This window comes from Dendrobates tinctorius, unplaced genomic scaffold (assembly GCF_039654945.1).
Source record: "Dendrobates tinctorius isolate UK_male_01 unplaced genomic scaffold, ASM3965494v1 ptg000245l, whole genome shotgun sequence".
Lineage (NCBI taxonomy): Eukaryota > Metazoa > Chordata > Amphibia > Anura > Dendrobatidae > Dendrobates > Dendrobates tinctorius.
The window spans coordinates 12,008,002-13,161,434 of NW_027361912.1; the positions used below are offsets into that span (position 1 = coordinate 12,008,002).

The 1,153,433-nt window shown below is 44.7% G+C and overlaps 1 protein-coding gene and 1 long non-coding RNA gene across 3 annotated transcripts; one reads left to right on the forward strand and one right to left on the reverse strand.

Annotated features, from left to right (window-relative positions):
* Nucleotides 1-286,217: 286,217 nt before the first annotated feature.
* OLFM2 (olfactomedin 2) lies at nt 286,218-818,563 on the reverse strand. Of its 2 annotated transcripts, none has more exons than XM_073557197.1 (6): nt 818,311-818,563; nt 495,831-495,980; nt 417,381-417,533; nt 341,414-341,633; nt 323,437-323,543; nt 286,218-287,084 (listed from the first exon to the last, which is right to left on the reverse strand). In XM_073557197.1, exons 1-6 carry the CDS (start codon nt 818,452-818,454, stop codon nt 286,410-286,412), a joined length of 1,449 nt encoding a protein of 482 aa, XP_073413298.1. In that variant the 5' UTR covers nt 818,455-818,563; the 3' UTR covers nt 286,218-286,409. The 2 variants fall into 2 exon arrangements, with proteins under 2 accessions (XP_073413298.1, XP_073413299.1); XM_073557198.1 differs by lacking the exon at nt 818,311-818,563 and adding an exon at nt 557,120-557,438.
* Nucleotides 353,099-424,994, forward strand: LOC141060819 (uncharacterized). Its single transcript, XR_012222769.1, has 3 exons — nt 353,099-353,397; nt 424,670-424,743; nt 424,823-424,994. It is a non-coding gene; the product is annotated as an uncharacterized lncRNA (long non-coding RNA).
* Nucleotides 818,564-1,153,433: the final 334,870 nt, after the last annotated feature.

Consider the following 1,153,433-nt stretch of genomic DNA (forward strand, 5'->3'; position numbering starts at 1 on the left):
CATATTCTGAAGCTCATACGTGGCCTCTTGAAGAAGTAGGGAGAGCACGCTCTAACAATTTTCCCAGGAGACCTGTATGCCAAGCACAGGACAGGGAAGAAAGAGATGCCAGGGGAGCACGGGCGAGTAAGTGAACAGGCCGACGTCCCTGGAATGGGGATGAAGGGGACTCGTGAGGCCGGGGTGTTAGCACTGTTGTAACAGTCACCCTTTAGTTACAGTATGGCTCACCTCTCACTCCAAGCCCTATCTAAGTAACTAGCAGGAAGATGTCGCTTTCCCAAACACTTCCCATGCCCATATGCAGATTAGTTTGATACGTAACCAAGGGCTTGAAATAGAGTGTTCAGTGCACATATGTGACACCCCCGAGTCCGGTTGTCACAGTGACATTGCCTCCCTCTAAGGGGTAAAGTCATGCCTGGAAGCAGTTTGGGGGACCCCCTTGTCAGGTAACATAGATTACATGACAATTCCTGCTGCAGGTCAGAAAGGGGAGCTGCCTTAATAATTCTGGCCAGCAGATGGGGATAGTGAGTGAGCTGAGAGCGTAAACATGGAGTTGTCATGTAAACGAGGGCAGCCTGAGCTCATGACAAGACAGTCAGTTGGTGACAGGGGCTTGATCTGTGAAGAGGGAAAGGACAGGAGTGGAGACAAGAGGCTCTGGGGAAGCTGAAATTGCGTATAGCTGACCCCAGAGCGAAGCGCTGATATAAAAAAGAGGATGCCAGAGTCCTAGGCTGCAACAAATATAAACCTAGCACTCAACTTAAAGGTATTTGCAAGGCGGTTTATTGTAGTACACGAAAAAAGACGTTTCGGTCAATGTGACTTTCTTCAGTTACGTGTGGTATATAGATTGTGAAGAGCTTTTAGGCATCTATCAGAAAGGACGATAGTACTTTAAGCATTGAGGAGAATAATCTCTCTAAGGTAATAAGCTTGTCAGTATATAGGAGAGGGGCAAACGTGCCTCCAGATGCGGTGTCCACCGGCCATCCTAGGCTGAAAAGGAGCTGTATGCCCTGGCCACCGAATCTGGAAGTACAGGGGGCTGCAAGTTCCTGGGGGACATTGAACACCTGAAGGCACGGCAGCAGATCAAGAGCCCGGGGCTAACAGTGAAAAGGACAGTACCCGTGATTCAGGCTCACGCTCTCAGCCATACAGGTTAGAAACCATCACTAGTGTTGAGCTTTCCGATACCTCAAGTATCGGGTATCGGCCGATATTAGCTGTATTGGAATTCCGATACTGACTTCCGATACTTTTTTCGTATCGGATACCGGAATCGGAAGTTCCCATAAAGCTATCAGCCTGCTCGATTTGATTCAGCCAATGGGAATCCTCAGAAGTGTGGGCACATCCTGTTAGGCATGTTAACTATTGGCATGGCTGTGATTGGCTGCTGAAATGATGTCATCATGATGCGCGGTCTGTGCGCATCATGATGTGTGGTCTGTGCCGACTGCGGGGGGTCTGTGCCGACTGCCGGTGGTCTGTACGGGCCTCTCGGGGGTCTGTGCCGACTGCCGGGTGCCCGTGCCAGCTGCCGATGGTCTGTGCGGGCCTGCCGGGGGTCTGTACGGGCCTGCCGGGGGTCTTGTGTGTGTGCAGGCATTGTCCGATGGGACTACAAGTCCCATCGGGTGATGCCTGCTACACTGACAGTGATTGACACATTAGCCAATGATGGGACAGTAGTAGTCCCATCATCCGGCTAATGTGTTGAATGTAAAAAAAAAAAAAAACATGCTACATACATACTACATACATACAACATACATACATACTACATACATACAGCATACATACACTCACTGGCCACTTTATTAGGTACACCATGCTAGTAAGGGGTTGGACCCCCTTTTGCCTTCAGAACTGCCTCAATTCTTCGTGGCAGAGATTCAACAAGGTGCTGGAAGCATTCCTCAGAGATTTTGGACCATATTGACATGATGGCATCACACAGTTGGCGCAGATTTGTCGGCTGCACATCCCTGATGCGAATCTCCCGTTCCACCACATCCCAAAGATCCTCTATTGGATTGAGATCTGGTGACTGAGGAGGCCATTTGAGTACAGTAAACTCATTGTCATGTTCAAGAAACCAATCTGAGATGATTCGAGCTTTATGACATGGCGCATTATCCTGCTGAAAGTAGCCATCAGATGTTGGGTACATTGTGGTCATAAAGGGATGGACATGGTCAGCAACAATACTCAGGTAGGCTGTGGCGTTGCAACGATGCTCAATTGGTACCAAGGGGCCCAAAGAGTGCCCAGAAAAAATTCCCCACACCATGACACCACCACCACCAGCCTGAACCGTTGATACAAGGCAGGATGGATCCATGCTTTCATGTTGTTTACGCCAAATTCTGACCCTACCATCCGAATGTCGCAGCAGAAATCGAGACTCATCAGACCAGGCAACGTTTTTCCAATCTTCTACTGTCCAATTTCGATGAGCTTGTGCAAATTGTAGCCTCAGTTTCCTGTTCTTAGCTGAGAGGAGTGGTACCCAGTGTGGTCTTCTGCTGCTGTAGCCCATCTGCCTCAAAGTTCGACGCACTGTGCGTTCAGAGATGCTCTTCTGCCTACCTTGGTTGTAACGGGTGGCAATTTGAGTCACTGTTGCCTTTCTATCAGCTCGAACCAGTCTGCCCATTCTCCTCTGACCTCTGGCATCAACAAGGCATTTCCGGCCACAGAACTGCCGCTCACTGGATTTTTTTTCTTTTTCGGACCATTCTCTGTAAACCCTAGAGATGGTTGTGCGTGAAAATCCCAGTAGATCAGCAGTTTCTGAAATACTCAGACCAGCCCTTCTGGCACCAACAATCATGCCACGTTCAAAGGCACTCAAATCACCTTTCTTCCCCATACTGATGCTCGGTTTGAACTGCAGGAGATTGTCTTGACCATGTCTACATGCCTAAATGCACTGAGTTGCCGCCATGTGATTGGCTGATTAGAAATTAAGTCTTAACACACAGTTGGACAGGTGTACCTAATAAAGTGGCCAGTGAGTGTATATACTACATACATGCTACATACATGCTACATACATACTGCATACATACATACTACATACATCATACATATATACTACATACATACTACATACATGCTATATACATACTACATACATACTACACACACATACTACATACATACTACATACATGTTCCATACTACATATATACAAACTACATACATACTATATACATACTACATACATACTACATACATACTACATACATATATACTACATACATACAACATACATGCAACATATATACATACTACATACATACTATATACTACATTCATACAACATACATATATACTACATACATACTAAATACATACTACATATATACATACTACATACATACTATATACATACTGTATACATACTACATACATACTACATACATACATACATACAACATACATATATACTACATACATGCTACATACATACATCATACATATATACTACATACATACTACATACATGCTACATACATACTACATATATATACTACATACATACTACATACATACTACATACATGCTACATATATACATACTACATACATACTACATACATACTACATACAGTCATATGTTAAAGTTTGGGCACCCCTATTAATGTTAACCTTTTTTCTTTATAACAATTTTGGTTTTTGCAACAGCTATTTCAGTTTCCTATATCTAATAACTGATGGACTCAGTTATATTTCTGGATTCAAATGAGGTTTATTGTACTAACAGAAAATGTGAAATCTGCATGTAAACAAAATTTGACCGATGCAAAAGTATGGGCACCCTTATCATTTTCTTGATTTGAACACTCCTAACTACTTTTTACTGACTTCCTGAAGCACTAAATTGGTTTTGTAACCTCATTGAGCTTTGAACTTCATAGCCAGGTATATCAAATCATGAGAAAAGGTATTTAAGGTGGCCACTTGCAAGTAGTTCTCCTATTTGATTCTCCTATGAAGAGTGGCATCATGGGCTCCTCAAAACAACTCTCAAATGATCTGAAAACAAAGATTATTCAACATAGATTTTCAGGGGAAGGATACAAAAAGTTGTCTCAGAGATTTAACCAGTCAGTTTCCACTGTGAGGAACATAGTAAGGAAATGGAAGAACACAGGTACAGTTCTTGTTAAGCCCAGAAGTGGCAGGCCAAGAAAAATATCAGAAAGGCAGAGAAGAAGAATGGTGAGAACAGTCAAGGACAATCCACAGACCACCTCCAAAGACCTGCAGCATCATCTTGCTGCAGATGGTGTCACTGTGCATCGGTCAACAATACAGCACACTTTGCACAAGGAGAAGCTGTATGGGAGAGTGATGCGAAAAAAGCCGTTTCTGCAAGCACGCCACAAACAGAGTCGCCTGAGGTATGCAAAAGCACATTTGGACAAGCCAGTTACATTTTGGAAGAAGGTCCTGTGGACTGATGAAACAAAGATTGAGTTGTTTGGTCATACAAAAAGGCGTTATGCATGGAGGCTAAAAAACAGCATTCCAAGAAAAACACTTGCTACCCACAGTAAAATTTGGTGGAGGTTCCATCATGCTTTGGGGCTGTGTGGCCAATGCCGGCACCGGGAATCTTGTTAAAGTTGAGGGTCGCATGGATTCAACTCAGTATCAGCAGATTCTTGACAATAATGTGCAAGAATCAGTGATGAAGTTGAAGTTACGCAGGGGATAGATATTTCAGCAAGACAATGATCCAAAACACCGCTCCAAATCTACTCAGGCATTCATGCAGAGGAACAATTACAATGTTCTGGAATGGCCATCCCAGTCCCCAGACCTGAATATCATTGAACATCTGTGGGATGATTTGAAGCGGGCTGTCCATGCTCGGCGACCATCAAACTTAACTGAACTGGAATTGTTTTGTAAACAGGAATGGTCACAAATACCTTCATCCAGGATCCAGGAACTCATTAATAGCTACAGGAAGCGACTAGAGGCTGTTATTTTTGCAAAAGGAGGATCTACGAAATATTAATGTCACTTTTATGTTGAGGTGCCCATACTTTTGCACCGGTCAAATTTTGTTTAAATGCAGATTGCACATTTTCTGTTAGTACAATAAACCTCATTTGAATCCAGAAATATAACTGAGTCCATCAGTTATTAGATATATGAAACTGAAATAGCTGTTGCAAAAACCCAAATTGTTATACAGAAAAAAGGTTAACATTAATAGGGGTGCCCAAACGTTAACATATGACTGTACATACTACATACATACTACATACATACAACATACATATATACTACATACATACTACATACATGCTACATATATACATACTACATACATACTATATACATACTACATTTATAAAACATACATATATACTACATACATACTACATATATACATACTACATACATACTACATACATGCTACATACATGCTACATACACACTACATATATACAACATACATACATGCTACATATATACAACATACTTATATACTACATACTACATACATGCTAGATATATACTACATTCATACAACATACATATATACTACATACTACATATATACTACATACAACATACATACATACTACATACTACATACATGCTTCTTATATACTACATTCATACAACATACATATATACTACATACATGCTACATATATACTACATTCATACAACATACATACATACTACATACATGCTTCATATATACTACATTCATACAACATACATACTGCATACAACATACATACATGCATAGTACATACATACTACATACATACTACACACATGCTACATATATAGTACATACATATATACTACATACTTACTACATACATGCTACATACTACATATATACATACTACATACATACTACATACATACATTCAACATACATATATACTACATACCTACTACAAACATGCTACATATATACATACTACATATATACATACTACATACATACTATATACATACTACATACATACTACATTCATACAACATACATATATACTACATACATACTGCATACATACTACATACATGCTACATACATACTACATATATACAACATTCATACAACATACACACATACATTCTACATATATACAACATACATATATACTACATACTACATACATGCTACATATATACTACATTCATACAACATACATATATACTACATACTACATATATACTACATACAACATACATACATACTACATACATGCTTCATATATACTGCATTCATACAACATACTGCATACAACATACATACATGCATACTACATACATACTACACACATGCTACATATATACTACATTCATACAACATACATACATACTACATACATGCTACATATATACTATATTCATGCAACATACATACATAATACATACATGCTACATATATACTACATTCATGCAACATACATACTACATACATGTCACATATATACTACATTCATGCAACATACATACTACATGCATGCTACATATATACTACATTCATGCAACATACGTATATACTACATACATGCTACATACATACTACAAACATACAACATGCTACAGACATACAACATATATACATACTACATACTGCATACATACAACATACATACATTCATACATTACATACATACTACATACATACTACATACAATACATTCATGCATTCATACAAAACATACATAGACATACAGTACATATAACACAGAGTACATACTCACCAATACTTGTCACATTGTTCCCCGAAGCCAGTGTAATCTAAGGAAAAATATGAAAATAATAAACAAGCCATATACTCCCTGATCCGCAGAAATCCACGCGTGTCCCATGCCGATCTCCCGTGGAGAGCAGCAGCATCAGCTGATGCGATCGCTCTCTAGGGGCTCAAGGAATCCAGTGTCGGGAGGTAGGTATCCTTCCGATCTGTATTCCTCCACCACTGTAAAAAATTAGTCCCTAGTCTCACTTTTGGCATTGCTGTGTGAAAAAGTTCCCACGCAGCATTTGCCATAAAGTGAGACCAGGGACTATTTTTTTACAGTGGCGGAGGAATACAGTGCAGAAGGATATCTACCTCCCGACACTGGATTCCTGAGCCCCATAGAGAGCGGTCGCATCAGCTGATGCTGCTGCTCTCCACGAAGATCGGCGTGGGACACTCACTCGTGGATTTCTGTGGATCAGGGAGTAAATACCAAATGGTGGTTTGTTATTTTCATATTTTTCCTTAGATGACACTGGCTTCGGGGATCAAAGTGACAAGTAATGGTGAGTATATACTCTGTGTTATATGTACTGTATGTCTTTGTATGTATTGTATGAATGTATTGTATGCAGTATGTATGTTGTATGTCTGTAGCATGTTGTATGTATGTATGTATGTAGTATATATGTATGTTGTATGAATGTAGCATATATGTAGTATGTATGTAGTATGTATTTACTATGTATGCATGTTGTATGTAGTATATATGTTGTATGAATGTAGTATATATGAAGCATGTATGTAGTATGTATGTATGTTGTATGAATGTAGTATATATGTAGCATGTATGTAGTATATATGTATGTTGTATATATGTAGCATGTTTGTATGTATGTTGTATGAATGTTGTATATATGTAGTATGTATGTAGCATGTATGTAGTATGTATATATGTAGTATGTATGTTGTATGTATGTAGTATATATGTATGTTGTATGAATGTAGTATATATGTAGTATGTATGTATGTAGTATGTATGTATGTAGTATGTATGTAGTATGTATATATGTAGTATGTATGTAGTATGTATATATGTAGTATGTATGCAGTATGTATGTAGTATGTATGTATGTATGTAGTATGTATGTAGTATATATGTAGTATGTATGTATGTAGTATGTATGTATGTAGTATGTATGTAGTATGTTTTTTTTTTTTTTTACATTCAACACATTAGCCGGATGATGGGACTACTACTGTACCATCATTGGCTAATGTGTCAATCACTGTCAGTGTAGCAGGCATCGCCCGATGGGACTTGCAGTCCCATCGGACGATGCCTGCACACACACAAGATCCCCATCAGGCCCGTACAGACCACCGACAGCCGGCACAGGCCCCCGAGAGGCCCATACAGACCACCGACAGCCGGCACAGGCCCCCGAGAGGCCCATACAGACCACCGGCAGCCGGCACAGGCCCCCGGCAGGCTGGCACAGGCCCCCGAGAGGCCCATACAGACCACCGACAGCAGCACAGGCCCCCGACAGGCCGGCACAGGCCCCCGTGAGGCCCGTACAGACCACCGAGAGGCCCATACAGACCCCGCCTGCACACACAGACACGCACAGTGTCCACCCACGCACCGCCCACCCTCTTCCCCCCTCTCGAACAGGCTGTACAAGGCAAGAGAGGGTTTTTTTCAATTCCGATATTTCTGTCCCATTGACTTGAATGGAACTTCCGGGATTGGAATCGGCGTTACCCGATACTTTTTTTAGATCGGCCGATCCATTCCGATATGATATTTTTCAGTATCGGCTGGTAGCGCTCAACACTAACCATCACACAAGATAGGGTCGCAGCTTAGTTACAAAAGCAGGGACCCGAAAATAAAGTAAACAGTAAAGATACACTAAGGGGGGGTAGAAAATGCCCAACTCGGGTGAAGATTCAGTGGCGGTCGCAGCCACAACCTCCATAATGCCGCTATCAATGCCATATATACCAGGAGCGGCCTGGTTACCACAGTACTCAGGTGAGTCGCACACCCTGAGCGATTTTAAGGAAAGACTATGTAGTTTGTTCAAAGTGTACCCCCTGTCTGAGAGTCAAAAAGTCAGTATCCTCATTGGCCAGTTAACCGGTGCAGCCCAGAGGGAAGTAAAGTCCTGGCCGGACACTGATAAAGGAACTGTCAAACAAATCTTGGCCAGACTGAACGACGCTTTTGACACCGGCACTAGAGCAGAGATAAAAATGAGACTCTTTGGGTGCAAACAAAGGGTGCAGGACAGTATACAGGACTATGCCCTTAACCTTCAGGATGCGCTACGGGCAGTAAAGCAGGTTGACCCTGAGAGCGTGCAAGATGAAGATAGACTACTAACGGAGCAGTTTATAGAGGGTCTCCAGTCTAACAATCAAAGGACTCAGCTGCGCATAATGGCCCTACAAAATCCTGAATTGGACTTTGCACACTTTAAGGATAGAGCCATCCAGGTGCTGCGTGAACCAAATCCCAGTGGCACAGAGCCCTCTAGGCATCCAGCAATTACATACCAGCAGGAGGCAGCATCCTTTCCCCAGACCCCTTTTCAGACTGACACGCCATCCCAAGATGATGACTCTGCTGCAGACTTACGTCTCCAAGTCAAGGAACTAACCAAAAGTGTGGCTGCACTCACAAAAACTGTGCAGTCCCTACAAGTGGCTCTAAAGAAAAAGATCCAGCTGGCCTCCAGTTCAGATGATGTCCCGTGGCGACAGCAGAGGAGAATCCCACCGACCAGAGGGAGAGGTAGCGATCGTTACGACGAGGACGGACAGCCCATCTGTCGCCGCTGCAACCAGGCGGGACACATAGCAAGATTCTGTTATTTAAGCAAGCAACCCCCGTGACAAAGGGCTAACCCTCTGGAGTAAGATGACCAGGCCCACCAAATTGGCGAGACAAGTATGTAGGAGGACGGCCAGTCCTGCCCATCGTGACTGACGGCTTTCCGATGAACGCTTTACTGGACACCAGCTCCCTGGTGACAACGATGCCATATGCTCTTTTTAAGCAGTACTGGGCTGATTCAGACATTACTCACCGCCCAGATTAAAACCTTGCCATCTTTGCCAGCAATGTTCAGCCCTTGTCTCAAATGGGATATAAAGAGGTGACCATCCAGATTGGCCAAGTAGAATTGCAATCGCAAGGTTTGATTATAGTTGATATTGACAAACAAGAATGCCATCCTATGATGACTTTAGGCACTAATGTAATTGAAAATTGTCTTGCAGAGATTATTGTTTTATTACAACAGGTAGCCAAGACCGCCAGCTCCAGTCAGCAGCGGGTCCTGCAAAAGGAGATCAAAGCCCTGATGCAGAAACAACAGGTAAAGCTGTCTGGTGGAGAAGTCAGCAGTGTCAGAGTAAGTGATCCTTTCCCCATTGCAGTACCTCACAGAAGTGAAATGTTGTTTTGGTGTTGGGCAGCAACAGGCCTCAGGAGTCAAGATTACCCAGCCCTGGTAGAACCCATGTACTCAGATAGTAGGCCCACTATCCTGACAGCCAGAGGGGTAGTTGATGTCGGCAAGGGGAGAGTATCAATACGTATCTTAAATTGTGGGGAGAGAGAGGTCCAGTTACCCCGGTATGCCACCCTTGCTAAGCTGTTCACTGTCATTAACAATGCAATAAAGGCACTGGAACCCTTGCTTCCGTCTGACAAGGTGGAAGAGAATGGCTCTGAAGGGCAGCAGGAGGATTGGTGTTAGCAGCTACACGTAGGCACTGACTCCACCGCTTCACACCAAAAGCATGGGGCTTACCGGGTGGCTCGAGAATTTGAACGGGTCTTCAGCAAACATCCTCTAGACTTTGGGCAGGCAAAAGGGGTCAAACACCATATCCCCACCAGAGATCATCCACCCATTAAAGAGAGGTACCGGCCTGTATCCCCAGCACACTATCTGTGAGGGATGGCGGAACGCACTAAATATTGAATAATAGAAAGTGCGTTCACCGCCCAGGGTCCACCGTGCAGTAGGTGTTAAAACCGCTGCTAGACAATGGCAGACGCGCTATATGTTGGTATAATGCGCATGGGTTCAACGTCACCCGATGTGCGCAGAGCGAACTCTGTTAACTCACAGAGGCGCTGTAACATAAACATAAACACTGAGCCTTTTAGACTCACAGGTCTCAGCGAAATTACACGCACTGTATCAGGTCACAGGACAGAGTCCAAGACAGGGGACAGTATCCGTCTAGACCTACCATGCGTGCGGCGTTGCTACTGCAGACGCCGGTAAGTGCTGCTGAATGCAGCGCGGCGGCAGACACAGCCGCTATGCGATACTGCCGTGAGAGACGTGACAACACCGGTCGCTAGTGTAGAGGTGCCGTGTGCATAGTGGCCTAAGGTTTGCCACTGACTGGCGCTTACTCTATGGTTCCCTATCCACATGCGTAATATCAGAGGGAGGGGAATCTTAATAAGTCAGTCACCAGAATCATACATCCATCACCATTCACACATCTAGCAAGAAGAGTCTATACTAGCGCATGGCCGAGCGGTCATGCGGGTCTTTTATAGCCATGCGCTGCCGGGACCTTCCAGATCTCTGAGATGGACCAATCAGATCTGGAGAAGGATCTGAGCACATGACTCCCGACCTCCAATGGGAGATCATCTCGTGAGCATGCTCAATGGAGCAGCAGAGGAACTTAGCCTCAGGAATGACTTGCTGCAGAGCAGCATGTGAGGCTCTGGATTCCTGTTGTGTAGCTGCAGGAATCCGACGCCTAACATACCCCCCTCCTAGGGCCCCCTCCCTCCTGAGCCTTCCAACCCACCAAGCAAAGTTTTTTGCCACGTACCACCTTGTGTCCCACAGAGGCGTAGGCCTCAGTCTCATCCGAAGACCAGCCTGATGTCCCGGCAGATGACTTGAAAAACAGGGACATGTGAATCGGTTTGAGAAGGGACACATGGAAGGCGTCAGGGATGGCTAAGTCGCCAGGAGCCGAAGTTGGAGCGGGGCGCCGAAGCGTGTCATCGGGCGTCTTCATTCCCATTTTAGAGATTTGAGTGACATGCGGGGTGCAACCCAGACTGTCGCAGACTCCCATTGCCTGGTCTGCAAAAGAGTAACCCAGCCAGCTTCTGTTTAGAGGAGCTACTCCGAGCACAAGAGGAGCATGACTGAATATATGTTTTAGTGTCCCGAGCCCTGTGCGGCCACCAATAAGTGCTAGCCAGGAGTTTTGTGGTCCGCTTGTAACCAAAGTGACCACCCACCCTGGAGACGTGTGCCCACGCGAGAACCTTGGACCACAGGTGAGACGGGACAAAGGTCTTGCTCTGCGGCATTGGCTCAGGGACGACTGGAACCATGGACTCCAGATTCCCAGTGAGGGGTGCGGAATGATCCATGGGCACCTCCACAGAGGCTACTTGGACACTGCCCCCCCCACACAGTCCTTGCTCCAGCCCAGTATACTCCCCGAGGACCACTCTATATGAGGGGAATGGCAATGGAGCCAGGGGAGTCCGAGAAGCACCTGGTCGATGCCCTTAGGCATAATGAGCAGGGACAACATCTCGTGATGAGACGCGGAGATTGAGAACCCCAGGGGTGCTGTCTGGTGGGTAACCTGAGACGGTAAGGTAGATCCGTTGACCACTCTTATGGTCACGGGGTGAGGAAGTGGCACCAGTGGAATGGCATGTTTTTGGGCGAAGGCTGAAGACATAAAGTTTCCTTCTGCCCCAGAGTCCACTGTGACCTCTACCTCCCAGGTGGAAGCACCGCTATCTATCGTCCCTCGGAGTACCGGTTAGGAGGAGAAAGTTTCCATATTAGGTAGATCTCCACCAACTGCCACTGGAGGTGAAGGTTTTTTCGACCGCTGTGGACACCTGCTAGCCAGGTGGCCTGACTGTCGACACAGGTAGCAGCAAGTGAAGCCCTGTGCCGGTCGCGGTTTCGGACCGGTACGAGACACGTCCATGAGCTCAGGAGGTAAAACTTACAGATCATGAGGTTCCAGAAATTCAGAGAAGTCGGGAGCCGATCTAAGCTTCTGTCTGGATTGAGTACGCTCCAGCCCGCGCTCCGTAAAACGGAGGTCAACGCGGGTGGAGATCGCTATCAACTCTTCCAGGCTTGTGGGGACCTCCCTGGTAGATAAAGCATCTTTGACATGCTCAGCCAACCCTCTCCAGAACACAGAGATGAGTGCTTTATCAGGCCACTCGAGCTCGGAAGCCAGTGTCCGGAAACGGACGGAGAACTAACTGACTGACAGGGATCCCTGCGTTAACGCAAGTAACTGGAGAGAGGTATTCTGAGTGACCTGGGGCCCCAAAAAGACCTGCTTTAGAGATTTTAGAAACTGAGCAGCGCTCAGTACCACAGAGTCATCATGCTCCCATAGTGGCGTATCCCACTCCAACTCCCTGCCCAACAGGAGGGAGATGATAAACCCCACCTTAGCCCGCTCTGTAGGGAATCGCATGGCCAGTAACTCGAGCTGGATAGTACACTGGCTCACGAAACCCTTACAGGTGGCGCTGTCACCAGAAAATTTATCGGGCAATGGGATGTGGGAAATTGTCGGCGCAGGCATGGATGTGGACAAACGGGAGACAACCTCTGCAACTGCCTGCGCAGCAGTCTCAGTAACCTTCGCAGCTGAGGTGGAACTCTCGAGAGCCACCAACCTGCCCTCCAGCTGGCGAATGTACTGCAAAGGCTGTTGCTGCTGGTCCGCCATTATTAGCCAGACCCTGGCGCTAGTATAATGTTAGGGACGGCGGAACGCACTAAATATTAAATAATAGAAAGTGCGTTCGCTGCCCAGGATCCACCATGCAGTAGGTGTTAAAACCGCTGCTAGACAATGGCAGACGCGCTATATCGTGGTATAATGCGCACGGGTTCAACGTCACCCAATGTGCGCAGAGCGGACTATGTTAACTCACAGAGGTGCTGTAGCATAAACATAAACACTGAGCCTGTTAGACTCACAGGTCTCAGCGAAATTACACGCACTGTATCAGGTCACAGGACAGGGTCCAAGACAGGGGACGGTGTTATGAATGGGTCACCGAGGAGGAATAAACAAAACAAGCTAAGTCACAGAAAACCAGAGAGGTTGGTAACTATGCAGCTTGCAGATCCCTGATCCTAACCACACAACTAGCAGCAGCCGTGGAGCGTTCCTACGATGAACCTAGACGCTTCGTCACAGCCAGAGGACTAAATAAGCCTAATGCAAGAAAAGGGGAAAACTAACTGCCCCAGAGCAGACCCCAAAGGAAAGACAGCCCCCACACATGTATTGACGGTGAAATAAGATGAAAACACAAACACAGGCAGGAAAATAGGCTGAGCAAACGATGGGGCCGAAACTAACTAGAAAGGATAGGAAAGGAAAGACACTGTCTGCAATCTGCCAAAAACCCTACAAAAATAATGTCCAACACTTCTGATAACAAAATTAACCCTGAAGTCACTAGAATTCTCCCACTATATCAGCACTCTGAAATTTTCTGAGACAGAGCAAAATGAGGCCAATCTAATAAGGGACAAAAAAGCAAATTGGCAAATACAGATAAATAAGAGTGGAAATTCAGCACAGCCCCAGCCGGGGCTGGCTGACCACACAAAAAACTGAATAGACCAACAAAATCAAGTGTGAACATTAGCAGAAAAACTTAGCTTGAGCTGACTGGAACAGAGCTGAGAATCAAGACCTGACAAGCCAAAAGGAATCACCAGCACCAGAATAGGGCGTCGGCTGTCTTAAATCCAGTCTGAGATTCCTGAGGTCCAATCGTCATCCTCATTATAAGGTGGCAGATCTCTACTGATTAAATCAGCCTCACTACCTCCTGTTACCACCAGAGGGAGCCTGGAAGGAGAACTCACAACTGGTAGACCAGAAAATGAACTCACAACAGGACGGTGTCCATCTAGACCTACCGTGCGTGCGGCGTCGCTACTGCGGACGCCGGTAAGTGCTGCTGAATGCAGTGCGGCGACAGACACAGTCGCTATGCGATATTGCCGTGAGAGACGTGACACCACCGGACGGTAGTGTAGAGGTGCCGTGTGCACAGTGGCCTAAGGTTTGCCACTGACTGGCGCTGACTCTTTCTATGGTTCCCTATCCACATGCGTAATATCAGAGGGAGGGGAATCTTAATAAATCAGTCACTCACCAGAATCATCCATCCATCACCATTCACACATTTAGCAAGAAGAGTCTATACTAGCGCATGGCCAAGCGGCCATGCGGGCCTTTTATAGCTGTGCGCTGCCGGGACCTTCCAGATCTCTGAGATGGACCAATCAGATCTGGAGAAGGACCTGAGCACGTGACTCATGACCTCCAATGGGAGATCATCTTGTGAGCATGCTCAGTGGAGCTGCAGAGGAACTTAGCCTCAGTAATGACTTGCTGCAGAGCAGCATGTGAGGCTCTGGATTCCTGTTGTGTAGCAGCAGGAATCCGATGCCACTATCAATGTGTCAAGTGTATGTTATGGGAGATGAAGGAGGCTGAGGTAATCAGAGATAGTTGTAACCCCTGGGCAGCTCCATTAGTCCTCGTTTAAAAGAAAGATGGTACTATGAGAATGTGTGTAGACTACAGGCGGATTAACAGCATTATACATAAGGACGCTTACCCAATACCTAGAATTGAGAAATCACTAGCTGTACTGAGAACCGCTAACTATTTCTCTACCTTAGATCTCACCAGTGGGTATGGGCTGGTTCCTGTGGCCAGGGCCATATTTAGAGGTTATGCTCCCCTAGGCACTTTTAGTGCTGCCACCCCCATTGGTGAGTATGACTAATGCAGACACTTTGGCAAAAATCGCTGATGTGAAAGCAGCCTTTCTCCCCAGTGCAGCCATGTCCCCAGTGCAGCCATGTCCCCAGTGCAGCCATGTCCCCAGTGCAGCCGTCTCCCCAGTGCAGCCGTCTCCCCAGTGCAGCCGTCTCCCCAGTGCAGCCGTCTCCCCAGTGCAGCCGTCTCCCCAGTGCAGCCGTCTCCCCAGTGCAGCCGTCTCCCCAGTGCAGCCGTCTCCCCAGTGCAGCCGTCTCCCCAGTGCAGCCATCTCCCCAGTGCAGCCATCTCCCCAGTGCAGTCATCTCCCCAGTGCACCCATCTCCTCAGTGCACCCATTTCCTCAGTGCAGCCATCTCCCCAGTGGAGCCATCTCCTCAGTGCACTTATCTCCTCAGTGCACCCATTTCCTCAGCGCAGCCATCTCCCCAGTACAGTCATCTCCCCAGTGCATCCATCTCCTCAGTGCACCCATTTCCTCAGTGCAGCCATCTCCCCAGTGGAGCCATCTCCTCAGTGCACCCATTTTCTCAGCGCACCCGTCTCCCCAATGCACTCGTCTCCCCAGTGCAGCCGTCTCCCCAGTGCAGCCGTCTCCCCAGTGCAGCCGTCTCCCCAGTGCAGCCGTCTCCCCAGTGCAGCCGTCTCCCCAGTGCAGCCGTCTCCCCAGTGCAGCCGTCTCCCCAGTGCAGCCGTCTCCCTAGTCCAGCCATCTCCCAAGTGCACCCATTTCCTCAGTGCAGCCATCTTCCCAGTGGAGCCATCTCCTCAGTGCACCCATCTCCTCAGTGCAGCCATCTTCCCAGTGCAGCCGTCTCCCCAGTGCAGCCGTCTCCCCAGTGCAGCCGTCTCCCCAGTGCAGCCGTCTCCCCAGTGCAGCCGTCTCCCCAGTGCAGCCGTCTCCCCAGTGCAGCCGTCTCCCCAGTGCAGCCGTCTCCCCAGTGCAGCCGTCTCCCCAGTGCAGCCGTCTCCCCAGTGCAGCCGTCTCCCCAGTGCAGCCGTCTCCCCAGTGCAGCCGTCTCCTCAGTGCAGCCGTCTCCTCAGTGCAGCCGTCTCCCCAGTGCACCCGTCTCCTCAGTGCACCCGTCTCCTCAGTGCATCCGTCTCCCCACTGCACCCGTCTCCTTAGTGCAGCCGTCTCCGCAGTGCAGCGGTCTTCCCAGTGCACCAATCTCCCCAGTACACCCATCTCCCCAGTGCATCCGACTCCCCAGTGCACCTGTCTCCCTAGTGCAGCCATCTCCCCAATGCAGCCATCTCCCCAGTGCACCCATCTCCCCAGTGCACCAGTCTCCCCAGTGCACCCGTCTCTCTAGTGCAGCCTTCTCCTCAGTGCACCCCTCTCTTCAGTGCACCCGTCTCCCTAGTACAGCCATCTCCCCAGTGCACTGAGTGCAGCCTCCGCTCATTCTCCACCCGGTTCACTTTTCCCCCACACCACTCACTCTTCCCCCCAGCCGCTCACTCTCCCCCCCAGACGCTTACTCTCCCCCCCAGCCGCTTATTCTCCCCCCAGCCGCTCACTCTCCCCTCAACCGCTCACTCTCCCCCAGCCGCTCACTCTTCCCCCCCAGCCGCTCACTCTTTCCCTCTGCTGCTCACTCTTTCCCCCCTGCCGCTCACTCTTCCCCCCAGCCGCTCACTCTTTCCCCCACAGCCGCTCACTCTTCCCGCCAGCCGCTCACTCTCCCCCCCAGCCGCTCACTCTTCCCCCCAAGCCACTCACTCTTCCCCCCAGCCGCTCACTCTTCCCCCCAAGCCACTCACTCTTCCCCCCAGCCGCTCACTCTTCCCCCCAGCTGCTCACTCTTCCCCCAGCCGCTCACTCTCCCACCCAGCCGCTCACTCTTCCCCTCTCCAGCCGCTCACTCTTCCCCCCTCCAGCCGCTCACTCTTCCCTCCCAGCCGCTCACACTTCCCCCCAGCCGCTCACTCTTCCCCCCCAGCCGCTCACTCTTCCCACCCAGCCGCTCACTCTTCCCCCCTCCAGCCGCTCACTCTCCCCCCAGCCGCTCACTCTTCCCCCCTCCAGCCGCTCACTCTTCCCCCCCTCCAGCCGCTCACTCTTACCTCCCAGCCGCTCACTCTTCCCCCCCTCCAGCTGCTCACTCTTCCCACCCCCCCACCACTCACTCTACATCCGGCTCACCTGGCTGCTGCTGCATGTCTCCTCTAGCCAGGCGCCGGTATCTATTCTTCCTGTTTGTGTGAGTGCGCGGTCACGTGGTACCGCTCATTAAGCTCATGAATATGGGTGCCACGCCTATGAGAATGGAGTGGTGTCCATATTCATTACTGTAATGAGCGGTACCACGTGACCGCGCACACAGTCAGGAAGCATAGCGGCGCCGGAGATCATCGGAGCTGCAGGCACCGCTGGAGGAGCCAGGAGGTGAGTATGATGTCATCAAGGGAGGGGGGAGGAGGACGGGGGAGGAAGGATGGACTGACCAGAGGGAAAAAAACATTGCTGAGGTGCCGCCCCTCCGCAGAGTCCCGCCCCAGGCACAGGCCCACAAGTGCCTAATGGGAAATACAGCCCTGCCTGCGGCAGAGGCAGGCAAAGAGAAGACAGCGTTTACAACACCAATGGGCCTTTGCGAGTTTAACTACATGCCGTTAGGGCTCAGCAATGCGCCAGGAACATTTCAGCGGTTAATGGAATGCTGCCTTGGACATAAAAACTTTGAAACCATCCTGCAGTACCTGGATGACATCATCGTCTTCTCCAAAACCTACAAAGACCATTTGAAGCGCCTAGCCGAGGTATTCGAAGCCCTGTCCAATTTTGGCTTGAAAGTAAAGCCGTTCAAATATCACCTTTTGAAACCCAGGGTGCAGTACCTAGGCCATATGGTGAGCGCAGAAGGTGTGGCACCCGACCCTGACAAAGTCACCGTTATCCAGGACTGGAAAAGACCAAGCACTATTCATGAAGTAAGGCAGTTTCTTGGGTTAGTAGGCTACTACCTAAGATTTATCAAGGACTTCACCAAAATAGCTGCACCCCTGCAAGATCTTCTAGTGGGCCAATCCAAGAAAGCCAAGAACAAGCGTCTTCCGTTTGAGTGGAACAAAAGGATAGAAGAGTCCTTCATCAGGTTGAAACTGGCCCTCATGGGAGATGAGGTCCTGGCCTACCCTGACTATGACCAACCATTTGTACTTTAAACTGAATCCAGCAACGTGGGATTGGGAGCAGTGCTGTCACAAGTGCAGAAAGGCAGAGAGAGAGTGATTGCCTACGTCAGCAGGTAGCTTCCTCCCACTGAGAGGAACCCCGACAACTACAGTTCCTTTAAACTGGAGTTCCTCACCATAGTCTGGGTGGTAACAGAGCGCTTCAAGCACAGCTTGGCTTCAGCAAAGTTCACCATCTACATGGACAATAATCCGCTAACCCACCTTGAAACAGCAAAGCTAGGGGCACTTGAGCAGCGATGGATGGCCCGGCTGTCCAACTACGAGTTTATCATCAAGTACCGAGCAGGACAAAAGAACGCTAATGTGGATGCACTGTCCAGGGTGCTCAATTCACCAGACAGGGGAGCAGATCCAGAAGAAATCGAGTTAACAGCCTTCCACCATCCAGTTGCAGCCCAGCGCTCCCAAGGGGTGAGGAATAAGTGCTTTATCGCACGAGAGGCAACGTTGAACCCATTACCCCATCATGAGTGGGCAGAGACACAAGATAGTGACCCAGCTGTTCGCCTAGTAAAGGAGTGGCTGGCACAAGCTGATTCACGTCCTGGTCCAGATGACCCACAGGAAACACAGCAGTTATGGAAGGAGAGAGGCAAGATGTTCATCTACAAGGGTAAACTGTGTCAGAGGAACATCATCTCGCGCAAACACGAACTGGTCTGGCAGGTAGTAGTCCCGAAAAGGGATGCGCCAAAGGTCTTGGAGGCGTACCACAATGGAGCAGGACACTTCGGGAGGAAGAAGTTGAAGGTTCTACTTCATGAAAGATTCTATTGGGTTGGCATGAGGGCCATTGAGAAGTGGTGCTGAGAATGTGGCCCATGCAACCTGCCCAGGAAAGACAGTAACAGCCAGCGAGCCCCATTACAGCCGATCATCACAAAACAGCCGATAAAACTAGTAGCCATGGATCACGTGAAATTAACTCTGAGTAGGAATGGCTACACCTATGCTCTGACCATCTTTGACCCTTACTCAAGGTTTTTGGTAGTCGTGCCTGTTAAAGACCAAACAGCAAAGACAGCAGCCAAGGCATTTCAGCAACACTTTTGTCGACCGCACGGATACCCTGAACAATTGCTCACCGACCAAGGTCCAGCCTTTGAGGCAGAAGTGTGCCAGGAGTTCTGTAACATGTACGGTTGCAAGAAAATCAGGACGACGCCGTAAAATCCACAGACAAATGACATGTGTGATAAGATGAATCAGGTGGTCATTGACGGTTCCCTGAAAAATGCCCACAGGAAAAATGCCCACAGGAAAATTGCCCTCAGGAAAATTGCCCACACTGAAAATTGCCCACACTGAAAATTGTCCACATGGAAAATTTCCCACAGAGAAAATTGCCCACGTGAAAAATTGCCCACATGGAAAATTGCCCACACAGAAAATTGCCAGCTGCAGCATCACGAAGTTTAAGATCTCTGATTTTTGAGGTGCAAGGTGAGGATGTTCACATGATTTGTGATCAACTTGTGATTTACAGTTGATCTAGTACAAAACTGCAAAAATGAAGATCTGTGCTTGTAGCAGTCTGTCATTATCAGCAATAGATAGATATAGTCTGCTCTCATCTCTCACAGATTCTGCTTTACTCCTCGCACCAGCCCAAAACAGCAGCACATGCAGAACCAGAAGCAGTGTGATCCAGAGGAGACATCACTGATATCAGTACTCACAAAAGTATCACTGTATTATCTGTGGCGTTACATGTCACATCTAATACATTAACATCTCAGTGGGAGCCCACCAAAAGCAGGGTGCTGCTGGCAGAGATAGTCATTCCTGGAAGCCCAGAAGGCACAGCAGAAAGGTGAGATTCTGCCACTTGAACCACCTTGTGTTCTTGAGTCCAATGGGCCCCAGTGCGAAATTTGGACCTGCCCCCCCACACACACGTTGGTCAGATGTATGGGCCCCTGTATTGTTATAAATTCTATAAAGACTTATGAATTGCCCCCTTCTTTATGTAGTAAAATGTCCCCCATCCTGGTATATATGCCCAATGTCCACATCCTGGTATATATGTCCCAATGCTGGTATATATGGTCCCCATCCTGGTATGTATGGTCCACATGGTCTCCATCCTGGTATAAATGCCCCCTTCCTGGTATATATGTCCCCATCCTGGTTTACGTGTCCCCATTCTGCCACTAATGCATAATTAAAAACAGAAACATTCTACTCACCTTTCCTCTGCTCCCATGTCGCCCAGTGTCTTTTGTAGCCACTGCACAGCACGGCAGCTGACATCGAAGTGTGCGCCATTGTCATGCGCCGCTTCCTGTGGCTTCATCTCCGACGTCAGCAACACGATGCATGTTGTCTGGATCTGCATCTTCAGTGAGGACAGAGATCCAGCAGAAGCAGGCACCTGTTCCCCTGTGCTTGGTCGTAGCCTTGATCCCTGCGACCACAGTCGTTACACCTCTGTGTTTTTTTTCTGTTGGTTAACCAATAGTCTTACCAATGTGTGTTCCCCTCACCCTGTGTTGTCTCAGTGGTGTTCTATCCATGGGGATCGAGTGTGGGCATTAAGTGGGTTGAGCTCTAGTTCTTGCAGGCTCTCGAAAGACAGCCAGGCCAGCAGACAAGAGCCCCCACTGACCGGTGTGTCTCCATAGTGATGTCACTGACCAACAGAGGACCTGAACGTACCAGAGCAGCACCGCACTCCCATTGATTTCAGCGGCAGTGAATCTGGCGCCTGCACATCCTTCCCTGTCCACTTACGACTACCAAGAGAATAAGAGTGAACAGATCCTACATATAGTTATTAGAGTTGAGCGAAACGGGTCGAAAAATTTCGAAAGTCGCCGACTTTTGGCAAAGTCGGGTTTCATGAAACGAAACCCGACCCTAGGATGAGGTCGGCCACGAGGTCGGCGACTTACGCGCCAAAGTCGCGTTTCAAAAGTTTGTTTTGCGCTCTTTTTCAGCCAATCAGGATCCACGGACACTGTGGGCAACGTGATGACATAGGCAGGGGTCACCACCATCTTTCAGAAGGGCATGCAAGTGATTGGCTTGCTTTGGTGGGCGTCACAGGGGGTATAAAAGGGCGTGCACGCCGACCGCCATCTTACTTCTGCCGATCTCAGTATAGGGAGAGGTTGCTGCTGATTCTGTAGGGAGAGCGTTAGGCAGGGAAGAAGACAAAAAAACTGCTTCTGCTGCTAGCGATTTGGCCTGCACAACACACCAGTCACTGTGTGTGCAGTGCAAGGGGAGGCTATATAGTGGTGTATCAGTGGTGTTGGTTGTTGGGCTGCCTTCTAAGGCTTCCTGACATTCCTGCATTGCTGTTTACCCACTGCTCCGCAAACTGCTTTTTTAAAAGCAATCCCAATTTTTTTTTGTCCTGCTGAGAAGAAAAAAAAACTGCTTCTGCTGCTAGCGATTTGGCCTGTACAACACACCAGTCACTGTGTGTGCAGTGCAAGGGGAGGCTATATAGTGGTGTATCAGTGGTGTTGGTTGTTGGGCTGCCTTCTAAGGCTTCCTGACATTCCTGCATTGCTGTTTACCCACTGCTCCGCAAACTGCTTTTTTAAAAGCAATCCCAATTTTTTTTTTTTGTCCTGCTGAGAAGAAAAAAAAACTGCTTCTGCTGCTAGCGATTTGGCCTGTACAACACACCAGTCACTGTGTGTGCAGTGCAAGGGGAGGCTATATAGTGGTGTATCAGTGGTGTTGGTTGTTGGGCTGCCTTCTAAGGCTTCCTGACATTCCTGCATTGCTGTTTACCCACTGCTCCGCAAACTGCTTTTTTAAAAGCAATCCCAATTTTTTTTTTTTGTCCTGCTGAGAAGAAAAAAAAACTGCTTCTGCTGCTAGCGATTTGGCCTGCACAACACACCAGTCACTGTGTGTGCAGTGCAAGGGGAGGCTATATTGTGGTGTATCAGTGGTGTTGGTTGCTGGGCTGCCTTTTAAGGCTTCCTGACAGGCTGGCATTGCTGTTTACCCACTGCTCTGCAAACTGCTTTTTTAAAAGCAATCCAATCTCCCTTATCCTCTAGTCACTTTTGTCACAGCTGTGCCATCGAGCCTGTGACATAGCGCTCAGATATCAGTGGGCCTCACACAATCCAAAAGTGTCCAGTGTCCACAAGTGTCTGCAGAAATTCAAAATCTCCCTTATCCTCTCGTCACTTTGGTCACAGCTGTGCCATCGAGCCTGTCACATAGCGCTCAGATATCAGTGGGCCTCACACAATCCAAAAGTGTCCAGTGTCCACAAGTGTGTGCAGAAATTCAAAATCTCCCTTATCCTCTAGTCACTTTGGTCACAGCTGTGCCATCGAGCCTGTCACATAGCGCTCTGATATTCATTGGGTCTCACACAATCCAAAAGTGTCCAGTGTCCACAAGTGTGTGCAGAAATTCAAAATCTCCCTTATCCTCTTGTCACTTTTGTCACAGCTGTGCCATCGAGCCTGTGACATAGCGCTCAGATATCAGTGGCCCTCACACAATCCAAAAGTGTCCAGTGTCCACAAGTGTCTGCAGAAATTCAAAATCTCCCTTATCCTCTAGTCACTTTGGTCACAGCTGTGCCATCGAGCCTGTCACATAGCGCTCAGATATTCATTGGGCCTCACACAATCCAAAAGTGTCCAGTGTCCACAAGTGTGTGCAGAAATTCAAAATCTCCCTTATCCTCTAGTCACTTTGGTCACAGCTGTGCCATCGAGCCTGTCACATAGCGCTCAGATATTCATTGGGTCTCACACAATCCAAAAGTGTCCAGTGTCCACAAGTGTGTGCAGAAATTCAAAATCTCCCTTATCCTCTCGTCACTTTTGTCACAGCTGTGTCATCGAGCCTGTGACATAGCGCTCAGATATCAGTGGCCCTCACACAATCCAAAAGTGTCCAGTGTCCACAAGTGTCTGCAGAAATTCAAAATCTCCCTTATCCTCTCGTCACTTTTGTCACAGCTGTGCCATCGAGCCTGTGACATAGCGCTCAGATATCAGTGGGCCTCACACAATCCAAAAGTGTCCAGTGTCCACAAGTGTCTGCAGAAATTCAAAATCTCCCTTATCCTCTCGTCACTTTTGTCACAGCTGTGCCATCGAGCCTGTGACATAGCGCTCAGATATCAGTGGCCCTCACACAATCCAAAAGTGTCCAGTGTCCACAAGTGTCTGCAGAAATTCAAAATCTCCCTTATACTCTCGTCACTTTTGTCACAGCTGTGCCATCGAGCCTGTGACATAGCGCTCAGATATCAGTGGGCCTCACACAATCCAAAAGTGTCCAGTGTCCACAAGTGTCTGCAGAAATTCAAAATCTCCCTTATCCTCTCGTCACTTTTGTCACAGCTGTGCCATCGAGCCTGTGACATAGCGCTCAGATTTCATTGGCCCTCACACAATCCAAAAAATGTCCAGTGTCCACAAGTGTCTGCAGAAATTCAAAATCTCCCTTATCCTCTCGTCACTTTTGTCACAGCTGTGCCATCGAGCCTGTGACATAGCGCTCAGATATCAGTGGGCCTCACACAATCCAAAAGTGTCCAGTGTCCACAAGTGTCTGCAGAAATTCAAAATCTCCCCTGTCCTATAGACACCTAGTACCTTGTTTTACATTACTATATAGTTTGTTGGATTTTGTCTACATTTCTACCAAAAATGAGGAAGGCTGGTGGAAGAGGCCGTGGAATTGGGCGGGGGTTGGCAGCTGGTAATGATGGTGTTGGTGGTGGATCTGATGGTAGTGGCAAGAGCAAAATAGGACCGAATGCAGGAGGTGTTGAGCGTGCGTCATCGTCTGGCTACATAAGGCCTCGAACGCTTAGTTTTCTAGGAGTTGGCAAACCGCTTTTAAAGCCAGAGCATCAGGAAAAAGTTTTGTCTTACATTGCTGACTCAGCCTCCAGCTCTATCGCCTCCTCTTCTGAAGTTGTAAAAAGTAAAAGCACTGAGTCATCATTGGAGGCTCATGTTCATGAACCACACCTTTCCTTGTGTCCTTCACCCCAACCAAGATTGAAGGATGACGCAGGCCATACTACTGATTACTCCATGGAGCTGTTTTCACATACCATGCCTGGATTATCAAGTCAAATGGTGAATTACCCAGGCCAAGATGAATCTGACATGGAGTGCACTGATGCACAGCCGCTGATGGATGATTCTGCTGGTACATTCACTCAGAGCACTACATTGTCCTCGCAGTGTACAGAGACAGATTCTGACCCTGATGAGACTCAGGTGCCCCTTCCCGCACACTATACCACCATACACGGTGACACAGAGGAAGGTGCACATGACATAGAAGAGGAGGTGATGGATGACCCAGTTGTTGACCCAGATTGGCATCCATTGGGGGAAGAGGGTGCTGCTTCCAATAGCTCAGATGAGGAGCATCCACAGCAGACATCGACATCGCAACAGCTGTTATCTGGCAGGCCCGGAGCACTCCAAAGACAGGTTCCAAACATCAAAAGATTTGCTGGACAGCTTGTCCAGAGGGTCAAAAGATCACAGCGTGCTAGGTCGCAAAATGTCTGCCAAAATAGGAAGAGTGCAGTGTGGCACTTTTTTGACCAAAATCCTCATGATCAGGCCAAGGTTATCTGTAAGAAGTGCGCAAAGACCTTAAGCCGAGGGAAAAATCTGAAAAATTTGAATACCAGTTGCATGCTTAGACATTTAACCAGCATGCACTTGCAAGCGTGGACACAACACCAAACCTCAAGTGCCACATGTGCAACTGATCACAACGAAGGTAGTCAGCAACGCTACATTGTTTCCCCCACTGTAAGCCCACCGGTTAGCACAGCAGCAAATGTTGAGGTGTCGTTGCAAGGCCACAGCAGTCAGGGAATCCCACTGTTATATCAACGAAAGACTGATTCTAGGCCATCAGAAAGAACACCAACTCCATCACCATCATCAACCCTCTCTCAGTCAGCCCTGTCCACCGCTACTTCCACCATATGCAGCTCTCAAGTCCAGCTCACCCTCTCAGACACTATGAGTAGGTCAAGAAAGTACTCAGTCTCTCATCCGCGTACACTGGGTTTGAACGCCCACATTGCCAAACTAATCTCGTTTGAGATGATGCCCTTTCGGTTGGTGGAAAGCACAGCTTTCCGCGAACTCATGGCCTATGCAGTACCACGCTATGACCTACCCAGTCGCCACTTCTCTCGCAAAGCCATCCCAGCCCTCCACCATCATGTGAAAGACCGCATTGTCCATGCACTCAAGTAGTCAGTGAGCGGAAAGGTGCACCTCACAACTGATGCATGGTCCAGTCGGCATGGCCAGGGCCGTTACATGTCCATCACTGCGCACTGGGTTAATGTGGTGGATGCAGGGTCCACAGGGGACAGCGGTGGTGGGACAGTGCTGCCTAGCCCACGGTATGGGAAACAGTTGGCTGTAGGCGTTCGACCCTCCTCCTCCTCCTCCTCCAGAAGCGAAAGCTCGTCCACAGAGCGCAGTCGTACGAGCACTCCATCTGCAGCTGCCACTGTTGCACATGATGTGTCCCCCTATCGAGCAGCTAGTGGAAAGTGTCAGCAGGCTGTGTTGCAGATGATGTGTTTGGGCAACAGACACACCGCCGAGGTGCTGGCCGAGTACTTGAAGCGACAAACTGAGTCATGGCTGGGCAGTGTACATCTTGAGGCAGGCAAGGTAGTTAGTGATAACGGCCGTAATTTTGTGGCAGCCATAGCCCTTTCAAAACTCAGCCACATACCTTGCTTGGCTCACACCTTGAACCTGGTGGTGCAGTGCTTCCTCAAAAATTATCCGGAGTTAACAGCCCTGCTCCAGAAGGTGCGAAGACTGTGCGCGCACATCCGCCGGTCGCCTGTACACTCCGTTCGTATGCAGAAGCTGCAGCGATTGCTCCACCTTCCCAACCACCTCCTCATTATCGACATTGCAACAAGGTGGAACTCCACCCTGCACATGGTGGAGCGGCTGTGCGAGCAGAGGCAGGCCATAATGCATTTGTGGGAGGATACACGGCCAGGCACTTTGAGAGCAGACATGGAGTTGACAGGTGTGCAGTGGTCGAAGCTGAAAGACCTCTGTAAAGTCCTTCAGTGTTTTGAGGAATGCACACGGCTGGTAAGCGCAGACGACGCCATCCTAAGCATGAGCATCCCACTTATGCGTCTGCTCATGCAAACTTTGACGCACCTTAAGGAGCAGGCGTCTGCAGCCAATGTTGATGAGGAGGAAGAGGAGGAGGGAATCCTTGATGACATTCAGCCATTGTCTGCTCAGGGACCTCTCCTGGACGAGGTGGAGGAAGAAGAGGAGGAGGAGGAGGATGATGGTGATGATTACTTAGGGGAGGAGGATGCATCTCGTGGGGCAAGTGAAAATGTTGGCGTGGCAAGGTCTGGTACAGGGTTTGTGCGTGACTGGAGGGATGTGGATTTGCCAGAAAGTGCTCCTCCAACCAGCACTCGCAGTGCATCATTGACACCGGGAACATTGGCCCACATGTCAGATTATGCCTTGCAGATCCTAAAAAGGGACCCACGCATTGCCAAAATGATGAACGATGACGACTACTGGTTGGCCAGCATCCTGGATCCACGCTATAAAGGCAAATTACAAAACATCATGCCACAGGAAAACCTTGACGTAATATTGGCTAATAAACAAGCAACTCTGGTAAATCGGTTGCTTGAGGCATTCCCAGCACACAGCAGCGGTGATGGTTCTCACACGAGCCGTACGGGCCGGGGGCAGCTTGGCAGAGGTGTTCGTGGTGCACACAGCAGAAGTGGCGTTGGAGACAGGGGTTTCATGACAATGTTGTGGACTGATTTTTCAAGTACCGCTCACACAACTGGTAATACTGCATCGATGGAAAGTGACAGGAGACAGCAGTTGTCAACTATGGTTACAAACTACTTTTCCTCCCATATCGATGTTCTCCCACACAGGTCATTCCCCTTTGACTATTGGGCCGCTAAACTGGACACCTGGCCTGAATTGGCACAATATGCCTTACAGGAGCTCGCTTGCCCAGCTGCAAGTGTGCTATCGGAAAGAGTCTTCAGTGCAGCTGGATCAATCCTGACAGAAAAAAGGACCCGTCTGTCAACCCAAAATGTGGATGATCTAACCTTCATTAAAATGAACCACGCATGGGTTTCCAAGGATTTTGTCCCACCTTCCCCTGATGACACATAGGGTGACAGAAAAATGGCTTGCTTTGGTCCACCTCTTCCTGGTACTTCACCTATTTCACCTTTTGCATCAGCTGAATGTCCAACATCAACATATGCCACTTTCTAAAACTCCCTAACTGTGCTGCCTCCCCCCCCATGGCCGGGGTCACCACCTAGCGCACGACACCGTGCGAGTGCCGTTGCCCTGGACAGGTGGGTAGGCCGACTCTTGGGCGCGGGCACTGGCACAGGGTCCTTCATAGTGCAATCAAGTGTCTCTGACGGTGGTGGTGCACACCCGCCGACAGACACACCGCCGTACTATGAGGGGCCCAGCGCCAGTACCGACGCCCACGAGTGGGCCCCCCTTGCTTTGGCAGGGCCCCAGCATTTGCAATCTTTACCTCTCCCTGCTCCTCCGCTGTGTAGTCTGGGCAGTCAAATCCATACTGTGCCTGACACCGTCTGAGCCTGCCTCCTGATGTATAGACATATATTTTGAATGTATACGCTATCCATACATGTTATCTGGGGATACGGTACCCTTTCTAACCTTTGTGCAATCACGTGCAATCCATACTGGGCCTAACACCGTCTGAGCCAGCCTCCTGATGTATAGACATATATTTTGAATGTGTACACTATCCATACATGTTATCCGGGGAAACGGTACCCTTTCTAACCTTTGTGCAATCACGTGCAATCCATACTGGGCTTAACACCGTCTTCCTGCCTCCTGATGTATAGACATATATTTTGAATGTGTACGCTATCCATACATGTTATCTGGGGATACGGTACCCTTTCTAACCTTTGTGCAATCACGTGCAATCCATACTGGGCCTAACACCGTCTGAGCCTGCCTCCTGATGTATAGACATATCTTTTGAATGTGTACGCTATCCATACATGTTATCCGGGGAAACGGTACCCTTTCTAACCTTTGTGCAATCACGTGCAATCCATACTGGGCCTAACACCGTCTGAGCCTGCCTCCTGATGTATAGACATATCTTTTGAATGTGTACGCTATCCATACATGTTATCCGGGGATACGGTACCCTTTCTAACCTTTGTGCAATCACGTGCAATCCATACTGGGCCTAACACCATCTGAGCCTGCCTCCTGATGTATAGACATATATTTTGAATGTGTACGCTATCCATACATGTTATCTGGGGATACGGTACCCTTTCTCACCTTTGTGCAATCACGTGTAATCCATACTGGGCGTGAGAACGGCTGGCGAGCTGTTAAGCAAGCTACAGCACCTGTGGTTTGCACACGTAAGTTTTTCATTTTTTCAGGAATGACGGTTAGGCCTAATTCCGGAACTGCGGTTGACCTGCACTTACTGGGAAATCATTGTTCGCGGGTAATAATTGTAATCAGTGATCCCCATCACTAACGTTGTTCAGCGGGTTATCTGCACCTGTAAGCGACAAACGCTGGCCTTTTCAGTGTAGCGCACATGCAGCCACGGACATGTAAGGGCATGACACACCAGTTATTGGCCAATCTCATGTGCCAGAGCCTCACGTGTCCCTCTAGTAAGCCGGACTCGGACCGCGGGGCATGACGGAGTCTCATTCGTTAACGGAATTAAGCTTGCAATGTGTGCATCTGTTCTGTAGCTGGCATGGTTGAGTTTTCCCAGGTGGAGTCGAATTTAACCGTAGGCTCCACTCCTGGTGGTGACCTTCTGGACATTCCTTTAAGGTTCAGCTTTGCAACCATACTGCCCACGTAAAACAAACACTTTGCCTTCATGAACGCTGTTTGGAGGGTCATGACTCGTGGGAATAATGCCGCCCAATCAGTTAACCTGCTAGAGAGATCGTTCGTTGCTCCCAAGCATGACATCACACTCCCTAGGAAGAAGGTATGCCACTGTGGGGACCCTACTCCTGGGGGCAACACAAGTGCACTGATGCCCAGCCACTGCTCGATGAATCTGCTGGTACATTGACCCAGACCACTACATTCCCCTCGCACGCTACACGACCTGAATCTGACCCTGATGAAACTCAGGTTACCCTTCCCATATACAGTTCCATCTTACACGGTGACAAAGACGAAGCTGCAGATGAAAGTGCAGGTTCGGCCCACCCGCCATCAGACACACCACGGTACTATCAGGGGCCCTGTGCCAGTGCCATCGCCAATGAGTGGGCCCCCCTACTTGCTCAGGATCACAGCACTTGCAAAGTTGAAATACTGTGCAGTGAGATGGAAGATGGGGACGACGAGGAGTCCAGACAAGTACAGGGATTCCCTAGCGAGGAGACTTATTTGATTGTTTTCAATGTTGGGACAGCAATTTTTGGGGAGCACTATACTCTGGAGAATGATAGATGGGGCTCACCATACACTGGAACATTCCAAAGGTGGACATCAGACACTGGAGCAGCATTTACAGGACCCATTATACACTAGAGCATTAGAAATGGGGCCCATTATGTTTGGAGCATTATTTGGGCCCATAAGACAGTGGAGCTTCATCCATGGGGACCAACATATACTGTAGCATTATGTGGAGCTCATCATATACTGTTTCAAACATTATATGGGACCAATGATTTTGTATGGAGAAATAGATGGGCCTCGTCATGAGATGTAAAAAGTGAGGTATTTTTCATTGTACTATACCGCTATTTCTCTGCCGTATCGGAGCATGATGAGTTGTGGTATGTGTTAAAGGGGTGCTCTTTCGCCCAGGGCACATGAAAACCTGCAGCCAGCCCCCCCCCCACAACTTTAGCCAAATAACCCCCATTTTTCAGTGCGTAACTTGTATTATGAAGTTAATTAAGGTTGACAAGCTTAAGTAAGAAGAATTGATGCTTTTGGCATTCAAATGGGCACTGTAGGTGTGTTTCCTGTCCTCCTCTCACTGCCGACTTTTATTCCCCATTGACTTACATTGGGTTTCGTGTTTCGGGATGACCCCGACTTTTCCCTATAATCGGACGATCTTGCTCGACTCGACTTTTGGAAAAGTCGGGTTTCACGAATCGAAACGCGACCCTAAAAAAACAAAAGTCGCTCAACTCTAATAGTTATGTATCATACACATATACTGCAGGTGTAGACAGGCATAGGATGAAAGAAAATGCAGAATGGATTTGAATAAGGGTCTCTAGGCTCATACACACCACACTGAGAATGGAATGACAACTCGTAAGAACAGAATCTGTCTTCTGGGACTAGGTATGAGTGAACCGGACCTGTAGAGCCCGGAGCAGTAAGCTGGCCCAGAGACCTGTGGTGAAATCCATTCTGCATTTTCTTTGCTGCCTGTGTTGTGCTGTATTGTATTTCAATGGAGCCCATGGAAGTCACCAGGCTTTCCTTGTTGACATTATTTCACATGTTCCTTCCAGCGCTCCCGCACCCCCATTGTTTCAAATTGGCAATCCTGTCATTCCTTTTTGGTACAACCCCAGTGAACAATGGCTTTCCTGCTGTGCCAGCCAATTGTGTTTTGGTTAGTTAAAAGATGTACTTTAATAGATCTATTCCAAATTTTTTTTAATTTTTTTTCAATAAAAGTGTATTTTGAGTTTATCTAAAGTATTCTATTTCTTCATGCAGTGTTTACAATGGAGTTTTCAAGAAGCCAGAGGAACAACAAAGTTGTGATTTACTTGGGGTTTGAATATCTTGCATTTCATACTATCAATGCAGTGGTGACTTGGAAATGCAGACTGCATCGCTCTTCAAAGTGCCATTCAATTCTCAAAACAAAAGATGACAACGTAGTTCAAGAACCAACAGAACATTATCATGACTCATGCCCTCAAAAAGCAGAAGCAAATGTGCTTCTGTGCTGCAGAGCATCAAACTTATAATTCTATATTATTCTCCTGCCCTGCAGAGCATCTCATCTATACCTGTATACTATCCCCCTGTCCTGCAGAGCATCTCACCTATACCTGTATACTATCCCCCTGTCCTGCAGAGCATCTCACCTATACCTGTATACTATCCCCCTGTCCTGCAGAGCATCTCATCTATACCTGTATACTATCCCCCTGTCCTGCAGAGCATCTCATCTATACCTGTATACTATCCCCCTGTCCTGCAGAGCATTTAACCTATAATTGGATCACCCCCAGGGCTGTGGGATACTCGGTACCAGGCCGGTGTCTTAAAGGGATAGGTCGCGGAGGCGGTGATCCGGTCTGTGGCCCTGGGTGTCCATGTAAAATGGTTGAAATGTAGCTGAATAAAGTTTATAGGTAGATGATTCGTGATGCCACCTGTGGTGCTCGGCAAGGAAGGTGTTAAGCTGACGCTGTGGTGCAGATCCTCTGGGACAGATGGTGGGGCGCAGCAAAGATGTAGTAGCTCTCCACAGGTGGAGCTGTAGTCCCAGGGCAGTAGTAATAGGTATTGAGGTAGATGGTGTGGTGTTAGGCCTGTTTCATACATCAGTTTTAGTGTTCAGTCAAAATCCGCTAAAATGGCAGATAGCGGATCCGTTCCTGAACTGACCACAACGTTTGTCACCGGACCGTTATTTGAATGGATCCGTGAAAGGAAGAATTTTAAAGGAACCACTGCCTGGGGAAGGAGAGAGAGACAGATACAGACAGAGAGAGAGAGATTTTCAGCCACCAGAACAGAGTTTAGGGTTAAATTTCCGGCTGAGTGAAGTCTTTCAGCCATGCGCACTGAGAAGTGCGGATCCTGCCGCCCGAAAAAACGTTACATGCTCCGGTCGGGCATGTCGGCGGATGTCAAAATTTTGGCAGATCCGCAAAAAAAACGGTTCCCACGGTAATGCAACTCAATTGGAAAAGAAACGGATCCTCCAAAAAAAATGGCGGATCCATTTTTTTTTGCAAAACGGCGGATTTTGACTGATGGACAAAAACTGATGTGTGAAACAGGCCTTAGGCACAGAGATGTAGCAGTGCTGAGTGGGTTGCAGGAAGAATTCAAAGAACACAACAGAGTGTAGTTTCTTTTACCTTTACTGAAGGTACAGTCCAGGATTCAGATCACAGATGGTACAGGAATTGGTCAGCCTGGAAGCAACTTGAGAATCTCTCTATTCAGATGGGTTGTGTAGTCTCTTTTCTAGCACTAATCTGAAGTACTTGCAGTTCTGAATTACACTCAAGTTCCTCTTGCTTGCTGTTACTTGAACTCCACTTGTATGGCAGGCAGCTGTAGCCATCTCTTTCTGGCTCACACACATTGCTGCTGTGACTCTGAGTCTTAGGTGGGAACAGAGCAATTACAGCCTCTTGTTCGTCTGGTTTCTGCTGCAGGATCATTAGTATCCACACAGCCTCGGACACCGGGGTCCGGTCAATGCGCTTCAGCTGGGAGTGAGCTTAACTCAGCTCAATCCTTCCCAGCTTGTCTTTCCATGTCCACACTCTTCCCCCTCTCTGCACGATCTGACTAACTTCCCTTTCCTGGCCACAGAGAGCAGCTCCTCAGCAGTTTGGTTCAGAGCTCCCCCTGCTGGCCTGGAGTGGGAACTATGCTGTGTGCTGGAATTACCTGATAGAGAGATCCTTCATTGCTTCCAAGCATGACATCACACTCCCTAGGAGGAAGGTAATGCCACTGTGGTGACCGTACTCCTGAGGGCGCCACATAATTCTATACTATTCTTTGTCCTGCAGAGCATCTCACCTATAATTCTAGATTATTCTTCTGCCCTACAGAGCATCTCACTTATATCAGCATACTGTCCCCCTGTCCTGCAGAATATTTAACCTATAGATCTATGCTATTCTCTGTCCTGCAGAGCATCTCACCAATAACTCACTACTGTTTTCCTGTGGGTATTCATGTCTGTGGGCAATTTTCTGTGGGCATTTTTCACATATCATGTGAACATCGTCACCTTGCACCTTAAATATCATAGATCTGAAACTTTGTGATGCTGCAATTGGCAATTTTCTATGTGGGCAATTTTCCATGTGGGCAATTTTCTGTGTGGGCAATTTTCTGTGTGGGCAATTTTCCATTTGGGCAATTTTCCATGTGGGCAATTTTCCGTGTGGGCAATTTTCTTGTGGGCATTTTTCTTGTGGGCAATTTTCCTGTGGGCAATTTCCCTGTGGGCATTTTTCCTGTGGGCATTTTTCTTGTCACCAGTCTTTGACTTATTGAAGACCTTACCTCTGGAAGAACGAAACCAGTGGCCAGAGAAGTTACCAGATCGGGTAGATCTATATAATCATATACCGGTGAACGCCACCAATTGCACTCCAGCCTACCTGATGAGGGCAAGACCTTGCTAGTTACCCATTGATTTAGACATGGGAGTCTTAACACCTGAGATGACATCACCAGATGCAGACTGGGATACAGAGCGGCAGCAACAATACCGCAAAGTGCAAGAGTATGTGGAGAAAAGTTTGTCCCAGGCAAGACAGAGGCAGGAAAGGAATTACAATCAACACGCCCCTGCAGTTTCCTTGACACCAGGAGAACAAGTACTCAAAAGAAAGAGACGATTCACAAACTAGATTACCAGTGGGAGGCAGAGCCATACACCGCTATACCTTTAGACTTTAATAACACCAAGGTATGCCTCATAAGCAAGGATGGAGGAGAAACCTTAGAGGCAGTCTCAAGAGATCATCTAAAGGTGTGCCCTGATCAATTAAAAGACAAAGAGGAAGTCCAAGACACTCCACGGCCCACAGTAGAGGTGGAAGAGAAGATCCATTCTATCCTTGGAGAATTTCCTCGGACGTGGACACAAGTGAATCAGGCTATCGTAGTAGCAGTCCTAACCTTTCACCAGCCTACTGCATCGGATGAAGCAGAGACTCTTAATGAAATGGCTGCAGTAACAGAGGCCACATCTGCAGAGGAATGTGGAAATCTGTCCCTTGCTAGCAGTGAATCTGTCAATCTCATGGTGAGTCTAAGGGTACTGTCACACTTAGCGATGCACCAGCGATCCCAACCAGCGATATGACGCAGTCAGGATCGCTGGTGCATCGCTAAGTGGTCGCTAGTGAGCTGCCACACAGGCAGATCTCACCAGCGACATTGCTGGGATCGGGGGTCGCTACTTACCTGTCAGACGAGGCGATCCTGTCGTCCTCCCACCCGGCTCCACGCTCATCGCTCGTCTCTCCACAGGAAGCCCAGCAGGAAGCTGACGACAAGAAACAGTCCTGGACGTTCTCGCGCGATCAGCGATAATCAGCGGGGGAGCGGGTCGTAGGTAAGTATCAGACATAGCGATATGGCTAGCAATATCGCTATAACGTCACAAGTTATAGCGATATCGCTAAGTGTGACAGTACCTTAAGAGTGTGAAGAAGGCAGTCCAGAATACCAAGATTACACAAGTCTACTTATAGCGTAGTGACTAGTGCACCAGCAGTAGACACTAGAGAACAGGTCAGGTCATTAGAGATACCTATACTGCGTAGATCCACTCGTAGTACCAGAGGTCAGATCTCTGTCCGTTATAGAGAATACATAATGTAAATAAATTAATAAGATTGTACAGTTAGGTCCATATATATTTGGACAGAGACAACATTTTTCTAATTTTGGTTCTAGACATTACCACAATGAATTTTAAACAAAACAATTCAGATGCAGTTGAAGTTCAGACTTTCAGCTTTCATTTGAGGGTATCCACATTAAAATTGGATGAATGGTTTATGAGTTTCAGCTCCTTAACATGTGCCACCCTGTTTTTAAAGGGACCAAAAGTAATTGGACAGATTAAATAATTGTAAATAAAATGTTCATTTCTAGTACTTGGTTGAAAACCCTTTGTTGGCAACGACTGCCTGAAGTCTTGGACTCATGGACATCACCAGACGCTGTGTTTCCTCCCTTTTGATGCTGTGCCAGGCCTTCACTGCGATGGTTTTCAGTTGCTGTTTGTTTGTGGGCCTTTCTGTCTGAAGTTTAATCTTTAACAAGTGAAATGCATGCTCATTGGGTTGAGATCAGGTAGCTGACTTGGCCATTCAAGAATATTCCACTTCTTTGCTTTAATAAACTCCTGGGTTGCTTTGGCTTTATGTTTTCGGTCATTGTCCATCTGTAGTATGAAACGACGACCAATCAGTTTTGCTGCATTAGACTGGATCTGAGCACACAGTATGGTTCTGAATACCTCAGAATTCATTCGGCTGCTTCTGTTCTGTGTCACATCATCTATAGTGTTGAGCGATACCTTCCGATATCGGGAAATATCGGATTGGATTGGATCGGACCGATACCCCAAAAATATCGGGTATCGCCGATTCCGTTACCGGAAACCAATGCAAGTCAATGGGACACAAATATCGGAATGAAAATAAACCCTTTCTTTCCTTGCACATCCAGTTCGGGAGGGGAGAAGGGTGTGGGCGGTGCGTGGGCGGAGACTGTGCATGTATGTGTGTGCGGGCGGGGTCTGTACGGGCCTCTCGGGGGTCTGTGTGGGCCTGCCGGGGGTCTGTGCGGGCTGCCAGGGGTCTGCAGGCTGCCGGGGGTCTGTGCGAGCCTGCCGGGGCTCTGTGCGTGCCTCTCGGGGGTCTTTGTGTCTGTGTGCAGGCATCTTCCGATGGGACTGCAAGTCCCATCGGGCTATGCCTGCTACAATGACAGTGATTGACACATTAGCCAATGATGGGACAGTAGTAGTCCCATCATCCGGCTAATGTGTTTAATGTAAAAAAAAACCCACAAACATACATACTACATACATACTACATACATACTACATACAACATATTACATGCATGCTACATACATACATAATACATACTACATACATACTACATACAATACATTCATACGATACATACATATAGACATACAGTACATATAACATAGAGTATATACTCACCATCACTTGTCACTTTGATCCCCGAAGCCAGTGTCATCTGTAAAAAATATTAAAATAACAAACAAACAATATACTCCCTGATCTGCAGAAATCCACGAGTGTCCCACGACGATCTCCCGTGGAGAACAGCAGCAACTGATGCGACCGCTCTTTAGGGGCTCCAGGAATACAATGATGGGAGGAAGGTATCCTTCCACACTGTATTCCTCCGCCACTGTAAAAAAATAGTCCCTAGTCTCACTTTTGGCATTGCTGTGTGAGAAAGTTCCCATGCAGCTTTTGCCATAAAGTGAGACCAGTGAACTATCGTAACCTCTCAGTGATGCACTGCAGGAGCCATTGTCTCCTATCAGTGTGTCACTGAAGGTCCTATAGATGTCACTGTTCTATAGGGGAGATCGTCGTGGGACACTCATGGATTTCTGTGGATCAGGGAGTATATTGGTTATTATTTTAATATTTTTTACAGATGACACTGGCTTCGGGGATCAAAGTGACAAGTGATGGTGAGTATGTACTCTATGTTATATGTACTGTATGTCTATATGTATGTATTGTATGAATGTATGAATGTATTGGGTGTAGTATGTATGTTGTATGTAGTATGTATGCTTGTGGGTTTTTTTTACATTCAACACATTAGCCAAATGATGGGACTACTACTGTCCCATCATTAGCTAATGTGTCAATCACTGTCATTGTAGCAGACATAGCCCGATGGGACTTGGACCCCGGGTAGCCCGCACAGACCCCCGGCACGCCCGCACAAACCCCCGGCAACCAGCACAGACCCCCGGCAGGCCCGCACAGACCCGGGTAGCCCGTACAGACCCCCAGCAGGCCCGCACAGACCCCCAGCTGGAGGATTTTTTCTTTGATGGAAATTAAGCAATTGTCTGATCGTGTTGAGCAGCTCGCTGCTGAAGTGCAGGGAATTTCCGCCTGTCTCGCTCAATCATCTGCTGTTGAACCAAAAATCCCTACTCCTGATGTGTTTTCTGGGGATCGGTCTAAATTTTTGAATTTTAAGAATAATTGTATACTATTCCTTGCCTTGAAGCCTAACTCATCGGGGAGCTCTGTGCAGCAGGTTAAAATTGTCATCTCCTTGCTGCGCGGCGATCCCCAGGATTGGGCTTTTTCTCTGACACCTGGAGATCCTATTCTGACTAATGTGGATGCATTTTTTCAAGCCTTGGGGTTGTTGTATGATGAACCTAATGCTATTGATCAAGCTGAAAAAACCCTATTGGCATTGAACCAGGGTCAGGATTCTGCAGAGTTATACTGTCAAAAATTCCAAAAGTGGGCGGTCCTTACTACATGGAATGACGGTGCCTTAGCAGCGCTCTTTCGGAAGAGTTTGGCAGAAACTGTAAAAGATGTTATGGTGGGATTTCCTGTTCCCTCTGGTCTTGATGATTCTATGTCATTAGCCATTCAAGTTGATCGGCGTTTACGTGAACATAAAACTACACGTAACGTGATAGGGTTTTGTCTAGGGCGCAACGTCAGGAGTTTAGAAGGCGTAATAAGCTGTGTTTTTTCTGTGGAGACGCCTCTCATACTATTTCTGTCTGCCCTAAACGAGAAAAATGTTTTGCGCACACATTTGCAGTGGGCAGTGTCAACCTAAGTTCCTTTTGGCAAATACTCTGATCTGCTCCTTGTCTACATTTTCCGCTAAGGCTTTTGTAGATTCAGGAGCAGCTTTGAATCTGATGGATTTAGACTTTGCTAAACATTGTGGTTTTCCCATGATACCCCCTGCGGACTCCTATCCCTTTGAGGGGTATTGATGCTACTCCTTTGGCAGAGAATAAACCCCAGTTTTGGACCCTGGTGATAATGCGGGTCGCCCCGGACCACCAAGAAAATTGTACAATTTTGGTGTTGCACAATTTGCATGATACTACTGTTCTGGGTTTTCCCTGGTTGCAAACTCATAATCCTGTTTTGGATTGGAAATCTGTGTCTGTGGTGAGTTGGGGTTGTCAGTGTGTTCTTAGTGACACTCCTGTTTTCTCCACCTCTACCCTGTCTCATGATATTCCTGATTATTTGGCTGATTTTTCTGATGTATTTAGTGAGAGTAAGTCTGCGTCTTTGACTCCTCATAGGAGTTATGACTGTGCAACTGAGTTAATGCCCGGGTGTAAATTTCTCAAGGGTCGGCTTTTCAACTTATCGGTACCCGAACATGATGCTCTTCACTTTTAGGTGCTGGGGTTTTTTTGTGGCCAAGAAAGATGGTTCATTAATGCCTTGTATTGACTATCGTTCCCTTAACAAAATCACTGTTAAATATCAGTACCCATTACCCCTGATTTCTGATTTATTTTCCAGGGTTAAAAGTGCCTGCTGATTTACCAAGCTTGATCTCAGGGGGGCGTATAATCTTATTCGCATCAAGCACGGGGATGAATGGAAGACGGCGTTTAATACTCTGGAGGTACATTTTGAGTACCTGGTGATGCCTTTTGGGCTCACTAATGCCACTTCTGTCTTCCAATCTTTTATGAACGATATTTTCCGGGATGTTGTGGGTAAGTTTTTGATCATTTATCTGAATGATATTTTGATCTTTTACAGTGATGGGGATTCTCATGTGGAACATGTCTGGACTGTGTTCTGGATTTTGAGGGAAAATTCCCTGTATGTTAAGGGATGGAAGTGCCTCTTTGGTGTACAGAGGATTTCATTTTTGGGGTTCATTTTGTCCCCGTCGGCTATTGAAATGGACCCGGCCAAGATACAGGCCATTTATGATTGGGTTCAGCCCACTTCTTTGAAGGCTCTCCAGAAGTTTTTGGGTTTTGCTAATTTCTATCTTAAATTTATAAGTAATTTTTCTGGTATTGTCAAACCACTGACTAATCTGACCAAAAATGGCGCTGATGAGGTGAATTGGTCTCCAGAGGCAGTCTCGGCATTTCAGGAGCTTAAGCGGAGATTCACTTCTGCTCCGGTTCTACGGCAACCTGATGTCTCAATCCCATTTCAGGTGGAGGTAGATTGGTGCAGGAGCTATTTTGTCCCAAAAAGATCTGGTGACTTCTAAAATGAATCCCTGTGCTTTCTTTTCTTGAAAATTCTCCCCATCTGAACATAACTATGACGTGGGGAATCGGGAATTGTTGGCCATGAAATGGGCATTTGAAGAGTGGAGACATTGGTTGGATGGAGCTAGACATCAAGTTGTGGTCCTCACCGACCACAAGAATTTGATTTATCTTGAATTAGCCAAACGCTTGAATCCTAGTCAGACTAGGTGGGCCTTGTTTTTCACGCGTTTTAATTTTGTGGTCTCTTTTCTTCCGGGCACTAAGAATGTTAAGGCGGACGCCCTTTCTAGGAGTTTCTTTGCAGATTCTCTTATTGTGACCGAGCCTACTACCATTCTAAATGAGGGGGTAGTACTTTCCGCCATCTCACCTGATTTAAGAGGTGCCCTGGAGGAATTTCAGGAGGACAAACCTGAACGTTGGCCTAAGGCAAAATTGTATGTCCCTGACCAGTGGAGGAAGAGAGTAATGTCTGAAATTCATTGCTCCGCGTTGGCTGGTCATCCAGGTATTTTTGGTACCAGAGATTTGGTGAGTCGGTCTTTTTGTTGGCCTGCCTTATCTCGTGATGTCAGGAATTTTGTGCAGTCCTGTGGGACTTGTTCTCGGTCTAAACCCTGTTCTCATTCTAGTGGGTTGTTGATACCCCTGCCGGTGCCCAAGAGGCCATGGACCCATATCTCAATGGATTTTATTTCTGATCTTCCTGTCTCTCAGAGAATGACTGTTATCTGGGTGATTTGTGATAGATTTTCTAAGATGATCCATCTTGTACCACTCCCAAAGTTGCCATCTTCTTCAGAGTTGGTGCCCTTGTTTTTACAACAGGTGGTTCGGTTGCATGGGATTCCTGTGAACATTGTGTCGGACAGATGAGTCCAGTTTGTTTCCAGATTTTGGAGAGCTTTTTGTTCCAAACTAGGAATTCAGTTGTCTTTCTCCTCTGCATTTCATCCTCAGACCAAGAGAACAAACCAGACTTTGGAGTCCTATTTGAGATGTTTTATATCTGCTGATCAGGATGACTGGGTCTAATTTTTGCCCATGGCTAAATTTGCGCTAAACAATAGAGCTAGTTCTGCCACTCTGATGTCGCCCTTTTTTTGTAACTTTGGGTTTCATCCTCGATTTTCTTCAGGGCAAGTGGAATCTTCAACCTGCCCAAGTGTGGACACTGTGGTAGAGAGAATGCAGCAGATTTGGGACCAAGTGGTGGATAAATTGTCCCTCTCTCAGGAAAAAGCCCAACGGTTTTCCAACCGGCATAGAACCACTGGTCCCCGGTTTAAAGTGGGTGATATGGTTTGGTTGTCGTCAAAGAATATTCCTATGAAGGTTGCGTCTCCAAAGTTCAAGCCAAGATTCATTAGACCTTATAAGATTTTGGAGATTCTTAATCCTGTTTCTTTTCGATTGGCTCTTCCAGTTACGTTTAAGATCCATAACATGTTTCATAGAGTTGAGCGACTTTTGGTTTTTTAGGGTCGCGTTTCGTTTCGTGAAACCCGACTTTTCCAAAAGTCGGGTCGAGCAAGATCGTCCGATTATAGGGAAACGTCGGGTCGTCCCGAAACACGAAACCCAATGTAAGTCAATGGGGAATAAAAGTCGGCAGTGAGAGGAGGACAGGAAACACACCTACAGTGCCCATTTGAATGCCAAAAGCATCAATTCTTCTTACTTAAGCTTGTCAACCTTAATTAACTTCATAATACAAGTTACGCACTGAAAAATGGGGGTTATTTGGCTAAAGTTGCGGGGGGGGGGGGGCTGGCTGCAGGTTTTCATGTGCCCTGGGCGAAAGAGCGCCCCTTTAACACATACCACAACTCATCATGCTCCGATACGGCAGATAAATAGCGGTATAGTACAATGAAAAATACCTCAATTTTTACATCTCATGACGAGGCCCATCTATTTCTCCATACAGAATCATTGGTCCCATATAATGTTTGAAACAGTATATGATGAGCTCCACATAATGCTACAGTATATGTTGGTCCCCATGGATGAAGCTCCACTGTCTTATGGGCCCAAATAATGCTCCAAACATAATGGGCCCCATTTCTAATGCTCTAGTGTATCATGGGCCCTGTAAATGCTGCTCCAGTGTCTGATGTCCACCTTTAGAATGTTCCAGTGTATGGTGGGCCCCATCTATCATTCTCCAGAGTATAGTGCTCCCAAAAAATTGCTGTCCCAACATTGAAAACAATCAAATAAGTCTCCTCGCTAGGGAATCCCTGTACTTGTCTGGACAGGTGCTGTAGCTTGCTTAACAGCTCGCCAGCCGTTCTCACGCCCAGTATGGATTGCACGTGATTGCACAAAGGTTAGAAAGGGTACCGTATCCCTGGATAACATGTATGGATAGCGTACACATTCAAAATATATGTCTCAGGAGGCAGGCTCAGACGGTGTCAGGCCCAGTATGGATTGCACGTGATTGCACAAAGGTTAGAAAGGGTACCGTATCCCCGGATAACATGTATGGATAGCGTACACATTCAAAATATATGTCTCAGGAGGCAGGCTCAGACGGTGTTAGGCCCAGTATGGATTGCACGTGACTGCACAAAAGTTAGAAAGGGTACCGTATCCCTGGATAACATGTATGGATAGCGTACACATTCAAAATATATGTCTCAGGAGGCAGGCTCAGACGGTGTCAGGCCCAGTATGGATTGCACGTGATTGCACAAAGGTTAGAAAGGGTACCGTATCCCCGGATAACATGTATGGATAGCGTACACATTCAAAATATATGTCTCAGGAGGCAGGCTCAGACGGTGTTAGGCCCAGTATGGATTGCACGTGATTGCACAAAGGTTAGAAAGGGTACCGTATCCCTGGATAACATGTATGGATAGCGTACACATTCAAAATATATGTCTCAGGAGGCAGGCTCAGACGGTGTCAGGCACAGTATGGATTGCACGTGATTGCACAAAGGTTAGAAAGGGTACCGTATCCCCGGATAACATGTATGGATAGCGTACACATTCAAAATATATGTCTCAGGAGGCAGGCTCAGACGGTGTTAGGCCCAGTATGGATTGCACGTGATTGCACAAAGGTTAGAAAGGGTACCGTATCCCCGGATAACATGTATGGATAGCGTACACATTCCAAATATATGTCTCAGGAGGCAGGCTCAGACGGTGTTAGGCCCAGTATGGATTGCACGTGATTGCACAAAGGTTAGAAAGGGTACCGTATCCCTGGATAACATGTATGGATAGCGTACACATTCAAAATATATGTCTCAGGAGGCAGGCTCAGACGGTGTCAGGCACAGTATGGATTGCACGTGATTGCACAAAGGTTAGAAAGGGTACCGTATCCCCGGATAACATGTATGGATAGCGTACACATTCAAAATATATGTCTCAGGAGGCAGGCTCAGACGGTGTTAGGCCCAGTATGGATTGCACGTGATTGCACAAAGGTTAGAAAGGGTACCGTATCCCCGGATAACATGTATGGATAGCGTACACATTCAAAATATATGTCTCAGGAGGCAGGCTCAGACGGTGTTAGGCCCAGTATGGATTGCATGTGATTGCACAAAGGTTAGAAAGGGTACCGTATCCCCGGATAACATGTATGGATAGCGTACACATTCAAAATATATGTCTCAGGAGGCAGGCTCAGACGGTGTCAGGCACAGTATGGATTTGACGGCCCAGATTACACAGCGGAGGAGCAGGGAGAGGTAAAGATTGCAAATGCTGGGGCCCTGCCCAAGCAAAGGGGGCCCACTCGTGGGCGTCGGTACTGGCACTGGGCCCCTCATAGTACAGCGGTGTGTCTGACGGCGGGTGTGCACCACCACCGTCAGAGACACTTGATTGCACTATGAGGGACCCTGTGCCAGTGCCCGCGCCCAAGAGTCGGCCTACCCACCTGTCCAGGGCAACGGCACTCGCACGGTGTCGTGCGGTAGGTGGTGACCCCGGCCATGGGGGGGGAGGCAGCACAGTTAGGGAGTTTTAGAAAGTGGCATATGTTGATGTTGGACATTCAGCTGATGCAAAAGGCGAAATAGGTGAAGTACCAGGAAGAGGTGGACCAAAGCAAGCCATTTTTCTGTCACCCTATGTGTCATCAGGGGAAGGTGTGACAAAATCCTTGGAAACCCATGCGTGGTTCATTTTAATGAAGGTTAGATCATCCACATTTTGGGTTGACAGACGGGTCCTTTTTTCTGTCAGGATTGATCCAGCTGCACTGAAGACTCTTTCCGATAGCACACTTGCAGCTGGGCAAGCGAGCTCCTGTAAGGCATATTGTGCCAATTCAGGCCAGGTGTCCAGTTTAGCGGCCCAATAGTCAAAGGGGAATGACCTGTGTGGGAGAACATCGATATGGGAGGAAAAGTAGTTTGTAACCATAGTTGACAACTGCTGTCTCCTGTCACTTTCCATCGATGCAGTATTACCAGTTGTGTGAGCGGTATTTGAAAAATCAGTCCACAACATTGTCATGAAACCCCTGTCTCCAACGCCACTTCTCCTGTGTGCACCACGAACACCTCTGCCAAGCTGCCCCCGGCCCGTTCGGCTCGTGTGAGAACCATCACCGCTGCTGTGTGCTGGGAATGCCTCAAGCAACCGATTTACCAGAGTTGCTTGTTTATTAGCCAATATTAGGTCAAGGTTCTCCTGTGGCATGATGTTTTGTAATTTGCCTTTATAGCGTGGATCCAGGATGCTGGCCAACCAGTAGTCGTCATCGTTCATCATTTTGGCAATGCGGGGGTCCCTTTTTAGGATCCGCAAGGCATAATCTGACATGTGGGCCAATGTTCCCGGTGTCAATGATGCACTGCGAGTGCTGGGTGGAGGAGCACTTTCTGGCAAATCCACATCCCTTCAGTCACGCACAAACCCTGTACCAGACCTTGCCACGCCAACATTTTCACTTGCCCCACGAGATGCATCCTCCTCCCCTAAGTAATCATCCCCATCATCCTCCTCCTCCTCTTCTTCCTCCACCTCGTCCAGGAGAGGTCCCTGAGCAGACAATGGCTGAATGTCATCAAGGATTCCCTCCTCCTCTTCCTCCTCATCAACATTGGCTGCAGACGCCTGCTCCTTAAGGTGCGTCAAAGTTTGCATGAGCAGACGCATAAGTGGGATGCTCATGCTTAGGATGGCGTCGTCTGCGCTTACCAGCCGTGTGCATTCCTCAAAACACTGAAGGACTTTACAAAGGTCTTTCAGCTTCGACCACTGCACGCTTGTCAACTCCATGTCTGCTCTCAAAGTGCCTGGCCATGTATCCTCCCACAAATGCATTATGGCCTGCCTCTGCTCGCACAGCCGCTCCACCATGTGCAGGGTGGAGTTCCACCTTGTTGCAATGTCGATAATGAGGCGGTGGTTGGGAAGGTGGAGCAATCGCTGCAGCTTCTGCATACGAACGGAGTGTACAGGTGACCGGCGGATGTGCGCGCACAGTCTTCGCACCTTCTGGAGCAGGGCTGTTAACTCCAGATAATTTTTGAGGAAGCACTGCACCACCAGGTTCAAGGTGTGAGCCAAGCAAGGTATGTGGCTGAGTTTTGAAAGGGCTATGGCTGCCACAAAATTACGGCCGTTATCACTAACTACCTTGCCTGCCTCAAGATGTACACTGCCCAGCCATGACTCAGTTTGTCGCTTTAAGTACTCGGCCAGCACCTCGGCGGTGTGTCTGTCGCCCAAACACATCATCTGCAACACAGCCTGCTGACGCTTTCCACTAGCTGCTCGATAGGGGGACACATCGTGTGCAACAGTGGCAGCTGCAGATGGAGTGCTCGTACGACTGCGCTCTGTGGACGAGCTTTCGCTTCTGGAGGAGGAGGAGGAGGAGGGTCGAACGCCTACAGCCAACTGTTTCCTATACCGTGGGCTAGGCAGCACTGTCCCACCACCGCTGTCCCCTGTGGACCCTGCATCCACCACATTAACCCAGTGCGCAGTGATGGACACGTAACGGCCCTGGCCATGCCGACTGGACCATGCATCAGTTGTGAGGTGCACCTTTCCGCTCACTGACTGCTTGAGTGCATGGACAATGCGGTCTTTCACATGATGGTGGAGGGCTGGGATGGCTTTGCGAGAGAAGAAGTGGCGACTGGGTAGGTCATAGCGTGGTACTGCATAGGCCATGAGTTCGCGGAAAGCTGTGCTTTCCACCAACCGAAAGGACATCATCTCAAACGAGATTAGTTTGGCAATGTGGGCGTTCAAACCCAGTGTACGTGGATGAGAGACTGAATACTTTCTTGACCTACTCATAGTGTCTGGGAGGGTGAGCTGGACTTGAGAGCTGCATATGGTGGAAGTAGCGGTGGACAGGGCGGACTGAGAGAGGGTTGATGATGGTGATGGAGTTGGTGTTCTTTCTGATGGCCTAGAATCAGTCTTTCGTTGATATAACAGTGGGATTCCCTGACTGCTGTGGTCTTGCAACGACACCTCAACATTTGCTGCTGTGCTAACCGGTGGGCTTACAGTGGGGGAAACAATGTAGCGTTGCTGACTACCTTCGTTGTGATCAGTTGCACATGTGGCACTTGAGGTTTGGTGTTGTGTCCACGCTTGCAAGTGCATGCTGGTTAAATGTCTAAGCATGCAACTGGTATTCAAATTTTTCAGATTTTTCCCTCGGCTAAAGGTCTTTGCACACTTCTTACAGATAACCTTGGCCTGATCATGAGGATTTTGTTCAAAAAAGTGCCACACTGCACTCTTCCTACTTTGGCAGACATTTTGCGGCCTAGCACGCTGTGATCTTTTGACCCTCTGGACAAGCTGTCCAGCAACTCTTTTGATGTTTGGAACCTGTCTTTGGAGTGCTCTGGGCCTGCCAGATAACAGCTGTTGCGATGTCGATGTCTGCTGTGGATGCTCCTCATCTGAGCTATTGGAAGCAGCACCCTCTTCCCCCAATGGATGCCAATCTGGGTCAACAACTAGGTCATCCATCACCTCCTCTTCTATGTCATGTGCACCTTTCTCTGTGTCACCGTGTATGGTGGTATAGTGTGCGGGAAGGGGCACCTGAGTCTAATCAGGGTCAAAATCTGGCTCTGTACACTGCGAGGACAATGTAGTGCTCTGAGTGAATGTACCAGCAGAATCATCCATCAGCGGCTGTGCATCAGTGCACTCCATGTCAGATTCATCTTGGCCTGGGTAATTCACCATTTCACTTGATAATCCAGGCATGGTATGTGAAAACAGCTCCATGGAGTAATCAGTAGTATGGCCTGCGTCATCCTTCAATCTTGGTTGGGGTGAAGGACACAAGGAAAGGTGTGGTTCATGAACATGAGCCTCCAATGACGACTCAGTGCTTTTACTTTTTACAACTGAAGAAGAGGAGGCGATAGAGCTGGAGGCTGAGTCAGCAATGTAGGACAAAACTTTTTCCTGATGCTCTGCCTTTAAAAGCGGTTTGCCAACTCCTAGAAAACTAAGCGTTCGAGGCCTTATGTAGCCAGACGATGACGCAGGGTCAGCACCTCCTGCATTCGGTCCTATTTTGCTCTTGCCACTACCATCAGATCCACCACCAACACCATCATTACCAGCTGCCAACCCACGCCCAATTCCACGGCCTCTTCCACCAGCCTTCCTCATATTTGGTAGAAATGTAGACAAAATCCAACAAACTATATAGTAATGTAAAACAAGGTACAAGGTGTCTATAGGACAGGGGAGATTTAGAATTTCTGCACACACTTGTGGACAGTGGACACTTTTGGATTGTGTGAGGCCCACTTATATCTGAGCGCTATGTGACAGGCTCGATGGCACAGCTGCCTGTGACCAAAGTGATGAGAGGATAATGGAGATTTTGAATCTCTGCGCACACTTTTGGACACTGGACACTTGTGGATTGTGTGAGGCCCACTGATATCTGAGCGCTATGTGACACGCTCGATGGCACAGCTGCCTGTGACCAAAGTGACGAGAGGATAATGGAGATTTTGAATCTCTGCGCACACTTTTGGACACTGGACACTTGTGGATTGTGTGAGGCCCACTGATATCTGAGCGCTATGTGACAGGCTCGATGGCACAGCTGCCTGTGACCAAAGTGACGAGAGGATAATTGAGATTTTGAATCTCTGCGCACACTTTTGTACACTGGACACTTGTGGATTGTGTGAGGCCCACTGATATCTGAGCGCTATGTGACACGCTCGATGGCACAGCTGCCTGTGACCAAAGTGACGAGAGGATAATGGAGATTTTGAATCTCTGTGCACACTTTTGGACACTGGACACTTGTGGAGTGTGTGAGGCCCACTGATATCTGAGCGCTATGTGACAGGCTCGATGGCACAGCTGCCTGTGACCAAAGTGACGAGAGGATAATGGAGATTTTGAATCTCTGCGCACACTTTTGGACACTGGACACTTGTGGATTGTGTGAGGCCCACTGATATCTGAGCGCTATGTGACACGCTCGATGGCACAGCTGCCTGTGACCAAAGTGACGAGAGGATAATGGAGATTTTGAATCTCTGCGCACACTTTTGGACACTGGACACTTGTGGATTGTGTGAGGCCCACTGATATCTGAGCGCTATGTGACAGGCTCGATGGCACAGCTGTGACAAAAGTGACTAGAGGATAAGGGAGATTGGATTGCTTTTAAAAAAGCAGTTTGCGGAGCAGTGGGTAAACAGCAATGCCAGCGTGTCAGGAAGCCTTAAAAGGCAGCCCAACAACCAACACCACTGATACACCACAATATAGCCTCCCCTTGCACTGCACACACAGTGACTTGTGTGTTGTGCAGGCCAAATCGCTAGCAGCAGAAGCAGTTTTTTTGTCTTCTTCCCTGCCTAACGCTCCCCCTACAGAATCAGCAGCAACCTCTCCCTATACTAAGATTGGCAGAAGTAAGATGGCGGTTGGCGTGCACGCCCTTTTATACCCCCTGTGACGCCCACCAAAGCAAGCCAATCACTTGCATGCCCTTCTGAAAGATGGTGGTGACCCGTGCCTAGGTCATCACGTTGCCCACAGTGTCCGTGGATCCTGATTGGCTGAAAAAGAGCGCAAAACAAACTTTTGAAATGCGACTTTGGCGCGTAAGTCGCCGACCTCGTGGCCGACCTCATCCTAGGGTCAGGTTTCGTTTCATGAAACCCGACTTTGCCAAAAGTCGGCGACTTTTGAATTTTTTCGACCCGTTTCGCTCAACTCTAATGTTTCATAAATCTCTGTTGAAGAGGTTTGTGGAGTCAGTATTTCCTATGGCGGCACCTCCTGACCCTGTATTGGTTAAAGGCAATATGGAATATGAGTTAGAGAAAATACTGGATTCTTGTTTGGCTAGACGGAGACTCCAGTACTTGGTCAAAAGGAAGGGTTATGGCCAGGAGGATAATTCTTCGGTCTCTGCTTCTGACATTCATGCCGATAGATTGGTTCATGCTTTTCACCGGGCCCATCCTGATCAGCCTGGTGGCATGGATGAGGGTTCAGTGCCCCTCCTCAAGGGGGGGTACTGTCGTGAATTCACTTTCTGGCCTACCTCTGGTTACTAGTGAAGGTTGTGGAGCTGGTTATAATGACAGACGGGTCGCGAGTTCTCTTTCCGGGCTCCCTCTGGTGGTTACTGGAGGTACTGGAGCTGATCTAATTAACAGAGGCCTGCCACCTGATAATGAGGAGGACGATTGGAGATCTGGAGTTTCTGACTGGATTTAAGACAGCCAACTCCCTCTATCCCTGATGGTGATTTTTTCCTGCCTCCTGAGGTCTTGGTTTCCAGCTCAGTCCCTGCATGCTCAGCTAAGTGTTCTTTTGCTATTGTTCACATTTGATCTGGTTTTTTCTATTTCAGTTTTGTGTGGCCAGCCAGCTCTGGCTGGGGCTGTGCTGAATTTCCATCCTTAGGTTACTGCTTGTGCCAGTTTGTTTTTGTCCCTTATTAGATTGGCCTCTTTTTGCTCTGCTTTCAGAATATACCAGAGTGCTGATATAGTTGGCGAAGTCGTGTGACTTCAGTATTTTTCTATCAGAAGTGTTGGACATTTTTTGCAGGGTTTTTTGCGTGATTGCAGACAGTGTATTTCCTTTCCTGTCGTGTCTACTTAGTGTTAGCCCCATCGTTTGCTCAGTCTATTTTCCTACCTGCATTTGTGTTTTCATCTTGTCTCACCAACAATATATGTTTGGGGGCTATCTATTCCTTTGGGGTCTGCTCTGGGGAAGTTTAGATTTCCCCTTTCTTGCTTTAGGCTTATTTAGTTCTACGGCTGTGTCGAGGCGTCTAGGGTCATCGTAGGTACGCTCCACGACTACTGCTAGTTGTGTGGATAGGATCAGGGGTCTGCAATCCACTTAGTTACCAACCTCTCTGGTTTCTGGTGTTCCTGCCATCCTCCTCAGTGACCCATTCATAACAGCTCTCGTTTCCATGACAACTCCCTGTTTACTCTCTCAGATCACTCACTATCTCCATCTGCTGGCTAGAATTTATAAGGCAGCTCCCCTTTCTGACCTGCAGCAGGAATTGTCATGTAATCTATGTTACCTGTTTTGCTTGTATGCGGTGCTGTTCACACTAAGGCCATGCACAGCATCCAGGCCAGCCTAGTACCAACACCCTTCTATTAGTTCAGGCGGGCTGCCCAGCGCTAACAAAATGCATGCCGTGTGAACAGACACCGCAGTTTACAAGACCAAATGGGCCCAACTGCACCCCGAATAAAAAGTGCAAAAAACACATTTTAAAAAAATGTGGAGTATTAGCTGATATTTTGGCCAAAATACGTGCGCCCGAAACCTACGTCAAAGATCTCCACGCTTACGGGTACCTAACACTAAATAATAGTGTTGAGCATTCCGATACCGCAAGTATCGGGTATCGGCCGATATTAGCTGTATCGGAATTCCGATACTTAGTTCCGATACTTTTTTCATATCGAATACCGGAATCGGAAGTTCCCATAATGCTAGGAGCCCGCTCGATTTGATTCAGCCAATGGGGATCCTCAGAAGTGTGGGCACTTCCTGTTAGGCATGTAGGCATGTTAACTACTGGCATGGCTGTGATTGGCTGCTGAAATGATGTCATGATGCACTATAAAAAGCGCTGCAGCCGCCATTTCTGGTCACTCTGCTGTGAATTCAGTTAGGGACAGGCTGATGTTGAAGACTGTGAGGGACAGTTAGAAATAGCGATTCCACAAAACATATAGTGCTTAACCCAGGCTACATAAACCACCACTGTAGCTTGCTTTTCCCTAGCAGCGCTGTTTTCACAGCTGTCTGCAAGGGCTGTGTGAGTGCAGACCCACGCTGTGTAGTGTGTCCTGCAGGCATGTCTGCTTGTAGGCCGGCCAGCGTGTGTCTCTGCCTCATACACATTTTTCTTTTATTGCTGCTTTTTTTTTCTCCTGTATAGTGTGCTTCCATACGTATCCATATACGTTGGTTGCAAACACTAAAGGAGTGGACAGCGGAGCCTTTCAGCAGCCTTTCAGTGCTATAGCCCATTTCTCTGCACTGTTTTTGGCTGTCTGATAGGTCTCTCTGTGTGTGAGTGCAGCTTACGTTGCAGTGTGTTCTACAGCCACCGCTAGCTGTAGTCCGCTCAGCGTGCGTCACTGCCTCATACATAGTCCTTTTTTTGCAGTTAATTTAGCCAGATTTTTGCTCCTATATTAGTGTGCTTCCAACCGCATCCATTGTCATTGGTTGGTTGCAAACACTATATAGGATTAGATAGAAGAGCCTTTTTGCTGGCTTGTGCCCTTCAGGGCCAGCCAGGCTAGTATCACCCTATTTTTTGGAGCCTCATCAATTGCATTGTAGGTTAGCTTCCTGCATTGTAATCGCTCCAAAAAGTTTGTGATTCTATAGCTTTCAAACTTTGGTCACATCCTTTCCTTTCCCCCCACCCAAAAAAAAGGAAATAAAGTTCACCAAACACTCCACTTTACAGTTGTCTAGGCCACATTAGATCATATTAAAGTGTAGTACACACACTCTTAGCCAAATTAGTGTTTCTTATACTGGTTAGCAGGTGTTCAGGAATAAGAACACTAAGCCACCCCTTTTTTACTTTTCTGCCTATCTTTATCAGTCTACCAAGATGAAGAAGGCAGGGAGCAAGGCACATGGTCGTGGCCGTGGAGTTTCAGCAGGGAGAGGACGGGGGGATTCAGCAGGGAGAGGACATGGGGATTCGGTATCTGCTGCGGCCACCAGTGACCCGGCATCCCCCACTTTTACCAGGCAACAGTCCTTCATGCGCAGCTTTGTAGGACCTCGCCGTACCCCACTGCTGCATGACGAACAAATTGAAGCCATTGTCGGATGGATGGCAGCTAACGCATCCACTTCAATGACTTCCGCATCCTCCCAAGGCCAGAGCACTGAAGAGCAACCATCTGTCTCTTCACCACCTGCCAAATTGCCTGAGTCTGAGAGCCCTGGACAGGAGCCATCTCAATCTTTACTTCTGTTCTCAGAATCTGTTGGCTTGGAAAGAGGTGGCCAGCCAAGCAGCATTCTAGAGCGTGAAGAAGAGGGAGTATGCAGTGATGCGCAACTGCTTTGTCCCTCTGAATCTGAAGAGGCGGGTGGGCCAGTGCCTATGGTCAGCACACCTCAGTATGCATCAGATGATGATGAGACTCAGTTGCCAATTTCTGGTGCGTACGGTGCTGGCAAGACAACCCAGGACCAGCCGGTGCTTGAAGAGGGGAGTGGAGATGATGAGGTCCTTGACCCATCATGGCGTCAGCCACAGGAAGGTGGTGGGAGCAGCTCTGAGGAAGAGATTCCCCGAACGGCCAAAAGAGGAGGGAGAGGGCGGGGGCAGACTTGGTTGCCTGTAGCCTCCACTTTGGCACCCGTGAGCAGCAATCCTCTTCCAAAACACAAAACGGGCGCTCCCAGGACTTGCAGTGCGTGGTCTTTTTTTGACACAGTTGCAGATGACATTTGCTTTGTCAAATGCAAGCTGTGTCATCAGAAAGTGAAACGAGGGAAACATGTGACCAACCTCAATACCACAAATATGTGGAAACATGTGCGTACCAAGCACGAGGTGGAGTAACACAGACACACTGAAGATGTAGGCCAAGGGCGTGGCCTAGCACCTGATGTGAGCGGTCGGCTTCTGGAGCTCCTCCGCTGAGACCGGAATCTCTGGGCGGCTGAGAAGAGACTCAGGAGGTCGGCCCCGACGGGTGAAGTGGTGCGGAGCTGCAGCGATGGTCCGGAGAAGGCAGCAGGACGCCAAGGCAGGAGCGGGGATCCGCACCCAAGATGGCGCCGACAGCGTGGAGGCGGCTGAGAGAGCGGACGCGGCAAATGCCTCTTATGCAAAGAGGCTAGAAGTGGCGGCCAAGCTGGAGAAATATTCCTGGGTGGAGGGAGCACGGCAGGAGATGGCTGAAGAGAAGGAGGAACAGGCTGGAGAACGGAGGAATGAGCAAGGAGAAGGCTCTGAGGATGATACGGTACAGGGGGGGCCGGAGGGGGAAGAAGATGGAAGGGGGAATGATGGTGTGGAACAAGAGAATGTGGAGGAGCTGGTTATAGGGGAGCCCACTTTGCGGGACATTTATGAGCTGATCAGATCATGCAAAATTGCGATAACAACGTTAACTCACAGAGTGGATGGAACTATAGCAGAAGTTACTACAATAAAGGCAGACATGGGCAAAATGGATAAGAGAGTGGGAGAGGTGGAGGAGAGAGTGAGTGTGTTGGAAGACCATATCTCTAAAATGCAAAAGGCACACACTCAGTGTTTGCAAAAATGTGCTGCTCTGATTAATAAGACTGATGATCTGGAGAATCGTTCAAGGAGGAACAATGTAAGATTAGTGGGTATCCCTGAGAAGATTGAAGGAAATGACACTACAAAATTTATTGAAAAATGGCTCCAAGACAAGATAGGTGGTGATAACCTGTCTAAGATGTTTGTGGTGGAAAGGGCTCATCGAGTTCCTATGAAACCCCTTCCGATGGGATCCCCCCCTCGTACGGTCCTTGCCAGGATCCTGAACTATAGAGATAGAGATGCCATATTGAGGTGTGCTCGTACGGCTGAAGACATGTGTATTAATGGCCAGAAGATCTCTATTTACCCAGACTATTCGGCTGAGGTACAAAAACAGAGGATGAGCTATGGAGGGGTTAAAAGGAGACTGAGAGATTTGAAATTGGTGTATTCTACTCTCTACCCAGCGAAATTGAGAGTTGTAGCACTGGGGACGGTTCATTTTTTTCCAACACCAGAAGACGCCACTAAGTGGCTGGACTTAAATCAGCAGAAGCTCTCGGCTAATAAAGAAAGAGGGAAGTGAAGGGATGAGGCCGGAAGTGAAGAAGTTGCTGCCATATTGTTGCCTTTGGACTTTGAGTTCACAATTTATTGTGGTTTCCGGAGGACTTATTGTCAAAATGTTGTTTTATATGCGGAGGGGCTGGGGAGGTGTTTTAGTAACAGCGGATTAAGGTACTATGGAAGAGGTAGCTAGACGCTGGACTACCTACTCTCTGATAAGAGAGGTGAACGACAACAGCGGATTAGTTATGGGTTACTGTGTTAAAGAATATGGGGGGGGAGATGGGAGGGTAGGGTTGGGGATTGTTGTGGGGAAGTGAGACTTACAATTTGCTGGGAACAGTGTCCTATCTTAAGGGGTCAGGAATTGGTACTTGGGAGGTATCATGGTGAGAGACACAATTAAAGTTGTTAGCTGGAATATAAGAGGACTGTCGGAGGGGAACCGGAGAACGGCAATAATGGAGTATGTGAGAAAACGGGGCCCGGATGTCATCTGTCTCCAAGAGACACATTTGCTTGCAGAAAAAGTAGATGTGTGTGATAAAACACTCCGGGATCGGCTTTGCTGGGGTCAAAGGTCACGTGCGTTCAGCATGAAACTCAGACACAGAGCTGGGATTCGGGTGTAGCTGACCCTGGGTCAGGTTTATTAACGGTGAAAGCAATGCAAAAGGAAATAAAACATAAAACAAATCCTTGCCTGTCCGGCACTAACTAAACAAGGTACAACCTAACTGCCAACTGGCGGGCTTCTCCCGTCCAGCCAAACCACAGTTGCAGTGGGCACTGCTTCCACTCACATGTGTCTCTCACACAGACAGGCTCTCTGTGTTCCCAGGCTGAGACACTCACACAACCACCTGGCATCCTTTTATATCCGCCTCCCATATTCATTAGTAAGCAGGTGTGATACTGACCAGACTAGGCCACATAGGAAAGGAATCTGGGCGAGATATACCTGCCCTCATCCACTATTCCCACATGATTCTCACATATCCCCCCCCTCTGCTCAGACCACTCCGGTCGAGCAATGACACCCGCCAAACAGTGCACTCGGGACAGGGCATCTGCATTCCCCATCTGTACCCCTGGGCGGTGCTCCACCGTAAAAGTGTAGGCCTGCAGGGCAAGGAACCACCGGGTCACCCGGCTATTCCGTTCCTTGTTCAAGTGCATCCACTTGAGAGGGGCATGGTCAGTGATCAGCCTGAACTTTCGGCCCAGCAGGTAATATTTGAGGGCCTCTAGAGCCCACTTAATGGCGAGGCACTCTTTTTCTATGACTGCATACCTTTGCTCGTGTTTATTCAGCTTCCTGCTGAGATAGAGGACTGGGTGTTCCACTCCGTCCCTCACTTGTGAGAGTACGGCCCCGATCCCGGTATCAGAGGCATCTGTTTGTACCACAAACTCGCTGCAGAAGTCCGGAGTCACCAGTACGGGCTGAGAGCAAAGTGCCCGTTTTAGGCTATGGAAGGCTTCTTCAGCCGCTAAACTCCATTTAATCATGACGGAGTCTTTCTCTTTTGTAAGATCCGTCAGGGGGGTAGCGATGGCTGCAAAATTGGGTATGAACCGGCGATAATAGCCGGCGATCCCCAGGAAGGCTTGTACCTGCTTCTTGTTGACAGGTTGCGGCCAGTCCTGAACTGCCTGAATCTTATCAACCTGGGGTTTAACAACACCCCTCCCAATTACATACCCCAAATACCAGGCCTCTTCTAGCCCGATGTGACATTTCTTGGGGTTCGCGGTTAGACCTGCCTCCCACAGGTCGTCAATCACAGCTTGTACTTTCTGGAGATGAGTCTCCCAGTCCAAGCTGTAAATGACAATGTCGTCCAAATAGGCCGAAGCGTACCGCCTATGTGGCCTCAGGACTCGATCCATCAGTCTCTGGAAGGTCGCCGGTGCTCCGTGCAGTCCAAACGGCATATACACATACTGAAATAGACCTTTTGGGGTAGCACATGCCGTCTTTTCTCTGGCAGCCTCCGCCAGAGGGATCTGCCAATACCCCTTTGTTAGGTCTAGGGTCGTAATATACCGGGCTTTTCCTAACCGATCTATTAACTCGTCGACCCGGGGCATAGGGTAGGCATCAAATTTTGAGACGGCATTCAGTTTCCTGAAGTCATTGCAGAACCGGATGGTGCCGTCCGGTTTAGGAATTAGCACAATCGGGCTGGACCAAGCACTGTGCGATTCCTCAATGACACCTAACTCTAACATTGCCTTCACTTCTCGGGAAACGGCTTCACGGCGCGCTTCCGGGATTCGGTAGGGCTTTACGTGAACTGTGACATCAGGTTCCGTTACAATGTCATGTTTCATTAGCGTAGTCTGCCCGGGTTTTTCTGAGAAAAACTTTTGGTTGTGAAGTAGAAACTGCCTGACCTCAGTCTTTTGCCGCTCGGAGAGAGTCTCTGCAACCCGTACCTCCGGTACGGTATGTGAGCAGACGGGACGGGCCAGCTCCGCTGACAAGGCAGACCGATCTTTCCAGGGTTTTATCAGATTTACATGATAAATCTGTTCAGGTTTCCGTTTACCTGCCTGGTATACTTTGTAGTTTACTTCACCAACTCTTTCCTTAATCTCAAAGGGGCCCTGCCACTTTGCCAGGAACTTACTGTTCACCGTGGGGACCAGGATCAACACCCTATCTCCGGGTGCAAACGTACGGATCTTGGCGCCCCTATCATAGATTCTTTTTTGGGCTCCTTGAGCCTGTATCATGTGTTCTTTGACGATAGGCATAACAGCCGCAATACGGTCCTGCATTTGTGTGACGTGATCTATCACTGTTTTAAACGATGTGACCTGACCCTCCCAGGTTTCTTTTGCAACGTCTAACAGTCCGCGAGGACGTCGGGCGTACAATAACTCGAAAGGCGAGAATCCCGTGGAAGACTGGGGTACTTCCCTGATGGCAAAAAGCAAATACGGAAGTAAATAGTCCCAGTTCTTCCCATCCTTGTCTATCACCTTTCTCAGCATCTGCTTCAGAGTTTTATTGAACCGTTCGACCAACCCGTCTGTTTGAGGGTGATACACGGATGTGCGTAACAGTTCGATTTGTAACAATCGGCAGAGCTCCTTCATTACCCTGGACATAAAGGGGGTCCCCTGGTCGGTGAGTATCTGTTTTGGTATACCGACCCGACTAAACACATGCACCAGTTCCTTGGCAATCGTCTTGGTGGCCGTGTTACGCAAAGGGATGGCCTCCGGGTAACGAGTGGCATAATCCAAGATGACCAGGATATGTTGGTGTCCACGTGCAGACCGTGGAAGGGGCCCAACTAAATCCATCCCAATCCTCTCAAACGGGACTTCAATAATAGGTAGGGGTACCAAAGGGCTACAGAACCGGGGCTTAGGTGCAGAGGCTTGGCAGTCAGGACAAGACTCACAATATACACGAATATCGTGATGCATGCCTGGCCAAACAAAACAGTGTAATATCCTTTTGGTGGTTTTCTGGACTCCCAGGTGACCTCCCATCACATGTCCGTGGGCCAGGTCCAGCACCTGCCGCCGGTAGGGTTTTGGCACGACTAATAGTTGCACCGTATCTTCCCCCTTTTTCTCTATCTGATAGAGTAAATCATTCTCCAGAACCATGTAAGGATATGCCAGCCTAGAGCCAGGTTCCACGGGTACCCCATTTATCACTTTTACATTTGTCCTAGCCTGAGAAAGGGTAGGATCCTTTATTTGCTCGCTTTGGAAGTCATCTTTCTGAACTTCTAAATCCGGCAAACGGGGAGGTGGACGGCTGTCGGCCTCCTCCTCTTCCCCGGTCTCCTCCGTATCACCCGCCATGACTGAAAACGGGAACTGCAGGTCATTTCCCGCAGACTCTTCCCCCGAGTCTTCCGGGGAGACATCTTCCAGGGGTTCGAGACCCCCACGCGCCCTGGGAGAAGAATCATGTACACTATTACCCGAGGGCATCAACTGATTCTCCCACAATTGCCAGAAGTGGGGAAAATCCCGGCCCAGGATAATATCATGCAATAACGCCGGGACGAGTCCCACTTTATGTTGCACAGACCCATAGGAAGTAGTAATGCATATGACCGTGGTGAGGTAGGAACAGGTGTCTCCATGCACACATGTTACAGAAAATTTGTCTGATGGTCCAGTCGGGGCTGACACCAGACTAGCCTTCACCAGAGTCACCACACTTCCCGAGTCTAACAATGCCACCACATTTTTGCCATCAACAATTAAATCACACAAGTGTTTTTCCACAACCTTTTGACCGGCATTCACACTCACCACCCGTGCAACCATAGACATGCGGTTTTTAGAGTCTGTGACGTCGCACTGCATGGGTTCAGTAGTGACCGGACAGTTCGCCGCAATATGTCCCATCTCTTGGCAGCGGAAACACCTAACGGGCCCCTTGCTTAGACCATAGTTCGTTACTCTCGGCCTCGCAGTGCGGGCAGTCCCGTTTTCCTCCCCCATTGTCTTAGGGATTTTTCCATCTCCCCTACTCCCTGGAACAGTCTTACCGGTTCCACGTGGAGATGATGAAGAACGAGGTGGGGTAGCGTCGTCTCGGAGTCCTTCCGCCACGGAGTAACGTTCAACCAGATCCACCAGTTGATCTGCCGTCGTAGGATTTCCATGGCTTACCCACTTCCTCAGGGCTGGCGGTAGAGCTCTCAAGTACTTGTCCATGACGACTCTCTGGATTATCTCTGGCGCTGTCAATACCTCGGGTTGTAGCCACTTCTTCGTCACGTGGATCAGGTCGAACATCTGTGACCGCGGTGGTTTATCCGGCTGATAAGTCCATTGATGCACTCTCTGTGGTCGTCACTCCCAGCTGCGCCAAGATCTCGGCTTTCAGTTTGTCAAAGTCCTGCGCGGCTTCAGGCTCTAAGTCATAATAAGCCTTTTGGGCCTCACCGGAAAGAAACGGGGCAATCAGGCCGGCCCATCGTGCCTTCGGCCATTTTTCTCGCACCGCCGTCCGTTCAAACGTGGTCAGGTATGCCTCGACGTCATCTTCGGTCGTCATCTTCTGCCAGTACCGACTCACGTGAATCACTCTCGACTCGGCTTCCAGGTTAACCTCCTGTAGGCTTGCCAGGCGCTGCGCCACCTGCTGGAGAAGCAAACGATCGGTAACTGTCATGTCCACCAACTCCTACAGCTGGGCCATCATCACCCGATTAGCTTCTTGCTGGACGGCGGTGGACTGTACCAGCGCTTTCACCACATCCTCCATGCTCATGCTTGCAGCGTGTTGCCCGCGTTCTCCACCACAATGTGATAAAACACTCCAGGATCGGCTTTGCTGGTGTCAAAGGTCACGTGCGTTCAGCATGAAACTCAGACACAGAGCTGAGATTCGGGTGTAGCTGACCCTGGGTCAGGTTTATTAACGGTGAAAGCAATGCAAAAGGAAATAAAACATAAAACAAATTCTTGCCTGTCCGGCACTAACTAAACAAGGTACAACCTAACTGCCAACTGGCGGGCTTCTCCCGTCCAGCCAAACCACAGTTGCAGTGGGCACTGCTTCCACTCACGTGTGTCTCTCACACAGACAGGCTCTCTGTGTTCCCAGGCTGAGACACTCACACAACCACCTGGCATCCTTTTATATCCGCCTCCCATATTCATTAGTAAGCGGGTGTGATACTGACCAGACTAGGCCACATAGGAAAGGAATCTGGGCGAGATATACCTGCCCTCATCCACTATTCCCACATGATTCTCACATGTGCTAAAAAGAAGGTGGATAGGGAGGTCTTACCATTCTACGTATTCCTCATATGCTAGGGGGGTATCGGTGTTGATTGGGGCGTCCACGCCCTTTGAAGAAATTGAGTGCCATGTAGATAGGGATGGGCAATATGTTCTATTATTCTGTAAACTCTATGGGCAGTCACTATGTCTTGCGGCTGTTTACTTCCCACCCCCATACTCGGGGAAAAAGGTACAAGAAATATTTGAATTGTATAAAAGGGGTATGGGGTTTCCCATGTTAATCATTGGAGATGTCAATAATGTGATGGATGAAGGGTGGGATAGACATAAGAAAGATTCAAGCAAAGGTATTAAAAAACTGTCGAAGTTTGGGAATTATATGACGGAGATGGGGATGGTGGACCTCTGGAGGGTGAGGAATGAGAGCGTAGTTTGCTACTCCTGCTATTCGGCAACTTATGGCTCCCTCTCCAGGATTGACCTGGCACTGGGAAATGATTTAATGACGCGTATGGTCTGTGGAATTGAATATCTGCCGAGGGTGATTTCAGACCATAGGCCTATAGAGCTCTTGATTAGACGGGCAGGTGGGAGGCATGGACGGGGAGTGGGATGGAAATTGCACCCCTTGTGGCTTGAACATATTGATATGGATATCATTAAGAAGGAAATCACAGAGTACTGGCAGTTTAATGAGGAAAGTGTGGAGGGGCGGGTGGTGTGGGACGCAATGAAAGCTTTTCTGAGGGGTCTTTCTTTTTAGGGAAATTTCTAGATGTAAATCCAGGACTAGGTTGGAAGATAAGGAGATCATAGAGGATTTGGAAAGAGCAGAAAGGGATATGGTGTCGGACCCATCAGAGATAACTAAATGTAGTTTAAAAGAAGCTCAGGAAGCGGTTAATAAGCTATATATAAAAAAGGCGGAGCGAAGAAGAGCTTTTCAGAAAGTATAGTTTTTTGAGGATGGGGAACACTTACTTTCGGTGGTAGCTGCTGCACAGAGGGAATCGGGGTACGTATACAAACTAAGAACGGGAGAGGGGACTGTATTGATGGAAGTAGAGGATATTTTTGGGGAGTTTAAAAGTTTTTATGAGCAGCTGTATACGTCAGGGGTGGGAGATATAATGGGGAATATTGAAAGTTTCCTGGGTAAGGCGAAACTGCCTAGGATTGGGAACGATGATAGGGGAAGGTTGGAGGAACCTATAACGGAGGAGGAGATTAGATCTGCTATTATGTCAATGGCTAATAACAAGGCTCCTGGGGCTGATGGACTCCCGGTTGAGATATATAAGAATTTAATGGACATCTCAGTGGCTAAATTAAAAAAAGTCTTTGAGGAGGCGTTAAGGGTGGGAGAGCTGCCGGTGTCCATGAGAGAGGCGATAATAGTAGTCATTTTAAAGGAAGGAAAGGACCCGGAATTGGCGGAATCGTATAGGCCAGTATCATTGTTGTCGGCGGACGTTAAGATTTTGGCTAAAGTTTTGGCCGGCCGGCTGGCAAGTGTGGTTCAGGGTTTGGTACATTCGGATCAGTCTGGCTTTATGCCAAATAAGTCTACAGCGATAAATTTACGTAGATTATTCTTGAACTTGCAGGTGCCGTCGGATAATGAAGGGAATAGAATTGTAGTCTCCTTGGATGCGCGTAAGGCATTTGATAGTGTTGAATGGTGCTATCTTTGGGAAGTGCTGAGATCTTTTGGTTTTGGACCAATTTTTGTCTCGTGGGTGAGGTTATTGTATTTTTCTCCGACTGCTAGGGTGAGAGTTAATGGGGAGGTTTCTGGAAGTTTTGGTTTACATAGGGGGACTAGGCAGGGGTGTCCGCTGTCGCCGCTGCTTTTTGCGTTGGCAGTGGAGCCCCTGGCGCAGACAATCAGGAACTCGACTTTGGTTAAGGGGTTCCGGTATGGTATGATAGAGGAGAAAATAGCCTTATACGCAGATGACATACTATTATTTTTAGAAAATTCTGGAGGGGCCTTGGAGGGGGCGATGAACATTCTTGGGGCATTTGGGGAGGTTTCGGGTCTGGAGAACAATTGGGCAAAGTCAAATATTTTGCTGGTAGATGAGGGGGGTGGGGAGATTCCGACGGCACTGGAGGGTAGTAGGTTGCCGGTGGTTCAGCGGTTCAAATATCTGGGAGTTCAGGTGTCCCTTCCTCTTTCGAGTTATATTGATTTAAATCTGTCCCCATTACTGGACAAATTTAGGAAGAAAGTAGGGGTGTGGTGCAGGTTGTGCCTCTCTGTGGTGGGTAGGATAAACCTGGCTAAAATGATTCTTATGCCCCAATTGTTATATATATTGCATAACTCCCCTGTTTGGCTGCCCCGAAGGTGGTTTCGTACCATTAACTCTATATTTCGAGACCTAGTATGGGAGAAAAAACAGCCAAGAATCAGGCTGGAACTCATGCAGAGGCCTAAGGATGGGGGGGGATTGGCTCTTCCGAATCCCTGGATTTATTTTTTGGCGGCATAGGGTCAGCAGTTAAGATGATGGAGTGAGGAGAAAGGACTGGGTTCGGTTCAAAGGATTATGGTTTGGTTGGTGGGAAGGGACCCATTGGTTCAAGGTCTGGAGGCAGGGAATTTTGGGAAGCTGGGTGGGACCTATCCTACTTTGATGCTAATCCACAGAGTTTGGGAGGCAATTAAAAGGACAAGAGAAGTGGAAACATTAACAAATCTCTCCCCAATTTGGAACAATGAAGTACTGCCTGAATTTGTTAAAATAGGGGAATTTAAAAATTGAATATCACTAAGTATACTATATGTGGATCAGATACAGGACGAACGGGGGTTATTGTCCTTTGAGACACTGCGGGGGAGGTATGGGTTGCGGGATACCAGTAGGTTTCAATATGGACAGCTGAGACATGCCTATCAGGCGCAGAGTAAAATGGTTGATATGAAAATTTGTAGAGATATTCTGGTGGACTATGTATGTGCGGTGGGTGGAACGAAGGGGGTAGTTTCAAATATTTACAGGGATTTGTTACATACCTTTAATAGATTTCCCATTAAAGCAAAAGAGAAATGGGAGGAAGAGGTGGGAAGGATAGAGGAGGATATATGGGAAGATATCATGGCATATATTCCTCAGTTATCATTAAGTGAGCCGGGTAGACTTTCACAATATTATGTACTTCACAGAGTATATAGAACTCCAGATAGGCTTTATAGGGCAGGGTTGAGACAGACTTCTGAATGTCCTAGATGTCGGTCTGAGGGAGCGGGGATTCTGCATATGTTATGGCAATGTACGAGACTGAATGCATACTGGTTGGAGGTGGGAGAAGCAATTGGGAAATCGTATGGATGTACAATCACATGGGATCCTGTGGTATGCATTTTGGGTTATGTAGAGGAGATCCAAGTTCAAAATCATCATAAACTGGCCATAGCTAGATTATTGTATGTTGCACATAAATTGATTGCCAGACATTGGTTGAGTGGAGAGCCGCCGACTCTGCGGGAATTTTATAGACAGTCTGATGTGGTTGTTAAAATGGAAAAGGATATTTATAAGAAAAGGAAAAGTGTGAAATCTTTTGAATCACTTTGGAAACCATGGGTGGAGAGAAACTGATTCCGGAGGGATGCTGTTTACACGTGTAAGCAATGGATGCTAATGTCTCATTATTGGCTATTGAGGATTTAAGGGAGGGGGGGTGGAGGGAGGGAAATGGGGGATTGGTTTTATAATGTTTGTAAATATGTCTATGCTCCTTTTTTGGGCACAATTGTGTGCAATGTCATTTTGAATCTTGTTAATAAAAAAATTATCTGATTTAAAAAAAAAGAAGATGTAGGCCAACCTTCAGCAGCACCTACCACCTCTTCAGCTCGTGTTGGGGCCTCTTCCTCCAGCTCACACACAGCTGGTTCGGCTTCCTCACTGGAACGCCATGGAAGAACCACTGCCACTGTTGTCCAGAGACCCAGTGAAATTCCACCCACTGAACCACGTTCGCAGTCATCAGCACACTCCCAGGCCACTCACCAGCAATCGGTAGCACAGGCATGGGAGAAAAAGCGGCCATACTCGGCAAACCATCCCCGAGCACTGGCTCTGAATGCCGGCATTGCCAAACTACTGGCCCTTGAGATGCTGTCATTCAGGCTGGTGGAGACTGACATCTTCCGGAACTTTATGTCATTGGCAGTTCCACAATACAATGTGCCCAGCCGCTTTTATTTCAGCAGGCAAGCTGTCCCTGCCCTGCAAAAGCATGTGGAGGGAAAAATTAAAAATGCGCTACTAAATGCCATCAGTAGCAAGGTCCACCTGACCACCGATGCGTGGACCAGTAGCCATGGACAGGGACGATACCTTTCCCTCACTGCCCATTGGGTCAATGTTGTGGAGCCGGGTACAGATCTGGAGAGTGGCTCTGTACGTATTCTGCCAACTCCAAGGATTGCAGGAATGCAGTCTGTACATATTGAGTCCTCCTCCTACTCTAGTTCCTCGGAATCAGCACTGGGTGAGCCTGTTAGGCCAGATATGAGCACAGGTGTGGCCAAACGTCAACAGGCCGTCCTTAAATTAATTTCTTTGGGGAATCGGAGCCACACAGCACAGGAGCTCTGGAATGCCATGAAGCAGGAGAGTGATGTGTGGTTTGTGCCAGCGAATCTCCAGCCAGGTTTGGTAGTGAGTGACAATGGCCGAAATCTAGTGGCAGCTCTGGGCCTAGGCAACCTCACTCACATACCATGTCTGGCACACGTGCTCAATTTGGTCGTGCAGAGCTTTCTGAGGGACTATCCGGATCTTGATGCACTGCTGCACAAGGTTCGCCTAGAGTGTACTCACTTGCGGCGTTCCAGCATGGCAAGATCACGCATTGCATCTCTGCAACGCCGATTCCGCCTGCCAGAACATCGCATCATATGTGACCTCCCCACCAGGTGGAATTCAACGTTACATATGTTGGAGCGGTTGTGTGAGCAGCAGGCAGCAGTAATGGAGTACCAGCTGCATCAGGCGCAAACAAGTCGCACTGTGCGCCGGACACACTTCACCACCACTGAGTGGGCCACTATGAGGGACATCTGCCAAGTTTTGCGTGCCTTCGATGACTCCACGCGGATGGCCAGTGCAGATGATGCACTAATCAGCATGACTGTCCCCCTCATCTGTCTGCTTCAAAAAACCTTACAAGCACTAAGTGAGGAGGTTTTTGAAGAGGTCGAGGATGAGCAGTCAGAAATGCCATCTGCTTCTGGCAAGTCTGCGGAACGTGCTTCCACACAAAGGCCCAGGCAGGGGACACTTAGTGAGGAGGATGACGAGGAGTCGATGGAGGAGGAGGAACACATCTCTCCAGAGGAGGGAGGTACACAAGGCTCTAGTAGTCAGTGTGTACAGCGAGGGTGGGGTGATGCTGAGCAGGCAGAGATGCTGCCTCAAGCTGGGGACAGCGTTTCCGGTCCAGTTGGCAGTCTGCAGCACATGGTTGATTTCATGCTGCAGTGCTTGTTAAATGACCGCCGCATCGCCAACATAATCCACACGGCTGATTATTGGGTGTACACCCTCCTAGATCCTCGCTACCGGGACAACTTACAAAGCCTCATACCACAGTTGAACCGGGAGCGAAAAATGCGGGAGTACCAAGAAACACTTGTGCAGGCCATCATGTTCTCCATTCCCCCCACAAGTGTTGCTGGTAGTGCTTTTCAAAGCAGCCATGTGGGTAGAGGCAGTGGAGGAAGCTCTGCACAAAGAGGTAGCAGAGGCAGTGCCGCAGGACAAGGCAAGGCCAGTATGGCCCAAATGTGGAAAAGTTTTGTGGGACCGCCACAAACGGCTACACCATCACAGACGGCTCCAGTCAGCAGGAGGCAACGTTTCCGTCAGATGGTGACAGACTACTTGTCGTGCCCTGTTAGTGTTCTCCCAGACGGCTCTTCCCCGTTCAAGTATTGGGTCTCTAAGCTGGATACATGGCCAGAGCTTAGCCAGTATGCATTGGAGGTGCTGGCTTGCCCTGCTGCCAGTGTATTATCGGAACGTGTCTTTAGTGCTGCAGGTGGTGTGGTAACAGACCGTCGCACGCGACTATCCGCCGATAATGTTGACCGGCTTACTTTTGTGAAAATGAACAAGGCCTGGATCTCACCTGAATTTGCCAGTCCTCTTCCAGAATAAATAATTGGCTGGCAACAGGATCCAGGTCTCCTGTTGTGTTCATGTTTCTATGACCTGAACTTTATTTTCTGGGCTACAGCAACGCCCGTTGTTGCTCAGAAGTGCTGTCCGCACAGACAAAACACTCGCTCATGTGTAAGTGGGGTTCGGTAACGTCAGCTGATCCCCTGCTGTGTGTATGGCAAAGTGTCCTGCTCCCTCCACAGTCAAACAACCTCAGATTTACACCTGGCTCCAAGTAGGCCTCGGCCTACTACCTGATTTTCCCTGGGCTCCGACACCGCCAGTTGGTGCTCAGAAGTGCTGTCCGCACAGACAAAACACTCGCTCATGTGTAAGTGGGGTTCGGTAACGTCAGCTGATCCCCTGCTGTGTGTACGGCAAACTCTCCTGCTGCCTACAACTTCTGACTACCTCTGATTTAATATGTTCTCTGATTTGCCCTCTGTCTCCACTCTGTTTTGAGTATTTCCTCTGGCCTACAACACCGCCTGTTTCTGCTCTCAAGTGCCGTCTGCACAATCCACACTTGTTCCTGTGGTACCTGGGTCCTGTAACATCTGCTCATCTCCAGAGTTGAGCACAGCAATGTCTCCTGCTTTGTCTACATTCCCACTACTTGTAGTGGAAATGTGGACAGAGCAGGAGACATTGCCTGACTCACCTCTAGGGAGAAGCTGCTGTTACAGAACCCCAGTAACACAGGAACAAGTGTGGGTTGTGCAGACGGCATTTCAGAGCAGCAACTGGCGTGGTTGGAAGCCAGAGGAAATACTCGAAACAGAGTGAAGACAGAGGCCTAATTGGAGTACGTTGACAGTTAGTAGTAGTCTAGAAACAATCGCAAACTGCCACCAAGTAGGCCTAGGCCTACTACCTGATTTTCCCTGGGCTCCGACACCGCCAGTTGGTGCTCAGAAGTGCTGTCCGCACAGACAAAACACTCGCTCATGTGTAAGTGGGGTTCGGTAACGTCAGCTGATCCCTGCTGTGTGTATGGCAAAGTGTCCTGCTCCCTCCACAGTCAAACAACCTCAGATTTACACCTGGCTCCAAGTAGGCCTCGGCCTACTACCTCATTTTCCCTGGGCTTCGACAACGCCAGTTGGTGCTCGGAAGTGCTGTCTGCACAGACAAAACACTCGCTCATGTGTAAGTGGGGTTCGGTAACGTCAGCTGATCCCCTGCTGTGTGTACGGCAAACTCTCCTGCTGCCTACAACTTCTGACTACCTCTGATTTAATATGTTCTCTGATTTGCCCTCTGTCTCCACTCTGTTTTGAGTATTTCCTCCGGCCTACAACACCGCCTGTTTCTGCTGTCAAGTGCCATCTGCACAATCCACACTTGTTCCTGTGGTACCTGGGTCCTGTAACATCTGCTCATCTCCAGAGTTGAGCACGGCAATGTCTCCTGCTTTGTCTACATTCCCACTACTTGTAGTGGAAATGTGGACAGAGCAGGAGACATTGCCTGACTCACCTCTAGGGAGAAGCTGCTGTTACAGAACCCCAGTAACACAGGAACAAGTGTGGGTTGTGCAGACGGCATTTCAGAGCAGCAACTGGCGTGGTTGGAAGCCAGAGGAAATACTCGAAACAGAGTGAAGACAGAGGCCTAATTGGAGTACGTTGACAGTTAGTAGTAGTCTAGAAACAATCGCAAACTGCCACCAAGTAGGCCTAGGCCTACTACCTGATTTTCCCTGGGCTCCGACACCGCCAGTTGCTGCTCAGAAGTGCTGTCCGCACAGACAAAACACTCGCTCATGTGTAAGTGGGGTTCGGTAACGTCAGCTGATCCCCTGCTGTGTGTATGGCAAAGTGTCCTGCTCCCTCCACAGTCAAACAACCTCAGATTTACACCAGGCTCCAAGTAGGCCTCGGCCTACTACCTCATTTTCCCTGGGCTCCGACAACGCCAGTTGGTGCTCGGAAGTGCTGTCCACACAGAAAAACACACTCGTTCATGTGAAAGTGGGGTTTGGTAACGTCAGCTGATCCCCTGCTGTGTGGCGGGCAAACTGCTGCTGCCTCCAAATTTTAGCTACTTCAGATTTAAACATTCTCTGATTTGGCCTCTGTCTCCACTCTGTCTCTAGTATTTCCCCTGACCTCCAACACCGCCAGTTCCTGCTCACAGTTGCCGTCCACGCATTCCACACGTGTTCCTGTGTTACTGGGGTTCTGTTACGTCAGCAGATCCCCCAATGTGTGTCCGCCACTGTCTCCTGCGCTGTCCACCTTCCCACTGCAAGCGGTGGGAATGTGGACAGAGCAGGAGACAGTGGCAGACACACATCAGGGGATCTGCTGACATTACAGAATCCCAGGAACACGTGTGGATTGGGCAGACGGCTACTGTACACGTAAACTGGCGGTGTTGGTGGTCACGTGAAATCCTGGAAACAGAGTGGAGACAGATGCCTAATTGGAGCACGTTGACAGCCTGTTGTAGCCTACAAACAATCTAAAACTGCCACCAAGTAGGCCTCGGCCTGCACCCTGGTTCTCCCTGGGCTCCAACAACGCTAGTTGGTGCTCGGAAGTGCTGTCCACACAGAAAAACACACTTGTTCATGTGAAAGTGGGGGTCAGTAATGTCAGCTGATCCCCTGCTGTGTGGAGCGCAAATTGCTGCTGCCTCCAAATTCAAACAACGTCTTATCTTAAACTGCCTCCAAGTAGGCCTCAGCCTACAAAATGACTATCCCTGGGCTCCAACATCGTCAGTTGTTGCTCGGAAATGCCGTCCACACAGAAAAACACACTCGTTCATGTGAAAGTGGGGTTCGGTAACGTCGGCTGATCCCCTGCTGTGTGGAGGGCAAAGTGTCCTGCTCCCTCCAAAGTCAAAATACCTCAGCTTTACACCTGGCTCCTAGTAGGCCTTGTCCTGCACCATGATTGTCCCTGGGCTCCAACACCGCCAGTTGGTGCTCGGAAGTGCTGTCCACACAGAAAAACACACTCGTTCATGTGAAAGTGGGGTTCGGTAACGTCAGCTGAACCCCTGCTGTGTGGAGGGCAAACTGCTGCTGCCTCCAAATTGTAACTACTTCAGATTTAAACATTCTCTGATTTGGCCTCTGTCTCCACTCTGTCTCTAGTATTTCCCCTGACCTCCAACACCGCCAGTTCCTGCTCACAGTTGCCGTCCACGCATTCCACACTTGTTCCTGTGTTCCTGGTGTTCTGTTAGGTGAGCTGATCCCCCAATGTGTGTCCGGCACTGTCTCCTGCGCTGTCCACCTTCCCACTGCAAGTGGTGGGAATGTGGACAGAGCAGGAGACATTGGCAGACAAACATCAGGGGATCTGCTGACATTACAGAACACCAGTAACACAGGAACACGTGTGGATTGGGCAGACGGCTACTGTACGCATAAACTGGCGGTGTTGGTAGTCACGTGAAATCCTGGAAACAGAGTGGAGACAGATGCCTAATTGGAGCACGTTGACAGTCTGTTGTAGCCTACAAACAATCTAAAACTGCCACCAAGTAGGCCTTGGCCTGCACCCTGGTTCTCCCTGGGCTCCAACAACGCTAGTTGGTGCTCAGAAGTGCTGTCCACACAGAAAAACACACTCGTTCATGTGAAAGTGGGGGTCAGTAACGTCAGCTGATCCCCTGCTGTGTGGAGGGCAAAGTGTCCTGCTCCCTCCAAAGTCAAAATACCTCAGCTTTACACCTGGCTCCTAGTAGGCCTCGGCCTGCACCATGATTGTCCCTGGGTTCCAACAACGCTAGTTGGTGCTCGGAAGTGCTGTCCACACAGAAAAACACACTCGTTCATGTGAAAGTGGGGTTCGGTAACGTCAGCTGATCCCCTGCTGTGTGGAGAGCAAAGTGTCCTGCTCCCTCCAAAGTCAAAATACCTCAGCTTTACTCCTGGCTCCTAGTAGGCCTCGGCCTGCACCATGATTGTCCCTGGGCTCCAACACCGCCAGTTGGTGCTCGGAAGTGCTGTCCACACAGAAAAACACACTCGTTCATGTGAAAGTGGAGTTCAGTAACGTCAGCTGATCCCCTGCTGTGTGGAGGGCAAACTGCTGCTGCCTCCAAATTGTAACTACTTCAGATTTAAACATTCTCTGATTTGGCCTCTGTCTCCACTCTGTCTCTAGTATTTCCCCTGACCTCCAACACCGCCAGTTCCTGCTCACAGTTGCCGTCCACGCATTCCACACTTGTTCCTGTGTTCCTGGTGTTCTGTAACGTGAGCTGATCCCCCAATGTGTGTCCGGCACTGTCTCCTGCGCTGTCCACCTTCCCACTGCAAGTGGTGGGAATGTGGACAGAGCAGGAGACATTGGCAGACAAACATCAGGGGATCTGCTGACATTACAGAACACCAGTAACACAGGAACAAGTGTGGATTGGGCAGACGGCTACTGTACGCATAAACTGGCGGTGTTGGTAGTCACGTGAAATCCTGGAAACAGAATGGAGACAGATGCCTAATTGGAGCACGTTGACAGTCTGCTGTAGCCTACAAACAATCTAAAACTGCCACCAAGTAGGCCTCGGCCTTCACCATGATTGTCCCTGGGCTCCAACAACGCCAGTTGGTGCTCGGCAGTGTTTTGGCACGGGGACTCCTTGTTGCCCAGCCTGGTTCCAGCACGCCTGCTGTTTCCGGGTAGTGTCAAGGTCACTATGCCACCAATCCGTTGTCCTGTTGTCTTGCGGCCGGGTTAGCCGACTCTACGGTGCCTGCAGTTTAGGTGACTCCTATGTGGGCTGCGGGAACTGGCACTGAAGGCTGGATCCGTAGTGCCAATGGGACATGGACCCCCTGTAGGACTGTGGGTTTCGGTAACTGCGGCCGGCTTGCGGCCTGGCTACTTTGCTTTGAATGGGTACCTTCTGCTACCCACCCGGGTTCCAGCACTGTCTGCTGGTTCTTGCCAGAGCCTTTCGCCTAGGTGCCTCCATCTCGGTATCCGAGGTCCAGCACCGTCAGCTGGTCCTTGGTAGTGCTTTCTAGCACAGGTACCTCCTGCCTAGTAACCGTGGTCCAGCACCGTCAGCTGTTCCTCGGTAGTGCCATTGGCTCTTGTAGCTTTTGCTACCCATCTGGGTTCCAGCACCGTCAGCTGGTTCTCGGCAGTGTCTTTGGCACGGGGACTCCCTGTTGCCCAGCCTGGTTCCAGCACGCCTGCTGTTTCCGGGTAGTGTTAAGGTCACTATGCCACCAATCCGTTGTCCTGTCGTCTTGCGGCCGGGTTAGCCGACTCTACGGTGCCTGCAGTTTAGGTGACTCCTATGTGGGCTGCGGGAACTGGCACTGAAGGCTGGATCCGTAGTGCCAATGGGACATGGACCCCCTGTAGGACTGTGGGTTTCGGTAACTGCGGCCGGCTTGCGGCCTGGCTACTTTGCTTTGAATGGGTACCTTCTGCTACCCACCTGGGTTCCAGCACTGTCTGCTGGTTCTCGCCAGAGCCTTTGGCTTAGGTGCCTCCATCTCGGTATCCGAGGTCCAGCACCGTCAGCTGGTCCTTGGTAGTGCTTTTTAGCACAGGTACCTTCTGCTTAGTAACCGTGGTCCAGCACCGTCAGTTGGTCCTCGGTAGTGCCATTGGCTCTTGTTCCTTCTGCTACCCATCCGGGTGCCAGCACTGTCTGCTGGTTCTCGCCACAGCCTTTGGCCTAGGTGCCTCCATCTTGGTATCCGAGGTCCAGCACCGTCAGCTGGTCCTTGGTAGTGCTTTTTAGCACAGGTACCTTCTGCTTAGTAACCGTGGTCCAGCACCGTCAGTTGGTCCTAGGTAGTGCCATTGGCTCTTGTTCCTTCTGCTACCAATCCGGGTGCCAGCACTGTCTGCTGGTTCTCGCCACAGCCTTTGGCCTAGGTGCCTCCATCTCGGTATCCGAGGTCCAGCACCGTCAGCTGGTCCTTGGTAGTGCTTTTTAGCACAGGTACCTTCTGCTTAGTAACCGTGGTCCAGCACCGTCAGTTGGTCCTCGGTAGTGCCATTGGCTCTTGTTCCTTCTGCTACCCATCCGGGTGCCAGCACTGTCTGCTGGTTCTCGCCAGTTTCTCAGCCTTCTTGTACCTTCTGCTACATTTCCAAGATCAAGCTTTTTGAAATTGTCTTTGGTAATCCTTATTGATCTCCATGACGATGACCCTGATGATGACGACCCTGAAGACCACACCAAAGAAGACCAGAAATATGACCCTAAATAATAAGACCAAGAGGACAAAGAACATGAAGACAACCACCAAGATACAGAACAAAAGACAGAAGAACAAGAAGCAGAAGAAGCAAAAGCAGAAGAACAGAAAGCAGAAGAACATTAAGCAGAAGACAAAAATCAGCATAGAAGAAATCAAAATTATAAGCAGTAGAAGACTAAGCAGTAAATGGGGGTGAGTCCGTTCCTCCTCGTGGTGCCCCTGGAAAATGCCTGCTGCTGCAGGCCAAACTGAACGCGGACAAATCCTGTTGTAAATCTTTTGTGACAGGCAGAACGTAAGGTGTAATCTTATAACTTTTATAGATAAGTACTACAGGAATGCCTGTCACCATAAGAAAATGAAGAAAAAGAAGAATAGGAAGAAGATGAAGAAATAGCATATGAAAATTAATAATAGCTGAATAAGAAGAATATGAAGAATGGAAAAAAAAAATTAATGGGAAGAAGGTGAAGAAGAAGAAGATGAATAAGGTGAAGAAAAAGTTGATGAAAAAAATGCTACTGCTGCGGATCATGAAGGAGAAAGTGTAGGAGAAGTACAAAAGAAGGTGAAGGGCATGGAAGTTGCGAAACATACATATCTGACTAAATATAAAAAAGTTAACATAGTCAATATCTTTTTAACTCCGAACTTCTTGAAAAAAAAAATTGGAATTAATGCTATGCCATGTGATTTGAATAAACCACTATGCTTTTAATGTCTCCTCCACCTCCCACAATACATTCTACATGATTCTTATTTGTTTTCAATTATGTAGAATTAGCCAACAAGGAAATAAAGGCCTTTTTTAATTCCGATACCGGAAGTCCCATTGACTTGAATGGGACTTCCGGTATCGGAATCGGCGATACCCGATATTTTTTTCGTATCGGGCGATACCATCCGATACGATATTTTTGGGTATCGAACGGTATCGCTCAACACTACTAAATAATAATACAGCACAGTACAAAAAGAGGACTTGAAAATCCTCCAATAATGAGAACAGCAAAAGAACAACAAGGTTTACCCGTACAGGTCTCCAAACAAATGCACTATCAGGATGCAGTGGACCCATATAATAAAGATGGCAACACAGGTGCAAAAATACCAATCAAGCAACTGCTCCAGCCTACCAATACATGGAGGGGGCGATTGCCTGGTATGTTGATGCACAAAACAACTTGTATGCGGCGCTGTTCACACTAAGGCCATGCACAGCATCCAGGCCAGCCTAGTACCAACACCCTTCTATTAGTTCAGGCGGGCTGCCCAGCGCTAACAAAATGCATGCCGTGTGAACAGACACCGCAGTTTACAAGACCAAATGGGCCCAACTGCACCCCGAATAAAAAGTGCAAAAAACACATTTTAAAAAAATGTGGAGTATTAGCTGATATTTTGGCCAAAATACGTGAGCCCGTAACCTACGTCAAAGATCTCCACGCTTACGGGTACCTAACACTAAATAATAGGAGGCCTGTACGGGTAAACCTTGTTGTTCTTTTGCTGTTCTCATTATTGGAGGATTTTCAAGTCCTCTTTTTGTACTGTGCTGTATTATTATTTAGTGTTAGGTACCCGTAAGCGTGGAGATCTTTGACGTAGGTTACGGGCTCACGTATTTTGGCCAAAATATCAGCTAATACTCCACATTTTTTTAAAATGTGTTTTTTGCACTTTTTATTCGGGGTGCAGTTGGGCCCATTTGGTCTTGTAAACTGCGGTGTCTGTTCACACGGCATGCATTTTGTTAGCGCTGGGCAGCCCGCCTGAACTAATAGAAGGGTGTTGGTACTAGGCTGGCCTGGATGCTGTGCATGGCCTTAGTGTGAACAGCGCCGCATACAAGTTGTTTTGTGCATCAACATACCAGGCAATCGCCCCCTCCATGTATTGGTAGGCTGGAGCAGTTGCTTGATTGGTATTTTTGCACCTGTGTTGCCATCTTTATTATATGGGTCCACTGCATCCTGATAGTGCATTTGTTCATTTGTTTGGAGGCCTGTACGGGTAAACCTTGTTGTTGTTTTGCTGTTCTCATTATTGGAGGATTTTCAAGTCCTCTTTTTGTACTGTGCTGTATTATGACTTAAATACTCCAATCAGTAACCCCAAATCTCCAATCGTCATCATCATCAAGTGGCAGACCTCTGTCAATCTGGCCAGCTCCAACACCTCCAGTAACCACCAGATGCAGCCCTGAAAGAGAATTCACAACATAGAGCAGCCTGAGCTCATGACAAGACAGTTAGTCAGTTGGTGACGGGGGGTTGATCTGCGAAGAGGGAAAGGACAGGAGCAGAGACAAGAGGCTCTGGGGAAGCTGAAATTGCATATAGCTGACCCCAGAGCGAAGCACTGATATAAAAAGAGGATGCTAGAGTCCTAGGCTGAACAGTAGCTGTATGCCCTGACCACCGAATCTGGAAGTACAGGGGGCTGCAAGTTCCTTGGGGACATTGAACACCTGAAGGCACGGCAGCAGATCAAGAGCTTGGGGCTGACAGTGAAAAGGACAGTACCTGTGATACAGGCTCACACTGTCAGCCATACAGGTTAGAAACCATCACACAAGAGAGGGTTGCAGCTTAGTTAAAAACAGCAGGGACCCGAAAATGAAGTGCAGAAGGAGGGTCCCAAACCCCACCTGGCAGGGTGGATCCCCTGAATACCTCCAAGTGAGCCAGACTCAATCCATCACCTGTATGTGGTACCCTGGATTGTAACGACTTGCAAATAAAAGGTAAAGAAACCTGCACCTTTCTGTGTCCTTCTCATTTCTCTGCATCCCAATGTTCACCGCCATCTGAACCATTAATCAAATATATCTTTGCCCTGAGGCCCCGCTCTACCCTTGGGGAGCTGAACCATTCTTTGCTGTGTCACCATCAGCCCCAGCGGACCAAAACCGCAGCGTCGGCCACTCATTGCCGAACACCACGGGTGGCGTCACACTTAAACATCACACAACTTTCCTCAATTTTATTACTGGACGCCCAGTGCCACAGACTGGGTCACCGCCACCGTGACATCCCCCACTGAAGTTAACGGGCCCGGTAATGAGTAACCTAATGTCCTGCGGGGCGCTCCACATACCAATGGACTGTGCACTTTTAAGTACACATATAGTTTTATGCAGTTGTTTGCTTATTTTTTGTTTCTTCTCTTTTTATGTTTGTTAACTGAGCATACGTCTATTGTTCGGCTTTCGTATTCATTAAAGTTTTACTCTTTCACACAATTTTTGCAGTCTCCACGAGGACCTATCAGCGCAAGGATGCAAGGATATACACTATAAATATATATATTTTTTGGAGTGCTAACTTTTCACGCTCACACATGTCTGACAGGGTGTGCAACATACCTCTTTGCAGCTTTTTGCCTTTTCCCTGCCCTTTTTGCAAGTGTTTAGTGCAGGTTATTTTATTCTGTGTTCATTTCTACTGAGCTGCCATGTCATTGGTTACACAGGCGAGAAGTCAATCAATCAAACACTTAGTGGTTGCACTACCTCGGGATCGTCCCACCCTCTGCAGAGACTCAAAGTTTACTTTCTCAGTGATGAAATATTCATTTTCAGACGGAAAGATATGTTTGAATTTATCATTTACTACCCAGGAATACAATTAGTTCGGTGACCCTAAAGTTCCTGACTTTGCCTTTAAAACATAATAAGTGTAGCATAAGGCACTGTGTGGTAATGGTGAAGTAAAGGGATCCCAACTTGGAAATGCTAAAAAGTAAGATCTGCCCATTGCTCCAATGTCATATTGTTCGTACCCTTTTCAACTGGACCTTTACCAAGCATGTACTGCCACTGAGGAGAACATTTAGAGATTGCACTAGTTGTGGTATGGATATATGAATAATTTAGTGAGTTGGTATTGCACTTTAAAAAGGTTTTGTCTACAACATATCTGAGGATATGCTCAGTAAGACCAATGTCCAGAATTAACGACCAATCGGAATCTGGGAAGCCCCATTTTTAGACAATTTTTTTGTGTTCTCTTGATTGACAAATTAACAGATGGATCATTACAGACCCAAGAATAAATGCAGACCTCAGACCGGATCACACTAAAGTAATTAACATCTCTGCTCAGACCTTTAATAAACACGAACACCAAACCACACACCCTAAATGATAGACTTGAGCGATAGGGAGTGAGCCAGAGTAGGACCCGGTGGGAAGCAGTGGTGGTATGACAGTTGACAGTTGAGGTGAGTATTATATCATTTTTTTATGTGAATTTAATTTTTCAGACAAATTTGGGATATTCTGTTTAATTCAAATTTCAGCAGCTTCATTCTCTAGTCATCTGGTCCAGCAGGGACTAGAACCTGCTCTACTATGAATAAAACCTTATAAAATATAGATATGGGTCTAAGTAAGGATTTTTTTTCAGATGTTAGTGACTTTTCACTTACCCCCAAAATACATTCTGAGTTTTATCAGTGTTTTTGTTAGATTTTCATCAGTGTTGGGTCCGTGTATCAGAGTTTGCCACCAGATTTTAATCAGTATAAAAAAAAATAAATGCTGGGAGTGTCCCAAGCTTTTCTTATCAAACATTCTGTGAAAATCGGTTCCATAGCGGGGCACTGGCAAGTTTGATTGATGACTCGGATCAAAATAAGACATGACTGGGATTTTGTGTTGGTCACTCGCTCCGGACATGTGTACACAGACTTTTGAGCAGCCTCTTAGACTATAATAGGTATGAGTTCTTTCCATAGATAGGATATGTATGTCAAGAAATCGATCTCTGAATGAGCCATAAGGCTACTTTCACACTTAGGGCCCCGTCACACATAGCGACTCACCTGCGATCCCGACAACGATATGAATTTGTTAGGATCGCTGGTGTGTCACTACATGATCGCTGGTGAGCTGCCAGACAGACAGCTTCACCAGCGATCAGGACAGCGACGTGTGGGTAACAAGCAACGCACGTCGCTTAGTTACCCACTGTGTACCTTAGTTACCAGCACGCTGGTCCAGTGAGCTGGTAACCAAGGTATACATTGGCTTTCTAAGTGCCGCGCAGCGCTTAGAAACTCGATGTGTACCTTGGTTACCAGGTCAACGCACCAGCGCGCTGGTAACTAAGGTACACATTGGGTTTCTAAGCACCGCGCGGTGCTTAGAAACCGGATGTTTGCCTTGGTTACCAGCTCCAGCTCGCTGATCGCTGGTCTCCCGCAGCGATGCGTGGTGGCCAGTGGGAGACCAGTGATCAAAAAAATGTCCTGGCCATTCCAGGACGATCAGTGATACCCGGCGGGGGGGGCGGTCACTGATAAGTGTCACACACAGCGATCTTGCTGGTGAGATCGCAGTTGCGTCACAAAACTTGTGACTCAGCAGTGATCTCGGGGGCTTTACATCAAAGGCTCCTCTTGGAAACTTTACTGAAATATGAAATATTGAAATATCCATTGTCAGTAGAAGAAGTGGATGGCACAATGGAATCCAGCAGACTTAATTATAAGTCTATAGAGAAACTAGTGGTATCAAATGATGGCTTATGTTATAGATGGAGCCATAGTGGTAGAGTGAACATAGTCTAAGCAGCAATAAGAAATAGTCTAGAGCTTAAAGGGATGGAGGTAGTAGATCTCATCACTTATACAGTAAGTATCGTACAACCATGAGCCATAACAAACACTGTAGGATCCAGAACGGTACAATTAAAAGCAACAAAGCGAGCTACATATCCGGCTGAGAGAAGACCAGGTGCACCGAAGCTGAATTTATTATGCTGTCAATTCGTTAGCTGAATACATTTTCTCAAGAATGTCGCTTGTCATGCTTGTATCTTATTGATGCCACCAGTCCCCCGTAAATCTGAGATGCAGGTGTCTGTTATACACAGCTTTCAGTAGATATTGTCGTAAATACTTGTGCTTTTTAATAGGAATAGGATGTAGTGTTCTCCATTTGCAACCTTCGTTTTGCAAAACCCAATTGTCTTCCTGTGTGGACACAATTCACCAGATCAAAGGAAAATTGATGAGAGAAAACATAGAGACGTATAACAATAGAGCCTAAGGGCAACGCCATCCTCTTATGTGGAAATGGAAGGACAAAACTTACTTTACTTAAGTCAAAAGGTCGGAACAAAAGTGGTGTAAGGGTCAGCATTAATAAGGCTGGAAAGTAAGAGTTTTGACGAGAGCTAGATAAGAGCCCCAAAGTAGTCTTTATAGTTCATCACGTAAGGCAGGAAAAGTGTAGAGTGCGGGTGAAATTGTACAGATCTAAGTTAACAGATCAAGATAAGAGTTTCAGAGAAATATGGATCCAGCTGAGCTTGGTGTGTCATTTGCCATCCTTTCCTTATGTATTATCTTAAAGGGGTGCTCTGCTTTTAATATCCTCTTTTCATAAAGTCCATTGAAGCATCTGTGTGTAAAGGAGAAGTCTTTTACTTTGAGGATCCCCTCTAATTGCAAAAATGCAAGACCTGCTACAAAAAGTTAATGTTGATCTAAAGGACTTGGACCACCTGTGCATTACACGCCCCATTGTTCCAATACATATCATGTCACATTTTTCACTACCTGGGAATCAGTGGTATAAAAATATAGGTCACAGACCTTCCTCAAGACACTAGCAATGTGCTGAATCTAAGAGACTCAGCTATGTAGCTGTAAGCATGAGAGGCGACATTACCAAGAAATATACATTGCTTAAGGGCAGGAGGTGCAAAAGGATTGGCCAATCCAGCTTACTTATGTAGTACTGGCCTGCCCACTGTGCAATCAACCCAATCTGACCTCTTCATTCTAACTGATTCACTCCTGACCTGTGTAGATGGAGGAGAAAGAGTACAGGAAAGATAGTATTAGAGATGAGCGAACACTAAATTGCTCGGATGTTCGTTTCTCTAACCAAGCAATGCCTAAGGCTTGGATGCTTATTTCAAGTAATGAGTATAATGGCAGTCAATGGGAAATCTGAGCATTTTTCCGACAGACTCTACAAGGAGGAAAATTGGAGAAATTGGAGTTTACAGGAAAAAAATGTTTAGAAACATTCTTTCCTGTAATAATAACTTCTTGTATATAAGGCAACATTTAAAAAGGATTCAAAAAATAAATTGAAATTTTTATTAAAACATTGGAATTTTCAGTGTAATTTATGAAGGAATTATAAAATGCCAGAAATTAAATGGAAGAGGGACTCGGATACACCCTGTATTAGACATAAAGGAGGGCCTCATACATATTATGTTCAAATTGTCATGTAGTGGTACTCCTAGACTCATAAAGTCTATGCACTAATTGCATGGCCTGCCAAAAATGAAAAGCAGGGTCATCCATACACCATTGAAGACATAAACTGTAGTGCCTCATTCAAATGTTAAGGAAGTGTAGTTGTGATGCTCCAACACTCAAAGGTTCTGCACGCAGTGCAAAGCCAGAAAAAAAGGATAAGACGGGTCATCTAAGCACCCTTGAAGACACCAAATGCAGTGCCTCATAAAAAATTCTGAAAGTGTAGTTGTGGCACTTCTATAGTCATAAAGACTATGCACAGCCAGGAGAAAATGATACGGAGACTAATACAGTCATCCAGAGATGCTTAAAGACAGCAAATCATGGGCCTCATTCAATTATTGTAGATTAAAAACAGTTTATGTGCTGCTGTCATCTGGTGATGTGGAAAAGTCAACGCTAATCGAGGCTTTTTTCATTTTTATGAGTGAGCCTGTCAGCATTTTCTGTTGGCAGCCTAAAATGCCTGTGTGCTGTGACCCCCCAGAAACACTGTAGCACTGTAAACCCACTTAGATGCTATCGACAAGGCAGCACAACATCTACAAGGTATAGAGGATCAGCTCATGCCAGGTGTCCAGCTTTGAGACCCAATAGTTGAAGGTCACAAAGGAATTAGGGAGTGTGCTTGTTTTGTCAGCCTAGTATTGCTTTACCATCTTTTAAAACTTCTCCCTCCTTGTCAAAAATACCTGGTCATCAGGGCATGCACACTGGGAGGGTGTCATGAAATTGGCCTCTTAGGCTGTGTGCACACGCTGCGGATTATGTGCGGATTCATCCGCGCGGATTTTGTAAAATCCGCAGGTGAAACCGCAGGTCAAAAGACCTGCGGTTTTACCTGCGGATTGCTCTGCGGTTTTGCCCTGCGGTTTTTCATCTCCTCAATGGAGGAGATGGCAAACCACAGGAGAATCCGCAGAAAGAATTGACATGTCAATTCTTTCTGCGGATTGAAAACCGCAGATAATCCGCGCGGAAAATTCCGCACCGTCTGCACTGCGGTTTTTGATTCCCATAGGGAATCATGGTACTGTACACCGCAGCAAAAACTGCTGCGGGTCCGCAGCGGCCAAAACCGCTGCGGAACCGCAGCAAAATCCGCAGCGTGTGCACACAGCCTTACGGAGTTATATAGGGTCCATAGCCAGTTCACTAACCCACAGAATAAAGAGGACAGTCATTGTAATCTCATACCCATTGTCCAACATAACAGTATGCCCAATTGTCCATGGGCACATTCTATACGGTCCCTTATCGTTTTTTTAAAACAGAGGGGTAATTAACACAGTCCAAAGAAGGATACAGTCCATGGAGTTCTGATCTGCCCAGATAATCAAGTCATTTGTTTCCTCCTCACCCCAACATGTAGAAATGGACGACAGCCTCCTGTTTCATCTGTACCATCGCTGGCTCCTGCATAGGAGGTGGGAAACCCAAAGAACAGTCCAATCTCTCAGGGGTGGTAGCCCCCATTTCAAGCTACCTTGAGAAGCCTCTCCCAGGGCTGTTCATATTACTCCCTTCCTTCTCGGATCACACCCACCGCATACCAGCCATGAGGAACATGATCCCGGTTCCAGTCATCAGCTCTTGCAGCCTTCAAGGCAATTGTTCTATCTCTACTGCCCGCTGATGTGAAGACGGGTCCCAAACTTCTATGGAACCCCATCTCCCCTGTCAATCATATAACGACTTCCCCCGGGATGTTATCTCTGGGTACCTTGCAACTAGTGGGGAGGCTAGCATGTCTCCAGGCCTGTTCCTGGCTCACCTTCTTCTCTTTTCCAACCAGTCTAGACCCCTCAAACTGCTCACCAATTGCTGGATCCTGGCTCTTCTATCCACACTCCGCAAGAGACCCAGCAGTGAAGGCCACGGCCTAGAATCGGGCCTTGGTGATTCTGGGAAAGTAACCAGTTCAGGACCAAAGGCTCCTGCCACCTCTGTTGTTGTGCCAGCTTGGTCTGGCTCCAGTATTCCTCCTGTCATTCCCTCTAGAGTCTTGTGGGATTCTGCTATGTTTGTCACCTTGTTGCCCACTACGTATTTTACACTGTAAAGATTACTAATTCAATCCAGAAATATTTGTGAACGTTTTTTAAAGGTTAATACCACTGTAATGTAACACTAAGCATGTTACACCATATGAATTACTAATTCGATGCAGAAAAATAAATTTAATGGGTTTTTTTGTAGCGTAATACCACCATAATGTAACACTAACCACATTACAGTAAATAGATGACTAATTGAGTCCAGAAACAATGTTTGAACTCTTTTTTTCCACTATATATACCACTGTAATATAGTATTAACCATGATAAACTCAATGTATGACTAATAAAATCCAGAAAAAAAAATTAACATTTTTTGGGAGGTTTATGATACCATTGTAATGTAACACTAACAACGTTAGACTGTATAGATGACTATTTGAATCCTGAAAAAAATGTTTAACTTTCTTTGCAGTTTTATACACCACCATAATGTAACACTTACGATGTTACTCTGTATGTATGACTAATTGAATCCAGAAAAGAATGTTGAACTTTTTTGGATGATAATACCTCCATAATGTAACACTAATCACGTTATACTGTATGGATGACTAATTGAATCCAGAAAAAAAAATGTAATGTAATGCTAACCTTGTAAACATCTATGGATGTCTAAGTGAATACAGAAAAGAAATGTTAACAGTTTTTTGGAGGTTTATATACCACCCTAATGTAACACTAACCATGTTAAACCCTCTGAGGACTACAGTGGAAGTTGCTCAAATGAGGGATACATTTGCTGCCTACTTTGTTTCGGATATTGGACATGTCGCATGGCAAGACGACATGGTTTAAGCCGCTAAGTTAAATGGACCTGTAATGTTATGTACCTGTAATATTATGCACCTGTAATGTTATGTACCTATAATATTTGCTGACTTTAATAATAGCACCTTGACTGTAACTTTAATAATAAACACCTTTACTATATCACCAGTTAATGCTTCACTCAACAATACCCACATGATTAAATAAAGAGATAAAAAAAAACGGGTATTGTGAACAAAAATAATTTTTATTAACAAACAACAAGAAGAAATTTGACAAATAAATAACAAAATATAAAAAAGGGCTTTACTTTTTAGATCTGGGTGGTGTTGGGCTGTGATGGTAGGCTAGGAGTGGTTGGGGATGTTGTTACCTGGGAAGTGGCAATCAATTGGAGGATTGTTCAGTCTGAAGTACGCAGGCATATCGAACGTATACGTATGCATGTTCTTGTGTTCCAATGCGTTCCCATAGACAGTAATGCATTTTTTGTCGCACTCTTCCACATGCGCATGCCTGCACATATTTGACAGATTTTTGACGCCTCAAAAATGCAACATGTTGTGTTCGCTTCGCCCCGCCACACACTGCGAAACGATGCATGCAAACGCATGTCTCTGCATACACCTTGTTAAAGATATGCACGCATGACGCATGCCGATTTACGCGGATCAAACGCTGCGCACAGATATGCAAATGTGAAACCAGCTTAAGCAAGTTACACTGTATGGATGGCAATGTAGCCAATTTTTTCACCCCTCCTCCCCCAAAAAAAGGAATGTGCAGCAGCTATATCATAGAATGGTAGAGTTGGAAGGGACCTCTTGGGACATCTGGTCCAACCCCCTGCTCAAAGCAGGATTGACTAAATCATCCCAGACAGATGTCTGTCCAGCCTCTGTTATATATATGTAACAAGGAACTGCAAAGCACTAAGCCCTGCCAAGAGGCTATATTCTGCCACTCTCCCTGCTCCTGCAACTGTCCCTAGGCTAAATGCAGAATGTATCTGATACAAACAGCAAAGCACATGATTAACCCTTTGACGGCCTGTTAGTATGATGTTTCAGCATCAGCACCAGAATCAACACCAGAGGACTCTGATTAGTTAAACTGTGCACCCACCGGCCTGGACTGGATAACTGCTCTTTTTCTCTAATCACAACTGTTACTGAGATGTGCAATGGTGTTAATGAGCCATGCATGGTGATGCCTGTCCTGTTATAACCTCTGATGAGTTAATGCATCCGACCAATCATAGTAATCCCACTACCAAGATGGCTACAGCATTACAGTGACTGTCAGGCAATCCCTACATGCTTATTATGCACTGAACATGTGGGGCGGGATTCGAGCTTCAAATCTGAACACCACTTTGATTGTGAGCCCCATTGGGGACAGCGATGATAATGTATGTAAATCGCTGCTGAATAAGATAGCGCTATATAAGGCCGGTTTCACATTTGCGCTTTATGGCGCTGCGACGGCCTGCTCATGGCCGCCGCTAAGCCCCGCCCCCTGCCATCTCCCTGCCCGCCCCATCCGGTCATCACCGCCTACTAGCGCACATGGACGCTTGCGATCTGCGCACCCTATCTTTAGCATAGGGTGCGCAGATCGTGCGCTGGCCGTGCGCTAGCAAGATTTTGCCGTGCGCTGTGCACTTTTGAAGGTGCGCCGTGCGCGCCGAAATGCAACATGCTGCATTCGGCGCACACGGGCGCACCTTCAAAAGTGCGCAGCGCACGGCAAAATCCTGCTAGCGCGCGGACAGCGCACGATCTGCGCACCCTATGCTAAAGATAGGGTGCACAGATCGCAAGCGTCCATGTGCGCTAGTAGGCGGCGATGACTGGATGGGGCGGGCAGGGAGACGGCAGGGGGCGGGGCTTAGCTGCGACCGTGCACAGGCTGTCGCAGTGCCATAAAGCGCAAATGTGAAACCGGCCTTAGCAAAGCATAATAAGTAAATAAAATAATAAATGACAGCAGGAGAAGCAAACAGTAGTAGAGCTGAGTTTGTCACAGAATCGGACGCAGAGCTGACAGTGGTACTCAAAAATGCCAAGGCTAAGTTTGTCATAGCATCTAATGTAGAGCTGGCAGCTATAGGGCAGACTTGATTAGGCATAAGCAGAGCTGAGTTGGTCACAGTCTGATGCAGAGCTGGCAATTGAAAGTCAGAGTTGATTAAGCATTTGCAGAGCTCAGTTTGTCAAAGGGTTCAATGCAGAGCTGCCAGCAGTATGATAGAGCTGAGTTAGGCCTCTTTCACACATCAGGTTTTCGCCGTCAGGCGCGATCCGGCGCTTTTGACAGAAACCGGATCCGGCGAAATGCAATGCCGGATCCGGTTTCCCCCCCATTGACTTGCATTTGCGCCGGATCGCGCCGGATGGCCATGCGTTTCATCCGGTTTTCGCCGAATCCGGCAATGTGTCGCGATCCGGCGTCTGGAAAAAACGGCTACTGTAACGTTTTTTGTCTCCGGCGAAAAAGCCGGACACGCCGGATCCGGCGCGTCCGGCTTTTTCACACAATGAAAGCCTATGAGCGCCGCAATGCGCCGGATCCGGTTTTTTGGTCTGAGCATGCTCAGTAGCTCTGCCCACAGGAGATATATAAAAGCAAGACAATGGGACCCTCAGCCACACCCAACATGCCACCCAAGCCAAGAACCAGGAGCAGGAGAAGGCAGCAGACATCTGCAGCAGCAGCACCATCAGCACCACCCCAAATGGAGCAGCAAATGGAACATGCTGAGGAGGGGAGTCCAGCAGCAGATGAGAGACGGTAATTATCAAATCCCCCATTCCTCCAAACTAGGGCCATGGAATATCAAGATATTCATTGGCCCTTTGTTTCTCTTTATTCAACAGCCGCCAAAGAGATGCAGCAGCAGCAGAAATGGCATCACTGGCAGCAGCAACAGCAGCAGCAATACCCACAGCCATGGAGTCTGGCCATCAACAGGACAGCACATCTTCTTCTGGGAGCCCTCCCTCGCATCGTCAGCGTTTGACGGTAAGTTTTTATTTCCAAAATCCATCATCTCTGTAATATATGTCTATTCATTGCCTTTTATTTCAAAACAGGAATCACAAGATGAAGAGGAGCTCCCAGAAGAAAAAGGAAGGGGTGGACAGACACCTGGAGTGGGCTCACAATTGGTAAGTTTTTGCATCAAATGCAGAAACACAACATCACACTACACACAACACATAGAAAACAATGTTCTGCAGACCACACACAGCAAACAAATGCCTACATCCAAAGACATAACATTTTTTGTTTTCTTCTCTAGTCTTCCCAATCTGGTGCTCGGCCAAGAGGTCCTCGCAGTGCCTCCCAGGGTCGTCGGCGACAGCAACGCGGCGGTCACCAGCGTGTAAGTATAAATATTTTTGCTTTGTTTTTTTGCACTTTTTATTTCATTTCTTTTGTGGAGGCTAATGTTATTTTTGTCTTTTTCTTTAACAGCCTTCACAGCGTGCTCCCGACTCTGACGGTGAGGATGGAGGACTCGATGTGGACCACCTCATCGATCTCGTCAGACAAAGGGAGCCGCTCTGGAATATGGCTGACCGCCGCCACGCTGACCTTATCGGTACCCGACGACTCTGGGAGGAAATCTGTTCGCTCCTTGTGGGCCGCTGGGAGGACCTCGATGTTCGGGCCCAGATTAAAGAGCGTAAGTATATACAGTACCGGTTGCTTGATGTAAACCAGTGTTTCCAGAACTCCAGTCCTCGTGGTCCCCACGGATCATGTGTTCAGGATTTCTATTTACTATGGAAATCCTGAAAACATGACCCCTGGGGACCATGAGAACTGGAGTTTGTGAAACACTGATGTTGTATACTAACCACTCCTTTCTCTTTTCAGGGAACAGAATTGTGAATCGGTGGCGGTCTGTGAGGGATCGTTTCAAGAAGGAGTTCAATAAAGAGATGCGGGCCCCGAGTGGATCTGGAGGACGCAGGAGCAAGTACAAGTACGCACAAGCCCTGTCGTTCCTCCGGGAAACAATGCTCACCAGAAGGTAAATATTACACACCACATGTGAAAAAAAATGTTAGATGTAACTTTTTTTTTTCAGCCAGGGCCATACCATGTCAGTATTTTAATTGTTTTTTTTTCTCTTTATTCCACAGCACGGTGAGCAGCACTCGGGAGCCTGCACGATTGGACCCTTCTGAGGCGATCCCTGAGGAGACCGGCACCGAGGGACACTTCGACCGCCCCGGTACATCTGCACCTTCCCAGCCTTCCCACACATTCGACCCATCTGTCCCATCCACCAGCACAGGAGCATCGTGGCCGCCTACATTACATGAAGCTGCTGGTGAGGAGATCGCTTTCCCTTTACCCCACCCTTCTGCCCCTGCCACCTCTAGTACACCTGCGGGTACTGGGCGGCAGCGGCAGAGGGGTCAGGAAAAGAGTTATGCGCAAGAGTTCTTGCATCTGAATGCATCTTTCCAGAACTGTCTAAAAGTCTTGTCAGAGCAAATCTCCGCAGGCTTTCAGCAGATCAACTCCAGCATTCTGGAGGTGAAGACACTTCTGCAAACCATGTATTCAGAAGCAAGATCTTCGCCAAACCACACCTTTTTCAGGTCTGTTGTGGAGCGCATGGCAACACTATCTCCTACCCAGCAGATGCATGTAATGCATTCGTGCCACGGTGCTCTACAGCAGGTTACCTCCCAACCTCCACCTCCCACCACTGTAGTTCCTCCACCTGCACCCCCTCCAGCCACTTTCCATCCTCCCCCTCCTATTACATCTGCACCCCCTCCAGCCACTTTCCATCCTCCCCCTCCTATTACATCTGCACCCCCTCCAGCCACTTTCCATCCTCCCCCTCCTATTACATCTGCACCCCCTCCAGCCACTTTCCATCCTCCCCCTCCTATTACATACCAGCAACCTCACCAGTACCAGCAACCTCCCCAGTACCAGACATCTCCCCACTTCCAGCAACCTGCCCCGTACCAAACTCCTTCCCCATACAACTTTCCATCAACGTCATCTGCTCCTACAGTCCCTGCCCAACCCTCCACTCCACCGCCCACCACCTCTTCTGCCTCCAACATGTCCACCCATTCTGTAGCTTTTTCCACACCTTCACCTCTAGCTGTTCCTTCCCTACCATGATCCCAGTCCTCTCTCCACACACCCAGTGTCGAAGTGTCCCACAGCCCCTCCAGCAGTATTTCCACCCCACACTACACAGATTTGTAATGTGTGTTTTTTAATAAAAATGCCCATTGGGTTTAAAACCTTTATTAAAAAAGTTTTTTGCACTTTAAAAACATTTTACAAAAAAAAAAAAAATTTTAAATAAAAGTTAAATTACACTGGTCAACAGCATTTTTGGTGCCAAAGATATTTCATCGAATTTAGGGTATTTTTGGGGTGCTGATTCTGAATATGTCATCAGTTTTGCCAGATTGGCTCAAGTTTTTGAGATTTTTGGTATCTTATTTATAGCACTTGTTGGTAAATGCGACGCATCATCTCATTAATTTCTTTGGATTAGTACTTGAACTGAGCAGTTCTCAATATAGTTTTGTGTTAATTAGTGTTCTAAAAGTTTGTTCATAGCTTGATTTTTGCACTAACTTTATGTTGTTGTCTGTTTTCCAGTGAAAAGCATGAACTCATCATGAAGAAGTTGTCTTAACGATCCAGACTCATTCTGTTACATTTGTGGTGAATATACACTGCCAAAACATAGAAGAAACATAACAGACTTCGTAAAAAAAGTGTATTTTGCCTATTTTGGGGTTATGCTTGGGGACCAAGACAAGTTTTGGGCACCACACATAGTGTGCAAAGCATGTATCGAATTATTACGAAAATGGAGCAAAGGACAAAGAAAAAGCTTCAAATTTGGTGTTCCAATGGTGTGGAGAGAGCCAAAAAATCATCATGATGACTGTTATTTATGGTAAACACAGGTACAGGCACATCTTCACAATGAGGGACAGGCCTTCTTGCAGATTCCATGTTACTCCCATTTTCGTTTCTTATGCTTATTGAATCCTTGCACTTGCACTGCACAGAAATAACAGTCATCATGATGATTTTTTGGCTCTCTCCACACCATTGGAACACCAAATTTGAAGCTTTTTCTTTGTCCTTTGCTCCATTTTCGTAATAATTCGATACATGCTTTGCACACTATGTGTGGTGCCCAAAACTTGTCTTGGTCCCCAAGCATAACCCCAAAATAGGCAAAATACACTTTTTTTACGAAGTCTGTTATGTTTCTTCTATGTTTTGGCAGTGTATATTCACCACAAATGTAACAGAATGAGTCTGGATCGTTAAGACAACTTCTTCATGATGAGTTCATGCTTTTCACTGGAAAACAGACAACAACATAAAGTTAGTGCAAAAATCAAGCTATGAACAAACTTTTAGAACACTAATTAACACAAAACTATATTGAGAACTGCTCAGTTCAAGTACTAATCCAAAGAAATTAATGAGATGATGCGTCGCATTTACCAACAAGTGCTATAAATAAGATACCAAAAATCTCAAAAACTTGAGCCAATCTGGCAAAACTGATGACATATTCAGAATCAGCACCCCAAAAATACCCCAAATTCATTAAAATATTTTGGACACCAGAAAAAAAAATTTTTTTCGTTGACCTGTGTTATCGTTTCACAATGGTTGTCTGTCTTTTCTTTCTGCGGCGAACTATGTTTAAAAAAAAGGTTAAATACAGGGTATTTCAAAGGTAAAAAGGTATTCAAAACCAGGTATATAACTGTGGGTAAATTTTAGCTTTTTGCCACAGTTGTGTTCCTGGTTGTGTTTGAAGCAAAGTATTTCACCTAAAAAGTTGTGTTTATTGTTGGTGATTTCCTAACAATGTACACAACTTTTGTTAAAAGGTGAAATACTTTGCATAAAACACAACCAGGTACACACCTGTGGCCTAAAGCTAAAAATAGTAGACCATGACAAGATAGCCAACTTTGGTTGGCAAAGGTATATACTGTTGGTCCAGAAGGTACACAAGTTTGGTTGGGCACAAATCTTTCACACTCTGTCATCCTGCCAGTGTACTCTGCCTTGAGGGGCCACAAGGGTCAATTTTAAAAACCGGATCTGGCGTAATCCGTCGAAAAACGGATAGAAAAACGGATGAACCGGATGAGACGGATCCGGTATTGTCTGTCAAGAACAAGACGGATCCGGCAGAAAACCGGATCCGGCACATCAGGTTTTACAAAACATTTGCCGGATCCGGCATTCCGGCACGACGCCGGATCGCGCCTGACGCCGAAAACCTGATGTGTGAAAGTAGCCTTAGCTATAGTAGAGCTGAAATTGTCTTGAGGCAGTACTTTGCAGTAACAGTGAACCCTAACTACCTATATTTTCATGTGGCTTCACCTCACCAGAGCAAGGCTAAATGGCCCAGTGCAGTGGTGTAACAGGAGCATATTGGGCTGCCATGGCAATCAGGCACACACAGAGGGAGCCAGCAGCCACAGAAGAATAATGACTCAGTCGGCACCATATCCAAGCGAGAAGAGTAACAAAAGGGTTGTCCTGCTGTTGAAAAAAAAGAGAATACAGTTATGGCTCACAGACTGTTGCCATACACAAAATTGATTTTTGTTTTATGAAAAATGTTTTACAAAAATGTTGTGCAAATGTGGGAAAAAAAATTACATAAAAACAGAATTTGAAATCACTGTCTTAGTATTGACCTGCAGAATAAAGTTTTTATGCTATGGTAGAATAGCTTTTTTTCTGATTATCCTCCCTCAATAATAATTAAATTGGTTCATTGCTCTATATGATTCCATTAATAAAGTAGAGAAGCTCTGTAAGGCTATATTGATGAAGGGTGTACTCCCTTACCCCCTTCTTGACCGGAGGTACTTTCATTTTTGCATTTTTGTGTTTTGCTCCCCTTTTTCCCAGAGACATAACTTTTTTATTTTTTGGGCAATATGGCCATGTGAGGGCTTGTTTTTTGCAGGTAGAGTTTTACTTTTGAATGACCCCATTGGTTTTAACATATCATGTACTGGAAAATGGGAAAAAAAATTTAAAGTGCGGTGAAATCGCAAAAAAGTGCAATCCCACAGTTGTTTTTTCTTTTGCTTTTTTAATATCTTCACTAAATGCTAAAACTGACCTGCCATTATGAGTCTCCAGGTCATTTCGAGTTCATAGACACCAAACATGCCTAGGTTCTTTTTTATGTAAGTGGTGAAAAAAATTCTAAACTTTGTTAAAAAAATAAAAAAATTGCAACATTTTCTGATACCCATAGCATCTCCGTTTCTCAAGATCCCGGGTTGGCTGCGGGCTTATTTTTTGCGTGCTGAGCTGAAGTTTTCAATGATACCATTCTGGTACAGATACGATCTATTGCTCGCCCGATATTGCATTTTAGTGCAATGTTGTGGTGACCAAAAAAAGGTAATTCTGGCTTTTTTACTTTTTTCTCGCTGCGCCTTTTAGAGATCAGGTAAATCCTTTCTTTTTCTTGAAAGATCGGGCGATTCTGAATGTGGCAATACCAAATATGTGTATGTTTGATTTTATTTATTGAATCATTTTTCATGGGGTGAAAGGGGGGTGATTTGAACTTTTATATTTTATTATTCTTTTTATATTTTTAAACCATTGTTTTTGTTTTTTTTCTTACTTTTGGCATGCTTCAATAGTCTCCATGGGAGAGTAGAATCTGCCACAACCCAATCGGCTCTGCTACATAGAGGTGATGATCAGGTTGCCTGTATGTAGCAGAATTACTCACTTGTAGGGATGAGCTTTCCGATATTGAAATATTGGAAATCGGCCTGATATTTGCGATATCGGATTTCCGATTCCCGATTCCGATATTTTTTTCACATCGGAAATCGGAAATCCCATAATCCTTCAGCCTCTGAGCACTCTGTGGAGCCAATCAGGAGCTGAAGAATTGCTGACAACATTGTGTAACTCCCCTAAGCTTGGTAGGAGGCGCCCAAACATGCTAGCTAGGGGCTGCGCTGCGATTGGCTGGCTGGATGGTGTGATCAGGCAGTATAAAAGGCTGCGCCTGCCATTTTAGCCTCACTCTACTGTGAAAGCAGATAGGGATAGGTTGCTGTTGGAGATAGGGAGAGATCTCGGATCTAATAGCGATGATGAAACTCAGCTGCCAATTTCTGCTGACGAAAGTGTATTGGATGACGAGGTCCTTGACCCATCATGGCATGCTGAGGGGCAGCAAGCAAGTGGGGATAGCTCAGAGGAAGAGCTTGCAGGTGTGGCGCAGTGTGGCCATCCACGTGGGAGAGGAAGAGGGAAAAATTTGTTGTCGGCTCCCTCAACTTCAGCACCCATTAGGAGCAGGGCTCTTTTAAAGAGCACAAGGGGTGCTCCCAAGAGTTGTGGTGCATGGGCCTTTTTCGACCAAGTTGCAGATGATGGTACAGTAGTCAGATGCAAGCTTTGTCGACAAACTGCGGAGAGGGAAGAACGTCAACAACTTTAATAGCACCAATATGTTGATGCATGTCAGGATGAGGCACCCTGTGGAGTGGCAGCATCACACTCAAGATGATTCACCACCTGCAGCTGGTCCCCCACCTTCCACCTCTTCAGCCACAGCGGCCACCTCTTCCTCCAGCTCTTAAACAGCTGCTCCCGCTTCCTCGCCAGAATGCCAGGGTGCATCTGCAGGCAGTGTTGTCCGGTGGCACACTGTCTGTACTTCGTCAGCATCAGCATTCCAAATCGCAGGCATCCTCACACTCCCAATCCAGTGAGCAGCCATCTGTCACACAAGTGAGGGAGAAAAGGCGCCCACACTCGACAAGCCACCCACGAGCACAGGGCATGAATTCTCGCATTGCCAAACTGCTTGCAGTGGAAATGCTACCATTCTGGCTGGTGAGCAAGTCAGCCTTTATCGATATGTTGGGGTTTGCAATCCCACAAAACAGCATTCCCAGCCACTTCTACATCAGCAGGCAAGCCGTCCCCGCCCTACAACAGCATGTGGAGCGTAAAATTAAGCATGCGCTACAAAATGCAGTTAGTAGCAAGGTCCACCTGACCACCGACGCGTGGACCAGTCACCATGGCCAGGGGCACTACATTTCCATCACTGCCCATTGGGTAAATGTAGTTAAGCCTGGAACTGAAGCAGACAGTGCAAGTGCGCGGGTCCTGCCAACTCCACGGATTGCAGGCCTCTCCTCTGTACAAATTGACTCCTCCTCATACTCCTCGTCAGACTCGCCTGCACCCAGACATACCACAACAACCGATTTCAGCACTGCATCGGCCAAACATCAACAGGCCGTGTTGAATTTGTTTTATCTGGGTGATGTTAGCCACACCGCAACCGAGCTGTGGAACACGCTCAAGGAGCAGAGCGACATGTGGCTTGCGCCGCTCAACCTCCAGCCAGGTATGGTGGTGTGTGACAACGGCCGAAACCTGGTCGCAGCTCTGGGCCTAGGTGGTCTGACTCACATTCCATGCCTTGCCCATGTCCTAAACTTGGTGATGCAGAGTTTCCTTAGGAACTATCCTGACCTTGAGGAGCTGCTGCACAAAGTCAGATGCGAGAGCTCTCATTTGCGGCTTTCAAGCATGGCTGCATCGCGCCTATCAGCCATGCAGCGCAGATTGGGCCTGCCCGAGCACTGCATCATTGTTGAACTCCCCACCAGGTGGAATTCAACTTTGCATGTGCTGCGGAGGTTGTGTGAGCAGCAACCTGCAATTATGGAGTTGCAGCTGCATCAGGCGCAAAGTAGGCGACACACATCTCAGCCCTCCCACTTTACAACCACAGAGTGGGCATCCATGAAGGACATGTGCACCATTTTAAAGTGCTTCAAGGACTCCACTCTGATGGTGAGCGCGGATGCTGCCCTACTCAGCCTTACTATTCTCCTTATATGCCTTATAGAATCATCACTTAAAGGACTAAGGGATGAGGTTTCTCAGGAGGAGGAGGAGTATGATGAGACACTTGCACCAACCAGGCAATCTTCATCGGCCTGGTTGGTACAAAGCTCTGTGGGTGCCTCACAAAGGTCCAGGCAGGACACAGCAAGCGAGGAGGATGAGGAGGACTATAAGGATGAGCCAGAGGAGGAAAGTACACAGCGCTCTACTAGTAGTCACCAGATAGAGCATGGATGGGGTGATGCAGAGCAGCCAGAGCACATTCCTCCAGCTGGTGACAGCGATGCACGGCCAGTTGGCAGCCTTCAGCACGAGTGACTTCATGCTGCAGTGTCTGAGAAACGACCCATGCGTGGCTCGTATTCTCCACACAAATGACTACTGGGTGGCCACCCTCTTTGATCCACGTTACCGGGACAGCCTTCAAAGCCTAATTACACTGTTGAACCAGGCGCGTTAAATGCAGGAGTACCAAGGCGCACTGGTTAATTCACTCATGTACTCTTTTCCACCGCATAGCAGTGATGCGCGAGCACTAGCAGGCACCTCAGTGCGTCCTGGGCCCAGGGGAATCCATTCAGAAGCCGGTAACAGAAGCAGTACATCTGCTACTGACAGGTTCAGTATACCCAACCTGTTCCAACGGTTTCTGAACCCGCGAACAGTTCGGGCACCATCAGCACAGACAGTGCAAAGCTCTAGGAGGCTACGTTACCATGACATGGTGGCACAATACCTCTCCACCCCTGTCAGTGTGCTTCAGGATGGATCTGCCCCCTTCAAGTTTTAGGTCTCCAAGTTGGATACATGGCCCGAGCTTAGCCAGTATGCCTTGGAGGTGCTGGCTTGTCCTGGTGCCAGTGTGATTTCTGTCTTTAGTGCAGCTGCCAATGTACTAACAGACCAACGTACTAGACTATCTGCTGCAAATGTGGATCGGCTTACATTTGTAAAAATGAACCAGGCCTGGATTTCTGGTGACTTTTGCTGCCCTGGGCCAGAGTAGACAGGTTACATGCATGGTTGGTAGCAGTATGCATGCTCTGTTTTCCATGGGTTCTAGTACCGCCAGCTAGTGCCCATTTCTGTGACTGCCACTTTCACAGCATGCCGTGTTTCTGGGCTCTAGTACCGCCAGCTAGTGCCCATTTCCGTGACTGCCACTTTCACAGCATGCTGTGTTTCTGGGCAACAGTACCGCCAGCTGTACCTCGTTAGACCAAAGTGGAAAAAAAGGACGACAGATGCCAAACACCTATAGGCAGAAGCACAAGAGGCAGGATCCAGCCACGCCAGCTGTTTCCTGGCAGTGAAGTGCGGACACAGGTGCCTCCCCCAAGGGGTAAACCGAGTTCCAGCATCGCCAGCTGGTTCTCGGGAGCGCCCAAGGGCACGGGTACCTCCTACTCTAAACCGTGTTTCGACAACGCTCGCCGTTACACGGTTGTGTCCGCCGCACTGTTCCACTTCCCTGCCGTACATCATCCGGCTCAGTTTGCTGTTATCTATGGTGTCGGCAGTGTAGGAGCCCCCTATGTGGACTCCGGGACCTGGTGCTCAAGGCTGGTCTCGACAGTGCCAGTAGGCCCTGCTCCTCCCCTGCTGCGACTGAGGAGTAAAGAAAATTGTGTCCGGGTTGTGGGGGCAAATGTGGCTCTTGCAACTTCTGCTGAGAAGACATTACTCTGGTAGAAGACCCAAGACAGGAAGACAGATGCAGAAGACCCAAGACTAGTGTTGAGCGATACCATCCGATACCCTAAAATATCGGATCGGATGGTATCGGCCCGATACGAAAAAAGTATCGGGTATCGCCGATTCCGATACCGGAAGTCCCATTCAAGTCTATGGGACTTCCGGTATCGGGATAAGAAAAACCCTTTTCTGTCCTTGTACAGCCTCTCGGGGGGGTGTATGGACCTTCCGGGGGTCTGTACCGGCCTGCCAGGGGTCTGTACCGGCCTGCCGGGGGGCTGTACCGGCCTGCCGGGGGGCTGTGCCGGCCTGCCGGTGGTCTGTACCGACTGTCCGGGGGGGTCTGGGCAGGCTGCGGGGGGCTGTGCCGGCCTGCCGGTGGTCTGTACCGACTGTCCAGGGGTCTGTGCAGGCTGCGGGGGGCTGTACTGGCCTGCCGGGGGGCTGTGCCGGCCTGCCGGTGGTCTATACCGACTGTCCGGGGGTCTGTGCAGGCTGCGGGGGTCTGTGCAGGATCGTCCGATGGGACTACAAGTCCCATCGGGCGATGCCTGCTACCATGACGGTGATTGACACATTAACCAATGATGGGACAGTAGTAGTCCCATCATCCGGCTATTGTGTTGAATGTACAAAAAAAAACATACTACATACATGCTACATACATACTACATGCATGCAACATACATACTACATACATGCTACATACATACTACATATATACTACATACATACTACATATATGCTACATACATGCAACATACATACTACATACATGCTACATACTACATATATACTACATGCATGCAACATACATACTACATATATACCACATGCATGCAACATGCATACTACATATATACTACATGCAACATACATACTACATATATAATACATGCATGTAACATACATATATGCAACACATATACTACATGCAACATACATACTACATATATACACAACATATATATTACATGCATGCAACATGCATACTACATATATACCACATATATACTACATGCATGCAACATACATATATACTACATATATACTACATGCATGCAACATGCATACTACATATATACAACATATATACTACATGCATACTACATATATACCACATGAATACTACATATATACCACATATATACTACATGTATGCAACATACATATATACTACATATATACTACATGCATGCAACATGCATACTACATATATACAACATATATACTACATGCATACTACATATATACCACATGCATGCAACATGCATACATACTACATATATACCACATGCATGCAACATGCATACTACATATATACCACATATATACTACATGCATGCAACATACATATATACTACATATATACTACATGCACGCAACATGCATTGTTGTGAGTTCATTTTCCCCTTCGTCACTGAGGTCTGGTGAACTCCCTATTCTGGTAAAGGAAGGTAATGAGCCTGATTATCAGGCACCTGAGACTAATGATGTTGACTGGCTGAGTGGAGTCACGGACTGGATATAAGGCTGCCGACGCCCTTCTGCCCTGCGGGTGATTTCTCTGTGGACTTCTAGGAAACCAGTCTGATTCCTACTCCTCTAAAGCTAAGTTTTCTGCTTTGCCTTTTAGCTTTTGTGTTTTGTTTTTGTTTGCCTTGCTTTTCTGGATTCTGCCATTCCCTGCTGGCGTGAGCTGATTCTCCTTTTGCCTGTTGCTCTGTCTTCAGAATATTCCTGAGTACTGACATAGTCTTTTGAAGCTTAGCGTCTTCAGGGCCTTTTTCACTGTCAGTCTGTTGGCTCTTATTTTCATAGGGTTTTTCACGGATTGCAGACAGCAGCCTTCCTGTCCTTTCCTATCTAGTTAGCTGGGGCCCCGTCTTTGCTCAGTCTATCTTTCTGTCTGTGTTGTGTTCTTTCTTCTTGCTTCACCGTCATTATATGTGGGGGGCTGCCTTTTGCTTTGGGGTCTGCTCTGGGGCAGTTTAAATTTCCCTTTCTGTCTTTAGGATATCTAATTCTCTGGCTGTGATCGAGGGGTCTAGGGCATCGTAGGAACCCCCCACGGCTACTGCTAGTTGTGTTGATAGGTTCAGGGGTCTGCAATCCGATAGCTGCCAACCTCTCTGGTTATCTGGACTTAGCTAGAATTTCTGTTTTTGCCTCCTAGGGTGACTCAATCATAACAATGCATACTACATATATACAACATATATACTACATGCATGCAACATACATACTACATAAATACCACATATATACTACATATATACCACATGCATGCAACCTGCATACTACATATACACCACATGTATACTACATGCATGCAACATACATATATACTACATACAACATACATACTACATATATACTACATGCATGCATCATACATACATACTACATATATACCACATGCATGCAACATGCATAGTACATATATACCACATATAGACTACATGCATGCATCATACATATATACTACATATATACTACATGCATGCAACATGCATACTACATATATACAACATATATGCTACGTGCATGCAACATACATACTACATATATACCACATATATACTACATGCATACTACATATATACCACATGCATGCAACATGCATACTACATATATACCACATGTATACTACATGCATGCAACATATATACTACATATATACTACATGCAACATACATACTACATATATACTACATGCATGCAACATACATACATACTACATATATACCACATATATACTACATGCATGCAACATACATATATACTGCATGCAACAAATATGCTACATGCATGCAACATACATACTACATATATACCACATGCATGCAACATGCATACTACATATATACCACATATATACTACATACATACATACATACTACATATATTCCACATGCATGCAATATGCATACTACATATATACAACATATATACTTCATGCATGCAACATACATACTACATATATACCACATATGTACTACATGCATACTACATATATACCACATGTATGCAACATACATATATACTACATGCAACATGCATACTACATATATACTACATGCATGCAAAATACATACATACTACATATATACCACATGCATACTACATATATACCACATATTTACTTCATGCATGCAACATACATACGTACAACATATATACTACATGCATGCAACATGCATACTACATATATACAACATATATACTGTATGCATGCAACATACATATACTGTATACAGCATATATACTACATGCAACATACATACTACATATATACTACATGCATGCAACATACATATATACTACATATATATTACATGCAACATACATACTACTTATATACTACATGCATGCAACATACATACATGCTACATACATGCTACATATATACCACATGCATGCAACATACATATATACAACATATATACAACATGCATACTACATATATACCACATATATACTACATGCATGCAACATACATATATACTATATATACCACATGCAACATGCATACTACATGCATGCAACATGCATACTACATATATACTACATGCATGCAACATACTACATATAGACCACATTTATACTACATGCATACTACATATATACCACATGCATGCAACATACATATATACAACATATATACTACATGCATGCAACATACCTATATAATACATATATACTGCATGCAACATACATACTACATATATACCACAAGCATGCAACATGCATACTACATATATACTACATGCATGCAACATACATATATACTACATGCATGCAACATACATACATACTACATATATACCACATGCATGCAACATACATATATACTACATACAATACATTCATACAATACATACATATAGACATACAGTACATATAACAGAGTACATACTCACCATCACTTGTCACTTTGATCCCCAAAGCCATTGTCATCTATGGAATAAATATTAAAATAACAAACCACCAATATACTTACCCCTGACCCGCAGAAGTCCACGAGTGTCCCACGACGATCTTGCGTGGAGAACAGCAGCATCAGCTGATGCTACCGTTCTCTACGGGTTCCAGGAAACCAGTGTCGGGAGGTAGGTATCCTTTCGCCCTGTATTCCTCCGCCACTGTAAAAAAAAAGTCCCCAGTCTCATTTTATGGCATTGCTGTGTGAGAAATTTCCCACACAGCTTTTGCCATAAAGTGAGACTAGGGACTTTTTTTACAGACGTTGAGAAATCGCCAGACGTTGTTTATGAGTTAGATTATCCAACCTCCGTCGGGAGGACAATTTCTTAAAGTCCTCACTTACTAGCTGCATGCATGTGGTATATATGTAGTATGTATGTATGTTGCATGCATGTAGTATATATGTATGTTGCATGCATGCATGTGGTAAATATGTAGTATGCATGTAGTATGAATGTAGTATGTATGTTGCATGCAAGTAGTATATATGTAGTATGTATGTTGCATGTAGTATATATGTTGTATATATGTATATTGCATGCATGTGGTATATATGTAGTATGCATGTCGTATATGTGGTATATATGTAGTTTGCATGTTGCATGCATGTGGTATATATGTAGTATGTATGTTGCATGCATGTGGTATATATGTAGTATGTATGTTGCATGCATGTAGTATATATGTAGTATGCATGTTGCATGCATGTAGTATATATGTTGTATGTATGTTGCATGTAGTGTGCATGTTGCATGCATGTAGTATATCTGCTGTATGTATGTTGCATGCATGTAGTATATATGTGGTATATATGTACTATGCATGTTGCATGCATGTGGTATATATGCAGTATGTATGTATGTTGCATGCATGTAGTATATATGTGGTATATATGTAGTATGTATGTTGCATGCATGTAGTATATATGTGGTATATATGTATTATGCATGTTGCATGCATGTGGTATATATGTAGTATGTATGTTGCATGCATGTAGTATGCATGTTGCATGTAGTAGATATGTATGTTGCATGCATGTAGTATATATAGTATGCATGTTGCATGCATGTAGTATATATGTCGTATGTATGTATGTTGCATGCATGTAGTATATATGTAGTATGTATGTTGCATGTAGTATATATATTGTATATATGTATGTTGCATGCATGTGGTATATATGTTGTATATATGTGCTATATATGTAGTTTGCATGTTGCATGCATGTGGTATATATGTAGTATGTATGTATGTTGCATGCATGTAGTATATATGTGGTATATATGTAGTATGCATGTTGCATGCATGTGGTATATATGTAGTATGTATGTATGTTGCATGCATGTAGTATATATGTTGTATGTATGTATGTTGCATGTAGTATACATGTAGTGTGCATGTTGCATGCATGTAGTATATCTGTTGTATGTATGTTGCATGCATGTAGTATATATGTGGTATATATGTACTATGCATGTTGCATGCATGTGGTATACTGTATATGCAGTATGTATGTATGTTGCATGCATGTAGTATGTATGTAGTATATATGAAGTATATATGTATGTTGCATGCATGTAGTATATATGTTTTATATATGTAGTATGTATGTTGCATGCATGTAGTATATATGTGGTATATATGTATTATGCATGTTGCATGCATGTGATATGTATGTAGTATGTATGTTGCATGCATGTAGTATGCATGTTGCATGTAGTAGATATGTATGTTGCATGCATGTAGTATATATAGTATGCATGTTGCATGCATGTAGTATATATGTCGTATGTATGTTGCATGTAGTATATATATTGTATATATGTATGTTGCATGCATGTGGTATATATGTTGTATATATGTGGTATATATGTAGTTTGCATGTTGCATGCATGTGGTATATAGGTAGTATGTATGTATGTTGCATGCATGTAGTATATATGTGGTATATATGTAGTATACATGTTGCATGCATGTGGTATATATGTAGTATGTATGTATGTTGCATGCATGTAGTATGTATGTAGCATGTAATATGTATGTAGTATGTATTTTTTTTTTTTTTTACATTCAACACATAGGCCGGATGATGGGACGACTACTGTCCCATCATTGGCTAATATGTCAATCACCGTCATGGTAGCAGGCATCGCCCGATGGGACTTGTAGTCCCATCGGACGATGCCTGAACAGACCCCCGCAGCCTGCACAGACCCCCGGACAGTTGGCACAGACCACCGGCAGGCCGGCACAGCCCCCCGGCAGGCCGGTACAGACCCCGGCAGTCCGCTCAGACCCCCGGACAGTCGGTACAGACCACCGGCAGGCCGGCACAGCCCCCCGGCAGGCCGGTACAGACCCCCGCAGCCTGCACAGACCCCCAGACAGTCGGTACAGACCACCGGCAGGCCGGCACTGCCCCCCGGCAGGCCAGTACAGACCCCCGGCAGTCCGCACAGACCCCCGGGCAGTCGGCACAGACCCCCGGCAGGCCGGTACAAGACCCCCGGGCAGTCGGCACAGACCCCCCGGAAGGCCCGAACTGATGGCGCATCATGATGCTCACAGACCGCGCATCATGATGACGTCATTTCGGCAGCCAATCAGAGCCACAGTAGTGGCTCTTTGCATTATGGGAACTTCCGATTCCGATATCCGATATTGAAAAAATATCGGTACTCGGTATCGGAATTCTGATACAGCGAATATCGGCCGATACCCGATATTTGCAGTATCGGAATGCTCAACACTACCCAAGACAGGAAGACAGATGCAGAAGACCCAAGACAAGAAGACAGATGGAGATGGCCCCCGACTCCTGTCTTATTGCTCTTGAACTTGCGTCTTTGTGGGGTTTTTTTGGGCTTCTTGGCAGTGCTTTTGGCTTATGTCACTACTACATTGTGGTATCCGGGCTACAGTAATGTCAGCTGTTGCCCAGTACAGCCACTGGCACTTTTACCTTCTGCTGCTTATCTGGGTTCCAGTAACGTCAGCTGGTTCTCAGTAGAGTCAATGGCTTAGGTCCCTCCTTTGTGGTATCCGAGTTCCAGTAATGTCTGCTGGTACTTGGTAGTGCATTCTGGCACAGGTACCTCCTGCTTAATTAACAGACTCCGGTAATGTCAGCTGGTGCCCGTTAGTTCCATTGGCTCTTATGCTGATTTCTGCTGCCTATACGGGTTCCAGACTCACCAGCTGGTTCTCTCAAGTTCCTGTGCCTACTGTTACTTCTGCATATTTCCTCTGGGTTTGGGACATTCTGCGACCAGCCAATAGCAGAATAATCATAGATGGAGGTTTAGGAAGCAGTAGGAGCAGATGTACATGAACCAAAAGCAGAATATCAATATGCATAATTACTGAATAACAGTAATATAATCAGCAGAAGAAGACTAAGCATGGTTTAAAGGGAATGTATCCATTCTTCCACGTGGTGCTCCTGGAAGCTCCCTGCAAAGCAAGGTGAGCTGAACGCGGACACATGTCAGTCAAAGGGCATATTGACACCACCACCGGCAGTTTTAATTTAATAATGCAAAATCATTAACCCTAACTATCCCTAACCCTTAACCCTTAACACTAACCCTAACCACTAACCCCTAACCCTTACCCTAACCCTACTAACCCTAAACCTAAACCCAAACCCCTAACCATAACCCTACTAATTCTAACCCTAACCCTACTAACCCTAACCCCTAACCCTACTAACCATAACATAACCCCTAACCCTGGTAACCCTAACCCCTAACTCTAAAAACCATAAGCATAACCCTAACCCCTAACCCTTACCCTAACCCTACTAACCCTAACCATAACCCTAACTAACCCTACTAACCCTAACCCTTAACCTTTACCCTAACCCTTACCCTACTAACCATAAACCCTAACCCTACCCCAACTAATCCTAACCCTAAGAAAAAACGACGCTGTTAAGAAGATGGCGAGCAGTTTTCCTGCTACAGCTTTCGCTCTGTGCATTTTTCTAGCGATTTTATTGCTCCTCTGCCTCTGCAAACTCCTTCTCCATTATCCTGAGGTGTTTCCCCTCCATTTTATCCATTACATAGCACTATAGTGGTCATTTTGTAATTCCAATTTTTTTCTCCAATTGACTTGCATTGATATCGGAAATCAGAAATTCCGATATCAAATATTTTCCAATATCGAAAATCAGAATTCCGATATGATATTGGGCAATATCGCTCATCCCTACTCACGTGCTATGAGCGTTGACCACCAGCGCTCTCAGCAAGCCAGCAGTGACATCCATAGACATGTCCAGGAGACCTGTGGTTGTCATGTCAACCCATCGGTGACCCGTCATCACATGATGGGGGGGTCACCGAGGAGCAGATTTCAGCGTGCTTGATGGAAATGCGTGTTAAATGCCGCTGTCAGAGATTGACAGTGGCATTTAACAGATTAACAGCCATGGGAGGATCGTGATTCCTCCCGCAGCTGTTAGCGGTACATGTCAGCTGTTCAAAACAGCTGACATGTGCCAGAAAAGATGTGGGCTCACCGCCAGAGCCCACATCGAAGGGAGGGTGTCTGACATCGGCATATTATTACGCCCAATGCCGGAAAGGGGTTAAAGGAAATCCATCACCAAGTTTTTGCTATGTTATCTGAGAGCAGTAACCCTGATTCCAGTGATGTGTTACTTACCAAGCTGCTTGCTGTAGTTTTGATACAAACTTGGATTTCTCTGAGACAGATCTATCAGTGCTCTGAATTCTGAACTCCATATATCCCCACCCACAACACTGATTGGCAGCTTTCTGCGTACATTGTGCATAGGCAGAAAGCTGCTAGTCTGTGATGGGGACAGGGTTACACAAAGCAGGAGGACTAGATGGCACAAGACAACTAGTCCTCTAGTAATAATTTCCAGCTGATAAAACACTGATTTTGTTGAAGCTACAACAAGTGATACCTCACTGGAATCAGGTTTATGCCCCTACATTATGATGCGCTCAGATTAAATAGCAAAAACCTCCTGACAGATTATTTTTAAAGGGGTTAAGACATGGTTGTCTCAATTTCCCCAGAGTATGAGATGTTTTGATAATTTGAAAATCTTCTCTTTGAACACAAGCTGATATCAATTTTCATTAGCTTCACAAGATATCACCCAGTGACCTCAATGATAACAAAGTTTCATGTATCTACCTGTATTACTGACCTGTATAAGTTGGGATCGATGAAAAGCACTAACCGCTGTGTAATAAATAATTGAGTCTCAATATCCTTGGGGCTTGCATATTTCTTTGTGCTTTGTTATGACAGATGTTAGTTTTCATTTTGGATTTTCTGTCTATCGTCCTAACCGAGCAGAGTAAACAAAGAACTGAATTAGTGGCAGTACATCAAAGGACACTATAAATATGACTTAAATTGGTTGAAGCATGTGCTCAACCTTCACTTTATTTAGATGGGGGCTCTGCAGATCCCAATCCTTGGAAACAGTGGGGCTCTCAGAGGTCAAACCCCCAGAGATCAGTAATTTGTTGCCCATCCACTGGTTAGATGAAAACTTTGTACAAACCATTTAATTTAAATTGTTATACTGGATAGTATAAAATGGTTGAGCTGGCAGGGCATTTTCCCAGAATATTGGGCTCCAGAGAGGGAACCAAGTCACATCTGGTGTTGACGCTGTTCCAGTGGTGTCAGAGCTGTCTTTCCCGTCGATCACTAAACATTGTGACATCCTGAAAATCCCTAAACCAATCAGTGTCTGCTTCACTCTTCCCACCTTCTAATAAATCCCTTACATCTGGAGGAAGTGAGAGCTGCTGAATCTTGAAACGGGAAGATTGTGGTGGATGACTTAACGATCTAGGCCAGTTGTTTCCAAACTCCAGTCCTCGCGGACCCCAACAGGTCATGTTTTCAGGATTTCCATAGTGTTACACATGTGAGAGAATTCCTGATGCCTTGATGATACTTCCATCACCAGTGAAATACTAAGGAAATCCTGAAAACATGACATGTTGGAGGGGTGACCAGAAAAATGCCCCCAGGAAAAATGTCCCCTGTCCTGCAGAGCATTTAACCTATAGATTTATGCTACTCTCTGTCTTGCAGAGCATCACACCTATAACTCGCTACTGTTTTCCTGTGGGTATTCATGTCTCTGGGAAATTTTCTGTGGGCATTTTTCACATATCATGTGAACATCCTCACCTTGCACCTCAAATATCATAGATCTTAAACTTTGTGATGCTGTAATTGGAAATTTTCTGTGTGGGTTACTTTCCATGTGGGCAATTTTCCATTTGGGCAATTTTCCGTGTGGGCAATTTTCTATGAGGGCAATTTGCCATGTAGGCAATTTTCCGTGTGGGCAGTTTTCCATGTGGGCAATTTTCCATGTGGGCAATTTTCCGTGTGGGCAATTTTCCGTGTGGGCAATTTTCCGTGTGGGCAATTTTCCGTGTGGGCAATTTTCCGTGTGGGCAATTTTCCTGTGGGCATTTTTCATGGAACCGTTGGAGGCTGTGGGGACTGGAGTTTGGGAAACACTGATCTATACTATGGGGGCAACACTCCATATCAACCAGCACCTCCCCCTTTCTTTCACCAATTGCACAATTTTTTCTCCTCCAAACAGTTTAGATGCTGCGCTTTATCAACCACGGCATCTAAAGGTTTAAACTGCCGAGATCTGATCTAGCTCTGATCACAGCGGTTAAGGGCAGGCGTTGTCTGCACCATACTTTAGCACCCAAAATATGATGTGCACATGTGTCATATGATGAGAAAGAGGAAACATTTCATATTATGTCCAATCTCTTTAACAGATGTCAGGATTTCATCTTGCATCAATATAGCTTTGTGAAAGTAGGCTGTCACTTTACATTTGTTTAACTCTGTCCCCTCTGTCCATCCCCCTGCTCAAGACAGCATTCACTAAACCATCTCAAACCGATGTCTGTCCAGCCTCTGTATGAAGACTTCCATTGAATGAGAACTCACCACCTCTTGTGGCAGCCTGTTCCACTCATTGATCACCGTTACTGTCAAAAAGTTATTTCTAATATCTAATCTGTACCTTCTACCTTTTCAGTTTTCATTCTATTAGTCACTGCCCATTGTTCAAGCTTATTTAGATTGTTGTGAATCCTTTCTCTGTCTTCTCTTGTATTTGCTATCCCTCCTAGTTTTGCATCATCTGCAAATTTGATTAGTTTACTTTCAGTTCCCTTATCTAGATCATTTATAAAAATGTTGAATAACACTGGAGCCAGGACAGAGCCTAGTGGTACCCACTTGAAACATTTTTCCAATTGGATGTGCAACCATTGATTACCACAATTTGAGTACGATCACTGAGCCAGTTATGAATCCACATAACCATAGCCTTGTCAATCTCATACTTGGTCATTTTTTCTGTAAAGCTTGTTTGAAATGCTTTGCTGAAGTCATAGTAACATACATAGTAACTAAGGCTGAAAAAGACATTAGTCCATCCAGTTCAGCCTATAAAATTCTGTCAGAATAAATCCCCAGATCTACGTCCTTCTAAAGAACCTAACAATAACTGTAAGATACAATATTGTTATGCTCCAGGAAGACATCCAGGCCTCTCTTGAACCCTTAGACTGAGTTCGCCATCATCACCTCCTCAGGCAAGGAATTCCAGATTCTCACTGCCCTAACAGTAAAGAATCCTCTTCTATGTTGGTGGAAAAACCTTCCCTCCTCCAGACGCAGAGAATGCCCCCTTGTGACCGTCACCTTCCTTGGTATAAACAGATCCTCAGAGAGATATTTGTATTGTCCCCTTATATACTTATACATGGTTATTAGGTTGCCCTTCAGTCGTCTTTTTTCTAGACTAAATAATTCTAATTTTGCTAATCTCTCTGGGTATTGTAGTTCCCCCATCCCCTTTATTAGTTTTGTTGCCATCCTTTGTACCCGCTCTAGTTCCATTATATCCTTCCTGAGCACTGGTGCCCAAAACTGTACACAGTACTCCATGTGCGGTCTAGACAGAGATTTGTACAGAGGCAGTATAATGCTCTCATCATGTGTATCCAGACCTCTTTAATGCACCCCATGATCCTGTTTGCCTTGGCAGCCGCTGCCTGGCACTGGCTGCTCAGGTAAGTTTATCATTAACTAGGATCCCCAAGTCCTTCTCCATGTCAGATTTACCCAGTGGTTTACCGTTCAGTGTGTAATGGTGATATCGGTTCCTTCTTGCCATGTGTATAACCTTACATTTATCATTGTTAAACTGCATCTGCCACCTTTCGGCCCAAGTTCCTAACTTATCCAGATCAATCTGTAGCAGAATACTATCTTCTCTTGTATTGACTGCTTTACATAGTTTTGTATCATCTGCAAATATCGATATTTTACTATGCAAACCTACCAGATCGTTAATAAATATGTTGAAGAGAATAGGTCCCAACACCGACCCCTGCGGTACCCCACTGGTCACAGTGACCCAGTTAGAGAATATACCATTTATAACCACCCTCTGCTTTCTATCACTAAGCCAGTTACTTACCCATTTACACACATTTTCCCCCAGACCCAGCATTCTCATTTTGTGCACCAACCTCTTGTGTGGCACGGTATCAAACGCTTTGGAAAAATCAAGATATACCACATCCAATGACTCACCTTGGTCCAGTCTATAGCTTACCTCTTCATAAAAACTGATTAGATTGGTTTGACAGGAGCGATTCCTCATAAACCCATGCTGATATGGCGTTAAACAGTTATTCTCATTGAGATAATCCAGAATAACATCCCTCAGAAACCCTTCAAAAAGTCAAGTTATACTATATCTACCGCATTTCCCTGATCCACCCAGTCAGTGATTCTATCATAAAAGGAAATTAGGTTAGTCTGGCATGACTTGTTTGCGATCACATAAATAAAATATAACTTTTATTCTAATCACAAAAAACTTCAGATAAATTAGCACAGTGACAACCAACAAAAAAAGCATAACAAAGTGATAAAGTGCTAGTGCTTTAAATCAGTACTTACATACATGCTGTTTAATAATGTGTTCAAATATCTTTCTGGGTATAGATGTAAGGCTCACTGGCCTGTAATTTCCTGGCTCAGTGTGAACCGGTCAGATGAACTACGGTGACCTCAATGAGATCACCGTTCGGACCATGAGAAAAAGTCTCATGGTGCAGCGCTGAGCTCAGTGAGTTCACTGCATTTCTCTGTAAAAAATTTCTCAGGAGACCAGTGCATCAATGGAATGGGCATTGAGTGAGTATTTTTGTTTTTTATTATTTTCTGTTTTGTTTGCAGGGGACCAGGGCTTAAAAGTAAAGGGTGTAAGGTGTGAACTGCAGTAATCTTACTGCTGATCAGAGGCAATGTTTGCCTTGCTGCAGATGACAGCATGGCAAGCAACAGATGTTCAGGCCCCCCCATTAATCTAAATGGGATATGTATTCAGGTATTGCTTTGGTACCCGAACCAAACTTTTTTTTAACTGTTCAGCCAAACCTGAACATCCTGGAGTTCGCCTATCACTAGTCAGTAGTAGTAAAGAACCAATGACTAGGGATGAGAAGAGCAGTGGAAGTTCAGGTTCTAGTACCAAACTCGATCTTTATTCCATAGTTCAGTTCGGGTACCAGAACTGTACCAAACTTGATCCAGAAGCCAAGCCCCATTGAAAACAATAAAGCCCTGAACTTTTGAACTGGAAATATTCTCTCTCTTTCCTCCCATACTTCCAGTGGAACTCAGAACATTGCAACTGATTTCCAGGAAAAGTCTATGCTTGGCATTTAGCACTTGACAGTAACTGTCTTGTGCAAACCCCAAACTTTTAGGTTCAGGTTCGCTCATTTCTACCCATCACCCTTATTGACCTGGTAATCAAACAATTCTAAATTCTCTCTGGCTAGTGGGTGAAAATGTAGTGGAGGTCCCTTTGTTATCTATTTAAACCATGCTACCATATCCTACATGTTGAATTTGGGAGAGACTGAGCGATATAATAGCTGGAATGTATCTTGTGATGCATGCATTATTGACTTCATTTCTGAATCTTCAAACCTCAAGCCACTTTTGGGAATCGCATTTCGAGTCTTTAATTGCACGGCGTTTTTTTTCTTTTTAAGCTCTGACAAAAATTTGACTAGAAAATAATGATGACAGATTATATTTTGATTTTTTTTCTATTGTATTTATCTGCAGCAAAAAACAAACGTAGATAAGGGGAAGTCGACTTAATAGTGAATCTTAAGGAGGCCAAACAAATTATTTATATTGGTCTAGAGCTGCTAAAAATGAGAAAATAATGACTAAAAAATATGGAAAAGACATTTTTTTCCTCCAACTTAGTAAAAAGTAGGATAGTAAATTATGCTGCAGACAGAATTTTGATGCAAGCATTTTATCATTGTCTGCTTGGAAAAACATTAGAATTGGAAATTAAAAATGCATTCAGAAATGATAGAAGAGAATATGTTATTGCTGCATAGTAAATCCAGGCTTCAGTTAATCACTTCTTATATCCAAAAGATTAGCAAGGGCTGAAATAATGTGCTGCACTGCACGAATAAAGCTAAGAGTTAAGGTTGTGTCTGCCTTACAGCAATGTGAATAGATGTCTACAGTGATTTGTGATTGTGACCTCAACAAGCTACTCAACATCTAATAGGAGAATGGAAATAGCGTGGCCACGTTCACACGTTGAGTTTTTAATCAGTTTCTTTACCGCAGTATTTGTAAACCAAAAACCAGGAATGGAACAATCCACTTCTGGTTTTGGCTTTTTAATGCTGATCTAAAATATTGACCAAATACTGAACGTTACCTAAGTCCACGTTCCCACAATTAGTTTTTGCCGACTTTTTGCATCCATTACGTGAATTAGGTTACCTGCGTTTTATCGCATTTTTTGACTATTTTTGGAACAATGTGCCTGTCAAGCGCAGGCTAGAAAAATGCCTAGAATATCTAATTTTCTCAATTTCAGTGATCTAAAAGTGATCAGAGACCTTCATAGGGATGTAATAAAAGAGACTACACATTATCAGGTGCAAAACAAACCCATTTACTCAACATAAAAGTAATAACTTTGATATACACAAATTTCAAAACTCCTGAGAAGTACACTTTCATTTGTAAGAAAATCTGCCTTATTTATATGAAATATCCACAAACCTTTCTCTATCCATTCATAAAATAAGCTAAATAAACAATAGTAATGACTAAAAACATTACATACCAACCTATTAAAGTGTGATGTGTTCAGGACCAATGAGCCTGAGAAGCCAGCACAGCTATATCTTCCTTCCTGAAGCTCTGCAGACCAACTGTGGTATCAGGTTTCACACAGCAGCTAGAGCCAGGAGACTATCTAGAGGGAGGGGGTTTCCTGAAAATCTGGTGAGAAGGGAGAAATGAAAGTAGAAGAGCTGCGCCTGTCAGATCCATTGTTCCTGACGGAGGGTTAAATAAAGCTGCTTTATATTTGAAACTTCCTGGTATTTGGCTTTGACAAAACGTTATTGATATAGTTAGATGCGGATTACCTGCATTGTTTAGTCAAAACACACTAAAAACTCAAGTACGATTTTTATCCGCAGAATTTCTGCATCTCATGCAATTCTATGGGGAAAATCCGTGCATAAAACTCAGCGTACCCACAAGAGAAATTGACATGTTGCGAACTAAACCTAAAGCATTTAAACCAAGAGCATTTTGGAAATGTTCTAATATTTAGTGTATGCAGTTTCCATGAAGACCTATATATCTCTTTGGTAAAAGACTATGGAAAAAAAGCTCCATAAAGGTGATTCATTAAGATTTTTACGCCAATCTCAGCCTGCTGCACCAATTTGAGCGTTGCATGGGTGTGGCATGGATAGGACGGTGCGTGGTTATGTCCACCTCAGTAAATTCATTGTAAAATGACACCCACTAAAGTGGCTTAACATACCCCAGAAATGTACACCAGCCCACATCTGGCATATATATATATATATATATAGATATATTCTGGCGTCATTGCCCGCTGGATATTGGATGCCCCTGTTGCATTATGTGGCGCATGCAGAGTGCCAATCTTATTGAATCGCCTCCTATTTGCAGTCTATTCAGTATGATGTTTGGGCCAGTGAGGCGAAACATTTAGAATACAGATGAGGAATACATAATAGTATAATTATATAAATAATATTCCTGATAATTTACAATAATACAGTAATAAATTACAATATGATTTGTTTTGCACTCTTTCTCAGGTCTTCAACTCAGGAGAATTATTTTTTTCTCTACCAATTGCCATGGCTGTGTCTGTGCCGTCGGTTGAGTCATTGATGGGAGATATGAATCATCGCGGTTGGTAGCTTTAGTGATGTGAGCTCGGAAAGCATGCTCCAACACATATAGAGCTGAGAGAGTTATTAAGCCATTCCAGGGCTGGGTTTTATAAGCAGTAATGTTCTACATAGAATCATAGAATCGTAGAGTTGGAAGGGACCTCCTGGGCCATCTGGTCCAACCCCCTGCTCAAAGCAGGATTCGCTAAATCATCCCAGTCAGATGTCTGTCCAGCCTCTGTTTGAAGACTTCCATTGAAGGAGAACTCACCACTTCTCGTGGCAGCCTGTTCCACTCATTGATCACTCTGTCAAAAAGTTTTTTCTAATATCTAATCTGTGTCTCCTCCCATTCAGTTTCATCCCATTGCTTCTAGTCTTTCCTTGTGCAAATGAGAATAAAGTTGATCCTTCTACAATGTGACAGCCCTTTAGATATTTGTAGACAGCTATTAAGTCTCCTCTCAGTCTTCTCTTTTGCAAACTAAACATTCCCAAATCCTGCAACCTTTCCTCATAAGACAGTCAAAAGAGATGGGTGAGAATGACTGCTCACATATCCCATTCCCCACCCCATGGGCATGGTTTGGCAGATAAAATGGAAAGCAAGTGTTAAGATCTGGACACTATCCTGAGAGGGCGGACCCGCTATATTGTATGGAGTTTTTACTTTGTGTTTTCACTTTGTGCCAGAAAAGACTGTTCTTTTGTTTGGTTCCCTGAGCGGTTTCTGCAGTCATAATAAACCTGCCAGGACATTTTAACAAAACCGCTACCTCTACAAACATACAAACCTTTACAAGACATAAATACATTTTTATTATTCTTGTGGTGCTACAATTTCATAAAAAATTGTTATCCAGTGACTACATTTTACATGTGAAAATATGTAAATGTAGCATATGTAGCTATGCCAACAGAGGTATTTACTTCATCCTTGCCATAATTTGGTGACACTTGTCTGGAAGCACTTGTAGAATAGCATACAAAGTGCCCACATTTTCTCCAAACTTTGTTTTTTTAACTATATGTATGGATATATCCTGGCAATTTTGCACTTGCAGGAGCTATCTACACACAATCACCGCCTGGTGTTCAGTGAATCTGAAAGCTGGCACCTGGCTCTCACTGTCAGGAGCGGTGAGCATGCTGCTAAAGGCAGTTTAACCTGCTAAATGATGCAATCAATATAGATCACGGCACTTAGAAAGCAGGGAAAGGGAGTGGGCTCCCTCTCACCTGCACTCATTGCCCCCGCGACGTCATTGGGAAAGGTCGATCTTTGCCATGGTGACCTGACGTCATTCTGCCACTCAAAGATTGCAGTAAGGCTCGACGCACAATTATCCTGTGCCCTACGTTAGTTAAGAAAAGGATCCAGCTCCTTTAAGGTTTTTCAACACATTTTTCAGAAGTAAAAGCAGACAAGTTGGTGGATCTCCAGACTGTGCTGGTACAATAGACAGACTCCTAGTTTTGATGAATGACTCTGTCTAATGTATATCATCGATCACCATGACAAAAACAATATTAAAACAATACTTCATACATTTTCAAGGCTTGTATACAAATTTTAATGCTTTTGAAACTCCAGAGATTATGGCAGCTGTTGGTTGGAGACTCAGAACATTGTTATATTTTATGCACAATAAGGCTTCCACAACAAATTGAAATCAATAGAAAAGAAAGAATAGAATATCAATTAATAAATGTTAATTATTTAATGGATGTTATCAGTATAAGATAATGATGACCATAAGAACATTGATAAACAGTTTTGCTGTATTGTGTCACCACTGCTTTCCCAATGATGTTCGGACATGACTTTGAAGGGAGGACATCAGGATCCAACTGATCAATAATGATGGCCCTGGAGGTTACAACATTACAATAAGCTCATTCATGAACTCAAGTCATAAATATGATGACTCCACATTATTCTTTGCTCGAATCCAGAAAATAATCTGTAAAACTTGAGACATGTGGCGGTAGAATCAAAAGCACTGATGGCTTCAAGATTTATCAAACTTTTGGATCATTTTTTATATGTTGTAGGTCCTTTAATTTGGTGGAGATCTGAGGGAGTCTGGGTCTTGAGACCCCACCGATCAGTTAAGAGACCTCAAGAGTGAGGGGAATATAGCTCCTCTCTGAGCGGTCCTACAGAACGTAGTATGTATTTAACAGAAAGTCATAGGCTTTTTACTTGATCCGTACTTCTATCTATTTGCTTTTGCCTCCTGAACTGCATACTTCTAAGACTTCTTTTGATTTGTGGGGTCTCAGGACATGCACCTCCTTCAATCTGCACTGAAGGAAAGGGTCTACAGCAAATAAAGATATACCCCAAAATTTACTTACTCTTTAAAACATCAGGGAGCTGTTGAAGAGCAAATACCATCAGTGAAAATTGGAGAAGAACAAATCTGCAGAAACTCATATGTCATATAATCACTTGATCTTGGCCAGGAAATTCAGTACTTAAAAAACAAAAGAAAATATTACATTTTCTTCCTCTCACCTGTCCTACAGCATCATCTACCTTTCCAGTGCTATGCTGACAGCCTCCCTGAGGCTCTGGTCTTCACCTCTTCAGCCATATGTTTTTTACACTCAATGTTGTCAAGGATTCATGCAATGTCATGTCATGACATCACGTGCTGTAGAAGGTTATGTCGTCAAATAAAGCCTATTCAAATAAGAGTGAATACTGAAGATGATGACCATGAAAAGGAAGACCATGGCCAAAAAGAGTGAATCAGTGGAGAACCGAAAGAGAAGATGCTGCAATGGGACAGGTGAGAGGCGAGATGAATATATATTTTTTAAAGCTTTCCTATCCTTAAAAGCATCCAGCAAAATGGGGGTATGGCACAATATTGTAGAATTTCAGTAAACCTACTTGCAAAAAAAAAATTCAAATTATGGTAAATTTGACTTTTTGGTGAAAATTATAGAACATTCGATCTGATTTTGGAATCAATTTGCTCATCTCTACTAACCACTCAGAGCTGTGCTTGTGAAAGTGCCAAACGTCAGTGTATCTGAGTAGGTAAAGTTTTGTTTTTCCATTGAAGACCAGTGGCATTGTGAAGATCTGAAATTGTGAGTTCTAATAATCACCTAGTCAGGTTAACTATGTAACTATTTTTTATTCCATACATCCATAGGTTTAAAACAAATCCAAATACAATGTCCTCAGTCCACAAGATCCCCTCCCCAGGGCTATCAGTCCCACTGCCCCCATACCAAGTGATGCTCACTGTCTCCCAGCTTTTGGTTGGCCAACAGATTTCACATCTCCCATTAGTTTAGTCTGTAGTCACAGTCAAGGCTCCTCCAGACGACAAATAACACAACTTATGTCCATGTATTCAGGACCAGCAATCCTTAAGAAAGTTTGCAAAATCTAAATGACAAATTCTTCTACCGTAGTAGGGGGATCCAACCTAGTTGGCAACAGATCTCCAAAACTCCATAGACCATCCATCCATCTAAGCTTGGATCCTCTCCCTTCGAAGTCACTCCAACAACTGCCTGACTAAAACCATCATTTTTCCCTCCTCCTTAAACATTTTCTTTTAGCTCACCAAATTAAACCTATTCCATAAGGCCATCACCTGGGATTCAATGTGAGACACCATGTGGTGAAGGCTCCCCTGGATCTACAATCTCCATCCACACAATGGGCCTAGGGCTGTGAGTACAATGGATTGAGATGTTGAAATACAAATGACATTGATAGAAAGATTGTTTTCCATTTACCTTTGGCAATCTCCTGTCTGGCCTTAAGAGCCTTTTACACATAGCGATATCGCTAAAGCATCACCGATTTTGTGACGCAACAGCGATATTGGTAGCAATATCACTACATGTGACACTTACCTCCGACCGGCCCCCCCGCTGGCTATTGTTGATCACGCAAGATCGTCCTAGTCCATTTCTTGTCGTCGGCTTCCTGCTGTGTTATGAATGGGTCACCGAGGAGGATAGCAGGCCCAGGCTAAGCCACAGAAAACCAGAGAGGTTGATAACTAAGTGGATTGCAGACCTCTGATCCTGTCCACACAGCTAGCAGCAGCCGTGGAGCGTACCTACGATGATCCTAGATGCCTCGGCACAGTCGGAGAGCTAACTAAGCCTAAAGCAAGAAAGGGGAAATCTAAACTGCCCTGGAGCAGACCCCAAACGAATAGATAGCCCCCAAACATATATTGTCAGTGAGACAAGATGAAAACACAAACACAGGCAGAAAATAGACTGAGCAAATGATGGGGCCCACACTAACTAGACAGGACAGGAAAGGAAAGACACTGTCTGCAATCTCGTAAAAAACCTTGCAAAAGTCCAACACGTCTGATGCACAAAAACACTGAATTCGCACGACTTTGCCCCCACTATATCAGCACTCTGGTATATTCTGAAAGCAAAGCAAAAGGAGTCCAATATAACAAGGGAAAAAACAAACTGGCACAAGCAGTAACATATGGGCGGTGATTCAGCACAGCCCCAGCCAGAGCTGGCTGACCCACACAAAGCAGAGATAGACAAAACCAGATCAAATGCAAACAGAGTAGCAAATGAACCACTTAGCAGAACATGCAGGGACAGAGCAGGAGACATCAGACCTCAGGAGGCACAGGAAGAAAATCACCAGGAGGGATAGAGGGAGTGGGCTGTCTTAAATCCCAATCTGAAACCCCAGATCTCCAATCATCTTCCTCATTATCAGGTGGCAAGCCTCTGTCAATCAGATCAGCTCCACTACTTCCAGTAACCACCAGAGGGGGCCCAGAAAGAGAACTCGCAACCCCTCTGTCAATCTGACCAGCTCCACTACCTTCAGTAATCACCAGAGGGAAGCCAGAGAGAGAATTCACAACACTGCTGGCGCCGACAAACGACTCCATGGACGCGGGAGGAAGTGGTCACCAGAGCTGCCGTCTGACAGGTAAGTAACGACTGCTGACTGCTGCTGCATCGCTGGTGAGATCTGCCTGTTTGGCAGCTCACTAGCGGCCATTTAGTGATGCACCAGTGATCCTGACCGGGTTGTATCGTTGTCAGGATCGCTGGTGCATCGCTAAATGTAACGGGACCTTTAGGTATACATAAGATCCAACCTTCATGCCTTCCTCTGCTTGTTGTCACTGAATGGAAACTTTGATTCCTGAGGATGAACTGGCGAACAAGCAAATCACTAATAAAATACAGCCAGAAAATATCTAATAAAATGCAATAATATCGATGTAACCGGTGCTCCGGGCGGGAAAAAAGTCTGCATCCCTTAGAGCTGTGGACTCTGCGCTACGTCCATTCATCCTATAGTCTTTATTAACTGTCCAGCATTTATTTCATTACTGTGCCATACAGGGTATACCCCAAATGTCCCTTCTGCTTTTATCCATGTCCTCTACTAGGCAACTTTGCAAATGTATGCACTGTAATAGAAAATAAAGTAGGACTTTATAAATCATCAATGATATTTTGATTAATGTTGGATGTGCCAGTAAACTTTTTTTGGCTGAGTCTGCTAATTTTGATTGGTTTGGTTGATGGTCTAATATTTATGGAGGCACCAATGACTTCTGGTTGGGAAAGGTGTTGATCAGGCATGTCCAATTAGGAAATGCCAATCCCATTATTCTACCTGAGATAAGCCATTGAGATGTCAGTCAGTGGCTTTCCCATATAGAACACAAAAGCGTTCAGTCGAGTGAGCACTCTTGTATATGGGACTGTCGGCTGAGATGCATGTCAGTCAAGCCATATTTTGACCGATTGACATATCTAATGGTCATCTAGTGAGTATGGCCAGCTTTAGTATTGTTGTTTTTTTTTTATTATTTTTTTTTTAATCAATGTGATGGTGTAACTTTATTATTTGGAGGAGCTTTAGATACTTTGTGCCTAAAACTTTCTGGTTAGTCACCCAATACTGCACAAAGAATGATCAACTCGTTATTTGGATGGAAGAAGATTGAAGCAAATTAGCAATGGGACAATCAATATAACTCATTTTAAATAAATTAGGGATGAGCACCTCTATAGATCACACAATAAATGACAGTGCTAACCTCCTATCCAAACCTTTGTTTTTTTAGACCATTCTCTCTTTGCCTACCATACAAGGTTATAAGAAAAGAAGAAACTTTGTGCAGTGTATCTGATTTCCTGTAGAGAAGGAGTTAAAAATCTCCACAGACACAGACACATGCTGATTTTACTTCCCGATTGAAATTATTTATACACCAGACTCAAAGCACTAAAAATACAATAAATCAAACCCATTTTCCTACAGAGTGTATGATGTTTTAATGAACTGCCCCATCTGCTTCACACTTTGCAGGCGTACGTGGTGTAGCACAGGCTTCAGAAGGGGACATTAAGGATACAGAAATATTTCAACATACCGTATCTCAACTGAGACCTGCAGATGTCTAAATTAAAGCAAAAGAATGATATCCATGTGTCATAGAGTTTGTTTGGTCTATAAAAATTTCTGTAAGTCTCGTTGTCTTGGTACATTGGTTGACTCGCTCATATTCTGCCAATCTAGCTATTTTATGTTCAATTTACCAAATGACAATGTTCTGAAAGCTTGAGAAACATGTTCGGTAAAACACTACATAAATAGTATAGCGCTCCTTGGCACTAGACAAAAATAGACTAACACACAGCTTGCAATTGTGGCACTTATTACGTCTGTATGAAATGCTTTAGGGGGATCAGCTTATCATGAGAATAGTGTAGATGCTAAACTGAGAGGTGTCAAATTAGAGAATATGAGAGTGAAACTTATGGGGTAGAGCATTCCGGAGAACTTGGTGAAGCATAAGAGAGATCCTTGAGATTTCTTTGGGACATGTGGATTACGAGGCTGTTACTACTTGATCATTGGAGAAGCTTAGCTGTAGGGAACAGAACATAATAGGGTGATTTGGTATGGAGGGAGGGTGGGAAAGTGCTTGGTTAACACCCACCTAGTGGAGTTGATACAGGCACAACTCCTGTGTAGGCATGATGAAAAACAGCTACTGCTGCCCCATGGCTGAGGAATAGATCCTCTAGGAAATATTAGATCTAGTTGGATAAAGTACATTAGACGAGATGCTCTGCTGGAATAAACCGATTCTTCATCAACGATGATAAGGTTTTTTTTTTATTTGCAATGCAAATAATTGTCATATCAACTGAAAAAAAGTCAATTTCAGTATGGCATTGAAATGCGTTGAAAATAAAACAAAAATCTCCAATAGAGCAACTCATCTAATGTCTTTTATCCAACTGGATCCAATGTTTGATCATTGGTAGAGATGAGTAGGGTGGTAGACCAAGATGGTGGAAGCGAGGTTGATGTCTAGCTCCCTGAAGAACTTTGTGAATGAGAGCTATAATTTTGAATTGACAATGTAAGGGAATGGGCAAGCTATGAGTGGCACAGGGAGAGAAGAATTGGCAGGAGGATGCCAAGTTTGAGATAAATCGACATTTGGAAAGCAGAAGGATGAAAACTAACTTGTTGCAATATTTAAGATGTGAAAGAAAAACTACACACAGAGTTTTGGGTGCTTCCACTGTGAGTACAGGGAATATCTGAGATAGTTTTTTGAGATACAGGTGACATAAATGTATTAGTGAATTTACATAAGGAATATGGTAGAGTACTTTAAATAAACTTGTGGTGGGCATCTTTATCTATTTGGCTCACAAAATGTTATTAGAATTAACAGCCAAAATTTGCTAAATTACACCCATCGTTACATCAAACTTTTCATTTTAAACCTATTCTTTATTAAAAAAAAAAAATACCAAGAAATTCACCCAATGGCTCTAATAAATTCCACACTACACAAATAAAAACACTGAAGATGATAGACTATAAACCAGTAAGTGCCACGCAATGTACAGTATATAACAAAAGTGAGTACACCCCTCACATTTTTGTAAATATTCTATTGTATCTTTTCATGGGACAACACTGAAAAATATGACACTTTGTGCAATGTAAAGTAGTCAGTGTACAGCATATATAACAGTATAAACTTGGTGTGCCCTCTAAATAACTCAACACACAGCCATCAATGTCTAGACCACTAGTAACAAAAGTGAGTACACTCCCTAAGTGAAAATGGTCAAATTGTGAAAGTTAGCGCTTTCTACTATCTGTTGTCATGTAACTCATTAGTGTTACAAGGTCTCAGGTGAGAAAGGGGAGCAGGCGTGTTAAATTTGGTTTTATCACTCTCGCACAGTCTCTTACTTGTCATTGGAAGTTCAACAGGGCACTTCATGGCAAATAACTCTCTTAAGGGCCCGTTACTCATAGCAATATCGCTAGCAATATCGCTGTAACGTCACTGGTTTTGAAACGCACCAGCGATATGGCTAGCGATATCGCCACATGTGATACTTACCTCCGACCGGCTCCCCCGCTGGCTATCGCTGATAGCGCTAGAATGTCCTGGACCATTTCTCGTCGGCGGCTTCTTGCTGGGGTTCCTGTGATGCCGACGAGCGACGCATGGATGCGGGCGGGAGGATATCAGGATCGCCTCATCTGACAGGTAAGTAGCGACCACCGACTGCTGCTATGTTGCTGGTGAGATCTGCCTGTGTGGCAGCGCGACCACTTAGCGATGCACCAGCGATCCATATCGTTGTCGGGATAGCTGGTGCATCGCTTAGTGTAACAGTACCCTTAGGATCTGGAAAAAAGAATTATTTCTCTACATACAGTTGGCCAAGGCTATGATAAGATTGCCATATGATAAGAACCTGAGCTGAAGCACGGTGGCCAAGACCATTCACTGTTTTAACAAGATAAGTTCTACTCAGAACAGGTCTCGCTATGGTTGGCCAAAGAAGGTGAGTGCACATGATCAGTGTCATATCCAGAGGTCGTTGTTTCAAAATAGTCATAAGAGTGCTGCCAGCATTGCTTCAGAGATTAAAGGGTTGGGGGGTCAGTCTGTCAGCACACAGATCACACCACACACTGCATCAAATTGGTCTGCATGGCTTTAGAAGGAAGCCTCTTCTAAAGATGATGCAGAAGAAATACCACAAACAGTTTGCTAAAGACAAGCAGACTAAGAACATGGGTTGCTGGAACTATGTACTGTGGTCGGATAAGGCCAAGATAAACTAATTTGGTTCAGATGATGTCAAGCGTGTGTGGCGGCAAAAAGATGAAGAGAACCAAGACCAATATCAGTCATGGTGGTGGGAGTGTCAAGGTTTGGGGCTGCATGAGTGCTGCCAGCTGTGTGGAGCTACAGTTATTGAGGGAACCATGAATTCCATCATTTACTGTAACATAGAGCATGATACCCTCCCTTCACAAACTGGCCTGTGGGGTAGTATTCGAACCTGATAATGACCCCAAACACATCTCCAAGAGGACCATTGCCTTGCTAAAGAAACTTAGGGTTAAAGTGCTGGACTGGCCAAGCATGTCACCAGACCTAAACCCTTTTGAGCACCTGTTGGCATCCTCAAACGGAATGTGGAGGAGCGCAAGGTCTCCAACTTCCACCATCACTGTGATGTCATCAAGGAGAAGTGGAAGAGGATTCCAGTGGCAACATGTGCTGCTCTAGTGAACTGCATGCCAAAGAAAGTTAAGGCAATACATGAAAATAATGGTAGCCACACAAAATATTGACAATTTGGGCACAATTTGGCCATTTTCACTTAGGGGTAAACTCACTTTAGTTACCTGTTGTTAGGAACGGCGGAACGCACTAAATAAAAATAATAATAACGTGCATTCGCCGCTTGGGGTCCACCGTGCAGTAGGTGTTACAACCGCTGCTGAGTAATGGCAAACGAGCAAAATGGCGATATAATGCGCACGGGATCAACTTCACCCGAAGTGCACAGAGCGGGCTCTGTTCACACACAGAGGCGCCGCAACAAAAACATACAAAAGGCTGAGCCTGTTAGAGTCACAGGCCTCAGGTAAATGCACACATGGTATAAGCTCACAGGAGCAGGAACTAAGAAAGAGGGGCTGCGACCGTCTAGACCTACCGTGTGTGCGGCGTCGCTACTGCGAATGCCAAGAAGGGCTGCAACTGCAGCGGGGTGCAGGACACTGCTGCTGGACGACACAGCTACAAAGCAGGCGCTATGTCGGATGCTAGTGCAGAGTTGCGGTGTGCACAGTGGCCTAAGGCTTGCCACAGACTGGCGCAGACTACTGAACTAATTCCCTAACCACATGCGTAATATCAGAGGGAAGGGGTTTCATAATAAGTCAGTCACCAGAATTATACATCCATCACCATTCACACATGGCAGTATAGTCTATACTAGCGCATGGCGGAACTGCCATGCACGTTTTTTATAGAAGCCGGGACCTTCCGGAAGCTTCCAGATCTCCGAGATGGACCAGTGAGATCTGGAGCAGGACCTGAGCACATGACTCCCGATCTCCAATGGGAAACCATCTCATGAGCAAGCTCAGTAGGAGGACAGAGGGACTTAGCCCCTAGAGAGATTTGCTACAAGGCAATCTCCTCTGCGGTAGATAAAGAGCAAGAGACCGCAGAATGTAAGGCTCTGGATTCCTGCAGAGCAGACACACGAACCTGACTCCTAACACCTGTGATTTTGACATTAATGGCTGTGTGTTGAGTTTTTTCGAGGGCACACCAAACACACTGTTATACAAGCTGTACCATAACTACTTTACATTGAATCAAAGTGTCATATCTTTAGTGTTGTCCCATAAAAACATATAATAAAATTTTTACAAACCACACCCGTGCTTGCTGGTTGGAGGACTACAAGTGCCATATACTCTAAGCGAGGGCTGCAGAGCTGAGAGAGGGCTGCATTTTAAGTGAATGGCTGCAGATAAGTGGATAGTTAAACACAGTTGTACTCAAGATCATAGTTTGGTGTTTTTCTCTTTACGGTTTGTCCCCAGTAGTATGTGCTCCATGGACAATGCTACTAGGTGTGCATCTTGTGAGATGTATGCATACCTGTATTGCCAACTGTTTAGCAATAAGGTTCGGATACGGCTTTAAAGAAGGCACCACTTGGATATGACACAATTTTATTATACAATGATTAATTTAAATGATAAAACACCAAATTAATGGAATGGCAGATATAAAATTACCCTGTTTGTGTTAATTCATTTCATGTGAATCATACAATTATTATGAATTATAGTACATAGAGAAAATAAGCATCAATTCTATACATTACCAAGTATTGTAGCATCACTTCTCCACTGGAGGGATCACAGTGTCAGCGAGAAGGAAATACTCTGGTCTTGTCATCACAGAAACTGTGCACCCACGATACTTTCTGGAAATGTCCCTACCTCACTGACATAGGGTCCACCTTTTTATACACAACTCCCACATCCTCCCCTATTACATCTGTGCAGTATGTTTAGGCTGCATCAGAATCTTGAAATTGCACAGTTGGTTGTTGTCTTGATTACAGCACAAGACTTCAAGGTCTGTTTGTTATAGACTACTACAATCTTAAAGTTTGTTTGCACCAACCCAAGATCTATTTGCCATTGGCATGTCTCTTAACAATAGCACAATGCTTGAAGGCTGTTTGCTACTAATTTGCCTCTAACAATCAAGGTTGCCTGTCAAAGTTCAACATATGTTGCTTGTTACAATGTTAACTCTTTATGATCCTAGCATAACGCTCTAAGATGGTAGCATATGGGCAGCATGACTTCCATAATCACCTATTCTGAAAACTGGATACCAATCATAACCCAGGCACACATGTTGTGAGTTCATTTTCCCCTTCACCATTGAGGTCTGATGAACTCCCTCTTCTGGTGAAGGAAGGTAGTGAGGCTGATTACCAAGCACCTGGGCAGGATGATGGTGGCGGGAATTACTGACTGGATATAAGGCAGCCGACGCCCTTCTGCCTTGCTGGTGATCTCTCTGAGGGATTCTAGGAGACCAGTCTGATTCCTGCTCCTCAAAAGCTAAGTTTTCTGCTCTACTTTTTGCATTTGTGTTTTGGTTTTGTTTTGCATTGTTTTCCTTGATTTCTGCCATTCCCTGCTGGGGTGAGCTGAATTCCTTTTTGCTCTGTCTTCAGAAAATACCTGAGTACTGATATAGTCTTTTTGAAGCCTAGCGTCTTCAGGGCTTTTTTCCCTATCAGCTGTTGGCTCTTGTTTTGATAGGGTTTTGGCGGATTACAGACAGCAGCTTTTCTATCCTGTCCTATCTAGTTAGCTTGGGCCCCATCATTTGCTCAGCCTATCTTTCTATCTGTGTGAGTGTTTTTTCATCTTGCTTCACCGTCATTATATGTCGGGGGCTGCCTATTGCTTTGGGGTCTGCTCTGGGGCAGTTTAGATTTCCCTTTCTGTCTTTAGGCTATGTAGTTCTCCGGCTGTGATTGAGGGGTCTAGGGCACCGGAGGAACCCCCCATGGCTACTGCTAGTTGTTGTTGATAGGTTCAGGGGTCTGCAATCCGATAGCTGCCAACTTCTCTGGTTTTCTGGACTTAGCTAGTATTTCTGTTTTTGCCTCCTACGGGGACTCATTCATAACACACACACTCATACTTGTCTCATGTGTATCACAATCGGTCCTTGATTATTGATGTCATGCATGACCATCAAAACATTTTGGTCTCCCTTGTCTCCGAGCATCATACTATTATTGAACACAAGACTTCCTTGTTCAAGCAGCATAAACATTCATTTTCTGTACAGTTGTTATTTTTCCTATTGTCTTTGTAATTTTTCCCAGCACATGTGTAAGAATACACCACACAACTCTTAACCCTATATATATTAGAATGCCACACAGAATTAGTTGGAAAGCTCCTTGTAGAATTCCCATTGGCAGGGTATAGAAAAGAGAAAGTATTCAGGATCACTATTTGTCAAAGCAAATATCACAGTGGTCACTTGTGTGCAAATCAGGATAATGAATCTTTGAAACACAGAGCTTCAAAGACCACAGAACAATTATTCAGTATCACTGTATTAACACAGAGCAAACACTTTGTGGCTAAGTATCAAAGTTCAGCATCAATGATATTACACCGTAGTATATTGCAATATATAGTGTTTGGATTCAAACAACCATATTTCATATTTGCAATACTTTCCACCCTTGGTCTAGTGACCATACTATATCAAAGCATATAAACAATATTTTACAATATGTAGGCTTTAAGATATCCATATTTTTATTAGCACCACAATACCTTGAACAGCCTTTTGAAGGTGAATATATCTGCACCAGATGTCAGTGAGTTACATGTTTGGAAGCCCAGATAATGGATCTAAATGTGCAGCTGGCAACATTGAGGAGCATGCAGATTTGGAGAGGAGTTTAGAGCTCACTGAGCTTGCACTGGCTGGGACCATTCATAAAATCAAAGAATCGTAGAGTTGAAAAGGACCTCCTGGGCCATCTGGTCCAAGCCCCTGCTCAAAGCACGATTCGCTAAATCATCCCAGACTGATGTCTGTCCAGCCTCTGTTTGAAGACTTCTATTGAAGGAGAACTCACCACCTCTCGTGGCAGCCTGTTCCACTCATTGATCACCCTCACTGTCAAAAAGTTTTTTCTAATATCTACTCTGTGTCTCCTCCCATTCAGATTCATCCCATTGCTTCTAGTCTTTCCTTGTGCAAATGAGAATAAAGATGATCCTTCTACAATTTGACAGCCCTTGAGATATTTGTAGACAGCAATTAAGTCTCCTCTCAGTCTTCTCTTCTGTAAGCTAAACATTCCCAAATCCTGCATTGATATGGAGAAGGGTGGAAGTGGGGAAGATCAGGACTCCGAAGTACATAGCTGAGTGACAGTTACGAGAAGGGGAAGGGGGAAAAGTGCCAGGGAGCTCAGTCCTGATCTGGCACAACCTGGTAAATATGCCAGTTTGGCTGATATCAGGAACGCAAGCCCAGGACTGGGATCACTACAGCAGGAAGCTGCTCCTAGCAACCAGAAACAAATGACTGCTGTAGGAAGAAGTGAGATAGGAGTGAAGCAAAGGCTAGACAGATGCTGGTGGTATTGGACTCTAAAATTAGAAGGACAGACAGTTTCTTAATCCACCAAGACCATGAATGCCGAACAGTGTGTTGTCTGCTGGGTGTTCGGGTTTGGCATATTATGGATAGGATAGACAGATTGCTGGGAGGGGCTGGGAAAGTCCAGCGGTCATTGTAGATGGTACATATCCGTACTAATGACAGAGTTAGAGGGAGGTCTAAAGTCTGTAAAAACGATTACAGGGAACTAGGAGAGAAACTTAAGGCCAGGACCTCCAAAGTGGTGTTTTCAGAAATACTATCGGTACCACAAGTGTCACTAGAAAGACAGCGGGAGCTTAAGGTAATAAATAAGTGGCTTATAAATGGTGCAGGAGGGAAGGGTTTGGGTTCAAGGAGAACTGGGCCTACTTCTCTGTCAGCTACAGGCTCTGCGGTAGGCATGGGTTGTACATCAATGAGTAGGGTGTAGCTGTGCTTGGGGAAAAAAATGGTCAGATGGATGAAGGAGCTTATAAACTAGGATCTGGGGAGGGAGGGTAGATTTGCTAAAAATGAGATAGATTGAGTAGACAGATGACATGAAACACTAGGGGCCAATGAGGATTTGGGGGTGCTGGGACATGCAAGGAACATAGAAAGGTGAGAAAGAGTAATAAATGTGCTAATAGTATTAAATGTCTACTGGCAAATGAAAGAAGTCTTGAAAAAAAATGAATTAACTGTAGACTCTTTGGTCAGCCACAGAATATGATGTGGTGCGCCTCAAGGAAACCTGGCTCGATGAAAGCCATGACTGGATGACAAATGTGGAGGGCTACATTTAGAAAGAAAAGGGAAGACAGAAAAGATGGAGAGGTGTGTATTTTTATTAAATCTAACTTAAGACCAGTGCTCAATGATGACATGTGGTGGAGCTGCACCAACGTAGAATCAGTATGGGTAAACGTACATGGGGTTGGCAATAATGTAAAGCTGCTAATTGGAGTTTACTACAAGCCTCCTAATATAGCTGAACAGGTAGAGGACGAAATGCTGCAGCAAATTAAAAAGGCAGAAAATAGTAATAACTCCTTATTATGGGGGATTTAAACTATCCAGACATTCAATGGGACATAGAATCTTCTGGTTGTCCTAAATTCTGCAAGTTCTTATCCACAATTCAGGACAATTACCTCTCTCAGCTGGCAGATGAATCAACCAGGGGAGATAATCTGTTGGACCAACTTCTGTCAAACACACCAAATACAATTTCAGAACTACAGGTCAGGGAGCATTTGGGAAGCAGTGACCATAATATGATGTAATTTTCAATCAAACGTTCAAAAGGGGAACGGCAAAAATCTGGAACTTTAGGAAATCTCATTTAAACTAATTAAGAGAAGAGCTTAATTGTGTAGACTGGGACCATGTCATGATAACTGGGGATACCGATCCTAAATGGGGCATTTTTAAAGAGAATCTGTCAGCAGGATTGTGCTCAGTAACCTACAGACACTCTCAGGTTGGCGATGTTATACTGATTACAATGATACCTTGCTTGATGAAATCTGCCTTGTGGTTGTTGTTTAATCTTTATTTTCTGTTTTGAGTTAGTGATATGCTCGTGCTCCGGTGCAGCCTGTGGGGGGGTCTTCATGTGGTGCTCTGTTTATGAATTCATGTGTATTTCTTCTGATATATGCTACTGCGCAGGCACAGTCAGCGCCATTTTCAAAATGCCTTTTTTTTTAGGAATCTATGGATACCATTAAAAAAAGAATACTTATATGGACATTATGGATGCCATCATGGTGCAGCGTAGGCGCCGCCACTGACGCCTGCCTGCAGAACGGGATTTTTTTATTAAACATTTACAATATACTTATGTAAACTAGGGGGCAGGTCACTGAGGGTTCAGTGACTTGTCAGAAGCCATACTGATGAATACCTAATCAGAGCACCACAAGAAGACCCCCCACTGCCGCTGGCCGCTGCGAAGCACAAGCATTTCATTAACTCAAAACTGAAAATAAAGGTTAAACAACAACTACATCACCCAGGTATCATTGTAATCAGTATAATGGCCCCAACCTGACACTGTCTGTAGGTTACTGAGCACAATCCTGCTGACAGGTTCCCTTTAAGGATATTGTGGAGACACTGGGTGTCAGCGGGTGCCCCAGGTCCGATAGCCGGAACCACATGTGATGCGCCCCGGGGGCCGTGGGGAACTCGGCACCGGGCCCGTTGACTTCAATGGGGGAATGTCACAGTGGCTGTGACCCGGTCCGTGGTCCCAGGCGGTCAAATGAAAAATGTAGTTTTTGGAGTGTAATAAAATGAGAATAAAGTTTATATATGAATACATGACACCATCTGTGGTATTCTGGTCTTAGGCGACCAGCGCTGCTATGTTGTTTCCCTGAGACTGTTGGTGTGTCGCAGCTGAGGTGAAAATGGCTCTCCACAGGTAGAGCAATAGTCCCAGGGTCGTTGAGAGTTGTTTTTAAGGGTGATGTTGTCAGGTGGAGTGGAGCATGTAGCAGTGCTGGGTGCTAGGTGCAGAAAGGAGACAAAGGACTCAGTTGAATGCATTTCCAAGGAGCTTTACTCACAGTCTGGTGCACACAGACACCCACTTCGGTGCTGAGTCCTCCAGGCAAAGGGGTCCAGTAAACTCACAGGTAACTGAGTACACCCTCCAACACTCCCTGTCAGTATATACCTTCCTAGACCGTTTCCTCAATGCTGCTTTTACTCCTTCCTTCCTGTCAGCATCTCACAGTCAGTGTCCCAGGCTAGCTGCCACGGATCCTGTCAGTATTCGTAACTCAGGCGATTTCTTGATCCTATGTGGCAGCCTTTCTGGAGAAGGTAACTGTGGAAGTTCGCTGTGGCCCATACAGTAACCACAGCTGTCAACTTGCTAGTTAAGTTCGATGTTCACTTCATTGGCTAGGGGCTGAGACCCTCCTGCGACCTAATTTCTTCCCCCACCTGATGGCTATCAGTGTGGGACTCTAGAAAAATCACTCCTTCCTTCAGGGAGCCTTCCTTTCTAAGCCAATCAGTCCAGCAGCTCCTCCTGACAGGAGCTGCCTCCAACACGTCCTTCCACTTGCTCTCCCCCTGAGGGAACTCCTCCAACTCACTACATATCTCCCGTTCTTTTCTTAAGCTCCGCCCACTCGCTCTCACTGATAGGCTGTTCTAAATCACTCCACTTTCTAAGCTCCTCCCCTTCCCCGCTAACCCCCAACACCCTTTCCTAGCCAGTCTGGGATGAGGCCATCCTCCCGAAGGGTACACTCAGATGCCCTGACTAACTAGTGTGTGTTGGGTGTGAGTGTTAGGAGTGTGGTAAGGTGCCCCCATCTTACCCAGTCATGAGATACCACACCTTTGGATGAGATGTAGTACCTCTGTGGCTACTGGATCCGCAGGGGCACCACACACGGACCAGGGATCGTTCTGCCTTGCTACCCCTCTCTTTTTAACGTGGTCGTAACGCTACTTAGACAACACAGGGTGAAGGTAAAACAGTCTGGCAATGCTTTATTGAACCACAAAACAGATAACACATAGATCAGTCCCAGCACAGAACCCAAGATGGTGCAGATTACAGATTCTCACCCTTCCACTGAATTGTCGGGAGGATGGCAGATGCTCAAAATATACAAATAAAGTTTTGTGTTTTTTATTTAGATTGAGCACCTTATCTTAGAACATTTGTTCTCATTGGTCAAGTTGTTTTCATCTGCAGGATAAGTATTCAATTTTTTCAGCGGATTTTGGATTTCTACTGATTATGGAGGAAGATTTGCCTTGAGCATGCTTAGAATATTGTTAATTGGACTATTCATTTTAATAATCTATTTCATCCACTTTGTCACTTTATAATATTTATAAATGTGATATATGATTGTCTAGTTAAATATTTATGTTTATATTTATGGAAATATGTATTTATAATATGTAAGGTAGCACTTTATGCATTTTTTGCACTATTAATATATATTGGTACATATTGGTTAATTATATTAATACATCTATAATAAATATCTTTCACTGTTCACAATGCACCTTATTCATTCACTTTACCTTTTTCCCTTTTCCCTTATTATCTATATATCTTATGCAGTTTTTGGTCCACATTCATGTTCTGCAGATATTATTATTTTTTTGGGGGGTAATTTTTCCATTTATTGTGACAACGCTCTTGCATAGAGTCTGTAGCACCATTTAGTGTATTAATACGCACTTTTGTTTTCACTTTCATGTCATATAGATATTCTTTTGGGTGCTAAGTACATCCCCTGTGACAGTGCGCCTGTGCGGAGTCTGTAGCGCTGTTCATTTCCGGGAGCGTTCCATCATTGAGCCCCATGCGTTCCAGCATGCGGTTCAAGGAGCGCGTCACTCAGCTGCACAGAACAGCGCATGCGCCGTATATGTCTGTGGGATGATTCTGGGCAAACTGTTCTCTCATCTTGAGTCGTGACTTTTGATTGGTGCTCCGGGGGAATTTAACATCACAACAACCTCACCTTAGACACGCCCCCAGAAGAAGCTAGTGAGAAACACGCGTTGGGGTGGAGGAGGTCACGCCAATCAATGTCATAGATGCCCAATTACATGAGGTAAATAAGTACTGGGTTTATTTTTTCTGGCTACCTGGCTAACTCATTAGGATTGATATCCTTGTTGATAAGCACATAATTTATATGATGATATTGAGACTGCAGGCACAATGTTAGCTGAATCTCCTTTACCTTTATGCTAATAATATTTATATTGGGATTATGGTGATTGTGTCTATAGCTGCTACTTTGGGATTTAGCCTTGTATGACTTTGCTATTGGTTAATTAATTTACCTGAAGGACATCTTCATATTTATGGTTAACTTTAAATTTTGAATGGCATTTAAATAGCCTCCTGCTGGGCATTTTGTTATTTTAATCATATTTTAATATATATTAATAAAAATATGAATTTTAATGTAGTTTTTGCTGGGTCTCTTCTTTTTTTCTGCTACAATATGATATAAGACCGAAACCTTTTTTCCTTTCTTGATTTGTACCATGAAGTGCCAGTGTGTTTATTGCATGGACTAATTTTGATGTATTGATTAGGTTTACGTCAAGTACGCAGCCCTCCGCAAAGCCCCCAAATGCTAATGTGAACCCAGCCTTAGGCATCTTTCACACGTCTGTGTCTTCGGTACATGTAGTGACAGTTTTCTCACGTACCGGAGACACTGACACACGTAGACCCATTCAAATGAATGGGTCTATGCAGATGTCAGCGTGTTTTCACGTACCGTGTGTCCGTGTGCAAAACACGGAGACATGTCTGTTTTAACACGGACACACGGTCCGCAACACGTGCTGCACACGTGCACTCAGAGAACAGTTCACACTGTCCTCCATGCTTACGGACGGCCCCCCGGAAAGAAGCACTACTGTAAGCTGCTGTTCCCAGTGGCTGATGCTGAACGTGGCGGTCATTCTGCTCTTCTGCTCCACCAGCAATAGCAAGCAGGAGAGAATGAATGAAAACCTGACATAGGGTCCCCCTCTGTTTGTGAACCAACCAGACGAAACTTACAGCTGGGGGCTGCAGCCCTCAGCTGTCAGCTTCATCAAGGTTGGCTCTCAAGAATAGAGGGGTCTCCACGCTGATATTTTACTTATTTAAATAAAGAATTTTAAAAAACGGAGTGGGGTCTCCCTTATTTTTGACAACCAACTTGACTAAAGCCGACAGCTGAGGGCTGATATTCTCAGGCTGGTAAGTGGCCATTGATATTGGCCCCCCACAGCCTAAAAACAGCAGCCCACAGCTGCCCAGATAAGGCGCATCTATTAGATGCGCCCATTCTGGAGCTTTGCCTGGTTCTTCCCACTTGCCCTGTAAAGGTGGCAAGTGGGGTAATAAGGGGTTAATGCCACCTTTCTATTGTAAGGTGATATTATGCCTGGATTAGTAATGGAGAGGTGTCAATAAGACACCTATGCATTACTAATCCTATAGTAAATAGATAAGCTGAGCAGCAGTACTCAATGTCAAGCAGCAGCCGCAAAAGCACGCAATATTCTAGGGTGCATAAAGAGAGAGATAAAATCCTGCGATCCCAGCACATTATTACCCCTTTATAACTCACTGGTGAGGCCACATCTAGAATATAGGATCTAGTTTTGGGCCCCACATTTGAAAAAGGACCTTCAGAAATTAGAGTAATTTTAAAGGCGGCAGCTAGATTATTACAAGGGATGAAAGTCGCTCATATGAGGAGAGGTTGGGAAAGTTGGGCTTGTTTAGCTTAGAAAAAAGACGCCTCAGAGGGGATCTCATTTACATGTCTAAATATATGTGTGGTCAGTGCAGAGGACCGGCGCATGACTTATTCCTTCCAAGGACCATACTAAGGACCAGGGGGCACTCATTGCGGGTGGAAGAAAGGTGATTCCGACAGCTAAACAGGAACGGGTTCTTTACAGTTAGAGCAGTCAGACTGTGGAATCACAAGAGATAGTAATGGCAGACAACATAACAGATATTAAAAAAGCCTGGATGATTTCCTCCTTTATGTATGTTGCCTGAATTTGGCAGGACTCTAAGTGTACCAGGCCTACACCTGTCACTGATCAATGTTTCATCTAGAAATGCTGGCGCAAGACCTGTCCTATGCATCCATGCTGCACAAGTATACGATTTGTACTCTGGGTCAATTGATGCCACTTTTCCTGGTGTCTTCCTCTAATTTGAGCTGTTTTGGAGCTTTTTGGCTTCCCTTAAAGTATTGTCTATGCGTTTGGTTTTGCTTTTCATTTATTTCAATGGGATTCTGGCATGTTCGACGAACTGTTAGGCGAACATGTTCAGCAAACATCGGAACGTTCGCCGATCCGAACCTTGAAAGGTTCACTCATCTCTACTTATACCTACTGTTGGAAACGCTATTAATCATAAAAAAGGGCATTTAGAATATATAAATCTGACAGATAAGCTCCAACCTTTAAAAATGATAAAAAACTGAATGAATAGAATTTGTAAATAAGTAATCAAATTAGCAAAAGTAGAAAATGAATGTCAGGTAGGCAAGGAAAATAAGACAAATCTCATCAAAGTCTTTAAATATATAAATTCCTCAATAAAACAAAAGAATTGTAAAGGGAAGATGACTACTGAGGATTCAGAGAAGGCAGTATTACCAAATGTTTTTTTAGATCTATATATGCCCAAGAGAAGAGAGTGTCGGATGTAGTCGATCCCAGTGCTCTTAATTAGAGATGAGCGAACATCGTCGGCTTCCTCCTTATTCAGCAAACTATAGTGCTTACCGAAGAAGCTGCATCGGGAACCCGGATACCTGGAGCGCTCCCGATAATCAGGTGTCCGGCACCACAGCTGCATGTAATAAACTTCTTGAATGTGGTTTTGAGCACCTTGAGGTGTGCAGTTTTTAGGATGGTGTCACTTTTGGGTATTTTCTGTCATATTGACCCCCCCCAAAACTCACTTCAAATATGATGTGGTCCCTAAAAAAATGGTTTTGTAAATTTTGTTGGAAAAATGAGAAATCGCTGGTAAACTTTTAACCTTTGTAACTTCCTAACAAAAAAAAAAACTATGTTTCCAAAATTGTGCTGATGTAAAGTAGACATGTGAGAAACCTTAATTATCAACTATTTTGTGTGATATGACTCTCTGATTTAAGAGCATAACAATTAAAAGTTTGAAAATTGCTAAATTTCCAAATTTTTTGCCAAATTTCCATTTTTTTCATAAACGCAAGTCGTATTGAAGAAAGTTTACCACTAACATGAAGTACAATTTGTCGGGAAAAAAAATCTCAGAATTAGTGGGATCCGTTGAAGCGTTCCAGAACTAAAACCTCATAAAATGACAGTGGCCAGAATTGTAAAAATTGTCATTAAATACAAAATTGGCTTTATCACTAAGGGGTTAAGGAGCTCAAAATTAGTCCTGAGAGGCCTCAGATTGTTGCACACATAATTTATGGGTAAGTAAAGTCCTTGCAGTATTGAGATTTGGGCAAATAAATTGACTGTAAATCACATTTTTGGGGAAAGCTGGTGCGTTCGCATTTCTAAAAATCTGCTCATTTCTGTCCCTTTCGACATCTGCTTGTTGTTAGTTGACATGACTTATTTCTTAGCTATAATTTTCTTTGGGTGGGATATACTTTTTACCTGCAGTTCTAACATTTGACGTGACCCATTTGTTATTTGCTCTTTGCATATTTTGTTGACATTTTAGCAGAGCAGCACACAGCTCCTCACATGTAACGTCAAAATTGGCGAAAGACTGTCCAGATGTCCTCCTAATGTTCATGATTAATTGAAGGCCTAGGTGAAGATAAAAAGTTTTGTCATTTAAAGGAGCAACTCAAAAGTTTATTCTTGTCCTGGCATTTTTGCTATTGCAAACCCAGAAGACAAGCATTTTTTGCAGAAATCTAATTTACCCAAAGCCTGTCATGGTACCATATCATATCAGTAACTTTAACTTGTTGATAGGACAGGTATGGTGGGTGGAGCGAGATGGAAGAGGTGCCAGCAGAAGTGTCAGATTCAATGTGATTGGTCAGTGATATAGTGGAGCTGGCAGCTTTCCTGCTGCATTTGAATTACATTTACACTTTTTTTCTTCATTCTTAAAGCACTGGAATGCAGCAAACCTGCACAATATTTTTTATATAACAAATAAATCAGAAATGGGTGTCAGTCAGAGACTGCATGCTTACATGCAAAAACAAACTGTACTGAGTTTTTATTTTCTCATGTGGGTATATATATATAACCACTTAGTGATGGAGCCAATTTGCAGCTTAATTACCAGGCCAATGTTATGGGTCAAATTCCCACCACTGCACAGGGGGAATCTCAAGCCATGTTCTCTGCAGGCTCCCATTCCTCTTCAGCTGCAGAGGATCCTACTCAGCAGAGGCGTCGGTCCCAGTGTCTTGCTCAGGATAATGCTATGCATTTGTTTGCTGCTGCCACCCCAGGTTAAGCTATAGCATTCAGCAATAGTCAGCAGCGAGCAGACGCCCCTGGGACTAAGTCCTGCTTTTCTCCATCTGAGCATGCCCATGAGACAACCGCTCATTGGTGGTCAGAGCCCACATGCTCAGGTCCTCAAGCAGCTTGGATTAGGCAAGGTCCTGGAAGGCTGCGGTTATAAAAGGATTGTATGGCCGCACGGCTGTGCGCTAGTATAGACCATGTGGAGTGAGTGTTGTTTGCACGTATGAATGTCTCTGGTGAATAACTCATTATGAAACCTCTACCCTTGGTGCACATGTGTTTTTCAGCTTTGCCAGTTCGTGCCTAGGCTGATAGTGAAGGTAGGAGGCAGAGTCAAGGACTAGCATCAGCGCCAAGTAGTGGCTTTGCCCGTATGCCACTGTGCACTTGGTCTGCACTCCCCGGTAGCCAGCGTCTATTAGTGGTGTTGGCAGGTGTGACGGTGCGCACTTAGTGGGTCTAGAGGAACTCTAACCCTGTGTCTTTAGGGCAGAGATCTGTGACTGTACACTAGCGCTCACTTTGCCGAGCTCTGTGAGCTTTAACAGGCTACAGCATTTATATTCCGCGGTAGCGCGGTTCTGTGAAGCAACAGAGTCCGCCTCTGTACACACCGAGTGATGTTAACCCACGTGTGTTCTTCTATTATACCGCCATATAGCGTCCGCCATTACCGGGCAGCAGGTAACATCTCTGCACGGTGAACCCCAGGCTGCAAACGTACCTTATTACTACCTTTTTATTATTTGGTGCGTTCCACCAGCCCTAACAGCCAATTTTTACAATTCTGACTGCTGTCACTTTATAAGATTATAACTCTGGAATGCTTTTTTTCGTGACATATTTTACTTCATGTTAGTGGTAAAATTTCTTCAATATGACTTGCATTTACTCATGAAAAAAAGGAAATATATTGAAAATATTTTAAATTTTGCAATTTTCAAACTTTTAATTTTTATGCCCTTAAAACCCCTTCCTTACCGATGAAGTAATAGTACGTCATCGATAAGGTCCTCTGCTTTGAGGTGGGTTTCGGCGGTGAGCCCACCTCAAAGCCGCGACATGTCAGCTGTTATGAACAGCTGACATGTGCTCGCAATAGGCACAAGCGGAATCGCCATCCGCCCGCGCCTATTAACTAGTTAAAATCAGCTGTCAAAGCTGACAGCGAGCATTTAAATAGCCGGGCCGGAATTGAGCTCATCACCGACCCCGTCTCATGATCAGGGGTTGGTGTCACGTTGCCTGGACAACCACAGGTCTCATAAAGACCTCTATGGTTGTTCCAGGCAGATGGCTTTGAGAACCGCCGGGTGGTCAGCGCTCAAAGCACAGCAATAAATCTGCTACATATGGGCGATCTGCTCATTGCCCATATGTAGCAGAGCCGATCCGGTTGTGCACGCTTCAAGCCTCCTATGGAGGCTATTGAAGCATGCCAAAAGTTAAAAAAAAATGTTTAAAAATAAAAAAAAATAAAAGTTCAAATCACCCCCGTTTCGCCCCAATCAAAATAAAACAGTAAAAAAACCCACATACACATATTAGATATCACCATGTTCAGAATCGCCCGATCTATCAATAAAAAAAAGCATTAACCCGATCGCTAAATGTCGTAGCATTAAAAAAATTCAAAATGCCAGAATTACGTTTTCTTGGTCGCCATGACATTGCATTAAAATGCAATAACGGGCAATCAAAAGAATGTATCTGCACAAAAGTGGTATCATTAAAAACGTCAGCCCGGCACGCAAAAAATAAGCCCTCACCTAACCTCAGATCACGAAAAATGGAGACGCTACTGGTCTCGGAATATTGCAAAAAAAATATTTTTTAGCAAACTTTGGAATTTTTTTTCATCACTTAGATAAAAGAGGACATAGACATGTTTGGTGTCTATGAACTCATAATGACCTGGAGAATCATAATGGCAGGTTACCGTCTATACTCGAGTATAAATCGACCCGAGTATAAGCCGACCCCCCTAATTTGCCACAAAAAACTGGGAGAACTTATTGACTCGAGTATAAGCCTAGGGTGGGAAATGCTCCATAGATTATTACCCCATATGGAGTCCCCAGAAGAAGCTCCATAGATTATTCCCCCATATGCTGCCCCCATAAGAAGCTCCATAGATTGTTCCCCCATATGCTGCCCCCATAAGAAGCTCCATAGATTGTTCCCCCATATGCTGCCCCCATAAGAAGCTCCATAGATTGTTCCCCCATATGCTGCCCCCATAAGAAGCTCCATAGATTGTTCCCCCATATGCCGCGTCCTCTGCTGTCTGAAGTCACTGACCGATGACAGACAGCAGCAAGCAGCCATGGATGCAGGACAGGTGAGTATCGCTATACTTACCCGTCCTGACGCTGTGTCTTGAGCCCCCAGCTTCTCCGCGCTCTCTCTTCCTGCCTTCAGCGGTCATGTGGTGCCGCTCATTAAAACTCATGAATATGCGCATATTCATGAGTTTTAATGAGCGGCACCACGTGACCGCTGAAGGCAGGAAGAGAGAGCACGGGGAGAAGCTGGGGGCTCAAGACACAGCGTCAGGACAGGTAAGTATGACCTGACACCTCCGACCCCCTTTGTATATGACTCGAATATAAGACGAGAGGGGGACTTTCAGCCCAATTTTTTGGGCTGAAAATCTCGACTTATATTCGAGTATATACGGTAGATTTAGTATCTAGTGAACCATCGTGTCCTTGCCGGTAACTAGGCTTGCCTCCTGGCATGTACCATGCCATGGAACTTGGCGTGCCTTGCACGCACCTTGCTGTGTTTTCTTGTTATCATGTTTTGCACTGAATGTTTTCCCGAAGTTGTCTTAATGAAGATACCTTGAACTTACGTCTTGTCTTGTCTGGCTTCCTGCTCGTCCTTGTCGTCAGACACTCGTACCTAGTGTCTACCTGAGCCGGCTGTCTGATGCCAGCAGTCGTGGTGACTCACCCCCTTGGTCTTGCCCCTGACACTCCCTGTATAGGTGGTGGTTCCTCACAAGGTCAGCTCGCCCTGGGTGGGTGGGTGCCACGACCCAGAGGGTCCACTCTAAAGAAAAGTCAACTCAGCGTAAGCTGACCTCGTTACAGAGCTTATCTAGATGTGTGTGGAGCACTTTGAACCCCCAAGTGCTTCACAGAAGGTTATAACGCAGAGCCGTGAAAATAAAAAATAATTTTTTTCCTCAAAAATTATTTTTTTAGCCCGCTATTTATTAGTTTCACAAAGGTAGCAGGAGAAATTAGACCCCAAAAGTTGGTGTGCAATTTGTCCTGAGTATGCTGATACCCCTTATGTAAGGGAGAACCACTGTTTGGGCGCATGGGAGAGCTAGGAAGGGAAGGAGCACTGTTTTGGAATGCAGACTTTTAATGGAATGTTCTGTGGGCGTCATGTTGCGTTTGCAGAGCTCCTGATATGCCTAAACAGTAGAAACCCCCCACAAGTGACCCCATTTTGGAAACTAAACCCCCCAAGGAGCTTATCTAGATGTGTGGTGAGCGCTTTGAACCCCCAAGTGCTTCACAGAAGTTTATAACACAGAGTCGTGAAAATAAAAAATCATTTTTTTCCTCAAAAATGATATTAGCCCCCTATTTATTAATTTCACAAGGGTAGCAGAAGAAATTAGACACTAAAAGTTGGTGTGCAATTTGTCCTGAGTACGCTGATGCCCCATATGTTGGGGTAAACCACTGTTTCGGCACACGTCAGGACTCGGAAAGGAGGGAGCACTGTTTGACTTTTTGAATGCAAAATTGGCTGGAATCAATGGTGGCGCCATGTCACGTTTGGAGACCCCCTGAAGTGCCTAAATAGTGGAAACCTCTCAATTCTAACTCCAACCCTAACCCCAACACACCCCTAGCCCTAATCCCAACCCCAACCATAAGTCTATCTGCAAACCTAACCCCAACACACCCCTAACCCTAACCACAACCCTAACCACAACTGTGATGGTCATCGTGCGACTGGACACACCGCCTCCAGCAGGGCAAATTTCTCTGACACACGTGACCCTGGATACACCGCCTCCAGTAGGGCGAATTTGAATAATATAACGTGCAGCCGGATACACCACCTCCAGCAGGCGAATTTCAGTATTACACGTTAATCTGGACACGCGCCTCCAGCAGGGCGAATTAAAATAATAAAGGGAAACACCAGGGAAACCGATACAATGGAGGGCCCTGCGATAAGGAACGGGGACATGGAGACCTCCTGCACTCCCCTGAGTCAGTGTCTCTACACACCTGATAGTCCCTATGCAGGTTCCGCACCTGGCACCGAGCAGGATACCTAAAAACCTCCTGTGTTCCTTCAGCACCTGCCTGCATCTGCTCTCCTACCCGTTACATCCTTTCTTGCCATGTTTGCCTCCTGTTCCTTGGGGGTCAGCTTCCATCTAGCCAAGGTCAGTACTGGTGTAGCACCTGGTTCCATCTCCCTTGTCCATCTTTGGATCGTGGAATCGCCAACCGCTGTCAGTCAGAGGTCGGACTTGATGAGACACCAAGTCATGAACCTCCAGGCTCTCTTTGGCTCACAGCACAGTGGTTCCACCACCCAGTTCGCTACAGAGGCCATTGTAAAACCTTCAGCTTGTGCCTTTTGAGTTAGTCTATTGTGGATATTGATGTGTTTAGAATCATTATCTATTTGCAGATAACAGAGATAACATGTGATTATTTCCTGAGGACAAAGTTGGAGTACCTCAAAATGTGTAGATCTACACCACAGAATAATCAAATGTTTTTCTTTTATTGATTCTCCGTTATCTTTTGTGGGATATTGACACAAGTGCAGGAAATCCGTCCATCTCCTTTTATTGTCCTCATGGTCTACAGCAGCTATTCAAGTAAATTCATTGTTGCAATTGCAACCAAACAAGGCGAGCTAACACCCCCTGTTTATTCATCATTTGTATACTGTCCTCATATCCAAGAAGTATCATTTCTCCTTGTGGAGAATGACATGCTAAGCATGTCGAGGTGAGGAGACTTAAAGCCGCAATGCTCCTCTGGGAAATATGAAATGATACTTCTTGGATATCGGTCAGACGCCTCTCTCACAGCCAAACCAGATCTCCCACTTTGCACTGATGAGGGGCAGTACCCCGAAACACAGTGTCTGCAAATGGAGATTCTGGCTTGGCTTTTATCCTAAGTAGAGTTGAGCGATACCGTCCGATACTTCAAAGTATCGGATCGGAATGGATCGGCCGATCTTAAAAAAAAGTATCGGTATCGCCGATTCCGATACCGGAAGTCCCATTCAAGTCTATGGGACTTCCGGTATCAGAATAAGAAAAATCCTGTTTTTCCCTTGTACAGCCTCTCTGGGGTCTGTACGGGCCTTTCGGGGGGCTGTGCCGGCCTGCCAGGGGGTCTGTGCAGGCTCCGGTGGTCTGTGCCGGCCTGCCGGGGGGCTGTGCAGGCTCCGGTGGGCTGTGCCGGCCTGCCGGGGGGCTGTGCCGGCCTGCTGGGGGGCTGTGCCGGCCTGCCGGGGGGCTGTGCAGGCTCCGGGGGGCTGTGCCGGCCTGCCGGGGGGCTGTGCCGGCCTGCCGGGGGGCTGTGCAGGCTTCGGGGGTCTGTGCAGGCATCGTCCGATGGAACTACAAGTCCCATCGGGCGATGCCTGCTACCATGACAGTGATTGACACATTAGCCAATGATGGGACAGTAGTAGTCCCATCATCCGGCTAATGTGTTGAATGTAAAAAAAAAATAAAAAAAAAAATTACATGCTACATACATGCTACATACATACAACATGCATACTACATACATGCTACATTCATACTACATACTACATACATGCTACATTCATACTACATATATACTACATGCAACATACATACTACATATATACTACATGCATGCAACATGCATACTACATATATACTACATGCAACATGCATACTACATATATACTACATGCATGCAACATGCATACTACATATATACTACATGCATGCAACATGCATACTACATATATACTACATGCTACATACATACTACATATATACTACATACATACTGCATGCTACATACATACTACATGCTACATACATACCACATACATACTACATACATACTACATTAAAAAAAAAAAAGTCCCTAGTCCCACGCAGCAATGGCATAAAGTGAGACTAGGGACTTTTTTTTTTTTTAAGTGGCGGAGGAATACAGTGCGGAAGGATACCTACCTTCCGTCATTGGATTCCTGCAGCCCGTAGAGAACGGCAGCAACAGCTGATGCTGCAGTTCTCTACCCAAGATCGTCGTGGGACACACTCGTGGACTGCTTCGGATCGTGGGTGAGTATTTTTGTGGTTTGTTATGTTAATATTTATTCCGTAAAAGACAATGGCTTCGGGGAACAATGTGACAAGTATTGGTAAGTATGTTACTCTATGTTATATGTACTGTATGTCTATGTATGTATTGTATGAATGTATTGTATGTAGTATGTATGTAGTATATATGTGGTATGTATGTAGCATGTAGTATGTATGTAGTATGTATGTAGCATGCATGTAGCATGCAGTATGTATGTAGCATGCATGTAGTATATATGTAGTATGTATGTAGCATGTAGTATGTATGTAGTATGTATGTGGTATGTATGTAGCATGTAGTATGTATGTAGCATGCATGCAGTATGTATGTAGCATGCATGTAGTATGTATGTAGTATGTATGTAGTATATATGTAGCATGTAGTATGTATGTAGCATGCATGTAGTATATGTGTTATGTATGTAGTATGTATGTATATATGTGGTATGTATGTAGTATGTATGTAGTATGTATGTAGTATGTATGTGGTATGTATGTAGTATGTATGTAGCATGTAGTATGTATGTAGCATGCATGTAGTATGTATGTAGTATTTTTTTTTTTTTTTTTTAACATTTAACACATTAGCCGGATGATGGGACTACTACTGTCCCATCATTGGCTAATGTGTCAATCACTGTCATGGTAGCAGGCATCGCCAGATGGGACTTGTAGTCCCATCGGACGATGCTTGCACAGACCCCCGGACATCAGCACAGCCCCCCGGCAGGCCGGCACAGCCCCCCGTCAGGCCGGTACAGACCCCCACAGGGTGCACAGACCACCGGCAGGCCGGCACAGCCCCCTGGCAGGCCGGTACAGACCCCGGGCAGTCCACACAGCCCCCCGGCAGGCCGGCAGAGACCCCCGGAAGGCCCGAAATGACGGCGCATCATGATGCGCACACACCGCGCATCATGATGACGTCAGGCTGTCAATCAACTTTGAACTTCCGATTCCGATGCCGACTTCCGATATTGAAAAAATATCGGAAGTTGGTATCGGAATTCCGATACAGCAAGTATCGGCCGATACCCGATACTTGCGGTATCGGAATGCTCAACACTAATCCTAAGTCATGTAACTAGGCTCGTTAAAGGGTCAACATTGACTTTTAGGATTGCTACCTCCAATAGGTGGCACTAGAGTTCTAGTCCTCTTCCTCTCTGAAGAGACAATTTGCATAATTAGTATACTGTCCTCATACACGTTAGCAGGGTGTGCAATGAGACATGTAGCTAAACCACCTGTCTTCTTTAAGAAAAGAGGCTGTAAAATTGTAACCTTCTTTTATTGATTGCAGATGTGACAGGAAAGGGTGAAACTATAGGATGCAATAACAGGAGCATTTCAGAATATATAACTGCACAGAGCATAAAATACAGATAGTCTGCAATACACAGTAACATGAGGTAATACATAGGTACCATGAGGTAAAAAATATCTGATGATTACCTATTTAATACAACAACGTTATAAACACAGGATTATAACACCTAGATAGTGCTTACCAACTATGCTTAGAGCAGGCTGTTTAAGAAGCATGAAGAACATGAATAGTGTAGTTTCTCCTAAGACACATGGAGGAATAATGGCTGCTGTTCCCTTCACAGTGTCATAAATAAGACCATGATGCAACAGGAACAATCCCACAATGCCCTAGGAACTTCCCACAAGACATTGCAAATTAAACTGGAATCTATGCATTAAACGGCCAGCAGGTGGTGCTGTTACCTTACAATATGAAATATACAGTATGAAAGATTAATACACACAAAAATACAATGTCTGTAATAATCGGAGACATAAAAAAATTACTAGACTTTCTAGACAGCAATTATATGGCTGGACAGAACACTTTGTATTACGGGTATCACCCTATTTGCACTGTTGCTCCCTAGTTTCTTCACTGACATCATGTGCATGTCACACTGCAATGATGATGTCTCACCATCCCGGCTAATCAAAAGTAAATTCGCTACAGGGATCCCAAAAGGTAAGAAATTTGCAGAGCTTCCATTAAACTGTCTAAAACTACTGACCTCTCTGATGGGCAGGATTTCTGCCACTCAATCTGCCCATCTCTATTCTAGATTCACTCCAACATGGCTGCGGCATTTCCTACTTCAGCTTTTATACAGGCTATAATAGTTACTCCTTACTAGCTGGGCTATACCAAGTGATGTGATGGCTGCAAGACTTTAAGAAGTCTGCTGTTGTGAATTCGCTTTCTGGCCTACCTCTGGTTACTAGTGAAGGTAGTGGAGCTGGTTATAGTGACAGAGGGGTCGCGAGTTCTCTCTCTGGGCTCCCTCTGGTAGTTACTGGAGGTAATGGAGCTGATCTGATTAACAGAGGCTTACCACCTGATAATGAGGAGGACGATTGGAGATCTGGAGTTTCTGACTGGATTTAAGACAGTTGACTCCCTCTATCCCTACTGGTGATTTTTCCTGCCTCCTGAGGTCTTAGTTTCCAGCTCAGTCCCTGCATGCTCAGCTAAATGTTCTTTTGCTGTTGTTCACATTTGATCTGTTTTTTCTATTTCAGTTTTGTGTGGGTCAGCCAGCTCTGGCTGGGGCTGTGCTGAATCTCCATCCATATGTCACTGCTTGTGCCAGTTTGTTTTTGTCCCTTATTAGATTGGCCTCTTTTTGCTCTGCTTTCAGAATATACCAGAGTGCTGATATAGTGGGTGAAGTCGTGCGACTTCAGTATTTTTCTATCAGACGTGTTGGACATTTTTGCAGGGTATTTTGCATGATTGCAGACAGTCTTTCCAATCCTGTCCTGTCTAGTTAGTGTGGGCCCCATCGTTTGCTCAGTCAATTTTCCTACCTGTCTTGTCTCACCGACAATATAGGTTTGGGGGCTATCTGTTCCTTTGGGGTCTGCTCTGGGGCAGCTTAGATTTCCCCTTTCTTGCTTTAGGCTTAGTTAGCTCTCCGGCTGTGTCGAGGTGTCTAGGATCATCGTAGGTACGCTCCACGGCTACTGCTAGTTGTGTGGATAGGATCAGGGGTCTGCAATCCGCTTAGTTACCAACCTCTCTGGTTTTCTGTAGCTTAGCTTGGTCTTGCTCTCCTCCTCGGTGACCCAATCATAACAGTCTGCGCAAGGTCATGTGATCCTTCTCTGGCTGACATAATCTTTGGCCAATGTGTAAAATAATAGCTGCCATTTTAGGCACCGTGAACAAATCGTATTGCAAATTGTTTATTTTAGCTGAGATCAATGAATTCCTAAAGAAATTGACACAAATTTGATTTGCAGTGGTTCGTTTATGTCTGTTCACTGGCCATTGGACCACATTTCGAAATGTGCTATGACTGAGCCTTCTACACGCATGCCCCATACGCAAAGATCTTAGGAATGCTTCTAAAAACACTTTGATGTGCGTGTTGTGGATAAAAAGAAAGTGTGCAGAGCTTAAATCACGTTGCGTAATTTGGTATTCAACTAAAGAAACCGAAAAAAGTTTTGCGCTTTTGAAAAATTGGACATAATTTAAGATTTTCTAAAGAAAACTTCACAAGTTTCATGATGTTTCCGAAGATGTATCTGTTTGTAACATAATTAATGGAAGATACTTTTGTCGAATGCAAAACTCTGCTTTAATCCTCCAAGAAATAGCTGCGGACGGCACGCTGTGCCCAGGCGTCTTACCACCGTAAATCTTCACCATGAAGATCTTTGAGCCACAGTCGCTCCATCACAGAACTTTATAAATAAGCTAGTTTGTGCCTAAACTCTCTGCGTGGGCTGCGTTTCGAGAATATTTTTGTTGCGTGAGTAGAAATTTATTCTAATAGGAATCAGATCTGTGGGATTTGAGGTGATGTATAATGAGGTCCACTTGAGAAATTAAGGGCAATTAAAATACTTGAAAATAAAGTGTCAAGGAGCCACCATTTTCAATTTTTCATTTTTTTTTAATGGAAGAGTCTTTCGCGGTAATATCCAATTAAAGTGTTGACAGCTCGGCGGCTCAGATTGGTGAAAAACAAAATTAAACGGGATATCTTGCTTATTTGTTTTTACTGCCTTCCTTTCGTTTTGCGAGAACAGATGGGCTTGAATGGGCTCCGGGAGCCGGCGTTGCCTTGGTAACAAGGCCTAAGCATCATTACAGGCCAGAGGCTCTTTTGCCTTCTACCTCTGATATAGGAGATGAGAATTAGGGGTTATTCTGTGTACGTGATACGACAATGTGCAAAAGCCTTAGGTCACATGTAATAATGTCAATATGGCAGGTCGGGTTTCTGCTCACTTGTCAATCTCCAGTTGGCAAACTGATCAATTTAACCCTATTACCTTTCCTACATTTAACGCAGCAGAGAGGGTGAACTGAGGATCGGTTGTAAATATTTCATTTAGTCTGTAAAATGTGAAGTGAATATATATAAATTAGGTAGAAATCGCTTCATAAAAGTGGTTTTTGAAGTGCAAATAAGGAAGCGCAGTGATGTACCATGCAAAGAGGCAGAATACATTACTGCTGCCGGCCCTGGCAGGCGGAGGAGGAGTAAGGTGTAAGGGAATGGGCGACAATTAAACTGAATCGTGGCTGTAGTTATTATCTCCTTCTTCACTAAAGAGTACAGTAAAAGCAGCTGCCAACTTGATGTTTCTGTATAGTGAGGTCATTCTTTTTTACAAAGCAGCTAGTTATCATCATAGTGTACCACAGCGGCAAGTTATATTATCAGTGATAGTGTACCACAGCGGCAAGTTCTATTATCAGTGATATTGTACCACAGCGGCAAGTTATATTATCAGTGATAGTGTACCACAGCGGCAAGTTCTATTATCAGTGATAGTGTACCACAGCGGCAAGTTCTATTATCAGTGATAGTGCACCACAGCGGCAAGTTCTATTATCAGTGATAGTGTACCACAGCGGCAAGTTCTATTATCAGTGATAGTGTACCACAGCGGCAAGTTCTATTATCAGTGATAGTGCACCACAGCGACAAGTTCTATTATCAGTGATAGTGTACCACAGCGGCAAGTTCTATTATCAGTGATAGTGTACCACAGCGGCAAGTTCTATTATCAGTGATAGTGCACCACAGCGGCAAGTTCTATTATCAGTGATAGTGCACCACAGCGGCAAGTTATATTATCAGTGATATTGTACCACAGCGGCAAGTTATATTATCAGTGATAGTGTACCACAGCGGCAAGTTAAATTATCAGTGATAGTGTACCACAGCGGCAAGTTCTATTATCAGTGATATTGTACCACAGCGGCAAGTTCTATTATCAGTGATAGTGTACCACAGCGGCAAGTTCTATTATCAGTGATAGTGCACCACAGCGGCAAGTTATATTATCAGTGATATTGTACCACAGCGGCAAGTTATATTATCAGTGATAGTGTACCACAGCGGCAAGTTAAATTATCAGTGATAGTGTACCACAGCGGCAAGTTCTATTATCAGTGATATTGTACCACAGCGGCAAGTTCTATTATCAGTGATAGTGCACCACAGCGGCAAGTTATATTATCAGTGATAGTGTACCACAGCGGCAAGTTCTATTATCAGTGATATTGTACCACAGCGGCAAGTTATATTATCAGTGATAGTGTACCACAGCGGCAAGTTAAATTATCAGTGATAGTGTACCACAGCGGCAAGTTATGGTGTCAGTGATAGTGTACCACAGCGGCAAGTTATATTATCAGTGATAGTGCACCACAGCGGCAAGTTATATTATCAGTGATAGTGTACCACAGCGGCAAGTTATATTATCGGTGATATTGTACCACAGCAGCAAGTTATGGTGTCAGTGATACTGCACCACAGCGGCAAGTTATATTATCAGTGATAGTGTACCACAGCGGCAAGTTATATTATCAGTGATAGTGTACCACAGCGGCAAGTTATATTATCAGTGATAGTGTACCACAGCGGCAAGTTATATTATCAGTGATAGTGTACCACAGCGGCAAGTTATATTATCGGTGATCGTGTACCACAGCGGCAAGTTATATTATCAGTGATAGTGCACCACAGCGGCAAGTTATATTATCGGTGATCGTGTACCACAGCGGCAAGTTATATTATCAGTGGTAGTGCACCACAGCGGCAAGTTATAAAATCAGTGATAGTTCACCACAGCGGCAAGTTATATTATCAGTGATAATGTACCACAGCGGCAAGATATATCATCAGTGATAGTGTACCACAGCGGCAAGTTATATTATCAGTGGTAGTGCACCACAGCGGCAAGCTATATTATCAGTGATAGTGTACCACAGCGGCAAGTTATATTATCAGTGATAGTGTACCACAGCGGCAAGTTCTATTATCAGTGATAGTGTACCACAGCGGCAAGTTATATTATCAGTGATAGTGCACCACAGCGGCAAGTTATATTATCAGTGATAGTGTACCACAGCGGCAAGTTCTATTATCAGTGATAGTGTACCACAGCGGCAAGTTCTATTATCAGTGATAGTGCACCACAGCGGCAAGTTATATTATCAGTGATAGTGTACCACAGCGGCAAGTTATATTATCAGTGATAGTGTACCACAGTGGCAAGTTCTATTATCAGTGATAGTGTACCACAGCGGCAAGTTCTATTATCAGTGATAGTGTACCACAACGGCAAGTTATATTATCAGTGATAGTGTACCACAGCAGCAAGTTCTATTATCAGTGATAGTGTACCACAGCGGCAAGTTCTATTATCAGTGATACTGTACCACAGCGGCAAGTTATATTATCAGTGATAGTGTACCACAGCGGCAAGTTATGGTGTCAGTGATAGTGTACCACAGCGGCAAGTTATATTATCAGTGATAGTGTACCACAGCGGCAAGTTATATTATCGGTGATAGTGTACCACAGCGGCAAGTTATATTATCAGTGATAGTGTACCACAGCGGCAAGTTATGTTATCAGTGATAGTGTACCACAGCGGCAAGTTAAATTATCAGTGATAGTGTACCACAGCGGCAAGTTATGGTGTCAGTGATAGTGTACCACAGCGGCAAGTTATATTATCAGTGATAGTGCACCACAGCGGCAAGTTATATTATCAGTGATAGTGTACCACAGCGGCAAGTTGTATTATCAGTGATAGTGCACCACAGCGGCAAGTTCTATTATCAGTGATATTGTACCACAGCGGCAAGTTATATTATCAGTGATAGTGCACCACAGCGGCAAGTTATATTATCAGTGATATTGTACCACAGCGGCAAGTTATATTATCAGTGATAGTGCACCACAGCGGCAAGTTATATTATCAGTGATATTGTACCACAGCGGCAAGTTATATTATCAGTGATAGTGTACCACAGCGGCAAGTTCTATTATCAGTGATAGTGTACCACAGCGGCAAGTTATATTATCAGTGATAGTGTACCACAACGGCAAGTTATATTATCAGTGATAGTGTACCACAGCAGCAAGTTCTATTATCAGTGATAGTGTACCACAGCGGCAAGTTCTATTATCAGTGATACTGTACCACAGCGGCAAGTTATATTATCAGTGATAGTGTACCACAGCGGCAAGTTATGGTGTCAGGGATAGTGTACCACAGCGGCAAGTTATATTATCAGTGATAGTGTACCACAGCGGCAAGTTATATTATCGGTGATAGTGTACCACAGCGGCAAGTTATATTATCAGTGATAGTGCACCACAGCGGCAAGTTATATTATCAGTGACAGTGTACCACAGCGGCAAGTTATATTATCAGTGATAGTGTACCACAGCGGCAAGTTAAATTATCAGTGATAGTGTACCACAGCGGCAAGTTATATTATCAGTGATAGTGCACCACAGCGGCAAGTTATATTATCGGTGATAGTGTACCACAGCGGCAAGATATATTATCAGTGATAGTGTACCACAGCGGCAAGTTAAATTATCAGTGATAGTGTACCACAGCGGCAAGTTGTGGTGTCAGTGATAGTGTACCACAGCGGCAAGTTATATTATCAGTGATAGTGCACCACAGCGGCAAGTTATATTATCAGTGATAGTGTACCACAGCGGCAAGTTATATTATCGGTGATATTGTACCACAGCAGCAAGTTATGGTGTCAGTGATACTGCACCACAGCGGCAAGTTATATTATCAGTGATAGTGTACCACAGCGGCAAGTTATATTATCAGTGATAGTGTACCACAGCGGCAAGTTATATTATCAGTGATAGTGTACCACAGCGGCAAGTTATATTATCAGTGATAGTGTACCACAGCGGCAAGTTATATTATCGGTGATCGTGTACCACAGCGGCAAGTTATATTATCAGTGATAGTGCACTACAGTGGCAAGTTATATTATCAGTGATAGTGTACCACAGCGGCAAGTTATAAAATCAGTGATAGTTCACCACAGCGGCAAGTTATATTATCAGTGATAATGTACCACAGCGGCAAGTTATATCATCAGTGATAGTGCACTACAGCGGCAAGTTATATTATCAGTGGTAGTGCACCACAGCGGCAAGCTATATTATCAGTGATAGTGTACCACAGCGGCAAGTTATATTATCAGTGATAGTGTACCACAGCGGCAAGTTATATTATCAGTGATAGTGTACCACAGCGGCAAGTTCTATTATCAGTGATAGTGTACCACAGCGGCAAGTAATATTATCAGTGATAGTGCACCACAGCGGCAAGTTATATTATCAGTGATAGTGTACCACAGCGGCAAGTTCTATTATCAGTGATAGTGCACCACAGCGGCAAGTTATATTATCAATGATAGTGTACCACAGCGGCAAGTTATATTTTCAGTGATAGTGTACCACAGCGGCAAGTTATATTATCAGTGATAGTGTACCACAGCGGTAAGTTATATTATCAGTGATATTGTACCACAGCGGCAAGTTATATTATCAGTGATAGTGTACCACAGCGGCAAGTTCTATTATCAGTGATAGTGCACCACAGCGGCAAGTTCTATTATCAGTGATAGTGTACCACAGCGGCAAGTTCTATTATCAGTGATAGTGCACCACAGCGGCAAGTTGTATTATCAGTGATAGTGCACCACAGCGGCAAGTTCTATTATCAGTGATAGTGCACCACAGCGGCAAGTTATATTATCAGTGATAGTGTACCACAGCGGCAAGTTATATTATCAGTGATAGTGTACCACAGTGGCAAGTTCTATTATCAGTGATAGTGTACCACAGCGGCAAGTTCTATTATCAGTGATAGTGTACCACAACGGCAAGTTATATTATCAGTGATAGTGTACCACAGCAGCAAGTTCTATTATCAGTGATAGTGTACCACAGCGGCAAGTTCTATTATCAGTGATACTGTACCACAGCGGCAAGTTATATTATCAGTGATAGTGTACCACAGCGGCAAGTTATGGTGTCAGTGATAGTGTACCACAGCGGCAAGTTATATTATCAGTGATAGTGTACCACAGCGGCAAGTTATATTATCGGTGATAGTGTACCACAGCGGCAAGTTATATTATCAGTGATAGTGCACCACAGCGGCAAGTTATATTATCAGTGATAGTGTACCACAGCGGCAAGTTATATTATCAGTGATAGTGTACCACAGCGGCAAGTTAAATTATCAGTGATAGTGTACCACAGCGGCAAGTTATGGTGTCAGTGATAGTGTACCACAGCGGCAAGTTATATTATCAGTGATAGTGTACCACAGCGGCAAGTTAAATTATCAGTGATAGTGTACCACAGCGGCAAGTTATGGTGTCAGTGATAGTGTACCACAGCGGCAAGTTATATTATCAGTGATAGTGCACCACAGCGGCAAGTTATATTATCAGTGATAGTGTACCACAGCGGCAAGTTATATTATCGGTGATATTGTACCACAGCAGCAAGTTATGGTGTCAGTGATACTGCACCACAGCGGCAAGTTATATTATCAGTGATAGTGCACCACAGCGGCAAGTTATATTATCAGTGATAGTGTACCATAGCGGCAAGTTCTATTATCAGTGATAGTGCACCACAGCGGCAAGTTATATTATCAGTGATAGTGTACCACAGCGGCAAGTTATATTTTCAGTGATAGTGTACCACAGCGGCAAGTTATATTATCAGTGATAGTGTACCACAGCGGTAAGTTATATTATCAGTGATATTGTACCACAGCGGCAAGTTATATTATCAGTGATAGTGTACCACAGCGGCAAGTTCTATTATCAGTGATAGTGCACCACAGCGGCAAGTTCTATTATCAGTGATAGTGTACCACAGCGGCAAGTTCTATTATCAGTGATAGTGCACCACAGCGGCAAGTTCTATTATCAGTGATAGTGCACCACAGCGGCAAGTTATATTATCAGTGATAGTGTACCACAGCGGCAAGTTATATTATCAGTGATAGTGTACCACAGTGGCAAGTTCTATTATCAGTGATAGTGTACCACAACGGCAAGTTATATTATCAGTGATAGTGTACCACAGCAGCAAGTTCTATTATCAGTGATAGTGTACCACAGCGGCAAGTTCTATTATCAGTGATACTGTACCACAGCGGCAAGTTATATTATCAGTGATAGTGTACCACAGCGGCAAGTTATGGTGTCAGGGATAGTGTACCACAGCGGCAAGTTATATTATCAGTGATAGTGTACCACAGCGGCAAGTTATATTATCGGTGATAGTGTACCACAGCGGCAAGTTATATTATCAGTGATAGTGCACCACAGCGGCAAGTTATATTATCAGTGACAGTGTACCACAGCGGCAAGTTATATTATCAGTGATAGTGTACCACAGCGGCAAGTTAAATTATCAGTGATAGTGTACCACAGCGGCAAGTTATATTATCAGTGATAGTGCACCACAGCGGCAAGTTATATTATCGGTGATAGTGTACCACAGCGGCAAGATATATTATCAGTGATAGTGTACCACAGCGGCAAGTTAAATTATCAGTGATAGTGTACCACAGCGGCAAGTTGTGGTGTCAGTGATAGTGTACCACAGCGGCAAGTTATATTATCAGTGATAGTGCACCACAGCGGCAAGTTATATTATCAGTGATAGTGTACCACAGCGGCAAGTTATATTATCGGTGATATTGTACCACAGCAGCAAGTTATGGTGTCAGTGATACTGCACCACAGCGGCAAGTTATATTATCAGTGATAGTGTACCACAGCGGCAAGTTATATTATCAGTGATAGTGTACCACAGCGGCAAGTTATATTATCAGTGATAGTGTACCACAGCGGCAAGTTATATTATCAGTGATAGTGTACCACAGCGGCAAGTTATATTATCGGTGATCGTGTACCACAGCGGCAAGTTATATTATCAGTGATAGTGCACTACAGTGGCAAGTTATATTATCAGTGATAGTGTACCACAGCGGCAAGTTATAAAATCAGTGATAGTTCACCACAGCGGCAAGTTATATTATCAGTGATAATGTACCACAGCGGCAAGTTATATCATCAGTGATAGTGCACTACAGCGGCAAGTTATATTATCAGTGGTAGTGCACCACAGCGGCAAGCTATATTATCAGTGATAGTGTACCACAGCGGCAAGTTATATTATCAGTGATAGTGTACCACAGCGGCAAGTTATATTATCAGTGATAGTGTACCACAGCGGCAAGTTCTATTATCAGTGATAGTGTACCACAGCGGCAAGTTATATTATCAGTGATAGTGCACCACAGCGGCAAGTTATATTATCAGTGATAGTGTACCACAGCGGCAAGTTCTATTATCAGTGATAGTGCACCACAGCGGCAAGTTATATTATCAATGATAGTGTACCACAGCGGCAAGTTATATTTTCAGTGATAGTGTACCACAGCGGCAAGTTATATTATCAGTGATAGTGTACCACAGCGGTAAGTTATATTATCAGTGATATTGTACCACAGCGGCAAGTTATATTATCAGTGATAGTGTACCACAGCGGCAAGTTCTATTATCAGTGATAGTGCACCACAGCGGCAAGTTCTATTATCAGTGATAGTGTACCACAGCGGCAAGTTCTATTATCAGTGATAGTGCACCACAGCGGCAAGTTGTATTATCAGTGATAGTGCACCACAGCGGCAAGTTCTATTATCAGTGATAGTGCACCACAGCGGCAAGTTATATTATCAGTGATAGTGTACCACAGCGGCAAGTTATATTATCAGTGATAGTGTACCACAGTGGCAAGTTCTATTATCAGTGATAGTGTACCACAGCGGCAAGTTCTATTATCAGTGATAGTGTACCACAACGGCAAGTTATATTATCAGTGATAGTGTACCACAGCAGCAAGTTCTATTATCAGTGATAGTGTACCACAGCGGCAAGTTCTATTATCAGTGATACTGTACCACAGCGGCAAGTTATATTATCAGTGATAGTGTACCACAGCGGCAAGTTATGGTGTCAGTGATAGTGTACCACAGCGGCAAGTTATATTATCAGTGATAGTGTACCACAGCGGCAAGTTATATTATCGGTGATAGTGTACCACAGCGGCAAGTTATATTATCAGTGATAGTGCACCACAGCGGCAAGTTATATTATCAGTGATAGTGTACCACAGCGGCAAGTTATATTATCAGTGATAGTGTACCACAGCGGCAAGTTAAATTATCAGTGATAGTGTACCACAGCGGCAAGTTATGGTGTCAGTGATAGTGTACCACAGCGGCAAGTTATATTATCAGTGATAGTGTACCACAGCGGCAAGTTAAATTATCAGTGATAGTGTACCACAGCGGCAAGTTATGGTGTCAGTGATAGTGTACCACAGCGGCAAGTTATATTATCAGTGATAGTGCACCACAGCGGCAAGTTATATTATCAGTGATAGTGTACCACAGCGGCAAGTTATATTATCGGTGATATTGTACCACAGCAGCAAGTTATGGTGTCAGTGATACTGCACCACAGCGGCAAGTTATATTATCAGTGATAGTGCACCACAGCGGCAAGTTATATTATCAGTGATAGTGTACCATAGCGGCAAGTTCTATTATCAGTGATAGTGCACCACAGCGGCAAGTTATATTATCAGTGATAGTGTACCACAGCGGCAAGTTATATTTTCAGTGATAGTGTACCACAGCGGCAAGTTATATTATCAGTGATAGTGTACCACAGCGGTAAGTTATATTATCAGTGATATTGTACCACAGCGGCAAGTTATATTATCAGTGATAGTGTACCACAGCGGCAAGTTCTATTATCAGTGATAGTGCACCACAGCGGCAAGTTCTATTATCAGTGATAGTGTACCACAGCGGCAAGTTCTATTATCAGTGATAGTGCACCACAGCGGCAAGTTGTATTATCAGTGATAGTGCACCACAGCGGCAAGTTCTATTATCAGTGATAGTGCACCACAGCGGCAAGTTATATTATCAGTGATAGTGTACCACAGCGGCAAGTTATATTATCAGTGATAGTGTACCACAGTGGCAAGTTCTATTATCAGTGATAGTGTACCACAACGGCAAGTTATATTATCAGTGATAGTGTACCACAGCAGCAAGTTCTATTATCAGTGATAGTGTACCACAGCGGCAAGTTCTATTATCAGTGATACTGTACCACAGCGGCAAGTTATATTATCAGTGATAGTGTACCACAGCGGCAAGTTATGGTGTCAGGGATAGTGTACCACAGCGGCAAGTTATATTATCAGTGATAGTGTACCACAGCGGCAAGTTATGGTGTCAGTGATACTGCACCACAGCGGCAAGTTATATTATCAGTGATAGTGCACCACAGCGGCAAGTTATATTATCAGTGATAGTGTACCATAGCGGCAAGTTCTATTATCAGTGATAGTGTACCACAGCGGCAAGTTATATTATCAGTGATATTGTACCACAGCGGCAAGTTATATTATCAGTGATAGTGCACCACAGCGGCAAGTTATATTATCAGTGATATTGTACCACAGCGGCAAGTTATATTATCAGTGATAGTGTACCACAGCGGCAAGTTCTATTATCAGTGATAGTGTACCACAGCGGCAAGTTATATTATCAGTGATAGTGTACCACAACGGCAAGTTATATTATCAGTGATAGTGTACCACAGCAGCAAGTTCTATTATCAGTGATAGTGTACCACAGCGGCAAGTTCTATTATCAGTGATACTGTACCACAGCGGCAAGTTATATTATCAGTGATAGTGTACCACAGCGGCAAGTTATGGTGTCAGGGATAGTGTACCACAGCGGCAAGTTATATTATCAGTGATAGTGTACCACAGCGGCAAGTTATATTATCGGTGATAGTGTACCACAGCGGCAAGTTATATTATCAGTGATAGTGCACCACAGCGGCAAGTTATATTATCAGTGACAGTGTACCACAGCGGCAAGTTATATTATCAGTGATAGTGTACCACAGCGGCAAGTTAAATTATCAGTGATAGTGTACCACAGCGGCAAGTTATATTATCAGTGATAGTGCACCACAGCGGCAAGTTATATTATCGGTGATAGTGTACCACAGCGGCAAGTTATATTATCAGTGATAGTGTACCACAGCGGCAAGTTAAATTATCACTGATAGTGTACCACAGCGGCAAGTTGTGGTGTCAGTGATAGTGTACCACAGCGGCAAGTTATATTATCAGTGATAGTGCACCACAGCGGCAAGTTATATTATCAGTGATAGTGTACCACAGCGGCAAGTTATATTATCGGTGATATTGTACCACAGCAGCAAGTTATGGTGTCAGTGATACTGCACCACAGCGGCAAGTTATATTATCAGTGATAGTGTACCACAGCGGCAAGTTATATTATCAGTGATAGTGTACCACAGCGGCAAGTTATATTATCAGTGATAGTGTACCACAGCGGCAAGTTATATTATCAGTGATAGTGTACCACAGCGGCAAGTTATATTATCGGTGATCGTGTACCACAGCGGCAAGTTATATTATCAGTGATAGTGCACTACAGTGGCAAGTTATATTATCAGTGATAGTGTACCACAGCGGCAAGTTATAAAATCAGTGATAGTTCACCACAGCGGCAAGTTATATTATCAGTGATAATGTACCACAGCGGCAAGTTATATCATCAGTGATAGTGCACTACAGCGGCAAGTTATATTATCAGTGGTAGTGCACCACAGCGGCAAGCTATATTATCAGTGATAGTGTACCACAGCGGCAAGTTATATTATCAGTGATAGTGTACCACAGCGGCAAGTTATATTATCAGTGATAGTGTACCACAGCGGCAAGTTCTATTATCAGTGATAGTGTACCACAGCGGCAAGTTATATTATCAGTGATAGTGCACCACAGCGGCAAGTTATATTATCAGTGATAGTGTACCACAGCGGCAAGTTCTATTATCAGTGATAGTGCACCACAGCGGCAAGTTATATTATCAATGATAGTGTACCACAGCGGCAAGTTATATTTTCAGTGATAGTGTACCACAGCGGCAAGTTATATTATCAGTGATAGTGTACCACAGCGGTAAGTTATATTATCAGTGATATTGTACCACAGCGGCAAGTTATATTATCAGTGATAGTGTACCACAGCGGCAAGTTCTATTATCAGTGATAGTGCACCACAGCGGCAAGTTCTATTATCAGTGATAGTGTACCACAGCGGCAAGTTCTATTATCAGTGATAGTGCACCACAGCGGCAAGTTGTATTATCAGTGATAGTGCACCACAGCGGCAAGTTCTATTATCAGTGATAGTGCACCACAGCGGCAAGTTATATTATCAGTGATAGTGTACCACAGCGGCAAGTTATATTATCAGTGATAGTGTACCACAGTGGCAAGTTCTATTATCAGTGATAGTGTACCACAGCGGCAAGTTCTATTATCAGTGATAGTGTACCACAACGGCAAGTTATATTATCAGTGATAGTGTACCACAGCAGCAAGTTCTATTATCAGTGATAGTGTACCACAGCGGCAAGTTCTATTATCAGTGATACTGTACCACAGCGGCAAGTTATATTATCAGTGATAGTGTACCACAGCGGCAAGTTATGGTGTCAGTGATAGTGTACCACAGCGGCAAGTTATATTATCAGTGATAGTGTACCACAGCGGCAAGTTATATTATCGGTGATAGTGTACCACAGGGGCAAGTTATATTATCAGTGATAGTGCACCACAGCGGCAAGTTATATTATCAGTGATAGTGTACCACAGCGGCAAGTTATATTATCAGTGATAGTGTACCACAGCGGCAAGTTAAATTATCAGTGATAGTGTACCACAGCGGCAAGTTATGGTGTCAGTGATAGTGTACCACAGCGGCAAGTTATATTATCAGTGATAGTGTACCACAGCGGCAAGTTAAATTATCAGTGATAGTGTACCACAGCGGCAAGTTATGGTGTCAGTGATAGTGTACCACAGCGGCAAGTTATATTATCAGTGATAGTGCACCACAGCGGCAAGTTATATTATCACTGATAGTGTACCACAGCGGCAAGTTATATTATCGGTGATATTGTACCACAGCAGCAAGTTATGGTGTCAGTGATACTGCACCACAGCGGCAAGTTATATTATCAGTGATAGTGCACCACAGCGGCAAGTTATATTATCAGTGATAGTGTACCATAGCGGCAAGTTCTATTATCAGTGATAGTGCACCACAGCGGCAAGTTATATTATCAGTGATAGTGTACCACAGCGGCAAGTTATATTTTCAGTGATAGTGTACCACAGCGGCAAGTTATATTATCAGTGATAGTGTACCACAGCGGTAAGTTATATTATCAGTGATATTGTACCACAGCGGCAAGTTATATTATCAGTGATAGTGTACCACAGCGGCAAGTTCTATTATCAGTGATAGTGCACCACAGCGGCAAGTTCTATTATCAGTGATAGTGTACCACAGCGGCAAGTTCTATTATCAGTGATAGTGCACCACAGCGGCAAGTTGTATTATCAGTGATAGTGCACCACAGCGGCAAGTTCTATTATCAGTGATAGTGCACCACAGCGGCAAGTTATATTATCAGTGATAGTGTACCACAGCGGCAAGTTATATTATCAGTGATAGTGTACCACAGTGGCAAGTTCTATTATCAGTGATAGTGTACCACAGCGGCAAGTTCTATTATCAGTGATAGTGTACCACAACGGCAAGTTATATTATCAGTGATAGTGTACCACAGCAGCAAGTTCTATTATCAGTGATAGTGTACCACAGCGGCAAGTTCTATTATCAGTGATACTGTACCACAGCGGCAAGTTATATTATCAGTGATAGTGTACCACAGCGGCAAGTTATGGTGTCAGTGATAGTGTACCACAGCGGCAAGTTATATTATCAGTGATAGTGTACCACAGCGGCAAGTTATATTATCGGTGATAGTGTACCACAGCGGCAAGTTATATTATCAGTGATAGTGCACCACAGCGGCAAGTTATATTATCAGTGATAGTGTACCACAGCGGCAAGTTATATTATCAGTGATAGTGTACCACAGCGGCAAGTTAAATTATCAGTGATAGTGTACCACAGCGGCAAGTTATGGTGTCAGTGATAGTGTACCACAGCGGCAAGTTATATTATCAGTGATAGTGTACCACAGCGGCAAGTTAAATTATCAGTGATAGTGTACCACAGCGGCAAGTTATGGTGTCAGTGATAGTGTACCACAGCGGCAAGTTATATTATCAGTGATAGTGCACCACAGCGGCAAGTTATATTATCAGTGATAGTGTACCACAGCGGCAAGTTATATTATCGGTGATATTGTACCACAGCAGCAAGTTATGGTGTCAGTGATACTGCATCACAGCGGCAAGTTATATTATCAGTGATAGTGTACCACAGCGGCAAGTTATATTATCAGTGATAGTGTACCACAGCGGCAAGTTATATTATCAGTGATAGTGTACCACAGCGGCAAGTTATATTATCAGTGATAGTGTACCACAGCGGCAAGTTATATTATCGGTGATCGTGTACCACAGCGGCAAGTTATATTATCAGTGATAGTGTACCACAGCGGCAAGTTATAAAATCAGTGATAGTTCACCACAGCGGCAAGTTATATTATCAGTGATAATGTACCACAGCGGCAAGTTATATCATCAGTGATAGTGCACTACAGCGGCAAGTTATATTATCAGTGGTAGTGCACCACAGCGGCAAGCTATATTATCAGTGATAGTGTACCACAGCGGCAAGTTATATTATCAGTGATAGTGTACCACAGCGGCAAGTTATATTATCAGTGATAGTGCACCACAGCGGCAAGTTATATTATCAGTGATAGTGTACCACAGCGGCAAGTTCTATTATCAGTGATAGTGCACCACAGCGGCAAGTTATATTATCAGTGATAGTGTACCACAGCGGCAAGTTATATTTTCAGTGATAGTGTACCACAGCGGCAAGTTATATTATCAGTGATAGTGTACCACAGCGGTAAGTTATATTATCAGTGATATTGTACCACAGCGGCAAGTTATATTATCAGTGATAGTGTACCACAGCGGCAAGTTATGGTGTCAGTGATAGTGTACCACAGCGGCAAGTTATATTATCAGTGATAGTGTACCACAGCGGCAAGTTAAATTATCAGTGATAGTGTACCACAGCGGCAAGTTATGGTGTCAGTGATAGTGTACCACAGCGGCAAGTTATATTATCAGTGATAGTGCACCACAGCGGCAAGTTATATTATCAGTGATAGTGTACCACAGCGGCAAGTTATATTATCGGTGATATTGTACCACAGCAGCAAGTTATGGTGTCAGTGATACTGCACCACAGCGGCAAGTTATATTATCAGTGATAGTGTACCACAGCGGCAAGTTATATTATCAGTGATAGTGTACCACAGCGGCAAGTTATATTATCAGTGATAGTGTACCACAGCGGCAAGTTATATTATCAGTGATAGTGTACCACAGCGGCAAGTTATATTATCGGTGATCGTGTACCACAGCGGCAAGTTATATTATCAGTGATAGTGCACTACAGTGGCAAGTTATATTATCAGTGATAGTGTACCACAGCGGCAAGTTATAAAATCAGTGATAGTTCACCACAGCGGCAAGTTATATTATCAGTGATAATGTACCACAGCGGCAAGTTATATCATCAGTGATAGTGCACTACAGCGGCAAGTTATATTATCAGTGGTAGTGCACCACAGCGGCAAGCTATATTATCAGTGATAGTGTACCACAGCGGCAAGTTATATTATCAGTGATAGTGTACCACAGCGGCAAGTTATATTATCAGTGATAGTGCACCACAGCGGCAAGTTATATTATCAGTGATAGTGTACCACAGCGGCAAGTTCTATTATCAGTGATAGTGCACCACAGCGGCAAGTTATATTATCAGTGATAGTGTACCACAGCGGCAAGTTATATTTTCAGTGATAGTGTACCACAGCGGCAAGTTATATTATCAGTGATAGTGTACCACAGCGGTAAGTTATATTATCAGTGATATTGTACCACAGCGGCAAGTTATATTATCAGTGATAGTGTACCACAGCGGCAAGTTCTATTATCAGTGATAGTGCACCACAGCGGCAAGTTCTATTATCAGTGATAGTGTACCACAGCGGCAAGTTCTATTATCAGTGATAGTGCACCACAGTGGCAAGTTGTATTATCAGGGATAGTGCACCACAGCGGCAAGTTCTATTATCAGTGATAATATAACTTGCCGATGTGGTGCACTATCACTGATAATAGAACTTGCCGCTGTGGTGCACTATCACTGATAATACAACTTGCCGCTGTGGTGCACTATCACTGATAATAGAACTTGCCGCTGTGGTACACTATCACTGATAATAGAACTTGCCGCTGTGGTGCACTATCACTGATAATAGAACTTGCCGCTGTGGTACACTATCACTGATAATATAACTTGCCGCTGTGGTACACTATCACTGATAATATAACTTGCCGCTGTGGTGCACTATCACTGATAATAGAACTTGCCACTGTGGTACACTATCACTGATAATATAACTTGCCGCTGTGGTACACTATCACTGATAATATAACTTGCCGCTGTGGTGCACTATCAGTGATAGTGTACCACAGCGGCAAGTTATATTATCAGTGATAGTGTACCACAGTGGCAAGTTCTATTATCAGTGATAGTGCACCACAGCGGCAAGTTATATTATCAGTGATAGGGTACCACAGCGGCAAGTTATATTATCAGTGATATTGTACCACAGCGGCAAGTTATATTATCAGTGATATTGTACCACAGCGGCAAGTTCTATTATCAGTGATAGTGCACCACAGCGACAAGTTATATTATCAGTGATAGTGTACCACAGCGGCAAGTTATATTATCAGTGATAGTGTACCACAGCGGCAAGTTATATTATCAGTAATAGTGTACCACAGCGGCAAGTTATATTATCAGTGATAGTGTACCACAGCGGCAAGTTATATTATCAGTGATAGTGTACCACAGCGGCAAGTTCTATTATCAGTGATATTGTACCACAGCGGCAAGTTCTATTATCAGTGATAGTGTACCACAGCGGCAAGTTATATTATCAGTGATATTGTACCACAGCGGCAAGTTATATTATCAGTGATAGTGTACCACAGCGGCAAGTTATATTATCAGTGATAGTGTACCACAGCGGCAAGTTCTATTATCAGTGATAGTGTACCACAGCGGCAAGTTCTATTATCAGTGATAGTGTACCAAAGCGGCAAGTTATATTATCAGTGATATTGTACCACAGCGGCAAGTTATATTATCAGTGATAGTGTACCACAGCGGCAAGTTATATTATCAGTGATAGTGTACCACAGCAGCAAGTTATATTATCAGTGATATTGTACCACAGCGGCAAGTTATGGTGTCAGTGATAGTGTACCACAGTGGCAAGTTATATTATCAGTGATATTGTACCACAGCGGCAAGTTCTATTATCAGTGATAGTGTACCACAGCGGCAAGTTATATTATCAGTGATATTGTACCACAGCGGCAAGTTATATTATCAGTGATAGTGTACCACAGCGGCAAGTTATATTATCAGTGATATTGTACCACAGCGGCAAGTTATGGTGTCAGTGATAGTGTACCACAGCGGCAAGTTATATTATCAGTGATATTGTACCACAGCGGCAAGTTATATTATCAGTGATATTGTACCACAGCGGCAAGTTATGGTGTCAGTGATATTGTACCACAGCGGCAAGTTATATTATCAGTGATATTGTACCACAGCGGCAAGTTCTATTATCAGTGATAGTGCACCACATCGGCAAGTTATATTATCAGTGATATTGTACCACAGCGGCAAGTTATATTATCAGTGACAGTGTACCACAGCGGCAAGTTATATCATCAGTGATAGTGCAACACAGCGGCAAGTTATATCATCAGTAGAGTTGAGCGAAACGGGTCGAACAATTTCAAAAGTCGCCGACTTTTGGCAAAGTCGGGTTTCCTGAAACGAAACCCGACCCTAGGATGAGGTCGGCCACGAGGTCGGCGACTTACGCGCCAAAGTCGCGTTTCAAAAGTTTGTTTAGCGCTCTTTTTCAGCCAATCAGGATCCACGGACACTGTGGGCAACGTGATGACATAGGCAGGGGTCGCCACCATCTTTCAGAAGGGCATGCAAGTGATTGGCTTGCTTTGGTGGGCGTCACAGGGGTTATAAAAGGGCGTGCACGCCGATTGCCATCTTAATTCTGCCGATCTTAGCATAGGGATAGGTTGCTGATTCTGTAGGGAGAGCGTTAGGCACGGAAGAAGACAAAAAAACTGCTTCTGCTGCTAGCGATTTTGCCTGTGCAACACACCAGTCACTGTGTGTGCAGTGCAAGGGGAGGCTATATTGTGGTGGATCAGCGGTGTTGGTTGTTAGGCTGCCTTCTAAGGCTTCCTGACAGCTGCATTGCCGTTTCCCCACTGCTCTGCAAACTGCTTTTTTAAAAGCAATCCCAATTTTTTTTTTTGTCCTGCTAAGGTACTGAGCGTGCATTTATTCACACCATACAGCGGTGTACGCTCCTCACACAGTACCGTGTAACGGCTGTTATCACAGCCACAGTGAAGCTATCTGTGTGTCACTGTGGAAGGATAAGTGGAGGACTTGTTCCATTCTTACAGACCTACACTCTAGGGAGATTCCTATTCTGCCCAATTCTACAATTCACTTTTTTCACACCTGTGCCATCGAGCCTGTGACATAGCGCTCTGATATTCAGTGGGCCTCACACAATCCAAAAGTGTCCAGTGTCCACAAGTGTCTGCAGAAATTGAAAATCTCCCTTATCCTGTAGTCACTTTTTTCACACCTGTGCCATCGAGCCTGTGACATAGCGCTGTGATATTCAGTGGGCCTCACACAATCCAAAAGTGTCCAGTGTCCACAAGTGTCTGCAGAAATTCAAAATCTCCCTTATCCGGTAGTCACTATTTTCACACCTGTGCCATCGAGCCTGTGACATAGCGCTCTGATATTCAGTGGGCCTCACACAATCCAAGTGTCCAGTGTCCACAAGTGTCTGCAGAAATTCAAAATCTCCCTTATCCTGTAGTCACTTTTTTCACACCTGTGCCATCGAGCCTGTGACATAGCGCTCTGATATTCAGTGGGCCTCACACAATCCAAGTGTCCAGTGTCCACAAGTGTCTGCAGAAATTCAAAATCTCCCTTATCCTGTAGTCACTTTTTTCACACCTGCTGCATCGAGCCTGTGACATAGCGCTCTGATATTCAGTGGGCTTCACACAATCCAAGTGTCCAGTGTCCACAAGTGTCTGCAGAAAATCTAAATCTCCCCTGTCCTATAGACACCTTGTACCTTGTTTTACATTACTATATAGTTTGTAGGATTTTGTCTACATTTCTACCAAAAATGAGGAAGGCTGGTGGAAGAGGCCGTGGAATTGGGCGGGGGTTGGCAGCTGGTAATGATGGTGTTGGTGGTGGATCTGATGGTAGTGGCAAAAGCAAAATAGGACCGAATGCAGGAGGTGTTGAGCCTGCGTCATCGTCTGGCTCCAGAAGGCTTCGAAGGCTGTTTTCTAGGAGTTGGCAAACCGCTTTTAACGCCAGAGCATCAGGAAAAGGTTTTGTCTTACATTGCTGACTCAGCCTCCAGCTCTATCGCCTCCTCTTCTGAAGTTGTAAAAAGTAAAAGCACTGAGTCGTCATTGGAGGCTCATGTTCATGAACCACACCTTTCCTTGTGTCCTTCACCCCAACCAAGATTGAAGGATGACGCAGGCCATACTACTGATTACTCCATGGAGCTGTTTTCACATACCATGCCTGGATTATCAAGTGAAATGGTGAATTACCCAGGCCAAGGTGAATCTGACATGGAGTGCACTGATGCACAGCCGCTTATAGATGATTCTGCTGGTACATTCACTCAGAGCACTACATTGTCCTCGCAGTGTACAGAGCCAGATTCTGACCCTGATGAGACTCAGGTGCCCCTTCCCGCACACTATACCACCATACACGGTGACACAGAGGAAGGTGCACATGACATTGAAGAGGAGGTGATGGATGACCCAGTTGTTGACCCAGATTGGCATTCATTGGGGGAAGAGGGTGCTGCTTCCAATAGCTCAGATGAGGAGCATCCACAGCATACATCAACATCGCAACAGCTGTTATCTGGCAGGCCCGGAGCACTCCAAAGACAGGTTCCAAAAATCAAAAGAGTTGCTGGACAGCTTGTCCAGAGGGTCAAAAGATCACAGCGTGCTAGGCCGCAAAATGTCTGCCAAAGTAGGAAGAGTGCAGTGTGGCACTTTTTTGAACAAAATCCTCATGATCAGGCCAAGGTTATCTGTAAGAAGTGCGCAAAGACCTTTAGCCGAGGGAAAAATCTGAAAAATTTGAATACCAGTTGCATGCTTAGACATTTAACCACCATGCACTTGCAAGCGTGGACACAACACCAAACCTCAAGTGCCACATGTGCAACTGATCACAAAGAAGGTAGTCAGCAATGCTACATTGTTTCCCCCACTGTAAGCCCACCGGTTAGCACAGCAGCAAATGTTGAGGTGTCGTTGCAAGGCCACAGCAGTCAGGGAATCCCACTGTTATATCAATGAAATACTGAATCTAGGCCATCAGAAAGAACACCAACTCCATCACCATCATCAACCCTCTCTCAGTCCGCCCTGTCCACCGCTACTTCCACCATATGCAGCTCTCAAGTCCAGCTCACCCTCCCAGACACTATGAGTAGGTCAAGAAAGTACTCAGTCTCTCATCCGCGTACACTGGGTTTGAACGCCCACATTGCCAAACTAATCTCGTTTGAGATGATGCCCTATCGGTTGGTGGAAAGCGCAGCTTTCCGCGAACTCATGGCCTATGCAGTACCACGCTATGACCTACTCAGTCACCACTTCTTCTCTCGCAAAGCCATCCCAGCCCTCCACCATCATGTGAAAGACCACATTGTCCATGCACTCAAGCAGTCAGTGAGTGGAAAGGTGCACCTCACAACTGATGCATGGTCCAGTCGGCATGGCCAGGGCCGTTACGTGTCCATCACTGTGCACTGGGTTAATGTGGTGGATGCAGGGTCCACAGGGGACAGCGGTGGTGGGACAGTGCTGCCTAGCCCACGGTATAGGAAACAGTTGGCTGTAGGCGTTCCACCCTCCTCCTCCTCCTCCAGAAGCGAAAGCTCGTCCACAGAGCGCAGTCGTATGAGCACTCCATCTGCAGCTGCCACTGTTGCACACGAGGTGTCCCCCTATCGAGCAGCTAGTGGAAAGCGTCAGCAGGCTGTGTTGCAGATGATGTGTTTGGGCGACAGACACACCTCCGAGGTGCTGGCCGAGTACTTGAAGCGACAAACTGAGTCATGGCTGGGCAGTGTACATCTTGAGGCAGGCAAGGTAGTTAGTGATAACGGCCGTAATTTTGTGGCAGCCATAGCCCTTTCAAAACTCAGCCACATACCTTGCTTGGCTCACACCTTGAACCTGGTGGTGCAAGTGCTTCCTCAAAAATTATCCGGAGTTAACAGCCCTGTTCCATAAGGTGCGAAGACTGTGCGCGCACATCCGCCGGTCGCCTGTACACTCCGTTCGTATGCAGAAGCTGCAGCGATTGCTCCACCTTCCCAACCACCGCCTCATTATCGACATTGCAACAAGGTGGAACTCCACCCTGCACATGGTGGAGCGGCTGTGCGAGCAGAGGCAGGCCATAATGCATTTGTGGGAGGATACACGGCCAGGCACTTTGAGAGCAGACATGGAGTTGACAGGTGTGCAGTGGTCGAAGCTGAAAGACCTCTGTAAAGTCCTTCAGTGTTTTGAGGAATGCACACGGCTGGTAAGCGCAGACGACACCATCCTAAGCATGAGCATCCCACTTATGCGTCTGCTCATGCAAATTTTGACGCACCTTAAGGAGCAGGCGTCTGCAGCCAATGTTGACGAGGAGGAAGAAGGAATCCTTGATGACATTCAGCCATTGTCTGTCAGGGACCTCTCCTGGACGAGTTGGAGGAAGAAGAGGAGGAGGATGATGATGATGGGGATGATTACTTAGGGGAGGAGGATGCATCTCGTGGGGCAAGTGAAAATGTTGGCATGGCAAGGTCTGGTACAGGGTTTGTGCGTGACTGGAGGGATGTGGATTTGCCAGAAAGTGCTCCTCCAACCAGCACTCGCAGTGCATCATTGACACCGGGAACATTGGCCCACATGTCAGATTATGCCTTGCGGATCATAAAAAGGGATCCGCAAAATGATGAACGATGACGACTACTGGTTGGCCAGCATCCTGGATCCACGCTATAAAGTCAAATTACAAAACATCATGCCACAGGAGAACCTTGACCTAATATTGGCTAATAAACAAGCAACTCTGGTAAATCGGTTGCTTGAGGCATTCCCAGCACACAGCAGCGGTGATGGTTCTCACACGAGCCGTACGGGCCGGGGGCAGCTTGGCAGAGGTGTTCATGGTGCACACAGCAGAAATGTCATTGGAGACAGGGGTTTCATGACAATGTTGTGGACTGATTTTTCAAGTACCGCTCACACAACTGGTAATACAGCATCGATGGAAAGTGACAGGAGACAGCAGTTGTCAACTATGGTTACAAACTACTTTTCCTCCCATATCGATGTTCTCCCACACAGGTCATTCCCCTTTGACTATTGGGCTGCTAAACTGGACACCTGGCCTGAATTGGCACAATATGCCTTACAGGAGCTCACTTGCCCAGCTGCAAGTGTGCTATCGGAAAGAGTCTTCAGTGCAGCTGGATCAATCCTGACAGAAAAAAGGACCCGTCTGTCAACCCAAAATGTGGATGATCTAACCTTCATTAAAATTAACCATGCATGGGTTTCCAAGGATTTTGTCCCACCTTCCCCTGATGACACATAGGGTGACAGAAAAATGGCTTGCTTTGGTCCACCTCTTCCTGGGACTTGACCTATTTCGCCTTTTGCATCAGCTGAATGTCCAACATCAACATATGCCACTTTCTAAAACTCCCTAACTGTGCTGCCTCCCCCCCCCATGGCCGGGGTCACCACCTAGCGCACGACACCGTGCGAGTGCCGTTGCCCTGGACAGGTGGGTAGGCCGACTCTTGGGCGCGGGCACTGGCACAGGGTCCCTCATAGTGCAATCAAGTGTCTCTGACGGTGGTGGTGCACACCCGCCGTCAGACACACCGCCGTACTATGAGGGGCCCAGTGCCAGTACCGACGCCCGCTAGTGGGCCCCCCTTGCTTGGGCAGGGCCCCAGCATTTGCAATCTTTACCTCTCCCTGCTCCTCCGCTGTGTAGTCTGGGCCGTCAAATCCATACTGTGCCTGACACCGTCTGAGCCTGCCTCCTGATGTATAGACATATCTTTTGAATGTGTACGCTATCCATACATGTTATCCGGGGATACGGTACCCTTTCTCACCTTTGTGCAATCACTTGCAAGCCATACTGGGCCTAACACCGTCTGAGCCTGCCTCCTGATGTATAGACATATCTTTTGAATGTGTACGCTATCCATACATGTTATCCGGGGATACGGTACCCTTTCTCACCTTTGTGCAATCACGTGCAAGCCATACTGGGCCTAACACCGTCTGAGCCTGCCTCCTGATGTATAGACATATCTTTTGAATGTGTACGCTATCCATACATGTTATCCGGGGATACGGTACCCTTTCTCACCTTTGTGCAATCACTTGCAAGCCATACTGCGCCTAACACCGTCTGAGCCTGCCTCCTGATGTATAGACATATCTTTTGAATGTGTACGCTATCCATACATGTTATCCGGGGATACGGTACCCTTTCTCACCTTTGTGCAATCACGTGTAATCCATACTGGGCGTGAGAACGGCTGGCGAGCTGTTAAGCAAGCTACAGCACCTGTGGTTTGCACACGTAAGTTTTTCATTTTTTCAGGAATGACGGTTAGGCCTAATTCCGGAACTGCGGTTGACCTGCACTTACTGGGAAATCAACGTTCGCGAGTAATAATTGTAATCATTGATCCCCATCACTAACGTTGTTCAGCGGGTTATCTGCACCTGTAAGCGACAAACGCTGGCCTTTTCAGTGTAGCGCACATGCAGCTACGGACATGTAAGGGCATGACACACCAGTTATTGGCCAATCTCATGTGCCAGAGCCTCACGTGTCCCTCTAGTAAGCCGGAGTCAAATTACGCCGTAGGCTCCACTCCTGGTGGTGCCCTTCTGGACATTCCTTTAAGGTTCAGCTTTGCAACCATACTGCCCACGTAAAACAAACACTTTGCCTTCATGAATGCTGTTTGGAGGGTCATGAATCGTGGGAATAACGCCGCCCAATCGGTTAACCTGCTAGAGAGATCCTTCGTTGCTCCCAAGCATGACATCACACTCCCTAGGAGGAAGGTAATGCCATTGTGGCGACCGTACTCCTGGGGGCGACACAAGTGCACTGATGCCCAGCCACTGCTCGATGAATCTGCTGGTACATTGACCCAGACCACTACATTCCCCTCGCACGCTACCCGGCCTGAATCTGACCGTGATGAAACTCAGGTTACCCTTCCCATATACAGTTCCATCTTACACGGTGACAAAGAGGAAGCTGCAGATGAAAGTGCAGGTTCGGCCCACCCCCCATCAGACACACCACTGTACTATCAGGGGCCCTGTGCCACTGCCGTCGCCAACGAGTGGGCCCCACTGCTTGCTCAGGATCACAGCACTTGCAAGGTTGTAATACTGTGCAGTGAGATGGAAGATGGGGACGACGAGGAGTCCAGACTAGTACAGGGATTCCCTAGCGAGGAGACTTATTTGATTGTTTTCAATGTTGGGACAGCAATTTTTGTGGAGCACTATACTCTGGAGAATGATAGATGGGGCCCACCATACACTGGAACATTCCAAAGGTGGACATCAGACACTGGAGCAGCATTTACAGGGCCCATTATACACTAGAGCATTAGAAATGGGGCCCATTATGTTTGGAGCATTATTTGGGCCCATAAGATAGTGGAGCTTCATCCATGGGGACCAACATATACTGTAGCATTATGTGGAGCGCATCATATACTGTTTCAAACATTATATGGGACCAATAATTCTGTATGGAGAAATAGATGGGCCTCGTCATGAGATGTAAAAAGTGAAGTATTTTTCATTGTACTATACCGCTATTTCTCTGCCGTATCGGAGCATGATGAGTTGTGGTATGTGTTAAAGGGGCGCTCCTTCGCCCAGGGCACATGAAAACCTGGAGCCAGCCCTACCCCCCTACAACTTTAGCCAAATAACCCCCATTTTTCAGTGCATAACTTGTATTATGAAGTTAATTAAGGTTGACCAGCTTAAGTAAGAAGAATTGATGCTTTTGGCATTCAAATGAGCACTGTAGGTGTGTTTCCTGTCCTCCTCTCACTGCCGACTTTTATTCCCCATTGACTTACATTGGGTTTCGTGTTTCGGGACGACCCCGACTTTTCCCTATAATCGGCCGATCTTGCTCGACCCGACTTTTGGAAAAGTCGGGTTTCACGAAACGAAACTCAACAATAAAAAACCAAAAGTCGCTCAACTCTAATCATCAGTGATAGTGCACCACAGTGGCAAGTTATATTATCAGTGATAGTGTACCACAGCGTCAAGTTATATTTTCAGTGATAGTGTACCACAGTGGCAAGTTATATTATCAGTGATAGTGTACCACAGCGGCAAGTTATATTATCAGTGATAGTGCACCACAGTGGCAAGTTATATTATCAGTGATAGTGTACCACAGCGTCAAGTTATATTTTCAGTGATAGTGTACCACAGTGGCAAGTTATATTATCAGTGATAGTGTACCACAGCGGCATGTTATAGTATCAGTGATAGTGTACCACAGCGGCAAGTTATATTATCAGTGATAGTGCACCACAGCGGCAAGTTATAGTATCAGTGATAGTGTACCACAGTGGCAAGTTATATTATCAGTGATAGTGTACCACAGCGGCAAGTTATATTATCAGTGATAGTGTACCACAGCGGCAACTTATATTATCAGTGATAGTGTACCACAGCGGCAAGTTATGGTGTCAGTGATAGTGTACCACAGCGGCAAGCTATATTATCAGTGATACTGTACCACAGCGACAAGTTACATTATCAGTGATAGTGTACCACAGCGGCAAGTTATATTATCAGTGATACTGTACCACAGCGGTAAGTTATGGTGTCAGTGATAGTGTACCACAGCGGCAAGTCATAGTATCAGTGATAGTGTACCACAGGGGCAAGTTATATTATCGGTGATAGTGTACCACAACGGCAAGTTATATTATCAGTGATAGTGTAGCACAGCGGCAAGTTATATTATCAGTGATAGTGTACCACAGTGGCTAGCTATATTATCGGTGATAGTGTACCACAGCGGCAAGTTATATTATCAGTGATACTGTACCACAGCGGTAAGTTATGGTGTCAGTGATAGTGTACCACAGCGGCAAGCTATATTATCAGTGATAGTGTACCACAGCGGCAAGTTATATTATCAGTGATACTGTACCACAGCGACAAGCTATGGTGTCAGTGATAGTGTACCACAGCGGCAAGTTATGGTGTCAGTGATAGTGTACCACAGTGGCTAGCTATATTATCAGTGATAGTGTACCACAGCGGCAAGTTATATTATCAGTGATAGTGTGCCACAGCGGCAAGCTATAATATCAGTGATACTGTACCACAGTGGTAAGTTATGGTGTCAGTGATAGTGTACCACAGCGGCAAGTCATAGTATCAGTGATAGTGTACCACAGGGGCAAGTTATATTATCGGTGATAGTGTACCACAACGGCAAGTTATATTATCAGTGATAGTGTACCACAGCGGCAAGTTATATTATCAGTGATAGTGTACCACAGCGGCAAGTTCTATTATCAGTGATACTGTACCACAGCGGTAAGTTATGGTGTCAGTGATAGTGTACCACAGTGGCTAGCTATATTATCGGTGATAGTGTACCACAGCGGCAAGTTATATTATCAGTGATACTGTACCACAGCGGTAAGTTATGGTGTCAGTGATAGTGTACCACAGCGGCAAGCTATATTATCAGTGATACTGTACCACAGCGACAAGCTATGGTGTCAGTGATAGTGTACCACAGCGGCAAGTCATAGTATCAGTGATAGTGTACCACAGGGGCAAGTTATATTATCAGTGATAGTGTACCACAGCGGCAAGTTATATTATCAGTGATAGTGTACCACAGCGGCAAGTTATGGTGTCAGTGATAGTGTACCACAGCGGCAAGTTATATTATCAGTGATAGTGCACCACAGCGGCAAGTTATATTATCAGTGATAGTGCACCACAGCGGTAAGTCATAATATCAGTGATAGTGTACCACAGCGGCAAGTTATATTGTCAGTGATAGTGTACCATAGTGGCTAGCTATATTATCGGTGATAGTGTACCACAGCAGCAAGTTATATTATCAGTGATAGTATACCACAGCGGCAAGTTATATTATCAGTGATAGTGCACCACAGCGGCAAGTTATGGTGTCAGTGATAGTGTACCACAGCGGCAAGTTATATTATCAGTGATAGTGCACCACAGCGGCAAGTTATGGTGTCAGTGATAGTGTACCACAGGGGCAAGTCATAGTATCAGTGATAGTGCACCACAGCGGCAAGTTATATTATCAGTGATAGTGCACCACAGCGGCAAGTTATGGTGTCAGTGCTAGTGTACCACAGCGGCAAGTCATAGTATCAGTGATAGTGCACCACAGCGTTAAGTTATGGTGTCAGTGATAGTGCACCACAGCAGCAAGTAATGGTGTCAGTGATAGTGTACCACAGCGGCAAGTCATAGTGTCAGTGATAGTGCAAAACAGCGGCAAGTTATGGTGTCAGTGATAGTGTACCACAGCAGCAAGTTAAAGTATCAGCGATAGTGTACCACAGTGGCAAGCTATATTATCGGTGATACTGTACCACAGCGGCAAGTTATGGTGTCAGTGATAGTACACCACAGCGGCAAGTTATATCATCAGTGAGAGAGTACCACAGCGGCAAGCTATATTACCAGTGATAGTGCACCACAGCGGCAAGCTATATTATTGGTGATAGTGTACCACAGCTGCAAGTGATGGTGTCAGTGATAGTGCACCACAGCGGCAAGTTATATTATCAGTGATAGTGTACCACAGCGGCAAGTTAAATCTTCACTGATAATATAGCTTGCCGCTGTGGTACACTATCACTGATAATATAACTTGCCGCTGTGGTACACGATCACTGATAATATAGCTTGCCGCTGTGGTACACTATCAGTGAACGTGTACCACAGCGGCAAGTTATATTATCAGTGATAGTGTACCACAGCGGCAAGTTATATTATCAGTGATAGTGTACCACAGTGGCAAGCTATATTATCGGTGATAGTTTGCCACAGCGGCAAGCTATATTATCAGTGATAGTGTACCACAGCGGCAAGTCATAGTATCAGTGATACTGTACCACAGTGGCAAGTTATGGTGTCAGTGATAGTGTACCACAGCGGCAAGTTATATTATCAGTGATGGTGTACCACAGCGGCAAGCTATATTATTGGTGATAGAGTACCACAGCGGCAAGTTATGGTGTCAGTGATAGTGCACCACAGCGGCAAGTTATATTATCAGTGATAGTGTACCACGGCGGCAAGTTATATTATCAGTGATAGTGTACCACAGCGGCAAGGTATATTATCAGTGATACTGTACCACAGCGGCAAGTTATATCATCAGTGATAGTGTACCACAGCGGCAAGCAATATTATCGGTAATACTGTACCACAGCGGCAAGTTATATTATCAGTGATAGTGCACCACAGCGGCAAGTTATGTCATCAGTTATAGTGTACCACAGCGGCAAGCTATATTATAGGTGATAGTGTACCACAGCGGCAAGCTATATTATCGGTAAGCTATATTATCGGTAATACTGTACCACAGCGGCAAGTTATATTATCAGTGATAGTGTACCACAGCGGCAAGCTATATTATCAGTGATAGTGTACCACAGCGGCAAGCTATATTATCGGTAATACTGTACCACAGCGGCAAGTTATATTATCAGTGATAGTGCACCACAGCGGCAAGCTTTATTATCAGTGATACTGTACCACAGCGGCAAGTTATGGTGTCAGTGATAGTGCACCACAGCGGCAAGTTATATTATCAGTGATAGTGTACCACAGGGGCAAGCTATATTATTGGTGATAGTGTACCACAGCGGCAAGTTATGGTGATAGTGTACCACAGCCGCAAGTTATGGTGATAGTGTACCACAGAGGCATATTATAGTATCAGTGAGAGTGTACCACAGCGGCAAGTTATAGTTTCAGTGATAGTGTACCACAGCGGCAAGTTAAAGTATCAGTGATAGTGTACCACAGCGGCAAGCTATATTATCGGTGATACTGTACCACAGCGGCAAGTTATATCATCAGTGATCGTGTACCACAGCAGCAAGCTATATCATCGGTGATACTGTACCACAGCGGCAAGTTATGGTGTCAGTGATAGTGTACCACAGCAGCAAGTTAAAGTATCAGTGATAGTGTACCACAGTGGCAAGCTATATTATCGGTGATACTGTACCACAGCGGCAAGTTATGGTGATAGTGTACCACAGAGGCATATTATAGTATCAGTGAGAGTGTACCACAGCGGCAAGTTATGGTGTCAGTGATAGTGTACCACAGCAGCAAGTTAAAGTATCAGTGATAGTGTACCACAGCGGCAAGCTATATTATCGGTGATACTGTACCACAGCGGCAAGTTATGGTGTCAGTGATAGTGCACCACAGCGGCAAGTTATATCATCAGTGAGAGAGTACCACAGCGGCAAGCTATATTATCAGTGATAGTGCACCACAGCGCCAAGCTATATTATTGGTGATAGTGCACCACAGCGGCAAGTTATATTGTCAGTGATAGTGTACCACAGCGGCAAGTTATATTATCAGTGATAGTGTACCACAGTGGCAAGCTATATTATCGGTGATAGTGTACCACAGCGGCAAGTTATATTATCAGTGATAGTGCACCACAGCGGCAAGTTATGGTGTCAGTGATAGTGTACCACAGCGGCAAGTTATATTATCAGTGATAGTGTACCACAGTGGCAAGTTATATTATCAGTGATAGTGCACCACAGCGGCAAGTTATGGTGTCAGTGATAGTGTACCACAGCGGCAAGTTATATTATCAGTGATAGTGTACCACAGCGGCAAGTTATATTATCAGTGATAGTGCACCACAGCGGCAAGTTATGGTGTCAGTGATAGTGTACCACAGCGGCAAGCTATATTATCAGTGATATTGCACCACAGCGGCAAATTATATTATCGGTGATACTGTACCACAGCGGCAAGTTATGGTGTCAGTGATAGTGCACCACAGCGGCAAGTTATATTATCAGTTATAGTGTACCACAGCGGCAAGCTATATTATTGGTGATAGTGTACCACAGCGGCAAGCTATATTATCGGTAATACTGTACCACAGCGGCAAGTTATATTATCAGTGATAGTGTACCACAGTGGCAAGCTATATTATCGGTGATAGTGTACCACAGCGGCAAGTTATATTATCAGTGATAGTGCACCACAGCGGCAAGTTATGGTGTCAGTGATAGTGTACCACAGCGGCAAGTTATATTATCAGTGATAGTGCACCACAGCAGCTAGCTATATTATCGGTAATACTGTACCACAGCGGCAAGTTATATTATCAGTGATAGTGTACCAAAGCGGCAAGTTATGGTGTCAGTGATAGTGCACCACAGTGGCAAGTTATGGTGATAGGTTACCACAGAGGCATATTATAGTATCAGTGATAGTATACCACAGCGGCAAGTTATAGTATCAGTGATAGTATACCTGTTAGGGCTGGCGGAACGCACCAAATTATAAAATAATAGTAGGTGCGTTCGCAGCCCGGGGTCCACCGTGCATAGGTGGTACACTGCTGCTAAGTAATGGCGGAAGAATTAAGTGGTGTGAAACCAGTCACATGTGGGTTACGTCACCCAATGTGAACAGGGCGAACGCCGTTAATGCACAGAGCCGCACAACCGCTGAACGTAAATGCCGGAGCCTGTTAAGCTCACAGAGCTCAGCCAAAAGAGCGCACAGTGTACGGCCACAGAACTCTACCCCAAGAACACGGGGTTAGAGTCCTTCTAGGCCCACTGAACGCGCTGCATCGCTGCCGCAAATGCCGCTATAGACACTGGCTATGGAGCACGTGCACTGAGGCGTGCCGAGTCACTGGTGTGGACTGATGCCTTACTCAACCTCTGTCCTACCTACGCCTAAGAATGGGCACCAGCAGGCTAGGCTGCACAACACATGCGTACCAAGGGTAGGGGTTTCTTAATGAGTCATTCACCAGAGACATTCATACGTGCATACATCACTCACTCCACATAGTCTGTAAATACAGTCTTACCCTAGCGCATGGTCGAGCGGCCATGCAATCCTTTTATAGCCGCGAGCGTCCAGGACCTTCCTGGCTTCTCGGATGGGCCAATTCGAACAGGAGGAGGACCTGAGCACGTGACCTTCGATCTCCAATGGGAGATCACTCCACGGGCATGCTCAGTGGCCCGACATGGGGACTTAGTCCCTGGAGAATCTCGCTGCTGAGCAGCATGTATTGTCATAGCTGCGCCAGAGATAGCAGCAGCAAGCAAACCCACAGAGCTGGTCTGGGCAGAGCTCCTGGACTGACGAGTTTGCTGAGCAACCTCCTCTGCGGCTGGAGAGGAATGGGAGACAGCTGTAAGGCTCGGGATTCTTGGTGTTCAGCGACAGAAATCCGACGCCTAACAATACCACAGTGGCAAGTTATGGTGATAGTGTACCACAGAGGCATACTATAGTATCAGTGAGAGTGTACCACAGCAGCAAGTTATAGTATCAGTGATAGTGTACCACAGCAGCAAGTTATGGTGTCAGTGAGAGTGTAGCACAACGATAAGTTATATTATTGGTGATAGTGTACCACAGCAGCAAGTTATATTATCGGTGATAGTATACAACAGTGGCAAGTTATATTATCGGTGATAGTGTACCACAGCGGCAAGTCATATTATCGGTGATAGTATACAACAGTGGCAAGTTATGACATCAGTGATAGTGTAAAACACAGCAGCAAGTAATCTTGTCAGTGATAGTGTACCACAACAGCATGTTATATCATCAGTGATTTCTCTGCGGATTTTTCCGCACAGATTTGCAGGTAAAGTGACCTGCGGTTTGACATCTGGACAATGGAACAGGTGTCAAACCGCTGCGGAATCCGCAGAAAGAATTGACATGCTGTGGATTTAAAACCGCAGAAAATCCGCAGCGTGTGCACAGCGGTTTTTAAAATCCATAGATTTGCATTGTACTGTACAATGCCTGCGGATCTGCAGCAAAATCCACACCGTGTGCACATACAGATATATATATATTAGTGTGTGTATCCAATTGTAACTTTTGCTATGGGGCCCTTTGATGCCTAGGTATTAGGGATGAGCAAGTATTGAAGTATTCAGACTCGCTATACTCGTACCGAGTATACCCTAATACTCGGGTATTCGGTACGAGTAGCGAGTCCAATGATAGTCAATGGAAAATGCGAGTAATTGTCTGCTGGACCCTACCAAGAGGTCTGGGGGCTGAGGAAAAGGATAAAAAAATGTGTAAATGTTTAGAAAAATGTATGCTGTAAACAAATGTATATAACATGGGGGCACCTGGTCAGGGGCTGCACAATGGCTTTTACACCACTGCTTCACTAGAATGTACAAACATTATTTGAAGTCCGGTGTTTTTTTTCCGGCAGAGCAGGACTCGTACGCCACTTACGCAGTGCCAGTGATATATCAGAAGTGCCGTAAGAGCGACTGATGATGGAGGCGATCTTCTGACAGCTAAATGTGTAAGTGGTGTAAGGAGAGCAATCTGCCCTAGGGGCTGTGTTATGGTTAATGCAGGAAGAAGCCACCCATCATCATCTTCATCACAAGGGATTCATAATTATAAAGATTGGACTACTGTCCTTGTTGTGCCCTGGCCAATGTGTAGGCATAGACATAGTGTCTTCAAAACATTAGCCCTAGGGGCTGTATCATAGTTGATGAAGGAAGCAAGAAAGGTCTGAACTCTGAAGACTCAGAGCCAAGCAATTATGATGTAGCTAGGACTACTAGCATAGAGGTTGCAGTGCCCAGTGTCCAGGCATAGCCATAGCGTCTCCAAAAATTAGCCCAAGGGGCTGTATCATAGTTGATGAAGGAAGCAAGACAGGTCTGAAGGGCCAAGCAATTATGATGAAGCTAGGACTACTAGCATAGAGGTGGCCGTGCCCAGTGTCCAGGCATAGCCATAGTGTCTCCAAAAATTAGCCCAACGGGCATGATACCATGGTTGATGAAGGAAGAAGGGTCTCACTCTCATCACAAGTGCCTCCGATGGGAAATATTAATTAACGTAACATTGTTTTTAGCTTATTGACCATGAGGCACATGTGTCAGAAGCTGGATTTGAAAACATGTGTAAGAAGAAGAAAAGGGGCTTGTATGAGAAGGGATGGATGTGATCACCAATTTAAAAAAAAAAATAAAGTTTTGGGTGACTTTAAGTTGGGATACTGTCATTTGGAGGGCTTAAATACTGTTGTGAAATCCAGTCCTTGTTAAATTTGATCAGAGTAAGGCTTTACCTACTTTAAAAACATTTTCCTTCTTGTCAAAAGGGCCTGGACGCTGGGAGGGTGTCATGAAATTGACCAAGGCCTTTGACAGTGTCCCCCTGCCTCTGCTGTACCTGGTGTGTGTCTCCACACCTCCCCTACTTGGTGGAGCAAGGAAGCTTGCCCCCTGCCGCTAGCTTTGTCTGATATCAATTTTTTCAACATATTTGCCACAATGACCTTCTGGTATAGCACTATTTTAGTAAATCTCTCTGCCTCAGGAATGATCAAGGAAAGGCAGTGGTATATAAAGTCAGCCATATGTGCCAAGCTCCCTACAGCCAACACTTCCCTGTCTTAGCCATGATGATGACTCTCCATCTCCTCCTCCATCCCTTCCTCCTCATTCCATCCACATAGTAGGGATGTGACAACGCTTAAAGTATGTAGGTACTAACCTCTGTTATGCTAGCAACCAGCTCCTGTTCCTCCTCCTCAGCCTCTGCCTCCTCATTATTACCCAATCCATGTTGAGCAGATGAGATGCCTTCCTCCATCTCCACCTGGTCCACATGCAAAGCTTCATGTTTAATTTTGAGCAGCGACTGGTTAAGTAGGCACAGAAGCAGAATTATTGCGCTGCTTATGCCTCATCGCCGTTCACCATCTTAGTGGAATCCTTAAAGTCTTGGAGAATTGTATAAATGTTAGACATCCATGCCCACTCTTCATTTGTTATGTGCAGAGACTGACCAGAATACCAACGGGTGTGTTGGAGCTTTTACTCAACAATTGGCCTCTGATGCTCACAAAGCCTTGCCAGCATGCGCAGTGTGAAGTTCCAGCATGTGATCACATCAAACACCAGTCGAGGAGCTGGCACTTGCATGCGCTGCAGCAACACTGGCTGACCAGAGGCAGCTGTAGGTGACTTGCGGAAATGGGCGCTGAAATGGTGTACCTTGACCATGAGCTCTGGCACATCTGTGTAAGTTTTCAGAAACTACCAAGTTTAACACGTGGGCCAAGCATGCAATGTGTGTGAGCTTGCCAAACTTCACAGCCACCACCAGGTTACAGCCATTATCATACACAAGAGCCACAGATCTGTCTGGTCTGCTTCTCCCTTTAATAACTCTGCTGTTTGTCTCCTAGACAAATTAGATTCAGCAGAGGATGATGCCGCTTCACTGAGGCAGTACTGCACAGCTTCTGGCTCATGTGGACGACATGGTCTGAGATAACACATTGGAGATGGAGAATGAAAAGAGGAGGGGGTGCAGGAACTGGTGTAGGAACTGGTGTAGGAAGTGGAGGAAACCGACATAAAAGTAGGGCCAGCAATCCTTGGCATCAGTAGCACATGTGCCATGCCAGGGTGGGACTCGACCCCGGCCTCCACAATCTTCACACAGTGGGCCATCAAGGAAATGTAGCGTCCATGGTCACAAGAACTTGTCCATATGTCGCTCATTAAGTGAACTATCTCAGCAAAAGCGTTGGTAAAGGGCATGGGTGATATTCCTGGACACCTGCTGGCACAAGGCGGGGATGCCACACGGGAGAAAATGTGGCTTCTGGGGACCAAGTACCAAGGGACAGCTGCCACCATGAATCAGCGGAAATCCTTCATGTCTGCAAACCTAAATGGAAACATGTCCATGGCACGCAACCGGGAAATGTGCTCGTTTGGGCCTGTGGGTTGGTAGCTGGGAACATTCTTTTTCATTCCAAGGCCTGGAGTTGGGACAGTGGAACGTCATGCTGGGACATGTATTTGGAAGTGCCTGATGATGGTGCCTTAGAATGTGCAAGTACAGGTGAAGGCAAAGAGGCATCTGTGCCAGTGTCCTGGACATGGGATTGGTAAGCACCTGGCACAGGGGAAGAGGCAGTGGTGTCACCACTGGCACCATTTGTGGACCCAGGCATTCGGCCCACTGAGTCGAGTTCTTAGATGATATGTGCCTGATCATGCTAGTTGTTGTTAGGTTCTTATTGCTCTGCCCCTGCTGATTTTGGCATGTCACAGGTTGCAAATTACCATTTTTTTTCTCAGTACTTTCTAAAAAATTCCCTGACTGGGGAACACTAAAATCTAAAAGACTAAGAACTTCACGAGTATCAGTGCTCTAGGGAACAGTTACCCACCTTCTCCCTCTGGTCACCCCACTGTCTCTTCCTGCCTGTTTCGGTGCTGTTGATCCCTCCACCTCAGTGTTGTTGTCCTCACTATGCATGCCAGCTTCTATGATTGGGTTGGTGACTGTGTCATAAACCAGCTCGTCTTCCACCACAGCACCCTCATCCTCCTGACAACAACCCGACTTATTGGCAGCTGTGTGTTATCATCATCTACCTCCTTAGACAAAATTTGCTGCTCCCCATCATTATCTTCTTGTGACTTTGGCTGCTAAAAGTTTTTGTGCATCACTAAACAGCATGTCCTTCTGTCCCTCTTGAAACATGCAGGGTGAGAGGCCACAATCAAGAAATGATGTTGTAAAGAGTGCCTCCGAATGTCCCAGGGAGGGATAACTGGTCTCCTGGGACTCGACATGGTGGGAGGAAGGAGAATCAGGTTGAGAATTAAGTAATTCAGACCATAGAATGCTGAGACTGAACTGTGTGGAAGACTGGGTGGTGCTGGCAAGAATGCTGGAAGCATTATCTGCTATCCAACAGACCACCTGTTCACACTGTTGTAGCTTTGGAAGTGGTGTCCCATGCCTGTCTACAAAGTGGGACAGGAAGCTTTGTGCCGTAGATGGGCATGTTGCTTGTACTGCAGTAACAGGCGCAATTGCACCTGCCTCATGTCCTTGCCATCTGCGTGCACTATCATTAGCACTTCTCCATCCCTTGCCACACACCTTATGCATTTTCTAATTGCAAGGTCTCTGGAAACAAAGTTTGACTGATTAATTGAAACTACATTTTTTAATAAAAATAAAATTTTTGTCTAGTGTTGAGCGATACCATCTAATATTGAAAAATATCAGATCGGATTGGATCGGCCGATATCCAAAAAGTATCGGGTATTGCTGATACCGATCCCGGAAGTCCCATTCAAGTCAATGGGACTGAAATATCGGAATAAAAAAAAACCCCTTTCTTTCCTTGTAGGTTAATTCTACATGAAGAAAAACAACTAATAATAATGTAGAATGTATTTGGGGAGGGGGAGGAGACATTAAAGCCATAGAGGTTTAGCCCAATCAAATGGAATAGCAGGAATTAATTTTTTTTTAAAGATGTTCGGAGTTACAAAGATATTGACTATGTTAACCTCTTTTATATTTTGTCAGATATGTATGTTTCACTACTTCCATGCTCTTCACCTTCTTTTTTACTTCTCCCACACTTTCTCCTTCATCATCTTCAGCAGCAGCATCTTTTTCATCAACTTCTTCTTCACCTTATTCATCTTCTTCTTCTTCACCTTCTTCCTATTATTCTTTTGTTTCCACATTCTTCATATTCTTCTTATTCAACTATTATTCTTCTTCATATTCTACTTCTTCACTTTCTTCATCATATTCTTATTTGTGACAGTAATTCCTGTAGTTGTTATCTATAAAAGTTTGAAGATTACACCTTCCGTTCTGCCTGTCACAAAAGATTTACAACAGGATTTGTCCGCGTTCAGTTTGGCCTGCAGCAACAGGCATTTTCCAGGGGCACCATGTGGAGGAACGGACTCACCCCCATACACTGCTTTGTCTTCTTCTGCTTATAATTTAGATAATATAATTTGCTCTGATTTTTAGTCTTATGCTTAACGTTCTTCTGCTTTTGGCTTTTCTGCTTCTTGGACTTCTGTCTCTTGTTGTTCTGCATCTTGGTGGTTGCCTTCATGTTCCTTGTCTTCTTGGTCATCTTCTTCAGGGTCATCTTTTTGGTCTTCTTCGGTGAGGTCTTCAGGGTCGTCGTCTTCAGGGTCGTCGTCAGGGAGATCCAGAGTGAGAACCAAAAACAATTTAAACAAGCTCGAACTTGGAAACGTAGCAGAAGGTACAAGAAGGCTGAGGAACTGCTGAGAACCAGCTGACGGTGCTGGAACCCGGATGGGTAGCAGAAGCTGCAAGAGCCAATGGAACTAGCGAGGACCAGCTGACGGTGCTGGAACCCGGAGGGGCAGCAGAAGGAACAAGAGCCAATGGCACAACCGTGGACCAGCTGACAGTGCTGGAACACAGTTACTAAGCAGGAGGTACCTGTGCTACAAAGCACTACCAAGGACCAGCAGACGTTGCTGGAACTCGGATGGGTAGCAAAAGGTACCCATGAAAAAGACAAAGTTGCAAGGCTGCGAGCCGGCTGTAGTTACCAAAACCCACAGTCCTACAGGGGGTGCTTGTCCTATTGGCACTACGGAACCAGCCTTTATTACCAGAACCCGCAGCCCACATAGGAAGCACCAAAACTGCAGGCACCATAGACTTGGCTAACCCAACCGCAGCACGACAGGACAACGAGTCGGTGGCAAAGTGACGTTGACACTACCCGGAAAAAGCAGGCATGCTGGAACCAGGCTGGGCAGGAGGGAGTACCCGTGCCAAAGACACTGCCGAGAACCAGCTGACGGTGCTGGAACCCAGATGGGTAGCAGAAGCTACAAGAGTCAATGGAGCTACCGAGAACCAGCTGACAGTGCTGGAACCCAGAGTGGCAGCTGAAGGAACAAGAGCCAATGGCACAACCGTGGACCAGCTGACGGTGCTGGAACACGGTTACTAAGCAGGAGGTACCTGTGCTACAAAGCACTACTAAGGACCAGCAGACGTTGCTGGACCTCGGGTACTGAGAAGGAGGCACCTCGGCCAAAGGCACTGCCGAGAACCAGCTGACGGTGCTGGAACCCAGAGTGGAAGCTGAAGGAACAAGAGCCAATGGCACAACTGTGGACCAGCTGACGGTGCTGGAACACGGTTACTAAGCAGGAGGTACCTGTGCTACAAAGCACTACCAAGGACCAGCAGACGTTGCTGGAATTCAGATACCGAGAAAGAGGCACCTAGGCCAAAGGCACTGCCGAGAACCAGCTGACGGTACTGGAACCCGGATGGGTAGCAGAAGATACCCATGAAAAAGACAAAGTTGCAAGGCTGCGAGCCGGCCGTAGTTACCGAAACCCACAGTCCTACAGGGGGTGCTTGTCCTATTGGCACTACAGAACCAGCCTTTATTACCAGAAGCCGCAGCCCACATAGGAAGCACCTAAACTGCAGGCACCATAGGCTCGGCTAACCCGACCGCAGCACGACAGGACAACGAGTCGGTGGCAAAGTGACGTTGACACTACCCGGAAACAGCAGGCATGCTAGAACCAGGCTGGGCAGGAGGGAGTACCCGTGTCAAAGACACTGCCGAGAACCAGCTGACGGTGCTGGAACCCGGATGGGTAGCAGAAGCTAAGAGTCAATGAAACTACCGAGAACCAGCTGATGGTGCTGGAACCCAGAGTGGCAGCTGAAGGAACAAGAGCCAATGGCACAACCGTGGACCACCTGACGATACTGGAACACGGTTACTAAGCAGGAGGTACCTGTGCTACAAAGCACTACCAAGGACCAGCAGAAGTTGCTGAAACTCGGATACCGAGAAGGAGGCACCTCGGCCAAAGGCACTGCCGAGAACCAGCTGACGGTGCTGGAACCCAGAGTGGCAGCTGAAGGAACAAGAGCCAATGGCACAACTGTGGACGAGCTGACTGTGCTGGAACATGGTTACTAAGCAGGAGGTACCTGTGCTACAAAGTACTACCAAGGATCAGCAGACGTTGCTGGAACTCGGATACCGAGAAGGAGGCACCTCGGCCAAAGGCACTGCCGAGAACCAGCTGATGGTGCTGGAACCCGGATGGGTAGCAGAAGGTACCCATGATAAACAAAGTTGCAAGGCCGCAAGCAGGCCGCAGTTACCGAAACCCACAGTCCTACAGGGGGTGCTTGTCCTATTGGCACTATGGAACCAGCCTTTATTACCAGAACCCACAGCCCACATAGGAAGCACCTAAACTGCAGGCACCATAGGCTCGGCTAACCCGACCGCAACACGACAGGACAACGTATTGGTGGCAAAGTGACGTTGACACTCCCCGGAAACAGCAGGCGTGCTGGAACCAGGATGGGCAGGAGGGAGTACCCGTGCCAAAGACACTTCTGAGCAGCAACTGGCGATGTTGGAGCCCAGGGTCAATCAGGGTGTAGGCTGAGGCCTAATTTTATCAAGTTTAATATCTGTTGTAGACTACTACTGATTTCAAACGTGCTCCAACTAGGCCTCTGGCTCCACTCTGTCTCTAGTACTTCCCCTGGCCTCCAACCCTGCCAGTTGCTGCTCAGAAGTGTCGTCTGCACAATCCACACTTGTTCCTGTGTTACTGGGGCACAGTCACGTCAGTTGATCCCCTGATGTGTGTCCGGCAATGTCTCCTGCTCTGTCCACATTCCCACTAATACACAGGAACAAGTGTTGATTGTGCAGATGCCACTTCTGAGCAGCAACTGGCAGGGTTGGAGGCCAGGGGAAATACTAGAGACAGAGTGGAGCCAGAGGCCTAATTGGAGCAAGTTTGAAATCAGTAGTAGTGTGAATGTGGAGACAGCATGAGATATTGCCGTCCACACAGCAGGGCAGCAGCTGGCGTTACTGAACCCCACTAACACTGGAGCATGTGTTTCTCTCTGTGCAGACGGCACTTCCAAGCAACAACTGGCTGTGTTGAAGCCCAGGAACAGTCATGGAGCAGGCTGAGGCCTAATTGCAGCAAGTTTTATAGGTGATGTAGTTTGAATGTGGAGGCAGCAGGAGATATTGCCGTCCACACAGCAGGGGAGCAGCTGGCATTACTGAACCCCACTAACACTGGAGCATGTGTTTCTCTCTGTGCAGACGGCACTTCCAAGCAACAACTGGCTGTGTTGAAGCCCAGGAACAGTCATGGAGCAGGCTGAGGCCTAATTGCAGCAAGTTTTATAGGTGATGTAGTTTGAATGTGGAGGCAGCAGGAGATATTGCCGTCCACACAGCAGGGGAGCAGCTGGCTTTACTGAACCCCACTAACACTGGACCATGTGTTTCTCTGTTTCTCTCTGTGCAGACGGCACTTCCAAACAACAACTGGCTGTGTTGAAGCCCAGGATCAATCATGCAGCAGGCTGAGGCCTACTTGGAACAAGTAGAAAATCGGATGTTGTGTCAATGTGGAGGCAGCAGTAGACTTTGCCGTCCACACAGCAGGGGAGCAGCTGGCGTGACTGAACCCCACTAACATAGGAGCTAGTGTTTTTCTCTGTGCAGACAGCACTTCCGAGCGACAACTGGCTGTGTTGAAGCCCAGGATCAATCATGCAGCAGGCTGAGGCCTACTTGCAGCAAGTTTTATATAGGTTGTAGACTACTACTGATTGTAACCGTGCTTCACTTAGGCCTCTGGCTCCACTGTCTCTATTATTTGCCCTGGCCTCCAACCCTGCCAGCTGCTGCTCTGAAATGGCGTCTGCACAGTCCACACTTGTTCCTGTGTTACTAGGACTCAGTCACGTCAGTTGATCCCCTGATGTGTGTCCGGCAATGTCTCCTGCTCTGTCCACATTCCCACTACTAGTAATGGGAATGTGGACAGAGCAGGAGACATTGCCGGGCACACATCAGGGGATCAACTGATGTGACTGAGCCCCAGTAACACAGGAACAAGTGTGGATTGTGCAGATGCCACTTCAGAGCAGCAACTGGCGGGGTTGGAGGCCAGGGGAAATACTAGAGACAGTGGAGCCAGAGGCCTAAATGGAGCACGATTAAAAATCAGTAGTAGTTTGAATGTGGAGGCAGCAGGAGACTTTACCGTCCACACAGCAGGGGAGCAGCTGGCGTTACTGAACCCCACTAACACAGGAGCTAGTGTTTTTCTCTGTGCAGACGGCACTTCGGAGCAGCAACTGGCTGTGTTGAAGCCCAGGGATTACAGTTCAGGTGGTAGAAACATGAACACAACAGGAGACCTGGATACTGCTGCCAACCAGTTATTTATTCTGGAAGAGGACTGGCAAATTCTGGCGAGATCCAGGCCTTGTTCATTTTCAGAAAAGTAAGCCGGTCAACGTTATCGGAGGATAGTCGCGTGCGACAGTCTGTTAGTACACCACCTGCGGCACTAAAGACGCGTTCCGATAATGCACTGGCAGCAAGGCAAGCCAGAACCTCCAATGCATACTGGCTAAGCTCTGGCCATGTATCCAGCTTAGAGACCCAAAACTTGAAGGGCGAAGAGCCGTCTGGGAGTACACTGACAGGGCAAGACATGTAGTCTGTCACCATCTGACAGAAACGTTGCCTCCTGCTGACTGGAGCCGACTGTGATAGTGTAGACATTTGTGGCAGACACACAAAACTTTGCCACATTTGGGCCATACTGGTCTTGCCTTGTGCTGAGGTGCTGCCTCTGCTCCCTCTTTGTGCAGAGCTTCCTTTACTGCCTCGACGCACAGAGCTGCTTTGTAAAGCACTAGCAGCACTGCTCTCGGGTGGAATGGAGAACATGATGGACTGCACCAGTGAGTCTTGGTACTCCCGCATTTTACGCTCCCGGTTCAATGGTGTTATGAGGCTTTGTAAGTTGTCCCGGTAGCGAGGATCTAGGAGGGTGTACACCCAATAATCAGCCGTGTTGAGAATGTGGGCGATGTGGCGATCATTTATCAGGCACTGCAGCATGAAATCAATCATGTGCTGCAGACTCCCAACTGCCCAAGAAAAGCTGTCCCCTGCTTGAGGCGTCATCTCTGCCTGCTCTGCATCACCCCACCCTCGCTGTACATACTGACTAGAGCATTGTGTACCTCCCTCCTCTGGAGAGATGTCTTCCACCTCCATTGACGCCTCCTCATCCTCCTCATAAAGTGTCCCCTGCCTAGGCCTTTGTGAGGAACCACGTAGCGCAGACTGTCCAGAAGCAGATGGCATTTGTGACTCCTCATCCTCCACCTCTTCCAAAACCTCCTTCCTTAGTGATTGCAGTGTCTTTTGAAGCAGGCAGTTAAGGGGGACAGTCATGCTGACTAGTGCATCATCTGCACTCGTCATCCGCGTGGAATCATCGAAGGCACGCAAAACGAGGCAGATGTCCTTCATAGAGGCCCACTCAGTGGTGCTGAAGTGTGACCGGCGCACAGTGCGACTTGTTTGCGCCTGATGCAGCTGGTACTCCATTACTACTGCCTGCTGCTCACACAACCGCTCCAACATATGTAACGTTGAATTCCACCTGGCGGGTAGGTCACATATGATGCGATGTTCTGGAAGGCGTAATCGGCGCTGCAAGGCGCGATCTTGCTGTGCTGGAACGACGCAAGTGAGCGCACTCTATGCGGACCTTGTGCAGCAGTGCATCTAGATCCGGATAGTCCCTCAGAAAGCTCTGCATGACTAAGTTGAGCACATGTGCCAGACATGGGATGTGAATGAGGTTGCTTAGGCCCAGAGCTGCCACCAGATTTCGGCCATTGTCACACACTACCAAGCCTGGCTGGAGATTCGCTGGCAGAAACCACACGTCGCTCTCCTGCTTGATGGCATTCCAGAGCTCCTGCGTTGTGTGGCTTCGATTCCCCAAAGAAATTAATTTCAGTACGGCCTGTTGACGTTTGGCCACGGCTGTGCTCATATCGGTCGTAACAGGCTCCTGCAGCGCTGTTTCTGAGGAACTTGAGTAGGAGGAGGAGTCAATGTGTACAGACTGGATTCCTGCAATCCATGGAGTTGGCAGAACACATACAGCGCCACTCTCCAGATCTGTATCTGGCTCCACAACATTGACCCAATGGGCAGTGAGGGAAAGGTATAGTCCATGTTCATGGTTACTGATCCACGCATCGGTGGTCAGGTGGACCTTGCTACTGACGGCATTTAGTAGCGCATTTTTTATTTTTCCCTCCACATGCTTTTGCAGGGCAGGGACGGCTTGCCTACTGAAATAAAAGTGGCTGGGCCTGGTGTATTGTGGGACTGCCAATGCCATGAAGTTCCGGAAGGTGTCAGTCTCCACCAGCCTGAATGAGAGCATTTCAAGGGCCAGTAGTTTGGCAATGCCAGCATTCAGAGCCTGTGCTCGGGGATGGTTTGCCGAGTATGGCCGCCTTTTATCCCATGCCTGTGCAACTGATGGATGTAGAGTGGCCTGGGAGTGTGAGGATGACTGGGAACGTGGTGCTGTAGGTGGAATGTCACTGGGTCTCTGGACAACAGTGCCAGAGGTTCTTCCTTGGTGATCCTGTGAGGAAGCCGAACCAGCTGTGTGTGAGTTGGAGGAAGAGGCCTCAACACGAGCTGAAGAGGTGGTAGGTAGTGCTGTACGTTGGCCTACGTCTTCAGTGTGTCCAGCTCGTGCTTGGTCCGCACATGTTTCCACATATTTGTGGTATTGAGGTTGCTGACATTTTTCCCTCTTTTGACTTTCTGATGACACAGCTTGCATTTGACAAAGCAAATGTCATCTGCAACTGTGTCAAAAAAGGACCATGCACTGCAAGTCTTGGGAGTGCCCGTTTTGGCTTTTGGAAGAGGAATGCTCCTAACGGGTGCCGAAGTGGAGGTTACAGGCAACCAAGTCTGTCCCCTCCCTCTCCCTCCTGTTTTGGCCGTTCAGGGAATCTCTTCCTCAGAGCTGCTCCCACCACCTTCCTGTTCCTCACGCCATGATGGGTCAAGGACCTCATCATCTACACTCCCCTCTTCAAACACCTGCTTCTCCTGGGTAGTCTTGCCAGCACCATACGCACCAGAAAGTGGCACCTGAGTCTCGTCATCATCTGAGGTGTGCTGACCATAGGCACTGGCCCACCCGCCTCTTCAGATTCAGAGGGACAAAGCAGTTGTGCATCACTGCATACTCCCTCTTCTTCACATTCTTGAATGCTGCTTGGCTGGCCCCCTCTTTCCAAGCCAACAGATTCAGAGAACAGAAGTAGAGACTGTGATGGCTCCTGTCCAGGGCTCTCTGACTGCCTGGGCACTTTGGCAGGTGGTGAATAGACAGATGGTTGCTCTTCAGTGCTCTGGCCCTGAGAGGACGTGGAAGTCATTGAAGTCGAAGCGTTAGCTGCCATCCATCCGAAAACGGCTTCAATTTGTTCCTCCCACAGCAGTGGGGTACGGCGAGATCCTACAAAGCTGCGCATAAAGGACTGTTGCCTGGTAAAACTGGGGGATGCTGACTCACTGGTGCCCGCAGCAGGCACAGAATCCCCACGTCCTCTCCCTGCAGAATCCCCACATCCTCTCCCTGCTGAAACTCCACGCCCACGCCCACATGCCTTACTCAATGCCTTCTTCATATTGGTAGACTGATAAAGATAGGCAGAAAAGTACAAAGGGGGGGCTTAGTGTGTTTATTCATGAACAGCTGCTAAAAGGTATAAGAAACACTAATTTTATAAAGTGTGTGTGTGGACTACACTTTAATATGAGCTAATGTGGCCTACACAAATGTCAAATGGAGTGTTTGGTGAATTTTATTTTGTTTTTGTTTTTTCAAAAAAACAAAAAGGATGTGACCAAAGATTTGAAAGTGATAGTATCACAAACTTTTTGGAGCTATTACAATGCAGGAATGTAACCTACAATGCAAAAGATGAGGCTCCAAAAAATAGGGTAGTACTAATCTGGCTGCGGCTGAAGGACACAAGCCAGAAAAAAGGCTCCTCTATCTATTCCTATATAGTGTTTGCAACCAACCAATGTAGATGGATACGGATGGATGCACACTAATAAGAGAATGAAAAATGAGCTGCAATAAATAAAAGAAAAATATGTGTGAGGCAGTGACGCACTCTGAGCGGCCTACAACCAGACATAGCTCTAGGACACACTACAGCGTGAGCTGCACTCACACACAGAGACCTCTCAGACAGCCGTGAACAGTGCAGATAAGTGGGCACTAGCACTGAAAGGCTGCAGAAAGGCTCCGCTGTCTACTCCTATAGTGTTTGCAACCAACATATATGGATACGGATGGATGCACACTAATAGGAGAATGAAAAATGAGCTGCAATAAATAAAAGAAAAATATGGGTGAGGCATTGACGCACGCTGAGCGGCCTACAACCAGACGTAGCTGTAGGACACATTACAGCGTGAGCTGCACTCACACACAGAGACCTCTCAGACAGCCGTGAACAGTGCAGAAAACTGGGCACTAGCACTGAAAGGCTGCAGAGAGGCTCCGCTGTCTACTCCTATAGTGTTTGCAACAAACCAATGTAGATGGATACGGATGGATGCACACTAATGGGAGAATGAAAAATGAGCAGCAAAAAAAGAAAAATATGTATGAGGCAGTGACACACGCTGAGCGGCCTACAACCAGACATGGCTGCAGGACACACTACTCAGTGTGAGCTGCACTCACACAGACCTTGCAGACAGCTGTGAACACTGCTGCAAGGCAAAAGAAAGCTACAGTGGTGGATTATGTAGCCTGGGTAAAGCACAATATGATTTGGAAAATCTCTATCTCTAACTGTCCCTCAGAGTCTTGAACAGCAGCCTGTCCCTAACTGAATTCACAGCAGAGTGAACCCGAAATGGCAGCGGCGGGTTTTATAGTGCATCATGACATCATTTCAGCAGCCAATCACAGCCATGCCATTAGTTAACATGCCTACATGCCTAACAGGATGTGCCCACACTTCTGAGGATTGTCATTGGCTGAATCAAATCAAACTGGCTCATAGCATTATGGGAACTTCCGATTCCGGTATTCGATATGCTAAAAGTATCTGAACTCAGTATCGGAATTCCGATACAGTGAATATCGGCCAATACCCGATACTTGCGGTATCGGAATGCTCAACACTAATGTTGTCACTTGTAGCAGGCCAAGCGGTTTTAAAAAAATTCAAACCACCAAAATTTCACACAGAGCAGGTTAAACTGTGTGACTGACATAGTCAAGTTTGGGAACAAAAACATTTGTTCATCTGTAGCAGGCCAAGCAGTTTTAAACCTTTCAGACCACAGTAATTTCATACAAAGCAGGTTAAACTTTATAACCCTATGGATGACAACAGTTAATTTTTGGAACAAGAAAATTTGGTCACCTATAGTAGGCCAAGCGGTCTTTAAAAATTTCAAACCACCATAATTTCACATAAAACATGTTAAACTGTACGGATTACAATACAGTGAATTTTTTCACCCAAATGAAAATGTGGTCACTGGCAGAAGCTTTATGATTAGCAACGGACTGCAAAGTTTTAACCCTGCCTAGAGGCTGTATTCAGCCACTCTTCCTGCTCCAGCTTTGCCTCGGCTAAATGCAAAGTGTATCACATAGAAACAGCAAATCACAAGGTTAGTGCTAAGAAACACTTTTAGTATGATAATTCACCAAAGTATCAACACTAGAGGACTCTGATTGCTAAAACTGTCCACACAGTCCTGGACGACTACTCTGTCCCTCCAATAAAAACTATCCCTGAGCAGTGCAAAGGCATCAGTGTGCCAAGCGAGGAGGCACCAGTCCTTTTATATAACTTCTGATAAGGTAATGCCTCCAGCTAATCACAGCAATGCCACTACCAAGATGGCTACAGCATTACCATGACTGGCAGGCAATCCATGCATGCTTATTGGCTGTGTAACAGGTACCAAACATGTGGGGTGGGAATTTGAGCATTGAATCCAAGCACCAGCGAATGCTTGATGAGGGCCAAGCATATCCGAGCACCCAGATATTCCAGTGATATCTGAGTATCAGCAAACACGTTCGCTCATCACTGTTGGTCTCGTGTACAAACTCTTACGTAAACCCTGGGGTTATGTTTATCTGTATACATTTTTCCAGAGTTGACAACCAGCCTTATTTAAAAAAAATTAAAAGCATAATTATAGAAAATAGACGTAATCTAATTATAGGTCAGGATACTGATATAAAGAGGTTTACATCTAGGAGTTGGGTAAAAATAATTGTGCTTCCTTGGTTTTGTGGCCAGTCTGTTCCTCCATCACAAATGGGCCAGAGCACTCTTCACTACTGGCTAGCATCTTTGGCCCAGCATCTTATATGCCTTCTTGTACATACTAGGCTCCATGATGGTATGACATAGTTTGAGGCCTATTAACTAGGCCTCACATGATATCATGACATGATATACGTTGCAGCACATTGTCATGGAGCCTTGTAGTGTCAAGAGGAGCTATGGACAACAAGATGGGGATTCTAGCAGTAGAAACAAAGGCTACCCATTTCCACCTGTTAAAGAGGACCGGACTGAAGACAAATTTTTCTGCCAAACTGTGTTCATGACATTTACAGGGAACTTTAAAATTATTACAGTTAAAATAAACTGTGCAATCTCCTCTAACTTCCAAACCACATGGACACAATTTTTTTTCTTTTTATTACTTAAAATAGACTCTATTTATCAATCTTCCACGAGTTTACGGACAGTTGGCAACCTCAAGGACCAGGCAAGGGGCAAAGTGATAGCTACAGATCATGCTAGAGCATAAAAACATCCAAAAGGGGTTATCCACTTGAACATCTATATTTTTTTAACACAAGGATCCTCTAAAAATAAGTTGATCACAGACCTTTCCACATGGCGATCCATCAATGAGCTATATTCTGTGAGGAAACCTGCCATCAAGTGTTTAATTTCCCTCCAGCACGACCACAGAGAGGATTATTAATTATATATTTGACATAAAAATCAACAGAATGTCAATGTGATGCCATTAGCCACTGGGCAAAAGCTGAGGAGTCCAATCAAGATTTCCTCTATATAAACTCAAAATTTGTTTAGCTATCCAGATACCCTTTTAAATGCCATATGTGACTTTATGTGTGGCCTTTATGAAGGATGATGTCTTATGCGCTTTACATTCGGTGCTTATGGGTTCCTGAGATGTAAATCTATTAATGATAGCAGAAAAATATGGAGTAGTACATGAAAGCCCATGTTACAAACTTGGAACATTCCTATGTATGTCATATTCTAACATTGTAGATCTGTCATGAACTACTGTATTGTTAATCTTGCTCTGGAATCTTGAAGAACCTTGAAAACCAGGGGCGGACACTGACCATTTTGGGCCCCTGTGCAGGAAATCTGGCTGGGCCCCCCTCTCTGCTCGGCATGCTGCTTATGATGTGGGCAGTCTGGCCATGGGACCCCCAAAGCCTCGGGCTCCGAGAAAGAAGCCAGATTGCCCTCATTATCACCACCCTGCAAGCAGAGGCATACCTAGTAGGGATGAGCAAGCATATTCGTGGGTATTCGGTATTCGACGATGAATGCGGTACTCGCGGTACTCGGTACATAGCGAGTATTTTACTACTCGCCTCGCACTATTTGGTTCTCCCGCCCAGCAGTTGCCAATCACAGTAATGCCGCACCCTTCTTGGTTGTGGGCGGCATTACAATGATTGGCTGGCCACTCAGCATCATCATAGGTTGTGACTTATCATAGCCTGGCTCTAAGCCCTGCCACCGCCATTTTCTGCACATTGCATGCAGAACAAAGCTAGTGTAGGGAAAGTGTGAGCAGCTGCTAGGGAGAGTTGGTTTTTTTTGGTGCAAATCATCCAGAAATCCTCTGTAAAATCCAAAAGATCTTTTCAGAGCTGAAAGTATAAGGTCAGGGACTGAGTAGTGACCGTTTTCCCAGTTTTTTTGTAGGTCACATTTACCCCTGCAGGGCAGTTTTTTTGTGCTGTTGTGGTGCTGTGTTCACAGTGAATAGTACACACAGACGGTACTGCACAACTGACATGCAGCCAGCACCGCTGTCTTGTGTGGTGTCTGGGGTGCGTATTCTTGCCTTAAACCTCAGGGCAGTTTTTTTGTGCTGTTGCGGTGCTGTGTTCACAGTGAATAGTATGCACGCACGGTACTGCACAACTGACACGCAGCCAGCACCGCTGTCTTGTGTGGTTAATGGGGTGCGTAATCTCACCTTGAACCTCAGGGCAATTTTTTTCTGCTGCTGCGGTGCTGTTTGTAAAACACAAAGTAGTACTAGGCTGTAGTGCTACCTTCCACAAAGCACTAACTGCTCCTTGTTCCCCAATATCTGCATCTGAACATCTGCAACTATGGCAGAAAAATCCAAAATTCCTAAAAAGGCTGTTGTGAAGGGACAGGGACCTGGACGTGGGGTCGTTGGTGCCCAACAAGGCACAGAGTCCAGGAGATCGAAGAAGGTTGATGCTTCTAGGTTCCTGGCGAAACTTACCGATCTGGAACATAAACGGACCTGGAAGCCAGAAGAACAAGAGCAGATACTGTCTTGGATGGCTGATAAGGCCTCAACGAAATGTTCTAGCAGCACCCAGTCATCCCTGACAAAACAGTCTACTGTCCATACAGATAATGCTGGGTCATCCTATTCTCAACCTGTTCCTAGTTCATCACCCGGTCAGGAGTCACAGGAAACATTTGACCCCAGCCTTGGTCACTCCGAGGATCTGTTTGATCCATTTCCTTGCATTGCCTCTGGCCTCTTACCACACAACACTGAAGAGGAACGTGAGGGGGTATCGTCTGTTGATAGTGGCCAAATATTTGAAACCCCACCCCAGAAGAAAGCCACTTCCATCCATGTGATATACCGGGTGAAGAGGTGGCGTCTGATGACACACAGTTGCCATCTGGCCAGTCGAAAATATCAACACAGAAGGAGGATGACAAGGACGACGAGGTGGTCGATGGTGAGATCACCGATCTGACCTGGACCGTTGGCACGCATAGCCAGCACAGCAGAACAGAGGATGAAGGTGGATACGTAGCACCAACAAATGCACCAAGGGCTACTGGTTTGAGCAGATTGCTAAGTGTGTTAACTGTTGCCAAGAGCAATCCCTCTGTGCCCCAAGTCAAGACAAGGGTGCGTTTAGCTGCAGTCTGGAAATTTTTTTCCGATACTCCTTCTGAACCAAATGTCATCTTTAGCATCTGCCATAGGAAGCTGAGCAGAGGCCAGGGCAAAGGCAACCAAAGCACCACCAGTATGCGGAAACACATGGCAGCCAAGTACACTAGCCGGTGGGCTGAACAACAAAGTAGCAAATCAGTGTCTGCGACTGTGGGTCAAACCACTGCCATGTCACCTGTGATATGTCCTTTCCAATCTGTTGGGCAGGAAGCAGGTGATCATCATACCTCTTGCTCACAAGCTGTGGTTGCACAGACACAGGCCTCAACAAGCTATGCCAACCTGTTTCACGGTTACTGGGAGAGATCATTGTTCCATCAGGACGGGGTCTCTCACAGTGATCGGGTGCAGTGTTGGCATAGGTATACTGATGACATCATTTTTATATGGCAGGGCAGTGAATCTGATATCACTGAGTTTATGGGTCAGCTCCACTGCAATCCATATAACATTCATTTGACTCATAAGGCTAATCAACGAAAAATTGACTTTCTTGATATTTTGCTGGAAGTTGATGAAAGTGGGGTGGTGCATACTGATTTATTTAGGAAGGAGACGTCTGTAAATTCTTTATTGCATTCATCTTCTTCTCATAGTCCACATACTATCAAAGCCGTCCCAGTTGGTCAATTTCTCAGGATGAAGCAGATCTGCTCAACTCACCAGAAATTTGAGGCACAATCGATAGATTTGAAGGACAGGTTTAAGTCACGTGGATACAGTAATCGCTGTATAAAAAATGGGTATATAAGAGCCAAAAAAACTGAACAACATCAATTATTGTTCAATAAAAAAGAAAAAATTGATTCTGATTCTACTATCAGATATATTTCTACTTATAATTGCTATTGGAAGCGAATACAGGAAATTGTCGGTAAGCATTGGTCAGACCTTTTGACTGACCCTATTTTGGCTCGGAACATTCCAGATAAACCTTGTTTTACAGCAAGACGTGGCAAAAACATCAAAGACCATCTAGTCAAAAGCTACTATGTGGCTAAAATTACCAATCCTTTAAATCCAACTAACAGACATCCAACATGGGGATGTTATACATGTGGGGATTGTCTGGCGTGTATCCAAATAAATCTCATTATAGGTACACAGTTTGTGTCATCTACTGGAAGGAAGACATTTAAGATTCTACATCATTTAAGTTATAGAAGCACATATGTAATTTATGTGGCCACATTTCCTTGTTCCAAAATTTATGTAGAGTTGACGTCACGTCAGCTCCGCATTTGTGTAAGAGAACATATTAGGGATATTACTAATTCTCGGAAAGTTGATGATTTGAGTACCCTTAAAACCCTCCCAAAGCATTTTTTGAAAATGCATAATAGTGACCCCATAGGTTTGCAGGTTTTGGGGATTGATCAAGTTCATGGTGGTAGTAGAGGGTGCAATGTTAAACGTCTATTGGCGCAAGCTGAATATAAATGGATTGTGGACTTGGATTCTATGGCTCCCAATGGGCTCAACGAAAAGTTGAGTTTTGCTCCCTTCCTTTAATTCCCTTGTTTTATTTTGTTTTTCTTTTGGATTTTTCCTGTGTCGTCTTTTAACAATTATTTTATTATTATTTTTTATTATTTTTATTATTATTTTTTATTTTCATTGTATTTTATTTCAAAATAATTTGTTCATAATATTTTTTATTAATATATTTTTTTGTTTTATATTTATTTTTTTCTTTATTTTTTTTCTTTATTGTTCTTTCATCAATATTCTTTCAATGTATTTATGTCTGGTTTTCTTCTTTGTATTTAGAATTAAAAATTCCTGTATCCGGTATCTTGAGACACATAGCCCAATTATGGTGGTGATAAAATTGAAAAAAAGAGTAAAAGACCAAAGAAATAATAATAATAATAATAATAATAATAATAATAATAATAATAATAGTAATAATCTTTTGAAAAGACTGTGATGGCTGGTATATTACCTGAAGACTTCGAATTATCATCAAGTTATATAAACTGTGCTATTTTTTCACTGTGATATAATATGTATTAGACTTTTTTATATAATCACTTCTCACGATGTACTATTTTTGTATTCATTATATTTTTTAATATATGTGATAATGTATTACTGTCACTTTAAATATTGCTGTAGTTGCACTTTGGCACATTTCACTTTATTATCATATTGCTGGCATATATTATGCCAGATGGTTTATTGGAAAATGTTGTTTTTTCTATATATGTGATAGTTAATGTATATTTTGTCACTTTAGATTTTGCAGTAAATGCACATTGCACGCATCACTTTATTTTAGCATATTGTCTGGTTTAATGCCAACCTATCCTTTGTTCTATTTAAAAGGGCTGTTGCCTGATGTATTCATTTCTCTATATTAATTGGGCGTTGCGGGTGTTTTTTATGCCCCTTAATAGGTTATAATGCACATATGGGCGATTTTATGTCCAGCGCATGTGCTGGTGTGCTCCTGAAACTACATTGCTTCTTCGGCTTCATACTCCCAGTGCGCATGTCCAGTGACATCAGCTGGGGATTTCCCCGTGATGTGCTCACTCGGTGAATGCTGGGAGGTGATATAATTTCCTCCAGTGATGACTCCTGGTGCATGCGCAGTTTGGACACGCCACGTAATGGACTACACTATAAAAGTACAGGCTAGTGAATTGGTAGCTCACTCCCTTTTGATAAAGCAAATGCGAAACGCGCGTCAAGGGAGGTACGTGGCTCCGGGGCATTACAGCAGTACATTCTATGGGTAAGCACTGAAAGCACTTTTGCATGGCACTTAACCATTTCCTCTCAACAGCGCTCTGACTGTATATATACTAGATGTTCTCCAGACCTTATGAGTAAAGTACTCGTCTGTTTTGTGGGGTTTGTGTTTTTGATAGATATGATTTGAATTTGATATTGCGGTTTTTTTGAGTGCCTCATTTTTTTCATTACATTATTGTATTACCCTATTGTATGCCCTGGGTCCATGTACTCTTTATTAGGGTTTTTTCTATTAATTGTTTTTATACATGCATGTCACTTGATATAATAAAATTTATTGATTTTTTAATATAATTCTTTGTATGGAACTCCGTTTTTTGCTTTTATTTGCTGCTATTTGGAGTATACAGCTTTAGTCCAAAATTATTATATGGGGCAAAATTATTGAATTTTTCACTTTGATTTTATCAATACAATTAAGTGTTATACCCATAGCTATTGGAATTGTGTCAAATGTTGTAGGAAGCTGAGCAGAGGCCAGTGCAAAGGCAACCAAAGCTCTACCAGTATGCGGAAACACATGGCAGCCAAGTACCCTAGTCGGTGGGCTGAACAACAAGGTAGCAAATCAGTGTCTGCGACTGCGGGTCAAACCACTGCCATGTCGCCTGTGATACGTCGTTTCCAATCTGCTGGGCAGGAAGCAGGTGATTATCATACCTCTTGCTCACAAACTGCGGTTGCACAGACACAGGCCACAACAAGCTCATCCAATTGTTTATCCCAGGAAAGCGTCCAATTGTCCGTGCCCCAGATGTATGAAAGGAGATGTAGATACCAAGCCACGCACCCACAAGCACAAATACTGAACGCGCAGATTGCCAAGTTGCTAGCTGTGGAGATGTTGCCATTTAGACTTGTGGGGACACAGTCTTTCCGTGATCATTTGGCTGTGGCTGCCCCACGATACTCGGTTCCCAGCCGGCACTATTTTTCCCGGTGTGCCGTCCCCACGTTACACCAGCACGTCTTAAACAATCTAAAGCGTGCTCTCACCGACACCATAACAAAATCTCTGTCACGGCACACTGGTTCAACATGATGGAGGGTGGGACAAAGTCTCAAACTGGACCATCAACACATATCCTACCCACGCCACGAAAAGCTGGCCCAACCTCAATCAGGGTTTCTGCCTCATCATATACATCCAGTCTACCCTCTTCCTCCTCCTCTGCCTCGTCATCCTATGCTGAATTACCCTCCACATCACAACCAAGTTGGGAGCTGTGCAGCAGTGCATCGGAAAAGCGGCAAAACGCTCTGCTGAAGCTGATCTGCTTAGATGAAACACAACACACTGCAGCAGAGCTGTGGCAAGGAATAAAACAACCGACCGATCAGTGGCTCTCCCCACTGCAACTCCAACCTGGTCTGGTTGTCTGTGACAATGGGCGTAACCTGGTGGCGGCTTTAAAGCTCGAAAGCTGGTACACGTGCCATGCATGGCTCACGTGCTGAACCTAGTGGTGCAGAAATTTCTAAAGACATACCCTGACTTGCCGTACCTACTTGAGAAGGTGCGCCATATTTGCGCCAATTTCCGCCACTCCTCAACCACTGTTGCCGGTCTTGCAGCGCTTCAAAAGCAATTTAATTTGCCAAACCACAGACTCATTTGCAACCTGCCAACACGGTGGAACTCAACATATCATATGTTGGCAAGGGTAAGTGAGCAGCAGAGGGCACTATCTGAATACCAGCCTAAACATGCCCGTCACACTGAGACTCAGCCAAGACACATAACAACTGTCGAGTGGGTGTGGATCGCTGATATTTGTGAGGTGCTTGATAACTTTGAGTACTGCACCGAGCTTGTGAGGGGTGATCAGGCTATTATCAGCGTAACCATCCCTATGATAGTCTGCTGAAAAAATCGCTGCAGAAACAAAAAATGGAATCTTTGCGTGTCCAGCAGTTGGGTATGGAGCAAGATTTCACAATGGGTGATCCTACCCAGCCCAGCCAATATCATCAGGTAACATTGGGGGATGAAGATGATGATGAAAATGAGGAGGGAGAGGACTTCTTTTTCAGTGGTACCGAGGGGAGACCTCATGCTACAGAAGGGAATCCCAACCCCAGCTTCATGTCTGTCCAGCATGGGTGGGCTTAAGAGGAGGAGGTGGAGGAGGAGAGTCAGTGTGAGGAGAGGATGGGTATTGTTCCTCCTTCAGGGGTCACAGAACAATTGCCTCTTTGCAGCTTGGCACACATGGCATACTTCATATCTGACTGTCTGTGCCAAGACCCTCGTGAAATCCACATTTTCAATAGCAACCTATACTGGTTTTCCACCTTTCTAGGCCTCACGGTACAAGGACAAATTTCCTTCACTACTGTTGCAGTCACCAAGGGGTTTCACAACGGAATCCTTCAAGAAGGCCATTGTCGATCATTTGATGGCAACAGCACCCTCAGACACCACTGCTAGTAGAGATACCAGCTTTGTGCAATAGCATGTCGTAATGGGGAGAGATACGCCAAGCAGGTCCAAAAGAGGTGGTGGTAAAATGTCCACAAACTGGATCATCTTCAATAAACAGACTCATCACCAAGGACTAGCTGGAACAGTAGCAATGTCAAGGAGGGAGAAGTTGAACAAGATGGTCAATGACTATCTAAGTGACCATACCTGTGTCCTTCCTGACGCTTCTGTACTGATTAATTACTGGGTATCCAAGCTGCATAGTTGGCCTGACCTCTCCTTCTATGCCTTGGAGGTGCTGGCCTGCCCTGCTGCTAGTGTGAAGTCAGAGTGTGTTTTCAGTACCGCTGGGACAATCATCACAGATACACACGCACGGTTGACTACAGAGAATGCAGACAGGCTCACTCTGATAAAAATGAACACAGCCTGGATTAGCCCCAACTTCTCCAAACCATCAGATGGCAGAAGCACATAAAGTGTCTTTAATCTTCAATATTTGAATGAGGCTCTCCAGTGATTTCCTTCAAGGGTGTATGAATGAACCTCCTTATAATTTTTTTCTGGCTTTGCACTGTGTGCAGAACCTTTATAAGTGTAGAGGTACCACAACTACACTTTCCTAACTTTTTTGTGCCTTCAATGGTGTATGGATCACCCTCCTTATATACTTTTCTGGCTTTGCACTGTGTGCAGAGCCTTTATTTATTTAGAAGTACCGCAACTACACTTTCTTCATTTTTTATGAGGCACTCCAGTTGGTGCCTTCAAGGGTCTATGGGTGACCCTCTTTATAATTTTCTTCTTACTTTCCAATGTTTGCAGAGCCTTTATTAGTGTAGAAGTACCATAACTACCTTTTCTTAATATTCAAATGAGGCCCTCCAGTTGTTGCCATCAAGGGTCTATGGATGACCCTCCTTATAATTTTTTTCCATGCTTTGCACTGTGTGCAGAGCCTTTAAGCATGTAGAAGTACCACAACTATACTTTCTTAATATTTGAATGAGGCACTCCAGTTCATGCCTTCAAGGTTATATGAATCACCCTGCTTGTAATTTTTGCTAGGCTTTGCACTGCATGCAGAGCTTTTATGAGTGTAGTAGTACCACAACTACACTGTTCACAATATTTGAATACGTCACTCCAGTTGATGGCTTCAAGGTTGTATTGATTACCCTGCTTCTATTATTTGTCAAGCTTTGCACTTAATGCACAGCCGTTATGAGCCTATGATTACCACTACATGACAATTTGAATAGAATGTGTATGGATACACTCTTTTATGTCTTATATAAGGTGTATCAGACGCCTTCGTATATCAAATTTTTAGAAGTTCTTCCTTTCATCATAAATTACACTGAAATTTTAATTTTTTAATTGAAAATTTCAATTTTGGATTACTTAAGTTATTTTTTTTTTTTTAATTCTTTTTAGTTGTTGCCTTACATACAAGTCATACAGGAAATAATGTTTCTTCAAATTTTTTTCATGTAAACTCTAATTTCTCTTCGATTTTGAATTTTTTTTTGTCAATCCCTAAAGTGGAGTAAAAGTGTGACACAATTAAATCTCAGTAGTGATCTGGGAGTTAGAGATGCTTCCTGGGGTTTTCCATGTTCACCTTCCATTCAGCACTTTTTCCATCCGCTTCAACATTTTTACTGCCCCCCAGACCTCCTTGTAGGGTCTGCCAGAAAAATGCTCAGATTTCCCATTGACTCCCATTATATATGTTACTCGAATCAAGCCTGCGAGTATTAGGAATTACTTGGTTCTAGTCACAAGCATCCGAGCATTTTTGTGTTCGCTCATCACTAACGTCCAATTATATTAGATGAGTGCTAGCCATGGTTTTCACGGATTTCATTTTACCCATGATATTCTATGGGGCCATGCACATGTCTGATTTTTTTCCTCAGACTTAGTGGATTGAGGAAAAAAATTGGACACATGTCCAAATTTGGTCCAAGTGTTGGATCAAAATCGGCAATGTAAGTGTATAAATCTGTGTAAAACATCCGGCCGCTCTCGGATTATCACAAATTGACAGAATGGAGAATATGGAAAACCTTTTTCTTGTCTCCGCCTCAGAGAAAAACTGATGTCACTTTGATAAAACTCTGAACAGCGTCTTATCAGAATAATCGCACCAATTCCCTCGGATGGAGAGAAAAAAGGTCATGTGCACCTACCCTGACTGGCAGAATTGGACAATGTGTTGTAAAATGTACAGATAGACAATCATATAGGCTAAATATGAAAACTCCACATATTCTGTAACCTTTGCATTGCATCTGATGAATAGCAACATCTCGAAATGTTGACTTAACCACCTTATAATAGCAGCGATAACAAGATCTAAGGCAATTGGATGACTTTCTGTAAGATAAATAATGCCTGCAAATGGCAATAATAAAAATAGATGTTTTGGCATCTTAAAGGTCAATGTGCTCTTATAAAAAGTCTCACCAGAAAATTAGCAGGTAAGAATCGGCTCCGAGGAAATATAGACATCATGTGCATGGAAGATAAAATGACCAATGGGAGACGTTGCTGCTTATGAAGTTCTACAGAGCGTGTATGGAAATTTCTTCCCCTGATCATGATAGAATTCAAGACATTGAATTAAAATATTTCTCCGTTAGAAACATACCGTATATTTCTAAATCTATTGACCTTAGAGACCATTGGGGCTAATTCTAGAATCACTACACCATTAACTAAAGCTGACTTAAAGGGAATCTGTCACCCCATTTTAACCCTATAAGCTGCGGCCACCGCCATCAGGGGCTTATCTACAGCATTCTGATGTAACCTGAAAGATAAGAAAAATGAGTTAGTTTATACTCACCCCGGAGTCCTGTCCGGTCCGATGGGAATCGCGGTCCGGTCCGGCAGCTTCCATCTTCTACTGATGACATCCTCTTCCTTACTTCTGCCGTGGCTCCTGCACAGGCGTACTTTATCGGCCCTGTTGAGGGCAGAGCAGAGTACTGCAATGCGCAGGCGCCGGGAAAGGTCAGAGAGGTCCGGCGCCTCCGCATTGCAGTACTTTATTCTGCCCTCAACAGGGCAGAGTAAGTACGCCTGAGCAGGAGCTGAGGCAGAAGTAAGGAGGAGGACGTCATCACTAGAAGATGGGAGGCGCCGGACCAGACCGCGGTGGTGGCCGCACCTCATAGGGTAAAAATGAGGTGACAGATTCCCTTTAAAGTGAATCTCCACCTTTTGACACCTTGTCATTTTTAGGTCCAGCATTTCCCAATATATCTTTATAGGAGTTGTCTTGGGAATTCTAGTACAATACTCCAAGTTCTTTGCAATGGCAAATTTACTAAGACTGACATTTTATTTACCAGTCTTAAACAGCAGTGCAGTGGAGTAAGATAAAGCAAAGTTACCAAGCAATGCAGTTACGTTTAGGTGTAAACGAGATTTTAGAGATCTGTATCAGGTATATCGACCTTAGATCGGTGGCTTAGTGGTTAACACTGTAGTCTTGCATTGCTGAGATCTTGACTTCAAATGCTACCAAAGGCATCTTCTGCAAGGAGTTTACCTGGATTTCATCTGAGTATTTTTATGTTTTTTTTGGTCCTAACAGACATAGTGATAGGGAATATGGATTGTGAACCTCAATGGGGACAGTAATGATGCCTGTGAAGAACTGAGAAAATTAATGGCACTATACAAGCAAGTAAAATATATTAATATTGAGAAAAATCAGCAGAGAATTTTGGCCTAATGTGGACAATTCTTTAAAAGGGTTGTCTTGTCATATCAAATTGATGACTTAAGCCCCCATCACACATAGCGATCTCGCTAGCGAGATCGCTGCTGTGTCACAAGTTTTGTGACGCAACAGTGATCTCACTTAGTTACCAGAGCGCTGGTGCAGGGAGCTGGTAACCAAGGTACACATCGGGTTTCTAAAGGCCCTGTCACACTAAGCGATCTCGCTAGCGAGATCACTGATTTTGTGACACATCAGCGATCTCGCCAGTGAGATCGTTGTGTGTGACGGGGTCAGCGACCACCTCCCCCGCGGGTAATCGCTGATCGTGCTCGAACGGCCTTGGCTGTTTTTCGATCGCTGGTCTCCCGCTGCCCAGCGCGCATCGTTGCCCGCTGGTTGCTAATGTAAACGTCGGGTATCCAGGAGCCGCGGCTCCTGAATACCCGCTTTTTATCTTGGAAACCGGCGTACACGCTGGTTTCCAAGGAAAATGTCGGGTATCCAGGAGTCGCGCGGCTCCTAGATACCCGATGTTTACATTAGAAACCAGCGTCCAGCATCGCTGGTCCTGATCGCTGGGGCTGTCTATGTGACAGCTCACCAGTGATCAGCCTAATGATGTCCCAGCGATCCCATCATGTCGGATCGATGGTGGGATCGCTGGGACATCATTTAGTGTGATGGGGCCTTAAGTGCCGTGCGCCGCTTAGAAACCCGATGTGTACCTTGGTTACCAGCTCCCTTCATCAGCGCGCTGGTAACTAAGGTTGGAGAGGCTAACCTGAACTGTGATCTCTCAGATACTGGTATGTAAGGATGCTTTGCCTCTGCAGCATGAGATTAGCGTCTTGGGCATCAAGAGGAGCCAAACCACTGGATCTGGCCTTCCTCAGAGCAGTGCATACAAGCTCTATTGGAAAGAACTTGTAAGCACTGAGCTCCTTGACTAGCCAGTATATATACAGTATATATATATATATATATACACACAGCTGTGTGAAAAAGTGTTTACCCCCTTCCTGATTTACTATTCTTTCGCATGTTTGTCGCACTAAAATGTTTCAGATCACCAAACAAATTTAAATATTAGCAAAAGTAACACAAGTAAATGAAAAATGCAGTTCTTAAATGAAGGTCTTCACTGTATTATTAAGGAAAAAAGAAATCCAAACCTATAGGGTCCTGTGTGAAAAGTGATTGCCGCCCTCCTTAAAATAAAAAATTAACTTTGTTTTTATCACATCTTTGGTAAGCTGAGTTCAATTTCTCTTGCAACATCCAGGCCTGATTATTGTCCCACCAGTTCTCAATCAAGAAATCACTTAAATAGGACCTGTCTGACAAAGTGAAGTAGAACAAAAGATCCTCAAAAACTAGACATCATGCCACCATCCAAAGAAAATATGGAACAAATGAGAAACAAAGTGGTTGAGATACAGTGGGTGCGGAAAGTATTCAGAGCCCTTTAAATTTTTCACTCTTTGTTTCATTGCAGCCATTTGGTAAATTCAAAAAAGTTCATTTTTTTCTCATTAATCTACACTCTGCACCTCATCTTGACAGAAAAAAATATTTTTGCAAATTTAATAAAAAATAAAAACTTAAATATTACATATTTCATAAGTACTCAGAACCTTTGCTCAGTATTGAGTAGAAGCACCTTTTGAGCTAGTACAGCCTTGAGTCTTCTTGGGAATGATGTCAGAAGTTAATCACACCTGGGTTTGGGTATACTCTGCCATTCTTACTTGCAGATCCTCTCCAGTTCTGTCAGGTTGGATGGTGAACGTTGGTGGACAGCCATTTTCAGGTCTCTCCAGAGATGCTCAATTGAGTTTAGGTCAGGGCTCTGGCTGGGCCGGTCAGGAATGGTCACAGAGTTGTTCTGAAGCCACTCCTTTGTTATTTTAGGTGTTTGCTTAGGGTCATTGTCTTGTTGGAAGGTAAACCTTCAGCCAGTCTCAGGTCCAGAGCACTCTGGAAGAGGTTTTCATCCAGGATTTCTCTTCACTTGGCTGCATTCATGTTTCTTTCAATGGCAACCAGTCATCTTGTCCATGCAGCTGAAAAACACCCCCATGGCATGATGCTGCCATCACCATGTTTCACTGTTGGGATTGTATTGGGCAGGTGATGAGCAGCGCCTGGTTTTCTCCACACATACCACTTAGAATTATCACCAGAAAGGTCTATTTTCATCTCATCAGACCAGAGAATCTTATTTCTCATAGTCTGGGAGTCCTTCATGTGCTTTTTAGCAAACTCTATGCGGGCTTTCATATGTCTTGAACTGAGGAGAGGCTTCCGTTGGGCCACTGTGCCATAAATGCCTGACTGGTGGAAGGCTGCATTGATAGTTGACTTTGTGGAACTTTCTCCCATCTCCCTACTGCATCCCTGTAGCTGAGCCACAGTGATCTTGGGGTCCTTCTTTACCTCTCCCACCAAAGCTCTTCTCCCATGATTGCTCAGTTTGGCTGGATGGCCAGATCTAGGAAGACTTCTGGTGGTTACAAACGTCTTCCATTTAAGGATTATGGAGGCTACTGTGCTCTTAAGAACCTTGAGTACTCCAGAAATACTTTTGTAACCTTGACCAGGTCTGTGCCTTGCCACAATTTAGTCTCTGAGCTCCTTGGCCAGTATCTTTGACCTCATGATTCTCATTTGGTGTGACTTCCACTGTGAGTTGTGAGGTCTTATATAGACAGGTGTGTGCCTTTACAAATCAAGTCCTATCAATTTAATTAAACACAGCAGGACTCCAATGAAGGAGTAGAATAATCTCAAGGAGGATTGGGAGGAAATAGACAGCCTATGAGTGTCTGAGCAAAGGGTCTGAATACTTATGACCGTGTGATATTTCGTTTTTTCTTTTTTATTAAATTTGCAAAAATTTCTACATTTCTGTTTTTTCCATCAAGATGGGGTGCAGAGTGTACATTAATAAGAAAAAAATGAACTCTTTTGAATTTACCAAATGGCTGCAATGAAACAAAGAGTGAAAAATTTAAAGGGGTCTGAATACTTTCCATACCCATTGTATATCAGTGTAGAAAAAGCAATAAAGCCATTTTTAAGGCTTTGGGACTCCAGTGACCCACAGCGAGCACCATTATCCACAAATAGCGATAACATAGAACAGTTATGAACCTTCCAAGGAGTGTCCGGTCGACCAATATTACCACATGAGTGCAGCAACGACTTAACCAAGAGGTCACAAAAGACCTCACAACAAGATCCAAAGAACTACAGTGCTCACTTGCCTCAGTTAAGGCCATTATTCATGATTCCACCATAAGAAGGAGACTGTGAAAAAATGACCCGCTTGACAGAGTTCCAAGATGAAAACTACTGCTGAGCAATAAGAACATAAATGTTCATCTCAGTTTTGTCAGAAAACATCTTGATAATCACCAAGACTTTTGGGAGAATACTCTCTGAACTGACAAAAGGTGAACTTACTGGAAGATGAATGTCCCATTACATCTAGCATGGACATAACACAGCATTTCAGAAGAGAAACATCATACTATAAGTAAAATATGGTGGTGGTAGTGTGATGGTCTGGATTTGTCTTGCTGCTTCAGGACTTGGAAGACCTGCTGTGTTAAATGGAACCATGAATTCTGCTGTCTGCCAAAAAATTCTAAAGGAGAATGTACAGCCATCTGTTTGAGACCTCAAGCTGAAGAGCACTTGGGTTTTGCAGCAGGACAATGATCCAAAACACACCAGCAAGTCCACCCCTGAATGGCTTAAGAAGAACAAAATTAAGACTTTGGAGTGGACTAGTCAAAGTCCTGACATTAATCTGACAGAGATGCTGTATTGACCTTAAAAAGGCAGTTCATACTCAGAAACTGTCCAATATGGCTGAATTGCAACAATACTGCAAAGATGAGTTGGACAAAATTCCTCCAGAGCATTGTAAAAGACTCATTGCCAGTTATAACAAATGCTTGATTGCAGTTGTTGCTAAGAATCCTGGCCACTGCATTCACACACATCCACTGCCCTGGCATTAACTCTCTACACTCTATCCATATCGGCCCCTCGCTCCTTTCCTCTCCTATGTATAGCACTCACGCTCGTTTCACATTGTTAAATTGCACAGATCCAGTCAGTCCCACCATTCAACATAAGAGACACTCTCACAAATCACTCAACCATCTGCTCACTCTTTCTATCCTCCTTCTCCTAGTTGCAGGAGACATTGCTCCCAACCCTGGTCCCCCATGTTATAGAAAGTCAAACCCCCCAACTGCTACACTCAGAAACCCCTCTAATCTTATTAATATTCCCTGCATGCCATCTGTCTCTCTTAATTGTGCACTTTGGAAATCTCGCTCAGTGTGTAATAAACTCTCCTTCATTCATGACTTTTTCCATTCTAATTCACTTAACCTCCTGGCTCTTACTGAAACCTGGATCCAGCAGTCAGACACTACCGCTGCTGCTGCTCTTTAACACGGGGGACTACACTTCTCTCATACCCCAAGATCAGACAATAGAGCAGGTGGAGGCATTGGTCTGCTCCTATCACCAAAATGTTCCTTTCAGGTTATCCCTCAACGACCCTCACTAGTCTTCCCTTCTTTTGAGGTCCATGCCGTCAGACTATACACCCCTTTCTCCATGCGAGTGGCGGCAGTGTATAGTCCTCCCGGCCCTTGTCAACAGTTCCTGGATCATTTTGCCACTTGGCTTCCACATTTTCTCTCCTGTGACATCCCTACCCTCATCATGGGAGATTTCAACATCCCCATTGCTCTTCCTCTCTCCCCATCTGCTACTCACCTTTTATCTCTAACCTCCTCGTTTGGCCTTTCGCAGCATACAAATTCTCCAATGCATGCAGACGGAAACTCCCTCGACTTGGTCTTCTCTTTGTGCAGTGGATGATTTTGCAAACTCCCCTCTCCCGCTCTCTTACCACAATCATCTTTCATTCTCTATCAAGAACTGCCAGGCTGCTCAGGTCACCAGTGGGGGTCCATACTTATAGAAACATACAGGCCATTAACACCCAGAAACTTATGAAGAGCTTGCAGTCTTCATTTGCCCCTATCTCCTCCCTCTCCTGTCCTGATTCTGCATTGAAGCATTACAATGAAACACTTCAAAGTGCCCTGGATGGATTTGCACCCCCTATAAATAGAAGACCACAACACAGACGGCGACAACCCTGGCACACCCTGCAAACACGTTTCCTGCAGCGGTGCTCCTGGTGCGCTGAACGTCTGTGGAGAAAATCCAATCTACATGAAGATTTCATCCATTATAAGCTTCGAACATACAACACTGCCCTTTACCTCTCCAAACAAACCTATTTCAACACCCTCATCACTTCACTGTCCAATAACCCTAAATATCTCTTTGACACTTTTCATTCTCTACTCAACCCAAGAGTACAGGCCCCAACCACAGAGCTCCGAGCTGACGATCTGACCAATTACTTCAAAGAAAAAATTGACCAGATCCGACAGGAAATTATCTCCCAATCACCTCATACCATGCACTGTCCTCCCTCCCCCACTGCATCTAGCTCACTCTCTGATTTTGAACCAGTCACAGAAGATGAAGTATGCAGGCTCCTTGCATCTTCTCGCCCAACCACTTGCACCAGTGACCCATTTCCGTCACATCTCCTCCAGTCCCTTTCCCCTGCTGTCACCCCTCACCTAACTAAAATATTTAACCTCTCTCTCTCTTCTGGTATCTTTCCCTCCTCATTTAAGCATGCCATCATACATCCACTTCTTAAAAAGCCATCCCTCGACCAAAACTGGGCCGCTAACTATAGACCTGTCTCTAATCTTCCCTTCATCTCTAAACTCCTGGAGCGCCTGGTCCACTCCCGTCTTATCCGCTATCTCTCTGATAACTCTCTTCTCGACCCTCTCCAATCGGTTTCCGCTCTTTACACTCTACTGAAACTGCCCTCACTAAAGCCTCTAATGATCTACTAACAGCTAAATCAAATGGTCATTACTCCATGCTAATTCTCTTGGATCTCTCTGCAGCATTCGACACTGTGGATCTTCAGCTCCTCCTCACTATGCTCCGTTCCATTGAATTCAAGGACACCATTCTCTCCTGGTTCTCCTCCTATCTCTCTGACCGCTCCTTTACTGTATCTTTTGCCGGTTCCTCCTCCTCTCACCTTCCCCTTACTGTTGGGGTTCCTCAAGGATCAGTCCTAGGCCCCCTCCTCTTCTCTTTGTACACTGCCCCTATTGGTCAAACAATCAGTAGATTTGGTTTCCAGTACCATCTCTATGCTGACGACACCCAATTATACGCTTCTTCTCCTGACATCACGCCAGCCTTTCTAGAAAACACATGTGATTGTCTAAACGCTGTGTCTAACATCATGTCCTCACTATATCTGAAACTGAATCTGTCAAAGACTGAACTCCATGTGTTTCCTCCCGCTACTAATGTACCTATACCCGACATTGCCATTTCCGTGTGTGGTTCAACTATTACTCCCCAGCAACATGCCCGCTGTCTTGGGGTCATACTTGACTCCGAGATTTCCTTTGCCCCCCACATTTGATCACTGGCTCGCTCTTGTCATCTGCACCTCAAAAACATTTCTAGAATTCGACCTTTTCTTACTTTTGACTCCACAAAAACTCTTACTGTTTCTCTTATTCATTCTCGTCTCAACTATTGTAACTCTCTTCTAATCAGTCTCCCTCTTACCAAACTATTCCCTCTCCAATCTATCATGAATGCTACTGCCAGGATCATACTCCTCACCAATCGTTACACCGATGCCTCTACCAGTCATTACACTGGCTACCCATCCACTCCAGAATTCAGTATAAACTTATTACCCTCACCCTCAAAGCCCTCCATGGCTCAGCACCACCCTACATCTCCTCCCTTGTTTCAGTATACCACCCTACCCGCGCCCACCGTTCTGCTGATGACCTGAGGTTAGGATCCTCAATAATGAGAACCTCCCACTCCCGTCTCCAAGACTTTACACGTGCTGCGCCAATTCTTTGGAATGCACTTCCCAGGTCAATATGATTAGTCCCCAATCCCCACAATTTTAAGTGTGCCCTTAAAACGCATTTATTCAGACTGGCCTACCGTCTCAACACATTAACCTAATCTATCCCTGGGTGGCACGGTCAAAAGTTTTACCATAACCAGGTTCCCCGCATCATGTTCCCACATGCTTTATGCATCCATTAGCCTTCTGTGTCTGCACTGTTACACACTTAACATTATGGCTGGTCCATACAATCAGGGCAACTGTTACCACCCATCTTTCATGTCTCCCTTTTTTTCCTCATAGATTGTAAGCTTGCGAGCAGGGCCCTCATTCCTCTTGGTATTTGCTTTAATCTATGTGATTATTGTTATGCTGTAATGTCTATTGTCTGTACAAATCCCCAATGAAATGTAAAGTGCTGCGGAATATGTCGGCGCTATAGAAATAAAATGTATTAATAAGAGCAGCCCAACCAGTTATTAGGTTTAGGGGGCAATCACTTTTTTCATACAGGGCCCTGAAGGTTTGTATTTCTTTTTACCTTGATAATAAAGACCTTCAATTTAAAACTGCATTTTGTGATTACTTGTGTTATCTTCGTCTAATATTTAGATTTGTTTGGTGATCTGAAACATTTAAGTGTGACAAACATGCAAAAGAATAGGAAATCAGACAGGGAGCTAAAACTTTTTCACACAACTGTATATATATATTTATATGTATATATATTGTGAGGTAGGGCTGTCATGTAAGTAGGTGATCACTCGCTTGCAGCCACAAAACCCGATCCGGCACAGTGTTTTCCATTAAGCCATCATAATCCATGCGGTTTATTTAGCAGCATAAACCCACAGAAGCTACCTAAAGTTCATTTAGACAGCATAGCGTCCATTATAGCTTCACTCTGGTTATCCTTATATCACCCAGGTCAAGCTAATGTCCATTACACAGGCTCTTTAGCCTCAGTGTTATCTCACCCACATCAGGGTCACTCATGGTTCCTTCACCATCATGTGGCAGACGTCCATTCCCTCCAGAGAATTACCAGGCACGTGCAGCCATTCAACACAGCGTTCCCTGCTGTCAGAAGGCAGCCCCATCTCACTCAGATGGGACCTTCCACACTGGACCAACCAGGTCCCAGCATTCACCCCATGTGACTCACCCTGGCCACATTATATGGTTCATAGCCACGCCCACTGGGTCACATGACTCTGACCTCATCACAGGTCCTTCAAGCATTTACACACTCTTTACAACAGTGTTCTTTAAACACACCCCCTGGGTGGGTTTGTAGGTAACTAGTACCTGACACATTGAACCAGCTCCTCAGCAGTATCACTGCTGACTAACACACACATAAATCTCCATCTCAAGGCCACCCACCTTGAGATACATAACGGTCATTCTGTATTTCGCCATTCATCCACTCTCCTGGGATATCCAAACAGTGCCCCCTAGCGGACACAGTGGTCACTACACCACTATGTATATATATATATATATATATATATATATATATATGTACACATACCAGTATGTAGTTATGGCTCTTGGAAAATGAAAGAAAAAACAACAAAAAATAAATTAAATAATGAAATATGAGTGTTAATACCATATTTTCTGGCGTATAAGACGACAAGGCGTGTAATACAACCCCCAACTTCTCCAGCTAAAATACAAAATCTTCTCAAAAGTCGGGGGTCTTCTTATACGCCGGGTGTCGTCTTATAGGATGGGTGCGGAGCAATCTGCGGTCACCGCATATGGTGGGGGAGACTGGTTCCGATAACAAAGTGAGGGGTTATCTCACCAGGAAGATGTAAGTGAAGTATCTCTATTACTTCATTGCGGCAGTGGTGCTCTGTGTGGCTATCTGTGCTGGAGGGGCGGTGGCAGCAGTGGCTCTTTTTGCAGCGTGGGGGGCTCTGCCGGCATTTTGTCTAAATCCGGAGGCCCCCGCAGCTCCATTGCTGCAATGCGGTGGCCTCCGGGAAAATGGCGGCACCCTATAAGGCGACAACCGGCGTATAAGATGACCCCCGACTTTTAAGAAGATTTTCAGGGGTTAAAAAGTCATCTTATACGCCAGAAAATACAATACTTAAATATAATCAGGCTATTATTAACTGCTTCTAAGTTTATAAAATGTCTCAAGTTATTAATTATAAATCTTGTTACAATTTCATGTTATCCTAGAAGAGTTATATATTTCTATTGTCTTTCATTTGTTGAGTGGAACCATTTTCTCCAAACTCTCCAGCTCAGACAGAGTTAAGTCTTTCCCATTCTGGGATATGGCGATGCATTCCAAGTCATGTATAATTTCCCAGGGCGGTGTTGTAGATTACAATATAATTGAGGCTGCCATTTACAGAGCAAAAGCTGCATTTACGTGCTGAGAATATATATCTGCGGCCAGGCAGCAGGTGGGAGGATGACAGCTCGAAAATATTATTTCAGATATCGAGAAACCCAAACATCCCATTACAATATGAGGGTTGGCCTCCATGATGTGACTCTATGGGGGCACAGGGTTTTAACAGTCTTATATGTGGCGATAAACTAATGAGCTGAGGTCTGATGGAGGGGCCAAAATTATGAAAACGAAAAATGTGCCAAAATGTTCTGTCGGTCATCCAAGCAGGGCTATTAGGAAGCAGTTGGGTAATTATTATGTACAAGGCATAAATGACAGGATCCTTGGAGGAACGAGACTTAATTTCCAAAGAAGCTATCAAATTTGCAGATATAATTGTAGCATTTTTTTTTGGGGGGTGAAAAAAATGAATGCATTGTTACTTTTAATTGGTTGCTGTGTCTGGAAATTTTTTCGTTCAGTTCAGTCAATGGAAATGTTATAAAATCGGACAATTAGATGTCGCCTGGAGCGGTGGTGAGGAAAAAATCCCCTATGGGAATCCTGGGCAGAAATCTTCCATTTCCAGTTAATAAAAGCTGTTTACATGGTAAGTGCTGATCCCATAGGCATTCCTTGGGAGCTGTCACTCAGAATTAACCACTGACCTTGGCCGGGGAGGAACAGCTCTTACAATCTTCCTGATAGAAAGAGGTTGAAATGTAAATCGAATGTCAGGTATTCTGCACATGTTTCAATATATGACAGCGCGTATGACCATGCATTCACATGCCCTGATATTGAGGATCATTTCTAAAAAGCTGCTACATCTAGAATATGGTAGCCTAAGATGAACATATAGTAATGAGTGGCAATACTGTCATATTAAAAAATAGAGTTGCCAATGCAAAATATATTCCATTCCACTCTACTTGTATATATTTCTACTCAATTTCTTGTCTCAGCATATCCCACGATATCCCATGTGTTTTTTAAAGTAATATGATTTTGTGACACTTTATAGGGAAAAAATCATGTTATATGTACAGGTATAGGTGGCCTCATGCTGGGCTAAAAGGAATTGCAGCTTGTCAAAAGTCATCTGTATGGTGTGACCTTTTTTATACTGTTGCCTTTGTATTTGGAAAAAGAACTGTCTTGATCCTAGATTCAAAGTCTTAAGCCTGTGTTTTGCTTATCTGTCCACAGAGGCACAGCAGACACACCTTTTCCCTCAGTGCTTAGGTTCTGTTTTTCTGACTACAACCTGTTTAGCATAACATAAGTGTTTTCATTTGTCTGGCCTATCACCTTTCAGGTGCAGCTTTATATTCTGTTTCCCTGCTGGCATTTCCTGCTGGTGATCATTTCTTGTGGATGTTCAGCCATTCTGCTGTAGCCTAAAGTCAGTGAAATTCCAGCTAGGGTTTTATCTCCTTGCTGTTTCTGTTCTTTACTCTGCAGCTACCTTCTATTTCTTTTTAGGAAGTAGGCAGCATATAATCTAACAGTACTTACTTTACACTTTATACTTTGTTTTGTATTTCATGGTTTACTTTACTCACTCTGAGCTCTACCCTTTTCTCAGCACTTTGTCACTTTTGTAGGTAATTTATACTCTGCACTGCCCTTTGGTTCTATAAGAGGAACATGAAGTGTTTGATGGCCTTTTAAGCAGCATAGGTCCAAGCTGCCATCTTCTAGTCTGCAGTCAGGGTTATCTCTGCTCATGCAGGATCCATTAGGTACTGCGGGTCAGGATCTCTAGTTTGTACAGAAACTGGCAGAGACAGTTGTAGTTTTTTGTTTGTTACCTATTTACAGTCATATGTTAAAGTTTGGGCACCCCTATTAATTTTAACTTTTTTCTTTATAACAATTTGGGTTTTTGCAACAGCTATTTCAGTTTCATATATCTAATAACTGATGGACTCAGTTATATTTCTGGATTGAAATGAGGTTTATTGTACTAACAGAAAATGTGCAATCTGCATTTAAACAAAATTTGACTGGTGCAAAAGTATGGGTACCCTTATCATTTTCTTGATTTGAACACTCCTAACTACTTTTTACTGACTTCCTGAAGCACTAAATTGGTTTTGTAACCTCATTGAGCTTTGAACTTCATAGCCAGGTGTATCAAATCATGAGAAAAGGTATTTAAGGTGGTCACTTGCAAGTAGTTCTCCTATTTGATTCTCCTATGAAGAGTGGCATCATGGGCTCCTCAAAACAACTCTCAAATGATCTGAAAACAAAGATTATTCAACATAGCTTTTCAGGGGAAGGATACAAAAAGTTGTCTCAGAGATTTAACCTGTCAGTTTCCACTGTGAGGAACATAGTAAGGAAATGGAAAAACACAGGTACAGTTCTTGTTAAGCCCAGAAGTGGCAGGCCAAGAAAAATATCAGAAAGGCAGAGAAGAAGAATGGTGAGAACAGTCAAGGACAATCCGCAGACCACCTCCAAAGACCTGCAGCATCATCTTGCTGCAGATGGTGTCACTGTGCATCGGTCAACAATACAGCGCACTTTGTGCAAGGAGAAGCTGTATGGGAGAGTGATGCGAAAGAAGCCGTTTCTGCAAGCATGCCACAAACAGATTCGCCTGAGGTATGCAAAAGCACATTTGGACAAGCCAGTTACATTTTGGAAGAAGGTCCTGTGGACTGATGAAACAAAGATTGAGATGTTTGGTCATACAAAAAGGCGTTATGCATGGAGGCTAAAAAACACAGCATTCCAAGAAAAACTCTTGCTACCCACAGTAAAATTTGGTGGAGGTTCCATCATGCTTTGGGGCTGTGTGGCCAATGCCGGCACCGGGAATCTTGTTAAAGTTGAGGGTCGCATGGATTCAACTCAGTATCAGCAGATTCTTGACAATAATGTGCAAGAATCAGTGACGAAGTTGAAGTTACGCAAGGGATGGATATTTCAGCAAGACAATGATCCAAAACACTGCTCCAAATCTACTCAGGCATTCATGCAGAGGAACAATTACAATGTTCTGGAATGGCCATCCCAGTCCCCAGACCTGAATATCATTGAACATCTGTGGGATGATTTGAAGCGGGCTGTCCATGCTCGGTGACCATCAAACTTAACTGAACTGGAATTGTTTTGTAAACAGGAATGGTCACAAATACCTTCATCCAGGATCCAGAAACTCATTAATAGCTACAGGAAGCGATTAGAGGCTTTTATTTTTGCAAAAGAGGATCTACGAAATATTAATGTCACTTTTATGTTGAGGTGCCCATACTTTTGCACGGGTCAAATTTTGTTTAAATGCAGATTGCACATTTTCTGTTAGTACAATAAACCCCATTTGAATCCAGAAATATAACTGAGTCCATCAGTTATTAGATATATGAAACTGAAATAGCTGTTGCAAAAACCAAAATTGTTACAAAGAAAAAAGGTTAACATTAATAGGGGTGCCCAAACTTTAACATATGACTGTATTTTCCAGAGAAAGTTGATACTCTTTCATAACATTATCACAAGCCAACTTCATTTTTTGTGTGCTGAGAAGTCATCATGAATGCTGTGGATGCCCTGACCGTACAATTGTGATCCTTGTCGTTGGAGGCGGCAGATATCAAGCAGCAACAACTGCGTACGTTAACCGCCACTAAGCAGGTTCTAACACACCTATAACTGCCTTCTGATCCAAAGATAAATTTGCCACATTGTTTCAACGGACACTGGAGTGAGTTTTCCATTTTTCTTTCATCATGTAACTTGTTTTTTCTTCTCTGTCCAGCCTCATCCAGAGTAGAGTCAACGCATGGGTATTGTTCTGTCGTTGCTCTGTGGAGATCCTCTGGCTTGGGCCTTTTCTCTGCCTGAGGATTCTCCAGTGCTTTCTGCAGCTGACACTTTTTTCTCTGCTTTGGGGCTCATTTATGATAACCCCGATAACGTTGTTGTTGCTAAGTCCATGATCCATTGGTTGGATCAATGAAAAAGCAGTGTGGAGGACAATTAATATCAGTTCAGATGCTGGGCAGTGGAAACCTCCTGGAATGACCCAGGGCCTTTCTAACCGGATGTGAGATATGATGGTTTCTAATCACTTCCCATTGTCCCTGATGAGAACATGTCAAACGGAAATGCTTTTTGACAGACTTCTTAGGGATAAAAAACATTCCAGGGTGTTTTTACGACTTCTCACTCTCATCCTATTGAGACAGGAGAACTGATGCAAATCTTGGCCTGCCGAGAGGCCAAGGGGGGAATTAAACTTGAAACACCTGCGTTTTTCTGTCTATGCTTGTCACGGAGATACCACAACAGAGTGGGGTCATATGATCTTAGCATCTTGTGACACATACACCTGCTGTTGTTAAAACAGCTTCAATTTTCTATTAGCAGTTCTGGCTTTCTTAGTGGGACTCCTGAAGTTCTCTAACTTTTTTTTATCAGCTGTTCTGAGTTGATTACTCCCCACAGTTTAATACTCCTTCTCCTTCTTTCCTTGCTTATTACTTCCTGGTTTGGAGTAAAAGGACAGTTCAGAGTTAGGAGCAGGTGGCTGGAGTTGTTTTCAGGAGATTTTTGCATGGATTTGTTTTGTGTGTATTTCTCCTAATACTCTTCCCATTTGGATTGTCTCAGCTATCCTTCCCTTAATGCCCACTTGGTCATTTTACAAGAGTATTTGTATGATTGTAATTTACTTTTATCCCTGTCAGTTTTCCCCTGTCTGTCAGTTTTGTGTTATTCCGTACGCTTCAGTCCCATACCTCCCTGGGTAGGGTAGGAAGCAGATAAGCGTTCACATTGGAGCATAGCCAGGAATGAGACCCCGGTATTCCCACCATTATGGGTATTGTGGGGGATATGGATAGCATAGGGTTCCCCTAGCTTGAGGGACAGGGTAGTAGCCCTGTGTCTCTGGAAATCCTACTGTAATATTGTGACAATACTGCAGTTGAACGGATCATGTAATGATCCAGTGTTTCAGTCACATTAATGACTTTCTTAAAGCTAAAGAAAACGAGAAAAAGAATCATTAATATGTAAGGATACTGGTTCTAAAAGACTCATTCATACTACTGGTTGTTTTTTACAAGTGTCTGTGTTACCAAATCTTGAGTTATAACGTATTTTTTGGACTATTAGATGCACTTTTTCTCAAAAGAATTTAGGAGGAAAATGGGGGTGCATCTGGGTCGCCTGCCAGGGCAGTGGGGTACTCAGTACCGGGCCGGTATCTCAGAGGGAAGTGTCACAGTAGCGGTGACCCGGTCCATGGCCCTGGGCGCCCCATGTAAAAGGGGGTAGAGAGTGGCTGATGATTAAACTTTATGAGTGGATGATACGTGACACCATCTGTGGTGCTCGGCAATGAAGATATTAAGCCGACGCTGCAAACAAATCCTCTGGGACAGATGGTGTGGAGCAGCAATGATGTTGTAACCCTCCACAGGCAGGGCTGCAGTCCCAGGGCAGAATAGATGAAGAGGATAGGTGTTGAGGAAGAGGGTGTAGTGTTTGGAGAGTTTGAGTTTGGAGAGTTTGCAGGAAGAAGGCAAGGACACAATAGGGTGCAGTTTCTTTTACCTTTGCTTGCTAAATGCAGTCCAGAATTCCAGATTACAGATGGAACAGAGGCTGGCTGGCCTGGAAGCAACTTAGGAATCTCTCTATCAGATGGGTTGTGTAGTCTCCTTTCTAGCGCTTATTTTAGATACTTGCAGTGCTGTGTTACACTGATGTTCCGCTTGCTTGTTCTCATTTAGAACTCCCTCGTATGTCAGACAGCTGTAGCCTTCTTCTTCTGGCTCACCCGTTGCTGTTGTGCCTCCGAGTCTTATGTGGGAAAAGAGCATTTACAGCTTCGTATTCCTCCGGTGTCTGCTGCAGGAACATCAGTGTCCGTACAGCCTTGGAGACCGGGCTCCAGATCATGCGCTATAGCTAGAAGTGAGCTCTGAACTCTGCTCAATCTTCCAGCTCCTCTCCTCCACTTCCACACACGTTTCCCTCCTCACACGAACTCCTAATTTCCCCTTCCTGACCCCGAGAGAGCAGCTCTTCCCCCAGTTTTGGGTTCAGAGCTCCCTCTGCTGGCCTGGAGTGGGAGCTGTGTTGTGTGTTGTGTTTAACTGACAGAGAGACTCTTCATTGCTTCCAAGCATGACATCACACTCCTGAGGAAGGTAATACCACTGTGGCGACCATACTCCTGGGGGCGCCACACGTCTTATAGTCAGAACACAGGCTTACCCGGTGGTTGCGGAAGTGGTGTAGCAGCGTCCCTTCTGAACAGAATCGCCGGCAGCTGAAGTGTGGTGATGCTGAAGCTCGGTGTCAGCATTGAGCAGTGCAGAGTGCATCATTGATTTCCCTGCAGCCATCTTCCTGAAGTCGTGGGCCGCCAGATGCAGAGCATGTGCGGATTGAGATCTCGGTTGGGCGTCTTGGGCTCCATTTTCCTGAGGTTGTGGGCTTCAGGACAATGGCCGCTGGAGGCCATGTGTGCGCAGATTGAGATCTCGGCAGCCCTTGGCTTCAGAAAAATGGCCGCTGGGGGCCACACGTACACAGATTGAGATTTTGTCGGCCCTTGGCTTCAGGAAAATGGCTGCCGTGAAACCAATGATGCACTCGGCTCTGCTCACCGTGGACACCGGGCCACAGCATCGCCACATTTCTGCCTCCAGCATCCTGAGGAAGGAACCCTGCTCCATGCAAAGCACTCTGCTCTGTCTCACTGCTGACACCGGACCCACAGCATCACATCACTGGGATACCATGGGACTGCAGCATTGCCCCACTTCTGCTGCTGCCAGCTTCCTGAGAAAAGGATCATGCCTCCTGTTACCCCACTCTACCACCACCGGCCCTCAGGTAAGATACCTTAACTTCGGACGATAAGACGGACCCCCATCTTATAAAAATCTTTTTTTTGCTATATTCCACCACAAATTTGGGGTGCATCTTATGGTCCCGTGCATCTTATAGTCTGAAAAATGCTGTAGTTCCTTCGGCATTTATTAACTCAGGTTCCGTCTTAGCTCTCATTGACAGTGATTTTGTTATTGTGTGTGGGTACACAGTTTCAACTCTTGTTCATCCTATTCAAGTTATCACAATTGATTATTCTCCCCTTACCCAAAGTCCTGTTACTTCTAAGGTTGAGAATGTGTGTATGAGAGTGGGAGTGTTACACACAGAATCTTTTTCATTCATAGGTGTTCCTTCCATGCAAACTAAAGTTGTGTTGGTTAAGTAATAGTTGCTATAACATAATCCTGCCATCAATTGGGAGACTTGCAAGGTAAAGTTTTGGGGGTATTTTTGTTTTTCCAGTTATTTATCTATATCTCTGTCTTCTATGAGATCTCGTCTTCCAGATTTTATTCAAAATTCTGGGGATGGTTTTTCTGAGACTGAATGTGAATTTCTTCCCCCACATAGGTCTTATGATTGTGCTCACTTGGATCCTGTTAAGGTACAGGCTCTCCTTGATTGGGTACAAGCTACTAATCTTAAATTTTGCAGAGATTTTTATGTTTTGCTAATTATTATTGTAAGTTCATTAAGAACTTTTCTGTTAAAGTCAAACATTTTACTAATATGTGTAAGACGGGTGCTGACTTTTCCTCTTGGTCTCCTAAGGCTGTTGATGCTTTGCTGCTCTCAAGACAGCCTTTTCTAAAGCTCCTGATCTCAGTCAACTCTATGTCGATTTGCCTTTTTTAGTTGAAGTAGACCCTGGTTGCTGTTCTTTCATAAAGGAAGGACGTTTACTTTCATTCCTGTAGGGATTTTTTCTTGGAAATTCTCCAAGTATGATACAGATGACTGGGTACTCCAGGCTGTTAAGAGAGCTTTCCAGGAATGGAGGCATTGGTTGGAGGGAGCTAGGCATAAATTAACAGTCTTTACTGATCTTAAAAATGCACTGTATGTTGACGTCGCTGTTATGGTAAATATTCATACTTTGCTTTGATTATTATTTTGGACAATTAAAGCTACCTATATACTACATCTTTGCTAATTTTGTTTTTTAGTATTAGCTTTATAAGTGTTATTCATAAAAGCAATAACACAGGGTGTTCTCTCTGATATAGAGGAGTCTGTATGTCTGAAAGTATAGTAACCTGGGTAGAACTGGTTTGAAAATAATTTGCCAGAATCCATAATTTATGATTTTGTTTTTCCCAACTTAAATATCTTCTCTCTTATGTAATGCAATGTAAGAAGCCATTCTCACTTTCCTTATCTTTGTGTTTGTAATAAAGACTTGTAACTGGGTAGCTGAGGACCAGACAAGAATTGTACATGGACAGACACTGGCTGTGTGTATTTTCTTGCCTCCGATGCATCGTAATTATTTTATTTCATTTTAATTTGAACTGACAATGGCAGAACAGGAAATAGTTTATATCTCAACCAAAATTAGCTCTCTTTGGAAGGGGCTGCCACAACATCGCTAAGTGGTTGAATACTAGATAGGCCCAGTAGGCACTCTTTTTCACTCAGTTTGATTTTTCTGTGACATACTGTATCTCCCTGTTACTAAGAATGTTAAGGCTGATGCTTTGCAACATAGTTTTGTTCCTGAGTTGAGGGATGAAAATCCAGTCAAATTCTTAGCAAAGGGGTGGGGGTGGATACTCTTGGAATTGATATCAGAAAGCACATTGTGGAAGCTCAGATTGGTGCTCCAGAAGGCATACCACCCGGCAAACTTTTTGTGCCATCCTTGCTTCACACTGATATTCTTAACAAAGTGCATAACTTTGTGTTGGCCAGACATTCTGGATTTTCTGCCACCTGGAGAGCTGTTTCCAGGTCTTTTTGGTGGCAGAGTACGTTGATGAGTATGTCCCTAAGTGCAGCTTTTGCCTGGGTTGATCCAAAAGATTTGTAAGCGAGTCACCTAGTGAGGGAGTTCTGTCAGCGACATCAGCAGTTGGGCATCTCTGTGGGTCCTGTGGCCCCTCATAAAAGGGGGAATGCTTTCTTGCTCATGGTTTCGATCCCTTAATAATAATAATAATAAATTTTATTTTTATAGCGCCGACATATTCCGCAGCACTTTACATTTCAGAGGGGATTTGTGCAGACAATAGACATTACAGCGTAACAATAATCACATCGATCATAACAGATACCAAGAGGAATGAGGGCCCTGCTCGCAAGCTTACAATCTATGAGGAAAGAGGTAGACACGAAAGGTGGGTGGTAACAGTTGCCCTGATTGTATGGACCAGCCATAATGTTAAGTGTGTAACAGTACAGACACAGAGGGCTAATGGATGCATAAAGCATGTGGGAACATGATGCGGGAAATCTGGTTATGGTAAAACTTTTGGCTGTGCCACACAGGGATAGATTAGGTTAATGTGTTGAGGCGATAGGCCAGTCTGAATAAATACGCTTTTAGGGCACGCTTAAAATTGTGGGGATTGGGGACTAATCGTATTGACCTGGGAAGTGCATTCCAAAGAATTGGCGCGGCACGTGTCAAGTCTTGGAGACGGGAGTGGGAGGTTCTTATTATTGAGGATGCAAACCTCAGGTCATCAGCAGAACGGAGGGCACGGGTAGGGTGGTATACTGAAACAAGGGAGGAGATGTAAGGTGGTGCTGAGCCATGGAGGGCTTTGTGGGTGAGGGTAATGAGTTTATACTGAATTCTGGAGTGGATGGGTAGCCAGTGTAATGACTGGCACAATGTAGAAGCATCGGTGTAACGATTGGTGAGGAATATGATCCTGGCTGCAGCATTCAAGACAGATTGGAGAGGGGAGAGTTTGGTAAGAGGGAGACCGATTAGAAGAGAGTTACAATAGTCGAGACGAGAATGAATAAGAGAAACAGTAAGAGTTTTTGCAGAGTCAAAAGTAAGAAAAGGTCGAATTCTAGAAATGTTTTTGAGGTGCAGATGACAAGAGTGAGCCAGTGATTGAATGTGGGGGGCAAAGGAAAGCTCGGAATCAAGTATGACCCCAAGACAGCGGGCCTGTTGCTGGGGAGTAATAGTGGAACCACACACAGAAATGGCAATGTTGGGTATAGGTACATTAGTAGAGGGAGGAAACACCAGGAGTTCAGTCTTTGACAGGTTCAGTTTCAGATATAGTGAGGACATGATATTAGACACAGCGTTTAGACAATCGCCGGTGCTTTCTAGAAAGGCTGGCGTGATGTCAGGAGAAGAAGCGTATAATTGGGTGTCATCAGCATAGAGATGGTACTGGAAACCAAATCTACTGATTGTTTGACCAATAGGGGCAGTGTACAAAGAGAAGAGGAGGGGGCCTAGAACCGATCCTTGAGGGACCCCAACAGTAAGGGGAAGGTGAGAGGAGGAGGAACTAGCAAAAGATACAGTAAAGGAGCGGTCGGATACCGTAAAGGAGGAGAACCATGAGAGAATGGTGTCCTTGAGGCCAATGGAACAGAGCATAGTGAGGAGGAGCTGATGATCCACAGTGTCGAATGCTGCAGAGAGATCCAAGAGAATTAGCATGGAGTAATGACCATATGATTTAGCTGTTTGCAGATCATTAGAGACTTTAGTGAGGGCAGTTTCAGTGGAGTGTAAAGAGCGGAAACCGGATTGGAGAGGGTCGAGAACAGAGTTTTCTGAGAGATAGCGGATAAGACAGGAGTGGACCAGGCGTTTAGAGATGAAGGGAAGATTAGAGACAGGTCTATAGTTAGTGGCACAGTTTTGGTCGAGGGATGGTTTTTTAAGTAGTGGATGTATGATGGCATGCTTAAATGAGGAGGGAAAAATACCAGAAGAGAGAGAGGTTAAATATTTTAGTTAGGTGAGGAGTCACAGCAGGGGAAAGGGACTGGAGGAGATGTGACGGAAATGGGTCACTGGTGCAAGTGGTTGGGCGAGAAGATGCAAGGAGCCTGATTACTTCTTCTGTGACTGGTTCAAAATCAGAGAGTGAGCTAGATGCAGTGGGGGAGGGAGGACAGTGCATGGTATGAGGTGATTGGGAGATAATTTCCTGTCGAATCTGGTCAATTTTTTCTTTGAAGTAATTGGCCAGATCGTCAGCTCGGAGCTCCGTGGTTGGGGCATGTACTCTTGGATTGAGTAGAGAATGAAAAGTGTCAAAGAGATGTTTCGGGTTATTGGACAGTGAGGTGATGAGGGTGTTGAAATAGGCTTGTTTGGAGAGGTGAAGGGCAGTGTTGTATGTTCTAAGCATAAACTTAAAATGGATGAAATCTTCGTGTAGATTGGATTTTCTCCACAGACGTTCGGCGCACCTGGAGCACCGTTGCAGGGAACGTGTTTGCACCGTGTGCCAGGGTTGTCACCGTCTGCATTGTGGTGTTCTATTTATAGGGGGTGCAAATTCATCCAGGGCACTTTGAAGTGTTTCATTGTAATGCTTCAATGCAGAATCAGGACATGAGAGGGAGGAGATAGGGGCCAATGAAGACTGCAAGTTCTTCATAAGTTTCTGGGTGTTAATGGCCTGTATGTTTCTATAAGTCTGGACAGTGGGGGTGACCTGAGCAGCCTGGCAGTTCTTGATAGAGAATGAGAGAAGATTGTGGTCAGAGAGCGGGAGAGGGGAGTTTGCAAAATCATCCACTCTACAAAGCCGAGAGAAGACCATGTCGAGGGAGTTTCCGTCTTCATGCGTTGGAGAATTAGTAAGCTGCGAAAGGCCAAATGAGGAGGTTAGAGATAACAGATGAGTAGCAGATGGTGAGAGGGGAAGAGCAATGGGGATGTTGAAATCTCCCATGATGAGGGTAGGGAGCTTGTGCTTGTCCCTTGAGCTTGTGTTTGGTTTCTCTGTCAGTCGAACCACAGCAGACACACCTTTTCTTCTAAAGCCAGTCAGACATTCTAGCTAGGGTTTAGCGCTTTCCTGTTTCTGTTCTTTACTTTACACCTACAGTACCTTTTGTTTCTTTTTAGGAAGTAGGTGGCATATAATCTACCAGTCATTACTTTACACTTTATTTGGTATTTTATGGTTTAATTTATTCACTCTGGGATTTTTCCATTTCAGCACACTTTCCCTTTTGTAGGTAATTTACACTCTGCACTGCCCTACAGTTCAATAGGAGGAAAGTGAAGCGCTTGACAACCATTCAGTTAGCATAGGTCCAAGCTGTCATCTTTTAGTCTGTGGTCAGGGCTATCTTTCTTCACTCAGGAACCATTAAAGACTGCTGGTAAAGATCTCTAGTCTGCGCAGGAGATGGCAGGGTCAGATGCCGTTTTTAGTTTACCTTTTTTCCTGAGTGAATTGCTACTTAATCATAACAAAATTTTCACCCATGCCCTGTTGCTTGAGAGGACCCAAAGGCTTCGCTTTCACTATAAAAGAGATTATTTTTGTAATTGATACAAGGAAGGTGGAGGGATGCATACTATAAACCTACCATCTGTAAACCTACTGATTAACTGATTTTTGTAGGATCAATACAGTGGTGTAATATTGAGCTGTACATGCTGTAATAAGATAGAGGTAACAGTGGATGTATTACAGTACTGCCCTGTATACTATACACACTAAGTGAGAAGAGGGGCATTATCATGCACTATTGTAGATAGCCCTGAAACAGCTTTCACCTTTACCCACCCCCTCTCTGTAAATCCTTCCGGACTTGTGCATTAAAGGTACCATTATTACTATAACATTGTTAATATACTGTATATATATACAGTCATGCCCAAAAGTTTTGAGATTAGAAAAGTTTTACAAAGTTTCCTACTTTAGTTTTTATAGTGACAATTTGTGTTATCTCCAGATTTTTGTGAATAAAATTGCAAAGTAATCACTTTCCATGAAAATTAGTCACAAAAACCCAACTTCCACTGAATTTCGACCCTGCCACAAAATGACCTGTTTAAATAATTTCAGTGATCTTCTCACCATCTCAGGAGAAAGTGTTAACAAGGACAAGGCCGCTGATATCACTCTGTGATGCTGTTTGAATTATAAGAGCACACTGGCTGCTTTGAAAAAGGCTGCTGCTTGAAATTATTTTCTTCTCCTGTTAATCATTGCTACCTCCAATGAATCATATTTTCTTTGTTTCAAAATGATTTTCCAGGTGAAGACTTTGTTGCTTGTAAGATTGCCCCATAAATCAACCATTTATTGGATCAACAAGAACATGAAACAGATAGGTTTAATTGATGTGAAGAAGGATTTAGGGCACCCATTAATGTCTGGCATATGTTGGGACCATCTCCTAAAGAAAATTAAACTACGGGAAGGTTCAGCACCAATGCAGCGCTTCTTCAGGAATGGCAGCAGTCAGGTGTCAGTATATTTGTATACTATGGGGCAAAATCTTTTGGAGGTTAACCCAATATCTAGAAGGGTAGCAAAAAAGCTACCACCTGTGAACTTGACATAATAACGTCCCACCTCATTCCAAACTTTACCACAGTCTTCATCACAAGCCTTGCCCACCTATTCCACCTGTCACTAACAACTGGTGTCTAACATCCTGATTGAAACATACCTTAATCACCCCCATCCTCAAAAAGCCCACCATTGATCCATCCTCTGTGTCTACCTATCACCCCATATCATCTCTACCCTATGCCTCCAAACTATTGGAACAACACATCCATTTTGAACTGTCCTTCCACCTCTCCCTCTGCTCCCTACTAACTGTTAAATGAAAGCAACTTGAGTTTGTCCTCCTCCTCCTCCTGGACCTGACATCTGTCTTTGACACAGTGGACCATTCCCTCTTACTACAGACTTTCTGATCTGTTGACATTACAGACTTGGCCCTTTGTTGGATCTCCTCGTACCTAACAGACAGGACATTGAGTGTCACCAATTCACACACCACCTCCTCATCTTGCCCCCTATGTGTCGGGGTCCACAAAGGTTCAGTTGTAGGACCAGAAACTATGCTTAGAGGGTGCAAGCACATTCTTACTCCCTCTTAAACAGACTACCCACATAAACCTAAGGTATTCCGAGCCTATAGCTGGGTGACACCTTTTATTTAATGCTTTTCCTCCAATATGGAGGTGCCTGAGTTATGTTATTAGCCTGCCTTGCATGCTTGCTAGTTGTCAGGTTCACCAGGTCCACCTGTCTGCTTGTAAACCTTGTACCCATCTGCTCTTACCTGTCTGTGCCCATCTGCTCATACCTGTCTCTGCTCTTCTGTCATTCAGCCAGTCCAGATCGCACCTGCCAGTGCCCATCTGTCTAACACCTGGTCCAGCCCACACCTGCCAGTGCTTTTCTGTTCCTCCACGTGTCCTATCTGCATCTATGGTTCCAGTGTCACTACAGTACCTGCCTGCATTTTTCATCCCTCCTTCTGGCCATAGCAGCTTACCCGCAGTAGGTGGTCAGCTGCCCCCTTCTGTAAGTTAGCCATGGAGTAGCACCTGGTGCCATCTCTTTGTCCCTCCTTGGGTCACAGTTTTTGCCTGCTGCCTCTTGTTCAAGTAAGGATTTGGAAGGCTATCTAGTTTCACCTCTTCCAGGCTTTCAGAATGATAAGGAACAATGATTCCACCACCTTACCCATTATAGTCTCCATCTGTTGGATTGAGTGTAGTGGAAGAGCTGTCAATCCCCGCTATACTAGTTCTATTCTATTGTAATTGATGCCACTTTGTTGGTGTATGCCACTAATTTTTGTTAATGGGTAGACTCCTAGTTGGATCTCCTTCATATGTGTTGCCTGTAGTAGTAGGCCTCCAAGACCATCAGGCCTCCAATTCCTTGGAGTCAACTACCCGTGTTACTATCCTTAATTTTTTCTGACAATGGTAGTCTGCAAACCTGATATTTGTGCCACCTGAGTGTGGCTCAGCACGAAAGCAGGTAGAGGTGTTGCATATGGTATCAGGGGTCACAGCACAGGGGGCATACACCGATCCCTCACCCACCTCGTCTTACTGTGACGTTCAAACCTGTAAATGTTGTCCAATACCCCGATACCTCATGCCTGGCTGATTGCTGCAGTACCATGCTGCAATTTGTACTGTGGGTGAATTGAGGCCGCTTTCCTGGTGTCTGTCCCTCATTTGATGTGCTTTGGCAGCATTTGGGACCGTTAAAAGGTGTTTGTTTTTGCCTCAAATTTATTTGAATGGTGTTCGGCTATGTTCGGCGAAATGAACGTTGAAATATTCACTCATCTCAAATTCTAACCATATTAAAGATAACTGCAGAGGACAGTCACGGATAATAGGGATGAGCAAATCTACTCACCTGTGTCAAGTCCCAACAGAGTAAGAATCAATATATATACAGTCCTCCCGTCAGGATGTATTGGGTAAATTAACCTGACATGTTTGTTCTTTACTTTCCATGAATCCAAACAAAGAAGTGTTAAATCAATTTACCCTGTTTTTGAAAGAGGCAGACAGATCATCTCATTTCTAATGGTCAATATTAGCGATGAGGATGATTTTCGACCATGACCCTTGATAAATATAGATTCTCATTAAATAAACCAGGGTTTGCTAAAATGAATTTTAAAACAGTCTAAGGTTCTGCATTCGGGATACTAGGGGCTAGTTTCAATTGCTTATGCACCATTTACACCTTTTAATAAAGAGGTAATAAAGAGAGATAAATTTGTTATTCATTGTCTGGCTGTATGGCTTCTCTATCTAGCAGAAGAAAATCTATAAGTGAATGGTAGTTGATTATATGTTTTTGTTTTGTTTTTTGTTTTTTAGACCACACTGAATTATTTATACAGGCTGATTAAAAATTTCCACAACTTTAGCCAAATAACCCCCATTTTTCAGTGCGTAACTTGTATTATGAAGTTAATTAAGGTTGACAAGCTTAAGTAAGAAGAATTGATGCTTTTGGCATTCAAATGGGCACTGTAGGTGTGTTTCCTGTCCTCCTCTCACTGCCGACTTTTATTCCCCATTGACTTACATTGGGTTTCGTGTTTCGGGACGACCCCGACTTTTCCCTATAATCGGACGATCTTGCTCGACCCGACTTTTGGAAAAGTCGGGTTTCACGAAACGAAACTCGACCCTAAAAAAACAAAAGTCGCTCAACTCTAGTCTCTAACATTCTACTAACAGCTAAATCAAATGGTCATTACTCCATGCTAATTCTCTTGGATCTCTCTGCAGCATTCGACACTGTGGATCATCTGCTCCTCCTCACTATTCTCCGTTCCATTGACCTCAAGGACACCATTCTCTCCTGGTTCTCCTCCTATCTCTCTGACCACTCCTTTACTGTATGTTTTGCTGGTTCTGCCTCCTCTCATCTTCCCCTTACTGTTGGGGTTCCTCACGGATCAGTCCTAGGCCCCCTCCTCTTCCCTTTGTACACTGCCCCTACTGGTCAAACAATCAGTAGATTTGATTTCCAGTACCATCTCTCTGCTGATGACACCCAATTATACGCTTCTTCTCCTGACATCACTCCAGCCTTTCTAGAAAACACCAGTGATTGTCTAAACGCTGTGTCTAACATCATGTCCTCACTATATCTGAAACTGAACCTGTCAAAGACTGAACTCCTTGTGTTTCCTCCCGCTACTAATGTACCTATACCTGACATTGCCATTTCTGTTGTGATTCCACTATTACTCCCCAGCAACATGCCCTCTGTCTTGGGGTCATACTTGACTCCGAGCTTTCCTTTGCCCCCCACATCCGATCACTGGCTCGCTCTTGTTATCTGCACCTCAAAAACATTTCTAGAATTCGACCTTTTCTTACTTTTGACTACGCAAACACTCTTACTGTTTCTCTTATTCATTCTCGTCTGGACTATTGTAACGCTCTTCTAATCGGTCTCTCTCTTACCAAACTCTCCCCTTTCCAATCTGTCTTGAATGCTGCAGCCAGGATCTTATTCCTCGCCAATCATTATACCGATGCCTCTACCTTGTGCCAGTCATTACACTGGCTAACCATCCACTCCAGAATTCAGTATAAACTTATTACCCTCACCCACAAAGCCCTCCATGGCTCATCACCACCCTAAATCTCGTCCCTCGTTTCAGTATACCACCCTACCCGTGCCCTCCGTTCTGCGGATGACCTGAGGTTAGCATCCTCAATAATCAGAACCTCCTGCTCCCTTCTCCAAGACTTTACACGTGCTGCGCCAATTCTTTGGAATGCACTTCCCAGGTCAATACAATTAGTCCCCAATGCCCACAATTTTAAGCGTGCCCTGAAAACGCATTTATTCTGACTGGCCTATCGCCTTAACACATGTTAATCTAATCTATCCCTGTGTGGCACAGCCAAAAGTTTTACCATAACCAGGTTCCCCGCATCATGTTTCCACATGCTTTATGCATCCATTAGCCCTCTGTGTCAGTACTGTTACACACTTAACATTATGACTGGTCCATTCAATCAGGGCAATTGCTACCACCCACCTTTTGTGTCTACCTTTTTCCTCATAGATTGTAAGCTTGCAAGCAGGGCCCTCATTCCTCTTGGTATCTCTTATGATCTATGTGATTAATGTTATGCTGTAATGTCTATCATCTGTACAAATCCCCTCTGAAATGTAAAGTGCTGCGTAATATGTCGTCGCTATTGAAATAAAATTTATTATTATTATTATTATAACTATGGTTTGGTCACATGGCCTCTGTGTTGGAAGGTCCTGCAAGAGGACCAGTTTCCTGAATAGCACATGGTGAGGCCATGTACCTGCAGAGTCTGTGATGGTTAACTGCGTTTGGGGAAGCTACAGTTCTTCTGAGGGTCTAGAACTGTCGGGATTGAGCTGTTGAGCAAGTCATTGTCCGGGAAATTGTTCCCAGTAAGACAGCTTCCCTGGAAGCCAGGACTGACCAGAAGTCAGTGTGTGGAGCGGAGCCCATAGAAGGTAACCTCAGACAAGGAGGTTGCAAGAAGGCAAAGAAGTGTATCTGCTACATGAACAGGCTGGTATCTTATTATGTTTTGTAGCTGTAACGGAACGGACTGTACTCTATCCGGTTTATGCGGTGTTTAAATAAACCAGATGGTCTGTTTAAGTGAGAAACTGTTCCTGTGTGCCTTAATCCCATTGCCAAGCGAATGTCTCCCAACACATACAGTGAGCGCTATCTTACAGAGTGTACATCATTATTTGATCATGCTTGTTTTTTTTTTTCATTTTTTCTCTAAAGTTTATTGCATCTAGCACCACAAATTCTTTGTAAATTGAGTTCATATGCTGCTGCCTTTTCAGAAGTCTGGAAATAATATACCGTATATAAATTTTTTCATCCTGTATAGTTACAGCCTGGGCTGCAGCTACTGGATTCATTTAACACAATGAAACTGTGATGGCTGTGAGTTATTTGATCATTGCTGTATTATTTCTTCAAAAGGAAGAAGAATATTGCAAGTGCTTTAGTTTTCAGAGACTATTTTCTCTTAAGAGTAAAAAGACGACTGTTGCTGCCACTATTTGCTCCTTTACTGACTCCGCAGGAAGCACAGGCAGCTATTTGATGCCGTTTGACTCTTTTTTTGCAGCTATACTTCCTACTTTCTACTAGATATATGTGTTTTCAGTTCCTTTTATATACTATTTATTTTTTTCCTGGATCATACTGTTGGGATACCCAGCAATAAGCCCTAGGTTAATTTCTGAGAGTCTCAAAAGTAAGATCCAGGAAGTGATCAATTTCCATGCAGCGCCACAACAGGTGAAATAAAGCATTACACAATGCTTTCTATTGAAGCCAATTGGTTTCCGATATAATGTTCAAACATGCTGGGTCCATCAGTGAGCAGCTATGTTTCACTTTGGTTAATACTGTAGATGAGGGTCCTAGCTTTAACTAATGATAAATAAAGGTAATCTGTCATTTCTATCTTAGGCTACTTTCAGACTTCAGTTTTTAAGCATCAGGCGCGATGCGTCGAAAAATGTAAAAGCCGGATCTGGCGCCGGTTGCCACCGGATCTGGATTTTCCCCCATAGACTAGTATTATCGCCGCATTGCTCCTGATGGCCATGCGGCCTGTCCGGTTTTTGCCAGATACGGCAAAAAATGCCTGTCCGGAGTCTGCAAAAATCGTTCCCTGCAACGCTTTTTGACAGCGCCGGACCGCTTTTTTCCACTGCGCATGCCCGAAGACTCTCACGCCCTCTCCTGCACCATCTCCGGCTTCAACAGATGATTCGGCGGGCTGCGGCTTCTACCGGATCAGGTTTGACAACTTTTCGCCGCAGCCCGCCGGATTTAACAATCTGAAGTCTGAAAGTAGCCTTATGGAGATTTTGCTACCTCATCTGAAAGCACAATTCGTAAGCACACTACCCAAACCCATTTTCCTTAAGGGTGAGTGCACACAGTGCGGATTGAGATGCAGATTTTTCACCGCGGATGTGCAGGTAAAACCGTAGGTAAAGTGACCTGCGGTTTTCCCCTGCGGTTTGCGAAAATGAGGATGAGTGACCTCATTGAGATCAACATCCGACACTGTGGAGACACCATCACATGTTTCTCAGTGCAGTGATTCTAGAGCAATGCCCCCATCCCTTATGGGAAATATGCAAAAACATGTAAATCAACAGCCACGGAGATACCATCACATGTTTCTCAACGCAAGCAATGACTAGCCAGGTCTTTCACCGGGAAGGAACAACCACGGGAAGGGCAGTCTCCAATGAAGGAAACCACCTATGCCAAAACATGGTATCCATCCACAGACAGCTGTTTCGGGGTATTGCCCCTCATCAGTGTGGAGTAGGAAACTGGCTAGTAGGAGCAATGCCTAGTAAAAAGACTGCGAAAATGAGGATGAGTGACCTCATGGAGATCAACATCCGACACTGCGGAGACACCATCACATGTTTCTCAACGCAGTGATTCTAGAGCAATGCCCCCATCCCTTATGGGAAATAAGCAAAAACATGTAAATCAACAGCCGCGGAGACACCATCACATGTATCTCAAAGCAAGCAATGACTAGCCAGGTCTTTCACCGGGAAGGAACAACCACGGGAAGGGCAGTCTCCAATGAAGGAAACCACCTATGCCAAAACATGGTATCCATCCACAGACAGCTGTTTCGGGGTATTGCCCCTCATCAGTGTGGAGTAGGAAACTGGCTAGTAGGAGCAATGCCTAGTAAAAAGACTGAGAAAATGAGGATGAGTGACCTCATGGAGATCAACATCTGACACTGCGGAGACACCATCACATGTTTCTCAACGCAGTGATTCTAGAGAAATGCCCCCATCCCTTATGGGAAATATGCAAAAACATGTAAATCAACAGCCGCGGAGACACCATCACATGTTTCTCAACGCAAGCAATGACTAGCCAGGTCTTTCACCGGGAAGGAACAACCACGGGAAGGGCAGTCTCCAATGAAGGAAACCACCTATGCCAAAACATGGTATCCATCCACAGACAGCTGTTTTGGGGTATTGCCCCTCATCAGTGTGGAGTAGGAAACTGGCTAGTAGGAGCAATGCCTAGTAAAAAGACTGCGAAAATGAGGATGAGTGACCTCATGGAGATCAACATCCGACACTGCGGAGACACCATCACATGTTTCTCAACGCAGTGATTCTAGAGCAATGCACCCATCCCTTATGGGAAATATGCAAAAACATGTAAATCAACAGCCGCGGAGACACCATCACATGTTTCTCAACGCAAGCAATGACTAGCCAGGTCTTTCACTGGGAAGGAACAACCACAGGAAGGGCAGTCTCCAATGAAGGAAACCACCTATGCCAAAACATGGTATCCATCCACAGACAGCTGTTTCGGGGTATTGCCCCTCATCAGTGTGGAGTAGGAAACTGGCTAGTAGGAGCAATGCCTAGTAAAAAGACTGCAAAAATGAGGATGAGTGACCTCATGGAGATCAACATCCGACACTGCGGAGACACCATCACATGTTTCTCAACGCAGTGATTCTAGAGCAATGCCCCCTTCCCTTATGGGAAATATGCAAAAACATGTAAATCAACAGCCGCGGAGACACCATCACATGTTTCTCAACGCAAGCAATGACTAGCCAGGTCTTTCACCGGGAAGGAACAACCACGGGAAGGGCAGTCTCCAATGAAGGAAACCACCTATGCCAAAACATGGTATCCATCCACAGACAGCTGTTTCGGGGTATTGCCCCTCATCAGTGTGGAGTAGGAAACTGGCTAGTAGGACAATGGAACAGGTGTAAAACCGCTGCAGAATCCGCAGAAAGAATAAACATGCTGCGGATTTAAAACCGCAGCAAATCCACGTGGAAAAATCCGCGGTATGTGCACTGCAGTTTTGAAATCCCATAGATTTGCATTGTACTGTACATTGCTTGTGGATCTGCAGCGGATCCGCAGCAAAATCTGCACTGTGTGCAGTGCACATACCCTTAGAAAAGGAATGGGCCACACTCCAAATACCAATAAAACATACTGATCATTGTAGAAAATAAACTACGTATAGATCAAGAAGTGTGATATGAAATCAATTTATATTAAAACGTTACTTTATTGCAAAGTCATATATAAAGATTTTAAAAGAACAAGATGACGCAAACGATCAACAACAGCAACCAGAGGTTAGTATGTGCAACATGCAAAATGTATGCACAGGATCCTATATATGGCTCTATCATAAGGATGTGCAAGAATAATCTATTATGGAAACAATTTCCACAGATCATATACATGCCACACTCAGAATATTACATATAAAGTTATAGTCAAATGGCTTAAGAGTTCTATATAATCCGCAGATCATGACATGCTATGAATAAACCACAGGTTGATCACTTTACACATATACTTAGGAAAATAAAGCAACATATGTACTGTATATATACAATGATATAGTGCATCCTGCCATGTGGCCTCATAAAGTGCACCTGCATAAGATATCACCATAACCATGTGGGCATATGACCGACCAGAAGTATTATTAAGCTCAAATTAGTGTTATATATTAAATATCCAAGACCCTAGCACTTCCAATATATATCCCCAATAACCATATCAATAGGCGCCCCCAGGAAGAAGCATTAGCAAAACGCGCGTCGGGGTCAGGAGTGTTGGCAGGCCACTTGGCGTTTATGTGTGCAAGCTGCTTGGATACAGGTAATATGTGCTAAACATGAGATTTTTCATCTCTATCGATATGGTTACTGTGGATATATAAATATGGCGGTATAACAGATGAACACATACGGGTTAACGTCACCCGGTGTGTTTGCCTCACAGAGTCTTGCCAACGCGGAACATAAAAGCCATGGCCTGTTATGCTCACTGACCTCGGCAAGGTGAGTTCTGGTGTGCAGTCACAGGATTCTGCCTCAAGGACACATGGCTAGAGTCCCTCTAGACCCACTAACGCTCGGTGCCACAACTGAGGAGGCAGGAGAGGCTATGCTACTAGATTATCGCACAAAATGCATACAGCGCCGCTCTGGTGGACGCCACTAACCAGACTAAGCTTAGGCTCTGGAAAGCGCACTAATGACGCACGGCGCTGCTCTGACGGATGCTGCTGTACATGCGGCACAGTCGTGCTTTGTGCAGGATGGCACACTCTGGCGCTAACACATGTGGAGAGACCTGGGTGCACTGTGGTGCATAGGCGATGCCACTACGAGGCGCTGACTCTAACTCTGATAACCCTATTACATACACAACCAAGGTGGGGAATTATAATGAGTCAGTCACCAGAAACATGCATCCATCATCACACACACCAGTACATAATTCTATCCTAGCGCATGGCCGGTTGGCATGGCCATGCGAGGCCTTTATAGTTGCAGCCTTCCGGGACCTTCCTAGTGGTCCAATCAGAGCAGCAACAGGACCTGAGCATGTGACCTCTGACCTCCAATGAGACGTCATCCCACAGGCATGCTGAGTGGACCAAAAGAGGGACTTAGTCCCAGGAGCCGCTCGCTGTTGGCCAGTGTGGACCGCTATAGCTGGACCAGAGGTGGCAGCAGCAACCAAACTGACAGCACTGGCTTGGGCAAGACACCGGGATTGACGTCTCTGCTGAGCAGACTCCTCTGCAGTCGGGGAAGAATGGGACATCGCTGAAGGCAAGGCTCGGGATTCCCCCTGTGCAGAGGGAGAAACTCGATGCCTAACACACAGGGCGTTTTTGCAGCATTTTTTTGCTGCTTTTTATGCTAATTTTCAGCTGCTTTTTTCATTAGCAGCAAAGCCTTTGAGATTTCAGAAATCTCATACACATAGATTGTTTTTTTGTGATCAGGATTTTGTGCTTTGCAGCATTTTTAGACATAGAGCATGTCACTTCTTTCAGCGTTTTTTCAGCGTTTTTCACCCATTGACTTGAATGGATGGTGAAAAAACTCTGCAAATAAGCTGAAAGAAGTGACATGCTCTATGTTTAAAAAACACTGCAAATACGCTGGTTGACTTTTCTTGCAGCGTATTTGCTGCACAAAAGTCAAGGACAGCCAGATGTGACATCACTTGGCTCTGATACATCTAGATGGCAGGCTGAATGATGATTCTATTCAGCCTGTCATCCAGCAGAGCGGACCTGAACCCCATTCACTTGAATGAATGGGGTTCAGGTCAATAAAATACAGTGTTTGACACGCTGTCATATGCATGACAGAGCGGCAAAGACTGCTTCTGATCGGCGGGGAAATCATCCCCGCCGGTCAGAGAGCTGCAGTTCCCACGCTGCAAAAAGACAGCAGGGGCCTGCAGCTGTGATTGGAGCTATGAAGTTTACCTCCGGTCACTGGTGTCAGATGATGGGACTACCGCTCCCTTCATCTGACATCTACAGCCGCTAATAACAGTGAGCGCAGGAGCGGCGGATGGGAGTATTCATCTGCCGCTCCTGCACTGTATATATATATATAAAAAAAACAGCGTGGGGTCCCCCTTATTTTTTGACACATACGGCTGCACTCCGTACACCTCGTACACACACGACTATGCTCCGTACACCTCGTACACACACGGCTCTGTTCTGTACACCTCGCACACACACGGCTCTGCTCCGTACACCTCGTACACACACGGCTCTGCTCCATACACCTCTTACACACACGGTTCTGCTTCGTACACCTCTTACACACACGGCTCTGCTCCATACACCTCTTACACACACGGCTCTGCTCCGTACACCTCATACACACACAGCTCCGCACACCTCATACACACATGTGTGTTGTGAGTTCATTTTCCCCTTCACCATTGTTAGTTGTGTGAATAGGATCAGGGGTCTGCAATCCGATAGCTACCAACCTCTCCGGTTTTCTGGACTTAGCTTGTATTTTTGTTTTTTCCTCCTTCGGTGACTCATTCATAACACACGTGGCTCTGCTCCATACACCTCGTACACACACGGCTCTGCTCCGTACACCTCATACACACACGGCTCTGCTCCGTACACCTTGTACACACACAGCACTGCTCCATACACCTCTTACACACATGGCTCTGCTCCGTAGACCTCTTACACAGACGGCTCTGCTCCGTACACCTCATACACACACAGCTCCGCACACCTCATACACACACGTGGCTCTGCTCCATACACCTCGTACACACACGGCTCTGCTCCACACACCTCATACACACACGGCTCTGCTCCGTACACCTCTTACACACACGACTCTGCTCCGTACACCTCATACACACACAGCTCTGCACACCTCATACACATGCGTGGATCTGCTCCATACACCTCGCACACACACGGCTCTGCTCCGTACACCTCATACACACACGGCTCTGCTACATCCATACTGTAAACCCCTCCTGACCCCACACATAAACTTACCCTCTCCCAGCACCATGCCAACCAGCACAGCAGAGTCCTGCAGACAGGCCCCTGATCATGTGACCCCTGACTCTTCCCCTCCTGTTACCTCTTCACAGGTCTTGTGCGCACAGAACAGCCATTGTGCACGCCTTCCCCCTGCACTCTGTAGTCACGGGGCTCCATGCAGTGGCGTAGCGTGGGGGGGGCGGTCCGCCCCAGGCGGCACATATGTGGGGGCGGCGCAGCAGCAATTCCTCTCTGTGGGAGAAGCGTGGAGGCAGTGAGGCACAGTGCAGTGCAGCGGCGGGCAGGGAGCAATCACAGCAGCTCCGCTGCCTGCAAGCGGGAATAGCAGGAGCGGAGCTGCAAGGACCCGTCCTGCTTCCTGCCCGCCGCCCACGCTTCCTGTTTGACACAGAGAAGCGCCGCTGAATGACGTCATCATTCAGCGGCCGCTGCTGTGTGAGCGAGGAAGCGCGGGCGATGCTGCGGACAGGTGAGAGGATAGAGGTGGTGTCTGTGTGTGTATGTATATGTATGTCTGTGTGTGTGTGTCTGTGTGTATGTCTTTGTGTGTGTCTGTGTGTGTGTAGGTTAGCCTGGCCCTGGAGGAGATGGGGACATGAGAAGACCATGATGGGGAGAGAAGGCCATAATGCCTGGGGTGATGGGAGAAGGCCATGATGGGGGTGATGCAGAGAAGGCAATGATGGGAATGATGGAGTGATGGAGCAGGCAATGATGGGGTGATGGAGCAGGCAATGATGGGAGTGATGGAGCAGGCAGTGATGGGAGTGATGGAGCTGGTAATGATGGGAGTGATGGGGAGAAGGCAGTGATGGGGTGATGGAGAAGGCAATGATGGGAGTGATGGGGAGAAGAAAATGATGGGGTTATGGAGCAGGCAATGAAGGGAGTGATGGGGAGAAGGCAGTGATGGGGTGAAGGAGAAGGCAATGATGGGAGTGATGTGTGATGGAGCAGGCAATGATGGGGGTGATGGAGCAGGCAATTATGGGAGTCATGGGGAGAAGGCAGTGATGGGGTGATGGAGAAGGCAATGATGGGAGTGATGGGGAGAAGACAATGATGGGGTGATGGAGCAGGCAATGATGGGAGTGATGGGGAGAAGGCAGTGATGGGGTGAAGGAGAAGGCAATGATGGGAGTGATGGAGCAGACAATGATGGGAGTGATGGGGTGATGGAGCAGGCAATGATGGGAGTGATGGGGTGATGGAGAAGGCAATGATGGGAGTGATGGGGAGAAGACAATGATGGGGTGATGGAGCAGGCAATGATGGGAGTGATGGGGAGAAGACAATGATGGGGTGATGGAGCAGGCAATGATGGGAGTGATGGGGAGAAGACAATGATGGGGTGATGGAGCAGGCAATGATGGGAGTGATGGGGATAAGGCAGTAATGGGGTGAAGGAGAAGGCAATGATGGGGAGAAGGCAAGGGTGGGGGTGATGGAGAGGGCAATGATGCGGTGGTGGGGGAAAAATAAATGATGATGGGGTGGTGGGGGAGAATGCAGTGATAGTGGTGGTGGAAAGGGCAATAAATGGGGGTGGTGGAGGAGAAAGCAAAGATAGTGGTGGGGGAGATGAAAATGATGGAGGTGGTGAAGAAGGCAATGATGGGGTGGAGGAGAGGACAATAATGGGGTGCGAGGGGAGGAGGACAATGAGGGGTGTGGGGGATTGGGATGGGAGGAAGGGGGACTTATTATGGCCTTAGGAACAGGGGGAGGTGGAGGAAGACATTATTGTTTATTATGTCTAACACAGTCCCTTAGTATATAGTGTACTCACTAATTCTGTATAACACCATCCTTAGTTACATAGTTTCCTCTTTTATTATGTATAACACCATCCCTTATTACGTACCATCCTCTCTAGTTATATATGATGCCGTCCCTTATTATATAGCTTCCTCTGCTATTATGTATAGCGCTCTCTTACATAGTGTATTCTTGTTAACTTTGTTATTTACAGTGCCCTCTTTTATTACATAGTCCCCTCTCTTTTTAGATATAAAATGACTGCTGATCGAGGAGCCGGTGACCAAACTACCAGTCCATCAGCTCCTCCATAAGAAATCTTTCCCAGGTTCCATCAGCCATCATTGCATTATACAGCTAACAAGACAGGACGGTATGTAATAAAAAACAGGGCTCTATATAATCCAATATGTAAGGTCTGTCACATTATTAAAAATTATTATTAAAAAAGCCATTAGGTGTTCATCCAGCATCATCAAGCTAATACATACATATATATAGAGAACTGCAAGAAGATGAAAGTCTAGAAATAATAACAGCAGAGTTAGTAGCAGACTAAAAATTAGATCTTTGAGTGTAGTGTGGGCTCTTCGGATGCTTCCGGATTATCAACGACCGAAGGGGCAGCAAATTTTTCGACCGCCCCGGGCGCCACAAACAGTTGCTATGCCACTGGCTCCATGTGACTGGTCACTGAGGTGTTGGCTTTGAGTGATGGCAGCAGATCTCATCCTCCATCATGTGAGACACTGGGGGATGGAGTGCACATATTAGGGGGAGGAATAACCAAGTCCATGCAGGAGGAGGGGGTGCAGGACGTGATGAATGCCTAGGTCCCAGTAGTTACGCCCCTCATCCATCCCACCATCCATCCCCTGTCAGTGTGATTTTACCTTCCCCCTCCCTGTCGGTGTGATTTGCACTTGAATTGCTGGCTTTTCAAAGGAGGTAAGGTTCTACAGGAATTTTTTTTTCTCTGGGGGCACTCAACTTTATTAGCTTGCACAAAGAGACACAAAAAAGCATGAAAAAATGCACCAAAAACGCACCTAAACCTGAACCTGCGCTTTTGCTGCAGCTTCTTTCCTACCAAGAAATTAGGTTTTGCTGCAGAAAAAAAAGCATCAAAAACACACTGTGTGAACTTACCCTTAAAGTAGAGATGAGCGACTTTGCCTTTTTTCGGGTCGAGTTGGGTTTCGCGAAACCCGACTTTCGCAAAAGTCGGGTCGAACGAAATCGGCCGACTATATGGAAAAGTCGGGGGTCCGACTGAAACACGAAACCCAATGTAAGTCAATGGGGAAGAAAAGTCGGCAGTGAGAGGAGGACAGGAAGCACACCTACAGTGCCCATTTGAATGCCAAAAGCATAAATTCTTATCACTGAAGCTTGTCACCCTTTATTTACTTCATAATACTAGTTACGCACTGAAAAATGGGGGTTATTTGGCTAAAGTTGTGGGGGGTAGGGCTGGCTCCAGGTTTTCATGTGCCCTGGGTGAAAGAGCGCCCCTTTAACACATACCACAACTCATGCTGCTCCGATATGGCAGAGAAATAGTGGTATACTACAAAGAAAAATACTTCACTTTTTACATCTCATGACGAGGCCCATCTATTTCTCCATACAGAATCATTGGTCCCATATAATGTTTGAAACAGTATATGATGAGCTCCACATAATGCTACAGTATATGTTGGTCCCCATGGATGAAGCTCCACTGTCTTATGGGCCCAAATAATGCTCCAAACATAATGGGCCCCATTTCTAATGCTCTAGTGTATAATGGGCCCTTTAAATGCTGCTCCAGTGTCTGATGTCCACCTTTGGAATGTTCCAGTGTATGGTGGGCCCCATCTATCATTCTCCAGAGTATAGTGCTCCCCAAAAATTGCTGTCCCAACATTGAAAACAATTAAATAAGTCTCCTCGCTAGGGAATCCCTGTACTAGTCTGGACTCCTCGTCATCCACATCTTCCATCTCACTGCACAGTATTTCAACCTTGCAAGTGCTGTGATCCTGAGCAAGCAGGGGGGGCCCACTCATTGGCGACGGCACTTGCACAGGACCCCTGATAGTACGGTGGTGTGTCTGACGGCGGGTGGGCCGAACCTGCACTTTCATCTGCAGCTTCCTCTTTGTCACCGTGTAAGATGGAACAGTATATGGGAAGGGTAACCTGAGTTTCATCAGGGTCAGATTCAGGCCGTGTAGCGTGCGAGGGGAATGTAGTGGTCTGGGTCAATGTACCAGCAGATTCATCGAGCAGTGGCTGGGCAACAGTGCACTTGTGTCGCCCCCAGAAGTACGGTCACCACAGTGGCATTACCTTCCTCCTAGGGAGTGTGATGTCATGCTTGGGAGCAACGAAGGATCTCTCTAGCAGGTTAACTGATTGGGCGGCGTTATTCCCACGAGTCACGACCCTCCAAACAGCGTTCATGAAGGCAAAGTGTTTGTTTTACGTGGGCAGTATGGTTGCAATGCTGAACCTTAAAGGAATGTCCAGAAGGGCACCATCAGGAGTGGAGCCTGCGGCGTAATTTGACTCAACACGGGCAACCTCAACCATCCAGCAACAAAAAAAATGCACACATTGCAAGCTTAATTCCATTAACGAACGAGACTCCGTCATGCCCCGCGGTCCGAGTCTGGCTTACTAGAGGGACACGCGAGGCTCTGGCACGTGAGATTGGCCAATAACTGGTGAGTCATGCCCTTATATGTCCGTGGCTGCATGTGCGCTACACTGAAAGGGCCAGCGTTTGTCGCTTACAGGTGCAGATAACCCGCTGAACACCGTTAGTGATGGGGATCTAGGATTACAATTATTACCCGCGAACGATGATTTCCCTGTAAGTGCAGGTTATTATTATTATTATTATTATTATTATTATTTATTGTTATAGCGCCATTTATTCCATGGCGCTTTACATGTGAGTGGGGTATACATAAAAACAAGTACAATAATCTTAAACAATACAAGTCATAACTGGTACAGGAGGAGAGAGGACCCTGCCCGCGAGGGCTCACAATCTTCAAGGGATGGGTGATAATACAGTAGGCGAGGGTAGAGCTGGTCGTGCAGCGGTTTGGTCGATCGGTGGTTACTGCAGGTTATAGGCTTGTCGGAAGAGGTGGGTCTTCAGGCTCTTTTTGAAGGTTTCGATGGTAGGTGAGAGTCTGATATGTTGTGGTAGAGAGTTCCAGAGTAGGGGTGATGCGCGAGAGAAATCTTGTATGCGATTGTGGGAAGAGGAGATAAGAGGGGAGTAGAGAAGGAGATCTTGTGAGGATCGGAGGTTGCGTGCAGGAAAGTACCGGGAGACGAGGTCACAGATGTATGGAGGAGACAAGTTGTGGATGGCTTTGTATGTCATGGTTAGGGTCAACCGCAGTTCCGGAATTAGGCCTAACCGTCATTCCTGAAAAAATGAAAAACTTACGTGTGCAAACCACAGGTGCTGTAGCTTGCTTAACAGCTCGCCAGCCGTTCTCAGGCCCAGTATGGATTACACGTGATTGCACAAAGGTGAGAAAGGGTACCGTATCACCGGATAACATGTATGGATAGCATAGTGTACACATTCAAAATATATGTCTATAGATCAGGAGGCAGGCTCAGATGGTGTCAGGCCCAGTATGGATTACACGTGATTGTACAAAGGTGAGAAAGGGTACCATATCACCGGATAACATGAATGGATAGCATAGTGTGCACATTCAAAATATATGTCTATAGATCAGGAGGCAGGCTCAGACGGTGTCAGGCCCAGTATGGATTTGACGGCCCAGACTACACAGCGGAGGAGCAGGGAGAGGTAAAGATTGCAAATGCTGGGGCCCTGCCAAGCAAGGGGGGCCCACTCATGGGCGTCGGTACTGGCACTGGGCCCCTCATAGTACGGCGGTGTGTCTGACGGCGGGTGTGCACCACCACCGTCAGAGACACTTGATTGCACTATGAGGGACCCTGTGCCAGTGCCCACGCCCAAGAGTCGGCCTACCCACCTGTCCAGGGCAACGGCACTCGCACGGTTTCGTGCGCTAGGTGGTGACCCCGGCCATGGGGGGGGAGGCAGCACAGTTAGGGAGTTTTAGAAAGTGGCATATGTTGATGTTGGACATTCAGCTGATGCAAAAAGGCGAAATTGTTCAAGTCCCAGGAAGAGGAGGACCAAAGCAAGCCATTTTTCTGTCAACCTATGTGTCATCAGGGGAAGGTGGGACAAAATCCTTGGAAACCCATGCATGGTTCATTTTTATGAAGGTTAGATCATCCACATTTTGGGTTGACAGACGGGTCCTTTTTTCTGTCAGGATTGATCCAGCAGCACTGAAGACTCTTTCCGATAGCACACTTGCAGCTGGGCAAGCGAGCTCCTGTAGTGCATATTGTGCCAATTCAGGCCAGGTGTCCAGTTTAGCGGCCCAATAGTCAAAGGGGAATGACCTGTGAGGGAGAACATCGACTTGGGAGGAAAAGTAGTTTGTAACCATAGTTGACAAGTGCTGTCTCCTGTCACTTTGCATCGATGCAGTATTACCAGTCGTGTGAGCGGGACTTGAAAAATCAGTCCACAACATGGTAATAAAACGCCTGTCTCCAATCCCACTTCTGATGTGTGCACCACGAACACCTCTTCCAAGCTGCCCCTGGCCCCTACGGCTCGTGTGAGAACCATCACCACTGCTGTGTGCTGGGAATGCCTCAACCAACTGGTTTACCAGAGTAGCTTGTTTGTTAGCCAATATTAGGTCTAGGTTCTCCTGTGGCATGATGTTTTGGAATTTGCCTTTATAGCGTGGATCCAGGATGCAAGCCAACCAGTAGTCGTCATCGTTCATCATTTTGGCAATGCGGGGGTCCCTTTTGAGGATCTGCAAGGCATAATCTGATATAGAATCATAGAATCGTAGAGTTGGAAGGGACCTCCTGGGCCATCTGGTCCAACCCCCTGCTCAAAGCAGGATTCGCTAAATCATCCCAGTCAGATGTCTGTCCAGCCTCTGTTTGAAGACTTCCATTGAAGGAGAACTCACCACTTCTTGTGGCAGCTTGTTCCACTCATTGATCACTCTAACTGTCAAGAAGTTTTTTCTAATATCTAATCTGTGTCTCCTCGCATTCAGTTTCATCTCATTGCTTCTAGTCTTTCCTTGTGCAAATGAGAATAAAGTTGATCCCTCTACAATGTGACAGCCCTTTAGATATTTGTAGACAGCTATTAAGTCTCCTCTCAGTCTTCTCTTTTGCAAACTAAACAATCCCAAATCCTGCAACCTTTCCTCATAAGACAGGGTTTGCAGACCGGTCACCATTCTCGTTGCTCTTTTCTGAACTTGCTCCAGTTTGTTGATGTCTTTTTTAAAATGTGGTGCCCAAAACTGGACACAATATTCCAGATGAGGACTGACCAAAGAGGAGTAGAGGGAAATAATGACTTCACATGATCAAGACTGTATGCTTCTGTTAATACATCCTAGAATTGCATTTGCCTTTTTTGCTGCTGCATCACACTGTTGACTCAGATTCAGTCTGTGATCTATTAGTACACCCAAGTCTTTTTCACATGTGCTGTTGCTTAGGCCTATTCCTCCCATTCTGTATATGCTTTTTTCATTTTTATTGCCCAGATGTAGTACTTTGCATTTTTCCCTGTTAAAAACCATTCTGTTAGTTGCTGTCCATTCCTCTAGTTTATTTATATCTTTTTGAATTCTCTCTCTCTCTTCTCTAGTATTAGCTATCCCTCCTAGCTTTGTGTCATCAGCAAATTTAATCAGTTTACCCTCAATTCCTTCATCTAAATCGTTGATAAAGATGTTGAACAATACAGGGCCCAGGACAGAGCCCTGTGGCACCCCACTTGAGACATTCTTCCAACTGGATGTGCAGCCATTTACGACCACTCTTTGGGCCCGATCACTAAGCCAGTTATTAATCCACCTAGTAGTATATATGTATGTTGCATGCATGTGGTATAGATGTAGTATGCATGTAGTATATATGCTGTATATATGTAGTATGCATGTTGCATGCATGTAGTATATATGTGGTATATATGTAGCATGCATGTTGCATGCATGTTGTATATATGTAGTATGTATGTATGTTGCATGCATGTAGTATATATGTAGTATGCATGTAGTATATATGTATGTTGCCGTTATGTAGTATATATGTAGTATGCATGTTGCATGCATGTAGTATATATGTTGTATGTATGTTGCATGCATGTAGTATATATGTGGTATATATGTAGTATGCATGTTGTATATATGTAGTATGTATGTATGTTGCATGCATGTAGTATGTATGTAGCATGTATGTAGTATGTATGTAGCATGTAGTATGTATGTAGTATGTATTTTTTTTTTGTTTACATTCAACACATAGGCCGGATGATGGGACTACTACTGTCCCATCATTGGCTAATGTGTCAATCACCGTCATGCTCACAGACCGCGCATCATGATGACGTAATTTCAGCAGTGGCACTTTGCATTATGGGAACTTCGGATTCCGATATCCGATATTGAAAAAATATCGGTACTCGGTATCGGAATTCCGATACAGCGAATATCAGCCGATACCCGATATTTGCAGTATCAGAATGCTCAACACTAGTAGTATGTATGTATGTTGCATGCATGTGGTATATATGTAGTATGCATGTAGTATATATGTAGTATATATGTAGTATGCATGTTGCATGTAGTATATATGTAGTATATATGTATGTTGCATGCATGTAGTATATATGTGGTATATATGTAGTATGCATGTTGCATACATGTGGTATATATGTAGTATGTATGTTGCATGCATGTAGTATACTGTATATGTAGTATATATGTATGTTGCATGCATGTAGTATATACGTAGTTATATATGTATGTTACATGCATGTAGTATATATGTAGCATGTATGTTGCATGTAGTATATATGTTGTATATATGCATGTTGCATGCATGTAGTATATATGTGGTATATATGTAGTATGCATGTTGCATGCATGTGGTATATATGTAGTATGTATGTTGCATGCATGTAGTATATATGTATGTTGCATGCATGTAGTATATATGTGGTATATATGTAGTATGCATGTTGCATGCATGTGGTATATATGTAGTATGTATGTATGTTGCATGCATGTAGTATATATGTAGTATGCATGTTGCATGTAGTATATATGTATGTTGCATGCATGTAGTATATGTGTGGTATATATGTAGTATGCATGTTGCATGCATGTAGTATATATGTAGTATGTATGTTGCATGCATGTAGTATATATGTATGTTACATGCATGTAGTATATATGTAGTATGTATGTTGCATGTAGTATATATGTTGTATATATGCATGTTGCATGCATGTAGTATATATGTTGTATGTATGTATGTTGCATGCATGTAGTATATATGTGGTATATATGTAGTATGCATGTTACATGCATGTGGTATATATGTAGTATTTATGTATGTTGCATGCATGTAGTATATATGTAGTATGTATGTATTATGTATGTAGCATGTAGTATGTATGTAGTATGTATTTTTTTTTTTGTACATTCAACACATTAGCCGGATGATGGGACTACTACTGTCCAATCATTGGCTAATGTGTCAATCACCGTCATGGTAGCAGGCATCACCCGATGGGACTTGTAGTCCCATCGGACGATCCTGCACAGACCCTCGCAGCCTGCTCAGACCCCCGGACAGTCGGCACAGCCCCCCGGCAGGCCGTTACAGACCCCCGCAGCCTGCACAGACCCCCGGACAGTCGGTACAGACCACCGGCAGGCCGGCACAGCCCCCTGGCAGGCCGGTACAGACCCCCGCAGCCTGCACAGACCCCTGGACAGTTGGTACAGACCACCGGCAGGCCGGTACAGCCCCCCGCAGCCTGCACAGACCCCTGGACAGTCGGTACAGACCACCGGCAGGCCGGCACAGCCCCCCGGCAGGCCGGTACAGATCCCCGGCACTCCGCACAGACCCCCGGGCAGTCGGCACAGACCCCCGGAAGGTCCGTACACCCCCCCAGAGAGGCTGTACAAGGACAGAAAAGGGTTTTTCTTATTCCGATACCAGAAGTCCCATAGACTTGAATGGGACTTCCGGTGTCGGAATCGGCGATACCCGATACTTTTTTCGTATCGGGCCGATACCATCCGATCCGATATTTTAGGGTATCGGATGGTATCGCTCAACACTAGTAGTCATCTGTAGGTCTGAAGAGTCCTGATAGCTTGTCAGACACATCTTTAATTTTTGCACCTGGAAGACAGCACATTTCTCTTGAAGTTATATCTGGTCTGCAGATAGCGGCCTCTGCTCCTCTCAACAGGGAATCCCCCATGACCACCACTCTCCGTTTCTTCTTCACAACATTTTTCTTTCTCCATCCAGGAGGACTCTGAAGGCATACAAGGTTGCTGTTTGTGGGCAAAGTCTTATCCTGATGTATTTCTTCATCGTTTTCCTGCGTGAGAGCCTGGTACTGGTTCCTGAGCAGTATGGGTGCTGACTGCCTCCTGATCCTCCTGCTTCTCTGGGTCACATGTCTCCATTCCTCTGTTTCTTTAGGTGCACTTCGAATTTCTTCTCTTTCTGTAACATGAAGAGATAATTCTGCTCTGTCTAAGAACTCTTCACCTTCCTTAATGATCTTCAACGTAGCTAACCTCTCTTCGAGATTTTGCAACTTTTCCTCTAACAGGGACACAAGCTTGCATTTGTGGCATGTGAAGTTTGGCTTTTCCACTGGTAAGTCTGTGAACAAGTAGCAAGAAATGCAGCTCACCAAATGGCTCCTGGCCTCTTCCATATTGAGATTTCTTAAAAACGATGAAAGATGAGCCAAAATTCGCACGCCATGTGGGCCAATGTTGCCGGTGTCAATGATGCAGTGCGACTGCTTTGTGGAGGAGCACTTTCTGGCAAATCCACATCCCTCTAGTCACGCACAAACCCTGTAACAGACCTTGCCACGCCAACATTTTCTCTGGACACACAAGAAGCATCCTCCTCCCCTAAATAATCATCCCCATCATCACCCTCCTCCTCCTCTTCCTCTTCTTCCTCCACCTCGTCCAGGAGAGGTCCCGGAGCAGACAATGGCTGACTGTCATCAAGGATTTCCTCCTCCTCTTCCTCTTCGTCAACCTCGGCTGCAGACGCCTGCTCCTTAATGTGCGTCAAAGTTTGCAAGAGCAGACGCATAAGTGGGATGCTCATGCATATGATGGCGTCGTCTGCGTTTACCAGCCGTGTGCATTCCTCAAAACACTGAAGGACTTTACAGAGGTCTTTCAGCTTTGACCACTGCACACCTGTCAACTCCATGTCTGCCCTCAAAGTGCCTGTCCGGGTATCCTCCCACAAATGCATTACGGCCTGCCTCTGTTCGCACAGCCGCTCAACCATGTGCAGGGTGGAGTTCCACCTTGTTACAACGTCGATAATTAGCCGGTGCTTGGGAAGGTGTAGCAATCTGCAGCTTCTGCATACGACTGGAGTGTACGGGCGACCGGCGGATGTGCGAGCACAGTTTTTGAACCTTCTGGAGCAGGCCTGTTAACTCTGGATATTTATTGAGGAAGCACTGCACCACCAGGTTCAAGGTGTGAGCCAAGCAAGGTATGTGTCTGAGTTTTGAAAGGGCTATGGCAGCCACAAAATTACGACTGTTATCGCTGACTACCTTGCCTGCCTCAAGATGTAGACTGCCCAGCCATGACTCAGTTTGTTGCTGAAAGTAGTCGGCCAGTACCTCCGCGGTGTGTCTGTCGCCCAAACACATCATCTTCAACACAGCCTGCTGACGCTTTCCATTAGCTGATCGATAGGAGGACACCTCATGTGTAACACTGGCAACTGCGGATGGAGTGCTGTTGCAACTGCGCTCTGGGGACAAGCTTTCGCTTCTAGAGGAGTAGGAGGAGGAGGGTCGAACGCCTACAGCCAACTGTTTCCTATACCGTGGGCTAGGCAGCACAGTCCCTCCACCGCTGTCCCCTGTGGACCCTGCATCCACCACATTAACCCAGTGTGCAGTGATGGACACTAGAGTTGAGCGATACCAGCCGATACTTGAAAATATCGGATCGGAATGGATCGGCCGATCTTTAAAAAAAGTATCGGTATCGCCGATTCCGATACCGGGAACCAATGCAAGTCAATGGGGCCAAAATATCGGAATTAAAAAAAACCCTTTCTTTCCTTGTAGGTTAATTCTACATGAAGAAAAACAACTAAGAATAATGTAGAATGTATTGTGGGAGGTGGAGGAGACATTAAAGCCATAGAGGTTTAGCCCAATCAAATGGAATAGCAGGAATTAAACTTTTTTTTTTAAAGATGTTAGGAGTTACAAAGATATTGACTATGTTAGCCTCATTTATATTTTGCCAGACATGTATGTCTTCTTCTTCTACTTCCTTTTTTTACATTCTTCTTCTTCTTCTTCTTCTTCTACTTCCTTTTTTTACATTCTTCTTCTTCTTCTTCTACTTCCTTTTTTTACATTCTTCTTCTTCTTCTACTTCCTTTTTTTACATTCTTCTTCTTATTCCTTTTTTTACATTCTTCTTCTTCTTCTTCTACTTCCTTTTTTTACATTCTTCTTCTTCTTCTTCTACTTCCTTTTTTTACATTCTTCTTCTTCTTCTTCTACTTCCTTTTTTTACATTCTTCTTCTTCTACTTCCTTTTTTTACATTCTTCTTCTTCTTCTTCTACTTCCTTTTTTTACATTCTTCTTCTTCTTCTTCTTCTTCCTTTTCTTACATTCTTCATATTCTTCTTATTCAACAATTATTATTCTACATATTCAGCTTCTTCATCTTCTTCCTATTCTTCTTCATCATATTCTTGTTTGTGTCAGGCATTCCTGTAGTTGTTATCTAGAAAAGTTAGAAGTTTACACCTTCCGTTCTGCCTGTCACAAAAGATTTACAACAGGATTTGTCCGCGTTCAGTTTGGCCTGCAGAAGCAGGCCTTTTCCAGGGGCACCACGAGGAGGAACGGACTCACCCCCATACACTGCTTAGTCTTCTTCTGCTTATAAATAAGATAATATCATTTGCTCAGAGTATTAGTCTTATGCTTAATGTTCTTCTGCTTTGTTTTTTTTATGCTTCTTTGTCTTCTCTCTCTTGTTGTTCTGCATCTTGGTGGTTGTCTTCCTGTTCTTTGTCCTCTTGAACCAGCTGACGGTACTGGCACCCGGAGGGGCAGCAGAAGGAACAAGAGCCAATGGCACTACCGAGGACCAGCTGACGGTGCTGGAACCCGGTTACTAAGCAGGAGGTACCTGTGCTACAAAGCACTACCAAGGACCAGCAGACGTTGCCGGAACTCGGATACCGAGATGGAGGCACCTAGGCCAAAGGCTCTGACGAGAACCAGCTGACGGTGCTGGAACCCGGAGGGGTAGCATAAGCTGCAAGAGCAAATGGAAATAGCGAGGACCAGCTGACAGTGCTGGCACCCGGAGGGGCAGCAGAAGGAATAAGAGCCAATGGCACAACCGAGGACCAGCTGACGGTGCTGGAACCCGGTTACTAAGCAGGAGGTACCTGTGCTACAAAGCACTACCAAGGACCAGCAGACGTTGCCGGAACTCGGATACCGAGATGGAGGCACCTAGGCCAAAGGCTCTGATGAGAACCAGCTGACGGTGCTGGAACCCGGAGGGGTATCAGAAGTTACCCCTGAAAAGCAAAGTTGGCATGCCGCAAGCTGGCCGCAGTTACCGAATCACACAGTCCTACAGGGGGTGCTTGTCCTACTGGCACTATGGAACAAACCTTTCTTACCAGAACCCGCAGTCCACATAGGAAGCACCTAAACTGCTGGCACCCTAGCCTCGGCTAACCCAACCGCAACACGACATGGCAACTTGGGGTGGCAAACTGACATTGACACTTCCCGGAAACAGCAGGCAGGGCTGGAACCAAGCTGGGCAGGAGGGAGTACCCGTGCCAAAGTCAGTTATGAGCAGCAACTGGCGATGTTGGAGCCCAGGACAAGCACTTAGCAGGCTGAGGCCTGATGTGCTGTCAATTGGGAGGCAGCAGGACAGATTGCCATCAAAACAGCAAGGGAACAGCTGACGTTACTGAACCCCACAAACACAGGAGCTAGTGTTTTACTCTGTGAAGACGGCACTTCCGAGCAACAACTGGCTGTGTTGAAGCCCAGGGACAAGCACGGAGCAGGCTTAGGCTGCATTGAAGAAATTTTAAGATCGGTTGTAGACTACTAATTTGAACCAAGCTCCACTTAGGCCTGTGGCTTCACTGATTTTCGTATTTCCCCTGTCCTCCAACCCCGCCAGTTACAGCTCCGAAGTGGCGTCTGCACAATCCACACTTGTTCCTGTGTTACAGGTGTTCAGTCCGGTCAGTTAATCCCCTGATGTGTGTCCGGCAATGTCGCCTGCTCTGTCCACATTCCGATAATGGGAATGTGGACAGAGCAGGCGACATTGCCGGACACACATCAGGGGATTAACTGACCGGACTGAACACCTGTAACACAGGAACAAGTGTGGATTGTGCAGACGCCACTTCGGAGCTGTAACTGGCGGGGTTGGAGGACAGGGGAAATACGAGAGACAGTGTAGCCACAGGCCTAATTGGAGCACGGTTAAAAATCAGTAGTGGTACGACTGTGTAGGCAGCAGGAGACTTTGCCATCCACACAGCAGGGGATCAGCTGACATTACTGAACCCCACTGAGACACGGGAGCAAGTGTCTCTTTCCGTGTGGACGGCACTTCCGAACTACAACTGGCTGTGTTGAAGCCCAGGAAATAGGAGGGTGTAGGCAGAGGCCTACTGTATTTTGAATGAGTTTACAGCAGGAGAGACTGCCATCCACACAGCAGGGGATCAGCTGACGTTACTGAACCCCACTGAGACACGGGAGCAAGTGTCTCTTTCCGTGTGGACGGCACTTCCGAACTACAACTGGCTGTGTTGAAGCCCAGGAAATAGGAGGGTGTAGGCAGAGGCCTACTGTATTTTGAATGAGTTTACAGCAGGAGAGACTGCCATCCACACAGCAGGGGATCAGCTGACGTTACTGAACCCCACTGAGACACGGGAGCAAGTATCTCTTTCCGTGTGGACGGCACTTCCGAACTACAACTGGCTGTGTTGAAGCCCAGGAAATAGGAGGGTGTAGGCAGAGGCCTACTGTATTTTGAATGAGTTTACAGCAGGAGAGACTGCCATCCACACAGCAGGGGATCAGCTGACGTTACTGAACCCCACTGAGACACGGGAGCAAGTGTCTCTTTCCGTGTGGACGGCACTTCCGAACTACAACTGGCTGTGTTGAAGCCCAGGAAATAGGAGGGTGTAGGCAGAGGCCTACTGTATTTTGAATGAGGTGACAGCAGGAGAGACTGCCATCCACACAGCAGGGGATCAGCTGACGTTACTGAACCCCACTGAGACACGGGAGCAAGTGTCTCTTTCCGTGTGGACGGCACTTCCGAACTACAACTGGCTGTGTTGAAGCCCAGGAAATAGGAGGGTGTAGGCAGAGGCCTACTGTATTTTGAATGAGGTGACAGCAGGAGAGACTGCCATCCACACAGCAGGGGATCAGCTGACGTTACTGAACCCCACTGAGACACGGGAGCAAGTGTCTCTTTCCGTGTGGACGGCACTTCCGAACTACAACTGGCTGTGTTGAAGCCCAGGAAATAGGAGGGTGTAGGCAGAGGCCTACTGTATTTTGAATGAGTTTACAGCAGGAGAGACTGCCATCCACACAGCAGGGGATCAGCTGACGTTACTGAACCCCACTGAGACACGGGAGCAAGTATCTCTTTCCGTGTGGACGGCACTTCCGAACTACAACTGGCTGTGTTGAAGCCCAGGAAATAGGAGGGTGTAGGCAGAGGCCTACTGTCTTTGTAATGCGGAGACAGCAGGAGAGACTGCCATCTCCACAGCAGGGGAACAGCTGGCAGTGCTGAACCCCACTAACACTTGAACGAATGTGTTTGGCTCTGTGGAGACGACACTTCTGAACACCAACTGACGTTGTTGGAGCCCAGGATTAGGCGAGGAGCAGGCTGGGGCCTACTGGATTTTGGCAGGTGAATGCAGCAGGAGACTTGCCATCTCCACAGCAGGGGAACAGCTGGCAGTGCTGAACCCCACTAACACTTGAACGAATGTGTTTGGCTCTGTGGAGACGACACTTCTGAACACCAACTGACGTTGTTGGAGCCCAGGATTAGGCGAGGAGCAGGCTGGGGCCTACTGGATTTTGGCAGGTGAATGCAGCAGGAGACTTGCCATCTCCACAGCAGGGGAACAGCTGGCAGTGCTGAACCCCACTAACACTTGAACGAATGTGTTTGGCTCTGTGGAGACGACACTTCTGAACACCAACTGACGTTGTTGGAGCCCAGGATTAGGCGAGGAGCAGGCTGGGGCCTACTGGATTTTGGCAGGTGAATGCAGCAGGAGACTTGCCATCTCCACAGCAGGGGAACAGCTGGCAGTGCTGAACCCCACTAACACTTGAACGAATGTGTTTGGCTCTGTGGAGACGACACTTCTGAACACCAACTGACGCTGTTGGAGCCCAGGATTAGGCGAGGAGCAGGCTGGGGCCTACTGGATTTTGGCAGGTGAATGCAGCAGGAGACTTGCCATCTCCACAGCAGGGGAACAGCTGGCAGTGCTGAACCCCACTAACACTTGAACGAATGTGTTTGGCTCTGTGGAGACGACACTTCTGAACACCAACTGACGCTGTTGGAGCCCAGGATTAGGCGAGGAGCAGGCTGGGGCCTACTGGATTTTGGCAGGTGAATGCAGCAGGAGACTTGCCATCTCCACAGCAGGGGAACAGCTGGCAGTGCTGAACCCCACTAACACTTGAACGAATGTGTTTGGCTCTGTGGAGACGACACTTCTGAACACCAACTGACGCTGTTGGAGCCCAGGATTAGGCGAGGAGCAGGCTGGGGCCTACTGGATTTTGGCAGGTGAATGCAGCAGGAGACTTGCCATCTCCACAGCAGGGGAACAGCTGGCAGTGCTGAACCCCACTAACACTTGAACGAATGTGTTTGGCTCTGTGGAGACGACACTTCTGAACACCAACTGACGCTGTTGGAGCCCAGGATTAGGCGAGGAGCAGGCTGGGGCCTACTGGATTTTGGCAGGTGAATGCAGCAGGAGACTTGCCATCTCCACAGCAGGGGAACAGCTGGCAGTGCTGAACCCCACTAACACTTGAACGAATGTGTTTGGCTCTGTGGAGACGACACTTCTGAACACCAACTGACGCTGTTGGAGCCCAGGATTAGGCGAGGAGCAGGCTGGGGCCTACTGGATTTTGGCAGGTGAATGCAGCAGGAGACTTGCCATCTCCACAGCAGGGGAACAGCTGGCAGTGCTGAACCCCACTAACACTTGAACGAATGTGTTTGGCTCTGTGGAGACGACACTTCTGAACACCAACTGACGCTGTTGGAGCCCAGGATTACGCATGCCGCATGCAGAGGCCAATGGGCATCGGTTTTTATGGAGGTTGTGGACTACTACTGATTCTAACCATGCTCCACTTAGGCCTCTGGCTCCACTGTCTCTACTATTTACCCTGGCCTCCAACCCCGCCAGCTACATCTCTGAAGTGGCGTCAGCACAATCTACACTTGTTCCTGTGTTACTGGTGCTCAGTCCCATCAGTTGATCCCCTGATGTTTGTCCGGCAAGTTCGCCAGCTCTGTCCTCATTCCCACTACTGGTTATGGGAATGTGGACAGAGCAGGAGACCTTGCCGGACACACATCAGGGGATAAACTGATGGGACTGAGCCACAGGAACACAGGAACAAGTGTAGATTGTGCTGACGCCACTTCAGAGATGTAGATGGCGGGGTTGGAGGTCAGGGGAAATAGTAGAGACAGTGGAGCCAGAGACCTAAGTTGGGCACGTTTAAAAATCAGTAGTGGTTTGAATGTTGATGGAGCTGGTGACTCTGCCGTCCACACAGCAGGGGATCAGCTGGCATTACTGAACCCCAGTAACACAGGAGCTAGTGTGTTTCTCTGTGCAGACGACACATCTGAGCGACAACTGGCTGTGTTGAAGCACAGGGATTATAGTTCAGGTGGTAGAAAAATGAACACACCAGCAGACCTGGATACAGTTGCCAACCACTAATTTAGTCTGTAAGAGGAATGGCAAAGTCTTTGGAGATCCAGGCCTTGTTCATTTTCAGAAAAGTCAGCCGGTCAACATTATCGGAAGATAGTCGCGTGCGACGGTCTGTTAGTACACCACCTGCGGCACTAAAGACACGTTCCGATAATACACTGGCAGCAGGGCAAGCCAGCACCTCCAATGCATACTGGCTAAGCTCTGGCCATGTATCCAGCTTAGAGACCCAAAACTTGAAGGGGGAAGAGCCATCTGGGAGTACAGCGACAGGGCAAGACATGTAGTCTGACACCATCTGACGGAAGCGTTGCCTCCTGCTGACTCGAGGCGTCGCTGATGGTGTAGACAATTGTGGTTGACACACAAAACTTTGCCACATTTGGGCCATAGTGGTCTTGCCTTGTGCTGCGGCACTGCCTCTGCTCCCTCTTTGTGCAGAGTTTCCTCCACTGCCTCGACGCACAGAGCTGCTTTGTAAAGCACTAGCAACAATGCTGTCGGGTGGAATGGAAAACATTATGGACTGCACCAGTGACTCTTCGTACTCCCGCATTTTACGCTCCCGGTTCAACGTTGGTATGAGCCTTTGTACGCTGTCCCGGTAGCGAGGATCTAGGAGGGTGTACACCCAATAATCAGCCGAGACGAGAATGTGGGCGATGCGGCGGTCGTTTCTCAGGCACTGCAGCATGAAATCAACCATGTGCTGCAGACTCCCAACTGCCAAAGAACCGCTGTCCCCTGTTTGAGGCGTGACCTCGACCTGCTCTGCATCACCCCACCCTCGCTGTACATACTGAGTAGAGGTTTGTGTACCTCCCTCCTCTGGAGAGATGTCTTCCTCCTCCATCGACTCCTCCTCATCCTCCTCACAAAGTGTCCCCTGCCTAGGCCTTTGTGAGGAAACACGTAGCGCAGACTGTCCAGAAGCAGATGGCATTTGGGACTCCTCATCCTCCACCTCTTCTGAAACCTCATCCCTTAGTGCTTGCAGTGTTTGTTGAAGCAGGCAGATAAGGGGGACAGTCATGCTGACTAGTGCATCGTCTGCACTCGCCATCCGCGTGGATTCATCGAAGGCACGCAAAACGAGGCAGATGTCCTTCATAGAGGCCCACTCAATGGTGCTGAAGTGTGAACGGCGCACAGTGCGACTTGTTTGCGCCTGATGCAGCTGGTACTCCATGACTGCTGCCTGCTGCTCACACAACCGCTCCAACATATGTAACGTTGAATTCCACCGGGTGGGTAGGTCACATATGATGCGATGTTCCGGAAGGCCAAATCGTCGCTGCAGAGCAGCGAGGCGAGATCTTGCCGTGCTGGAACGTCGCAAGTGAGCGCACTCTATGCGGACCTTGTGCAACAGTGCAGCAAGATCCGGATAGTCCCTCAGAAAGCTCTGCACGACCAAGTTAAGAACATGTGCCAGACATGGGATGTGTGTGAGGTTGCCTAGGCCAAGAGCTGCCACCAGATTTCGGCCATTGTCACACACTACCAAGCCCGGCTGGAGATTCGCTGGCCCAAACCACACATCGCTCTCCAGCTTGATAGCATTCCAGAGCTCCTGCGCTGTGTGGCTTCGATTCCCCAAAGAAATTAATTTGAGTACAGCCTGTTGACGTTTGGCCACGGCTGTGCTCATATCGGTCGTAACAGGCTCCTGCTCTGCTGTTTCTGAGGAACTTGAGTAGGAGGAGGAGTCTATGTGTACAGACTGGAGTCCTGCAATCCGTGGCGTTGGAAGAACACGTACAGCGCCACTCTCCAGATCCGTACCCGGCTCCACAACATTGACCCAGTGGGCAGTGAGGGAAAGGTATCGTCCCTGTCCATGGTTACTGGTCCACGCATCGGTGGTCAGGTGGACCTTGCTACTAACGGCGTTTAGTAGCGCATGTTTTATTTTGCCCTCAACATGTTTCTGCAGGGCAGGGACGGCTCGCCTGCTGAAATAAAAGCGGCTGGGCACGTTGTATTGGGGGACTGCCAATGCCATTAAGTCCCGGAAGGTGTCAGTGTCCACCAGCCTGAATGACAGCATTTCAACTGCCAGAAGTTTGGCAATGCCAGCATTCAGAGACTGTGCTCGGGGATGGTTTGCCGAGTAAGGGCGCCTTTTATCCCATGCCTGTGCTACCGATGGCTGTGATGGATGGGAACGTGCTGTTATGGGTGGAATCTGACAGGGTCTCCGGACAACAGTGGCAGAGGTTCTTCCTTGGCGATCCTGTGAGGAAGCCGAACCAGCAGTGTGTGAGCTGGAGGAAGAGGGCCCAACACGAACTGAAGAGGTGGTAGGTGGTGCTGTACGTTGGCCTACGTCTTCAGGGTGTCTCTGCAACTCCAACTCGTGCTTGGTGCGCACATGTTTCCACATATTTGTGGTATTGAGGTTGCTGACATTTCTCCCTCTTTTGACTCTCTGATGACACAGCTTGCATTTGACAAAGCAAATGTCATCTGCAACTGTGTCAAAAAAGGACCACGCACTGCAACTCTTGTGAGCGCCCGGTTTGCCTTTGGAAGGAGGAATGCTCCTAACGGGTGCCGAAGTGGAGGGTACAGGCAACCAAGTCTTCCCCCTCCCTCTGCCTCCTGTTTTGGCCGGTAGGGGAATCTCTTCCTCCGAGCTGCTCCCACCACCTTCCTGTTGCTCACGCCATGATGGGTCAAGGACCTCATCATCTTCCCTCCCCTCTTCAAACAGCTGCTTCTCCGGGGTTGTCTCGCCAGCACCGTACGCACCAGAAAAGTGGCAACTGAGTCTCGTCATCATCTGATGCGTACTGAGGTGTGCTGACCATAGGCACTGGCCCACTCGCCTCTTCAGATTCAGAGGGACAAAGAAGTTGCGCATCACTGCATACTCCCTCTTCTTCACATTCAGGAATGCTGCTTGGCTGGCCCCCTCTTTCCAAGCCAACAGATTCCGAGAACAGAAGTAGAGACTGTGATGGCTCCTGTCCATGTCTCTCTGACTGCCTGGGCACTTTGGCAGGTGGTGAAGAGACAGATGGTTGCTCTTCGGTGCTCTGACCCTGAGAGGATGCGGAAGTAATTGAAGTCGATGCGTTAGCTGCCATCCATCCGACAACGGCTTCAATTTGTTCCTCCCGCAGCAGTGGGGTACGTTGAGGTCCTACAAAGCTGCGCATAAAGGACTGTTGCCTGCTAAAACTGGGGGATGCTGATCCACTGGTGCCCGCAGCAGGCCCAGAATCCCCACGTCCTCTACCTGTAGAATCCCCACGTCCTCTCCCTGCAGAATCCCCACGTCCTCTCCCTGCTGAAACTCCACGCCCACGCCCACGCCCCCGCGCCTTACTCCCTGCCTTCTTCATCTTGCAAGACTGCTTAAGATAGGCAAAAAAGTACAAAGGGGGGCCTTAGTGTGCTTATTCCTGAACAGCTGGTTACAGGTACAAGAAACACTAATTTTATGAAGTGTGTGTGTGGACTAGACTTTAATAGGAGCTGATGTGGCCTACACAAGTTCAAAATGTAGTGTTTGGTGAACTTTTTATGTGGTTTCTTTGTTTGAAACAAACTCAAAGTATGAGAACAAAGAATTGAAACTGATAGTATCACCAACTTTTTGGAGCTATTACAATGCAGGCAGGTAACCTACAATGCAAAAGATGAGGCTCCAAAAAAATTGGGTAATACTAATCTGGCTGCGCCGGCAGGGCACAAGCCAGAAAAAAAGGCTCCTCTATCTACTCCTATATAGTGTTTGCAACCAACCAATGTTGATGGATACGGATGGATGCACACTAATAGGAGAAGAAAAAATGAGCTGCACTCAGAGACAAATATGTGTGAGGCAGTGACGCACGTTGAGCGTCCTACAACCAGACGTAGCTGCAGGACACTCTACTCAGCGTGAGCTGCACTCACACACAGTCAGAGACCTCTCAGACAGCCGTCAACAGTGCAGCTAAGTGGGCACTGGCACTGACAGGCTGCAGAAAGGCTCCGCTGTGTACTCCTATATAGTGTTTGCAACCACCGTAGATGGAGACGGATGGATGCACACTAATAGAAGAAAAAATGAGCTGCACTCAAATAAAAATATGTGTGAGGCAGTGACGCACGCTGAGCGTCCTACAGCCAGACGTAGCTGCAGGACACACTACTCAGCGTGAGCTGCACTCACACACAGTCAGAGACCTCTCAGACAGCCGTGAACAGTGCAGCAAAGTGGACACTAGCACTGAAAGGCTGCAGAAAGGCTCCGCTGTCTACTACTAGTGTTTGCAACCAACGTATATGGATACGGATGGAAGCACACTAGATTGAAATTATTTAAAAAATGCAGCTCAAAAAATAAAAGATGTATGAGGCAGCAGTGATCACACTGGGTGGCCTACAGCCTGACGTGGCTGCAGGACCCACTCCACAGCGTGAGCTGCACTCACACAGCCCTTGCAGACAGCTGTGAACACTGCTGCTAGGGCAAAGAAGGCTACAGTGGTGGTTTATGTAGCCTGGGTAAAGCACTAGATGTTTGGTGGAATCGCTATTTCTAACTGTCCCTCACAGTCTTCTACAGCAGCCTGTCCCTAACTGAATTCACAGCAGAGTGACCAGAAATGGCGGCTGCGGTGGCTTTTATAGTGCATCATGACATCATTTCGGCAGCCAATCACAGCCATGCCAATAGTTAACATGCCTACATGCCTAACAGGATGTGCCCACACTTCGGAGGATTCCCATTGGCTTAATCAAAGCAAGTAGGCTCATAGCATGATGGGAACTTCCTATTCCGATTCCGATCCCGGAATCCGATATGAAAAAAGTATCGGAATTAAGTATCGGAATTCCGATACCGCTAATATCGGCCGATACCCGATACTTGCGGTATCGGAATGCTCAACACTAATGGACACGTAACGGCCCTGGCCATGCCTACTGGACCATGCATCAGTTGTCAGGTGCACCCTTCCACTCACTGATTGCTTGAGTGCATGGACAATGCGGTCCTTCACATGAAGGTGGAGGGCTGGGATGGCTTTGCGAGAAAAGAAGTGGCGACTGGGTAGTTCATAGCCTGGTACTGCGTAGGCCATGAGTTCGAGGAAAGCTGCGCTTTCCACCAACCGATAGGGCATCATCTCTAACGAGATTAGTTTGGCAATGTGGGCGTTCAAAACCAGTGTACGCGGATGAGAGAATGAGTACTTTCTTGTCCTACTCATAGTCTCTGGCAGGGTGAGCTGGACTTGAGAGATGCCTATGGTGGAACTAGCGGTGGACAGGGCGGACTGAGAGAGGGTTGATGATGGTGATGGAGTTGGTGTTCTTTCTGATGGCCTAGATTCAGTCTTTCGTTGATATAACATTGTGATTCCCTGACAGCTTTGGCCTTGCAACGACACCTCAACATTTGCTGCTGTGCTAACCGGTGGGCTTACAGTGGGGGAAACAATGTAGCGTTGCTGACTACCTTCTTTGGGAGCATTTGCACATGTGGTACTTGAGGTTTGGTGTTCCGTCCACGCTTGCAAGTGCATTGTGGTTAAATGTCTAAGCATGAAACTGGTATTCAAATTTTTCTGATTTTTCCCTCGGCTAAAGGTCTTTGCGCACTTCTTACAGATAACCTTGGCCTGATCATTAGGATTTTGTTCAAAAAAGTGCCACACTGCACTCTTCCTACTATGGAAGACATTTTGCATCCTTGCACGCTGTGCTATTTTGACCGTCTGGCCAAGCAGTCCAGCAACTTTTTGACTTTTTGTAACCCGTTTTTGGACTGCTCCGTGCCTGCCAGATAACAGCTGTTGCGATGTCGATGCCTGCTGCGGATGCTCCTCCTCCTCTTCAGAGCTATTGGCAGCGGCACCCTCTTCCCCCAATGGATGCCAATCTGGGTCAACAACTGGGTCATCCATCACCTCCTCTTCAATGTCATGTGCACCTTCCTCTGTGTCACCGTGTACAGTGGTATAGTATGTGGGAAGGGGCACCTGAGTTTCATCAGGGTCAGAATCTGGCTCAGTACACTGCGAGGACAATGTCGTGCTCTGAGTGAATGTACCAGCAGAATCATCTATCAGTGGCTGTGCATCAGTGCACTCCATGTCAGATTCATCTTGGCCTGGGTAATTCACCATTTCACTTGATAACCCAGGCATGGTATGTGAAAACAGCTCCATGGAGTAATCTGTTGTGTGGCCTGCCGCATCCTTCAATTTTGGTTGGGGTGAAGGACACAAAGAAAGGTGTGGTTCATGACCATGAGCTTCCAAAGACGACTCAGTGCTTTTATTTTTTACACGTTCAGAAGAGGAGGCGATAGAGCTGTAGGCCGAGTCAGCAATGTAGGCCAAAACTTGTTCCTGAAGCTCCGGCTTTAAAAGCGGTTTACCTACTCCCAGAAAAGGGAGCCTTCGAGGCCATGTGGAGCCAGACGATGACGCAGGCTTAACACCTCCTGCTTTAGGTGTTATTTTGCTTTTGCCACTACCAGCAGATCCAACACCAACACCATCATTAACAGCTGGCAACCCCCGCCCACTAACACGGCCTCTTACACCACACTTCCTCATTTTTTTAAAAAATGTACCCACAATTCCACCAACGATATGGAACTGTAAAACAAGGTACAAGGTGTATATAGGACAGGGGAGAATTTAATTCTCCTACCACTTCTGGACACTGATGTATTGTGTCAGGCCAGTGTATATCACACCGCTGTATGACAGGCTGAATTTAGCTGGTGTGTAAAATGTGATATATGACGGGAGAAATGGAATGTCCTTACACACTTCTGGACACTGATATTGTGTGAGGCCCAATGTATATCACACCGCTGTATGACACACTGAATTAGGCTGGTGTGAAAAATGTGACATAGGACAGCAGAAATGGATTGTCCTTACACACTTCTGGACACTGATGTATTGTGTCAGGCCAGTGTATATCACACCGCTGTATGACAGGCTGAATTTAGCTGGTGTGTAAAATGTGATATATGACGAGAGAAATGGAATGTCCTTACACACTTCTGGACACTGATGTATTGTGTGAGGCCCAATGTATATCACACCGCTGTATGACAGACTGAATTAGGCTGGTGTGAAAAATGTGACATAGGACAGCAGAAATGGATTGTCCTTGCACACTTCTGGACACTAATTTATTGTGTGAGGCCCAATGTATATCACACCGCTGTATGACAGGCTGAATTTGGCTGGTGTGTAAAATGTGATATATGACGGGAGAAATGGAATGTCCTTACACACTTCTGGACACTGATGTATTGTGTCAGGCCAGTGTATATCACACCGCTGTATGACAGACTGAATTAGGCTGGTGTGAAAAATGTGACATAGGACAGCAGAAATGGATTGTCCTTGCACACTTCTGGACACTAATTTATTGTGTGAGGCCCAATGTATATCACACCGCTGTATGACAGGCTGAATTTGGCTGGTGTGTAAAATGTGATATATGACGGGAGAAATGGAATGTCCTTACACACTTCTGGACACTGATGTATTGTGTCAGGCCAGTGTATATCACACCGCTGTATGACAGGCTGAATTTGGCTGGTGTGAAAAATGTGACATAGGACGGCAGAAATGGATTTTCCTTACACACTTCTGGACACTGATGTATTGTGTCAGGCCAGTGTATATCACACCGCTGTATGACAGGATGAATTTGGCAGGTGTGAAAAATATTATATAGGACGGGAGAAATGGAATGTCCTTACACACTTCTGGACACTGATGTATTGTGTCAGGCCCAGTGTATATCACACCGCTGTATGACAGGATGAATTTGGCAGGTGTGAAAAATGTTATATAGGATAGGGCAGGATTGGAATCTCCCTAGAGTGTAGGTCTGTAAGAACGGAACAACTCCTCGACTTATCCTTACATAGTCACACCCTTAGCTTCACTGTGGCCGTGATAACAGCCGTTACACGGTACTGAGAGAGCAGCGAGCACGTACACCACTGTCCGGTGTATGTTAAATTGTCAAGCTCCGTGTTTTTTTAGTATACGGACTGACACATGCTGTCTCTCTATAGTTTTGAATGTAATCAAACAGCAAATAGACTAGACTGTTTGAAAAAAAGACAAAACTATAAGGTGGAGGTCTGTAAGAAGGGAACAGCTCCTCGACTTATCCTTACAGAGTCACACCCTTAGCTTCACTGTGGCCGTGATAACAGCCGCTACATGGTACTGAGAGAGCAGCGTGCACGTACACCGCTGCCCGGTGTATGTTATATTGTCAAGCTCCATGTGTTTTTAGTATACGGACTGACACACGCTGTCTCTCTATAGTTTTGAATGTAATCAAACAGCAAATAGACTAGACTGTTTGAAAAACAGACAAAACTATAAGGTGGAGGTCAGAAAGAACGGAACAACTCCTCGACATCCTTACAGAGTCACACCCTTAGCTTCACTGTGGCCGTGATAACAGCCGTTACACGGTACTGAGAGAGCAGCGTACACCGCTGTACGGTGTGAAAAAATGCACGCTCAGTATCTCACCAGGACAAAAGAAAAAGGATTGCTTTTAAAAAAGCAGTTTGCAAAGCAGTGTGAAACCAGCAATGCAGCTATCAGGTAGCCTTATAAGGCAGCCTAACAACCAACAGAGCTGATCCACCAAAATATAGCCTCCCCTTGCACTGCACAGTGACTGGTGTGTTGTACAGGCAAATCGCTAGCAGCAGCAGCTGATTTTTTTTCTTCTTCCCTGCCTAACGCTCTCCCTACAGAATCTGCAGCAGCAGCATCTCTCCCTATACTGAGATCAGCAGAAGTAAAATGGCGGTCGGCGTGCACGCACTTTTATACCCCCTGTGACGCCCCCCAAAGCAAGCCAATCACTTGCATGCCCTTCTCAAAGATGGTGGGGACCGCTGCCTATGTCATCACGCTGCCCACAGTGTCCGTTCTTCCTCATTGGCTGAAAAAGGGCGCTGAAGCATGTTTTGAAACGCGACTTTGGCGCTAAAGTCGCTGACCTTGTGGCCGACCTCATGCTGAGGTCGGGTTTTGTTTCATGAAACCTGACTTTGGCGAAAGTCGGCGACTTTTGAATTTTTTCGACCCGTTTCGCTCAACTCTACCTTAAAGTGTTATTCCAATTATCAGCTATCCACTGCAGCCCCAGCAATCCCAAAAAGGAGGTGTAGAAATTTTCCATCCAGTTGTTGCTTGTAGGACTGCTGGACTTCAGTGTTTGGCTTTTTCAACAGCCCTAAATACAGCGAATGGTGCACTGGCTATTTCCAACAAGCCACTTCATAGCCCAGGTTATGGAATCCGAAATTGGTGTTTATACTCCCACCAATTGACATATTATCTTTCCTGAATTTAGGTGACAGTTTTAAATGTAGTGAATAGCTCTTTAAAGAGGGCTTATTACCTGTCTCTTTTTTTTTTACCCGATGTAAATGCCGCTGATCTCCTGAATCTGGTGCTGTTTTTCCTTTGTTCCTGCAGCTCTTCATTCTTGAATTGTGGCCCTTTCTTCCTTGTGTGTGAATTTTACCTTATTAGCCAAGGGGCGTGGTCCTCATGTAAATGCCCCACGTGGAAGAGATGTGGATCCCACGCCTTTAGTTAGCAAGACTTGACTTACATATATACAGTTTGTGGGGCCATATTTCAGAAATAGAGAGGATCAGGAACAAAAAAAACCAACAACCTCAGATTCAGGAGAACAGCGTTATTTAGACAGGGCATGTTAAAACTTATATTTATTGGTCATCATTAATGTCTCTAAAGTTTAATTGGGATTAACTTAAAATGTAGTTAAAAATACCTTGACACTTTGTGCCCTTTTTTCCATCACTGTCATAAAGCTCTTAATTGTGCATAAATTATTCACACTTTATTATTGAACTATGGAGGAGCCAGATGTCCAGTTCATCCACGTCTTATTCATTCCGCACAGCGAACAGTGAATTAAAATCATTCACCTGCTCCTGCCTAGAGTATGAAGGCTGTCTATCTGCCTAATATACCATAAATACAATATTTTGCTTTATGTAGTCACAATATGTGACTGTAACAACTCATTCCATTCCTTGGTGCAATCTAATTTCGAGTGAAAAGTCAATCGAGATTCATGTTAAGAAAGTTTCTTATGTTGCCATTGTTAGTTAGTGAATGTAATGGATCTTTTCACTATTGGACATTTTAGGGGAGATTTATCAAGACTTGTGTAAGGGAAAAGTATAGACATTGCCAAATGCATACAGTCAAATTCCCTTCGTCATTTATCCGAGGCCCTTTGGTTACTCCACTTTTCCCTTGTGTCAGATTTGATCAATCTCCCCGAATGTCTTAAGAGGTCTTTGTGCTTTGTATGTTGTTTTTATATGCACCGATCAGCCAAATCATTACACCCTCCGACAGGAGAAGTGAATAACATTGATTATCTCGAGACAATGCCGACTGTCAGGAGTGGGAAATATTAATCAGTAGGCGAGCAGATGGTTCTTTAAGTTGATTTATTGGAAGCAGGAACATTGGTCAAGCGAAAGGATCTGAGTGATTGGGTCCAAAGACCAAATTGTGACGGTAATGATTGTGAACGTGTTCTCGGTATCCATTTGTTGATACCTACCAAAAGGGGTTCAAGCAAGATCAGCCAATAAGCCAGTGAAAATGGGCAAGGGCAAAACCTTGGGACCAGAAATTCATGGAGATGTCACAAGCGACACCTAAATATTGTTACATACCAGGCACTCCTACCAGTTCATGGCAGCGCTATTCCTTATGGAAGTGCCCTCTTTCTGCAAGATAATGCTCCTGCTACTTTCGACAAATTCTTCAGCAATGGTTTGAGGAACATAAGAAAGAGACAAAGGTGATGACTTTACGATTTGTAACCACATACTTTAAAGGGACCTTTTGCCGGCAACCTTAATGGGAATTTTTACTCTCATTGATGATTAAAAACATAAAAAACAATCTCTATTCTTCAAATATTCAATGTGATTTTATGCCAGACTGGTTTTTCACAATTGGTAATTCCAACTTTTATACGCACCAAGCTTCTTCTGACACATCCCCAGAAGAAGCTTGGATGCGAAATGGCGTAGGATTTGGGGTGGTACGGCTCTCCCCCCCCCCTTTTTTTCCACTATGAGACCTCATTCTGATTGATCTATTCAGGTGATGCTTTTGCCCAGTGGTTTCACTTGAAATATGATGCTTTGATGCCTTTTTTCGTATTCCTATGAGATGGATTGACTATCATGGCTAGGTTGATTATATTGGAAGATTCAGTCTCCTGTAAAAGAATTCTGTCTGGGTTTACATTGCACTTGCACTTTAAATCTAGCATTTGGCAACTGTTTTGGCACCTTAAGCCTATCATTGGTCATGCATGGTGAATAATAGTTATCGTTTCTATATATTTATGTTGATAATATCTTTTTCCCTTAGTGGGCAGCTTATTTTTGTACCACTCCCCATAGGAGGTCCTCATCCTGACTGTGTCATTTTGTCTATTTATTGATTGGCGGTTTATGTTTCATTTGTTTTTTGATTACTAAAGAATATTCAAATTTTATTCATGCTAGAATCTTTTCGCTTTTTTTTTAGTAAATAAAGCTATGTAACTGCTTATAATTGTCTGGCACCCCACATTATTTTAAAAAATTGGGACAGATGTGAAATAATTATCACTCTTGATTTCAGCATTTAGGGGGTTAAACGGACAGGGGCGATGCTGGCACCATCCATGGTTGACACAGCAGGAGCTCAGAGATTGTTTACGTGCAGTGACAGTTTAAATGTATGACAGACATAGCACGTCATGATGCGAGAACTGACACCTGCTCATGACATCCGATGTCCGTCATTCTTCATTAAGGGGTTAAACTTTACAGCATTCACAGTACAGGTTAAAAGACAGAGCAGACTTTAATGGATAGAACAATACCAAGTATGTTTATTTTTTAATATATATTTTCTTCTCTTATTTAAACCTGGAAAATGTAGGTGATTCATAGCTTTATATTTTTAAAAACATGATTTCATTTTTACATTACTTTTTAGTCAAACTTGAACCTGTGATAGCTTGATTGCTTGTGCTGAATACTGCTATACTACCATAAGGCAGTATAAAGTTAAAAATATGATGCTAAATGAAGCCCAGACTGTGGCTGGGCTTCACAGGAAAAACAGGATAGCAGAGATTGGCACCTGTTGATTACGTCTCATGGAAACCATTGGGCACCCAAAATGGTATACCACCACGATCATGCACATTAAATGGCAGCTCTATATACTGGCATCAAAGTTGTGACACACATGTATATCACACTTTGGGAAGGGATTAACTACTCTACATTGCAATATGGGCGTTGGACCTCAATTGTGGAAGTCAAAGCTGATGCAGAAGCCAAGGGTTGTCCATCTCCAGCAGGTCTTAGTTTCCCAACAGCACATGAAATTAACTGACTAATAAAGTTTAAGTTTCTTAAAAGCACAAATGGTCTTATTTCATTATAACATAGTAACATAGTAACTAAGGTTGAAGGGAGACTTTAAGTCCATCTAGTTCAACCCATATCCTATCCTAACTTGCCCTAACATGTTGATCCAGAGGAAGGCAAAAAAAACCCATGTGGCAAACAGTAAGCTTCACATTGGGGAAAAAAATTCCTTCCCGACTCCACATACGGCAATCAGACTAGCTCCCTGGATCAATGCAACACTAAGGAAACTAGTGTATATACCCTGTAATATTATACTTTTCAAGAAAGGCATCCAGTCCCCTCTTAAATTTTACTAGGGAATCACTCATTACAACATCATATGGCAGAGAGTTCCATAGTCTCACTGCTCGTACAGTAAAGAATCCGCGTCTGTTATTATGCTTAAACCTTCTTTCCTCCAGACGTAGAGGATGCCCCCTTGTCCCCGTCACAGGTCTAAGAGTAAAAAGATCATTAGAAAGGTCTTGGTATTGTCCCCGCATATATTTATACATTGTAATAAGATCACCCCTAAGCCTTCGATTCTCCAAACTAAATAACCCCAAGTGTAATAACCTGTCTTGGTATTGCAGACCCCCCAGTTCCCTAATTACCTTGGTCGCTCTTCTCTGCACCCGCTCCAGTTCAGCTATGTCTTTCTTATACACCGGAGACCAGAACTGTACACAGTATTCTAAGTGTGGTCGCACCAGTGACTTATATAGAGGTAAAATTATGTTCTCCTCCTGAGCATCTATGCCTCTTTTAATGCATCCCATTATTTTATTTGCCTTTGCAGCAGCTGCCTGACACTGGCCACTAAATGTGAGTTTGTCGTCCACCCATATACCCAGGTCTTTTTCAGTGACAGTTTTTCCCAGTGTTTTACAATTAAGCACACAATTATACATCTTGTTCGTTCTACCCAAGTGCATGACCTTACATTTATCCCCATTAAAGCTCATTTGCCATTTATCAGCCCAAGCTTCTAGTTTACCTAAATCCTCCTGTAATATAAAATTGTCCTCCTCTGTATTGATTATCCTGCAGAGTTTAGTGTCATCTGCAAATATTGAAATTCCACTCTCTATGCCCCTTACAAGGTCATTAATAAATATGTTAAAAAGAAGCAGACCCAAAACTGACCCCTGTGGTACCCCACTGCTAACAGTGACCCAGTCCGAGTGTGCTCCATTAATAACCACCCTTTGTTTCCTATCCCTGAACCAGCTCTTAACCCACCTACACATATTTTCCCCTATCCCCATTGTTCTCATTTTATGTATCAACCTTTTGTGTGGCACCGTATCAAAAGCTTTTGAAAAGTCCATGTACACCACGTCCACTGCATTCCCTTGGTCCAGTCCGGAACTTACCTCTTCATAAAAGCTTATCAGATTAGTCTGACAGGAACGGTCCCTTGTAAACCCATGTTGACACTGGGTCATAAGTTTATTCTTCTCCAGATACTCCAGTATAGTATCTCTTAGAAAACCCTCCAGGATTTTACCCACAGTCTTTGTCCAAGGAGTCCTTGAAGTGTAGCTCCTTCTAGATGCTGTGATGTTCAAACAGAGACATAAGGCCCAGTCACACACAGAGAGATCACCGATTTTGTGAAGCCACAGCGATCTCGCCAGCAACATTGCTGTGTGTGACATGTATCAGCGACCCCCTGCCGGGTATCGCTGATCGCGCTCGAAAGTCCTGGGCCGATAATGATCGTTGGTCTCCCGCTGGCCAGCGCGCATCGCTGCGTGTGACAGTGAGAGACCAACAATCAGTGACGCTGGGAGCTGGTTTCCAATGTATACAGCGGGCATCTAAGAGCTGCGCGGCTCTTAGTTACCCGCTGTTTACCTTGGAAACCAGCGTGCACGCTGTTTACCTTATCACTGGTGGGTCTGTCTATGTCACAGCTCACCAGCGATCAGCTATATCCCAGCGATCCCATCCATGTCGGATTGTTGGTGGGATCACTGGGACATTGATGCGTGTAACGGGGCCTACAGAGCTTCCTTCCAACCATGTGTCGATGACACGTATGAGGGCTGCGGGCTGTCCAAGTTTGGTCATTGAAACCAGTCTCTTCTTCTGGCTCTCTGTTATTTGTAACAGGAGTTGATCTGATGAATGTCGAGTCGTAACCAAAATTAACACAGATGTGATCAGATGTAACAGATGTGATTTTATGCAGGGGAGCATTTATGTACATTTAATCGAAGTACAATTGATCAAAGTATGAGGCAGTTATAACATGGATGAATGTGACACACATCTCTATTCTCTTCATACAGGTAACCAGCTTGTTCAATCTCTGCTCTGAATCAACTCCTGTTTGTCTCCACTCCATTCAATATTAGCAAGCAGTTAATCCTGAATGCTACATATGTGTTTCATCTTAGCAAGTATGTATCTGGTAACCAGCTTTTTCAATCTCTGCACTGAATCAACTCCTGTGTGTCTCCACTCCATTCAATGTCAGCAAGCAGTTAATCCTGAATGCTACATTTGTCTTTTCAACTATGCAAGCTTATATCTGGTAACCAGCTTTTTCTATCTCTGCCCTGAATCAACTCCTGTGTGTCTCCACTCCATTCAATGTCAGTAAGCAGTTAATCCTGAATGCTACATTTGTTTTTTCAACTATGCAAGCTTATATCTGGTATATAGTTATTTCAACTTACTCTGCTTGTCCCCTTAAGTTGTGAGGTCAAGAAACTTTTCAAAGTAGTTTATGATGCATGTAGGCCAGGACACTGGTTTATCGGACCACTATTGGGCCCTACTGTTGTAGTTTAGTTTGATTGATTGTTAACGATCAAAAAAAACCAACCAAATCTAAGTATCAGACTCCTATATATTGAGACTTAGCTTGGGAAGGCATTTATGCAGGGGGCATTTATGTACATTTCATCGAAGTACATTTGATTGAAGCATGAGGCAGTTATAACATGGCAGTTAGACGGAGCTGGAGACAGGTAAGACATTTATATACATCTACTCCCTGTACATTTAGATTACAACAAATATATGCCATATGCATTTGTGTAATTTATACCCTGGCCACTACATTCACCCACATCCACCGCCCTGGCATTGACTCTCTACACTCTATCCATATCGGCCCCTCACTCCTTTCCTTTCCTATGTATAGCACTCATGCTCTTTTCACATTGCTACACAGCACAGATCCATTCCGTCCCACTACTCAACATCAGAGATGCTCTCACAAATCACTTAACCATCTGCTCACTCTATCCTCTTTCTCCTAGTAGCAGGAGACATTGCTCCCAACCCTGGTCCCCCATGTTATAGAAAGTCAAACCCCCCAACTGCTACACTCAGAAACCCCTCTAATCTTATTAATATTCCCTGCATGTCTTCTGTCTCTCTTAATTGTGCCCTTTGGAATTCTAGCTCAGTGTGTAACAAACTCTCCTTCATCCATAACTTTTTCCTTTCAAATTCTCTTAACCTTCTGACTCTTACTGAAACCTGGATCCAGCAGTCAGACACTACTGCTGCTGCTGCTCTTTCATATGGTGAACTACAGTTCTCTCATACCCCAAGATCTGACAATAGAGCAGGTGGAGGCGTTGGTCTGCTCCTATCACCAAAATGTACCTTTCAGGTTATCCCTCAACTACCCTCACTTGTCTTCCCTTCTTTTGAGGTCCATGCCGTCAAACTATACACCCCCTTCTCCATGCGAGTGGCAGTGGTGTATCGTCCTCCCGGCCCCTCCCATCAGTTCCTGGATCATTTTGCCACTTGACTTCCACATTTTCTCTCCTGTGACATCCCTACCCTCATCATGAGTGATTTCAACATCACCATTGCTCTTCCCCTCTCCCCATCTGCTACTCACCTTTTATCTCTAACCTCCTCATTTGGCCTTTCACAGGTTACTAATTCTCCAACGCATGAAGACAGAAACTCCCTTGACTTGGTCTTCTCTCGACTTTGTGCAGTGGATGATTTCGTAAACTCCCCTCTCCCACACTCTGACCACAAACTTCTTTCATTCTCTATTAAGAACTGCCAGGCTGCTCAGGTCACCCCCACTGTCCATATTTATAGAAATATACAGGCCCTTAACACCCAAAAACTTATGAAGAACTTGCAGTCTTCATTGGCCCCTCTCTCCTCCCTCTCATGTCCTGATTCTGCACTGAAGCATTACAATGAAACACTTCAAAGTGCGCTGGATGAATTTGCACCTCCTATACATAGAACAACACAACACAGATGGCAACAACCCTGGCACACCCTGCAAACACGTTTCCTGCAGCCGTGCTCCAGGTGCGCCGAGCGTCAGTGGAGAAAATCCGATCTACACGAACATTTCATCCATTATACGTTTATACATAGAACATACAACACTGCCCCTCACCTCTCCATCAAACCTATTTCAACATCCTCATCACCTCACTATCCAATAACCCTTTACATCTCTTTGACACTTTTCATTCCCTGCTCAACCCAAGAGTACAGGCCCCAACCACAGAGTATTGAGCTGACAATCTGACCAATTACTTCAAAGAAAAAATTGACCATATCAGACAGGAAATTATCTCCCAATCACCTCATACCATGCACTGTCCTCCCTCCCCCACTGCATCTAGCTCACTCTCTGATTTTTAACCTTTCACAGAAGAAGAAGTAAGCAGGCTCCTTGCATCTTCTCGCCCAACCACTTGCACCAGTGATCCATTTCCGTCACATCTCCTCCAGTCCCTATCCCCTGCTGTCACCCCTCACCTAACTAAAATATTTAACCTCTCTCTTCTGGTATCTTTCCCTCCTGATTTAAGCATGCCATCATACAGCCACTACTTAAAAAACCATCCCTCGACCAAAATCGTGCAGCTAACTAAAGACTTGTCTCTAATCTTCCCTTCATCTCTAAACTCCTGGAACGCCTGGTCCACTCCCGTCTGATCCGCTATCTCTCTGATAACACTCTTCTAGACCCTCTCCAATCCAGTTTCGGCTCTTTACACTCTACTGAAACTGCCCTCACTAAAGTCTCTAATGATCTAATGGTCACTACTCCATGCTAATTCTCTTGGATCTCTGGAGCATTCGACACTGTGAATCATCAGCTCCTCCTCACTATGCTCCTTTCCATTGGCCTCAAGGACACCGTTCTCTTCTGGTTTTTCTCCTATCTCTCTGACCGCTCCTTTACTGTATCTTTTGCTGTTTCCGCCTCCTCTCATCTTCCCCTTACTGTTGGGGTTCCTCAAGGATCAGTCCTAGGCCCCCTCCTCTTCTCTTTGTGCACTGCCCCTATTGGTCAAACAATCAGTAGATTTGGTTTCTAGTACCATCTCTATGCTGATGACACCCAATTATACTCTTCTTCTCCTGATATCACGCCTGCCTTTTTAGAAAACACCAGTGACTGTCTAAATGCTGTGTCTAACATCATGTCCTCACTATATCTGAAACTGAACCTGTCAAAGACTGAACTTCTTGTGTTTCCTTCCTCTACTAATGCACCTATGCCCGACATTGCCATTTCTGTGTGTGGTTCCACTATTACTCCCCAGCAACATGCCCGCTGTCTTGGGTCATACTTGACTCCGAACTTTCATTCGTCCCCCACATCCGATCACTGGCTCGCTCTTGTTATCTGCACCTCAAAAACATTTCTAGAATTCGACCTTTTCATACTTTTGATTCCACAAAAATTCTTACTGTTTCTCTTATTCATTCTCATCTAGACTATTGTAACTCTCTTCTAATCAGTCTCCTTCTTACCGAACTCTCCCCCCTTCAATCTGTCTTGAATGCTGCTGCCAGGATCATCTTCCTCGCCAATCATTACACTGATGCCTCTACCTTGTGCCAGTCATTTCACTGGCTACCCATCCACTCCAGAATCCAGTACAAAGTTATTACCCTCACCCACAAAGCTCTCCATGGCTCAGCACCACCCTACATCTCCTCCCTCGTTTCAGTCTACCACCCTACCCGTGCCCTCCGTTCTGCTGATGACCTGAGGTTAGCATCCTCAATAATCAGAACCTCCCACTCCCGTCTCCAAGATTTTTCCCTGTGCTGCACCAATTCTTTGGAATGCACTTCCCAGGTCCATACAATTAGTCCCCAATCCCTACAATTTTAAGCGTGCCCTGAAAATGCATTTATTCAGACTGGCCTACTGCCTCAACACATTAACCTAACCATCCCTGTGTGGCACAGTCAAAAGTTTTACCATAACCAGGTTCCCCGCATCATGTTCCCACATGCTTTATACATCTGTTAGCCCTCTGTGTCTGTACTGTTACACACTTAACATTATGGCTGGTCCAAACAATCAGGGCAACTGTTACCACCCACCTTTCGTGTCTACCTTTTTCCTCATAGACTGTAAGCTTGCGAGCAGGGCCCTCATTCCTCTTGGTATCTGTTATGATCTATGTGATTATTGTTATGCTGTAATGTCTATTGTCTGTACAAATCCCCTCTGAAATGTAAAGTGCTGCGGAATATGTCGGCGCTATAGAAATAAAATTTATTATTATTATTATTATTATATGATCTGCGATGTCTACAGCGCAAGGCTAGCAGCACAGGTGGATGTCATAAGCGAGGGTGCAGAGATGGATTTAACAGCTGTTCACTTACTTTGGCTACCATAATGTGTGAGACAGTTTAGTGGTGACTGAGTAGTCAATAAATGTATTACTGGTCAATTCAGAGATCTTTACAAGGATCTACTGTATTGTTTTCTGGGGCTGCATCAATAGTAATGGCCATCTTCTACACCTGTAGGAAAGATGTTTTCTACACTGATTAGAAGGGGATTCTTTCCTGTAAAAGAAGTGAGACTATGGAACTCTCATCCGGTGGAAGATTCCAAAGTGAATTTTCTAAGAATGTTTAAAGGGTCCTGGATGCCTCTCTTGAGTGTAATAACATTGCTTCTTATAATTATTGGATTCCTGGGGGTGGGTCATTGATCCATGGATTTTTTCCTATTGGTCTATTTGGAATTGGGAAGGAATTTGTACCTTGAAAGGGGTTGTCCCCTTTTTTCTTTTAAATATATTTTTATTGTTTTTAACATGAGAAAATCAACAGTTAACCTTCACAGTGTAAGAGATTTCGGTATATAACTTGCATGCATTTCACAGACTACATGTGAATAAAAAAATATGAGTCTTATGGATTAAAGGCGGAGTAAATACACCATAAAGCTAACTATGAGAATGTATCTGGGTAAACAATAGAGGCAAACAAACAGGAATGTGGTGGGTCTTAGGAATGGTAGCGCAATAGTGGTTGAATGGAAAAAGGTTGGCATGAATCTCTCAAGATCCTAAAAGGTAGAGGTTTGAAGAGAAGGAGGTGAGAACTATGCCCAAAATGAATTTGTGCGTGCATTTCTGACTGTAAATGAATATGGAATAAGGATGTGATCGACCCCATAGTCATCAGAAGATGAAGAGTTATTGTTTGTGCCACAACCATACTTAGATCACGTCATAAATCTTGCTTTAGAAGAAAGCCAAGGGCTCCATATTTTCAGATATTTGTCATGATGAGTTCTCTGGTCCCAGTGTTCCTTAAGTCTGGAAATTTGATTTGCATTATTAATCCACTGCTAAAGGGTTGGAATACATTTTGATTTCCATTATAGAGATATTAAGGAGCGAGCAGCAGCTAATAGTATTTTGATAATGATAGAGTGATGGTGCAAAAGCTGGGGGAAAACTGAAGATAGTAAGCCAATTTCAAAATATCAGGAAAGCGTGAGTTTGCATATGAAACTTATGGTGTGAACATCTGGTTTGAATCTACACTCACACCAAAGGGCTGAGATATATCTCTAGCAGAGGTTTTAGTGCTGACTTCTCTTGTGGAGAGTAACATGCCTGACATGCTTGTGTATGGAGACTTATAGGCCACGCAAGGAAGAGTCAATTTGCATATTTATTCTCCAGCACGTATCCTCAGATGAACTATACATATATTTTAGTTTGGATGGAGTAAGGTAACATCCAGACAGGATTTTTTTATAAATTTTTCTACAGGTGGTGTCTGTCAGAGCTCTTAGTATCATTTTAAGCTTTATCGGAGAAAAGAAGCTGCTGAAGTCCATTTCCCATTCTATAATAGAGAATGGGGGAGTCTGATTGAGTGTAGAAGTTAGGTATTCACTGATGACAGAGAGGAGCCCCTTAGGGAGATTTTGTTAGGTCCATAGGTTTTCAAACCAGGTAGGAGCCCGAGGTGGCTCAGCTGAGAGCAAATGTTGCAGAGTTATTTTGCATAGATATGAGAGTTGCATAATATTTAGATATTAAGGGCATTTTAATATTTGTTGTGTCATTAATAGCGAGAGGAAAGCACCATCCTCATCTAAAAAGTTCTAAGGTGAGGGTCGACAAAGTGTCTTATAAGTCTTCTTTTACAATTACCGGGTTTCTTGCGTCCTCTGTTTGCGGGCCATATTGCCGCATTGTTCACGGTCTGCCGCAATAATGGACCACGAAAAACTTGCGGATTGCCATTTTTCGGGTTTCCATTACTATGGAAAAAGTATTAGAAAAAAAATGGCGTTCCGCAAAACAGGAAGTCTAGGGGCACAACACAAACAAACTTTCGGGTTTTTTTGCAGCCCCATAGATTTTCAATGGGGGCCGTGTCCGTAAGCCATAAAAAAGATGAGGCATGCTCAATCTTTTTTCACGGCCGTAAATACGGCCCTCACAGCCATATGGCGCACGGCGCTCTGTGGAATTATAGTGGCCCATTTTTGCTGCCACATAGAGATCTATTGGGGACGCAAAAGCGGGACGCAAAAACACAGCAAGTGTAAAAATGTAAAAGTTGCGCAACTTATTTTTGGCTTGTTTTTGAGATTTTAAGCAGAATTTTTAAATATTAATAATCTGAGAGAAACTGGGTTGGCTGATTCTTCAATATTATTATAATTATTATTATTATTTTTTATTATTATAGCGCCATTTATTCCATGGCGCTTTACATGTGAGGCGGGGTATAAAAACAAGTACATTATTCTTTAACAGTACAAGTCATAACTGGTAAGGGAGGAGAGAGGATCCAGCCCGCGAGGGCTCACAGTCTACAAGGGATGAGTGAGGATACAGTAGGTGAGGGTAGAGCTGGTCATTCAGTGGCTTGGTCGATCGTTGGTTACTGCAGGGTGTAGGCTTGTCGGAAGAGGTAGGTCTTCAGGTTCTTTTTGAAGACTTCGATGGTCCAAAGTTTATGAAATAGGTCCAATCTCGAATCCTGTTTAGATGGACAGCTTTATAATAATTCAACAGTGAGGGGAAACCAATACCTCCTCTACCAGGTGGGAGTTGAAGAATGTATTCACTACAGATCTTATCAAACTTATTTGCACATGGAAACACGAGAAGCAATAGAATGAAACTGAAAGAGAGAAGATGCAGATTACATATTATAAAAAACTTTTTGACAGTTAGAGTGATCAATGAGTGGAACAAGCTACCACGAGAGGTGGTGAGTTCTCCTTCAATGGAAGTCTTCAAACAGAGGCTGGACAGACATCTATCTGAGATGGTTTAGAGACTCTTGAATTGAGCAGGGGGTTGGACACAATGACCCTGGAGGTCCCTTCCAACTCTAACTTGCTATGATTCTATGAACTGTTGGAATAATATCTTGAAAAGGTGAATAGGTAAGACTTGAAGGAGTTAAGTTAATTTGGGGACTATTAGTGAATTAAACTTATTTATTTCTACCCATCCAAGATAGGAAGAAAGGAGACTAGAAGTTTAGTAGATCAGGCTGGTTTCACATTTGCGTTTTTTTGCGCTGCGTTTTTGCGCATAAATGCGCATGCATTTTTTTTCCTATACTTAACATGGGTGCGCATAGTCATGCGTTTGTACGCGTTTGTATGCGCATGCATTTTTTTGTAGTGCGCACCCGGGTGCACAAAATGCATCCTGTTGCATTTTTGGTGTGCCAGACATGTCTCAAAAAAATGCACGCGTGTGCAATGTGCACGAAATTCACCCAAAAACACATTATAGTCTATGGGTGTGCTGACGTGCGCATGGTAAAAACCATGCGCAAAAAACAAGAAAACACATAAAAAACGCATGATGCGTTTTTTTATGCGCGTTTGTACTGCGCATGCAGCCCAAAAAAACGCAAGTGTGAAAGTAGCCTCAGATATGTATCGTGCTCATTCTGACACTATTGCTCATCTGCAGTTTATTAAAACAATAATACATCACATTGTTCTCCTGCTGCTCAGTTTCTGGCATTGGTTGCAGTACTGACATCACGTAGGTACTGTGGCAGCCAATCAGTGAGCTCAGTGGCTCTCCGCCATGTAGATGGAATGCCTCCTTCAGAGCTCACTGTGCAGCCGCCACGCTGTCAACACCATGTCAGCGCCTTAGTCAATGCAGGACAATGGAAGCAGTGGTGCAAACTCACTGGTGGACACAGAGAAGCTTGAGGGGTAAGATTCCAGCAAGCAACAAAGATGCCATCTCAGGTAAACTGGTTGTCAAAACTGGAAATGAAACATTGGCATTGTGAAAAGATCAACCATGTTATAGACCTCCCAGTATTATGGTAAGGTATAGCAGCTAAAGCAGAAGAATTAGCTAAGTGATTCTCCTCCATACTCTTTCCAATTTTCTTGGACTAGTTTTCCACCTCCTGTCTTGTCAACATACTCTGCCCTCTTTCGAGGGAAAATACAGGTGGAGATGAGAAAATCTTCTAAAAGATGTGTATGACACAAAGATTCTCCCATATCTATCAATTAAATCAGTATTATTCTATTTTCCTTCTTCTATGTCTGCACAGTTTCTTCCTTAGCTGTTTCTCCCTGCCTCTATGGCTAAGATGTCAGCTATCACATCCTTGCACTATCCAGATTCACCACAAAATGGCTGCTGTGATTCAAGCTTTGCTTTTATACAGGCTATTACAGTTTCTGCTGATTTGGTGGTGCTATTCTTTGGGATGTGATAGCTTCAATGAATTTTGGGAAGTCTTACATGACTGAATCTAAGGTCATGTAATCCTTCTCTGTCTGATAAAATCTTCTGCATTGTGCTAAACGCAAATCGGGTTAAGCGAATTCCTACAAATTCATGCAGAATTTGATTCGCAATCAATGTATCCACTCATATCTGACAACAGTAATTTGTCAGTCAGTAGCAATGACGCAGTGGCATATCTACATGGGCAGGCAAGGCTTTTGTGAAGTTGACAGAATCCATAGGGCCACCTAATGCGGTGGTCAGAGGTGTCTCGAATGCGGCGGAATTTGGCAGCTCCCTGGTATTAGGATTCGACTGCTCTCTGAGCCAGTTGTCAAACTGACGGCCAACACAGAGAAGAAGTAAAATGTCGGCTGCCTGATTTCAATTGTTCTCGTATCTTTCTTTTAGTAAATGCTAGAGGAGCCAAAGAAACCAGAGTTTTAAGTATAGAGTAAACTTTTTTTTAAGGAACTTTGCTTAGATGGAGCAAAATTACTTTGTAAAGGTTGCAAACTTGTGAGCTATGCTCTTCTGTGATGCCGCCAAATAATATTTTTTTTTGTTGAGAGGGCCCAATTAGAACTTCTGCTATAGTGCCCAATGATTTCTATGTACGCCACTGCTTATCCCAGAGTTCTAAAGTTATTAATTAGAGAACCCTGTAGGAAATGTGTCTAGAAGTATAGAGTATGGAATATACTGTACGTTCCTAGACATTTATGTTGTATGCACATTTATGGTATTTTTATCTGTATGACATTTGTGTACAGATTATCATCCAACTTTGATTTTGAATCTTCTGTTCTCAAACCAACCAACTTTTGAATCTCTTGAACTGATAATTAACAACTCTGGACCTATCCCAAGGAACACCGCGAAAATGCTAACTATTGGGTGTGGCTTTGCTCCTCTATGTCCCATTCACAATCCAGTACCCAGGATTACTCTAGCTTAATCAGGGCTGTCTCAAAATGTATAGCTCTGACTACCACACGACAGTTGGTGACATCATCCAACACCATGAATAACGCACTGTGAATATATGCTTTAAAGGTTTATTCCCATCTTTTCATATGGCTAAAACTACAAAATGTTTGTGAAAAGAAGGAACTTTGCAATTTACCGTACTTGTTAATTTTTTTTCTACCTCATTGCTTAGGGAACCGACGACCGCTGCAGTGGCTGAACGTATGACGTAACTACAAGCTTTATCTAACAGTTCTTATAAGCACTTTTCTGAAGTTGGCCAAGATCAGTCGAGCACGCTTAGCTTGCAGTTCTGGTCAGCTTCTGTGCATTTGCAGAAATGATGCTCCCTTATATTGCTGTATTAAGACCTTTCAGTTTCGGCCTTCAGAGCAACAATTCCACTGGCCTGAACTGTCAATCAAGGAGAAGACCCAACTTTGAAGGCTGTGAACTGCCTACTTCTGAAGAGACAATATGAAACAAGCCCTTCCAAGGGACTCTGTCAGCACAGAATGGCTGTTGAAACCATGTGCAAGCGCTCGGTGCTCCACGGCACGGCCAAACATTTAAATACACCTTCCAAGCTGCTTGGTTTCCATCTGTCCTCACCCTTCTCTTGCCCTTTAAAGCCAGAGCTGTCAATCAAAGAAGAAAGGGGTAGAGATAGAGGGAAGATAAGCAGGTGGGAAGGTTTATTTAAATGATTGGCTGTGCCGTGAATCATCGAGCAACAGGACTTAGTTGATCAGTGATTCTGTGCTGATAGAGTCCCATTAAGGCCACGTTCACACATTCAGTTTTGGGTATTTTATAGCAGTAATTTTAAGCCAAAACCAGGAATGGGTAAAAAAATGCAGAAGTGGTAACGTGTTTCACTTATACTTTTCCTCTGCTGATGTTTGTTCCACTGCTGATTATGACTTAAAAATACTGATGTAAAATGCTGACCAAATACTAGACAAAAACGTGCCCTTAGGAGAAGACTTTATTTGTATAGTGGTGTAGTTATGGACCAAAAAGCCATCAAGCCATCTTTATATATATAAAATTGAACGTGTGTGTGTCACCAACCAATCATGAAGCATCTTTCATTTCACCAGCTCTGTTTAAAAGAAGCTGAGCTGTGATTGGTAGCTATGAGCAACAGTTTTCTCAACTCGACAACACCTCAGCAGACACTGACATGGTGGGAGAAATCTAGCATCCTCGAGAACATAAGCTCCCAGCCATTGTCTGCCCCCCAGAAAGGAGCAGAGAGTACATGACAGAAATGAATCCCCCCCTTCCTGTGCCCATATACCCATCACACATCCTCCATCCCATAGGCACATCTTCCCTCTTAAAGGGATCTCCGGTTTGGAAGATATGGCAAATCTATCAGCGCTCTGACACTGACCCCAGGCGTCTATTAAAGGGATAATTGGTATGAAAGTCATGGCAAATCCATCCAGCGCTTTGGTTTTGACCCCAGCCCTCTCTTAAAGGGATCTCCAGTATGGAATTAGGACCGTTCTACTCGGCGCTTTGGTTCTGACCCCAAGGTCTCTTAAAGGGATCATTGGTATGGAAGTCAGGGCAAATCCACTCAGCGCTCTGATTCTGACGTCAGGTCTCTCTTAAAGGGATCCCTCGCATGGAAGTTAGGGCCATTGCACTCAGTGCTCTGGTTCTGACCCCAGGCTGATGGAATGATGTGGGATATTTGGGTAGTAATCTGGTGGCTCTGGCTGATGGGATGATGTGGGATATTAGGGGTAGTAGTCCGGTGGCTCTGGCTGACGGGATGATGTGGGATATTAGGGGTAGTAGTCCGGTGGCTCTGACGGGATGATGTGGGATATTAGTGGTAGTTGTCCGGTGGCTGTGGCTGACGGGATGATGTTGGATATTAGGGGTAGTAGTCTGGTGGCTCTGGCTGACCGGATGATGTGGGATATTAGGGGTAGTAGTCCAGTGGCTCTGACGGGATGATGTGGGATATTAGGGGTAGTAGTCCGGTGGCTCTGACGGGATGATGTGGGATACTAGTGGTAGTTGTCCAGTGGCTGTGGCTGACGGGATGATGTGGGATATTAGGGGTAGTGGTCTGGTGGCTGTGACGGGATGATGTGGGATATTAGTGGTAGTAGTCCAGTGGCTCGGGCTGATGGGATGATGTGCGATATTAGAGCTAGTAGTCCGGTGGCTCTGGCTGACGGGATGATGTGGGATATTAGGGGTAGTAGTCCGGCGGCTGTGACGGGTTGAAGTGGGATATTAGGGGTAGTAGTCCGGTGGCTTTAACTGGATGATGCAGGATATTAGTAGTCCGGTGGCTCTGGCTGATGTGGGATATTAGGGGTAGTAGTCTGGTAGTTCCGGCTGACGGGATGATGTGGGATATTAAGGGGAGTAGTCCGGTGACTCTGGCTGACGGGATGATGTGGGATATTAAGGGGAGTAGTCCGGTGACTCTGGCTGACGGGATGATGTGGCATATTAGGGGTAGTAGTCCGGTGGCTCTGGCTGATGGGATGATGTGGGATCTTAGGGGTAGTAGTCCGGTAGCTCTGGCTGATGGGATGATGAGGAATTTTAGGGGTAGTAATCCGGTGGCTCTGGCTGACGGGATGATGTGGGATATTAGGGGTAGTAATCCGGTGGCTCTGGCTGACGGGACGATGTGGGATATTAGGGGTAGTAGTCCGGTGGCTCTGGCTGACGGGATGATGTGGGATATTAGGGGTAGTAGTCCGGTGGCTCTGACGGGATGATGTGGGATATTAGTGGTAGTTGTCCGGTGGCTGTGGCTGACGGGATGATGTGGGATATTAGGGGTAGTAGTCTGATGGCTGTGACGGGATGATGTGGGATATTAGTGGTGGTAGTCCAGTGGCTCGGGCTGATGGGATGACGTGGGATATTAGAGCTAGTAGTCCAGTGGCTGTGGCTGATGGGATGATGTGGGATATTAGGGGTAGTAGTCCGCCGGCTGTGACGAGTTGATGTGGGATATTAGGGGTAGTAGTCCGGTGGCTTTAACGGGATGATGCAGGATATTAGTAGTCCGGTGGCTCTGGCTGATGGGACGATGTGGCATATTAGGGGTAGTAGTCCGGTGGCTCTGGCTGATGGGATGATGTGGGATATTAGGGGTTGTAGTCCGGTAGCTCTGGCTGATGGGATGATGAGGAATTTTAGGGGTAGTAATCCGGTGGCTCTGGCTGACAGGATGATGTGGGATATTAGGGGGAGTAGTCTGGTGGCTCTGGCTGACGGGACGATGTGGGATACTAGGGGTAGTAATCCGGTGGCTCTGGCTGACGGGATGATGTGGGATATTAGGGGTAGTAGTCCGGTGGCTCTGGCTGACGGGATGATGTGGGATATTAGTGGTAGTTGTCCGATGGCTGTGGCTGACGGGATGATGTGGGATATTAGGGGTAGTAGTCCGGCGGCTGTGGGATATTAGGGGTAGTAGTCCGGTGGCTTTAACGGGATGATGCAGGATATTAGTAGTCCGGTGGCTCTGGCTGATGGGACGATGTGGCATATTAGGGGTAGTAGTCTGGTAGTTCCGGCTGACGGGATGATGTGGGATATTAAGGGGAGTAGTCCGGTGACTCTGGCTGACGGAATGATGTGGGATATTAATGGGAGTAGTCCAGTGACTCTGGCTGACGGGATGATGTGGCATATTAGGGGTAGTAGTCCGGTAGCTCTGGCTGATGGGATGATGAGGAATTTTAGGGGTAGTAAGCCGGTGGCTCTTGCTGACGGGATGATGTGGGATATTAGTGGTAGTAGTCCGGTGGCTCTGGCTGACGGGATGATGTGTGATATTAGGGGTAGTAGTCCGGTGGCTCTGGCTGACGGGATGATGTGGGATATTAGTGGTAGTTGTCCGGTGGCTGTGGCTGACGGGATGATGTGGGATATTAGGGGTAGTAGTCCGGTGGCTCTGACGGGATGATGTGGGATATTAGTGGTAGTTGTCCGGTGGCTATGACTGACGGGATAATGAGGGATATTAGGGGTAGTAGTCCAGTGGCTCTGACGGGATGATGTGGGATATTATAGTGAATGTGGCTAATCGGAGTAGGCGGAGCTATACACTCAGCTTTATATAGATATAATCATTATAATTTGTTATAACTAACTGTAGTTAGGTAATATTCCCAGGCAATGTCGGGCTCTTCAGCTAGTTGTATATAAAAGAGAACAATCGCAGTCCAAGTTAGGTTAATCAGTTTGACTTGATAAGACGCAGCAGTGATGCCTAATGTTCTGGGTCATAATTATAAGGGGTCCGGAGGCTGCAGTTGCACACAGGCTCTGGAACAGGTGAGAGGGTCAAAAGGACCCTTTAGACATATTGGGAAAAACAATATAATCAAAGACATGATAATTGGGGGTCTTGTTGGTGATTTTGCATTGGGTCCAGGACAAACTGCCTAATAGTGTGTGAAAGGTTAATAGGATGTGAGTCCTATATAGGAGTCTAAGGTTAAGAAAGGGGAACAACGTCGGTGTTCAATAGGCTTCGTTCACATCTGCGTTGGAGGCTCCATCCACAGTCTTCTTCCTTCCTGTTTTGAGAAGGAAGGGAGTATCTTTGTTGCAGCTGTGGCAACTGATCGACTACAGTGGTCATATGCTTGTAATAGGGTTAATTCACACTGGGTGTTTTTGTTGCATTTTTTTCTGCTGCAAAATATGATTTCTTGGCAGGAAAGAAGCTGCAGCAAAAACACAGGTTTTGGTGCATTTTAGGGGTGTTTTTGGTGCGGTTTTTCAAGCTTTTTTTCCATTCAATTCAAAGGGTGAAAAATGCTTAAAAAACGCTGAAAGAAGTGACAAAAAAACATGCAAAGCACAAAATATTGATGACGAAAAAAGTGTGTGTGCATGAGATTTCGGAAATTTCGCATGCTTTGCTGGTATTGTAAAAAACAGCTGAAAATTAGCTTAAAGAAACGCAGCAAAAACGCCCAATGTGAACATAGCCTTAGAGTGTCGGAAATTTGTGTTGAAGATGAATGCTGTCTTGATTTTTCAGAAATTGATAAAAGTTTACATAGGAACCATTTCCCATAATCCTTTACAATGCTGTCTTCATGTGTAAGGCTATGGAAGAACACTGAATGGAAGACTAATCCTATGACCTTGTGGCACTAAGGATCATTTTTTATATATCATTCTGTGTTATTTTTTTACATTTATTTGTATTTCTTTTAAGAATTAATGTCTGGGTGATCAGGCCCAATTCATCAAGACTTTTTTTACCAGATTAAAAGGCTTTGAAAAGGTTGCTCTAAAATTTTGCAATTTTTGATGTACTCATGGCAAATTGGAGTGGGACCAGGGCGTGACTTCAATCGCTCATCAAATTCATGCCCAGTGGCAATGTTGGCTGCACCAAAAATCTTACTCCGGCAAGAACTGGAGTAGGATTTATGGTGAGGCTCACACAGAGGTGTACGCCACTATGTGCCTCACCTGATTCATGAAGAGGCGTGCAGCTCTTACTAGATCAGGAGCATCTGACTCAAACATGACTCCATATCCAGACTGGTGTGAACAATGGGGTCGTGGGGTCTTTGTCTTCCATTTTTCCATCATACAGACCTTATGAACCAATGATCAACTATAAAACAAACATTATTGTGTTTGTGATCTATGGACATTTTAAATAACATTTCAGGTAATATTGATGATCTGTTCTTTTTGTACAACATAACTGCAAAGTTGATGATCAACACGCTGACGGGAGGAATAGCTGTTGGCCAAATGAACGATTGTTCGGCAACAGTCCAGGTATTGTGACCTGTCTTGGGGACTTAATCTCAATATTGTGTCTACTCAATTTGTAAGTGTAGTTTGTACTGTAGATGAAAGAAAGAAATACTACTAAACAAACTGTACCAATGTCAAATACTGTCTTTATTTACCACCAGAGAGGAAAAAAAAGTTTACTTGATACCATGCTCACTCAACCACGTGAAAGTCTTTGTATTCTGTGCGTTTCATAGAAATAACTGGAATTATCAGACTGTAAAAAGAATTAAACCAAGAAAGAACAAAAATAAGTGAGATGAATGTCTGATACAGTCTACATCACTCTCCAGAAGTCTTTATAACATGGAACAGAGTGACGTTGTAGAGCACTTGATGACCATTGTTCCAGGTGTACAGGACTCTTTCTCGTGGGTTGTAGTCCAACATAGAGATATGTGAATACTGGTTATGGAATGGAATATCTGTGTACTCATAAGTAGACGAATTCGTATAATACGCAAAGTAGATCTTGGCTCCAGCTAGATGAGAATTTGTTACATAGAGGGTACCACATATCATGAAGGACTCTCCAGCACTTCGTTTTGGGTAGCCGGTGTCCCAGGTCTGTAGGATCTCCAGTGTCTGGGGATCCAACTTGCTGACAACAATATTTCCTGCATTCTGATTTGTTGTGTAGACAGCCCAAAGCCCATTTTCATCCACCATGAAATCTATGTCCGAGAAGCCTCCCCATGAGTAGGGAAAGGTGTTGTTGTACCCTGCATTGTTGAGGTTCCTCTGGACAGAGACACTGCGGGAACGGAAGTGATATTTTACTACTATGTTACTCTGATACTTGTTGTAATAGAGGGAGCCATTGTAAACCACATGTCCAGTGCCGGCCCATGGATGTGGAAGGAGGTGCTGAACAAAGTTCTGTCCCTTGATAAAGTCGTTGAGGCTTCGATATTCCAAGACTCTTCGACCTTTCAGGTAGCCATCCATGTACCAGACCTACAAAAAGAAAATCTGGTTAATAGAGAACTGAGAAAATATTTTCTTTGTGCTTCTTTATTGCTCTAATACCAGCAATTCCATTCAGAGTACTTATAGGAATAATAGCGGTAAGAACGCGATGTTTACAATGTCATCTGGATAGAAATTGTCAGAAAGAGCTGCATTTAATAGATAATTGTACAACAAACAAATGTACTTTTAAAAATAATTGAGATTAGATTAAAAAATGCATATATTGTAAGTGGATTAGATAACAAGGTTATAGGAATGTTGTCTCCTGTGGTACACAACATAAAATAGGAAGGCAAATTCACACAATCTTAAGTCAGTGAACCATGATGTTAGCCCAATTCTTTATAACCCACACCAGAACACAATCACTTTTTTACCCAAAGATTTTCATAGTCCTCTAATGATCCCTCATCAATAGATGAAAGGTCCATCACTGAAGCACATATATTTATATAAATAAAAAAGGAAAAAATAGTCATGACTAAGACCTTTATTGGTTGAAACGCGTTGGTTATACCTGGGATTCCATCCATAATGTGTACTGCCTAGTAATGGACTTACATATTTTTTAATGATGTTTTGAATTAGGTTGGAATTTTAACTTTTCTCAGTATACACGCTGGAGCTCTGTTCTTTTTTATTTTTTTCTTTCTTCATATTTATATATACTTACATTCTAAAACCATTGTGGTGAATTGGGTTCTTTACAGAAAGGAAACTTTTTAAGGGCAGAGACACACTGGCAAATTTTTCGACCGAGAATCGGATCGTAAAACTTGCCCTGGCTGGCACCTCTCCTGACCTGAACTTGACAGCTGCATAGTAATCCATCACGCTGTCATGCTCAGGTCAGGAGAGGTGCCGGCGAGGGCAAGTTTAACGATCCGATTCTCGGACGAAAAATTCGCCAGTGTGTCTCTGCCCTAAGGCCTCTTTCTCACGTCCGTATATTTCCGGTACATGGTATATCCATGTGTTTGTGTGTGTACTACGTGTGGCAACTGTGTGCCACCTGTGTGCCGCATCAGGACCACACGGACAGCCGCCAGGAAAGAAGCGCTACTGTAAGCGTTGCTCCCCGGCGACTGGTGTTGAAGCCGGCTGTCATCATTCTCTCCTGCTCTGCCGGCGAGCAGAGGAGAATGATGAGCGTTATATTAATATATGAACGACAGCAGGTGGTGGATTTTGGACTGTTACCTCAATCCTCCGCACCTACTGTCACTGTTATTAGTGAAAGTAGGTGTCGGATGATTGGGGGTAACAGTCCTAAAAGCCCCAACCTGCTGTCGTTTGGACTTTAATATAACACTCATCATTCTCCTCTGCTCGCCGTCAAAGCACAGGAGAATGATGACAGCCGGCTTCAACACCAGCCACCGGGAAACAGCACTTACAGTAGCGCTTCTTCCCTGGTGGCTGTCTGTGTCACACAGAGGACATCAAAGTGTGTTCTTCATGTGCACGTGTGCGGGACGTTTTGCCGTCCGTGATGATGGCAAAAAACGGACATGTCAGCGTGTTTTGCCCACGCACACACAGTCCGTGGAAACACACTGACATGTGCATAGACCCATTCATTTGAATGGGTCTACGTGTGTATGTGTCTCCGCTACGTGTGAAACCTGTAACCACACGTACCGGAGACACGGATGTGTGAAAGGGGCCTAACCAGAAGTTCCAAAAAAATGTATGCCCCTGTATCCACCATCTTTGTGAAAGAAACCCTTTTTTAAAATGGTGTTTCCATGTTCATAGATGGGTACTGTCAGATAGGGCTTGATAAAACAAGCACTTTTGCAATTTATTGTTTATTCAAATATGTAGCCATTTTTAAGATTTTAACACTTTTTTTCTCTTCTAGGAAACTGACCACCACTGCTGTCTAGTTTATAAACTCCGCGTTGAAGCTGGCCGGGATTAGGAGGTAACAGCACGCTCCTGCGATTCTGAACAGCTTCAAAGCAGTGCTGACAAGCTCTATAGAAAAGAGTTTTCAAGCACTGTCAATGCTCTGCTACCTAGTAGAAGTGGTCGGTCTTCAAGGCAATAAGCTTTAAATAAAGGAAAAGAAATAATATTTCCAGAATGGCTAAAAACTTTAATAAGAAATTAATTGCAAAATTGCCTCCATCTACAAGAACTTTCCGACAATGCCTATTTATGGAGATGGACATAACCCTTTAAGCTTCATGCGTGAAATACAGTTTTCTAATAGAAAATTTATTTTTCACCTTTTTTTCCCAAGCAATGGTCAAATTACAAAAACAACATTGTTAAACTCATCATGCTGAGAAAAATCTTTTATACCTATGGCTGTTTTATTTCCCTCATGAACAGCACTGCAATGGTTGATTAGATTTGCCATTGCCGGAGGAGTTATAATGGGAGGAGAAAAAGGGCATTTAGGTGGCTTTCCGAGATGAGTGGATAGGGGTAATACATTATTAAATTGTTTTGTTGTGTCTCGTATTTTTCTCTTTTGCAGATGTCGCAGCTCTGAGAATAGTGAAAACGTTGCCAATGAAAGAAATGTTGTCTGGCTAAAGGACACGGACAAGTTGGCAAGCATCTGAGATGAGCTAAGGTTGAGAATTACAAAAACAAACTCATTTTTAGGGCAAGGGTTTTTTGGTTCTAGGAATGCCTTGTTATAATAGAATTTCTTGCCAACATGATTGTATATTAGTTGGCATGATACACATGCCAGGTTCAAGCACAACTCTATCGACATGGGACCAAGAGCAACTGTTCTGTGTAATCTTCTAGTTCATGAATTGAATGCCACAGCTATGGACAAGATTGGCAATTAAATATGATGTTCAGAAGATCTCCTCTCCCATTTTTTTTTTTTATTAAAATAGTTTTGAGATCTTTGCAGTAGAGGAAATAATACCTAACTTGAAGCACCCTGAGCACAATGCAAAACAATTACAACAGTGACACCAACCCAACATATGGCATTTTATTTGAATGAAGGGTCTTTGGCCCTCCTTGGTCACCTGGGTACAGTAGTGAATGGTAAAGTTACACCTTCTATAGTTATGTCTCTGCCCTCCCTTGCCTTAGGACAGTGTTCCCCAATCTTTCTGACCTTGAGAGTCACATTCAGAGATGAAAACGGAAAGGAATCCTAGTGTAGATCAGACACTAGGTGGTTGCAGTCACCTTTCCTGTTGTGCAAGGCAAGCACAACACTGGAGATTGTGTGTAAGGTAACTTCAATAGCTGCAGATGCCTGGGCTTGCGAGCACCGGAACTATGATCGGGTGCTATAGAGTGAAAATACAGGCCAGAAGAGCACTGCAAGGAGGTGAAAATCCACAGAGGTAAGTATGAAAGGTTTTATTGAAAGTGTGCGTTTTGGGGTCCCATCAGCCCCTTCATCATGTATAATAACACAGGAAATAGCCCATGATTTTTATACAGGTCACAAAGTGACTAACAAGCTGAGTATACATAACAAAAAACAAAGCCTTTATTTTCACTCTATACTGCCACATTCAGCTCTTGAGCCTCATCCAGAGACCCAGAGTAGTGATATCCAGTGACTAGCCCTTTGAAGTCCACCACAGTAGAGAAAGAGTCCCCATTACTGGTATAACAATCAAACCTCATTTAGAAACCACACCAAGGCTTTATACCTATATCCAAACATTCCTTCCCTACCCCAAATCAGTATTCTCACATCAAACAGTCCCAGCATACTATTGCATCTTCTCCAAGTATCTCATCTGACTGGTAGTATCATCCTATCTCCAGCTTACCATACTTAATACATCTCTCCAACCCCAAGGCCAGTATTTGTGCATCCAGATCTGATATCCTGTGCATGACTACTCACTAAAGTCACCATCTGGAGTTCTGCTCTTCATAACTATTTGCTAGATCTGGCACTATTGCACCAAGGTGACAGACAGCTATGAGCCACACATTACGAGCCTGAGATCCATGGCTCCTAAGCCACAGGATTTAAACCCCTGAATTAGGGAATATAGCTGAGAAAAAATATTCATGCCCTGGACCAGAGGCCAGTCTGGTCAGCCGGGTCAGTCTTTACTTCTATGGCCAGTATCCTTCCTCATAACATCACTGGGCCCAGTAAATGCCAGAGATGTCTACGATGCTTGGCTAGTGATGCCAACATCAGAAGTGGAGATTGCCCTGATTTTGTTGGCACTGAGAACCAGATTGTATGCCAGATAAGAGCAGAGCTAATCTTCTTGCTCAACTTTTTTTTTAGGAAATATTTTTCCTCCTTTGTGCCATAAAGTTACATAGACTTTATAGACTTACATTGTAAAAGAGAAGTCTAGCTCACGCATAGAGTATACAGTGAGCTGGAGAGTCTGAAGAACAATGACGCCAGTGAGAAGAGGAGCAGAACATCATCGGACTTTGGAGATAGCAGCGGTAGGCGAATATATGAATACATACACACTACATTTCTTACACATATACACAGGTTTATTTTTTTTAAAAAGTCTTCATAGAAATGTTTCTTTACATCTTTAAGCTGTTTTCACACCAAAAGATAATTGTGAACGAGCAATTTTAAAAATGTTTGTTTCACTAATATCTTTCAATGTTAAACACTTCGTCAACAGGTGAAATGATCTTTTGAGCAGCGTAATAGGTCATCATTCTTGGTGGTGCACCGTTCTGTGTTAACAGGACTCACACTGCCGAGGTCCATAGCAGCAACCAGGTTATTAAACCACCTTTGATTGATAAAAGTTTACCATTTGGAGCAGTGGCGTAACTACTGGGGTAGCAGCCAAAGCGGTTGCTTTGGGACCCGGCCCATATAGGGGCCCGGGTCCCCGGCTCCAATCAGCGCTACCCGGGTAGTGCAATTAACTACAACTCCTCCCCTAGCATGTCTCTTGCACTTGCAGGCAGCCCCAGGCCCCGTGCTTATTCCATCTTCAGTTCTCAGCGCAGTTCTTCCTGCTTTCAGTGTCCGCTCATTACCTATGCGCATAAGTAATGAGCGGCTCATTACATATGCGCATATGTAATTAGCAGCATCACGCGGACGCTGAAAGCAGGAAGAAGTAGAACAGCACTGAGATGAGAATGGATTGATAAGATGGAACAAGCACCGGCCGGGGGCTGCAAGAGACAGAGACTGGAGAGAGGTGACTGAGTATAACGGAGGGGAGGGAGGCTCAGGGGCAGGATTGGTCTGGCCTGGCGGGGTACCTGGTAAATGTCCGGTGCCGGTGGGCCTCGAGGGTCGCGGGGAGCCCTTTAGATTTCTGAATCCTGCCCCTTTAAATTTAAGAGCGCGCGTGCACTTTTAGGTTGTGCGCGCGGTCGGGTGGCGGCTCCCTGGCAGGCTGTCTCCAGCGGCGGCGGCTCCTGACAGCCTCTGTTTGTGTCTGGTCAGTCACGTGACGGTGAGTCACTCTCCTGGGCCCTGACCGCCGTGTGACCTGGTCCTTCTGCTGTCTGCAGTGGTTCGCACACTTGGTGAGTCACCGCCCCGCGCTCTTTCCTCTCCTGTAGCTGGCTGCTGCCTGGCTAATAGCAGCTCCAGCACACAGAGCAAAGGACATCGTCGGCGCTCATCCTGTGCTGCTGCTCCCGTTCATGTCTGTCTGACTGTAGTGTTGCCGCAATCCCTGAGCCCTCCTGTCAGCGGGTCCGGTGAGTGAGTCACACTAGTGACTAGTCAGTCGATCAATGTATAAAATAGCAGGGAAAGGGTCCACCAGGGGACACTAGGGCCGGGACTCGGGAGACAGTCACACAGTGACACAGACTAGTCCAATGTCCTCAGCTGATGGCTGTGTCTGTGTGGTGGTGGATGGGAGACTCTCTCTGCTCCGCCGGCTGTGTGGTGGTGGTGGTGGTGGTGGACGGTGGTGGTGGACTCTCTGCCGGGCTCCCTGTCTGACTCCTGCAGGCAGCCCTGCATCCTACTCAGTGCATCCAGTGTCCTCCTCCTCGGTCATGCAGCTCTGCCGGCTCCCGACTACCGCTGTCCTGCAGTGCCGGAGAGTGCCGGCCCGGCTGTGTGGTGGTGGTGGTGTTGTGTGCTCTCTACCGGGCTCCCTGTCTGACTCCTGCAGCCCTGCGGCCTGCTCAATGCGTCCAGTGTCCTCCTCCTTGGTCATGCAGCTCTGCTGACTCCCGACTACCGCTGTCCTACAGTGCCGGCCCGGCTGTGTGGTGGTGGTGCTGTTGTGTGCTCTCTGCCAGGCTCCCTGTCTGACTCCTGCAGCCCTGCGGCCTGCTCAGTGTGTCCAGTGTCCCCCTCCTCGGTCATGCAGCTCTGCCGGCTCCCGACTACCGCTGTCCTGCAGTGCCGGCCTGGCTGTGTGGTGGTGGTGCTGTTGTGTGCTCTCTGCCAGGCTCTCTGTCTGACTCCTGCAGCCCTGCAGCCTGCTCAGTGTGTCCAGTGTCCTCCTCCTCCTCGGTCATACAGCTCTGCCTACTCCCGACTACCGCTGTCCTGCAGTGCCGGCCCAGCTGTGTGGTGATGGTGCTGTTGTGTGCTCTCTGCCAGGCTCCCTGTCTGACTCCTGCAGCCCTGCGGCCTGCTCAGTGTGTCCAGTGTCCTCCTCCTCCTCGGTCATACAGCTCTGCCGGATCCCGACTACCACTGTCCTGCAGTGCCGGCCCAGGCCCCGCTCTGTGGTGGTGTGTGATTGTGTGCTCTCCGCCGGGCTCCCTCTGTCTGACTCCTGCCATGTGGCCTGCCCTGTGTAGAGCTGGCTAGCCTGGTGTGGTGAGCTGCTCTGCTGTCTCTGCACCCTCCCTGGTGATGGGGCCCCAGTGAGAGGAAAAATAGGTTTCTGGGGCCCCACGCAACAGTGGTCGCCCCTATGCTTTGTTAATAGTACGTCAGCATCCTCCCTTGAAGTGCCGGCTACCTGATGGGGTCCCACTTAGAGGAAAAATAGCTTTCTGGTTGCCCATAGTTGTCGCCTATGCAGTTTAATAGCATATCATTCTCGTCACCATACTCGCTGGAAGCTGTGCCAGAGCAGAGGAGGCCATAGTATGCTACATGGAGGAGCACGGGGGGCCATAATGTGCTGCATGGAGGAGCAGGGGAGGCCATAATGTGCTGCATGGAGGAGCAGGGGAGCCATAATGTGCTGCATGGAGGAGCAGGGGAGCCATAATGTGCTGCATGGAGGAGCAGGGGGCCCATAATACTGTATGAAGGAGCAGGTGCCCCATAATACTGTATGGAGGAGCATTATATGGGGCACATAATACTGTATGGCGGACTATGTGGTTGCACATAATACTGTATGGCAGACTATGTGGGTGCTCATAATACTGTATGGAAGACTATGTGGTTTCCCATAATACTGCATGGTGGACTATGTGGTGCCCATAATACTGTATACTGGACTATGAGGTGCCCATAATACTGTATGGCGGACTATGTGGTGACCATAATACTGTATGGTGGACTATGTGGTTGCCCATAATATTGTATGGTTGACTATGTGATTGCCCATAATATTGTATGGCGGACTATGTGTACCCAGTCAGCAGAATGCGGATCTTTTATCCCCATTAGACTGGAGTGGCATGTCTGACTTGATTACTGATCCATTCATTCCCTCAGTGGCTGAAATTGTTTTTTTTATAAAAGACCCAAAGAGAATGAATGGAGCTTCGGTCAGATATCCCACCTGCCACTCCATTTTAAAATGGGGATAAGTGTCCTATCAGGGATAAAACTTCCTCACTCTTCCAATCGGTGCAGTGTCTAATGGTCGGACCTAAGCGATCACCTATCCTGTGGATAATGTGACTTAATGTGACTCTAGTATGCATTATCGGTAAGGTGGGGTGTCTTGAAGGGGGTGTGTCTTTGAGGGGGCCCCGTTTAAAAGTTTGCTATGGGGCCCAATCAGTTCTAGTTACGCCCTGATTTGGAGGTTGTATCATGCTGCTGGTTGATCAGGGTAAAAAAACCCTTAGCTATGTCCAACAGTCGAGAGCGAGAGGAGAATCTGGGTTCATCACTCAGACTTCCTCTCTTAGGGTGGCTGCCATTTAGCCATCCATCTACAGCCTTGAAATACTTAAAGATGGTAAATCCTAACCAGAGAGTATCAAGACTCTACTTTTTAGTTCTCATGTCACCTTTTTTCGCGATTTGTTTTTGTGGTCTATAATTTTGCTTGGGCTCTTGTAATTTTTAATTTCATTGTGAAGCATACAAGAGCTATTTGTTGTCTTCTGTAAAGGCAGTTAATATATGAGCTCGGAGTGGTGGGAGAGGTACATAAATAGCTTTTGGCATTAAACTACCGGGGCTGTTGACAACTGATACAAATGAGTTATTTGGAACAATAGTGGGAAAGACGTCGAAGGCTTTCTGCTTTAATATCAATTTAAACTCATATATTGTCAAATGCTAACAACGTCTGAGACAATGCCATAGATCAATGAGGATGAGTATCATTTCATAAGTACCCAGGTTAGCATCAGTATTAATACCACTTAAGAACTATTGCTTTGTCAGAATGAATGAGCAATAACCTGGATAATATTGCACAGGCTCTTTGCAGTAATGGAATTTTCCACCAATATTCAATACAACTATAACTTAGGATGCATGGCATGGCTGCCGGGGATCAATGTTGTTTCACTTCCACTCAGGACTGATGACATTACGGCTCAGAATGAATTGTATTACAAGTTGCAATCAATAGTGTTACTGAGCACAATTGATGGTGCCATCACGTAGAATGGATTGGGTTACTGCTGCCGATCGATAGTGTTACGCTGGTATTTAGCAATAAGAGTATTAGCACTTAAAAGAGATTAAAAAGGTGGTAGTTCCATTCGACCGGTACAACCATGGAAGGTCAACCGAGTCACCTTAACTTAAGGTCATGCCAAGATGATGGAGGATGGAACGGGTTAAAATAAAGCTTGACTTTTGGCCAACTTTTGTCCCAATTCCCAAAGATAGAAATAGACACCTCCTGATTTCAATATGTTCTAGAACTTATGGGGGTTGTTCTTCATTGTGCCATAACTGAGAAGGAAGATGATGAGTAATTACTGGCTGATGCTTAATCATGATGCAAGCATTTCTGGATCAAGCACATGACAAGAAATTCAACAGCAGAAAAAATCAAAGAAACGACCAGCGGATTGGGCATCAGGGGTAATATAACTATATTACTGGAAAGATATATATCTTTGCACCGTGTTAGCAAGTAGATAGAAGAATATTTAGAATTGAGAGTCCTCAGTGGTTGATACCTTTTAATGGTAACTGAAAAGATGGTAACACATTGCAAGCTTTCGAGACAACACAGCCTGATGAAGAGACCTGAGTAGTCTCGGAAGCTTGCAATGTGTTACCATCTTTTCAGTTACCATTAAAAGGTATCAACCACTGAGGACTCTCAATTCTAAATATTCTTATAACTATATTAATAAGTTCACTTACTGTGTCTTCTATTTCCGCTGGGACATAAGAACAGAGTAAGTGGGCAAAACTTGATGGGTGCCATGACTAACTGTTTTTGCCCTGGCTAGTTACAACTAGCAACTAAAAGCCACTACCACCTTCCAATTAAGAATATGGGTGGGAAGGGGGCTTCATGTGGTGCTCTGATTAGCTATTCATAAGGATATTTTTTTTCTATCTGAATAAGATCAACCACATTTATTACTAGGACATTAAACATGCGGTTATGCTGCAGCGCAGGTTCCAGGGCCGCCGCCTACAGAAGGGTTTTTTCTTCAGTATGTACAGGTACTGATTATGTAAACTAGGGGGCAAATCAGTGAGGGATCAGTGACCTGTCAGCAGTCTTCGTTATGAATGCCTAAACAGAGCACAAAGGATGAATTCTCATGGTCACACAATAAGAGAAAAAAGAATGGATCTACCTGTGGCAAAACATTTTTGTATGCCTGTTCACAGCACCATGGATATGAAATAACTAGTATTGAAAGGCAACTTCACATCTCAGAGAGACAGAAAAGTCTGAGAGTACAAGCTCATGATGACCTTTGACACTCTCAATGCTGGAATGAATGTGTCGTATGGATTTAAGTCTTTTTACATCAATTAAGGAATTTGCTCCTAAGACCTTGTGTGGTCATTACACAACACATTAGGAGACTCCAATCAGAGGACAATAAAAAATCCAGACTCATCTATGAACTGGTCCAATATTTATGTTTCTCCCTCTCCCATAATGATAGTTCTGCTTCACGCCACTTGTCTTATCTAATGAGTTATTTCTGTGCTGTGTTGTGCATAAATATGCGACTCTTCAGATTTTGTATTAGTCTATGCCTGATGAAGAAACCAGAGTAGTCTCGAAAGCTTGCAATTTGTTATCATCTTTTCAGTTAGCCATTAAAAGGTATCAACCACTGAGGACTCTCAATTCCGAATATCTTTCTATCTACTGGTTAACAAGGTACAAAGATATACATCTTTCCTAATCAGAGCACCACATGAAGACCCCCATAGGATGCCCCGGAGCATGACCTTATCATTAACTCAAAACTGAAAATAAAGATTCCACAACAGCCACAAGACGGATTTCATCGACCAAGGTAACATTGTAATCAGTATAACGGCGCCGACCTGACACTGTCTGTAGGTTACTGTGCACAATCCTTATGACAGGTTCCCTTTAAAGGGAATCTGTCTGCAATTTTTTCCTATGTAATCTGAGAGCAGAATGATGTAAGAGCCGAATCCCTGATTTAGCAATGTGTCACTTACTAGGATGTGTGTTGCGATTTCAATAAAATCAGCATTTTATCAGCAGGAGATCATCACTACAGGGATAGGTGTCTCCTGCCTCCTAGTCAACTTGTTCTGTATAAACCCGCCCCAATCACTGATTGGCAGCTTTCTGTCAATACACAGTGCACACAGAAATCTGCCAATCAGTAGCGTGGGTGGAGTTATACAGGATTCAGCATTCTGAGCGCTGGTAAATCTGCAGCAGATAAAACAACTATTGAATTAAAATGACAGCATGGAGACCAGCAAGTGACAAATTGCTGAAATCAGGGTCACTGTCCCTTCGTCAGATCACATAGCAAAAACCTGCTGACAGATTCCCTGTAGGTCTTCTGAAAGAAGTCACAGAGATCAGACTCTTTTTTTTTACTATTATGGGAGATGCTGTATGCTATAAAAGTAAATGACTGAAATATCCCTTAAGGTATGATCAAAAATAGTATAGACATTATATGGAAAAAAGTCTTGGGCCCCATGTTTTAATCATTGAATCCAGGCTTTTCATTTAGTCCCATTTCTGGCCATCATACCCCCAATGTATACCATCTAGCCTCTGGCCCCTAGTGTATAACATATGACCCTTTGCTATGCCCTCCACCTTTACTAACATGTAACAGAGAAAGTCTGGTTGTGAAGAGCTCACTGAAACCAGCGCAGTCCTGTAATAGAAGACACCGGAGCAACAAATCCATTCATGACATTAATTACCACTTTAATATTCATCCATTACCTGTGAGTGATATTATTGAGAAGTGGAAGGAACCGCAGCAAGTCGCTGAGGTGCATTGTGCAGAAAATTCACTAATGTTGGTGATCCAATAAGCGCAAAGCTCCAAACCACCCTCGGCATTAACAATGACGCGGAAACTGTGCACTAGGAGCTTTGTGGCCTGGGTTTCTGTGGTGGAGCAGTTGCATGCAGCTTTACATCACCAAGCACAATGACAAGTGTTGGATGCAGTAGTGTAAAGCCGCCACCACCAGACTTTTGAGCAGTGAAAGTGTCTCCTTTTGAGTGTTGAATTACACTTCTCTATCTGGCATCTGTTGAATGAGTCTAGGTTTGGTGAATACAGGGGAACATTACCCGCCTGACTGGATTATGCCAACTCTAAGGTAGATAAAGGGATAATGCTATAAATCTAAGCCCATTAATTCCAGTAAAGAGAAATATTATATTCTTAATGCTTTATCATACTAAAAAATGTTGTACAATTGTAATTTTCAAGTTTCTGAGAACAGTTTGAGGAAGGCCTTTTTCTGTTCCCCATCACTGTGCCCAAGGACACAAAGAAAGGTCTGTGAAAACATTGCTGGATGAGTTTAATTTGAAGGACCTTAACTGGTGACACAGAGCCTGGACCTCAATCCTTTTCCATGCCTATTGGAAGAGCAAGAATAGCGATTGTGCCTTTTTTTTCCAACATCAGTGTCTAACCTCTTAAAGGCAATTTAGGATGAATGGGCAAAAATTCCCACAGATAAAATCTTGTCAAAAGTCTTCCCAGAAAGAGTGGAAGCTGTGGGTCCATCTCCGCATCAATGCATTTGAATTTATAACAGGAGGTAATAAAAGCTTATGGATAGTGGCATGTAAAGGTCTGGGCACCCCGGGTCAAACCAGGCCACAGGCAGGGTTTCAAAGGAGCTCCGTAATGACAAGTACAGGGATCATCGGCTGACATGACGACTAACGATGGGCGAGCCCAAACAGTAAAGTTCAGCGTCCGTACTGAACACCTGTTCGGGCACGGACACCGAACACGGACTTCACCAGGAAGTCTTTGTTACCGTTCGGGTTCAGCTGCCCGAATATCGTGTGTTTGCTGTGCTGTAATGTGCATGACAGCGTAGCAAACCCCGCTTCTGATGATTTCTCTGCTGGCCAGAGAGCCGCGGTTCCCACCCTGTAAAAAGACAGGAGGAGTGATCAGCTGTGATCAGAGGTATAAACTTTACCTTCGGTCACTGGTGTCAGGTGATGGGACTACAGCTCCAATCATCTGATACCTGCTAACGCTAATTACGGCGGTTGGGAGTTTCATCATCCACTCCTGCGTTGTAAATAAATAATAAAAAAAAGGCGTGGGTTCCCGTTATTTTTGCTAACCAGCCAGGCAAAATTCACACCTGGGGGCTGCAACCCTCAGCTGTCAGCTTCAGCAAGGCTAGTTAGCAAGAATAGAAGGTTGCCGACACTGTTTTTCTAAATTATTTAAATAAATAATTTTAAAAAACGTTGTGGTGTCCCCACCATTTTTGACAACCAACCGTGCTAAAACAGACAGCTGGGAGCTGGTATTGTCAGGCTGTTAAGGGGCCATGGATATAGGCCCCCCTGCCTAAAAGCAGCAGCCTGCAGCCACCCCAGAAAAGGCACATATATTAGATACACCAATTCTGTCATTTTGCCCGGCTCTTCTCACTTGCCCTGAAGTGGTGGCATGTGGGGTAATATTTGTGGGGTTATCACCTTTCTATTGTCAGGTGACATCAAGCCCATGGCTTAGTAATGGAGAAGCATCTATAAGACACCTATCCATTACTAATCCTATAGTTATATGTTAAATAAATTCAATAAATAAATTAAAGTCCTTTATTTTAAAAAATGACTCCTTTATTAATCTCTATTAAATCATATTTACTGCATCGCCTAATCAAAACGAAGCCCTCGATCTCCTGTAAAAAAAAATAAAATATTAAAACAACAATATATCATGCCTGTTCGCTGTTGTGTCCCACGCCTTTAAACCATGTCTGGGGGCTAAATAGTTTTCAACCTGGAAGGTGCCAAGATGCGAACATTCTGGCTGAAAACCACTGGTGAATGAACTGCTGAGAGCGCAGCATCATTCACCAGCGGTGACTTCATCATTGGCATTTTCCTACGGTCCTGAGGTCACCGCAGTTCAACCCGGCCTCGATGATGTCACCACAGGTGTATCAGGGCAAGTGGGGAGAGCCGGGCACTACACTACAGGGCAAGAGGGAAGAGCTGGATAAAGTGTCAGAAAAGGCGCATCTAATAGATGCACCTTTTCTGGGCAGCTGCGGGCTGCTGTTTTTAGGCTGGTGGCCTATATCCATGGTCTCTTACTAGCCTGAGAATACCAGTCCCCAGCTGTCTGCTTTAGCAAGATTGGTTGTCAAAAATGAGGGGGACCCCATGCCTTTTTTTAATTATTTATTTACAGCGCAGGAGCAGCTGATGAAAACTCCCATCCACCGCTCCTGTTCTCACTGTAATTAGCGGCTGTAGGAGTCAGATGGGAGTTGTAGACCCATCAGCTGACACCAGTGACTGGAGGTAAAGTTTATACCTCCGATCATAGCTGAGTGCTCACGCTGTCTTTTGACAGCTTGGGAACTGTAGCTCTCTGGCCGTCGGGGATGATTTCCCTGCTGATCAAAAGCGGTGCTTGCTGCGCTGTCATGCACATAACAGCGCAGCAAACACTGGATGTTCGGGGCCCCCATTCAAGTGAATGGGGTCCGGGTATTGGTTCGGGTCCGGGTACTGTTCTGGTACCCGAACTTTTTGCAACTGTTCAGCTGAACTCGCCGGACCCAAACATCCAGGTGTCTGCCCATCTCTAATGACGACCCATCGATGACCCGCGATCATGTCAAGGGCACGCCAATGGACGGTGTCAATGGTGTGCGCACATCGGCACGTGTTAACTGTTGCTGTCAAAGACTGACAGTGGCATTTAACAAGTTAACAATCATGGACGGAGCACCGTTCCACCCTCAATTTTTAATGGCCGATCCTTGCTGCAATACACCGCCATCACCTATGTGAGTCCATTCCATACGCCAGCTTCCAACATGCGCCATATATGCATGGTGGATATCGTGAAGGGGTTAAGGTCTGAAACCTTGGTCAAAGTTATCTGAGCACACAAATCTCCAGTGGTGCGCAAACTTTTGCATCTGCCCATTTTCCTTTTTGTAATTTTTAAAATGTAAAAGGTTACAAAATATACATTTGTTTGCCTAAAATACAAATGTGTCATTTGTCACTTTAGGCCTTTTAGAGATAATTTCATCTTCAACTTACTTAACTGTTCACAATAACAGTAATGTTGACCAGGGGTGCACAAACTTTTATATGCCACTGTAAGTGTAATATGTAGGTGTCCCAATATGTTTGTCCATATAATGTATGTTCCATGACATTAACATGTCTACATGGCCTGCATGTCAGAGGAATTCTTGCTAAAACAGCACTTGGTACAATGGTGGATTTACTGTATATGGGTCCCAAAAGAACAAGAACTTTATTAGGTATAATCAGTCACTTCTTAGTAAATTATCACATATTTCCATGTAATAAGTCCAATTATGCGCAAAAAGAACATGATGTCGGTGGAATGTATACCATGGACACATATAATGCAGTCAGATACCGCTTCACAGTGTTAATAATCAGTTTGGAGTGGTTTCATGTAGTTCTGAGTGGGGCTGATTATATCAATTGTTGTATAATAATATTAAAGCGTTATTTTATCAGAATCACATTGAGTTTAGTAATTGCTAAATTGAAAGGATTATGTTATTACGAGAAGAGAAGGAAACGAAGCCAGAAAAATATTTGACGTATGAATTAACTACAATATCTGCACTTTTATGGAACTGTCCATGTCAGGTACGTGTAGTAACATGAAGGCCCCGAATCATCACAGCAATTTCTCCATAATTCTGGAGTAAATTGCTTTGAAAAGTCATAAAAGTTTTGCGCTACTCAGAGTTGTGCAAAAATGTGGCGACTTTTGGCGTTTTCACGCAAGTTTCTCCCAGCGCTGCCAAAATGGGTGACGCTGGGACGGGGACTCGTCTAATTCATGATGAGCTATGGCATTTCAAATGCTGGAAATCCTTCACTGAATTAACATTTTTGGGAAGGCGACGAGAGCGGCTGCCACTAGTCAGACGCTCCTGACTTATTAAGATTCCCATCAAGATCAGAAAGAGAATCGCCAAATGAATCAGGGCCAAAAAGGCTGTTGGCTACCTTATGTTTCTATGTGGGGGTGATTTTGACGTTATTAAAGAGGTTGTCTGGTCTAAATTGATAAGTTTGCAGTCACTCTGTGTGACTCGGAGTGACAGCAGACTTTTGAATCCCCACAGCACATGCACTGCGCACTCAGAGAGTTTGCTGCTTTCTGAGCCGGGAACGGAGGGTTTGTATGCATTATACATACTCCTGACCAGAGCTCATTTAGTAGACGCTGCCTCACTTGATACAATTGTCTTGTGAGAGGTCGAGCCCCGTCTAATGATGCGGCAGTTCAGTGGGCACAGCCTCTCTCAATACAAGTGTATGGAGTGATGCCGTGCCCACTAGAAAGGCTCTAGCCAGGAGTATATATAACAAATATTTATCCGACAGTCCGGCTCAGCAACCAAAGAATCCTTGCAGCAAACAGTGGATGCGCTGGGGGGGTTCAAAAGTCTGCAGTCACTAAGAGGACTGCAGACTAATCCATTTAGACTTGACAACCTCTTCAAGACTTTGCGCTAAAGAATTTAAAAGGAGCTGGTACTGGAAATCAAACTTTTGAGAAAAGTGTAACAAGCCTGTCGAATTCGAATTTCAAAAGATTCAATCATCTCTACATCAGAGATGTGTGAATGTAGCCTAAGACTGAAGACAAGGAGAATGAGTTATCGCATAGACACGGAGAAGGGAAATATTAGAAGCTCATCTTGGAATGGGAAAGCAGACTTTAGCGCTGACCTATTTACCTATTTACCTTTCCCAAGAACAGACAAAAGTAGCAATGCAAGAAGTTGAGCCAGGACAGAGTCAGCGGTTCTGTATGCACTGTGGGGCCGGAACTAGCGGGACTGTCATCACCCCTGTTACCAGGGGATGATTCATCTGGGTGGGGAAGACCTTTGCACTGGACAGCAGGGGGTATGGGGAGAGATAAAAGGGACTGAGCGTGGGAACAGGGGAGATTTGACGGGAAGTAGACACGAGAATTAGGAGAAGGTTGACTCCCTCCTCACTTCTCCGACTTCAAACGCCGCATACTCTAGTTCTCTGCAGATTGAATTACCATCGGAGTGAGTCCTGACTGAGCTGCCCCCGGACGTCCCTGTACTGGTTAGGTCCTTATCGCTCCGAGTGAAAGATAATTTTACTTGCTCTGTTCATAGCGAGCCCGTTAGAGGTTCACACGCTGCTGTGGCCTGAGAGCTTGCATGCTGCTTGTGTTCTGCAACATCCCAGAAGAATCAACAAAAGAGACAGTACTCAAGCCAAGCAAGTCTGGATTCATCGGCATGGTCAGGAGAGAGTGTATTTCATTCCTCCGTAACAGAGCCAGAGACATTGTCCACGATCTACGACGCCGGCGGGAGATATTTCAGCCTCTCCCCAAGAAGAACTTCAAGCGATAAGTTACCTCTTTCATACACCCCTTCCCCTAAATATTCTGTTTTTGTGTAAATTCTGTTGTTGCGCTCAGTGTTCCTGTGCCATTTTGTTGCTGATTTCATCTCCCTGTGCAGAGTATCCCTTGTAACTCAATAACCTGCTTAAAGTAAATTTTGTTATCCCCTACTCTGCCTCCTGCTCTTTACTGAATCCAAAGAACTTCACTTCCAGTACCTTTACATCTTGGCATAGTCAGCAGGATGCAGTCTAACAGCATGGAGGCTACAGAATAGGCAGCTGGGCCCAGAACCAGTATCTTCCTGGGGGCCATGTTAAATAACTAGCCTAAATTTATGGGGTTACGGGGTCCAACATTATGTGGTGGAGCTGGATGGTGCGCATGAGGGGCATGATGAGAATGCACACTATGACCCCCGTGCTAGAGGCCGAGGTGGCCATTATGGCTTTGGATGGAGAGGCTAGAGACTCAGTGATGCTGCGTGCCCCCTGAGACAATAATACTTTTACTAAAGTACTCCAAATCTTAGAGGCGACCCATGGGGACCTCTCTGACGTAGGGGAACTTAGGACTCGCCTGTTTAGCCGCATGCAAATGGAGGGGGAGATGGTTGTGCAGTATACAGTATGAACGCACTGCAGTTGCACACCGCCATTGCTAGAAAGGACAGAGTGGGCATAGGACTGGCAGATGTCGTGTTGTGTGACTTGTTGGTGACTGGCCTGCGGGATTCCCTGATCAAGCAGACCCTGAGAGAGCGGGTGCGGGAGGACCCTCACATCACTTTTGCTGACATAGGAAAAGAGGCCTGCTTACGTGAACAGGAGCAGAGGGTGACAGTCCCGGTAGGGAAAGTCCAGAGTGATGAAGCAGCAGTAAAGGCAGTTGCTGAACCCCAAAGGGTTGAAGAGATGAGAAAGGAGCTGGTGAATATTCAAGTGGAATTGGCTCAGATGAAGGAGAAAGTTAAAACCGGTCAGTACGCAACAGGGGGCCAAAGTGATGCACATGCCCGTAACGAGGCCAGAAGGTTTTGCTGACAGAGGCACTTCACTTGCTATAACTATGGGGAAATAGGGCATATGGCTAGGGAATTACCACAGCGGAATGGGCCCTGGCCGCGCCGTCCATTAAACTTGAGGGCTCCGAGCCTGGGAGACGTTGCCCGGAGTCAGAATGGAAAGGAAGGAGTAGGGATAGTCCTGCAAATCTGGTGTCTACGTGCCTGCTGGTCTGGGCTGAGTTCGATGGCCAGGCCATGCGTTGCCTGGTGGATACTGGGTCTCAAGTGACCATGATGTCCGAAGCTTATTTCCGTCGACACTTCCCAGGGACTCTATGGCCTGAGTGGGGCCTGGTAGTAAAGCTGATGGCAGCAAATCACTTGCCCATCCTGGTCGCAGGGGTGGTGTGGATGCAGGTCTCCCTGTGTGGGAAAGATCTTGGATGGAAGGGTGTAGTGCTGACCCTGGAGGAAGCCGGTCACGATCATACCGTCACCCTGGGGATGAACATCCTGAAAGAGTTTGAAAAATTGCTCATCGATGAACCTTCTCATCTGTCACTGAAACAGTGGAGTCCGCATACCCCTCAGTGACAAGTGTTTCAATGGCTAATTCATACAGCTCAAGCCCAGGAGGCCTCTAGCCATGGGGAAGCGTTGGGAAAAGTGGTTGTGCCGGCCTCCGCTAAACTCAACCTACCACCGGGACAGACCGTACTGACTCTGCCAGTGGAAGAACAAAGCAGAGGAGGGGGAAGTCATCAACACTGCTGGAACAGCACCACCACCTCAGAAGGCAGGGTTAGCATGGCCAAAATGTTGTAAAACATTCTCAGCACACTACAACATCTGGCACCATCATCTGATATGGACCATATTAGCAGGAGGCAGCGCTATAACAACATGGTGGAAGAGTATGTGTCCAGACATCTCCATGTACTAATTGATGGATCTTCCCAATTTAACTTCTGGGTCTCCAAATTTGACACATGGCCTGAGCTTGCGATTTATGCCTTGGAGGTGTTTTCCTGCCTTTTGGCAAGTGTACTGTCGCAACATGTGTTTAGAATGACAGGGTGTGTGATCACAGACAGGCACATCTCCCTGTCCACAGCCAATGTGAGGAAGATAACATTTATTAAAATTATGAATAATTAAAAAAAAACAGTGTGGGGACCACTGTATTCTTGATAACCAGCTTTTCTAACGCTGCCAGCTGAGGGTTGCAGCCCCCAGCTGTGACTTTTGCCTGGCTGGTTATAGAAAATACAAGCGAACCCACACCAGATTTTTTATTTTTTTATTTGTAGTGCAGGCGGCAGGTGATGAATACTCCCATCAGCATTTCCTTCTCTCTGTTATTAGCAGCAGCAGGTGTATGGTGATGGGAGGAGTAGCAATGCCTGCTCTCACTGTTATCACTTGAATATAACTCTCATTATTCTCTCCTGTTCACGCTAATCGCCGCAGAGCAGGGGAGAATGATGAGAGTGGTCTTAAACACCCAGTGCTTGGGTACAGCGCTTACTGTACCGCTGCTTCTAAGGTGCTGGGAAGTGTCAAATGGATGACATCCCAGTGTGTCATCCATGTGCACGTGTGCGGGAAAGTTTGCGGCCCTTGTTGACGGCAAAAAATGAACATGTCTACGTGTGGGTCCCACAGCCTGTTCCACTCATTGATCACCCTCACTGTCAATAAGTTTTTTCTAATATCTAATCTGTGTCTCCTCCCATTCAGTTTCATCCCATTGCTTCTAGTCTTTCCTTGTGCAAATGAGAATAAAGATGATCCTTCTACAATGTGAAGATATTTGTAGACAGGAATACTAATGGAACCCAAACAGATCCCATTGACTTAATGGTTCTGTCGCGTTTTGGTCATGGTGTTTTTATTTTACCAGTCAAATTCGCAAAATATGATATGTTGTATGGCATTTCTTGTGGAAATTCAGATGCAGGCCCCTAAAGGAGTTTCCAGCGAAAATGTGAAGACAAACTCAAAATTAAAAAGGTGCCTTTTTTGGACAATCTTTGGATACAGAATACCCTACTTATAGGCATTCCAATACTCAGCTACAATAAATGTGAAACCTACCGCTAAGTGTTAATTTCTTCTGCAGTGACACCACTGGTGAAATGAAGTATTACATATTACAGTTAAAATCAATGCGCTTTCTGTACAATGTACAGAAGTGCCGGGTCCTCCGGAGAAAGAGATACTCTTTGCAGTGCTCTCCACTACAGTAAAATGGACTTTACATACCAACCCCTTAAATAATGTAATCACTGAGCATTCAATTTCAGAAGTCTATTCATAGCCAGGATCTATAATGTTCCAGCGATACAGGAGATGCATACAGTATGTATGAGCAACTCAACCACAAAAATCTAGACCTACTGAAGTAATTTTCATAAGAAGTCAATTCATCTATCAGAAAGCAATAAAATAGATCAAAACCAATCCCCGAGGCTGTATGCTGAAATATTTTTGCCAAATATTACCCACAAATTCTATTTAAAACTCAGAGGTCAGCCAATCTAATTACAATTTCCACATCATAAAGCTTAGATTTTTTTTTTTTTTTTGCTGAAACGTATTTTCTTTTCCAGGTTTAAAAATCTGAAATAACTCAATATTTTTCTCACAGTTCTGTGTGAAATATGGTCCTCTTGATTTATGGTGAAATCTTCCTTTAATCACCTTCAATTTATGTTCCAAGTTGAGGCTCAGTGTATCTGAAATGCATTCTGGCCGCAGGCCACCTATGGGCTTTTTGTCAAGCTGGCCATTAAGATGTGAAGGTGAAAAACATACGCAGAGTAGATGGCGAAGAGTCGGCACGCCGAACCACATAAATCCACTATGACTAATAATTATAGAAAGATAAGGAGATTGATTTCCGAATGAGAGAAAAATAGAGGCAGGTGTTAGGGAAAAATAATGGTCTGAAGGTAGACGACATATGGACAATTGTCAACCCAAATCTAATACATTTATTACTGAAAATGATGAAAATTAGTTTTGCCAAAATACTGGGGAAAAAGCAAGGAATATAAATACATTTGAATTTAGAATATAGATCACAAAATTTGGATAAACTTGCTAAAAATGTTACAGTTGCGATTATATTTTTTCCCAAAAGTGTAATAATAAGCTTGTCATGCGTGGAATAAAAAACATTGCCTTCTAACAGACTCATTTGAAAAACGGCACCGATTTGCCAAATCTGATGTGTTCAAAATACATAGTTTTGTTTTCCAAGTAAAGAGGATGTTGTTTTTATTAAACCTATGTTTTAATAACTTATGAGTACATTCAGAGTTATACAACAACCTCTAAGGGCATATGAGCCCCCCGGAAGAAGCAAGGCAAAACACGCATCAAGGTGGAGCAACACATTGTTGGTCTTTACTGTGACTGCTGCAGACTCCATTAAGAAAGGTAGTACCTTCTATTAAAGTTTACTATGCTAGTCAGTGGCTAATCTACTACTACTTACAGATTACTACTTAGGAATGATCAACTATTGGTAAAAAGGGGTTATCTATTGTGAAGCTATCATCTCCTTGTTTATCTTTATACCCCTTTTTCTTTATGCTTTGTATTTCCATTCCCCAGGCTCTTTTCCATGTTCCCTCTTTGTGAAGCAATTTTTATCTATATACGTACGGTATGTACTATGATATTTTCCTAATAAAGATATAGACTTTTCATGGACCTTGGTATTACTTTCTCTTGTCCAGAGAGTTACCATGGTGCAGGTAGTGTTGTGGTATTCAGCTACCTCTAAGGGCATAAGAGCTTCATAAATGCAATTTCTACCATTCTGAACCCAACTTTTTGATCTAGAACACTGGCAAAATCTCCTGCTTGATGTGGGTCTGCAAGAGCTGGACCATGGTGATTTGCCTAGACAATCCCATTAATAAAAGTGAATCTCTTATTTGGGACTTTAAACCTTATACCAAAACCAGAGTTAAGATTGCCCTAATCCACAACAAGTTAAAACTGCTTTTGGTGCACATGCTAGTCTAATATCTTCAGGAACTGTCCAGATCCTCATGCTCTGTAATTCGCCATCAATTCTTCTTGAGTGGGTGATTTCTCTTTGATAACATTTTTCTGCACTACAAGAGCTGGAACTTCGTTTCTTGTGCTTCCCAACATACATTTGCTCTTGCTACTGTCCAATGGCACATTAGCAGGATCAGAAAGACAGAGACCCACCACCCTTTCCTGGCAAGAAACAAAGACCCACCACCACTACTTCATGTAATCCATCTCGAAATCTCTGCTAATAGTGATAGATTATTCTTAACAACAAGGAGTGGACTAGTTATGCAGAACATCTAATTTTGGAGTAATTTTATATGGCTGAAAACTAATTTTAAGTAAGTAAAATGCTTTGTAATTTTGTTAATCCTTGCAGTAGCTGGTGAGTCTAACTTTATTGATGAGACAGTGGCCCGTTAATGAATTAACTAGACAAGTTACCAAGAACTTAGACTTTACAGATCCAAAACTGAAGGGCCAGTTGATGGACACCATCCAATACTTCATACATTTTACAGCGTAGAGTTGACACTAGAAGCAGCAGATTTAAGATTAGAGGATTTATAGAATTTTATATTTCTCCTCATCATTATCTTGTTTTTTTAAAGGTTTGCCCTGGTTAAATAATTGAATACACCCACTTAAAAAAGAAAGATTTTAACAGTATTGTCTTGCTGGAAATGTACATGTCTACCAGGGACATGGAATGATGATAGCATCTTCTGTTTTAATATAGAGCAGTACATCTGTGAATTCATGATGGCATCAATGACATGTAGCTCCCCATGTATGCAACCCCATGAAGGACACAGCCACCACCATGTTTCACTGTAGGCACCAAGAATTTAGAGTCTAACTTTATTGATGAGACAGTGGCCAGTTAATGATGAATTAGCTAGACCAGTTACCAAGAAATTATACTTTAAAGTTTAAAAACTAAAGGGCCAGTTGATGGGCACCATCCAATGCTTCATACATTTTACAGCGTAGAGTTGCCACTAGACGCAGCAGATTTAAGATTAGATGATTTATAGAATTTTATATTTCTCCTCATCGCTACCTTATGGACCATTCTATCAGTTACAGACTGTCATAAAAAAAAGCCTGCATTTCATATAAAGGTCTCAAGGCAATTGAAGGATGTTAGAGATTCCATGCTGCCCTTCACTCTTGATCTGTTAGCATCCAAAATCCTTTGCTTGACAGCTCTACTATTTTTCTAAAGCCGCCATTATTTTGTCATATCCTTTATTTATAATATATTATTCTCTTGCCAATTCCCCCTTCAACATAAAGCAGCTATTTAGTGTTCTCATTAACTAAATATCCATCTGTAATCTCGCTCATTTAATAATACTTGCAATGTCCAATTTCATTATTCCGCTGAACGTCAGGATCATGGGCAGGATGATTAGATACCGTACCCAATAGCAATGTTGGTGCCTAGTGATATTGGCTTTAATGTGTGAGAATGCGTGAGTGTGGAATGGAAAATGCTCTCTATGGTTCAGTAGGCAGCCATCGACGTATAGGGCTGGAAAATCTCTTATAGCTATATAAATAAAAGATAAGTCACTTTCAATGGAAATAACTCCTTCCTTGGTCTATAAAGCTATATTACGTTTTTGTGGACAAGTTCACTTTTTTATTAATGGCGGGTTGAGATAAATATAGTTTTCTATCATTGGATATTAAATAGGAATAGTTTGAATCTGAATGTATATGGAGTTTAGAAAAAACTATAAATGCACTACAAAATTGTATCACTATGAGCTGGGACAAAGAGAAGATTGAAAAGGCAGTCAGCAAAGGCATAGTTGCCTCACGTATCTGAGGAATGGAGTACATTGTATGTGAGTGGGTTAGACCTGGTGCACAAAGGTGTAGCTATAATAGGTGCAGGGGTTGCATCTGCACCTGGGCACTGGAGCCTAATGGATCCAAACTGTACATTTAGCCCATATTATAAGTCCAGTACTGTTACAGACACATAATTGATGGAGGCACTTTTGGAAATTTTTCATTGGGTTTCACGAGCTTCAAGTTACGCCATTGGTGGTGCACCAACAAGTCACTTTATCTTGGCCAGTGAAATTAATAAAAGTATTAGGGCAGTAAAGGTTTGCCCTGGTTAAATAATTGAATACACCCACTTTGAAAAGAAAGATTTTAACAATATTGTCATGTAGTAAAAGTACATGTCTACCAGGGATATGGACTGATGATAGCATCTTCTCTTTCAATATAGAGCAGTACATCTGTGAATTCATGATGGCATCAATGACATGTAGCTCTCCATGTATTCAACCCCATGAAGGACACTGCCACCACCATGTTTCACTGTAGGTACCATGAATTTAGAAAACATTCACAACTACCAGGAGCACAGAGTAATGGTAGCATATTTGTCAATGTAGAGCCGTACACCTGTGAATTCATGATGTCATTGTCACGGGGCAGTTGGGAAAAACAGGAGATGAGGTACCTGGGCCCCTGCACTGCCCCTCAGGCTAAGGGGGGTGCCCTGACTCTCCTTAACTTGGGGGTACACTTGATGGTAGTGAGGCCCAAGTCCCCGACCTGTCCGTATCTCCTGTTCAGCCCTGAGCTAAACCCCCAACCTCCTCCCCAGGAGGTGAGACAGGGAATAAAGTGAATTGCACCAATAACACGAAAGGAAAGATAAAACAGACATCACGGGGATAAAGCAACTAAAAACCAAAACTTAGCTTTATCTGCTGTCAATGCTCCAAGCAGCAGAGTAAGGCACCCGATCAGCATCCAGCAGCAACACTACTGCTCCAGATAAGCTGAACCCCCTTTGCACAAGGTAGGTCCTGTCTTCACCAAGGTTGGTTAGCAAATGACCAGTATTACCAACAGTGATCTGCAGCACCAGGTGGGCTTATAAAGGGAAGAGGGAGTGGCACCCACCCGCATAGATAATTAATCACCATGCAGTAACACCAGCAGCCACCGGGGGGAAACCCATCAGCAAACCAACCACAGTTGTAGCAACACCAGCGGCCACCGGGGGCAAAACTGACATTAACCCCTGATGGCCTGAAAGAGAACAAGTTTATAAAAGAGAATCCAGAATCTGACAGATCCAAAAATGGATCGTGGCAGTCATCAATGAAATGTAGTTTCTTGACATCAGTAGCACACATACAGCCCCACAAAGAACTCTGGTGCCAAAATGTTACACTGTAGACTACATGCATTTAGAAAAAATACATCAACCAAAGGCACAGAGTAATGATAACATATTCTCTTTTGATATAAAACAGTACATCAGTGAGTTCAAAATATCAATAAAATGTTTCTCCCCAACAATAGCAGCAGTCATACAGTCCCACGTAAGGTCACTGCCACCACCATATTTCATTATAGGCACCATGCAGTTTCAAAATTAATTTTTTAAAATGTATGGTGCCTACAGTAAAACAAGGTGATGGTGTTGACCTTATGTGGGGCTGTATGAGTGGTGCTGGTGTCGGGGGCTAAATTTCATTAATTAAGTCATGAATTCACAGATATACTACTCTATATTGAAACACATGCTCCCATCTCTCCATACCCTTGGTAGATGTACACTTTTCTAATAAGAAAATGATCCAAAATACACATTTGTTGCATTTATGAAGAAAAACAGGGTGAGAGTTGATTCAATGGCCAAGTGTCTCCTGATCTAAACCCAACTGAACACCTATAGAGAATTGTGAAGAGACAAGTTATCATCACTTCTCATCGAGAATCCAAGCTCTCAAAAGGAGTCATTGTTCAAGAATTTAAAATGACGAATGTCAAAATATGTCATCAACTTGCTAATTCCATGGCTAGAAGACTTTTTGCTGTTCTTAAAAATCATGATGGTCATACAAAATTCTAGATGTAGTAGATGTAGTGTACAGATTTTTTCATCAACTAATTTGAGTAAAACTGAAGAATTTGTAATGGAAGTTATATTACCTTACTTTCATGTTATGAGTTAAAATAAAAAATTTATTAAATTCAGCCTTGTCACAATTTTGGAAATTCTTCTTGTATTCAGTCACATATTGATCAAAATCATGTTGTTCAAAGAGGGTGTACTCATTTATGTTGAGCACTGCATGGATCTGTAAAGGAATTCAATAGCATAGACCTGAAACATATGCCTGTAGGACCACATTAAGAGAAAATAAAAACTACCCATGATGAAGTCCTACTCATATGATTGATTAAAAAAAATTACATTTAGAAATGTCTCAATTTATTTTTAGTTTTTCCTTCAAAATGTTTATACTTTGTTCTCATGAGTTCCAAGATTCTTTTTTGTTGCTTTTTTAAACTTGAAGAAAATCTATAATAAAACAATTGAGATATCAAATAAAGACAATCTGTAAAGATTGCTGAAAACTGCATCCGTCACTCCAGGTCCACTTAAATACATTTTATAGAAATCACTTTAGAAAATCTCCGGATGAGAAATTTCAAAAATATGAACCTCTCGGTTTCCTTTCTGTACTTTCGTGCTCAGTCATCTTCAAAAGAACACATCTTCACAAATATAACCACTCACCTCTTCCTTCTACAAACTCAACCTCATAAGCTACCAAGTTCTTTTCTAGTCTCGCGGAACCTCGGTGCACTTCTACCCCCAGATACCGAGAAAAACCTTTAAAAGACGTGCTTGCCGATAGTTCCGATGCCGATGGGAAGCCCACCAGGACTTTTTTGGACTAAGTTCAGACACAATGTAAATTGTGTTTCCAAACAGTGCTTTATGACAAGGCCTCAACTGTTCCCTATTGAAAACTTTCAGCACATTCGAGAAGAACATAAAAGATAATGTTTTGTAGTTTTAACAATTTACAAACAGCAGGATTGGTTCACATAGAGCTTGACTCTTACAGCATTTGTCGACTTCCATTTGTCACATTGACCACTGAGTGGCAGCTTCTATGGTTTATCTTTCGTAACTCTTTATAGTTCTACCAACGGAAAGTTCACAAGCCTTTTTTTTTCAACTTTACCTCTTTGTAGACATGGACTTTGAAAACGAGGAAGCCTCTCGCCTACTGAATGTGATTATGACTTAGATCTCAGTTTTCAGGTATATAAAGAACTATCGAGCCCCTCGTAGGTTACTTTTTTGTAAATGTATTTCATCCATGCTACAGCAGTTGGTATATTCATGGAGACATTTCATCTGTCATGCTACTTAGGCTCCTTCTAAATCCTTTAATTTCATTAGCTGCGCTTGGCTTGTTCCATGGGGATAAAACAGATTAGGTAAAAGCAGCTTGGATGTTCTGCCTCTGCTGTATTTTCACTGCTAAATGAAGCATGGTTTAAATTGTGGTTGGAATAAAAACACATGGTTTCTGTGGTAATGGGGGATCATGATATCCAAAGTTGCATGCGATGGATTAATTGCATTTGCTACACAAATGCATGAATATATTTATATATCTTGCAACATATTTTCCTTTATGATAGTGTTGTTGGTGGTGTAGCTCTACCAAAATGTCTATAAAAACTCCACTATAAATGCCTCAGTAAAGGGATGTCCAGGCTAAGGATCTACTGCAGATAATCGATTCAAGGAAGTAATTCCGAAACGCGCATCGGGGAGTGCGCTGTGCCGGTACATTGATGGACCCTTAAAGGTATATCCACCTGGTATTAATATTACACAATTTTTGGAACCCTGCACTTTATGGTTTAGGCTATTTGCCATATATATATTTTATTTGCACTGTGGCACCTTGATTATTATCATCTTTGTATATTGATGAGTTCTTCTTTTTAAAAGTTGCGCTCTTATGGATATTTTTGTTTCACAAGGGTAGGCCATGTATATCATATGCTTGGTTTTGGTCCAAAACCCAACACACCCATCAATCACCAGTTTTCACCTCTGACAGTTGCCAGATGTCAACTGAACAATACAGCTTCATTTTCTGTGACTAGAGGCAGCTCCAGGGAATTGTAACTCAACTTTTATTCACTTCAATGGAAATTGAATTGAAGTGTCCAAAAACAGCCAATATACAGTGACCGGAAAATACAGCCAGTGCCAGAGATAAAAATAACTGATCGGTGGAGGTGCCGCATGCTAGACACCCACCATCTCAAATACATGACCTACCGTTAGATAGTTCATCTATATGCTAAGCCTGAAAAATGCCTTTAACACCTTTATGCTCCATGATGTATCATTACGTCAAGTAGAGTTTCAGAGACTATGTAGCAGGCTCAGAAAGAAAGCCTGATCCATACGGGGCGGATTATGTCTGTAATATATTGGCTGCATTCCCATGAATTGCTGCTTTTACTGACAGAGGTATTTAAGTGTCACAATTCAGCACATACATTACTATTGGTGCCCATTAGACACCCCCTGCAAGATGATCGCAGGAAGCCATTTTTTCTTGCAAAATTCAGAATTTTTTAAGCAAATAAAATATTTTAAAAATTATACATATTTGGTATTCCCATAATTGCACTGACCTACTAGAGAATCATTTCATAAAGTCAATTTTACCATACAATGAACACCATTAAAACAAAAAACTCAATGGCAGAGTTGCTATTTCTTTCTCCAATTCACCGCATTTGTTGTTTTTTTTGCCACTTTCCTTTACTTGATATGAAAAAATTAATGATGTAATTCAAAACTACAACTTGCCCTGCAAACAAAAGGCAAAAAAGAAAACTGACTGCGGACTGTTTTTATTTTTAATTCCAAAATGATAAGATATTTTCTCCTCCCCTTCATACAACCATGGAAGTAAATAATGAATGTAAAATAAATTTAAAAAGTCACTTAGCTTTCAAGATTTCTTTATTAATTCTTTCCAGGTCTTGAAACACTGTGCTAGGATTTGCGGAACGCACCAAATATAAATTATAATAAGGTGCATTCGTAACCCGGGGTCCAACTTGCGGTGATGACGAAACCGCAGCTAGAGGACAATGGTGGAGCGTAGCCTCAAGCAAGCACCGTAAACACACCAAGTTACACATCACTTGGTGTGAACAGCGCGTAAAGCGCCTGACTCTGTTACTCCACAGAGCAGTGCGAAAACTGAGAGTACTCTAAGCTATGCCCTGTCAGATGTTACAGGAGCATAGAGGGATTGACGCTAGTGGGGTCCCTAAATCTCACCCCCCCCCCACTATGCTGGTGATTGAACCTGCTCTGACACACAGTGGCTTTTGAGGACGCCCGGTGCAGCTGCTAAGTTCAAGACCAACACAATGGTTGCCCCTATAAGTGACTGCTGCAGCCAATAATGTTAGGTGTCTGATTCCTGCGGCTGCACAGCAGGAATCCCAAGCTTTGCCTTCGGCGATCTCCCATTCCTCTCCAGCCGCAGTGGAGCCTGCTCCGCAGACTCGTCGATCTCGGCACACTGCTCACACCAGCATTGTGGGTTTGGATGCTCCTGCCAACTCTGGTCCAGCTATAGCAACGCATGCTGGTCAGCAGTGTACAACTCCAGGGACTAAGTCCCCCTTTTGGTTCACTGAGCATGCCCGTGGGACGATCTCTCACTGGAGATCTGAGGTCACATGTTCAGGTCCTTCTCCAGCTCAGATTGGACCATCAGGAAGGTCCTGGAAGGACACTGCTATAAAAGGTTCGCATGGCTGCCCCACCATGCGCTATGATAGACATTAGTTCTTATGTTTATAGTGGTGTGTGTGATGATGGATGTATGAGACAGGTGAATGACTCATTAAAAAACCCTTTCCCTAGGATACACGTGGTAGTAGGGTTTAGAGGTTAGAGTCAGCACTTAGTGCTGGCAGTGCTTAGCGCCGCAGTGCATTCAGCTCTCTCATCCGTCAGCGTCAGTGGGCGCCATTCAGCACAGGCATCACAGTACACACTCAGAGCGGTAAACTAATGCTTGCTGCACCCTGTGACATTTAACAGGGCACAGCATTCCTGAGAGAACACATTCCCTGGCTCCGTAGTAGTGGATCCAGGCGCTAACAGGTCTAAAGGGGCACGCTTCTCGTGAGTCAGAAGCTGTGTCCTGTGAACCTCACGCTAGCGTTCCTCTAGCTGTAGCCTGTGAGGTTTAACAGGCTTCGGCATAGGTCTCTGCGGACTCTGTGCAGTAACAGAGCCCATTTCCCATCACGCCAGCTCAGTGGTTACCCGCCGGTGTCAAGCGAGCACTTTACTACTCACCATCCGTCATTGTATAGCAGCAGTATACCACCTCTGCATGGTGGACCCTGGGTTGTGATCACACCTTTTCATAATTTATATTTGGTGTGATCCACAAGCCCTAACAAATAATTTGATTCATTGGGCAATGATTGGCTACAATGGTGATATGTAAGAACATGATATTATTTATGCATTGTAAGGAAGTAAATTAAGACCAGTGAAGAGTATCAAAGCATCCATACTCGATTGATGATGAATGAATAGGTGAGTTAAGTTTATTTTTAATTCTCTAGCATTTTCTACTGTTAGTTACATTTTTTAAAACACTGAACTTTACGCAATAGTTTTTTTTTTTTTTTTTTTTTTACTAACTAGCTACCTTTTATCAATATACATACTTTAGCCATATCAGCAAAATAACAGGACTGGCTCAGCAAGACTAGTGTAATGTACCTGTATCCCAGGCTCTGCCTCCTTCACCTTAGTCCACTGCCCTCTGTTGTACTCCACATCGGGTTTTGCAGGTTGCACATTGTGGTTCAGTGACATCATCTCTCTAATCCTATTTAAGACCCATTAGGACACACACTTGTGTCTTAGGATTGAGTATCAAGTCTTTCGTTTGGCGGGCCCCACCTTCTGTGCAAAACATGATTTAACTTGCTTCCATTGCAGCTGGGTTCCACTGCCTGCACTTATTTGCTCCCAAGATTCATGAGTGTGCTAAATGTGTTTTCCTGCTTGCCACACCAATGGCCGGAGTCCATTAGACCACCTGAACCTGTGGTTTAGAGGATCCACCTTACCAGATCAGCTTAAGCAACTAGTCATGCTGCTCTTCTCTTTTTTAAGTCTTGAGAAATAGAGCGAAACCAAACAAAGCCAAGGCTATTTTGTTCCAAATGAGTCATCAATGTAAAAAAACAAAAACTGTGTAACATTTCTTGTCTTTCCTACCCAGTCTGTTGACTTTTTGGGGGGAGATTTCATTAAATAGGTTGGATTTGAAATAAAAGCATCATTTTGAGCAATGCTACAAAAAATAGAAATGGCAGTAGCTAATTAATGGAGGTAACAGCTGTACTGGACAAATGGCATTTACAAGTCAGATAACAATTAAAGTAAATTTGAAAATTTAGTCCAAAAAATCTTTAATTTGTAATTTTTGCAATATCTCAGAGAAACAAGCAATTTAACTGTAATAGTTGTTTGAAACTCTTAGCCTGCCAAATGGGCCAAGTAATAGAAAGTCACCACCGCGTGTTTACAATGTACTTATATGGTAATGAACCATTGTATGGAATTTCTTAAATATGTCAGTCTGACCAAACAAATATACAGAATAAATTCTAAACTAAAAAGCTCAAAAAGATAATTGAGCAAGAAGCAAGAATTGACCAAAAGCATTTACTTCATGTAAAAGCAAACAGAAAAAGAACATAAAATAGGGAAAATATGTATTTGATAAACTGCCGATTTTGACATTTTTACCACCTACAAAGAATGGAGAGGTCTGTACATTTTATCGTAGGCACACTATACCTGTGAGAGACAGATTCTTACAAAATAATCCAGAACATTCTATGACTTTTGCGTAATTAAATTGCATTTTATTGCATGAAATAAGTATTTGATACAATAGAAAACCAGAACTTAATATTTGGTACACAAACCTTTGTTTGCAATTACAAAGGTCAGAAATGTCCTGTAGTTCTTGAACTAGTTTGTTCACACTGCAGCAGCAGCAGAGATTTTGCCCCCCTCCTCCATACAGATCTTCTCCAGATCTTTCAGGTTTTGGGGCTGTCACTGGGCAACATTGAGTTTCAGCTCCCTCCAAAGATTTTCTATTTTGTTCAGGTCAGGAGACTGACTAGGCCACTCCAGGACCTTGAAATGCTTCTTACGGAGCCACCCCTTAGTTTGCTCTGACTGTGTGTTTCGTGTCATTGTCATGCTCGAAGACCCAGCCATGACCCATCTCTTAGGCTAGTTTCACACTTGCTTTTTTTTGCAGCGCGTTTTTCCCGCAAAAAAACGCATTGAAAAAACGCATACATAAGCATACAACTGCAGCGTTTTTTTCAAGCATTTTTATGAGCATGCATGAAAAAAACGCAGCGTTTTTATGCGTTTGTATGCGTTTTTAGTGCGTTTTTACCACGTTTGCGTTTTTTTCCAACATTTTTAGGTGGCCCCTCACACTACCCAAACCATGACTTTACTAACCCTGACCCTAACCCTAACCCTAACCCTGACCCTAACCCTAACCCTGACCCTAACCCTTAACCAAATCATACTTAACCCTAACCCAAACCCTAAACCCTAACTAACCCTAACCCTAACCCTGACCCTAACCCTAACCCTAACCCTGACCCTAACCCTAACCCTGACCCTAACCCTAACCCTAACCCTGACCCTAACCCTTAACAAAACCATACTTAACCCTAACCCTGACCCTAACCCTAACCCTAACCCTGACCCTAACCCTAACCCTGACCCTAACCCTTAACAAAACCATACTTAACCCTAATCCTGACCCTAACCCTGACCCTAATCCTTAACAAAACCATACTTAACCCTAACCCTGACCCTAACCCTAACCCTGACCCTAACCCTGACCCTAACCCTAACCCTAACCCTGACCCTAACCCTTAACAAAACCATACTTAACCCTAATCCTGACCCTAACCCTGACCCTAACCCTTAACAAAACCATACTTAACCCTAACCCTGACCCTAACCCTAACCCTGACCCCAACCCTAACCCTGACCCTAACCCTAACCCTAACCCTAACCCTGACCCTAACCCTTAACAAAACCATACTTAACCCTAATCCTGACCCTAACCCTGACCCTAACCCTTAACCAAACCATACTTAACCCTAACCCTGACCCAAACCCCAACCCTAACCCTGACCCTAACCCTAACCCTAAACCCCCTTAACTAACCCTAACTCTAACCCAAACCCCTAAATTCCATGGTTAAAAAAAAAAACGCATATGCAAAAAAACGCATACATGAGCATGCCAGTGCGCACATATGCGCATCCATAGGCTATAATGGCCATTTTTAGCGCAAAACGTGCGCATATGTGCGCATGCGCTTTTTTGCAGGGCCAAAAAATGCAACATGCTGCGTCTGGAAAATACCAACGCACACCCCAAAAAAACGCAGCGCATGAAAATCGCATACATGCGCTTACCAGTGCGCAGGTATGCGCACCCATGTTAAATATAGGGGAAAAAACGCATGCGCAGGTATGCGTTTTTTTCCAGCGCTAAAAAACGCAAATGTGAAACCAGCCTTACTGGGGGAAGGAGGTTGTGAGCCAAAATATTGCAGCACATGACCCCATCCATCCTTCCTTCAAGACAGTGCACTTGTCCTGTCCTCTTTGCAGAAAAGGACCCCCAAAGTTTGATGTTTCCCTCACCATGCTTCATGGTTGGGACTGTGTTCTTGGGTTTGTACTCATCCTTCTTCCTTCAAACATGGCGAGTGGAGTTGATACCAAAAAGTTCTGTTTTGGTCTCATCTGACCACATGACCTTCTCCCATGCCTCCTCAGGATCATCCAAGATAGTCACTGGTGAACTTCAAATGGGCCTAGACATGTACTGACATGAGCAGGGGGACGTTGCCTGCCCTGCAGGATTTTAATCCATGAAGGCGTAGTGTGTTACTAATGGTAATGTTTGAGACTGTCATTCCAGCTCTCTTCAGGTCATTTACCAGGTCCTTCCATGTAGTTCTGGGTAAATAGCTGACCTTTCTCAGAATCATCCTTGTAGGTGAGAAAACTTACAAAATCGACAGTCTATCAAATACTTATTTTGCACACTGTATGCTGTTGATACTGATACTGTAAATTGTCTAATGAAAGTAAAGTTACCAAATAGATTTACCTTTTTTTGGAAAACTTTATTAGATTTAAAGGATTGGATAGTTGACACAACTAAATAAAAATCTCTGCTAACTATTAGTGATGTTGGAACTGATGAAAAACAAACATAATCTTATCGAGTCTATTAGATGTTTTCTTCGGCACATAGTGAAAACTTATTGATGCTGCTTCAGTGACCCCATGTTCTGAAATAGATTGTTCATCAAGTATATTATTCATGCAAAGTGGATATACTGTATTTATTGAAAAAGAAAATGTGTAGTGTATGAGCCTTCATCAGGTCTTAATGAGTTTGGCCACTACTTTTTTTATTGATGAACTGTCCTTAGAATAGGCCATAAATATCTGAGGGGGTGGATCTGTTGTAACCTGTCATGATCATGATCTTTTTTCACAATGCTGATGTGTTCCAACAGCATCTGAGAACTTCCGTCCGTTACCTGTAGCAGCTGATTGGTGCCTGCTGGCACACCTCATTAATCAGATATTGATGGTGTGTCCAAGGAAAGGCTATCAACAAAATAGTAGTGGCCAATCTGTTTAATATATTGGCTGAAGGCTTAGACAATAGAGCCAAAACTAGTTGTATCCCTCATTAAACTCGACACTAAAATTATACATGGTGGGAACTTCTATTTCTAGACATAGGTCCATCTGAGCAGTGCCAATAAAAAGTTGTCACTACATATTGAAGAGTCGCAGACAGTTGTAAAGAGAACCCATTGGAAGCACATCTCATAAGACAATGTTGGCTTACAGATCTGCTATTTGTAGAGGTCTTCAGTGGAACTGTGACCATCAAATGATTTAGTGAATCGTGCTTTGAGCAGGGGGTTGGACCAGATGACCCAGGAGGTCCCTTCCAACTCTACCATTCTATGATTCTATGATATGTAAGGTGGGCTTGTTATCATTGATGTTCTTATTCACCAAAAATCAGTTTTTCACACTGCACCTATCTCACTTCTTTTCTCCCTCAGTCCTACTATTTCTTTAAGGAGGATTGAATGCTGTTTCTGTTTTTATTGTAATAATAAAAGGTAGACTATTCTTGGAGTTTTGTAGACTTCATACTTTGACATTCATGTATGATTATATCCCATTTAGCAAAGGGAGAAATTACAGTATGTTACAAATTTATAATTATTCAATACGACTTTGATCACATCTATCAAAACTTGAATCAAAATCTCTTCCACTTTAGTTTCTGTTCATATCACTTCCATCTAGCCTATATTATATCATATGGCATGTAAGACCACCTATTTATTAACAAGGGAAGTGGGAGCCACACCTTTAGACATTTAAGGCATTTCCTATGGACATGTAGAGATAGGAATACCGTTCCAAATTTGAGAGAACATATCATCTGTCCGGCTTTAGTCTGGATTCTATTCATTCAATACTACATGGTTCATGCCTCTTGTGTATAGTAGCTCTCCACTCTGGATTAGAAAGGAGCTTCAGACATGGACCAAGAAGTGAAAATTGATGTTTGTAAAGCTGGTAAAAACAATGAATTTTTGTAATCTATGTTTACGGCCCCTTCAACTATACTTTCGTAAAACTAATAAGTATCCAACACAGTTTTTCCTCAATATTCCCAATCCAAGTACATCTATCTAAAGAAATTTTCTCTAAAGGCCAAAGGCCAGTATAGCATAGTATCCAACAAATTATTACATGAAGAACTACTGCTGGTTTGATGCCAATAAAGGAGAAAAATAGCAGGATAAAAACCTATTACAACTTATTTCAACATTAAACATTGCACCAGTGAACATGAAAACATGCAATAAGTTATACGAGGGCTGCACTTTCACTCTGAGACAACATAATAGCCTAATGTTTTGTACTTAGTAGACTTCATTCTGTTCTTAGAAGACGACTTTCATCATGAACAACCATAACTCCTCGTTACTTGATCTTGATTTTGCTGTTCGTTTCGTAGCCCTTGGCTTTCTAAAGCCAAAAGATTAGAGAAATGCAGTTGAAGTAGCACATTCAGCTTTAAAGCATGTATTAATGACTCACCCTATTATCTGAACTGGGAGCCATAGTATCCGTCATCCACGACCCAAACCTAGACCCCGAGGCACGTATCGTGATTGGGTTACTGACGCCTGTGAGTTTGCCACAACCTGAAATTTGAAAAGGGATATAAAAGCAGTTGGAATGAGTAACCTTATAGAATGACCTTTTACAATTCTAGACAATAGGAAGGAAATGGTTCCTGGTCTATTCTTTTTAACACATTATAGTCTACTCTTTTCATTCCATAAAATATCTTTTGGTTGCATAATTCTTTCTCCCATAGCTCTTGTAGGGGTTCACACATCATGCTCCCCTATCCAACCATTACCAATTGGTGGCTACACCCATGCGAGTGGCCACTATTAGAGACATGTTAGTCCATTTGACCAATAGGTTATCATGTATATCAAAATATCAGTTTAGAAACACAATAACTTTACTAGTAAGATACTGTGATATTCCCACTGAGATTATGAATTGGACTCTTCAGAATCAGAAGGATGGTCCCATTCTTCTGTAACATAACAATACTGTCTCGGCAAAGTGATCGATGATTGTTGAAACTAGAAGAATATTCCTCTGTTAAAAATATTCCAGGAACAAGAAGATACCACTCCATAAACCTTAAGGCATGAAAATGGAATAGGCAGTTGTATCTAGAGGATCTTTGGTTGACTCTAGAGAAAGTATGTGGTGGGTAATTTAGGCACTGTGGCTGGCAATGACAATACTCTTTCTCCTACCCTCTTTCTTTTAACATGGATATCAACCATAAGAATCACCATAGTGTTGCTGAGGAAAAATGTAAGGAATAGGTTCTAGCTATAACCTTAAAGCTTCTGGGATTCATTTTATGGCACTGGTGAGAATCAAAGAAACACACATGAATTTTCCAAAGCTCTCCAAAGAAAATCTGAAGCATCTGTTTATTTATACCCTTTATGAATATAGTCATACCGTACATACTGTAAATGTAGGTGTTTCTTACATGATAGAAAATATCAGAATATACAGCTACATAATAAGAAAAGTCAGTCTTGTATCCATCCAGCTTAATCAGACCCCTCAACTAGTATTCATTTCATTGTATACTCGTGAGATTTACCACACCATATGACACTTGGCAGGCCTGTAGACATTAGCTCCTTACTTACTCTAAGGGCTCTTGCAGACAACCATATTTTCGGTCCGAGTATGAACCAACAAAACATTGGATGCACTTGGACCAATGTTAGTCTATGGGGCAGTGCACATATCCAATTTTTTTCCTCAAACACAGCTGGTCTGAAGAAAAAAATCACAGCATGCATGATTTGGATCCACAAATCGGATTGATCTCGGCCATGCAAATCAACAGGTCTGTTAGAAAAATTGGACTGCACTCTGATAAAATCAGAGTGTGGTCTGATTTTCAAGGACTGACAGAATAGAGCATAAGGAGATATTTTTTTCCATTTTCTCCACAGCCAAGAAAATCAGATCACACTGTGATCACACTCTAATCAAAGTGTGAGCTGAGTGTGATCAAAGTGTTCCTTCTGAAAATAGGGGTGCGTCTTATAGTCCGAAAAATACGGTAATTAGTATAATTGGACCGATTTTCCTAGATGTGGAGAAAAGGTTGTGTGACCCTACCCACAAAGCGACTAAAATGTCAAAACAGCACGTCTTAGAGTTCTATATCATTATTAGTATATTAGGTTCTTTATATATTGAATTAATTGTCACAGCACCCCTATAACCATTATACAAGTCGTGCTGGTCTCTCTCTATGGAGAAATGAAATTATTTGTAGGAATTATCATTACAGGAAGCTGTATGGAGGCAGATGGAGCACGGCACTTTACTATGAGGCCAAGGGTGCTCTGACTGCTGCCATTTGCTGCTTGAAAAGATGAAATATTACAGGGTCAAGCTACCCTCGATGCAAAGTTTCAGATAAGAGTCCTGCTGAGACATGGCACAATTTTTTTTGTAAAAATATAGGCATACAAAGGTACAATATAGTACCAATTGAGCCTACAAACACCATATTGAGGCACTCCACCACACCAAACACGTAGACTTAAAATATGTGCATGATCCGCAAGCTCAACGATCACTGGATTTTGGCTGTTGCAGCTGAAAAGAGGAAATCGGTAAACCAGGGGAAGAGTCCTGAGGAGAGAATTTGCATATTCCCAGTGCCTTCTGGGATAAGTGAAGAGTCTCCACAAGCTCAACGATCACTGGATTTTGACTGTTGCAGCTGAAAAGAGGTAATCGGTAAACCAGGGGAAGAGTCCTGAGGCTCTCACGCAGGAGAACGATGAAGAAATACATCAGGATAAGACTTTGCCCACAAACATCAACCTTGTACGCCTTCAGAGTCATCCTGGATGGAGAATGAAAAATGTTATGAAGAAGAAACGGAGAGTGGTGGTCATGGGGGATTCCCTGTTGAGAGGAACAGAGGCCGCTATCTGCAGACAGGATATAACCTCAAGAGAAATGTGCTGTCTTCCAGGTGCAAAAATTAAAGATATGTCTGACAGGATATCAGGACTCTTCAGACCTACAGATGACTACCCATTCCTGCTAATACATGTGGGGACAAATGACACAGCAAGAAACGACCTGGAAACCATCTGCAATGACTTTGAAAACTTAGGTAAAAAAGTGAAAGAACTGGGAGCACAGGTGGTCTTCTCTTCCATCATCCCAGTGGATGGCCATGGAACAAGGAGGTGGAATAAGATTCTGCAGGTGAACAACTGGCTACGTCGATGGTGCCAACACCAAGGATTTGGATTTCTGGATCACAAAGAGAATTACCTATACGATGGACTACTTGCTAAAGATGGGGTGCACCTTACGAAGACTGAAAAACATGTATTTGGAAGTCGCCTTGCTACACTAATCAGGAGAGCTTTAAACTGGAACAACATGGAAAGGGAAGCAAAAGGCCAGAAAAAGCCATACACCTGACAAATGCTATTGAGAACTCTGCTATTAAAAGTGGAAAGGAAGAACAAAGACAAAAGAATCTAAATAATAAAAATATTGGAGAAAGCGAAACCAATCACAAACTAAAATGTTTCTATACTAATGCACAAAGCATGGGCAACAAACAAGGAGAATTGGAACTACTAACACAGGAAAAGAAATATGATGTCATTGGAATCACTGGAACTTGGTGTGACGATACACATGATTGGCTTACTAATAGAAAAAATAGGGCGCACCAACTGTGTAAATAGACCAGTATATAATTGAAGGGTATAGGTGCCGCAACAGTGGGATAAACAATCAACAAGAAAAAGAAGGAGAAAGACACCACTGCAACAAGTGCACACTAAACCAATTAGAATTTAATTTTATTGATGCAAAAAGGTTATACATTAAAAACACAATAAAACATGGTGAGCATCCCACAATGTATATAAAGTCAAATATGGCATGTACAACATATCAGACCTGATATAATAACCCATATACAATCCATATGCAATTCAACCCTACTATAATAACCACAACCACCACCCTATAGTTAGGCTCATGGAGACCAGAGGCCCAAATGTTGCACAGTAATCACATGAAATCAATCAATGCAACAAGCCCTGCATACTACCTGATAACACATGTATGCCACAAGCAGCCACAAAACAAGGTGGCCCAAATAACAAACCAATACTCAGTTATGCCCTATCAGACAGTCTCAGAACCGCTAAGGGAAAAATGAGGCTGCAATAAGAAATATAAGAAGCGGGTGCTGACCCAGGACCATACCCCACGCGTATCGCCACAACCCGTTATTATAGTAGGGTTGAATTGCATATGGATTGTATATGGGTTATTATATCAGGTCTGATATGTTGTACATGCCATATTTGACTTTATATACATTGTGGGATGCTCACCATGTTTTATTATGTTTTTAATGTATAACCTTTTTGCATCAATAAAATTAAATTCTAATTGGTTTAGTGTGCGCTTGTTGCAGTGATACACATGATTGGAATACAAGACTAGAAGGATACAACTTATTTGCAAGAAACAGACTTGATAAACGAGGAGGGGGTGTCGCATTGCATGTTAGAAACGCATATATCTGCACAGAGATTGAAGCTTCAGAGACTGGGAGTTCTGTGGAAACTGTTTGGGTAAGAATACAAGGACAGAACAATGGAAAGGACACCATTGTAGGCATTTACTACAGGCCGCCTGTGCAAGCTGAAGATATAGATGAACTCTTTATGCATCAAATGGCCAAGTTCTCAAAAAAATATGACATAGTTGTCATGGGAGATTTCAACTATCCAGACATTTGTTGGGAATCTCTCTCAGGCAAAACTAACAGGTCAAGGAAATTCTTATCCTCTCTTGCTGACAACTTTATCTTCCAAAAAGTAGGGGAGAAAACAAGGGGAACTGCTACCTTGGATCTAATCCTTATAAACAGGGAGGAAATGGTTGAGGAGGTAAAAGTGGCTGGGACCCTAGGAGGTAGCGACCATGCTATTTTAGAATTTTGGATAACTAGAGGAGGAAGACATGTGAAGACTCAGACGTCAAGGTTAGATTTCAGAAAGGCAGATTTTAAGGGATTCAGAAAGAGAATTGGAGGGATCCAATGGCTGGATATCCTTAAGGACAAAAATGTCCAGGAAGGATGGGAAATCTTGAAAAATGAAATTCTCAAGGCACAATTGTTAACAATTCCAAAAAGAGGGAAGAATAGGAAGCGTTTATTGAACCCAGGATGGATGAACACAGAACTTAAGCACATGCTAAAAAGGAAGAAAGAAATGTTTATAAAATGGAAAGAGGGAGGCATATCTAAATAAATATAATGCTGTCTGAGAATTTGCAGGACCCAAATCAGATTATCTAAAGCTAACAATGAATTGAGGCTTGCAAGAGATGTCAAAAGTAATAATAAAGGATTTTGGGGATATGTCAAAAGTAAAAGAAAAGTCAAAGATGCTATAGGATTTTTACAGGATGAAAATGATGAAATGGTAAGACAGGATGTTGAGAAGGCCGAACTTTTAAATTCCTATTTTGCATCTGTTTTCTCTCAGAAAGGAAATGTAACATCAGTGGTTCTTCACTGACCTATTGAGGGAATAGAAGAATCCAGGATATCTATAACAGAAAGTTAGTGAGCAAACACTTAGCTAACCTAAATGAATTCAAGTCTCCAGGTCCAGATGAGTTACACCCCAGAGTTCTGAAGGAGATAGCAGAAGAAATTTTTGAACCCCTCTCCATAATCTTTGAAAATTCTTGGAGAACAGGAGAAGTACCAGAAGACTGGAGAAGAGCAAATGTTGTTTCTATCTTCAAAAAGGGGAAGAAGGTGGACCCAGGGAACTATAGGCCGGTGAGTTTGACTTCTATACCAGGAAAGATCTTTTAACAAATTATTAAATAACATGTATGTAAGTACCTGGACAGGAATGAAGTGATTAAACAGAGTCAGCATGGGTTTGTAACTAATAAGTCATGTCAGACTAACTTAATTTCCTTCTATGACAGAATCACTGATTGGGTGGATCAGGGAAATGCTGTAGATATAGTATATCTTGACTTCAGCAAAGCATTTGACAAAGTATCTCACACAATCATTATTGAAAAAATGGCTAAGTATGGAATGGACAAGGCAACTGTTAGGCGGATTCTTAACTGGCTTAGTGATCAGACCCAAAGGGTCATCATAAATGGCTGCACATCCAGTTGGAAGAATGTCTCAAGTGGGGTACCACAGGGCTCTGTCCTGGGCCCTGTATTGTTCAACATCTTTATCAACGATTTAGATGAAGGAATTGAGGGTTAACTGATCAAATTTGCTGATGACACAAAGCTAGGAGGGATAGCTAATACTAGAGAAGAGAGAGGATTCAAAAAGATATAAATAACCTGGAGCAGTGGGCAGCAATTAGCAGAATGGTTTTTAACAGGGAAAAATGCAAAGTACTATATCTTGGTAATAAAAATGAAAAAAGCATAAAAAAATGGGAGGAATAGGACTAAGCAACAGCACATGTGAAAAAGACTTGGGTATACTAATTGATCACAGACTGAATATGAGTCAGTGTGACGCAGCAGCAAAAAAGGCAAATGCAATTCTAGGATGTATTAACAGAAGCATACAGTCTAGATCACGTGAAGTCATTATTTCCCTCTACTCCTCTTTGGTCAGACCTCATCTGGAATATTGTGTCCAGTTTTGGGCGCCACATTTTAAAAAAGACATCAACAAACTGGAGCAAGTTCAGAAAACAGCGACCAGAATGGTGACCGGTCTGCAAACCCTGTCTTATGAGGAAAGGTTGCAGGATTTGGGAATGTTTAGCTTGCAGAAGAGAAGACTGAGAGGAGACTTAATAGCTGTCTACAAATATCTCATGTCACATTGTAGAAGGATCATCTTTATTCTCATTTGCACAAGGAAAGACTAGAAGCAATGGGATGAAACTGAATGGGAGGAGACAGATTAGATATTAGAAAAAACGTTTTGACAGTTAGAGTGATCAATGAGTGGAACAGGCTGCCACGAGAAGTGGTGAGTTCTCCTTCAATGGAAGTCTTCAAACAGAGGCTGGACAGACATCTGTCTGGGATGATTTAGCGAATCCTGCTTCGAGCAGGGGGTTGGACCAGATGGCCCAGGAGGTCCCTTCCAACTCTATAATTCTATGATTCTATGATACCTTAGCTTGCAAATCTTGCTCTTTGGTGTGATGTATTTAGCATCTTTACTATTGGACAAATCCATGATCATATATATTTGTATATGGAGCCCTTGGGGACTATATTATTGGTAAACAGATGCATAGCTGTAGAGGGTGCATCAGAGGAGACCAAAGTCAAAGAGGTAGGAGGCCTATGAGAAATGAGAGCTGTAATCTAATCAGTTGCAATGGCCAACTGGAAACCTTTTCTCCTCTGGTAGTTTAGATAAATCTCCCCCATTGCTTTATTTTTCATTGACAAAGCCAGCTTTCCCTTAAGAGCCTTTCACATATAGCGAGATCGCTAGCGATATCGCTAAAGCGTCACCGATTTAGTCCTGGGCCATTTTTCCTCATTGGTGTCCCGCTAGCACCGACTAGCGACGCAGGGCCGCAGGTGGAAGTCGTCATCATCGCTGCAGTGTGACAGATAACATCGACCGCCAACGGATAGCTTATCGCTGCTGCGTCGCTGGTGAGGTCTGCCTGTTTGGCAGCTCACTAACGACCATTTAGCGATGCACCAGCGATCCTGACCGGGTTGTATCGTTGTCGGGATCGCTGGTGCATCGCTAAATGTAACGGGACCCTTAGACTACAAGCCTACAAGGAATGGGTACTAACCGGATCTATGTCATATATCTCAAAAACATAGATAATCAGTCTATCTTCCTAATGAACAGTGAAATGTTGACATTAGAACTCCAAGCACCAACATGTGAATTCATGGTTTATGAAAACATGTTCACAGGAATTTAATTATATAATACCCTTGAGTATTTAAAGTAATTTCCTGCACTCAGCATCAACACCTCTGCAATAACCGGTTATAGTCGCATCTACCGGGCTATTACTTTATGAATTTTATATTTCCAAGCCCTAAAAACTAGTGGTGCTTTATAATTGACTAATGGTCTCTCTCGACCCGGCACAGTCAACAATAACCCGTGACCCTTGGAAGAGTCTCATATATAAAACCAATTATTATGCTGGTTTTTAAATGCTCCAATGTTCAAAGCATATTATTTGAGTTTCTGCCTTCCAATTAACTCAGACCTTGCTCTAGTGGGTTTATTTCCAGCTGGGTAGCGCATAAAAAAATAATCTACTTTTATCATATTAATATTTGATGTTTCTCTGAATTGCTTGCTAAAAAAAGGGTTTTTGTGGAGCTTGACCTGGGCTTTTATTTTAGAAAGTAACAATCAGTCGATGTGAATTTAAAATGGTCTGATGGGTATGAACAACGGCTCGACAAAATCTGTTTAACACTGAATCTAAAATGGTTAGCCTGACACCGAAAACATAGAATACATCACGGATGTGTTTTGCTAATGAATATTTGACTTCTTTTAGTACTTAAACCCAATACAACCTGTGACTGTAATTAAAGGAACTGTCCAGATATCTAAAGCGACCTATACACCTTACCAATTCCCTGTTGCTCTCCAACACTTCCTTGGACCCAACCAGTCTCCATTTTCCCAGTTCCAGTGATGCTGCTTTGACATGATATGTGACCATTGTAACCAATCACTGCCTTTAGTAGTGACGTTTCGCCACCCTCCAGGTCACCGATATGTCCAGTGATTGGATGAACTCTCATATTGTGTAGACATTGCATCGCTGGACCAGAAAAAAAACAGAGGCTGGCTGGGATTGGGAAACATGCTGAGGATGCAGTGGAGTCGTCAACCCCAACACACATCGATGAAGTTAAGGAATTGTCCAGTTACCTAAAGTTTTTTTAAAGACCGCTTAAAAATAGATTAGTAATAATCATGTTTCCAGTTCACTAGTACTCCCATACCAATGGTTCCTCCATCTCAGATGACCCGTACTCTTCCAGGTCCAGTGAAGCAATGCCATGGCTTTACTGAACCATTGAAGGTCCAGTGAACTCATGTCAAAGCAAAATGTGACCGCTGCACCCAATTACCAGCTGAACTGTTGACTTGTCTCTATCACGCAGGTGACGGCTGTGGCCAGAGAATGAGTAAAGACTACGTCTGAAACACATCCACCTTTTAAGTGGTGATGGAGTGATGTTTTATAAAGGCGTTTTGTCTATCTACATTTTAGATTTGCTATACTAAGAGGTGGCGTGCATATTAGATCTTGTCTTGAGGTGAGCTGACCCTCCCTTGTTTGCTTTATCCAGAGAGTAGCTTCATTGGTGACAAATTGTTTTGACATTTCAAATATGGACCAGTAAAAACAGATACTAGCAGGGACAGTGAAAGGGTCAACACAAGAGTGGCAAGGGTTTGCTAAGCTGAGTATTGCAGTATTTTGGTGGCTGGGCATCACCTTTAGCCCAATATCTATGGTCAGAATGGCCTAGTACCAGAGGATCTTCCATGGGCACAATGATGTACCCAAAGGTCCAGCTGAAGACAAATTCAATTTAGAGCTGACTTTGGAGCCAATCACTTCCTTCCAGGGTGATGCTAAAATAATTAAATAAATCTTTTTGATAATATGTTGTGAATGCATATTGAAGATAAGAAAGATTGCAATGAAACTAAATGTGAACATGGACACTCTCGGCATAGGTAGAGGATGGGTCAAAGGAACCCCAGTTAGATGACACCAACTTTCTGCTCTTCAATACAATAAGGAACTGAGCTATAGGGATTTGTTGTGCTGTGTCTTCACACTTGACAGCTGATGTCAACATAGATCTTATTTTCCCTCAACTATGAAAAATTGGTCTTTTAATGATTTTTCTCAAGAAAAAATATCATTGGCAACCATCTGTTCTACACAGTGCTCTATTAGTGAGCTTGTATGCTAAGCTCCATCCATCTTAATGTTCTCATATTAAACTTTTTCTGCCACATAGATTGCAGTACATTATTGTTTTACTACTCATGTATTCATAACTGTGGTTTATAAGCACTTTCACTGCTGTCTACTTATATTTAAGAGGGCCATTTAATAGTTGCTATGACTAATTCCAGATAAAGTTTACAAGCAACAAGATTATATTCACAGGGAATTTTATGGAGAACTGAAGAGGATCCACTGTGGGGGAAAAGTATTTAGTCAGCCACCATTTGTGCAGCAAGTTATTCCACTTAAAAAGATGAGAGAGGCCTGTAATTGATATCATAGGTAGACCAATACTATGAGAGTCAAAATGAGAAAACAAATCCAGAAAATCACCTTGTCTGATTTGGCAAAATTTATTTTATTATGGTGGAAAATAAGTAATTGGTCACCTAAAAATATGTAAGATTTCTGGCTCTCACAGACCCGTAACTTCTTCTTGAAGAGGTTCCTCGGTCCTCAACTCATTACCTGTAGTAATGGCACCTGTTTGAGCTTGTTATCAGTATAAAAGACACCTGTCCACAACCTCAAACAGTCACACTCCAAACTCCACTATGGTGAAGACCAAATAGCTGTCGAAGGACACCAGAAACAAAATTGTAGCCCTGCACCAGGCTGGGAAGACTGAATCTGCAATAGGCAAGCAGCTTGGTGTGATGAAATCAACTCTGGGAGCAATAATAAGAAAATGGAAGACATACAAGACCACTGATAATCTCATAGAATCCTAGAGTTGGAAGGGACCTCCCCTCGATCTGAGGCTGTTTCTCTGCAAAGGGACCAGGACGACTGATCCATGTACATGAAAGAATGAATGGGGCCATGTATTGTGAGATTTTGAGTGCAAACTTCCTTCCATCAGCAAGGGCATTGAAGATGAAACATGGATGGGTCTTTCAGCATGATAATTATCCCAAGCACACCACCAGAGCAATGAAGGAGTGGCTTTGTAAGAAGCATATGAAGGTCCTGGAGTGGCCTAGCCAGTCTCCAGATTTCAATCCCATACAAAACCTTTGGAGGGATATGAAAGTCCATGCTGCCCAGCGACAGGCCCAAAACATCATTGCTCTTGAGGAGATCTGCCTAGAGTGTGCCAACTTTATGAAGACTTACAGAAAACGTTTGACCTCTGTCATTGCCAACAAAGGATACATAGCAAAATATTGAGATGAACTTTTGTTAATGACCAAATACTTATTTTCCACCATAATTTGCAAAATAAATCTTGCCAAATCAGACAAGGTGATTTTCTGGATTTGTTTTCTCATTTTGACTCTCATAGTTGTGGTCTACCTATGATGTTAATTACAGACCTCTCTCATGTTTTTAACCCCTTAATGAAGAGAGGTTTTTTACATTTTTCCATCAATGTGGCCATGTGAGGGCTTTTTTGCGGGACGAGTTGTACTTTTGAACGACAACATTGCTTTTACCGTGTCGTGTACTCAAAAACAGGAAAAAAATTCCAAGTGCGGTGAAATTGCAAAAAAAAGAGTTATCCCACACTTGTTTTTTGTTTGGCTTTTTTGCTAAGTTCACTAAATGCTAAAACTGACCTGCCATTATGATTCTCCAGGGCATTACGAGTTCATAGACAGCAAACATGTCTAGGTTCTTTTTTATCTAAGTGGTGAAAAAAAATTCCAAAGTTTACAAAAAAAATAAAAAAATTGTGCCATTTTCCGATACCCGTAGCGCCTCCATTTTTCGGGAACTGGGGTTGGCTGAGGGCTTATTTTTTGCGCACCGAGCTGACATTTTTAAGGATGCCATTTATGTGCAGATACGATCTTTTAATCGTCCCGTTATAGCATTTTAATTCAATGTCGCACCGACTAAAAAACATAATTCTGAGGTTTCGATTATTTTTCCCGCTACGCCGTTTAGCGATTGTGATAATTCTTTTTTTTATTGATAGATCGGGTGATTCTGAACACGGCGATACCTATTATGTGTATGTGTGATTTTTTTTATTGTTCTATTTTGAATTGGGCAAAAGGGGGGATGATATAAACTTTTATTTTTTTTATTATTTACATATATTTTATTTTTTATTTAATTTTGGCATGTTTCAATAGCCTCCATGGGAGGCTAGAAGCATCCACTACTTAATCAGCTCTGCTACATATAGGCGCTGAGCAGTTCTCATATATGTAGCAGAATTACAGCATTGCTATGAGCGCCGACCACCAGGTGGCGCTCAGAGCAATGTCTCATCAACAACCATAGAGGTCTCGTGGAGACCTCTGGTTGTGATGGCAACGCATGGCTGACCCCCAATCACGTGATGGGGGATCGGCGATGCACGTATTTCCGGCCCGGCGGCTGGAAGCGCTTGTTAAATCCCGCTGTCAGCGTTTGACAGTGGGATTTAACTAGTTAATAGGCGTGGGTAGATCTCCATTCCACCTGCGCCTATTGCGGGCACATGTCAGCTGTTGAAAACAGCTGACATCTCCCGGCTTTGATGCGGGCTTACCGCCGGAGCCCTCATGAAAGCGGGGGTACTGCCATTGGATGTACTATCCCGTCCAATGGCAGTAAGGGGTTAAGTGGGAGAACTTGCACAATTGGTGGCTGACTAAATACTTTGTTTCCCCACTGTATTCCAGAGACCAGATCAAAGTGTATTTGAAGCAGTTTAGGGCGTGGTTTGTCCAGCAAATTTACTTCAAAATCCACATGAAAAACCTCCAAGGAGCCATACCATTAGTGTGCCATTAACCTTCTATGCCCAATATGTTAACAGAGCAACATACGCAAAACATACAGTATACATAGTGTTTTGTTTAGTACAGGTCCTGACAAGAGTCAACCTACTAGTCAAGAGATGCCATAAATTAAGGAATCCTGAATGCAGGAAAAAAAAACAATTATGTGAACTGCCAAGTGCAATCGAGAGGAGGCGGCGCTTGGCACAAAGATTTTAAGTCATCTACCTCCTCCTATGGCCTTCATTTAGCATACTTTTTCTTTTTGGAGTGAGGATTGCATAATTTATGATACCTATTTGCAAAAGATGGACAAATCTGCCAAAATAAAAATTCAACATAATTGCTTGAATTAAAACCTGAAATTTGATTTGTGTCAAATGTATTCGATGTGAATAGAATGTGCATTATTATGCTCTGAGGTCTCTACAGACTGCATAACATTATTAACAAAATAAAATTTTGAAAAATTAGATTTCCCCAGCCCCAACTAGTCCCACTATGCTCCGGTTTGGTGGTCTTCTTCGGAGTTGTGACAGAGCACAGTGTATCATAAGAAATATTGGTCTTGTAGTAAATCTTGCTTTCCTCCATCCAGGGTAATATTAGTTGTAATAAATCCCTTCTGGTGCTTGGGGATGGAGACAACATGGGCCTGTGTGATTTCACATGCCAGGGCTGAATTTTAGCCCCAGTCCGTACCTGGCAGTGGGACAGGTGAGTGATACGTGAGTATAATATGTTTTGTTTTTTTTAAGCCCTTCCCAATCTCTATAATGTGACAAAATACAGCCTCATCCTTCAACCATTTTGCTGGATTTGTACAAAGCAATTTCTAAAAGAAAAAATCCAATTCAGACTAATTTCTTTCTAAAATGTGAGGTGAATTTTAATGATGAGCGATCAATTTGATAAGATTCCAAAGTTTATATTGAATTTTCCGAAACTTGCTGGACTCAGCAAACTTAACAAACTTAGGATTCAATTTGCACAAAGTGCCAAAAATATGCCCGCCTCCAGTTTAAACAAAGCAGTAGATTGCATGAACCAGAGAAGACTTGCGTAGCCTTAAGCATGACTGTGCAGACTTCCCCATAATGCCTTGCAGCTATCACATCACATGGTGTAACACAGCCACTCAAAAGGGACTATCATTGACTGTATAAAAGCAAGGGCAGGGAGTGCAGCAGATATTTTATGCTGAACCTGGACAGTGAGAGGATGTCTTAGCTCACAACTTACCAGCAAAGATAAGGAGACAGAGCTTTAAGACACAAATAGCAGTGAAAAACAGCTATTATTCGTATACCTTTAGCCGTCTATGTTACGTTTGTTTTGCCATTGCTAAAGATGTGTTCTTTTCAAAGAGTTTGAAAAGTGCTCAGTATCGTCCTAAGAGGCCTCCTCAGAGTGTTACACACATTTTTTTCAGGGAAAATAAAGGTACTGCAGAGAATAGCTTAGGCTACTTTCACACTTGCATTAGGAGGTGCAGCGCATGGCTGCCGTGCAGCTCTGCCCCCTGCCCGCCCCCTCTGGTCAGATCCTCCTATGGGCGAATGATGCTGCTTGCGATCTGCGTACCCTATCGTTAGCATTGGGTGCGCGGACCGTGCGCTGGTATGCTTTTGCTGCCGCATGCACCCTTTTGACGATACAAGAGGGCGCATGCGCCGGCAAAAGCATACCAGCGCACGGTCCGCGCACCCAATGCTAACGATAGGGTACGCAGATCGCATCCAGCGTCATACGCCCATAGGAGGAGCTGATCGGAGGGGGCGTGGCAGGGGCGGAGCTGCACGGCGGCCATGTGCTGCGCCTCCTAACGCAAGTGTGAAAGTAGCCTTAGATGCAAATCAAATTTTGGGGACAAATTTGACAAAGTCACTGGATTTGAATTTGAAAAAAAAAATGTTCATCTCTAAATAATTTTATTTGCCCTGAACCAATCGATTTTAATCTATTATGAATGAATAGATTTACTTTCAAAGTGTTTCCTCTGTTGGATGGATATGGAATATAATATCAGATCAGAATTGGGGTTATTCCTATTTCTTCTGTTTACATCAAATATTGGGGCTATTTCTACCAGTTTCATCCTTAGAATATTAATAATCTGAATAGTACTGCTTTAATATGCTTTCCTTGAAGTACCATATTGATTGGACCCTTTAATACTAGCAACTTATGAAGTATGTCCCTTTATTGGTAATGGTTAATCGTGGTGACATACACAGATCTTAGTTTATTATTCATGAATAATCTTTAGGAATTGTCCCCTGTGATAGAATACTTAAAGCGCCACTTCAGTGTTTATTTTATTGCACCACTGGAGTGGTGCTTCAAATGTAATTCCCATGGCCCCTGTCTCATAATTACCTGCAGCCACCTTCATTGTTTTCCAGCGTTGCTTCCCTTGGTCTCTGGCAAAAAGTGACCTGCCAGCAGCTCCAGTGTTTTATGGAGTGGCGCTGAGGTCACTTTTCAAGTCACGACTATGAGAACCTCGTTCCAGCTCTCATAGACTTGCATTGAGAGTTTGTGACTTAGCTTCTGACTTCCGGCCAGTCAAAAGCTGCGCTGACAAGATGGTGTCATGGGACTAGAATGGTGCTAAAAAATGGTGAAGATGCTGGAGTGTGAGTATATGTCCTTGGGCTGGGAACTTGCTTTTAAAGTGCCACTTCAGCACAGAAAAAAAAACATTGGAATGGTGCTTTAAAAGTAATTCAGAATTTAGGGACAGGTCAGGTATTCAATGGGCGGGGGTGCAATTTTTAGTGTGCCAACCTCCGTGGTCAGACATTTTTGGCCTTATAGCTACAATGACTATGTACATTCAAGAGGAGTGGATCCTTTAAAATTAATGACTACTAAAGAATTTAAATTTTAGCAGGTTTTTGTCTCATTTGGCTGGTGTGACAATGTGATCCCCTATAGTTTCCACACATACCTTTTTTAGTTTGTTTTACTACATTGCACCTTTAGTCAAGCAACATTAAGTTCACAATTACAACATTCCAAGAAAAAAAAGAACTCTAAACTGAATGGATTATTTTTTCACAGATTGCAAGTCCTAAGCTTCTTCTGTACCACCACAGATTTGGAATAAGCTTGGGTTTTGCAAATGCTAAATTTCACATTATTTACAAAAAAAACCCCCAAATCTTTCCCTATATTCAGTGCGGTACAACATCAAAAAAGACAAATACCACATATTAGGTGGTGGTTACACATCTTGTATATGACTTAAAGTCATGCAGTCAACGTCACTGTGTATGTAGACCTCACCTGTAGCAGAACTGGAGGAACTGGAATTGACTACTCAATGGAAAATAGAATTACCTTGCAAATTTTACCTTCAATTTCCCTCGGGATCTATAAAGTGTATTGTATCGTAAATGAGAAGTATATTTTGAGTTCATAAGAAAATTTTTGCGTTGCTGAAGTGGCTTGCTAAAGCTTTGAAGAACCGGGTTACTTCTCAGGAATATGCCATCAAGTAATTTACTCTGCCTTTTACATCTCTTAACATTTCTTCCCGTCTGGTCACACCAATTAATATTTAGCTTACAGGAAATTACAGGATTCCTACATTAGGTGAAGAATCTGAGCCAGTTCTTTCTAATGAGGTTTGTGTCCAATTGAGGAGGTAGATAGCAGACAGAACGTTCCTTCTCAGCAACACAATCCTTGAGCTTCTAAAACTAAGATACCACATTCTTGCAACTTTCACTAGTGTTGCGTGCTGTTGTCTTTTTTTTCTTGGATCTTTTAAAGGTCCCATGATGCATCTAGTAATCAACACTTTAGTGACTGTTCTGCCCTCAAGATGGCAAGAACAGAAGAGAGGGTATGCACGAATTTACCAACAGACCCAGATCAGAACAAAGTTTTAAAAAATGTGCATATCTCGACTAGAAACACATTTTCCTTAGCTCCATATGTAAAATGAAAAGTGTCTTCTCTCTTTAAATATTATTATCTGTGGAAATGACTTTTAAAGCTTAAAGACTTTGGACAATCACTCTGTAGAAGATGTGTCCTTTGTCAAAAAGCTGATCCCTATGCAGAGAACCCAAAGATCCATTGTAATACGTGGGGAAATATGGCGGCAAGTGTTTTATCTCCCAGCTACGGCTTCACGGATGAAATTAAGTATTAAATAATCTACGTAAAACAGAATATGACAGGTCCTCCAGAGATAGACGTTCTCTCATAACCTTCCTGTCTCTGGCCACGAGAGGAAGATCGAGCACAGAGGAGAGTTCTCAATATTACAGTGGATCTGTAACCAGAATTCACAATTCAAGCTGCTTACATTTTTCAAGGGAACCTGTCAGGCCCTCCGTGGCCTCCAATCCATCAGCATTCCACTATTTGTGATTAAACTCCATCCCTAACCAGCCCTGTATAACAAAATTCATTAAAAGCATTTATAACTTCCGCTTTCCCTATGTTGATGAGGACTCTGACTAGTTGATGAGGCGTTAGTTCCAAGAACTAGTCGGCCTTCTTTCCATGTCATCAACTTATCTTGCCCCTGTGTGTGTTATAACATAATTTTCGCACTACTCATGCAAATCTGCTCAGGCGTGACACTCATTCCGGCAGCATCATTGGGTCTTTGAAGCCCGGTGTTTTCTTCCCAGCTTCAGATGTGAGCATTGCACATGACTGGAAGCCATTTTCTGAACTTCCGTTCTTGCGCAGTGTGCCTCTGAAGCTCAGTGTAAGCTTCCTGGCTTCAGAGGTGAGCACTACGCATGACTGGTAGCCATCTCATCTTCTGAACTTCTGGACATGCGTAGTGCACGCCTCTGAAGCCAGGAAGCATACAACGAGCTTCAGAGGCACAATGCGCAAGAACGGAAGTTCAGAAAATGGCTTCAGGTCATGCGCAGTGCCCGCCTGTGAAGCAGGGAAGCATACACCTGGCTTCAGAGATGCAGTGACGCTGTCGGAATGAGTGGTGTGCATGCGTAGATTTGCAATGGAGCCGCTTGTGCAAATTATGTCATCACGCCCACAGAGGCGTGATAACACGGAAAGAGGGCTGACTAGTCTGGGGCAACTAACGCCCCATCGACTAGTCAAAGCCCTCATTAACATAGGGAAAGCGGAGGTTATAAATGCGTTTTCACAGTATTTAACTGAATTAGGTTATTTAGTACTGGTTAGGGAGGCAGTTTAATCATACATAGCGGAATGCTGATGAATTGGAGGGAATAGAGGACCCAACAAGTTCCCTTTAAATATTTGGTAATACAATGATGTATATCCTTGTCAGAATGACTGTGCAATCCTGATATTAAGATGAGCAGTGTATAATTCCAGTTATAGGGTGAGATATCTTATGAGTCCAAGTATATTGAGTCTTCATCCACACAGATGTAGCTGCAGCTTGTACTGAGCGATCACAGCAGCAAATGGGAGGAGGGACACTGAGGATGTCGATCAGGCTGGGTGGAAGGAGCTTGACTGTAAACTTTCATAAAGAATTATACTGCCATTCTGACATTCTCAATATAACCACACCAACCTCATATAAGTTCTAAGAATTCTAACTAATAATAATTAATTGAAGTTTATATCATGAAGTCTAGTGGCATAGCTGCATTAACTCAACATTTCAGATAGGTGATATGAAAATTAGCTTAAATATTAATAGGAGACATTAGAAAGGGCTGATATAAAATGATCGATACATACCGAGTTTCTGCATACAAGCGTGCAACCTGGCCTCCAAAATCATGACCCTCTGCTGAAGTTCCTCATAATCGTAGGCCCCCATCTCCTCTTGTATCAGAAGCAGGACATTAGAGAGGTTTCTCACCTCTTCTTTTAACTGGACAATCATCTTGGTATCTGATTTATATTGGTCAAGAACAGGGATAAGTGGTAAGAGCTGCTTCATTTTATCCTTTAGCTCCTAAGTAAAAGACAAAAACAATATATTAGGCCATCAGAGCATAAAAAGACATACTTAACCACCATTACAAAACCAAACTGTCATAAAATAATACTTGACGGGTAGTAATATAGCAGCCATCATATCGTCTGTCCACATTTAGCTCAATCGGAACAGGAAAATCCATATACAGGAATAGAAACACCGAGATGCGGACAGAAGTCTTAAGTCAGGCAGGTCGATGGGGACATTCTGCCTAACAACCATCATTGAGAAGGTTATGGTTGGTAAGCAGTGCACAAGTCTATAACAACGGGCTATCAAATGTGACCTAGTCGAATTGACTGTGTGATGATTGCAGAAAAGGAGAAAAGCCCATATTGCACTAGAAATTACGTCACTCAGTTCTTCATTTTCCTATTAGTGTAGGTGTAGAATTTCTTAAAACAAGTCTTTCACATTGGGATTGCTGGCCATAATTTGTCAGCATGTTATAGAGCAGGAAAACCTGAGAAGATTGAGATAAAAATCTATTTATAAAAAATACAGTTTTATAATTATAGGTAATATTCATTAGTACTTGTAATTTATTAGTCTTTCATCAATGCGCGTGAGATGTTTAAGGAGTCCAGTGGGCGGTTCTACTTAGTAGGAAAGATTTCACCTTATAAAACTGCCCATTGGTCTCTAAATTAGAAAATGAGGACAGGAGCTTACCTGAACAGATTTCAATTTACAATGAATATTTTCCTCAGAAAGATAGGGTGCTTGGTATCTGGTCCAAGGGCTAAGTATGCATAGCCTACATGGCAGTCTCAGGTGATGAGATCGGAGCGCTGTCCCGGCCGGTGACAGGCGCTCCATTTGCCTCTTCCAGTCAGATGCGGGCGTACAGGCACCGTGATGGAATCCTGTGTGTTGACGGAGTCCAGCTGGTGCAGGACATGAGTGACGTATTGTAGGTAGTCATGTGAGGCTCACATGAAGTTGGACGGTGATGAAGGAAACCGGAGATTTCCGAAACACGTAGGAAGAATTGGTCCACTCAGCGCCTCTTATCGTCCAATGTCACGTGGATGTTGGATGGCAAGATCACCTGTTCCCACGCATCAAATGAACATCATGGAGGCTATGCATCCTTAGCCCTCGGACCAGATTCCATGCACCGTATCGGCCATGGTAAATAACCTTCTTTAATGAAATCAGTACCCACACCGGGGAATACCAAGACTAATATTTTATTTCATTACTGACTGGATTCTAATTGTTTGTTTTATTGATGCCAGACTTTCTGCAACTCGCAGATGTTGCATTGCTAAATTGCCAGAATGTGGCACTAATGGACTGATAGGGTCCATCGATACCCTATGTAATTGTTTACTACCTTATACCACTGGACATCCAGGGTTACTCACAACTCTTGTGTCCAGATTCCACTAGAGCCTTTATTATCTAGCTAATATTACAGTTATTACAGTGACACAATACATACTCCCCTGTGTATTCTCCTACTGCTACATATCTATCCTTGCAGCTTCATATATACATTTATTTTATTTTTTGCTTTATCTCCATCTTGGGTAGGGATTCACAGCATAAATATAACTCTATATTTACTTGTAGACTATCTATTTTTGACAGTCAGGTGGTTACTGTCCTTTTTGCAGCTGAATCCTCCCCAGTCTATACCAGCGCCACTTACTATCTATTCTACTGATGACCTATACTGATCTAGATGGGAGGCCTTTGAGTAATTTCATCAATATGGAATATACATTACATGGCATAGCATAGATCAGAGATATTACCTGAAGCTTCTAAGCCCTTATGCAAAATCTGTAAAAAGGAAAACTACCAACAATGGCCCATTTTAAAAAAAATGTTACCTCTGCAACCATTATAGCTAGTACTAGACTCTTCAGACCCCAGACCATAATAAACCAAATAGGTAAAAACTAAAAAACAAACCCTTATATTTACCTTGCCGCTGACCTCTCTGGCCCTCCTCTCACTTCTTGCAGTCACCCGTCTGGCTCTCGCAGCTTCTTCAGATCACTGATGCTCGCACTGATCTGGGACTTCCAGCTTTGAGGGAGCCCAAGAGGGATCTGAACATGGGTAGGCAAGGTCTTGAAGTCCTTATCTTCTTTGCACTTGCATGGAACCCTTCTGGGCCGTCAAAGCCAGAAATACTTGGCCTGCATGAGAAGCCCAAGAATTTCAAAGCAAATGAAGGTGATCTAAAGATGCGGCGAGAACAGGATAGGTGACGCGGATCAGCTGGAGAGGTGAGTATAAGGATTTTTATTTTACATTTTGATGACCTTTCATGGTTCAGAAAAATAGCACAGAAGAGAATTCCAAAAAAAAGTTGGCTATTTAGCAAATGCAGTAAAATTTGAGTAGAATTCAATTCCACTCAAATTTATCCACTTAACTCTACAAAGGATTAATAGACATGTTAATGATATGCAAATTATGAAAAAAATGAAAACAAAATTTTCAAAACATCTCTATTCAGCATCATGTATGCTTGAAAAGCCATTAGTAAATGGTTGTCTGAGAAATGTTCTGCCACACTTAATGCACTTGGGCAAATCATCAAGATCAAGACCTTACTGACCAGCGACATCCCAGATGTACTCGAATGGAGTCCAATCTGTAGATGCTGCAGGTCCTGGCAGAACATTTAGATCACAGAGGCTGCTCACAGTAGCATGAGAGCATACAGCCTGATATTGTTTTTTTACAAAAACAGCTCTTGTGACATATTTATATTCCCTTGTGAAAGACTCTTCATTGCGTTGCCACATAGGATCCAGACAAATTTCTTGGTGTCATTGCATCCAAGGCAAAAGTGAGACTCATTGATAAAGATGGAAGACCTCTATTCGAGCCTCCATTGCCATCTGCATCATGATAATCTTTGAGAGTAGTTATGTGAGGTCAATGGAACACCTGTAGGTAGACATCTGGCTCAAAGCCCATTGGCTTACAAATAATTTCTGATGTTTTGTGTAGACCCTCTTTGACACCTTAGACTTGGCATGTGACATCTCCTTTCAATTGTATTACAAAATTAATTACTATGCGCTATTCTTCGAATCTGATACCATATATACCATACCATATATATGGTATGGGGGGGAATAACATAAAGTAGCCAGACCCCTCTAACCTTCATTCCAGGTACATTAACAGCTCACCATTACATTGATTTGGTCATTTCTTCACAGTGTCCCAGGAGCCATTTTTCAACACAACAACACCATATGCGACATTAATAGTTGTCAACTGCAAAGAAAGCTGCCATCAGCGACTCTGGATGATATGCCCAAATGTGTTCATCGTGGCAAAACATTCCTCAGACAACCATCAATAACGCGTAATATGGAAAAAAATTCCAGCATCCAGATCAGTAATTAGATTAAAAAAAATTTTATTCCTTTATTCCAAAATTTAAAAAAAATCATAAGATTCTCCATCATGATAAGAGACGCATCAGGACGTGTAGTTGGACGCGTTTCGGACAAAAAAACAGTCCTTATTCTAAGACAACACATAATACATCTGAACACATGCTTATAAAGGGAAACAAAGAAAGTCAAGGAACAATCAAGACTAAACATAGCCAGCTGATTAATAGGAGGTAGTAAGTCAAAATCACACTTACAAAACACTCAAAATCTCATTCCTAATATTTATACCCGTTGGAACTCTGCTTTGTAACAATAACATCCATTTTGCCTCTCGGCGTAATAATTAATCATTTAAATTTCCACCTACCCTTTTTGTCTGCACCTTCTCTATGGCATTAACCCTAAAGTTGCTGAGATCTCCTTTATGTATATGCAAAAAATGTCGAGAAGCAGCAGACAAACTGCGTGTGGTAGTGTGACCTACGTCATAAACGTGCTCGGAAATACGACGTCTCAAGGTGCGTGAAGTATTTCCCACATACTGAATATTACAATCCACGCATGTTATGACATAGATCACACCAGTAGAACCACAGTTCAAAAAAGATTTTATTTTAAATTCCTTTCCATTAACAGAAGATACTATTTTTTCTGTGTTCCACATAAACCTACATAGCCCACAGTTTTTCTGAGCACATTTAAAAGATCCACAAGTGGGTAACCAATTAGTTATACTTGCTGAACTGTCTGAAAAAAATTTATTATGAACATAAGGATGAGTGACCTCATGGAGATCAACATCCAACACTGCGGAGACACCATCACATGTTTCTCAACGCAGTGATCTAGAGCAATGCCCCCATCCCTTATGGGAAATATGCAAAAGCATGTAAATCAACAGCCGCGGAGACACCATCACATGTTTCTCAACGCAAGCAATGACTAGCCAGGTCTTTCCCCGGGAAGGAACAACCACGGGAAGGGCAGTCTCCAATGAAGGAAACCACCTATGCCAAAACATGGTATCCATCCACAGACAGCTGTTTCGGGGTATTGCCCCTCATCAGTGTGGAGTAGGAAACTGGCTAGTAGGAGCAATGCCTAGTGAAAGGCTATGAACATAAGGATGAGTGACCTCATGGAGATCAACATCCAACACTGCGGAGACACCATCACATGTTTCTCAACGCAGTGATCTAGAGCAATGCCCCCATCCCTTATGGGAAATATGCAAAAGCATGTAAATCAACAGCCGCGGAGACACCATCACATGTTTCTCAACGCAAGCAATGACTAGCCAGGTCTTTCCCCGGGAAGGAACAACCACGGGAAGGGCAGTCTCCAATGAAGGAAACCACCTATGCCAAAACATGGTATCCATCCACAGACAGCTGTTTCGGGGTATTGCCCCTCATCAGTGTGGAGTAGGAAACTGGCTAGTAGGAGCAATGCCTAGTGAAAGGCTATGAACATAAGGATGAGTGACCTCATGGAGATCAACATCCAACACTGCGGAGACACCATCACATGTTTCTCAACGCAGTGATCTAGAGCAATGCCCCCATCCCTTATGGGAAATATGCAAAAGCATGTAAATCAACAGCCGCGGAGACACCATCACATGTTTCTCAACGCAAGCAATGACTAGCCAGGTCTTTCCCCGGGAAGGAACAACCACGGGAAGGGCAGTCTCCAATGAAGGAAACCACCTATGCCAAAACATGGTATCCATCCACAGACAGCTGTTTCGGGGTATTGCCCCTCATCAGTGTGGAGTAGGAAACTGGCTAGTAGGAGCAATGCCTAGTGAAAGGCTATGAACATAAGGATGAGTGACCTCATGGAGATCAACATCCAACACTGCGGAGACACCATCACATGTTTCTCAACGCAGTGATCTAGAGCAATGCCCCCATCCCTTATGGGAAATATGCAAAAGCATGTAAATCAACAGCCGCGGAGACACCATCACATGTTTCTCAACGCAAGCAATGACTAGCCAGGTCTTTCCCCGGGAAGGAACAACCACGGGAAGGGCAGTCTCCAATGAAGGAAACCACCTATGCCAAAACATGGTATCCATCCACAGACAGCTGTTTCGGGGTATTGCCCCTCATCAGTGTGGAGTAGGAAACTGGCTAGTAGGAGCAATGCCTAGTGAAAGGCTATGAACATAAGGATGAGTGACCTCATGGAGATCAACATCCAACACTGCGGAGACACCATCACATGTTTCTCAACGCAGTGATCTAGAGCAATGCCCCCATCCCTTATGGGAAATATGCAAAAGCATGTAAATCAACAGCCGCGGAGACACCATCACATGTTTCTCAACGCAAGCAATGACTAGCCAGGTCTTTCCCCGGGAAGGAACAACCACGGGAAGGGCAGTCTCCAATGAAGGAAACCACCTATGCCAAAACATGGTATCCATCCACAGACAGCTGTTTCGGGGTATTGCCCCTCATCAGTGTGGAGTAGGAAACTGGCTAGTAGGAGCAATGCCTAGTGAAAGGCTATGAACATAAGGATGAGTGACCTCATGGAGATCAACATCCAACACTGCGGAGACACCATCACATGTTTCTCAACGCAGTGATCTAGAGCAATGCCCCCATCCCTTATGGGAAATATGCAAAAGCATGTAAATCAACAGCCGCGGAGACACCATCACATGTTTCTCAACGCAAGCAATGACTAGCCAGGTCTTTCCCCGGGAAGGAACAACCACGGGAAGGGCAGTCTCCAATGAAGGAAACCACCTATGCCAAAACATGGTATCCATCCACAGACAGCTGTTTCGGGGTATTGCCCCTCATCAGTGTGGAGTAGGAAACTGGCTAGTAGGAGCAATGCCTAGTGAAAGGCTATGAACATAAGGATGAGTGACCTCATGGAGATCAACATCCAACACTGCGGAGACACCATCACATGTTTCTCAACGCAGTGATCTAGAGCAATGCCCCCATCCCTTATGGGAAATATGCAAAAGCATGTAAATCAACAGCCGCGGAGACACCATCACATGTTTCTCAACGCAAGCAATGACTAGCCAGGTCTTTCCCCGGGAAGGAACAACCACGGGAAGGGCAGTCTCCAATGAAGGAAACCACCTATGCCAAAACATGGTATCCATCCACAGACAGCTGTTTCGGGGTATTGCCCCTCATCAGTGTGGAGTAGGAAACTGGCTAGTAGGAGCAATGCCTAGTGAAAGGCTATGAACATAAGGATGAGTGACCTCATGGAGATCAACATCCAACACTGCGGAGACACCATCACATGTTTCTCAACGCAGTGATCTAGAGCAATGCCCCCATCCCTTATGGGAAATATGCAAAAGCATGTAAATCAACAGCCGCGGAGACACCATCACATGTTTCTCAACGCAAGCAATGACTAGCCAGGTCTTTCCCCGGGAAGGAACAACCACGGGAAGGGCAGTCTCCAATGAAGGAAACCACCTATGCCAAAACATGGTATCCATCCACAGACAATAGTTTTATTCCTCCTTGAAACAAATCTAATCCCATCCTTCAGTATATTCTTTAATGTATCATCAACATACAAAATAGGGAGGAATTTTTTAATAATATGAACAATCCTGTAGTAGTCAGTACTAAAATTAGTTGAAAAAACAATAGGTGACCGACCCTCCACAGAATTTGGTGTTTTTCTGCTTTCTTTCTGCAAATAATCCTCTCTACTTTTTTCATCCGTTCTATGCTTAGCTTTCTGATTGTCTACCTTAGTATAACCCCTCTTTATAAAACGTTTACCAATGATCTCACATTGTTTATCGTATAAATTAGGCGTGGTACATGTTCTTTTTGCTCTTACAAACTCCCCTGTAGGTATATTGGCTATAACATGACGTGGATGGCAGCTAGATGCGGGTAACAGTGAATTACCTGCCGTAGGTTTTCTACAAATATCACAATCAATCTTTCTTTCTTCCAAATTTGCCGACAAAAGAATATCCAAAAACGAAATTGTCTTGGCATCAAATTGATATGTGAAACGTATATTGCATGGATTATTATTAATATAGAACATGAAATTCTCAATATTAAATACATCACCATCCCACACAATTATAACATCATCAATGAATCTCAGAAAAAGAAAAATATCAGAAGAAAAAGGATTTTTTTCAGAAAAAATATACTCCTCCTCCCACCAGGCCATAAAAATATTAGCAAGAGACGGTGAAAACTTGGAACCCATGGAACAGCCTTGCACCTGTAAATAAAGATCATCCAAAAAAGAAAAAAAATTGTTTTTGATTGTTCCTTGACTTCCTTTGTTTCCCTTTATAAGCATGTGTTCAGATGTATTATGTGTTGTCTTAGAATAAGGACTGTTTTTTTGTCCGAAACGCGTCCAACTACACGTCCTGATGCGTCTCTTATCATGATGGAGAATCTTATGATTTTTTTAAATTTTGGAATAAAGGAATAAAAAATTTTTTAATCTAATTACTGATCTGGATGCTGGAATTTTTTTCCATATTACGCTTTGCTGCAGAGGGATCCTGTTTCCACATTCCGTGCACCGATCGGACTTATAGCTGTCTTCTTTGGGGTGAGCTGAAAAAATTTTCTTTTTTTACCTTACTGTTTGGATTCCCTATTTTTCGTGCTCCCCTTAATTTGATTTTGACATATCCATTATTATTCATAAATATGAATTTGGAGATAGCTACCAATATTTCTGATGACATTATCAGTGATGATTTTTTCAATGTGAACAGTCGGCAATGACGAGACAAGGCTGCCAACATTTTTTCTACTATCCATGCCTTTACACCTGAGGATGGAAAGGATTTGAAACCACTTATGTGGGAACTTGAAAAACTTATGTCATCACGACTCAGGGTGTGGTGGGACCACAAAACCTTACAGGCTTATATAAGCAGCAATATGATTCCAAGAGGTTTGCGCATTAAGAAGCGCCCTACTACGGAATATGACCCTGAATTTGTAAAAGAATGGGACAATATTCTGAGTGACTGTTCTATTAAGCTGATGAATTTGATTGTGAAGAGAGAGGAAGCCAAGATGTTAACTTTGGAGGAATCTATTAAAATGATTGAAAGTGATTTGGTGAAATATAAAGATTCTTCTTCTTTTATAATGGCTAGAGATAAAATTAATGACAATCTGAGCAAAATGGAGGACTCTATTACAGTGATAAAGGAAAAGAAATTCAGAAGAGATAAAACTGATTACCAGAATAATCATATTTATGACTGGCATGATTATAGAAGAAAACGTAATAACATTCACCCTTCCATTCTCAAACGCAGAGATAATCGGGTAAGCTTTTCCTCAACGGATATGGATAATACGGATGTTAATACTGACACTTCTGATACTGAGAATTTACCATCTAACAGTTCCATGTGTGCACGGGATGTGGGGCAGCTGATTTCACAAAGCAGTAGTTTTTCAAAAAACTGTTCAGGAAAAAGAAACGTCAGAGGAGATCAGGGAGGAAACACTCCCATCATAAGAGAATTCAGGAGATCAGCGCGGAACAAGCATGCTTAGATACAACTGATAATTTTACAGTCCTGAACCTTTCTGCATCGATTTTATCGAATGATCAAATTAATATCCTTGAAAGGGGTCTTAATTTTGTGCCTACAGCGAAAATGGACTTATTCAACACTATGCTTGATGTTAATCACTTTATGAGAAGATTGACTCTTAGGAGACATTTTTTTGCAGAGGATGTGGAACGTGAAAAAACTTCCAATATCAATGATGAATATGTTGATAAAGTTCCTGAGGAATTTATGCCTACTTCTTTCCAGGAGCAAGTTACCCTAAAGAATTTGAGGGACTTGTCTGAATCTGGTTCTAAGTTAATGTATTTAACTGATGTTAATTTTTCCTCTAGAGTCCCTAATCCTAGATATTATCCTGAGCAGTCAAAATTGCAAGTTATGGATGATTTTCAATTTCTTGTTGAGGATGAACTTATGAAAATCTATAATGCTAATCAGAATGGTCGTTCTAACATTTCTCGTACTGAGAAACAGGCACTTGATTTGTTATCTGCTAATGTCAATATCGTGGTAAGAAATTCTGACAAGGGGGGATCTGTGACCATATTAGATACTGGGCTGTATGAAAGAGAGGTGAGGGCTATGCTTTTTAATAGTGAGGTATACAAGGGAATTAATTATAACCCTACAGATAACATCAGAATGGAATTACAGGAATTGTTACATAGGGGTTTTAGTTTGGGAATTATTAATCAAAAACAATGTGAATTTTTCTGTCCTTTATATCCCAGAGTTCCTTTGTTACATGCACTTCCAAAAGTTCATAAGGAGGTTTTTCCACCTTTGTTTCGTCCTATCATATCGGGCATAGGATCTCTTAATGAAAATTTGTCAGAATGGTTGGATGCAAGATTAAAACCTCTAGCCACTATTTCACCTAGCTATGTGCAGGATTCCAAGCATGTTCTTAGTATTTTTTCTCAGGTGGAATGGCGAAGTTCCTTTTGTTGGCTCACTTGTGATGTACAAAGTTTGTACACTTCCATCCCACACGATTTGGCTATTTTGGCTCTTACTACTTATTTACAGAAATACAGTAATTTTTCAGAAGATTTACAGATGTATTTGATTGAAGTGACCTATTTTTTGTTAAAAAACAATTTTTTTTCTTTTTTGGATGATCTTTATTTACAGGTGCAAGGCTGTTCCATGGGTTCCAAGTTTTCACCGTCTCTTGCTAATTTTTTTATGGCCTGGTGGGAGGAGGAGTATATTTTTTCTGAAAAAAATCCTTTTTCTTCTGATATTTTTCTTTTTCTGAGATTCATTGATGATGTTATAATTGTGTGGGATGGTGATGTATTTAATATTGAGAATTTTATGTTCTATATTAATAATAATCCATGCAATATACGTTTCACATATCAATTTGATGCCAAGACAATTTCGTTTTTGGATATTCTTTTGTCGGCAAATTTGGAAGAAAAAAAGATTGATTCTGATATTTTTAGAAAACCTACAGCAGGTAATTCACTGTTACACGCATCTAGCTGCCATCCACGTCATGTTATAGCCAATATACCTACAGGGGAGTTTGTAAGAGCAAAAAGAACACTAACCACGCCTAATTTATACGATAAACAATGTGAGATCATTGGTAAACGTTTTATAAAGAGGGGTTATACTAAGGTAGACATTCAGAAAGCTAAACATAGAACGGATGAAAAAAGTAGAGAGGATTATTTGCAGAAAGAAAGCAGAAAAACACCAAATTCTGTGGAGGGTCGGTCACCTATTGTTTTTTCAACTAATTTTAGTACTGACTACTACAGGATTGTTCATATTATTAAAAAATTCCTCTCTATTTTGTATGTTGATGATACATTAAAGAATATACTGAAGGATGGGATTAGATTTGTTTCAAGGAGGAATAAAACTATTGCTAATAAGGTATCTCCAAGTGATCATACTAGTGCCAATAGACATGCTAATAAATTTTTTTCAGACAGTTCAGCAAGTATAACTAATTGGTTACCCACTTGTGGATCTTTTACATGTGCTCAGAAAAACTGTGGGCTATGTAGGTTTATGTGGAACACAGAAAAAATAGTATCTTCTGTTAATGGAAAGGAATTTAAAATAAAATCTTTTTTGAACTGTGGTTCTACTGGTGTGATCTATGTCATAACATGCGTGGATTGTAATATTCAGTATGTGGGAAATACTTCACGCACCTTGAGACGTCGTATTTCCGAGCACGTTTATGACGTAGGTCACACTACCACACGCAGTTTGTCTGCTGCTTCTCGACATTTTTTGCATATACATAAAGGAGATCTCAGCAACTTTAGGGTTAATGCCATAGAGAAGGTGCAGACAAAAAGGGTAGGTGGAAATTTAAATGATTTATTATTACGCCGAGAGGCAAAATGGATGTTATTGTTACAAAGCAGAGTTCCAACGGGTATGAATATTAGGAATGAGATTTTGAGTGTTTTGTAAGTGTGATTTTGACTTACTACCTCCTATTAATCAGCTGGCTTTGTTTAGTCTTGATTGTTCCTTGACTTCCTTTGTTTCCCTTTATAAGCATGTGTTCAGATGTATTATGTGTTGTCTTAGAATAAGGACTGTTTTTTTGTCCGAAACGCGTCCAACTACACGTCCTGATGCGTCTCTTATCATGATGGAGAATCTTATGATTTTTTTAAATTTTGGAATAAAGGAATAAAAATTTTTTTAATCTAATTACTGATCTGGATGCTGGAATTTTTTTCCATATTACGCTTTGCTGCAGAGGGATCCTGTTTCCACATTCCGTGCACCGATCGGACTTATAGCTGTCTTCTTTGGGGTGAGCTGAAAAAATTTTCCTTTTTTAACCATCAATAACGCCACTGATGACATGCCACGGCATTTAAGTGCAAGTATTTCTGTGTGATTCACTTATTCTTAATACTGAACAAATCAAGATGTTTTTTACAATCTTTTTACATTTTTCCAAAGTTTCGATATCACTAATATGGTGCCTGTAGCACCACAAAATGCCTGCATGCGTGATATACTTATATAAGTGTTGCCAGTTATGGTGAGGGTTGGTTTATCTGCTGAGAAAAACTGCATCCACACATTTTACCCCATCCCTTACTGGAAGATTGTGCACTTTTGCCTGAACCGGGAAGTGTGCATGATCCTTCAGGGGGGAGGAGGTGCTTCTGAGAGGTTGCAATGTGCAGAGCAGTGAAAATGTAGGAAGAGGTAGAAAAATGGAGATCCGCAAGAAGAGGAGAGGAGCCAGCTCTCTCTGGCTGGATGAGGCAGGGTATCAGTCCCTAGAGCACATAGACTTCCAGGGTCTGTGCTAAACTGAAAGACTGCTCGGTTTTCATATAACGAGCAGTAGCGTGCTTTTGCCCAGGAGCTCAGAAGCGCATAGAATCAGGGACACTCCTGCAAGGCAGGGTGTTTTCCACAGGTTTCAAGCTACCTGCTCTCTGGAAGGGATCACAGATCCAGTAGCTGTTTACCTTGTACCCCTGGGAATCATTTACCAGAGGTGAAATTAGCAGCAGGAAGGCTACACAACATCAAAGCAGAGAAACTTAACTCTCACCAAAACCCTGTGTGTGAATTGTATGGAAGCTTATGAACCTGTTTGCTGTTTGCAGAAATTCAGGAAAAGGTACCAACTGATCGCTACCCTGTTTAACGCTGAATATTCTCTGTTGCATCATTCCTGCTCCCACTCCCCTGGGAGCCAGCCCTAGTTGGAAAGGGGTTAATCATCTGGCACTGTCCGTCACCACCTAACTCCCAGGGACCCTCATTAGTGCCCAGCCATACCAGGCCGAACATCCCAACTTGTGTCATAAAACTTTTAATTATTTTTATTATTAACCCGACAATTGACAAAGAGTGACGCCCGCCCCCGGTTGGACTCGACCAACATTCGGACCGTCGTGACCCAGTACCGTTACCCCAGCGGCTTAGCACACTAAGGGTACCTTTACACCTAGCGATGCACCAGCGATCCCGACCAGCGATATGATGCTGTCAGGATCGCTGGTGCATCGCTAAGTGGTCGCTAGTGAGCTGCCACACAGGCAGATCTCACCAGCGACATCGCTGGGGATGGGGATCGCTACTTACCTGTCAGACGCGGCGATCCTGCGTCCTCCTGCCTGGCTCCACACGTCGCTCGTCGTCACAGCAGGAAGTGCCAAAGGAAGTGACCGACGAGGAATGGTCCAGGAGCTTCTCGCGCGATCAGCGATAACCAGCGGGGGAGCCGGTCGGAGGTAAGTATCACATGTAGCGATATCGCTAGCAATATCGCTGCAACGTCACAAAATCGGTGACTTTACAGCGATATTGCTAGCGATATCGCAGTGTGTAACAGGGGCTTAACATCTATTCATCCTGTGATTTACATAATTACCTCGTACATAATTTCACAACCTTTTTTGTTCTTGGTGTTGCAATTTCAATGCTGAGGAGTGTATATACCGGATTTATAGAAAGCAGACTTTATCTGGGTCTAGCACAACGGGTATGACGGGGGTAGCACTCTACTAATTTTATACTTCATTGCCTCTAATGATTCCTTTAAATATTTTTAATTACCGATATGCATATTACAATCATATAATTATGGGTTTAGTTGTGGCTGAAATGTTCCCAAGTATATTTTTGCAGGGAGGACTGTTGAAAACCGTTCAGATCTTTGACTGTAGCGTGGGAGATGAATAAAACATAAAAAGATGACCTTCGGAGTCAACAAATGCAAATCCGACTCTTCTTGGCATGGCTTTGTTAGAGCTCTAGAAGTAGAAGGCCGCTTTTAATGGCATGTTACTAATTCGCAGAGGCAGTAATGCGGGTTGTGAAAGAAATGCATAGTAATAATAATAATTACTATTAATATAAAACCACTGTAGGCCTAAAGTTTTACATCCCACGCTAACTGCGTACTTACGGGAGATGTGTGACTGTTCTTGGGCAAAACGAAAGCCATGCCAATAACGATATGTTACATGACACAATTAACTTAATGTCTTGTAATGTGCAACATTGTGGATATTACACTAGAAATCCTAATATTCTGTGCTGTTGAGTCGGCGGCTGGAAACGTTGCCGTTCTAAAAGGTTTAATCTAGAGAGTGACGCTGCTCCGGCTCATCGAAAATCATTTTTTCCCCGGTGCTCATATTTTCAGATTCCGTCATATGGGTATGTTCACAGGTAGCGCTATCATGCATTTTTTTTATTCTGCATGAAAAAAAAAGCGCAGACTATGAACCGAAATCCAAAGCAAAGATTCTACACTATTTTTTGGCATGGTTTTTGGTGTGGCTTTAATGCATTTTTTTCTTATAACCTATTTTGATCTCAATGGGGAAAAAAATTGCAGTAAAATGTTTCAATGGACAAGATGCATAAAAAAAAACAGCAGGAAAAGTAAAAAAAAAAACACAAAGAAAAAAAACACCATTTTTCTGTTATTCAAGACACCTGGGCGGATTCCTCAAGACTGGTGCAGACTTGCACTATGCCAGTTTTACTAGAGTAGAAGGTTCATAATTCATTTAGAGACGCAAGACACTTTATAAATTTGGCATTTCTTCTGAGTTGCGGGCGCCTCTGTTTGCCTCGTCAGAAGTGCTACTCTAGTCATGCCAGAAATGCTACTGAATAGCATTTCTGGGGTATAAAACACCATAACATTAATTTGATGAGCTGGGGTAGCCATGCCACACCCTGCCTATTTTGGCGAAGCCGATTCAAAAAACGGCAAAAGTCTCAAAATGCTTGCGTAAAAATCATTGTGCAAAATTTTTGCAACTTTCCAAGGATTTTAAACCAGTTTTCCGGCATACAAGCTTTGATAAATCAGCATCACTATGTGTTTTACACACATGAAAAAGGATATTAAAAATGAATCAAAAGCATAATGTGTGAATAAGCCCTTAGAGAAACATTTTCCTCATGTTTCTGCATGAAAAATGCACAGTAAAGGCCAGAAAACCACAGTAGAAATTGAATATGTTTTTATGTGTTTTTTTGGTGTACTTTTTTTCTGACAACTCATTTTAATCTCAATGGAAGAAAACTGTAGGAAAAACAGTTTTCATTAAAAAAAAAATCATCAAATCAAAAACGTAAGAAAAAAAACACTCCTAGTGAGATTTTAGAAATTTCGTTAATTTTGTACTTAATAAAGTAAAAATACGCTTAAAAAAATGCCTCTAAAGTACACAGTGTGAACAAGGGCTTAATGAGGTTTCCTGGTTTATTATCAAAGAAGCTTATTGGAACAGGAACTGAATGTCCTCCTTCATGTAGTATACTGTATATTCGATAGTAATATAATCAATAAGAAGAGTCCTTGAGAACCATAGCAACTCTCTGCACTGACTGAATCCAAGAGCACAAATAAAATACATAAAGATACTTCGCACTCCAGTTCAGATTTTTATTTTAGGCTATCCAAAAAGTGTGTAGAAAGTTTTGGTCCCAAGACATGGACCTTCATCAGAAACAGATTGCTGAGAGGTGCAGGGAAATAATATTGAAATCATCACTGCAGAAAAGTGCCCGTAGTTGCTGTGTATAAGGGTGCTTTCATGCTGTATTTTTGTCCATGTTCGTTGGTCCTGTTGGGGGGTGCATCCAAATTCCTCCCCGCAAAACAGAATTCAGACTTCTGTGCCTAAGGGGCCAAAGACTATAATTTTGTCAAATGAGTCAACATGTGCTCTGATATGCATAATTTTGGGGCGTATACGGCTATGCGAGGGCAGACAGACAGATGTAGTAGACTGCGTCTGGGTGTTCACCTCTAGTTGTAGGAGTATATGCCTGAAAATGATGCACGTCAAAGCACACGTTGATTCTGTAAGCACCATTATATTCTGTAACCCCATCTTCGCATATGTTTCAACCCTGTTTTGCGGTGAGTTTTGGACGCAAGCCTCGACGGGACTAACAAACGTGGACAAAAACGAAATGCTAAAGAACTCTTAGGCTTTTCCGCAGTGCTTATCTCAATCCGTGTCTGATGAAGGTCCATTTATTTCTGACCGAACCGTTACTGTACACTTTTTGGATTGCCCGAAATAAAATTTTGAACAATTGATTTTCGATTTGGAGCATCAAGTATCTTTATATATTTAATTCTAACAGAATGGAACCCTTCTTGAGCACCCTCTCTTTCTCACAGCATTGTCATATCTATAACGAGTTGGAGCCAAGAGCAGATTTTGAAGACCATGACTTCCAAGAGCAGATTTTGAAGACCATGACTTCATAGACTGCAGAATTAAATTACTTCCAGAACAATCTATGTTTGAAGACCTCGGACAGTTGTTTGGAAGAATTTGGAGGTCTTACTATTGTTATGAGTGGAAGAGCTTCTCAAGAATTTACTAATCATCTCAGAGATCATTTTGCAAAGTCGAAACACTCATAGTGTTTATATCTATGAACTTACCGGTAATTAAAACAGTGTTCCTCAAATAGGTGCGTTTCACAATACATGGTGGCCGACTTATCAGGACTGACATAGTGTATGCTCATTTTGGTGGTGTGAACGGTGTGTGCCTCCATGAACTACGCCAGAAATACTACTCCAGTCGGGGACTGTCAAGGACTTGGAGAAGAATTTCTGGCATAAAAGAGCAGTGACACTTTTCATGAGTTATACAGGCGAGCATGTCCACACCCTGTCCCACCCAGGCTACAACTCCAACTCCTCCCATATAAACAGTGATGATTCAAATTGGCGTGAAAACTTAGTCAGGCCCACAATTTTGGTGACGCTTCACATTGTGCATAAATAGAGTGTTTTCAATGCTTTTGCAATATTTTTGTGGCATAAAAACTATGATAAATCAGCCCCCCATAATGTTTTATAGATTGGAGACCTTGAATTTAACAAAACAGATACAACACAAGAAAAGATATGATGTACAATGATCAAAAGATTGGATACATTTTGTCTTCCGGACATTAATTGATGACATCATATTATTGATTGTCTAATTTCAAATTCATATATCTAATTGTTGCTGGCTTGGGAATCAATAGGATTAGTGTGTCATTTATCTCCAATCTCAATTACATAAAATGCCACAGGAAATGAGGAAGATCTACAAGATGGATGGCCAGCTTTGTCTAAAAGCAGAGGAACCAGCAATTTGTTTCCAGTAAGATTAACATAGTAGAGATAAAAAAAAAATGAAATGAATGGAATCAAGTTTACATTCATCTTTTCTATGCTAATAAGACCATGGTAATTAAAGGGCAGTCTCATTAATACAATTACTTTCCATATGTCCAAAAAAGGCCTATGAGTATCAATAAAAAAAGCAAAAGCAAGGTAATGCATAAAAGTACAAAAAAAAAGCATTACTGACAGGTTGACCAATTTGGTGCCCAAGCATTGGTTCTTACTGGTCTCAGCAGTAATGTAGAGGTAGTGTAACGTGCTGCTGCAGTGCAGTACAGCACAACCTCCACCAGGGGGTGCTGGTGAGGGAAGAGAGGTTGCACACACACAGCGTAGTAACACAGATCAACAGCACAGGTGTCACAGGTAATGAAAGAGTGGTCAGACTAGCCGAAGTCAGCAACTGTCAGGAGCAGAAATACCAAGGGAGAAAGCAAGTGCGTAGTCAGGGACGACCGAGAAGTCAGAACCTGCCCGGAATGTGGTATCAGAAACATAAGACGTAAGCCGTTGTCAGGATACAAGCCAGAGGGTCAAAAGCCAGTCGGAAAGCATGGTATCAGAAATGGAAAAAACAGAAGCAGAGTCCAGAGATCAAGCCGAGTCATACACAAGTCCACGTAATTGGGGGGCAGAAGGAACACTAAAGGAATACAGGTCAGACGCACTAGCTTGGAAGCTTGCAGTATAGCTGAAGCTGGCCCACAGGCTGCAGGGGACTGAAATAGCCCAGCCAGCTCCAGAATGAGGCTGAGGGGATTAATCCCCGCATGACCAGTCCAAAGAGAAGACAGCAGAAAACAAACTCTGGACTGGATCATGACAGGTAGATAGTAGACTGCAGAGGTCAGTGATTGGCTGCCCATCAGGTATTGTTGACTGGACATCACCACAACCCTATAAGCAGGCCGCCAATGGAGAGGGATTAATAGGGACTTAAATAGACAACTACTTCAAAAAATGAAGCAATATCTACGTTTGCCCCAACTTTTTCCGTAAACAGCCTTTTAAAGAGGGTTCATCCATTTGGTACACCACTCTATTGGTTAGAGTGGAGAGTCTCAAACACTAAAAGTTTTTGTGATTTTTTTTTTTTTGTGCACAGTCTGTCTATAAAATGACATGGCCAGCCAGAAGGGCAGCATGTAGGAGAAATGTATTTATTGGGCACAACTCTTCCCATTGTTATCAGCTGATTCAACTGTTTTTATGCTTACTTTTTTCAAAATAGAATATTGCTTCACCTATTGACCGCATAAGCTAAAATTATTGCACAAAAATTGTTGTGTGCACAGACAATTCCAGCACAGCAGAAAAGTCTTTTTGGATATAGCTTGGGTACAAATATTAATCGTTGTCCATAAACCCACTAATCTGGCAATAAGTTAAAAAATATCTCCAATATGTCAATGTAAAGCTATACTGCTCTGCGACTATGACATCTGGCAAATTATTATACCTTGTACAATGGTGGTCACTATCGGGGCCATAACCGATAAGTGGTTCCCAGAGTGTCTAGAGTCACTTTCTAAGTATCTCTTTTCTGTATAGAGTGTAAGCTCTTATAATTAGCGAGGTCATTCCTCGCTTCAGAATAACATATAGCGCTTTGATTAGCAATGTTCTCTCTCTCTCACTCTTGCATAGAGTGTAAGCTCTTATATTCAGCAGAGTCCTAATTCTCTCCAGTAGAGCGTAAGCTCTTATGATGAGCATATTCGTTCTGTATCCTGCAAGTATACGCTCTTATGATTAGCAGGGTTCTCTCGCTTTCTTCTATAGTGTGTAGTGTGTAAGATCTTATGTTCATCAGGGTTCTTTATCATTCTCTAATCTCCCACACATGTATTTTTCAAAAAATTACAAGTGTTCCAGTATTACAATTTGCAGACATTTACAGTGGGGCAAAAAAGTATTTAGTCAGTCAGCAATAGTGCAAGTTCCACCACTTAAAAAGATGAGAGGCGTCTGTAATTTACATCATAGGTAGACCTCAACTATGGGAGACAAACTGAGAAAAAAAAATCCAGAAAATCACATTGTCTGTTTTTTTTTTCATTTTATTTGCATATTATGGTGGAAAATAAGTATTTGGTCAGAAACAAAATTTCATCTCAATACTTTGTGATATATCCTTTGTTGGCAATGACAGAGGTCAAACGTTTTCTGTAAGTCTTCACAAGGTTGCCACACACTGTTGTTGGTATGTTGGCCCATTCCTCCATGCAGATCTCCTCTAGAGCAGTGATGTTTTTGGCTTTTCGCTTGGCAACACGGACTTTCAACTCCCTCCAAAGGTTTTCTATAGGGTTGAGATCTGGAGACAGGTTAGGCCACTCCAGGACCTTGAAATGCTTCTTACGAAGCCACTCCTTCGTTGCCCTGGTGGTGTGCTTTGGATCATTGTCATGTTGAAAGACCCAGCCACGTTTCATCTTCAATGCCCTTGCTGATGGAAGGAGGTTTGCACTCAAAATCTCACGATACATGGCCCCATTCATTCTTTCATGTACCCGGATCAGTCGTCCTGGCCCCTTTGCAGAGAAACAGCCCCAAAGCATGATGCTTCCACCACCATGCTTTACAGTAGGTATGGTGTTTGATGGATGCAACTCAGTATTCTTTTTCCTCCAAACACGACAAGTTGTGTTTCTACCAAACAGTTCCAGTTTGGTTTCATCAGACCATGGGACATTCTCCCAAAACTCCTCTGGATCATCCAAATGCTCTCTAGCAAACTTCAGACGGGCCCGGACATGTACAGGCTTAAGCAGTGGGACACGTCTGGCACTGCAGGATCTGAGTCCATGGTGGCGTAGTGTGTTACTTATGGTAGGCCTTGTTACATTGGTCCCAGCTCTCTGCAGTTCATTCACTAGGTCCCCCCGCGTGGTTCTGGGATTTTTGCTCACCGTTCTTGTGATCATTCTGACCCCACGGGGTGGGATTTTGCGTGGAGCACCAGATCGAGGGAGATTATCAGTGGTCTTGTATGTCTTCCATTTTCTAATTATTGCTCCCACAGTTGATTTCTTCACTCCAAGCTGGTTGGCTATTGCAGATTCAGTCTTCCCAGCCTGGTGCAGGGCTACAATTTTGTTTCTGGTGTCCTTTGACAGCTCTTTGGTCTTCACCATAGTGGAGTTTGGAGTCAGACTGTTTGAGGGTGTGCACAGGTGTTTTTTTATACTGATAACAAGTTTAAACAGGTGCCATTACAACAGGTAATGAGTGGAGGAAAGAGGAGACTCTTAAAGAAGAAGTTACAGGTCTGTGAGAGCCAGAAATCTTGATTGCTTGTTTCTGACCAAATACTTTTTTCCACCATAATATGCAAATAAAATGAAAAAAAAAAACAGACAATGTGATTTTCTGGATTTTTTTTTCTCAGTTTGTCTCCCATAGTTGAGGTCTACCTATGATGTAAATTACAGATGCCTCTCATCTTTTTAAGTGGTGGAACTTGCACTATTGCTGACTGACTAAATACTTTTTTGCCCCACTGTATTTACCTATTGTTGGAATTTTTGAGAAAATTTTGTGAAGCTGTTGAATTCCAATATTACTAGATCCGCTCATCTAGATTGTTTACTGAATATGCGGAGACACATACAGTCATGGCCAAAAGTATTGACACCCCTGCAGTTCTGTCAGATAATACTCAGTTTCTTCCTGAAAATGATTGCAAACACAAATTCTTCAGTATTATTATCTTTATTTAATTTGTCTTAAATGAAAAAACACAAAAAGAATTGTCCTAAAGCCAAATTGGATATAATTCCACACCAAACATAACAAAGAGGGTGGACAAAAGTATTGGCACTGTTCGAAAAATCATGTGATGCTTCTCTAATTTGTGTAATTAACAGCACCTATAACTTACCAGTGGCACATAACAGGTGTTGGCAATAACTAAATCACACTTGCAGCCAGTTGACATGGATTAAAGTTGACTCAGCCTCTGTCCTGTGTCCTTGTGTGTACCACATTGAGCATGGAGAAAAGAAAGAAGACCAAAGAACTGTCTGAGGACTTGAGAAACCAAATTGTGAGGAAGCATGAGCAATCTCAAGGCTACAAGTCCATCTCCAAAGACCTGAATGTTCCTGTGTCTACCGTGCGCAGTGTCATCAAGAAGTTTAAAGCCCATGGCACTGTGGCTAACCTCCCTAGATGTGGCCGGAAAAGAAAAATTGACAAGAGATTTCAACGCAAGATTGTGCGGATGTTGCATAAAGAACCTCGACTAACATCCAAACAAGTTCAAGCTGCCCTGCAGTCCGAGGGTACAACAGTGTCAACCCGTACTATCCGTCTGCATCTGAATGAAAAGGGACTGTATGGTAGGAGACCCAGGAAGACCCCACTACTTACCCCGAGACATAAAAAAAGCCAGGCTGGAGTTTGCCAAAACTTACCTGAAAAACCCTAAAACCTTTTGGAAGAATGTTCTCTGGTCAGATGAGGCAAAAGTAGAACTTTTTGGGCAAAGGCATCAACATAGAGTTTACAGGAGAAGAAAAGAGGCATTCAAAGAAAAGAACATGGTCCCTACAGTCAAACATGGCGGAGGTTCCCTGATGTTTTGGGGTTGCTTTGCTGCCTCTGGCACTGGACTGCTTGACCGTGTGCATGGCTTTATGAAGTCAGAAGACTACCAACAAATTTTGCAGCATAATTTAGGGCCCAGTGTGAGAAAGCTGGGTCTACCTCAGAGGTCATGGGTCTTCCAGCAGGACAATAACCCAAAACACACTTCAAAAAGCACTAGAAAATGGTTTGAGAGAAAGCACTGGAGACTTCTAAGGTGGCCAGCAATGAGTCCAGACCTGAATTCCATAGAACACCTGTGGAGAGATCTAAAAATGGCAGTTTGGAGAAGGCACACTTCAAATATCAGGGACCTGGAGTAGTTTGTCAAAGAAGAATGGTCTAAAATTCCAGCAGAGCATTGTAAGAAACTCATTGATGGTTACCGGAAGCGGTTGGTCGCAGTTATTTTAGCTAAAGGTTGTGCAACCAAGTATTAGGCTGAGGGTGCCAATACTTTTGTCCGGCCCATTTTTGGAGTTTTGTGTGAAATGATCAATGTTTTGCTTTTTGCTTCATTCTCTTTTGTGTTTTTTCATTTAAGACAAATTAAATGAAGATAATAATACCAAAGAATTTGTGTTTGCAATCATTTTCAGGAAGAAACTGAGTATTATCTGACAAAATTGCAGGGGTGTCAATACTTTTGGCCATGACTGTATAGTGATACACGAACTGTACTTAGTGTTCGTTAGTCAATACTATTTCATCTTCTCTCCTAATGTCAAAACACAGCCCAGGGCACACTTCAAAATCTTGGTTTTATTAAGGGACATGCTTCAAAAGAGTTTTTTAAAAACAGTAATTTATTGGTAAATGAGTAAAACTCAAATATAATAAAAGCACATGAACCTACAGCTATCATGGCTATGTGGAGCAATATATCAATGGCAAAGACAAAAGAGAGCTAACCAGGTCCACAATCTTGGAACAGGCTAAAGTGCAAGTGCTAAAGTACTTAACAAATAGTAAGTGTATTAGCCACATAATGAATCCTATTTAACACCTAATTGCCCTAACCTATGGACTTTCACAATTATCTTTTTTATATAGCTAGCATGCATGTAAACGTACAAGGCTGCAGAAATGTCCCAATTGGAATTGTTCAATCACAATATGATTAAAGTGCAAGTGCTAATGTATGCAAAAGTTTACTGAGTATAATGGACTTAGGGTAGTTAGGGTTACAAATCTCACCAAACGCCTGCCAGCCTGATAGCAGTTATAGTGAACAAATATGATTTAGTAGCATTGTTAATAAGATAGAGACAGGGAGGTCCACATACCGTGTAGCTGACACTCTGACGGCGCCGTTTCTCTGTGCTTCTTCCGCCTTCATTCTGTGACTAATACACTTATCATTTGTTAAGTTCTTTAGCACTTGCATTTTAGCCTATTACAAGATTGCAAATTTGGTTAGCACACTTTTGTGTTTGCCATTTATATATATTTATATATTGCTCTATATAGCTTTGGAAGCTGTAGGTTCACGTGCTTTTTTTATTTGTGATTGTCTATTTTATACATTTAGTAATAAATAATTATTTTTAAAAACACTCCTTTGAAGCATATGTCCCTTTATAAAGCCTCGATATTGAAATTTGCCTTGGGCTGTATTTTGCCATAATGATATGGCAGTGGTATGCAGTAGATTATTTCTTTGACTAAATGTTTTATCATCTTTTCTCCCTGTATCAATGCTCCTTCAATAGAATGCTCAGCATGCAATGGTATGAGATATAGACAATTCTGGGGGCAAAATTTTAAGTTAATTTTTCATAAAATCAGAAGCAAACAAATATAGAGTATGATGCCATATGCTGTATCCTTTGGGCTTCATGTTTTAAGTCACGATGACATAGATCCCACATATGGTCCCATCAAAGAGACTTTAATCACACTGAGCCTTCTTGCCATTTAACCCCTTAACCCCCAAAGCTTTATTCGACTTTTCATTTTCGGTTTTTGCTCCTCTCCTTTCCAGAGCCATAATTTTTTTTACTTTTTTGTTAATATGGCCATGTTAGGGCTTGTTTTTTGTGGGATGAGTTGTACTTTTGAACGACACAATTAGTTTTAACATGTCGTGTACTAGAAAACAGGAATAAAATTCCAAGTGCGGTGAAATTTTTTAAAAAAAGTGCAATTCCACATTTTTTTTGGTTTGACTTTATTGCTAGGTTCACTAATTGCTAAAACTGCCCTGCCATTATGATTCTCCAGGTCATTACAAGTTCATAGACAACAAAAAAGTCTAGGTTCTTTTTTATCTAACTGGTGAAAAAAATTCCAATCTTTGCTAATAAAAAATGAGCCATTTTCCGAGACTTGTAGCGTCTACATTTTTCGTGATCTCAGGTTGTGTGAAGGCTTATTTTTTATGCACTGAGCTGACGTTTTTAATGATGCCATTTGGTGCAGATGCGATCTTTTGATCGACCGTTATTGCATATTAATGCAATATTGTGGTGACCAAAAAAATGCACACCATTGTTTTTCTTGTGAAATTCTCAATAAGTTTGTCGTGTCACATGACCCTTTTCCCATTGAAAAAAATAAAATTGGATGCAAAATGGTCAACTTCAAAATGGCCACCATGGTTACCACCCATCTTGAAAAGTTTTCCCCCTCCCATATACTAATGTGCCACAAACAGGAAGTTGATATCACCAATTGTTAAGGCTGGCGGAACGCATCAAATAATAAAGATGGTAATACAGTGCGTTTGCAGCCCGGGGTCCACCGTGCAGGGGTGGTAACCTGCTGCTCAGCAATGGCGGATGCTATATGGCGGTATACTATAAGAACACACGCAGGTTATCGTCACCCGGTGTGTACAGGGGCAGACTCTGTTGCTTCACAGAGCCGCAGTACCGCTGAACATAAACGCCGGAGCCTGTTTGTGCTCACAGATCCCGGCTAAAAGAGCACACAGTGTACGGCCACAGAACGCTACCCCAAGGACACGGGGTTAGAGTCCCTCTAGGCCCACTGAGCACGCAGCGTTGCTGCCACGAGCACCGCTAAAGACGCTGGCGGTGGAGTGTGGAGCACGTGCACTGAGGCATGCTGGATTACTGGTGAGGACCAATGTCTGACTCAAACCCTGACCTACCTACACCTAAGCCTGGGCGCGAGCAGGCTAGGCTGCACAACACATGCGTACCAAGGGTAGGGGTTTCATAATGAGTCAATCACCAGATACATTCATACGTGCATACATCTCTCACACCTCATAGTCTGTAAATACAGTCTATCCTAGCGCATGGGCAAGCGGCCATGTGAACCTTTTATAGCCACGGGCGTCCGGGACCTTCCTGGCTTCTCGGATGGGCCAATCCAAACCCGAGCAGGACCTGAGCACGTGACCCTCGATCTCCAATGGAAGATCACTCCACGGGCATGCTCAGTGGCCCGACATGAGGACTTAGTCCCTGGAGAATCTCGCTGCTGAGCAGCATGCATTGTCATAGCTGTGCCAGAGGTGGCAGCAGCAAGCAAACCCACAGAAGTGGCCTGGGCAGAGCGCCGGGACCGACGAATCTGCTGAGCAGGCTCCACTGCGGCTGAAGAAGAGTGGGAGACCGCTGGGTGCAAGGCTCTGGATTTCTGCTGTGCAGTGGCAGGAACCTGATGCCTAACACCAACCATTCCCATTTTATTTAGGTGTATCCATATATGTGGCCCACCCTGTATAATCATCATTGTTGACATCTCTTGAGTCTGCCCCTGACTTTCACTACTCTACTGTTTACCACCCAAATCCACATCGTGTTGTTAACACACCATCATCATTCATCTATGAATGACACACCATCATCATTCATCTATGTTCATCTATGTGCTAGGTTATCAGTAGGTTTCCAGCCTTTCAAGTATAAAGTGTAAACCTTTTGCAAAGTTTAAGGAGTCATCTTGAATACCATGGAGTCATCCAGTACTGATTTTCTGTCATTTTGTCAGTAAACACAGTGCATTGTTCTTCACAATACATTTGCACTTGGAATCTAAATGATAGGAAAGAAATATTCTACAGATCAATATTAGTAATAAAATGCCACTAGTTGAAGCACAGACCAGAAAATCTTAGAAGATGTAGTTAATCGAAGTAATACAAGACAAAATATTTTGACTTTTCAGTCACGGGGCATTTGTCAAGATGAAAATGAAGCAAATGAAACTATATTAAAGGAACACAAAGACAGATAAATTGTGAATGGCTTTCCAGTGTGCAGAAAGATTGGATTTTGAATGCTCTACTGGATTTTTGTCACCCATCATGGGCTTCTGAGTCTATTTATTCCTGATTATTTTATTTCTACTATACTGTAGATATTGTACAATGCTCTCTAGAGGACTGTATGACTATCAAAACCCCACTGATGGGAAACATATGTCATGAGCAAGAGAAGCTCATTATGAGCTTAACAACAAAAGTCTTAGTGAAATGGCAGGAAAGAAAAACATGTTCCCGAAAATCCATACTCTTTTTCTCAGTTTTATAGACATATGACCAATGGTAAAAGCTCCTGGAAAGGACCACTTTCTTTCTAGACCGGTAATGCTTGAATTGTGGTAAGGTCGGTGATCAGCATCACTACTCAGCTTAAATGGTCAAAATAACTATGAAGAAAAGATGCCCTAAAACCAACATAAAATTACAAAGCTGATTAAATGTCACTGTTAGGCTTCAGTCACTGCACAGCAGAAATCCCGAGACTTGCCTTCAGCGGTCCCCATTCCTCTCTGGCCACAGAGAAGCCTGCTCAGCAGACTAGTCAATCCCAGCGCTCTGCTCAGACCAGCTTTGTGGGTTTGGTTGCTGCTGCCACCTCTGGTTCAGCTATAGAAACGCATGTTGGTCTGCAGCGAACAACTCCAGGGACTAAGTCCTCCTTTCGGTCCACTGAGCATGCCCTTGGGATGATATCAAATTGGAGATCGGAGGTCACATGCTCAGGTCCTTCTCCAGCTCGGATTGGACCACCAGGAAGGTCCCGGAAGGACGCTGCTATAAAAGGTTCGCATGGCCGCTCGGCCATGCGCTAGTATAGACTCATATTGTACAGTTCTGGCCAAAAGTATTGACACCCCTGCAGTTCTGTCAGAAAATACTCAGTTTCTTCCTGAAAATGATTGCAAACACAAATTCTTTGGTATTATCTTCATTTAATTTGTCTTAAATGAAAAAACACAAAAGAGAATGAAGCAAAAATCAAAACATTGATCATTTCACACAAAACTCCAAAAATGGGCCAGACAAAAGTATTGTCACCCTCAGCCTAATACTTGGTTGCACAACCTTTAGCCAAAATAACTGCGACCAACCGCTTCCGGTAACCATCAATGAGTTTCTTACAATGCTCCGCTGGAATTTTAGACCATTCTTCTTTGGCAATCTGCTCCAGGTCCCTGATATTTGAAGGGTGCCTTCTCCAAACTGCCATTTTTAGATCTCTCCACAGGTGTTCTATGGGATTCAGGTCTGGACTCATTGCTGGCCACCTTAGAAGTCTCAATTGCTTTCCCTCAAACCATTTTCTAGTGCTTTTTGAAGTGTGTTTTGGGTCATTGTCCTGCTGGAAGACCCATGACCTCTGAGGGAGACCCAGCTTTCTCACACTGGGCCCTACATTATTCTGCAAAATTTGTTGGTAGTCTTCAGACTTCATAATGCCATGCACACGGTCAAGCAGTCCAGTGCCAGACGCAGCAAAGCAACCCCAAAACATCAGGAAACGTCCGCCATGTTTGACTGTAGGGACCATGTTCTTTTCTTTGAATGCCTCTTTTTTTCTCCTGTAAACTCTATGTTGATGCCTTTGCCCAAAAAGTTCTACTTTTGCCTCATCTGACCAGAGAACATTCTTCCAAAAGGTTTTAGGGTTTTTCAGGTAAGTTTTGGCAAACTCCAGCCTGGCTTTTTTATGTCTCTGGGTAAGTAGTGGGGTCTTCCTGGGTCTCCTACCATACAGTCCCTTTTCATTCAGATGCAGACGGATAGTACGGGTTGACACTGTTGTACCCTCGGACTGCAGGGCAGCTTGAACTTGTTTGGATGTTAGTCGAGGTTCTTTATCCAACATCCGCACAATCTTGCGTTGAAATCTCTTGTCAATTTTTCTTTTCCGTCCACATCTAGGGAGGTGATGACACTGCGCACGGTAGACACAGGAACATTCAGGTCTTTGGAGATGGACTTGTAGCCTTGAGATTGCTCATGCTTCCTCACAATTTGGTTTCTCAAGTCCTCAGACAGTTCTTTGGTCTTCTTTCTTTTCTCCATGCTCAATGTGGTACACAAGAACACAGGACAGAGGTTGAGTCAACTTTAATCCATGTCAATTTGCTGCAAGTGTGATTTAGTTATTGCCAACACCTGTTTGGTGCCACAGGTAAGTTACAGGTGCTGTTAATTACACAAATTACACAAATTAGAGAGAAGCATCACATGATTTTTCGAACAGTGCCAATACTTTTGTCCACCCTCTTTTTTATGTTTGGTGTGGAATTATATCCAATTTGGCTTTAGGACAATTCTTTTTGTGTTTTTTCATTTAAGACAAATTAAATGAAGATAATAATACCGAAGAATTTGTGTTTGCAATCATTTTCAGGAAGAAACTGAGTATTATCTGACAGAATTGCAGGGGTGTCAATACTTTTGGCCACAACTGTATATTGTGTGAGTGATGATGGATGCATGTATCTGGTGACTGACTCATTATGACTCCCCTCCCTTGGATACGTATGGTATAGCGTTATAGAGTTAGAGTCAGCACCTATTAGTGGCTTGGCCTGCGCCACGGTGCTTCCACATCTCAGCACCTCACTCAGCGCCATATGGTGCCGTCCAGGGCTGGGCACCTTCAGTACCGCATTAAGCAGCTGCTTCCACCAGTGCAACGCCGTGCGCAAGTCTAGCTCTTTCCTTCATTGTTTTGGGTGGTTTGTGGCACCTGCCAGAGTGGTGCAGTTCGCACATAGTGCACTTTAGTTATTTAATTTTTCTCCCTGGCACCACTGTTGTGGTGCCGTGCACTAGTGTGACTAGAGGGACTCTAACTTAGTGTCTCAGGGGTAGAGTCCTGTGTCTATACACCAGTGCTCACATTGCTGAGCTCTGTGAGCATAAACAGGCAGCGGCATTTGTGTGTGGGGGTCCGGCGGCTCTGTGAAGTAACAGAGTCTGCCTCTGTACACACTAGGTGGAGTTAACCCTGTGTGTTCCTCTATTGTACAGCCATATAACGTCCGCCATTACCGAGCAGTAGTTACCAATTCTGCACGGTGGACCCCGGGCTGCGAATGCACCTAATTACCTTCCTTATTATTCGGGGCATTCCGCCAGCCCGTAACAGTGACTCTAATGAGACCATGGGAAATCTCAACACTAGGCCAATATCAGATCATGTTCTCCACATATTTGTGATACAAACTTAAAACAAACACCTATATTAGTAGGCTACCTGGTTTCTAATGAAATAAGTTCAGGGGCTTACAACCTGTGGTCCACAAGGTCATTGTATGAGGCCTACAATCATTGGGTCACAGGCATATTTGTTTATGCTTGATCGCTGCTCATATGTATTATCAAGGCAAGAGGAGAGAAGAGAAGCGAAGAGAAAAGAAGAACAGAAGACGAGAGGGAGAGAAGAGAAAATAGAAGAGAAGAGAGAAGTGGAGAGGAGAAAAGAGAGAAGAGACAAGTGGGAAGAGAAGAGAGAATAGAAGAAAAGAAAAAAGAAGAGAATCGAAAAAATAGACGAGAAGATAGTAGAGAAGGGAGAAGAGAAGGTAGAAGAGAAAAAGAGGAGAGAGAATAGAAGAAAAAAACAGAAGAGAAGAGAAAAGAATAGATGAGAAGAGAAAGTAGAAGAGAAGAGGTGAGTGGTGGACGAGGAGGGAAGGGTAAGAACTCATGGTACACTCTATGTCCATCTCTTGGTTTTCAATATATTACTGAATGGTGGTTTTCTAATTCAAGGGTGGCAGTCCAGTAAGGAGTGGAGAAAGTGAAGAGATGCCTGCCAATGCATCTGTGTATTTTCCTTTATTGTAGTTCTATGGGTAAAGTGTGACACTTTCAGCTACTTTTGTAAACTATAATGGAGGATGCCACTTGCGTCCTGGAAGTGGAACCAGCACCTATAATAAATCATGGCATATACTTCTATACACTGTGAGCATATGATAATACCATCTGTTTGTATTGACAATCTGCATCGTTCCTGGTGGTGTGAATGAACCTGCTGATCTTGAAATAGGATGGATAATTTTTCATTAGTTGTTGCTTATATAGGCTTTGAGACAGTAATTGTCAACCCATTTCCATGTACAAATTCCTACAGAGAAACTTCTGCAAACAGTCCATGCCTTATGGAAAAGGAAAAGTCCTTCCTTTCCTTCTGGAAAGTCCCTAACCACAGAACCCAGTTTTGCAAACATTGCCTTGAGCCATATGCTTTAACTTTCAATGTTGCTTAAAGCAAAAAGAAGAAAAACACTTCAAAACATTATTTTAGCTCTCGCTGTCCCTATTTACACAAAATAATCAGGTCACAAGAGAAAAAAAGCAAATATACTGAGCAAATTTTACAAATCTTAGATGGTTTTAAATCTAGTAAAAAGACTTTGGTGTCTCCTTAAATGACTCCATCGAAGAGTTCAGCCTGTGGTTGCTATAAAATTCACCAGCAAACAAACCTTTTTTTGTAAGAATATATAGCTTTTTTGGGGTTTGATGAATTACTAGAATCGTTCCATTATACGCCTCGAAATGCAATTTTTTTGTGTTCTTTCTCTTAGCTTGGAGCATTATTGCACCAGACGTAGAATGGCGGCTTTCATATTTATACTTTCCCATTCTTAACCTTTTCTGTCATAAGAAACAATCTCAGATTTGTTTGCAGAAAATTACTTTTTAACCGGAAGGCAAACATAAGGGAAATAATTAAAAAAAAAGACAAAATCAATAAGCAACAGGAACCTTGTGAATGGGAGATCGGCACGCCAGCGAGGGCTGAAAACCATTTTAGCTAGTTCAATAAGAATAAGTCTTTTCGTTTCCCCTGCATATTTTCAGACATGTCCTATGTGACTATTGCAATGTTATTGAGTCTGTGATCTCAGCCATTGTCTAGACACACCTGGAGTGTGTACACGTCCCCTACCAAAAATCAGTCAATGGCTTTATTGTTGCAATTAGTCCGCACAGCGCAGTTTAAAGATTGAGTGCATTAAGCACCCAAATTGCATTGACCACCACTATACTAAGCAATTATGGCCATTGATTGCTCTACATTTGAATTATTTATCAAAAGTGTAGGGATTATTTAATGGTTTACTCTGCAGTCCGGGAGTTGGAAAAATTCTTACAAGCAGACATCACATCATTTTTGAATTGGGACGTCACCAGATAGGGCACCGTGATGCTATTTTTTATTGAAACCAAGCATTATATTAACCCCATCCCATTTTATATATAGAGGGACAGGGAATAGGAGAGTCAGATTACCGTATATTACTTCTTCAGATGAAGATGGAATCCATGAAGGGAGTCACCCCAGGTCTGGGCGTGCAGAAGCAAATGTGAAAAAGGTTCTCCAGCGTGGTCAGGAATAAAACTTCACGTTTATTGTAGAAACATTAAAAGGACATATACTGGATTCATTTGGAAGCCCAGGATGGCTAGTGACCAATGCATTTTGACCGTGAAGTCTTAATCATGGTCTATCTTTTATCCCTATTCAGGGACTTATAGATCTATTAAACACCCATCCTGGACTTACAAGTGTCTTCACCATATGTCCTTTTAATGTGTCTACAATAAAACGTGAAGTTTTATTCCTGACCACACTGGAGAATTTCTTTCACATCCCGTTTTAGTTTGCACCGCTGGAGGGTGATCCTTAGAGGGAACATATCATTAGAAAATGACCTATTGTATAAAACAGGTTTTTGTGTTTCAAGCATTTAAAATTGGTATTACTTTTTTTTTTAATCTTTTAATATCAGCTGTATTAAAAAGAAATGAGCAATTTAATTTAGTTCAGTTCTTCAATACAAAAAGTGAAACTCATACGCACAGAGTGATCTATTTCAAGTGTTTATTTCTGTTGATTATTAATGTTGATGATTATGGCTTACAGCCAATGAAAACCCAAAAAGTCATTATTAGTGTGTTAAGAGTGGGAGAAGAGGGTTGCATTGACAATCCAACACAATGGGCAGCACTTTTGAACACATTTTATATGTGGTCATAAGCTTGTAAATAACTCATGAAAGAATAAAGTTATGTTAAAACCAAGCACACCATTGTTTTTCTTGTGAAATTCTCAATCAGTTTGATGTGGCACATGACCCTCTTCCCATTGGAAAAAATAAAGTTGGATCCAAAATGACTTACTTCAAAATGGCCGACACCCATCTTGAAAAGTCCCCCCACTCCTCCCATATACTTATGTGCCACGAACAGGAAGTTGATATCAACAACTATTCCAATTTTATTTAGGTGTATCCATATAAATGGCCCACCCTGTATATTAAAGCATGACAGTTAGTCAACAATGTTTGTATATAAAGCAAAATTAATACATGCTTTTAGTGTTAAAGAGGAGAAAAGATTCAATTATGAACTGAATGTCATGCAAGTGCACAGTACTATCCTTGCAGAGTTTATATATATATCTATGTCATACATATGTTAAGTGCAATAAAAGTGACAAAACATAAGAAAAAGATTACATCACCTTGAATGAACAATGATCAGGAGAGAACGAGGGGAGGACCAGGCCAGCCGGACATACCCAAACCCCTGTTTATTCAAGGTGATGTAATCTTTTTCTTATGTTTTGGCACTTTTATTGCACTTTACAAATGTATGACATAGATATATATAAACTCTGCAAGGATAGTACTGTGCACTTGCATGACATTCAGTTCATAATTGAATCTTTTCTCCTCTTTTGCACTATAAGCATGTATTAATTTTGGTTTATACATTGTCGACTGACTGTCATGCTTTAATGTATATCACATCCGGTACATACATCACTTTTTTCTTCTAAAATGTGAACCTGTAGTAGACCCTGCCTTACTTTGTACATCCCCCTTTTTGAAGGTTTACTCCCACCTTTTTTTTAGTTTGGCATTGTTATATGCTATTTGTTTGTTTTTTTTCAATAAATTACGATTTTAATATTTATTGCTGGAATTACTTTGCGTCCTTAGGCGGATCATTACCGTTATTTTGGAATGTGTGAGTTTTCATACATTTCAGTAGGCCAACATTTCGGATTTTAAAATCATTTTTCAAGCTGGCGTTATAAAGTATTCTAATTTATTGAGATAATGACTTTTGGGTTTTCATTGGCTGTAAGCCATAATCATCAACATTACCAGAAATAAACACGTGACATAGATCACTCTGTGTGTAATGGCTCAATAGAATATAGGAGAGTCACTTTTTGTATTGAAGAACAGAAATAAATTCACTTTTTGATGATAGTCTAATTTTGTACCTTTTCCCATAATAACCTTAACTATTAAATTATTATACTATTTATACCACACAATGACAAAATGGAGAGATACACAATGATGGAATTACCATTTTTTTAGAGATCCTGCCTCCCAAAAAATGGAAACTAAGAACTGATTTAAAAGTATTTCAAAACATCATCAATGAAAACTAATAGCCATCCTGCAAAAAGGTAGCCTTCATACAGTATGGCAAAAATACAATGTTATGGGTCTTGAAACTCAGTGACGCAAAAACATAAAAAAAAAATATATTGTTAATGTGTAAAACCAGTAATTATGTCCACACAATGTTTTTTTCAGGCGGATTCCTCTCTGAGAAACGCCTGAAAAAGTGTTAGCTAAATGCTTAATAGAATGAACATATCCATTTCTATGTAAGAGCAACATGGTAGTTCATCCATTCAGTCTTTTAAGTATCTTTTCATTGCTTCTGGTTTCCATAAACGCCAAGACATTAAAAGCTGTGAGCAGAAATTTTCAGGTGGTTTCCACCATGAAGAAGCTCTTTACGTTTTAATAGAAGTCAATGGAAAGGTTCAAAACATGTCCGGAAGACACCTGGCTTGAAAATCTTGTTGCTTGGAAAAACTATTACTTAATTTTTTCAATGGAGTAAAAAAAAAAAACTACGGTCAACACCTGTAAAAAAAAAGATTCCCAACAAAATGATGTAAAGATTCTTTTCCAAAGATTTTATTCTTTTAAACAATGGGGAGAGGGGAAGATGTGGGGGGGAGGGATGGGAATGGGAAGAGAAGGAAAGATAAGGGGAAGTAGGGAAATTACAAGTTGACATCATGTACAGAAAATGCAAAACATGCATTAATGATGTCATTTTACAAACGTATCTTGCCAACGCCTAAATATGTAGAATACAAGATTGTACAATAGAATAATAGCAATAAAGAACATAAAAACACACAAATGAATATAATGAGTGTCATTACAGATCTAACCCTATGTCAAATAGTAGATACAAGATCAGTTATGTCAGAGGCAAAGCTAAAACATCTTTTCTTATATCGAGATTACTAAGTGATAAAGGATTCATTCAAGTAATAGGAGTAGGGAAAGTTTGGTCCCATTTAGACAATTTCCTGTAGAAGTTACTGAATTGGTCATTAGCCAATGCGAAATGCAACTCATGGGATCTATGTTGTGCGATCAACTGTAAGGCTACTTTCACACATCAGGTTTTCGGCGTCAGGCGCGATCCGGCGTCGTGCCGGAACGCCGGATCCGGCAACTGTTTCGTAAAACCGGATGTGACGGATCCGGTTTTCTGCCGGATCCGTCTTTTTCTTGACAGACAAAACCGGATCCGTCTCATCCGGTTCATCCGTTTTTCTATCCGTTTTTCGACGGATTACGCCGGATCCGGTTTTTAAAATTGACCCTTGTGGCCTTCCGAACGGGATTGGCTACTGGAAAACTATATATAGCATGTTCCTACAGCCCTTCTTTGACAGGTTGTAGAGGAGAAAGTGCAGGTTGGAGAGAAGAGCAAGTTACTGGCGAAGATGGATGTTGTCATTGGAAATATTTTGAAGAATTTGGCGGATTTTACAGCGGAGGCAAATCGTTTGAGGGTGATTGTTCTGGAGAAGGAGAGAGCGAGACAGCAGAGCATCAGGCATCGTAGACGACGTTTGTGGATCCACCCCATCACAGCCAAGAGAATGACGCGTGAGGTCTATTCTACACTATGCATGGACCTTCGACGAAACCCGGATAAATTTTTTGGATATGTTAGGATGAAAATGGAGAATTTTGATTACTTGGTGGAGCGCATTGCACACCTCATAAGAAAAGCGGACACCTATTGCCGCTTCTCTGTTTCACCCGCAGAGCGTCTGATGGTGACTTTAAGGTAAGCCACATTTATTGGATATGCTCGCATCAGAGCACACTTTCACTGCAATCTTGTTGGTGGTAGTTTGTATCTCCAAGTGTTATAGCTCAGTTTTGGTATGTAATGCTGTGATTTAAAACTAATTTATTGTTTTTTAATTCCCCACAGATTTCTTGCAACTGGAGAATCCCTTTCGTCACTGCATTTCCAGTACAGACTCGGGATTTCCACCATATCTGGAATTGTGAAGTACACATGCCGTGCACTGTGGGACTCCTTAGCTGAAGAGTTTTTACCAGAGCCCACAACAGAGAGGTGGATTGAAATTGCTGACAAGTTTCAACAGATATGTCAGTTTCCAAACTGCTTGGGCGCTGTGGACGGGAAACATATCCGCATTGTAAAGCCAGCTGGATCGGGATCGGAATATTTCAATTACAAGAAATATTTTTCAATTGTCCTCATGGCCATCGCTGACGCGGAATACAAATTTATTGCGGTTGATCTTGGGGCCTATGGCCGCTCCAATGACTCTCAAGTTTTCAAACTGTCTGCCATGGGGCGTAAACTGTATGGAAACACCTTCCAGTTCCCACCACCTAGACCGCTGCCGCAAACATCTGGTCCACCTATGCCATTTGTCTGTGTAGGGGATGAAGCCTTCCAGCTGTCAGAACACCTTTTGAAACCGTACTCTAGCAGAGGATTGACAAGACCAAAACGCATTTTTAATTACCGCCTCACAAGAGCAAGAAGAATGGTTGAATGTACCTTTGGTATTCTGACAGCCAAATGGCGGGTCCTATTGACTGCGATCAACCTCAAGACAGAAACTGTGGACGAGGTGATCAAAGCTTGCGTGGTACTCCACAATTTTGTTATCTGCAAGGAACCCATTTCCATTGAGGACACCTCTGAAGAAACCACCTTGCAAGATTACCATGACATTACCACTAGAAGTTCTGTGACGGTTTCAGTAATGAGGGACAATTTTGCACTATACTTTATGTCACCTCAAGGCAGAGTACACTGGCAGGATGACAGAGTGTGAAAGATTTGTGCCCAACCAAACTTGTGTACCTTCTGTACCAACAGTATATACCTTTGCCAACCAAAGTTGGCTATCTTGTCATGGTCTCTATTTTTAGCTTTAGGCCACAGGTGTGTACCTGGTTGTGTTTTATGCAAAGTATTTCACCTTTTAACAAAAGTTGTGTACATTGTTAGGAAATCACCAACAATAAACACAACTTTTTAGGTGAAATACTTTGCTTCAAACACAACCAGGAACACAACTGTGGCAAAAAGCTAAAATTTACCCACAGTTATATTCCTAGTTTTGAATACCATTTCACCTTTTAAATACCCTGTATTTAACCTTTTTCGCCGCAGAAAGAAATGACAGACAACCAGTGTAAAATAATTTAACTTTTATTGAAAAATGTTTTTTTTAGTAAACTTTTTTAAAATTATAATAAACTTGTTTAATAAAACTTTGAAACTATAAAACTGAAACCATAAAACTGGTCATTTTTATTTAAATACACACATTATAAATCTGTGTAGTGTGTGGTGGAAATACTGCTGTAGGGGCTGCGGGACACTTCGACACTGGGAGTGTAGAGAGAGGACTGGGATCGTGGTGGGGAAGGAACAGTTAGAGGTGAAGGTGTGGAAAAAACTACAGAATGGGTGGACATGTGGGAAGCAGAAGAGGTGGTGGGTGGTGGAGTGGAGGGTTGGGCAGGGACTGTAGGAGCAGATGATGTTGTATGGGGAAGGAGTTTGGTACGGGGCAGGTTGCTGGAAGTGGGGAGATGTCTGGTACGGGGCAGGTTGCTGGAAGTGGGGAGATGTCTGGTACTGGGGAGGTTGCTGGTACTGGGGAGGTTGCTGGTACTGGGGAGGTTGCTGGTACTAGGGAGGTTGCTGGTGCTGGGGAGGTTGCTGGTGCTGGGGAGGTTGCTGGTGCTGGGGAGGTTGCTGGTGCTGGGGAGGTTGCTGGTGCTGGGGAGGTGGCTGGTGCTGGGGAGGTGGATGGTGCTGGGGAGGTGGATGGTGCTGGAGAGGTGGATGGTATGTAATAGGAGGGGGAGGATGGAAAGTGGCTGGAGGGGGTGCAGGTGGAGGAACTACTGTGGTGGGAGGAGGAGGTTGGGAGGTAACTTGCTGGAGAGCAGCGTGGCATGAATGCATTACATGCATCTGCTGGGCAGGAGAGAGCGTTTCCATGCGCTCCACAACAGACCTGAAAAAGGTGTGGTTTGGCGAAGATCTTGCTTCTGAATGCATGGTTTGCAGAAGTGTCTTCACCTCCAGAATGCTGGAGTTGATCTGCTGATAGCCTGAGGAGATTTGCTAAGACAAGACTTTTAGACAGTTCTGGAAAGATGCATTCAGATGCAAGAACTCTGGCGCATAAGTCTTTTCCTGACCCCTCTGCCGCTGCCGCCCAGTACCCGCAGGTGTACTAGAGGTGGCAGGGGCAGAAGGGTGGGGTAAAGGGAAAGCGATCTCCTCACCAGCAGCTTCATGTAATGTAGGCGGCCACGATGCTCCTGTGCTGGTGGATGGGACAGATGGGTCGAATGTGTGGGAAGGCTGGGAAGGTGCAGATGTACCGGGGCGGTCGAAGTGTCCCTCGGTGCCGGTCTCCTCAGGGATCGCCTCAGAAGGGTCCAATCGTGCAGGCTCCCGAGTGCTGCTCACCGTGCTGTGGAATAAAGAGAAAAAAAAACAATTAAAATACTGACATGGTATGGCCCTGGCTGAAAAAAAAATTTACAACTAACATTTGTTTTCACATGTGGTGTGTAATATTTACCTTCTGGTGACCATTGTTTCCCAGGGGAACGACAGGGCTTCTGCGTACTTGTACTTGCTCCTGCGTCCTCCAGATCCACTCGGGGCCCGCATCTCTTTATTGAACTCCTTCTTGAAACGATCCCTCACAGACCGCCACCGATTCACAATTCTGTTCCCTGAAAGGAGTGGTTAGTATACAACATCAGTGTTTCCCAAACTCCAGTCCTCATGGTCCCCAGGGGTCATGTTTTCAGGATTTCCATAGTAAATAGAAATCCTGAACACATGATCCGTGGGGACCACGAGGACTGGAGTTCGGGAAACACTGGTTTACATCAAGCAACCGGTACTGTATATACTTACGCTCTGTAATCTGGGCCCGAACATCGAGGTCCTCCCAGCGGCCCACAAGGAGCGAACAGATTTCCTCTCAGAGTCGTCGGGTAACGATAAGGTCAGCGTGGCGGCGGTCAGCCATATTCCAGAGCGGCTCCCTTTCTCAGACGAGATCGATGAGGTGGTCCACATCGAGTCCTCCATCCTCACCGTCAGAGTCGGGAGCACGCTGTGAAGGCTGTTAAAGAAAAAGACAAAAATAACATAATTAGCCTCCACATAAGAAATGAAATAAAAAGTGCAAAAAAACAAAGCAAAAATATTTATACTTACACGCTGGTGACCGCCGCGTTGCTGTCGCCGATGACCCTGGGAGGCACTGCGAGGACCTCTTGGCCGAGCACCAGATTGGGAAGACTAGAGAAGAAAACAAAAAATGTTATGTCTTTGGATGTAGGCATTTGTTTGCTGTGTGTGGTCTGCAGAACATTGTTTTCTATGTGTTGTGTGTAGTGTGATGTTGTGTTTCTGCGTTTGATGCAAAAAACTTACCAATTGTGAGCCCACTCCAAGTGTCTGTCCACCCCTTCCTTCTTCTTCTGGGAGCTCCTCTTCATCTTGTGAATCCTGTTTTGAAATAAAAGGCAATGAATAGACATATACTACAGAGAAGATGGATTTTGGAAATAAAAACTTACCGTCAAACGCTGACGATGCGAGGGAGGGCTCCCAGAAGATGATGTGCTGTCTTCCTGGTGGCCACACTCCATGCCTGTGGGTGGTGTTCCAGCTGCTGCCATTGCTGATGCTGCTGCTGCTGCATCTATTGGGCGGCTGTTGAATAAAGAGAAACAAAGGGCCAATGAATATCTTGATATTCAATAGCCCTAGTTTGGAGGAATGGGGGATTTGATAATTACCGTCTCTCATCTGCTGCTGGCCTCCCCTCCTCAGCATGTTGCATTTGCTGCTCCATTTGGGGTGGTTATGGTGCTGCAGTGGTCTCCTGCCTTCTCCTGCTTCGCTTGGTTGCTTTCTTGGGTGGCATGTTGGGTGTGGCTGTGGGTCCCACTGTCTTGCTTTTATATATGTCTTGTGGGCAGAGCTACTGAGCATGCTCAGACCAAAAAACCGGATCCGGCGCATTGCGGCGCTCATAGGCTTTCATTGTGTGAAAAAGCCGGACGCGCCGGATCCGGCGTGTCCGGCTTTTTCGCCGGAGACAAAAAACGTTACAGTAGCCGTTTTTTCCAGACGCCGGATCGCGACACATTGCCGGATCCGGCGAAAACCGGATGAAACGCATGGCCATCCGGCGCAAATGCAAGTCAATGGGGGGGAAACCGGATCCGGCATTGCATTTCGCTGGATCCGGTTTCTGTCAAAAGCGCCGGATCGCGCCTGACGGCGAAAACCTGATGTGTGAAAGAGGCCTAAGATATCATCAACTTTGGGAAGGAAACGGTTCTTCCAATGGAATGCAATGGAATTTTTTACCACAAGACAAACATGGATGACTATATCTTTTAAGGCAGGGTCCAATTCCTCTAGATTAAGGGAGAGTAGGGCCGAGTGAGGTGTGAGGGTTGTGGTTTTGCCTGTAAGTTTGCTAATGATGCGGGAGGAGATCTGCGACCACAAGATACTAACCATTGGGCAACTCCAGAAAACATGTTGGATGTCTCCCTTCTGACCGCAGTCCCTCCAGCATAGAGGCGAGTTCGTAGTCCCAATATGGGCAAGTCTATTGGGGGTATAGTACCAACGTGATACAACCTTAAAATGGGTCTCCTGCAATGACATGGAGAGTACGGAGTGATATGATAAAGAGAGAGAGTCCTCCCAGTCTTCTACAGTGAAGGAAGAGTTTAAGTCTTTCTCCCAACTCGGCATTGAAGGGCTTTTTGTCAAGGCCGTATCTTGGTTGTAGTTATCATAAACAAAGCCATGACTCCAGAAAATACGATGACCACAATTATTTAGTATTTTTATGGATGACTCAGTGAAGTTTAGTTTCTTGTCGAGAATCATAGAATCGTAGAGTTGGAAGGGACCTCCTGGGCCATCTGGTCCAACCCCCTGCTCAAAGCAGGATTCGCTAAATCATCCCAGTCAGATGTCTGTCCAGCCTCTGTTTGAAGACTTCCATTGAAGGAGAACTCACCACTTCTCGTGGCAGCTTGTTCCACTCATTGATCACTCTAACTGTCAAAAAGTTTTTTCTAATATCTAATCTGTGTCTCCTCCCATTCAGTTTCATCCAATTGCTTCTAGTCTTTCCTTGTGCAAATGAGAATAAAGTTGATCCTTCTACAATGTGACAGCCCTTTAGATATTTGTAGACAGCTATTAAGTCTCCTCTCAGTCTTCTCTTTTGCAAACTAAACATTCCCAAATCTTGCAACCTTTCCTCATAAGACAGGGTTTGCAGACCGGTCACCATTCTGGTCGCTCTTTTCTGAACTTGCTCCAGTTTGTTGATGTCTTTTTTAAAATGTGGTGCCCAAAACTGGACACAATATTCCAGATGAGGTCTGACAAAAGAGGAGTAGAGGGAAATAATGACTTCACGTGATCTAGACTGTATGCTTCTGTTAATACATACTAGAATTGCATTTGCCTTTTTTGCTGCTGCATCACACTGTTGACTCATATTCAGTCTGATCTATTAGTATACCCAAGTCTTTTTCACATGTGCTGTTGCTTAGCCCTATTCCTCCCATTCTGTATATGCTTTTTTCATTTTTATTGCCCAGGTGTAGTACTTTGCATTTTTCCCTGTTAAAAACTATTCTGTTTGTTGCTGCCCACTTCTCCAGTTTATTTATATCTTTTTGAATCCTCTCTCTCTCTTCTCTAGTATTAGCTATCCCTCCTAGCTTTGTGTCATCAGCAAATTTAATCAGTTTACCCTCAATTCCTTCATCTAAATCATTGATAAAGATGTTGAACAATACAGGGCCCAGGACAGAGCCCTGTGGTACCCCACTTGAGACATTCTTCCAACTGGATGTGCAGCCATTTACGACCACTCTTTGGGTCCGATCACTAAGCCAGTTATGAATCCACCTAACAGTTGCCTTGTCCATTCCATACTTAGTCATTTTTTCAATAAGGATTGTATGAGATACTTTGTCAAATGCTTTGCTGAAGTCAAGATATACTATATCTACAGCATTTCCTTGATCCACCCAATCAGTGATTCCATCATAGAAGGAAATTAAGTTAGTCTGACATGACTTATTAGTTACAAACCCATGCTGACTCTGTTTAATCACTTCATTCTTATCCAGGTACTGACATACATGTTGTTTAATAATTTGTTCAAAGATCTTTCCTGGTATAGAAGTCAGACTCACTATTATCCTTAAGAGTAAGGTATTCGAGAAACAGGGACGAGGAGATATTAAATGTAGTTTTTAGTGTTTGAAAGGATAAAAATTCCGTCCCGTTAAAAATGTCTTCTAAGTTTGATATTTTTAAATCCGCCCAGATGGGGGATAATGAATGGTTAGTCATAGAGTAAATGAGTGTTAGGGGGAGTTTCTTAAGGATGGTCGTTTTATGGGATCCTCTCTTTGGTTTAGAGATCTTAAACCAGGCGAGTGCAACAGCTTGAAAGATTGGATGAGCAACAGAGTTTGGAAGGTTGTTAGCTATGGCATTATAGATTATGGATCTAGAGTGCTTATTGTTATTAAGTGTAGACTCTAAGTCAAGCCAAGCCGGGGGATCTGAATCTATTAACCAATGGGCACTTTGTTTAAGTAACAAAGAATAATAGTGGGCTGTGATATTAGGGATGCTTACACCTCCATTCAATCTTTTCTTAAATAAGGTTTGAGTGGCCGTTCTGGGCTTCTTATAGCCCCAAATGAAAGAATTAATCTGTGCCTGTAAGTTAGAAAGATGGATAGAAGGGATAGGGAGTGGTATACACCTTAAAATGTATAATATTTTTGGCAAAGTAAAAAGCTTTATTGTAAGGATCCTTCCCCACCATGATAGAGATCTATCCCTGAAAATCATGCAATCCTTATTTATTAATTCAGATAGTTTTTAAGGTTGGATTTAACTAACCCAGTGAGGTTACTGTTCACTGTGATTCCCAAATAAGCAAATTCCTGGTCACACCAGTTAAGAGAGGTTACAGTTTTAATACATCTGGTTTGGTCCTTACTGATGTTTAACGGGAGAATGTTAGACTTGCGTTCATTGATTTTAAAATTGGACAATGATGAGAATTTGTTAATTTCTGAGAGAGCCTCAGGGATGGAGATCTTGGGTTTGGTTAAAGTTAGGATAACATCATCAGCAAAAAGACTGATCTTATGATGACAATTTAAGGTGTTTAATCCTACTATTTTGGGTTTTTTTCTGATCTGTTCGGCCAGAGGTTCCATAGCTAAATTAAATAGAATGGGGGAGAGGGGGCAGCCTTGTCTAGTGCCATTTGATATGGTAAGTGGCTCTGAGACATGGTTGTTACAAATTACACTGGCTCTTGGGTCTGAATATAGGGCCATGATGGAGGATGTCAGATTATCATCGAACCCAAATTTTTTGAGTGTCTGCTTGAGAAAACACCAACTAAGTCTGTCGAATGCTTTCTCGGCATCGAGTGACAACAGAGCCATGGGTGTTTTCGAAGAGTTGGCCCATTTTATGGTATTGATGATTCGCCTTGTTGCATCGGCTGGTTGTCTCCCTTTTGTAAAGCCCATCTGATCATTGCTTATCAGTTTAGGAATTATCAGACTTAGCCTATTCGCTATGATCTTAGAATACAACTTAATGTCTGTGTTAATTAGTGAAATAGGGCGGAAGTTCTCTATGGCTTCAGGATCCCCTTTCATTTTGGGGATGACCGAGATCGAAGCCATCAGCATTTCGGATGGAAAAGCTCCCTTTCCTGAGGCATAATTGAACATCTCGGTAAGGTGAGGGGAGAGAGAATTGTTGAAGGCTTTGTAATAGGCGTTGGTTAGTCCATCGGGACCTGGGGATTTGTGAAGATTAAGTTTCTTGATGGTGTCTTCAATTTCAATAGAAGTAAACGGGGCTGACAAGAACACTATATCATCGGAAGATAAAGAAGGCATATTTATTGTTGATAGATAGTTATCAATTTTTTCTAGGTTTTGGGAAAGTGGCTTAGGGTCAGGGTTTAAATTATACAGCTTGGCGTAGAAGTTCGCAAATTCATTTGCTATTTCCTGGGGATGTGAAAGTTTAGAGCTACCATTAATCGAGTTAATTCTATTAATTTTATTATGAATTCTTCTGTTTTTGATTCGGTTGGCCATGTACCTCGTGGGTTTATTGAGAGACGTGTAATAGTTATACTTAGAAGATTTTACTATTGCTTCATAGGGGGAATTCAGCTGAGTCCTGAGTTCTTGTCTTAGTTTAGCAAGTTCTAATTTTAGGGTGGGAGATGGTGAGGCAAGGTTCACAATGGTACTTTCAAGTTTACAGATTGATAGTAGAGTGGCGTTAATTTTTTCTCTATTCTCTTTCTTTAATTTAGACGTAATGCTAATAATGACGCCTCTCACAACCGCCTTGTGAGCACACCAATTAGTGAATGGGTTTGTCACTTCAGTTCTATTCTCTCTAAAGAAGTTATCTAAAGCTTCCTGGATGACAGTCTTGTGGATTGGATTATGTAAAATGTTTGCACTACACTTCCAGAGTTTGGCATTCTTCAAGGGAGGACCCAATAAAAGTTTGCCAAAAACCGGAGCGTGGTCAGAAATGGTTCTGTTTCCAATGGAGATTTCCTTAAATCTAGTGAGAGAAAATACATTTGTAACAATCAAATCAATCCTGGATGCGGATTGATGCACCTCAGAGAAATGTGAATATTCCCTCGATGTGGAATTTAAACACCTGAAAGCATCCAGTAACTCATTTTTATCTAACCATGCATTGAGGTTATCATGATTAGGTCTTGAGCTTGAAGAAGAATCCATAATATTGTTGGGAGTGATGTTGAAGTCACCTAAAAGGAATAAATCGCCTCTTTTCACAATAGACACCTTTTTCATGACTTTGTTGAGGAATGACACTTGATCTCGGTTAGGAGCATAGATATTGACCAGTGTACATAACTGATCATTCAGTCTGCACACCAAGATATGGAATCTACCCCCCTCGTCCTTGTGTTCCTCCAAGGCTTTGAAGGGGATAGAACTCCCAATCATTGTCAATACTCCAGCCTTCTTTTTCAAGTTACAGGACTCGAAAATATGCGGATATTTATGATGATTAAAGTAAGGGTGATTCTCGTGTAGGAATTTTGATTCCTGGATACAGGCAATGTCTACACGAGAATCTAGGAGTTCCTTCCAGAGGATATGCCTCTTTCTTGGACTATTCAAGCCCCTGACATTGTACGATGCCACTTTGAAGCTCATGGTTACAATGCGGTGTGACTGACTAAGGTTAGTCTGCAGCGGAGTTACTCTGGATGCTCAAGGAGAAGGTTGAACTAGCAACACCAAAACTTATAGAACTTTGCTAACTACCAAACCTTTAGTTAACTTGTCGTCAACTTTGAATTTAGCTGCAACGAAAGGGTTAACACAAAGAAATTGTTCAAGTAGTTCAATTACGAAACTACCTCCTTACAACGGGGTCCAGAATGTGGACGGGAAAAAAAAAGAGAAAACCTCCAATACGAGGTTAATCAGGCCAAAGCTGCCTGTTAAAACAAGGTAATCTTCCATGGCGAAGGCCTAAGTCATTTGCTGTGGTTAGGTTGAGCTTCTTTAATAGACCTGAGGAAGTCTGCTCCTTCTTCCGGTGAGAACAGAGGTATTGTCCTCCCTCTGTAGAAAACCAGAAGCTTCACGGGGAATCCTCATTTGTAAAGGATGCCTTTCTCCTTCAGTGCTGATGTTATGCTTTTGAATGATCGGCGTAGATCCAGAGTCTCCTTGGAAAGGTCAGGAAACACTTTAAGATCCTTGTGTGGATCCAGGAAAGTTTTGTTGGATTTCAGATAGTTCAGAATCTTCTCTTTAGTTTGATAAAAGTGCACCCTGAGAATGGTATCTCTAGGGACCTCTATAGGGAGCTTAGGAGGACGGGGTAGCCTATGGGCTCTGTCGATGATAAGGTCAGATGGTGTTAGATCAGGGATGGCCTGCTTAAAGATATCCTGAATATGGCCCGAAAGTTCATCTTGGGAAATGCTCTCCGGGATTCCTCTAATCTTTAGATTATTTCTGCGGCCTCTTTCTTCGAGATCCGCCATCTTGGTCCTGAGCTTATGTATTTCCGAAGATAGGTATTCCAGGTCCACTGAGTATTCTGACGATCTCTGCTCGAGCTTATGTATCCTCTCCTCCTGGTTTACTAATTTTTTCTCCACCGTCTCGCGGAATTCTTGAAACTGCAGGTCAAGTCTTTGACTTTGAATGTCGAGTTTTTTGTCAAGTAGGGCACTTAACTTATTGAATAGGACCTCCATGTTATCCGAGGTTTGTGATTTCGGAGGAGGAATGTCGAGATCCAAATTAGACCCAAGTGTTTCCATCTTGGACCTGCTTTTGGCTGGAGTTGTGTTTGGGGAGTAGTCACTAGATTCCTCCTCAGACTCAGATATCCCTGCCGTATTTGAGTATTTTTCACCATAGGTTCCCGGCATTCTCCGCTTGGCGTTTATGGAGGAGTCCATGCTTTCTTGTAATTGGACTTCTGGTACAAATGTAACTTTTCTACCACGATCCGCTTGGTGATAGAGGTCTCTCGGAGGAGATCTAGATCTAACGGGGTTCCGAGCATTGACTTGGTCCCTTGAATGATGTCGGTTGTTAAATGATTTGTCAGATTTCAGAGGGTTTTGAGCTTTATTTAAGGGCGAGGTTAAATTTTTCCCCCTGGTTTTAATGCCGCTCATGATGCTGTAAGAGGATCCACTTAGATGCTGAACCGCAAAAACTTCACCAGCGATCTCAGAGGGATAATAAAGTTGGTCGAGATCTCTGTTGTGACTCCAAACGAGGATGCGCAGAGGAGTCGCAGTGGGCGATATTATTTATCTCAGGATGGGTTCTGCCGGGATCACAGCTGCGATCCTAATGGAAGACACTCAGGAGAGGTCGCAGGTGTGGTGGAATTGGAGACTGAGATGCGTTCTGAGACTTTGCAGCGTCACCGTTTATAACGCAGCTGCGATCTCGCGTCTCTGCTGATAAAGAGCGCCGACTCTAGGCAGAGTTATGGCTCTCCAGAAAGTCTATATAAGCTAAGGGGAGGAGGTCGGGGCGATCTGTCGTGTAATACTCACAGCCCCTACGATCTCCCGTGGTGAGCTTCTTTTTGCAGGCTGCAGCGTCTGGACCGGGGTCTCAAGGGAGACGCAGCTGCGTCCCTGATTATGGAACCAGAGGGGAAGGCTGGGTAAGCCTTACAATAAAATGCTGATTCCCACTTGCAGGTTGAGGGTCCTGACTAGCGTCGCTAGTGTGGGTGAGCTGGGAGCAGGTCCTGAAGGGTTGTGGAGTGTTGATTGAGGCTCTGGAAGCAGGGAGGCTGCAGCCCTGGAAGTCCGGGTGGCTGCACAGTGGTAATTTAGTCCTAGGCTTTGCGGTCCAGTGGTGTGGAAGGCCTCAGATGGTTTCTATGCTCCAGGAGGTCCAAAAACGTCGGTTTTGGTGTCAAAATGTTCCTTATAGGGTCAGGGGTCCTTCCTAAAAGGTATCCAGGCAGAATAGCATGAAATAGTCGAGTTGAGAGTCGGGTTGGGAGGTTTTTCTCAGGAGCTCCCTATTCCTAAGTCTCACATGCTAGTGAGCTAGGCCACGCCCCAGCGATGTAAAGATTCTACCAAGAAACATAGGCAGCCAAATTGATGAAAATGTTCTCGGGAAACTACAAAAGCTTGAAAAGTTGCTTCAGAAAGAAACACTTCTTCACCTTCCCGTTTCCTGAATTTATCATCTACTCGTAAAAAGCAACTCAAATCGGCCATGATCAAAGCAAGACGGACTTTCATCACAATGAATTGTCAGATTATATAGCCTATACTATCCTATGGAGAGATGAGGATGTGTCGTCATGCTCTTCATGGGAATTTGTGACGTTTGTTGCGTCTTCTGAGACAAAGGGGAAATGAAAATATTTTCCCTATTGGAATAGAAAGAAGAGGCGGGAGACGGGAGGAGCAGAGTGAGAAAACAAGCAGATGAAGACAAAGAAAGTTCATGCTGAGATTTGTAACAAGTGTTTTACCTCAATCCTGAGCTGGATTCACATCTACACTGCTCAGTATTGCTATGTAATCTAGTCAACGCTGCTGCTTCTGTCTGTGTGATAACTAAGGAATAAAGAGGAGGAATCCCTCTTGCTGTATTCTGTCTCGAGTATGGGAGAGATCATAGCAGCTAATCTCCTTCCACCAGTTCAGAGTCAATTGTAAGTTATGAGACAGGGCCTGCAGAGGGGAAAACTGATCAAAATGCAGGATTAAAAGTCAAATAATGGCCAAAAATAGTGTTTTTCCTTATGTACTCGTATGACTTACAAGGTTATTGTAAAAAGTTATTTCACATTACAGTAACTTTTTCAAGGTTAAAAGTAGCTATATTCCTAAAGGGCTAAAATTCAGCATTGGATGCGACATTGTGTTTATCTGTTATGCAATATCAGTGCAAAAATAAGACTAACTTTATTGACCAAACTTATAATTTTCATCCCTGTTATTAAGAACTTGTAAAATGTTTGACTGAGCTAACCTCTCCTGATGACGATACACTTCAGATGATCCTTTACCAGGGCGGTGCGCAGAATGCATGTCTATGTGGACTCCTCCCACAGACTCTATCAGACCACTTGAGTTCATTTTAAGATTTTCCTGTAAAATGTTGCTATCAAAGCAATTTTGGAGAGTCAAAAGAAATCAAAGAACCCTGAGGATAGTTTATTGTACCTAAATCAAACTCAGGACTTTGGCCAAAAACACATAGTACCCAATAAGCCACTGTCTCATTAACTCCTTATTCCAGGCATTTTATCCAGCTATAAAATCGGTCTCTTTATACAATTGTTTTGTTTTATTTGATTTTATTTCCAAGGAATACATTCAGTTGAAACATTGTCATATGTACAGAAAATAAAATGTAACACATTTGTAAGTAGCGGGCAATTAGCATAGACTGTTCTAAGCAAAATAGACTTAATTGACCATACAAGTTTATGGTACTATATGCATCTCTGAGCCAAAATTTTCATTAGACATACTGAGACACTAAAATTTATTTTAAATGGCACATACGTTTCATAAAATAGCAACCATGCTACATCTTTTCCAGAGTGTAAGGGCTGAGTAGAATGGTCATATTATGGATGCATGGTATGGCCAAACTGTACCTCCTTTTCTGATATCATATTTTTCTTTGCATCCATTATTGTGAAATAAATTTTACACTAGAAACATTGGGACCGATTCATCAAAGCTGTCATGATCCAGGTCGGATCTGACAGTTTAAACGCACAAAGTAACCTTTTTTTTTTTCTTTGGCTGTGTGCCAAAGGTGGTTTTGCCCCCGGTGGCCATTAGGGTCATTGCACTGTGGTCATTTCAGTTGTAGTTTTCCACCCGGTGGCCATTAGGGCTATTGCACTCTGGTTATCTTAGTTTGTGCACGTGATTTTGTAACAGGTCTGAGTGCTCTATAAAAGAGTATCAGGTGTGTTAATCACTGTTGGTGATTAGTCCTCAGTTGCATGCAAGCCTGGGAGAAGGATGGAGCTGAAAGAGAGTCCAGGGCAGCTCAGTAAGAGTCCTGGAGAGGCAGCTATGGTGTCTGCGAGGAGGGCTGGCATGGTTTGGTGGAGTTGCAGCTATGGTGTCAGCAAGGAGTTATTGTATGGCTTGGTGGAGTGGCAGCTATGGTGTAGAGCTGCACTCATGATGCTGGATTTGTTTGCTGGAAAGCTGGACTCAACCTGCTGGACTCTTTGGCGGAAAGCTGAACTCTTATGCTGGACTCTCTTTTCTGGACAGCTGCACAAAGGTGGTGGACTCTGTTTGCTCCAAGGCTGCACTATGGTGTTGGACCCGGTCAGAGGAAAAGATGCGCACAGGTGGTGGGCTCTGCTGCTGGGAGCGTAAGCAACAGAGCAAAGCTAAGTGGTGTTCCCCTGTTTTGTCACTTTTCCTTATGTGTGTTTAGTGCAGTGGTGGGATTAGTTTCCGCACCGACCAATTCCCTAGAGAGGGTTTAGGTGCAGGGCGAGCTAGGGTTTAAAGGTATCCTGAGCGGTGCCCGGTGCGGAACCGGCATATGGAACGTTAGGAGTGCAAAGACACTGACTCAGAGGAGTGCAGGAGGTCTCCACTTCTCCGTTTCCCTATCGCAGGGCCACCATTGATATTGTTACCCAGGTTTCCCCTTTATTGTTTAAATTCGCCTTACTGGAGGCGGGGTTTCCAGATTTACGTGTTACATGTATTACCTAAATTCGCCTGTTGGAGGCGGCGTATCCAGCTGCACGTGTTATTTAAATTCGCCCAACTAGAGGCGGTGTATCCAGGGTCATGAGTGTCATCTAAATCCGCCCTGCTGGGGGCGCTGTGTCCAGCCGTGCGTAACCGTGACAAAAGCTTTCACATCAAAATTTTGGTGTAAAAGCTTTGAAAAGTCGAAAAATTTAGGCACAACTCGGTCTTTATTCAAAATTTTGCAGATTTTGGTGAGTTTCTCCCACTTGGTGAATCAGGAGCATCTGACTTGAGAACATTACCTCATCAAGACCAGTGTGAACAATGCCAGTTTTCTTGAAACGGGCCCAATGTGTCTAAGGGAGTATAAAATTGGCAAGGCAGGCGGTGAACAAATTAATGTGGGACCATTGGAACCTTGTGTGCCATCATACTACTTATGTGCACAAATGCCTACTGTGAGGTAGGTATACGAGACATATGAAGTGTTGTTATGCCCTATCTGTAACTCATGACCGGCATTGAGGCTGATCTCTTCCACAGGAATATTTATGGCCACACAGAAATAGTTCAATTAGCTTTACTTGAACTTCCAGTAGAAACAATCTTCAGCAATACGTTGCTTTATACAATTAGCAGTTAGAATAACAGTCTCCATCTTACGTCTACTTTGTTTCTGTGAACATTTGATCTAGCTACTGCCTTCGGGCATGGTACCTCAGGCCCACCTAGACCAAAGCTCATAACCATGGTAGCTGGCTCTACCCTCCCAGTCCTCTCTTCGTTCTTCACTCTCACACACATAGCCTGTGTTAAAATTGTCTTATTTTGTCATCATAAGTTTGCTTACATCTAGACACTTCCCTCCTTGTAGTATCAGAGGTCCTGTTCATTAGAGCAGCCTTACGGGCATGGCGCTTCCACTCTCAGTGATCATACTCCTTACACAGCAGTCTCCCATGTTAATGACCTCTTTTTCTCAGGTTCAGCTATCTCCGCTTCAAATCTGCAAGTCTCAACTTTCTGCCACTCCTTTTAGTTTGCGAATACACTACCTCACTGGCGACCAGTCTTCCTCACTAGGAATAGCCACAAAGGCTATCACCTCACTACTGACAAAACCTAAGGCGGCACACTGCACTAGGGTGTGCCCATCTCTTACATACAAGTCATAAACTATTATTGGGTGAAGTGATCCATCTGCAGTCATTGCCCTCAGTCATATTTCCCGGGTGGAAGAAATCACAGCCCTTTTTATTTTTGGGCACTCTGAGAGCATTCTGCTGCTTCTGCACATGCAAAGACCTATGTGACACTATCAGCTACAATCAGTTTGATGCAATTTTGCACCACAGTTGCATTATACACTATAACTACAAGCCTCATATTTAGTATTTTTTTAATTTACAGAGCCACTCGAACAGAGATAATGTTCGTACCCATTTGGCATGGTGCCATGTTTGCACAATTCCCTTTTATTCTCCCCAATATCTGTACATTTCTCGAAAACATCACTTGCACACATTCTTCAGTGCCATGGAAAAAATATATTAAAAGGAATATCTGGGACTTTGTAAAAAAACAAAAAATGTACCTAAGAACTAACATACATGTAGTTATTACCTACTTGCTTGTTGTGACCGGCTTCATTCTTTGCTGGCACAAAGCGGTCAAAGACCACTCCTGCCAGTGATTCAGCTGCTTCTGCTGATGTCACATCGACAGAGCAATGGATTCATTTTCGCCTGCTTTATCAACTGAAGTGACATCCGACATCATTCTGATTGACAGTCAAGTCCACCAAGCAGCAGGAATCCGGCTGTCGATCAGAATAATGTTGGCAGTCCTGCCATGTCAACAGAGTAGAGTGAAAAAAAAGCTGCTGCTTTGTCTACTTGAAATCAGAAGTCGGAGCTGAATCACCAGCAGGAGCAGCTCAACAAACATAATGTCACGACTCTCTTGTCAGGAATCCTGGGAACAGGATTAGCTAGGGCGCCCCTCATGCTACGGACAGGGAAGGAGCCCCTGGTCCCAAGATTCCGGACTACAGAGTCGTGACATTATGTTTATGTGACATTATCGAGACATTACTTCTAAAGGTGAGGATGCTGGGGCCACATAACTTACTGAACTCCCGAATCCACCCTCAGTTTGTTCCCTTCCCACCACCAAGGGAAGGGTGGAGTATTAGTATATGGCTATTCACCAAGCAAACTAACAAGGTAATATGAACAAGGGTAAAGAAAAATACTGTACCAATCATACAAATATGCACACACAAACAACACAGGAAAGAGTGGAGGATGTGGGAAAAACCAATTTAGGAGGAGAGGATTAGCACACAACCTAAACCATGCAATAGTCTTAGAAAAGTCTATCAAACGCCTTCTCAAATAACAACTCTCCACCAACTCCTAAACCATGCAGCAATGAAGCTAGATTTTTAAATGCCTGCTTGCCAGACTCCAGTTTATATATGAGTGGGGAGTAGTCAACAATGAACAGCTGAGAGCCTTAATGCAGGTAAGCTTCCAGGAGCTCTCAATGGAGCAGATTAAACTCTGCACTTCTAAAAGAAACCTGCACCATTTAATATGAAGAAGTACATGTAGTCACTGCAGGAGTAGGAGAAAGCAGACGGCATGGTCTTCTGGCTCCTCTTTGTTGCGGTAAACCCGTGACTAGAGTTGAGCGACTTTTGTTTTTTTAGGGTCGAGTTTCGTTTCGTGAAACCCGACTTTTCCAAAAGTCGGGTCGAGCAAGATCGGCCGATTATAGGGAAAAGTCGGGGTCGTCCCGAAACACGAAACCCAATGTAAGTCAATGGGGAATAAAAGTCGGCAGTGAGAGGAGGACAGGAAACACACCTACAGTGCTCATTTGAATGCCAAAAGCATCAATTCTTCTTACTTAAGCTTGTCAACCTTAATTAACTTCATAATACAAGTTACGCACTGAAAAATGGGGGTTATTTGGCTAAAGTTGTGGGGAGGTAGGGCTGGGTCAAGGTTTTCATGTGCCCTGGGCGAAGGGGCGCCCCTTTAACACATACCACAACTCATCATGCTCCGATACGGTAGAGAAATAGCGGTATAGTACAATGAAAAATACTTCACTTTTTACATCTCATGACGAGGCCCATCTATTTCTCCATACAGAATCATTCGTCCCATATAATGTTTGAAACAGTATATGATGAGCTCCACATAATGCTACAGTATATGTTGGTCCCCATGGATGAAGTTCCACTGTCTTATGGGCCCAAATAATGCTCCAAACATAATGGGCCCCATTTCTAATGCTCTAGTGTATAATGGGCCCTGTAAATGCTGCTCCAGTGTCTGATGTCCACCTTTGGAATGTTCCAGTGTATGGTGGGCCCCATCTATCATTCTCCAGAGTATAGTGCTCCCCAAAAATTGCTGTCCCAACATTGAAAACAATCAAATAAGTCTCCTCGCTAGGGAATCCCTGTACTAGTCTGGACTACTCGTCATCCCCATCTTCCATCTCACTGCACAGTATTTCAACCTTGCAAGTGCTGTGATCCTGAGCAAGCAGGGGGGGCCCACACGTTGGCGACGGCACTGGCACAGGGCCCCTGATAGTACGGTGGTGTGTCTGATGGTGGGTGGGCCGAACCTGCACTTTCATCTGCAGCTTCCTCTTTGTCACCGTGTAAGATGGAACTGTATATGGGAAGGGTAACCTGAGTTTCATCAGGGTCAGATTCAGGCCATGTAGCGTGCGAGGGGAATGTAGTGGTCTGGGTCAATGTACCAGCAGATTCATCGAGCAGTGGCTGGGCATCAGTGCACTTGTGTCGCCCCCAAGAGTACGGTCGCCACAGTGGCATTACCTTCCTCCTAGGGAGTGTGATGTCATGCTTGGGAGCAACGAAGGATCTCTCTAGCAGGTTAACTGATTGGGCGGCGTTATTCCCACGAGTCATGACCCTCCAAACAGCGTTCATGAAGGCAAAGTGTTTGTTTTACGTGGGCAGTATGGTTGCAAAGCTGAACCTTAAAGGAATGTCCAGAAGGGCACCACCAGGAGTGGAGCCTACGGTTAAATTCGACTCCACCTGGGAAACCTCAACCATGCCAGCTACAGAACAGATGCACACATTGCAAGCTTAATTCCGTTAACGAACGAGACTCCGTCATGCCCCGCGGTCCGAGTCCGGCTTACTAGAGGGACACGTGAGGCTCTGGCACATGAGATTGGCCAATAACTGGTGTGTCATGCCCTTACATGTCCGTGGCTGCATGTGCGCTAAACTGAAAAGGCCAGCGTTTGTCGCTTACAGGTGCAGATAACCCGCTGAACAACGTTAGTGATGGGGATCACTGATTACAATTATTACCCGCGAACGATGATTTCCCAGTAAGTGCAGGTCAACCGCAGTTCCGGAATTAGACCTAACCGTCATTCCTGAAAAAATGAAAAACTTACGTGTGCAAACCACAGGTGCTGTAGCTTGCTTAACAGCTCGCCAGCCGTTCTCACGCCCAGTATGGATTACACGTGATTGCACAAAGGTGAGAAAGGGTACCGTATCCCCGGATAACATGTATGGATAGCGTACACATTCAAAATATATGTCTATACATCAGGAGGCAGGCTCAGACAGTGTTAGGCCCAGTATGGATTGCACATGATTGCACAAAGGTGAGAAAGGGTACCGTATCCCAGGATAACACGTATGGATAGCGTACACATTCAAAATATATGTCTATACATCAGGAGGCAGGCTCAGACGGTGTTAGGCCCAGTATGGCTTGCACGTGATTGCACAAAGGTGAGAAAGGGTAACGTATCCCCGGATAACATGTATGGATAGCGTACACATTCAAAATATATGTCTATACATCAGGAGGCAGGCTCAGACGGTGTCAGGCACAGTATGGATTTGACGGCCCAGACTACACAGCGGAGGAGCAGGGAGAGGTAAAGATTGCAAATGCTGGGGCCCTGCCCAAGCAAGGGGGGCACACTCGTGGGCGTCGGTACTGGCACTGGGCCCCTCATAGTACGGCGGTGTGTCTGACGGCGGGTGTGCACCACCACCGTCAGAGACACTTGATTGCACTATGAGGGACCCTGTGCCAGTGCCCGCGCCCAAGAGTCGGCCTACCCACCTGTCCAGGGCAACGGCACTCGCACGGTGTCGTGCGCTAGGTGGTGACCCTGGCCATGGGGAGGGGAGGCAGCACAGTTAGGGAGTTTTAGAAAGTGGCATATGTTGATGTTGGACATTCAGCTGATGCAAAAGGCGAAATAGGTCAAGTCCAAGGAAGAGGTGGACCAAAGCAAGCCATTTTTCTGTCACCCTATGTGTCATCAGGGGAAAGTGGGACAAAATCCTTGGAAACCCATGCATGGTTCATTTTAATGAAGGTTAGATCATCCACATTTTGGGTTGACAGACGGGTCCTTTTTTCTGTCAGGATTGATCCAGCTGCACTGAAGACTCTTTCTGATATCACACTTGCAGCTGGGCAAGCGAGCTCCTGTAAGGCATATTGTGCCAATTCAGGCCAGGTGTCCAGTTTAGCGGCCCAATAGTCAAAGGGGAATGACCTGTGTGGGAGAACATCGATATGGGAGGAAAAGTAGTTTGTAACCATAGTTGACAACTGCTGTCTCCTGTCACTTTCCATCGATGCAGCATTACCATGTGTGAGTGGAACTTGAAAAATCAGTCCACAACATTTTCATGAAACCCCTGTCTCCAACGCCACTTCTGCTGTGTGCACCATGAACACCTCTGCCAAGCTGCCCCCGGTCCATACGGCTCGTGTGAGAACCATCACCGCTGCTGTGTGCTGGGAATGCCTCAAGCAACCGATTTACCAGAGTTGCTTGTTTATTAGCCAATATTAGGTCAAGGTTCTCCTGTGGCATGATGTTTTGTAATTTGCCTTTATATCGTGGATCCAGGATGCTGGCCAACCAGTAGTCGTCATCGTTCATCATTTTGGCAATGCGGGGGTCCCTTTTTAGGATCCGCAAGGCATAATCTGACATGTGGGCCAATGTTCCCGGTGTCAATGATGCACTGCGAGTGCTGGTTGGAGGAGCACTTTCTGGCAAATCCACATCCCTCCAGTCACGCACAAACCCTGTACCAGACCTTGCCATGCCAACATTTTCACTTGCCCCACGAGATGCATCCTCCTCCCCTAAGTAATCATCCCCATCATCATCCTCCTCCTCCTCTTCTTCCTCCACCTCGTCCAGGAGAGGTCCCTGAGCAGACAATGGCTGAATGTCATCAAGGATTCCCTCCTCGTCAACATTGGCTGCAGACGCCTGCTCCTTAAGGTGCATCAAAGTTTGCATGAGCAGACGCATAAGTGGGATGCTCATGCTTAGGATGGCGTCGTCTGCGCTTACCAGCCGTGTGCATTCCTCAAAACACAAGGACTTTACAGAGGTCTTTCAGCTTCGACCACTGCACACCTGTCAACTCCATGTCTGCTCTCAAAGTGCCTGGCCGTGTATCCTCCCACAAATGCATTATGGCCTGCCTCTGCTCGCACAGCCGCTCCACTATGTGCAGGGTGGAGTTCCACCTTGTTGCAATGTCGATAATGAGGCGGTGGTTGGGAAGGTGGAGCAATCGCTGAAGCTTCTGCATACGAACGGAGTGTACAGGCGACCGGCGGATGTGCGCGCACAGTCTTCGCACCTTCTGGAGCAGGGCTGTTAACTCCGGATAATTTTTGAGGAAGCACTGCACCACCAGGTTCAAGGTGTGAGCCAAGCAAGGTATGTGGCTGAGTTTTGAAAGGACTATGGCTGCCACAAAATTACGACCGTTATCACTAACTACCTTGCCTGCCTCAAGATGTACACTGCCCAGCCATGACTCAGTTTGTCGCTTCAAGTACTCGGCCAGCACCTCGGCGGTGTGTCTGTCTCCCAAACACATCATCTGCAACACAGCCTGTTGACGCTTTCCACTGGCTGCTCGATAGGGGGACACCTCGTGTGCAACAGTGGCAGCTGCAGATGGAGTGCTCGTACGACTGCACTCTGTGGACGAGCTTTCGCTTCTGGAGGAGAAAGAGGAGGAGGAGGGTCGAACGCCTACAGCCAACTGTTTCCTATACCGTGGGCTAGGCAGCACTGTCCCACCACCGCTGTCCCCTGTGGACCCTGCATCCACCACATTAACCCAGTGTGCAGTGATGGTCACGTAACGACCCTGGCCATGCCGACTGGACCATGCATCAGTTGTGAGGTGCACCTTTCCACTCACTGACTGCTTGAGTGCATGGACAATGCGGTCTTTTACATGATGGTGGAGGGCTGGGATGGCTTTGCGAGAGAAGAAGTGGCGACTGGGTAGGTCATAGCGTGGTACTGCATAGGCCATGAATTCGCGGAAAGCTGCGCTTTCCACCAACCGATAGGGCATCATCTCAAACGAGATTAGTTTGGCAATGTGGGCATTCAAACCCAGTGTATGCGGATGAGAGACTGAGTACTTTCTTGACCTACTCATAGTGTCTGGGAGGGTGAGCTGGACTTGAGAGCTGCATATGGTGGAAGTAGCGGTGGACAGGGCGGACTGAGAGAGGGTTGATGATGGTGATGGAGTTGGTGTTCTTTCTGATGGCCTAGAATCAGTCTTTCGTTGATATAACAGTGGGATTCCCTGACTGCTGTGGCCTTGCAACGACACCTCAACATTTGCTGCTGTGCTAACCGGTGGGCTTACAGTGGGGGAAACAATGTAGCGTTGCTGACTACCTTCTTTGTGATCAGTTGCACATGTGGCACTTGAGGTTTGGTGTTGTGTCCACGCTTGCAAGTGCATGGTGGTTAAATGTCTAAGCATGCAACTGGTATTCAAATTTTTCAGATTTTTCCCTCGGCTAAAGGTCTTTGCGCACTTCTTACAGATAACCTTGGCCTGATCATGAGGATTTTGTTCAAAAAAGTGCCACACTGCACTCTTCCTACTTTGGCAGATATTTTGCGGCCTAGCACGCTGTGATCTTTTGACCCTCTGGACAAGCTGTCCAGTAACTCTTTTGATTTTTGGAACCTGTCTTTGGAGTGCTCCGGGCCTGCCAGATAACAGCTGTTGCGATGTCGATGTCTGCTGTGGATGCTCCTCATCTGAGCTATTGGAAGCAGCACCCTCTTCCCCCAATGGATGCCAATCTGGGTCAACAACTGGGTCATCCATCACCTCCTCTTCAATGTCATGTGCACCTTCCTCTGTGTCACCGTGTATGGTGGTATAGTGTGCGGGAAGGGGCACCTGAGTCTCATCAGGGTCAGAATCTGGCTCTGTACACTGCGAGGACAATGTAGTGCTCTGAGTGAATGTACCAGCAGAATCATCTATCAGTGGCTGTGCATCAGTGCACTCCATGTCAGATTCATTTTGGCCTGGGTAATTCACCATTTCACTTGATAATCCAGGCATGGTATGTGAAAACAGCTCCATGGAGTAATCAGTAGTATGGCCTGCGTCATCCTTCAATCTTGGTTGGGGTGAAGGACACAAGGAAAGGTGTGGTTCATGAACATGAGCCTCCAATGACGACTCAGTGCTTTTATTTTTTATAACTTCAGAAGAGGAGGCGATAGAGCTGGAGGCTGAGTCAGCAATGTAAGACAAAACTTTTTCCTGAAGCTCTGGCTTTAAAAGCGATTTGCCAACTCCTAGAAAACTAAGCCTTCGAGGTCTTGTGGAGCCAGACGATGACGCAGGCTCAACACCTCCTGCATTCGGTCCTATTTTGCTTTTGCCACTACCATCAGATCCACCACCAACACCATCATTACCAGCTGCCAACCCCCGCCCAATTCCACGGCCTCTTCCACCAGCCTTCCTCATTTTTGGTAGAAATGTAGACAAAATCCAACAAACTATATAGTAATGTAAAACAAGGTACAAGGTGTCTATAGGACAGGGGAGACTTTGAATTTCTGCTCACACTTGTGGACACTGGACACTTTTGGATTGTGTGAGGCCCACTGAATATCAGAGCGCTATGTCACAGGCTCGATGGCACAGGTGTGAAAAAAGTGACTACAGGATAAGGGAGATTTTGAATTTGTGCAGACACTTGTGGACACTGGACACTTTTGGATTGTGTGAGGCCCACTGAATATCATAGCGCTATGTCACAGGCTCGATGGCACAGGTGTGAAAAAAGTGACTACAGGATAAGGGAGATTTTGAATTTCTGCAGACACTAGTGGACACTGGACACTTTTGGATTGTGTGAGGCCCACTGAATATCAGAGCGCTATGTCACAGGCTCGATGGCACAGGTGTGAAAAAAGTGACTACAGGATAAGGGAGATTTTGAATTTCTGCACACACTAGTGGACAATGGACACTTTTGGATTGTGTGAGGCCCACTGAATATCAGAGCGCTATGTCACAGGCTCGATGGCACAGGTGTGAAAAATGTCACTAGAGGATAACGGAGATTTTGAATTTCTGCACACACTAGTGTACACTGGACACTTTTGGATTGTGTGAGGCCCACTGAATATCAGAGCGCTATGTCACAGGCTCGATGGCACAGGTGTGAAAAAAGTGACTACAGGATAAGGGAGATTTTGAATTTCTGCAGACACTTGTGACACTGGACACTTTTGGATTGTGTGAGGCCCACTGAATATCACAGCGCTATGTCACTGGCTCCATGTCGCAGGTGTGAAAAATGTTACTAGAGGATAAGGGAGATTTTGAATTTCTGCAGACACTTGTGGACACTGGACACTTTTGGATTGTGTGAGGCCCACTGAATATCAGAGAGCTATGTCACAGGCTCGATGGCACAGGTGTGAAAAATGTCACTAGAGGATAAGGGAGATTTTGAATTTCTGCACACACTAGTGGACACTGGACACTTTTGGATTGTGTGAGGCCCACTGAATATCAGAGAGCTATGTCACAGGCTCGATGGCACAGGTGTGAAAAAAGTGACTACAGGATAAGGGAGATTTTGAATTTCTGCACACACTAGTGGACACTGGTGGACACTTTTGGATTGTGTGAGGCCCACTGAATATCAGAGCGCTATGTCACAGGCAGAAATTGGCTAGTGTATCACAAACTACAAGGTGTATGTAGAATTGGGCAGAATAGGAATCTCCCTAGAGTGTAGGTCTGTAAGAACGGAACAAGTCCTCCACTTATCCTTCCACAGTGACACACAGATAGCTTCACTGTGGCTGTGATAACAGCCGTTACACGGTACTGTGTGAGGAGCGTACACAGCTGTATGGTGTGAAAAAATGCACGCTCAGTACCTCAGCAGGACAAAAAAAAAATTGGGATTGCTTTTAAAAAAGCAGTTTGCAGAGCAGTGGGTAAACATCAATGCAGCTGTCAGGAAGCCTTAGAAGGCAGCCTAACAACCAACACCGCTGATCCACCACAATATAGCCTCCCCTTGCACTGCACACACAGTGACTGGTGTGTTGTACAGGCAAAATCGCTAGCAGCAGAAGCAGTTTTTTTGTCTTCTTCCCTGCCTAACGCTCTCCCTACAGAATCAGCAACCTCTCCCTATGCTAAGATCGGCAGAAGTAAGATGGCGGTTGGCATGCACGCCCTTTTATAACCCCTGTGACGCCCACCAAAGCAAGCCAATCACTTGCATGCCCTTCTGAAAGATGGTGGTGACCCCTGCCTATGTCATCACGTTGCCCACAGAGTCCGTGGATCCTGATTGGCTGAAAGAGCGCAAAACAAACTTTTGAAACGCGACTTTGGCGTGTAAGTCGCCGACCTCGTGGCCAACCTCATCCTAGGGTCGGGTTTCGTTTCATGAAACCCGACTTTGCCAAAAGTCGGGGACTTTTGAAATTTTTCGACCCGTTTCGCTCAACTCTACCCGTGACACAAAGTGGAACTGTCTCTTGTAATAGGGTCTGGCAACATTCTGTTTCAACCCTCTTTCATGCCAGACTGGTGATGAGATTACGATAGCTGATTTGGAAAAATTACTGCTAACTAAAAAGACAATATGAGGAAGGAAACTGGCATCTGTTAATACTTATGCTTTAATTTAAAATAATCTGTAACATCCACTATTGCATTAATGCTTGAATACTGATCAAGATGCTATAACCTTATGGGATCATGTGTAAAGTGGATTAATCTTGTTGAGTTTTCTTGGTCAATCAGAAGCTTGGATAGGGGTTATGCATTCTTCTCTCAGATACATTTATAAACTACCTGTCTAATGAAAGATAATTCAATGTAAGCTTCAAGTGGCTGAATGGAATGAAGGAATTAATTGGATAATCGTCATGCACAGTTGTGGGAGATGAGTGAAAAAAAAGTACACAAAAACAAAGTCCATTACTAAAAATATATTATGTTTGTAGGTCAAATAGATTTTTCTGGGCCAAAAAAGCTTTGATGGCCTATTTTTAGCTTTCTCTATCATTAATATTTGATCAATAAACGTCTGTCCTTTGAGACCCCACTAATCATAAGATAAAAGCTACGAACAGCAGTACAAAGCACTAACGAGTTTCCGTGGCTTGACAGCCACAGATCAATCAATAATGGATGTTCACCAGAGTAGGCTATCAAGGTTTCCATATAAAAAAAATGCTTTCAGTGGTTATTCTCATCTTAGATATTTATGACATACAGAAATATCTAATATAACATACATCCTTGTTGAACACATCTGACTCCCTCATCCTTTCGTGGATGGATAGTTGACTGGTGGCTGGATGTTCTTGGTTATTTTCAGAAGAAAACTGAAAGCAAACACAGAAAGCCTTCCATGTGTGATCACTTTTTTATTCACCTTCACCAATGCCCATAGCACCAGATGGAGTACGTTTGGAAAACCATGGTTCTGACAATAGGGGTAGGACCAACATCTACCAGACATCTATGGCATATCCTGTATGTATTCCATAAATATCTAATATGAGAATACACCTTAAGGCTGCTGACTGATTTACAATTGTTCAAATAATATCCTGGTGGATAGTATAGACACATTAATCAAAAACTTAGATGTTAGGAACAGCATAGAAACTGTGAAGTACAGTATTCAGATGTACGGGGCATCTTGTTCTCAAAGACTCCATTTTTGTGCTTGCGACGACATTTTGTAACTAGGGGAAAGTTCACGGCTGTAATGAAACCAGACTGTCCCAGTCCGAACAAGATATAAGATATGAGACCCTGATGAATGTGCTATTGTTCTGTTCTCTATGTCATGTAGCTAGGGACATGAATGTAGTTTCTGGTTTTCTTGCTATACTACTGTAGGGAGGAGGAACCCCACAGAGTGTCCGACCGCCATCTGAGTTCCTAAAGAAACAGTACCCGGGGAGCAGAGGAGGAGACTGGACTGCTGAGAGTGGCAGGACAGAAAGGGGAGAGGCGAGTATAAAAGGGACAGGGAGCGCACAGGGGTGGCAGTTGGCAGAGAGGCAGACACGGAGCAAGAAACCGTGGGAGGTTGAGAGAGCCAGGGTGAAAGACATTGACCAGCGGGAAGACCTTCAGGGGTCTGTGGAGAGTAAGCGATGAACTTACCAACAAGAGACTTGTGCTTTACTCCAATCCAGTGCCGTTCCCCGCCCACGGTCATCCGCAGCCGTTTCCTCTGTTCCCCGCTCTGTTGCGGCTGGTCCGCTACCCCTAGCAGCCGCTGTCACTTCACACCATCCTGCTGCGGCGGCCTGCACGCTGCCTCCCCGCCTCAGCCCGCGGCTGCGGCCTCTTCATCATCGGCCACAGTGGATGTCACCCCGCCACAGTCGGCAGTTGGGGCCTACTCCTCGCTTACAGGGGAACTCTTGGCATAGGTCCAAGCCGTGCACGAGACCTGCCAACTGCCACTTGTGGGAACTGCGACACAACCCCGCTGAGAGACGAGAGTCTGATAATACTTGCTGAAAGGCCGAACCCCGCTGTGATTACAGGGGGTTACCTCAACAAAGGCCTACTCCAGGGCCTGTTGTGCCCCCAACTCCAGGATTACTTCAGGGCCTGTTGTGCCCCAACGCCAGAAATCCTTCAGGGCCTGTTGTGCCCAAACTCCAGGATTACTTCAGGGCCTGTTGTGCCCCAACTTCTCCTAGGTGCTGAGGCGCCCGAAGATCACAACAGATCTTCAGTAGCCGGGCCCAGCAGCTGCGACGTCAAAGCAGCCACATCAGCGATGTCAAAGCAGCCACATCAGCGACACCAAAGCAGCCACCCCAGGGACACCGAGGGACGTCAGGAAGGATAAGTTGACTTTAGGAAATAAGGACCTGTAGTTGGCTGTTTCGTGGCCCCATAATAGCCAGCCTTGCCGGGTCAGTGGTGTTCTCGTTAAGAAAAGTGTTTTTTTTATTGTTGTTGAGTCCCTGAGAGGACAATTGGTGTTACCCCTTTTGGCTGATCAGTATAGCCCTAGCGGCTCCAGTTCATAAACATTGCTTTCCAAAACAACACTCAGTCTCATGTCTCGTCACTGCATCCTGTGAACCTGCTGTTACCTACATTTGGCGTAGTCGTCAGGATGCAGTCTCCGAGCGCGAACAATGGTGCCCCAGACCAGTGCAGGGCTGTGAACTCTACAGATAATGAGGGCCCCCATTCCAGCATTTCGTTGGGGGCTATGCTGAACAACCTGCCTAGGTTTTCCGGCTCCAATACTATGCTATGGATCTGGACAGAGCGGATGCGGGGACTCTTTCAGATGCATCCAATGACTCCTGACCTGGACGCCGAAGTAGCTCTCATGGCATTAGATGTGGAGGTTCGGAGGTCAGTGATGTTGAGGCCCCCGGGACACAGCAACACCTTTGATAAAGATTTGCAGATAGTAGAACAGACCCATGGGGACCCAACAAATGTGGGAGAATTAAGGACCCGGTTGTTCAGTCGAATGCAGGGAGAGGGGGAGACGATCACCCAGTATATGAATGTCCTCCAAGAATTGCATATGGCTATTGAAAGAAAAGACGGAGTAAAGGTAGGACCTATTGACATTACCCTACGCGACCTACTGGTGACTGGACTGCGAGACCCGTTAATAAAACAGGCATTATGGGAGCAGATCAGAATGAATCCCCGTATAGACTTTTCAGAGGTGGGAAGTCAAGCATGGGCTCGTGAGCAAGAGCAGGGGATGGCGGTCTCCGTGGGGAAGGTTCAGAGTGTGGAGGCTTCTGTGAACGCAGTCAAGGAGCCTCAATAGGTGGAAGAGATGAAACAAGAGTTGAAGAACATTAAGGGCGAGTTGGCCGAAGTGAAGAGAAGGACCAAGTCCGGGACTGGACGGCCTAGTTTTAACCCAGGCCCCTGGGGGTCCCGCTCTCCACGGGGGGGTCAGTCTGCACAGGCCCGGTGTTATGAGTGCGGAGAACCAGGCCACTTCGCCTGAGAGTAGCAGTATCCAGTCATCCTAGGCATGAACATACTATGGGAGTTTGGCAACCTGCTCCTCAATGATCCTACGCATAAGATCCGGAAGCAGTGGGGTTCTCACATGGCCCAGGGACAGGTATTCTAGCAGTTGGTGTGGGAAACGCGGGTACATGAGGACTGCCATGAAGGCGAGGCTCTGGGCAAAGTCATTGCGCCAGCGGCTCCCCTGTTTGTGCTCCCTCCTGGACAGACTGTGCTGGCCCTGCCAATTCGAGCCTCGATACCCTTTGAGGCCGTGGAGGTGCAGATGGAGCCATGCTACTCGGAGCGCTTACCTCCTGGCATACTGGTGGCCCGTTCCCTGACTACAGTGCAAAAAGGGACCGTCCTGGTGCGCTGCGTCAACCTCGAAGACCGAGATATCGTCCTGAAAGCGCAGACCGAACTGGCCAAGCTAGTAAGGCCTTTAGAGGAAGTGCTGCCGACTCCTGCTGTTCAATTGAGAGTACAATCCGAGGATCCTTGGGAAGTAACGATTCGAACTCTACAGGCCACCGAAGTTTCGGCTCAGGAGAAGGGTCGAAACATCCTGGAACAGATGCGGGCCGAGCTCTCCGGAATAACTCCAGCCCAGCTCTCACAGATAAAAACATTGCTTGGACTGTACCATGAAGTATTTGCTAGTCATGAGGAAGATTTTGGGTGTACCACTGCCATCACTCATGAAATTCCCACGGCAAGGGCGGCCCCCATACGAGAACGATATCGACAGATTCCTCCACAGCTCTACCAAGAAGTGAAAACTTTGTTGGCCCAAATGTTGGGAAAGGGGGTGATACGGGAAAGCCAAGGCCCCTGGGCGGCCCCCGTTGTGTTGGTCAGTAAAAAGGATGGTGCATTACTATTCTGTGTGGATTATCGAAAGCTGAATGCTTGCACTATTAAAGACTCATAACCACTGCCCTGCATAGAAGAATTCTTGTCCGCTTTGGGGAAGGCGACGTATTTTTCGACTCTGGACCTGGCCAGTGGGTACTGGCAGGTGCCCATGTCAGAAGAAGATAGGGCAAAGACAGCGTTCATACTGCCTATGGGACAATTTGAGTTCAATCGAATGCCGTTTGGACTGGCCAATGCCCCGGGGACCTTTCAGCGGTTGTTGGAGCGGTGTCTGGGAGTTCTCAATTTTGAGGCCACGTTGATATACCTGGACGATATCATCGTCTATGCTGCCACATTCGAGGACCACCTAAAGCGGTTGGGACAGGTGCTCGGCTGGTTGCAAAAGTACGGGTTGAAGGTAAAACCCCAAAAATTCCACCTTTTTCACTCCCAGATTGAGTATCTGGGCCATGTCGTCTCGGCAGAGGGTGTGAGGCCATCCCGGGAAAAGGTTGCTGTTATTCAGGGATGGCACACCCCCGAGACGATTAAAGACGTGCGGGCCTTCCTGGGGTTGGCCGGATACTACCGTCGTTTTGTAAAGAATTTTAATTTTGCACGTCGAGCTCGAGCCCTGCACGACCTGCTGAAGGGGGCTCCCGCTGGGGCAAATGGATGAAAAATCCAGTGGCAACAACCTCAAGAAGAGGCCTTCCGAGACCTCAAGGCTGCGCTCTTGGATGCTCCGGTGTTGGCCTATGCGGATTTCTCGCAACCGTTCATCCTACACACTGACTGGAGTCTTCACGGGCTGGGGGCTGTGTTGTCACAAGTTCAAGATGGCCGGGAGAGAGTGATCGCATATGGAAGCCGCTCACTCCATGAATCCGAGCGCAACCCTGACAATTACAGCTCCTTTAAGCTCGAGCTCCTCGCAGTGGTGTGGGCCATGACGGAGCGGTTCACAGAGTACCTAGCGGGCTCCGAGGTAGTGGTGCGGACCGACAACAGCCCGCTGGCCCATTTGGAAAGCGCCAAATTGGGGGCTCTGGAACAATGATGGGTAGCCCAGATGGTGAAATTCAACGACCAGATAATCTACAAATGAGGGGCCGAGAATGTCCATGCTGACGCCCTCTCCAGGATTCGACATACAACCCCAGGAAAGAATCAAGATGACGAATTAGAAGGGGAAGAGATACCGCTCGCCCTCACCGCTGCCGTGCTCACAGATGCCACCCAAAAAGTATCTTCCCCAGGGACCCCAAGGGGCATACTGGAACAATCTCGGGATAATTGGATACAACAGCAACAAGAAGATGAAGAAGTTGGACTTCTCCGGACGTGGGTCGCCGCTGGCCAACTACCCACTGATTCCCAATGGCAAACTTTGACTCAAGACATGTCACGGATGTTGCGACAATGGGAGAAGCTGGTTAGATGAAAGGGACTATTGTACCTTAAAATAACATCACAAACAACCTTCATGACGTTTTGGCAGGTGGTTACGCCCGGAGCCCAACTCCACGAACTGGCTCGAGAGGCCCACGAAAAAGGGGCTCATTTTGGAGCTAAAAAGACCTTGCAATGATTGCAACAGAAAGTTTACCACCCACGCTTGCCAGCTGTTGAGGACAAAATTTGCCGGACCTGTCGCCTATGTGATTTAGCCAAACCGCCCGCTCAGTGAGCCTCAGTACAGACAATCGTCACCTCAGCACCCCTCGAGCTCCTAATGGTAGAATACCTGACCATTGGTCCCGCATTCCAGGGGTAGGAACACTGCCTTGTCATGGTGGATCATTTCACTAAGATCGTTGTGGTCACCCCCACTCAAGACCAGACCGCTGAGTCAGTCACCTCCGCAATTTGCAGAAACTTCATACTAGTATACGGCTGCCCCCAACGAATACATTCCGATCAGGGAGCATGTTTTTTGGGAAAAGTTATGGAGGAACTACACCGTCTCTATGGTATTGACAAATCCCGGACCACGCCATACCACCCGCAGGGAAACAGGGCTTAATCAGACATTATTCCAAATGTTGCGTACTCTGGAGAGTGACAAGAAGGCCCGGTGGCCCGAATATGTCCCTGAAATAGTATGGGTCTATAACAACCGAGTACATCGAGTTACCGTCTATACCCCCTACTCTCTGTTGTTCGGACGTGAGGGCAAAGGGATCACGGAGGTAAAGTTGGACCTAGAGGAACCTCAGCCCTGGACTGGGGTATCATCATGGGTTCGAAATCATCGTCACTGGCTGCAAACTCTTCATCGATTCGTACATACCAAACTTCAAGACTTAGAACACCAATTAAAGAATTCATCTCCACCTCCCAACCTCCAAAGCGGAGACCGAGTACTCGTACTAGACCAATGCCCCCAGAACAAATTAGAGCCACGCTGGGAAAAGGGTCCCTATCAAGTCCTACGCCGTATAAACCCTGAAGTACCTGTGTACGAAATACGACCCGAGAAAGATGAAACGCTGCCTACCCGCATTGTGCATCGTAATATGCTACGCCCTTGTATTTCCACTGATCTGAAACAATCTGAACCTGCTCCTCAGGTCTCTGAACCATTGCCCGTGTTCTGGGACCCGGACGACGAAGAAGACTTCCCCACAGTAACCAGGGGCTCTCTACTCAATGACAAACCAACTGACACAATTAGCCTGTCCGAACCAGCTTGCCCACCTCCGACCACCACCCCAGAAGACAACACCATAGTCGAGCTAAGACGCTCCGAGCGGTCAACAGCCGGCAAACCCCCGAACGATACAAACAGGACCAGTTCATATGGCAACAAAAACTGACACCTCCGCAGACCAACCCAAGTATACTGAGACCCAGGATGGGGGAGTGTAGGGAGGAGTAGGTCCCCCACAGAGTATCCGGGCCAGAACCAAGGGGACCGCCATCTGCGTTCCTAAGGAAACAGTACCCGGGGAGTAGAGGAGGAGAGTGGACTGCTGAGAGTGGCAGGACTGAAAGGGGAGGGGCGAGTATAAAAGTTGGCAGAGAGGCAGACACGGAGCAAGAAACCGTGGGAGGTTGAGAGAGCCAGGGTGAAAGACATTGACCAGCGGGAAGACCTTCAGGAGTCTGTGGAGGGTAAGCGATGAAATTATCGACAAGAGACTTGTGCTTTACTCCAATCCGGGGCCGCTCCCTGCCCACGGTCGTCCACAGCCGTTTCCGCTGTTCCCCACTCTGTTGCGGCTGATCTGCTACCCCTAGCAGCCGCTGTCACTTCACACCAACCTGCTGCGGCAGCCTGCACGCTGCCTTCCTGCCTCAGCCTGTGGCTGGGGCCTCTTCATCATCGGCCACAGTGGACGTCACCCCGCCACAGTTGGCAGTTGGGGCCTACTCCTCGCTTACAGGGGAACTCTTGGCATAGGTCCAAGCAGTGCATGAGGCCTGCCAACCGCCACTCGTGGGAACTGCGACACAACCCCGCTGAGAGAAGAGAGCCTGATAATACTTGCTGAAAGGCTGAACCCCGCTGTGTTTACAGGGGGTTAACTCAACAAAGGCCTACTCCAGGGCCTGTTGTGCCCCCAACTCCAGGATTATTTCAGGGCCTGTTGCGCCCCAACGCTAGAGATTCTTCAGGGCTTGTTGTGCCCCAACTCCAGGATTACTTCAGGGCCTGTTGTGCCCCAATGCCAGAAATCCTTCAGGGCCTGTTGTGCCCCAACTTCAAGACTCCTTCAGGGCCTGTTGTGCCCCAACTTCTCCTGGGTGATGAGGTGCCCGAAGATCACGACAGATCTTCAGTAGCCGGGCCCAGCGGCTGCGACGACAAAGCAGCCACATCAGCGACGTCAAAGCAGCCACATCAGCGACACCAAAGCAGCCACCCCAGCGACACCGAGGGACGTCAGGAAGGATAAGTTGACTTTAGGAAACAAGGACCCGTAGTTGGCCGTTTCGTGGCCCCATAATAGCCAGCCTTGCCAGGTCAGTTGCGTTCTCGTTAAGAAAAGTGTTTTTCTTATTGTTGTTGAGTCCCTGCGAGGACAATTGGTGTTACCCCTTTTGGTTGCTCAGTATAGCCCTAGCGGCTCCAGTTTATAAACGTTGCTTTCCAAAACAACACTCAGTCTCGTGTCTAGTCACTGCATCCTGTGAACCTGCTGTTACCTACACTATTGGCTTATAAAGTAAATGTGTTACGACGATGCTATTGGTAGCTGAGTACTTTGCATAATTAAGCAAAATACTATAAAAAAGGTGACATAATAAACGGGGTTAGTGATCTGCCTTGATCCTCCCATACAGAGGCACACGTATCCGTCTGGTTATTCTCAGTTGCTAGCAACATCTTGTGGGTTAATTTGGAAATCACTTGGTCAACACTGAAGGGTTAATTTAGCCCTCCCTCAATAGCTACCTCGACAAAACAACACTGAAACTAAGATGTATTTTCTTCATAATCCAAAGCTCCCATTTCCATCTCCAAGACTTTTCTCATGCTGCACCATTTCTTTGGAATGCAATAATTTAGACAATCCAATTACAGCATCCAAAGTTTTAAGATAGGTTTTTCAGACTATCTCTTTAGACAAGCTTATTACATCACATCATTAATAAAAAGTTTAATTTTTTCAACAATTTCCTCTAATTCTATGTTCTCAATATGACTTTCTCTATGCTATATTTCTCCAATGTAAAAGTTGACCGAGGCATTCAATGTTACAAATTAGAAGAAATGGCATGATGTTGCATCTCAGCTATTTCCTATGACTGCAGATGACCTTTATTAAATCATGAGACTCTTGGCCAACAAATCGAGGAGCAGAACGGAAATAAGGAAATAGACTTGTGTAACAATCTTTGAAAACATGGACTTGATGGGAAACCATTGTGTCAGCTCAGCTCTGGAAAGGTCAAAATTAATGAACTGGAACAAATGGAAGTCAATTAAGTGTTTCTCTTTGTCCAGTGAAATACAGTGGAGTGGAACTTTCTAGACTGATTGCTTCTAATTACAGTAAAGTATCTGCATAGCTGCACTTTATCTATCCATCGTGATATTTTAAGAGGAAAGTTATAAATAAGTTCTCATCAACCATCCTAATCCGAGATCTTTCTTTTCAGGGGCTCCATAATAGCCTCATGGGCTCTGCCTCTATGGTTCAGACAAACCTTTTAAAATCAGGATGCTCCATAGTTTTAATATTCTTTTTGCCCTGAGATTTAGTTGTCCCCTTGTGGTGCTGAATAACGTACTTTATATGACTTTATATGACCGTAAGTAGTAGAGAAGCAGCATATCTGGAACATACCTTTTTCGGAAAGTAGTTATCACTCATCAGGTCATTTCAACTGTTTCCATAAGATTTTTTTATTATTTCACTACACCAATGACAACTTCTTGAATTTTACTCTTGGACAAGAGTATTCACCCAAGATGGTAGAAGCTCAATGTAGACTCAGGTCATTGTGGCACCTTCTTCAGTTACGATGAAAGTGGGTGCTGAATGAATCTCCACCAGATATCAGGTACAGTATATTGGTCCAGGCAACTTTGGAGAAATCATTAGATTTCTTAAACTTTTTTCTTTGCATAGGATTTATGTTAAGTTAAACTTTAGGCACTTGTACAGTGTTACTGCTGCAATGGAAATATACAGTGACTATGAAACCGGTCATAGGTAAATTAGCAAGTAGTTTGGATCTATTTGCATCCTGTATCCCCCGGTGTCAGATGTACATTAAGGATTCAGAGTTTCTAAGCTGCCAGATTCCTTCTTACTCTAAATCATGAACAGCAGCCAGATACAGTCTTGCTGGAGCTGCACAAATTTAATAATCCTGAAAATTGATTAAGTATCTCGGCTGTGGCAGGACGCCTTGAGTGGGAGTAGGGACACTGTGAGGTCAGACAGAACCTCTGGAAATCCTATTTGTAAAAAGTAAAAGTACAGTGCAAATATATAATATATAGTAATGGAATCTTGACTTCACATTGTGATCTCTTAAGGAATATATAAAGTATGAAGATTGACAATGACGCTACTTTTGTAATAAAAGGAGCTCATAATCTAATTAGAAGATAAAGCATGGCACTCTGGAGAGAAGGTTCTGGTGCCTGAGTAGGGTCTCAATCACTTCCAGTATAATAGAAAGAATTCAGCACTCAATTATAATTTGCCAATTATATGAGTTTATTGTTGCCCCATCCAAGCACATGTGACGTTTCGGTCATCACATGTGACCTTCCTCAAACATCGGATTGTGAATAGGTGGTATCTATCTTACATGTGGGATGGCGAATATACCGTTAAGAAGACATGGCATTAATGATAGTTGAGTGTCTAGTTCTTCTTACTGTATTAGCTCATAATCAAATTTTAGAAATATGTTTTTAAAGGATATTAATTTTGACAGTTATCTTTGCCTGTAGAGCTTTTATTTGTAGAGAACAGAATGGTGGATTTTCTTGGCTATCATCACAAACTTAGTAGGTCTTAAATGAGTTTACTTCTTTTTACCACCACTTTTACTACCAATGACATTGGTAAATGTCTGGGAGATATTCTACTACATAGCTGTCAGTCAATCTTCCATTTGTCTGACAGCTATTTCCCGTGACTCCTTCATATGTATAGAGAGGGTGAGCAAAGCATAAAATTTTGCTGCACTGGTAAATGGGGAAAGAACAATGCAGGACATCTTTGAAGGCATATATCGTACAGGTGAACAAAAAAAATCATACAAGTTAAAATACATCATAGGTGAACCCAGTCTCCTCTAAAACCTGTTTTCAGAGACTGTTGAGCTGCTGAAATACACATTTCATGGTCAGTCTGTTAGGCTCTGGGATTCTCCTGCTGTAATGGACAGATCCCAAGCCATGCCTGGTGCAGCGGTCTCCCATTCAGGCTCAGCCACTGGAATGACTGCTCAGCACAGACTCCAGACCCAGCACCTTAGCCAAGCTCATGCTGCATGTGTAATTGCTGCTGGCTCTGCAGCTAAGCCTATGGTTACTACTGGTGTACACGTGCAGCGTTTTGCTCTGGAGACTAAGTCGGGATTTCACCTTACTGAGCGTGTCTGTGATGTGGTACTTTTGGGAAAATCGTGGCTGCACTTCTATTCTCCCCAGATTGATTGGGCAACGGGGAGCATACAAAAATGGGGTAGCTTCTGTGAAAGTCTGTGTATGAAGGCCCAAGTGCCCCCAGGCAAGTTCTATGTACCATCTAGAGGTTTAGCCAATCAGCAAAAACATGTCCATGCCTCCCAGCGTATGGCGGCTTCTAATTATGTCAAACGTCGCCGGGGAAGGCGTATTAGAAGGGGGGTAATGTTAGGTGCCAGGATTCTCCCACTGCACAGGATAGATTCCATGCCTTGTCTGGTGCAGCGGTCTTCCATTCAGGTTCGGCTGCTGGGATGACTGCTTCGCACAGACTCTGGACTTGAGCGAAAGGTATAAAAGGTTCTCAATGGTGCACACCTGTGCCCTAGTATAAAGCTTATTTGCTGTGTGTGTGTAGGTGGGACAGCTACCACTCTGTGTGCACGTGTGCCGCTAATAGCACTGCGAGTGTGTTTCTAGACAGGCAGTGTAGGGTGGGAACTTCCACTTGAATTTAGCATCTGCACCTCAGGCGCAGGCTCAAAAGCCACTGTGTGTCAGAGCAGGTTCAATCACCAGCGTAGTGGGGGGTGAGTTATAAGGACCCCACTAGCGTCAATTCCTCTATGCTCCTGTGACGTCTAACAGGACATAGCTTAGAGTGCTCTCAGTTTTCGTACTGCTCCGTGGAGTAAGAGTCAGGGACTTTGCACTCTGTTCACACAGAGTAACGTTTAATTCTATGTGTTTATGGTGCTTACTCGCGGCTACACTCTGCCATTCTCCTCTAGCTGCGGTTTCTCCATCACCACACGGTGGACCCTGGGTTACAAACGCATCTTATTATAATTTACATTTGGTGCATTCTGACAATCCTAACAGTCTGCCCCACTGAAATTGTCAGATTGTACAGTTTTCTGTACAACCGATACACCAATGCCTCCCCCCCGTGCCAGTCACTGCACTGGTTTCAGTCCCAACCACAAAGCTCTACACAATTCCTCATCTCTATCTACTACCCTATGAAGGTTTTCTATTCTGATTACCTAAAACTAACATCCTTCATAGCCCCAAGCTGCCATTCACATCTCCAATACTTTGGTGGTGCTGCACCAGTTTTCTGGATTGCATTAATCCAAGCAATCCAGTTCATTTCCAGCATCCACAGCTTAAAGAAAGCCCTATGAATACACTTTCTTAAGTTTGCCTAACATAACGTTTCTCCATTTTTCTCCCCTTGCATTTTTCTTTAACAGCTTCCCGGACACTTTCTTCTCATCTGAATTGCATACACTGATACTGGCTGGTCACTAGCTAATGTAGCTTTTTAGTTACTACATTTATTATTCTAAAAGGTGGGTGGACAATACAATATAAACACTTTTATGTTCTGTTCCCCCTTTTTCCTCTTAAATTCTAAGCTTGTGAGCAGGCCCCACTCTCCTAAATTGAATAATAAGGGACTCTGTAATGTCTGATACTGTTTGTATGTGTACCTCTGATTTGCAATATGCTACATAATATTTTGGAGCTAGATTATCAAAGATTATTGTTTCTATTAATCTCACATTTCAATTTAAATGCTTTGTGACTTGTAACATACATTTTTATCACAGTTCGCTGTGAGGTGTTTAAAGCGGGCTCAGGAGCTGAACATGCTCCATATGTCACAGATGCGAACTGTGTTACATAGTCGGTATCAGCCTGTAACAGCACTGATTGAAACCAGCTTTGATTACATCTGTTAACTAGAAAAATGCCACTGTCAATTAGTGGTAGAGGCACTTAAATGGTGCAATTCCCTTTGGACCCCCTTCAACATATTTTTCATAGGAAAATTGCAATTATGCTATATATTAATGAACATGCATTCTTATAGCACTAAGTTATTATTTGAGTATGAGTAGAGTCTATCACCCCCTCAATTAATAAATTCCAGAGAATGAATATAATCAGACGGTGGAGTACTCCACAACATATTAACTGAAATAGTAGAGCACAAGGAGTCACCATAAACCACCAATAAAATTAAAAAGTTATTTATTGAGAAATTCACTAAATATAGTATACCATTAAATACACATGAGTCCAAGTAAGGAGGAAAAAAATTAGAAACCTCAAAACTATCTAATATGCAGAGCACCATTCGTGAAGTGAAGTGTATTGAATACATCAAAAATGGCCAAATATTGTCAAAATTATCAAGAAGGCCAAGTGGCCATAGGCTGAGATGCAGAAGACAAAAAGTAGATTACACATAATGCTGCTTACTCATGATAGGGGAGGATAGAATGAGGCCACCAACTCTACCTCGACGCACGTTTTGCGTGTAACTTTCTCAAGTGCTCTGCTTTTAGGTTATATTTTATATTGTATATACTGCAAAACACTAGTGTTGCAGTATATAGTCTGAGCAATTAAATGAATGCAGATTAATGTCCCCAAGAGGAATTAAAAAAAATAAAAATTACATAAAAAATTAAAACAAAATATAAAAGAGAAATAAAAAATATATCAAACTTTGAAATCACCTTCCTTCTACCTATTCAAAAATAAAGAAATTTAAAAATCGCAAAAAACAAATAAATTTACTATTGCTGTGTTTGAAAATTCCGATCCATCAAAATATAAAATTATTTTAAATAGACATTAAACGCCAAAAAGAAAAAATTAAAAATGCCCATGCCTAAAAGAGTACAATAAAAAACTCAAAATTCTGTATGTACCCAAAAATGACATTACTAAAAACTACCACTCAGCACACACAAAAAAGTCTTCACTCAGCTCCATGGATGGAAAATATAAAAGTTGCATGTCTCTGAAAAGGGCAACAAAAGCCCCCAAAAATTCTATAAGGTTCTTGATTTTTTTAACTATTAAAATATATATATACCGTACAAAAAAAACATTTTTGTTTGGTATCACTGCAGTCATACTTAACTATAGTAGGAGAATAATATAATTTTTACTACACAAGAAAAAATGTAAAACCAAAACCTATCAAATAACATTAGAATTCACCTTACTTGGAATTTTTCCTGTTTTTCACTAGATTATATAGTAAAAATAACTGTTTCATTCAAAATTACAACCTGTCTGGCAAAAAAACAAGCCCTTATCTGAATATGTCATCTATGGAAAATTTAAAAAAAAGTTTTTGCTCTTGAAAGAAGGAAAGGAAAAAATGTAAAAGGCAAAAACTAAAAATGGTCAGTTTCTTAATAGGTTAGGGGAAATATTCCACAATCAAGAATGCCTCTTTGAATATGTTCACACATGGAGATATTGATGTAGCCAACCAAGCTGCTGTGCCATTCATCACACAAATTAGAGCATCAAAATCTACAAATGTGACAACTCCCTAAGTCTTTTTAGAGCAAAACTTATTTTCGAATGTCAAGACCGTAAATTAAAATAAACTTCCAAATTTTAGTAAAAGCTCCTTCTTGAGAAGATCACACATTCACATCAAGTATACAAGACAACCCTCTACATTTTCAAAGTAATTTTTGGAGTTCATCATTTTTATAATTTTTGAAACTTACATTTAACTGAGTCATCCATGATTTTCGCGAAGAAGTACAATTTTAGCTACACAATATTTAGTCTTTGAATACTTCATTTTTCCATTAAGAGTGGTGTTAGAAAGCAATGATACTGCATAGTACCATACCTGAAAGCTTTTAGTGTTGATATTCCTCTGGGTGTCTGTGGTCCTCAGCTTTGTATCCAGAACTTTCATTAAGGACTCAGTGTTTCGCACATACTGCAAATCTCGAAATGTTCTCAGATCTAAAACTTCCATAGACTGTGAAATGTTCTGTACCTAGAGACAAAAAGGAGACGACACTCATAAAGTAATCATGCTACATACAGTAAAATCTCAGTTGTAGGTCATACCATATGTGAAAACATATTTTCCAATAATTCTTACGCTTATGGACTTTGTACTGAAAAATATGAATACTTCTAAGTCAACCATCATTGGAAGTCTTGTTTCTGAAGGCTGACTACAAGTGCATCTCACAAAATTAGAATATCATCAAAAAGTTAATTTATTTCAGTTCTTCAATGCAAAAAGTGAAAGTCATATATTCTATAGAGTCATTACACACAGAGTGATCTATTTCATGTGTTTATTTCTGGTAATGTTGATGATTTTGGCTTACAGCCAATGAAAACCCAAAAGTCATTATCTCAGTAAATTAGAATACTTTATAACATCAGCTTGAAAAATGATTTTAAAATCCAAAATGTTTTCCTACTGAAATGTATGTTCAGTAAATGCACTCAATACTTGTCCGGGGTTCCTTTGGCATCAATTACTGCATCAATGCAGCGTGGCATGGAGGCGATCAGCCTGTGGCACTGCTGAGGTGTTCTGGAAGCACAGGTTGCTTTGATAGCAGCCTTCAGCTCGTCTGCATTGTTGGCTCTGGTGACTTTCATTTTCCTCTTGACAATACCCCATAGATTCTGTTAGGCACCAGGAGTCTCCCTCTGCACAGGATGGATCCCAAGCCTTATCTTCTCCTGCGGTCTCCCATTCAGTCTCGACGGCAGTAGATGCTGCTCAGCAAAGACGTCGGTCTCAGCGTCTTGCTCAGACTCGGGCTGTGTGCATTGTTACCACTGCCTCTCCAGGTTCAGCTATGATAACTAACAATAGACAGCAGTGAGCAGTCATTACTGAGACTAAGTACAGGATTTGCTCTACTGAGCTTGTTCGTGAGGTGGCGACCTCTCATTGGTGGTCAGCCATCAGCTGCTCAGGTCCTGTGCCGACTCTGGATTGGTCCGCTAGCAAGGTCCTGTCTGATTGGTAATGTCTGTAAAAGGATCTTTGGCGTGCTTGTCGGTGCGCTAAAATAATTCATATTTGCTGTGTGTGTGTTGGTGGATTAGTTACCACCCTGTATGCACGTGTGCCACTAACTGTATGCATGACAACTATGTTTCTAGACAAGCAGTGCAGGATGGGAACTCCCGCTTGAACTTAGCGGCTGCACTGAGCATCCTCAGGCGCGGGCTCAAAAGCCACCGTGTGTCAGAGTAGGTTCAATCAAACAGCAAAGTGGTGGTGAGTTATAGGGACCCCACTAGCGTCATTTCCATTATGCTCCTTTGACGTCTAACAGGTCATAGCTTAGAGTGCTCTCAGGTATCGTACTGCTCTGTGGAGTAACAGAGTCAGGCACTTTGCACTCTGTTCACACTGAGTGGCATTTAACTCAGTGTGTTTACGGTGCTTACTCGCGGCTACGCTCTGCCATTGTTTTCTAGTTGCGGTTTTTCCATCGCCACACAGTAGACCCCAGGTTACAATCTTACCTTCTCAATTTATATTTAGTGCTATCCACAAACCCTAACAGATTCTCTATAGGGTTAAGGTCAGGCGAGTTTGCTGGCAAATCAAGCACAGTGATACTGTTGTATTTATCCAGGTATCAGTACTTTTGGCAGTGTGGACAGGTGCCAAGTACTGCTGGAGAATGAAATTTCCATCTCCAAAAAGCTTGTGTAATGAATGGAAATGGAGGCAGAGATGGTGAAGTTCACATTCGCTTTTATTTTTAAAGTGGAACCTCGGGACCACGGTTCGGGGGGCTCCGAAGAGGGTGTGACTAGTGAGCCCTGGGCACCTGTAGTAAAGCCCCTCAGACAGGGCCAGAATGTAATACCCAAAGGACACAGGTGCTACCTCCAGTTAGATCCCGAACACGTGGCAGCTGTCCCAGCGGGACCAAAAGGGATAACAGTAGTTACAGCAGAGTCCATAATGAGCAGGGTCCTGCATCCAGGTAGATGGTAAGGAGTCGGTTCCAGTGACCTTCTCACAATCCTCAGACACGGATGGCTGTTGGCAGAACGGGATGGCTTTTGCCCAGGTGGTTGCAGATATAACCAGGAAGCACAGGATACAGATATGCTGTGGAGACAGAGAGCATTAGGAAATGCACAGAGACTGCAGATGCAGCGCAGACAGGTTAGCACGAGAACCGGATGTAGCAATGATAGATACACGCTGCTCCGGTGCTCTCCCTATGGAGGAGAGGCCAGAAATAGCAGCCAGTGAGCTGCCATTGGTTAATTGCATTTTTTGAATAATGCATGCCGGCCCTTTAAGAAGGCAGGAGAGCTGGCGGGCGTGCCCTAATAGCCTTAGCAAGAGATCTCCCCACAGGACGCCAGGAGGTGGAGGCAGGAGGGAGACCTGAACACTGAGCAGCAGCATGAGATCCAGAGGAGGCCGGCTGCGGCCCAAGGACAACACGTAAGGCTCAAGGTGAGTGCCCAGAACGAGGGTCAGCAGCATACCTGGATGCAGCACCAGGACGGGGACCAGGTGTAACAATGGCAGACCTGGGCGCTGCGCCAGGACAGGGACCGAGTGTAACAGTATCCCCCTCTTTTACACCCCCTCTTCTTCAAGCCTGCATAGAACCGTTTAAGGAGAAGAGGAGCCTGGATGTTCTCCCTAGGCTCCCAAGATCTCTCCTCAGGACCAAAACCCTTCCAGTCCACCAGGTAGTAGGTCTTACCCCTTACTCTTTTTACTGCCAGGATATGTTTTACCTCAAAAACATCATCCTCCGAGACAGGGTCAGGAGTGGTACCCAGATCCTTAAAGAAGGGGCTCAAGACTACTGGTTTGAGGAGAGAGACATGAAAGGAGTTAGGCACACGCAGGGAAGTAGGCAACTTCAGCTTGTATGAGACTGGAATGATCTGTCTCAAGATCTCAAATTGTCCGATGAACCAGGGACCCAATTTGTAGGATGGCATCTTTAAACGGATATACTTCAAAGAGAGCCATACCTTGTCTCTGGGGCGAAAGATAGGCGCATCCAAACGTCTCTTGTCCGCATGCCTTTTCATACGCTGGGAAGCTTTCTCCAGAGCGGTTTTGGTGTCTCTCCAGACCTTAGAAAAATCTTCGGAGAAAGTATCGGCAGCTGGAACGCCAGATGATCCAGAGATGGGAAGAGGTATTCCAGGTTGCAGTCCGAAGACAATCTGAAAGGGAGACTTTCCAGAAGATTTACTTACTTGGTTGTTGTAGGAAAATTCAGCCCAGGACAGTAAGTCTACCCAGTCGTCATGATGCGCGTTGACAAAGTGACACAGGAATCCAGCCAGGATTTGATTTGTCCTCTCCACTTGTCCATTGGACTGGGGATGGTATGCTGAGGAAAAATCCAGTTCAATTCTTATCAATTTACAAACTGCTCTCCAGAATCTTGAGGTGAACTGGACTCTTCTGTCGGAAACGATGTGGAGAGGGAAACCATGGAGATGGAAAATGTGCTGGATGAACAGATGCGCCAACTCAGGAGCAGTTAGAAGACCGGGTAGTGGCCAGAAATAGCAGCCAGTGCGCTGCCATTGGTTAATTGCATTTTTTGAATAATGCACACCGTCCCTTTAAGAAGGCAGGAGAGCGGGCGGGCGTGCCCTAATAGCCTTAGCTACAGATCTCCCCACTGTACGCCAGACCTGGAGGCAGCGCCAGGACGGGGACCAGGTGTAACAGTGGCAGACCTGGGTGCCGCGCCAGGACAGGGACCGAGTGTAACAGCTTGTTGGCAGATGGAATCATGAAGTGCTCTGAAATTTCCTGGTAGACGGCTGCGCTGACTTTGGTCTTGATAAAACACAGTGAACCTACACTGGCAGATGACAAGGCTCCCCAAACCATCACTGAGTGGAAACTTCACACTAGACCTCAAGCAGCTTGGATTGTCTGTCTCTCCATTCTTCTGCCAGACTCTGGGAACTTGATCTCCGAGGTCTAGTGTGATGTATCCATAATCAGTGATGGTTTGGGGAGCCATGTCATCTGCTGTTGTAAATCCACTATGTTTTCTCAAGACCAAAGTCAATGCAGCCATCTGCCAGGAAATGTTAGAGCACTACATGCTTCTCTTCCCTCTGGTGCACAGTGAAACAGCCGTTGTCAGCTTTCTGCTCACTCCTGCTATCACTCCCCCGGCCAATATGTATTGTATGTGCCAATAAAATAGCAGCGTTTCCTCACCAGCCTGAAGAGTGTGGTCCATTTTTCTCTACATGGATTTATACATTTCAGGAGGCCAACATTTCGTATTTTAAAATAATATTTTCAAGCCGGTGTTTTAAAGTATTCTAATTTACTGAGATAATGACTTTTTGGTTTTCATTGGCTGTAAGCCATAATCATCAACATTACCAGAAATAAACACGTGACATAGATCACTCTGTGTGTAATGACTCTATAGAATATAGGAGATTCACTTTTTGCATTGAAGAACTGAAATAAATTATTTTTTGGATGATATTCTAATGTAGCGGACCTGTATATCCACTGATGACATTTTTTTACTATCAAGAACAGAAGTCTCCAATTTTTGGTTCTTTGTGTTTCCAAAACTAGTGCTCATGCAATAATAAGGGTGGGCGTTGGCAATACATGGAAACCAATGAGTTGGAAGTGATTAATATAGAGGAAATTTAAGTTAAAACATTTATCTAGTGCATATTTGCTCCTCTACTTTTTTTCATTGACATATGATTTTTCTTGATAAGGCGCAGTAAGTGAATATACTTAGACTATGTCCCCATTTCAGTTACAGCACACAATTATTTTTAGTCTCTTAGCAAACACCTCACTTCATGTGTTATATGTTTTTTTTTCTCTATTGAGGTCAGCAACCTCATTGAGCAGAAACATTTGGTCGACATTACACTGTGTGCACAATTATAAGGTGAGCATTTTGACTGTATCATCATTTTTCTGCAGATTTTCCAATTCCAAGCTATATAAACTTGAATGCTTGTTGGATGAAGCAGATCAGGTGATGGGTATTTGTTTAATGAGGGTGAGGACTAATGATAGAACTTCATTTATCAAGGTGTGCAGAATTATTAGGCAGCTTGTTTTCCTTAGGCAAAATGTGCCAAAACAGAGATTTAAAGGGAATCTGCCACCTATTTTTTTGACTATCAGCTGCCAGCACCGCCATCAGGGCTTATCTACAGCATTCTGCAATGCTGTAGATAAGCCCCCCGATGTTACCTGAAAGAGAAGAAAAACTAGTTATATTATACTCACCCAGGGGCGGTCTGGGTCTGGTTTTGGTCTGATGGGTGCCGTGGTCCGGTCTGGTGCCTCCCATCTTCTAACGATGCTGTCCTCTTCTTTGCTTCCTGTCGCGGCTTCTGTGCAGGCGTACTTTATCTGCCCTGTTGAGGGCAGAGCAGAGTCCTGCAGTGCGCAGGTGCCGGACCTCTCTGACCTTTCCCGCACCTGCGCACTGCAGTACTCTGCTCTGCCCTCAACAGGGCAGAGCAGTGTGCCAGTGCAAGAGCCGCGATGAGAAGCAAAGAAGAGGACGTCACTGTTAGAAGATGAGAGGCGCCAGACCGGACCACGGCACCCATCAGACCAAAACCAGACCCGGACCATCCCTGGGTGAGTATAATATAACTCGTTTTTATTCTCTTTCAGGTTATATCGGGGGCTTATCTACAGCATTACAGAATGCTGTAGATAAGCCCCTGATGGTGGTTCTGGCAGCTGATAGTCGAAAAAATAGGTTACAGATTCCCGTTAACTGACTCTGAAAAGTCAGAAATTGTTACAAGTCTTACAGAGGACGGCAGCACTCTTGAAATTGCTCATATATTGGATTGCGATCAATGAACCATCAAATATTTTGTTGCAATCAGTCAAAGAATCACAAAAAAGTGTTGAGAAAAAAAGCAGCACATCAACTGTCAAAGATTTTGAGAAGAATCATGTATGAAGTCATCAGAAAACCATTATCCTCCAGTGCTGTCATATTTTAGAGCTGCGATCTCCCAGGAGGCCAGAAGTACAAGGTGTTGAGGACTCAAAGGCATGGCCTAGGAGAGGAAGGATAAAACCTGAGCACCACTGAACAAGACACAGAAGTACAAGGTGTTCAGTGCTTAGAGACACGGCTCATAGACAGGTAGAAAACCGACCACCACTGGACAAGACATAGGAACGAAAATGCCTAGACTAGGTCAAGAAATATCTGAAGACAGATTTTTCAAAGGCTTTCTGGACCCATGAGATGAGAGTGACACTTGATGGACCAGATAAATGGGCCCATGTCTGGATCGGTAATGGTCACAGAAATTTGCTTCCACTCAGACATCAATAAGATGGAGGTGGGATACTTCTATGGGTTGGAATTATTAAAGATGAGCTAGCTAAACCTATTCGGGTTGAAAATCAACCCCCAAACTTACTGCCAGCTTTCAGAAGACATGTTCTTCAAACAGTGTTACATCTCAGAATCGAAGTCTTCACTGCTCGGCTGCCAGTAACAGTCTTAAAGATCATAGAATAATTACAGGTCCCCTTCCTCACTGGACCTAAACCCTGTTGAGAACTTGTGGCCCTTAATAAATGGGAAATGGAAAACAGACACCTCTCTGAAACATGTCTGGAAATCTGTACATCATCAACAGATTAAGAAACTGACTGCATGAATGAAAGGACAAAAATAAACTGAGATGGAAAATTTACGCTTTTCATTTAGCGTGCATAATAATAATTCTGCAAAGTAATGGCTGCTCAATGATTTTGCACACATAGATATTCTCCCGAAAAAAGACAAAACCTCACTTTTAATTTCTTAAATATTCAGGTTTCAGCTTTTGGATTGACCGACAGCGCTGGAGTTTACAATAATATCACTAATTATCAAAAATGCAAATTGCATAATAATGGTGCACACAATGTAATATCACGAGTTTAAGTTTGCATTTATTGTTTTGGTGTATTGAAGGATTATTCCCATGTCAATTTTTCATGGCTTGTTGAAATAGTTTGTAAACCTTGAAACGCGATGACGTAATAAACCGTATTCATAATACATCTCTGCCTATGATCGTACTGTAGATACTTGCCAGTGCGGATCTTGAATCACCACATTCCTCATTCAATTGCAGCAAACCCCATTGTTGATCCTGAAGCAACCTTCACATGCTTCGCATAGGAGTTGTGACTGTCCCAACCCTAGCAGGTGAGCAGAGTTTTTTTTTTACTTTTTATACACTTTTGTGACCAGATAAGACCCTATTTTGCTCTTCTTGTCTCTCCAGTTTCTCCATTTTTCATAGCTACTGTAGATATCATTCCATCCAGGTTCCAACCACTGGAGTTGGTGCTACAGAAACATCTGAGATCCACAAGCAACACTATTTCTGCAGCATTTATTTTCCGATCCTCTAATAGGCAGTTTGCAAACTGCTACTACTTTCAGACTTCTCTCATGTGGACAAGTCCCTCACAGCTCTCAAGCAGGTATGGACTGGGGCTGAAATTCCACACCCGCGAGCACCAGATGGGGATATATTACTAATATTACCCTGGATTGAAGAATGAAAGATTTACTACAAGACCAATATTTCTAATGCTATGGGGGTAAGTGATGGAGCTAACGACTTTGTGCTCCACCACAACTCTTAACAGTATGGGTGTCTTGAGAACACTGATTCTGTTAACAATGTAGTAAACAAGGCAGCTCATGACCAGACAGGCCCTTCTGCCATTTGCCAGAATTGCCAGATGGCCAGTCCGGCCCTGCTTTCAAGTATCACCCCAGCTTCATTTCTAGAATTATTTTGTGGAAACCTCCATAGTTAAAACCAATTAAAATTGGAGCAAAATATAAAAACTTCTGACATCCAATATATAGGTAGGAAAATGTAAACCATTATAAGATATATCCTAATGATCAGTCTCAAGCACTAGAGACAAGATATTGACAATTGGCCTGGCACATGTAGGATTAGCGCTGACGCACTGACTCATACATAAGAGACATTTTATTAAAAGATATGAGTCAAGATAGTAAACGAACACATAAAAATACATAATAAAAATACATAATGAATACATGCAAAAAAAAGAGTGAGTGCACAGATAACGAATCACAGATGCTTACCACGACTTTGCACATGTGATATGCATCATGGTAAGTGCTTGCGACTGATTATGAATTGTATCTGGTTTTTACGCATGTGCATATCATGTAACATGAATCTATTGTGCATGCGCATAATTTGTCTTTATAATTGGCATTATTATCTTCTATCATTCTTATTACATATGCATTATCAATCCAGAAGTCTTTTGCGAACGTATTCACGCAAGTGCCTACCAATCTCAGACATGTATCCTTTAATAGATAATATTATTCGCGCATGCGCCAACGCACCATGTCTACTTCTGACAAATAATATTGCCAGTACATTATGTCACATACTACCCGCGCATGGGATGTGCATTATAAAGAGTGTCTATAACTGATTGCCTGTAAGTATTTTTCTTGGCTTCGTCCTTCAGCGCACATTCACGCATGCGCCGGATTATTTACTAGTAGCACATACTTCTTGTTCATGCATGCATCAACATTTTCAGCTCTGACCCCTGATGAAGCTGCTATTTCTCATTGGCATCCTTATGGATATACTTACTGTCATGTCGGACGCTGTTCACACCACAGCATCCGGCAGGCAGAGGTAGTTCCACCTCCAGCCACTATAGCCTCAGTGGCGCCGGCCTGATCTTCAGGCTCTCGGGGGTTAATCCTGCTGGAGACCAGGTTGGATGGTTAGTCACGCCCACGGTCTTTAAATAGTCATGCTGGCCTATGGGCGTCGCCGATTATAGCTTGTGTTTCATACCAAGTGGTTCCGGTCTGGAGTGGAGGTGTTCAAGAGAGAGAGATTCATATCTGGTGTCGTATGATCCGTCGTTATCCTTTCTCCTTCCCATATTTGTGTTTAGTTGTGCCCTGTTCACATTACTGTTTATTCCTGTGTGTGTGCGGCGCAGTGCAGTTTAAGTTCTCCCTGTCTGTCATTATTTGTGTGGGAGCTTTGGTGGTGACTTCTCACTGGGTGGAGGGTGGAGGGTTAAGTGCAGGGCTGAGCAGGAGATAAGGAAAGGTCGGAGGCTCAGGCATTTGCACCTTCAGCAAAAACCCTGGGTTGAGGGTCAGACAGGGTTTCCCCTAGTAAAGGGACACCACAGGGGCCCCGGGTCTTTCAGCCTTAGTTGAACTTAGCCCCCGTGACATTATAATCGGCCCACATTTTTCAGGAGTCCATGGATCCATTAGATTCCATAACCCGCCAGTTGGCGGCGCTGTCCATACAGGTCTCCGAGTTGAATGGGGCAGTTCAGCAGCATGGCCTGGTAGTAGCAAAGGTGCAAACGGCATCTGCAGGTATCGGTGCAGAGCCGAAGTTTCCGCTGCCAGAACGATTTTCAGGCGATCGCAGCAAATTTGTCGTATTTCGGGAGGCCTGCAAATTATACTTCCGCATGCGGCCAATATCCTCAGGTAATGAGGCCCAGCGAGTAGGGCTGGTGTTGTCATTACTGAGTGGTGACCCCCAAGCATGGGCATTTTCCTTACCACCTGACTCTGCTACATTTCATTCGGTCGATAATGTTTTTTCTGCCCTCGGGCTCATTTACGATGACCCTGACCGACTGGCTCTAGCGGAATCTAAAATCCGCGCCCTCCGCCAGGGGGAGCGCTTGGCAGAAGACTATTGTTCGGAATTTCGCCGCTGGGCTGTAGACACACAGTGGAATGACCCAGCACTGCGGAGCCAGTTTATTCATGGGGTATCAGGGAGGGTGAAACAAGCCCTCCTGATGTATGAGACTCCGGCATCATTGGAGTCTGCCATGAGTTTGGTGATACGTATTGATCGCCGTTTTCGTCAGGGGGCACAGGAGACGCTACCTCTGGGGGAAAACAGAGGTGCAGGTGTGGTTGAAGTAGATGAGTCCCCTGAACCTATGCAGATTGCTGGCGTGGCACAGGTTCGGCCTCGCGCTCCGGGAGTCCGGAAGTCCGGAGCATGTTTCTACTGTGGTAAAGGTGGTCATTATGTTAACGTTTGCCCGGTACTACCTAAGAGGGTCACACCGGCGGAAAACTGTTAAGCTCAGAGGGTATGGAGGAGACCCAACTGAGCGTATGCATATCCTCCATGATGGTATCTCAATGTATGCTCCCTGCCAAGGTTATTGTCGCCGGCAGAGAGCTACCTATATCAGTGTTTGTGGATAGCGGTTCCGCCACCAATCTCATAGATGAGGAGTTTGCACACACCGCCGGGTTTAAGATTGAAAAACTTCCTCACCCCATACAGGTGGTGACCATTAATGCTGTTCCCCTCCCTCAAGGGGAGATTACTGAGTTTGTGGCAGAGGTGAAACTCCACATTGGGGTCCTACATTCTGAGTCGGTTACATGTAGGGTCCTCCGTAATCTCCCAGCTCAAATGGTCCTGGGTTTTCCATGGCTGTCCAGGCACAACCCGGTAATTGATTGGAAAACTCAGGACATAGTACAATGGAGTGGTTTCTGCCAAGACAATTGCTTGGCCACATGTGTGTCCGCCGTGACGCCCAGCCTGCCGGAGGCTTTGCAGGATTTCGCGGATGTTTTCTCTGAGAAGGGTTGCTCAGAACTGCCTCCACATAGAGCCTATGACTGTGCTATTAGGCTAAAACCCGGGGCCAAATTACCTAAGGCCAGGATGTTTAATATTTCTGGTCCTGAGAGACAAGCTCTGAAAGACTACATCGCGGAGAGTCTGAGCAAAGGTCACATCCGGCCTTCGTCCTCGCCTGTAGCCGCGGGGTTTTTCTTCATTAAGAAGAAAGATGGGGGGTTACGCCCGTGTCTGGATTTCCGAGAGTTAAACCAGATTACTATCCGTGATCCCTACCCAATGCCGTTGATCCCGGATTTGTTCAACCAGGTAGCGGGGGCAAAATGGTTTTCCAAGCTGGACCTCAGGGGGGCGTATAACCTCATAAGGGTCCGTCAGGGGGATGAGTGGAAGACGGCGTTTAACACTCCTGAGGGTCATTTTGAGAGTCTGGTTATGCCGTTTGGGTTGACCACCGCGCCTGCCGTTTTCCAACATTTTATTAATGATATCCTCATTTATTCTAGCGATCGGGACACTCATTTGCAGCATGTTAGGCAGGTGTTACAGTTGCTCCGGGAGAACCAGCTCTATGCTAAGCTGGAAAAATGTTTATTTTTTGTCCAGGAGTTGCCCTTTTTGGGATATATTGTGTCCGCAGCTGGTTTTAAAATGGACACCGCTAAGGTGCAAGCGGTGTTGCAATGGGAGAGGCCGGAGAGTCTGAAAGCACTCCAGCGGTTCCTGGGGTTTGCGAATTATTATAGGAAATTTATAAAACACTTTTCGACTGTCGCCAAACCGCTCACGGACATGACAAAAAAGGGTGCCGATCTGGCGAACTGGCCTGAGGTGGCTATACGTGCATTTGAGCGTCTGAAGAATAGTTTTGCTTCAGCCCCCATTCTGGTGCAACCAGACGTGTCTAAACCTTTTGTGGTAGAGGTTGATGCGTCGGAGGTGGGAGTGGGGGCAGTACTGTCTCAAGGCTCGTCCTTGAGCGAGATGCATCCATGCGCCTACTTCTCCAAGAAGTTGTCGCCGGCCGAACGGAATTATGATATCGGCAACAGGGAGTTGTTGGCCATCAAACTGGCTTTTGAGGAATGGCGACACTTCTTGGAGGGGGCGGCTCACCAGGTCACAGTTATCACCGACCATAAGAATCTGCTCTACCTGGAGTCGGCCAAGCGTCTGTCTCCTAGGCAGGCTCGCTGGGCATTGTTTTTTACTCGTTTCAATTTTCTTGTGACGTACCGTCCCGGGGCTAAAAACACCAAGGCGGATGCTTTGTCTAGGTGTTTTCCGGGGGGAGAACCTCGGGAAGAGCCGGTACCCATCCTCCAGAAAGGGGTAGTGGTCTCGGCTCTCACGACTGAGGTAGAGGCGGAGATTGCCGAGGCCCAAGAGGAGGTACCACCAGGACTTCCCGCCAACAAATCATTTGTACCCCTGCATCTTCGGCCTAAGGTGTTGAAGGAACACCACGATTCGGTACTGGCTGGTCACCCAGGGGTGAAGGGCACCTTAGAGCTGGTATCGCGTCGTTTCTGGTGGCCCAAAATCCGGCAGGACGTGGTCTCGTACGTGGCAGCTTGCATCACGTGCGCTAGGGCTAAGTCACCCCGAACCCGTCCTGCTGGCACGCTACAGCCTCTGGGGGTACCCAATAGGCCATGGACAGAAATCTCCATGGATTTTATCACTGACTTGCCAGCCTCGGCAGGGAACACGGTCATCCTGGTGGTGGTTGACCGTTTTTCAAAGATGGCGCATTTTGTGGCGTTGTCCTCTTTGCCCAATGCTAAGACGTTGGCTCAGGTATTTGTGAAGGAGGTGGTCAGACTCCACGGAATACCGTCTGACATAGTATCTGATAGGGGTACGCAATTTGTGGCGAGGTTTTGGAAAGCTTTTTGCTCAAGGTTGGGGATCAAGTTGTCACATTCATCGGCGTTTCATCCACAGTCTAATGGACAAACTGAGCGCATGAACCAAAATCTTGAACAGTATTTACGATGCTTTGTGTCCGACAACCAGGAGGAGTGGTCTACTTTCCTTCCTCTGGCCGAATTCGCATTAAATAATCACCGCCAAGAGTCATCAGGAGAGTCTCCATTCTTTTGTGTGTACGGTCAACATCCTCAGTTTTGTACCTTACGTCAGGGTGACTCCGGGGGTGTCCCGGAGGAGGATCAGCTAGGAGCCCAATTGTCATCAGTCTGGAGGCGGGTGAAACAGCGTTTGTTGAGCATGAGTGCCAGGTACAAACGGGTGGCTGACAGTAGACGCGTGCCAGGTCCGGACCTGTGTGTGGGTGAATGGGTGTGGTTAGCTACGAAGAACATAAAACTCAAAATCCCTTCTTTAAAACTGGGTCCAAGGTTTATTGGGCCTTTTAGGATTTCTGCCATCATTAACCCAGTGGCTTATCGGTTGGAACTTCCCGCAGTGTACAAGATACACAACGTGTTTCACAGGGCTTTATTGAAAAAGGTGGTAGGCTCTGTGGACACAACGCCGATGCCACCTCCAGTCATGGTGGATGGCGAGTTAGAGTTCGAGGTCGCCAAGGTAGTGGACTCTCGAGTAGTACGCCGTACTCTTCAGTATTTGGTGCACTGGCGGGGGTATGGTCCAGAGGAGAGGTCTTGGGTTCCAGCCTCAGACATACATGCGGATCGGCTGGTCAGTTCTTTTCACCGTCGTCATCCGGACAAGCCGGGTCCTATGAGTCTTGAGGGCCCTGGGGTCCCTCGTAGAAGACGGGGTACTGTCATGTCGGACGCTGTTCACACCACAGCATCCGGCAGGCAGAGGTAGTTCCACCTCCAGCCACTATAGCCTCAGTGGCGCCGGCCTGATCTTCAGGCTCTCGGGGGTTAATCCTGCTGGAGACCAGGTTGGATGGTTAGTCACGCCCACGGTCTTTAAATAGTCATGCTGGCCTATGGGCGTCGCCGATTATAGCTTGTGTTTCATACCAAGTGGTTCCGGTCTGGAGTGGAGGTGTTCAAGAGAGAGAGATTCATATCTGGTGTCGTATGATCCGTCGTTATCCTTTCTCCTTCCCATATTTGTGTTTAGTTGTGCCCTGTTCACATTACTGTTTATTCCTGTGTGTGTGCGGCGCAGTGCAGTTTAAGTTCTCCCTGTCTGTCATTATTTGTGTGGGAGCTTTGGTGGTGACTTCTCACTGGGTGGAGGGTGGAGGGTTAAGTGCAGGGCTGAGCAGGAGATAAGGAAAGGTCGGAGGCTCAGGCATTTGCACCTTCAGCAAAAACCCTGGGTTGAGGGTCAGACAGGGTTTCCCCTAGTAAAGGGACACCACAGGGGCCCCGGGTCTTTCAGCCTTAGTTGAACTTAGCCCCCGTGACACTTACCTTGTGATCTTAGATTATTTTGAATTCCACATTATTAATTTATATTCATTGCTACATATATAGAGATTTTGACACTATCTCATAGGTAAACTCCTATTGCATCAACTATTATCTGTCCAGCAACACATCGGGATTGATGCATTTGGTTGATTGTAGTAGTTTATTTTTTTGAACCAGCACTTTATATGCTATGGTGATTACATCTTTATTGTGTATAAAGAAACATTTTTCCTTATTTGCATTTATCATTTTATATACTTTCTGACTATTTAATATAATTTGTGTATTTTATTACATCATTACGGGGATTTTTTTTTCTTTACCATTTATACATACTTTTCTAATATTTCATTATCAGGATGTAGCTCATATTTGTATACATTTACCTATCAGTATATTGGAGTTTTTATATTTTGCTCTGATTTTAATTGATTTTAACTATGGCGGTTTTCACAACAAATATTCATTATATTATAATTTGAAAACAGACTTATCCTTTCTAACACCTCTACACCATAGTCAGCTCACCATTAGGGTGAAATCCTAGTGTGTCCAACTCAAGGGAACCAGAAGAAGCATCTCCTTCCGCTCTCCTACATGGAAATGTTTAACCAACCATTTTGAACCCGAAGTAAGAAGAAGACAATTCAAACAACTTTGGATAGGAACTCATAACATTAGAAAGGGTTGTCGATAACACCTAAGAAACATCTATGTTTAACTGAAGCTTAGTTTCATATCAATGATCAGCATTTTCTTTTTTTTACAAACTGATGAATATAAATTTCACTAGATTTCAATTTCATTTGATTCAATGAGTATCGCTTCTGCTCATGCAGCTCATGAGAAGATTTCTTCCACCTGAGTGAAAACAACTGTTCTTTCCTCTTGGCTGATTTATAATACTGTAAATATTCGCCCCCATCGTACAATCCTCTGTAAACCAACAGAAAATTAATTATGATTCATTCATCAAGAAACTTCTAAATGGCGCAGGTGCTCGCTCATGACAATAGAGAGATGCCGGAAATATTTGCAGCTGTAGACATTTTCAAATTGGCACAATGAAATGATGTAGGAAAATAATAACATAAAATCTTCTCTTCAGGGCTGTCTCCCAATACCCATCCTCATCTATAGTCTTTGGATCTAAGGACTACCAATGAAATATAATCTATGCCTAATGAAAACAGAAATCATTTTTTATCACAAGCTGTTTTTCTCAGGATTTGACCACCATTTGAAAGAATCGAAACACTTAGAAGTGAACTTTACATTGTAGGCTCACAGGCAGGGAATCTCGTCTAATATGCAACCTACCTCGATGTAAAAGCTACTGTCTTTTGTGTATAAACACACATAGTCAGGGAACTAGGGCAGATGTACAATGAGAGAGGGAGGGCTGTGATGGCGGGTCTAGAAAACAAGGAATGGTTTTAATATGCTTTTACTTAGTTAAACAGTTGACCAAAGACGGTCTTCCAAAGTGTCGAAAAGTTGCACTCCTTAATTTTGGCTCATGTCTACATTTAGGCAGTTGGCTAAGGCAGTATTAAGATTGTGAGAAAATGTATAGCGGTTTATAAAGAAGACTTCACTTAAAGTTGATCAGGAGCACACCTCTCCCCTGCCTCCTGCTTGCCAGGGTGGCTATGAAGTCCTGATTGTTGGGCAATTCAGACAAGCAGCAAATTTGTTCTGCTACCCCAAACTATGTGCTCTCTGATGCTGCTAAGATACCAGATGAAAGGCAGCTTTGACTCTGAAAACATCAAAGGAGCACAGTAACGCTTAAAGGGAACCCATCAAGACCGATAATGCTATTAACTTGCAGGTATAGGGTTATTCTGCATGTTAGCAGCATTATGATGGTGCCTGGCCACAGTACTGAAAGTGTGGCACCCAAGAGACAATAAACTTTATTTCTCCCAGCAGCTGACGGTTTTCGATCATGCAGGCGTTCCCGGAGCAATTGCAGTCACTGCTTCCAGCACATAGAGCAGCGGCTGTAAGCATGCCATGGCACTCATTGACAGCTGTCTCTGCAGTACATCAGTGTATGGACCCGCCACTGGTGTTTAAACCAATCCTGAAAACAGGGCTCTGAATTGCCCCAATGAAATGGAGTAGTGATCACTAGAGACGAGAAATTGGAATTGTGTTTCTGTTGTGCAGCATGCAGTCCAGTGCTCCATGAAAGCCGGTTTTCACTTCTGCATTTGGCATCCTTGGCACCTCAGATGCTTATTGAGCCCAAAGATATTGTGCCATTGTATGATCCACGTCATGATGATGCATTAGGCCTAGTGACTAGCTCTCATGTGATGCCTAGTAAGTGGCAGAGGCTGTCTGGATGACGGGCCTATAATGTTGGCCGCAGACAGAGAATTGGTTGCCATGGTGGACAGAACTGAATGTTCAAATAGGATATCACAATTCATGAAACAAAATGCGTGCCCGTCACAGCTCCATTCATTATCTACTGTATTTGACTGCCAGAGTTAAAAAAGACTGTGGCCTCAATTCATCAAGATTTTCATTTTTAATGCTTATCTTAATGAGGAAAACTTGTGCCATACGAATAGCCACCGCTCGTCATGGATTTGAGTAGGGGTCGTTATGCCTCCATCCCGCTCCGTCTCCGACCACTTTGCCTGAGCTAGGCAAAAATTAAATGAAAGACTCAAAGTTTGTTGAGCAGCCTAGTATTAGCCAAAAATTTTGAGACTTCTAAGGCTATGTGCACACGCTGCGGTTTTTGCTGCGGTTTTGGCTGCAGCAGTTCTGCAGACAGTGTACAGTAGCATGTTATCCTATGGGGTTTATATTCTGCTGTGCACATGCTGCGGATTTTTAACTGCGGAAAAGCTGCAGTTTTGAATCCGCAGAAAGAATTGACATTTCAATTCTATTCTGCGGATTCTGCTGCGGTCCCTGAGGTGATAAACCGCCGCGAAAACAGCAGGTCAATCCGCAGGTAAAACCATAGGTCATTTTACCTGCGGTTCCGCAGATAAAAAATCCGCAGACCAATCCGCAGCGTGTGCACTTAGCCTAAGGCTTTTTACGTGATAATGCTAAAAAGCTTTGATGAATTGGGCCTATTACGTTTTTTTGTCAGACCTGCGGCATTTTCCATCAGACTGTGATTATGGAGGTATATTTAAAGCAATTTTACATACAGTTCTGTCTTGTTTGGTCTATGTTCTACGTAATGTATCCTAAAGTGGAAGCCGATGTCATTAAGGTTGTAGATTGGCAAATAATCCTAATTTGTATTAATTTGCTTTTCAAATCAGATAGGAAATCATTTGCATTGCTATTTTTAAACCCTTCCTGGTAATTTAACTAACACAAGTTTAATTAAGTAGGTCATTCTTACTTCCATCTCTTTTTGTGAGGTTCTAAGTACTTGTGGTAATACGGTGGATTATCATGTGTGACAACTAGATAACTCCTTGCTTTACAATCTGAAGTGTCTAACTGGATTATTCAGAGAGACTCTGTATACAAATACATTTGACACTAACCCACACATTTCATCTTAAATTAATATTATTATAATTGGTTGGAAGATCATAAATGGTTCTTCAGAATCTCTCATTTCCTCACTAGGTGCTGAGAAACTGATGATGTTGCGTTGACAGGTGCCGGCCAGAAGAGTGGACTGCCGGAAAGTATTGTATATGCATCATATTCTAAGGAAAACCTTTCGGCCATGGACAAAACCTATTAGACGCCTGCTGGCAATTCGTCATCAGTACCTGAAACATAATTTGATGGTTGCATTTGGGGTTTGTAACAGCCTCAAGAACACTTGCAAAGAAAAGCCGCGTACACTGGAGTCACACACGACGTATAAAAAAAATCGGTCTGTTTTTCACGAACAAGAATCTCACAAATGTTTCATGAACAGTGATCCATATGTCATCTGTGTGCAATGCGAGGATGCAATTTTCTCACATCTAAGCATTCGTGTGACATCCGTATGGCGAGATTTTTTCCCTGGCTTTCAAAATGGACATATAATGGATCCCAATGACAGGTTAAAGCAGAAAAGAAAGAATAGATATATACACATAATATATTTATGTAGCATATATACATATATACACACACACCCACAGCACTGGCAAAAATTAAGAGACCACCAAATCAAACCCTGTCATGGGCTGCCCAGTCTCCAGACCTGAACCCTATTGAAAACCTCTGGAATGTAATCAAAAGAATGATGGATAGTCACAAGCCATCAAACAAAGAAGAACTGCTTAAATTTTTGCACCAGGAGCAATGTGAAAGACTGGTGGAAAGCATGCCAGGACACATGAAAGCTGGGATGAAAAATCATGGATATTGCAAAAAATATTGATTTCAGAACTCTTCCTGAGTTAAAACATTAGTATTATTGTTTCTAAATTATTATGAACTTGTTTTCGTAGCATTATTTGAGGTCTGAAAGCACTGTTTTTTTCTTTAATTTTGACCATTTTTCTTTGTCAGAAGTATAATACAAAATTTATTGCTCGGAAATTTGGAGACATGTTGTCAGATGTTTACAGACTACAAGAACAATTTACATTTTACTCAAAAATATATATTTCATAGACAGATAGCAGAAAAGCCGATAATTCAATTGCCGGCTTCTGTAAAATCATTACAGAACCCGACATGAAATGACACATGGTTTGCATACAGTAAACCATTTCATTTAGATTTTTATACAGTATGTCTTTGACTAATAACTAGATTACAGTATGTGTGTAAAATTTGGGACATGTAGGTGTTAATTTAATGGGTATGTGGCGCCCCCAGGAGTATGGTCGCCACACTGGCTTTGCCTTCCTCCAGGGGAGGGTAATGCCAGGCTTGGAGGCAATGATGGATCTCTCTCACAGTCAATCCATACATTCAACACGGTTCCACTCCTGGCCAGCAGGGGGAGCTCTGACCCAGGATTCAGGAGAGGAGTGCTCTCTGTGGGCCAGGAGGAAGGGGAGTAGTTAGTCTGCGGAGGGTGAAGGGTGCAGACATGGAATGAAAAGCTGGAGGTTGAGCTGCAGAAGGCGAGCTCCCTCAGCTTGAGAGCACAGAGAACTGGAGTCGGGTCTCCACAGTGGTACGGATACTTACGGTCCTGCCACAGATACCCGAGGAGTAGGAGGCTGTAAATGCCCTGCTCCCATCTAAGACTTGAGGCACAACAGCTGAACCGATAGAGAGCCGGGGATTCAGAGAGAGAGGAGTCCCAGAGAGAGAGGCTACAGCTGTCTGCCATGCAAGGGGAGTTCTAGGAACATCTGACAGGAGGAACTTCAGAGTAACTGAGTACTGGAGTGCTTCACACCACACAAGCGCTAGGAAGGAGACTGCACAGCCCGTCTGTGAGAGAGAAACCCTGGGTTGCTTCCAGGCTAGCCTGCTCCAATACCATCTGTAATCAGGACCCTGGATTGCAGTTATCAAGTAAAGGTACAGAAATTGCACCCCGCTGTGTCGTGTCTGCTTCCTACCCTGTCGGCATTGCTACATCCCCGTGCCGATCACATCTACACTGCCCTGGGACCACATCTCCACCTGTGGGGAGCTACACCATCTGCATCCCACCATCAGTCCCAGTGGATCTGCAAGCAGCGTTGGCCTACCATCTTACTTGCCAAACACCACGGGTGGCGTCACAAACTTTCCCTTATAAACTACATTACAAACATCACCGCCATTGATATTGGGGCCCAGGGCCACAGACCGGGTCACCACTGCTGTGACACATCATCCCCCTGACAAAGGCCCGGTACCGAGTAACCCACAGCCCTGGGTGAAGCCAGCGGGGGCGACCCAGGTAGATTCCCGGAAAAAAATTGCGTGGGCTCCCGTGCAATTTTCTCTGCCAGAGAGGGAAAGCCAGTGACTGAGGACAGATATTAATAGCCAAGGAAGAGACCATGGTTATTCAACCCCCCTGGCTACAAACATCTGCCCCCAACCACCCCAGAAAAGGAGCATCTGTAAGATGTGCCTTTCCTGGCACTTAGCCTCCTATTCCCACTGCCTTTAGCAGTGACATATGAGTTAATAAGGGGTTAATGTCACCTTGCAATTGAAAGGTGACATTAAGCCTGGTTAATAATGGAGAGGTGTCAATAAGACACCTATCCATTATTAATCCAATAGTATGTAAGGGTTAAAAAAATACACACAGACATTAATTAGAAAATATTTTAATGAAATAATGACACACAGTTTTTGACCAAATTGAATACACAGCCAATCCAACTGAAGCCATCATTCTCCTGTAAAAAATTATTTTTTTTAAAAAAGCAGCAATATCCATACCTCTCCGCCGTTCAGTCTTGTTCCCCTCTGCAATCCATCTGAAGGGGTTAAATAGCTCACACCCGGGAGAGGTGCTAATGCCAATGGCCCAGCTGTAAATTACGGAGGAATTAAGGAAAACCTGTTTGCGCAGGCACCCCGGCTGACTGGAGATGAACTGATTAGCGTGGGAAAGTTTCTAAACACTTTTCCACGCATCTGAGTTCACCTCAGGTCAGGTGGGGACTCTGCGAAGCCTCACTGACGTCAGCGGTAGACACGGAGGCTGTGCAGAGTCCCCAGGGACATGGGGGCAGTTCATCTCTAGTCAGCCGGGGTGCCTGCGTAGACAGGTTTCCATTCATTTCTCATAGGTTTACAGCTGGACTGGTAGCAGTAGCACCGCTCCCGGTTGTAAACTATTTAACTTCTTCAGGTGGATTGCAGCGGGGCACATGACTGTACGGCTGACAGGAATAGATATTGTTGTTTTTTTATTTTATTACAGGAGAATGATGGCTTCAGTTGGATTGGCTGTGTAATAAATTTGGTCAAAAATTGTGTGTCATTATTTCATTAAAATAAAATATTTTCTAATTAATGTCTGTGTGTATTTTTAACCCTTTAATACTATTGGATTAATAATGGAGAGGTGTCTTATTGACACCTCTCCATTATTAACCCGACTTAATGTCACCTTTCAATTCCAAGGTGACATTAACCCCTTATTAACCAATGCGTCACCGATAAAGGCAATGGGAATAGAGAGGCTAAGTGCCAGGAAAGGCGCATCTTACAGATGCGCCTTTTCTGTGGTGGTTGGGGGCAGATGTTTGTAGCCAGGGGGGGTCGAATAACCATGGTCTCTTCCTTGATTAGTAATATCTGCCCTCAGTCACTGGCTTTCCCTCTCTGGCGGAGAAAATTGAGCGGGAGCCCAGGCAATTAATTTGACAACTACATGTCCCAAATTTTACACACATACACTAATCTAATTATTAGTCAAATACATATATAAATCCAAATGAAATGAAATGGTTTACTGCATGTAAACCATGTGTCATTTGAATTTCATGTGAGGTTCTGTAATCATTTGACAGAAGCCGGCAATTGAATTTTAGCCAGTTCTACTATATATATTGCCCATATATATTATATAAAGCTCAAAGTGTGTGTATGTATGTATGCATGTGTGTGTGTATGTATGTGTGTGTGTGTATGTCCGGGATTGGCATCCGCACCGTCGCAGCTACAGCCACAAAATTTGGCACAGTCACACGTCTGGACCCCGAGAGCGTCCTAGGCTATGTTGTGAGGTGAAATTTTAACCCCGCGCATTCCAATTCACCAAACAATTTTGCCCCTTTCTACATACTGGGGAAACAGTGTGTGCGTGTCAAGCCCCGCCCCTCATTATGATGTCACAATGGTTGCTATGGCAATGCTGATGTCATCATAGGTTGCAAGCCCCGACGCTCATTATGATGTCATAATGGTTGACTATGGAATGGAGGATGTGTGATGGGTATAAGGGCACTGGACTATGGGATGGAGGATATGTATGACGGGTATATGGGCACGGGACTATGGGATGGAGGATGTGTGATGGGTATATTGGCACTGGACTATGGGATGGAGGATATGTATGACGGGTATATGGGCACGGGACTATGGGATGGAGGATATGTATGATGGGTATATGGGCACGGGACTATGGGATGGAGGATATGTATGAAGGGTATATGGGCATGGGCCTAAGGGATGGAGGATGTGTGATGGGTATATGTGCACGGGACTATGGGATGGAGGATGTGTATGATGGGTATATGGGCATGGGACTATGGGATGGAGGATGTGTGATGGGTATATGGGGATGGGACTATGGGATGGAGGATATGTGATGGGTATATGGGCACGGGACTATGGGATGGAGGATAATTATAATTTGTTATAACTAATTTGTTATAACTAACCACAGTTAGTTACTATGCCCGGATTTCTTCCAGTGTAGTCTATTATCCCAAAAACCGCCTAGCTCTCCTTCTGTGCTGAGCCCTCTTGCGCGCCCATAATTTAGTTTACGTGTACATGGGTGTTTCCATAAACTGCGGAATTGGGGTAACCAATTTTGGGTTTGGGTTTGCTGTTAACCCTTGCTGGGTTGCAGGTAAAATTGGATTACAATGGAATATCTGCCAAAAAATTGAAATTTTGATATTTCACTGTCATTTTGCTTGAATTCCTGTGCAACACCTAAGGGCTTAACAAAGTTTTGAAAATCCGTTTTGGACACCTTGAGGGGTGTAGTTTGCAAAATGGGGTAATGTATGGGTGGGTTTTGTTATACAAGACCCATAAAGTGACGTCCGAACTGACTTGGTCCTTGGAAAAATGGGTTTTGGAAATTTAGTCGTAAACTTTAAAAATTGCGTATAAAACTATGAGCCTTATCACATCCGAAAAATATAAAATTTCATTTCCAAAATGATGCCAATGTGAAGTAGACATGTGGAGAATGTAAACTAATAACTGTTATGGGGGGTATCAGCATTTTTGTAAAAAGTAGAGAATTTCAAAGTTCAAAAATAGCGAATTTTTCCCAAATTTTCGTGTATTTTGTAATTTTTTATGCAGAAAGGTAAAATCTATTGACTCACAATTAGCACTACCATGAAGTACAATATGTCACGAGAAAACAATCTCAGAATGGCGTGGGTAGGTGATAGCGTCCCAAAGTTATTACCGCATGAAGTGACTGGTCAGATTTACAAAAAATGGCCTAGGCATTTGGGTACAAATAGGCCTGAAGGGGTTAAGCTACTGATGTGCAAGGGCTATCATATCAAAACATAAACTACAGACATGCATCTACCTAAAAACACCGATATCTGGCCCGGCTCATGGACTACACGGGACTATGGGATGGTGGATATGTATGATGGTTATATGGGCACAGGACTATGGGATGGTGGATATGTATGATGGTTATATTGGCACTGGACTATGGGATGGAGGATATGTATGAAGGGTATATGGGCACGGGACTATGGGATGGAGGATGTGTATGATGGGTATATGGGCATGGGACTATGGGATGGAGGATGTGTGATGGGTATATGGGCACTCGACTATGGGATGGAGGATATGTATGATGGGTATATGGGCACGGGACTATGGGATGGAGTGTAATTATAATTTGCTATAACTAACCACAGCTAGTATATATATATTATTATTATTATTATTTATTGTTATAGCGCCATTTATTCCATGGCGCTTTACATGTGAGGGGGGTATACATAAAAACAAGTACAATAATCTTAAACAATACAAGTCATAACTGGTACAGGAGGAGAGAGGACCCTGCCCGCGAGGGCTCACAATCTTCAAGGGATGGGTGATAATACAGTAGGCGAGGGTAGAGCTGGTCGTGCAGCGGTTTGGTCGATCGGTGGTTACTGCAGGTTATAGGCTTGTCGGAAGAGGTGGGTCTTCAGGCTCTTTTTGAAGGTTTCGATGGTAGGTGAGAGTCTGATATGTTGTGGTAGAGAGTTCCAGAGTAGGGGTGATGCGCGAGAGAAATCTTGTATGCGATTGTGGGAAGAGGAGATAAGAGGGGAGTAGAGAAGGAGATCTTGTGAGGATCGGAGGTTGCGTGCAGGAAAGTACCGGGAGACGAGGTCACAGATGTATGGAGGAGACAAGTTGTGGATGGCTTTGTATGTCATGGTTAGGGTTTTGTAATGGAGTCTCTGGGCAATTGGGAGCCAGTGAAGGGATTGACAGAGGGGAGAAGCTGGGGAATAGCGGGGGGACAGGTGGATTAGTCGGGCAGCAGAGTTTAGAATAGATTGGAGGGGTGCGAGAGTGTTTGAGGGGAGGCCGCAGAGCATGAGGTTGCAGTAGTCAAGGCGAGAGATGATGAGGGCATGGACTAGGGTTTTTGCAGATTCTTGGGTGAGGAATGAACGGATGCGTGAAATATTTTTGAGTTGAAGTCGGCAGGAAGTGCATATATATATATATATATATATATATATATATGTGTCAATTACATATATATATAACTATTCTATGTATATACATGAATTCTATCTGCTCTTTATTAATCTGTCAGTGTGATTTTACGGTATATGGACCTAAATTGCCGGCTTTCTAAAGGACACCAGTGCGTATTTCTTGCAGGTCACATGTCTGGTCTGTGTGTAATCTGTTTTTTTCTCGCACCCATAGACTTGCATTGGTGAGCCTCGCCTGATATATGTTGCGATTTCACCCACACGTATAATACAAGTAAGAAAAAGAACACATGATGGGAGCTGCCCGAAAGGTTACCATTGGTCTGAGTGCTAGGCTATTTTGTTCCGCATATCACTCATCCATATTCCTCTCTAGTGTGACTCCGGCCTTACAGTCACATCGTGCTACATATTTAACAGCGTTATCATTACTCAAAACAAGTCATTAAGCAGCTCTATTGGTGTGATAGACAATCTACAAATCATTTTAATTTTAAATGACTATGTCTCACTCCCATTTCTATGTTACTTGCTGTCCACTGCCTGTGATCAAGTGTAATCTGTCTCTAGCAGTCAAGAATAAGATTTCAAGACAGATTCCATAAAGTGAGTGGAGATCTTTATCTCAGTACAGATAGTGGGGGCAGATCTTTATAAAGGCAGCTCATTATACTGCATGGAGCACTATGTGGGGCCACTAATGCATGAAGCTCTTTTTGTGGTCATTATACTGTATGGAGGGCTGTGTGGGGATTACAGTTGGAGAATCACACTGTGATGTGGTCACCATTCTTTGTGATTGAGGAAGGTGGGGTACAGAAGAGTCATCATACTGTGCGTGTGAAGGGTACTGTGGAGAAATTCAATGTGGTAGTATCATATTGTGTTTGGGGGGGTTATTTTGTTTTCATCATGCTATATTATCTGTATTATTTAAAGCTTTAAGGCTTTTTATCCTCTGTTATTACATATTTAAATTAGGCCATTGGGCCATATGCATTTTACTGCTTTTACATAACATATTATATTATTACAATATTTTATCCTAAGATATATTTATTAAAATGTACATTGTATGTGCTACAACCCCTTTAAGTTTGTTTCCTTATGAAAAGGTCCACTGTTATATTTGATGAGAAGGACAAACTTCTTCAGTTTTTCACATTTTTTTAATAAATATCAAGGTTGGCCCATGACTTTTTTCAAGCTTTTAATTTTGGTCCTTTATGTATTTAAGTTTGACATCCCTGCCCTAAAGGAAATGGGCATGTTTTGTCTCCCCAATGGAAACTGGAGCGAGTTTTCTATTTTCTCCAGAAAGTGGTGGTGGTCTTTGTCTATTCACAGGAAGTGGGATGTGGGTCTTTGTCTCTTTACAGGAAGTAGGGCTGGATTTCTGTCTCTCTATTGGAAAAGGGGGTAGCTTTTTGTCTCTCCACAGTTTAGGACAGGCAAAAAATTGGACAATGGAAATACAGTAAATGCTGGAAAGTGAGAGGAAAGCCCATTACAGAACATACAGTTAGGTCCATATATATTTGGACAGAGACAACATTTTTCTAATTTTGGTTCTAGATATTACCACAATGAATTTTAAACAAAACAATTCAGATGCAGTTGAAGTTCAGACTTTCAGCTTTCGTTTGAGAGTATCCACATTAAAATTGGATGAAGGGTTTAGGAGTTTCAGCTCCTTAACATGTGCCACCCTGTTTTTAAAAGGGACCAAAAGTAATAAGACGATTGACTCCAAGGCTATTTCATGGATAGGTGTGGGCAATCCCTTCGTTATGTCATTCTCAATTAAGCAGATAAAAGGCCTGGAGTTGATTTGAGGTGTGGTGCTTGCATTTGGAAGGTTTTGCTGGGAAGGAAACATGCGGTCAAAGGAGCTCTCCATTCAGGTGAAACAAGCCATCCTTAAGCTGCAAAAACAGAAAAAACCCCTTCCGAGAAATTGCTACAACATTAGGAGTGGCAAAATCTACAGTTTGGTACATCCTGAGAAAGAAAGAAAGCACTGGTGAACTCATCAATGCAAAAAGACCTGGGCGCTCACGGAAGACAACAGTGGTGGATGATCGCAGAATAATCTCCATGGTGAAGATAAACCCCTTCACAACAGCCAACCAAGTGAACAACACTCTCCAGGAGGTAGGCATATCAATATCCAAATCTACCATAAAGAGAAGACTGCATGAAAGTAAATACAAAGGGTTCACTCAAATGAAAGCTGAAAGTCTGAACTTCAACTGCATCTGAATTGTTTTGTTTAAAATTCATTGTGGTAATGTCTAGAACCAAAATTAGAAAAATGTTGTCTCTGTCCAAATATATATGGACCAAACTGTATAGTCAGGGACCATACTGACCATCAAAGTGGAATCTGATTTTTACGAATGATTTAAAGTTCTGTAACATAGGAAGTGGTAATGGTCTTGTTAATGACTAAAAGCTGCTGAGAAAAAAAACAGATTACACACAAAAGACAGGTGAGAAAAAATCATATCACATTTCTGGATGAGAATAGGACCGATTTTTATGACCCTAACGTTTCATTTATAGAGGTGCGGCCGGCTCGGCTTCAGTATCTACTTATGCATTGTGATTGACGGCTATAACCACATCCCTACACTGACTGACAGCCAGCTCTAATGATGAGCCAGCTGTCAATCAGTGCCAGGGCATGGTTACCGCGTCCGCTCACTATGCACTGAACAGGCTCTGAAGCTTTACCTCTATGACTGAAAGCCCAAGCCTGCCTGCAGTGGCCACATGGTTTCATAATGCTATTGTAAGTGATGGATGTAACCACATCTCTGCATTGACTGAAAGCTGGGTCTACTGTAATGTTGAGCCAGCTGTCACTCAGTGCCAGGACATGGTTACAGCTGCAGCTCACTATGGATTTAGCAAATACCGAAGCTGTGCCCGGCCGCACCTCTATGACTGAAAGCCCGAGCCTACCTGCAGTGATCACATGGTTTCAGAATGCTATTAACCTGCTGATTAACCCCATATCTGCATGTTAATAGCGTTTTTTTACTCATCAGGTTTCCTTTAGATTATAATGGGGGCAAATACTTTTTGGATAATGGGTTCACACCGGCCCGCCAGGCCCCAAGAGGTAGCCCAGATTGCCGTCATTATAATTCGCCTTTGCCTATAGTGCTGATCAAGAGGAACCTCCCACTCAAAAATAATGGGCAAAAACTTACAGAACTTGAAAATAGGGATAGTTCCTGGGTATAATACACTGATGAGTGTACGAAACGCAGTTTTCCATTTGTGGGAGATGAGTGTAAAAAGACCACTCTATTATTTTAGTTTTATGATGAGTTATGCTTTGAAGTGTATTCAAACAGTCCAGAATCATAGTCCAGCTTTCTCCTCTTTGATACCATTCATATTTCACGAAAAATTATATACAATATAATTGTCATATATCAATTATTCAGGTCTCACACGTGTTGCCAGGGATGGTGTGATATATACACAAACATATTATTAACTCTAGAAGTCATAGAAGCAAACAATCTGAAGGTATCTTCAGTATTCCACATAACCATACCATGCACAAGGAATTTATATTACACTTATGGGACACTGCTCTAATTTTGGTCCCTGGCCCAAACACACAGTCTGGCATCAGATTCCTCTGGATGAGAGAAAATAGCTGCAATTGTAATTACCCTGCAGGAGGATGCAGCTGCCAGCTCACTGTGGGCTGGAAAAAACTGCAGATTTTAATATAAAAGCAAGTGCTTGTAACGTATTAAGCAAAACTGCAAACATCAGGGCTTTGTCCCCCAAAATAAGCAAGGAGAGTAAGGCTATGTGCCCACGTAGTTTTTAGGTGGCGTGGATTTTGTTGTAAAATCCGCAGGACAAAAGTCCTACGGTTTATCTGCGGATTTGCCTGCCGTTTTGCCATAATGGATAAGGAGTGAAACCGCAGCGGAATCTGCACAAAGAATTGACATGCTGCGGATTGTAACCCGCAGCAAATCCACATGGAAAAATCAGTAGCATGTGTACAGCGTTTTCCAGTTTACCATTGAAAACAATGGCACTGTACAACACTCCTAAATCTGCTGCGGACCCGCAGCTGCAGAAACGCTGCGGATCCGCAGCCGAATCCGCACCGTGTGCACATAGCCTAACAACCAATTGAGTTTTTGCACAGTAAGTTCTTGAATTTCAGGCAAGAAAAAAAATGGGCGTGAGTAAGGACCCGAGTGACTGTGACAAAAGGCAAAATCGTGATATGAGGATAATTGAGTAAGAGCGTCTTCAAAACGGCACGTCTTCATATATACTGTACATTTCTTAGTGCATACTAAAAGTCGTCCATGGGAGGACTGATAATGACGAGGTGACAGAGCCCTTCAGGTTTTTTGATGTGCATAGGGAGAGAAGGCTAGCAAATTTCAACAATCCCACTGAAGAGTAAGTATTAAAGATACGGAGGATTGAGTTCATGTTGAATTTCCTGAAAATCGCAAATTTGAACACTTAGAGATTCAATTTGCCATTTGTAACAAAAAGTAGAAAAAATGTGCTGGGCACCATTTCCCACACAGCTGAAGCATCCGGATGAACTAACGCCCTGCATATATGACATCTAGTGGATTTTCATACCTTGTACATTGGTGGTCAGTACCTGGGTCATCAAAAAATCATCAGTTCCCAGTGTAGTACAGTTTAAATGCAGAGCTTTTTTTTCCATCTCCTGGCTCACTGGAGTCTCTTTCTTTTGTCCAAACAATAAAAGTTATAGCCAGCGCACCCAGCCACACATTCCCCGCTCATAAAGGGAATGAATATTCACCTCTCTCCACCCCAATGAAAGTAAAGAGAAGTGAATATTCAAAACTAGTGTTGAGCATTCCGATACCGCAAGTATCGGGTATCGGCCGATATTAGCTGTATCGGAATTCCGATACTTAGTTCCGATACTTTTTTCATATCGGATACCGGAATCGGAAGTTCCCATAATGCTATCAGCCCGCTCGCTTTGATTCAGCCAATGGGATTCCTCAGAAGTGTGGGCACATCCTGTTAGGCATGTAGGCATGTTAACTATTGGCATGGCTGTGATTGGCTGCTGAAATGATGTCGTGATGCACTATAAAAGCCACTGCAGCCGCCATTTCTGGTCACTCTGCTGTGAATTCAGTTAGGGACAGGCTGCTGTTGAAGACTGTGAGGGACAGTTAGAAATAGCGATTCCACAAAACATATAGTGCTTAACCCAGGCTACATAAACCACCACTGTAGCTTGCTTTTCCCTAGCAGCGCTGTTTTCACAGCTGTCTGCAAGGGCTGTGTGAGTGCAGACCCACGCTGTGTAGTGTGTCCTGCAGGCACGTCTGCTTGTAGGCCACCCAGCATGTGTCTCTGCCTCATACACATTTTTCTTTTATTGCTGCTTTTTTTTCTCCTGTATAGTGTGCTTCCATACGTATCCATATACGTTGGTTGCAAACACTAAAGGAGTGGACAGCGGAGCCTTTCAGCAGCTTTTCAGTGCTATAGCCCATTTCTCTGCACTGTTTTTGGCTGTCTGATAGGTCTCTCTGTGTGTGAGTGCAGCTCACGTTGCGGTGTGTTCTACAGCCACCGCTAGCTGTAGTCCGCTCAGCGTGCGTCACTGCCTCATACATAGTCCTTTTTTGCAGCTAATTTAGCCAGATTTTTGCTCCTATATTAGTGTGCTTCCAACTGCATCCATTGTCATTGGTTGGTTGCAAACACTATATAGGATTAGATAGAGGAGCCTTTTTGCTGGCTTGTGCCCTTCAGGGCCAGCCAGGCTAGTATCACCCTATTTTTTGGAGCCTCATCAATTGCATTGTAGGTTAGCTTCCTGCATTGTAATCGCTCCAAAAAGTTTGTGATCCTATAGCTTTCAAACTTTGGTCACATCCTTTCCTTTCCCCCCCCCCAAAAAAAAAAGAAATAAAGTTCACCAAACACTCCACTTTACAGTTGTCTAGGCCACATTAGATCATATTAAAGTGTAGTACACACACTCTTAGCCAAATTAGTGTTTCTTATACTGGTTAGCAGGTGTTCAGGAATAAGAACACTAATCCACCCCTTTTTTACTTTCCTGCCTATCTTTATCAGTCTACCAAGATGAAGAAGGCAGGGATTAAGGCACGTGGTCGTGGCCGTGGAGTTCCAGCAGGGGGAGGACGGGGAGATTCAGCAGGGAGAGGACGTGGGGATTCGGTGTCTGCTGCGGCCACCAGTGACCCGGCATCCCCCACTTTTACCAGGCAACAGTCCTTCATGCGCAGCTTTGTAGGACCTCGCCGTACCCCACTGCTGCGTGATGAACAAATTGAAGCCGTTGTCGGATGGATGGCAGCTAACGCATCCACTTCAATGACTTCCGCATCCTCCCAAGGCCAGAGCACTGAAGAGCAACCATCTGTCTCTTCACCACCTGCCAAATTGCTCAGGCAGTCTGAGAGCCCTGGACAGGAGCCATCTCAATCTTTACTTCTGTTCTCAGAATCTGTTGGCTTGGAAAGAGGTGGCCAGCCAAGCAGCATTCGAGAGCGTGAAGAAGAGGGAGTATGCAGTGATGCGCAACTGCTTTGTCCCTCTGAATCTGAAGAGGCGGGTGGGCCAGTGCCTATTGTCAGCACACCTCAGTGCTCATCTGATGATGATGAGACTCAGTTGCCAATTTCTGATGTGTACGGTGCTGGCGAGACAACCCAGGACCAGCCGGTGCTTGAAGAGGGGAGTGGAGATGATGAGGTCCTTGACCCATCATGGCGTCAGCCACAGGAAGGTGGTGGAAGCAGCTCTGAGGAAGAGATTCCCCGAACGGCCAAAAGAGGAGGGAGAGGGCGGGGGCAGACTTGGTTGCCTGTAGCCTCCACTTTGGCACCCGCGAGGAGCAATCCTCTTCCAAAACACAAAACGGGCGCTCCCAGGACTTGCAGTGCGTGGTCTTTTTTTGACACAGTTGCAGATGACATTTGCTTTGTCAAATGCAAGCTGTGTCATCAGAAAGTGAAACGAGGGAAAAATGTGACCAACCTCAATACCACAAATATGTGGAAACATGTGCGTACCAAGCACGAGGTGGAGTTACACAGACACACTGAAGATGTAGGCCAACCTTCAGCAGCACCTACCACCTCTTCAGCTCGTGTTGGGGCCTCTTCCTCCAGCTCACACCCAGCTGGTTCGGCTTCCTCACTGGAACGCCATGGAAGAACCACTGCCACTGTTGTCCAGAGACCCAGTGAAATTCCACCCACTGAACCACGTTCGCAGTCATCAGCACACTCCCAGGCCACTCACCAGCAATCGGTAGCACAGGCATGGGAGGAAAAGTGGCCATACTCGGCAAACCATCCCAGAGCACTGGCTCTGAATGCCGGCATTGCCAAACTAATGGCCCATGAGATGCTGTCATTCAGGCTGGTGGAGACTGACACCTTCCGGAACTTTATGTCATTGGCAGTTCCACAATACAATGTGCCCAGCCGCTTTTATTTCAGCAGGCAAGCTGTCCCTGCCCTGCAAAAGCATGTGGAGGGAAAAATTAAAAATGCGCTACTAAATGCCGTTAGTAGCAAGGTCCACCTGACCACCGATGCGTGGAACAGTAGCCATGGACAGGGACGATACCTTTCCCTCACTGCCCATTGGGTCAATGTTGTGGAGCTGGGTACAGAACTGGAGAATGGCTCTGCACGTATTCTGCCAACTCCAAGGATTGCAGGAATGCAGTCTGTACATATTGAGTCCTCCTCCTACTCTAGTTCCTCGGAATCAGTACTGCGTGAGCCTGTTAGGCCAGATATGAGCACAGGTGTGGCCAAACGTCAACAGGCCGTCCTTAAATTAATTTCTTTGGGGAATCGGAGCCACACAGCACAGGAGCTCTGGAATGCCATCAAGCAGGAGAGCGATGTGTGGTTTGTGCCAGCAAATGTCCAGCCAGGTTTGGTAGTGAGTGACAATGGCCGAAATCTAGTGGCAGCTCTGGGCCTAGGCAACCTCACTCACATACCATGTCTGGCACACGTGCTCAATTTGGTCGTGCAGAGCTTTCTGAGGGGCTATCCGGATCTTGATGCACTGCTGCACAAGGTTCGCCTAGAGTGTGCTCACTTGCGGCGTTCCAGCATGGCAAGATCGCGCATTGCATCTCTGCAACGCCGATTCCGCCTGCCAGAACATCGCATCATATGTGACCTCCCCACCAGGTGGAATTCAACGTTACATATGTTGGAGCGGATGTGTGAGCAGCAGGCAGCAGTAATGGAGTACCAGCTGCATCAGGCGCAAACAAGTCGCACTGTGCGCCGGACACACTTCACCACCACTGAGTGGGCCACTATGAGGGACATCTGCCAAGTTTTGCGTGCCTTCGATGACTCCACGCGGATGGCCAGTGCAGATGATGCACTAATCAGCATGACTGTCCCCCTCATCTGTCTGCTTCAAAAAACCTTACAAGCACTAAGTGAGGAGGTTTTTGAAGAGGTCGAGGATGAGCAGTCAGAAATGCCATCTGCTTCTGGCAAGTCTGCGCAACGTGCTTCCACACAAAGGCCCAGGCAGGGGACACTTAGTGAGGAGGATGACGAGGAGTCAATGGAGGAGGAGGAACACATCTCTCCAGAGGAGGGAGGTACACAAGGCTCTAGTAGTCAGTGTGTACAGCGAGGGTGGGGTGATGCTGAGCAGGCAGAGATGCTGCCTCAAGCTGGGGACAGCGTTTCCGGTCCAGTTGGCAGTCTGCAGCACATGGTTGATTTCATGCTGCAGTGCTTGTTAAATGACCACCGCATCGCCAACATTCTCCACACGGCTGATTATTGGGTGTACACCCTCCTAGATCCTCGCTACCGGGACAACTTACAAAGCCTCATACCACAGTTGAACCGGGAGCGAAAAATGCGGGAGTACCAAGAAACACTTGTGCAGGCCATCATGTTCTCCATTCCCCCCACAAGTGTTGCTGGTAATGCTTTTCAAAGCAGCCATGTGGGTAGAGGCAGTGGAGGAAGCTCTGCACAAAGAGGTAGCAGAGGCAGTGCAACAGGACAAGGCAAGGCCAGTATGGCCCAAATGTGGAAAAGTTTTGTGGGACCGCCACAAACGGCTACAACATCACAGACGGCTCCAGTCAGCAGGAGGCAACGTTTCCGTCAGATGGTGACAGACTACATGTCGTGCCCTGTTAGTGTTCTCCCAGACGGCTCTTCCCCGTTCAAGTATTGGGTCTCTAAGCTGGATACATGGCCAGAGCTTAGCCAGTATGCATTGGAGGTGCTGGCTTGCCCTGCTGCCAGTGTATTATCGGAACGTGTCTTTAGTGCTGCAGGTGGTGTGGTAACAGACCGTCGCACGCGACTATCCGCCGATAATGTTGACCGGCTTACTTTTGTGAAAATGAACAAGGCCTGGATCTCACCTCAATTTGCCAGTCCTCTTCCAGAATAAATAATTGGCTGGCAACAGGATCCAGGTCTCCTGTTGTGTTCATGTTTCTATGACCTGAACTTTATTTCCTGGGCTACAGCAACGCCAGTTGTTGCTCAGAAGTTCTGTCCGCACAGACAAAACACTTGCTCATGTGTAAGTGGGGTTCGGTAACGTCAGCTGATCCCCTGCTGTGTGTATAGCAAAGTGTCCTGCTCCCTCCACAGTGAAACAACCTCAGATTTACACCTGGCTCCAAGTAGGCCTCGGCCTACTACCTGATTTTCCCTGGGCTCCGACACCGCCAGTTGGTGCTCAGAAGTGCTGTGCGCACAGACAAAACACTCGCTCATGTGTAAGTGGGGTTCGGTAACGTCAGCTGATCCCCTGCTGTGTGTACGGCAAACTCTCCTGCTGCCTACAACTTCTGACTACCTCTGATTTAATATGTTCTCTGATTTGCCCTCTGTCTCCACTCTGTTTTGAGTATTTCCTCCGGCCTACAACACCACCTGTTTCTGCTCTCAAGTGCCGTCTGCACAATCCACACTTGTTCCTGTGGTACCTGGGTCCTGTAACATCTGCTCATCTCCAGAGTTGAGCACGGCAATGTCTCCTGCTTTGTCTACATTCCCACTACTTGTAGTGGAAATGTGGACAGAGCAGGAGACATTGCCTGACTCACCTCTAGGGAGAAGCTGCTGTTACAGAACCCCAGTAACACAGGAACAAGTGTGGGTTGTGCAGACGGCATTTCAGAGCAGCAACTGGCGTGGTTGGAAGCCAGAGGAAATACTCGAAACAGAGTGAAGACAGAGGCCTAATTGGAGTACGTTGACAGTTAGTAGTAGTCTAGAAACAATCGCAAACTGCCACCAAGTAGGCCTCGGCCTACTACCTGATTTTCCCTGGGCTCCGACACTGCCAGTTGGTGCTCAGAAGTGCTGTCCGCACAGACAAAACACTCGCTCATGTGTAAGTGGGGTTCGGTAACGTCAGCTGATCCCCTGCTGTGTGTATGGCAAAGTGTCCTGCTCCCTCCACAGTCAAACAACCTCAGATTTACACCTGGCTCCAAGTAGGCCTCGGCCTACTACCTGATTTTCCCTGGGCTCCGACACCGCCAGTTGGTGCTCAGAAGTGCTGTGCGCACAGACAAAACACTCGCTCATGTGTAAGTGGGGTTCGGTAACGTCAGCTGATCCCCTGCTGTGTGTACGGCAAACTCTCCTGCTGCCTACAACTTCTGACTACCTCTGATTTAATATGTTCTCTGATTTGCCCTGTCTCCACTCTGTTTTGAGTATTTCCTCCGGCCTACAACACCGCCTGTTTCTGCTCTCAAGTGCCGTCTGCACAATCCACACTTGTTCCTGTGGTACCTGGGTCCTGTAACATCTGCTCATCTCCAGAGTTGAGCACGGCAATGTCTCCTGCTTTGTCTACATTCCCACTACTTGTAGTGGAAATGTGGACAGAGCAGGAGACATTGCCTGACTCACCTCTAGGGAGAAGCTGCTGTTACAGAACCCCAGTAACACAGGAACAAGTGTGGGTTGTGCAGACGGCATTTCAGAGCAGCAACTGGCGTGGTTGGAAGCCAGAGGAAATACTCGAAACAGAGTGAAGACAGAGGCCTAATTGGAGTACGTTGACAGTTAGTAGTAGTCTAGAAACAATCGCAAACTGCCACCAAGTAGGCCTCGGCCTACTACCTGATTTTCCCTGGGCTACAGCAACGCCCGTTGTTGCTCAGAAGTGCTGTCTGCACAGACAAAACACTCGCTCATGTGTAAGTGTGGTTCGGTAATGTCAGCTGATCCCCTGCTGTGTGTATGGCAAAGTGTCCTGCTCCCTCCACAGTCAAACAACCTCAGATTTACACCTGGCTCCAAGTAGGCCTCGGCCTACTACCTGATTTTCCCTAGGCTCCGACACCGCCAGTTGGTGCTCAGAAGTGCTGTGCGCACAGACAAAACACTCGCTCATGTGTAAGTGGGGTTCGGTAACGTCAGCTGATCCCCTGCTGTGTGTACGGCAAACTCTCCTGCTGCCTACAACTTCTGACTACCTCTGATTTAATATGTTCTCTGATTTGTCCTCTGTCTCCACTCTGTTTTGAGTATTTCCTCTGGCCTACAACACTGCCTGTTTCTGCTCTCAAGTGCCGTCTGCACAATCCACACTTGTTCCTGTGGTACCTGGGTCCTGTAACATCTGCTCATCTCCAGAGTTGAGCACGGCAATGTCTCCTGCTTTGTCTACATTCCCACTACTTGTAGTGGAAATGTGGACAGAGCAGGAGACATTGCCTGACTCACCTCTAGGGAGAAGCTGCTGTTACAGAACCCAAGTAACACAGGAACAAGTGTGGGTTGTGCAGACGGCATTTCAGAGCAGCAACTGGCGTGGTTGGAAGCCAGAGGAAATACTCGAAACAGAGTGAAGACAGAGGCCTAATTGGAGTACGTTGACAGTTAGTAGTAGTCTAGAAACAATCGCAAACTGCCACCAAGTAGGCCTCGGCCTACTACCTGATTTTCCCTGGGCTCCGACACCGCCAGTTGGTGCTCAGAAGTGCTGTCCGCACAGACAAAACACTCGCTCATGTGTAAGTGGGGTTCGGTAACGTCAGCTGATCCCCTGCTGTGTGTATGGCAAAGTGTCCTGCTCCCTCCACAGTCAAACAACCTCAGATTTACACCTGGCTCCTAGTAGGCCTCGGCCTGTACCCTGATTGTCCCTGGGCTCCAACAACGCCAGTTGGTGCTCGGAAGTGCTGTCCACAGAGAAAAACACACTCGTTCATGTGAAAGTGGGGTTCGGTAACGTCAGCTGATCCCCTGCTGTCCACTGCAAGCGGTGGGAATGTGGACAGAGCAGGAGACAGTGGCAGACACACATCAGGGGATCTGCTGACATTACAGAACCCCAGTAACCCAGGAACACGTGTGGATTGGGCAGACGGCTGCTGTACGCATAAACTGGCGGTGTTGGTGGTCACGTGAAATCCTGGAAGCAGAGTGGAGACAGATGCCTAATTGGAGCAAGTTGACAGTCTGTTGTAGCCTACAAACAATCTAAAACTGCCACCAAGTAGGCCTCGGCCTGCACCCTGGTTCTCCCTGGGCTCCAACAACGCTAGTTGGTGCTCGGAAGTGCTGTCCACACAGAAAAAAACACTTGTTCATGTGAAAGTGGGGGTCGGTAACGTCGGCTGATCCGCTGCTGTGTGGAGGGCAATGTGTCCTGCTCCCTCCAAAGTCAAAATACCTCAGCTTTACACCTGGCTCCTAGTAGGCTTCGGCCTGCACCATGATTGTCCCTGGGTTCCAACAACGCTAGTTGGTGCTCTGAAGTGCTGTCCACACAGAAAAACACACTCATTCATGTGAAAGTGGGGGTCAGTAACGTCAGCTGATCCCCTGCTGTGTGGAGGGCAAAGTGTCCTGCTCCCTCCAAAGTCAAACAACGTCTTATCTTAAACTGCCTTCAAGTAGGCCTCAGCCTACAAAATGACTATCCCTGGGCTCCAATATCGTCAGTTGTTGCTCGGAAGTGCTGTCCACAGAGAAAAACACACTCGTTCATGTGAAAGTGGGGTTCGGTAACGTCAGCTGATCCCCTGCTGTGTGGAGGGCAAACTGCTGCTGCCTCAAAATTGTAACTACTTCAGATTTAAACATTCTCTGATTTGGCCTCTGTCTCCACTCTGTCTCTAGTATTTCCCCTGACCTCCAACACCGCCAGTTCCTGCTCACAGTTGCCGTCCACGCATTCCACACGTGTTCCTGTGTTACTGGGGTTCTGTAACGTCAGCAGATCCCCCAATATGTATCCGCCACTGTCTCCTGCGCTGTCCACCTTCCCACTGCAAGCGGTGGGAATGTGGACAGAGCAGGAGATAGTGGCAGACACACATCAGGGGATCTGCTGACATTACAGAACCCCAGTAACCCAGGAACACGTGTGGATTGGGCAGACGGCTGCAGTACGCATAAACTGGCGGTGTTGGTGGTCACGTGAAATCCTGGAAACAGAGTGGAGACAGATGCCTAATTGGAGCACGTTGACAGTCTGTTGTAGCCTACAAACAATCTAAAACTACCACCAAGTAGGCCTCGGCCTACACCATGATTGTCCCTGGGCTCCAACAACGCCAGTTGGTGCTCGGCAGTGTCTTTGGCACGGGTACTCCCTGTTGCCCAGCCTGTTTTCAGCACGCCTGCTGTTTCCGGGTAGTGTCAAGGTCACTATGCCACCCATCCGTTGTCCTGTCGTCTTGCGGCCGGGTTAGCCGACTCTACGGTGCCTGCAGTTTAGGTGACTCCTATGTGGGCTGCGGGAACTGGCACTGAAGGCTGGATCCGTAGTGCCAATGGGACATGGACCCCCTGTAGGACTGTGGGTTTCGGTAACTGCGGCCGGCTTGCGGCCTGGCTACTTTGCTTTGAATGGGTACCTTCTGCTACCCACCCGGGTTCCAGCACTGTCTGCTGGTTCTCGCCAGAGTCTTTGGCCTAGGTGCCTCCATCTCGGTATCCGAAGTCCAGCACAGTCAGCTGGTCCTTGGTAGTGCTTTTTAGCACAGGTACCTTCTGCCTAGTAACCGTGGTCCAGCACCGTCAGCTGTTCCTCGGTAGTGCCATTGGCTCTTGTAGCTTTTGCTACCCATCTGGGTTCCAGCACCGTCTGCTGGTTCTCGGCAGTGTCTTTGGCACGGGTACTCCCTGTTGCCCAGCCTGTTTTCAGCATGCCTGCTGTTTCCGGGTAGTGTCAAGGTCACTATGCCACCCATCCGTTGTCCTGTCGTCTTGCGGCCGGGTTAGCCGACTCTACGGTGCCTGCAGTTTAGGTGACTCCTATGTGGGCTGCGGGAACTGGCACTGAAGGCTGGATCCGTAGTGCCAATGGGACATGGACCCCCTGTAGGACTGTGGGTTTCGGTAACTGCGGCCGGCTTGCGGCCTGGCTACTTTGCTTTGAATGGGTACCTTCTGCTACCCACCCGGGTTCCAGCACTGTCTGCTGGTTCTCGCCAGAGCCTTTGGCCTAGGTGCCTCCATCTCGTTATCCGAAGTCCAGCACCGTCAGCTGGTCCTTGGTAGTGCTTTTTAGCACAGGTACCTTCTGCCTAGTAACCGTGGTCCAGCACGTCAGTTGGTCCTCGGTAGTGCCATTGGCTCTTGTTCCTTCTGCTACCCATCCGGGTGCCAGCACTGTCTGCTGGTTCTCGCCACAGCCTTTGGCCTAGGTGCCTCCATCTCGGTATCCGAGGTCCAGCACCGTCAGCTGGTCCTTGGTAGTTCTTTTTAGCACAGGTACCTTCTGCTTAGTAACCGTGGTCCAGCACCATCAGTTGGTCCTCGGTAGTGCCATTGGCTCTTGTTCCTTCTGCTACCCATCCGGGTGCCAGCACTGTCTGCTGGTTCTCGCCACAGCCTTTGGCCTAGGTGCCTCCATCTTGGTATCCAAGGTCCAGCACCTTCAGCTGGTCCTTGGTAGTGCTTTTTAGCACAGGTACCTTCTGCTTAGTATCCGTGGTCCAGCACCGTCAGTTGGTCCTCGGTAGTGTCATTGGCTCTTTTTCCTTCTGCTACCCATCCGGGTGCCAGCACTGTCTGCTGGTTCTCGCCAGTTTCTCAGCCTTCTTGTACCTTCTGCTACATTTCCAAGATCAAGCTTTTTGAAATTGTCTTTGGTAATCCTTATTGATCTCCATGACGACGACCCTGATGACGACGACCCTGAAGACCACACCAAAGAAGACCAGAAATATGACCCTAAATAATAAGACCAAGAGGACAAAGAACATGAAGACAACCACCAAGATACAGAACAAAAGACAGAAGAACAAGAAGCAGAAGAAGCAAAAGCAGAAGAACAGAAAGCAGAAGAACATTAAGCATAAGACTAAAAATCAGCATAGAAGAAATCAAAATTATAAGCAGAAGAAGACTAAGCAGTAAATGGGGGTGAGTCCGTTCCTCCTCGTGGTGCCCCTGGAAAATGCCTGCTGCTGCAGGCCAAACTGAACGCGGACAAATCCTGTTTTAAATCTTTACTGACAGGCAGAACGTAAGGTGTAATCTTATAACTTTTATAGATAAGTACTACAGGAATGCCTGTCACCATAAGAAAATGAAGACAAAGAAGAATAGGAAGAAGATGAAGAAATAGCATATTAAAATTGATAATAGCTGAATAAGAAGAATATGAAGAATGGAAAAAAAATTAATGGGAAGAAGATGAAGAAGATGAATAAGGTGAAGAAAAAGTTGATGAAAAAAATGGTACTGCTGCGGATCATGAAGGAGAAAGTGTGGGAGAAGTACAAAAGAACGTGAAGAGCATGGAAGTTGTGAAACATACATATCTGACAAAATATAAAAAAGTTAACATAGTCAATATCTTTTTAACTCCGAACGTACTGAAAAAAAAAATTGGAATTAATGCTATGCCATGTGATTTGAATAAACCACTATGCTTTTAATGTCTCCTCCACCTCCCACAATACATTCTACATGATTCTTATTTGTTTTCAATTATGTAGAATTAGCCAACAAGGAAATAAAGGGCTTTTTTTAATTCCGATACCGGAAATCCCATTGACTTGAATGGGACTTCCGGTATCGGAATCGGCGATACCCGATATTTTTTTCGTATCGGGCGATACCATCCGATACAAAATTTTTGGGTATCGAACGGTATCGCTCAACACTATTCATAACCTTAATGGGTGGCAACCTGTGCTAGTCCAGGTGCTGCTGGAAGCCAGCGGCTGTGGCCGACACTGGGCGCACTATAAGAAAAATTAATATTCACTGCCAGTGCAGTGAATATTAATTTCTCTTTAACAGCGAGCAGAGGCTTTAGCCACAGCCACTTTCTCCTGCCTCCTGTGACTCGCTGTTAGAATCTGCTCAGTTTGTGACTATCCGCCATTTTCTAGTAGTGTTCTAGCTACTGGTCTTTTTCCTCTGGTGCTGGGTTTGCATTTGGTCAGGTGATTGTATCACCCTTTATTAGCCTGCACCTTTCTCCCATTCCTTGCTGGACAACAGTGTTAATCCGCTTGAAGTCTGGCTTGGAGCCTTGCTTTGCTTTCAGTGTGTTTAATTATTCAGTTCTGGGACCTCTGGTTCTGCTTTTCTTAGTTTCTGTTTTCAGTTTGTTTCTGCAGCCATCTTTGTGTTTTCTATTAGGAGGTGATCCGTTTTTGTACCCAGTCCTATATCATTCAGGGACCCCCTTCCACCTATCTATAGGTCTTTGCTTGAGATTAGCCTAGGATCATCCGTGGGTCTATTCACAAGGAATGGGTCACTCACTCCATCGTAATGGCATCAGGCTAGTTGCAGTGCAGGGTCAGTTTTCCCCCTCCTACCCTAGTCCTGTGCTGCGGAACCATAACACCTGCTGCTCCACAGCTCCCCCTGCCCCACTGTCTTCTGGGGCAATTCGTGTATAAGCTGAGCAGGGCGTTTTCAGCACAAAAAATGTGCTGAAAACTCGACTTATACAGGAATGGATACGGTACATTGATTGCTCAATTATCCTGTGCTTTTGTTTCCCAAGGATAGTAGAACAATAAGCATCAAGGTACTTATACAATAGTTAAACAGCAGCATTCATTAATTCAACAAACATCATTTCAATCTACAATAAGAGTCAATGTTCAGACTCATATGAACAATAGCTCATGTCGCTGGGCCTACAGAATAGAAATCTGGTATAATTAACAATAAGCAAGTTGTCTTCACAGCATATGCTTCTTGGCATGCACAATATATACCCTTGTGTGAAAAATTATGGTACTTTATTGCTTATCCTCGCTGTGAAAGTAATCTTTTATTTATTATTAGTACTAAAAGAGTTGAGCATAGTGATTCATAGGACCTTTGTCCATCAGCCACATAAATAGACCATTTCTACCAAACCAGACTGAGATCTGCCACTTTAATGCCCGCATCCCCAGTATCTTCTGATTACTAAGCTTGGTATGATGTCATGCATGCACCTAGCTGCAATGATGACATTGCTTGGTACCTAACAGTCAAAAGAGAAGCTGAAGATGCCGGCAGGTTGTAAAAGGTTCACTGTGCTATGGTCTGGCAACCATGAACTTCCATTGTAGCCACTGGATCTGTATGATGGGAATCATTCTGCTCAGCTCTAATTGCTAAGCCTATTATGAACTACTGTCTTGAAAAAGTGATGACTGTCTGCAGCAACACGCTCCCATTTAAGAGGAAAGCACTATTTTTACATATAAAGTTTGTTGTCAGTGTAGATTTTTTATATACGGACCCCATCCACTCAATGCCGACTTTTATTCTCCATTGACTTGTATTGGGGTCGGGTTTTGGATGAAACTCCGACTTTTTTTTGCCCTAGTCAGACCAGTTTCATCTGAAACAAATTTTGTTTCATGAAGCCCGATCCGACCAAAGTCACTCAACTCTACCTGTCAGTCAAATATAGCTGGAACAGAAAAGTGTTCCCACACAAATGTTTTTGACACTCGGTAAACAGACTCCGAGCTCTGGGTGTCACAAAGTAAGAAATAACACTTTTACGTGCATTACAATCCATGACTTTCCATGGGGTCTGTCTTGCGGGAATTCATTAAGCCCACATTAAATAAATCCTTTAGCTAAGCTTAATTAGCAGAATTACAGGATGTCAACCCGGCAATTATAACTGTCTGATAATATTTTCATCCTGCAGTGACAAACATGCTGCTCATTATAATTATGCCAGGTATTTGTAGACCTTGGTAATGAACTGGCAATATGGTATCATCATGATGCAAAGTATATTTGTACTTCAGCAACGTACTAAACAGAAACATTAACCTACAGACGGCATTGGCAGAGATGACGGTGCACCACCAGACTGCTCTAGGAGTCTCTTTGGCGTAGGAGCTCTGTGATGTCCTCAAAACTCCTAATCGGTTTAGAGTCTGATTTTTTTTGTATCCATGCCTGGTTTCGTAGTCTGGTCATGTTACCAGGTCACACATATGGTCTTCAAGGGCGAAAAGTAATGAAAAACCCTGCCGACCTGAGCTATTAATGAAACGATCCACAAAAATACAATTCAGAAAGAATAATGAAACAAGCTTACTTAAAAAAAAGTGAAGGCCCATATCTAGGACATACCATCACTTTAAGATTGGTAAAGGTCTGTCTTTTGAAATCTGTGATGTTCCTCAGAACAATAGTTTCAAGTCTATGAAGGTTTGACCCTCCACAGTAGTCAGAGGGGATTGACAATGCATTGGTAAAACAACAAAGAAGCCCCTGCTCTTATCTAACTTTATTGGCTCTTTGGTCTGAGACTTTGTGGAAGTCCTGGGAGTTATAACCCCACTGATCAGGTTTCAAATTTTGGAATATGATGGTGAAATCTAATTCTACATCCGCTAATTATGTGTTTTAGACATTTTTTGTGCTTCAATGGTTTAATGGCAAAAGTGGATTTCCTCCTCAAGTACCGTACAAAAGACCAGGGGAAAATCTTTACAGGTGGAGGAAAAGTGATTCCAGAAGCTAAATGGTAAATTGTTCTTTACAGTTGGCGCAGTCAGACTGGGGAACGCCTGAACACAAAAGGTAGTGATGGCAGTCACTATAACAGCTTTTATTAAAGGGCATTTAGGTAAAAAAAAATTGGCTTATCAAGCAATGTAAAGATATACAAAAGTGTTCCATAACATTTATCAGAGGGGCTCATGTTATTTGAATCATTTAGCTCATTTTTAGACAATCTGGTTTAAGTTTGCACTGTCAGAATATTATACAAGATTAGAAAATTTTCACAAAACAACAGGACCTTATTTACTTGACTTTTTTGACTTTTTTTTTATTCTACCTATGTTGGTAGTCTTGCCACAACTAACTGGTGTAAAATTATTGATCCAGAACAAGGGTCTAAGGGCTAAGGTTTCTCCTTGCGTGGAATGACAAGCCAAGCCTGGCATGTAAGCGTAAGGCGACTTAATATCGACTCTTTAACAAGCTTTGCAATGAAGTCAATCCAGAATCTCAAGTTGAAGACATGGTGCTTCAGGCTTTTTCCCCTCATCAGTGCAAAGTATGAAATTTGATTTGGCTAGGTGAGAAGCTCTGTAAGGGGTAGCATTTCTGCTTGTGGAGCGTGCCAAGACAAGTATTGTTTTCAAATTGATAGTCTGGTTTGACTTTTATCCCAAGTTATATTGCAAGGCTCGTTAAAGAGTCGACATTGACTTTTCGGATTGCTGCTTCCAATAGGTAGCGCTAGAGTTTTAGACTTCTTCCTGTCTGAAGAGACAATTTGCATTTTCAATACAGAACAATAATTGTAGGACCAGTTAGTTTTTTTTTTACTGTGAGAGCTTTCCTTAAGACACCCTTTTCTCTGAGAATACATTGCGCCCATTATTCAAGAATAATTTTTGCACAAGATGCTAAAAGCAACCTGACAGAAGATACATACTGCCTGATACCTCCGTGTGTGTGTATAGGGAGACACCTGTCAGTCACTGGCAGTGGGTGGGAGAAGCTGTTGAGGACCCGCCTATCTGTTTAGTCTTCCTTGCAGCTTGGTCTCCCAGCTGCTTTTAAAGTATATGTTTCTCTGTACTTCCATCTAAAATGTAATGTGGAAAAGTGGCAGAAGAATATTTATGCCACTTAAAACTGTTTAAAAAATTAAACCCTTGTAATTGTTTGGAGGATCCCAATTTTCTGCAATTTTCTAAACTTCCAAGCAGTTGACTGAAGAGCAGCGCATGTGTAAAAATCACAGAAAGGGTCATTATCGGTCATTTATGGCACATTCTGTGAATAAGCCATATATGTCCAATAGCTCAAAAAAACCCTTTTTTATTACTATATGTTTAGTAATTTTGTAAATACTTTCAGATTTGTCTTAAAAAAATATATCCGAATCTCGCATTCAATTAGTTCAGCCCTTAGATTTATGGGGTGTGAGGAATGAACCTCCTTCATATTTATAATAAACATGGATGAGTAATAAATATTAGAGAAAACCAAATTTAGGAAGTGAATACTCATTTTGGAATAGTTAAAATGCATTTAAGAACCCATCAATGCATAAATGTTAAATTTGACTAATGTGAAATCTACACCAAAAATTATGATAAACTCCATTGTAATAATTATACCATTGTGGAGAGACACTTAAACTGTTACTTATTTCAGTGATTTTAATAATATTCCATATTTTACATTGCATTTTATAAATTAACATTTAGCAGCCGGCATGTAGTACATTAATCCAGATTAAAGTGAAGAAAAGTGACACCCCTATCTTGAAAATTAAAAATCAGAGCGCTCTGCCTCATTTGCATCCTTTTAGCCTTCCGCAGCAGGTCATTTGTAGTCTAATCTGAGGCCTTAAATATGAGTCGGGGAATCTGAACTGACACATTTCAACGATAATGGAGTACTTTGGGAAGAATTAACATTTTGATTAAAGAGAGTTGTCCGGAGAAAACAAGTTATGACATATCTACATGATAGGTGATCACTTGATTGGTGGGGAGCCGAACCAATCAACAGAACAGGGAAATTTTATCACCATTAGATTTGATTGGCGGTGCGCTTGTTTAACGGCCGCTCCATTCATTCCCTATAGGGCTGCTGAGCTCTGTACTTTGATTTTTCCAAAAGGCCCATACAGAATGAATGAAGGGGCAGTCAGACGTCTGACCTGGCGTTCCATTTTGTGGCTGGGATAAAAGTTCCATATTCTTGTTGACTGATGCTGATCCCAGGGGAGGGACGTACACTAATTAGTACATTTTCACCTATTCTTTGGCTAGGTAATAATTTGTTTTGTCTGGAAAACAAATGTAACGCCAATCTCATGGCTCCTTATAGTGTCAGTTTTGTCCATGCTATCCCCCTTGTTATAAGAGTGCATTTACACTGAAAGTTTGTCATTCTTGAGTATTCTTAAAAAACACAATAATCTTTCTATATAAATCAGGCTTCTGATCACCTGATGAATGCACAAAACACTCATTCATCTGGTGGAATGCTCTTTTGTGCAGGGCAAAAGATCATCGCTCTCAGCGGTGCATCATCCTTTGTAAACAGGACTCGGACTGCCGTGAACATTGACAGCCTATATGCACTGAGCGATCTATTACAGATCAATTATACATCACTCAATGCGTATCATTTACATTGTTCTGCCAGTTGGTCCACCAACTGATGGCCATTTAGTGCCGCTGATCAGTCCATGTAAATGGACTCTAAGCACAGGTTGTACTCCAACATAATCAATTAATTTCCATCTTAATTTTACCCTCAGACACAGTTAGTAAAGAAGTTTACATAGTTTTACCCAATTGTCTCACCAATTATAAAAAAGTTGTTTCTCCATTCTTTACCCTTAAACTGCCACCATGGAATTATACTCAATGCTAATACACTAGGTCTAAACAGTTCATTGTAGCATGAAGAATTAAATAAGGTTATAAAGTAGAACACCTGCTTGTGGTGGTCTTGAACATTCAGTACTTACTTGATTGATGTCCCGCTATAGACAAGAATACATTGCTACTTTTTAGACTCTTGCAGCATCTGCCACATGTGCAGTGAAGGTGTAAGAAGATGGACCGGACCAGGGGTAACTCTTGCACCTGGTCCGGAACTGTTGGGCTGTCACCTTTGTTGCCCGGGGAAAGCTTGAAAACCCGGACCTTGTACTCCCTCGCACTCCCCATAGGAGAGTGTTCAAGCAGCTAATCCGTTCGGCCCAAAATCAAGAAAATTTTAGTGACGGGAAGATGTTGGGGAAAATGATCGTTCCAGCTGCAGCCAACCTGGTTCTGTCGCCAGGCCAGACCGTACTTACTATGTCCGTCCGAACTTGCAGCTCTGTGGAAGGAGTTGAGATATAGATAGAGGCAGCTTTTATGGAGTAACTACCTCCAGGGCTTCTCGTTGCGTGGACGTTAGCTACTATGCACAACGGGACGGTCCCAGTGTGATGTGTTAATCTGGGAGAAGATAATCTCACACTCCCACCCCGGAGTGAAGTTGCGCAAATTCTTGACATGCCGGAGAAGCTGATACCACAACAGGTTGTACAGTTTACAGCGAAACAGGGAGATCCTTGGACCATGGCCGTAGACACGTCTTCGGCACCAGAACATCAGCACCTGCGAGATGGGATCTGTATTCTGGAGCAATTGTAGGCTTAATTAACAGAACTTACACCACAGCAGGTCCAGCAGACAGAAGCTCTATTAGGGCAATATCAAGATTAGAGTTGAGCTAAACAGGTCGGTCACATTCAAAAATCGCCGACTTTCGCCATAGTCGGGTTTCGCCAATCGAAACTCGACCCTAGCGTGAGGTCGGCCATGAGGTAGCTGATCAGCACGCCAAAGTTGCGTTTCAAATAATGCGCCTTTTCTCACCCAATGATGGAGGACACACACTGTGGGCAACGCGATGACATGGGCAGCGGCCAGCACCATCTTAGAGAAGGGCATTGAAGTGACTGGCTGGCTTTGTGTGGCATCACATTGGGTATAAAAGGATGTGAACGCCGACTGCCATCTTACTTCTGCCGATCTTACAATAGGGAGAGGTGCTGCTGCTGATTCTGAACAGGGAGAGCATTAGGCAGGGAAGAAGAAAAAAAAACTGCTTCTGCTGATAGCGCTTTTCACTGTACAGTTAGTGTGCAGTGAAAGGGGAGGATTTTTGCTGTGTGCAGCAGCGCTGGTGGTGATTAGGCTGCCTTTTCAGGCCACCTGCTAGCTGCATTGCTGTGTGCACGCTGCTGTTCAAACTGCTTTTTTCAAAGCACTCCAAATTTTATTATTTTGTCCTGGTGAGTTACTAAGCGTTCATTTTTTCACACACCTTCTTGCGGTGTACGCTCCTCACACACTACCGTGTACCGGCTGGTATCACGGACAAATAGAAGCTATCTGGGTGTGACTCTGGAAGAAAAAGCAGAGAAGTTTGTCCGTTTTTCCAGACCTACACCTTAGAGTCCTGTCAGTTTTTCAAACAGTTTCGTACAGTTGTGGCCAAAAGTATTGACACCCCTGCAATTCTGTCAGATAATACTCAGTTTCTTCCTGAAAATTATTGCAAACACAAATTCTTTGGTATTATTAGCTTCATTTAATTTGTCTTAAATGAAAAAACACTAAAAGAATTGTCCTAAAGCCAAATTGGATACAATTCCACACCAAACATAAAAAAGAGGGTGGACAAAAGTATTGGCACTGTTCGAAAAATCATGTGATGTTTCTCTAATTTGTGTAATTAACAGCACCTGTAACTTACCTATGGCACCTAAGAGGTGTTGGCAATAACTAAATCACACTTGCAGTCAGTTGACATGGATTAAAGTTGACTCAACCTCTGTCCTGTGTCCTTTTGTGTACCACATTGAGCATGGAGAAAAGAAAGAAGACCAAAGAACTGTCTGAGGACTTGAGAAACCAAATTGTGAGGAAGCATGAGCAATCTCAAGGCTACAAGTCCATCTCCAAAGACCTGAATGTTCCTGTGTCTACCGTGCGCAGTGTCATCAAGAAGTTTAAAGCCCATGGCACTGTGGCTAACCTCCCTAGATGTGGACAGAAAAGAAAAATTGACAAGAGATTTCAACGCAAGATTGTGCGGATGTTGGATAAAGAACCTTAACTAACATCCAAACAAGTTCAAGCTGCCCTGCAGTCCGAGGGTACAACAGTGTCAACCCGTACTATCCGTCGGCGTCTGAATGAAAAGGGACTGTATGGTAGGAGACCCAGGAAGACCCCACTTCTTACCCCGAGACATAAAAAAGCCAGGCTGGAGTTTGCCAAAACTTACCTGAAAAAGCCTAAAACATTTTGGAAGAATGTTCTCTAGTCAAATGAGACAAAAGTAGAACACCTGTGGAGAGATCTAAAAATGGCAGTTTGGAGAAGGCACCCTTCAAATATCAGGGACCTGGAGCAGTTTGACAAAGAAGAATGGTCTAAAATTCCAGCAGAGCATTGTAAGAAATTCATTGATGGTTACCGGAAACGGTTGGTCGCAGTTATTTTGGCTAAAGGTTGTGCAACAAAGTATTAGGCTGAGGATGCCAATGCTTTTATCTGGCCCATTTTTGGAGTTCTGTGTAAAGTGATCAATGTTTTGCTTTTTGCTTCATTCTCTTTTGTGTTTTTTCATTTAAGACAAATTAAATGAAGATAATAATACCAAAGAATTTGTGATTGCAATCATTTTCAGGAAGAAACTGAGTATTATCTGACAAAATTGCAGGGGTGTCAATACTTTTGGCCACAACTGTACATCTGCTGTTTGATTACGGTCAAAACTGGACAGAGACAGCGTGTGTCAGTCCGTATACAAATACACGGAGCTTGATAATTTTCCATACAGACACCGTATAGTGGTGTACGCTCCTCACACACTACCGTGTACCGCTTTCCAGTACGGACAAATAGAAACTACCTGTGTGTGACTCTGGAAAAAAGGCCAAGGAGTTTTTCCGCTTTTCCAGACCTACACCTTAGAGTCCTGTCCATTTTCCGTGTATCTGCTGTTTGATGACGGTCAAAACTAGACAGAGACAGCGTGTGTTAGTCCGTATACAAATACACAGAGCTTGACAATTTTACATACACACCGTACAGCGGTGTACGCTCCTCACACACTACCGTGTACCACCTTCTAGCACGGACAAATAGAAGCTACCTGTGTGTGACTCTGGAAAAAAAAGCCAAGGAGTTTTTCTGTTTTTCCAGACCTACACCTTAGAGTCCAGTCTGTTTTTTAAACAGTTTCGTACATCTGCTGTTTGATGACAGTCAAAACTAGACAGAGACAGTGTGTGTCAGTCCATAAATAAATACACGGAGCTTGACAATTTTCCATACACACACCGTACAGCGGTGTATGCTCCTCACACACTACCATATACCACCTTCTAGCACGGACAAATGGAAGCTACCTGTGTGTGACTCTGGAAAAAAAGGCTGAGGAGTTTTTACGTTTTTCTAGACCTACACTTTAGAGTCATGTCTGTTTTTCAAACAGTTTCGTATATCTGCTGTTTGATGAAGGTCAAAACTAGACAGACAGCATGTGTCAGTCCGTAAACAAATACACGGAGCTTGACAATTTTACATACACACATCGTATAGAGCTGTCCGATTCTCCAACAGGATTGTATATCTGCTGTTCGCATTACAGTCACTTTTATACGTAGTCAGTGTGTGTGGAACACTCCATAAATACATATACGGAGATTGTTAGTTGTACAAAAACGTATACAGCTGTACACTTCTGATACAGTTCCGTATATCTGCTTGTTGGATTACGGTCCAATACATACTGTGAGAGCATCTGTGACTAACATAATATATACGTTGATTTAATTTGTTTAATACACCTTACACAGCTGGATGCTCCTCATACAGTACCATCTTTCTGCTGGTATTTTTGGTACATTTTCCCAAACATGAGGAATTATGGTGGAAGAGGCCGTGGACGTGGGCAGGGGGGTGCAGCTGGTACTGATGGTGGTGGTGGTGCATTGGCTGGTTCTGGCAAAAGCACAATAGCAGCTAAGGCAGGAGGTGTTGAGCCTGCATCATTTTCTGGCCCAAGAAGGCCTGTAAGGTTGCCTTTTCTTGGAGTAGGAAAACCGCTTTTAAAGCCGGAGCATCAGGAGCAGGTTTTGGCGTACATTGCCGAAACAGCCACCAGATCTATTGCCTCCTCTTCTGAACGGTCGAAACCTGCAAGCATGGAGTCGACAGTACAGGGTTCTGGTCATAAAAAATCCCTTTCCTTGTGTCCTCCACCCCCACCAAAAGTTAAGGATGCGGCAGCCCACACTTCTGATTACTCTGTGGAGCTCTTTTCACATACCATGCCTGGGCTATCCAGTCAAATCCTGAATTCCCCAGTCCAAGATGAACCTTACATGGAGTGCACTGATGCACAGCCACTGCTAGATGATTCTGTTGGTACATTGACCCACAGCACTACATTGCCCTAGCAGTCTATTGAGCCAGAATCTGACCCTGATGAAACTAAGGTGCCCCTTCCCGCATACTATACCACCTTACACGGTGACACAGAGGAAGGTAAAGAGGAAGGTGCAGATGACTTTGAAGAGGAGGTGATGGATGACCCAGTTCTGGACCCAGATCGGCATCCATTGGGGGAGGAGGGTGGTGCTGGCAATAGTTCAGATAAGGACAAGGATCCGCAGCAGGCATTAACATCGCAGCAGCGGTTATCTAGCAGGCCCGTAGCTGTCCTAAAACATGGAACAAAAACTAAAAGAGTGATAACTTAGCTTGGGGCACTGTGTGGGGAACACAAAAGCAGCAAATAAAAAGACAATACCACCTCTTTGTCTAAACAATAAAATAATAATTATAAATATATAAATATTTGCGCTAAAAAATGTGTCCTAAAGTCCGAAGATAAACGTCCTAAAATATAACATGCAAGGCCCATAAAAAAAATATAATAAACAAAGATAGAGCACTAATGTGCCTAGAGAAATAAACTCAGGATAATTTAAAAAAAAAAAAAAGGAGCGCTCCTTAGCCGATCACGTTATTGTGACGTCACGCAAGGTCCTGTTCCTTGCCGGCTTTCAGACACATCATGATAGGCAGTGAGGACCATGGGTACATTTCTCCCTCTGATCACAATTTGATGGAGACAAGTAACGGTGATGTGATCCACGCTACTGCGATAAAGCAATCCTTTCTTCACAAAGAAACTTTTCCGCTTTCTCCACAGACACAGTAATTGAGGGTCTGCATCGCCTCTGCAACATCTAACGGGAGGTTTTCCCGCGATGAGTAATTCCAAAATTTCTGCTAACACTCAACTTTGCGTTTATACTTGTATCCATGTAGGTTCCAGTAGCGGAGATTCTGGACTGGCTTACTGAGATTGAAATATATACGAAGATTTGAAAAGTACCACAACACTGTATACTGGTGTACGCTATGAATACCTTTCCCTTTTTCTACTTTTTTAATTCTGACGTAATACATAGTGAGCCTGTGTGTGTCTGTGTCTGACTCCGGAAGTATAGACGGAAATTTAACCCTAGACTGGACACACCTAGTATGGGCTGATACAATACCTTGTTTCAAAAATTTGTATTAAGGTATCATCTGGAGGATAACCAACTGTGGGGCGGACCCTCTTCTTGCCGCAGACAAACACAAGACTGAGACAGAGTTTGTATTGAACAGGTCCATTTTTAGTGCCCATCCTTCTGTCGACAACAGCAATTCACCACAGCCGTTTCACATTTCTCTGTACACAGGCCCCGGTACTTTCACTTCCTTTGTAACTATAATTGTGGTGTCCTCTGTGGCTCTAAAACTGTGGCTGGCCTAGGCCCAACCACCACAGCGCTGCACCAGTCTGAGCACACGTCCGTATGATAGCCCCTGGCAGTCTTCATCTGCGGCTACAGTCCTCTGGGCCACCCCCCCGTGACCGCCTCAACTGTCAGTCCTCTCTGGAGCCTTTCCACTGTCTCTATTTCCTCAGCAGAACTTCCTCTTTTCTGTGCTCCCTTCGCTGACTCTTCCAGAACCTTCCCTCAGCCTTTTATACTTCCAGTTCTGGTAACTCCGCCCACCATCACCTAACAGTTTCTCTGACCAATGGCAGTTATTCAGTCCCACTCCTACACTCTCCACTGCCCTCCAATGGGCAAGCTAAAACACTGCACCCTTTCTCTTTATCTTAGCGGTTTCACACCTACACTGTGCTACTCCTCTGCTTCTCACTACAGGCTGGTTTATCTGTCAGTCGACCTTCCCTACATCATCCATAGTGAATGGGTTACGCCTTCTATATATACGGTGAATTGGAGAAACAAAATTTTACACTATATTCGATACAGCTTGTATCTTGTTATACAGTACCTTTGTTCGACATTTAGCATTATGGTCAAATCCATACTGTGTAAGCGTCTGAGAGTGACTACGGGACTATTTATACAGAGATTTCAATTGTACCCTAAAAAATATATACTTGCTATCTTGTTATCCAGGACCTTTTTTACAACATTTTTTATTATGGTCAAAACCAAACTGAGTAAGCGTCTGAGGGTGACTATGGAAATATATACCGATATTTTCAATTTGGCCAACACTGTACATATAGCAGAACGCTTCTGATACAGTAACCTTTTTAGCTATTTAGATTCTGGTGTAATCCATTATGAGCCTGTAAACGTCTGTCTGTTACTCCGGCAATATATTTGGAACTTTAAGATTACCCCAACACTGTATACAGCTGTAGGCTTGCGTTACATAACCCATTTACAGCTTTTCATATTCTTGTGTAATCCATACTGGGCCTGTGAGTGTCTGTGTATGCCTCATGAAATATATACAGAGATTTACTGTTATCCATAGACTGTATAGACCTGTACGCTTCTGATACAGTACCATGTATCTGCTGGTATTTTAGGTCCATTTTCCAAAACATGAGGTAGTATGGTGGAAAAGGATGCGGATGTGGGCGTGGAGGGTCACCTGGTACTGATGGTGGTGGTGGTGCATCTGCTGGTAGTGCCAAAAACACAATAGCAGCTAAGGCAGGAGGTGTTGAGCCAGACATGGTGTAGCTCTGGAAGGCCTGGAAGGCTCCTTTTCTGGGAGTAGGTAGACTGCTTTTAAAGCCTGAGTATCAGGAACTGTTTGAGGCTTACATTGCAGAAACAGCCTCCAGCTCTATCGCCTCCTCTTCTGAAGTTGTAAAAAATGCAAGCACTGAGTCGTAACTGCAGGCTTCTGGTCAGGAGCAGCCCCTTTCTGTGTCTCCTTCACCCACACCAAAAGTGAAGGATGTGGAAGCACACACTTCAGATTACTCCATGGAGCTCTCTTCACATACCATGCCTGGGTTAATTAAAAATAGGGCCCATCATGTACTGGAGCAATGTAAATGGGGCAGATCAGACACTGGAGCAGCATCTAAGGGGCCCATTATACACTGGAGCATTACAAATGGGGCCCATTATATATGGAGCATTATTAGGGCCCATGATACACTGGAGCATCATCCATGAGGCCCATCATGTACTGGAGCAATGTAAATGGGGCAGATCAGACACTGGAGCAGCATCTAAGGGGCCCATTATACACTACAAATTACAAATTACACATTACAAATGGGGTCCATTATATTTGGAGCATTATTAGGGCCCATGATACACTGGAGCATCATCTATGAGGCCCATCATGTACTGGAGCATTGTAAATGAGGCAGATCAGACACTCAAGCAGCATCTAAGGGGCCCATTATACACTGGAGCATTACAAATGGGGCCCATTATATATGGAGCATTATGTGGAGCTCATCATATACTATATGGAAAATTATATGTGACTAATTATTTGGTATGAAGAAATATATGGGGCTCATTATTCTGTATGGCGCACAATGTGATGGCCATAACACTATGGAGTAATATACTGTTCTGTTTTTGAGCTACTGTACAATTTAAAAGAGATCAGTCATGTCATGTAAGCAGTGAAGTATGTGTCATTGTACTAAACCTATATTTCTGTGGCATATCGGAGCATCATGAGTTATGGTATGTGTTAAAGGGGCGCACTGACACTCTTTGGCCCAGGGCACACGAAAACCTGGAGCCAGCCCAACCCCCCCAAAACTTTAGCCAAATAACCCCCAGTTTTCAATGCGTAACTATTATTAGGAAGTAAATTAAGGTTGACAAGCTTCAGTTATAAGAATTGATGTTTTTGGCATTGAAATGGGCACTGTAGGTGTGTTTACTGTCTTCCACTCCCTGCCGACTTTGCTTCCCCATTGACTTGCATTGGGTTTTGTGTTTCAGTCGGCCTTCGACTTTTCCCTATAGTCAGCCGATTTCGTTCGACACGACTTTTGCAAAAGTCTGGTTTCATGAAACCCGACTCGACCCAAAAAAAGGCAGAGTCACTCATCTCTAATCAAGATGTGTTTGCACATCACGAGGATGATTTCGGCTGCACTACGGCAATCACCCATGAGATTCCAATGGGAAATGCTGCGCCCATAAGAGAATGATACCGACAAATCCCAACACAAATGTACCAAAAGGTGAAGGGAATGCTGACATAGATGTTGCAGAGTGGTGTTATTCGAGAGAGTCAGAGCTCGTGGGCTGCTCCCATTGTGCTGGTGTGAAAGAAAGATGGAACTATGTGTGGACTATCGTAAACTGAATGCCTGCACTTTGCAAGATTCATACCCCCTACCAAGGATTAAGGAATCATTGTCTGCACTGGGAAGCGCAAAATACTTGTCATCGTTGGATCTAGACAGTGGCTATTGGCAAGTACCTACTGTATGTCCGAGCAAAGACGGCCTTTATTCTGCCTATGGGCCTGTACGAATTCAATCGGATGCCGTTTGGCCTGGCTAATGCTCCTGGTACGCTCCAGCAACTTATGGAGAGGTGTCTAGGTGACTTGAACTTTGAGGCCACTCTCATCTATCTGGATGATGTCATCGTGTATGCTGCCACGTTCGAGGAATGGCTGCAAAGACTAGAACAGCTGTTGAGCTGTTTTCAGAGACACGGTTTGAAAGTGAAGCTTCAGAAGTGTCATCTATTTCATACCCAGATTGAGTACTTGGGACATGTTGTCTTTGCAGAGGTGGTGTGACTGTCCTGTAAGAAAATTGCCGCAGTTCAAGATTGGCCTACCCCGAAAACTATGAATGATGTACGGGCCTTTCTGGGGCTCACCGGGTATTATCGGCGATTTGTAAAGAACTTTACTCGCATTGTGAACCCGTTACTGGAACTGTTGAAAGGGGTGCCATCTGATGCAAAGAACAGGACTATTCTGTGGGGAGAACGCCAGGAGAAAGCATTTCAAGCTTTGAAGGTGGCCTTGACTCAAGCGCCAGTGTTCGCTCATGCAGACTTCTCCCAGCCGTTTATTCTCCACACTGATGGAAGCCTGCATGGACTCAGAACTGTGTTGTCTCAGATCCAAGATGGAAAAGAGTGGGTAATCGCCTATGTGAGCCAGTCACTACACGACTCTGAACGGAATCCAGACAATTACAGTTCATTTAAACTGGAGCTGTTGGCATTAGTGTGGGCCATGACTGAGAAGTTTGCGGATTACTTGTCTCGCTCTGAAGTTCTGGTAGGCACCGATAATAACCTTTTGACCCACCTGGAAAATGCAAATCCCTGGAGCAGCACTGGGTGGCTCAGATGGCTAAGTTTTGATGCAAAATCAACTTCAAGAGGGGAGCTGAGAATACTCACGCAAATGCCTTATCCAGAGTGACACACGAAAAGTCTGTGCCCAACTAGGACAAAAAGCTGGAGGCTGAAGAGGTCCCTGAGTTCCAGGATTCTGCCAGGACGTTGGAAGCTATGCAGGAACAGGTACAGGTAGTGACTTGGGAAAGCATGCTGGGATAGTCCCGTGATGAGTGTGTCAGGTTACAACAACAAGAAGAGGTGGAACTCACTTAAATGAGACAGTGGGTAACTCTAAAACAACATCCTATTCAAAAAGAGAGACGTCCTGTCCCCAGGGACTCTGCAGATCCTACGACAGTGGAAAAAGCTCCAACTGAAGATTAGGCTATTGTACTGAAGGATCCAGTTACAACGGGAATTGGGTGTAACCTGGCAGGTGGTTATCCCTGAGGCGCTGCTACCTAAGGTGGCCATGGAATCACATGAAAGAGGAGCTCACTTTAGTCAAGAGAAGATCTTTCAGTGGCTGCAAAAGCTAGTTTACAATCCTCACCTGAAAGCCGTGGTGGAAGAGGCCTTTTGGCAATGTAGAAGCTGTGAATTAGCTAAACCTCCAGAGCAGAGAGCTCCCACACAGGCCATCGTGACTTTTGCTCCCCTAGAAGTATTGATGATAGATTACCTGACGATAGGTCTGCCCACCAGGGATATTAGCATGGTCTGGTAATAACAGACCACTTCACTAAGTTTGCCGTTGTGACGCTGACATGTGACCAGTCTGTCAAATCAGCAGCACATGCCAGCTGCCAGAATTTCATTCAAGTGTACGGCTGTCCAAAGAGAATCCACTCCGACCAAGGTGCCTGTTTTCTAGGGCGAGCGATGGAAGAACTGCATCACTTGCACTAGATCAAAAAATCTCGGATGACGACTTATGACCCTCAGGGAAATAGAGCCTGTTAACGCTTCAGTTGGACTCTTAGCCATATGTTAAGGACACTAGAGTGTTAGCGTGGCTGGTCTGGAGCCGGAATCTCCAGGAGTGGACCCTCTGGGCCGTGGCACCGAGGGGCCCTGGGCGAGCTGCCAGGTGGAACCGACCCCTATACAGGGACCGTTAGGAGCAGGCCCAGGGGTTCGAGTACCACGGTAGCCGGTACCGAGAGGGGCGGCTCAGGATCGACTGGAGTTGGAGTGTGGGACTGAAGTGTAGATGACAGGACAGAGCTGGAACACAGGAGACAGGAGTGGAGTAAGACTGTAGACTGGAACGTGGAGGGACTGAAGTGTAGATGACAGGACAGAGCTGGAACCCAGGAGACAGGAGTGAAGTAAGACAGTAGACAGGAACATGGAGGAATGACTGGAGCAGGAACACGGGAGACAGAATTAGAGGAGGACGGAAGGACTGGAGCAGGATGAAACTGGAACACCGGAGGCAGGACTGGAGTAGGAGGGAAGGACTGGAGCAGGAGGGAACAGGAACACCGGAGGCAGGACTGGAGTAGGATGGAAGGACTGGAGCAGAATGGAACAGGAACACCGGAGGCAGGACTGGAGTAGGACTGAAGGACTGGAGCAGGATGGAACAGGAACAACGGAGGCAGGACTGGAGTAGGACAGAACAGGAATACCAGAGGCAGGACTGGAGTAGGATGGAAGGACTGGAGCAGGATGGAACATGAACACCGGAGGCAGGACTGAAGTAGGACTGAAGGACTGGAGCAGGATGGAAGAGGAACACCGGAGGCAGGACTGGGGTAGGACGGAACAGGAACAAGGACTGGAGCAGGATGGAACAGGAACACCAGAGGCAGGACTGGAGAACTGCAGGGGAAATGGATAGCAGGACTGCGAGGCTGATGCAGAGAGCACACGAGAGCGGGACTGTGAGACTGCAGAGAGCACACGAAGAAGTGGGGCCCAGTGTGCTAGGAAACACAATTATCAGACACCTCCCTCATGGGGAAGTGGCCTGATATGCCCCTGTCTGGTCTGCCATTGGTCAGGGGGTGCTTCCGGGTGAGGGCATAGTTGGAGCACAAGAAGCAGAAGGGAGGCGCGGCCGCGGCCTATGGCGCATGCGCATTGCATGCAAAGACACCGTCGGCCACGCGCCTGTCAGAGGTGACCGCCATGGCTGTCGGGCGGCGAGGGGCTGCGGCGTGGGAGCGGAGGCCGGGTGAGTATGTCAGAACGGCGTGACATAGCGTAAGACCAAAAAGCCTGGTGGCATGAATTCGCAGCTTAGTTAGTGTGGGTGTATAACAACCGAGTACACTGCACCACCGGTTACACTCCATAAACAATGCTGCTTGGCCGGCCAGGATGAAAGATTACCGAGCTGGAGTTGGATCCAGAGCAGGAGGACTACCCACGGACGGGGTGTCTACCTGGGTCAGAGAGCATCATCGTCTGCATATACTACATCGCTGGGTGCAGACTAAGTTTTGGGAACTTGAGCATCCAGAGACAGCTCCTCTGTGAGGGACAGCTCTTCAGGCCAGGGACCATGTGTTGGTCTGAGATAAGCGTCCTAGGGCAATAAAAATGAAAAAAGCATATATAGAATGGGAGGAATAGGGCTAAGTGACAGCACATGTGAAAAAGACTTGGGTATACTAATAGATCACAGACTGAATATGAGTCAACAGTGTGATGCAGCAGCAAAAAAGGCAAATGCAATTCTAGGATGTATTAACAGAAGCATACAGTCTAGATCACGTGAAGTCATTATTTCCCTCTACTCCTCTTTGGTCAGACCTCATCTGGAATATTGTGTCCAGTTTTGGGCACCACATTTTAAAAAAGACATCAACAAACTGGAGCAAGTTCAGAGAAGAGCGACCAGAATGGTGACCGGTCTGCAAACCCTGTCTTATGAGGAAAGGTTGCAGGATTTGGGAATGTTTAGTTTGCAAAAGAGAAGACTGAGAGGAGACTTAATAGCTGTCTACAAATATCTAAAGGGCTGTCACATTGTAGAAGGATCAACTTTATTCTCATTTGCACAAGGAAAGACTAGAAGCAATGGGATGAAACTGAATGGGAGGAGACACAGATTAGATGTTAGAAAAAACTTTTTGACAGTTAGAGTGATCAATGAGTGGAACAGGCTGCCACGAGAAGTGGTGAGTTCTCCTTCAATGGAAGTCTTCAAACAGAGGCTGGACAGACATCTGACTGGGATGATTTAGGGAATCCTGCTTTGAGCAGGGGGTTGGACCAGATGGCCCAGGAGGTCCCTTCCAACTCTACGATTCTATGATTCTATGATTCTAGGGACAAACTGGAGCACCAGTGGGAAAAAAACAGTATTGGGTGAAGCAGAGAATCAACTCGGAAGGGCCCGTCTATGAAGTCCAACCTGAAGGGGAATAAAATGCTCCCACTCGAGTAGTTCATCGGAATATGCTTCTTCCCTGTTTGTCGAGAGATCCTGTTCAAATGGAAGAGGTGCAAAGTGCTCCTGAAACGTCCCCTCTGGCCATTGCTGTTTGTAAAGAACAAGAGTTGCCTGACCTGTCTCCTGGGGACAAGTTCCAGAAGTGGTTGCATCTTTAGAAATAGGCGCATCCCTGCCCTCATCTGTTCAGCCTGGCTTGACTACCCAACCTGACTCGACTACTCCTTCTGACTTATGGCACTCCGAACGGGATACCCCCCAACAGATATGATCAAGACCAATTTATCAATTTATTCAGCAACAAATCATTCAAGGACTAGGAGAATGTTATCTCATTCTACAAGAACTTTCGCCTGTGGAAATTCTAGCAAAAGGAGAGGAGGAGTGTAAGAAGAAGGACTGGACCGGGGGTACATCTCTTGCGCCAGGTCTGGAACTGTCGAGGCTGTCACCTTTGTTGTCCCGGGGAAAGCTTAGAAACCCGGACCGACCTTTGCACTCAACAGCAGGGTGTGTAGCTAAGCTAAAAAGGGCAGAGCACGTAAAAAAGCGGGCAGACTTGGTAGGAACATGCAGCGCGCAGCAGGGGAAGTTTGGTGTTCCGTCCTCTGAGCATCGTGACAGCATAGGCCCCCGCTATAGAATCCCTGATGCCACTTACAGAGACTGTGACCAGAGAACTGCCTTTTACCCGATGGCTCCCGCTGCTGAAGGTACCCAACGCTCCGGGTCAGTAAATACCGCATGCATGCTGCCTAAGAAAAATCGGGTGACTCACTGCAAACTGTTCCCTCTCTCACCCGCACACTTCTGCTGTGCTTCGTCAAGCTCCGGCAGTGTTGGAAATCGCACTTCACTCTGCAATCCAAATCTGGGACTCAGTACCCCACACAAGATGTTTCTTCATCTTTTTTTTTGAGCCACCATTCCAGACTTGTATAAGGTGCATCGCATGGTGCTTGCAAGAATGTTTGTGATCTCACTATTACGAAGCACATGAGCCACCTCCACTGCATGTTTGTTGTGCCAGACCTGATAGACCATGTGATAAGCCAACTTGTTGACTCTGATATTTTGCCTGGAAGTCCACCTCTTGGCTTTTGAATAAATGGATGGACTTCATTTCTTATTCTTCCAACTGTCATAGCACTCACATGATGCAGACTGCTATCGATGAGCTGGATGATGCCGTTTCTATTTTCTTGATAAAACTTCTTTTCTCCTCGATTCACCCCAGTGATCTTTCGCTTGGAAACCAACCTAATAACACACTGAGCTATTAGGGAATGTGAGAACAGTTTATATTCTGTAGTATACAGGAAGAAAAAGATTTTCCACCAGGAGCAAGACAGTAACCATGCAAGTGACACGACAAGTATAAGTATAACTAATCAAATGCAAAATAGTTGCAAGTCAAATTTATGTAAGAGATAACCAAGATGATTGTCTATAAAATGATGGTAGTCTCATGTTCGAAGATGTAGCGGATGGTGAGATATGAAAGTCAAACTTTCAAAACATTGGATACCCTTTTGTTCGTCACTGTATAGGGAATAAGATATTTTCTGGATATCTCTGCAACTGCAGGGAGTGATAACATACTATGTAATGAAATAATTAATACCAGTAAAGGTAATGTATCAACAAAAAATAAACTATTGTTTATCCCCTCCCTGACATATAATGTATTATTACATCATCATGTTTTGGGTCCTCTTCTTTGAAGCAGGCTCAGAAAATGAGCCTTCATTTTTGCCGGGAGATGATGATTGTGTTAAACAGACATCATCTGCCTCTAATGGCAGCAGTTGCCAGCAGGTGTTAACAATCTTAGAAAAGAGTATTTATAGCTCGCGGCCTAAGGGCTCATACTCACTTGCGAGAGACTCGCATGATTCTTGTGCGAGTCTCTCGCATGAAAACCTGGCACTGCCACCGGCACTCAGACTGGAGCGTGCGGCTGCATTGAAATACATGTAGCTGCACACTCTGGTCCGAGTGCCGGTGGCAGTGCCAGGTTTTCATGCGAGAGACTCGCACGAGAATCGTGCGAGTCTTTCGCAAGTGAGCATGAGCCCTAAAGGGGAATTCTTTTTCTTATCGCCCCCTGTGCAACAAAATTGATGTGTGCCAATGCATTGCCATTACAGCCGGGGGTCTACTGTACCTAGGCTACATATGAGACCGCAATTTTCACCACCGTGATATTGCAATAAAGACTGTAAGCGATCTTATGTCCGCAGATGTAAGTCCCCTAAAGAAACTAGAAATTAGAGAAAAAATGAAACAAAATATATAAAGTTTAAAATCAGCTGTTCGGTCACCATAAAAAAAAAATAAACATTTGGTATCGCTACATTCATAAAAGTTTTGATGTATCAAAATATAACTAACTAACTCAATTTGTAAATGGCGCATTGAGAAAAAAATGAAATCGCTAGAGTTTTGTTTTGAAAAAAGTTAAATAAGCCATTAAAACGTCATACAGAAATTTACATCCACTATATAAAAAGACACATCTGCATGTTTTTCTCAATTTCTGACATGAAATCAGCATAAACCTTTCCCGTTTTAGGTCATTCAGGATTACTATAATTATTACTGTAATATTTGCCAAATGACAGAATAATGAGAGAGAGAGAATGTTTTAATGCATTTCTATCACTTATTGCAAAGTCAAAAGTTTACATACACTAAGATTACTATGGCTTTAAACAATTCTGAAGAGAAAATGCTAGCACAGCCAGTGATGGAGGTGCCTCCGGTAGGTTCCCAAACCGTGGAATGTGGTATAGAAGACCGGGCACACTCTCTTAAATGCAGTGAAGAATTTTAATGTGCAAAACATACAGTAGTCACATCACAAACGTTTCGGTCTGTCAAGACCTTCATCAGTGTGCCAGATTAGCCTTGATATGTGCAGTGGGCACAAATATAATGGTAGTCAATAGAGCGGGTATAGTGTGACATGACGGTTTCCTCATATGGAGGATCAGAAAGGGTGTGAGGGGGCGTATATGCCTCGGGAAGCGGTGCCTACTGACCAACCATTGTGAGAAGCTTGTGGAATCACATCACAAACGTTTAACCCAAGTCATTCAGTTTAAAGGCAATGGTACCAAATGCTAATGAAATGTATGTATACTTTTGACTTTGCAGTAAGTAATAAAAATGCCTTAAAACATTCTCTCTCTCTCATTATTCTGGCATATAGCAAATACTAATAATTATGGTAATCCTAACTGACCTAAAACGGGAAAAGTTTAGTCTGATTTCCTGCCAGATATTGAGAAACACATGTAAATGTGTCTTTTTATATAGTGTATGTAAACTTCTGCTTTCAACTGTACATAGCCCAACTAGTGAACTATCAATTAGCAAACTAAGATGGACTCAATCTAGATATTTCCAGCAAAACGAACATTGGTTCTCCTATTCTGGCAATGATAACTGAAGAAGTAAGTGTCACTTTTATTCACAATTGAAGATTAGCCAGCATTGTCCTGAAGTACAGTGAAGTCAGTGATAGAGTCAACTTGATGCAACTAAAAGGAGCACAAATTAATGTCACAGTTATACAAGTCCACTCACCAACAATAGATACTGAGGAGGAGGACGTTGAACTCTTCTAAGATCAAGTTCAAGAAGAAAATTGACAAGATAGCAAAAACATAACTTGCTCTTTATCAAGGGAGACTTGAATGTCAAAGTGGGCCATGACAAATATCGGATACTGGTTGGAAACTTTGGACTTGGTGAACAAAATGAGGCTGGAGGAAGATTCATTGACTTTTCTGTGACAAATCAACTGTCCGTCATGAATACCTTTTTCCAAAATCACAAATGGAGACTCTACACATGGTCACCATTAAAAGGGACCTATAAGAGTCAGATTGACTACATATGTGTTGGCCAAAGATGGAAGTCATCGATCATTACCACAAAAACAAGGGCTGGAGCTGACTGTGGAACTGATCATGAACTTTTGACAGCAAAGATTTGAGTCAAGTTGTGCAGACGGACTAGGCATCAGGTTGCTTACAACTTTGATTTGAACAATATAAAGGTTTGCACAAGCAATTTACATCACTCAACACGAATGAAAGAATGCCTGAGGAATTATGGACATTTCTAAAGACTAGTGTTGAACTTTCCAATGCCGCAAGTATCGGGTATCGGCCGATATTAGCTGTATCGGAATTCCGATACTGACTTCCGATACTTTTTTCATATCGGATACTGGAATCGGAAGTTTCCATAATGCTATCAGGCCGCTCGCTTTGATTCAGCCAATGGGAATCCTCTGAAGTGTGGGCACATCCTGTTAGGCATGTAGGCATGTTAACTATTGGCATGGCTGTGATTGGCTGCTGAAATGATGTCATGATGCACTATAAAAGCCACTGCCGCCACCATTTCTGGTCACTCTGCTGTGAATTCAGTTGGGACAGTCTGCTGTTGAAGACTGTGAGGGACAGTTAGAAATAGCGATTCTCAAAACAATATTGTGCTTTACCCAGGCTACATAAACCACCACTGTAGCTTGCTTTTCCCTAGCAGCAGTGTTCACAGCTGTCTGGAAGGGCTGTGTGGGTGCAGCTCACGCTGTGGAGTGGGTCCTGCAGCCACGTCTGGTTGTAGGCCGCCCAGCGTGCCTCACTGCTGCCTCATACATATTTGAGCTGCTTATTTAAAAAAAATTCGATCTAGTGTGCTTCCATCCGTATCCATATACGTTGGTTGCAAACACTAGTAGTAGACAGCGGAGCCTTTCTGCAGCCTGTCAGTGCTAGTGCCCACTTAGCTGCACTGTTCACAGCTGTCTGAGAGGTCTCTGACTGTGTGTGAGTGCAGATCACGCTGAGTAGTGTGTCCTGCAGCTACGTCTGGTTGTAGGCTGCTCAGCGTGCGTCACTGCCTCACACATATATTTCTTTAATTGCAGCTCATTTTTTCTTCTCCTATTAGTGTGCATCCATCCATATCCATCTACATTGGTTGGTTGCAAACACTATATAGGAGTAGATAGAGGAGCCTTTTTTCTGGCTTGTGCCCTTCAGCTGCAGCCAGATTAGTATTACCCAATTTTTTTGGAGCCTCATCCTTTGCATTGTAGGTTACCTGCCTGCATTGTAATAGCTCCAGAAAGTTGGTGATACTCTGACTTTCAAATCTTTGGTCACATCCTTTTAGTTTCCCCCCCAAAAAAAAAAACAACAAAGTTCACCAAACACTACATTTGAAAGTTGTGTAGGCCACATTATCTCCTATTAAAGTGTAGTCGACACACACACTTCATAAAATTAGTGTTTCTTATACCTGTAACCAGCTGTTCAGGAATAAGCACACTAAGGCTCCCCTCTGTACTTTTCTGCCTATCTTTCTCATTCTAGCACGATGAAGTGGCAGGGAGTAAGGCACGTGGCCGTAGGCGTGGAGTTTCAGCAGGGAGAGGACGTGGGGATTCTGCAGGGAGAGGACGTGGGGATTCTGTGCCTGCTGTTGGCACCAGTGAGTCAGCATCCCCCAGTTTTAGCAGGCAACAGTCCTTTATGCGCAGCTTTGTAGGATCTCACCGTACCCCACTGCGGCAGGAGGAACAAACTGAAGCTGTTGTCAGATGGATGACAGCTAACGCATCGACTTCAATTACTTCCACATCCTCTCAGGGCCAGAGCACCGAAGAGAAACCATCTGTCTCTTCACCACCTGCCAAAGTGCCCAGGCAGTCAGAGACCCCTGGACAGGAGCCATCTACTTCTGTTCTCGGAATCTGTTGGTTTGGAAAGAGGGGGCCAGCCAAGCAGCATTCCAGAATGTGAAGAAGAGGGAGTATGCAGTGATGCGCAACTTCTTTATCCCTCTGAATCTGAAGAGGAGGGTGGGTCAGTGCCTATGGTCAGCACACCTCAGTATGCATCAGATGATGACGAGACTCAGTTACCACTTTCTGGTGCGTACGGTGCTGGCGAGACAACCCAGGAGAAGCAGGTGTTTGAAGAGGGGAGTGTAGATGATGAGGTCCTTGACCCATCATGGCGTGAGGATCAGGAAGGTGGTGGGAGCAGCTCTGAGGAAGAGATTCCCCGAACGGCCAAAACTGGAGGGAGAGGGAGGGGCAGACTTGGTTGCCAGTAGCCTCCACTTCGGCACCCATTAGGAGCATTCCACTTTCAAAAGGCAAAAAGGGCGCTCCCAAGACTTGCAGTGCATGGTCCTTTTTTGACACAGTTGCAGATTACATTTGCTTTGTCAAATGCAAGCTGTGTCAGAGAGTCAAAAGAGGGAAAAATGTCAGCAACCTCAATACCACTAATATGTGGAAACATGTGCGGACCAAGCATGAGATGGAGTTACACAGACACACTGAAGACGTAGGCCAACGTACAGCACCACCTACCACCTCTTCAGCTCGTGTTGGGGCCTCTTCCTCCAGCTCACACACAGCTGGTTCGGCTTCCTCACAGGATCGCCAAGGAAGAACCTCTGGCACTGTTGTCCGGAGACCTTGTGACATTCCACCCACAGCACCACGTTCCAAGTTATCCTCACACTCCAAGGCCACTCGGCAGCCATCGGTAGCACAGGCATGGGAGAAAAGGCGGCCATACTCGGCAAACCATCCCCGAGCACAGGCTCTGAATGCTGGCATTGCCAAACTACTGGCCCTTGAAATGCTGTCATTCAGGCTGGTGGAGACTGACACCTTCCGGGACTTTATGGCATTGGCAGTCCCACAATACACTGTGCCCAGCCGCTTTTATTTCAGCAGGCGAGCCGTCCCTGCCCTGCAGAAACATGTGGAGGCAAACATAAAACATGCGCTACTAAACGCCGTCAGTAGCAAGGTCCACCTGACCACTGATGCGTGGACCAGTAACCATGGACAGGGACGATACCTTTCCCTCACTGCCCATTGGGTCAATGTTGTGGAGCCGGGTACAGATCTGGAGAGTGGCGCTCTACGTGTTCTGCCAACTCCACGGATTGCAGTAATCCAGTCTGTACACATTGACTCCTCCTCCTACTCCAGTTCCTCTGAAACAGCGCAGCAGGAGCCTGTTACGACCGATAAGAGCACAGCCGTGGCCAAACGTCAACAGGCCGTAGTGAAATTAATTTCATTGGGGAATTGAAGCCACACAGAGCAGGAGCTCTGGAATGCCATCAAGCAGGAGAGCGACGTGTGGTTTCTGCCAGCGAATCTCCAGCCGGGCTTGGTAGTGTGTGACCATGGCCGAAATCTGGTGGCAGCTCTTGGCTTTGGCAACCTCACTCACATCCCATGTCTGGCACATGTGCTCAACTTGGTCGTGCAGAGCTTTCTGAGGGACTATCCGGATCTTGATGCACTGCTGCACAAGGTCCGCATAGAGTGCGCTCACTTGTGGCATTCCAGCACGGCAAGATCGCACCTTGCTGCTCTGCAGCGCCGATTATGCCTTCCGGAAAATCGCATCATATGCGACCTACCCACCAGGTGGAATTCAACGTTACATATGCTGGAGCGGTTGTGTGAGCAGCAGGCAGAAGTCATGGAGTACCAGCTGCATCAGGGGCAAACAAGTCGCAAAGTGCGCCGGTCACACTTCAGCACCACTGAGTGGCCTCTATGAAGGACATCTGCTTCGTTTTGCGTGCCTTCGATGATTCCACGCGGATGGCGAGTGCAGATGATGCACTAGTCAGCATGACTGTCCCCCTTATCTGCATGCTTCAAAAAACAATGCAAGCACTAAGGGATGAGGGTTTGGAAGAGGTGGAGAATGAGATGTCCCAAATGCCATCTGCTTCTGGACAGTCTGCGTTACGTGCTTCCTCACAAAGGCCTAGGCAGGGGACACTTTGTGAGCAGGATGAGGAGTAGTCGATGGAGGAGGAAGACATCTCTCCACAGGAGGGAGGTACACAAAGCTGTAGTCAGTATGTACAGCGAGGGTGGGGTGATGCAGAGCAGGCAGAGATCACGCCTCAAGCAGGGGACAGCGGTTCTTTGGCAGTTGGGAGCCTGCAGCACATGGTTGACTTCATGCTGCAGTGCCTGAGAAACGACCGCCGCATCGCCCACATTCTCTACACGGCTGATTATTGGGTGTACACCCTCCTAGATCCTCGCTACCGGGACAATTTGCAAACCCTCATACCAACGTTGAACCGGGAATGTAAACTGCGGGAGTACCAAGACACACTGGTGCAGTCCATCATGTTTTCCATTCCACCCGACAGCAGTGGTGCTAGTGCTTTACAAAGCACCTCTTTGCGTCGACCCAGTGGAGGAAACTCTGCACAAAGAGGGAGCAGAGGCAGCGCCTCAGCACAAGGCAAGACCACTATGGCCCAGATGTGGCAAAGTTTTGTGTGTCCGCCACAATTGTCTACACCATCACTGACGGCTCAAGTCAGCAGGAGGCAACGTTTCCGTCACATGGTGACAGACTACATGTCTTGCCCTGTGAGTGTACTCCCAGATGGCTCTTCCCCCTTCAAGTTTTTTTTTCTCTAAGCTGGATACATGGCCAGAGCTTAGCCAGTAGGCATTGGAGGTGCTGGCTTGCCCTGCTGCCAGTGTATTATCGGAACGCGTCTTTAGTACCGCAGGTGGTGTACTAACAGACCGTCGCACGCGACTTTCTTCCGATAACGTCGACCGGCTTACTTTTTTGAAAATGAACAAGGCCTGGATCTCACCAGAATTTGCCAGTCCTCTTCCCGACTAAATAATTGGTTGGCAACTGTATCCGGGTCTCCTGTTGTGTTCACGTTTCTACCACCTGAACTATAATCCCTGGGCTTCAACACAGCCAGTTGATGCTCAGATGTGTCGTCTGCACAGAGAAAAACACTAGCTCCTGTGTTACTGGGGTTCAGTAACGCCAGCTGCTCCCCTGCTGTGTGGACGGCAAAGTCTCCTGCTCCATCCACATTCAAACTACTACTGATTTTTAACCCTGCTCCACTTAGGCCTCTGGCTCCACTGTCTTTAGTTTTTCCCCTGGCCTCCAGCCCCACCAGTGACAGCTCTTAAGTGGCGTCTGCATAATCCACACTTGTTCCAGTGTTACTTGGCCTCAGTCACGTCAGTTGATCCCCTGATGTGTGTCCGGCAAAGTCTCCTGCTCTGTCCACATTCCCATTACTAGCAGTGTGAATGAGGACAGAGCAGGAGACCTTGCCGGACACACATCAGGGGATCAACTGACGGGACTGAGCCCAAGTAACACAGGAACAAGTGTGGATTGTGCTGATGCCACTTCAGAGCTGTCACTGGCGGGGTTGTAGGCCAGGGGAAATACTAGAGACAGTGGAGCCGGAGGCCATAGTGGAGCACAGTTACAATCAGTTGTAGTCTACTACCTCTATAAAACGTGCTGCAAGTTGGCCTCAGCCAGCTCCATGCCTCATCCTGGGCTCCAACAACGCCAGTTGGTGTTCAGAAGTGCCGTTTTCAAAGTGAAAAACACACTAGCTCCTGTGTTAGTGGGGTTCAGTAATGCCAGCTGTTCCCCTGCTGTGTAGACGGCAATGTCTCCTGCTGCCTCCACATGTCAACACCATCAGGCCTCAGCCTGCTCCATGCCTCATCCTGGGCTCCAACAACATCATTTGGTGTTCAGAAGTGCCATCTTCACAGAGAAAAACACACTAGCTCCTGTTTTAGTGGGGTTCAGTAACGTCAGCTGTTCCCCTGCTGTGTGGACGGCAATGTCTCCTGCTGCCTCCACATTCAAAAAACAGCAGGCCTCAGCCTGCTCCATGCCTCATCCTGGGCTCCAACAACGCCAGTTGGTGTTCAGAAGTGCTGTCTTCACAGAGAAAAACACACTAGCTCTCGTGTTAGTGGGGTTCAGTAATGCCAGCTGTTCCCCTGCTGTGTAGATGGCAAAGTCTCCTGCTGCCTCCACATGCCATCACCATCAGGCCTCAGTCTGCTCCATGCCTCATCCTGGGCTCCAACAACGTCAGTTGGTGTTCAGAAGTGCCGTCTTCACAGAGAAAAACACACTAGCTCCTGTGTTGGTGGGGTTCAGTAATGCCAGCTGTTCCCCTGCTGTGTAAACGGCAAAGTCTCCTGCTGCCTCCACATGCAAACTACTACAGATTTGTAAATTTGGTCAACTTAGACCTCTGGCTCCACTGTCTCTAGTATTTCCCCTGGCCAACAACCACGCAAGTTACATCTGTGAAGTGGCGTCTGTACAATCCACACTTGTTCCTGAGTTACTGTGGCTCAGTCCCGTCAGTTGATCCCATGATGTGTGTCCGGCAAGGTCTCTTGCTCTGTCCACATTCACATTACTAGTAGTGTGAATGAGGACTGAGCAGGAGAGCTTGCCAGACACACATCAGGGGATCAACAGATGGGACTGAGGCACAGTTACACAGGAACAAGTGTGGATTGTGCAGACGCCACTTCACAGCTGTAACTGGCGGGGTTGTTGGCCTGGGGAAATACTACAGACAGTGGAGCCAGAGGCCATAGTGGAGCATGGTGACAATCAGTATTAGTCTACAACCTCTATAAAACCAGCTGCAAGTTGTCCTCCACCTGCTGCATGCTTCATCCTGGGCTACAACACAGCCAGTTGTAGCCTGGAAGTGCCGTCCTCACAGATAGAAACACTCGCTCCTGTGTTAGTGGGGTTCAGTAACGCCAGCTGTTCCCCTGTTGTGTAGACGGCAATGTCTCCTGCTGCCTCCACATTCAAAAAACAGCAGGCCTCAGCCTGCTCCATGCCTCATCCTGGGCTCCAACAACGCCAGTTGGTGTTCAGAAGTGCCGTCTCTGCAGAGAAAACCACTCTAGCTCCTGTGTCAGTGGGGTTCAGTAATGCCAGCTGTTCCCCTGCTGTGTAGACGGCAATGTCTCCTGCTCCATACACATGCCAACACCATCAGGCCTCAGCCTGCTCCATGCCTCATCCTGGGCTCCAACAACGCCAGTTGGTGTTCAGAAGTGCCGTCTCTGCAGAGAAAACCACTCTAGCTCCTGTGTCAGTGGGGTTCAGTAATGCCAGCTGTTCCCCTGCTGTGTAGACGGCAATGTCTCCTGCTGCCTCCACATGCCAACACCATCAGGCCTCAGCCTGCTCCATGCCTCATCCTGGGCTCCAACAACGCCAGTTGGTGTTCAGAAGTGCCGTCTCCGCAGAGAAAAACACTCTAGCTCCTGTGTCAGTGGGGTTCAGTAATGCCAGCTGTTCCCCTGCTGTGTAGACGGCAATGTCTCCTGCTGCCTCCACATGCCAACACCATCAGGCCTCAGCCTGCTCCATGCCTCATCCTGGGCTCCAACAACGCCAGTTGGTGTTCAGAAGTGCCGTCTCCGCAGAGAAAACCACTCTAGCTCCTGTGTCAGTGGGATTCAGTAATGCCAGCTGTTCCCCTGCTGTGTAGACGGCAATGTCTCCTGCTGCCTCCACATGCCAACACCATCAGGCCTCAGCCTGCTCCATGCCTCATCCTGGGCTCCAACAACGCCACGCCAGTTGGTGTTCAGAAGTGCCATCTCTGCAGAGAAAAACACTCTAGCTCCTGTGTCAGTGGGGTTCAGTAATGCCAGCTGTTCCCCTGCTGTGTAGACGGCAATGTCTCCTGCTGCCTCCACATGCCAACACCATCAGGCCTCAGCCTGCTCCATGCCTCATCCTGGGCTCCAACAATGCCAGTTGGTGTTCAGAAGTGCGGTCTCCACAGAGGAAAACACTCTAGCTCCTGTGTCAGTGGGGTTCAGTAATGCCAGCTGTTCCCCTGCTGTGTGGACGGCAAAGTCTCCAGCTGCCTCCAAACTCACACTACAATGCTTTTTCTCCTCTCTCCAAGTAGGCCTCAGCCTGCTCGGAGCATTGATCCTGGGCTACAACACAGCCAGTTGTAGCCTGGATGTGCCGTCCACACAGATAGAAACACTCGCTCCTGTGTTAGTGGGGTTCAGTAACGCCAGCTGTTCCCCTGCTGTGTAGACGGCAATGTCTCCTGCTGCCTCCACATGCCAACACCATCAGGCCTCGCCCTGCTCCATACCTCATCCTGGGCTCCAACAACGCCAGTTGGTGTTCAGAAGTGCCGTCTCCGCAGAGAAAAACACTCTAGCTCCTGTGTCAGTGGGGTTCAGTAACGCCAGTTGTTCCCCTGCTGTGTAGACGGCAATGTCTCCTGCTGCCTCCACATTCAAAAAACAGCAGGCCTCAGCCTGCTCCATGCCTCATCCTGGGCTCCAACAACGCCAGTTGGTGTTCAGAAGTGCCGTCTCCGCAGAGAAAAACACTCTAGCTCCTGTGTCAGTGGGGTTCAGTAATGCCAGCTGGTCCCCTGCTGTGTGGACGGCAAAGTCTCCAGCTGCCTCCAGTCTCATCTACAACGCTTTTTCTCCTCGCTCCAAGTAGGCCTCAGCCTGCTCGGAGCATTGATCCTGGGCTACAACACAGCCAGTTGTAGCATGGAAGTGCCATCCGCACCGATAGAAACACTCGCTCCTGTGTTAGTGGGGTTCAGTAACGCCAGCTGTTCCCCTGCTGTGTGGACGGCAAAGTCTCCAGCTGCCTCCAAACTCACACTACAACGCTTTTTCTCCTCGCTCCAAGTAGGCCTCAGCCTGCTGGGAGCATTAATCCTGGGCTTCAACACAGCCAGTTGTAGCTTGGAAGTGCCGTCCACACAGATAGAAACACTCGCTCCTGTGTCTGTGGGGTTCAGTAACGCCAGCTGTTCCCCTGCTGTGCGGATGGTAAAGTCTCCTGCTGCCTCCAACATCACACTACTACTGACTTTTAACCGTGGTCCACTTAGGCCTCTGGCTGTACTGTCTCTAGTATTTCCCCTGGCCTCCAACCCCGCCAGTCGCTGCTCTGATGTGCCATCTGCACAATCCACACTTGTTCCTGTGTTACTGGGGCTCAGTCACATCAGTTGATTCCCTGTGGTGTGTCCGGCAATGTCTCCTGCTCTGTCCCCATTCCCATTAATAGTTGTGGGAATGTGGACAGAGCAGACACCTTGCCGGACACACATCAGGGGATCAACTGATGTGACTGAGCCCCAGTAACTCAGGAACAAGTGTGGATTGTGCAGACAACTCTGCAGAGCAGCAACTGCTGTGGTTGGAGGCCAGGGGAAATACTAGAGACAGTAGAGCCAGAGGCCAAAGTGGATCACGGTTACAATCAGTAGTTGTGTACAACCAATATAAAACTCGCTCTAAGTTGGCCTCAGCCTGCTGCCTGATTGACCCCTGGGCTTCAACATCGCATGTTGCTGCTCAGAAGTGTGTTTGCCACGGGTACTCCCTCCTGCCCAGCCGGGTTCAAGCAACGTCAGCTGTTTCTCGGCAGAGCCTTTGGCCTAGGTGCCTCCTTCTCGGTATCCGAATTCCAGCAACGTCTGCTGGTCCTTGGTAGTGCTTTGGAGCACAGGTACCTCCTGCTTAGTAACCATGTTCCAGCACCGTCAGCTGGTCCATGGTTGTGTAATTGGCTGTTGTTCCTTCTGCTGCCCCTCCGGGTTCCAGCACCGTCAGCTGGTTCTTGGTAGTTCCATTGACTCTTGTAGCTAATGCTACCCATCCGGGTTCCAGCACCGTCAGCTGGTTCTTGGAAGTGTCTTTGGCACGGGCACTCCCTCCTGCCCAGCCTGGTTCCAGCACGCCTGTTGTTTCCGGGTAGTGTCAACGTCACTTTGCCGCCGATACGTTGTCCTGTCGTGTTGCGGTCGGGTTAGCCGAGTCTATGGTGCCTGCAGTTTCGGTGCTTCCTATCTGGGCTGCGGGTTCTGGTAATAAAGGCTGGTTCTGTAGTGCCAATAGGACAAGCACCCCCTGTAGGACTGTGGGTTTCGGTAACTGCGGCCAGCTCACGGCCTTGCAACTTTGTTTTTTTCCTGGGTACCTTCTGCTACCCATCCGGGTTCCAGCACCTTCAGCTGGTTCTCGGCAGAGCCTTTGGCCTAGGTGCCTCCTTCTTGGTATCTGAGTTCCAGCAACGTCTGCTGGTCCTTGGTAGTGCTTTGTAGCACAGGTACCTCCTGCTTAGAAACCGTGTTACAGCACCGTCAGCTGGTCCACGGTTCTCCCATTGGCTCTTGTTCCTTCTGCTGCCCCACTGGGTTCCTGCACCGTCAGCTGGTTCTCGCTAGTGTCATTTGCTCTTGCAGCTTCTGCTACCCATCCGGGTTCCAGCACCGTCAGCTGGTTCTTGGCAGTGCCTTTGGCCTAGGTGCCTCCTTCTTGGTATCCGAATTCCAGCAATGTCTGCTGGTCCTTGGTAGTGCTTTGGAGCACAGGTACCTCCTGCTTAGTAACCGTGTTCCAGCAACGTCAGCTGGTCCACGGTTGTGCCATTGGCTCTTGTTCATTCTGCTGCCTCTCCGGGTTCCAGTACCGTCAGCTGGTTCTCAGCAGTTCCTCAGCCTTCTTGTACCTTCTGCTACTTTTCCAAGTTCAAGCTTGTGAAAATGGTTTTTGATTCTTACTCTGGATCTCCCTGACAATGACCCTGAAGACCACACAGAAGAATACCTAAAAGATGACCCTGAAGAAGATGACCAAGAGGACAAAGAACAGGAAGACAACCACCAAGATGCAGAACAACAAGAGACAGAAGACCAAGAAGCATAAAAACCAAAAGCAGAAGAACATGAAGCATAATACTAAAAATCAGAGCAAATGATATTATCTAATTTATAAGAAGAAGACTAAGCAGTGTATGGGGGTGAGTCCGTTCCTCCTCGTGGTGCCCCTGGAAAAGGCCTGCTCCTGCAGGCCAAACTGAACGCGGACAAATCCTGTTGTAAATCTTTTGTGACAGGCTGAACGGAAGGTGTAATCTTCAAACTTTTATAGATAAAAACTACAGGGAAGAAGAAGAAGAAGAAGAAGAAGAAGAAGAAGAAGAAGAAGAAGAAGAAGACTAACATAGTCAATATCTTTGTAACTACGAACGTCTTAAAAAAAAATGCGATTCCATTTGATTGGGCTAAAGCTCTATGGCTTTAATGTCTCCTACACCTCCCACAATACATTCTACATTATTATTAGTTGTTTTTCTCCATGTAGAATTAACCAGCAGGGAAAGAAAGGGTTTTTTTTAATTCCGATATTTCTGTTCCATTGACTTGAATGAGACTTCCGGGATCGGAATCGGCGATACCCGATACTTTTTTTAGATCGGCCGATCCATTCCGATACGATATTTTTCAGTATCGGGTGGTATCGCTCAACATTACTAAAGACTATTATTACTGGAGAAGCCAGAGGTACAATAAACAAGAGGCAGAAGAGACCACCACAGCCATGGTGAACAGAAAAGACCCTAAGGTTCATCGAAAAAAGAAAAATGGCAAAAGCAAAAGGTAACAATCAGAATACAAACAACATCGGTAAAAGACTAAAGAGATGCATTTGAGCAGACAAAGAACTTTATTACCAAAAGGTATGTACAGAGTTAAAAAGGGAACATCTTAACAACAAGACCAGGAAGGCATGCCTAAAGATCAAAGAGATACCACAAAAGTTTCAATCAATAGTGGGAATGTTGAAAGATGTAAATGGGAACAAAATAATAGATCCAGAACAGATCAAGGAAAGATGGAAAGAATACACGAAGCACCTATACAAGTATGACTCCGTGATATGGAAAGAAACTGAGACTGGATATCACATAGAGCCAAACATCCTGAAAGACGAAGCTGTTGCTGCGAGAAAGCTTCAGTCAAACAACAAAGCATTTGGATGTGAAAATATTACTTTAGAGCTAATCAAGTCTTCTGAAGCAGCAGTTTATGTCATCACATGGTTGTGTCAACACATATGGACAACTGGTAACTGGCCCAGTCAAGATCAGTGTTTTTTCCTATTCCGAAGAAGCTATATGTTACCACTGTGGAAACTATTAGACTATTGCGCTCATACCTCATGCCAACAAAATGCTACTGAAAATCGTACAAAGATGGATTCAGCTTTACAATGACAAAGAGATTCCAGAGGAACAAGCACAATTCAGAAAAGTCAGAGGAACAAGAGATGTACTTGCTAACTGTAGATGGATAATGGAAAAGGTTAAAGAATACAACAAGGAGATCTATTTTTGCTTCATCGACTACAGAAAAGCCTTCGACTGTGTTGATCACCAGAAAATGTGGCATACCATGAAGGATATGGGTGTGCTAAACCATCTGATCAGCCTCATTAGGAACTTTTGCATTGACCAAGAAGCAACAGTCCAAACAAGCCACGACAACACGGCATGGTTCAAAGTACAGTGAGGCGTTAGACAAGGCTGTATCCTGGCATTGTTACTCTTAAATTTATATGCGGAAGCTATTTTCAGGAAAGCTGGACTTGGCAACAAAGAAGAAGGAATCAAAACTGCTGAACGAATCATGAACAATTTTAAATACGCAGACGATGCATCAATGACAGCAACAAGCGTAGAAGAAATGAAGGACTTATTATGGTGTAACAAGATGGAAAGCACAAACATGGGAATCCTACTCAATATAAAGAAGACAAAGATATTGACTACTGCCAGGTATGGCCGGGTCACATCTGAGATGGATGGCGATGAACTGGAATTTGTAAAGGACTTCATCCTACTCAGATCAACGATCACGCAAGATGCAGCAACAACACCAGTAGTCAATAAGAGAATAGCTTTGGGTAAATCAACAATGAAGTCACTGGACAAGTTCTTCAAGTTAAGGAGTATATCCCTGGCGACGAAGACATGGCTCTTTCATACTGTAGTCTGGTCTTTTCTGTAGTAATATTTGAATGTGAAAACTTGACGATAAAGAAACAAAACAGTAGAAGAAATCACCGATTGTGGAAACTTCACACTAGACCATCAAAATCAAGGGCCCAGAGTCTGGAGGAAGAGTGGAGAGACAGACAATCCAAGCTGCTTGAGGTCTAATGTGAAGTTTCCACAATCAGTGATGGTTTGGGGAGCCTTGTCATCTGCTGGTGTAGGTCCACTGTGGTTTATCAAGACCAAAGTCAGCGCAGCCGTCTCCCTGGAAATTTAAGAGCACTTCATGCTTCCCTCCGCCGACAAGCTTATAGGAGATGGAAATTTCCTTCTCCAGCAGGACTGGACACCTGTCCACACTGCCAAAAGTACCAATACCTGGTGTAAAAACAACAGTAACAGCAGTATCACTGGGCTTGATTGGCCAGCAAACTAGCCTGACCTTAACCCCATAGAGAATCTATGGAGTATTGTCAAGAGGAAGATGAGAGACACCAGACACAGCAATGCAGACGAGCTGAAGGCTGCTATCAAAGCAACCTGGGCTTCCATAACACCTCAGCAGTGCTACAGGCTGATCGCCTCCATGCCACGCCGCATTGATGCAGTAATTGATGTAAAAGGAGCCTGGACCAAGTATTGAGTGCATTTACTGAACATACATTTCAGTACGCCAACATTTCAGATTTTAAAATCATTTTTTCAAGCTGGTGTCATAAAGTATTCTAATTTACTGTGATAATGACTTTTGGGTTTTCATTATCATCAACATTATCAGAAATAAACACATGAAATAGATCACTCTGTGTGTAATGGCTCTATAGAATGTACAAGTTTCACTTTTTGTATTGAAGAACTGAAATAAATTAACTTTTTGATGATATTCTAATTTTGTGTGATGCACCTGTATTTAGCAATGGACTGCAAAGCAATAAGCCCTGTCTGGAGGCTGTATTCAGCCACTCTCCCTGCTCCTGCATCTGTCCCTAGGCTAAATGCAGAATGTATCTGCTACAAACAGCAAAGCACAAGATTAGCCCTTGGAAGGACTATTAGTATGATGGTTCAGCATCAGCACCTGTATCAACACTAGAGGACTCTGAATATGTAAACTGTGCACACACCGGCGCGGATGACTGCTCTCTCCCTGCAAGCACAACTGTCCCTGAGCTATGCAATGGCGTCAGTGTGCCCCCCCGATTAGGTAATGCAGCTTGCTAATCATAGTAATCATGAAGAGAGAAGGAAGATCCGGCACTGGAGACTTGATAAAATCCACGATAAGTTTTATTCACATAATTTCATGATAAAACCATGACATGTCTCTGAGGAAGAACCTGGTGTAAGGTTCGAAACGCGTCAGGCGTGGGGGTCTGTTTTCCCCTTTATGGTTTTATCATGAAATTATGTGAATAAAACTTATCGTGGATTTTATCAAGTCTCCAGTGCCGGATCTTCCTTCTCTCTTCATGTTTGCAACACATGGTGGTCAGCCACTTGATCCCTAGACACGACCGGCTTATAGGACTATTTTGGTGAGCACAAATTTCCCTTTCCCCTTCCTAACTTTCTAATCATAGTAATGCCATTTCCAAGACGATTATGGCATTACAGTGACTGGCAGGCAATCACCACATTTTTTTTTGGCTGTGTAACAGGCACCAAACATGTGGGATGGGGATTCGTGCTTCAAATCCGAGCACCAGCCAATTCTTGTGAAGTGCGGAGCATCACCAAGAACCCAGATATTCAAATGAGATCCGAGTATCACAGAGTACGCTCTCTCATCCTTACTGCTTGCTTTATGCAATCCTTTCTGTAAGCGGATTACAAGATGTCTTGCTGCTGAAATACCCAGTGATCAGCAATAATATCCATGGGAAACAATGGAACTGAAGCCTCTGTTGACTGTCTATGGATTGCATGCATGTGCTGGATCCTATGGAGAAGGAAATGTTCTTGATACCATCCCTCCTTCTGGCCTATCCTGGTCTATCGACTAATGACATATTTTGTAATAGTTTCTTTTTTCTTTAAACTTGCAATTCTCTGAGCAAACATTTACAACATCATTACCTTTTCCATCAACTGTCTTAGCTGCCGACTCCGAGGGTCTCTGGAGCAGGATGTCTGTGCCGGAGCAACCACTGTGCAGATGCATTTGCCGTCAGGGGCTTGCGCTGATGTATAAATTTGCCACCCATCTTCAGGACTGGGGAAGAGGGTCTGGAAAGTGAGAAAGATGATCAATTAAGGATTTTATTTTCCCCTAATTATATATATTCTCAAAATGAGCTTTTCCAAATAAAGGCAATCAGACAGCTGATACATGCTTTCTGATCTTCGGGTAGCATGTATCACACATTGGCTGCACAATTTCAGCCCTGTATGTTTATCTACGAAACATTCAGGGTACTAAGCCTCACTGGAAGCTGGTCAGGAAGGCAGGTCCCTGGCGGCTTCTCCCCCACCCGCTGCCCTGGAGTGACAGGTCTCTCCCTGCATGCATGTATATGGAAAAACCTATCACTCAAGGGCAGTAGGTGGGAAGAGCTGCCTAGCCGACTAGTTTATCATTGTGCTCAGTTCCTGATGGCTAAATAATTATGGTTTTCCCTGAAACACCAAAGCATTTTAGAGTTAACCATACATGGCTGGAATGGTGCAGCCACTGACTTGTTTATGCTGCCCGTGGATCAGGCAGCATATATCAGCAGTCAAGTTCTATTTAACTGATTCTCGTTAGAGAAACAGTTGCAGGTTAAAATTACCATACTTAAAAAAGATTACATTTATTCTCATACAAGGCACATAATTGGGGATGAGCGAGTATACTCGTTAGGATTCGGTACTCGGAGAGTAATGCGGTACTCACGGTACTCAAATCCTGGCGAGTATTTCACTACTCACCTCGCAATATTCGGCACAGCCCGCACAGTCCCTGCACAGTCCCCGCACAGGCCGGTAAAGTTCCCACACAGCCCAGCACAGTCCCACACAGCCCAGCACAGTCCTGCACAGCCTGTCACAGTCCCCGCACAGTCCCACATAGCCAGCACAGTCCCCGCACATCCTGGCATAGTCCCGCACAGCCCTGCAGTCCCCGCACAGCCCAGCACAGTCCTGCACAGCCTGTCACAGTCCCCGCACAGTCCCCGCACATACTGGCATAGTCCCGCACAGCCCTGCAGTCCCCACACAGCCCAGCACAGTCCTGCACAGCCTGTCACAGTCCCCGCACAGTCCCACATAGCCAGCACAGTCCCCGCACATCCTGGCATAGTCCCGCACAGCCCTGCAGTCCCCGCACAGCCCAGCACAGTCCCGCACAGCCCAGCACAGTCCTGCACAGCCTGTCACAGTCCCCGCACAGTCCCACATAGCCAGCACAGTCCGCGCACATCCTGGCATAGTCCCGCACAGCCCTGCAGTCCCCGCACAGCCCAGCACAGTCCCGCACAGCCTGTCACCGTCCCTGCACAGCCCCACATAGCCAGCACAGTCCCGCACATCCTGGAATAGTCCCGCACAGCCCTGCAGTCCCCGCACAGCCCAGCACAGTCCCGCACAGCCTGTCACAGTCCCTGCACAGTCCCGCACATCCTGGCATAGTCCCGCACAGCCCTGCAGTCCCCGCACAGCCTGGCACAGTCTTCGCACAGTCCCCGCCCAGCACACACACACAACCCATTACTCGCATTTCCCATAGACTTACATTGGACTCGCTACTTGTTACGAGTAACTGAGTATTAGGAGGTACTCATAACGAGTACAGCGAGTCCAAGTATTACACTACTCGCTCATCCCTACACATAATGCTTGGTGCTAATTATACAGTCTAGGTGGCATGCTGACAACGTGTGCAACCTACATGGCCTCAGAAACATCCCACGCAAGAGGGCCACAAAATCTACCTTCGTGAGGCTATTTCTAATTTTTCTCAGCTCATTCTCTGCCTTTTCTTGACACTCTCCAAGTCTTGCACCTTTCATGTATGGATCTCCTAAAAGTACACTAATGGACAAAATAATCAGCAATTCTCCAGCTTCCTCCTAACTCACTCTGGCCTCCAGCCTACCATCTCTCATGATCAGCCCACTCATACCTTCACAATACGGACTACCATAGCCACCTTGACATGGAATGGTGGCAACTACTGAGTACTGAAACCCACCAGTCTAGTCAACTCAAGACCTCAGTTTGCAAAATCTGTGCAAGGCACAATATAACCACCGAAACATAAAACATACATAAAACGCATTACACATGCAATATATGTATAAAAGAATAACAAGCAACATAATAAAGCTGTTTATTAAACTGAACTATGCAATCTATTATCTAAAGTGAGAAACCTGGAGAAGCATTTGCTTTTATGGAATGGCTTAACATACCAATAAAGAGGCTAGAAAAGATCCAAGTGATCATGGCCCAACTGATTTGTTTTGGAAAATTAACAAAGATTAATACAATCTAATCACTACTTTATTGTCTGTGACTAGAGATGATGAAATCTATTTGATGCTAATCATATTTGAGTAGAATTTAATGAAATGTTCAGGTTCTGGCTAACAATATGCAGTTCAATTCACAAATCACCAAAAAATGCTTTCTGCCTTTTTACACTAGGCATCAGCAAATCAGGAGGGAATGTCAAAGCCGGTATAAACCCTTAGAAGAGAATGAAACAGCTGATCAAAGCTGATTTTAAGGTAGGTACACTTCGTCAGAGCTCATGGCTCAGCAATACATACAGGTATGAAAGGAAGAGAAAGTCCTAAAATGTTTGAGAAATACTCCAGAGAGTAGTGGTCTGCAAACAATACAGCTAGTCAATTAATATGGTGAGAGATAGGAAAGGTGCTAGCGCAGCAGAGCTAGCAAGTGTGATATGGGCGAGCTGGCATCTATCCTGTTCTTTGAATTGCAATCATGCATTTTTTTCTTTATTTTTAATGCACAAGAAAGCAGCAGCCAGGCAGCGCAATAGTTTTTGCAGAAAATAAAATCACTTTCAGACAGACTGCTTGTTTGTCACAAGCAACTGTACTGCGTTTTTGTGCTTCTTGTTTTTCTGAAGAGGGAATAATTGTTTTTTAAAAATATGTAAGACAATTCTCAAAAATCCAGACATTTACCTGTGATTGTCTACCTCACAAAGTGTGCATGTCACCAGCAATTTTTTTGCTATTTATTTTACTAGTCAAATTTTACATTCATACCCGGAACACTGAAGGTGCTGGACTTTTGGACATGTACCTACCTAGCATTTCTTGTCATGTCTTTTTTGAGTATGGGGTTCAATTTTGTTAAAAAAATGCAGATCTGTAACTGTGCATGTCTGTTTCTGCATACCTTTGTTACCAGTTCAAATTGATAATATTGGTACACACGACACCTGTACTGCAACCCGCTGACACATTTTGCTTTTTGTGTTTGCTCTTTCATATTTCGTCTGAGGCTGGTTTCACACTTGCATTTTTTTGCGCTGGATTTTAGCACTAAAAAACGCATGCGTTTTTTTCCCTGTATTTTGCATGGGATGCGCTTATGTGCGCATACACATGCATTTGTAGGTGTTTTTCCGCGCATGCGGTTTTTTGCGGTATGCGCTCGGGCGCACAAAATGCATCCTGTTGCATTTTTTGGGCGTCCGACTTGCCTCAAAAAAACGCATGCGACCGCAATGCATTTTTTTACAGCAAGACACCCATTATAAGTCTATGGGTGCGCATATGTGCGCATTGGCATGCTTATGTATGCGTTTTTTTGCGCATGCGTTTTTTTTTATCATTAGTTAGACAATGGAATTTAGGGGTTTGGGTTAGAGTTAGGGTTAGTGAAGGGGGTTTAGGGTTAGGGTTAGCTAGGGTTTAGGGCTAGGGTTAGGGTTTGGGTTAGGGTTAGTAGGGTTTGGTTAAGGGTTAGGGTTAGTATGGTTTGGTTAAGGGTTAGGGTTAGGGTCAGGCTTAGGGTTAGGGTTAGGGTCAGGGTTAGGGTCAGGGTCAGGGTTAGGGTTAGGGTCAGGGTTAGGATCAGGGTATGGTTTGGTTAAGGGTTAGGGTTAGAGTTAGGGTCAGGGTTAGGGTCAGGGTTAGGGTTAGGGTTAGTAAAGTCATGGTTTGGGTTAGTGTGAGGGGCCACCTAATGTTAGAAAAAAACAAACGCGGTAAAAACGCACTAAAAACGCATACAAACGCATAAAAACGCTGCATTTTTTCATGCATGCTCATAAAAATGCTTGAAAAAAACGCAGCATTTGTATGCGTTTGTATGCGTTTTTTCAATGCGTTTTTTTGCGGGAAAAACGCGCTGCAAAAAAAGCAAGTGTGAAAGTAGCCTGACTATTGTAAAGGTTCAAAAATTAAGGTTGGAATGATTTTCAAAAGTTAATTATATTGTTGTATAAGAAAAAAGCATGCGAATGGGGTATTGAAAAAGAAAAAAAATACATAACATGGCTAAGAATGTGAGAGCCGTTAACAGCAGCAAAAGCACCACTACCATAACTATCACCTACCATCCTGGCAGTAGTATTACCAGATGAAGGCCATATTTCGCCTCCTTTTACTCCTGACAATATACTAGTGAGGTGAAAGCAGAGGGTATCATATACTAAATGGCACATCGCTCTTTTCAATCATAGTTGGATGCTGTTACCACTGACAGCGACCCCATCAGTTTGAATCCATGTTCCACAAAGAACGGTCTGCCTGATCTCTAATAACTAAGGGAGATAATTTTTATACCATTATTATAACTTTATAAACCAAGAAAAGTCTTTCAGGGTTCTTTTTTTATTAAATCATCTGTTGGTTTTTGGACACCATTGGTTTTTATGCGGAGGCAACTTTGACATTACTAAAACTTTGACATTACTGAGGCTTTGCTTAAAGAGACTGAAAAACATTTGTTGGATATACTGTAGTCCTAAGAGATCTCCGAGTGTTATACACATCTTTTCATGGCAATTGGAGTACGTGCAATTTTTTTTTTTATTTACTCCAGAGCTGCATTCACTATTCTGCTAGCGAAGCCACTGTGTGCATGCATTATGTTACTTATCTGGTACTAATCCTAACCTACTGGTCACCCAACAGTTTAATATCTATGGGGGTTTCTTGTTTCTTCCCTGATATTGGTGTAAAGAAGAATCAGGCAAGCCGATTTCTGACAGCCAATCCTACTGGTAGATAAGCCGCAACCAGAGGAGTCTAGAAGCAACCGAGCCAAGTTTGAGAGACAGCTGTCAACCAAATGATTAACTGGGCTTGATTAATGTAATATATTTACAAAATGAAAACTATTTAGCGATTTATTTATTGCACATCATACAAAATGGTTTCATGCAGTTCCTTTAAATGTGTAAAAATTCTGAATGGTAGATGGTTGATTCTCTCATTGATTTGCAACTAAACTTTTAAGATCAAACACAGGCTCAGCATTTGTAATCTACATCAATATTTTATATCATTATATTAATAGTATTCATGAGGTTGCTCAGGCGCCATGGCCTCTCACCCCAAAGCTCCAATTTAATCTAATGATAGGAACTGAGATCTTCCAATTTTTGGGCCACCGCCTATTCTCAGCAAAGGTAGGCTGAGGGCCAAATGGATTTTTGCTGTGCACAATGAATGGGGCCCAGAGTCAGAGCTCCTTGTGTAATGCTGTATCTCAACTTACTGATCTTGACACCGCCATTGATCAACTGACTGAGGGGTCAGAACCATGAATACATACCAACATAGCTAATGCACCTGCCAGTTTTGACAGTTTTTTTGCTCCATAGAAGTGGAGCAAGGAGAGAAGTATTACAATATAAATATTAATGTATATTGGCAGGTTGAAAAATATTCCTAAAAGGCCTTATAAGAGATGCTGAAATGGATAGCGGTAACCAAACCAGTGTTCCCAGAAGGGGCTGATGCACAAAACAACAAACTGTGGTTACCAATTGCAGTAACATAGTCCAACAATGTGCAAAAAGGTGCTCTTCAAGTCCATTTTGTTAAACTAATTTGCTAAAAATGGACAACCTTTTTAAAGGGGTTTTGTTGGGGATAGAAATTATTTTCAAAGAGATTCAGACTTGTAAAAAACAATTAATAAAACAAATCCAACCCCCATGGATGAGAGGTCAAATGACGAAGAAATCCGTTACATTAAAATATTGAATTTTTATTTAATCATAATTACAAAAAGAAAATTTAAAAAGCAGAGATGCCAAGTATCACGCCCCCGGATGAAGCTGGCGGCAAAACGCGCGTCGGGGGTGAGGCGATGATGAGGTCACCAGTTCACAGAATCCATTAGGCCAAGGTAATGAAGATAATGACACTAAGCCCTTTATACTAGCACTTTTCAAACCTTCAGCTTGACTATAAAGCCACTACTTTGGTTTACGGGCATATTGTAATATAACATACCAATGTTTTTGTATGCTTATTATAGCATATAAACTCACTACTTTTGCTAAATTTCCCATACCTAAATTATGTAATAATATTTATAATTTGTAGTAATTATAATCTACTTTGTATATCTTATTTTTTATTTTTCACCAGAATATTTTATCAGTGTGCCATTCTTTTCCCCATGTATTTAACAATAAGGACATTCAAACATTAATGACTATGGTACAGCTAGCTCATTACCTTGATTTTACCTAATTTTTTACTTACACCCAGCGTCCCCCATTTTTGGCATCTCTGGTTTTCAATTTTCCTTTTTTGTTTATATGATTAAATAAAAAATCTATATTTTAATGTAATGGATTTTTTCGTAATTTGACCTATCATCTATGGGGCTTGGATTTGTTGCATTAAGCATTTTTTGGAGTGCCTGTATATTGTCAGCGAAAATTTTTGTTTAACTTGTAAAAAGCAATGCTGACCCTACGATTTTTGCGTATGAGTGCTATCTGTGTTTTTCACGGATAGCACTCGAACCCATGATGTTCTATGGGACCAGTCACGTGTCAGATCTTTTTCTCAGACTGAGGCAAATATCGGAGTAGTGTCCGATTTTGATCAGAGGGTCAGATCAAAATTGGCATTGCATGTCAATGGATCTGTTAAAAAAATCGGACTGCATTCAAATAACACACCTATCACCCTCTGGTCAAAGTCTAATCAGAATAATCGGTCCAATTTTCTTGTACATGAAAAAAATCAGATGTCTGAATGAGCCCTAACTGATTTTTTAATCCCATCCCAAAGTGGCCGGAAATGAGTGCTCAGCCATAGTTGCAAGAGAGGGTCTACACTGGCCAGTATTTGACTGAGCAGTCATTCGTTACCATTTTTCCTTGTGCTGAGAAGAAACCATGACATGGAAACCCAAGTTAGGCCACATTCCCATGGTCAGTATTTGGTCAGTATTTTACCATAATATGTGTAAACCTAAATCAGGAGTGGGCCAATCAGAGGAAAAGTATGGTAGAAACACGTCACTACTTCTGTATTTTTCACCAACTCTTGGTTTTGGCTGACAAATTCTAAGGTAAAATTTTGACCAATTACTGAACACATGAGTGAGGCATGAGCTTCAGAACTGGAGCTGCTGGAGATCAATGAGGGCAAGTATTACTCAGCTTACTTTTCTATAACAGTCTGAGCCTTTTAAAAACAATTTGCATCTACTGTACAACCCCTTTAAAAAGGATTTATCACCACAAGTTTTCATTTTGAGCTGAACACAGTATGTAATAGTGGCTGCAGAGAGGAATAAAGCTTTTGATAAGTCCAAGTGGACTTGGACAACTAATAAGGAGAGAGGAAGTTCACACCTCCAGTGAAAACTATCTGAAAACTCGCACTTGGACTTAACTAAAGCTAACTGGTTAAGTGCCAAATACTTTTATTGCTAATACCTCCGCAATGGAGGGACACAATTAAAACAAACACCAAGAAGTGATCTTGGGGAACCTTTAAATTACTAATACTAGCTGAGGTCTGCTGAACACCACCTTCATGTCATTGTGGTCTTTCTGTTAAGCTTAGCTATAGTTCGTGTTCTATAGGTGACCACAGTTTCACTATAAACCTCAATACCGAATATAGTAAAAGCGATCAAATGATCACAGGTTCAAATCCCCTAAGGGGACCAAAAAGCAATGTTAAACAGAAGAAAAGTATTTAAATATTCCATAAATGAACACATTTTAAACCTCAACTCATACCATACTTTCCACCAAATCTGTGTTGGTAAAAGTTTGATCTATTTAAAGAAAACCTGTCACCTGTTTTGGCTGCTTTAAGATGTAGCCACTGCCTTTCAGGGCTTATCTACAGCATTCTATAATGCTGTAGATAAGTCCCCAATCCGACCTGCAAGATGAGAAAAATAACTTATTTTACCCACCCGGGGGGTGGTCCTGTCCAATGGGTGTCGCAGGTCTGGGTCCGGTGCATCCCATCTTCTTGCAATGCCGCCCTCTTGCTTGCTTCATCACTCCCAGGCTTCGCACTCCTGCGCAGGCATACTTATCTGCCCTGTTGAGGGCAGAGCAAATTTCTGCAGTGCGCAGGCGCTGGGCCTCTTTGACCTTTCCCGGCGCCTGCGCAGTGCAGTACAGGGCAGAGAAGTATGCCTGAGCAGGAGCACGATGCCGGGGAGTGAGGAAGCAAGCAGGAGGGCAGTGTCGCAAGGAGATGGAAGGCGCCGAACTCTGACCTGTGATACGCATCGAACCGGACCGCCCACCTGGGTGAGTATACTGAAAGATATATGCATGAAAAAAACTCCAAAAAAAAACATTCTATTGTATTAAAGAATGAAATACCTTAATAATGCCTCATAAAATATGATGGAGACGATTCTCAATATCGTGAGAAAAAGGAGGACATAGAATCCATTTCCATTGCAAAACATGTATAAATTTATTTATCAAAAAGAAGGACACATATCAGAGATACAGGATATTACAAAATCCAATAAAATGGGTAATCACATAAGGCCCGATACTAAACAAACAAACAAGTGGGCAGCCTATGATGGGAATGGATATCCAAAGTCAATTCCACAAGGATTAATAATATAAAATATTTGAGCAATGAAATGTAGTTATGCTATCCGCCAAAAAAGTGTATGGTGGGATATATTAGTGCAAAGGTCATCAAAGAAAAATTATTATTATTTACCACCTGGGGCAATATTGTGTCATGCATGCAACCCAGCTGAGTAATACAGATGATGCCAGTAATGGTTGCACCAGATGTAAACAGACTAACATATTCCACCACTAAATCTGTGCAAGGCTCAGATACATAACATGTGATAGAGAATAATATGACATGTAAATGAGAACAATGTGGAAAAAGACAAAGTGTGCCATGGTGATCAAAGACCAGCGGGGGAACGTTGGCGCAGTGTCGCTTGAGTGGCAACAGCTTCATCAGGTGTGTATAGACTCTTTTGTTATTTTGCCATTTTGACCATTTTCTTGTCTGTATTTAGCCAACGATCTCGAAATTTACCTTTAATGAAAGTTAATTGTCAAATATAGACATTTTGTAAAAGTCTTCTTAGCTGAAAGAACAGTGCTATGTAGTGAAATTGGTTGTCTCATCACAAAGCAGTCCTTTATCATGAAATCTATCAACCTATTAAGTTCTGATCAGGAATGGTTTACTTGGTCTCCAGAATGCTTCTGATTTTGTTAAGTTGGTTGCTCGTTATCCTTGAAACATATCATACAAGGGAAATGTAGTATTACATGCTACCATTTAATTAAACGACCGTTCAAGTAAAACTAATCAATTAAGTTTTACAAAGTTACAGTCACTAGTTCTCTGCTATGGCTCATGTAAAGCAAGGACTTCCTCTATAGGATTCAAGTCCAAAACGGGACATTATCAAAATGAAAGTACCCTTCTAGGCTGATTTACCAACAGTAATTTCAGATGGTCTCCGGTCCACAAATGACTTTTAATGCACCATAAGTGCCATATTTACTTTATGCCAAGGCCTAGTTCACACAATCTGGTCTACACCACTCACATCAGCTCTTGGCATCAGCGAGACATTGCGGTAAGCTGACGTATTATCCGCCATGTATCTTTAAAGTTCCTTGTTAACGGTAAGTGCAGACCACTTTACAGAAATATATATCAATACTAAAGTCCCTGAAGAACAACGCAATTTTTATAACGGCATGTATCGGAAAATTGGACATGGCTGGATGTTCTCACACAAGAGATCAAACGTTCCATTTCTACAAACGTCCATTAGACAAGCCAAAGATAAAAAATGTGGGTTTCTGCAGACTTGAGAGCAGACATTTATTGACTTGTTAATTTAATCAAAACTGTTTTCCCCTGAGTTTGGCGTGCAAGAATACATAATGAAAAATAGAATGCAACAGAGAAAGGAAATCGAAAAGGGTGAAGATAAAAGAGTACAGAGAGTTCAGCCAAATCACCACAAACTATCAAAGGGAATGTTGTAATGTTAGTTCCATGAATAAGTTGTATGTTCTAATTGTTATTCTTTAAATTAATTTGTTTTATTTTAATTTTATAATTAGTTGTTGAAAGCATAAGAGTCTGTCCTATGCCATCTGCCAGAAAATCATATGTTTTATGGCAGTGTCACGCCGTGCTCACCTGGGGGCGGGACCTCGGTCCCGACGTCATCTCTTCCGGAGCCGCGGTCACTCCGGGGGTCCCGTCGGGTGCGCACGCGCAGCTCTCGTCCCCGGGTCTCCTCCTACATGTCACGTTTGTGCTTGCGCGCTCCTGTCAGTGCTGTATAGGGCTCGGTCCTCTCTATGGTAATGGAGGACCTGACCTGGAACCTGTAGTGGTCATGTGCTTTCTGGCTAGGTCCTGACCCGGAACCAGTAGTAGTCATGTGCTATATCAGACGACCTCCCCCTAGGGGAGGTGCCTGATTATTGTTGTGCTTCCTGGCTTGGTCTGCCGTGTCCCTGCCTGGCTGTGCGCTGTATTCAGGTCCCCTGCCTTGCACTCTGTTGTGCCTCTTGGCACGCGCTCTGAATCTGCACTCTGCTTTGTACTTTGTGCCTCCTGGCACATGCTCTGACCCTGTGCTCTGTCTCGTACTCAGTTGTGCCTCCTGGCACATGCTCTGACCCTGTACTCTGTCTCATACTCGGTTGTGCCTCCTGGCACACGCTCTTACCCTGTACTCTGTCCCATCCTCAGTTGTGCCTCCTGGCACACACTCTGATTCTGTGCTCTGTCTCGTACTCGGTTGTGCCTCCTGGCACACACTCGGACCCTGTGCTTTGTCTCATACTCAGTTGTGCCTCCTGGCTCATGCTCTGATCCTGTACTCAGTCTCTTACTCTGTTGTGCCTCCTGGCACACGTACCAATCCTGCAGACACATTCACCCACTCGTGTCTCCTGTGAGCTGGCCGCCTGGTGCCAGCAGTCGTGGTGCCTCACCCCCTGGGGCTTGCCCCTGACACTCCCTGTATAGGGGGTGGTCTTCACTAGGTCAGCTCGCCCTGGGAGGGTTGGTGTCATGACCCAGAGGGTCCACTCCAGGAGTCGTCACAGGCAGCTGGATGAAATTGAAGCTAAAGGACCAAAAAGTGTCCATGATCTGATGCAGTCTCCTATAAGAAAGGGAGTACAACTGCATCCTCAGAGACCAAGCAATGGCAGGGAAAATATACATAGAGCCTCATCTGTGTTTGTAGTGTATAATACTGATATCCCACAAAATCTAGACCTTCAGGAATGCAATATTATATGTCAGGAGTGGCTCTGTGCTGCGTAACTGTGTATTTTGTTTTTACTATGGGACTGTAATCCAGAAGTGTGACATCTGTATTGGTGCCTGGTCATCCTGCCTTCACGTCTGTCATCAGGTTGCTCCGCGGTCTTGTTGCAGTAGAAGTGAGACAACAGTTTTAATTTAGCTGCAAGCTATTTAAGATCCTGAAATCCTGCTGTCCACTGCCAGTTATAATTTGACTTGCTTCAGTGTAAGTTGCCTTGCAATTCTCCCCATGGACATTACTGATTTTTGACCTCAGCTTGCTTTTTGACTATTCTCATTCTTTGCAATTTTTATCCCTACCCCGCCCTCTTGATTCTGACCTGACTACACATCTATTCTCTAGCCTCTGGTTTGCTCCTCTCGACAGTAGATCTTCGATGGAGACAACTAATTAGACCTTGTTTTAATTCCAGATCACGGTACAGGGATTAAAGGATGAAGGCCCGTGGTTCCTCTGGAATCTGCCACATGGAATAGCTGATTCCAAGTCAGTCCAAGGTAGCCGCTTTGCGCCTTCAGCATCTGACAGATGTAGGGTAGTGTATAATAGGAGTTACTGTATGTTGGTTGATCTTAACCATTCAATTGTATGTAACAAGATAATCCAGTACAAGACCATTCTAACGTGCTCAGCTCAGGACCTTCGCAGACAAACAAGACCACTGATTAAATAAAAAGATGAAAAAAACCCATAACAGTATAAACCTATAGCGTTTCAGTGGCATAAAAGTTTGTGTTAGTCAAAGAACAGTGGAGCCGAGAAGCAGAGAGTAAAGCCTACCCTTGTTGGATGAAATCTGACTTTTGCAAGATATGTAACAGGGTTCACTCAGAAGAAATCAGTGACTCAATGTGTGCAATGTTCTATATTTTGTTGCTATACTATTTGTTTGCACTTAATATATTTTGCATTGTTTGTATCTTAGATACGGATTCAGGAGGAAAATTAATTTGCGTTTCGGACCACCCTTTTCATAACCTCATTGATAACATGCCATGGCATGTAAGTGCAGGGATTTCTGCACGTTGGGCTTATACCTCATACTGAATAAATTGAGATAGTTTAAAATTTTTATTTTTATTTGCTCAATATTTGCATATGAATTTTCCTTCTTGGTGTCGCAATTTCAATGTTTAGGAGTGTATATGAGGTTAGCTACTAAAAAAAACCCTTATTTATTAAGAATACTTTTAAGCTGAAAGATTTCCTTTAACAATAAAGGTACGTTTCCTGGAAGTAACCTAGAAGGAAGCAGACAATTATGGCCAATTTTTCCATTCTGCAGCCCTTTCCTGTAGATACAATTTGCAGACGTAGAGTTAAGACCACAGAAGATTCAAGTTGCAAAGCTCATCTCAAAACCTGGTTGTGATTTACACAGCTCTCTTTATGTGTAACCCGACCGGTTGGGACATTCGGAGAAATCCATCTTATAAACAGCCCTGTTCTGCACACACTAAAGCCGTGCCGGGAGCAAAGTGCTGAGCGCGCAGTCCTCGCTCTCCCACATCCATTAGCAGGATTGGAAAGCAAGAGGGAGCCGGGCGAAGAGAGAGGGAGAATCACAGCAGAAGGCGACCTCGGAATCACGCTACGGTTTACACATTGCTCACAGAATTTTGTTTCATTTTGCCGACATGTATTTAGAAGACACGACGTTGGGGACCTTTCCATCCAAGTCTGTAAATATTGTTTGGACGTAACATTGGGATGGCAATATACAGAGATAAGTGGCGCCAAATATTCCCCTCTTATCTGGGGCAGAAGAAGCATTTGTCTGCACAACTTCAATATATACCTCAGCTGCTGCAGAACCTCAAAGTACACACCTCAGCTGCAGCAGAACTTCATATTACATACCTCAGCTGCTGCAGAACCTCATACAGTGGGTATGGAAAGTATTCAGACTTCTTTAAATGTTTCAGTCTTTGTTTCATTGCAGCCATTTGGTAAATTCAAAAAAGTTCATTTTTTTTCTCATTAATGTACACTCTGCACCCCATCTTGACTGAAAAAAAGACAGAAATGTTAAATTTTTGCAAATTTATTAAAAAAGAAAAACTGAAATATCACATGGTCATAAGTATTCAGACCATTTGCTAAGACACTCATTTTAAGTTACATGCTGTCCATTTCCTTGTGATCCTCCTTGAGATGGCTCTACTCCTTCATTGAAGTTCAGCTGTGTTAAATGAAATTGATAGGAGTTGATTTGTAAAGGTGCACACCTGTCTATATAAGACCTCACAGCTCACAGTGCATGTCAGACCAAATGAGAATCATGAGGCCAAAGGAACTGGCCAAGGGGCTCAGAGACAGAATTGTGGCAAGGCACAGATCAGGCCAAGGTTACAAAAGAATTTCTGCAGTACTCAAGGTTCCTAAGAGCACAGTGACCTCCATAATCCTTAAATGGAAGACGTTTGGGACCACCAGAAGTCTTCCTAGACCTGGCCTTCCAGCTAAACTGAGCAATCGTGGGAGAAGAGCCTTGGTGAAAGGTAAAAAAGAACCCCAAGATCACTGTGGCTGAGCTCCAGAGATGCAGTAGGGAGATGGGAGAAAGTTCCATAAAGTCAACTATCACTGCAGCCGTCCACCAGTCAGGCCTTTATGGTAGAATTGCCCAACGGAAGTCTCTCCTCAATACAAGACTTATGAAAGCCCGCATAGAGTTTGCTAAAAAAAAAACACATCAATGACTCCCAGACTATGAGAAAAAATATTCTCTGGCCTGATGAGCCACCGAAGATAGACCTTTTTGGTAATAATTCTAAGTGGTATGTGTGGAGAAAACCAGGCAATGCTCACCACCTGCCCAATACAATCCCAACAGTGAAACATGGTGGTGGCAGCATCATACTATGGAGGTGTTTTTCAGCTGCAGGGACAGGATGACTGGTTGCCATTGAAGGAAACATGAATGCGGCCAAGTGCAGAGATATCCTGGATGACAACCTCTTCCAGAGTGCTCTGGACCTTAGACTTGGCCGAAGGTTCACCTTCAAACAAGACAATGACCCTAAGCACACAGCTAAAATAACAAAGGAGTGGCTTCAGAACAGATCTGTGACCATTCTTGACTGGCCCAGCCAGAACCCTGACATAAACGCAATTGAGCATCTCTGGGGAGACTTGAAAATGGCTGTCCACCAACGTTCACCATCCAAACTGACGGAACTGGAGAGGATCTACAAGGAAGAATGGCAGAGGATCTCCAAATCCTGGTGTGAAAAACTTGTTGCATCATTCCCAAGAAGACTCATGGCTGTACTAGCTCAAAAGCTGCTTCTACTCAATACTGAGCAAAGGCTCCGAATACTCATGACCATGTGATATTTCAATTTTTCTTTATTAATAAATTTGCAAAAATTTCTACATTTCTGTTTTTTCCAGTCAAGATGGGGTGCAGAGCGTACATTAATGAGAAAAAAATTAACTTTCTTTGAATTTACCATATGGCTGCAATGAAACAAAGAGTGAAAAATTTAAAGGGGTCTGAATACTTTCCGTTCCCACTGTAGAACACATTTCAGATGCTGCAGAACCTCATAATACACACCCCATCTGCTGCAGAACCTCATAATACATCTCAGGCACTGCAGAACCTCTTAATATACACCTCAGCTGCTGCAGAACATCATAATACACACATCAGCTGCTGCAGAACCTCATAATATACCTCAGCTGCTTCACAACCTCATATTACACACCTCAGGTGCTGCAAAACCTCATAATAAACCTCGACTGTTGCAAAATCTCATAATACACCTCAGCTGCTGTAGAACCTCATAATACATATTTCCACTGCTGAAGAACCTCGTAATATACACCTCAGGCGCTGCAGATCCTCATATTACACACCTTACCTGCTGCAGAACCTCATAATACACCTCAGCTGCTTCACAACTTCATAAAACACACCTCAGCTGCTGCAGAACCTCATAATTTAGGCCTCAGCTGCTGCAGAACCTCACAATACACCTCAGCTGCTGCAGAACCTCATAATACACCTCAGCTGCTGCAGATCCTCATATTACACACTTCAGCTGCTGAAGACCTTCTTTCTGGAAAGGATATGGATGATTCATACCAATGAAGCATTAGTGGATTTAAGCTCTGCTTATACTTTAGAGGTTCTGCAGCAGCTGAGGTGTGTATTATAAATAATAATGTGGCCTCCCTATAAATGGTTAAGAATATTAAGAGTTCCTCTGAGTTGTGGTACTCGAGTGTCCTCGGCCTTGTGATTTCACTTGGATGCCCACAAATCCGTTGATGAATCTTATTTTCTTCTATTAACATTAGAATTAGCTGCCGTCATATTTGTGTTACTTTGGGCGACTGCAACTATGTGCAGAAAGAAGGAAACCATGAACAAGCAGGCTCGCTCATGCAGATTGATCTCGTGGTTTCATTTTTATTTGCACTTTAGCTTGTGTGAAAAGTAAGGAAGAAACAAGTTAATAAAATTAATTTGTGAATGATTAACCTATAAGCACCTCGTAGATTAACCCCTTTGTGATGGTTCCCATGCCACATTATGTAAACCTGCCATGTGCCATCATTACAGTTTAGAAGCTTAAGTTGGTGCCGAAACCCGGGAGTCAGCTAACTGTTCAACCTTCTAAATGTTGGTCAGTCGGTTTGTAAAAAGCATTAAAATTGTAGCTGTCATTTCTGATGGTCATCACCTACATTCGCAAGGTGCCAATTTGCTGCCAACACGCAGCCAGGGGTCTACTGAAGGCCCCCATGTCTGCCAAGATAGAGCTCCTGAGGAGATTGACAATAGGAGATCGTCAAATACTATGTACTAATAGGTAACCCAAAATTGTATCAATAAAAATTACAGCTGGTGACTAGTTTTGAGGGAACGTGCTGGGATAAGGGGTTATCTGAGCATGTTTCGGTACAAGCCGAGTGTCTTCGGCATTCTCGAATAATATGTTCGAGTCCCCGCGGCTGCATGTCTCGTGGCTGTTCAACAGATGCAACAAAGGCAAGGATTACCTGTTTGTTATGCAATCCCTGCATGTGTTGTGGCTGTCGAACATCTGCGAGACATGCAGCCCTGGGGACTCGAACATATTATTCGAGCACACCGAAGACACTCGGCTTGTACATGAGCATGGTCGGATAACAGCTTATCCGGGCACGTTCACTCATCACTACTGGTAACACACACAAAAAAAATATAAGCTCCTCACACAGCTCCTTCAAGGGAATAATAAAAAAAAGTTATGGGTCTCAATAAATATCATCATGTTTGAATATATTATGTGGTATAACGAATGGTGACATTCAGAAACCACAACTCATACAACAAAAAAACAAGCCCTCGTAGGGATACATTGATGGACAGGTACAAAAAAAGTTACAATGAGTAGAAGAAAACCAGCTTCCCGTTCCTGGAGAAATTTCCTTTATTGGACAACATATAAAAAATCCAACTTCATCAGAATATTGTCACCACCGAAGGTGGGACAGAACAGATGCGTTTCGAGCTTAGCCGCTCTTAATCATTGCTCTCTTGACTTTTTAGGAGTTTTTGGGAGCTGGTCTTCAAAGCAGCTTCAAAGCAGCACAAAACTGCTGCAAAAGATCACAAAGAAGGGCATCTCTCGACACATTTTCCGCTAGAAAATTTGTCAATTTTGAATGTCTCAAATAAAAACTCCATGTGCACATACCAGTAAGGTTTTATTAGGAATTTTTGGGCCAGAAACTGAGCAAAAATTCAAATATGCTCCTCAAAAACTCTGCCTCAAAAACATGGAATTTCCCTTCAATTTTTACTTGAAAAACTCATCAAAAGACCCAGTGTGAACACACGCTAACATGTCTAGGAGACAGTCAGATCACAACCCATTTAGGGCAGCCGACCGGTATATGCACTAAATTTATTTCTGATACTGACACTTTTTAAAAAAAAAATAATCCATCGCCCACAGGCGCAGCTTGCTGACAGCTACATGCCACATGGTGACCAGAGCAGAGCTGAGGAACAACAGTCATGGAAGTCACTGGAGTTCCCGATGTTGGTTCAATCTAAGCATATGTGCACACAATGTCTTTTTCAGGTGGATTCTGCCTGGATCCCACCTGAAAAAGCGCTAAAGAAATGACAAAGAAAAAAAATGTCCGAAAAGATGCATCAGGTAAAACATCATCAGTGTTTTCCTGAATGATCTTCTGCTTCAAAAATGGTTTGGGTATGCTGGTGTCTCAAAGATGTGTGCACACACCCTAAGGCCGGGATCACACATGAGAGAAATTCGGACGAGTCTCACATGTTAATTCCCGCACTGCCGCCGGCACTCAGGAGCGGAGAATGAAGCTGCATGTATTGCTCAGATCTGAGTGCCGGCGGCGGTGCCGGGTATTGACATGCGAGACTTATTGGAGTTTCTCGTATGTGTGATCCCGGCCTAACCTTACCTTGTGCAGATGTTTAGGTTGGAATACCCATTAACCTAAATGTCTTTTCCCAATACCATCACAGTTCAGCAGTTATATCCCCCCTAAAAAACATTCCGCCATTAACAATAAAGGCTGGCCGCCATGTGTGCTCAGCCTTTACAAAAACAGTTGTTGAACCATCACATACCTATCACCAGGTCCTTACTGGTTTTGAAATTAGTATAAATAGAACATATAGTACTATGTAGGAGAAGAAATAAAATTAAAGGGAATCAGTCAGAAGGTTTTGGTAAGTAATCCGAAAGCAGCACAATGTAGGGGCAGAAACCCTGATCCCAGGGACGTAACACTTACCGGGCTGCTTGGTGATGTTTTGATAGAGTCCCTGTTTTCTCTGCTATAGATGTAGCAGTGATCAGAATGCTGAGCTTTGTATAACCCCGCCCACATCCCTGATTGGCAGCTTCCTGTGCACAATGTAGCAAGCTGCCAATCAGTGGTGGGGGCGGTGTCACACAGGCTAGTTGGACTCTCTTGCATGAGTCATTCAGTCCTGCAGTGATCATTTCCAGCTAATAAAACACTGATTGCACCGAGCCTCATAAGTGACACATCGCTGGAAAAAAGCTTTCAGCCCCTATATCATGTTGCTCTCAGATTAAACATCAAAAACTTGCTGACAGATTTCCTTTAAAGTATTGTCCAACTTCTTCACCTCTGGGAATTTTTTTTTTTAACTTAAATCAAATTATGTTTGGTTAAAAAATCATTTTTGAAATTGGGTTTCATTAAAAACCAAAAATTTGCAGGGTGTGCCATCTACAAATCTCTGTGGAGCACTGTCTATTGCTGGCAACCAAATGAGTTATCTGAGAAGGTGTCGCTGAGCTCATTTTGACCATCCAATGGGAGAGCTTGTAACTAGTGTTGAGCATTCCGATACTGCAAATATCGGGTATCGGCCGATATTCGCTGTATCGGAATTCCGATACCGAGTACCAATATTTTTTCAATATCGAATACCGGAATCGGAAGTTCCCATAATGCAATGAGCCACTGTTGTGGCTGTGATTGGCTGCTGAAATGATGTCATCATGATGCGCGGTCTGTGCGGGCCTGCCGGGGGTCTGTGCGGGCCTGCCAGGGGTCTGTGTGGGCTGCCAGCGGTCTGTACGGGCCTGCCGGGGGTCTGTGCCAGTTGCCGGGGGGTCTGTGCCGGCTGCCGGAGGTCTGTATGGGCCTGCCGGGGGACTGTGCCAGCTGCCGGGGGGCTTCCGGCACAGACCCCCGGCAGGCCCGTACAGACCCCCAGCAGGCCCGTACAGACCGCCGGCAGGTCCGTACAGACCGCCGGCAGCCGGCACAGACCCCCGGCAGCCGGCACAGACCCCCGGCAGGCTCGTACAGACCGCCAGCAGCCGGCACAGACCCCCGTTAGGCCTGTACAGACCCGCGACAGGCCCGCACAGAGCCCACCCGCACACACAGACACGCACAGTGTCTGCCCACGCACCGCCCACACTCTTCCCCCCTCCCGAACTTGAAGTACAAGGAAAGAAAGGTTTTTTTTTAAATCCGATATTTCTGTCCAGTTGACTTGAATGGGAATTCCGGTATCGGAATCGGCAATACCTGATTCTTTTTGTGTATCGGGCCGATCCAATCCGATCCGATATTTCTGGATATCGGATGGTATCGCTCAACACTACTTGTAACCCTTAAATTTGTCTGTTTTTGGCTGATTTATGACCACTGACCACATCAAGGTGAAAAGAAAGAGCCTGGGCAAAATTCGTAATGGAGTCAAAATGCAAAAAAATCATTTGTAGCCCCCGAAACATATTAATTTAATGAAAAATAAATTGCCTCTAGAGGTGGACAAGCCCTTTAATAACCATCTACAAAACTACTCTTTGAAGAAGAAGCAAAATGATACTAATTTATTGGAGGCTAATAAGTCACCTAAATACAAAGGAAAGGTAAAACAATCACGGAGAAGAGAAGGACGACTGGTGGAACAGGAAAGACGCCGAGTGCTCTAGAGATCCCGGTCCCCGCGCTCGGTAAATGATACAGATGATGGAGGTATTATTAGTCTGTCTGGGTTCAATGGCTGGAAAAAAAGTGCTGCACCCGGTACTTTTCTCTGCCGGCGTTCACTGTGATTATATAAATCTGGATCTGTCATCTGTAACTGGAAGAGGGCTAGCTGCGATCGCCGCCATAGCTCCTCGGCTTTACAGCAGTCTTTCAGTACAGAGACTGCTTTTTCCTTATACAGTCGGGTTTGTATTAATATTGGTTACCTTCATTTACAGAAACCTGAATTACTACAGAATTGTCCAAAAATAAAATTCTCTTTTGCTTTTATATTTTATTTTTAAATGGATGTTCGAGTTTTTGCGGCGTTTTGGCTCATTGTTGTTCTCGGGGGGTGTAGAGGATTTTTTTTTAGGCTTCATCTCGTGTTGTACCTAGAGATTTTTCTAAAAAAAAATTTGAAAAATGTCAGAAAAACAAAAGTAAAAAAGTAAAGAATGCTACTAAAAATAATTGTAAAAAAAAAACAATGAAAATTCCTTAGCGGGTAATTCACCGTCTTCGTAAATGTTGATTGTTGGCTAGTGCTTGTAAAGGCAAGCAATTCTGCAATTTACTGCTTATTAAAATTCTCTACGATTTTTGAGATATTAACATTTTTTTTCTTTATAATACGTTGCCTTGGTGACCAGCCACCGCTGCTAGACAGCAGAACATGCGCAGTGCTTACAAGCTCTTTTTAAATGAGCTTATAAGCGCTGTTTTGAGGTTGGCTCAGTTTGCTGTTGCACGCTGTTACCTACTAATCCCAGCAGGTTTAGTGCTTATGAGCTACACACCAGTGGTGGTCAGTCTCTTAGGCAACGAGATGTAAGTAAAAGTGTTAATATCTCCAGAACGGCTGCAAATTTTAATAATTAGTAAATTGGAAAAATGATTGCTTTTATGAGCCTTATCTAATTATATCCATCTATGAAAATCCTGGATTTGCTGGGACTATCCAGTAAAAGGGGTGAAAATAGTGGGATTTACACCAGACCCCGCCGTTAAATGGGCAGTTCCTGATGTGATTGCGACATACCCTTAAAGAAGCCATCGGTAGGACAAAAAAGGCCAAAAAATGGCTAAAAGAAATGTTTAGTCGGTTTGCCCTTAAAGGAACACACCAGAAAAAATCCTATGGTATGGTACGCATATTCTCTACTGTAAGACACAGAAAAAACACACAGTATGACAAACGTGCATGAATACTCTGTTGTACAATATATGTAACAGTAAGCAGCAAGTGCTAGTAAAAGATGATAACAAGAACAGGGTACTTAGTTGTTACGTTTTTTGCAAAAAATGTATACCAAGCCACTCCACCATGTCACGGTATACCCTTCTCGGAGCAGTCCTATCTAATGTATTTAAAACCTGATCATGTGAACAATACCTTCATGAGCAGGGTTCAGAAAGGCGCTGCCCGGTATGGGCACACTGGGCAAAATGGCTCCTTATGTGCATGTCCCACAAGAGAGAGGCGGGAATCTCCCAAAGCTTGCACAAGCAAGAAATTAATGGATTAAGAACACATGAGACATGCACAAAAAATGAACAGGTCAGTAAGTCTTTGGGTGGTGTGAACAGTTTCTTACTGACCTGTTCATTTTTTGTGCATGTCTCATGTGTTCTTAATCCAATATTCTCTACTGTAGTATGATATACCTTTGGCATGGTCTAAAAGGTGGAAGTATAACAAAAGGGTTCTCATTTTGTTATGTATTGACCCCTGATTCATATAACACTGTATACATTTTACACGTAAATTTCTTAGTAATTTTTCTCCCCCCATTTTTTCATTGGTTGTTCGGAAATAGAATTCCAGAACCACAGTGAAGACTGACACACAGCTGAACAGTAGGAGAGGGGGAACAAAGCTACAAAGATTTATCGAATTCAGATCTTTGTGAGCTGTAAAAGTAGCCAAAAAAAAGTATTCACCAGAGATGAGTGAACCCGAACTGTTAAGTTTGGGGTTCGTACCAGATACCTAGAGTCCGATGCTGAACTCCAAGCGAGAGAGAAAATGCTATGCTTCCTTGGGCAGCCCCCCTAACCAGAGCGGTGCTAATGCAACAGCTCGGGCTGTAAACTACTGGGGAATGAATGGGAAGCAGCACACACAGGCTCAGTGGCTAGCGGTTACTTCAGCACTGTGGGAAAATGACAGTGCTGAGGTCACAGGAGTTCATGCCGGCAGCGAACACAGACTCAGTGACATCACCGCTCGTCACTGAGTCTGTTCAAGCTGCTTCACATTCATTCCCCTGTAGTTTACAGCCCGAGCGGTCGCATTTAGCACCGCTCCGGTTGTAAACTGATTATCCCCAGATATGGATTGCACCATGGGAATGACTGTACACTGGACAGGTATGGTATATTGTTCATTTATTTTTTTGTTTTTTTTTACAGGAGATCGAGGGTTTCGAGATGGGATTAGCAGTGTAATAAAGATGGGAAAAATGTGTAGTGTATTATTTCATTAAAAGACTTTATTCTTACTATGTGCGTTAGGCATCGGGTTCCGACCTCTGCACAGGAGGAATCCCTAGCCTTGCCTTTTGTGGTGTTCCATTCAGTCCCGACCGCAGAGGAGGCTGCTCAGCAAAGGCGTCATTCCTGGCGTCTTGCTCAAGCTAGTGCAGTCAGATTGGTTGCTGCTGCCAGCGGCACTGCTGGCTGCACTAGCCAGCAGTGAACAGCTCCAGAGGCTAAGTCCTTTTCACAGCCCACTGAGCATGCCCATGGGACGACCTGTCATTGGAGGTCAGAGGTCACATGCTCAGGTCCTCAAGCAGCTTGGATTGAACCATCAGGAAGGTCCCGGAAGGACGCTGCTATAAAAGGTTCGCATAGCCGCTCGGCCATGCGCTAATATAGACAGTAATTTGTAGTGGTGTGTGTGATGATGGATGCTTGTGAACCACTGACTGACTCATTATGTAACCCCTTCCCTTTGATACGCATGTTAGTAGGGTTTAGAGTTTGGAGTCAGCGCCGGGTGGTGGCACTGCTTAGAGCTACAGTGCTCCCAGCTCCTCTCACATGTTAGAGCCAGTGTGCGCCAAGCTATAATGCACCACTGTACCGCTTCTACTGCAGCACCTGTCAGAGCGGGGCCGTGCACACTCCTGTACTATCAGAGTGCGCTTTCCAGTCCTGAGTCTAGGCTGGTTAATGGCGTCCGCCAGTACAGCACTGTAAACACTTTAGTGAAGTTTCTGTTTTAGTTCGGTTTCTTCCTGGCACCGCAGTTGCGGCACCAAGTGCTGGTGGTCTAGAAGGACTCTAACCCAGCGTCTTTGGGGCTGAGTCCTGAGACTGTACACTAGTGCTCACTCCGCCGAGTCCTAGGACGTTAACAGGCTCTGGCATCTGTTACAGCGGCTCAATGAAGTAACAGAGTTCGCTCCCGTGCACACCAAGTCAGCGATTAACCTGCCGGTGTTTTGTTAGTACTCCGCCATTATCGAGCAGCAGTTTACCATCTCTGTACGGTGGACTCCGGGTTGCGATCGCACTTTCTTTTATTTATATTTAGTGCGATCCGCAAACCCTAATGTGTGTGTGTGTTTATTTAACCCTTTACTTAGTATAGGATTAGTAATGGATAGGTGTCTTATTGACAGCTCTCCATAACTAAGCCGGGCTTAATGTCACCTTACAATAGAAAGGTGACATTAACCCTTTATTACCCCACTTGCCACCTCTACAGGGCAAGTGGGAAGAACCTGACAAAGCTCCAGAATAGGCACATCTAATAGATGCGCCATTTCTGGGCATCTGCAGGCTGCTGTTTTTAGGCTCTGGGGGCCCATATTCATGGCCTCTTACCAGCCTGAGAATAGCAGCCCGCAACTTTTAGTTTTGCCGGGTTGGTTCAAAAAATAAGGGCGACCCCACGTCATTTTTTTTTCATTCATTCTTCCCTGCTCACGCTGTTGCCGGCAGAGCAGGGAGAATGACAGACATGTTCAGCACCACATGCAGGGGAACAGTGCTTACTGTAGCGCTACTTCGCCTGCGGCCGTTGGTGTGGTACTGATGCGACACACGGGCAGCACACGTGTGCCACACATAGTACACACATGGACACGGATATGTCCGGTACCGTTTTTTCTGGTACCGGAAATATCAGGACGTGTGAAACCTGCCTTAGATCGATGGTCCTTCACTACTACAACACTTGTTCTTAGCTTCCATTCATGGACTTAGCAGTTTATTTCATCTATATCAGTATGACCACTGAGTCAAGTGATTGGCTGCATCAATCATGTACTGTAGCTGTGACATCACAGAAGCACAGCCAGGGATGCTGGGAATTCGGGTGGGGGGAGCAATTTGGATAATATTCCAAGGTGCTGTGTGTTATGGCTGGCATGAACAATCTACCTTGTCTAGGCAGGAAGATTTAGATAGGGTGAGGGCAGAAGATTGAACATTTTGTTCAGGAAGAAAAACCTATCTACATCATTGGCTGTAGCCATGTCAAGAGAACCCGAGGAGAGTTCCAGAGGGACAACGCAAGGAGATTTTTTTTTCATAGAGAAAAGTAAACCCATTTCACATTTTTTCTATTTGGGTAAATGTCCAAGTCTTAGGCCTCACATTTCATTTTTGATGCAAATGTATACTCTATAGGCAAAAGTGCATCAGACAAGGTCCAATCTACTCATCAACCATAATTCCTTCATCAGATAGTAAATTGCTTTGCATCCCCATGAGTAGAGACTTCTTCTCCACAGGGTTTTTCTTCCATGTCTCATCTTTTATCAATTTATTCGTCTATATTTGAGCCTATCTTACTAGAACATTCTTTTTCCTTCTCGCTGTGACGCGCCTGTCTCTATCCATCAGGAGAGCTGTCTCTATCTTCATCCCTCTGTCCTTCTTCTTTGATGCTTGGCTTGGCCCACCTGATGGACTCCCCTGTGGAATCCCTCATGAGCAATCTCCTCGCTAAACTCTCGCTGTCTTGGAGAGAGAGAGCGTCAACGAAGCCTGAGCGTAACCATGGAGACTGGCAGAGAAGGGCCTAAGGGGTAAGACCACTGACATCTGAATATGAGAGATACTGATTGATAATGTGAAGCGTGAGTGAGAGAGAGAGACATCTAGTGCTGACTGACAGATAAAGACTGGAGAGGATATGACTAATATAGACAACCTGAAGAGATGGAAGACATTGATGGAGATAACTCAGACTCAAATATTATGATAGTGGGTGTCAACAGGCAGAAAAGCTATATTATTCCAGCAGTGTGATCTTATCGCTCCCACACAGATACCGTCTGTGACAAGTTCCTCGCTTGTCTGCTGCTCATGTAGAACGAACTGCATAGCACAAGGGAAATTATTAACCTACATCAATTCCTGAGTCCTACATGGAAATCTCTGGTAACGACGATAGTCTTGTTGGATTCTGTTTCCATTATTTTTCCATTTTTCAGAACTGCAAAATGCAATTTGAAGTATCTGGGAATGCTGGAAGAGCTCAGCTCCGAAGTCTATTGAGTTGCGAATACAGCTCAGTACTGTAATACATAAGGATTACAGATGGTACAAATCGATTCACAGAATTCGTTCTCGAGGCTAAATCATTAATATGTTTTGCCGGTTGAGTGCCCTGTGAACCACCTCTTACTTGACAGCATCTTTGTATCCTCTTTTGATAAGCCAGCCGGGTGCAATGTTATTGTTGCAGTGTGATCAATATGTGATGCTACCCCAAGCCGGTTAATCAAAAGAAGAGTGGCTGATGATGGCATGCCGGAGGGAGCGTGCAGAGATCCCATCCAATGGCCCTTTGACTACGTCATGCAAATTGATTTGCAACATCTTTAATAAGGATCGCTACACACAATTAGGACTCAATCAGAAGTCCAATTTTTGAGTATGAGTGCTATCCCTGATTTTCATGGGTATCACTCTGTCTATGGGGACATTCACTTGTCCAATTCTTTCTTCGGACACAGAGATCCATAAAAAAAATCACAGACAGTTCAAATGAAAATCAGCAATGTAAGTCAATGGCTCCATGAAAAATATAGAATTGCGCTCGGATGACATCCGCGTGCCGTCTGATTTTTATGGACTCTCAGAATGGAGGAGGATAATTTTTAAAAAATGTCTTCATGTATGCGAAAATTGGAGGACAGTCGGAACACACTTCTCAAACTCTGATCAGAATAATTGATCCAATTGAATTGCATGCAGAAATAATCGGATGTCTGAATGAGCCCTAAAGCTGCAAGCATGAACCCTGTCTGCTACCAGCTAGAGTCCCTGCAAATCTCTATTATAGCAACATATGAATTTCATGGTGCTTCCCTGAATATATCTATATCTCATGCTTGCCAACTTTCATTGATTCCAGGAGGTTCCCAAAAACCCCACACCTTTTTTGAAAATGTCTACTTCACGTCCCATCCCATCTCTTCCACCTAATTGGGCATTCAGATCTCTCGCTAGACATAGCATTCTGGTGTCACACACAAACAACCTTGCAAAAATGCGGTCTCGGTGTCATGCGGGAAATTTTTCAACTCATCCAGGAATCCATCACGTCTTCCCTTTTTCTGAACGTCCACTGGACATTCTGGGAAAGTTGGCATATTGAAATCAGCCACATGATCTGTATAAAATCTGAGATAAAGTGTAGCGCTGTAAGAGCCATAAGCACCAAAGTATAGCTACAAAATACGGCTATCGCCATGGACCCTAAATGCCCTTAATCCTAACGTCTCTTTTTTTTTAAGGGCTGTATGCTATACGTAAGACTACATAGCTACACATTACACTAGATCGGTAAATAAAATACCAATAGAACTAAGGCAGTGGGGAACAAATTCCCCCACGGCAAGTACTATGATGCAAAACAACATATGTTGTAACAGTCTTGGAGGGAGAGGAAGGCAATGATCTCTTGCACTTTTGACTAGTCAAAAGCAGCACAGTTGGCCATACAGAGTGTATGACTCTGCCAATGACCTAATGTGTATGGAGCCTGCCCAACATCTCCTACCAGAGGAAACAAGGTTTGGGCATGCTAGATTTTAATAAGTCTGTTCCGATAAACGTATCTGACAGTAGCTTCGCAGCTGGTCCACGGGTGCATGTGTCTGTAAATGTGGGACAGACTGCTGTCTGACAATTGAGCACTTGTCAACGGTTATCTTATATAGTTGTTCCCCTTTGCTCTCCACAAGACCTGCATGAAGCGTGGTCTTTCTTTGATTAGTCCCCTTGGGACTACTGAAAAGACAATAGTGCAATATTACCATAAAGAAGACCCTTCGGTTGGCAGCTCCAGATTCTCTAATTTAAGGAGGTCTACTTGGTGAAGACAGGCAGGAATTTTTTGTCAATAAAACCGGCACATCAGCCTTATTATGCCATCTTCACATTCCAACCACCGATAATGAGTAGAAGATGTTTGCCCACCATGGGATTTTTAAGGCTGGCATTTTACATAGACATAAGCCTCGATAACAAACCAAGTGTGCTGAATATACCAAACATGGACAAGTCAGTGTCACACGCTGCTATGTATAATCGTGAGTGACAATCATACAACTATTCATCAGTATGACACACTCACAGCAGTCTGTCTGCTGCGCTCCCTCTTCATGATAAATGCTCGCCTACTAATGAGCGCTGCTGATGAATTCAGTTCTGCAGCCCGAGGAAGATTTAACTTCTAATGAGATAACGAGTTCGGAATCGCAATGGGTCCCTTCATAATATTCCCCCACCCTCACACTGCACCTCATCCATCACCGGGAGAACGCAGCATTATAACCATGGGAGAGAACACTGCGCTTCATTTCTCTGCTCTCTATACTTCTCCTGTTTTGCCAACCGTGCTTCATAACACTCCGCCTACAGCTTCATATAACCAATTATTAGTGACCGTAGAAAAGTCGCTTCATTACCTCTACCTATAAAGTAGTCCACGACGCGAGTAGTGCCAATTGGAATGATGTATAAAATGGCACAAATGAGGGTAACATATAGTGCAAGGAAATGCACCATTTTTTTGCCTCCTCATAGAACTGAGCAAACCCAATGAAATTTGAATTGGTAGGTTCACTAGAATTCAGATTAATTCATATTCACTCTTACCAATTGACAGTGAAAGACATTCAAGAAACAAAAACATATTATACCCACTTCACCCATCTCCAGCTCCCCGCCTGGTCCACCTCTGGCTCCCTCCCTCCAGCTAAAGGCTTTTTCTCTTCAATCTTGACTCTTCGACACCTCCATATTGTATGGCGATGACTAGGACTCAAGCAATGTCATGACTTTGCGTAAAACATAGTCTGTTTTAGAGGCACCAAAGCATGAAGACTGAAGAGAAGACAAGAGCTGAAGAAAGGGCACACATATCATTTGTTCAACTAGTGCAGCCCATTACCACCTCCAAAGCTGGTGGAGTTGTGCAATATAATGATCGCCCAGTCGGTCATCTGACCATTGAATCATGGACCGTGCACTTGTCTTTTAGCTATGACACGCTTTGTTTTTAACCCTCACTGTTAAATTTAAGCTCTTTCACTAGTAAAAGAAAAGTTTTATTCCATGGCGCTGAATGATCTTCCTATGTTGTTTCTACCACATCCAAGCAAAGACGCCTCTCCACGTTCCGAAACCATATGGACATTAATAGTGGTCAGCTGTTTTTTTCTTTTCTTTATAGCAGAGGACTGGATAGGAAGCTGAGGTGCTGGGACTGGTGACGGGTAAAGCGAGTATATTATATTTTTTAAAAAAATTTTATTTTTCCCAAAGAATCTGAATTTATTTGTCAAATTCGTTGCAAAATAGATTTGCTTGGAATAAATGATCTCAACTCTACCTGAGGGTCAAACATATTGTCATTTTAAAACCCCTTAGTGACGGAGCCATTTTTTAAAATTCTGACCAATGTCACTTTATGTGGTCATAACTCTGGAATGCTTCAGTGATTTTGAGACTGTTTTTTCGTGGCACATTGTAATTTATGATAATGGTAAATTTAGATTGATATATTTTGTGTTTATTTATAAAAAATATCAGAAACTTGAAAAAAATGTAAAAAAATTGCAATTTTCAAACTTTGAATTATTATCCGTTTAATCCAGATAGTCATACCACAGAAAAACATTAATAAATAACATTTCCCTCATGCCTGCTTTACATCAGCACCATTTTTAAAACGCTAATTTATTTTGTTAGGCTTTTAGGAGGTTTAAAAATATAGCAATAATTTTTCATTTTTTCAAGGAAATTTACAAAAAATTTTTTTAGCGACCTATCCAGGTGTGAAGTGACTTTGGGGGTGCTATATATTGGAAAACCCCAAACATGATACCATTTTAAAAACTGCACCCCCTGACATATTGAAAACTGCTGTCAGGTAGTTTATTAACCCTTCAGGTCATTTTCAGGAATTAATACAAAGTGGTAAAGCAGGAATGAAAAAGTGTTTGTTTACCACCTAAATATCACTAACTTCTGAACTGACCGCTATAGCTGGGAGATTCTAAGGCCGCTATTTGGCCATGAACTGCTATGGCAAACATCAGGACCACACAATCATGATCTCGGTGTCAATTAGATAAAAGTGCAAGCCCAAAACAGAGGTCAGCTATGCAGTTTCTCTGCAACATCACAACAGGAAACATAGAACATTACACAGTTCCCATTTTCATTAGGAGACGTCTTTGTAAAACAAGACAGATCCTTCAAAGTGAAGGTGCTCTTTGTGACAACTAGTCAGTCTGTCTGAGAGGACATGATGAGAGGCAGAGAACACTATTAGCCTATACTGACTACAAGATTTTGAGAAGCTGCCTTTTGGGACCAAATGTACTCACAAGTTGGCCTACATTGGTGAGGTGCTACTTTAAAAGGGTTTTCCACTTTGGACAATACCTATAAGTTAAAAAATGCCCTTGAAAATAGGTTGATCACAAAGTATCTTAGAACCTTTTACGGTCAGCATTAATCTGTGCTGAAACCTAACAAAAATCTTGAAATTGGGACTCCCGCTATTAATTTTTGAATTCGCTCATAGGGTATTCTTTATTTGACTAGTTAATTTGCTTTGTCTAGGCTTTATAATAAATGGCCAAACAGGTCATAGGAAATTGCTCTCCTAAGACAAAAAAACTAAACATTTCAACCCTTGGTGCATATGGATGTAACTGTATGTCCATGCCAGAGTCTCCATGAATTTTAAAGTCCTTCCTCCAATCAATGCTGTTTATCCATTGTTAATCACCAAGCCATTAAAGTGCAATCTTTGGGGTGTTGATGGGTTGACATGTAGTTGGGGGTCAACTGAAAGCCTCCATTGCTGTCATCTTGGTCCTCTAATTAAGCCCAGTCCCTGGTTGGTTGAACAGTATAGTAGAACATCAAACAAACTTCCAAAGATTTTTTTCACCACTTGAAACAATAAAACCATTGAAATTTGGTATCTCTGTAATTGTACTGACCTGCAAAATCTTGTTGCCTTATCTTTTTTGCTGCACAATTAAAGCTGTAAAAAGTAAACTAAAAAACACAATGTCAGAGTTAAGATTTTTTAAACATTTCACCACCCTTGAATGGTCTTCCCCATTATTCAGTACAGTATATGGCATCTCAAAAAGAAAAAAAAAGTCCTCGAATGGCTTTGTCTATAGAATTATTTTTTTTTTTACAAAACGTACTTTTCTTGGAAAAGGAGTGGAAAATAAAAAGAAACACAAACATGAAAATTATTTATGGTATGAAGTGATAAAGGACAAGTGGCGGAAAAATATTTCATGCCCTCTAAGCTAGAGCTAGTCCCGACTTATTTATCTGTCTTGAAAATGGGCCCAATAGAGGCTCATGTGGAGTAGTAACAAGAGGCCTGTTGTCAGACATGAAACTATCCATACAGAAAAACACTCTCTTAAATGTATAATGCAAAATACTTGTCGAAAATTACATTGTTTTTCAAGCTTTTTCCATGTTTCCAGAATACCCGAGAAGCCCATCAGTGAGTGTCCTGGTAACATCAAATCTCATTTACAATTAATTATAAATGAAGAAAACATGTATATGTCTTCTTTCATTAAACTCACATTTCTCATGACAGACAAGTTCTTTAATGAAAATGTCTTCTACCAAAATGATAAGATTCATCAAGAGCTTTGCAGATCTGGAGGCCCCACCTCATTCAACGAAAATGTTCTCCAATGATTACTTCTTAGAATAACGCAGAAAAACAGGTTATTGCTTTTAAAATCTCGCAGGTATCTTACTTTATGGATTCTGGTCAAATTTTTGAGGGTCTCCTGGGCAGCTACCATTTTGCAGCTACTAGGTGGCAAGAATCTCTAGAGGACTTTCCTCATCAGAGAATCTCCATTATTAACCAACATATGTAAGAGAGTAAGGAATTCGAACAAGGGTCCTGAATAGGGCCATGGAGAGAGAAAAGAAAACCAGGCCTTTCTTACCTGGGACTTCTTTCCTGAAAATCTGGGACCCATATTACACAAGAAGGAAAACACACAGTAGATTACACAAGAAGGAAGACACACAGTAAGTCAGTAGGATCTATGAGCAACATGGCAAATGTAACAACCTACATGGTGAGCTGCAACATGTGCTACATGTTCACAGATCAACCAGAAGATGAATCCAACTTTGCCTGCCAGAAGTGTTGACTACTGGCCCTTTTAGAAGAAAAGGTGCGGGGTCTGAAAAAAGAATTGGAACTTTGAAACTCTTAACCCCTTCACCCCCAAGGGTGGTTTGCATGTTCATGACCGGGCCAATTTTTACAATTCTGACCACTGTACATTTATGAGGTCATAACTCTGGAACGCTTCCATGGATCCCGGTGATTCTGACATTGTTTTCTCGTGACATATTGTACTTCATGTTAGTGGTAAAATTTCATTCAAATAACTTGCGTTTATTTGTGAGAAAAACGGAAATTTGGCGAAAATTTTGAAAATTTTGCAATTTTCCAACTTCGAATTTTTTTGCCCTTAAATCACAGAGATACGGCACACAAAAAACTTGATAACTAACATTTCCCACATGTTTACTTTACATCAGCACAATTTTGGAACCAAAATTTTTTTTTGTTAGGAAGTTATAAGGGTTAAAAGTTGACCAGCGATTTCTCATTTTTACAACACCATTTTATTTTTAGGACCACATCACATTTGAAGCCACTTTGAGGGGTCTATATGATAGAAAATACCCAAAAGTGACACCATTCTAAAGACTGCACCCCTTAAGGTGCTCAAAACCACATTCAAGAAGTTTATTAACCCTTTAGGTGCGTCACAGGAATTTTTTTGAATATTTAAAAAAAAATGAACATCTAACTTTTTTTCATAAAAAAAATAATTCAGGTTCAATTTTTTTTATTTTACCAAGGGTAACAGGAGAAATTGAACTGCAAAAGTTATTGTGCAATTTGTCCTGAGTACGCAGATACCTGATATGTTGGGGGGGAACGACTGTTTCGGCGCATGGCAGAGCTCAGAATGGAAGGAGCGCCGTTTGACTTTTTCAATGCAAAATTGTCTGGAATTCAGATTGGACGCCATGTCACGTTTGGAGAGTCCCTGATGTACCTAAACAGTGGAAACCCCCTACAGGTGACCCCATTTTGGAAACTAGACCCCCCAAGGAACTTATCTAGATATGTGGTGAAAACTTTGAACCCACAAGGGCTTTACAGAAGTTTATAACGTACAGCGGTACAATTAAAAAATCATATTTTTTCCACAAAAATGATCTTTTCACCCCAATTTTTATTTTCCCAAGGGTAACAGGACCATAAAAGTTATTGTGCAATTTGTCCTGAGTACGCTGATACCCCACATGTGGGGGTAAACCACTATTTGGGCGCATGGCAGAGCTCGGAAGGGAAGCAGCGCCATTTGACGTTTTTGGCTGGAATTGAGATCGGACACCATGTCGCGTTTGGAAAACCCCTGATGTACCAAAACTGTGGAAACCCCCCACAAATGACACCATTTTGGAAACTAGACCCCCTAAGGAACTTATCTAGATGTGTGGTGAGAACTTTGAACCCCCATGGGCTTCACAGAAGTTTATAACATAAAGCCATACAATTAAAAAATCATATTTTTTCCACAAAAATGATCTTTTCACCCTCAATTCTTAATTTTCCAAGGGTAACAGGACCCTAAAAGTTATTGTGCAATTTGTCCTGAGTATGCTGATACCCCACATGTGGGGGTAAACCACTATTTGGGCGCATGGCAGAGCTCGGAAGGGAAGCAGTGCCATTTGACGTTTTTGGCTGGAATTGAGATCGGACACCATGTCGCGTTTGGAAAACTCCTGATGTACCAAAACAGTGGAAACCCCCCACAAATGACACCATTTTGGAAACTAGACCCCCTAAGGAACTTATCTAGATGTGTGGTGAGAACTTTGAACCCCCATGGGCTTCAAAGAAGTTTATAACATAAAGCCATACAATTAAAAAATCATATTTTTTCCACAAAAATGATCTTTTCACCCTCAATTCTTATTTTTCCAAGGGTAACAGGACCCTAAAAGTTATTGTGCAATTTGTCCTGAGTATGCTGATACCCCACATGTGGGGGTAAACCACTATTTGGGCGCATGGCAGAGCTCGGAAGGGAAGCAGCGCCATTTGACGTTTTTGGCTGGAATTGAGATCGGACACCATGTCGCGTTTGGAAAACTCCTGATGTACCAAAACAGTGGAACCCCCCACAAATGACACCATTTTGGAAACTAGACCCCCTAAGGAACTTATCTAGATGTGTGGTGAGCACTTTGACCCCCCAGTGCTTCACAGAAGTTTACAACGCCCGGGCGTGAAAATAAAAAATTCGTATTTTTTCCACAAACATGATCTTTTAGTCACCATTTTTTTTATTTTCCCAAGGGTACCAGGAGAAATTGGACCCCAAAAGTTGTTGTCCAATTTGTCCTGAGTATGCTGATACCCCATACGTGGGAGAAAACTACTGTATGGGCACACGTCGGGGCTCGGAAGGGAAGTAGTGATGTTTTGGAATGCAGACTTTGATGGAATGGTCTGCGGGTGTCATGTTGCCTTTGGAGAGCCCCTAATGTACCTAAACAGTGGAAACCCCCCACAAATTACACCATTTTGTAAACTAGACCCCCCAAGGAACTTATCTAGATGTGTGGTGAGCACTTTGAACCCCCCAGTGCTTCACAGAAGTTTACAACGCCCGGGCGTGAAAATAAAAAATTCGTATTTTTTCCACAAGCATGATCTTTTAGTCACCATTTTTTTATTTTCCCAAGGGTACCAGGAGAAATTGGACCCCAAAAGTTGTTGTCCAATTTGTCCTGAGTATGCTGATACCCCATATGTGGGAGAAAACTACTGTATGGACACACGTCGGGGCTCGGAAGGGAAGTAGTGACAATTTGGAATGCAGACTTTGATGGAATGGTCTGCGGGTGTCATGTTGCCTTTGGAGAGCCCCTAATGTACCTAAACAGTGGAAACCCCCCACAAATGACACCATTTTGTAAACTAGACCCCCCAAGGAACTTATCTAGATGTGTGGTGAGCACTTTGACCCCCCCAGTGCTTCACAGAAGTTTACAACGCCCGGGCGTGAAAATAAAAAATTCGGATTTTTTTCCACAAACATGATCTTTTAGTCACCATTTTTTTATTTTCCCAAGGGTACCAGGAGAAATTGGACACCAAAAGTTGTTGTCCAATTTATCCTGAGTATGCTGGTACCCCATGTGTGGGAGAAAACTACTGTATGGGCACACGTCGGGGCTCGGAAGGGAAGTAGTGACGTTTTGAAATGCAGACTTTGATGGAATGGTCTGCGGGTGTCATGTTGCCTTTGGAGAGCCCCTAATGTACCTAAACAGTAGAAACCCCCCACAAATGACACCATTTTGTAAACTAGACTCCCCAAGGAACTTATCTAGATGTGTGGTGAGCACTTTGACCCCCCCAGTGCTTCACAGAAGTTTACAACGCCCGGGCGTGAAAATAAAAAATTCGGATTTTTTCCACAAACATGATCTTTTAGTCACCATTTTTTTATTTTCCCAAGGGTACCAGGAGAAATTGGACCCCAAAAGTTGTTGTCCAATTTGTCCTGAGTATGCTGATACCCCATATGTGGGAGAAAACTACTGTATGGGCACACGTCGGGACTCGGAAGGGAAGTAGTGACGTTTTGGAATGCAGACTTTGATGGAATGGTCTGCGGGTGTCATGTTGCCTTTGGAGAGCCCCTAATGTACCTAAACAGTGGAAACCCCCCACAAATGACACCATTTTGTAAACTAGACCCCCCAAGGAACTTGTCTAGATGTGTGGTGAGCACTTTGAACCCCCAAGGGCTTCACAGAAGTTTATAATGCCAGGGCATGAAAATAAAAAAATCGTATTTTTTCCACAAACATGATCAATTAGTCCCCAATTTTTTTATTTTCCCAAGGGTAACAGGAGAAATTGAACCCCAAAAGTTGTTGTCCAATTTGTCCTGAGTACGCTGACACCCCATATGTGGGATAAAACTACTGTATGGACACACGTCAGGGCTCGGAAGGGAAGTAGTGACGTTTTGGAATGCAGACTTTGATGGAATGGTCTGCGGGTGTCATGTTGCCTTTGGAGAGCCCCTAATGTACCTAAACAGTGGAAACCCCCACAAGTGACCCCATTTTGGAAACGAGACCCCCTAAGGAACTTATCTAGATGTGTGGTGAGCGCTTTGAACCCCCAAGGGCTTCACAGAAGTTTATAATGCCCGGGCATGAAAATAAAAAAATCGTATTTTTTTCCACAAACATGATCAATTAGTCCCCAATTTTTTCATTTTCCCAAGGGTAACAGGAGAAATTGGACCCCCAAAAGTTGTTGTGCAATTTGTCCTGAGTACGCTGACACCCTATATGTGGGAGAAAACTACTGTATGGACACACGTCGGGGCTCGGAAGGGAAGCAGTGACGTTTTGGAATGCAGACTTTGATGGAATGGTCTGCGGGTGTCATGTGCGTTTGGAGAGCCCCTGATGTACCTAAACTATTGAAACTCCCCACAAGTGACCCCATTTTGGACACTAGACCCCCCACGGAACTTATCTAGATGTGTGGTGAGCACTTTGAACCCCCAAGTGCTTCACAGAAGTTTATAACACTCGGACGTGAAAATAAAAAAATCATTTTTTTCCACAAAAATGATATTTTTGCCCCCAATTTTTTATTTTCCTAAGGGTAACAGGAGAAATTGGACCCCAAAAATTGTTTTGCAATTTGTCCTGAGTAGGCTGATACCCTACATGTGGGGGTAAAACACTGTTTGGGCGCATAGCAGAGCTTGGAAGGGAAGGAGCACCATTTGACTTTTTCAACTCAGAATTGGCTGGAATTGAGATCAGACGCCATGTTGCATTTGGAGAGCCCCTGATGTGCCCAAACAGTGTAAACCCCCAATTCTAACTCCAACCCGAACCCCAACACGCCCCTAACCCTAGCCCTAACCCTAGCCCTAACCCTAACCCTAGCCCTAACCCTAGCCCTAACCCTAACCCTAGCCCTAGCCCTAACCCTACCCCAACACACCCCTAGCCCTAACCCTAACCCTAATGGAAAAATGGAAATAAATACATTTTTTTTATTTTATTATTTTTCCCTAACTAAGGGGGTGATAACGGGGGGTTTGATTTACTATTTATGGCGGTTTTTATGTTTGGCGGCTGTCGCACGCTAAAAGACGCTTTTTATTGTAAAAATAGTTTTTGCATCACCACATATTGAGAGCTATAATTTTTCCGTATTTTGACCCACCGAGTCATGTGAGGTCTTATTTTTTGCGGGACGAGTTGACGTTTTTATTGGTACCATTTTCGGGCACGTGGAATTTTTTCATCGCTTTTTATTTCGATTTTTGGGACGCAGAATGAACAAAAACCAGCGTTTCATGAATTTCTTTTAGGGGGGTGCGTTTACACCGTTCCGCATGCGGTAAAATTGATAAAGCGGTTTTATTCTTCGGGTCAGTACGGTTACAGCGATACCTCATTTATGTCTTTTTTTATGTTTTTGTCGGTTTTATGCAATGAAAACTATTTTATATAAAAAATAATTATTTTTGCATCGCTATATTCTGCGAGCTATAACTTTTTTATTTTTTCGCTGATGACGCGGTGTGGTGGCTCGTTTTTTGCGGGACAAGATGACGTTTTCAGCGGTACCATGGATATTTATATGCGTCTTTTTGATCGCCCGTTATTACACTTTTTGTTTGGCGGTATGATAATAAATCATTATTTTTTGCTTCGTTTTTTATTTTTATTTTTTAAGGGGTTCGCTAAAGGGGTTAACTAATGGGACAGTTTTATAGGGCAGGTCGTTACGGACGCGGCGATACCTAATATGTGTACTTTTATTGTTTGTTTTTTTTATTATTTCCAAAAAATGGATTTATTGGGGGAATATTTTTTTTTTTCCTAATATATTTGGCGATTTTTTTTTAATTATTTTTACACTTTTTTTTATTTTTTTTTTTACTTTATTAAATAGTCCCAGGTGGGACATCACTGTCCTGTGACAGATCGCTGATCTGTCACAGATCACTGTGACAGATCAGCGATCTGACACAGGCACTGCAGAAGGCTTCCTCATGCCTGCGCTTTGCAGGCACTGAGGAAGCCAGCTTCCTCAGGCCCCCGAAGGCCCCCGTCACCATCTTGGATTCGGGGGCCTGGAGGAAAGGAGCCCCCCGCAGCAGCGCTGCACATTGCGCTGCCGTGGGGGGCTCAGGGAAGCACGGAGGGAGCCCCCTCCCTGCCGATGCTTCCCTTTAACCCCCGGTACACCGCGATCGTGTTTGATCGCGGTGTGCAAGGGGTTAACGTGTCGGGGGCGGTCCGTGACCGCCCCTGACACATTGTGCCGGGTGTCAGCTGTGATAATCAGCTGACACCCGGCCGCGATCAGCGGCGCTCACCACGTGGGCGCCGCTGATCGCGGTAGACGTACTATCCCGTCCACGGTCATACGGGCCCGGGTACCGTGGACGGGATAGTACGTCGGATGTCAGGAAGGGGTTAAAAGAAAATGAAGACTTCCTAGACAGAAAAGAAGCATCTCTACTGGTCTCAGAAGGTGAAGAAAGTGTTAGAGAACCTCCAAAAGCAGATGAGTGTAAGCATGTGACCAAAAGAAGCAAGAAGACCATGGAGACATCACCAACAACACAACTGAGGAACCGTTACCAAGGCCTTGTGGAGGACGAAGATGGCACACCTAATGATGAGGCACTACCAGCAAGCAAAGAAGAAAAGGGCACACAGCAGCACCCAGAATTAACAACAATAATTGCATCCAAGAAGCGAAGAAGAGTGGTAGTGGTGGGAGACTCACTTCTGAGAGGTACAGAAGCAGCCATCTGCAGACCAGACATACCCACAAGATAATTATGCTTCTTCCCAGGTGCGAAGATCAAGGATGTGACCGATAGGATACTAAAGATCATCAGTTCCAAGGACATCCACTCATTTCTTCTGATACATGTTGACACCAATGACATGGCAAGGAAGGACTAACCGACAATCTGCAAGGACTTTGAAGAGTTGGGGAAGAAAGTAAAGGAACTGGATGCACAGGTAGTTTTTTCTTCTATCCTTCCAGTAGACGGGCATGGCACCAGGAGATGGAACAGGATCCTTCATGCAAACAACTGGCTAAGATGATGGTGCAGTCAACAAGGATTCGGATTCCTGGACCACGGTGTGAATTACCTGTACGATGGACTCTTCGCCAGAGAGACTACACCTCAACAAACCTAAGAAACACACATTCGCCAGAAGACTCGCTACACTCATCAGGAGAGCGTTAAACTAGAAAAAAAGGGGATGGGAAGAAAAACATTAGACACAAACATGAAGCCAGAAAATATACTGATGAAGGATATGAGGTGTGGCAAAGGACACCCAAGACAACATACTCGGAAGGGAGTTAAGAAAATTTCTACAACAATCCACAGAGAGGAGAATGGAACAAATCAAAATCCTCTAATCTGCATGCTCGCAAATGCCAGAACCCTGTCAAACAAGATGGAAGAACTAGAAGCAGAAATATCTACAGGTAAGGTAACTATTCCATAGTGGGAATAGCCAAGACATGGTTAGATGAAAACTATGACTTGGCAGTAACCTTACAGGGTTACAGTCTGTTTAGAAAGGATCGTAAAAATAGGAGAGGATGAGAGGTTTGTCTTTATGTTAAGTCTTGCCTAAAGTCCACTTTAAGGTAGGATATTAGCGAAGGGAATGAGGATGTCGAGTCCATATGGGTCGAAAAATAGTAACAAAATTCTCATTGGGGTCTGCCGCAAACCCCCAAATATAACAGAAATCATGGAAAGTCTACTACTAAAGCAGATAGATGAATCTGCAATCCATAATGAGGTCCTTGTTATGGGGGACTTTACCTGGATATTAACTGGGAAACAGAGACCTGCGAAACCCATAAAGGCAACGGGTTTCTGCTAATAACCAAGAAAAATTATCTTTCACAATTGGTGCAGAATCCAACCAGAGGAGCAGCACTTTTAGACCTAATACTATCTAATAGACCTGAGAGAAAAACAAATCTGCAGGTCGTCGGGCATCTAGGAAATAGCGACCACAACATTGTACAGTTTCACTTGTCTTTCGCTAGGGGGACTTGTCAGGGAGTCACAAAAACACTGAACTTTAGGAAGGCAAAGTTTGACCAGCTTAGAGATGCCCTTAATCTGTTTGACTGGGACAATGTCCTCAGAAATAAGAATACAGAAAATAAATGGGAAATGTTTAAGAACCTCCTTAATAGGCACTGTAAGCGGTTTATACCTTGTGGGAATAAAAGGACAAGAAATAGGAAAAACCCAATGTGGCTAAACAAAGAAGTAAGAGGGGAAAGTAACAGTAAAAAGAAAGCATTTAAACTACTAAAACAGGATGGCACCGCTGAAGCTCTTAAAACTGTAGAGAGGAAAATACTTTATCTAAAAAACTAATTAAAGCTGCCAAAAAGGAAACAGAGAAGCACGTTGCTAAGGAGAGTAAGACTAATCCCAGACTGTTCTTCAACTATATCAATGGTAAAAGAATCAAAAGTGAAAGTGTAGGCCCATTAAAAAATTGTGAGTAAAGAATGGTTCTAGATGACGAGGAAAAAGCTAATATTTTAAACACCTTCTTCTCCACGGTATTCACTGTGGAAAATGAAATGCTAGGTGAAATGCCGAGAGACAAAGAAAGCCCTACATTAAGGGTCACCAATCTAACCCAAGAAGAGGTGCAAAACCAGCTAAATAAGATAAAAATAGATAAATCTCCGGGTCCGGATGGCATACACCCATGAGTACTAAGAGAACTAAGTAATGTAATAGACAAGCCATTATTTCTTATATTTAGGGACTCTATAGCGACGGGGTCTGTTCCCCAGGACTGGCGAATAGCAAAGGTGGTACCAATATTCAAAAAGGGCTCTAAAAGTGAACCTGGAAATTATGGGCCAGTAAGTCTACCTTTATTGTTGGTAAAATATTTGAAGTGTTTCTGAGGGATATTATTCTGGATTATCTCAATGAGAATAACTGTTTAACGCCATATCAGCATGGGTTTATGAGGAATCATTCCTGTCAAACCAATCTAATCAGTTTTTATGAAGAGGTAAGCTATAGACTGGACCAAGGTGAGTCATTAGATGTGGTATATCTTGATTTTTCCAAAGCGTTTGATACCGTGCCACACAAGAGGTTGGTACACAAAATGAGAATGCTGGGTCTGGGGGAAATGTGTGTAAATGGGTAAGTAACTGGCTTAGTGATAGAAAACAGAGGGTGGATATAAATGGTATATTCTCTAACCGGGTCGCTGTGACCAGTGGGGACCGCAGGGGTCGATGTTGGGACCTATTCTCTTCAACATATTTATTAACGATCTGGTAGAAGGTTCGCACAGTAAAATATCGATATTTGCAGATGATACAAAACTATATAAAGCAGTCAATACAAGAGAAGATAGTATTCTGCTACAGATGGATCTGGATAAGTTGGAAACTTGGGCCGAAAGGTGGCAGATGCAGTTTAACAATGATAAATGTAAGGTTATACACATGGGAAGAAGGAATCAATATCACCATTACACACTGAACGGGAAACCCTTTGGTAAATCTGACATGGAGAAGGACTTGGGGATCCTAGTTAATGATAAACTTACCTGAGCAGCCAGTGCCAGGCAGCGGCTGCCAAGGCAAACAGGATCATGGGGTGCATTAAAAGAGGTCTGGATACATATGATGAGAGCATTATACTGCCTCTGTAGAAATCCCTGGTTAGACCGCACAAAGAAACTGAGTATTATCTGACAGAATTGCAGGGGTGTCAATACTTTTGGCCACAACTGTATATCTAAAGTGGCATAAATGATTCTATATGTCTGGTATTATTGGTATATGTGAAGATATTATAAGGCTGTCTACCTGATCTGTAACTATAGTAACTGTGTCGGACCTTATGTCTTGTGTCCTTCACATTTTTAATTAAATAATATTTTTTATACAAATAATAATGAATACAAATCTTTTTATAACTTAGGAATATATTCAATAAAATATTATGTGTATATGGTATTAGATGCTTCTTCTTTTTTGTTTACAAGTTTTATTGGAGTATACCTTTTATTATTTTTAGGACCTATTTTTTAACTCCTTTTTCTGGGATTTTTTAATAGAAGAAAACCTGGTAACTTTTATCATATATTGAACACTGTACATAAAAAAAAAAACAATTGTGGAATTGCGCTTATTTTTTTTACAATTTTGCTGTACAAGGAATTTTTTGTTAATGATTTCCGGTAAATCATATGATAAAACGAATGGTGTTATTCAAATTTACAATAAATCAGCCCCTTGTTTGGCTATAGTGGCGGAAGCATAAACAAGTTAGGGCTCTTGGAAGAAAAAGAGGAAAAATGCAAAAATGCAAAAAAAAAAAGAAAATAGCTCTGTCTGGAATGGGGTTATGTCATCAGACTGCAGCATTATTCAGTAAATGTATAGCGATAACATTAAGTCGTTGCATGGGCAATATTACTCAATCACTATGTGGTGGTATTATTAGATCACTGTGTGGTGGTATTATTAGGTCCTCATACAGCAGTATTATTCAGTAAATTTAGCGTTGTAACATTACATTACTGCATGGCAGCATTACTCAGTCACTTTATGATGGCATTATTATGTCACTGTATGGTGGTATTATTAGGTCATCATATGGCAGTATTATTTAGTCAAAGTATAATGGTATTATTTAGTCACTATATGGTAGAACTAAGTCCCTGTATGGCATTCTTAATAGGTTATCATATGGCAGTATTTTTCAGTAAATGTATAGCGATAACATTAAGTTGTTGCATGGGCAGTATTAATCAGTCAAAAGAGAAGACTGAGAGGAGACTTAATAGCTGTCTACAAATATCTAAAGGGCTGTCACATTGTAGAAGGATCAACTTTATTCTCATTTGCACAAGGAAAGACTAGAAGCAATGGGATGAAGCTGAATGGGAGGAGACACAGATTAGATATTAGAAAAAACTTTTTGACAGTTAGAGTGATCAATGAGTGGAACAGGCTGCCACGAGAAGTGGTGAGTTCTCCTTCAATGGAAGTCTTCAAACAGAGGCTGGACAGACATCTAACTGGGATGATTTAGCGAATCCTGCTTTGAGCAGGGGGTTGGACCAGATGGCCCAGGAGGTCCCTTCCAACTCTACCATTCTATGATTCTATGATTCTATGATTCTATGATTCTATGACCAGTATTAATCAGTCACTATGTGGTGGTTATTAGATCACTGTATGGTGGTATTATTAGGTCATCAAAGAGCAGCATTATTCAGTAAATTTAGAGGGGTAACATTAGATTACTGCATGGCACTTTTACTCAGTCACTATATGGTGGCATTATTAGGTCACTCTATGGTGGTATTATTAGTTCATCATACAGCAGTATCATTTAGTCAAATTATAATGGTATTACTTAGTCACTATATGGTAGAACTAAATCACTATGTGGCATTTTTATTAGGTTGTCATTCAGCAGTATTATTTAGTCAAAGTATAATGGTATTATTTAGTCACTATATGGTAGAACTAAGTCACTGTATGGCATTCTTAATAGGTTATCATATGGCAATATTTTTCAGTAAATGTATAGGGATAACATTAAGTTGTTGCATGGGCAGTATTAATCAGTCACTATGTGGTGGCTGCATGGGCAGTATTAATCGGTCACTATGTGGTGGTTATTAGATCACTGTATGGTGGTATTATTAGGTCATCAAAGAGCAGCATTATTCAGTAAATTTAGAGGGGTAACATTAGATTACTGCATGGCACTTTTACTCAGTCACTATATGGTGGCATTATTAGGTCACTCTATGGTGGTATTATTAGTTCATCATACAGCAGTATCATTTAGTCAAATTATAATGGTATTACTTAGTCACTATATGGTAGAACTAAATCACTATGTGGCATTTTTATTAGGTTGTCATTCAGCAGTATTATTTAGTCAAAGTATAATGGTATTATTTAGTCACTATATGGTAGAACTAAGTCACTGTATGGCATTCTTAATACGTTATCATATGGCAATATTTTTCAGTAAATGTATAGGGATAACATTAAGTTGTTGCATGGGCAGTATTAATCAGTCACTATGTGGTGGCTGCATGGGCAGTATTAATCGGTCACTATGTGGTGGTTATTAGATCACTGTATGGTGGTATTATTAGGTCATCAAAGAGCTGCATTATTCTGTAAATTTAGAGGGGTAACATTAGATTACTGCACTATTACTCAGTCACTATATGGTGGCATTATTAGGTCACTCTATGGTGGTATTATTAGCTCATCATACAGCAGTATCATTTAGTCAAAGTATAATGGTATTACTTAGTCACTATATGGTAGAACTAAGTCACTATGTGGCATTCTTATTAGGTTATCATTCGGCAGTATTATTCAGCAAATGTAGCATAACATTACTTTTACTCAGTCACTAAATGGTAGTATTATTAGGTCACAGTATTGCGGTATTATTTGGCCATCATACCACATTATCAGTCAATGTATAATTGTTTTATTTACTTACTCTTTGGCCAATAAGAATAGAAACAATTAACTAGATTAATGTTTTGTGAAGGTGTCACTTTGGATAGCCACCTGTTAGCCAAATTTTCCATAAACGATCCTGTTTCCGATCATTTTGTAAATCCTCTTTCCGCCACTTCATCCAATTAGCATGGCGCGGTTGGGATATGAGAGGTGTAGGAACGGGGAGTTTTGAGTTTGATAGGAAGTGAAGTCAAACAGCTGCTGGGAGCTCTCATCTGACACATGGAGACTTGTTCCATTGTTCTCGTGTGTGCGCTACTGGCAGGAACAAGCAGCGCTGCTCAATTCTGTCGCCTGACTGTCACTTTCTTTCAGTTCTTACTTAACACTAGAGTCGGCATCATCTATTACAGGTTAGTCATTTGTCTACTCGGCTCCCTCCAATGTAACGCGCATTGTGTAGGACGAGTCTCTCATAGTCTTTCTCCTTGTTTGTGTCTCTGGTTTTCCCTTCATCCTTTCATGACTCGTAGCTGCGCCACTTCTAAGGCAAATTTACCCAAAGTCTGGGGCTTTCTGAAGGAGAGCACTGAATTAGATGTGTATTCAGAGTGCTGGATAAAGCATGGAATCTGTCCGTTTCTTGGGATACAATGTATGGGAGAACACTTATTTCATACTTGTATTCTCATTAATGAGAACCTGTCGATGTTCCTGATATTTTTCTCCTAAGAAACATTTCTCAGTAAAATAACAAATCCGGAACATCTCTTCTTATAACTCTGTGTTATGTCATCCCTCAGTTATTTCTCATGCCATTGCATAAATAATTGACAACTGGGAGTCACCATTCCCTCTCAGCATAGACTGGAGACTTAATACTAAGGCCTAGGTGTGTGTCCTAGTGGGCCTTAAAAGGCCAAGGGAGATGATGTCACACGCCGGGCAACCTGCAAAGCCCGACGTGGAGCACAGCAGAGTTCAGCGGGCTGGGGTGAACGGAGCAAAGCCCAGTCCCGGAACAAATGCGTAACAGTCAGCACTGGTTAGATGGTGTTAGGGATTGTGCTTACTACCGTATTTTTGGTCGGAGTGTTATCAGTTAAAAAAAAAGCAAACTAGGATCAATGTTGTCCAATGGGGCAGTACAGATGAGTGATTTTTTTCACTCACCGAATTTTCTTTTGAAAAATAATGCAGCGTGCACGATTTTCCTCTGAAAATCATTGAATTCTATGGGTGTGAGAAAAAATTGGGAACCCAAACGGAGCCACAGTGTAGCATTGTATCTTTATGCATGCATTGAAATTCTGTAATATACAGTCATATGTTAAAGTTTGGGCACCCCTATTAATGTTAACCTTTTTTCTTTATAACAATTTTGGTTTTTGCAACAGCTATTTCAGTTTCATATATCTAATAACTGATGGACTCAGTTATATTTCTGGATTTAAATGAGGTTTATTGTGCTAACAGAAAATGTGCAATCTGCATTTAAACAAAATTTGACCGGTGCAAAAGTATGGGCACCCTTATCATTTTCTTGATTTGAACACTCCTAACTACTTTTTACTGACTTCCTGAAGCACTAAATTGGTTTTGTAGCCTCATTGAGCTTTGAACTTCATAGCCAGGTGTATCAAATCATGAGAAAAGGTATTTAAGGTGGCCACTTGCAAGTAGTTCTCCTATTTGATTCTCCTATGAAGAGTGGCATCATGGGCTCCTCAAAACAACTCTCAAATGATCTGAAAACAAAGATTATTCAACATAGCTTTTCAGGGGAAGGATACAAAAAGTTGTCTCAGAGATTTAACCTGTCAGTTTCCACTGTGAGGAACATAGTAAGGAAATGGAACAACACAGGTACAGTTCTTGTTAAGCCCAGAAGTGGCAGGCCAAGAAAAATATCAGAAAGGCAGAGAAGAAGAATGGTGAGAACAGTCAAGGACAATCCACAGACCACCTCCAAAGACCTGCAGCATCATCTTGCTGCAGATGGTGTCACTGTGCATCGGTCAACAATACAGCGCACTTTGCACAAGGAGAAGCTGTATGGGAGAGTGATGCGAAAGAAGCCATTTCTGCAAGCACGCCACAAACAGAGTCGCCTGAGGTATGCAAAAGCACATTTGGACAAGCCAGTTACATTTTGGAAGAAGGTCCTGTGGACTGATGAAACAAAGATTGAGTTGTTTGGTCATACAAAAAGGCGTTATGCATGGAGGCTAAAAAACACAGCATTCCAAGAAAAACACTTGCTACCCACAGTAAAATTTGGTGGAGGTTCCATCATGCTTTGGGGCTGTGTGACCAATGCTGGCACCGGAAATCTTGTTAAAGTTGAGGGTCGCATGGATTCAACTCAGTATCAGCAGATTCTTGACAATAATGTGCAAGAATCAGTGACGAAGTTGAACTTACGCAGGGGATGGATATTTCAGGAAGACAATGATCCAAAACACCGCTCCAAATCTACTCAGGCTTTCATGCAGAGGAACAATTACAATGTTCTGGAATGGCCATCCTAGTCCCCAGACCTGAATATCATTGAATATCTGTGGGATGATTTGAAGCGGGCTGTCCATGCTCGGCGACCATCAAACTTAACTGAACTGGAATTGTTTTGTAAACAGGAATGGTCACAAATGCCTTCATCCAGGATCCAGGAACTCATTAATAGCTACAGGAAGCGACTAGAGGCTGTTATTTTTGCAAAAGGAGGATCTACGAAATATTAATGTCACTTTTATGTTGAGGTGCCCATACTTTTGCACCGGTCAAATTTTGTTAAAATGCAGATTGCACATTTTCTGTTAGTACAATAAACCTCATTTGAATCCAGAAATATAACTGAGGCCATCAGTTATTAGATATATGAAACTGAAACAGCTGTTGCAAAAACCAAAATTGTTATAAAGAAAAAAGGTTAACATTAATAGGGCTGCCCAAACTTTAACATATGACTGTAGGAAACTGTAAATGATCTTGCAAATTATTAGTACACCTGAGCAGGAGATGATGCAGGGACGCGTCATCCACAAGAAGCAAGAAGGTGGACGATGATCGTAAGAAGATGGGAGGCGCTGGACCATGAACATCGACACCCCTCAGACCGGACTGCTTCGCAGTTGGGTATAATAAAAGGTCTTTTTCTTCTCTTTTAGATCAGGTTTGGGGCAGATATACAGGATTATAGAATGCTGAATATGAGGGCTGAAAAGTGGTGGCCTTACCGCATATTGGCCAAATCTGGTGACAGGTTACCGTTAAGGAAGAAAAATGGGAGAAAAAGATTCTGCAGAATTATTATCTCATGGGAAATACAAGTATTTGGTAAAACAGGCCTGTGAGGAGAGTAGACAGGTCCCCTTCTACTCGAGGCAGCTTATTTTCATCATCTCCCCTGCCGAGTATTACCCTTTTTTTAAGCTTCCAAGAGAATTGTGACAAGAGAAGCGCCAACTGATGTGCACATAGTTCTCGTTCAGAAACATGGATACTTCTGCTCTAATCCTTTGCCCCCTGACTCATCCTTTAATTTCAGATCGCCATAGATTGTGTTGTCAGCAGTACGCACAATTCCGTCCCTTTACATAGGCCAAAGGGCAATAGTCTATGTTGATCATGGTCACCTCATCTGTAAAGATCAATGATAGGGCCATCATTGATGCTTTTTTTCCGTAAGCTATAGATGTAAAAATCAATCGTATTTTATGAGACTTGTGATGTTATATTCAGTTTGACTCAGTAGTCTATGTATTCTAAGAGAATATATTAATATTTCTGCTTTTTTTCAGTGTTTACAAATCAATGGTGGAGACTTGAAGCCGAAAAAAATAAATTGTCATGCACGAGGCATTGTGCCCAAAATTTGCTAATATTGCTGGATGTTGTCTGGGACTAGAATTACATTGCAATCGCATTAATTGAAAGTGTCCTTTCAGTTGCTACAATGAACACTGATGTGATACAAGTGTTCAAATTGGTTTGGGTTTGGAATGATGATGTCACACCAGTCAGGGAAGTGGCAATGTCGCCATTGAAGCTGAATACTTTTGCATGGCCGAGATAGAAATAGAGAACACCCTACACCAACAAGAAAATGGAGTAGACTTCTCATACAAGGTGTCATGATCCATGCTGGATCATGACAGATAAAAGCAGTAGTAACCTTTTTTTCCTGCACTGTGGTGGTTTCAGTTCCAGTTTTGCCCCCGGTGGCCGTTAGCATCATTGTACTTGATGTTTTCTTTGCTTTGCCTTTTGCCCCTGGTGGTCACTGGGGTTATAGCAGTTTTTGGCCCCTGATCATTTGACCATTCCTTTTTCCTATATAGGGTCACATGGTCTATGAGCAGGAGTTGGTGATAGTGTCTTTTTGGGATTCCAACATGGATCATGACAGTACCCTCCCCTTAATGAGGGGCCTCCAGACCCTCAAGACCGCTCCTCATCAGGGAACCACCTACAGTGGGGATGCCCAGGTCCAGAGTTCACCCCTGCAACTATCTGCACTTCAGGTTTATGACAAACGAGCACCGTTGGTATTGGCAATGTATGTCCTGGAGGCACCACACATCTCCGAAGCGCCGACCTGGGGAACGAGTTGTGTATGTGCATGTTTGAGAGAAACTCAAGCTGGTAAGACTCCACAACACACTTCCACTGGATGTTTTTTGGTGGCCACCCATACATGCTCGTTCCCACACAGGTCCGGACCTGAACGTTTATTGCCACACATTCGTTTGTCACAATTCGGTGAACTCTTTCTGGGATTGACAACAGAGGCGTCCCCCTGTGTCACCACACTCACACCCCCGCAATTCACCAAGGGGTACACCACCCTCCAACCCCTTCCACCATGAGGTCTGCGCCTCACAGGGTTGGCTAATGTCGAGGGTTGAGATTTGCCCCTACTCTCCTGCAGCACATCTGCTGCTCTCACTGGAGAGAAAGGGGTCCGTTGAAGAGAGATGGCAGAGACAGTAGTCCCTAGGCAGCAGCCCTCACATGACCATGGTGCAGGCAGAGTGAGATGGTGAAGGTGGCAGCTGGCTCTGAGGTGTCGAATCACTGCGAAAAGTTAATCCGATGATGCACTCTGCTGCCTGGTGCTGCAGCAAAGCAAGATAAGTCTTTTTGATGTTTCCCCTGTTTGTATTTTTCCCTGGTGTGTATTAGTACAGCGGTGTGGCCAGTGCCTGTACCACCCAGCTCCCTAGCAAGGGATAGGTGTAGGGTGTGCTAGGGTGACAGGTATCCTGATCGGCGCCCGATGTGGAACCGGTCTAGGGATCGTTAGAAGTGGAGGGACACTGACTCAGGGGAGTGCAGGAGGTCTTCACGTCCCCGTTCCCTATCGCAGGGCCCACCGTCGTAACTGTTGCCCCTTTCCCCGTGTCTTGCTGTTTCAGTTACCGGCCTGTGGGTCGTGTCACACAGGACAGTTACATGTGCCTTGTCTTGTTGTTTCAATTACTGACCTGCGGGTCATGTCATACAAGACGGGTCCACGTGACACAAGGAGGAAGTCACCATGCTTCCTTTGGATCCAGTGTTTCAACGCTGCACCGGCGTCTTTTTCAAGTGCCAAAAGCTTTATCCTCATCATCTTTTCTGAAGAATTGATTCACTCCAGCAGCGCAGCCCACCCAGGTGTTTATCCACCTGGGTCAAATATCTCCTGGAGGATTTATCCACCAGCCAAGGGGGAGCAGCCACTAATTTTCTTCATGCCTACATAGGAGTTGTGCCTGTCAAAACTCTATCAGGTGAGCGTAACCAGCACTCTCTTACTCTCCCTCCATAGGGTATCACCCTATTGTGTGCTGTTTCCCATTTCTAGATTTCATGCTTTCTTTGTAACAGGAACCTATAGGGGCTCAATGATCCATTTCTAGTGATGGTGCCAATGAATTCTCAAGACTTGGGCCAGTGACCACTCTGGTAATCTATAGCTGATGGACGGGAGCCCTGAGAATCACTTCCTACCTGCTGAAATCCAAGTCTCTTTGATTATATGTCCCAACACAACATCGAATGCGTGTCAAACAGCAACAATGAAGTCGCACCAGAACGACTAATCAAAAAAGGAGCTGGGAAGCCATCAGTTAAGAGGATGCTATGAGATCTGTAGATGCTGGGAGCTCTGTGGAATTGTTAATGCAGATGGTGTGTATTGATTTGCCGAACCTGGGCCAGTGACCAAAGCGTTAATCTGTTGTTTCGGACAGGTGTCCTGTGAACTACCTCTTACCTGACAGCATACCTCTCTTCTTTTGATTAACCAGGCTTGGCATCATTTCATCCTATTAGCGTGACATTACGCTACGCCAGCCATTCAAAGAAGAGCCACAGATGGTGGTAGGCAGGAGTTGGTTCACAGGGCTTCAATTCGATGGCCACAGATTATTGATGAAGAAGCTGGAATGGGTCCTGCAAATTGATTGGTACCACATCTGTCTTCCACCCAACCAAAAGCACTTTGGCTCTGTGCCTCAGGGGATCCAAAGGCCCATTTACAAGAGTATTATCAATAACATACGGTAAAGCAATAGGTGGATTGTCCAACAAATATGTTACAAATACTAAAGCACTGGTGATGGCTCGCTGACTCATGAATATCTTTAAAAATTATTTGGAGTTGGAAAATGTTTTTTTTTTTCACAAATACGAGAGGTGTCAATCACTTAATATGCAAAGTTTTAGGCTTGTTAGACCTGTGGCTTTTTTATTTGGTTGGTTACTTAGTTGGGTGGTCCAGAAACATCAAGTTACTCCTCTTCCTGCACCTTATTTGCTAAAGAAGGATGGAGACTTGTTGCCCTTAAGATTCACCTTTACCTTATTTGCAAATTTGGAGGTCCCTGTGAGGAGGGAGCCTTGTGAAGATTGACACTACCCATGGTGAATAAGTACTTTAAGAGGAAGCCCGAATTCGATCCATTCAGCCATCTGTCTATATTGTATCTAGCCATTCTTGGTTGGAGAAGCTAAGACTGACAGCTGAGATGCTAAATTTAGGAAGTACTTTCCGAAAATGTCTTCTGTCTTCTGACATTTCTCTACAACAGACGATAACTAAAGGTGAATCTTTCATTTACCTTTTCGGAACTGGATTTGTGACTTATCCTTGACGAAAAGCGGGACATTTTCATAAAACAACATCTAAAATTCAACCTCTCAAGTCACTTGTGACTGGACTCCATCTATAAGCCTCAAAGACTGTTACAGATTTAATATATAATCTTATACTTAATGAACAGTCTCCAAAATATATTTGGGCTACTCTGAGAACGAGGAGATATTTTTTTTTTTTAGAAAGCAAAAATCCCACTTGGCAGTTGCTATGAGAGGACCAGTATTTGCCACTGGCATGTTAATTTCCCTGTGAAATAACTATCTGACACCTCTCGATTAATAAGAGAGGAAATAGATTCTTGTAATTGCTTTACTACATTTGGCTTGAGGATTAGTTGACTCCCTCAGGCTCGGTGAACTTTATACGTCGGCTCTTATGAATAAAAGTCAGGTGCCATCGTCATACTTGGCTAATCTAGCTGCATAGAGGAAGAATAAAGTAATCAGGTGGGAAGTAGCACCAGATGTGCCGACCATAGAAAACTATTCCGAAGGCCCATAATCAATCTCTACAGAGCATGAGCTTTTATCATTGTGCACATGCAGTAGGTACATCTCAAGACATAGGAAAACTGTCTGACCACTGAGATCAAACAATTGAGAACCCCAATGATCCTGAGGATGGTGCTCTGCAGAACCCCTTCTTGAATGGAGGAGAAATGTGAATGCTTGGCCTCTTCCTCATTCATTGGTTATATTATTTCCTGAAAAAGCCAAACGCTGTACTCATCTTTCTTCAGTAGTCCCATAAACATTTGATAGATCAGAAGTTGAGTATGCACACCTCAAGATGGGGCTCTAAAGAGTGTTGCGCTTACTTCAGATGTGCCGACCATAAAACACAATTCCAAAGTCCTATGGGCAATGTTTTTATCATTGTGCAAATAGTTAAATCTCAAGATGGGATAACTTGCTGACCACTGAGGTCCAACAAACGAGACCCCCACCAATCCTGAGGATGGTGCAGCCTAAAATAGCCAGAAACTGTACTTGATAGTCCCATAAACATTTGAGCGGAAGTTGAGTAGGTACATCTCAAGATGGGGCTCTTAAGAGCTCTATTCTTTGGATTTCTGGGGACCCCAGTGGTCAGACACTCAGAGGTCAGCAAGGGCAGATCATGTGATTTTGGCAAAACTAACCGCCGGCGTGTGTTACTCCCTTATTCCAGCATCTCTTATATGCTCTGATGTCCCAGACAGGAATAATTTTGGTGAAAAAATCAACCTATATTTTAGTCACATAGCACATGATAATTACATTCTTGTGGGCCGCATTTCAAGTAGCCTGGCCGCAGATGTTCTAATTACGCCCCCTTGGGCATGACTGGTATGCTCCTCACTGCACTACGATAACAGAAACTGGAATTTCGCATAAGCGCCTCAGCTGTTGCTCAGACCACACTATGCACCATAAAAATCTAGGGAATGAAAACCTGTCATCAATATATATGACCAAGGAAAAAGTAAAAACACAACCTGCCCAGATGTGATAGGGTAGTGTAGAGGGGCCATGATTACAGCATCCGGACGGTTCCTGATTGAAATACTCCCCACTGGACATGAAGAAGGTAATCACTTTGTTCACTATAAGTTGATTTTGCCAACATAATGCAATACAGACTTCGAGAAGGACTCGAGAAGGCACATTCTGAAAAGTCACAGGTGGATGGTGTTGGGGTAATAAAGCTTTCAACTCTTTTAATCCCAATACAGCTGACATTTTCTTTTATATATAATGTAGCCCGACCTGTCAGAAACATCAGGAGCATATTAAAACGCTGGTGAAGGGAACTATAATACACTCATGGCAATTTTGGAGGCTTGGGGCACGTTACAGGCTTCCTTTAATAGATTATAATGCACAATTTGTGATTTGGCCTATGAAGATTTATTATTGGCTCCAATTTGGGTTGATTTTGTCTGGATTTTTGGAGCTGATCATCGTGTCAGAACTTTGGGTCACTGGAGGTGACAATCTAATGGAGCAATGCAACACTTGATATACAGCTCTGGCAAAAATTAAGAGACCACAACATCAAAACCCTGTCATGGGAAGCCCATTCTCCAGACCTGAACCCTATTGAAAACCTCTGGAATGTAATCAAGAGGAAGATGGATAGTCACAAGTCATCAAACAAAGAAGAACTGCTTAAATTTTTGTGCCAGAAGCAGTGTGAGAGACTGGTGGCAAGCATGCCAAGACGCGTGAAAGCTGCGATTAAAAATCATGGTTGTTCCACAAAATATTGATTTCTGAACTCTTCCTGAGTTAAAACATTAGTATTATTGTTTCTAAATGATTATGAACTTGTTTTCTTTGCATTATTTGAGGTCTGCAAGCACTGGGTTTTTTTTTTTTTAAATTTTGACCAATTCTCCTTTTCAGAAAAAAAAACCAAAATTTAGTGCTTGGAAATTCGGAGACATGTTGTCAGTAGTTTATAGAATATAAGAGCAATTTACATTTTACTCAAAAATATACCTATAAAGAGAAAAATCAGACAAACTGAACATTTGGAAGTGGTCTCTTAATTTTTGCCAGAGCTGTATGTGCCTTAAGTATTGCAAATGTATGATGTCCAGGATAAGAACTTAGTGGTTTGTTCCACGTTCTGATTTCGGCAGTGCACCCAATCTCCTGCCTTTTTACTTCCTATTTGCCAAGTGGCGGTGCACATCTGATGATTGACAGTTCGGAACAACGGTTGGCGCTGCTGGCCTGAACTGTGTGCTGTTTCGATGCAGCAGACAGTGGCAGATTTTCCCCTGCAGCATCAGAGGTGCAGCGGGGAACTGAAGATGGCTAGATCCATCGATCCACCAGTTTCAGGACAGCATTTGCATGTAAGCAATGTGCCCCTGCCTATGAGACCTGTCAGACTGCAGGTGTGGCCAGTAAGCGAGGAAGCAAACAGTAAACTCTAGAAGTGAAAATCCATGTAGTCTGGAAAAGAGAGAGAATTTTAATAAGAGGTACTGTAAATTGCAAAATTGCTTGTTTTTTTTGCAAGCACTTTGCAATTTTCCACATTCAGCAAAACTTTGCATAAATTAATGTTTAAGGGAATGTAAGAATCCTGATGTCAGAAAAATCTCATTCCTTTTTCACTATTGAGCCATTTCTTACCCTCTCCCCTGCATTTTCGACAAAACCGTCCACACTGAAAAACAGCTCGAAACCGACTTGGTCAAAGAAAGAAAGAATACAAGCTACAGCTCCTTTTCTACGCTATGGAGAAGGGATGAGGAGGAGTTGGGAGAAGCAGAGTGGCACACAGGCAGGAACGCACACACACAAATGGATCAGCAGCTTTCTAGAAAATCATTTAACTTCTCCCAGAACTGGACTCACAGGTACACTGCTTAGTCCTGAAGTATAATGCCTTCCATGTTGCTTCTGCTTCTGTTTGTGTGCCATATTGGAAAAGTACAAGGGGAATCTATCAGTTTTTGTGCACTGGGTATGTGAGAAATCAAGCAACTAATCTCCACCCACTAATTTAGAGAGAAATAAAAATTAGAGATAGAGTCTGCAGTTTAGGATATGGTAAAAAAACGCAGGAAAAAAAGTCTTATAATGGCCAGGGATGTTGTTATTTCTCATGTACACACAACAGCTTTTTTTGAAAAGTTATCTGAAATGACAGGTTGGATTTAAGAAGATGAGACAGTCCCTTGTATCGATGAGTCAAAGGTTAAGGAACTGGTAGCGACATATCAATGAAAAATAGGATATCCAAACTGACGGGGTTGAGAAAGCAATGTCCTAACCGAATGACACTTGGAATTCCAAGCACAAACCTCTTCCGACATCTGGCTCACACCTTGAAGGGGTTGACAACCAGTTATTTAGGGAAGACTATGTAAAAGTCAATATAAAAACTAGCACTTTCTTGCTAGTGCCTTGTATCCATCAGCCACCTAATAGCTCTAGATTCTTAAGGTGTATCTTAATTACACCGGTTGGTGCATTCCTAATTAAAACATGTCAACGGTTCCCGGGATGTGGTCTCCATTATCTGAATGTGGCTCACTCTCGTGAACTGTTTAGTAGTCTGGATCGTTACAGGGCAGGATTATGGCTGACGATCTGTCCCTGTTTTTATGCTCCTAACCCCTTTCTACGCGAGCGGTGATTACGGCTTAGCCCAATATCATATTCATGACATCACAATTGACCTCCATTGCATTGGGCGCGCTGTCATTTGCCTCATATCTAATTGATAGATCGCCACGGCACACACTTTTCTTGACCTTCTTCTTGCAGTTATCGAGCTCTTCTTTATCACCCGCTATGGTTACTACAATCTCGACACGAACTGTATTTTCCGCCAGATTCACCATCTGGTTTGCGAAAAAAAAAAAATAACCCAGAGCCGATGGTGTATGGGTTAATGAGCAGGGATGCCCTCCCTTCTATCACCTCCTATAAGAGTGGAGACAAGGCTAGCAGCCAAGGTTATTTATAGACCTGGCTGCGCGGGGCAGGAGATAATGCCTGGCGGCTTTCTCTCAGACAGCCGCTGTTGAGCAGACTTCTAGGGCTTCCCGGTTAGCTTTGTGCTACCGTTAAGAACCTCAGGAAGAGCTGATAAACTAAAGCTAAAGGTAGGACGACAGCGAGGGTGGCTGCGATAGGAGCTCTGCGTAAGAGTCTTACCTTCCAAACCACACTTTACGTTTCAAAATGCAAATTCACCCAAGGAGAGCCCCCGAATGTAGACAATTTCCCCTTCTTATAAGTAGGCTCTCATCTTTGACGAGCAGTTGGCCAAATTTCTTGGGAGTCGGATCAACGTAGTAAGTCGTAATAAAATAATACACATTCGGAGCTGCAATCCAGTCTAAATACATCAAGTCTGATAACCAGAAACATATAGGGGCCTTATCGGTAAAAATTAGACTTTTGTTTTTTTGGATAAATAAAGATGAAGCCTAGCATTGGAGAGACTCGGCATCCTGTCTAGCCACATATTTAAGGGATATAGGTGTATATGGATGCTTACTTTAGTTTTACCGTATATTGATTGGAGATTTCCTCTTGGTCATGGTAGTTGCCACCACTCCCAATTCAAACAGTGGTGGGCCAGTTCTTAGCTTTTCCTGCTCCAAGTCTTTTTTTTTGGAAAGGAGGTACCTCTGCTCTGCACTTACCATTTGACCATTATGGTCCATGTCCTGCAAGGAATTAAAGTCCCCAAGTTTACTTAAAAGGGTTAAGGTTATCCATTGAATAGGTGATAGCCTATCGATCGGTGGGTACCCTATCGATCTGCAGAAATGGAGCGCTGTTTTCACTGTTAGAAAGGAGAGGCTTTTGCCGGCAACCTCATAAACAATGAACGGAGTGGAGATTGGGCGTCCGTTTTACAACAGCGTGAAAAGTGGCCAATCGGGGATGACAGATTCCTGGTCTGTGGTTAAGTTCCAGAACCCCACCGATAAGTAAGTTGTCACCTATCCCGTGGATTGGTGATATGTTCTTTTTACTGGAGAACCCCTTTATCTCAAAATATTCATGGTTAATTAGGGCTCATGACCATTATGACCCATGTTCCCAGTCCACTTTCGGATTTTGCTTCTGCTTTTTAAAATGAATTGAAGACAAGGATGATTTCTCATTGTCCTAGTAAATTTATCGACCTTCATCATTCTCTAATGTTTATGGAGGCCACTTGTCTCTCCCCCAAATGATGTTGGAGTTGGAGGTGTTCAGCAGTGGATTATACATCTCTCCTCACATACACAGCTGGGCACTCTTTTATTTGGGGTGCTCAATGGCTATTGAAGGGCACCTTAAGTTACAGGAAATAAAAAAATCTACCCCCCCCACATGTTCCAGCTTTACACACATGACATTCCCTATCCCAGGACAAGAGGACCTCCCTTATCCCAACACATCTAGTTGAGAATGCCATGACCATAAGATTTACCCTTACCCCTTCTTTGTTAGACTTCTTATGATGCCTTTATGAAAATGGGACCCTGCCCATGAGGTAGGAGAAAAAGTATCACCCTTACCCAAGGCCATAAGTGTATATTAATATGCCTATATATATATTGCTTTAAGGATGAAATAAGACACAAGTCTATTGAGCTCAACCTGTAACCTAACAAGAGGAAGGCAAAAACCCCATTGTATTCCTTCCTGGCTCCACATACAGCAATCAGGCTAGTTTTCTGAATCAACAACCCATCACAGAATTTAGCACCCATAGTCTGTAATATTATACTTTTTAAGAAAGGAATCTAGGCCTTCAAACTTTTTTAGTGACTTGACCAATACAAAATGTTGTGGCAGGGATTTCCAAGTCTCACTGCTTGTACTGTAAAGAATCCTTAGTCTCACTGCTCTTACAGTAAAGAATCCATAGTCTCACTGCTTGAACAGTAAAGAATCCATAGTCTCACTGCTCTTACAGTAAAGATTCCATAGTCTCACTGCTCTTGCTGTAAAGAATCCATAGTCTCACTGTTCTTGCTGTAAAGAATCCATAGTCTCACTGCTCTTACAGTAAAGAATCCATAGTCTCACTGCTCTTACAGTAAAGAATCCATAGTCTCACTGCTCTTACAGTAAAGAATCCATAGTCTCACTGTTTGAACAGTAAAGAATCCATAGTCTCACTGCTCTTGCTGTAAATAATCCATAGTCTCACTGCTCTTGCTGTAAAGAATCCATAGTCTCACTGCCCTTACAGTAAAATATCCTTAGCCTCACTGCTCTTACTGTAAAGAATCCATAGTCTCACTGCTCTTACAGTAAAGAATCCATAGTCTCACTGCTCTTACAGTAAAGAATCCATAGTCTCACTGCTCTTACAGTAAAGAATCCATAGTCTCACTGTTTCAACAGTAAAGAATCCATAGTCTCACTGCTCTTGCTGTAAATAATCCATAGTCTCACTGCTCTTGCTGTAAAGAATCCATAGTCTCACTGCCCTTACAGTAAAATATCCTTAGCCTCACTGCTCTTACTGTAAAGAATCCATAGTCTCACTGCTCTTACAGTAAAGAATCCATAGTCTCACTGCTCTTACAGTAAAGAATCCATAGTCTCACTGCTCTTACAGTAAAGAATCCTTAGTCTCACTGCTCTTAAAGTAAAGAATCCATAGTCTCACTGCTCTTACAGTAAAGAATCCTTAGTCTCACTGCTCTTAAAGTAAAGAATCCATAGTCTCACTGCTCTTACAGTAAAGAATCCTTAGTGTCACTGCTCTTACAGGAAAGAATCCATAGTCTCACTGCTCTTACAGTAAAGAATCCATAGTTTCACTGCTCTTACAGTAAAGAATTCATAGTCTCACTGCTTGATCAGTAAAGAATCCACAGTCTCACTGCTCTTACAGTAAAGAATCCATAGTCTCACTGCTTGAACAGTAAAGAATCCACAGTCTCACTGCCCTTACAGTAAAATAGCCTTAGCCTCACTGCTCTTACAGTAAAGAATCCATAGTCTCACTGCCCTTAATGTATAGGAATGCCATTCGTGATGACGATTAGACTGTCCTTCCTCTAGATGTAGCAATAAGGATCCCTGGTTCTATATCCTTCTTCTTAGACTGTTGTAATTATATGTAATACTATACTAAAGGAAAATGTGACATCATACACAGCAGAGGCAGACATTTTGTTGGCAAAACTAGAATTTACCCTCTCTAGTCATGGGGATCAAAATAAGGCTATATCACAGGAGATGCGTAATGCCTCATGTATCTGCGTCCCTCTCTGCCGTGAACCAACGGGCAGAACAATTCTATTGTCACAATGGATCCATCACCTCTTGAATGAGATAGGCGCCATGGAAAACTTTGATATAAAAAAAGCCATTGCCCTTTCCCTAACATACGATCACAAGGCGCCTGTTGCACGCGCTCCCCTCTCCTCCCGCCAGCTACAGGCGCTGTAATATAACCATCACTTCCCTTACAGAATTACCCCAGTGAGACCCGAGATCTGAAGATCATCTGTCCAAACCGGGCGACCCCTCCAAGCCTTCACCTCTTCTTCTGCCCGGGCTCATTAAGTCATTCATTACTCTGGACCCCTCTTAAAATGTGATTTTTTTTCTATTTTTTTTTTAAGCATCAAAGCATAAGTTTAATCACCGCCCTTGGTAAAACCGACTTACTGACTAAAAGTAAATCCCACCGCGATCTTCAGCATTAATCACTGCACTCAGTCTCTGACATGTGTCATAAGAAAATAAGAGGATCCGCTGCAGCCACCATTGGCTATGGGGGAAGGAACTAGAATCAGTACAATATAGGAGAAGTACCATGGACGAGGCAAGGAGTGGATTATCTATCTACAGCTAACCATGAGCCTACACTGCCAGCTGTGTCTGCTATAATCCACCTAACGCATCTATGGATTTATGTCTCATCAATTATATATTTCTATAGATAATTTCATTTATATTACCATCTATCTTTATCCATCTATTATTTACCTATCATCTATTATCTATCTATCTATCTATCTATCGATCTATTTGTCTATCTTTCTATTATTTATTAGCTGTCTATTAGTTATCTATTATCTATCTATCATCTATTATCTATCTATTATCTATCCATTATCTATCTATATATTATCTATTTATTATCTATCTATATATTATCTATTTATTATCTATCTATCTATCTATTTATTTATCTATCTTTCTATTATCTATTATCTTTCTATTATCTATCTATCTATTATCTATTATCTTTCTATCAATTATCTACCTATTTATCTATTATCTATCTATTATCTTTCCATTATCTATGAATTATCTATTCATTTATTATCTATCTTTCTATTATCTATCTATCTATGTCAGTATTGTCTCTTATTTCTTGCCTAGTTCTCTATTACTTTCCATTTAGTATGTATACATTTATTTTATATACCATTTCATTAAATATTATATATTTTCTATCCTTCTGTCCATCCATCTTTACATCCATCCATTCATCCTTCTATCCATCTATCTATCATTTTAGCAATTAGAAACTCTTGGAGAATCTTTTTTCCTTCTGAATGCCTCTTCAAAGTATTATTTCCTCAGTTTTCTTCTGTGACACAAGTTTTCCCTATGCATCTCCCTCTAGAGAAGCTGAAGCGTCAGCTCCGGGGATCAGGACTGGCATCTTCTGTCTCGCATTGTATATACATCTTCTTTTCACAGCATAAACCCTATACATGTATAGCCCAGAATCGAGCGTGAAAAACGTAACTCTCCGTCGGCGGCGTCAGCCAATGTGACCCCCATAGACCTGTATACATATATCTATGCTTTCTACTTTTACTATTTTTCTATCTATGTTTCATGTAACGCTGTAGCTTAGGTGACTTTGCCTCTCTTCCGTCTGACGTGCCGAGTGATGACGCCTCTCGGATCGAGTCTCGGAACTCAGTAGGTTTCTGTTGGTCCTTTAGAAACAACCGATGATAACACAGAGTGATAAAATCATTAATATTCCAGCACTGCTGTTCTACAGTCTATACACGACAGCCGGAAATCCTCCGGTAAGAAAGACACAGAGAGCTACTAGGACTTTACAACCTTTCGTTAAAACCTGATGGCCAACCACAGAATTATAACACGCCGACAGTATACCGGAAAGCACAAGATGTGATGGGATGGCATGCAGGGGGTGCACATACTTTATCTAATAACATTCACGCCGACCGGTTCCTACACAGCACTGGATCTCCTGCCATCCCCAAAGCTTACAGGTGTGACACTAGTGCTTTCCCAACTTTCACATCATCACTATCAATATTAATAGAAGCCGTCAGGGTCAACTTACTATTTTTTCCGAAGTGCCAGGTCTGGTGCCATTGAGACCCACGAGGGATGGTAACGTCTGGGACATCCAGTTGGTGACCATTGCCATAGTGCTCAGCACGGCCCCGATTTTTAGTAAGGGGACCGTCATTGTGCCACCAAAAACACCATGCTCATGGGGTTGGCATCCTGACTGCCACCCCCTCTCCTGTCTCCAGGTGGGTGTCCCTGTAGAGTTGTGTGTGGAAGTCTCAGGAAATGCCCCTTAGGGAGGGGGTGAAGATTGGCTGCAGTGCAGCTCCTGCCTGTGTCAGACCTGGGCACAGAGTGAAAGGAGGATGATAGAGAGAGAGATCTGCTCCCTCCTTCTCGCTGCCTCCCTGCTCGGCTTCTCCCTCCACCCTCCCTCCCCGTGTCCCTGCCTCAGACGCCAGAGGAGTGGGAAGACTCAGCCAGACGGGCTATCTATCTATCTATCAACATATTCCGTTATTCTTTTTATTAAATCACAAGAGCTTACAATCGAAATGGACAGTAGGAGTTACATGATGGATGCATCGTGATAATTTTGCCTACATATCTATCTACGAGTATCTATCCACACTATGTGTTGTGAGGAAAGTATGTGCCACCTCCATATTCAATCAACCGGAGATTTTCTGACCTCCCATTCTACATCTTTAGACATTAACATGGAGCTATAACATCTCCCGCTCTTCTGAGAAGGATTTCTCCCAAATTTTTGTAGGCGCCTGTGAGGTCAGACACTGAGGTTGGAGGAGAGGCCCAGCTCACAATCTCTGGTCCTACGGACCTTGTGCGCTGGGCAGATTTCTGGGGAACAGAAAATTGTTCCTACAAAGCTGGAAGCTATAATTGTACACAATGTCTTGTGCTGAAGAATTAAGATTTTCCTCCAATGGAACTAGGGGTCCAAGGCCAACACCAGAAAAACAAGCCCATAGAATTATCCCTCCTCCACCAAACCATACAGCAGGCACTATGTAGTCAGACGGGTAACGTTCTCCTGACGTTCACCAAACCCAGACTCGTCCATCACACACCAGATAAAAAAGTATGGTCCGTCAATACACAGAACATGTCTTCAGTCCAGTGGTTGCAGCTTTACCCCACTCCATTCTGCATTGTGCTTAGTGATGTAAGGCTAGATGCAGCTGCTCAGTCATGAAGATCCTGGCCGGGGTGCAGTCTTTGTACTGATGTTATAGGGAAATCTAAAACTATAATCTTTCTCAGCACTTCTGCTGCAATCCATAAATGATTATGTAGCCTCCTGACTCTCCCTGTATATCCCCCAAAAAACATTCTAAGTTCTCCTGCGCTGTACGGAAATTGGGTTGGTCTGGTCCTGTCCAATGGGAGTGGTTTCAGGCCTCTCCATCCCTCCCCCGGCTGCTGCTTGCCATCCTCCTTCTTTAATTAATTGGGATAATGCCTCGCATCATCCACATTGCCGGGGGAAAACTTGCGTCGGCGCACAGAAATTGCGGCATTCCGCCTGCGCTCTATGCATCTCTCTACTGATAATTAAAGAAGGAGGATGGCGAGCAGCAGCCGGGGGGGAAGGATGCAAAGACTGAAACCACTCCCATCGGACCGGACCAACCCGATTTGCATACAGCAAACTTAAAAAAGGTTTCTGGGAGGTATACAGGAGGAGTCAGGGGGTAATATAAGCATTTATGGAACGCAGCACAGGCGATTAATAAGACCATATTTTAGCTGTTATATGACAAAACGGTGACAAGATCCCTTTAATACCGGAGGAGGTTTGGACTCTGCAGTTATGGAGTCAGCAGAGCGTTGGTGACTATTCTGGCCTCTGCTCCTCAGCACTCAGTGACCCCACTCTGTAACACTACATGGTCTCCACTTCGTGGCTGAGTTGCTGCGGTTCCTTCCATATTTTTTAATAATATCACTCACAGTTGATGGGGGAATCTAATCTCTATCGTAAAATTTAATAACAATTTATTAAATAGAAATTTTAGAAACTTGAAACTTGAATTTATCTACTTAAAGTAATTCTGGGTATATCGGTCGGTCTAATCTAATTCATATCTATCTACTTATGTGTCTATTAATTCAAAACTATCTGTCTGTTAACTAGAGTTGAGTAAAAACAATTTGTAGGACTCTAGTCCAGTGACCACCTTGGTACTATGTGGCCTCCAGACCATATCACTGAGAACTTCCTACTGCCGGCCGGTATCCAAAGCGCCGGTTCAGGAAAGTTGGCTCTGCGAAATTATTGTCCTGATGGCCTGCTCATCAGAAGAGGTGACCAGACTCTATCTCTGCCGACTCTTCTATGTTCTTCTAGAATTGATGATAGTATCGCTTTAAGTGAAGAAGATTTACAACATGTGGCAAAATCTCCTTACGTAATATTGATCTCTCTTGATCCTAGGACGTTCTCATTATCTCAGTCCTCCTCCCCATCACTCTCATAGATGGTCTGATTTTTGAACTGATCATCATGTTAGACCTCAGTATTAGGAGATGTGTGGATATCTCAGTGCTCTATCTTTTTAGTAGACAAGAAATTATTCAGGGGCTGTAATTGGATTTCCCCATAAGTGATGTAAAAGGTTTATTATAATCGATTATTTTTCATCAAAATCTACAATGGGTACAGAAAGTATTCAGACCCCAATCTGTTTCATCGCAGCCATTTGGTAAATTCAAAACAGTTCATTTTTTTTCTCATTAATGTACACTCTGAACCCCATCTTGACTGAAAAAAAACAGAAATGTAGAAAGTTTTGCAAATTTATTAAAAAAGATAAACTGAAATATCACATGGTCATAAGTATTCAGACCCTTTGCTCAGACACTCATATTTAAGTCACCTGCTGTCCATTTCCTTGTGATCCTTCTTGAGATGGTTCTACTCCTTCACTGGAGTCCAGCGGTGTTTAATCAAACTGATAGGGCTTGATTTGTAAAGGCCCACACCTGTCTATATAAGACCTCACAGCTCACAGTGCATGACAGACTAAATGAGAATCATGAGGTCAAAGGAACTGGCCAAGGAGCTCAGAGACAGAATTGTGGCAAGGCACACATCTGGTCAAGGTTACAAAAGACTTTCTGCAGGATTCAAGGTTCCTAAGAGCACAGTAGCCTCCATAATCCTTAAATGGAAGAAGTTTGAGACCACCAGAAGTCTTCCTAGACCTGGCCGTCCAGCCAAACTGAGCAATCGTGGGAGAAGAGCCTTGGTGAGAGAGGTAAAGAAGAACCCCAAGATCACTGTGGATGATCCACTGTGATGTGCTCCACAGATGCAGTAGGGAGATGGGAGAAAGTTCCACAAAGTCAACTATCACTGCAGCCCTCCACCAGTCGGGCCTTTATGGCAGAGTGGCCCGATGGAAGCCTCTCCTCAGTGCCAGACATATGAAAGCCCACATAGAGTTTGCTAAAAAAAACACGAGATTCTCTGGTCTGATGAGACAGAGATAAAACTTTTTGGTGATAATTCTAAGCGGTATGTGTAGAGAAAACCAGGCACTGCTCATCACCTGCCCAATACAATCCCAACAGTGAAACATGGTGGTGGCAGCATCATGCTATGGCAGAGGATCCCCAAATCTAGGTGAGAAAAACTTGTGGCATTATTCCCAAGAAGACTCATGGCTGTAATGGCTCAAAAGGGTGCTTCCACTCAATACTGAGCAAAGGGTCTGAATACTTATGATCTTGTGATATTTCAGTTTTTCTTTTTTAATAAATTTGCAACAATTTCTACATTTCTGTTTTTTTCAGTCAAGATGGGGTGCATAATGTGCATTAATGAGAAGAAAAGAACTTTTTTGAATTTTCCAAATGTCTGCAATGAAAAGAGTGAAACATTAAAAGGGGTCTAAATACTTTCCCTATTCACTGTACATTCAGTCTTATCATTAACTTACTACATTTATTTTTATTTTATTTATTTTTAATTTTGCAGAATTCTCATTTTTTGTCTTCCAAATAAAATATTTAAAGGGTTTATCCACCGTGGATAATCCCTTTTCTGCCAGAAAGCAACCAACCATAAGTTGTACATAAGCTTTCCTCATGCTAAGATCACCAGTGATCAATCGTGATCGCTAAAACACAGTAAAAAGTGTTGTATTTCTCTGGAGCGCCACCACAGGAGATATAAAGAACTGCGCTATGCAGAAAATAACAATGGACTGACTATGTGCCAACTCGCCAGGTTCTCCAAGGGGATAGATCTTTTTTGTAGCCACTACCTTTCACTAGATAACATTGGAGGGTGCTGATAAGTGATCACCATTAATGGGGCTTTCCACTTTCAGAAAAGTGGACACAAACTGCTCTAATCGAAAAGTACAGGTGCTCTCTCTCTCTGGGTCTAGAGCTAGCTCTTCGCCGATCTCGGGTTCTGGTGTTTTATCTGCAGCTGCTGTATGTCATGCCAACAGTGAGCATGACCACTGTAGCCAATCACTGGGCTTAGCGGTTGTACCGAGGCTTGCGTCACAAGCTGCTGAACTCAGAAATTGGCCACAAAGGTGGTGTGAGCTGTTGGTATCACGGCTGCAGCCAAAACACCGAAATCTGACCATCAGCGAGATCCAGCCTAAGACCCTGGGAGGGTGAGTACTTGCTCTTTGTCGTATTTTTGGTATGTTAGAGTGTTTGGGGTTGAAACAATCTATGGATGGCAGATAGATCCTTACCTAATGAGGCATTTTATTTGACATAGTGCAAACTTTCTTTATCCATGATAATGAGTTGGAGTCCACAACTTTCATATGTCATCGACAGATGTAGGAGCCTCCTACATGACAGCTGTATGTAGGGTGTCACCATTGTGGTGAAGCATTCTGTAAGGATTCCCAACTTTTCTTTGTGCCTGTTTGCCTTATTCAAGATGGAGTCTTGTATTTTGCCCTGTCATGGAGCTTCCTGTCTGTTTTGTGATTAAAGTCTAGGTCGTGTGTTCCTCTTTGCCTGAGTATTTTGCTGCTGTTGACTCTTGAGTCTGTCACCACCAAGTGACTGTTGAAACCAAGCAATGGAGAGTTAAGTGAACCGCCAACTCACTTGCTTTTCATTCATCTTTACCCTTTCCATGCTGATAAATGGAAAACAAGTATTTGCAAAGGTCCACTATACTGTGCTTGGTTTCAATAGTCATATTGTGTTGACAAACTCTCTTTAAAAGGAATCTGTCTGGAGGATTTCACCTCTAAATTAATTATATGTTCATGTAGCTCTCTCTCTCAAAGACAAGTCCATCAATATCTTTACAAGGCCAGTCCGTTTTTCCATTGCTGAAATATCAGCGTTTAAACAAATGGGGCCGAAGGAATATGGTAGATCTGAAGCCTAAGTCACTCCAGCTCTATTCCTCGCACAGCGTCACCACCTCCTGCTTGATTGACAGCCTCAGTGATTAGTGACATCACAAAAAGGAGTCGTCTGTAAAGCAGGAGGAGGCGTCACTGGGTGGGGAATAGAGCTGGAGTAACAGAGGCTTCAGATCTACCATAGTCTTTAAGCCTCATTTGTATATCAATTCCAGTTCTGACTTATCAGTAATGGGGGAACAGACTGGCCATGCAAAAGTATTGTTGGTCTTTGAAAGCGCTACATGCACATATAAATAGTTTGGGTGGTGAAATCCTGCTGACGGATTCCCTGTAAATGATATATTAGTCTGGGGAGGTGACTGATATATCAATAAGGATGATGTTAACACATGTTAATGGTATTGCTATTGATTGATCGTAGTGTGGTCAATCAATCGTTAGTAATGTTAACATGTTTTTAGTTCTATTGAAAAACAACAGCTGGTAAAATGGAAGAATATAAATCATTTAACACTTCCATCAGGGCAGACGATATACTAAACACATAAGTACATATTCATACATTGCATATGTGCTGCAGACATTTAGGAGCCTTTTTTTTGCAGCACATGCATAGCTTTCTACAATCTTCCAATATGAATGTGGCCCTAAGCTCCAAAATGGCTACAATTTCTCAAGGGCGTGAAATTTGCCAGCAAATAATAGACGACCCTGAAGCAAATCCAAGATTAGTGGCTTGGCCATAACGAAGATCAAAATAGGCGCCCATCATGGTGCCACACAAAAAACAAAGGTCCAAGGGATTAATTTCCCTTTTATGGCCCTGGACCAATTCACTGTCCCTATATTCTATTATATTCGTTGCAGAAAACTGTCCTGTAAAAGTTCTTGCTACCCAGTAGGATGGGACCAGATGGAGCTGGCAGCGACAGTCTGCTTCCATAATGTTTTGTCAAGACTTTTTCTCTTTCTTCAACATCTCTCAAGGTGAGCATTGCTAGAAGACCAGTTATGAAGATAAATTTACATTCTAAATTCTTTCCGGAGATGTTGTATGTTAACTGTTAGATGTTATATGTGTCTACATGTAGCCTCTTAGTGGATGTTCTGCGATTTTCAGGCTGTTGAGGGATTTGCTTACATGTTGTAATATTGTATGGAATTATGTATAATTGGAAATTGGTGTCCATAGTGATTTATGCAGAAAATGAAAAAGTTGCCCATAGTGTTGAGCATTCCGATACCGCAAGTATCGGGTATCGGCCGATACTTGCTGTATCGGAATTCCGATACCGACTTCCGATATTTTTTCAATATCGGAAGTCGGCATCGGAATCGGAAGTTCAAAGTTGATTGACAGCCTGATGTCATCATGATGCGCGGTGTGTGCGCATCATGATGCGCCGTCATTTCAGGCCTTCCGGGGGTCTCTGCCGGCCTGCCGGGGGGCTGTGCCGGCCTGCCGGGGGGCTGTGTGGACTGCCCGGGGTCTGTACCGGCCTGCCGGGGGGCTGTGCCGGCCTGCCGGAGGTCTGTGCACCCTGTGGGGGTCTGTACCGGCCTGCCGGGGGGCTGTGCCGGCCTGCCGGTGGTCTGTGCACCCTGTGGGGGTCTGTACCGGCCTGCCGGGGGGCTGTGCCGGCCTGCCGGGGGGCTGTGCTGATGTCCGGGGGTCTGTGCAAGCATCGTCCGATGGGACTACAAGTCCCATCTGGCGATGCCTGCTACCATGACAGTGATTGACACATTAGCCAATGATGGGACAGTAGTAGTCCCATCATCCGGCTAATGTGTTAAATGTTAAAAAAAAAAAAAAAATACTACATACATACTACATACATACTACATGCATGCTACATACATACTACATGCTACATACATACTACATACATACTACATACATACATACTACATAACACATATATACTACATACATACAACATACATACTACATGCATGCTACATACATACTACATGCTACATACATACTACATATATACTACATGCATGCTACATACATACTACATGCTACATACATACTACATACATACTACATACATACTACATGCATGCTACATACATACTACATGCTACATACATACTACATATATACTACATGCATGCTACATACATACTACATGCTACATGCATACTACATACATACTACATACATACTACATGCATGCTACATACATACTACATGCTACATACATACTACATATATACTACATGCATGCTACATACATACTACATGCTACATACATACTACATACATACTACATGCATGCTACATACATACTACATGCTACATACATACTACATATATACTACATGCATGCTACATACATACTACATGCTACATACATACTACATATATACTACATGCATGCTACATACATACTACATGCTACATACATACCACATACATACTACATATATACTACATGCATGCTACATACATACTGCATGCTACATGCATGCTACATACATACTACATACATACTACATGCTACATACATACCACATATATACTACATACATACTACATACAATACATTCATACAATACATACATAGACATACAGTACATATAACATAGAGTAACATACTTACCAATACTTGTCACATTGTTCCCCGAAGCCATTGTCTTTTACAGAATAAATATTAACATAACAAACCACAAAAATACTCACCCACGATCCGAAGCAGTCCACGAGTGTGTCCCACGACGATCTTGGGTAGAGAACTGCAGCATCAGCTGTTGCTGCCGTTCTCTACGGACTGCAGGAATCCAATGACGGAAGGTAGGTATCCTTCCGCACTGTATTCCTCCGCCACTTAAAAAAAAAAAAGTCCCTAGTCTCACTTTATGCCATTGCTGCGTGGGAATTTCCCACACAGCAATGGAATAAAGTGAGACTAGGGACTTTTTTTTTTTAAGTGGCGGAGGAATACAGTGCGGAAGGACACCTACCTTCCGTCATTGGATTCCTGCAGCCCGTAGAGAACGGCAGCAACAGCTGATGCTGCAGTTCTCTACCCAAGATCGTCGTGGGACACACTCGTGGACTGCTTCGGATCGTGGGTGAGTATTTTTGTGGTTTGTTATGTTAATATTTATTCCGTAAAAGACAATGGCTTCGGGGAACAATGTGACAAGTATTGGTAAGTATGTTACTCTATGTTATATGTACTGTATGTCTATGTATGTATTGTATGAATGTATTGTATGTAGTATGTATGTAGTATATATGTGGTATGTATGTAGCATGTAGTATGTATGTAGCATGCATGTAGTATATATGTAGTATGTATGTAGCATGTAGTATGTATGTAGTATGTATGTAGTATGTATGTGGTATGTATGTAGCATGTAGCATGCATGTAGTATGTATGTAGTATATATGTGGTATGTATGTAGCATGTAGTATGTATGTAGCATGCAGTATGTATGTAGCATGCATGTAGTATATATGTAGTATGTATGTAGCATGTAGTATGTATGTAGCATATAGTATATATGTAGTATGCATGTAGTATATATGTAGTATGTATGTAGCATATAGTATATATGTAGCATGCATGTAGTATATATGTAGTATGTATGTAGTATGTATGTAGTATGTATGTAGCATGTAGTATGTATGTAGCATGCAGTATGTATGTAGCATGCAGTATGTATGTAGCATGCATGTAGTATATATGTAGTATGTATGTAGCATATATGTAGTATGTATGTAGCATATAGTATATATGTAGTATGCATGTAGTATATATGTAGTATGTATGTTGCATGTAGTATATATGTAGTATGTATGTAGCATGTAGTATGTATGTAGTATGTATGTGGTATGTATGTAGCATGTAGCATGTATGTAGCATGCAGTATGTATGTAGCATGCATGTAGTATGTATGTAGCATATATGTAGTATGTATGTATGTAGCATGTAGTATATATGTAGTATGCATGTTGCATGCATGTAGTATGTATGTTGCATGTAGTATATATGTAGTATGTATGTTGCATGTAGTATATATGTAGTATGAATGTAGCATATATGTAGTATGTAGTATGAATGTAGCATGTATGTAGTATGCATGTTGTATGTATGTAGCATGTAATATTTTTTTTTTTTTTTTACATTCAACACATTAGCCGGATGATGGGACTACTACTGTCCCATCATTAGCTAATGTGTCAATCACTGTCATGGTAGCAGGCATCGCCCGATGGGACTTGTAGTCCCATCGGACGATGCCTGCACAGACCCCCGAAGCCTGCACAGCCCCCCGGAGCCTGCACAGCCCCCCGGCAGGCCGGCACAGCCCCCCGGCAGGCCGGCACAGCCCACCGGAGCCTGCACAGCCCCCCGGCAGGCCGGCACAGACCACCGGAGCCTGCACAGACCCCCTGGCAGGCCGGCACAGCCCCCCGAAAGGCCCGTACAGACCCCAGAGAGGCTGTACAAGGGAAAAACAGGATTTTTCTTATTCCGATACCGGAAGTCCCATAGACTTGAATGGGACTTCCGGTATCGGAATCGGTGATACCGATACTTTTTTTTAAGATCGGCCGATCCATTCCGATCCGATACTTTGAAGTATCGGACGGTATCGCTCAACTCTAGTTGCCCACAACTGTATGTACTCCCTGGACCCTTCATTGGATTATTTTTATGTTTAAATTGAGCTTCTCCTTTAATTGTCACTGCGCCACTGATTCTGGAACAGTTTTTCTTTTTCTTCTGTGCCCCTGCGTTCCAAAGTTATGTCCCCTGTTATAAATGGTGCAAATTTTCCCTTCAACTGACTGGGCGTATACCACAGAACTTCTCTGTGGGCGTGGCAGTATTTTATTGGCCAGTGTTATACAGGAGGAAAAGCAAAAGACCGAAATGAAGTTCTAGGCTTCACACCTAGTTGGTAGATGGCAAAATTTGCACCAGCAATAATGGAAGAAGGCATAACTTTGGAACAGAGTGGCACAGAAGAAAAAGAAAAACTGTTCCCGGATCAGTGGCACAGCAGCAATTGGAGGAGGAACTCAGATTCGATTTTAAAAAATCCAGTGAAAAGTCCTCTTCAAGATCCTTACCAACAGGTGATTCCATTTTTCTTTAAAGTTAGAAAATACGATAGGATTTTTTTTTGGCTCAGATTGCTGAAAAAAAATCAAATTGAAGATCACCTTAACTATTCTTCCACATCTCTCATTCTGACATTTACCTAGTCCCTACTTCTAGTTGCAGTCTCAAAATGCCAAAAATGTCCACTGAGTCAGTCATTGGCTGGAGCGGCAACTCTCCTCAGAAATTGACTGGCTCAATGGGCATATCTTGCCATTTTCTCTGTGTCTAGGCAGTATCAGAAAGTAGAGACCAACATGGGGATTGGATAAGTGTCCGAACGGGTTCAGGGTGATCAGTGAGGATGACTATCGCTTCTTTTTATAAAAAATCAGTCTGTGCCCTTTATAAAAATATTTTTTGTTCTCTGGGCAACCCATTTATCTAATATGGCCACTGCTAAAGCTTGCTGCTTATATTACTGCCACGACTCACTGCCCATATAACTTGACAAATTTGTTGGTGAATTTGATGTAATAGATTAGGAAAATGGGCTGCTTCATTTTTCCTGAAATAGCGCCACAGTTCTCCATAGGCTGAGCCTTGTACTGCGGACAGATTGTATTCAAATAAGTGGAACTGAGCTGTAATTTCAGATGCTGTCCATGGAGAAAAGGGGCGCTGGTGCCAGTTAAAAAATATTTTATGAACTATAAAATCACAGCTTATACAGGAGAGATAAGACGAGCCTCCAGGTCCCATTGTGCCCCGAGTAATAAGAGTAATCTTTGGGGTAACCACTGTTCTCGCTTCAAGATTACTGTTACGGAGGTGAGTGACCGTATAACCACACAGGACCATCAGAGAAGAAGTGTTTCCTCTATGGGAGCATGGGAGTACTGGAAATAACCATATTGATTAAAAATGGACAAGGATCTGATATTTTGCATCAGGAGCCTCTCACAGGTCTAAGGAGTGACTCCGTCAATATAAATTTTTGATATTATCTGGCTAATTCCATTAAAAAATGGAAATATCATAACTTTTGACTGGTGAGTAGAGCATGAGCCTAATGAGTGAAATTTTGACTTGTGATGAATTTGATCAGATTCACCAGAATTTTAATTTTTTGCAATTCAATGAAATGAATACTCACCTGGCAATATTACGTATTCTTGGTCCGGTCACCAGTGTTGTCTTTACTGAGCCATCTTTGGCATCTTCCAGTGCCCGTCATCTTTAGCATTTTCTTCACTGATTAGACCATGACAATATATGACACACAAAGACAACGCTGAAGATTCTGGGCACCGGAAGACGCCTATGATGACCCGGTGAACGAAGCAAAGAAGATCATCTGACTGGAGTGGCCTTGGTGGTGGGGCAGATATATATAATTTTCTTATAACTTTTTATGACATATGCCTGTTATGCTCTATAGCATCTGGACAGATTTCAGCACTTCATAATGCACAATCGATTCACATATAATAAATTTGATGCAATCCAAATTTCCAAACCAAATTCAAGTAAGCTGCCATACTCAAATTTCGTCATATTTTCTCTTCACTACTCGTAAGTGTCCAAGTATTGAGATCCCCATTGATTGTTAAAATGATGGAACAGAAGCACTCAGCAGAGAGCTGTTACCTCCAAGAGGAAAGACGGCTAGTGGAAAGTAAATGGAATTTGACTTCAGTGTTGGGAAAGCACAGAGCTTAACAAAGCATTCCTGCAACTGAGCGTTCCTGCAACTGAACACTCCTGCAACTGAACACTACTGCATCAAAGCGCTTCTGCAAATGAGCATTCCTGCAACTAAGCACTTCTGTCACTGAGTGATTATACAAGTAAACATTCCTGCAACTGAGCGCTTTTAAAACTGAGCATTCCTGAAACTGAGTGATTCTTCAACTAAACATTCCTGCAACTGAGCGCTTCTGCACCTGAGCGCTTCTACAGCTGAAAGTTCCTGAAACTGAGTGTTCCTGCAACTGAGCATTTCAACATCTGAGCGCTTCTGCAACGGAGCAATCCTGCAACTGAGCGCTTCTGCAACTAAGCGCTTCTACAACTGAGCTCTTTCACAATTGAGTGCTTCCTTAACTAAGTGCTTCTACAACTGAGCTCTTTTATAACTGAGCGCTTCCACAACTGAGCATTTTTGCAACTGAGCGATCCTGCAACTGAGTACTTCTAGAACTGAGCATTCCTGTAACTGAGTGCTTCTACAATTGAGCTCTTTTACAACTGAGTACTTCTACAACTGAGCTCTTTTACAACTGAGTGCTTCTACAACTGAGTGCTTCTACAACTGAGCTCTTTTACAACTGAGTGCTTCCTCAACTGAGCTCTTTTACAACTGAGTACTTCTACAACGGAGCTCGTTTACAACTGAGTACTTCTACAACTGAGCTCTTTTACAACTGAGTACTTCTACAACTGAGCTCTTTTACAACTGAGTGCTTCTACAACTGAGTGCTTCTACAACTGAGTGCTTCTACAACTGAGTGCTTCTACAACTGAGTGCTTCTACAACTGAGTGCTTCTACAACTGAGTGCTTCTACAACTGAGTACTTCTACAACTGAGTGCTTCTACAACTGAGCTCTTTTACAACTGAGTACTTCTACAACTGAGCTCTTTTACAACTGAGTGCTTCCTCAACTGAGCTCTTTTACAACTGAGTGCTTCTACAACTGAGCTCTTTTACAACTGAGTACTTCTACAACGGAGCTCTTTTACAACTGAGTGCTTCCTCAACTGAGCTCTTTTACAACTGAGTGCTTCCTCAACTGAGCTCTTTTACAACTGAGTACTTCTACAACGGAGCTCTTTTACAACTGAGTGCTTCCTCAACTGAGCTCTTTTACAACTGAGTACTTCTACAACGGAGCTCTTTTACAACTGAGTGCTTCCTCAACTGAGCTCTTTTACAACTGAGTGCTTCCTCAACTGAGCTCTTTTACAACTGAGTACTTCTACAACTGAGCTCTTTTACAACTGAGTGCTTCCTCAACTGAGCTCTTTTACAACTGAGTACTTCTACAACTGAGCTCTTTTACAACTGAGTGCTTCCTCAACTGAGCTCTTTTACAACTGAGTGCTTCCTCAACTGAGCTCTTTTACAACTGAGTACTTCTACAACGGAGCTCTTTTACAACTGAGTGCTTCTACAACTGAGCTCTTTTACAACTGAGTACTTCTACAACGGAGCTCTTTTACAACTGAGTGCTTCCTCAACTGAGCTCTTTTACAACTGAGTGCTTCCTCAACTGAGCTCTTTTACAACTGAGTACTTCTACAACTGAGCTCTTTTACAACTGAGTGCTTCCTCAACTGAGCTCTTTTACAACTGAGTACTTCTACAACTGAGCTCTTTTACAACTGAGTACTTCTACAACGGAGCTCTTTTACAACTGAGTACTTCTACAACTGAGCTCTTTTACAACTGAGTGCTTCTACAACTGAGTGCTTCTACAACGGAGCTCTTTTACAACTGAGTGCTTCCTCAACTGAGAGCTTCCACAACTGAGTACTTCTACAACTGAGCTCTTTTACAGCTGAGTGCTTCTACAACTGAGTGCTTCTACAACTGAGCTCTTTTACAACTGAGTGCTTCCTCAACTGAGCTCTTTTACAACTGAGTACTTCTACAACGGAGCTCGTTTACAACTGAGTACTTCTACAACTGAGTGCTTCTACAATGGAGCTCTTTTACAACTGAGTGCTTCCTCAACTGAGAGCTTCCACAACTGAGTACTTCTACAACTGAGCTCTTTTACAGCTGAGTGCTTCTACAACTGAGTGCTTCTACAACTGAGCTCTTTTACAACTGAGTGCTTCCTCAACTGAGCTCTTTTACAACTGAGTACTTCTACAACTGAGCTCTTTTACAACTGAGTACTTCTACAACTGAGTGCTTCTACAACGGAGCTCTTTTACAACTGAGTGCTTCCACAACTGAGCTCTTTTACAACTGAGTGCTTCCACAACTGAGCTCTTTTACAACTGAGTACTTCTACAACTGATTTTTTTTACAACTGAGTGCTTCTACAACTGATCTCTTTTACAACTGAATGCTTCTACAACTGAGCGCTTCTGCAACTTAGAGCTTCCACAAATGAGTGCATCTGCAACTGAGCGATTCTACTGCTGAACGTTCCTGCAACTGACTGCTTCTACAACTGAGTGTTCCTGCAACTGAACACTACTGCATCAAAGCATTTCTGCAACTGAGCATTCCTGCAACTAAGCACTTCTGCCACTGAGTGATTCTACAAGTAAACATTCTTGCAACTGAGCGCTTTTAAAATTGAGCATTCCTGAAACTGAGTGATTCTTCAACTAAACATTCCTGCAACTGAGCGCTTCTACAACTGAACGTTCCTGAAACTGAGTGTTCCTGCAACTGAGGGCTTCAACAACTGAGCGCTTCTGCAACTGAGTGATCCTGCAACTAAGGCTACTTTCACACTTGCTTTTTTTGCAGTGTGTTTTTCGCTCAAAAAAACGCATTGAAAAAACGCATACAAATGCTGCATTTTTTTCAAGCATTTTTATGCGCATGCTTGAAAAAAACACAGCGTTTTTATGCGTTTGTATGCATTTTTAGTGCGTTTTTACCGCGTTTGCATTTTTTCCAACATTAGTTGGCCTCACCAAAAAAATCAAGATAGGGTTAGGATTAACACTAAACCAAACCATGACTTTACTAACCCTAACTCCTAACCCTAACCCTAACCCTTATCCAAACCCTACTAACCCTAATCCTAAACCCTAACCCTAACCCCTAACCCTTAACCAAACCCTACTAACCCTAACCCTAAACCCTAACTAACCCTAAACCCTAACCCTTAACCAACCCATACTAACCCTAACCCTAAACCCCTTAACTAACCCTAACTCTAACCCTAACCCCTAATTTCCATTGACTAACCAATGGTCAACAAAAAACGCATGCGCAAAAAACGCATACATGCGCATGCCAATGCGCACGTATGCGCACCCATAGACTTACAATGGGTTTCTTGCTGTAAAAAACGCATTGCGCGCATGCGTTTTTTTGAGGCAAGTCGGACGCCCCAAAAATGCAACAAGATGCATTTTGTGTGCCCGAGCGCACACCACAAAAAAACGCATGCACGCAAAAACGCATACAAACGCATGTGTATGCGCACATAAGCGCATCCCATGCAAAATATAGGAAAAAACGCATGCGTTTTTAGCGCTAAAATACAGCGCAAAAAAGCGCAAGTGTGGAACCCGCCTGAGCTCTTCTGCAACTAAGCATTCCTGAAACTGAGTGGTTCTACAACTAAGCGTTCCTGAAACTGAGTGCTTCTACAACTGAGCGCTTCTACAACTGAGTGCTTCTACAACTGAGCTCTTTTACAACTGAGCGCTTCCACAACTGAGTGCTTCCACAACTGAGCATTTTTGCAACTGAACGATCCTGAAACTGAGTGCTTCTACAACTGAGCGTTCCTGTACCTGAGTGCTTCTGCAATTGAGCTCTTTTACAACTGAGTGCTTCCACAACTGAGTGCTTTCACAACTGAGTGCTTCTACAACTGAGCGTTCCTGCAACTGAGTGCTTCTACAACTGAGCTCTTTTACAACTGAGTGCTTCCACAACTGAGCTCTTTTACAACTGAGCTCTTTTCAACTGAATGCTTCTACAACTGAGCTCTTTTACAACTGAGCGCTTCTGCAACTGAGAGCTTCCACAACTGAGTGCTTCTGCAACTGAGAGCTTCCACAACTGAGTGCTTCTGCAACTGAGCGCTTCTACAACTGAGTGTTCCTGCAACTGAACACTACTGCATCAAAGCGGTTCTGCAACTGAGCATTACTGCAACTAAGCACTTCTGCCACTGAGCGATTCTACAAGTAAACATTCCTGCAACTGAGCGCTTCTACAACTGAATGTTCCTGTAACTGACCGATCCTGCAACTGAGTGCTTCTACAACTAAGCTTTCCTGCAACTGAGTGCTTCTACAACTTAGGTCTTTTACAACTGAGCGCTTCTGCAACTGAGCGTTCCTGCAACTGAGTGTTTCTACAAATGAGCTCTTTTACAACTGAGTGTTTCCACAACTGAGTGTTTCTGCAACTGAGCTCTTTTACAACTGTGTGCTTCTACAACTGAGTGTTTCTGCAACTGAGCTCTTTTACAACTGTGTGCTTCTACAACTGAGCATTTTTGCAACTGAGTGCTTCATCCCCTTTTAGCAATAAGTGGGGGTCTTGTCACCTGTATCTGTACTAGGATATTACATAACATTAGAAATTATGGGGATCTCACCAATTATGCTGTTCATTTAAGTGGATGGACCCATGTTGCAGTTCCACACATGTCAGTCAGAAAACTAACTTCTCAGGATTGTGAGAATCACAGTAAAACCCCATTGATCATTAAATGACCCTGATAATAACACATCATTTCTCTCTTTGGTGGCTTTTCAGTCCATGCATTACATTCTGCCTCAGCTCTAGGCAAAACACAGTGTGAAGGTTTTGGCTGGAGCTTTCCTTTAACTTGTCCTCTTTTTCTCACATTCCCTCTGATGTGACAGCTTTCTTTAGCACATTCTTGCAAATGTCTCATTGTTTAATAATTAAATTTGCTTTTTCCTGTGGATTATGTAACATTTTCAAATGCCAAGAAAATATGTGCACGTAAAAAGGAAAAGGGAGCTCTCCATGGTGCTGAAACTGGGTGTTCGCTGCCGAAAAGGAAAGCTAGAGCTACACATTTTCCAAGCTCGGTATGGAAGATGTGCACAGGTATGTTATTTATCACAGGCCAGCCAGTATATATGATGTGCAGAGCTTTATTGTATAAGACCGAGAAAATCAATGTCAGGGGAAATGTAGCATTCGTAATACATTAACCAGATGTACTACACTTTGCTCTGGGCTATAGGGGGTCTCAAACTCCAAACCCCACTGATAAGTGCATATTAGAAAGCCCTGTTGATTTCCTCATGTCGCCATTGCTGTGCATGTGTTATAAACTACTATGTTTGAGTAGTTCTAGCCTTTTCCTCTTACAAAACAAAAAAAGGAGCAGCGTTTCTTCTTGCCTGACATGCCAGTGTAAGGAGACTTATAGGCCATGTACTGCTCTTCTGAGAAATAAATATGCAAAATACCTCTTCAGAGAGGAAGGATACTTGAACTCTAGTGGCATCTATTGGAAGGAGCAATCCTAGTCATCAATACCGACCTTATAAAGTGTAAGGAGACTTATTGGCCATGTACTGCTCTTCCGAGAAATAAATATGCAAAATACCTCTTCAGAGAGGAAGGATACTTGAACTCTAGTGGCATCTATAGGAAGGAGCAATCCTAATCATCAATACCGACCTTATAACGTGTAAGGAGACTTATAGGCCATGTACTGCACTTCTGAGAAATAAATATGCAAAATACCTCTTCAGAGAGGAAGGATACTTGACCTCTAGTGGCATCTATTGGAAGGAGCAATCCTAATCATCAATACCGACCTTATAACGTGTAAGGAGACTTATTGGCCATGTACTGCTCTTCCGAGAAATAAATATGCAAAATACCTCTTCAGAGAGGAAGGATACTTGAACTCTAGTGGCATCTATAGGAAGGAGCAATCCTAATCATCAATACCGACCTTATAACGTGTAAGGAGACTTATAGGCCATGTACTGCACTTCTGAGAAATAAATATGCAAAATACCTCTTCAGAGAGGAAGGATACTTGACCTCTAGTGGCATCTATTGGAAGGAGCAATCCTAATCATCAATACCGACCTTATAACGTGTAAGGAGACTTATTGGCCATGTACTGCTCTTCCGAGAAATAAATATGCAAAATACCTCTTCAGAGAGGAAGGATACTTGAACTCTAGTGGCATCTATTGGAAGGAGCAATCCTAGTCATCAATACTGACCTTATAACAAGCCTCTTATAGGATTGCTACTTCTAATAGGTGGTGCTAGAATTCAAATCTGAAGAGGCAATTTGCACATGTAACATCTCAGAGGAGCATTGCATGACCTATAAGTCTCCTTACTCTGGCATGTCAGACATGTCAATCTCCAAAAGGAGAGACATTACCCTTCAGATCACAGTCAGCGGCCTCTCATAAAGCCAAATCAGATGTTTTGCTTTGCACTCAAAGGGAGCAACACCTCAAAACACACGTCTGCAAATTGAGTGCTTGGTTTGGCTTTTATCTTACGTCATGTGGCAAGACTCGTCAAAAAGTCGATGTTGACTTTTAGGATTTCTACATCCAATAGGCGGCGCTAGAGGTTAAATCCTCTTCCTCTCTGAAGAGGCAATTTGAAGATTTCATTTTTCAGGTGAGCATTGCAGGGCCTGTACGTCTCCTTACCTTGGCATGTCAGGCATGTTACTCTCCAAAAGGAGAGATTAGTCCTTAGATCCTAGACAGAACCCTCTCATAGAGCCAAATCAGAACTGTTGCTTTGCACTGAGGAGGGTCAACACCCCAAAACATGTGTCTTCAAACTGAGTGTTTGGTTTGGCTTTTATCCCATGTTGTGTGGCAAGACTCGTTAAAGGATCGATATTGACTTTTAGGATTTCTACATCCAAATGGGTGGCGCTAGTATTCAAGTTCTTATTCACTCTGACGAGACAATTAGCATAAAATTAAATGAAAATAGTAACATTCAACCAATTATTTAAAGTGCAAATATCATCTCAAAATATTTTTTATACATGTTAAATGGATTGCAAAGTGCTACTGATTGGTAGTTATCCGGGTCCTGAGTGATCAAAACATTACTCTGAAGTGCGCTGCTCCCGCATGAGCGTGTGCACCGAGCGGTGTTAAATAGTAAGTCCATAGAGCTTCTATAATCAGGAGCCCTGGACTTCTTAGTGGTATTTTAAGTGATCAGTGGTGGTCTCAGGTCAATGACTCCGACTGATTGACTTTACAGTCCCTGCTATATAGACAATTAGTTATGCTTTAATGAAAATAGTTTAATGGGTGTTATAACAATCCAAGGCATAAATCACATTAATGAACTTGGAATATTCCCGGCACTGAGGATTATGGGACCAGTCGTTTTGCAGTTATAATGGCTCACGTCATAAATTATTGTGTAATTTATATCTCTTAAAGGATCGCTCTAGTGATTATTTAATTTGCCCCTTTGTTAGGCATCACGTATGTGACTAAGTGTCATGAAAGTAGTAACAAGCTCGTTGGTCTTCTTTCAGCATCGCTCCAGTCCTTTGCGGCACCATGTGACAGCATTTGTGACCTTTCAAACCACACAGTGGTTGTTGTTGTTATCTGTGTACGAGGTCACTTTTTACATTTTCTCAATGTAAATCATTCTGAGTCTCACAGATTACACTGAAAGAGTAAACGATGAGCCACACAGTGATCCGGTAGGTTGCAGATATGGTCACATGGTGCTGGAGTAAATATTAGAGCAGTGAACCAGTGAGTATATTACTACCTTTAAAACACTACATACAAGATACCTAACAAATGGGCAAATGCAAAAAAAATCACTAGAGTGGTACTTTAAAGGGGACCTTTCTCTAAATTTTTTTAATGTAAACGGAGTGTCTTCTCCAATTACCGCTGTCCCACTGATTCTGGAACAGTTTTTTTTTTTCTTCTGGGTCCTTTTGTTCCAAAGTTATGCCCCCTTGGAAATAATAGTGCAAATTATTCCTCCAACCAATTAGAAGTATACCGCAGAACTTTGCCTTTTCTCCTCTGTGATGCTGCCCAATCAAATCATGACCACGCCCACAAATAACTTCTGTGGTACACGCCCAGCATTTGAAGTGGAAATTTCCATCTTTATTACTGGCCTTCATAACTTTGGAGAGGAGGGGCGCAAAAGAAAAAGATAAACTGTTGCAGAATCAGCGGAGCAACGACAATTGGAGGAGGTAGTCAGTTTAAATGAAACAAATCTAGTGACAGGTTCCCCTTAAAGGGTTGTTATCAATTATGATCGTTCCTTGAACTCCTCTAATCCAATAAGTAAGGCTCTTAGTTCTTCTTCTGACTGGAGCCAGAAATTAGTAGTCCATTCATTGCCTAATGGACTGTCAGAATTGGCGGAGAACAGACGATGGTGATGACTTTCTAACTTGGTCAAAAACCCTTTAAGTATCAAATTGAAGCCTTAGATGTAGAACTAGGAGTGATAACTCGATTCATAACTAACTTGATGCTGATTAGCCAATGACATTGACGGATCTCCTTGTCCAGTTAAAGGGCTTTTCTCAAAAATGGAACCCCTACGTAACTTTCCTATGAGGCATATGGACACATTAGAAGTTAGTCACCCTTTCAGGAGCTCTCTTCGAACCACACAAAGTTTACTTGGAAGAGTCGGCCATTCCTATGACATGCCTGGCCAGATATGGTTTTATCCTTAATTTATCACAAGCATAGAAAGTTGTACACTGCCTGCAATTTTTCTCCGGAGCCAGGGAGGGAGACAGATGTTGGACAATTGGCGATGCTTTTTTTTGTTAAATGTTTCTTGGGCGAGGAGGTGGGAGACAAGGGACCGTTTCTTAATTCCAAAGCTTAAAACAACTAGCAGTGACAATGCGCAAGAGGCAAGAAAGCGTTAAGAAACGCACTAACACCTTCTCTGAGCCATTATCCATCACTTTCTATAGAATTCAGTGTTAGAAATAAAAAAAGAGAAAAACAAGGAAGAGACAAAAACTGTGTGGGAATTTGGTGCCACCTAGTGGAGGAAATGTGTAATGCATGTCCTGTCTATAAAAAAAGACTCTTCACTAAAAATTATGGAGCTGATTAGTCTTGTTCATGATCCACAGAGAATCAGAGTGATAAATGGGGTGCGGCAAATACCTGTAAACCCTAACAAGAAAGCTATTGGCCATTATGAGCTTATACAGGGAATGATAACCAGGTGCTATATGGGGAGGGGACCAATTTTTACTTCCAATTCCTCAAAAACTACACATTTGTATTAATATCCCAAATATCAAAGGCAGATTCAAGATTTATATTAATGGAGAGTGTTTTCCATTATATATATATATATATATATATATATATATATATATATATTCTAGATATAAATAAAGTGTAAATGACAGTATTCCTGGTCACGTCAAAAGTGGTCTAGAGGGGTGTGAATATGTGACACAGCTTTGGTTTTCTGATACTGCACTTTATCTCCACTGCATAGACACATAAGCAAATGATAAAATCAAGGATGCCTGCAGCCACCACTGGGGGGAGCTCTTAGCAATCTTGTGCATACAGCGCTAATGGAAGAGCGTTACTCACCCATTTAATGAATGTTGGTACGGATGGGGACAGAATCCGGATGGAATGGTCACACTGAATACATGCGAGAGGTTGGTGGGATTGGGTCTCACCACAGCATAGATTATTTCTGGGGAGGAGTGCGCTCATGTAGCTGGAAACATGGATGTATCCATTAAGAGCAGGATATGGAAGGGATATTATCATGGTTTGAGTTGGGAACTGAAGGCCAGAGGGGCATGGACTGATAGATAGCGGGACAAGGCCTCACAGCAGCACATAGTATTTAAGTAGAAGCATCGTAATCATCTAGGAGTCAATGTCCAGTCCACCAATGTGACAGCGATAGTGAGGACATGGAGTAATACCAGCACTAACCTTAGGCTGTGTTCACACGAGGCGTTTTGGATGCGTTTTTTTTTTCCGACTTTTAATGGGTGAAAAACGCTGAAAGAAGTGACGCTCTCCATTGTGCAAAAAAAAAAGGAAAGCACAAAATACCGAGGACAAAAAAAAAACCAATGTGTGCGCATGAGATTTCTTGAATCTCATAGTCTTTGCTGGTACTGTAAAAGGCAGCTGAAAATTTGCATAAAAAAAGCAGCAAAAATGCGGCGTGTGAACATAGCCTTCAGGGCCACACTAAATAGATGAATCACTTTTGGAAAACATGAAAGGGCAACATAATAATAATAATAATAATAATAATAATAATAATAAAAATTATTACTAATAAGTAGAGCATAGTAATAAAAAGCAAGCAGTGTAGTGAAATCTGTTAATATACCACATAGGACGTGGCCATAGTCTGAAGAAACCACTGCAACTAATGCTGGAGTCTCATTGTGGAACATCAGTGTAGAAGTGTGCGCTGAGGACACCTGCTGGACACTTCTGAGACAGCAGACTTCAGTGTAGGACTATTCCTGGCTAAAGATAAGCCAAACGGTTTGTACAAACTGCCCCGGTCTAGCGTCCCCTCCAATGCCATAGAAATTGAAACACTCGACAAATGTATCCTACAAATAGAACTAGTTTTATCAAATAAAGTGCAAAAATACAATCCAGCAAGGCTATATACAAAAATGTAGCTCACTTTAGGTGCATACTGCTACCTTACATGGACATTGCTGTAGATCTACAGGAGAAACAGTTCCATGCTGAGACACTACAGGAAGGAACAGGACGCCCACACATCTGTGCAGTGCTTCGGGGGTAACCTTCCCCCTTCTTTCTGGTACCGGGACTTGGGACTAAGAACATCTGGAGTTGGAAACATGTAGGTTTCATGGAGGTCTCCCCTTGAATGATTTTATTTTTGCAATGTGTATTTCTTCTTAATGGATTAAAAGGGTGTCCACTACTAGGACAACACCATCTCAATCTGAGTGCTTGCCCCGTTAAAATAAAAACACCTAAAATCACCTCCGATACCGGCGCAGTTCCAGTATTTTCACGACTCACGTTCCCACCCAATCAGCGCGGGCGTCACTGTCCCCACCTTTGGATATATGAGTAATCAACAGGAAGTCAGGGCTGCTCAATTCCTCTTGATTACTAATATGTCCAAAGGCGGGGACAGTGACGCCAGTGCTGATTGGGTTCTGGGCTCACACGACCTTACAACCTCATGTGAACCGTAGAAACATAAGTGATGACACTGCTGGAACGGAGTCAGCATGCGAGGTGAGTATAAGTGTTTTTATTTTAACGGGGGAAACCACTCAGACCGAGAAGGGGTGTCCTAGTTGTGGACAACTCCTTTAAAAGCTGAACCCTTCATATACCAGGAACACCTCACAAGACCTACCATATATTGGGAACACTCCACAAGACCTGCCGTATACTGGGAACAACCCGCAAGACCCAACGTATACTGGGAACACTGCACAAGACCTTCCGTATACTGGGAACACTCCACTAGACCTTCCTTATACTGGGAACACTCCAGAAGACCTTCCGTATTCTGGGAACACTCCACAAGACCTTCCGTATACTGGGAACACTCCACAAGACCATCCGTATACTGGGAACACTCCACAAGACCTTCCATATACTGGAACACTCCACAAGACCTGCAGTATACTAGGAACACTCCACAAGACCTGTCGTATACAGGGAACACTCCACAAGACCTTCCATATACTGGAACACTCCACAAGACCTGCAGTATACAGGGAACACTCCACAAGACCTGCCGTAAACTGGGAACACTCCACAAGACCTGCCGTATACTGGGAACACCCCGCAAGACCCAACATATATTGGGAACACCCCACAAGCTCTGCAGTACACTGAGAACACCCCACAAAACCTGTCTGAGGGTGGACATATAAATGGTAGAGTTGAGCGACTTTTGGTTTTTTAGGGTCGCGTTTCGTTTCGTGAAACCCGACTTTTCCAAAAGTCGGGTCGAGCAAGATCGTCCGATTATAGGGAAAAGTCGGGGTCGTCCCGAAACACGAAACCCAATGTAAGTCAATGGGGAATAAAAGTCGGCAGTGAGAGGAGGACAGGAAACACACCTACAGTGCCCATTTGAATGCCAAAAGCATCAATTCTTCTTACTTAAGCTTGTCAACCTTAATTAACTTCATAATACAAGTTACGCACTGAAAAATGGGGGTTATTTGGCTAAAGTTGTGGGGGGGGGGAGGGCTGGCTGCAGGTTTTCATGTGCCCTGGGTGAAACACATACCACAACTCATCATGCTCCGATACGGCAGAGAAATAGCGGTATAGTACAATGAAAAATACCTCACTTTTTACATCTCATGACGAGGCCCATCTATTTCTCCATACAGAATCATTGGTCCCATATAATGTATGAAACAGTATATGATGAGCTCCACATAATGCTACAGTATATGTTGGTCCCCATGGATGAAGCTCCACTGTCTTATGGGCCCAAATAATGCTCCAAACATAATGGGCCCCATTTCTAATGCTCTAGTGTATAATGGGCCCTGTAAATGCTGCTCCAGTGTCTGATGTCCACCTTTGGAATGTTCCAGTGTATGATGGGCCCCATCTATCATTCTCCAGAGTATAGTGCTCCCCAAAAATTGCTGTCCCAACATTGAAAACAATCAAATAAGTCTCCTCGCTAGGGAATCCCTGTACTTGTCTGGATTCCTCGTCGTCCCCATCTTCCATCTCACTGCACAGTATTTCAACTTTGCAAGTGCTGTGATCCTGGGCAAGCAGGGGGGGCCCACTCGTTGGCGACGGCACTGGCACAGGGCCCCTGATAGTACGGTGGTGTGTCTGATGGCGGGTGGGCCGAACCTGCACTTTCATCTGCAGCTTCCTCTTTGTCACCGTGTAAGATGGAACTGTATATGGGAAGGGTAACCTGAGTTTCATCAGAGTCAGATTCAGGTCGTGTAGCGTGCGAGGGGAATGTAGTGGTCTGGGTCAATGTACCAGCAGATTCATCGAGCAGTGGCTGGGCATCAGTGCACTTGTGTCGCCCCCAGGAGTACGGTCGCCACAGTGTCATTACCTTCTTCCTAGGGAGTGTGATGTCATGCTTGGGAGCAACGAAGGATCTCTCTAGCAGGTTAACTGATTGGGCGGCGTTATTCCCACGAGTCATGACTCTCCAAACAGCGTTCATGAAGGCAAAGTGTTTGTTTTACGTGGGCAGTATGGTTGCAAAGCTGAACCTTAAAGGAATGTCAAGAAGGGCACCACCAGGAGTGGAGCGTAGGGTTAAATTCGACTCCACCTGGGAAACCTCAACCATGCCAGCTACAGAAAAGATGCACACATTGCAAGCTTAATTCCATTAACGAACGAGACTCCGTCATGCCCCGCGGTCCGAGTCCGGCTTACTAGAGGGACACGTGAGGCTCTGGCACATGAGATTGGCCAATAACTGGTGTGTCATGCCCTTACATGTCCGTGGCTACATGTGCGCTACACTGAAAAGGCCAGCGTTTGTCGCTTACAGGTGCAGATAACCCGCTGAACAACGTTAGTGATGGGGATCACTGATTACAATTATTACCCGCGAACAATGATTTCCCAGTAAGTGCAGGTCAACCGCAGTTCCGGAATTAGGCCTAACCGTCATTCCTGAAAAAATGAAAAACTTACGTGTGCAAACCACAGGTGCTATAGCTTGCTTAACAGCTCGCCAGCCGTTCTCACGCCCAGTATGGATTACACGTGATTGCACAAAGGTGAGAAAGGGTACCGTATCCCCAGATAACATGTATGGATAGCGTACACATTCAAAATATATGTCTATACATCAGGAGGCAGGCTCAGACGGTGTTAGGCCCAGTATGGATTGCACGTGATTGCACAAAAGTTAGAAAGGGTACCGTATCCCAAGATAACATGTATGGATAGCGTACACATTCAAAATATATGTCTATACATCAGGAGGCAGGCTCAGACGGTGTTAGGCCCAGTATGGATTGCACGTGATTGCACAAAGGTTAGAAAGGGTACCGTATCCCCAGATAACATGTATGGATAGCGTACACATTCAAAATATATGTCTCAGGAGGCAGGCTCAGACGGTGTTAGGCCCAGTATGGATTGCACGTGATTGCACAAAGGTTAGAAAGGGTACCGTTTCCCCGGATAACATGTATGGATAGCGTACACATTCAAAATATATGTCTCAGGAGGCAGGCTCAGACGGTGTTAGGCCCAGTATGGATTGCACGTGATGGCACAAAGGTTAGAAAGGGTACCGTATCCCCAGATAACATGTATGGATAGCGTACACATTCAAAATATATGTCTCAGGAGGCAGGCTCAGACGGTGTTAGGCCCAGTATGGATTGCACGTGATTGCACAAAGGTTAGAAAGGGTACCGTATCCCCGGATAACATGTATGGATAGCGTACACATTCAAAATATATGTCTCAGGAGGCAGGCTCAGACGGTGTTAGGCCCAGTATGGATTGCACGTGATTGCACAAAGGTTAGAAAGGGTACCGTATCCCCGGATAACATGTATGGATAGCGTACACATTCAAAATATATGTCTCAGGAGGCAGGCTCAGACGGTGTTAGGCCCAGTATGGATTGCACGTGATTGCACAAAGGTTAGAAAGGGTACCGTATCCCCGGATAACATGTATGGATAGCGTACACATTCAAAATATATGTCTCAGGAGGCAGGCTCAGACGGTGTTAGGCCCAGTATGGATTGCACGTGATTGCACAAAGGTTAGAAAGGGTACCGTATCCCCGGATAACATGTATGGATAGCGTACACATTCAAAATATATGTCTCAGGAGGCAGGCTCAGACGGTGTTAGGCCCAGTATGGATTGCACGTGATTGCACAAAGGTTAGAAAGGGTACCGTATCCCCAGATAACATGTATGGAGAGCGTACACATTCAAAATATATGTCTCAGGAGGCAGGCTCAGACGGTGTTAGGCCCAGTATGGATTGCACGTGATTGCACAAAGGTTAGAAAGGGTACCGTATCCCCGGATAACATGTATGGATAGCGTACACATTCAAAATATATGTCTCAGGAGGCAGGCTCAGACGGTGTTAGGCCCAGTATGGATTGTACGTGATTGCACAAAGGTTAGAAAGGGTACTGTATCCCCAGATAACATGTTTGGCTAGCGTACACATTCAAAATATATGTCTCAGGAGGCAGGCTCAGACGGTGTTAGGCCCAGTATGGATTGCACGTGATTGCACAAAGGTTAGAAAGGGTACCGTATCCCCGGATAACATGTATGGATAGCGTACACATTCAAAATATATGTCTCAGGAGGCAGGCTCAGATGGTGTTAGGCCCAGTATGGATTGCACGTGATTGCACAAAGGTTAGAAAGGGTACCGTATCCCCGGATAACATGTATGGATAGCGTACACATTCAAAATATATGTCTCAGGAGGCAGGCTCAGAAGGTGTTAGGCCCAGTATGGATTGCACGTGATTGCACAAAGGTTAGAAAGGGTACCGTATCCCCAGATAACATGTATGGAGAGCGTACACATTCAAAATATATGTCTCAGGAGGCAGGCTCAGACGGTGTTAGGCCCAGTATGGATTGCACGTGATTGCACAAAGGTTAGAAAGGGTACCGTATCCCCAGATAACATGTATGGATAGCGTACACATTCAAAATATATGTCTCAGGAGGCAGGCTCAGACGGTGTTAGGCCCAGTATGGATTGCACGTGATTGCGCAAAGGTTAGAAAGGGTACCGTATCCCCGGATAACATGTATGGATAGCGTACACATTCAAAATATATGTCTCAGGAGGCAGGCTCAGACGGTGTTAGGCCCAGTATGGATTGCACGTGATTGCACAAAGGTTAGAAAGGGTACCGTATCCCCAGATAACATGTATGGATAGCGTACACATTCAAAATATATGTCTCAGGAGGCAGGCTCAGACGGTGTTAGGCCCAGTATGGATTGCACGTGATTGCACAAAGGTTAGAAAGGATACCGTTTCCCCGGATAACATGTATGGATAGCGTACACATTCAAAATATATGTCTCAGGAGGCAGGCTCAGACGGTGTTAGGCCCAGTATGGATTGCACGTGATTGCACAAAGGTTAGAAAGGGTACCGTTTCCCCGGATAACATGTATGGATTGCGTACACATTCAAAATATATGTCTATACATCAGGAGGCAGGCTCAGACGGTGTCAGGCACAGTATGGATTTGACGGCCCAGACTATACAGCGGAGGAGCAGGGAGAGGTAAAGATTGCAAATGCTGGGGCCCTGCCCAAGCAAGGAGGGCCCACTCGTGGGCGTCAGTACTGGCACTGGGCCCCTCATAGTACGGCAGTGTGTCTGACGGCGGGTGTGCACCACCACCGTCAGAGATACTTGATTGCACTATGAAGGACCCTGTACCAGTGCCCGCGCCCAAGAGTCGGCCTACCCACCTGTCCAGGGCAACGGCACTCGCACGGTGTCGTGCGCTAGGTGGTGACCCCGGCCATGGGGGGGGGGAAGCAGCACAGTTAGGGAGTTTTAGAAAGTGGCATATGTTGATGTTGGACATTCAGCTGATGCAAAAGGTGAAATAGGTCAAGTCACAGGAAGAGGTGGACCAAAGCAAGCCATTTTTCTGTCACCCTATGTGTCATCAGAGGAAGGTGGGACAAAATCCTTGGAAACCCATGCATGGTTCATTTTAATGAAGGTTAGATCATCCACATTTTGGGTTGACAGACGGGTCCTTTTTTCTGTCAGGATTGATCCAGCTGCACTGAAGACTCTTTCCGATAGCACACTTGCAGCTGGGCAAGCGAGCTCCTGTAAGGCATATTGTGCCAATTCAGGCCAGGTGTCCAGTTTAGCGGCCCAATAGTCAAAGGGGAATGACCTGTGTGGGAGAACATTGATATGGGAGGAAAAGTAGTTTGTAACCATAGTTGACAACTGCTGTCTCCTGTCTCTTTCCATCGATGCAGTATTACCAGTTGTGTGAGCGGTACTTGAAAAATCAGTCCACAACATTGTCATGAAACCCCTGTCTCCAATGCCACTTCTGCTGTGTGCACCACGAACACCTCTGCCAAGCTGCCCCCGGCCCGTACGGCTCGTGTGAGAACCATCACCGCTGCTGTGTGCCGGGAATGCCTCAAGCAACCGATTTACCAGAGTTGCTTGTTTATTAGCCAATATTAGGTCAAGGTTCTCCTGTGGCATGATGTTTTGTAATTTGCCTTTATAACGTGGATCCAGGATGCTGGCCAACCAGTAGTCGTCATCGTTCATCATTTTGGCAATGCGTGGGTCCCTTTTTAGGATCTGCAAGGCATAATCTGACATGTGGGCCAATGTTCCCGGTGTCAATGATGCACTGCGAGTGCTGGTTGGAGGATCACTTTCTGGCAAATCCACATCCCTCCAGTCACGCACAAACCCTGTACCAGACCTTGCCAAGCCAACATTTTCACTTGCCCCACGAGATGCATCCTCCTCCCCTAAGTAATCATCCCCATCATCCTCCTCCTCCTCCTCTTCTTCCTCCACCTCGTCCAGGAGAGGTCCCTGAGCAGACAATGGCTGAATGTCATCAAGGATTCCCTCCTCCTCTTCCTCCTCATCAACATTGGCTGCAGACGCCTGCTCCTTAAGGTGCGTCAAAGTTTGCATGAGCAGACGCATAAGTGGGATGCTCATGCTTAGGATGGCGTCGTCTGCGCTTACCAGCCATGTGCATTCCTCAAAACACTGAAGGACTTTACAGAGGTCTTTCAGCTTCGACCACTGCACACCTGTCAACTCCATGTCTGCTCTCAAAGTGCCTGGCCGTGTATCCTCCCACAAATGCATTATGGCCTGCCTCTGCTCGCACAGCCGCTCCACCATGTGCAGGTTAGAGTTCCACCTTGTTGCAATGTCGATAATGAGGCGGTGGTTGGGAAGGTGGAGCAATCGCTGCAGGTTCTGCATACGAACGTAGTGTACAGGCGACCGGCGGATGTGCGCGCACAGTCTTCGCACCTTCTGGAGCAGGGCTGTTAACTCCGGATAATTTTTGAGGAAGCACTGCACCACCAGGTTCAAGGTGTGAGCCAAGCAAGGTATATGGCTGAGTTTTGAAAGGGCTATGGCTGCCACAAAATTACGGCCGTTATCACTAACTACCTTGCCTGCCTCAAGATGTACACTGCCCAGCCATGACTCAGTTTGTCGCTTCAAGTACTCGGCCAGCACCTCGGCGGTGTGTCTGTTGCCCAAACACATCATCTGCAACACAGCCTGCTGACGCTTTCCACTAGCTGCTCGATAGGGGGACACATCGTGTGCAACAGTGGCAGCTGCAGATGGAGTGCTCGTACGACTGCGCTCTGTGGACGAGCTTTCGCTTCTGGAGGAGGAGGAGGAGGAGGGTCGAACGCCTACAGCCAACTGTTTCCTATACCGTGGGCTAGGCAGCCCTGTCCCACCACCGCTGTCCCCTGTGGACCCTGCATCCACCACATTAACCCAGTGCGCAGTGATGGACACGTAACGGCCCTGGCCATGCCGACTGGACCATGCATCAGTTGTGAGGTGCACCTTTCCGCTCACTGACTGCTTGAGTGCATGGACAATGCGGTCTTTCACATGATGGTGGAGGGCTGGGATGGCTATGCGAGAGAAGAAGTGGCGACTGGGTAGGTCATAGCGTGGTACTGCATAGGCCATGAGTTCGCGGAAAGCTGTGCTTTCCACCAACCGAAAGGGCATCATCTCAAACGAGATTAGTTTGGCAATGTGGGCGTTCAAACCCAGTGTACGCGGATGAGAGACTGAGTACTTTCTTGACATACTCATAGTGTCTGGGAGGGTGAGCTGGACTTGAGAGCTGCATATGGTGGAAGTAGCGGTGGACAGGGCGGACTGAGAGAGGGTTGATGATGGTGATGGAGTTGGTGTTTTTTCTGATGGCCTAGAATCAGTCTTTCGTTGATATAACAGTGGGATTCCCTGACTGCTGTGGCCTTGCAACGACACCTCAACATTTGCTGCTGTGCTAACCGGTGGGCTTACAGTGGGGGAAACAATGTAGCGTTGCTGACTACCTTCGTTGTGATCAGTTGCACATGTGGCACTTGAGGTTTGGTGTTGTGTCCACGCTTGCAAGTGCATGCTGGTTAAATGTCTAAGCATGCAACTGGTATTCAAATTTTTCAGATTTTTCCCTCGGCTAAAGGTCTTTGCGCACTTCTTACAGATAACCTTGGCCTGATCATGAGGATTTTGTTCAAAAAAGTGCCACACTGCACTCTTCCTACTTTGGCAGACATTTTGCGGCCTTGCACGCTGTGATCTTTTGGCCCTCTGGACAAGCTGTCCAGCAACTCTTTTGATGTTTGGAACCTGTCTTTGGAGTGCTCCGGGCCTGCCAGATAACAGCTGTTGCGATGTCGATGTCTGCTGTGGATGCTCCTCATCTGAGCTATTGGAAGCAGCACCCTCTTCCCCCAATGGATGCCAATCTGGGTCAACAACTGGGTCATCCATCACCTCCTCTTCTATGTCATGTGCACCTTCCTCTGTGTCACCGTGTATGGTGGTATAGTGTGCGGGAAGGGGCACCTGAGTCTCATCAGGGTCAGAATCTGGCTCTGTACACTGCAAGGACAATGTAGTGCTCTGAGTGAATGTACCAGCAGAATCATCCATCAGCGGCTGTGCATCAGTGCACTCCATGTCAGATTCATCTTGGCCTGGGTAATTCACCATTTCACTTGATAATCCAGGCATGGTATGTGAAAACAGCTCCATGGAGTAATCAGTAGTATGGCCTGCGTCATCCTTCAATCTTGGTTGGGGTGAAGGACACAAGGAAAGGTGTGGTTCATGAACATGAGCCTCCAATGACGACTCAGTGCTTTTACTTTTTACAACTGAAGAAGAAGAGGCGATAGAGCTGGAGGCTGAGTCAGCAATGTAAGACAAAACTTTTTCCTGATGCTCTGGCTTTAAAAGCGGTTTGCCAACTCCTAGAAAACTAAGCGTTCGAGGCCTTATGTAGCCAGACGATGATGCAGGCTCAACACCTCCTGCATTCGGTCCTATTTTGCTCTTGCCACTACCATCAGATCCACCACCAACACCATCATTACCAGCTGCCAACCCCCGCCCAATTCCACGGCCTCTTCCACCAGCCTTCCTCATTTTTGGTAGAAATGTAGACAAAATCCAACAAACTATATAGTAATGTAAAACAAGGTACAAGGTGTCTATAGGACAGGGGAGATTTTGAATTTCTGCAGACACTTGTGGACACTGGACACTTTTGGATTGTGTGAGGCCCAATGAATATCTGAGCGCTATGTGACTGGCTCGATGGCACAGCTGTGACCAAAGTGACTAGAGGATAAGGAAGATTTTGAATCTCTGCACACACTTTTGGACACTGGACACTTTTGGATTGTGTGAGGCCCAATGAATATCTGAGCGCTATGTGACAGGCTCGATGGCACAGCTGTGACCAAAGTGACTAGAGGATAAGGGAGATTTTGAATCTCTGCACACACTTTTGGACACTGGACACTTTTGGATTGTGTGAGGCCCAATGAATATCTGAGCGCTATGTGACAGGCTCGATGGCACAGCTGTGACCAAAGTGACTAGAGGATAAGGGAGATTTTGAATCTCTGCACACACTTTTGGACACTGGACACTTTTGGATTGTGTGAGGCCCAATGAATATCTGAGCGCTATGTGACAGGCTCGATGGCACAGCTGTGACCAAAGTGACTAGAGGATAAGGGAGATTTTGAATCTCTGCACACACTTTTGGACACTGGACACTTTTGGATTGTGTGAGGCCCAATGAATATCTGAGCGCTATGTGACAGGCTCGATGGCACAGCTGTGACCAAAGTGACTAGAGGATAAGGGAGATTTTGAATCTCTGCACACACTTTTGGACACTGGACACTTTTGGATTGTGTGAGGCCCAATGAATATCTGAGCGCTATGTGACAGGCTCGATGGCACAGCTGTGACCAAAGTGACTAGAGGATAAGGGAGATTTTGAATCTCTGCACACACTTTTGGACACTGGACACTTTTGGATTGTGTGAGGCCCAATGAATATCTGAGCGCTATGTGCCAGGCTTGATGGCACAGCTGTGACCAAAGTGACTAGAGGATAAGGGAGATTTTGAATCTCTGCACACACTTTTGGACACTGGACACTTTTGGATTGTGTGAGGCCCAATGAATATCTGAGCGCTATGTGACAGGCTCGATGGCACAGCTGTGACCAAAGTGACTAAAGGATAAGGGAGATTTTGAATCTCTGCACACACTTTTGGACACTGGACACTTTTGGATTGTGTGAGGCCCAATGAATATCTGAGCGCTATGTGACAGGCTCGATGGCACAGCTGTGACCAAAGTGACTAGAGGATAAGGGAGATTTTGAATCTCTGCACACACTTTTGGACACTGGACACTTTTGGATTGTGTGAGGCCCAATGAATATCTGAGCGCTATGTGACAGGCTCGATGGCACAGCTGTGACCAAAGTGACTAGAGGATAAGGGAGATTTTGAATCTCTGCACACACTTTTGGACACTGGACACTTTTGGATTGTGTGAGGCCCAATGAATATCTGAGCGCTATGTGACAGGCTCAATGGCACAGCTGTGACCAAAGTGACTAGAGGATAAGGGAGATTTTGAATCTCTGCACACACTTTTGGACACTGGACACTTTTGGATTGTGTGAAGCCCAATGAATATCTGAGCGCTATGTGACCGGCTCGATGGCACAGCTGTGACCAAAGTGACTAGAGGATAAGGGAGATTTTGAATCTCTGCACACACTTTTGGACACTGGACACTTTTGGATTGTGTGAGGCCCAATGAATATCTGAGCGCTATGTGACAGGCTCGATGGCACAGCTGTGACCAAAGTGACTAGAGGATAAGGGAGATTTTGAATCTCTGCACACACTTTTGGACACTGGACACTTTTGGATTGTGTGAGGCCCAATGAATATCTGAGCGCTATGTGACAGGCTCGATGACACAGCTGTGACCAAAGTGACTAGAGGATAAGGGAGATTTTGAATCTCTGCACACACTTTTGGACACTGGACACTTTTGGATTGTGTGAGGCCCAATGAATATCTGAGCGCTATGTGACAGGCTCGATGGCACAGCTGTGACCAAAGTGACTAAAGGATAAGGGAGATTTTGAATCTCTGCACACACTTTTGGACACTGGACACTTTTGGATTGTGTGAGGCCCAATGAATATCTGAGCGCTATGTGACATGCTCGATGGCACAGCTGTGACCAAAGTGACTAGAGGATAAGGGAGATTTTGAATCTCTGCACACACTTTTGGACACTGGACACTTTTGGATTGTGTGAGGCCCAATGAATATCTGAGCGCTATGTGACAGGCTCGATGGCACAGCTGTGACCAAAGTGACTAGAGGATAAGGGAGATTTTGAATCTCTGCACACACTTTTGGACACTGGACACTTTTGGATTGTGTGAGGCCCAATGAATATCTGAGCGCTATGTGACAGGCTCGATGGCACAGCTGTGACCAAAGTGACTAGAGGATATGGGAGATTTTGAATCTCTGCACACACTTTTGGACACTGGACACTTTTGGATTGTGTGAGGCCCAATGAATATCTGAGCGCTACGTGACAGGCTCGATGGCACAGCTGTGACCAAAGTGACTAGAGGATAAGGGAGATTTTGAATCTCTGCACACACTTTTGGACACTGGACACTTTTGGATTGTGTGAGGCCCAATGAATATCTGAGCGCTATGTGACAGGCTCGATGGCACAGCTGTGACCAAAGTGACTAGAGGATAAGGGAGATTTTGAATCTCTGCACACACTTTTGGACACTGGACACTTTTGGATTGTGTGAGGCCCAATGAATATCTGAGCGCTATGTGACAGGCTCGATGGCACAGCTGTGACCAAAGTGACTAGAGGATAAGGGAGATTTTGAATCTCTGCACACACTTTTGGACACTGGACACTTTTGGATTGTGTGAGGCCCAATGAATATCTGAGCGCTATGTGACAGGCTCGATGGCACAGCTGTGACCAAAGTGACTAGAGGATAAGGGAGATTTTGAATCTCTGCACACACTTTTGGACACTGGACACTTTTGGATTGTGTGAGGCCCAATGAATATCTGAGCGCTATGTGACAGGCTCAATGGCACAGCTGTGACCAAAGTGACTAGAGGATAAGGGAGATTTTGAATCTCTGCACACACTTTTGGACACTGGACACTTTTGGATTGTGTGAAGCCCAATGAATATCTGAGCGCTATGTGACCGGCTCGATGGCACAGCTGTGACCAAAGTGACTAGAGGATAAGGGAGATTTTGAATCTCTGCACACACTTTTGGACACTGGACACTTTTGGATTGTGTGAGGCCCAATGAATATCTGAGCGCTATGTGACAGGCTCGATGGCACAGCTGTGACCAAAGTGACTAGAGGATAAGGGAGATTTTGAATCTCTGCACACACTTTTGGACACTGGACACTTTTGGATTGTGTGAGGCCCAATGAATATCTGAGCGCTATGTGACAGGCTCGATGACACAGCTGTGACCAAAGTGACTAGAGGATAAGGGAGATTTTGAATCTCTGCACACACTTTTGGACACTGGACACTTTTGGATTGTGTGAGGCCCAATGAATATCTGAGCGCTATGTGACAGGCTCGATGGCACAGCTGTGACCAAAGTGACTAAAGGATAAGGGAGATTTTGAATCTCTGCACACACTTTTGGACACTGGACACTTTTGGATTGTGTGAGGCCCAATGAATATCTGAGCGCTATGTGACATGCTCGATGGCACAGCTGTGACCAAAGTGACTAGAGGATAAGGGAGATTTTGAATCTCTGCACACACTTTTGGACACTGGACACTTTTGGATTGTGTGAGGCCCAATGAATATCTGAGCGCTATGTGACAGGCTCGATGGCACAGCTGTGACCAAAGTGACTAGAGGATAAGGGAGATTTTGAATCTCTGCACACACTTTTGGACACTGGACACTTTTGGATTGTGTGAGGCCCAATGAATATCTGAGCGCTATGTGACAGGCTCGATGGCACAGCTGTGACCAAAGTGACTAGAGGATATGGGAGATTTTGAATCTCTGCACACACTTTTGGACACTGGACACTTTTGGATTGTGTGAGGCCCAATGAATATCTGAGCGCTACGTGACAGGCTCGATGGCACAGCTGTGACCAAAGTGACTAGAGGATAAGGGAGATTTTGAATCTCTGCACACACTTTTGGACACTGGACACTTTTGGATTGTGTGAGGCCCAATGAATATCTGAGCGCTATGTGACAGGCTCGATGGCACAGCTGTGACCAAAGTGACTAGAGGATAAGGGAGATTTTGAATCTCTGCACACACTTTTGGACACTGGACACTTTTGGATTGTGTGAGGCCCAATGAATATCTGAGCGCTATGTGACAGGCTCGATGGCACAGCTGTGACCAAAGTGACTAGAGGATATGGGAGATTTTGAATCTCTGCACACACTTTTGGACACTGGACACTTTTGGATTGTGTGAGGCCCAATGAATATCTGAGCGCTACGTGACAGGCTCGATGGCACAGCTGTGACCAAAGTGACTAGAGGATAAGGGAGATTTTGAATCTCTGCACACACTTTTGGACACTGGACACTTTTGGATTGTGTGAGGCCCAATGAATATCTGAGCGCTATGTGACAGGCTCGATGGCACAGCTGTGACCAAAGTGACTAGAGGATAAGGGAGATTTTGAATCTCTGCACACACTTTTGGACACTGGACACTTTTGGATTTTGTGAGGCCCAATGAATATCTGAGCGCTATGTGACAGGCTCGATGGCACAGCTGTGACCAAAGTGACTAGAGGATAAGGGAGATTTTGAATCTCTGCACACACTTTTGGACACTTGACACTTTTGGATTGTGTGAGGCCCAATGAATATCTGAGCGCTATGTGACAGGCTTGATGGCACAGCTGTGACAAAAGTGACTAGAGGATAAGGGAGATTGGATTGCTTTTAAAAAAGCAGTTTGCAGAGCAGTGGGTAAACAGCAATGCCAGCCTGTCAGGAAGCCTTAATAGGCAGTCCAACAACCAACACCACTGATACACCACTATATAGCCTCCCCTTGCACTGCACACACAGTGACTGGTGTGTTGTGCAGGCCAAATTGCTAGCAGCAGAAGCAGTTTTTTTTTCTTCTCAGCAGGACAAAAAAAAAAAATTGGGATTGCTTTTAAAAAAGCAGTTTGCGGAGCAGTGGGTAAACAGCAATGCAGGAATGTCAGGAAGCCTTAGAAGGCAGCCCAACAACCAACACCACTGATACACCACTATATAGCCTCCCCTTGCACTGCACACACAGTGACTGGTGTGTTGTGCAGGCCAAATCGCTAGCAGCAGAAGCAGTTTTTTTGTCTTCTTCCCTGCCTAACGCTCTCCCTACAGAATCAGCAGCAACCTCTCCCTATACTGAGATCGGCAGAAGTAAGATGGCGGTCGGCGTGCACGCCCTTTTATACCCCCTGTGACGCCCACCAAAGCAAGCCAATCACTTGCATGCCCTTCTGAAAGATGGTGGTGACCCCTGCCTATGTCATCACGTTGCCCACAGTGTCCGTGGATCCTGATTGGCTGAAAAAGAGCGCAAAACAAACTTTTGAAATGGGACTTTGGCGCGTAGGTCGCCGACCTCGTGGCCGACCTCATCCTAGGGTCGGGTTTCGTTTCATGAAACCCGACTTTGCCAAAAGTCGGCGACTTTTGAAATTTTTCGACCCGTTTCGCTCAACTCTAATAAATGGTGCAACCAGTGCAGTCACACATTGAATCATGATGTTTGGGGGCCTAGTTTCACCTTCAAAGCAGGTGGATTTGCACATTCTCATGAGGTTTTGAACTGCAACTGACCCATACACTGTTCTTGCAAAGGGTACCTTTGCTGTCTATCTGTCTATATTTGCCAGTGGACTTGCCATATACCAGGAACATCCTACATGCCCTGATGTATACTTGGAACACCCCGTAAGACCCTCCTTATACCATGAACACCCCAAAAGACCTGCCAAATACTAGGAGCACCCCACAAGCCCTGCAGTATACTGGTACACTGTATCCCAGGTGCACATTCTAAGCCCCACAGTATAACTGGAACACCCCCCAAGACCCACTGTATACTAGGAACACACCACAAGCCTTGCAGAACACGGGAAACAGCCCACAAGACCTGCTGTATACCAGAAACACCCCACTAGCACCGACGAATACCGGTATCACCCCACAAGCACCGTCAAATGCTGGTATCACACCACAAGACCTGCTGTGTACTGGGAACACTCCAACACCCAACCCAACACCCCATAAGACACACCATATATTGAGAACACCTCACAAGACTTGCTGTATGCTGGAAACACCCCACAAAACCCACTGCATACTGAAACCATCCAAATGATATACCAGGAACACCCTACAAGCCCCAGCATATTCCGTGAACACCCCTTAAGACGTGCCATATACTGGGAACACCTCACAAAATTGACTGTATGCTGTTAACACCCATAGTGTACACCTATAAAACCTGCCATATTGTGGAAACATCCCATAAAACCCACAATACACCAGGAACATCACACAACACGCCGTATGCCAGGAACACTCCACAAAACACGCTGTGTAATGAGAACGCCCCAACTGCCATTTCGAGGAACACCACAAAACCCACCGTATGCCAGGAAACCATCACAAAGAGTCAATTGGTTATACCGGGAACATACCATTGCTTTTACACAATTGTATAATCATCACAAATTGGTATACCAGGAACATACCATAAAACCGCAATGTACCTGGAACACCCCATAAAAACCGCCATATACAGGGAACATCTAACAAAACTGCCGTATACTGGGAACATACCGCAATACACACGATACACCGGGGACATCACGCAAACTACTGTACACAGGGAGTATCACACAAAACACACTCAGTAATGAGCACATCCCACAATACCTGCCGTATACCAGGAACACCACACAATACCCACTGTATATTGAAACACCCTACAAGATTTGTCATAGCAGTAACACCCCACCATCTGCAATATTGGAAAAATCCCATAAGACCCGGCATGTACGTGGATCCTCCCACACTGCCGTTTTAGAGATTCTTTGACGCGACCGTAAAGTTATCATAGTTTGCCTCTAGTAAAAGTCATTAAAATCCTCAAGGTTCTCCATTTTTCTGCTTTCAATAAATCAGCTTCAAGAACTGATGTGATGGATCTTTTGCTCCTAATACTGTATATCTTCCCCTGATGGGCAATTGTCACAAGATAAGCAATGTCATGCACTTCACCGGTCAGTGGTTATGTGGTTTTAATGTTATGGCTGATCAGTGTGTATGAGATAGATAGACAATAGATAGATATTCTGTGTTTTCTATTAATGTACTGACTATTCTGTCAGGCTCCGCCATCTCCTTCGGGAGCCATCTCTGCCAGGATTGACTATCTCCTGCTCGGTGTGGGCCAGAGATGCCATGAGAGGAGAGGGGAGCGCGGAGCTCAGCATGGGTCACTGTTCTATCTTGTTAGCCGTGTGAGGATGAGTAGCGGGGGTCCTTTGTACTTTCCTTCTAGATATATTAGATCCTGAGGAACTGCAGGTAGATAAAGGTCATTAGCAGCTAATCATGAAGCTGCCATGGGTGACCTGAAAGACTCCATATCGGTGACTCACTGATCTAGGGATGTCAGGTATGTCAGGTATGTGTCATAGATACATATTTATTTTAGAAGCTTCTACTTCAAAGGCCATCAGCCCGTAAATCTAGCATTTAACCACTCAGTGAATTTATTCACATAGAGGATAACCATTTTCTTTAGTTCACATATGGCCAACAATTAAAACTAGGGATAACAAAATCAATTGGAGAAGAAATTTAGGTGAAAATTTTTTGAAAATTTCCTGGATAAAGCGATCTCAAACACTTTGCACAAATCAACAAAAATGTCCTCAGCCCTTTCACACAATGCAGAAGATTGCATCATCCAGAGTGTTGTCACATGACCTCGGGTGCGACTGGGCGGGATGATCCATGATATGATGCAGCTGTCACATCACATGGTATAGCACAGTCAATCAGAAGGAAACCTGAATAAAAGCTAAGGCAGGGAATGCAACCACCATTTTGGGGTGAATCTGGATAGTTATTGGTAGAATTGGTGCAGATCGATTAGCATGTCCCCTTCCATTGGGAGCGTTTGCGAAACGTGGGTTGAAGGGTGAGATGGGGAACATCTATCAGTAATGAAGACTCCGTGTCTGTATGGATACACTATTATTATTTCAATGCTGCCTTAATGGCCATTCGCACAGTGTCAGTGACGGCATGCAGCTATTTATTTGGGGCCATTATATGGTTTTCTATACTCCCTCAATAGTACTATGCAATCTATTCATATGTATTGAATTTTTTTACCATGACTGGATTTTCCTCACTAGTTCTCCCTGCTCTTCAGACTTATGGATATTATTTTGATTACAATGAATTAGCTTTGCCTCATTAATTGCACTTTGCACTTTATTGGTCTTTATCTCCCCATTATATCCTACTTATCGCTCTTCACTCTTCATCATGTCATTTTATGATTTTCATTTATTACCATCAATTCTGCTTTTTGAACTGTGTTCCTCCACGCCTCACATTTTTTATATTTGTTTTGCACTCACGTTTTCCAATTTTTATGTCCAGCATATTGTTGCAATTAATTATTATTATTATTATTATTATTATTATTATTATTATTATTATTATTTAATGGCCTTCAGCTCGATCTTCAGTCCTGGCAACTTCATAGATCAACGATCTGTAGGAAGATCGACCTTATGCAAGCCTAGATCGATCTTCCAGGATCATCTCCACTGTTATCTTGATAGTACCAAGCTATCAGGTTACTGGTCTTCCTCTTCACCTTGATTGATGTCTTTCAGTTATGACAACAGCTTGCACCTGTTCACACTAAGGAGGTGCTGGTCAGTTTTTTTGCTATAGGTCACTATTGGAGGTTGTGACTGCCTCCTGTCTGACTCTACACTCATTGACCTAAAGGTGATTTTAATTATTTCTACTTACCCATTTATATTTAGGCTCACAGTCCAGGAGAGACATGTTTGTCCATTTAATTGTAGGCTCATAGCCCAATACTGGTGTGTTCAGTAGGATACGACCCATCAGAGAGAAGTCACCTTGCCGTGGTTGATGAATTCATGAATACATGAATTGGCTAATTTAAGCTCTAAGAACCTTCATTTTTAATAAGTACATCTTAGTGAGCAATACAATACAATAACAATACAGCTTAGAGTATTTCCAGTGTTTCCATATATGTTGGCCCTCACAGAGGGTTGTTTTGTTTTCTTTTTGTATAACATGAAGTTATTGTACCTGTTCACACTAAGGAGGTGCTGGACAGGCTTTGCGATAGATAGATAACAGATAGAAAAATGATAGCTAGATAGATACAGGGTGGGCCATTTATATAGATACAACTAAATAAAATGGGAATGGTTGGCGATATCAACTTCCTGTTTGAGGCAAATTAGTATTTGGGAGCGGGAAAACTTTTTAAGATGGATGGTGACCATGGCGGCCATTTTGAAGTCGGCCCACCCAGGTGTATCCATATAAATGGCCCACCCTGTACTTAGATAGAGAGAGATAATAGATAGAAAGATAATAGATAATAGATAGATAATAGACAGATAGATAAATAGATAGATAATAGATGGATAATAGATAGATAATAGACAGATAGATAATAGATAGATAATAGACAGAGAGATAATAGTCTGATAGATAATAGATAGATAGATAAGAGATAGATGACAGATAGATGCATTTTGACTAGCGATGAGTAAGTATACTCATTGCTCAGGTTTTCCCGAGCATGCTCGGGTGTCCTCCAAGTATTTTGGCGTGCTCGGAGATTTAGTTTTCATCGCCTCAGCTGCATGATTTGTGACTGTAGTACAGCCTGAATACATGTGGGAATTCCCTAACAAACAGGCATTCCACACATGTATTCAGGCTGTCAAGTAGACACAGATCATGCAGCTGAGACAATGAAAACTTAATCTCCGAGCACAAAAAAATACTCAGAGGACACCCAAGCATGCTCGTAAAAACCCGAGCAATGAGTATACATGCTCATCACTAATTGTGAGATCACCCTTGTCCACCCATTTTTCCTATCCCGTGCTATGCCTGGTTTCCTTTCACTTCCCCAGTTCAGATGAAGCCTGGCTTGACAGATGGATAAGTTGGACATTAGTGATAGAGACCATATAAAATGAGGTCACCTTGTCGCGGTTAGATGGCTTTTCGATTTTTGATCAAAAAGTGTTAACTAAGAACCTCACATTTTTTTATATATATACAGCAATTATGGAGGTCATATATTCATTAGTCCCAAGCAGGATGTCCCACACATCAGGTCTTCTCCTATCTGAGCTCCTGAATGCCAGTCAGCACCTCTCCTGTCACTTGCTGACATCCCTGTCTCCATTTCTAGGACATCTTGGTTACACACAGTACATATATTTGGATCCATATCCATTTTTAGAGCGAAATTACTAGAGGGGACCAACTCAAACTTTAAAGACCCCCATACACAATAAAGCTGAGTGAACCCTCTGATTTGTGCAGGACTTTCTGAGCTCCTGATTTGTGTAGGGACCTCCCGACGTTCCCACAATATATTATGTTAGGGGAGCAAATTGGAAAACTGCATATTTCATCAATACCCCTACTGCTGGTCTTGAGAGATTTTATATTACCAGACAGCTCTGCCCTGGAATAACGCCTTCGCTATTAGACCCAGCTATTAAATGCTGGATTAAGGGCTTGTTACCGTCGTTTTACTTGTGCATAATATTAAAGGGTTTATTTCGAGCTTGGTTTCTTTTAATATCAGAGATCTCGTCATTTACAGGAGTTTATTGCTAGGAGGACATTTAGCACAGCCTCCCTCCATCTCCGGAGCAGGGAAGGGATTAATCATCATTTGAAATAATGACTCTTAAATCCCCGTCCTCCGCACTCAGTAACATTACTGGGCCATTACTGCTATATTTCGCTTTTGTTGTTTTGCGACCCAGCCGCATTAATTTGCACTTTTTGAAATGAAATCATGTTCAGTATACAGAGCCATTCTCCGGCCCGTCTCCATCATTAATCATCGCGTCTCCGGTGCCATGTGTTAATCTGCATCCATTCCCCTAATGTCTATCAATAATACGCTCCCTCAATTACTGTTATTTTCTGACTAATGTTGTGCTCCGGCTCCCGGAGAGGAGAGAATGACTCTACATATGAATACAATTGTTGTTTTCACTCTTGCAACTTTTTATATGCAACTCAATTTGTACTGACCATAAAGGAGCCATCCTTGGAGGTGTGCAACCAATCACAGGAGGGTAAAGGGGCTATCCTTACAGGTGTACAACCAATCACAGGGGGGTCAAGAGGTTATCCTTAGATGTGTGCAACCAATCACAGGGGGGTGAAGAGGTTATCCTTATATGTGTGCAACCAATCACAGGGCAGTAAAGGGGTCATCCTGAGAAGTGTATGACCAGTCACAGGGGGGTAAAGGGGTCATCCTGAGAGGTGTGCGACCTGTCACAGGGGGGCCCATCTAAAAAATAAAAAGACAAATGGCCCTCCACTAAGGTTGCAATTCAGCATTGGTCACAGAGTGGACAAAGAGTGTACAAATGCAGTGTGCTCTCCTTTGATTCTACGATAGGCACAACACTATTCTAAGCTGTGGTGTTATGAATGAGTCACCGAAGGAGGAAAAAACAAAAATACTAGCTAAGTCCAGAAAACCGGAGAGGTTGGTAGCTATCAGATCGCAGACCCCTGATCCTATCCACAACAACTAACAGTAGCCGTGGGGGTTCCTACGATGCCCTAGACCCCTCGATCACAGCCGGAGAACTAAATAGGCCTAAAGAAAGAAAGGGGAAATCTAAACTGCCCCAGAGCAGACCCCAAAGCAATAGGAAGCCCCCAACATATAATGACGGTGAAGCAAGATGAAAACACTAACACAGATAGAAAGATAGGTTGAGCAAACGATGGGGCCCAAGCTAACTAAAAAGGACAGGAAAGAAAAGCTGCTGTCTGCAATCCGCAAAAAACCCTACCAAAAAAAGTCCCAACCGACTGATAGGAAAAACAGGCCCTGAAGTCGCTAGGACTTCAAAATGACTATATCAGCACTCAGGTAAATTCTGAAGACAGAGCAAAGAGACAAACTGATCAGAGACAAAAATGGAACTCAGCACACCCCCGACCGGGGATGGCTGAACTCCAAAAAACAAGGTAAACAAAACAAAATGAATAAGTTCAATAGCAGAGCAAAAACTTATCTTTGGGAAGCAGGAATCAGACTGGTCTCCAAGAATCCAGCAGAGAAATCACCTGCGACTCAGAAGGGCGTCGGCTGCCTTATATCCAGTCAGAATTTCCTGTTACCCAGTCATCATCTACCAGATCAGGTGTTTGGTAATCAGCCTCACTACCTTCCTTCACCAAAAGAGGGAGTTCATCAGACATCGATGGTGAAGGGGAAAATGAACTCACAACACTGTGGGTACAGGGACTGTTCCTCCTTGGGAAGCTAACAGGAGATCTCTGTCAGAAGTGCAGTGAGTAGGTAAGAGCCAGAAGTTAATCATGGGGACCACAAAACTGTGGATGTTGTGGTAATATGTGGTCTGGTCACAGTGTGGTGGTATTAGACTATGTTTGATGTATTATTGGGTCACTATGTGGAGGCATTATGTGGTCTGGTCATGGTATTGTGGTATTTGTCCCTTTATGTGGAATTTTTTGGTCATTATGTGGTGGTAATATGTGATCTGGTAATGGTGTGCCAGTATTTGTCCCTGTATGTGGTATTCTTCAGTCACTATGTGGTGGTAATATGTGGTCTGGTCATTATGTGGTGGTATTTGTTTCTTGTATGTTGTATTATTTGGTCCCTATGTGGTGGTAATATGTGGTCAGGTCATGGTGTGACGGTAGTCGTCCCTTATTTGTGATATTATTGGTCATTTTAAAAAATGTATGTGACACATTAACTTAAAGAAAAATAAAGAAAATATACCTGAAAAGATTATTAGATATTTTAAGACATTTTTAATAGGTTAGAGTAGAGTAGCGTCCTGCCAAAAGAGTCTACCTTGCCTTGGTGGCAGGCTTAAAAAATATTTTGGCCAAAACATAAGGTGATGGTTATGTTTGCAATACATTGTTCAATGGGAAATGTCAATGTGTCATTGGTGAGGACATCATGCAGAAGTGCAGTGTTTCCAAGAGTAGGAGGTGGGACTGTGGAAGGTTTGTGGGGTGGAGGTGGAGCTGAACAATAGGCCCTAAAAGTTTGCCAGTAAGGGGCTCTGAAATTCCTGGTGGTAGCCCTGCAGACCTTTAATGTATACTTTCAAACTGTGGCAGACGTACCAAGGGGATGCATTTTCGAAACGCGTTGTTTTATACACCACTGTAAAAATACATTTTTAACCCCTTTCCCAACGTTGGGCATAATAACACGCCCACGTTGGACTCCCTCACTTTGATGTGGGCTCCGACAGTGAGCCTACATCTTTCCCTGCACATGTCATCTGTTTTTAACAGCTGACATATGCCCGGAACAGCTGTGGGTGGAATCGGGATACAAGCGCTGACAGCGACACTTAACATGTGCTTCCGGAAATCACGCCGGAAATCCGCCCATTGGTGACCCCACCACGTGATCGTGGGTCACCGATGGGTTGGCATGACAACCAGAGGTCCCCTGGAAACGTCTATGGTTATCACTGCCGGCTTGCTATGACCGTCGCCCGGTCGTCGGCGCTCATAGCAAGTGAGTAATTCTGCTACGTAGAGGCGATCTGATCATCGCTGTTTGTAGCAGAGCTGATCGGGTTGTGGCAGCTTCTAGTCTCCCATGGAGGCTATTGAAGAATGCCAAAAGTAAAAAAAAATGTTTTTAAAAATATAAAAAAAAATATATAAAAGTTCAAATCACCCCTCCTTTTGTCCCATTCAAAGTAAAACAATAAAAAAAAAAATTAAACATACACATATTGGGTATATTTGGATATGCGATCAAAAGATTGCATCTGCACCAAAATGGTACCAATAAAAGCGTCAGCTTGGCACGCAATAAATAAGCTCTTATCCAACCCAAGATCACAAAAATGGAGACGCTACTGGTATCGGAAAATGGCACATTTTTTTAACAAAGTTTGGAATTTTTTTTCACCACTTAGATAATAAAGAACCTAGACATGTTTGGTATCTATGAACTCGTAATGACCTGGAGAATCATAATGGCAGGGCAGATTTAGCATTTAGTGAACCTAGCAAAAAAGCAAAACAAAAAAAAACTGTGGGATTGCAGTTTTTTTGCAATTTCATCGCACTCTGAATTTTTTTCACATTTTCCTGTACATGATATGTTAAAACCAATGGTGTCGTTCAAAAGTACAACTTGTCCTGCAAAAAAACAAGCCCTCGCATGGCCATATTGACGGAAAAATAAAAAAAGTTATGGCTCTGGGAAGAAGGGGAGCAAAAAACGAAAACGCAAAGCTGAAAGTACCTCCAGTCATGAAGGGTTTAATAATATGTCAATTGACATCAATCATGCACGGGTTTCACTCCCCATTATTGAGGTTTGTCTCCTACCTACTCAGACTGGTTACATCAGTGAATGCCATGGATAACCTGGTGACTTCTTACTCTTGTGACTTTTATAATACTTTGAAAGAAGGGCACCCTGACAGGTTGGCTCAGTGGCTAGTGCACATGCGTTACAGCTAGAGTTGAGCGAAACGGGTCGAAAAAATTCAAAAGTCGCCGACTTTTGGCAAAGTCGGGTTTCATGAAACGAAACCCGACCCTAGGATGAGGTCGGCCACGAGGTCGGCGACTTACGCGCCAAAGTCGCGTTTCAAAAGTTTGTTTTGCGCTCTTTTTCAGCCAATCAGGATCCACGGACACTGTGGGCAACGTGATGACATAGGCACGGGTCACCACCATCTTTCAGAAGGGCATGCAAGTGATTGGCTTGCTTTGGTGGGCGTCACAGGGGGTATAAAAGGGCGTGCACGCTGACCGCCATCTTACTTCTGCCGATCTTAGTATAGGGAGAGGTTGCTGCTGATTCTGTAGGGAGAGCGTTAGGCAGGGAAGAAGAAAAAAAAACAGCTTCTGCTGCAAGCGATTTGGCCTGCACAATACACAAGTCACTGTGTGTGCAGTGCAAGGGGAGGCTATATTGTGGTGTATCAGTGGTGTTGGTTGTTGGGCTGCCTTTTAAGGCTTCCTGACACGCTGGCATTGCTGTTTACCCACTGCTCCGCAAACTGCTTTTTTAAAAGCAATCCAATCTCCCTTATCCTCTCGTCACTTTGGTCACAGGCAGCTGTGCCATCGAGCGTGTCACATAGCGCTCAGATATCAGTGGGCAGCACACAATCCACAAGTGTCCAGTGTCCACAAGTGTACGCAGAGATTCAAAATCTCCATTATCCTCTCGTCACTTTGGTCACAGGCAGCTGTGCCATCGAGCGTGTCACATAGCGCTCAGATATCAGTGGGCCGCACACAATCCACAAGTGTCCAGTGTCCAAAAGTGTACGCAGAGATTCAAAATCTCCATTATCCTCTCGTCACTTTGGTCACAGGCAGCTGTGCCATCGAGCGTGTCACATAGCGCTCAGATATCAGTGGGCCGCACACAATCCACAAGTGTCCAGTGTCCAAAAGTGTACGCAGAGATTCAAAATCTCCATTATCCTCTCGTCACTTTGGTCACAGGCAGCTGTGCCATCGAGCGTGTCACATAGCGCTCAGATATCAGTGGGCCGCACACAATCCACAAGTGTCCACTGTCCACAAGTGTACGCAGAGATTCAAAATCTCCATTATCCTCTCGTCACTTTGGTCACAGGCAGCTGTGCCATCGAGCGTGTCACATAGCGCTCAGATATCAGTGGGCCGCACACAATCCACAAGTGTCCAGTGTCCAAAAGTGTACGCAGAGATTCAAAATCTCCATTATCCTCTCGTCACTTTGGTCACAGGCAGCTGTGCCATCGAGCGTGTCACATAGCGCTCAGATATCAGTGGGCCGCACACAATCCACAAGTGTCCACTGTCCAAAAGTGTACGCAGAGATTCAAAATCTCCATTATCCTCTCGTCACTTTGGTCACAGGCAGCTGTGCCATCGAGCGTGTCACATAGCGCTCAGATATCAGTGGGCCGCACACAATCCACAAGTGTCCACTGTCCACAAGTGTACGCAGAGATTCAAAATCTCCATTATCCTCTCGTCACTTTGGTCACAGGCAGCTGTGCCATCGAGCGTGTCACATAGCGCTCAGATATCAGTGGGCCACACACAATCCACAAGTGTCCAGTGTCCAAAAGTGTACGCAGAGATTCAAAATCTCCATTATCCTCTCGTCACTTTGGTCACAGGCAGCTGTGCCATCGAGCGTGTCACATAGCGCTCAGATATCAGTGGGCCGCACACAATCCACAAGTGTCCAGTGTCCAAAAGTGTACGCAGAGATTCAAAATCTCCATTATCCTCTCGTCACTTTGGTCACAGGCAGCTGTGCCATCGAGCGTGTCACATAGCGCTCAGATATCAGTGGGCCGCACACAATCCACAAGTGTCCACTGTCCAAAAGTGTACGCAGAGATTCAAAATCTCCATTATCCTCTCGTCACTTTGGTCACAGGCAGCTGTGCCATCGAGCGTGTCACATAGCGCTCAGATATCAGTGGGCCGCACACAATCCACAAGTGTCCACTGTCCACAAGTGTACGCAGAGATTCAAAATCTCCATTATCCTCTCGTCACTTTGGTCACAGGCAGCTGTGCCATCGAGCGTGTCACATAGCGCTCAGATATCAGTGGGCCACACACAATCCACAAGTGTCCACTGTCCAAAAGTGTACGCAGAGATTCAAAATCTCCATTATCCTCTCGTCACTTTGGTCACAGGCAGCTGTGCCATCGAGCGTGTCACATAGCGCTCAGATATCAGTGGGCCGCACACAATCCACAAGTGTCCAGTGTCCAAAAGTGTACGCAGAGATTCAAAATCTCCATTATCCTCTCGTCACTTTGGTCACAGGCAGCTGTGCCATCGAGCGTGTCACATAGCGCTCAGATATCAGTGGGCCGCACACAATCCACAAGTGTCCAGTGTCCAAAAGTGTACGCAGAGATTCAAAATCTCCATTATCCTCTCGTCACTTTGGTCACAGGCAGCTGTGCCATCGAGCGTGTCACATAGCGCTCAGATATCAGTGGGCCGCACACAATCCACAAGTGTCCACTGTCCACAAGTGTACGCAGAGATTCAAAATCTCCATTATCCTCTCGTCACTTTGGTCACAGGCAGCTGTGCCATCGAGCGTGTCACATAGCGCTCAGATATCAGTGGGCTGCACACAATCCACAAGTGTCCACTGTCCACAAGTGTACGCAGAGATTCAAAATCTCCATTATCCTCTCGTCACTTTGGTCACAGGCAGCTGTGCCATCGAGCGTGTCACATAGTGCTCAGATATCAGTGGGCCGCACACAATCCACAAGTGTCCACTGTCCAAAAGTGTACGCAGAGATTCAAAATCTCCATTATCCTCTCGTCACTTTGGTCACAGGCAGCTGTGCCATCGAGCGTGTCACATAGCGCTCAGATATCAGTGGGCCGCACACAATCCACAAGTGTCCACTGTCCACAAGTGTACGCAGAGATTCAAAATCTCCATTATCCTCTCGTCACTTTGGTCACAGGCAGCTGTGCCATCGAGCGTGTCACATAGCGCTCAGATATCAATGGGCCGCACACAATCCACAAGTGTCCACTGTCCAAAAGTGTACGCAGAGATTCAAAATCTCCATTATCCTCTCGTCACTTTGGTCACAGGCAGCTGTGCCATCGAGCGTGTCACATAGCGCTCAGATATCAATGGGCCGCACACAATCCACAAGTGTCCAGTGTCCAAAAGTGTACGCAGAGATTCAAAATCTCCATTATCCTCTCGTCACTTTGGTCACAGGCAGCTGTGCCATCGAGCGTGTCACATAGCGCTCAGATATCAGTGGGCCGCACACAATCCACAAGTGTCCAGTGTCCAAAAGTGTACGTAGAGATTCAAAATCTCCATTATCCTCTCGTCACTTTGGTCACAGGCAGCTGTGCCATCGAGCGTGTCACATAGCGCTCAGATATCAGTGGGCCGCACACAATCCACAAGTGTCCACTGTCCAAAAGTGTACGCAGAGATTCAAAATCTCCATTATCCTCTCGTCACTTTGGTCACAGGCAGCTGTGCCATCGAGCGTGTCACATAGCGCTCAGATATCAGTGGGCCGCACACAGTCCACAAGTGTCCACTGTCCAAAAGTGTACGCAGAGATTCAAAATCTCCATTATCCTCTCGTCACTTTGGTCACAGGCAGCTGTGCCATCGAGCATGTCACATAGCGCTCAGATATCAGTGGGCCACACACAATCCACAAGTGTCCACTGTCCAAAAGTGTACGCAGAGATTCAAAATCTCCATTATCCTCTCGTCACTTTGGTCACAGGCAGCTGTGCCATCGAGCGTGTCACATAGCGCTCAGATATCAGTGGGCCGCACACAATCCACAAGTGTCCACTGTCCACAAGTGTACGCAGAGATTCAAAATCTCCATTATCCTCTCGTCACTTTGGTCACAGGCAGCTGTGCCATCGAGCGTGTCACATAGCGCTCAGATATCAGTGGGCCGCACACAGTCCACAAGTGTCCACTGTCCAAAAGTGTACGCAGAGATTCAAAATCTCCATTATCCTCTCGTCACTTTGGTCACAGGTAGCTGTGCCATCGAGCGTGTCACATAGCGCTCAGATATCAGTGGGCCGCACACAATCCACAAGTGTCCAGTGTCCAAAAGTGTACGCAGAGATTCAAAATCTCCATTATCCTCTCGTCACTTTGTTCACAGGCAGCTGTGCCATCGAGCGTGTCACATAGCGCTCAGATATCAGTGGGCCGCACACAATCCACAAGTGTCCACTGTCCACAAGTGTATGCAGAGATTCAAAATCTCCATTATCCTCTCGTCACTTTGGTCACAGGCAGCTGTGCCATCGAGCATGTCACATAGCGCTCAGATATCAGTGGGCCGCACACAATCCACAAGTGTCCAGTGTCCACAAGTGTGTGCAGAAATTCAAAATCTCCCCTGTCCTATAGACACCTTGTACCTTGTTTTACATTACTATATAGTTTGTTGGATTTTGTCTACATTTCTACCAAAAATGAGGAAGGCTGGTGGAAGAGGCCGTGGAATTGGGCGGGGGGTTGGCAGCTGGTAATGATGGTGTTGGTGGTGGATCTGATGGTAGTGGTAAGAGCAAAATAGGACCGAATGCAGGAGGTGCTGACCCTGCGTCATCGTCTGGCTACATAAGGCCTTGAACGCTTAGTTTTCTAGGAGTTGGCAAACCGCTTTTAAAGGCAGAGCATCAGGAAAAAGTTTTGTCTTACATTGCTGACTCAGCCTCCAGCTCTATCGCCTCCTCTTCTTCAGTTGTAAAAAGTAAAAGCACTGAGTCGTCATTGGAGGCTCATGTTCATGAACCACACCTTTCCTTGTGTCCTTTACCCCAACCAAGATTGAAGGATGACGCAGGCCATACTACTGATTACTCCATGGAGCTGTTTTCACATACCATGCCTGGATTATCAAGTCAAATGGTGAATTACCCAGGCCAAGATGAATCTGACATGGAGTGCACTGATGCACAGCCGCTGATGGATGATTCTGCTGGTACATTCACTCAGAGCACTACATTGTCCTCGCAGTGTACAGAGCCAGATTTTGACCCTGATGAGACTCAGGTGCCCCTTCCTCACACTATACCACCATACACGGTGACACAGAGAAAGGTGCACATGACATAGAAGAGGAGGTGATGGATGACCCAGTTGTTGACCCAGATTGGCATCCATTGGGGGAAGAGGGTGCTGCTTCCAATAGCTCAGATGAGGAGCATCCACAGCAGACATCGACATCGCAACAGCTGTTATCTGGCAGGCCCGGAGCACTCCAAAGACAGGTTCCAAACATCAAAAGAGTTGCTGGACAGCTTGTCAAGAGGGTCAAAAGATCACAGCGTGCTAGGCCGCAAAATGTCTGCCAAAGTAGGAAGAGTGCAGTGTGGCACTTTTTTGAACAAAATCCTCATGATCAGGCCAAGGTTATCTGTAAGAAGTGCGCAAAGACCTTTAGCCGAGGGAAAAATCTGAAAAATTTGAATACCAGTTGCATGCTTAGACATTTAACCAGCATGCACTTGCAAGCGTGGACACAACACCAAGCCTCAAGTGCCACATGTGCAACTGATCACAACGAAGGTAGTCAGCAACGCTACATTGTTTCCCCCACTGTAAGCCCACCGGTTAGCACAGCAGCAAATGTTGAGGTGTCGTTGCAAGGCCACAGCAGTCAGGGAATCCCACTGTTATATCAACGAAAGACTGATTCTAGGCCATCAGAAAGAACACCAACTCCATCACCATCATCAACCCTCTCTCAGTCCGCCCTGTCCACCGCTACTTCCACCATATGCAGCTCTCAAGTCCAGCTCACCCTCCTAGACACTATGAGTAGGTCAAGAAAGTACTCAGTCTCTCATCCGCGTACACTGGGTTTGAACGCCCACATTGCCAAACTAATCTCGTTTGAGATGATGCCCTTTCGGTTGGTGGAAAGCACAGCTTTCTGCGAACTCATGGCCTATGCAGTACCACGCTATGACCTACCCAGTCGCCACTTCTTCTCTCGCAAAGCCATCCCAGCCCTCCACCATCATGTGAAAGACCGCATTGTCCATGCACTCAAGCAGTCAGTGAGCGGAAAGGTGCACCTCACGACTGATGCATGGTCCAGTCGGCATGGCCAGGGCCGTTACGTGTCCATCACTGCGCACTGGGTTAATGTGGTGGATGCAGGGTCCACAGGGGACAGCGGTGGTGGGACAGTGCTGCCTAGCCCACGGTATAGGAAACAGTTGGCTGTAGGCGTTCGACCCTCCTCCTCCTCCTCCTCCTCCAGAAGCGACAGCTCGTCCACAGAGCGCAGTCGTACGAGCACTCCATCTGCAGCTGCCACTGTTGCACACGATGTGTCCCCCTATCGAGCAGCTAGTGGAAAGCGTCAGCAGGCTGTGTTGCAGATGATGTGTTTGGGCGACAGACACACCGCCGAGGTGCTGGCCGAGTACTTGAAGCGACAAACTGAGTCATGGCTGGGCAGTGTACATCTTGAGGCAGGCAAGGTAGTTAGTGATAACGGCCGTAATTTTGTGGCAGCCATAGCCCTTTCAAAACTCAGCCACATACCTTGCTTGGCTCACACCTTGAACCTGGTGGTGCAGTGCTTCCTCAAAAATTATCCGGAGTTAACAGCCCTGCTCCAGAAGGTGCGAAGACTGTGCGCGCACATCCGCCGGTCGCCTGTACACTCCGTTCGTATGCAGAAGCTGCAGCGATTGCTCCACCTTCCCAACCACCGCCTCATTATCGACATTGCAACAAGGTGGAACTCCACCCTGCACATGGTGGAGCGGCTGTGCGAGCAGAGGCAGGCCATAATGCATTTGTGGGAGGATACACGGCCAGGCACTTTGAGAGCAGACATGGAGATGACAGGCGTGCAGTGGTCGAAGCTGAAAGACCTTTATAAAGTCCTTCAGTGTTTTGAGGAATGCACACGGCTGGTAAGCGCAGACGACGCCATCCTAAGCATGAGCATCCCACTTATGCGTCTGCTCATGCAAACTTTGACGCACCTTAAGGAGCAGGCGTCTGCAGCCTTATGTTGATGAGGAGGAAGAGGAGGAGGGAATCCTTGATGACATTCAGCCATTGTCTGCTCAGGGACCTCTCCTGGACGAGGTGGAGGAAGAAGAGGAGGAGGAGGAGGAGGATGATGGGTATGATTTCTTAGGGGAGGAGGATGCATCTCGTGGGGCAAGTGAAAATGTTGGCGTGGCAAGGTCTGGTACAGGGTTTGTGCGTGACTGGAGGGATGTGGATTTGCCAGAAAGTGCTCCTCCACCCAGCACTCGCAGTGCATCATTGACACCGGGAACATTGGCCCACATGTCAGATTATGCCTTGCGGATCCTAAAAAGGGACTCCCGCATTGCCAAAATGATGAACGATGACGACTACTGGTTGGCCAGCATCCTGGATCCACGCTATAAAGGCAAATTACAAAACATCATGCCACAGGAGAACCTTGACCTAATATTGGCTAATAAACAAGCAACTCTGGTAAATCGGTTGCTTGAGGCATTCCCAGCACACAGCAGCGGTGATGGTTCTCACACGAGCCGTACGGGCCGGGGGCAGCTTGGCAGAGGTGTTCGTGGTGCACACAGCAGAAGTGGCGTTGGAGACAGGGGTTTCATGACAATGTTGTGGACTGATTTTTCAAATACCGCTCACACAACTGGTAATACTGCATCGATGGAAAGTGACAGGAGACAGCAGTTGTCAACTATGGTTACAAACTACTTTTCCTCCCATATCGATGTTCTCCCACACAGGTCATTCCCCTTTGACTATTGGGCCGCTAAACTGGACACCTGGCCTGAATTGGCCTAATATGCCTTACAGGAGCTCGCTTGCCCAGCTGCAAGTGTGCTATCGGAAAGAGTCTTCAGTGCAGCTGGATCAATCCTGACAGAAAAAAGGACCCGTCTGTCAACCCAAAATGTGGATGATCTAACCTTCATTAAAATGAACCACGCATGGGTTTCCAAGGATTTTGTCCCACCTTCCCCTGATGACACATAGGGTGACAGAAAAATGGCTTGCTTTGGTCCACCTCTTCCTGGTACTTCACCTATTTCGCCTTTTGCATCAGTTGAATGTCCAACATCAACATATGCCACTTTCTAAAACTCCCTAACTGTGCTGCCTCCCCCCCCATGGCCGGGGTCACCACCTAGCGCACGACACCGTGCGAGTGCCGTTGCCCTGGACAGGTGGGTAGGCCGACTCTTGGGCGCGGGCACTGGCACAGGGTCCCTCATAGTGCAATCAAGTGTCTCTGACGGTGGTGGTGCACACCCGCCGTCAGACACACCGCTGTACTATGAGGGGCCCAGTGCCAGTACCGACGCCCACGAGTGGACCCCCCTTGCTTGGCCAGGGCCCCAGCATTTGCAATCTTTACCTCTCCCTGCTCCTCCGCTGTGTAATCTGGGCCGTCAAATCCATACTGTGCCTGACACCGTCTGAGCCTGCCTCTTGAGACATATATTTTGAATGTGTACGCTATCCATACATGTTTTCCGGGGATACTGTACCCTTTCTAACCTTTGTGCAATGACGTGCAATCCATACTGGGCCTAACACGTCTGAGCCTGCCTCATGCTGTATAGACATATATTTTGAATGTGTACGCTATCCATACATGTTATCCGGGGATACGGTACCCCTTCTAACCTTTGTGCAATGACGTGCAATCCATACTGGGCCTAACACCGTCTGAGCCTGCCTCATGCTGTATAGACATATATTTTGAATGTGTACGCTATCCATACATGTTATCCGGGGATACGGTACCCCTTCTAACCTTTGTGCAATGACGTGCAATCCATACTGGGCCTAACACCGTCTGAGCCTGCCTCATGCTGTATAGACATATATTTTGAATGTGTACGCTATCCATACATGTTATCCGGGGATACGGTACCCCTTCTAACCTTTGTGCAATGACGTGCAATCCATACTGGGCCTAACACCGTCTGAGCCTGCCTCATGCTGTATAGACATATATTTTGAATGTGTACGCTATCCATACATGTTATCCGGGGATACGGTACCCCTTCTAACCTTTGTGCAATGACGTGCAATCCATACTGGGCCTAACACCGTCTGAGCCTGCCTCATGCTGTATAGACATATATTTTGAATGTGTACGCTATCCATACATGTTATCCGGGGATACGGTACCCCTTCTAACCTTTGTGCAATGACGTGCAATCCATACTGGGCCTAACACCGTCTGATCCTGCCTCATGCTGTATAGACATATATTTTGAATGTGTACGCTATCCATACATGTTATCCGGGGATACGGTACCCCTTGTAACCTTTGTGCAATGACGTGCAATCCATACTGGGCCTAACACCGTCTGAGCCTGCCTCATGCTGTATAGACATATATTTTGAATGTGTACGCTATCCATACATGTTATCCAGGGATACGGTACCCTTTCTAACCTTTGTGCAATCACGTGCAATCCATACTGGGCGTGAGAACGGCTGGCGAGCTGTTAAGCAAGCTACAGCACCTGTCCAGACAAGTACAGGGATTCCCTAGCGAGGAGACTTATTTGATTGTTTTCTATGTTGGGATAGCAATTTTTGGGGAGCACTATACTCTGGAGAATGATAGATGGGGCCCACCATACACTGGAACATTCCAAAGGTGGACATCAGACACTGGAGCAGCATTTACAGGGCCCATTATACACTAGAGCAGTAGAAATGGGGCCCATTATGTTTGGAGCATTATTTGGGCCCATAAGACAGTGGAGCTTCATCCATGGGGACCAACATATACTGTAGCATTATGTGGAGCTCATCATATACTGTTTCAAACATTATATGGGACCAATGATTTTGTATGGAGAAATAGATGGGCCTCGTCATGAGATGTAAAAAGTGAGGTATTTTTCATTGTACTATACCGCTATTTCTCTGCCGTATCTGAGCATGATGAGTTGTGGTATGTGTTAAAGGGGCGCTCTTTCGCCCAGGGCACATGAAAACCTGCAGCCAGCCCTCCCCCCCCACAAATTTAGCCAAATAACCCCCATTTTTCAGTGCGTAACTTGTATTATGAAGTTAATTAAGGTTGACAAGCTTAAGTAAGAAGAATTGATGCTTTTGGCATTCAAATGGGCACTGTTGGTGTGTTTCCTGTCCTCCTCTCACTGCCGACTTTTATTCCCCATTGACTTACATTGGGTTTCGTGTTTCGGGACGACCCCAACTTTTCCCTATAATCGGACGATCTTGCTCGACCCGACTTTTGGAAAAGTCGTGTTTCACGAAACGAAACGCGACCCTAAAAAAGCAAAAGTCGCTCAACTCTAGTTACAGCATTTCTGTAGTGCAGGACTGAGGCTCTCAAAATCCAGCCATTGATACTAATAGACTTTCTATTTATTGCACAAGCACAGTTACAGCAATAGGAGAACAGCGCTGGCCATAATCATGGATATCTAAGCTACTGCAATAATCTGCACATGGGGTAAAGTACTGAAAAAGAAGAACTCGCTACATATATAGATGAAAGTATTTGAAAATCACTGTTTTATCTGCTGCAAATCTACCAGGTCTCTGAATGCTGAGCTCTGTATGACCCCATCCACACCACTGATTGGCAGCTTTCTGTGCACACCATGCATAGGCAGAAAGTTGCCAATCAGAGGTGGTGGCATTATACAGAGCTCATGAGTATGGAGGACTACCTGGCAGCAGCTTTACTAGACCTCTAGTGATAATCTCCTGCTGATAAAACAGTGATTTTATCAAAACTCCATCAAGCAGCCCATTAAGTGACAAATTGCTGGTCTCTCTTCTCTCTACATTATACTGCTCTCAAACTAGGTGGTAAAAAGCTGGTGACATATTCCTTTTAAAGAATTGACTCCAGAAAAGGATTGCTTCATATATACGGCATCCAATGGAGCATGCCACAATATTTTGCAATCTAGAATCACTGTCCCCTTGGTCCCCACTCAGTCAAGGTCTGCTCCCATGAAGACTCTCAGGACTTTACCCTTAGGGATCGGGCAGAGCAGGGTTACAGCAGCACAACAATCTCTATCCCCTCCATGCTGATGTAAGAGGGTGAAGCACCGTAGGAGTCAAGGGGGAGTTGTCTTCCTGGCTCTGTGCCCGGAACCATCGAGCAGGCCTTAGGTTCCCCGGGGGAGGCTTTAGGGGACTGGATGGTAACCATGAACAGGGAGGAGTCAGGACTGGGAGTGAGAGAACTGCGCACGCTTCAGCAGAGCAGCGCAGAGAGGAGAAGGAGGAGGATGCTGACACAGGAGCAGAGAGCAGACGGGTGCAGCAGCTGGAGACTGAGAGACCGCGGACACAGGCGGTGTGCAGTGAGTACATGAAGCCTGTCACTGCACCGCCTGGAAGGCTGTTGACTCCCCTCCTTGAGGAGACCCTGCCCCACAGACAGACCACATGTCTTGACAAGACGCTCCCCTGCAGAGAGATCCTGCCTTACCCTGAGACGCTTCCCTGGACCAAGAGACATACCATAACGTGACACTGACCTGCCCAGAGAGACTGTCCCAGGCAGAGCCCCTGACCCTGGGGAAAGAACGCCGCTCTCGCAGCAGAGGGAAGGACCTTGAGTACAGGGGGATACCTCCATCCGCAGACCCTTTGGGCTCCCACGTTAACCCCCATACTACAGTTGGACTATATCAAGGACTCCAGAGACAGAGGACATCAAGCACCGCTTGTGCCTCGGTGCCTACGTTGGAGAAATCAAGATCTCCGAGAACTGATAAGTTGCTTCCCCCTAAGAAAATAACTTCTGTTGTTTGCACCCCTTATACTTCTACAGTTCCTGATATAACCTTTTACAGCATTTTTCTCTGTTATACTATATGTTTACCAGTATTACTCACTGTAAATAAACCTCCCCTTTTACTGTAGGTCTGCCTGCTCCGTGGTGACATATATATACCTCCTGCATGTTATTACCCTTGGCGTAGTCGGCAGGATGTCACACGAAGGCACGGACGGAGCGGACCAAGCAGTCAGGGAAGGCCCCTAGACTAGCATCTCTCTGGGAGCCATGTTGAATAATCTGCCGAGGTTTACGGGGAACAATGTGATATTATGGAACTGGACTGAGAGAATTCAGGGGTTACTGCGGATGCACCTCTTGGCCCCAGCACTAGAGGCAGAAATAGCATTGATGGCCTTGGAGGGGGAGGCATTGGACTCTGTCATGCATAGACCCCCCCAAGAAAGGAATACTTTGGAAAAGGTGCTACGTATTCTAGAGGAGACACATGGGGACCCCACTGACGTAGGGGAACTACGTATGCGACTGTTCCATCAGGTGCAAAGAGAGGGGGAGACCGTGACCCTGCTTATGAACGCCCTACAAGAGCTTCACACTGCTATTAAAAGAAAGGATGGGGTAGGTGTAGGGTCAGTAGACGTGGTGCTCAGAGACCAGATGGTGACAGGGTTACGAGATGGAATGATGAAGCAGGCTATACTTTTCCAAAGTAGGTAGAGAGGTGCGCACACGTGAGCAAGAGCAGGGTGTGACGGGCTCGGTGGAGTGGGGAGGCAGCTTCCCTGGAAGACAGAGTCCCCTGATGGGTGGAAGACCTGAGGATGGAGATCAGTCAGTTCCGAGAAGAAATGGCGACTTCCAGGAGGACCCAGGCAGAGGGGCTTGTGCCACGGACACAGGGAAGAGGAGCTGTTCCCTGAAGAGAAGCTGCAGCTACCCCGAGAAGACGTCCCTCCACATGCTATACCTGTGGAGAGCCCAGTCATATCGTCCAGTCATGTCCCCAGCGGAGCCGACCATCCCCGCGGCTCCCGTTAAACTAAGGGGCTCCGAGCATGAGGGACACTGCCCGGAGCGTGAAGATAGCCTCACCAGCCTTGTTTACATGTGCCCCTTGGTCTGGGCCGAAATCAACGGGAGAGCTGTGCGATGCCTGGTAGACACCGGTTCACAAGTGACTACCATGCCCAAAAACTTTTTTCGTAGACACTTCACAGAGGCGCTGCAGCCTGAGTGGGGTCCAGTCATCAAACTCACGGCGGCCAATCACCTACCCATCCCGGTCGCAGAGGTGGTGTGGCTGAACATAGAAGTCTGTGGAAAAGATGTGTTGAGAAAAGGAGTAGTATTGGTAGATGGAGAAGCTGCTTGGGATCATACTGTAACCCTGGGCATGAACGTGCTTAAAGACCTCGGAAGCCTACTGCTCAACTAGACACCAGATCAATTCTTACGACAGTGGAGTGACCAGACTCCATAGAAGAAGGTCTTTCAACAACTGATTCAGGCAGCAGGGGTCCGGGAAATATGCAGCAGCGGAAAAGAACTAGGCAAAATCATCGTCCCTGCTTCTTTGAACTGAGTGTTACAGGTGGAGCCTAGCCCAGCTTATCAATTGCCGTCCGGGATACTAGTCGCACGGACCTTGGCCACTGTGCAAAAAGGCACCGTCTTCATGCGCTGTGTGAACTTGGGAGAGACTGACGTGACCCAGGCTCCCAGAGCAGAATTGGCCCACATTCTAGGTGTACCAGACGAGTTGGTGCCTTCCAAAACAGTTCAACTGACTGCCAAAGCAGAAGATCCCTGGTTGGTGATTGTAAAAGCGGAGGTCACCCCGGATCCCAGGGTGTTACAAGAAGGCTGACGGATACTTAAGCAAATGCGGGCTGAACTCTCAGAAATGCCCCCTCATCAGGTTCCCCAGGTGGAGGCCTTGCTGGGGAAGTACCAAGAAGTGTTCGCAAAGGATGAAGATGATTTTGGGCGCAAGACGGCCATCACTCATGAGATACCCACTGGGGACGCGGCACCGATACGGGAGAGATATCGCCAGATACCCCCACAAATGTATCAAGAGGTCAAGGAGACACTGTTACAGATGCTGAAGAAGGGAGTGATCCGTGAGAGCCGGAGCCCGTGGGCTGCCCCCATCGTCTTGGTGCGAAAAAAAGATGGAACTCTACGTTTCTGTGTGGATTACCGCTGGCTCAACGCTTGCACAGTGCAAGATTCATATCCACTACCACCAATAGAGGAGTCCCTGTCAGCACTGGGAAATGCCCGGTATTTTTCTATACTGGATCTGGCCAGCGGTTACTGGCAAGAACCCATGTCTGAACAAGACCGAGCCAAGACAGCCTTCATTCTTCCAATGGGACTATTTGAGTTCGACCGCATGCCCTTCGGGTTAGCCAACGCTCCGGGAACATTTCAGTGGCTCATGGAGCGGTGTCTGGGAGACCTGAACTGCGAAGCCACTCTGATTTACCTTGATGATATAATCATCTTTACTCCCACCGTTGAAGAACATCTCCGGAGACTGGAGCAAGTTCTGAGTCGGCTACAAAATATGGCTTGAAGGTGAAACCCCAGAAGTGCCACCTCTTCCGATCACAAATTGACTATCTGGGACATGTGGTCTCTGCCGAGGGAGTGAAGCCCTCGCAGGAGAAGATCGCTGCGGTGCAGGAATGGCTGACCCCAAAAACTGTGAAGGAGGTACGAGCATTCCTGGGACTCACGGGATACTTCCGGCTAGAGTTGAGCGAAACGGGTCGAAAAAATTCAAAAGTCGTCGACTTTTGGCAAAGTCGGGTTTCATGAAACGAAACCCGACCCTAGGATGAGGTCGGCCACGAGGTCGGCGACTTACGCGCCAAAGTCGCGTTTCAAAAGTTTGTTTTGCGCTCTTTTTCAGCCAATCAGGATCCACGGACACTGTGGGCAACGTGATGACATAGGCACGGGTCACCACCATCTTTCAGAAGGGCATGCAAGTGATTGGCTTGCTTTGGTGGGCGTCACAGGGTGTATAAAAGGGCGTGCACGCCGACCGCCATCTTACTTCTGCCGATCTTAGTATAGGGAGAGGTTGCTGCTGATTCTGTAGGGAGAGCGTTAGGCAGGGAAGAAGACAAAAAAACTGCTTCTGCTGCTAGCGATTTGGCCTGCACAACACACCAGTCACTGTTTGTGCAGTGCAAGGGGATGCTATATAGTGGTGTATCAGTGGTGTTGGTTGTTGGGCTGCCTTTTAAGGCTTCCTGACAGGCTGGCATTGCTGTTTACCCACTGCTCCGCAAACTGCTTTTTTAAAAGCAATCCCAATTTTTTTTTTTGTCCTGCTGAGAAGAAAAAAAAACTGCTTCTGCTGCTAGCAATTTGGCCTGCACAACACACCAGTCACTGTGTGTGCAGTGCAAGGGGAGGCTATATAGTGGTGTATCAGTGGTGTTGGTTGTTGGGCTGCCTTTTAAGGCTTCCTGACAGGCTGGCATTGCTGTTTACCCACTGCTCCGCAAACTGCTTTTTTAAAAGAAATCCAATCTCCCTTATCCTCTAGTCACTTTTGTCACAGCTGTGCCATCGAGCCTGTCACATAGCGCTCAGATATTCATTGGGCCTCACACAATCCAAAAGTGTCCAGTGTCCAAAAGTGTGCGCAGAGATTCAAAATCTCCCTTATCCTCTAGTCACTTTTGTCACAGCTGTGCCATCGAGCCTGTCACATAGCGCTCAGATATCAGTGGGCCTCACACAATCCAAAAGTGTCCACTGTCCACAAGTGTGTGCAGAAATTCAAAATCTCCCTTATCCTCTAGTCACTTTTGTCACAGCTGTGCCATCGAGCCTGTCACATAGCGCTCAGATATCAGTGGGCCTCACACAATCCAAAAGTGTCCACTGTCCACAAGTGTGTGCAGAAATTCAAAATCTCCCTTATCCTCTAGTCACTTTTGTCACAGCAGTGCCATCGAGCCTGTCACATAGCGCTCAGATATCAGTGGGCCTCACACAATCCAAAAGTGTCCAGTGTCCAAAAGTGTGTGCAGAGATTCAAAATCTCCATTATCCTCTAGTCACTTTTGTCACAGCAGTGCCATCGAGCCTGTCACATAGCGCTCAGATATCAGTGGGCCTCACACAATCCAAAAGTGTCCAGTGTCCAAAAGTGTGTGCACAGATTCAAAATCTCCCTTATCCTCTAGTCACTTTTGTCACAGCTGTGCCATCGAGCCTGTCACATAGCGCTCAGATATCAGTGGGCCTCACACAATCCAAAAGTGTCCAGTGTCCAAAAGTGTGTGCAGAGATTCAAAATCTCCCTTATCCTCTAGTCACTTTTGTCACAGCTGTGCCATCGAGCCTGTCACATAGCGCTCAGATATCAGTGGGCCTCACACAATCCAAAAGTGTCCAGTGTCCAAAAGTGTGTGCAGAGATTCAAAATCTCCCTTATCCTCTAGTCACTTTTGTCACAGCTGTGCCATCGAGCCTGTCACATAGCGCTCAGATATTCATTGGGCCTCACACAATCCAAAAGTGTCCAGTGTCCAAAAGTGTGCGCAGAGATTCAAAATCTCCCTTATCCTCTAGTCACTTTTGTCACAGCTGTGCCATCGAGCCTGTCACATAGCGCTCAGATATTCATTGGGCCTCACACAATCCAAAAGTGTCCAGTGTCCAAAAGTGTGTGCAGAGATTCAAAATCTCCCTTATCCTCTAGTCACTTTTGTCACAGCTGTGCCATCGAGCCTGTCACATAGCGCTCAGATATCAGTGGGCCTCACACAATCCAAAAGTGTCCAGTGTCCAAAAGTGTGTGCAGAAATTCAAAATCTCCCCTGTCCTATAGACACCTTGTACCTTGTTTTACATTACTATATAGTTTGTTGGATTTTGTCTACATTTCTACCAAAAATGAGGAAGGCTGGTGGAAGAGGCCGTGGAATTGGGCGGGGGTTGGCAGCTGGTAATGATGGTGTTGGTGGTGGATCTGATGGTAGTGGCAAGAGCAAAATAGGACCGAATGCAGGAGGTGCTGACCCTGCATCATCGTCTGGCTACATAAGGCCTCGAACGCTTAGTTTTCTAGGAGTTGGCAAACCGCTTTTAAAGCCAGAGCATCAGGAAAAAGTTTTGTCTTACATTGCTGACTCAGCCTCCAGCTCTATCACCTCCTCTTCTTCAGTTGTAAAAAGTAAAAGCACTGAGTCGTCATTGGAGGCTCATGTTCATGAACCACACCTTTCCTTGTGTCCTTCACCCCAACCAAGATTGAAGGATGACGCAGGCCATACTACTGATTAATGTTGTGGACTGATTTTTCAAATACCGCTCACACAACTGGTAATACTGCATCGATGGAAAGTGACAGGAGACAGCAGTTGTCAACTATGGTTACAAACTACTTTTCCTCCCATATCGATGTTCTCCCACACAGGTCATTCCCCTTTGACTATTGGGCCGCTAAACTGGACACCTGGCCTGAATTGGCCCAATATGCCTTACAGGAGCTCGCTTGCCCAGCTGCAAGTGTGCTATCGGAAAGAGTCTTCAGTGCAGCTGGATCAATCCTGACAGAAAAAAGGACCCGTCTGTCAACCCAAAATGTGGATGATCTAACCTTCATTAAAATGAACCACGCATGGGTTTCCAAGGATTTTGTCCCACCTTCCCCTGATGACACATAGGGTGACAGAAAAATGGCTTGCTTTGGTCCACCTCTTCCTGGTACTTCACCTATTTCGCCTTTTGCATCAGCTGAATGTCCAACATCAACATATGCCACTTTCTAAAACTCCCTAACTGTGCTGCCTCCCCCCCATGGCCGGGGTCACCACCTAGCGCACGACACCGTGCGAGTGCCGTTGCCCTGGACAAGTGGATAGGCCGACTCTTGGGTGCGGGCACTGGCACAGGGTCCCTCATAGTGCAATCAAGTGTCTCTGACGGTGGTGGTGCACACCCGCCGTCAGACACACCGCTGTACTATGAGGGGCCCAGTGCCAGTACCGACACCCACGAGTGGGCCCCCCTTGCTTGGGCAGGGCCCCAGCATTTGCAATCTTTACCTCTCCCTGCTCCTCCGCTGTGTAATCTGGGCCATCAAATCCATACTGTGCCTGACACCGTCTGAGCCTGCCTCCTGAGACATATATTTTGAATGTGTACGCTATCCATACATGTTATCCAGGGATACGGTACCCTTTCTAACCTTTGTGCAATCACGTGCAATCCATACTGGGCCTAACACCGTCTGAGCCTGCCTCATGCTGTATAGACATATATTTTGAATGTGTACGCTATCCATACATGTTATCCAGGGATACGGTACCCTTTCTAACCTTTGTGCAATCACGTGCAATCCATACTGGGCCTAACACAGTCTGAACCTGCCTCATGCTGTATAGACATATATTTTGAATGTGTACGCTATCCATACATGTTATCCGGGTATACGGTACCCTTTCTAACCTTTGTGCAATCACGTGCAATCCATACTGGGCCTAACACCGTCTGAGCCTGCCTCCTGAGACATATATTTTGAATGTGTACGCTATCCATACATGTTATCCGGGGATACGGTACCCTTTCTAACCTTTGTGCAATCACGTGCAATCCATACTGGGCCTAACACCGTCTGAGCCTGCCTCATGCTGTATAGACATATATTTTGAATGTGTACGCTATCCATACATGTTATCCAGGGATACGGTACCCTTTCTAACCTTTGTGCAATCACGTGCAATCCATACTGGGCCTAACACCGTCTGAGCCTGCCTCATGCTGTATAGACATATATTTTGAATGTGTACGTTATCCATACATGTTATCCGGGGATACGGTACCCTTTCTAACCTTTGTGCAATCACGTGCAATCCATACTGGGCCTAACACCGTCTGAGCCTGCCTCATGCTGTATAGACATATATTTTGAATGTGTACGCTATCCATACATGTTATCCGGGGATACGGTACCCTTTCTAACCTTTGTGCAATCACGTGCAATCCATACTGGGCCTAACACCGTCTGAGCCTGCCTCATGCTGTATAGACATATATTTTGAATGTGTACGCTATCCATACATGTTATCCAGGGATACGGTACCCTTTCTAACCTTTGTGCAATCACGTGCAATCCATACTGGGCCTAACACCATCTGAGCCTGCCTCCTGAGACATATATTTTGAATGTGTACGCTATCCATACATGTTATCCGGGGATACGGTACCCTTTCTAACCTTTGTGCAATCACGTGCAATCCATACTGGGCCTAACACCGTCTGAGCCTGCCTCATGCTGTATAGACATATATTTTGAATGTGTACGCTATCCATACATGTTATCCAGGGATACGTTTCCCTTTCTAACCTTTGTGCAATCACTTGCAATCCATACTGGGCCTAACACCGTCTGAGCCTGCCTCCTGAGACATATATTTTGAATGTGTACGCTATCCATACATGTTATCCGGGGATACGGTACCCTTTCTCACCTTTGTGCAATCACGTGCAATCCATACTGGGCGTGAGAACGGCTGGCGAGCTGTTAAGCAAGCTACAGCACCTGTCCAGACAAGTACAGGGATTCCCTAGCGAGGAGACTTATTTGATTGTTTTCAATGTTGGGACAGCAATTTTTGGGGAGCACTATACTCTGGAGAATGATAGATGGGGCCCACCATACACTGGAACATTCCAAAGGTGGACATCAGACACTGGAGCAGCATTTACAGGGCCCATTATACACTAGAGCATTAGAAATGGGGCCCATTATGTTTGGAGCATTATTTGGGCCCATAAGACAGTGGAGCTTCATCCATGGGGACCAACATATACTGTAGCATTATGTGGAGCTCATCATATACTGTTTCAAACATTATATGGGACCAATGATTCTGTATGGAGAAATAGATGGGCCTCGTCATGAGATGTAAAAAGTGAGGTATTTTTCATTGTACTATACCGCTATTTCTCTGCCGTATCGGAGCATGATGAGTTGTGGTATGTGTTAAAGGGGCGCTCTTTCGCCCAGGGCACATGAAAACCTGGAGCCAGCCCTCCCCCCCACAGTTTGTAGCCAAATAACCCCCATTTTTCAGTGCGTAACTTGTATTATGAAGTTAATTAAGGTTGACAAGCTTAAGAAAGAAGAATTGATGCTTTTGGCATTCAAATGGGCACTGTAGGTGTGTTTACTGTCCTCCTCTCACTGCCGACTTTTATTCCCCATTGACTTACATTGGGTTTCGTGTTTCGGGACGACCCCGACTTTTCCCTATAATCGGACGATCTTGCTCGACCCGACTTTTGGAAAAGTCGGGTTTCACAAAACGAAACGCGACCCTAAAAAACCAAAAGTCGCTCAACTCTACTTCCGGCGCTTTGTGAAGGATTTCACCCGCATCGCAAACCCTCTCCTGGAATTGCTGAAAGGAGTACCCTCATGTGCGAAGAACAGAAACGTACACTGGGGAGAGCCACAAGAGAAAGCATTCCAGGCCTTGAAGAAGGCCCTGACTCAGAAAGAAATCCGGATAATTACAGCTCATTCAAGATGGATTTGTTGGCGCTGGTGTGACTGAAAAGTTTGCAGAGTATTTGGCCGGCTCGGAAGTCCACATGCGTATGGATAACAATCCGTTGGCTCATCTTGAAACAGCAAAGCTAGGGGCCTTAGAGCAACGCTGGGTAGCACGAATGGCAAAATTCCGGTACAGCATCTCCTACAGGAGAGGAGTGGAAAAACGGTGTACAAAAGCATCCTGTATGTAATATAATAACACACAGGTGCTAATAGTGCTGGACAGTGGACAGTCAAGGATCAATCGCTACTTTACATAGAACGAGAATGTGGAAACCACAAAATATTGTGACCAGAGATCCCATATTATTATATTAATATATCATCTTTATTAGAAAAAGGACAGAATTGGACAAACGGGGAACTTGTGCAAACAGCAAACAAAGTGCAGCAGTGCAAAGACGCGCAGGACCAGTCACAGCCAAACAAAGGTTATTATCAAGATATTCAAATCTATTTATAAGGAGGCATATAATGTGTCAAATGTGCTCAAAAAGAATGGTTTGGCATTTGTGGAAGGTGAGCCACAATGGAACACCAAAAAACTGCTTCACACGGCATATACATGTTGGGATCACTGTATATATCGTGTGAAGCTGTTTTTTGGTGTTCCATTGGTGTGGGCATACAATAACCGTAAACACAGCACCGCAGGATTCACGCCCTATTCACTGTTCTTTGGCCGACCTGGGAAGGGACTGACTGAATTGGCATTAGAGCCCGAGGAGGACTACCCGCAGACGGGTGTGTACTCCTGGGTTCGAGAACATCGTCGCCGGCTACGGATCATTCAACGATTGGTGCAGAACCGGCTCCGTGGGTTGGAACACCCGCAGGTCCCTCCCAAGAAGGGGACAGCTCTACGCCCGGGGGATGAGTCTTAGTCAGGGAGAAGCGCCCTAACAGCAAATTGGAGTATCGGTGGGAGAAGAGCCCGTATAGGGTGAAGCGACGGCTCGGTAGATGGGGACCCATCTACGAAGTTCAACCTGAAACAGGTGAGGAACTCCCCACTCGCACATTGCATCAGAATATGCTGCGTCCCTGTTTGTCTCGAGATCCTCCAGTGGTGCCATCTGCCCTGGTGGCCCCGGTGGCTGAACCAGTGCTCATTGCTGAAGACGACGAAGAGGTTGACTCTCTACTACTTCAGGGATACCCGGAAACAGGGCTGGTGCCTGAGACGCCGGAAGTAACCGAGGAGACTCCAACTTCCATTTTTCCGGTGGCTGATCCCACAACCTCCACTGATCTGAGACGTTCTGAATGATCAACGGCAGGTGTGCCCCCCCAGACACTACAATCAGGACGAATTCATCTGGCAGCAAATTGTACGAGGTCTGGACGATTGTCGACAAGAACTCCAGAAACTCTCGCCCGTGGAATGGCAAGCTCACAGAGAGGGGGAATGTAAGGGGGTGAAGCACCGTAGGAGTCAAGGGGGAGTTGCATTCCTGGCTCCGTGCCCGCAACCATCGAGCAGGGCATTAGGTTCCCCGGGGGAGGCTTTAGAGGACTGGACGGTAGCCAGGAACAGGGAGGAGTCAGGACTGGGAGCGTGAGAACTGTGCACGCTTTCAGCAGAGCAGCACAGAGAAGAGAAGGAGGAGGATGCTGACACAGGAGCAGAGAGCAGACGGGTGCAGCGGCTGGAGACTGAGAGACCGCGGACACAGGCGGTGTGCAGTGAGTACGTGAGGCCTGTCACTGCACCACCTGGAAGGCTGTTCACTCCCCTCCTTGAGGAGACCCTGCCCCACAGACAGACCACATATCTTGACTAGACGCTCCCCTGCAGAGAGACCCTGCCTTATCCTGAGACTCTTCCCTGTGACCAAGGGGCATACCATAATGTGACACTGACCTGCCAAGAGAAACTGTCCCAGGCAGAGCCTCTGACCCTGGGGAGAGAATGCTGCTGTCGCAGCAGAGGGAAGGACCTTGAGTACAGGGGGATACCACCATCTGCAGACCCCTTGGACTCCCACGTTAACCCCCCATACTACAGTTGGACTATACCCAGGACTCCAGAGACAGAGGATATCAAGCACCGCTTGTGCCTCGGTGCCTACATTGGAGAAGAGTGATCTCTGCAATCAAGATCTCCGAGAACTAATAAGCTTCTTCCCCATAAGAAAATAACTTCTGTTGTTTGCACCCCTTATACTTCTACAGTTCCTAATATAACCTTTTACAGCATTTTTCTCTGTTATACTGTATGTTTACCAGTATTACTCCCTGTAAATAAACCTCCCCTTTTACTGTTGGTCTGCCTGCTCCATGGTGACATATATCCCTCCTGCACGTTATTACACGATCACCTCTATAATCAGTGTGCGGTGAGAACAAAAAGGAATAATAAATGTTCAGCCTACTATTACTGCCTGAACAATGCCGGTGACTGGAGAAGTGAGTAATCACCAAAAATAAAAAATGAACACCTAGACTTCCCTAGTCCACCAGGCTATTACTGCATGTCTATGGTCACACGACCGTATTTCTTCTCATCTGGGAAAATCTGTCCTATTATGCTGATGATCAGAGTTTGATCACAGTGTGATCAGAGTGAGATCCAATTTTCTCGGATGTGGAGAAGATGGAAAAAAAATGTCCCCATCTTCTCCATTCTCTGATTTCATCTCCATCTTCTCTATTCTCCGAAGGTCCTGTATTTTTGACGGAACTATTGACTTGCATAGCCGAGTGTGATCCGGTTTAAGAATGCAAGTCGTGCACACTGGAATTTTTTCAGAACAAAAGAACTGGTCATGCCCATGGCCGTATAAAATAAAATAGGTTTGAGTGCAATCCAATGTTTTGAAGGCAAGAGCCCTAAGGGTGTGTGCATACGTTGCGGATTCTGCTGCGGATCCACAGCGGATTTGGCCCTGCGGATATACCTGGACCCCGGCTGTGCGCCTGAGTTTCATGCTGAACGCACGTGACCTTTGACCCCAGCAAAGGCGATCCCAGAGTGTTTTATCACATGGTGGTGGAGAACGCGGGCATCACGTTGGAAGCATGAGCATGGAGGACGTGGTGAAAGCGCTGGTACAGTCCACCGCCGTCCAGCAAGAAGCTAATCGGTCTCAAAATTTGATGCCTACCCTATGCCCCGGGTCGACGAGTTAATAGATCGGTTAGGAAAAGCCCGTTATATTACGACCCTAGACCTAACAAAGGGGTATTGGCAGATCCCTCTGGCGGAGGCTGCCAGAGAAAAGACGGCATTTGCTACGCCGGAAGGTCTATTTCAGTATGTGTATATGCCGTTTGGACTGCACGGAGCACCGGCGACCTTCCAGAGACTGATGGATCGAGTCCTGAGGCCACATAGGCAGCACGCTTCGGCCTATTTGGATGACACTGTCATTTACAGCTTGGACTGGGAGACTCATCTCCAGAAAGTACAAGCTGTGATTGACGACCTGTGGGAGGGAGGTCTAACCGCGAACCCCAAGAAATGTCATATCGGGCTAGAAGAAGCCCGGTATTTGGGGTATGTAATTGGGAGGGGTGTTGTTAAACCCCAGGTTGATAAGATTCAAGCGGTTCAGGACTGGCCGCAACCTGTCAGCAAGAAGCAGGTGCAAGCCTTTCTGTGGATCGCCGGCTATTATCGTTGGTTCATACCCAATTTTGCAGCCATCGCTACCCCCCTGACGGATCTTACCAAAGGGAAAGACTCCGTCATGATTAAATGGAATTTAGCAGCTGAAGAAGCCTTCCATAGCCTAAAACGGGCACTTTGCTCTCAACCCGTACTGGTGACTCCAGACTTCCGCAGCGAGTTTGTGGTACAAACGGATGCCTCTGATACCGGTATCGGGGCCGTACTGTCACAAGTGAGGGACGGAGTGGAACACCCAGTCCTCTATCTCAGCAGGAAGCTGAATAAACATGAGCAAAAATATGCGGTAGTAGAAAAAGAGTGCTTAGCCATTAAGTGGGCTCTAGAGGCCCTCAAATATTACCTGGTGGGCAGAAAGTTCAGGCTGATCACTGACCATGCCCCTCTCAAGTGGATGCACTTGCACAAGGAACGGAATAGCCGGGTGACCCAGTGGTTCCTTGCCCTGCAGGCCTACACTTTTACGGTGGAGCACCTCCCAGGGGTACAGATGGGGAATGCAGATGCCCTGTCCCGAGTGCACTGTTTGGCGGGTGTCATTGCTCGACCAGAGTGGTCTGAGCAGAGGGGGGGATATGTGAGAATTATGTGGGAATAGTGGATGAGGGCAGGTATATCTCGCCCAGATATCTTTCCTATGTGGCCTAGTCTGGTCAGTATCTCACCTGGTGACTAACGAATAATGGGAGGCGGATATAAAAGGATGCCAGGTGGTTGTGTGAGTGTCTCAGCCTGGGAACACAGAGAGCCTGTCTGTGTGAGAGACACACGTGAGTGAAAGCAGTGCCCACTGCAACTGTGGTTTGGCTGGACAGGAGAAGCCCGCCAGTTGGTAGTTAGGTTGCACCTTGTTTAGTTAGTGCCGGACAGGCAAGGATTTGTTTTATGTTTTATTTCCTTTATGCATTGCTTTCACCCTTAATAAACCTGACCCAGTGTCAGTTATACCTGGACCCCAGCTGTGCGCCTGAGTTTCATGCTGAACGCACGTGACCTTTGACCCCAGCAAAGGCGATCCCGGAGTGTTTTATCACAGTACCTACAGCAAAATGTCAACCAGCAGACCGCCAATTCGTTAAATTCATGTGGGCCAGGAAAGGCCTAAAAAAGACAGTTAAAAACCATTAAAAATTTATGATCACCAGCATTGTAGTTTCTCTGGTTCTCTACTGGTCTCCTAGGCCTCTGCTCTTCCCCAGCTCTGGTCTCCTCTTCACTTGAGGCAGGTTCTGATATATTAACATCGTAACGTGCATCATCCCACGTGGTGACGAAATCTTAGCGTCATGTGGAACGATGTACCTAATGATGCCGTGACGACCATACGGGTGTTGAGGAAAAGTCCGCTTGAGAAACACTGGCGAAAAGTGAAGAGGAGCCCACTGCCAGAGTGGAGTAGGGGTCTAGGAGCTCAGTAGAAGACTAGAGGATAACTACAGTAGCAGGGACAGGTGAGGGGCTAGGTGATTATATATTTTATTGTTCTTCAACCTCTTTCTGGACCATCTGTTCTTTTATTCTTTGGGTTTGATAGCCATCATAGAAAAATAAACTGTTTTGCAGTTTTTTTTAGGGAAGTCGGGGTTCATTTGAGTCACGTCAAATTAATTAGATGTGATTTTGACTAAATGTTCTGAAATACAATTTTGGTAGATTTGCTCATCTCTATACTATAGACCCCCCCAGAGATACTGGAATTAGCCTTTTTTCTGCTCCAAACCTTGGTATTGTTACAATATATCCCCATTCCCTGGCTAATTACTTCTGATTAGCAATATATAGCAATAATTGTTTGGGATTGCACAGGAAACTGTGCCCAAACCCATAACTGGCCAGCTCAATGGTTACAAACACTTTAGAGTTTAGAGGAAACATTATCCAGTATCTGTAGAGCGGAGACTTGCGGAGGGACAGAAGTGGGGCTTTTTACAATGAGGTTATTTTACTATTGTCACTCACTAAAAACTAAAAATTGCAAAACTTGTTCCATTTCCTTAAAAGCTTCACAGAAGAATCTCCTGCTGACGGCCGAACTCACGATGTACGAGCTCAAGCATCAGATGGCGCCATTGTGCCACTGATGTGTGGGCATGTCAGTCATTCTACACAGCTACTGACGGATGTCCGTTAATTAGGGCGGCGCGGCGAGGATTAAAGAAAATGAGTTTGTGCATCAAAACTCAGGAAATCAAAAACCAGAACGACTTGTCTTGTACGGACGGCAGCTTGCTCTGGCACTCTCTGAAGTGGCCGTCATTAAATTTTATGGAAGCTGACACATGGCATAGGCCGCTGATGAGACATTTCATTTATTGCCTTAGCCTTCCTTAAAATTGTACCTGGTATTCTCACAGCGCACCGATTCACTGACACTACTGACTCAAGCTCAGGTCATTGCACGATCGGCCAGAGATCTGCTATAACATGAGAATATTTCTCATCATTTTCCTTTATTGATAAATACAGACATACGGTAATTTGAAGGCAGCTCAATGTATCACGGGGGGGGGGGGGGGCAAAAAAATCCAAACGCCATGGGAACTCGTCTCCTTAAATACTCTATTCTTCAGGGCATGCTGCACCTTCTACCCTTTACCTGTAACTTTACACTTACCGTCTCTTTAAGGCTGAGTTCACACGTAGGTTTTTTTTGCGTTTTCGCTGCGTTTTTAAATGGATAATGACCCAAAACACACAGCTAAAAACACCCAGGAATGGCCAAGAGGAAAACATGGGACTATTCTGAAGTGGCCTTCTATGAGCCCTGACCTAAATCCTAGTGAGCATCTTTGGAAAGAGCTGAAACATGCCGTCAGGAAAAGGCAACCTTCAGACACAAGACAACTGGAGCAGTTTGCTCTTGAGGCGTGGGCCAATATACCTGTCGAGAGGTGCAGAAGTCTCATTGACAGTTGCGGGAATTGTTTGATTGTAGTGATTGCCTCAAAAGGTTGTGCAACAAAATATTAAGCTAAGGGGACCATCATTTCTGTCCAGGCCTATTTCATGAGTTTTATTTTTTTAAAAATCTGTGGAAGCATGGCTGAAAAGCAATGTCTGACTTTGATTTGATCATTTTCTAAGATTTTTGATTTATTATTATTTTTGTCAGATTCAAGTTATTTATGTGACCAATGTTGGATTTTCTGTCATTAAATGAGGGGTACAAACAATTTTGACCACGTGTGTATAACCCCCATCCTGGTATATATATCCTCCATCCTGTTATATATTTCCACCATCCTGGTATTTATAACACCCCATCATGATATATATGTCCCTTATCCTGGTATATATATTCCCCATCCTGGTGTATATTTCACCTATCCTGGTATTAATATCCCACAGCCTGGTATATATATCCTCCCCAATGATTCTGAGAATTTTTTTCCAAGACAAATTGTACTTCATGTTGTCGGTAAATTTTGGTCAATGTGATTGCGTATACTTATGAAACTATCAAAAATATGACAATTTTGAAAATGTTGCAAATTTCAAACTTTACATTTTTATGCCTTCAAGTCAGATACTTATACCACACAAAATAATTTCCGTTTAAATTACAATAAATAACATTTCCCACTTGTCTACTTCACATCTACATCCTTTTGAAACACAATTTATTTTTGTTAGGAAATTAGAAGGGTTCAAACTTGATTAGCAATGTCTTATTTTTCCAACAAAATTTACAAAACCATCTTTCTAGGGACCACCTAACAATTGAAGTGATTTTGAGGGGTCTATATGACAAAAAATGCACAATTCTAAAAACTAAATGCCTCAAAGTACTTAAAGACACATTCTAGAAGTTAATTAACCCTACATGTGATTCACAGGAATTAATGTAATGTGGAAGAAAAAAATTAACATTGATTTTTCTTTTTTCACACAAAATTCAATTTAGTCCCAATTTTTTTTACTTTCGTAAGAGTCACTAAAGAAAGTAAACCACACAATTTGTTGTGAAATTTCTCCTGAGCATGCTGATACCCCATATGTGGGGAAAAACTACTATTTCGGTGCACGGCAGAGCTCGGAAGGGAAGCAGCATCGTTTGACTTTTTGAGCACAAAAATGGTTGGAATCAAGAGGGGACGCCATGTCGTGCTTGGAGAGCCCCTTATGTGCCTACAGGGGAAACCCCCAATAATTTACATCATTTTGTAAATGAAACCCCCTCCATGATTTTAGTCAGGGGTATAGTGAAGATATTGAATCAAAAGGTACTACACAGAAATTGATAACATGAGGTTGTCGTATTGAATATGTAATCATTAGTGTTTAGCTCAAGTGTTCGCTACTCGAGTTTGTATTGGGTGCTCTGATATGCACCGAGTATCATTGGTACTAGAGTGACATGCTCCAGTCCCTGCTCTGCATGTTTTAAGGCTGTTAGACACCCCCAAAAAATGCAGGAATTGCTCATGTATGGCAGGCAATCTGCACATGTGTTTTGGCCGTATAACAGCTGCTAAACATGCGATGCTGAGACTCAAGCATGTCACTCAAGCACCCACAATAATTGGTGCACACCCGAGCACCCTTGGTGCATACCCGAATAGCAAGTAGCAGTGCGGAAGAGCGTTCAAAGAAGCTGTTCTTCAGGATTACCATCCAGTGTAAACATGAGAAATAGGTAGAAAAAGCTACTGATCACACACACAGGGATCACCACAACAATTACAAATTTTATTGCAGAAAAGACAACACCATATATAAAAACATTAAAAAGTCAAAAAATGACATACAGAAAAGCACAAAAGGCCCATAGTAGAGCCAACAAAGCCCACCCTATATCATGAGAGCTATACATAGGCTCAAAGCATAATGCACATTAGACATATAATAATGTCTATAACAAAGTCATGTAATCCAAGGCTGTTCCTGATGATGGAAGAGGAAATGGGCCCAAAACTGATGGACATGCCACAAACTTCACTATGTCAGAATAAATATACAACATGACAAGTAGGACCCATGAGTAGGCCCATGGAAGAGCCTAGAGTTGATGAGACATATAATAGCACAATGCACATCCATACCCTGTATGAGCCATACTTACAAATACATATATAAAGCGCACTCAAAGCAGGAAAATGCAGCTACCTGTAAACCAGATAGTAACTATAGACATACCCAATAAGGCTATGAAGTGCAATAATGCAACAATTGAGTCCTGCCTAAATTATCTGAGAGTGGTAACGCTCACATGGGGGGGAGCTTGTGGAGTGCCCAACGCGTGTCGCCACACGACTAGTAGGAGCCAGTACAGACTAGAGGGCAGAACTGCAGGGTGTGGTGGAGGGATGCGGAGCAGAGCAGAACCGTGGGATGCGGAGCAAAGATTAGAACCACAGATTGCAGAGCAAAAAACAGTGCCACAGATTGCGGAGCAAAGAGCAGAACCGCAGGTTGTGAAGCAAAGAGCAGAACCGCAAGATGCAGAGCAGAAAAGAGCCATAGATTCCGGAGCAAAGAGTAGAGCTGCAGATTGTGGAGCAAAGAGCAGAGTTGCAGATTGTGGAGCAAGTGCAGGGAAGATGGAATAAACACAAGGATACACACAGCAGGGAAGGGAAGCTACAGACAAGGATACAAACAGGTGCAGGTATAGAATCATAGAATCGTAGAGTTGGAAGGGACCTCCTGGGCCATCTGGTCCAACCCCCTGCTCAAAGCAGTATTCGCTAAATCATCCCAGTCAGATGTCTGTCCAGCCTCTGTTTGAAGACTTCCATTGAAGGAGAACTTACCACTTCTCGTGGCAGCTTGTTCCACTCATTGATCACTCTGTCAAAAAGTTTTTTCTAATATCTAATCTGTGTCTCCTCCCATTCAGTTTCATCCCATTGCTTCTAGTCTTTCCTTGTGCAAATGAGAATAAAGTTGATCCTTCTACAATGTGACAGCCCTTTAGATATTTGTAGACAGCTATTAAGTCTCCTCTCAGCCTTCTCTTTTGCAAACTAAACATTCCCAAATCCTGCAACCTTTCCTCATAAGACAGGGTTTGCTGACCGGTCACCATTCAGGTCGCTCTTTTCTGAACTTGCTCCAGTTTGTTGATGTCTTTTTAAAATGTGGTTCCCAAAACTGGACACAATATACCAGATGAGGTCTGACCAAAGAGGAGTAGAGGGAAATAATGACTTCACGTGATCTAGACTGTATGCTTCTGTTAATACATCCTAGAATTGCATTTGCCTTTTTTGCTGCTGCATCACACTGTTGACTCATATTCAGTCTGTGATCTATTAGTATACCCAAGTCTTTTTCACATGTGCTGTTGCTTTGCCCTATTCCTCCCATTCTGTATATGCTTTTTTCATTTTTATTGCCCAGATGTAGTACTTTGCATTTTTCCTGTTAAAAACCATTCTTTTAGTTGCTGCCCACTTCTCCAGTTTATTTATATCTTTTTGAATCCTCTCTCTCTCTTCTCTAGTATTAGCTATCCCTCCTAGCTTTGTGTCATCAGCATATTTAATCAGTTTACCCTCAATTCCTTCATCTAAATCATTGATAAAGATGTTGAACAATACAGGGCCCAGGACAGAGCCCTGTGTACCCCACTTGAGACATTCTTCCAACTGGATGTGCAGCCATTTACGACCACTCTTTGGGTCCGATCACTAAGCCAGTTATGAATCCACCTAACAGTTGCCTTGTCCATTCCATACTTAGTCATTTTTTCAATAAGGATTGTATGAGATACTTTGTCAAATGCTTTGCTGAAGTCAAGATATACTATATCTACAGCATTTCCTTGATCCACCCAATCAGTGATTCCATCATAGAAGGAAATTAAGTTAGTCTGACATGACTTATTAGTTACAAACCCATGCTGACTGTTTAATCACTTCATTCTTATCCAGGTACTGACATACATGTTGTTTAATAATTTGTTCAAAGATCTTTCCTGGTATAGAAGTCAGACTCACCGGCCTATAGTTGCCTGGGTCCACCTTCTTCCCCTTTTTGAAGATAGGAACAACATTTGCTCTTCTCCAGTCTTCTGGGACTTCTCCTGTTCTCCAAGAATTTTCAAAGATTATGGAGAGGGGTTCAAAAATTTCTTCTGCTGTCTCCTTCAGTACTCAGGGGTGTAATTCATCTGGACCTGGAGACTTGAATTCATTTAGGTTAGCCAAGTGTTTCCTCACTATTTTTCTGTTTATAGATATCCTGGATTCTTCTATTCCCTTAATAGGACAGTGAAGAACAGTTGATGTTACATTTCCTTTCTGAGAGAAAACAGATGCAAAATAGGAATTTAAAAGTTCGGCCTTCTCAACATCCTGTCTTACCATTTCATCATTTTCATCCTGTAAAAATCCTATAGCATCTTTGACTTTTCCTTTACTTTTGACATATCCCCAAAATCCTTTATTATTGCTTTTGACATCTCTTGCAAGCCTCAATTCATTGTCAGCTTTAGATAATCTGATTTGTGCCCTGCAGGTTCTGCAGACAGCATTATATTCTTCTTTAGATATGCCTCCCTCTTTCCATTTTATATACAGTGGGGAAAAAAAGTATTTAGTCAGTCAGCAGTAGTGCAAGTTCCACCACTTAAAAAGATGAGAGGCGTCTGTAATTTACATCATAGGTAGACCTCAACTATGGGAGACAAACTGAGAAAAAAAAATCCAGAAAATCACATTGTCTGTTTTTTTTTCATTTTATTTGCATATTATGGTGGAAAATAAGTATTTGGTCAGAAACAAGCAATCAAGATTTCTGGCTCTCACAGACCTGTAACTTCTTCTTTAAGAGTCTCCTCTTTCCTCCACTCATTACCTGTAGTAATGGCACCTGTTTAAACTTGTTATCAGTATAAAAAGACACCTGTGCACACCCTCAAACAGTCTGACTCCAAACTCCACTATGGTGAAGACCAAAGAGCTGTCAAAGGACACCAGAAACAAAATTGTAGCCCTGCACCAGGCTGGGAAGACTGAATCTGCAATAGCCAACCAGCTTGGAGTGAAGAAATCAACTGTGGGAGCAATAATTAGAAAATGGAAGACATACAAGACCACTGATAATCTCACTCGATCTGGTGCTCCACGCAAAATCCCACCCCGTGGGGTCAGAATGATCACAAGAACGGTGAGCAAAAATCCCAGAACCACGCGGGGGGACCTAGTGAATGAACTGGAGAGAGCTGGGACCAATGTAACAAGGCCTACCATAAGTAACACACTACGCCACCATGGACTCAGATCCTGCAGTGCCAGACGAGTCCCACTGCTTAAGCCTGTACATGTCCGGGCCCGTCTGAAGTTTGCTAGAGAGCATTTGGATGATCCAGAGGAGTTTTGGGAGAATGTCCTATGGTCTGATGAAACCAAACTGGAACTGTTTGGTAGAAACACAACTTGTCGTGTTTGGAGGAAAAAGAATACTGAGTTGCATCCATCAAACACCATACCTACTGTAAAGCATGGTGGTGGAAACATCATGCTTTGGGGCTGTTTCTCTGCAAAGGGGCCAGGACGACTGATCCGGGTACATGAAAGAATGAATGGGGCCATGTATCGTGAGATTTTGAGTGCAAACCTCCTTCCATCAGCAAGGGCATTGAAGATGAAACGTGGCTGGGTCTTTCAACATGACAATGATCCAAAGCACACCGCCAGGGCAACGAAGGAGTGGCTTCGTAAGAAGCATTTCAAGGTCCTGGAGTGGCCTAGCCAGTCTCCAGATCTCAACCCTATAGAAAACCTTTGGAGGGAGTTGAAAGTCTGTGTTGCCAAGCGAAAAGCCAAAAACATCACTGCTCTAGAGGAGATCTGCATGGAGGAATGGGCCAACATACCAACAACAGTGTGTGGCAACCTTGTGAAGACTTACAGAAAACGTTTGACCTCTGTCATTGCCAACAAAGGATATATCACAAAGTATTGAGATGAAATTTTGTTTCTGACCAAATACTTATTTTCCACCATAGTATGCAAATAAAATGAAAAAAAAAAACAGACAATGTGATTTTCTGGATTTTTTTTTCTCAGTTTGTCTCCCATAGTTGAGGTCTACCTATGATGTAAATTACAGACGCCTCTCATCTTTTTAAGTGGTGGAACTTGCACTATTGCTGACTGACTAAATACTTTTTTCCCCACTGTACATTTTTTTCTTCCTTTTTAACATGTGCTTATTCTTCCCTCTTTTCGGAATTGTTAACATTTGTGCTTTGCGAATTTCATTTTTCAAGATTTCCCATCCTTTGCTATAATCTACTGTATGTGATTATTGTTATGCTGTAATGTCTATTGTCTGTAGAAATCCCCTCTGAAATGTAAAGTGCTGCGGAATATGTTGGCCCTATAAAAATAAAATTTATTATTATTATTATTATTATCCTTCCTGGACATTTTTGTCTTTAAGGTAATCTAACCTTGACGTCTGAGTCTTCACAGGTCTTCCTCCTCTAGTTATCCAAAATTCTAAAATAGCATGGTCGCTACCTCCTATGGGTCCCAGCCACTTTTACCTCCTCAACCATTATAGGACTGAGTTCAGACAAGGTCAGGTACAGGAACAGACAGGATAAAGGGTACGGGCCAGGGTATGCAGCCCCCTGGAGGCGGAAACAAGAGACACAGGTACAGGCCAGGGTACGCAGCCCCCCTGGAGGTGGAAATGAGAGACACAGCAGAACAAGACTTGGCAACTCAGTAGCCAAAGACAGGCAGAGAGCATTCATTGCTCAGGCATCCACCTATGGGTGGGAATGCCTTAAGTACTTGAGGCCTTTTGGCAATTGGCTCGGGACATCTTAGGATGGTGCACATTGTCTCTATAAGAACCAGGAAGTGCCAGGGCCACCACCCTAAGCATACAGCCAGGAAGTAAGCAGCAAGCAAGGACATGAGGCCCAGCGCATGGAGCCGGCAGAGGAGAGAACTCACAGCATGGCCTGGAGTGGTAAGTAAGATGGGAGATGGAAAGCCATACAGTATGGCCGGCTGGGATGTAACAACCCTCAATGTGCCATGTTATGGTGCATTTGGGGTTCCACTTTAATTTTGCCAAGGTCCAACCTTCATGTGTAACCGGCCCAGATGACAATTTATAGGATAGGATTGCTGACCTGGACATGGCACCATTGTCACAACCACCTGCTCCGAGTAAAATTGAATCTTTTTTATGCCATTCAATGTTATTATTTTCCAACCGCCACCCAATATTGTTCTAAAAACAGAAACAAAAGTTCTTCCAGATAGAGAGGAGACATCTGATCAAACAGGAGGCATAAAAACGTAACGATTTGTCTTTTTTTATTTTCTCGGTGAACTGAGAAGATTTTCAGGCTGTAAACAAGTGGCTTTGATTTATTCAATACAGACCTAAAGTCTAAAGGATAAGTCATAAAAATTTCATAGCCGATCACAAAATATTCACTGCAAGTTAAAGACGTCACCATTTAGTCTCAAAAGTAGAACTTTCTAAAAATGAACTTCTCACTTTCTGTGAAGAAAGATGGATAGAAACATGGTCTCACTACTGTTGAGCATTCCGATACCGCAAGTATCGGGTATCGGCCGATATTAGCGGTATCGGAATTCCGATACTGACTTCCGATACTTTTGTCATATCGGATACTGGAATCGGAAGTTCCCATCATGCTATGAGCCTGCTTGCTTTGATTAAGCCAATGGGAATCCTCCGAAGTGTGGGCACATCCTGTTAGGCATGTAGGCATGTTAACTATTGGCATGGCTGTGATTGGCTGCCGAAATGATGTCATGATGCACTATAAAAGCCACCGCAGCCGCCATTTCTGGTTCACTCTGCTGTGAATTCAGTTAGGGACAGGCTGCTGTAGAAGACTGTGAGGGACAGTTAGAAATAGCGATTCCACCAAACATCTAGTGCTTTACCCAGGCTACATAAACCACCACTGTAGCCTTCTTTGCCCTAGCAGCAGTGTTCACAGCTGTCTGCAAGGGCTGTGTGAGTGCAGCTCACGCTGTGGAGTGGGTCCTGCAGCCACGTCAGGCTGTAGGCCACCCAGTGTGATCACTGCTGCCTCATACATCTTTTAATTTTTGAGCTGCATTTTTTACATAATTTCAATCTAGTGTGCTTCCATCCGTATCCATATACGTTGGTTGCAAACACTAGTAGTAGACAGCGGAGCCTTTCTGCAGCCTTTCAGTGCTTGTGTCCACTTTGCTGCACTGTTCACGGCTGTCTGAGAGGTCTCTGACTGTGTGTGAGTGCAGCTCATGCTGAGTAGTGTGTCCTGCAGCTACGTCTGGTTGTAGGACGCTCAGCGTGCGTCAGTGCCTCACACATATTTGTATTTGAGTGCAGCTCATTTTTTCTTCTATTAGTGTGCATCCATCCGTCTCCATCTACGGTGGTTGCAAACACTATATAGGAGTACACAAAGGAGCCTTTCTGCAGCCTGTCCGTGCCAGTGCCCACTTAGCTGCACTGTTCACAGCTGTCTGAGAGGTCTCTGACTGTGTGTGAGTGCAGCTCACGCTGAGTAGAGTGTCCTGCAGCTACGTCTGGTTGTAGGACGCTCAACGTGCGTCACTGCCTCACACATATTTGTCTTTGAGTGCTGCTCATTTTTTCTTCTCCTATTAGTGTGCATCCATCCGTATCCATCAACATTGGTTGGTTGCAAACACTATATAGGAGTAGATAGAGGAGCCTTTTTTTCTGGCTTGTGCCCTGCCGGCGCAGCCAGATTAGTATTACCCAATTCTTTTGGAGCCTCATCTTTTGCATTGTAGGTTACCTGCCTGCATTGTAATAGCTCCAAAAAGTTGGTGATACTATCAGTTTCAATTCTTTGTTCACATACTTTGAGTTTGTTTCCAACAAAGAAACCACAAAAAAAGTTCACCAAACACTACATTTGGAACTTGTGTAGGCCACATCAGCTCCTATTAAAGTGTAGTCCACACACACACACTTCATAAAATTAGTGTTTCTTGTACCTGTAACCAGCTGTTCAGGAATAAGCACACTAAGGCCCCCCTTTGTACTTTTCTGCCTATCTTAAGCAGTCTGGCAAGATGAAGAAGGCAGGGAGTAAGGTGCGTGGGCGTGGGCGTGGGCGTGGAGTTTCAGCAGGGAGAGGACGTGGGGATTCTGCAGGGAGAGGACGTGGGGATTCTGCAGGTAGAGGACGTGGGGATTCTGGGCCTGCTGCGGGCACCAGTGGATCAGCATCCCCCAGTTTTAGCAGGCAACAGTCCTTTATGCGCAGCTTTGTAGGACCTCAACGTACCCCACTGCTGCGGGAGGAACAAATTGAAGCCGTTGTCGGATGGATGGCAGCTAACGCATCGACTTCAATTACTTCCGCATCCTCTCAGGACCAGAGCACCGAAGAGCAACCATCTGTCTCTTCACCACCTGCCAAAGTGCCCAGGCAGTCAAAGAGACATGGACAGGAGCCATCACAGTCTCTACTTCTGTTCTCGGAATCTGTTGGCTTGGAAAGAGGGGACCAGCCAAGCAGCATTCCTGAATGTGAAGAAGAGGGAGTATGCAGTGATGCGCAACTTCTTTGTCCCTCTGAATCTGAAGAGGCGAGTGGGCCAGTGCCTATGGTCAGCACACCTCAGTACGCATCAGATGATGACGAGACTCAGTTGCCACTTTCTGGTGCGTACGGTGCTGGCGAGACAACCCCGGAGAAGCAGCTGTTTGAAGAGGGGAGGGAAGATGATGAGGTCCTTGACCCATCATGGCGTGAGGAACAGGAAGGTGGTGGGAGCAGCTCGGAGGAAGAGATTCCCCTACCAGCCAAAACAGGAGGCAGAGGGAGGGGGAAGACTTGGTTGCCTGTACCCTCCACTTCGGCACCCGTTAGAAGCATTCCTCATTCCAAAGGCAAAACGGGCGCTCCCAAGACTTGCAGTGCGTGGTCCTTTTTTGACACAGTTGCAGATGACATTTGCTTTGTCAAATGCAAGCTGTGTCATCAGAAAGTCAAAAGAGGGAGAAATGTCAGCAACCTCAATACCACAAATATGTGGAAACATGTGCGCACCAAGCACGAGTTGGAGTTGCAGAGACACCCTGAAGACGTAGGCCAACGTACAGCACCACCTACCACCTCTTCAGTTCGTGTTGGGGCCTCTTCCTCCAGCTCACACACTGCTGGTTCGGCTTCCTCACAGGATCGCCAAGGAAGAACCTCTGCCACTGTTGTCCGGAGACCCTGTCAGATTCCACCCATAGCAGCACGTTCCCATCCATCACAGCCATCGGTAGCACAGGCATGGGATAAAAGGCGCCCTTACTCGGCAAACCATCCCCGAGCACAGTCTCTGAATGCTGGCATTGCCAAACTTCTGGCAGTTGAAATGCTGTCATTCAGGCTGATGGACACTGACACCTTCCGGGACTTAATGGCATTGGCAGTCCCCCAATACAACGTGCCCAGCCACTTTTATTTCAGCAGGCGAGCCATCCCTGCCCTGCAGAAACATGTTGAGGGCAAAACAAAACATGCGCTACTAAACGCCGTTAGTAGCAAGGTCCACCTGACCACCGATGCGTGGACCAGTAACCATGGACAGGGACGATACCTTTCCCTCACTGCCCACTGGGTCAATGTTGTGGAGCCGGGTACAGATCTGGAGAGTGGCACTGTACGTGTTCTTCCAACGCCACGGATTGCAGGACTCCAGTCTGTACACATAGACTCCTCCTCCTACTCAAGTTCCTCAGAAACAGCAGAGCAGGAGCCTGTTACGACCGATATGAGCACAGCCGTGGCCAAACGTCAACAGGCTGTACTCAAATTAATTTCTTTGGGGAATCGAAGCCAGACAGCGCAGGAGCTCTGGAATGCTATCAAGCAGGAGAGCGATGTGTGGTTTGGGCCAGCGAATCTCCAGCCGGGCTTGGTAGTGTGTGACAATGGCCGAAATCTGGTGGCAGCTCTTGGCCTTGGCAACCTCACACACATCCCATGTCTGGCACATGTGCTTAACTTGGTCGTGCAGAGCTTTCTGAGGGACTATCCGGATCTTGATGCACTGTTGCACAAGGTCCGCATAGAGTGCGCTCACTTGCGGCGTTCCAGCACGGCAAGATCGCGCCTCGCTGCTCTGCAGCGACGATTTGGCCTTCCGGAACATCGCATCATATGTGACCTACCCACCCGGTGGAATTCAACGTTACATATGTTGGAGCGGTTGTGTGAGCAGCAGGCAGCAGTCATGGAGTACCAGCTGCATCAGGCGCAAACAAGTCGCACTGTGCGCCGTTCACACTTCAGCACCATTGAGTGGGCCTCTATGAAGGACATCTGCCTCGTTTTGCGTGCCTTCGATGAATCCACGCGGATGGCGAGTGCAGATGATGCACTAGTCAGCATGACTGTCCCCCTTATCTGCCTGCTTCAACAAACACTGCAAGCACTAAGGGATGAGGTTTCGGAAGAGGTGGAGGATGAGGAGTCCCAAATGCCATTTGCTTCTGGACAGTCTGCGCTACGTGTTTCCTCACAAAGGCCTAGGCAGGGGACACTTTGTGAGGAGGATGAGGAGGAGTCGATGGAGGAGGAAGACATCTCTCCAGAGGAGGGAGGTACACAAACCTCTACTCAGTATGTACAGCGAGGGTGGGGTGATGCAGAGCAGGCCGAGGTCACACCTCAAACAGGGGACAGCGGTTCTTTGGCAGTTGGGAGTCTGCAGCACATGGTTGATTTCATGCTGCAGTGCCTGAGAAACGACTGCCGCATCGCCCACATTCTCGTCTCGGCTGATTATTGGGTGTACACCCTCCTAGATCCTCGCTACCGGGACAGCGTACAAAGGCTCATACCAACGTTGAACCGGGAGAGTAAACTGCGGGAGTATGAAGAGTCACTGGTGCAGTCCATAATGTTTTCCATTCCACCTGACAGCATTGTTGCTAGTGCTTTACAAAGCAGCTCTGTGCGTCGAGGCAGTGGAGGAAACTCTGCACAAAGAGGGAGCAGAGGCAGTGCCGCAGCACAAGGCAAGACCACTATGGCCCAAATGTGGCAAAGTTTTGTGTGTCCACCACAATTGTCTACACCATCAGCGACGCCTCGAGTCAGCAGGAGGCAACGCTTCCGTCAGATGGTGTCAGACTACATGTCTTGCCCTGTCGCTGTACTCCCAGATGGCTCTTCCCCCTTCAAGTTTTGGGTCTCTAAGCTGGATACATGGCCAGAGCTTAGCCAGTATGCATTGGAGGTGCTGGCTTGCCCTGCTGCCAGTGTATTATCGGAACGTGTCTTTAGTGCCGCAGGTGGTGTACTAACAGACCGTCGCACGCGACTATCTTCCGATAATGTTGACCGGCTGACTTTTCTGAAAATGAACAAGGCCTGGATCTCCAAAGACTTTGCCATTCCTCTTACAGACTAAATTAGTGGTTGGCAACTGTATCCAGGTCTGCTGGTGTGTTCATTTTTCTACCACCTGAACTATAATCCCTGTGCTTCAACACAGCCAGTTGTCGCTCAGATGTGTCGTCTGCACAGAGAAACACACTAGCTCCTGTGTTAGTGGGGTTCAGTAACGCCAGCTGATCCCCTGCTGTGTGGACGGCAAAGTCACCAGCTCCATCAACATTCAAACCACTACTGATTTTTAACCGTGCCCAACTTAGGTCTCTGGCTCCACTGTCTCTACTATTTCCCCTGGCCTCCAACCCCGCCATCTACAACTCTGAAGTGGCGTCAGCACAATCTACACTTGTTACTGTGTTCCTGTGGCTCAGTCCCATCAGTTTATCCCCTGATGTGTGTCCGGCAAGGTCTCCTGCTCTGTCCACATTCCTATAACCAGTAGTGGGAATGAGGACAGAGCTGGTGAACTTGCCGGACAAACATCAGGGGATCAACTGACGGGACTGAGCACCAGTAACACAGGAACAAGTGTAGATTGTGCTGACGCCACTTCAGAGATGTAGCTGGCGGGGTTGGAGGCCAGGGTAAATAGTAGAGACAGTGGAGCCAGAGGCCTAAGTGGAGCATGGTTAGAATCAGTAGTAGTCAACAACCTCATAAAAACCGCTGCCCATTGGCCTCTGCATGCGGCATGCGTAATCCTGGGCTCCAACAGCGTCAGTTGGTGTTCAGAAGTGTCGTCTCCACAGAGCCAAACACATTCCTTCAAGCGTTAGTGGGGTTCAGCACTGCCAGCTGTTCCCCTGCTGTGGAGATGGCAAGTCTCCTGCTGCCTTCACCTGCCAAAAGCAACAGGCCCCAGCCTGCTCCTCGCCTAATCCTGGGCTCCAACAGCGTCAGTTGGTGTTCAGAAGTGTCGTCTCCACAGAACCAAACACATTTGTTCAAGTGTTAGTGGGTTTCAGCACTGCCAGCTGTTCCCCTGCTGTGGAGATGGCAAGTCTCCTGCTGCCTTCACCTGCCAAAAGCAACAGGCCCCAGCCTGCTCCACGCCTAATCCTGGGCTCCAACAGCGTCAGTTGGTGTTCAGAAGTGTCGTCTCCACAGAGCCAAACACATTCGTTCAAGTGTTAGTGGGGTTCAGCACTGCCAGCTGTTCCCCTGCTGTGGAGATGGCAAGTCTCCTGCTGCCTACACCTGCCAAAATCCAGTAGGCCCCAGCCTGCTCCTTGCCTAATCCTGGGCTCCAACAGCGTCAGTTGGTGTTCAGAAGTGTCGTCTCCACAGAGCCAAACACATTTGTTCAAGTGTTAGTGGGTTTCAGCACTGACAGCTGTTCCCCTGCTGTGGAGATGGCAAGTCTCCTGCTGCCTTCACCTGCCAAAAGCAACAGGCCCCAGCCTGCTCCTCGCCTAATCCTGGGCTCCAACAGCGTCAGTTGGTGTTCAGAAGTGTCGTCTCCACAGAGCCATACACATTCGCTCAAGTGTTAGTGGGGTTCAGCACTGCCAGCTGTTCCCCTGCTGTGGAGATGGCAAGTCTCCTGCTGCCTACACCAGCCAAAATCCAGTAGGCCCCAGCCTGCTCCACGCCTGATCCTGGGCTCCACCAGCGTCAGTTGGTGTTCAGAAGTGTCGTCTCCACAGAGCCAAACACATTCGTTCAAGTGTTAGTGGGGTTCAGCACTGCCAGCTGTTCCCCTGCTGTGGAGATGGCAAGTCTCCTGCTGCCTACACCAGCCAAAATCCAGTAGGCCCCAGCCTGCTCCACGCCTGATCCTGGGCTCCAACAGCGTCAGTTGGTGTTCAGAAGTGTCATCTCCACAGAGCCAAACACATTCGTTCAAGTGTTAGTGGGGTTCAGCACTGCCAGCTGATCCCCTGCTGTGTGGATGGCAAAGTCTCCTGCTGCCTAAACAGTCCTACTACTACTGATTTTTAACCGTGCTCCACTTAGGCCTGTGGCTTCACTGATTTTCGTATTTCCCCTGTCCTCCAACCCCGCCAGTTACAGCTCCGAAGTGGCGTCTGCACAATCCACACTTGTTCCTGTGTTACAGGTGTTCAGTCCGGTCAGTTAATCCCCTGATGTGTGTCCGGCAATGTCGCCTGCTCTGTCCACATTCCCATAATCCCCTGATGTGTGTCCGGCAATGTCGCCTGCTCTGTCCACATTCCCATAACTAGTTATGGGAATGTGGACAGAGCAGGCGACATTGCCGGACACACATCAGGGGATTAACTGACCGGACTGAACACCTGGAACACAGGAACAAGTGTGGATTGTGCAGACGCCACTACGGAGCTGTAACTGGCGGGGTTGGAGGACAGGGGAAATATGAAAATCAGTGAAGCCACAGGCCTAAGTGGAGCTTGGTTAATATTAGTAGAAGTCTACAACCGATCTTAAAATTTCTTCAATGCAGCCTCAGCCTGCTCCGTGCTTGTCCCTGGGCTTCAACACAGCCAGTTGTAGCTCGGAAGTGCCGTCCACACGGAAAGAGACACTTGCTCCCGTGTCTCAGTGGGGTTCAGTAACGCTAGCTGTTCCCCTGCTGTGTGGATGGCAGTCTCTCCTGCTGTCTCCGCATTCCAAAGACAGTAGGGCTCTGTCTCCTATTTCCTGGGCTTCAACACAGCCAGTTGTAGCTCGGAAGTGCCGTCCACACGGAAAGAGACACTTGCTCCCGTGTCTCAGTGGGGTTCAGTAAAGCTAGCTGATCCCCTGCTGTGTGGATGGCAGTCTCTCCTGCTGTCTCCGCATTCCAAAGACAGTAGGGCTCTGCCTACACCCTCCTATTTCCTGGGCTTCAACACAGCCAGTTGTAGCTCGGAAGTGCCGTCCACACGGAAAGAGACACTTGCTGCCGTGTCTCAGTGGGGTTCAGTAACGCCAGCTGTTCCCCTGCTGTGTGGATGGCAGTCTCTCCTGCTGTCTCCGCATTAAAAAGACAGTAGGGCTCTGCCTACACCCTCCTATTTCCTGGGCTTCAACACAGCCAGTTGTAGCTCAGAAGTGCCGTCCACACGGAAAGAGACACTTGCTCCCGTGTCTCAGTGGGGTTCAGTAACACTAGTTGTTCCCCTGCTGTGTGGATGGCAGTCTCTCCTGCTATCTCCGCATTCCAAAGACAGTAGGGCTCTGCCTACACCCTCCTATTTCCTGGGCTTCAACACAGCCAGTTGTAGCTCGGAAGTGCCGTCCACACGGAAAGAGACACTTGCTCCCGTGTCTCAGTGGGGTTCAGTAATGCCAGCTGATCCCCTGCTGTGTGGATGGCAGTCTCTCCTGCTGTCTCCGCATTCCAAAGACAGTAGGGCTCTGCCTACACCCTCCTATTTCCTGGGCTTCAACACAGCCAGTTGTAGCTCGGAAGTGCCGTCCACACGGAAAGAGACACTTGCTGCCGTGTCTCAGTGGGGTTCAGTAACGCCAGCTGTTCCCCTGCTGTGTGGATGGCAGTCTCTCCTGCTGTCTCCGCATTCCAAAGACAGTAGGGCTCTGCCTACACCCTCCAATTTCCTGGGCTTCAACACAGCCAGTTGTAGCTCGGAAGTGCCATCCACACGGAAAGAGACACTTGCTCCCGTGTCTCAGTGGGGTTCAGTAACGCTAGCTGTTCCCCTGCTGTGTGGATGGCAGTCTCTCCTGCTGTCTCTGCATTCCAAAGACAGTAGGGCTCTGCCTACACCCTCCTATTTCCTGGGCTTCAACACAGCCAGTTGTAGCTCGGAAGTGCCGTCCACACAGAAAGAGACACTTGCTCCCGTGTCTCAGTGGGGTTCAGTAATGCTAGCTGATCCCCTGCTGTGTGGATGGCAGTCTCTCCTGCTGTCTCCGCATTCCAAAGACAGTAGGGCTCTGCCTACACCCTCCTATTTCCTGGGCTTCAACACAGCCAGTTGTAGCTCGGAAGTGCCGTCCATACGGAAAGAGACACTTGCTGCCGTGTCTCAGTGGGGTTCAGTAACGCCAGCTGTTCCCCTGCTGTGTGGATGGCAGTCTCTCCTGCTGTCTCCGCATTCCAAAGACAGTAGGGCTCTGCCTACACCCTCCTATTTCCTGGGCTTCAACACAGCCAGTTGTAGCTCGGAAGTGCCGTCCACACGGAAAGAGACACTTGCTCCCGTGTCTCAGTGGGGTTCAGTAACGCTAGCTGATCCCCTGCTGTGTGGATGGCAGTCTCTCCTGCTGTCTCCGCATTCCAAAGACAGTAGGCCTCTGCCTACACCCTCCTATTTCCTGGGCTTCAACACAGCCAGTTGTAGCTCGGAAGTGCCGTCCACACGGAAAGAGACACTTGCTCCCGTGTCTCAGTGGGGTTCAGTAACGCTAGCTGATCCCCTGCTGTGTGGATGGCAAAGTCTCCTGCTGCCTACACAGTCCTACTACTACTGATTTTTAACCGTGCTCCAATTAGGCCTGTGGCTCCACTGTCTCTCGTATTTCCCCTGTCCTCCAACCCTGCCAGTTACAGCTCCGAAGTGGCGTCTGCACAATCCACACTTGTTCCTGTGTTACAGGTGTTCAGTCCGGTCAGTTAATCCCCTGATGTGTGTCCGGCAATGTCGCCTGCTCTGTCCACATTCCCGATCTTAAAATTTCTTCAATGCAGCCTCAGCCTGCTCCGTGCTTGTCCCTGGGCTTCAACACAGCCAGTTGTTGCTCGGAAGTGCCGTCTTCACAGAGTAAAACACTAGCTCCTGTGTTTTTGGGGTTCAGTAACGTCAGCTGTTCCCCTGCTGTTTTGATGGCAATCTGTCCTGCTGCCTCCCAATTGACAGCACATCAGGCCTCAGCCTGCTAAGTGCTTGTCCCTGGGCTCAAACATCGCCAGTTGCTGCTCATAACTGACTTTGGCACGGGTACTCCCTCCTGCCCAGCTTGGTTCCAGCCCTGCCTGCTGTTTCCGGGAAGTGTCAATGTCAGTTTGCCACCCCAAGTTGCCATGTCGTGTTGCGGTTGGGTTAGCCGAGGCTAGGGTGCCAGCAGTTTAGGTGCTTCCTATGTGGACTGCGGGTTCTGGTAAGAAAGGCTTGTTCCGTAGTGCCAGTAGGACAAGCACCCCCTGTAGGACTGTGTGATTCGGTAACTGCGGCCAGCTTGCGGCATGCCAGCTTTGATTTTCAGGGGTAACTTCAGCTGCCCCTCCGGGTTCCAGCACCGTCAGCTGGTTCTCGGCAGAGCCTTTGGCCTAGGTGCCTCCATCTCGGTATCCGAGTTCCGGCAATGTCTGCTGGTCCTTGGTAGTGCTTTGTAGCACAGGTACCTCCTGCTTAGTAACCGGGTTCCAGCACCGTCAGCTGGTCCTCGGTTGTGCCATTGGCTCTTATTCCTTCTGCTGCCCCTCCGGGTGCCAGCACTGTCAGCTGGTCCTCGCTATTTCCATTTGCTCTTGCAGCTTATGCTACCCATCCGGGTTCCAGCACCGTCAGCTGGTTCTCGGCAAAGCCTTTGGCCTAGGTGCCTCCATCTCGGTATCCGAGTTCCGGCAACGTCTGCTGGTCCTTGGTAGTGCTTTGTAGCACAGGTACCTCCTGCTTAGTAACCGGGTTCCAGCACCGTCAGCTGGTCCTCGGTAGTGCCATTGGCTCTTGTTCCTTCTGCTGCCCCTCCGGGTGCCAGTACCGTCAGCTGGTTCAAGAGGACAAAGAACAGGAAGACAAACACCAAGATGCAGAACAACAAGAGAGAGAAGACAATGAAGCATAAAAAAACAAAGCAGAAGAACATTAAGCATAAGACTAATACTCTGAGCAAATGATATTATCTTATTTATAAGCAGAAGAAGACTAAGCAGTGTATGGGGGTGAGTCCGTTCCTCCTCGTGGTGCCCCTGGAAAAGGCCTGCTGCTGCAGGCCAAACTGAACGCGGACAAATCCTGTTGTAAATCTTTTGTGACAGGCAGAACGGAAGGTGTAAACTTCTAACTTTTCTAGATAACAACTACAGGAATGCCTGACACAAATAAGAATATGATGAAGAAGAATAGGAAGAAGATGAAGAAGTTGAATATGTAGAATAATAATTGTTGAATAAGAAGAATATGAAGAATGTAAGAAAAGGAAGAAGAAGAAGAATGTAAAAAAAGGAAGTAGAAGAATTTAAAAAAAGGAAGAAGAAGAAGAATGTAAAAAAAGGAATAAGAAGAAGAATGTAAAAAAAGGAAGAAGAAGAATGTAAAAAAAGGAAGAAGAAGAAGAAGAAGAAGAAGAAGAAGAAGAAGAAGAAGAAGAAGAAGAAGAAGAAGAAGAAGAAGAAGAAGAAGAAGAAGAAGAAGAAGAAGAAGAAGAAGAAGAAGAAGAAGAAGAAGAAGAAGAATGAAAAAAAGGAATAAGAAGAAGAATGTAAAAAAAGGAAGTAGAAGAATGTAAAAAAAGGAAGAAGAAGAAGAAGAAGAAGAAGAAGAAGAAGAAGAAGAAGAAGAAGAAGAAGAAGAAGAAGAAGAAGAAGAAGAAGAATGAAAAAAAGGAATAAGAAGAAGAAGGTAAAAAAAGGAAGAAGAATAAGAAAGAAGAAGAAAGAAGAAAGAAGAAGAAGACATACATGTCTGGCAAAATATAAATGAGGCTAACATAGTCAATATCTTTGTAACTCCTAACGTCTTTAAAAAAAAAGTTTAATTCCTGCTATTCCATTTGATTGGGCTAAACCTCTATGGCTTTAATGTCTCCTCCACCTCCCACAATACATTCTACATTATTCTTAGTTGTTTTTCTTCATGTAGAATTAACCTACAAGGAAAGAAAGGGTTTTTTTTAATTCCGATATTTTGTCCCCATTGACTTGCATTGGTTCCCGGTATCGGAATCGGCGATACCAATACTTTTTTTTAAGATCGGCCGATCCATTCCGATCCGATATTTTCAAGTATCGGCTGGTATCGCTCAACTCTAGGTCTCACTGTTTTGTGCAATTGGGGACCTTTCCCAACAAATATACGGTGGATATTGGGACCCATAGCAAAATAAAAAAAGAGGAATCCATCAAAGAGAACCTGAGCACAACACTGAGAGCAAAATAATAATTGTTTCTTTGCTGCATTATGTTTGGTTGCATTCCTGGTCTGTGACATTATGGGACATAAATTCCATATAGTCTAATGTCTCAGTCTTTCTTGTACGCATTGTTCTTGTATCATAAAGTTTTGTTCTCAGTTATCCATATGATATGTCTGTGTATATTATCCCTGTACTGTGACATCATTGTGTTTATTATCTCTGTTCTGTGATACAGTATGTGACATCACTGTGTTTATTATCCCTGTACTGTGACATCACTGTGTTTATTATCTCTGTACTGTGACATCACTGTGTTTATTATCCCTGTACTGTGACATCACTGTGTTTATTATCTCTGTACTGTGACATTACCGTGTTTATTACCCCTGTACTGTGACATCACTGTGTTTATTATCCCTGTACTGTGACATCACTGTCTTTATTATCCCTGTACTGTGACATCACTGTGTTTATTATTTCTGTACTGTGACATCACTGTGTTTATTATCCCTGTACTGTGACATCAAGGTGTTTATTATGTCAGTTCTGTGACATCATTGTGTTTATTATCCCTGTATTGTGATATCACTTTGTTTATTATCTCTATATTGCGACATCACTTTGTTTATTATCCCTGTACAGTGACATTGCTGTGTTTATTATCCCTGTACTGTGACATCAACGTGTTTATTATGTCAGTTCTGTGACATCATTGTGTTTATTATCCCTGTACTGTGACATCACTGTGTTTATTATCTCTGTACTGTGACATCACTGTGTTAATTATCTCTGTACAGTGACATCACTGTGTTTATTATCCCTGTACTGTGACATCACCGTGTTTATTATCTCTGTACTGTGACATCACTGTGTTTATTATCTCTGTACTGTGATATCACTGTGTTTATTATCTCTGCACTGTAACATCACTGTGTTTATTATCCATGTACTGTGACATCCCTGTGTTTAGTATGTCTGTATTGTGACATCACTGTGTTTATTATCTCTGTATTGTGACATCACTGTATTTATTATCTCTGTACTGTGACATCACTGTGTTTATTATCCCTGTACTGTGATATCACGATGTTTATTATCTCAGTACTGTGACGTCATTGTATTTATTATCCTTGTACTGTGACATCACTGTGTTTATTATGTCTGTATTGTGACATCACTGTGTTTATTATCCCTGTACTGTGATATCACTGTGCTTATTATCTCTGTATTGTGACATCACTGTGTTTTTTATGTCTGTATTGTGACATCATTGTGTTTATTATCTCTGTACTGTGACATCACTGTGTTTATTATCCCTGTACTGTGACATCACTGTCTTTATTATCCCTGTACTGTGACATCACTGTGTTTATTATGTCTGTACTGTGACATCACTGTGTTTATTATCCCTGTACTGTGACATCACTGTGTTTTTTATGTCTGTATTGTGACATCACTGTGTTTATTATCTCAGTACTGTGACATCACTGTGTTTATTATCCCCGTACTGTGACATCACTGTGTTTATTATCCCTGCACTGTGATATTACCATGTTTATTATCTCAGTACTGTGACATCACTGTGTTTATTATATCTCTTTGGTGACATCACTGTGTTTTATATCTGTACTGTGACATCACCATCACTATATATTATCCCTGCCATATGACTATTTATAATCCCTGATCTGTCACATCACTGCGTATATTATATCTTTACTGTGACATCACTGTGCATATTATGTTTATTATCCCTGTTCTGTGATATAACTATTATCGCTGTTCTGTGACATCATTGTGCATATTATTTTTCCACTCTGAGATCACTGTGTCGATTATCATCTACTGTGACATCACTATGTGTATTTTTCCTATACTGTGACACCACTGTTTGAAACCACTAATTTTATTATCCCTGTACTATGACATCATTGTGTTTATTATCTTTGTACTGTGTCACTGTCTGTACCATCCCTGAACTGGAAAACTTGATGACTTGATGGTCAATCTACATATATTTTTAATTTAATAACACTTTATTTGTTTGCCTTTTGCAAGAAAGGAAAATCACTGAAAGGCCACCTTTCTGCTTCACACAGACTTCTCATGGCTACAGCTGTTGACAATAGGAGTTCCATTAACCAGAACTCTGACCAATCAAAGGCTTATGGTAAACTGAGAACACTTAACAGACATACATACAGCATAGTGCCTGAGATTGCCACATTCCTATTTCATTCCATTTTGTGATGTGGAGTTTAGTCCAGCCCCACTAGAGGTCCTCACAGACAACCGCTCAGCTTTCCCAATATCTTATGCTTTCTGTTACTGTGGGCTGGAGCACTTACGGTATAAGCTCCATTTAATGCTTGTGGAAGCACTTTAATACTTGTCTTTACCTTTACAATCTTTATTTGTGGATCTAAAAGTTATTTCTCAGTGGGTTCCATGTTTATAAAATTGTTCATAAAGATGGTTCAAAAACGTTCTCAATATAGTGCTGCTAATATGTTTTTACTACCCACAGCGCATCGGAAAAAGAACATGTACTTATTGGCTAATGGAATAAAGAGGCTTTTAGGTCTTGTTTGTAAAAATAAAAGCTAAGACTCTTGCAGTACTGTGACAATATTGGAGGAGGTGAAGCTATTAAAGTACCACTCCGGCACTTTTTTTCTTTTGTCACCCCCCCCGCCCGCCACCGGAGCTGTATCACTAATGTCTGTTCCCTGCCGGTAGTAGAGTGCTTACCGGTCTTCATCTTCTACTGTTCCTGGCGCCATTCAAGTCATCTTCTGGTAGTTGTGACTAACCAGATCACTCTCAAATGCAGGGTTGGCGTTAGGGAGATGCAATCTAGGCAATCGGCCAGAGCCCCTATTCCATTAAGGACCTCAGAACCCAGGGCTGGACTGGCCATCTGGCAATTCTGGGAAATGCCAGAAGGGTCTGTCTGGTCGAGGGCTGCCTTGTTTGCTATGTTGTTCACAGAATCGGTGTTCTCAAGACACCCATACTGTTAAGAGCTGTGACAGAACATATAGTCACTTACCCCAGCAGGCCATGGGTGTCTTTAGAAATATTGGTCTTGTAGTAAATCTTGCTCTTGTCAATCTAGGGTAATATTAGTAATATATCCCAACTGGTGCTTGGGGACGGGGACAACATGGGTCTATGTGACTTCAAATGCCAGGGCGGAATTTCAGCCCCAATCCGTACCTGTCAGAACCTATAGCAGAAATTACATTGATAACTGATGTTGAGACCGCTTATGGACATTTGGTGACATTACACTTATGTGACGGTGACCACAGATCCTGTTCTGTGTTCGAGTTTAGTGACCTGAAGTAGACGAATTTGATAAGTATTCTATAATGTGTGTATACAATGTAGGAAACAAGTATTTGATCCCTTGCTGATTTTGTACGTTTGCCCACTGACAAAGACATGAACAGTCTATCATTTTAAAGGTGGGTTAATTTTAACACTGAGAGATAAAATATCAAAAATAGAATCCAGAAAATCACATTGTATAAATTACAGTGGGGAAAAAAAGTATTTAGTCAGTCAGCAATAGTGCAAGTTCCACCACTTAAAAAGATGAGAGGCGTCTGTAATTTACATCATAGGTAGACCTCAACTATGGGAGACAAACTGAGAAAAAAAAATCCAGAAAATCACATTGTCTGGTTTTTTTTCATTTGATTTGCATATTATGGTGGAAAATAAGTATTTGGTCAGAAACAAAATTTCATCTCAATACTTTGTGATATATCCTTTGTTGGCAATGACAGAGGTCAAACGTTTTATGTAAGTCTTCACAAGGTTGCCACACACTGTTGTTGGTATGTTGGCCCATTCCTCCATGCAGATCTCCTCTAGAGCAGTGATGTTTTTGGCTTTTCGCTTGGCAACACGGACTTTCAACTCCCTCTAAAGGTTTTCTATAGGGTTGAGATCTGGAGACTGGCTAGGCCACTCCAGGACCTTGCAATGCTTCTTACGAAGCCACTCCTTCGTTGCCCTGGCGGTGTGCTTTGGATCATTGTCATGTTGAAAGACCCAGCCACGTTTCATCTGCAATGCCCTTGCTGATGGAAGGAGGTTTGCACTCAAAATCTCACGATACATGGCCCCATTCATTCTTTCATGTACCCGGATCAGTCGTCCTGGCCCCTTTGCAGAGAAACAGCCCCAAAGCATGATGTTTCCACCACCATGCTTTACAGTAGGTATGGTGTTTGATGGATGCAACTCAGTATTCTTTTTCCTCCAAACACGACAAGTTGTGTTTCTACCAAACAGTTCCAGTTTGGTTTCATCAGACCATAGGACATTCTCCCAAAACTCCTCTGGATCATCCAAATGCTCTCTAGCAAACTTCAGATGGGCCCGGACATGTACAGGCTTAAGCAGTGGGACACGTCTGGCACTGCAGGATCTGAGTCCATGGTGGCGTAGTGTGTTACTTATGGTAGGCCTTGTTACATTGGTCCCAGCTCTCTGCAGTTCATTCACTAGGTCCCCCCGCGTGGTTCTGGGATTTTTGTTCACCGTTCTTGTGATCATTCTGACCCCACGGGGTGGGATTTTGCGTGGAGCACCAGATCGAGGGAGATTATCAGTGGTCTTGTATGTCTTCCATTTTCTAATTATTGCTCCCACAGTTGATTTCTTCACTCCAAGCTGGTTGGCTATTGCAGATTCAGTCTTCCCAGCCTGGTGCAGGGCTACAATTTTGTTTCTGGTGTCCTTTGACAGCTCTTTGGTCTTCACCATAGTGGAGTTTGGAATCAGACTGTTTGAGGGTGTGCACAGGTGTCTTTTTATACTGATAACAAGTTTAAACAGGTGCCATTACTACAGGTAATGAGTGGAGGAAAGAGGAGACTCTTAAAGAAGAAGTTACAGGTCTGTGAGAGCCAGAAATCTTGTTTGCTTGTTTCTGACCAAATACTTATTTTCCACCATAATATGCAAATCAAATGAAAAAAAACCAGACAATGTGATTTTCTGGATTTTTTTTTCTCAGTTTGTCTCCCATAGTTGAGGTCTACCTATGATGTAAATTACAGACGCCTCTCATCTTTTTAAGTGGTGGAACTTGCACTATTGCTGACTGACTAAATACTTTTTTTCCCCACTGTATATACTTTTATTTGCATTTTGAACAAGCCTATCACCTCGACTCACTAACCTAACTCTCCCCTGTTCCCTCTTTCTAAATATTGCTCAGAATCTGCTCCCTCCTATTCATCTGTCTCTACACCCTCCATGCACACGATAAATGCACTTGATAATTGCACTTAAACATACTGGCTGATGACCGAATCATGCAGCTTTATATAAAATCCCTATTTATTATAATTACTGGATCTGAAATAAGCACTTTCCACCTAATGTGTCCCCCCCTATGTCTTTGTAGATTGTAAGCTAGGGACCCTCACTCCTCCTGTAACTCTAAACTTTTTTACCCTGTATTGAATGTATTGTTTGTATATGACACCGCTTAATTGTACAGTGCTGTGGAATATGTTAGCGATAAACAAATACAATTTTTATTATTTAGACTGAATTGATGTTTGTAAATTGTTAAACGGCTGCTGTTTACCTCTTACATTAGCTCCTACAATTTATTGTGCCACTATTCTTGGAGGACAGGGACACAGGGTCATTGAACAATCAATGTTTGCTAATATGTTGATTACCCATTATATCAGTCCATGTAGCTTGTTGACCGGCAAACAGTGAAGGACAAACTATGCAGATTGATTAAATACTCAAACAGTGAGCGTTCATGTCATCCCACCTGTGGATGATGGTGTGAAGTACACATGTGGATATAAAATGGAACCTTTATCCTTCTGCAGAGAGACTCTACAGAAGAGCAGATATGACACCATGGCTCCATCCGGGGGATACAGATTTGAAACACTCTACAGGAAGTCAGCTTAAGGTTAAGGTACAATGGCCCCAGATGGAGGAATTCAGATCTGCTCCATTGATCATCACTGAATCCATGGAGATGTTTGGAAAAGCCAGGTTGGGGCAATCAGGTTATCTGGCCCCATGGACATGTTTGGAGTAGCCAGGTTGGGTCAACCAGGTCACCAGGCCACATGCCTCAATAAACTGTCTGCTTCCTCGGTACCTCCTCTCTGTGGGTGCTCACCAAAAGTAGGGTGCCTATTATGATTGAGTCACCGTAGGAGGCAAAAACAGAACTGCTAGCTAAGTCCAGAAAACCAGAGAAGTTGGCAGCTATCGGATTGCAGACCCCTGAACCTATCAACACAACTAGCAGTAGCCGTGGGGGGTTCCTACGATGCCCTAGACCCCTTGATCACAGCCGGAGAAATAACTAGGCCTAAAGAAAGAAAGGGGAAAACTAAACTGCCCCAGAGCAGACCCCAAAGCAATAAGCAGCCCCCAACATGTAATGACGGTGAAGCAAGATGAAAACACTAACACAGACAGAAAGATAGACTGAGCAAAGACGGGGCCCAAACTACCTACATAGGAAAGGACAGGAAGGCTGCTGTCTGCAATCCGTGAAAAACCCTATGAAAATAAGAGCCAACAGACTGACAGTGAAAAAGGCCCTGAAGACGCTAGGCTTCAAAAAAGCTATGTCAGTACTCAGGAATATTCTGAAGACAGAGCTACAGGCAAAAGGAGATTCAGCTCACCCCAGCAGGAAATGGCAGAATCCAGAAAAGCAAGGAAAACAAAAACTAAACACTAATGCAAACAGGCAAAGCAGAAAAACTTAGCTTAGAGGAGCAGGAATCAGACTGGTATCCTAGAAGTCCACAGAGAAATCACCCGCAGGGCAGAAGGGCGTCGGCAGCCTTATATCCAGTCCGTGACTCCACTCAGCCAGTCATCCTCATCAGGCTCAGGTGCCTGATAATCAGGCTCATTACCTTCCTTCACCAGAATAGGGAGTTCACCAGACCTCAGTGACAAAGGGGAAAATGAACTCACAACAGTACCTCCCCCTTGAGGAGGGGTCACCGAACCCTCAACCACGCCACCAGGGCGATCAGGGTGAGCCCGATGAAAGGCACGCACCAATCTTTTGGCATGAATATCAGAGGCAGAGACCCAGGAATTATCCTCCTGACCATAACCCTTCCACTTAACCAAATACTGGAGTCTCCGTCTAGCCAGACGGGAATCCAGTATTTTCTCTACCTCATATTCCATGTTACCTTCAACCAATACAGGGTCTGGAGGTGCCACCCCAGGAACAACTGGTTCAACAAACCTCTTCAACAAGGACTTATGGAACACATTATGGATTTTAAATGTGACAGGAAGAGCCAAACGGAAAGAGACCGGATTAATAATCTCCAAAATCTTGTAAGGTCCAATAAATCTAGGCTTAAACTTAGGAGAAGCCACCTTCATAGCAATATTTTTTGATGATAACCACACCATATCACCAATCTTAAACTGGGGACCAATGGTCCTATGTCGATTGGAAAACCGCTGGGCCTTTTCCTGGGAGAGAGATAACTTATCCACCACTTGGTCCCAGATCTGGTGCATTCTCTCCACCACAGTGTCAACACCTGGGCAGGCAGAAGGCTCCACCTGCCCTGAAGAAAATCGAGGATGAAACCCAAAGTTACAAAAAAAAGGTGACATCAAAGTGGCAGAACTAGCTCTATTATTTAAAGCAAATTCGGCCAAGGGCAAAAATGAAACCCAATCATCCTGATCAGCGGAAATAAAACATCTCAAATACGATGCCAAGGTCTGGTTTGTTCTCTCTGTCTGCCCATTGGTCTGAGGGTGAAAAGCAGAGGAGAAGGACAACTGAATTCCCAGCTTGGAACAGAAAGTCCTCCAAAATCTAGACACAAACTGAACTCCTCTGTCAGATACAATGTTCTCAGGAATCCCGTGTAAGCGAACCACCTGTTGCAAAAACAGGGGCACCAACTCAGAGGAAGATGGCAACTTAGGGAGTGGTACAAGATGAACCATCTTAGAGAACCTATCACAAATCACCCAAATAACAGTCATTCTTTGAGAGACCGGCATATCAGAGATGAAATCCATTGAAATATGGGTCCATGGCCTCTTGGGGACAGGCAAAGGCATCAACAACCCACTAGAGCGAGAACAAGATTTAGACCGGGAGCAAGTCCCACAGGACTGTACAAAATTCCTGACATCATGAGACAAGGTGGGCCACCAAAAAGAGCGACTCACCAGATCTCTAGTACCAAAAATACCTGGATGACCAGCCAATGCAGAGCAATGAACTTCAGACATCACTCTCTTCTTCCACTGGTCAGGAACATACAACTTTCCACTGGGACAATGCTCAGGTTTGTCCTCCTGGAACTCTTGCAGAGAAAGTCTCAAATCGGGCGAGATGGCAGAAAGAACTACCCCTTCGCTTAAGATGGTAGCAGGCTTGGTCACCACAGGAGAATCAGCAAGAAACTCCTAGAGAGGGCGTCTGCCTTGACATTCTTAGTTCCAGGAAGAAAAGAGACCACAAAATCAAAACGTGTAAAAAACAAGGCCCACCTAGCCTGTCTAGGGTTCAAGCGTTTAGTCGACTCTAGGTAAATCAAATTCTTGTGGTCAGTGAGGACCACAACTTGATGTTTAGCTCCCTCCAACCAATGTCTCCACTCCTCAAAGGCCCATTTCATGGCCAACAGTTCCCGATTCCCCACATCATAGTTACGTTCAGATGGAGAGAACTTTCGGGAAAAGAAAGCACAGGGATTCATTTTAGCTGTTACAGGATCCTTTTGGGACAAAACAGCTCCTGCACCAATCTCAGAAGCATCCACTTCTACCTGGAACGGGAGTGAGACATCAGGTTGCCGCAAAACTGGGGTGGAGGTAAATCTTCGCTTCAGCTCCTGAAAGGAAGCAACAGCCTCCGGAGACCAATTCAACACATCAGCACCCTTCTTAGCCAGATCAGTCAATGGCTTGGCAATACTAGAAAATTTTGCTATACATTTACGATAAAAATTAGGAAACCCAAAAACTTCTGGAGGGCCTTCAAAGAAGTGGGCTGAACCCAATCATAAATGGCCTGTATCTTGGCAGGGTCCATTTCAATAGTTGATGGAGACAAAATAAATCCCAAAAATGAAATCCTTTGTACTCCAAAAAGGCATTTCGATCCTTTGACATACAGGGAATTCTCCCTCAAGATCCGGAACACAGTCCGAATATGTTCCACATGAGAATCCCAATCCTTGGAGAAGATCAAAATATCATCCAGATAGATAATCAAAAATTTATCGACAAAGTCTCGAAAAATATCGTTCATGAAGCACTGGAAGACAGAAGGGGCATTAGTGAGCCCAAAAGGCATCACCAGGTACTCAAAATGTCCCTCCGGAGTATTAAACGCCGTCTTCCATTCATCCCCCTGCTTAATGCGGATAAGATTATACGCCTCCCTGAGGTCAAGCTTGGTAAACCAGCAAGCACCTCTAACTCTAGAGAATAGATCCGAAATCAGGGGTAACGGATACTGATATTTAATAGTAATTTTATTGAGGGCACGATAATCAATACAAGGCCTTAAAGAACCATCCTTTTTGGCCACAAAAAAAAAACCGGCACCTAAGGGTGAAGAGGATGGTCTAATATGACCCTTCTCCAACGCCTCCTTAATATAGGACCGCATAGCCTCGTGCTCGGGTACAGATAAATTGAAGAGCCGACCCTTGGGAAATTTACACCCCGGGCTTAGTTCAATTGCACAGTCATAACTCCTATGAGGAGGCAACGACGCAGACTCATTCTCACTAAATACATCATAAAAGTCCGCCAAATAGTCAGGAACATCATGTGACTGAGGAGAGGTGGAAAAAACCGGAGCCTCACTAAAGGTACACCGACAACCCCAACTCACCACAGACACAGATTTCCAATCCAAAACTGGATTATGAATTTGCAACCAGGGAAACCCCAGAACAACGGCATCATGCAGACCATGCAACACCAAAAATCTGCAATTTTCTTGATGGTCTGGGGCGACCCGCATGACCACCTGGGTCCAAAACTGAGGTTTATTTTTAGCCAAAGGAGTAGCATCAATCCCCCTCAAAGGGATAGGCGTCTGCAGAGGTGTCATCGGAAATCCACAACGTTTAGCAAAATCCAAGTCCATTAGGTTTAGCGCTGCTCCCGAATCCACAAAAGCCTTGGCGGAAAATGTGGACAGGGAGCAGATCAGAGTAATTGCCAGAAGAAACTTAGGTTGAACACCACCAACAGAAAACGTGTGTGCAAAGCGTTACTCTCGTTTAGGACAAACAGAAATAATATGCGAGGCATCTCCACAGAAAAAACACAGCTTATTACGCCTTCTGAACTCCTGACGTTGCGCCTTAGACAAAACTCTATCACATTGCATAGGTTCAGACGTCTGTTCAACCGGTGGCAACACCTCTCGTGCAATCCTGCGTTTACGTAAACGCCGATCAATCTGAATGGCTAATGACATAGAATCGTCCAGACCAGAGGGAACAGGAAATCCCACCATAGTATCTTTTACGGCTTCTGACAAACCCTTCCGAAAGAGAGCAGCCAAGGCATTATCATTCCAGGTAGTAAGGACCGCCCACTTTCGGAACTTTTGACAGTACAACTCTGCAAAATCTCAACCCTGGTTCAATGCCAACAGGGTCTTTTCAGCCTGATCAATAGCATTAGGTTCGTCATACAACAACCCCAAAGCTTGAAAGAATGCGTTCACATTAGTCAGAATAGGATCATCTGGTTTCAAAGAAAACGCCCAATCCTGGGGATCGCCACGCAGCAAAGAGATGACAATTTTAACCTGCTGCGCAGAGCTCCCTGACGAGTTAGGCTTCAAGGCAAAAAATAATTTACATTTATTTTTGAAACTCAAAAATTTAGATCGATCCCCAAAAAATACATCAGGTGTGGGGATCTTTGGTTCAACAGCATGCGAACGAGCAAGGTAGGCGGAAATTCCCCGCACTTCCGCAGCGAGCTGCTCCACACGATCAGACAATTGCTTTATCTCCATTGGGAGAAAAAAAAAAAAATTCCCCCTACGGCCTCAGAGATATAGAGGAAAGAATATACAAACACCTTTTTTTTTTTTTTTTTTTTAAACACAATTCTTTCCTGCTATAGAGTACCCTAGGATCTGTGGTATGGCGGGTGATTCTGTTATGATTGAGTCACCATAGGAGGCAAAAACAGAACTGCTAGCTAAGTCCAGAAAACCAGAGAAGTTGGCAGCTATTGGATTGCAGACCCCTGAACCTATCAACACAACCAGCAGTAGCCGTGGGGGGTTCCTACGATGCCCTAGACCCCTTGATCACAGCCGGAGAAATAACTAGGCCTAAAGAAAGAAAGGGGAAAACTAAACTGCCCCAGAGCAGACCCCAAAGCAATAGGCAGCCCCCAACATATAATGACGGTGAAGCAAGATGAAAACACTAACACAGACAGAAAGATAGACTGAGCAAAGACGGGGCCCAAACTACCTACATAGGAAAGGACAGGAAGGCTGCTGTCTGCAATCCGTGAAAAACCCTATGAAAATAAGAGCCAACAGACTGACAGTGAAAAAGGCCCTGAAGACGCTAGTCTTCAAAAAAGCTATGTCAGTACTCAGGAATATTCTGAAGACAGAGCTACAGGCAAAAGGAGATTCAGCTCACCCCAGCAGGAAATGGCAGAATCCAGAAAAGCAAGGAAAACAAAAACTAAACACTAATGCAAACAGGCAAAGCAGAAAAACTTAGCTTAGAGGAGCAGGAATCAGACTGGTGTCCTAGAAGTCCACAGAGAAATCACCCGCAGGGCAGAAGGGCGTCGGCAGCCTTATATCCAGTCCGTGACTCCACTCAGCCAGTCATCCTCATCAGGCTCAGGTGCATGATAATCAGGCTCATTACCTTCCTTCACCAGAATAGGGAGTTCACCAGACCTCAGTGACGAAGGGGAAACTGAACTCACAACAGGTGCCACTGGTGGCGGTAGGCCGCACTGGAAACATCAAAGTTGCAAATCCAAACCAGCCAGCAGAAGTGTTTGACTCTGTCATTTGAACCATCTGTCTATTTGCTGGGACTGTTCTATATGTTATTGTCTGCTGGTGGTTCAATAAAGTATTTCCACAGTGGGTTACCCTCTCTCTCTTTTGTCTGAGTAGTATTCTGCCCACTGGGAAGGAGTGTGGGCATTCAGTGGCATGATGGTCCTGGTCCATGCGGTGTTTCTAACGACAGCTGTGCCAATGGATGAGAGCACCCGCCTCCCGAGAGCACCCGTGTTTCCACAGCATCCAAAGTTGTTTTAACCTATTGTAGGGGATGGGGGACAGCAAGACCATGCTTTCCTGTAATGTTTGTGAAAAGACAGGTACATTTTAAGGAAAGATGTATTCTCTGCCTCAACAACTGCATTGCTTACATTGAAGAAAACAGATGGAGATTTGTAAAGTAAGCATGCAACAGACGCATCGCGGAGAGCATAATTACCACTGTCAGAGACTGACATGTGTAATCTGCATCGCTATGTATCTGTCAGCCTGCGCGCTACATTCCCGATTAAGTCTGCAAGGTAAAACCTCAACATGTCATTCTCAAGTAGCGCCTCTCAATCACATATACAAGAAGCAGCAGTCATTTATTTCTAGTTAGACTGCTAGTAAAAGTCTCCGTTAAAGGGAATCTCCAAGTATTCATAATTCATTATCAAGTCCTTCTGATCCACTTTCTATAAATAATCAAAGACACGTATAATCGTCAGTGTCAGATCAAGGCTGGCTGAGGAATCAGGACAAAAATTTCGACAAGGGTTCTTCAATGGTAATAGTATCATGCAATATTTGGCTAAATCACGCCAACCTGATTGAATAGGATTGAATAGGAATGCATCGAGCTCAACAGGATTACCTACTAAGGGTACTTTCACACATCAGTTTTTTGCCATCAGTCACAATCCGTTGGCTAGCGGATCCGGTGAAAAAACGGATCTGTTGCATCATTTATTCCATCTGTCTCTTCCATTTCTCGACGGATCCATTTTTTAAAAACCGGCATTATATATATATATATATATATATATATATATATATATATATACACTCACTGGCCACTTTATTAGGTACACCATGCTAGTAAGGGGTTGGACCCCCTTTTGCCTTCAGAACTGCCTCAATTCTTCGTGGCAGAGATTCAACAAGGTGCTGGAAGCATTCCTCAGAGATTTTGGACCATATTGACATGATGGCATCACACAGTTGGCGCAGATTTGTCGGCTGCACATCCCTGATGCGAATCTCTCATTCCACCACATCCCAAAGATGCTCTATTGGATTGAGATCTGGTGACTGAGGAGGCCATTTGAGTACAGTAAACTCATTGTCATGTTTAAGAAACCAATCTGAGATGATTCGAGCTTTATGACATGGCGCATTATCCTGCTGAAAGTAGCCATCAGATGTTGGGTACATTGTGGTCATAAAGGGATGGACATGGTCAGCAACAATACTCAGGTAGGCTGTGGCGTTGCAACGATGCTCAATTGGTACCAAGGGGCCCAAAGAGTGCCCAGAAAAAATTCCCCACACCATGACACCACCACCACCAGCCTGAACCGTTGATACAAGGCAGGATGGATCCATGCTTTCATGTTGTTTACGCCAAATTCTGACCCTACCATCCCAATGTCGCAGCAGAAATCGAGACTCATCAGACCAGGCAACGTTTTTCCAATCTTCTACTGTCCAATTTCGATGAGCTTGTGCAAATTGTAGCCTCAGTTTCCTGTTCTTAGCTGAGAGGAGTGGTACCCAGTGTGGTCTTCTGCTGCTGTAGCCCATCTGCCTCAAAGTTCGACGCACTGTGCGTTCAGAGATGCTCTTCTGCCTACCTTGGTTGTAACGGGTGGCAATTTGAGTCACTGTTGCCTTTCTATCAGCTCGAACCAGTCTGCCCATTCTCCTCTGACCTCTGGCATCAACATGGCGTTTCCGGCCACAGAACTGCCGCTCACTGGATTTTTTTTCTTTTTCGGACCATTCTCTGTAAACCCTAGAGATGGTTGTGCGTGAAAATCCCAGTAGATCAGCAGTTTCTGAAATTCTCAGACCAGCCCTTCTGGCACCAACAATCATGCCACGTTCAAAGGCACTCAAATCACCTTTCTTCCCCATACTGATGCTCGGTTTGAACTGCAGGAGATTGTCTTGACCATGTCTACATGCCTAAATGCACTGAGTTGCCGCCATGTGATTGGCTGATTAGAAATTAAGTCTTAACACACAGTTGGACAGGTGTACCTAATAAAGTGGCCAGTGAGTGTATATACACAGTGCTCAAAAAAATAAAGGGAACACTTAAACAACAGAATATAACTACAAGTAAATCTAGCTCCTGTGAAATCGAACTGTCCACTTAGGAAGCAACACTGATTGACTGTCAATTTAACATGCTGTTGTGCAAATGGAATAGAAAACAGATGGAAATTATTGGCAATTATCAAGACACCCACAATAGAGGAGTGGTTCTGCAGCTGGGGACCACAGATCACATCTCAGTACCAATGCTTTCTGGCTGATGTTTTGGTCGCTTTTGAATGTTGGCTGTGCTTTCACGCTCGTGGTAGCATGAGACGGACTCTACAACCCACACAAGTGGCTCAGGTAGTGCAGCTCATTCAGGATGGCACATCAATGTGAGCTGTGGCAAGAAGGTTGGCTGTGTCTGTCAGCATAGTGTCCAGAGGCTGGAGGCGCTACCAGGAGACAGGCCAGTATACCAGGAGATGTGGAGGGGGCCGTAAGAGGGCAACAACCCAGCAGCAGGACCGCTACCTCCGCCTTTGTGCAAGGAGGAACAGGAGGAGTTCTACACATCGCTGTCCGATTTTTCGACAGACACAAAAAACATTGCTTTGTGTGTTATGTCTGGTCGCCGGACAAAAAATTTTCAATGAATTCGGTGAATGACGGATGAAACATGCTGCCATCCATCACAATCCGTCGCTAATACAAATCTTTGAGAAAAAAACGGATCCAATGGTATCAGTCGCCGGATCTGTTTTTTTCAAAAAATGACAGATTGTGACTGATGGCAAAAAACTGATGCGTGAAAGGGGCCTTATCTGTGCATGGAGCAGCCCCACCAATGTCGAAGACAAAGATTGGGCATGTCATATTTTCATTTGCCTGATCATCTAGTTCCCTGGAGGAAAGCAGAGCCAGAGGAGTCAGGAAGCCATTTATGTCTTTCTCCCAATGACTAAAAACATAAACTCTCCCTTACTGGGTTAAATCTAATAGTCAGTGCAGATAAATGGGTCATCAAAATTTTGAACTAATAGAAAAACATTTCAAAGACTTATATCTTGCCGTAGGGAGTTAGAAAGCAATAATTGGTCTTGTGTTCTCAATCAAGAGCACACTTCTGCTCTGCTGCCTTGCTTCTCAGGGAAGGGAGTGTTGGGGGTACAACTTATAGGTTGGCATTAACTAAGCTAAAGTAGCAATTGTGGTGAATATTGACTACACGCAACAATATCCAGTTTTATTAATTATCATGTTTAGGAAGAATAGTATAACTTTACAGATATATATACAGCACAGGAACATTTTATTTAAAAAAACTAATTGTGGAACTTAGTAATATTCCAAGATCTATTGATTAAAATATACTTTGTGGGAAAACTTTAATTAAAAATATTAATTATTATATATACAGTTGTGGCCAAAAGTATTGACACCCCTGCAATTCTGTCAGATAATACTCAGTTTCTTCCTGAAAATGATTGCAAACACAAATTCTTTGGTATTATTATCTTCATTTAATTTGTCTTAAATGAAAAAACACAAAAAGAATTGTCCTAAAGCCAAATTGGATATAATTCCACACCAAACATAAAAAAGAGGGTGGACAAAAGTATTGGCACTGTTCAAAAAAATCACATGATGCTTCTCTAATTTGTGTAATTAACAGCACCTGTAACTTACCTGTGGCACCTAACAGGTGTTGGCAATAACTAAATCACACTTGCAGCCAGTTGACATGGATTAAAGTTGACTCAACCTCTGTCCTGTGTCCTTGTGTGTACCACATTGAGGATGGAGAAAAGAAAGAAGACCAAAGAACTGTCTGAGGACTTGATAAACCAAATTGTGAGGAAGCATGAGCAATCTCAAGGCTACAAGTCCATCTCCAAAGACCTGAATGTTCCTGTGTCTACCGTGCGCAGTGTCATCAAGAAGATTAAAGCCCATGGCACTGTGGCTAACCTCCCTAGATGTGGACGGAAAAGAAAAATTGACAAGAGATTTCAATGCAAGATTGTGCGGATGTTGGATAAAGAACCTTGACTAACATCCAAACAAGTTCACGCTGCCCTGCAGTCCAAGGGTACAACAGTGTCAACCCGTACTATCCGTCAGCATCTGAATGAAAAGGGACTGTATGGTAGGAGACCCAGGAAGACCCCACTTCTTACCCCGATACATAAAAAAGCCAGGCTGGAGTTTGCCAAAACTTACCTGAAAAAGACTAAAACGTTTTGGAAGAATGTTCTCTGGTCAGATGAGACAAAAGTAGAACTTTTTGGGCAAAGGCATCAACATAGAGTTTACAGGAGAAAAAATGAGGCATTCAAAGAAAAGAACACGGCCCCTACTGTCAAACATGGCGGAGGTTCCCTGATGTTTTGGGGTTGCTTTGCTGCCTCTGGTACTGGACTGCTTGACCGTGTGCATGGCATTATGAAGTCTGAAGACTACCAACAAATTTTGCAGCATAATGTAGGGCCCAGTGTGAGAAAGCTGGGTCTCCCTCAAGAGGTCATGGGTCTTCCAGCAGGACAATGACCCAAAACACACTTCAAAAAGCACTAGAAAATGGTTTGAGGGAAAGCACTGGAGACTTCTAAGGTGGCCAGCAATGAGTCCAGACCTGAATCCCATAGAACACCTGTGGAGAGATCTAAAAATGGCAGTTTGGAGAAGGCACCCTTCAAATATCAGGGACCTGGAGCAGTTTGCCAAAGAAGAATGGTCTAATATTCCAGCAGAGCTTTGTAAGAAACTCATTGATGGTTACCGGAAGCGGTTGGTCGCAGTTATTTTGGCTAAAGGTTGTGCAACCAAGTATTAGGCTGAGGGTGCCAATACTTTTGTCTGGCCCATTTTTGGAGTTTTGTGTGAAATGATCAATGTTTTGCTTTTTGCTTCATTCTCTTTTGTGATTTTTCATTTAAGACAAATTAAATGAAGATAATAATACCAAAAAATTTGTGTTTGCAATCATTTTCAGGAAGAAACTGAGTATTATCTGACAGAATTGCAGGGGTGTCAATACTTTTGGCCACAACTGTATATATAATAATTAATATTTTTAATTAAAGTTTTCCCACAAAGTATATTTTAATCAATAGATCTTGGAATATTACTAAGTTCCACAATTAGTTTTGTTTAAATAAAATATTCCTGTGCTGAGATAATGTTATAAATGTGCCGCTGCTATGTACTGTGTTATTTACTCTGACCATGTAGAGCTGTGGAAATTCATGGTTGCACATTCACAGCTCGTGGACGGGGAATTGCATAAGTGAGTATACTGGTCACATTGCAGGAACCCTCAGTTTTTTTACTTGTGTGAAGAAACACATTGCTCTACCTCTTTGTTTTATCACAGGAGTGAGTGTTTTTGAACTATCTCAAGCTCTTTGAGCTCATCATAAATTAAGTCAGTGACATAGGAGCTCAATGGGGCTTATAAGTCACTGACTTGATTAATGATGAGCTCACAGAGCTGGTGACAAGTCACTAACACACCTGTTATAAAACAAACGGGCAGGGAAATGTGTTCCCTCAGCCAAACAAAAATCTTTGTCTCCCAACTAATTGGAAATTAGTTGATTTTATCAATTTAAACTTGGAAGTTCATCTATGTTGTATTTTTGCAGTGTTCATATCAAGATGTTCATATTCTATGTTCTTTATATAATATGGTGTTGTATCTCTTGCTATCAACGGCAGTCCTATACAGATTGTATTGAGTGACTGTGCTTATGGTCTACCATTCAAGCAGCAACCAGTTAAGGTGATCAGCAGGGGTCTCAACCGTCAGATTTCCCCACCATTGTAGTGGTCATCATCACTAATAATATGGAAAGATGGTGGATGAATGATGCATTCTTCTAACTGAAATACCCCATTAAATAGCAGAAGAATATGTTTTGTATAGATATGGGTCATCAGAATCACTTTTTATTTTGGCCAGATAGAGCAGGAACTACTAATAACATTCATTTCTCTCCACCATAGAAGTCATGCAAGTCTTCAGCCAGCGTTTCATACATCTGCCATGTCCAACCACGTCTGGAAGAGTCCATATTTTACTCATGCCAGAAAACAATAGGAAAGTGTTGTCAGGACAAACCAACCTGGCTCCAAATACAAATTTGGGAATTGGGATATAATGTTAATTAATGGACTATAGGAATCTTTCTAGTGCGTACAACACAGAGCACCAGATAATAATCCACAGAGCTTTCCCCGTAAATCTAATAGGCAAGAATGGACAATTTTAAGACCCATTGCTATTTTTTCAGGAAGCACCCCAAAAATGTCAGAGAAACACGGTACAAACGTCATGTAACAAGTTATGGCTCTAGTGGCATTCTGTCCATCTTACTCCATCGGCAGCAGGTTTTCTCTACTCTTGTGTTCATCAGGTTATCGAGATTACTATAGTCACTTCTAAGCACTGCTGCAAGTTCATCTCCTGACCAAACAAGCGCTACTTCATCGCTGGGCTCTACTACATCTAACCACAGTGTGTCTCCTGAATAACCCAGCTGTACCTCACTGCTTGGCTCTCTTACATATAATCTCATTTGGTCTCCTGACTAACCCTACTCTACCTCATGCTGGGCTATGCTGCTATGGTACATCTAACCACAGTGTCACCTGATCAACTTAATCCTCCTCATTGCTGGGCGCTGCTACATCTAACCTCACTGTGTCTCTAACTAACCCAGCTTCACTTCACCGCTGGGCCCTGCAACACATAACCTCACCGTGTCTCCTGACTAATCTAGCTCTATCCCACTGCTCGTCTATGCCACATGTAACCTGTCTCAAGCTCTATAATAACCCAGCTCTATAATACCGCTGGGCTTCGCTACATCTGATTTTTAAAGGATTTCCAGAGAATCTCAGCTCTGCTACACCCATTCAGCTCTGCTGTTACAAGCTGCCTGCTTACATACTCGGTTCTGCTATTCCAAGGCACCATCCTGAAAACCCAACTCTGCCATTCCACGCCCAAGATGCTCCAAGTGCCTCCTGCCATATCCAGCTCAGCCGAACCTCGCTTAGCAAATCCAACTCACCAAGTAACAACTGACCAAGAATAAAGAGGAAAAAATATTTCGCAAGTGTGGTGTTCACCATAAGCTACAATTCTTTCTTGCACAGCCTCATGATACTAGGTTAATATTTGCTAAACCTCCACCTTAAACACTCGGCCAACTCTACCTGATTGTCTGTGTGCACGGGAACGAATGAGCCCTACCGTCCTTCCATATAGAAGTGCAGTCGTTTCAAGTATTTCAATTTTTGTAGGAAAACCTGAAGTGTTAGTCAGTTCATCTCTAATGAATGAGTGACATTCCTCTAACATGAGGATACACTCGCAGCAGTCACCTCTCGTCATCTCATTAGTTCTCTGTATTTGCATGATTTTCTTCGTTCAAGGTTGAAGTGCAAGCGTCTATCAAAACACTCACTGTATGTGCCCTCGGTATAATATATAGAGTTCAATGTCCCCTGTCAAGAGATTCTTACCGACATGGAGTTATTCCATATTTTCTTTGCGTTTTATCCGTTACCATTTTTTTAAAATACAATCTGCATACATTACTAAATAGATATCTTAGACATGAGTAGGCTGGGTGTACTTACTTTAAAGTCTTATATCAGAATGGCTGTCTTATCCTGAACATTTTATGAGAACATCTAAAAAGTGACAAATTATACAGCCATTTTGACATGGGTTTGCTAAGCAAGCACACCTGCTTCATCAGATATAGCTATTAGTGATGAGCGAGTATACTCGTTGCTTGGGTTTTTCTGAGCATACTCGGGTGGTCACCAAGTATTTTGGCGTGCTCGGAGATTTAGCTTTCATCGCCTCAGCTGCATGATTTGCGATTGCTAGACAGCTTGAATACATGTGTGGAATGCCTGTTTGTTAGGGAATTCCCACATGTATTCAGCCTGTCTACAAGTCGCAAATCCTGCAGCTGAGATGACGAAAAATAATTATCTGAGCATGCCAAAATACTCGGAGGACACTCGAGCATGCTCGAGAAGACCCGAGCAATGATGCTACTTGCCCATCACTAATACCTATCTATCTATCTATACAGTATATATAAAAAATAATACTGTATGTATGGTTTGTATTGTGAAATCTGGTGGAAGATCTGCGTTAATGTAGACTAGCCAGGAGACATGTCAGAATTGGAAGAGATGTGCTCCATTCAATGTCATACTTGAGACCTTGTGATAAATGTGTGGTCAGCATTGGACTACCGTCCACCCTCCATCTATGACAATGTTTCCCAAACTTTTGCCCTTAATGTCCCCGAAAACAGCATGTTTTCAGTATTTCCTTAGTATTGCATGATGGAGAAAACCTGTGATGTGAAAACTAACCCTAAACCCATAGCAGAAATGTTGTCTAGTGAAGGTCTTTATGATGTCAGACCTGCTGAATCTAAGAAGATTAGCGCTAGTTGACATCATAAAAGGCAGTTTTTTTGCAACTGGAGCCATTGTCGAGCAACTTGAGACATATGTGAACACTTGGGTGACAGGATTGTGGTCTTAACTAGAGATGAGCAAATTTGTTTGGATTTGGTTCCAAATACGATCAGGTTCGAATATTGTTTTTGCAACATTCATCGAACACAGCTGAACATCACTGGAGTCAATCAAATGTGTTCGGAACCGAACATAAGATATACATTTGGCCCGAATAGTGTTCGAACATGTCAAAATCAGATACAGGGCCAAAATCCGAACAAATTCACTCATCTCTAGTCTTAACCTCAAACCCTGAATGCTACATAAAATACATAATAATCTTAATAATAGTAAACTGATCAATAGAACAAATGATTATTCCACCGCATTAGCTTTAAGTATAATTTTCAATGCAAAAAAATGTATAATTTAGACTACATTATGCAGCAACCTTTCAGACTTAAGCCGGCCATACACATTAGATGGCTGTTGGTCAAGCTATGCTTTCGCCAACTGTTCATCCAACAGTCATCTCAGTCAACTCTCCCATACACAGGTTTGCCCGTTTGCCAAACAAATGGGAAAGCGCTTGACACTAGTGATGAGCGAGTATACTCATTACTCGAGATTTTCCGAGCATGCTCAGGTGAACTCCAAGTATTTGGAAGTGCTCGGAGATTTAGTTTCTGTCGCCGTAGCTGCATGATTTGCGGCTGCTAGACAGGGGATTGCCTGTTTGTTAGGAAGTCCCCACATGTATTTAGGCTGTCTAGCAGCTGCAAATCATGCAGTTATGGCGACAGAAACTAAATCTCAGAGGACATCTAAATACTCAGAGATCACCCGAGCATGCTCAGGAAATCTCGAGTAAAAAGTATACTCGCTCGTCACTACTCGACACACATCTCTGCTGGCTTATCTGTGAGAACTCAATTCAATGCAGTCTGAATTCAATTAGGCATGATGATGATCTCCTGATCTCGATTTCAGCAGATTCCACATACATTAGTGTGAATGAAAGCCTTTCGGCAGATCATAGGGTTTAACTACTTTTGAGATCCCTAGTTTAACCCCTTTATGACCTTTGATGTACTTGTATTTGCAGTAAACTGCATTATGAAAAATAAGCCCTCACCAAGCCAGATGTCCTGAAAAATTAAAATGTTACGGGTCTCAGAAAATATCGACACAAGCAAAAAATGTTTGTTTTTTTCAAAATTTTGACATTTTTTTCATCACTAAAGTAAAAAAAAAGCTATACATGTTTGGTATCTGCGCACTTGTACTGAACTGGAGAATCATATTACCATAGTAAAACATAGTAAATAAAAAAAAAAAAACAAACAAATGTGAAATTGCACTGATTTTGCAATTTCAACACACTTGGCTTTTTTTTTCCCGCTTTCCAGTGCATCACATGAGAAAATGAATGATGTCATTCAAAAGTACAACTTGTCCTGCAAAAAACAAGGCCTCATACGGCTATATTGACCCAAAAATAACAAAAAAAGTGATGACTCTTGGAAGAAAGGGAGGAAAAAATGGAAACAAAAAAATTGAAAACCGCAAGGTCGTGAGGGGGTTAGAGATGATCTCAACACTTTGACCTCTTTGTCATGCTCCTCAAAAATTCCTGAGCAATGTTGGGATTATTCGGCTGAAGGATGCCACTTCCATAAAGGAAAATTGAAGGGAGATGTTTAGGCAGGTGGCGCATATCATGTCCACATGATGTAAAAGAAAGATTATCTAAGATCAAACCACCTTCTTCTATTGCTCAATGGTCTTGTTCTGATGCTTTTGTACCCACTGTAGATGCTTTCGATGGGGGCCGGAAAGTCTACCCGTAAGCTGTGATCTTCAGTGTGTTCTGACACCTTTCTATCCTAGCCAGCAATAACTTTTGCAGCAAATAGTTTTACAATTGCTCTCTTGGGGATAAATACCATAGAGGATAGCCTTTGCATATATTCATCATAGAGCCCTGTGCAACCATGATCCCCATTACCAGTTATCAGTTTTGTAACTTTTGGAAGCTAGTAACTTCTCCAAACATAGAACACCTCACAAAATCTGTTGTTTCATTCATGCGCGACTCATCAAAACTTGACCTTCAGTTCCTAAAGTCGGCCATATACATTAGATGGCTGTCAGCCCTAATGATGCCTCAGCCATTTAGAATTCCAAAGTGAAAATTTATTTGAAGCTATGTCTACACCATTTACCTGCCAACTAGTGGAATACATAGATGAGACCGGGATCTCATATAAAAGATTAAGACTGGCCCTCCTTTATGGTGCTGGGTTTTGAAACTCGAAACACAAGGTCGCGGTGTTAAATTCCCCCTACACTCCCATTATATGACCAGAGCCAGTGCCACCTTCTTGCTTGCTAACAATAACATGTTCTCTGTAGAGGACAGTCCTGCGAAGATTTTCTCCATCTGATAGCAAGAAGAAGGAAGCAATCATAACTAGGTGCCCCCTCTTCAACAAGCACCATATTACTTGATCAGTCAGTATATATGACACATATACTTTTAGTAGTACCGTAATTGTCTTTATACTACAATTAAAATCCAAGATAAAGAGACTGGAGTAAAAAATTAGGAACGTCCAGCAGGACTTTTTGGGCCTTTGTAACCCATTAGTCTCACTTGCAGTATGTTCAAAAATAGCCTGGATCAAGGTAACTTGCCGTGAAAAATGGTGAACACGAGATCTAAGACATCATTGTGATGACATTCAGAAAAATAGAGATAAAAAGTTTCCTTTCAAGAATGTTTGTTTAGCAAGATGTTGGAGTCTAAACTACTTGTATGTATCCTAAAATCACAAGGGTATGTTAACAAGATCCAGTAGTGGTGTGCGGCAAAGAGCTACACCACTACCACGTTAAAAAGAAAATGCAGGAGAACTATGTCACAAAATACCAGGGCCAAAATTGCAAATGACAGTTTTTATATGTCGGCATAAAAAATAGAAATCTGTCTTTTATGGTGCCAAAAGATCATTCTATGGAACAGCAACGGTATCGCCAGGGGGACCTGATGCTTCAATGTCATGTAAGAACTTTCCTTCACATCCAATATAGCCCTACCATGGCAGATCCTCTTTACTGAATAATATCATTTTCAACTTGAAATAGACTGTCATTTCTGTTTCTTAAGACATGCTTTAAAACTAAGATTAAGATAAGATAAACTTACAATGTTATAGCAGTCGAGTTATGTTTTCTGTAGATTAAGAAGGTCCCTAGGGAAATCTTTGACGACTCTTGCCCTCACTAAAGGTTAAAAGTATCTCCGATTGAAAGAGTGTCTAAGGTAGTGATGCCATCACAGTGGTGTTTGTGTCTGCAGTGATATCACAGTGACATTAGTAACATTGACATAGGAGATATCTGGAGATGAGGACCTCCGTCAATCTCAAAGATGACATGTAGGCACCTTATACTGTACATGTCAGTCATTTTGTCCATTGAAAATAGGACTAGGATGAAAAAGTTGACTTGATTATGAGGGGTTCCTAGGATATCATTTACGATTAGGTAAGAGTTTGTATCAAGAACCTCTTCAAAAATTCTTGAACACTGAGTAGTCCCAGTAGCATTTTTATGAAAATGTGTGTGATTTCTCTCTATTAAAGTAAATAAAAATTGTGGAATGCATGGAGGCTTGCTCTAAATATTCAGATAGCAAATGGATGGTATTGCATTGGAATTTTTTAAATATTCATGCAAAACATGGCTGGAATTCTAAATACTCAGACAGCACATTGCTGGAGTTTTAAATGCTCATACTGCACATTTCTAGAGTTCTAAATTCTCAGACAGTACATGGCTGAAGTTCTAAATACTCAGACAACACATGGCTTGAGATTTAAATGCTCAGACTGCACATGGCTGGAGTTCGAAATACTCAAAACAACACATGGCTGAAGTTCTAAATAATCAGACAACACATGGCTGGAGTTCTAAATACTCAGACTGCACATCGCTGGAGTTCTAAATACTCAGACAGCACATGGCTGGAGATTTAAATGCTCAAACAGCACATGGCTGGAGTTCTAAATTCTCAGACCGTAAATTACTGGAATTGCTTGAGTGCTTTCTAAATACTCAGGAAATGGCTGAATTGCATGGTAGCTTTGTAAATGCTCAGACAGAATTGGCTATCTGAACTGGCCATATAAAAGCTTTGGTGAATAAGTAGAAGATAGGACAGGAGGGACATATTCTTCAGAAAGTAGCATTTCTGTCCCACATGGCAACAAATTATTTTTCAGACAAGAACCTTTAGCCTAGTTTACATCATATTGCCAGCTATGATCATCAGTCGAGAGTCTAGCTATCATGGATGCAGAAGTAGCTAGCAGCAGGTGGGGATATGTTAGAAGTTTCTGCTGGGAACAAGAAATGTCATGTTTCATCACTGTCGATTTTAAGACTACATCCTAGTGTAATGCTCCCTCCCTGTGCTACACGTCTTATAATTCACTACTCTGTACTTTCTAATTAACCTTAACAACCACTTGTTCAGAAACATTTTATACTGTAATATAAAACGTTTCTTTAGCCGACCTAACTCCATTCTTCAGCATAGCTTAGAATTCCAGTTCTGCAACACTGATTATTTTCGACATTTTACAATCCTGCAATGGATATTGATATTACAAGTTTTTACTTATAACTCTCATTTCTGCCATCTCATCATCATAAATGTAACATGCTTCAATCAACTGTCTTACAATACTGGAAAAAAATTGCCAATTTGACTACATCTAATTGGAGAACATTTCCTTCATTGCACTTTAATTAAAGGGGTTTGCTTATCATGATTTATGACATATGAAATGGAGATTTTATCATGAGATAAGTTCTTCAAAGCAGCACTGCAGCTTTTTGTTATGTCAGTGCTGACCAGCTGCTGTCTTCAGCTCTTCCCAGTGTCACTTTGGTCCCAAACTGTCATCTTGTGACCATAGCTCCTGACCGGAAGTGAGAGGTAATGGCCACAAATTCTCAGTGAAAGCCTATGAGAGCCTCGTTTGGGCCTTCATCTGGCTCTCATAGACTTACTGTCATGGTTTGGACAGTGTTCTTGCCCTGCACTCACAGGGTTAAGTGTACGTGGCCTCTTTCTGGATCTGGGAGAGGTATTTATACTCACTCTTTACCAGGGTTCTCTGTCAGCTATACTGTTGTTCTGGCTGTGTCTCTGACCCCTGGTGTGCTTGTATACTGCATAGCTTGTTTGCTTCCCGTGTATGACCCGACCTGTTCCCTCACTCTGTACTCCGTCTCTCGTTTTAGTATTATTGTTTTTTCCGGTTCTGACCTCCTGGCTTGGCTATCGTTACTCCGTTACAGTTTGTCCCTATTGTATCGTCTATTGCCCGTTCTGGTTTTCTGATCTATTGCTGCGTCCTGACTATCCATTCTGTCTAACCCTTTGGTACTGTCGTGCTATCTTGTGCTTTGACCCTGGCTTGATCTGGTTTCTGTCTTTGTCTATGCCCCTTGGAACACTGTCCTGTAGTTACCCTTCTAGGAGTTTTCCTCAGCTCCTAGCTCTCTGGAGTTTAGACCATGAAAGAAATGTTCTGCTCCAGCTGCTATAAAAATCTTCTTTAATGAAAAACCATTAAAACATACAATGGTGAAGACTCTCCAAATAACCACACCACAACAGAGATGACAGGCTACGCGTTTCGACCCGACGGTCTTTGTCAAAGACCGTCTTTGACAAAGACCGTCAGGTCGAAACGCGTAGCCTGTCTTCTCTGTTGTGGTGTGGTTATTTGGAGAGTCTTTGGCTTTGACAAAGACCGTCGGGTCGAAACGCGTAGCCTGGCATCTCTGTTGTGGTGTGGTTATTTGGAGAGTCTTCACCATTGTATGTTTTAATGGTTTTTCATTAAAGAAGATTTTTATAGCAGCTGGAGCAGAACTTTTCTTCCATGGTTCATGACGTTGGTCCGTACGGAGCTCCGAGTTTCTGCGCTTGATCTCTGGTGAGCTGGCTATTTCTTTCTATTTCTATTTGGACAGTTTAGACCATGCCCTCAGCAGTCACATGCTTCAGGTTCTGTGAGCCTGGAGCATGCATCGTCACCACTGCTGCCCCACTCCACAGGTATCTTTGTGCACAGTTTTGTACTCAGGACACGTGCACTTGCTCAGTGAGCAGGTGCAGTGCGGTGTTCCTGACATTATAGCAGACCCAAGACATTTAAACGAGGTTTGCGCTTTTTTTTCCTTAAATCATGGATCCGCTGCATGCTCTCTCTGAGCAAGTGAATAGCCTCACTCAAATGATGCAAAACCTGTCTGTGGAGCAGCGAACCCTGGCTCAGTTGCAGCAACAGGTTCAGAGGAAGGTTGCTGATGCCATGCAGGGTTCTTTTCCTTCTGGGCCCGGGGTGAGGGTACCACAGATGTTTCCTTAATTTCCCCTGAATCACCTGTTAAATTGCCTGACTTTTTCTCTGGGGATAAAAAAACATTTAAGGTTTTTAAGGAGGGGTGCAAACTTTTCTTTTCGTTAAGGCCACGCTCCTCTGGGGATGAGAGTCAGAGGGTTGGGGTCATTATATCTTTGTTAAGGGGTTCCCCTCAGGGTTGTGCTTTTTCCCTTCCCCCTACCTCCCCTTAGAGAATGTCAGTGAATGTATTCTTCGAGGCACTCGGGCACATCTACGATGAACCCGATTGTGTGAGGGTAGCCGAGGATATGGTGATGAGTGTGTGCCAGGGGAAACACTCGGCCGAGTGGTTCTGCTCTGAGTTCAGATGCTGGGCAGCGGAGTTCTCCTGGGATGATGCTGCCCTCTGGTGTTTGTTCTGTAGAGGCCTGTCAGAACGTTTGAAAGATACCCTGGCCCTTCATCCTCCACCGGATTCTTTGGAGGACGCTATGATCCAGGCTGTCCGCATGGACCGTAGGCTGCGGGCAAGAGGGGTCATGCTGCAGGAAACCCCTTTATTCTCCAACCTGAGAGACTCTGCATCTAGTCCAAAGCCCATGGAGGTTGGTGCCACATCCTTGAAGGAAAAAGAGAGGAGACGCCGTAGAAACAACCAACTGTGTATCCTCTGGACATTGGAGAAGGAACTGTCCTTCTTGCCCTTCTTCAGTGAAGCCGTCAGGAAAACGACTGAGTCTGGGTAACAATCGAGGAGGTTGCCCAGACTCCCAGGTACCTTTTCCTCGCTTACTAAAATTCTGCTTCCGGTGGAACTAGAACTTGCAGGCGGTCCTGTTGTGACTACCGCCTTTGTTGACTGTGGTTCTTCTATTATTCTGATTGATGCCAAACTTGTGACTTTTCATAAGATAGGAACAGTCAGGTCGTCTGTCGGTCTGGAAGGTATTCCGGAGTACCTGGAAGATTTTGAAGATGTATTTTCCGAAAGTAAGGCTGAGGCGCTACCACCACATAGACCCTTTGATTGCGCCATTAATCTAGTCCCTGGAGCCAAGTTACCCAAGGCTCGCCTGTTCAATTTGTCCGGGCCCGAACATCTAACCATGAAGGAGTACATTACCGAGAGTCTCCGCAAAGGACATATTAGGCCTTTTGTTTCACCTGTGGCGGCGGGCTTCTTTTTTGTTAAGAAAAAAGATGGTGGTTTGCGGCCGTGCCTCGACTTTCGGGAATTAAACAAAATTACTGTGAAAAATACATACCCTCTCCCCCTAATTCCTGATCTATGTAACCAACTCACCGGGGCCAAGTGGTTCTCTAAACTGGATTTACGTGGGGCATATAACCTTATAAGAGTCCGGGAAGGGGACGAATGGAAAACAGCATTCCTGATGACTGAAGGGCTGTTCGAAAACTTGGTTATGCCCTTTTGGTCTCACCAGCGCTCCTGCTGTTTTTCAGAATTTTATTAATGTAATTTTCTCTGATTTAATTGGTCGTTTTGTGGTTATCTATTTGGATGACATTTTGGTGTACTCGATGGACAGTCAATCTCACTTGCACCATTTGCGGATGGATCTCATGAGACTGAGGGAGAATCATTTGTATGCCAAGTTGGAAAAATGTTCATTCTTCATGCAAGAATTATCTTTTCTGGGTTTGATTGTGTCAGGGGAGGGGTTCCGCATGGATCCTAAGAAGGTCCAGGCTGTTACAGATTGGGTGCAGCCTCATGACTTGAAAGGGTTGCAACGATTTTTGGGCTTTGCTAACTTCTATAGGAAATTTATTAAGGGCTTCTCATAGGTGGTAAAGCCTCTAACAGACCTCACTCTCAAGGGAGCTGATGTAAAAAATTGGTCTGTAGCTGCAAACAATTCTTTCATGACATTAAAAAAATGCTTTTCTTCAGCCCCTGTATTGGTACAACGTGACCCGTCAAGACCTTTTGTCGTGGAGGTTGACGCCTCGGAAGTAGGGGCGGGGCAGTTTTGTCTCAGGACCCTCCTACCCTTACTAATCTGAGACCTTGCGCCTTCTTCTCTAAAAAATTTTCCTCTGCCGAGAGAAATTACGATGTCCGCAATAGAGAGTTATTGACGGTAAAGTTGGCTTTTGAAGAATGGAGGCATTTCCTGGAGGGGGCCGTTCATCCCATTACAGTCATCACTGATCACAAAAAATTGGCCTATATCGAGTCTGCCAAGAGATTGACCCCCAGACAGGCTCGGTGGGCACTTTTTTTTTCTCGATTTCAGTTTACCATCATATTCCACCCGGGATCTAAAAACATCAAGGCTGATGCCTTATCCCGAAGATTTGATTCAGTGTCCCCTCCAGAACCTCCTTCCTCCATTCTTCAGCCAGGAGTAGTGGTGGCTGAAATCTCATCTGAGTTTTACAGAGAGGGATTTTGGAAGCCCAGGCTCGCGCTCCGGGTGGTAAACCCCCTGGTAAATTGTTTGTACCGGAACGTTTTCGTCTCGGACTTATTCAGGAATTTCACGATTCTATGTTGAGTGCTCATCCTGGGATTGCAGCTACCCATGGGGCAATTGCGAGGGGTTTCTGGTGGCCCTCTATGGTAACAGATATTAAAAAGTTTGTCACTGCATGTGGGGTGAGCGCTCGTTCTAAAAGTTCTCAGGTCCGGCTGGCCGGGGAGTTGGTGCCTTTGCCAATTCCAGATAGACCATGGACACATTTGTCCATGGATTTTATCACAAATCTTCCTCCTTCCAGGGGCAACTCAGTGATATGGGTGGTGGTGGATAGGTTTTCAAAACATGTCCACTTTGTACCTCTCCCCGCGTTACCATCTGCTGAAACTCTGGCCCGTTTATTTATTCAGCATATAATTCAGTTGCATGGAGTGCCTATGAATGTGGTGTCTGACAGAGGGGTACAGTTTGTGGCCAGGTTCTGGACGGCTTTTTGCAAAAAGCTGTGGATTTTGTTGTCCTTCTCCTCTGCCTATCACCCAGAGTCTAATGGACAGACTGAGCGCACGAACCAATCATTGGAGCAGATTCTGAGATGCTTGGCCTCTTCCAGGCAGGAGGACTGGTGTGAGGTATTGCCCATGGCAGAGTTTGCGTTCAACGGTCGTTTGAGCCAATCCACTGGGAAATCTCCCTTTCAGATCAACTATGGGTTTAACCCACATTTTGGAGAGTTTTCCCGCATGGATTCAGGTTGCCCTGGTGCTAAGGATGCGACACAATGTCTTAGAATTCTTTGGAGGGAGGTTCAGAGGAATATTTCCAAGGCCCAGGAAAACTATAAGCGGTTTGCTGACAGGAGGAGGGGACCAGGTCCAGCATTTGCAGTAGGGGAGAAGGTGTGGCTATCCACCCGCAATATCAAGCTTAAGATACCATCTATAAAGCTGGGCCCTAAGTTTATTGGCCCATACAAAGTTGTGGAGGTTGTTAACCCAGTTGCCTACCGACTGCAGCTGCCCACCTCCTTTAAAATTTCTGATGTCTTCCACAGGTCCCTGTTAAGGCCTGTGGAGACTGTGAGAGAGGATTCCTCATCCAATGCTCTGCCAGTGCTGGTAGAGGGGAAGCTGGAGTATAAAGTAGGGCACGTTCTTGACTCCCTTTGGGTGCGCTGGACACTCCAGTATCTGATACACTGGAAGGGATACTCTCTGGAGGATTGGTCATGGGTTTCGGTCAGTTCGGTGCATGCCGTCTGGTGTGGGATTTCCACGCCAGATACCCAGACAAGCCTGGGGGTCCAGTGGCCCTCCGTTAAGAGGGGGGTACTGTCATGGTTTGGACAGTGTTCTTGCCCTGCACTCACAGGGTTAAGTGTACGTGGCCTCTTTCTGGATCTGGGAGGGGTATTTACCAGGTTTTCTCTGTCAGCTATACTGTTGTTCTGGCTGTGTGTCTAACCCCTGGTGTGCTTGTATACTGCATAGCTTGTTTGCTTCCCATGTATGACCCTGTCTGTCCCCTCACTCTGTACTCCGTCTCTCGTTTTGGTATTATTGTCTTTTCCGGTTCCGACCCCCTGGCTTGGCTATCATTACTCCTTTACAGTTTGTCCCTATTGTATCCGTCTATTGCCCGTTCTGGTTTTCTGATCTATTGCTGCATCCTGACTATCCATTCTGTCTATCCCTTTGGTACTGTCGTGCTATCTTGTGCTTTGACCCTGGCTTGATCTGGTTTCTGTCTCTGTCTATGCCCATTGGTAACACTGTCCTGTAGTTACCCTTCTAGGAGTTTTCTTCAGCTCCTAGCTCTTTGGAATTTAGACCACGCCCTCAGCAGTCACATGCTTCAGGTCCTGTGAGCCTGGAGCATGCATCATCACCACTGCTGCCCCACTCCACAGGTATCTTTGTGCACAGTTTTGTACTCAGGACACACGCACTGACTCAGGGAGCAGGTACAGTGCGGTGTTCCTGACACTTAAATTGAAAAATGACCTCAGCTCAACCTACTCCGTTTACTTCCACATGCGCCCTACTTACCTATCTTTAACATTGGGTATGCAGGGACATGCGTTGTATGCGGATGCGCCCACATGCGGCGTTTTGACATGCCCGCCGACCGCACGAGAATGCAATATGTTGCACTTCTGTGCGTTCGGCAGGCACAGCAAAATGCCGCATGAGGACGCATCCACATACAACGCATGTCCCTGCGTAGCCAATGTTAAAGATAGGTATGCAGGGCGACGAAGGTTGCATGTGGAAGTAGGCGGAGCTTAAGGGAGGATGTATGCAGCCAAACGCAAGTGTGAACTTAGCCTAAATGTCAAGTGATTAGGACTCTCAAAAGAAATCCACATATTATAGTCACAATGCTCGACACCACTTTCAAACCTGACCATTTGCATTGAGTTTGAGAGAGCACAAGCCTGTTGTATATGTCCTCCAATTATGTATAGATCAGTATCAATCCTGAACATAGTGATAGCCAAACATAGCTTAGAAAAATAATAAACTTTTTTCCAGGTGAGCAAGGATCCTTCTTACAAGAACAGTGAGAAAAAAACATAATATAGATTAAAATCTTCAACTATACACAAAGGCCCCATATTCATCAAAGCGTTTAGAGCAAAAAACTAACAAAATCCTTTGAAAAGGAGAAGAAGTGGAATTTACAGGAAACAGATGTCACTCATTCATCCCTTTGTCTCCTCACCTCTTTTGAGGACCTAATAAAGCTGCCGTTTTTCATATACCAGTCATGAGTGGCACTTTTCTCCATTTCTCATTCTCCAGTTTCATATTTTATATTATTTTCTAGAAGCTGTTCACCTCTTGATCTGGTCACCTGATACATTTTCTGCCATATTTTGCTTTTGGGATAATTGCCATTCAAGTGTCACATCTTGGCACCATCCAGATTGAAAACCATTAATCACAGGCCTGGATTATGGCGTGGGACAGTATGTCGAACAGGTGAGGGATATGGTTGTTTTTATTTCTGCTTTTTTACAGGAGACCAGGGCTTCAATGGAATTGGTGGTAGGTGAGTATTTTTGTTGTTTTTTATTTTTTCTTTTTTTTTACAGAGGACCAGAGCTTCAATGGAATGAGCATAAGGTGAGTTTAACTGTATACATTATTTTTAAATAAAAAAGTTAAATGGTGTACATTTTTATATCAAATAGAGGACTTTATTCTGGCTGTGTGTTTATCTACAATATGACTATAAGATTAGTAATAGCTAGGCATTTTATAGACAACTCTCCATTACTAAGCCTTGGGCTTGATGTCACCTGACAATACAAAGAAAACATCAACCCTATAAGTGTACCTCCTTTACCACCACCACAGGCAAGTGGGAAGAGTTCAAGGGTAAAGTGCCAGAATTGGAGCATATAATAGATGCTCCTTTTCTGGGGCAGCTGCAGGCTGCTATTTTTAGGCTGTGGGGGCAGTATCCAGCCTCAGAATATCAGCCCCAGCTTTCTGCTTTAGCTTGGCTAGTTATCAAAAATGGGGGGACCCAATGCCGTTTTTTAGATTTATTTAACTAGTTAAATAAAATGCATGGGTACCTCTCTTTTCTTGATAACCAGCAATGATAAAGCTGACAGCTGAGTGTTGCAGCCTGCAGCTGTTAGTTTTGCCATGCTGGTTATCAAAAATACAGGGAACCCATGCCATTTTTTTATTTATAGGTCAGGCGCCGGCTGATGATTACTTCCATCAGCTGGCATCTGCTCTCGCTGTTATCAGCGATAGCTGGCATAGGCTGATTTAAGTGGTAGTCCCATTATCTGATGCCTCTGAATGGAAGAAAACTTTTTACCTCCTATCACAGCCACAGGCTGATGCTGTTATCTGACAGCGTGGGAACTGCAGATCTCTAACTGGCGATAATGATCTTACTGCCAATCAAATGCAATGTTTGCCGCGCTGTCATGCGGATGACAGCATGGCAAACAATGGATGTTCGGGGCCCCACATTCATGTGAATGGGGTCCGGGTTTGGGTACTGTTCTGGTACCGAAACCAAAGTTTTTTAACTGTTCGTCCTTCACCATTTGTAATTACTTAAAAAATGCACATGGGAGGGAAGTGAGAGAGAGAGGATCCCACAGACCATAAGAGCTTATACTCAACAGGAAAGAGCGAGATCCTGCTTAAAATCTACAGTAGAGAGTGGACCCAAATGACCATAATAGTTTATACTCAACAGAAGAGAAAGAGAAAGGACCTTTCTGACCATAATATCTTAGACTCTACAGGAAACAAAGAGAAAAAGTGGACCCCAATGACAAAAAGAGCTTAAACTCTACAAAAGAGAAAAAGAGAGGACCTTGCTGACTATGAGATCCTACAATCTACAAAAAAGAAAGAGAAAGAGTGATCTCCACTGACCATAAAAGCTTACACTGTACAGGAAAGGTGTCACGTGGACCCGTCCTGTGTGACACGACCCGCAGGTCGGTAACTAAAACAACAAGACATGGGGGAAGGGGAAACAGTAACAACGGTGGGCCCTGCGATAGGGAACGGGGACGTGGAGACCTCCTGCTCTCCCCTGAGTCAGTGTCCCTCACACTCCTAACGTTCCCTATACAGGCTCCTCACCTGTCGCCGAGCCAGAACCTGTCACCCTAGCACACCCTACTCCTATCCCTAGCTAGGGAGCTGGGTGGTGCAGGCACTGGCCCCACCGCTGTACTAATACACACCAGGGAAAAATACAAACAGGAATAACACCACTTAGCTTTGCTCTGTTGCTATTGCTCCCAGCAACAGAGTCCACCACCAGAATGCAGCTTTCCTCCAGAATAGCTGCTACTTCGCCAAGCTTTGTCAGAGCTTCAAGGAACACCTCTCTGTAATTCCTTCCTTCACCAGACTTTACACCAGAGCTCCCCTGAGCTGCTCTCAGTAGTTCCTTCCTTCACCAGTCTTGGTTGGAAATAAGCAATATCACCAACCATGATTGCAACACCTGACACTCTTTTATAGGTCAGAGCCAGAGCAATCACACCTGCTTTATAATCACGTGCACTAAACTAAAGTAATCACAGTGCAATGACCCTAACGGCCACCGGGGGCAAAACTAGAACTGAAACCACACAGTGCAATGACCCTAATGGCCACCGGGGGCAAAAACTAACTTTAAGCACACAGCTTAAGGAGAAAAAAAGGCTACTAGTGCTTTTATCTGTCATGATCCAGCATGGATCATGACAAAAGGGACTTAACCAGCGGTTCTGGAGATAGAAAATGACTGTGCCTTACAAACTGTCAAACAAAAAGTCATAGCTTCAGGACATTAGAGTGAAGCCTGTGAGGCAATTCAAAAAGGCATTTGCTCTTTCACAATCAAATCTAAAAAGTGTTCTTGTGAAATCGCAAATTTTTGGAAATTCAACTCGAACTCGATCCTCAGTGGATAGATCCTCTCATCTTTACCTGCAAATAAATGATGACTTTAGGAAAAAGAAGAGGGAGAATGAAACTGCAAAAATGAAAATTGGCTGCATCTTTAAGAGGTTAAATAGCTGCTAGTAAAATGGTATATAAACAACACAAAGTATTCCAATAACACATAGACACGTAAAACATAGAAAAGATTATGCATATGAAAAGAGAAATATTATTTGTCTCATCAGAAAACTTATCATTGCTATCCATTCCTGCATTACTTTTAGCATTTAGCCTTGTTCAGCCAATAACAATGTTATTCCCAAGACCAAATCATACCATGTCATTGTGAGATCATCTACTATGTTCTTCTAGAAACATGGTAACTCTCTTCTTTGTATCCATTCTTATAGTCTGAGCAATGTAAACTCGGCAGCTTGACAAAAAGCTTTTCTCAGGAATGAACCCATCACGATCAATTCCAAACAAGTTTCCTTTTAATCTCCTTGTTTCAGAAATATATTTATTTTGCCAAAAAAGACATCTTCAAAAACTGACCAAACATGATAAAATATTCAGATGAATCAGAGTACAACCCTGCAGCAAGGATTTCTCTCCACTAAAGTGTAGGCTTTTAAACTCATTTACGGAGTGAATGGCTTAGAGGGAACGAGGCATAAATCCAATGCCATCAATTCACACATTCATATTTTACATCTCTACTTTAATTTTTCCAGTTTAATCAATCTCTCCTATAGGGCAGTCTTAGCCAGTCTACCGAAAAGCTTCATCCATAGTTGTAACACTACTTAAATTCTGGCTCCGAGTCTCTGTCGTCATACTGGTTGTACAAGGAGAAGAAGCATCGTTCAACGGAATCAATCGGCTAAAATGCAAACAGCCACACTGTTGGTATTCTAGAGAAGCCTACATTGCCTCGAAGAGGTCTTTGATTGCCAAGAATGACATAATCCACTTCAATTCTTCCCGAGAGAATGGTATAAACTAATTACTACTGCCCTACAGATCATTTCCTACTATAAGGGTTGTATACTAAAAATGAATGACTCTGATCGGTAGGGTAGGGTCATACAACCGATGTCTCCATATATCAGAATAACAGTTCAATTGTTCTTATCAGACTTTGATGTGAGTGGCATCAATTTTTCACCTATGTGAAGTAAAAAAAAAAGGTTCTCTACCCTTACCATTCTGTCAGTCCGTGAGAATCGGACCGCACTCAGGTGTCATCCAAGAGTGGTCCGATTTTTTTCATGAACATAAAAATTGAACATGTGCATAGCCCCATAGAATATTCTGGGTACAAGTGCTATGTGTCAAAACCACGGATAGCATTTGTCTGAGAAAATTGATTGTTTGCACAAACCCTTAGGGAGGTGGTACTAAAGGTGGCTAACCACATGAGAAAATTGTTGAACGAACTCTTGTTTAGCTGATGTCTAGCTCTCCTGACCATGACCAACAAGGCTTAGTGCACTTGTTCTGTGCTGGAAGAAAGGAAAAAGTCACGGCACTTCACCTGTGGTGGCGGCTTATTTCCAGGGAGAATAAAAGGATATGAAGCTTAAATTAAAAATTCTTGATCCTTCTCTTCCCTGGCATCATCTGCAGGCGAGCCCTTCCCCCCAGACATACAGTATACTTGCATGAGTAAGGCGGACTTTAAGTTAATATGTCATCAGCTTTTTGCCATCTAATCTGAGAGCAGCAAATTGTAGAGACAGAGTCTCTAATGCCAGTGATGTGTTGCTTACTGGGCTGCTTGCTATTGCTTTGATAAAATCATGGTGTCATGCCGCCGCTCTCACCCAGGGCCAGGACCCGGCGCCTGACGTCACCATTTCCGGCGCCGCGGGCGCTCCGGGGCTCCCGTCGGGTGCGCACGCGCACCTCTCATACTTGATCCTATGGCTGCATGGCTGTGTCAAAGGTGCATGCGCTCACCTCTCTGACCTGACTGCAGCCAAACCATCTCTATGGTCCTGGAGGACCTGATCCGGAAGTCCCAGCGCTCATGCACTATATCAGGCTGCCTATTCCTATGGGAGGTGCCTGATTATTGTTGTGCTTCCTTGCTAGACTTGCTTGGTCCCTGCTTGGCCACTCTCAGTATTCGGGTCCTCTGTCTTGTGCTCTGCCGTGCTTCTTGCACATGCTCTGCTTCACCTTGCACTCAGGCGTACTTCCCAGCACGTGCCCTGCTTTGCCTCATACCCAGGAGTCCGTCTAAGTCCACGCTACACACACTCCTGTACTCAGCGTGCCCCCGCATACACACCCTGTACTGTCCAGAACCCTGGATACCTCTGTGCACTCGCCTTGCACTATCCAGTACCCTGCGTGCCCCCATATACATGCCCTGTACTGTCCTGAACCCTGCATGCCTCCGTGTACTCACCCTGCATGATCCTATACCCAGCATGTCCATGTGTCCATGCTTTGTACAATCCTGTATCCTGCGTGTTCCCTCCTGCACCTTGCTAGACACACTCTCTCGCGTCTTCTGTGAGCTAGTCACCTGATTCCAGCATTCCTGGTACTTTACCCCCTGGGTCTGCCCCTGACACACCCTTTATAGGGGGTGTCCTCACTAGGTCAGCTCGCCCTGGGTGGGTTGGTATCACAACCCAGGAGGCCCACTCCAGGAGTCACCACACATGGTTTTATCAGGACTAGTAAACCTGCTGCCATGTAGTCCTTCATATTTATAAGCTCTGGATAAACTTGCCCCACATCACTAATTATCAACTTTCTGCCTAAGCACAGCATACACAGAAATGTTATGAAATGAGTCACCGTAGGAGGCGAAAGCAGAAATGCTAGCTAAGTCCAGAAAACCAGAGAAGTTGGCAGCTATCGGATTACAGACCCCTGAACCTATCAACGACAACTAGCAGTAGCCGTGGGGGGTTCCTACGGTGCCCTAGACCCCTCGATCACAGCCGAAGAACTACATAGCCTAAAGACAGAAAGGGAAATCTAAACTGCCCCAGAGCAGACCCCAAAGCAATAGGCAGCCCCCAACATATAATGACGGTGAAGCAAGATGAAAAAACACACACAGATAGAAAGATAGGCTGAGCAAACGATGGGGCCCAAGCTAACTACATAGGACAGGATAGAAAAGCTGCTGTCTGTAATCCGCCAAAACCCTAACAAAACAAGAGCCAACAGCTGATAGGGAAAAAAGCCCTGAAGACGCTAGGCTTCAAAAAGACTATATCAGTACTCAGGTATTTTCTGAGGACAGAGCAAAAAGGAATTCAGCACACCCCAGCAGGGAATGGCAGAAATCCAGAAAAACAAGGAAAAACAAAACCAAAACACAAATGCAAAAAAACAGAGCAGAAAACTTAGCTTTGGAGGAGCAGGAATCAGAGTGGTCTCCTAGAATCCCTCAGAGAGATCACCAGCAAGGCAGAAGGGCATCACCTGCCTTATATCCAGTCAGCAATTCCCGTCACCCAGTCATCATCATCCTGCCCAGATGCTTGGTAATCAGCCTCACTACCTTCCTTCACCAGAAGAGGGAGTTCATCAGACCTCAATGGTGAAGGGGAAAATGAACTCACAACAGTACCTCCCCCTTGAAGAGGGGTCACCGAACCCTCATCCACGCCACCAGGGCGATCAGGGTGAGCCCGATGAAAGGCATGCACCAATCTTTTGGCATGAATATTAGAGGCAGAGACCCAGGAATTATCCTCCTGACCATAACCCTTCCACTTAACCAAATACTGGAGTCTCTGTCTAGCCAGACGGGAATCCAGTATCTTCTCTACCTCATATTCCATGTTACCTTCCACCAATACAGGGTCCGGAGGTGCCACCCCAGGAACTACTGGTTCAACAAACCTCTTCAACAAGGACTTATGAAACACATTATGGATTTTAAATGTGACAGGAAGAGCCAAGCGAAAAGAGACCGGATTAATAATCTCCAAAATCTTGTAAGGTCCAATAAATCTAGGCTTAAACTTAGGAGAAGCCACCTTCATAGCGATATTTTTTGATGATAACCAAACCATATCACCAACCTTAAACTGGGGACCAATGGTCCTATGTCGGTTGGAAAACCGCTGGGCCTTTTCCTGGGAGAGAGATAACTTATCCACCACTTGGTCCCAGATCTGGTGCATTCTCTCCACCACAGTGTCAACACCTGGGCAGGCAGAAGGCTCCACCTGCCCTGAAGAAAATCGAGGATGAAACCCAAAGTTACAAAAAAAAGGTGACATCAAAGTGGCAGAACTAGCTCTATTATTTAAAGCAAATTCGGCCAAGGGCAAAAATGAAGCCCAATCATCCTGATCAGCGGAAATAAAACATCTCAAATACGACTCCAAGGTCTGGTTTGTTCTCTCCGTCTGCCCATTGGTCTGAGGGTGAAAAGCAGAGGAGAAGGACAACTGAATTCCCAGCTTGGAACAGAAAGTCCTCCAAAATCTAGACACAAACTGAACTCCTCTGTCAGATACAATGTTCTCAGGAATCCCGTGCAAGCGAACCACCTGTTGCAAAAACAGGGGCACCAACTCAGAGGAAGATGGCAACTTAGGGAGTGGTACAAGATGAACCATCTTAGAGAACCTATCACAAATCACCCAAATAACAGTCATTCTCTGAGAGACAGGCATATCAGAGATGAAATCCATTGAAATATGGGTCCATGGCCTCCTGGGGACCGGCCAAGGCATCAACAACTCACGAGAGCGAGAACAAGGTTTAGACCGGGAGCAAGTCCCACAGGACTGCACAAAATTCCTGACATCACAAGACAAGGCGGGCCACCAAAAAGACCGACTCACCAGATCTCTAGTACCAAAAATACCTGGATGACCAGCCAATGCAGAGCAATGAACTTCAGACATCACTCTCTTCTTCCACTGGTCAGGAACATGCAACTTCCCACTGGGACAACGCTCAGGTTTGTCCTCCAGGAACTCTTCCAGAGCACGTCTCAAATCGGGCGAGATTTCAGAAAGAACTACCCCTTCGCCTAAGATGGTAGCAGGCTTGGTCACCACAGGAGAATCAGCAAAGAAGCTCCTAGAGAGAGCGTCAGCCTTGACATTCTTAGTGCCAGGAAGAAAAGAGACCACAAAATCAAAACGTGTTAAAAACAAGGCCCACCTAGCCTGTCTAGGGTTCAAGCGTATGGCCGACTCCAGGTAAATCAAATTCTTGTGGTCAGTGAGGACCACGACTTGATGTTTAGCTCCTTCCAACCAATGTCTCCACTCCTCAAATGCCCATTTCATGGCTAACAGTTCCCGATTCCCCACATCATAGTTACGTTCAGATGGAAAGAACTTTCGGGAAAAGAAAGCACAGGGATTCATTTTAGATGTCACAGGATCCTTTTGGGACAAAACAGCTCCTGCACCAATCTCAGAAGCGTCCACCTCTACCTGGAACGGGAGTGAGACATCAGGTTGCCGCAAAACTGGGGCAGAAGTGAATCTTTGCTTCAGCTCCTGAAAGGAAGAAACAGCCTCCGGAGACCAATTCAACACATCAGCACCCTTCTTAGTCAGATCAGTCAATGGCTTGGCAATACTAGAAAATTTTGCTTTAAATATCCGATAAAAATGAGCAAAACCCAAAAACTTCTGGAGGGCCTTTAAAGAAGTGGGCTGAACCCAATCATAAATGGCCTGTACCTTGGCCGGGTCCATTTCAATAGTTGACGGAGACAAAATAAATCCCAAAAAAGAAATCCTCTGTACCCCAAAAAGGCATTTCGATCCTTTGACATACAGGGAATTCTCCCTCAAGATCCATGCTTAATGCGGATAAGATTATACGCCCCCTGAGGTCAAGCTTGGTAAACCAGCAAGCACCTTTAACTCTGGAGAATAGATCCGAAATCAGGGGTAACGGAAACTGATATTTAATAGTAATTTTGTTGAGGTCACGATAATCAATACAAGGCCTTAATGAACCATCCTTTTTGGCCACGAAAAAAAACCCAGCACCTAAGGGTGAAGAGGATGGTCTAATATGACCCTTCTCCAATGCCTCCTTAATATAGGATCGCATAGCCTCGTGCTCGGGTACAGATAAATTGAAGAGCCGACCCTTGGGAAATTTACACCCCGGGCTCAGTTCAATTGCACAGTCATAACTCCTATGAGGAGGCAAAGACGCAGACTCATTCTCACTAAATACATCATAAAAATCCGCCAAATAGTCAGGAACATCATGCGACTCAGGTAAGGTGGAAAAAACCGGAGCGTCACTAAGGGCACACCGACAACCCCAACTCACCACAGACACAGATTTCCAATCCAAAACTGGATTATGAATTTGCAACCAGGGAAACCCCAGAACAATGGTATCATGCAAATTATGCAACACCAAAAATCTGCAATTTTCTTGATGGTCTGGGGCGACCCGCATTACCACCTGGGTCCAAAACTGAGGTTTATTTTTCGCCAAAGGAGTAGCATCAATCCCCCCTCAATGGGATAGGCGTCCGCAGAGGTGTCATCGGAAATCCACAACGTTTAGCAAAATCCAAGTCCATTAGGTTCAGGGCTGCTCCCGAATCCACAAAAGCCTTGGCGGAAAATGTGGACAGGGAGCAGATCAGAGTAATTGCCAGAAGAAACTTAGGTTGAACACCACTCACAGAAAACGTGTGTGCAAAACGTTTCTCTCGTTTAGGACAGACAGAAATAATATGCGATGCATCTCCACAAAAAAAACACAGCTTATTACGCCTTCTGAACTCCTGATGTTGCTCCCTGGACAAAACTCTATCACATTGCATAGCTTCAGACACTTGTTCAACAGGTGGCAACACCTCTCGTGCAGTCCTGCGTTCACGTAAACGCCGATCCACCTGAATGGCTAATGACATAGAATCGTCAAGATCAGAGGGAACAGGAAATCCCACCACAGTATCCTTTACGGCTTTTGACAAACCCTTCCGAAAAAGAGCTGCCAAGGCATTATCATTCCAGGTAGTAAGGACCGCCCACTTTCGGAATTTTTGACAGTACAATTCAGCAGAATCTCGACCCTGGCTCAATTCCAACAGGGTCTTTTCAGCCTGATCAATAGCATTAGGTTCGTCATACAACAACCCCAAGGCTTGAAAAAATGCATTCACATTAGTCAGAATAGGATCATCTGGTTTCAAAGAAAATGCCCAAACCTGGGGATCGCCACGCAGCAAAGAGATGACAATTTTAACCTGCTGTGCGGAGCTCCCTGACGAGTTAGGCTTCAAGGCAAAAAATAATTTGCAATTATTTTTGAAATTCAAAAATTTAGACCGGTCCCCAAAAAGCACATCAGGAGTTGGGATCTTTGGTTCAGCAGCATGTGAATGAGCAAGGTAGGCCGAAATTCCCCACACTTCCGCAGAGAGCTGCTCCACACGATCAGACAATTGCTTTATCTCCATTGAGAGAAAAAAAATTCCCCCTACGGCCTCAGAAATATAGAGGAAAAAAAATACACACTTTTTTTTTTTTTACACAATTCTTTCCTGCTATTGAGTACCCTAGGATCTGCGGTATGGCTGGTGATTCTGTTATGAAATGAGTCACCATATGAGGCAAAAGCAGAAATGCTAGCTAAGTCCAGAAAACCAGAGAAGTTGGCAGCTATCGGATTACAGACCCCTGAACCTATCAACAACAACTAGCAGTAGCCGTGGGGGGTTCCTACGGTGCCTTGACCCCTCGATCACAGCCAGAGAACTACATAGCCTAAAGACAGAAAGGGAAATCTAAACTGCCCCAGAGCAGACCCCAAAGCAATAGGCAGCCCCCAACATATAATGACGGTGAAGCAAGATGAAAAAACACTCACACAGATAGAAAGATAGGCTGAGCAAACGATGGGGCCCAAGCTAACTACACAGGACAGGATAGAAAAGCTGCTGTCTGTAATCCGCCAAAACCCTATCAAAACAAGAGCTAACAGCTGATAGGGAAAAAAGCCCTGAAGACGCTAGGCTTCAAAAAGACTATATCAGTACTCAGGTATTTTCTGAGGACAGAGCAAAAAGGAATTCAGCACACCCCAGCAGGGAATGGCAGAAATCCAGAAAAACAAGGAAAAACAAAACCAAAACACAAATGCAAAAAAAGAGAGCAGAAAACTTAGCTTTGGAGGAGCAGGAATCAGACTGGTCTCCTAGAATCCCTCAGAGAGATCACCAGCAAGACAGAAGGGCGTCGGCTGCCTTATATCCAGTCAGCAATTCCCGTCACCCAGTCATCATCATCCTGCCCAGATGCTTGGTAATCAGCCTCACTACCTTCCTTCACCAGAAGAGGGAGTTCATCAGACCTCAATGGTGAAGGGGAAAATGAACTCACAACACAGAAAATTGTCAATCAGTGGCGTGGGAAAGGATACATGGACCTTAGCATTCAGAAAACGAGATAAAACAGTTATTTTGTCAAAACTGTAGCAAGCAACCCAGTATGTGATACATCTCTGAAATAAGGGTCACTGTCCGTACAACAGTACAACATGCTATTCTAAAATTGGTTAACAAAAACCGGTTGAAAAATTCCATTTAAACATCCCATACCATGGAATCTATGTAATCCTTGACCTGAAAAGATGTAATCTTTTTAGGATTCACAACTTTTTTAGAGTTGTAAATCTTTTTCATTAACCCCTTTACCCCCAAGGGTGGTTTGCATGTTGCACATTTTGTTGTACAATTTGTCCTGAGTACGCTGATACCCCGTATATGCAGGTAAACCACAGTTTGGGCGCACGTCAGAGTGGAAGGAGCGCTGTTGGATTTTTCAATACAAAATTGGCTGGAATTGAGATCAGACGCCATGTCGCATTGGAGAGCCCTTAATGTGCCTAAACAGTGGAAACTACCCACAAGTGACACCATTTTGGAAACTAGACCCCCCAAGGAACTTATCTGCTTCACAGAAGTTTATAAGATAGAGCCGTGAAAATAAAAAAATCATATTTTTTCCACAAAAATGATCTTTTCGCCCCCAATTTTTTATTTTACCAGGGATAACAGGAGAAATTGGACCCGATAAGTTGTTTTACAATTTGTCCTAAGTAGGCTGATACCCCATAGGTGGGGGTAAACCACTGTTTGGGTCCATGGCAGAGCTCTGAAGGGACGGAGCACCGTTTCACTTTTTCAACGCAGAATTGGCTGGAATTGAGATCAGACGCCATGTCGCGTTTGGAGAGACCCTGATGTGCCTAAACAGTGGAAACCCCCCCAATTCTACCTCCAACCCTAACTCCAACACATCCCTAATCCCAGCCCTAACCATAACCCTAACCACAAACCTAACCCTAACACACCCCTAAACCTAAACCCAACTCTAACCCTAATCCCAACTGTAACTTTAGCCCCAACCCTAGCTTTAGCCCCAACCCTAACCCTAACTTTAGCCCCAACCCTAACTTTAGCCCTAATCCTAAAGGGAAAATTTAAATAAATACATTATTTTAATTTTATTATTTTTCCCTAACTAATTGGGTGATAAAGGGGGGTTTAATTTACTATTTATAGCGGGTTTTATAGCGGATTTTTCTGTTTGGCAGCTGTCACACACTAAAAGACGCTTTTTATTGCAAAAAATAGATTTTGCATCATCACATTTTGAGAGCTATAATTTTTCCATATTGTGGCCCACAGAGTCATGTGAGGTCTTGTTTTTTGCAGGACGAGTTGACGCTTTTATTGGTACCATTTTCAGGAACATGACATTTTTTGATCGCTTTTTATTCTGATTTTTTGGAGACAGAATGAGCAAAAACCTTCAATTCAAGAAATTCTTTGGGGGGAGGGGGGTTTACACCATTCTGTGTGTGGTAAAATTGATAAGACAGTTTTATTCTTCGGGTCAGTACGATAACAGCGATACCTCATTTATATGTTTTTTTATGTTTTGGTACTTTTATATAATAAAAAATATTTTATAGAAAAAATAATTATTTTTGCATCACTTTATTCTGACAGCTTTAACTTTTTTATTTTTTTGCTGATGATGCTGTATGGTGGCTCGTTTTTTGCTGGACAAGATGGCGTTTTCAGCAGTGCCATGTTTATTTATATCCGTCTTTTTGATTGCGTGTTATTCCACTTTTTGTTTGGTGGTATGATGATAAAGCATTGTTTTTTTCCTTGTTTTTTATGGGGTTCACTAAAGGGATTAACTAGTGGAACAACTTTGGGCCTCTAATATAGCAGAAGATAACCTTATTTTCAGATTTTGGAGCCATTGACTTGTCAAGAGGGTTCATTTTGTATGAGTTGTTTTACAACTAACATGAGACTTCATGATGTTATGTCCTACCATACGTTTACAATGAAATTAAAAATGGACAAACGCATGTTTTGGATGGCAGGCCCTCAAAAATAATTTATCTGATCGTTTTAAGTAACTACTGGCTAACCCAATGAGTTAGTACTAGGAAAAATCAGTCCTTTACCATATCCAGATATTAAATGATAAAATTTCAATCAAATTTTGAAAGAGGATGATTATAATGACTTAAGCTCATTGTTAAGGTTTGCGGATCGCACCAAATATAAATTATGAAAAGGTGCGATCGCAACCCGGGGTCCACCCTAAGGTGATGGAACCGCAGCTAGTAACCAATGGCAGAGTGGTGCTGCGTGCAAGCACAGTAAACACATGGAGTTAAATGTCACTCCTTGTGGAAAGAATGCAAAGTACCTGCTCGGTTGCTCCACAGAGAGGTACAACTAGAGAGAGCACTCAAGCCTATACCTTGTTAGTCTTCACAGGGATATAGTGATAGTGACACTAATTAGGGTCCCTATAGCTACCCCCCAGGAAAGTCTAAGCTGGTTGTAGCGCTTGCTCTGATACACGTTGTGCGATCTGCACATGCGACTTAGGATGCCCGGTTCAGATGCTAAGCCAAGTGGGAGTTCCCACCCTACATTGCCTGCCTAGACACACACTCACAGTGCTAGTAGCGGCACACATGCACACAGGGTGGTAATATATCCATCATCACACCAAACACAAATGATCGTAGTACACCGACGACCACTTCAGGAAACCTTTTTTATGTTCCGTTTAAGTCCAGTCAGACAGGACCTTGCTCATGGACCAATCAGGACCGGCCACGTCACCCGAGCAGCAAGCAGAAGACCGATCACCAATGAGAGGTTGCCATCTCACGAGCATGCTCAGTAGGGAGAAATCCGGACTTAGCCTCTGCAACTTCTCTTCACCGCTGCCTGTTGTTAGTTTCTATAGCTTTGTCTGGAGAGCCAGCAGTTACCAAACGCACAGCATGAGTCTGAGCAAGATGCTGAGACCGAAGTCTTTGCTGAGCAGCCTCCACTGTGGACAGAGCAGAATGGGAAACCACAGAGGCAGACAAGGCTTGAGATCTACCCTGTTCAGTGGGAGAATCCCAGTGCCTAAAACTCATACACAAAAAAATCAAGCGTGTTGAATAAACAAAGAAAATAGTCCTCTGAGACACACAATCTACCTCCTAGTTTATTTTGTTATGGAGAATGATATTCTCTTATTAGAACTGTGGTTTTGTTTTTACACAGTTCCTGATTTTCCATTTGTTAATTACAGTTTGAATGCTGCTGACTGGCATTATCAATTCCTTGGATATCTTTTTTGTATCCCTTTCCTGTTTTAAACAGTTCAACTACCTTTTACAGGTACAATCATTGACAATTGCTTTAACCATGACTCATAATCAAGAAACATCAGTGGCTGGATGAAAGATGCAAGAGTCTGTAAGGATCCCAGAAACTCACTCAGCTTTTATGCACACACACTGATTACAAGCAAAGAGGTCACAGGTGAGGATGTTACCTTTAGTAGCAATTCAAACCCATTTGTTTCAACTTCTGTGCATGTTGTCAGGCCAAAATCACCAGGTTATGTGTTAGGCGCCAGGATTCTCAGGCTACACAGCATGGATCTCAAGCCTTGTCTGGTGCCATGGTCTCCCATTCAGCCCCAGCCACTGGATCTGCTGATTAGCACAGAGGTCGGTCCCAGCAACTTTCTCAGGCTCCTGCTGTAAGTGTGGTTATTGCTGGCTCCCCAGTTAAAGACTTTTATCAGGTATAGTGTTGATCTATGCACAGATCTGTAGACAGATTTGAGCAGTTTTAGTGAGTAAATGATCAGTGACTAAAAAGTGGGAAAAAAGCAGTTTTTTTCCAATAAAATATATCACAAAGTTTAATATCTTCATGTGTACTGCTGATTTAGAAGGAAAAAAAAGTACCGCAATTATGTTTTTAATTTGTTTGCTTTCGATATAATCCAGCCATGGAAAGGCAGTTCAAACCACAGAGAACCTTAGTATACAAGTTTGAGGCCCAACTAGTGAGGTGAATCTTCTCAGCTTCAGGTCCAAGTGGACTCCTGGACCCCGAGTGCTGGTGCAGCAAGCAGGGACATGTATGGTACAATAACTTGGCACTCAGGAATCGCAGGACGGATAAAGTGAAAACCAGCAGGGTAGGAAGCAAGTAAAGCATGGTATACAGAGAAGGTGATGCACACCAGACATAGAGGACTAGAGTCTCAATCCCAAGACATAGGTGTATCTCTTAAAGGACTTAAATAACTCCAAAACTAGAGGGAAAAAATGGTAGTTTCTTACACTTGTGAAGTTTTATTATAAATCAATTAAAAATTCATCATGATGGAGGAAAATGAACATTGATGTGTTTCAACTCAAAGGTCTTAATCAACACGTTACGATTAAGACCTTTGAGTCGAAACGTGCCAACATTAAGGTTATGTGCACACGCTGCGGATTCTGCTGCGGATTTGGCCTCTGCGGATCCGCAGCAGTTCCGCAGTCAGTGTACAGTACCATGTAAGTCTATGGGATTTACAATCTGCTGTTCACATGCTGCGGATTTTCAACTGCGGAAAAGCCGCGGTTTTGAATCCGCAGAAAGAATTGACATGTCAATTCTTTCTGCGGATTCTGCTGCGGTTTGCCACCTATTCCATTGTCCAGGTGTCAAACTGCAGGGGAAAACCGCTGGCCAATCCGCAGGTAAAACCGCAGGTCATTTTAGCTGCGGTTTTACCTGCGGATCTGCAGATACATATCCGGGGGTGAATCCGCAGCGTGTGCACATAGCCTAATTTTTCTCTGTTATGATGAACTTTTAAAGGATATATAATAAAAACTCACAATGTTAGGAAGCTACCAGGTTTTGCTATGCCACTTTTGGAGATCCTTACCTGCCTTGAGCAGCGAGTTTCCAGGACTCCATCATTGCCTGAGGAGACAATGTCCTTGATCCATGCTGTGCAACTTGTAAAACCGAATGTGGAGTACAACAGAGGGCAGCAGACACAGGGGAAGGAAGCAGAGACTGGGATTAGGCAATCTGAAAGCTCCAAATTACTACTAGACACGCGTTGCCGATCATATGTAAATTTACCGGCAGGCCTCAAAAAAAAAAAATTTGGCACCGTCCATGTTTAGGAACATAAAATGCTTCATCAAGTTTGTCTCTACCGTGGTTGTAAATGAGCAGGCGAGATGTATAGGGCACACATTGCAGTTCAATAGGAAATCAAGCCAAGACAGCATGTTCTTGTAAGGAAAGTTATGACACTTAATCATCCTACAAGATCTGTGGAAGCAGGAAACAAAAGAGCCATTAAGGAGTGAAGAATTAAATGCTGCACTCAGATGACACGAGCTGTGCGCTCCGCATACCCTGAGCCGAGCCCGTCCGTGATATGAAACAACAATATCTGAGGATATAACCGCAGTACTGAGCTTTCAGGGAAGGCATTTGCCAGTGGAGGTCTTCTATGGGGACATGAGCAGCACCAGCGTCCATTAGCTGCACTAGAGGCTAATTACTGCAACATCCCGTCTGCTCCAAGTTTGTGGACTGCTTGTGAGTGTATGTGAAATGTTCCATAGAAGTGTCTGTGTGTATACACAATGTATATACAGCATATGTGTGTGTGTTCTTATCTGTAGGTTTTAGTTTGAATGTGTTCTTCCAGCTTTAGATGAAATGAAATATAAATAAAAACACCCATTTAAAATTAAGGATTGCAGTGACAGATGCAGAACTGCTGACAATTATAATCTAATCCGGTGTTGTTTAATTAGTGGTCGCCTTTGAATCCAAATTTCACCTGGCTAATTTATCATATACTGATACTGAGTTACATCCTGTATTATACCCCAGAGCTGCACTCACTATTCTGCCGATGCAGTCACTGTGTACATACATTACATTACTGATCCTGAGTTACCTCCTGTATTATACTCCAGAGCTGCACTCACTATTCTGCTGGTGTAGTCACTGTGTACATACATTACATTACTGATCCTGAGTTACATCCTGTATTATACCCCAGAGCTGCACTCACTATTCTGCTGGTGCAGTCACTGTGTACATTACATTACTGATCCTGAGTTACATCCTGTATTATACCCCAGAGCTGCACTCACTATTCTGCTGGTGCAGTCACTGTGTACATACATTACATTACTGATCCTGAGTTACATCCTGTATTCTACCCCAGAGCTGCACTCACTATTCTGCTGGTGCAGTCACTGTGTACATACATTACATTACTGATCCTGAGTTACATCCTGTATTATACTCCAGAGCTGCACTCACTATTCTGCTGGTGCAGTCTGTTGTGAGTTCATTCTCTGGTTCACCAGTTGTGAGTTCTCCTTCCAGACTCGCTCTGGTGGTAACAGGAGGTAGTGAGGCTGATTTGATTGGTGGAGATCTGCCACCTGAGAATGAGGATGACGATTGGACCTCAGGAGTCTCAGATTGGATTTAAGACAGCCAATGCCATATTCAGTTGCTGGTGATTCCTTCTGGCTTGTCAGCTCTTGGTTTTCAGCTCTGTTCCAGTCATCTAAAGCTAAGTTTTTCTGCTAATGTTCACACTTGATTTTGTTGGTCTATTCAGTCTTTTGGTGTGGTCAGCCAGCCCCAGCTGGGGGCTGTGCTGAATTTCCACTCTTATTTATCAGTATTTTGAAATTTGCTTTTTGTCCCTTACTAGTTTGGTCTCTTTTTGCTCTGTCTCAGAATATTTCAGAGTGCTGATATAGTGGGAGTAGTCTAGTGACTTCAGGGTTAATTTTGCTATCAGAAGTGTTGGACATTATTTTTGTGGGGTTTTTTGCAGGTTGCAGACAGTGTCTTTCCTTTCCTTTCCTTTCTAGTTAGTTTGGGCCCCATCGTTTGCTCAGCCTATTTTTCTGCCTGTGTTTGTGCCTTCATCTTGTTTCACCGTCAATACATGTGTGGGGGCTATCTATTCCTTTGGGGTCTGCTCTGGGGCAGTTAGCTTTCCCCTTTTCATGCTTCAGGCTTATTTAGTCATCCGGTTGTGACTAAGCGTCTAGGATCATCGTAGGTACGCTCCACGGCTGCTTCTAGTTGTGTGGTTAGGATCAGGGATCTGCAATCTGCATAGTTACCAACCTCTCTGGTTTTCTGTGACTTAGCTTGTTTTGCTTTTTTCTCCTCGGTGACCCATTCATAACAGCAGTCACTGTATACATACATTATTGATCTCGAGTTACATCCTGTATTATACCCCAGAGCTGCACTCACTATTCGGCTGGTGCAGTCACTGTGTACATACATTACTGATCCCGAGTTACATCCTGTATTATACCCCAGAACTGCACTCACTATTCTGCTGGTGCAGTCACTGTGTACATACATTACATTACTGATCCTGAGTTACATCCTGTATTATACCCCAGAGCTGCACTCCCTATTCTGCTGGTGCAGTCACTGTGTACATACATTACATTACTGATCCTGAGTTACACCCTGTATTATTCCCCAGAGCTGCACTCACTATTCTGCTGGTGCAGTCACTGTGTACATACATTATATTACTGATCCTGAGATACACCCTGTATTTGGTGAGCTGCATTTCTTGCTACATGTTCACAGACTTACCAGTGGAAAAGCCAAACTTCACATGCCACAAATGCAAGCTTGTGTCCCTGTTGGAGGAAAAGTTGCAAAATCTCGAAGAGAGGTTAGCTACGTTGAAGATCATTAAGGAAGGTGAAGAGTTCTTGGACAGAGCAGAATTATCTCTTCATGTTACAGAAAGAGAAGAAATTCGTAGTGCACCTGAAGAAACAGAGGAATGTAGACATGTGACCCAGAGAAGCAGGAGGATCAGGAGGCAGTCAGCACCCATACTGCTCAGAAACCAGTACCAGGCTCTCACGCAGGAAAACGATGAAGAAATACATCAGGATAAGACTTTGCCAACAAACAGCAACCTTGTACGCCTTCAGAGCCCTCCTGGATGGAGAAAGAAAAATGCTGTGAAGAAGAAACGGAGAGTGGTGGTCATGGGGGATTCCCTGTTGAGAGGAACAGAGGCCGCTATCTGCAGACCGGATATAACTTCAAGAGAAATGTGCTGTCTTCCAGGTGCAAAAATTAAAGATGTGTCTGACAGGATATCAGGACTCTTCAGACCTACAGATGACTACCCATTCCTGCTACTACATGTGGGGACAAATGACACCGCAAGAAACGACCTGGAAACCATCTGCAGAGACTTTGAAGACTTAGGCCTCTTTCACACATCAGGTTTTCTCCGTCTGGCGCGATCCGGCGCTTTTGACAGAAACCGGATCCGGCGAAATGCAATGCCGGATCCGGTTTCCCCCCCATTGACTTGCATTTGCGCTGGATCGCGCCGGATGGCCATGCGTTTCATCCGGTTTTCGCCGGATCCGGCAATGTGACGCGATCCGGCGTCTGGAAAAAATGGCTACTGTAACGTTTTTTGTCTCCGGCGAAAAAGCCGGACACGCCGGATCCGGCGCGTCCGTCTTTTTCACACAATGAAAGCCTATGAGCGCCGCAATGCGCTTGATCCGGCGAAAGCCGGATCCGGTGGCCGGATCCGTTTTTTTTGGTCTGAGCATGCTCAGTAGCTCTGCCCACTACAACCTGTCAAAGAAGGGCTGTAGGAACATGCTATATATAGTTTTCCAGTAGCCAATCCCGTTCGGAAGGCCACAAGGGTCAATTTTAAAAACCAGATCCGGCGTAATCCGTCGAAAAACGGATAGAAAAACGGATGAACCGGATGAGACGGATCCGGTTTTGTCTGTCAAGAACAAGACGGATCCGGCAGAAAACCGGATCCGGCACATCAGGTTTTACAAAACATTTGCCGGATCCGGCATTCCGGCACGACGCCGGATCGCGCCTGACGCCGAAAACCTGATGTGTGAAAGTAGCCTTAGGCAAGAAAGTGAAAGAACTGGGAGCGCAGGTGGTCTTCTCTTCCATCCTCCCAGTGGATGGGCATGGAACAAGGAGGTGGAATAAGATTCTGCAGGTGAACAACTGGCTACGTCGATGGTGCCGTCAGCAACGATTTGGATTTCTGGATCACGGAGTGAATTACTTATACGATGGACTACTTGCTAGAGATGGGGTGCACCCAAAGACTGGAAAGCATGTATTTGGAAGTCGCCTTGCTACACTTGTAAGGAGAGCTTTAAACTAGAACAACGTGGGAAGGGAAGCAAAAGACCAGAAAAAGCCATACACCTGACAAATGCTATTGAGAACTCTGCTATTAGAAGTGGAAAAGAAGAACAAAGACGAAAGAATCTAATTAATAAAAATATTGGAGAAAGAGAAACCAATCACAAACTAAAATGTTTCTATACTAATGCACAAAGCATGGGCAACAAACAAGGAGAATTGGAACTACTAACACAGGAAAAGAAATATGATGTCATTGGAATCACTGAAACTTGGTGGGACAATACACATGATTGGAATACAAGACTAGAAGGATACAACTTATTTGCAAGAAACAGACTTGATAAACAAAGAGGGGGTGTCGCATTGTATGTTAGAAACGCGTATATCTGCACAGAGATTGAAGCTTCAGAGACTGGGAGTTCTGTGGAAACTGTTTGGGTAAGAATACAAGGACAGAACAATGGAAAGGACACCATTGTAGGCATTTACTACAGGCCGCCTGTGCAAGCTGAAGATATGGATGAACTCTTTATGCATCAAATGGCCAAGTTCTCCAAAAAATATGACATAGTTGTCATGGGAGATTTCAACTATCCAGACATTTGTTGGGAATCTCTCTCAGGCAAAACTAACAGGTCAAGGAAATTCTTATCCTCTCTTGCTGACAACTTTATCTTCCAAAAGGTAAGGGAGAAAACAAGGGGAACTGCTACCTTGGATCTAATCCTTATAAACAGGGAGGAAATGGTTGAGGAGGTAAAAGTGGCTGGGACCCTAGGAGGTAGCGACCATGCTATTTTAGAATTTTGGATAACTAGAGGAGGAAGACCTGTGAAGACTCAGACGTCAAGGTTAGATTTCAGAAAGGCAGATTTTAAGGGATTCAGAAAGAGAATTGGAGGGATCCAATGGCTGGATATCCTTAAAGACAAAAATGTCCAGGAAGGATGGGAAATCTTGAAAAATGAAATTCTCAAAGCACAGTTGTTAACAATTCCAAAAAGAGGGAAGAATAGGAAGCATTTAAGGAAACCAGGATGGATGAACACAGAACTTAAGCACATGCTAAAAAGGAAGAAAAAAATTTTAATAAAATGGAAAGAGGGAGGCATATCTAAAGAAGAATATAATGCTGTCTGCAGAACCTGCAGGGCACAAATCAGATTAGCTAAAGCTGAAAATGAATTGAGGCTTGCAAGAGATGTCAAAAGCAATATTAAAGGATTTTGGGGATATGTCAAAAGTAAAAGAAAAGTCAAAGATGCTATAGGATTTTTATAGGATGAAAATGATGAAATGGTAAGACAGGATGTTGAGAAGGCTGAACTTTTAAATTCCTATTTTGCATCTGTTTTCTCTCAGAAAGGAAATGTAACATCAACTGTTATTCACTGTCCTATTAAGGGAATAGAAGAATCCAGGATATCTATAAACAGAAAGATAGTGAGGAAACACTTAGCTAACCTAAATGAATTCAAGTCTCCAGGTCCAGATGAATTACACCCAAGAGTACTGAAGGAGATAGCAGAAGAAATTTTTGAACCCCTCTCCATAATCTTTGAAAATTCTTGGAGAACAGGAGAAGTGCCAGAAGACTGGAGAAGAGCAAATGTTGTTCCTATCTTCAAAAAGGGGAAGAAGGTGGACCCAGGCAACTATAGGCCGGTGAGTCTGACTTCTATACCAGGAAAGATCTTTGAACAAATTATTAAACAACATGTATGTCAATACCTGGATAAGAATGAAGTGATTAAACAGAGTCAGCATGGGTTTGTAACTAATAAGTCATGTCAGACTAACTTAATTTCCTTCTATGACGGTATCACTGACTGGGTGGATCAAGGAAATGCTGTAGATATAGTATATCTTGACTTCAGCAAAGCATTTGACAAAGTCTCTCATACAATCCTTATTGAAAAAATGACTAAGTATGGAATGGACAAGGCAACTGTTAGGTGGATTCATAACTGGCTTAGTGATCGGACCCAAAGAGTGGTCGTAAATGGCTGCACATCCAGTTGGAAGAATGTCTCAAGTGGGGTACCACAGGACTCTGTCCTGGGACCTGTATTGTTCAACATCTTTATCAACGATTTAGATGAAGGAATTGAGGGTAAACTGATTAAATTTGCTGATGACACAAAGCTAGGAGGGATAGCTAATACTAGAGAAGAGAGAGAGAGGATTCAAAAAGATTTAAATAAACTGGAGAAGTGGGCAGCAACTAACAGAATGGTTTTTAACAGGGAGAAATGCAAAGTACTACATCTGGGCAATAAAAATGAAAAAAGCAGATATAGAATGGGAGGAATAGGGCTAAGTGACAGCATATGTGAAAAAGACTTGGGTATACTAATAGATCACAGACTGAATATGAGTCAACAGTGTGATGCAGCAGCAAAAAAGGCAAATGCAATTCTAGGATGTATTAACAGAAGCATACAGTCTAGATCACGTGAAGTCATTATTTCCCTCTACTCCTCTTTGGTCAGACCTCATCTGGAATATTGTGTCAAGTTTTGGGCACCACATTTTAAAAAAGACATCAACAAACTGGAGCAAGTTCAGAAAAGAGCAACCAGAATGGTGACCGGTCTGCAAACCCTGTCTTATGAGGAAAGGTTGCAGGATTTGGGAATGTTTAGTTTGCAAAAGAGAAGACTGAGAGGAGACTTAATAGCTGTCTACAAATATCTAAAGGGCTGTCACATTTTAGAAGGATCAACTTTATTCTCATTTGCACGAGGAAAGACTAGAAGCAATGGGATGAAACTGAATGGGAGGAGACACAGATTAGATATTAGAAAAAACTTTTTGACAGTTAGAGTGATCAATGAGTGGAACAGGCTGCCACGAGAAGTGGTGAGTTCTCCTTCAATGGAAGTCTTCAAACAGAGGCTGGACATACATCTGACTTGGATGATTTAGCGAATCCTGCTTTGAGCAGGGGGTTGGACCAGATGGCCCAGGAGGTCCCTTCCAACTCTACGATTCTATGATTCTATGATTCTATTCCCCAGAGCTGCACTCACTATTCTGCTGGTACAGTCACTGTGTACATACATTACATTACTGATCCTGAGTTACATCCTGTATTATACCCCAGAGCTGCAGTCACTATTCTGTCGGTGCAGTCACTGTGTACATACATTACATTACTGATCCTGAGTTACATCCTGTATTATACCCCAGAGCTGCACTCACTATTCTGCCGGTGCAGTCACTGTGTACATACATTACATTACTGATCCTGAGTTACACTCTGTATTATTACCCAGCGCTGCACTCACTATTCTGCTGGTACAGTCCCTGTGTACATACATTACATTACTGATCCTGAGTTACATCCTGTATTATACCCCAGAGCTGCACTCACTATTCTGCTGGTGCAGTCACTGTGTACATACATTACTGATCCTGAGTTACATCCTGTATAATACTCCAGAGCTGCACTCACTATTCTGCCGGTGCAGTCACTGTGTACATACATTACATTACTGATCCTGAGTTACACTCTGTATTATTACCCAGAGCTGCACTCACTATTCTGCTGGTGCAGTCACTGTGTACGTACATTACATTACTGATCCTGAGTTACACCCTGAATTATTCACCAGAGCTGCACTCACTATTCTGCTGGTGCAGTCCCTGTGTACATACATTGCATTACTGATCCTGAGTTACATCCTGTATTATACCCCAGAGCTGCACTCCCTATTCTGCTGGTGCAGTCACTGTGTACGTACATTACATTACTGATCCTGAGTTACACCCTGTATTATTCCCCAGAGCTGCACTCACTATTCTGCTGGTGCAGTCCCTGTGTACATACATTACATTACTGATCCTGAGTTACATCCTGTATTATACCCCAGAGCTGCACTCACTATTCTGCTGGTGCAGTCCCTGTGTACGTACATTACATTACTTATCCTGAGTTACATCCTGTATTATACTCCAGAGCTGCACTCACTATTCTGCTGGTGCAGTCACTGTGTACATACATTACATTACTGATCCTGAGTTACACCCTGTATTATTCCCCAGAGCTGCACTCACTATTCTGCTGGTGCAGTCCCTGTGTACATACATTATGTTAGCTAAACTGCGCTGATCAGCCAATAAGTCATGTTATATTGAAGTACAGTTGATATCTTCTACTGAATGCTTGCAAAGCTCTGAAAAAAGGAGATCTCACTAAGAAGTGAGCAAATCTCCAGAGTATAATAAATGCCTGTAAAACTGCTTGAAAGCAGCGCTCCCTCTGGAATGTTTTATTGTAATGCCCCAATGTCCAATATACACATTCAGATGATGGGAACACTGGGAGGAGGCCTGGTTATGTAAAGTTGGGAAGTAGGTATTGTAGGCATCATGTGGGAGCTTAGTCTTGACTGTAAATAAAAATTAATCTGTCTGTGATGTTTGATTCAACTTGCTGGTTATCCTGTCTATGGGTCGCAGATCATTCTGGCCATTTACACAAGCCCAACAGTCTTAAAAGGATGGACATCATGGACACTTGACGTAGAATCTGACTTCAAGCTTCAAACTCTACTTTAGCTCATCATGTTGGATCTCTGTATAGTTTTCTGGCTTTTGCATTTTTTTTAAATTTCATTTTATGTCACTTATGCCCCAGTCATTATAGAAGTATAATAGAAACATCATAAGAAAGTACAGAGGAGCTAAAATATATATGCTACAGAAAAGATGGGTAGCGTCAAGCAGCACGAGAAGCTGAATCTTCCTACAGAAAGAAATAAATAAGCTCGAGTTTTTCTACCGAGAACCATCCGTGAGAGAGATGTGAGGGCGAGAATACAGCAGCAAATCCCTCTTATCTTCCACAGTCCCCGTGTAATCTGATTACTGCGCGAGGTGTCGCCACATAACTGTCACCCAGCAGGCGATCATACGGCGACTTACATCTGTATTTACTGTGATTCAATTTCCATCAGCTGTTGTTTAGCTGACGTACCCATATATAACATATGCGTTGTCATAGATGCACTCTACCACAACAGGACTTGTAGAGTAGTCCGAGAGGGGTCAAAACTACAATCTTTACTCACAATGCATTCTCGGTGCTCTGCGTTCTATTACCGATACTCGGGCAGGCACACACATCTGACCAAACTCTGCTAAAGTCGAATGATGACTTTAATTAAAGTATACCCATTGTAAGGAAGCAGGAGGTAAAGTTATGGATGGCAGGAACGTGTCACCAAGGAGGCTGGCCTCAGTGATGTAAGTCGCAAAAGAGTATATTCCAGTAATGGTTGGCTACTGAGAAGGATTTTTGTCAGGACTGGATTTTGGGTCCAGGATTTAGAAGTGACCATAAGAGCCTGGGTGGGAAAGGTCGTTCCCATACTTCTAGTTCAGGGCTTGAAGGTCTTATAAAAGGCAACTGGGTTGGCTCGAGTATGTCTGATATGTTGCAGCTGGAGAGTGACCATTAATGGGGATCAGACGAAGCTTCAACAGTGCCTGTATTGCTGTATGTGTGAGACCATAATAATTTAGGCTAAGTAACCCCTTTAAGGTCAGTTTTACACATCTGTGAAACATGTACTGTCCTCTGATGGTCACAGCAAATATTGATTTGATTTACTCGCTTTGCACTTTGTTAATTGCTAAAAAAAAGCTTTTAACACTTCTATCTTTAAAAGCAATTCTTACTTTGCAGCATTTTGTCCACATCTGCCTAAAACTTTTGCACAGTACTGTAAATCTTGTCTTTTTAGCTAACTGTTCATTTTCCAATAAAAAGGAGTTGAAGATCGTACCCGCTTGGCTAACAAGACTAGATTACATACAAGGAAGAGAAGGCCAGATCTCAGGAATGGAGAGGAACAGGAACATGTGAGAAGAACAAATTTAGAAGAATAGCCTTCACAGAAGGCAAAATAATCCATACGGATCGCAAGATATCTCTGCTCTTTGCAGGCAGTTCATAAACCTGGGATGGCTTAGTGTCAACCCATTACAAGAGCTACAATGGCTGCCATATTACTTGACCTTGTGGTGGTAGAATAAAAACAAAAATTCGATATAGAATGGCACCTGTTTGGCGAAAGAGACACGCCAACACTCTCAACATCTCCTTGCAAATCCTCAGAAGTCGAGCAATGTGTTCCTTTGCCATTGCACCAGTCATATTTTCCATATTTGTCCCCAATAAGGTTTCTCATGCCGCTGCGTTATGTTAACCTTTAATCCAACCAGTGGGAATCCCTTCTGGATACGGCACTAACAGTTTAATTATTACTAAGTTTTTCCCTCTATTTCGCCATCTGCTTGAAAAACACATCCAGGATCCCGCGACGCGTGGTCACAACGAATTAGAGCTTGGTTCGTTTTGCCTTCTGCCCAACTGAGAAAAGTGTTTTATGAGCAGGTTAGATTATCAATAGGGATTAGTGGTGGAAATAAAGCTTAAACACTGTTTACAGTTAATATAGCGGAGCGCGGAGACCGGTCTGATTGCAAATTAGAACAAATAGATTGGGCTTATCGCTGAGCTGCGTGGTCGTGCCGGGCTTTCCTGCAGAACATGGCACTTATATTAAAGTAGAACCACAGGATACTTGGATTTATACTTCAGTCAGCTAACATTTCTAGATTCTGATTAGCAACTCCAATTTTTTCGTTATTTTATTATTTTATTTTGTGCTGATATTACTTTTATGACATAATTTTCATAATTTGGACAGCTAAACCATAAGAAAGCACCTAAGACAATCCTTGCTAAAAATCCCAAATACATAACACCGCTAAAAGAATTAACCGATTGGAAAATGTAATGCCAGACAGACATCAGCAACCCCTGACAAACCCCATCAGGTTCTTATGTGAGGAGTTAAAAGGAATGGTGGTCTATGTTTTAGATGATGTATAGTACAGCACCATTGCCTGGCCGCAACGCACTGCCCAATTGTACTGCTCTTGAGACACACTGGCCAACATCACATTACATGCAGGTAGACACGGTCTGAGCATATGACACTAAGTTAGGTTCTGCTGAAAGAGAACCTGTCAGCAGCATTTTACTAAGCAAAGTACAGACAGGGCCATATTGGCACTGCAATACTTATTCAAATGATACAGGTGCTTCTCCCAAAGTTAGAATATCATCAAAAAGTTCATTTATTTCAGTTCTTCAAAACAAAAAGTGAAACTCTTATATTCTATAGAGTCATTACACACAGAGTGATCTATTTCACGTTTATATTTCTGTTAATGTTGATGATTATGGCTTACAGACAATGAAAACCCAAAAGTCATTATCTCAGTAAATTAGAATACTTTATAACACCAGCTAGAAAAAATGATTTTAATATCCGAAATGTTGGCCTCCTGAAATGTATGTTCAGTAAATGCCCTCAATACTTGTTCGGGGCTCCTTTTGCATCAGTTACTGCACCAATGCAGCGTGGCATAGAGGCGATCAGCCTCTGGCACTGCTGAGGGGTTATGGAAGCCCAGGTTGCTTTGATAGCAGCCTTCAGCTCGTCTGCATTGTTGGGTCTGGTGTCTCTCATCTTCCTCTTGACAATACCCCATAGATTCTCAGGCAAGGTCAGGCAAGTTTGCTGCCAATCAAGTGCAGTGATACTGTTGTTTGTAAACCAGGTATTGGTACTGTTGGCAGTGTGGACAGGGGCCAAGTCCTACTGGAGAATGAAATTTCCATCTCCAAAAAGCTTGTCGTCAGAGGGAAGCATGAAGTGCTCTAAAATGTCCTGGTAGACGGTTGCGCTGACTTTGGTCTTGATAAAACACAGTGGACCTACACCAGCAGATGACATGGCTCCCCAAACCATCACTGACTGTGGAAACTTCGCACTAGACCTTGGAAATCAAGGTCCCAGAGTCTGGAGGAAGAGTGGAGAGGCCACAATCCAAGCTGCTGGAGGTCTAGTGTGACGTTTCCACAATCAGTGATGGTTTGGGGAGCCATGTCATCTGCTGGTGTAGGTCCATTGGGTTTTATCAAGACCAAAGTAAGCATGGCCGTCAAAAAGGAAATTTACTTTTTGATGATATTCTAATTTTGTGAGAAGCACCTGTATCTCAGGCGAGGAAACCCTATTTGTAGATTTTCTTTAATCTTTGCTTGAAATTTTGTTGCATTCATATCTTTGTGCATCGGGCGGCCTATGGGTAGGGTCTTCAGCTTTGTTCCGTCCTCACAACTGTGTTTGGGTGTCTATTCTTTATTTAAAATTTAGCTCCGGCGCTGTCCTTGCCTCAGGCGGCACTTGCCCATATTGAGTTCCTGGAAGTCTTCAGGAAAATAACGCCAGCGGCTGCGAAATGCTCAGTGCAACTGGTGTCATTTTACTAGATCAATCGGCACAAGTGCCGCCCACAGCTAGGACTGATGTGGGCTTCAGACAAATGGCGCAGGTGGCACTGAGCAATCTACATATGTGAAGCCACTGGCAGCATTTTCCTGAAGACTTCCAAGAGCTCAATCTGCACAAGCACCACCAGTGGCGCCAGCCATAAATTTTAAATAAAGAAGAGTAAAAGACACCCAGACAAAGTGAAGGGGACCAATAAAAGGTGAAAACCCTACCCACAGTCTCATCCACTTGCCTGCCCCATAGCATGAAGATATGAGTGCAAGAAAACTTCAAACAATGATGAAAGAAAGTCTACAAAACGGATTTTTTTCATCTGAGGTATCATGTTAATCAGTATAACAGCACCAATATGGCTCTGTCTGTACTTTACTTAGTAAAATTCTTTCTTTAAAAGGGCATTTGTCAGCAAGATTTCACCTACCCTCAAACTAGATATATCTGCAAATTGCTCTTTCAAAGACATGTCCGGCGCTACCTTTACATGGCAAGTCTGTTCCTTTGATACTGAGAAATCAGCATTTGAATTAATTTGCAGATAAGACTGAAGGACTATAGCAGATTAGAAGCCTCTGTCACTCCAGCTCTGCTTGACTGACAGCCTCTCTGTGCTGTGTGACTTCAGACAAAGGAGTTGTCATTCGAGCTAGAAGAGGAGGCAATAGGAGGGGAATATAGCTGGATCAACAGAGGTTTCAAAGCTACAAATGGCAAATTTGCATATAAATTCAAACACTGATTTCTCAGCAACGAAGGAGCGGACTGGCCATGTAAAGGTGTTGCTGGACTTGTCCTTGAAAGAGCTATATGTGCATATAAATGTGAATGAAATCCTGCTCACAGATTCCTTGTAAGGCTTCTGGTTCCATCTTCAAGTGCTGTTTCTGCCTACCAGAGTGGAGCTTGAGGGCCAGGAGATGTGTCACAATTACTGTGGAACTCTATGACTATGGTGCAGCACCCTAATAGTAGTTGTTGGTTATGGCTGCTGAAAGCAAGTAGGTGGCAGAGTAGCAGACAGCAGTGCCAACAATGAATAAATGTGATTAATTATTAATTCATCATGCTATTAATTATTTTATTGTTTTTTTTATAATGATTAATTTTATACTATGGAAGGAAGTGATCACTGGATGCATATGTGATTATAATCTGGGGAGAGTTATTAATTATTGTAATGATGTGTGTGAGGGGTAATCTTTGATTACTGCAATACCTCACCTACATGAGGCTAGTGCATGTCTGATAGGATTTCAGAATTGGGGGTTAATATTACGCTGGAAGATATGATTTCTTTTGGAGATCATTATTCTCCCCACAGAACAAACATCAGCCTGTACAGAAGACATGTTAGCTCCTCATGTCAGCCGCTAGGAACTTTATATAACTTTTCCCCATTGACTTTGTGGGGTAAAACAAAGATTCATCCATTGTAATGACAGGTGATTTTTATTCAGCATAAACCAACATTACTCATGTGGAGTCATGTACCTGGATCCACATCCTAGTCTCTGCCAATCCACCGGCATCCAGCACAGGCCACATCCTAGTCTCTGAGAATCCACCGGCATCCAGCACAGGCCACTTCCTAGTCTCTGAGAATCCACCGGCATCCAGCACAGGCCACATCCTAGTCTCTGCCAATCCACCGGCATCCAGCACAGGCCACTTCCTAGTCTCTGAGAATCCACCGGCATCCAGCACAGGCCACTTCCTAGTCTCTGCCAATCCACCGGCATCCAGCACAGGCCACATCCTAGTCTCTGAGAATCCACCGGCATCCAGCACAGGCCACATCCTAGTCTCTGCGAATCCACCGGCATCCAGCACAGGCCACATCCTAGTCTCTGCCAATCCACCGGTATATAGCACAGGCCACATCCTAGTCTCTGCCAATCCACCGGCATCCAGCAAAGTCCACTTCCTAGTCTCTGCCAGGCTAGCCCTGTCAATGATGTCAGCACTGTTCACAAGCCACAGTACTACTGTGGTTAGTGATTGGTTGCAGCAGTCAGATGACTTGAACAGTCTGCTATAGATCCAGGTGGATCTCAGCAGATGAGTAGCATTGATTTTCATAGTTTTTATTGATTACAAGCTACAAGCCTACTTAACATTACAGTTAGATACGGCCAATAAAATGGAAAACTTTTTTAAATAGACAAAGAAAAATCGATTGGCAGGACTCCAGTCTGTGATTGCTGGACAGGTGGATTGCGAATATCCTTACTTTCTGAGATACAGATGATTATCTCCTGGGCCGTACATATAACTGTCAATCGAATGGTGATATCACCAGAACTAGACATGTAAAGCAGAGATGTCTACTAGGTAGAGGACAGAGCAATAAAACATCCACCATATTTGGATTAACCAATACAAATTTGGATTCTACCAATGATATGTTAATAGTGATGAGTGAGCACTAAAATGTTCGGATGCTAGTTTCTCGAGGCAAGCTAATAGTAATGCTCGCCCGAATAATGCCCAAAATGGAAGTCAATGGGAAGCTCGAGCATTTTTCTGGTGCCAATCCTCCCAACGGAGATCTGCAGGGGTCTAAAAATTGCTAAAATCAATGGAAACAGTGCTGAAATGGAATGGGAATAGCATGGGGAAGACCTCTGGAAGCATCTCTGAATCCCAGTTAGCCGCTGGGAACAATGTTGTCAGAATGGTACGCCACTTTTACGGACTGACAATAAAACATACAAAATTTAAGTTAAAATGTATTTTGCTAGAAAAAATGTTAATAAACATTCTTTCCAGGATAATGATTTGTATACAAGACAAAATAAATGAGAAAAAAAATGTTCCTTCACACCTTGGGCGTAGCATTTTTGCACGTTTGCATTGCTTTCAATGGTGATGAAAAATTCACCAGGAAATGTAATTTTAACATTTTACTACCTTATTTAGCCATATAGTGGGTGAGACATGATCAGACACATCCTGTTTAATTTATGAAGGAGGGACACTGAAAGTCACAAATTTTTTTTCAGGGCCATTAAACGGCCCTCACTATTTGTAGTAGGCCTTGCTACTGTTAGAGGGCCAGCATTCGGCACTCTCTATTGTTAGAGAGCCATCAAGCGGCCCTCACTCTATTTGTAAAAGGCCAGTAGCCGGTCCTCACAATTTATAGAGGGCTAGGAGGCAGCTCCTACTTTTTTTAGAGAACCAGCAGGTGTCTTGTGGACAGATGAGCCCAATATGGAGCTTTTTGGTGAAGCACATCATTCTACTGCTTACTGTAAATGGAATAAGGCCTACATATAAAAGAACATAGTGGTTCCAGTCAAGTATGGTGGAGGTTCAAAGATATTTGGGGTTGTTTTGCTGCCTTTGACACTGGGTGCCTTGACTGTGTGCAAGGCATTGTAAGGGGGTGAAGAGAATGAGGAACTTAAATGGGGTTACTGTTATGAATGGGTCACCGAGGAGGAAAACAAGACCAAGCTAAGTCACAGAAAACCAGAGAGGTTGGTAACCACGTGGATTCCAGATCCCTGATCCTAACCACACAACTAACAGCAGCTGTGGAGCGTACCTACGATGATTCTAGACGCCTCATCACAGCCAAAGGACTAAATAAGCCTAAATCAGGAAAAGGGGAAATCTAAAACTGCCCCAGAGCAGACCCCAAAGGAATAGACAGCCCCCACACATGTATTGACGGTGAGACAAGATGAAAACACGAACACAGGTAGGAAAATAGGCTGAGCAAATGATGGGGCCCACACTAACTAGAAAGGACAGGAAAGGAAAGATACTGTCTGCAATCACGCCAAAAAACCCTGCAAAAATGTCCAACACTTCTGAAAGCAAAAAAACCCCTGAAGCCACTAGATTTCTGCCACTATATCAGCACTCTGGCATATTCTGAGAACAGAGCAAAAAGAGGTCAATCTAATAAGGGACAAAAAGCAAACTGGCAAATACAGTGACATAAGAGTGGAAATTCAGCACAGCCCCAGCCGAGGCTGGCTGACCACACAAAGAACTGAATAGACCAAACCAAATCAAATGTGAACATTAGCAAAGACAACTTAGCTTGAGAAGGCAGGAACTGAGTTGGAAACTAAGACCTCAGGAGGCAGGAAAAAATCACCAGCATGGGAATAGGGAGTCGGCTGTCTTAAATCCAGTCTGAGACTCCAGATGTCCACTCCTCTTTCTCATTATCAGGTGGCAGGTCTCTGTTAATTAGATCAGCTTCATTACCTCCTGCCACCACCAGAGGGAGCCCGGAAAGAAAACTCACAACTGCTCTGTCAGCACAACCAGCTCCCTCACCAGAAACCAGAAGCAGACCAGAAAATGAGTTCACAACAGGTTACCTACCCTGCTCCGTGCCCAGAACCACCTTGCCAGGTAGCAGTGTTTCCGAGGGGAAGATTATCAAACCTGGACCGACCGTTCTATGTGACCGTGGGGGGCGGTGACCGGTTAGAAGGTGCTGTGGACATGAAATTGAGCGGAATCAGGGTGGGAAAGCAGAGTACTCAGGGGAGAGAGCGGGCAGGCAGATAAGAGTTAGCCTGTCAACATGTTCAATTTATAGGTGGATGTGCTTAACGGTTATAATACTTCTGGCGACACTAAAAAGAAACGCACTGACAAAACGCTAGTGGCAGGGCAGGCTAGAATCTTCAATGTGTAAAGAGATAGTTCATGCCATGTGTCTAGCTTGGATACTCAATATTTGAAAGGCACAGAGGAATCATGGAGGAAGTTGGTACAGTCGGCAAGGTGCTCTTTCAGCATCTTCTCTCTTTGTCAGAGAATCCCGCACATTAGGGCCTGGGCGATGGGAGGGTCTGAGAATACTGCCCAGACCTTTGATAGTGTTCTCCCGCATCTGGTGTATGTCTCCTTTGTCTCTACTCCTTGGCTGTCCAAGGAAATGTGACCTAAGATGCCAGTATTATCAGAAAGGAATTTTTTTTAATAATTCTTCATCTAGGGCCTTCTGGTATTGCAATGTTTTATTAGACCTCCCCGCCACAAGAAGGAGTGATAGAAAGTTCTCCTTCTAGCATGGGTCTAAAGAAGTGACCAACCCGTAATTAGCATTGACCAAAGTCCGTACAAAATGAGGGTCACAGGAGAGGCAGCAGAACAAAAACTCAGGATGTGTGCCAGACTGACGAAAGCAAAGACTTCCCTGTCCCCACCATTGCCTTCTTGTAAGCATGTCCAGCTTGAAAAGGGCAGGGTGAGAGGCCAAAATCTATAAATGGAAATGTGAAGAGCTCTTCGGAGTGTCCAAGTGTGGGATCACTTAGCTCTGTGCATTCTGCAAAGTGGGAGGAGGGAGGATCAGGGTGAGGATTATATGGTCCAGAATCATGGCTACTCAGAGTGGACCATGTGGAAGACAGGGTGGTGCTGGCAAACTGACTGAAGGCATTATATGCTATCCATCCAACAACCTTTTCATTTCACACTGGTCTGGCTTCAAAATTGGTGTTCCGTGACCCCCTACAAAGTGGGACAGGAAGCTAGGTTGATGTGATGTCTGTGTATGTTGTGCTCCCACAGCAGGTGCAGTTACCATGCACATTTTCCATTTTAACTTATGTATAATAAATCTCTGTTGAGAAAACTTTGCAGGATTAGTATTGCTGGAAAATTTGCCCATCTCAGATGGACTGATTACAGTGCAGGAACAATATAACAATGCTATTTCTAACCAAGCAAATCTAGGATTTTTATTTTGATGCACAACTGGCACAGAATAATTGGCATATAATATTTCCCTGTTGAAAAAAATTAGCATGATTGCCATCACAGGAAAATTTGCCCACCTCAGATTGACTTCTTACACTGCAGGAGCAAAATAGCTATGATATTGCTAACCAACCAAGTCTGGCTGTATTCTTTTTCTGCACAACTGGTGCAGTATAATTGGTGTATAATATTTCCCTGTTGAAAAAACTTTGTAGGATTATTATCTCAGGAAAATTTGCCCACCTCAGATGGACTTGTTACAGTGCAAGTGTAATATAGCAATGCTATTGATAACAAACCAAATCTGGCTGAATGCTTCTGATGCACAGCTGGCGCAAAATAAATGGCATGTACAGTAATATTTCCCTCCTGGAAAAAATTTGCAAGATTACTATCACAGGAAAATTTGCCCACTTCAGATGGACTGGTTACAGTGCAGGAGCAATATAGTGAAGCTATTTCTAACCAACCAACCCTGTTATTTTATTTTGATGCAGAACTGGAGCAGAGTAAATGGCATATAATGTTTCCCTACTGAAAAAAATTAGCAAGATTGCTATCACAGGAAAAATTTGCCCACCTCAGATGGATGTCTTACACTGCAGGAGCAATATATCAATGCTATTGCTAACTAACCAAATCTAGCTGTATTATTTTGCTACACAACTGGTGCAGTATAAATGGTGTATAATATTTCGCTGTTAAAAATTTTTTGGAGGATTATCATCACAGGAAAATTTGTCCATTTCATGTGGACTGGTTACAGTGCAGGAGCAATACAGCAATGCTATTGCAAACCAGCCAATGACGTGCAATTAGTCCTATCCTGCCCTACCCTAACCCTTCAGCACAATCTCTCCCTAAGTGCTGCAAACAGCAGTATGAATATTATAGTTAGCCCTAACAAAGGCTGTTGTTGCAGTTGAAAGATTACAGGTGTCTAATCCCTGCCTTTACAAAGATACAGCTCAGCAGTGCAGCACTTCTCCCTGCTCTGCCTGTGTCTGTTGGTACACTGTGGCGAACATGTCGTCATGGGTCTTATATAGCCCTGATGGCCTTATGCGGCCAGCCAATCACAGTAATGCCACAACCAAACTGGCTACGTCATTACAGTGACTGACAGGTCATTCCTGCACTTTCATTGGCTTGTGCATGAGCATTCAAAAATACTTTCTGAGTAATGAGCATCTTGAGCACACTGTTGCTTGAGCGAGTAACGAGTAGTGATGAGCACGCTCACTCAACACTAGTATCAATGTATGATGTATCGTGTTTATCAATATTACCACTAATACTCTTAGTAACATAATTATTATTAGCATTGACCATGACGATTCATCATAATTCTCTTCATCATCTTTATCCCTATTATAACCATAGTTGATAAGGTTAAGTAATCATATGGCCATGCATGCTCATTTATTTCTTTAATTCGCTCTGTAACTATTTGTCATTATCCAGGACAGGGTTTTGCTTTGGCCCGTCCTGATCAGACGGGGGGTTAATTGTTCCGTCTCTCTCTGGCAGAGGGGAGCTATTTAATGCTCACTGGACCTAGGTCCGGTGTCAGTTATACTTCTGCCCTCGGCTGAGTTAGTTGACTTTGTGTGTACGTGTGCCTTGTGCCTGATATCTTGCTTGCTTGTTTGGTTTTGATCCGGTTCTGTCCCTGTTACGAGTTCTGCCTGCCCCTCTTGTACTGCGCTACCTCTCGTGTATGACTATCTGCTTGTGACCCGACTACTCTCTGCTCGTCCCCTTGTTACCTCGTCGCTCTTTTGTGTATGACCTTTGGCTTTGTCTGACTACCCGTCTGTTTGTCCCTCCTGTGCCTCATTTGCCCATACTGTTGTGACCTCCATTTTGCCTGACTCTGAGTTGTATGGTGTCCTGTCATATCTGAAAGCAGGACGCTAAGCCCTACCCCCTTGCAGTCACCTGACCATAGGTCCTGTGCCAGCTTGCTAACTTCAGTGCCCGCAGGTCCTGTGCCTCTTTACTTTCCGGCACTGACTGGACCCTGACACTAATAGTTTGAAGCACGCATTGTCACCTCTGCGGCCCTGCTCCACAGGTATTTTTTAACACTGTTTCTGTACTCAGGACACGCGCACTGGCTCCGTGAGCGAGTGTAGTGCGGTGTCTCTGACACTATTGTTACTGAAACCTCACATGCACAGAAATTCTTAGCCAGTACCAGAATTTCATAGAACTCTAGTCCAATAGCCATTTCAGTGGTATGTAGCTGCTAGAAGGCAGGTCTGCCAATCTCTTACCTTCTGGAGAAAAATTGGATTTGTCATGGCTGGCGCAACATCATATGTGTGAAGTGCTGCACAGATGACATAGCCCAAGCTGGCAAATCAAAATCAGTGTAGGGGATGCTGGAAGGTAAGAGAGTCATGGACCTTCCATCTAGCCTAGAACCCAAGTGTCATTGACCTGGACACTGGACTGGAGTCACGCCAATCGATCTGCTCATCTCCAACCAGTACCTTTTCCAAACATCTGGAAATGTGAAAGTTTCCAAAACACAAGTGGGATTTACTGGTAGCTCAATGGATGTCTGACAAAGTTTATAGAATTGGCTGCTTCTGGCTCCCTCCTTTTATCCTAATTACTCGCATATTCATATCACTCTTATTATCATGACATAGATTTTGCTGTCAGTTGAGCCAATTAAATGAAAAGAGATGTAAAGCAACTATGAAAAAGTGCTGCTAATAAACTTCTTACACGTGCATAGAAATGGCCTTCTCAGTTTTGGAAATGTGTGAACGAAATGTGTGAAATTAAGGAATGATGATAGGGACAAATATTTTTTGGATAGAAAACTATAGTCACCTTCTTCTGAATAGCTTCTTAGCAAATGATCTTCCAATTAAAGGGTACTTACTGTTATAAACGGCAGAACACGCTAAATAAAAATATAAATAAAGGGTGTTCGCCGCTCGGGGTCCACCGTGCAGTGGATGGAAAAACCGCAGCTAGATGAAGACAGAGCACTAAGGCGGTAATGTGCACGGGGTTAACTAACACCCAAGTGCACAAAGCAAGCTCTGCTGAAGTCACAGAGCTGCAAGTAGTAAATAATAACTACAATGGTGCTGAGCTTGTTAACCACACAGGTACTCAGCAACACACAAGCGGTAGATGAACAACGGAGTAGTTATTTAACTGCACTACAACCGCAAGGACCTACCGTATACACTTGTGAGTAAAGCGTCGCAACCGCGAATGCACAAATAAGCTGCAACTGCAGTGCGGCGAGGATAGTGCCACAGAGAGACACCGCTAAACGCAGGCGCGATGTCAGACGCTAGCAGACGATAATGGAGCAATGGCGCGCTGGCGCTAATACTGGCTATGGCTCATTCCCTCACACAGACGTAATAACCAAGGAAGGGGGTTTCAAATGAGTCATTCACCAGTCCAAGCATCCATCAACATACACACTGCAGCAAGTATGACTATACTAGCGCATGGCGGAACAGCCATGCGCACTTTTTATAGCGAACGGGACCTTCAGGAAGTCTCCAGAACCCTGAGCAGAACCAATGGAATCAGGAGCAGGACCTGAGCACCTGACTCCTGAACTCCAATGGGAGATCGTCCCACGAGCATGCTCAGAGAGTGGGATGAAGGACTTAGCCTCCGGAGAGAGTTGCTGCAAAGCAACCTCCTCTGCAGTGGACAGAGAGCAGGAGACTGCAGAATGTAAGGGTCTAGATTCCTCTATAATCAGGGCAGAAATCTGACTCCTAACATGACCCCCCCTCCTAGGGCCCCCCTCCCTGAACCTTCCGATCCACCAGCCTGTGCCCGACAGTGGCACAGGTCCCAGACTTGTCCAAGGATGAGCCTGATGTCCTGGTAGGTGAAACAGAAAACCGAGACACACGGACGGCACCAGTGGAGGCCAGGTCGCCAGGTTTCAGAAGGGACACCCGGGAGATATGGGAGCGGGAGTTTCAGGCGAATGCCGCCATGTATCGATGGATGTTGCCACACTCCGTCTGGGAAGACTTTCCCGTGCACATAAGGTGCATGCCCGAATAAACTTTTTCACGTACCGAGCTCTGTGCGGCCACCAATGCGATCCGGCTAGAGACTTCGTGTTCTGCATATAGCCACGATGGCCATCCGCATTGGACGCTTTTGCCCACGCGAGGATCTTAGGCCGCAAGTGAGGAGGAACAAAAGTCTCGCCGACCGACTCACAGTCAAACCATTGCGGGGTGCTGTCTTCCTGGGGAGCAGCATGTAGATGGTGACAACCGCAAATGGACACTTGAGCCGGCCGTGTCTCAAAAATGGCACGAGACACCTCAATGGGCTCTGGGGGAAGAACCTCTGGCTCGGGCGGCTCCAGAGGCTCAAAAAACTTGGGATCCGGAGTACCTCTCCGCTTGGAGTGAGCACACTCCATACCGCGCTCCGAAAAACGGAGGTCAATACGGGTGGAGACGGAAATTAACTCCTCCAGAGTGGAAGGGATCTCTCTAGTAGAGAGAGCATCCTTAACGTGCTCTGCTAAACCTCGCCAAAAAACGGGGATGAGGACCCTATCGGACCACTGAAGCTCGGACGCCAGTGTCCGAAAACGGACGGCGTATTGGCTAACCGAGAGGGATCCCTGAGACAAGGCAAGCAGCTGCAGAGAGGTGTCGTGTGTGACCCGTGGACCGAGGAAGACTTGCTTGATGGCTGCTAGCAAGTGAGCAGCGGTCCGTATCTCGGGGTCACCACGCTCCCATAAAGGTGTAGCCCATTCCAACTCCTTGCCCGACAGTAGGGAAATAATAAAGGCCACCTTGGCACATTCTGTAGGGAATTGTGCAGCCAGCTGCTCCAGGTGGATTGAGCACTGGCTGATGAAACCCCTGCAGGCGCCATCCCCAGAGTATTTATCGGGCAACAGGAGGCGGGTAACTGTCGGTGCAAGGGAGGACAAGGACATACGCCCTACTGCGTCTGAGTGCCTGTACAGCAGCATCAGTGGCCTGCGCAGCTGCGAGAGCCCTCTCAAGAGTGGCCAAGCGACCCTCGAGCTGCCGCACACACTGCAGGAGTTGCTGCTGTTCTGCCATCTCTAGCCAGACCCTGGCGCTAGTATAATGTTATGAATGGCGGAACACGCTAAATAAAAATATCAATAAAGCGTGTTCGCCGCTCGGGGTCCACCGTGCGGTGGATGAAAAAAACGCAGCTAGATGAAGACAGAGCACTAAGGCGGTAATGTGCACGGGGTTAACTAACACCCAAGTGCACAAAGCAAGCTCTGTTGAAGTCACAGAGCTGCAAGTAGTAAATAATAACTACAATGGTGCTGAGCTTGTTAACCACACAGATACTCAGCAACACACAAGCGGTAGATGAACAACGGAGTAGTTATTTAACTGCACTACAACCACAAGGACCTACCGTATACACTTGTGAGTAAAGCGTCGCAACCGCGAACACACAAATAAGGCCTCTTTCACACATCAGGTTTTCGCCGTCAGGCGCGATCCGGCGCTTTTGACAGAAACCGGATCCGGCGAAATGCAATGCCGGATCCGGTTTCCCCCCCATTGACTTGCATTTGCGCCGGATCGCGCCGGATGGCCATGCGTTTCATCCGGTTTTCGCCGGATCCGGCAATGTGTCGCGATCCGGCGTCTGGAAAAAACGGCTACTGTAACGTTTTTTGTCTCTGGCGAAAAAGCCGGACACACCGGATCCGGCGCGTCCGGCTTTTTCACACAATGAAAGCCTATGAGCGCCGCAATGCGCCTGATCCGGCGAAAGCCGGATCCGGTGGCCGGATCCGGTTTTTTTGGTCTGAGCATGCTCAGTAGCTCTGCCCACAAGACATATATAAAAGCAAGACAGTGGGACCCACAGCCACACCCAACATGCCACCCAAGAAAGCAACCAAGCGCAGCAGGAGAAGGCAGGAGACCACTGCAGCACCATCAGCACCACCACCACCCCAAATGGAGCAGCAAATGGAACATGCTGAGGAGGGGAGGCCAGCAGCAGATGAGAGACGGTAATTATCAAATCCCCCATTCCTCCAAACTAGGGCTATTGAATATCAAGATATTCATTGGCCCTTTGTTTCTCTTTATTCAACAGCCGCCCAATAGATGCAGCAGCAGCAGCAGCAGCAGCAATGGCAGCAGCTGGAACACCACCCACAGGCATGGAGTGTGGCCACCAGGAAGACAGCACATCATCTTCTGGGAGCCCTCCCTCGCATCGTCAGCGTTTGACGGTAAGTTTTTATTTCCAAAATCCATCATCTCTGTAATATATGTCTATTCATTGCCTTTTATTTCAAAACAGGATTCACAAGATGAAGGGGAGCTCCCAGAAGAAGAAGGAAGGGGTGGACAGACACTTGGAGTGGGCTCACAATTGGTAAGTTTTTTGCATCAAACGCAGAAACACAACATCACACTACACACAACACATAGAAAACAATGTTCTGCAGACCACACACAGCAAACAAATGCCTACATCCAAAGACATAACATTTTTTGTTTTCTTCTCTAGTCTTCCCAATCTGGTGCTCGGCCAAGAGGTCCTCGCAGTGCCTCCCAGGGTCGTCGGCGACAGCAACGCGGCGGTCACCAGCGTGTAAGTATAAATATTTTTGCTTTGTTTTTTTGCACTTTTTATTTCATTTCTTTTGTGGAGGCTAATTATGTTATTTTTGTCTTTTTCTTTAACAGCCTTCACAGCGTGCTCCCGACTCTGACGGTGAGGATGGAGGACTCGATGTGGACCACCTCATCGATCTCATCAGAGAAAGGGAGCCGCTCTGGAATATGGCTGACCGCCGCCACGCTGACCTTATCATTACCCGACGACTCTGGGAGTAAATCTGTTCGCTCCTTGTGGGCCGCTGGGAGGACCTCGATGTTCGGGCCCAGATTAAAGAGCGTAAGTATATACAGTACCGGTTGCTTGATGTAAACCAGTGTTTCCCGAACTCCAGTCCTCGTGGTCCCCACGGATCATGTGTTCAGGATTTCTATTTACTATGGAAATCCTGAAAGCATGACCCCTGGGGACCATGAGGACTGGAGTTTGTGAAACACTGATGTTGTATACTAACCACTCCTTTCTCGTTTCAGGGAACAGAATTGTGAATCGGTGGCGGTCTGTGAGGGATCGTTTCAAGAAGGAGTTCAATAAAGAGATGCGGGCCCCGAGTGGATCTGGAGGACGCAGGAGCAAGTACAAGTACGCACAAGCCCTGTCATTCCTCCGGGAAACAATGGTCACTAGAAGGTAAATATTACACACCACATGTGAAAAAAAATGTTAGATGTAACTTTTTTTTTTCAGCCAGGGCCATACCATGTCAGTATTTTAATTGGTTTTTTTTCTCTTTATTCCACAGCACGGTGAGCAGCACTCGGGAGCCTGCACGATTGGACCCTTCTGAGGCGATCCCTGAGGAGACCGGCACCGAGGGACACTTCGACCGCCCCGGTACATCTGCACCTTCCCAGCCTTCCCACACATTCGACCCATCTGTCCCATCCACCAGCACAGGAGCATCGTGGCCGCCTACATTACATGAAGCTGCTGGTGAGGAGATCGCTTTCCCTTTACCCCACCCTTCTGCCCCTGCCACCTCTAGTACACCTGCGGGTACTGGGCGGCAGCGGCAGAGGGGTCAGGAAAAGAGTTATGCGCCAGAGTTCTTGCATCTGAATGCATCTTTCCAGAACTGTCTAAAAGTCTTGTCAGAGCAAATCTCCGCAGGCTTTCAGCAGATCAACTCCAGCATTCTGGAGGTGAAGACACTTCTGCAAACCATGCATTCAGAAGCAAGATCTTCGCCAAACCACACATTTTTCAGGTCTGCTGTGGAGCACATGGCAACACTATCTCCTACCCAGCAGATGCATGTAATGCATTCGTGCCACGGTGCTCTACAGCAGGTTACCTCCCAACCTCCACCTCCCACCACTGTAGTTCCTCCACCTGCACCCCCTCCAGCCACTTTCCATCCTCCCCCTCCTATTACATCTGCACCCCCTCCAGCCACTTTCCATCCTCCCCCTCCTATTACATCTGCACCCCCTCCAGCCACTTTCCATCCTCCCCCTCCTATTACATACCAGCAACCTCACCAGTACCAGCAACCTTCCCAGTACCAGCAACCTCCCCAGTACCAGACATCTCCCCACTTCCAGCAACCTGCCCCGTACCAAACTCCTTCCCCGTACCCAACTCCTTCCCCGTACCAATCTCCTTCCCCATACAACTTTCCATCAACATCATCTGCTCCTACAGTCCCTGCCCAACCCTCCACTCCACCGCCCACCACCTCTTCTGCCTCCCACATGTCCACCCATTCTGTAGCTTTTTCCACACCATCACCTCTAACTGTTCCTTCCCCACCACGATCCCAGTCCTCTCTCCACACTCCCATTGTCGAAGTGTCCCGCAGCCCCTCCAGCAGTATTTCCACCCCACACTACACCGAGTTATAATGTTTTTTTTGTAATAAAAATGCCCATTTGGTTGGTTTCAAACCTTTATTAAAAAAGTTTTTTTAACTTTAAAAACAGTTTACACAAAAAACAATATTTTAAATAAAAGTTAAATTATTGTTTACACTGGTTGTCTGTCATTTCTTTCTGCGGCGAAATATGTTTAAAAAAAAGGTTAAATACAGGGTATTTAAAAGGTAAAAAGGTATTCAAAACCAGGTATATAACTGTGGGTAAATTTTAGCATTTTGCCACAGTTGTGTTCCTGGTTGTGTTTGAAGCAAAGTATTTCACCTGAAAAGTTGTGTTTATTGTTGGTGATTTCCTAACAATGTACACAACTTTTGTTAAAAGGTGAAATACTTTGCATAAAACACAACCAGGTACACACCTGTGGCGTAAAGGTAAAAATAGAGACCATGACAAGATAGCCAACTTTGGTTGGCAAAGGTATATATTGTTGGTCCAGAAGGTACACAAGTTTGGTTAGGGCACAAATCTTTCACACTCTGTCATCCTGCCAGTGTACTCTGCCTTGAGGTGACATAAAGTATAGTGCAAAATTGTCCCTCATTACTGAAACCGTCACAGAACTTCTAGTGGTAATATTTCCAATGACAACATCCATCTTCGCCAGTAACTTGCTCTTCTCTCCAACCTGCACTTTCTCCTCTACAACCTGTCAAAGAAGGGCTGTAGGAACATGCTATATATAGTTTTCCAGTAGCCAATCCCGTTCGGAAGGCCACAAGGGTCAATTTTAAAAACCAGATCCGGCGTAATCCGTCGAAAAACGGATAGAAAAACGGATGAACCGGATGAGACGGATCCGGTTTTGTCTGTCAAGAACAAGACGGATCCGGCAGAAAACCGGATCCGGCACATCAGGTTTTACAAAACATTTGCCGGATCCGGCATTCCGGCACGACGCCGGATCGCGCCTGACGCCGAAAACCTGATGTGTGAAAGTAGCCTAAGCTGCAACTGCAGCACGGCGAGGATAGTGCCACACAGAGACACCGCTAAACGCAGGCGCGATGTCAGATGCTAGCAGGCGATAATGGAGCAATGGCGCTAATACTGGCTATGGCTCCTTCCCTCACACAGACGTAATAACCAAGGAAGGGCGTTTCAAATGAGTCATTCACCAGTCCAAGCATCCATCAACATACACACTGCAGCAAGTATGACTATACTAGCGCATGGCGGAACAGCCATGCGCACTTTTTATAGCGAACGGGACCTTCCGGAAGTCTCCAGAACCCTGAGCAGAACCAATGGAATCAGGAGCAGGACCTGAGCACCTGACTCCTGAACTCCAATGGGAGATCGTCCCACGAGCATGCTCAGAGGATGGGATGAAGGACTCCTGAGAGAGTTGCTGCAAAGCAATCTCCTCTGCAGTGGACAGAGAGCAGGAGACTGCAGAATGTAAGGGTCTAGATTCCTGTATAGTCAGGGCAGAAATCTGACTCCTAACACTTACCACTTTTTACTTTTCTTGCTCGTCTGCGGAATGTTTTTCTAAATGCTTCTCTTCATTTATCTTGCCCCATTCCATCCTTTCATGTATTGAATAAGAGATACCATCTGATATCATTGCTGTGGCTTCTTGTGCCACTCCGATTAGTAGTTTCTCCTGCCCACCTCAAGCCTCAGATATAATGTTATGGTGACGAGAGGCGCCCATGCATGGATTTCAACAGCTCTGTTAAAGTAATGAGCAAGGATGGAAGCGGGAAGAAGAAACTATAGGATGGAACATCACAGGAAGCCTGGGCAACGGAGACAGGTGGGATCACATGAGGAAACGGTGCAACATAAGTAATTAGCCAAAAAAGAGTGAAAGCTACAAAGGCCCATAATGAAATTAAGTAACACACTTTTATTAATTAAACAAACTGATATACAATACAAAAGTAATAAACATTATAGAGGGAGAACAGAACATGAAAGTCCCTTCTGTCAAAGATCCAAATATACAGACAGTGAAAAAACTCTGCAAATAGATAAATATAAAAGAGAAGGCTATGTTGACTCAGATTCACACACAATGACCATGAAGGTATATATTTGTAGGCGTAATGCCCTGTAATGGTTGCAAAATGCACCATAACAATGAATATGTCTAAAATTATATATGTAGAAGCCAAGTGTATCAGGATTCATGCACAATTTGGATGAAGGCGATTATAAGTAAAGTCTTATAGTGGTAGACTGTAGAGGACATGCAATACAATTTTTATTGATTTTATATTGCATGTCAGTTTGAACAATTAATAACGTTTGTTGATTCATTTCATTACGGGCCTTTGCAGTGTCCACTCCTTTATGGTTATTTTCATTCCATATTCCAGCATTAGTTCAGAAGGTAAAAGAAATCAAATGATCAAAAATAGTGGACAACCCCTTCAAGGAGGTTGTATGAGATTTTTTTTTTCAGTAACAACGTCACTCTTGTCTATAGGCAGTCTCTAGTATTTTCGCTAAATTTTTTCAGAAGTTTTTTCTAATCTCATGCAAGAGGATGGGTAAAGGGATTCCGTGCTTCTAAATAATGAAGAGAGTTTCCTTTAGTCTGCTATCAATATGTAATAACAGGAACAATTATTATTTATAAATTGCCATCATATTCTTCAGCGCTTTAGAATCAAGAAACTACATGAACTTTCTAAATCAGGTATTACCGAAGCACAAACTTACCTGACAATGTCAAGTAGAGATATGAGGACCTTGCCTACAATCTATAATCAGTCAAGGTCTTAAAACTAAGATCCCAAATGTAACCAACCATTCATGAGAAAGTCCATGTGTGGCATTGACTTGAATGGAGCTGAGCTGTGATACAAGGCACAATGCATAGACTTTTCATTGAATTAGAAGGTAGGACTGGCAAAACCTCTTGAGAGTTGAATGGATACAAAGTAAGGGAAATGGCCTTCGGAAACTTCACATTACCTTACTCCTCAAAAGAAAAGTCAACACAATTTTCAATTATTGCTTCTTTATTTCTATCAGAAACTTCAACCCTCAAATGGTTTGGTCTTTCTCAAGCTTCTCAGCCATGGATTATTTCTAATGAGCGTCACTGGAAAAAGGTGTTTTAGGGAAGGACTTCAATTTTTACTTTTTTGTTAGGGAACTTGCATGGACTGTGACATAACTAGGAGGGGTCTCAGATCAATAAAAGAGCTTTCATCTGGGTAAGATTTCTTATGTGCCTGGATTTTTATGCTATGAATATTATTGCTAACTATATCAGTCATTTGTGCCACTATCATGAGAAAACATACCCATAAATTATTAAGCCAAATACCCCTAAGAGCTCCAGATTAACTCTAGGCTTCTCATACAGTAGATGCATCAAGATAGAGGTGGTTAAAGAAAATGTTGGGAGATTGGCTAATAATTTTAAAGAAATTCAAGTTGTGACATAGGTATAATATTTGCCAGAATTTAAAATTTCAAATGGCAAAAGGGTAAGCCTAGTTAAAACTATCAAATATGAATCTTCTTGCCGAACTGCCTGAGTCTCTTTTCGGAAGAATGAGTGTTCGGCGGCTGAAGCCAGAAGTTATGGTTGCATGAATCTTTGTTCAATTTCTCAGGGGAAAAATTAATGACCTGCCTGCACAGAGTCAAGTGTTTGAAAGGACATGCAGCCAGAAGGGATTGTTGAAAGTCACGAAGATCTGTCATATTCCATGAAGAAACCTCTAAATGCTTTTTTTTCAAATTTGCTTTCCACTTATATTCTAATATCAAAGTACTCTTGAGGTGAAAAGAAGTTAAGAACTGTCAACATAAAGGGCCACTAGAACACCAGCATGTTTATACTATAGAAATCAAGGTATGTTCACTTTTGTATCCCAAGCTCTGGGCTATCAGACGGCTGATGCAATGTTAGTCCATTTAGGAACCAAAAATATTTCTCTAAAATCTTAAATCTGCCCAGTTTCCATCTCAGGACACGAAACAAATTCTTTCTGAAAAAGTATTAAATGAAAAACGAAATGTAATAATTATCTTCCACAAAAAGAAAAAAAGTTTTCCAATCTGGCAACACCCTTAAAGCTTTTTTTGCTTCTAATTTTCTGGACCCTATATGCTAATTCAAGCATGTGATCCCAGAAATGATATCTATGATCTATATCAATCTTCAAGGGTGTAATGTTCCAACACTGTTCTCATTGGTTGGGGACTTTTTGCCCAATTCTGTAAGTGAATGGATCTTCCTTGTACCTCCAATTAATCCTCATTCAACATCAGAATTGTAGTTTTATGGTCACAGTAATTCGCCAAAAAAATACAATAAGGCTAGTTTCACACTTGCTTTTTTTTGCAGCGCGTTTTTCCCGCAAAAAAACGCATTGAAAAAACGCATACATAAGCATACAACTGCTGCGTTTTTTTCAAGCATTTTTATGAGCATGCATGAAAAAAACGCAGCGTTTTTATGCGTTTGTATGCGTTTTTAGCGCGTTTTTACCGCGTTTGCGTTTTTTTCCAACATTTTTAGGTGGCCCCTCACACTACCCAAACCATGACTTTACTAACCCTGACCCTGACCCTAACCCTAACCCTAACCCTGACCCTAACCCTAACCCTAACCCTGACCCTAACCCTTAACCAAATCATACTTAACCCTAACCCAAACCCTAAACCCTAACTAACCCTAACCCTAACCCTAACCCTGACCCTAACCCTAACCCTAACCCTGACCCTAACCCTAACCCTAACCCTGACCCTAACCCTAACCCTAACCCTGACCCTAACCCTTAACAAAACCATACTTAACCCTAACCCTGACCCTAACCCTAACCCTAACCCTAACCCTGACCCTAACCCTAACCCTAACCCTAACCCTTAACAAAACCATACTTAACCCTAATCCTGACCCTAACCCTGACCCTAATCCTTAACAAAACCATACTTAACCCTAATCCTGACCCTAACCCTGACCCTAACCCTAACCCTAACCCTGACCCTAACCCTAACCCTAACCCTAACCCTGACCCTAACCCTTAACAAAACCATACTTAACCCTAATCCTGACCCTAACCCTGACCCTAATCCTTAACAAAACCATACTTAACCCTAATCCTGACCCTAACCCTGACCCTAACCCTATCCCTAACCCTAACCCTAACCCTGACCCTAACCCTTAACAAAACCATACTTAACCCTAATCCTGACCCTAACCATGACCCTAATCCTTAACAAAACCATACTTAACCCTAACCCTGACCCTAACCCTAACCCTAACCCTGACCCTGACCATAACCCTAACCCTAAACCCCCTTAACTAACCCTAACTCTAACCCAAACCCCTAAATTCCATGGTTTAAAAAAAAAAACGCATATGCAAAAAAACGCATACATGAGCATGCCAGTGCGCACATATGCGCATCCATAGGCTATAATGGCCATTTTTAGCGCAAAACGTGCGCATATGTGCGCATGCGCTTTTTTGCAGGGCCAAAAAATGCAACATGCTGCGTCTGGAAAATCCAATCGCACACCCCAAAAAAACGCAGCGCATGAAAATCGCATACATGCGCTGACCAGTGCGCAGGTATGCGCACCCATGTTAAATATAGGGGAAAAAACGCATGCGCAGGTGTGCGTTTTTTTCCAGCGCTAAAAAACGCAAATGTGAAACCAGCCTAAGACACTATGTGGTATGTACCCTAAAATAGTGCCAATGGAAAAAATGAAAAAGTTACAGGTCTCACAAAATGGTGACACCTACCACCACATTTTTTATCACTTAATTAAAAATTAACCTACATAAGTTTGGTATTTCCTTAATTAAGGTAATCTGAAGAATCATGTTGCCAGGTCATTTTTACTGGACAATGAATGCTCTAAAAGCAAAATCCAAAAAACAATAATTGTGTTTTTTTTCACCATTTCTCCACAGTTGTAAATTTATTTCTGTTCTCGAGTCCATCATAGGCTAAAGTGAACGATGTTATTCAAAACTACAACTTGTGTTAAAAAAAAGCTCTACTTTTATACCAATGGAAAAATAAATAAGTAATGAATTTTGCAAGAAAGGGAGGAAATATGCCCACTGCAATTTAGTCTTTTAGGGGATAAAACTCAATGGTCCTAGAAACAGGATGACCTTAATTGAAGCAGGCTTTGGGGTCAGTCTTCATTTATCCTGTAACAGTGTAGTTCTTCTGAAGAGGAAAGACCCACATTCGACACTAAAAATTAGCAAATTAATTTGCAGGACCCAGGTCCATTTGCCACGTCAGTATTTTGTGACCGTCGGTTGGTAGCCCTGCAAATTGCCTCCTAACTTCCAACATTAGCAGCTCTAAAAATGTTGCACTGGGTATTCTGGCAGGTAAGAGGCTGTTCTCAAGACTCCTGTCCGGCGGCCACAGAATACTGACCTGGTCCCTGGACCTAGGTCCTGCAATTTCATATCTATAATATGCCCAATATGAAAAGGAATAGGATGGAACAATGAGAGCCTTAAGGTACTGTCACACTTAGCGATGTACCAGGGATCCCGACCAGTGATATGACGCGGTCAGGATCGCTGGTACATCGCTAAGTGGTCGCTAGTGAGCTGCCACACAGGCAGATCTCACCAGCGACATCGCAGGGGATGGGGGTCGCTACTTACCTGTCACACTAGGCGATCCTGCGTCCTCCCGCCCGGCTCCTCGCTCGTCTCTCCACAGGAAGCGCCGCAGGAAGCTGACGACGAGAAACAGACCAGGACGCTCTCGTGCGATCAGCGATAACCAGCGGGGGAGCGGGTCGTAGGTAAGTATCAGACATAGCGATATCGCTAGCAATATAGCTATAACGTCACAAGATATAGCGATATTGCTAGCGATATCGCTTAGTGTTACACGCCCTTTACTCCTTCATATATGAGGTCCAGCAAAGTGGGATTCTGTGCCAGGCCAGAGTCATTCCATACCCTAGTCCTGTAAATAAATTAATTGGTCAAAGCTGAGTGACTTGTTGGCAGCGCCTTGGCACTCAGCACCATGCTACATGAAGCATCAGAACACCCTCCTTCCTTTTATCTCCTGGTACTCTGGTGTTATATATTCTATTACATTTTGTGGCCTTCATTATCAAGTTCTCCGCTGACTCTTTTTCGTGTGACCTATTTTTTGATCATTCTATCTAGAGAACTTCATTGTTCTGCTAGGATTAAATCTTTAGTTTGTTAAACCTCTGGAGGGCTGTATTATTGGCTCACTGTCAGAGCGAGATGGCTCAGATTTCACAGAATCGCATGTGGAGACAAGATTATCCGAATATCCTCTGAATGTTTCTTGGAGATTAGAATCTTACAGTCTACTTCAGAGACTTTGTCTTCAGGTAAGGACAGGGTACAGCATATACAACTGTTTTTACTCATTTTTCTAATGTTTAGTAGCTCGTTTTTTTTCTTCTTCTGCTTTCTTGTTCTACTGTAGGATATTTAGAAAGCATCTTCGAAAAGAAATCATTTCAGACACACGTTTACAAAGAGCAGCCGCTTGCCCCAACTCGCCCCAACATTTTTTCTTGATGTGTTCTCAATCAAAGAAGACTTCAATAGCGTCAACTTGAATTTGAATGCAGAAGACTTTCAGTAAAAAAAGATTTTCTTCATGTCTTCATGCTCCAGGCTTTTAAAAATCTTGCAGAGGACACAGATGAAAACTGTATCTTGATCTTGATGTTTTCTTCTCATTGAAAGCATAGTAGTTCATTGTCAATATCTAAGAAAATTCATAGCAAGCAGGTGTATCAGGTGCATCCACACATTGTGGTCAAACAACATTACTATCAGTTTCCTGACCTAAAGGGCATGGGGTCGTAAATTGACCTATTGCTTAAATAAAATTTTTGTCCTACATGGGTGTTTTCAAATCATGGTCTTCATTAAAAAATAACAATAATTTTTAGAGATGGGCGAACCCGAACGGTAAAGTTCAGCGTCCGTACTGAACACCTACTGTTTGGGCACGGACACTGAACATGGACTTCAACAGGAAGTCTGCGTTACTGTTCGGGTTCGGCTGTCCGAACACTAGGTGTTTATTGTGCTGTCGTGTGCATTACAGAACGGCAAACACCGCATTAAATTGGCGGTGAAATCATCCACACCGGTCAGAGAGCCATGGTTCCCACTCTGTCAAAAGACAGTGTGAGCTCTCAGCTGTGATCGGAGGTATAAAGTTTACCTCTGGTCACTGGTGTCAGCTGATGGGACTACCGCTCCCATCATCCGACACCTGCAGCCGCTAATAACAGTGAGAGCAGGAGTGGCGGATGGGAGTATTCATCAGCCGCTCCTGCGCTGTAAATAAATAATTAAAACTGATAAAGCGGTTTTATTCTTCGGGTCAGTATGATTACAGCAATACCTCATTTATATTTTTTTTATGTTTTGGCACATTTATGCACTGAAAACAATTTTATGCAAAAAATAATTATTTTTGCATCACTTCATTCTGCGAGCTATAACTTTTTTATTTTTTCGCTGACGATGCTGTGTTGCGGCTCGATTTTTGCAGGACAAGATGATGTTTTCTGTGGTACCATGGTTATTTATATCCATTTTTTTGATCGCGCCTTATTGCACTTTTTGTTTGGCGGTATGATAATGAAGCATTATTTTTTGCTTTGTTTCTTATTTTTATTTTTTAAGGGGTTTGCTAAAGGGGTTAACTAATGGGACAGTTTTATAGGGCGGGTCGATACGGACGCGGCGATACTAAATATGTGTACTTTTATTGTTTTTTTTTTATTTCCAAAAAATGAATTTATTAGGGAATTTTTTTTTTTATTTAGCGATTTTTTTATAAATTATTTTTACACTTTTTTTTAACTTTATTATACTGTCCCAGGGGGGACATAACTGTCATGTGTCAGATCGCTGATCTGTCACATCACAGATCGCTGTGACAGATCAGCGATCTGACACAGGCGCTGCATAGGCTTCCTCATGCCTGCAATCAGCAGGCATGAGGAAGCCGGCTCCCTGCAGGCCCCCAAAGGTCCCCGGCTCCATATTGGATCCGGGGACCTGCAGGGAAGGAGGCCCCTGCAGCAGTGCTGCACATCGCGCTGCTGCGGGGGCCGCAGGGAGGCACTGAGGGAGCCCTCTCCTTGCCGATGCTTCCCTAAACCTCCGGTACACCGCGATTGTGTTTGATTGCAATGTGCCAGGGGTTAACAGTCTGTGGCCACCCCTGACACATAGTGCCGGGTGTCAGCTGTGATAATCAGCTGACACCCGACCGCGATCAGCAGTGCTCACTCCGTGAGCGCCGCTGATCGCGCTAGACGTACTATACCATCCATGGGCATAGGGGCCCGGGTTCCATGGACAGTATAGTACGTCTCATGTCAGAAAGGGGTTAGTAGCCTTGCTGAAGCTGACAGCTGAGGGTTGCAGCCCTGCCACTCCTACTCTCACTGTAATTAGCGGCAGCAGGTGTCAGATGATGGGATCAGTAGTCCCATCAGCTGACACCAGTGACCGGAGGCAAAGTTTATACCTCCGATCTCAGCTGAGCGCTCACAATGTCTTTTGACAGTGTGGGAACCACAACTGTCTGACCGGCGGGGATGATTTCACCGCCTATCAGAAGATGTGTTTGCCACGCTGTCATGCACATGACAGCATGCCGAACACAGGATGTTCGGGCCCCCCATTCAAGTGAATGGGGTCCAAGGTTAGGTTTGGGTCCGAGTACTGTTCTGGTACCCAAACTTTTTGTAACTGATTGGCCTAACCCGCCGGACCCGAATATTCAGGTGTCCACCCATCTCTAGTAATTTTGCAATTTTAAAAATGGCAACTGGAGGTATTTTAGACTCACACTTTTTCAGGAATAGTTTACAGCAGGTTCTTTATCATCAGAGGCAGGATTACAACGACAAATAACACCTCTATAACCAACTGATCACACAAGGTCATCCAATCAAAATACATAATGTCACAGCTCCCCCCGCCTTCCCAATAACCTTTGCACACACTCATTAGATGTCTTAATACATAAGATAAGGGCAGAGTATATTCATTATAGCTAATGTACATGTGAATTTCCTGTAACAACTGTAATTTAGAACCTAAAAAAGCCAAAATTGGCAGTTTTAAAATTGCTAAAGGCTGATATTTTCTTGAAAATTGTCATATTATAAGAAAAAAAAATTAAAATTATATATTTTTAACACAAAATCCTCATTCTAAGAAGAATTTATTTTCTGATGTTAAATTTCTTTTGAGAAGGCCATAAACGTCCTATTTCTGGCAAATTTCTCATTCACATGAGCAGGCATGGATGTGTTCTCAGTGGAGGTAGTGAAATTTTAATTAGACACGTTTGGCAGGAGCTATCTCCACTGGAAACCAACATGCTGATTCTCTCATCCCCAGACATGTTGAAAGTGCCATATTCAAAAAATAATTGGCAAGTCCATCAAAATCAGGAGGTTTGACCACGCATTTAACGTGCATACACAAACTTAGCATTTGCCAATCTTCATACTTACTTAATTCTTTCCCATAGACATCTGCTGCCCAAGAATTGAGTCTTAAGGCCCCATTACAGTTGTGGCCAAAAGTATTGACACCCCTGCAATTCTGTCAGATAATACTCAGTTTCTTCCTGAAAATGATTGCAAACACAAATACTTTGGTATTATTATCTTCATTTAATTTGTCTTAAATGAAAAAACACAAAAGAGAATGAAGCAAAAAGCAAAACATTGATCATTTCACACAAAATGCCAAAAATGGGCCAGACAAAAGTATTGGCACCCTCAGCCTAATACTTGGTTGCACAACCTTTAGCCAAAATAACTGCGACCAACCGCTTCCGGTAACCATCAATGAGTTTCTTACAATGCTCCGCTGGAATATTAGACCATTCTTCTTTGGCAAACTGCTCCAGGTCCCTGATATTTGAAGGGTGCCTTCTCCAAACTGCCATTTTTAGATTTCTCCACAGGTGTTCTATAGGACTCAGGTCTGGACTCATTGCTGGCCACCTTAGAAGTCTATATACAGCAAAGATGCCAATAGTAATCAAGAATTTGACAATAAATTCTCACCCAATAATGTATGATATATAACAGCAAGTAAGATAAAATATAACTTTTAATGCATAACTTAAAAAATCAATCCTAAGGTGTCACCAATTAGTGATTAAAATGAGATGCCCATACATTGGGTGATCCCCGAGGGATAATTAAATACACCCATAAAGCATCAGATAGGAATATAGAATGCAGTTAGTGTAACATCAAAACAGTAATCTATATATATTGGATACAGCATAAAAAACAGCAAAATGCCATAGCCAAATGCACTCATATGTTTATATACTGGCTAGACCAAAAAAAGGGGAAGAGGTTCATAGCCACAAATAGATGAGAATAATAAAAGGAACAATCTCACCAATATTTTGCAGACGGTCAGGAGTCTCCAGGGATACTCATCATACGTATGGATAAGCAGCAGTGGGAGTACAATACCCTGTCACATCCCTCATAAGCTGACCATTATCTGATCCCCAGACTCCTGCCCTGACAAGGGCAGTCCACAACTAGCCCTAGATTGCACAAGCCCTACACTTTCCCTTCAAGGAGCGTCCCAACGCGTTTCATCCAAGTAAATCTTCAGGGGACTAACTTGTTCAAAAGTGCCACAGTGCTAAAGCTAAGAGACATACATCCTCCTGCTCTCAATGCTATCTGCTGTCTGCAGTGAGCGGAGGAAAAAGGGCTTATTTATATTATCAGGGTGATCCACACAGCCCCATTATAATTAATTCAGTGAGTCACACATGTATACTCACTCTCACTTTACATATCAATTGTCCTCCATTATGTGATTCTTCCCCTAGGTGCGCGCCACAGTTCGCATTAACTCCGCCCCTCATGACATCACCGAGCAAAGAGCACTGACTGGTCAAAGACGCCACACTTCCGGTAAAACCAAAATGGCGGATGCCCCACTTCCGGTGACGTCTAAAAGCATAGTAGACGCCCTTGGGAATGCCCCACTTCCGGTGAAACCAAGATGGCGGATGCCCCACTTCCGGTGACATCTATACGCGCAAAAAGGCACCTTTGGAAGCGCCCCATTTCTCATAGGTGGATCCGCAACATGCCCCACTCTCACAGAGGCACATAGAGCGGCGCCGTCACATTATCGGTGAACTGAACCGCATCAAGCCCCACTTCCGGGGAAGCACATATAATAGTGCCGCCCCACTTCCAATAAGTGGAACCACATCAAGCCACAACTCCTGGAAAGAGGTGCCACCCACAGCAACTCTGGCAAAGGGAAAATAGCACGCCAATAACACAAAACAACCCCGGTCCACCGGAGCAGAGATAGATTTAAATAACATCCAGATACAGTGGTAATTCAGTGATAAATCAAGAACAACAATTGATCACATATGAAAAGCATGCAATAACACCACCTAAATGGAAATCACTTCAAGGGGTACTTAGGGGAACACAGTATACCTCACCAATATGGTGAAATAAATAAAGGGAGCGGGGAGAAAGATCAACGCCCTCCCCACAGACACCAAGGAGGGGAATAATGTTGGACAATGTAAAGTACCAATATGGAAAGGATATATACAAACGTACAATGCAAATCCTAGTAATAGGTGACAAAAATAGTGATTTAGGCATTATAAGACAATCCCATCAGTGAATTGAAAATTGGGAGGCAGAAGAAAGAAGGAATTCAAATGAAACAGTTGAAATTAATTTGCTCATTAAGGCCTTTAGGTGTTACCGTATCCAAATAGAAGATCCATTTAGCCTCACGTTGTAACAGCAACTGATCCCAGTTGCCGCCTCTCTGTGGTTTAAAGACCCTATCAATCGCAGTGAAAGTAAGGCACGCAATCTGTCCATCTTGCATACCATGAACATGCCTTGAGATAGAAGTGTCTCTTTTATGTGTTATATCTCCAACATGTTCGCCGATCCTTCTCCTGAATTCACGAATTGTCTTTCCAACATATTCTGACCCACACTTACAAGTAACTTTATAAATGACGCCCTTGGTGCTACAATTCATAAAGTGTTTATTGGTATATTTCTTACCAGTCACGTTGCTAGTAAAGATCTTACTCACACCAATGTGTGAACAAGCCACACAATGGCCACACTTAAAGCAGCCCGTGACATCACTATGGAGCCATGTTTTGTTCACCGGAGATGAAAAATGACTCCGCACCAATCTATCCTTCAAAGAGCGTGCTTTCCTATATGTAATCATAGGGGAGGCACTCAAGTATGGGGAAACATCATTATCCATCTGTAAGATGGACCAATGCTTCTTAATGATGTTCGTCACCGGAAGTGGGGCATCCGCCATTTTGGTTTTACCGGAAGTGTGGCGTCTTTGACCAGTCAGTGCTCTTTGCTCGGTGATGTCATGAGGGGCGGAGTTAATGCGAACTGTGGCGCGCACCTAGGGGAAGAATCACATAATGGAGGACAATTGATATGTAAAGTGAGAGTGAGTATACATGTGTGACTCTTTGAATTAATTATGATGGGGCTGTGTGGATCACCCTGATAATATAAATAAGCCCTTTTTCCTCCGCTCACTGCAGACAGCAGATAGCATTGAGAGCAGGAGGATGTATGTCTCTTAGCTTTAGCACTGTGGCACTTTTGAACAAGTTAGTCCCCTGAAGATTTACTTGGATGAAACGCGTTGGGACGCTCCTTGAAGGGAAAGTGTAGGGCTTGTGCAATCTAGGGCTAGTTGTGGACTGCCCTTGTCAGGGCAGGAGTCTGGGGATCAGATAATGGTCAGCTTATGAGGGTTGTGACAGGGTATTGTACTCCCACTGCTGCTTATCCATACGTATGATGAGTATCCCTGGAGACTCCTGACCGTCTGCAAAATATTGGTGAGATTGTTCCTTTTATTATTCTCATCTATTTGTGGCTATGAACCTCTTCCCCTTTTTTTTGGTCTAGCCAGTATATAAACATATGAGTGCATTTGGCTATGGCATTTTGCTGTTTTTTATGCTGTATCCAATATATATAGATTGCTGTTTGGATGTTACACTAACTGCATTCTATATTCCTATCTGATGCTTTATGGGTCTATTTAATTATCCCTCGGGGATCACCCAATGTATGGGCATCTCATTTTAATCACTAATTGGTGACACCTTAGGATTGATTTTTTAAGTTATGCATTAAAAGTTATATTTTATCTTACTTGCTGTTATATAATATACACCTTAGAAGTCTCCAGTGCTTTCTCTCAAACCATTTTCTAGTGCTTTTTGAAGTGTGTTTTGAGTCATTGTCCTGCTGGAAGACCCATGACCTCTGAGGGAGACCCAGCTTTCTCACACTGGGCCCTACATTATGCTGCAAAATTTGTTGGTAGTCTTCTGATTTCATAATGCCATGCACACGGTCAAGCAGTCCAGTGCCAGAGGCAGCAAAGCAACCCCAAAACATCAGGGAACCTCCGCCATGTTTGACTGTAGGGAAAGTGTTCTTTTCTTTGAATGCCTACTTTTTTTCTCCTGTAAACTCTATGTTGATGCCTTTGCCCAAAAAGCTCTACTTTTGTCTCATCTGACCAGAGAACATTCTTCCAAAACGTTTTAGGCTTTTTCATGTAAGTTTTGGCAAACTCCAGCCTGGCTTTTTTATGTCTCGGGGTAAGAAGTGGGGTCTCCTACCATACAGTCCCTTTTCATTCAGACGCCGACGGATAGTATGGGTTGACACTGTTGTACCCTCGGACTGCAGGGCAGCTTCAACTTGTTTGGATGTTAGTCGAGGTTCTTTATCCAACATCCGCCCAATCTTGCGTTGAAATCTTTTGTCAATTTTTCTTTTCCCTCCACATCTAGGGTGGTTAGCCACAGTGCCATGGGCTTTAAACTTCTTGATGACACTGCGCACGGTAGACACAGGAATATTCAGGTCTTTGGAGATGGACTTGTAGCCTTGAGATTGCTCATGCTTCCTCACAATTTGGTTTCTCAAGTCCTCAGACAGTTCTTTGGTTTTCTTTCTTTTCTCCATGCTCAATGTGGTACAGACACAAGGACACAGGACAGAGGTTGAGTCAACTGTAATCCATGTCAACTGGCTGCAAGTGTGATTTAGTTATTGCCAACACCTGTTAGGTGCCACAGGTGAGTTACAGTTGCTGTTAATTACACAAATTAGAGAAGCATCACATGATTTTTCGAACAGTGCCAATTCTTTTGTCCACCCTCTTTTTTATGTTTGGTGTGGAATTATATCCAATTTGGCTTTAGGACAATTCTTTTTGTGTTTTTTCATTTAAGACAAATTAAATGAAGATAATAATACCAAAGAATTTGTGCTTGCAATCTTTTTCAGGAAGAAACTGAGTATTATCTGACAGAATTTAATTTGTCAAATCACTAAAATTGACAAATCCCCGGGCCCGGATGGGATACACCCCCGAGTACTGCAGGAATTAAGCACAGTCATAGATAGACCACTATTTTTAATCTTTAAAGATTCCATAATAACAGGGTCTGTACCACAGGACTGGCGTATAGCAAATGTGGTGCCAATATTCAAAAAGGGGACAAAAACTGAACTTGGAAATTATAGGCCAGTAAGTTTAACCTCAACTGTGGGTAAAATCCTGGAGGGTTTTCTAAGAGATACTATACTGGAGTATCTGGAGAAGAATAACCTTATGACCCAATATCAACATGGGTTTACAAGAGACCGTTCCTGTCAGACTAATCTGATAAGCTTTTATGAAGAGGTAAGTTCCGGACTGGACCAAGGGAATGCAGTGGACGTGGTGTACATGGACTTTTGAAAAGCTTTTGATACGGTGCCACACAAAAGGTTGATACATAAAATGAGAACAATGGGGATAGGGGAAAATATGTGTAGGTGGGTTAAGAGCTGGCTCAGGGATAGGAAACAAAGGGTGGTTATCAATGGAGCACACTCGGACTGGGTCACGGTTAGCAGTGGGGTACCACAAGGGTCAGTTTTGGGCCCGCTTCTTTTTAACATATTTATTAATGACCTTGTAGGGGGCATAGAGAGTAGAATTTCAATATTTGCAGATGACACTAAACTCTGCAGGGTAATTAATACAGAGGAGGACAATTTTATATTACAGGAGGATTTATGTAAACTAGAAGCTTGGGCTGATAAATGGCAAATGAGCTTTAATTGGGAAAAATGTAAGGTCATGCACTTGGGTAGAACGAACAAGTTGTATAATTATGTGCTTAATTGTAAAACACTGGGCAAAACAGTCACTGAAAAAGACCTGGGTGTATGGGTGGACGACAAACTCACATTTAGTGGCCAGAGTCAAGCAGCTGCTGCAAAGGCAAATAAAATAATGGGATGCATTAAAAGAGGCATAGATGCTCATGAGGAGAACATAATTTTACCTCTATATAAGTCACTAGTGCGACCACACTTAGAATACTGTGTACAGTTCTGGTCTCCGGTGTATAAGAAAGACATAGCTGAACTGGAGCGGGTGCAGAGAAGAGCGACCAAGGTTATTAGGGAACTAGGGGGTCTGCAATACCAACACAGGTAATTACACTTGGGGTTATTTAGTTTGGAGAATCGAAGGCTTAGGGGTGATCTTATTACAATGTATAAATATATGCGGGGACAATACAAAGACCTTTCTAATGATCTTTTTACTCTTAGACCTGTGACGGGGACAAGGGGGCATCCTCTACGTCTGGAGGAAAGAAGGTTTAAGCATACTCACAGACACGGATTCTTTACTGTAAGAGCAGTGAGACTATGGAACTCTCTGCCATATGATGTTGTAATGAGTGATTCACTACTAAAATTTAAGAAGGGACTGGATGCCTTGCTTGAAAAGTATAATATTACAGGGTATATACACTAGTCTCCTTAATATTGCGTTGATCCAGGGAGCTAGTCTGATTGCCGTATGTGGAGTCGGGAAGGAATTTTTTTCCCCAATGTGAAGCTTACTGTTGCCACATGGGGTTTTTTTGCCTTCCTCTGGATCAACATGTTAGGGCAAGTTAGGATAGGATATGGGTTGAACTAGATGGACTTAAAGTCTCCCTTCAACCTTAATAACTATGTTACTATGTTACTATGTAGAATTGCAGGGGTGTCAATACTTTTGGCCACAACTGTAAATGTTAGATAAATATCGTCAAAATGATTGTTGGGTGGCTGACATTTTGATAACCCACACAATTCTTCCCTGACAGCATATGTTGGGGGAAAGAAATATTGGGCTTGTTGAATCCTCGATACTGGCTGTGACGCACTCCTATCTCCCTATCGAAAATGCATGCATGCTCAGCCAAGTATTTTGGCCAAGCAAGCTTTAAGCCAATAGTTATATGATGTTTTTAAGCACTTTTAGAACTGTAATCTCAAAGCAAATATTTTTTTTCAGAGAAAGTGCCTTGATGAAAAAAAATTCTCTACAAAGTTCTTATGACTGTTTTTGTTTTATCACTTTTTTGGGGACAAATTTACCAGAAGTGCCCATTTCTTGAGCCACATAGGGAGCTATTTACTGGAAAGAGGAGCTTTTGGATTCTGCGAGACAGATACAATTAAGAATGAGAATCCACAAACTTTGGGCAAGATTTCTAACCTAAAATCTAATTCTGTTATTCTTAATGAGGATGAGACACAATACGATTCAGTTTACTTCAGTGAGAGTTGTCATCTCTCTACTGGAGGACTAGGTGTCAGCTTTAGGAGGATACTGAAGGTTTTGAACCCCATGTCTGTGTCACCAGGCCTCACAGCCCATTTATCTTCCCACGGCGGGCATTGATTTCACGGCATAGCTATAATTACACTGCAAAGTGTACAGAGGTTGAATCAGACACTGCGGATAATAACAGTGCCCAGCTGATGGGCGAAGGAAATAATGGCCTAATTCTTCTGCTGAGTGGAGTAGTGTAATCCTGACTCTGATTTATTAGAAACCTGCCTAAATAACATAGAGGTCTGCCATGGGGGAGGAAACGGGCACAGCGAAGGCGAGAAGCTTTAATTTGATAGAAACATTATATAAGATCACATCTACCGTAGATAATTTACATGTCAAAGCATTATCACAAGAAAGCAGGAGAAAGTAATCAGGTTCATTTCTCTTTTTTGTGTAATTCATAGATCTAATTGGAAGTAATTAGATCTATGAATTACACAAAAAAGAGAAATGAACCTGATTACTTTCTCCTGCTTTCTTGTGATGATCCTTTGCTTGCATTCCAACTTCACACTATTTTGTAGGTTATGTGAAGAAAAATATACTTTATGGCAGTAGTCTGCAACTAAAATGGGGTCTGAGACCACTTTAAAAAATCCTGTTAAGGTATAGGAAGCATTGTTAAATCTATGTTGGAGCGACATGGCGCCTTTGTTGGTGAAATAGACAAAGTCCCCGACCCTGTACCGTCACATATAAACATGCACCACACAATTAATATAGAAGTAGCCACTGTGCAACCCACCGTTCAAAATATTGATCCGCCAGCACCGCCCCTATTAACTATATTTAGCCATGCTTCCCCAGCCAATAAAAATATTAATTTATTAGCCACTTTCCCTCTATCCCCCAATTCATTACAAGTCACTGACCTGTGTCGTATCTCCCCTCCCAATTCATTGCAATTATCCATCTCTCCTACACACACTATCAATTCATTACAATTACATGTCCTCTCTCCAACCTCCAAACCCAATTCATTGCAATTGCACATCCTTCCTCTTAACCCCACCCCCAAGACAATTACAAAACACCTCTCCAATTTATTACCACTACATGTCCTCTCACCCCCTCAGTTCATTACAGTGCTATGTCCTCTCTCCAATCTTCACCCCTAATCCATTGCAATTGGAGTTGAGCGAAACGGGTCGAAAAAATTCAAAAGTCGCCGACTTTTGGCAAAGTCGGGTTTCATGAAACGAAACCCGACCCTAGGATGTGGTCGGCCACGAGGTCGGCGACTTACGCGCCAAAGTCACGTTTCAAAAGTTTGTTTTGCGCTCTTTTTCAGCCAATCAGGATCCACGGACACTGTGGGCAACGTGATGACATAGGCACGGGTCACCACCATCTTTCAGAAGGGCATGCAAGTGATTGGCTTGCTTTGGTGGGCATCACAGGGGGTATAAAAGGGCGTGCACGCCGACCGCCATCTTACTTCTGCCGATCTTAGTATAGGGAGAGGTTGCTGCTGATTCTGTAGGGAGAGCGTTAGGCAGGGAAGAAGACAAAAAAACTGCTTCTGCTGCTAGCGATTTGGCCTGCACAACACACCAGTCACTGTGTGTGCAGTGCAAGGGGAGGCTATATAGTGGTGTATCAGTGGTGTTGGTTGTTGGGCTGCCTTCTAAGGCTTCCTGACATTCCTGCATTGCTGTTTACCCACTGCTCCGCAAACTGCTTTTTAAAAAGCAATCCCAATTTTTTTTTTTTGTCATGCTGAGAAGAAAAAAAAACTGCTTCTGCTGCTAGCAATTTGGCCTGCACAACACACCAGTCACTGTGTGTGCAGTGCAAGGGGAGGCTATATAGTGGTGTATCAGTGGTGTTGGTTGTTGGGCTGCCTTCTAAGGCTTCCTGACATTCCTGCATTGCTGTTTACCCACTGCTCCGCAAACTGCTTTTTTAAAAGCAATCCAATCTCCCTTATCCTCTAGACACTTTTGTCACAGCTGTACCATCGAGCCTGTCACATAGCGCTCAGATATTCATTGGGCCTCACACAATCCAAAAGTGTCCAGTGTCCAAAAGTGTGTGCAGAGATTCAAAATCTCCCTTATCCTCTAGTCACTTTGGTCACAGCTGTGCCATCGAGCCTGTCACATAGCGCTCAGATATCAGTGGGCCTCACACAATCCAAAAGTGTCCATCCAGTGTCCAAAAGTGTGTGCAGAGATTCAAAATCTCCCTTATCCTCTAGTCACTTTGGTCACAGCTGTGCCATCGAGCCTGTCACATAGCGCTCAGATATCAGTAAGCCTCACACAATCCAAAAGTGTCCAGTGTCCAAAAGTGTGTGCAGAGATTCAAAATCTCCCTTATCCTCTAGTCACTTTGGTCACAGCTGTGCCATCGAGCCTGTCACATAGCGCTCAGATATCAGTGGGCCTCACACAATCCAAAAGTGTCCATCCAGTGTCCAAAAGTGTGTGCAGAGATTCAAAATCTCCCTTATCCTCTAGTCACTTTGGTCACAGCTGTGCCATCGAGCCTGTCACATAGCGCTCAGATATCAGTGGGCCTCACACAATCCAAAAGTGTCCAGTGTCCAAAAGTGTGTGCAGAGATTCAAAATCTCCCTTATCCTCTAGTCACTTTGGTCACAGCTGTGCCATCGAGCCTGTCACATAGCGCTCAGATATCAGTGGGCCTCACACAATCCAAAAGTGTCCATCCAGTGTCCAAAAGTGTGTGCAGAGATTCAAAATCTCCCTTATCCTCTAGTCACTTTGGTCACAGCTGTGCCATCGAGCCAGTCACATAGCGCTCAGATATCAGTGGGCCTCACACAATCCAAAAGTGTCCAGTGTCCAAAAGTGTGTGCAGAGATTCAAAATCTCCCTTATCCTCTAGTCACTTTGGTCACAGCTGTGCCATCGAGCCTGTCACATAGCGCTCAGATATCAGTGGGCCTCACACAATCCAAAAGTGTCCATCCAGTGTCCAAAAGTGTGTGCAGAGATTCAAAATCTCCCTTATCCTCTAGTCACTTTGGTCACAGCTGTGCCATCGAGCCTGTCACATAGCGCTCAGATATCAGTGGGCCTCACACAATCCAAAAGTGTTTAGTGTCCACAAGTGTCTGCAGAAATTCAAAATCTCCCCTGTCCTATAGACACCTTGTACCTTGTTTTACATTACTATATAGTTTGTTGGATTTTGTCTACATTTCTACCAAAAATGAGGAAGGCTGGTGGAAGAGGCCGTGGAATTGGGCGGGGGTTGGCAGCTGGTAATGATGGTGTTGGTGGTGGATCTGATGGTAGTGGCAAGAGCAAAATAGGACCGAATGCAGGAGGTGCTGACCCTGCGTCATCGTCTGGCTACATAAGGCCTCGAACGCTTAGTTTTCTAGGAGTTGGCAAACCGCTTTTAAAGCCAGAGCATCAGGAAAAAGTTTTGTCTTACATTGCTGACTCAGCCTCCAGCTCTATCGCCTCCTCTTCTTCAGTTGTAAAAAGTAAAAGCACTGAGTCGTCATTGGAGGCTCATGTTCATGAACCACACCTTTCCTTGTGTCCTTCACCCCAACCAAGATTGAAGGATGACGCAGGCCATACTACTGATTACTCCATGGAGCTGTTTTCACATACCATGCCTGGATTATCAAGTGAAATGGTGAATTACCCAGGCCAAGATGAATCTGACATGGAGTGCACTGATGCACAGCCGCTGATGGATGATTCTGCTGGTACATTCACTCAGAGCACTACATTGTCCTCGCAGTGTACAGAGCCAGATTCTGACCCTGATGAGACTCGGGTGCCCCTTCCCGCACACTATATCACCATACACGGTGACACAGAGGAAGGTGCACATGACATAGAAGAGGAGGTGATGGATGACCCAGTTGTTGACCCAGATTGGCATCCATTGGGGGAAGAGGGTGCTGCTTCCAATAGCTCAGATGAGGAGCATCCACAGCAGACATCGACATCGCAACAGCTGTTATCTGGCAGGCCCGGAGCACTCCAAAGACAGGTTCCAAACATCAAAAGAGTTGCTGGACAGCTTGTCCAGAGGGTCAAAAGATCACAGGGTGCTAGGCCGCAAAATGTCTGCCAAAGTAGGAAGAGTGCAGTGTGGCACTTTTTTGACCAAAATCCTCATGATCAGGCCAAGGTTATCTGTAAGAAGTGCGCAAAGACCTTTAGCCGAGGGAAAAATCTGAAAAATTTGAATACCAGTTGCATGCTTAGACATTTAACCAGCATGCACTTGCAAGCGTGGACACAACAACAAACCTCAAGTGCCACATGTGCAACTGATCACAACGAAGGTAGTCAGCAACGCTACATTGTTTCCCCCACTGTAAGCCCACCGGTTAGCACAGCAGCAAATGTTGAGGTGTCGTTGCAAGACCACAGCAGTCAGGGAATCCCACTGTTATATCAACAAAAGACTGATTCTAGGCCATCAGAAAGAACACCAACTCCATCACCATCATCAACCCTCTCTCAGTCCGCCCTGTCCACCGCTACTTCCACCATATGCAGCTCTCAAGTCCAGCTCACCCTCCCAGACACTATGAGTAGGTCAAGAAAGTACTCAGTCTCTCATCCGCGTACACTGGGTTTGAACGCCCACATTGCCAAACTAATCTCGTTTGAGATGATGCCCTTTCGGTTGGTGGAAAGCACAGCTTTCCGCGAACTCATGGCCTATGCAGTACCACGCTATGACCTACCCAGTCGCCACTTCTTCTCTCGCAAAGCCATCCCAGCCCTCCACCATCATGTGAAAGACCGCATTGTCCATGCACTCAAGCAGTCAGTGAGCGGAAAGGTGCACCTCACAACTAATGCATGGTCCAGTCGGCATGGCCAGGGCCGTTACGTGTCCATCACTGCGCACTGGGTTAATGTGGAGGATGCAGGGTCCACAAGGGACAGCGGTGGTGGGACAGTGCTGCCTAGCAAACGGTATAGGAAACAGTTGGCTGTAGGCGTTCGACCCTCCTCCTCCTCCAGAAGCGAAAGCTCGTCCACAGAGCGCAGTCGTACGAGCACTCCATCTGCAGCTGCCACTGTTGCACACGATGTGTCCCCCTATCGAGCAGCTAGTGGAAAGCGTCAGCAGGCTGTTTTGCAGATGATGTGTTTCGGCGACAGACACACCGCCGAGGTGCTGGCCGAGTACTTGAAGCGACAAACTGAGTCATGGCTGGGCAGTGTACATCTTGAGGCAGGCAAGGTAGTTAGTGATAACGGCCGTAATTTTGTGGCAGCCATAGCCCTTTCAAAACTCAGCCACATACCTTGCTTGGCTCACACCTTGAACCTGGTGGTGCAGTGCTTCCTCAAAAATTATCCGGAGTTAACAGCCCTGCTCCAGAAGGTGCGAAGACTGTGCGCGCACATCAGCCGGTCGCCTGTACACTCCGTTCGTATGCAGAAGCTGCAGCGATTGCTCCACCTTCCCAACCACCGCCTCATTATCGACATTGCAACAAGGTGGAACTCCACCCTGCACATGGTGGATCGGCTGTGCGAGCAGAGGCAGGCCATAATGCATTTGTGGGAGGATACACGGCCAGGCACTTTGAGAGCAGACATGGAGTTGACAGGTGTGCAGTGGTCGAAGCTGAAAGACCTTTGTAAAGTCCTTCAGTGTTTTGAGGAATGCACACGGCTGGTAAGCGCAGACGACGCCATCCTAAGCATGAGCATCCCACTTATGCGTCTGCTCATGCAAACTTTGACACACCTTAAGGAGCAGGCGTCTGCAGCCAATGTTGATGAGGAGGAAGAGGAGGAGGGAATCCTTGATGACATTCAGCCATTGTCTGCTCAGGGACCTCTCCTGGACGAGGTGGAGGAAGAAGAGGAGGAGGAGGATGATGATGGGGATGATTACTTAGGGGAGGAGGATGCATCTCGTGGGGCAAGTGAAAATGTTGGCGTGGCAAGGTCTGGTACAGGGTTTGTGCGTGACTGGAGGGATGTGGATTTGCCAGAAAGTGCTCCTCCACCCAGCACTCGCAGTGCATCATTGACACCGGGAACATTGGCCCACATGTCAGATTATGCCTTGCGGATCCTAAAAAGGGACCCCCGCATTGCCAAAATGATGAACGATGACGACTACTGGTTGGCCAGCATCCTGGATCCACGCTATAAAGGCAAATTACAAAACATCATGCCACAGGAGAACCTTGACCTAATATTGGCTAATAAACAAGCAACTCTGGTAAATCGGTTGCTTGAGGCATTCCCAGCACACAGCAGCGGTGATGGTTCTCACACGAGCCGTACTGGCCGGGGGCAGCTTGGCAGAGGTGTTCGTGGTGCACACAGCAGAAGTGGTGTTGGAGACAGGGGTTTCATGACAATGTTGTGGACTGATTTTTCAAATACCGCTCACACAACTGGTAATACTGCATCGATGGAAAGTGACAGGAGACAGCAGTTGTCAACTATGGTTACAAACTACTTTTCCTCCCATATCGATGTTCTCCCACACAGGTCATTCCCCTTTGACTATTGGGCCGCTAAACTGGACACCTGGCCTGAATTGGCCCAATATGCCTTACAGGAGCTCGCTTGCCCAGCTGCAAGTGTGCTATCGGAAAGAGTCTTCAGTGCAGCTGGATCAATCCTGACAGAAAAAAGGACCCGTCTGTCAACCCAAAATGTGGATGATCTAACCTTCATTAAAATGAACCACGCATGGGTTTCCAAGGATTTTGTCCCACCTTCCCCTGATGACACATAGGGTGACAGAAAAATGGCTTGCTTTGGTCCACCTCTTCCTGGTACTTCACCTATTTCGCCTTTTGCATCAGCTGAATGTCCAACATCAACATATGCCACTTTCTAAAACTCCCTAACTGTGCTGCCTCCCCCACCATGGCCGGGGTCACCACCTAGCGCACGACACAGTGTGAGTGCCGTTGCCCTGGACAGGTGGGTACTCCGACTCTTGGGCGCGGGCACTGGCACAGGGTCCCTCATAGTGCAATCAAGTGTCTCTGACGGTGGTGGTGCACACCCGCCGTCAGACACACCGCTGTACTATGAGGGGCCCAGTGCCAGTACCGACGCCAAGAGTGGGCCCCCCTTGCTTGGGCAGGGCCCCAGCATTTGCAATCTTTACCTCTCCCTGCTCCTCCGCTGTGTAATCTGGGCCGTCAAATCCATACTGTGCCTGACACCGTCTGAGCCTGCCTCCTGATGTATAGACATATATTTTGAATGTGTACTCTATCCATACATGTTATCTGGGGATACGGTACCCTTTCTAACCTTTGTGCAATCACGTGCAATCCATACTGGGCCTAACACCGTCTGAGCCTGCCTCCTGTATAGACATATATTTTGAATGTGTACGCTATCCATACATGTTATCCGGGGATACGGTACCCTTTCTAACCTTTGTGCAATCACGTGCAATCCATACTGGGCCTAACATCGTCTGAGCCTGCCTCCTGAGACATATATTTTGAATGTGTACGCTATCCATACATGTTATCTGGGGATACGGTACCCTTTCTAACCTTTGTGCAATCACGTGCAATCCATACTGGGCCTAACACCGTCTGAGACTGCCTCCTGAGGCATATATTTTGAATGTGTACGCTATCCATACATGTTATCTGGGGATACGGTACCCTTTCTAACCTTTGTGCAATCTCATGCAATCCATACTGGGCCTAACACCGTCTGAGCCTGCCTCCTGAGACATATATTTTGAATGTGTACGCTATCCATACATGTTATCCGGGGATACGGTACCCTTTCTAACCTTTGTGCAATCACGTGCAATCCATACTGGGCCTAACACCGTCTGAGCCTGCCTCCTGAGACATATATTTTGAATGTGTACGCTATCCATACATGTTATCCGGGGATACGGTACCCTTTCTAACCTTTGTGCAATCACGTGCAATCCATACTGGGCCTAACACCGTCTGAGCCTGCCTCCTGAGACATATATTTTGAATGTGTACGCTATCCATACATGTTATCCAGGGATACGGTACCCTTTCTAACCTTTGTGCAATCACGTGCAATCCATACTGGGCCTAACACCGTCTGAGCCTGCCTCCTGAGACATATATTTTGAATGTGTACGCTATCCATACATGTTATCCGGGGATACAGTACCCTTTCTAACCTTTGTGCAATCACGTGCAATCCATACTGGGCCTAACACCGTCTGAGCCTGCCTCCTGAGACATATATTTTGAATGTGTACGCTATCCATACATGTTATCTGGGGATACGGTACCCTTTCTAACCTTTGTGCAATCACGTGCAATCCATACTGGGCCTAACACCGTCTGAGCCTGCCTCCTGAGACATATATTTTGAATGTGTACGCTATCCATACATGTTATCCGGGGATACGGTACCCTTTCTAACCTTTGTGCAATCATGTGCAATCCATACTGGGCCTAACACCGTCTGAGCCTGCCTCCTGAGACATATATTTTGGATGTGTACGCTATCCATACATGTTATCTGGGGATACGGTACCCTTTCTAACCTTTGTGCAATCACGTGCAATCCATACTGGGCCTAACACCGTCTGAGCCTGCCTCCTGAGACATATATTTTGAATGTGTACGCTATCCATACATGTTATACGGGGATACGGTACCCTTTCTAACCTTTGTGCAATCACGTGCAATCCATACTGGGCCTAACATCGTCTGAGCCTGCCTCCTGAGACATATATTTTGAATGTGTACACTATCCATACATGTTATCTGGGGATACGGTACCCTTTCTCACCTTTGTGCAATCACGTGCAATCCATACTGGGCCTAACACCGTCTGAGAATGATAGATGGGGCCCACCATACACTGGAACATTCCAAAGGTGGACATCAGACACTGGAGCAGCATTTACAGGGCCCATTATACACTAGAGCATTAGAAATGGGGCCCATTATGTTTGGAGCATTATTTGGGCCCATAAGACAGTAGAGCTTCATCCATGGGGACCAACATATACTGTAGCATTATGTGGAGCTCATCATATACTGTTTCAAACATTATATGGGACCAATGATTCTGTATGGAGAAATAGATGGGCCTCGTCATGAGATAGAAAAAGTGAGGTATTTTTCATTGTACTATACCGCTATTTCTCTGCCGTATCGGAGCATGATGAGTTGTGGTATGTGTTAAAGGGGCGCTCTTTCGCCCAGGGCACATGAAAACCTGGAGCCTGCCCTCCCCCCCACAGTCTGTAGCCAAATAACCCCCATTTTTCAGTGCATAACTTGTATTATGAAGTTAATTAAGGTTGACAAGCTTAAGTAAGAAGAATTGATGCTTTTGGCATTCAAATGGGCACTGTAGGTGTGTTTCCTGTCCTCCTCTCACTGCCGACTTTTATTCCCCATTGACTTACATTGGGTTTCGTGTTTCGGGACGACCCCGACTTTTCCCTATAATCGGACGATCTTGCTCGACCCGACTTTTGGAAAAGTCGGGTTTCACGAAACGAAACGCGACCCTAAAAAACCAAAAGTCGCTCAACTCTAATTGCAATTCTATATCCTCCTTCCTAATGTCACCCCTAATTCATTGCAATCTACCATTTAATAGTCTAATTCTGTCTGTCTGTAACGGAAATCCCGCGTCGCTGATTGGTCGCTGACTAGGCCCGACAGACATAACTGGCTTGCCCTATTTTGTTGGGTTAATCCAACCTGATCACCAAAATTTGGGATTTTGACAAATCAAAAATTTGAGGAAATTTGTATTGAATTTGATCGGTTCTGAATCGATTTACAAAATCTCTAATTAATTGAAATAAAAATGCCCAATACTGTTTTTTTCCCTTGAGTTCAATTTTCAGAGAAAAGACAGGAGGCTTCCATGCAAATTAGATGATCCACCGATTCTAACAAAATCGGCAGGTCCAGATGACTTAAGCCAATCATTGTGTGGCTTTACTGGACATTTCTTTAAGATTTATCACGTCAAATGACAATGTGTTCTATGGGTCATCTGATTCTTTTCAAAGCACAGGAAACCCATCTTATGTCTTATTCAGAGGGGTATTATTTAGCTTGCATATTTCAAAAGTAAAATGAATTTACAGTAGAGTTGGGATTTAGCTAACATTTAAAGCTGTCTTCTCCTTTCAACTAGGACCCATTCCATTTTTAATTACAGTAATGTTCCCGAATAAAGGGAGAATCCAAAAACATTCTACCCTGCAATCGTTCTCTGTGGTTGTAGAAACTTTGTGTAAAATAATGTAGAGAGGAGCAGATGTGCTAAACACAGTGTGAAGACAACCTTAAAGGACACCTCGAGATATATGATGAGAATTATTATACAGTATAAACAACAGTTATAATAAATGAACAACACTCATGGATCTAATCTGGAAAGCTACAATTAGGAACAGATTGGTTTGCTCTAATATAGTTGAAATTAACGATTGGCAGCATTTCCATCTTTTCCATATGCGCTCCATGTTATTCATTCCTCACAAATAATTTATGCAAGGAATAAAGCATTGAAATAACAGCTTACTTATACGCTTTATTATTCTGCAGGAAAGTAATCAAGGGAAAGGAAAGATAATCACTGTGATTTCAGTACATATGACATATAAGATACAGTATGGTGAGGTTCTACTGGGGTCACCTTCCGTCAACATTCTTGATCATGACCCTTCTTTAGCAAAAAAGTTGTAATTTAAAGTAGGAAAATGGTTCCCGCTAGTATTAGATATGTTCACATCATGTTAACATCTTCCATGGATTAGGTAAGAGTAGATAATAGATTTCCAAGCATGTTCTACCACGTTGAAGCATGCACAACGCACCATGTAAGATCAAGAAGTGACAAGAACTATAAATTGATAATAACTTTAGGAATGCATCTAATTCAGAGGCAGTTTCCAAGTACGTGAGATGATTTGGGTTTCAACAACTGACCTTAAAAGGGTTGTCTAATTTAGAAAACATTTTTCACATACCCTATAGTAAATTCTGAATTAATTGAGAAAGTCCCTTATTTTGGACATTAATCTTTTAGCTGGAGAATCATAGATAAAGAGGGGTGGCTAACTTGTCTCTTAAAATGAGCCAGAAAGACAGGCCTCTTCATACACATGACAAGTTATGTGCCAACACAGAACGTTATCTTCCGCGTCAAAACCAAGCCAGCAGTGGAGATGACGACACCAGGAACCAAGAGTGATATCTCAAATTTGAGTTGACTATGATCCTTATTCAATGTTTTTAATCAATGTCCTTTTGTTCCCTTTTACATACACGTAAAATATTTGTTTTCAAGTTGCCAACAACTTTAATACTTGTATGCTACCAACTCATAAAATGTTTTGCTAGCTCTAAGTAAGAAAATAAGAAGTCTGCCCATCGGCATGTATTATATCAAAGCTTTAAGATCTCTATACACATTAGATATCTGTCCTGATTTCCCCATACATACTAAATCTTAACTCAATTGATTTTTTTTCCTGGGTTTTGCTTCAAAGTAGTTACCAGACTATTCTAACAAAAGGATCAGCTCTTAAAATTCAACAGGCCAGATCCTTGTCTTCCCTAAAATCATTTGTAGTGGGAGAGTTGGGAGGAGACCATACCCCTTTTGATGGTTGGTCGATCTTACTGAAACCGTCAAGATCCGCCAACTTATTTAATATGTACGGGGGCCTTTAGGGGAAGATATCTATTTCTTTCCAGATCTCGGAGCAACATCCCTGTCTGGGACTGGAAAAAGATTCCGTTCAATGGATATGAAATTTTTTTGGTAACGTTCTAAAATCACCTTTACATCCATCAGTGAAACCTCCAACGCCTTTCTGGTGCACACGGTACCGTTACACATCGTGTGCACCACAAACGCGCTGGTATTTTTACTGATGGACAATATTTTATAGTTTTATCTACAAAGCTTAAGAGTTCCAATCCATTGATCTGAATCCTTCCACTTAGGCAAAGGTCTAAACTTCGATCTTAGCATCTGTTCAATTCAAAAAGAAACATTTATTAACTTGTGCTCGCTTCCTTTCTTCGCTTTTGTCTTTTATTAGTATATTTACACCCCTCGACCATGAAAAGAAGCTTAATAAGCTTTCACAATCTAAATTCCTGCATTTTCACACAATATGACAATTGACCCTGGACTCTAGAGTCGGAAATGACAAGCATGAATGTTCAAATACACGCGAGGCTGATCTGTGCATACTGAGAACTCAGAGACGCTCATAGTAATATTTGACCTGCATGCAAATGTTTTCTTTCAAGGGCAATTTAACACACGCCGGTATTTTAATTAGACCTGGACTTGATTTGACACTTTAAAGCTGCAATCCTGCTCGACAGCTTCAGACTTCAGTGAGAACAGACACAAAGTACTACGCTACTCAACACCTTTGAAGACAAAAAAGATGCCTACAAGGAACTTATTTCTCTGAATTATTCAAGTACTAGACGAATTGAATTAAGCAGTTCTAGGACAGTTTTTACAGCGCACCGATCAACTGCACATATCATGTCATTGGGGGTTGGCACTCATTAAATTCCACTTTTCACCCCCAACTGTAGACAGACGTGCCATGAGCACAGAGAGCGAATGACTTAATTAGTCAACTAAGCCAGTGAGAAGTTCACTTAGGACTCGAATAACATAACAACCTTAGAAATAGTCACATTACTAAGATTTAGTGGAATTTATGTGGGGGCTATTTCCTTTTTTGTTGTAGCTCTACATTGAAGGTGCAAAAGAAAAAAAAATAATGAAATCTACAATGCTCTTGTGATATACCATAACCTATAATGAAGGGTACACCAAGATTAGAACAGAGAACATAGGAAAGCGTGCAAAATTACTACTATGCTATATTGAAGAGATATGTACAGTATGTCAAGATCATTGTCCGGCTGGGGTTCTCTTGGCCCACTCTCCATTTGCAACCTATACGTGTCCACTTATAATAGTATTATAATCTTTCATGGTCAAAATGTAGATTAACTCTTAAGGAAAACTGCATGCCTCAATACTTTACTGTCACAATCTCACTGACATTGCATTAAAGCAGCTGTGCTTGACAATTTGTGTCCATCTACATACAGTATCTACCATCAATATGGTTTAAGACTTTGATTACATCAGTATCGAGGCCTCTGTTCATACAGCATATCTCAGATAATGTGACAGATTATATTGAGCTAAAATGGGGTCAGTCAAGTTCTAATTTTGTCATATGTAATTTTGAAAAAGAAAAAAAAAATACACTGCACTTTAACCCCCTAATAAACTACTTAAGTGTCATTGTCAGAGGCATCTAAACGGTTAAATATTCTTGCCATCAAATAAGAGAGAACTTCTAATTTAACATCCAACACAAGCTTGAACGGGATATTTATGAGTTGATCCACAAAAGAAAGACCATGGTGTTTAGATTCAGGTGATTATGCTCCTCTCAGATAAAGTGGCAAAAACCTGGTTAAAAATTCCCTTTAATTTGTAATTTTTCACGTGTTTTTGCATTGATATCACTTCTCACCACCCAAATAGAGATGAGAGAACACCAAAATGCTTGGACACTTGTTACTCAAATTGAGCAATTCCTAATGCTCAGATGCTCATTTCGAGTAACGAGCATAATGGAAGTCAATGGAAAATCAGAGCATTTTTCAGGCAGACCCAACAAGGTGGTCTGGGGGGGGTAGTTAAAATTTTGGAATGAGGGGAAAAAGTGCTAAATGGAAGGGGAACAGCATGGGGAAGACCTCTAGAAGCATCTCTGACTCACACTTATACTCGACTTTAATGAGTGACAATAAAGCATTCAAAATGGGTGAGAAATACAGGCTTTGTTCATTGTTACCAGAGTAAGACTGTCAGAACTTTCTATTGACATAGAAGGCATAGAAGGACAGCTCATGCCAGGTGTCCAGCTTGAAACTCAATAGCTTCAGGTTGCTGGTTTTGTCTGACAGGTATTGGTAGAACATCTTTACAAAATTTTTCCTCCTTGTCAAAAATACCTGGTCATTGGAGCATGGATGCTGAGAAGGTGTCATTAAGTTGGCCCAGGTCTTTGACAGGGTACCCCTGACAAGACTACTCCTTGGGTGGGTCAGAAAGCTTGCCCCATCGCCAGCATTGTCTGATGGGAATTTGTTTCAGCATATTTTCCACAATGGCTTTCTGGCATAGCACCATTTTATAAAAACTCTCCGCTTCAGGAAGAAGAGGTGTAACGTTCTTATTGTAGCGTGGGTCTAGCAAGTGATCAACTAGTATTATTTTGTGCGAGGTGAATGTAATGCAAGGGTCATTGGAAAGGCAGCAGTACTTTATGTCGGTCAAATGTGCCAAGCATCTACAGCCAACACTTCTGTCTCCACCTTGATTACTACTCTCCATCTCCTCCATCTCTTCCTCCTCATCCCACTCCTGAGGCCATCCAGGAGAGACGGTACGAAGTTTGTGTGGGTACTAGCCCCTTTTGCGCTATCAGTCAACTCCTATTCCTCCTTCTCTTTCTAAAGGCCCTTTTACATTTAGCGATGCACCAGCGATCCAACCAGCGATCCGACCCGGTCAGGATCGCTGGTGCATCGCTAAATGATCGCTAGTGAGCTTTCATACAGAAAGATCTCACAGCGATGCAGCAGCGACGCAGCGCACGATACTTACCATTCACACACAGAGATCCAGACGTCCTCCCGCCCGCCTCCACGCGTCGCTGGACGTCACAGCAGGAAGCCCAGCAGGAAGCGCCCGACGAGAAATGGAGCCGGACATTCTCGCGCGATCAGCGATGGACAGCGGGGGAGCCGGTCGTTGGTAAGTATCACACATAGCGATATCGCTAGCAATATCGCTATAACGTCACAAAACCAGTGACGTTTTAGCGATATTGCTAGCGATATCGCTTAGTGTAAAACCCCCTTTAGCCTCCACTTCCTCATTTTTACCCAATCTGTGCTGAGCAAATTAGTTGAGGCTGGGTATTATCTCCCTATCTCATGGCTTCCTTTTACTCTGCCTGGTCCGCATGCAAAGCTTGATGCTTAATTGCCATCAGTGACTGTTTAAGTAGGCACAGAAGTGGGATTGTTGCACTGATGATGGCATCATCACCACTCACAATTTTTGTGGATTCCTCAATGTCTTTGAGAAACACACAAATGTCAGACATCCATGCCCACTCTTCAGTTGTTATGTGTGGAAACCAGAATACCATAAGCCATGTTGAAGTTGGTATTCCACAACTGTCCTCTGCTGCTCACAAATCCTTGCCAGTATGTGCAGCGTGGAGTTCCAGAGCGTGGTCAGGTCATACACCAGTTGGTGAGCTGGCACTAACATGCGCTGCTGCAGAGCAGCGGCAACTGCAGCTGACTTGCGTGAATGGTTGCTGATGTGTGTAATTTTGACTATTTGAATCCATACAAAAAATTTAAATTTTTTTATGGACTATTAGAAAGTTCTGTAATGTAATAACCACCACGTTAAACTGTATGGATGACTAATTGAATCCAGAAATTTTTTTAACAAATATTTTAAAAGTGTAGTTGATGTACTCCTACACTCATAAATGATTTGCTGAAAGCGCAATGCCATGAAAAAATTATAAGGAGGGTAATACAATATTCCTCTTCAGGTGTCCCCTTATTCCTCTCCATTCTCGGGAGGCTAGGGGATTGCCTCCACCTGCTTCCTGGAGCCTGATTCCCAGGTGTCTGGGCTGTAAGTGACCCAGTTTCCGGTAGTGCTGAAGCACTCAACATGTAGAAATAGGTGACAGCCCCATGTGTCATGTGCACCATCACCTGGTCCCACATAGGAAATGGGGAACCCAAAGGACAGTCCGATCTCTAAGTGGTGGTAGCCACATTTCAAGTCGCCTCAAAGAGCCTCTCCCAGGCCTGTTCATTCCTCAAGAGGAGTTCATCCTGCACCCTTCCTTTTCAGATCACACCCTCCACATATCAGTGATGTGGAGCGTCCATTTTGAGGAACGTGACCTTGGTTTGAGCCATCTGCTTTTGCAGCCTTTGAGGCAAATGTTCTGTTTCTACTGACAGCTAGTTGAATGAAATTTGATGATGGGTCCCAAACTTTTCAATGGACCCTCATCTCCACTGACGGTTGTACGTAACGACCTACCCCCAGGATGCAAACTGTCAGTATGTTGCGGCTAGAGGGCCTGCTAGATTTCTCCAGCGCTCATCCTGGCTTGCCTCCTTGACTCTTCTGACCAGTCTAGTCTCTGCAGCCCACTCACCAGTTCCTGTATGCTGGCTCTTCCTTTCACAGTCTGCAATAACCCCAGTGGTGAAGGCTGATGCCTGGGTTCGGGTCTTGGTGGATCTGGGAAAATTTCCAGCTCTGGACCACAGACTCCTGCCACCTACACTGTCATGCCAGCTTCCTTTGGCTCTGATATTCTTCTGGTCACTCCCCCTAGAGTCACGTGTGATTCAGACATCTTTGTAATCCACAGAGCACGTAATACTCTATGGATGAGTTGAATAGAGAAATTTTTCCCATTTTTTGGACTATTATAGAACACTGAAATGTACCACAGACCATGTAATAGTATATGGATGAGTATTTGAATACAGAAAAATATTTCAATGCTTTTTTGAAGTGTTATATGCCACTGAAATGTACCACAGAACACGTAATTTTATATGGATGGGTAACTGAATACAAAATTATGTTTCAACGCTTTTTGGGAGTGTTGTATAACACCAAAATGTAGCTGTCACGACTCAGCTGTCAGGTGACCCGGGACCAGGGGCTTCTTTCAAGGCCTTAACACTAGGGGGTGCCCTAGCTTGCCCTATTCCCCAGGATACTTATGAAGGCGAAGATGATGGGGCCACCACCCTTGCCTTATCTCCTGAGTTAGTCCTCCATCTGTTCTCTTCCCCCACCCAGGGAAGATTGGTGCTACTTTGCGCTGCAGTACACCAACCTGACAAACAAAGCTACACAAACAATGGTAAACTGAAAACACCAGGCATAGAACATATTCATTCACATATATAATAAAGGAATGCATCGGGAAGTGGAGGATGAGGAAAAAAATAAATTACCACACTTACAAACCACACAACAGTCACAAATAACTCCTCCAATACTCGTCATATGAATACCACTCCTCCTAAGTGTTGGAATATGTTTGGTGCAACAACTCCATTTCTGTCTATGAGTGTTTAGTTGCTAAATTTGTATGCTGTTCATAAAGTTAGAACAAAAAAAAACTTCTAGAAGCTCACAAAGGGAGAGCATAAGACTGCATTTCCTGTTTTCCTGTATCTGTGTATGAGAGAAGCAGCCTGCTGCAGATGCTGCACAGATAGAGACACACAATTGATTTATTCCTGATCTATTAAGATTATCATATATTGTTCCTGTTTTTCCTGAATAAAGAAGCTCTGTTGGCACAAGCTTGGAGAGTATCCTGAATAATCCGATGCCAACACTAAGCCAAGCAGCAAATGCTAGCTCTGATGTGTTTTTGAATTAGGACCCAGATTATAAAGGGGAGTGGCTAGTGAAGCTCAGCTGAGAGCTCAGAGTTTCCACCATGGCTGTTTAACCCCTGTTCTTCCAAAAGAAATAAACACCATTAAAAAGGAGAAAGTATTCTTCTCAGCGCAGGAGTAGGAGCAATAAGACACTGCGGTCTTCTGGCTCCTCTCTGTTGCGGTAACCCCGACACAGTAATGCAAAGCACCCTATGCGTGAGTAATGGAATAAAAAAAAGTATTTCAAAGCTTTTTTGAAGTGTTATATAACACACAAATGTGCCACAAAGCACCTAATACTCTATAGATGACAATAAAGTCAATTTTTTCACCCAAAAATAAAAATGTGGTCATTGGTCAACTATTGGCTGTGTAAAAGGCTCCAAATATGCCGGGATTAAAGTTTGGAATTGAGCACCGACTAATGCTCTCCAAGTGCCAAGAACATCCGAGCACCCAGATACTCACCCAGAGAGAGGCAAATTTAATTTGCTTTAAATTTTACCCCCAAAATTTTGATTCACAAAAATATTATTTTTTTTTTATGATTTGATTAGCTCGACTCAAGCAAAATGCTGGTCAACTGTCTATAATTTTAATTGATTTAGGACTGCAATGGGATTAAAGAATAAAACATTCTCATCTTGCCACTCACATGTCCTGGTGCACACAGTTCCCTACCCAGTCATTCAATGACTCTCTTCCTCCGTCCGGCCCAAATTATTTTTTTATTTTCACTCCTTGGTGTCTCAAAAGCAGACTAGGCTTCCAGTGACGCAATGAAATTGTGGGTCAATCCACATCATGATTTTGTGTGAGCCAAGAATGAATACAGAATAAAAATTAGAGCCAGAGAGAGGACGTGAGCCAGTGAAGTAATGGGCACAGAGATGTGGTGTCGGGACAGGAGAGAGGGAATTTGAGCTCAATAATTTTCCATTTTGAAATCCCATTATTTTGGTCTTAGATCTGGAAAGACCACTGAGCATAATAAATATTGATTCCCGGCAATACGATTTGTGTGGAATAAATTCAACAAAATCGAGTTTCCTAGTTGAAGTTGAGCAAATCTGGCAAATCAAATTTTGGCATGTTCAACCATCTCTATCACCTAGCTTCATTTATTCATTTTTTGCATTAACCGTCTTCTTGTAACGAAAGACAACCCATTTTGGGATAAATTCCAATTACACAGACATACTGCATGTATGTAGACACAGAAGTCAACATGGTGATATTCTAGATGTTGTATTTCCGGAAAGTTGGCATTTAAAGATTGAGAAAAAAACATGTTTTCTTGGTCATAAACCTATTAACACAACGGAATGAGTAAGTTGGGTCTTCTTCACCTAATTGCTTTCCCTCATCTGATGCAGGTACAAATTGGAAATTCTCAGACACGTCTGGACTTCGCTCCTTCTGAATGTTTGGGTGCCTAAAAACCTAAGCGAACATTTCATCAAAAAAAGTAACATTCTCAGACATCATTATGTAGGAAATCAAAGTGTAGCAGCTTGAGATATTTGTGTTAAACTGTACGGAATATTATTATCGAGACTGAAACCATAGAAACAGAAGCACTTTCCTGAGGGTTAAATCACAGAAAGAGTTTAATAATGGTACCAGTAACAAGATAAAGAAAAAAAAAAAGGAGAAAATGTCAAGAAATTCCTGCTCGATATTATCCCTTTAGATCGTAACTACCTTTACATTCCAAATTGAAATATAAAACAACAAAAACACAAACAAAAGAATAAAATTTCTACAAAATCATGCACAAGATGTATTAAATAATTTAATTACATTAGTGCCTTACAAAGCTTTGCTAAGGCTACTTTCACACTTGCTTTGTTTTGCAGCGCGTTTTTCCTGCAAAAAAACGCATGGAAAAAGCGCATACAAACGCATACAAATGCTGCATTTTTTTCAAGCATTTTTATGAGCATGCATGAAAAAAACGCAGCGTTTTTATGCGTTTGTATGTGTTTTTAGTGCGTTTTTACCGCGTTTGCGTTTTTTTCAACATTAGTTGGCCCCTCACACTACCCAAACCATGACTTTACTAACCCTAACCCTAACCCTTAACCAAACCATACCCTAACCCTAACCCTGACCCTTAACCAAACCCTACTAACCCTAACCCTAAACCCTAACTAACCCTAAACCCTAACCCTTAACCAAACCATACTAACTCTAACCCAAACCCTAACCCTAAACCCCTTTACTAACCCTAACTCTAACCCAAACCCCTAATTTCCATTGTCTAACCAATGGTCAACAAAAAAACGCATGTGCAAAAAAAAGCATACATGAGCATGCCAATATGCACATATGCACACCCATAGACTTATAATGGGTGTCTTGCTGTAAAAAAACGCATTGCGCGCGCATGCGTTTTTTTGAGGCAAGTCAGACGCCCAAAAAATGCAACAGGACGCATTTTGTGCGCCCGAGCGCACACCACAAAAAACGCATGCGCGTAAAAATGCATACAAACGCATGTGTATGCGCACATAAGCGCATCCCATGCAAAATATAGGAAAAAAGCGCATGCGTTTGTTTTTTAGCGCTAAAATACAGCGCAATGGCCAAAAAAAAACAAAAGTGCAATAAATAGAGCAAGAAGTGTTACCGTGGGGTCAATGCAAAGGTATAGCGGTCAGGGGTCTACTGGACCGTGTATTCCCAACCAATCACTGTGACTTGTCTAGTATATTTAGATACAGGGCTAGGACAGCAAACCGAACACTTAGAGTACAGTATGTGCATACGTCTTTTTCAGGCAGATTGTGCATAGGAAATGTTCAAAAGAATGAGCACATACCAGGCTGGTTTCACATTTGCATCTGTGTGCGCAGCGTTTGATCCACATAGAACCACATGCGTACATATATTTGACATGGCGTACGCAGGAAAGCGCATTACTGTCTATGGGGACGCATTATACGCCAGGACACGCGCACACATGCGTTTGATACGCATGTGTTATTCAAAATACATATAGAAATCCCATGAGACACGCCCATTTTTGTCTGGTGTTATATCGAATGCATGCGCATAAACAAAAATGCATACACACGCAGCGTTTTTTCCCCGTCATGTGTAAGATAATGCACATCAAAACGCTGCATAAACATGCATTTTGCATGCGTTTGCGGATGCGGATGGTACGCTGCGAAATCAAACGCTAATGTGAACCTAGTCATCATTTTTCCTTAAAAAAAACTGTTAGTGTATTTTTTCTTGTTCAAAGTAGAAAAAACAAAAAAAAGATTGAAAAATGATAGTAAAGGTATATACATGAAAAGTCCTTTTCAGGTGGGTTCTGCGTGAAACTCACCTTGCATAAGCACCGCAAAATGTTATCATAATGCACAAGCGTCTTATGTTACTTATTTTCATCTCTTATAATCATAATGATTTATTATAGTTTTTCAAGGTGTTCATGAAAAAATATTGCCTATTTGTGATTGTTCGATAACCTATCTAAAAAAAAAAATACTGTGAGCGGTGACTGTAAGGACGCCCGCACACTTTGACTGACAGCCAGATCTTTAGTGCATCAGTTTGGAGAAAAGGAGCAGCGAACTTGGAGGCTGAAACTTTAATAAATGTTATTTCCTCTTAAAACAAGTTGTATATTACGTTTGCTGAAAATAGAAAGATTTGTCAATTCTCCTTTAAATTCACAAATGGTTGAATCCACTTTTTGCAGCTCCTTCTTGATTACTTTTCATTGAAAGAGCCATCTGGTCTCAGCAGGTCCTTTGTGATGTGAACATCAATATCTGTAATCAATATGAGGCTACTTTTACATGAACAACTTTAAACTGAAGTCTTTAATCATATTGTTCCGGCTGTCTTTTGTGAAGTCAAGCCTGTAATAGCCTTAAAGGGGTTGTCCAGGATTTTAAAAAGGCAATGGGACAATATAAAATATAACTCTAAGGGTACCGTTACACTTAGCGATGCACCAGCGATCCCGACAACGATACGACCTGTTAAGGATCGCTGGTGTATCGCTAAATGGTCGCTAGTGAGCTGCCACACAGGCAGATCTCACCAGTGACATAGCAGCGGTCGGGGGGTCGCTACTTACCTGTCTGACGAGGCGATCCTGACGTCCTCCCACCCACGTCCACGCGTCGCTCGTCGGCGCCACAGAAAGCCCAGCAGGAGGCTGATGACGAGAAACGGTCCAGGACGTTCTCGCGCGATCAGCGATAGCCAGTGGGGGAGCCCGTCAGAGGTAAGCATCACATGTAGCGATATCGCTAGCAATATCGCTGCTGCGTCACAAAACCAGTGACGTTACAGCGATATTGCTAGTGATATCACTATGTGTAACGGGCCCTTTAGGGAAGAAGCAGACAAGCAGATTTTTGGACTAAGTGCAATCCAACAAAACATCGGATCACACTCGGACGAGTGTTAGCCCTTAGGTCCATGCACCTGTTCGATTAGTCAGTGAGTCCATGGAAATCATCGGACTTCACTCCGATGATATCAGAGTGCGGTCCAACTTCCATGGATTGAGGGAATGGAGAGGATGGATAATTTTTTTCTCCATCTTCTCCTCATCCAAGAGAATTGGATCACACTATGATCAAATCAAACTCAGAACAGAGTGAGATTTACATAATTGACTCAATTACCAACGACGTCGTATCGTTCCGTATAGTTGCTGCGTCGCTGTTGAGATCTGACTGTTTGACATCTCAACAGCGACCTCGTAGCAACGCACCAGCGATCCCCCCACCAGGTCGCATCGTTGTCGGGATCGCTGGTGCGTCGCCAAGTGTGACGGTACCCTTAGATGAAAGAATACACAGTTGACTGCACCTACCCTTGCATACATGTAAAATTCACCCTTTTTCTCCAGTTTTGCTCTCCATTTGTTTCCGAAGACTTGATAGCAGCGATAACACGCCGGCCGTTCATGTAGCTTTACAGCACGAGAAAACTGAGGCCAGTGATTGGTTGCAGTGGTCAGAGTGGGTGATGTCATCAATGTGCGACTAGTAGACAAAGGCAGACAGGGACCACCGCAACATTGGTGTCGGAGAAGTGTGGAATCTAAGAAGCAAGTGTTGGTTACTCGCAGAAGATATGAGTGTGACTGTGCCTGGTGCTGCAGTATACACGAACTGAATGGGCTGAGCTGCAGACACATGGACAAGTTGCTGTGCTTATACTGACAATGACCGTAATACATTTGCCACATTTAGGGCTCTTCACGTGAGAAAATGAAACTGGTTTTCAATTTTTTTTTTATAATTTATGATCATTTCTTTCACTAATTATCCTAAAACTTTGGCTTGCCTTGCCCCCTCAATTAAGCCTCATGCACTTTTTAAAGTTCCATCTGGCACAATGATACCAGTACGACATTTAGTGTAGGCACATACATCGTTGTATCAGGGATATGCCATCCTCCGTTGTGACTCTCTCGCTGAAGTCTTGTAAGAGCACTTAAAGAAATCCATTTACTTGTAAAAAGGAAAAATGTTTTTCAATGAAAATTCTCAGCATGCTCACCGCATTTACCGTGGTAATTTCACAAATTATATCAAGCCAGGTCTATACATAGTAGCTAGAAGGAAGAATTGAATATATGTATTCTAGGGGCTTTCCAGAGTTTTAAATGTAACTGACAGTTCAAAAAAGTTTTGACATCAGGACACATCTAAACTTTGATAGGTGGTAGTTTCTCTTCTGAAACTCCCATGCAGAGGTGGACATACCATAGATGAAACCTGTGCAGCCACACAGAGGTCTAAGATGTAAGGGGGCCACTACCACATCCAAAGCATAAAGCAGCTTTTGTCACAGACACAAAGAGAGGCCTATGTACTGTTCTTGAATAGGGGCCCCCTTCTGTCTGGGGCCACTACTACCCCCGTGGATTGCTAAAATGAAGAGTAAAAACACTTGGTGCTACTCTACTTCGACACTGAGAACAGGCTCTAGAGACTTTTTACTCAGCCAAAAATCAGAAAGAAAGTTGAAAGCTCTGACTTATCATACAATCATAGAATTTTAGAGTTGAAAGGGACCTCAAGGGTCATCGTGTCCAGCCTCCTGCTCAATTTACTAAACCATCTCAGACTGTTGTCTGTCCAGCCTCTGTTTAAAATCAATAAGGGTAGCGGTCACTGGGGAGTGCCATGAAGGCGGCAAGATGAAATGTTTTAAAAGAGTAGTCCAATGCAGCTCCAGCCGTAGACCTCCAATGAAGGATGATATACAGAGACAATGTAAATAAACGGTCAAAGGAGCGCAAAGAACACCAGGACAAAGTATTAGTTTCTAAAAAAAAACGGAATCCTAGGAACCTCGTCAGTCAGCATGAAGAAATGGATGGCACATCAAAGCCCGTTTACTGTACACAATAACAATGCCAAATAAACATAGATAGGTGGCCCAGATACCACAGATTAGTCCCTTTTGGAACTGGATGAGCCAATGTGCAAGTATAGGTGATTGAAGAGTAGAGATGAGCGAATTTGTTCGAATTCGGTTCCGAAATACGATCCGAATCGAATATTGTATTTGCAATATTTTTCAAACACAGTCGAACGTCATTACAGTCAATGGGAGTAGAAATTACCGAATATGTTCGGGACCGATCAGAAGACATACATTTGGCATGAATGTTGTTCGAATATGGCACAAATATATCAAAATCAGATTCGGGGACAAAATCCAAACAAATTCGCTCATCTCTATTGAAGAGTCATTGGTTCTTCCTGGAAAATCACAGCCCCTTCATTGGCACGGGTCAGAGGTACACGGGTCTGACCTAACAAACATAGCTCCTATGGAGATGCCATTACTGTTTAAAGGGGATATCTCTTAATTTGCAGTACTTTCCTCAAAGATAAAATGAAAAATAAAAAAAAATATTAATTTGTTTGCCTGCTGCTCCTCTTGCGCTGCCACTCATTCTGTCCCAATGGTGTTCCTCAGTAGTGACAAGCTGACAACTGGTACATGACTGCCGCAGGCAATTTCTGTCCTCAGATTGACTTAAGCCATTGGCGGCATGTCCTTAGGTCATGCAGGACAGCATCGGGACCACCAGCGCTATGGCTTTAGAGCAGCAGAGCATTTTGCCAGGTGAGTAATAGTTATTTTGTAGTTTATTTCTTATTTTCCATACTTTGTCTTCATTTTTTTTTAAAAAATCCAATCCTTGGCAATCTCTTTCTCTAAGACCTAGAAAGCTCCTACCATGGATTTCCACATCTAAGCAAGTTTTGGGATGCAATCTTCCGAAAAAAAAAAGGAAATTTATATAGTTTTGTTCAGGAGAAGGGAGCAATGTTTTAGAGTCAATAGACTAGTTAAAAAATATCTTTGCTTAAGGCCAGATTTAGACGCCATATTTTCTATCGGTGTGCAACCTGTGGGCTTGATGCACAACACACTAATTCAATACTAGTGACACCACACCAATGATTTTTTTACATGGGCAGACAGCCGCTGTGTGAAAAACTCATAGCCTTCATTAGTCTGGTCCGATTTATTGCCCAAAGAGCTAGTCACATCCAAAATTTGCAACTTTGACGGGCTAGAGTTTTAGTACAGCCATCTGAACCCAGTATAAAGAACAAGGGAACAAAAGTTGGACTGAGATTTATTGGGTCCATCATAGAAAATTATTGTGAAGGTCCATTATCTGTAAATCAACATACAAGAAATGAATCCTAGCGGCACTAATTGGCTGCAAAGTCAGATCTAAATAAGTTACTGGACCTCAGGAGCTAAGTATTGGGTCAACATTAGCATCTTGTACATTGGGGCATTATTAATGCATGTGTGGCTTCAGGTAGACCTTTATGATAGGGCTACATGTCGACAGGTGATACTGAAATTGCAGTGATACATTGCAATATTGGATGTACGGATTTCCTGTGCTGCAGTGTTTCAAGTCATAACCTGCTGTAACTGCGACACAGGGTTACATATGTTTCCAAATGTGTTGGATTTTCTGTCCTAAGACACATGCGACACACTCGCCATAGGCTTCAATAGACGTTAGGAGCAACTCACTTGCCATAAGAGTCAATAGAAGTTATACATGGCAAATTTTTCGTAATCGTGAATAGAAGTTACGCGCGACACACTTGTCATAATCGTCAATAGAAGTTATATGTGACACACTTCCCATAACTGTTAATTGAACTTACATGCAACACACTGGCGATAGACATCAATAGAAGTTCCATGCGACACATTTGCCATAAGCTGCAGTAGAAATCAAATGTGAAAATTGTGGAGATCTTGTAATGGCTTAGGAGTATTATATATAATAATTATTTACAATTATTATTTACAATTTTGGATGATTTTGCTATAAACATAACAGCCAAGTTGCATGTCATGCTTGACTTCTTTTGAAGCCTATGGCAAGTGTTTCACGTGTAACTTCTATTGACCCAACAGGAACCCTCAGTAACAAGTCCTCAAACTTAACGTATATTATTGATTAAAATAGTGGGGGAATACTAAGCATGAAACGTTCTGTCCCTATATTGCCTAAATCGGTTCTAATATAATGTAGAGGTGATTGCAAAATATCACTTAGTGATACCCCGGGGTGTCAACATTATAGGGCAAACAGGACAGTATAGGCCTTGTTTGCAATATAATGTTGACACCTGGAGTATCACTAAGTGATATTTTGCAGTCTCCTCTATATTATATTAGAATAGTTTAGGTAATACAGGGACTAGAGATGAGCTACTTTGCCTTTTTTAGGGTTGAGTCGGGTTTCATGAAACTGGACTTTCTCAAAAGTCGAGACGAACGAAATCGGACGACTATCGTGAAAAGTCGAAGGTCCGACTGAAACACGAAACACAATGCAAGTCAATGGGGAAGCAAAGTCGGCAGGGAGTGGAGGACAGTAAACACACCTACATGCCAGACCGCTTTTTTAAAGTGATCGAAATCTCTCTCTCCCCCCAGACGCTGCACATGTCATCTCGTTGCCCACAGTGTACGTCCTTGCTCAGTGGCTGAAAAAAGTCACGTGCAAGCATTCTGGGAAATCCGACTTTGGCGCTCGTTTTGCCGACCGTATGGCCGACTTCATGCTGTGGTCAGATTTCAGTTGGCGAAACCCGACTTTGCCATAAGTCGTTGACTTATGAATCTGACCAACCTGTTTCGCTCAACTCTAACAGGGACAGAATGTTTCATGCTTAGTATTACACCACTATTTTAATCCGTACTAAAAGTTAAGTTTTAGGACTTGTCAGTAAGGGTTCCTGTTGGGTCAATAGAAGTTACATGTGAAACACTTGCCATAGGCTTCAAAAGAAGTCAAGCACGACATGCAACTCGGCTGTTATGTTTATAGCAAAATCACGGCTCCACATTAATAACACAGCAGCAAATTGCTCAATGTTTTTGGTAGCACAATTCGTCATTGAACTTCACGAAACATATTGCTGTGTACCCCAGCCTAGCTAAAGTGTTCAAATCAAACCAAGGACATCATCTTCATGGAGACTGTGATAAAGATTTATTAAGACTGGCATACTTTACGTCTGTCTTAATAAAATGTATGCTGATGTAAGCCACGCTTGTCTTATTAGGAGGTGCATCCCTCCTAATAAATCAGGCACTATTGCTTGTTGTGTGTGAGCCAGAAAATTTAATTCTAGCATAGATTTCATGCCAAGTTCTGGAGGAAATTATGGCACACTTTTTGCGTTGTGCTCCTTTTGCTATGCTCCATGCAGTTTTAAAAAAGAAGGTTGCATGAGCAGTGGAGAAAGTTAAAAAGAGTCACAAATTATGGAGACCATATGGTGTGCACCATAATTTGTATTTTCTAAGCCAGTTTCAGTCGCAATAATAAATATCCTTCAATATGCTCTCCTTGTGTTTGCATTGGTTTCTTCTAGGTTTCTCACTTTCTGCCCACTCTCCGAAACATATTGTAGAAGATTTATTAAGACATTAATTATTTAGACTAGATTTAAACAAAATATAAACTGGCACCTGATTTATTATTACGTGATTATTGTGTTTCCGAAATTCGTCTAGTTTGACCCCTCCTCCTTCCGTTAATCATCAATCATTGTTTGAAAATTGCAGCGAGAGTCAGAAAAAGTTTGAAACGTCACAAATTATGGCATTCAAATTGCACGCACCAAAATTTGCAACTTTTTGATGCTACTTTCTAGCATGTACAGTGGGAACAAAAAGTATTTAGACTACGTCAAATTTTTCACTCTTTGTTTCATTGCAGCCATTTGGTAAATTCAAAAATGTTCATTTCTTTCACATTAATGTACACTCTGCACCCCATCCTGACTGAAAAAAGCAGAAATGTAGAAATTTTTGCAAATTTATTAAAAAAGAAAAACTGAAATGTCACATGATCGTAAGTAGAGATGAGAGACTTCGCCTTTTTTTAGGGTCAAGTCGGGTTTCATGAAACAGGGAGTGGAGGACAGTAAACACACCTACATGCCGGACTGCTTTTTTAAAGTGCGCAAAATCTCTCTCTCTCCCCGGACGCTGCACATTTCATCTTGTTGCCCACAGTGTACGTCTTTGCTCAGTGGCTGAAAAAAGTCACGTGCAAGCATTCTGGTAAATCCAACTTTGGCGCTTGTTTTGTCGACCGCATGGCCGACTTCACGGTTTGGTCAGGTTTCGGTCGGCGAAACCTGACTTTGCCATAAGTCGGCGACTTATGAATCTGGCCGACCTGTTTTGCTCAACTCTAGTCATATGTAGAGTTGAGCGAAATGGGTCGGTCAAATTCAAACGTCGCCGACTTTCTCTAAAGTTGGGTTTCACCAAGCGAAACCCAACCATAGCGTGAGGTCGGCCATGCGGTCGCTGACCCGAGCGTCAAAGTCGGATTTACCAGAATGCTTGCACGTGACTTTTTTCAGCCACTGAGCAAGGACGTACACTGTGGGCAACGAGATGACATGTGCAGCATCCGGGGAGAGAGAGTTTTCGAGAACTTTAAAAAAGCGGTCCGGCATGTAGGTGTGTTTACTGTCCTCCACTCCCTGCCTACTTTGTTTTCCCATTGACTTGCATTAGGTTTCGTCTTTCAGTCGGACCTTCGACTTTTCACGATAGTCGGCCGATTTCGTTCGACTCGACTTTTGAGAAAGTCGGGTTTCATGAAACCCGACTCGACCCTAAAAAAGGCAAAGTCGCTTATCTCTAGTCATAAGTATTCAGACCTTTTGCTCAGTATTGAGTAGAAGCACCCTTTTGAGCTAGTACAGCCATGAGTCTTCTTGGGAATGATGCAACAAGCTTTTCACACCTGGATTTTGGGATCCTCTGCCATTCTTCCTTGCAGATCCTCTTCAGTTCCGTCAGGTGGGATGGTGAACGTTGGTGGACAGTCATTTTCAGGTCTCTCCAGAGATGCTCAATTGGGTTTAGTTCAAGGCTCAGGCTGAGCCAGTCAATAAGGGTCACAGACTTGTTCCAAAGCTACTCCTTCGTCATTTTAGGTGTATGCTTAGGGTCATTGTCTTGTTGGAAGGTGAACCTTCGGCCAAATCTGATGTCCAGAGCATTCCGGAAGAGGTTTTCATCCAAGATTTCTATGTACTTGGCCACATTCATGCTTCCTTCAATGGCAACCAGTCTTCCTGTCCGTGCAGCTGAACAATACCCCCATAGCATGATGCTGCCACCACCATGTTTCAATGTTGGGATTGTATTGGGCAGGTGATGAGCAGTGCCTGGTTTTCTCTACACATAACGGTTAGTATTATCACCAAAAAGTTCTATCTTCGTCTCATCAGACAAGAGAATCTTATTTCTCATAGACTGGGAGTCCTTCATGTTTTTTTTTAGCAAACCCTATGTGGGCTTTCATATGTCTTGCACTGAGTAGAGGCTTCTGTTGGGCCACTCTGCCATAAAAGACAGACTGGTGGAGGGCTGCAGTGATAGTTGACTTTGTGGATCTTTCTCCCATCTCCCTACTGCATCTCTGGAGCTCAGCCACAATGATCTTAGGTTCTTCTTTACCTCTCTCACCAAGGCTCTTCTCCCACGATTACTCAGTTTAGCTGGAAGACTTTTAGTAGTCCCAAACTTTTTCCTTTTAAGGATTTTGGAGGCCACTGTGCTCTTAGAAACATTGAGCACTGCAGAAATTCTTTTGTGACCTTTGTCAGATCTGTGCCTTGGCACAATTCTGTCTCTGAACTCCTTGGCCAGTTCCTTTGACCTCATGATTCTCATTTGGTCTGACATGCACTGTGAGCTGTGAGGTCTTCTATAGACAGGTGTGTGCCTTTACAAATCAAGTCCTAGCAGTTTAATTAAATACAGCTGGACTCCAATGAAGGAGTAGAACCATCTCAAGGAAGATCACAAGGAAATGGACAGCATGTGACTTAAATATGAGTGTCTGAGCAAAGGGTCTGAATACTTACTGTATGTCCATGAGATATTTCGGTTTTTCTTTTTTAAGAAATTTGCAAAAATTTCTACATTTCTGTTTTTTTCCATCAAGATGGGGTGCAGAGGGTACTGTACATTAATGAGAAAAAAATGAACTTTTTTGAATTTACCAAATGGCTGCAATGAAACAGAGTGAAAAATTTAAAGGGGTCTGAATACTTTGCGTACCCACGGTTTATATTATTAAATGCTCCTCGTTTACTTTCTATGCCATTGTATTTTGTGGTTTATTATTGGACTTTGAATAATGATGGCCTATAGCAAGAACTAGCTGAAGAGCCCGGCACTGCCCGGGCATAGTAACTAACTGTGGTTAGCTATAACAAATTATAATTATCCTCCATCCCATAGTCCTGTGCCCATATACCCATCATACATATCCACCATCCCATAGGCCCGTGCCCATATACCCATCATACATATCCTCCATCCCATAGTCCCTTGCCCATATACCCATCATACATATTCTTCATCCCATAGTCCCATGCCCATATACCCATCATACATATTCTCCATCCCATAGTCCCATGCCCATATACCCATCATACATATTCGCCATCCCATAGTCGAGTGCCCATATACCCATCACACATCCTTCATCCCATAGTCCCGTGCCCATATACCCATAATACATATCCTCCATCCCATAGTCCCGTGCCCATATACCCGTCATACATATCCTCCATCCCATAGTCCAGTGCCTATATACCCATCACACATCCTCCATCCCATAATCCCGTGCCCATATACATATCCTCCATCCCATAGTCCAGTGCCCATATACCCATCACACATCCTCCATCCCATAATCCCGTGCCCTTATACCCGTTATACATATCCTCCATCCCATAGTCCAGTGCCCATATACCCATCACACATCCTCCATCCCATAGTCCCGTGCCCATATACATATCCTCCATCCCATAGTCCAGTGCCAATATACCCATCACACATCCTCCATCCCATAGTCCTGTGCCCTTATACCCGTTATACATATCCTCCATCCCATAGTCCCGTGCCCATATACCCATCACACATCCTCCATCCCATAGTCCCGTGCCCATATACCCGTCATATATATTCTCCATCCCATAGTCCTGTGCCCATATACCTGTCATACATATTCTCCATCCCATAGTCCAGTGCCCATATACCCATCACACATCCTCCATCCCATAGTCCCGTGCCCATATACCCATCATACATATCCTCCATCCCGTAGTCCAGTGCCCATATACCCATCACACATCCTCCATCCCATAGTCAACCATGATGACATCATAATGAGGGGCAGGGCTTGATACGCACACACAGTTTCCCCATTATGCAGATAGAGGCATTATGACATCATAATGAGGGGCGGGGCTTGACACACACACACTTTTTCCCCAGTACTTATTGATTTTCATTAGGGTATATACATACATTGTTTTTCCTTTGGTTTTGCTTGCTCTTATGGCCAGTGTGAACATGCTTTTACATCATGCATGTCATTCAAGTCTACTCCAGTTCAGTTTTTTTGTTTTTTCTTCAGCATTTTTGTATTTAGTACAAATAGGGTGTGGCCTCCTTTCTACTGAGCTGTGTAGTTCATTTATAGTCCCTCTGAAGCTGGGTGTCCGTTTGGAACCCAGAGACTCTGCCACTATTCACACTAGGTAGGTTTTAACCGTTAGTGTAGTTACTGTCTCAAATGGGTACACCTTGCCGTGGTGGGACAGCTTTATACTTTTTTGATCAAAATAGTGTTTACCAAGTACCCTATGTTATTTAATGCACTTGCTTTTTTACTTATTGATTTTCATTAGGGTATATACATACATTGTTTTTCCTTTGGTTTTGCTTTTTCCCCAGTATGTAGATAGGGGCAAAATTGTTTGGTGATTTGGAATGCGCGGGGTTAAAATTTTGCCTCACAACATAGCTTAGGATGCTCTCGGGGTCCAGACGTGTGACTGTGCCAAATTTTGTGGCTATAGCTGCGACGGTGCGGATGCCTATCCCAAACATACATACACACATACATACATACACACACACATACATACAGACATACAGACATACACATTTTGAGCTTTATATATTAGATAAACTATCAGCAATAATCAGCAAGGGTCTGACTCTAGGCAGCAGTACCCCCACTGATCATCGGCTGGCTAAGCACATAAGCACATTCGGATAAAAACCCAATCACATTTTGTAAGTTTGGTTTCTGCGTTCAGCCCCATCAAGTCCAACTTTTTAAGTGCACATTAAAAATATACCAGAAATGTATACATGGTATATACGGAACTTGAAAACCCATCTCTTTAAGAAAGCTTACAGCCTGCACTGACCCTGCTGCCTCCTCACCACTACCGGAGCTACCGCAAACCCACCAACATACTGTCTCCTTCCCCATTGTCCGGTAGACTATAAGTCCGTAAGGGCAGAACCCTCTCCCCTCTCTACCAGTCTGTCATTGTTAGCTTCTTCATTGTAATCTAAATTTATATTTTATATGTAATCCCTTTTTCTACCAAGGAAAATAATAATAATAATAATAATAATTAAATATAAGAGTAAAATAGATATACACAAAACAGGCATTTGATACATTTTATGACTTTTTTTCCATCAGAAAACTGAAGCGCCTAACTTAATGTATCAGTGCAACATTTAGTTTAGGTACATATCATTTTAAGTACTCTTCTTCGACTACCTATTGTATATATACACGCAATCCCTAGCAGCGCAATTTCATGCCGCAGGATAAAAGAAATCCTAGCTTGATTAAAACAATTATTTTTGTTAGTACAATTAATACAAAACAACATGTAGAAAACAGGGTGGGAACAAACCTCCGATAGATAGAGGCAATATAAGATAGCTGAGTTACATCTGGTCCATTATTGTATTGAGCAAAATTAGCGGAAGTGTGCCGAGATTGATCTGTAATAGTTTAGGTATTGGGAAAAAAAACATTAATTCAAATGATTGTTGAAAAGTAATAAGGTGTTATGAAGGGCAATGATTAATAAAGTGCAAGTGCCTAATGTGAATGAGTATAGAAAGCCCTATTTCAAAATATACAATTAACGAAGCAACCAGTCTAGTCATGAATAATCCACCCAATGTAAACTATACTACTTAACTCAAAGAAGGCTTCTTATGTGATGGTTGAGAACCAACGCCGTTTCTCTCGCGCTTCATCTGGGGGTGTGAGCGAAACGGCGGTGAGGTTTGGGAGGAGCGTCGGTCCATGTCGCTTCATTGTGGACCTTTGGTATTAGCTCCTTGGAGGTAATGTCCCTATTATTAGGTAATGCCCCTATTGCTAGGGGTTGGTTCGGTATGTATAACATACATGTTGTTTTATATTTTTAATTGTACTAATCAAATCATTGTTTTAATTAAGCTAGAATCTCTTCTATCCTGCGGCGTGACATTGCGCTGCTAGGGATTGTGTGCATATATGCTTAGTAGAAAGTCTCTAGCATCCAATTTTCACAATTAGGACATATGAGATTATTTATCCATTGTATGTCTCTCTGGCAGAAGTCTTGTGCGGTTACTTGTGCTAGAAATCGATTTCTTTGGAAATACTAAATGTTTTTCATTGGAAAACTCCCAGAATATTCACGGTATTCACTGTGTTCGTGTCAAAGTAGCATCAAATCAGATCCATATCAAGACTCTAGAGGGAGAAATTGAACATTATGGTTCTACTTTAAAGGGGCTTTCTGGGACTTAAGTGGGAGCTGTACTTTGCATAAATCAATAGCACAAGTGAACATAAGAAACATTGCAATATATTATGGGAAAAATCTCATCCGAGCGCAGACCGATTACTGTGAATGGGCACAGAGAATGCAGAAGATGGAGAAAGTAAGTTCTCGGTCTTCTCCATAATTATGCTCCAATTCTCTCATGTGAGAGAACTGGGTCACACTAAGGTGACACTCAGATCAAACTCTGACTGAGTTTGAGCCGAGTAACATTGGCATAATCAACCTCACATGCGAGAATCGACTGTCCTGTGACCCCAGCCTAAAAGACAGACTGTTAGCACAATGAGGTTACACCTTCCATTATACTGTATGGAGTACTGAGGGGAAGGAATAAGAAGTAGTGAGAGGAACCTAGCATAAAGAGACATGCTGAGCTATCTAGCAAGTCTTTTACCTCATCCCAATGCTGGATTCAAATCTACACAGTTCATTAGTGCTATATATTGCCCTCCATGATGCTGCTTCTTTCTGTTGGCTGGAAAAGAGAGAGAAGAGCAGAACTCCTCTTTGTGTGCTGTGTATAGGAGACATTATAGCTGCTAGTCTTGCCCTTCCAGCTCAGAGTCAATTGAAAACTATGCACTCATTCAGACATCTGTGACTTTGTATATACACAGAAACAGGTCTGCAGGGTTTTTAAAGTGAACCTGTCAGCAGTTTTGGTAGATATGAGATGTGGCCACCGCCTTTCAGGGCTTATCTACAGCATTCTATAATGCTGTAGATAAGCCCCCAATCCGATCTGCAAGTGAAGAAAAATAAGTTTTATTATACTCACCTGGGGGAGCGGTCTGGTCCAATGGGTGTCGCAGGTCCGGGTCAGGTGCCTCCCATCTTCTTGCGACGCCGCCCTGCTGCTTACTTAATCATTCCCCAGCATCGCACTCCAGCGCAGGCCTACTTATCTGCCCTGTTGAGGGCAGAACAAAGTACCACAGTGCACAGGTGCCGAGAAAGTTCAGAGATGCCCAGCGCGATGCCGGGGAGCGATGAAGCAAGCAGGAAGGTGGCATCGCAAGAAAATGTGAGGCGCTGGACCCGGACCTGCGACACCCATCGAACTGGACCGCACCAGACTGCCCCTTGGGTGAGTATAATAAAACTTATTTTTCTTATCTTACCGGTCAGATCGGGGGTTAATCTGCAGCATTATAGAATGTTGTGGATAAGCCCTGAAAGGCAGTGTCCGCATCTTATAGCGGCCAAAACTGCTGACAGGTTCCCTTTAATCTGATTTTGATCAGCGTGTCAGTTTCTACCAGCTGTGGTCTCACACATATGGAAAAAAAATCAATAATATGCAAAGCTTCTCCTATTTATTGCAATGTTAATCACGGACAGAACACAGATTTCACACGGATGAACAGATAACAATGTGCGCCGTCAATGTTTTCATGGATCCATAGACTTGTATGTCATTTTGATGTGTGTCTCCAATCAAAAACGGACATGTCTCCGTGTCTTCTTCGAGGACACATGGTCTGAAAAAAATGTACCTGAAGATGTGAATAGCTCCATCGATTATAATGGGTAAGTAATAGTAATGTAACTATGAACACAGTGTATGGAACACATAAGCGAATAAGGCCCAAGGTATAGAGACTGCTGAAGGGAAAACTGCTGATGCAGGTCAAGTCATGTAGTGGCCAGATAAAGTGCTACTACTTGGGTATAGTGATGAGCGGACCCGTGGACGCTCTGGTTCTGCCACCCTACCCAAACTTTATTCCAAAGATCAGCTCGGATACGAAAACTTTACCTGAACTTCTCTGTTTCTCACACACAGCAAATTATTTTCAGAAAACTTACTTGATATTATAGTTACCCTTTCATTCAACTGAAAAGGAAATGGGGTAAGGACATTTAGGACCCTCGCCTGTTAGCAGACTGAAAAGGCTGGAATGCCATTGTCCCTCCTTTCTTTACAGACATTTGTCTACTGTCCCATTTGCCCTTGGCTGGGTTTAGAACTGCACTTGCAAAATGGTCAACGGATTTTCATCCGTATGTCCATTTTTCATCAGTATACCATCCATATATCCGCATGGCATCCATGTGTCTGCATTTTTTTTACATCCGTATGTCCATATATTACATCTGAATCCCATCCATGTGTCCATTATACACATGTAGGGTTCGAGCAGGCTCACAGGATGCAGTGACGAGACACGAGACTGAATGTGGGGTGAAATAAACTTTTATAAGTTTTAAAACCGCAAGGGCTAAAACTGCTTAAATCAGACAAAAGGGGAAACACTTATTTGTCCTCGCAGGGACTCGTAAAACAACATAAAAAAAACAAAAAGGGTCCTTATTTTCTCTATAATACACTTAGCCTTCCGGGCGTCGCTCGAGTTCACGACCACTCAGGGGTTGCAGATGTGGCTGCCTTGTAATCCACGACTTCCCGGAAGGACTTGTGCTTGTCCAGCCCCGAAGAGACCAGAACGATGGGGCGCAGCAGGCCCTTAAGAAACTGGACGGTGGGGCGCAACGGGCCCTGTAGTAACCGGAACGATGGGGCACAACAGGCCCTGAAGAAACCGGAACGATGGGGCACAACAGGCCCTGAAGAAACTGGGCGGTGGGGCGCAACGGGCCCTAAAGAAATGGGGTCGGTGGGGCACAACGGGCCCTGAAGAAGCTGGCACGGTGGGGCACAACAGGCCCTGAAGAAATGGGGTCGGTGGGGCACAACGGGCCCTGAAGAAGCTGGCACGGTGGGGCACAACAGGCCCTGAAGAAGTGGGGTCGGTGGGGCACAACGGGCCCTGAAGAAACTGTTCAGGGGGTCAATCTCCCAGGCGTCCGTTTAGAGGCGCTCGTTCCCCAGCCAGGTCATGACGCAGTTTCAAAAAAAAGACATAAACGTTAACAAATTCTGCTCAGTGTCCCCTCAGTAACCGGGACGGGCTCTGCGGCCGCCTATAGCGAGGTGACGTCCCCTGAGGTCGGTGATGACGGGGCCGCGGCTGTGGGAGAAGACAGGGGGGCAGTGTCCTGGCCACTGTACCGGATTGCTGTGTCGTCGCAGCGGTCGCCTGAGATCCCGGTCCTGTCACACCACGGAGGGAATCAGCGGCCGTCACTTTATCTGAATCTTTGCGGGGGGAAACTCCCGGGGAGAGTCTCTTACGCGTCAACCTTCGGTAAGTCTCAAATTTCCCTTTTTCAGACTCCTGCCTGTCTCTCTTTTCCACACCGTCAGTTGCCACAGTCCTCTCTCTGCCGCACGGCTTCCTCTCTCCTGTCAGGCTCTCTGCCAACTGCCACCTCAGCGCGTCCCCTGCTCCTTTTACCCTCGCCCCGCCCCCTGTTGCCCTGACAACTTCAGTCGCATGTCTCCCTTTGTAATCCCCCTGATGTGGTTTCTTCAACAACCCTGATGGCGGTCCCCCTGGTTCCAGCCCAATCACTGTATGGGGGTCCTCCTCCCCACATTCCCCCACCCTGTAAGCTCGCCAGTCCTCGGGCGAGGGTGTTAGTCTATTGAGATTGGTCTGTAAAGGTGTCAATATTTGTTGCCATACGAACTGGTCTTGTTCATACCGTTCGGGGGGTTTGCCGGCTGTTGACCGCTCGGAGCGTCTAAGTTCGACTGGGGTGGAATCTTCTGGGGTGGTGGACGTCGGTGAGCTGCAAGATGCCGGTGGGTTAATTGTGTCAACTGGCTCATTATTGGGTGGAGGGCCCTTGGGAACTGGAGGGAAATCCTCGTCGTCTGAGTCCCAGCATATGGACTCCGGTTCGGATGTCTTCGGGACGGGTTCCAGTTGCTTCGGGTCGGAAGAAATACACAGGCGTAACATATTACGATGCACAATGCGAGTGGGCAGTGTTTCATCCTGCTCGGGCTGTATTTCGTACACAGGTCCTTCTGAATGGATACGGCGTAGTACCCGATAAGGACTCTCTTCCCAACGTGACTCCAGTTTATTCTGGGGGCGTTGATCTAGTACAAGCACACGGTCCCCGCTTTGGAGATGGGGAAGGGAGGTTGTATTCTTCCCGGGGTGTTCCCAGTCTTGAAGTTTGGTATGTACAATTCGGTGAAGAGTTTGCAACCTGTGGCGATGATTTCGGACCCAAGACGACACTCCGGTCCAGGGCCGAGGCTCTTCGGGGTCCAACTCTACCTCCGTGATCCCTTTACCCTCTCGTCCGAACAGCAGGAAATAAGGAGTATAGCCCGTTACTCGATGTACCCGATTATTATAAACCCACACTAATTCAGAAACATATTCAGGCCAACGAGCTTTCTTGTCACTCTCCAGAGTGCGTAGCATTTGAATCAATGTCCGATTAAATCGCTCACAAGCCCCATTCCCTTGCGGGTGATATGGTGTGGTCCGGGATTTATCAATCCCATAAAGATGATGTAGTTCCTCCATAACTTTCCCCAAAAAACATGCTCCCTGGTCGGAATGTATGCGTTGAGGACAGCCGTACACTTGTATAAAATTTCTGCAAATTGCGGAGGCGGCTGACTCCGCGGTCTGGTCTCGAGTAGGGGTGACCACAGCGAATTTAGTGAAATGATCCACCATGACGAGGCAGTGTTCGTATCCCTGGAATGCGGGACCAATGTGCAGATAATCCACCGTCAAGAGCTCCAAGGGTTCTGAAGTCACAATCGTCTGTGTTGCGGCCCTCTGAGCAGGCGGTTTGGCCAATTCACATAAGCGGCAAGTACGACAAACTTCGTCCACAACAGCCGACAAGCGTGGGTGATAAACTTTCTGTTGTAACCATTGCAAAGTCTTTTTGACTCCAAAGTGGGCCCCTTTTTCGTGAGCCTCTCGAGCCAGTTCGTGTAGCTGAGCTCCGGGCGTAACCACCTGCCAAACAGTCGTTGAGGTTGTTTGCGAAGTGATCTTACGGTACAGTAATCCCCTTCGGATAATCAGTCTCTCCCATTGTCGCAGCATCAGCGACAGGTCTTGGGTCAAAGCTTGTCGTTGAGTGTCAGTGGGTAATTGACCAGCAGCGACCCATTTCCGGAGAAGTCCAACTTCTTCATCTTCTTGTTGCTGTTGTATCCACTTATTACGAGATTGTTCCAGGATGCCCCTGTGGGCCTCTGGGGAAGATACTTTTGTATCAACATTGGTGAGCACGGCAGCGGTAAGAGCGAACGGTATTTCCTCTCCTTCTAATTCTTCGTCTCGATTCTGTCCAGGAGTTGTATGTCGAATCCTAGAGAGAGCATCTGCATGAACATTCTCGGCCCCTCTTTTGTAAATAATCTTGTAATTGTACTTCGCCATTCGGGCCACCCATCGCTGCTCCAAAGCCCCCAACTTGGCGTTTTCCAAATGAGCCAGTGGGTTATTGTCAGTTCGCACTACCACCTCGGAGCCCGCTAGGTACTCTGCGAATCTCTCCGTCATAGCCCACACCACTGCGAGGAGCTCGAGCTTAAAAGAGCTGTAATTGTCAGGGTTACGCTCGGAGTCATGGAGTGAACGGCTTCCATATGCGATCACCCTTTCCCGGCCATCCTGAACTTGTGACAACACAGCTCCTAGCCCGTGAAGACTCCCATCAGTGTGCAGGATGAACGGCTGAGAAAAATCCGCATAAGCCAACACTGGGGCATCCGAGAGTGCAGCCTTGAGATCTCGGAAGGCCTCTTCCTGAGGGTGTTGCCACTGGATTTTTCGCCCATTGGCCCCAGCGGGAGCCCCCTTCAGCAGGTCATGTAGGGCTCGAGCTCGACATGCAAAATTCTTTACGAAACGACGGTAATATCCAGCTAACCCCAGAAAAGCCCGCACGTCTTTCACCGTCTCGGGGGTAGGCCATTCCTGGATAGCAGCAATCTTCTCCCGGGATGGCCTCACACCTTCTGCCGAAACGACATGACCCAGATACTCAATCTGAGAGCGAAATAGGTGACATTTCTGAGGCTTCACCTTCAACCCGTACTTTTGCAGCCGGCTGAGTACCTGTCCCAACCGCTTCAGGTGGTCCTCGAAGGAGACGGCATAGACGATGATGTCGTCCAGGTAGATCAACGTGGCCTCAAAATTGAGATCCCCTAGACATCGCTCCATCAATCGCTGAAATGTCCCGGGGGCGTTGGCCAGCCCGAATGGCATTCGATTAAACTCAAACAGTCCCATGGGCACTATGAACGCCGTCTTAGCTCTGTCCTCTTCTGACATAGGCACCTGCCAGTACCCACTGGCCAAGTCCAGGGTCGAAAAATATGTTGCTTTACCCAATGCAGACAGAGATTCTTCTATGCGGGGCAGTGGGTATGAGTCTTTAATAGTGCAAGCATTCAATTTACGATAATCCACACAGAATCGTAGTGTACCATCTTTCTTCCGAACCAACACGATGGGGGCCGCCCAAGGGCTTTGACTTTCCCGTATCACCCCTTTTTGTAGCATCTGAGCCAGCAAAGTTTTCACCTCCTGATAGAGTTGTGGCGGGATCTGTCGATATCGTTCTCGGATAGGGGCCGCTCCTGCTGTGGGGATCTCATGAGTGATGGCGGTGGTACACCCAAAGTCGTCCTCATGACTAGCAAATACTTCATGGTACTGTCCCAGCAATGCTTTTACTTGTGAAAGTTGGGCCGCAGTTAGTCCAGAAAGCTCGGCCCGCATCTGCTCCAAAATATTTCGGCCCTTCTCTTGTGTCGAGACTTCGTGGGCCTGTAGGGTTCGTATTGTTACCTCCCCGGGATCCTCGGGGTGTACTCGTAATTGAACCGCAGCAGCGGGCAGCACTTCTTCTAGAGGCTTTACTAGTTTGGCCAGTACAGTCCGTGCTTTCAGAATGATATCTCGGTCTTCAAGGTTAACGCAGCGGACCAGGGCGGTTCCTTTTCGCACCGTAGCGAGGGAACGGGCCACCAGTATGCCAGGAGGTAAGTGCTCTGAGTGACACGGCTCCACCTGCACCTCTACGCCTTCCAAAGGTATCGGGGCCCGAATTGGCAGGGCCACCACTGTCTGTCCAGGAGGCAGCACAAGCAGGGGTGCTGCTGTCGCGATGACCTTGCCCAGAGCCTCACCCTCCTGGCAGTCCCGATGCACCCGCGCACCTCGCACCAGCTGCTGGAATACCTGTCCCTGAGCTGTGCGAGAACCCCACTGCTTCAGTGTCCTTTGTGTGGGATCATTAAGCAACAGGTTACCAAACTCTTTTAAAATATTCATGCCTAGGGTGACGGGGTGTCGTTGATCAGCTTCTCCTTGAGTCAGCACCACCCCTCTGCGGCCGAGGGGTTTACCGCACAACGTCACCTGCACCCACACTACCCCGGCAACCGGAACCGGCAGTTGGTTGGCGGCTACTAGTCTAATCATGGGCCCCCACTGAGGCCTTGCTGCCTCCGGAAAGTTTTGTTGAAAGTACGCTGCGGGCATAGTGGTTACTTGTGACCCCGTGTCCACCAGACACCGGACGGCCCGGCCCTCTACTTCTGCCCAAACTTCAGGACACTTTGCTACCAAATCTTCGGGACTTCCACCACCCCTAGTTGTGGTTTTCGGCTCCGAGCGGCGTCCCCCCAGCCCGGAGCCCTTTAGTTTAATGGCCGCCGGGGTGGGTATTCTCCCACGCCGCGGACACTCTCGGGCGAAGTGGCCTGGTTCTCCACACTCATAACACCGGGCCGGTAGAGATTGACCACCTCGCGGAGAGCGTGACCCCCAGGGACCGGGATTAGCACTGGGTCGTCCAGTCTCCGGTTCGGTTCTTCTCTTTACTTCAGCCAACTCGCTCTTTATATTTTTCAATTCACGCTTCATCTCCTCCACCCATTGAGGTTCCTCAACTGTGTTCGAGGAGGCCTCCACACCTCGGACCTTCCCCACGGGGACCGCCATCCCCTGCTCTTGCTCCTGAACCCGTGCCTGACTTCCCACTTCTGAAAAGTCGATTTGGGGATTCATTCTGATCCGTTCCCTTAAAGCCTGCTTTATCAGTGGATCTCGCAGTCCAGTCACCAGTAGGTCACGTAGGGTTATGTCAACAGGTCCTACCCCTACCCCATCTTTTCTTTCAATAGCCGTATGCAACTCTTGGAGTACATTCATATACTGAGTAATCGTCTCCCCCTCTGCCTGCATCCTGCTAAACAGTCGGGTCCTTAACTCTCCCACATTAGTGGGATCCCCGTGGGTCTGTTCCACTATCTGCAACACCTTTTCAAAAGTGTTGCGGTGCCCCGGGGGTTTCAACATCACTGACCTCCGCACCTCCCCGTCTAGGGCCATGAGTGCCACTTCAGCTTCCAGGTCAGGGGTCATTGGGTGCATCCGAAAAAGCCCCCTCATCCGCTCTGTCCAGCTCCATAGCATAGTATTTGAGCCAGAGAATCTAGGCAGGTTGTTCAACATGGCCCCCAATGAGATGCTGGTACGGGGACCCTCATTATTTACAGAGCTTACAGCTCCCCCATGTTCGGGGCTACCACTGTCCGCGCTCGGAGACTGCATCCTGCCGACTACGCCAAGTGTAGGGTTCGAGCAGGCTCACAGGATGCAGTGACGAGACACGAGACTGAATGTGGGGTGAAATAAACTTTTATAAGTTTTAAAACCGCAAGGGCTAAAACTGCTTAAATCAGACAAAAGGGGAAACACTTATTTGTCCTCGCAGGGACTCGTAAAACAACATAAAAAAAACAAAAAGGGTCCTTATTTTCTCTATAATACACTTAGCCTTCCGGGCGTCGCTCGAGTTCACGACCACTCAGGGGTTGCAGATGTGGCTGCCTTGTAATCCACGACTTCCCGGAAGGACTTGTGCTTGTCCAGCCCCGAAGAGACCAGAACGATGGGGCGCAGCAGGCCCTTAAGAAACTGGACGGTGGGGCGCAACGGGCCCTGTAGTAACCGGAACGATGGGGCACAACAGGCCCTGAAGAAACCGGAACGATGGGGCAAAACAGGCCCTGAAGAAACTGGGCGGTGGGGCGCAACGGGCCCTAAAGAAATGGGGTCGGTGGGGCACAACGGGCCCTGAAGAAGCTGGCACGGTGGGGCACAACAGGCCCTGAAGAAATGGGGTCGGTGGGGCACAACGGGCCCTGAAGAAGCTGGCACGGTGGGGCACAACAGGCCCTGAAGAAGTGGGGTCGGTGGGGCACAACGGGCCCTGAAGAAACTGTTCAGGGGGTCAATCTCCCAGGCGTCCGTTTAGAGGCGCTCGTTCCCCAGCCAGGTCATGACGCAGTTTCAAAAAAAAGACATAAACGTTAACAAATTCTGCTCAGTGTCCCCTCAGTAACCGGGACGGGCTCTGCGGCCGCCTATAGCGAGGTGACGTCCCCTGAGGTCGGTGATGACGGGGCTGCGGCTGTGGGAGAAGACAGGGGGGCAGTGTCCTGGCCACTGTACCGAATTGCTGTGTCGTCGCAGCGGTCGCCTGAGATCCCGGTCCTGTCACACCACGGAGGGAATCAGCGGCCGTCACTTTATCTGAATCTTTGCGGGGGGAAACTCCCGGGGAGAGTCTCTTACGCGTCAACCTTCGGTAAGTCTCAAATTTCCCTTTTTCAGACTCCTGCCTGTCTCTCTTTTCCACACCGTCAGTTGCCACAGTCCTCTCTCTGCCGCACGGCTTCCTCTCTCCTGTCAGGCTCTCTGCCAACTGCCACCTCAGCGCGTCCCCTGCTCCTTTTACCCTCGCCCCGCCCCCTGTTGCCCTGACAACTTCAGTCGCAGGTCTCCCTTTGTAATCCCCCTGATGTGGTTTCTTCAACAACCCTGATGGCGGTCCCCCTGGTTCCAGCCCAATCACTGTATGGGGGTCCTCCTCCCCACACACATCCCTATGTCTGTTTTTTACACTGTACGCCATCCGTATATCTGTACCGTATGCCATCTGTCCGTCCGTTTTGCACATCCATATGGTATCTGCTTTTTCATGAGTAATTTAACACATAATAAAAGGTCAAATACAGTTTTGAATCATGATAATTGCAATGAATCTATGAAAGACGCACACCACACGGGTAGAACCTGTACGTGATCCGATTTTTGTGCACCCATCGACAAGTCTGATCCAAACGAATCCTTGTGATGGATTTCTATCCTGACCCCTGTCAATCTGACCAGTTTTCTTTCGCCTCAACTGATCACAATTGATGGCAAAATGGCATCAGTTGTCATCATTGGAAAGGGTAAAGAACGACAAAAAGCCCAGTTGGGTCTCACCTGGATATAAAATGTGAATAACAATGCACAATTGTGCCCACCTGGTCAAGTCGAGTTCACACAACCATAGGCTTCTGCAGACCCACAAGGAAAGTTCAAGGAATAACATGGAAATAATGAGTTAACACTGCGCTGCCGTAGAAGGGTGATGAGAAGACAGGAATCCAAGGAATGCGGTTTATTTGTCAACACGTTTCGAATTGTGAAAACTTCTTAAGGATTATCGTTTTTTTGTCCTGATGAAGAATTTTGAACACTTCAAAACGCGTTGACAAATAAACCGCATTACTCGGATTCCTGCCTTCTCATCATCTTTCAACGGCAGCGCAAATTAACCCATTTTTCCATTTTCATCACTTGTCATCAAGCTCTTTCCTCTGGTTCAAATATAACACTTGTCCGGCAAGCTAAAAAATGTCCGAATTGGCCAGGAAATCCTTTCAATCATTCTAGACCACATTTTCCAGCCGAATATATTTGTTAACGAAATCCTCCTCATTTTGCCATACTTCAATTCCAAAACACATTGGCTCCAATTCACCAAGCTTTTAAGCCAGAATTCATGAGCTAAAAGCCTTGAATAAAACAAAATTTGTGTGCAATACAAGGCTGCTCATAATTTTTTGGATAGTTTTGACATTATTGCCCATCTCTGACAATGTAAGCAGAGCTGGGGCGGGACAATTGGGCATGGCAAACCTGATGATTAAATTCATGATGAGTGGTGGCATTCCTTATCTCACATATCTTACTCCAGTCTCTGACTGGAGTAAAATTTATGGAAAGGCACACAGAAATGTGCAAGCCACTTTGCGTTTCGTCAGATGTATTAAGAGGTGTGCACTTCTTAATAAATAAGGTGCCTCGCCCTCCCCTATACCACCTCATTAAGATCAGCTTGAAAATCGCCAGTCTTGATGGATCCGGGCCCTTATCACTCCAATTAAGGCCTCATTCAAGCGTCCATTTTTGCTTACCAGTGCTATTCATGCTTTTCACAGATGGCACTCGTACCTCCGTGCATTTAATCATGATCACATATATCAATGCAGGCTCATCTGAATAAATTACAGTCCTTTCTCCCAGAGCAGACTTTTTACACAGAACAGGCAAATCCCACCAGCTTGAGTATGCTCTTCAGACTGAGCTGCAGCAGATTCCAGTGCCAAACAGAAGTGTTCAACTTTGTGCACAGTCACTCTAAACAGACTGCAACTTCTACATGGTTCTCTACAGCTCTCACAAGCAGACTGCTTAGCACAGTTTCCATACAGAGAGAGACCCCAGCACATCTCTCTCTCAGCTGTAGTTTTGGCTGATCACTCACCAACAGCACACTCGACTCTGCTTCATCCAGCAGGCTGACACTCCATGAAGCTACTTCCTAGTTCCTAACAAAACACTGCAGGTGTATCTAATCAAGACCCTGCAGAGCTGGGAATTAACCCTGCCGTTCCCAGCTAGGGTACAATAGATAGATGAGTCCTGACTTATCTGATTGCGTTGAAATGTGGTCCATTAGGAATTGATTGCACTTTTGACAGTGGAAGGTTTGACGAAAAGCCCATAAAACAAGTCTTAAAACTGCTTTCTTGGGGTTATCTAGGACATTAAAGAACTCATACACTGAAATAAAAAAAAAAATCTAATTTCCTGGTGAAGACTATCATGACTATTGTCAGTGTTGCCATCTTGACTTTTTCTTTGTTATCATAGACGCCTTACATTTTTTTACAAACATGGCAAAAAAGTGTCCATCTTTTACAGACTGTCTAGGAATTTCTGGAAGTTTGGCAACCCGGCCTATAACTGCTTTATATATCCTTGTGGTCACTTAACTACGTACTACATTGGGGTCAGAAACAAAGATAGACACCATCCAAGTTCGGTCATCTAAAACCTGTCCTGAACGTGGAAAAGAGGAGTTACCTGCTCGAGTAGAGAGCTGCTATCAAGCAGTGACTCTTCTTTGGGCAATCCATGTATTACATTTGAAAAGTTCGTTATGAGCACATAACCAAGAGGCAAAAAAATAAAATTGTGCAGAATTGCCCTCACAACACGCAACTTCACGACTTTCTGATTTCTAACCCAATAAATAAAAAATCTGAAAACTCTTTGTTTAAAGTTATGGCTTACAACTGTTAATATTTTTTTCCATAAATGGATAGTAAAAGTGAAGGCACAGAACCTCACAGTCTTATTACTAGGACATGGCATCCACTTCACCATTCAGTGTCACGTAACTTCTCTGTATATATTCTGAAACATTCGTAGACTAGCAGGGGGTTGGACCAGATGGCCCAGGAGGTCCCTTCCAACTCTACGATTCTATGATTCTAGTCACAAAAAAAAACCTTCAGCGCCACAATCTCTAAAAACACAGAGGAGAGGTAAAGTGAGATGGAAGAGGAGAGGGATGGGGATGAGGGGATGGTGCTGCAGTCTCACTGATTCAACCTGTGTGTGAGTTTATTGCCTTCAGAAAGGATTGAGGCCGCAAAGGGAGACATCTATCTGAGAACACAGAATAGAGAAGAGAGGAGAGGGGAAGGGAAGAAAAGAGAGGCATGGAGAGAAGAGAAGAGCGGTGGTGTTATGGTCGCTCTGCTCAAACCTGTGTCTGAAACTAATCCTATGGAACAGAATAGAGGCAGCAACTGAAAATACATAGGCGAGGACCGGTGAAAAGAGGGGAGGAGAGGAAAAGAAAGGAGAGGAGAGGAGATGAAATTATAGTATTTGGGTCTATATGTTAACAAGGTATAATAACGTAGTTTTGAACGCTGAAGGAAGACCTTATGTCCATCTAGTTCAGCCTATTTTTAGTGCAGCTGTTCTCATTGTTGATCCTGGGGAAGGCAAAAAACCCACAGAGTAGAAGCCAATTTTCTCCATAGGGAAAAAAAATTCCTTCCCCTAAGCAGGGTCAACCATCTACCTACAGTCATGGCCAAAAGTATTGACACCCCTGCAATTCTGTCAGATAATACTCAGTTTCTTCCTGAAAATGATTGCAAACACAAATTCTTTGGTATTATTATCTTCATTTAATTTGTCTTAAATGAAAAAACACAAAAAGAATTGTCCTAAAGCCAAATTGGATATAATTCCACACCAAACATAAAAATGAGGGTGGACAAAAGTATTGGCACTGTTCGAAAAATCATGTGATGCTTCTCTAATTTGTGTAATTAACAGCACCTGTAACTTACCTGTGGCACCTAACAGGTGTTGGCAATAACCAAATCACACTTGCAGCCAGTTGACATGGATTAAAGTTGACTCAACCTCTGTCCTGTGTCCTTGTGTGTACCACATTGAGCACGGAGAAAAGAGAGAAGACCAAAGAACTGTCTGAGGACTTGAGAAACCAAATTGTGAGGAAGCATGAGCAATCTCAAGGCTACAAGTCCATCTCCAAAGATCTGAATGTTCCTGTGTCTACCGTGCGCAGTGTCATCAAGAAGTTTAAAGCCCATGGCACTGTGGCTAACCTCCCTAGATGTGGCCGGAAAAGAAAAATTGACAAGAGATTTCAACGCAAGATTGTGCGGATGTTGGATAAAGAACCTCCACTAACATTCAAACAAGTTCAAGCTGCCCTGCAGTCTGAGAGTACAACAGTGTCAATCCGTACTATCCGTCGGCATCTGAATGAAAAGGGACTGTATGGTAGGAGACCCAGGAAGACTCCACTTCTTACCCGAGACATAAAAAAGCCAGGCTGGAGTTTGCCAAAACTTACCTGAAAAAGCCTAAAACATTTTGGAAGAATGTTCTCTGGTCAGATGAGACAAAAGTAGAGCTTTTAGGGCAAAAGCATCAACATAGAGTTTACAGGAGAAAAAAGAGGCATTCAAAGAAAAGTACACGGTCCCTACAGTCAAACATGGCGGAGGTTCCCTGATGTTTTGGGGTTGCTTTGCTGCCTCTGGCACTGGACTGCTTGACCGTGTGCATGGCATTATGAAGTCAGAAGACTACCAACAAATTTTGCAGCATAATTTAGGGCCCAGTGTGAGAAAGCTGGGTCTACCTCAGAGGTCATGGGTCTTCCAGCAGGACAATAACCCAAAACACACTTCAAAAAGCACTATAAAATGGTTTGAGAGAAAGCTCTGGAGACTTCTAAGGTGGCCAGCAATAAGTCCAGACCTGAATCCCATAGAACACCTGTGGAGAGATCTAAAAATGGCAGTTTGGAGAAGGCACCCTTCAAATATCAGGGACCTGGAGTAGTTTGCCAAAGAAGAATGGTCTAAAATTGCAGCAGAGCATTGTAAGAAACTCATTGATGGTTACCAGAAGCGGTTGGTCGCGGTTATTTTGGCTAAAGGTTGTGCCCAAGTATTAGGTTGAGGGTGCAAATACATTTGTCTGGCCCATTTTTGGAGTTTTGTGTGAAATGATCAATGTTTTGCTTTTTGCTTCATTCTCTTTTGTGTTTTTTCTTTTAAGACAAATCAAATGAAGATAATAATACCAAAGAATTTGTGTTTGCAATCATTTTCAGGAAGAAACTGAATATTATCTGACAGAATTGCAGGGGTGTCAATACTTTTGGCCATGACTGTATAATATTCTGTTATATTAATGTTCTGTAAGAATAGATGTGGACCTGTGAATGTGGCTTTTGGGTATGTGAAAGGGTTCACTGAGGTTCAAGTACGGGGAGTGAATAGACTTTCACGACAAGTGGACTTTATTAGAAATGACTAACGGAAAAAATAAAGGTAATGTGGGAAACCAATTTAACCGAAAGCTTCATAGATGCTTGTAAAGGGATTAGCAGAGAAAGCACAAAAGATATCTGTAATGCATTCTTCACTGCCCATGAGCAGATTAACATTGGTTAAGACCTTAAGCCAAAGCAGAGCAAACAATCAACAAGAAGTTTTTGATTTCAATAATTTCCAAAAGATCAAAACACTAAACAATTGCATCTTGAAAAGAAAAACGTAACCACCACCCTTTCTATGCACACATAGACCAACAGAAGGAATGCACAGAGGTCAATTTCTTCCTACAATGAACGATGATCAATGAAACCATTTGACCATCGCTTGTAGAAAGGTCTTTTTACATGGGCCAATGTAAACTTCACTTGGACGAATAATCGGTAATATAATAATTCCAACTCCATACTAATAGTATATTGTTGGCAGCATATTCCTTTTGCTGTTGAATATGTGCTGCTACAATTTTTTTTAGGTCACATAAAAGGTACGATCACCCGACAAGCTAACACTTTGTCATTTGTTGACAGATCGCTAATGGGCAAGAATGAGAGTTATAACAAAAGTGTAAAGTAGCTGTGCATGGCAGCTTGACAGATCTCAACAGAGCTTTCAGACACAGGCTCTGCTCAAGCCACTCCACTTAGCAGATCCCAGGGAAAACCTGGCCTTCACTCTTTAACGTCTAAAAGGGGCTGCTGCTGTTGGAATGAGCTGTCAGAGGAGGATTGACTAGCCAGGTCATAACCAGAGAGTACAAAAACAGGACAAAGTCAGAATTCCGCAACAAGGTAAAAAAATAGCAGACGTGAAAACCAGGAAGATGGGGTCATAATAGCAAGACAGTCAGAGAATCAAATGGACCGAGGTTAGTAACAAGTAGCAACAGAAAACTCAAGTAGCAGGATATCATCAACGACACACCAGGTAAGTACAAACTTTAACTGTCAACGTGCAGCTGGATATCATCAACGACAGACCAGGTAAGTACAAACTTTAACTGTCAATGTGCAGCAGGATATCATCAACGACAGACCAGGTAAGTACAAACTTTAACTGTCAACGTGCAGCAGACTTGTGGGAATTTAAATAAGGTGTGACACCACTTAAATTCCCCAGAAGAAAGTTAATTACATCTGTTAATCAGCTCTTTGCACAGATTCACAGATTCACTGTCTGGAGGGTCCAAAAATCCAAACTAAAATTTACACCTGGAGTTATGTGGCAGAAGAGGGATGAGTAGCTGGGTCATAGCGAGAGAGGACAAAAAAAGAACAAAACTAAAATACTGGGATAAGGTCAGGAAATATCAGATGTCAATACTAAGAAGAGATCATAATATTAAGGGAATAGAAGAGTCAAATGGTCCTAGGCATGTAACAAGTAGCAGCAAATAGGATGAAAAGAATACAGCACCCACAGCATGTAGATAGGCATAATTTAAAATATGACATTTATTACAACACTAAAACATGGGACAGTAAAACGGCATATAGTACAACAGGCAAGGGGGCGGGAAATCAAAAATCAAGAGCACTGGTCTCCATTGTTCTAGTGTGTACCTATTGTAGCGCTGCTCCCGGGGCCCTGTATGTTGTCCCTTTCTCCCTCTATGCAGGGACACCGACTTACCACTCTGTCTGTAGTCTGTTAGTACTATACTGTGTTTCCATAGTGAATTATAAAGTGATTCCCATATCCTATTTCCTGTTAGTCCAGTATAGTTAGACCTTCTTTTCCTGTGACCGTTTTGGCAGTGTCTGTATCCCGAATCTGCATCTGCGTTATCTGTACCCCATTGCCACATTGGCGGTACCAGAAGTGTTACCCGAGACCTGTGAGTCTGAACCTATCCCAGTGGCCATTCTGCCTGCACAATCTGAACCTTTCCCAAGTGGCCATGCTGCCTACCAGTCTGAACTTGACCCAAGTGGTCGTCCTGCCTGCACAGTCTGAACCTTCCCCAAGTGGCCGTCCTGTCTGCACTTGTCCCAGTGGATGCCCTGTCCAGTCTAGGAATCTGATTTAATGGTTTAGACCCTTGGAGTCAACTGCTACTGCCAGACACCACCTTGGAGGGGCACCTGGCAACTTCTGGCCGCACAAGCCTGACCTCACTACTGGAGGCTCCATTGAACACCAAGTTAGCTGCTTAGCCATAGGGTAGGACCAGTCCATGGCACAGTGGGCTCATGAACCATGTGCATCACCTGCGCATGTAGCACCTTTCTACATGCTGCGGGTGCTGGATTTTTTTCTTCCTTCTTGCTGCAACTGTCAGAACCAGGTTAGAATAAAGCCATAACAGGCAGCTTTCAGCGGACTTCTAGTGGTTTAAATAGGGTATGACCTCACCAAAACTCCAAGCAGACAGCTAATTACATCTGTTAATCAGCTCTCTGCAGTAAAACACAGGTTCAATGGCTGAAGGGACCACAGATCACAGCTATTCTAAAATTTAACAAAATCACGGTTGAGTCACCCGGTGGCATCCACATTGTATGTGTGTAACTGTGTAGCGACAAAAGCAGAGGAAGTAGGGTCATATTCAGGAAAGAATGTAACAGAAAGGTTGTTTGGCCAATTATTGCCATTTGCTTTTAAGAAATTCATCTTTGGATCTATCGTTTTGGAAAGTGAATGTCTTCGAAATTCAAAATGAGTTTCCAGCTCAAGAAGACAACCATTTTCCCAACAGACACCTGCCACCAACTATGGCCGAACATGCCAGACCTATGGTTGGTTTGGCTCAATGCGGATGGGACCAAGTGGAAGACTCTTTCTAAAAGTGCTTATGAGTAAGAATTGTCATTGTGACACAATCTTTTTATAGTAATATAATCTAATGTAAACATCTTATTTTGGCATACAATAACATTTAACTTCGCTATCCGAGTAACACCTGGTTTACGTCCTAATATATCTCAAGAAGAATTGCAAACCATGCCCTCAGAGCCGAGGGGCTGCTTCTAACCACAGACTCCCAGCTTCTTAACCACTTCACTGGGTTTCAAATCTCCAGTGTAAAAAGTTTACTGCAACAGCTAACCAGCAAGAATAATTAGCCTGTGCTGTGGAAATGAGCATGTCTGCCCAGAATCAATTCATATTCCAGAATATTCTAGATGCAATTACTCAGGGAAAGTAGAGTTAGCTACGTCTGTGAGTTTTCACCACTCTGTACACAAGTTCTTCTCATAAAATTAGCATATCATCAAAAAGTTAATTTATTTCCTGTCTTCAATACAAAAAGTGAATCTCATATATTCTATATAGTCATTACACACAGAGTGATCTTTGTCACGTTTATATTTCTGTTAGTGTTGATGATTATGGCTTACAGCCAATGAAAACCCAAAAGTCATTATCTCAGTAAATTAGAATACTTTATAACACCAGCTTGAAAAATGATTTTAAAATCCAAAATGTTGGCCTACTGAAATGTATGTTCAGTAAATGCACTCAATACTTGGTCGGGGCTCCTTATGCATCAATTATTGAATCAATGCAGCCTGGCGTGGAGGCGATCAGTCTGTGGCACTGCTGAGGGGTTATGGAAGCCCAGGTTGCTTTGATAGCAGCCTTCAGCTCATCCGCATTGTTGGGTCTGGTGTCTCTCATCTTCCTCTTGACAATACTCCATAGATTCTCTATGGGGTTAACGTCAGGCGAGTTTGCTGTCTATCAAGCCCAGTGATACTGTTGTTTTTACACCAGGTATTGGTACTTTTGGCAGTGTGGACAGGTGCCAACTCCTGCTGGAGAATGACATTTCCATCTCCATAAAGCTTGTTGGCAGAGCGAACCATGAAGAGCTCTAAAATTTCCTGGTAGACGGCTGTGCAGACTTTGGTCTTGATAAAACACAGTGGACCTACACCAGCAGATGACATGGCTCCACAAACCATCACTGATTGTGGAATCTTCACACTAGACCTCCAGCAGCTTGGATTGTGGCCTCTCCACCCTTCCTCCAGACTCTGGGACCTTGATTTCCAAATTAAATGCAAAATTTACTTTCCTTGTGGAGTGTGTCCGTGACTGCCTTCAGCAGTCATATTTACTCATCTCCAATAGGGAATATTATAAAATAATGGAATAACCATTACTTACTAGTTTATTACCCAGCACCACCATTAGTTTTCACCAATTCTGCAGGGTTCATACGCTGTACCTGCCATACGCTGAAGTTAGTCACTGAAAATTTGCATGCTTGACACATCACACCTGAGAGACTATGTCTTACTGAATCAGAAAGTAGATGACTAGCTCCATAAAACTGAGCCCTATATAGACACCATGCCGAGTTACCATAGTATGGATGGCACAGCGCTGTCTAAGGAATGTGCCACTGACTGCGGTGCCCCTCCTCCCCACACATTATATGCATTTGGCAATGATCTTCCTCTCACTCCTCTTTTATTGGGTTTTAGTGATTTGGCCCGTTTTACGCTGGACAATGGGAACGATCGTGCTATTTCAATCCCCCCGTCAAAACCTGTGTATTTAAGGGCAGCAGCTGCGGGGATCCTCCTCTTCCCCTTTTGGTCCCAGAGGTGCTCGTCTGCACTGTCTGGTGAAGAGTGGTGTGATGGCCGATCCCATCCTGGACATGCTGCATGTCAGGGCATCACAGGAGAGTGAACACTGGGTGCAGGCCCTGATTTCAGGGCTTAGTGCCTGTCTTCCTCATTCAGCTGCCGCAGTATCTGGAGACTGGCGGTCCATGAGATGTTCCCGCCCTCCTGTACGCGTCAGCCCTAGCCCCATTCCCTCTCCTGCTCTACGAGCTGGCGTTCTCGTGACTGCTGGGCAGGTAGGGTGGCCCTGCCCACCCCAGCTCTGTACGTTGTATCTCCACCTCCTGTCTGTCAGAGCGAGGTAGCTCTGCCCCATCTCTGCGCTCGGTGCAGTTCAGCCTGCTGAGGCTTTCCCTCTGTCTGTCAGGTGCTCACATGTGCACTGATCAGATTGAGGGGATTGGCACAATCTTTCCCTGGCCAATCTCTCTATTCCACAGCCTGCCGAGTCGCTAATGATACTCTCGGGCCGGACAGAGAGTGTGGCTCTGCCCACTGTATCCCAGCCCTGTCTCCCCCCTCCCACAAGTCAGTGTGCAGGGCACTGTGGGCACAATTACTGAGGCTCCAATTTTAACCCCTCGGCCACAGTACTTATTATTGCAGCCCCCACATAGTTTGAAGATGGGATCCAGAGGCAGTACCTCAGCCTCTGCAGATGACTCTGCTCAGCCACAACCAGTAGGCATGCACCAAAGCATGCAGCAAACTTCTGGTGGGTACCCCCTGCCTGAAGGTGCCGGGTCGTCCGGGTTGGCTGGTTTTCAGAGATCAGTGGTGTGCGGCAGCTTGGCCAGAGTCGTGGAAGTCGCAAGGGCTTTGCAAAAACCTTACGCTATTGGAGCTTTTTCCCATTGTAGCAGCTGTGGAGATATGGAGCACTCAGTTTCCCAACCAAAAAATATGTTTCTTGTGTGACAATCTCAGCGTGGTCCATTGCATAAATCGCTTGTCATCATCTTCTCCTCCGGTTCTTAGCCTACTTCGCCACCTAGTCCTTGTATGTTTAAATAAGAACATATGGTTTCGGGCTCGCCATGTTCCAGGAGTGGAAAATGATATTGCTGATGCTTTGTCGTGCTTTAATTGGCAGGTCTTCAGGTAGCTTGTCCCCAAAGCCCACAAAGGCTTGCTTTGCCCTTCTTCCCTATGGGAAATTGTATCCAACAGTTGATGCCGTTGGTCCATTCATCCGTGGCTCCCTCTACTGGGCAATCATACAGTAAGTCTTGGGTTGAGTGGTGTAGTTTGATCAAGGGGAGACCAGTTCACTCATTCTGCAAGGACAGATTGGATGTAATGGTTGAATTTTTTATGTTAACTTTGAAGTTTGGGATTTCGGGTTTTTCGGCTCAACGACGTCTATCAGGTTTGGCCTTTTATTTTCAGTTACCAGGTTAGCCAGATGTCACGAAGGCTTTTATAGTCAGGGAGGCCTTAAAAGGGTGGAAAAGAGCCCAACCCTGCAAAGATAGTAGACGACCCATTTCTATTGTCCTATTGCACAAGCTGGTTTCATTTACCCCTGTTAGTTGCTCTTCTCAATTCGAAGCTGCTCTTTTTTCTGCTGCGTATGTAATCCTGTATTTTGGTGCATTTCATATCAGCGAATTAATTCCTAGATCAAAAGCTATTTAAGATAAAGGTTTATTGGGGAAGACGTGGCAGTAGTTAAGGATGCAATTCATCTCCGTATTCACAGGTCAAAGACAAATCCTTCAGGGAGGGGTGCTTGGATTTTGGTAAACTCAGTTTCAGGCCCAGTTTGCCCGGTCAAGACGGTTTTAAGTTATTTGGGAATCAGAAGTAGTGGCAAATTTTTCCTTGCGCATGCGGATGGGTCTCCGTTGACTAAATTTAAATTTCAGTCTATCTTTCGTAAGGGCTTACAGGCTTCCGGGGTTCGTTCAGGAGAATATGGTACAAATTTCTTTCACATAGGGGTCGCCACTGAGGCTGCAAAAGCGGGTTTACCAGAGGAGGAGGTGAAAAGGATTGGACAGTGGCGCTCCGCTTGTTATTCCAGGTATATCAGACTGGATTTACTAATATAATTTTGTTTTTTCTTTTGTTGTCTAGGTCGTTCCAGGCCAACAGTGTGGCTCTTAGGCCACTCATATATTTTCTGGGTTGTGCAGAGAGTGGAATGCTGTCCTGGTGGAAGACATTTTGGTTTCCAGGGTATGGAAGTAAATTGGAGGGGCAGTCCGGGTCTGAAATGGCCTCAGGTGTTGCAGGAGGTAGTTGATATTGGGAGGGATATGGTTGAACCAGTAATTTTAGTATTACTTGCTGGTAGAAATGACTTGTGTTCCTACAAAGTTACCGAGCTGCTAACTATGATGAGGTCTGATTTGGAAAGGTTGCCAAGTTTTTTCCCCAAGCTTATATTAGTCTGATCAGAGAAAGTCCCCAGAGCTGTGTGGTAGGGTGCCCGGGATGGAATGGTAATGATGGAGCAGAGTAGACGCACCATCAATGCATGTATGTCCAAGTTTGTGCGGGATAAGTTTGGTGTGGTGGTGATGCATCGCCAGCTGGAGGGTGACAACGCAGCTCTCCTGAGGTCAGATGGTGTCCACCTCACTGATATTGGTTTAGATATCCTGTTGTCAGGGCTCCAAGATGGGATAGAACAAGAGTTGTACTTGATGGGTGGGGGTCGGAGTCCCGTGTAGGACTACACGGGTTCCTCCTTGGCTGTTTCAACAAAGGAAGCACCGGAATGTTGAGGCTAAGTAGGCTGACTTGCCTGCCGATGTTGCAGGGCATTTGGCTACTGGTCTGTTGTGAAATTTAAAGTGCTTCCTTTTATTGTTATATATGTTTATTTAAAAGAAATTAAAGTTGTGACCTTCATCCAACAATTACTTGTGTTTTCTCGTTATTGTTAAATGTGGTTTTGGGAGGGGCAGGGGGAGGGATATTACTGGGGGGTGTTTGTCTAGGGCCATCGCAGTCTGGAATCAAGGAAACTTGGTATGCTGTCATGAGAGATATAACTTTAATCACGTGTAGTATGGGCCTGATCATATGGACCTAAGGGATATGGAGCCTTCTGCCTTGGGCCTCCTTAGATTTTAGTGTGTGCTAAAATTCAAACTTGACATATTCACTTAAATTCAACCGGGAAATTCGCTAAACATCAAATTTATTCTATTCCAATCAAACGTGCCTTTATTTTGTTTTGAGGTGTAAAAAACGAAGGGAAAAAAATAAAAAAAAATTATTATACTAACCTCACACTGATTCTCACCTGTCCTGCCTAATTTAGGGCGTTATAGGGGATGTTACTTGAGGCTTAGTCAGACATTGTGAGGATGGTCCATAGATTAGTAAAATAAAGAACAAAGTTCACATGAGCTCGCCAGTGCAGGCACCATTTCAGGTAAGTAGACATGAAGAGAAAAAGACAAAAAGTCCCAGCTACTGCAAAAAAAAAATTTTTTTTTAGAAAAACACGTGAAAAATGTTATTAAGAACATAATTTATTTCAATGCTTTAAAAACAAGAAAATGCATAACATTAGGCCTATGAGTTCCTCAGGTGCCTACAAGGCTGTAAGACAGAGTTTATGAGTTGTGACTAGGGCTACACATTGGGACAGGTGAGGACCAGGGTGAGGTGACTGGAATACTTTCTATTTTTTATTTTTTAAATCCCTTCCCGATACTTTGAAATTTAACAAAATGGCTTCCATTCTTGAGAAGGTGATTTTTTTAAAAAAATCAAAGTGACTTCAATTTGATGATTTGCTCACCTCTAAAGCTCCTCTATCTGTACAGGTCCAATGCGTGTTACGCCACTGTGTGCATGATGCCGCTAAATGTTCAACCATTACATTTCACTTCCAACATATCTTACTTATTCTGGTTCCCATTTTACGTGCTTTAGGAACCATTTCTCTGGTGAGGCTGACGTGATTTGCACATATAATGTCCTCTCATTAAGTAATATCTCAATTTTTTAAAGCTTAGCTTTGATTCTAAGCACCTAGCCAAGATTTCATCCCACGGACAGCTGGTGCTTCTTGTGGGAGTCTTCTGTTATGCCACAGTCATGTTCTACAATTAATTAGAAAAATAAAATCACTGCCATAACTGAAAAGCCTGATCATACCTGACCGCTGTGGATCTGCTGTGTAATTAAATCCGCTCTCATCGGAGCCCATTATCAGTCACATAGGTGGCCAACGTATAGGAGCGGCGGATGATCGTCATGCAGAGCAACACATTTATTATCAGTGCATAGAATTACTCAATTAGAGGAACATAGGAAAGTCATTATGGTGCCAGTTACAGATTTCATCATCGGATTTCAATCTCCAGCTGCTGAAAATACCATTTACTGCTGCTTTATTCAGGTCGCAGTAACAACAAGTGAATGAGGCCAAAAAAGCACAAATTAAAAAATTAAGTCAAAGATTATAATAACTAACAATAAATTAGAGTAGGATAGTGAAAGGTCAATAGTTTCTTCATTTTGAAAGGTGGCCAAAAATGTAAAAATAGATGACTGGCGGGCATAAAATTTATTTGATAAGTTGAGGAATCGTGTAGAATCACATCAAGTCTGTACAAAGGCTCTGGAAGATCAAGCGACTTTATATTCCATTTGCCCCTTATTGTGCTTCGTTGTGTCACCACATTGTCCTCTAGAATACATGGTAGGGATTCACGCTCGCAGGTGGGCTTTAGGCAGAGTACACACAGGCGATGCGATTTGGTTCAAACTTGTGCGGTTTTATTGCTTTCATAAAACTCCAAGGGATTCGAAACCAAAGCAACCTCCTCTGGGAACAATGGTAAGGCTAGTTTCACACTAGTGTACGGCGGAGCAGTGGAGGGCTGCGGACTTCCTCTGTGAAACTCCGCCCATGGCCACACCTCCTCTGGTCAGCCCCACCTATGTCTCCATGCGGCGTGTGTACCCTATCTTTAGCATTGTGTATGCAGGACGTGCCAATGTATGTGGATGCCTCCACATGCGTCATTTTGACAGTGCGGCGACCTGCACCGAATGCAACGAGTTGCATTTTGGTGCCACCGTCAAAACGACGCATGCGGAGGCATCCGCATACATCGGCAGGGCCTGCGTACCCAATGTTAAAGATAGGGTACACACACCGCATGCCAACGTAGGTGGAGCTAACCGGAGGAGGAAGTCCGCAGCTCGGCCATACGCTAGTGTAAAACTAGCCTAAAACAGCAAATAAACAGTTAATTCAGCAGGAACATATCTGTCAAGTGCAGACACACTCGAACAGAATACAGTACTTTATTCCATAACAAACTTTATACACAGAAGAGGTACAGTTCTACCAATCTCAGTTTCACCTTCAGGCTAAGCTCAAGCAGCTTCCAGTGCCAAATAGACGTATTCAACTCCATGCACAGTTCACACTAAACAGTCTGCAGCTTCCACAAGTTACGCTGTGTCTCCAACACACAGATTATACAGATTTACTAGCCGACCCATGCAGTCTCCATTCAGAGAAAGACTCTATCTTGCCTCTCTCCCTGCACCAGCTCACATTTTGTCTGGTCACTCACCAGCTTCAACACACTCCACTGTGATCAAGGTGTCAGCAGACTAAAACTACAATGTTTCAGCAGTACAAAAATTAAATGTGATGATACTTATCTGCACCAAAGGATGTGATGAGAAAAGGATTATGAGGGAAAAAAATACCAAAGATTCAGCTGCAGATCAGCAACACATGACTGCAATGTTGTGCTATTTGAGATCTTGGCCTTATTTCTCTTGTTGATCTTGATGTGCCTTCACCTCCCGTGAATATTATGAGTCATGCCGTAAAAAAAAAAAACAACTGTTTTCCTTCCAACTTTATAAGGCAAATCTTCTTTTGAATCATAAGTAGAAAACTTTACCACCTAAAGTAGACATTTATAACTATTCAACCCCACATGCTGTAGGCCATCCAATGCAACCCTTGACCAGGGCATATTGCAATCATTCAGGGCTGGATCAAGGGTTTTGTATGACTGTTTTTTACACACCTGTCTTTGTGGCCAGAATTTTTCTCTATTAATTTTATTTAGCAATAAGTAAAAATAATCCTAAAACTTATCTTCAAAGGGAACAACGAATACAGGTACCTGCAGCAAGTGAGATAAGTATTCAACATGTAGCCAATTTTTTAAGTAAATGTATTTCTAAAGGTGCCATTCATATGAAATTCTCACCAGTAAGAATCTATCCAGTGCACACAGGCAAATAAATAAAACCATAGATGTCCAGAAATTAAGTTATGTTTAATAATGAGAAAAGCCCGAGAGAAAAAGTATTGAACACACATACTGAAATTTATATAATACTTTGCACAAAAGCCTTTGTTAGTGATGACAGCTTCAAGACGCCTAATGTATGGAGAAACTAGTCGCAAACATTGCTCAGGTGTGATTTGGCCATTCTGCCTCTTTATATCCTAAAACTTTCATCCAGGGATATGCAGCAAAGTTGGAAGTGCTGCAGGAGGACTAGAAAGGCAGCCTGACATGAGGATAGACAGCGCGGCGAATGCAGTGAGTAACACAACACCGGAAACACGTGTGAGTTACAGCTGTGACAGTTGGAAACCCGAACGCGCGTTTCATGTTAGCTTCTTCAGAGTGTACTATTTCTAAAACTGATCTACAAAGGGAATAATAGCCACAGGGTCATATTTAGAAACATCATCATACACATGCACACGGCACACGTTTTGGTAGCAGTACTCTATTTTCCTTTTCTGGGGATGTTCATTAAGCACACGAGGAAAGGCAGCTAATCATCACCTAGGAGCAGACATACAGAATAAGCCATTTATTGCATCAGTTACGTAAAAGGAAGCAGAGGGGCCTTGTTTTTTATTACGGCGTCTATCTGGGTTTGGCTTTTTTAGAATGGAAGGAAAAGTTCTTTATGCCAAACTTTCTTTCCCTCTTTCTTAAAAACAGACATCAATTGTTTTACATAACTGGTGCACGACGGATCCTTTATCCCGTATGTCTATACCAAAAAATGGAACAGTGAACGTAGATCAAAAGACATAATACAAATATCTAAAATATTCCAATCCAAAACCATTTTCCATCCATACAGTAGCCACAAAAAACTTCTACATTATTGGTAAACTTTTTCGAAAAGCAACTACTCTAACTGACCTTTCGGTAGTCTACTCCTCAATGGCTTAGAGCACAGCTTCCTACCGTGAAAGTCCAATGACAAATGTCTACTCTGTCCTAAGAAATATTTAGTCTAAATCTCAGTTATTTAGTACCATTGTCCTTGTTTCCCTAGTGGTTACTCATAAAGACCACAGAGATTAGTGGACGGTTCACAGTTCTTAGTGTCCAATGGTTCATTGTTCTTAGCTTGCTTCTTCAGGAGGACATCGTTCCACCTACCATGTGATGAAACTCAAACTCGCATTTTTTACGTTATCTATCAAAACCTAAAACTGCTGCTCTCGGACTCAGGATATAGAGTTTACGGGGCAAGCACTTACATTTTTGCCATGTACAGAGGGGTGTAGCGTCTTATTTAATATCATAAAGGTGTCGATAGATATTAGGCGATTGAAGAAACTATTCATAGATATCTGATATATTCATAGATATCTGATTAATGCCAGGTTTAAGTCACCAACAGGAAAGCTTCAGATACATGCGTAACCCTCAGTCTTCTTACACTTTTTCTTCCTTGCCTTAAATGAATCTTTTATGTTGCGGTGACATATCCACAGCTTGAGCGCAGGCTGCCGAGATAACAGAACGTGCTGATCATTCGTGTCAAAATTTGGAGCAGCTTGTACCACGACAAAAACTTTCAAATTCCCTCTTCAATTTCATACCATGACCCTTGTGCCAATTCACAATCCACAATGTATTTTATCATTGGGGATCAAATCGACGGAGACAGTGCGCCCATTTTCAGAAGACCGTCCAGCACTCGCATCTTCTGCTACTGTTTTGTGCACCCTTGAAGAGTTATTCCCAAAAAGTTAGGTGCCTATAGAAAAGGGGGTAAGTTACTAGCCACCGGGGGTCTGAACACTGGGATGCCTAGTGATCTCAAGATCAAGGTTGTGGAAGTTCTGTGTTGAATGCAACGGTTGCGCGCATGCTTCAATCGATGTCTGTGAGACTGCTGGAGAAAGTTGAATGCTGTACTAGGCAAATTCCAGCAGTCCCATTAACAATGAATGCAAAGACCAGTGCTCAGGGAACCAGAGACCCGTTCTTGGGATCAGCAAGTTGCAGTATAGGATCAGCAAAGATCGGAGATAACCCTTTAAATACACAAGCTGTTTCACTCATGATCTTAAAAGGGTTGATTAGGATTATCAAAATCGGGCCAAGGAGGAAAACACTTTATGTTGAACCTGTCACTATAAAGTTAGAGCGAGGGAAACCAAGTGGATTGATATATAGTTTTTTTCCCTGACAAAGGTTACATATCACCGAAACGCGCGTCGGGGCGCGTTCTTGTGGCACACCGCTTTACTCATCTGGCATCCAGGTATTTATGCCCCATTGTAGCATGGTTTCAGGTCCAGTGGGTAGTTTTTCTGCCTCGGATCCATAGCACTCAGCACTTTTGCACTTTGGTTTGGCTTGGCACTAAGTTGATTTTAGGTGCTTTATTTGTTAATTTTATTATTTTATTATTAATTATTGTCACTGGTTATTAATTGCCTGGTATGCCTTTCTAATTATAATATAGGTCTGGAGCCACCATAATTCCAGTTTTAATACATATTCTATATTGGACCAACTGTCCATGTATAGTATTGGTGGTGCTTTTATTTATACGTTAGCGGTATATATGCCCTTTTAATTGTATTGTATTATGCACGCTTCCTAATTGTCCTGTTGTTATTTATATTTGTGCCATTACCTAATAAAGGCCATTTTATGATTTTATTACTATTTTTTTATTATTTTATTAATTTTATTGCACCTGCTTATATTTTCTCCCCCATTTCCAGAATTGTTTTTGTTTTACCCGGATGGTCTGCCATCCATTATTTTAGAGGAGGCATATCTTTATTTTATTAATATTACATTCACATTCAATTTAATCAAATATTTCTTTGATAGCACGTCCTCTTAATTTAATCCATATAGTTTTGTAGGAAAAGATTCAGTGTAACCTGTGTTTTCCTCCTTGAATCCTCAGCTCTTTCTGGGATTTTCAGTCCAGTGGGCGGTCCTATCAGTGACTGACAGGTATCTCTACAAGCACACTTATGCAAATAAAGCTGTCGATCACTGATAGGACCGCCCACTGGACCAAAATTCCCAGAAAGAGCAGAGGTTTCAGTTATTATATCACTGGTTGTACTGAATAATTTCTCACAAAATCACTAAATCGATCTCCTCCTCTCCACGTGCTCTATATCATGGTACGGTTCCTGACTCTTCTTGTTGTATCAATGACATATTGACACACATGACCACTGCTGCCAATCACTGGTCTCATCAGTCATAGGTCATCAATGCAGCCAAGTAAACCAAGCACTGGAGCTTTTTTGGTGATTGTAACCAACCCCCATAATGATTATGGGTAAAATAACTTACATGTAGTGATGAGCGAACGTGCTCGGATAAGGTGTTATCTGAGCATGCTCAGGTGCTAACCGAGTATCTTTGGCATCCTCAAAAAATTTGAGTCCGCGCGGCTGCATGTCTTGTGGTTGTTCAACAGCCACAACAAATGCAGGGATTGTCTAACAAACAGGCACACTCCCTGCGTGAGTTGTGGCTTTCGAACAGCCGCGAGACATGCAGCCGTGGGGACTGAAACATATTTTTCGAACACGCCAAACTCACTCAGTTAGCACCCGAGCATGCTCAGATAATACCTTATCCCAGCACGTTCGCTCAGGTGCAAGGGCGGAAAGCGTAAGGAATATACATATTGCTTTTATTGAGAACAAGAATACTGTATATATAAAAAAATAAAATTGCCAAGACATACAGACAATTATAGAACAGCCCGGTGGGCAAGAAATCCCAAACTAATTGTGGGTACCCTGGAAGTTCAGAGATGCAATATGTGCCGGCGACACAGTAGTCTAATAATTAAAGTGTAAAGAGAGTATCCCCAAAATCATTAGTCCGATAATCACAATATCAATCCATTCAAAGATGTATCAAAGAGAAAAAAATATCCTACAATTAAATAAGGAATATAGATAATATGATATAAAACATTACTGAATACACAAAATGTATATGTAAATCATTATTTAAAGGGGTATAAGAATCCCCATATAATTAATATCAAAGTACATCAGGTAACTGGTATGAACATAGGTAGGGGTACTCACCCACCAGGCACCCGACGCGCGTTTCACAGTTGCTTCGTCAGAACAACCCTGTGATGTTGAGGCTCAGACTCTGATTCCAGTGATGTATCACTTACTGGTCTGCATGCTGTTATTTTGAGACAATCACTGTTTTCTCTGCAGCAGATCTAGCAGAGCTCAAATGGTGAGCTGTATATAACCCCGCCCACACCACTGATTGGTAAATTTCTGTGTGTATTATATATTGATATTTATGGGAGGCAAATAGTGTGAAACTGTATCTTACTGTGTTTACTTATATGTTGTGATCCCTGGCAGAGATACATTTGTTGTATATTTACCATCTATTATATTCATAGTATTCTACACATCGTATATCTTATAATTCATACATGTGATCCATATTGCGGGATTATGTGGATTGTTTTGTCCATTTTTTATCATAATCTGGACTCTGTACAGGTGGTCTGGTCTTTCCCCACTTTTCTACCTTTGTAAGTGTTCTTAACGGGTTTCTTTTGCACTTTTGATGATTATTACTCTTTTTAGGCTTGCTGGTGCCTATATGTTTTTTCTTGCTCTTATTTGCTATTTCTGGTAAATGGCACAAAAATCCACTTATTTATCTAACATTATTATTTTCGTGTCACTGGTCCATCCTTTGCTCATAGAACAATGTACTCATTTTTACTCTGCTGTTGATAAAACGCTGATGTTATTGGACCAGCAACACACAGCCTAATAAGCGACACAACACTGGAATCAGGCTCTCGCACCGTACATCATGCTGCTCCCAAATTATATAGCAAAAACTTAGTGACTGATTCCCTTTTAACATTCTAACAATACAGTTTACAACTGGTGATGAGCGACCGAGCTAGGATAAGGTGTTATCTGAGCATGCTCGGGTGCTAAACGAGTGTCTACGGCATGCTTGAAAAAAATGTTCGAGTCCCTGAGGCTGCATGTGTCAAGGCTGCATGTCTCAGCCAATATTATGGGAGCAGAAATAGACCACAAGCCCTACACCTTTCCTCTATGCAGGTCTACAGGTGCTGTGAGAAATCTCAGCCTTATTTTTTTAACATGGATGAATCAATGAATGAATTTAAAATACTATGGACAAATTTGCCTTGAAAAAATAGAAGTTAGTGGAGGGCTGCAGCTACAATAAATTAGTGTTTGCTGCGGACTGTTCCTCCTGCGGAAGTGTAAGGTCTGTGTGACCAGGAGACTGGTGTCTTCACTAGTTTTTATTTATTAGAACAGCTCCATTATTGGTCTCAGTTTTCCTCCACAGATAATTAAGGATCTATTTTATCTTGTACTAACAGAAACTGATGCTAAGACATTTCTGTCTTCCTTTCTCTCTGAGCAGTGAGTGATACACTTTGCTTACTTCTCTATTTACAGTCTAAATGTTCTGCCCTCCATAAAGACTCAGGTGCTTCCACCCCTCTCCACATTCTGATCTGTCTTTTACAACTTCTGACCTCTTCTGACTTTTGCTAAATCTAAGTGACAGCTACTGGAGAGCAGATAGAGCCCACATAGCTAGGAGGAGTGAGTGGAAGGACCTAAAGCAGAACCAGTAGGACAACTAGGTATGTGAAAGAGTTAAGCTATATGCAGGCAAAGTTTTTTGAGTTGCTCAAAACCACTTCACCAAAATGCTCTTTTTGGGACAGTTTTTGGAGGAGCTTTTCTTTTAGTTTTTGATTCAGCGTTTTGATTTGACAATTTGGAGTGGATTCTATCAGGTTATGTTTCTAAGTGGTGACAAGCACATTATTTTTTTTTATGTCAGGCGTTTTTCAAAACCTGAAATGAAAATAAAAACTCCTCATAGGTACAGTATAAAGAAATAACATGGAAATGAGGAGGAAGAGACTTTCAAGTGGATTCTTAGGCATTTTGTTGGTGGTTTTAGAATGGATTTGCTACAAAAAAAAAAAAATCCACAATAAACCTTTGTCCGCACTTAGCCTCACACGGACTCTACAACTGTAGAACAGTAAGACATAGTTCATGAAAACTATACAGAAAGTTTACTAGAAATGAACGCTAATAAAAATGTGGTTGTGTGATTTGATGTCACTAGCCAGGATCACTGCTGTGTAACAGTTCCCCATTCTGAAGGAATAAAATAAAACTGCTTTATTACCGTCTACTGATTTCCTGCGTCTTCTATTCTGTAAACAAGCTGGGTAATAAAATGTGTTAATTAAGCTGCGAACTATAAAAAATGTTCCCGCTAATTACAGAAAAGTACCAATATTCCTAATGTTCGAAAGAAGAAATAAACTATCAAAAGCAAAATAGTCCTTTGTCTCCATGACATATTTCAATAGTAAAGACCATACATCATGGCATCCAGATTGACTTCAAATGTGCCGGAGTGAGGAAACCATACTGTTGGATGTGCCGTCTGTAGACTACTCTAAAATGGTCTTATACCGCTGTCTCAGGATCAGACATGTCAGGAGTTCCTCAGGAATCGGAGAGCTACATACCGCTGACCCAGGACCAGACATGTCAGGAGTTCCTCAGGAATCGGCGCGCAATATACCGCTGACCCAGGACCAGACATGTCAGGAGTTCCTCAGGAATCGGAGAGCTACATACCGCTGACTCAGGATCAGACATGTCAGGAGTTCCTCAGGAATCGGAGAGCTACATACCGCTGACCCAGGACCAGACATGTCAGGAGTTCCTCAGGAATCGGAGAGCTACATACCGCTGACCCAGGACAAGACATGTCAGGAGTTCCTCAGGAATCGGAGAGCTACATATCGCTGACCCAGGACCAGACATGTCAGGAGTTCCTCAGGAATCGGAGAGCTACATACCGCTGACCCAGGACCAGACATGTCAGGAGTTCCTCAGGAATCGGAGAGCTACATACCGTTGACCCAGGTTCAGACATGTCAGGAGTTCCTCAGGAATCGGAGAGCTATATACCGCTGACCCAGGACCAGACATGTCAGGAGTTCCTCAGGAATCGGAGAGCTACATACCGTTGACCCAGGATCAGACATGTCAGGAGTTCCTCAGGAATTGGAGAGCTACATACCGCTGACCCAGGACCAGACATGCCAGGAGTTCCTCAGGAATCGGAGAGCTACATACCGCTGACCCAGGACCAGACATGTCAGGAGTTCCTCAGGAATCGGAGAGCTACATACCACTGACCCAGGACCAGACATGTCAGGAGTTCCTCGGGAATCGGAGAGCTACATACCGCTGACCCAGGACCAGACATGTCAGGAGTTCCTCAGGAATCGGAGAGCTACAGATTGGAGACCATTGGTGTAAAGATTTTGGTAGAAATGAGGTCCGCTTGAGGAGAATTCAGTTTTGGAGACTTCAAGGCAAGACGGAAGAAGAGCAACCATTCATGGAGCTCTATATTATGTCTCAAGATTGACTTCATATGTGCCGGAGTGAGGAAACCATACTGTTGGATGTGCCATCTGTAGACTACTCTAAAATGGTCTTATACCGCTGACTCAGGATCAGACATATCAGGAGTTCCTCAGGAATCGGAGAGCTACAGATTGGAGACCATTGGTGTGAAGATTTCGGGAGAAATGAAGTCCGCTTGAGGAGAATTACATTTTGGAGACTTCAAGGCAAGACGAATGAAGAACAATCAATCATGGAGCTCTATGTTATGTCTCAAGATTGATTTAGTCTGTGGTGAACGTCTCAAGACGGTTTGGCCAATTTACAGACCTCTACCCTTAGTTTAAAAGGCAGATATGACCTTTTAACTATTTTTTCACTGTATATTACAAAATGCCTTGAGTAGTGTTAATCGATTTGGGACCAGGTTCTGAGATCCCCACCGACCGATGAAAACCAAGAGATAGAAGTGCTCAGCTTAGAACTGAGCATGAACACCAATGTGATTAGTCTAAAAAAAGCTGAATCCCTTGGTTTAAGCAATCGGTGGGACTCGAAGATCTGTCAACATTTCAAAATTTTAAATTTTAGTTATACTTTGAAGACGCTTGATATTTGTGTGTTAATAACTAAACAAAGAGAAAAAAAATCATTGGTAGAGTCCGACCACCAGTACTTAGACAAACAGGACTCACCAAATGGCTACTGTGGCCAACGTGGTGCTCATCTTTATAACTTTCGGAATAAAGTGTTCACCCAAAATAGAAAAGTGGCCCTCACCATCCAAAAAATAAGCTGTACTAATAGGAACCTAGTGGGATGCGTGTGGAAGACGGCCGTTTCGCGTGTGCAAACACTTCTACTGGTTTTGATTCAGGACAAAGTAGGGAATTGCAATTTGCAATGCTGTAGGCTCCCAATGCAAAAACATTGATATGGGGCTGTGAAGGTAGAGGCTCATATTAAGTTTTTCCATCCTACCCCTCTATGGGTAACATAACCTTGCACATTACAAAATGAGATACTAGGAAAAGCAATGAGATGGATAGTAGAGTAACCAAGCACCAAACTGACTTGCTTCATGCCGGCATAGTGACATGAGCTACTTTCAACAAAAGAACGGAGTCCATTTTGCTATGGCATTCATTGTCCTCTTTGTTTACCCTTTCCCCAATGTATAATTAGAAAAATCCAACTTATACAGTCAGTGATTCTAATTGGTACTGAAGTTGAGCAAAAAGATTCCCAGAAACCTCGTCCAGTAGCTACGTCTGTAGACTGGAACCTGTCGCACCGCTTCCAACCTGCCATCATCCACAGCTCCTCTTCTAATTAGTTGGCCCGGGGCAATGATAATGCTGCGGAGTGATGCATGCATGACGTCTTACTAATCAAAAGAGGCGCTGGAGATGCCAGCAGGTGAAAGGAAGCTTGCCAGCTCCGGTCGGGCAGACGTGATCTAATGACGTGGCCGTTGGAACTCCAAATTTTTTGTTATCTCTAATTAGTACTAGGTATTTCAGACATGTCAACCCAAAGTAGCCATCATCATTTGAGTTCCAGGTGTTGAGACAACCACTGAACACTAAAAAGAATGGCTGAAAGGTTAATTCCCATCACTTATCCAAGAGAATAAGTGGTAACTTATGTCCTCATGGATTTCGAGAACAGAACTCAGAAAGGCCCTATGAGAACGCAGTGGTGCCCACTTCATGTATTCTCTATGGGACTCTCTGAAATAGTTGACGGCTGTACTTGGTACCAAGAGTCAGATTTTTTTTCGATAGGTGATCATTTTAAAAATGGGATTAAGCCCTGTTCACTCCAGAATGCCAGATCAATTCAGTGGCTTCGAATTGAAGACAGGCTACAGACTCTCACTTCACAGTTTGGCCAATATCCAGAGACACAAAGAAGATGGGACTTTACTATTGGAAATGTTCTTAACACTATAACAACTTCTGGTATCTCTGTCGCACATGTTGGTCTAGATAGATTGTATGCCCTTGGAGATAAATCAATGTATGAAGGATCTCAATAACATGTTGTACGGCTAACTATAAAGCCTAATACTGACTGTTTCCCACCCTGAGTGGAAGCTTATCTGCCACCTAAGTTTTTGCCTGTTCCATCAGCATCTGCTACTGTGGGAGTTTTCCTACTTTGAAATGTTTTCAGGTTTTCTAGGACTATGCCACAAAGGTGTGAACCCAACAGCTGAGATACCAGCTAATCCTGAGTATAAAGGGCCCCATACACATTAGACCAAAGATTAACTAATACAATTTTGACCAAATCGATCATTTGTTGTGTGGTTTTCAGGTGGCAAGTGAACAACTTTTGGCACGGAATGATTGTAGTTGTCCGAAAGATCAATCGGACGTGTCTGATATTTTCGTACGCATGTTGTGCATGGTATAATCTGTATGTGTTGATCCTTTGGGAAACTTTATTTTATTAGATCGACCACTCTGATCATCAAACATTTTTGTTCGCTGTTCATTGGAAACATATGGCTTCATCTAAAAATTATTTGTACAATGCAATTGGACATGCTTATGGTGATGTCGTGCAAATGAAGATTTGTGCGAGCGATGAATGATCTTTCATCATTCGATTATAATCTCATGTGTATGGACAGCTTAAGATATCCCAGTACTGACCTATTGACCTGCCGGTTCTGACCTTCTGATCTCACAGTCCTAACCTACTTACCTCCCAGTCCTGACCTACTGATCTCACATTCATGACCTACTGATCTCACATTTCTGCCCTACTGACCTCCCAGCACTGACCTACTGATCTCACAGTCCTGATCTACTAACCTCCCAGTCCGGTTTTACTGACCTCTCAGTCCTGACCTACTGACTTCCCAGTCTTGATCTACTGACCTCCCAGTCCTGCCCTACTGATCTCACAGTCCTGCCCTACTGACCTCCCTGTCCTTACCTACTGATCTCACAGTCCTGACCTACTGATCTCACAGTCCTGCCCTACTGACCTCACCTTCCTGCCCTACTGACTTCCCAGCACTGACCTACTGATCTCACAGTCCTGATCTACTGATCTCACAGTCCTGACCTACTGATCTCACATTCCTGCCCTACTGACCTTCCAGCACTGACCTACTGATCTCACAGTCCAGATCTACTGACTTCCCAGTCCTGACCTACTGATCTCACAGTCATGATCTACTAACCTCCCAGTCCTGATTTACCGACCTCTCAGTCCTGATCTACTGACCTCTCAGTCCTGATCTACTGATCTCTCAGTCCTGATCTACTGACCTCCAAGTCCTGACCTACTGATCTCACAATCCTTACCTACTGATCTCACAATCCTTACCTACTGATCTCACAGTCCTGATCTAATAACCTCCCAGTCCTGATTTACTGACTTCCCAGTCCTGACCTACGGACCTCCAAGTCCTGACCTTATCCTTAGCATGAATGGAGAGGTCATTCCCTAATTAGCTGAGAGTTCTAGACTCCAATTCAAGTTCTACATTATCTGTGCAACTAATGATAAAACTTGTTCTGACCTTTACATTATGTTTATTTTGGATTCTAGAGGGTCATTTTAAGGGGTTCTTCCATCAAGTACCTCATAAAGCGCCACAGATAACATAAACCTTACCATTACCTGATACATTCTACAGGATGACCTCTTTCCTTAGTAAGAACTGAGGTCCCCTTTTTTTGGAAACCAACTAGGTCCCAACTGTAGGACCCTCACCAATGACATAGAGAAATACATGCATGGTGGAAAATCCCTTTAAACATTATACATGGGCAATATTGTAAGACAATGGCATTGTACAGTACAAACATGAATAAGAAGCAATAAAGATATAGTATTAAGTGATTAATAAAATACATATAATAGATGGACCCCTCCTATAGGCAGATGTCGCAAGGATAGCAGAGAATTTCTCACTTATCACCATGTTTTGCTTCTATAGGAAGCAATTGTCTAGTTCTCTACCTTAACTCGGACACTTATCACTGTCCACACAAGAAACAGTGACATGATCAGCTTGGTTCTACACAGAAAGTTGGGGGTCCTGAGCCCACCTCACCCATGGGCTATAGCATCGAATAGTACACACAGAGACACACACAATATGTCAGTACACCCATAGACCAATACACATTGCCACCACCAACGCCCTCATTGCCCATCACCAGCCTACACAAGTCATGGAGCTCCACGTCCAATATCACATGCAGTCCGGCATCCCGGGCTCAAACTCCTCAACACATTGGTGTCAGACACTGTATGAGAGCAGCACTATGTGCAACATGTGTCTGAGCGCACACAGGTCCATGTAACCAGACCTATGAGGCCGACATTGGCAAAGAAGTTACCAGCCAGGTGTCCACAATCATCCACTGCTCCACACTCCCCAAGGGATTACACATGTCTGTGACTACACGGGAGCAGTGGTGTGTACCTCGCCCGCAGGCATTCTACTATACTGGGGCAGTGGTGTATACCTCGCCCACAGGCATTCTACTACACGGGAACAGTGGTGTATACCTCGCCCACAGGCATTCTACTACATGGGGGCAGTGGTGTATACCTCGCCCACAGGCATTCTACTACACGGGGGCAGTGGTGTATACCTCGCCCACAGGCATTCTACTATACTGGGGCAGTGGTGTGTACCTCGCCCGCAGGCATTCTACTATACTGGGGCAGTGGTGTATACCTCGCCCGCAGGCATTCTACAACACGGGGGCAGTGGTGTATACCTCGCCCGCAGGCATTCTACTATACTGGGGCAGTGGTGTATACCTCGCCCACAGGCATTCTACTACACGGGGGCAGTGGTGTATACCTCGCCCGCAGGCATTCTACAACACGGGGGCAGTGGTGTATACCTCGCCCACAGGCATTCTACTACACGGGGGCAGTGGTGTATACCTCGCCCGCAGGCATTCTACTATACTGGGGCAGTGGTGTATACCTCGCCCGCAGGCATTCTACTACACGGGAGCATTGGTGTGTACCTCGCCCGCAGGCATTCTACTATACTGGGGCAGTGGTGTATACCTCGCCCACAGGCATTCTACTACACGGGGGCAGTGGTGTATACCTCGCCCGCAGGCATTCTACAACACGGGGGCAGTGGTGTATACCTCGCCCACAGGCATTCTACTACACGGGGGCAGTGGTGTATACCTCGCCCACAGGCATTCTACTATACTGGGGCAGTGGTGTGTACCTCGCCCGCAGGCATTCTACTATACTGGGGCAGTGGTGTATACCTCGCCCGCAGGCATTCTACTACACGGGAGCATTGGTGTGTACCTCGCCTGCAGGCATTCTACTATACTGGGGCAGTGGTGTGTACCTCGCCCGCAGGCATTCTACTATACTGGGGCAGTGGTGTATACCTCGCCCGCAGGCATTCTACTACACGGGAGCATTGGTGTGTACCTCGCCCGCAGGCATTCTACTATACTGGGGCAGTGGTGTATACCTCGCCCACAGGCATTCTACTACACGGGGGCAGTGGTGTATACCTCGCCCGCAGGCATTCTACTACACGGGGGCAGTGGTGTATACCTCGCCCACAGGCATTCTACTACACGGGGGCAGTGGTGTATACCTCACCCACAGGCATTCTACTACACGGGGGCAGTGGTGTATACCTCGCCCACAGGCATTCTACTACATGGGGGCAGTGGTGTATACCTCGCCCGCAGGTATTCTACTACATGGGGGCAGTGGTGTATACCTCGCCCGCAGGCATTCTACTACACGGGGTACACGGTCAGATTTAAAGGGATATTATCTGTTTGTGCATCTTTCTATCTTTCTATCTACGTATCGGTCTTTCTTTCTTTCTTTCTTTCTTTCTTTCTTTCTTTCTTTCTCTTTCGTTCTTTCTATCTTTACTTTCCTATAATGCTATTGACCTCATACCATTCATTCTAAGAATTATCTAATTTTCTTTCTAATATCTATTTTGTATAATTCCATCTACCTATATATTTCTCTATCACTTATCAATCTTTTTATCTGTGTATCTTCCTTTTAATCTATCTATTAGTCTTTCCTTGTTTTATTCTTTCTATCCTATGTTCGACTTTTTTCATACATTCTTTTTCTTTCTTTCCATCATATCATATTATCTACCTATTTTTCTGTGTCTATCTATCTATCTTTCTATTATCTATCTATTTTGTCTATCTATCTATTATCTATCTATCTATTATCTATCTATAGTCCAAAAGAATGAAGGCAGCACTCCAATAGAAAAAATAAGTGTGATTTATTGGCCCATGTGCGACGTTTCGGTCTAAGATGAGAAAGGTCCACATCTTGGACCGAAACGCCGCACGTGGGCCAATAAATCACACTTATTTTTTCTATTGGAGTGCTGCCTTCATTCTTTTGGACTATAGCATGAGGTTTGGTACATATCTTGAAGGATTTTTTGCACCCTTTGTTTTCTTTTTCTATATTATCTATTTATCTATCTATTGATCTATCTATTATCTAGCTATCTATCTAGCTATCTATCTATCTATCTATCCATTATCTATCTATTATCTATCTATCTATCTATTTTCTATCTATCTATTACCTATCTAGCCATTATTTATCTATTATCTATCTATTTTTTATCTATCTATCTATTATATATATATATATATTATCTATCTATCTATCATCTATCTATCTATATCTATTTATTATCTATCTATCCATTATCTATCTATTATCTGTCTATCAATCTATTATCTATCTATCTATCCATTATCTATCTATTATCTATCATCTATATATCTATCTCTCTATATATTATCTAGATATCTATTATCTATCTATCCATTATCTATCTATTATCAATCTATCTGTTTTCTATCTATCTATCTATCTATTATCTATCTATATATCTATCTATCTGTTATCTATAATCTATATTGCTATCTATTATCTCTCTATCTATTATCTATCATCTATATATCTATCTATTATCTATCTATTATCTATCCATTATCTATCTATCTAGCTATCTATCTATATCTATTTATTATCTATCTATCTATCCATCCATTATCTATCTATTATCTATCTATCTATCATCTATTATCTATCTATCTATCTATCTATCTATTACCTATCTATCCATTATCTATCTGTTATCTATCATCTATCTATCTATTATCTATCATCTATCTATCTATCTATCTATCTATCTATCCATTATCTATCTATTATCTATCTATCTAATATCTATCTATCTATCTATTATCTAACTATCTATCTATCATCTATTACCTATCTATCTATCTATCCATTATCTATCTGTTATCTATCATCTATATATCTATCTATTATCTATCTATCCATTATCTATCAATCTTTCTATATATCTATTACCTATTTATCCATTATCTATCTATCTATCTATTATCTATCTATCCATCTGTCATCTATCTATTTCTACCTGTCCATCCTTCTATCCCTTTGGCACATGCTTCCCCTTGCACACACACGTCGCCAGCACTTGGCGCACACTCTTGCACATGTCCCGCCACAGACATACATACACTGTACACACACCTCCTTGTCCATCCTCTCCCCGGCCAGGCTCTTTTGTCAATGTCAGCAGCAGCAGTGTCTCTGTTCCCCCCTTCCTCCTCCTCCTCCTCCTCTTCCCAAAGGCCAGCATCAGCACCACAGAGCCCCCCGAGCGGCGCGCTGGGCTTACCTGAGCCATCCTGGCCTGTAACATGAGCAGTAGGAAGATCATGCTGAAGAGGTGCATCCTTAGGGGTGCAGGGGGGTTCCTCACACCTCTACACAGACCCCCAGGGCTGAGCCTGCCCACCACCACTACTGACACCCTCCACATCCGCCTCTTCCCAGCACCCTCCCTCTCTCCTTCCTCCTGTCTGTGGTTTTTGTCCCTTCCTCTCTCTCCCTCCCCTTTACTCTCTCTCCACCCTTAACTCCTCAGTCTTCTTCTCCCACCCTGGTCCCTCTTCTTCTATCTCTTTCTATCCCTCTTAGTTCCCTGGTCCTATGAATCCCCCACCCTTCTTGTTGGCCCAGCCTTGCCCGCCCTATTCCCTCCTCTCCATCCTTGTGTCCCTGACCATTCTTCCCACCTTCCTCGCTTCCCTCTTTCTTCCTCTTCCCGGGATATTATCCCCTTGCTCCCATGCTAGTCCCTATGCCTTGCACTCTGGCGCTCGGCTTGTCATGTAATTCTGCCCCTTCCCACTATTTTAGCCTTCTTTCTCCGTCTCACCTCCCTCCCTCCCCTCATGTCCCTCCTTTTTTGTCTCTCTGGTCCCTTCTCCCCGTCTTTTAATCTTCTCTTTCACTCGTGCCTCCTGTAATCTCCATCCTCAGCCCTGCCTGCCATACCGGTACCCATCGCCTTCCTCTTCACATCACGGATGCACACACTTAACCCTTGTCTCCTCTGTGCCGTCTCTTCCCATCCTACTCTAATGTATGGACATATTTATCGGGGGCGAACGTTCCGGATATTCATTAGAGATAAATATAAAGAAACAGGAGCTGGATTATTCTTATCATTATCTTTTTTTGCAGTATTACATGTCTAGAAATAAATTAACCTCGGTTCACTAAGATATCACATGTCATTGTTTTCTGAAATGGTCCGATAGAGAAATAATTGGAAAATAATATTTATTTCTTTTTATTTCATAGGTGAATATCTTAGTCAATCATTCTATGCCCTAAGTATCCCATATGAATGAAATTATGAAATTCACATGGAAATTCTGTCTTGGTGCCCCGTCCGGCTGGTCCCTAATGCTTCTAGTTCACTTGGCTACGTGTCAACAGACCATTTATTTTGCTTTGTTTTTGATATTTTGTACCTATAGATGTGTGGATCCCCATTTATTGAGCTGTGCATTTTGTCTATATAGCTTTCCATGGGCAGAAGCAAAACAGTCAAAACTTTGTTCATCTTTGTCCCCTGTCTTTTTTTTAAGGTCTGCTGACACATAGCGATGTGAAATATTACAGTTAGGGACTATCCCAATTGGGGTCACCTTGTCGTGGTGGGTTGCTTTTTACACTCTTTTGATCAAAGTTGTATCAAGTAAGTACAGGATGTTCTGTACATGCTCTATTAACTATTTTTCTCAATGTGAAACATCTGGAAAATTTATAAGAATTCATGCCTAATTTGAAATCAGCATAATGTGGAGGAAAAGACCCCGTTTCCAGCGATGTACCACTTACTGGGCTGCTGGCTGTAGTTTTGATATAAATCACTGATTTGTCAGCAGGAGATTTTCACTACAAGACTAGTAGTAATCTGCTGCCATGTAGTGTCCCATATACATGAGCTCTGTACCACATCCCTACCACTGATTGGAAGATTTCTGCCTACGCACAGTGTACACAGAAAGCTACCAATCAGTGATGTGGGTGGCAGGGCTGCCACTAGGAATTTCGGGGCCCCATACTGGCAACATTTTCGAGGCCTCCTTGAGACTTCGCCCAGGCTCCACCCAGCCCCGCCTCCACCCCTCAAATAGTCAACAGTCCCACCGCTCTCTCTTGAAAAAACTCCACTTCTCACCTATCACACATTAACAGTTCCCACCACCAGATCACACGTATAGCCGGCAGCTTTTGCTTTGCACAAAAGATTTTTGTAAGCCACCACCATAACAGGGTAGACACTTTTGGCCGGGCTCTGCTCTACTGTAACCTATTAAATATTTGTTAAAATATACAATACACTTTAGGCATATTTTTATTTATTTTTCAATTTTTAAAATGACCAATAATATCACATACAAGGAACAAATACCGCTACACCATGTCCAGATCACATATTACCACCACAAAGTGACCAAATAATAGCACATACAAGGAACAAATACCACCGCACCATGACCAGACCACATATTACCACCACAAAGTGACCAAATAATAGCACATACAAGGGACAAATACCACCACACCATGCCCAGACCACATATACCAGGACATGGTGACAGAACACTACAATACTGATCATTAATAAAAAAACATAATACTATCACCATAAGTGGCATTATACACAGGAGATCTGTATTTAGTATGCAGTGTCTGTGTACAGGTAATATAGTGATCAATGACATTATACACAGGAGCTCTGTGTATAATGTACAGGTAACACAGTGATCACTGGTGACATTATACACAGGACCTCTATATATATAGTATACAATGTATAGTGTCAGTGTACAGATAACACACTAACTCACCCGTGATGTCTCTAGGTGAAGTACTTCATCCTTGCTTTTCATTCATCCAGCACAGACCACCATCACGTCTTCCAGCCAGTGCTTGTCTCTGCAGAAAATAACACAGTTATCTAGAGCTCCGCTTGCAGAACGCATTACTTATTTTTTCTCAACTTCTACATTACACGACATGAAGAAAAAAAGGCGACATAGTGTTGCTCTGCTCAGTAACAGGACCGCCCGCCCATTTAAAACAGTATTCTCAAAAAATTAAATACATCACTGCAGTAATAATATCCCTTAATTAGCCCCTATGGTAATAATATCCCCCATCCTGACCCCCGTGTGTCTCATTCCTGGCTTGTTCTCCCATCACGCCCTCATGAGTATCCATTCTTCCCCATATGATCTCCATCATATCCATCCTGCCCCATGATCCTGTGCGATCTGTCTCCAATCCTGCCTCATCTGTCTCCAATCATGCCCCGTATCTCCATTCTGCCCAGTGTCTCGCATTCTGCCCCCATGTCCAGCATTCTGCCCCCATGTCCAGCACTCTGCCCCAGTCTCCAGCATTCTGCCCCATCTCCAACATTCTGCCCCATGTCCAGTATTCTGCCCCAGTCTCCAGCATTCTGCCCCATGTCCAACATTCTGCCCCAGTCTCCTGCATTCTGCCCCATGTCCAGAATTCTGCCCCATGTCCAGCATTCTGCCCCAGTCTACAGCATTCTGCCCTATGTCCAGGATTCTGCCCCAGTCTCCAGCATTCTGCCCCAGTCTCCAGCATTCTTCCCCATGTCCAGCATTCTGCCCCATATCCAGCATTCTGCCCCCATGTCCAGCATTCTGCCCCCATTTCCAGAATTCTGCCCCCAGGTTCAGCATTCTGCCCCATGTCCATCATTCTGCCCCATGTTCAGCCTTCTGCCCCAGTCTACAGCATTCTGGCCCATGTTCAGCATTCTGCCCCAGTCTCCAGCATTCTGCCCCAGTCTACAGCATTCTGCCCCAGTCTCCAGCATTCTGCCCCATGTCCAGCATTCTGCCCCAGTCTACAGCATTCTGCCCCAGTCTCCAGCATTCTGCCCCATGTCCAGGATTCTGCCCCAGTCTACAGCATTCTGCCCCAAATCCAGAATTTTGCCCCATGTCCAGCATTCTGCCCCATGTCCAGCATTCTGCCCCAAATCCAGAATTTTGCCCCATGTCCAGCATTCTGCCCCATGTCCAGCATTCTGTCCCATGTCCAGCATTCTGCCCCAGTCCAGCATTCTGCCCCAGTCTCCAGCATTCTGCGCCATGTCCAGAATTCTGCCCCAGTCTCCAGCATTCTGCCCCATGTCCAGGATTCTGCCCCATGTCCAGGATTCTGCCCCAGTCTCCAGCATTCTGCCCCAGTCCAGCATTCTGCCCCAGTCTACAGCATTCTGCCCCAGTCCAGCATTCTGCCCCAGTCCAGCATTCTGCCCCAGTCTACAGCATTCTGCCCCATGCCCAGCATTCTGCCCCCATGTCCAACATTCTGCCCCAGTCTCCAGCATTCTGCCCCATGTCCAGCATTCTGCCCCATGTTCAGCATTCTGCCCCAGTCTCCAGCATTCTGCCCCATGTCCAGCATTCTTCCTCATGTCCAGCATTCTGCCCCAGTCTACAGCATTCTGCCCCATGTCCAGCATTCTGCCCCAAATCCAGAATTTTGCCCCATGTCCAGCATTCTGCCCCATGTCCAGCATTCTGTCCCATGTCCAGCATTCTGCCCCAGTCCAGCATTCTGCCCCAGTCTCCAGCATTCTGCGCCATGTCCAGAATTCTGCCCCAGTCTCCAGCATTCTGCCCCATGTCCAGGATTCTGCCCCAGTCTCCAGCATTCTGCCCCAGTCCAGCATTCTGCCCCAGTCTACAGCATTCTGCCCCAGTCCAGCATTCTGCCCCAGTCCAGCATTCTGCCCCAGTCTACAGCATTCTGCCCCATGTCCAGCATTCTGCCCCATGTCCAGGATTCTGCCCCAGTCTACAGCATTCTGCCCCATATCCAGAATTTTGCCCCATGTCCAGCATTCTGCCCCATGTCCAGCATTCTGTCCCATGTCCAGCATTCTGCCCCAGTCCAGCATTCTGCCCCATGTCCAGAATTCTGTGCCATGTCCAGAATTCTGCCCCAGTCTCCAGCATTCTGCCCCATGTCCAGGATTCTGCCCCAGTCTCCAGCATTCTGCCCCAGTCCAGCATTCTGCCCCAGTCTACAGCATTCTGCCCCAGTCTACAGCATTCTGCCCCATGTCCAGCATTCTGCCCCCATGTCCAGCATTCTGCCCCAGTCTCCAGCATTCTGCCCCATGTCCAGCATTCTGCCCCCATGTCCAGCATTCTGTCCCATGTCCAGCATTCTGCCCCAGTCCAGCATTCTGCCCCATGTCCATAATTCTGCGCCATGTCCAGGATTCTGCCCCAGTCTCCAGCATTCTGCCCCAGTCTCCAGCATTCTGCCCCATGTCCAGCATTCTGCCCCCATGTCCAGCATTCCGCCCCAGTCTACAGCATTCTGCCCTATGTCCAGGATTCTGCCCCAGTCTCCAGCATTCTGCCCCAGTCTCCAGCATTCTTCCCCATGTCCAGCATTCTGCCCCCATATCAAGCATTCTGCCCCAGTCTCCAGCATTCTGCCTCATGTCCAGCATTCTGCCCCAGTCCAGCATTCTGCCCCATGTTCAGCATTCTGCCCCAGTCTCCAGCATTCTCCCCAGTCTACAGCATTCTGCCCCAGTCCAGCATTCTGCCCCATGTCCAGCCTTCTGCCCGGCCCCCCGGATCGCCGCTATCAAAAAGACAAACAAACAAAAAAAACAAGTTCTTCCTACCTGGCCGCGCTCCAGCGGCCGGCGAGGCTCGGGCTCCGTCCCTCCAAGCTGCTGAAGCGCGCTCTGGCTGGCGACTGAAACTGACCTCCGATTGGCTGGCAGCTGTTAACTATTGACGTGCGGGCGAGCGGGCATGTCAATAGTGTTTAGCAGCCGCCCACAGCGCGGTGCTAAGGGCCCGGTTTACCTGCCGGTAGGGGCCCGGTGAGCAGAGGAGATGGGTGGGGTTATACCCACGTCTGCGGCCTGTTCCACCTTACTTCCTCATGTTTGGGAAAATGTAACCAAAATACCTGCAGAGAGATGGTACTGTATGAGGAGCGTCCAGCTATGTAAGGTGTATTAAACAAATTAAATCAACGTATATATTATGTTAGTCACAGACGCTCTCACAGTATGTATTGGACCGTAATCCAACAAGCAGATATACGGAACTGTTTGAAAAGCGGACACGACTCTAAGGTGTAGGTGTGTAAAAACGGACAAACTCCTCTGCTTTTTTTTCCAGTCACACCCAGATAGCTTCTATTTGTCTGTGATAACAGCTGGAATTCACGGTAGTGTGTGAGGAGTGTACACCGCTAGACGGTATCTGTATGGAAAATTGTCAAGCTCCGTGTATTTGTATACGGACTTACACACACTGTCTCTGTCTAGTTTTGACTGTAATCAAACAGCAGATATACGAAACTGTTTGAAAAACGGACACAACTCTAAGGTGTTGGTCTGGAAAAACAGACAAACTCCTTGGCTTGTTCTTCCAGAGTCACACCCAGATAGCTTCTATTTGTCCGTGATACCAGCCGGAATACACGGTAGTGTGTGAGGAGCGTACACCGCTAGATGATGTGTGAAAAAATGAACGCTCAGTAAGGCTAGTTTCACACTAGCGTTTATGAGCGCAGCGACGGCCTGCGCACGGCCGCCGCTAAGCCCCGCCCCCTGCCGCGCCCCACTGGTAGCTCCGCCCACCGGCGCATGACGCTGCATGCACCCTGCGTCCCCTATCTTTATCACTGGGGGCGCAGGCCGTGCGCAGTATGCGTTTGGGCGGAGCTACCGGCGGGGGCGCGGCAGGGGGCGGGGCTTAGCAGCGGCCGTGTGCAGGCCGTCGCTGCGCTCATAAACGCTAGTGTGAAACTAGCCTAACTCACCAGGACAAAATAATAAAAGTTGGAGTGCTTTGAAAAAAGCAGTTTGAACAGCAGTGTGCACACAGCAATGCAGCTATCAGGTAGCCTTAAAAGGCAGCCTAATCACCACCAGCGCTGCTGCACACAACAAAAATCCTCCCCTTTCACTGCACACTAACTGTACAGTGAAAAGCACTATCAGCAGAAGCAGTTATTTTTTCTTCTTCCCTGCCTAACGCTCTCCCTGTTCAGAATCAGCAGCAGCACCTCTCCCTATTTTAAGATCGGCAGAAGTAAGATGGCGGTCAGCGTTTACAGCCTTTTATACCCCCTGTGACACCACACAAAGCCAGCCAATCACTTCAATGCCCTTCTCTAAGATGGTGCTGGCCGCTGCCTATATCATCGCGTTGCTCACAGTGTGCGTCCTCCATCATTGGCTGAAAAAGGGCGCTGGAAGCATCATTTGAAACGCGACTTTAGCGCTCGAGTCGCCGACATCATGGCCGACCTCACGCTATGGTCGGGTTTCATTTCATGAAACCCGACTTTGGCGAAAGTCGGCGATTTTTGAAATTGACCGACCTGTTTCATTCAACTCTACTCATTAGAGATGATGCCTTTCCATTTGCTAGAAAGCGAAGCTTTCCGAGAGCTCATGGCCTATGCTGTCCCACGCTATGACCTACCCAGTCGGCACTTCTTTTCTCGAAAAGCCATCCCTGCCCTCCTCCGGCATGTGGAAGACCGCATTGTCCATGCACTAAAACAGTCAGTGAGTGGAAAGGTGCACCTCACAACAGATGCATGGACCAGTAGGCATGGCCAGGGCCGTTACGTGTACATCACTGCGCACTGGGTTAATGTGGTGGATGCAGGCTCCACAGGGGACAGCGGCGATGGAACAGTTCTGCCTAGCCCACGGTATAGGAAACAGTTGGCTGTAGGCGTTCGACCCTCCTCCTCCAGAAGCGAAAGCTCGTCGACAGAGCGCAGTCGCACGAGCACTCCATCCACATCTGTCAGTGCTGCATACGAGGTGTCCCACTATCGAACAGCTAGTGCTAAGTGGCAGCAGGCTGTTTTAAAAATTATGTCTTTGGGCAACAGTAGACACACCGTGGAGATACTGGCCGACTACTTGCATCGACAAACTGAGTCATGGCTGGGCAGTCTATATCTTGAGCCAGGCAAGGTAGTCAGTGATAATGGGCGGACTTTTGTGGCAGCCATAGCCCTTTCAAAACTCACACACATACCATACCTTGCCTGGCTCACATCTTGAACCTGGTGGTGCAGTGCTTCCTAAATATCCGGAGTTAACAGCCCTGCTCCATAAGGTGCGAAGACTGTGCTCGCACATCTATCGCTCAAACGTCCACTCCAGTCGTATGTAGAAGCTGCAGCGATCACTCAACCTCCGCAAGCACCGCCTAATCATAGACATTGCTACAAGATGGAACTCCACCATGCACATGGTTTACCGGCTGTGCGAACAGAGGCAGGCTATAATGCATTTGTGGGAGGATACACGGGCAGGCAGTTTGAGGGCAGACATGGAATTGTCTGGTGTGCAGTGGTCAAAGCTGATAGACCTATGTAAAGTCCTTTAGTGTTTTGAGGAATGCACACGGCTGGTAAGCGCAGACGACGCCATCATAAGCATGAGCATACCACTTATGCGTCTGCTTATGCAAACTTTGACGCACATTAAGGTTCAGGCATCTGCAGCTGAGGAGCAAAAGGAGGAGGAGGAGGGAAGCCTTGATGACAGTCAGCCATTGTCTGGTCAGGGAACTGGCATGGACGAGGTGGAGGAAGAAGAGGAAGATGAGGAGGAGGATGAGGGGGGTGATTATTTTGGGGAGGAGGATGCTGCTCAGTGGGCAAGAGAACATGTGGGCGTGCCAAGGTCAGGTACAGGGTTTGTGCGTGACTGGAGGGATGTGGATTTGCCAGAAAGTACTCCTCCACCCACCACTGGCAGTGCAGCATTGACACCTGGAACATTGGCCCACATGTGTGACTATGCCTTGCGGATCCTAAAAAGGGACCCCCGCATTGCCAAAATGATGAGGGATGATGACTACTGGTTGGACAGCATCCTCGATCCACGCTATAAAGGCAAATTATACAACATCATGCCACAGGAGAACCTAGAGCTAATATTGGCTAACAAAAGAGCAACTCTAGAAAACAGGTTGTTTGAGGCATTCCCAGCACACAGCAGCGGAGCTGGTTATCCAACGAGCCGTAGTGGGCAAAATGGAAGAGGTGTTCGTGGTGCACACAGCCGAACTGGCGTTGGAGACAGGGGTTTCCTGACCATGTTGTGGTCTGATTTCTCAAGTCCCGCGCACACGACAAATAATACAGGATCGATTGCGAGTGACAGGAGACAGCAGTTGTCAATTATGGTAACAAACTACTTCTCCACCCATATCGAGGTTCTCCCTCACAGGTCATTCCCCTTTGATTATTGGGACTCAAAACTGGACACATGGCCTGAATTGGCACAATATGCCTTACAGGAGCTTGCTTGCCCTGCTGGTAGTGTGCTATCTGAAAGAGTCTTCAGTGCTGCTGGATCAATCCTGACAGGAAAAAGGACCCGTCTGTCGACCCAAAATGTTGATGATCTAACCTTCATTAAAATGAACCATGCATGGGTTTCAAAAGATTTTGTCCCACCCTCCCCTGATAACACATAGGTTGCCAGAAAAAAGGCTCGCTTTTGTCCTCCTCTTCCTCTGACTTCTGCAATTCCTCCATTTGCAGCAGCTGAAAGTCCAACCTACACATCAACATCTGCCATTTTTTAAACCACCCCAAATTGGCTGCCCCCCCTACCCCAGGCCTGGGGTCAACACCTGCCGCACCCGGGCAAATGCTGTTGCCCTGAAGAGGTCTGTGGGCCCACCCTTGGGTGACGGCACTGGCACAGGGACTCTCATAGTATAATTAAGTGTCTCTGATGGTGGGGGGGGCCCACTCGCCGTCAGACACACTGGTGTACTATGAAGGGCCCTGTGCCAGTACCGGCACCCACGAGTGGGTTCACCCTGCTTGCTCAGGGACACAGCACTTGCAATACTTACCTTTCCCTGCTCCACCGCTGTGTAGTCTGGCCAGTTATATCTGTCACAGGGATGGCCACTACAAATTTGGTGTACTGATCGATGATGGTTAAGATGTAGCTATGTCCTGTCCTGCTGGTCTCTACCTTCAGATTACCAATGGCTACCATTTGTAATGGACGTCAACTCTCAATCGGATGCAGTGGTGCTTTATGATCTCCTTTCACATTTTTCATAGTCACGGACGTGTGACATTCCTGCCACCATTTTTCAATGTCTCCTCTCATGCCAATCCAATAGAATCCCCTACAGCCTGTGGCTTGTGTGTTTTACACTCCAAAGTGACCAGACAGATCATGATAGGCAGTGAGGACCATGTCTACAGATCTCCCTGTGATCACAATTGGATGGAGAGGAGTTACGGTGATGGGATCAATGCTACTGCGATGCAGCAACCCTTTCTTCACTAATTTGCATTTTAGCTGTATCCACAGTTAAAGTTATTGAGGGTCAGCATCGCCTCTGCGAATTCTCCCGGGAGGTTTTCCTGTGATTACTAATTCCAAAACATCTAAAATCACTCGACTTTACATTTGTACTTTTATCCATCTACCTTCCTCTAGCGGACAGTCTGGACTGGCTGACTGACACCGAAATATAAACGAAGATTTCAAAGTACTCCAGCACTGTATACTGGTGTACGTTTCGAAAACATTTCCCATTTTTCTTTTTTTTATATTCTGGTGTAATCCATACTGAGCCAGTGAGAGTCTGTTTCTGACTCTGGAAATATATACCGAGATTTACAATGCCCCCTACACTGTATGCAGCTGTATGCTTCTGATCCATTACCCTTTTACTGCTTTTTATATTGTGTAATCCATACTGACCTTGAGAGCGTCTGTGTCTGCCTCCTGAAATAAATAGGGAGATTTACAATGTTTAAACAATTCTATATGTACCTTGTATCTGGTGATACAGTAACCTTTATATACTTTTTATATTCTTGGCTAATGAATACTGGGACTGAGAGCGTCTGTGTTGCCTCATGAAATGTCTACAGTGATTTAGAATGTTTAAACTATACTATATATACCTTGTATCTGGTCATACTGTACCCTTTTTCAACTTATTACATTATTGTCAAATCCATACTGAGCGTGTGAGCATATGTGTTTGCCTCCTGAAATACATATGGAGATTTTTGTGTATTTTAAGTATACTATATATACCTTGTATCTGTTGATCCAGTACCCTTTGTGCCCGAAATTCATCCTCCACCCACCACTCAAAGTGAATCATTGACACCTGGAACATTGGCCCACATGTGTGATTATTTCTTGCGGGTCTTCTTTTTATATTATTGTGTGATCCATACTGAGCCTGTGAGAGGCTGTGTGTTACTCTTGAAATATATATGTAGATCGCCAAATGACCACAACACTGTATACAGCAGTACGCTTGGGATCCATTCCCCTTTTACTGCTTTTTATATTGTTGTGTAATCCATACTGGGCCTCAGAGCATCTGTGTCTGCCTCCTGAAATAAATACGGAGATTTTGAATGTTGAAACTATACTATATATATCTTGTATATGGTGATACTGTACCCTTTTTCTACTTTTTAGATTGTTGTCGAATCTATACTGGCCATGACAGTGTCTGTGTCTGCCCCCTCAAATATATACGTAGATTTATAATGCTGAAACTGTACAATATATCCCTGTTATCTGGTGTTAAAATGAAACGCCATGCAGGTCCGGGGGTTACTTAGTACCGGACCTTTCAGGCTCTTTTAAGGGGGAAGTATGTCACGGTGGTGATTGGGACCCAGTCCGTGGCACTGGGTGTCCAATAAAGAAGATTCAGATGAGGGGGAAGATGGTATGATAGTTAATTTGGAAAAGGGGGATCGTGACGCCATCCGTGGTATTCGGCTAGGGTAGCCGACGCTGCAATGCAGATCCTCTGGGCCTTTGTTAAAGCAGCCAAGATGATGAAGCTCTCCATGGGCAGAGCTGTATCCCAGGGCAGTTGAGATGGTGTTTGTGAGCCGTTGATGGTGAGTGTAGCGTGTGTAGCAGGCGAGTTGTAAAAGACACCAAGGACACACTTGGGTGCATTTTCTGAGTTTTTCCTCAAAAGTTTTGTGCACCAGATGACCTGATTGGTAATGTGTCATCCGAGGGAGGGGTCCAGCAAACTCCAAGGTAGATCAGGAACACCTGTTCAAGACTCCTCCTTGTGTATCTTTTCTAGGCCGTGTCTCTGCGCTGATCTCTCCCTTCCTAACTGCTGTGCGCCTTCGCAAACAGTGTCCCAAGCCAGCAGCCAAGGATCACACAGGGCGACGTGGGTCAGGCTCCGGGGTCCTTTATTCCAACTGCTTCCTTTTTGAGTATTGAAAGTTACCTCAGCCTCCGTCTTTCTAGCTAAGCCCTGCATCTGCTGGTAGTGCCAAAAGCACAATAGCATCTAAGACTGGAGGTATTGAGCCTGTGTCATCAGCTGGCACAAGAAGGCCTTTAAGGCTCCCTTTTCTGGGAGTAGGTAAACTGCTTTTAAAGCCGGAGCATCAGGAACTGGTTTTTCCTTAAATTGATGAAAAAGCCTCCAGCTCTATCGCCTCCTCTTCTGAAGTTTAAAAAAATGCAAGCACTGATTAGTCAGTGCAGGCTTCTGGTCAGGAACCACCCCTTTCCTTGTCTCCTTCACCCCCACTAAAAGTGAAGGATGCGGCAGCCCACACTTCAGATTACTCCACGGAGCTCTTTTCACAGGCCATGCCTGTGTTATCAAGGGAAATTCTGAATTCCCCAGTCCAACATGAATTGGAGATGGAGTGCACTGATGCACAGCCACTGCTAGATAATTCTGCTGGTACATTGACCCACAGCACTACATTCCCCTCGCTCTCTACAGAGCCAGAATGTGACACTGATGAAACTCAGGTGCCCCTTCCCGCATACTACACCACCTTACACGGTGACACAGAGGAAGGTGCAGATGAAAGTGCCAGTTCCTTGAGCAGGTGGCGGGGTCCTACTCGTGGGCGACGGCAGTGGCACAGGGCCCCTCATAGTACGCAAAAGTGTCTCTGCCGGTGGGAGGACCCACTTGCCGTCAGACATACCGTCGTACTATGAGGGGCCCTGTGCCAGTGCCGTCGCCCACAAGTGGGCCCCCCATGCTTGCTCAGGGCCACAGCATTTGCAATACTTACCTCTCCCTGCTCTACCGCCGTGACGTCTTCCGCCTTTCCTGACAGTGACATTCAGGTTACAGAGTGCGATGACATCACATCTGTATGCCCTCTACCGAAACAGTACAAGTGCAGAGAGCTTTAAAATGTCAATGCTGAGGAGTCCAGAGTAGAGCAGTGCATATCGAGGAGAGGTATTTAATTTTTTTAAATGTTGGGAGCATTTTTTAGGGAGCAATAAACACTGGAGAATGATACATGGGGCCCATCATACACTGGAGCATCATCCATTTGGCCTATCATATACTGGAGCATTTCAAATGGGGCACATCAGACACTGGAGCAGCATTTACTGGTCCATTATACACTGGATCGTTAGAAATGGGGCCCATTATATATGGAGCATAATTTGGGCCCATAACACACTGGAGCATCGTCCATGGGGACCAACATATACTGGAGCATTCCAAATGGGGGACATCAGACACTGGAGCAGCATTTACAGGGCCCATTATACACTGGAGCATTAGAAATGGGGCCCATAAGACAGTGGAGCATCATCCATGGGGACCAACATATACTGTAGCATTATGTGGAGCTCATCATATACTGTATAGAACATTATATGGGAACAATTATTCTGTAAGGAGAAATATATGGGGCTCATTATTCTGTATGGCGCACTAGATGGTGGCCATAATACTGTATGGAGCAATATACTGTCCGTTTTTTGAGCTATTGCAGAATTTAAAATAGATAGCAGTCATGTCATGTAAGCAGTAAAGTATTATTCATTGTACTATACCTATATTTCTGTGCTGTATCGGAGCATTATGAATTGTGGTATGTGTTATGAGGGCGCATTGACACTCTTTGGCCCAGGGCACACGAAAACCTGCCGCCAGCCCTACCCCCCCACAACTTGCGCCAATTAACCCCCAGTTTTCAATGCATAACTATTATTATAAAGTAAATTAAGGTTGCCAAGCTTAAGTTATAAGAATTGATGTTGTTGGCATTGAAATGGGCACTGTAGGTGTGTTTACTGTCCTTCACTCCCTGCCGACTTTGTTTCCCCATTGACTTGCATTGGGTTTCGTGTTTCAGTCGGACCCCGACATTTCCCTATGGTCGGCCGATTTCGTTTGACCCGACTTGTAAGAAAGTCGGGTTTCATGAAACCCGACTCGACCCGAAAAAAGGAAATGTCGCTCATCTCTAGTTTTAACACATAGTGAATCAGACGAAATTCGACTGGAGGTATCTTCCATTAGTGTTACCTGTTGATAGGCAGCCACCAAAACTTATTTAGGAGCTTCTGGAGTGGCCAACATATACCAACACTTCAAGGAGTAAAGGCTTGTGCAGTCAACTGTTTAATCAGTCCTAGTTTGATGTGCCAAAACATGAGGCCTTGCACATGCAGTGGCGTAGCAACTGTTTGTGGCGCCCAGGGCGGTCAAAAAATTTGCCGCCCCGTTGGTCGTTGATAATCCGGAAGCATCCGAAGAGCCCACACTACACTCAAAGATCTAATTTTTAATCTGCTACTAACTCTGCTGTTATTATTTCTAGACTTTCATCTTCTTGCAGTTCTCTATATATATGTACAGTCATATGTAAAAGTTTGGGCACCCCTATTAATGTTAACCTTTTTTCTTTATAACAATTTTGGTTTTTGCAACAGCTATTTCAGTTTCATATATCTAATAACTGATGGACTCAGTTATATTTCTGGATTCAAATGAGGTTTATTGTACTAACAGAAAATGTGCAATCTGCATTTAAACAAAATTTGACCGGTGCAAAAGTATGGGCACCCTTATCATTTTCTTGATTTGAACACTCCTAACTACTTTTTACTGACTTCCTGAAGCACTAAATTGGTTTTGTAACCTCATTAAGCTTTGAACTTCATAGCCAGGTGCATCAAATCATGAGAAAAGGTATTTAAAGTGGCCACTTGCAAGTAGTTCTCCTATTTGATTCTCCTATGAAGAGTGGCATCATGGGCTCCTCAAAACAACTCTCAAATGATCTGAAAACAAAGATTTTTGTATGACCAAACAACTCAATCTTTGTTTCATCAGTCCACAGGACCTTCTTCCAAAATGTAACTGGCTTGTCCAAATGTGCTTTTGCATACCTCAGGCGACTCTGTTTGTGGCGTGCTTGCAGAAACGGCTTCTTTCGCATCACTCTCCCATACAGCTTCTCCTTGTGCAAAGTGCGCTGTATTGTTGACCGATGCACAGTGACACCATCTGCAGCAAGATGATGCTGCAGGTCTTTGGAGGTGGTCTGTGGATTGTCCTTGACTGTTCTCAGCATTCTTCTTCTCTGCCTTTCTGATATTTTTCTTGGCCTGCCACTTCTGGGCTTAACAAGAACTGTACCTGTGTTCTTCCATTTCCTTACTATGTTCCTCACAGTGGAAACTGACAGGTTAAATCTCTGAGACAACTTTTTGTATCCTTCCCCTGAAAAGCTATGTTGAATAATCTTTGTTTTCAGATCATTTGAGAGTTGTTTCGAGGAGTCCATGATGCAATCTTCATAGGAGAATCAAATAGGAGAACTACTTGCAAGTGGCCACTTTAAATACCTTTTCTCATGATTTGATACACCTGGCTATGAAGTTCAAAGCTCAATGAGGTTACAAAACCAATTTAGTGCTTCAGGAAGTCAGTAAAAAGTAGTTAGGAGTGTTCAAATCAAGAAAATGATAAGGGTGCCCATACTTTTGCACCGGTCAAATTTTGTTTAAATGCAGATTGCACATTTTCTGTTAGTACAATAAACCTCATTTGAATCCAGAAATATAACTGAGTCCATCAGTTATTAGATATATGAGACTGAAATAGCTGTTGCAAAAACCAAAATTGTTATAAAGAAAAAAGGTTAACATTAATAGGGGTGCCCAAACTTTTACATATGACTGTATGTATTAGCTTTATGATGCTGGATGAACACCTAATGGCTTTTTTAATAATAATTTTTAATAATGTGACAGACCTTACATATTGGATTATATAGAGCCCTGTTTTTTATTACATACCATCCTGTCTTGTTAAGCTGTATAATGCAATGATGGCTGATGAAGCATTGGAAAGCTTCCTTTCTAATGGAGGAGCTTATGGACTGGTAGTTTGGTCACCGGCTCCTCGATCAGCAGTCATTTTATATCTAAAAAGAGAGGGGACTATGTAATAAAAGAGGGCACTGTAAATTACAAAATTAACAAGAATACACTATGTAAGAGACAGCACTATACATAACAGCAGAGTAAGCTACATAGTAAGGGACGGCATCATATATAACTAGAGAGGATGGTATGTAATAAGGGATGGTGTTATACATAATAAAAGAGGAAACTATGTAACTAAGGATGGTGTTATACAGAATTAGTGAGTACACTATATACTAAGGGACTGTGTTAGACATAGTGAGTACACTATATACTAAGGGACTGTGTTAGACATAGTGAGTACACTATATACTAAGGGACTGTGTTAGACATAATAAACGATAATGTCTTCCTCCACCTCCCCCTGTTCCTAAGGCCATAATAAGTCCCCCTTCCTCCCATCCCAATCCCCCACACCCCTCATTGTCCTCCTCCCCTCGCATCCCACTATTGTCCTCTCCCCCACCCCATCATTGCCCTCTTCAACACCTCCATCTTTGCTTTCTCCCCCACCACTCCTATCATTGCCCATTCCACCACCTCCATCATTTCCTTCTCCTCCACCACCCCATTTATTGCCCTTTCCACCACCACCATCATTGCATTCTCCCCCACCACCCCATCATCATTTATTTTTCCCCCACCACCCCATCATTGCCCTCTCCATCACCCCCATCATTGCATTCTCCCCATCACCTCCACCCTTGCCTTCTCCCCATCATTGCCTTCTCCTTCACCCCATCACTGCCTTCTCCCCATCACTCCCATCATTGCCTGCTCCATCACTGCCTTCTCCCCATCACTCCCATCATTGCCTGCTCCATCACCCCATCACTGCCTTCTCCCCATCACTCCCATCATTGCCTGCTCCATCACCCCATCACTCCCATCATTGCCTGCTCCATCACTCCCATCATTGCCTTCTCCTTCACCCCATCACTGCCTTCTCCCCATCACTCCCATCATTGCCTGCTCCATCACCCCATCATTGTCTTCTCCCCATCACTCCCATCATTGCCTTCGCCATCACCCCATCACTGCCTTCTCTCCATCACTCCAATCATTGCCTGCTCCATCACCCCATCATTGTCCTCTCCCCATCACTCCCATCATTGCCTTCTCCATCGAAGCAGCAGAGTGGCGCAGCGGAAGCATGCTGGGCCCATAACCCAGAGGTCGATGGATCGAAACCATCCTCTGCTAGTCTTATTTTTTTATGCCTTAAATTTGCTGATGACACAAAGCTAGGAGGGATAGCTAATACTAGAGAAGAGAGAGAGAGGATTCAAAACGTTTTAAATAAACTGGAGAAGTGGGCAGCAACTAACAGAATGGTTTTTAACAGGGAGAAATACAAAGTACTACATCTGGGCAATAAAAATGAAAAAAGCATATATAGAATGGGAGGAATAGGGCTAAGTGACAGCACATGTGAAAAAGACTTGGGTATACTAATAGATCACAGACTGAATATGAGTCAACAGTGTGATGCAGCAGCAAAAAAGGCAAATGCAATTCTAGGATGTATTAACAGAAGCATACAGTCTAGATCACGTGAAGTCATTATTTCCCTCTACTCCTCTTTGGTCAGACCTCATCTGGAATATTGTGTCCAGTTTTGGGCACCACATTTTAAAAAAGACATCAACAAACTGGAGCAAGTTCAGAAAAGAGCGACCAGAATGGTGACCGGTCTTCAAACCCTGTCTTATGAGGAAAGGTTGCAGGATTTGGGAATGTTTAGTTTGCAAAAGAGAAGACTGAGAGGAGACTTAATAGCTGTCTACAAATATCTAAAGGGCTGTCACATTGTAGAAGGATCAACTTTATTCTCATTTGCACAAGGAAAGACTAGAAGCAATGGGATGAAACTGAATGGGAGGAGACACAGATTAGATATTAGAAAAAACTTTTTGACAGTTAGAGTGATCAATGAGTGGAACAGGCTGCCACGAGAAGTGGTGAGTTCTCCTTCAATGGAAGTCTTCAAACAGAGGCTGGACAGACATCTGACTGGGATGATTTAACGAATCCTGCTTTGAGCAGGGGGTTGGACCAGATGGCCCAGGAGGTCCCTTCCATCTCTACGATTCTATGATTCTATGATTCCATCACCCCATCACTGCCTTCTCCCCATCACTCCCATCATTGCCTGCTCCATCACCCCATCATTGTCTCTCCCCATCACTCCCATCATTGCCTTCTCCATCACCCCATCACTGCCTTCTCCCCATCACTCCCATCATTGCCTGCTCCATCACCCCATCACTCCCAACATTGTCTGCTCCATCACCCCCATCATTGCCTGCTCCATCACTCCATCACTCCCATCATTGCCTTCTCCTTCTCCCCATCACTCCCATCATTGCTTGCTCCATCACCCCATCATTGTCTTCTCCCCATCATTGCCTTCTCCATCACCCCATCACTGCCTTCTCCCCATCACTCCCATCATTGCCTGCTCCATCACCCCATAACACCCATCATTGTCTGCTCCATCACCCCCATCATTGCCTGCTCCATCACTCCCATCATTGCCTTCTCTGCATCACCCCCCTCATGGCCTTCTCCCATCACCCCAGGCATTATGGCCTTCTCTCCCCATCATGGTCTTCTCATGTCCCCATCTCCTCCAGGGCCAGGCTAACCTACACACACACAGACACACACAAAGACATACACACAGACACACAAACACACACAGACATACACAGACAGACATACACACATACATATACATACACACAGACACCACCTCTCTCCTCTCACCTGTCCGCAGCATCGCCCGCGCTTCCTCGCTCACACAGCAGCGGCTGCTGAATGATGACGTCATTCAGCAGCGCTTCTCTGTGTCAAACAGGAAGCGCAGCATCTGGGCAGGAAGCAGGATGGACCCTTGCAGCTCCGCTCCTGCTATTCCCGCTTGCAGGCAGCGGAGCTGCTGTGATTGCTCCCTGCCCGCCGCTGCACTGCACTGTGCCTCACTGCCTCCGCGCTTCTCCCACAGAGAGAAATTGCTGCTGCTGCCGCGCAGCCCCCACACATGTGCCGCCTGGAGCGGACCGCCCCTCCACCCCCCCACGCTACGCCACTGAGCACATGTCCAATTTTTTCCTTAAGCAGAGCCGTTCCGGGAAAAAAAATGACAACATGCTAGAATTTGACCTTATATTCGGATCGCGTTTGGCCATGCAAGTCAATGAGTTAGTGGAAAACACTGGACTGCACTCGGACGACACGGACTGTAACAAACGAGAAGACAGAGAATTTTTTTTTTACTCCATCTTCTCCCAAACTGAGAGAACCAGAGCACACCCTGATCAGAGTTTGACCAGAGTGTCATTAGTATAATTGACCCGATTCCCGATGAGAGTATACTGTACATGTGATCGTCTGCACCTAACCTAAGAAGGATCTCTTAGGCTAAGTGCACACGTACCAGAACTCTTGCGGAAATTACCGCGAGAATTCCGGAATTCCATTCCACGGGAAAATCGCATTTTAAATTCCCGCGATTTTCCCACGGAAAAACTAGCATTTTGCAAGCGTAATTAGCTTGCAAAATGCTAGCGTTTTACAAGCGATCTGTAGCATCGCTTGGAGAACTGATTGACAGGTTGGTCACACTCGTCAAACATAGTGCTTGACAAGTGTGACCAACTTTTTACTACTGAGGCCGCCTATGTGGCATCAGTAGTGAAAGATAAAATGTAAAAAAAAATAAAAAATGGTGTTATTCTTACCTTCCAACGTCCCGCGCATCCGTTCCCAGTAATCCTTTGCGAAAATGCCCGCGATGACGTCCGTTCTCGCGGGATCGCGATGTCTCGCGGTTATTCGCGATGATGTCGCGCGAATGACCGCGAGACTTCGCGATCCTGCGAGAACGGATGTCATCGCGGGCATTTTCGCAAAGGCTTACTTGGACCGGGAGCGTGGAGAGAGGCGGGAATGCTGCGCTGGACGCCGGAAGGTAAGAATAACAATATTTTTATTTTTTACAGGGATATGGTACCCAAAGCCCGGAGGACAATCTCCTCTCCTCCAGACCGTGGGTACCATCCGCAAATGTTCTGCTTACGTTCCGCATGGTGTGCACAGCCACATGCGGGAAGTAAGCGGAACAATGCATTCCTATGGGTGCGGGATCGCCGCGATTCCGCAAATTAATGAGCATGCTGCGTTTTTTACCGCAAAGCGATTCCGCCGCGGTAAAAACCGCAGCATTAGCACAGCATTGCGAAATCCCATAGGAATGCATGGGATGCTTATTTTTCGCATTTTCGCGGCAAAATCGCGCAGTTAAAACCGCCACGGAAACGCAAAAAAAGCGCCACGTGTGAACTCAGCCTTCCACTAAGAAACTTTCCATTTTTCCTGTGTTTCTATTTAATTCTTATTTTCTGTAAGATTCCTGAGAAACACAGGGGACTCTTTATGCTTTTTGAACGAGCTACAAAAAAATGATCTCCGTTGCATGTGATATATTAGTCAATTTGTAAGATGCATTATTCCAAAGCAAAAAATGTTAGGAGACAAAGGAAAAGGAATAGATTATAAAAACTAATTAAAACAAAATGAAAGTCGAGCCTTCAGATTACAGATTTATATATATAAAATTGAATGTGTGTGCGTGTATCACCAACTAATCACGAAGCATCTTTCATTTCACCAGATCTGTTTAAAAGAAGCTGAGCTGTGATTGGTTGCTATGAGCAACAGTTTTCCCACTCTATTACAGCACCTCAGCAGACACTGACCGGGAGGGAGAAATTTAGCATCCCCGGCAACATAAGCTCCAGCCATTGTCTGTCCCTCAGAAACGAGCAGAGAGCACATGACAGAAATGAATCACCCTCTCCCGTGCCCATATCCCCATCACACATCCTCCATCCCATAGGCACCTCTTCCCTCTTAACGGGATCTCCGGTATGGAAGATAGGGCAAATCCATCCAGTGCTTTGGTTTTGACCACAGGCCTCTCTTAAAGGGATCCCCGGTATGGGAGTTAGGACCGTTCCACTCAGCGTTGTGGTTCTGACCCCAGGGTCTCTTAAAGGGATCATTGGTATGAAAGTTAGGGCAATTCCACTAAACACTCTGGTTCTGACCCAAGGCCCCTCTTAAAGGGATCCTCGGTACGGAAGTTAGGGGAAATCCCTCAGCGCTCTGATTCTGACCTCGGGCTTCTATTAAATGGATCATTGGTATGGAAGTCAGGGCAAATCCATGCAGTTCTTTGGTTCTGACCCCAGGCCTCTCTTAAAGGGATCCCCGGTATGGAAGTTAGGGCAATTCCACTCAGCATTTTGGTTCTGACCCCAGGCTCTCTTAAAGGGATCCCGGTATGGAAGTCAGGGCAATTGCCTTCAATTGCTCTGGTACTGACCCCAGGCTCTCTCAAAGGGATCTCCTGTATGGAAGTTAGGGCAAATCCCTCAGCGCTCTGATTCTGACCCCAGGATTCAATTAAAGGGAACATTGGTATGCAAGTCAGGGCAAATTCACTCAGCGCTCTGGTTCTGATCCCAGGCTCTCTTAAAGGAATCTCCAGTATGCAAGTGAGGGCAAATCCACTCTGCGCTTTGGTACTGACCCCAGGCCTCTCTTAAAGGGATCTCCTGTATATAAGTTGGGGTAAATCCCTCAGCGCTCTGATTCTCACCCCAGCCTTCAATTAAAGGGATCAGTGGTATGGAAGTCAGGGTGAATCCACTCAGCGCTCTGGTTCTGATGTCAGGCCCCTCTTAAAGGGATCCCAGGTATGGAAGTTAGGACCATTCCACTCAGCTCTCTGGTTCTCACCCAAGGCTGACGGGATGATTTGGGATATTAGGGGTAGTAGTCCGGTAGCTCTGGCTGACAGGATGATGTGGGATATTAGTGGTGGTAATACGGTGGCGCTGATGGGATGTGGGATATTAGGGGGAGTAGTCCGGTGGCTCTGACAGGATGATGTGGGATATTAGAGATAGTAGTCTGGCGGCTGTGACGGGAAGATGTGGGATATTAGTGGTAGTTGTCCAGTGGCTCTGGCTGATGGGATGATGTGGGATATTAGGGGTAGTGGTCTGGTAGCTCTGGCTGATGTGATGATGTGGGATATTAGGGGCAGTAGTCCGGTGGCTCTGGCTGATGGGATGATGCGGGATATTAGGGGTAGTAGTCCGGTGGCTTTGATGGGATGATGTGGGATATTAGGGGTAGTAGTCCGGTGGCTGTGGCTGACGGGATGATGTGGGATATTAGGGGTAGTAGTCAAGTGGCTCTGGCTGATGGGACGATGTGGGATATTAGGGGTAGTAGTCCGGTAGCTCTGGCTGACGGGATAATGTGGGATATTAGGGGTAGTAGTCCGGTAGCTCTGGCTGACGGGATGATGTGGGATATTAGAGGTAGTAGTCCGGTGGCTCTGGCTGACGGGATGATGTGGGATATTAGGGGTAGTAGTCCGGTAGCTCTGGCTGACGGGATGATGTGGGATATTAGGGGTAGTAGTCCGGTAGCTCTGGCTGACAGGATGATGTGGGATATTAGCGGTAGTAGTCTGGTAGCTCTGGCTGACGGGACGATGTGGGATATTAGGGGTAGTAGTCCGATGCTCTGACTGACGGGATGATGTGGGATATTAGGGGGAGTAGTCCGGTGGCTTTGATGGGATGATGTGGGATATTAGTGGTAGTAGTCCGGTGGCTGTGGCTGACGGGATGATGTGGGATATTAGGGGTAGTAGTCAAGTGGCTCTGGCTGATGGGACGATGTGGGATATTAGGGGTAGTAGTCCGGTAGCTCTGGCTGACGGGATAATGTGGGATATTAGGGGTAGTAGTCCGGTAGCTCTGGCTGACGGGATGATGTGGGATATTAGAGGTAGTAGTCCGGTGGCTCTGGCTGACGGGATGATGTGAGATATTAGGGGTAGTAGTCCGGTGGCTCTGGCTGACGGGATGATGTGGGATATTAGGGGTAGTAGTCCGGTGGCTCTGGCTGACGGGATGATGTGGGATATTAGGGGTAGTAGTCCGGTAGCTCTGGCTGACAGGATGATGTGGGATATTAGCGGTAGTAGTCTGGTAGCTCTGGCTGACGGGACGATGTGGGATATTAGGGGTAGTAGTCCGGTAGCTCTGGCTGACGGGATGATGTGGGATATTATAGTGAATGTGCTATGCAGAGTGGGCGGGGCTCTACATTCAGCTTTATATATATAGATATAATCATTATAATTTGTTATAACTAACCACAGTTAGTTACTATGCCCAGACTGCGCTGGGCTCTTCAGCTAGCTCCTTCTAAATTTGGTTAAAAATCAAAGTGACGGTCTTCCTTTTGACGTGTTACCGATTCAAAGTTTTAGAAGAAGACAAACACCAACATTATACCAGACAAAGTACAGTAATGTTTATCAGACCCATACCTCATGATGCAGAAATCTACTGGAAAGTCAATTAATTCCATTAAATGGGCTATCCAATACTTGAGCAGCCCCTTCTCAATACTTATGCTTCCTCCCAATATAGTAATAACTCCTATACTCACCTCAGGTTCTGGCGCACTTCCCGCAATATCGGCACTGTCTCTCCGGTGGATCACTTCCCGCTCACTTCCTCTGGATGTATGTCTTTTGTCTGAAGGTGGGGAGAGTGAAGCAGCCATTGACTGGCTGCAGATCACTAAGAGAACTAATGCCAACATTGCGGAAATGCCTCCGGCACGAGAGGTGAGTACTCGTATAGGGGTTATTAATTTACTGGGGGGAAACATAAGCATTCAGAAGGTGCTGGTCAAGTATTGGTCAACCCATTTAATAGAATTAATTGACTTTCCAGTAGATTTGAAGATTGAGAAGACTACTTGGACGACCCTTTTTAAGGGAACCTGTCACATCGGGTAACACTATTAATCTGATAATATAGGGTTAATCTTTAGGCTAATAGAGTTAGGAAGGTGCTCAGCTGCTGTACTAAGAGGTCAGAACATGAGAGAAAATAAACTTTATTCTTTATTTCTCTTGGCAGTCGCCGGCTATCAGGCATGCAGCAGGTGTAAACATGCCCCAACACTTTGACTGACACCCGGCTCTACAGTGCATCAGAGAACGTCCATAAACCTGACCTGCCAGTCTATATTGCAATAGGGGGTAAAAATTACCAGATCCCCTGATCGGTGCAAGTCCAAGCAAATGAGCCTCAATCTGAAAATTATCACGTATTTGTTGGATAGCTAATGATGACTTGTTTTCACAGGACAATCTCCTTAACCACGTATAGGGCCGTACCTCTTGTAGAATTTTTAGTGGCTCTTTATGACCTTGGTGCGTGCTTATTTTCAATGTCTGGCTGCAGTGTGGATGAATGAGAATCTGATAGTAAGTCTCTGCACTCAGGATTTCATTACCACTGACCTCGCCCACTTAACTTGAAGAGATTGTGTCTCAAGAATGCAGGCATCTCAGCCAGTTTATATCTGTTGGCTGTGTATATCCATCCATGTTGCACTCTCTAGCTTTTCTGCGGATGAATAAGTGCCTAATTCACTTGCCTTAATTTCCCAAGACCTCAGACCTTGTGTTTCCATGTGGATGAGTCTATTAAATTGTTAGGATTTTTGAGGAATCTGTGTAAGGAACACTGCTAAGAAGACTTCTACAACTTGCAGAGTTGGGCTCTGATTCCTTAAAAGGATTGTCTCATCTTTATTAATGGGCACAATTGTAAAGGGATAGTAAAAACAGAAAGCAGTATGGGAGGACACTCAGTTAAAACCAAAGATGCGATCAAACTTCTGGTCCAAACTGTCCTTGTTCAGGTGTACACAGCCACCCGGCAAACCAGGAGGCAGAGGAGAAGTGCACTCTTAAATAAAGAAGAAGAGACAAACCCTTCAAAGGCATTGACCAGGTTGTGTGATGTTTTGGAGCTCAAAATCGGTATCCCTGAAATCAACACGGTCACAGAACGAATACACCCGCCTGCTCACCTAACCATTCTCTGCATCAGACCGCGGTAAGAGGCCCCTTCTGCGTTCCATCCTGGCTCAGCGTGCGTTCCAGACTCACTGTGCATGACCGGAAGTGATGAGCATAAAGTCCTTCAGCACATGTCTAGAATAACCTGCTTGTGTTCCACCAAGTGTAACGCACCGCTAATATTATGCGCATCCGCAGAAATAGCTTAGAACGCTTTGCAATTATAAAGGGAGATAATTGTATACGCTAATTCGTCTGGCAGGAGCGAAGGGACATAGAATCCTTTATATAAATACCGCAAATGATGCAATAGTCTTTGGTAGGAATAATATAATACAAACAAATTAAAATTTGAACAACAGATATAGAAAAAATAAGGGCTTACAATAAAGCAAACGTGAAAGATCACATCATATGCAATAGGCAAGCTAAAATCTTCAAAACACCCCAAAAAGTCTAACAGAACAAAGGAGATCAGGGTCTCTCTACAAAAAACATGTGAATGACAAGCACTCATTTAGACCTCTGGGGGTGAGAGATTGGAGTCTATATATCCATTCCGTTTCTCTCTTCTGTATGATTTTATCCAAATCACACCCTCGAGATTTTGGCCTGACTAACGCAATCATACTGAAGGTAATGTCATTCAAAGAACCCCCATGTACCTCATTCATATGGCGGGCGACAGGTGTATCCCTTATATTTTTGATGTCATTCAAATGTTCACCCACCCTTATCCTCAGTTTTCTAATGGTTTTTCCTGCATAGTCCAAAGGGCAGGTATATGTAGCCTTGTAAACTAACCCCGAGGACATACAGCAATCTCTGGTAACATACAGTAGGTAACATAAAGCAGGAAGCTATAAAACTAAATCTCCCTCCATTCTTGAGAACGAGAGAAATTTTTATGAGCGGTAAATTGCAAAGTTGCCTCCGTTAAAAAATGTAATACCATTTATGAATTACCGGTTTTGATGCTGCTGTAGCATCTTCATGTTTGGGCCTTCAGAGTAAAGTATCTCTATCTCCTCCGAATATTTCTTGAGAAGATCTAGGTTCTTGTTTAGGACACCAAAAATCATGTCTGACACAAAAAACTTCAGCTTTTGGAATTTCGTGCTCTTGGAAAATGGTCATCTACTGCCCGTCGCTGTGATCATGTTATATTTACACTTTACTTGTTCCAGTGCATGTTTTTGCCACACAGAATAGCAGAAAGGAAAGTGCAGATAGAAGGAGATAAAATATGGTCTACTCATAGGTTTACACAGGGGCTATATACACAAATAGTGGGACATTTTTAAACAATGCTGTAAAGTTGATGTTTCTATTTTTTTGGACGTAAGATTGAATATTAGAGAGAAGCAAATAAGTTCAAGTGTATGTGAATACTACTCTAATTTTACAAAAATCCGCATTTGACAAAATACTGATTTTTTTCAGTAAGCTTCCTCAAGGATTCAGCAAAATCTCAACCACATGCCACCATTTTTCTGAACCATTGTGGGCCATCAAAAACAAGAAAAATGGAAATATCGATAACTATAAAGCCTTCTCCGACTATTTTGATACCACGCTGTTCACACTGGAATCTTCGGGCATCTCAAGCTGTGCTGGGACTTTTGGCTTTCATGAGTTCAGAAGAGTCCTGTGCCTGGTTATGACATCGTGACGCTGTGACCTCCCACCTGCACAGAACCCCCTGGAGTCCATGAAAGCAGGAAGTGCCGCACAAAGAGAGAGGCCCGAGGAATCCGGCATGATCTGTAAAGGTACTAAATGTCTGGAAAGAGACATTAAATTCACAGTGAATAACTTTTCCGCTAATTGAATAACCCGGGAATATCCGCATGAACAGCCGAACTCAAATGATGTGTAAAACCACGTTTTTGGAAAGCGATGTTTCAAAATTGACTTCACTTTATTGCTATGTTAATCAGTCAGTTCCTGACGGTTTACAATCATTTTGTTCTTGTCCTGGGAATCATTACACCCCCATTCTACATACATAGACATTAAAACTGCGTTGGCCCCTTCGTAGCTATAATAGTGCCTACTTTTTGGGAAGAATTTCTACAGAATTTTAGACGTGTCTTTAAGAATTTAGGGAGAACATTTGTGAGGTCAGACACTGATGTTGGCGGAGAGGTCGGGCTTACAACCTTCGTTCTAGTCCATCCCAAAGGTGTTGGATGGGGCAAAGGTCTGGAATCTGGGAGGCCAGTCATGTTTTACCACCAAACACCCTCGTCCATGTCTTTATAGACCTTATACACTGTGCACAGTCATGGGAAACAAAAAGTGGCCTGTCCAACAAAATAAATGTGGTAAAGAAATGTCTGTGTTAGTTTTAACAGGAGTTTCAAGGGATGCACATAAGATGGGAAAGTTTTGAAAACAATTGCAAAATTGTAAAAACAGGTAGAATTCTAGGACCATTGCAGACTGAAAAACCTAGACTATTTCATATGACAGCACGAAGCCTAAAAGATTGTTTTTTAGCGGAAGACTAGGGAATAAGTTGAATTGGCAATTTATTGCTTATTTTTCACTATGGAGCTAAGAACTTACAGGCAGAAATTTGCCAACTACCTGCCTGCTTTGTTTGGCACAATTCAAAGCCATCACGAGCCACGCTTGTTGGCAACTCTTTGTCTTCCATTAATGTTACATCGACAGAGCAGCTTCTACTCTTGAGCTCTGTTCTGTCAATAGGGCATCATGGCCAATGTCATGCTGATTGACAGTGGGCCCCTGTTACGCTGATTGACAGCTGACTCTTTGCTGCCAACTCATCGACAGAGCAGACTGGAAGAGGATGTGCTGCTATGTTGACGTGAAGCCAAATAAAAATGCCGAATTGCCAACAGGAGTGGTCCATGACTGCTCTGAGGAGGCAGAGATCAGCGCCGGGCAGAACAGGTAATATCTGCCTGTAAGTTCTTACTCTCAAGAAGGTTGTAGCTATCAATACATTATCCAAATGGGTGGAACATATAGGGTAAGAGTTAGTGATCAAATAATAAGTATTAATACAAGTCTGATGTCCCAAAGCCTGTCAGCTCACTTTAAATTGTCCACTGCGATGGTATACTAGCAGTGGTAAATTATTGAGAAGAATTGGAAGGGTGGGGAGGAGGCCATGTAATTGAAAAAAAATATAACAAAAGTAGACCGAATCAATTTATAGGTTAAACACCTTGACCCCAGAAGGTCTGATTGTTGAAATTTATTTAAATTGTTTTATATATTAACATTATGGAGGAGATGAGAACACAGAATCTGTCATTTTGAACTATAAGAATTGTCCTTCAAGAAACATCTTATGATTATTCTTAGAGAATGCATTTGTAATTTATTTTTATATTTTAAGTCGAAGTTATGAAATCTGAGCTTAAGGTTAATCATAAGGTTTAAAAAAACAGCTGCGGATGTTACACAATAAGATCCCTTGACAAGGCCCAGTCATGCGAAACCAAATTGAGAAAAAATAAGAGATGATTTAATTAATGTGCTGCTTTTAATCATATATTCTGTGATTATAATATTGGAGTGTGCAGAATTGACTACGATCAGGATCTACAGAGTATTTTTCTTGGTCTTCCCTATATCAAACCTAGCCTCCACATAATCTACAACAACTAGAAAAAGATTTGGAGTGGATACAACAAATATACCAAAAGGGCCCAAAGGCCCCACTGCACAGTCAGGCAGGTAATGTTTTCCTGGCATTCACCGAACCAACACTCGTCCTTCAAACTTCCAGATCTGTCACTCCATAGTACACATTTTCGCTAGAGATGAGAAAATCTTTTGAATGTGTCAGCTGCAACAAATTTTGCCAGGAATACAGATTTACAGCTAATCGATTTTCCACAAATCTGAAGTACTGCGAAACCTCCAAATGCCCTGAACGAACTTGTATGACACTTTGAAGTCTCCTGGCCTGTGTATTGAACTCCCTTACAAGATTTTCAGCTCAATGTCAGCCTTGGTGCTATAAAAGTAACCTTAATGTACATGTCTATAAATAAATGGATGGCAATTGTTCCTCACAGCTGAGCTGTCACATAAAATCTGTACAGTTTATTCAATGTTTTATGACTTTATCGCTTTATCTATATGGCTAAACTATAAGCTGTGATGTCCTCAAGCTATACAGCTGTAGGGAGATGGACCGGGCCAATGGTGCCTCTCCTGTGATGGTCCCGGACCCAAAGGGACTGTCACCATTGTTGCAGGGCGGAAGGCATTCAGACTTGGACCAACCTTTGCACTGGAATGAAGGGAGCATGTCTGAGATAAAAAGCGGCTGTACTCGGGAACCGGGGTGACTTGGTGGGAAGACAGAGTACACAGCATGAGACAGTTAACTCTCTCTCCGTGTGTCGACTCCTGGATACCGTTCCTCACTGCCGTACGCTGACGCACACCTCCTCTGACCGTGAAGGCATTTACTGTGTGCCTACACCTAACTCTGAGACAGTATTGACAGTGCATTCCATTCCGCAGACCAACGTGGGCACCCTTGAACAGCGCTACCAGCCGGAGGATCTCACCTCCGATACTGAACTCTGCGAAACTCCGGCGAAATTAGAGACTGCTCCGCGATCCGCATGTTGCTTTGTTTTCGCAAGGCCTCGCCCAAGGGAACCCGGGACACACTGCTTTCGTCAGGAGACAGTGCCCCGACTACCTTCAGGACCAAGCCAGAGACTTCACATGCCTCCTGCGGCTCCACTGTGGAAGAACAAACCTGCATCACCCTGAGAACTTCAGACTGATAAGTTTGCCAGTTACTTTATTGTTTCCCCTGTTTTATGCGTTCTGCCTTCACCCTCTTCATCACCAATAATCTCCCTGCATGGAGTATCCCCTGTAATAAATCCCCTTTAACTCTTGATTTGCCTCCTGCTCATCACTGCATCCCGTGTTCCTGTGCTTTCCTACATGGCTTCACCATGTTATACAGCTGCATTCCCTGCTTCTGCTTTTATTCAACCTATGATAGTGCCACCTGACTGGCTGTGCCATACCAGGAGGAATGGGATAGCTGCAAGTCATTATGGGGAAACCCGCCAAGCCACGCTTGAGGTCATGTGATCCTTCTCTTGCCAATGTAATGCATTTATCTAAATGATGGTGATTGTTTAAGACAATTCATGAGGAACTAATTGCTTATTGTTCAAATTTACAGGCTTCAGAAAAATTAAAAAAATTGGACACCAATTCCATTTGCGTTACAACAATTCCTTCATCTCCAGTTTTCTCTTCTTTACAGTCCAGCAGTGCGTTGGTGACATATCTGCCCTCTGCTCCTCAACACTCGGCCCCCAACTCTCTAACGTTACGGGGTCTCCACTTCGTGTCTGAGTGGCTGTGGTTCCTTCCACTTGTCAATAATATCACTAACAGGTGATGGGGGAAGATTTAGAAGGAAGAAATGTCACGAATGGACTTGTTACCACGATGACTCCTATTGCAGGACGGCGCTGGCATCATTTAGAATGAGCCACTGTCACCAATGTGGGTAAAGGCAGACGGCACGGCAAGGGTCCTAATTTCCTACATTAGGGGCAATGGGACTGAATTAGAAGCCCTCTTATCAATGATTAAGATGTGTGTCCCAATGCTTTTTTCCATATAGTTTATGGCATACTGTGTGTAACCTTCTGTGGTTACTTCGAAGAAAATGAGCAGTGAACAGTGAACGGCAAACTTAGCTTAGGGAGGTCTGAGAGCTGCCATTGCTCTTAACCCCTTTATGACCAGTGATATTACAATATATGAGCACCGCCACCATGCCTATGCATCAAGAGCAGGGCCACAAATTTAATAGACTGCCGTTCTGATAGATTAACCTCGTAAGCCGGAAGATCAAATCTCCCATACAAATAAACAGAGAAAGCTGTGGATTCCACCTCTCTATTCCTGGAGGTACATTCAAAAGAGAAGCAGATACCACGGGTAGAACCGACATCTACTTTAGTTTTATTTCATATGAAATACACCTTTAACCCCTTCGCAAGGGGGGCAATTTTTATCTTTGCGCTTTCGTATTTTCCTCACCTTCTTCGCCAGAGCCATAACTCTTTAAAATTGTTCTGCTCACATGGGCTTGGTTTTTGCAAGACAAATTTTACTTTTGAAAGAAACCATTCTCTTTGCCGCATAATGTATTAAAAAACAGTAAAACAAATTCAAGTGGGGAGAAATTGTAAAAAAAAAAAAAATTCTGACATTGCTTTAGGGGAATTGTTTTTACGGTGTACATTTTGTTCTAAAAATTACCTTACCGTATGATTCTTCTTGTCAGTACGATTGCGACGATACCCAACATGTCCAGTTTTTTATTATTTTGGTGGTGAAAAAAAATCAGAAGTTGGCAAAAAAAAATTTGGGGAGGTTGTTTCTCCTTTTTCTGAGATACATAATGTTTTAATTTTTCAGTCGATGGATCTATTAAATTGTCTTATTTATTGCAGGGCAAGACAACGTTTTTATTGATACCATTCGGAGATAGATGTGACATTTTGATCCTTTGTTGCAGCATATTTTGTAGAATTGCAGTGACCAAAAGAAAGTAATTTTGACATTTTTGAATTTTTTCCAATATCAAATATTTGTATTTTTTAATTTTTTTATACCTTTATTTTAAATGGGCGTAAACAGGGGGTGATTTGAACTTTTATTTATTTTTTTTTTTTACTTCTCCCAGTTCTTAATAGTTCCCTTAGGGGACATGAAGCTGCAATCGTCTGATCGCTTGTACTATATATAGCGATACTACAGCATTGCTGCATATAGAACAAATCATGGTTTTCTTTGAAGCTCGGCCACAGGCAGGGTTTCAAAGGAGCTCCGTAAAGGTGAGCATGGAGGTCTTCATCAGACCCTTGGCTTTCATAGGAACCTATCAGCCACAAAGGTGCACCAATGGAAGCATGGAATGGCACGCAACCATGCCCGGCGTGTGTTAAATGCAGAGATTGACAGTGGCATTTAACGGGTTAACAATCATTAGAGGCAGGTCCTAGCTGTAACACACAGCCATCACCTGCCAGGCATGGGTCAGGCTCATCCCATGAGCCTGCTCCATGCACCCGATTCCGACTTGCGCCTTGCATGTATGGAGCATGTCGTGAAGGAGTTAAATGGCGCTCCCATGATATAACCCTTATCTATTTTATAGCAAAAAATGGAAGAATTATTTAGCTGTCTAATGAAAAAAAATGTTGTTGCCCATAGCAGCCAATCCCTTTAGTTTCTCAAAAGCAGAATATGAAATGAAAGCTGTGCTGTGTGTCAGGAACACTGCACTGCACTTGCTCACTGAGCCAGTGCACGTGTCCTGTGTAAGACAAACTGTGCTCTAAGATACCTGTGGAGCGGGGCAGCAGTGGTGAAGGTGCGTGCTTCAGACCAACAGGACCTGAAGCACGTGACTGCTGGGGGCGTGGCCTAAGCTCCAGAGAACTAGGAGCTGAAGGAAAACTCCTAGATGGTAGCTACGGGACAAAGTCGGGACAAAGTTACCAAGGGGCATAGACAGAGATATAAACAGATCAGGCTGGGGTCAAAGCACAAGATAGCACGACAATACCAAAGGATTAGACAGAATGGATAATCAGGACGGAGCAGGAGTCAGAAACCAGAGAAGCAGATACACAGTACAGAATCAAAAGGCAAACTCACAATGGGGAACAGAACCGGGTCAGAACCATAGAAGCAAGCTAGAAGAGAAGCACGAGGCACAGGCACACAGGGGTCACCACACTCGGCAAAAGCATAACTGAGGGGTATTGGAGCTTCCCAGGGCTATAAGAAGCTCTCCCCGAACCAAAGAGAGGCCACAATAATTAACCCCAGGTGTGCAGGTCAAAGCCTGCACTGGGCTCAAGACATTAACCCCTGGCGTACATTAACCCCTGGCATGCAGGTCAAAAACCTGCACTGGGATCATGACACTGTGATTGGTTACTATTGCCAACAAAGATAATAGTTTTTTTTATAAGCATAGACAGGAACAAAATTTCTTTCTGGCAGATTCGCTTGAACTGGACTGCAGATCGATTCAGTTTAAATCGATAATATTCTGAATGCCATTTTTTAGGCTCTATGGTCTCTTCAGACCCCAACACATAATAAACAGAGGGCCAGAAAGGGGTTATAAAAATTATAAAATATTATACTCAGATGTCCTACGCCTGTTCTTCATCTGTCCTGCCACTGCAGCTCCATGCCTGATCATCCTCTAGCTTTGTATTTGGTCTTCCGGTGCTGACTAGGCCTCATGTCAACACACATGGGACACAACACATGACATATGATGAGATTCAATATGATGACGAGCATCATGCCTCACGTGAGGCCTAGTCAGTACAGGAAAACCGACCACCGATCGAAAGCTAGAGGAGAGGCGGGCCGTGAACAGCCACAGCAGGACAGGGGCAGTCATAAAAGGGGTGAGTATAATGTGATATTCATTTTTGGGTCCTTCCTGGCATTTGGTAAGAATCAAGCAAAATGTTGGCTGACTAGCATCCCCCCAACAGGTGACAATCCAGCAGCTATTGACTGTTCTCTATAGCTGACAACTTGCTGCATCAGCCACGATCAGTGTTGGTACCGACTATAATCGTTTAAGCCCTTAAATGCTGCTGTCAATAATGACTACAGCATATAGATGGATAACAGAGTGTGGGGACTTCATCTTTAACCCCATCAGCACCCTGAGTCCTTGATTGTTTATTTTGCCCTGATGTTTGTGATGGCAGTTCATGGCCAAATAACGGCCTTAGAGTCTGCTGGCTATAGCAGCCAGTTCAGAAGTTATCAGCATTTAGGGCGGTTTCACACGTCCAGATAATTCCGGTACCTGAGCTCTCCGTGTCTGTGTGGATACGTAGGCCATCCGTGTGTGATCCGTGTGCTATCCGTATGTCTATGTGTACCATCCATGTGTGATCCGTATGCTGTCCGTGTGCTGTCCGTGTCCATGTAGTGAAAAAATTGGTTTCAATGTTAACCCTATGACTCCTAAAAAGGCACATGGACGCCATTCATGTGCGGTACATGTTTACACAGACCCATTGACTTGTATGGGTCCGTGTGATCCGTGCTGTTGCACAAAAACGGACATGTCAGCATATTTTGTACATGGACACACGATCCGTGAAAACACGCTGACATCTGCATAGACACATGGATCACCCGCCAGGGCAGTGTAGTACTCGGTACCGGGCCGGTATCTCAGAGGGAAGTGTCACAGTAGCGGTGACAAGGTCCGTGGCCCTGGGCGCCCATGTAAAAGGGGTAAAGTGTGGCTGATTAAAGTTTGTAAGTGGATGATTCGTGACGCCACCTGTGGTTTCTGGTCAGTTTGACCAGCGCTGCAGGGCTGCTTCTCTGGGACAGATGGTGTGTTGCAGCAATGATGATGAAGTTCCCCACAGGTGGAGCTGTAGTCCCAGGGCAGAGTAGATGAGGTTGGTAAATGGGGAGATGATGTAAAGAAGTAGATGTAGCAGAACCGGGTGCAAGGTGCAGTTCCAAAGGCTTTACTCACAGTCTGGTGCGCACAGATGCCCCCTTCAGTGCCGTGTCCTCCAGGTCAGGGGCTCAGCCAACTCCCAGGCAAGGTAAAGTACACCTTTCCAGCACTCCTCCAACATATGCCTTCTCTGAACGTCTCCACACTAGCGCCTAATCTGAAGTACTTGTAGTTGCGTATTAAACTCAAGTTCCTCCTTCTTGATGTTGCTTATAACTCTACTTGTACGGCAGGCAGCTGCAGCCTGCTTCGGGGACTTCTTGCTATCATGTCCCGGCTCACCCACGTTGCTGTTGTGCCTCCGAGTCTTATGAGGGAACAGAGCATTTACAGCTTCCTATTCCTCCGGTTTCTGCTGCAGGAACATCAGTATCCATACAACCTCGGAGACCGGACTCCAGCCATGTGCTTCAAACTTGAGGAAGGGCTCTGCTCTGACCCTAGTCCTTAGTTCTCTTCTCCTTATGTTCCGCACTAATCTTTCTTCCCTCTGAAGAATCAGGCTTTCTATGGCTCTCTCCTGTTCCAGCAGCTCCAGGTCACAGGAGTCTGCTGCAGCACTTCCTTCACTCCATCCCTCTCTGGGGATCTTCTCTCACCAACTGACCCTTTCCTAATATTCTCCCGCACTCTTGTGCAATCTAATCTCCACCCACCTCCCAGCACTCTTCGTGTTCCAAGCAGGGAGCCACAAAGGTTGCTCTGCTACACTACTGGTGTGCTTGTGAGATTCAAGTGTTGGAGTGTGGTCAAGTGTCTCCACCTTACCTGGATAGTGGGGTACCACACCTCAGGAGGAGGTGCAGTACCTCTGTGGTGACTGAACCCTCAGGGGCGCCCCATACCCCCCCTTTAAACACAGCACGTCCGTGGGCTGCAAGTGAAACAAAGGATGTTACATAAGGAACATACAAAATTTTAACAATACTGCCTGCAGTAAACATTACTTATATTACTAATAAAACATCATCTAAGAGAGGCACTTTTCTTTTTAACGTTACCTAAAATAACTTTGGTTTTGCTACTACTATCTGAAGCGCTACCTTGGTGACAACCGCGAGCTCCTGGTTCATCACCTGGATTCAAATTTTTATTAAAAACTTCACATTTTTATTAAAGATTACTTCTAATCTACTTTCTTCAAAACATCCATTTCTAATACTGCAGCTAAACATTGCTGCCAACATTTTTATAAGGTACAATATAAAAGACTTCACAGTAAAACAGCAATAATTCTTGCAAGTGCTGGACACCGCTCCCAGCAGGGATTTCTTGCAGTGTCTCTGTAACTGAAGTAGAACTCGGGTCTGAGGTAGTCCTTGTTGAAGACTGTTCATGTAAAACCAAGAGAGAGCACCTTAAGAGGTGCAAACTATTTACAAGAAAAGTTTGTGGATCACTCCAAGTTCATGATCGCTCAGTTCAATAAAATGGGTGCCAACTGGGCGAACTGGGGAAAAACACAGAAAATGAGGGCACAACGGTGCCCATACCCTCCTGGGTAACAGTTCAGTTAGAAATGTACTTAGGGGTTTTGTCGCTTGCATGATGAAATGCGAGGATAACGAATCTCTGGTAGGGGGAAATCCGTGATACATGGTACCACCCATCAGCTGCTCAGGCTCCGCCGCCGAGATGAGAAGCCACCGGATGGGACGCACCTGCTCCAGCTTTGCTCTTTTCAGCACGGACTTCTTCCTGTTCTCCATTGCGATCACCTTAGCATCTTGGAATTGAGAACACAGCTCCTCCATTTGCTCCATGCGGAGTACTGGCCTGTTGCACGCGGTGGACGGAAACTCAGGGGTCAACCCGGTTGCAGGGGCAGTGGTCATATCTGACGTTTCCTGATGGTGTTGTTTTGGCTCCGGTGCATTCACTGGACTGCAGCCGGTGGCAGCGGGCGGCGACTGGAGTGAAGCTGGTTCAGGGTCGGCTGAGGCCTCCAGTGGGACCTGCGCAGCCACGTCAGGTCCAGGCAAGATCAACGTCTCTACCTCACATTCAGCTCCCGGGTCCTCAGGTAACTCCTCCTGGCAGGCAGGGCCCAGCGGCGGTAGCAGCGTGGAAGTAGTGACAGGCCCTGCTGATGGCATAGCAGCGGCCGCGAGTTTCACAGGTGCTGCCTGGGGTGGAACTGGTGCAGCGGCGGTGGGTACCGGTGGTGGAGGTACTATTTCTGCTGGCCCCTCCTGGGTGCGCCGCCGATCCAAGGCCTGCAGAGCCTCCTGCTTCAGCCGCAGACTGCGGTTCAGCATGGTGATTTCTTCCTCCAGCTGCTGATGGTCCATCACAGAAGCAGGGTCGGAGCCTTCGACTAATGCGCCGGGGAAGGCAAGCTCCTCTTCCTCACGCTCTTCAGGCCTTCGTCCTTCTTCCATCATGGCGTCCTGGGGTTCTGGCTTCTCTCTGGGCTCCCTTCCTGCCACAGGGCTTTGCTCCTCCTTCCTCTTCCTCCATACCAAGCCAGTATATGAAACCCTCTGGGGGTGAGCCATGTCGCTGTTGCATAGAAGTTCAGGCAGGGGAAGCCCAGGACAGTTTGCGCTCTTTTCTTAGGGCCACCCATGTTGTCACGCCCTTTTTCCCCACGCCGGTGGCCATTTTGAGAGTCCATTTTACAGTCTATCATTTTGGTTCTTTTGCACATTCTCAGCAATTTTAAGTCCAATAAATCTTCAGCACACAGTACCCGGTGATACCGGGCTTCGTCATCCTGTTCGTGATGCCAAAATGGATCTCCTGCCAGGGTAGTGGGGTACTCACTACTGGGCCGGTATCTCAGAGGGAAGTGTCACAGTAGTGGTGACCCGGTCCGTGGCCCTGGGCATCCATGTAAAAGGGGTAAAGTGTGGCTGATTAAAGTTTATAAGTGGATGATTCATGACGCCATCTATGGCTTCTGGTCAGTTTGACCAGCGCTGCAGGGTTGCTTCTCTGGGACAGATGGTGCGGTGCAGCAATGATGTTGAAGCTCCCCACAGGAGGAGCTGTAGTCCCAGGGCAGAGTAGATGAGGTTGGTAAATGGGGAGATGATGTAAAGAAGTAGATGTAGCAGAGCCGGGTGCAAGGTGCAGGAATAAGTGGAGGACACAAGGGCATGTAGTTCCAAAGGCTTTACTCACAGTCTGGTGTGCACAGATGCCCCCTTCAGTGCCGTGTCCTCCAGGTCAGGGGCTCAGCCAACTCCCAGGCAAGGTAAAGTACACCTTTCCAGCACTCCTCCAACATGTGCCTTCTCTGAACGTCTCCACACAAGCGCCTAATCTGAAGTACTTGTAGTTGCGTATTAAACTCAAGTTCCTCCTTCTTGATGTTGCTTAGACCTCTACTTGTATGGCAGACAGCTGTAGCCTGCTTTGGGGACTTCTTGCTATCATGTCCCGGCTCACCCACGTTGCTGTTGTGCCTCCGAGTCTTATGTGGGAACAGAGCATTTACAGCTTCCTATTCCTCCGGTTTCTGCTGCAGGAACATCAGTATCCATACAATCTCAGAGACTGGACTCCGGCCATGCGCTTCAAACTTGAGGAAGGGCTCTTCTCTGACCCTAGTCCTTAGTTCTCTTCTCCTTACGTTCCGCACTAATCTTTCTTCCCTCTATAGAATCAGGCTCTCTATGGCTCTTTCCTGTGCCAGCAGCTCCAGGTCACAGGAGTCTGCTGCAGCACTTCCTTCACTCCATCCCTCTCTGGGGATCTTCTCTCACCAACTGACCCTTTCCTAATATTCTCCCACTCTCTTGTGCAGTCTAAGCTCCACCCACCTCCCAGCACTCTTCGTGTTCCAAGCAGGGAGCCACAAAGTTTGCTCTGCTACACTACTGGTGTGCGTGTGGGATGCGAGTGTTGGAGTGTGGTCAGGTGTCTCCACCTTACCTGGATAGTGGGGTGCCACAACTCAGGAGGAGGTGCAGTACCTCTGTGGCGACTGAACCCTCAGGGGTGCCACACACATTCATTAGAATGTGTCTAAGTGTGTCAGTGTCTCCGGTATGTGAGAAAACTGTCACTTCACGTACCGGAGCCACTGACGTGTGAAACTGGCCTTAGATGGTAAAAGTAATTGTTTTCCTTTCTGTTAAGTCACTTTGTATTAGTTCCTGAAAAACACCTGAAGTGTTAATGAACTACCGGAGAGCAATTTTGAATATGTTAAGGAGTGCTGTTTTTAAAATGGAATCACTTTTGGGGGTTTCCAATATATAGGACCCCCAAAGGTACTTAAAAACTTAATAGGCCCCTTAAAAAAATAAGTTTTGTACATTTCATTGAAAAAATTTAAAAATGACTGCTACATTATTAAACATTGTAAAATTCTAACAAAATAAAACAACATTTTACAAATGGTGCTGATGTAAAGCTGAAATGAGGGAAATGTTATTTATTAGTGTTTTTGTGTGGTATGACTATCTGGATTAAAGGAATAATAATCATTCAACGTTCAAAAATTGCAAAAAAATGTTTAAAATTGTTGAAAAATTTTGCGATGTACAATACAAAATAATATTGTGGTACCGTGTTAGCCAGAAAAATAGATGTAAATACTTATGTCCCCCCCAAAAAAATTGAGAAAAGTATTCAAGGAGTGATACCTTTATGGGATAACCAGAGAAATTATATTTGCAAGCTTTCAGGGCTCAGAAGGCCCTTTCATCAGGCTAGATTACAAGTGAATTGTAAAATTCTTGTAAAATTTTAGATATTTTTATAAATAACGGCTGAAAATATCAACCTAAATTTACCGTTATCATAAAGTACAAAGTTTCCCGATAAAAAACAGTCTAAAAAATCAAAAATCAATGTGATATGTTGAAGCGTTCCACAGTTATTAAGACACTGGTCAGATTTCAAAAATATGGCCCTGTCACCATGGGGTTAAATAACCATCTGGAAACCCCAAATATCTGCATTACTCTCACAAATATTTTACTTTTTAATTATCTCCACGGTTGCAAGACGCCTAATAGAGGAAGAGACAAAGATCATGACCGCTGTTTTAACACTACTTCCAAAAACAGGCCTTGTTTCCATGACAACACTACCGACAGCTCTTGTGCGGTGCACGTTGGCATTGGGTGCACGCGTGTGTGATGTGGACGAGTACGGCACAGACTTGGCACACCAGCTCCTCATTCTCTGCTACCTACAAAGTCGTAGCCATAGCATCACGTAACCCTTTGTTATGTGCAGCAGCTGGCAGCTCTGTGCTTGCAATATTCCAAGGCTAATTATAAAAGTCATGCTACAGTGCCTTATATGTGACGGGAGATGATAAGAGCGAGCGGCCAGGGCAATGAGAGAGATATTATTTAAGAAAAAAAAAAAGAACAGCTGCCTCTGGTATATCCGTCATGGAGCTGATATCGGTCAGGTGCGCCAGGATGACGTATAGGATGTCATTACTGAGTGTGGTATACAATTATAGACAGGGTTTAGTTGTATTTTTTTATAAGGAAATCCATTACTGCTGTTTATGCATCATGTGCCTCGGCATTGCCGGAGAGAGCTCAGTTTATGTAATGCGTGTGTTGGAATTAGATGTGACGAGAATGCTGTTTTAGGGAAAGTAGAGATGTAGTAGATCTGGATTAGCTGTAGAGCTTGTACAATTTTCTTGCACTAGTGCCAACCATCATTTTCACAGACAGCACCCGTGCTTATGATATTCTATGGTGGCGTGCCTATGTCCGATTTTTTCCTTGGACAGAGTGGTCCACACAAAAAATCGGAGATAGGTCCAATTTTGATCCAAGTGTTTGAGATGCACTTTGGTCAATCGGTATTGGTCGTTCAATCCGCATGGGCTACCACTGTTCCCGGCCGGACAGGACGATGCCTTGCTAAGAACAATGATCTCTTGTGGAGCTCAAAAGATGATCATTTCACCTCGTTTTGCTCATTTGTCAATTGAGAGGCAACCTGCGTAGACTACAAGGTAATTGAGAAACGTTCACAATAACCATGCAGAGGCTAAATGTAGGAAAAGTACCAAGATACAAATCAAGAACGCTAGCTGATTCAGGGGCGCTCCGGAAAAAAATAATTTGAAATTTACTTTTTTGCCCAATTTAAAGTGGGGCAAAATTTTTTGCTACTTTTGGGGTTTTTATGGCAGCCCTGGTAAGCTCTGACAAATTTATAGAAAAGGTCAGGAGGGCTATGGCCAAGTTGGCATAAATTACGCCACAAAAGTAGTAGAAAGAGGGTCGAACCTTTTTATGACTTTGGCGCATCATGCTCCAATGCACAATTCATGAAGAATGGCGTACAAAACATTAGTCTTGTCAAATTGGGGCTTCAAGAGTCCGAAGAAACAGACCAGAGGCTGTCGCCATAGAAGGCTCCAGAATTAAAATGAAATGAAGAAAGAAACAATAACCAGAACATTACATTTCTTCTCTATGAAGGTCCATCTGTATTCCAGCTAGCATCATAGGATGTAGCCTTCTTCATATAGAAGTCTATGACTGAGAGCGCTCAAGACATAACATTTCATGGAAGACTTATGGAGACGGAGTTCGACTTATGAATTCCCACCAACCTATCAAGCTGGGTCCTATACAAATGAACTCCACACAGATATTCTTTACCAGAGAGACTCATTTATTTAAGAAAACTAAGTTTGTCTTCCATTATCTCAAGACGCGGGCAGGAAGCAGTGTACAGAATATATTACACTTTGGAACAAGAGACCACTGTGCGAAACTGGTCAGAACTATCGTTACAAAGGACTACTATACTATTCTGAAGGAGTAATTGCTTTTTATACACAAGTGAGAGGACAAGTGGTTGTGGATCGATATTCTTCCCCAAGAATCCTGATATACGCATGCTAGGCTCTGGGAATACTGTATATATATCTAATATAGAAAAGCTGGGTGATGTGTAAAGAATCCGGAAAAAAATAGCATTAAAAAGTACAGTTTGCTAGGGGCTTTATTATCTCGTGTTTTAAGACCTGGATTTTTATGGCATGATAAGCAGTTTTGGTATGGAGAGTTGTCCTTGCCTTGCCTTGTTTTCTCTGTAGCACGTATTCAGTCAAGGCATTGGGATGATTCATTACTGGATTTAGAAAGGTTTGCAGTGTGTTCACTTTAACCCCTTCACCCCGAAGCCTGTTTTCACCTTCCTGACCAGGCCAATTTTTACAATTCTGACCACTGTCACTATATGAGGTCATAACTCTGGGACGCTTCAACGGATCCAAGTGATTCTGAGAATGTTTTCTCGTGACATATTGTACTTTAAGATAGTGGTAAAATTTCATTGATATGACTTGCGTTTATTTGTGAATAAAATGGAAATTTGACAAAAAATTTTGAAAATTTCGCAATTTTCAAACTTTTAATTTTTATGCCCTTAAATCAGAGAGTCCTATAACACAAAATAGTTAATAAATAACATTTCCCACATGTCTACTTTACATCAGCACAATTTAGGAAGTTCATTTTTTTTTATTGCTAGAAAGTTTTAGGGGTTAAAAAGTTGACCAGAGATTTCTCATTAATAGAACAAAATTTGCAAAACCTTTTTTTTTAGGGACCACTTCACATTTGCAGTGACTTTGAGGGGCCTATATGACAGAAAATACCCAAAAGTGACAACATTCTAAAAATTGCACCCCTCAAGATACTCAAACCACATTCAAGAAGTGTATTAACCCTTCAGGTGCTTCACAGGAATTTTTGGACTGTGGAAGAAAAAAATAAACATTTACTTTTCTTTCACAAAAATTTTCCTTTAGACTTATTTTTTTTAGTTTTGCAAGGGTAACAGGAGAAATGGACAATACATTTTGTTGTGCAATTTATCCTGAGCATGCTGATACCCCATATGTGGTGGAAATCTACTGTTTGGGCACACAGCAGGGCTCAGAAGGGAAGGAGCGCCATTTCACTTTTTGAATGTAAAATTTGATAGCATAATTAGCGGACGCCATATCATGTTTGGAGAGCCCCTGATGTGCCTAAACAGTGGAAACCCCCAACAAGTGTCACCCTTTTGGAAGCTAGACCCCTTAAGGAACTTGTCTAGATGTGTATTGAGCACCTTGAACCCACAGGTGCTTCACAGAAGTTTATAACAATAAACCTTGAAAATAAAAAAAATTACATTTTTCCCAGATAAATCTATTTTAGCTCCAAATTTTGCATTTTCTGAAGGGTAATAAGAGAAACAAGAGAAATTGCTCCATGAAATTAGTTGTGATATTTCGCCTGAGTGCGCAGATACCCAATATGCGGAGGAAAACAGCCGTTTGTGTGCACAGCAGGGCTTGGAAGGAAAGGAGCACCGTTTGACTTCCTGAATGCAAAATTTGATGGAATAATTAGCGGATGCCATGTCTTGTTTGGAGAGCCCCTGATGTGCCTAACCAGTGGAAACCCCCAACAATTGACACCATTTTGAAAATTAGACCCCTTATGGAACTTATCTAGATATGTATTGAGCACCTTGAGCCCACAGGTACTTCACAGAAGTTTATAAGGTAGAGCCATGGAAATGAAAAAAATCACATTTTTCCCAGATAAAAATTTTTTAGCTCCATATTTTGCATTTTTTTAATGGTAACAGGAGAAATTGTTCCATACAATTTGTTATGCAATTTCTCCTGAGTACACTGATACCCCATATGTGGGGGAATACTACTGTTTGGGCTTGGAAGCAAAGGAGCGCCATTTGACTTTTTGAATGCAAAATTTGATGGAATAATTAGCAGATGCTATGTCGCATTTGAAGAGCCCCTGATGTGCCTAACCAGTGGAAACCCCGCACAAATGACAACATTTTGGAAACTAGACCCCTTTGGGACCTTACCTAGATGTGTATTGAACACCCTGAACCCTCAGGTGCTTCACAGAAGTTTATAAAGTGAAGCCATGAAAATAAAAAATAAAAAAATCACAATTTTCCCACAAAAATCTTTTTTAGCTGCAATTTTTGTATTTTCAAAAGGTAAAAGGAGAAAATGGTCCCCAAAGTCTGTTGTGCAATCTCTTCTGAGTTCACCGAAACCACATATGTGGTTGAAAACTCCCCTGAGGTGCCAGCAGAACCCTCTATAAGGGACCCCATTTTGGAAATTATAAACCTTTGAGAACTTATCTACAGATGTAGTGATGATTTTGACTCCAGGGGTGTTTTCCAGAAGCAGGCAGCAGTGGATGTTGCGGAGTGAAAATTGCAAACTGTCGTTGTAGTGACCAGTACGTTGCAGTCACAAGTACTTTATGCCCAACTCATGCTTCTGAAGACATGCACCTGTAAATTAGGTGGGCTCTCATCACTACAGAAATGCCAAACGTGGGAGCTAAATGTTGTTTTTGCACACTATGGGGCTCAGAAGGGAGGGGGCATTTGGATTTGGGAGCGGAGAATTTGCTGAATTTCTTTTAGGGACCGAGTAGCCATTTCGCTTTTCCAGAGCCTTTTTTACTGCCAGTAACATGGATGCCCCCTATATTTCTGTTAACATGACAGATCTGAGTGAGGGCTTGCTTTTTTTTGTGGATTGAGTTGACGCTTTTATTGGGAACATTTTTAATAACGTTTGGGATCACGTTTATCCGGCACTCTACGCTGAGCCCTTACTTTGGGGTTTCCATCTAAATCTCCGAGTAACGTGTCAGATGAAACCCCCCAAGGGATCCATTCACTATAATGAGCCAGCAGAGGTACTCTGGACTCCGTCTGTCCATTTCACAAGTACACAAAACTGTGGCCAACTGCAATTATAGGCAATTCTAAAAAGATAGACACCACCGGATCCCAGGTCCTGTGGTGTCCACACTGCCTCCATCTGACTCATTATAGGGAATTTTCCACCAGGGTTCTGTCTGAGCTATAATTTTTTTCATATTTCGGCCAACAGAGACAAATGATTAGAGTTGAGCGACTTTTGGTTTTTTAGGGTCGCGTTTCGTTTCGTGAAACCCGACTTTTCCAAAAGTCGGGTCGAGCAAGATCGTCCGATTATAGGGAAAAGTCGGGGTCGTCCCGAAACACGAAACCCAATGTAAGTCAATGGGGAATAAAAGTCGGCAGTGAGAGGAGGACAGGAAACACACCTACAGTGCCCATTTGAATGCCAAAAGCATCAATTCTTCTTACTTAAGCTTGTCAACCTTAATTAACTTCATAATACAAGATACGCACTGAAAAATGGGGGTTATTTGGCTAAAGTTGTGGGGGGGGAGGGCTGGCTGCAGGTTTCCAGGGGCCCTGGGCGAAAGAGCGCCCCTTTAACACATACCACAACTCATCATGCTCCGATACGGCAGAGAAATAGCGGTATAGTACAATGAAAAATACCTCACTTTTTACATCTCATGAAGAGGCCCATCTATTTCTCCATACAGAATCATTGGTCCCATATAATGTTTCAAACAGTATATGATGAGCTCCACATAATGCTACAGTATATGTTGGTCCCCATGGATGAAGCTCCACTGTCTTATGGGCCCAAATAATGCTCCAAACATAATGGGCCCCATTTCTAATGCTCTAGTGTATAATGGGCCCTGTAAATGCTGCTCCAGTGTCTGATGTCCACCTTTGGAATGTTCCAGTGTATGGTGGGCCCCATCTATCATTCTCCAGAGTATAGTGCTCCCCAAAAATTGCTGTCCCAACATTGAAAACAATCAAATAAGTCTCCTCGCTAGGGAATCCCTGTACTTGTCTGGACTTCTTGTCGTCCCCATCTTCCTTCTCACTGCACAGTATTTCAACTTTGCAAGTGCTGTGATCCTGAGCAAGCAGGGGGGGCCCACTCGTTGGCGATGGCACTGGCACAGGGCCCCTGATAGTACGGTGGTGTGTCTGATGGCGGGTGGGCCGAACCTGCACTTTCATCTGCAGCTTCCTCTTTGTCACCGTGTAAGATGGAACTGTATATGGGAAGGGTAACTTGAGTTTCATCAGGGTCAGATTCAGGTCGTGTAGCGTGCGAGGGGAATGTAGTGGTCTGGGTCAATGTACCAGCAGATTCATCGAGCAGTGGCTGGGCATCAGTGCACTTGTGTCGCCCCCAGGAGTACGGTCGCCACAGTGGCATTACCTTCTTCCTAGGGAGTGTGATGTCATGCTTGGGAGCAACGAAGGATCTCTCTAGCAGGTTAACTGATTGGGCGGCGTTATTCCCACGAGTCATGACACTCCAAACAGCGTTCATGAAGGCAAAGTGTTTGTTTTACGTGGGCAGTATGGTTGCAAAGCTGAACCTTAAAGGAATGTCCAGAAGGGCACCACCAGGAGTGGAGCCTACGGTTAAATTCGACTCCACCTGGGAAACCTCAACCATGCCAGCTACAGAACAGATGCACACATTGCAAGCTTAATTCCGTTAACGAACGAGACTCCGTCATGCCCCGCGGTCCGAGTCCGGCTTACTAGAGGGACACGTGAGGCTCTGGCACATGAGATTTGCCAATAACTGGTGTGTCATGCCCTTACATGTCCGTGGCTGCATGTGCGCTACACTGAAAAGGCCAGCGTTTGTCGCTTACAGGTGCAGATAACCCGCTGAACAACGTTAGTGATGGGGATCACTGATTACAATTATTACCCGCGAACAATGATTTCCCAGTAATTGCAGGTCAACCGCAGTTCCGGAATTAGGCCTAACCGTCATTCCTGAAAAAATGAAAAACTTACGTGTGCAAACCACAGGTGCTGTAGCTTGCTTAACAGCTCGCCAGCCGTTCTCACGCCCAGTATGGATTACACGTGATTGCACAAAGGTGAGAAAGGGTACCGTATCCCCAGATAACATGTTTGGATAGCGTACACATTCAAAATATATGTCTCAGGAGGCATGCTCAGACGGTGTCAGGCCCAGTATGGATTGCACGTGATTGCACAAAGGTTAGAAAGGGTAACGTTTCCCCAGATAACATGTATGGATAGCGTACACATTCAAAATATATGTCTCAGGAGGCAGGCTCAGACGGTGTCAGGCCCAGTATGGATTGCACGTGATTGCACAAAGGTTAGAAAGGGTACCGTTTCCCCAGATAACATGTATGGATAGCGTACACATTCAAAATATATGTCTCAGGAGGCAGGCTCAGACGGTGTTAGGCCCAGTATGGATTGCACGTGATTGCACAAAGGTTAGAAAGGGTACCGTATCCCCAGATAACATGTGTGGATAGCGTACACATTCAAAATATATGTCTCAGGAGGCAGGCTCAGACGGTGTTAGGCCCAGTATGGATTGCATGTGATTGCACAAAGGTTAGAAAGGGTACCGTATCCCCAGATAACATGTATGGATAGCGTACACATTCAAAATATATGTCTCAGGAGGCAGGCTCAGACGGTGTTAGGCCCAGTATGGATTGCACATGATTGCACAAAGGTTAGAAAGGGTACCGTTTCCCCAGATAACATGTATGGATAGCGTACACATTCAAAATATATGTCTCAGGAGGCAGGCTCAGACGATGTTAGGCCCAGTATGGATTGCACGTGATTGCACAAAGGTTAGAAAGGGTACCGTATCCCCAGATAACATGTATGGATAGCGTACACATTCAAAATATATGTCTCAGGAGGCAGGCTCAGACGGTGTCAGGCACAGTATGGATTTGACGGCCTAGATTACACAGCGGAGGAGCAGGGAGAGGTAAAGATTGCAAATGCTGGGGCCCTGCCCAAGCAAGGGGGGCCCACTCGTGGGCGTCGGTACTGGCACTGGGCCCCTCATAGTACAGCGGTGTGTCTGACGGCGGGTGTGCACCACCACCGTCAGAGACACTTGATTGCACTATGAGGGACCCTGTGCCAGTGCCCGCGCCCAAGACTCGGCCTACCCACCTGTCCAGGGCAACGGCACTCGCACCGTGTCGTGCGCTAGGTGGTGACCCCGGCCATGGGGGGGAGGCAGCACAGTTAGGGAGTTTTAGAAAGTGGCATATGTTGATGTTGGAAATTCAGCTGATGCAAAAGGCGAAATAGGTGAAGTCCCAGGAAGAGGTGGACCAAAGCAAGCCATTTTTCTGTCACCCTATGTGTCATCAGGGGAAGGTGGGACAAAATCCTTGGAAACCCATGCGTGGTTCATTTTAATGAAGGTTAGATCATCCACATTTTGGGTTGACAGACGGGTCTTTTTTTCTGTCAGGATTGATCCAGCTGCACTGAAGACTCTTTCCGATAGCACACTTGCAGCTGGGCAAGCGAGCTCCTGTAAGGCATATTGGGCCAATTCAGGCCAGGTGTCCAGTTTAGCGGCCCAATAGTCAAAGGGGAATGACCTGTGTGGGAGAACATCGATATGGGAGGAAAAGTAGTTTGTAACCATAGTTGACAACTGCTGTCTCCTGTCACTTTCCATCGATGCAGTATTACCAGTTGTGTGAGCGGTATTTGAAAAATCAGTCCACAACATTGTCATGAAACCCCTGTCTCCAACGCCACTTCTGCTGTGTGCACCACGAACACCTCTGCCAAGCTGCCCCCGGCCCGTACGGCTCGTGTGAGAACCATCACCGCTGCTGTGTGCTGGGAATGCCTCAAGCAACCGATTTACCAGAGTTGCTTGTTTATTAGCCAATATTAGGTCAAGGTTCCCTGTGGCATGATGTTTTGTAATTTGCCTTTATAGCGTGGATCCAGGATGCTGGCCAACCAGTAGTCGTCATCGTTCATCATTTTGGCAATGTGGGGGTCCCTTTTTAGGATCCGCAAGGCATAATCTGACATGTGGGCCAATGTTCCCGGTGTCAATGATGCACTGCGAGTGCTGGGTGGAGGAGCACTTTCTCGCAAATCCACATCCCTCCAGTCACGCACAAACCCTGTACCAGACCTTGCCACGCCAACATTTTCACTTGCCCCACGAGATGCATCCTCCTCCCCTAAGTAATCATCCCCATCATCATCCTCCTCCTCCTCTTCTTCCTCCACCTCGTCCAGGAGAGGTCCCTGAGCAGACAATGGCTGAATGTCATCAAGGATTCCCTCCTCCTCTTCCTCCTCATCAACATTGGCTGCAGATGCCTGCTCCTTAAGGTGCGTCAAAGTTTGCATGAGCAGACGCATAAGTGGGATGCTCATGCTTAGGATGGTGTCGTCTGCGCTTACCAGCCGTGTGCATTCCTCAAAACACTGAAGGACTTTACAGAGGTCTTTCAGCTTCGACCACTGCACACCTGTCAACTCCATGTCTGCTCTCAAAGTGCCTGGCCGTGTATCCTCCCACAAATGCATTATGGCCTGCCTCTGCTCGCACAGCCGATCCACCATGTGCAGGGTGGAGTTCCACCTTGTTGCAATGTCGATAATGAGGCGGTGGTTGGGAAGGTGGAGCAATCGCTGCAGCTTCTGCATACGAACGGAGTGTACAGGCGACCGGCGGATGTGCGCGCACAGTCTTCGCACCTTCTGGAGCAGGGCTGTTAACTCCGGATAATTTTTGAGGAAGCACTGCACCACCAGGTTCAAGGTGTGAGCCAAGCAAGGTATGTGGCTGAGTTTTGAAAGGGCTATGGCTGCCACAAAATTACGGCTGTTATCACTAACTACCTTGCCTGCCTCAAGATGTACACTGCCCAGCCATGACTCAGTTTGTCGCTTCAAGTACTCGGCCAGCACCTCGGCGGTGTGTCTGTCGCCCAAACACATCATCTGCAACACAGCCTGCTGACGCTTTCCACTAGCTGCTCGATAGGGGGACACATCGTGTGCAACAGTGGCAGCTGCAGATGGAGTGCTCGTACGACTGCGCTCTGTGGACGAGCTTTCGCTTCTGGAGGAGGAGGAGGAGGAGGAGGGTCGAATGCCTACAGCCAACTGTTTCCTATACCGTGGGCTAGGCAGCACTGTCCCACCACCGCTGTCCCCTGTGGACCCTGCATCCACCACATTAACCCAGTGCGCAGTGATGGACACGTAACGGCCCTGGCCATGCCGACTGGACCATGCATCAGTTGTGAGGTGCACCTTTCCGCTCACTGACTGCTTGAGTGCATGGACAATGCTGTCTTTCACATGATGGTGGAGGGCTGGGATGGCTTTGCGAGAGAAGAAGTGGCGACTGGGTAGGTCATAGCGTGGTACTGCATAGGCCATGAGTTCGCGGAAAGCTGTGCTTTCCACCAACCGAAAGGGCATCATCTCAAACGAGATTAGTTTGGCAATGTGGGCGTTCAAACCCAGTGTACGCGGATGATAGACTGAGTACTTTCTTGACCTACTCATAGTGTCTGGGAGGGTGAGCTGGACTTGAGAGCTGCATATGGTGGAAGTAGCGGTGGACAGGGCGGACTGAGAGAGGGTTGATGATGGTGATGGAGTTGGTGTTCTTTCTGATGGCCTAGAATCAGTCTTTCATTGATATAACAGTGGGATTCCCTGACTGCTGTGGCCTTGCAACGACACCTCAACATTTGCTGCTGTGCTAACCGGTGGGCTTACAGTGGGGGAAACAATGTAGCGTTGCTGACTACCTTCGTTGTGATCAGTTGCACATGTGGCACTTGAGGTTTGGTGTTGTGTCCACGCTTGCAAGTGCATGCTGGTTAAATGTCTAAGCATGCAACTGGTATTCAAATTTTTCAGATTTTTCCCTCGGCTAAAGGTCTTTGCGCACTTCTTACAGATAACCTTGGCCTGATCATGAGGATTTTGGTCAAAAAAGTGCCACACTGCACCCTTCCTACTTTGGCAGACATTTTGCGGCCTAGCACGCTGTGATCTTTTGACCCTCTGGACAAGCTGTCCAGCAACTCTTTTGATGTTTGGAACCTGTCTTTGGAGTGCTCCGGGCCTGCCAGATAACAGCTGTTGCGATGTCGATGTCTGCTGTGGATGCTCCTCATCTGAGCTATTGGAAGCAGCACCCTCTTCCCCCAATGGATGCCAATCTGGGTCAACAACTGGGTCATCCATCACCTCCTCTTCTATGTCATGTGCACCTTCCTCTGTGTCACCGTGTATGGTGGTATAGTGTGCGGGAAGGGGCACCTGAGTCTCATCAGGGTCAGAATCTGGCTCTGTACACTGCGAGGACAATGTAGTGCTCTGAGTGAATGTACCAGCAGAATCATCCATCAGCGGCTGTGCATCAGTGCACTCCATGTCAGATTCATCTTGGCCTGGGTAATTCACCATTTCACTTGATAATCCAGGCATGGTATGTGAAAACAGCTCCATGGAGTAATCAGTAGTATGGCCTGTGTCATCCTTCAATCTTGGTTGGGGTGAAGGACACAAGGAAAGGTGTGGTTCATGAACATGAACCTCCAATGACGACTCAGTGCTTTTACTTTTTACAACTGAAGAAGAGGAGGCGATAGAGCTGGAGGCTGAGTCAGCAATGTAAGACAAAACTTTTTCCTGATGCTCTGCCTTTAAAAGCGGTTTGCCAACTCCTAGAAAACTAAGCGTTCGAGGCCTTATGTAGCCAGACGATGACGCAGGGTCAGCACCTCCTGCATTCGGTCCTATTTTGCTCTTGCCACTACCATCAGATCCACCACCAACACCATCATTACCAGCTGCCAACCCCCGCCCAATTCCACGGCCTCTTCCACCAGCCTTCCTCATTTTTGGTAGAAATGTAGACAAAATCCAACAAACTATATAGTAATGTAAAACAAGGTACAAGGTGTCTATAGGACAGGGGAGATTTTGAATTTCTGCAGACACTTGTGGACACTGGATACTTTTGGATTGTGTGAGGCCCACTGATATCTGAGCGCTATGTGACAGGCTCGATGGCACAGCTGTGACCAAAGTGACTAGAGGATAAGGGAGATTTTGAATCTCTGCACACACTTTTGGACACTGGACACTTTTGGATTGTGTGAGGCCCAATGAATATCTGAGCGCTATGTGACAGGCTCGATGGCACAGCTGTGACCAAAGTGACTAGAGGATAAGGGAGATTTTGAATCTCTGCACACACTTTTGGACACTGGACACTTTTGGATTGTGTGAGGCCCACTGATATCTGAGCGCTATGTGACAGGCTTGATGGCACAGCTGTGACCAAAGTGACTAGAGGATAAGGGAGATTTTGAATCTCTGCACACACTTTTGGACACTGGACACTTTTGGATTGTGTGAGGCCCACTGATATCTGAGCGCTATGTGACAGGCTTGATGGCACAGCTGTGACCAAAGTGACTAGAGGATAAGGGAGATTTTGAATCTCTGCACACACTTTTGGACTCTGGACACTTTTGGATTGTGTGAGGCCCACTGATATCTGAGCGCTATGTGACAGGCTCGATGGCACAGCTGTGACCAAAGTGACTAGAGGATAAGGGAGATTTTGAATCTCTGCACACACTTTTGGACACTGGACACTTTTGGATTGTGTGAGGCCCACTGATATCTGAGCGCTATGTGACAGGCTCGATGGCACAGCTGTGACCAAAGTAACTAGAGGATAAGGGAGATTTTGAATCTCTGCACACACTTTTGGACACTGGACACTTTTGGATTGTGTGAGGCCCACTGATATCTGAGCGCTATGTGACAGGCTCGATGGCACAGCTGTGACCAAAGTGACTAGAGGATAAGGGAGATTTTGAATCTCTGCACACACTTTTGGACACTGGACACTTTTGGATTGTGTGAGGCCCACTGATATCTGAGCGCTATGTGACAGGCTTGATGGCACAGCTGTGACCAAAGTGACTAGAGGATAAGGGAGATTTTGAATCTCTGCACACACTTTTGGACTCTGGACACTTTTGGATTGTGTGAGGCCCACTGATATCTGAGCGCTATGTGACAGGCTCGATGGCACAGCTGTGACCAAAGTGACTAGAGGATAAGGGAGATTTTGAATCTCTGCACACACTTTTGGACACTGGACACTTTTGGATTGTGTGAGGCCCACTGATATCTGAGCGCTATGTGACAGGCTCGATGGCACAGCTGTGACCAAAGTAACTAGAGGATAAGGGAGATTTTGAATCTCTGCACACACTTTTGGACACTGGACACTTTTGGATTGTGTGAGGCCCACTGATATCTGAGCGCTATGTGACAGGCTCGATGGCACAGCTGTGACCAAAGTGACTAGAGGATAAGGGAGATTTTGAATCTCTGCACACACTTTTGGACACTGGACACTTTTGGATTGTGTGAGGCCCACTGATATCTGAGCGCTATGTGACAGGCTCGATGGCACAGCTGTGACCAAAGTGACTAGAGGATAAGGGAGATTTTGAATCTCTGCACACACTTTTGGACTCTGGACACTTTTGGATTGTGTGAGGCCCACTGATATCTGAGCGCTATGTGACAGGCTCGATGGCACAGCTGTGACCAAAGTGACTAGAGGATAAGGGAGATTTTGAATCTCTGCACACACTTTTGGACACTGGACACTTTTGGATTGTGTGAGGCCCACTGATATCTGAGCGCTATGTGACAGGCTCGATGGCACAGCTGTGACCAAAGTAACTAGAGGATAAGGGAGATTTTGAATCTCTGCACACACTTTTGGACACTGGACACTTTTGGATTGTGTGAGGCCCACTGATATCTGAGCGCTATGTGACAGGCTCGATGGCACAGCTGTGACCAAAGTGACTAGAGGATAAGGGAGATTTTGAATCTCTGCACACACTTTTGGACACTGGACACTTTTGGATTGTGTGAGGCCCACTGATATCTGAGCGCTATGTGACAGGCTTGATGGCACAGCTGTGACCAAAGTGACTAGAGGATAAGGGAGATTTTGAATCTCTGCACACACTTTTGGACTCTGGACACTTTTGGATTGTGTGAGGCCCACTGATATCTGAGCGCTATGTGACAGGCTCGATGGCACAGCTGTGACCAAAGTGACTAGAGGATAAGGGAGATTTTGAATCTCTGCACACACTTTTGGACACTGGACACTTTTGGATTGTGTGAGGCCCACTGATATCTGAGCGCTATGTGACAGGCTCGATGGCACAGCTGTGACCAAAGTAACTAGAGGATAAGGGAGATTTTGAATCTCTGCACACACTTTTGGACACTGGACACTTTTGGATTGTGTGAGGCCCACTGATATCTGAGCGCTATGTGACAGGCTCGATGGCACAGCTGTGACCAAAGTGACTAGAGGATAAGGGAGATTTTGAATCTCTGCACACACTTTTGGACACTGGACACTTTTGGATTGTGTGAGGCCCACTGATATCTGAGCGCTATGTGACAGGCTCGATGGCACAGCTGTGACCAAAGTGACTAGAGGTTAAGGGAGATTTTGAATCTCTGCACACACTTTTGGACACTGGACACTTTTGGATTGTGTGAGGCCCAATGAATATCTGAGCGCTATGTGACAGGCTCGATGGCACAGCTGTGACCAAAGTGACTAGAGGATAAGGGAGATTTTGAATCTCTGCACACACTTTTGGAGACTGGACACTTTTGGATTGTGTGAGGCCCACTTATCTCTGAGCGCTATGTGACAGGCTCGATGGCACAGCTGTGACCAAAGTGACTAGAGGATAAGGGAGATTTTGAATCTCTGCACACACTTTTGGACACTGGACACTTTTGGATTGTGTGAGGCCCAATGAATATCTGAGCGCTGTGTGACAGGCTCGATGGCACAGCTGTGACCAAAGTGACTAGAGGATAAGGGAGATTTTAAATCTCTGTACACACTTTTGGACACTGGACACTTTTGGATTGTGTGAGGCCCACTGATATCTGAGCGCTATGTGACAGGCTCGATGGCACAGCTGTGACCAAAGTGACTAGAGGATAAGGGAGATTTTGAATCTCTGCACACACTTTTGGACACTGGACACTTTTGGATTGTGTGAGGCCCACTGATATCTGAGCGCTCTGTGACAGGCTCGATGGCACAGCTGTGACCAAAGTGACTAGAGGATAAGGGAGATTTTGAATCTCTGCACACACTTTTGGACACTGGACACTTTTGGATTGTGTGAGGCCCACTGATATCTGAGCGCTATGTGACAGGCTCGATGGCACAGCTGTGACCAAAGTGACTAGAGGATAAGGGAGATTTTGAATCTCTGCACACACTTTTGGACACTGGACACTTTTGGATTGTGTGAGGCCCAATGAATATCTGAGCGCTATGTGACAGGCTCGATGGCACAGCTGTGACCAAAGTGACTAGAGGATAAGGGAGATTTTGAATCTCTGCACACACTTTTGGACGCTGGACATTTTTGGATTGTGTGAGGCCCACTGATATCTGAGCGCTATGTCACAGGCTCCATGGCACAGCTGTGACAAAAGGGACTAGAGGATAGGGGAGATTGGATTGCTTTTAAAAAAGCAGTTTGCAGAGCAGTGGGTAAACAGCAATGCCAGCCTGTCAGGAAGCCTTAAAAGGCAGCCCAACAACCAACACCACTGATACACCACAATATAGCCTCCCCTTGCACTGCACACACAGTGACTGGTGTGTTGTGCAGGCCAAATCGCTAGCAGCAGAAGCAGTTTTTTTGTCTTCTTCCCTGCCTAACGCTCTCCCTACAGAATCAGCAGCAACCTCTCCCTATACTGAGATCGGCAGAAGTAAGATGGCGGTCGGCGTGCACGCCCTTTTATACCCCCTGTGACGCCCACCAAAGCAAGCCAATCACTTGCATGCCCTTCTGAAAGATGGTGGTGACCCCTGCCTATGTCATCACGTTGCCCACAGTGTCCGTGGATCCTGATTGGCTGAAAAAGAGCGCAAAACAAACTTTTGAAACGCGACTTTGGCGCGTAAGTCGCCGACCTCGTGGCCGACCTCATCCTAGGGTCGGGTTTCGTTTCATGAAACCCGACTTTGCCAAAAGTCGGCGACTTTTGAAATTTTTCGACCTGTTTCGCTCAACTCTACAAATGATGGCTTGTTTTTTGCAGGAAGAGTTGACATTTTTATTGGTACCATTTTCAGGCACATGACAATTTTTGATCGCTTTCTACTGATTTTTGGGAGACAGAATGAACAAAAACCAGCAATTCAGGATTTGCTGTTTGTTTTCGTTTTTTATACAGTTCTGCGTGTGGTAAAATTAGTAACACCGCTTTATTCTTCAGGGCAGTACTATTACAATACGATTACAGCAATACCTCATTTATATTTTTTTATGTTTTGGCGCTTTTACACAATAAAAACTATTTTATAGAAAAAAATAATTATTTTTGCATCACTTTTTTCTGAGAGCAATAACTTTTTTAGTTTTTTTTTAATCGCATTTTATTGCACTTTTTGTTTGGCAATATGATGATGAAGCATTGTTTTTTGCCTCAATGCATCGCGTGGTCCTGATGGAAGAACGCAGGGAGCCCCCTCACTTCTGACAGCGGCATCAGAGGGGTTAAAACCAATGATAGGTGCTAGCACCAATTGTGGGCTTTGCTGCTTGGTCACATACAGCTGACACCCGCTCACGATCTCTATGGTGCTCAGCGTGAGGCCACGCGATAGTGTCGTCGTACTAGCACTGCGGTTTACGTGAGCGCACCTAGGGCAGAGCAGTACTAGTACGGCCATGTCACAAAGCACTCCTCCAATCAAAATCTTTGTCCTCTTAATATATTACAGTCATCATATTATACAGCGCTGTGCACTCACAATTGCTCATTTTGCCCTTTTACCAGCTAATTCTTCACTTTTTCATTAGGTGTATGGAGAAACATCATTGTCATCACAGATCCTTGTGGTATCAATCTGGCCACTTGTACCGGGGTGAATTATTATGCCATACGTATTATTCCTTTGTTCAGTAAATCTAGGGATATGAGCTCCACTGCTCAACACTAAGCCCACAAATTTGTTTGAAGAACCCAGGTAGGAACAATATGGTCACCTTGCCACATACCTCGATATGCCTGGTCAGCTTCCTAAGCTTGCAGCTACCTCACAGTGGGTACCAGCCAAAAGCAGGGTGCTGCTGGCTGGGGTAGTTGGCTCTGGATTCCTTGAAATCACAGACGTTCTAATCCCTGGTAAGCCAGTGGAAGGGTGAAACTCTATTACTTGCACCATCTTGTATCGCTTCTGTGAATGCACTATTTGCTGTTTACGGTTGGTGACCCAATAAAGTCTTACTGGTGTGTGTCACTTTCACCCTGTTTTGTCTGAGTAGTGTTCTGCCAATGGGAAAGGAGTATGGGAATTTAGTGAGATGTGTCCCAACCCATATTGTCTTTTTAACCCTCCGTCAGGCGCAATATAGATTCTCCTCAGTTCATGCGCAATGTGCCTGACAAGCACAGGTCAGAAAACCACCTATAGTAGCTACATATTTCAATTTCAGGACTATAGAAGTAGTCAGTGACCTTCATAGGAATGTATTAAAAGAGATTACACCAAATCAGATGCAAAAAAAACCATTTATTAACCATAAACTTATTAAAACTAAAAGTACCACTTTTCGGTAGTACCGCCAAATAGGCTCCAGTTATCTTTACTTAACTATTGCTTAAATATAAAATTATGGAAAAAAACTTAAAGGATATTGCACTAAGATGTTACTTAATTATTTTCTACTCATCTTCAGTGGTTTCAATTGCAGCAGAAGCAGCACAGGTACACTTAGAAAAGCAAGGCTGGCAGACGAAAGTTGCATGGGAAAGGCAGATTGATTCTTTACATATTTTGCAGTCATATTTAGAAAGCCTTCTGAAACCAGATACAAATGAGCAGGTAGTACAACTGCGTCTTTTAGAAGGTGGTAGAGTCGGTGTTTGTTCTGGAACGTCCTTGGGACGATATCTCTTCAACCGGTGTTGCAGGGCAAGGGGCATTCCAACCGTCTTTGTACTTCTTAGGCTTAGCTCTCCACTCACCAGTTCATTAGCCAATTGTTTTAGGTACATTCTTCTGCGCATTTGTTTAAGTTCATTACCGAGGTAAATTACTTGTGAGTTGATGCCACCCACATTCAGCATTGTAAAGAAGATTACCATCGGCCAGAGTTTGGTATTTCGACTTACATTGAAATTGCCACACATTTGGTCAGCAGTGGTCAACGCCGCTTTTGGTCAAATTATAAAAAGTTATGATTTCTGGTTTCCTTAGCTCCCCAGACTCTGGATCAATGGTGTAATCATTATGTAATGAAGAGACCAAAATCACATTTTTCCTCTCGCGTGGGATGTAAGAAACTAAAATCTTTCCATTACTGAACCCAAACATAGTGCTATACTGTTGTTTGCCTTTTGTATATAGAAAATCTGGCGGCAACTGCCTTTTGTTTTTTCTAACAGTTCCCACATATGACAGCTTTTTCGTTTTTAAAAAATCAATCAGATCAAAGTCAGTAAACCAGTTGTCAGCAGTGATATTTCGACCAGATCCAAACATTGGCTCAGCAATTCTCTTTACCACATCACTAGGCTTGTTGCTCACATTGAAAGGACCTGGTGGCTGTCTTCCACAATAAACTTCCATGTTCATAGTGTACATCATCCTTGCATCAGCCATGGCAAAAATTTTAATTCCATATTTGTTTGGCTTTGATGGTATATATTGCCAAAAACCACATCTTCCACGGAAACCTGGAAGCATCTCATCAATAGTGAGGTTTTGCCCCGGGCAATAGCTTTTTTGACAATTCATAATAAATTGTTGAAATATGTCCCGAATTGGTGCAAGCCGGTCATAACCTTTTCGTTCTGTCCGGGTACTTCGATCATCGAAACGGAGGCAACGGATCAGGACTTTGAATCGTTTCAGATTCATCACAAGGCAGAATTTTTCGATGCCATCACCGTCTGTCCCCCACAGCTCCTCCAAACTTTGCCTATTTGCTCTGAAAGCACCAGCTAGGTATAACAAGCCAATAAATGCCTTGAGTTCAATCACATCAGTGTTTTTGATGTCCCTCTCTCTGGAGAATTGCTCTTTGATTGTGTCAATATACTGGTTAGTGAACCGAACAATAGTTTCCAACATGCTATCTGTAATTAGATTATTCCAACATTCCACTGCAGTTTTAGCTTTTCTAGCACTTCCAATAACTCCAGGAAGGTGTGTAATAATATTGTGGGATTCTCTGCGCTGTTTGTTCTTGGGTGCCTTTTTGTTCCACTTTGTATTTTTATCTTTGCCCAAATAATAAGCTAGATCTGTGTCTGTTTCCTCTGTATCAGTGTCATCACCATCCTGCTCTGTTCCAGAATCAGTGTTACATTCTGCTACCTCATCTTCAGATGAAATGTCACTAGATTCCTCTAAATCCTCAGTTACTGCTGGTTCTTCCTCATCATCTTCTAACAAAAAAATCTTCATTTCTTCTAAATGAAGGGGTTTAGATGAATCATACTGTTTTCTGGCCATTGCAGCAGAAAATCTGAAGCAAGAGAGAAAGAGTATGTGTTAGGGCGCAATGTGCCTTAGAAGCCACCCTCCTTTTGTCTAAGAAAACAGTACTTATGTACACTAACTTAGCATTAATCCTTCATAAAACAAGCTAAATACACAATCGTGATGAATAAAAAAAGAAAATACTAACCTTTCAATTTGTGTTGAAATCAGGCGCAATGTGCCTGAGAAGCCAAAGTGTTGATATCTGCTCACTAGAAGGTCTGCTGAGTCACTGTGATATCAGGTTTCACAGAGCCTGTAGAGTCAGGAGATAACTAGGAGGGGTGGGGTTTTCTGATAAGTGGGCAAGGAGAGAGAAGTGAAACTAATTACTGTGTGCCTGTCAGATCTATTGCGCCTGACGGAGGGTTAAAGACAGCCAGGCTAGTGGGCAAGACCACCCACTGACCCTCGTGTCTCCACACCCCCCACACAGTATGGTCACTCACCACCACAGCACCAAATACGCAGTACGATGTCCACCACAGCCACCCACACAGAATGATGCCCTCCACAGCCCCCCATATAGTATGATGCCTACAAAAGTCCCCATATATAGTATGTTCACCAACACAATTTCTCATATAAAGTATGATGTCCATCACAGCCCCCCATATATAATATGTTGTCCACCACAACCATCAATATTGAAAGATTACCCCCACAGCCCCTCATACAGTATAATGTCTCCCACAGCTACTTATATACAGTATAATATACCCCACAGCCTCCCCACAACATATAATTTCCACCACAGCCCCTCCCATACTGTATGATCACCACAGTACCCTATATAGTGTATTGTCAACCACGGTCCCCTATACAGTATGGTTACTACAGTCCCCAGTATAATGTCCTCTACAGACTATTATACAGTATGGTTAGCAGAGTCCCCACTATACTGTTCACTCGAGCGCTCAGTACAGTAAAGTTACTGCAACCAATACAGTATAATGTCCCTCACAACCCCCTATACAGTATGGTCCCCAAAGCCAATATAAAGATTCCACAGCCCCCAATATAATGTTTCCCACATAAATACATTATGATCTTACCACTAGAGATGAGCGAATTTGTTCGGATTCTGTTCCAGATTCGATTGGAATCGAATATTGTTTTTGTAATATTCGTCGAATACAGCCGAACGTCATTAGAGTCAATGGGAGTAGAAATTACCGAATATGTTCGGAACTGATCAAAAGACATATATTCTGGCTGAATAGTGTTTGTATATGGCCCGAATATGTCAAAAATCAGATTTGGGGCCAAAATCCAAACAAATTTGCTTATCTCTACTCACCACAGACCTCAATTCAATGGCTAAATAATGTAAAAAAATTATTTAAAAAAAAGCTTATACTCACTTAAACCAGCTTCCCTGTCATCTCCTCTTCTATCTTCTATAGCAGTGGGTGATGTCATCATGCAGCCAGCGTCTCCTCCATGGAGCAATCCTCAAGCAGGGCGCAGGCTGGAAGTAACCTGAGTCCTGCTGAAGTACCTGGTGGCGCTAACATCATCAAATAAATTCATATCTTTAAGACATGCATACATTTGAATGTAGGGAGGAAACAACAGTCAGAGTGCAGCCAGAAAGAGCAATGAGTAATGTCAGTGACTCACTGGCATTCCTCACCTGAGTGCCTTCACCTTGGCAGAATGCTAGCAGTCAGAGAGAGGTACTGGATGGCCACCCATACAGAACTATTATAGAGGGTTTTTTTGTGTATTTTATTTACTCCTTACTGGACACAAAAGGGCCTTAAAGTGGTTGAAAAACATTAAGAATTGTATTTCTCATCCAGCCCTCATCTGTTTTTGGTCTTCACTGGGCTATCTTTGGGATTTTCTGAGTTGAGAGAAGCACGATATCATGACAAAAGTGTTTTTTTCTGTTGGCTTTGACCTACCACAGTCCCGTAAGAAATGCTATATTTTGGACTACCTCACTTTATATGTTTCTATACTATGTATCTATAAGATGTTAATACAATGCAGTCAGAGCTTTATTTGTGCCAAGCGTACGGTGAGATTACTGTAGTAATATTGTGCCTTGATGTGCTATTTCCTTTCGTTTGGCGCCAGTAGGCATTTTGCGAGGCATGAATTTGTGTCTACTGCTGTCCTTTCTGTTTCCTGCCTCAGAAAGGCACTGTCCATGGTATTGAAATGAGATTATACATTTCATATGGTTGACTTATACGGTATCTTTATGCCTTGTTCAGCAGACTGCAATGCTAAAACTAGAATATCCAAATATTGGAATAAAGATGAAGCTGAATCTCATCCATCTACTTCATGACCAAGGATGCACTATATATATTATTTTTCTTGATGGAGGTGTCAGGAAAGCCTCAGTGTGGAGCCCAAATGCACACACGTGGGGTTAAATAAACCATTTTGAAGATTTTTTTTTGCAAATCCAGGTCAGGCCAAATTGACTTTTTTTCTCTGGACAGTTTATCGGAAAATCATGGACAGACAATATATTTTAAGGATACATTTCAAAATGATAAAAAAAATCATAATGGTTTCTCTAGACAACTATCTCACTCACCCAGAAAGCAGCAGCACTTTGTGTATCAACCCTGGAGACCAAGTAAGAGGACAATCGCCTTTACGTCATGACCGAAGGGACACAAATGTTGGTCATAGTTCAGGCACCAAAACAGCTGTTTCATGTTGTCATAGGTTTCTTTCATGTGGACTGCATAACCAACTGGAATTGAAGGTAGCGCACTGCCATTGCGCAGCAACATAACTTTTGGGCTGTTTTGGATGAATCTATGAAAAGCCTCCCATTCCTCTGGATTATGACTTATCTTCAGAGCTTATTTTAAACTATTGATGTTACTACAAGCCATCAGATCACCCTCTGTGAAGTATTGGACAAGATCTTTATCATAGTTGTGGAACAAAGAAATCCGAATATTGCCCTCTAGGAGATTCCACTGCTATAGCTAGCCTGTAGCCTAAGGGTACCGCTACACTAAGCGATGCACCAGCGATCCCGACAACGATATGGATCGCTGGTGCATCGCTAAGTGGTCGCTAGTGAGCTGCCACAGAGGCAGATCTCACCAGCGACATCGCAGGGGTCGGAGGTCGCTACTTACCTGTCAGACGAGGCGATCCTGACGTCCTCCCGCCCGCGTCCACGCGTCGCTCGTCGGCACCACAGGAAGCCCAGCAGGAAGCTGACGACGAGAAATGGTCCAGGACCTTCTCGCGCGATCAGTGATAATCAGCGGGGGAGCCGGTCGGAGGTAAGTATCAGACATAGCGATATCGCTGCTGCGTCACAAAACCAGTGACGTTTCAGCGATATTGCTAGCGATCTCGTTGTGTGTAATGGGGGCTTAAGAGCTCAGTCTTACTCTTGGGCAGATCCAAATCTCTAGCAAGATCATTCAGTTCATTTTGTGTCACAAGATGTGGTTTAGTTAAGGTTACTGACAGAAAGACTGGTTCACGAGAGGAAGATGCTTCATGACACCAAGCGCCCTGTTCTTCCTCACTTGACTCAACTGAAATTGTTTCTGGTGCTTTTGGAACTGGCAGTTCCTCTGTGTGTAATACAAGGTGTATTGCAGAGTGAATGTTTTGATACTGTAAAGTCCACTTCCTTTTCCTTAAAACTGAAACGGGGGGCACCATGCAGAAAGAGCAATTGGTAGTGTGATCGGTTGGCTCTCTCCAGATCCTTGGAACTGCATATATTGCCTCTTCCCATGCTACCACTGGGTAAGATGTGAAGCACATCTACTGCAGCCTATTTGTTGAACCTAACTCTTGTCCTGACCTCCTATTCTGCAGTCAAAATACAGGTTGTAGGCTTTCCTTATCATGGTAGTCAAGTTTCACCTTTGTACATATAAAAGGGAGAAAAAGACCAATACAAAAATAGGTGTGCACACCTGATAAATAATCAAAGAATAAAAAACTTTATTTCGTAACTGTGCATACACAAACCCATTAAAAACATGTAAACAGAACACAATTATTATCCAACACCCCTGGTATTATATCAAATGACTAAATGGCCACAAATGTAGTAAGGAGTAATAAACTATATTTGTTACACTCTTGATTGGTATATGCATATATTCACCCCTGTGTAGAATGGAAATAATTATCATGCATGTGTCATGGTCACACATGGCTGGACACAGCGCCTCCAGCAGGGCGGATTTAGATGACACGCCTGACCCTGGATACACCGCCTCCAGTTGGGCGAATTTAAATAATAAAACGTGCAGCTGGATACGCCACCTCCAACAGACAAATTTGAGAAAAACACGTATGCCTGGAAACCCCGCCTCCAGTAAGGCGAATTTAAACAATAAAAGGGAAAACCTGGGTAACAATAACAATGGTGGCCCTGCAATAGGGAACGGGGAAGTGGAGACCTCCTGCACTCCCCTGAGTCAGTGTCTCTACACTCCTAAAGTTCCCTAGGCCGGTTACGCACTGGGCGCCGCTCAGGATACCTTTAAACCCTAGCTTGCCCTCCACCTACCCCTTTCTAGTGTAATGGTCGGTGCAGAAATTAATCCCACCACTGCACTAAAACACACATAAGGAAAAGAGACAAAACAGGGAAACACCACTTAGCTTTGCTATGTTGCTTACGCTCCCAGCAGCAGAGCCCACCACCTGTGTGCATCTTTTCCTCCAACCGGATCCAACGCCATAGTGCAGCCTTGGAGCAGAGTCCACCACTTGCGTGCAGCTGTCCAGAAACAGAGTCCAGCATATGAGTCTAGCTTTCCAGCAAAAGAGTCCAGCATCTTGAGTCCAGCTTTCCAGCAACCAAGTCCAGCATCATGAGTGCAGCGCTACACCATAGCTGCCACTCCACCAAGCCATGCGAGAACTCATTGCTGACACCATAGCTGCAACTCCACCAAGCCATACCAGCCCTCCTCGCAGACACCATAGCTGCCACTCCAGGACTCTCACAGAGCTGCCCGGAACTCTCCTTCAGCTCCATCCTTCACCCAGGCTTGCTTGTAACTGAGGACTATCACTAACAGTGATTATCACACCTGACACTATTTTATAGAGCAATCACACCTGTTTTATAATTACGTGCACAAAACTAAAGTAACCAAGTGCAATGACACTCACCACCACCGGGGGCAAATTTAGAACAAAAGACGCCACAGTGCAAATATCCTAATGGCCACCGGGGGGGAAATTAGAACTGAAACACACAGCCAAAGGAAAAAAAAAGGTTACTTGTGCATTTTCTCTGTCATATCCAACCTGGATCATGACACATGGCATAGAGGTGACACATAGACCAGGCAGATGCCTGGGGCCCCCACCTATAAAGGGGCCTTCTGCATCTGCAGTCCATTTATGAAGTACCCAGAGGGTGTACAGCAGTGAATAATGCTGTGCATTGCTCTGTAGTCTGGAGCGTCTGTCTCGCAAAGCCCCTTGAGCCCCCTGTCTCATTTTCCCTGCAGTCAGGTTAAAAGTTGAGAGTGAGGGCGAGGGGCCGATTGCAGCACAGTGACAGCCAGGAAGATGCCTGCAGCTCTGTGTGTCTCCTCCTGAGTCCTGATCATGGCTGCTCCTAGCACTGTCCTGAGAATGGATATGCCTAAGTGAAGCTACAGAACCTGGTAAGAGCAGCAATAACAGGTCTGAGTGCAGTGATTTCCTCACTGTGGGCCCAGAGCTCTGTGCTGATTGCTGTAGGATCAAGATTCACAGCCACATACAGCAGCGATCAGCATCAGCTCTGACCACAGTCACCAATCACTGCTTGTAATGTGACAGGGCAACCTCCTGTCACTACTGTCTGGATGACACAAGACAGGGATATTGTCTGCTGAATCAGGGGATTTATGATATAGAAGTAAATGAATTCCCATTTGAAATAATATGGGTAAACCATACACATTTATAGTACAGGTGTGCTTAGGAATCAGCGTTTTTGGTGCATTTTTTTTTTTGCAGCCAAAGCCGGCTCTCTTGGCAGTGAAAACACTGCTTTCAAAACACCCATTTTTTAGGGTATGTGCAGACGATCCAGAAATGGCAGCACTTTGGACGCAGCAGACATGTGCTCCATCTAAAGTGCTGCCATCTTTTGAACGCAGGTGATTCCACATGTGTTCATTGATCTGTGCGGAATCACCGCACCCAATACATTGTACGGGTGAGATTTCTCTTGCGGAGACTTGCATCTATGCAAGATAAATTGACATGCTGCAGTATGGAAAGACGCGCTGCATGTCCATCTCTGCGGGTGAGGTGTGGGCGTATGTGGATGCATAGTGGACATGGAATTTCTTGAGATCCCCTCCACTTTGCTGTAACATCTGGCTGCTGCGGTTGGATGCTGCGGATGTACGCAGCATCCAGAGTTTACTGGTTGTGGACACATACCCTTAGAGCTTTTGCTGTTTTTTTTTGTGTAGTATACATTTTGTCTACAGTACATGTTTAATAAAGTTAGTTTTATTCACCAAAAACACAGCGAAAAACAACGTTGCAACATTTGCAGCTTTTCTAAAACTTTTTTATTGCTTTCTACGGGTGAAAAAAAAATTGCTGAAAGAAGTGACGCTGCGGATTTAAAAAACGCTGCAGTTGTGAAATTCAGTCAGGAGAAAATAAAAGGGTGTGAGGAGATCTCTGAAAATCTCAGTCTTTGCTTGTGCTGTAAAATGCTGTAAACTTCTTATTTGCTGAAGAAAAAGCTGCAGAAATTCTGCATATGAACGTGGCCAAGAGCGGCTTTTTAAAGTGCCAGCAAAACATATGAGATTTCTGAAATCTCCTGCATGCGCTTGTTTTTTTCTGACTGAATTTCAGAACTGTAGCGCTTTTTAAATCTGCAGCATGTCACTTCTTTCAGTATGTTTTCACCCGTAGAAAGCAATGAAAGAATATAAAAAAAAGCTGCAGATATTGAAACTGCATTTTTCGCTGCAATTTTTTAAGTGGTTTTGGTGAATTAAATTGTTAAGTCTCGTTCACACATTCAGTATTTGTAATGCTGAAACAGCAGTGGAACAATCAGAGGAAAAGTATAGTAAAAACACGTCACCACTTCTGGATTTCTCACCCTCCTGGTTTTGACTTGCACATACTGATGTGAAATACTGACCGAATTCTCAACATGTGAACATGGCCGTAAACCTACTGTAGACAAAGCAAACATCCTCACTTTAAAAAAAAGCTGAAAAAAGTGCAAAGAACACCAGAAAACAAGCTGAAAAACAGGTGAACGCAACATTTTTACTGCCAATAGAACAGGTTTTGGCTACTGAAAAAAATGCATGTGAACATAGCCATAGAGTTTCAGAGTAAGACTATCTCTGGTGTTACATAGGACTGCAGGTGACATCTACTGTATTATCTGTTCTCAGAGAGTTATCACTGCTCTCTCGTGTTACATAGGATGAGGTCACAGTCATGTGAATGGCCACGTGAGCTGGGGAGGGCTTCTGTTCTGGAGTGTGCTGTGCATAGAGGGAATTGTATGGCAATCGGTACACAGTCCCTTCTGAAATGACAGGTGGGCGCGGTGGCAGATTTGGTGGTGGCAGATTTGCAGGGCGGGGAAAACTACAATCCCGCAGGTGGGAGTGTCAAAATCGGGACTGTCCCGCTGGATCCAGGACAGTTGGGAGCCCTGCTGTGTTATCTGCAGTGTTAAAAAAAAATTAAGAGGGGGTTGGGGGACAACTCTTTGCCTTGGGGCTTGGGCCCCCCAATCTTTTCTGACCCTAGCAACACTCCTGTGTAATGCTAATAGTGGCAGACCCGTTGGCTGATATAAGGCCCCTGAATATGGGGGACACAGTGCCAGCACAGGCCCCTCTGCCACCTGTATCTGCATCCTGCTCACGTAATGTAACCTAAATGTGTAATTTTACAATGCTAGCATTTGGGGCCCCACTTTAAACTTTTGCCTAGGGCCCCACTTGTCTAAAACCGGCCCTGAGACCAGGTAACATGTGCTGTGTATGTATATGAATGGAAGGCTGAATAATAGGAGCAAATCAAATAGTGCTGCACTTGCATGCATAACAATAGATAGAAAGAGCCTTGAAGTCAATACTACCTCATATGCTCTATAAACGCTCCAAGCCACAAGAAAATACTATAGTGAGCAAAAAGAGCGCAAGGATCAGGGCTGTGGGGATTATTTACCAGGTGTGCACATCTCTTTTTGTATTGGTCTTTTTCTCCCTTTTACATGTACTTTGTCCTCCATACAAAGTGTAGCACCCTGATGCGCGTTTAGCTTGGTGTTTCTCTATAGTATTCCATCATAGGTGCACCCTAGTTTCTTTATTAAGTTTCGTCTTTGTGACGCAAAATTGCTTTCTCCACATATGTAGCAAGAACTATCCTCTTTCTTTAATCTAAGAATGAGTTCTATCTTAAAAAAACACATAGAAGATGGTTAATATGCTAAGAAACTAAACTAAGAAATCCTAAAGCTGTAGAGCTTACACAGAGAGCATTTTTAAAAGTAGGTGATGCAACTGTGATTAGGATTATGTCATCTGAGCTGAGGTGGCGTTTTTTGATTGGTCATCCTATAATTATGGAATACTGAAGGCTCAATAAATATATGATTTAATAGACTAGCTTCTAACAATGAAATAATGATGATAAAATAATAAACCACAATTTTTATATAAGCCTACATGAATGGTGTCATAATAAGTAGTGATGATGAGCGAGTATGCTCGCCACTACTCGGCACTCGCCCAAGTATCTCACTGCTTGAGATGCCCGGAGCTCACCGAGTATTTCCGTGGTTGTTCGGCGGGAGCTCGGGTTCCTGCCCTGCATGTTTGTCGCTCTTTAGAGAGCCAATGAACATGCAGGGATTGTCTGCCACGCACTGTAATGCCGCAGCCATGTTGGTTGTCGCATTACAGTGATTGTCTGGCCACACAGCGTCATCAGGTCTATATCAGACCTGGTACCGTCATGCACGTCACAGTCTACTCCGGAACCAGGCAGTGTAGGGAGAGGTGCTGGTGAGCTAGGGAGAGATTTGCTTTCTTAGTTAGTGTAGGTATACCACAATATATTATACACATATCCATCTCAACTAACAGTCCTTCTGAGGGCTAACCCAGCTGCATAAATATCAGTGCTAGGGAGGCAGTGTATGTGGCAGACTTCAGTGCATATAGCAAGAGGGTCCATTCCAGTTCTGTCTGCTGCTCCTGCTTTTGCAGATATTTCTAGACATAGCCCCAGGTATCAGAGGGCAGGAATAATTTTTTTGGATCTTTATCCTGATTATTTTCTTTAAAAGCAATCCAGAGCACATCGTTTTTCTGCTCCATTTGCTTGTTAGCACTGCAGAATACAGCCAGATCCTTTCAATATTACAGAGCTAAAAATCCATCTATTTGAAACAGTGGTTTGTCCGTCACACGGATCACATATAAGTGCGCTAAAAATTCTGCCATTTCTGGCCTCCATTTAAATTTTGTTGCAGTGTGTTAGCGAAGATAATGACACCAGTTTGCAATTTGCTGTTAAAAATAGTTACATAAAGGCCAGCTTAAAACTGTGGTTGGGATGGAACACGTCCTCCCGACGCCACAGATTGAGGGCCCTAGGTCATTCATGGTTGCTAACACAGTCTACAGCTCCTGCACCCTATTCTCCTTCTCCTCCTCTTAAGCCTCCATCTCCAAAATGACCACATCAGTCACAAGATGGAAGCACTGCAGCACTGCCTCAGCCAAGCAGCAACAGGCTGTGCTGAAGCTAATATGCTTAGGTGACAAACCGCACGATGCTGAAGAGTTGTGGACAGCTCTGAAAGAGCAGGCCGATCTGTGGCTGACACTGCTAAACCTACAGCCAGGCATGGTCGTGTATGACAATGGCTGGAACCTGGTGGTGGCTCTGAGGTGAGGCAAGCTCACATACGTACCATGCCTGGTCCATGTGCTTAACCTCGTGGTTCAGCGGTTTCTCAAAACCTACCCGGAGCTGCCGGATCTGCTTGTCAAAGTACGCCGCCTGTGTGCCCATTTTAGAAAGTCAGCTACAGCTTCCGCTGCATTTGCTGTGCTTCAACAGCGTTTTCAGCTTCCAGCTCACCTACTGGTGTGTGATGTCCCCATGCATTGGCACTCTATACTGCTGTTGTTGGGAAGGATTTGTGAGCAGAAGAGGGCAGTGTTGACTACCAGCATCAATAAGGCCTTCGGTATTAAGTTCAGACTCCACACATAAGACCTCAGGAGTGGACATGGATGTCAGACAAATGTACCATCCTCTAAAACTTTGAGGACTCCACCAAGATGGTGAGCGATGATGATGCCATAATAAGCGTCACCATCCCATTTCTCTGTATTCTGAAATGCTCTCTGCTCACAATCAAAGAGGATGCATTGCAGGCAGAGCACGATGAGATGGAGCAAGGAACCATACAGGGTGATTACCCACAGCCCAGCCTCATCTCATCCCAACGTGGATTGGGTGACAATGGGGAAGAACAGGAGCTAGTTTCATGCGCTATAGATGGTACTACCTGCACAACTGTCATACCGTCTGTTCAGCCTGGATAGCCTGGAGACAGGGAAGAGGAGGAGGAGAGCATGGTCAGTCATCTTCTTGTGAGGACACGGAAGTCTTGCCTGTTAGCAGTCTGGCACGCATGGCTGAGCTTATGTTATGCTGCCTTTCCCGTGACCCTCGTGTTCTCAACATTTTGGGTGACAGTGATTACTGGTTGGAGACTCTTCTAGACTCACGCTGCAAAGAGAACTTTCTATCTCTTATTTCTGAGGCATACAGGTCTACTAAAATGGGGCAGTGCCAGAAGGCCCTTGTTATGGAATTATTAAAAAAATTCCCATCTGAAAACACTGGCGAAAGAGGTCACAGTTCGTTGGACAGCCAAGGAGTACAAGTGAGAGAAAGACACCTCTCCAATCCGGCAGGGGAACACTGTCAAACTTCTGGGAAAGTTTTCTCAGACCCTTCCATCGCACAGGCCGTGAGGCGTGGGGTACTCTCACAGGGTGTGCAAAGTTTGGGAAGATGTTGAGGGAGTACCTTGCTGACCCTACCAACATCCTCCGTGATTCCTCTCTGTCTTATAATTTTGGTTATTCAAGCTGGACTTGTGGCATGAACTGGCTCTCTATGTCTTGGAGGTCCTGGACTGCCCTGTCGCTAGTGTTTCCTATGAGCGGGTTTTTAGTGCTGCTGGTGGAATTATAACTGACAAGCGCATCTGCCTGTCAACTGAAAATGAACAAAGGCTGGATTGGACCAGACTTCTCAATACCACCGAATGATAGCAGAATAACATAAACTCAAATTCAGTGTCTTTTTTGGGAAGTCAATTTCCATCAACCTCTTCAAATCCACACATGGGTGTACGCTTCCTGATTTTAGCTATTTGCTGTTGTCCTTCTCCTTCTCCTCATCCTCATCCTCCATCACCATATCACCAGGGTGACTGTGGTACGTGATACAACACCCACATAACTTTTTTAAGGGTGTTTATGATGTCAGTAAAAAAAATTGTTACACAGTATGTTCATGTATACCCCAAGGAGTAAATGATTGTCAACCCATAAATTCCACTCCTTTTTAATGGGAACATTTTTTTATGAAGCTCTCCTCCACGTCTCTTCCAAGGGGCATTAGAGTGCCTCCAAATTTTTGGCAGCCCTTGCATTCACTGCATAGGCAAACAGTATGGGAGACCCACTTCCTAAAAATGGGAACATTGTTTTCAGGAGACACTCCTGTTCGTCTCTTCAAAGGGGTATTGGGGTGCGTCCAACTCTTGGTCATCCCTGCAACTCACTGCATATGCAATAACAGTATAGGAAATCCTCTGTTTAATAATGGGAACAACAAAGCACAGCCGGCTGATGGCTCTCTAAGAATAGGGATGGCCAACTGCTGTCCCTTTAAGAATAATAAAGGAATCCTGATGGCCGTATAAAAATAGGCTTTGTCACTTTCAGAGTCCCTGCTTCATAAATGACACAGGATGTGTCTGATGATGTGTCATACACCACATGGCCAGATAAGGTTGTAAGATGTTAAAATGACATGTCCCAGTGAATGCATTTGTCTTGGTTGAATAACGTATCAAAAACGCTACGTGTGAACATAGCCCAAGGTGTAGAGGAGCATTATTGCTTTAGGTTATTTATTTTGCCTTATATAAAAGTCATTACCCTCGAAAGGATGTTCCTTAACATATTTCTCAGTAAAATCCATTTTGATTTAATTTTTGTATGTATTATTGTGAGTCTGTAAAAGTGGTGTCACAACAGTGACCTGGGAGTCAGAAATGCTTCCAGGGTTGTTCCCCATGATGTTCCCATGTCATTTCAGCACTGTTCCCATGGATTTCCGCTATTTCTAGTCCCTCTAAAGACCGCCGGGGTGGGCCACCGGAAAAATGCTTGTTTCCCATAGACTTACATTGGGCTTGTTGCTCGGGTCGAGCACCTGAGCATTCCAATTTGCTTGACCGGAGCAACAAGCACCCGAGCATTTAAGTGCTCGCCCATCACTAGTCATTAGTAATTATAACCTCCTCTGGATCTTGAAAATAGAGCCAATCACCAATTGCATGCACCATAGTAACATAGTTAGTAAGGCCGAAAAAAGGCATTAGTCCATCCAGTTCAGCCTATAAAATTCTGTCAGAATAAATCCCCAGATCTACGTCCTTCTAAAGAACCTAATAACTGTAAGATACAATATCGTTACGCTCCAGGAAGACATCCAGGCCTCTCTTGAACCCTTCGACTGAGTTCGCCATCACCACCTCCTCAGGCAAGGAATTCCAGATTCTCCCTGCCCTAACAGTAAAGAATCCTCTTCTATGTTGGTGGAAAAACCTTCTTTCCTCCAGACGCAGAGAATGCCCCCTTGTGACCGTCACCTTCCTTGGTATAAACAGATCCTCGGAGAGATATTTGTATTGTCCCCTTATATACTTATACATGGTTATTAGATCGCCCCTCAGTCGTCTTTTTTCTAGACCAAATAATCCTAATTTTGCTAATCTCTCTGGGTATTGTAGTTCCCCCATCATATTCGTTTTAAGAACCACAAAATTAGTTCAGCTCAACTGTTTTAGTCTCTGAACCAATTTGGCTATCACTGCAATAAAAGAGACTGTCCTCTCCGACATGCGCTTCAGCCAGGGAGTAAAAATGTCAGGCTTCCAGCACTTGTTGACTCACATAAGATTTTGTTACTACCATTGCAAATCAAGTTGGGCCTAATGAAGAACTTTGTAAAGGCAATGGGTAAAAATGCAAAGGTGTTCACGTATCTCATTGATACATTTGCTAGATTGAGTAAAGCAAAGTAAAGAGTCTTTACTAGACCTCAGATTCATAGTCTTCATCAAGATGAGGACTTTTCTCCATCTGTTGCAGGGCAAGGAAAAGACGGCAAGGGTAGCATTCACATTAGTGGTAACTAATTTTTTCAAATGATATACTGTAAGGATCTTGGCTATAACCTGGCCTTTAAGAATCAATTCTTGCATCTAGACCTCTCTTCATCAAACTGCGGAGCAGTGAGCGTTGAGCACGGTGAGAGATTTCACCAAGATATTGCGGCTATGAAGAAAAGTTATCGAAGAAATTGGAATCCATCTTTATATTTGTAAAAATAATAAAGTTTCAAAGTACTGAAACTTTTATACACTATTTATATGTAGCAGTAAAAGGAAAACTAGAAAACTTTCGCTATCAGATTTGAATTCAACTGAACCCGACAACTTTTGAAAATATGTAGAACAGTGTTATAAGTGATCCATGTCTACAGCCCATACTTCTGATATCAGACATCAGCTGCCGTCACTGTGAACTGTAAAATGATGATAATAGCTGTCAAAACAATATGAAAAAGTTTCTACAGTTTCCAAAAAAATCACTGTCACCACAAAAATTTTTTACAGACAGGTCAAAAAAGTCACCTATTTCTATGGACTGTCCAGGTATTTCTGGATGGTTGGCAAACCTGGTCCACATGCTGGGTTTTTTCTTTTTTACTATAGATTGTTTTATTTAAAGGGATTGTGCCCATACTTTTTTTGTGACTTGCACCTGGTTATTGAGTGTGTTGCATTTAATGTGGTTGTATCTATCTATCTATCATAGATGCAATAGATGAAAACATTTAGAAGTCAGGTAAATATAGGGTAAGCATTACAGTAATTCCCAGCCTTTTTGTGCTTTGGGTGGACCGTAAGATTGCTTAAAAAGGTTGTCCGCTACATATTGATTGATGACCTATTGTTAGGTGTCAGGTTTCTGCATCTGCTCTGCAGGAATCCAGAGCCTCACATTCTGCAGTCTCCTGCTGTCTATCTACCGCAGAGGAGATTGCTTTGCAGCAGATCGCTCCAGAGACTAAGTCCCTCTGTTCTCCTACTGGGCATGCTCACGAGACGATCTCCCATTGGAGATCGGGAGTCATGTGCCCAGGTCCTGCTCCAGATCTCATTGGTCCATCTCGGAGATCTGGAAGCTTCCGGAAGGTCCCGGCTAAAAAAAAGCACGCATGACCATTCGGCCAAGCGCTAGTATAGTCTCTAGTTGCTACTGTGTGAATGATGATGGATGTATGAACCTGCAAATGACTCATTAAGATCCCCTTCCTCTGATATTACGAATGTGTACAGGGACTTAGATTAGAGTCAGCACCAGCGCGTGGCAAGCCTCAAGCCACTACAGCATTATCCACAGTGCTAGCATCCGACATTGCACCTGCTTCCTTGCATTTGTCGACTAGCGGCAGTGTTCTACGCAGCGCTGCAGTTGCAGCCCTCTTTGGCGTCCACAGTAGCGACGCTGCACGCACGGTAGGTCTAGAAGGATGCTGCTCCTCTTTCTTGGGTCCTGCTCCTGTAACCAGATATTGTGTGTGCATTTTCCTGAGACCTGTGACACTAACAGGTTTAGCCTTTTGTGTTTACCTCTGCTGACATCTCTGTGAGCAAACAGAGATTGCTTAGCGCACTTGGGTGCGCATTTCCGCCTTATTGCTCGTCTGTCACTTCTTAGCAGCAGTGTTTACACTTACTGCACGGTGGACCCCGAGCGGCGAACGCACTTTATTATTTATTTTTATTTAGTGCGTTCCACCGTTTCTAACACCTATGCTTCGGATAGGTCATTAATGTCTGATTGGCCGGGGTCCAAAACCCTGCACCCTTGCCGATCAGCTGTTATTTATGTCGGCTGCAGCGGCCACCGACAGGAAGTACTCACTTCTAGCAGCTTCCAGAAGGCTGAGGCATGGTGCTGCACATCTGCTTCCTATTCAAATCAGTAGAAGGCAGATATGCAGTATTCTGTGGCGGACTCTATCAGAAGACAGCCAGCTCTATAAATGAGTACTTCTGGCTGGCGGTCTCTGCAGCCAGCACCAAAAAATAACTGATCAGTAAGGGTGAAGAGTGTCGGACCTGGACCGATCACACATTAGTGACCTATCTTAAGGGTACCGTTACACTTAGCGACGTACCAACGATCCCGATAACGAAACGAGATGGTAAGGATCGCTGGTGCGTCGCTAAATGGTCGCTAGTAAGCTGTCAAACAGGCAGATTTACCCAATGATGCAGCAACGATCCAGCGATCCGTATAACGACCTCGGCGGTCGTTGGGACCTTGTCACACAGCAGCAATTCTGACGACTCACGCCTGCGTCCATGATTTCTGTGTCGCTAACGAGGTCGCTTGTCGGTGTCAAACACAGTGATGCGCGCTGGCCAGCGGGACACCAGAGATCAAAAAATGGCCCAGGACATTCAAGCACGATCAGCGACATTGCAGCGCGGCCTGGTCACAGCTACGTGCCACACATAGCGAGATCGTTGGTGAAGTCGCTGTTGCATCACAAAATCGGTAACGCTTCAGCGATCTCGCTATGTGACACGGGACCTTAAGGATAGGTCATCAATCATAAAGTAGTCGACAACCTTTTTGAATCTATGTAAACCCAAATGTCCAATGCTTTATTTTCGCTGAATTTAAATAGATAGATAATAGATAGAAAGGTGATGAAAGAAGGAGTGGAAGCACAAAGAGATTGAAGGAAGGAAGGCAATGAGAAAGAAAGGGAGAGAGGATGAAAAAACTATGAAAAAGAAAGAAAGAGCATAAAGTGAGCAGAGGAAGAAAGGATAGAAAACGAAAAGAGTACAAAAAAAGAGAATGAGAAAGAAAAAAATAAAAAAGATAGAAAGAACTAGACATAAAAAAAGAATAATGAAAGAGAAAGAAACGAGAGATAATGAGAAAGCGAAAAACAATGAAATTATAAAAAAAGAAAGAGTAATAAAGAAATAAATCTGTATTAGTTAAACCCTTATAAGTAGGATTCTGTGTATAATTCTGTGTTGCGGTGACATGTGTGAGCCGTATGAGTACTTATTTCTATCAATACTTCCCGCTGTGCCGGTATCTGAAGCCGGCACTCCACGGCTGCAGTGCCAAATATAACCCTGACCGAGTGATAGGGAGATCACAGCCACACAGAGGTGGGGGAGGAGGGGGTTGTCACATCATAACTTTTTTGTTTTATGATACAGAACATTTTTACTGCTCTTGGGAAATTGTTGCAAGAATTTCACATCAATGAGACGCCAGCGATACTGTAAAACTACATAAAATCGGTTTGTGAAATATATTAATTGCATCACTCCAATTTTTATGCCATGTTTGATGGGCAAATGGACCATAATAATAAGAGTTTAGAACTGTAATTCTTTGTGAAATTGTTTGTCTTGTATGGTCTATCTTAATGGAACATTAATAGTAAAAATGTATTCAGCACAATTAATCAAGTGGTATTGCGCAGAAGAATGGAAGTACAGTTACGGCATATTTTCTTAATCTGTCAGTTCTTTTTATTTGTTGCTGCCACGTAGGAACCCTGTCCTTCGACCTCTGCTTCTGCTCCTGGTTGGAGCTGCACTTGCACTGTCAAAGGCATTAGGTATTACTGGCACAGTCCTGTTTTCTATTAGTCTGGCTGAGACGTGTGGTCCTCCCAGAAAAGGTGTCTATGTTTTGCTACAGGGTACTGAGTATATGTTGCTATCATCTCTCTACTGCGAGCATTGGGAGTGTCACTCCGTATTAAATCCCCAGACGTTACTTCTAGCTGCCAGTTATACTTTGTAACTACCCTGGTCATAGTATCCTGTACTTTCTGGTGTTTAGTTGCTGACCTCGGCTTATATTTTGACTTTGAAACAGTTTCTCAAATATTGCTAGGAGAGATAGTAATACTAGAGAAGAGAGAGAGGAATCAAAAAGATGTAAACAAACTGGACCAGTGGGCAGCAACTAACAGAATTGTTTTTAACAGGGATAAATTCAAAGTCCCACATCTGGGCAAGAAGAAAAAAAACAACACATAGAGAATAGGAGGAATAGAACTAAGCAGCAGCACATGTGAAAAATAGACTTTGGTATACTAATAGATCACATACTGCACATGAGTCAACAGTGTGATGCAGCAGCAAGAAAAGGCAAACACAGTTCTGGGTTGCATTAACAGAGGTATACAGTCTAGATCACATGAAGTAGTTATCCCCCTCAACTCCTCTTTGTCCAGACCTCATATGGAATAATGTGTCCAGTTCTGGGCACCACATTTGAAAAATTACATGAACACACTGGTGCCAATTCAGAGAAGCACGACCAGGATGGTGACTGGTCTCCAAACAGTTAGAGGATCTGGGAATATTTAGCTTGCCAAAAAGAAGACTGAGAGAAGACTTAATAGCTGCCTACAAATATCTCAAGGGATGTCAAAATGTTGAGGGATCAGGTTTATTCACATTTACACAAGGAAAGACTAGAAACAATGGGATGAAACTGAATGGGGGGAGACACAGATTAGAATTGAGAAAAACCAGTGAGCATGAACTAGTGGAATAGACTGCAATGAGAGGTAGTGAGTTCTCCTTTAATGGAAATCAATGGACGCATATCTGTCTGGGATGATTTAGTTAATATTGCATTGAGCAGGGTGTTAGACCAGATGACCCAGGAGGTCCCTTGAAACGCTACTATTCTATGATTCTATAATTTGTCTGTAAATTTCATCTTCTGGTAAAGACCCATCTTTATGACGCTTCTCTCTGCCAGCTTGTTCAAGGTTTAAGCAGCATGTCTGAGCTGGGGAGAGGTAATTACTTGAAGCTGAACCAGGCTTCACTTCTACACTCTCCATGGACTTCTTCACTGCCAGGGTCCCTGCTGCCCCAACCACTGCAGGTCTTGTTTCAGGTAATGTCGTGGGCACAGAGGACAGTGACACAGCAGCATATGCTCTCAGAGATGTGGTTCTGGCTGCTTTTTCGCCGGTTTCTCAGCTGACACCACATCCTTGATATTTACTGGTGCCAGGACCCCTTACTTTGATCCAGTAGCAAATTCGCACATGGGGGACCCTGACACCCAAGCACCCGCTGCCGAAGATGCAGCCCTGGCTGTCAGCACACCATTGATATTGCAGAAGTTGACAGTTGCCGGTGAATTTTTGCCAATGGTATTCACTCCTGCAACCTACTGTGTGATGGACGCAAGAGTAATACCGCATGCCATCCACACGTTTGTCAGTGGGTGCATAAGGTGTCAGATAGGCTCCCTTCTCACTGATAACCGGACCTGAGCACCTCCATTACCTTTGGCACTGCCTAATGCCAGGCTACTCTACACAATGCGTACACTGTCAGGTTTTGCAGCCATATACTTACTACTGCCCCTCCTACTACGGCACCAAGGGATGGCATCCGGCACCAGGTGGACTGTACTTACCCCGCTCTATTGCTGCAAACCAAAAACAGGGTTCGAAACGAGGTGGGTAGAGGGTTTCACACAGCAGGATCGGGGGGACCCAGGGAAGAGAGCACACACAAACTTCTGTGACATTTTTCTTAACTTTTTTTCTAGCCATCTTCTTCCCCCTCCAGGTAGCCTGGTCACCACAGACCTCATCCCCAAAAGCAAAGTTGTTAAAGATAATTGGGGACTCCAGATGATGGATCTGCATGACGAGACAACCCCCATCACTGCTACTGCTGTTCGACTCACTGCCATTACTGCCATCACTCCTATCATCCTCCTCCAATGAACTGGAGTCCAATAGGATCACGACTTGTTCAGGAGCTATTCCACTGTGTGTTGTTTGGAGATCTCTTACCAAGTGTCTGGGTGGATTCAGCTCCTCATCCTCCTTCTTCACATTTTCTTTCACCAGGGCTGGACCCCGAGACCCCTTCAGCTCCTGAACAGCCACCATTTTGTGGAATTGATCACCATTCTCCCAGTTTTTCTCAAAGCAGTCTGCTATTAGCTAGGATGTCCAGGCTTCTCCCTTCCGGCATGTTAATGTCCGCTTTCAGCCCTATAATCATGGCAGACATTGCTGGTCTCTTGTTGTTGGAGGTTCCTTTGGCCCTGAGCCTCACCGGCTGCAACTCCTCCTGGAGTCTCCTAGGTGTCTTCCCGGCCTCCTCATATGCACTGATGTAGGCATGGATGTGGGAGCCGTTGATTATTATTATTTATTATTATAGTGTCATTTATTCCATGGCGCTTTACATGTGAGGAGGGGTATACATAATAAAAAACAGGAACAGTAATCTTAAACAACACAGGTCACGACTGGTACAGGAGGAGAGAGGACCCTGCCTGCGAGGGCTCACAATCTACAAGGGCTGGGTGAGGTTACAATAGATGTAGGTGAGGGCAGAGCTAGTCGTGCAGCGGTTTGGTGGATCAGTGGTTGCTGCAGGTTATAGGCTTGTTGGAAGAAGTAGGTCTTCAGGTTCCTTTTGAAGGTTTCCACTGTGATGATGACAGGCTCGGTCTGTATTCAGAACTTCATCAGAAACTGTATGCCTGTGGGAGGGAACCTAGAATTTCAGTGCACGGAGATGCGAGCAGCATCGCTGGGGTAAAGCTTGATGCTGCTCTCATCTCGCAACTCCATGTGCTGACATTCCAGGTTCCTCTCCCACAGGCATACAGTTTCTGATGAACGACTGGGTGCAGACCCAAAACGTTCAAAACTAATCTATGCAAAATAAATGGAACTCTTATTTTCAATACCATCTCACCTGAGTGCGAAGTCTTTTTTAACTATATCACGATTGAGCCAGATACCCTACTTGTGTACCTCTCTCATTGTTTTATGAGTGCTGTATAGATTTTTTCACTGTTTTCCTTGTATGTGGTAACTGTTTATTAGGCTCCTTCTCCAGATTCAAGCCCTAATTCAAGCATGTAATGAAGCTTGTATGTCACGGGGGTGTGGTTGGAAGGGAGAGCGGCTCGCTGTGCGGACAGGTCCAGAAGCGGCACATGGAAACAATCCACGCATGACAAGGGTGAGGCGAATGGCTTCCTGAGGACACCACAGCCACCCTTCCTCATCAAGCAACACACCTAAGGCAATGCAAAAGGTCGCCCAGAAGAGGTGCAAGGGTGTGGGAGCCTATGAGGCACCTCTGTCAGGTTTTTCATGCATTCCTTTACCGGTCCATAATTTTTCAGTGATGTGTAGCCAGAAATTTTAAAAATATCATCTAAATTGACTGATTTAATGACCATTCACAGTTTTACTGTATCATCCATGTGTATGCATCTGTCCGGGTACAGGATCTCATCTTTAACAATTTGTTAATCCAATTCACTTCACAAACTTTTTCGATTCATTCCAAAATGTGTTCTTTTTTTGGGAATTCTGTTATTTTAAGTAATTTCCCTATCCAAGCTTGTTTGCAGGACACCTGTCCTGCTCTTAGCCCAATTTAGCTCCCTTTTGCAGGCTCCTAGCCCTTAATATGACCATTTTACAGCCATTTAAAGCACCTAAGTTTGGGTCACCATTGTCTTCTATTGGGTTTGTGTTAGTAGTCAGGTTTGGAATTAAGTTTGGATAATGAACTGAACTTTTAACTCTAGTTTGGCCGAACCTGATGAACCTGAACATCCACAGGTCCACTCATCCCTAGATCCAATCTCTAACAATATCTCCAAACAACTGGCTAATAGAAGGATACGTCTCATGTAAATTAAGCTGTATATAGCACCAAGCGAGAAGTTCTATGTAATCATTGTTCTTGCATCTTAAAAGGATCCTGTCACCAGAAATAACGCTGTTGACCTTGACGCAGCCAAATGCAGCAGTGAGAAAATGACTTTCAGTCACTGAGTGTACAGAGCGACTGCTGTAACCACGCCCCAGCACTTACTGACAATGGCTCTACATTGCCACCGGCTGTCAGTCAGTCGGTTACAGCGAATGCTCTGTATACTCAAAGCGGTGACTGAACCGGCGCTGACCCCACTCCTATGACTCAAACCGAATGCTGGCAGAGAGAGTAAAGTTCATTTTCTCCCCGCTGCATTTGGCTACATGCAGGCACCGGGCAGCATAATAATGCTGTTAACCTGCAGATTAACCTCATATCTGCAGGTTAACAATATAATTTCTAGTGATGGGTTCCCTTAAACACGCCGCAATATCTTTGGGGTCAGAACAATATGAGTGATAATCGTGTTTTGGGGAATTTAACTTTGAGGTCCCTTTTCCAAGTGAAGTTTGAATTAACATTTAAGTATATTTTTCTAGAAAAGATGAATTTACAATATTGACAGCTTTGACAAATGAAAAGGTTATCTGATATTAATAAAAGGTAGGACTGTGCTGTCAGAGCATAGGTCATTGTTTTTCACATTTATAAAAAGTAAAAATGTCAGAGTTGCTCTGAGGATTTGAAGAGATTAACAAGATTTCTCGATGCTGTAATAGCGGGGAGGGTTTTTGTGATAGGATTTGAAATATTCATGAAGGGTTAAGATCTCCAGGGGAATCTAGGACATGTGATTCTCTTTCCAGTCTGTGGTGTGTGATCTCCGGTAATTTGGTAAGATAACAGCCCGAGCCATGAGGCTTTAGGTAAATCTCAGACAGACTCTTGTATCTGTGTTGTGCTGTCAAATTCCACTCCACCGGAAGAAATATTTGTGACAGACCGTTACGTAGCTGCCTGCCAGGTCAAGACTAGGGGTCATTGGTAACCTCCCTGGATGCCATTAAATGGAACATGTCACCTAATTCAAGCTGCCTACAACACAGGCAGCATTAATAAAAGCCTTTCTCTGAGAAAATATACCTTAAAGTTCCAGCTAGGGACCATAGCTGGAGACAAGACTAGTCTGGTACGGCCACCAGCTGCTCCAAGTGATTGTTGGGTCTCTCATTATAGGAGGGATCTCTGATTTATCTTGAGTGATGCTTGGAGAAGCTGGCCAGTGTTTGTGTTGGACCAGTCTAGTCTCTGCAGATCTTCTAACTATACTTTCTCTGAAACGTGTGCGTTTGAGAAAAGGATATATATGGCTGCAATTGTAATATGGAAAAAAATTCCAGCATCCAGATTAGTAATTAGATTAAAAAAATTGTTATTCCTTTATTCCAAAATTTAAAAAATCATAAGATTCTCCATCATGATAAGAGACGCATCAGGACGTGTAGTTGGACGCGTTTCGGACAAAAAAACAGTCCTTATTCTAAGACAACCATATGGCTGCAATTGTAGTGTATTTATGTGGTATAAAACAATCATAATTACATATAAATACATTTTACTTCTGCACACCATTACCATTGGTGTACTGTACATATAAAAGGGATACCCAAGACAAAATTCATATATGGCTGCCTATTATGGTGCCAGATTTTCCCTCCCAAGATAGAAGCACTTGTGCTTGTTTTCCTTTCCACCTCCTTTTCATGTTCTTATGGCATATTCCCCATTCCATTTTACTAGCAATGTATTTACTTTGTGACATAGATGACTCTGTAGCAAAGATCAAAGTATTAGAGTGCTAGGCTTAGACACCCAAGACCAATAAGTCTGGCTTTTGTTTTCCATCCATGGCATCCCATGGCTTCTTGACCAGTTCCACAACCTCTTTGTGACCAGTCAAGACTGATCAATTTATATTGAAGGTCCCAATTGCAGCCATATGGTATGCTTTTATACTACAGAGAGTATGCCCTCAACCATTGTGCACAATGTATTTCTAATAATAATAATAATAATCTTTATTTATATAGCGCCAACATATTCCGCAGCACTTTACAGTTTAACAGTTTCAAAACACAAGCCATAAGTAACAACGTTACTTATGGCTATGTGTATAACTGTGTATAACTGTTGGAGACTGTATTTGGAGCCTCCACCACAGCTTCCATTATATTTGATTGGAAGAATAGTTTAGAATGGTCCTAATTGTAACTCATTTTTCCCAGCTCTAGGACCGGACTTGTTTCTTTCCTCTAGCTAGACATTCTCGGTTACTGTAGTAACCCACCAAACACTTTTGACATCATCAACCAAGTCCAGGTCTGGTGGCTGTTTGCTGCATGAAAATTTCATAAAGTATAGCACCATTGTACTAGGTATTTTTGCAGGATCTAGCCTCATCTTCCTTTGGACTTTGATTCAACCAACTGATTCACTATGCTCCCTGCAACTCATGTCCACTTTCCAGTATTCTACTTCAACCACTAGCACAGTCCAGTGTATCCTGTGGCCATTGCTCTCTCAACTCTACAAAATGAAGTATGCTACAACAGAATACCCTTGGTCCTGTGATTAGTCAAAGGGCATCTTCTGGTGCCATTGGTCTCTGTCTTGTGACAAAACTACATCATGGTTTCTGACACAGATGAGAACAAAACCCTTGAGCCTATAATTTTACCAACTTTTTCTGCCACGTAAGATGACACCCGTAACTGTATAGAATGTGGTTTTATGTTGGTTAGTTTGTTTAGGTAGAACTTATGCTTTTTAATGGGGCATCTTATCAAGTAGCCCATGACATGTATCAGTACAGACCATAGTGGCAATGAGCTAAGTAAGGGAGGAGATACCTGAATATAAAATTAATGGCCTTACGCATCATAGCTTTTCATTATGATTCCAGCTCTGCAGTTCTCCTGAATTTTGCATTACTTTATTATTCGTGCACCTACCCGTTCCTGAGAAATGACCCCCTCTTTCTTATACCTAAATCTGGTCTTGCTAGCCAAGTAAGCTTGGTCCTCAGGAATATGCACATACAGAAAAGTTGATGGCCGTTCCACCTTGACCGACAAGGCTAGACTTACATAAAGAGTAAAGGAGGTCATATGTCAGGAACAAAAGAAAAGCAATGATAGTCAAGAGAACAATGGCACTCACATGAGGCATGTAACAAGTTCTCTTTACAAAAAACTTGATAATTCCTTTTAAAACATTACCAATCTTCTCATCCTTTTACCTTGCTAATGTTGCCAAGGCATACTGTATATTGGTCAAGTTAAGCCATCCCAAGTCAAAAGAATTTGACAATAATATCAAGTTTCCCAGTCTAAAATTATTCCACAAAACTGAGTTACAAGACATCTCACGAGGCAGTCTAATTAGGATCGTTGTAGGACCTTATGCGCCTTTGTCCTAGGTCTCAAATTTATGCCAGTAGGGATCTAGATCTCAAGCGTTCTGCTGTTCAAATATGAATATTTGCCTGAGGTCTCACAGCTGCTTCGAAATACGTTAGTTCTCTGAGCTTATGGTACATCCTTAGCAGCTTCTGCTGGATCCTAATTCTCAAGATGTTTCTCCTTTTCTGAATCAGATCAGTTTTATCAGCACTAAGAATCAGATTGTTTTGCCTAGAAATGGTTGCTGATAAGCAGCCCACAAGGATTCCCCGAGCATTTTCACGCTGGATCTGATGTTGAGTATGGATGACTTATTGTTTGTTGTTGTTGTTAGCTTTTATGGATACTTAGAATTTAAGACAAACTGTATACAGTAGAATTAGCTTCTTTTGACTACACATGAGGTTGTCTGATGTATGAAGGCCTACTCAAAGGATAAAGTCTGGTCTACTGATCAAGTAAGGCAGAACCATGAGCCCTATCGAGCACAGCTCAGTGCTCAAGAGCTCACTAGCAGCTCCTGAAATCAATAGCCTCTGTGTAATGCTTCATTTTCCCTGTAGTAGAAATAAGCAATAGCATTGCAGATCCCCTGCTGATAACACCTGTTCCTGGTGACTGAACCCCTCTACGATCAGCTTTTCTCCAGGGGCTTCTCTATCTTAAACGCAGCTATTTTATTCTGACAATTCTATCTTTCAAAGCTTTACTGAAAGTTGTTTTAGTTCAAAATACATAATTTCAGCTTTTCACATATGGAAATTATCATTTATCCTAAATTTTTTTGGCATATCTGTACAAGATCTGTCAAGTTGCATTGAAAATATGATCGAACAAAGCTGACATTCATTGACATATCACTAGGACATGCCACAGATGTCCAACCGGCAGGGGTTCAACTACTGTGAACCTAATGGCTAGAACAAAAGTAGCACTGCAAAAATTCTTTGACACATTGGGCCTCTTCAATATTGCATTTCCACCTGTTTTTGTTGTGTTTTTCTCCTTTTTTCATTGCATAAAATTCAGCTTTCCATTCGTGCCTTTCTGAAGTCTAAAGAATATGTATTTGCCTGTTTTGGAGTTTTTTTTAACTTGCCACTGTGAATGGTGTTTAGGTTTTCCAGATATTTTCTTCTGATTCATCATTAGCGACTTTTTAAAGAGTCACAAAATTAGTCACCAATGTATATCAGTCCACGCCTGGAGTAATTCTATGTACGCCAGAGATTTTTGCACAATATTTGCAACATTTTTTTTTAATCTTAAAGGTGGTTAAAGAGAGTCTACTATCGCATGAAACTAATATTCACCTGCAGATATACGATAGGGTTAATCTGCAGTTTAACAGGGTGCAATGCTGAATGCCTGCCTTACTGGAGGTGCAGCTACAGGGAGAAAATGAATTTATTTCTTCCTGGCAGCCACTGGTTTCAGTCACAGAGCATGCATGGAGTGGTTACAGTCAATGCGTACAGCACCGTTCACTATACAGTGAGTGTTGGCTATAAGCATAATCTGGCATTTTAGTTGACAGTGAATTATTTCCCCAATATGTAATTTGGAAAAATTTGTAAAAGATGGAGACTTTGAATTACCGAAAGGTTTGCTAATCTCTAAAATATTGGTATTTCTTCTATGTTTTTCAGTGGCCACTTTGTTGCCTTGGCTGTAGAAGTTTCCTATGGGTGTACGCTAGCTAGATGTGGCTAGCTACAGTGTATGTGTGAGATATTTTTGCTTTTAAATATCTTCTTTTATCTCCATTTTGTATGATGTGTTTTTCCATGACTAATATGTGTATTGATTTTTCACAGATTTTTGCTATGCGTACTGCTTCTTCATGCATTTTCTTTTTGATTGGAAAATTATGTCAATCTGGTGTGACCTTAATTTCTTATAGAACAAAACAATAAATAAATGGGTAAAAAATTTCAAAGGCAAAATACATAACATTTAAAGGAATTGTCTGGTCTCAAAAGGAAAGTATGCAGTCACTCTATTTTACTGCAAACTGTTGACTCATGATAGCATGCTATGCATTGCGGATACATGCCAACTAGAGTTGAGCGACTTTGGTCGGATCGGGTTTTGTGAAACCCGAATGAAACAAAATTTGTTTCAGATGAAACTGGTCCGACTAGGGCAAAAAAAGTCGGAGTTTCATCCAAAACCCGACCCCAATGCAAGTCAATGGGGAATAAAAGTCGGCATTGAGTGGATGAATGTCATTCGCTCAATGCCGACTTTTATTTCCCATTGACTTGCATTGGGGTCAGGTTTCAGACGAAACTCCGACTTTTTTTGACCTAGTCGGACCAGTTTCATCCGACTCAAATTTTGTTTCATTTGGCTTTCATGAAACCCGATCTGACCAAAGTCGCTCAACTCTAATGCCGACTAGTTTCACCTGGCTTCTATCAATAGAAGAAAATTAAAAAAAGCCAGAAAAGACTAGTCGACACATGACAACTAGAGATCAGTAGGTCTTTTGAAATTAAAATTTGACAGCTTTGCTGAATTTCTTCGTAAATTGGGTTTGCATAAATCTTAATACTGGAAAGCTTGTAATTGCTCTGAAAATACATGTGAAGAGAGGAGAAAGAGAGGTCCTACCTGACCCTAAGAGCTTACGCTCTACAGTAGAAAGAGAGATTAAGAGAGGACCCCTCTGACCATAAGGATTACACTCTACAGAAGACAGAGAGGACCCCCCTGACCATAAGAACTTACACTCTACAGGAGAAAGAGAGGACCCCACTGATCATAAGAGCTTATTCTCTTCTGGAGAAAGAGAGAACCACGCTAACATGAATAACTTACACTCTACAGGAAGAAGATAGATAAAGAGAGGACTCTTCTGACCTTAAGAACTTATGCTTGACAAGAGACAGAGAGGAATCCATTGATCATAAGAGCTTACTTTCTACAGGAGAGATTGAGGACCTACGTGATCATAAGAGCTTATATTCTACAGGAGACAGAGGACCCCAATTATCATAAGAGCTTACACACTACAGGAAAAAGAGAGGACACCTCTGACCAGAAGAGTTTACACTCTAAAGCAGAAAGAGGACCCCGCTTGCCAAAAGAGCTTACACTCTATAAGAGAGAGTGGGGACCCTGCTGACCATTAGAGCTTACACTCTATAGGAGAGAGAGGACCCCACAGACCATAAGAGCTTACACTCTATAGGAGAGAGAGAGATTTGCCCAGTGACTCTAGAGATAGAAAGTGACTCTGCTGCACAAACTGTGCTCCGCTGGGAACCGCCAATCTGTCATGGTCCAGGAATAAATGCCCACCGTTCAAGATGTGATAATCCTCAATAGCTGCATTTTATATGTATATATATATATATATATATTTTTTTATATATATATATATATATATATATATATATACAGGGTGGGCCATTTATAGTGCTACACCTATATAAAATGGGAATGGTTGGTGATATAAACTTCCTGTTTGTGGCACATTAGTATATGGGAGGGGGAAAACATTTCAAGATGGGTGGTGACCATGGTGGCCATTTTGAAGTCGGCCATTTTGGATATAACTTTATTTTTTCCAATGGGAAGAGGGTCATGTACCACATCAAATTTATTGAAAATTTCACCAGAAAAACAATGGTGTGCTTGGTTTTAAAGTAACTTTATTCATTCATAAGTCATTTACAAATTTATGACCACTTATAAAATGTGTTCGAAGTGCTGCCCGCTGTGTTGGATTGTCAATGCTGCCCTCTTCTCCAACTCTTGACACACTGATAGCAACACCACAGAAGAAATGTTGACCAGATTAACAAAAACAGGTAAAGTTGGGCTGAGTATTAATTGTTTAACACCTTCCAAGCACTTTTGAATTCAGCCATTTTGCTGAATTGCAGGAATAGATCTCTAAAGAATCTAAATTTTCTGTGAAATTTGAGCAAAATTTGAGTAACCTCAAAGCAACTTGCTAATAGCTAATAAAAGCCAAGTTCCAGCACTGGTTATGGTCTTGATATCAAATGCTTTTGTACAATTCAACTTTTACAAATTCATGTTGCAGATGTATATATATATATATATATATATATATATATATATATATATCTAATATATAAAGCTCAAAGTGTGTATGTATGTATGTACTGTATGTGTGTATGTATGTGTGTGTGTATGTCCGGGATAGGCATCCGCACCGTCGCAGCTGCAGCCACAAAATTTGGCACAGTCATACGTCTGGACCCCAAGAGCGTCCTAAGCTGTGTTGTGAGGCAAAATTTTAACCCCGCGCGTTCCAATACACCAAACAATTTTGCCCCATCTACAGTACATACTGGGGAAAAAGTGTGCGCGCGTCAGGCCCCGCCCCTCATTATGATGTCATAATGCCCCTATTTGCATACTGGGGATGCAGTGTGTGTATCAAGCCCCGCCCCTCATTATGATGTCACAATGGTTGCCATGGCGACGCTGATGTCATCATAGGTTGCAAGCCCTGCAGCCGCTCATTATGATGTCATAATGGTTGACTAGTGTTGAGCGACTTTTGGTTTTTTAGGGTCGAGTTTCATTTCATGAAACCTGACTTTTCCAAAAGTCAGGTCGAGCAAAATCGGCCGACTATAGGGAAAAGTCGGGGTCGTCCCGAAACACGAAACCCAATGTAAGTCAATGGAGAATTAAAGTCGGCAGTGAGAGGAGGACAGGAAACACACCAACAGTGCCCATTTGAATGCCAAAAGCATAAATTCTTGTTACTGAAGCTTGTCAACCTTAATTAACTTCATAATACTAGTTACGCACTGAAAAATGGGGGTTATTTGGCTACAGTTGTGGGGGGGGAGGGCTGGCTCCAGGTTTTCGTGGGCCCAGGGCCAAAGAGCGCCCCTTTAACACATACCACAACTCATGATGCTCTGATACGGCAGAGAAATAGCAGTATAGTACAATGAAAAATACTTCACTTCTTACATCTCATGACTGATATCCATTTTAAATTCTCCAGTACCTCCAAAAACGGACAGTATATAACTCCATACAGTATTATGGCCAGCACTTAGTGCGCTTTACAGAGTAATGAGGCCCATCTATTTCTCCATACGGAATCATTATTCCCATATAATGTTTCAAACCGTATATGATGAGCTCCACATAATGATACAGTATATGTTGGTCCCAATGGATGAAGCTCCACTGTCTTATGGGCCCAAATAATTCTCCATATATAATGGGCCCCATTTCTACTGCTCTAGTGTATAATGGGCCCTGTAAATGCTGCTCCAGTGTCTGGTGTCCACCTTTGGAATGCTCCAGTGTATGGTGGGCCCCATATATCATTCACCAGAGTATAGTGCTCCCCAAAAATTGCTATCCCAACATTGAAAACAATTACATAAGTCTCCTTGCTAGGGAATCCCTGCACTACTCTGAACTCCTTGTCATCCCCATCTTCCATCTCAATGCACTTGGCTGTTTAGGCCCTCCCACCGGCAGAGACACTTTTGCGTACTATGCGGTGCCCTGTGCCAGTGCCACCGCCCATGAGTATGCCCCCCCCTGCTCAAGGAACCTGCACTTTCATCTGCACCTTCCTCTTTGTCACCGTGTAAGGTGGTATAGTATGCGGGAAGGGGAACCTGAGTTTCCTCTGGGTCAGATTCTGGCTGTGTAGAGTGCGAGGGGAATGTAGTGGTCTGGGTCAATGTATCAGCAGCATCATCCAGCAGTGGCTGGGCCTCAGTGCACTTGTGGCGTCCCCAAGAGTACGGTCGCCACTGTGGCATTGCCTTCCTCCTAGGGAGTGTGTTGTCATGCTTGGGAGCAACAAAGGATCTCTCTAGCAGTGAAACCAACACACAACACATTTCCCATTCCAGGCCAGCAGGGAGACCTCTGAACCTGACTGCTGAGGAGCTGCTCTCTGTGGTCAGGAGGAGGTAAGTTAGGGCACTCTGTGCAGGGAAGGGGAAGTGTGTGGACGTGAGAAGGGGAGCTGGAGGATGAGCAGAGTTAAGGCTCACTCCTAGCTGGAGCGCATGGTCCGGATTCCGGTCTCCGAGTTTGTAGGGACACTGACGTTCCTGCAGCAGAAACCGGGGGAAGTAGCAGCTATAAATGCTCTGTACCCAACTAAGGCTCGGAGGCCCCAGCATCGACGTGTGCGAGGCAGAAGGAAAAGGCTACAGCTGTCTGCCATACAAGTAAAGTCTGAGGAACATCTGTTAGACAGGAGGCGTTTCAGTGAACCACGGTCCTGTGAGTGCTTCCCCCACAAGCACTAGAAAGGAGACGTTCAGGAAGGTACATGTTGGCGGAGTGTTGGAAGGGAGCTTTCCATTCTGGTCCCGGAGGTTGGCAGAGGTCGTGACCAGGAGGACACAGCACGGAGGCAGGCATCTGTGTAACATCCAGACTGTGAGTAAAGCTTTGGAACTGCACGCTCTGGTGTCCTACAGTTATTCCAGCACCGCTACATCTGGGTACCAGCACCTACACCGCCTGTGCCTTTCCCCCATCACTACATCTACACTTCCCTGGGACTCCAGCTCCACCTGTGGGGAGCTTCACCATCTTTGCTGCACAACACCATCAGTCCCAGAGGATCTGCATGCAGCGTCGGCCTAACATCTATGTTGCCGAACACCACAGGTGGCGTCAAACTATCTATATAAACTCTTTACCATTATACCACGCCATTACATGGGCGCCCAGGGCCACCGTCCGGGTCACCGCTGCTGTGACACATCCCACTGATACTCGGCCTGGTACCGAGTACCCCACAGCCCTGGGAGGGCGACCCATATGCCGACTGCTGATCGGGCGGCGTTATTCCCACGAACCTCCAAACAGCGTCCCTGAAGGCAAAGTTTCTGGTTTCCGGGGGCAGTATGATTGCAAAGCTGAACCTTAAAGGAATGTCCAAAAGGGCACCACCAGGAGTGGAGCCTGTGGCTTAATTGGACTGCACCCGGGAAACCACTACCATACAAGCTACAGAAAAGATGGACAGATTGCAAGCTTTGTCGATTCTGTGTGTGGTGTGGTATGTCCATTTGTAGTTGTGCTAGCGATTTCTCAGCTTTATTCCGTTAACGACCGAGACTCCGGCATGGCCCCGCGGTACACGTCAAGCTTACTAGAGGGATACGCGAGGCTGTGGCACGTGCGATCGAGCAATAACAGGTCTAGCATTCCAGTACATGTCCGGGGCTGCATGCACGCTACACTGAAAGGACCAGCTTTTGTCGCTTACAGGTGCAGAAAACCTGCTGAACTCCGTTAGTGATGGGGATCTGGGATTCAGATTATTCCCCACGAACGATGATTTCCCAGTAAGTTCAGGTCAACCGCAATTCCGGAGTTAGGCCTAACCGTCATTCCTGAAAAAATTACGTGTCCAAACCACAGGTGCTGTAGCTTGCTTAACAGCTTGGCAGCCATTCTCAGGCCCAGTATGGATTCAACAACATTGTAGAAAGTTGATAAAGGGTACAGTTTCACCGGATAACACGTATATATGTAGCCTAGTTTACACGTTAAAAATATATGTCTATAGATCAGGAGGCAGACTCAGATGTTCTCAGGCCCAGTATGGATTTGACCAGATTGTACAAAGTTGAGAAAGGGTACTTTATCACTGGATAGCAGGTATATATAGCATAGTTTAAACATGTAAAATCTCAGTGTTCTGTATGGATTACACAGCAATCTAAAAAGTAGAAAAAAGGAAATGCATTTGAGGCGTACACAGCTATATACTTTTGGTGTTATTTTTAAATCTTCATATATATTTCTGTCTCAGTAATACAGTCCAGCCTCTCCGCAATAGGAAATGAGATGCATACAATTAGTGACATAAAGGCTATTGATTGCAGAAATCTAGGAATTATTATTCACGGGAAAAACTTCCATCACAATTCTCATAGGCGATGCTGACCCTCAATTAATTTGTGTGTTGAGACAGTGAAAAATTTTTTTTGTGGATAAAGTCTTGCTGTATCGCACTTCCGTTGATTCCATCACTGTTACTCATCTCAATCCAATTTTTATCACAGGGAGCGATGTAAACATGGTGCTCACTGACTATCATGATCTGTCACGTAACTTTGGAGAGCAAAAGACAGAAGCCACAGGCTGTAGGCGATTCTATTTGATTTGGCATGCGCCGGAATGTCACACGTTTGTGAGTAGGAAAACTGTGAAAGCTGATGATAAACCACCACTGCATGTAATTGTGAGTCGACGTCCATAAGAAATGGAAGCCACTGATCATCTGGAGCTAGAGCCCGGCCAGCAGGACAGGGCATAGCTACATCTTAACCATCATCTTTCAGTTCAATCAATTTGTAGTGGCAGTCCCAGTGAAGGATTTGACAGCACAGACTACACAGCGGAGGAGCAGGGAGAGGTAAACATTGCAAATGCTGGGGCCCTGCCCAAGCAAGGGGGGCATACTCGTGGGCGTCGGTACTGGCACTGGGCCCCTCATAGTACGGCGGTGTGTCTGACGGCGGGTGTGCACCACCACTGTCAGAGACACTTGATTGCACTATGAGGGACCCTATGCTAGTGCCCGCGCCCAAGAGTCGGCCTACCCACCTGTCCAGGGCAACGGCACTCGCACGGTTTTGTGCGCTAGGTGGTGACCCCAGCCATGGGGGGGCGCTCACTTAGGGAGGTTTACAAAGTGGCATATGTAGATGTGGGTCATTCAACTGCTGCAAAAGGCGAAATAGGTCAAGTTCGCGGAATAGGAGGAGGACCAAAGCAAGTCATTTTTCTGGCAACCTATGTGTCATCAAGGGAAGGTGGGACAAAATCCTTGGAAACCCATGCATGGTTCATTTTAATGAAGGTTAGATCATCCACATTTTGGGTTGACAGACGGGTCCTTTTTTCTGTCAGGATCGATCCAGCTGCACTGAAGACTCTTTCCGATAGCACACTTGCAGCTGGGCAAGCGAGCTCCTGTAAGGCATATTGGGCCAATTCAGGCCAGGTGTCCAGTTTAGCGGCCCAATAGTCAAAGGGGAATGACCTGTGCGGGAGAACATTGATATGGGAGGAAAAGTAGTTGTTAACCATAGTTGACAACTGCTGTCTACTGTCACTTTCCATCGATGCTGTATTAACAGTTGTGTGAGCGGTCCGTGAAAAATCAGTCCACAACATTGTCATGAAACCCCTGTCTCCAATGTCACTTCTGCTGTGTGCACCAAGAACACCTCTGCCAAGCTGCCCCCGGCCCATACGGCTCGTGTGAGAACCATCACCGCTGCTGTGTGCTGGGAATGCCTCAACCAACCGGTTAACCAGAGTTGCTTGTTTAGTAGCCAATATTAAGTCAAGGTTCTCCTGTGGTATGATGTTTTGTAATTTGCCTTTATAGCGTGGATCCAGGATGCTGGCCAACCAGTAGTCGTCATCGTTCATCATTTTGGCAATGCGTGGGTCCCTTTGTAGGATCTGCAAGGCATAATCTGACATGTGGGCCAATGTTCCCGGTGTCAATGATGCACTGCGAGTGCTGGGTGGAGGAGCACTTTCTGGCAAATCCACATCCCTCCAGTCACGCACAAACCCTGTACCAGATCTTGCCACGCCAACATTTTCACTTGCCCCACGAGATGCATCCTCCTCCCCTAAGTAATCATCCCCATCATCATCCTCCTCCTCCTCTTCTTCCTCCACCTCGTCCAGTAGAGGTCCCTGAGTAGACAATGGCTGAATGTCATCAAGGATTCCCTCCACCTTTTCAACATTGGCTGCAGACGCCTGCTCCTTAAGGTGCGTCAAAGTTTGCATGAGCAGACGCATAAGTGGGATGCTCATGCTTAGGATGGCGTCGTCTGCGCTTACCAGCCGTGTGAGCCATTCCTCAAAACACTGAAGGACTTTACTGAGGTCTTTCAGCTTCGACCACTGCACACCTGTCAACTCCATGTCTGCTCTCAAAGTGCCTGGCCATGTATCCTCCCACAAATGCATTATGGCCTGCCTCTGCTCGCACAGCCGCTCCACCATGTGCAGGGTGGAGTTCCACCTTGTTGCAATGTCGATAATGAGGCGGAGGTTGGGAAGGTGGAGCAATCGCTGCACCTTCTGCATACGAATGGAGTGTACAGGCGACCGGCGGATGTGCGCGCACAGTCTTCGCACCTTCTGGAGCAGGGCTGTTAACTCCGGATAATTATTGAGGAAGCACGGCACCACCAGGTTCAAGGTGTGAGTCAAGCAAGGTATGTGGCTGAGTTTTGAAAGGGCTATGGCTGCCACAAAATTACGGCCGTTATCACTAACTACCTTGCCTGCCTCAAGATCTACACTGCCCAGCCATGACTGAGTTTGTCGCTGAAAGTACTCGGCCAGCACCTCCGTGGTGTGTCTGTCGCCCAAACACATCATCTGCAACACAGCCTGCTGACGCTTTCCACTAGCTACTCGATAGGGGGACACCTCGTGTGCAACAGTGGCAGCTGCAGATGGAGTGCTCGTACGACTGCACTCTGTGGACGAGCTTTCGCTTCTGGAGGAGGAGGAGGAGGGTCGAACGCCTACAGCCAACTGTTCCTATACCGTGGGCTAGGCAGCACTGTCCCACCACCGCTGTCCCCTGTGGACCCTGCATCCACCACATTAACCCAGTGCGCAGTGATGGACACGTAACGGCCCTGGCCATGCCGTCTTTACCATGCATCAGTTGTGAGGTGCACCTTTCCACTCACTGACTGCTTGAGTGCATGGACAATGCGGTCTTTCACATGATGGTGGAGGGCTGGGATGGCTTTGCGAGAGAAGAAGTGGCGACTGGGTAGGTCATAGCGTGGTACTGCATAGGCCATGAGTTCGCGGAAAGCTGCGCTTTCCACCAACCGATAGGGCATCATCTCTAACGAGATTAGTTTGGCAATGTGGGTGTTCAAACCCAGTGTACGCGGATGAGAGACTGAGTACTTTCTTGACCTACTCATAGTGTCTGGGAGGGTGAGCTGGACTTGAGAGCTGCATATGGTGGAACTAGCAGTGGACAGGGCGGACTGAGAGAGGGTTGATGATGGTGATGGAGTTGGTGTTCTTTCTGATGGCCTAGATTCAGTCTTTCGTTGATATAACAGTGGGATTCACTGACTGCTGTGGCCTTGCAACAACACCTCAACATTTGCTGCTGTGCTAACCGGTGGGCTTACAGTGGGGGAAACAATGTAGCGTTGCTGACTACCTTCTTTGTGATCAGTTGCACATGTGGTACATGAGGTTTGGTGTTGTGTCCACGCTTGCAAGTGCATGCTGGTTAAATGTCTAAGCATGCAACTGGTATTCAAATTTTTCAGATTTTTCCCTCGGCTAAAGGTCTTTGCGCACTTCTTACAGATAACCTTGGCCTGATCATGAGGATTTTGTTCAAAAAAGTGCCACACTGCACTCTTCCTACTTTGGCAGACATTTTGCAGCCTAGCACGCTGTGATATTTTGACCCTCTGGACAAGCTGTCCAGCAACTCTTTTGATTTTTGGAACCTGTCTTTGGAGTGCTCCGGGCCTGCCAGATAACAGCTGTTGCGATGTCAATGTCTGCTGTGGATGCTCCTCCTCCTCATCTGAGCTATTGGAAGCAGCACCCTCTTCCCCCAATGGATGCCAATCTGGGTCAACAACTGGGTCATCCATCACCTCCTCTTCAATGTCATGTGCACCTTCCTCTGTGTCACCGTGTATGGTGGTATAGTGTGCGGGAAGGGGCACCTGAGTCTCATCAGGGTCAGAATCTGGCTCTGTACACTGTGAGGACAATGTAGTGCTCTGAGTGAATGTACCAGCAGAATCATCTATCAGTGGCTGTGCATCAGTGCACTCCATGTCAGATTCATCTTGGCCTGGGTAATTCACCATTTCACTTGATAATCCAGGCATGGTATGTGAAAACAGCTCATTGGAGTAATCAGTAGTATGGCCTGCGTCTTCCTTCAATCTTGGTTGGGGTGAAGGACACAAGGAAAGGTGTGGTTCATGAACATGAGCCTCCAATGATGACTCAGTGCTTTTATTTTTTACAACTTCAGAAGAGGAGGCGATAGAGCTGGAGACTGAGTCAGCAATGTAAGACAAAACTTTTTCCTGAAGCTCTGGCTTTAAAAGCGGTTTGCCAACTCCTAGAAAACTAAGCCTTCGAGGCCTTTTGGAGCCAGACGATGATGCAGGCTCAACACCTCCTGCATTCGGTCCTATTTTGCTTTTGCCACTACCATCAGATCCACCACCAACACCATCATTACCAGCTGCCAACCCCCGCCCAATTCCACGGCCTCTTCCACCAGCCTTCCTCATTTTTGGTAGAAATGTAGACAAAATCCAACAAACTATATAGTAATGTAAAACAAGGTACAAGGTGTCTATAGGACAGGGGAGATTTTGAATTTCTGCACACACTTGTGGACACTGGACACTTTTGGATTGTGTGAGGCCCACTGAATATCACAGTGCTATGTCACAGGCTCGATGTCGCAGGTGTGAAAAATGTCACTATAGGATAACGGAGATTTTGAATTTCTGCACACACTTGTGGACACTGGACACTTTTGGATTGTGTGAGGCCCACTGAATATCACAGCGCAATGTCACAGGCTCGAGGTCGCAGGTGTGAAAAATGTCACTAGAGGATAACGGAGATTTTGAATTTCTGCACACGCTTGTGGACACTGGACACTTTTCAATTGTGTGAGGCCCACTGAATATCACAGCGTTATGTCACAGGCTTGATGTCGCAGGTGTGAAAAATGTCACTAGAGGATAACGGAGATTTTGAATTTCTGCACACACTTGTGGACACTGGACACTTTTCAATTGTGTGAGGCCCACTGAATATCACAGCGTTATGTCACAGGCTTGATGTCGCAGGTGTGAAAAATGTCACTAGAGGATAACGGAAATTTTGAATTTCTGCACACACTTGTGGACACTGGACACTTTTGGATTGTGTGAGGCCCACTGAATATCACAGCGCTATGTCACAGGCTCGATGTCTCAGGTGTGAAAAATGTCACTAGAGGATAACGGAGATTTTGAATTTCTGCACACGCTTGTGGACACTGGACACTTTTGGATTGTGTGAGGCCCACTGAATATCACAGCGCTATGTCACAGGCTCGATGTCGCAGGTGTGAAAAATGTCACTAGAGGATAACGGAGATTTTGAATTTCTGCACACACTTGTGGACACTGGACACTTTTGGATTGTGTGAGGCCCACTGAATATCACAGCGCAATGTCACAGGCTCGATGTCGCAGGTGTGAAAAATGTCACTAGAGGATAACGGAGATTTTGAATTTCTGAACACGCTTGTGGACACTGGACACTTTTGGATTGTGTGAGGCCCACTGAATATCACAGCGCTGTCACAGGCTCGATGTCGCAGGTGTGAAAAATGTCACTAGAGGATAACGGAGATTTTGAATTTCTGCACACACTTGTGGACACTGGACACTTTTGGATTGTGTGAGGCCCACTGAATATCACAGCGCAATGTCACAGGCTCGATGTCGCAGGTGTGAAAAATGTCACTAGAGGATAACGAAGATTTTGAATTTCTGCACACACTTGTGGACACTAGACACTTTTGGATTGTGTGAGGCCCACTGAATATCACAGCGCTATGTCACAGGCTCGATGTCGCAGGTGTGAAAAATGTCACTAGAGGATAACGGGGATTTTGAATTTCTGCACACACTTGTGGACGCTGGACACTTTTGGATTGTGTGAGGCCCACTGAATATCACAGCGCTATGTCACAGGCAGAAATTGGGTAGTGTATGACAAACTACAAGGTATATATAGAATTGGGCAGAATAGGAATCTCCCTAGAGTGTAGGTCTGTAAGAACGGAACAAGTCCTCGACTTATCCTTACAGAGCGACACACAGATAGCTTCACTGTGGCCGTGATAACAGCCGTTACACGGTACTGAGAGAGGAGCGTGCACGTACACGGCTGTCCGGTGTACGTAAAATTGTCAAGCTCCGTGTTTTTTAAGTATACGGACTGACACACGCTGTCTCTCTATAGTTTTGAATGTGATCAAACAGCAAATATATTTAACTGTTTGAAAGCTAGACAAAACTAGAAGGTGCAGGTCTGTAAGAACGGAACATGTCCTCGACTTATTCTTACAGAGTGACACACAGATAGCTTCACTGTGGCTGTGATAACAGCCGTTACACAGTACTGTGTGAGGAGTGTGCACCGCTGTATGGTGTGAAAAAATGCACACTCAGTACCTCACCAGGACAAAAAAAAAAATTGGGATTGCTTTTAAAAAAGCAGTTTGCAGAGCAGTGGGTAAACAGCAATGTAGCCGTCAGGAAGCCTTAGAAGGCAGCCTAACAACCAACACCGCTGATACAGCAAAATATAGCCTCCACTTGCACTGCACACACAGTGACTGGTGTGTTGTACAGACAAAATCGCTAGCAGCAGAAGCAGTTTTTGGTGTCTTCTTCCCTGCCTAACGCTCTCCCTACAAAATCAGCAGCAGCAGCTCTCCCTATTCTGAGATCAGCATGAGTAACATGACGGTCGGCGTGCACGCCCTTTTATACCCCTTGTGACACCCACCAAAGCTACCCAATCCCTTGCATGCCCTTCTGAAAGATGGTGGTGACCCCTGCCTATGTCATCACGTTGCCCACAGTGTCCGTGGATCCTGATTGGCTGAAAAAGAGCACAAAACAAACTTTTGAAATGCGACTTTGGCGCTTAAGTCGCCGACCTCGTGGCCGACCTCATCCTAGGGTCGGGTTTCGTTTCATGAAACCCGACTTTGCCAAAAGTCGGTGACTTTTGAAATTTTTCGACCCGTTTCGCTCAACTCTATATTTGACTATGGAATGGAGGATGTGTGATGAGTATATGGGCACCGGACTATGGGATGGAGGATATGTATGATGGGTATATGGGCACGGGACTATGGGATGGAGGATGTGTGATGGGTATATGGGCATGGGACTATGGGATGGAGGATATGTATGACGGGTATATGGGCACGGGATTATGGGATGGAGGATATGTATGATGGGTATATGGGCACGGGACTATGGGATTGAGGATATGTATGATGGGTATATGGGCATGGGACTATGAGATGAAGGATGTGTGATGGGTATATGGGCACTCGACTATGGGATGGCGAATATGTATGATGGGTATATGGGCATGGGACTATGGGATGGAGAATATGTATGATGGGTATATGGGCACGGGCCTATGGGATGAAGGATATGTATGACGGGTACATGGGCACGGGACTATGGGATGGAGGATGTGTGATGGGTACATGGGCATGGGATTATGGGATGGAGGATATGTATGATGGGTATATGGGCACGGGACTATGGGATGGAGGATGTGTGATGGGTATATGGGCACTCGACTATGGGATGGAGGATATGTATGATGGGTATAAGGGCATTGGACTATGAGATGAAGGATGTGTGATGGGTATATGGGCACTCGACTATGGGATGGCGAATATGTATGATGAGTATATGGGTATATGGGCATGGGACTATGGGATGGAGAATATGTATGATGGGTAAATGGGCATGGAACTATGGGATGGAGGATGTGTGATGGGTATATGGGCACACGACTATGGGATGGAGGATATGTATGATGGGTATATGGGCACGGGCCTATGGGATCGTGGATATGTAGGATGGGTATATGGACACAGAACTATGGGATGGAGGATAATTATAATTTGTTATAACTAACCACAGTTAGTTACTCTGCCCGGGCAGCGCCGGGCTCTTCAGCTAGTGTATGTGTATATATATATATATATATATTTGACCCTTAACCCTTAATTGTTCTTTGATATTCGTGCTGATTCCGTTATCATTTTTTGACTCATCTGGTTCTGCTTTCTCTTCCTCAGGATCTTGGTCCTGTCTTGTCTCGAGCACTATACTTGTTCCTATACTTGAATGCCTATTTCTTTTGTTGTGCTTATGCTTGTCATTTGCTCAATTGACACAAAGAATTGTTTTTGAGGAAGTGAATAACTTCCTTTGGGATGGTTTCTAAAGGATTCATTTACCTTCAGTTGACAGTATATTGAATCCTCTTCAATCCAAAATTGAGAACACGTGGAACATTTTTATCCATTCTCTAAGCTTAAATGGAAACAAAAATACCCATTTGAGAAACTTCTTAATAGTGAAAAGGGTCAAGAAATGGTAAAGTAGGTAAAAATTGCAATTGAAGATGATGAGAAGAAACACTATTGACTATAAACGTTTGTCAATTAAAGGAAGTCTAACGAGGGCCAGGAAATTGGCTTCTTATTACGGCTCTACTATGTTTAGCATTGATTCACTAGAATTTGACAACTGATTTCTTTATTAGCCTTACAGGTTATAGGTACATTTTATTGCTTCATCAATAGGATGGTGAATGTACTGAAATGAACACAATGTACATCCTATTACTTAGGTTCCCTAGTAAAATAGTGATTAGCTTGATTAATGCATGAAGTATTTTTCACCCCAGTCATCCTGACGCAACCTATTGCATAGGCTTTATACACAAGGATTTTTTCATGTGTTCAAACTTTTTTCAAGTGGAATTCTCATTGGGAAATGCTCATTTTTTGAGGAGGTTTTGGAGAAGCTTTTCTTTAACTGAAGCAACTTTGAACAGTATTGAAGGACTGGCATGCACTTTTTTTTCATCATTCATTGTTATTTTTTCAAATATTGAAGTTGAAAAAAGGGTTCATTTTTACTTGTTTCCAGTCTTCCAGGATCTCTGCTACCTGTCTGCAGTCATCCAGGATCTTTCTTACCTGTTCCCGGTCTTCCAGAACCTCTGCTATTGGTCCACCTACAAGATGCGTGGTGCCCACCTTCCACATATAGGACCTCTGCTACCTGTCCCTGGTCTTCCAGGACCTCTGGTATGTGTCCACCTGCAACTCACAAGATCCCTGCTACCCATAACCAGTCTTCCAGGATCTCTGCTATCCGTTTCTGGTCTTCCCGAACTACTGCTACCCATTCTCAGTCTTCCAGGTCCACTTATGGCCTCCAGCATGTCTCTTGTCCACCTGTGGCTTCCAGAACCTCTGCTACCTGATCCTGGTTTTCCAGGACCTCTGCTGCCTATTCTCGGTCTTCCAGAACCCCTGTTGTCTCTTCCCTATCTTCTAGAAGCCACAGGTTTTCTAGGAATTCCGCTACTTTTTCAGGACTCCTGTATGTCTGTGGCCTGCAGAACAGCTGCTATCTGTTTCCCGTGTAACAAGGGGACAACGGGGTGGTAGTCGCGGTCTAGTTCACTAAAGAAGTCAGTCCACACCATGGCCCCTTGCACATAAAATGTCAGTTCTAGCCCAAGCCCCGGGTCACAGTGGGTTACCTCAGTCCTGTGGTTGTTCTCCATGATGGGACGCCGTCCTCCGGATGAGCCAAAGTTCACACTGTACAGGGCCCAACAGTGGCAACTTGTATTAATAATGAGGATGTATAAGTAAATAAGAGACATATAATTCCTGTTCTATCCCTAGTCACAGCAGCGACTGCAGAAGCAGGGGCAATGCCTTCCAGTCGGCTTCCAAACAGGTTCCAGGAGCTGCAGTCTCTGGGGGGGCACAAACTCAGTCCTTGTGCCCACTGCTAGGCACTCCTTAGGCAGCGTTGTCCCCTCCAGGGGCATGGCCGGCTCCCAGCAAGGGAGCACGTCCTGCAACAGGCAAGTAAACCGGGCTCTGACTTGCAGACAGAGACTTCCTGTCTGCTTGGAGCTGCTGGCTCAGCCCCCTAGATTAACCCTAGACTAACCCTAGAATACAGACATCATACAGTACAATGGTAGAACATTTGAACAAGGCCGACACAGCACATATATTACAATGATGCAGCATAAAGCAAGGTATGTGAGGGACGGCCACGGCTGTAGTCGTGGCCACCAACATCTGCATCAGTGCTCCGGCCTCCCATCACATAAACACACTGCTCATCACTCAGCATACCTACAGCGCCTGTCCCAGCCTCTTCAGGGTCCTCTGTACGTTTCCGGAGGACTTCAAGATCCACTTTGGAAATAAGGGAGTCACAGTCCAGTTAAACTTTAAACGAAGCAACTTTACTGAAACTTGTGCACAGCATATTCATATTCTTTCCATCATCATCATCAGGCTTCACAACGTACAGCTTCTCTTCTGTCCCTTTCCTCATCTCCGTCACTAAGCCTGCTTCCTGGACGGTCCGTGCCAAACGGTCCCACAGCATCTTCAGTGCCCAGCCTTACTCCATTTGGGTAATCCCTAAGCCTTTTCACCCTGGCTTTTAGGGCATCTGCCCACGAGATCAGCTGCCACATCTTCAGTGTTGTGCCCGTACTGCTTAGTATTCACTAGCACCTGCAGACCCATGTTAACTACACTGCCAGCGCTGCTGCTATAATTCCTTCCTGTGACAATACAGGTCACAAATATATGCTTGTCAAAAACTCCTGAGCTAATGGGCGCCCTCGCCCCGACTACCCCATATCAGGAAGTCTTTCCCTGCATAGCACATTATATCACAGTAGCAGAACTGTACATCAATATGCTTAAATATATATATATATATATATATATATATACACATGACATTTACAATAGCAGCATAACAATAGTAAAACAACATACAGTTAAGTAGAAACATTGCTTACAAGCTTTAAGGGTGTTGGGGAAAAGTGCCATATTTTACAACCCCCTACAAGTACATGAACACAACAAAACATTAAGACATTAATAAACAGGTACACCATCCAGGTACAGCATAAGATGCATGGGTCCAGTACACGGGAGAGAAGGGGCAGATGAGGGTCCTGCCACCTCCTTACACTCTCATGCATCAACTGCTGCACCATCACCCACCGCCTGTGTGCCCATCCTGAACTTGGGCTTTGTGGTACCAGCCTATCTAGTGATCCTGATAACATGTTACTCCATCCACTGGGATGGTGCTCTGCAAATATACTGTAGACAGCCCAATAATATTTTAGAAGAAATAGAATTGCTGCGCTCAACTGTGTATCAAATTCAGAATAATTTATTTATAAATAGATAAAAATGACAGCATGGTGGTAAATGGCATACTTCTACGTACAGTTTAGGGTTTCGTACTCACTCAGCTGCAGTTGAGGTAGGCACAGGCAGCGATTTCGTTAAAATGTCCTTGCAGGTGTCACGTCGCTGTCAGACTCAGGGCCTGCTGTTCCGGCTTCAGCCACTAGGAGGCGCCAGACTGGCACGTCGCTGTCAGACTCGGGGGCCTGCTGTTCCAGTCTCAGCCACTAGGAGGCGCCGGACCGTCACTTCGCCGTCAGGCTCAGGGACAGCTGTTCCTGCCTCGGCCACTGGGAGGCGCCGTTGTCCACCCATAGGTGATGGTGGTGACAGAGAAGGGGCTTCTGCGCAGGCATCTGGTGGGCGCAGGCTCTGCCCTTCTGTCAGTCATCAGGGGGTTACTGCATCACCATCTGGCCTAGTCCTGGGGGCGGTCCTAATGACATCATCAGTCAGGGAACCTGTGAGGGATGACCTGATCCCTCAAATACCTTGGGACTGGTCTTGCAAGCCGCCAGATATATTCTTGGTTCCCCTGCGTGCTACTGTGTGATTTGGTATAGTTAACTCTGACCTCAGCCTGGATTTCTGACCATTCTATTGTCTGCCGTTTTTGTACCTCTGACTCTTTCCCGATTTTTGATGCTGACCTTGGCTTGGGTTCCTGACCTTTCTTATGCCTGCTGATTCTGTACTTTTGCTGCCCTCCTGGTTTTTACTGACCTTGGCCCGGACTTCAGACCCCTCATCTGCCTGCTGATTTTGTACCTTCTGCCCGCTGGCCTCCGACTCCTGTCTCCGGACCACGGTTACGGGTTTTAGTTTTAACCCCTTGAAGACCGTTCTGCTCTGGTCCACTGCTCCCCTAGACAGCTACCCCCTGGGCCTTGCTACAATTCCAGATCCCTGTATGGGTGTTAATGGTCTCGGGGTTACTTGGGGTGCTGTCCTACTGCAGCCCAGATTCGCAGACGGTCATCACAGCAGGTTTATTAAGACTTCTTAAACCTGCTTAAGCATAAGCAAACAAAAGATAGCCTTTTCCGGCAAAAAGTGAAAACTCAAAGTAAAAGGTCCGTACAATATAGCAGGTCCGCCCGCACAAGATTGTGTCCATTTCTTTAGACCTTAGCACAGATCAACACACAGGAGATCCACGCATCTCCAGACCCTGACACTGAATGAGACACTCGGTCTCCAATTTATCTGCCAAACCACGCCCCTGGGGTGGGGATATGTGAGCAGTCATTCTCACCCGTCTCTTTTGTCTGCTTGTAAAACACAGCCCTGGAATAGCCTAATAACTCTCTCAGCACTATATGTGCTGGAGCATTCATTCCGAGGTCACATCACCGAAGCTACCAACGTGATGATACATATCTCCCCTCAAAGACCCATCCGTTGCCAATCTTACATATGCCACCTCTGACCAAAGCTGAGGGACTTGGCATCTTCTGCCATCAAACAGTGAATTCTCGACCACGAGTGAGGATTGCTATGCAGTTTCCCTGGCCTATGCTCCACATGGAAGTTAAAATCCTGAAGTGCTAGGAACCACCTAGTCGCTCGGGAATTTTTCCCCTTCTTTTCCTTCATTCACTTCTGTCCTGTCTTCAGCTAAATGAACAGGATTCATATAGCTTAACAAGCAGCTAAACCGCTCTACCGGGGTCCAATAAGGGAGACTGTAGTTGAATCTGTGGTTTATTGAACTTAGGTATATACTGTAGATGGTGAAACTACAATACAAGACAGATACATAGAATCAGTGCTGTGTCCATAGGAATACACAATATACATATGGGAAGCAGGGTAACCCGATCGCAGGGGAGCGCAAAGGAAAGGGAGAAGCTTGAAAGGATTTCTTCTTTATTAAGTTCCACTACGCGTTTCAACGGATAACCTCCGTCTTCATCAGGTGGCAAGTACAGGAAGTGGGGGAGAGGGAGCATAAAAAGGGCTAGCAGCCAATCACAATTAAGGTGCAATCATTAGGGACACTTGGGTAGGAGGCATAATTAAAATAAAAGGAGGAAAAGAGCAATTACAAGGGCATAATATAAAACACAATTACAACAATAAAATAAAAGGAAATATATAAGACAATATATGAAAATTCTGAATAAAATATTAAAATAAAATATACTAAAAAGGGGTATAGTTAAATGACTTTTTCAATAATAAGATTTAACCCCTCAGGTGCTAAAGTGCCGAGTTTAAAAATCCAGTAGCTCTCTCTTCTTATTAAAGCAGCATAACGGTCCGGGGTCTCTGCTGGTATCTGATCAATTATTGTGAGTTTTAAAGAACTTATGTCTCTGTTATGTGCTGCAAGAAAATGTTTTGACAGGCTATGCATTAGATATCCATTACAGATATTCTGGCGGTGTTTGGTCATCCTCCCATGCATAGTCTGTATTGTTCTTCCAACATATTGCAGCCCGCAACCGCATTCAATCAGGTATACAACATAACAGGACTGACAGTTCACATGGCAATTGATAGTGATACTTGAACCCGTGGTGTGTGACCGAAAAACTAATGTTCCATTATTAATGGACATACTTCATAAACATTTGGCTGTTTTACATGAAAAGCAGCCGGGATTGGGATGTGTCCGGAGATGATAAGGAGTTAGGCTGTGTGCACACGATGCGTTTTTTTAAGCGTTTCCGCAGCATTTGAGCCGGCTCAGACGCTGCAGAAACGCTTAAAAGATGCATCAAATTAATTAGCATGCGTTTTTGGCTTTCTGTGCCAATGCATGCGTTTTTAACCGCTCAGGAATCGCTTAGCGGCTAAAAACGCAGCATGCTCATTAATTTCCGCATTGCTGAGCGTTTTTAGCCATCCCCAATGATCCCAGAAATCGCGTGTCAAAAAACACGTCAAAAACGCATAAAAAATCGCGCAAAAACCACGCGGAAAAAGACGCGCGATTTCTGGGAAGGGGATCCTTTTCCTGAGCATTTAAAAACGCTAGCGTGTGCACATAGCCTTAAGGGTCTACAAGTTGTGTCGCTGGGGGCAACAAGGTTGCAATGGGTACGATTTTTTTCTAAAAATGGTTCTTGGTTGTGCAGGAATGTGCATTGATAAAACTGGATCTGCTCTTAAAATGAACCAATATTTTTTCAAAAGGTTGCGTACCACCCCATGCGATTGATTAAAAGTGGAGATAAAACTCCATTTAGTAAAATCAGGGGAATCATCAAGCCTATTTTTCCTATTTTTAATACGCTCAATGCAATCTTTTTGTGTAAGAGCTCTGACTTTTATAAATGGATCAGAGACCAATTATTTGGGATACCCTTTGTTCTTGAAATGATTTTTCAAAATAACAGCTTCTCTAAGAAAATCACTGTCTTTTGTGCAGTTTTTCCTCCAGTACTGTCCGTAGGGGATGTCTGAAATCCACTTGGGGAGATGGCCGCTGCTAAAATTGAGGTAGCTATTTACATCAACCCTTTTGAAATGAGTGGAGATTGAGAAACAGCCAAATGAGTCAACTTGAATCATAAGATCTAGAAAATGGATGTTGAGTACACAATATACATAGGCATACACAATCTGCACTACTAGCTGAATGGGGGAACTAACTAAGCTGACTAATATGAGAGATAGGGATGTATAGAGGGAACATGTCACCTACCGGCGATGCTAACCCAGGGGAAGAAGAGGGATGAGGTGCTTCCAGTATGCAGATTTGGTAGAAAATGGCAGACTGAAGAGAGAAACGGGGTGGAATAGACCATGGTACTTTGCAAACTTACCCAGAATACATTGGGAATTGGAGGAAAAGAATACAGGAAATACAATGCATAATAACATGCAGTTATGACTTTGGCCACTAGATGGAGAAAAAAACACTAAACATTAAACTATGGAAATCTGAACATTCTATACATACAGTAATCATTATATGTTATCAAATAGGCAGTTCAGGAGTCACTAATTAAGTTGGAAACAGAACACTCCCCGTCGGGCATTGAATGGATGCCACCATTCCTACCCTCTGAAGACATCAATAGTACCAGCTCAGTCACTGGTCTGGAGAATGTCTTAGGTCCATCTCCTTTGGCCATCCTGAGTTGAACTTTGTGGACATTGCCATCTTTAGCTTCGAATCCTCCTGGAGGAGCACTGGGTAGTCCTGCTTCCTGGGTGACGAGAGTAGCTGGAGTCAATAACAAGGGCTCCTCAGGGTCATTTGGAACTGGAACCAAGGGCCTTGCATTGATTATAGCTGCGGCTTCTGCCATGAAGGTGGTTATGCTTTCGTGAGTAAGTCTCGCTGCTCCTTCCTGAAGAAGAGTAGAGTCAAGAATTCTTCATACTAGACCAATCATTCGTTCCCAAGATCCACCAATGTGAGAGGAGTGAGGTGGGTTGAAAGACCATTTGCAACTTTGGTCACTGAGGAACCTCTCGAGAGTCTTATGGTCTAAATTTGAAGGTATGCCCAATACCTTTGCCGCACCAATGAAGTTGGTACCTCTGTCTGAACGTATATGTTTGATAGGACCACGGATGGCAATGAAACGTATAAAAGCATTGATGAAGCTTGAGGTGTCAAGTGACTCAATGAGCTCTATGTGGATGGCTCTGATTGACAGACAGGTAAACATGACGGCCCAACGTTTACTATTGGCTTGTCTGCCTCTCATGTGACGAGTAACAACTGACCAAGGTCCAAACACATCCAGACCAACGTTGGTAAAAGGAGGGTCTGGGCTGAGTCCATCTGCTGGTAGGTCAGCCATCTTTTGGGTTTGAGTGGAACCACGAAGCTTACGGCAGGTCATACATTTGTAGAAGACACTACAGATGAGTTTCTTTGCACCGACAATCCACAGGCCAGCAGTTCTGATGGCTCCCTCCGTGAATAGTCTTCCTTGGTGTTTGACCAGATTGTTGTAGTGTTGTACGATTAAGTAAGCAACGTGACATTTTCCAGGAATGATAATTGTGAATTTCTCAATGAACTGCTCGCTGGTATTGGAGCTTTGTTAATGAGACATTGGATTTCCACAGAGTAGGTTTCTCTCTTAACTGTGGAGATGATGTGGTTTCTGGAAGATTCCAAGTCGGAGTCAACATACAGTAGGTGTTTTTGCAGAGATGCCAACCTTTACATTTTTCTGTGTCACAAGCTCTGGTGATCTTGAATGAGCGAGCTATATGAGTCAGGCAGGTAATGGCTCGAGTAAGTGACTTCCAACTTGAAAATTTGTCAAATCTGTGGGATCCAAGCTGAATAACAGAAGTCATTGTATGAAGTGAGGACACCTGAGGGTGGATTTCAGCATCTGAGTCATCTCCTAACAGTTCAAAGGTGTCTGGACAACGTTTCTCAGTGTACAATAGTTTTGGTCCTGAGAGCCATGTTGTGCTCTATAGTCGACTTGCGTCAACTGCTCTAGTTGCATGATCTGCAGGGTTTTGGTCCGTGGGAATGTAATGCCACTATTTTGGATGAACTGATCTCCTAATTCGCAGCACTCTGTTGTTGACATAAACGTAGAATCGCCTGGTTTCATTGTGGATGTATCCCAGGACTACTTTGCTGTCTGAGTAGAACTTGGCTTGTGTCAGGTCGATATCCATCACGGATGCGATTAACTCTGCTAACTTGACAGCTAAGACTGCAGCACAAAGTTCTAACCTTGGTATGGTGTGCTCTGGTTGTGGAGCAAGTTTGGCTTTCCCCATAACAAATCCAATGTGGCTCTGACATTTGGAGTCCACAGTTTTGAGATAGGCAACAGCAGAAATTGCTTTGACAGAAGTATCTGCAAATGCATACAGTCTTTGGCTCTGTATCTCTGTATACGGCACAGGGGTGTATGGCCTTGACACTTTCAGGTTCGAGAGGGCTGCTAAAGAGTTATTCCATGCTTCCCACTGGGTTCTCTTATCAGTGGCAGAGGTGCATCCCAGTCAGAAGTCTCCTTGGTTAAGTCTCTTAGTACGGCTTTGCCTTGTATAGTAACAGGAGTTGCAAAACCTAAGGGATCGTACAGGCTGTTGATGGTAGACAGGACACCTCTGCATGTGAAAGGCTTTCCTTCCTGGCTGACCTGAAAGGTAAAGGTGTCTGACTGTAGATTCCAGAGAATCACGAGGCTGCGTTGCAATGGTGTGGGGTCTGACCCTCGGTCCAGGTCTCTGAGACCTTTACACAAGTCTTGTGAAGGGAATGCTTTCATGAGTTCTTGGCTGTTTGAGGCTATTTTGTGAAGCCTGAGGTTGGAGCAAGCAAGCATCTCTTGGACTCTCCTGAGAAGACTGACGGCAGTCTCATTTGAAGGCATGGCTTTCAGACAGTCATCAACAAAAAAGTATTTTTCTATGAATTGTCTGACATCTGATCCATATTCTGTTTCTCCTTCTTGAGCTGACCTTTAGAGTCCATAGCTGGCGACTGCAGGGGATGGGCTATTGCCAAAGATGTGCACACTCATGCGGTACTCTGTGCCCTTTTTAGTAGCATCATTGTCTCTGTACCAGAAGAAACTTAGGAAGTTCCTGTCTCTCTCTCTCACAAGGAAACATTGGAACATTTGATGGATGTCAGCGATGAAAGCAATGGAATCCTTACAGAAGTGCATAAGTACTCCGAGCAGTTTGTTACTGAGGTCTGGTCCTGTCAGTAGAACATCATTCAGGGAGACATCATAAAACTTAGCACTGGAGACGAACACCACTCTAATCTGGCCCGGTTTCTTAGGGTGGTATACTCCAAACATGGGTAGGAACCAGCATTCTTCAAAGTCTTTGAGAGTGGGAGCTAGTTCAGCATGGCAGTTCTCAAATATCTTTGACATGAAGGAGAAGAAGTGATCTTTCATCTCTGTTTCCTTTGCAGATTAGGTTTGAGAGAGGAGAACGCTTGAGTGCCTGATCTCTGTTGTTTGGTAGACGTGGTCAGTGGGTTCTGAAGGGAAGAGGTGCGACCCAGCTGTTGGTCTCATCTTTTATGAGCCCCTTGTCCATTACCTCTAAGAACAGCTTATCCTCTACCGACATTGCTACTTGGTTGTCTTGCTTAGTTCTCTGGAAGACTGTGCACCCCAGCTGATCCTCATAGCTTCCTGAAACCACACTGCTGTCATGAGTAAAGTCTATTAAATGATTGGGTAGTTGGATGCTGTTTGGCAGTTCCTTGACATGGAACTCGTTGTTGCAAGGTTGAAACAGAGATGGGCGTCCTTTCTCCAATGTATTTGTTAGCATACTTGCCACAGAAGATGGGGCATGCATGTGTCCCAAGCATACATTTCCTATTATGACCCATCCTAGGTCTAGCTTTTGGCATAGGGAGCATTGTGGAGTCCATTGATATGACTTCTCACTTTATGAACCTGTAGGATATCTCTTCCCAACAGCAGCATTATCTGTGCCTGATGGTCGAGCTCCGGTATAAGGTGAGCTATGCGTTTTAAGTGATCATGATGGATTGCCACATCTGGCGTAAGAATTTCAGATCTATTGTCTGGGATCTGGATACACTCGATGATTATAGGTAGTGGCAGGCAGAATTGTCCGTCTAAGGACTCAATTTGGGAGTCAGTGGCTTTCCTACCTGCTGTTGTCACGGTACCTGCACATGTCTTTAATGAGTAAGGATTGCTTGGTCCTTTGAAGTTGAATAGGTCAAAGAATGTTGATCTAGCCAGGGATCGATTACTTTGATCATCCAAGAAAGCTTACAGTCTAACAGCTTTGTCTCTATGGCCCTTTGGGTACACTCTGACGAGGCATATTTTTGATCAAGACCTACTGTCTATTGTCCCTTTACAGACTTCAGTACATTGTGAAGTGATCTCTGGCATAGCTGCATCAGTGCTCCTTTCCTCCCTGCCATGCTCACTGTCAGCTGGCGTGTTCTGTGCACTCCATGGAGCTGGGCCAGGGTGTAGGGTAGTGTTGTGATCGGTGGTACCACATTCTGTGCATTTTACACTGACCTTACAATCCTTGGCGAGATCAGTGGTGGATGAGCAGAACTTGTAGCAGATACTGTTCTCTTTCAGGAAGCTTCTGTGATCCGGCATAGATTTTCCTCTGAAGTCTCTGCATTTCAGGAGAGGATGAGGCTTCTGATGAAGCGGGCACTGCTTGTCAGGTTCTTGTACCTTTGTCTCTGATTGAGAGCGGTCAGCAGACCTGCAATTGGAACTTAGAGAATTACATTAGTCTTGTGCACTGCCACAGATGTTCTGTGTGGGTTTGCAGCTGGTGGTGGTGCAGCATATGACATTGCAAAGTCAAAGCTGGGATCATTTCTGATTGTCGCTTGTTTGTGTATAGATTCTACAAAAACGGAGAAGGGAGGGAATGAAACACTGTGTTTGTATTTGTACGTGGAACCACGTGTGAGCCACCTCTCCTGTAGATTGTAGGGCAATTTTTGGACTATAGGGTTAACACCTTTGGCTGTGTCAAGGTATGTAAGTCCTGGTAGGTCACCTTCACATTTGGCAACTAGGACCTCCTGTAGCAGGTCACCTAGCTCTCTAAGTTTTGGGGGACCTTTGTTAGATATTTTAGGAAAGTCATCAATTCTTTTGAACAAGGCGCTCTCTATTACCTCTGCAGAGACGTAACACTCATCTAGCCTCTTCCAGATCTCTTTAAGGCCGATTTGAGGGTGGTTTATATTGTCTCTGATCTTACTGCATGTTTGGCTAACTCTTCTCCCAGGTATTTGACTAGGAGGTCTATCTCTTCCCTGTGTTGTAGCCCCAAGTCTCTAGTGACATTTTGGAAGGAAGCTTTCCAAGCTCTGTAATCTTCAGTGTGGTCGGTGAATTTCATGAGTCCCTTGGTAACCAGATCACGTCGTGTGAAGATCCTAGCAAGTTCTGTTGTGAACCGGTTATCAGGGGAGTATACTGGTGATGGGTCACCATGATAGTGATGTGAGGTGCGTTCATACCTCTTAGTATCCTCAGGGTGGCGCCAGCCGGTGTCATATTGCTTCGGTCTGATGTGTGGTGTCAGCAAGGTGATTCACGTTGGTTACCTGGTGAGGGGCTAGGTAGACAGCAGAGTTGCTTTGCTCCAAGTTTTCCTGGAGCTGAGCTTCATGATGACTCTCACTCATTTCACTGGATGTGTCATGCTCTTGGTTATAGTTTGGATCAGGAAGTTCATTAACATATTGAAATGTGCGTTGTGGTGAATCTTGCAACGGTAACTTCAGACTTGACGCACTGCTACGGCTATGCAGCTCAGGGTTGTGCACGGCTTCTAGTGCTTCTGCCTCGGCCAATGCTGCATCAGCCTCTCTTTTTACTACTAGGCTCTCTAAGGCAGCATCCACACGTGCCTTCTCTAACTGCGTCTTTCTCTCTTGCTCATCTCTTTCTAAGCGTGACCTCTCTCTTTCTATGCGTGACTTTCTCTCTTGATCTTCTAGGCACACTTTCTCTAATTTAAATTCCATCTCTTCTGCAACAAAGCTTGCTCGCAATTTGGCAGCTTCAGCATTTGCGTGGGCAATGGCAACTGCGCTGCTGATGGTACAGTCTTTGAGGAGACGGATGTAGCAGATTTTGTCCTGTGTGATTTGTGGGACATGGTATCTTGGAGGGATGCTTGGCTGTGCAGAGATTGCTGTAGCTGTATTAGTCTCTGTGTAGCTGGTGACTTGAATCTCACTAGATGGATTTCTACAGTCCACTAGTTCCTGCAAGCTGAATGAAGGGATGTCTTTTCCCTCAATTGCACTAGCTGGATGGCACTGTGTAACTGGCCTCTGCAGGATGGAAGACTCTTCTATCTCTGAGTTCCCATTAGCTGGATAGCTGCTGTTTTACTGCAGTCCTGTATTCCCACTAGCTGGAGAGCCGCCGTTTCACTGTCCTGTCTTCAGCTAAATGAACAGGATTCATTTATTAGGGCTAGCGAAACGCACCAAATAATAAAATAATAGTAAGGTGCGTTCGCAGCCCGGGGTCCACCGTGCAGGGGTGGTAAACTGCTGCTTAGTGAAGGCAGAAGTATAAAGAGGTGTACAAAAGGTCACACGTGGATTAACGTCACCCAGTGTGAACAGAAGCGAACTCTGTTAACTCATAGAGCCGTGCTACCGCAGAACATAAATGCCGGTGCCTGTTTAGCTCACAGAGCCAGGCCAGGGAGCGCACAGAAAGCAGTCACAGAACTCTGCCCCAAGGACACGGGATCAGAGTCCCTCTAGACCTTCTGAGCGCGTGACGTTGCACCTGCGGATGCCACTATAGACGCTGACTATGGAGAGTCGAGCATGTGCACCATGGACACTGATGCTTGTCTCAGACTCTGTCCTACCTACACCTAATCCTGGGCACTTAACAGGCTAGGCTGCACAACACATGCGTAAAAAGGATAGGGGTTTCTTAATGAGTCATTCACCAGAGAAATTCATACATGCATACGACACTCACTCCTCATAGTCTGATAATGCAGTCTATACTAGCGCATGGCTGAGTGGCCATGAGAACCTTTTATAGCCGCGTCCTTCCGGGACCTTCCTGACATTTCTGATGGTCCAATCCGAGCTGGAGAAGGACCTGAGCATGTGACCTCTGATCTCCAATGAGAGATCGTCCCACGGGCATTCTCAGTGGACCGAAAGGAGGACTTAGTCCCTGGAGTGGCTCGCTGCTGACCAGCATGCATTGCTATAGCTGGGCCAGAGGTGGCCGCAGCAACCAAACCCACAGAGCTGGTTTGAGCAGAGCGCTGGGATCGACGAGTCTGCTGAGCAGGCTCCTCTGCGGCCGAAGAGGAATTGGAGACTGCCGGATGCAAGGCTTGGGATTCCTGCTGTGCAGCGACAGGAACCTGACGCCTAACATTACCTCCCCTCCTAGGGCCCCCTCCCCTCTGAGACTCGCTATGCTCAAATGACGCAATAAGGAGCGGAGTGTGGATGTTCTCCACTGGCTCCCAGGTCGGAGCCTCTGGACCATGACCCTTCCAATCCATAGAATAAAACTTTTTACCACAAACCACCCTGCATCCCACAATGGCATTGACCTCAAACTCGTCCGAAGACAGGTCTGATGTCCCAGCAGATGACTCGGAGATCTGGGACATGTCCACAGGTTTAAGGAGGGACACGTGGATGGTGTCAGAGATAGCCAAGTGTGGTGGAAGGGCCAGACGATAGACCACCGAGCTGATCTGTTCGAGGACCTTAAAGGGACCAATGTAACGAGAAGCGAACTTAGTGGACTCGACTCGCAGCCTGATGTTACGGGCGGAGAGCTACACTAAATCACCAGGGGAAAAGGTGGGAGCAGGACGCCGATGTGCATCCGCGGAGACCCTCATTCTCTCCTTAGAGGCCCGAATAGCATCCTGGGTGCAGTCGCAAATATCACGCGCCTCCACTGTCCAGTCTGCCACCCTAGAGTTGGTGGATGACACGCGCATGTTTGCCGTCGTTAAGGAGGAATGGGGTCTGGCCGGTGGAATCGGCCACAGTGTTGTTCAAGGCGAACTCTGCCCACGGCAACAAGGGTGCCCAGTTATCCTGCCTGGCCGAGACAAAATGTCGGACATATGTGACCAGGGTCTGGTTGGCCCTCTCTACCAACCCGTTCGTCTCGAGATGATAGGCCGAGGAGAGATTCAGCTCAATATTGTGCAAGTGACAGAGCTCTCTCCAGAACTGAGACGCAAACTGGGGACCCCAGTACTGACAATCTTGTCTGGCATGCCATGTAACCGAAAAACGTGTTTGATGAACAACACTGCTAGGCCACGTGCGAAAGATAGCCGAGAGAGAGGCACCAAATGCACCATTTTAGAAAAATGGTCGGTGACGACCCAAATAACTGTGCTGCCACTGGACTTGGGTAGACCCACCACAAAGTCCATGCCAACCATCTCCCAGGGCCCATCCGCCACCGTTAAGGGGTAAAGTAACCCAGCGGGTCGTTGCCAGGAAGGCTTATTCTTGGCGCAGGAGATGCACACCTGAATACAGTGTTTGACGTCACGAGCCATATGCGGCCACCAGTACGTCCTCGCCAAAAGCTCAACAGTCCACTTAGTACCAAAGTGTCCACTCACCCTGGACGCGCGAGCCCAAGAGAGGACCTCTGGACGCAAACGGGCAGGGACAAAAGTCTTGCCTGGGGGTACACACTCAAGGGCGACCGGAGCCACTGTCCTCAGGCTCTCAGATTGTACAATTAACCGAGGCTCCTCCTCCTCCGCTGACACCACGGAGTGAGAGAGCGCATCGGCCCGGACATCTTCTCACTGGAAAGGAAGTGTAGGGTGAAGTGGAACCAGGAGAAGAAGAGAGACCATCGGGCTTGGCGAGAATTTAACCGCTGGGCGGTTTGGAGATAGACCAAGTTTTTGTGGTCAGTGTAAACTTGGAAGGGATAGCGAGCCCCCTCCAGTAGGTGTCTCCATTCAGAAAAGGCCAACTTCATGGCTAGCAACTCCCTGTGCCCAATGGAATAGTTCCTCTCTGCCAGAGAGAAGGTCTTGGAAAAGAAGCAAGGATGCTTTCGACCTTGAGCATCCTTTTGGAATAGGACTGCTCCAGCACCAATGGATGAGGCATCCACCTCTAAATTGAATGGCTTATCAACATTGGGGCGATGTAAAATGGGAGCGCTAGCGAAGTGGGACTTGATGGAGAGGAAGGCCTTGGAGACCACCTCTGACCACAATTTAGGATTCGCTTCCTTCTTGGTGAGGGCAACCAAGGGAGCTACCGAAGTCGAGAAGTGCGGGATGAATTGGCGTAGTAGTTAATAAACCCCATAAAGCGCTACACCACTTTGAGGGAGTGAGGCTCCTGCCAATCCATCACCGCCTGTAGTTTGCAGGATCCATGGCCAACCCCTTGGCCGAGATGATATAGCCCAGGAAAGGCAAGGACTCCTGCTCAAACACACACTTCTCCAACTTGGCATATAGGGAGTTTGCCCATAGGAGATCGAATACTTTGCAAACATCCTTCCGGTGGGAGTCTATATCTGGAGAATAGATGAGGATATCATCCAGATAGACTACAACTGAGATGGTGAGCATATCCCGGAAGATGTTGTTCGCAAAGTCATGGAAGACGGCAGGAGCATTACAGAGCCCGAAGGTCATCACCAGGTATTCATAATGCCCGTCCCTGGTGTTAAAGGCCGTCTTCCATTTGTCTCCCTCACGGATGTGAATCAGGTTGTAAGCACCCCGCAGATCCAGCTTAGTGAAGACCCTCGGTCCCCGCAACCTATCAAAAAGCTCAGATATCAGGGGCAAAGGGTACTTGTTCTTAATGGTGATGGCGTTAAGACCACTGTAATCTATGCATGGGCGTAGTTCTCCGTTCTTCTTCTGCACAAAGAAAAACCCGGCCCCTGCAGGTGACACTGACTTCCTAATAAAGCCTCTTGCCAGATTCTCCCTGATGTACTGAGACATGGCCTCTGTCTCTGGGAGAGATAAGGGGTAGATTCGACCCCGGGGAGGCTCAGCACCCGGCAAGAGGTCAAAAGGACAGTCATAGGGGCTATGCGGTGGAAGGGTCTCCGCCGCCTTTTTGGAGAACACATCTGCATATTGTCGATAATGTTTGGGGAGCAAGGAAAGATCTGCGGGGACCTCGGTGGAGGCAACCTTGACACACACCCTCAGACATCTACCCTCACATGACTTACTCCAACCAAGAATTCTTCCCGAGGACCACGCTATATGGGGAGAGTGGTACTGCAACCAGGGGACCCCTAGAAGGACCTGGTCGATACCCTCAGTGTTATGAATGGGTCACCGAGGAGAAAAAAGCAAAACAAGCTAAGTCACAGAAAACCAGAGAGGTTGGAAACTATGCAGATTGCAGATCCCTGTTCCTACCACACAACTAGCAGCAGCCGTGGAGCATACCTACGATGTTCCTAGACGCTTCGTCACAGCCGGAGGACTAAATAAGCCTGAAGCATGAAAAGGGGAAAACTAACTGCCCCAGAGCAGACCCCAAAGGAATAGATAGCCCCCACACATGTATTGACGGTGAAACAAGATGAAGGCACAAACACAGGCAGGAAAATAGGCTGAGCAAACGATGGGGCCCAAACTAACTAGAAAGGAAAGGAAAGGAAAGACACTGTCTGCAACCTGCAAAAAACCCTTCAAAAATAATGTCCAACCCTTCTGATAGCAAAATTAACCCTGAAGTCACTAGACTTCTCCCACTATATCAGCACTCTGAAATATTCTGAGACAGAGCAAAAAGAGACCAAACTAGTAAGGGACAAAAAGCAAATTGGCAAAATACTGATAAATAACATAGTAACATAGTAACATAGTTATTAAGGTTGAATGGAGACTTTGAGTCCATCTAGTTCAACCCATATCCTATCCTAACTTGCCCTAACATGTTGATCCAGAGGAAGGCAAAAAAAACCCATGTGGCAACAGTAAGCTTCACATTGGGGAAAAAAATTCCTTCCCGACTCCACATACGGCAATCAGACTAGCTCCCTGGATCAACGCAATATTAAGGAGACTAGTGTATATACCCTGTAATATTATACTTTTCAAGAAAGGCATCCAGTCCCTTCTTAAATTTTAGTAGTGAATCACTCATTACAACATCATATGGCAGAGAGTTCCATAGTCTCACTGCTCTTACAGTAAAGAATCCGCGTCTGTGAGTATGCTTAAACCTTCTTTCCTCCAGACGTAGAGGATGCCCCCTTGTCCCCGTCACAGGTCTAAGAGTAAAAAGATCATTAGAAAGGTCTTTGTATTGTTCCCACATATATTTATACATTGTAATAAGATCACCCCTAAGCCTTCGATTCTCCAAACTAAATAACCCCAAGTGTAATAACCTGTCTTGGTATTGCAGACCCCCTAGTTCCCTAATAACCTTGGTCGCTCTTCTCTGTACCCGCTCCAGTTCAGCTATGTCTTTCTTATACACCGGAGACCAGAACTGTACACAGTATTCTAAGTGTGGTCTCACTAGTGACTTATATAGAGGTAAAATTATGTTCTCCGCATGAGCATCTATGCCTCTTTTAATGCATCCCATTATTTTATTTGCCTTTGCAGCAGCTGCTTGACTCTGGCCACTAAATGTGAGTTTGTCGTCCACCCATACACCCAGGTCTTTTTCAGTGACTGTTTTGCCCAGTGTTTTACAATTAAGCACATAATTATACAACTTGTTCGTTCTACCCAAGTGCATGACCTTACATTTATCCCCATTAAAGCTCATTTGCCATTTATCAGCCCAAGCTTCTAGTTTACATAAATCCTCCTGTAATATAAAATTGTCCTCCTCTGTATTAATTACCCTGCAGAGTTTAGTGTCATCTGCAAATATTGAAATTCTACTCTCTATGCCCCCTACAAGGTCATTAATAAATATGTTAAAAAGAAGCGGGCCCAAAACTGACCCCTGTGGTACCCCACTGCTAACCGTGACCCAGTCCGAGTGTGCTCCATTAATAACCACCCTTTGTTTCCTATCCCTGAGCCAGCTCTTAACCCACCTACACATATTTTCCCCTATCCCCATTGTTCTCATTTTATGTATCAACCATTTGTGTGGCATCGTATCAAAAGCTTTTGAAAAGTCCATGTACACCACGTCCACTGCATTCCCTTGGTCCAGTCCGGAACTTACCTCTTCATAAAAGCTTATCAGATTAGTCTGACAGGAACGGTCTCTTGTAAACCCATGTTGATATTGGGTAATAAGGTTATTCTTCTCCAGATACTCCAGTATAGTATCTCTTAGAAAACCCTCCAGGATTTTACCCACAGTTGAGGTTAAACTTACTGGCCTATAATTTCCAAGTTCAGTTTTTGTCCCCTTTTTGAATATTGGCACCACATTTGCTATACGCCAGTTCTGTGGTACAGACCCTGTTATTATGGAATCTTTAAAGATTAAAAATAGTGATCTATCTATGACTGTGCTTAATTCCTGCAGTACTCGTGGGTGTATCCCATCCGGGCCCGGGGATTTGTCAATTTTAGTGATTTGTAGACGCCGCCGTACTTCCTGCTGGGTTAAGCAGGTGACATTTAATGGAGAATTTTTATCCCTGATCATGTTATCCGTCATGGGATTTTCTTGTGTAAATACTGTTGAAAAAAAGTCATTTAGCATATTGGCTTTTTCCTCATCCTCATCCACCATTTCACCCAGACTATTTTTAAGGGGACCAACACTATCATTTTTTAGCTTCTTACTATTTATGTAGTTAAAGAATATTTTGGGATTATTTTTACTTTCTCTGGCAATGAGTCTCTCTGTCTCAATCTTTGCTGCCTTGATTTGCTTTTTACAGAATTTATTTAATCTTCTGAATTTATTTAATGCCTCATCACTACCTACTTGCTTTAATTCTCTAAATGCTTTATTTTTATCTCTTATTGCGCCCCTTACAGCTCTATTTAGCCATAGTGGTTTCCTCCTATTTCTCGCATGTTTATTCCCATACGGTATATATTGTGCACAGGTCCTATTCAGGACGCTAATAAACATCTCCCATTTTCTTTGTGTATTTTTATGTCTCAGGATATCGTCCCAGTTAATTGCACCAAGATCATCTCTCATCCGTTGGAAATTTGCCTTCCTGAAGTTTAGTGTCCATGTAAAACCTCTACTACACATCTTATTAAAGGATACATGAAAACTTATTAATTTGTGATCACTATTACCCAAGTGACCCTCAACCCTTACATTTGATATGCGGTCTGGCCTGTTGGTTAATATTAGGTCTAGCAGTGCCCCCCCTCTTGTTGGGTCCTGAACCAGTTGTGAAAGGTAATTGTCTCTCATCGTTGTCAGAAACCTGTCACCTTTGCTGGAACTGCAGGTTTCGGTTCCCCAAAGTATTTCAGGGTAGTTGAAGTCCCCCATAATAATGACTTCTCCTTTAGTCGCTGCTTCATCTTTTTGCTTTATGAGGATATTCTCTGTAGCTTCCATTATTTTTGGAGATTTATAACAAACCCCTATCAGTAATTTATTATTTTTCCCCCCTCCCCTTATCTCTACCACAGGGACTCTACATTTTCATTAGATTCATATATATTATCACGAAGGATGGGTTTTAAGGATGACTTTACATATAAACACACGCCTCCCCCTCGCTTATTTGTACGGTCATTTCTGAACAGACTATAGCCCTGTAAATTAACAGCCCAGTCATGGCTCTCATCCAGCCATGTCTCAGATATCCCCACCATGTCATAATTATGTTCCAACAACATTAACTCCAATTCCTCCATTTTGTTGGCGAGACTTCTGGCATTAGTATACATGCACTTTATGTATCTCTCTGTACCTCTATTCTTTCTTAAATTATTAACTGTTCTAACCCCTCCCCCCATGCCACCTCCACTCCCAATGTCATTATTTGTGCCCAGGTCTCTATCTGCACTGTCTTCCCCTCCTATAAAAGGAATACCCTCCCCCCCGTCCCTAGTTTAAACACTCCTCCAACCTTCTAGCCATTTTCTCCCCCAGCACAGCTGCACCCTCCCCATTGAGGTGCAGCCCGTCCCTAGCGTAGAACCTGTAGCCAACTGAGAAGTCGGACCAGTTCTGCAGGAACCCAAACCCCTCCTTCCTACACCAAGTCCTGAGCCACTTATTAACCTCCCTAATCTCCCGTTGCCTCTCTGGCGTGGCACGTGGTACAGGAAGTATTTCCGAAAATACCACCTTGGAGGTCCTTGCTTTAAGCTTACAGCCTAATTCCCTGAAATCATCTTTAAGGACCTTCCACCTACCTCTAACTTTGTCATTTGTGCCAATATGCACCATGACCGCTGGATCCTCTCCAGCCCCTCCCAGTAATCTGTCAACCCGATCAGCGATGTGTCGGACTCGAGCGCCAGGTAGGCAGCACACCGTTCGACGATCCCTATCTTTGTGACAGATTGCCCTATCTGTTCCCCTAATAATTGAGTCTCCCACTACCAGAACCTGTCTGGCCTTCCCTGCTCTCCTATTTCCCCCCTTACTGGAGAAGACACTCCTCCGGCTTTCAGAGGACATGCCTTGCTGCAGCAGTGCTACTCCTGCACTAACACTCCCCTCATCTGCCAACTTAGCAAACTTATTGGGGTGTGCCAGATCAGGACTAGCCTCCCTGGTGCTCTTCCCTCTACCCCGCTTTCTAACTGTCACCCAGCTAGCTGCTTCATTGTCCTGCAGCTCCAACCTAGCATCCCCCCTCATCTATCCCATTGAGCGTCTGCTCAGTGAGCAGAAGACTCCTTTCCATATTGTCTATGGATCTCAGTGTTGCCAGCTGCACATTTAGATCCAGTATCTGGGCTTCCAAATGCACAACGTGCTCACATCTCGCACAGCAGTATGCACCCTCGACCGGCTGTTCAAGGATTTCATACATGCGGCAAGACGTGCACTGGATGGCATTGGCAATAGTGGAGCACATCCTAATGGGGATTGCACCAGACAATAAGATAAGCAAAAATAAATTTAAAAAAAAATATATATATTAATATAACAGCAATTCAGTAAGACCTCCCTTGGAAACTCCCTGAATCTAAAGTCACTGAATTTCAAGTCACACACTTACCACAGTTCACACTTACGCTCAGCTCGTTCACACTCGCTCAGGAAGAAGATTTAAAAGAGTTTTTTTTTTTTTTTTTCCCCTTTTACCAGCACACCACCTTGCTGCTCAATGCACTTCCAAAAGGAGTTGAGCCCCAACCAGCTGCCCCTTATAAACCCTTATAAACCCAATCCCCACAATTTTAAGCGTGTCCTGAAAACGCATTTATTCAGACTGGCCTATCGCCTCAACACATTAACCTAACCTATCCCTGTGTGGCAGAGCCAAAAGTTTTACCATAACCAGGTTCCCAGCATCATGTTCCCACATGCTTTATGCATCCATTAGCCCTCTGTGTCTGTACTGTTACACACTTAACATTATGGCTGGTCCATACAATCAGAGCAACTGTTACCACCCACCTTTCGTGTCTACCTCTTACCTCATAGACTGTAAGCTTGCGAGCAGGGCCCTCACTCCTCTTGTTATTTGTTATAATCTACTGTATGTGATTATTGTTATGCTGTAATGTCTATTGTCTGTACAAATCCCCTCTGAAGTGTAAAGTGCTGCGGAATATGTCGGCGCTATAAAAATAAAATTTATTATTATTAATTACTGTATGAACTCCCACCCTTAATTAACCCCTTGTGAATATAGTTACACCTCAAGATTTAAATGCAATATAGTTTACCCTTAAAAACACAGATAGTAAAATAAGAGATTAACCCTGAAGAGAGAAAATATAGGTTAAACAAGCCCCCAAAGCCCCGCAAAAATTGAACAGGTAGAAAGCACTCAGCAACTTACAATTCAGCAACTCACACAGGTATTTGTTATAGGTTTTCCAAATACCTCTTCACTGAATTTCAAGTCACACACTTACCACAGTTCGCACTTACGCTCAGGTCACACTCAGTAAGAGTGGAAATTCAGCACAGCCCCCAGGCTGACCACACAAAAAACTGAATAGACCAACAAAATCAAGTGTGAACATTAGCAGAAAAACTTAGCTTTAGATGACTGGAACAGAGCTGAAAACCAAGAGCTGACAAGCCAGAAGGAATCACCAGCAACTGAATAGGGCGTCGGCTGTCTTAAATCCAATCTGAGACTCTTGAGGTCCAATCGTTATCCTCATTCTCAGGTGGCAGATCTCCACCGATCAAATCAGCCTCACTACCTCCTGTTACCACCAGAGGGAGTCTGGAAGGAGAACTCACAACTGGTGAACCAGAGAATGAACTCACAACAGTACCCCCCCCTTGAGGAGGGGTCACCGAACCCTCATCCACGCCACCAGGCCGATCAAGATGGGCCCGGTGAAAAGCATGAACCAATTTATTGGCATGAATATCGGAGGCAGAGACCCAAGAATTATCCTCCTGACCATAACCCTTTCATTTGACCAAATACTGGAGTCTCCGTCTAACCAAACGAGAATCCAATATTTTCTCTACCTCATATTCCACATTGCCTTCAACCAACACAGGGTCAGGAGGTGCTGCCATAGGAACCACTGGCTCAAAAAACCTCTTCAACAGAGATTTGTGAAATACGTTATGGATCTTGAACGTAACTGGAAGAGCCAATCAAAACGAAACAAGATTAAGAATTTCCAAAATCTTATAAGGACCTATAAATCTTGGCTTAAATTTAGGAGATGCAACCTTCATAGGAATATTCTTAGACGACAACCAAACCATATCACCCACTTTAAACCGGAGACCAATGGTCCTATGCCGGTTGGAAAATCGCTGGGCCTTTTCCTGAGAGAGTAATAACTTATCCACCACTTGGTCCCATATCTGCTGCACTCTCTGAACCACAGTGTCCACACCTGGGCAGGACGACGATTCCACTTGCCCTGAAGAGCATCGAGGATGAAACCCAAAATTACAGAAAAAGGGTGACATCAAAGTGGCAGAACTAGCTCTATTGTTCAGTGCGAATTCGGCCAAGGGCAAAAATGAGACCCAATCATCCTGATCAGCAGATATAAAACATCTCAAATAAGACTCCAAGGTCTGGTTTGTTCTCTCAGTCTGTGGATGAAATGCGGAGGAGAAGGATAACTGAATTCCCCGATTGGAACAAAAGGCTTTCCAGAATCTGGAAACAAACTGGACTCCTCTGTCGGACACAATGTTCTCAGGAATCCCATGTAACCAAACCACCTGTTGTAAAAACAAGGGCACCAACTCAGTGGAAGATGGCAACTTAGGGAGTGGTAAAAGATGGACCATCTTCGAAAATCTATCACAAATCACCCAGATAACAGTCATTCCCTGAGAGACAGGAAGATCAGAAATAAAATCCATTGAGATGTGGGTCCATGGCCTCTTGGGCACCGGCAAGGGCATCAGCAACCCAGTAGAATGAGAACAGGGTTTTGACCGAGAACAAGTCCCACAGGACTGTGCAAAATTCCTGACGTAACGAGATAAGGCAGGCCACCAAAAGGACCGACTCACCAAATCTCTGGTACCAAAAATACCTGGATGACCAGCCAATGCGGAGCAATGAATTTCAGACATCACTCTCTTTCTCCACTGGTCAGGAACATACAATTTTCCCACAGGGCAACGGTCAGGTTTATCCTCCTGAAATTCCTCCAGGGCGCTTCTCAAATTGGGCAAAATGGCAGAAAGAACTACCCCCTCACCTAGGATGGTAGTAGGCTCGGTCACACTAAGAGAATCGGCAAAGAAACTCCTAGAAAGGACGTCTGCCTTAACATTCTTAGTGCCCGGAAGAAAAGAGACCACAAAATTAAAACGCGTGAAAAACAAGGCCCATCTAGCCTGTCTAGGATTCAAGCGTTTGGCCGACTCCAGATAAATCAAATTCTTGTGATCAGTGAGGACCACAACTCGATGTCCAGCTCCCTCCAACCAATGTCTCCACTCCTCAAATGCCCAGTTCATGGCCAACAATTCCCGATTCCCCACGTCATAGTTGCGTTCAGATGGGGAGAACTTTCGAGAAAAGAAGGCACAGGGATTCAGCTTAGAAGTCACAGGGTCTTTTTGGGACAAAACAGCTCCTGCACCAATCTCAGAAGCATCTACCTCCACCTGAAATGGAAGTGAGACATCAGGTTGCCGTAAAACTGGAGCTGAAGTAAATCTCTGCTTAAGCTCCTGAAATGCTGAGATAGCCTCAGGAGACCAATTCAGCACATCAGCACCCTTCTTGGTCAGATCAGTCAGTGGTTTGACAATACCAGAAAAATTACCTATAAACCCAAAAACTTCTGGAGGGCCTTCAAAGAAGTAGGCTGATCCCAATCATAAATGACCTGTTCCTTGGCCGGGTCCATTTCAATAGTCGATGGAGATAAGATAAATCCCAAAAATGAAATCCTCTGTACACCAAAGAGGCATTTCAATCCCGTAACAAACAGGGAATTCTCCCTCAAAATCCGGAACACAGTCCAAACGTGTTCCACATGAGAATCCCAATCACTAGAAAAGATCAAAATATCATCCAGATAGATGATCAAAAAGTTATCCACAAAGTCACGGAAAATATCATTCATAAAGGACTGGAAGACAGAAGGGGCATTAGTGAGCCCAAAAGGCATCACCAGGTACTCAAAATGTCCCTCCGGAGTTTTAAACGCCGTCTTCCATTCATCCCCGTGCTTAATGCGAATAAGATTATACGCCCCCTGAGGTCAAGCTTAGTAAACCAGCAGGCACTCTTAACTCTGGAGAATAAATCAGACATCAGAGGTAACGGGTACTGATATTTAATAGTCATCTTGTTAAGGGAACGATAATCAATACACGGTCTTAATGAACCATCTTTCTTGGCCACAAAAAAAAACCCAGCACCTAAAGGTGACGAGGATGGTCTAATATGACCCTTCTCCAATGACTCCTTAATATAGGATCGCATAGCATCATGTTCGGGTACTGATAAGTTGAAAAGCCGACCCTTGGGAAATTTACACCCAGGCATCAACTCAATTGCACGTCATAACTCCTATGAGGAGGCAAAGCCGCAGACTTGCTCTCACTAAATACATCAGAAAAATCGGCTAGATAATCAGGAATATCATGAGACTGAGGAGAGGTGGAGAAAACAGGAGCATCCCTAAGAACACACTGACAACCCCAACTCACCACAGACCCAGATTTCCTATCCAAAACTGGATTATGAGTTTGCAACCAAGGAAAACCCAGAACAATAGTATCATGCAAATTATGCAGCACCAAAATTTACAATTTTCTTGGTGGTCTGGGGCAACTCGCATTGTCACCGGATCCAAAACTGAGGTTTATTCTCCACCAAAGGAGTAGCATCAATACCCCTCAAAGGAATAGGCATCCGCAGAGCCGTCATGGAAAAACCACAAAGTTTAGCAAAGTTCAAATCCATCAGATTCAACGCTGCTCCTGAATCCACAAAAGCTTTCGTGGAAAACGTGGATAAGGAGCAGATCAGAGTAATTGCCAAAAGAAACTTAGGTTGTATACTGCCCACAGTAAATGTGTGTGCAAAACGTTTCTCTCGTTTTGGGCAGACAGAAATAGTATGAGAGACGTCTCCACAGAAAAAACACAGCTTATTACGCCTTCTAAACTCCTGATGTTGCGCCCTAGACAAAAACCCATCACATTGCATAGGTTCAGATGTTTGTTCAAAAGGTGGCAGCGCCTCCCGTGTAGTTTTACGTTCACGTAACCGCCGATCAACTTGAATGGCTAATGACATAGAATCATCCAGCTAAGAGGGAACAGGAAATCCCACCATAACATCTTTTACGGTCTCTCATAAACCCTTCCGAAAGAGAGCTGCCAATGCACTATCATTCCATGTAGTAAGGACCGCCCACTTTTGGAATTTTTGACAGTATAACTCTGCAGAATCCTGACCCTGGTTTAATGCCAACTTGGTTCTCTCAGCTTGATCAACAGCATTAGGTTCATCATACAACAACCCCAAGGCTTGAAAAAATGCATGCACATTAGTCAGAATAGGATTTTCAGGTGTCAGAGAAAAAGCCCAATTCTGGGGATCGCCGCGCAGCAAGGAGATGACAATTTTAACTTGCTGCACAGAGCTACCAGATCAGTTAGGCTTCAAGGCCAGAAATAATTTACAATTATTCTTAAAATTCAGAAATTTAGACCGATCCCCAGAAAACACATCAGGAGTAAGGATCTTAGGTTCAGCAGCATGTGACTGAATGAGGTAGGTGGAAATTCCCTGCACTTTAGCAGCCAGCTGCTCCACACGATCAGACAATTGCTTAATCTCCATTAGGAAAAAGGAAAAAAAATCCTCCTACGGCCCCAGAGAAAAAGATGAAAAAATATTTTAAAAAAATTAAAAAAAAAAAATTCTGACACTTTTTTTTTAACAACTTTTTCCTGCTTTTGAGTACCTTAGAATCTGCGGTACGGCTGGTGATTCTGTTATGAATGGGTCACCGAGGAGAACAATCAAAAACAAGCTAAGTCACAGAAAACCAGAGAGGTTGGTAACTATGCAGATTGCAGATCCCTGATCCTACCACACAACTAGCAGCAGCCGTGGAGCGTACCTACGATGTTACTAGACGCTTCGTCACAGCCGGAGGACTAAATAAGCCTGAAGCATGAAAAGGGGAAAACTAACTGCCCCAGAGCAGACCCCAAAGGAATAGATAGCCCCCACACATGTATTGACGGTGAAACAAAATGAAGGCACAAACACAGGCAGGAAAATAGGCTGAGCAAACGATGGGGCCCAAACTAACTAGAAAGGAAAGGAAAGGAAAGACACTGTCTGCAACCTGCAAAAAACCCTACAAAAATAATGTCCAACACTTCTGATAGCAAAATTAACCCTGAAGTCACTAGACTTCTCCCACTATATCAGCACTCTGAAATATTCTGAGACAGAGCAAAAAGAGACCAAACTAGTAAGGGACAAAAAGCAAATTGGCAAAATACTGATAAATAAGAGTGGAAATTCAGCACAGCCCCCAGCCGGGGCTGGCTGACCACACAAAAAACTGAATAGACCAACAAGATCAAGTGTGAACATTAGCAGAAAAACTTAGCTTTAGATGACTGGAACAGAGCTGAAAACCAAGAGCTGACAAGCCAGAAGGAATCACCAGCAACTGAATAGGGCGTCGGCTGTCTTAAATCCAATCTGAGACTCCTGAGGTCCAATCGTCATCCTCATTCTCAGGTGGCAGATCTCCACCGATCAAATCAGCCTCACTACCTCCTGTTACCACCAGAGGGAGTCTGGAAGGAGAACACATAACTGGTGAACCAGAGAATGAACTCACAACACCTCGGGCATGATGAGGAGGGATATCGTCTCCTGATGAGATGGAGACACCGAGAGTATCAGTGGAGCGGTTTGGTGGGTAATCTTTGTGGGCAGAGTCGTGCCGTTTACTACTCTCACTGTGACTGGCTTAGATATCATAACCAGTGGTATTGCGTGCCGTTGAGCGAAGGCAGATGACATAAAATTGACCTCCGCTCCGGAATCCACGCAAACCTCCACCGCCAGAGTGGAAGAACTAAACTCCAGTGTCCCCTTAAAGGATAACTTGGAGGAAAACGCCGTGGATTCTAGTGAGCCGCCTCCTACGGCCACTAGATGTGAGCGTTTCCCCAACCGCTGTGGGCACCGATTGGCAAGGTGACGGGACTGCCGACAACCATGACTGATTACAGGGACTCGAGCGGACCGGGGCCTGGATCCCTCATGAGAAGCCCTCTGACGCTTGAACGCCCGATCTGGAGGTTCCAGAGGTTTAGCAAAACTGGGTGCCAACCTAAACCTCTGCCTACACTGGGACCGCTCCAACCTTCGCTCGGCAAAGCGAAGGTCTATAAGGGTGGAGATGGTGATAAGCTCCTCCAGTATAGAGGGAATCTCCCTGGTGGCCAGAGCGTCCTTCACATGTCAGCCAAACCTCTCCAGAATGCCGGGATGAGGACCCTATCTGGCCACTCTAACTCCGAGGAAAAGTGGCTGACCATGGACGAGCCCTGTGACAATGCCAGCAGCTGGAGCACGGTGTCATGGGTGACTCGCGGTCCCAGGAAGACCTGCTTCAGAGTGCCCAAGAACTGCGAAGTACTCTGCACCACATGATCACCACGCTCCCACAGCGGTGTGGCCCACTCCAAAGCCCTGCCCGACAAGAGAGAAATAATAAATCCCACATTAGCCCGCTGGGAGGGAAATCGTGCTGCCAGCAGCTTGAGCTGTATAAAGCACTATATCTACACCAGCAAGCTAGAAAAATAACAGAAATAAAACTAATCTACTTTATTCAAAATTAGATTTAAAAAGGACTTAGTCCATTCATAAAAAATGTACATGTACAAAAAGACAAACACTTACAAGAAAAAACCGCTCAGTCAGATGCGGTAAGACCAAACTTTCAAACACCTTACCGGTATACCCTTAGTGTCGTTATCCAACTATACATAGACACCCCCTCAGAGTATCCGCTTAGTGTAAATTTCTTTTGAGAAATCACACTCTCATGGTGCTAGAAAAATGTCTTTTACAGATCCATTGTTCTTTATGTGCCACTTCTGTGTAACATACATAATCATCACTAACAATGATCCTAGACAAATTTTGTAGTAACAGCCTTATTTCAATAATCACCTAAAAATAAAGAATGGCATAATATACAGTCTGTAATTATGAAACCAGGGTGTGAACCTAGACATTCCTCTTTAGATCATGCAGTTCACCACCTTTACAGATTTTTTATGTCATCTAGTATATCATGGAAAGATCTCACCCAAATCTTTACATTCATGGGTTCCTCCATGTGACGCTCCCTTCTCCCTACGCGTTTCACCAACCAGATCATCAGGGGAGTACTGAGTACAGCGTTATGCCTACATGAGAAAAATGCCATCACTGGGCTGTTCATTTACCCGCTTTTTATAGCATGCACTCTTTAGTGTGTTCCCGCCCCATAAAGATGGGCGGGTGTATGCCCGTGACCACTTCCTGTTTCTGTGTCACTATAGTGACAAGCCCGTTACTCATATATTCCTTCACATCACTTACTCACTTACTCACATAGCATATTAGTAGTATGCGATTACATCGACCTCCATTTAAAACACATGATCGTGCGCACTCTTTTCTTTATCGGGTTGCATAGTAATGCACTGACGTCACCTTTCTTTAGCGCATGCGCATTCTTCTTTGTCACGTCCAACCCTCTTTCTTACGTCACGGCGCCTATTCACTTCCATCATTATATCAGCATCAGGGGAATTACTGCGCCTGCGCACTCCCAACCATAGCCGCTTCTTTGCAGGCTTTAACTTCTTAATGCACGCAAGTCCCTTACCGCGCCTGCGCACTCCACAAACAGCCGCTTCTTTGCAAGCTATAATTTATAAATGCACCTCCTATCACAGGATTATCTTATGGGAGCACTTATAAATTTATATACCCTTAACATGCACATCTATTAACAGTTCTTTCTCATTTGTCAAATGAATGGGATTAGTATTATTTTACAAAACGATGATGCATAGGGGCTTTAGTGTTTTTTAGCCGATCAATATCAATCTATACCCACATATAGTTATGATTGATATCTACCACCATCAGATAATGAATGGCATATAAATACTTCACATTGTAGTCACCAATTATAACTGAAATGCTCACTATCCAATCCTCAAATATACATGTGGGCATAAATCTTACTCTTGTACAGGAATAGGTTTCACAGTCATTTTGGGCATATTTCAATATTTACTATCCAGTTTTGGGACTTTTAGGATACTGAAAATATTAAACTCCATTAAGTAACCCCTAAAAAGTCCTCTCAACTATCCCGAGCGATCACTCAAGACAATGTACAGTACTTGACTCAGACTCGATACATCTACCTTCCAGAAGAGACTTCTTATCTTCTCTTTATCCTATTCTATTTTTATTCCTAAGGTTTTAACTCCGTGTTTAGACAAACAAAAAAAGGGGGGAATAACCCATTAGAGAAGTATAACTCCTTTGGATTCCCTCCTGAGTAACCACACTACCCTTTAACCCCTATACAGGGATCTGGTTTTACGTGGGGCACAATGGAGCTTGTCCTCCGGGGCTCACATCTCATTGCATATGGGTTAGTAAATTACAAAAAAGCCGTAAAAGATAGTTGGTCGTTCAGGCCTGTTGGTTGGAGTGTTCTCAGCCAGAAAATCCATCTACATTCCCTTTGGAGGATCGCTTTGTCCCAATCTCCCCCTCTATGGGGGTAAGGAACTTTCTCGATCCCAACAAATTGAATTTTGCTATGATCACCCTGATGTATCCTATTGATGTGGTTTGCTATAGCTGTATCTCTTTGGTTCACCACATCACCAACATGTTCGCGTATTCTCTTCCTGAATTTCCTTCTTGTTTTCCCTATATATTCAATCCCACATATGCACGTTGCCTTATAAATAACTCCAGTAGTTCGACAATTTATAAACTGTCTGATGGTATAAACTTTCTTGTTGTTCGTACTCCTAAAGGTTTTCCCTTGTGTTACTGACTGACATGCAATACAGTTACCGCACCTATAGCAGCCTTTTACCTCTCCTTCTAGCCAGGTACGTGATGGAGTCTCTCTAAAGTGACTGTGCATTAGTCTATCTTTTATAGATTTGTTCTTTTTGTATGTTACTTGTGGTTTAGAACCTAAAATTTTCTCTATATCCATATCCATTTTGAGAATTGGCCAATGTCTTTCTAAAATTTCTTTAAATTTTACTGATCCATTGGAAAACCTAGTAATGAAACGTGTGACCTCTTTATCTTCTTTTCTTTCTACTTTCCTTAATACTATCAGACAGTTTATAAATTGTCGAACTACTGGAGTTATTTATAAGGCAACGTGCATATGTGGGATTGAATATATAGGGAACCAACAGGCCTGAACGACCAACTATCTTTTACGGCTTTTTTGTAATTTACTAACCCATATGCAATGAGATGTGAGCCCCGGAGGACAAGCTCCATTGTGCCCCACGTAAAACCAGATCACTGTATAGGGGTTAAAGGGTAGTGTGGTTACTCAGGAGGGAATCCAAAGGAGTTATACTTCTCTAATGGGTTATTCCCCCCTTTTTTTATTTGTCTAAACACGGAGTTAAAACCTTAGGAATAAAAATAGAATAGGATAAAGAGAAGATAAGAAGTCTCTTCTGGAAGGTAGATGTATCGAGTCTGAGTCAAGTACTGTACATTGTCTTGAGTGATCGCTCGGGATAGTTGAGAGGACTTTTTAGGGGTTACTTAATGGAGTTTAATATTTTCAGTATCCTAAAAGTCCCAAAACTGGATAGTAAATATTGAAATATGCCCAAAATGACTGTGAAACCTATTCCTGTACAAGAGTAAGATTTATGCCCACATGTATATTTGAGGATTGGATAGTGAGCATTTCAGTTATAATTGGTGACTACAATGTGAAGTATTTATATGCCATTCATTATCTGATGGCGGTAGATATCAATCATAACTATATGTGGGTATAGATTGATATTGATCGGCTAAAAAACACTAAAGCCCCTATGCATCATCGTTTTGTAAAATAATACTAATCCCATTCATTTGACAAATGAGAAAGAACTGTTAATAGATGTGCATGTTAAGGGTATATAAATTTATAAGTGCTCCCATAAGATAATCCTGTGATAGGAGGTGCATTTATAAATTATAGCTTGCAAAGAAGCGACTGTTTGTGGAGTGCGCAGGCGCGGTAAGGGACTTGCGTGCATTAAGAAGTTAAAGCCTGCAAAGAAGCGGCTATGGTTGGGAGTGCGCAGGCGCGGTAATTCCCCTGATGCTGATATAATGATGGAAGTGAATAGGCGCCGTGACGTAAGAAAGAGGGTTGGACGTGACAAAGAAGAATGCGCATGCGCTAAAGAAAGGTGACGTCAGTGCGTTACTATGCAACCCGATAAAGAAAAGAGTGCGCACGATCATGTGTTTTAAATGGAGGTCGATGTAATCGCATACTACTAATATGCTATGTGAGTAAGTGAGTAAGTGATGTGAAGGAATATATGAGTAACGGGCTTGTCACTATAGTGACACAGAAACAGGAAGTGGTCACGGGCATACACCCGCCCATCTTTATGGGGCGGGAACACACTAAAGAGTGCATGCTATAAAAAGCGGGTAAATGAACAGCCCAGTGATGGCATTTTTCTCATGTAGGCATAACGCTGTACTCAGTACTCCCCTGATGATCTGGTTGGTGAAACGCGTAGGGAGAAGGGAGCGTCACATGGAGGAACCCATGAATGTAAAGATTTGGGTGAGATCTTTCCATGATATACTAGATGACATAAAAAATCTGTAAAGGTGGTGAACTGCATGATCTAAAGAGGAATGTCTAGGTTCACACCCTGGTTTCATAATTACAGACTGTATATTATGCCATTCTTTATTTTTAGGTGATTATTGAAATAAGGCTGTTACTACGAAATTTGTCTAGGATCATTGTTAGTGATGATTATATATGTTACACAGAAGTGGCACATAAAGAACAATGGATCTGTAAAAGACATTTTTCTAGCACCATGAGAGTGTGATTTCTCAAGAGAAATTTACACTAAGCGGATACTCTGAGGGGGTGTCTATGTATAGTTGGATAACGACACTAAGGGTATACCGGTAAGGTGTTTGAAAGTTTGGTCTTACCGCATCTGACTGAGCGGTTTTTTCTTGTAAGTGTTTGTCTTTTTGTACATGTACATTTTTTATGAATGGACTAAGTCCTTTTTAAATCTAATTTTGAATAAAGTAGATTAGTTTTATTTCTGTTATTTTTCTAGCTTGCTGGTGTAGATATAGTCTTCTAGCTAGTAGATCACTCGCTGTTAACCGAGCTGTATAAAGCACTGGCTCATGAAACCCCTACAAGAAGCACTATCGCCCGAGAACTTCTCGGGCAGTGGGAGGCGGGACAAAGCGGGAGGCGGGAGGAGGATGTACTGCAGCAGTCGCTGTTCATCCACCATTACTAGCCAGACCCTGGCGCTAGTATAATGTTAGGGCTAGCGGAATGCACCAAATAATAAAATAATAGTAAGGTGCATTCGCAGCCTGGGGTCCACCTTGCAGGGGTGGTAAACTGTTGCTTAGTGACGGTGGAAGTATAAAGTGGTGTACAAAAGGTCTCACGTGGGTTAACGTCACCCCGTGTGAACAGAAGTGAACTCTGTTAACTCATAGAGCCGCGCTACCGCAGAACATAAATGCCGGTGCCTGTTTAGCTCACAGAGCCCGGCCAGGGAGTGCACAGAAAGCGGTCACAGAACTCTGCCCAAAGGAGACGGGGTCAGAGTCCCTCTAGACCTTCTGAGCGCGCGACGTCGCACCTGTGGATGCCACTATAGTTGCTGACTATGGAGTATCGAGCACGTGCACCGTGGACACTGATGCCTGTCTCACACTCTGTCCTACCTACACCTAAGCCTGGGCTCTTAACAGGCTAGGCTGAACAACACATGCATACCAAGGGTTGGGGTTTCTTAAAGAGTCATTCACCAGAGACATTCATACATGCATACGACACTCACTCCTCATAGTCTGATAATGCAGTCTATACTAGCGCATGGCCGAGCGGCCATGTGAACCTTTTATAGCCGCGTCCTTCCGGGACCTTCATGACCTTTCTGATGGTCCAATCCGAGCTGGAGAAGTACCTGAGCATGTGAACTCCGATCTCCAATGAGAGATCGTCCCACGGCATGCTCAGTGGACCGAAAGGAGGACTTAGTCCCTGGAGTGGCTCGCTGCTGACCAGCATGCATTGCTATAGCTGGGCCAGAGGTGGCAGCAACAACCAAACCCACAGAGCTGGTTTGAGCAGAGTGCCGGGATCAACGAGTCTGTTGAGCAGGCTCCTCTGTGGCCGAAGAGGAATGGGAGACTGCCTGATGCAAGGCTCGGGATTCCTGCTGTGCAGCAACATGAACCCGACGCCTAACATCATATAGCTTAACATATAGATAGTGAAACTACAATACAAGACAGATACATAGAATCAGTGCTGTGTCCATAGGAATACACAATATACATAGGCATACACAATCTGCACTACTAGCTGAAAGGGGGGAACTAACTAAGCTGACTAATATGAGAGATAGGGATGTATAGAGGGAACATGTCACCAACCGGCGATGCTAACGCAGAGGATGAAGAGGGATGAGGTGCTTCCAGTATCCAGACTTGGTAGAAAATAGCAGACTAAAGAGAAAAATGGGGCAGAATAGACCATGCTACTTTGCAAACTTATCCAGAATACTCTGGGAATTGGAGGGAAACAATACAGGAAATACAATGCATAATAACATGCAGTTATGACTTTGGCCACTGGATGGAGCCCTAAACATTAAACTATGGAAATCTGAACGTTCTATACATGCAGTAATCATTGTATGTTATCAAATAGGGAGTTCAGGAGTGATTAATTATGTCGGAGACATAACAACCTCAGTGGGGAATGGTCTAACACTAGCCTGAACTTCCTGTCTTGGAGGTAGTACCTAACACTGTCCAACGCCCACTTGATGGCCAAACATTCCTTCTCCACTATTGAGTAATTCTTCTCACAGGATGACAACTTCTGACTCAGATACCTTATGGAGTGATCTTCCCTGTTCACCTCTTGAGATAAGACAGCACCCAGTCAGACATCTGATGCATCCATCTGGACCATGAACTCCTTGGTGAAATCTGGTGCCGCCAGCACTGGCTGTTTACACAGGGCTAGCTTCAGTTCCTGGAAGGTCATCTCCACTTCTGAAAACCACTTAGCCATAGCTGACTTTGTCCCTTATGTGGTGTAGTAACCACTGTGTCCGCTAGGGGCGCTGTGTGGATGTCCCAGGAGAAAGGATGAATGGCAGAATACTGAATGGCAATTATGTATCTCAATGTGGGTGGCTTTGAGATGGAGACTTATGTGTTGATCAGCAGTGATACTGCTGAGGTGCTGCTTTAATGTGACAGGGAGAAGTCTCCAGGTAACTAGGGAGATGGGCGGGCCAGTTGCCTACAAACCCACCCAGGGGGTGTGTTTAAAGAACACTGTTTTAAAGAGTGTGAGTGGTTGAAGGATCTGTGATGAGGTCATAGTCATGTGACCCGGTGGGCATGGCTATGGACCATATAATGTGGCCAGGGTAGGTCACATGTGGTGAATGCAGGGACCTGGTTGGTCCAGTGTGGAAGGTCCCGCTGAGATGGGGCTTCCTGCCTGACAGCACGTGTGGACGCTGTGGTGAATGGCTGCAAGTGCCTGAGAGTTCCCTGGAGGGAATGAATGTCTGTACTATGGAGAAGCAAACATGAGAGAACCCTGATGGAGTGAGATATAACTGTGAGGCTGAAAAGCCTGCATATTGGACATTGCTAACAGAGTGAAGCTCTGTCATGGACGCTATGCTGTTTATATATTGCTAGTCATGGTTTATGATGTTTAATAAACTGCATGGACTATACTGGTTAATGGAAAACCTGTGCCGGATCTGATTTTGTGGCTGCCAAGCGAGTATCCCCTAGTTGAATGACAGCGCTACCTCACACTTTAAAGATGTCCATCAGAGAAGCACCTATCATGGTGAAGTTCAAAATAAACCGGAAGTAATAGCCCACAATGCCCAGGAATGCTCTGACCTGCTTCTTTGCAAGGGGTTGTGGCCAACTCTGGATTGCCTCATGTTTATTCATTTGGGTATTTATTTTGCCCCTGCCTACAATATAGCCCAAGTATTTAGCTTCCTCCTTTGCCATGGCACATTTCTTCAGGTTTATTGAAAATCCCGCCTTCTGTAGAGCATCAAATGTTGCTTGGACTTTGCTCAGGTGGCTTCCCCTATCCTGGCTGAAGATCAAGATGTCATCCAGGTAGGCCACTGCGTACCTCTTGCGGGGAGTTATGATCTGGTCCATGGCTCTCTAGAATGTGGCTGGAGCTACTTGTAACCACAAATGGCATCCTTGTGTACTGGAAACATCCCTCTGGTGTTGAGAAGGAAGTCTTCTCCTTGGCGTCTTGGGACATGGCAATTTGCCAATACCAATTTGTGAGGTCAAGAGTAGTAATGTATTGAGCCAGCCCTAACCTTTCAATTAATTCATCAACATGGGGCAATGGGTATGTATCAAACTTAGAGCCCTCATTCAGCTTCCTATAGTCATTGCAAAACTGCCATTCTACAACTGGTTTTGGCACTAAGACTATTGGACTGGACTAGCCTCTCTTGGATTCGTCAATGACTCCCAGGCTCAGCATCTGCTTCACCTTTTTTGAGAATTTGATATGGCTTCAAGTTGACCCAGATATGAGGCTCCATCAGAACCTCATGCTCTGTGATCTTTGTACAACCTGGTAGTTCTGAGAACAGGTCTCTGTTCCGATGTAGCAACTCTTGTCACTGTTGCTTTTGGAGACGTGACAACATATCTGCCACATTAACTTCTTCCATGTCAGCTGCAGGCTTAGCCACCAAACACAGAGTTTCTACATACTCCATATATCGCTATGGCTTAATCAGGTTGACATGTTATACCTCGCAGGGCTTCCTTCTCCCTGGTTGGTGGACTTTATAGTTGACATCTCCAACCTTTTCAACTATTTTGTGGGGGCCCTGCCACTTGGTCAGGAATTTGCTCTCCACTGTAGGTACCAGCACCAGTACTTGATCCCCCAGGGTCAAAGTGTCTCACCCTCGCCAACCTATTATACACCCTCGACTGTGCCTCTTGTGCTTTGAGGAGGTGTTCTCTCATGGTGGGCATCACCTCGGCAATCCTCTCTTGCATCTGGGTCACATGCTTGATTACACTCCGGTAAGGTGTAGACTCCACATCCAAGGTCTCCTTCGATACGTCCAGGAGTCTACGAGTGTGTCAACCATACAAGGGTTCAAAAAGGAAGAATCCAGAACAGGGTCATGAGAATTTTCTGATGGAGAACAGAAGGCATGGTGGTAGACAGATCTACTTAGGCAACTATGTTCTTAAAAAGATGGGGACCATCTCCTGGGCTATACACTAGTGTCCGGTTCTTTAGGTCTTAGCACAGAACAACACACATCTCCAGACCGAGACACTGAAAAAGACACTCGGTCTCCAATTTATCTGTCAAACCATGCCCCTGGGGTGAAGATATGTGGGCACTGGGCAGTCATTCCCACCCATTTATTTTGTCTGCTCGTAAATCCCAGCCCTGGAATGGCCTAATAACTCTCTCAGCATTATATTTGCAGGAATGTTATGATTGGGTCACCGAGGAGAAAAAAAACAAAACAAGCTAAGCCACAGAAAACCAGAGAAGTTGGTAACTATGCAGATTGCAGATCCCTGATCTTACCACACAACTAGCAGTAGCCGTGGAGCATGCCTACAATGTTCCTAGACGCCTCACCACGGCCGGAGAACTACATAAGCCTAAAGCAAGAAAAGGGAAAACTAACTGCCCCAGAGCAGACCCCAAAGGAATAGACAGCCCCCACACATGTATTGACAGTGAAACAAGATGAAGGCACAAACACAGGCAGGAAAATAGGCTGAGCAAATGATGGGGCCCAAACTAACTAGACAGGAAAGGAAAGGCAAGTCACTGTCTGCAACTTGCAAAAAACCCTACAAAAATAATGTCCAACACTTCTGATAGCAAAAATAACCCTGAAGTCACTAAACTTCTCCCACTATATCAGCACTCTGGAATATTCTAAGACAAAGCAAAAAGAGACCGAACCAGCAAGGGACAAAAAGCCAATTGGAAAAATACTGATAAATAAGAATGGAAATTCAGCTCAGCCCCCAGCCGGGGCTGGCAGGCCACACAAAAAACTGAATAGACCAACAAAATCAAGTGTGAACATTAGCAGAAAAACTTAGCTTTAGATGACTGGAACAGAGCTGAAAACCAAGAGCTGACAAGCCAGAAGGAATCACCAGCAACTGAATAGGGCGTCGGCTGTCTTAAATCCAATCTGAGAATCCCGAGATCCAATCATCATCCCCATCCTCAGGTTTTAGATCTCCCCCGATCAAACCAGCCGCACCACCTCCCGACACTACCAGAGGGAGTTCAGAAGGGGAACCAGAGAATGAACTCACAACACAGGAGCATGCTTTCTGAGCTCACATCAAAGAAGCCACCAGCCACGATGATACATATCTCCCCTCAAGGAACCGTCCGGTGGCCATCATACAACAAACAACAGCAGTTTTGTGCTGAGCAGGCTCTTTTTCCAGGTAATTTCCTTATCATTTGTCCGTTCTGACTTCTTCAATCCAAGCCATAGCTTCCAGGCCAAACAGGATTAAGGCATCACTGTGCACTGTGTTATCACTCAGGCAATGTGCTTTTTTAACCATTTGACTGCCCTTTTATGGTTCATAAAAATGGTGGTTACAGATGACTGTAATTGTGCTGTATGTTTAAACTGCAAAAAAAGAAATATAAAACAACGTATTTTAAAGAATACAAATTTTTGTGACATTCAAGCAGAATTAAATTCCGCTCAAATAAATTTGGTTATCTCTTGTCAGAAGTGTTTGCTGGGTTTCCAAGTTAACCCAGCATGGACTAGCTCAAAGGGAGTTGAGCATAGGGAACCGAACAAGTACCAGGTGCATAACAGCTTGATTATCCACCATCTATTTGTCAGACAATTGACATCCTCTTCTAATCCCTTTTGTCAATGAGTTGCTTCCATCCACGCATAGACTTTTGATATGTTCACACATTGCTTTCCTGATGCACTTTTTGTCCACAATTTACGCAATTTTATGAAACCATGATAAAATCACCATGTTTAATCTCGTTTTTGGAAAATCACAGTAAAAAAGACACAATGTGAATGCATTGTGTGAACATTCTTTTTCACGGAATGTTTTTCCTTGCTCACACCATTTTCAACATGTTCTCAAGAATGTTGCACAAGGTAACACCAAAAAGTTAGCAGTTTTTGAAATACTGGCCAATGTCCTCAGATTGCTTGAGTTTCCCATTCTAATGGGGATACACACTGAAATTGATCCATGGAAAACTTACTTGATTTTACGCTGCATTCGGGGGTCACAATGTCACGATCCATGTTTGGATCTGTGGCAGATCCGGACTCATATATAACCTTTTTTTTCTTTCAAGTCTCTGGCTTAATGTTAGTTTTGCCCGCGGTGGCCGCCGGTGTTACTGCAACCTTAGTTGCTCTGCTAATGGGTTTCGCCCCCGGTGGCCGCTGGGGTTACTACACGTTTAAATTAGCCAGCAGGTGTTACCACCCCCTCTCCTTCCTATAAAAGGTGGTCAGGTGCTCTGGATCACTGTTGGTGATACTGGTCATTTCCTAATCAACCTTGGAGGAGAAAGAAGCTATTTGGAGCAGTGCTGTTGCAGCTCATCTGAGAGCCCTGGTGTTTCAGCTGAAGCTGTGTCCATGTGCTGTACTCTGCTGCCTCAGGAGCATTGGCAGCAGAGAAAACTAAGTGTTGTTTATTTTTCCCTGTCTGTTATTTTCTGTGGTGTTTTTTTAGTACAGCGGTGGGACCAGTGTCTGCACCAGCCAGTTCCCTAGTAAGGGATAGGTGCAGGGCTAGTGAGGGACTGAGGTATCCTGGTCGGCGACAGGTTGAAAGAACCTGTATAGGGAACGTTAGGAGTGTTCAGGGACACAGCCTCAGGAGAGTGCAGGAGGTGTCCAAGTCCCCATTCCCTATTATAGGGCCCACTGTTGTAATTGTGTCCTCGGTCTACCCTTGTTTGTCTTGTTGTTTTAGTTACCCACCTATTGGCGGATTGCGTCACACAGGACAAGTCACTTCGTGACACACAAGTCTAGTTTCCATAAAGGGAAGCTCACATCTGTAATTATTTTGAAATTTGAGGCATTTTGCCTTAAGTCGATTGGTGGGTCTTGACTACAAATGAGCCAATCAAATACTTGGCTAAGGGCGCAGACGGCCGTATAAATTTGACCGAGATCAGAACATAGTGCACGAACTGGCCAGCGGGTCTCCCCACCCACCCTTAACTGATGCATAGAATATTGTCACGATTGGGTCAGGAGATTCGCTGATCAGTCCATGCACTGCGTTCTGATCTCTGATTTATACGGTCAACTGACTGTACCCTTAGGGTAAGGTATCAGTCCCCTTTAAATAAAAGTATATAAATCTGCCCTAGCTGTTAAACAAGGAGACTTTTTATTATTAATACACTATCTAATAAAAATAGTCTGCTTAATATAAAATGTTTTTTAGAAATATTAAAAGTTGCAAATTCCTGACAATGGATTTGAAGCCTGAAATAGAATGATATTATATTATGTATTGTTATTAACATAATTATTATTAAAGGGGTTGTACTATTACATTGTTGGCCTATCTTTAGGATAGGTCATCAAAATTTGATCTGAGGTGGTGCGAAACCAGACATCCCTGCCCATTAGCCGTTCTCAGTGTAGGAGGGTGACTGAAGTGCTCAGTTTTGTATTTGAATGGCACAGCTCCATCAACTGTATAATGGCCACGGCCGAGTACAGTACATCCGCCCCATAATCAAATAAATTGGGTATGCTGTATCCGGTTGATGTAGTTGCACTGTTCTGCTCCGCAACTGAGCACTTCCAACCAGCACTGGAAACAGCTTATCGATTGGAGTTGCGGGTGTTGTACCACCACTGACTAGATTTTGATGACCTATCCTAAGGATGGGCCATCACTGGAAAGGTCCCAGACAAGTATTACCAATAATATTGAATAATTACCATTATTTCAATAAGGTTGAAAAATATAATTTTTCTAATGAATACAGGTGCTGAAAGCCTAAATATACATTATGCATTACTATTATTGGATTTTATTATTGTAAAGTTGATTTTCATACATTACGATCCGTGTTGCATGATGGATGTCATTTATTGCTGTTAATTTTATTGTCGGCGGCACAATGGTCACTACTCCGAAAACATAGAATGAGTGCACTATATTCTGCAGACAGATTTCATTAGCCCAGCCGAAGAAGAGTAGAAAACATTTCACTTGAGAGCATGAGGAGATGGAGAAGGATTATCTAATATCTGTACAGCTGCAAGTCACAGTCGAGCGAGCGCTGCCAATCTGATTCACCACTGATCCAGACTGGCTGTGATGAAAGCATGGCAGGTAGACAGGAACAAAGGTCATTAGAGACACCGAGACTGTAAAAAGAGGGAGCAGGAGCAGATGCAAGCCTCTGCAGGCTTTACATGCGAGCTAGACAAAGCCGGTAGAGTCCTGCTTGTGGTCCTGGTGCATTCACTGCTGCAGCTTCTTATTAGGCTGGGTGTTTTGCATTCCTGGCTTGGTGCTACTGATCAAGGAGATATTTGCAGATAAATTAGTATGCACTCGGTGTGACGGTGAGCGCTGTGTCGCCTCTTATTTTATTTTTTCCACATTTCAGCATTTTTTTAGTGTTTCAGCATTTTTTAGTTACCATTAGGCATGCTGATCATACAAATGTTCTTTAAGAAATAAAGTTATACGGGCCAAATCAATATTACATTTATGCCTTTTTCTTCTACGTTTTGGTGCTTTTTTTTATTATTTTCTTTCTTTTGCACCTTATTTAAAGATCTGAGTTGTATAGTGCTGCAGAATATGTCAGAGCTATAGAAAGAAGATTATTACTATGTCTAGTTTACATGTGCTCACCTGTGGGTTTTTTTTTTTAGAAAGGGGCTTTAGGCTGCGTCCCCACTAAGATTTTGGTGAGTTTTTGACGCTGCAGAATTTCCGCACTGTTTCTCCACCTATTATGTAAATTAGGTTACTTATGTTTTTGCATTACTTTTTTTTAACATGTGTTTTTGTTGCGTTTTTGATGCTGCTGTTTTTGTCTCTTGTTTGTGTGTCATGCTTTAAATAAAGCTGCTTTGTTCTTGGTACTTCCTGGTATTTGGCTTTATTGATATACTTAGAGGCGGATTACGAATTCACTAAAAACGCTTGTGTGGTTTTTCTGCATGTAATACAAGTTTATGGAGAAAATCTGCATATAAAACACATGTTGCAGATTTGAAACGCATCGCAGATCATTTTCCGCGGAGTAATAAAAAAGCACAGAGGACATGAGATATCTATAAATTCCATCGACTTTACTGGAACTGTAAGGCTGTGTCTATAAATTCCATCCACTTTACTGGAACTGTAAGGCTGCGTTCACATGTAGCGTTTTTTTTGCGTTTTCGCGGCGGTTTTTAATGCGCGATTTTGCCGCGAAAACGCAAAAAAACAGCATCCCATGCATTCCTATGGCATTCCGCAATGCTGTGCTAATGCTGCGGATTTTCCCGCTGCGGAATCACATCACGGAAAAATCCGCAGCATGCTTATTATTTTGCGGAATTGCGTCGATTTCGCCCACATAGGAATGCATTGTTCTACTTACTTTCCGCATGTGGCTGTGCCCACCATGCGAAAAGTAAACAGAACATTTGCGGATGGTACCCATGGTCCGGAAGAGAGGAGAGTCTCCTCTAGGCTCTTGGTACCTGTAAAATAATGCATATCCTGTAAAATACTCAGGACTAGTTACCAGATAAAAATATAGTGGTTTATTTGGTTTCTTCCATCAAAGAAAGGTTATTACAGAAAAACAGGTGAATAAAAATAAGTGAAAGAGATATTGTCCATTAGATCATGCTCTGAGATCCCACATGGCAAAAGCAACATGTATTCTTCTTCTCTCCGAGATCCTGAATAGCAAATGGCTGCTGTGTCTCAGTTCGGCTTCTCACATCGCCGTCAAGTAATATACCAGCTGTTGTGTCATGTCATCTTGCGTCTGTCTCTCATGATGGTGAGGGAAGAAGACAGCACCCTCTACAGTTAGCCATGAATTATATACGTCTCTTGAAACACGTGATCTCTACATATATGGAGCTGTCTTTCTACCATGAGCCAAGCTTAAAAATAGCCTATGTCGTGTAAGCTAAAGCAATGTACAGAACTGGGTGTAATAAGAAATTAACGGATTATTAATATTTAACAATTCCCCCTTTTGAGGGAGACAGACATTAATTGGAACCCTCAAATATAACAAGATCTTCTTTCTTCTTTTCTTCTTCTTTGACAAAATAATTTAATATCAATAATAATAATAATAATAATATTAGATTACCGTTATAAGTACTCAATGACATAATTGATGTGAATTCATGTTATGGTAAGTTGTGAACAATATTCATATAAAATATGTATAATTATACTTCCCTAAGTCTAAATTGAAGCATCTCAGGTCCAGTCATCATCATCTGATGTCATCTGGTCTTCATTTTGATGTCTTCTGTCTTCTTCTTGGTTCTTTTAAAAATACAGTTTTCTTATAGCATATAGATGTGTTGTGTATCAAATCAAAGTCCATAATTTCAAATGTTAATACGAAAACAAAGTCTATGCAGCTTTAATATCTGTGCAGTGTTATCTTTAAAAACCTGGGCTTACATTGGCTCGCCTTGGATATTCTGGAATCCTCCATCGGTACTGGTCTTTGAACAGGTGTGACGTCTTTGGTCAGCAAAGCAAGGGTTAAAATGACTCTTCCTTGCTAAACATAGCACCATAACCAGTCCTTGTCCTAATGCACAGGACATATGTCAGGGTTGTAGCTTCCTGATAATTACCTTCATTGTTCACCAGCTTTCATCGAAGCTTTTCAGGTGATTGAAAACCTCTGGAACTTGAAAAGAACGTGATAACATCGTTCATCTCAGCATCATAGGATCATCGTCCTCTGGTTGTCAGGTTAGACACTTTAATTGTGACTGTCGGTGGTGGATACTGCACTTGTGACTGTCAGTGGTGGATACTGCACTTGTGACTGTCAATGGTGGATACTGCACTTGTAATTAACACAGTCTATTACTCAGTAATCATAGCTTTGTTACCTTCTGGGACTTCTGGATCGCGGCATTCTTCTTCTTGCAACTGATAAAAATCAATGAAGTTTAGAAATGTGAAAAGTCTTTATTAACATAATTTCAGTATCTTGCTTGAAGTCTTCATTCCCTATTCTATACCAAATCTGGTAATTTCCCTATCCCATAATATCACAGCGTACCATAGCAATCAGTAATATCCATAGAATTATTATTAGAATTTGTACTGTATATGGATTTCAATATTTGAAATAATAAACCAATAATAAGTGATAATACATTATTATCCATTTTTTCATGTGATAGAACATTTTTATATCATAGGTGTAATTACCTTTTTCAACCCATAGGTGTCACTGTGTTTTATGTAACCAGTGTTTTCATCTTTATTAATAAGGAATATATTTATTATACTAATAATATGTAGGAATGTATAGCCATGAACCAAAATAAGAATATATGAGTGAGCGAATGAATGAATAAAAGAATTGTTGCATATAACTCAGAAGTGAAACATTTTCCTTAGTAATAGAACCATATAATTGCTATATTTAATGAAGCAATATTCTCAGTAGATATTACTTTACTAAATATTGGTGAAAGAATTAAAAATAATGAAAAATAAGAATAAAAATAAAAATAAGAATAAGGCCTTTATGTTGATGCAGAGTAGTTATGTCTTCAAATTATGCAACTTTGCATGTAATTCCTCTTAGTGTAAAGAAATGACTCTTTATAATACTTGTTATTATACCCAATACTTATACCATTGTACCTTATTAATATTTTTTCCTATTAAAATGTGTGAAGAAGAAGTATTAATCAAATGTGATTATGTAGTCAGGATAAAAAACATATTTCTCCCTTAATACCAAAAAATATTGTTTCATGAAATAATTCATTTATCAAAACCAAAATTAAAAATAATTAATGTATAAATTATGTGAATTTATACCTGCTTATACCATTATTTGTCTGAAGATGTGTAACCATCAAAATTAATTTGAATATCATAAAATTATCCTTTGGAAAAATTAATTTAAATGTAACACACTTGGACAGAGAAGGAAGGTCCACTATTCCCAGATGCAGCTGGTGAATACCAGGCTCTGTGCTGGTGCCTGTTTAAAAGAGCTAAAGCTGATAAGGAAAGAATAGATTTTCTTCCTAAACTATTTTCTATTTTGTTGTGCGATTGCACTTATCCACAATTAACTAAATCAAGAAATAATAATTACTATAGAAATATAGAAATATATGTTGTATAGATAATATTTCATTATGTATCCTAATATTCTAATAATTTAACTGATCTGCATATTTCCTCCTAAAGATAAAAGCTTTTGGGGTTTTTTTTTTTTTTTTCTCTCATGCATTCAGGATCCTGAGGTCTCACAAACGTATCACATTACTCGCTCAGCAGCTGCTCATACACTCAGTCACTGTCACTCAGACTGTGTCACATATTAAGTTTAATACACGTATTTTAACCCAAATTATCCTAATTATCAATGCATTGTAAACTATTTCAATTTAGTCTCTTAATATTTCTTTGAATATTCCCCCTTTAAAATTCTTTTCCTAAGGAACAGGGACATAGTATACTGGTATGGTATACTTATTATTAGAACAAGGTTGAAATTTTCACCTGTTGAGGTTGTCATTCAAACCATGCAGTAAAAAAAACACACACCCAGAACATTTTAAAAGCAATTGGTTATTTCCTTTTAAGGGTTAGATATATATAAAATCATGCAATTATTGCAACATCCTGTGTAAATAAAGGCATAAATCCTTGGAAGAGAATTTTTCTCGATTAAGTCCTGCTTTGAAATGAAAATTCTAAGGAAACATAAAAAATAAGGTTAATATCATATTCATATTCTAAATATTATTACTGATGTAGATTTTAATTTTCATTAAAAAATACAGTTCTACTATTTCTACTTCTACAAACACTCTATATATATACTGTATGACTATGTATATATCCACAAACCATAAAACTACAGGATTATACTCTATAACTCACTAATTGTATAACACTGTTACACAATATATATATTACTTTTCCTAGCCAATTCCTACACCCATACTTATTTCTCTGCAAAAAATATCCTGAAAGGTTCTTGCCATTTTAAAGCTAATAGATTCTTGGAGCAGAGTATTCAGTTTACAGGCCATGATGTCACTCACCACCTGTTTCTGTCTGTTAAATTCGGCCATCTTTGTTACAGAAAGAAAATCAGAACTCATCATTTTTCTTAATTCAATTTGTGTCTTTTCGGTGTTCTTTTGCATCATTCCATATGGTTTATAACAAACATGTGATTTTCTTTTTCTTTCTTCGTAGATTTGATTTTGGGGAAAACTCATTTTAGAAGGTTTTGCTAATACAGGCTTCTGATAAGATTTTACTCTGCCTGTCTTTCCAAAATTAGCACAATTTATTTTCCTTTCACGATTCTCGTGTTTCCTGGCAAAATCAAGAAATTGCGCACATTCAAACAAAGAATCTTTTTGTGACGCAATAACACGAGATGCAGGATTTAGAAACCAAAATTTGCTTACAAAACTCCTTATGAGGGACGGTGTTTTGACATTCTCACTCAGCATTTTGTACAAACGTTCATATATGGACATGAATGTAAAAATACATTCCTTCCGACCAATCCTTAATTTTTGAAGAATATCAATATCTGGATGATTTTCATTTGATGAACAAAAAATGAGAATTTTTAATCTGTCCTTATCAGTTAAATTCTCATGTGTTTCACCAGATAACTTTAAAGACAATCTCCTAGCAAAATTTACAGGGATCCACATTTTGAACAACTGATTCTTCTCCTCGTTAGATAAATCAAAGTTATCAGAACAACTTTCAAAGATCTCAGAGTTTCTATAAACATCTATTTTGTTGTCATAAGCAGGAATTATTTGGCATATTTTTATCAAATTCTTCCTCACGCTATTTCGGGTTTGGGCCTGTGAGTCTTCTATTTTTAGTGGTACGTCTTTCCCTTGTACGTCCTCTACGTCAGTTCTGAAGTCTCCTCCTACGTCTCCATCTTGTTCCACGTCTGCAAGGTCACCTTCAATGACTGCTACAGACACTTGTAACTGTTTCTCCACATTACAGTGAATCTCGGGAATATCACTATCCTCTACACAATCATTTTTAGATTTCTCTGACACAGATCTATGAAATATATCTACCATCTGTAGAATATTTTTTAATCTCTCTCTTTCTCTATTGAAAAACTTAGAATCTAACCTCTGATTCTCGAGTTCACACTCGGCATATAAACTTAACCATAAAACTTCTGAATTAGAATTGTCTACAGACTTAAATTTCAATTTACTCTGCTTAGCAAGACAATTAATGACATCCATTTTATCTTACCTTGAAATGTCTCAGCTCCTTTGATGGACAACGCTGGGTTCCTGTCTTCACACGTCTGGCTTAGGTCTGGTACTTTTGGCACTTGTAGTACTTCTCAATCTATCTGGTACTTCTTACTTCTAGGTTCCATGTGATTCTTGTAAGTAGTGGAATTCCCGATAACTTACACATATGATTTGACGTTAGCAAAGTCCAATCCCCCGTGTGCAAGTTGAGGGAAATCCGCAAAAAAAGTACAAAAATTCAGATCTGGCTGGCTCTCCAATGTAAAATAATGCATATCCTGTAAAATACTCAGGACTAGTTACCAGATAAAAATATAGTGGTTTATTTGGTTTCTTCCATCAAAGAAAGGTTATTACAGAAAAACAGGTGAATAAAAATAAGTGAAAGAGATATTGTCCATTAGATCATGCTCTGAGATCCCACATGGCAAAAGCAACATGTATTCTTCTTCTCACCGAGATCCTGAATAGCAAATGGCTGCTGTGTCTCAGTTCGGCTTCTCACATCGCCGTCAAGTAATATACCAGCTGTTGTGTCATGTCATCTTGCGTCTGTCTCTCATGATGGTGAGGGAAGAAGACAGCACCCTCTACAGTTAGCCATGAATTATATACGTTTCTTGAAACACGTGATCTCTACATATATGGAGCTGTCTTTCTACCATGAGCCAAGCTTAAAAATAGCCTATGTCGTGTAAGCTAAAGCAATGTACAGAACTGGGTGTAATAAGAAATTAACGGATTATTAATATTTAACAGTACCATATCCCTGTAAAAAATAGAATTAAAATAAAAAAATCAGGTCATATTCACCTTCCGATGTCCAGCGCAGCATCTCCAGGCTTCAGCGATACACGCGGCAGGTCCCGTTCCCAGTGATGCATTGCGATGACCTTTGCTGACGTCGCTGTCTCGCGATACTATAGCTGTCTCGCGAGACCGCGACGTCACCAAAGGTCAATGCCGCAATGCATCACTGGGAACGGGACCTGCCGAAGCATCGCAATGATTGGGAACGCTGCGAGGGACATCGGAAGGTGAATATAACCCGAGTTTTTATTTTTTTATTATTTTTAACATTAGATCTTTTACTATTGATGCTGCATAGGCGGCCTCAATAGTAAAAAGTTGGTCACACTAGTCAAACACTATGCTTGACGAGTGTGACCAACCTGTCAATCAGTTCTCCAAGCGATGCTCCAGATCGCTTGAAAAACGCTAGCATTCTGCAAGCAAATTGCACTTGCAAATTGCTAGTTTTTCCGCCAGAAAATTGCAGGAATTTTAAATGTGATTTTCCCGAGGAATGGAATTCCGGAATTCTTGCGGTAACTTCCGCTGGAATTCCGCTACGTGTGAACCCAGCCTTAGACACTACATTTTTGACTCCGCAAAAGTATGCAGTGTAAAAAATGCACTAAAAGCTCATTGTGGGAACATAGCCTTAATCGTCATCATTGTGGATGTGGTTTTCGGTTTCCAGATATTTTAAGTCAATTTCTAAAAAACTTTTGTGCAAATGTACTCCGGTCTCTCCTTAGGAGTGATTTTTGTATGTACGCCAAATATTTTTTGCTTAATATTCGCAACATTTTCCATGCAACTTTTTGAGCAAAAAAAGTGCATAAAAGGTTAAAGGCAAAAGTAGGTCAGTTTGAATCTGCATAGCCACGTGTGCCATCTTGAAGTATTTCTTGCAAAAAATGTCAACAAATACCAGAAGACAAAAAAGGAACGTAAATTAACCCCTTCACGACCTTTGACGTATCTATACTTTCAGGTCGGTAACTACTTACCAACCTTGGACGTATGGATAGGTCCAGGCGATTTTGCGGCAACAGAAGCTGTGCACATCAGATTGACGCCTGGTGATCAGCTGATTTCATAGCTGACACAATGCACTCATTATCTCACTCAGTTCCTTTCTGAGCCCTACTGTGCTCCCAAATAGTAGTTTTCCCCCACATTGAGTATCAGCATATTCAGGAGAAATTGCACAACAAAATTTGGATTCCATTTTCTCCGGCAACCCTTGTGAAAGTGAAAAAAATGGTGGCTAAAATAACATTTTTTGGGGAAAAATGTTATTTTTTATTCTCAACATTATAAAGTTCTGTGAAGCACCTGAGATTTCAAGGTGCTCACCACACATCTAGATACATTCCTTAAGGAGTCTAGTATCTAATATTGGATAATTTGTGGGGGGTTTCCACTGTTAAGGCACATCAAGGGCTCTCCAAATGCAGCATAGCATCCGCTAATGATTCCAAACAATTTTGTCAAACTCCCTCTTGTCCAAGCCCTGGTGTGCACCCAAACAGTAGTTTCCCTCCACAAATGGTGCATCGGTTTACTCATGAGAAATTGCACAACAAATCAAATGCTGCAATTTCTCCTGTTACCTTTGTCGAAATAAAATATTGGGGGCTAAAAGAACATTTTTACTGTGCTCCCAAATGGTAGTTCCCCCCCCACATATTGAGTATCGGCGTACTCAGGAGAAATTGCACAACATATTTTGGGTTCCATTTATCAGGCTACCTTTGTGAAATTAACAAATTGGGGCTAAAATAACATTTTTGTGGTAAAAATTAGATTTTTTGTTTTCACGGCTCAACGCTATAAATTTCTGTGAAGCACCTGTTCTAGATGTTCACCACACATTTTCTTGAGAGGTCTAGTTTTCAAAATGGGTTACTTGTGGGAGGTTTCCACTGTTTTGGCACATCATAGGCTTTCCAACTGTGACATGGTGTCTGCTCTCAATTCAAGTCACTTTTGCATTCAAAGAGTCAAATAGTGCTGATTTCTTTCCGAGCACTGCCATGCACACAAATTGTACTTTTCCCCCACATATGACTTATCGGCGTTTACAGGAGAAATACCTGAAGGGTAAATAAACTTCTTGGTTGGGGTTTTGAGGGCCTTGAGGGGTGCAGCTTTTAGAATGGTGTCAATTGTGGGCCTTTTTTTGTCATATAGGCCCCTTAAAGTTACTTCAAATGTGATGTGGTCACAAAAAAAGATTTTGTAATTTTGTTGGTAAAATTAGAAATTGTCAACTTTTAACCCTTCTAACTTCCTAGCAAAAAAAAATTTCAAAAATTGTGTTTATGTACAGTAGACATGTGGGAAATGTTATTTATTAACTGTATTTTGTGACTTAACGCTTAGGTATCCTTCGTATACCAAACAAGACTGTGCTATATTGATTTGGATACATTTGAGAAGCCAAGTTAACTATCCTTGTACCTCAATGGACTGTCATCTTCCTATGCTTGTCATTACCTCCTCTCTGTGTGCATGCCACAAATGGGGTAGCGTCCCTGGAAGCTCTGAAGCAACATCTGCCATTATCCCAGTGAGTCAGCTGAAGGGTGAGACTCTGTAATGTGCACCATCTTGGGGAATTTTGCTAAGACTGTTCTAAGTGTTATCTGCCTGTTTTGTGATTCAATAAAGCATTGCTACACTGTTTTACCTTCACCCTGTGTTGCCTGAGTAGCGTTGTGCCCACGTTAAAAGGAGAGCCGGCATTCGATTGACCGATCCCTGGTCTATGCGGCTTCCACCGCCATGTCATTATGCATCCCTCACTTCACATTTTCTGAAGGCCAGCAGGGGCTGTGAAGCCTAAGTTTTGTGCACTCCACAGTTCATTTTGGCCACCGGAACCCAGTGGAGCCACTGGTATAGCGGGTGATGCCGCTGTAAGGTGAATATAATAAAGGAGCTGGGTGAGTGGTATGATCAGTGTCAGTAAGTTGGACTCTACCAGACGCCAAAAGCATTAGAATTAAATTCTGAAAACAGTGTATGCAAGCGAGGGCCTGTATTGTGGTCAGTTTGTCAGGCCTGAAACCCATGTCAGGAACATATACAAGCCTCATTTTACTTGGAAGCAGCCTCCTCAAAGGAAACAGACAGGAGTTTCATTGACCAATCTGCACAAGTCTGCACACTTCTTCAGGAAACTACCCAACCGGGCAGCATGTATCTTATGCGTGGTTTTGACCAACAATGGAGTACAGGATGTGCACAGAGAGTGTCGAGGTCTGTGGAGTGTATTACTCAGGTGACAGGCAGTGCTACAGAGCTTAGGAAAAGGTGTTAGCGAGGCAATGACCATGTTCCAATCTGTGTAAGGCTGCGGCCTGAATAGGTCTGTGGAGCGTATTAGCTCAGTATCTTCGACAAGCTTAAAATGTACAGAAACTGGCCAATAACCCACCACCATTTTACCCCACCACCATGTTTTTGTAAAGACCCAAATTTAGAAAATGTAAAGGAAGTGACAGTTCAATAAAGAGACAAAAGTCTCATTTAGGAGCCTGGAAAATTTAACAATGGTCTTTGTCCAGCACCGGACAATGTAAAGTGCTTACAAATATGTATTCCCTATCTAGCTAACATTTTGTGAATAGACATATATGCTGACTGAACGCTGTGCTGGGACATCGAACTGGACATTGTTGCTGACCGTTGTGTCTGTGCAACTGCAGGTTTTGAACAGGAGGCCTCAGCGCCTCCTTCCTGGACAGCAGATTGGGAAACACATAACACAGGGGAAGGGCCAGTAAATTTCACCGTCAGACACAGATTTTGTACCCAGGCGTTCCGCCACCTACTGGGGTGCTGCGTATATGAGCAGTATATGGTGTATGCTAAGAGAGATATGTCAAATTTCCTTTTATAAAGCGATGTGTCTGTGTGGGATAGATTTTAGAACTAGCAGCATACATACAGAGCTTGTTTCATTACTCATATTATTATTCTGTTTAAGGCTGAAACATGAAGAATTCTGTGGAGCATATTAATGCACTTATGTTCCAAAATGTCCAAGCACAGACATAAAAAACAACATCAGGCTACCAGATACACGCTCAAAGAGACTGTGAAAAGAGCAACACAATAACAAAAATATATAATAATAGAAAATGTAGAGACTGAGAGGGCAAATTTGACCATTGCACAACGTACAAATGTTTCCAAAGATTATTCCAAGTGGCCTGTATCATACACGCTTTAAGAGACAGGGGACCTCAAAATACATTTTGTAGTTATTACAATAGAATGGAGGGGAGAAGGAAAAGATCCAACAAAGGACAATTGAACGCCAAATAATTCAAATGCAAAAAATGTTATTATTATGTAAACAGCAGACATGAATGCAGTGGTTTAAAAGAACATGGGCAAATATAAACCCTCACAACAAAAGGCGGGCTAGATCAATATGGGATTTAACACATGGCCATATAATAAGTGGCTCTTCAGCCTGTGGGGCATATGTCAGTTGCAAAATAGTAATGAGGATGGGTGCCAAATGACCACCTAATTGTATTAGCTAGATATCACCATAGTATATGTCCTCAAGACTTCCGAAAAGTACATAGGGGAGGCGGGCAGTCCTCACTGGGATATCCTTTTTGCATTTAAGGTAATTCATTTATATATTGGTGTCTTGAGGACATATACTATGGTGATATCTAGCTAATGCAATTAGGTGGTCATTTGGCACCATACAGGGCTGAAGAATCACTTATTATATGGTCATGTGTTAAATCCCATGTTGATCTAGCCCGCCTTTTGTTGTGAGGGTTTATGTTTGCCCATGTTCTTTTAAACCACTGCATTCATGTTGTTTCCCTGATGAAGGATATCTATCCGAAACGGGCGTCGGGGTGCGTCTTTGATTCACACCTTTACCGTCATTTTGCTCATTCCAGGTACTTATGCTTAATTAATATTATTCCCTCTGACACCATTTATTTGACTAATTTGGACACATACAGTGGGGAAAAAAAGTATTTAGTCAGTCAGCAATAGTGCAAGTTCCACCACTTAAAAAGATGAGAGGCGTCTGTAATTTACATCATAGGTAGACCTCAACTATGGGAGACAAACTGAGAAAAAAAAATCCAGAAAATCACATTGTCTGTTTTTTTTTCATTTTATTTGCATATTATGGTGGAAAATAAGTATTTGGTCAGAAACAAGCAATCAAGATTTCTGGCTCTCACAGACCTGTAACTTCTTCTTTAAGAGTCTCCTCTTTCCTCCACTCATTACCTGTAGTAATGGCACCTGTTTAAACTTGTTATCAGTATAAAAAGACACCTGTGCACACCCTCAAACAGTCTGACTCCAAACTCCACCATGGTGAAGACCAAAGAGCTGTCAAAGGACACCAGAAACAAAATTGTAGCCCTGCACAAGGCTGGGAAGACTGAATCTGCAATAGCCAACCAGCTTGGAGTGAAGAAATCAACTGTGGGAGCAATAATTAGAAAATGGAAGACATACAAGACCACTGATAATCTCCCTCGATCTGGTGCTCCACGCAAAATCCCACCCCGTGGGGTCAGAATGATCACAAGAACGGTGAGCAAAAATCCCAGAACCACGCGGGGGGACCTAGTGAATGAACTGCAGAGAGCTGGGACCAATGTAACAAGGCCTACCATAAGTAACACACTACGCCACCATGGACTCAGATCCTGCAGTGCCAGACGTGTCCCACTGCTTAAGCCTGTACATGTCCGGGCCCGTCTGAAGTTTGCTAGAGAGCATTTGGATGATCCAGAGGAGTTTTGGGAGAATGTCCTATGGTCTGATGAAACCAAACTGGAACTGTTTGGTAGAAACACAACTTGTCGTGTTTGGAGGAAAAAGAATACTGAGTTGCATCCATCAAACACCATACCTACTTTAAAGCATGGTGGTGGAAACATCATGCTTTGGGGCTGTTTCTCTGCAAAGGGGCCAGGACGACTGATCCGGGTACATGAAAGAATGAATGGGGCCATGTATCGTGAGATTTTGAGTGCAAACCTCCTTCCATCAGCAAGGGCATTGAAGATGAAACGTGGCTGGGTCTTTCAACATGACAATGATCCAAAGCACACCGCCAGGGCAACGAAGGAGTGGCTTCGTAAGAAGCATTTCAAGGTCCTGGAGTGGCCTAGTCAGTCTCCAGATCTCAACCCTATAGAAAACCTTTGGAGGGAGTTGAAAGTCCGTGTTGCCAAGCGAAAAGCCAAAAACATCACTGCTCTAGAGGAGATCTGCATGGAGGAATGGGCCAACATACCAACAACAGTGTGTGGCAACCTTGTGAAGACTTACAGAAAACGTTTGACCTCTGTCATTGCCAACAAAGGATATATCACAAAGTATTGAGATTAAATTTTGTTTCTGACCAAATACTTATTTTCCACCATAATATGCAAATAAAATGAAAAAAAACCAGACAATGTGATTTTCTGGATTTTTTTTTCTCAGTTTGTCTCCCATAGTTGAGGTCTACCTATGATGTAAATTACAGACGCCTCTCATCTTTTTAAGTGGTGGAACTTGCACTATTGCTGACTGACTAAATACTTTTTTTCCCCACTGTACATGTGCAATACCTTTTTTCATTATGGCTGTGTCCACGCTTTCTACCTGGCTATAATTTAGCCATTTGCTGGTGCTAAATTATTAATTTTACCAAATATTTATTCATTATATAATGTGGGCTGGCGGTTTCTTTGTGGTTTTATTCATTGTTGCAATATATACACCTTTTATGCTATCGATTTTTTTAATTTGTGTGTTATTTTGTGCCACATTTTAATAAAGGCATTTTAATTTTATTTAATTTTATTGTGTTCTTTTATTCATTTTTACACTATTTTGCCTGTCTCTTCTACCGACCCCGTTCCTTACCTGGTGGTTTCTGTTTCTTTTCCCAGTCCAGATGGTCTGCCATTTAGTTTTCCTCTTGGGGATGTGGATTCACTATCTAATATGTAATTAAAAAAGAAAAAAAAAAAAAAAATATATATATATATATATTCTTTAAAAGTTCATTCTTTTATTACATTTACTGTTTATTTGTCTTTATTTTATATTTCATCAAAAATTACCCGAGGAGTCTGTATCATATACGCTGAAATACGCCATGATGGGGACATCACAATACATTTTGCACTTATTACAAGAGGTAGAGATAGGGAGTAGAAATCTGGCCATTGCACAATGTGAAAATGTTTCCAAAAATTAACCAAGCTGAAAGACGCCGTGATGGGGACATCACAAACTACCTAGCAGTTTTTATAAGAGGTAGAGATAGACAGTATAAGTTTCACCATTGCACAATATGCAAAAGTTTCAAAAAGTTTCAAAAAGTACAAAACATTACCCATGTGGGGTATGCATAGCTGAATACTAAGTGCTTGTTGCAGAAGCAGTAGGAGGAGGAGATGATTTCCTGAACAAAATTGTTTTGGATTACAAGGGATGGACGTTAAGACAACTTAGCAAACAAAACATTTGGCCTGCATTTACTGTACATAACGTTGCTGTCATCCGTAGTGCTTACATAGTTGGAGGAAGTCCAGCCCTTGTTCAATTTTTGAAGAGTCTGCCTGTCTGCATTTTCCATTGACAGACATGTGCCCCTATCATTATGATTGCAACTGCAAAATTAAAAACCACTCAGAAAACACACTCGCGGCACGTATGACAGCACCTCCAAGGCGTAAAAGGAGTGCTTGGGCCAAGTGTGCAGCTTAGACAACCAATAGTTAAAGGGCACTGAAGAATCAGGAAGGATGCTGGTAAGGTCACTTAAGTAGTCCTTCACCATCTTGGTCAACTTTTCCCTCCTCATCATAGTTACACCCACAGATAGCCCTTGCTGATGGGACTGTATCATGAAAATGGTGAAGTTGGTAGACATTTCCCAACCCCCTGAGTTGCACCTGGTGTTTGTGACCCTCCCCTGTTATCCTTGTTGGTGAAAAGAGCCGGTACCTCCGTCACCAGCATTGTCTGAGGGTAATCTTTTGAGCAAGTCTTCCACTATGGCCCTCTGGCATGGATGCACGGAAAATGGCACATCTGCCTCCGTCATTAGAGAAGCAAATTTCTCCTTGCATAGTGGGTCAAGAAAGGTGCACAGCCAGTATTTCATGGTGGGCAAAATGTCTTTTACACGAGGGTATTGAGAAAGGCATTTGGACATGAACTCTGACATGTGTGGCAGACTACAAAGAGTGAAACGTTCAGTATCCACACAATGAAGAACTGTAACCATCCTCTCCTCCTCACCATGCATGGCCTCCTCATCCTCCTCCTCCTCTTCATGCCATCCATGCTAGACAGGCATGAAGCTAGGATTGGAAGTCCCCTCTGTAATTCAGACCAAAAAATCCTGGTCATTCTCCTCCTCCGCCTGTCCCTCGTCATCACCCAATGTGGCCTGAGAATACTGTATGAGGCTGGGATGTGTGATATCAGCCACTGTAAAATCTTGCTCCATAGCCACATGCTCGGCATTCAAAGCTTCCTCTTCCAGTTTCTGCATTGGGATGATTAAGCTGATAATAGCGTCATCAGCGCTCACCATCTTGGTGCAGTAGTAAAAGTTTTAAAGAACCTCACGTACATCAACAATCCACACCCACTCGGCAGTTGTTATGTGGGATGGGCTGAGTTTTTCTCTGACAGGCTTTGAGAAGCCGGAATTCAGACTCTGCCCTCTGCTGCTCTCTGAGCGTTGCCAACATATGGAAAGTCGAATTTCAGCATGTGGGCAGGTCACAGATCAGTTGGTGACAAGACTAATTAAAGCGCTGCTGCAACGAAGCTAGACCGGCAAAAGCCTAGATGACTTTCGAAAAATGTGTGCTGACACTGCGTACCTTGGCTTATAGGTCAGGCAAGTCAGGTCATGTTTTTTAAAACTGCTGTACAAACCAAGTTCAGTACGTGGGCCATGTATGGAATGTGTACCAGCTTGCCAAGCTTTAAAGCCGCCACCAAGTTACACCCATTATTGCACACAACCAGACCTGGTTGGAGGTTCAGCGGGGAGAGCCACTGATCAGTCTGGTCTTTTATCCCTTTAAGCAGATTGGCTGCATTGGGAGCATTATCACCTAAACAGATGAGCTTCAGCAGAGCATGCTGCTGCTTCTCAAAAGCAGTACTGCAGATTTCCCAGCTGGGGAGTGATGGGGAGGCTAGTTCCGCTGAGGATGAGGAGGAAGAGGAGAGACAGGAAATGGAATATGAGGAGACTGAAACCCTGATGGAAGTTGGGCCCGCTATTCTTGGTGGGGGTAAGATGTGTGATGTCCCAGCCTCTGACTCAGTTCCAGACTCCCCGAGGTTAACCCAGTGTGTCATGAGGGAACTGTATCATCCTTGTCCACAAGTACTTGTCCAATTATTTGTGGTTAGGTGGACCTTCCCTGTGACTGCGTTGGCCAGAGCACGGCAGATAATATGTAACACGTGCTTACACGTGGTACGTAACCCAGCTTTCCACACAGACTTCCTACCTCTGCTCCTAGTATTCACTCGGTACGTCACCCAGCTTTCCACACAGACTTCTTACTTCTGCTCCTAGTATTCACTCGGTACGTCACCCAGCTTTCCACACAGAATTCTTACCTCTGCTCCTAGTATTCACTCGGTATGTCACCCAGCTTTCCACACAGACTTCTTACCTCTGCTCCTAGTATTCACTCGGTACGTCATCCAGCTTTCCACACAGACTTCTTACCTCTACTCCTAGTACTCACACAGTATGTCTCTCAACTAACCATGTTATGAATAAGTCACCGGAGGAGGAAAAAACAAAAATGCAAGCTAAGTCCAGAAAACCGGAGAGGTTGGTAGCTAGCGGATTGCAGACCCCTGATCCTATTCACAACAACTAACAGTAGCTGTGGAGCGTTCAACCGGTGGTCTTAGACGCCTTTTCACAACCGGAGAACTAAATAAGCCTAAAGAAAGAAAGGGGAAATCTAAACTGCCCCAGAGCAGACCCCAAAGCAATAGACAGCCCCCAAAATGTATTGTCGGTGAAAACAGATGAAAACACAAGCACAGACAGAAAGACAGGCAGAGCAAACGATGGGGCCCAACTAACTAGATAGGAAAGGACAGAAAAGATGCTGGCTGCAATCCGCAAAAACCCTACCAAAAATGTCCCAACACGTCTGATAGGAAAAACGGCCCTGAAGTCACTAGACTTCAAAATCCCTATATCAGCACTCCGATATATTCTATATATTCTGAAGACAGAGCAAAAGAGATTTACCGTATATACTCGAGTATAAGTCGATCCGAGTATAAGTCGACCCCCCTAACTTTGCCACAAAAAACTGGGAGAACTTATTGACTCGAGTATAAGTCTAGGGTGGGAAATGCTCCATAGATTATTCCCCCATATGCTGCCCCCACAAGAAGCTCCATAGATTGTTCCCTCATATGCTGCCCCCATAAGAAGCTCCATAGATTGTTCCCCCATATGCTGCCCCCATGCTGCTGCTGCATGTAAAAATAAAAAAAACTACATACTCACCTCTCCGTCGCTGGGTGTCAGATTCTCACCTGTCCTGCATCCATGGCTGCTCACCGCTATCTGCCACGTCATCAGTCAGTGACGTTCAGACTGCAGGGGGCGTGGCGCGCACTAACCACGTCACCGCACCCTCTGCTGTCTGAAGTCACTGACCGATGACAGACAGCAGCAAGCAGCCATGGACGCAGGACAGGTGAGTATCGCTATACTTACCCGTCCTGACGCTGTCGCTTGAGCCCCCAGCTTCTCCGCGTGCTCTCTCTTCCTGCCTTCAGCGGTCATGTGGTACCGCTCATTAAAACTCATGAATATGCGCATATTCATGAGTTTTAATGAGCGGCACCACGTGACCGCTGTAGGCAGGAAGAGAGAGCACGGGGAGAAGCTGGGGGCTCAAGACACAGCGTCAGGACGGGTAAGTATGACCTGACACCCCCGCCCCCTCCGACCCCCTTTGTATATGACTCAAATATAAGACGAGAGGGGGACTTTCAGCCCAATTTTTTGGGCAGAAAATCTCGACTTATATTCGAGTGTATACGGTAACCGATCAGGGACAAAAATGGAAATTCAGCAGAGCCCCAGCCGGGGCTGGCAGAACACAAAACTAAGCAAATCAGACAAAATCTCATGGAACAATTACAGAGCAAAACTTAGCTTTAGAAGACAGGAACTGAACTGGAGGCCAGAGCTCAGAGCAGAGAAATCACCAGCAACCCTACAGGGGATCGGCTGCCTTATATCCACTCAGAGATTCCGGATGTCCAATCGCAATCCACCTGTTCAGGTGACAGGTTTCTCCCATCCAAATCAGTTTCACCACCTCCTTTCACCAGCAGAGAGAGTTCATCGGACATCAAAGGTGAATGAGAAAATGAGCTCACAACATAACCCCCTGCTTTACCCCAGTGTTATTTATGCCCTTGTTTACTTTGGCTTGATCATATGCATCTTGTCCACTATTAATTGTCTGACCAAGATGAGCACAGACCACTCTTCTCTGCTTCACACCTCAATGCACTTTGTAGCACATATATTGCATAGCACAAGTCTGCCAAGACTTTAGTCTGCAGTGTGTATCCTATAAGTGTGTATCTTAAAAGTGTGAGATGATATGAATATATGAATTAATCCAGAATTGAACCAGAAGGGAACAGAAGGTAACTGGAAAGAGTCACTGTAAACAATGTTGGTTTGTTTCCACTCTGACCCCTATAATCCTTCACTTTCTGATAACCCCACTAATCCCTACACCAAGCAAGAAACTGTTCATCTATTCTTCAATCCTTCCAATCCATCTCACGTCTTCCTCAGATCTGTTCCTCAACATACAATCCTCTATCTCCAAACACAGACAGCCCCCTCATGCCCTCTCCTGCTCCTACATGCTAACACTCTCTCTGCTCCTCCTCACTGCCGGCTATATCTCTCCAAATCCTGGTCCTCCTCACCACATTCCCACAGTCATTTTTACCTCCCATCCACGCCCAATCACAACTTTCCGTAACCATTCCAACCTTATACACATTCGGCTGGCCCCAGCTTCCCCAGTCCGACTAACAGGAGCTCTGTGGAATGCTCGCTCTGTCTGCAACAAACTTTCCTTCATCCATGATCTTTTCATTACTAACAAACTTCCCTTCATCGCCATCACCGAAACCTGGCTGACCCCTCTGACACAGTCTCCCCTTCTGCTCTCTTGTATGGTGGATTCCACCTTTCCCACACACCCCGCCCCAGTAGCAAGCATGGTGGAGGAGTTGGTTTTCTCCTGTCAGATAACTGCTCCTTCACCCCAATCCCACTGCCACCCTCTGTTACCCTCCCTTCCTTTGAGGTGCACTCTGTGCGCATCTACTCCCCCTCCAACCTCCAACCTCCAACTAGCTGTCATATACCGCCCTTCAGGGCCAGCAACCACCTTCTTTGACCACTTTGCCACCTGGCTACTTCATTTCCTTGCCACTGATATCCCCACTAACATCTTGGGTGACTTCAACATCCCTATTGACACTTCCCTCTCAGCTGCCACTAAACTTCTATCTCTCACTTTCTCCTTCGGCCTCACTCAATGGTCTTCTGCAGCCACTCACAAAGATGGCCACACGCTAGACCTCATCTTCACCCACCTCTGCTCCCTATCTAGCCTCTCTTCCTCTTTCTGACCACAACATACTTACATTTTCTTCCCTCTCCTCCTCAGGTCAAACAATCCCCACCTCAAAAACTTGCACAGCCTCGCAGAAATCTTCAACACCTTGATCTACACTCATTGTCTGAATCCTTCCTCCCTCTTATAGACGTAAGTTCCCTAAACAATGTGGATGCCGCTGCCGCTCTATATAACACCAAAATAACCGTAGCTTTGGAATCAGCTGCCCCTCTCAAGCATACCAAAGCTCGCAAAATCAACAGACGGCCCAGGCACACCAGTCTGACCAAAGAACTGAAGCGGGCTTCCAGGGCTGCTGAGCAGAGATGGAAAAGATCCCACTCAAATGAGGACTTCATTGCATTCAAACAGTCCCTCACTACTTTCAAGGCCACACTCGCTGCAGCAAAACAAACCTACTTCTCATCTCTCATATCCTCCCTGTCTCACAAACCTAAACAGTTATTCAACACTTTCAATTCTCTCCTCCGCCCCCCAGCACCTCCTACCTCCCCACTCATCTCAGCTGAAGACTTTGCCTCATTTTTCAAAGAGAAGATTGATAACATCAGAGACAGTTTTGGTCAACAACCCCCAGAGCCCTTCCTCCTATCTGCCCTGACCTCCTCCTCCAAAACCAGCTTCTCCACCATTACAGAAGATCGACTCTCCACTCTACTATCAAGATCACATCTCATTACCTGTGCACTTGACCCAATCCCATCTCACTTCAAACCAAACCTCACGACAGTCTTCATCCCAACCCAAACCCACCTCTTCAACCTATCACTAACAACTGGTGTTTTCCCCTCAAGCTTTAAACATGCCCCAATCACACCTATCCTCAAAAAGCCCTCTCTTGACCCATCCTCTGTATGTAGCTATCGCCCTATATCACTTCTCCCCTATGCTTCAAAACTACTGGAACAACACGTCCATCTTGAACTGTCCTCCCACATCTCTTCTTGCTCCCTCCTTGACGGATTACAATCTGGCTTCCGGCCCCACCACTCCACTGAAACTGCCCTAACTAAGGTCACCAATGACCTATTAGCCACCAAGGCCAAGCGACACTACTCTGTCCTCCACCTCCTGGACCTGTCCTCTGCCTTTGACACAGTGGACCATTCCCTATTACTACAGACCCTATCATCTCTTGGCATCACAGACTTGGCCCTATCTTGGATTGCGTCATACCTAACAGACCGGACTTTCAGCATCTCCCACTCGCACACCACTTCCTCACCGCGTCCCCTATCTGTTGGAGACCCGCAAGATTCAGTCCTAGGGCCCCTGCTATTCTCCATTTACACTTTCGGCCTCGGACAGCTCATAGAATCTCATGGCTTTAAGTATCACCTCTATGCTGATGACACACAGATCTACATCTCTGGACCAGATATCACCTCCCTACTAAACAGAATCCCTCTTTGTCTGTCTGCTATTTCATCCTTCTTCTCTGCTAGATTTCTAAAACTTAATATAGACAAAACAGAATTAATCATCTTTCCCCCATCTCACATGACCCCCCCAACAGACCTATCCATTAAAGTAATCGGCTGCCGACTCTCTCCAGTCCCACAAGCTCGCTGCCTTGGGGTTATTCTTGACACTGATCTCTCTTTCAAACCACATATCCAAGCCCTTTCCACTTCCTGACGACTTCAACTCAAAAAAATTTCACAGATCCATACATTCCTCAACCAAGAATTTGCAATAACCCTAGTCCATGCCCTCATCATCTCCCGCCTTGACTATTGCAACCTCCTGCTCTGTGGCCTCCCCTCTAACACTCTTGCACCCCTCCAATCTATTCTAAACTCTGCTGCCCAACTAATCCACTTGTCTCCCCGCTATTCCCTGGCCTCTCCCCTCTGTCAATCCCTGCACTGGCTCCCCATTACCCAAAGACTGCAGTTCAAAACCATAACCATGACATACAAAGCCATCCACAACCTGAGTCCTCCATACATCTGTGACCTCGTCTCCCAGTACTTACCTGCATGAAACCTCCGATCCTCACAAGATCGCCTTCTGTACTCCCCTCTTATCTCCTCTTCCCACAATCGCATACAAGATTTCTCTTGTGTATCCCCCGTACACTGGAACTCTCTACCACAACATATCAGACTCTTGCCTACCATGGAAACCTTCAAAAAGAACCTGTAAACCTACCTCTTCTGACAAGCCTACAGCCTGCAGTAACCACCCCTCCACCAAACCGCTGCACGACCAGCTCTACCCTCGCCTACTGTATCCTCACCCATCCCTTGTAGATTGTGAGCCCTCGCGGGCAGGGTCCTCTCTCATCCTGTACCAGTCGTGACTCGTATTGTTTAAGATTACTGTACTTGTATGTATTATGTATACCCCTCCTCACATGTAAAGTGCCATGGAATAAATGATGCAATAATAATAATAATACTTAATGCGGGGACGGCACACAGGGAAAAATAGTGTTGGCTGGGAATCGAGTACCATGGGGCTGCCACTGCCAAGAGATTGCAGAAAGACTCAGTTCCCATAAGTTGAAATGTCAACATTTCCAGGGTTAGCAATCTGGCAATGTGTGTCTTTAGAGTTTGGGTCTGTGCCAGGTTGGATCAGTGGCCTCATCATTGACCACGTCATCTTCCAATTTCTCAATCTGATCCTCTTTCTGTGCTGCAATTTGAGGCTAAACTGATTGCAACTATGCCTCATGATTATCCTCCACCTCTTCAGACATCAATTGACCTTCCCCAACGTGCCTTTCTCCTGGCCGTGGGTGCTCAAATGTTTGGGCATCCCTGCACTCCACCTACTCCTGACCCTCTTTAATGGTACACATTGAGAGGCCTGACAAATTACAAGGGAATGTAAACAGTTCCTCAGAGTGACCAGCACTGGGGTCATAGGTCTCTTAGGAGACCTACAACAACATCCTCGCACTTGTCTGGGTTCATGAGTCAAGTAGCACTCTGACCAAATTTTGAATGTAACCTAGAATGAGATACAGTCACCTTTGTATCTGTCACACGGCCTTGGCAGGCACCACCACATCAACATCCCTCAACGTCACCCTTTCTCAACTTTAATGCGTTATGATTATGAAACCAAACAATACTGCCTTTATTTTTCACAGCTATCTTACAAAGGTGTTACACACGTGGTGAAAATTGTTGTTACCCATCGTTTAACGATAGAAAAACCCACCATGGTGACAAAAATAGCTTGAATCTGACAAAAGTAAAAATAAATAAAAAATCTATGAAAATGAACAAATGAAAATCAGACATTGCTTTTCAACCATGCTTCCACAGAATTTTTAACATTCCAAATACTAAGCACATGGCCTTAAAGTTCAGAATGGTGACACAAACTTTTTTTTATTTTGGCCAAGTGCACAAGTTGAGTTTTTTACACCCCTATTTGTAAGCCAAAGCCAGGAGTGGAATAGTCATAGGAAACACATGCACCACTGTAACTATAAGCATATTACTGACCTGAAGAATCAGGTTACCAGCTCATTTTTACCAAACAGTGAAACTCTAAAAACTCCAAAACAATAAAGCAGTTGCGTTTATTTCACCATTTTGCATGACTTTTTCTCCAGTTCTTCAGTGCACATACTTCCCAAAAGTCCTGGATAGAGTTGGACTGTACTAAATTTGAGAAGTTGTTCCGATGTCTTGGGAGGTTGGAGATAACCTGACATTCTCAGGTTACATGAATCAGTGGAGGTAGGAAGCAAGAGGTGAGGAGTAGAGATGAGTGAACCCGAACAGAAAAGTTTCCGATACCGAACAGCTAGTATCCGTGCATGGAACAGAAACGCGGACTTTTCCAGGAAGTCCATGTTACTGTTTGGGTTCAGCACTCTGAATATCAGCTGGTTCCCTTGCTGTCATCTGTGTGACAGCGCAAACACCACTGATGGCGCTGATCGGCGGTAAGATAGTTACCGCCGGTCAGAGAGCTGCAGTTCCCACGCTTTGGGCAAATGAAAGTGCTACCATGCTGTGTGGTGGGATATGAATGGGCTTTACAGGTAGCAATATAATTGTGTGGGCACATATAAAGGACTGGCTAAGGTCAGGGTACTGACATGCACCATAGTAAGTGTCCCTCCTTACCTTTCAAAATAGATAGGTAAGAGTTTAGTGTCATTCAAAACTACATCATGTTAAGCAAAAAAACAAGCCCTCACATGGCCATTTTGATGCAAAATGAGTAGAAAGAAAAACAAAAGAGCAAAAAATGAAAAAAAAAACCACCCTGTCTGTAAAGGGTAAATGACCAGGTCTGTTTGGGCTTAAAGGGATCCTGTGAGGATATTCATGCAATGTAAAATGGAGACAGTTTCCCTCCTTACAAACAGCTATGTTTTAGAGTCTTAGGACATTAGAGTTGGAAGGGACCTCCAGGGTCATTATGTCCAACCCCCTGCTCTATGCAGGATTCACTAAGCCATCTCAGACAGATGTCTGTCCAGTCTCTGTTTGAAGACTTCCATTGAAGGAGAATTCACCACCTCTCGTGGCAGCCTCTTCCACTCATTGATCACCCTCACTGTCAAAAAGTTTTTTCTAATATCTAATCTGTGTCTTCTCCCTTTTAGTTTCATTCCAATGCTTCTCATATTTCCATGTGCAATTGAGCATAAGGATGATCCCTCTACACTGTGACAGCCCTTCAGATATTTGTAGACAGCTATTAAGTCTCCTCTCAGTCTTCTTTTTTGCAAGCTAAATATTCCAAGATCCTTTAACCTCTCCTTGTAGGATATAGTTTGCAGTCCACTCACCATCCTGGTTGCGTTTCTCTGAACTTGCTCCAGTTTTTCAATGTCATTTTTTAAAATGTGGTGCCCAGAACAGGACACAGTATTCCAGATGAGTCCTGACCACAAGGAGGAGTAGAGGGTGATAATTACTTCACTTGGTCTGATCTAGACTCTATGCTTCTCTTAATAGATCCCAGAGATGTGTTTGCCTTTTTTATGCTGCAACAACACTATTGATAGACTGTGATCTATTAGTATACCCAAGTCGTTTTCACACGTGCTGTTGCTTAGTTCTGTTCCTTCCATTCTATAGAAGTATTTTTCATTTTTCTTGCCCAGATGTAGATTCTTACATTTCTCCCTGTTAAATACCAACCTATTAGACACTGCCCATTGTTCAAACTTCTCTAGATCCTTCTGAATCCTTTCTCTGTCTTCTCTAGTGTTTGATTAGTTTACCTTCAGTTCCCTTTTCTAGATCATCTATAAAAGTGTTAAACAACACCGGGGCCAGAACAAAGCCTTGTGGTACCCCACTTGAAACCCTCTTCAAGTTGGATGTACAACCGTTTATGACCAGTCTTTGAGTACCATAACTGAGCCAGTTACAGTGATATTTTGCCAAGAAGCACGTAAATAGGGAGAGACATATCAATCATGCCTAGTTATACAGAAATAAGTCACACCTCAATTCCCATAATAAAGGAGCTCAGCGGAACATTTGCACTGGACATTTACATAGTTGCCGTTCTCATTTACTTCAGGCGGTGGGCAATTTGTACACCACTTGTTGCTAGGCAACTGAGAGATCAGACAGTATTCCGAAGATTAAAAAATGATCAAGTTTAATATTATAGTGAAGGCACTGCGCCCCGGCATCCAGAGGTTACATATTGTAAATAAGTAACAGGACCAGTATAATGCATCGGATGAATCACCTATTATGTATAATGTATATTCAATGTGTATAAATTTACATTTTTTTACATCATTTGACATAAGTACAATATACAAACTTCTTTTTCTTAAGCCTGATGAAAATTAAACAAAAAAAAAGAAGATGGGATATATGTAGTGAAACCCCTTAAAGATTAACCATCAATTACATTTTTATGTCTTAAATCAATAGTACACAGAAAAATAAGAACCTATTGAATATACAGTATCTTATCAGAGAAATCTGATTCTTCATCCTTCTGGACTGATCTTACATTCTCAATTTACAGGTAAAATCTGATTCAGAAAAGATAGATATTCACATTGAGATAGGAGATGACAGTTGGTGCTCATAAGATTCTACCGAGAGAGGAGGAGCTAGAGGCCGACTGTGAGGTCTCCTGAAACTGCAGTTACACATCAAAGTGGATGCTGACCCTTTGACCATGATTTTGCTTTTCTTTAACCTAAGCAGAAAAAAAGTGAGTATTGGTGAATATTTTAACCCCTTAAAAGAGAATCTGTCAGCAAGATTTCACCAGCCAAACTATTTATATGTGCATGTTCCTCTTTCATGGACAAGTTACGACAATACCTTTACATGGTCAGTCTTTGCATTCATCACTGAGAAATAGGAGTTTGAATTGTTATGAAAATGAGGTGGTAGATCGGAAGCCTTTGTCACTCCAGCTCTATTTCTCACCCAGCTTTTGCCTTCTCTCTTTCTCTGTCTCTCTTCATGCACTAGAAAGCAGCAAGCTAACATGATTAACATGATTGCAACATGTTTTTGAAAGAAAAAAAGCCTGATAAGTGTCAGTCAGAGAAAGTGTACTTGTCACAAGTGAGAAAATGTAATGAATTTTTTGAATTTATTGTAAAATCTTATTTGTTAAGGGGGGGATAATGTTGTTTTAACCCCTTTCTGACATCAGACATATTATCCCGTCCATGGGACCCGGGCCCCTATGCCCATGGACGGGATAGTACGTCTAGCGCAATCAGCTGTGCTCACAGGGGGAGCGCAGCTGATCGCGGCCGGGTGTCAGCTGATTATCACAGCTGACACCCAGCACTATGTCTCAGGGGCAGTCACGGACCACCCCCGACACATTAACCCCTTGCACACCGGGATCAAACACGATCACGGTGTACCGGGGGTTAAAGGGAAGCATCGGCAGGGAGGGGGATCCCTCCGTGCTTCCCTGAGCCCCCCACAGCAGTGCAATGTGCAGCACTGCTGCGGGACGCTCCTTCCCTGCAGGTCCCTGGATCCAAGATGGCGACGGGGACCTTCGGGGCCCTGCAGGGAGCAGGCTATCTTAGTGCCTGCAAAGCGCAGGCATGAGGAAGTCTAATTCTAAGCCTGTGACAGATTGCTGATCTGTCACAGTGATCTGTGATGTGACTGATCAGCGATCTGTCACATGACAGCTATGTCCCCCCTGGGACAATGTAATAAAGTTTAAAAAAAAGTGTAAAAATTATTTTAAAAAAATCGCTAAATAAATAAAAAAAAAATATTCCCCCAATAAATTCATTTTTTGGAAATAAAAAAAAACAATAAAAGTGCACATATTTGGTATCACCACGTTCGTAACGACCCACCCTATAAAACTGTCCCATTAGTTCACCCCTTTAGCGAACCCCTTAAAAAATAAAAATAAAAAACAAAGCAAAAAATAATGATTTATCATACTGCCGAACAAAAAGTGCAATAACGCGCGATCAAAAATACACATATAAATATCCATGGTACCGCTGAAAACGCCAGCTTGTCCCGCAAAAAACGAGCCATGATACAGCATCATCAGCGAAAAAATAAAAAAGTTATAGCTCACAGAATAAAGCGATGCAAAAATAATTATTTTATATATAAAATTGTTTTTATTGCATAAAAGCACCAAAACATAAAAAAAAAATGACGTATCGCTGTAACCGTACTGACCCGAAGAATAAAGCCGCCTTATCAATTTTACCGCACGCGGAATGGTGTAAACGCACCCCCCAAAAGAAATTCTTGAAATGCTGGTTTTTGTTCATTCTGCGTCCCAAAAATCGGAATAAAAAGCGATCAAAAAATGTTACACGCCCGAAAATGGTACCAATAAAAACCTCAACTCGTCCTGCAAAAAATAAGACCTCACATGACTCAGTGGGTAAAAACACGGAAAAATTATAGCTCTCAAAATGTGGTGATGCAAAAACTGTTTTTACAATAAAAAGCGTCTTTTAGCGTGCGACAGCTGCCAAAAATAAAAACCCGACATAAATAGTAAATCAAACTCCCCGTTATCACCCCCTTAGTTAGGGAAAAATAATAAACATTTTTAAAAAAACGTATTTATTTCCATTTTCCCATTAGGGATAGTGCTAGGGTTAGGGCTAGGGCTAGGGTTAGGGATGTGTTGGGGTTAGGGTTAGGGTTAGGGCTAGGGCTAGAGTTACTGTTAGGGCTAGGGTTAGGGCTAGGGCTAGGGTTAGGGCTAGGGCTAGGTTTAGTGTTAGGGCTAGGGCTAGGGATGTGTTGGGGTTAGGGTTGGAGTTAGAATTGGGGGGTTTCCACTGTTTGGGCACATCAGGTGCTCTCCAAACGCAACATGGCGTCTGATCTCAATTCCAGCCAAATCTGCGTTGAAAAAGTCAAATGGTGCTCCTTCCCTTCCAACCTCTGCCATTCGCCCAAACAGTGGTTTACCACCACATATGGGGTATCAGCCTACTCAGGACAAATTGCAAAACAATTTTTGGGGTCCAATTTCTCCTGTTACCCTTAGGAAAATAAAAAATTGGGGGCAAAAATATCATTTTTGTGGGAAAAAAATATGATTTTTTTATTTTCACGCCCGGACATTATAAACTTCTGTGAAGCACTTGGGGGTTCAAAGTGCTCACTACACATCTAGATAAGTTCCATGGGGGGTCTAGTTTCCAAAATGGGGTCACTTGTGGGGAGTTTCAACAGTTTAGGCACGTCAGAGGCTCTCCAAGTGCGACATGACACCCACAAACCATTCCATCAAAGTCTGCATTCCAAAACGTCACTACTTCCTTTCCGAGCCCCGATGTGTGCCCATACAGTAGTTTTCTCCCACATATGGGGTATCAGTGGACTCAGGACAAATTGGACAACAACTTTTGGGGTCCAATTTCTCCTGTTACCCTTGGGAAAATAAAAAATTGGGAACTAAAAGATGATGTCTGTGGAAAAAATATGATTTTTTTATTTTCACGCCCAGGCGTTATAAGCTTCTATGAAGCACTGGGGGGTTCAAAGTGCTCATCACATATCTAGATAAGTTCCTTAGGGGATTTAGTTTCCAAAATGGGGTCACTTGTGGGGAGTTTCAATAGTTTAGGTACATCAGGGGCTCTCCAAAGGCAACATGACACCAGCAGACCAATCCATCAAAGTCTGCATTCCAAAACGTCACTACTTCCCTTCCGAGCCCCGACGTGTGCCCATACAGTAGTTTTCTCCCACATATGGGGTATCAGCGGACTCAGGACAAATTGGACAACAACTTTTGGGGTCCAATTTCTCCTGTTACCCTTGGGAAAATAAAAAAATTGGGGACTAAAAGATCATGTTTGTGGAAAAAATATGATTTTTTTTATTTTCACGCCCGGGCGTTATAAGCTTCTGTGAAGCACTGGGGGGTTCAAAGTGCTCACCACACATCTAGATAAGTTCCTTAGGGGATCTAGTTTCCAAAATGGGGTCACTTGTGGGGGGTTTCCACTGTTTTGGTACATCAGGGGCTCTCCAAAGGCAACATGACACCAGCAGACCATTCCATCAAAGTCTGCATTCCAAAATGTCACTACTTCCCTTCCGAGCCCCGACGTGTGCCCATACAGTAGTTTTCTCCCACATATGGGGTATCAGCGTACTCAGTACAAATTGGACAACAACTTTTGGGGTCCAATTTCTCCTGTTACCCTTGGGAAAATAAAAAAATTGGGGACTAAAAGATCATGTTTGTGGAAAAAATATAATTTTTTTATTTTCATGCCCGGGCGTTATAAGCTTAAGTGAAGCACTGGGGGGGGTTCAAAGTGCTCACCACATATCTAGATAAATTCCTTAGGTGGTCTAGTTTCCGCAATGGTGTCATTTGTGGGGGAGTTTCCACTGTTTAGGCACATCAGGGGCTTTCCAAATGCGGCATGGCGTCCAATCCCAATTCCAGCCAAAAAAGTCAAATGGCGCTGCTTCCCTTCCGAGCTCTGCCATGCACTCAAATAGTGGTTACCCCCACATATGGGGTATCAGTGTAGTCAGGACAAATTGCACAATAACTTTTGGGGTCCTGTTCCCTTTGGAAAAATAAAAATTGAGGGTGAAAAGATCATTTTTGTGGAAAAAATATGATTTTTTATTTGTACCACTGTACGTTATAAACTTCTGTGAAGCCCTTGTGAGTTCAAAGTTTTCACCACATATCTAGATAAGTTCCTTGGGGGGTCTAGTTTCCAAAATGTGGTCACTTGTGAGGGGTTTCCACTGTTTTGGTACATCAGGGGCTTTCCAAACGCGACATGGTGTCTGATCTCAATTCAGCCAAAAAAGTCAAATGGTGGTGCTTCCCTTCCGAGCTCTGCCATGCGCCCAAATAGTCATTTACACCCACATATGGGGTATCAGCGTACGCAGGACAAATTGCACAATAACTTTTAGGGGCCTGTTACCCTTGGGAAAATAAAAATTGGGGGTGAAAAGATCATTTTTGTGTAAAAAATATGATTTTTTAATTGTACGGCTGTACGTTATAAACTTCTGTGAAGCCCTTGTGAGTTCAAAGTTCTCACCACATATCTAGATAAGTTCCTTGGGGGGTCTAGTTTCCAAAATGGGGTCACTAGTGGGGGGTTTCCACTGCTTAGGCACATCAGGAGTTCTCCAAACGTGACATGGTGTCCGATCTGAATTCCAGCCAATTTTGCATTGAAAAAGTCAAACTGCGCTCCTTCCCTGCTGAGGTCTTCCATGCGCCGAAACAGTGGTTCCCCCCCACATATGAGGTATCAGCGTACTCAGGACAAACTGTACAATAATGCTTGCAGTCTAATTTCTCCTGTTACCCTTGGTAAAATAAAAAAATTGGACCTGAAGTAATTTTTTTTGTGAAAAAAGTTAAATGTTCATTTTTTTTAAACATTCAAAAAATTCCTGTGAAGCGCCTGAAGGGTTAATGAACTTCTTGAATGTGGTTTTGAGCACCTTGAGGGGTGCAGTTTTTAGAATGGTGTCACTTTTGGGGATTTTCTATCATATAGATCCCTCAAAGTGACTTCAAATGTGATGTGGTCCATAAAAATAAAATGGTGTTGCAAAAATGAGGAATCGCTGGTTAACTTTTAACCCTTATAACTTCCTAACAAAAAAAATTTTGGTTCAAAAATTGTGCTTATGTAAAGTAAACATGTGGGAAATGTTACTTACTAAGTTTTTTGTGTGCTATATCTCTGTGATTTAAAGGCATAAAAATTCAAAGTTGGAAAATTGTGAAATTTTCAAAATTTTTGCCAAATTTCCATTTTTTTCACAAATAAACGCAAGTTATTTGTATGAAATTTTACCACTATCATGAAGTACAATATGTCACGAGAAAACATTGTCAGAATCACCAGGATCCATGGAAGCATTTCAGAGTTATTACCTCATAAAGGGACAGTGGTCAGAATTGTAAAAATTGGCCCGGTCATGAATGTGCAAACCACCCTTGGGGGTAAAGGGGTTAAAAATACAAGAGAACATATCCCCATAAAACAGGCATTTAGCTATGATTGTCTGCTTCATCAAGTGGTGACTGTGTTATAAACAGTTATTTTGTACCAATGTTTTACTCAATAAATTTCACTTCTGCACAAGCCATACCAATACACTTGTCTATGTATATCTGTTTTACTAGTATATACCATAATAGATCAATACAGTGGTCTGTTGCAGGAAGCTGATGGCTTTTTTCACATGGACAAACCTACATTGCATTTCCTGTACACTCTTTTTGGGAAGAGGCAAGAAAATTGTTTTAGAAAAGATTGCAAAAAAAATTGTAAAAAAAAATTTAAATGTGCATGTTGGTTTTTGACACCCGTGCATGCCACACCAATACTGTAACCTCTTGCATATTTTGCTTCCTGGCAATGTACTTACTAAGCATTTCTTGTAACATTTTGTTTGGCAATTGGGGGATATATGGGATTGAAATGATTGACAGAAGTTTAGTATAGTGTTGTGTAACATATATTCCAGAAGAAAATGTGGCAAAAAACTCAGTACTACTGCTAAGAATGTAGTACCTGCAAGTAGCACCACCAATACAGGCACAATCCATCCAGGTAGAAGTACTAGCAAATGTACAGCCCAATTTGCCTCTTGTACATAGAATAATAGAATGGTAGAGTTGGAAGGGACCTCCTGGGCCATCTGGTCCAACCTCCTGCTCAAAGCAGGATTCACTAAATCATCCCAGACAGATGTCTGTCCAGCTTCTGTATTAAAGATAGAAGTAAGAAACATGGCACTCAACTTATGATAAGGAAATCCAGATTTTTTATTTAGGCAGTCACAAAAACAGAGGACGTTTCGGTCCCAGTTGGACCTTCATCAGCCCGACTGCTGTATGAATAAGTATAGATACAGGGATAAATGTGCCTGTAGGTGAAGGTGGCGTAGCAGCAACCGTAATTAGAGTTTAGTCCTGCAAATATGAGAATATTGATCTGACAACGGTGGATTCCAGGTGAGTGTAGGAGAGGCTAAGCACAGCGCCTGCTTTTCAAATCCCTGCTTTTGGTTAGCTCTGACCTATACACCCCTTCTCATATTTGCAGGACTAAACTCTAATTACAATTGCTGCTACCCCACCTTCACCTACAGGCACATTTAGCCCTGTATCTCTACTTGTTCATACAGCAGTCGGGCTGATGAAGGTCCAACTGGGACCGAAACGTCCTCTGTTTTTGTGACTGCCTAAATAAAAAATCTGGATTTCCTTATCATAAGTTGAGTGCCAAGTTTCTTACTTCTATCTTACTAGCTTGGGAACCTACCTGAGCATCTTCACAGTAGTGCTACGGTTTATTCTCTTATCAGCTTCTGTATTAAGACTTCCATTGAAGCAAAACTCACCACCTCTCATGGCAGCCTGATCCACTCATTGATCAACCTCACTGTCAAAAAGTTTTTTCTAATATCTAATCTGTCTCCTCCCATTGTTTCATCCTATTACTTCTAGTTTTTCCCTGTGCAGATGAGAATAAAGATGATCCTTCTACAATGTGACAGCCCTTTAGATATTTGTAGACAGCTATTAAGTCTCCTTTTTTGCAAGCTAAACATTCCCAAATCCTTTAATTGTTCCTCATAGGACATGGTTTGCAGACCGGTCACCATTCTGGACGCTCTTTTCTGAACTTGCTCAAGTTTGTTGATGTCTTTTTTAAAATGTGGCGCCCAAAACTGGACACAGTATTCCAGATGAGGTCTGACCAAAGAGGAGTAGAGGGCAATAATCACTTCACGTGATCTAGACTGTATGCTTCTGTTAATACATTCCAGAATTGTATTTGCCTTTTTTGCTGCTGCATCACACTGTTGACTCATGGTCAGTCTGTGATCTATTAGTATACCCAAGTCTTTTTCACATGTGCTGTTGCTTAGCCCTATTCCTCTCATTCTGTATATGCTTTTTTCATTTTTATTGCCCAGAAGTAGTATTTTGCATTTTTCCCTTTTAAACGTCATTCTGTTAGTTAATCTTATTTTGCTTTAATCATTGTATTGTTAACGTTGTTACTTATGACTTGTGTTTTGAAACTGTTAAACTGTAAAGCGCTGGAGAATATGTTGGCGCTATATAAATAAAGATTATTATTATTATTATTATTAATAGTTGCTGTCCACTGCTCCAGTTTATTTATATCTTTTTGAATCTTCTCTCTCTCTTCTCTAGCATTAGCTATCCCTCCTATCTTTGTGTCATTGTGAAGGGTTAAAACTAAAATCAAAGCTGAAGTTTCATTTTATCCATTCTCTGAAGGTTTCGTTTCTCCATTTTTGTTGCTGTAAGATAAATTTTTGTAATTGGAATGGGCTGTCATGAAACCAGACTGTTCCCATCAGGTGCAAGATAAGGGAACTGGGGGTGTAAAACTCTGAAGAATATGCCATTATATTACTTTCTATGCTATTTGGATATGGACATATATGTAGTTTCCGGTTTTCTTGCAATATTATTGGCTTATAAAGTGAAATGATGCTATTGGTAGTTGAAAACTTTGCATAATTAAGCAAAAGATTATAAAAGAAGCGACTAAAATAAAGGGGACTAGTGATCTGTCTCGATCCTCCCGTACAGAGACCCCCGTCTCCGTGTGGTCATTTGAGTTGCTAGCAACACTCTGTGGAATAATTTGGACATCACTGGCTCAACCGTGAAGGGTTAATTTAGCCCTCCCTCAATAGCTACCCCGACAGCATCAGCAAATTTAATCAGTTTACCCTCAATTCCTTTTATTTAAATCATTGATAAAGATGTTGGACAATACAGGGCCCAGGACAGAGCCATTTACGACCACTCTTTGGGTCCGATCACTGAGGCTGGTTTCACATTTGCATCTGTGTGTGCAGCGTTTTATACAGTTGTGGCCAAAAGTATTGACACCCCTGCAATTCTGTCAGATAATACTCAGCTTCTTCCTGAAAATGATTGAAAACACAAATTCTTTGTTATTATTATCTTCATTTAATTTGTCTTAAATGAAAAAACACAAAAAGAATTGTACTAAAGCCAAATTGGATATACTTCCACACCAAACATAAAAAAGAGGGTGGTCAAAAGTATTGGCACTGTTCAAAAAATCATGTGATGCTTCTCTAATTTGTGTAATTAACAGCAGCTGTAACTTACCTGTGGCACCTAACAGGTGTTGGCAATAACTAAATCACACTTGCAGCCAGTTGACATGGATTAAAGTTGACTCAACCTCTGTCCTGTGTCCTTGTGTGTACCACATTGAGCATGGAGAAAAGAAAGAAGACCAAAGAACTGTCTGAGGACTTGAGAAACCAAATTGGGAGGAAGCATGAGCAATCTCAAGGCTACAAGTCCATCTCCAAAGACCTGAATGTTCCTTTGTCTACCGTGCGCAGTGTCATCAAGAAGTTTAAAGCCCATGGCACTGTGGCTAACCTCCCTAGATGTGGACGGAAAAGAAAAATTGACTTGAGATTTCAACGCAAGATTGTGCGGATGTTGGATAAAGAACCTCGACTAACATCCAAACAAGTTCAAGCTGCCCTGCAGTCCGAGAGTACAACAGTGTCAACCCGTACTATCCGTCGGCGTCTGAATGAAAAGGGACTGTATGTTAGGAGACCCAGGAAGACCCAACTTCTTACCTCGAGACATAAAAAGCCAGGCTGGAGTTTGCCAAAACTTACCTGAAAAAGCCTAAAACGTTTTGGAAGAATGTTCTCTGGTCAGATGAGACAAAAGTAGAGCTTTTTAGGTAAAGGCATCAACATAGAGTTTACAGGAGAAAAAAAGAGGCATTCAAAGAAAAGAACACGGTCCCTACAGTCAAAGGTTCCCTGATGTTTTGGGGTTGCTTTGCTGCCTCTGGCACTGGACTGCTTGACCGTGTGCATGGCATTATGAAATCAGAAGACTACCAACAAATTTTGCAGCATAATGTAAGGCCCAATGTGAGAAAGCTGGGTCTCCCTCAGAGGTCATGGGTCTTCCAGCAGGACAATGACCCAAAATACACTTCAAAAAGCACTAGAAAATGGTTTGAGAGAAAGCACTGGAGACTTCTAAGGTGGCCAGCAATGAGTCCAGACATGGATCCCATAGAACACCTGTGGAGAGATCTAAAAATGGCAGTTTGGAGAAGGCACCCTTCAATTATCAGGGACCTGGAGCAGTTTGCCAAAGATGAATGGTCTAAGATTCCAGCAGAGCATTGTAAGAAACTCATTGATCGTTACCGGAAGCGGTTGATCGCAGTTATTTTGGTTAAAGGTTGTGCAACCAAGTATTAGGCTGAGGGTGCCAATACTTTTTTCTGGCCCATTTTTGGAGTTTTGTGTGAAATGATCAATGTTTTGCTTTTTGCTTCATTCTCTTTTGTGTTTTTTCATTTAAGACAAATTAAATGAAGATAAGAATACCAAAGATTTTGTGATTGCAATCATATTCAGGAAGAAAGTGAGTATTTTCTGACAGAATTGCAGGGGTGTCAATACTTTTGGCCACAACTGTAGATCCGCATGTGTCATGTGTACCTATCTTTAACATGGTGTTCGCAGGGGCATGCGTTTGCATCAGTTCGCATGTGTCTGTGTACGCATGCATTGTTTCGAGGTGTGCGGCGGGGTCCGGCGAACGCAACATGTTGCATTTTTGGAAGCGGCAAAAATCCGTAAAATATGCGCAGTCATGCGCATGCGGATGAGTACATTAAAAAAACTCATTACTGTCTAAGAAACGCATGCATATGCAAGGACATGAGATCACATGCATTCAATATGCATGCGTTCTTCAAAATGCAAATAGAAATCCCATAAGACACGCCCATTTTTGTTTGATGTCATATCGAACGCATGCACATAAAAAACGCAAATGTATGCAAAAACGCATACAAACGCATGCAAAGCAGCTTTTTTTTTGGCGTCATGCGTAAGATGATGTGGATAAAATATGCTGCGTAAACATGCGTTTGTATGCGTTTTTGCATGCATTTGCGGATGCGGATGATATGCTGTGAACTCAAACGCTAATGTGAACCTAGCCTAAGCAAGTTATGAATTCATTTAACAGTTGTCTTGTCTATTCCATACTTAGTCTTTTTTTTCAATAAGGATTGTGTGAGATACTTTGTCAAATGCTTTGCTGAAATAAAGATATACCAGCAAGTATGTTAATGGTGTGAAAGCAGAGGACGTTATGGAACACTTCACTTGTTTTCAGTAATAGCAGAATGATGTTACCTCTGATAGTGACACCATCAGTTTATATTAGCATGCCACACAATACTCATACTTTGACTAACTCTGTAGCAACCAATCTTTAACATAGAGGACTTTTAATTCTGTCAATAACACCACAGTTAATTTTGGATTTTAGATCCCTAAGTCACAGCACTCTGGGTATAAGGAAAATATTTCACAAGTGCATTTTCTTCCTGTTGATTTATTGGTTAAAATGAACAGTCTTTGTATTTGGATGACATGAGGCAAGAATTAATGGATGACATGATTCAAATTCCTAGCAGTGTTGTTGGACAATTCTGTCTCTGAGCTCCTTGGCCAGTTTCTTTGACCTCATGATTCTCATTTGGTCTGACAAGCACTGTGAGCTGTGAGGTCTTATATAGACAGGTGTGTGCCTTTACAAATCAAGTCCTATCAGTTTAAGTAAACACAGCTGGACTCCAATGATGGAGTAGAACCATCTCAAGGAGGATCACAAGGAAATGGACAGCAGGTGACTTAAATATGAGTGTCTGAGCAAACGGTCTGAATAGTTATGACCATGTGATATTTCAGTTTTTCTTTTTTAATAAATTTGCAAAAATGTCTACATTTCTGTTTATTTTTTGTCAAGATGAGGTGCAGAGTGTACATTAATGAGAAAAAAATAAACTTTTTTTGAATTTATCAAATGGCTGCAATGAAACAAAGAGTGAAAAATTTAAAGGGATATGAATACTTTCCCTACCGACTGTAACTTGAGAAAAGCAAGTCAACCAGCCATATGAGCAAGGCTCAAGCTTGTCTTTCTAATAGCCAGGCCACATCTCCAAGTAATCATCGGTCATTGTCATCACCATCATCATCCTAATCTATTTCTTTCTGTACTCTTCCTCCTTTTTCTCCTTTGCGTCATCAGTTGGCTTTCGGTTTGCCCAGGAAATGTGTGTTCATTCATCTGTTTCTGTGGAAACTAAACACTCACATGTTCAAGTTTACCAAAATTTCGGCCATACCACATAGATTATTATTATTTTTATTATTATTATTAGTATTTATTATTATAGCGCCATTTATTCAATGGCGCTTTACATGTGAGGAGGGGTATACATAATAAATACAAGTACAGTAATCTTAAACAATACAAGTCACGATTGGTACAGGAGGAGAGAGGACCCTGCCCGTGAGGGCTCACAATCTACAAGAGATGGGTGAGGATACAGTAGGCGAGGGTAGAGCTGGTCATGCAGCGGTTTGGTGGATCCGTGGTAACTGCAGGTTATAGGCTTGTTGGAAGAGGTAGGTCTTCAGGCTCTTTTTGAAGGTTTCGATGGTAGGTGAGAGTCTGATATGTTGTGGTAGAGAGTTCCAGAGTAGGGGTGATGCACTGGAGAAATCTTGCATGCAACTGTGGGAAGAGGAGATTATACTGCCTTTTTGTAAAATTACGGCATGTGCTCATCCTCAATGGAAATTACCTAACTGCCATAATTTGTACTGCTTTGTACTCTCTTTTTTATTATCTGCTTTGTACGGTCACATGAAAGAGATCAATGGACGCTTTGTAGAATTGTCATTGGCTATAAGATTACACTCCACTGTCGACAGCAGCAATTAAGGCCAGCGACATTACATTACTTTTATGACCCAATAAGTCAATGTTTTGGAGGCAGCTATTCGTGACTACATTTTTTGCCATCATTATTTTTAGTGAATATAAGAAGTTTTTGGGGAATGACTGGTGTGAATTCCCTCACTTGGATGCTGGGCAGAATTATGTTTAAGTCTGAGGGTTTTATTATTGCCATCCATGTTTGCAGTGTGCGAAGAATCAAAAAAAGTTGTTATTAAAGTTCTTTTGCTGTAGTATAGCTCAGATCAATCAATTCACAGTCACACTGAGTGATCACATAGCTGCAGCACTTCTCTATATATATCACTGTGATCTTTGGATTATTATTCAGACTCAGACTCCCACTTCCATTTTCCATGTTGTGTTCTACAGCACTGCAGTAGAACACACAAAAAAGCAGATTAGGCCTTTTTCTATAGCAATAAGCACTTATACCGCCAGTTGTGTTGACCCATTTCTTGGATTGTACTTTAGTTCCTTGTACTTTGTACACATAGAGGCATGCCCCCTTTTCCTTTTTGGTCCGTGTATCTATTTAACTTTCCATGGCAGGTGTAAAACAGTCAGGTCTATGCCCTGCTTCGCGTCCCATCTACTTTGAGATTTGCTGGAACATATTAAGGTGAGATACTAGAGTTAAGATCCATCCTGATCCATCCTGAGTGGTCGCATCTTTTTACGGTGGGATGGATTTTACGCTTTTTTGATCAAAATAGTGATAGAATCAACTAAGCACCCTATGTTATCAATTTGTTCAATGATTTTGTCATTGTTGTGAATGTGCACCTACACATTGCACTTGTCACGATGACCTGTCCTGTGTGACGCGACCCGCAGGCCAGTAACTAAAACAACAAGACACGGGGAAAGGGGAAACAGTTACAATGGTGGGCCCTGCGATAGGGAAAGGGGACGTGGAGACCTCCTGCACTCCCCTGAGTCAGTGTCCCTAATGCTCCTAACGTTCCCTATGCCGGTTCCGCACCGGGCGCCGATCAGGAACCTGTCGCCCTAGCACACCCTACACCTATCCCTTGCTAGTGAGCTGGGTGGCACAGGCACTGGCCCCACCGCTGTACTAATACACACTAAGGAAAAACACAAACAGGGAAACACCACTTAGCTTTACTCTGTTGCTCTTGCTCCTGGCAACAGAGTCCACCACCAGAATGCAGCTCTCCTCCAGAATAGCTTCCATCAAGCTCTGTCAGAGCTACAAGGAAATCTCCTCTGACTCCTTCCACACCAGGGCTAAGACAGTGCTGCAAGGAATGCTCTCTAGCTCCTTCCTCCACCAAGGATGGTTGAAATGAACACTATCACCAACACTGATTGCAACACCTGAGACTCTTTTATAGCAGAGCCAGAGCAATCACACCTGCATTATAATCATGTGCACTTAACTAAAGAAACCAGAGTGCAATGACGCTCACCACCACCGGGGGCAAACTTAGAACAAAAGACACCACAGTGCAATAATCCTAATGGCCACCGGGGGCAAAAACCAAACTTAAGCACAGCTTAAGAAAAAAAAGGTTACCTGTGCTTTTTATCAGTCATGATCCAGCATGGATCATGACAGCACTTATACGAATAAATGAGCATGCCCATTTCTTCAGTACTCCTATGTGGAATAGACTGTGTGCGTTTTGACCTCCTATCCTTCTACAATGCAAGCATAAAGTAGCACTCATTTACCGCCACTTATCTTTTCTACTGGTTGTAATAGTCCACCCCGATTTCCTGTAGCAAGACCATGTGATAGTTGAAGGGTATTATGGGGAAGCCGACGCAGCGGTGCCTAATTTCATTAGTCCGTTCTCTGTGTCATCATCACTTTTTTTTTCTTTTTGCAATTCTCACAAATCGAATTGTAGAGCGTTCAAATTCATGTGGACTGACGATTTTCAAGACTTAAAGTCGATTCTCTGTGAATCCATTGGCTCATCTCTAGCGTTATCATTTATTTATATGGTGAGTTCACATAAAACTTTGTGCTAAAGAGTGCTCAGCTCAATAGGTGAGATGATCCTCTAAGCTCCAGGTCTGGGTGGGCACACGGATCACGGGAGGTGATGCAGCAGGAAGCCATGTGTGGAGCAAGGACTTGAAGATTTGGAGGCCGCAGACAGACAGGATGCAGGAAAGTCTAATGCAATGAAAGCTAAGGCAGGCCAGGAGCATTTATTAGTGCCCCATAAAACAAATAGAGCTAAAAGTGTTAATACCAAGACACAAGTGTGTTTGTCTTACAACAGCCTAAGCAGATGATGACATAGAAGCATGCCAGGTCACTTGTAAAACCAGGTGTGGAGCACAGCAGAGGGCAGCAGCCATAGGGGAAGGTGGTAAAGAACCACTGAGGCAGATGCATAGCAAAGAGATTGAAATGCATTGGATACCATCCTAGGAGACCTCAAAATGTTACATGCATCACGCATCTTTTCAGGGCAGTTGGAAGCTATTTGTGATTCATGGCAAATCAATTAATTGTAAATCAAATTTTGAAGAAAAAATTATCAAATCTGGCGAATTTGAATTTTAAAAGATTCGCTCATCTTTTATGGTAAGAAATTAATCAGCACAAAATTTTGGACCTACATAGTGATGAGACAGTATACTCGTTGCTTGGGTTTTCCTGAGCATGCTCGGGTGTCCTCCAAGTATTTTGGCGTGCTCGGAGATTTAGCTTGTGTCGATGCAGCTGCATGATTTATGGCTGCTGGACAGCCTGAATACCCACATGTATTCAGGCTGTCTAGCAGCCGCAAATCATACAGCTATGTTGACACAAACTAAATCTCCAAGCACGCCAAAATACTTGGAGGACACCCGAGCATGCTCAGGAAAACCCGAGCAATGAGCAAACTCGCTCATCATTAGGTTACCTACATAATGTTGAAAGGTAAAAATTTGCTTTAAATTGCTTTTCAAATTGAGCATTAAAATAAAATAAAGAAAAATTGTTTTCTTCCCTATAACTAAGTTTTCGCCTGTTGTGTATCATTTTCTACCTTAATTCGGTTTTGTGCCATAAAGCGGACGGAATGTATTCTGGAAATTATACTGTAATTTGCTTTGTGCCATAGGTGGTAATAAATCCTTATTCATAACAGTCTAGCCTCATCATACCTGCATACCAGTTTGCCCTTAAATCTCTAGATTAAAGTTTAATCCTTTCATCTGATCAAACATGGAGACACCACAGAGCCGTGGCAACAGGTTGTCTTTTGCAGGATTTAAGAAGCACAACACAATCACTAGCTGCAGTACACAGCTTGCTCCACTCAAATCTGAGCACCACAAAAATATCAATTTATACTGAAGTCTTTATTGAATGGTGTGTCGGAATTCTTTTAACCTCTTTCTGACATTGGACATAATAATCCATCCATGTGACCTGAGCCAATTTGTCCAGGGACAGATTATTACATCCGTGAGATTGCATTCTGACAGCTGACACCCGGCAGTAAGTGCCAGGATTGGTAACGCACCGCTCCCGGCACTCACTTTAACCCCCAAAATGCTGGGATCAAACACAATCGCAACATCCCCGGGCCAGCAGAGGGCTGACAGATCCTCTGCCTTTGGATCGGCGTGATGTGGGTCCCAATCGCAGCCATGTTGATCGGATGTCATCATGACAACATTCCGGTCACCAGTTAGGAAACTTGCTGATAATGTGTAAGAGGCGACCAGGACAGTAGTCATAGCTGAGAACACCGGGGCTCTGGTGTCCTGGCCTCCTCACACAGAAAAACCATCAGCTTCTATCAGCGTACCTGTTTGGGTGCTGGTCCATGGACAGGGATTCCACTGCGGTTCCACCCAGCTCCTGCACACTTGGTTCCAGTGCTCAGGGTTGAAATAACAGACACAGATACCGGTTCTGATGCCAAATCAGCGATTTTACTTTTCTCTTCAACAGTCCCGACACATCAGTTACATTACAGTCCACACAGCATTCCTCCTGCACTTTCCCTTTCTTGCTTTCTGAATCCTCATGCACATTACGGGGTATTAGTGCCCTTGGCGATACCGCAGCTTCACTACTGTAGGAACTCAAGACATAGGGGATCCTGCTCATCTGTATCACCCCAGACTTGGAAGCTTCAACCCCATTAAAGATCTGCCTCATGATGAATGTTCTGCGCCCTGCATGATTTTTGGACCACGTTTTCCTTTCTGTTCCTGCTGCTGCCGTAAACTGTAATTCCCTGTGTGCTCCAGTCTTATTCAGCACCCGTCTGACTGTGCCCATGCTTCTCTTCCTTAAACAATGTTGCATAGCTGCTATGGTGTCCTGGGCTTAGAGCCCTTGTGGACTTGTCGGGTGTGCTCTCCCTTCTGACTAGTTCCTACAGCCTACAATTACTTAAACCATAGCAGCTCCTCCTACAATTAACCCTTATGTGAGCTCCATATCAACTATACCTAACAAGGCCCACTAGTATACCCCAATCTAGTGGCCCACAACAGAACTATGATTACCCAGTCTAAGGAACTATATACTAACATTGCCCTCCACTATTGAACCCGAAGGATACACTGGCTTACCCTAATCTATACATTAATATATGGCATAAAATACAGTATAATACACTATGGTAACACATAATGTGGCAGGACCAATTGTAAAGGCGGTAATACACCGTAGTTTAGCAGTACCGAAGCATAATAATATCTGTACATCAATTTACAATATATTAACATTAGAACTCCTTTGCGGGGAGGAGGCATTAAAGGGATATTCTTCTTCAATCCCCCACACATGATCAGCAACTTTCCCTGTCAATGCAGAGCTGACAGTTTGCACAGCATGGAAAAGCTCTCAGCCTGCAAAAAATTATAGACCCATAGTGGGACAAAGTAAAAAAGTAAAAAAATTTTTTTTTAAATAATTGTAAAAATATTTTTTTAAGATAAAACAAAACAAAAGATATTGTATCTATGAATAAATATTTGAATGAAAAAAATAAACAATAAAAGTACACATATTTGGTATCGCCACATCCACAACAACGTGACCTATAAAACTATCCCACTAGTTAACCCCTTTAGTGAACGCTTTAAAAAAATAAATAAAAAACAAGACAAAAAACAATGCTTTATCATCATACTACAGAACAAAAAATGGAATAAAATCTGATCAAAAAGACGGATATAAATAAACATGGTACCGCTGAAAATGCCATCTTGTCCCCCGAAAAAAAAGCTGCCATACAGCTCCATCAGCGAAAATTAGAAAAGTTATATCCGTCAGAATAAAGCGATGCAAAAATTATTATTTTTTCTATAAAATTGTTTTTATTGTATAAAAGCACCAAAACACAAAAAAGATATAAATGAGGTATCACTGTAATCATACTGACCCGAAGAATAAAACTGCTTTATCAATTTTACCACACATGGAATGGCTTAAACACCCGCTCCTCCAAATAAAACTTCATGAATTGATGGTTTTTGTTCATTCTGCTTCCCAAAAATCAGAATTGAAAGCGATCAAAAAATGTCATGGGCCCAAAAATGGTACCAATACAAACGTCAACTCGTCCTTCAAAAAACAAGACCTGACATGACTCTGTGGGCCAAAATATGGAAAAATTATAGCTCTCAAAATGTGGTGATGCAAAAACTATTTTTTGCAATAAAAAGCGTCTGTGACAGCAGCCAAACATAAAAACCCGCTATAAATCTGGTATTGCTGTAATCGCACCGACCCGAAGAATAAAGTCGCCTGATCATGAGGAATGGCGTTGAAAATAGATAAAACCAATTCTTCACCTACTGGTTGTGAGGAAGAATGAAAAACGTTTCATTCTTCCTCACAAAGATCGCAGTAACCCTTGGCGCACATTTATCATGTGTTCTGCGTTGAACACTTAAACCAAGATTTTCGTGTTATTCTCTACAATACATGATTAAGACGGAACTTCTGGAGGAAGATTTACTATAAAGAGGCAGATGGAGGCACTGTGAACGCCGTCTGACCTGTGATTCGGCGGTGTCCCTCTTTTTAGAATTGCATAAAGGTGCTGTCAGCCACAGTTTTGTGCACTTCTGAAAAGAAGGACACCGCAGAACAGAGGCCAGACGGAATCCAGAGTAACTCTGCTGCATCATTATAGTAAATGGATCCTGATAGTGGTTTCATCTGAATCACGTCACTCAGAGATTTAGATGGAAGCCCCAAAGTAAGGGCTCAGCGTAGAGCGCCGAATAAATGTGATCCCAAACATTATGTAAAATGTTACCAATAAAAGCTTCAGCTCGATCCACAAAAAATCAACCCCCCTCTCAGGTCTGTCATCTGTTAATGGAAATATTTATGGGGCTTCCACGTTACTGGAAGCACAAAGGTTCTGAAAAAGTGAAAAGCTCCATAACCCTCCAAAAGAAATTCAGCAAATTTTGTGCTCCCAAATTCAAATGCCCCCCTCACTTATGAGCCCCACAGTATACCTAAACCACATATTGCGTCCACATGTTTGGCATTTCTGAAGCAATGAGAGCCCGCCTAACTTATGAGTGAATGCCTCCAGAAGCACGGGCTGAGCATAACATACTGGTGACTGCAAAGTACTGGTCACTACAGTGTAATCGTCACTACAACGGCAGTTCGCAATTTTCGCTCGGCAACATTCCTTGCTGCTTGTTTCTAGAAAATACCCATGGAGTCAAAATCAGCACTACACCTGTAGATAAATTCTAAAAGGCGTTTAATTTCCAAAATGGAGCCACTTGAAGGGTGAGTCTGCTCTTCTAGCATTTAGGGGCTCTATATAAGGAGTCTGTAAACTGTTCTAGGAAAATCTACTGTCAAGGAGGCAAGTAGCGCTCCGTTTCTCCCGAGTCTCTCTGTTTGGATAAGTAGTACTGTATAGCCACATATAGGGTATTGCTACGTTCAGTAGAAATTGGGGACAAATTGTGGTGCCATTTTTACCCACCTCTTTTATAAAAATGTAAAATCTGGGGCTAAAACTAAATTTTGATGGTAAAAATGCAGTTATTTTTTCTTCACTGCTCAATGGTATAAAATTCTATGACATACCCGTGGTGTCAATATGATCACTGCACCCCTGGATGAAATCATTGAGAGTTATAGTTTGCAAAATGTGGTCACTTATGGGGTTTCTGCTTTTCTGGCACCTCATGGGCTCTCCCAGTGGGTCATGGCACCTGCAAACCTGATCTGGCGCTCCTTGCATTCTGAGGTTTGCACTGTGCCTGAAAAATATTTCCCGATTACATGTAGGGTGTTGTCGCACTCAGGACAAAATGGACCTCAGTATATTGTAAAAAAAAAAAATCCTATTAGCCCTTAAAAAAATTAAAAACTTGGGGCTAAAACAACATTTTTGTGAGGAAAATTTGATTTTATTATTTTCACGGCTCAACGTTATAAAATTCTGTGGAGCACCTGGGGGTTCAAGGTGCTCACTAGAGTTGAGCGAAACGGGTCGAAAAAAATTCAAAAGTCGCCGACCTTTGGCAAAGTCGGGTTTCATGAAACGAAACCCGACCCTAGGATGAGGTCGGCCACGAGGTCGGCGACTTACGCGCCAAAGTCGCGTTTCAAAAGTTTGTTTTGCGCTCTTTTTCAGCCAATCAGGATCCACGGACACTGTGGGCAACGTGATGACCTAGGCACGGGTCACCACCATCTTTCAGAAGGGCATGCAAGTGATTGGCTTGCTTTGGTGGGCGTCACAGGGGGTATAAAAGGGCGTGCACGCCGACCGCCATCTTACTTCTGCCGATCTTAGTATAGGGAGAGGTTGCTGCTGATTTTGTAGGGAGAGAGCGTTAGGCAGGGAAGAAGACAAAAAAACTGCTTCTGCTGCTAGTGATTTGGCCTGCACAACACACAAGTCACTGTGTGTGCAGTGCAAGGGGAGGCTATATAGTGGTGTATCAGTGGTGTTGGTTGTAGGGCTGCCTTTTAAGGCTTCCTGACACGCTGGCATTGCTGTTTACCCACTGCTCCACAAACTGCTTTTTTAAAAGCAATCCAATCTCCCTTATCCTCTAGTCACTTTTGTCACAGCTGTGCCATCGAGCGTGTCACATAGCGCTCAGATATCAGTGGGCCTCACACAATCCACAAGTGTCCAGTGTCCAAAAGTGTGCGCAGAGATTCAAAATCTCAATTATCCTCTCGTCACTTTGGTCACAGGCAGCTGTGCCATCGAGCGTGTCACATAGCGCTCAGATATCAGTGGGCCTCACACAATCCACAAGTGTCCAGTGTCCAAAAGTGTGCACAGAGATTCAAAATCTCCATTATCCTCTCGTCACTTTGGTCACAGGCAGCTGTGCCATCGAGCCTGTCACATAGCGCTCAGATATCAGTGGGCCTCACACAATCCACAAGTGTCCAGTGTCCAAAAGTGTGCGCAGAGATTCAAAATCTCCATTATCCTCTCGTCACTTTGGTCACAGGCAGCTGTGCCATCGAGCGTGTCACATAGCGCTCAGATATCAGTGGGCCTCACACAATCCACAAGTGTCCAGTGTCCAAAAGTGTGCGCAGAGATTCAAAATCTCCATTATCCTCTCGTCACTTTGGTCACAGGCAGCTGTGCCATCGAGCGTGTCACATAGCGCTCAGATATCAGTGGGCCTCACACAATCCACAAGTGTCCAGTGTCCAAAAGTGTGCGCAGAGATTCAAAATCTCCATTATCCTCTCGTCACTTTGGTCACAGGCAGCTGTGCCATCGAGCGTGTCACATAGCGCTCAGATATCAGTGGGCCTCACACAATCCACAAGTGTCCAGTGTCCAAAAGTGTGCGCAGAGATTCAAAATCTCCATTATCCTCTCGTCACTTTGGTCACAGGCAGCTGTGCCATCGAGCGTGTCACATAGCGCCCAGATATCAGTGGGCCTCACACAATCCACAAGTGTCCAGTGTCCAAAAGTGTGCGCAGAGATTCAAAATCTCCATTATCCTCTCGTCACTTTGGTCACAGGCAGCTGTGCCATCGAGCGTGTCACATAGCGCTCAGATATCAGTGGGCCTCACACAATCCACAAGTGTCCAGTGTCCAAAAGTGTGCGCAGAGATTCAAAATCTCCATTATCCTCTCGTCACTTTGGTCACAGGCAGCTGTGCCATCGAGCGTGTCACATAGCGCTCAGATATCAGTGGGCCTCACACAATCCACAAGTGTCCAGTGTTCAAAAGTGTGCGCAGAGATTCAAAATCTCCATTATCCTCTCGTCACTTTGGTCACAGGCAGCTGTGCCATCGAGCGTGTCACATAGCGCTCAGATATCAGTGGGCCTCACACAATCCACAAGTGTCCAGTGTCCAAAAGTGTGCGCAGAGATTCAAAATCTCCATTATCCTCTCGTCACTTTGGTCACAGGCAGCTGTGCCATCGAGCGTGTCACATAGCGCTCAGATATCAGTGGGCCTCACACAATCCAAAAGTGTCCACTGTCCACAAGTGTGTGCAGAAATTCTAAATCTCCCCTGTCCTATAGACACCTTGTACCTTGTTTTACATTACTATATAGTTTGTTGGATTTTGTCTACATTTCTACCAAAAATGAGGAAGGCTGGTGGAAGAGGCCGTGGAATTGGGCGGGGGTTGGCAGCTGGTAATGATGGTGTTGGTGGTGGATCTGATGGTAGTGGCAAGAGCAAAATAGGACCGAATGCAGGAGGTGCTGACCCTGCATCATCGTCTGTCTACATAAGGCCTCGAACGCTTAGCTTTCTAGGAATTGGCAAACCGCTTTTAAAGGCAGAGCATCAGGAAAAAGTTTTGTCTTACATTGCTGACTCAGCCTCCAGCGCTATCGCCTCCTCTTCTTCAGTTGTAAAAAGTAAAAGCACTGAGTTATCATTGGAGGCTCATGTTCATGAACCACACCTTTCCTTGTGTCCTTCACCCCAACCAAGATTGAAGGATGACGCAGGCCATACTACTGATTACTCCATGGAGCTGTTTTCACATACCATGCCTGGATTATCAAGTCAAATGGTCAATTACCCAGGCCAAGATGAATGTGACATGGAGTGCACTGATGCACAGCCGCTGATGGAAGATTCTGCTGGTACATTCACTCAGAGCACTACATTGTCCTCGCAGTGTACAGAGCCAGATTTTGACCCTGATGAGACTCAGGTGCCCCTTCCCGCACACTATACCACCATACACGGTGACACAGAGAAAGGTGCACATGACATAGAAGAGGAGGTGATGGATGACCCAGTTGTTGACCCAGATTGGCATCCATTGGGGGAAGAGGGTGCTGCTTCTAATAGCTCAGATGAGGAGCATCCACAGCAGACATCGACATCGCAACAGCTGTTATCTGGCAGGCCCGGAGCACTCCAAAGACAGGTTCCAAACATCAAAAGAGTTGCTGGACAGCTTGTCCAGAGGGTCAAAAGATCACAGCGTGCTAGGCCGCAAAATGTCTGCCAAAGTAGGAAGAGTGCAGTGTGGCACTTTTTTGAACAAAATCCTCATGATCAGGCCAAGGTTATCTGTAAGAAGTGTGCAAAGACCTTTAGCCGAGGGAAAAATCTGAAAAATTTGAATACCAGTTGCATGCTTAGACATTTAACCAGCATGCACTTGCAAGCGTGGACACAACACCAAACCTCAAGTGCCACATGTGCAACTGATCACAACGAAGGTAGTCAGCAACGCTACATTGTTTCCCCCACTGTAAGCACACCGGTTAGCACAGCAGCAAATGTTGAGGTGTCGTTGCAAGGCCACAGCAGTCAGGGAATCCCACTGTTATATCAACGAGAGGCAGAGGCAGGCCATAATGCATTTGTGGGAGGATACACGGCCAGGCACTTTGAGAGCAGACATGGAGTTGACAGGCGTGCAGTGGTCGAAGCTGAAAGACCTTTGTAAAGTCCTTGAGTGTTTTGAGGAATGCACACGGCTGGTAAGCGCAGACGACGCCATCCTAAGCATGAGCATCCCACTTATGCGTCTACTCATGCAAACTTTGACGCACCTTAAGGAGCAGGCGTCTGCAGCCAATGTTGATGAGGAGGAAGAGGAGGAGGGAATCCTTGATGACATTCAGCCATTGTCTGCTCAGGGACCTCTCCTGGACGAGGTGGAGGAAGAAGAGGAGGAGGAGGAGGATGATGGGGATGATTACTTAGGGGAGGAGGATGCATCTCGTGGGGCAAGTGAAAATGTTGGCGTGGCAAGGTCTGGTACAGGGTTTGTGCGTGACTGGAGGGATGTGGATTTGCCAGAAAGTGCTCCTCCACCCAGCACTCGCAGTTCATCATTGACACCGGGAACATTGGCCCACATGTCAGATTATGCCTTGCGGATCCTAAAAAGGGACCCCCGCATTGCCAAAATGATGAACGATGACGACTACTGGTTGGCCAGCATCCTGGATCCACGCTATAAAGGCAAATTACAAAACATCATGCCACAGGAGAACCTTGACCTAATATTGGCTAATAAACAAGCAACTCTGGTAAATCGGTTGCTTGAGGCATTCCCAGCACACAGCAGCGGTGATGGTTCTCACACGAGCCGTACGGGCCGGGGGCAGCTTGGCAGAGGTGTTCGTGGTGCACACAGCAGAAGTGGCGTTGGAGACAGGGGTTTCATGACAATGTTGTGGACTGATTTTTCAAATACCGCTCACACAACTGGTAATTCTGCATCGATGGAAAGTGACAGGAGACAGCAGTTGTCAACTATGGTTACAAACTACTTTTCCTCCCATATCGATGTTCTCCCACACAGGTCATTCCCCTTTGACTATTGGGCCGCTAAACTGGACACCTGGCCTGAATTGGCCCAATATGCCTTACAGGAGCTCGCTTGCCCAGCTGCAAGTGTGCTATCGGAAAGAGTCTTCAGTGCAGCTGGATCAATCCTGACAGATAAAAGGACCCGTCTGTCAACCCAAAATGTGGATGATCTAACCTTCATTAAAATGAACCACGCATGGGTTTCCAAGGATTTTGTCCCACCTTCCCCTGATGACACATAGGGTGACAGAAAAATGGCTTGCTTTGGTCCACCTCTTCCTGGTACTTCACCTATTTCGCCTTTTGCATCAGCTGAATGTCCAACCTCAACATATGCCACTTTCTAAAACTCCCTAACTGTGCTGCCTCCCCCCCCATGGCCGGGGTCACCACCTAGCGCACGACACCGTGCGAGTGCCGTTGCCCTGGACAGGTGGGTAGGCCGACACTTGGGCGCGGGCACTGGCACAGGGTCCCTCATAGTGCAATCAAGTGTCTCTGACGGTGGTGGTGCACACCTGCCGTCAGACACACCGCTGTACTATGAGGGGCCCAGTGCCAGTACCGACGCCCACGAGTGGGCCCCCCTTGCTTGGGCAGGGCCCCAGCATTTGCAATCTTTACCTCTCCCTGCTCCTCCACTGTGTAATCTGGGCTGTCAAATCCATACTGTGCCTGACACCGTCTGAGCCTGCCTCCTGAGACATATATTTTGAATGTGTACGCTATCCATACATGTTATCCGGGGATACGGTACCCTTTCTAACCTTAGTGCAATCACGTGCAATCCATACTGGGCCTAACACCGTCTGAGCCTGCCTCCTGAGACATATATTTTGAATGTGTACGCTATCCATACATGTTATTCGGGGATACGGTACCCTTTCTAACCTTTGTGCAATCACGTGCAATCCATACTGGGCCTAACACCGTCTGAGCCTGCCTCCTGAGACATATATTTTGAATGTGTACGCTATCCATACATGTTATCCGGGGATACGGTACCCTTTCTAACCTTTGTGCAATCACGTGCAATCCATACTGGGCCTAACACCGTCTGAGCCTGCCTCCTGAGACATATATTTTGAATGTGTACACTATCCATACATGTTATCCGGGGATACGGTACCCTTTCTAACCTTTGTGCAATCACGTGCAATCCATACTGGGCCTAACACCGTCTGAGCCTGCCTCCTGAGACATATATTTTGAATGTGTACGCTATCCATACATGTTATCCGGGGATACGGTACCCTTTCTAACCTTTGTGCAATCACGTGCAATCCATACTGGGCCTAACACCGTCTGAGCCTGCCTCCTGAGACATATATTTTGAATGTGTACGCTATCCATACATGTTATCCGGGTATACGGTACCCTTTCTAACCTTTGTGCAATCACGTGCAATCCATACTGGGCCTAACACCGTCTGAGCCTGCATCCTGAGACATATATTTTGAATGTGTACGCTATCCATACATGTTATCCGGGGATACGGTACCCTTTCTAACCTTTGTGCAATCACGTGCAATCCATACTGGGCCTAACACCGTCTGAGCCTGCCTCCTGAGACATATATTTTGAATGTGTACGCTATCCATACATGTTATCCGGGGATACGGTACCCTTTCTAACCTTTGTGCAATCACGTGAAATCCATACTGGGCCTAACACCGTCTGAGCCTGCCTCCTGAGACATATATTTTGAATGTGTACGCTGTCCATACATGTTATCCGGGGATACGGTACCCTTTCTAACCTTTGTGCAATCACGTGCAATCCATACTGGGCCTAACACCGTCTGAGCCTGCCTCCTGAGACATATATTTTGAATGTGTACGCTATCCATACATGTTATCCGGGGATACGGTACCCTTTCTAACCTTTGTGCAATCACGTGCAATCCATACTGGGCCTAACACCGTCTGAGCCTGCCTCCTGAGACATATATTTTGAATGTGTACGCTATCCATACATGTTATCCGGGGATACGGTACCCTTTCTAACCTTTGTGCAATCACGTGCAATCCATACTGTGCCTGACACCGTCTGAGCCTGCCTCCTGAGACATATATTTTGAATGTGTACGCTATCCATACATGTTATCCAGGGATACGGTACCCTTTCTAACCTTTGTGCAATCACGTGCAATCCATACTGGGCCTGACACCGTCTGAGCCTGCCTCCTGAGACATATATTTTGAATATGTACGCTATCCATACATGTTATCCAGGGATACGGTACCCTTTCTAACCTTTGTGCAATCACGTGCAATCCATACTGGGCGTGAGAACGGCTGGCGAGCTGTTAAGCAAGCTACAGCACCTGTCCAGACAAGTACAGGGATTCCCTAGCGAGGAGACTTATTTGATTGTTTTCAATGTTGGGACAGCAATTTTTGGGGAGCACTATACTCTGGAGAATGATAGATGGGGACCACCATACACTGGAACATTCCAAAGGTGGACATCAGACACTGGAGCAGCATTTACAGGGCCCATTATACACTAGAGCATTAGAAATGGGGCCCATTATGTTTGGAGCATTATTTGGGCCCATAAGACAGTGGAGCTTCATCCATGGGGACCAACATATACTGTAGCATTATGTGGAGCTCATCATATACTGTTTCAAACATTATATGGGACCAATGATTCTGTATGGAGAAATAGATGGGCCTCGTCATGAGATGTAAAAAGTGAGGTATTTTTCATTGTACTATACCGCTATTTATCTGCCGTATCGGAGCATGATGAGTTGTGGTATGTGTTAAAGGGGCGCTCTTTCGCCCAGGGCACATGAAAACCTGCAGCCAGCCCTCCCCCCCACAACTTTAGCCAAATAACCCCCATTTTTCAGTGCGTAACTTATATTATGAAGTTAATTAAGGTTGACAAGCTTAAGTAAGAAGAATTGATGCTTTTGGCATTCAAATGGGCACTGTAGGTGTGTTTCCTGTCCTCCTCTCACTGCCGACTGTTATTCCCCATTGACTTACATTGGGTTTCGTGTTTCGGGACGACCCCGACTTTTCCCTATAATCGGATGATCTTGCTCGACCCGACTTTTGGAAAAGTCGGGTTTCACGAAACGAAACGCGAACCTAAAAAACCAAAAGTCGCTCAACTCTAGTGCTCACCATGCATCAAAATACATGAGGTGTCTAATTGCCAAAATGGGATCACTTGTGGAGGGTTTCCACTGTTTAGGCAATCAGAGTTTCTCCAAATGGGACATGACATCCGCTAATGATTCCAGGAAATTTTACATTCAAAAAGTCAAATGATGCTCCTTTCCTTACAAGCCCTGCCGTGCGCCCAAACAGAAGTGTTATCCCTCATATTGGGTATTGGCGTACTCAGAAGAAATTGCACAACAAATTGTTTGTTGAAATTTCTCCTGTTACTGTAATGAAAATGCAATATTTTGGGCACAGGAAACTTGGTCAAAGTTGACGGAAAGATGAATGCAGCCGTTATCAGCAAATACTGGAGGCAAATTTGCAATCATTAGCCTGGAAGTTGCACTTGGATGAACATGACAACGATCGAAAACAGAAGGCCAAATCGACCTGTCACTGGCTACGGTAGAACAAAGTGAAGGTTACGGAGTGGCCATCTCAGTCTCCTGACCACAATATCAATGAGCCACTCTGGGGAGATCTCAAGCGCGCAGTTCTTGCTAGACAGGTCAGGAATTTAAAGTAACTGGAGGCTTAGGGATAGCTAATACTAGAGAAGAGAGAGAGAGGATTCAAAAAGATTTAAATAAACTGGAGAAGTGGGCAGCAACTAACAGAATGGTTTTTAACAGGGAGAAATGCAAAGTACTACATCTGGGCAATAAAAATGAAAAAAGCATATATAGAATGGGAGGAATAGGGCTAAGTGACAGCACATGTGAAAAAGACTTGGGTATACTAATAGATCACAGACTGAATATGAGTCAACAGTGTGATGCAGCAGCAAAAAAGGCAAATGCAATTCTAGGATGTATTAACAGAAGCATACAGTCTAGATCACGTGAAGTCATTATTTCCCTCTACTCCTCTTTGGTCAGACCTCATCTGGAATATTGTGTCCAGTTTTGGGCACCACATTTTAAAAAAGACATCAACAAACTGGAGCAAGTTCAGAAAAGAGCGACCAGAATGGTGACTGGTCTGCAAACCCTGTCTTATGAGGAAAGGTTGCAGGATTTGGGAATGTTTAGTTTGCAAAAGAGAAGACTGAGAGGAGACTTAATAGCTGTCTACAAATATCTAAAGGGCTGTCACATTGTAGAAGGATCAACTTTATTCTCATTTGCACAAGGAAAGACTAGAAGCAATGGGATGAAACTGAATGGGAGGAGACACAGATTAGATATTAGAAAAAACTTTTTGACAGTTAGAGTGATCAATGAGTGGAACAGGCTGCCACGAGAAGTGGTGAGTTCTCCTTCAATGGAAGTCTTCAAACAGAGGCTGGACAGACATCTGACTGGGATGATTTAGCGAATCCTGCTTTGAGCAGGGGGTTGGACCAGATGGCCCAGGAGGTCCCTTCCAACTCTACGATTCTATGATTCTATGATTCTATGATTCTTTTTGCCAAGAAAAGTGGGTAGCTTTACCATCTGAGAAAATAAAGATCCTCATCCACAACTACCACAAAAGGCTTCAAGCTGTCATTGATGTTATTATTATTATAGCGCCATTTATTCCATGGCGCTTTATATGTGAGGAGGGGTATACATAATACATGCAAGTACAGTAATCTTAAACAATACAAGGCCCGACTGGTACAGAATGACAGAGGACCCTGCCCGCGAGGGCTCACAATCTACAAGGGATGGGTGAGGATACAGTAGGTGAGGGTAGAGCTGGTTGTGCAGCGGTTTGGTGGATCGGTGGTTACTGCAAGTTGTAGGCTTGTCGGAAGAGGTAGGTCTTCAAGTTCTTTTTGAAGGTTTCCATGGTAGGCGAGAGTCTGATGTGTTGTGGTAGAGAGTTCCAGAGTAGGAGGGATGCGCGGGAGAAGTCTTGTATGCAATTTTGGGAAGAGGAGATAAGAGGGGAGTACAGAAGGAGATCTTGTGAGGATCGGAGGTTTCGTGCAGGTAAGTTCTGGGTGACTAGGTCACAGATGTCTCAGAGGACTCAGGTTGTGGATGGCTTTGTATGTCATGGTTAGGGTTTTGAAATGGAGTCTTTGGGTAATGGGTAGTCAGTGCAGGGATTGGCAGAGGGGAGAGGCCGGCGAATAGTGGGGGGACAGGTGGATTTGTCGGGCAGCAGAGTTAAGAATAGATTGGAGGGGTGCGAGAGTGTTAGAGGGGAGGCCACAGAGCAGGAGCTTGCAGTAGTCAAGGTGGGAGATGATGAGGGCATGGACTAGGGTTTTTGCAGATTCTTGGTTGAGGAATGTACGGATCCGTGAAAAATTTTTGAGTTGAAGTCGTCAGGAAGTGGAAAGGGCTTGGATATGTGGTTTGAAAGAGAGATCAGTGTCAAGGATAACCCCAAGGCAGCGAGCTTGTGGGACTGGAGAGAGTGGGCAGCCGTTTACTTTAATGGATAGGTCCGTTGGGGGGGTCACGTGAGATGGGCAAAAGATGATTAATTCTGTTTTGTCCATATTACGTTTTAGAAATCTAGCGTAGAAGAAGGATGAAATAGCAGACAGACATTGAGGGATTCTGTTTAGTAGGGAGGTGATATCTGTTCCAGAGATGTAGATCTGTGTGTCATCAGCATATAGATGATACTGAAAGCCATGAGATTCTATGAGCTGTCTGAGTAAGAAGGTGTAAACGGAGAAGAGCAGGGGCCCTAGGACTGAACCTTGCGGGACTCTGACAGGGGGCGCGGTGAGTAAGTGGTGTGTGAATGGGAGACACTGAATGTCCGCTCTGCTAGGTATGATGCAATCCAAGATAGGGCCAAGTCTGTGATAACAAGAGATAAGAGGGTCTGTAGTAGTAGGGAATGGTCCGCTGTGTCAAAGGCAGAGGACAGGTCCAGGAGGAGGAGGACAGAGTAGTGTCGCTTGGCCTTGGCGGCTAGTAGGTCATTGGTGACCTTAGTTAGGGCAGTTTCAGTGGAGTGGTGTGGCAGGAAGCCGGATTGCAAGTGGTCAAGGAGGGAGCAAGAAGAGAGGTGGGAGGATAGTTCAAGATGGACGTGTTGTTCCAGTAGTTTTGAGGCATAGGGGAGAAGTGATATAAGGCGATAGCTAGATACAGAGGATGGGTCAAGAGAGGGCTTTTTGAGGATAGGTGTGATTGAGGCACGTTTAAAGTTTGAGGGGAAAACACCAGTTGTTAGTGATAGGTTGAAGAGATGGGTTAGGGTTGGGATGAAGACTGTGGTGAGGTTTGGGATGAAGTGGGATGGGATCAGGTCAAGTGCACAGGTAGTGAGATGTGATCTTGAGAGTAGAGTGGAGAGTCGATCTTCTGTAATGGTGGAGAAGTTGGTTTTGGGGGAGGAGGGCAGGGCAGTTAGGAGGAAGGGCACTGGGGGTTGTTGACCAAAACTGTCTCTGATGTTATGAATGAGTCACCGTAGGAGGCAAAAACAGAAATGCTAGCTAAGTCCAGAAAACCAGAGAAGTTGGCAGCTATCGGATTGCAGACCCCTGAACCTATCAACAACAACTAGCAGTAGCCGTGGGGGGTTCCTACGATGCCCTAGACCCCTCGATCACAGCCGGAGAACTGCCTAGCCTAAAGACAGAAAGGGAAATCTAAACTGCCCCAGAGCAGACCCCAAAGCAATAGGCAGCCCCCAACATATAATGACGGTGAAGCAAGAAGAAAAAACACTAACACAGATAGAAAGATAGACTGAGCAAATGATGGAGCCCAAGCTAACTAGATAGGACAGGATAGGAAGGCTGCTGTCTGCAATCTGCGAAAAACCCTATCAAAATAAGAGCCAACAGACTGACAGGGAAAAAGGCCCTGAAGATGCTAGGCTTCAAAAAGACTATGTCAGTACTCAGGTATTTTCTGAAGACAGAGCAAACCGGCAAAAGGGAATTCAGCTCACCCCAGCAGGGAATGGCAGAATCCAGAAAAGCAAGGCAAACTAAAACCAAAACACAAATGCAAAAAGGCAAAGCAGAAAACTTAGCTTTTGAGGAGCAGGAATCAGACTGGTCTCCTAGAATTCCACAGAGAAATCACCAGCGAGGCAGAAGGGCGTCGGCTGCCTTATATCCAGTTAGAGAGCCCCGTCGCCCAGTCATCCTCTCCCAGCTCAGGTGCTTGGTAATCAGCCTCACTACCTTCCTTCACCAGAAGAGGGAGTTCATCATACCTCAATGGTGAAGGGGAAAATGAACTCATAACATTCTGATGTTATCAATCTTCTCCTTGAAAAATGAGGCAAAGTCTTCAGCTGAGATGAGTGGAGAGGGAGGAGGTGCTGGGGGGCGGAGGAGAGAATTGAAGGTGTTGAATAACTGTTTAGGGTTGTGAGACAGGAAGGATATGAGAGATGAGAAGTAGGTTTGTTTTGCTGCAGCGAGTGTGGCCTTGAAAGTAGTGAGGGACTGTTTGAATGTGATGAAGTCCTCATTTGAGTGGGATTTTTTCCATTTCCGCTTAGCAGCCCTAGAAGCCCGCCTCAGTTCTTTGGTCAGACTGGTGTGCCAGGGCTGTCTGTTGATTTTGCGAGCTTTGGTATGTGTGAGAGGGGCAACTGATTCCAAAGCTACAGCTATTGTGGTGTTATATAGAGCGGCAGCAGCATTGTGTAGGGAACTTATGTCTGTAAGAGGGAGGAAGGATTCAGACAGTGAGTGTAGATCGAGGTGTTGAAGATTTCTGTGAGGGTGTGCGAGTTTTTGAGGTGGGGATTGTGGACCTGAGGAGGAGAGGGAAGAGAATGTAAGTAGGTTGTGGTCAGAGAGAGGAAGAGGTGAGTTAGAGAGGCTAGATAGGGAGCAGAGGCGGGTGAAGATGAGGTCTAGTGTGTGGCCATCTTTGTGAGTGGCTGCAGAAGACCATTGAGTGAGGCCGAAGGAGGAAGTGAGAGATAGAAGTTTAGAGGCAGCTGAGAGGGAAGTGTCAATGGTGATGCTGAAGTCACCCAAGATGATAGTGGGGATATCAGTGGTAAGGAAATGAAGTAGCCAGGTGGTGAAGTGGTCAAATAAGGTGGTGGCTGGCCCTGGAGGGCGGTATATGACAGCTAGATGGAGGTTGGAGGGGGAGTAGATGCGCACAAAGGAAGGAAGGGTAACAGAGGGCGGCAGTGGGATTGGGGTGAAGGAGCAGTTATCTGACAGGAGAAAACCAACTCCTCCATCATGCATGCAGCTGGGGCGGGGGGTGTGGGAAAGGTGGAATCCACCATATGAGAGTGCCGCAGGAGAGGCTGTGTCAGAGGAGGTGAGCCAGGTTTCGGTGATGGCAAGGAAGGAAAGTTTGTTAGTAATAAAAAAATCATGGATGAAAGAAAGTTTGTTGCAGACAGAGCAAGCGTTCCACAGAGCTCCTGTTAGTGGGACTGGGGAAGCTGGGGCTGGGCGAATGTGTATAAGGTTGGAGTGGTTATGGAAGGTTGTGATTGGGCATGGATGGGAGGTAGAAATGACAGTGGGAATATGGTGAGGAGGACCAGGATTTGGAGAGATATCGCCAGCAGTAAGGAGGAGCAGAGAGAGTGTTAGCAGGTGGGAGCAGGAGAGGGCATGAGGGGGCTGCCTGTGTTTGGAGACAGAGGATTGTATGTTGAGGAACAGATCAGAGGATGAGGTGAGATGGATTGGAAGGATTGAAGAAGAGATGAACAGTTCCTTGCTTGTTGTAGCGATTAGTGGGGTTAGCAGAAAGTGAAGGATTATAGGGGTCAAAGTGGAGACAAAAAAAACCATTGTTTACAGTGACTCTTTCCAGTTACCTTCTGTTCCCTTCTGGTTCAATTTTGGATTAATTCATATTTCCATATCATCTCACACTTTTAAGATACACACTTCTAGGATACACACTGCACACTTTACAGATGTTACAGGGGGCAATACATGGTAGTAAAAAATGGGGTATGTAAACTTGTGATCAGGGTCATTTAGATGGTTTGGATTGTCATTATGATTTAAAAAGAGAAAGCACAGTAGTTTGACAATAAATGGCTTCACCTAAACACTCACTAACCATGAGTGGAGAAAACGTTTTGGTGCTATCATTCATATTATGTGAAAAAAAGGCCAAGAAAGCAAAAATTCTGCTATGCAAACTTTTGTGCACAACTGTATCTCTGTGATTTAAGGGCATGAAAATTCAAAGTTGAAAAATTGCGAAAATTTTCGCCAAATTTCAGTTTTTTTTTAAATAAATGCAACTCATACTGAAGAAATTTTACCACTATCATGAAGTACGGTATGTCACCAAAAAAAGTCTCAGAAACACGGGGAGCTGTTGAAGCGTTCCAGGCTAATTATCTCATAAAGTGACAATGTATTTTGAAAGAAGACAGAGACACAAGCGCAAGATAGGGTCTTATCCCACAGATAAAATAAGCTGTTTTTTAAAAAAAAATAAACTGCTCACGTGGTATTCAATAGTCAAAGCATGTATAGATAAGGGCTGCCGCAGATCCACAAGTCGGTAAACAACTATATGAAACAGTACTCTGCACAGGAAAGTGGATTTCGTCCACGCTCAGGGCTGCCATTAGGAATTTCAGGGCCTCATACTGTAAAAATTTTTGGGCCCCCTTGAGACTCCGTCCAGGCTCCACCCCAGCCGTGCCTCCACCCCTCAAATCTTCCAGAGTCCCACTGCCCACTCTTGGAAAAACTCCACTTCTGCACCACGTCCTCACCAATCACACATTAACATTTCCCAGATCATACATATAGCCAGCAGCTTTTGTTCTGGCCAAAAGAATTTTAGGCCGCCACCACAACAAGGTAAACTCTTTTGGATGAGCTCTACTCTACTGTAACTTATTAATCATTTGTTAAAATACCCAATACTCTGTTTAGGTATATTTTTATTTTTCTTTAACCCCTTCACCCCCAAGGGTGGTTTGCACGTTCATGACCGGGCCAATTTTTACAATTCTGACCACTGTACCTTTATGAGGTCATAACTCTGGAACGCTTCCATGTATCCCGGTGATTCTGACTTTGTTTTCTCGTGACATATTGTACTTCATGGTAGTGGTAAAATTTCATTCAAATAACTTGCGTTTATTTGTGAGAAAATCGGAAATTTGGCGAAAATTTTGAAAATTTCGCAATTTTCCACCTTTGAATTTTTATGCCCTTAAATCACAGAGATACAGCACACAAAAAACTTGATAACTAACATTTCCCACATGTTTACTTTACATCAGCACAATTTTGGAACCAAAATTTTTTTTGTTAGGAAGTTATAAGGGTTAAAATTTGACCAGCGATTTCTCATTTTTACAACACCATTTTATTTTTAGGACCACATCACATTTGAAGCCACTTTGAGGGGTCAATATGATAGAAAATACCCAAAAGTGACACCATTCTAAAAACTGCACCCCTTAAGATGCTCAAAACCACATTCAAGAAGTTTATTAACCCTTTAGGTGCGTCACAGGAATTTTTTTGAATATTTAAAAAAAAATGAACATCTAACTTTTTTTCACAAAAAAAAACTTCAGGTTCAATATTTTTTATTTTACCAAGGGTAACAGGAGAAATTGGACTGCGAAAGTTATTGTGCAATTTGTCCTGAGTACGCTGATACCTGATATGTGGGGGGGAACGACTGTTTCGGCGCATGGCAGAGCTCAGAATGGAAGGAGCGCCGTTTGACTTTTTCAATGCAAAATTGGCTGGAATTCTGATCGGACGCCATGTCACGTTTGGAGAGTCCCTGATATACCTAAACAGTGGAAACCCCCAACAAGTGACCCCATATTGGAAACTAGACCCCCCAAGGAACTTATCTAGATATGTGGTGAGAACTTTGAACCCATAAGGGCTTTACAGAAGTTTATAACGTACAGCGGTACAATTAAAAAATCATATTTTTTCCACAAAAATGATCTTTTCACCCCAATTTTTATTTTCCCAAGGGTAACAGGACCCTAAAAGTTATTGTGCAATTTGTCCTGAGTACGCTGATACCCCACATGTGGGGGTAAACCACTATTTGGGCGCATGACAGAGCTCGGAAGGGAAGCAGTGCCATTTGACGTTTTTGGCTGAAATTGAGATCGGACATCATGTCACGATTGGAAAACCTCTGATGTACCAAAACAGTGGAAACCCCCCACAAATGACCCCATTTTGGAAACTAGACCCCCTAAGGAACTTATCTAGATGTGTGGTGAGAACTTTGAACCCCCAAGGGCTTCACAGAAGTTTATAACATACAGCCGTACAATTAAAAAATCATATTTTTTCCACAAAAATGATCTTTTCACCCTCAATTCTTATTTTTCCAAGTGTAACAGGACCCTAAAAGTTATTGTGCAATTTGTCCTGAGTACGCTGATACCCCACATGTGGGGGTAAACCACTATTTGGGCGCATGGCAGAGCTCGGAAGGGAAGCAGCGCCATTTGACGTTTTTGGCTGGAATTGAGATCGGACACCATGTCACGATTGGAAAACCCCTGATGTACCAAAACAGTGGAAACCCCCCACAAATGACACCATTTTGGAAACTAGACCCCCTAAGGAACTTATCTAGATGTGTGGTGAGAACTTTGAACCCCCAAGGGCTTCACAGAAGTTTATAACATAAAGCCATACAATTAAAAAATCATATTTTTTCCACAAAAATGATCTTTTCACCCTCAATTCTTATTTTTCCAAGGGTAACAGGACCCTAAAAGTTATTGTGCAATTTGTCCTGAGTACACTGATACCCCACATGTGGGGGTAAACCACTATTTGGGCGCATGGCAGAGCTCGGAAGGGAAGCAGCGCCATTTGACGTTTTTGGCTGGAATTGAGATCGGACACCATGTCGCGATTGGAAAACCCCTGATGTACCTAAACTATTGAAATTCCCCACAAGTGACCCATTTTGGACACTAGACCCCCCCAAGGAACTTATCTAGATGTGTGGTGAGCACTTTGAACCCCCAAGTGCTTCACAGAAGTTTATAACGCTCGGACGTGAAAATAAAAAAATCATTTTTTTCCACAAAAATGATATTTTTGCCCCCAATTTTTTATTTTCCTAAGGGTAACAGGAGAAATTGGACCCAAAAATTGTTTTTCAATTTGACCTGAGTAGGCTGATACCCTACATGTGGCTGGAATTGAGATCAGACGCCATGTTGCATTTGGAGAGCCCCTGATGTGCCCAAACAGTGGAAACCCCCAATTCTAAAACCCCCAATTCTAACTCCAACCCTAACCCCAACACACCCCTAACCCTAATCTCAGCCCTAACCCTAGCCCTAACCCTAGCCCTAACCCTAACCCTAACCCTACCCTAACCCTAACCCTAGCCCTAACCCTAACCCTAATGGAAAAATGGAAATAAATACATTTTTTTTATTTTATTATTTTTACCTAACTAAGGGGGTGATAACGGGGGGTTTGATTTACTATTTATGGCGGTTTTTATATTTGGCAGCTGTCGCACACTAAAAGACGCTTTTTTTGTAAAAATAGTTTTTGCATCACCACATATTGAGAGCTATAATTTTTCCGTATTTTGACCCACCGAGTCATGTGAGGTCTTTTTTTTTGCGGGACGAGTTGACGTTTTTATTGGTACCATTTTCGGGCACGTGACATCTTTTGATCGCTTTTTATTCCGATTTTTGGGACGCAGAATGAACAAAAGCCAGCGTTTCGTGAATTTCTTTTGGGGGGGTGCGTTTCCACCGTTCCGCGTGCGGTAAAATTGATAAAGCAATTTTATTCTTCGGGTCAGTACGGTTACAGCGATACCTCATTTTGGTCGTTTTTTTATGTTTTGTCGGTTTTATGCAATGAAAACTATTTTATATAAAAAATAATTACTTTTGCATCGCTTTATTCTGCGAGCTATAACTTTTTTATTTTTTCGCTGATGATGCTGTGTGGCAGCTCGTTTTTTGCGGGACAAGATAACGTTTTCAATGGTACCATGTATATTTATATGCGTCTTTTTGTTCGCGCGTTATTACACTTTTTGTTTGGCGGTATGATAATAAATCATTATTTTTTGCTTCGTTTTTTATTTTTATTTTTTAAGGGGTTAACTAATGGGATAGTTTTATAGGGCAGGTCGTTACGGACGCGGCGATACCTAATATGTGTACTTTTATTGTTTTGGTTTTTTTTATTTCCAAAAAAAGGATTTATTTGGGGAATATTTTTTTTTTTTTCTAATTTATTTGGCGATTTTTTTAAATTTATTTTAACACTTTTTTTATTTTTTTTTAACTTTATTAAATAGTCCCAGGTGGGACATCATTGTCCTGCGACAGATCGCTGATCTGTCACATCACAGATCACTGTGACAGATCAGCGATCTGTCACAGGCATTGAAGCAGACTTCCTCATGCCTGCGCTTTGCAGGCACTGAGGAAGCCAGCTTCCTGCAGGCCCCCGAAGGCCCCCGTTGCCATCTTGGATTCGGGGGCCTGCAGGAAAGGAGCCCCCCGCAGCAGCGCTGCACATTGCGCTGCCGTGGGGGGCTCAGGGAAGCACGGAGGGAGCCCCCTTCCTACCAATGCTTCCCTTTAACCCCCGGTACACCGCGATCGTGTTTGATCACGGTGTGCAAGGAGTTAACGTGTCGGGGGCGGTCCGTGACACATTGTGCCGGGTGTCAGCTGTGATAAGCTGACACCCGGCCGCGATCAGCGGCGCTCACCACGTGGGCGCCGCTGATCGCGGTAGACGTACTATCCCGTCCATGGGCATAGGGGCCCGGGTCCCATGGACGGGATAGTACGTCGGATGTCAGAAAGGGGTTAAGGAAATGAGTCACATACTTTTTTTAAAAAATAACTGAAACCAGATTGTGAGTTTTTTTATAATCTGTATTTCTGATTGTAGATTATTGTATTGTTTTCTGTACATTTATGGAAGCTGTCTGTGGATATCGATCTGCGCTCGGACCGCAGTGCATGGACGGGCCGCGGGTCTCCTGACTAGAACTCAGCAGCCTCACCACATGTATGAGGATGCAGGCCAGGAGATCGGCGCCCAGTCCATGCACCGCAGTGCAAGCGCATAACAATTTCCCAAATAAAGATGTTTCCCAATCATATATACCCACCTTTTAGTTTTCCATCAATATGGCCGTGTGAGGGCTTGTTTTTTGCTGGATGAGTTGTACTTTTGAATGACATGATTGGCTTTACCAAATAGCGTACTGGAAAATGGGAAAAAAATTCAAAGTGCGGTGAAATTGAAAAAAGTGGAATTCTAGAAATTTTTTGGTCGTTTCAGCAGCCTCCCATCTCCTCACCTCAGCAGCCTCCCATCTCCACACATCAGCAGCTTCCCATCTCCAGGACATCAGCAGCCTCCCATCTCCAGGACATCAGCAGCCTCCCATCTCCTCAGCAGCCTCCATCTCCTCACCTCAGCAGCCTCCCATCTCCTCAGCAGCCTCCATCTCCACACCTCAGCAGCCTCCCATCTCTACACCTCAGCAGCCTCCCATCTCCTCAGCAGCATCCATCTCCTCACCTCAGCAGCCTCCCATCTCCACACCTCAGCAGCCTCCCATCTCCTCAGCAGCCTCCATCTCCTCACCTCAGCAACCTCCCATCTCCTCAGCAGCCTCCCATCTCCTCACCTCAGCAGCCTCCCATCTCCTCACTTCAGCAGCCTCCCATCTCCTCAGCAGCCTCCCATCTCCTCAGCAGCCTCTCATCTCCTCAGCAGCCTCCCATCTCTGCACCTCAGCAGCCTCCCATCTCCACACCTCAGCAGCCTCCCATCTTCTCAACAGCCTCTCATCTCCTCAGCAGCCTCCATCTCCACACCTCAGCAGCCTCGCATCTCCACACCTCAGCAGCCTCCCATCTCCTCAGCAGCCTCCATCTCCTCTCCTCACCAGCCTCCCATCTCCACACCTCAGCAGCCTCCCATCTCCTTAGCAGCCTCCATCTCCTCACCTCAGCAGCCTCCCATCTCCTCAGCAGCCTCCCATCTCCTCACCTCAGCAGCCTCCCATCTCCTCACCTCAGCAGCCTCCCATCTCCTCAGCAGCCTCTCATCTCCACACCTCAGCAGCCTCCCATTTCCTCAGCAGCCTCCATCTCCTCTCCTCACCAGCCTCCCATCTCCACACCTCAGCAGCCTCCCATCTCCTCAGCAGCCTCCCATCTCCTCACCTCAGCAGCCTCCCATCTCCTCACCTCAGCAGCCTCCCATCTCCTCAGCAGCCTCCCATCTCCACACCTCAGCAGCCTCCCATCTCCTCAGCAGCCTCCATCTCCTCTCCTCACCAGCCTCCCATCTCCACACCTCAGCAGCCTCCCATCTCCTCAGCAGCCTCCCATCTCCTCACCTCAGCAGCCTCCCATCTCCTCAGCAGCTCCCATCTCCTCAGCAGCCTCCCATCTCCTCACCTCAGCAGCCTCCCATCTCCTCAGCAGCCTCCCATCTCCACACCTCAGCAGCCTCCCATCTCCACAGCAGCCTCCATCTCCTCTCCTCACCAGCCTCCCATCTCCACACCTCAGCAGCCCCCCATCTCCTCAGCAGCCTCCAGCAGTCTCCCATCTCCGCACCTCAGCAGCCTCCCATCTCCACACCTCAGCAGCCTCCCATCTCCTCAACAGCCTCTCATCTCCTCAGCAGCCTCCATCTCCACACCTCAGCAGCCTCCCATCTCCACACCTCAGCAGCCTCCCATCTCCTCACCTCAGCAGCCTCCCATCTCCACACCTCAGCAGCCTCCCATCTCCTCACCTCAGCAGCCTCCCATCTCCACACCTCAGCAGCCTCCCATCTCCTCACCAGCCTCCCATCTCCTCACCTCAGCAGCCTCTAATCTCCACACCTCAGCAGCCTCCCATCTCCTCACCAGCCTCCCATCCCCACATCTCAGAAGCCTCCCATCTCCTCACCTCAGCAGCCTCCCATCTCCACACCTCAGCAGCCTCCCATCTCCTCACCAGCCTCCCATCTCCACACCTCAGCAGCCTCCCATCTCCACACCTCAGCAGCCTCCCATCTCCTTACCAGCCTCCCATCTCCACACCTCAGCAGCCTCCCATCTCCTCACCTCAGCAGATTCCCAACTTCTCACCTCACTCCCCTCTGCAACTTCCTGCAAGTCCTCACACACTGCCCGCCTCCTCTGCCGATTTCAGCATCTTCTGTCTCCCAGAAACGTGACATGTTGCTGCTCTGCTCGAGAATGAAGAAGAGCGCGCAGTGTGTCACATGACCTGCATCAGGACCATGATGCACTTGATCCTGCTGCTGCTTTAAAGGTACAGCACTGATTTCTGGCCACTGCATTCACTAACAACACTGTAGGTGTATCTGTAAATCACCGCAGTGTTGTTATGTATCTGGCTTGCAACGGCCATGAACTATTGCACCTGTAGCCCAAACAGCAGTATCAAGAGAGGAGGGCCCTGTCTGCCAGCGTATCCGGGCCCCTCTTTTTGCTACTGTTCATGGGCCCCCATACAGTAGTAAGGGCAGTAATGCCCTGATGACGGCCCTGTCCATGCTGCTCGAATGATGAAATTCCAGAAGATTATTGAAGCTTATCAGTGGTTTATTCAACGCGTTTCAAGGTTTTTCACAACCCCTCCTTCAGGAAATTCCACGTAAAACATACATAGGTAGTGCATTTACATCGTTTAAGTACATACAGATTTTAAAAAAACAAGCGCCAAATAGTCAGATGACACCTGTCAAAGTTCATAGTTAACAAACAGTTAATTTGTCATCACCTGTACAAAATTCAAAATAATCATTAAAGAATTGTCTTATAGTAACATGTCCATTTTGATTTTACAGGTTATCTAACAAAAAGAAGATGATGACATGTTAACTGTTTGTTAACTATGAACTTTGAGATGTGTCATCTAACTGGCGCTCGTTTTTTTTAAATCTGTATGTACTTAAATGATGTAAATGCCCTACCTATGTAAGTTTTACGTTTTTTCATCCTGAAGAAGGGGTTGTGAAAAACCTTGTAACATGTTGAATAATACACTGTTAAACTTCAATAATCTTCTAGAATTTCATCATTCGGGCAGCACGGACGAAATCCACTTTCCTGTGCAGAGTACTGTTTGATAAAGTGACAATGGTCAGATTTGTAAAAATTAGCCGTGTCATTAACGTGCAAACCACGTTCGGGGGTAAAGGGGTTAAGCTACTGGATGACAAAATCTCAGTATATATTTTTTTTGTTGAAATTGAAGCTCAAATGATCTTTTGGAGAATAACCAATGGCAAAGTATAGAGAAATATAGAAGTCATAAACAAGTAAGAGGTCTGAAGACCCAGCAAAAAATAACAAAGTTTGTGGAGAAATATTATTCAGGAATAGAAATGGCTTAATGATTACTTGGAAGAAAAAATGAGTACAGTATGTCTTCTAGGACTTCTAAGAATTTGTAGGAAAAAAACAGTTTTCCTAGAATTTTTATATGGGTTTTTGGTTGGGTTTTATATTTTTAATCTCTTTGGGAACATTTTGTACGTTCCATAGAGAAGTCTTTCAGACATATGTTTGAAAAAAATGAATATAGTCTTTGACCCATAAACAACTCAAACTCCAGAAACCAAAATGCTCTGTACATAGATTCCTCTATATTTTAAAGTAACATCAAGTTGTATCATTTCTGACTTAAATAAAAGATTGATTACCAACTGCCCAAAAGAGACCCCCTACCAAGTGTCAAATACAGTCCTGCTCATCGTTATTGGTGCCCATGAAGTTAAGGTACATAATGTGGTATATCTCATGAAAATAATGAATTCAGTGAATCAGTTGCAAATGATAAAGAATAATTTAAAACAGAAAACAATTGGAGGGAAAAATAGGAAAACCTAAAGCTTGCTGTGACACCTGTGGCAAATCACAAATGAGAATCACCTGTGATTAATTGATGGTGCCCATGTGACATTAATTAACCAATTAATGCTCAGGTTTTAAATATATTAGATAGGGACTGCTTCAATAGGGGTTATCTTGGCGAGGTGGAGCAGCTTGGCATACATTTTTTTGCAAAAAAGGATCGACTAAATGCCCTGTATTTGTTGTCATCTTTTTATCAGCACTTGCTGACTACTATTATATGTCTTACTGCAAGGTATTTTTGCACATTTTTCATTCTGTGCTTTGCTTGTGTTTCAGTCAGTGGGTGGTGTGAACATTGTCCTACCGACTTTTACACATTTGTGCATGTCACATGTGTTATTAATTAACCAATGAATGATGAATTCAGTGTTTCAAAAAGTCAAATAATAGACTTTATTCCTTTGTCACAATGATGAACACAATGGGGCAGTCTGAGGACATCAGAACTGCTATTAATAGCAAACACAGGACTTCCGAAGGGTATTAGGTCATCTCCAAAGACTTTGGTATCCCAGTTTCAACAGTGCACATTGTTATTAAGAAGTTTGCCAAACATGCAACCGGAGACACAACTTGAGCCAAAGCTCCAAAAACGTGACAGACCAGGTCCACAAATTGGTGTAATAAAAAATAAATTTATTGGTATATATAATAATTTAATACATACAGGGACACATAGCAAAAAGAATGAGGAGACAGGGATACTGTCACATCCAAAAACACATGGGTAACAACAAAGGGGGCTGGATTAAGACAGCCTAACTGGCAAATAATATTATAATCATAATATAATCATATAAAATGAGTAGACATCATGAAAATCCACAGGGAAATGTAATAGTCACTACACTGTGCTCATGTCATACAAGGTACCAAAAAGGCCACCAAAAAGCGTCATGATTAGTGTTGAGCATTCCGATACCGCAAGTATCGGGTATCGGCCGATATTAGCTGTATCGGAATTCCGATACTTAGTTCCGATACTTTTTTCATATCGAATACCGGAATCGGAAGTTCCCATAATGCTAGGAGCCCGCTCGATTTGATTCAGCCAATGGGGATCCTCAGAAGTGTGGGCACATCCTGTTAGGCATGTAGGCATGTTAACTACTGGCATGGCTGTGATTGGCTGCTGAAATGATGTCATGATGCACTATAAAAAGCGCTGCAGCCGCCATTTCTGGTCACTCTGCTGTGAATTCAGTTAGGGACAGGCTGCTGTTGAAGACTGTGAGGGACAGTTAGAAATAGCGATTCCACAAAACATATAGTGCTTAACCCAGGCTACATAAACCACCACTGTAGCTTGCTTTTCCCTAGCAGCGCTGTTTTCACAGCTGTCTGCAAGGGCTGTGTGAGTGCAGACCCACGCTGTGTAGTGTGTCCTGCAGGCACGTCTGCTTGTAGGCCGGCCAGCGTGTGTCTCTGCCTCATACACATTTTTCTATTATTGCTGCTTTTTTTTTCTCCTGTATAGTGTGCTTCCATACGTATCCATATACGTTGGTTGCAAACACTAAAGCAGTGGACAGCGGAGCCTTTCAGCAGCCTTTCAGTGCTATAGCCCATTTCTCTGCACTGTTTTTGGCTGTCTGATAGGTCTCTCTGTGTGTGAGTGCAGCTCACGTTGCAGTGTGTTCTACAGCCACCGCTAGCTGTAGTCCGCTCAGCGTGCGTCACTGCCTCATACATAGTCCTTTTTTTGCAGCAAATTTAGCCAGATTTTTGCTCCTATATTAGTGTGCTTCCAACCGCATCCATTGTCATTGGTGGGTTGCAAACACTATATAGGATTAGATAGAGGAGCCTTTTTGCTGGCTTGTGCCCTTCAGGGCCCGCCAGGCTAGTATCACCCTATTTTTGGAGCCTCATCAATTGCATTGTAGGTTAGCTTCCTGCATTGTAATCGCTCCAAAAAGTTTGTGATACTATAGCTTTCAAACTTTGGTCACATCCTTTCCTTTCCTTTCCCCCCACCCAAAAGAAAAAAAGGAAATAAAGTTCACCAAACACTCCACTTTACAGTTGTCTAGTCCACATTAGATCATATTAAAGTGTAGTACACACACTCTTAGCCAAATTAGTGTTTCTTATACTGGTTAGCAGGTGTTCAGGAATAAGAACACTAAGCCACCCCTTTTTTACTTTTCTGCCTATCTTTATCAGTCTACCAAGATGAAGAAGGCAGGGAGTAAGGCACGTGGTCGTGGCCGTGGAGCTTCAGCAGGGAGAGGACGGGGGGATTCAGCAGGGAGAGGACATGGGGATTCGGTGTCTGCTGCGGCCACCAGTGACCCGGCATCCCCCACTTTTACCAGGCAATAGTCCTTCATGCGCAGCTTTGTAGGACCTCGCCGTACCCCACTGCTGCGTGACGAACAAATTGAAGCCGTTGTCGGATGGATGGCAGCTAACGCATCCACTTCAATGACTTCCGCATCCTCCCAAGGCCAGAGCACTGAAGAGCAACCATCTGTCTCTTCACCACCTGCCAAATTGCCCAGGCAGTCTGAGAGCCCTGGACAGGAGCCATCTCAATCTTTACTTCTGTTCTCAGAAACTGTTGGCTTGGAAAGAGGTGGCCAGCCAAGCAGCATTCTAGAGCGTGAAGAAGAGGGAGTATGCAGTGATGCGCAACTGCTTTGTCCCTCTGAATCTGAAGAGGCGGGTGGGCCAGTGCCTATTGTCAGCACACCTCAGTGCTCATCTGATGATGATGAGACTCAGTTGCCAATTTCTGGTGCGTACGGTGCTGGCGAGACAACCCAGGACCAGCCGGTGCTTGAAGAGGGGAGTGGAGATGATGAGGTCCTTGACCCATCATGGCGTCAGCCACAGGAAGGTGGTGGGAGCAGCTCTGAGGAAGAGATTCCCCGAAAGGCCAAAAGAGGAGGGAGAGGGCGGGGGCAGACTTGGTTGCCTGTAGCCTCCACTTTGGCACCCGTGAGGAGCAATCCTCTTCCAAAACACAAAACGGGCGCTCCCAGGACTTGCAGTGCGTGGTCTTTTTTTGACACAGTTGCAGATGACATTTGCTTTGTCAAATGCAAGCTGTGTCATCAGAAAGTGAAACGAGGGAAAAATGTGACCAACCTCAATACCACAAATATGTGGAAACATGTGCGTACCAAGCACGAGGTGGAGTTACACAGACACACTGAAGATGTAGGCCAGCCTTCAGCAGCACCTACCACCTCTTCAGCTCGTGTTGGGGCCTCTTCCTTCAGCTCACACACAGCTGGTTCGGCTTCCTCACTGGAACGCCATGGAAGAACCACTGCCACTGTTGTCCAGAGACCCAGTGAAATTCCACCCACTGAACCACGTTCGCAGTCATCAGCACACTCCCAGGCCACTCACCAGCAATCGGTAGCACAGGCATGGGAGAAAAAGCGGCCATACTCGGCAAACCATCCCCAAGCACTGGCTCTGAATGCCGGCATTGCCAAACTACTGGCCCTTGAGATGCTGTCATTCAGGCTGGTGGAGACTGACACCTTCCGGAACTTTATGTCATTGGCAGTTCCACAATACAATGTGCCCAGCCGCTTTTATTTCAGCAGGCAAGCTGTCCCTGCCCTGCAAAAGCATGTGGAGGGAAAAATTAAAAATGCGCTACTAAATGCCGTCAGTAGCAAGGTCCACCTGACCACCGATGCGTGGACCAGTAGCCATGGACAGGGATGATACCTTTCCCTCACTGCCCATTGGGTCAATGTTGTGGAGCCGGGTACAGATCTGGAGAGTGGCTCTGTACGTATTCTGCCAACTCCAAGGATTGCAGGAATGCAGTCTGTACATATTGAGTCCTCCTCCTACTCTAGTTCCTCGGAATCAGCACTGCGTGAGCCTGTTAGGCCAGATATGAGCACAGGTGTGGCCAAACGTCAACAGGCCGTCCTTAAATTAATTTCTTTGGGGAATCGGAGCCACACAGCACAGGAGCTCTGGAATGCCATCAAGCAGGAGAGCGATGTGTGGTTTGTGCCAGCGAATCTCCAGCCAGGTTTGGTAGTGAGTGACAATGGCCGAAATCTAGTGGCAGCTCTGGGCCTAGGCAACCTCACTCACATACCATGTCTGGCACACGTGCTCAATTTGGTCGTGCAGAGCTTTCTGAGGGACTATCCGGATCTTGATGCACTGCTGCACAAGGTTCGCCTAGAGTGTGCTCACTTGCGGCGTTCCAGCATGGCAAGATCGCGCATTGCATCTCTGCAACGCCGATTCCGCCTGCCAGAACATCGCATCATATGTGACCTCCCCACCAGGTGGAATTCAACGTTACATATGTTGGAGCGGTTGTGTGAGCAGCAGGCAGCAGTAATGGAGTACCAGCTGCATCAGGCGCAAACAAGTCGCACTGTGCGCCGGACACACTTCACCACCACTGAGTGGGCCACTATGAGGGACATCTGCCAAGTTTTGCGTGCCTTCGATGACTCCACGCGGATGGCCAGTGCAGATGATGCACTAATCAGCATGACTGTCCCCCTCATCTGTCTGCTTCAAAAAACCTTACAAGCACTAAGTGAGGAGGTTTTTGAAGAGGTCGAGGATGAGCAGTCAGAAATGCCATCTGCTTCTGGCAAGTCTGCGCAACGTGCTTCCACACAAAGGCCCAGGCAGGGGACACTTAGTGAGGAGGATGACGAGGAGTCAATGGAGGAGGAGGAACACATCTCTCCAGAGGAGGGAGGTACACAAGGCTCTAGTAGTCAGTGTGTACAGCGAGGGTGGGTTGATGCTGAGCAGGCAGAGATGCTGCCTCAAGCTGGGGACAGTGTTTCCGGTCCAGTTGGCAGTCTGCAGCACATGGTTGATTTCATGCTGCAGTGCTTGTTAAATGACCGCCGCATCGCCAACATTCTCCACACAGCTGATTATTGGGTGTACACCCTCCTAGATCCTCGCTACCGGGACAACTTACAAAGCCTCATACCACAGTTGAACCGGGAGCGAAAAATGCGGGAGTACCAAGAAACCCTTGTGCAGGCCATCATGTTCTCCATTCCCCCCACAAGTGTTGCTGGTAGTGCTTTTCAAAGCAGCCATGTGGGTAGAGGCAGTGGAGGAAGCTCTGCACAAAAAGGTAGCAGAGGCAGTGCCGCAGGACAAGGCAAGGCCAGTATGGCCCAAATGTGGAAAAGTTTTGTGGGACGGCCACAAACGGCTACACCATCACAGACGGCTCCAGTCAGCAGGAGGCAACGTTTCCGTCAGATGGTGACAGACTACTTGTCGTGCCCTGTTAGTGTTCTCCCAGACGGCTCTTCCCCGTTCAAGTATTGGGTCTCTAAGCTGGATACATGGCCAGAGCTTAGCCAGTATGCATTGGAGGTGCTGGCTTGCCCTGCTGCCAGTGTATTATCGGAACGTGTCTTTAGTGCTGCAGGTGGTGTGGTAACAGACCGTCACACGCGACTATCCGCCGATAATGTTGACCGGCTTACTTTTGTGAAAATTAACAAGGCCTGGATCTCACCTGAATTTGCCAGTCCTCTTCCAGAATAAATAATTGGCTGGCAACAGGATCCAGGTCACCTGTTGTGTTCATGTTTCTATGACCTGAACTTTATTTCCTGGGCTACAGCAACGCCCGTTGTTGCTCAGAAGTGCTGTCCACACAGACAAAACACTCGCTCATGTGTAAGTGGGGTTCGGTAACGTCAGCTGATCCCCTGCTGTGTGTATGGCAAAGTGTCCTGCTCCCTCCACAGTCAAACAACCTCAGATTTACACCTGGCTCCAAGTAGGCCTCGGCCTACTACCTGATTTTCCCTGGGCTCCGACACCGCCAGTTGGTGCTCAGAAGTGCTGTCCGCACAGACAAAACACTCGCTCATGTGTAAGTGGGGTTCGGTAACGTCAGCTGATCCCCTGCTGTGTGTACGGCAAACTCTCCTGCTGCCTACAACTTCTGACTACCTCTGATTTAATATGTTCTCTGATTTGCCCTCTGTCTCCACTCTGTTTTGAGTATTTCCTCCGGCCTACAACACCGCCTGTTTCTGCTCTCAAGTGCCGTCTGCACAATCCACACTTGTTCCTGTGGTACCTGGGTCCTGTAACATCTGCTCATCTCCAGAGTTGAGCACGGCAATGTCTCCTGCTTTGTCTACATTCCCACTACTTGTAGTGGAAATGTGGACAGAGCAGGAGACATTGCCTGACTCACCTCTAGGGAGAAGCTGCTGTTACAGAACCCCAGTAACACAGGAACAAGTGTGGGTTGTGCAGACAGCATTTCAGAGCAGCAACTGGCGTGGTTGGAAGCCAGAGGAAATACTCGAAACAGAGTGAAGACAGAGGCCTAATTGGAGTACGTTGACAGTTAGTAGTAGTCTAGAAACAATCACAAACTGCCACCAAGTAGGCCTCGGCCTACTACCTGATTTTCCCTGGGCTCCGACACCGCCAGTTGGTGCTCCGAAGTGCTGTCCGCACAGACAAAACACTCACTCATGTGTAAGTGGGGTTCGGTAACGTCAGCTGATCCCCTGCTGTGTGTATGGCAAAGTGTCCTGCTCCCTCCACAGTCAAACAACCTCAGATTTACACCTGGCTCCGAGTAGGCCTCGGCCTACTACCTGATTTTCCCTGGGCTCCGACACCGCCAGTTGGTGCTCGGAAGTGCTGTCCACACAGAAAAACACACTCGTTCATGTGAAAGTGGGGTTCGGTAACGTCAGCTGATCCCCTGCTGTGTGGAGGGCAAACTGCTGCTGCCTCCAAATTGTAACTACTTCAGATTTAAACATTCTCTGATTTGGCCTCTGTCTCCACTCTGTCTCTAGTATTTCCCCTGACCTCCAACACCACCAGTTCCTGCTCACAGTTGCCGTCCACGCATTCCATACTTGTTCCTGGTGTTCTGTAACGTGAGCTGATCCCCCAATGTGTGTCCGGCACTGTCTCCTGCGCTGTCCACCTTCCCACTGCAAATGGTGGGAATGTGGACAGAGCAGGAGACATTGGCAGACAAACATCAGGGGATCTGCTGACATTACAGAACACCAGTAACACAGGAACACGCGTGGATTGGGCAGACGGCTACTGTACGCATAAACTGGCGGTGTTGGTGGTCACGTGAAATCCTGGAAACAGAGTGGAGACAGATGCCTAATTGGAGCACGTTGACAGTCTGTTGTAGCCTACAAACAATCTAAAACTGCCACCAAGTAGGCCTCGGCCTGCACCCTGGTTCTCCCTGGGCTCCAACAACGCTAGTTGGTGCTCGGAAGTGCTGTCCACATAGAAAAACACACTCGTTCATGTGAAAGTGGGGGTCAGTAATGTCAGCTGATCCCCTGCTGTGTGGAGGGCAAACTGCTGCTGCCTCCAAATTCAAACAACGTCTTATCTTAAACTGCCTCCAAGTAGGCCTCAGCCTACAAAATGACTATCCCTGGGCTCCAACATCGTCAGTTGTTGCTCGGAAGTGCTGTCCACACAGAAAAACACACTTGTTCATGTGAAAGTGGGGTTCGGTAACGTCAGCTGATCCCCTGCTGTGTGGAGGGCAAAGTGTCCTGCTCCCTCCAAAGTCAAAATACCTCAGCTTTACACCTGGCTCCTAGTAGGCCTCGGCCTGCACCATGATTGTCCCTGGGTTCCAACAACGCTAGTTGGTGCTCAGAAGTGCTGTCCACACAGAAAAACACACTCGTTCATGTGAAAGTGGGGGTTGGTAACGTCGGCTGATCCCCTGCTGTGTGGAGGGCAAAGTGTCCTGCTCCCTCCAAAGTCAAAATACCTCAGCTTTACACCTGGCTCCTAGTAGGCCTCGGCCTGCACCATGATTGTCCCTGGGCTCCAACAATGCCAGTTGGTGCTCGGAAGTGCTGTCCACACAGAAAAACACACTCGTTCATGTGAAAGTGGGGTTCGGTAACGTCAGCTGATCCCCTGCTGTGTGGAGGGCAAACTGCTGCTGCCTCCAAATTGTAACTACTTCAGATTTAAACATTCTCTGATTTGGCCTCTGTCTCCACTCTGTCTCTAGTATTTCCCCTGACCTCCAACACCACCAGTTCCTGCTCACAGTTGCCGTCCACGCATTCCACACTTGTTCCTGTGTTCCTGGTGTTCTGTAACGTGAGCTGATCCCCCAATGTGCGTCCGGCACTGTCTCCTGCGCTGTCCACCTTCCCACTGCAAATGGTGGGAATGTGGACAGAGCAGGAGACATTGGCAGACAAACATCAGGGGATCTGCTGACATTACAGAACACCAGTAACACAGGAACACGCGTGGATTGGGCAGACGGCTACTGTACGCATAAACTGGCGGTGTTGGTGGTCACGTGAAATCCTGGAAACAGAGTGGAGACAGATGCCTAATTGGAGCACGTTGACAGTCTGTTGTAGCCTACAAACAATCTAAAACTACCACCAAGTAGGCCTCGGCATACACCATGATTGTCCCTGGGCTCCAACAACGCCAGTTGGTGCTCGGCAGTGTCTTTGGCACGGGGACTCCCTGTTGCCCAGCCTGGTTCCAGCATGCCTGCTGTTTCCGGGTAGTGTCAAGGTCACTATGCCACCAATCCGTTGTCCTGTCGTCTTGCGGCCGGGTTAGCCGACTCTACGGTGCCTGCAGTTTAGGTGACTCCTATGTGGGCTGCGGGAACTGGCACTGAAGGCTGGATCCGTAGTGCCAATGGGACATGGACCCCCTGTAGGACTGTGGGTTTCGGTAACTGCGGCTGGCTTGCGGCCTGGCTACTTTGCTTTGAATGGGTACCTTCTGCTACCCACCCAGGTTCCAGCACTGTCTGCTGGTTCTCGCCAGAGCCTTTGGCCTAGGTGCCTCCATCTTGGTATCCGAGGTCCAGCACCGTCAGCTGGTCCTTGGTAGTGCTTTCTAGCACAGGTACCTCATGCCTAGTAACCGTGGTCCAGCACCGTCAGCTGTTCCTCGGTAGTGCCATTGGCTCTTGTAGCTTTTGCTACCCATCTGGGTTCCAGCACCGTCAGCTGGTTCTCGGCAGTGTCTTTGGCACGGGTACTCCCTGTTGCCCAGCCTGGTTCCAGCACGCCTGCTGTTTCGGGGTAGTGTCAAGGTCACTATGCCACCAATCCGTTGTCCTGTTTTCTTGCGGCCTGGTTAGCCGACTCTACGGTGCCTGCAGTTTAGGTGACTCCTATGTGGGCTGCGGGAACTGGCACTGAAGGCTGGATCCGTAGTGCCAATGGGACATGGACCCCCTGTAGGACTGTGGGTTTCGGTAACTGCGGCCGGCTTGCGGCCTGGCTACTTTGCTTTGAATGGGTACCTTCTGCTACCCACCGGGGTTCCAGCACTGTCTGCTGGTTCTCGCCAGAGCCTTTGGCCTAGGTGCCTCCATCTCGGTATCTGAAGTCCAGCACCGTCAGCTGGTCCTTGGTAGTGCTTTTTAGCACAGGTACCTTCTGCTTAGTAACCGTGGTCCAGCACCGTCAGTTGGTCCTCGGTAGTGCCATTGGCTCTAGTTCCTTCTGCTACCCATCCGGGTACCAGCACTGTCTGCTGGTTCTCGCCACAGCCTTTGGCCTAGGTGCCTCCATCTCGGTATCCGAGGTCCAGCACCGTCAGCTGGTCCTTGGTAGTGCTTTTTAGCACAGGTACCTTCTGCTTAGTAACCGTGGTCCAGCACCGTCAGTTGGTCCTCGGTAGTGCCATTGGCTCTAGTTCCTTCTGCTACCCATCCGGGTGCCAGCACTGTCTGCTGGTTCTCGCCACAGCCTTTGGCCTAGGTGCCTCCATCTCGGTATCCGAGGTCCAGCACCGTCAGCTGGTCCTTGGTAGTGCTTTTTAGCACAGGTACCTTCTGCTTAGTAACCGTGGTCCAGCACCGTCAGTTGGTCCTCGGTAGTGCCATTGGCTCTTGTTCCTTCTGCTACCCATCCGGGTGCCAGCACTGTCTGCTGGTTCTCGCCAGTTTCTCAGCCTTCTTGTACCTTCTGCTACATTTCCAAGATCAAGCTTTTTGAAATTGTCTATGGTAATCCTTATTGATCTCCATGACGACGACCCTGATGACGACGACCCTGAAGACCACACCAAAGAAGACCAGAAATATGACCCTAAATAATAAGACCAAGAGGACAAAGAACATGAAGACAACCAACAAGATACAGAACAAAAGACAGAAGAACAAGAAGCAGAAGAAGCAAAAGCAGAAGAACAGAAAGCAGAAGAACATTAAGCATAAGACTAAAAATCAGCATAGAAGAAATCAAAATTATAAGCAGAAGAAGACTAAGCAGTAAATGGGGGTGAGTCCGTTCCTCCTCATGGTGCCCCTGGAAAATGCCTGCTGCTGCAGGCCAAACTGAACGCGGACAAATCCTGTTGTAAATCTTTAGTGACAGGCAGAACGTAAGGTGTAATCTTATAACTTTTATAGATAAGTACTACAGGAATGCCTGTCACCATAAGAAAATGAAGACAAAGAAGAATAGGAAGAAGATGAAGAAATAGCATATTAAAATTGATAATAGCTGAATAAGAAGAATATGAAGCATGGAAAAAAAAATTAATGGGAAGAAGATGAAGAAGAAGAAGATGAATAAGGTGAAGAAAAAGTTGATGAAAAAAATGCTACTGCTGCGGATCATGAAGGAGAAAGTGTGGGAGAAGTACAAAAGAACGTGAAGAGCATGGAAGTTGTGAAACATACATATCTGACAAAATATAAAAAAGGTTAACATAGTCAATATCTTTTTAACTCCGAACGTACTGAAAAAAAAAATTGGAATTAATGCTATGCCATGTGATTTGAATAAACCACTATGCTTTTAATGTCTTCTCCACCTCCCACAATACATTCTACATGATTCTTATTTGTTTTCAATTATGTAGAATTAGCCAACAAGGAAATAAAGGGCTTTTTTTAATTCCGATACCGGAAGTCCCATTGACTTGAATGGGACTTCCGGTATCGGAATCGGCGATACCCGATATTTTTTTCGTATCGGGCGATACCATCCGATACGATATTTTTGGGTATCGAACGGTATCGCTCAACACTAGTCATGATGAAAAACAAGTAAATACAATGTACCTGAGGTCAAAATGCCAGCGGCTACCAAAGTCCAGGGTGGGTGTCTGGACGTTGGTAGCCGCTGCCATTGTGTCCTCAGGTACATTGTATTTACTTGTTTTTGGATGGCCGGTGGACACCGCATCTGGAGGCACATTTGCCCCTCTCCTATATACTGACAAGCTCAGTACCTTAGAGAGATCATTCTCCTCAATGCTTAAAGCACCATCGTCCTTTCTGATAGATGCCTATAAGCTCTACACAATCTATATACAACACGTAACTGAAGAAGGTCACATTGACCGAAACGTCTTTTTTCGTGTACTACATCAAATCACCTTACAAATACCTTTAAGTTGAGTGCTAGGTTCATATTTGTTGCTTTAACGGTTTGGGAACCTAACCTTAGCACCATCTTGAGTTGTGCTCACGGTGTTCTTTCTATACGTGTCTCTTTTTCCATATGTCTTAAATACTCTTTGAGCTATTAGGCTATACATTATTTATGATGACAATTTGTCATGAGCACATTATCAAACATGCAACCATCAAGAACCTTCCTGGATGTGGGCTAAAGAGGAAAATTGACAAGAGATGTCTTCAAATGTTGGTGCAAATGGTGGAAAAAACACCACGTCAAACATCCAAACACCCGAAGGCCAACCTTGAACAGTCTAGGTTCATGGTTTCAACAAGTACCATACTCCGCACACTAAAACAAACCAAGCTTTACGGGTGAAAGCCAAGGAAGAAACCATTGCTGAACAAAAGGCATAAAAAGGAATGACTGAACTTTGACAAAGAGTACCTTGACAAACCACAATCCTTCTGGGAAAATGTTCTGTGGACAGATGAAACAAAAATAGAGCTTTTTGGCAATGCAACCTATTTGTTATTTTATGGCCAAGTTACCTATTATTTTATGATATATCTCAATGTGTAAGGTAACCCACTGGGGATTATCTCTAAGTGGCAATTGCCTAAGATGCTAAAGCAAGAGTACATGTTATGGATTCTGCTACTTGGATTGCCACAAAAAGATTCAACAATGTTGTATTGGTGACATTTTATCCAAATTCAATACCCAAGTGATTTAGGAGCATAGAGAAACAGACTAGTTAGATAAATAATGTGTCAAGTGTTCTTCCAAATATAGAGCCACTTACTTAAGACATTGTGTCTTAGAATGTCAATGACCCTGAAAGTTATGGAAAGCAAAAAGTCAATTTAATGGAAACAAGCAGCCAATTTAATGCTCTGCAATTATGTTCCCAGTCATAAAATGATACTTGGAAACAGAATCTCAGAGTCATAATAGCTTTCAATTGAAACAATTAGACACAATAGCCAACAGGAAAATGATGGAAGCATCTCTCATAAGATTAATGTCCGACACTTGGATCAAAAGGCAGCTAGGAATCTTACAGTGACACATGAATGAAAGTGGATAGAAATTGGCCCGACATCAGCCCGAAGTCAAGAGTTTTACCGTTTCACATATTATTTTTTAGTATAGGACAACAATATATAGCAAGCCACAGATTAGTTTCCTAATGTGTAGCCTGGGGGCAGCCTCCAGCATATTACCTCTGGACTTGGACTTCAAACCTGCGAGAACAGAATAACCAACTGCACTACTGTCAGAGACATAAAGTAACACAGCTTTCAACAAGAACTCCTTTAAAGCTTTCCTGGTATCTGTGTACTGGTGCAAGTATTCTTTCTTGATTTTTTTTGTAACATGATAATGTTATCAGTTTATTAGAGGTCAAACTGGGGAGTGAATGTTAAAACTGTGACAAATTATTGGTGATGTTACCCACTCTGCAGTTGCTTCTCATCTTCTTTCTCTAAGCTCCTCTCAAGGCCTTTCACAACATACTAACTTTCCTATGTATGAAGGTTTGAAGTACACCATACATTGTTTTCTCCTGACTCTGCTCAGTGCATGACTTTACTAACTCCCCTCTTCTGCTTTCTGACCACAACCATCTTACTTAGTAATGTCACTGTCAGGACTCTAATGTCAGGACCCTGTTAGCTTCGGCAAACTGCCACGCAGAGCCGGGTGACTTACCCACACTATGGGAGAGCACGGGGTCCAATACTGTAGTGAAGGTTCAAGCAGACAGGACCTGCAGCACTGAAAATAGTAAGGAGTCCCAGGACCTATGATCATGTGAGTGCACTGGGCGGGGCTTAGCGTCCTACTGCTGCAGATGATGTAATGTACCTACTGCAGGGCAACTGTTGTAGAGGAGAGAAAAACGCAGGTCAGACAAGCGAGGGTTGTACACGGAGAGGGATATGTGGTACCAGACGGATGAGCAGAGAATGGTCAAGTCACAGGCAGAGGGTCATACACAGAGAGGTAGCGCAGTACAAGAGGGACAGGCAGAACTCGTAACAGGGACAGAACCGGATCAATACCAAACAAGCAACAAGTTATCAGGCACAAGGCACACGTACGCACGAGGTCAACTAACTCAGCCGAGGGCAGGAGTATAACTGACACCGGACCTAGGTCGAGTGAGCATTAAATAGCTGCCCTCTGCCAGAGAGAGGCAGAAACAATTAACCCCTGTCTGACCTGGACGGGCCAAAGACAAACCCCATCCTGGATCATGACAGTCACATTATCATAAGACGTTTGAAAGTGCCCTGGAAGAACCAGCACTTGCTACACATAGAACAACTCAACGAAGACAATGGCAACCCTGGCAAGCGCTGCAAAAATGTTTTCTCCAGCCGTGCACTAGGTGTGCTGGTTATCAGTGGAGAAGATTACTTTCAGCAGAAGACTTCATCTACTATAAGCTATTTGCTAAAAATCAAGTAAAAAAAAAAGCGATGTGGGGTCCCCTGTAATATTCATAACCAGCAGAGAGAACGTCAATGAGAATATTCTAGGAAAGGGCCAATAGCCATAAAGGTTCCCAGGTTATTAATATCAACTCACAGCTGTTTGCTTACCCTTTACTGGATTTTATGGGGGAAGCCCCCCAAAAAATTATGTGGGGTTCCTCTTATATTCAATAACTAGAAAAGGCCAAAAGGAAGCTGCGGGCTGATATTGGCCCCCTGACATGGATATTGGCCCCTTTTCAGACTAAAACTGTAACGTCCCACAGTACCAGGTAATATCTGCTCCTTACTTTTAAGTTCCATTACTCTTTGGGACTTCAGTATGCACTTTAACAAGGATCATGGCAGGCTGATTACATTATAATAATAATCTTTATTTCTATATAGCACTAACATAGTCCACAGCGCTGTACAGACATTATCATCACTCTCCCCCAATGGGGCTCACAATCCAGATTCCCTATCAGTATGTCTTTGTAATGTGGGAGGAAACCAGAGAACCAGGAGGAAACCCACTCAAACACGGGGAGAACATACAAACTCCTTGCAGATGTTGTCCTTGATGGCATTTGAACCCAGGACCCCAGCGCTGCAATTCTAACCGCTGAGCCACCATGCTGCCCATTATGGACTCTATGTACATTTGTTTGATGCAGTACCTTTCTGTGCTCTGCAAACTTTCCCTACTTGGCTGACAATTTTGTATCTGTGATTTATTTCTGTTACTACCAGTATTTGTAATTTTCCTTGGGACCTGATCCTTGCCCCTGTGCACATAGCACTTTCATCCGTGGGTGTTCCTTACCAACAGCAGGCCATTGATTTGCCTGATATTTTACACCTACATTTGTGGGGTTTAGATTATATATAAGTCTGGTACTGTGTGTATTCCTGATACTTCTCTTTGTTTTTAGTGTAAATTTTTATTGTGTATTTTGTCAATAAAGTATATATACTTTTTACCTAATATACCTCTACGCTTCTCGTATAGATGGACACCTTACTACAAAATAGCATGTATTGTCTGCCCTCAATCTCTAACATCACAGCCTCAATCTATCTCAAACTGAATCTCTCCATAAATGAACTCTCTCCATAACTCCCAAGCAGCACGCTCGCTAACTTGGGGATCATATATGACACAGAACTTTCCTTTAGTCTCTATATCCAATCAATTGTGCATTCATGTCACCTGCACCACTGAAACATCAAGCTCCCAATAAAATTAAACCCAAAATAGCAGAAAATGCTCTGGGCATATGTGAGATGTAATGTGATGTGAGATGTAATGTGAACAGTGGATATAAATCCACACCACAAGTCGTGTGTACATCTCCAGGTCTGAAAAGCCTGGTTAGATATAGATGGTAAAAAATCCCAAAACTATATGATGTATACAACCTGTGACAGATAATCTGAGGGTGCAGCAGAATGCAAAAGGGAATGGTAGTTGGCTGTCTAGTGGTGTCGCGGCCGATGGTCAGTTCAAGAGAGGCTCATGTATAGAGCCAAAGTAAGTATAAAGTCCCAGTGAGAAAGGGGTGTGGGAAAAGCCCCACACGTTTCGCTGTGCAAGCAGCTTTGTCAGGGGTAGTTGTCAGAGGTGCCAACGTCAGAACTGAAATAGGTGAAGTAATCAGAGAAAACAAATTACCGGTGTGAAGCGCTGGTTCAATGGAGCAGAAGGAGGGAGCCAGCCGTGCTGAAAGAGCAATTGTATCAATAAGACTGCACAGGTGCGATGATGACACATAGCAGCCACAAATCAAGCAAAAAGAAACCAGTGGAAAAGCAAAGATCAAAAAATCAAAAAACGAAAAGCACATGCGCTGGTACCAGCGAAGGTGACACCTCCAAAAGGAGTATAAATCATTAGTGCGCCTGCGCAGAAGCTAAAAATGAAGATACATATTAACTGGCCGTCTTCATGAGTAAATGACACAAGAATCAGTGCTTTAAGGAGATAGAATATGTAAGAGATATATATGAAAATAAACATATCTGAAACATAAATGCTGTATTTAATATGTGGATGATGGTTAAGCAGAAAGGGACGTGAAACGAATGCGAGGTATGTACTGTAAAGTGGACACATATACTGTAGATGGAAAAAGTGATGGTCAACAGACCTATGATAGTATCTGTCTGAATGATTAAGCGGACAGAGGCAGAAAATGTAGGAAAAAGTCATTTATGAATTAAGTAAGCTAAGGGCAATAGTTTTGTGCCCCCATATGACTAGAGTGTCATAATGGTTTGGATATAGATATTTTATATAAGGTGCCCAAGATAAGATGACAAGAATGTTAGATGTAGTCAAAATTCCAATTGGTTATTTTGAATAACCATCGAGTATATTATAATGAGGATAAAACTGAAACAAGAATGGTGAACCTATGAGAGAATATTTAAGAGATATGACATCATGAAAATACACATACAGAATATATACAACTCTGGCAAAAATTAAGAGACCACTTTCAATCGTTCAGTTTGTCTGATTTTTCTCTTTATATTTTTGAGTAAAATGTATATTGTTCTTTTAGTCTATAAACTACTGACAACATGTCTCCAAATTTCCAAGCAATACATTTTGTATTTTTTTCTGACAAAGAAAAATGGTCAAAATTAAAAAAAAAAACAATACAGTGCTTTCAGACATCAAATAATGAAAAGAAAATAAGTTCAGAATCATTTAGAAACAACAATACTAATGTTTTAACTCAGGAAGAGTTCAGAAATCAATATTTTGTGGAATAACCATGATTTTTAAAAACAGCTTTCACGCGTCTTGGCATGCTTTCCACCAGTCTTTCACACTGCTTCTGGAGCAAAAATTTAAGCAGTTCTTCTTTGTTTGATGGCTTGTGACTATCCATCATCCTCTTGATTACATTCCAGAGATTTTCAATGGGGTTCAGATCTGGAGAATGGGCTGCCCATGACACAGTTTTGATCTGGTGGTCTTAATTTTTGCCAGAGCTGTATATGCCAATATTTTATTATTTTATCATTTTATCTGAAAAGCAATGAGCAAGTCACCAAAATTGGGAACATAGAGCTGGAAAAGGATTCTTCAAAGGTTCTAAATAGATGTATCCAGGAATTGTGGTCTTTCCAGTCCAGGAGCGAGGGGATGGCACCTGAATCCATGAGAGTTCCATATGTTGAAGTCCTGAATTATTTGATGCATAGATGAAGCTTCATGCAATGAGGTAGATGGACCGGTTGTTGCCATGAAGAAACAGGCATTGCACCATAAGATGAAACAGTAGATCCCAGGCAAGAATGCCATGAACACAATGACCATAAATGTCTATAGACTTGGGATGACGTAACAGTTCATGTATGCAATCGATGGCAGTTTTCACAGAACATTGATTCAATGAGTTAAATGATGTGCATAGAAATAATGCAAACTGAAACTGGTTAAAACTTTGAACATGGATGTGAGCATTGGCATAAGCATGAGAAGGTGACAGTGTGAGACAATATCCGCCAAAACTACCTGATACGAAGAGAACAAAAAACAAACAACAAAAAGTAAGTAAAGATGAGTAAATGGAAAAGAGAATATAATGATTAAGTCCTTGAAATACACAAGTCAATTAACTGTCATGTATCCAAATAGCCTTAAAAAACGGTAAAGAGAAGCTCTTCATAGAGCCCAGATGGTGCCACAGACTGAAGCTCAAAGATCCATCTGGATTCAATTTGCAGAAGGCGCTTTTGGTTGCTGCCACCTCTGCCATTGTATGGAACTTTTTGCAGACCAAAGAGGTAGAACCCCCATGAACTGTAAGGAAATGAGTGGCTGTGTGGTTGAGAGTTTTACCCTTTCTCTGGTCAGCCGCTGCTAGATGGTTGGTGGATATACGTTTTTGAGCCCGCTTTCTCAATTCCTGAGACATCTGTTCCACATATATTTTGTTACAGGGGTAGATAATAGCATATATCACATCCCTAGTCTTAGAGTTGATATACGATTTCAATGGGTGACTTCTCAGGTTCAGGGTATTCAAAAATGTATCTCGAGTCGGAGTCATAAAGGGGCAGACATTACATTCCCCACAAGGGAATGATACCTTTAAAACAATGCCCCTGTTCAGCTTTACAATGGGTCTAGAGAAGTGACTCTAAGGCTGGTTTCAGATTTGCTCTTTTTACATGCAGCGCACGGTGCCGCTAAGCTCCCCTGCCCGCTCCCTGCCTGCCCCATTCAGTCATCGCTTCCTACTATCGCACACAGCTGCATGCGATCTGCGCACTCTATCTTTAGCATAGAGTGCGCAGACCGAGCGCTGGCCGTGCGCTAGTAGGATTTTGGCGTGCGCTGCGCACTTTTGAAGGTGTGCCGGTGTGCTCCGAACGCACCATGTTGCATTTTGGCGCGCTCGGCGCATATTCAAAAGTTGCGCAGCGCGCGCCAAAATCCTACTAGCGCACGGCCAGCGCACGGTCTGCGCACTCTATGCTAAAGATAGAGTGCGCAGATCGCATGCAGCCGTGTGCGATAGTAGGAAGCGATGACCGGATGGGGTGGGCAGGGAGCGAGCAGGGGGCAGGGCTTAGCGGCGCCATGCGCTGCATGTAAAAAGCACAAATCTGAAACCAGCCTTAGTCAGGAGATCCCATAAATTCGGGGCTCTTCTGGTTGTAAGAAGAGGTTTAGCACTGGTGACTGCAGCAGTCTGGTCATCCGTTCTCAAAATTGGCTAATATTTAGATCGTATTCCCCTCACTGGTGCCAACTGTTATTGTAATCCGTGACAAATCTTAATTGGGTATCTACCTCACGTACCCGTGGAGATGGAAGTGAAGACTGATCTTGTTGTTGTGCACGCTGGAAAGCAGAAGCGAAGACTCTCCTAGGGTAGCCACGCAGCTTAAAACAGTCAGTAAAGCTGTGAGACTGAGAGAGAAAGTCTCGGTCAAGTGTGCAGTTCTGTCTAACACAAATGAATTGGCCAGCCGGCACACCCACCTTAGTGTGAACAGGATGAAAACTGCTGTATTCCAATAATGAGTTAGTCGCAGTGAGTCTGTAGTCAGATGGTGCTTGTACACGAATACTTTCAGATCCAGAAAAGCGATGGAGCTGGTGGAAACGGAATGGGTGAGGAAAGTGTTATATGAATTGATGTTAAGATTGCAGAGAAATTGTGTACATTCTGCTTCGGTTCACATCCACAAGAAAAAAATGTCATCTATATAGCAATGCTAATAAAGAACCCGGTCTTTGAAGGCCTTGGATGGGTACACAACATTCTCCTCTGACCATCCTAAAAAGAGGTATAAGGGGTGTACCGGGACCGTGTGATGCTCCACTTCCTTTCTTCATATATTGCCTTGTATGTATAATTGTATATTTATTGCTATATCTATTTGTACATAATTAATAGGGGAGTGCACTGCCTCAGTTATTACGCTAGATTGGGGTACATTAGTGTGCATAGCATTGTAGAAATAGGAAACTAGTGTAAGGAATAGTTAAATAGGAGGAGCCAACCGTGGATAAGGTAGAGGGTTTTCTCTGTTGAGGTCAGTAGGGCCTTGGAACCCGTATAGGGCAGACAGCTCCATAACTTTAAGCAAGGAACCCAGCAGTCCAAGGCCCAGTGGGCCAGAAGTGCAATTGTAGCACACTCGAGCACGTACTGAAGGATGTAGGAAAGAGTACAGGGAAAGTGAAGAATGTGGACTGCATGTGTTAGCACCATGCCAGCTTCCCGGCATGTCAGTTCACTCACCTGTGGCTGCAGGTGGTCCCTCTCCCCTTCATGCTCTGCATGCTTCCAGCTGCACTTCCAGCCGGGCCTCTGGCCATGTTCTAAGGGCATGTGCGCGAGCTCCCAACCTCTTAAAGGGCCAGCGTGTGCACTTGCTATTTCCTCCCCAGCCAATGGTTTTGAGGCATTATGTACATATTGCTTCCTCTCCACTGGGGAGGTGCTTGAGCAACCTTCCTGCTTCAGTCTAGGTTGTGTAAGGTCGCATACAAGTGCAAATCCTGCCTGCTGTAATCTAAGTTAAAAAATCCTGCCTGCTGTACTCTAAGTACATATCCTGCCGGCTGTACTCTAAGTACAAATCCTGCCTGCTGTACTCCAAGTGCAAATCCTGCCTGCTGTACTCTAAGTACATATCCTGCCTGCGGTACTCTAAGTGCAAGTCCCACTTGCTGCACTCTGAAGCAGATCCTGCTTGCTGCACTTTGAAGCAAATCCTGCTAGCTGCACTCTGACTCAAACTCTGTCTCTGACACCAACTCTGCTTGCTGCACTCTGATGCAAGCACTGCCAACTGCTTCATCCAACATCACGAAACAATCACTGACCTCAGGGAGACCAGACAAAGAAAACACTGCGGCAGCCGGCAAAGGCACTCAATCAGTGAAATCGTAGGTGCAATGCTCCCTGGGAAATACGAAAATGCAAATAAAGTCTGTGGAGCCTCATTTAAGAGTCTCAAACACGGGACTAGCCAGATATTCCTCCAGGGAAGGACATCTCATCCTAATATCTGACATGATGGACACCGTTTCTTTCTCTCTTGCCTCCTGATGAACCGCTGTTGCGGGGAAACGCTTTGGGGTACTCCACAAATGATAAGTGGTCGCTTTATTTATATATATGCTCCATTGTGAGGGTATGTCTTTTTACATTTATTGTGGACCCTGATGTCATGATGTGGTAATTGTTATTCTATTTTTCTGGGATTGCCTGCATTAGTTTAGGGCATTTTTTACCATTCATCTCTGCACTATTGGTCATTGTTTTCATACCTGTGATATCAGGGACCGGCAGGGGACAGTCCTCACTGAGTGGGGGCGCCAAAATCGGGATCTCTAGGGTGCCAACCTCCACGGATAGGAAGGTATCAGAAAGGCTTATTGCAGGGCTTTGCAGCATCTCAGTTCAGGTCTTTTATTGTGGCATTTGCCATGGTTCACTGGGAAATTGGTGCTTTTTATATATATGAAATAAATGAGTTTTTATAGGGATTATATGTTCACTCTAGATTCTGATATTTTCCCCAGATCTGGCCTCACACAGACAAGCAGTTCGGCAAGCTCTTCAGCGTCTTAGGGAGAATAGACTCTACGCCAAGTATGAGAAGTGCCTTTGTCTCTCTGTCGCAAATTCCTCCAGGAAAGACCCTTGTGGGTGAATATGAGAAGAAGCGGGTTTTGTCTTGGGGTCACTCGTCCAAGGTGACTGGTCATGCGAGACAAAGGAAGACATTAAAATTAATCTCTCGCCATTACTGGTGGCCATCCATGAGGAAGGAGATCTATGATTATGTGGCTGCCTGTCCGACTTGGGCCCACAATAAAATTTCTAGACAGCTTCCCACCGGTTCTCTTCTGCCATTACCCATACCATCCATTCCTTGGCAGCACACAGCAATGGACTCTATTATGGATTTGCCAGTTTCCGAGGGTTGCACCATTATCTGGGTAGTTGTGGATCGCTTCTCAAAAATGGCGCATTTTACCCCGTTGTCTGCTTTTCTGTCCTCTCCTTAATTGGCTGACAGCTTCATTAAGCATATTTTCTGTCTGCATGGATTTCCTCGCCACATCGTATCCGATCGAGGTTCGTAGTTTACTTCCAGATTCTGGCGAGCACTCTGTAAGCATCTCAATATCATCTTGGATTTCTCCTCGGTTTATCACCCTCAGTCCAATGGACAAGTGGAGCGGGTCAACCAGGTCCTGGGCAACTACCTGCAACACTTTGTCAATGCCCACCATAATGATTGGGTGAAATTGCTTCCCTGGCTGAGTTCTCGTACAACAATCATGTTGGTGAAACCTCTGGAGAGTCGTCATTCTACATCATGTTCGTTAGTCAACCCATGGTTCCCTTCCAGTGACGGTTCCTTCTGATGTTCCTGCGGCAGATGCCCTTTCCAAGGATTTTGTGAAGTTGTGGAAGGACACCCAAGTCACTTTAGAAGTATGCTTGCTTTGTATGAAGAGGCATGCAGACAAGAGATGCCTAAATCCTTCATGCTTCTGTCCTGGAGACAAGATATGGCTTTAGTCCAGGTATGTCCGGCTGGAGATCCCTTCTTACAAGTTGGGTCCTCGTTTTATCCGGCCTTTTGAGGTATTGAAGTGGATCAACGAGGTCTTCTATAAATTGAAGCTGCCTCCTTCTCTGCGAATTCCAAATTCCTTTCATGTATCTCTACTAAAGCCCATCATCCAGAGTCCCTTCTTCAAGGATCCCAGTACCATGCCAATGCCAACAACCTCGGATGATGTTTTTGAAGTGGAGAACATCTTGGCCATGAAGAAGGTGAGAGGAAAGACTTTCTTCCTCGTAGACTGGAAGGGATTTGGTCCGGAGGAGAGGTCCTGGGAGTCCAATTCTTCTCCAGAATTTCCTCAATGGCTTGAAGAGGAGGGGGCGTAAAGGGGGGGTACTGTTAGCACCATGCCGGCTTCCCGCGTGTAAGTTCACTCGCCCGTGCTGCAGGTGGTCCCTCTCCCCCTCATGCTCCGCATGCTTCGAGCTGCAGTTCCAGCCGGGCCTCTGGCCATGTTCTTAGGGCACGTGCACGCGCTCCCGACCTCTAAAAGGGCCAGTGCGTGCACTTGGTATTTCCTCCCCAGCCAATGGTTTTGAGGCATTATGTATATATTGTGTCCTCTCCAATGGGGAGGTGCTTGAGCAACATTCCTGTTTCAGTCTAGGTTGTGTAAGGTCACATACAAGTACAAATCCTGCCTGCTGTACTAAAACTACAAATCCTGCCTGGTGTACTCTAAGTACAAATCCTGCATGCTGTACTCTAAATATAATTCCTGCCTGCGGTACTCTAAGTGCAAATCACACTAGCTGCACTCTGAAGCAGATCCTGCTTTCTGCACTCTGAAGCAAATCCCACTTGCTGCACTCTGAACCAATTCCTGCTAGCTGCACTCTGAAGCAGTTCCTACTAGCCACACTCTAACTCAAACGCTATCTCTGACACCAACTCTGTCTGCTGCACTCTGATGCCAGCTCTGCCAACTGCTTCTTCCAGTCTGTTCTTCGGGTCCAGCTGCTGCGTGTCCGTTGGTCTGCCCTGGAGTGGTACCTGGAATTCATCGGGAGCCAAGTCTAACATCACCATCAGAAGCTCTAGTGAACAGTCAGGTGATCGTTTAGTCACGCCCCTCCAGAGTCTCCGCAGTCCGTGACACAGTGGTTTCACAAACCATGCACATGACAGCATGGAACCCTATGCTAATGTTTTATCTAAAAATGATGTGCGGCGAAAAGAAAGAAGTAAAGTTCTACGTTTTAAGTTGCAACTGGACTGTGTCTCTGTTTGTGTGCAAACGACCGGAGGGAGACTTAAGCAGTATAGAAAAGACCCTGAAGATGTGGAGAGTAGAGGCAAGTACACTGACAATGGGAGATTCTTTGTGTGTGACGGGAGACCAGGGCACACAAGAGCAGATATTAGCAGCCACGACGATGGCCCTGGCGCTCCCTGACAGAGGTTTGCGTACGCTGGCACACATTGAGCCCCCAGAGATTTGAAAATAAGAATGTTCTGTCAAAAAGAAAATAGTATTGGTAAAGAATAAATTTTAACAAATCAAGGAGAAAGGAGTCATGTCGACGATCCGTGTGGCTACATCTGTCTAGAAAAGGTTACAGCGTCAATACCATTCTCATGACTGATATTTGAGTACAGTGACTCGACGTCACACGTTACTAAAAGAAATTCTGGTGGCAGGGTGATATTTTGGCAGATTTCCATGAAATGGGCAGAATCTTTGACCTATGAGGGTAATGAAAGCACAAGAGGTTGTAGAAAGAAGTCCAGATAGTCACAAGCTTTCTCACAAAGGCTACCTATACTAGAGACTCTAGGTCAACCAGTGATTGTTTTGTCTTCCTTGTGAATTTTTGGCAGCATATAAAATGTGGAAATGGTTGGATGCTCCACCCACATGTATTTCTTTTCATTAAGAGTGATAATGCCATTTAGATTGGCTTGGTGGTGTAGGGTTCGAGCAGGTTCTCAGGATGCAGTGACGAGACACGAGACAGGGTATGACTTGTATAATGAACTTTTATAAATTGAAGCCACTAGGGCTTTACTGAACAGACAAAACAGGGGAACAAGCAATCTGTCCACGCAGGGACTCAATTAACTAAACGGTATAAACGGTACTTTTTGTGTAACTGCGAGTAACCCGGCTAGTCTGGGTGACGGAAACCAGACTATGGCCAAACTATAACACTTATTTTCTAGAGTCCACTTATCCTTCCATGCGTCACTCATGATTGCAGATGCGGCCGCTTAGAGGTCGTTGATGTGGCTACCTTGACGCCTCGATCTTCCGGGAAGGTTTGGGCTCGTCGGGCCCTGAAGAAACTATACCGGTGGGGTGTAACAGGCCCTGAAGAAACAATGCCGGTGGGGCACAACAGGCCCTGAGGAAACGGTGCCGATGGGGCACAACAGGCCCTGAAGAAACAATGCCGGTGGGGCGCAACAGGCCCTGAAGAAACGGTGCCGGTGGGGTGTTACAGGCCCTGAAGAAACGGTGCCGGTGGGGCGCAACAGGCCCTGAAGAAACGATGCTGGTGGGGCGCAACAGGTGCTGAAGAAACGGTGCTGATGGGGCTCGGTAATGATGCAGTCTTTAAATATAACCGTTCACCAACCTCTGTTCAGGGTCCCTTAGCAAACTGGACGGGGGCCTTTACTACCGCCTGTAGCGAGGTGGCGCCCCCTGGGGCCGGTGATGACAGGGCCGCAGCTGTGGGAGAAGGCAGGGGGACAGTGTCCTGACCGCTGTAAAGGAATGGCCTGTCGTCGCAGCGGTCGCCTGAGGTAGCTGCCTTGTCACAACAGGGTGGGAAACAGCGGGAGTGGCGTATGGGACCGTACGCGGGGAGCAGCCACCAGTGCAAGTCTCTCTCGTGTCACTAGTTGGTGAGTCCGCAGCCTTCCTTTCAAAGGCCCCTGTCGGTCTCTCCACAACACACCGTCTGCTCCCTCGGTCCTCTTTGTCTCACACGGCTTCCTGTCTTTTGTCCTGCTCTCTGTCAACTGCCACTTCAGCGCGCCCCCTGCTCCTTTTAAGCTTGCGCCGCCCCCTGTTTCTCTGACAACTTCAGTCAAGTCTTTCCTTTTACTTTCCTCCCAGTATTGTTCCCTCAGGAACCCTGGTGGCGGTCCTCTGGGTACCCGTCCTTTCACTGCCTGGGAGTCCTCCTCCTGTCATGTCGGACACTGTTCACACCAGGGTGTCCGGCAGACAGCGGTAATACCCTGTGGGTATTCTGTTCCAGTCGGGATAGGGTTAACCAGGTTGTCATGCTGGCTGAGGGCTGGGCCACGCCCTTGGTCTTTAAATAGTTCGTCCTGACTATGGGCGTCGCCGACTATAGCTTTAGCCTAGTGCTAGCAATACCGGTCAGCAGTGGTGGTGTTGGAGCGTCTGATATCTGGTGCAGTATATCCCTCAGTGGTTCTTTCTCCAATCTGTTATATATATATATTTGGTTGCCCTTGCACATTATTGTATTCCCTTGTGTATTATCTGTGTGGTGTTTCTTTTACCCCTGTCCATACGTATTTGTGGGGTCTGGTGTCTGGTCCCCTCACTGGGTGGAGGGTGGTGGGTTCAGCTTAGGGCTGGACAGGAGACAGGGACAGGGTGGAGGCTCAGGCAGGCACACCTTCAGTGTAAACCCTGGGTAGAGGGACAGACAGGGTTCCCCTAGTCTGAGGGACATCGCAGGGGTCCCGGGGTTTCTGCCTAAAGTAACCTAGGCATACCATGACACCTCCCCACAGTGGAGTAAAATTTGAAGCTTAGAGGGGAACACAGATGTAGGGTCAGAAGGTAATTTCTGGTAGAAACGAGTGTTGTTAAGCTGCCTATTTGCCTCTTCTAAATACATGTGAAGGGGCCATAGCTCTACATTGCCCCCTTTATCAGCCTATTTTATAACAAATGCATTGTTGTTTTTTAAGTTGAAAAGTGCCTGTTTTTCAGCTGGGGAAAGATTGGGAGAAGTTTTTACTTGAGGAGACATGGAGGAGAAGTCCCATTTGGCCAACTTGAAAAAGATCTTGACTGCGAGGACCAACGTAAAAGATGAGGCCTTCAGTGATTTATTCCTGTATAGAAATAGTCTTCTGTTTAAGGTGCAGTGGTTTTCATCCAACAGTTCCAAAAAGTCCTGAAAGGCCTGAAGCTCATCGAACGGAAGGGTCTATGCAATGTCAGGCTTCTTGCAGATAACCCGAAAGGTTAAGTTTCTACAGAATAAATAGAGATCTTTAATCAGACTACAAAGGTCAGACCCTTCTGTAGGACATAAGATTCTGAGGGGTATAGAACATGATCAGAAAGTTTGATAATCTGAAGGGAATTGGACAATACCTCAGAGTGCTGCCGAGAAGAACTGGGGCCACCCTCATCGATTACTTCTGTCTGGTTTTGTAGTTGTGTTGGAAAGCAGACATACGGTCCCTGTGGCGGGCAGGTTGTCTTCTTGTGGTTCTTACATCCTCTACCCCGTTGGGTCCGGGCTCTAGCTCGCTTCAGGTTGATGATTAAAAATGATTACTAGAGCTGGCCTCTCTTGAAGCGGGGTCGGATGTAACAAGGGGTGGATTGTTCCTATTTACCCTATTGTGGCAAGAATTTCACCTATGTTTCCATCTGAATACTGTTTGTTGCTCAAAATCCAATCTGTCCCTCTGGAATTTTCTGCATTTTCTGAGGGTAACCTCCGCTTCGTATTTGTCCAATAAGTCCTTAAGCTTAGCCTTAAAGCTAGTGACTTGTACTTCCCTAAATTTATTAAGTTTTGACTCCAAGTCCTTAATGCATGTTTTTGTGGTAGAAAACAGATTTCTGTCATGCTCTCAGAGTAGATTGATTAGTATATTGAAAAAGCAAATAAGACCATGCTGCCATGTCTGCTGGAAAGAGGTGGAAGGTTCCCATGTGGTAAATATGGAAACCCGTAGTCCCCATGGTACATAACCAACTTTAAGGTACTCTTCTAAGCTCCTCATGTTCCACCAGAGTCTTACACCAGTTTTATGTGCATTATTGAGATCGGAACAGAGGGCGGAAAAATCAGAATACGCTACTGGTATATCCACTGTGGTGCAGTAACCTCTGTTCAAGCTAGGGGGCGTTGCATGTGCTACTCAGAATATGCATGTGGGCATTTCCTTGATTGTGGTGGTGAAACAGTGACCGGCATGGTTGCATATGTCCAGCATGTGTCGCAGAGGCTCTCTGCGCTATAAGCGCAAAAATAATGTTGTTATGCTGGGACTTATAGTCCACAAGTTATTTACCTATAAGTGGAACTTATAGGGCTACTCAGAGAGCTGGGCGGGATCGATTATCCACACATGCACCGCCCACATATGGGGGTGGTTTGGGATATATAATGTGACTGAGGTCTGATCACTTGAGTTGTGTGTTTTGTTCCTGAGTGGTCAGAGTGCAAGGTCCTGGAAAGCCTGTGTGTGTTGGAAGTGCCTGGGACTGGACTTCCTGGAGAGCACATGGAAAGGCCCCGGACCTGGTAGAGTCTGTGACGGCTCTGCATAGGGGAGCTACTGCCCGGCTACTCGTTACGAGTACCTCCTAATACTCGGGTACTCGTAACAAGTATCGAGTCCAATGTAAGTCTATGAGAAATGCGAGTAATGGACTGTGCTGGGCTGTGCGGGGACTGTGCTGGGCTGTGCGGGGACTGTGCTGTTTTGTGTGGGTCTGTGCTGGGCTGTGCGGGTGTAGGGACAGTGACCTGACGGACAGACGTACTTGTCAGTTATAACAGATGGATAACAACTGGGCAGTAAAAGTGATAGGTAGTACCCTGGGTGACCACAAGGTGGCAGGGGGGAGTGTGAGGAAAAGGGCTTGACATCAGCTTAGGGCTTTAGAAACCGTTGGTCATGGGGGAGGAGTTACAGTGACAGGGGATCGGGAGAGATATAAATTGACAGGCAGGTTCCAGAAGGTTCCAGTCACCAGGGGGAGCTCGAGTGCTAGGAGAACTGCGACAGTTTGTGGACGCTGAGGAAAATCCAAACCAGGGGGACTGAGGAGAGAGAACGTCAGGGGGGTGGTCCTGACAAAAGTACCGTAACGCAGACGAGGCAACGGAGACAGGCATACTGTGTTAAGGAAGACATGTGACCAGTGAAAGTACTGTTGGTGTAAAGGCCCAAGGCGGCCACAGTGTCTGATCTGTCAGTGTGTCACAAGTGAAGAGGGACGGTACATGCATGTACGTCCCGGTGTAAGCACAGTGTGCAGGAGACGGCTCTGGAAACGGAGGGCCGATAAGGAAAGTGAAGTGCGGTGTGTTTCTATGGCCGTCAGGCGGACGGCGGTCGAATAAACTTGGACTTGTTGTACCCGAAAATGTCCTCTACTTGTCTCTGTACGTCACTGCGCGGTAACCAGAGGGACCACCCCCCAGCTCGGCCCACCGACTCTACACGAGGACTGTGCCGGGCTGTGTGGGACTATGCTGGGCTTTGTGGGGACTGTCCTGGGCTGTGCAGGACTGTGCTGGGCTTTGCGGGGACTGTGCTGGGCTGTGCGGGGATTGTGTGGGGACTGTGCCGGGCTGTGCGGGACTGTGATGGGCTGTGCGAGGACTGTACTGAGCTGTGTGGGACTGTGCTGGTCTGTGCGGGGACTGTGCGGGCTGTGCCGAATATTGCGAGGCGAGTAGTGAATAATACTCGCCAGGATTTGAGTACCGAGAGTACCGCATTACTCGCCCAGTACCGAATCCTAACGAGTATACTTGCTCATCCCTACTAACCAGGCTTTTCAGACCTGGAGATATACACATGACTTGTGGTCTGGATTTATATCCACTGTTCACATTACATCTCACATCACTAGGTACTTGAGAGATTGGTTCTCACACGTCTCCATCCTCTAGTGAGCTCGGATATGGACCCTCTCCAGTTTGCCTACAGGCCGGGCTTTGGTGTGGATGATGCCATTATCCACCTTCTAGATAGGACTCTCTCTCACCTGGAGAAACCTGGGAACACTGTGTGAATAATGTTCTTCGATTTCTCTAGTGCTTTTAATACCATACAGCCAGGTCTACTGAGAGACAAGCTGGGCCTTGTTGGCGTGGACCTCCAACTCTCCACCTGGATCCTTAACTACCTCACAAGCCGACCTCAGTTTGTAAAGGTTCGGGACAGTGTGTCAGACACGGTGATCTGCAATACAGGGGCACCTCAAGGTACTGTTCTTGCCCCTTTTCTCTTCACACTGTACACTGCGGTTTTTAAGTGCAACTCATCTAGCTGCTACTTGCTGAAGTATTCTGATGACTCTGCAATAGTAGGCCTCATCACAGGAGGAGATGAAAGAGAGTACAGAAATACTAACTAAGCTTTTGTGGAGTGGTGTCAGAGGAACCACCTTAGGATTAATTCCGGGAAGACCAAGGAATTGGTGGTGGACTTTCGCAAGGGAAAAAATCCACCAGTAGTGGTGAACATTCAGGGAAATGACATTGAGATAGTCGACACCTATAAGTACCTTGGTGTGATCTTCAATAATAAGCTTGACTGGGCCCATCACTTGGATGCAATGTACAGGAAGGGCCACAGTAGGCTTTATCTGCTCAGAAGGCTGAGAGCCTTCGGAGTTAGGGAGGCACTCCTTGCATCCTTCTTCAACTCCGTTGTGGCATCAGTCATTTTCTTTGGTGTGGCGTGCTGGGGTAGTGGCATATCAACAAGGGACAGGAATAGGCTGGACAAACTGATTAGAAGGGCCAGCTCTGTCCTGGGATGCCCCCTTGATCCAGATCAGGAAGTAGGCGACAGGAGGATACTGGCCAAGGTGAGCTACATGGTGCAGAATGATTCCCATCCCATGCATGAGACCGTGACAAAGATGTGCAGTACTGTCAGTGACCGGCTACTTCATCCTAATTGTGAGAGGGAGCGCTATCGAAAGTCCTTCCTTCCTGCTGCAGTTAGGCTGTATAACCAACACTGTCCAAAATGGAGAACGACCCAAACAGTGAACTCATAGATACAAAGTTGTGATAGTACGGTTATATCTTTTTTTTTCGTATATGTACCTACCTACTGTCAATGTAATGCCTTTATGCATCTGTATCTGTACAGTACTTGTTCCTGCCTTGCTGCTGTAATGCTCTGAATTTCCCCATGGTGGGACGATTAAAGGATTATCTTATCTTACATTGCGTCTCACATATGCTCAGAGCATGTGCTACAATTTTGGGTTTAATATTATTGAGAGCATGATGTTTCAGTTTATTCATTTTGCTTATTGTTTACATGTTTTCTAATCTTCATCATGCCCCATTTGTGAATGTGTATGTTTCGATTTGCATGTTATATTGTGGATATTTTGTGGCTTATTTATAGCATATGTGCTTCTCATTGCTTGGTCCATCTGGTTCATTGTTTAGTATGTCCCACACTTTTCCACCTTCAGGGGTGTGGATTATTTGCCATGTTCTTATACTTTTAAATTGGTTTTAACGTTTGCCGTGTCTCAGGTGTCTAAATAAAGATTTCTATTTTTAGCCATTATGTAGATATGCACACCATTTTTTGGTTGGTCTTTCTTCTCTGCAGTACCTGCACTTTTTAAAAACATCTCCAGAATCCATCTTTTTCTTACTTTTGAAACCACAAACTCTTATTGTTGCTTTTATTCATTTTCATCTGGACTATTGCAACTTCTTACTGATTGGTCTGACTCTCCCTCCTACCAAATTTTCCTCTCCAATACATCCTGACTGGTGAAGCCAGGGTCATATTCCTGTGCCAGTCATTGCACTGGTTGACTATTCAGTACAGAATACAATTTAAACTTATTTCTCTCACCCCCACAGTTTTCCATAGTTTTCCATCACTCTACATCTACTCTATATCTATCACACCTCTCCTGCTCTCAGTTCTGCAATTTGTTGTCATGCCTCAGTATCGCAACTCAATCTGGTGACCTCTTTGTGTGTGGTAATTTTCCCTTTCTGCTGAGCCACAGCCAGTTTAGTCTTTGTCCAACTGCTGATAGTTCTTTCATCTTTTCTTTCCTGTCTTTGGATTTCTTCTATTCAGGTCTCTCTTGCATCCCAATTTAGTTCTGTTCTATCACTTCTTGGGAAGGGCTATTTATACTCCCCTTGCATCTTCCATCTTTGATGGCTATATTTCAAGACAGGTGGTTTGGAGATCTAGGTCCTCAGATATGGATTTTCTTATCTGTTTAATCTCTGTGTTAGGCGTCGGGATTCTCCCTCTGCACAGAGTGGATCCCAAGCCTTGTCATCTCCTGCTGTCTCCCATTCAGTCTCGACCGCAGTAGTTGCTGCTCAGTAAAGATGTTGGTCTCAGCATCTTGCTTAGACTTGGGCTGTGCCAATTGTTACTGCTGCCTTTCCAGATTCAGCTATGGTAACTAACAATAGACAGCAGTGAGCAGTCATTCCTGAGACCAAGTCCAGGATTCTCTCTACTGGGCATGCTCATGAAGTGGCAACCTCTCATTGGTGGTCGGTTGTCAGCTGCTCAGGTCCTGTGCCGGCTCCAGATTGGTCCGCGAGCAAGGTCCTGTCTGATTGGCACAGTCTATAAAAGGATCTTTGGCGCGCCCATTGGTGCACTAAGATCATGCATATTTGCTGTGTGTGTAAGTGGGACTGTTAACACCCTGTATGCACGTGTGCCGCTTAGGCCTCTTTTTAGAATCAGTTTTTTAGAATCAGTCACAATCTGTCAATGTGTGCAAAAAACGGATCCTGTGCAGATTGTGTAAAACTGATGCACCGGATCCGTTTCTTTGGCAGATCCGTCGAAGCAGCTGTAGGAATTTTAAAGGAATAGAATTCTGGAGAGAGAGAGATAAAGATTTTCCAACGGATAAAACGTGTGGCCATCCGTCACAATCCGTCGCTAATACAAATCTATGAGAAAAAAACAGATCCAGCGCCATCAGTTGCTGGATCCGTTTTTTTTGACAAAACGACGGATTGTGACAGATGGCAAAAAACTGATGTGTGAAAGAGGCCTAATAGCACTACGAGTGTGTTCCTAGACAGGCAGTGTAGGGTGGGAACTCCCGCTTGAACTTAGCGCCTGCATCGGGCATCCACAGGCGCAGTGCTCAAAAGCAACCGTGTGACAGAGTAGGTTCAATCACCAGCATAGTGGGGGAGAGTTATAGGGACCCCAACTAGCATCAATTCCTCTATGTTCCTGTGTCTAACAGGGCATGGCTTAGAGTGCTCTCAGTCTTTGTACTGCTCTGTGGAGTAACAGAGTCAGGCACGTTGCGCTCTGTTCACGCAGAGTGACGTTTAACTCGCTGTGATTACTCAGCTACGCTGTCCTCTAGCTGCGGTTTTTGCATCACCGCATTGTGGACCCCGGGTTGCGATCGCACCTTCTTATCATTTACATTTGGTGTGATCCGCACACCCTAACACTCTGTTGCTTTTCCTACGTTTTGTTTATGTGTCTCCCTCCCCAGTACCCTGTCCTTTCTTTTACGTTTGAGGTTTGGGAGGTTTTCCACTTATTCCACTTGTTGTGTGTTTCGTCTTATTTTCTTCCATCTTTCTTGTGTGTCTGTGTGAATGCTTTCTTAGTTATGTATTCCACTTTTACAGTTATTGTTTTAGTGTTGCACATTGTTTACACACATTGAGTGAGGTCACCATTGTGTATACTTAGGGTACTAACCTCCACGATCAGGCAGAAATAAATCTGGGTCCACCTTGTTCTAATTTTAGATAGGAATCATAGAATTCTATAGACATTGTTCAGTTGTAGCTTCCAGCATTTATAGCAGGCGTTTTGATGATCGCCCAGTAAATTAGGTTTCCTCATGGAATACGTTAGTGATATTGATGAAGTACCCATTGCGTATAGAAAAATGTTCTCAAGGTCATTTTGTTTGGATTCAAAAGTAGCATCACGCAAATTGGACATAATTGAGAGACTAACTTGTTCATACTGAAAGTAATGGGAGGGATGGAGGTGGTATTTTACAGGGCACTCTGCATTTGTCAGCCATCTACATTCAATTTTGTGGAGAAGATGGGAATACCTGCCTTACGCCACATGGAATAGAGCTTATTGCCCATGCCCTGGCCAAATTCAGGATTTCTCCACAAAGGGGGATATTTTGGTATTCTAAAGGAAAGGCTGTATTCTTTTCTGACCACCTTTCATGCTGATATTGTATCCCTAAAAACTACAGAGTGTTTAATTGCAGACCCTGCCCTTTGGCTTAAATTCTACAGGATGTTGGGGAAGGAGACAGTAGTTTGGGGGGCTGCAGCAGTTCCGGTATTGGTGAGGCGGTAGCGCCAGTAGTGGTGAAGAGGCAGCAGGGATTATTGCAGGCTGTAGGCTTTCCTGAAGAGATGGGTTTTCAGGTTCCGTCTGAAGGAACCGAATGCGGTTGATAGCGTGTTGGAGCAAGGAATTCCAGAGGATGGAGGCTATTCAGGAGAAGTCTTGGAGGCGGTTGGGTGAGGAGCGAATAAGTGTGGAGGAGAGAAGGAGGTCTTGGGAGGACCGGAGATTATGTGAGGGAAGGTATCAGGAGATTAGCTCAGAGACATATGGGGGAGACAGGTTATAGATGGCCTTGTAGGTCAGTATTAGTAATTTGAATTGGATAAGCTGAGGGAGTGGAAGCCAGTGAAGAGATTTGCAGAGGGGAGAAGCGGAGAAGTAGCGAGGAGAGAGATGAATTAGCCGGGCAGCAGAGTTAAGGATGGACTGGAGAAGTGCGAGGGTGTTAGCAGGGAGGCCACGGAAAAGGATGTTGCAGTAGTCGAGACGGGAGATGATGAGGATTTACTAGTTATGTCACAATTCCCTTCTGTGATGCAATTAAAGTCATCAACTAAAACTATGAGTATTTTGCCCAGGAGAATGGGATAATGTCTTTGTATGATCGTGTCAAGTGAGGTTCTTGTTAACGATTGGCTAAGTGAGAAAGTGAATATTATGTCTAGTGTAAGGCAGGGGTGTCCGATGTCCCCTGTCTTGTTTGCATGTGTGATTGAACATTTGTTCTGTTTGGTGAAACATGATACCATGATGAGAGGATTGTTGGTGCCTGGGAGTGGTGGCAAGCGTGTGAAAGTTCTTGAATATATGGATGATGTTGCATCTATGAGTAGGGTTAAGTTACTTCTGGATTTTTTCTGTGATGCGTCTGGCTTTAGGGTGAATTGGAGTAAATGTGTCAAGGTTTGAACAGGGTTCTTGCCCTGCACTCACAGGGTTAAGTGTTCGTGGCCTCTTTTTGGATCTGGGAGGGGTATTTATAGTCACTCTTTACCAGGGTTCTCTGTCAGCTATACTATTGTTCTGGTTTGTCTGACCCCTGGTGTGCATGTATTCTGCGTTGCTTGTTTGCTTCCCGTGTATGACCCGGTCTGTTCCCTCACTCTGTACTCTGTTTCTTGCTTTGGTACTATTGTCTTCTCTGGTTCTGACCTCCTGGCTTGGCTATCGTTACACCATTACAGTTTGTCCCTATTGTACCGTCTATTGCCCGTTCTGGTTTTCTGATCTATTGCTATGTCCTGACTATCCATTCTGTCTAACCCTTTGGTACTGTATTACTATCTTGTGCTTTGACCCTGGCTTCATCTGGTTTCTGTCTCTATGCCCCTTGGTAACATTGTCCTGTAGTTACCTTTCTAGGAGTTTCCCTGCAGGTCCTAGCTCAGTGGAGCTTAGGCCACGCCCCCAGCAGTCATGTGCTTCAGGTCCTGATACTCTGGAGCACGCATCATCACCGCTGCTGCCCTGCTCCACAGGTATCTTTGAGCACTATTTTTGTACTCAGGACACCCGCACTGGCTCAGTGAGCAAGTGCAGTGCGGGGCTCCTGAGAAAATGTAGTTTTAAATGTTTTGGGGATGACAGGGTTAACATGGAAAGGTAAAGTGTGAGGAGGGTGCTATCAAAGTGCTGGAAGTATTATTTAATAAGGATTTGGAAGGTAAGGAAAGATGGGAGTAGTTTGGATCATGCATTGAAAGTAAGTAAAACTTTTGGTGACTGAGAGACTTGACCTTGAGTGGTAAGATTTTGATCATAAAACCGGTGATTCTTCAGATTTTTCTTTTTATTGCAACAGTTTTTCAACCGCATTATAGAAAAATTAAAACAGTGGCGAAGTTAGTTTTCACCATTTTCTGGAGCAGTAAAACAGAGATTATTTTTAAGGTTTGTCACCATGGTGGCATGGCCTTTCCAAACATTGAAATTTTTGGGGAGCTTCAGTGTATTAAAATGGTAGTTATGTTGTTAAATGGGAAGAATAAGAGAGCATAAATGGCAAGTTTTTCAGCTGTTTGGACGTTGCATGTCTCAAGTTGGCGACAGAGGGACGCTAGAGTGCCTGTTGCTTTCAAGTGTCCGGTCTGGTATGAGGTGATTGAGAAGTTTTTGAGGAAGCATGATGTACTGAGTGTTCCGATGAATCATTTTAGAATGACTAAGAATGTCATGAAAAGAATATGTGAGAATAAGGTGGAGTGTAATATTGTGAGGTTGAGAGGAATTGAAGTTTATGTTGCATGGAAGAGTTTCGGAACGCATGGGATGTCTAATAAGCAAAGGGATATTGTTTGGATGTTCTTACACAATATTCTGCCTATGACACGGGTTCAGAAAAGTAGAGATCTGATCACAACGGATGTGTGTCCTAGAGAAGGATGTGGTGGATGTGAGACTGTGTGGCATACTATGTGGGACTGTGTTTGGAAAAGTGTAGGGGGTTTGTGTTAAGAGTTAACAGGTGTGAGTTTAATTGATTGGCGTGTTGCGATGTTTGTAATTGGGGTGTGTAGTCGTGTGAAAGATTGAGTATTATGGTTAATTATGGCTTATGTGATGGAGAGTTTGTGAGATGTGAGGAACTTAGGACTTTTCAGAGAAGCATTTCCCGTGAATGAGTGTGTCGGGCTGATACTTTCTAGGTTATTCTTGATTTATAAATTAGACAGCAAAGGCGGTGGTGGTTCTGATGCAGAGGGTGTTTGGAAGTGTAAAAAATGGAAGAACTGATCAAATATCAGTGCGATAATTGATGCTTAGCGACATGTTTTTTTTTTACTAGAGATTTTAGGTTGTATTTACTATCTTTGTTTTTTTTTATACTAGAATAAATATGAACCATGATGATGAGAAGCTGAAACAAAAATGTTTAAGGTGACAAGCTTTTATTGAGTTGTTTATTATAACTAACCTGAATGGTTTTAAAAAAAAAAGAAACATGGCGTCTGTAAATTGAGATTTTGATTTGGCTTTTATTCTAAGTAATTGGCACTAGAGTTCTAGTCTTCCTCTCTGAAGAGACAATTTGCAGTGAAATGGGAGCAATGGGCATCTATATAGAAGAGTGTTGCACAAAAGTGAACATGTATATATAGAAAGACACAAGTGGAGACCACGTACAATCATATAGAGGTAAACATAGGTAAAATAGCAAAAGCACATCATATAGGTAAATATCTCATGACTTACATGGACCACAAAATAATGAATTAGTGATAAAGCTTATAGAAGAAACAAGTAGTAGACTCTGTATATTGGATAGTCAATGAACCAAGATGGCAGCCGAAGGAACATATCAATGAATGAAAAGACGGCTTCTAGAAATAAAATAAATACGTTAAAACACAAACATTAATATAAATCAAAAAGATAAAAATAGGAGCAATCATATTGTCATCCTAAAAAAGGATCATAACTTATATTTTCATTGACACCAGGGAATGTATTGTATTGAGAGTTCAGATCCATTTTGTTTCGAGTTGGTCTAACTTTTGGTTGATGTTAGCGCCTCGAATATTGTTCTGAACTCTGACTTTCTTAAATGCACTTTTGCTTTTTATTTATTTAATTACAGCAGGGTTTTTCTCATTTTGTCTTTTGTAGGTTCTGTATGCTCCTCGAATATTGGGATCAATTTTATCAATGACAGGGAGCCATATGACATAAGGGGTTAAAATGTGCTCACACGGTTTGCATTTTTTCGCCAGCACATCCCCTGTTCACACTTGAAGATGTGCTGCAAACAGTGATGATTTAGAGACCCATTTAGATGATTGAGTCAGCTGGTGAACAAGCATTTGTCTTGTCTACTGGCCAATCTGGAGAATACTCTTTCTTCACCAGATCCTTGAAATTCAGTAACTGGACTGCAATCCCCCAAAATATTTTCAAACCCAGACTTCAATATCCAAAAAATAATTCAGACCCCAGACTCCAGATTTCATAGCCCAATATTCGGCTGCACTTTACTTCTTAAATTGCTGCATGACAAAAGTTGCTGCTACAGAACAATATGAAGAAGATTTCCCCAACCAGATCTTCTCCATCATCAAAGTCAACCTTCATTTATCAGAAATTTGTTCCTAGAGATTAAGAGAGACCATCAATATTATGATACCAAAAAACTGCTTTAAGAAACAGATGCCACTACGAGCTGGCACAATGAACTGTAAGACCATTCAATAATCAAGATTGCTGAACCATTTGAGAAAACAAGAAACTCTGGAGAAATTCCAAGAATTTCCACACTGGAAGCCAGTTTTATTGTTAAATGCTCCATAGAACATTAATTCGGAAACGGTGAGCTCATTTTCATTGCACACCGTGAAATCAAGTATGGTGTAAACAAATGTGAGTATTTGCACTGTTGGTCTTAGTATCTGGCTCGGATCTAAAGTAAATGCTATTTCCATTAAAGGTGAACTACGTAAGTGGTTTGCAACAGCTTTCATTGGTAAAATATCTGTTCCACTTTAGTCTCTGAAAAACAACTTAACCCCTTAACGACCGCTGATACATCTTTTATCAGCGGTAGTAAAGGGTACTTTAGCCCCAGTGACTTGAATTCACGGCGCTGAGGAAAAAGTATATAGTGCCCCCCAGAGTCAGATTTTCTCCAGGGTCTTGGCTGCCGGGGGTAGCCGAGACCACAGAAAACATAATTTGGGTCGGTTTTTACTGACCCCAGTTTTGCGATCGCCAAAAAGTCTGATGTGCCATTTAATTTCTCTCTCCTCTGATGTGATCGCACATCAGAGGAAAGAGAAATAGGGTTCCCAATTCCCCCCGGAAACTCCCGGTGTCCCTGGGTCTCCTGGCTTCCCCCCACAGCATTCGGCGTCTTCTTCCAGTAAGAAAATGGCAGACGCATGCGCAGGGTGCCCACTGAGATCTGCCGGCTGGCACCAGGTAGCAGTAGGAAGATTTTTCCTATTGGTTCATTTTGGTCACTGTGATAGACCTTATCACAGTGATCAAAATAAAAAAAGTAAATAAACTCAATGTTAGTTTTTTTCCCTCTGCACAGGAGGAATCCCAAACCTTGCCTTCTGCGGTCTCCCATGCCTCTCCGGCCACAGAGGAGCCTGCTCAGCAAAGACAACATTTCCAGCGTCTTGCTCAGTCTACTATTGTTGGCTTGGTTACTGCTGCCAATCAGGGTTCAGCTATAGTAACCTGCAATAGCCAGCAGCGAGCAGCTCTTGGACTAAGTCCTTCTTTCGGCCCACTGAGCATGCCCGTGGGAAGTCCTCTTATTGGAGGTCTGAGGTCACATGCTCAGGTCCTATTGCTGCTCCCATTGGACCACTAGTAGGTTCCAGAAGGACGCTGCTATAAAAGAGTCACATGGTCATGCGCTAGTATAGACAGAAATTGGTAGTGATGTGTGTGACGATGGATGCTTGTGAACCGCTGAATGACTCATTATGAATCCCCTTCCCTTTGATACACATGTTAGTATGGTTTAGAGGTCAGAGTCAGCGCAGAGTTGTGGCCCTGCCTAGTGCCACAGTGCTCCCAGCTCCTCACACATGCTAGCGCCAGAGTGCACCACTCTACCTAAGGCACTACGCTACCGCAGGTTCTGCAGCATCCGTGCGTGTCCTATGCACTTTCCAGTTCTGAGTTTAGGGTGGTTAGTAGCATCCGCCAGAGTTGCGCTGTACTCATAGTGTGGTAAGCAACCTTCAGCTGCAACCTGTCACTTCCAACAAGGCACAGCATTCTTTAAGTGTCTGTTCAGGCATCGCTGTTGCGGTGCTGAGCACTAGTGGGACTCTAACCCTGTGTCCTTGGGGCAGAGTCGTGTGTCTTAGCACTGACGCTCTCCTGCCGCGTCATGTGAGGATAAGCAGGCTCTGGCACTTGTTCCAGCAGCTCTGTGCGGTAACAGAGTTCGCACCTGTACACACTGGTTCAGCATGTTTAGTGCTCCGCCATTACTGAGCAGCAGTTTCCATCTCTGCACGATGGACCCTGGGTTGCGATCACACTTCCTTATATTTTGTATTTAGTGCGATCCGCAACCCTAACACCCCTTTCTTTATCGCTCCCTTAGGGAGAAATAATGAAATAAAGAAAATATATTTATTTCCATATTCCATTAGGGTTAGAGTTAGGCTAAAGTGAGTTGGGCCAAAGTTAGGGTTAGGATTATGGTTAGGGTTAGGATTAGGGTTAGGGCTGGGGATAGGGTTGGGATTAGGGTTCATTAGTATTAGGGTTAGGGGTGTGTTGGGGTTAGGTTTGTGGTTAGGGTAATGGTTAGGGTTGGGATTAGGGTTAGGATTGTGGTTAGGAATATAGTTGGGGTTAGGGGTATGTTGGGGTTTGGGTTGTGGTTAGGGTTATGTTTAGGGTTGGGATTAGGGTTAGGGGTGTGTTGAGGTTAGGATTGGAGTTAGAATTGGGGGGTTTCCACTGTTAAGTTACAGCAGGGGGTCTCCAAACGCTACATGGCACCACCATTGACTCCAGCCAATTTTGCGTTCACAAAGTCAAACGGTGTTCCCTCCCTTCTGAGCTCTGCTGTTCGTCCAAACAGTGGATTTCCCCCACATATTTTCACGGCTCTGCTTTATAAACTTCTGTATAGCACTTGGTGGTTCAAAGTTCTCACCACACATCTAGATCAGCTTCTTAGGGGGTCTAGTTTCCAAAATGGGGTCACTTGTGCAGGGTTTCCACTGTTTAGGCACATCAAGGGCTCTGTAAACGTAACACAATGCCCGCAGACCATTCCATCAAAGTCTACATTCCAAAACGTCAATATTTCCCTTTTGAGCCCTGGCGTGTTCCCAAATAGTGATTCCCCCCCCATATGGGATACCAGCATACTCAGGACAAATTGCACAACTACTTTTGGGGTCCAATTTCTCCTGTTACCCTTGTAAAAATATAAAATTGTGGGCTAAAAAATAAATTTTGTGGAAAAAAAATGATTTTTTATTTTCACGGCTCTGCATTATAAACTTTAGTGAAACACTTGGTGGTTCAAAGTTCTCACAACACATCTAGATAATTTTCTTGGGGAACTAGTTTCCAAAATGAGGTCACTTGTGGGCGGTTTCTACTGTTTAGGCACATCAGGTAGAGATGAGCGACTTTGTCTTTTTTCGGGTCGAGTCGGGTATCACGAAACCCGACTTTCGCAAAAGTCGGGTCGAACGAAATCGGCCGATTATCATGAAAAGTCGAAGGCCGACTGAAACACGAAACCCAATGTAAGTCAATGGGGAAGAAAAGTCGGCAGTGAGTGAAGGACAGAAAACACACCTACAGTGCCCATTTTAATGCCAAAAACATCAATTCTTATTCCTTAAGCTTGTCAACCTTAATTTACTTTATAATAATAGTTAGGCATTGAAAACTGGGGGTTATTTGGCTAAAGTTGTGGGAGGGGGGTAGTGCTGGCTCCAGATTTTCGTGGGCCCAGGGCCAAAGAGTGTCACTGGGCTCCTTTAACACATGCCCCAATTCATGATCCTTTGATATGGCAGAGAAATAGCTGTACAGTACAATGAAAAATACTTCAATTCTTACATCACATGACTGATATCCATTTTAAATTCTCTAATAGCTCCAAAAACAGACAGTATATTCCTCCATACAGTATTATGGCCACCGCATAGTGCGCCATACAAGTGCATGGTGGCTAAATGTCTAAGCATGCAACTGGTATTCAAATTTCTCAGATTTTTCCCTCGGCTAAAGGTCTTTGCGCACTTCTTACAGATAACCTTGGCCTGATCATTAGGATTTTGTTCAAAAAAGTGCCACACTGCACTCTTCCTACTATGGAAGACATTTTGAGGCCTTGCACGCTGTGCTAATTTGACCATCTGACCTAGCTGTCCTGCAACTCTTTTGGTTTTTGTAACCCGTTTTTGGACTGCTCCGGGCCTGCCAGATAACAGCTGTTGCGATGTCGATGCCTGCTGCGGATGCTCCTCCTCCTCTTCTGAGCTATTGGCAGTGGCACCCTCTTCTCCCAATGGATGCCAATCTGGGTCAACAACTGGGTCATCCATCACCTCCTCTTCAATGTCTTGTGCACCTTCCTTTGTGCCACCATGTAAGGTGGTATAGTATGCGGGAAGGGGCACCTGAGTTTCATCAGGGTCCGATTCTGGCTCAGTACACTGCGAGGACAAAGGATTGCTCTGAGTGAATGTACCAGCAGATAAATCTAGCAGTGGCTGTGCATCAGTGCACTCCATGTCAGATTCTTCTTGAACTGGGTAATTCACAATTTGACTTGATAACCCAGGCATGGTATGTGAAAAGGAGTAATCTGTAGTTTGGCCTGCCACATCCTTTACTTTTGGTAGGGGTGACGGACACAAGGAAAGGTGTTATGAATGAGTCACCAAGGAGGAAAAACAAAAACAAGCTAAGCCACAGAAAACCAGAGAGGTTGGTAACTAAGCGGATTGCAGACCCCTGATCCTATCCACAACAACTAGCAGTAGCCGTGGAGCGTACCTACGATGATCCTAGATGCCTCGTCACAGCCGGAGAACTAAATAAACCTAAAGCAAGAAAAGGGGAAATCTAAACTGCCCCAGAGCAGACCCCAAAGCAATAGACAGCCCCCAAACATGTATTGTCGGTGAGACAAGATGAAAACACAAACACAGATAGAAAAATAGGCTGAGCAAATGATGGGGCCCACACTAACTAGAAAGGACAGGAAAGGAAAGATGCTGTCTGCAATCACGCACAAAACCAGGCCAAAAAATGTCCAACACTTTCTGATAACAAAAACCCTGAAGTCACTAGACTTCAATTCCCTATATCAGCACTCTGGTATATTCTGAAGACAGAGCAAAAAGAGACAAATCTGATTAGGGACAAAAAGCAAACTGGCATAAACAGTGACATAAGAATAGAAATTCAGCATAGCCCCAGCAGGGGTTGGCTGACCACAAAAACTGAGTAAACAAGACCAAATCTCATGTGAAAAAATAGGAGAGCACACTTAGCTTGAGAAGGCAGGAACAGAACTGGAAACCAGAACCTCAGGGCAGGAAAAAATCACCAGCAAAAAATTAGGGAGTCGGCTGTCTTAAATCCAGTCAGAGACTCCTGATGTCCACTCACAGTCCTCCTCCTCAGGTGGCAGGTCTCTGCCATTTAGATCAGCTTCATTACCTATTGTTACCACTAGAGGGAGCCCGGATGGAGAACTCACGACTCCTCTGTGAACACATCCAGCTCCACCACCCTCACCAGAAGTCAGAGGTAAACCAGAAAATGAGTTCACAACAGAAAGGTGTGGTTCCTGACCATGAGCCTCCAATGACGACTCAGTGCTTTTATTTTTTAAAGTTCAGAAGAGGAGGCGATAGAGCTGGCAACTCCCGCCCACTTCCACAGCCTCTTCCAACACACTTCCTCATTTTTGGGAAAATGTACCCAAAATACCACCAGCAATATGGTACTGTAAAACAAGGTACAAGGTGTATATAGTATTGGGGAGAATTTGAATCTCCCTACAGACTTGAGGGCACTGAACTATTATCTCAGGCCCATTGTAGATTACACCTCAATATAACAGGCTGAAATTGGATGGTGTATGAAATGTCTATATAGGACTGGGGAGAATTTGAATCTCCCTACAGACTTGAGGACACTGAGCTATTATCTCAGGCCCAGTGTAGATTACACCTCAATATAACAGGCTGAAATTGGATGGTGTATAAAATGTCTATATAGGACTGGGGAGAATTTGAATCTCCCTAGAGATTTTAGCAAGCTGACAATGATGCTCTCAGTCCCAAGTATGGCAGCAGGCAGCCTAATAAGCAGGACTGCTACACACAAAAGTGTGGAAAAATGAACGCTTGGTAACTGGGCAAAAAAGAGGATGAAAAGTATTTTTGCTTTTAAAAAAGTAGTTTGCACAGCAGTGTGCAAACAGCAATGCAGCTATCAGGGAGCCTTATAAGGCAGCCTAGTAACCAACAGAGCTCAATGCACCAAAATATAGCCTCCCCTTGCACTGCACACTAACTGGTGTGTTGTACAGGCAAAATCGCTAGCAGCAGAAGCAGTTTTTTGTATCTTCTTCCCTGCCTAATGCTCTCCCTACAGAATCAGCAGCAGCAGCTCTCCCTATTCTGAGATCAGCAGAAGTAAGATGGCGGTCGGCGTTCACGCCCTTTTATAGCCCCTGTGACGCCACACAAAGCAAGCCAATCACTTGCATGCCCTTCTCAAAGATGGTGGTGACCGATGCCTATGTCATCGCGTTGCCCACAGTGTGCGTCCTCCATCATTGGCTGAAAAAGGGCGCTGAAAGCATCTTTTGAAACGCGACTTTGGCGCTCTGGTCGCCGACCTCGTGGCTGACCTCACGCTATGGTCGGGTTTTGTTTCATGAAACCCGACTTTTGCGAAAGTCGGCGACTTTTGAAATTGACCGACCCGTTTCGCTCAACTCTAAGATCAGGGGCTCTGCAAATGCAACATGACACCCGCAGACCATTCCATCAAAGTCTGCATTCAAAAACGGCGTTCCTTCCCTTCCAAGCTCTGCCTTGCACCCAAACAGTGGCTCCCCCCCTACATATGGGGTATCAGCGTACTCAAGACAAATTGCGCAACACCTTTTGTGGTCCAATTTCTCCTGTTACCTTTGTAAAAGTAAAAATTTGGGGGTGAAAAGATCATTTTTGTGGAAAAAATATGATTTTTTATTTTCACGGCACTACGTCAGAGGCTCTCCAAACGCGACGTAGCATCCAATCTCAATACTAGCCAATTCTCCATTGAAAAAGTCAAACAGCACTCCTTCCCATCCGAGCTCTGACGTGCAGCAAAACAGTGGTTTATCCCCACATACAGTCTTTTCCAATGAAGCTAACATTAAATGATTCAGAAATACACTCTATACATTGTTAATGTGGCAAATGACTATTCTAGCTGCAAATGTCTGGTTTGTAATGCAATATGTTCATAGGTGTATAGAGACTAGAGTTGAGCGACTTTTGTTTTTTTAGGGTCGAGTTTCGTTTCGTGAAACCCGACATTTCCAAAAGTCGGGTCGAGCAAGATCGGCCGATTATAGGGAAAAGTCGGGGTCGTCTCGAAACACGAAACCCAATGTAAGTCAATTGGGAATAAAAGTCGGCAGTGAGAGGAGGACAGGAAACACACCTACAGTGCCCATTTGAATGCCAAAAGCATCAATTCTTCTTACTTAAGCTTGTCAACTAGAGTTGAGCGATACCAGCCGATACTTGAAAATATTGGATCGGAATGGATCGGCCGATCTTAAAAAAAAGTATCGGTATCGCCGATTCCGATACCGGGAACCAATGCAAGTCAATGGGGCCAAAATATCGGAATTAAAAAAAACCCTTTCTTTCCTTGTAGGTTAATTCTACATGAAGAAAAACAACTAAGAATAATGTAGAATGTATTGTGGGAGGTGGAGGAGACATTAAAGCCATAGAGGTTTAGCCCAATCAAATGGAATAGCAGGAATTAAACTTTTTTTTTAAAGATGTTAGGAGTTACAAAGATATTAACTATGTTAGCCTCATTTATATTTTGCCAGACATGTATGTCTTCTTCTTCTTTCTTCTTTCTTCTTCTTTCTTATTCTTCTTCCTTTTTTTACCTTCTTCTTCTTCTTCTTATTCCTTTTTTTACATTCTTCTTCTTCTTCTTCCTTTTTTTACATTCTTCTACTTCCTTTTTTTACATTCTTCTTCTTCTTCCTTTTTTTACATTCTTCTTCTTATTCCTTTTTTTACATTCTTCTTCTTCTTCCTTTTTTAAATTCTTCTACTTCCTTTTTTTACATTCTTCTTCTTCTTCTTCTTCTTCTTCCTTTTCTTACATTCTTCATATTCTTCTTATTCAACAATTATTATTCTACATATTCAGCTTCTTCATCTTCTTCCTATTCTTCTTCATCATATTCTTGTTTGTGTCAGGCATTCCTGTAGTTGTTATCTAGAAAAGTTAGAAGTTTACACCTTCCGTTCTGCCTGTCACAAAAGATTTACAACAGGATTTGTCCGCGTTCAGTTTGGCCTGCAGCAGCAGGCCTTTTCCAGGGGCACCACGAGGAGGAACGGACTCACCCCCATACACTGCTTAGTCTTCTTCTGCTTATAAATAAGATAATATCATTTGCTCAGAGTATTAGTCTTATGCTTAATGTTCTTCTGCTTTGTTTTTTTTATGCTTCTTTGTCTTCTCTCTCTTGTTGTTCTGCATCTTGGTGGTTGTCATCCTGTTCTTTGTCCTCTTGAACCAGCTGACGGTACTGGCACCCGGAGGGGCAGCAGAAGGAACAAGAGCCAATGGCACTACCGAGGACCAGCTGACGGTGCTGGAACCCGGTTACTAAGCAGGAGGTACCTGTGCTACAAAGCACTACCAAGGACCAGCAGACGTTGCCGGAACTCGGATACCGAGATGGAGGCACCTAGGCCAAAGGCTCTGACGAGAACCAGCTGACGGTGCTGGAACCCGGAGGGGTAGCATAAGCTGCAAGAGCAAATAGAAATAGCGAGGACCAGCTGACAGTGCTGGCACCCGGAGGGGCAGCAGAAGGAATAAGAGCCAATGGCACAACCGAGGACCAGCTGACGGTGCTGGAACCCGGTTACTAAGCAGGAGGTACCTGTGCTACAAAGCACTACCAAGGACCAGCAGACGTTGCCGGAACTCGGATACCGAGATGGAGGCACCTAGGCCAAAGGCTCTGACGAGAACCAGCTGACGGTGCTGGAACCCGGAGGGGTATCAGAAGTTACCCCTGAAAAGCAAAGTTGGCATGCCGCAAGCTGGCCGCAGTTACCGAATCACACAGTCCTACAGGGGGTGCTTGTCCTACTGGCACTATGGAACAAGCCTTTCTTACCAGAACCCGCAGTCCACATAGGAAGCACCTAAACTGCTGGCACCCTAGCCTCAGCTAACCCAACCGCAACACGACATGGCAACTTGGGGTGGCAAACTGACATTGACACTTCCCGGAAACAGCAGGCAGGGCTGGAACCAAGCTGGGCAGGAGGGAGTACCCGTGCCAAAGTCAGTTATGAGCAGCAACTGGCGATGTTGGAGCCCAGGACAAGCACTTAGCAGGCTGAGGCCTGATGTGCTGTCAATTGGGAGGCAGCAGGACAGATTGCCATCAAAACAGCAGGGGAACAGCTGACGTTACTGAACCCCACAAACACAGGAGCTAGTGTTTTACTCTGTGAAGACGGCACTTCCGAGCAACAACTGGCTGTGTTGAAGCCCAGGGACAAGCACGGAGCAGGCTGAGGCTGCATTGAAGAAATTTTAAGATCGGTTGTAGACTACTAATTTGAACCAAGCTCCACTTAGGCCTGTGGCTTCACTGATTTTCGTATTTCCCCTGTCCTCCAACCCCGCCAGTTACAGCTCCGAAGTGGCGTCTGCACAATCCACACTTGTTCCTGTGTTACAGGTGTTTAGTCCGGTCAGTTAATCCCCTGATGTGTGTCCGGCAATGTCGCCTGCTCTGTCCACATTCCCATAATGGGAATGTGGACAGAGCAGGCGACATTGCCGGACACACATCAGGGGATTAACTGACCGGACTGAACACCTGTAACACAGGAACAAGTGTGGATTGTGCAGATGCCACTTCGGAGCTGTAACTGGCAGGGTTGGAGGACAGGGGAAATACGAGAGACAGTGGAGCCACAGGCCTAATTGGAGCACGGTTAAAAATCAGTAGTGGTACGACTGTGTAGGCAGCAGGAGACTTTGCCATCCACACAGCAGGGGATCAGCTGACATTACTGAACCCCACTGAGACACGGGAGCAAGTATCTCTTTCCGTGTGGACGGCACTTCCGAACTACAACTGGCTGTGTTGAAGCCCAGGAAATAGGAGGGTGTAGGCAGAGGCCTACTGTATTTTGAATGAGGTGACAGCAGGAGAGACTGCCATCCACACAGCAGGGGATCAGCTGACATTACTGAACCCCACTGAGACACGGGAGCAAGTATCTCTTTCCGTGTGGACGGCACTTCTGAACTACAACTGGCTGTGTTGAAGCCCAGGAAATAGGAGGGTGTAGGCAGAGGCCTACTGTATTTTGAATGAGGTGACAGCAGGAGAGACTGCCATCCACACAGCAGGGGATCAGCTGACATTACTGAACCCCACTGAGACACGGGAGCAAGTATCTCTTTCCGTGTGGACGGCACTTCCGAACTACAACTGGCTGTGTTGAAGCCCAGGAAATAGGAGGGTGTAGGCAGAGGCCTACTGTATTTTGAATGAGGTGACAGCAGGAGAGACTGCCATCCACACAGCAGGGGATCAGCTGACATTACTGAACCCCACTGAGACACGGGAGCAAGTATCTCTTTCCGTGTGGACGGCACTTACGAACTACAACTGGCTGTGTTGAAGCCCAGGAAATAGGAGGGTGTAGGCAGAGGCCTACTGTATTTTGAATGAGGTGACAGCAGGAGAGACTGCCATCCACACAGCAGGGGATCAGCTGACATTACTGAACCCCACTGAGACACGGGAGCAAGTATCTCTTTCCGTGTGGATGGCACTTCCGAACTACAACTGGCTGTGTTGAAGCCCAGGAAATAGGAGGGTGTAGGCAGAGGCCTACTGTATTTTGAATGAGGTGACAGCAGGAGAGACTGCCATCCACACAGCAGGGGATCAGCTGACATTACTGAACCCCACTGAGACACGGGAGCAAGTATCTCTTTCCGTGTGGACGGCACTTCCGAACTACAACTGGCTGTGTTGAAGCCCAGGAAATAGGAGGGTGTAGGCAGAGGCCTACTGTATTTTGAATGAGGTGACAGCAGGAGAGACTGCCATCCACACAGCAGGGGATCAGCTGACATTACTGAACCCCACTGAGACACGGGAGCAAGTATCTCTTTCCGTGTGGACGGCACTTACGAACTACAACTGGCTGTGTTGAAGCCCAGGAAATAGGAGGGTGTAGGCAGAGGCCTACTGTATTTTGAATGAGGTTACAGCAGGAGAGACTGCCATCCACACAGCAGGGGATCAGCTGACGTTACTGAACCCCACTGAGACACGGGAGCAAGTATCTCTTTCCGTGTGGACGGCACTTCCGAACTACAACTGGCTGTGTTGAAGCCCAGGAAATAGGAGGGTGTAGGCAGAGGCCTACTGTATTTTGAATGAGGTGACAGCAGGAGAGACTGCCATCCACACAGCAGGGGATCAGCTGACATTACTGAACCCCACTGAGACACGGGAGCAAGTATCTCTTTCCGTGTGGACGGCACTTCCGAACTACAACTGGCTGTGTTGAAGCCCAGGAAATAGGAGGGTGTAGGCAGAGGCCTACTGTATTTCGAATGAGGTTACAGCAGGAGAGACTGCCATCCACACAGCAGGGGATCAGCTGACGTTACTGAACCCCACTGAGACACGGGAGCAAGTATCTCTTTCCGTGTGGACGGCACTTCCGAACTACAACTGGCTGTGTTGAAGCCCAGGAAATAGGAGGGTGTAGGCAGAGGCCTATTGTATTTTGAATGAGGTGACAGCAGGAGAGACTGCCATCCACACAGCAGGGGATCAGCTGACATTACTGAACCCCACTGAGACACGGGAGCAAGTATCTCTTTCCGTGTGGACGGCACTTCCGAACTACAACTGGCTGTGTTGAAGCCCAGGAAAAGGAGGGTGTAGGCAGAGGCCTACTGTATTTTGAATGAGGTGACAGCAGAAGAGACTGCCATCCACACAGCAGGGGATCAGCTGACATTACTGAACCCCACTGAGACACGGGAGCAAGTATCTCTTTCCGTGTGGACGGCACTTCCGAACTACAACTGGCTGTGTTGAAGCCCAGGAAATAGGAGGGTGTAGGCAGAGGCCTACTGTATTTTGAATGAGGTTACAGCAGGAGAGACTGCCATACACACAGCAGGGGATCAGCTGACGTTACTGAACCCCACTGAGACACGGGAGCAAGTATCTCTTTCCGTGTGGACGGCACTTCCGAACTACAACTGGCTGTGTTGAAGCCAAGGAAATAGGAGGGTGTAGGCAGAGGCCTACTGTATTTTGAATGAGTTTACAGCAGGAGAGACTGCCATCCACACAGCAGGGGATCAGCTGACGTTACTGAACCCCACTGAGACACGGGAGCAAGTATCTCTTTCCGTGTGGACGGCACTTCCGAACTACAACTGGCTGTGTTGAAGCCCAGGAAATAGGAGGGTGTAGGCAGAGGCCTACTGTATTTTGAATGAGTTTACAGCAGGAGAGACTGCCATCCACACAGCAGGGGATCAGCTGACGTTACTGAACCCCACTGAGACACGGGAGCAAGTATCTCTTTCCGTGTGGACGGCACTTCCGAACTACAACTGGCTGTGTTGAAGCCCAGGAAATAGGAGGGTGTAGGCAGAGGCCTACTGTATTTTGAATGAGTTTACAGCAGGAGAGACTGCCATCCACACAGCAGGGGATCAGCTGACGTTACTGAACCCCACTGAGACACGGGAGCAAGTATCTCTTTCCGTGTGGACGGCACTTCCGAACTACAACTGGCTGTGTTGAAGCCCAGGAAATAGGAGGGTGTAGGCAGAGGCCTACTGTATTTTGAATGAGTTTACAGCAGGAGAGACTGCCATCCACACAGCAGGGGATCAGCTGACGTTACTGAACCCCACTGAGACACGGGAGCAAGTATCTCTTTCCGTGTGGACGGCACTTCCGAACTACAACTGGCTGTGTTGAAGCCCAGGAAATAGGAGGGTGTAGGCAGAGGCCTACTGTATTTTGAATGAGGTGACAGCAGGAGAGACTGCCATCCACACAGCAGGGGATCAGCTGACGTTACTGAACCCCACTGAGACACGGGAGCAAGTATTTCTTTCCGTGTGGACGGCACTTCCGAACTACAACTGGCTGTGTTGAAGCCCAGGAAATAGGAGGGTATAGGCAGAGGCCTACTGTATTTTGAATGAGGTGACAGCAGAAGAGACTGCCATCCACACAGCAGGGGATCAGCTGACATTACTGAACCCCACTGAGACACAGGAGCAAGTATCTCTTTCCGTGTGGACGGCACTTCCGAACTACAACTGGCTGTGTTGAAGCCCAGGAAATAGGAGGGTGTAGGCAGAGGCCTACTGTCTTTGTAATGCGGAGACAGCAGGAGAGACTGCCATCTCCACAGCAGGGGATCAGCTGGCAATGATGAACCCCACTAACACTTGAACGAATGTGTTTGGCTCTGTGGAGACGACACTTCTGAACACCAACTGACGCTGTTGGAGCCCAGGATTAGGCGAGGAGCAGGCTGTGGCCTACTGGATTTTGGCAGGTGAAGGCAGCAGGAGACTTGCCATCTCCACAGCAGGGGAACAGCTGGCAGTGCTGAACCCCACTAACACTCTAACGAAGGTGTTTGGCTCTGTGGAGACGACACTTCTGAACACCAACTGACGCTGTTGGAGCCCAGGATTAGGCGAGGAGCAGGCTGGGGCCTACTGGATTTTGGCAGGTGAAGGCAGCAGGAGACTTGCCATCTCCACAGCAGGGGAACAGCTGGCAGTGCTGAACCCCACTAACACTCGAACGAATGTGTTTGGCTCTGTGGAGACGACACTTCTGAACACCAACTGACGCTGTTGGAGCCCAGGATTAGGCGAGGAGCAGGCTGTGGCCTACTGGATTTTGGCAGGTGAAGGCAGCAGGAGACTTGCCATCTCCACAGCAGGGGAACAGCTGGCAGTGCTGAACCCCACTAACACTCTAACGAAGGTGTTTGGCTCTGTGGAGACGACACTTCTGAACACCAACTGACGCTGTTGGAGCCCAGGATTAGGCGAGGAGCAGGCTGTGGCCTACTGGATTTTGGCAGGTGAAGGCAGCAGGAGACTTGCCATCTCCACAGCAGGGGAACAGCTGGCAGTGCTGAACCCCACTAACACTCTAACGAAGGTGTTTGGCTCTGTGGAGACGACACTTCTGAACACCAACTGACGCTGTTGGAGCCCAGGATTAGGCGAGGAGCAGGCTGGGGCCTACTGGATTTTGGCAGGTGAAGGCAGCAGGAGACTTGCCATCTCCACAGCAGGGGAACAGCTGGCAGTGCTGAACCCCACTAACACTCTAACGAATGTGTTTGGCTCTGTGGAGACGACACTTCTGAACACCAACTGACGCTGTTGGAGCCCAGGATTAGGCGAGGAGCAGGCTGTGGCCTACTGGATTTTGGCAGGTGAAGGCAGCAGGAGACTTGCCATCTCCACAGCAGGGGAACAGCTGGCAGTGCTGAACCCCACTAACACTCTAACGAATGTGTTTGGCTCTGTGGAGACGACACTTCTGAACACCAACTGACGCTGTTGGAGCCCAGGATTACGCATGCCGCATGCAGAGGCCAATGGGCAGCGGTTTTTATGGAGGTTGTGGACTACTACTGATTCTAACCATGCTCCACTTAGGCCTCTGGCTCCACTGTCTCTACTATTTACCCTGGCCTCCAACCCCGCCAGCTACATCTCTGAAGTGGCGTCAGCACAATCTACACTTGTTCCTTGTGTTACTGGTGCTCAGTCCCGTCAGTTGATCCCCTGATGTTTGTCCGGCAAGTTCGCCAGCTCTGTCCTCATTCCCACTACTGGTTATGGGAATGTGGACAGAGCAGGAGACCTTGCCGGACACACATCAGGGGATAAACTGATGGGACTGAGCCACAGGAACACAGGAACAAGTGTAGATTGTGCTGACGCCACTTCAGAGATGTAGATGGCGGGGTTGGAGGTCAGGGGAAATAGTAGAGACAGTGGAGCCAGAGACCTAAGTTGGGCACGGTTAAAAATCAGTAGTGGTTTGAATGTTGATGGAGCTGGTGACTTTGCCGTCCACACAGCAGGGGATCAGCTGGCATTACTGAACCCCACTAACACAGGAGCTAGTGTGTTTCTCTGTGCAGACGACACATCTGAGCGACAACTGGCTGTGTTGAAGCAAAGGGATTATAGTTCAGGTGGTAGAAAAATGAACACACCAGCAGACCTGGATACAGTTGCCAACCACTAATTTAGTCTGTAAGAGGAATGGCAAAGTCTTTGGAGATCCAGGCCTTGTTCATTTTCAGAAAAGTCAGCCGGTCAACATTATCGGAAGATAGTCGCGTGCGACGGTCTGTTAGTACACCACCTGCGGCACTAAAGACACGTTCCGATAATACACTGGCAGCAGGGCAAGCCAGCACCTCCAATGCATACTGGCTAAGCTCTGGCCATGTATACAGCTTAGAGACCCAAAACTTGAAGGGGGAAGAGCCATCTGGGAGTACAGCGACAGGGCAAGACATGTAGTCTGACACCATCTGACGGAAGCGTTGCCTCCTGCTGACTCGAGGCGTCGCTGATGGTGTAGACAATTGTGGTGGACACACAAAACTTTGCCACATTTGGGCCATAGTGGTCTTGCCTTGTGCTGCGGCGCTGCCTCTGCTCCCTCTTTGTGCAGAGTTTCCTCCACTGCCTCGACGCACAGAGCTGCTTTGTAAAGCACTAGCAACAATGCTGTCAGGTGGAATGGAAAACATTATGGACTGCACCAGTGACTCTTCGTACTCCCGCATTTTACGCTCCCGGTTCAACGTTGGTATGAGCCTTTGTACGCTGTCCCGGTAGCGAGGATCTAGGAGGGTGTACACCCAATAATCAGCCGAGACGAGAATGTGGGCGATGCGGCGGTCGTTTCTCAGGCACTGCAGCATGAAATCAACCATGTGCTGCAGACTCCCAACTGCCAAAGAACCGCTGTCCCCTGTTTGAGGCGTGACCTCGGCCTGCTCTGCATCACCCCACCCTCGCTGTACATACTGAGTAGAGGTTTGTGTACCTCCCTCCTCTGGAGAGATGTCTTCCTCCTCCATCGACTCCTCCTCATCCTCCTCACAAAGTGTCCCCTGCCTAGGCCTTTGTGAGGAAATACGTAGCGCAGACTGTCCAGAAGCAGATGGCATTTGGGACTCCTCATCCTCCACCTCTTCTGAAACCTCATCCCTTAGTGCTTGCAGTGTTTGTTGAAGCAGGCAGATAAGGGGGACAGTCATGCTGACTAGTGCATCATCTGCACTCGCCATCCGCGTGGATTCATCGAAGGCACGCAAAACGAGGCAGATGTCCTTCATAGAGGCCCACTCAATGGTGCTGAAGTGTGAACGGCGCACAGTGCGACTTGTTTGCGCCTGATGCAGCTGGTACTCCATGACTGCTGCCTGCTGCTCACACAACCGCTCCAACATATGTAACGTTGAATTCCACCGGGTGGGTAGGTCACATATGATGCGATGTTCCGGAAGGCCAAATCGTCGCTGCAGAGCAGCGAGGCGCGATCTTGCCGTGCTGGAACGTCGCAAGTGAGCGCACTCTATGCGGACCTTGTGCAACAGTGCAGCAAGATCCGGATAGTCCCTCAGAAAGCTCTGCACGACCAAGTTAAGAACATGTGCCAGACATGGGATGTGTGTGAGGTTGCCTAGGCCAAGAGCTGCCACCAGATTTCGGCCATTGTCACACACTACCAAGCCCGGCTGGAGATTCGCTGGCCCAAACCACACATCGCTCTCCAGCTTGATAGCATTCCAGAGCTCCTGCGCTGTGTGGCTTCGATTCCCCAAAGAAATTAATTTGAGTACAGCCTGTTGACGTTTGGCCACGGCTGTGCTCATATCGGTCGTAACAGGCTCCTGCTCTGCTGTTTCTGAGGAACTTGAGTAGGAGGAGGAGTCTATGTGTACAGACTGGAGTCCTGCAATCCGTGGCGTTGGAAGAACACGTACAGCGCCACTCTCCAGATCCGTACCCGGCTCCACAACATTGACCCAGTGGGCAGTGAGGGAAAGGTATCGTCCCTGTCCATGGTTACTGGTCCACGCATCGGTGGTCAGGTGGACCTTGCTACTAACGGCGTTTAGAAGCGCATGTTTTATTTTGCCCTCAACATGTTTCTGCAGGGCAGGGACGGCTCGCCTGCTGAAATAAAAGCGGCTGGGCACGTTGTATTGGGGGACTGCCAATGCCATTAAGTCCCGGAAGGTGTCAGTGTCCACCAGCCTGAATGACAGCATTTCAACTGCCAGAAGTTTGGCAATGCCAGCATTCAGAGACTGTGCTCGGGGATGGTTTGCCGAGTAAGGGCGCCTTTTATCCCATGCCTGTGCTACCGATGGCTGTGATGGATGGGAACGTGCTGCTATGGGTGTAATCTGACAGGGTCTCCAGACAACAGTGGCAGAGGTTCTTCCTTGGCGATCCTGTGAGGAAGCCGAACCAGCAGTGTGTGAGCTGGAGGAAGAGGGCCCAACACGAACTGAAGAGGTGGTAGGTGGTGCTGTACGTTGGCCTACGTCTTCAGGGTGTCTCTGCAACTCCAACTCGTGCTTGGTGCGCACATGTTTCCACATATTTGTGGTATTGAGGTTGCTGACATTTCTCCCTCTTTTGACTCTCTGATGACACAGCTTGCATTTGACAAAGCAAATGTCATCTGCAACTGTGTCAAAAAAGGACCACGCACTGCAACTCTTGTGAGCGCCCGGTTTGCCTTTGGAAGGAGGAATGCTCCTAACGGGTGCCGAAGTGGAGGGTACAGGCAACCAAGTCTTCCCCCTCCCTCTGCCTCCTGTTTTGGCCGGTAGGGGAATCTCTTCCTCCGAGCTGCTCCCACCACCTTCCTGTTGCTCACGCCATGATGGGTCAAGGACCTCATCATCTTCCCTCCCCTCTTCAAACAGCTGCTTCTCCGGGGTTGTCTCGCCAGCACCGTACGCACCAGAAAGTGGCAACTGAGTCTCGTCATCATCTGATGCGTACTGAGGTGTGCTGACCATAGGCACTGGCCCACTCGCCTCTTCAGATTCAGAGGGACAAAGAAGTTGCGCATCACGGCATACTCCCTCTTCTTCACATTCAGGAATGCTGCTTGGCTGGCCCCCTCTTTCCAAGCCAACAGATTCCGAGAACAGAAGTAGAGACTGTGATGGCTCCTGTCCATGTCTCTCTGACTGCCTGGGCACTTTGGCAGGTGGTGAAGAGACAGATGGTTGCTCTTCGGTGCTCTGACCCTGAGAGGATGCTGATGACACAAAGCTAGGAGGGATAGCTAATACTAGAGAAGAGAGAGAGAGGATTCAAAAAGATTTAAATAAACTGGAGAAGTGGGCAGCAACTAACAGAATGGTTTTTAACAGGGAGAAATGCAAAGTACTACATCTGGGCAATAAAAATGAAAAAAGCATATATAGAATGGGAGGAATAGGGCTAAGTGACAGCACATGTGAAAAAGACTTGGGTATACTAATAGATCACAGACTGAATATGAGTCAACAGTGTGATGCAGCAGCAAAAAAGGCAAATGCAATTTTAGGATGTATTAACAGAAGCATACAGTCTAGATCACGTGAAGTCATTATTTCCCTCTACTCCTCTTTGGTCAGACCTCATCTGGAATATTGTGTCCAGTTTTGGGCACCACATTTTAAAAAAGACATCAACAAACTGGAGCAAGTTCAGAAAAGAGCGACCAGAATGGTGACCGGTCTGCAAACCCTGTCTTATGAGGAAAGGTTGCAGGATTTGGGAATGTTTAGTTTGCAAAAGAGAAGACTGAGAGGAGACTTAATAGCCGTCTACAAATATCTAAAGGGCTGTCACATTGTAGAAGGATCAACTTTATTCTCATTTGCACAAGGAAAGACTAGAAGCAATGGGATGAAACTGAATGGGAAGAGACACAGATTAGATATTAGAAAAAACTTTTTGACAGTTAGAGTGATCAATGAGTGGAACAGGCTGCCACGAGAAGTGGTGAGTTCTCCTTCAATGGAAGTCTTCAAACAGAGGCTGGACAGACATCTGACTGGGATGATTTAGCGAATCCTGCTTTGAGCAGGGGGTTGGACCAGATGGCCCAGGAGGTCCCTTCCAACTCTACGATTCTATGATTCTATGATTCTATGATTCTAAGTAATTGAAGTCGATGCGTTAGCTGCCATCCATCCGACAACGGCTTCAATTTGTTCCTCCCGCAGCAGTGGGGTACGTTGAGGTCCTACAAAGCTGCGCATAAAGGACTGTTGCCTGCTAAAACTGGGGGATGCTGATCCACTGGTGCCCGCAGCAGGCCCAGAATCCCCACGTCCTCTACCTGTAGAATCCCCACGTCCTCTCCCTGCAGAATCCCCACGTCCTCTCCCTGCTGAAACTCCACGCCCACGCCCACGCCCACGCGCCTTACTCCCTGCCTTCTTCATCTTGCAAGACTGCTTAAGATAGGCAAAAAAGTACAAAGGGGGGCCTTAGTGTGCTTATTCCTGAACAGCTGGTTACAGGTACAAGAAACACTAATTTTATGAAGTGTGTGTGTGTGTGGACTAGACTTTAATAGGAGCTGATGTGGCCTACACAAGTTCAAAATGTAGTGTTTGGTGAACTTTTTTTGTGGTTTCTTTGTTGGAAACAAACTCAAAGTATGTGAACAAAGAATTGAAACTGATAGTATCACCAACTTTTTGGAGCTATTACAATGCAGGCAGGTAACCTACAATGCAAAAGATGAGGCTCCAAAAAAATTGGGTAATACTAATCTGGCTGCGCCGGCAGGGCACAAGCCAGAAAAAAAGGCTCCTCTATCTACTCCTATATAGTGTTTGCAACCAACCAATGTTGATGGATACGGATGGATGCACACTAATAGGAGAAGAAAAAATGAGCTGCACTCAAAGACAAATATGTGTGAGGCAGTGACGCACGTTGAGCGTCCTACAACCAGACGTAGCTGCAGGACACTCTACTCAGCGTGAGCTGCACTCACACACAGTCAGAGGCCTCTCAGACAGCCGTCAACAGTGCAGCTAAGTGGGCACTGGCACTGACAGGCTGCAGAAAGGCTCCGCTGTGTACTCCTTTATAGTGTTTGCAACCACCGTAGATGGAGACGGATGGATGCACACTAATAGAAGAAAAAATGAGCTGCACTCAAATAAAAATATGTGTGAGGCACTGACGCACGCTGAGCGTCCTACAGCCAGACGTAGCTGCAGGACACACTACTCAGCGTGAGCTGCACTCACACACAGTCAGAGACCTCTCAGACAGCCGTGAACAGTGCAGCAAAGTGGACACTAGCACTGAAAGGCTGCAGAAAGGCTCCGCTGTCTACTACTAGTGTTTGCAACCAACGTATATGGATACGGATGGAAGCACACTAGATTGAAATTATGTAAAAAATGCAGCTCAAAAATTAAAAGATGTATGAGGCAGCAGTGATCACACTGGGTGGCCTACAGCCTGACGTGGCTGCAGGACCCACTCCACAGCGTGAGCTGCACTCACACAGCCCTTGCAGACAGCTGTGAACACTGCTGCTAGGGCAAAGAAGGCTACAGTGGTGGTTTATGTAGCCTGGGTAAAGCACTAGATGTTTGGTGGAATCGCTATTTCTAACTGTCCCTCACAGTCTTCTACAGCAGCCTGTCCCTAACTGAATTCACAGCAGAGTGACCAGAAATGGCGGCTGCGGTGGCTTTTATAGTGCATCATGACATCATTTCGGCAGCCAATCACAGCCATGCCAATAGTTAACATGCCTACATGCCTAACAGGATGTGCCCACACTTCGGAGGATTCCCATTGGCTTAATCAAAGCAAGCAGGCTCATAGCATGATGGGAACTTCCTATTCCGATTCCGATTCTGGAATCCGATATGACAAAAGTATCGGAACTAAGTATCGGAATTCCGATACCGCTAATATCGGCCGATACCCGATACTTGCGGTATCGGAATGCTCAACACTATTGTCAACCTTAATTAACTTCATAATACAAGTTACGCACTGAAAAATGGGGGTTATTTGGCTAAAGTTGTGGGGGGGGAGGGCTGGCTGCAGGTTTTCATGTGCCCTGGGCGAAAGAGCGCCCCTTTAACACATACCACAACTCATCATGCTCCGATACGGCAGAGAAATAGCGGTATAGTACAATGAAAAATACTTCACTTTTTACATCTCATGACGAGGCCCATCTATTTCTCCATACAGAATCATTGGTCCCATATAATGTTTGAAACAGTATATGATGAGCTCCACATAATGCTACAGTATATGTTGGTCCCCATGGATGAAGCTCCACTGTCTTATGGGCCCAAATAATGCTCCAAACATAATGGGCCCCATTTCTAATGCTCTAGTGTATAATGGGCCCTGTAAATGCTGCTCCAGTGTCTGATGTCCACCTTTGGAATGTTCCAGTGTATGGTGGGCCCCATCTATCATTCTCCAGAGTATAGTGCTCCCCAAAAATTGCTGTCCCAACATTGAAAACAATCAAATAAGTCTCCTCGCTAGGGAATCCCTGTACTAGTCTGGACTCCTCGTCGTCCCCATCTTCCATCTCACTGCACAGTATTTCAACCTTGCAAGTGCTGTGATCCTGAGCAAGCAGGGGGGGCCCACTCGTTGGCGACGGCACTGGCACAGGGCCCCTGATAGTACGGTGGTGTGTCTGATGGCGGGTGGGCCGAACCTGCACTTTCATCTGCAGTTTCCTCTTTGTCACCGTGTAAGATGGAACTGTATATGGGAAGGGTAACCTGAGTTTCATCAGGGTCAGATTCAGGCCGTGTAGCGTGCGAGGGGAATGTAGTGGTCTGGGTCAATGTACCAGCAGATTCATCGAGCAGTGGCTGGGCATCAGTGCACTTGTGTCGCCCCCAGGAGTACGGTCGCCACAGTGGCATTACCTTCTTCCTAGGGAGTGTGATGTCATGCTTGGGAGCAACGAAGGATCTCTCTAGCAGGTTAACTGATTGGGCGGCGTTATTCCCACGATTCATGACCCTCCAAACAGCGTTCATGAAGGCAAAGTGTTTGTTTTACGTGGGCAGTATGGTTGCAAAGCTGAACCTTAAAGGAATGTCCAGAAGGGCACCACCAGGAGTGGAGCCTACGATTAAATTCGACTCCACCTGGGAAACCTCAACCATGCCAGCTACAGAACAGATGCACACATTGCAAGCTTAATTCCGTTAACGAACGAGACTCCGTCATGCCCCGCGGTCTGAGTCCGGCTTACTAGAGGGACACGTGAGGCTCTGGCACATGAGATTGGCCAATAATTGGTGTGTCATGCCCTTACATGTCCGTGGCTGCATGTGCGCTACACTGAAAAGGCCAGCGTTTGTCGCTTACAGGTGCAGATAACCCGCTGAACAACGTTAGTGATGGGGATCACTGATTACAATTATTACCCGCGAACGATGATTTCCCAGTAAGTGCAGGTCAACCGCAGTTCCGGAATTAGGCCTAACCGTCATTCCTGAAAAAATGAAAAACTTATGTGTGCAAACCACAGGTGCTGTAGCTTGCTTAACAGCTCGCCAGCCGTTCTCACGCCCAGTATGGATTACACGTGATTGCACAAAGGTGAGAAAGGGTACCGTATCCCCAGATAACATGTATGGATAGCATAGTGTACACATTCAAAATATATGTCTATACATCAGGAGGCAGGCTCAGACGGTGTTAGGCCCAGTATGGCTTGCACGTGATTGCACAAAGGTGAGAAAGGGTACCGTATCCCCAGATAACATGTATGGATAGCGTACACATTCAAAATATATGTCTATACATCAGGAGGCAGGCTCAGACGGTGTCAGGCCCAGTATGGCTTGCACGTGATTGCACAAAGGTGAGAAAGGGTACCGTATCCCCGGATAACATGTATGGATAGCGTACACATTCAAAATATATGTCTATACATCAGGAGGCAGGCTCAGACGGTGTTAGGCCCAGTATGGCTTGCACGTGATTGCACAAAGGTGAGAAAGGGTACCGTATCCCCGGATAACATGTATGGATAGCGTACACATTCAAAATATATGTCTATACATCAGGAGGCAGGCTCAGACGGTGTTAGGCCCAGTATGGATTGCACGTGATTGCACAAAGGTGAGAAAGGGTACCGTATCCCTGGATAACATGTATGGATAGCGTACACATTCAAAATATATGTCTATACATCAGGAGGCAGGCTCAGACGGTGTCAGGCACAGTATGGATTTGACGGCCCAGACTACACAGCGGAGGAGCAGGGAGAGGTAAAGATTGCAAATGCTGGGGCCCTGCCCAAGCAAGGGGGGCCCACTCGTGGGCGTCGGTACTGGCACTGGGCCCCTCATAGTACGGCGGTGTGTCTGATGGCGGGTGTGCACCACCACCGTCAGAGACACTTGATTGCACTATGAGGGACCCTGTGCCAGTGCCCGCGCCCAAGAGTCGGCCTACCCACATGTCCAGGGCAACGGCACTCGCACGGTGTCGTGCGCTAGGTGGTGACCCCGGCCATGGGGGGGGAGGCAGCACAGTTAGGGAGTTTTAGAAAGTGGCATATGTTGATGTTGGACATTCAGCTGATGCAAAAGGCGAAATAGGTCAAGTCCCAGGAAGAGGTGGACCAAAGCAAGCCATTTTTCTGTCACTCTATGTGTCATCAGGGGAAGGTGGGACAAAATCCTTGGAAACCCATGCGTGGTTCATTTTAATGAAGGTTAGATCATCCACATTTTGGGTTGACAGACGGGTCCTTTTTTCTGTCAGGATTGATCCAGCTGCACTGAAGACTCTTTCCGATAGCACACTTGCAGCTGGGCAAGCGAGCTCCTGTAAGGCATGTTGTGCCAATTCAGGCCAGGTGTCCAGTTTAGCGGCCCAATAGTCAAAGGGGAATGACCTGTGTGGGAGAACATCGATATGGGAGGAAAAGTAGCTTGTAACCATAGTTGACAACTGCTGTCTCCTGTCACTTTCCATCGATGCAGTATTACCAGTTGTGGAAGTGGTACTTGAAAAATCAGTCCACAACATTGTCATGAAACCCCTGTCTCCAACGCCACTTCTGCTGTGTGCACCACGAACACCTCTGCCAAGCTGCCCCCGGCCCGTACGGCTCGTGTGAGAACCATCACCGCTGCTGTGTGCTGGGAATGCCTCAAGGAACCGATTTACCAGAGTTGCTTGTTTATTAGCCAATATTAGGTCAAGGTTCTCCTGTGGCATGATGTTTTGTAATTTGCCTTTATAGCGTGGATCCAGGATGCTGGCCAACCAGTAGTCGTCATCGTTCATCATTTTGGCAATGCGGGGGTCCCTTTTTAGGATCTGCAAGGCATAATCTGACATATGGGCCAATGTTCCCGGTGTCAATGATGCACTGCGAGTGCTGGTTGGAGGAGCCCTTTCTGGCAAATCCACATCCCTCCAGTCACGCACAAACCCTGTACCTGACCTTGCCACGCCAACATTTTCACTTGCCCCACGAGATGCATCCTCCTCCCCTAAGTAATCATCCCCATCATCCTCCTCCTCCTCCTCTTCTTCCTCCACCTCGTCCAGGAGAGGTCCCTGAGCAGACAATGGCTGAATGTCATCAAGGATTCCCTCCTCGTCAACATTGGCTGCAGACGCCTGCTCCTTAAGGTGCGTCAAAGTTTACATGAGCAGACGCATAAGTGGGATGCTCTTGCTTAGGATGGCGTTGTCTGCGCTTACCAGCCGTGTGCATTCCTCAAAACATTGAAGGACTTTACAAAGGTCTTTCAGCTTCGACCACTGCACACCTGTCAACTCCATGTCTGCTCTCAAAGTGCCTGGCCGTGTATCCTCCCACAAATGCATTATGGCCTGCCTCTGCTCGCACAGCCGCTCCACCATGTGCAGGGTGGAGTTCCACCTTGTTGCAATGTCGATAATGAGGCGGTGGTTGGGAAGGTGGAGCAATCGCTGCAGCTTCTGCATACGAACGGAGTGTACAGGCGACCGGCGGATGTGCGCGCACAGTCTTCGCACCTTCTGGAGCAGGGCTGTTAACTCCGGATAATTTTTGAGGAAGCACTGCACCACCAGGTTCAAGGTGTGAGCCAAGCAAGGTACAGTTGTGGCCAAAATTATTGACACCTCTGCAATTCTGTCAGATAATACTCAGTTTCTTCCTGAAAATGATTGCAAACACAAATTCTTTGGTATTATTATCTTCATTTAATTTGTCTTAAATGAAAAAACACAAAAGAGAATGAAGCAAAAAGCAAAACATTGATCATTTCACACAAAACTCCAAAAATGGGCCAGACAAAAGTATTGGCACCCTCAGCCTAATACTTGGTTGCACAACCTTTAGCCAAAATAACTGCGACCAACCGCTTCCGGTAACCATCAATGAGTTTCTTACAATGCTCTGCTGGAATTTTAGACCATTCTTTTTGGCAAACTGCTCCAAGTCCCTGATATTAGAAGTGTGCCGTCTCCAAACTGCCATTTTTAGATCTCTCCACAGGTGTTCTATGGGATTCAGGTCTGGACTCATTGCTGGCCACCTTAGAAGTCTCCAGTGCTTTCTCTCAAACAATTTCCTAGTGCTTTTTGAAGTGTGTTTTGGGTCATTGTCCTGCTGGAAGACCCATAACCTCTGAGGGAGACCCATCTTTCTCACACTGGGCCCTACATTATGCTGCAAAATTTGTTGGTAGTCTTCTGACTTCATAATGCCATGCACACGGTCAAGCAGTCCAGTGCCAGAGGCAGCAAAGCAACCCCAAAACATCAGGGAACCTCCGCCATGTTTGACTGTAGGGACCGTGTTCTTTTCTTTGAATGCCTCTTTTTTCTCCTGTAAACTCTATGTTGATGCCTTTGCCCAAAAAGCTCTACTTTTGTTTCATCTGACCAGAGAACATTCTTCCAAAATGTTTTAGGCTTTTTCAGGTAAGTTTTGGCAAACTCCAGCCTGGCTTTTTTATGTCTCGGGGTAAGAAGTGGGGTCTTCCTGGGTCTCCTACCACACAGTCCCTTTTCATTCAGACGCCGACGGATAGTACGGGTTGACACTGTTGTACCCTCGGACTGCAGGGCAGCTTGAACTTGTTTGGACGTTAGTCGAGGTTCTTTATCCAACATCCGCACAATCTTGCGTTGAAATCTCTTGTCAATTTTTCTTTTCCGTCCACATCTAGGGAGGTTAGCCACAGTGCCATGGGCTTTAAACTTCTTGATGACACTGTGCACGGTAGACACAGGAACATTCAGGTCTTTGGAGATGGACTTGTAGCCTTGAGATTGCTCATGCTTCCTCACAATTTGGTTTCTCAAGTCCTCAGACAGTTCTTTGGTCTTCTTTCTTTTCTCCATGCTCAATGTGGTACACACAAGGACACAGGACAGAAGTTGAGTCCATGTCAACTGGCTGCAAGTGTGATTTAGTTATTGCCAACACCTGTTAGGTGCCACAGGTAAGTTACAGGTGCTGGTAATTACACAATTTAGAGAAGCATCACATGATTTTTCGAACAGTGCCAATACTTTTGTCCACCCTCTTTTTTATGTTTGGTGTGGAATTATATCCAATTTGGCTTTAGGACAATTCTTTTTGTGTTTTTTCATTTAAGACAAATTAAATGAAGATAATAATACCAAAGAATTTGTGTTTGCAATCATTTTCAGGAAGAAACTGAGTATTATCTGACAGAATTGCAGGGGTGTCAATACTTTTGGCCACAACTGTATGTGGCTGAGTTTTGAAAGGGCTATGGTGCCACAAAATTACGGCCGTTATCACTAACTACCTTGCCTGCCTCAAGATGTACACTGCCCAGCCATGACTCAGTTTGTCGCTTCAAGTACTCGGCCAGCACCTCGGCGGTGTGTCTGTCGCCCAAACACATCATCTGCAACACAGCCTGCTGACGCTTTCCACTAGCTGCTCGATAGGGGGACACCTCGTGTGCAACAGTGGCAGCTGCAGATGGAGTGTCTCGTACGACTGCGCTCTGTGGACGAGCTGTCGCTTCTGGAGGAGGAGGAGGAGGAGGGTCGAACGCCTACAGCCAACTGTTTCCTATACCGTGGGCTAGGCAGCACTGTCCCACCACCGCTGTCCCCTGTGGACCCTGCATCCACCACATTATCCCAGTGCGCAGTGATGGACACGTAACGGCCCTGGCCATGCTGACTTGACCATGCATCAGTTGTGAGGTGCACCTTTCCGCTCACTGACTGCTTGAGTGCATGGACAATGCGGTCTTTTACATGATGGTGGAGGGCTGGGATGGCTTTGCGAGAGAAGAAGTGGCGACTGGGTAGGTCATAGCGTGGTACTGCATAGGCCATGAGTTTGCGGAAAGCTACGCTTTCCACCAACCGATAGGGCATCATCTCAAACGAGATTAGTTTGGCAATGTGGGCGTTCAAACCCAGTGTACGCGGATGAGAGACTGAGTACTTTCTTGACCTACTCATAGTGTCTGGGAGGGTGAGCTGGACTTGAGAGCTGCATATGGTGGAAGTAGCGGTGGACAGGGCGGACTGAGAGAGGGTTGATGATGGTGATGGAGTTGGTGTTCTTTCTGATGGCCTAGATTCAGTATTTTGTTGATATAACAGTGGGATTCCCTGACTGCTGTGGCCTTGCAACGACACCTCAACATTTGCTGCTGTGCTAACCGGTGGGCTTACAGTGGGGGAAACAATGTAGCGTTGCTGACTACCTTCTTTGTGATCAGTTGCACATGTGGTACTTGAGGTTTGGTGTTGTGTCCACGCTTGCAAGTGCATGCTGGTTAAATGTCTAAGCATGCAACTGGTATTCAAATTTTTCAGATTTTTCCCTCGGCTAAAGGTCTTTGCGCACTTCTTACAGATAACCTTGGCCTGATCATGAGGATTTTGTTCAAAAAAGTGCCACACTGCACTCTTCCTACTTTGGCAGACATTTTGCGGCCTAGCACGCTGTGATCTTTTGACCCTCTGGACAAGCTGTCCAGCAACTCTTTTGATATTTGGAACCTGTCTTTGGAGTGCTCCGGGCCTGCCAGATAACAGCTGTTGCGATGTCGATGTCTGCTGTGGATGCTCCTCATCTGAGCTATTGGAAGCAGCACCCTCTTCCCCCAATGGATGCCAATCTGGGTCAACAACTGGGTCATCCATCACCTCCTCTTCAATGTCATGTGCACCTTCCTCTGTGTCACCGTGCATGGTGGTATAGTGTGCGGGAAGGGGCACCTGAGTCTCATCAGGGTCAGAATCTGGCTCTGTACACTGCGAGGACAATGTAGTGCTCTGAGTGAATGTACCAGCAGAATCATATATCAGCGGCTGTGCATCAGTGCACTCCATGTCAGATTCATCTTGGCCTGGGTAATTCACCATTTCACTTGATAATCCAGGCATGGTATGTGAAAACAGCTCCATGGAGTAATCAGTAGTATGGCCTGCTTCATCCTTCAATCTTGGTTGGGGTGAAGGACACAAGGAAAGGTGTGGTTCATGAACATGAGCCTCCAATGACGACTCAGTGCTTTTACTTTTTACAACTGAAGAAGAGGAGGCGATAGAGCTGGAGGCTGAGTCAGCAATGTTAGACAAAACTTTTTCCTGATGCTCTGGCTTTAAAAGCGGTTTGCCAACTCCTAGAAAACTAAGCCTTCGAAGCCTTATGGAGCCAGATGATGACGCAGGCTCAACACCTCCTGCATTCGGTCCTATTTTGCTATTGCCACTACCATCAGATCCACCACCAACACCATCATTACCAGCTGCCAACCCCCGCCCAATTCCACGGCCTCTTCCACCAGCCTTCCTCATTTTTTGTAGAAATGTAGACAAAATCCAACAAACTATATAGTAATGTAAAACAAGGTACAAGGTGTCTATAGGACAGGGGAGATTTTGAATTTCTGCACACACTTGTGGACACTGGACACTTATGGATTGTGTGAGGCCCACTGAATATCAGAGCGCTATGTCACAGGCTCGATGGCGCAGGTGTGAAAAAAGTGACTACAGGATAACGGAGATTTTGAATTTCTGCACACACTAGTGGACACTGGACACTTTTGGATTGTGTGAGGCCCACTGAATATCACAGCGCTATGTCACAGGCTCGATGGCACAGGTGTGAAAAAAGTGACTACAGGATCACAAAGATTTTGAATTTCTGCACACACTTGTGGACACTGGACACTTATGGATTGTGTGAGGCCCACTGGATATCAGAGCGCTATGTCACAGGCTCGATGGCACAGGTGTGAAAAAAGTGACTACAGGATCACAGAGATTTTGAATTTCTGCACACACTTGTGGACACTGGACACTTATGGATTGTGTGAGGCCCACTGAATATCAGAGCGCTATGTCACAGGCAGAAATTGGCTAGTGTATCACAAACTACAAGGTGTATGTAGAATTGGGCAGAATAGGAATCTCCCTAGAGTGTAGGTCTGTAAGAACGGAACAAGTCCTCCACTTATCCTTCCACAGTGACACACAGATAGCTTCACTGTGGCCGTGATAACAGCCGTTACACGGTACTGAGAGGAGCGTGCACGTACACGGCTGTCCGGTGTACGTAAAATTGTCAAGCTCCGTGTTTTTTAAGTATACGGACTGACACACGCTGTCTCTCTATAGTTTTGAATGTGATCAAACAGAAAATATATTTAACTGTTTGAAAGCTAGACAAAACTAGTAGGTGCAGGTCTGTAAGAACGGAACATGTCCTCGACTTATTCTCACAGAGTGACACACAGATAGCTTCACTGTGGCTGTGATAACAGCCGTTACACGGTACTGTGTGAGGAGCGTACACCGCTGTATGGTGTGAAAAAATGCACGCTCAGTACCTCAGCAGGACAAAAAAAAAAATTGGGATTGCTTTTAAAAAAGCAGTTTGCAGAGCAGTGGGGAAACAGCAATGCAGCTGTCAGGAAGCCTTAGAAGGCAGCCTAACAACCAACACCGCTGATCCACCACAATATAGCCTCCCCTTGCACTGCACACACAGTGACTGGTGTGTTGTACAGGCAAAATCGCTAGCAGCAGAAGCAGTATTTTTTTCTTCTTCCCTGCCTAACGCTCTCCCTACAGAATCAGCAGCAGCAACCGCTCCCTATGCTAAGATCGGCAGAAGTAAGACGGCGGTCGGCGTGCACGCCCTTTTATAACCCCTGTGACGCCCACCAAAGCAAGCCAATCACTTGCATGCCCTTCTGAAAGATGGTGGTGACCCCTGCCTATGTCATCACGTTGCCCACAGTGTCCGTGGATCCTGATTGGCTGAAAAAGAGCGCAAAACAAACTTTTGAAACGCGACTTTGGCGCGTAAGTCGCCGACCTCGTGGCCGACCTCATCCTAGGGTCGGGTTTCATTTTATGAAACCCGACTTTGCCAAAAGTCGTTGACTTTTGAAATTTTTCGACCCGTTTCGCTCAACTCTAATAGAGACCTATTTCCAACAACCGTCAGTCCAGTGTTCTTATGGTACTTTGTGTTTGCTAACTGTGTAAGAATGCTAATGGATGGTTAGAATATCTTTGAAAACCCTTGTGCAAGTATGTCAGCACAACTGAAACAGTTTGGCTGATTAAAGAAGTTATAAACCTGACCTTCCTTTGAGCTAGTTGAGAATCTGGAGCATTACGTTTGTTGGTTCCATTAAACTCTCAAAATGGCCAGAAAAAAAGAACTTTCATGTGAAATTTGACTGTCTATTCTTGTTCTTAGAAATTAAAGCTATTCCATGTGACGGTGTGTACTGCTCCCTTCAGAGGAGAGCACAAACAGACTCTAACCAGAGTAGAAGGAGAAGTGGGAGGCCCCGCTGCACAACTGAGCAACAAGACAAGAACATTAGAGTCTGTAGTTTGAGAAATCGACTCTTCACAGATCCTCAAATGGCAGCTTCATTAAATAGTACACGCAAAAGCCAGTGTCAACGTCTACAGTGAAGAGGCGACTCCGGGATGCTGGCCTTCCGGCAGAGTGGCAAAGAAAAAGCCATATCTGAGACTGGCTGATAAAAGGAAAAGATTAATATGGGCAAAAGAACACAGACATTGGACAGCGGAAGATTGGAAAAGGTGCTATGGACGGACGAATCCAAGTTTGAGGTGTTTGGATCACACAGAAGAACATTTGTGAGATGCACAATAGCTAAAAAGATGCTGGAAGAGTGCCTGATACCATCTGTCAAGCATGGTGGAGGTAATGTGATGGTCTAGGGTTGCTTTGGTGCTGGTAAAGTGGGAGATTTGTACAAGGTAAAAGGGATTTTGAATAAGGAAAGCTGTCACTCCATTTTGCAATGCCATACCCTGTGGACAGCACTTGATTGGAGCCAATTTCATCCTGCAACAGGACAACGACCCAAAGCGCACCTCCAAATTATGCAAGAACTATTTAGGGAAGAAGCAGGCAGCTGGTATTCTACTGTATCTGTAATGGAGTGGCCAGCGCAGTCACCAGATCTCAACCTCATTGGGCTGTTGTGGGAGCAGCTTGGCCGCATGGTACACAAAAAGTGCCCATCAAGCCAAACCCACTTGTGGGAGGGGCTTATGGAAGCATGATGTGAAATTTCTCCAGATTACCTCAGCAAATTAACTGCTAGAATGCCAAAGGCCTGCAATGCTGGAATTGCTGCAAAGGGAGCATTCTCTGTCGAAAGCAAAGTTTGAAGGATAAAATTATTATTTCTAATAAAAATCTTTTTTTCGAACCTTGAGTTCATGGAAAACACAAAATTGTCTTGGTGACCCCAAACTTTTGAACGGTAGCGCATGGGATATCGGCGTATTCAGGAGAAATTGCACAACAAATTTTGTGGTTGATTCTCTCATTTTACACTTAAGAAAATAAAAAAATTGGTTCTGAAGTAAAATGTTTGTAAAAAAAATGAAATGTTAATTTTTTCCTTCCACATTGCTTCAGTTCCTGTGAAGCACGTAAAGGGTTAATAAACTTCTTGAATGTGGTTTTGAGCACCTCGAGGGGTGAAGCTTTTAGAATGGTGTCACTTTTGAGCATTTTCTGTCATGTACAACCCTCAAAGTGACTTCAAATGTGAGGTGGTCCCTAAAAAAAATGGTTTTGGAAATTTTGTTGAAAAAATGAGAAATCGCTCGTCAAATTTTAACCTTTATAAGTGTCTAACACAAAAAAATTTGTTTACATAATTGTGCAGTATTTTGTGTGACGTATCTCTCTGATTTAAGGGCATAAATATTAAAATTTGAAAATTGCAAAATTTTGAACATTTTCACCATATTTCCATTCTTTTCATAAGTAAACACAAGTCATAGAGAATAAATTTTACCACTAACATGAAGTACAATATGTCACGAAAAAAAATTCTCAGAATCAGTAGGATCCGTTAAAGTGTTCTAGAGTTATGACCTCATAAAGTGACAGTGGTCAGAATTGTAAAAATTGGCCTGGTCATTAAGCTGCAAATGGGCTCTGTCACTAAGGGGTTAATGATGGGACAATTTATAGAAACAGGTTAAGAGTAAAAACATCTAGACAAAGCCAATGGTATAGAGCTGTTCTTTGAAGGACATTTGCTATATCCTTGCTCGGTAACCTGAGGGGGGTATTTTGAGTAAGTACGGTGGGCCGCTCTTTTAATTCTTTCCATCACTTTTTATATTAAAAAAAATATTGAAATTCAAAATGTAGCAATATTCGCTCTTGCTGCTAGACCTAATGATGTCCTCCAGCTTTCTGTTCTCCAGACAGTATTTATTAATATGGGAATATAGACATGGGACGGTCTGACCTGGAGAAATGTCATTGTTAAGGAAGAGGGATGAGGTGGACTCTAACATCACCTATTGTGACTGGTGGATCCTGTGTTCTCTGCTGTATATAGAGGTGTTATCAGTCATTGTACAGGAGGAGGAGGTGAGCTGTGACATCACCTATTGTGAATGGTGGATCCTGTGTTATCTGCTGTATATAGAGGTGTTATCAGTCATTGTACAGGAGGAGGAGGTGAGCTGTGACATCACCTCTTGTGACTGGTGGATCCTGTGTTATCTACTGTATATAGAGGTGTTATCAGTCATTGTACAGGAGGAGGAGGTGAGCTGTGACATCACCTATTGAGACTGGTGGATCCTGTGTTATCTGCTGTATATAGAGGTGCTATCAGTCATTGTACAGGAGGAGGAGGTGAGCTGTGACATCACCTATTGTGACTGGTGGATCCGGTGTTATCTGCTGTATATAGAGGTGTTATCAGTCATTGTACAGGAGGAGGAGGTGAGCTGTGACATCACCTATTGTGACTGGTGGATCCTGTGTTATCTGCTGTATATAGAGGTGTTATCAGTCATTGTACAGGAGGAGGAGGTGAGCTGTGACATCACCTATTGTGACTGGTGGATCCTGTGTTATCTGCTGTATATAGAGGTGTTATCAGTCATTGTACAGGAGGAGGAGGTGAGCTGTGACATCACCTATTGTGACTGGTGGATCCTGTGTTATCTGCTGTATATAGAGGTGTTATCAGTCATTGTACAGGAGGAGGAGGTGAGCTGTGACATCACCTATTGTGACTGGTGGATCCTGTGTTATCTACTGTATATAGAGGTGTTATCAGACATTGTACAGGAGGAGGAGGTGAGCTGTGACATCACCTCTTGTGACTGGTGGATCCTGTGTTATCTACTGTATATAGAGGTGTTATGAGTCATTGTACAGGAGGAGGAGGTGAGCTGTGACATCACCTATTGTGACTGGTGGATCCTGTGTTATCTGCTGTATATAGAGGTGCTATCAGTCATTTTACAGGAGGAGGAGGTGAGCTGTGACATCACCTATTGTGACTGGTGTATCTTGTGTTATCTGCTGTATATAGAGGTGCTATCAGTCATTGTACAGGAGGAGGAGGTGAGCTGTGACATCACCTCTTGTGACAGGTGGATCCTGTGTTATCTGCTGTATATAGAGGTGTTATCAGTCATTGTACAGGAGGAGGAAGTGAGCTGTGACATCACCTATTGTGACTGGTGGATCCTGTGTTATCTGCTGTATATAGAGGTGCTATCAGTCATTGTACAGGAGGAGGAGGTGAGCTGTGACATCACCTATTGTGACTGGTGGATCTTGTGTTATCTGCTGTATATAGAGGTGCTATCAGTCATTGTACAGGAGGAGGAGGTGAGCTGTGACATCACCTCTTGTGACTGGTGGATCCTGTGTTATCTGCTGTATATAGAGGTGTTATCAGTCATTGTACAGGAGGAGGTGAGCTGTGACATCACCTATTGTGACTGGTGGATCCTGTGTTATCTGCTGTATATAGAGGTGCTATCAGTCATTGTACAGGAGGAGGAGGTGAGCTGTGACATCACCTCTTGTGACTGGTGGATCCTGTGTTATCTACTGTATATAGAGGTGTTATCAGTCATTGTACAGGAGGAGGAGGTGAGCTGTGACATCACCTATTGTGACTGGTGGATCCTGTGTTATCTGCTGTATATAGAGGTGCTATCAGTCATTGTACAGGAGGAGGAGGTGAGCTGTGACATCACCTATTGTGACTGGTGGATCCGGTGTTATCTGCTGTATATACAGGTGTTATCAGTCATTGTACAGGAGGAGGAGGTGAGCTGTGACATCACCTATTGTGACTGGTGGATCCTGTGTTATCTGCTGTATATAGAGGTGTTATCAGTCATTGTACAGGAGGAGGAGGTGAGCTGTGACATCACCTATTGTGAATGGTGGATCCTGTGTTATCTACTGTATATAGAGGTGTTATCAGTCATTGTACAGGAGGAGGAGGTGAGCTGTGACATCACCTATTGTGAATGGTGGATCCTGTGTTATCTACTGTATATAGAGGTGTTATCAGTCATTGTACAGGAGGAGGAGGTGAGCTGTGACATCACCTATTGTGAATGGTGGATCCTGTGTTATCTACTGTATATAGAGGTGTTATCAGTCATTGTACAGGAGGAGGAGGTGAGCTGTGACATCACCTATTGTGAATGGTGGATCCTGTGTTATCTACTGTATATAGAGGTGTTATCAGTCATTGTACAGGAGGAGGTGAGCTGTGACATCACCTATTGTGAATGGTGGATCCTGTGTTATCTGCTGTATATAGAGGTGTTATCAGTCATTGTAGAGGAGGAGGAGGTGAGCTGTGACATCACCTATTGTGAATGGTGGATCCTGTGTTTCCTACTATGTATAGAAGTGTTATCAGTCATTATACAGGAGGAGGAGGTGAGCTGTGACATCACTTATTGTGAATGATGGATCCTGTGTTATATGCTGTATATAGAGGTGTTATCAGTCATTGTAGAGGAGGAGGAGGTGAGCTGTGATACCATCTATTGTGAATGGTGGATCCTGTGTTATCTACTATGTGAGGGGTGAGGGAGGACCCGCTACTCTGCGCCACCAATGCTCACTATTTGAGGTAATATGTTAGGTTCTTTGTTTAATTTATACATTGGTGTTACCCTGGCTTTTTGGATTAGCGCATGTATTTTAATGGCCATTACATTTTCCATACATAGCCATAGTGGTATACTGCATTATTATTGGAACCTTTTTGGAATGGGCCTATAATTGGTTTAGTATACAGGAATATATGTTATATATAGGATAATTGTACAGACATTAGTCAGTAATATTTTGTATTACAAATAGGTTGCACTGTTTGTTATAATTATGTACATATTTTCATGGTGGCTACATAATATTTTGTCAGTGTGGTTTTTGTGCATTTCTGTTTAATTATTCTGAAAATATATTAAAAATAAACATCCTTTTTTTTTTATATTACTGGATCTCTTTATTTCCGGGTACCTGTAGGTGTTATTCCGAATAGGTTTTGAGTTTATGCGTTTAAGTGCCAGTTTTCTGTACTTACTCATTGGGACATTTTTGTATTTATTATATATATGCATTGGTTTTGTTCAGTTTGTTCTGTTCATTATAGGAAAGTAGGAGACATATAAAATACTCTGTCCGTCATATGTCATTAACGGGTTAAATAGGCATACTGAAGATTGTAGCTGCCGATGATGCTCATTACAGGACACACATTAGTTAGACATGTTCCATGGGTTATATTATTTTAAACATTTTTAACTGTTCCTTTTCTTTGTCCAGGCCATTTTCATGAGTATTTTTTTTCTATTGAACCTCAGTTGAACAGTGACTGATGATTCTCATTAGTTGATATTCAGAAAATGTAAATTGAAAGTTGCTTTTTTAGTTTCAGGTTGTTTCAGTGACCATTCTAGGCTTTTCTTACTTTACTAGAAGGTATAGTCACACGCATGGATCATGGACCTACTGTGCTTTGGTCTCGGCTTACCTTTGGAGGGGCATGGCGAAGTGACCACCTGGTTGTCCCTCAAGCTCCTGATGGTCGAGTTAGGCTTGAGCTGCAGGTGGCCGCCAGGTACCACTCCAAGGGCAATACCCGGAACGGTGGCAGCTGACCCCAAGGGCTAGGATCGCAGACACAGACTCGGAGTCCAAGACAAGAATAGATATTGATGCAGGTTCAGACAGTGCGCATCTTGGAACACTTGACAGGACGGACACTGATGAAGGTTCATGTACCAACAGAGCAGTTTCAGATTCAGATACCGTTAACAGAATAGGTTCAGGATCAGGTTCAGACTAAGAAGGTTCAACAACAGGTTCAGATTCTAACAAAATAGATTCAGGGATCAGCTCAGGAAAAGGTTCAATGACCTAACAACTAACTAAGAGGGACAAACTCAAACTAAGGCCGGCGTCACACTACCGTACAATATGGCTGAGTGCTATGCGAGAAAACATCGCATAGCACTCAGCCCAGTGTTAATCTATGGGGATGCTCACATCACTGTTTATTTTCTCGGCCGTATTCATATATGTGTTTGTTTTGACAAATATTTCCTTTGAAAACAATGTGTAAATGACCTAGAGAATTGCTGTATGTAAAAGCTCATACTAAAATTGCACTGCATTCGGATGTAAATCTGATGCTAGGTGTGATAAATCGGATTGTACTTGCATGACACTCGTGCGACTCTCAGTCACCTCCCTACAGGGGAGCGTGCCTTAAATATTAGATGCCTTCAAGTTGTTGAATGGGGGCAGATTCAGAGTGCACATGCTACCTCTTTAAGAGTGGGAGACCCATGCACCATGCTCAGGCCCCAGAGCAGGAAACTGCGTCAAGACAGAGAGAAGCAGCTTAGCAGCCATGGTGGTGAGTGTGTTGGTGCTCCTACTGGGAGGAGGGACAGGGAACATGTATTGACGCTAGCATTAACATTACAAGTATCAACCATTTTGGCCATGTATGCACAGGTAAAATCTGTCTTCAGTGAATATGGAGTTCACTGGTTCTCATAAAAGTCTATGGAGTAGAGTTGAGCTAAACGGGTCGAAAAATTTCAAAAGTCGCCGACTTTTGGCAAAGTCGGGTTTCATGAAACAAAACCCGACCCTAGGATGAGGTCGGCCACGAGGTCGGCGACTTACGCGCCAAAGTCACGTTTCAAAAGTTTGTTTTGCGCTCTTTTTCAGCCAATCAGGATCCACGGACACTGTGGGCAACGTGATGACATAGGCACGGGTCACCACCATCTTTCAGAAGGGCATGCAAGTGATTGGCTTGCTTGGTGGGCGTCACAGGGGGTATAAAAGGGCGTGCACGCCGACCTCCATCTTACTCCTGCCGATCTTAGCATAGGGAGAGGTTGCTGCTGATTCTGTAGGGAGAGTGTTAGGCAGGGAAGAAGAAAAAAAAACTGCTTCTGCTGCTAGCGATTGTGCCTGTACAACACACCAGTCACTGTGTGTGCAGTGCAAGGGGAGGCTATATTGTGGTGTATCAGTGGTGTTGGTTGTTGGGCTGCCTTCTAAGGCTTCCTGACAGCTGCATTGCTGTTTACCCACTGCTCTGCAAACTGCTTTTTAAAAGCAATCCCAATTTTTTTTTTTGTTCTGCTGAGGTACTGAGCGTGCATGTTTTCACACCATACAGCGGTGTACGCTCCTCACACAGTACCGTGTAACGGCTGTTATCACAGCCACAGTGAAGCTATCTGTGTCACTCTGTGAGAATAAGTCGAGGACATGTTCCGTTCTTACAGACCTGCACTCTAGGGAGATTCCTACTCTGCCCAATTCTACATACACCTTGTAGTTTGTGATACACTAGCCAATTTATGCCTGTGACATAGCGCTGTGATATTCAGTGGGCCTCACACAATCCAAAAGTGTCCAGTGTCCACAAGTGTCTGCAGAAATTCAAAATCTCCCTTATCCTCTAGTCACTTTGGTCACAGCTGTGCCATCGAGCCTGTGACATAGCGCTCAGATATTCAGTGGGCCTCACACAATCCAAAAGTGTCCAGTGTCCACAAGTGTCTGCAGAAATTCAAAATCTCACTTATCCTCTAGTCACTTTGGTCACAGCTGTGCCATCGAGACTGTGACATAGCGCTCAGATATTCAGTGGGCCTCACACAATCCAAAAGTGTCCAGTGTCCACTAGTGTGAGCAGAAATTCAAAATCTCACTTATCCTCTAGTCACTTTGGTCACAGCTGTGCCATCGAGCCTGTGACATAGCGCTCAGATATTCAGTGGGCCTCACACAATCCAAAAGTGTCCAGTGTCCACAAGTCTCTGCAGAAATTCAAAATCTCACTTATCCTCTAGTCACTTTGGTCACAGCTGTGCCATCGAGCCTGTGACATAGCGCTCAGATATTCAGTGGGCCTCACACAATCCAAAAGTGTCCAGTGTCCACTAGTGTGAGCAGAAATTCAAAATCTCACTTATTCTCTAGTCACTTTGGTCACAGCTGTGCCATCGAGCCTGTGACATAGCGCTCAGATATTCAGTGGGCCTCACACAATCCAAAAGTGTCCAGTGTCCACAAGTGTCTGCAGAAATTCAAAATCTCACTTATCCTCTAGTCACTTTGGTCAAAGCTGTGCCATCGAGCCTGTGACATAGCGCTCAGATATTCAGTGGGCCTCACACAATCCAAAAGTGTCCAGTGTCCACAAGTGTCTGCAGAAATTCAAAATCTCACTTATCCTCTAGTCACTTTGGTCACAGCTGTGCCATCGAGCCTGTGACATAGCGCTCAGATATTCAGTGGGCCTCACACAATCCAAAAGTGTCCAGTGTCCACTAGTGTGAGCAGAAATTCAAAATGTCACTTATCCTCTAGTCACTTTGGTCACAGCTGTGCCATCGAGCCTGTGACATAGCGCTCAGATATTCAGTGGGCCTCACACAATCCAAAAGTGTCCAGTGTCCACAAGTGTCTGCAGAAATTCAAAATCTCACTTATCCTCTAGTCACTTTGGTCACAGCTGTGCCATCGAGCCTGTGACATAGCGCTCAGATATTCAGTGGGCCTCACACAATCCAAAAGTGTCCAGTGTCCACAAGTGTCTGCAGAAATTCAAAATCTCACTTATCCTCTAGTCACTTTGGTCACAGCTGTGCCATCGAGCCTGTGACATAGCGCTCAGATATTCAGTGGGCCTCACTCAATCCAAAAGTGTCCAGTGTCCACTAGTGTGAGCAGAAATTCAAAATCTCACTTATCCTCTAGTCACTTTGGTCACAGCTGTGCCATCGAGCCTGTGACATAGCGCTCAGATATTCAGTGGGCCTCACACAATCCAAAAGTGTCCAGTGTCCACTAGTGTGAGCAGAAATTCAAAATCTCACTTGTCCTCTAGTCACTTTGGTCAAAGCTGTGCCACCGAGCCTGTGACATAGCGCTCAGATATTCAGTGGGCCTCACACAATCCAAAAGTGTCCAGTTTCCACAAGTGTCTGCATAAATTCAAAATCTCACTTATCCTCTAGTCACTTTGTTCACAGCTGTGCCATCGAGCCTGTGACATAGCGCTCAGATATTCAGTGGGCCTCACACAATCCAAAAGTGTCCAGTGTCCACAAGTGTCTGCAGAAATTCAAAATCTCACTTATCCTCTAGTCACTTTGGTCACAGCTGTGCCATCGAGCCTGTGACATAGCGTTCAGATATTCAGTGGGCCTCACACAATCCAAAAGTGTCCAGTGTCCACAAGTGTCTGCAGAAATTCAAAATCTCACTTATCCTCTAGTCACTTTGGTCACAGCTGTGCCATCGAGCCTGTGACATTGCGCTCAGATATTCAGTGGGCCTCAAACAATCCAAAAGTGTCCAGTGTCCACTAGTGTGAGCAGAAATTCAAAATCTCCCCTGTCCTATAGACAACTTGTACCTTGTTTTACATTACTATATAGTTTGTTGGATTTTGTCAACATTTCTACCAAAAATGAGGAAGCCTGGTGGAAGAGGCCGTGGAATTGGGCGGGGGGTTGGCAGCTGGTAATGATGGTGTTGGTGGTGGATCTGATGGTAGTGGCAAGAGCAAAATAGGACCGAATGCAGGAGGTGTTGAGCCTGCATCATCGTCTGGCTCCATAAGGCTTCGAAGGCTTAGTTTTCTAGGAGTTGGCAAACCGCTTTTAAAGCCAGAGCATCAGGAAAAAGTTTTGTCTTACATTGCTGACTCAGCCTCCAGCTCTATCGCCTCCTCTTCTTCAGTTGTAAAAAGTAAAAGCACTGAGTCGTCATTGGAGGCTCATGTTCATGAACCACACCTTTCCTTGTGTCCTTCACCCCAACCAAGATTGAAGGATGACGCAGGCCATACTACTGATTACTCCATGGAGCTGTTTTCACATACCATGCCTGGATTATCAAGTCAAATGGTGAATTACAAAGGCCAAGATGAATCTGACATGGAGTGCACTGATGCACAGCCGCTGATGGATGATTCTGCTGGTACATTCACTCAGAGCACTACATTGTCCTCGCAGTGTACAGAGCCAGATTCTGACCCTGATGAGACTCAGGTGCCCCTTCCCGCACACTATACCACCATACACGGTGACACAGAGGAAGGTGCACATGACATTGAAGAGGAGGTGATGGATGACCCAGTTGTTGACCCAGATTGGCATCCATTGGGGGAAGAGGGTGCTGCGTCCAATAGCTCAGATGAGGAGCATCCACAGCAGACATCGACATCGCAACAGCTGTTATCTGGCAGGCCCGGAGCACTCCAAAGACAGGTTCCAAAAATCAAAAGAGTTGCTGGACAGCTTGTCCAGAGGGTCAAAAGATCACAGCGTGCTAGGCCGCAAAATGTCTGCCAAAGTAGGAAGAGTGCAGTGTGGCACTTTTTTGAACAAAATCCTCATGATCAGGCCAAGGTTATCTGTAAGAAGTGCGCAAAGACCTTTAGCCGAGGGAAAAATCTGAAAAATTTGAATACCAGTTGCATGCTTAGACATTTAAACACCATACACTTGCAAGCGTCGACACAACACCAAACCTCAAGTTCCACATGTGCAACTGATCACAACGAAGGTAGTCAGCAACGCTACATTGTTTGCCCCACTGTAAGCCCACCGGTTAGCACAGCAGCAAATGTTGAGGTGTCGTTGCAAGGCCACAGCAGTCAGGGAATCCCACTGTTATATCAACGAAAGACTGATTCTAGGCCATCAGAAAGAACACCAACTCCATCACCATCATCAACCCTCTCTCAGTCCGCCCTGTCCACCGCTACTTCCACCATATGCAGCTCTCAAGTCCAGCTCACCCTCCCAGACACTATGAGTAGGTCAAGAAAGTACTCATTCTCTCATCCGCGTACACTGGGTTTGAACGCCCACATTGCCAAACTAATCTCGTTTGAGATGATGCCCTTTCGGTTGGTGGAAAGCGCAGCTTTCCGCGATCTCATGGCCTATGCAGTACCACGCTATGACCTACCCAGTCGCCACTTCTTCTCTCGCAAAGCCATCCCAGCCCTCCACCATCATGTGAAAGACCGCATTGTCCATGCACTCAAGCAGTCAGTGAGCGGAAAGGTGCACCTCACAACTGATGCATGGTCAAGTCGGCATGGCCAGGGCCGTTACGTGTCCATCACTGCGCACTGGGTTAATGTGGTGGGTGCAGGGTCCACAGGGGACAGCGGTGGTGGGACAGTGCTGCCTAGCCCACGGTATAGGAAACAGTTGGCTGTAGGCGTTCGACCCTCCTCCTCCTCCTCCTCCTCCAGAAGCGAAAGCTCGTCCACAGAGCGCAGTCGTACGAGCACTCCATCTACAGCTGCCACTGTTGCACACGAGGTGTCCCCCTATCGAGCAACTAGTGGAAAGCGTCAGCAGGCTGTGTTGCAGATGATGTGTTTGGGCGACAGACACACCGCCGAGGTGCTGGCCGAGTACTTGAAGCGACAAACTGAGTCACGGCTGGGCAGTGTACATCTTGAGGCAGGCAAGGTAGTTAGTGATAACGGCCGTAATTTTGTGGCAGCCATAGCCCTTTCAAAACTCAGCCACATACTTTGCTTGGCTCACACCTTGAACCTGGTGATGCAGTGCTTCCTCAAAAATTATCCGGAGTTAACAGTCCTGCTCCAGAAGGTGCAAAGACTGTGCGCGCACATCCGCCGGTCGCCTGTACACTCCGTTCGTATGCAGAAGCTGCAGCGATTGCTCCACCTTCCCAACCACCGCCTCATTATCGACATTGCAACAAGGTGGAACTCCACCCTGCACATGGTGGAGCGGCTGTGCGAGCAGAGGCAGGCCATAATGCATTTGTGGGAGGATACACGGCCAGGCACTTTGAGAGCAGACATGGAGTTGACAGGTGTGCAGTGGTCGAAGCTGAAAGACCTCTGTAAAGCCCTTCAGTGTTTTGAGGAATGCACACGGCTGGTAAGCGCAGATGACGCCATCCTAAGCATGAGCATCCCACTTATGCGTCTGCTCATGCAAACTTTGACGCACCTTAAGGAGCAGGCGTCTGCAGCCAATGTTGATGAGGAGGAAGAGGAGGAGAGAATCCTTGATGACATTCAGCCATTGTCTGCTCAGGGACCTCTCCTGGACAAGGTGGAGGAAGAAGAGGAGGAGGAGGAGGAGGATGATGGGGATGATTACTTAGGGGAGGAGGATGCATCTCGTGGGGCAAGTGAAAATGTTGGCGTGGCAAGGTCTGGTACAGGGTTTGTGCGTGACTGGAGGGATGTGGATTTGCCAGAAAGGGCTCCTCCAACCAGCCCTCGCAGTGCATCATTGACATCGGGAACATTGGCCCACATGTCAGATTATGCCTTGCAGATCCTAAAAAGGGACCCCCGCATTGCCAAAATGATGAACGATGACGACTACTGGTTGGCCAGCATCCTGGATCCACGCTATAAAGGCAAATTACAAAACATCATGCCACAGGAGAACCTTGACCTAATATTGGCTAATAAACAAGCAACTCTGGTAAATCGGTTGCTTGAGGCATTCCCAGCACACAGCAGCGGTGATGGTTCTCACACGAGCCGTACGGGCCGGGGGCAGCTTGGCAGAGGTGTTCGTGGTGCACACAGCAGAAGTGGCGTTGGAGACAGGGGTTTCATGACAATGTTGTGGACTGATTTTTCAAGTACCGCTCACACAACTGGTAATACTGCATCGATGGAAAGTGACAGGAGACAGCAGTTGTCAACTATGGTTACAAACTACTTTTCCTCCCATATCGATGTTCTCCCACACAGGTCATTCCTGACTATTGGGCCGCTAAACTGGACACCTGGCCTGAATTGGCACAATATGCCTTACAGGAGCTCGCTTGCCCAGCTGCAAGTGTGCTATCGGAAAGAGTCTTCAGTGCAGCTGGATCAATCCTGACAGAAAAAAGGACCCGTCTGTCAACCCAAAATGTGGATGATCTAACCTTCATTAAAATGAACCACGCATGGGTTTCCAAGGATTTTGTCCCACCTTCCCCTGATGACACATAGGGTGACAGAAAAATGGCTTGCTTTGGTCCACCTCTTCCTGGGACTTGACCTATTTCACCTTTTGCATCAGCTGAATGTCCAACATCAACATATGCCACTTTCTAAAACTCCCTAACTGTGCTGCCTCCCCCCCCCATGGCCGGGGTCACCACCTAGCGCACGACACCGTGCGAGTGCCGTTGCCCTGGACAGGTGGGTAGGCCGACTCTTGGGTGCGGGCACTGGCACATGGTCCCTCATAGTGCAATCAAGTGTCTCTGACGGTGGTGGTGCACACCCACCGTCAGACACACCGCCGTACTATGAGGGGCCCAGTGCCAGTACCGATGCCCACGAGTGGGCCCCCCTTGCTTGGGCAGGGCCCCAGCATTTGCAGTCTTTACCTCTCCCTGCTCCTCCGCTGTGTAGTCTGGGCCGTCAAATCCATACTGTGTCTGACACCGTTTGAGCCTGCCTCCTGATGTATAGACATATTTTGAATGTGTACGCTATCCATACATGTTATCTGGGGATACGGTACCCTTTCTCACCTTAGTGCAATCACGTGCAATCCATACTGGGCCTAACACCGTCTGAGCCTGCCTCCTGATGTATAGACATATATTTTGAATGTGTACGCTATCCATACATGTTATCTGGGGATACGGTACCCATTCTAACCTTTGTGCAATCACGTGCAATCCATACTGGGCCTAACACCGTCTGAGCCTGCCTCCTGATGTATAGACATATATTTTGAATGTGTACGCTATCCATACATGTTATCTGGGGATACGGTACCCTTTCTCACCTTTGTGCAATCACGTGTAATCCATACTGGGCGTGAGAACGGCTGGCGAGCTGTTAAGCAAGCTACAGCACCTGTGGTTTGCATACGTAAGTTTTTCATTTTTTCAGGAATGACGGTTAGGCCTAATTCCGGAACTGCGGTTGACCTGCACTTACTGGGAAATCATTGTTCGCGGGTAATAATTGTAATCAGTGATCCCCATCACTAACGTTGTTCAGCGGGTTATCTGCACCTGTAAGCGACAAACGCTGGCCTTTTCAGTGTAGCGCACATGCAGCCACGGACATGTAAGGGCATGACACACCAGTTATTGGCCAATCTCATGTGCCAGAGCCTCACGTGTCCCTCTAGTAAGCCGGACTCGGACCGCGGGGCATGACGGAGTCTCGTTCGTTAACGGAATTAAGCTTGCAATGTGTGCATCTGTTCTGTAGCTGGCATGGTTGAGGTTTCCCAGGTGGAGTCGAATTTAACCGTAGGCTCCACTCCTGGTGGTGCCCTTCTGGACATTCCTTTAAGGTTCAGCTTTGCAACCATACTGCCCACGTAAAACAAACACTTTGCCTTCATGAACGCTGTTTGGAGGGTCATGACTCGTGGGAATAACGCCGCCCAATCAGTTAACCTGCTAGAGAGATCGTTCGTTGCTCCCAAGCATGACATCACACTCCCTAGGAAGAAGGTAATGCCACTGTGGCGACCGTACTCCTGGGGGCGACACAAGTGCACTGATGCCCAGCCACTGCTCGATGAATCTGCTGGTACATTGACCCAGACCACTACATTCCCCTCGCACGCTACACGGCCTGAATCTGACCCTGATGAAACTCAGGTTACCCTTCCCATATACAGTTCCATCTTACACGGTGACAAAGAGGAAGCTGCAGATGAAAGTGCAGGTTCGGCCCACCCGCCATCAGACACACCACCGTACTATCAGGGGCCCTGTGCCAGTGCCGTCGCCAACGAGTGGGCCCCCCCTGCTTGCTCAGGATCACAGCACTTGCAAAGTTGAAATACTGTGCAGTGAGATGGAAGATGGGGACGACGAGGAGTCCAGACAAGTACAGGGATTCCCTAGCGAGGAGACTTATTTGATTGTTTTCAATGTTGGGACAGCAATTTTTGGGGAGCACTATACTCTGGAGAATGATAGATGGGGCCCACCATACACTGGAACATTCCAAAGGTGGACATCAGACTCTGGAGCAGCATTTACAGGGCCCATTATACACTAGAGCATTAGAAATGGGGCCCATTATGTTTGGAGCATTATTTGGGCCCATAAGACAGTGGAGCTTCATCCATGGGGACAAACATATACTGTAGCATTATGTGGAGCTCATCATATACTGTTTCAAACATTATATGGGACCAATTATTCTGTATGGAGAAATAGATGGGCCTCGTCATGAGATGTAAAAAGTGAAGTATTTTTCATTGTACTATACCGCTATTTCTCTGCCGTATCGGAGCATGATGAGTTGTGGTATGTGTTAAAGGGGCGCTCTTTCGCCCAGGGCACATGAAAACCTGCAGCCAGCCCTCCCCCCCCACAACTTTAGCCAAATAACCCCCATTTTTCAGTGCGTAACTTGTATTATGAAGTTAATTAAGGTTGACAAGCTTAAGTAAGAAGAATTGATGCTTTTGGCAATCAAATGGGCACTGTAGGTGTGTTTCCTGTCCTCCTCTCACTGCCGACTTTTATTCCCCATTGATTTACATTGGGTTTCGTGTTTCGGTACGACCCCGACTTTTCCCTATAATCGTACGATCTTGCTCGACCCGACTTTTGGAAAAGTCGGGTTTCACGAAACGAAACGCGACCCTAAAAAACCAAAAGTCGCTCAACTCTACTATGGAGAACTGTAACTGCCTTTTCAGAAAAATTTGCAGCAGAATGTCTGTGTAGGCCTCTAGCTCCTTCTCATCTTTCATAGAATTTTAAAAGCACCAACTATCCTGTCAGTAATGGGAAAGTTTATCTTGACTGAATACCTATTTGAAAAATGTCATATATGAATTAAGAGTGAATGAGCAATCCAGGATGAGAACAAAGCAAAATCCTCTGATAAGATGTATTACAATGCTGCATATTGTCATGTCTATTATTGATTTATGAAATAAAAATGTAAATGATGGTAACACTAAATATGTTTTATTGCTATAAGCTCTTCTCTATTTTTGACTGTTCATTTCTTGCCTTTATATCCTTACCCTTCTGGTATTGTTCTTTATTTTCCATTGCCAATTCTTCAATGTCATAGACATTTTCTTTAATAGAGAGTTGGTAGTGCACTGGGTTATTACATGACCCCCTTTTTATAACGCAACCATCAATAATTATACCAAGACATTGTACTGCAATGCAGCCTGCTAAGCATTTTTTTATTGCTTGTTGGTCATTGCATCATTAAAGACACTGACAAGAATGGAAGTTTAATCTTTGTTTGGCATTGAGGCATTCAGCCACAAAGTTAATTCCGTCGAGCTCCAGGATCCTTGCTCGCCAGTCAAGCTTTTAAGATGGACGTAAAGGTGTAATGGCAGGTGTGTAAGAGACAAACACAGCAATAGAAATTCAACAGATGAGACCTAAAGTGAACCTGTCACGTCATAAATAGGATTTTTTGTTAAAACGGTGCAAATGCTATTGCTCTCCTGAATCCGGCGGTATTTTTCTTTACTTTCTACAACTCTCCATGTCAGAGATTCGGCCTCTCCTTCCCTGTATGCAAAAGCTTGTATTGTTAGCCAATTGGGTGTGGTCATCAACTCCTCGTTGTGGGTGTCTAATTTGAGAACCACGCCCAATTGTCTTAAAAATAGATGTATGTACAGATAAGAGAAGGTCATATCTCAGGAAAGAAGTGGCGCAGGAACAAAAAATGTAAGACTATGTGCACACGATGCGGATTCTGCTGCGCTGTACAGTACCATTGTTTCCAATGGTAAAACCAAAAGTGCTGTGCACATGCTGCGGATTTCTCTGCGCGGATTTGCTGCGGGTTACAATCCGCAGCATGTCAATTCTTTGTGCGGATTCCGCTGCAGTTTCACACCTTCTCCATTATGAGGAGTGAAACTGCAGGGCTAAACCGCAGGCTAAACCGCAGGACTTTTGACCTGCGGTTTTTTACAAATCCGTGGGGACAAATCCGCAGCTCTCAAAAGTTCGTGTGCACATAGCCTAAAGAATTCAGGAGAACATTGGCATTTACACCAGCTAAAAAAATTACATCTTCATAGGAAGTGACAAGTCCTCTTTAAAGTAGCCATATATTTGAGATCAAATTCAGTTGAGCGCTCATTTGACCGTCAGGCATTTCCTCTCAAATCGAATATAGGAGAAAAACAGCTTACCCTTGTGAAGGCTACTATGAGATTCAGAAGAAGGAATCCCTGCCCGGTATGTGTTGGGACTCGAGGGTCAGTGGGTGCTCTCATCCGCTGGCCTGGCTGTCTTTAGCAAGACTGCATGGACACGGGCTCAAACCGCTGAACGCTCGCTCTCTCACCCCGTGGGCAGAACACTACTCTGACAACACAGAGTGAAGGTAAAAGTGTGGCATTAATTTATTGAACCGCCAACACACAATAGCATATAGAACAGTCCCAGCAAATACCCAAGATGGTGCAAATTGCAGTCTCACCCTTCCACTGACTCGCCGGGGTTAGAGCTACTTCCAGTGTTGCATACTCCCACCAGTGGCTCCCCACTTTTGATGGGCCCCCACCGTGAGGAGGTAACGACAAGCTTAGGAAGCTAACTGAGAGCAGTGAGGTATGTGGCCAAGTCAACCGATTTTCCTAACCTGGATTCTTTAAGACGTCTCTGGGGTTTCAGTGATGGTCAGTGAAGCGGTCCTCTGTACTATCAGCTGGGTCCATAGTACCTTAAGCTGAGATTCTAAAGAGTCACGCTGACCAGAAGAAAAAGTCTCTTTATATAGTGGCATGTCATCTATTTTTAGATCTATCAAGTGTCCTTAAATCCAGCATCGCAGATAAGGAGAACAATGATGATAAGATCAAGTACTATTACTTGAATAATTAAACTATTTGCATAGTTTTTCCCTCTCTGCTTTTGAAGTCAGCAAACTGGCTCCGGAACACAATGCATAGTTAGCATATCAGTAGACCTCATTATTCATCAAGGATATGAGCACATTATCTTAGGCTAAGTTCACATTTGCATTTGTGTAGCCTGCATAGCACTGCATAATTCCAGCCTTAAGCTCCGCCTACTTCCACACTTCTTCCCTTAAGCTCTGCACACAGAACGCATGTGGAAGTAGGCAGAGCTTAAGGGAGGAAGTACTCCACCCAAACGCAAGTGTTAACTTAACCTTATATCAAATTTCAGCTTAAAAGTCAATATTCCAGGCTCACACAAACAAAAGTCTATTTTCTTGACCAACCTGAAATCAACACTTAAATCCAAAAGCCAACATACAGATAAAAAGTCAACTCTTCTTGGTTTGCTAAACATGGTTGTCTGGGTAATTAAGATATAATCTGGTTTCTTCACAGTATGGCACAATGAAGATCCACTGAAGAATCTTCTCCAGCCATATTCCAGATAAAATGGAAAGCTTTATTCCAACATGTTAAAAAATAAGACATCTTCAAGTATGTCTAAATATATTTTTTCTTATACCTAAGCGTTTCAGACTGACTGACTCAATCCTTATTCATGACATCTTCAAGAATATCCAAATATATTTTTCTTATACCTACGTGTTTCAGACTGTGACTCAGTCCTTATTCATGACATCTTCAAGAATATCCAAATATATTTTTCTTATACCTACGTGTTTCAGACTGTGACTCAGTCCTTATTCATTACATCTTCAAGTAAATTCAAAAATACAGTATTTTTTTAGTGATGAGCAAGCAGGCTTGCCACTACTGGGTACTCGCCCGAGCATCTCACTGCTCGAGATGCTCAGAGCTCGCCGAGTATTTCCAGGGTTGCTCAGTGGGAGCTCGATGTTTGAATGTTTGAAGTGCGTGTTGTGTTGGCCTAATTGTTAGGAACGGCGGAGCGCACTAAATAAAAATAAATAATAAAGTGCGTTCACCGCTCGGGGTCCACCATGCAGTAGGTGTTACACCGCTGCTAGGTAATGACAGACGAGCAATATGGCGGTATAATGCGCACGGGTTCAACTTCACCCGAAGTGCGCAGAGCGGTCTCTGTTCACACACAGAGGCACCTTAACAAAAACATACAAAAACGCTGAGCCTGTTAGTCAGGTTTTCGCCGTCAGGCGCGATCCGGCGCTTTTGACAAAAACCGGATCCGGCGAAATGCAATGCCGGATCCGGTTTCCCCCCCATTGACTTGCATTAGAGCCGGATCGAGCCGGATGGCCATGCGTTTCATCCGGTTTTCGCCGGATCCGGCAATGTGTCGCGATCCGGCGTCTGGAAAAAACGGCTACTGTAACATTTTTTGTCTCCGGCGAAAAAGCCGGACACGCCGGATACGGCGTGTCCGGCTTTTTCACACAATGAAAGCCTATGAGCGCCGCAATGCGCCTGATCCGGCGACAGCCGGATCCGGTGGCCGGATCCGTTTTTTTTGGTCTGAGCATGCTCAGTAGCTCTGCCCACAAGACATATATAAAAGCAAGACAGTGGGACCCTCAGCCACACCCAACATGCCACCCAAGACAGCAACCAGGCGCAGGAGAAGGCAGGAGACATCTGCAGCAGCACCATCAGCACCACCCCAATTGGAGCAGCATGCTGAACAACGGGAGGGGAGTCCAGCAGCAGATGAGAGACGGTAATTATCAAATCCCCCATTCCTCCAAACTAGGGCCATGGAATATCAAGATATTCATTGGCCCTTTGTTTATCTTTATTCAACAGCCGCCCAATAGATGCAGCAGCAGCAGCAATGGCAGCAGCAGGAACACCACCCACAGCCATGGAGTCTGGCCAGCAGGAAGACAGCACATCTTCTTCTGGGAGCCCTCCCTCGCATCGTCAGCGTTTGACGGTAAGTTTTTATTTCCAAAATCCATCATTTCTGTAATATATGTCTATTCATTGCCTTTTATTTCAAAACAGGAATCACAAGATGAAGAGGAGCTCCCAGAAGAAGAAGGAAGGGGTGGACAGACACCTGGAGTGGGCTCACAATTGGTAAGATTTTGGCATCAAACGCAGAAACACAACATCACACTACACACACATAGAAAACAATGTTCTGCAGACCACACACAGCAAACAAATGCCTACATCCAAAGACATAACATTTTTTGTTTTCTTCTCTAGTCTTCCCAATCTGGTGCTCGGCCAAGAGGTCCTCGCAGTGCCTTCCAGGGTCGTCGGCGACAGCAACGCGGCGGTCACCAGCGTGTAAGTATAAATATTTTTGCTTTGTTTTTTTGCACTTTTTATTTCATTTCTTTTGTGGAGGCTAATTATGTTATTTTTGTCTTTTTCTTTAAAAGCCTTCACAGCGTGCTCCCGACTCTGACGGTGAGGATGGAGGAATCGATGTGGACCACCTCATCAATCTCGTCAGAGAAAGGGAGCCGCTCTGGAATATGGCTGACCGCCGCCACGCTGACCTGATCGTTACCCGACGACTCTGGGAGGAAATCTGTTCGCTCCTTGTGGGCCGCTGAGAGGACCTCGATGCTCGGGCCCAGATTAAAGAGCGTAAGTATATACAGTAGCGGTTTCTTGATGTAAACCAGTGTTTCCCGAACTCCAGTCCTCGTGGTCCCCACGGATCATGTGTTCAGGATTTCTATTTACTATGGAAATCCTGAAAACATGACCCCTGGGGACCATGAGGACTGGTGTTTGGGAAACACTGATGTTGTATACTAACCACTCCTTTCTCGTTTCAGGGGACAGAATTGTGAATCGGTGGCGGTCTGTGAGGGATCGTTTCAAGAAGGAGTTCAATAAAGAGATGCGGGCCCCGAGTGGATCTGGAGGACGCAGGAGCAAGTACAAGTACGCACAAGCCCTGTCGTTCCTCCAGGAAACAATGGTCACTAGAAGGTAAATATTACACACCACATGTGAAAAAAAATGTTAGATGTAACTTTTTTTTTTCAGCCAGGGCCATACCTGGCTATTTTAATTGTTTTTTTTTCTCTTTATTCCACAGCACGGTGAGCAGCACTCGGGAGCCTGCACGATTGGACCCTTCTGAGGCGATCCCTGAGGAGACCGGCACCGAGGGACACTTCGACCGCCCCGGTACATCTGCACCTTCCCAGCCTTCCCACACATTCGACTCATCTGTCCCATCCACCAGCACAGGAGCATCGTGGCCGCCTACATTACATGAAGCTGCTGGTGAGGAGATCGCTTTCCCTTTACCCCACCCTTCTGCCCCTGCCACCTCTAGTACACCTGCGGGTACTGGGCGGCAGCGGCAGAGGGGTCAGGAAAAGAGTTATGCGCCAGAGTTCTTGCATCTGAATGCATCTTTCCAGAACTGTCTAAAAGTCTTGTCAGAGCAAATCTCCACAGGCTTTCAGCAGATCAACTCCAGCATTCTGGAGGTGAAGACACTTCTGCAAACCATGCATTCAGAAGCAAGATCTTCGCCAAACCACACCTTTTTCAGGTCTGTTGTGGAGCGCATGGAAATGCTCTCTCCTGCCCAGCAGATGCATGTAATGCATTCATGCCACGGTGCTCTCCAGCAAGTTACCTCCCAACCTCCTCCTCCCACCACAGTAGTTCCTCCACCTGCACCCCCTCCAGCCACTTTCCATCCTCCCCCTCCTATTACATACCAACCACCTCCCCAGTACCAGCAACCTCCCCAGTACCAGCAACCTCCCCAGTACCAGACATCTCCCCACTTCCAGCAACCTGCCCCGTACCAAACTCCTTCCCCGTACCAAACTCCTTCCCCATACAACTTGCCATCAACATCATCTGCTCCTACAGACCCTGCCCAACCCTCCACTCCACCGCCCACCACCTCTTCTGCCTCCCAAATGTCCACCCATTCTGTAGCTTTTTCCACACCATCACCTCTAACTGTTCCTTCCCCACCACGATCCCAATCCTCTCTCCACACTCCCATTGTCGAAGTGTCCCGCAGCCCCTCCAGCAGTATTTCCACCCCACACTACACAGATTTCTGATGTGTTTTGTAATAAAAATGCCCAGTTGGTTTCAAACCTTTATTACAAAAAAGTTTTTTTAACTTTAACCCCTTCACCCCCAAGGGTGGTTTGCACGTTCATGACCGGACCAATTTTTACAATTCTGACCACTGTACCTTTATGAGGTCATAACTCTGGAACGCTTCCATTGATCCCGGTGATTCTGACATTGTTTTCTCGTGACATATTGTACTTCATGTTAGTGGTAAAATTTCATTCAAATAACTTGCGTTTATTTGTGAAAAAAATGGAAATTTGGCAAAAATTTTGAAAATTTCACAATTTTCCAACTTTGAATTTTTATGCCCTTAAATCACAGAGATATGGCACACAAAAAACTTGATAAGTAACATTTCCCACATGTTTACTTTACATCAGCACAATTTTGGAACCAAAATTTTTTTTTGTTAGGAAGTTATAAGGGTTAAAATTTGACCAGCGATTTCTCATTTTTGCAACACCATTTTATTTTTAGGACCACATCACATTTGAAGCCACTTTGAGGGGTCTATATGATAGAAAATACCCAAAAGTGACACCATTCTAAAATCTGAACCCCTTAAGGTGCTCAAAACAACATTCAAGAAGTTTATTAACCCATTAGGTGCGTCACAGGAATTTTTTTGAATATTTAAAAAGAAATGAACATCTAACTTTTTTTCACAAAAAAAATACTTCAGGTTCAATTTTTTTTATTTTACCAAGAGTAACAGGAGAAATTGGACTGCAAAAGTTATTGTGCAATTTGTCCTGAGTACGCTGATACCTGATTTGTGGGGGGGAACGACTGTTTCGGCGCATGGCAGAGCTCAGAATGGAAGGAGCGCCGTTTGACTTTTTCAATGCAAAATTGGCTGGAATTCAGATCGGACGCCATGTCACGTTTGGAGAGTCCCTGATGTACCTAAACAGTGGAAACCCCCTACAAGTGACCCCATTTTGGAAACTAGACCCCCCAAGGAACTTATCTAGATATGTGGTGAGAACTTTGAACCCACAAGGGCTTTACAGAAGTTTATAATGTACAGCGGTACAATTAAAAAATCATATTTTTTCCACAAAAATGATCTTTTCACCCCAATTTTTATTTTCCCAAGGGTAACAGGACCCTAAAAGTTATTGTGCAATTTGTCCTGAGTACGCTGATACCCCACATGTGGGGGTAAACCACTATTTGGGCGCATGGCAGAGCTCGGAAGGGAAGCAGTGCCATTTGACGTTTTTGGCTGGAATTGAGATCGGACACCATGTCGCGTTTGGAAAACCCCTGATGTACCAAAACAGTGGAAACCCCCCACAAATGACACCATTTTGGAAACTAGACCCCCTAAGGAACTTATCTAGATGTGTGGTGAGAACTTTGAACCCCCATGGGCTTCACAGAAGTTTATAACATAAAGCCATACAATTAAAAAATCATATTTTTTCCACAAAAATGATCTTTTCACCCTCAATTCTTATTTTTCCAAGGGTAACAGGACCCTAAAAGTTATTGTGCAATTTGTCCTGAGTACGCTGATACCCCACATGTGGGGGTAAACCACTATTTGGGCGCATGGCAGAGCTCGGAAGGGCAGCAGCGCCATTTGACGTTTTTGGCTGGAATTGAGATCGGACACCATGTCGCGTTTGGAAAACCCCTGATGTACCAAAACAGTGGAAATCCCCCACAAATGACACCATTTTGGAAACTAGACCCCCTAAGGAACTTATCTAGATGTGTGGTGAGAACTTTGAACCCCCATGGGCTTCACAGAAGTTTATAACATAAAGCCATACAATTAAAAAATCATATTTTTTCCACAAAAATGATCTTTTCACCCTCAATTCTTATTTTTCCAAGGGTAACAGGACCGTAAAAGTTATTGTGCAATTTGTTCTGAGTACGCTGATACCCAACATGTGGGGGTAAACCACTATTTGGGCGCATGGCAGAGCTCGGAAGGGAAGCAGCGCCATTTGATGTTTTTGACTGGAATTGAGATCGGACACCATGTCGCGTTTGGAAAACTCCTGATGTACCAAAACAGTGGAAACCCCCCACAAATGACATCATTTTGGAAACTAGACCCCATAAGGAACTTATCTAGATGTGTGGTGAGCACTTTGACCCCCCCAGTGCTTCACAGAAGTTTATAATGCCCGGGCGTGAAAATAAATAATTCGTATTTTTTCCACAAACATGATCTTTTAGTCACCATTTTTTTATTTTCCCAAGGGTACCAGGAGAAATTGAACCTTAAAAGTTGTTGTCCAATTTGTCCTGAGTATACTGATACCCCATATGTGGGAGAAAACTACTGTATGGGCACACGTCGGGGCTCGGAAGGGAAGTAGTGACGTTTTGGAATGCAGACTTTGATGGAATGGTCTGCGGGAGTCATGTTGCCTTTGGAGAGCCCCTAATGTACCTAAACAGTGGAAACCCCCCACAAATGACACCATTTTGGACACTAGACCCCCCACGGAACTTATCTAGATGTGTGGTGAGCACTTTGAACCCCCAAGTGTTTCACAAAAGTTTATAACACTCGGACGTGAAAATAAAAAAATCATTTTTTTCCACAAAAATGATATTTTTGCCCCCAATTTTTTATTTTCCTAAGGGTAACAGGAGAAATTGGACCCCAAAAATTGTTTTGCAATTTGTCCTGAGTAGGCTGATACCCTACATGTGGGGGTAAAACACTGTTTGGGCGCATGGCAGAGCTTGGAAGGGAAGGAGCACCATTTGACTTTTTCAACTCAGAATTGGCTGGAATTGAGATCAGACGCCATGTTGCATTTGGAGAGCCCCTGATGTGCCCAAACAGTGGAAACCCCCAATTATAACTCCAACCCTAACCCCAACACACCCCTAACCCTAATCTGAGCCCTAACCCTAGCCCTAACCCTAGCCCTAACCCTAACCCTAACCCTAACCCTAGCCCTAACCCTAGCCCTAACCCTAAGGCTGTGTGCACACGCTGCGGCTTTTGCTGCGGTTCCGCAGCGGTTTTGGCTCTTGCGGACCCACAGCAGTTTCTGCTGCGGTGTACAGTACCATGATTCCCTATGGGAATCAAAAACCGCAGTGCAGACGGTGCGGAATTTTCCGCGCGGATTATCTGCGGTTTTCAATCCGCAGAAAGAATTGACATGTCAATTCTTTCTGCGGATTCTCCTGCGGTTTGACATCTCCTCTATTGAGGAGATGAAAAACCACAGGACAAAATCGCAGAGCAATCCGCAGGTATTTTGTAAAATCCGCAGGTGAAACCGCAAGTCAAAAGACCTGCGGTTTCACCTGCGGATTTTACAAAATCCGCGCGGCTGAATCCGCACCTAATCCGCAGCGTGTGCACACAGCCTTACCCTAACGGGAAAATGGAGATAAATACTTTTTTTTTAGTTTTATTATTTTTCCCTAACTAAGGGGGTGATAACGGGGGGTTTGACTTACTATTTATGGCGGTTTTTATGTTTGGAGGCTGTCACACGCTAAAAGACGCTTTTTATTGTAAAATAGTTTTTGCATCACCACATTTTGAGAGCTATAATTTTTCCGTATTTTGACCCACTGAGTCATGTGAGGTCTTATTTTTTGCGGGACGAGTTGACGTTTTTATTGGTACCATTTTCGGGCATGTGCCATTTTTTGATCGCTTTTTATTCCTATTTTTGGGACGCAGAATGAACAAAAACCAGCGTTTCATGAATTTCTTTTGGGGGGGTGCGTTTACACCATTCTGCGTGCGGTAAAATTGATAAAGCGGTTTTATTCTTCGGGTCAGTACGGTTACAGCGATACCTCATTTAGGTCGTTTTTTTATGTTTTTGTCGGTTTTATGCAATGAAAACTATTTTATATAAAAATAATTATTTTTGCATCGCTTTATTCTGTGAGCTATAACTTTTTTATTTTTTCGCTGATGATGCTGTGTGGCGGCTCGTTTTTTGCGGGACAAGATGATATTTTCAGCGGTACCATGGATATTTATATGCGTCTTTTTGATCGCGCGTTATTACACTTTTTGTTTGGCGGTATGATAATAAATCATTATTTTTTGCTTCGTTTTTTATTTTTATTTTTTAAGGGGTTCGCTAAAAGGGTTAACTAATGGGACAGTTTTATAGGGCGGGTCATTACGGACGCGGCGATACCTAATATGTGTACTTTTATTGTTTTTTTTTTATTATTTCTAAAAAATGGATTTATTGAGGGAATATTTTTTTTTTTTTCTAATTTATTTGGCGATTTTTTTTTAATTTATTTTTACATTTTTTTTTAATTTTTTTTTTACTTTATTACATAGTCCCAGGAGGGACATCACTGTCCTGTGACAGATCGCTGATCTGTCACATCACAGATCAGCAATCTGTCACAGGCATTGAAGAAGACTTCCTCTTGCCTGCGCTTTGCAGGCACTGAGGAAGCCAGCTTCCTCAGGTCCCCGAAGGCCCCCGTCGCCATCTTGGACTCGGGGGCCTGGAGGATAGGAGCCCCCCGCAGCAGCGCTGCACATTGCGCTGCCGTGGGGGGCTCAGGGAAGCACGGAGGGAGCCCCCTCCCTGCCGATGCTTCCCTTTAACTCCCGGTACACCGCGATCATGTTTGATCGCGGTGTGCAAGGGGTTAACGTGTCGGGGCGGTCCGTGACCGCCCCTGACACATAGTGCCGGGTGTCAGCTATAATAATCAGCTGACACCCGACCGCGATCAGCGGCGCTCACCACGTGGGCGCAGCTGATCGCGGTAGACGTACTATCCCGTCCACGGTCATACGGGCCCGGGTACCGTGGACGGGATAGTACGTCGCATGTCAGGAAGGGGTTAAAAACAGTTTACAAAAAAAAAATATTTTAAATAAAAGTTAAATTATTGTTTACACTGGTTGTCTGTCATTTCTTTCTGCAGCGAAATATGTTTTAAAAAAAGGTTAAATACAGGGTATTTAAAAGGTAAAAAGGTATTCAAAACCAGGTATATAACTGTGGGTAAATTTTAGCTTTTTGCCACAGTTGTGTTCCTGGTTGTGTTTGAAGCAAAGTATTTCACCTAAAAAGTTGTGTTTATTGTTGGTGATTTCCTAACAATGTACACAACTTTTGTTAAAAGGTGAAATACTTTGCATAAAACACAACCAGGTACACACCTGTGGCCTAAAGCTAAAAATAGAGACCATGACAAGATAGCCAACTTTGGTTGGCAAAGGTATATACTGTTGGTACAGAAGGTACACAAGTTTGGTTGGGCACAAATCTTTCACACTCTGTCATCCTGCCAGTGTACTCTGCCTTGAGGTGACATAAAGTATAGTGCAAAATTGTCCCTGAAACCGTCACAGAACTTCTAGTGGTAATATTTCCAATGACAACATCCATCTTCGCCAGTAACTTGCTCTTCTCTCCAACCTGCACTTTCTCCTTTACAACCTGTCAAAGAAGGGCTGTAGGAACACGCTATATATAGTTTTCCAGTAGCCAATCCCGTTCGGAAGGCCACAAGGGGTGTTTTTAAAAACCGGATCCGGCGTAATCCATCAAAAAACGGATAGAAAAACGGATGAACCGGATGAGACGGATCCGGTTTTGTCTGTCAAGAACAAGACGGATCCGGCAGAAAACCGGATCCGTCACATCCGGTTTTACAAAACATTTCCCGGATCCGGCGTTCCAGCACGACGCCGGATCGCGCCTGACGCCAAAAACCTGATGTGTGAAAGTAGCCTGTTAGTGTCACAGGCCTCAGGTAAATGCACACACGGTATCAGGTCACAGGAGCAGGACCTAAGACAGAGGAGCTGCGTCCATCTAGACCTACCGTGTGTGCGGTGTCGCTACTGTGAGCGCCAAGAAGGGCTGCAACTGCAGTGCGGCGTAGGACACTGCTGCTGGACGACCCAGCTACAAAGCAGGCACAATGTCGGATGCTAGCGCAGAGGTGCGGTGTCCACAGTGGCCTAAGGTTTGCCACTGACTGGCGCTGACTACTTAACTACTTCCCTATCCACATGCGTAATATCAGAGGGAAGGGGTTTCAAATGAGTCAGTCACCAGAATCATACATCCGTAACCATTCACACATAGCAAGTATAGTCTATACTAGCACATGGCCGAACGGTCAAGCGCGCTTTTTATAAGCCGTGCGGGACCTTCCAGATCTCCGAGATGGACCAATGAGATCTGGAGCAGTACCTGGGCACATGACTCCCGATCTCCAATGGGAGATCGCCTCGTGAGCATGCCCAGTAGGAGCACAGAGGAACTTAAGGGGGTTTTACACTAAGCGATATCGCTAGCAATATCGCTAAAACGTCACTGGTTTTGTGACGTTAAAGCGATATTGCTAGCAATATCGCTATGTGTGATACTTACCAGCGACCGCCTCCCCCGCTGCTCATCGCTGATCGCGCGAGAATGTCCGGCTCCATTTCCCGTCGGGCGCTTCCTGCTGGGGCTTCCTGCTGTGACGTCCAGCGACGCGTGGAGGCGGGCGGGAGGACATCTGGATCGCTGTGTGTGAAAGGTGAGTATCGTGCGCTGCGTCGCTGCTGCATCGCTGTGAGATCTTTCTGTATGAAAGCTCACTAGCGATCAATTAGCGATGCACCAGCGATCCTGACCGGGTCGGATCGCTGGTCGGATCGCTAGTGCATCGCTAAATGTAAAAGGGCCTTTAGTCTCTGGAGCGGTCAGCTGCAAAGTAATCTTCTCTGCAGTAGATAGACAGCAGGAGACCGCAGGATGTGAGGCTCTGAAATCCTGCAGAGCAGACGCAGAAACCTGATGCCTAAGACTGTGTTCACACACAGCGTTTTTTTAGTGGTTTTTACTGCGGTTTTCACTATAAAACCGCTATAAAACTGCTAAAAATAAGCTTTCCAGTCATTTCTATGCATTTTGCACTTTTTATGCGCATTGATGTGTTTTTTACCGCAAAAAAACGCATTGCGGTAAAAAACGCAGCATGCTAATTAATTTTGCGGATTTTTCCGCGGTTTTGGCTACTTCCATGCGTTTTGAAACCGCTGCGGAAAAAACCACATCAAAAACGCATCAAAACCGCACAAGAAACGCCACGGAAAAATAGGTGTGGTTTCTGGGAAGGGAGTCAGGTTTTCAAGCAGAAATTTTCTGCTACGTGCGCACTTAGCCTAACACTAATAATGTGTAAAATATGAAAATAAACACCTCATCTATATCGTCGTAACATCTCAAAGCAGTCATATTGATTTAACTTTTTTTAATCAAAACATGTTTTTTTTTAATAAAAAATAAACCATATTTGTAGCATATGTCATATTGGGCCAATAAAACTGGGCCTGTTTAAAACTCCAAAAATAAACAACATATATGTGATGATTACACTTTACCTCACAAGTTATGGTAGGTTGGGGGTTGTGATGGCGGGAGTACAGCATGTGAGTATTGCCTAGTTTGCGGGCCAACCTGACCTTCACCCTGTGGGATGGCTGATGCTGACCCAGGATTACGGACCAAGGAAGGATCCTAATAGGGAGCATAGTAGTGAGAATTAGGGTATGGTTGTTGGTACTCCTGGGTAGTGGCATGGCCCATTTGTTCATATGCCCCAACATGGCCATGTCGAGCATACCCATGTTGGGACCGGCCTCCAACAGTGGGTCTGCTCAAGTGTTCATATTGGGTAGGTGCTGCAGGCTCACAAAATTGGACATGTGTCCGATGTTGCGTTGGGGTGGGCTGTGGCTGAGGTGTTGGCATACGTGGGGGAAGTGGCTCAGCAACTGATACAGCCTGTTCTTCTTGAATGCTGGCATTTGCAGTTGTATAGTATAAGAAATTCAGGCACTCAAAAGAAATATATGCAGAAGAAATTTATTAGTACAACAGATTCTCCCAAAATTATATGACGTTTCGGTCTACAACTCAGACCTTCATCAGACTAGAGGTATGGAGATATATGTGAGCATAGAAAGTCCATGGAAGGCAGCCACGATAAGTAGCAATATTCTCCTTTTTGGAAGGGAGGAGAGAGATATCAAGATCTTGGGACAAAGGGAGAGAGTCCCTGTGGGCACATAGTCAGGCGTGCACACAGCACTGGCAGGGAGGCTGGGTCGCCCCATGGTAAAAAAAGCTTTTTTTACCACGGGGCGACCCAGCCCCCCTGCCAGCGCTGCATGCACGCCTGACTATGTGCCCACAGGGACTCTCTTCTTTTGTCCCAAGACCTTGATACCTCTCTCCTCCCCTCCAAAAAGGAGAATATTGCTACTTATCGTGGCTGCCTTCCATGGACTTTCTATGCTCACATATATCTCCAAACCTCTAGTCTGATGAAGGTCTGAGTTGTAGACCGAAACGTCATATAATTTTGGGAGAATCTGTTGTACTAATAAGTTTCTTCTGCATATATTCCTTTTGAGTGCCGGAATTTCTTATACTATACATTTTGAGGAGTGGTATCCTTTTCCGTGCACCTCGAAGACGGAGTGACGTGTACTTTATTCTTGTTTGGCATTTGCAGTTGGTTACTGCTTGACATTTGCCACCTTTCAAGGAAAGCAAATACCGGGTTGGGATTGTTTGGTGGTGTGCAAGAATCTATTAGTATTTGTATGGCCCCTTTGGCCCGCAGCCTCACCTTCCGGGAAATTGGATGTAGGTAGCATGCCAGACTGCATGCGTAAGCTTCCTTCCCATCTTCATTGAGAGTCCATGACAGACAGTCCAATACCTTAGTATCCACTTGCCTCCTTTTCCCTGTGGTGGAAAGCTCCCTCCTGCACCAGCCACGGCATGGTATGGCAGCAGCCTGAGGAGATGTATCCAGTGGCAAGGTTGGGCTGCTACTGTGGCCCCATTCCTCGTCCTCTGGATTGCCCTCCTGTTGGACAAAAGGCGCTGCTGGTGGTGGTGGTTGGGTGCTGCATGAGAGTGCCGAAGATGGGCCAGTCACTTCTTCACCTTTCCTAACTGGATCAATGTTGACCTCTGAGTCTGAAGTCGTTTCCCTCTTGGTAAGGTTAGAGTCAGTTCTGTTTTTAAACACAAAGTAGAAAAAAAAAACTATTAAGATTTGCCTGTTAGAGCATGTGTAAAATGTGGTGTTATCATTGCACTTATGGTCTGAGATCCATAACAGGAGCCAGAAAATTCAGTCTGTCATAGTATAGATATTTTCTTTTTTTTGGTGATGCTGCCACTGCAGTCACTGATGTCTACTAGACAGTAGACCAGTACTGGTCTACTTTTTAGTGACATCAGTGACTGCAAAGTAACACAATAAATGCTTTAACTTTCAATTACAGTGTTTGCCTTGCAAAATGTAGGCTACAGTGTAATGTGGCCTGCTACTTGGCAAGTGTAAAGTCTGAAATAGGCCACATATTACAAACAACATTCCATATGATATGTTCATTTGTTGCTTCATGTGGAACTTTTAACATTACTTTTTTAGGATTGTACTTACTAGTTTCTTGCTGGATTTCACGAGGTCTTTCCTCAAAATTGGGGAACATTTGCTTGCAGATTCGCCTCCATGCTGCATCCTTACGTGTGCGGTCAGTATAATGTGCGTCACGTTGGTCCCATAGTTCTGGCCTCTCCTGAACCAGAACTATCAGCATTTCGACATTGATGTTTTTCTGGCCATGCTGCTGGACTCCATGGAGGCTTCTAATGGAAGTCTTCAAACAGAGGCTGGACAGACATCTGACTGGGATGATTTAGCGAATCCTGCTTTGAGCAGGGGGTTGGACCAGATGGCCCAGGAGGTCCCTTCCAACTCTACGATTCTATGATTCTATGTTCTGGGATTTTTCTAGAGGTTGCCAGTGAAATTTGCATGCCAAAGCTTCCTCATAATGGATAAGGCAATTTTCTGTCACCTGGAAAATGCTTGTGTTTTTCTGGCAAGTCACATGGATGATCCGTGTGGTGTCCAATTTTTTTATCACACCTATAGACTTGCACTGGCGAGACTCGGCCAATGTACGCTGCCAATCACAGCATGCTGCGATTTCACTTGCACGTATATTATGGCTAAGAAGAAAAAGGTGATGAGAGTTGCCCCATAGATTAACAGTGGTCTGAGTGCCATGCGATGTGTTATCACATAGCACTCGTCCGTATTCCTCTCTAATGTGACTCCGGCCTAATACACATATCCATCTCAACTAACAGTCCTTCTGAGGACTAATAAAGCTGCATAGATATCAGTGCTAGGCTGGCAGGCAGTGTATGTGGCAGACTGCAGTGCATCTAGCAGGAAGGTCCACTCCAATTCTGTCTGCTGCCAGCATCCTCGGGAGGAGCTTGGTTTGAGGTGTGGTCTGCTGATTTCCTGCTCTGTGTGAAGTGTTTGGAGGAACTCCTGCTGGGAAGTGAGATTATCTACTTGGACTTTTTGTCTGCCCCTTCCCAGCCAAGGAGAGGTGTTTGTGGACTGGATCCTGGGTCTGAGACCCCAGCTCCCACCTCCCGGTCCAAATCGGCAAGATGTTGGGAGGCCACATGAGTCATCAGGAAGTGTACTGACATCTGGCCGGCCCAGGGATAGTAGAAGACAAGGACCTCGGGGGGGCCACAAGACCTCTGAAGCTACGGCCGCGGCGGCTCCTCCTCATGGAGGTAAGAAGACATCCAGCAGAGGTGTGGCAGTGGTACCCCTTGACTGGGCCACCAAGGGAGCGGGGGAGTCAGTCACCACCTATGGCTCCCGCATACACGCACACCTCTGTGAATACGAGGATGCCATGAAATAGCTGTGGATACTCTGCGAGGAGTTGAGGTTGGTGCAAATACAAGCCAAGAACAGGGTGTCCAGCTCAAAAAGAGCAGAGTTGTCTGCTGCGATGAAGAGGCTGAAGGCGTCTATCAGCAAGTTGGAGGAAAGAAAAGCCACCATCATTACTGGGAGCAGCCCTTTTGCAGAGAAGCTGAGGAACGACGACTGGTTCAGAGCCCTGACCAGTGAGGCTCCTTTGAGGTCACAGATTCCTATCCAGGTGGAGGAGAAGGAGGAGGAGGAAGATGGAGATACCTTCACGCTGTACCCACCTGGAGTCCTGGTAAGTGAACCCCAGGCAATACATAGCGGGATAGCCCCTGAGCAAGTTCCTTTTGGTGGTTACCTTGATCTGCTCCTTGTCTACATTTTCCGCTAAGACATTTGTGGATTCAGGAACAGTTTTGAATCTGATGGATTTTGACTTCGCCAAGCATTGTGGTTTTCCCATGGTTCCCCTGCGGACCCCTATTCCTTTGAGGGGAATTGATGCTACCCCTTTGGCGGAGAATAAACCCCAGTTTTGGACCCAGGTGATAATGCGGGTAGCCCCGGACCACCAAGAGAATTGAAAATTTATGGTGTTGCACAATTTACATGATATTATTGTACTGGGTTTTCATTGGCTGCAGACCCATAATCCTGTGTTGGATTGGAAATCTGTGCCTGTGGTAAGTTGGGGTTGACAATGTGTTCTTGGTGACACTCCTGTTTTCTCCACCTCTCCCCAGTCTCAAGATGTTCCTGACTATTTGGCTGATTTTTCTGATGTATTTAGTGAGAGTAAGTCCAAGTCTTTGCCTCCTCCTAGGAGTTATGATTATGCAATTGAGTTGACGCCCGGTTGTAAATTTCCCAAAGGTCGGCTTTTCAACTTATCAGTACCTGAACATGATGATATGCGATCTTACATCAAGGAGTCATTAGAAAAGGGTCATATAAGACCATCCTCTTCACCTTTAGGTGCTGGGGGTTTTTTGTGGCCAAGAAAGATGGCTCATTAAGGCCATGTATTGACTATCGCTCCCTTAATAAGATCACTGTTAAATATCAGTATCCGTTACCCCTGATTTCTGATTTATTTTCCAGAGTTAAAAGTGCTTGTTGGTTTACCAAACTTGACCTTAGGGGGCGTATAATCTTTTTCGATTTAAGCACGGGGATGAATGGAAGACTGCTTTTAATACTCCCGAGGGACATTTTGAGTACCTGGTGATGCCTTTTGGGATCACTAATGCCCCTTCCGTCTTCCGATCTTTTATGAACGACATTTTCCAGAATTTTGTGGATAAGTTTTTGATCATTTATCTGGATGATATTTTGATTTTTTCCAGTGATTGGGATTCTCATGTGGAACATGTTTGGACTGTGTTCCGGATTTTGAGAGAAAATACTCTGTATGTTAAGGGATCGAAATGTCTCTTTGGTGTACAGAGGATTTCGTTTTTGGGATTCATTTTGTCCCCGTCTGCTATTGAAATTATTGGGTTCAGCCCACTTCTCTGAAGGCTCTCCAGAAGTTTTTGGGTTTTTCTAATTTCTATCGTAAATTTATATCTAATTTTTCTGGTATTGTTAAACCACTGACGGATTTGACCAAAAAGGGCGCTGATGTGGTGAATTGGCCTCCAGAGGCAGTCTCGGCGTTTCAGGAGCATAAGTGGAGATTCACTTCTGCTCCGGTTCTGCGGCAACCTGATGTTTCACTGCCATTTCAGGTGGAGGTAGATGCTTCTGAGATTGGTGCAGGAGCTGTTTTGTCTCAAAGGGATCCTGTAACCTCTAAGATGAATCCCTGTGCCTTCTTTTCTTGAAAATTTTCCCCATCTGAATGTAACTATGACGTGGGGAATTGGAAGTTGCTGGTCATGAAGTGGGCATTTGAAGAGTGGAGACATTGGTTGGAGGGAGCTAGACATCAAGTTGTGGTCCTCACTGACCACAAGAATTTGATTTATCTTGAATCAGCCAAGAGCTTGAATCCTAGACAGGCTAGGTGGGCCTTGTTTTTCATGCGTTTTAATTTTGTGGTCACCTTTCTTCCGGGCACTAAGAATGTTAAGGCAGATGCCCTTTCTAGGAGTTTCTTTGCGGATTCTCTTGATGTGACCGAGCCTACTACCATTCTAGGTGAGGGTGTGGTTCTTTCCGCCATTTCGCCCAATTTGAGACTTGACCTGGAGGAATTTCAGGAGGACAAACCTGAACGATGCCCTGTGGGGAAATTGTATGTCCCTGACCAGTGGATGAAAAGAGTGATGGCTGAAATTCACTGCTCCACATTGGCTGTCATCAGGGTATTTTTGGTACCAGAGATTTGGTGAGTCGGTCTTTTTGGTGGCTTATCTCGTGATGTCAGGAATTTTGTGCAGTCCTGTGGGACTTGTTCCAGGTCCAAGTCCTGTTCTCATTCTAGTGCTTTGTGGATGCCCCTGCTGGTGCCCAGCAGGCCATGGACCATATTTCAATGGATTTTATTTTTGATCTCCCTGTCTCTCAGAGAATGACTGTTATCTGGGTGATCTGTGATAGATTTTCTAAGATGGTCCATCTTGTACCACTCCCAAAGTTGCCATCTTCTTCTGAGTTGGTGCCCCTGTTTTTACAACAGGTGGTTCGTTTGCACGGGATTCCTGAGAACATTGTGTCAGACAGAGGAGTCCAGTTTGTTTCCAGATTATGGAAGGGCCTTTTGTTTTAAACTGGGAATTCAGTTATCTTTCTCCTCTGTATTTCATCCTCATACCAATGGACAAACTGAGAGAATAAACCAGACATTGGAATCCTATTTGAGATGTTTCATATCTGCTGATCAGTATGACTGGGTCTCATTTTTGCCCTTGGCCGAATTCGCTCTAAACAATAGAGCTAGTTCTGCCACTTTGAGGTCTCCTTTTTTTCTGAGGAGTGGGGGTGGTGACTGCGAGCATATACAGTGCCTACAAGTAGTATTCAACCCCCTGCAGATTTAGCAGGTTTACACATTCGGAATTAACTTGGCATTGTGACATTTGGACTGTAGATCAGCCTGGAAGTGTGAAATGCACTGCAGCAAAAAAGAATGTTATTTCTTTGTTTAATTTTTTTTTAAATTGTGAAAAGTTTATTCAGAGGGTCATTTATTATTCAACCCCTCAAACCACCAGAATTCTGTTTGGTTCCCCTAAAGTATTAAGAAGTATTTCAGGCACAAAGAACAATGAGCTTCACATGTTTGGATTAATTATCTCATTTTCCAGCCTTTTCTGACTATTTAAGACCCTCCCCAAACTTGTGAACAGCACTCATACATGGTCAACATGGGAAAGACAAAGGAGCATTCCAAGGCCATCAGAGACAAGATCGTGGAGGGTCACAAGGCTGGCAAGGGGTACAAAACCCTTTCCAAGGAGTTGGGCCTACCTGTCTCCACTGTTGGGAGCATCATCCGGAAGTGGAAGGCTTATGGAACTACTGTTAGCCTTCCACGGCCTGGACAGCCTTTGAAAGTTTCCTCCCGTGCCGAGGCCAGGCTTGTCCGAAGAGTCAAGGCTAACCCAAAGACAACAAGGAAGGAGGTCTGGGAAGATCTCATGGCAGTGGGGACATTGGTTTCAGTCAATACCATAAGTAATGTACTCCACCGCAATGGTCTCCGTTCCAGACGAGCCCGTAAGGTACCTTTACTTTCAAAGCGTCATGTCAAGGCTCGTCTACAGTTTGCTCATGATCACTTGGAGGACTCTGAGACAGACTGGTTCAAGGTTCTCTGGTCTGATGAGACCAAGATCGAGATCTTTGGTGAAAAACCACACATGTGATGTTTGGAGACTGGATGGCACTGCATACGACCCCAAGAATACCATCCCTACAGTCAAGCATGGTGGTGGCAGCATCATGCTGTGGGGCTGTTTCTCAGCCAAGGGGCCTGGCCATCTGGTCCGCATCCATGGGAAGATGGATAGCACGGCCTACCTGGAGATTTTGGCCAAGAACCTCCGCTCCTCCATCAAGGATCTTAAGATGGGTCGTCATTTCATCTTCCAACAAGACAACGACCCAAAGCACACAGCCAAGAAAACCAAGGCCTGGTTCAAGAGGCAAAAAATCAAGGTGTTGGAGTGGCCTAGTCAGTCTCCTGACCTTAACCCAATTGAAAACTTGTGGAAGGAGCTCAAGATTAAAGTCCACATGAGACACCCAAAGAACCTAGATAACTTGGAGAAGATCTGCATGGAGGAGTGGGCCAAGATAACTCCAGAGACCTGTGCCGGCCTGATCAGGTCTTATAAAAGACGATTATTAGCTGTAATTGCAAACAAGGGTTATTCCACAAAATATTAAACCTAGGGGTTGAATAATAATTGACCCACACTTGTATGTTTAAAATTTATTAAAATTTAACTGAGCAACATAACTTTTTGGTTTGTAAGATTTATGCATCTGTTAATAAATCCTGCTCTTGTGTGAAGTTTGAAGGCTCTAACTTATTTGCATCTTATCAAACCTGCTAAATCTGCAGGGGGTTGAATACTACTTGTAGGCACTGTAAGCGAGCAAGCTTCTCTCAGTTGCTGCCGGTGATTGACTTCTTTCTGTGCATTTTTGAGGATATCTATCTCTGGCCTGATCCTGCATTTTTCAGCTAAGGCCTCTTTCACACTACCGTTTTTTACAATCAGTCACAATCCGCCAGGTTTTGAAAAAAAACGGATCCTCAAAATTTTTTTGAGGATCCGTTTTTTTCCCATTGACTTGCATTAATGGCGGATTGTGACGGATTGCTGTCCGTTGCATCCGTTTTTTGTGAGGATCCGCCAAAAGTTGCTGTCCGTCACCATCCTCAAAAATTTCAAAACGGAGCTTGTAACGTTTTTTTCTCTGGCGGATCCTGCAAACACTGATTTAACCCGAATTTCTTTCTGGGTGCCGGACAAAAAAAAAAAAAAAAAAATTATTCTCTCTCTCTCTCTCTCTCTCTCTCTCTCTCTCTCTCTCTCTCTCTCTCTCTCCTTCCCGGCCAGCGATTCCTTTAAATTTCTTCATTTTCAGGATCCGTCTAAAAACGGATCCTGTGCCATCCGTTCACATCAGTTGAGAACGGATCCGCTTGTCCGCCTTTTTGGCGGATTATAACTGATGCAAAAAACTGAAGTGTGAAAGAGGCCTAAGTGTCATTTGCTAAATCCTTTGCATCTGATTTTGCCTTGCTGTCAGGGGTCAGCCTGCTCCCCCTGGGGCTGCTGGCTCCTGCCCTGTATGTTACACCTTGTGTTTGTTTGCTCAGTCTCCTGCTGTATTAGCCTGTTGCTTGCTGCCAGTTCACACCTGAGTGCTTATATAGTGGGGGCGAGGTGGTGTAACCTCAGTATTTTTGTACATCAGACGTGTTGGAATATTTAGGGTTTTTGTTTGATTGCAGACAGTGCCTTTCCTGTCCTATCTAGACAGTTTGGGCCCCATCATTTGCTCAGTCTATTTTCTGTCTGTGTCTGTGCTTCATCTTATCTCACCGACAATATATGTTGGGGGCTATCTAGTCTTTGGGGGTTCTGCTCTGGGGCAGTTTAGATTTCACCTTTCTTACTTCAAGCTTAGTTATCTCTCTGGCTGTGCCGAGGCGTCTAGGGCATTGTGGGTACGTCCCACGGCTACTGCTAGTTGTGTTGTTAAGATTAGGGGTCTGCAATCCACTGAGTGACCAACCTCTCTGGTGTTCTGGTGGCATAGCCTATTGCTCCATCCTCCTCGGTTACCTATTCATAACACTGGCCCATCAACCCCCTCAGATGCGAGTCCCCGAACTTTTGCGGGGGGGTCTCCTCGCCTCTGGGCTCGGGGGGAAGGCATTTTGCACCGTCGTTTTCTGGAGGCCCAAAGAAAGGGAGAGCGGTCAGTCATTGTAGAGTGAAAAGAGGTGGATTTGTCTTTCTGGCTGGAGAGACATGGCTTGGCCACCTTCCAAGACAAAAGGGAGCGGGAAACCATATTGTCCCTCCCAAAAGCCAGGCCATGGGCAGCCAGAAGGAATGTGGTCCATCTTCGGTGGAGGGGCAGTGAAGCTCCCACCCATGAGTAGGGTGTGGAGCTCCTCCTGAAGATGGATTTTGCCGTGATCCATCCTTTTGGTACCCTGTTCTTTGACGTCAGCTTCATTTGACCGATGGGGCTGGAACTCTTCTGGACGAATTATGAGCTGGCGAAGAGAAGAGAGAGCCTGGCTGGCGAGTCTTTGCCATTCAGGTGGTGTCTGGCCAAAATGGGATTAAGAAGGTGACCGTTTTGACCAGTAATGAGTCACTTTCTGGCGTAGACATCCTCACGTGGCTTTCCAATTATGGGGAAGTCACACAAGTCCCAAAGAAGAGCTGGGACAAGTTTGGCATTTGATCACAGGGCTGGACCTTCATGATGAAATTGAAGGTCTCAGGAGGTACCGTCACCCACATCCCTTCCTCGGCATTCCTGGGAAGGAACAGGATACAGGTCTTCTACCAGGCACAGCTGAAGGTCTGCCACAGGTGTAGTGATCCCCGCCACTTCAGCGCAAGCTACAAGGTGCAGAAGTGTGCCTTGTGTGGTGGGGTGGGTCATCTTGCCGCATCCTGTGGTGACATTAGGTGCCACCTGTGTGGTGATCTGGGTCACTTATATAGCCGCTGCCCTTGCTCCTTTTCCAATTCCGCTGCAGGCCAGGCAATTGAGACAGTGGGGGGAAACCCCTGGCAAGCTCTGCCATGGCAGGTGGTGGCGTCGGGAGAGGGTCTGAGGGGCCGGTGAGGAAGGATAAGGCCAGATGTGCCTCCTATCAAAGGAGGCAGGCGAGGCGCCATGGGCGTGAGGGGCAGGGAAAGCATCAAGCAACTGGGGTAATGTCTGTCCCCCCACAGTGGCTGTGGACGGTGTCTCTGAGAACCAGAGGGAGGAAAAGGTATGCGAGGAGATCACTAGGATGGAGAGGATGAAAACAAAACAGAAAGACCTCCTCCCGAGAAGAGGTGGTTAGCAACATCTTGGGTGACCTGGGCAAAATACATTCTTTAGGGTTTGAGAGGCTGGGTGCGGGGAGGGTCTCCCGACATTGGAGGGGTTTCTCCCTAAACCCCTACACCCCTACAGCTAAATCAAATGGTCATTACTCCATGCTAATTCTCTTGGATCTCTCTGCAGCATTCAACACTGTGGATCATCAGCTCCTCCTCACTATGCTCCGTTCCATTGGCCTCAAGGACACCGTTCTCTCCTGGTTCTCCTCCTATCTCTCTGACCGCTCCTTTACTGTATCTTTTGCCGGTTCCTCCTCCTCTCACCTTCCCCTTACTGTTGGGGTTCCTCAAGGATCGGTTCTAGGCCCCCACCTCTTCTCCTTGTACACTGCCCCTATTGGTCAAACAATCAGTAGATTTGGTTTCCAGTACTATCTCTATGCTGATGACACTCAATTATACGCATCTTCTCCTGACATCATGCCAGCCTTTCTATAAAGCACAGGCGATTGTCTAAACGCTGTGTCTAACATCATGTCCTCACTAGTGTTGAGCGATACCTTCCAATATCGGGAAATATCGGATCGGATCGGACCAACCGATACCCAAAATGTATCGGATATCGCCGATTCCGATACCGGAAACCAATGCAAGTCAATGGGACAGAAATATCGGAATTAAAATAAACCCTTTCTTTCCTTGTAGGTTAATTCTACATGAAGGAAAACAACTCAGTATAATGTAGAATGTATTGGGGGAGGTAGAGGAGACATTAAAGGCATAGAGGTTTAGCCCAATCAAATGGAATAGAAGGAATTAATTTTTTTTTTAAGACGTTCGGAGTTATAAAGATATTGACTATGTTAACCCTTTTTTATATTTTGTCAGATATGTATGTTTCACTACTTCCATGCTCTTCACCTTCTTTTTTACTTCTCCCACATGTTCTTCATGATCCCCCACAGCAGCAGCAGCAGCAGCAGCATCTTTTTCATTAACTTCTTCTTCACATTATTCTTCTTCTTCTTCACCTTCTTCCTATTATTCTTTTTTTTACATTCTTCGTATTCTTCTTATTCAACTATTATTCTTCTTCATATTCTACTTCTTCATCTTCTTCCTATTCTTCTTCATCATATTCTTATTTGTGACAGGCATTCCTGTAGTTGTTATCTATAAATGTTTGAAGATTACACCATCCATTCTGCCTGTCACAAAGGATTTACAACAGGATTTGTCCGCGTTCAGTTTCGCCTGCAGCAGCAGGCATTTTCCAGGGGCACCACGAGGAGGAACGGACTCACCCCAATACACTGCTTAGTCTTCTTCTGCTTATAATTTAGATAATATCTTTTGCTCTGATTTTTAGTCTTATGCTTAATGTTCTTCTGCTTTTTGTTCTTCTGCTTCTTGGTCTTCTGTCTCTTGTTGTTCTGTATCTTGGTGGTTGTCTTCGTGTTCTTTGTCCTCTTGGTCATCTTCTTCAGGGTCATCTTTTTGGACTTCTTTGGGGTGGTCTTCAGGGTCATCGTCTTCAGGGTCGCCGTCTTTGGGGTTGTCGTCCTCTTCGGGGTGGTTTTCAGGGTCATCGTCTTTGGGGTCGTCGTCTTCTTCGGGGTGGTCTTCAGGGTCGTCGTCAGGGAGATCCAGAGTGATTACCAAAAACCATTTCAAAAAGCTTGAACTTGGAAATGTAGCAGAATGTACAAGAAGGCTGAGGAACTGCTGAGAACCAGCTGACGGTACTAGAACATGGATGGGTAGCAGAAGGAACAAGAGCCAATGGCACTACCGAGGACCAGCTGATGGTACTGGAATCCGGTTACTAAGCAGGAGGTACCTGTGCTAGAAAGCACTACCAATGACCAGCAGACGTTGCTGGAACTCACATACCGAAAAGGAGACATCTAAGCCAAAGGCACTGCCGAGAACCAGCTGACGGTACTGGAACCCGGATGGGTAGCAGAAGCTACAAGAGCCAATGGAACTACCGAGGACCAGCTGATGGTACTGGAAGCAAGATGGGTAGCAGAAGGTAACAATGAAAAACAAAGTTGCAAGGCCGCGAGCCTTCAGCAGTTACCGAAACCCACAGTCCTACATGGGGTGCTTGTCCTATTGGCACTACGGAACCAGTCTTTATTGCCAGATCCCGCAGCCCACATAGGAAGCACCTAAACTGCAGGCACCATAGAGTCGGCTAACCCGACCGCAACACGACAGGACAACGTATTGGTGGCAAAGTGACATTGACACTACCCGGAAACAGCTGGCGTGCTGGAACCTGGCTGGGCAGGAGGCAGTACCCGTGCCTAAGACACTACCGAGAACCATCTGACGGTGCTGGAACCCGGATGGGTAGCAGAAGCTACAAGAGCCAATGGAACTACCGAGGACCAGCTGACGGTGCTGGAACCCGGAGGGGCAGCAGAAGGAACAAGAGCCAATGGCACTACCGAGGACCAGCTGATGGTACTGGAACCCGGTTACTAAGCAGGAGGTACCTGTGCTAGAAAGCACTACCAAGGACCAGCAGACGTTGCTGGAACTAGGATACTGAGAAGGAGGCACCTAAGCCAAAGGCACGGCCGAGAACCAGCTGACGGTACTGGAACCCGGATGGGTAGCAGAAGGTACCCATGAAAAACAAAGTTGCAAGGCAGCGTGCCGGCCGCAGTTACCGAAACCCACAGTCCTACCGGGGGTGCTTGTCCTATTGGCACTACGGAACCAGCCTCTATTGCCAGATCCCGCAGCCCACATAGGAAGCACCTGAACTGCAGGCACCATAGAGTCGGCTAACCTGACCACAACACGACAGGACAACGTATTGGTGGCAAAGTGATATTGACACTACCCGGAAACAGCCGGCGTGCTGGAACCAGGCTGGACAGGAGGGAGTACCCTTGCCTAAGACACTGCCGAGAACCAGCTGACGGTACAGGAACCCGGATGGGTAGCAGAAGCTACAAGAGCCAATGGAACTACCGAGGACCAGCTGACGGTGCTGGAACCCGGAGGGGCAGCAGAAGGAACAAGAGCCAATGGCACTACCGAGGACGAGCTGATGGTACTGGAACCCAGTTACTAAGCAGGAGGTACCTGTGCCAGAAAGCACTACCAACGACCAGCAGACGTTGCTGAAACTCGGATACTGAAAAGGAGGCACCTAAGCCAAAGGCACTGCCGAGAACCAGCTGACGGTACTGGAACCCGGATGGCGAGCAGAAGCTACAAGAGCCAATGCAACTACCGAGGACCAGCTGACGGTGCTGGAACCCGGAGAGGCAGCAGAAGGAACAAGAGGCCAATGGCACTACCGAGGACCAGCTGATGGTACTGGAACCCGGTTACTAAGCAGGAGGTACCTGTGCCAGAAAGCACTACCAAGGACCAGCAGATGTTGCTGAAACTCGGATACTGAAAAGGAGGCACCGAAGCCAAAGGCACTGCCGAGAACCAGCTGACGGTACTGGAACCCGGATGGCTAGCAGAAGCTACAAGAGCCAATGCAACTACCGAGGACCAGCTGACGGTGCTGGAACCCGGAGAGGCAGCAGAAGGAACAAGAGGCCAATGGCACTACCGAGGACCAGCTGATGGTACTGGAACCCGGGTACTAAGCAGGAGGTACCTGTGCCAGAAAGCACTACCAAGGACCAGCAGACGTTGCTGAAACTCGGATACTGAAAAGGAGGCACCTAAGCCAAAGGCACTGCCGAGAATCAGCTGACGGTACTGGAACCCGGATGGGTAGCAGAAGCTACAAGAGCCAATGCAACTACCGAGGACCAGCTGACGGTGCTGGAACCCAGAGGGGCAGCAGAAGGAACAAGAGCCAATGGCACTACCGAGGACCAGCTGATGGCCCTGGAACCCGGTTACTAAGCAGGAGGTACCTGTGCCAGAAAGCTCTACCAAGGGCCAGCAGACGTTGCTGGAACTCAGATACCGAGAAGGAGGCACCTAACCAAAGGCACTGCCGAGAACCAGCTGACTGTACTGGAACCCGGTTGGGCAGCCGAAGGTACTCATGGAAAACAAAGTTGCAAGGCCACGAGCCGGCCGCAGTTACCGAAACCCACAGTCCTACAGGGGGTGCTTGTCCTATTTGCACTACGGAACCAGCTTTTATTGCCAGATCCCGCGGCCCACATAGGAAGTACCTAAACTGCAGGCACCATAGAATCGGCTAACCCGACCGCAACACGACAGGACAAAGTTTTGGAGGCAAAGTGATGTTGACACTACCCGGAACCAGGCTGGGCAGGAGGGAGTACCCGTGCCAAAGACACTGCCGGGAACCAGCTGGCGGTGCTGGAACCCAGGGTAAATACTACAAGCAGAGTGGAGACAGAGGCCTATTTGGAGCAAGTTTAAAATCTGTAGTTGTGTGGACAGAGCAGGAGAAATTGCCGGACACACAGCTGGGGATCAGCTGACATTACTGAACCCCAATAACACAGGAGCATATGTTGACTGTGCAGATGGCACTTCTAAGCAGCAACTGGCGGTGTTGGAGCCCAGGGTCAATCAGTTCAGGTGGTAGAAACATGAACACAACAGGAGGCCTGGATACTGTTGCCAACCAATTATTTAATCAGGAAGAGGACTGGCAAATTCCGGCGAGATCCAGGCCTTGTTCATGATCAGAAAAGTAAGCCGGTCAACGTTATCGGAGGAGAGTCGCATGCGACAGTCTGTTAGTACACCACCTGCGGCACTAAAGACGTGTTCCAATAATACACTAGCAGCAGGGCAAGCCAGCACCTCCAATGCATTCTGGCTAAGCTCTGGCCATGTATCCAGCTTAGAGACCCAATACTTGAACGGGGAAGAGCCGTCTGGGAGAACACTAACAGGGCACGACAAGTAGTCTGTCACCATCTGACGGAAACGTTGCCTCCTGCTGACTGGAGCCGTCTGTGATGGTGTAGACATTTGTGGCGGGGACACAAAACTTTGCCACATTTGGGCCATACTGGTCTTGCCTTGTGCTGAGGTGCTGCTTCTGCTCCCTCTTTGCGCAGAGCTTCCTCCACTGCCTCGACGCACAGAGCTGCTTTGTAAAGCACTAGCAGCACTGCTCTCGGGTGGAATGGAGAACATGATGGAATGCACCAGTGTGTCTTGGTACTCCCGCATTTTACGCTCCCGGTTCAACGGTGTTATGAGGCTTTGTAAGTTGTCCCGGTAGTGAGGATCTAGGAGGGTGTACACCCACTAATCAGCCATGTTGAGAATGTGGGCGATGCGGCGGTCGTTTCTCAGGCACTGCAGCATGAAATCAACCTTGTGCTGCAGACTCCCAACTGGCCAAGAAACGCTGTCCCCTGCTTGAGGCGTCATCTCTGCCTGCTCTGCATCACGCCACCCTCGCTCTACATACTGACTACTAGAGCATTGTGTTCCTCCCTCCTCTAGAGAGATGTCTTCCTCCTCCATTGACTCCTCCTCATCCTCCTCACGAAGTGTCCCCTGCAGGGCCTTTGTGAGGAACCACATTGCGCAGACTGTCCAGAAGCAGATGGCTTTTGTGACTCCTCATCCTCCACCTCTTCCACAACCTCCTCCCTTACTTCTTGCAGTGTTTTTTCATGCAAGCAGATAAGGGAGACAGTCATGCTGACTAGTGCATCATCTGTACTCGCCATCCGCATGGAATCATCGAAGGCACACAAAACATGGCAGATGTCCTTCATAGAGGCCCACTCTGTGGTGGTGAAGTGTGAACGGCGCGCAGTACGACATGTTTGCGCCTGATACAGCTGGTACTCCATTACTGCTGCCTGCTGCTCACACAACCGCTCCAACATATGTAACGTTGAATTCCACCTGGTGGGTAGGTCACATATGATGCGGTGTTCCGGAAGGCGGAATCAGCGCTGCAGAGCTGCAATGCGCGATCTTGCCATGCTGGAACGCCACAAGTGAGCGCACTCTATGTGAACCTTGTGCAGCAGTGCATCAAGATCTGGATAGTCCCTCAAAAAACTCTGCACGACCAAGTTGAGCACATGTGCCAGACATGGGATGTGAGTGAGGTTGCCTAGGCGCAGAGCTGCCACCAGATTTCGGCCATTGTCACACACTACCAAGCCTGGCTGGAGATTTTTTGGCAGAAACCACACGTCGCTGTCCTGCTTGATGACATTCCAGAGCTCCTGCTCTGTGTGGCTCGATTCCCCAAAGAAATTAATTTCAGTACGGCCTGTTGACGTTTGGCCACGGCTGTGCTCATATCGGTTGTAATAGGTAAGCGTTCACGGGTCCATGTGGAGGTAGACCGTGATGGCCCCTGCAGCACTGATTCAGAGGAACTGGAGTATGAGGAGGAGTCAATCTGTACAGACTGGATTCCTGCAATCTTTGGAGTTGACAGAACACGTACAGCGCCACTCTTAAGATCTGTACCCGGCTCCACAACATTTACCCAATGGGCAGTGAGGGAAAGGTATCGTCCCTGTCCATGGTTACTGGTCCACGCATCGGTGGTCAGGTGGACCTTGCTACTGATGGCGTTTAGTAGCGCATGTTTAATTTTTCCCTCCACATGCTTTTGCAGAGCAGGGACGGCTTGCCTGCTGAAATAAAAGTGACTGGGCACAATGAAGTTACGGAAGGTGTCAGTCTCCACCAGCCTGAATGAGAGCATTTCAAGGGACAGTAGTTTTGCAATGCCAGCATTCAGAGCCTGTGCTCGGGGATTGTTTGCCGAGTATGGCCACCTTTTCTCCCATGCCTTTGCTACCGATGGCTGTAGAGTGGCCTGGGAGTGTGAGGATGACAGGAAACGTGGTGCTGTGGGTGGAATTACACTGGGTCTCTGTACAACAGTGCCAGAGGTTCTTCCATGGTGATCCTGTGAGGAAGCCGAACCAGCTGTGTGTGAGCTGGAGGAAGAGGCTACAACATGAGCTGAAGAGGTGGGAGGTGGTGCTGTAGGTTGGCCTACGTCTTCAGTGTGTCTTTGTAACTCCACCACGTGCTTGGTCCGCATATGTTTCCACATATTTGTGGTATTGAGGTTGCTGACACTTTTCCCTCTTTTAACTTTCTGATTACACAGCTTGCATTTGACAAAGCAAATGTCATCTGCAACTGTGTCAAAAAAGGCCACACACTGCAAGTCCTGGGAGCGCCCGTTTTTGGTTTTGGAAGAGGAATGCTCCTAACGGGTGCCGAAGTGGAGGCTACAGGAAACCAAGTCTGCCCCCTCCCTCTCCCTCCTGTTTTGGCCATTCGGGGAATCTCTTCCTCAGAGCTGCTCCCACCACCTTCCTGTTCCTCACGCCATGATGGGTCAAGGACCTCATCATCTACATTTTCCTCTTCAAACACCTGCTTCTCCTGGGTAGTCTCGCCAGCACAGTACGCACCAGAAAGTGGCACCTGAGTCTCATCATCTGATGTGTACTGAGGTGTGCTGACCATAGGCACTGGCCCACCCGCCTCTTCAAATTCAGAGAGACAAAGCTGTTGCGCATCACTGCATACTCCCTCTTCTTCACATTCTAGAATGCTGCTTGGCTGGCCCCCTCTTTCCAAGCCTAGAGATTCAGAGAACAGAAGTAGAGATGGCTCCTGTCCAGGGCTCTCTGACTGCCTGGGCAATTTGGCAGGTGGTGAAGAGACAGATGGTTGCTCTTCAGTGCTCTGGCCCTGAGAGGATGTGGAAGTAATTGAAGTCGATGCATTAGCTGCCTTCCATCCGACTACGGCTTCAATTTGTTCCTCCCGCAGCAGTGAGGTACGGCGAGCTCCTACAAAGCGGAGCATAAAGGACTGTTCCCTGGGAGAACTGGGGGATGCTGAGTCACTGGTGCCCGCAGCAGGCACAGAATCCCCACGTCCTCTCCCTGCTGAAACTCCATGCCCACGACCACGTGCCTTACTCCCTGCCTTCTCCATCTTGGTAGACTGATAAAGATAGGCAGAAAAGTACTAAGGGCTTAGTGTGCTTATTCCTGAACAGCTGCTAACAGGTATAAGAAACACTAATTTTATAAAGTGTGTGGACTACACTTTAATATGAGCTAATGTGGCCTACACAACTGTAAAGTGGAGTGTTTGGTGAACTTTTTTACGTGTTTTTTTCACACAAAAAAAAGATGTGACCAAAGATGTAAAAGCGATAGTACCACAAACATTTTGTAGCTATTACAATGCAGGAAGGTAACCTACAATGCAATAGATGAGGCTACAAAAAATAGGCTAATACTAATCTGGCTGGGGCTGCAGGGCACAAGCCAGCAGAAAGGCTCCTCTATCTACTCCTATATAGTGTTTGCAACCAATCTAGCTGGATACGGATGGAAGCACACTAATAGGAGAAATTCAGGAAAAATAAGCAGCAGTACAGCAAAAAAGGACAATGTATGAGGCAGTGACGCATGCTGAGCGGACTACAACCAGAGGTGGCTGCAGAACACACTACAGCGTGAGCTGCACTCACACACAGAAACCTCACAGACCTCCGTGAACAGTGCAGAGAACTGTGCACTAGCACTGAAAGGCTGCAGAAAGGCTCTGCTATCTACTCCTATACAGTGTTTTCAAGCAATCTAGCTGGATACGGTTGGAACCACACTAATAGGAGAAATCAGGAAAAATGAGCTGCACTAATGCAAAAAAGAACAATGTATGAGGCAGTGACGCACGCTGAGCGGACTACAACCAGAGGTGGCTGCAGAACACACTACAGCGTGAGCTGCACTCACACCCACAGACCTTTCAGACAGCTGTGAACAGCGCTGCAAGGCAAAAGAAAGCTACAGCAGTTGATAAAGTAGCCTGGGTAAAGCACTATATAGAAAATCGCTATCTCTAACTGTCCCTCAGAGTCTGAACAGCAGCGTCCTGTCCCTAACTGAAGTCACAGCAGAGTGAACCTAAAATGGCTTTTATAGTGCATCATGACATCATTTCAGCAGCCAATCACAGCCATGCCATTAGTTAACATGCCTACATGCCTAACAGGATGTGCCCACACTTCTTAGGATTCCTCATTGGCTGAATCAAATCAAACTGGCGCATAGCATTATGGAAACTTCCGATTCCGGTATTCGATAGGCAAAAAGTATCGGAACTCAGTATCCGAATTCCGATACCGCAAATATCGGCCAATACCCGATATTTGCAGTATCGGAATGCTCAACACTAGTCCTCACTAGAGTTGAGCGAAACGGGTTGAAAAAATTCAAAAGTCGCCGACTTTTGGCAAAGTCGGGTTTCATGAAACGAAACCCGACCCTAGGATGAGGTCGGCCACGAGGTCGGCGACTTACGCGCCAAAGTCGCGTTTCAAAAGTTTGTTTTGCGCTCTTTTTCAGCCAATCAGGATCCACGGACACTGTGGGCAACGTGATGACATAGGCACGGGTCACCACCATCTTTCAGAAGGGCATGCAAGTGATTGGCTTGCTTTGGTGGGCGTCACAGGGGGTATAAAAGGGCGTGCACGCCGACCGCCATGTTACTCATGCTGATCTCAGAATAGAGAGAGCTGCTGCTGCTGCTGATTTTGTTGGGAGAGCGTTAGGCAGGGAAGAAGACACCAAAAACTGCTTCTGCTGCTAGCGATTTTGCCTGTACAACACACCAGTCACTGTGCAGTGCAAGGGGAGGCTATATAGTGGTGTATCAGCGGTGTTGGTTGTTGGGCTGCCTTCTAAGGCTTCCTGACATTCCTGCATTGCTGTTTACCCACTGCTCCACAAACTGCTTTTTTAAAAGCAATCACAATTTTTTTTTTTGTCCTGCTGAGAAGAAGAAAAAAAAACTGCTTCTGCTGCTAGCGATTTTGCCTGTACAACACACCAGTCACTGTGCAGTGCAAGGGGAGGCTATATAGTGGTGTATCAGTGGTGTTGGTTGTTGGGCTGCCTTCTAAGGCTTCCTGACATTCCTGCATTGCTGTTTACCCACTGCTCCGCAAACTGCTTTTTTAAAAGCAATCACAATTTTTTTTTTTTGTCCTGCTGAGGTACTGAGCGTGCATTTTTTCACACCATACAGCGGTGTACGCTCCTCACACAGTACCGTGTAACGGCTGTTATCACAGCCACAATGAAGCTATCAGTGAGTCACTCTGTGAGAATAAGTCGAGGACATGTTCCGTTCTTACAGACCTGCACTCTAGGGAGATTCCAATTCTGCCCAATTCTACATACACCTTGTAGTTTGTGATACACTAGCCAATTTCTGCCTGTGACATAGCGCTCAGATATTCAGTGGGCCTCACACAATCCATAAGTGTCCAGTGTCCACAAGTGTGTGCAGAAATTCAAAATCTCCCTTATCCTCTAGTGACTTTGGTCACAGCTCTGCCATCGAGCCTGTGACAGAGCGCTCAGATACTCAGTGGGCCTCACACAATCCATAAGTGTCCAGTGTCCACAAGTGTGTGCAGAAATTCAAAATCTCCCTTATCCTCTAGTCACTTTGGTCACAGCTCTGCCATCGAGCCTGTGACAGAGCGCTCAGATACTCAGTGGGCCTCACACAATCCATAAGTGTCCAGTGTCCACAAGTGTGTGCAGAAATTAAAAATCTCCCTTATCCTCTAGTCACTTTGGTCACAGCTCTGCCATCGAGCCTGTGACAGAGCGCTCAGATACTCAGTGGGCCTCACACAATCCATAAGTGTCCAGTGTCCACAGAAATTCATAATCTCCCCTGTCCTATAGACACCTTCCACCTTGTTTTACATTACTATATAGTTTGTTGGATTTTGTCTACATTTCTACCAAAAATGAGGAAGGCTGGTGGAAGAGGCCGTGGAATTGGGCGGGGGTTGGCAGCTGGTAATGATGGTGTTGGTGGTGGATCTGATGGTAGTGGCAAGAGCAAAATAGGACCGAATGCAGGAGGTGTTGAGCCTGCGTCATCGTCTGGCTACATAAGGCCTCGAACGCTTAGTTTTCTAGGGGTTGGCAAACCGCTTTTAAAGCCAGAGCATCAGGAAAAAGTTTTGTCTTACATTGCTGACTCAGCCTCCAGCTCTATCGCCTCCTCTTCTTCAGTTGTAAAAAGTAAAAGCACTGAGTCGTCATTGGAGGCTCATGTTCATGAACCACACCTTTCCTTGTGTCCTTCACCCCAACCAAGATTGAAGGATGACGCAGGCCATACTACTGATTACTCCATGGAGCTGTTTTCACATACCATGCCTGGATTATCAAGTGAAATGGTGAATTACCCAGGCCAAGATGAATCTGACATGGAGTGCACTGATGCACAGCCGCTGATGGATGATTCTGCTGGTACATTCACTCAGAGCACTACATTGTCCTCGCAGTGTACAGAGCTAGATTCTGACCATGATGAGACTCAGGTGCACCTTCCCGCACACTATACCACCATACACGGTGACACAGAGGAAGGTGCACATGACATAGAAGAGGAGGTGATGGATGACCCAGTTGTTGACCCAGATTGGCATCCATTGGGGGAAGAGGGTGCTGCTTCCAATAGCTCAGATGAGGAGCATCCACAGCAGACATCGACATCGCAACAGCTGTTATCTGGCAGGCCCGGAGCACTCCAAAGACAGGTTCCAAACATCAAAAGAGTTGCTGGACAGCTTGTCCAGAGGGTCAAAAGATCACAGCGTGCTAGGCCACAAAATGTCTGCCAAAGTAGGAAGAGTGCAGTGTGGCACTTTTTTGAACAAAATCCTCATGATCAGGCCAAGGTTATCTGTAAGAAGTGCGCAAAGACCTTTAGCCGAGGGAAAAATCTGAAAAATTTGAAAACCAGTTGCATGCTTAGACATTTAACCAGCATGCACTTGCAAGCGTGGACACAACACCAAACCTCAAGTGCCACATGTGCAACTGATCACAACGAAGGTAGTCAGCAACGCTACATTGTTTCCCCCACTGTAAGCCCACCGGTTAGCACAGCAGCAAATGTTGAGGTGTCGTTGCAATGCCACAGCAGTCAGGGAATCCCACTGTTATATCAACGAAAGACTGATTCTAGGCCATCAGAAAGAACAACAACTCCATCACCATCATCAACCCTCTCTCAGTCCGCCCTGTCCACCGCTACTTGCACCATATGCAGCTCTCAAGTCCAGCTCACCCTCCCAGACACTATGAGTAGGTCAAGAAAGTACTCAGTCTCTCATCCGCGTACACTGTGTTTGAACGCCCACATTGCCAAACTAATCTTGTTTGAGATGATGCCCTTTCGGTTGGTGGAAAGCGCAGCTTTCCGCGAACTCATGGCCTATGCAGTACCACTCTATGACCTACCCAGTCGCCACTTCTTCTCTCGCAAAGCCATCCCAGCCCTCCACCATCATGTGAAAGACCGCATTGTCCATGCACTCAAGCAGTCAGTGAGCGGAAAGGTGCACCTCACAACTGATGCATGGTCCAGTCGGCATGGCCAGGGCCGTTACGTGTTCATCACTGCGCACTGGGTTAATGTGGTGGATGCAGGGTCCACAGGGGACAGCGGTGGTGGGACAGTGCTGCCTAGCCCACGGTATAGGAAACAGTTGGCTGTAGGCGTTCGACCCTCCTCCTCCTCCAGAAGCGAAAGCTCGTCCACAGAGCGCAGTCGTACGAGCACTCCATCTGCAGCTGCCACTGTTGCACACGATGTGTCCCCCTATCGAGCAGCTAGTAGAAAGCGTCAGCAGGCTGTGTTGCAGATGATGTGTTTGGGCGACAGACACACCGCCGAGGTGCTGGCAGAGTACTTTCAGCGACAAACTGAGTCATGGCTGGGCAGTGTACATCTTGAGGCAGGCAAGGTAGTTAGTGATAACGGCCGTAATTTTGTGGCAGCCATAGCCCTTTCAAAACTCAGCCACATACCTTGCTTGGCTCACACCTTGAACCTGGTGGTGCAGTGCTTCCTCAAAAATTATCCGGAGTTAACAGCCCTGCTCCAGAAGGTGCGAAGACTGTGCGCGCACATCCGCCGGTCGCCTGTACACTCCGTTCGTATGCAGAAGCTGCAGCGATTGCTCCACCTTCCCAACCACTGCCTCATTATCGACATTGCAACAAGGTGGAACTCCACCCTGCACATGGTGGAGCGGCTGTGCGAGCAGAGGCAGGCCATAATGCATTTGTGGGAGGATACACGGCCAGGCACTTTGAGAGCAGACATGGAGTTGACAGGTGTGCAGTGGTCGAAGCTGAAAGACCTCTGTAAAGTCCTTCAGTGTTTTGAGGAATGCACACGGCTGGTAAGCGCAGACGACGCCATCCTAAGCATGAGCATCCCACTTATGCGTCTGCTCATGCAAACTTTGACGCACCTTAAGGAGCAGGCTTCTGCAGCCAATGTTGATGAGGAGGAGGGAATCCTTGATGACATTCAGCCATTGTCTGCTCAGGGACCTCTCCTGGACGAGGTGGAGGAAGAAGAGGAGGAGGAGGATGATGGGGATGATTACTTAGGGGAGGAGGATGCATCTCATGGGGCAAGTGAAAATGTTGGCGTGGCAAGGTCTGGTACAGGGTTTGTGCGTGACTGGAGGGATGTGGATTTGTCAGAAAGTGCTCCTCCAACCAGCACTCGCAGTGCATCATTGACACCGGGAACATTGGCCCACATGTCAGATTATGCCTTGCAGATCCTAAAAAGGGACCCCCGCATTGCCAAAATGATGAACGATGACGACTACTGGTTGGCCAGCATCCTGGATCCACGCTATAAAGGCAAATTACAAAACATCATGCCACAGGAGAACCTTGACCTAATATTGGCTAATAAACAAGCAACTCTGGTAAATTGGTTGCTTGAGGCATTCCCAGCACACAGCAGCGGTGATGGTTCTCACACGAGCCGTACGGGCCGGGGGCAGCTTGGCAGAGGTGTTCGTGGTGCACACAGCAGAAGTGGCGTTGGAGACAGGGGTTTCATGACAATGTTGTGGACTGATTTTTCAAGTACCGCTCACACAACTGGTAATACTGCATCGATGGAAAGTGACAGGAGACAGCAGTTGTCAACTATGGTTACAAACTACTTTTCCTCCCATATCGATGTTCTCCCACACAGGTCATTCCCCTTTGACTATTGGGCCGCTAAACTGGACACCTGGCCTGAATTGGCACAGTATGCCTTACAGGAGCTCGCTTGCCCAGCTGCAAGTGTGCTATCGGAAAGAGTCTTCAGTGCAGCTGGATCAATCCTGACTAGAGTTGAGCGATACCGTCCGATACTTCAAAGTATTGTATCGGATGGTATCGGCCGATCTTTAAAAAAAGTATCGGTATCGCCGATTCCGATACCGGAAGTCCCATTCAAGTCTATGGGACTTCCGGTATCGGAATAAGAAAAACCCTTTCCTCCCTTGTACAGCCTCTCTGGGGTCTGTACGGGCCTTTCGGGGGGCTGTGCCGGCCTGCCAGGGGGTCTGTGCAGGCTCCGGTGGTCTGTGCCGGCCTGCCGGGGGGCTGTGCAGGCTCCGGTGGGCTGTGCCGGCCTGCCGGGGGGCTGTGCCGGCCTGCCGGGGGGCTGTGCAGGCTCCGGGGGGCTGTGCCGGCCTGCCGGGGGGCTGTGCCGGCCTGCCGGGGGGCTGTGCAGGCTCCGGGGGGCTGTGCCGGCCTGCCGGGGGGCTGTGCCGGCCTGCCGGTGGTCTGTGCAGGCTTCGGGGGTCTGTGCAGGCATCGTCCGATGGGACTACAAGTCCCATCGGGCGATGCCTGCTACCATGACAGTGATTGACACATTAGCCAATGATGGGACAGTAGTAGTCCCATCATCCGGCTAATGTGTTAAATGTAAAAAAAAAAAAAAAAAATTACATGCTACATACATACAACATGCATACTACATACATGCTACATTCATACTACATACTACATACATGCTACATTCATACTACATAAATACTACATGCAACATACATACTACATATATACTACATACATACTACATACACTCACTGGCCACTTTATTAGGTACACCTGTCCAGCTGTGTGTTAAGACTTAATTTCTAATCAGCCAATCACATGGCGGCAACTCAGTGCATTTAGGCATGTAGACATGGTCAAGACAATCTCCTGCAGTTCAAACCGAGCATCAGTATGGGGAAGAAAGGTGATTTGAGTGCCTTTGAACGTGGCATGATTGTTGGTGCCAGAAGGGCTGGTCTGAGAATTTCAGAAACTGCTGATCTACTGGGATTTTCACGCACAACCATCTCTAGGGTTTACAGAGAATGGTCCGAAAAAGAAAAAAAATCCAGTGAGCGGCAGTTCTGTGGCCGGAAATGCCATGTTGATGCCAGAGGTCAGAGGAGAATAGGCAGACTGGTTCGAGCTGATAGAAAGGCAACAGTGACTCAAATTGCCACCCGTTACAACCAAGGTAGGCAGAAGAGCATCTCTGAACGCACAGTGCGTCGAACTTTGAGGCAGATGGGCTACAGCAGCAGAAGACCACACTGGGTACCACTCCTCTCAGCTAAGAACAGGAAACTGAGGCTACAATTTGCACAAGCTCATCGAAATTGGACAGTAGAAGATTGGAAAAACGTTGCCTGGTCTGATGAGTCTCGATTTCTGCTGCGACATTCGGATGGTAGGGTCAGAATTTGGCGTAAACAACATGAAAGCATGGATCCATCCTGCCTTGTATCAACGGTTCAGGCTGGTGGTGGTGGTGTCATGGTGTGGGGAATTTTTTCTGGGCACTCTTTGGGCCCCTTGGTACCAATTGAGCATCGTTGCAACGCCACAGCCTACCTGAGTATTGTTGCTGACCATGTCCATCCCTTTATGACCACAATGTACCCAACATCTGATGGCTACTTTCAGCAGGATAATGCGCCATGTCATAAAGCTCGAATCATCTCAGATTGGTTTCTTGAACATGACAATGAGTTTACTGTACTCAAATGGCCTCCTCAGTCACCAGATCTCAATCCAATAGAGCATCTTTGGGATGTGGTGGAACGGGAGATTCGCATCAGGGATGTGCAGCCGACAAATCTGCGCCAACTGTGTGATGCCATCATGTCAATATGGTCCAAAATCTCTGAGGAATGCTTCCAGCACCTTGTTGAATCTCTGCCATGAAGAATTGAGGCAGTTCTGAGGGCAAAAGGGGGTCCAACCCCTTACTAGCATGGTGTACCTAATAAAGTGGCCAGTGAGTGTATATACTACATGCATGCTACATACATACTACATGCTACATACTACATACATACTACATGCATGCTACATACATACTACATGCTACATACATACTACATATATACTACATGCATGCTACATACATACTACATATATACTACATACATACTACATATATACTACATGCATGCTACATACATACTACATGCTACATACTACATACATACTACATGCATGCTACATACATACTACATGCTACATACATACTACATATATACTACATGCATGCTACATACATACTGCATGCTACATACATACTACATATATACTACATGCATGCTACATACATACTACATGCTACATACATACCACATATATACTACATGCATGCTACATACATACTACATGCTACATACATACCACATACATACTACATGCATGCTACATGCTACATACATACTACATATATACTACATGCATGCTACATACATACTACATATATACTACATGCATGCTACATACATACTACATATATACTACATGCATGCTACATACATACTGCATGCTACATGCATGCTACATACATACTACATACATACTACATACATACCACATATATACTACATACATACAATACATTCATACAATACATACATAGACATACAGTACATATAACATAGAGTAACATACTTACCAATACTTGTCACATTGTTCCCCGAAGCCATTGTCGTCTACGGAATAAATATTAACATAACAAACCACAAAAATACTCACCCACGATCCGAAGCAGTCCACGAGTGTGTCCCACGACGATCTTGGGTAGAGAACTGCAGCATCAGATGATGCTGCCGTTCTCTACGGGCTGCAGGAATCCAATGACGGAAGGTAGGTATCCTTCCGCACTGTATTCTTCCGCCACTTAAAAAAAAAAAAAGTCCCTAGTCTCACTTTATGCCATTGCTGTGTGGGAATTTCCCACGCAGCAATGGCATAAAGTGAGACTAGGGACTTTTTTTTTTTAAGTGGCGGAGGAATACAGTGCGGAAGGATACCTACCTTCCATCATTGGATTCCTGCAGCCCGTACAGAACGGCAGCATCATCTGATGCTGCAGTTCTCTACCCAAGATCGTCGTGGGACACACTTGTGGACTGCTTCGGATCGTGGGTGAGTATTTTTGTGGTTTGTTATGTTAATATTTATTCCGTAGACGACAATGGCTTCGGGGAACAATGTGACAAGTATTGGTAAGTATGTTACTCTATGTTATATGTACTGTATGTCTATGTATGTATTGTATGAATGTATTGTATGTATGTAGTATATATGTGGTATGTATGTAGTATGTATGTAGTATGTATGTAGCATGCATGTAGCATGCAGTATGTATGTAGCATGCATGTAGTATATATGTAGTATGTATGTAGCATGCATGTAGTATATATGTAGTATGTATGTAGCATGTATGTATGTGGTATGTATGTAGCATGTAGTATGTATGTAGCATGCATGTAGTATATATGTAGTATGTATGTATGTATGTAGCATGTAGTATGTATGTAGCATGCATGTAGTATGTAGCATGCATGTAGTATATATGTAGTATGTATGTAGCATGCATGTAGTATATATGTGGTATGTATGTAGTATATATGTAGTATGTATGTGGTATATATGTAGTATGTATGTAGCATGTAGTATGTATGTAGCATGCATGTAGTATGTATGTAGCATGCATGTAGTATGTATGTGGTATGTATGTAGTATATATGTAGTATGTATGTAGTATATATGTAGTATGTATGTAGCATGCATGTAGTATGTATGTAGCATGCATGTAGTATGTATGTGGTATGTATGTAGTATATATGTAGTATGTATGTAGTATATATGTAGTATGTATGTAGCATGTAGTATGTATGTAGCATGCATGTAGTATGTATGTAGCATGCATGTAGTATGTATGTAGCATGCATGTAGTATGTATGTAGCATGCATGTAGCATGTATGTAGTATGTATGTAGTATGTATGTAGTATGTAGCATGTATGTAGTATGTATGTGGTATGTATGTAGCATGTAGTATGTATGTAGCATGCATGTAGTATATATGTAGTATGTAGTATGTATGTGGTATGTATGTAGCATGTATGTAGTATGTATGTAGTATATATGTAGTATGTATGTAGCATGTAGTATGTATGTAGCATGCATGTAGTATGTATGTAGTATGTATGTAGCATGTAGTATATATGTAGTATGTATGTAGCATGTATGTAGTATGTATGTAGCATGTAGTATGTATGTAGTATTTTTTTTTTTTTAACATTTAACACATTAGCCGGATGATGGGACTACTACTGTCCCATCATTGGCTAATGTGTCAATCACTGTCATGGTAGCAGGCATCGCCCGATGGGACTTGTAGTCCCATCGGACGATGCCTGCACAGACCCCCGAAGCCTGCACAGACCACCGGCAGGCCGGCACAGCCCCCCGGCAGG

Bases quoted from the DNA above. Each gene is read 5' to 3' on its own strand.
- OLFM2 (XM_073557197.1), bottom strand. From the start codon at position 818,454: ATGTGGAGGGTGTCAGTAGTGGTGGTGGGCAGGCTCAGCCCTGGGGGT. The intron at 341,634-417,380 runs GTATGGTACTAT...TCTTTTACTTAG, and splicing joins TCAACACTAAAAGCTTTCAG to GAGCTAAAGGATAAAATGAA. The intron at 323,544-341,413 runs GTATGTATCGAT...TTCAAATTTCAG, and splicing joins CGCTTGTATGCAGAAACTCG to GTTGTGGCAAACTCACAGGC.